This window comes from Mauremys mutica, chromosome 4, assembly GCF_020497125.1.
Source record: "Mauremys mutica isolate MM-2020 ecotype Southern chromosome 4, ASM2049712v1, whole genome shotgun sequence".
In the NCBI taxonomy this organism is placed as follows: Eukaryota; Metazoa; Chordata; order Testudines; family Geoemydidae; genus Mauremys; species Mauremys mutica.
Window position 1 is genome coordinate 69,555,522 of NC_059075.1, and position 1,153,433 is coordinate 70,708,954.

General features: G+C 43.5%; 7 protein-coding genes and 3 long non-coding RNA genes across 46 annotated transcripts in view; 3 read left to right on the forward strand and 7 right to left on the reverse strand.

Moving 5' to 3' along the window:
• LOC123370063 (galectin-related protein A-like) overlaps positions 1–882 on the forward strand; it is a 7,866-nt gene extending 6,984 nt beyond the window's left edge. The window contains 1 exon segment of the mRNA XM_045016277.1: positions 1–882. Within this exon segment, the coding sequence (XP_044872212.1) occupies positions 1–144 (144 nt within the window). The 3' untranslated portion in view covers positions 145–882.
• An 891-nt stretch (positions 883–1,773) lies between these two features.
• PLEK2 (pleckstrin 2) lies at positions 1,774–16,232 on the reverse strand. The gene is made up of 9 exons (XM_045015649.1): positions 16,080–16,232; positions 11,938–12,102; positions 10,531–10,712; positions 9,422–9,513; positions 8,865–9,052; positions 7,455–7,556; positions 6,078–6,161; positions 4,881–4,959; positions 1,774–3,249 (listed from the first exon to the last, which is right to left on the reverse strand). The coding sequence occupies exons 1-9, from the start codon at positions 16,125–16,127 to the stop codon at positions 3,122–3,124; spliced, it is 1,068 nt and encodes a 355-aa protein (XP_044871584.1). The 5' UTR covers positions 16,128–16,232; the 3' UTR covers positions 1,774–3,121.
• A 15,237-nt stretch (positions 16,233–31,469) lies between these two features.
• On the reverse strand, positions 31,470–49,169 carry EIF2S1 (eukaryotic translation initiation factor 2 subunit alpha). 5 transcript variants are annotated; one of them, XM_045012443.1, is made up of 8 exons: positions 49,019–49,169; positions 46,159–46,400; positions 43,959–44,038; positions 43,187–43,338; positions 39,102–39,208; positions 33,589–33,686; positions 32,552–32,695; positions 31,470–32,020 (listed from the first exon to the last, which is right to left on the reverse strand). In XM_045012443.1, the coding sequence occupies exons 2-8, from the start codon at positions 46,397–46,399 to the stop codon at positions 31,895–31,897; spliced, it is 948 nt and encodes a 315-aa protein (XP_044868378.1). In that variant the 5' UTR covers position 46,400; positions 49,019–49,169; the 3' UTR covers positions 31,470–31,894. The 5 variants fall into 5 exon arrangements, with proteins under 5 accessions (XP_044868378.1, XP_044868377.1, XP_044868380.1 ...); XM_045012442.1 differs by having other exon boundaries at positions 49,051–49,073; XM_045012445.1 differs by lacking the exon at positions 49,019–49,169 and adding an exon at positions 48,853–48,955.
• Positions 49,170–49,247: 78 nt separating this feature from the next.
• ATP6V1D (ATPase H+ transporting V1 subunit D) lies at positions 49,248–67,835 on the forward strand. The gene is made up of 9 exons (XM_045012446.1): positions 49,248–49,399; positions 56,417–56,534; positions 57,747–57,826; positions 59,095–59,162; positions 61,457–61,501; positions 61,991–62,094; positions 62,735–62,801; positions 65,985–66,063; positions 67,599–67,835. The coding sequence occupies exons 1-9, from the start codon at positions 49,359–49,361 to the stop codon at positions 67,738–67,740; spliced, it is 744 nt and encodes a 247-aa protein (XP_044868381.1). The 5' UTR covers positions 49,248–49,358; the 3' UTR covers positions 67,741–67,835.
• A 3,260-nt stretch (positions 67,836–71,095) lies between these two features.
• On the reverse strand, positions 71,096–204,058 carry PALS1 (protein associated with LIN7 1, MAGUK p55 family member). Its single transcript, XM_045012440.1, has 14 exons — positions 203,922–204,058; positions 139,107–139,631; positions 121,305–121,513; positions 111,802–111,879; positions 107,749–107,895; positions 106,778–106,939; positions 106,404–106,481; positions 101,051–101,234; positions 99,333–99,404; positions 95,036–95,107; positions 92,900–93,067; positions 90,889–91,091; positions 87,497–87,607; positions 71,096–72,123 (listed from the first exon to the last, which is right to left on the reverse strand). Exons 2-14 carry the CDS (start codon positions 139,471–139,473, stop codon positions 71,947–71,949), a joined length of 2,028 nt encoding a protein of 675 aa, XP_044868375.1. The 5' UTR covers positions 139,474–139,631; positions 203,922–204,058; the 3' UTR covers positions 71,096–71,946.
• A 14,309-nt stretch (positions 204,059–218,367) lies between these two features.
• FAM71D (family with sequence similarity 71 member D) lies at positions 218,368–246,340 on the reverse strand. 23 transcript variants are annotated; one of them, XM_045012267.1, is made up of 9 exons: positions 246,235–246,340; positions 244,772–244,939; positions 241,824–241,878; positions 241,298–241,424; positions 239,292–239,494; positions 232,202–232,472; positions 224,144–224,418; positions 221,883–221,929; positions 218,538–219,265 (listed from the first exon to the last, which is right to left on the reverse strand). In XM_045012267.1, exons 3-9 carry the CDS (start codon positions 241,835–241,837, stop codon positions 219,204–219,206), a joined length of 999 nt encoding a protein of 332 aa, XP_044868202.1. In that variant the 5' UTR covers positions 241,838–241,878; positions 244,772–244,939; positions 246,235–246,340; the 3' UTR covers positions 218,538–219,203. The 23 variants fall into 23 exon arrangements, with proteins under 23 accessions (XP_044868197.1, XP_044868196.1, XP_044868199.1 ...); XM_045012273.1 differs by having other exon boundaries at positions 218,539–219,265; positions 241,298–241,452; XM_045012278.1 differs by having other exon boundaries at positions 218,539–219,265; positions 241,298–241,452; positions 241,782–241,878.
• Positions 246,341–256,812: 10,472 nt separating this feature from the next.
• On the reverse strand, positions 256,813–859,172 carry GPHN (gephyrin). Of its 10 annotated transcripts, XM_045012250.1 has the most exons (25): positions 859,037–859,171; positions 668,732–668,810; positions 580,277–580,334; positions 530,396–530,488; positions 475,638–475,732; positions 463,277–463,343; positions 448,936–449,208; positions 447,445–447,552; positions 428,366–428,500; positions 399,296–399,352; positions 362,828–362,870; positions 356,885–357,022; positions 338,942–339,034; positions 328,599–328,654; positions 318,364–318,483; positions 306,158–306,216; positions 305,788–305,941; positions 303,195–303,316; positions 290,220–290,291; positions 275,051–275,138; positions 272,528–272,601; positions 270,963–271,027; positions 261,763–261,866; positions 259,390–259,486; positions 256,814–257,819 (listed from the first exon to the last, which is right to left on the reverse strand). In XM_045012250.1, exons 1-25 carry the CDS (start codon positions 859,098–859,100, stop codon positions 257,686–257,688), a joined length of 2,448 nt encoding a protein of 815 aa, XP_044868185.1. In that variant the 5' UTR covers positions 859,101–859,171; the 3' UTR covers positions 256,814–257,685. The 10 variants fall into 10 exon arrangements, with proteins under 10 accessions (XP_044868188.1, XP_044868185.1, XP_044868186.1 ...); XM_045012253.1 differs by lacking the exon at positions 447,445–447,552 and having other exon boundaries at positions 256,813–257,819; XM_045012251.1 differs by lacking the exon at positions 399,296–399,352.
• Positions 859,173–859,201: 29 nt separating this feature from the next.
• On the forward strand, positions 859,202–958,244 carry LOC123367921. Its single transcript, XR_006578646.1, has 3 exons — positions 859,202–859,309; positions 903,875–904,006; positions 957,968–958,244. It is a non-coding gene; the product is annotated as an uncharacterized LOC123367921 (long non-coding RNA).
• Positions 917,016–958,812, reverse strand: LOC123367922. The gene is made up of 3 exons (XR_006578647.1): positions 958,737–958,812; positions 921,113–921,160; positions 917,016–917,618 (listed from the first exon to the last, which is right to left on the reverse strand). It is a non-coding gene; the product is annotated as an uncharacterized LOC123367922 (long non-coding RNA).
• A 161,409-nt stretch (positions 958,813–1,120,221) lies between these two features.
• On the reverse strand, positions 1,120,222–1,131,550 carry LOC123367924. 2 transcript variants are annotated; one of them, XR_006578648.1, is made up of 3 exons: positions 1,131,461–1,131,550; positions 1,123,323–1,123,434; positions 1,120,222–1,120,575 (listed from the first exon to the last, which is right to left on the reverse strand). It is a non-coding gene; the product is annotated as an uncharacterized LOC123367924 (long non-coding RNA). The 2 variants fall into 2 exon arrangements; XR_006578649.1 differs by lacking the exon at positions 1,120,222–1,120,575 and adding an exon at positions 1,121,806–1,121,856.
• Between the last annotated feature and the right edge of the window lie 21,883 nt (positions 1,131,551–1,153,433).

Here is a 1,153,433-nt window from a genome sequence, read left to right on the forward strand (position 1 = left end):
ATGGAGCTCTTCTGTGAGCACCAGCAGATCCGTGTCCTGCTGGATGGACGGCAGCTCTGTTATTTCACTCACCGCGTTCAGCCCCTGCACTTGGTAACAGCTTTACAAATCTCAGGGGACATCAAGCTTACCAAGGTGGCTTGAAAAATGGACCCCACATCACCAATGAACTAAGACAAATGTACTTTCCCATGTACATAAAAGTGTTTTCTCTTTCCTTCTTGAGATTTTAAATGTGGACTTTGTTTGGGTTTGTTTGCTGACAAGTTTGAAATGTCTGCTTTTTCTCACAGAGCCTGAAGAGCTGCAATGACAGGGTTAATTCAAGCACATGAGGCTCTTTGCAAAGCCATTCTGTTGGGCCTTCCAGACGGCAAAGCCTGTGATTCACACAGTGTACAGCCTTCTCTATCCTCATTGGCTCTAAATTGTTCTGTCATGCCACCTGGAGGGACTCAGTCACCTGAGGATGGGTGGGGGTTATTACATCACATATCTAAAAGTAGAGAGTGGGATTTAGCATGTAGTGGAAGGCAATCTGTTAAATAGGCGAGGAAACCTGTGGTGTGCCCCAGCAAGGTCCATGTTAGAGGACGAGACACCCTATTACCCCAAGCTATGATCACAGTGGTCAGCAGTCCGCACAAGCACCTTGTGCCTCACACCGTGGAGCAGTGAATGGCCCACTAGCATTTCCTACTCTCTGTAGTGGGTAGAGCCCTCATGAACTGGGAGCTCTGTAGAGCTGCAGGTTTGGCTGTCTTGTCTTAACTGGCCCTGTGCAGCAACATCTGTACCTACATCTGCATCATTTGTTCCTATATCCAGCCAAATCTGCCCATTTACCGGTAAACCTCTTTATCTGCTTTACGAAATAAACATTTGAACCATCTTAATGTTGTGCTGATCATTTGCCTTGGTAGGTTTAGAAAAGCCTCCAAATATGTGCTTGTTATTATTATACATATATACACTATACTGTGTACTCGATGTTTTGCAAATAGTGAAAAAGAATACGTTCCTTTCCAATGAGTTTCAATCTACATGTCTCAGGCTTCCTTTTCCTGTGAAACTCTCCCTTAAAGACAATGGGCCAGCTTCTGATCTGAATTACCATGGTATGAATCTGGAGTAACTCCCCTAAAGCTAGTAGCCTGAAGACACAAGTAGCAGGGACAACTCAGCATATGACTGGTGATGATGATGCTGACAGTGCTCCCGCCTTGGGTCTTCTTCCTTGGCTCCTCTTCCCATTCCTTCCACACATCCTCATGCACATTACCAACCAAAGGCCTCTGCCTCTGCGGGCCTTTTTGTGTACTGCAGTCCCAAAATGTGCATCTATATAAAGTTCAGGTAATTAATGAATGGCTGTAATCGGCGCTGGTTCTAGGGCTGGGTGAGCAAGGCAATTGCCCTGGGCCCCAACTTCCAGGGAGTGCAAACTCCTGTGCGGCTTGGCTTCTGTTTGTTTTCTCCCCTCTCTCTCTGCTCCTGATTGGCCAGCTTTCCACACTCCCCACACACTTGGGCACATGGGGTGAGAGGTGGCAGGGGGGCACCAAAACCGTTTTTCTCCCAGCAAAGTGGCTAGGGCCACTAATGGTTGTAATAGAGGAAAAAGGGGAAATCCTCTCTGAAGAGAGGGGATTTTTTCAGTGTATAGCTTGGTGGATAGAAAACTTCAACTCAAGGAGGGATGGGCCTGTGGTTAAAGTACTGCAATGAGACTTAAGAGACATGGGCTCCATTTCTGGCTCTGCCATCAAACTTCCTGTGAGAGTTAGTGGAAGGCATGTACTACAGTATTTTCAAAGGGCTTCTTTTGGGCACTGCAGAAAAAAAGGCTGCTAGCTATGGGTGTTCAGAAAACAAGGAGAATTTTCTAAAATAATATGGACAGTCTATGTTCTTTGAAAATATGCTTTCAATATTAAGCATGCTCCTAAATCAGGGGTTCTCAGCACCTAGGTGATGGGGTGGTCCCAGTAGGGAAAATGAGGTGCTGGTATGCCCTGAGGGGGAAATGTTCAGAAGGGACAAAATGGCTGTTGGGCACTTGTCAATGGGACTTAAGAGCCTATTTTCTATTCATGCCTTTGAAAACCTCCCTGAAAGTCAACAAGCCAGCCTTCCTACTTTAAGTGAATCTTTCCATGTGAAGGGTTTTGTGAATTATGTTGGGGAAATTATTCCATAACAATGCTATTCTGGCACAGTGGGAGATGTTTGGGATTGTGGGTGAAATCTGGGTAAAATTTCTATTTGTTCTTTGGGTGAAGTACCATTATTTCCCCACCTCTCAGTCTGACCTCTGGAAAAGATCATGTGAAAAGGGTAAAGCTGTTTCAAGTACCCCATTACTAAATTTAATATGATTAAGGTTCAAGTTTACTAGAAAAGTGCAAAATTTATTGGTTTGAAGTAGATACAACAGTAACTAGGATTAAATGATTAGTTATCAGTCCTTTGGTGCAACTCAAACTGATCTCCAGATGGGTTCAGGGAGAAAAGCTCCTCCTTACCATGCATTGTTACACAGCTGCCCAGGTGGATTGTGGGGTTCTCTTCTTCTTCTTCTAATATTTACAGCATTGGTCACTGTCAGAGACAGGCCATGGGTATGATCAGGTCTGACAAATCCTATGTTCCTACAGCACCCTGAGTTTTTCCAGCACAGCAGGAGGCTGGATCCTGGAGTAGGTGGATGGACAGATCACTGGTTTGTTCCAGTGTGGTATTCCCCGAGGCAATCAGAGTGCAATTAAGTAAAAGATTCTGTGGTGTTATGTCAAGGGAGGTGGCCTCAGAAACCCGTGCTTGTGCTGGTTCTGGCCCAACCCACAGTCCTTGATTCAGTCAAGTGACTGCAGTAGACATGGGCTACTGGAATGTACGAGTCTCATAGTAAATGGGGACCAGTAAGGCTTTTCTGTTTTAGGGTGAAGCATGATATGGATCTGCCAGAGGTAGATTGGACACCTGGATAAAAAGATTTGATCTTCCATCTCATGATCAGCCATCCCAGAGTCAATACTCCCAGCAAAGACAGCAGCAAGCTTACTCATGAATATCAATTATTCACTTTGATCCCTATTTGGGTACAGAGTCCATATCTTGCTCATGTCAGCCGCTTGATGGCCTCAATCCACTGTGCTCGCTCTGCCTTGGAGCTGGCCTGGATGTAGTAATGAATGTCATTTTTAGTGATGATTTTGAAGAGGTTGCCCTGCACATTCCCCTTCACCCCTGCAGAGGAAGAGTGCAACAAGTTAGTGGTGCATGTAGAGAACTGGTTTGTGGCAGGTATATGTTTCATTGAGGGTGGAATTTGAGTTTAGCATAACTAAAGGTACTAGTAGATCTTACTGTGTGATTCTGGACAAGTCCTTTAATTCTTCTGTGCCTCAGTTTCTCTTGGGAATAATAATACAAATCTACCTCACAGGGGGTTTTGTGGAATAACCACGTAATGTTACACACTGTGAACACATAAAGCACTATCTAAAATAGTGAATATTATTGTTATTGGTGTTAGATACTATGGTGATGGGTTCCTTAGAAATCCCTACAATAAATTAGTTTTAATCTCCTATCTGCTCCTGCCCATCATCAAACTTCCTTTATATGGGGTTATATTTCCCATTCTCACTCTCACGGTTTTCTTTTAAAAGCGCTGTCTCACTGTGTCACTTATTATTAAGGCTGCATGTCTGTCACTGAGGTTGTGGAAGTCATGGATTCCGTGACTTCCAACAACCTCCGTGACTTCTGCAGGGTCCAGTATGGCTGATTCCAGGGCTGCCCAAGCAGCAGCTGGTGTGGCTGACCCCAGGGGGACCCCCACAGCAGCAGTTGGCCCAGGGGCCCCTCACAGCAGCAGCTGGCCCGGGGGGGACCCACCTAAGATTTTGTTAGGGGTATTTATAGAAAGGTCTTGGACAGGTCACGGGCCGTGAATTTTTGTTTATTGCCCATGACCTGTCCATGACTTTTACTAAAAATACCCATGACTAAAAGCAGCAAAGAGTTCTGTGGCACCTTATAGACTGACAGATGTATTGGAGCATGAGCTTTCGTGGGTGAATACCCACTTTGTTGGATGCATGGGACTAAATGACTAAAACTTAGTCTTACTTATTATTCAGTATGGGGAAAGAAGGGAGGGAAGCAACCTCTCAAGTGTCCCTCACCAGGAAGTGTCTCCCCATTTGAGACCCACATTTGCTGTCCCACACTAATCTTGTGCTCATTTGCTTTCATACTATAAATTATTTTGACAACAGGAACATTGAATCACAAAGCTGAGATTCCAGACAATGTTGTTTAAGCTAAACAAATTCACCCTTCAATTACAGCTTTTTCCACTGTTATCTTTAGTGTCCACTACATTTGGACCATTGCAGGTACAGAGGAAAAAGATGGTGCCAGTAGGGAGCATAGAAAAGAGGGGATGTGGGACAAGGGATGCCTCTGAATAAAGAGCTTAACCTTATCCCAGCAAAAAAGAATTGCCCTCTTTACTATTAACTCTCCGAAGTATCAGCCAATGCCCTATTCTCTTCCCATGATTCACGTGGAGACCTTACTGACAAGCCCAAGCAAAAAGCAAAAGGGGAAAGAGGCAACTCTTGGTGTATCCAAAAGTAGGTCTAAACAGTCCCCCTGACTCAGCTCAATGGTATTGGGACAAGTATGGTCATCTTCAATCCCCTACCACTTTTCCCATTTCCCACAGGAGGCTCAAGATTGATCTACCCACAGATTTGCACCACAGTAACAAAAGGCGTGAATTAAACTGATTCAATTATTTCAGTGCAAATTTGGGAGTAGACCAGTCCTCAGTTACCAAAGCAGGCAGCCTAAAGGTTCATGCTTACCAGTTGGGACTCCATTATCCTCCAGAGCTGAGACAAGGCAGCCACGGAGAGAAAACCCACCAACTGGTCTGTTTTCTTCCTGTAGTGAGAAGGTAAAATGAGGCCCAGTTGGAAGAGGTAAGAATTAGAACCCTTCCCTGAGACAGACATACTGTGGATAGCGGTGAAGACACAAGACCACACTGAACATTTCAGATCTAAAACAAGTGTGTCCATGTCTCGGGAAAGCCCTCCCAGCACATTGATTCAGTTGCATCATTTTCTTATCCAGAGCTGTTCTCCTTAATACAGTTGTGGGAGGTTAGTTATTTAAAGGGACAGAGCTAGGATAACAATCGTGTTTAAAACCTATTATCTGTTTTACCAACAACATCTGACAACTTTTAAAAATCCATTAAACTTTCCCCTGTTGATGCTATTTGTTCATTTTATACTCTTCACTCATCCAGGACAGTGAGAATTGATCAGTTTTGCTTCCAGGCTCTCTTGTGTTATCCCAGGACTGTGTGGTTTGGGTTTATAGCACTTTTGGGGAAGGCTTCAATCAAATAAAGTTCATTGTTTGGTGTCTTTAAATGTCACTAAAACATTTCTAGCCACATGTTATTTTGTATTGTACTGGGCTTCACTGCATTGTAACTCAGTGGTAGCATTGTTTATCCACATATATAAGCTCTGCTATTCATTATACACATTTAGAACTGAGTAGCAGAAATTCTCATTAGCACTCTGTGATCAGGCCCCACTCAAGGTTACAATAAGGAAGACAAGAGAGCGGAAAAATCACAGAGGTGATGCAGCCTCAGGATGGGAAAGAGTCAGTCCAGAAAGGACACAGCCAGGAGCAAGAAGAATCCCAGAAGAGATACAGCCCCAGAGAGGGGTGTATGAGAGAGAAATCCCTGAGGGAAGATGGCTCTGGGGACAGACAGAGGAATCCCAAAAGAGCTAAGGCATGAGGGAGAATGTGGGAGTGGAAAAAAAAATCACATAAGGGATGTGGCCCTGGGAAATCCACAAGAAGTCCCAAGGGGAATGAGTGGAGGAATTCAGGGGGCACATGGCCCTGGAGAGGAAGTGGAGAGGGCAGTCCTAGAGCCCAATTTCCTATGTGGTTGACTGTATTACTATTACAGGTTTGTAGGAGACATGTACATAGATCTGGTGTCTGAGGTCAGCAGCTCATTGCTCACTCACCTTTGTCGGGTCGTAGTAGTGCAGGAAAGCAGGGTCAGCCCTCAGAACAAAATGCCTCACCTTCCAGTTTTTCCTCTTGTGTCCCTGAGAAGTGAGAGAGATGAACAATTAACCCTCTCATTGTTAGTGTGGTTGCCCTGTATTGGAGGCACCTCCCCGTGTAACTATGACATTTCCCATGCAGAGCCTAAGCTTTGACTTTCATGTACAGTCAAAGACAATAGTGGTAACAGACCTAGGATAGAATTCTTCCCTGAAATCTTGCCTCTCTGCTGAACCACAATATGAACTTCCTTCCCCAGGGCAGTGCACGCTGCACACATCCATCTGTATTTAGCAATTTTACACCTATAGGGATATGCACAGATTTCTTTTTCTGTCAGGGTAGACACTACTACAGAATTATTTAAAAGGAAAAGAAGGGAAAAATCTAGGTGAAATGACTCGACTCCTGTCCCTTATCTTGGAGCCCTTAAAACAAATCTATTCACTCTGAGTGCTCTGAAAATTCATGGGATTCCAGGCCCTTTTGGATTGCTTCACCCTTGTTTTCACAGTGTCAGTAAAAACACTTCAACCCTGGAGAAAGGAAGGTGCATCTAGTACCCCATCACCCACACTGGCCAATGCTTCACATATAACTCCAGAAAGACATCTAACAGCAACATATGTAGTGGGATTCCCTTCACCCAACCCAATGGGTGATCAGTTTACGCTATCAAACCTGAGGATTAACAGTAAGCTTGTTCTAGCAAGTATCATAAACTATGTTTTACAAACTAAGGGCATAAGCCTGCAAACAGTTATTCATTCACACATAATTACTCATATTTGAAGTCAATGGGAGCAACTATATGGACATGAATAACTGCTTGCACGAGTAGATTCTACACATACATGAGTTAGCTGCATTTCAATGCTGGGTGAAGTATCTCAGTGAGGGGACACAGCATGACAAGTTAGGGTAGGTAATGAGAAAGAATAGTGCAGCCCCTTGAAAGTGAATGTAGTTACTCAGGATAGAATTTGGATTTTGGCCAGGACCCCTGTGCTCTTCTGGAAATTATTTTATAATCCTCAGTAACATCCCTCAGCAGTGAGTTCCACCGCTCACTTATTTATATCAACAAATAGACTCTCTTCTCATTTCCACCTTTGCTGTTCACTCTGCAGTATTGCTAACATGAAAGCTAATTCTGTTGGCCATATGATAGGTTAGGACAGGTAATGAGGAAGAATAGTGAAGCCCCTTGAAAGTGAATGTAATTATCCAGCTTGCTCTCGGCATTCAGCTTTACCCTCCATGCAGCCCAGAGAACAACTAGAGTCGGTTTTCTCAATTCTTAATGAGATGAGATGTTCAAGTGTCATATTTACCTGTTTTACTAAATATCCTTGTTTTACAATTGTTCCACTTAATTCAAGGATGTGGGGGTGCAGTTCTTCTCTGGAGCTGAGTTTCCTATTATAGCTTTCAGCCTGCAGATGGAAAAAAATAGTAACTGGAAAAGTTTTGGTTAATCTGATGAACACTAATTAAACAATATACAGAATAGCTTTGTACTGACCTCATAGTCTTCCACAGACCTATCATTAACACATTATTTTTTTCCCAAAGATATATATCCAATTCCATATGCCTATTGCACATCTCCTCAGTTGTAAGAGTACAATGGACAAATGAATAACCACAAAACAACACACACACACACTTACAATAGCCTTGATTTTTAGCAGAGCCTAAGCCTGGCCACCATTAATGCAAACAGAGTTAGCTCTAGGGACTACAGCTGTACCCAGATGCATAACTCTCCTATTTGTACGTGCCTCCATAACCAAAATTTAGCCATTTACCTCTGAGGGAAGAAAAAGCCTTATAAAGTATTAAAAAGCCCAAAGCTTCTCATTTTTAATTTGTCCTTCATATTTTTTTCACCTTTTATATATATTTTGCCATTTGGTACATGCAGTGTGTCCCCCTCACCCTCAGAACCTCTTTACCAGCTGTGGTGGGGTGACTGCCCCACCCCCTGAGAAAAGGGCTGGAACAGGCCTTTGAGGCTGCACAGACCGGCAGCCAATCAATGAAGGCATGTGGAGAGCCAATCAGGGGAAGGAAGAGGCAGCCAATCAGGGCTGGGCGAGGCCCTATATAAAGGCTGACTAGCATAGGAGAAGGGAGTCTCTCCCTCACTAGTGAAGGAGAAGGACTGGTTCCTGAGGTAAGGAGCTAGCACCTCAGACAGAGCAGTGCTAGGCTTGCTCAGGGGAACAGGAGAGTGCTCCAGCCCCATTTCCTGCCAGGCTGTGGACCCTGCCAAGGAGGTGCACAGGGCCAAAGGGGAAGTGGCCCAGGGAAGAAAGGTGGACAAGAGGGGAATGAAGGAGGGCAGAAAGAGGCTGCTTCTAGAGGATCCCTAGGTTGGGACCCAGAGTAGCGGGTGGGCCTGGGTCCCCCCCCTTATACTGCATCTGGCCACAGAGGACTGTGGCCAATACAGACTGCAACTTGCCCCTGAGCTAAGGGGCTAGACTTTGGGTTGTGACTGGCCACTGAGGCAGGTGCGAGTCTCAAAGACTGCTGTTAAACACCCACCCACCCCCGGAAGGGGGTGAGACTGGCGACTCCATGCACAGAGGGTGCTCCACGACTAGACAGAGCTAATTCCCGGAGCAACCAGCGGGAGTCGCCAGTGGTGGTGAGTCTTGACCCCATCAAACCAGCTAAAAGCAAATCTGAGTCAGGAGGGATGGGGAGATCCTACTGCTAGAAGCCACATTACTTACAAATGTGTACAGTGCTGTGGAGTCATCTAGGAACTGCTCAGCCAGATCACCATTGCGCATGGCTTCAGTGCTCCGGGCTCCAACAGGCTTGGTGAAGTTTTCTTCCATCAGCATGGAGGCCAATGTCATAGCTTCATATCGAGAGGCAACAAAATTACTGGAGATCAACCAGTCCACCAGTGCAGAACCTACAAAGAAAAAGGCACCTCTTAGACAGAGAGACACAACATGCTTGCTCATCACAGAGACACACAGACAGACCATCCCTGCCAGCTGGCCCATCCTGGCATTATCATAATGGCAAAGACATATCAATGTAAAGCATAGGCAGGATTCACCAAAGGCATTGGGTTCTACATTTGCTTCTTAGAGAGGGGGATAAATTTATAATTGAGGAACTTTTTGAGGCAGGGCATAGACGGGCCAGTACATTCTGTTTGCCATAATCTCTTCTTGTATCAAAAATAATCTGTTCTTGTACAAAAACTCCACAGTGGCTCTGTTTTCTCTGCAGCACAGTCAGGCATTGGGAGGCTGGTTGTCCAGAGCTTATGTACCTGTAAAGCTTTCTTTGTATGTGTTGCCTTGTTCCATGTTGGGGGTCAGTTTAATTCCATTACTGTTATCATGCATTTTGTCCACTATCTGGCTGTAAAAGAGCAAAAGAGAGCAGTGTTACATGGATGGACAGACAGACAAGCAGGGATTGTTATATGACCTAAAGCCACAACTGATCAAGGATAAGGAAATAAGCCCTGCCCCAAAGCAGGGCAACGGACTAGACACCTTCTGAAATTTCCTTCTAAACAGTGTGTAGGGGAAATGGACTAATCATCCCACCTGAAGTCCCATGATGCAGAGCAATAGACTAGATGTGTCATTGAATACCTTCTATTTCAAATTTCAGAGTAGCAGCCGTGTTAGTCTGTATCCGCAAAAAAAACAGGAGTACTTGTGGCACCTTAAAGACTAACAAATTTATTGTAGCATGAGCTTTCGTGAGCTAAAGCTCACTTCTTCGGATGCATAGGGAAATAGATTCAATTGGTGTAATGACCCAACCATTCCCAGTCTTTATTTAGACCACAGTTAATGGTATCAAAAAATGCAACAAAAAAACTTCAAAAACAGACTCCAGAGAGAGACTGCTGAACTTGAATTAATATGCAAACTAGATACCATTAACTGTGGTCTAAATAAAGACTGGGAATGGTTGGGTCATTACACCAATTGAATCTATTTCCCTATGTTAAGTTCTCCTCACACCTTCTATGGGCCATCTTAATTATCACTTCAAAAAGTTTTTTTTCCTCCTGCTAACGATAGCTCATCTCAATTGATTAGACTCTGCCTGTTGGTATGCATACTTCCACCTTTTCATGTTCTCTGTATGTATAAATATCTCCTGTCTGTGTGTTCCATTCTATGCATCCGAAGAAGTGAGCTTTAGCTCACGAAAGCTCATGCTACAATAAATTTGTTAGTCTTTAAGGTGCCACAAGTACTCCTGTTTTTTTTTCTATTTCAAAGAAGCAGCAAAGAATCCTGTGGCACCTTATAGACTAACAGACATTTTGCAGCATGAGCTTTCGTGGGTGAATACCCACTTCTTCGGATGCAATATTTCAAAGTATCCTAGGACTGGGTGGGAAATGTTTACACTTACTTGAGGCTGATGTTTGAGGGAAGTTTGAAGGAATTTTTCATTCTGTGAAGCTGCTGAACCTGCAGTGGGTGGCCAGCATGAATGGCTCCAGTAATGTCCAAAGCCCAAGAGTCCCGCTCTTCTCTGGAGCAAGATTCAAGGAAATATTCTGTGTTGGTTTTTGTCTTCAGCTTAATGACCAGCTATGGACAGAAAAGTACAAAAGCAATAAGAGCATTTATCTAACAAACACAGAATGTTCCCCTGATGCCCTGCCTCATGTAACAGAAGCCCCGTCAACCACTGCAGGGAATCCTGATCAGTTCATTGCTAGAAGGACGCTGGTCACAGCTCAAGTCTCGGGGTCAATTAACCCCAAGTAACAGCTGTATGCCCAGAGCCCAGTGTACTCAAGAAAGCGGATTGACCAGAGATTATCCGGATAACACAGGGATCTACAATTGGGAAATGGAGTTTTCACATCTACAGGGGAGTCGCATCTTACACGGGATTAGGTTCTGAAGTCGGTGCGTAAGGTGAAAATGGCGTATAGTCAAATGCTCATTGGGTGGAATGGTGGGCGGAATTGCCTGCACTATAGGTACAGTATTTAAATAGTTGTTTTTCTCTTTTTTTTGTTTTTGTTTTGCCGAGCGTGAATAGTTAAAATCGCATAAGTTAAATGCGCCTATGACACGACTCCACTGTACATTAATGGTTCAAATCTGCCCTATATTGGTAACAACTGAAAGGCATTGCTATACGCATTCTAACAACAGATTTACTGAAATACAGACTCAGCAATATATATTTACACGGATTTGTACCAGTCAGGGGAAGGTTGCATTGCTGCTGCTCACCTGTGGCTAGACACAGAGAGGACTTCATGGTCCAGAAACTTTCAACAGCAGCAAATTCTCATTAGAAAATAAAAGGAAGAGGCATACTGAGTTGGCTGCTAGCCCAGATGCACAGTTCAGGGAAGGCAAAGAATACAGTTATAGCATAGGTGCGTGCAACCATTGGAGAAGATGAGGGAAACATATTCCTTCCTCTTTCTCACCCTCCCCATTTACTATGCTGTTTATGAATTTCTCGGTGTGACTGCAAGGCTGATGCATTTTCATCCATAACCAACTCTCCCCTCCACAGACTTTTTTTGTATATGATTGCACCTCTGAGCTGGAGTGTTCAGAGAAAAACAACCAGAATGGAAATCTTCAGAGACAGGATAAGAAAATCCAGTAGTAACACCTTGACCTGGCCTTCTCTGCTGAAAGGCTGATCAGCATCAACTGGTCCCAGTTCTTGAGGCATGCAGGGGCAACAGAGCAAGAGATTGAGAAAGTCAAGGGAATGAAGGGGAGAAACCAGAGAATAAAAAAGTCGTTGCAAAGAAAAGAATGGTGATAATGTTTCAAGACGTACCGGTCTGTTCTCATACTCCAGGCATGGGCAAGTGATAGTGCAACCATCCAAAATGATCCTGCCCTTAGGAGAAGGCTCCTTCCTGCCTCCATCAAGTTTATAATACAACAGCTTGTCCTGCAGCAGAACAAACCATCTTGCTTTCCAGTTATGGACAATATGTCCCTATACCAAAAGAAATGTCCTTGGTTACTTTTAAAGACAAGTTTAGAGGAGTATTTCTCTTTCCACCTACCTTTCTTTTGCATAGAGACATGGTAACACTCTTATTATCCTTATATTAAGACATATTTTAGGAGTCTCATTGGAATGGTTATGTATATTGTGATAATACAACCAACAAATCTGGAGAGAGACTGCAATGGACTTCCTTGTGGACCATTACCCTGGAATTTTGATAAATGCCCAAAATTATTTAACCAAAGTCATTCTAAGGAGAGCTTGATGCATGCTGGGAACTTTGTTTTCTAAACTGACTCTTGATGATATCTTTTGAGAACGTTCAAGGTCATATTTCTTATGAGTTAGATTGTTTCAACTAAAAGACACGTCTGGAAAGGACTGCTAGTGGCAGCTGGGTAGTTTCCCATGGACTAAAAGTATAAATCCCAAAGTGATCTGAAATCAAGAGGGCATTTCCCCCACTTTTTGTCAGATTCATTGTTTGCCTTGTGTGCAGCTCTTTCTCCCACCAAGAAGAAAGCAACTTCAAATTTATCAATTTACCACCACCAGAAACTCACAAGTTGATCTTCAACATGGCAAGTTTCCTCTGTCAATATATCTCCTCTGTCTTTATAAAATCATTGAACAAAAGATGCAATTTTTGATCTTTCCCAAACATGGGCCTCATCTCTGATGGTGAGAATTTTTCTGGCAAAAGCTTGAAGCAGATGAGTGACTCAGAGGAATGACCAGTCTGCAACACTGGGAACAGGGAGCTGGGTTTTGGGCAGGATTTACTGTATTGTAACTCTGAGTTGGAGTCAATGGGAGTTTAGAGTGCTCAGCACCTCCAAGGATCCAGCCCGCTGGCAGCAGTAGCGTGGCTGCTTAATGAGCACATTTCAGTTTAATTCTCTCAGTTTTGCATGTTGGTAGGTTCCATGGTTCCAGGCAGCCTTGAAAACTCTTGACTGAACAGCTGGCTTTTTTCTTACATTCCCCTAATGCAAATTGGTGCTTAGTCATATCAGACCTGCTGCCCATCTCCTGTGACTAAACTGCTCACTATGCTGCCATTTCCTGTGTGTTCCTTTCATCCCAACCAAGTGAAGGCTGCTAAACTGCCAAATGCCTCTTGTGTTATAGTGCTGGGATACAAACAAAAGCCTCTGTGATTCAGGCGTGTGAATAATTGGAGCTCTAAGGCTGGTTTTAAAGAAGAGCTTGCCCAGGGAGTGGCACAGACACGCCTGGTCCTGTCTTGTGGTGGCAGTTCCAGCTTTATGGTGCAGTGGAGCTGACGTTACATATTTCACAGGAGATGAAGCTTTACAGTCTGTGAGTGAGGTACCAAGGTAGTGGAGGCTTCACCATGTTAAAAAAGGTGGGTAAGGCAGAGACTGGGGAACGTGCAAGGTCCAGTCTCTGCAGGAATCGTGGGTCATTACTGTGTTTGGGATTGGGAGGGAACATTAACGATTTCTATGAAAACTGGTGTAATGTGGTTCTCTCAAACCTAAGTCTGAAGACATCTTGCCCATGCTAAGCAAAAGTTAACTGGCCAGATCAGCCTGCTCTTCCTTCACTCCATTTTTTCTTTCCTTCTCTTTGTCTTTTTTCAGTGCCTGTGGATTCCCTCAGCTACTTTTCTTCCAGTTAACATTGTCTGTTTTAGCTGTTTTCTTCTTTCTCCTTTTAGTGAGTCAGTCTCTCTCCTTCATGTATTTTCCCCCGTCTCTGACATGGCCTTGTCTTGTGTTTATTCATAGTCCTTCACTCTGGGTTTCCTCTCTTCACCTTAATGAACCTCTACCTCTTTTTTTTTTCCCCACTCCATTTCTCTCACTCAGTCCCTCAATCTCTTTTCTCCCTTCCTTTCTCTCCTACTCTATACTCCTTACTCCTTTCCACCCGTTACCACCACCTCTCCAGCTGCTGCCCTTAGATCTTCCTGCCTGCCTCACTTCCACTGCTACAGTTGGACCAAGAGGTTCTCCACTCCCTCCCCTATGAAGACCAAAATCACTGCTGCGCCCATCCAGGCAGTGCTTAATTTGCAATGAAAGAGGTGCCAGGGCTCAAGTAATTTTTTTACATTCATAACTGATGCAGCAAGCCCAGAGATGCCAGGGCAATGAATGGCCAAGCCTAGACGTGTTGGGGCGCTGCCCTGGCAAGCCCCGGCACAAATTAAGCACTGCATCCAGGGCAGCCTCACAGTTGCTCTGTTGCATTTATGCCTCCTGGGTAGAGCTGAGCGAAAATTGGAATTTCCATTCAACAGAAAATTCTCCTATTTCAATGCTTTTGTCCCATATTGGACAAAAAGGTGAAATATCAAGTTTTTTTGCAGAATGAAAAGTTTGGGGGAAAAAAAGTGATTGGGAAACAAAACATTTCACTTCAGCCTTTTCAATCCAAACACAACTTTTCAACATTCCCAAAATCAAAGTGTTTCGCTTCAGTTTCTTGAACTGACCAGTTCAACTGTCAACTGTATTTCCCTATGATGGCACATTGACTCATGCGAGTTGTTCAGTTCACCTGATTACCACCACCCCCATTCTCCCCTCTGGGCAAGGCTCCCTGGCTGGACAAACCCTATCATGCACCAGTAGTCACGTCACTGCCATGAAACACCATACTGCTCAGAGGGAAGACTTCATTGCATGATGAGAGAGGTAGACTGGCCAGGGACCCCAGCTCATAGGAGAGAATGGGGGCCTGAACTACAGCTCCTATCAGGCAATGCACCATACTCAGGAAATTCATTTTTCTGTTGAAATGACTCAAAACAAAAGGTTTTGGGGCCACTTTACAATCCAAAATATTCCAGTTCAGGCCAAACCCACCTAAATTAAATATTTAATTTAAAAATTTCCAACAGAAACTGAGGGAAAAAAGCAGCAAAAGCTCTGCTCCTGGGTGTTCTCAGTGAGGAGCAGAGGTCATCTTCCCTGGCTGAGAATGGCTGTCAGACAGTGGGGAGCTCTTACTACCTGAACTGCCTTGGAAGCCCTGCTTGGGTCACACCCTTCACATTAGCACCAGTGATGCTGCTATATAGTGCACAGAAGCATTTCCCAAGGTGGCTTAAGCCTCACAAGCTCCTGATCGGCATTGCCCTTTCTGTGTTAAAATAAAGACAATTATTAACAATTAAGACAGACCCATAATAACAAGCTTCTGCTTCTGCTGACCAGAAATAAGTTCCCCTTTCCACTACTGGTGGTGATCCAGCCCTGCAAGGGGGTGGGAAGACCTGCAACACAGATCTTCTTTCAATTGCTGTCTCCGTGGTTTTAGCTGAAAGCCTCTTATGTGCAACTGTGAGAGTGTGTCCTGTTTCATAATGTGCCTGCATTCATGCTCATGTTCTGATCTTCTATAAAGCTGATACTTTCTCTTTCTTTCTTTCTTTCTTTCTTTCTTTCTGAATTCCCCTTGCACAGGCTGTGGAACGCAAAATGCCAACCTAGTTAGCCCCAGAGAGGCTCTAAGCCTCTTCCAAGAGCAGAGATTGAGAGCTTCACTCCTCACTCTAACCCCCACCTCCATCCCTTTGCTACCAGCAGGCTTCTGCTAGGTTCCTCTACCTGCAATTTGCTGAGGAATGTTCTGGTGAGTGTATAATGTTGTTTTTTTGATAACCAATGGCTCTTCCACCCACTTTGAAAACATCGGTGCAGGGAACCAGAACCAGGGAGGTTAGCTCTATAAATACATGCACCTTAGACAGAAGTTCTATGGTTGCACTTAAAATGCATCCACCAATTCGAAAGATTTTACACATTTGAGAGAAATTCTCTTTGAAGAAGAGCTTAACAGTAGAACCCATAACTACTTTCAAACACTTGCACTAGGCCTGGCTCAAGCAGACCCTCACTTCAGATGCAACAGTCAGTTATAAGAGTTAAGTCCGTCTAAATATATCCGTTTCAAAAGAAAGCCAATTCCTGTCTTGATTGAGCTCTTACCCTTTTAACGAGGAATCCCTCCTTCAATATTCCACTCACATCCTGCATCCTGGCTGCCAAGTAAAGAAGGTTGAGTGTGTGCTGCAAAGCGTATAAGCAGTTGCCAACTGTCCCTCTGCGCGAGGTTTTTAAAGAGGACTGATTTCTCCAGGACCTTCCTCCTCCTCTGTGACGTCTCTTTCCTGCCCTGACTTTCCCTTCCCTTATCCTGCTTGTGAGACAGTAGTTAAACATTGAGCTGGCACAGCACTTGCCCTCAGGGAAATGCAGAGCAGTGAAAGTTCAACAGGATTGCAGTGCTGATTCCATAGAACTCAGTATGGTAGAAAAACACCCATTGGGTGACTCAGGACAAGCAGCTGCAACATTATATGAATCAGGAAAGAGACAGGTATTCTGTAGGTGGAAAGTGGGGGAGGGAAGGAGTAGAAGCTCTATTATTCGGTCCATCAAGATTCCAGAGAGTTCAGTATGTGGTATGAAGTTTCTTCTCACAAATAGGTACAGGAATATGAGAGAGACAAGATGAGGGAGGTCATATCTTTTACTGGACTGACTTCAATAAAAGATATTACCTCAAGCACCTTGTCTCTCTCATATCCTGGGATCAACACTGCAAATAATTGTAGGGATACTGAATTGCTGGACACCTTAAAGGAAAAGATATTCTTGAGCATGAATTATTGTAAAGGTCTTGAAATAATTTATGTTGGGCTTTATAAGAGTTGTCGTATTTTAAACACAAAACCCATATTTTGGGCTTAGAGTGCCCTCTAAAGATGTGGGCCAAAATTATCCAAAGTGTCTGCCTAAAGTTAGGCTTTTAAATCTAATTTTAGGCAACTAAATTAATTACCTGATAGTTAGAAATGCTGTGAATGAGGCCCCCCCATCATCCCCTGCCCAAAAAGCATGACATCTACTGAAGCTTCAAGGTGCTCATCACTTCTGAAATTTAGGTCCTATATTTGGGTGCCTGAATATAGACATAGCCCTGGTCTGCACTGGGGGGAAGGGGGATCGATCTAAGTTACGCAACTTCAGCTATGTGAATAACATAGCTGAAGTCGACGTACTTAGATCGACTTACCGTGGTGTCTTCACCGCGGTGAGTCGACTGCTGCCACGGACTCTGCCTGCTCCTCTCGCAGTGCTGGAGTACAGGAGTCGACGGGAGAGCGCTCGGGGGTCGATTTATTGCATCTAGACTAACTTTCAACACTAATTTTAAAAAATCTTGGCCATGATACATCCACTTATTTAGGCTTTGATCAAACAAACCAATATCAGCTAACAGAATTTGAATCAGAGAGGACAGCTGTTTTTTTTAAGTATGATACTTTCCTATATAGAAAGACTTGCCTTTTTCTAGATCGCTGAGTCTGGTGTTTACATGTTGCTTGAAATTATTAGAACTGGGAGCACTGGCTGTTGGGAGTCTGAAAAGGACAGGAAACAGGAAGGAGGGGGGAGGAGTTGAGGAGGCAGAGTGAGAGTTATAGAGGGTGCAGCAGCAGCTTGGTAAAGAGGTTTCCACTTTAAAAATAAAGTCCTGTTGAAGTTTGTTAGTACCTTGCCTGGCTGATACAACACCGAGGAAATTAAAATCAGTCTTTGTACATTGACAATATAAAAAACAACAAAGGAGCAGCAATGCCTCTGCTTTCCTGCTGCTGTCCCAGACAACAATCCAAAGTGTGAGTCCCAAGCTGGGACATCTTAATCACTAACTGCTGTACATTTGTACAGATCAAACTGTCATGCTCACACACACACACTGAGGAAAAGGAACAAGCAAATAATTATTTTATCTTTACAACATTGTTTTATTCGATCTGGCAAGGAAGGTAAAGACACTTTAAAGGTATTTGAACCTGACAAAACAGCAGGAATTTTACAATCCTGCACTGACCACTGGGGAGAGTATATGGGAAATAATGGATTTTCTCCCTCCGCCCCCCAGTGTAATTTTTGTTATTCAAAGGTAGAAAAATCAGTTGCTATAAGTGTTCAAAATATATAGGCTGGGATTTTGAAAGAAGCCTAAAGGAAACTTATGTGGAAATTCAATGGAAGTTGGGCACCTAACTCCCTTGAACTCATCTGATTGTGAAGTTTGACTTTTGATCAAGAGATACCAAATGCAATAAATATTGGACTAACACATACATTTAAAAGTATGGAATGGGGAGAAAACTGATGGCTGCAATTGGAAAAACACCAAAGTAGATAATGAGGCAAGAGAGATGTGTTTTTAAGTTTCTAAATATCTTACACAATATAGTTGCAATCACCTTTATAAACTTCAAGATGGCATACAATTCCTTCCTAAGTTGGCCCACCAACATTAAGTTTTAGTGCAGAATTAACGTTTAAAGATAATTTATAAGCCACTCACAAAAGCTGGTTCATTAGGACACTGAATAAAGAAAAGCAGTGGGTGTAACTACACAGAATATGTGTTATCTCATTATTGTTAGTTAACATAAAGTCCAGACATGCACCCTTTAGATAAACAGCAGTTGGAGTCTAATATTCCACTGCAGGGCATTAAGGCTTGAGGCCAGAATTCCAGAATTTTTCAACTTGTTACTGCATGCAGCTCGCAAACTGGTGGGTAACAACTTCATGCTAGGGAAGACAGGTAGACGCCTGCATGGGTGTCTCTTACTCAGACAGTGATCTCAGAATTACTCAAGAACTGATAATTGTTGAGGCTCTAAACAGTGAGCTGGCTCCTTTCTCTTCTGCACACAGACCACCCATGCTTGTACCAAGGGGAGTGAACAGACACCTGTGGGCCACATTTTCTGTGAGAAAGTACCTGCAGTCCTGAAGAATTTTATTGTTAACAACTGCTGGTTGTGAACCAAAATCTTCCCATGGTGGACAACAGATGGCTGTCTATAATATTTCTCTCTGAAAGCTGATGAAATGTGTGAACTAGTTTATAAAATGTAATCAACAGAAAGCAGTCTCAGGGGTACACATACAATATGTACACAACATACTGTATTGAACAATCAGGACTAATAATAGACTGTCCACAAAGACTAGTCCACAGAATGAACTCAATACTAACATCAGTCAGGCAAAAGCATGAGATATGGGCCTTACGCCATAACCTGAAGGTCAACGGGGAGGGGGGTGTGAGTTCTGGAGCAGAGGGCCCTCCACTGGGAAGTTCTACCAGGAGTCTCAAACCATACAATTCTAGGGAGCACTAGCAAAAGCTATCAGATCTCCAAGTGTTACACCAAAGTCTGTCCTCCTTCTAGTGACCCTACCCCAGAAGGAAAATAACTCTGCAGAACATCTCATTTCTTTTGTGGGAACAAGATGATACTGAAATAGAGATGGAGAAAGAAGTTTTCCCCAAGTCCATTTGTAAAGAGCATTTTTAGTTTCCATAAGTCAGTATAGGGTTTTAATAACAGGACAGTGGTGCCTTACATTTTTATTACCAACTCTCACTCCAAAGGATCCCAAGGCACTATATACACTATGGGATTTACATAAAACATTACTGAAATGCAACTCTCTGAGATGAAAGGGGCATTGGAGGCTCCTCAGAGTAAGCAGTGGGTAGACATTACTCACCTTAACAAAATGGTAGGATACAGATATAGTAGGATTTTTGGCTGCTGCTGTAACCTGACCCAGAGAACATCTTTACATTTCACTTTAGCCCACTTGATTTCAGAAGTCACCAACAGCCACAGAGCACACACACTTCAGTGCACAAGTCAGGGGAAGAGCAAATTTTAGCCAAAGTCACCAAAGTCATCCTATCACTTCCAAAGAGGAACAAGGGATCTTTAGTGTCCACCAAGACCAGACGACATTTCCCCCTTTTTTAGGATTTGTCTAAAGCACCATTACTATAGTAACTGCATGATCTGTTTGCCTACCTCAGAAAGATGAATGGCTGAGTGCACATTGCCAGCATGCAAGCCTAGGATTTCTGGGAGCCTACGTATTTTAAAGCTTTGAAAACCAGGCCTTCACCCTCCACGGTAGTACACCATTATACATTTAGCTCTAACGCTAGTGGTTATGAGGTGACATACCTAAGATGGAACCTAACTACCAAAACCATCATTCAAAGGAATGTGATGAAAAATGTCTAGATAATAGGACAAAAGTTGGTAAAACCTAATCAACAGCAGCCATTTCAAAGCATTAAAAAAATTAAGTGCAGATGGATGGCTTAGTGCTTCTTAGGAACAGTATAGCTATCCAGATTCAGGGCTGGGTTTAGCATTCTATTATTGTGTAAAAATTTATGAGAAACAACACTTTCCTGTCACCTCAATGTGCAGCTTCTGCTCCAAAGTCTGTCTCTCTAGCCTTACTGCCATCCACAGTTCTTGTGTCTCAGTTACTCCACCGCAAATCAGGTAAGTTTGCAAATAAAAGATGTGCACATATGGTTTTAAACTTCCAGCCTTGCAGCGTCAGTTTGGGATCTGAAAGGCCGGATGGGCTCTTTCTAGTTTATGCACCACTAGTAATAGTTAGTGACCAGGTCAAATTTGGCCCTCAGTTATACCTACACTACCCATTGTCTCCAAATTATTGCCCAAGTGTAACTTGAAAGAGAATTTGGGCTGCAGTTAGAATTTAGTGAAACAATTCTGTTGCTAATGTACAGCAGGATTACTCCAGTTCACTGTTAGCTCTATAGGAATAGCTGTAGTAAAAACTTTAGCTATTGAAGTGAGCGGATGCTCTGAATACACACAGAACAGATCTGTTGAGTAAGAAGGTACCACTTCAACAAGGATCTCAATCAAGCCTTAATCAAGTTTACTGTCAGCCTGTGACGAAGTGGGGATTTCCCTTGTTATGTTGTATGAGAGTCTTACTGTTGAGCCTATGTGAGTTTTACTGTTTTGCACGAATACTGTGTGTGCCTCAGTTTCCCTGTGTGCTGCACCAATACCTCGGTGATGGGAATAGGGGTGTGCGACTTTGGCTGAGACCTCTGGGGGAGGTGAAGCTGCTCCAGCTGTCTGCACATATGCTATGACTGGTGCCCTTTGTAACCTGAGACCCAGGAGGGGGATGCAACCAACCAGGTGACTGCCCAGAAAGCAAGCCAAAGAGAAGGAGGAGCAGCAACGAGGGTGTCTGAAGTCAGGTTGCTGAAAGCTGGCAGTCTGTTTGGGGGGACTGGGAGAGGGGGAGTCCAGGGTGCCTGGCTCAGGACTCCCCAAGACGGACTTGGTTGAAAGTCACTGATTTCTGTGCCAACAAGTTTTGTTCTACACGTTGTTCCTGTTAGGGTGACCAGATCACCCAGGTCAAATATCGGGACGCGGGGCGGCGGGGCGGGGCGGGGGCAGAGGGGGAAAAATGGCGGCAGAGAAAAAAAAAAAATCCCCCACCCCCGATTCCTCCTCCCTCCGCAAGCGCTGGAGGGAGGCCCGGGAGACTCAGGGGAGCACGGGGCTGGGGTGAGTGTGAGTCCAGCCTGGCCCCGAGCAGGCAGGACTCAGGCGCGGTATCTGGAGGGAGAGTATGGGGTGGCCTGCGGGGCCAGGCAGCGGCTGTTCTCCCCACCTGGGCAGCAGGACTCGGGAGCAGCCGCTGCTGCAGCTCCCACTGCCGCGGGGGGAGGAAGCGGCCGCTGGCCAAGCTCGACAGCTGCGGCTCTGGCGCCCACGAACCCCCCAAGCCCGGGCCTGCTGCGGGGACCCAGCGCGCACGCTGCGCATACCCAGCCCCTGGCCACTCGCGTCTGGGCTGGCTGCCCAGCTGGTGCAATCCTGCGGGCGGCCTCGGAGTGGGGGCAGCAGGCCCCAGCCCCCCGCATCCCGCTCGGGTCCTGCAGGGGAACGAACGGGACTGGGCTGCCGATGCCTCCGCCACGGGATTGCACCAGCTGGGCAGCCAGCCCAGACGCGACTGGCCAGGGGCTGAGCGCAGTGTGCGCGCTGCCCCGCAGCAGGCCCGGGCTCGGGGGGTTCGGGCCCGGGCACCAAAGCCGCAGCCGCCGAGCGCCACGTGCTTGGCCACTTCCTCCCCCCGCAGCAGTGGGAGCTGCAGCAGCAGCTGCTCCCGAGTCCCCTGCCCAGGTGGGGAGAACAGCCGCCACCTAGCCCCATGGGCCGCCCCCCTACTCTCCCTCCAGGTACCGCGCCCGAGTCCTGCCTGCTCGGGGCCAGGCCAGACTCACACTCACCCCGGCCCCGCACTCCCCTGAGTCTCCTGGGCCTGGCATGCTTGGCAAGAGGCGGGGATTTGGGGAGGGAGACAATGGGGCAGTGAGGGGGCGGGGATGGGGGCGAGGATTTGGGGAAGGATCCAATGGGGGAAGGAGGGGGCGGAGTCGGGGCAGGGGAGGGCGCGAGCCCTTCGGGCTCCGGAGCCTTTGCTTGTTTGTCCAGTGTCCCGACCTAACATTTGTCGGGACGCGGGACAAACAAGCAAATATCGTGACAGTCCCGATAAAATCGGGACGTCTGGTCACCCTAGTTCCTGTTGACCAATAAACCTTCCATTTTACGCTGGCTGAGAGTCACATCTGACTGTGGAGTTGGGGTGCAGGGCCCTCTGGCTTCCCCAGGAGCCCCACCCAGGCAGACTCGCTGTGGGAAGCACACAGTGTGGAAGGGGATGCTGAATGCTCTGAGGTCAGACCCAGAAAGGTCGAAGCTGTGTAAGTGTCTTGCCCTGAAGCCAGTATGCTCAGAGAGAGGAGGCATGCTCCCCCAGAGTCCTGTGTGGCTTCATACGGAGTAGTCCCAGAGCATCACCCTGGTGACTCTGTGACAACTGGTGGCAGTGGGGGGATAAACTGCACCCGATGGACAGCGCATCCTGCAGTAAGTGACTGGGGAGCAGTAGAACGAAGGGGGATTAGTGAGAGACGGCTGGGCCGAAGGCTCTGAGCAGTGTGGTTCCAGGAGGTGGAGGAGCCTACGGCTCAATCCTGAGAGAGAGTGGACCCCGAGAAGGGCTGTCACACTGAAGGGATTTTTGATGCATGGCTAGAAAGGGTTGAACATCCTGCAAAATAATTAACCCACAGAAGACATGTGGGGAGATAATGTTTGTGGTTTTGTGTATTTACATATGTATGAGTAAGGTGGACAATGTAATCAACAAACCCTGTCTATGCTGTATTCTGATAATTCAGAGGGCAAAAGAACATCCTATCATGTAAATGAATTGTAAACACAGGATGTCTCAGTATTCATCTCTCTAGAAATGTACTGTGAATGGTGGAGGAACAAGAAAATGGCCTTAAGTTAATTCATCTAGCTAAGTACCGGTGATGGATCTCCTTCAAAGTCATCGTAATTACCTTCAGTTCCCTGAGGAATTCCAACTTGTTAAAAGACATGAAATTGTATGAAAGATTCTTGGGTTCTGATTCTGTCATTTCAGATCTGCTTAGGCTTCGTCAAGGGAGTCACAAAATATGAGTAGCAATTATGCTGGTATGCCCTGAATATGAGATTTGGACATTGGACTATATCCTGTGAACTATTTCTAAAAGAACTCTTTGCAATTACAAAACTCACCATCTCTGCTATGAATCTGCACCTCAATGGACTGAACTCATGTCTGTATGTATATTGATCTTTTAAATTTTAGTTTAGTTAATAAGAACTGGCTGTAGTGTGTATTTGGGTAAGATCTGAAACATTCATTAGCCTTTAAAGTAATGTGTCCGATCCTTTGGGATTGGTAGAAGCTTTTCTTTTATATGAAGAAATAAGATTTACAGAAATTTGCATCATATTTAAGGTCGGTATCTGGATGGTGGCCTGAGGCTGGATCACTTTAATGGAACTGTGTTGTTTGGACTTCTGAGTAACCAGTAAGGTAATAAAAAGCTGTTTTATGCTGGCTTGGTGAATCTAAGTATTGGAATATCCCCCAGCTTTTCGGGGTTTGGCTGCCCCATTCTTTGCAGTTCACCCTAATTGAATGACCAGAGCTGGCTTCCCATTAGGACCCTGGTCACAGTAGCGTAGTTGGCAGGATACACATTACCACAGGTTAATTGGGTTTTTGGATCAGAACCACATGCTTGTTGAAAAAATTAATTTTGATATTGGAGAGTTTAAGGATTAAAAATCAGCTACAATAGGTGTGCAACAATCATATGAAGAACTTGATAGAAAAAGCCTTGAAGATTTTTGCTTACAAAGATGGTTGTCTTTTAAGAAAAAAAACACAGATCAAGAACTGAAAAATCTGCTAATGGCAAATGATCAAGAAGCAGACCCAGTGAGAATGCTTGCAATAAGAAACAAACAACAACTTAAATTTGAATAGAAGCTTATGGATCTTCATTTACCAGAGAAGCAAAAGATAGCTGATATGGAAAAGGAGGCTAAAGAAAGGATTGATAAAATGGAAAAAGAGGCCCATTTAAGGCATATAGAATGGCTGGCTGCTAAGGAGAAGGCTCACCGGATGCAACAGGAATCTGCCAGACTTCAGCTCCAAGTGTTGGAAGAGCAGAAAAAGCTGCCACAACCTGGAAATCCATCCCCTCTGGACAACAAACATTGGGAAAGAATTTGCCCCGTTTACAAAGATACTGAGGACATAGAGGAATTTCTGTCTATTTTTGAACGTCTATGTGAAATTCACCATATCCCAGAGGATCAGCATATGCCTGTCCTGCTGATCAGATTGGGAAAGCCAGGGAAGTGTTCAATTAAAATAGATATGGATGAAGCTTTGACTTATGTAAAATATAAATATACTGTGTTAAAACTTTTTAAGGTTACCTCTGAAACGTACAGGTTGAAATTTAGAAATTTTAAAATGTCTAATGGTATTTCTTTTGTGGAATGTGCTCATAAACTGCTGGGTTTTGTCAGTAAGTGGATTACTGGTGAGAAAGCCTGGGGTAATTTTGAACAGTTAATGCAATTAATTACACTTGAACAAATGTTAAATTTGGTGCCAGATGAGGTCTGGGCTGCTATATGGGATGGAAAGCCCAATTGTGTTTTGCAGGCTGCTGAAATTGCACTGAAATTGTCATGAAAGAAGTAAGCTCCTGGGAAAGAATACTCACTATTCACCCCAGTTTAAAAGAAAGGAAGGGTCTAGGAGTAAACCTAAACCCAGTGTGGATAAAAAAGCTCATGGCAGCCCAGAGTTCAAAACCTCTTACCCTAAAGGGAGGCCAGTTACCTGTTACCAATGTGGAATGCCTGGGCACATAAAGCCAAATTGTCCAGAATTCCAAATTACTCCATGACCTGATATCCCTGTGAGTGCCAATGCCATAACTATGAGTGCAGATGCTAACCTTGTAAATGTTAACATTATCTCCCTAGCCCCAAAGGAGGATGTAGGGGAAGGACAAGGTCTTGTGAATTATGTCAGAACTGAGTCTTGGAGGGGTATGATGAATGTATTAGAAATGCAAAGGTGAATAGTGTGGATTGTTGTGTTTGGCATGACACAGCGTCAGACATTACTTTGGTTAAGAAGTGTTATGTCCAAGAGGAGGACGAATTGGCAGGCAAGAACATAACTGTTCTGGCTTTAGCCAGGTTTCCTGTAACTATTTCTTTAGCTAAGATCCACCTGGAGTGGGGGGATTTTAGTGGTCAACTGACAGTAGGCACTCGAGATAAACTTCCAGCAGATGTTCTTATAGGGAATGACATTATGAGTAAGTTTAATACGGTTAATGTCATAGCAAAGTCTCAAGGGAAGTATGGTGCTGATGCCTCTAGCTTGCCTGATGTCAGTGAAAAGAGCTGCGAAGGGGAGGAGATGGCCTCTAGCCCTTCAGCTATACAGTCTGACAGCCCCAGGCAGGAGGATCAGGTGAAAATATTCCTGATGTATCAGAGATGGTTCTGAATTTAAGTGAAACTCAGAAGGAATTTATTGCACCCCAACAGAGCGATGTTTCATTGGAACAGGCCAGGGTCAGTGCTTAGAGTAATGCCCCACCTGAGAAAGGAAGGGGTACAGTCTTGGTAAGTGATGGATTGTTGGCAAGGTTAGTGGAACATGATTACCAGTTACCAGTGTGGAGAATTGTGACAGTGAAGGAAATGTTCCTGTGTCTGTTAGGGGTAATGACTTGCTACCCCAGTCTCCAAGCAGTTGTCTGTGAATAGCTATGTGTGCTGAGACAAAGGAAAGGATATCCCAAGCTGTTTCTCCGTTAAAGGGGAATGTTTCTCCAGCTCTTTTCTGTTTGTAAAGCAAACAGAAAAAGCCTGTCAGCCTATGGTGGTTGAAAATTTATCATTTGACTCAGAGTTTATTATGGATACAACTAAAGCCCAGGAAGGAAGTTGTCTTAAATTTATGTCTGCTAGGAATGATAACATTGCAACTAGGTTGCATCCAGTTAATGTCATAAATAGCTCCTGGAGACCAAGCGATTCTAGTGCTTCTATTTTGCCTGTTGCTAGTGTGTTGCTGGGTAAAGATAAGACAACCTTGTCTGATCAGGGTGATATCATAGCCAGGGCACAAGAAAAGCATGAAGGTGATTTGACTATGTTACCCACTGACAGTGTGGAAACTTGTAATAAGGAAGAGAATACTTCTAAACTTGTGACTATGAAGTCTAGCAGTTTACCTGAAAGGGTTTTTTGTGAAAATCCTCCTAATGGGACAGAGGTGATTCTGGATTTAAGTGAAGCCCAGAAAGAGTCTGTTGTTGCTCAGGAAAATGTTCCTTTAGCGCAAGCCCTAGGGTAAGGGCAGAATTTCTGTGAAAAATGTGTTGTTGCTTAGAAAGATTCCTGAAGAGAAAAATCTTCAGGGTAATTTTTGCAAGCAGTTTGCTGCAACTGATGGGTGTGGACGTGATTTGACCGAATTAACTAAGAGTGAATCAATGTATAGAGAAAGCAACAGTTTGTTTGGGAGACTTGTTCCAGTTCCTAACTGCCAGAGTCTTTCTGAGGTGTATAGATCCACTGACTTTGCTTTAGAAAGACCCAGTGTGGATAGCTTTGAAAAGGTTTCAAATGAAATAAAAATTGTTGGGGAATTTAAACAGCCCTATAAGCTTAACCAGCTTGTTGGGGAGACAATGTTGTTGGAACATGAATGTCTCCACTTTGATTCTTTAAGTAAGCTGTCTGTGACTCAGGTACTGAGGAAAGATCGGGTTACTGGTTACAAGGATGCAGGGGGCTATACAAATCCCTGGTCCTACCTTTCAGCCTCAAGGAGGCGCCTGTCACCTGCCAGCGCCAGGGGAATCAGTTACTGAGGGGGATGGAGAATTTTACCCTAGCAGACATTGATGATATTTGTGTTGTTATCCAGACCTGGGAGGACCATGTATCCCAGGTAAAGAGGGGGCTGGGTTGCCTCCAGGATGCAGGACTGATGGTAAAAGCTGGCAAGTGCAAGGTGTGGATGGCAGAGGTGTTGTACCTGAGCCACAGGGTGGAGAGAGGTTGCCTAAAGCCAGAGCCGGCCAAGGTGGAGGAGATCAGAGACTGGCCTGCTCCCCAGGCTAAGAAACAGGCCCAGGCCTTTATTGGGATGGTTTGTGCCCCACTTTAGCTCTGTGTCAGCTCCCATCACTGAGCTGTGCAATAAGTGTAAGCCAGACAAGCTGGTCTGGACCGGGCATTGCCAGAGGACTCGCTGCACGCTGAAGAAAGATCTGGTCAAGGGCCTGGTGCTGGGAAACCCAGACTTCGACAAACCCTTTATGGTGTTCACTGATGTCTCACACACAGGGCTGGGCGTGATGCCAAAGCACACTAATGCAAAGGGGGAGAAACACCCCATCATACACCTGGTCAGGAAGCTATTGTCCCAGGAGCAGAGCTATGCAGCCATAGAGAAGGAATGCCTAGTCCTGGGATAAGCTCTTAAAAGGCTGCAGCCAGATCTATTTGGGTGCCACTTCATTGTATGCACTGACACTCGCCCTGCTGTGGCTGCGCCAGATTCAAGGGGCCAATGTCAAGCTCCTGAGGTGGACTTTGTGCCTCCAAAGTATGAGATGGAGGTGGTCTATGTTAAGGGGAATGCAAATGTTATAGCTGATGCTTTGTCCCGGAGAGGGGGGCCTGAACTTCCCCAGGCCACTGGCTAAAGTGACCCCACTCAGTTCGGTCTCACAGGGGGGAGAGATGCGACAAAGCAGGATTTTCCCTTGTTGTTGTATGAGAGTCTTACTGTTAAGCCTATGTGAGTTTTACTGTTTTGCATGAATACTGTGTGTGCCTCAGTTTCCCTGTGTGCTGCACCAATACCTCGGTGGTGGGAATAGGGGTGTGCGACTTTGGCCGAGACCTCTGGGGAAGGTGAAGCTGCTCCAGCTGCCTGCACGGTGTGGAAGGGGATGCTGAATGCTCTGAGGTCAGACCCAGGAAGGTCGAAGCTGTGCAAGCGTCTTGCCCTGAAGCCAGTATGCCCAGAGAGAGGACGCATGCTCCCTCAGAGTCCTGGCTGGCTTCAGATGGAGTAGTTCCAGAGCATCACTGCAGTGACCCTGTGACACAGCCATTGACATACTGAAAACCAGTGAAACCAAGCCCAGCAGTGTACTGCATGCTGCAAAAATCCTATACCATGAGGCACAACTAGCTGACAAACCTCTAAACATAATCAATAATACCTTGCTCTAGCTAGTGCCTTCACTACAAATGAAAAACATCAGGTGGGTTTTTCTTGTATTCAAAATTCTTAGCTATTCAAGCAACAACAGCAGATCCTTACTCCATCTGTCGGGGCTGTGTGCGGGGGTAAGTAGTTGAAATGCAATCATCTTAAGTTGCTCTGATATTGGCCTCATCAGCTCAGGAAGGTGCCAGTCACTGAATCTCAGCTATCTCTAAAGGAGAAGCAGATAATCTAAAGGAATTAGGTACATTAGTATGCTGAGCCTCTCTATTTAGAGAACGATCTGAAATTACTCAACATTTAGGTAGCTTTAGACTGGACTGTAAGAGATGGAAACAAAGCTTACATCATTAACCTATCTACCCAACCCTTCAAGCTAATACACATGGTAGCCCTTTAGCAGACAGAAATAGCTCTAACTCTTCCTTAAGTCTCATTTAAGCCAGAATTACTTTAGCCAGTTTGCTTGCTTTTGAGTGCCTCACTTTAGTATATTAATTTGGTTCATAGATCAGGACAGAAGGAAAATACTTTAAACAATACATGCAATTCTTTTGTCAGCATACAGATATATTCCAAGCCCAGAAAGTCAATTCACTACTTTTGGGTGTGGTTTTCTTTTAAACCACCCTCTGTGGGGCAGGCTTGGAATGGAGTTCTAATGACCTGATAAAGAGGGAATTTAGATTATCAGGGAGGAGCAGCCTGCTATACATACACAAGACTTCATGTCTTGACATGGCTATCACTAACTTTCTAGAAGACAACCCAAGTGACTTAAAAGTATCATGAAGAAGAAACTGCAAATTCACTTTGTTGTACATTTTAATGACGGCAAACACCCTTCTAACTTTTTTTTAATGAACAATTCCACAAAGCTTAATTGTTGGACTTTACTTTTTTTTTTTTTTAAATATCATCAGGGTTGTGTGTCCCAACTCCCCCTATTGGTACTCAAGTGTGGACTGCAATGTATCTTTTCACCATATGAATCCCTTCTGCGTTCCTTTTCCTCCCATGTTGCAATGGCACTTATTTGTATTTTGGATTGTCACAAGAAGAGGTGCAAAAATTGCTAAGACGAGTAGCAGTAGAAGCAGAGAAGCTAGGTCTAAAGATATGTCACCATTTTCTGTCTGTTGAAAAGGCAAAGATATTTCCCACCAAAATTTGAGGTGGCATTGGAGTGCATTGAAAACTTCAAATATCTGGTAGTACACCTCTACCTCGATATAACGCTGTCCTCGGAAGCCAAAAAAAATCTTACCGCGTTATATCGAACTTGCTTTGATCCGCCGGAGTGTGAAGCCCCGCCCCCTGGAGCACTGCTTTACCGCGTTATATCAGAAGTCATGTTATATCGGGTCATGTTATATCAGGATAGAGGTGTATGACTACCAGGGACACTAAACAACTTTTAGAGACCGGACATAGAACTGGACTTGCACTTGCTGTCTAGCAACACTCACCCGATATGGAGGAGCAAAGGTATTCATGAAGTTAAAATGAAACTGCTGCAGTCTCTTATCTTCAGCATCTTGCTCAATGCATGCAAGACATGGATGCTAAGAAATAAGGACATTAAGAGGTTTTCTGCCTTTAAACTGAAATGCTATAGGCAATTGCTCTCCATTAGCTATACCTCCCAAATGAGTAATGAGGAGATAATTTCCCAAATTAAATGCATAACTGGAGTGATACCAAATATAAAGAATCAGACAAAGAAAACTTCAGTTTGCAGGTCATGTGGGTTGGAGAGCATGTTTTGTAGGGATTGGTGCCAGGTGCAGGGCGGGGCCCCATGGCAAGTGTGGTTTGACGATGTGGCTTTCAGGACGGGATGCGGAATGGCACACTTCTCAAGGCCATGAGAAGACTGTGAACCATGCAGGAAGATTGCTGGCCAATTACTCCTGTGTATTGTATTTACTGTGGTCTATGGTGATTTACACTAAGAGAGAATGTTTGTATATAGTACCTATAGGGCCCAATCAAGGACCAGGGCCTCATTCTGCTACGTGCAGTACATGCATATAATGAGCCAGGACAGTCTGTTTTGAACAGCTTACAAGACCAAAAAAAAAAAAAATGGTGGATACAACAGACAATAGGTGCATAAGGTGTAATAGGTAGTGGTCACAGGACACCACCCACCTGCACATTGTTAAAGTGTTTTGTAGGTATCATGGCCAAGGTGGGTTCTATAGAGATTTAAGAGGAAGATAACATAGCAATCTTGCAGATTGCTGGTGAGGGAAATCTTGTTTCTCCATCATCCACCTCCAAGAATCTAAAATGGTCACTTTTAGTGTGCACCAGATTTGGGGCTCACATTTCAGTGATCACTGCAAAGTCCCTCTCAGCTCAAGATTTTTATGTAGCAGCGTCCACTCAGGGACAAACAACTAAATCTTAGTTTTAAAGTATGAGCAAAGGAAGATGCCAGCAGCTATGTGTTGTGTCATTCTAGTATGCACACCGCTAGGAGCAAAGTGCAACTATATATCTTTTCTTCATTAACTATATTTATTGAAACGGTAACAAGCTCTGTTCAAAGTTTCCGTTCTCTAAAACAACCTATACAGACAAAAGCAAAGGAAACATCATCCACTGAGTCACATTTGCATTTATAAAATGTATTAAGAAAAATATTTGGATTTCTTTTAAACCAAGGAGATTATACTTCATATATATAAACAAACTGCTTCCATTCCAAAAGAAAACTGAAGTCTCATTGCCCCCTTCAATGCCTCATTCATAATACTATAGAACATGTGACAAGAAAAAAGAAGTCAGAAGTTAAATATCCCAGAAATTTATTGAATATTTGCTTGAATACATTCTGTGTAGAAGTGTTAGGCTCACTTGGTTTTGGTGCTCCCAGGAAACCTCACTGACAAAGGTACTGACCTGAAACAGTTGCCAATCTGGAGTTGTTAGATATGAAAATGTTAAGCAAAGGTCTATGATCCCTCCCTGGCCCACTGGATTTGAGTCTACAGTGAAAGTAGGTACCTTCCTTTTGAAGAACTCAATTTGTGGAAGTTCTATACAAGAACAAATGATGTTTAAGAGACGGTTCCACATGTTGGTCTGTTTAAAACATTCAAATATTTTAAGAAGGTATCTGCTTTTGGAGTTTTTGATACTGGAAACTTTTAGTCCAGGGTGTTTGTGTCTAATTTATCATATATTCTCCTTAACTGGTACTCATCCCAGGAAATTTAGTCTTCAGCTTTAGCTTCCATTTCCTCAGCATCATCATCACCATCCACTTCAGCATTTTCCCTCTCCAGCCTTTCCAGTTGCCTTGCAAGCTCAGTCTCATCTGTGTCAGTAACCACCTTGGGCTGAAAGACAGGACACGCACATGCCATTAACATTTGGTTTTCTTTAACCTCTTATATTTTGTGCAAAATATCACAGATAGGAAAGAAAATAAACCAAATTATTCTGTTAATACTCATCTTAAAATGTATAGCAGGAGATCAAACTGATTCAAATTTACACTATGAAAAACAAAAATTACTACTACTCAATATGATTGTGACTTTTTATGGTTTCAATATTCCCTGCAGTATTGGAAACAAACACTTGCAAACCTGGTCTGACTGGAAATGCAAAAAAGTTAAACAAACCACTTCTACCTAGCATTTAAAAAGTTTCTAAAAATCTGAATTTTTATAAACAAAGTTTATCAAGTTTATTTTGGTAAATAAAGTTTGTTACTGAGAGTTTATGTTTAATCAGGAACAATATTTGTTCAATTCAAAGAAGGTACCACTTATTTTTTGGTAATGGTAGTTTTCCACTGAGATTTCTTCCTCTGCTCTAAAATAGTTAGGAAAAAAGGTGCATTTTAATACAGAAACAGTTCTCACCTCCATCTGCACATTGAAGACTCCTCTCTTCTCCTCAATCTTTTCTTTAATGACAGCCATGGCTTGGTTCAGAACAGAGAGGCCTTCAGTTCTCTCCAACGTTGTGGTGGTCATCACATAACGAGGAGGAGCTATCAGATTAATCTATAAAAATTGAAGAAAAAAAGGCAGATTCAATGATAAAGAAACAGACAACAAACTGAAGCGACCAATATTGCCCTTTTAAAAAAGGATTGACATATACCACAGTGCAAAGAACATGTATCTGTTGTTTCTCAAGTTGCATGAACCACTTATGATAAAACAACTAAGCTTTTGGTTTTAGAAGTATACAGGAGAATGTACAGCCCTGTCTACTTCTCTATATTCATCATTAGAATAGTAATTCTTATATAGTGCCTTCTATTAGGGAATTTGTCAAAGTGGGCAAATTTTAGAAATGGGCAAATGGAAGACCAGAGTGACAAAGTAGCACATCATATACTTTTTTCAAACAACTGATGTTTGAAATGCTGAGGTAATGACTACATACTTTTCTGAGTAGATTGGGTAGGTGGAGTTTACTTGCTCTGTTAAAAGAAATTCTAGCTGCTCCCAGAAGATAAAAGGTGATTCAGGGTCTTTGGAAAAGGATTAGCCATGAATGCACCCAGTATACTAAAACTTTTCGGGCAGAAGACTGTGTGTGATTGACTGGGTGCAGTGACCCTTTTGAAATTCAGCATGAGAACCCAAACCCTCTGGGGCTAAAAGTATCCCCTCATTTCCCAAGCTGGTCCTTGGAAATAAATACTGCAGGTATATATCCAGGAACAACAGGTGTTAAGAAACAGGGTTTTATCTAGAACATGGCCTGCCTTGGTTATCCCTGTCAGCTAATTAATAGAATGGACTCTGAGGTCCCTTCAGAGACAAAGGAATGACTTGTCCACATAGCTGGGAAGAGGGTGAGAAATGCACATGATAAATAGGCACCCTGATAAGACACTAAACTACTTCCTGGCATCAGTCACCTGACATAGGTCAGAGTCACTTACTTTAATTGGCATGTTCTCGGTGGAACAGTTCAAACCAGCTCTCAGAGCTTCTTTCACTGCATCAATACCCTCATAACCATAACAGGCAACTTCAATGTCTAAGACAAAGAAACAATTAATGCAAGGAATAATACAATATTACAAAATCCCCAATTATAGAACACTGTACAATTCTTTCAAGGAAAACTATTTTTTTAAAAATTAATCACTACTAGTCAGTTCTCAGGACAGCTTCAGTACCCTTTGAAAATGGGATGCCCAGGAATATTGCAGTTTCCCTATCTATAAAATGATGAAAATACTTACATAACTCATAAGAGTTCTTTGATGATTAACAGTCTTTATAGAGTGCTTTGAAATTGTAAGATACTGAATAATTAATAAAAGAATCTACCAAATTAAGTCAGTAACCATATAATTGCATTTCATAAAGTGGAAAGAGACTTAGATGCAACTTCAAAATATAAAAAAAGCGATAACAGAAGTCTGCAAAATGAAAGCACTGTCAAAAAAGTTCAAACTAAAGGAAATGTCACCTCAAAACCAAGAAATTCTGCCAACATTAATCTCTGAGGCCCCTCTCCAGCAGTACTGGGAGTTTTCATACTATCGTATTAGTTTACAGTAGAAATGATTACCATGTTGGTTTTTTTGTATTGTCTGTTTGAAGAGGACTCAGAACCATGAAGCTTGCATTTGCTAATTATTACCTGATTAGTCACCAGACAAAGGTTTTTGTATGTCTATATCCATATATAATTGCTGCACAAAGCAGTCATTTGTAGATTAGTCTCTGACCCAGGTGATTCACAATACCCCACCATTTTTAGTGGTTGCAATTAAATTTGGATAACAAAGTAAATATCTTAGTCAGCCTCAGACTAACCTCTAAAAGCCCACAGGAAAATTCCTTATTTCCTTACAAGACAAAGAGTTCAAATCCAACGTAAGACTGTCAAAATAACACAACAGGCTATCGAAACTAAATGAGGGAACATTCATTCCAAGTCATTTTATGAGACTCTAGTCAAAGAGCTTTTGTTCTGGTGATTTAATTCAGTATATAAACAGGATTTGGAAATCAAAATCTATGCAGCTATGTAAAATACTCATTTTAATTCATATGGTGCAATGAAGTAACAGCTTTAGGTATTAGCACAGTTTCACTCCCCCACACGTTGAGCCATCCCCTTCACCTCCCTAAACCCAGATATGGCTTATTCTCTCCACCTCAACCAAAACAATAAAAGCATAATGCCCCATAATGCTTTACTAGAGGCATTTTCTACCCCTTTGTGACAGCCTGCCATTTGTTTAGTTGGTAACTGTGCTTGTGGCGTGTTCAATTATATGGCTGAACAGCCAGATTAATGCTTTTAGCAAAGCACACTGGGCTCAATCATCCTGTCAGGGAAGACATAACAAGCAGCAATGAGCTTAACATGCAGTCAGAGAAACTAACATTTTGGGTAATAGGAGAAGCTGTCAAGGGAAGTTGTAAAATCATCATCACTAGACAGGTTCAAAGGTGTAATCCAGGGGTAGGGAACCTTTCAGAAGTGATGTGCCGAGTCTTCATTTCTTCTTCTTCTCCTTCTTCTTCTTATTCACTCCCTGTGGAGCATAAGGTGCCAACCACTCTCCTCCATTCATTTTGTTCTTGAGCGAGACAGCAGAGTTCATCCCACTTCATTCCCATACCTTTCATTTCCTCTTCAATGGTCCTTCGTCACGTCCCCAATGGTCTACCTCTCCTCCTTCTTCCTTGTGGTGTCCATCGTAGGGCAATACGAGGGTGTCTATCAGCATCCATTCTCAACACATGCCCCAGCCACCTCCATCTTCGTTGTTTGGCTTCATCCACTATATTGTTGATGCCCGTTAATCGGCTCACTTCAACACTGGTGATACGCTGCGGCCAATGTATGTTAAGAATTCGCCTATGACACCTTCCTTCAAAGCCCCGAAGCCGACTTTCTATCTTCTTGTTGGTCCTCCATGTTTCCGCCGCATAGAGCAACACAGAGCGGACGTTCGACCTATAGATCTCTACCTTGGTTTTCATTTGCAAGATGATTGACCTCCAAATATTCTGAAGTCTATAGAATGCATTTGCTGCAAGACCAATTCTGGTAGATATCTCCTTCTGAATATTGCCATCAGCCGATATGTAACTACCAAGATATTTGAAGTTGTTCACCTCCTCCAATTCTACGTCACATAACACTGCCTTCGTCGAGCTGGCTGTTTTTACTTCCATTATTTTGCTCTTACCGGCATGGATATTAAGTCCTACGCACCTTGCTACTCTACCTACTCTATCAGTCTTCTCTTGGAGGTCCGTCTGAGAGCTCGAAATCAGGGCGATATCATCCGCAAAGTCACAGTCTTCAATATGACCAGAGGGTCCCCATGCAATCCCTCTTGGCCTATCTTCAGTGGCTTTCCGCATCACCCAATCTATGACCACAAGAAATAGGATGGGCAAAATAACGCACCCTTGTCTAACTCCCGTTCTCACATGGAACCACTCGCTCTGCTGTCCTTCATGGCGAACACAACACTTATTGCCGGCATACATATCTTTGAAGATGTTAATCACTTTCGAAGGGAATCCATATATTTTTAAGATATTCCAGAGAGATGGATGGTGGACGCTATCAAATGCCTTCTCAAAGTCGAGGTAATTAATAAACAGTGGCGAGTTCCATTCAAGAGATTGTTCCATTATTGTACGTAGTACAAATATCTGATCAATGCATCCTCTCCCACTCCTAAATCCTGTTTGTTCTTCCCTCAGGATCTCTTCTACTGCTTGTCTTATTCTCTGTAACAGAACTCTGCAGAAAACCTTCCCGAGCACTGGTAGCAAGTTTATACCTCTCCAATTACCACACAAAGACAAATCACCCTTCTTTGGTAATTTCACGATGATACCTTTCTTCCATGCTTCAGGTACCTTCTCTTCTTCCCACACCTTGTTGAATAGCTCCTTTAGAATCCCGGCACTCGTATTCAGGTCGGCTTTTAGCATTTCTGCAGTTATTCTATCTTCACCTGGTGCCCTGTTTGCTTTTGTCTGTCTAATAGCCTCTTCTATCTCTCGCTCTATGATAGGCCCACATTCTACCTCTGTCTGAAAACTCTTTTCCTCTATTTCAACTACCTCTTCAGGATTTGATCTATTTAAAGTCTCTCTAAAATGCTCTGCCCATCGATTGATTTGTTCTTTCTCTTCTATCAATATTCTCCCATTCTTTTCTCTAACCGCTGTTGACCTATTGCTGAACACTCCTGTCAAAGTCCTCGTGATTCTATACACAGTTCTTGTGTCGCCCCGCGCGGCTGCTGACTGTGCCTCTCTTGACAGACTGGTAATATAATCCCTTTTGTCTTTTCGGGCACTTCTCTTCACAGCCTTGTTTTTCTCCCTATATTCTTTGTTCGCAGCTTTCTGTTGTTCATCCCTTCCAGTCAGCATGCGTAGTTTTGCTGTCTTCCTCTCCTCAATAAGTTTCCATGTGTGATCTGAAATCCATACTTTCCGCTCTCTTCTCTTGTAGCCAAGCACTGTCTTGCTGGTCTCTACATATGCCTTCTCAACATTGTCACAAAAAGTGTTTATATCACCAGTTCGCAAGTCATTTAGAAGTTGAAACTTTTTCGAGAGCTCCAATATGAACTGTGCCTTTACCAGCGGTTCTTCCAACTTCCTTGAGTCAAAAATTTGTTGCCCATAAACTTTCTTCGTCTTTCTCAGTTTTATCTGAAGCTTGCTCAATACAAGGTGATGGTCACCACATACATCTGCACTTCTTAATACTCTAGTATCCAGCAGTGACCCTCTCCACTTCCGATTGATTGCAATGTGATCAATTTGGTTCCTGGTTTTCCCATCCGGTGACATCCACGTCAGCTTGTGTATTGTCTTATGTTGGAAGATTGTTCCACCTATCACCAGTCCATTCTCAAGACATAAGTCTACAAATCGTTGACCGTTGTCATTTCTCTCTCCAACTCCTTCCCGCCCCATGCATGCTTCATACCCGGCATTGCTGGAACCGACTTTAGCATTGAAGTCGCCCATCAAAATCAGGATGTCGTGGCATGGGGTCTTAAGTATCTCTTCCTGAAGTCTGATATAGAACAAGTCTTTTTCCTCCTCCTCAGCTTGTTCAGTAGGTGCATAACATTGGATGATGGTAGTCTTCACATATCTGGAGAAGAATCTTGCTCTTATTATTCTGGAGGTAACAGGACTCCATCCTAACAAACTCTTTCTCGTCTCTTTGTCGACAATGATGCCCACCCCTTCATGGTGATGTCCATCTACGCCTCCTGAATAAAAAATTGTCTCAACAGAGTCCAGTATTAACATACCAGTGTCCGTCCACCTCATCTCACTGATCCCAAGAATGTTAATGCCATATTTTCTCATTTCCTTTGTTACTGATGCTGTTCTCCCTGTTTCATACATTGTTCGAACGTTCCATACCACTATCTTTATTTGGTTTTTGGGTTTGACCGGAGACTCCATTGAAACAGGGACTTCCTTTCGGCTTTGATCCCCGTTTGTCATATTTGGCATTACTGCCTTTTGAATCTCTGGCTGGCTACCCACAATTTTATGAATTTCTGAAGATTTGGTTGACGTTTCTGTAGCACTTGTTTTTTTTACGTGGTGGGTTGCCAGCCCAACGCACAACCCTCCTCCTTTCGCATCTTGGGCTTGGGACCAAGCAACGGCAGAGTCTTCATTTAGTCACTCTAATTTAAGGTTTCATGTGCCAGTAATACATTTTAATGTTTTTAGAAGGTCTCTTTCTCTAAGTCTATAATATATAACTAAACTATTGTTGTATGTAAAGTAAATAAGGCTTTTAAAATATTTAAGGAGCTTCATTTAAAATTAAATTAAAATGCAGAGCCCCCCGGACTGGTGGCCAGGACCCGGGCAGTGTGAGTGCCACTGAAAATCAGCTCGCGCGCTGACTTCGGCACCCGTGCCATAGGTTGCCTACCCCGGTGTAATCAATAACAGCTGATGAATATTTTAATCAGTCTTGTGCCAGTTCAAGGAGATGGACTGGATTACTTATCAAGAGCTGCTTTCAGAGAAGAGGATTCTGTAATTAGCAATACGAACAGTCAAATCTCAGAAAGAAGCCTATGGAATACTTAAGGGAGGAGAGCAATGTTTCTTAGATTGGACTAGTAGGTAATCCACTGTTAGTGTCATTTCAGCCTGCCTTAGCCACAGTCTCTCTCCTCCAAAAAATATACAAAAGTACTATGGGATTTAGAGGTAGGAGGACATGGACACTAATCTGAAAGGCATTTTATTCAAGGATAGCCAATTCTGAAACAGCAATTTCATTCAAATATTGTCACTATGAGGTAATTATTTTAATTGGGTTTATAATTTTACACTGTGCTTGGTTTCAGTGATTTCAGTGACTGTGTGTTGTGTATAGGGGCTCTGGTCTTCAACTTATTGTCCATTTAGGACTCACCAGCTCGGATTTTGACCGCCTGTGGTGTCAGACGTCTATTTATGTTGTCAATCAGCACACGTCTCTCATCTTCTGTCAAATCTAGTCCATCCAGAATTGCAGGGTCTCTGAGTCAAACAAAGCAATGTTAAACATATCAATGTTAGTGATCTATAAACTATACAAATGAGGACAGGACAAGACACAAGCAGCAATATTAACATGTAGTACTACTCCTATAGTGTTATGTGTAACGACAAAGTGATCTGCTGTGCAAAGAGAAAGGGGAAGCTTCATTAAGAAACCATTTAAACAATGGAGAGAAATAAAGGCATCCACTTAAATATACCTTTGCTGTGGAAATATTTCTTGATAAGGGAGGAACACAGTTGCCTCAGCCTTGCATTCAAGTTATGTGGAGGAAATAAAACTGCATGACAAACTCACTTTAATCAAAAGGGGGGAATAACTACTGTCTGGCATCAAATGTACATTATATTTGCAGTGAAAAATGCCCACACCTACTCAGTATGGCGCTTTGACTCCCTCTTGTGGTTGCTGCACCACACATGGCTAACAGACAAAGGTCTTTTTAGCTCAGGCAGTACAGTTGATGCTTTAAGATCCAGAGCTCCAGGGTACAATTGCTGCTTCTGACCTAGACAGGGGTGAGGAGTAACAAGTGGTAGCATTTCCCCTTAGAGCTGCTTTGCTTCCATTCAGCACACTGCTAAAATGCACAGCATAGCCCACTTAGATTGTAAGCTCCTTGGGGCAGGAAGAGTCTTTTTTTGTACAGCACCTAGCACAATGGGGGCCTGCTCCCTGACTAGGGCAATAATAAAAATACATAATCGTGTAACTAATAATAACTGATAAGCTCTTCACAGACAAGTTTTCCCCATTAGACCCCCCGATGTTATTTCACTGCTGCATAAGAGCAATCTCCTGAGCAAGTCATCCTCTATTGCCTAGGAAGCCAACATCCTAATAGCTCCCTTTGCAAGCCCTGATTAGTCACACCAAAAACGAATCATGGTTCTCTGAAATGCAACACGACCCCCACCTGTAACACCACTAGCTAGGACATATTAACGAGAATGCTTTGCACAACAGACTTAATTTTGAACATCTTATGATGCAATCTTTATTGATTTTACATGCAGAAATATAGCATAAGGGCATACATAATCAAACTATAACCAATAGATTTTATGTTATACTGTTTATATCCTGAAAAAGATGAATTTATATGGGGGAATATGGTGCCCTTGTTAAGTCTGAATATCCAGTCTCCTAACTTACAGCCTGATCCTGCACATACTTCAATTAAAACTTCCACAAAATCCAAAAGGCCCTTAATGAGCACACACTTGGGGGTAGATTTAAGTTATTTAGATACTTAAAGATACAGAAAGACACCTACTGGGATTTTCAAAAGCACGTAGGCACCAATCTGCATCTTTAGGTATCTAAATGGTATGCTATTATGTAAATGATATATTTGTTTTGAGGGTTAATTTGTCCTTGTACACACCAAGAAAGATATGATGCCACAGCCAATCACTTTTCAGTAATCAGAAGGGAAAAAATCAAATCGATTATATGTTCAGCCCTTGAAAATGTAAACCAAAATTTGAGTTTATACACGTGAACAGTGCAAAGATTAAGATTTAAGACTACAGTTGATGAGAATGCTTACTGCACCTAGTGCACATACCGATACCAATAACTGTTGTTCCTTCGTTTGCTTTCAGAGTAGTTTGTTTGGAATATATATTCAATTATGCATTTTGGTTGCATAGTTAAACTCTCAAAAAATCAGAAGGCGTCAACTTTGCCTGTAGAATCTTAACTCTGGCCTCTCCACATATGTATTAAGATAAATTACATGATTACATACTGACTTCTCAGATACAATTTTTTTCTTATAACCCTTTTAAAAGTTCTGGGGTGGGTTCCCCTAACCCTAATTCTGAAAATTAGATTTGAGCAATGAGTTTTCCAGGTTTAATCCTCAAAATAGCCCTAGTTATATAAAGGGCTCCAGGTCAATTCCGCAGTGTTTGTCTCTCAGTATGACAGTGAGCTTTGGGGTACCTTTTGGAGCAATGTGCCCTGATGGTCCATTAATCAGTGAGCTTCTCTTCATTAAACTAAAACTCTCTCTCCATGGGAGCCTTGTTAATCAACTGTATTGATTATTATATTGATTATTAAGTATTGTCAATTGATCTAAAAACACAATATACAGATACAATTTAAGGAGGATTAAAAACCAGTAATAAAAGCCCTGAATCTCCAGCTGGACATAAGAAAACACGCACAGATTGAAATAACCAGTCACTGACACCTAGAGGTGGACTAAAGTTACACTTCTCTAGATTTTGTATTTTAGAATGGGAAGAAAGAAGAGGGGGAAGTATTTTCTGATGAATCTAATTTTGGTTTGCCAATTGAGCCTTTTGTGAAGGCACTATTAAGAGGAACTGCATGTCTTAACAAATCAGTCTGTAAGTGAATGGCGTGCATCTCAGTACAAACTATTTCAACTGATGCACAGCTTCTGCTTCCAATCCCTTAGATCAGTGTTTCTCAACAACCAGCCCATGGACCAGTGCCATCCCAGAGATATCCCTGATACAGTTTAGGAAGGCAGCAAGCCAGTCCCTGGTATCAAAAAGGTCGAGAAATACTGCCTTAGAGGAATGACAATGCAACCTCATTGATACATTTGAAAAGATGGTCTAATCTAACAAACCTGTAGGATTACAGGTAAGCAACATCTACTTCAAACAGATCAACATCAATACACTTGTGTTTTTGTACTACAGGCATATACTTGGGAACACCTAATTTGGAGACAAGTGAAATGAGATCTAGTTGATGCACTAGGGAACAATCTGGCGTATGTAGTTTCTGAAAGTCATTAAAAAAAAAAAAAGATGACTTGCAACGACTATAGGGGCCCTACCAAATTGACATAGCATTTTGGTCAATTTCACAGTCACAGGATTTTAAAAATTGTAAATTCATTATTTCAGCTATTTAAATCTGAAATTTCACATTACTGTAATTGTAGGGGTCCTGACCCAAAAAGTAGTTGTGGGGTGAGGGGGAGGGGTGTCGCAAGGTTATTGTAGGGGGGGTTGCGGTACTGTTACCCTTATTTCTGCACTGCCGCTGGTGGCGGCTCTGTGTTCAGAGTGGAGCAGCTGAAGTGGCGGCTGCTGGCCGAAAGCCCACATCTGAAGGCAGAGCCACCACCACCAGCAGCGCTGAAGTAAGGATGGCGTGGTATGGTATTGCTACTCTTACTTCTCCGCTGCTGCCTGCAGAGCTGGGCGCCCGGCCAATAGCCGCCGCTCTCTGGCCACCCAGCTCTGAAGGCAGTGCAGAAGTAAGGGTAGCAATACTGTGGACTCTCCCCCTCCACCTCCCCAACTCCCTTTTGGGTCAGGACTCCCAATTTGAGAAACGCTGGTCTCCCTTGTGAAATCTGTATAGTATAGGATAAAAGCACACAAAAGACTGGATTTCACAGTCCGTGACGCGTTTTTCATGGCTGTGAATTTGGTAGGGCCCTAGCAATGACCACAAAAGAAAACAAGTTAATGAGGCGCTTGATTTAAGTGAGCTGGAAATTGACAAAGACAGAAAGGCTAAACCCTTTACTTTTTTTTTGGTGTGTGAAAAGTACTGAAAGGCTCCTTAATGATGCCATGTTTCCTCCAGACTGGCAGCACTTATAAACCCATTCTTCTGTGTTCAAACATCTTACTCCATACCAAGGACAATTACTTTCAAAAACAGGCCTGTGCAAAGTGACACGCTCGAGGGAGAATATGGCAGAATCCTTGGAATCTAGTTCACAGTGTTAAAGAGCTCCAATGAGAGCACTACATTGGTGCTGCCTGAAACAGTCGTTATCTAAAATAAGCAGGTGGCAGACAAAAATTGGGTATTGTGAGACTTATTTGACCAGTGTGAGAGAAATGCTGCCAGTTGTCCAATGGGCTAAGAGGAAAATTTTGATGGCTCTATTCCGAGAAACACTTGTCTGCAGCTATGGAACTAAAACAATAAGAGTAAAAAGGTGCCCTTACGAGACTGCATGCTTGAATGCATCATAAGCACCATATCCTGGTCTTTTGTACTTGTCATCAAATACCCAGGCAGTTCTCTGGAACAGACTCTCCAGCTGCTCATCCTTGGTGTATTCCAACACCTCAGCAACATGGCGAAGGATACTGTAAACCTAGGATAAACAAAAAAAAGAGGGAAGGGATGAAGGACCTCAGTGATGAATATTACTTAAATTGTACTCTCTTCGGCACAGGGATTATCCCCCTTATTATGCGTCTGTACAGCGCACAACAGAGCCTGCTCTTTGTTGGAGCCTCAAGGTGCTACTGTAATACAAATAGTAAGAGTAAAGAATGTTCAAATAAAAGACAGCAATTCTAAAGAGTTATAAATTGAAAGCTTTAGGGTGCTGACACCGTATGATTTTTCCCTACCCAGCACTGCATAGGGCAATTATATACTAAACCCTATGCAATTATTAAGTATCTTAAAGTGCTGTATCAACATTAACCTATACTGCACATGTGAGAGGGTGATATTATTTATACCCATTTGAGGAGTGTTATACTAAACAACATGAGTCAGTCAGTGACGGAGGTGAAAACAGAACCCAGGAGTCCCAGCTCCCAGTCTAAACCCCAGCCATGTATTTCAAAGTGTGTTAAAGGAACTAGAATGGCATTTCATTTTCACAACAGTTCAGCTCTCTGTGGTTTTCTTGGCATGGAGCTAGTTGGCAATGTACGTGGTTAGAAGGCAGCAAAGTAACGTAAAGCACAGACAACAACTTACAGTTTTTGATTTGGTGAATTTGTCTTCACATTTGATTGCCTCCTCTGGGGAAACTCTTCTTTTTGACAAGTCAATGTAACCTAACGGGGGGCAAAACATTTTGAAAGATTCAATTTCAGTGTAGTTCAGCGTACAGAGTACAAACACTTCACTTATGTTAGTGACAAATGCCAATCCTCACCACCACATCTGAAAGTTTTTACTATTTCAAGGAAAAAGCTAGCAATATATTTTGCTTTTGGATCAGGGCTTTCCCTTTGCCTTCTCTCCATGCCTTACACATCAGCCACTGAGATCAGTTACAAGCGAAGCAGAACTTTCAGAATAATTTAATCAGAGATGAACAACATCAAGAGTGAACCCGTTTTTGCATATTAAAATTTGTTCTTTGGATTGTAAATCAACTTAAAACAGCTACCTTTCATGTCACCAACATTCTTTAAATACTGCTTCCATTTAACAGCATTTGCCCCAAAATTTAGTACAAGTTTCTCCTTATGCTCTACTTCAGCGATTAACTAGCCACTACTCTTCCAAGAACTGTGCACATTCTTAGTGACAATGACGCTGGCACCCAGAAAAGTAAATTAAAAGGGATATTTTTGGTGGCATTTCACAAGAAACCATTTGAAGTTGGCATTCTTGGTAGTTTAGATGTGTAAGGCTCTACAGTATGATAGCCAAGATCTGGGCTCAATTTCTGTTGCAGTTCCTTGACCACATATATATAAGAAATGAGATCACAGCATGCTCAGATACTACAGGTAGGCATGTCTTTCGTTGCTTAATCCTGTCTGATTAAATAGCAGCACTGATGGGTTCCAAATGGCATACCAACTAGTCCATCTCAGGAATTCCTCTGAGGGTTCAATAACAGACACAGATAACCCCAAGAGAGTTTGTTAAAAGGAGGATGAAATCTGAAAAGTAAAAAGTATCCTTCAGTGCAGCGTCTCTCATCTGGAACAGACTTTCTGCATCTCTCCAACTCATTTCAAATCTCATCTGAAAATGTTTCCTCTCCCTTATTAACCCTCTCAATTTTTCTCTCTGCTCTTATCTGTGATTCAATTCTGATAAGTATTTTAGGAATACATTTTATATGAAAGACTATATCAGGGTGACCAAACTGTGGCTCATGAGCCACATGTGGCTCTTTTACAGTTAATGTGCAGCTTGTGAACCACCCCCCCACACCAGACTTGGGGGGTGGAGGGGAGAGAGAGAAGAGAACACAGGACCTCTGCTTTGCAGTGGGGTGGTGGGATAGGGGCTTCTGCCCAGTGGGGAAGAGGTGTCTTGGGGCTTCAGCCCACGGGGTATGACTGCCAGGGCTCGGGGCTTCAGGAGGAGTGGGGTTGAAGCCCCAAGCCCCAGCAGGTGTGCCCTGACTCTCCAACTTCTGAAGCTTGTTGTACATGGTTCAGAGTGTCAGTAAATCTGTCCACCATGGGACTATACAAATGAAAAAACTATATTTTCCTGTTTCTAAAAGAGGATGCTTGTGTTTCATTAACTACTTAGGTCAGAACACAGATGTCGCACTGTTATCTGAAAATATTCAGTGGATTGCTTGTATGCTGTATCCTATACCAAATGCATTAAAATAACTTTCAAGTTGTAATGCTAATTATTCAAAAATCAAGAAATACCAAAGCTAAGGTTGCCTATGTAACTTTACTGTGTGCACTATACGATGCAGTCCAATTACATGATCATATAATATTGTGTACACATTGCCTCTGACTTATTTAGTGCACAGGATGGACTGTGTGGTGTGAATGAGGAAATTGTTCATTATTTACGTTTATTCTCACTGCACCAGTAGTATCGATGGTCACAGTTTTCCTCACTCAGTATCAACAAGCAGAAGCACTATTGAGCTTTCAAAAGAAAATGCCATTTCACTATGGTTTGTTGACCAAGTATGAACTTTAGAAGTCTTAAGGCCTGATCCTGCAAATCTTCCTTGACAGGACTTCTCACTCCTATAAGCAGGCCCTCTGAAGCCAACAGGACTACTTGCCTGAGTAAGGATAACTCACAAGGACAGCAGCTTGCAGGATCAGGCCCTACTTTGTACCACTGTATATTTAAAAAAGCCAATTATAAACTCAGAGTAGCTAGGGTTCCAGGTTTAACGGCATTGTTTTTTACAATTACAATCTTACGTGTCATTCCACCTACTTTCCCAACATACCTTTCTCTTTGTCGACCCTTATGACCACAACACACTCATTCCTGCCTATGCGGATGAGTTTGTTTATGGAGCGGATACGTCTCCTGGATAGTTCACTAAGAAGAATCATGCCTTCAATGTTGTTGTATTCCAGTAGGCTGACATAAGCTCCCATTTCAGCAATGGATCGAACATTGACCATCACTACATCTTCCACCTCTGGAAATTTATGCTGGTAGAATCTACAGCTTAGTCCAGGCATGCTGTAATTTGAGTAAAAAGAAGCAGAGATTATTATTCATCTCACTGCACTGGCCACCACTAATCCACTATTGTGGCAAATATTGAGATTTCAACTTCTGGTGGAGGATGAAGAGAAATGTTTGCCTGTTTGTCCATAAATTCTGGCATGTAGAACTTATGCTTGAGTATTACTCATTAAGCCGTAAAAATTATTAATAATTTTAATATTAAACTACACCTCTACCTCGCTATAACGCTGTCCTTGGGAGCCAAAAAAATCTTATCGTGTTATAGGTGAAACCGTGTTACATTGAAAGTGCTTTGATCAACCGGAGTGTGCAGCCTCCCCCCCCACCCCCCCGGGCGCACTGCTTTACCGCGTTATATCCAAATTTGTGTTATATCGGGTGGCGTTATATCGAGGTACCGGTGTATATCAATCCATTTACCTATCTGCTCATCAATTGCCAGGAAATGTCCAACCAAAAGGGTTCTGGCTATTCAATTAAAAACTGATATCTATGTTAGGAGAATAATATGAAAAACAAAACCATTAAAAAACCGTTAAGGTTGTTCCAGGGTACAACCTGTCCAACCACCCAAAACCCTGAAAGTAAGGAAATACCATGTTGAAGAGAGAAATCTGCCCCGAGCTTGTCACTCAAGCATCACATTATGTATGAAACACCATGCCTCACCACAGATAGGGAACTTCAAAAGGATAGAGATACAAACTACTCTCCCTGCATTCACCTGATTCACAAAGTGACACAAAATCATAACTCAGATGTTAATAACACTAGCATATATGCAGGGAAAACATCTGCAGTCCAGCTTACTGGGCAACACATAAAATGGTGTAGGGAAAGTAGGAGGCTGGAATTAAGGTTTTGCATTACAAGTCAAGGAGGAGGATTCTGGACAATGTAGTGCATCTCTGTATCTCACAGGGGAACATCCCAGGCTCAGTACAGAGTCCTTAGAAAGACCCTCTAAAAACATCTCAAAAGTGGCACTTTTGGGGGGTCAGAGCACAAGGATCCAAAGGAGATGTCAATACAGAGGATCACACTAACTGGCCCAGATCTGATGAGGCCCTAGACCGGGGTCGGCAACCTTTCAGAAGTGATGTGCCGAGTCTTCATTTATTCACCCTAATTTAAGCTTTCGTATGCCAGTCATACATTTTAACGTTTTTAGAAAGTCTCTTTCTATAAGTCTTTAATATATAACTAAACTATTGTTGTATGTAAAGTAAATAAGGTTTTTAAAATGTTTAAGAAGCTTCATTTAAAATTAAATTAAAATGCAGAGCCCGCCCCCGGACCAGTGGCCAGAACCCAGGCAGTGTGAGTGCCACTGAAAATCAGCTCGTGTGCCGCCTTTGGCACGCGTGCCATAGGTTGCCTACCCCTGCCCTAGACAAAGAACAGCTGGCTCAAAGAAAGCCTAAGTAAGGAAAGGTGATGCTGATCAGAGAGGGAAATACCAAGAACCAGCTGGGACTCTTTCCTCTCCTTCCTTGAAGGCAACCATCACCAGCATGGAGCGAAGCACCAAGACCCCATTAGAATCCTCACTAAACCTAGATGATCAGATGGCATCACTGGAAAAGAAAATGCCTTCTACTACTTCTAGCTTGCTAGGAAACTTTGCTCCTTCTTCCTGTATGAAGATCCACAGGCTTGTCACCCCTAAACTAGATTACCATAACTCAGTGTCCGGGCCTGAGTATTGAATGCAGAGGCTTCAGACCATGCAGAATGCAGCAGGCCACGCCTCTGTGAGTACACCAGGCCTGTACTCGTATCCACTAGCTCTCACTCTGTTTCAGTTGCCAGTTCAAAGCTTTGGCCCTGATCTCGAAAGCTACCCAAGGGTCAGGGCCCAGCTAGATCAGTGACCATGGCTCCACTCAGGACCTCCCTTGAGGAAGGAGGAAACATGTAAAGGAACAAGCCAGCAGAGGGTCAGCGAGCAGGAATAGCCAGAGCCGGGAAAGGAAGGCGAAAGGCCTAACGCTGACGGGGCATCTTAACCTGGCGACACATTTACTCTAAAAATCTCTCTTGACCCACGAGTGACTCTGCGCAGGGACAACCCCACAGCAGCGCTGCAAAGACACCGACAGCCGGGGCTCCCGGGCCGCAGCCAGCCCCGACACCGGCCTCCCGAGGAGCCAGCGCCGCCCGCAGCGCTCGGGACAGAGGCCGGACGCGGGGGGGGGGGAGCTCCCGGTAGCCGCGTCCCCCGTCACTGCGCCCCGCCCTGCTCGCCTCGGACGACACAACGTCGCCCGCCAGCCCCGCGAGCTGGGGGCCCCGGCGATCGCGTTACCTGCTCGCGGTATCCGGGTTAGTGCCTCAGCGTGCGCCTAGCCTCCCCCTCACTGCGCAGCCGCGAACCCGCCCCTTCCCACCTCACACAGCGCGTGGGACCTGCGGCGCTCGCGCGAGATCTCACACGCCTCATCATAGAGTCTCCGCGGCTGCCGGGCGGAATAGAGGGACCCTGGAGGACCCATCATAGAGTGCGAAATCTCCGGGACGCACAGACCGGCTTAGGAACTTCCAAACCCGATGGAGGACGTGGGGGGGCGGTCTGAAAGGGACGCACGCGCGCAAGAACGCGCACAAACCATAGAGTGGAGGACCTCCCGGCGGTACAAACCGGCCTAGGAACAAGTCATGCATTTTCCTTTCTGTCACACGGTGGCGCTGCGGCGAGTGAAGGGCACGTGACTACCACTGCCCATTGTGCGTCCATCCGCGACATAGGGAGGCGACGGAGTCGGAAAGGGCCCAACCTCCGGGTCTTTGCGCCCGGCGTCGCTGCGCTGGGGTGGAGCCAGCTGCGGGAAGCGGAAGCGGAGTCCGCCCCGCCCCCCCCGTTGATTACCGGTCGTGGTGTCACACGTGACCCAGCCGGGTGGCAGCGCAGGCAGCAGCGGGTCGCGAGCGCCCTTCGCCGCGGTCAGGATGTCGGGCAAGGACCGGATCGAGATTTTCCCCTCGCGGATGTGAGTGACCTGCCCGGGCGGCGGCGGCAGCGGCTGCCGGGGCCTCTCCCTTGCCGGAGCCGGGCTCCTGCCCCGGGGGCTCTGGCGCGGCGTCCCGGGCAGAGGCGGCTCCGGGACTGGCGCAGTGACCGGGCAGCGGGCGGGCGGCGTCACGGTGGTAGCTCCGGGCCAGTCCGGGAGCAGCAGGGCCCCTGCTCGGAGCCGCGCCGCCGGGGAGCCCCGGGGAGCCCGCCCGTTTGCATCGCCCAGCGGCCCTGCCCGTCGCTGCTTTGCCGATGGGATTCCGGGGGGTGGGAGCCACGTCGGCTCGAGCGTGTCGCTGTTCCCGGCCCCCTGCCCCACCCGCCCGTCACGCTGCCCCGGGGAACGGCCCCGGCTCTGACACCAGGGTGGGGGATTCTGCGAAGGTTGGGTTTGCTGTCTGGGTGCAGGGGCTGCGAGGCGCTGTGGGTGACTCGCCCCAGCTTTGTCACTCCCAGGTTCCAAGGTCGGAAGGGACCGTTGTGATCATCTGGTCTGACCTTCTGTGTAAGCCTGGCCTAGGACTTTCCTGTGTCAATTCCTGTTTGAACTGGAGCTTGTCTTTTTAGAAAAACATCTAGTCTTGATTACATCTGACTTGGGTCGTACAGGGCAGCTGGAAGCTGGGGTCCCTGCATTTATTAGGAAAAGTGCACAGCAAGGAAGGGGTTTGTGACAACCACGACGACAGCTTGTAACATTTGACTTGGTTGGTGAGCCACTTACTCCATATTGAGTAAAACCTCAGCCTTGTTGAGGTATGTCTGAACAGCTGTAAGGGATTGATTTCCTGCAGAAATTGAAACTCATGATACCTGTGCTAAAGGTTTTGAACTGAGATCCTGGCTACTCTTTCATGTCAAATTCTGCTAATTTGTGCCAGAATCTCCAAGCATCTAACATGTTCTTGTAGTTCTCAGGCCAATACTGAAACCTCTCATCCTTAAGCATATCCGATGGAGAACCCTATACCATACAATAGCTTGCTGTCTGGACATCAGCAGTTGTATCAACACAAGTTTCCATTACATCTACTCCATCTTTTGTCAGTTCTGTCAGTAGCATTCCCTCCAAGTATCTTCAATGCATTTGCAATCTTTTTAATGAATCCATTCAACTGAGTATCACCGAGGAACTTACAAGCAAATGGGACTCTACAAATAGTCTCCTACGAAACTCCATCATTAAGGCCAAAATTGTAACTGGGTTCAAAAAGTGGTTAAGAGTGCAACCCAAATGCATTGGTTGTCCTTAAGCTTCTGGGTGCTAGAAGCTGAGACTGGACAACAGGATGTATCACTTGATAATTGCCCTGTTCTGTTCATTCTTTCTCAAGCATCTTGCACTAGCTGCTGTTAGCAGACAGGATACTGAGTTAGATGGCCATATTGGGTCAGAGCCCTAGTCCATTCTTATGATTTAAAAAATGGCCAGTGATGGAGAGTCTTTTACGTTCTCTTTATGGAAACTGTGTCAGGAGAGGAGCATATGGCCAGTGAAGATGTGACTGTAGTTCCCCATCTCTTACAGAGACAAGTGAATTATGACATTGCAAACTAACTTCCCTTTGTCTCCTTATAACCAGAGCTCCAAGTAGCTTGCTTTTTGTAGCGTTTTTATTGAGTGGTACAAATTCCACTGAATGCTACAAACATAAAGAAAGAGAATCCTCAGAACCAACAGTTTTCTGGCTGTAAAAAGCTTGGGTCACATTAAGATATCTTCCATTTTATTCCCTTTTTTTATGGCAATCCCTTTTAAAATTAAAGGAAAAAACAGTCCATCACATAATGTACTGGATTGCTCTAGAGTTGATCTCTGCAAACATTTTTCTGTTAAACACACAACAAAAAATACAGACCTCATAAACAGAGAGGTCACAGTTTAAGCTTCCTGATTTTGCCCGTGCTCTATTCGTATTTGTGGACTGAGCATGAAGTTGTGAAACTAGATCAATTCTTCCTAGAGAAACCATCTCAGGATTGAGACTAGTAATGAGGCAATCAAGGCATCTTAGAAATTCAGTGACCATACAACTGGAGATTGAGGCCAGGTCTATGCTAGGAATGCTTTGCCTGGCATAGGCAAAATAAGCTATTCTGGACAAAAGTGTAATTTTTCCAGGATAACTGTATTTACAGTAAGGACTCTTGCCAGCACAGCGATGTCTGTCACAAATCACAGCTTATCAGAGACTGTAGTGTAGAGCTGGCTTGAGCTTTTATACAAACAACTGCTAAAGAACCAGATGGGGGACAGTAGAAGAATGTATTGGTTTTGCTTTTACTTGAAAGAGGATAGCTTTATGTAAGTTGGAAAATGAGGCCTGTGTTGGGGGCAAACTCCATGCTTGGTGTTAAGCAAAGCCATGTATGAAGGCAGAACTTGACATTTACAGTCTTTGATACATAGCTGAGAATGGGGACATTCCCTGAAATGCGTTTTTCCTTTAATTTCAGATAGAAATTAACAATGTCCCAGATATTGTAACCACTGCAAGTGGGATATGTAGGGTTCACAGCTAATTATGTTGACAGAGGAAGTCAGCTAAATAGAGTATAATCCCTATTCTCTGTAATTTTCCAGGTGCTGACAGCAAATGATTTGTCATGTAGTCAGATGTCTTTGACAGAGCATGGCATATGGCCATCATTACAGCAGAACGCAAGACAATTGAAAGTTTGAGTTATGAAACTGCTGTCTTGTAATGTTTCTACTCAAAAACTGTTCAGATTTCCAGGGTAGGAGCAACCAAACTTGGCCATGAGCAGGAGAGGGTCATTCTTAGTCTTGTATAAAATTGTGCTGATGGAGCTTCTGTCAGCGTTAATACGTAGGTGGGTTCCAGGACATTATATTTCATCTTGATCTAAGTGGTCAGTTTGCAGTCTCTGCCTACGTCTCCTTGTTGAAGTTGAGAATAGCTATGTGTGGTATATGTGGCCCCGAGAGGTTCATTGTTTGTTTGTCTAGATATCTCCTTTTTCTATTGCTTGTCACTCCTGAAGCACAGATCACTAAACGTTCTGCAGATGTGGATGCAGGGACTCCCCAGGTTTACAATAGGTGTGTATCTCCAACATACTTCCAGAAGAATACGACCGATTCAGAACTAGGGATATTTTGATAAAAAAAATTCTTTTGAAGTTCCATTATGCAAAGTGAAACATCACTAATCCCCAGGGGCCAGAGAGCAGAACACAGGGTCTTTCCATATAGTATTCTGAGTACAAATTGCTCTGGGAAAGAAGGGTTAATGCTATGGGAAGGCATTTGGGAGTCTGGAGTTCTGGATTCTGTTCTTGACTCTGTGGCTGACTTGCATGAACTTAACTCCTCTGATTCAGTTTGCCCTTATGTAAAACGGGGATAACATTCATCTTCCTCACAGTAGAATTGTTTTTTAAAAAGCACTTCTGAGATCCTTGATCAAATTAGTGTGCAATATTAATGTACAAGAACTGAGGCATAACTGACTTTTTTTAAATTTTGAATAATAGCTGTTGTATTCCAGATCTTTTTAAAGGAGACATCTCTGATTAAGATAAAAAAATGCATCCTATATAGAAATATTATTATACTTAAACATAGCAGGGCTTGAATTCATAGCTTCATTCATTCAAGCTTCATTCATAGAAATGCAGAATCGTAGATGCTGGACACGAAGATAATCTATTAGGTTATCTGCCTTGTCTGGTTGCTGCTACTGCATTGTTCTCTTTACTTTGTTCACTAGTGCTCTTGTTCAGTTAAATTTTAAATGTCCCAAGTGATGGATCTTCCATGACCTTTTTTTGTAGGGAGCCTATTAGGTAGGTGAATTTTTTTTCACTGTTGTGAGCATTTTTGCAGTCTTTATAGTTGTCTAGAATAATATTTCATCCTGAGAATTATACCTTAGTTTGAGAGCGCGCGCTCGCTCTCTAAAAATGATGAGCGGTGACTTGACTGGGGTCTCAGCAGAGAAGTAAACTCAAAGCAACTTCTGTTAATAAATAAAGAGAAACCCTGCCTCTAATCTAGCTGTCTTTTCCTCAGTTGAACAGAATTTTTTACTCCATCTTGTTGTTAGTAAAGTTTCTTATTGGCATAAATCTTTTCTACATCAAAGATGCTTGGTGAAGTCTTTTGTTCTAGCTGTTCTGGCTTTTTCTTGATGGTAAACAGGACTGTGTTTAATGCAAACATGGAGTCTGTTAAATCTTGCTTGGACTAGAAAATGAGCCAGCCTTTGATAGTTAGACCTTGGAAAAAGCCAGTTGGTGCACGACTGTTAAATCTCTGAACCTGTGTGAAATTCCAGATATTCAGTTCTTTTAAAAAGCAGGCTTCATTTTTATTCCCTGAATTACAATCTACTGTGAACATTAAGAAGTTTCAGTGCAAGTTGGGTTCTTGTCTGTTTAGGAATTTATATGGCCCATGTTGCTGTGGTATCTCAGTGTCTCACAGACATAAATGAATTTATTGCCACAACGTGCCTGTGAGGTAGAGAAGTGTTATTTCTTACTTTATAGATGTGGAACTGATGTAAATGGAGATTAATAAGGCCATGTCTACACTACCACTGTCGTCGGCAAAACTTATGTCGCTCAGCGTTATGAAAAAAACACTCCCCTGAGCAACATAAGTTTGGCCAGCATAAGGGGTAGTGTGCACAGCGCTATGTTGGTGGGAGAACTTCTCACCAGCGTAGCTACTGCTGCTTGTTGTGGGTGGTTTAATTTTGTTGACGGGTGAGCTCTTTCCTGTTAGCATAGAGCAGCTACACAAGCGATCTTACAGCAGTGCTGCTGCTAGTGTAGACGTGGCCTAAGTGTTTTTCCAAGGTCACACAGGAAGTCTGTGGGCTTGCCTTCACTGCAAAGCTAACTCGAGTTAACTCAAGTGTGCGTGTTATGCACGCTCTCTCTGTACATAGGCTAGGCCAGAGGTTCACAAATTCTTTGGTGGCCTCAGAGTGCGGCCACCAACTCTTGCTGGTGGCTGCTCACACTTCCCCACCCCACCCTCCTAAAATACTTGATTAGTTTTAGGAAAAACAAATATGCACATATACAGGTCCAAATCATAATTTATTTATTGCTAGCTAGTAAGTCTGCTGTGAACAGTGATACTTGTAAGTTTGTTAATATCACTGTTCACAGCAGACTTACTAGTTAGCAATAAATAGATTACGAACATACAAGTATCACTTTTCACAGTAGACTTACTCAGCCCCAGCGAGCCTGGGGACAAATTAAGCCCTGGATGGGAGGTCGGGGTAGGCAGCAGGGGCCGGGGTGATGGAAACGGGGGGCAGAGGGAGACAGTGGGATGCCAGAGACCGAAGCCCTGTGGCTGGGGGATGGGGGCAGAGCCCGAAGCTGCATGGCCTGGGGCCTGCTGCCATGCAGCCAGAGCCTGCTGCCCTGCCACCCCAGGGCTGAAGACCAAAGCCTGAGCCCTCCCGCCCCTGGGAAGGTGGGGAGCGCACCATCTGCCGCCTCCTCCAGCGTTGTGCCCAACTGTCTACAGCAGGGGTCGGCAACCTTTCAGATGTGGTGTGCCAAGTCTTCATTTATTCACTCTGATTTCAGGTTTCGTGTGCCAGTAGTACATTTTAACATTTTTAGAAGGTCTCCTTCTATAAGTCTATAATATATAAACAAACTATTGTTGTATGTAATGTAAATAAGGTTATTCAAATATTTAAGATGCTTCATTTAAAATTAAATTAAAATGTAGAGCCCCCCAGACCGGTGGCCAGGACCCAGGCAGTGTGAGTGCCACTGAAAATAAGCTCGCGTGCCGCCTTCGGCACGTGTGCCATAGGTTGCCTGCTCCTGTCTACAGAGGTGGGGGGCAGGGCCCAACCCCTGCTTGCAGCCCCAGTAGCCAACATCAAGGCGGTGCATCCAGGAAAACAGGGAAGGGGAGGGGCTGCTACTCACCTCCCCCCCCCTCCCCAATCACTGCCCAAGAGGCTATGGCCACAAGAAAAGTCCCTGGTGTCTGCATTTGAGAAACGCTGGGCTATGCTATAGCCAAGTTAGCACAGCTTGTCAGCTGCTAACACAACCATTCTGAGTAGCTCAAGTGTTCCACGGTGTGGTCCCTCTTGCTTCAGTAAGGCTAACTCAAGAGGTGCTAACTCTGCAGTGAAGAGAGAGCTTATAGCAGCGATGGAAATGGAACCTGTGACCTAGGTTTCGGTTCTCAAGTCTTCCACAGGACTGAGTTAATTCTCAATCTGGACCTATCAGAGGTTAGTACTTGCAAATTAGGATCACTTTCACCTGTCTCCACTGACTTGGAAATCTCCTCCCATGTGATTTTCTGGACAGTGTTTGTTCTTTTCCAAAGGGGAGAGTGAGCTGCTGCTGAAAGTCTGGCTGCTGTTTCATCTTACCTGTTGCTGTGGGGTGCATGTGTGTTTTATAAAAATGTACTTGAGACACTTTAGAAAAGCCAATTCTCATTAGTTTGTCTATTGAAACCAAAGTCTCATGAAGAATTGGTTGTCTTTTTTTTATTTTTTTATGGTGTTTGGCATTTGAGAAGCGTGAGAAACCAGAATATTAGAAAGTAGAACATATGTCCTCAGGATGACAATGGGCTAGTTTTGGTTCCTATTGAATGGCTCTAGAGAAGTTGCATTCCAAAGAATTTTGCTTGCTTATTGTGTGGCTTTCTGTAATGGAATGGCTGAGCAATGATCTGAATAACAGTGCGCGTATGCAGCACTTGTCAGCCTATTGAGATCTTCAGCTTTACAAACACTAATTCTGTGACACCCACCCACCCCCATCTGTGAGACAGGCAAGTATAATTCCCATTTTTACAAATGGGGAAATGAACCACACCAAGTGGCTGCTTGTGGTCAAGGAGACCAAGAAGACTAACATGTCTTCAAATACTTCCTAATGTCTCCATCATTTTCCATGACCGAAATGATTTTACTTTCTCCTGATCCTTCTGAGTGACAGAAAAAAATCTTTTTTCCCTGCTTAATAGGGCTCAGACCATCATGAAGGCTCGTTTGAAAGGGGCCCAGACAGGTCGCAACCTCTTAAAGAAAAAATCTGATGCTCTGACTCTTCGATTCCGACAGATACTAAAGAAAATCATTGAGGTAGGTGAATTCAGTTTCTACCATGTCTGTCTTGCTCTGTTAGGAAACTATCTATGTTGTGTAAACCATGCATTTCCATAATGCTTCCATTGAGATCACTTTCACATCGGTTAGAATTTGGTGCAATTTTGCAGGTAGTCTGCAGTATGGTAAACAACACTGAATTGGTTTTAGTTTTTGTATCCGAAGAAGCTGCGCAAGGGGCCTAAGACTGTTTAGAAGTTTAAACCCCTCTTTCCAATCAGCCATAAACCTTGCTTCCTTCTGTACCCACGTAGCCGGTTGCCGTGCTTTCCTGAATTTTAGAAAATTGGCCAGTCCTGATGGTGTTAAGCATTACGAGACTGACTTTAACCTGCTTCCTTCACTCTGTCTGGCTTGGGGAGGATGCTGTGGACCATCAGGATCAGCTGCATGGTTAAACAAACTGCTAAGTAGGGACAGCAAGCTCTATCCAGCTTGATCTTATCCTTTTTCTGTAAAGGCACAGTGTTAATATGGGTTTATGTGCAATCTGCAGCAGTAGGAGCAAACCCAAGATTTAACCATGGTCAGGTGAAATGACAAACATAATCCATGTTCAGCATCTACTCTTATAACTGAACTGTTAACACTGCATTAGCTACAATTGTTGCTGACATCCAGGATTAGCAATGTTTCCATTTTACGGTCTAGATAAGGCCTCTGTATCAGGTTTTGTGCAGACTCAGTAAGGCAGGAGTGCACTGGCTTATACTCAAATTTTTGGCTTCAATAGTCTGTGTAACTGTCTGGGCTAGAAATGCTTAAGTCTTATCTGCACTGAGAAAACTTGGAAAAAACAGATTTCCCGGTAGTTCAGCTGAATCACTGTAAGAAGTTGTTGGAGCCCTCTTGTGCTGTGCCCATTTTTACTACCATTTTAAATCCTGGGATTCTCAGTTTACAATAATATGGTGGTCTTACAGGGGCATGCCATAAGCAGTCTTATATTGTGTATCCATCTTAAAGATAAAGTCACCTTTACATTTTAGTTTTTTGTGCTGCCTCCTTGGTGGGTGTGACCCACAGTTGGGGAAACTCCGGGACACAGGATTCTTCTTCATTTGTCTTTAACTAGATACAGCAAACAGCTGCCGACCAGTAGCATCCCACTCTGAGATGACTGCATTTCAGCTGTAGGCTGACTGATTTTTGCTAAGTTTTAAAATTGCATCTCTGTTCTCTTTATAGACTAAGATGTTAATGGGTGAGGTGATGAGAGAAGCTGCATTCTCACTTGCTGAGGCAAAATTTACGGCTGGAGACTTCAGGTGAGGACCACTGATTTGTACTGTACTGCTACATGAAGAATCCCCAACTTTCCTTTCCCAGGAAGAGAAGACAACCAGCAGGCGGTAGGCTCTACTTTTAGGAGAAGAGCGGAAGAAGGGAAAGTTCTGTAGTAGATGCTAGGAAAGGGAAAGGCAGCCTCATGATAAATTGGGTACCATCAATCAAGGGTGGGAGCATCAGGTGGGTAAAGGAGAGAAACAGTTTGACTTCCAAAGTGATGAATATTTCCTCATCACAAACGAGCACAGCAGCTGGTAGAAGCGGCTTTCAGCTAAGTGTAAGTGTACATGTAAATCCTCAGGTGAGCCAGTGGTTGCTTCTGCAACTTGGAATTTAAAGTGTAGGGAAAGTGTAACAGAAGGCAGGTCTAGTTTCTCTTTTGCTCTGTATTGCTGAGTTGTAGAGGCAGATTCTCCTTTTCCATGGTTTCATCACCTCTCAGTAACTCCCAGGGAGATCTACCATGCTGATGACATGAGTTCATATGCTGATGACTGTCTAGGGCAGTGGTCTCCAACCTTTTTACACCCAAAATCACTTTTTGAATTTAAGGGAAACCCAGGATCTACCCCACCCCACTCACTCCTCCCCCCTTCCTAACTGTCAGGGTGGTTAAGCACTGGAATAAATTGCCTAGAGAGATTGTGGTCTCCATCACTGGAGATTTTTAAGAGCAGGTTAGACAAACACCTGTCAGGAATGGTCTAGATAATACTTGTCCTGCCATGAGTGCAGGGGACTGGACTAGATATGACCTCAAAGTCCTGTCCAGTCCTATGATTCTATGCACAGTCACACAAAATCCAACTTAATGCTGGAACCTTGGCTCAGATTTCACATTTTTTGGGTTCTCATGTAAATTAGAGCCATAATATTACTAGAATATTTGTGTGGTTTTCTGCCAGATAAATAACTGTTTTCAGGAATTGATTTGAGGTTGGAAAGAGTCTTGATGGGCCAGGTGTGTAATGTGCACTCTAGATACTCAGCGTCTTTACATTTACAAACAGATGCAGTCTCCGCACTTAGTTTCATAGCTCTTTTGTGTTACCTTTTGATTTCTATGTAAAAGCTTGCTTCATTGAACTGCTAGTGTGGGTGAGCTAATCTTCAGAAAACTCATTGCCAGAACTGGAGACTTGTTCCATGAATCCTCGAAGCAGTTTGATTGCTGCTTAACCCTTGCACACAACAATGAATTCATGATTTGATTTTACCCAATTAAGGTGCATTTTCTTCTCTTCAGTACCACTGTGATCCAGAACGTGAACAAAGCTCAAGTCAAGATCAGAGCTAAGAAAGACAACGTAGCAGGTGACTATCTCCCCATCTTAGCAAAGTACAAGTATGTCACAGGCCCATTTATGTTTCCTGGAAAATACACTGATGGTTTGTAAACAGAATGTATATCTCCTCTTCTGCATTTCTCTTCTTCCCTCCTTTTATTACTAGGGACATTTGCATGTGAAAATAAGAACTTGGTGGACTACAAATTCATTTGGTCTCCGTAATTGTTACAGTAAGAGACTTTGCAGTCAGGGAAATAGGGAGGATGGCCTCGGATTAAGTCATTTAGTCCACTTTTGCAGGTGCCAGGTATAGTTTTCCACTGTAGCCTATTCTTCAGAACTTTGTCGAGTCCAGTTTTAATGTCTCAAGCAGCAGGGCTTCCACTGCTTTCCTCAGGCCAGCTGCACCATGTTCTAGTAGATATCTCCTGTGTGGAAGCTTTTTAGTATATGCAGCTCTAACTTTTGTTTGATTTCATCCCGTTATTCCTAGTTATACAACCTAGACCACATTGAACAGTTTCTTTCAAATACTTGTGCAAATATATTCCCCTCAGCCATCACTTAACCCAACTACACACATTATGTAGCATCTTTTGATGTTTCATCAGATCATTTTCTCAAACCACTTAATTTTTGCTCCTCTTCTCTAGGCTTCCTCTAACTTATGAAAATATTTTTAGTATCTCATCAGCTGTATGAAGGACTTATCACCAGTTTGTTTTGTAACATGCTTCTGTATACAACCCTTAAAATCTCATTGGCTGTTTTTGCTGCTGTATTCCATTATGGACAGAAGAATGGCCATGCTGGGTCAGACCTATGGTCCATGTAGCCCAATATCCCGTTTTCTGATGCCAGATGCTTTGGAGGGAATGAACAAAACAGGGCAATTTTGAGGATCTGGTCCCTGTTGTCCAATCCCAACTTCTGGCATTTGGAGATTGAGGGACACCGAGAAGATGGGATTGTGTTCCCAACTATTTTAGCCATTGGTGGACCTATTAGCTATCTTCCATGAACTTCTCTAATTCTTCTTTGAACCAGCTTATTATTTTTGGTCTTCACAGCATCTCATGGCAATGAGTTTCATGGGTTAACTGAGCACTGTGTGAGGAAATAAACCTGCTGCCTATTAATTTTGTTGGGGGACCCCTAGTTCTTGTGTTATATGAAGGAGTAAATAACACTTTCCTCTTCAAGAACTTGTATTTTATCCCTCTTAAATCTCTCTAAGCATCACTGCTTCCAGATGTCTCAGAATATCCTCAGTTATACTGTGTGAGCATGTTCACCACTTCACAATAACCAGCTGCACCCCAAATGCAGGATTTTCCCTTTAGAAAGGGAAGAAGGATCTATAAATCCAGTCCCTCACCTTGCCTAAATGAAGTGGGAGTACATAAACTGCTGTCTGGTCAACTTTTGACGATCAGACAATGCATAACTATTGGGGTGGGGTGTCTCTCTCTTCTGGACTCTAAAGATACATTGTTATGCCAGAAAATTCCATGCAAAGTGCCAACACAATACATTTACACTGAAAAATTGCCATCGGAGTCAGGAAACAAAGTTGAATGCTCAGTGCATACCTTAAAAAGTGGGTCACCATTTATCAACATAATAATCAAATAATATCAAACTGAATCTACATATCTGAATTTCTAATGCAACTTCGGGACTTCTTTTTAAAACGCCTTCTACAGCGATGTGCTATGGACACTGCTTATCATAATCTCACCATTTGTGTTCACCCATAGTTTCATTTGTACTTATCAGCTCTTTGGGACAGAAATCATTTTATATTTGTCTGGGGCCTAGCACCATGCGGTGTCTGGGGCCTCTGAAGGCTACTGTAAGACAAATAATAAATCCTACTACAAGTCCAAATTCTTAAATTTAAATGCTTGTCTTTAGAACGACTAGACTGATTTTCTTCAAACAGCTATATCCTGGGTCTCAATGAGATCTAAAAACAATACGCGTTTGCAATTTCTATTTTCAGTCATTTGAGTTACCTTTGTTCACAATTTCTGACTGGAAGATAAGAAAATCATGACTTTTCATATGCAAGTGTCTAAGCCAAGTTGGTTCAAACTTTTTTTTTTAAATTGTCTTCTAGCAGGGAGAGCTCCAGCTCTCAAAGAACTTAATGTTAGGAGCAATTATGGGAGAAGGAATAGACTAGAATTGAAGTTGAAATAACATTAGCTATAGCATGTCCTGCCTTTGTGTGTTTAAAACAAACAAAAAAAACCCCTGTAGTCTGAGAACCAAAGAAAACATTGTGATTTTTACACAATCTCTTGTCTTTAACAGGTGTAACCTTACCAGTGTTTGAGCATTACCAAGAAGGAGGGGACAGTAAGTACAAAATGAATGTTTTATGTCTTCAGGTGCTTGTGAAAAATACCTGGGTGTCCTGGAAACCCTTTATCAGTGAAACCCTGACAGCACAGGAACTGATAATTCAAGCTTTCTCCATGTTGCTCTGCCAACGCTGACCTGCAGGGGTTGCCTTCGGGGCCAGAGGGGAGTGTAGCTTTGGTCGTCACTAAATCTTTGGTCTGTATGCTGAAATTGCTAATAGGAGATTGCTCCTGATGCGCAGACACCTGTCTGCAAGCAACTAGGTGGGATTAGCAGACTTCATAGACCACTGCACAGCCATCCAACAGTAACGATGGTCAGTAACTACTAATGTTTTCTAGATTAGAACTGCTGACTGAGAGGTGAAGGATTCAGCATTCCATTAGCAGTCCCATAAGCATCCCTGTACTTGTAGTGCTCTGGCAATTTTGTTGAGGGGCTTCATTCTTGCTAATGCCACTGTTGTTTGATGGGTTATTTCAGGTTATGAGTTGACTGGTTTAGCTAGAGGTGGGGAGCAGCTGGCAAAACTGAAGAGGAACTATGCCAAAGCAGTGGAGCTGCTTGTAGAACTGGCCTCGCTCCAGGTAGGTGGGAGCAGAAGATGAGCTAAAGGGGTTCAATTGTTTAATGGACAGTCTTGGTGGCTAAGGATGATGTAACCCCTTGGTCTCTGAGCTGTGTGTGTGGAGACCAAAGGGCTGCAGGTTTCCCAGTATACTGCACTTCTTTTTCAGTCTGTCTTCTCTCATCGGGGTCTTGAGCTTTTCCTTTTTCTACCCTACCTCTCCCACACCTGCAGCTGTTCCTGGCAGGCACAGACACTGATTGCATGTTAATCTCTCCTGTGGATCCGCTTGGTCTTCTGCAGCCTCTCCTCCTGAAAATGTGTGAGAAAGAGACTGAATGGCTGCTTTAGCTACTCACAAGTATAGCTCTGCAGGCGCCTTTTTGTGGCCAGTTTTCTCACTGTTATTTTGAACTCTTAAGATGCCTGGCCAGTAAATGCCCCCCTTTGGGTTACTGACATGTGTAACACTAAGTTAGTTACAGCAAATATTTAGGCACAGCGTACAAACCTGATGTCCATGAGAATGTACCTGTTTGCACAAAGACAGGGCAGAAGTCAGCCTTTAAAGCAAGCATGCTTGACTCCCTGAAGCCATCTATGCTTGTTGGATGGTAAAAATACTGACTTTCATTTGGTTTTGTATTATTTAATCTCAGACTTCATTTGTTACGCTGGATGAAGCTATTAAGATAACGAACCGGCGTGTGAATGCTATTGAACATGGTGAGTGAGCTGAAGCCTTTCCTCTTTAAGACACTTAACTGATTTTGAGCCTCCTTAGGAGATGAAGAGCAGCGTAGAATCCTGGCAACTGTTGCTCTTTGTTGGTCTGCTTCGCTGTTATGGGGATTTCTGCCATGATCAAGAGTTGCTATAACAATATTACGTAGGTGGAGAATAAACCAGGAACTATACTGTAATAAAAATGCCAGTGTGGATCAGGCAGGTTGCAGGTCTTGCAAGGACTAGATGAGGGAGCTGTACTGTAATCCATAGAGCGTTTGCTGGTGCTCCGTGGATACTTGTCTAGCCCTGCAATGCCGACTCTCCCCCTTGTTTTCAGACATTACATTGAGATGTACAATTACCACCTTTGTCATTTTTCTATATAAGCGATGGCTTTTATTGTCATAGGGATGTTAAGAGATTTTGAATGGGGTGGGAATGGGAGGTGGTCAGTCATAGATCCTAGTAAGATCCCTTTCATGGCCCCCCACTGAGACTTCAGTGAGTGGAATCCAAGCGTCTGTGCTTTAGATCTCCTGGGGTGTGTTAAGCTTCTGGACCCTGAATGGATCCTGGAGTCCTTCTGTTTAGCATCCCCCTTCTGAGTGTTGGAACCCGCTGTCCAACTGTCTCGCCCTGCTGGGCACAGTGCTGACCCTTCAGACTCCCCAGTACTCAAACAGCCCTGTCTCCCAGAACTCCACCCAACAGGTGTGAAGCTTCTGGTTTTACAGTTTAACTCTCTCCAGGGTATACAGTAGTTGTGAAGCAGTCAACACTGTCTCACTTTGTTCAGTCTGTCAACTTCATGCTTTTTATATTTAATCATGTAGAGCACAGGACAGATCACACAAAACAATAAAACCTTAAACATAATGTTCTCACTAGCTCACCCTTCCTTGGGAGATCTGTGTTCTATCTGTCAGCAGGCAGAGTCTTTCACCCCCTTGCCTACCCTGCCCCTGCAGCCCCTCATGGTACTCTGGTGCCAAATGGCTCTTACACCTCCCCCCCACACACACTCACTCTCTCTCACCCATTCTCCTCTGTGATACCCTTCAGAGACTCCTGTTGGGATCACCTGTTTCCTTTGTTCTGCCTCTTGGTGATTATTCTATTACTGCCAACTGCTTTTCAAACAAGAAAGGTCCTTGCCTGGTCCTCAGCGTTGAGCTGCCGGGCTCTGCAGAGCTCAAGTAGTTGGTTTTTCATCAGCTGTTCAAAATTCATTTTCACCCGTCTCTCTTCACTATTCCTTTCCTGAAAAACCTGAGACTTTTCTCCCTGCTTTTCCCTTCTGCAGAACTTGCCTTCACTGTTGTGGCACTTACAGCAATTCACACTGTCACCAGATATGTCAGTCAGCACAATTGTCTCATCGACTTTTTTCCTCCCATTTCCAATTACTTTGTTACTATGTTCTGAGGAATTTTGAGAATTCCTTATGCAGGAAAGAGAAGACTCTGGAGTTACGATTGGGTTACAACTATCATTAAAGTAATTTTAATGACATGCTTTGTCTCAGCTTCCTTCTGGTAAATCTCTCAGATGTCCAGGGTAATGAGTGCTATAGAAAAGCTTAAGGCAGATTTTGCTTCTCCTAGGAAAGACATGGTTTTTAAACATAATTTCATATCCTCTGTGCCAGTGCATAACTCCTATCTCTCATTTGCCTTTGGTGTCATCCCTGGCTCTGAACTCTGTCCTTCCTGTTCCTGATGTTGGCAAATCTGTCTTGCCATTCTGCTGTGTTGCCTGTATACAACCCTGCTGCAGGTCCCTCTACTAAGCCAGCCAGTTTTAACCTCCTGCCACTTAAATGATTTCAAGGGCCTCCTCAAGACCCAGCTCTTCAGACTTTTTGCCTTTTCAGATACACAAAGAAGCATGACGTTGAACTCCATCCTCAACTCCTTTGCTGCACTGCTTACTTCAGGATTCAATTCTGTTCCCTTTGTTAAGTAATGCAGCTTTCCATGGACTTGCTCCGTCAAACTTAGAGATCATGTCTTTTCTTCCCCTCACTGCTCACTCATTTAGCAGTGGCCTCCTCCCTGGTCTTCCAAACAAGCTTGATGCTGTTTGAGAGACCCTTCTCCTTTGCAGATCCTATTGTTGGCAGTAGTCTTTCAGAATTGACTAGCTCTCGTGTCAAAGCTGTGCTGAAAATGTCATCTCTTGCTCTTGTCCTTATGACTGAATTTAATTTGCCATACCATGCTGCTGGACCACATACTGTCTGACATCCTTGTATCTGTTGGCATACAATTTGTATGAAAGATATTGCACAACACTTAAGATTCCTGGATGAAGGGTGCTATAAATTTATCATGCACAACTTAAACATGGCACTGCAAAGTTTAACTTCGCGCAGTGATGCTATGCAACCATTCAGGATAGGAAGTAGTGGGCAAAAAAGTCACATCTAACAAACTGCTGAAAGAACCTGTGGTAGAACATAATATGGCAGAAGAATGCAGTTTCTAAAATTGAAATTTGGCCAATACACTGGGGTTAAGACCTTCATTGTTATGGAAATGGCCTAGGACCTTGACCTCCAAGAGTTCAGGACATTAGTGGTCAAAGATCTTGTTACATCTTATCCAAGAGAGAACACCTATGGCAGCACAGTACTCCACTCTCAGGGTATTGGTTCCATACCTACAGAACTGGGATGGTCTTGCAGGCCTCCTGTGTGAGGGCTGTCCAGGCCTGGCCTTTTTCAGCCTTGTCTGAGGAGATCACAGTATAAAATTGTATGGATGTAGAAAGAAAGCAAATCATTGTCTCATTGTAGGACAAGGATGTGAAACTGTGGAATGAAAAGTTTAAGTTGGACATGGGGAGCGTCGGGGGGTGGGGGGGGGAGTTGTCCACAAAAAAATTGTTACCGATCTCACTACTTAGTTCTCCTCATTCAACCTCCATTGGAAGCCAGTGCAAGCTGGCTCCAATGAATTATTGGTGCAGGTTATGAAATGCTAAGCCCTGTTAAAGAAAAGCATGTTGTTTGGTTACTTGCTCTTAATGAAACACTGCAGTTCTTTCTGTCAAAATAAGGGAAGCATTTAAACTCTGACAAGCAGATCACTGGGCTGACTTTGAATGTATGTGCTCTCTCCTCACTGTACAGGCTGTGTTTGCATGATTAATATGTTAATGATTATTCGTATGTCTTAGTGATTATTCCCAGGATTGAGCGCACACTGTCCTACATCATCACGGAGCTGGATGAGAGAGAGCGAGAGGAGTTCTACAGGTAAGTGATGTGAATGGAGGAGGTTGTGCTGGCCCCCTCCCTTTCTTCTCACAAATGGACTCTTTTGAGACATAGAAATAGTGATGAGGTAGAGAAGGAGAACTGTGCAGTAGGCTAAACTATTGATGTTCTGCTTTTAGAAACTATCCAGTGCTGTCCAAGCACAGGTTCACAGCCACTTCCCTCCTAGATGGGAGTACCTCAGCCACTATGCTGTGTGGTCCTTGACACCTTGTGCAGAGGCCTTGGGAGGGAATGGTGGAGCACTGCAGTGCATGCTGAATGTCCTGCTTTAAGGACCTTTTTCTGTAGATCTAGTTCCCCTCTCCTCTCAGATGCCATGGGAATTTGTTGCTCTCTGCCACCCTAGCTTATGTGGTTGCTCCTGTGTATGCTGTTTGCAGAGCCTTGACAAGAGAACTGATGGAGCCACTAAAATCAAACCTTAAGCAAAATGGTGCTTTCTTTGCTTCCAGCTAACAGAAACAGAGCAGGTGCAGGTGTGATTCTTTCAAAAAGATAGTCTAGCGAAAACTTAAAAAAAACTTAATGTGGGAGGACATCAGTACCAGGTTAAAGGAGGCACAGCTAAACATGAACATCTTTCTGTCCTATGTGAAATTCAGCTTGAAGGAAGCTGGCTCGTCCATCTATTGTACTCATTTCTATTTACTTTTATTTTAGCATTAAGCTTTCTCAGATAACTTCTGAAAAGGCTCTCTACCTGTCTCATGCTTGCTCTTTCCTGATTTCTGTTCCTTTGCACCTTTATTCTTTCCTTGTGCTGACTCCTTCCCCCAGATCCTGCCTGTTCTCCCATGAATCCCAACTGGTGGCCTGGATAGAATTTCTCCAGTCACTGTGGGAGGGTTCAGAGGTTCTCCAGGCCACATCTCAATCAGTCCACTCTTTTGGTGGCAGAGGGATGGCACTCTTTGTGGGGTAATAAGACTCTTGTTAAGCTGAATCTATAATTGTGTGTGTAGTCCTGGGCTTTGTGCCATGGGAAGGAAATTATTGCCTGTTAGAGGCAGGTGATCTGGTGCCAAGAAGCTGAAGTTTGAGGAAAGGTTGAAAGAACCTGGTCTCTTTCTTGCTGGGGGAAAATGTGGGTTTTTTCTTTCTTTTTTTGGGGAAGAGGTTTTAAGGTTGTAATTGTAGCTTAAAAAACTGGAGGGTAGCTGAAGCCAGTTGCTCAGTTCAGATCTAAGGTTCAAGCTAAGAATAGGAAAGTAAGGAGTAAACTGCAAGCAGGTTCACTCCAGGGTAACATGCCTATAGAATACCAAGTGTATACAGGTCAGGTGTCTCTTTTGCTGGAGTAGGAATTGAGGTATCTTCAGACAAGAGAGATTTTTACAGGTCAGCATATTGGGGCCCAGAGAGCACTTTGCTGTACCTACATAACAGATGTATTACATCATCTGTCTTTCCCAGAGGACTGATGGAAAAGCCAAACTGTTGGAGCACATCTTAATTTCTTAGAGGCACCATCAATGCAGACATTAAATATCACCCCAATTCTCTCACTGCAGGTTAAAGAAGATCCAGGAGAAGAAAAAAATATTGAAAGAGAAGAATGAGACAGAGCGGGCCTTACGGAAAGCTGCTGGGGTGGAATATGAACCTGCCAATCTCCTAGCAGAAGAGAAGGATGAAGACCTTCTCTTTGAGTAGCTCCGTTGGAGGAGACGACCCAGATGGCAGTGTGTTAACTGATCGAATTGTGGACATGCTTTCTGGATACTTAGTGGCTCTTCATTTGGTGTATTAGCCTCATTGGTTGTGGTTTTTCCCAAGATGAGAACTCTGGGAGTTTTTTGGTGGGGTGTGGAAGCAGAAAAAGGAGACTAATAGGAGTCTGGTCTCTTTGGCAGTAGGAAGAACCTCTCCCTTACACCAATCTACCACCATCTGTTTGCTTTTTAATGGCTACTGAATCTGTACTGCTGTTGATTAAGGATGTATTTATAGCAATCATACCCCCTTTTCTCCCCTTCCTACCTTTAAAACAGTGGAAAACATTCCTTGTAAGGGAGGGAAAAAACCTATGTGCATGTTAACAGGTGCTGCTACAATTAACTTGCAAACTATTAATGATAGAAAAGCTGGATTTGTTCAGGCTAACCTTGTTGCAGAAATCCACACACTTGTTACCACTTGCCTGGAAGACATCTTCCATGTTGTGTAACTGAGAAAATGTCTGTGCTGTATGATAGTAAAATAATTTTAAATGTTACTGTCTAGTGTCCACTAAGGTTTTGCTAAGTAGGAGACAATGTTGCTACTTTCACAACCCTGGAAACTGTGGCATAGCTGGTTCAGGATTAAGGTACATTTGCTAGAAAGCAAGGGCAAAGCTTGCACTGTTACAGAACCTGAGGGGACCACTTCTCTCATGAGGTGATCATAAAGGGGGATAAGTACTGTGGATCACATTCTAGTGTAACCTTGACTGCAATGGCAAAGCCATTTTCTATAGGCCACTGAGCAGCTTTATATAGGATTCTAAAGTCCCTGTTGTGCTAAGTATAGGTAGACAAGGCAAAAACAAGCAATAGGTCATTCCTATTCTGCTGTTGAGGGGTCAAACAGCAGTACAATAGCAACATTATTTATGGTATTTCTTAAGTTTGGAATGCATGAGTTTGCAAGCTGAATGTAGGTGGGAGCAGGACTGTACTCAGTCTTCTCCAATGTGGTACTATATAGGATTACAGCTAGAGCTGTGGGGAGTTGGAACCTCAAGCCCAGGGGTGTGTGTGTTGCTGCTGGGCTTCAATTCCCACTCGACTATGAGCATAGCCCTAATTTGCAATCTTCACTATCAGCTACATGCATGCCCCTGAGCTGTGCCCACATAGTTAAGACACTTATGTTATTTATTTTGAGCTTAAGGGGCACTTAGTGCTTTTAAAACAAATTACTGAAGAATGGAACTCTTCAATTGAAATACTTAAGCACTTATGTTCACCAAGCCCAATGCAGCCTTTGCTTATACACTTGCTGAGCAATGGTAGAAAAGATTCAAGAGTAGCTGTCAGATAAAAATTGATTTATTTTGTCTAAATATTTTACATTTTTTACATAGTGTGCAGTTCATGAGGTCTCCAAATACAGAGTGCAGATACAGAAGTACAAGTTGGGGCTAACCACAGGTCACAGTAAAGTTCTTAATTGGCAAGTCCACATCTTACATTATACACCTATTCATAATGCTTGTCAATATTTGTGTTCTTTAATTCAGATAAAACAATTTTTTCAATAAATCTGGATTGGTAAAAATGAAGATACCTTCCCCTTTCAGCTGGCTATTAAACAAGTGAAAATGCCTGTGTTTTCTGCCAGTAATCAAGTCTGTTTTATACTTTTAGCCCTTGAGGGGACTGAAAGGACACTCTTCCTTCATGACAAAATGGTAGAAAATGCTTTCCTTCTTACTCCATGTTTAGGCAATTCAGGGTCAAACTCTAAAACTGGTGCTAGATACAGAGCACAGCTGGGTATCAGTCAGTTCAGTGAGCCTGGTCTGTTCCTCAGTGCTGCTCCAGCATGCCCACATAATTGGCTACAAATCTAACACTGACTCCTATGGTCTTGATCATTTCACTTCCATAAATGGATCTCTGTGAAATACCACAACACTCCCTGCATACTTCAAAAACAAAGGATACAGCTAAACATCTCACAACCTACTATAAACCTCCTGTATTCCAAAGCCTGTTCAAAGTCTTCTGAGGAAATTCAGGGGAAGGGTAGGACAGAAAAAGGGGGTGAGATTTACCAGTTCACAGCATTATTTAATAACACAATGTAACATTGATCATGTCAGAGTTCAGTAATATTGAGTGAAATGTTGATAATTCACCTGTGACATCTTTAAAGATGCCTCTCTAAAGATTGCACTTTAACAACTTTTCACTCTCTCAACTGACTAGATTACATCTCTTAGGTTGTTTAAAAAAAAAGCTAAACGTGGAAGGGCAGAATTGATAGATAATGGTGTAGCCCCCAAGTCTGGTGTGAGACAGCTACAAAACTCAAGAGTTAATGCACCTGCAATGTGAGGCAGGGAGCCACTACTTTAAATACTTGACTCAGAGCTAATTTAATAACATGCTACCTGTTGGCCCAAATATGATAGTTCATTTCAGTCTTCCAATACCTGCCTTGCTGGAGGTATGTTAGTGAATTATGAATTATGATTCTTCTGTCATAGCATGTTCACCAAGATATGTACTGTGGTTCTAAAACCCAACTGAACAGCATATAACTTCTCTCCATAGGCAACCAACTTGCTTGACAGAGATTGTACTATATTTCACCCTGCAATACAGGAATGTTAGTGTACTAAAAGTGACTTAAAACAACCGTTTATACTCATTCTCTATGTAGCCTAGAGATCTTCATTCAGCTATGGCCGCACAGAAGGCAAAAGAGTTTTGCCTGGATTTGTTCTTTGAAGAAAATATATACACAAAACAAGACTGAAAAACTAACTTCGTTCCTCACTGGTACATTGAATTCAGCTACACGTTGACATAACTCCAGTGTTTAACTGTAGGAACAAGGAAACACTGTGGCTAAACAAGAAGAGAATCAACATTCAAGACTGTTCATGCTTCCCCCAAAACAAATAAAAGCTAAAGGTAACATTATTTCATTTCAATACTTGGAATAGCCCTGCTGCAGATTTGACAGCTGCACAACTTTCACAGCTCAGGCTAGTCTATAGGGACATGCTGAACTTAGAACATGCTAGGATATAGACTTGGCAATACATGTGTTTCCATTTCTCAAGTTCTTTCGGTAAGGTTACTGGTTTACTTACAGTAGCTACATTCAGCAGTTTTAATTCTAGTTAGTTACCTGTAGGACCATTCGCCACAAGACATACCAGGGCCAAAAATAAAAAGACACTGCCCACTCAGTCAGTATCCTTTATGTTGTAAACATAACTGTTTACATTATCAGGAAGAATTTTTAAAAAATCTGCATGTTTTATAAGAATGTTTTTTTTTGGTTTTTTTTAAATAAAAATATAACCTCTGCCTTCTAAACATCTCTACAAATCTGTGGGGAGCAATGGCTCCCAAATCAACTGATAAGAACAACAAAATTCCATAAAAATATCACATCTAAAAGATCAGTACATATTCCTTTTTCATTGGACCTAAGGTTAATGTGCAGTCAAATCTGATTTACAAAGTCTGACTAAAAAGACACAAAGGGATGAAATATTTACATTATACACATTTTCCAAATTACAGTGCTCTCAGAAAGTGGAATGTAAATAATTAAAAAAATAAATTCAAGCCTAACCAGGCAGCTTCAGACCAAAGCGGCACCTTATTCTGTGTAAAAGGGGAGAATATCTCATAAACCTTAGTGTCTCATGTAGATTATTTCTCTGCCCAGTGTTTTTGTAAAAGGTATATTCACAAACTACTATCATGTCCCACAAGGTCATTAAGTTAACAGTGTTAAATAATATTAATATTTATAACTATATGACAACATGGACTATATATATACATTCTTTAAAAACTAAAGATTTTAAATGTAAGGTGATTGTAGATAGAAAAGATAAAGCAGCTGCTAGAAAGGCTAGTTAAATTGTTAAAAATTGTACTGGCTTGTTCAGAGCTTCCATTTCTAGTCCAAAGATGAGCAGAAAACCCAGACAATGTTTAATCAGTACATCATTCTGTTCATGAACTGCCTACTGGATTTTCTTCACTAATACACCAACTATCAAGGGGTGCACCCACGGAGGTCTAGAGCTCACACTGCCACCTACTATTTAAGTTGTATTGATTCATGTGCAATCTCCCTTTGACAGACTGCTGGATAGAAGTCTGCTTGTCCCTCAGAACTGTTTTTTCACCGTAACCAGGTGGATGGCACCCACTGCGGTTCCGTGTCAAGTTTGTTTATTAAACGAAGTAGCTCCTGATATGCCTTATCAAGATCAGAATTCACAATCGCTGTGTCAAAGTAGTGGCCATTGTTCTGTTCCATCTCTCTGGTCTTCTCTATGATATCTCTTAGTTCTTCTGGCTGTAATGAAAACATAGGAGGAATTAATTTATGTGGTATAATTATATGTACATACACACACTCCACCTGAATGTTCACTGTGAAAAAATAGTACAAAACTACTCATTAGGGGATTGTAAGGTCTTATACCCAATTTTCATGGCACAGGCAAGTCTGGCCTGGAAACTGCTACAGGGGGCTAAAAAAATGTAATTCCACACACAATGGTTAAAAATGTATGAAACTGTACTACTACTACAAATATTTTTAAAGCAGCCATGTATTTTAATAAGGGCAAGATACGAGACATTTCTGTGCATTTTAATAACTATCCAAAATTTGGTACTTTTGTTATGTGTGTTCTAAAAGACTTTAAAGTTTTTAGCAGTAGTTGGTCAGGAAATTCCACTGATCATGCCCAGTCTGATTGCATCACTAGATGATGATGCAGTATTGAGTGAAAAAATGTTTAAATACACAAAAAGAAAATGATTTATTGCAATTAACTGCCCAGCAAATAAATGCCCTTGAAGGAACCAAATAAGAGGAAAAAAAGAAAATGTTTCATATAAAATAAAGAGTAAGATTTTCAGAAGTGCCAAAGTGATGTATGAGCCAAATTCTCATTAATTTAAAAAAACAAAAAAACAAAACAAAAACCAAACCAGTGATGTGAAAGAGATAGTGTTGAGATACTTTAGATTAAAATTTAGATTACATTACAGAACTAGGAAGAGGAGGTTTTACTCACCCTGAGCAGTAACTGACATTCTTCGAGATGAGTGTCCCTGTGGGTGCTCCACTCCAGGTGTTGGTACATCCCTGCGCCTTCGCTCCGAGATTTTTGCAGTAGTACTCGTACTGACCACGCATGCGCAGAGCCTGTCTCCCCACTCTGAGTATACCGTAATAGTACGCATGCATGGCTGGTCTCCTCACTTCCTTCTCTACAACAGAGGCTACCCCAACTCTGAAGTAGAGGGGAGGAGGGTGGGTAGTGGAGCACCCACAGGGACACTCATCTTGAAGAATGTCAGTTACTGCACAGGGTGAGTAACCTCCTCTTCTTCTTCGAGAGATGTCCCTGTGGGTGGCTCCACTCCAGGTGACTTAAAAGCAGTGTATATCTCAAGGAGGTAGGGTAGCTACAGATCTAGTGGAATGAGTTCTGATGGAGGCTGGAGGTGTAACTTGTTTTATCTGATAGCACAGTTAGATGCAGTCAGAGATCCAGTTTGAAAGTCTCTGGGTAGAAATAGGTGTCCCTTTGGAATGCTCTGTAATGGAGACAAAAAGTCTAGAAAAGCTTCTAAGAGGCCCTGCGTACATCTAACGTATGCATTGTGGCTTCGAAAGAGTTTGCATGTGGTTTCAGAAAGAAGGTTGGTAGGTGTATTGGCTCATTAATGTGGAATGAACCTTTGGAAGAAATCTGGGGTGTAATCTAAGGGTAATCTTGTCTTTGAAAAATAGCGTATATGGTGGATCTGCCATAAGGGCTGCTATTTCTCCTGCCCTTCTGGTGGAGGTAATTGCCACTAAAAATGCTGTTTTCATAAAGAGGTGTAAAAGGGAACAGGTGGCTAGTGGCTCAAATGATTGTTGAGTTAGGCAGGATAATACTAAATGAAGGTCCCACAGAGGGGTAGGCGGTTTAATGTCTGGGTATAGGGCTTGGAGTCCCTTGAGGAAACGCTTGGTGATCAGATGAGAAAAGACAGAGGGTATTGTTGATTCTGTCATGAAAGGTTGTAATAACACCTAAGTGGACTCTGATGGAGCTGAAAGAAAGGCCAGATTGCTTAATGTCCAATAGGTAGTCAAGTATGAGCGGGAGGGGTATGGACGTGGGAGAAAGTTGTTTAGCTGAACACCATTGTGTGAATCGCTTCCACTTTCGGAGTTAAGTGGTGCGAGTAGATTGTGTTCTGCTGTGTAGGAGCACTCTTTGAACTTGGTCAGAGCAAGCTAGCTCATTTTGGGAGAACCATGTAGGTACCAGGCTTTGAGGTGAAGCATGGACAGATTGAGGTGAAGTAATCGGCCGTGTTGCTGTGATAAGAGGTTCGGAATGAGGGGCAACGAGATTGGTGGTCAGATTGACATTCTGGTGAGGAACGGAAACCATGGTTGTCTGGGCCATGACGGGGCAATAAAGATCACCATGGCACGATCTGTTCGTATCTTTGTGAGAACTCTGGAGAACCAGTATGGGGGGGGGAAAAGCGTAGAGTAAGTCCCATTGCCATGAGACCATAAATGCGTCTCCCAGGGAATGCTTGCCGAGTCTTGCTCTGGAGCAAAATTCGGGACATTTTGTGTTTTTCGCAGTTGCAAAAAGGTCTATGGTTGGGTGACCCCAAATGCAGAATGTGTTGCGGATGACTGACTCATTTATCTCCCATTCATGATCCCAGGGAAAGCGTCTGCTTAATTCGTCCGCTGTGGTAATCATAACTCCAGGAAGATAGGTGGCCGATATGCGGATGTTGTTTGCAAGGCACCAATTCCAGAGCTTCATAGCCTCTGTGCAGAGCGAGTGAGTGAGAGTGAGCTCCTCTCTGCCTGTTTACATAGAACATGCAGGCAATGTTGTCTTATTATGCGTACATGTTGATTCCTGATTAGTAGGAGGAAGTGATGGCAGGCATTGCGTATGGCTCCAAGTTCTAGGACATTTATGTGCAGGGAGGTTTTGGTGGAAGACCATAGCCCCTGGACTGTGTGGTGAGACATGTGGGCGCCCCACCCTGTGAGGGATGCATCGGTAGTCATTATCAGGGATGGAGTGTTCTGGAGAAAGGGGACTCCAGAGCAGAGGTTGGAGGGAACTGTCCACCATAGTACAGAGTCTTTGACTCGGAAGGGTATGGAGAGAGGCTTGTTTAGAGAGTGCACGTTTGATTTGTAAACCGTGGCCAACCAAGCTTGGAAGCACCTCATGTACAGGCATACGTTTTGGACCACGAAAGTGCACAAGGCCATGTTGCCTAGTAGTTGTAGGCAGTCTCGGGCAGTGACCTGGGACGGTTGTGAAGTTTTGTGGCCAGAAGTTTTGAATCGGTGTTGAATTGATCAGGTGGGAGAGATGGCAACCCTGTTCAGGAGTCAAGGTCCACTCCTATAAACTCCAGGTGCTGGGTAGGACGTAATGTGGATTTGTTTTTATTTGTAGGCCAAGAGATAGGAAACAATTGATGGTTGCGTGAATCGGAGAGCTTCGTCGAATGTCAAGGCTTTGAGGAGGCAATCGTCGAGGTAAGGAAATATTATGACCCCTTGTTTCCTGAGGTAGGCAGTGACTACGGCTAGGAGCTTGGAGAAAACCCAGGGGGCGGTGGAAAGTCCGAAGGGTAGAACCCTGTATTGAAAATGTGTCGAGTCGAGGGTAAAACGAAGGAAACGTCTGTGGGCCGGATGTATAGTGACATGAAAATAGGCATCCTGTAGGTCGAGAGCTGAAAACCAATCACCCTGCTCCAGCGCTGGGATTATGGTGGTGAAAGTAACCATCTTGAACTTTTGCTTTTTGATAAATTTGTTGAGCTGCTTGAGATCGAGGATCGGTTGCCATCCCCCAGTTTTCTTTTCTATTAATAATGTGAATAAAAACCCTTCCCTCTCTGTTGTTCGGGCACAAGTTCCACTACTCCCAACTGAAGGAGATGAGTTACTTCTTGGAAGAGTAGTGACTCGTGAGAGGGGTCCCTGAAGAGGGACGGGGAGGGTGGGTGGGAGGCAAGGAGAGGAAGGGAATAGAGTAGCCCATTGTGATGAGCTCTATAACCCACTTGTCGGTGGTAATGCTCTGCCATTGGTGGGAGAATGGCCGTAGGCGGTGTCCAAAAATAGGGACATAGGGTGTAAGCGCTGAAGTGGGAACGTTTTCTAGGTCCTCGACCAAAACTTCAAATCTGCTTATTAGTTGGAGGGGGTTGAGGCGTTACCGAAGAACTGAGATGGCGTTGCTGCTGTTGTTGCTCCTGTGATCTATGGAAGTGCTGTGTACATGCGGGGTAGTGTGGACGGTGTTAAGGTTGAAATCTATATTGTCACCTTCTGGTCATAGTGGTTTGGATTCCTAAGGACCTGAGGACTGCCCTTGAGTCCTTCATTGAATGAAGAACGTCATTCGTGGTAGAAGCAAAGAGTTTGTCACCGTCAAAGGGAAGATCTTCAATGGTACTCTGGACCTCTCGTGGAAAGGAAAAGGAGAGCCATGAACCTTGGTGCATGGACCACTGCTGTGGCGGTGGATCTTGCTGCAGTATTGGCTGCATTGAGGGCCGCTTGAAGAGCAGTATGTGATATGATTTGTCCCTCAGAGACTAAAGCAGTGAATTGTTGGCTTCTTTTAATCTGGAATGTCCTCAATAAAGTCCATGAATTTGTTATAGGTTTTGTGGTTATATTTTGCGAGAACTGCAGTGTAATTAGCAATACGAAACTGTAGCATTGAAGATGCATATACTTTATGTCCAAGGAGGTCCAAGCTTTGGATGGGGTGGAGTGGGAATACTGCTGTTTGGCCATGTCTACCACCAATGAGTTTGGCACTGGATGGGTAAAAAGGAATTCAGAGCCCTTAGAAGGGATGAAGTACTTGTGATCCGCTCGTTTACAGGTAGGTAGGTAGGTTTGTAGCGGGGGTCTGCCAGATGGCCTTGGCAGGTTCTAAAAGGGCTGCGTTGATTGTTAATACATCCCTAGAGGAAGAAGAGGGCTGTAGGATGTCCGTTAGCTCATGCTGTTCTGGGACCTCCGCCAAGTTAATTCTCAACTCACTAGCAACTCTTTTAAAGATGTCTTGAAATTGTGAGAAGTCATCCGAAGATGTTGTGGGAGGGGGAAGCAAAGCTTCTTCAGGTGGTACCTCCGGAGCAGGATGTGATTGATCCTGCAGTTGTGACACTGCTGCCTGGTGTCGTGTGTCAGTGGCAGGTACATCAGCTGGTGGTGCTAGGCAGGTGTTGCACCTGGCTGAGGTGGAGTAGCGAGTGTGTTCTCAAGCATACACTGCCCATGGGGCCCAATATTGCCACAGCAGTGGGAAGGGCATAGGTGGTGCCATCCAAGGGTTCACACACCATGGAGCAGGATCTTGAGAGTAGAATGAGGTAATTTTTCTGTGATCTTTGTTGACAGGGGTCTGAGGATGGGAATCTTGATAGGGTGAAAAATCCCCTTGTGGTCCAGCTTCCTCATCACTGGAGGAAGGCTGTGCAGACCCTGAGTCAGCCATTGGAGAGAAGTATGTATTCAGTAGGGGTGACTGCAGGGTAGGTGACACGAGGAGGACCCCTTGACTGAGTAAATTGCAGTGCTCAGGATTCTGTGTGAGGTGAAGGCTGTGCAGAGGAAGATAGTTCTTAGCGAGTCTGCTGAGCTCCGTCTCAGGCTGGGGATGGTAGAGAAGGAACTGAGGAGACCGGCCACACATGCGTACTATTAAGGTATACTCAGAGTGCGGGGGCAGGCTCTGTGCATGTGTGGCCAGTACGAGTACTGCTGCAAAAATCTCAGAGTGAAGGCGCAGGGACGCACCAACACCTGGAGTGGAGCACCCACAGGGACATCTCTCGAAGAAGAACCATGACTTTGAACATGCAACAACACATTACTACAAGAATTAAAACAGAGTTTAGAAAAACATTTAAAATATGCAAATATTTAAAAAACAAACAAAAAACCTACAGGAAAAAGGACAAGGGACAGAGGCCTCATGATAAGAGTTACCATAAAAAACACACAAGGATAATGAGGAAATGTTAAGAGCCACACAATGCAGAGTTGCTGAAACCAATTCACCATCTAGTAAATGTTGCAATAGAAACAGAAGAGGAGTTCCAGAGGAATGAGAGAGCAAGTGGCAGAAAAGCAGGAAAATTGCAGATGGGCTGGAAATGAATGTCCAGGTAAGAGAGGCAGAGGGAGAACTGGGAAGGAAGTTAGCAGTGGAATGGGATCATTTTACTTCAGGATTTTTATCAGTGTAAACAGATTACAGAAGCATGACAGATTTGTCAAAACTTCCTGTGCTTATTCCAGTGCAGCATTAACTAAGGCAAAAAATATTGTTTCCCTATGATACTTGAGATAAGAAGTAAGGCAAGGATTTTCAAAGGGGCCTAAAAGAGATTTTAGGATTAAACCTGATTTTTGTTAGGCTTTAATTAAAAAAACCCAAAGTATTTTTGAGGAAAGGCTAGAATAGAAGCTTCCACAAAAGAGAGGGTTACTCACCCTGTGCAATAATCGAGGTTCTTCAAAATATGACCCCCTATGGGTGCGCCATTGTAGGTGTGGCAGCACCCTGTGCACCTGGGATCAGAGATCATCATCAGCGCCCATCAGATTGCACATGCACACCTTCCATTTTGCGCCATGAGCGGGATGTATATATAGCGGTGTGGTCCGACTGCCCCCAGTTCCTTCTCTGCAGCAGAGCTAACGTTTCAGCTCTAATGCAGAGGGGAGGAGGGTGGATAGTGGAGTTCCCACAGGGACATATCTTGAAGAAGCTAAGTTACTGCATAGGGGGAGTAATCTGCTCTTCTTCCTCAATTGATGTGCTCCACTGTAGGTGACTAGAAAGCAGGGCCCCCTAATTAGAAGGCTGGGGCTTCGGAGTGGTATTTACTGCAGATGATAGGACACAATCTGCTGAGGCGTCCTGAGTAATGGTATAGGGACGGGCAAAAGTGTCTGCTGATGGCCATGTGGCCGCTTTGCAAATGTCAATAATTGGGACATTACTGAGGAAAACAACAGAGATGAAGAGTGAGCAGGTGGAATGTGCTCTAGTTCCAGGAGGAGGTTGTCAATTATGTAGTTGGGTAGGACTGATGTATACTCAGAGATCCATTTTGAAAGGCCTTCCTTAGAAATGGCTGCGCCTTTGGCCATTGAGAGGAATTAGCACGATGATTTTCAGAAGGGTTTAGTTCTGTCCAAGTAGAAAGCTAATGCTCGTCTGACATAGAGGGTATGCAATCCTGTTGGTTACTGTGAGGCTTTGGGAAGAAGCAAGGAAGGTGGATAGGATTGATTGAGATGGAAAGAGGATGGTACCTTGGGTAAAAATTTAGGATGTAGACAAAGAGTAACCTCGTCTTTGTGAAAAACTGTGTACAGGGAGTATGCCACAAGGGCTCCAATTTCACTGACCCATTGGGCAGAGGTGATTGTGACAAGAAATGCCTTTTTCATAGATAAATGAACCTAGGAACACATTGCTATTGGTTTGAATGGTGGTCTCGTAAGAGAGCACAGAACGAGGCAGGGGTTCCAAGCAGGGGTTGGATCCCATATGTGAGGGTAAATATTTTGGAAGCCCTTTAGGAAACATTTCATGAGTGGGTGAGTGAAGACAGAGTGGCCATATATGTGGCAGTGAAAGGTTGTGATAGCTGCCAAATTCACACAGATGGAGCTGGTGGATAATCCTGATCATTTTAGGTGTAAAATATAGTCCAGGATAAGTGGTAATGAGTATTCATTGCGTCGACCTACTGGGAGACACACCAGCATTAGAACCTAGTCCATTTATGGAGGTAAGTGTGTCTAGCTGTGTCATGTCTGTTGTTCGAGAGTACTTGTTTAACTGCTTCTGAACAGGTAATTTCTGAATCCTGGAACCATGGAGGAGCGATGCTTTGATGTGGAGCAGCTGTGGATTGGGACTGAAAATGTGATCCACACCCTGAGAAAGGAGTTGCAGAGTCAGGCAAAGAGAGATTGGAGGGCATACTTCCGTAAAGGAGGTAAGTATACCAGACTTGTCATGGCCATGTCAGAGCTATACGGATGACTCAGGACTGGTCCCTCTGTATCTTGTGGAGTACACAGAACAGAAGAGGAAAGGCATAGAGTAGCGGAGCATCCCATGTGAGGAGGAATGAGTCATCCAGGGATCTGTGTCCCAGTCCTGCTCGAGGAAAATTGAGGGCAACAGGTGTTTTTGCCACACTGGAAAATATCTATGGTGGGTGATTCCAAGCAGTTGAAGATGTGCTGAAGGGCTTGCATATCCAGTTCCCACTCATGATCGTGGGAGAATTGCCTGCTTAATGAGTCTGCAATGGTGTTCTGGTGTCCAGGGAAATATGCACCTGAGATAGTGATGCTGTGTTGGATACACCAATTCCAGAATTTCAGTGCCTCCAAGCATAAAAAGAGCGGGATCTCTCTTCGCCTTGCCTGTTTATGTACAACATGCAGGTGATATTGTCTGTCATGTCTCTGATGGCGCGATGTGCGATCAGTGGGAGAAAGGGTCGGTAGGTATTGCAGATTGCCCGTAGCTCCAGGAGGTTGATGTGCTGGGTGGATTCGGTGAAAGACCATCTGCCTTGGACTGCATGATTGTGAAGGTACGCTCCCCAACCAATCAAGGAGACATCGGTTGTTAGAATCATGGATGGTGCTGGCTACAGGAAAGGAATCCAGACAGACATTTTTGGGTTGAGTCTACCAGAGTAATGAGTCCTTGACTGTCATGGGCATGGAAAGGGGTTTGTGTGGACTGTCTGTGAGGGACATGACTGTACATAGCCATGCCTGAAGATATTGCATGTGTAAATGTGCATACTTCACCATGAAGGTGGCTGCCACCATGTGACCGAGCAGCTGGAGACATCTCCTGGCTGAGATCTGGGGGCAGGTTCTGACCTTGGATACAAGATTGACTATCACTGAGAATCTAAGCTGGGAGGAAGGCTCTGACTTGTATGGCATCCAGTTATGTCTCAATGAACTCTAGATGTTGCATGGATGTCAGTGTAGATTTCTGTAAGTTTATGCGAAGGCTGAGGCTCGAGAAAAGATCCATTATCATACAGATGGTGTGAAGGGCATTGGTTTCGGATGGGGCCTTGAGACTACAGTCCAAGTATGGAAAGATGATGCCCTCTTTTGTGTAGGGAGGCAGCAATTGCTGCAAGGACCTTGGAGAACACACAAGGAGCTGTCGACAGTGGAAAGGGCAGTACCTGGTCCCCATGATGAACCGGAGGAACCATCTATGGGCAGGGAGTATTGTGATATGAAAATATGCATCCTGGAGGTTGAGGGCCAAGAACCAGTCCCCCCTGTTCCAGTGCTGGTATGATGGTGGCGATGATAACCATCTGGAAGCGTTCCAGTTTGACGAACTTGTTTAGGTTTCAAAGATTCAGGCTCTATCTGCTGGATTGGATCAGAAAGTAATGAGTAAAAACCCTTTCCTATGTGCTGGAATGGAACCGGTTCTATGGCTCCTAGTCATTTATTTCTTCTTGTAGGATGGGTTTGTGAGAAGGGTCCCTGAAGAGAGATGGGGTGGGATAAATACAAACTGGATGGAGTATCCTTTCCAGATCTCTACGACTCACTGGTCCGAGGTAGTTAGCCTCTGTGATGGAAAAAACAGGGCTGAATTGGTCGCCAATCAGTGGGATGTTGAAGATGGCTGATGTGACAAACAGAGAAAGGCTTCTCAGTCAACTATGGCACTCTGTACCTTAAAGAAACCGCATGAAACCCCCATATTCACCACCGTCATATAATTATAATATGTTTTGTACAATGTATGCCTTGTGAGGTATCATTTTGAAAGTCTTGATCTGCTGAACATTAATATCCAATTGGATTGTATGTGCTATCATTGTATGTGAAGTTATGAAGTTCTGCTATGTGTGTGTTTCTGAAATATGTTGGGAGGTTGGGAACACCCACAACGAGCCTTTCAGGCACAACAATGGAGTAGCCAGACATGCTGATGGCCCATTAAAGATAATCCACTATCCCAGAAACTGTATACAAGGGAAACTTCTCAGAGAGCACGTAGGCAATGGAGAATACTTGACCAATGGGGATGGACCCCCTCCCCCCACCATGTCACAAGCAAAGATCTTTTCAGCAAGCTGGAAGAAACTATAAAGAGAGGAAGTGACACAGTGACTTGGCCTCACTCCCCGCACAACACCACCTGGAAACACAGCTGAAGGACAAAGAGTTCCAGCCCGTGTATTGAGGTTTTGTGACCTGTTTGTACCATCTATCAGAGTGAGATACTGCTTGATTCAAATCTTGTTTAGTTTATAGAACTCAGATTGCGAATTTACTTTTATTTCTTAGATAACCAACTTTGATCTCTACGCTTACTACTTATCACTAAAAATCTAGCTTTCTGTAGTTAATAAATCTGTTTTATATTTTACCTAAAACAGTGTATTTTGGTTGAAGTGCTTGGGAAATCTCAACTCAGTTTACAACAGCTAGTGTATGTCTTCTCCACTTAGAGGGAAGGTAGACTGGGTAATGAACTTACACTGGATAGGCTTCTGACCAGGGCAAGATGGTACAGTTCTGAGGTGCAATGCTGGGGGGAAACTGGCTGGAGCCTCTCTATTTTTGATTCATGAATGGCTGGGAGAAGCCTTCATGTAACTCAGTTGGTTGTGTCCCTGCCTGTGGATGTCTATGCACTACCTGCCAGAGGTTTGTAGCTTGCCAACTGCATCACAGAAGAGGGGCTCAGCGGTCCCACAGTTTAGGTTGCACTCTGGGGACCCCGCCACATCAACCACACTTCCAAAATAGCTGTTTGGGTGGAGGTGTGTGACAAATAGCTCTCTGTGGAGTTGTATGTCTGCATTTGGTAGGGGGCTTCTGTCAACGTCGTTGGGTATCATACTGTCGCTGGGGAGTGTATTACAGTGGTTGGGATCATGGAAGGAGTTGGTACTTTCTTGGGCGTCTCTTTGGTGCTGCAGTGTAAATGCCCAGAGAGTGGAGGGTTGCTCAAGAGTCCTTAAGCAAGTTAAGGGAATCATCCGTACTGCATGAATGGTTTGTGGCCCTCAAAAGGGTAGGCATTCAGTGGTGTTTTGTACCTCTTTAGGAAAGCCCGAGAGGAGCAACCATGACGTCCATCTCATTACAACGGCAGTTGCAATGGAGCAGGCAGTGGTAACCGCAGCGTCTAAAGAGGCTTGCAGAACTGTTTGGGCCAAAAGGTGTCCTTCAGCTATGAGTGCCTGGAGTTGTTCTTTATTGTCATCAGGAAGGTCTTGATAGAATTTCTGTATTTTAGAATAGTTGATGTAATTATACTTAGCCATGAGTGCCTCGTAATTGGATATACAGAATTGGAGAGCAGCAGATGAATAAGATTTATGATTGAACAAGTCCAATTGTTTCCAGTCTCTAGCATGGTGTGCTAGTCGAGATTGGTATTGGTGTCCTTTTTCTGGTGTAGGAACCAAGGATTTGGGGTGGGGTGAGTTGGTGGGATGGATGCTGGGGTCTGCCAGAGAACCTTGCCAGGATTGAGAAGGGCCTCATTTATAGGAAGGGCTATTTTGGAAGAGGATGTGTGCAGGATGTTGAGCAGCTTATATTGTTGATCCTTCACCTCCTCCAAAGGACTGGGGAAGGAGTCTGCAATCCTGAGAAATAGCTCCTGGAAATGTTTGAAGTTGTAAGCTGTGGTGGTGATTGGGGCACATGATAGCCTGATCGGGGAAGAAGTGGAGTGGTAGTGGAATTTTCTCCTCTTGTTCTTCCTCCTCATCTGCTGTAGGGAGAGGCTCAGTCTCTGGTGAATGAGAAACTGGTGGAGAAGCAAAGGTATAGGTCTCCAAGCTTTGCTCCATGAGAGGCTTCCCAAACTGGGCTTTTGTAAATGGCTCAGGGTCCTAGTTTGGCCAATGTGAAGAGAGTGGAACATGGGGCTGCATCCACGGTGTCTATACCAGAGTTCTGGTTCACGTGTGGACAGTGATTAGTGAGGATGTGTAGAGGAAGTTGTTTGCTCCTGTCTCGAGTAAGAAGGAGTGATGGAGCACTCCTCTTCTTCTTGGTTGTCACTGAGGAAGGAGGGTGCCAACCTCGAAGAGGAAAGGGAAGAACATTGTGAGTCTGGAGAAGAAGGTGGAAGTGGGGGGAAGGTCATGTTTGAGTAATGATGACTCAGGCATATGAGATACAAGTACATCTTTAGGGTATCTGAATTTTGGGGAGGAGGTAGGAGCATCATCGGTACTGGTGTATGAATTGATGCTGAGAAAGAGATGCATTCTCCTGAGCAGCCAGCAGGTGGAGCTGAAGAACTGCTCGGTACACAGGTTTGTAGGTCTGCCTGGTTAGGATCTTTAGACAGCTGTTTCATTCATGTACTCTGAAGGGCCCTGGAGCTATGTCCCCTGTCGGAGAACGTTGAGGTGTCTGACCTCGCAGGGGATGATTTTCTTTCTAGTAGGTAGTATCTCAGTGACTGATGAGGGATACCATTTCTTATTGTCAAAGTGGGAAAGAGATGACTCTCTCTTAGAGGGACGTGGGAGATGAGAATCAGCAGATGAACTTGCAGAGCAGGGAAAGCTGAACAGTGGGAGAGTCCAGGCCCAGGTCTGATTCTTGACAGAGTGCTTTCTCCATGAGGAGAAGTCATAACCAAATGTCCCAGTCTTTTCTGGTTCTGGCAGTCAAATTGTGGCAGTGGGAACACTTTTGTGGGATGCGTCCCTCTACCAGACAGTGAATGCACTGAGGGGGCTCTCTCTTATTGGGAAGGCAACCCAGCAAGACACTCACCTCTTGAACCCAGGAGATCTGGGCATAAGGGTGAGGGGAAAAAGCTTCCAGGTCAGGAAGCAGAGAAATGAAAACCTAAGCTATGAAGTAATGAGTAAGGTAAAGTGAAAACAATTTGGGGGGGGGGGGGTGGCAGGAGGAAGGGGATACAGAGGAAAGAAGAAGAAATTACTAAACTAAACTGAACCTAACAGGTAAGGCACTATATCTAAAGGGTCAAAAAGGAGAAGCAGGCTCTGCTCCGGATTCCATCTCAGGCCAAAGGCGGCAGTGAAGGAACTGGGGGGTGGTCAGATTGCACCACACTATATATACACGTCCCGCTCACAGCACAAGACGGGGAGGTGTGCATACGCAGTCCAACGGACACTTTTGATGAATATCTCCAATCCCAGGTGCAGGGGAAGCAGCTGCACCTACAGTGGAGCACTCAGATTCTTCAGTGGAGCACCTATAGGGACAATACTCGAAGAACTACTAAAATATTCCATCCTGTAACTCCAGTGGGAATAATCAAAGAAAACAGAGATGGTTTGCAAGAAAAAAATATTTTGCTTTATTTTTCCTATCACCAACAGCCAGAGTGGATAAAAATTGATGTTTAAAAATTTTTTTAATTTAAATTAGAAGTTTTTCTTTTTAAAAATAAACCTGTTTAAAATTAAATCTGAATTTAAAACTAAATATCATTCTTATAGCTCTTTCTGTAACCCGTTCCAAATTTTTAACATCCTTTGAGACATGGACACCAAGACCTGAACATAGAACTCCAATAATGGTCTCACAAATGCTGAAGAGATAATACCATCTCCCTATTCATATTTGATATTTTGCTACTTATGTATCCCACAGTCACGTACGCCCTCTTAGTTACAGCAAAGCACTGACAGCTCACTGTCAGCTGGTTATCGACCATGACCACCAAGTCCTTTTTAGTATCACTGCATTCCAAGATACAGTCTCCCACATTGTGCAACCTATGGCTTTATTTCTAGATGTGCAACCTTGCATTTGGATCATTAAAATACTTGTTCAAATGAGTCCACTTGTTAACTGAAATCCTGAATCCTATACCCTGAAAATGTACAGAAAATGGAGAGTCCAACCAGAAGACAAGCCATCTTGCATAACTATTTGAACTAGACATAGAATTCTTCCCACTCAAGTTCAAATATTTAACACAGATATAGTATCTGAAATCCCATACATACAGAATATTCTTAATTAAAATCAGTTTATTTTTATTTTTGTATACCCTTCATTACTATTAAAATTAACCAAAACAGATATTAACATGAATTAATGGAGCTTGGAGCTTTGGGTTTCTCCCATAATCTTAATTTTACTGAGCTTCCAAAACAATAAACTGCTAGTAAAACACTTAGTTTGCGCTCTAATTTTAATTCAGGAATGTCATGCAATCAGTGTGCCACACACTGATCCTTTCGTTCAGTGGCATGTGCTGGGTGTTTTCTATTGCAGCTCGGATTCTGAATTAATACATTAAGATACCTCTCAGTGACTGGTGTATTATTGTAGTAAAATTACTGAACAGTCTTTGCCTAAAGTATTTTTGTCTTAACGCAAACTACAAATGCTTTCAAACGTATTTATATTCTACAAAATAGCATCCAGTCTGCATATCTGTTCAGCAAACTACTTCTGCAGTTCAGATATGATTTGACATTTGGATATATGCGGCCGGGAGGTGGGGGGGGGGCACCCACCTTAGGAAGCTAAGATTAGGTTTGTAATAAAAAAGGATTTCAAACTCAAAACATCTAAGGCATTTTTAACCAATAGGATCGAGGCACACAAATTATGCAAGTTAATTGTACTTTAAGACTGGGCAAATTACTTCCAATGGCATGAGTCCACCGCTGTAGTGTTCAACTCCATGCCAGCTGCTCTTGGGAAATGTCTGACTCCAGTAATGTTTACTCATGACCCTGATCTACACTGACCAAAACACTGTCTTTAAAACTATATTAGATAACACAACTGCTCGAGGTTGTCTTCTAACACAAGCTGGTTTTCTAGGGAAGACAAACCCACAGAGAAAAGTGGCAGAAGAGCGAACAGTGGCATGAGAAAAGAAGGGTATAGAGGTGGTTAGAACTGAAGCAGGAATGTACACTTGTCCCATATGAGTCATTGTCATATTTTAAATCTTTTCTTGTTTTCCTTTGCACACTTTGCTAGTTTTTTATTCTTTAAATTTTAAGTATGAAAATAATAGTTGAAGCCCGCTTGCTGGCCCATTCAAGTATTTTTAACTGGTGGCTCACCATAGCTCTGGAGTTAAGCACTTCAAAGCTTGACCCTTGACTCTTTGGCATGCATGGAGTAAAAGCACTAAAGCAGCATCTGATCCCAAGTTAAAAAGCAGATCTTCAAGCCCAAAAGAATGTCAGTGTCAGTTGCTCAAAGCCACCAAGTGTTGCAGGCTGGATAGTATGCAGTAAATGAGACATGTAAATGAGATAGTATGCAGTAAAAAACCCACTAATTAATTTGTTTTTATTTAGATTTTTGTTTTTAAAGGAAAGTGACAGGAAAGAGAAATATACCATAGAACTACATGCTAGACCAGCACCAGATTGCTCTCTTCCCACATAATGCACCACTCAATGAGGCCTAAGTTCCTAAAGTTAAATATTTAGATTTAATTCTCTGGGCCTAACATTTTTCATATTACATATTTTAGATTGCATTAGTAATGCTTAATATTTTTTATGCCAAATTCTTTGGAGCTGTCTTTATCAATAGAGCTCCAGACTTGTAAACAAAGCCCACTTACTAAGAAATGTTAAATTACCTTTGGATTTTTACCCTCTTTGGCCAATAAAGCACGTAGCCGCTCTTGCGAAGGTGGTGCAATGAAGATAATATATGGTTTCAAGTCTGAATTGCGTAGGGTCTTCAATGACTGAAGAAGAAAATGTTCCATTTATTATTTCAATCTCATTAATATTTGTAAAGGAAAAGTATAGATGCACTGTTCACATAATGTTCTTAAATGTTAAGGTAACTCAGTATAAATTTAAAGAGTTTATTTAAAGTTGTGACATTCCTTAATAGCAGCATTATTGTCTGGCTATGTGGTATTGTTAATCACTAAACTCTGGTGCCATTCACCTTTTCCTATGCAATTGGTATTACAACTTTTTTTTTTCTTCCTTATGGAACCTCAACATTTACTCTTGCTCAAGAGTTCTCCACAGAAAAATAGGTCAACTGTTCACCAAACTTGACTTGGCAGAAACTAAATATATGAACTCAGACTAATTACACTTCTTTCAGTGTCCAAAGTACAAATAGCCTTAAACTACAGTTGCAATTTCTCCATATACAACTGAGAACCAGTATATAATGTGTCTTGTTACATACTGTCAAAAATTCCATACACAGCATTAACCTTAAAATTAGAAAAACAAACTAGTTATCCTCTCTCAGTACCAAGACACACCAAGTGCATTAGTGATGTGCTAAGCATCCATTTTGCAGTTTTGTGGTAAGATCACAGGATAGGGAGTCAGGAGAACTGGATTCTATTTCTGGCTCTTCAAAGGACTTCCTTCTTTGTGACCTTGGAGAAGTCATCACCTCTCTGTGACTCAGCTTCCTCATTTTCAAAATAAGATTACTTACCAGCCTCACAGAGTGTGTTAAGAAGTTTAATTAATTAATTTTTAATTATGTGTTTTGAGATTCTCTCATGGACCATCCTAGAGAAATATGGAATATTACACTACACAAATTGGAATGCACAGTCAGTGTAAATGTGACTTTTTAAACTTCTGAAATAGGGTTAAAGTTCTCCAAATGTATATATTTAAGAGCAAACAATGGAAATCACTTACGTAATTCCTTTGTAACTACACCAATGTGATTTCCCACTATTTGTATTTGATTATCTAATTGCTATTTTACACACGGGCTTAACAAATACAGGGCAATTATATGTGATACTGTAGCTGGCATAACTAGACTATAAAAATGCCCTGGGAAATCTTTTTGTTTTTACTAAAAGTTAAATTCTAATGTGCAGTTTTACCTGTTAAGTAAGTACGTGCTCTGGTTATTGTACATAGAGCTGACCAAAAATGGGATTTCTGATTTGCAGAAAGTTTTTCTTTTTCTAAATTTGGGTTTGTTCCAAATTGGAATGAATTCAAGTTGTTTCAAAAGTCTCTAATGAATTAGAAATCCCCAAAATATTTCATGAATCAGAAAGACTTGTGTTTTCTAAATGAAATCTGCTCCCCAGTACCCTGACAGTGGCTGAGTGAAACCAACAAGAATGTCAATTTCACTTAGCACCTGTTAGGGTAGTGGGGTCTGTGCTTCTGGGGCAGCCCTGCCATGTGGATCTCCCCACCCTGGGGAAGTCTGCATGGTGGAGCAGCCCCAGAGATGCACATCCTGGGAGCGCATCCCAGGTATTCCAGGTTCTGCAACAGGGAGCTTGGAAGGCCCGAGAGCCCCAGCATTAATAGGTGTTCTACGGTCTTCCAGTCTCCCTTCAGTAGAGCTGGGGGTCAAGCCCTGGTTAGAGCTGGAGCTCCTATGGGTTTCAGGCTCCCAGCTTCAAGGCAGTGAGCATGGAAGTTCTGGCATGTCTGCCTGCCCCAGAGCTATGGAACCTGCAAGACCAGGTCCTCAGGCTCGTGGCAGACCATAGGCTGGAGCTGTCCCAGAGTCACTGAACTTGTAATACACTGGCTCCCTAGCAGACCAGCAAGCTGGCAGGTTTCCCATGGCCCCATCAGAACCTTGCCTTTGATTCGCCAACAACTTACTTAACCTGAGAGGTTTTCACAAAATATTTTGGGTTTGACCAATTGGCATTTTACAATGGAACTATTTCATTGGAAAATTTCCAACCAGCTCTAATTTTACACCACCTTAAATATCCCTTGGTAGATTCTTGAAAAATAAATGTTATTTCTTAAAGTAGTTAATTACTAGACAAGTGAAGTAAGTACTTTGCTAATCATAACTCTTCGGCTATTGCAAGTTAATTTCCCCGCTGAACCAAACCAGCACAAAATATTCAGTCACATTACAGATCAATTATTCTACTCTATACATGTTCTTATACTGCACTCATCACCGTAGTGAGCACCTTCCCATGTTTGTCTCTCTGAAATAAATCCCACCAGCATATGAACTGCAGGAGTGAAAAAAATTCTGAATTTCAAAACCACTAGATTTTTGTTTTAAATAGTTTTTCTTTTAAAGTTATTGTCATTTAATTGGAGGAAACCCCAGCTCCTCTTTTCCAAGCATTTGATGAAAGTTTCCCCTCTAAACTGCATGCTGAGTTTCAACTTGAGCTGGAGTTTTACCATATGTTTCAAAATATGTTTAGAATGAAACAAGCTTGATCCCTCAAAGTACAAAACACCCTTCCTTCAACTTTCACTTAAGTCAAGGGTCTCAACTACACAGATTTATTCCACATGCAATTAAAGCACTAGCACTGGCCCATGTTTAGATGGTATGTTATTGAGCATTCATGCTGTCAATCCTATTTCACCTGCATTTATCCCCGGATCAACACACACATACAGTGAAGTGATGCAAACTCATTGCCCTCTGTGGTACAATGGCAGGAGGGCTCATAACATTTTACAGCCTTTGCTGTAATTTTACAAGATAGCAAAGGCTAAAAAGAGGTCATATCAGTAACTGGAGTAGTTTAAAAGTATTGCTGTATATTCCACCTGCTAGAGCTGTTCTTTCTGGGGACTGCATGAACACTCCCTTGCAAATCAGTGCCTTAGGTTGAAAAGAGAGGTACCGTCCCCAAACTACTCCACCATCTGCAAGATTTCAGAGTCCAGACAGTAAGAGAATTCCACAGCAGTGGGGGAAGGTGGGCATTATCAACACTAAAGTTTAAAGTACTTAGGGCTTCAGTTTCCAGAGCACTTTTCACAAGTACTATTTATCTACAGAACAGATATGGATCAGGCTGTAGATATACAAGCTTCCTATACCTTATCTGCCAGAATGCCTGAACAATATATAAAAGGGGCAGCCCTAGGGATTGAACAGGCTACATACAGACGGATTAGTAGGAAATGGATTGTGACCAGGTGTTCGTTTCACACAGGCCACCAGTGTGGTTTTACTAATACCAGATGTAGTTCCTTCATTAACATGTTCAGTTTTCATAACAACTGCTGCAATGAAATGTAATACCTGTGTATGGAGATTTAAAAGGCATATCTTGCCAGAGTTGATTACTTGCCGCACAGAGTCTATGCTGGTACCATACAGATTCTTCTCAAACTCGCCATGCTCAATAAATTTCCCTGCAGCTATGTCAGTCTCAAATGCCTGCCGTGAGATGAAATGGTAATCTCTGCCAGCTACTTCATTCTCTCGCCTACTCCGAGTGGTATCTGAAATTAACAACAGCCAAACTGACGTTGAGAAAAAATGGGTGTACTTCTCAAATTCCAAATGGTTCAGGAGTAACACATCTTTTCAGGCTATAGTACTGTGCAATATCCAATGAGACAAAAGGGCAGCTATTCTCTTTTCAAAAATAAATATCTTTAAACAAATTAGTCTGTCAATTGTATGATACTGATCTTGCATTTAGTGATTTTCACCCAGAATGATCTGGAAACTTTTTACCAACTAGAAAAGAAATCCCTTCACTATGCAGCCACTTTGGATGGAAAGCTCCAGCTGTTTAACAACACACAGCAACATAATTCAGGACATGTAGTGGAGAATATCGGATTGAATGGAAACTGCAGGGGGAATTTAGGAAAGCACAGTATAATCATCCCAAATTGGAATTTAGCCAGGACCCCCATGTTAAAATCACTTACTATTGTGAAGTGTTCCATGGGATTTTTGACTACTGTAAGTGTCCCAATTTTATGTCCTATCTGGGAGGGAAAAAAAAAAAAAAAAAGCACTTCCAGCAGCACCTACCACCATGCTGGGGCACCGTTCCAGTACTGACTTATCAAAGCCACTTTCTGCACACAAAGGTTATCTTTACTGATCCTGTAACTCAGAACTGATCTTACCCTGCTTAGCTTGCAATATTCATTAAGATCATAGCCTGAGGTGATCTGGTTGTAGGGTATATTTAGGCTGGTGGTTATACAGTCTGATGGAACACACCCCTGTAATCACACCCTACAAACTACTGTAATAATCTTTGTACAAGGTATGCCATGTAAGGTATCATTTTAAAACTCAATTTGCTGGTCAGTATTGTCCTGATAAAATATATGCGGCAACACTGTATGTGAAGCTTTAAGACTTTTCTATACAATGATATTAACGTATGTTCCAAATCACACAGCCCTGCCCAAGCAGAAGTTGGCAAGTTAGGTCTGTCCTAAATGAAGGAATGTGTGCTTGCCTTGATTTGCATTTAAGCAGTAAACAGAGTCATCAAGCAGGAAGGGAAAACAAAGGAAGTTCAAACAGGAAAGAAAAGAAAAAAACCCAGCAGGGAATATTCTTCCACACAGAGTCTGTGTCTCCTAGTTCTCAGCTGGAAATATGTTTCAAGAAGGGGACTGGAACTGAAAAGCAGGGTCAAACACCCCAAGGGACCTCTCTCCCCCCCTCCCTGCACATCTCTTTTTCTGCACCTGAGAAGACAAAAGGAAACAGCTGTTGGACTTTGGGGAGGGGCCCTGACCTGAAAACATGGTCAGTAATCTACTGGAGCATGTGGTGAGAAAGTTTGCTTTGCAACTAAGATAAGCATTTTCTCTTTATTTTTCTTGTAACCATTTCTAACTTATGTATTATTACTTATACTCACTTAAAAATCTCTTTTTATAGTTAGTAAACTTATTTTATCTAATACCCAGACACTTCAATTTAAATGCACTGTAACTATTTAAAAAAATGGCATATTATTTCCTTAAAGGAATAATGGACTTAATGTATTTGTACTGTCCAGGAGAAGGCTAGGCAGTACAGGACATACATTTCTGGAAGTGTGCTGGGGTCAGAATAACAGAGGCTGTTGAGAGCCAGGGTGTAACTGGAAGGCTGCAGTTCCACACTAACATTCAGGGTGTTGCTTGCATGCTAGAAGGCTGTTTGTGAGGGGCCCAGGTGGGAATTACTTCAGCAATGCATTGTAAGGCACCCAAGGTTGCAGGGCAGGGGTGACAGCCCCCCACTAGTCTGAATTGTATCCCATTGTGTCACATCCTCCCTTCAAACTTACGAGGAACTGCAGCTGCAAAGCGATCTACTTCATTATTCATTAGTCTCTGACGTAGTTCATTCTGGCCGCAGTTCTGTGGGCCAATCAGGACAATGGGCCTTTTTCTATTTGCTGGCTGGTGATACAGTGACATTTCCTCATAGGTTAAAATTTCTTCATTGTCATAATCTTCAGAGAAAACAAACAAACAAAACAAAACAAACCTCATGAAAAACATTATTTAAAACAAAGAGGACAACCAGATATAGACATGACTGATGTTATTACTACATGACAAAGTGGGTGAGATACTATCTTTTATTGAACCAACTCTCACATGCCTCTTCTTCAGGTGTGGAAAAGGTAACCAGAGTGTCAGAGCTAAATACAAGATGGGACAGATTGTTGAGCATAAGGGGTTAACACATTGCAGGAGATCACTTAAAATGAAACAAGAAACCCATGGATCATCACACTTACCTCAATTAACCATCCCAGATACAAGGAGGAATCTTATCTGAGTGCCTGGCTGTAGATACTACAGAATATGCTCAAGAGAACCTGCTTCAGTACAGGAAAACAAAACAAAAAACAAACAAAAACAAAGAACCCCACACACCTCTACTCCATATGGGGTATCAACTCATACCCCCAGCCTTTTTAAGCTCATCATCAGAAGCAAGCTTTCCACAAACCAGGATACACTAACTCAAAGCAGCACCAGACCCTGCCAGACCAACAGATGCAAAACCTGCGGACCTATTTCTATGGTTACGATGATTAATACCCCCCCACAACACACTCTTCAAGACCTATGGATCCTAATATGCCAATCACAACACGCAGTGTACCTCATCAGTGCATCAAATGCCCCAGCAACAACTATCTATCCTCTCAAATAAACCAGACAATCTCTATCCCTCTCAAATAAACTCTCATAGAAATATGATAAAAAGACAAACATACTGTGGTTGAAAACTTTTCACAAAGCAATCACTCCATCTCCGATCTCGCAGTCCTCATCCTCCCAAGAAAACCTATATAACCCCTTCAAAAGAGGAGGCTGGGAATTTGAATTCACAACTCTACTAGACACTAAAAATCATGAACTCAATGGAGACATTGTTTTTATGGCTCACTACAACAATTTTTAACCTAACTCTCATTTGTCCTATGACTGCAGAGATGTTAATTGCCTACTTCATTTTAAGTGGTCTCTGTGGCATTCAAAAGCTTCTTTTTTCCACCAACACAAGTTGGTTCAATGAAAGATACTACCACACCCATCTTGTCTCTCTCATATCCTGGTACCAACATGGGTATAACAACACTATTACTATATGGCAGTATTAAATTCAGTGTGAGCCTGACACACAATGTATGGAGCTTAGGGAAACCTATATCCCTTCCCTTCTCACTGTGCACCTCTCACTTGAGTCCCTCTGACAGGTGTATCAGCCTTGTGGCTGAGAACTGGAAATCTCATTGCCTCTGGTTATTTCTCCAGGATTGCGCTATTCAGCGATGAAATACATTCCTCTTCCTGTCAGAAGAAAGTGTGCTGCCAGGCCCTAATGACATGGGCTTAGGGAATAAATTTGCTGATGTGTATAAATTAGGTTTCTAATAAAGAAACAGTAATTCAGCGATTATTTCTTGGTATTTATATCTATAACCAAAATTAATTTTTTTTCAGACTTTGTCATACATCTAATTTGCATTTACCATGAATCCCAAAGGTACTTTTGTATATAGAACTCCACTGGAAGGAACTTTCTGGGGACACAGTTTCAGTCTCATATTGAATATGCATATAACATTCAATATGAAATAGCAGGGACAAGCTTTATGCAGTACATAAAAAAATGAGTTTGTCATTGTTGTAGCAAGGCAAAGAATGTTCAGGACATTTTAACTAGATACACCGCTACCTCAATATAACACTGTCCTCGGGAGCCAAAAAAATCTTACAGCGTTATAGGTGAAACCGTTATATCAAACTTGATTTGATCCGCCAGAGCGAGCTGCTCCACCCCTCCGGAGCACTGCTTTATCACTTTATATCCGAATTTGTGTTATATCGGGTGGCGTTATATCGGGGTAGAGGTGTAATTCTAAATCTGGCATACAGTTCACAGCAGGGTTATTACTACTTACCATCGTTTTTATTGGCATTGTACAAAACTTTTTTCCGTTTCTTTTTATTTTTCTTTGCACACCAGAGTTTTCCTGAAAGTCAAATTAAAAAATCACTAGAATCAGAAATGCACATAAAACCAAAGCTTCTTTTTCCTGACTGTGTACTTAAAGATGGTAGGCTACATTTTGTCTTTCTACATATTTTACCTGTATTTAAGTAAATTAAGAAATAGAAGTTTCTATAGAATACAGATATGTAGTATTTGATTCATATAACTCCTATAACACGATACCAAGAGCCTCCTGCATTGCTCAGACTCGTAACCTGAGATCATCTAACTCTTCTTGCTCTCTTACCTAATACATCCAGTACATCAAATACTCCCACCTTTTCTTCCACATTTCCAAGGGCCACCCTTTCTGTTAGGTCTTTACTGTTAAAAACTCTTGACCATACACTCTTATTTTGTGTCTTGACTATTATAAACTCTTACTCTCTGATTGCCTTAATATCCCTCATCTCCCTGCCAATTCATACAAGACAGTTGATAAGAACCTCCTCTTTGTTGCTTTGACCAGACTTTAGCCACCCTTGTCTAGTTAAGGTGGTCTCAGAGTGCACAGATCTTTAGAAGTTTTCTTCTAACCCACCTCTGTCATTATTGTAGCAACTGAGAGGTGGTGGATGAAATTCTTCTCAGACACAGTGAGAGGCTCATCTCTTGCAGCTCTCTTGAATTACTCCAATGAGATCTGCATGTGCTATGAGAACACCATTTGAGTATTAACAAGTTCCTACGCAAACTTCTTGCCTACATTTAGAATTTCAGAGAATTATCCCATCTGTGCTAGATCAACAGGTGGGAGAATTTCCTAAAATTCTGTATGTAGACAAGGCTCCAGAGTCCCTGTGACAATCAGAGTCCAGACACTCCAAGGAGAGAATGGAAGGTTTAAACCCCAACAATGAGCAGTTGAACCAACTGACTGCATACTGTATTATGGTACTGTAAAAGCATATCAAGTAAGGTCTTTTATGAAACCTTGTCATGTTCTGAACTTAATGGTCATTAGGACACATCTACAAACTGTGGTTATGAATCTATGTATTTATGTACATAGAAAAATGCATTCATGACCTGTACTACAACTTCAACTATACCCAAGACTGGCCTTAGGGAAAATGGCACCCTGGGCAAACTTGTATTTTGGTGCCCCACATCCATCATCCCTGGCTCCCACAGGCTCCCCACTTCCATCACCTCTGGCCCCCACTTCCTCCCCCAGTATTTAATTTGTATTGAAAGAGATGACTGAGTTCAGCCCTGGCCCAATTTAAGCAGTGGCAGGACAGCCTGATACCGGTGGGTGCTGGCTGGGCGCCCAGCTCTGATAGCAACGCCACCGTCAGCAGCAACGCAGAATTAAGGGTGGCATCTTGCAAGAGCCCATGGCCTTCGTGCAGCCCTCTGGCCACTCCTGGCTCACCTGGGCACCATTTCAGATTTTACAGGGTGGGAGGGAACTTTAACCGTGATTCCAGCGACTACTTAGGCATCTGAAAACTGTGTGTGTGTGTGTGTGTGTGTGTGTGTGTGTGTGTGTGTGTGTGTGTGTGTGTGTGTGTGTGTGTGTGGATAACTTAGGAGTTAGCTGACAGGAGCATCACATCTAACTGCTATATAAAGAAAGAAAAAATAATATAAACTCCAATTAAAGCCACATTTAAAGTTTATATGTAAAAGATCAGGAAATAATACAGCAAAATATTCCCACTCCCAAGCCATAAGGGATCAGTTCTGGAGCTTTCATACATATCAGAAACCCATGGTTGATACTTTGTACACTGTATCTAGTAAAGATAAATAAAAAAATAAAATCTGCTTACTTTCTCAAACGACACACATTGTGTTACTGCCATTATCTACTTTATTTTAGTCAACTGTTTTTCATTCCACTAAAAACATACATAATTTTAACATACATGATTAAGGTCCCCCCCACTCTTTTATTAAGAAAAGGAATTTGTTTTTCTAATGATTTTGGCATTTATGTTTACTGATCATAATATACGTGACTCACCAGCACATGACTCCATCATTGCTATTGTATCATAATTGGAACTGCATTTACTTTCATGCAAATTTTAAGTTATTTTACAGATGCAACTAAAAAATAAGCAACCTTCATCTGCCCAGTGTCTAAAGTTATGTTTAGCTTATGTTTTTTAAACTGGCACTACTATGGTTAGTACAAGCTACATTTACATTATGGAAGGATACTATTATTTGATTGTACCACTTTAAATAATGAATGACAAAGCACAATATGATAATAAAAGTAATAATAATTAATTACTCCAGCCAGGACAGGTTAGACATTTTAGAACTCATTACTCAAAGAACTGAATGTAAATATGAGAGAAATAAAATTATGAAATGCACACACCAGTCAAAAAACTGAAAGAATAGCACACTAATCCTTAACAACTTTGAAAGAATAAAATTAGAGAGACTGCGTGCATTGCAGGAAATACCAAGAAGTAATAATAATAATACAAACATGTATTGGGGAGTGTGTCAGAGAGAGAGAGAAAGAGAGAGAGACTGTGTGTGTGTGTGGAGGGGGGGGGGAGATGGGGGACCGTATGAGAGACAGCGTGCTGTCCCTTTAAGCAGAGCAGCACTCACCAGTCTGAAGGCTTGTTCAGACAGTAGCACTTCCAGCAGCGCCATCTCACTCCTGAGCCCTGTCTCCCTCCTCCTCCACTCTGTGGAGATGGGGTACACGGGCAAGGGTGGGGGGGGACACCCTGACATCAGCATTCCCCCTCTCCGCAGCAGACAGGAAAGCTCCCAGGAGCAGCTGGTCAGGGCTGACTCCAAGGTAGGGAGCAGGAGCAGCACGACAGCAGAGCAGTTGTGGGGGGATACCCCTGCTCATAATGGCATCGCAGGTTTTCACCGCATTGGCCTGCAGCTCAGCCTTTGACCAGGCACTCAGGGCAATTGCCCAGGGCAGTGTACTGAAGGAGGTGCCTTTGATACCTCCCACCTGACCTGACCTGCAGACCAAGAGCCACCTGGGTATACGGAGGCAGCCAGGCAGCGAGAGAGAGAGAGACATTGCTGGAGAGGGCAGCTCCAAGCTGCAGCTTGACTAGGCACTCAGTCAGGTAACTCCTCCAGTGAGCAGCAGAAGTGGGTGCCCAGGGCTCCCCACTCTCCCCAGACAGAGGGCTCCCTGTGTTAGAAGCCATGACGAGTGGGGCTGGGCTTGAAGAAGCTCCTGATCGGATCTCTGGGATGGGTGGCTGAGGTTGAGTGGAGGGGGAGGGGAAGGGATGGGATGTGTGTCCCAGAAGCTTGCCTCTGTGTCCCAGATTGGGGCTTGGAGCAGCCTTCCTGCTATCTAGGTTGTGGTGGGGGTGGGCCTGCTGTACTAACGTTCCTTAAGAGCCTGCCCCACTTGTGCAGAAAAGGGCTTGCGCTTTCCACCACCACTGCCAGCAGGAGCACACACTTAGCTCTGCACAGGTGAGCACCAGGCTAACCAGGGGTGCTGCATTACCTGTAAAGGGAGAAGCAATCCATAGGGTGGCCATGAACATTATTGGTTCATTCCCTAAGCTGTCCAAAAATGGGAAAAAATATATATTGGTGGTAGCTGACCCCAGATACCCAGAGGCAGTGGCCCTCTCTAATATAGAGGCAGAAACAGTGGCAACTGCACTCATCTTCACAGTTGTTAGAGTGGGTTTTTCCAAAAGAAATACTGCCAGTTCGTGGGTCAAATTTCACATCCCACATATTCTCTCAACTGTGCAAAAGGTGTGGGCTAAAACAATTAAAGTCTACCCCATATCACTCAGAAACAAATGGGTTGAAAGATTTAATGGGACACTCAAATTCATGCTAACAGTGTAGGTACATAGAAAGGCAAGGGACTGGGACATGCTATTGCATTACCTATTGTTTGCTTATAGAGAAGTACCTCAAGAATCAACAGGGTTTGCCCCTTCAATTTCTTATACAGAAGAAAGGTCAGAGGGCCCACTAGATTTGGTCTGATTTGTAGGAAGGGAACAATGACTCAGAAGGGCAACCTGTCACTGAACTGGTATCCAAGTTCAGTGCAAAGTTAAAATCCATTATGGAGCTGGTAGAGCATAACCTTGAAAGAAGCCACGCTGTACAAAAAAGCATGCATATGAAAAAGCATGTGAAAGGGCCTTTGATACCAAAATATTAGAGACACCACTTGAATTAACATTGGTACGATAGTTCAGAAATTTTCTTTAGAATATATATCCAACCTGATTTCTCTGGCTCCTTGTCTTCTTCTATGGTTTGCTTCATTGCTTCTCTTTGCTGTTGAAAGCTCTTTCCTTAATGTACAAAAAAGGTACATAAAAGCAGTTAGCATTGGGAAACAATGCCTATTTCCTTTTACAAGCGAGATGCCAGTTTTCTTTAACTAATTTCTCTGAATTACACAACTACATTATCATCATACCTCTCAATCTGCTAAGGCCCAAGTGATACACACAGCATGACAAAGATCCAAAATGAGGGACAATGTTATACATGAAACTTAAATTCTATGGAATTCATTCTTTTAGGGAAAATAACTTTCTATAATCTCAGTTTCATTACTACAGTTAATGTATATAATTTTAAACAATGAAAGTAAGGAGATGGTAAATTTGTGTGGAACATAGGTAACTGACTAAAGTGTAATCCTTCAAAATAAGGGATATTTGGACATGGACTGGATGATCCAATATGATTTTTCCATCTTTAATGTCTATGATTCTCAAAGAGCGGAATCCTTCCATTTAAGAAGTACCATGAAAACACTTATAAAAGGAGAAAGTTATTTAGAAAACTGTCATTCACTGTAGCACAGTGGTTCTCAAACTTTTGTACTGGTGACCCCTTTCACATAGTAAACCTCTGAGCGCGCCCCCCCATATAAATTAAAAACACTTTTTTATACATTTAACACGATCAGAAATGCTGGAGGCAAAGTGGTGCTTGGAGTGGAGGCTGACAGATCACGACACCCTAGATAATATCCTTACAACCCCCTGGGGGGTCCCAACCCCCAGTTTGAGAACCCGTGCTGTAGCGTTCCCAACATACACCTCTCAAGGAAGAGAAGTGTATCCTTAGTATCACTCTGAGCAATTCTGTTTTGAAGAGTGATTATAGAACAACTTCATTGTTTCTCAATGATTTTCATATTAAATATGCTCAGTTTGCAAGTAAAAAATGTGTTTTTTCCCCCAAATAAATTCCAGCCCTGCAAAATCAGCCTGGACTTAAAGAATCAAACTGGATTCCTTTTCATGTCATGCAAACATCACAAAGTAATGAAGTCACACTTGTGAAACACCTGTCTTCAAAATTATTTCTTGTTCACCATATTGCTGCCAATGGATTTGCATTGCACGGGTGTAACAGATAAGATCTTAATAAATAACACTCTTGCTGATGCTCCACAATGGAAGGTGAACACTGGTTCCAATGATTGACAAACCAATTAATCTGAAGCTCCCAGCAGTTTGAAAGAGGAATTTCTCTATCTACTTCTCTCTGTATTTACTGACCCTAAATTTGCTTTCTCAGAGGATGGCAGAGTAAACTGGGGTTAAAGTGCAAGTGTTGCTGCAGCAGAGAGCAGAGGAAATTTGAACTCAAAGGGAAAAAAGAAAAAACTGGTGGAATGATCAGGTCTAATCTGTGATTGGCAGACATACCAGTGGATGCCCATCTATGAGAAAATTAACACCAGCTTGCTAAGAAATAGGTAACTATTTTTGAACATGTAAATTAATTTCTGTATCACAAAACCATCATAATGGTTCTCTGCTCAAAAGAAGTTCAAGCAACAGATGGACATTTAACCAGCCAAACTTCAGGATATAAAAGTCTCTTTCAAGACTTTTCACCTGCTGTAGTGGCTTGTATTCCAAACAATGGCACCTCAAAACTTTTGCACATCTGTGTTTTTGGTTACATTGCACTGTACCTGGGACAAGGCCTGCCAAAGGCTGATTGTCTTCATCTCCATCTCGGTAGGCCTGCCACCAGTTTGGATCTTCTTGGCTGATCACATGGAGTATATCTCCCTTTTGAAAAGACAGACCTAACTCTCGGCAAGGTACGTAAGGATCATCAGAAGGATCATAGTCAAAATGTGCTTTCACGTGTATCTAGGAAACAAGAGATATAAAAATAAAAGGGAAAAATATTTAGTAATTCCAATGATTCATGTCTCCTAAAACATTCTCTCCCTTTGGCTATGAAACAAAAGCAAAATTGTGACAAGTTGCAATTTCAATATTTCAGTCAGTCTCCTGTATGCAGGTATGGACGGCCTTACTAATGTATCTATAATGATGGGGAAAATAAAACTATCAATTTGGGGGAAGTTTAGAAACTGAAGATGAAGGCATGAAAATTCTTTCATACAAATGACTATGCACCTAAAACACTGAGGTGAAATAGTTCAATCCAGTTAATCAAGTTAATGGAGACACACGTAGGGGTTTTGGTGGCACTTTTAAACGCAAATTCCTAGTTTTGCTACTTAATTTTGGCTAAAAGGGAAGACTACTTATCTGTAGTTCTGCTTCTCTGAAGACATCATTACACTGGACTCTGATTCTTGTGTTAGCACTTCTTATCACAAAGCCTATACAACTTCCTTAGCTCAGATTTTTTTCTCTGACCAGATAATGATTTAATTTCTTGAGATCCTGGAAGCGTCAGGGTCCTCCTGGCTTTTTTGCTTATCAGGAAGTACTTAGAATAAAATCCATTTCCTTTTTCACGATGTGGCACAAACTGATGACGGTCTTTGCCAGGAGGGATTGGATTTCCTGAAGCATTTTTCCTGATACTGAGAAGACAGAGATCATTCTTGGGCACTGACAACCTGGAAGTATTCTTGAAAGCCTGATTCAGTTGCTTCACCGAACTGAACTTGCACCACGTGTCCAAGGTGGCCAGAGACGACTAGGTGTAAAAAGCTTTTAAGTTTGCTCCTAGCGGGGATATCCTGGCAGGATACTGAAAGTAGCACATAGGGTACACATTCTGGAACCCTACAGCTTTTGCTGCTTGTAGGAACTGGGCTTAGAACCAGTCAACTTCTGCAGCTGATGAGGTGACCACCCTGGAGTTGGGATCCTTTGAAATCCGCTGTAGATGGCTTATAAAAAGAGAAACTTTTCATTTGCATCTTTTAAACGAGGGCCACGAGGGATACGACACAGGCCCAAGACACTAGTGTGCATGTTATTTTTCCCCTCTGTAAAGAGGCTTGCATCTGCTCCCCAAACAGGTTCTCTTTGGCATACAGCAGGTCCTTGAATTTCTTCTGCTGCAAACAGGGCCGGCTCCAGGGTTTTTGCCGCCTCAAGCGGCAAAAAAAAAAAGGCAAGATTGCGATCAGCGCCTCCTCCACCACACCACTTTCTTCTTCCGCGGCAATTCGGCAGCAGGTCCTTCCCTCTGAGAGGGACCGAGGGACCCGCCGCTGAATTGCTGCCAAAGAGCCCAATGTGCTGCCCCTTCCCCTTGGCCGCCCCAGGCACCTGCTTGCTGAGCTGGTGCCTGGAGCCGGCCCTAGCTGCAAATTAGATATCTGCAGCCAAGCTGAAGGAATCCACTCAGAGTAACAGCCTTTGCAGCCATACCCTACATTAAAGGATGCTCACACTTGACATAAGGCAAAGTCTACACCCTAATGGATAATTTCTCTGAGTTCCTGGCAATTCTCTTTGGAGGAAAATCAACCAGGGCAAAGGCCTTCTACAGCTGCCACTGGCCTCGCTGAGCCAGGTGCATCTGTCACATAAGGAATATGTGATAAGGTGAAGTAGGCTAAAGCACGGATGAGTAAAATCCAGGATACTCAAGGTGGCAGAGAACTGAAATTAAGTGTGCTGAAAAGGTGTGCCAAGAATAAATGTACCAAATCACTAACATTACAGCAACCGAACAAGGCCCTCTAAGCAGACAGCCCGAAGCACTGGAAAATGTACTGCAGCACAGAGCTAGGTGTCACAGAGCACAAAACCCAGGTGTCAGCCAAATTAATAAGGAATTTAGCTAACAAGTATAATAGATATGCCTGTTCTTATAATAGCCACACAAGACTAATCACAGTAGGGCATTTCTTCGTTAGGTGTGGTCAAGAAGGAACTGGCCTGGGCAGAGGTATATGTAGTCTGTCATGGGTAGTACTGCTATTCCTCTGCAGGACCAAAAATTACTGTGCTAAGGGAATTCTGTCAGCTTTCTGCTAAGGAGCACTAAACTTGTGAAAAGCCTAGATCCTGCCCACAGACAAGGCAAAACTCCCCACCAAGACAGTTGAAGGGAGTGGTACAAGAGGCACACATTTTTGCTTTCCCCACCATGCTGCATTCTATATAGGTAAACAGGGGTTCCAACTGCTACAGTATCTTTGGGAAGGAAGCACTCTATTCCCTTTGCCAAAAAGAGGTAATTCTGGAATACAATTTGAGAATCTGTAGCCAAATTAGTTCCTTAAACAGGAAAAAAGTCTTTTTAAAAAGTCTCTGAAGACAGGAAGGCCTGGAACCATGCACCCACTTCTGTGAAGGCAAAAATGAAACTAGTGGGCTCGTCAGAGGAGGGGCATAGTCACTGGCAGGAAGGCTGACTGGTCTGACTGTGTCTCCAAGCTGCAAACAGTATGAAAGTCCACTGTGATAGACTATGGACTTTAGTATGATGAAAATCATGCCTCTATCTAATTAATGAAGGGAGTTTACCAAGTAATATTAGTCAGTTATGTGGCAAAACAAAAAAAAATCTCACTTCACACTGCTGCTGCTGCTGCAGCCATCTTCCATTATATAACTGTTTTTCACTACATAAAAATTTAAATAGGAATTATAGTCACAGAATACATGCAGTAGTTCCATACATGGTGAAAAGGTTGGTGAGAAGAACTGAGAACACACACTCCTTTTACAGAACGTGGAAATACAGTCAATTGCCTATTTTTATGAAGGTAAAGAAAATCCTTAGAGGCAGTATTGTATGTGCAGTGGAACCTGCTTATAGTCAAATAATGTTTTTGGGGAAGAGATCACTTCATTAGTAGCAGAGTTTTATTACTGTCTGAATTACAGTTTTCAACACAACGATGGCTATATGTAAGAAACAAATTGACAGATTATAAATCATAAAGCCAGAAGGAACCACTGTGATCATCTAGTTTCCTGCATACCACAGGCCTTCTGTGAATTAATTCCTTTTTGAAAAACATCCAACTTGATTTAAAAATGGCCAGTGATGGAGAATCCACCACAATCCTTGGTAAATTGTTCCAATGGTTGATAAGTCTTAACTTTTTTTTTTAACCTTATTTCCAGTCTGAATTTGTCTAGCCTCATCTTCTAGCCGTTGTATCTTATTATACTTTTCTCTGCTAGATTGAACAGCCCATTATCAAATTTTTGTTCCCCCTGCTGGTACTTACAACATATGATTAAGTCACCCCTTAACCTTCTCTTTGTAAAGCTAAATAGATTGAGCTCACTGAGTCTCTCACTATCAGTTTATAGCACGTTTTCCAATCCTTTAGTAATTTTTGTGGCTCTTCTCTGAACCCTCTCCAGTTTATCGACATCCTTCTTAAATTGTGGACACAACAGTCCAGTAGTGGTCACATCGGTGCCAAATTTACAGATCACTGATCATTTATTTATGATTTCACAAGCTCTCTCCGATTTTATTTTTATTATTATTATTTTTTTTTAAGAAAACTTTTATTCTTTGTCATTTTTCTGGGTTTTTCTGCTCAACCCCCAGAAAGATGTTTTACTAATATTTTGGAAATTTAAACTGGATTAAAGAGATAATTATAGGTCTCAGGTTACCTTTACTGACCTTCAATGACAGCAAAAAATCTACAGGCACAAAGAGTAGTGAATGCAGTATTAACTATTCTGCTTGGTCAGCGTCAAATGACCAAAATTCCTTGCAACTAGATTTGTGTTTCATTATAAAAGTAGTACAACTCCATAGGAATGCATTAAAGATAACAGAGATTTCATTTTTACTGAATTATAGATGAGGTTTCATTGTAAGTGACACTTGCTTATCAGTCTCCCATCATGTCACTGCAATTTAAAGGTTTTGTTCATCTTTGAATAAATGCTGCATAACGCTTTACCTAAGCTGCTATAGTCCAAGTTAAAGATAACTCAAGACACCGTTAGCTAGAGACGGACATTTTAGAAAGATCTTCAATTTACTGCCTTTTTTTTTTTTCAGATAAGTTTTGCAAGTTAAGGCACAACCCACCACTTTTTAATTCCACCCCCTATCTGTAATGGACAAATGGATATTCTCAAAAGAAAAAAAAAAAAGATATGGAACGTCAGAAAATTTCAGAAGTACAAGCATCTCTAGATTTAGTATTTCTTACTTGTATATGTTTAGTGACTGACAGTAAGCAATGATATATAGGGTAGGTCAACATTTGCAGCAGCATGTAGAGTACAGACACTGGATGCCCAGCTAGCACAGGTATAAACAGCAGTGTAGATGGTGAGACACTGCTTAGGTAAGTAGAGTACAGACATGCCAGAACACTAACCTATATAGCCTACATAGCTCTCTACATACCCAAGCAGGGCCTCCCAGGTCTGCACTATTTTTAGCAGTGTAGGGTCCTGCTGCTTCCCTGTTGCAGTAAAAGATTCCAGCATCAGGGAGCTGCTGGAGCCTTCCCCTGCCTCAGTGAAAGACTCCCCCTGCCTCCTCCCACTAAAGTCTTTCATTGTGGTGTGTAGTTACATGTACTCTACATGTCACTGCAAGCATAGACAAGGCCATAAACTGAGCACAAATGATCACATTTTGGTGGAATTCCCAAGGCCTTTCCAGACTACTGTACCACTTTCAAGAGTCTGATTTGTCTTGCGTACCCCCAAGTTTCACCTCACTTAAAAACGACTTGCTTACAAACTCAGACACAAAAATACAAAAAAAGTGTCACAGCGCACCTATTTATTGAAAAATTACTTACTTTTTCATTTTGTCTGTATGAAATTTTAGTTTGTACTGACGTCGCTAGTGCTTTTTATGTAGCCTGTTATAGAACTAGGCAAATATCTAGATGAGTTGATGTACTCCCTGGAAGATCTCTGTGTACACGGACCCCTGCTTGAGAACCACTGCCCTAGGCAGTCACCTGTGATTATTTTCAGCAGTGTTACTCAAATCTTTGATGTCTAAATCAATTTCTTTTGTTTCATCCTGTAAAATGACCCACAACAGACCTTTGTAAGCACTAGGTGAAAAACAATAGTTGTAAGATTAACATAGATTTCACTTACAACTGTCTCTTTGGCAGGAGGTGGCTTGCTCTGTTGACTGGGTATCAGCACAAATGTCAGAGTGCCATGCATGTCAGCCTATAACAAAAAACAAGACTCCAGTAATCTACAGCATAAATACCTGACTGATTGTTTGAATTAGGGATTCCAATAAATAACATTTACTGTTTTCAAAGTGCAATACAAACACCAAGAAAATCCAGGCCCTATAAGCAAATGCATCATTATATCACTACGTGGGTTAAGATTTATAATGATTCCAATATACATGCATTCCTACAGAAAAGTCAAATAGTAGGATCCAACTTTTTTTTTTTTTTTTAAATAGGAGTGGCAACTTTAAGATTCCTGGGGGTGGGGGTGGGGGCACTTACCAGCAAGTCAAAAACTTCATTAACATCTTTTCCACGAATCTCAATGCCATTAATTTCCAGAACTTCATCCCCTTCATGTAATAACCCACTCTTCTCTGCAGCACCCCCTTTCACTATTCGACTAATGATGACAGAATCCATTTCATTGCGCACTGTAGCGCCCTATACAATTGCAAATAGATAATCTCAATTTAAAACAAATATGAAACTCATGGATATATACTGCATATATTTTAAACCAGTGGATAAAATTTCATATACTACAAATGAAAAACAAACTTAGATGAACACATCTAAAGCTTTGACTTAAAAATAGATTTTAAGTTCATAAAGCTGAAAGAGGAACTTCTAATCTGCTCAACAGTGATTAATTTTGAGTTGTACATTATGACAGAAATTTTTTAAATTACTTTTTTCCAATATGTTTATGTAGAACATGAAAAACAGAACAAGACAAAGGTAAAAAAATGCAGTTGTTGGAACAGCAAGGATTAAAAACTCAGTTTCAGCAAATACTAAGATACTGCCTTCTTTAGGAAGGCCTTCTTTCAATCCCATTGACTTTTCAACAGATATAGTACTGACTTTGCTCTAAATGGCAGCAATTTAGGTTTCCATATTAGAATAAATTAATATAGCCTCAGTATAAGAAATTTGCATCATCCATAAACATGTTATTTCATGAACCAAAATTACAATTAGCTCTCAAAGTTTAAACCACATATCCATGATAAAATTCCAAAACATTAATAATGACCTGCAAAAGGGGGAAAAAAAAGTTTTTCCCCCTACTTCATCTGTAAAGAGAACACACACCTCTCTCTCAATAAATTAAAAAAAAAATGGTTTGAACACTACTATTAGGACAACTTCCCCCACAAGGGAGTCTGGAAGAATAAAAGTAAATTGGACAGTTCTAGCCTCATTTTCTTCCAGAGCAAGGGATCTGCTGTCAAAGTAACAATACTTACCAATGGAATATCTCGAGCCTTCTCAATGCGAACTATTTTCACTGTCTCCCCTCCATACAGGCCAAAGTTCTCATAAACCTTTTCATTTGTCACTGGCTCTGGCTGCATTTCTTGCTCTGCAACCTTATCATGAGCTAATAAAAGTGCCTAGTGTTAAACAAAACAGACAATGCAGTTTAAGGAAATCATGCCTTTCATGCCAACATGAAGCACAACAGAAATTCACTAATTTATACTAAGTAGGATACCCATTGCAAGTTAGAAAATTGTGCAAATTATCTAGTAAACGAATTAAAAAATCCTAAAGATGATCTATCACAATAGCATGGTTAAGTTTTAATTATACTAATTCATAGTGAGATCCAGATATATTCCACAACTGCAGAATTCACCCTTGCCGCGAAAGTGTGCTTCAGAATCTTAGTTTTTAAAAAGCTAATATTCTAGCCCTTATGATTAAGAACATAAAAAGGGCCATACCGGGTCAGACCAATAGTCAATCTAGCCTAGTATCCTGTCTTTTGACAGTGGCCAATGCCAGGTACTTCAGAGGGAATGAACAGAGCAGTGATTCACCCCCTATTGACCATTCCCAGCTTCTGGAAAACAAGCTACGGACATTTCAGAGTATAGTTTTGCATCTCTGTCCATCCTGGCCAATAGCCATTGATGGATCTATCCTCCATAAACTCATCTAGCTCTTTTTTGAACCCTGTTACAATCTTGGCCTTCACAACACCTTTGGGCAAAGAGTTCCACAGGTTAACAGTGTGTTGTGTGAAGAAATACTTCCTTTTGTTTGTTTTAAACCTGCTGCCTATTAATTTTATTTGGTGACCCCTAGTTCTTGTGTTATGAGGAGTAAATAACACTTCCTTATTTACCTTCTTCACACCAGCCATGGTTTTATAGATCTCTATCATATCCCCCCTAGTCTCTTTTCCAAGCTGAAAAGTCCCAGTGTTATTAATCTCTCCTCATATGGAAGCTGTTCCATACCCCTAATAATTTTGGTTGCCCTTTTCTGAACCTTTTCCAATTCCAATATATCTTTTTTGAGATGGGGCGATCACATCTGCATACAGTGTTCAAGATGTGGGTGTACCATGGATTTATATAGAGGCAATGTGATATTTTCTGTCTTATTATCTATCCCTTTCTTAATAATTCCCAACACTATTAGCTTTTTTGACTGCAGCTGCACATTGAGTGGAAGTTTTCAGAGAACTATCAATGATGACTCCAAGATCTCTTTCTTGAGTGGTAACAGCTAATTTATATGTATAGTTGCGATTATGTTTTCCAACACGCATTACTTTGCATTTATCTACATTGAATTTCATCTGCCATTTTGTTGCCCAGTCACCAGTTTTGTGAGATGATTGCAATGATAACCTGGAAAACATGAAGTGAATATAAACTAATCTTGTGTTGTCCTCCTGAGTTTGCTGACATTCTGAATCAATGGCTCTGAGGGGTCTCAATACCCCATTTTACATCATATGTTAGCCCTGAAACCTAAAGATGACAACATTGTTAATCTGTAGTTTACTGAACATATGTTGATAACAAAATAAACTGATTTTGTCATTAGAACTAACGCAGGGGCTGCTGTACTGCTTGAATTCATTTTCATATATAATTAAATACAAACCTTCCAATTTTAATGTTTGAAGCAGTAACTGTATTTTGATTATTTCCATTAAAGCACTGCAAAAATTAGGGTTTCTGCCACAAAATTTAAGTGCAGCTTGTCAGGGTAAACTTGGCCTTGTTCAGAGTATACTATTAAATACATATATTTTTTTAAATGTAATGAAGTTTTAGTAACAAAGGACCTCACTGTAGCACTCTACTATTAAATCTCTGCCAAGAAGTGCAGTCAAAGCTGTTTTACTTAAGTTGCAAGCAATGCACATTAACCACATTCTTCTGTAACCGACAACTGTAAATTTCACTAGTTGTCAATTCTTGTTTGTACAATAGAGATATATGCTGGGATTTGTTCCTGTTGTTTCAGACTCCCCCACACTCCCAGCACACTTTTTTTTAGGGGGAGGAGGGAAGAGTTGGGAAGGAAAAGGAACCCTTTCCCAATAAGACCACTCTACTCCAGAGTCTCCAAGCTCCAGCAGTCAGCCCAAAGGAACAGCCAGAAGTGGCAGAGAATGATTACACTCAGCCAGGGCCCCCTATCCAGTTAATACTTCCACAGCACTTCAATGCCACCAATAGAAGCAAGCCCACCCCCCCTTTTTTTAAAATCCATCTGAACTCTGGACATTATTTTGCATTTGATGAATGGCTGTTTGCCCTTAATTTATCTTCGCTGCTTCCCATCATAGGTCCTCTGTTGCCAGTCTCACTCTCCCTCCACATAAGCCTTTGTATGCCATACTTTTTTCCCTTCCATTGTTTTTTTTGTGTAATTTTGGATAGTAAGCTGTATGGGGCAAAAGTCTGTCTTCCTGTGTGTTTATACGGTGCCTAGCACCATGGAGCCCCAATTCTGATTGAGTTTGGGCAACAATGCAGAGGAAAATAATACTGTATTATATACCCAGGCACTCAGTGCAGCTTCGCTCTTCCAATGGTTCTGTTTGAAGTCAATCTTCTGCTTTGTGCATAAACATTGAAGGTTGGCTTACAAGGTATGCAACTAAGTACACCTGAAGACTGGTGGGTGGCACTGAACCTCAAGTGTGCATTTAATTTTAAATAGTACCGTATTGTCCCGAGTATAGGCCGCACTTTTTCCCCCTAATTTAAGTCTTTAAACTAGGGGTGCGGCCTATAAGCGGGATCTTGGAAAAAAAAAAAAAAAAAACAATAAAAATACTTTAAATCCCAGCCGCGGCGGGGAATCAGAGCGCTCGGGGCTGCCCACCGCGGCGGGGAGCCCAGAGCGCTTTCAATCCCAGCCGCGGCCGGAAATCAGAGGGCTCCGGGCTGCCCGCCGCGGCGGGGAGCCCAGAGCCCTTTAAATCCCAGCCGCGGCCGGGACTCAGAGGGCTCTGGGCTGCCCGCCGCGGCGGGGAGCCCAGAGCCCTTTAAATCTCAGCCGCGGCGGGGAATCAGAGTCCCAGGTTTTCTGTGGCTCCACCCAAGTCACCTACATTCAGACCCATTCCAGGGTAGCAGAAACAAGTCCAAACAAAAGTCCAAATTAATAATTCTTCTGCCCTCTTGGGCTACCGTTCTCTTCTCTACTTAAAAATCCTGTCTCAGGGCTCCCTCCCACAGGAGCCTACATTACTCCCGCTGTGAATTTCCCTCTGTAGAAAAGTCCTGCCTTCCCCCAGTCTCTCCCTAGATCTTGCCCCCATTTTTTCCAGGGCCCACCACGGGTACCAATCCTGTTCCTCTGGCCTTCCTTAGTCTGCCTACCCCAGGCCTTTCCCAGGGAGGGAACTCCTTACCTCCTCTCTCATGGGTCTTCCCTCCACAACTGAGCTCCCTCAGTTAACTTATTAGGCCTTGCTCTGCCTCTTCTGGCCAGGAGGCAGTTAATTAATCAGCCACCCTACAGATGCAGAGCATGACTAACTGGAGTGTTTGTCCCTTATCTTGCAGGTGATGGGGATTAAGCCCCATCGCACCAATCTAATCCAGGTTTTTAAACTAGAATTTGAAAATATGAATTTTTTGGTGAGTTTGCACACAGCCTAAGATTTTAGTGAGAAAAATAGGCCTTTACAAATTGCATGTGTATATTTTCTTTAAGTTAAAAAAAGTTAAAAATTTAATTTTTTTAAAATAGCACCAAACTTTAAGGGTGCGGCTTATAATCAGGAGCGGCCTAAACTCGGAACAATACGGTAAATTTCATTAGTAGCAGGAAGTTAGAATTTTTTCCCCCATGAAACACATTAAGTTTTCATTTTTCAATCACATGGAGATTTTCCATATATACTAGGAACACTCAGTTTTTAGCCTTAAGAAACAAGTTTCAAACCAGTGTTTTTAAGGTGTTTGCAAGAAATAAAATACATAAAAACATTTTTAAAATCTACATGGTGTAGATTGCACAGTACCAGCTTTGTCTAATTTTACCTGAATGTGAGGGGCATTCAGCAAAGCACTAAGCTCCTGCCCATCTTTCTGGTGACTGGGTTTCAAAACACATTGTACCTAAAAGAGACCAAACAGTGAAAATCTGCTTTGCACAGTGGGCTAATTTAGCTCTGACTAAAGGTATCTTTAAGAAAGAAAACTAAACGTATCTAGCTATTTTACTGAGAGAAACAAAGCAAATCTGTATATTTGTTACTCTCCCTCAATATATTTATACAAAAAACTTAAGAAATAAGACATTTATGCAACGAGAATACATGAACTATTCTAATATGTCAAATCAGAACTGTGCCTCTCTATCTAGGCTGTTATCCAGTCACATTAGAGTGACATGAGCAGAGATTATTGATGGACTAGGTTACAATAGGGAATGAATAAAAGATTAAGATCTGTAAAAGGAGGGCAGTCATTAAAAAAAATGTACACATTCCCACAAAAGGTAGTCTATTTACCAAACAACAGCATACCATTACAGACATGTCTAAGGTGTCCATCTGGGTGACTCACGAGTTACAGAACATTCCAAATTATTAATGTATTAAACTGCTTAGACTTCTTTTCCTTAGGAGTGGAAAATGATCTTACTTTGTTCAAACTGCTGTTTCCACTGGCAGCAGAAAAACAATGATTCTGATGCAGGGTTTCAACAGACCAGGTCAAAACCTTCCCTCAGATCCTGATAGAGTCAGACTTCCTCATCTGGTTCTGAAAAATCCCTGTTGACAGGAAGGGCTGCCCTTTTCTTCTGCAACTCAAGATGTCAAAAAGCTTACGAGATTTACTTGGGAAAGCTGTCAAATATGTAAATCTCATGCCATCCTGACTACCAGGTCCTGATCTGCCATTGCTCAGACGGAAAGACAAAGCAGTAAGGATGCCCTTATCTGGTGAGGAGGCTGAAGGGGGTTCCATCCAGGGCCCTTATTCCTAGTCTCATGCTCTTCTGAGAACATAAAAATATATGGGTTCAGAAGCACAGGTGACATTGAAAAGTCAGGTGAAAGTGACTGGAATGTCATTGCAAGAGCCTTCCCCCTTTTAGGATCAAGAGATTGCTCTCTTCCAACTTTTGGGATATTCTTGCATCCTCCACTCTTGCTGATGATTTATCAAAAGGTGGTGGTAGAGGGTCTGATACCCAGAAGCGCTTAAGAAAAAGAGCAAAACAACTGAAGATCCCAGGAAGTTCTAGTGCAAGGTTTGATTATGAAGAGCACCTGCAGCAGTGCTAGGAGCTCCTCTCTCATATCTGGTCCCATGGTAAGGGCCACATGGCTATGCCCTTGGATCTTTGATCAGCCTCGCTGTTTAAAGTCTCCAAATAGTTAATCCTCCATGGTAGTGAGAGGCAGAGCTGAGCTAAGCAGGGATACTTGGTATAAGAAGTAATTTGTTAGGTGTACATGAGAGCCGCTAACAGAGTTACCTAATAGAGTTTCAGAGAGAGTTTAGACAGGGCATGAAAGAGGCTTTCCTTCCAGGTTCAGCTCTGTGTGATTTCAATATGGCCAGCAATGAAATAAACAGAATGTACAAACAGAATAAAGTACAGACCAATTATATATATATACACACACACACACACGGTACTTTGAAAGGGATAATTTCACAAAGCTGAAGAAAATTATGAGCCAAATCAGCTGGGAGGAAGAATTTAATCAGAAAAATGTGAATGATAATTTGGAATTGTTTATAAACACTTTCCTAGATCTTCAAAAAGCCACAAATCTACAAATCAAGGAAGAAAGCCATCTTGGTTAAAAAAACTGACCTGGTTTAGAGGGAAAGTGAAGGCAGCTATAAACTAACAATAAAATAATATATAACAAAAAGAAAAAAATTGATAGTAATTAATATAAATCAGAAGCCGGGAATTGTAAAAAAATTGGTAAGGGAAGCCAAGGGCCACAAGGAGAACTTTATGGTCATCAGGGTTAAGGACAATAAGGAGTTTTTTCAAGAATAATATGCTCAAAAAGAATCCTTACAATGGTATCGGTTCATTACTATATGGAAATGGTAGAATTGTAGAAATGTTCAATTAATATTTCTGTTCTGTATTTGAGGGGAAAAATAGATGTAGTCATAAGATATGACAACAGTTTCCATTCCGCTAGTATATCAGAAGAATATTGAACGGCATCTACTGAAGTTAGACATTTTAAAATTAGCAGGTCCAAATAATTTGCATCCAAGTTTTAAAAGAGCTGACTGAGGAGTTCGCTGAAAAGTGAATGTTGATTTACAGTGAGTCTTGGAACTCCGGAAGTTATTGTTTTGTCAATATTTAAAAAGGGTAAACAGGATGACCTGAGTAATTACATGCCCCTCAGTCATCATTTCAGGGGAAGGTAATATAGAGGCTGATATGGGACTCGAATAACAAAGAATTAAAGGAGTAGAATATAATTAATGTTAATCAACATAGATTTATGGAAAACAGATCCTGTCAAACTATATTGATGTCATTATTTGATGAGATTACAAGTTTGTTTGATAAAAAGTAGAGTGTTGATTGGAAATAAAGCATAATTTCTTTTTTAACTGTGAGGGTAATTAATCATTGGAATAATTTACCTATAATCATGATAGAGTCTCCATTACTGGCAATTTTTAAATCAAGATTGGATGTTTTTCTAAAATATATGCTCTAGGAATTATTTTCGGGAAGTTCTATGGCCTGTTATACAGAAGGTCAGACTAGAGGATCACAATGGTCCCTACTGACTTTGGAATCTATGAAGCTGACATCCCCACAGCAGAGCCAAAAATCCATTAGCACCAAAGCAGAAGCCTCTGGACAGAGATTCCCACAGCACCTAGCTGCCAAGGAGACACTGAGTCCAAAAGGAAGTAATCAGAGTTTGGTACTGAGAACACTGGTGAACCCTTAGAGCATCTCCACTGAGGTGTTTTGGGGAGATCAAGCAAGGGGATCTAACAAAGATCTCAAGAAGGATGGAAATGACACAGCTCAGAGCTGAATATGTTTTGGTTTTTTTTAATTCTTTGCAGAGTCCTGAGGTTTGAGGGAAGTCAGCTGCACCATGGCCTGGTGACATCCATCATTTGAGGTAATATAAGACTCCTTCCTGTCAGTGCCATATGATTTCTTAGAGTTGCCAGAAACCTGAAGAACTTCTGCCAGCTTTGTCTGAGGATCTTGAATTTTCAAGAGTCTGTTGCCATGAGGAAACCTCTTTACAGAATGTATTCTCCAGAAAGCAACCTCTCTCCATCTGTTTTGACTTGACAGATTTTTGCACCCAAACTTCACAGAACCAGTACTTGTTTGAGGTCCCCCCTTTTTCTTTGCCACAGGAGTCTCTGCCAATTCTGAAGTAATCTTTTCTGTGTATAGATTTATTCTCTATCTTATTTAGTGGTCTACTGTGAACACGTGGCAACAGTAACTTTTTACTGGCCTCTGTTGCAGTGGCTTAGTTTTGTAGTTAATAAATCCACACCATCTGTCACATTATTCTTCTACCCCATAAATGCTTTGCAAAAAGTCTGCCATATTAAAAAAAAATTCATTCTACCAAAAAGATTTAGTTCTGTTTATAAGGTATTAATTTGGAAATGTAAAACAATACCAAAACATCTAATTTTAGCTCAAACAGCTACAGCAGAGCCATGAATGTGCATGGCAAATTACACACCACAATTTGAGACTCAACATTTCAAATGCTGAAGAACAGTTTATAACTGACTGTGAAAACTGGTCTTGTGTGTGCTTTTATCCGATACTACACAAATTTTACGGGGGAGAGCAGCGTTTCTCAAATTGGGGGTCCTGACTCAAAAGAGAGTTACGGGGTGGGGGAGGGGGGCAGGAATGTCACAAGATTATATTAAGAGGTTGCAGTATTGCCACCCTTACTTCTGCTCTGCCTTCAGAGCTGGGCAGCCGCAGAGACGTGGCTCTTGGCTAGATGCCCAGCTCTGAAGGCAGCGCCCTGCCATCAGCAGTGCAGAAGTAAGAGTGGCAATACCATACCATGCCACCCTTACTTCTCCGCTGCTGCCTTCAGAGCTGGGTGGCCAGAGAGTGGTGGCTGCTGACCAAGGGCCCAGCTCTAAAGGCAGCAATGAACAAGTAAAGGTGGCAACAACATACCATGCCATCCTTACTTCTGCACTGCTGCTGGTGGCGGTTCTGCCTTCAGAGCTGGGCTCCTGGCCAGCAGCTGCCACTCTGCGGCCACCCAGCTCTGATGGCAGCACTGCCGCCAGCAGCAGCGCAAAAGGACAGCAGTACCACAACCTCACCTACAATAACCTTGTGATCCCCCCCCCCCGCCAACTCCTTTTTGGGTCAGGACCCCTACAATTACAACACTGTAAATTTCATGATTTCAGCTATTTAAATCTGAAATTTCACAATTTAAATCCTACAATTGTGAAATTGACCAAAATGAACTGTGAATTTGGTAGGGCCCTATTTATAACAGAACCAGCAACTCAGTTTTAATCTTAACTTCCATATTAATGTAATCTTATTTAAAATAGGATGTATGCATAAGTAAGGCTATGATTTAGTCACGGGTATTTTTAGTAAAAGTCATGGACAGGACAATGAACAAAAATTCACAGCACCACCATCACCAGGGGTCGCCCGGGAACCACTACTGGGGGGGGGGGGGCGCGGCAGTGGCAGTGGATACACCAGCCACCCTGGGACCACTGCTCAGATGGTCCTGGGCGCCAGCTGTCTGGGGCTGCCCCAGCAGCACCCAAATGTGGGTTTCCCTGGGGCCACCTTAGCAGGTGGTCCCAGAGCCAGATGCTTGGGCGGCCCTGGAGTCAGCCACACCTCGCCCCCGCAGAAGTCACAGAGGTAGCAGAAAGTCATGGAACTCATGACTTCTGCAAAACTCTATGACAAACAAGGAGCCCTATACATAAGTAGTAAGTGTTCAGTTAAGACCATTAAAAATATTGGTCTAATTTCATTGTTTACATATATTTGGTCTTGCAAAAAATTAAAACTTTTAAATTTTTGAAACATTTAGAATTCATCCCATATAAACAGGATCAAATTAAGTTTAATTAGTCCAGGTTTAGAGAGAGAGTTCTTCCTCATGTTCTTTTTTAGGTGCTCTTCTATGCCAAAAATTATGAACTGTATTGAATGTCGTATCAAACGCTGTTACAGCATCAACATTTAGACCATGTTCCCCTAATCCTGGCTCCCATTGTTATCAAGTTCAACTGATTTTAAAATCAATGTAATGACATTTGATTAACACTATTTTTATTCAAGAGTCAGAGTGCACCAAATTATTTTAGGGAGTTAATCTCCAGACAAATTCCTTAAGTCTGCATGCTTTACTCAGCCTTTTAATTAAAGTAAGGTGTCTAGAAAAACAGATAAATCATAAGTTTTTGCTGCCTGCTTATCAGAATTACATATGTGCTCCCACAAACACTCCAGTTGAACTGCTAAAACTAGCATAGTACAACTATGTAAAGAAATTCTAAAGATAAAGCCAATAATCCATTACAAATTTTGCAAATTTAAAATAAGAGTGAAGAAGCACTAAAAATTCTTACAGCAATTTTAGTTCACCCACATTGCCTATACTGTATGTTAAACTATACATTCAACTGCTTAAAGAGTAATCCAAAATATGTACAATGTGGCAGATAAAATAGGAGTGTCAGATCAATTTCTTGACCTTTTTTCTATTTCAAATTTGTGACTAACAATGAATTAATATACGTTTTGTTTTTTTACTTGTGTGTTTTCTTTAAAAAAAAAATGCACATTCACACACAGCTGCTACAATTCTAAGTTGTGCAGCCCGAACTCTATAAATTGCAACCTCCTTTTGTTAGACATACAAAAACCTAACCTCCGGAACAATGGAGTTGCACATTTATGTTCTTCTCCCACTCCAAAAAGAATCAGAACTGGCTCTGCCCAATTTTTTCTGGTCCTTAAAGGTTTCAAGTTGGACTTAAAACAGGGAAGGAGGGAAGTGGGAGAATGGCACTATGAAGGGTGAGCTTACACAAGTTTTCCTGCATTAAGAGGGCTCTGTGACTCTCCCATTAAGGATGTGGAAGAAGGTTTTGGCTTGCAAGACAGTAAAACAAGAGCTGGAAAGGAGGTTTTCTTCCCAGAAACTGCATTAGGGCTGAATAAAGAGCATCTCCAAACAGTTTGGATTCCTTGAAGGGAAGAACAGGAACCTCAATTTGAGGACAGGTTTCTTTCCTACGGACACATCCACAGGTCCTTGCATATCATCACAAATACTGGCTTCTATGTGGCTTCTTAGTTGGAATTGCAGACATATATGTCCTGCAATTAATATTTGGAAGAGGTCCCCAAAAATCAGGCACCTTCTCCACTTTCTTCTGAAAAATGGTTTTCCACTCATCTTCTAGCACTGTCTCCCACAGCTCATGAAGCTGAGGCCTATTTGGTGGCGCTTATGGATAAGGCACACTTAGCTTTCCCTCAACAAGCCAGGCTCTTACAGAGAAGGAGACAGGGGGTGCGGAGACACCTGGATGCCAAAGCTGTTTGTACCCAGTTTTCAAGCAGTGAAGATACGAACATTAGAGGATGGAGATCAAACCAGCATCCATGCTGTAAAGCTAAGTAAAAGGATGGGGAAGAGAAAGAAAATTACTAAGCAGCTCCTAAAAGACTAGCCATATCTTTATGGCTAAAATGGTTTAAAGTTTGTGTTCAAATTATTTGTGAACAAAAAATATGAATGTCCTATACTCTCAAAAAATGCAAGTAATTCACCTGTGGCCAAGAGCGAAAGATTCACACCCAAAAGTTGTAGTTAATTGGATCATAGGAAAAAACAAAAACAAAAAACAAACCTTATGAAAATCTGCATTTTTCCAGTCTGCTGGGTCTATCTGACCTTTAACAAATCCTGTTAGCAGGGGACTGAACTAGATGACCTTTCAAGGTCCCTTCCAGTCTTACAATTCTATATGATTTCTAAACCTAGAAAAAAAGTGTCAAAAATTAAACTAGACTGCTGTTCAAGTGCAGTTTGAGAGTTACTTTAAAAATCCCAAAGAAATATCAGGTGCTCACTTGTTCCTAAATGGTATGACTTGGTAAACATGGTGACTGGGGTACATGGCTCTCAAAATTTAAATAACTCTGTGATGGAGTTGGAAGTTTGTTGCAATCAATTGCAGTATTCATTTATTGGCTCAATATGCATTTTTCCAGTCTCTTGGTTCTGACCTTTAATAGATCCTGCTAGCAAAAATCCTTTCTTCTCAATGAGGCCCCTTAATGACAGCCAAAATTATTTCATTAATGCAAGGACTTCTAACAAATGAATGTAATATATTCTATTTTCTCCAAGCACAATAAATTCAGTCTTGCTTATTTTGTACAATATTTCTTTTGTCTACAGATAAATACTCTTTGCCCAGAACAGAAGGATTGCAGAATTGGCAGAGACCTGATCACAGGGACTATTTTGGGATACCTGGGGGGTGTACCAGGGGTGGGAAGGGATATGACCAGTAAAAGTTTTATGTCCTGAGTATTCCCTGGTCATTACAAAATCAGAAGGTGAAGGAGGGGAACAACCTGCTCTAACCAGTGCTGGGGGCTGACCTGGTCCCTGGCAGCCCCAGGATCTAAAGAAGCAGGGAACAAATATACATACCACCCCTTTTAAATTCATGTACTGGGCTTTTAGCATAAGAATAACTCAAAAGTAATTCACCTGTGGCCAAGAGCGAAAGATTCACACCCAAAAGTTGTAGTTAATTGGATCATAGGAAAAAACAAAAACAAAAAACAAACCTTATGAAAATCTGCATTTTTCCAGTCTGCTGGGTCTATCTGACCTTTAACAAATCCTGTTAGCAGGGGACTGAACTAGATGACCTTTCAAGGTCCCTTCCAGTCTTACAATTCTATATGATTTCTAAAACTAGAAAAAAAGTGTCAAAAATTAAACTAGACTGCTGTTCAAGTGCAGTTTGAGAGTTACTTTAAAAATCCCAAAGAAATATCAGGTGCTCACTTGTTCCTAAATGGTATGACTTGGTAAACATGGTGACTGGGGTACATGGCTCTCAAAATTTAAATAACTCTGTGATGGAGTTGGAAGTTTGTTGCAATCAATTGCAGTATTCATTTATTGGCTCAATATGCATTTTTCCAGTCTCTTGGTTCTGACCTTTAATAGATCCTGCTAGCAAAAATCCTTTCTTCTCAATGAGGCCCCTTAATGACAGCCAAAATTATTTCATTAATGCAAGGACTTCTAACAAATGAATGTAATATATTCTATTTTCTCCAAGCACAATAAATTCAGTCTTGCTTATTTTGTACAATATTTCTTTTGTCTACAGATAAATACTCTTTGCCCAGAACAGAAGGATTGCAGAATTGGCAGAGACCTGATCACAGGGACTATTTTGGGATACCTGGGGGGTGTACCAGGGGTGGGAAGGGATATGACCAGTAAAAGTTTTATGTCCTGAGTATTCCCTGGTCATTACAAAATCAGAAGGTGAAGGAGGGGAACAACCTGCTCTAACCAGTGCTGGGGGCTGACCTGGTCCCTGGCAGCCCCAGGATCTAAAGAAGCAGGGAACAAATATACATACCACCCCTTTTAAATTCATGTACTGGGCTTTTAGCATAAGAATAACTCAAAACTGTCCTACATTCTTAAACTAAATTAGGAGTCTAAGCAGCTTTCAACCAAGTTTTCAGGAAGCCTCTCTTTCTGACCATGCCTTGAAATGAAAGCTATTTGGTGACTGATAGCCATAGGAACTTTGCAACCCCATTTCTCCTGTGATACCTGGGATCTATTAGGATAAAATAATCATCTTGATTTTAAGTGACATTTTTAAATCAGTAGTTAAGGTAGGCATAGACAATATCACCAATCCAGATGACTAAGCAACACTTAACTACTGAGTTATATACACAACAGAATCTTTAGTCCCAAGATGCAAACACCTAAGGATTGGAACAGTTAAAGAACTTTAAATATAGTTAAGTTTACTTTCTTCAGGAATTTCATTTTCATCCACTTTCAGGGGTATCCTCAAAGTACTGTTCAAAACTCAGAAGAATGCCAAATCCACTGTAAGTGAACAATATCTACTGATATGACGCACTGTGAAAAATGTCCCCATTATTGCTGTAGCACCCTTCCTTTTATTGCACTTAAATGGTGTAATATTTTGCACTTAAGTACTGTTCTTTTTTTGCTGTTAAATTTCTTACTATGAAAAACTGAGCTATTATCTCAAAGTTTAAAGGTATTTCATTCCTGGATGTAATGCTTAATACTGGAAAAAATGGATGCAGTAATCAGTGACTATTCATATATTAAGATTCATTTTATTTCAACTTTGATTACTAATAACTCAGACAAGCTTGATATACACAGATAAAACTGAATATATTTCCAATGATACAAATTACAAGTTATAAAATATATCACGGAGATGTATACTATACATACCTCTTGTGCTAGCTCTTGCGCATTGGAGATAAGAGGATACGGAGGGCTGGCTTTGTTCATGTGCACTGTGACAGCATTGTGTATCTTAAATGCATTCTGAAAATCAGTATTTTGGACAAGTTGTAAAATGAGAGAGATATCCTCTTGGCTCTGGGGGTCTACCAAAGTGTGTTGGATATGTTTAAGAGAAGCTAACAGTTCTTCCACTTCTGGGCAGGGGGGGCAAAAAAAAGATGAGAAAATTAGGTTAAGCTTATTATTATGTTATGCACATTCTAAACTTCTAAGATTTGTACAAAAGACAGCAGTTCAACCTTGACTGAATGAGCAATGATGCATGCACAACTGTTCGTTATTTAGTCCACTAATAATAAACCTCACACTGAAGAGCAGATCATAACTAAAGAAAAAGGAAAAATCAATGTAATTAGGAGCAATAAAAAAGCCAATTAAAATCTTTGCAGATAAGTTCCAGATCACAGCAGCAATTCATTCCTCACATTCTTTAGCTTCTCCAAAATAACGGGTTGCTATAAAAGGGTGTGATAATCAAAACCCATTAATAACAGATTGTGAAAGATGGGAATATTTTACAATATGAAAAAGTTAGCAGCTTTGCGAAACTAATCTAGATGCTTTATTGAATATTCATAAATAGGGTTCTCTATTTCAAATACAATCTTCTTCACACATTCACAATATTTGCATTAAAAGCTTTATTTTTGTATTAGGTATATATGTGCCATTTCCTCTTTATAGAGTTTATTTCTGACAAGAAAGAGCTAAATTAAAAATTATATTGAGCAATTCTGAACGTAAAGGTTGGAGGGGCGGGGGGGAGAGAAGAGGAAAAAGCACAAAAAAAACCCTCTTACCATACCGAATTCTGTATGTTTTTAGTGTGTCAGAGTAGGAAAATTCAGACTACAAGTCACTTTACCTATTAGGTTTTGAATTCTATTTGGAACATACATTTTTAAAAGGGTTTAATAACTTTTAGTATTGCATTTTTATACTTTACTACATTTGCTTTTTGGGGAGAGTTTAAAAGGCCTTAGATTTCTTAGCAGAAAGTAGAATTTTAGGACTGTTGCAATAGTGTGATATTTCAATATACAGTATTTAAAACTAATCTTAATGTTTTCATTTTGAGTGACTATAAAAAGTTAATTAGCTGTGTTACAAACGAAAATGGAACCAATCCCGTAGAACAACTTTCTCTAGCAGGCAGTTGAGGACTGAAGTTGGAAGAAGGATAAATAAGAAGGTGACAATGCAGTATTCTATATTGAACACAGGTTAAACTAAGAGTAATCTGAATAGCATTTGAACCACATGAAGGCAGATTAAGACTATAAAAGCCTCTGTGGAAGACGCCTTCTCTCTTTTGAGATTGAGGATCAGGGAATTTCTGACTATTCCCCATTGGTCATCCCCTGCCTCATGCATTTCTTCATCCTCTGGGGTGTTCTAACTTTACAACTCTTGGTGCTCCTGATAAGTCTCTGAAGGGCAGATCCCAATCTGGTAAGTACGGTCTTGGGCATCAATGTGTGCATGCATATTTATATTTTTGCTCATAAGATGTGCCCATTGCTCAATCATCTTTCTAAAGTGGTAGTTTCTGCTCTCTCTAAAGGCTTTAAAAGCCCTTTTCATCATAAATTCTGATGAGGATTCTGGGTTGAAGTCCCTCTTGTAGGCTATAGAAAGCATCTGGCACTGTGTGCTGCTTAGAGTGTTTATCCATCACAGAACCAGAGAAAGATAAGATATTTCTGGGGTGGAAGGGGTGAGTTATTCTAGCATTAGAGGACGATAGAACAGGGAAATGCCTTGCATAAGGGTTGGAATTAAATTTGTCGCTTTTCTAATGCTCCTCTGAAGTCTTGTAGAGCTGCAGTGATTGTCTATTTTGTTTAGTCAGACCACTGAGGAAGGAGATGAGTGACACTGAGTATGGAGTGGAGGCAGTAGACCTGGATGAAGGTGTTTTGGGGGAGATGTAGGCAACTGTCCTCCATGTGAAACCGAGGCATGCTGTTGTACCTTTGGACCTTGAGGAACAGTGTCTAGGATTAGGCAAAGGCAGATCCCTGGAGGAAGGGGAACTTTTTTGCAAAGCACAGATCAAAGACTCTGATTGTAATGTCACCATTTTATCCTTTTTCATGACCCTAGTGTCCCCTTTACCATCAGGGAAATTGGGGAAGGGGCATGCTGCAGCAGCTGCACAGGAGTCCAGCACCAGCTGTCCAGTCTCATCCCCATGAGAGAGACCATGGAGTACAGGTGGGTTATAGTATTACTGGATATTTCATACACAAGGCCAAATGCATATTGGAATAAGGTATCCTAAGGTAATCAGTGTCTCAGCAGAAAACTATAGATGCAGCTATGTAAAAAACCATGCTCCTGATCCCCAGTCCCAGAGTGGTACCTAAAGTTTGTTCTTTACTTTTCCATCCAGATCAGCTGGCAAGAGTATTCACCAACAGAGCACTGTCAAATGGCAAACCTCTTGTAAAGTGAGGGATGTAGATCACCAAAATGGTGACTGGTTCTGAAGAACTAAAAAATTTGGACTCTCACAGAAAAGTGAAAAATTCAGGTGCTATAGCATGCAATTTTTTAGAAATATCTGTCCTATTAGCCTTGTTACATTCCTAATTATATTCAGCAATCTGACTTACATTCTGCCAGTGGGACACTAACCAGACAAATACACTAAATGTAACCTAAACACGGTATATCTTTCTCTTTCAAGTTTACTTTGTTCCATTACTCTCCATTCACTCTCCTTGTCTATTATGTACTTTTCCTCCCACTTCTATTTATTCTCTCTAAATGTTCCTTTTCTCTTTACAAACCCCAAAATTCTCCCTCTATACAGGCCACAGCTGTACCCACATCTGCCCACTTCCTGGCTACTTTTACATTCCCTCACCCACTCCAGAAACAGTTGACTGTTTCCATCTCCCCTTTTTCTTCCTACAAAGTCTTGCACCCCATGTGTCCATCACACTCTCCTCCTTCGGCAGTTATTTTGCACTGATCGTGCACATATGTTAAAGGCCAGAGTTCTATTCTATCTGTGAGACACACAAAAATAACATGGAACAGCAAGGAAATGGTGGGAAGAGACTTCATGGGCAGATAAAGGAGGAATGGGAGTGGAATTAGGTATTCCCACAGGGCAGGCACTTTTAAAAGATAGATGCCTATACATACCAAGTTACCCAATTAATAAGTATTTCAGTCATATACATAAAAATCTATAATGATCTTACTGGAAACTAGGATTCAGAAATATGAGTCTGGGAAAATATTAGATTAAGGGATACATCTGTGTACAGTATACCTAATAAGATCCAGTTCATTCCCCACTACTCGCCAATGAGAAATCAGTCTATTATATCCACTCCCACCTTTGAACATTTTTCAATTATAAATATTTTCCTTAAGACAAAAAAGTTACTACTACTTAAAGAAAGGTAAACCATCTCTACTCACAGAGAAAGTGAGGCTTCTTTTTGAAACTGCAGGTCCATTATATATCAAAGACTATTTCTCCACCCAAATACTCCTTGTTTTATTCCCCGTTTATGAGAAAAGTTGCAGCCTTTCCTGCTGGTTTAAGAAATGGCAGGGAAAATGTCTGAGCACTATGTAATGTGTGTATTAATCAAAAGCCTGGCAGGAGAAAAGAAATACGCAATTGCAGGGGAGGATTCCTGTTGCAGTTTGACATGTTAGCAGATTAGAAAAGGAGGGAAAGGAAATAATAGCTGTCATTTGTTATTTTAAATATAGGTTAAATACTGCATATACCTCAAAAATACAATATGGATAGGAGCCACGATATTAACTGAGACATGTATTTCTAATCTATGCAAATTGTTTATGTCAATAGATTAATTTATTTCATTTTTTTTGGGATCTCAAGTTCTCATTAATCCTCTGCAGTACCTAGACATCTGGGTTAAGAAACAGCTATGGTGCTTTCTAATCAGAATATGTTAAAATCCAAATATATTCTCTTGCTTAAATCTCTGAATGTCACCTGGTACTAAAAAGGCATTAGAGTATAAAACGAATTCTTTTCAACAATGAAAAATGAGGACTGTTTATATTTATTGGGCCAGCATTGCTATTTGTGCCCAGCACTTGTTCAGAGTTTCATTAGGGTTTTAAAAAAAGCCTATAAAATACTGATCCACTGTTCTTATAGATTTTTAGTCACTGAATAACAGTTTAATATTTTCTTGTATATTAACCCTGACTAAAATCAGTCATAATAATCATTTAAGGATTTTGGTAATACTTCTGTAAGAATTACATGACAGTGACCCACTCCTGGACAACAAGAGTTGAGTCAGGAAGAGGCCAAGCAGCTAATGTAGCATTTTTGGCAGATTACCAGACATGAAGTAATACTGTAGTTCAGTGTTTCTCAAACTGGGGTCCGCAGACCTTGATCAACTCCTTCCCCTCTCTCCAGTGCCTTCTGCATGCCGGGGAACAGCTGTTCAGCGGCATCGAGGCAGCGATGGGAGGGAGGGGGAAGAGTGGGGACAGGGTGCGCATGGGGGATGGAAGAGGCGGGGAAAAGGAGGGTCAGGGGTGGAGCGGCAGTAGGGACTTGGGGAGCCGCAAAAAAATTTAAATAAAGACGTGGGTCCTCAGGTTGCTAAAGTTTTAAAACTACAGCAGCAGTTCTCAAACATATCTAATTCTTTTTTGTTGCTGTTTTAAAATCATTGACTATGAACCTCATGGCAACTGAAGCTGTTTATTATTAAAATTAGCATGATGGCCTCTGAAAGGCAGGCATTCAGTATGTTTTCAACAAAAGAGCTGAACTGTTCATAATGGACTCCCACACTCCCCCATCATATCTGATTTTTTTTTTAAATGTATTCTTAAACTAGCTTTTTTTCCCACCCACTAAGCTTCAGAATGAGACAGTCTTATTTTGATGTTCAGCAAAAGTATCAGTTGTTAGATGAATCCAGAATGCGGGGGGGTGGGGGAGGAAAGACATGCATACAAGTTAACAAAGCCCTAAGAAAGGACAGTATAATTGTTGTAGAGCCCTTTTGTTGGTTACTTTCTTGTCTTTTCCATTATATTACAACTTGGAGATTCTAGCTGTATTAGTGGTTGAATATGATTCCTCATGGACTATTACAGAGTTGAAGGTTACACCATTTAAACAAACTCAGTTTTCCTTAGATTTGCAGTAGCACCTCAGATTTGACCTGTGAACTCAATGTCATCCTAAACTGGGTATTAATCATATAAAACTACTAACATGTTGTCATTCCTTAAAATCCGGCTGAAATAGTTGCTTATGCAACCTTGATTCAGCCCTTTTCTGTGTGTACATTCTGACAGTCTTTAATAATATGATCACACTTTTTTCCACAAGACTCCACCTCTTTCAGGTGCACAAGACTGTGCTCAATTAATGAGTAACTAATCAATACTTTGTTTTATCCTCTTCAATGTCTGGTCCGAGGCCTTATTTACTGAACACAATTCAAACCCTGCTTTTCTAGAGCACTTATCACTATGGTATCCTAGTGCTCTAGTGCAATATTTCTCAACCTTTTTGATACCAGGGACTGGCTTGCTGTCTTTGCTAGTCCATGGACTGGTCATTGAGAAACATTGCTCTAGTGGACGAGTGCTAGAATGAGACGAGACACACTTAACCAGAGGATTTCACAAACATTTGATGACACCAGAAGAATAGTGAGACTTAGGAAGCTTGGGTTCCATTCCAGTCACTAGAAGTAAGTGTGCTCTTGTGGGCACAAACTCTTCTGCCTGTTTCCTCCAACTCTGACCCCTCTCCCCCATTTCATCTAACTGGTCCCAGTCCTCTCTCTTTTCTGCCCCAGATCCTTGTCCCAGTCCTAATCGCCACTCCTCCGCAGGTTCATCATAGTCCCAGTACCCCTAGCCCAGCCAGTTTATTCCCCTTTCAGCCTAGCTGTCAAAGTCCAAATTCCCCTGGCTCACAGTCTCTTCCCCTCCATGTACCCAGTCCCCTCCCTCCCACTCCAACTTCTTGTGCCCCACTCTCCTTGCCCCCAAATTCCTCCTCCTTGAACCTGATTTGATCCCCCCCACCAACTGGTTCCCAGTTCCTCTACCCTCACTGGGCTCCTCATTAACAATCTGTCATTCACACGTTCCTGTCCCAGTCTCTTTGCCCACCGAATACCAATTCTATCCCAGCTCTTCATCTAATCTCAGTATGACCCTTCCCATTTCTCTCACCAGCTCCCAGCCTATTGCTCAATCTCTCCGAGCTTCCCCTTCCCCCCAAGCTCCCAGTCCCCTAGCCAAATGAGTTGCAGCCTGCCCTCAACCACGACCCAGCTCTCAATCTCCTTCCTAGCCAGTCCCAGTCTCTCCCTTGCAACTCAGTCACTGTATCTCTTCTTCCTCTCCCCTCCCCACCTGATTCCAGTTGCAGTCTACTTCTTTCCTTTCCTGCTGGTCCTGCTCTTGTCTGCTCTACATTCTAATTAGAGGTCTTCCTCCTCCTGTGCTAGCTTGGGGGAGAGGAAGAAGAGAAAGAGAAGGAATTCATTCAGAGCACAAGAGAGACAGGTTCTCTGCTCCCAGTTCCAATGCTTGGCCTCACTGAGGGCCGGATAAAGTCCTTCTGAGCCTCTACATCCCTGAGTTGGAACATGCTTAGCCACTCTTTAGGGATGGCATATGCAGAGTCTGGTCACACACAGGAACTGGGAGGGAATGGAACATGCAAAGCAATGATGGAATCAGAGATTTTAGCTGTTAAACTTGAGCAAGTCTCTACTGAGCATGCATGAATTGTGATTTTTCTTATAACAACCAAATTTGGGCAGATTTTCACAGGAACAGCAAAAAAAAACCCTGACAACAGCCACCCCGCCTGACAAATTTCAAATCCCTGCTCCAATGCAGAGAAATCTTCGAGGATTTCAAAGAAAAGGTTGCCAAATGTATTTTTAACATGGACAAAACCTATTTTTCCCCAGCTGTTCTCAGAAATGGCTGAAATTTAAAAATCTGCCTGACGCAGGCAGCCAACATGAAAAATTTCAGCCCAAATGGTTTAAGTTTTCCAAAGTTAGATGCAACAGAAAACAGGGTCTAAATACGGAGAGTGTCTAGCAACATTGATAATAGCCAGTACTTCCAGCCTTGCCTATAATAAATATTAATGGACTGCCCGCAGATCATGGAAGTGCCCAAACAAGTTTTGGTAGCTCATCTCTAAACTTTGTTGACTCTCAAAATTCTCAGTGGAATACTGTGTGGGATTGTCACTTTCCTAACAACTATAGGCCTCTTCCTATTATATGTGGTTATTGACTGGCAGATATTCAAATTTCCATTGTACTGCAATCAAGAAATGCTTCCAAATCCATAGCACATTACATAAGGGATACCTTCCAATGGATGTGCATTTCTGACAAAAACATCCAGATAGTTTAAAGCTAATCTCCCTTTCTCCAAGCAGAAACTGCAAATTGCTACACCAGACTAAAATCTATCAAGTGCACTACAATTAAATCCTGCCTGCATCTCAAAGAAATAGCAATTTATGCTCTTGATATCCAACTATTTACTGTACAGTGTCTCCCTACTCTGTGCTCTGGAAATTCTAATGTCAAAAAGGAGACCTCACTGAGAAACTAGAATGGATTCAAATGACAAAAAGCAAAAGAAGTGGGGAGGTTGTAGTAATTTAAAATGTAGTTTGCTTAAACTTACATAGCCCAATCTCAGTCTTACGTTAATTTGAAGATCCAAAAAAAGTACCTCCACATTGAGGACCCAACTCAGTTTTTTTTCCAAATCATATGGAGAAACTCCTATGTTCCCATGTGTGAAGATGAAAGATCGTCAAAACCTCTTAATCAGCTCACCATTTTGCCACCCACATCTACAATTCACAGCAGGAGTGTTGCAAATGGCACAACTAACAAAAGCTGAACTTAAATTTGAACCAATAGATAATAGAAGTGAAAATCTTATAAAATTTCATTCTGTGAAACAGACTTTTTATCTTGCTAGAAAGAGAAAACAAAGAAGTTACCTAGCAGTAGATATGATGCAGAATGAACAACTGATTTTCTGTCTCCTTACACTCTTCAATAGCAACCTCTACATCTAATTAAGAATAAATGTGCTCTGAAAGGAATCTCTTTACTAGAAGAATGATGGCTGCAATGCAGGGTTTGAAGATATGAATGAGTTAGGCTGGTATCCTATGGATCCCCCACTTTATAGTTATAAGAAATTATAAAATTGCCAGTGATGGACATACCCTGAATATCCAGCAAGACTACTTTGAGGACTTAGCCAGAGATTGATCCAGGTAGCACTTGATGTGCAACGTGGCAACATCCCTTTGGGCTTTGCCACAATGACGACCTGGGTTGGTGGGGAAATAGCTCAGTTGTAGATGTTCAGGATTATTTTCTTTTCTCTGCTCATAAATATGAGCAAAGAGGGAAAGAGTGGTACAAAGAAATGTAAGAGAATCTCTGAACCTGATTTAAAGGGACAAGAATCTATTATGATTAGGATGGTCCCAGAAGCGTTTTTTTCTTTAAACACAAGGTTAATCTTTACCTGAACTAGATTGCCACAGCAGCAAAGAGTCCTTTGATGAGCCGACGAAGTGGGTATTCACCCACGAAAGCTCATGCTCCAAAACGTCTGTTAGTCTATAAGGTGCCACAAGACTCTCTGCTGCTTTTACAGATCCAGACTAACACGGCTACTCCTCTGATACTAGATTGCCACAAACTCCTAATGACTCTTTCTGGCTTGGAAAACACATACAACTAATAGAAGTAGCGGACAAACCCTTTAATGCAAACAAAAACTTTCTGCCCAACAGAAGGAAGGCAGGAAATAGTTATATAAAAGTTTAACAGTTAAGTTCTGGAATGAAATTTATTTTTAGTTATCACTGGTTAACTATGTTTGCATTGTTCCAGTTTAAAAGCTAAAAACATATTTCAGCAATCTAAAAAAATTTTTTTCCCCCATCCACTAATTTAAAAAAACAACTTTCATTAGGAAGTTACACAGGCAAGAGCTAAAAAAATTACTTATGCAGAGCCTACAAAAGCTCAGCACATCAGCATTTGAACCAGAGGTATCTGGCTGCACATAAGTGACCACACGTCATGGGCTAGAAAGGGTTCAGTAAGAACGCAGGAAACTTGGGGGAGAGGGGTGGAGGAGAAGAGAGAAAAACAAACGGACACTAGTTTTTGCTAACCTGATTGGGAGACAGGGAGAGCGCCTCTAACCAAGATATGGTCACTTTAATCAAAGTCACCTTTTCAGGGGTGTACTGTTTTCTCTGAATACAATTAAGAGTTAAGGAGCTTCTGTGGTAAAGAATCAATTTGACTACTAATTTTCCATTGTCAATGGGCAAATACTACTTCCCTCTCCACATGCATCTTATTTTATGCTCACCATGGCTCTCCTTTTGAAAATGAAAGATTCTGAATAAAAGACGGTTACTCACCGTTGTAACTGTTGTTCTTCGAGATGTGTTGCTCCTATCCATTCCAGTTAGGTGTGCGCGCCGCGCGTGCACGGCTCTTCGGAAGATTTTTACCCTAGCAACACTCGGTGGGTCGGCTGAGCGCCCCCTGGAGTGGCGCCACTATGGCGCAGGATATATACCCCTGCCGACCCATCCGCCCCTCAGTTCCTTCTTGCCGGCTACTCCGACAGTGGGGAAGGAGGGCGGGTCTGGAATGGATAGGAGCAACACATCTCGAAGAACAACAGTTACAACAGTGAGTAACCGTCTTTTCTTCTTCGAGTGATTGCTCCTATGCTTTCCAGTTAGGTGATTCCCAAGCCTTACATAGGTGGTGGGGTCGGAGTTAGATGTTGCAGAATACAAAACTGCTGAGCCAAAGGCTGCATCATCTCTGGACTCTTGGGCCAATGAGGCAAAGGTGTGGACCGAGGGCCAGGTAGTTGCACTACACATCCCCTGAAAGGGTACGTGAGCCAGGAAGGCAGCAGAGAAGCCTGAGCCCTGGTGGAATGTGAAGTAAGGTGGCTCTATGGAACATGGGCCAAACCCCAGGAGGTGCGGATGCACGATGTCATTGAAGACGAAATCCTCTAGGAGGAGACAGGCATGCCCCTCGTCCGGCACGCCAGCACGACGAAGATTTGGGGGCGTTACGAAAGGGCTTTGCCCGCTCGATATAGATTGCGGATGCCCTACGGACGTCTAGGGAGGGCAATTGTTGCTCTCCTCGCTATAAGTGAGGCTTCAGAAAGAAGACCGGAAGGGAGATATCTTGGATGATATGAGAGGCTGACACCACCTTTAGGGAGGAAGGCCGGACGTGGTCACAACTGCCCTTGTCCTTGAGAGACACAGTATACCGTGGGTCCATCGTGAGCGCCTGAAGCTCGGAGACTCGTCTGGCCTATGGAAAGGCCACAAGGAAAAACTGTCTTCCAGGACAGGTATGTCAGCAAGTATGTCGTCAGTGGCTCGAATGGCAATCATAAAACTGGTTAGAACCAGGTCGAAGACCCAGGTTTTGGCGGAGGCCAACTGGGGGGGTATAACGCTCCAAGCCCTTGAGGAACCTAGAAACCACAAGGTGTAAGAATACGGAGCGGCCACTCTCCGCTGGGTGGAAGGGAGAGATGGCTGCCAAGAGTGCCCTTAATGAGGATTGCGCCAGGTGCTGCTGTTTGAGAGACCAGAGGTAGTCCAAGACGGACTGGATCGGGACCTTGGCAGGAGAAACATTGTGCGTTTCGCAGCAGCAGTAGAAACGCTTCCACTCTGCCAGATACGTTAACCGAGTGGAAGATTTCCTACCACCCAGGAGAATTCTGTAGAACCGAGGCAGAACAATGCAACTGGGATCGGTTTAGCCACGCAGCAGCTATGCTGTGACGTGCAGGGATTACAAGTCTGGGTGGTGAAGCTTGCTGCGATCCCGCGTTATGGGGTCTGGGCAAAGAGGCAGGGAAATAGGGTTGGCTACCGACAGGGGTAGCAACCTCGTGTACCCGTGCTGCCTGGGTTACGCTGGAGCGATCATGATCAGGTGCGCTCTGTCCCTGCGGAGTTTTGGCAGGACCTTGTGCACCAGCGGGAACGGTGGAAAGCGTACAGCCGATGGCTCATCCACGGCATCAGAAAACACCTCCAAGATCGAGCCCGGGGAGAGGCCTTGGAATGAAGAGAACTTTTCTCTCTTTTCGTTCTCGCGAGAGCGAAAAGGGCTATGCGGGGAAAGTCCCACTTCCGAAAAACGGAATGGAAATGCCCGGAGGAAACGACCACTTGTGAGATAGGAAGGAACTGCTGAGGCGATCCGCCAGCTGAAATGCCTGGTATACAAGGCAGACTGCTCTCAGCTTTCAGACATTGATGTGGAAGGCCAGCTCTTGAGCCGACCGAAGGCCGTGAGTGCGAAACTGACCCAGGTGAGCACCCAGCCGAGAGATGGGGTGTCTGTCATGAGGGACCCCAAGGAGTGAATGGAACAGTATCCCTGGATACACCAGGGAGGGCGCTGACTCCCGGTCGAGGGAGCCTAGGATGCTCAGGGGGAATGAGACGACCATGAGAATGCTATCTCTGCCCGGGTGGTACACCAAGGTGAGCCACGATTGAAGTGGACGGAAGCGAAGCCTGGCATGTTTGGAAACAACGTGCAGACAGCCATGTAACTCAGGAAACCTAGGCAAGTGCGAGCCAAAGTTGTTGGGAAGGTCCGTAGACCTTGTACAAATGTTACCATCGCCTGCAACCGAGGCGGAGGTAAGCAGGCTCTGGTGAGACTGGAGTCCAGGATGGCCCCAATGAATTCTATTCCCTGTGTGAGAATCAGAGTGGATTTTTCTATTGATCATCAGGCCTAGACACAGGAATAGGTCCGTGTCGATGCCCACATGACTGGTAACTTGGGCTCGGTGGTCCCTCTGGAAACGACGGTAGGCCCGAAACCGGGGGTACCTTCTCTGTGGAGGAGAAATGGCGACGAGAAAATACGCGCCCTTCATATCGAGGGCGGCATACCAGTCTCCGGGATCCAAGGATGGGATGACGGTCCCCATGGGTACCATGCGGAACTTATCTGCATCGTGAACTTGTTGAGTCCCGCAGATCTAGGATAGGTCTGAGACCTCCCTTCGCCTAGGGGATTAGGTTTCATCCTTAGGTGCCTCCTGTATAGCGCCGATGAAGAGGAGCGTCCGCACCTCTTACAAGAGGAATCACTCATGAGAGGAGTCCCTAAGAGGGACGAGGATGGGTAGGCTTTTGCCCCATTGGCGGTTAGACGGACCCTAATTTTGGCTCCTTTGGGGTCCTGATTGACGCCTACGACCGCGTAAGGGACGCCTGCTGGCAAAGTCCTGGCTTTGTCTAGGCGCAGGGTAAGAGCAGTCAGGCTGGGGACGGAAGGGTCGGCGCTGAAGCACCGGCGTGTGCATGCCGAGAGAGAGCGGAAAGTGACCCTGTTGCCCTTTAGGCTTTGCAGCCTAGGGCCAGTTTTTTCAGAGAACAGGCCTTTGCCATTGAAGGGCAAGTTCTGTATAGTGTGCAGCAGCTGCGAGGGAAGGCTTGATAACTGGAGCCATGAAAAGTGCCTCGTGGCAACACCCGAGGCCAGAGTCGTGGCAGCGGAGTCAGCTGCATCCAACGAGGCCTGGAGAGAAGCTCTCGCTAGCGACTTCCTTTGATCCAGGAGGGCATCGAACTCTTGACGGGAGTTCTGAAGAACCGACTCTGTAAATTTGCCCACCGCCACCCATAGTAGCGGCTAAGCAGGGCTTGCTAGTTTGCTACACAAAGTTGCAGGGCTCCCGCCGAGTACATCTTACGGCCCAGTAAGTCCCTTCGGCTAGCCTCCTTGGCTTTAGGGGCTGGTGCCTGCTGGCCATGGCGTTCCATCCCCTTGCGGGACTGGACGACAAGGGAGCGGGGGGGGGGGGGTAGATGTACCTATAGGTACTCGTACCCCCTGGATGATACCATGCACTTGCGTTTCGATCAGAGGAGGGCCCGAGCAGTATGTTCCTGCCCCCGCCTCATCTGGGGAGGAGGCAGAAGAAAGGCCAGGGACAAGCGGGTCCTGTGTGGGCTCGCGCTCCTGGACAACCTCCTGACCCTGTGGGATCTGGGAGCCCGGTGGCTGAACCGGGGCTTGCTCCGTACCGGTCGGAGAGGGACGGCTAATTGTCGCCTCTGGCACCCAGAGCTCCGCCGGAACGGAGCGAGATGGGATCACCGGTATGCCTCTGTCGTGGTAGTACGCCCAAGGTGACTAGAAGGACCACTGATAGGTCTCCTGGAAGACTGTGGAGGGCACATCGGAAAACAGAGTACTGCGCATATGAAGTGTCCGCACGTGGCAACACTGATGCGTGGCTGGATGGCCCTGAAGGAGCTGAAGAGCCTTTGGTAGAGTCTCCTTCTCTAACTGACGTCGCTCGACGCGGCCCCGGGGATTGGTACCGGGAGACATACCGGTACCGAGAATGGGACCTGCCACCGGATCTGTGCCGGGCGGGCGACCGAGAGCGCGAGGCTCGATGTTCAGGAACGGCTACGGGAGTCTCGGTGCCTGGGGCGGTGCCGGGAGCGGGATCGGTGCCAAGTGTACCGGGCCAGCGAACGGGACGCCGACCGGTGCCGCGAATACCAAAGGCACCGAAATAGAGAACGGTGCCGAGACTGCGAGTGGCGTCGGGACCTCGATCGGTGACGGGACCGAGAACGTCTGCGGGACCGCGATCGGGAACGGTGCCGCTCTGCGGTACCGACGCAGGGTGGCATGAGCAAGACAGGCTCGCCGATAGACAATATAACCCGCACCGGCGGTGTCAGGGGTTAAAGCAGCGCAGGCTCTGCCCTTGCCATCAACTCCCTCGCTGTGGAAATGTTTCCAGCGTGGAGGGAATAGTGAGCTCGACCACAGCTCGCACCGGGGAGCGTTCAGGTGCTGGACTCGACGGCTCTTGCGTGTCCGGAGTCTACGGTGCTAATACTGTCGGTGCCGCAGCAGGTACCGGTGCCGGGCAGTACAACGTAGTAGAGCACTCAGGCTGCGGAGCAGGCGGCTCGGACGCAGCTTAAAAGCAAGCTCGACCACGGTTCGTACCGGGGAGCTTTCCAGCACCGGACTCGACGGCTCTTGCCTGGCCGGAGTTAACGGTGTGGATACTGTCGGTGCCGCGGCAGACATCGGTGCCGGGCGATCCGACTGAGCATAGCGCTCGGCTGTGGAGCAGGCGGCTCAGACGCAGCGTCATAGCGAGCTCGACCACGGTCCGTACCGGGGAGCTTTCCAGCACCGGACTCGATGGCTCTTGCCTGGCCGGAGTTAATGGTGCGGATATTGTCGGTGCCGCGGCAGACATCGGTGCCGGGCGAACCGACTGAGCGTAGCGCTCGGCTGCGGAGCAGGCAGCTCGGACGCAGCGTCATAGCGAGCTCGACCACGGTCCGTACCGGGGAGCTTTCCAGCACCGGACTCGACAGCTCTTGCCTGGCCGGAGTTAATGGTGTGGATATTGTCGGTGCCGCGGCCGACATCGGTGCCGGGCGCTCCGACTGAGCATAGCGCTCGGCTGCGGAGCAGGCGGCTCGGACGCAGCAAGTATATCATGCCTCTTCATCCTCCAGGAGAGGGAACCATGCCGAGTGGACGTCGGAGCCAGCGAGGGCCAGTGCCGGGAGGCCTTGGCGGTACCGGCGATCCGGTGCCGAGGGAGCGCTCCTTGAAGACTAACCAGCGCTCGGCGCCGAGAGCAGAGGAGCAACAGCTGCCTCCCTCAGGAGCTGCTTGAGACGAAAGTCCCGCTCCCCTTTGTTCTCGGATTAAAGGCCTCACAAATGCGGCACTTATCTGCTAGTTGAGATTCCTCGAGGCACATAGGAGAGGATCTCTTGTCAGCATCGGCTTGTGGCCGGCCGAGCAGTGTAGAACCCTGTGGACCGGGCATCGGACCCGGCACCGGGTGAGGGGAAGGGGATAATCCCCGAACCCCTGAAAATAAATACTATACTACAAACAAATAAAGTTAACTACAACTATAAACATCTGAACTATATACTAAACGAGAGAAACTACGAGTAGTTAGGGAAGTGGAGGTCAGCTAAGCCGCGCTCCACTGTTCCAACGGCCGTCACGGGCGGGAAGAAGGAACTGAGGGGCGGATGGGTCGGCAGGGGTATATATCCTGCGCCATAGTGGTGCCACTCCAGGGGGCGCCCAGTCGACACACCGAGTGTTGCTAGGGTAAAAATCTTCCGAAGAGCCGTGCACGCGCGGCGCGCACACCTAACTGGAATGCATAGGAGCAATCACTCGAAGAAGAATCTGCAAGAAATTATTGATAACTCAAATAACTCAAAGTGAGCATTAGCTGCAAAGTTATATTAATTCAGCATACTATTTACATGTGATTTACTGTCCAGTTGTAACAGTGTGACTCTCAAGCTATAGGATTATGGTAGTCTGTATTCTTAATTTACAACAGGATTATGCTTGAAATGTTAAAATAAAATGATTTACTGTCATGAAATATGACCCTGCCTGCATTAATAATATACTTTGATGAGTCTAAAATGGGACTTGTGTGTTTGACTTCTAAGACTGTATGCTAGACTAACAAAAGGGGCTGAAGGAACCCCATATTCTCATATAATTTTCAACACCGTCACCCACAGCGGAGACAGTTCTAAATCCAGTGATTACTGAGTCTGAATGAATCCAACTGTCCAAACAATGGGACATCTATCAAAGATGTATTCTCCTGGATAGACACTGTAGGTGCCCTGGTTGACTGGGAAAAAACCTGTCTCAGGCACCAGGAGACACATTGGACCCTGAAAACAAATGCTACTGAGCAATACAGTATTTGGGCTCAGACACCTACATCAAAAGTGAGATCTTCCTTAAACACAGTGTGAGAGACAGAGGGGAACACAGAAAGAAAAAGGGAAGATCAAGAACAGCAGGGCATGCTGTTAGCTATGACTTCTTGGCCTTCAAGGAGAATGTGAGTTGGGTCACTTCTGTTACTGTAATTTAAGAGGGTAACAATTTTTCTTGTAATGAAGCATAACATCTGATAAAACTAAATATGCACATAAACTGTTTGTTGCTTTAAAACATTTGTTCTCTAATGCTTTGATCCAACTGCTAAATAAACTTTTAAGAAGGCTGTTGGGTCAATATCACTGGTCACAGATTCCTGATGAGAACAAACACAGAGCCTAAAACCCATTCAGGCTTGCAGGGAGACAAGCAATCATGGGGTAGTATACCTGGTTCCCAACAGAAGAGTGAATGGATCACAAGATTCCACTCTGAGAAAGAGGAGGAGACCCTGTAACTGGAACACTACCCAGACATTAAAAATTGGTTAGGAATGTGTATCTTATTAATGGTCATGAATGGATACTCCAGCAATCAATTGTTTACTACAACTCCATTAGGAGCTATAACTTAAATACAGTAACTCCTCACTTAAAGTCATCCCGGTTAACAATGTTTCATTGTTACGTTGCTGATTAATTAGGGAACATGCTCATTTAAAGTTAGGCAATGCTCCCTTCTAACGTTGTTTGGCAGCCGCCTGCTTTGTCCACTGCTTGCAGGAAAAGCAGCCCGTTGCAGCTAGCTGGTGGGGGCTTGGAACCAGGGTAGACCGGTAGCCTCCCTATCAGCTCCCCGCTCCCCCCAAGTTCCCTGTGCAGCAGCTGCCCAGCAGGCTATCAGTTGCTGGCAGTTCAGCTGTCCCTCCCCCCATTGCCATGTGCTGTCCTGCCCTCTGTCTTGGAGCTGCTCCCAGAGACTCCTGCTTGCGGGGGGGGGGGGGAAGAGGGGGGCTAATGTCAGAGTGTCCCTCTCCCCCCTGCTCCTGCACCCCACTTACCCCATCTTCCATAGAGCAGGGGGGACACATGACAGGGCTCAGGACAGAGGGAGCTTGCTGGCAGCAGCTGCGGTCACAGCAAGCTGATCTAATTAACAAGGTAGTGTACTTAAGAGTAGGTCAGTGTACTTAAAGGGGATATGTGCATTTCTCTCTCTCACACACAACGTGTGTCTCTGTCTGCGATGCTGTCTCCCCTCCCTCCATTCCTGCTGCCTTGTAGAGAGAGAGTTAACCCTTGAGGGCTCAGCCAATTGCTAGTTCATCATTTAACAGTAAGGGAAATATCCTACCCTCTGACTCCTCCACCTTGACCAAGCTTCACAATCATCATCACTATGTACCAGTATTAAATTGTTTGTTTAAAAAACTTATAGTCTGTCTGGTAAAATCAATTTTCCTGGAACCGAACCCTCTCATTTACATTAATTCTTATGGGGAAATTGGATTAGCTTAAAGTCGCATTTTTCAGGAACATAACTACAACATTAAGTGAGGAGTTACTGTATACATTTGAAGGTAGTCAGACATGGACAAACTCAAAATATTTTCCAGCAGATCCTAAATGATGAGGACAAAAAAAAGTAAAATTAAAATGTGTAATTTATACTACTGATCAAATTTCCATCACTAACAGAATTTTGTTGGATCTGTACTATCTTCAACTTGAACCGGAAAATGCAGGCTGGAATATAAGTGTTTCTTTCCACCAACAGAGGTGGAAAGTTGTGTCTCATCGCTTCAACTCTCTCATAAGCCTAACCAACTAATGTTTTCTGGCCTAAAACATTATTTGCATATAAACAAGTATTTTCCCTCAAGTTTGTGCTTTTCACCTACCTAGTATTTTTACAGCATAATGAGGACTCTCCAGAATGACTCCTTCTTCTGTGTCAAACATAGGATTATCTATTCCAGTTTTGGGAGGAATCTGCGCTAGTTTCTTAAGCCTCATTGAAGCAGTAAGGTCTAGTTCTTGTTTCTTTCCTTCTTCTTCTCGCCTGCGCCTCATGTCCTCCTGTTGCTGGCGAATCCGCTCAAGTTGAGCACTTCGTCGTACTGGCATCATCCTGGACCCCAAATCCCCAGGGCAATCAACAGCCATCTCTCTGTGCTTCTGAGGTTCCTCAGGAGATGCAAGCTCCACATTTTTTGTTTCACTGTCAGAATCTTCTGTAACATGTCCATTCATATGAGAAGTTGTCATGGTTATTTATAGTAATCTGTACCACTTCTCACATACAAATTCTGTTACAAGGCCAGTTTTCTTCATGCTCCCACTTAAAACCCATTATAATTTCAAAGGATATTGCATCAGAAGACCAAGGTTGAAGAAATAGCCAGCAAAGAAATCTAGTGAAAAAACTGAAAAAAAAAAATAATTGAGTTACTAAACAAGAAAAACAGTAAGAGTTTTATAACTTCCTGACCCTGACATTTTTCTCAATGGTTATATAGCACACTTTTCCCCAACTCAAGCATTATTCAATGTAGCAGCCACATAATTAACAGTTTAGTAGTCTTCACGCACCACTGTTTATAAAAATTAGAAGACTGTTCTGTTAAAAAATTAAAGTTCATAATATTTCCAGATAAAGTGGTAGAGATTTTGCACTTAATGTACAAGATTGCAAATTGGCAGTTTTGTGAAACTTGCCATTCACAGTTCTTACATTTTTCCTTTCATTCTGAAGGACTGCAAGACATTTCTCAAGCTATTCCACCAATCCTACAAATACTTACATATGAATGTGGTCACAGAGTTTAATGAGGCTATGCACATGTGTAAAGATATTCACATGTGTATGTGTTCCAGGGACTGGGGCGTTTCCATACAAGCATTACTTCATCTATCATTAAAGGCCAGGTAGAAGACAGCTGCTGTTTGAAAGGGAACAGCATAAACTACACAACAGTTTTGAACACACAGTAAAGGATACTGTATCCAGCTGAAATGGAAAGGGGAATTAAGTGGACAGAATGAAATTCACTAGGACTGGTGTTTGACCATTACTGATAACCCTGATTTCATGAAAAAAGTGTTCTGAGGGATGTAACCATCAGTTGTCAGGACCCATTTTCACACTTCATGTAAAATTTTATATCTATCCTATACAGGTTCTTATACCACACTTATCACTGTGACATCTGAATGCCTCCCAATAGTGTATTAAGTGATACTACTGACATCTACCACGTGCAGACTGTTCTCTCTCTCTCTCTCATAATTCCCTACAGGGAGAATTATCTGTTCAGTGTAGTGATTTGGTATGACTTTTGTTGTCTCTTACATTTCATTTTGTTTTTCCTTTGTTATGTCTATTGGAGATGGCAAGTCAAAGTGTGCATATTAGTTGGAACAAAAATGATTAGAGATGGGTGAATAAATGAATATTTTGGTTCTCTGGCAATTCTGGAAAAAGTTTCTGAACCAAAAGCAAAAATTTTTGGTGAATCAAAAAAAGTCAGAAATATTTGGGTCGGGTTGAAACAAAGTTTCATTTTGACCTAACTCAATTTTTCATTTTGAAAAGCAAAGGAGAACTAGATTCACAAAACAGCTGGAAGAGGAAAAAGGTGTGTAATGCTCTCCTTATAACTTTTAACTGGCTGGCTAGGGCACTCAGAGGGGATGTGGGAAACCCAGATTCAATTCCCCCTTCTGGCTGATGTGCAAAATGGATCTGAACTTGGGTCTCCCACATTGAAGGAGAGTGCCCTAGCTCCTGGGCTGCCATGGGATATTCTGTTATGGGGATTTCTCTATTTCGCCTGTTGAAGTCATTCCACTTTGTATAAATAAATAGTCATTAATGTAGAGTCTTGAATTTGGATCTCCATATATTTGTTGAGTGCCCTAACCACCAGGCTGCAGAGTCATTTTTACTCTTTCCTTGATCCAGTGATGAACAGTGAACTCACCAAAGATGTAGGAGACCCAAGATCAAAACCTGCTCCAATGATTACTTATTTATACAAAGAGTAATTGCTTCACCAGGCAAAATGGAGAAAACTCTATTACAGAATATCCCATCACAGCCCAGGAGACAGGGCACTCTCCTGCAATATGGGAGACCCACGCTCAAATTCCTTCTCCACGAAGAGGGGAATTGAATCTGGGTCTCCCACACTCCAGGTGAGTGCCCTAACCACAGGGCTAAAAGCTATAAGGAGGACACCTCTTCCAGCCATTTTGTGAATCTAGTCCTTCTTTGCTTTTGTTAAAATTCCTGAAATCTAAATGAAAAGTTTTGAGTTATGTCAAACTGAAATGTTTGGTTTAGACATTTCCAAAATATTTTGATATTTTTTTTGGTTTGGTTGAAACTATTTGGCCAACTTGACATAAATTTGCGAACAGTTTAAGGTTGACAAACTGCATTTTTCAGATACTTCTAGCTGTGATAGACCTGAGTTTTAAATATTAGTTTGTTCCACATTCCCAGACTGGTTCCCAAGAAAACTGTCTCCTGCGCAGACATGCTTTACCTCATGGTAGAAAGTTCCAATCCCTGAGGAATGGAGTTGTCAGCAATAGTCCTACTGCTGGAGCTTTAGGTCTTTTTTAAGACATCCTGGCCTAAACACCTAGAAGATAAAGACTGACAATTCGAATTTCATTGTGCTGCTGGATCAGTTATATGATTAATACATTACATCATATATATTGGTTGGTTGCAAAGTAAAATGATGTTGACTATGACTGGCTGAGTACTACTAATGAGAAGTGAGATGGAGACAATTCTTCCTCTGAAGCTCAGGCTACTTTCTCTGAAGTGCACAGAAGCAGTCGTCAATCTTCCATTTCCCCTCATTTACACTTTATGAGCAGTCACTATGGTGCAAGTCCTGGTTCTATTGAGCTCCACAGTCCAGCCTCTCTGTGATCTAACAGTGAAATAAAGTTCTAAAGGGGAACTTCCCAGGAAAGGTGGCTGAGGTAGGGGCAGCACACTGACAAATGGCTATGTGAAACAGGGAAAGCTGGGAGGTAATGACAACAGTAGGCATTCAGAGGTATAGCTTCCACAGTCTCTGTTGAAAACAGTGCATTGAACCACTCTCACCATTTCTTCTTTCCTCATGAGCACCTGGTCTCTTTTACATAGTCCCTCTCATTCTCCCCCGGGAATTTTATCTCCCCCCACCTCTAGGCTGGGGAGAGGAGGATGGAGCCCAAGGTTCTCTCCTCCAGCTGGTGTGGGCTCATCTGGATTCCTGAGAGGCTAATAGGGCTTTTCTTTCTGGAGCCCTAGGGAGAGGGACCTAGAGGGTCAGCTGGCTGTCATGCAACTTGACATGCAAAACTCTACAGTGCACTTCCTGCACATCTCCAACCAGCCCCAAGCTGGGAGGGAGAAGGAAAGACAGCAAAACCCCAAAAAGCTAGACACATACACTGAGGAGCCAGGCTGGAAGAGAAGCTATGTACATCCTGCTACTGCTCCTGTCATTTTACTGAAGCATCTTAAAAACTGAGCAGGCAGTTCAGCAGTAGTCCTATGTCAGTTCCAAGCCCAGGCCTGGTGCAACATTCCCTTTTGTACCATTTCTACATGTACAGAGAGTTGCAACTTTACCCTAATATATAACTGCTACACAAAATATCATGTGTTTAATGGCCAGTGTTTATCATAGGTGGAGCTACCACCACCACCTCAGGTTGCCCAATAACTTCCCATTATACAGCCCTGTTTTCAGTTGCTCATAATCTTTGCCAAACTATCTGGGCTTACTATCACTTGGACATAGGGTGACAAGACGTCCTGATTTTATTGGGACTGTCCCAATATTTACTTGTTTGTCCTGCGTCCTGACCGATGTTCGGTCGGGATGCCAACTGTCCCGATATTTTGCCCTCTGGCGCACAGGCAGAGAGGGCTGGCGCCCCCGCCCCGCCCCTCCCCCCATTGGATCCCTCCCCAAATCCCCGCCCTGGCCCCGCCTATTCCCCAAGCACGCCACATTCCTCCTCCTCACCCCTCCCTTCCAGGCTTGCACCAATCAGCTGGAGGGAGCGGGGAGAAGCAGGATGTGGCAGCCAGCTCAGGGGAGGTAGAGGCAGAGCAAAGGCGAGCTGGTGCGGTGCGGGGCATGGAGCTGCCGGTGGGTGCTCAGCCCCCAATTTTTCCTATGCTCCGGCAGCTCTTGGGTGTTTGTTTTTTTTGGTTGCTCCGCCGGCACCCTCCCCACCCCCGATATTTCATGTCTCTCATCAGGTCACCCTACTTGGGCATTCCCTGAAACTGCAGTTCCTGGTCACGGTGGTGCAGGGCCAGATGAAGCACCAAAATTGAAAACAATAGGACTGACTGTGCTCTCAATGACCTTCCCAACCCCGTGCTGGTGCCAAGGAAATATGGAAGAGGGAGCTGCCTGACAACTGCAGAGTGGTCAAGAGGGCTAAGTGGGAGGACATTGACTGAAACATGGAGGGAGGGTGAGTGAAACTAGTAATGGCTGGACAAGGAGACAGTTCCAGTCTTGCTCTCCCCACTTCCCAGTTTCCTTGCCCAACTAATTCTCAGTGTTCCATCCCAACCCCAACTTCTCCTCTCTCCTTTCCCAGTCTCCCTACCCTAGACATCTAGAATGTGTGGGGAGACTGGGATAAACATCCAGAGTGGGAGGGGAAAGGAGAGTGGGAAATAAGCTGGAGATGGGAGGGAACGCAGAGTGGCTGCGTAAAGAGACTGGTATGAGAAGCGGAGACTGGGACTGGCTAGGTGAGAATAGGAATGGAATGTGGAATCAGAAGAGTGAGGAAGAAACAGGACAGTTTAGAGGGGACAGCAGAAGGGAAGGATCAACCTGGGGGATAGGGGAGGTGGAGGGGGGAAGAGAAGAGGGCAGAAAAGCCTGTGCACACTAGAGAGCACTCCCCTACAAAGCCTGGAATGGAACTCAAGATTCTAGAGAGTCTCCCCCTCCTTCTGCAGTCAGGAAGTGAACGTAAAACCCACTTGCAAAACATGATTCCCCGCTATTTCGGGTCCACAGAAGATGACAACCTTCTACTGCTATCAGTAACTTCATTAGTTCAAGTGGCAGATACATGGAGTAGATCTAAAGGTTCAAACCCTGATGATGTTATGCAGGTGTCTCAATATTATTCTACATAGATGGAATTTCTGGTTTTCTAGTTTGCTTTTTTGAAGCCGAGAAAATTACACATAAAAATCTACATTACAAGAACACTGAGGTTGCAAAGTCAAGCACCCAAAAGTTAGGAAATGCCAGAATTAAGCATTCCTGTGCTATCTAGGCTTTAATTACTTGATCACAAAGCGTGAGCACATGGTTAGCAAATTAAGACAACCTTAATTCTGGCATTTCTTAACCTCTGAGTGCTTGACTTTGTAACCTCAGTGTCTATTAATGTAGTTTTTGTGTGTGGTTGAATTAAATGTCATATCAATAAGAGATTTACTTTTCTGAACATTTAGTTAGTTATTAGTAAACTTCTCAATCCAACTTGACAAATGGTATCTACTTCTGCTTATGTAATTTGCACACTAAAATTACTCTTGATAAATTCCTGCTGCTGAAACAATAAAAATACATTATATTCAACTTTTCATGTTTATGCCCAGTAAAATATGTCTTTTTTTTAAATAAAAAGAGGTCTGATGGAACAAAAGGAATTAATTTATGTGAGGAAAAATGACTGTCTCAGAACTCCATATTGCAGATAATGATAGCTATTTCTCAAGCCAATACACCACATTTATGAAGCACAATCAAATATCTGCATAAAACAATAACAAAGTTTGAGAAAAAGGTGGATATAACATGAGCTTACTCTGCGCACACTGAAGGTCTGAGGACATTGTGCCAGCACAATTCCCTGTCATTTGTGGCACTTTCTTAGATCAAGACCACAGCTCTACCTGAGCTTCCTTTTATTGATTTATGTGCATGTGGAAGCCAATGAATTCCACAAAATGTATGAGCAAAGGATACGATGGCACACTGGAGAAGTTTCCCTGTGTTTCCATCCACCCATCTAGAGAGAGGCAGAGCATCTGTGCAGTTAAAAGCAGAGACACCAATAACACTGCAACTCCAGAACGAGCCACGTTGCCAAAGAAGAGAACAACCACAACCACAGGGCTGAAAGTTTGTTGGACTGATAAGATTCAGAAGCCACAAATTGTCACCTTCAATTGAGGGCCACATTTACAGAAACCCATAAGGTGTAACTAGATTTTCCTGGGCCTGTTCCCTCAGCATAGTTTTAACAGGAGATGAACACCACAGTCCCATAGTTACCATTTTACCATTTGGGAAGCCTCTTGCAGATGTCCTGGTGAGCTCAACAAATTGCAATTCTTCAGCAATGAGAAAAGGCAGTCTAACCTATTTCTTACAACTGCCAACATCTGCTCTTCTGCATTCTGATTAAGTCAGGAAAAGTATTTTTTGAGTTCTGATCTTCCTAAAAGGACAACTTGATAAACAGCCACCCCAGTGAAGAACTCAAATTTCTCACTTTCTTTAAAGAATGTTTTAAGGAAATTTGCAGCAATTATACTTTATACAGATAAACATTAAAAATATATATTGAGTAAAACATTAAAAACTGTTTTATGAGTACAGTAGCTCCTCGCTTAATGTTATAGTTATGTTACTGAAAAATGCAACTTTAAGCAAAACCATGTTAAGCTAAACCAATTTCCTCATGTCTCTCTCCACACACACACACACACAAAGTTTTAAACAAACAATTTAACACTGTACACAGCAATGAGGATTGTGAAACTTGGTTGAGGTGGTCAATGGGATATTTCCCAGGGAATGCCTTACTGCTAATGATGAACTAGCACTCGGCTGAGCCCTTAAGGCTTAACACATTGTTAATGTAGCCTTACACTCTACAAGGAAGCACAAATGGAGGGAGGGGAGACAGCATGGCAGACAGAGAGCGAGACACACACACACCCTGGTTCCAACCCCCACCAGCTAAGCTCCAACAGGCTACTCTTTCTGCAAGAAGTAAACAAAGCAGGCGGCTGCCAAACAACCTTATAAGGGAGCGTAGTACAACTTTAAATGAACATGTTCTCTAATTGATCAGCAACGTAACAACGAAACAATGTTAACCGGGATGACTTTAAGTGAGATGTTACTGTAACTATTTCAGTATCTCCCTAACTGAACATTCAGTAACATTTTCCTGATACTTCCGTAGTAGAAGGCCCAGCTGCTAAGGCTACGTCTATACTACCCGCCCGGGTTGGCGGGTAGCGTTCGACTTCTTGGAGTTCGATATATCGCATCTCATCTAGACACGATATATCGAACTCCGAACGCGCTCCCGTCGACTCCGGAACTCCACCACCGCGAACGGCAGTGGCGGAGTCAACGGGGGAGCCGCGAACTTCGATCCCGCGGCGTCTGGATGGGTGAGTAGTTCGAACTAAGGTAGTTCGAGTTCAGCTACGCTATTCGCGTAGCTGAACTTGCGTACCTTAGTTCGAACCCCCCCACCCCCAGTGTAGACCAGGCCTAATAGAAAGTAGGACACTGGAAAAGTCAGAATACCTTTAAAAAAATTGAAAATAAATTCTATTTGCAGTTAAAAATCAATTTTTAAGAATTGATGGTAACTCTGAAAGTCCTTTATGGCCCACATATTCAAATAGTGGACTCCCTCGTCAAGTCCCATTCTATACCGGATTGTCAAGGTAGCAGCTTCTTATTTGAATTAATTGATTCAAATTTTGAATTCCTAAAGAATTAACAACGTATCATAGTTATAATATTAGTGATTCATTCTTTTCTGTCATTAAATGTAGTAATTAAAAACCATCTTTGATATCACACTGCAGTTTTCCTTCAACTTCTTTTATTGCTAGGCCAATGGGCCGGATACAACATTACTAACACATCTGAGGAGGGAAAAAACAGTAGAAAAGTGACATGGCAATGCCAATTAAGCCTTTCCCCCTTTTTTTTAAATTTAAAAAACCCTCTGGTTTAAACTAGTCAATGCCCTTTGTTCTTTTGTTAGTCTTTAAGGTGCCACAAGTACTCCTGTTCTTTTTGCGGATACAGACTAACACGGCTGCTACTCTGAAACCAGTTAAATATCAGTAATTGAATCTCAGAGGCTGGTTTTTTTTTAAATATAGTATGCGTTCAGACTAAAACCCCAGCTTGTGTTTTGTTTTTAAGGAATGTTATGAATTTGGAGGAGGCTACTGAAGTTCTAAATAATGCTGAAAACTAAATGTAAGTAGTACAATAATGGAGGAGTGGCAGTAACGCCTACACAAGTTTCTGCCAGCTTGCACTTCCAAATCTGAAGTGCTGCATTTCATTTTAATGAAAAGCAATGTACAAATACTCCTGGGGGGAAAAAATCATCTCTTTAGCTCTCCTGCCTAGCTTTCGCTGCCAGAGTAGTTACTAAAACCATTCAATTAGTAAACAGTTTTGGCACTTGAATAGCAATGAAGATTCATTTCCCTTAAATATCGGGCAACTCTCTTTCAATAAGTACTAGGGCTGTCGATTAACTGCAGTTAATGCAAAAAAATTAACTGTGATTAAAAAAAATTAATCGTGATTAATCGCACTGTTAAACAATAGAATACCAATGGAAATTTATTAAATGTTTTTGGATGTTTTCTTCTACATTTTCAAATATATTGACTTCTATTACAACACAGACGCCCAGCAGGAAAGCCTGGTCCACTTGGCCAGGTAAGTCAGTCTAGTTGAGGGCTTCCTACTCCCAGGAAGACCTGTTGGACTCCTTCCGAACAGGTCCATTCCTCTCAGTTCAGCCATACAGCATCCATGCTGAGAGGTGGAGGGATTCAAGGCTGGGGCGTAAGAGCTGACCGTGGTCCTGTGATGGCAGGTCCAGTCATTTGGGCAGGGGCCAGGGAGCTTCACGAGCGTGCTGAACCAATGCTGATGAGGCCACGCTGGGGCAATCATGACAACCTGCACCATGCCTCTCTTGATCTTTGCCAGGACCCTGCTGATAAGTGGAATCAGAGGGAATACATACATCAGGTTCCCTGACCATGTCATGAGGAAGGCGTCAGAGAGGGAGCCGTTGCTCAGACCTTGCTGAGAACAAAACCGGTGGCATTTCCTGTTCTGTCTGGTAGCAAACAGTTCCACTTGAGGAATTTCCCACGTTTGGAAGATCATGCAGGCTATCTCTGGATGGAGCGACCATTCGTTGCAAGAGAAGAAGTCCCTGCTAGGCTGGTCCGCAAACATTCTTGACGCTGGGATGGTGACAAGCTTCCAGGTGAATTTCGTGGCTGATGCAGAAGTCCTATAGATGGGAGTGCTCTTGACAGAGCTGACGAGCGCGCTTCCCCCTTGCCTGTTGATGTAGAATGTTGAGGCTGTATTGTCCGTCAGGACTCATACCACCTGGCCCAACAAGTGGGGCAGGAAGACGCCGCACACCAGTCAGGCTGCTTGGAGCTCTTTGATGTTTATGTGTAACTTTACCTCCTTCAGGGACCACATCCCCTGCGTCTGGAGGTCGCCAAGATGCGCACCCCAACTGAGACATCCGACACCAACTTGATGGAGTGAGGGGGGTGTTGTCAAACGGAACCCCCTCCAGGACTGTCCTGCGGTCGGTCCACCATCGCAGTGAGGTATGTATCGCCTGGGGAATGGTAACAATCTTTTCCAGGAGGTCTCAGGACTGGGAATAGATCACCCCCAGCCATTGTTGCAGGGGCCACATCTGGAGCTTGCTATAGCGGACCACGTAAGTGCACACTGCCATGTGACCAAGCAGGTGCAGACAGACCCTGGCTGTAGTCAGAGAGAATGCAGAGACTTCTGCAATGAGATTCGTCAATGTGTGGAACCTTTCCAATGGCAGGAACGCTCTGCTGCAGGTCGAGGACCGCGTCGATGAACTCTATCTTCTGTACTGGCACTAATGTCTACTTTTTGGCATTTACCAATAGGCCCAGAGAGTGGTACATGGCTTGAAAACTGTGACATCCCTTTGGACTTGAGACCTGGAGCTGCCCTTGACAAGCCAGTCATTGAGGTACAGGTAGATCTGGATACTCCGATGCCTGAGGTAAGCTGCTACCACCAACATGCACCTGGTAAACACTCTTGGTGCTGTCGCCAGGCTGAATGGGAGGACCACAAACTGGTAGTGGTGGGGCCCCACCGTAAACCCAGAAAAAGCATCTGTGTCCTTGAAAGATTGATATGTGGTAGTATGTGTTCTTCAAGTCGAGGGCGGCATACCAGTCTCCCAGATCCAGGGAAGGGATAATAGAAGCCAATGAAACCAGGCAGAACTTTAGCTTCTTTAGGTACTTGTTGAGGTCTTGCAGGTCCAGGATGGGCCTTTGGGATTAAAAAAAGAGATTGGAAGAGAACCCCTTGTTCCCGTATTCAAGAGGAACTTCTTCCACTGCAACCCCTTTGCCTACTGAGCAAGGAGACTCTTGTGAGACGGGTCCCTGAAGGAGGACAGGGAAGGCAGGTGGGAAGGAGGGGTATAAAAGAACTAGAGGATATAACCCTGCTCCACTGTGCTGAGGACCCATCAGTCTGAGGTTATAGCGGTCCAAGTAGGGATGAAAAGGGAAAGGCAGTCGGAGAACACTGGGACAGATGGATTTGGGGAATAGTCTGGTAGGCTGCCCTCAGGCACATCCTCAAAATGACCGTTTGGCCCCTTGCTTGGTAGGGGTCGAGCCTGACTAGGCAGAGGGTGAAGGCGGGTGGCTCGGATGGTGTTTGTAGCCTTTGGCTCATTTGTGGAGCTGGTCCTGCTGAGGCTTGAACCGCTTACACGCTGGGGCTGGGATGTAAAGACCCAGGGTTTTCAGGGTGGTGTGGGAGTCCTTGAGGCCATGCAATTTGCTGTCTGTTTGCTCTGCAAATAGGGCTCAGCCGTCGAAGGGCAAGTCCTGCATTGACTGCTGAGCCTCAGAGGACAACCCAGAGAGGAGTAGCCAGGAGGCTCGTCTGTTGGGGCCTGGATGGCCGCCTTGGCTGTGGTCATGTCCTCATCGAGGATCGCTCAGAACTCCTTCTTGGAAGCCTCAGGAAGCAACCCTTCGACCTTGGCCATAGCTTGCCACATATTAGTCATACTGGCCAAGGAGGGCTTGGTGGTTGGCCACTCTCAGCTGAAGGCTGGAAGACTAATAAATCTTACGTCCAAAAAGATCCAGCCTCCTCGAATCTTCATTTTTTGGGGTGGCCTGGGTTGTCCTCACCTCTCTTTGTGGTTAACCACCTCTACCACAAGGGAATTGAGGGCAAACGGTGAGTATAAGTACTCATGCCTCTAGGTTGGCACAAAGTACTTGTGTTCAGCCCTCTTAGAGATAGAGACCAGGGAAGAGGGGGGTCTGCTACAGGGCATTAGTGATTTTGGAAATGCCTTCATGAAGGGGTAGGGCTATTCTGGCAGGAGCCGAGGACGTCAAACAAAATCTGAGGGCTCTTCCAGTTCCTCTGCCTGAAGCCCCAGGTTGGAGGCAACCCTCTTCAAAAGTTCCTGGTGCGCTTTGGCATCATCCTGAGGAACTGGGTGAGGGGGCCCCGTGATAGCTTGGTCTGGCAGTGATGAGGACGATGCCAGTGCTGTGGCAACCTCCACTTCCGTTGGCAGAACAGCAGCTTGCTCCCCTGGGTCTTCCTGGACCTGTGGGGTCTTACCCACCAAAGCCACGAGCACCGGAGGGGGACGGGATACCAAAGCCGCTGGCCTCTCTGAGGCTCCCAACACCAACCGGGCTGCCTGGGGAGGTTAGGTGAACCCCCAAGGATTCCACGGGTACCATGACACCATCCACTGCACTTGGGGCCATGGGACAGGTTTCAGTGATGATGGTGTAGACAGCACTGCAGGTACCAGAGCTCGCCCAGCAGTCAGGGAACCTCGCTCCATGCCGGAGGTATAAATGGAGCGGTCAGTACTGGGTGACCAAGATCGGGCAGAGAGGTGGCTCTTGTCCAACCGATGCCAGTCACTGCATCCCAAAGCCAACCTGTCCGAGCGAGACAGGCGTCTTGGTCAGGATCTCAGGGACCGAAGGCATTCAGCAGATCTGCATCTGACACCTGGCGATCCACGACTCGCACTACTCAAACGGTACTGGGATGTTGAACGGGACCGGGAGTAAATATGGGCCAGTTGCCAGGAGGATCTTCCTGAATAAGGTGAACTACTACTTGGAGATGGGCGATGACAGTCTGTCGATCTGTGATCTCTGATCCTTGATCAGTCCTGGGCCTTTGGAGATGGTTGGGACCGGTCCGGGAGTTCTTGCCAGGTGGTGCAGGCCTCAGATGGTCTGCACCAATCTACCAGCAAGGTACGCCTCGAGTCCCTCGATCGATGGCCCCTGTGTGGAGACCGCAGAGGGCTCCGCTGAGCCTGCTTCTCTAATCCTGAGATGCGATGGCTTTAGGTGAGCAAGCGATGGCGGGACGTCCCTCTTGATGGGGAATGGTGCCTCTGCGGTGGGGACACACGCATAGGTCCCAATGTGGGTATTCCCCAAGACTGGGGTAATGCTGGAGCCAATGTGGGCAGCACCAGGAGCATCAGGATCTCCTGAGCTGCTTGTAGGGCTTCAAGCATCGATAGCACCAGAAACTGGCTTGGGCCTGCACCGCTATCCGGAGCTGCAGGCAAAGTATGGGATGGGCTGCACCACTCTACTTGAGCTGGAGCCAGACTTCCTGAAGGGGGTGTTGAGCTGCCCGACATAGGTCATAGCTTGCCCCCAGCCCTCTTCTTTCCCTTATGGGCGGTAGGAGTTCTTCCCTGCACAGTCTTTTTTGTCTTCTTGATCAGAGCTGTAGAGGAGGACCGGTGCCGGCTCGTGGATGGCACCGGCGGAGCACTGCGCAGAGGCTGTGGTGCTCGGTGAGGAGTTGGACCTCTGCCGGAGTGAACGTCAACTCCATTAGGAGCGCTTTCAGATGGATATCGCGTTCTTCTTCGTCCTAGGTTTAAAGGACTTGCATATATTGCACTTGTCACTTATGTGCCCTTCGCCTAAGCACCTTAGGCAGCTGGTATGTGGATCTCTGATGGGCATAGGCCATTTGCAGCAATCACTGGGTTTAAAGCCTGGGGACCGGGGTATGTCCCATCCCATGGCTGAGTCCCCTTTCAGATGAACAAAGAGTTTGTGAACTACTACTAAGGGTAACTAAAACTACCAACTATATAAAACTATATTACAGGTTTTCAACGTTTGCAAGAACAGAGAACAAAACAATGCTAGCTGAAGCAGCAAATATTCCAGCACTATCACTAGTGGCAAGAAGGAACTGAGGGAGGGGGGAGCCGGTGGCACCCCTTATACCGCGCCATGCAGGTGCCACTCAGAGGGCGCCAGAGCTGGTCCACTACAGATACTGCTGAGGGAAAAGCTTCCAGCACCGGTGCATGTGGCAAACACACACACCTAATATGGAATGGACACCCAACAAGCACTCGAAGAAGAATATCTGTTTCTGGAAGACTTGATTTATAAGGCTAAAGCCCCCAGGCAGTACAGTATTTGCTGTTGGTTTTGGGGGTCTCCCCTGCTGCCTCATTGATTACTTCCAGTTCCAACGTGTCCGGTTGACTGGTAAGTCCGTAACTCTGGTGTTCGTATCTTTGAGGTTCTACTGTACTAGACATTGCATCACGTTTTGGGATTGGGTTGATTGCATTGCAAGAAACAATCTCTGTGCAGCATGCTCTGTACATGCTCAACCTACTCTACCGCCTCATCTCTACATTCCTTACTTATCTTGTCCATAGTTATTTTATTCAAAGTAAATGGTTCCTTGGGTGTTCTACCTCTTATCTCAACTGGTGCAGACATTCTGTCTTTTTAGCCTACTGAGCTATTTACTTATCTTATTTAGCACAAACGCTTTTTTCAGCCTAATGATCTGTTTATCTCCCTAATTCTATCCTCCAAAAAACGAGGCCTCCCTCCATGCGTTAATTGCTCATGTCACTTCAGGCCTCAGCTACAACAAGGAATGGCAGCCCAGTCCCCCACTCGAGTACAAGTACAAGCACTTCCTGTTTCTCGTTGTGGAGAACAGGTCTATTTGTGAGACACCCCAATAATGAAATATGCAATGGAGTACAATGGGATCTATCACCCATTCATGATCCTGAGAGCATCTGCAGCAATGTTTCAGACACCCAGAAAGTAAGCTCCTGAGAGGCTGATCTAAGTTCCCTCTAAGCTGTACGGCTGTATGGCCGGGCCGCGCACTTCAGGTGTCCCTCTGCCCACTGCCATGCTGCTCCTGCCTTCTGCCTTGGAGCTGCTCCTGGGAGCCTCCTGCTTGCTATGCAGAGCAGGGAGGAAGGGGGGTGCTGATGTCAGGCTGTCCCCCCTCCCCCCACCCCTGTACTCCATCTCTGCAGAGTGAGGGGGACAGGACACAATAGGGCTCAGGAGTGGTATGGAGGGAGCTTGCTGGTGGCTGCTGCTGCGTCTGCTTTGAGTGCTGATAAACTTAAAATGGCAACATACAGCAGCAAATCATAGGGCTGAAAAGTAATAATAGTGCTCAAGATTTTAGTGAGGCTCCACCATTTGGAGTGATAGTGATCAGGGGACCCCTGAACAAAAATTTGAGAAATGAGAAATCTGCATCATCACCATTTTCAACATTACTTTGTGGTAGTAAAGTGGAGCAGTAGTAGAAAAAGGTGGTGACTCTACGGGTATCAGGTGAATGTCTGCCTAAAGGTCCTTGGTACCAAGGATGGATTATTACTGAACAAGGGGGAGTCAGGCATCTGGCAGCATGAGGTCTCGTAAAACCTGAACTCTTGCAGTACCAACATGGTGGTCAGTACCCAGGTAGCAGTGTGAGCAGAGGTGATTGTGGCAGAGGGAGTCTCTTTCCCCTGTAGGCTTATGTGCACTGAGGACTGTCCACTAGACTAGAGGATAGTCTAGCCTTCTCCTGTACTGAAATGGTAGGTATTGAGAGTCTGGCTGATTCTATCAGTACTGACTTAGAAGGGGCTGTCTTCTCCTTGTTGCCTTGAGGTTGCCTGACAGTACTGATGATCTTCTGGAGCTGGAACCCTTAGATTTGGGTATAGTGGTGCTTGGAGTACCTGAGGAACCTGCAGACTTGTGAGTACTGTGTCGAGAACCAGCGGGTGCTGAGGTAGTTGTCTCAATCAGTGACTGGGGTTTCTTTGAATTAGATATCTTAGCTGGGGAACCCAAAACTCTGTTTCCTAAATTCTTTCAGAGAATTCTTGAGTTTTCCTCTTAGGGTATGTCTACACTGGCAAGTTTCTGCCCAACAAGTTATACCACTTTTATTAAAGTGCTGGAATTAAACAGCTGTTGCATGTCCACACTGTGCTCCCTGGGACAGTGGAGCATATCCACAGTAGGAGCTCTTGCAACAGCAAAGAGAGAAGTGCACTGTGGTCAGGGTGAAAGTAACTTACAGGACTTACCAGTACTGCCGGAGTCCTGAGGGGGCATGGCCTCAACCGGAAGAGACGGGGCCTCTCATGATTTAAAGGCCCTGGGGCACCGGCTGTGGCTGGGAGCCCCAGGGCCTTTAAATCAACCTGGGGCTCACGGGCAAATTAAAGAGCCCAGGGCTCCGGACCCCTTGGAGCTCCGGGCCCCTTAAATCCCCACCGCAGCTCCAGCTGGGATATATGGGGGGGGAGGAGGGAGACAGTGTGTTTTGGGGGACAGAGTGTGTCAGCATGCTGTCTCATAAGTTCAGACAGCAGCAGGAAGCAACCAGTCCTGAGGCAGGGGGAGGGGGAACCCCGACATCAGCCCCTGCCCTCCGTCCCCAGCTCTCTGCACAGCGTGGTACACACACACACACACACACACACACACACACACACGTTCAACAGCATGAGCATTCCACAATTATGGTTTGCTTTGTGTCCCAGAGCAGATCAGCACAGCATGAAAGGGCCGGCAGTCAGAAACGGAGCATTGAAAAGGGAGGGGTGCATGCCTTCAGGGCAGCCATACGAGTTCAAAACAACAAGCAGAGCTGCCATTTGAGGGATTATGGGACACTTCTGGGGACCAATTGATTGCTTTCTGCGCTGTAACGTGTTTACACTGCCAATACAGCGCTGGATCCTCTGCGCTGTAAGGTTTATGACTCTCATTGAGGTGGTTTTTTTTGCAATGCTGCAACTGAGGAGTTTCTGTGCACAAAGTGACTTGGCAGAGTGTACACTTCGGGAGTTACACTACAGAAATCTGCTTTACTGCACAGAAACTTGTCAGTGTAGACAAGGCCTTAGAAACTCTAGGGGAATGTTGTGCTGAAGTGGCTGAGGCACTCGATTTGCTCGGTGACTGGTGTACAGGGAGGGTCCCCTGGCGTAGGACAGAGGCGAGACATCGGGAACGCTCCATCATCATGAGGTACAATTTAATCTTCAGTTTCTTTATGGCTTTCAATTTTAATGCCAGGCAAAATTATACTTTTGGGGAATGTCTGACTCCCCAAGGAGCGCCTGTCACTCACCAAGATAGCTTCCTAGCACAATAGGCAACATTGAAAGCTCAGACAGTCAGGCATACTCTCCAGCAATCTAAAGTTCCAAAAAAGACAGAAAAAGGACAACAGTACTTACACTACTATTATTACTCACTAATAGCACTACTATAACTAAGGTAAGTAAAACTACATTTGACGTAATCTCAATTCAGACACTGTTGAGGCTCTGTCTTGAATCAAGGAAGTTGAGAAGGAACTGAGAGCAGTTTGCCCATGCAGCTTTATATGGTGCAGAGCACAAGGCAGAGTACAGCATATGCACAGGCCGAATGGGCACTTCAACCTAAAATCTCCAGTCGACGATGCATACACACCTCAAGTGGAGCACCCATAGGAACATTACTTGAGCAAGAAGGATGCTTCTGCATGCTGTACATGCCAATATGGTCTCCTAGTATCAAAGGAACCTTAGTACTTAGGTCATCTGATACAGAGGTTTTGGTCATTACTATTCACTACTTTATAAAAATGGGACAAATGTGGATTCAAACAAGCACAACTACAAGCTATCCGGATGCAAAGGAAAGATAGGAACAATAGTAGAGGACCAATATGGCTCCATCAGGAGCTCCTTAATGACCTGAATATTAAAAAGAAATTAAAACAAAACCCTACAAAAAGTGGAAAAATGGACAAGTTACTAAGGAGGAGTACAAAAGAATAGCACAAGCATATAGGAACAAAATCAGAAAAGTTAAGGCACAAAATGAGTTACACATAGCAAGGGACATAAAAACCAAATACAAAGATTCTTTAAATACATTAGGAACAAGAGAAAGATGAAGGAAAGTGTAGGTCCTCTATTTAGCAGGGCTAACAACTGATGATGAAGACTGAGGTGTTTAATGTCTATTTTGCTTAAATCCTCACTAAAAGGGATAATGGTGACTAGATATTCACCAATTCATATTAATAAAGGGAGAACAAATTAAAGCTAAAGTAGGGGGAACAGGATAACGGCTATTTAGAAGACACAAATGTGTTCAGGTCAGCAGGGCCTGATGAACTTCCTCCTAGGGTACTTAAGGAACTAGCTGAAGTAATCTTAGAACCATTAGCAATTATCTTTCAGAATTCTTGGAAGATGAGTGAGATCCCAGAAGACTACAGAAGAGCAAACATAGTACCTATCTTTAAAAAGGAGAACAAAGAGGAACCAGGGAATTATAGACTCGTCAGCCTAACTTCAATACCTGAAAAGATATTGGAACAAATTCTTAAACAACCAATTTGTAAGCATCTGGAGGATATTAGGGTTATAAGGAATAACTAGTTTGGATGTGTCCAGAACAAATGATGCCAAAGCAACCTAATTTTTTTCTTTGCAGGGTGGATAAAAATCAATGATTTAAAAAAAAATTTAAAAAAATTGGATTTTTCTGATAAATTGCTTTTTGAGGAAAAATCTAAAGATAAAGATACATTATAGGTCAAAGATCTCATCATGGAACAGGGATTACAAATTCTGATTCTATAGTATGAGATAATATATTCATATAATGTTTAAGAAAAGTTTTGTAAATGAGTTCCAATAGTTAATGGATTAGTGACCCAATCTTATGGAGGTCCAGGGGCTTCTGTATAGATTATTTAGGTTAATCTTTCTATCTACCCAGTGGGACTCCGTGCTCAGTCTAGAAGATACCATCAGAGATGCTTAGTTTTGCAGTTCTCAAACTGTGGGTTTGTGTCTCCAGAGTTAACAGCAAAAATGCTTTTTAAATAAATAAATAATTATATAGAGGTGAGAAATAACAGACCTCAACTCTATTGTCCCTCTGCAAATTTGTGTACACAAAGTCAATCCCTTACCTCTCTCTAAAAGTGCAACATTTCAAAAAGTTCAATGAATAGAAGATTGTTGGGGCCAGAACAGATCTGGATAAGTGAAATTGTTTGAGCAGCATATTCCAGATGTCTTAGGGTCTTTCTGAGTGTAGCCTTCATTGATTTGAGATCTATCATACCATTCTCTCACTAGAAGGGAAAACCTATAATGGCAGCAGGCTGTAAAACAGACCCAGTTTGGGCATAAGAACCATTCAAGAAATATATGTTTGCTGATGATGTTTTAAAGAAAATTACACCAGTGAACTGGAAGTCACTTAAGCACTTGGATTCAGAGACTGCTGAAGTGATAATCTCACTTTTAACAACAGTAGCTTCTTCTGCTGGTGTAGAAAGAATATTTTCTTCCTTTGGACTAATTCATTCCAAATTGAGAAATCGTTGGGGACCTGAAAAAGCAGGAAAGCTTGTTTTTCCTTTTCCAGATTATGAACAAACAGGAAAATGAAGGTGAAGATGACTGAGTTAGCTGCACAAGCCAATATTTTAAATTTCTCATGTTGACCTGGCTGACACAGTCGATTTAATTTGTTTTTGTTTAATATTTCATTTATCTATTTTAGTTAAACAATTTAAAAAAACAAACCTGATTTTAAAAAATTTGAATGTTTAACTAAATTCAAAATTCATATGCTTGTTTTGTTAAAATATTATGTTGTTTGCTGTTGAATACATAACACTGTTTTAGTTAAATAAAATAATTTAATATGTGTGTCTGGTGATGTACTCCTCCTAATACAGCATGGCAAGAAAATCCTCCAAATATTAATGATTAACCTGTTGAACTGGACATAGTTCACCTCCGAATGACTTCAATTACCTTTGGTAAATGAAATAACCAATCATTTTCTGATATACCTGTAAAACGAATCTGAAAAGTTCTCAAAATAAGTCACTTAAAAATGTATAGGGTGTACCTTCTAAAAATGAAACCAACATCTATCTCTGAGTTGTGAAGAATATGTATTAGGGTTATAACAACCAACAAGAATTCATTTTTATGTAGAAATCCATGATTAAATCAAGTCTTCCTGACTAGTGATTTAAATCAAATCCACCCTGTTTCTTTGGCAGCCCTAGTGGATAGGGAGGAGGTTGCGGATGTGCTATAGCTTCATTTTAGTAAGGCTTTTTACACAGTCCCACATGACATTCTCTTAAGCAAACTAGAGAAAAACCAGTCTAAATGAAATAACTAAAAGGTGACTGCACAGCTGGTAGAAAGACTGTACTGAAAGAGCTATCAATGATCTGCTGTCAGGCTGGGAGAGCACATATAGCGGTGTCTCAGAAGGGTCAGCCCTGGGTCCAGAACTATTCATATGTTCATTAATGACCTGGCTAATGGAGTGAAGAGTATGCTTATAAAATGTACAGATGACACCTACAGCTGGATAGAATTAGAATTCAAAACAATCTTGATAAATGGGAGAATTGGACTGAATTCAACAAGATTAAATTCAATAAAGATAAATACAAACTACTTCATGCAGGAAGGAAAAAATCAAACGCACAATTACAAAATAGGGAATGCATACAAAATCATAGGGTCTTAAATTAGCTGTTACCACTCAATAAAAATCTTGGATTCACTGTGGATAGTTCTCTGAAAACATCCATTCAACGTACAGCTGCAATCAAAAAAGCTAACAGTGTTAAGAACCATTAGGAAAAAGATAGATAAGACAGAAAAATATCATAATGCCTCTGTATAAATCCATGGTGTGCCCACATCTTTAATATTGGGTACAGATCTGGTGGCCCCATCTCAAAGATATATTAGAATTGGAAAGATACAGAGAATGGCAACAATAATGTTTTGTGGTATGGAACAGTTTCTGTATGAGGAGATATTAAAAAGATGGACTTTTCAGCTTGGAAAAGAGACTAAGGGGGGATATGATAGAGGTCTATAAAATCAGGACTGGTGAGGAGAAAGTAAATAAGGAAGTGTTATTTACTCCGTCTCACAAAACAAGAACAAGGGGACACCCAATGAAATTAATAGGCAGTAGGTTTAAAAACAAACAAATATAGTGCCAATCTATAAAAAGGGAAATAAGGACAGCCCAGAGAATTACAGATCAGTCAGCTTAACTTCTGTACCCGGAGAGATAATGGAATAAATAATTAAGCAATTTGCAAACATCTTGAAGATAATAAGGTGATAAGTTAATTAAAGTTCATTAATGATCTGGATGATAGGATGGATTGCACCCTCAGCAAGTTCATGGAGGACACTAAGCTGGGGGGGGAGAGGTAGATATGCTGAAGGGATAGCGTCCAGAGTAACCTAAACAAATTGGAGGATTGGGCCAAAAGAAATCTGATGAGGTTCAACAAGGACAAGTGCAGAGTCCTGCACTTAGGACGGAAGAATCTCATGCAGTGCTACAGGCTAGGGACCGAATGGCTAAGCAGCAGTTCTGTAGAAAAGGACTTGGGGATCATAGTGGACGAGAAGCTGGATATGAGTCAACAGTGTGTCCTTGTTGCCAAGAAGGACAACGGCATATTGGGCTGCATTAGTAGGAGCACTGCCAGCAGATTGAGGGAAGTGATCATTCCCCTCTGGCACTGGTGAGGCCACATCTGGAGTATTGCGTCCAATTTTGGGCACCCCACTACAGAAAGGATGTGGAAAATTGAGTCCAGCAGAGGGCAACAAAAATGATTTGGGGGCAGGGGCACATGACTTACGAGGAGAGGCAGAGGGAACTGGGGTTATTTAGTCTGCAGAAAAGAAGAGTGTGTAGGGGAGAATTTGATAGCAACCTTCAACTACCTGAAGGGGGGTTCCAAAGAGGATGGAGCTAGGCTGTTCTCAGTTGTGGCAGATGACAGAACAAGGAGCAATGGTCTCAAGTTGCAGTGCAGGAGGTCTAGGTTGGATATTAGGAAAAACTATTTCACTAGGAGGGTGGTGAAGCACTGGAATGAGTTACGGAGGGAGGTGGTGGAATCTCCATCCTTAGAGGTTTTTAAGGCCTGGCTTGACAAAGCCCTGGCTGGGATGATTTAGTTCAGTTTAGTCCTGCTATGAGCAGGGGGTTAGACTAGATGACCTTCTGAGGTCTCTTCCAACTGTCAGCATGGATTTGTCAAGAACAAATCGTGTCAAACCAACCTGATAGCTTTCTTTGACAGGGTAACAAGCCTTGTGGATAGTGGGGAAGCGGTAGACATGGTATATCTTGACTTTAGTAAAGCTTTTGATACTGTCTCGCATGACCTTCTCATACACAAACTAGGGAAATGTAACCTAGATGGAGCTACTATAAGATGGGTGCATAACCAGTTGGACCATGGCTCAGATACAGTATGGCAGTCCCTATGTCTCTGTTACAGCTTTCAATACAAAAAACAGTCCTTTCAACCTACCCACTTTATATCCAAGTTAAAAAATCAAACTGAAAGCTGCCAACTTAAATTATCTTTGTATCAGTGATTTGTTTTAGAGCCCTGCAGCGGGACTGGGATTCTGCAGGTCCTACTGCCATAATAGCAGGAATGGGTAAAATGTACTTTGTTGCGGGCGGGATTGGGTGAGCAAAAAATAAAAACAGACTGCAGTAATTTGCAGGAAAACAAAATGCAAGTTTAGGAACATCTGCTGTTTAAGTTGACCTTATTATCCACTTACTTTAATCCTCTTTTTAAAAATTATTTCTATCAAAAACCTAGTTCTGTGAGCAGTTTTTCTATTAAATGTTTTTTAGAAAGCAAAATCTGATATAAATAACTTGAATGGTATCTTTAAAAGTTCTTAAAAATGGTGATTAAGAGGATTTAAGAAGGTTAAAAAAATTCCAGTTTTTATTAAACAACTTACTTTTTATCATTAAGAAAATCTGCACCTTTTAAGGCAAAATTATGGTGCAATTTAAACATTCTGTGTAATATACAAAAAAGTTTTTCATAAGCAGAATTTCACCAATGTAAAGCATTTTTTTTAAATAAAAGTTTTCAAACTTAAATTTAAGTGAGGGATAGAAAGATTTGATATCTATTATAACAAGAGTTAAAGTATTGTTTTTACATGGTTTAAGCAAGATTTGTTTATTCTTTTAATAGTAAAAATTGTGTCTGAATTCCATTTTTACATATAAACAGATTTTTTGTGTGTGCATGCTTTTTTTTTTTTTTTTTTTTTTTTTAAGTAACATGGGTGAATCTACATCCTGCAAATTCTGCAAGAAAGGCAAAGTTTTTGCGGGTGGGAGCGGAATAAAAATGCAAGAAACAATGCAGGAGGGGGTGGGAATGGGTATTGCGGGTTGAGACGAGACCAAAAAAAGTCTGGGACAGGGCTCTAATTTGTTCTTTGTAATTAGATGTGATTAGAATATCTTTAATATTGAACGGATTTTTTTTCTTGTAGACAAGGCCTAAGAGTCAAATGGATATTCACTACAAGACTATTTCGAATCAACTTAGTTCGAATTTGTGGATTCGACCTTATGAAGTCGAATTTGTGTATCCATACTAAATACACTAATTCGAATTTCTGAGTCCACATTCACGGGGCCAGCGTCGACTTTGGAAGCGGTGCACTGTGGGAAGCTATCCCACAGTTCCCGCAGTCCCCGCTGCCCATTGGAATGCTGGGTAGAGCCCCCAATGCCTGCTGGGGGGAGAAATGTGTCGAGGGTGGTTTTGGGTAAGTGTCGTCATTGAACCGTCAATCACAACCTCCCTCCCTCCCTCCTTGAAAGCGCCAGCGGGCAATCTGTTCGTGCACTTTTCTGGTCAGTGACAGCATGGACGCCACAGCACTGCAAGCATGGAGCCCGCTGTGATCATCGCTGTTTTCTCCTCCACGCACTTTATCGTCCACCTCTTTCACAGTCAGCTGATGAGAAATTGGGCTACTTTTCAATGGTGCTGCAAGCACTGGGGGACCATAGGGGACGTTTTGAAAACATCAACGTCGGGTGGCCGGACAAGGTTCATGATGCGTGTGTTTTCAGGAACTGTGGGCTGCTCAGACGCCTGCAGGAAGGTAGTTTCTTCCCGGACCACGAAATAACTGTTGTGGATGAGCAGATTCCTAAAGTCATCCTCGGGGACCCAGCCTGCCCGCTAATGCACTTGCTCATGAAGCCCTATACAGGCGCCTGGGACAGCGACAAGGAACTCTTCAAATACCAGCGAGCAGCGTGACCTGTGACTGTTCAGTTTCTTTACAGAGAAGCTGAACCTGCCCCTGTTTCTTTACCCACTGACTGTTGACTCTCCTCTTCGGTTACATACCCCGTTCACCCTGTTTCCCCCACTTCCAACACACGTGTAAACATGAAATACATGTCCCATTGTTACTGAAGAAAGGTTTCTTTATTCATGACTTTGCGTTAAAGGGTTGAAACTGGGAGGCAGACTGTGCTGGGTAGGGTGTGCGGTGATGTAAAGACCGCCTCTAAACTCAACAAATGACAGGCTCCTGCTCCTAGAGCGGTCCGCAGTGCCGGAATGCTTCTTTCAACGGAGCCTGCCATCCCTCTTTTTCGAATTCTGTGTGCGGGGGGATATGTGACCTTGTGGCGGAGGAGTACGGATACAGATTCCTTTGCTGCGTGACTCAGCGGTCCAGGACAAGGACCGCTGTATAAGATCTGTAACCGCCCTCCCCCGCTACAAAGTCACATCCCCCCCCGCCCACACAGAACCTGGAAACCACCTCCCATACCGACCATGGTGCCTACTGACTGCACTGTGTGTGTGACCCGCTGCTGATCCTGCCCCCGTGTCTGTACCCTGGGAAAGGTGACTGTCCTATGCAATTAACAACCCCCTTCCCCACGCCCCCCATTCAAACACAGTCTTCTTTGAAAAAACATGACGGAAACAGTAATTAACAGCAAAGTATTTTTATTACTTAAGTAGACACTTAGGGGATGGAACTGGGATTGGGACTTGTGTGAGTCCGGAAGGGAACGACTTCTGCAAATGTAGGGTATGAGAGCTTTTTGGTACTTGAGCACTCTGCTGGGGTGCAGTGACAGTTTACACGGCCTCTGGCACCCCTCCTTCTAGTTATTTTGGGTGAGGGGGGTATGGGACTTTGTGGCGGGGGAGGGCGGTTGCAGATACACTGCAGGGGTGCTCTGTTCTCCTGCGGTCCTGCAGAACATCCACAAGCCGCCTGAGCGTGTCCGTTTGCTCCCTCACTAGTGCAAACATTGTTTGAGTCGCCTGCTTGTCTTCCTCACGCCACCTCTCCTCCCGTTCGCTGTGTGAGCGCTGGTACAGAGAGACGGTCTCCCTCCACTGGCTCTGCTGGTCCGCCTCGGCTAGGTAGCAGCCCATACTTTCATCGAACATCTTGTCCCTTGTCTTTTTCTTTCTCCGCCTAATCTTTGCCAGCCTCTGCGAGGGGGATGCTGTGGCAGGTCTGGAGACAGTGGAAGCTGTGAGATGGGAAACAGGGAGTGAATTCCTTTCAAAGATACATTTTTGCGAACAATTAACTGAGTCTAGGCTGTCTCTGTGAATTCTGGGTTGAGACCCCTGTGCCTGCTGGGGCACGAATAATTTTCGCGGTGGATTCTGGGTAAATGTCGCCAGTCATTCCTTCCTCCGGGAAAGCAACGGCAGACAATCATTTCAAGCCCGTTTTCCCAGAATTGCCCTGGCATACGCCATAGCGTGGCAACCATGGACATTGTTTTGCCTTTTGTGTATGTCACCGTATGTGTACTAGATGCCGCTGACAGAGGCGGTCCAGCAGCGCTACACAGCAGCATGCTTTTGCTTTTGCATGACAGCAGAGATGGTTACCAGCCATATTGTACCATCTACCATACCATAAATTGGTAATAAGATGGGCATGGTTACCTGTCCTTTTGCACTGCACCATTTGGTGCTGTCATAAGTGCCCCTGGCCGAGCAGCCAGGGGCGCAAAAGCCAAAATTGGGAATGACTCCCTGAGTCAATCCCTCCTTTTTGGTATCTAAAAATAGAATCAGTCCTGCCTAGAATATGGGCAAGTGTACTAGAGAACAACTGTATCAGAGAACCAGAGAGCACAGCTGCTCTGTGTCAGATCCTGCATAGATTATGAGCTGTATGCTATTCACAGGGGGTGCTCCTGCAACAACCCCACCTGTTCATTCCATTCTTCCCCAGCCTTCCTGGGCTACCATAGCATTGTCCCCCAACCTGTGTGATGAAGTAATAAAGAATGCAGGAATAAGACACAGTGACTTGTTAGTGAGAAATGAGTGGAAGGCAGCCTCCAGTTGCTATGATAGTCCACATAGGACATTAAGGAGTGTGGAGGAGAGGAGCCCAGCATCCTGCTGCTAGTCCAGGGGCAATTGAATCTTTTCTTTACACATGAAGGGTGGGGGCTGATGAAGCTCAGCCCCCTGTTGCTATGATGACGATGGTTACCAGCCATATTGAACCATCTACCAGGAAAAATTAGGTTCACCTGACACTGGGGAACCTGACAGATAGTAGTCGGCATGGTTACCAGTCCTTTTGCACTGCCCCATGTGCCAATAGGCTGATGTTGAGGACGGATACCCATCTTTTTGTACCATCAGCCATCCATAGCGTGGGGGGAGCAAGGATGTTGGTGTTGAGTGCTGCACCATCGCGTCTATCTGCAGCATTCAGTAAAGATACGGTGACATGTAAAAGAGTCAAGAGAGGATTGTTTTCCCTTTCACTTCTGGGGGTGGGTGGGGGGGTGCGTAAATTGCCGAGCTATGCCCTGACCCACCGCGGACACTGTTTTTGTCCCTAGAAGCATTTGGAGCTCAGCCAAGAATGCAAATCATTTTCGGAGACAGCAGGAACTGTGGGATACCTTGCGTCCTCAGTCACCCCTCCCTCCATGAGCGTCCATTTGATTCTTTGGCTTTCCGTTACGCTCGTCTTGCAGCAGCGTGCTGAGTCTCTGCTATGCCATCTGTCCGGAGATTTTTTAAAAATACTTTGGACCAGGCGTAAGATTACAGTAATTCCCCTAATTAGATGCATGAGTCTCCTAGCGAGATCACCGTGAGGACGGGCACTGAAGGAGATAGAGAGCGCATGCTGCGTGAAATCTATCACGAACCACGGACCGATGCAGCCGTGGTCGGGGAGGCAATGCTCCCTGAATACCGCATGAAAGCCTCGCGCGGAAAAGGGTGCTATCACGGAGCACCCAATAAGGCAGCTCTCCCCAGGAACCTCCTGCTGATGCTTATCGATTAACGGAAGTAGAGCTTCGTGGAGATCTCCCAGGAGGATTTCTGATCTATCACCATATATAGAGAGACCTCCTTCTCACACACTTCAGATTCCTGTTATATTAAGAATAAAAGTTAACATGGTTAAAGCACTTACCGACTGCTCCTTCCCCTGATTCAGGATCCGGGTTCATGGCCGGGGAGGGTTGGCAGGGGATCTCCGTGACGGTGATGAATAGATCCTGGCTGTCGGGGAAACCAGCGTTGTAAGCGCTCTCGCCTGCCTCGTCCTCCACAAACACTTCCTCATCTTCCCCGTCCGTGAACATCGTCGAGGAACTGTCCGTCGACACTGTCCCATCATCAGAGTCCACGGTCACTGGTGGGGCAGTGGTGGCAGGCTCCGTAGCGTCCGTTTGCCGCTTTGATTTTTTGGTAGCCTTGTCTGGGGTCCTTGGTTTTCACGCGGCGATGCGTTGCATGACGGCTGTATCCTCTGTCTGGATCATGGCTTTGGAGACCTTCTCGTAGGTCTTTGCATTCCGTTTGTTGGAGCGCAGCTCCGAAAGCACAGACTCCTCGCCCCACACACCGATCAGATCCAAGAGTTCCCGGTCAGTCTAAGCCGGGTCCCTCTTTCTATTCAGAGATTACATGAACTCCTCTGCTGGAGAGCTCTGCATCGCTGCCGATGCTGCTGAGCTTGCCCCGATGTCCAACCAAGAAATGAGATTCTAACTGTCCAGAAAGGAAAAGGAATTCAAATTTTCCCGGGTCGTTTCCTGTGTGGCTGCTCAGAGCATCGAAGCTCGGACTGCTGTCCAGAGCGTCAACAGAGTGGTGCACTGTGGGATAGCTCCCGGAGCTACTAAGTTCGATTTGCATCCACACCTAGCCTAATTCGAGCTAGCCATGTCGAATTTAGCGTTACTCCACCTGTCGGGGTGGAGTACCAAATTCGAACTAAAGAGCCCTCTAGTTCGAATTAAATGGCTTCCTGGTGTGGACGGTTGAGCGGTTAGTTCGAATTAACGCTGCTAAATTCGAATTAAAGTCCTAGTGTAGACCAGGCCTTAGTACCAGTGCTCATTTTAAATCCTTTCAGGCATAGTAACTCAGTTTAAATGTGTAAATATCTCATGGAGCTTTTAGACATACCAAAAGGTTTTAACATTCTGCAGATCTTGCAAATTTTATGGAAAATGAATCTAATTTAAAACAAAGAAGGTTTAACTTGTAAGGAAAGGAAGAAAGGAATTATGAGTGGCGCTATTTTCCAAGAAGTGTCTGTATAAAGAGAAATCAAAGAATTGTAATAAACAGTGTAACAAATTTCACTAATCTCTATGCAAACTGGACATTTCAAATCTTTGCAACAACTATGGCTAGATTGGATATTAGCTCTGTGCAAAAACAGAGGCCATTGTGCAAGATTGGTACTCCCAGGATCACAGATCAGAATAAAATCCAGATTCCTCTGTAATGTTACAGTTTAGTAGAAATCACTAAACTCTCAGATTTAAGAATCATGAACTACTTTATGTAAACAAACCAAACAGAACTCCAAACGCTTATCTGGAGATTTAGTGATAGTAGCTAAAAAAATTGCAGGCAAAATGTTGTCAAGCCTTCACCAAAAAGACCCAAAGAGCTACAAAATTTACTTGTCTAGTGGAAAAAACTGTAACCAAGACGTTTAATATGGAAAGGATGGTCCCATTAAGACCTATCAAGTCCTATCAAGCAATGGCCAGGTCATTTGGATCAATATGCAGCAATTAGTGGTTGTGACTTGTCTCCATGGGCTGTCTCTGTAGTGAAGATGGACAGAGGACACCTTTTAGTTATAGGCTAAATTTGGCTCACGGACAACTTTTTGTGGATCCAGATCTATTTTATTGTAGATTTGGAAGCATAAGAAGTTGCCTTATGAAGCAGTTTAATTAAAAGTTAATTTTATTTTATCAAGTAATTTTCACTTTAATACCACACTATCCATCCATTTTGGTAATTAATGTAACTTAACAAGTTACCGTACTTTTTATTAAATTAATTTTTTTAATAGAGGGCATTGTCAAAGGCTGATCAAATGGCATGCCAGTTTTTTCTTAACCTTAGTTCCCCAACATGACAAAGACAATAGTTTGGCTAAGACATTTTCAGCGCCTTGAAGCAGTGATGGAAGATTTCTAATTACTATCAGCAATTGTAACAATAGGATCTCATTCCCAGTTATGTATTTGTCAAGTATCCAAAATTATGACACCAGAACAGATCAGACACATTCATCTACAACACTGGGATGTTATTTCCTCTTCTTGTTACTCCCTCTTAGAACTATCTTTGGACAAAAGCTGTAACTCCTCGTATCAGATTAGCATTCCATTTGCATTCCCTGGAGCTGGACTATCTGTTTCTATAGCAACAGCTTTGTCAGCTAGCATGAAATTCATGCAAAGAGTTGAGGAAAGAACTTGCATCATACAATCAGAAAGGTCTTCCCTCAGTTTGCACACTCAGCTGCCTCTCCTCTGGTTTTAGGCAATAGTGGTTAGTCTTCTAAATCTGTTACATAGAAAATTAGACCATTACTCAAATGCAGAGCCATAAAATTCCTTTCTGCTAACTATCAAGCTCAGCTGGCAGATGGCTAAAGCCTCCCAGTAAGCAGCAGTAATTATACCAATAAAACCTCTAAAGAGCAGTGCTTAAACTATCTGCTCTACTTATGTCAATCATTTGAGACCACTTAAAGTCTGAATGACTCAAGTGAGTTAAATCAGTTTAAGAGATATGTAAGATACACAACAGTAGATTCTTTTTAAGAATACACTTCCATTCCATTAAATTCAGCTATGAAACTAATGCTCCTTATTAGCATTTTTGAAAACCTTAAAAAAATAGTTTGTGGTTCCCCTCACAAAACAGACTACAATTACAGATCATTCACACAACAAGGTAAGACCACCACTAAGCTCTATATTCACTTTATATATAATCAGTCCTTACTATGATTTCTGTATAGGATGGGGTAAGCAATGGTATGCATTACACTAGGAAACTGAACCTTCTCTGACAACAATTGTCAGCAATGGGTCCCCTTGAACTGATGCGGAGGTTAGTTTAAATGGTAGAGCTAAGACAAGACTGCTGAAAAGGATTACAGGAAGCATGAGTCTTACACCTGGTCTACACTAGGGGGGGAGGGGGAGGTTGATATAAGATACACAACTGCAGCTATGAGAACAGCGTAGCTGAAGTCGACGTATCTTATTTCGACTTACCTCCCGTCCTCACGGCACGGGATCGACGGCCGCAGCTCTCCCATCGACTCCGTTTCCGCCTCTCGCCCTGGTGGTGTTCCGGAGTCGACGGGGAGCATGTTTGGGGATCGATTTATTGCGTTTAGACGAGATGTGATAAATCAATCCCCGATAGATCGATCGCTACCCACCGATCCAGCAGGTAGTGTGGACATACCCTTAGCAATAACTTTCTATTGAAGTGTTGAATAGTTTTGTTCCAGTAACAGTAGCAACTAAACTGTTTTCAAACCTGGTTCAGGGGAATAGCTGATCATGTCAGCAAAGAACAATCTTAATGTCCCAACTCCATCTCTAAATATTTTAAATATATCTTAAAATTCTTAGACAAGACAAAAATGGTGTAGGTGTGAGAAAGAGAATATCCTGACAACAGAATTTCAGTAGAGCTGCCTACCATTATAGCTTTAAAAGAAAACTTTTCAATTGCTCAAGTTGTTGACAATATTTTTGAAGTTTAGCTTTCAAAAAACTCACAATTTTGAGATTGAAAATAAAGACTAATGTCCATGTAATTAAGGCAAATTAGGAATTTAACATTGTAATGCCTTTTGACCTCTGCATTTTATCATCTTGTGCTTCCCCTAACAAAGCTCATCTCTAGCTTAACCCCTTTAGCGTGGCTTCCACACCTTACTAATCATAATGCAGCTAGTGCTCATGAGAACTAATCTCTGTATTAGTGAATAAACGGTGCAGCAGAGGGCAGTCTCCACAGTAATTAAAAGAAAGAGACTGAAAAGGACAAGTTAGAGATGGAGATGAACATGAAAGGCAAAGAAAAGTCTGTTCAGAGCAAAAAATTTTATATTAACTAAAAGGAGACCATACAAATGAACAATTATAAAGTTTATTAAGTGTCAGAAAACCCCCAGGTAGTTCATATATATTCACTTTGGACTGCTCTGCTAGCTTGCATCATGATAGAGTAACAGGATAAAAATGTGTGCACATACAACTACATGTCTAATTTCACCACTGAACTCTGCCATACCAGCCCTTTGCTCTACCATCAATATACTGTAGATTGCAGTGGAGAACAAGGACCATTCTAACAATCCAAAATTAAAAGAAAAATGCTCAATTTAATTTTCGGTTTCGTTCATTCTTATAGCATATATCCCAATTTGGAAAGCCTCAGAGCAGAAGGGCACTATATAAACAGTAAAGAAATTCTTAGAATTCCCACTGGATGTTAACAGACCTCAGAGGAAAACAAGAAGCTTGATAACAGTCAAGTTATTTTCTTATCACTTGTACACAGACAGTTAAGACTTCAAATTTCATTGACTGCAAAGTAAACATGTCTGTCCCAGTTTCAAGCTGTGGTGGCATTCTCTCAGAAAAATTAAAATTAAATACCGTTACTGTTCTGGTTATCTAAAGGCATTTCTCTGCATTCTGCTTGTCCTGTTTTGGACTGTTGTGACAAGGTCTTATTTTTATTCCCTTGTTTTTAATGTCTGACTCTCACTTGATCTTATGTAAAGTTTTGTCCTTTCATACAAACCATTTAAAATGTTGTCGGTACACCAATCAGAGATTGTGAGTTGGAACGAAGACTATGCACATTTATTACAAGTTCAATATGAATATTTAATCTAATTTGAAATCTAGAACTAATATAGAAGGGCACTAGTCTAGTCTGGACTAGTATCATTTACTGTTGAGTGCTGTGATACTGTGCACAAACAGGTTTTGTTCCTTCAAATCAGTAGATGAATCTGGTAAACCAGCTACATTTGGGCCATTTATTCATATCTACATCAAGTCTAGGGAATGTGCTTTGCTGAATGTGTGCGCATGGGCTTATTTTAAAATTTGTTATGGAAATCCATAGTTCTACAAGACAATGAGAACAGCATTTCCACTGAAAGCAATACAGTATATCCTGAATGATAAGTGGTTTGGTGTTTTGTTAAACATATGAATAGTCATTTGTCATGAATTTGATGCAATTTAAGTGTAATATTAGAGATTACCACTGCCATACAACACTCTTCTTCTCCTCATTCAATGCCTGTGTAAGGCTGACTAGAAGATTGAGGGAAGTCAAGGCACTGAAAACCTGTAAGTGGTGGTTGCTGTAATCTGGTGAGTCTGGCATCCATATCTTTAAGGGCAGCTTCAGGCATATAAATCCGATTTTCCTGCAGCTTTGCCTCCAAAGACCCTGATGTGTTTACTACTTCAAATCTGCAAGCCCATATGAGGAAGAGACAAAAAGAGCTAATATTGTATTTAACGGCTGCAAGTTTCGGCAGCCTTTAACAATAATCCTTGAAAGACATTTGACTCATAATGGTGATTTAAGTATATCATGAAACACTATCATGCCCTGATCAAACTGAAAATGCCCCTATCTTGGGATACATCTCCCAACTCAGTTTCTGCAATATGTTCTAAAGGTGTGACAGCCAAGTGATCCATTTTTTAATCCTTATCTTCAGTGCTCTGGCTAGCTAATAATTACACCTATCTCCATATAACTCAGTTTTCTTCAAATTGAATGAGCAAGGGTTTCAAGTTGCCACTGTCTTTTGGGACTTAAATAATAAAATTTGAAGATATCTTTCAGAATAGATTAAAACTCTTTAAAGCTATAATCAATCTTTGAAATCCAAAATAGAAAACTCAAGGTTGCATGATTTACCCCAGGGGGAATTCTGTGCCACTGTGTGCACTCAGAAAACACCCCCCTACCCCCGCTTTCTTTGCTTCTGTGCAGAAAGTGACAGGGAAGCAAAGGGAAGCCATGAGCTGGGGGTGGGGGGCGCAGACTGGAGATGCCCATGGGCAAAGTTGGGGGGGGCACTGACCTCCCAAACAGAGGCAAGGTGGGGGGCACACAGGGTCATGTGCCACTGCCGCCCCTCTTCCCCCCATATTTCTGCAAGCACAGAGCTGCTCAGATGAAGGAGGGTGCCACTTGGCTCTGCTGTTGCTGATTTTGCAACTGGACACCACCTCCTGCATCCTAGTGCTGGTTGTGCTCCCCTTCTATGTGCTGGAAGCCATCCTGTTTTCTGTATAACAGTGAGTGCCTGAGATGGGGCAGGGCATGGGGGGAGGAGGTGGGAGGAAGAGGCACTGGGGAAGGGAAGGGAGTAAGGGAATTGGGCAGGGGGGAGTGGGAGCCTGGCATGCAGCATCCCCTTGGCTGCAGCTGGGGCTCCCCTGTTAAGAAATCCCATTGGGTGCCCACCCCCAATAAGCCCCCCCTCTCCTGCACCTGGACCACCCCAATGAGCCCCCTGGCACCCAGAACCCCGAGACCCAGTGCATCCAGATCTCTCACTGAGCCATCTACACCCAGATTGCCCCACACAGAACCCTCTAACCCAGGGGTTGGCAACCTTTCAGCAGTGGTGTGCCGAGTCTTCATGTATACACTAATTTAAGGTTTTGCGTGCCAGTAATACATTTGAACGTTTTTTAGAAGGTCTTTCTATAAGTCTATAATATATAACCAAACTACTGTTATATGTAAAGTAAACAAGGTTTTCAAAATATTTCAGAAGCTTTATTTAAAAAATTAAATTAAAATGCAGATCTTATTAGTTTAGTGTGATCCTTGCCCTTGCTTTTCCTTGCTGTTTTCCAGTGTCTGGTGGCACCCATTTAGATACTTTAATCTGCACACAGGCTTCTGAGTTATAACTTGATAACCAGCTGGCAGGAGGTCAGCAGCTGGAACCCCAGATCGGCAGCTGAGGTGAGTGGAGCTGGCGACTGGTGGGGCTGAGCAGGGCCGGAAGCCTGGACCCTGTCTGGCAGGGGGCCTGCGCTGGAACTCCAACTGGAAGCAAGGTGAGTGGGGCTGCGGGGACCCCGGCTGGCAAGGGGCCAGCAGCCAGAACCCCAGAACAGTGGCAGGCTGACCACCACTGCTCTGGGGTTTCCACCACCGGCTCCTGCCAGCTGGGGTCTCAGCCCGCTGCCAGCATGGGGTTCCTTCCCCAGGCCAGCAGCGGGTGCTGAGTGGGACCCCAGCTGGCAAGGGGCCAGCAGGGGGAACCCCAGAGCAGCAGCGGGCTGAGCAGCTCAGCCCGCCGCCGCTCTGGGGTTTCCACCACCAGCTCCTTGCCAGCTGTGGTCTCAGCCCGCTGCCAGCCTGGGGTTCCTTCCCCCAGGCCAGCAGCTGGCACTGAGTGGGACCAGGCAGGACCCCGGCTGGTAAGGGGCCAGCAGCGGGAACCCCAGAGTGGCGGCGGGCTGAGCAGCTCAGCCTGCCCTATGTGCCATGAAAAATTGGCTCGCGTGCCACCTTTGGCATGCGTGCCGTAGATTGCCGACCCCTGCTCTAACCCCACTCCTGCATCCTCCCACACTAAGCCCCTCTACACTTTGATCCTGCTGGGTTAAGCCTTCCTGCCCAAACCTGGTGCTCCTGGCTCAGAGGGGCAGGCCTGGCCCTCGTGCTGTGTCAAAGCTGGGTGCAGTCACAACGCCGAGTCATTGTCCTGGGGAGAGCTCTGCAGGGTGATCTCCCACTTCCATGCAACCAGTGGCCTGTGCTCCCACTGCCATGCTACAGCCTCCACATTTATTGACAAATAAAATTTGAAGAATTTTAAAATATTATATGCAGAATTCTTATTTTTTGGCACAGAATTCCCTCAGGAGGAATGACTGGTATAGTACCCAAAATGTGAGTATCTTGTTTAAACATGGCTTTACATACTTTATACAGCCCATAGTCACTTCTGCACCATCTACATTCTGACCAGAATTTTATTTGAACTCTTTTGTTTTGATGTCCACAACTATTTTTTCCTGTAAAATAGCATCAATAGCTTCAAATTCCAAGTCTACTATGTCACAGATACAAGTTTTCCCTCCTGCACAAATCTGATGTAAACTGAGAGCTTGTCTACACTTACAGCACTGCACTGGTACAGCTGTGCCACTGTAGCGCTTAGTTCAGATGCTACCTACTGTGATGGGAGAGTTTCTTCCAACAGCATAGGTACAACCACCTCTCTGACACAATCTGGCCCTGAGAATTTGACCTTAAAAATTTGCTGCAAAACAGAAGTGGTGGAAAATAGGGTTGGCAAGTTCTTGGGAAAAACTAGTTTAGGACAGAGCATTGGTAAATACTGGATTAAACTGGGAAAAAAAATAATTGCATGAGTATCCAGCAAGTTCAGCAAGCATAGAACAAATCTTTACAAAACTTTGGATGCCTCCATTCAAAACTCAGGAATAGGCTTGGTTTATCCACTACATCAAAGATCGTCTTCTGCTACAAATTGCTGCATGGCCAATTGGACCTGGATTTGTAGTCTGCAATTCCACATGCTTCTGACTGCTTAATGTTCCAAGACAACAACTCAGGCATTACTGTCTTTCACATAATCAAATGTTTTCAACTTTTGTTCATATAATATTGAAAACTGAAATGTATCATGACATGTATAACTTTCTTGGAGAAAATATTGTATACAGACACTCTGATGTTCACTATTACAATTACATATATTGATATTACGCCCACAGCAGTTTTACTTTTTATTTGTACAATGCTAAAAAAAACCCAAAAAACCTACTGTCTTATGTAATCCCAATTTGAATATGTAACAAAAACTAAGTGTAATGTAGTGTACATTAATGAAGCAGTTGTTAAAATAAAAATCACCTTAAACTGGGACTAATTAGTTTTTCCTGGAATGGTTACAACAATGATGTTTTTAACTCATATAAACTACCTCTGGTAAATACCATGCCATCACTGATAGAAAAACAGCTTAATTAAAGCCATGCACAGATCCATCAAATGCAGGATTTAAAAAAAAAAAAGCAAACTATAGACCTTCAAGACAGACAGGGAGCAAACCAGGGATGTAACCTTAGCCCAAACTTCAACATTTACATCAATTACCTACCAATCCATATAGGAAAAATTGCCACACCCATACCTCCCCAAAAATGACTCAAATAATGTGTAATGTCTGCTGATTTAGTCATACTATCACCAAAGAAACATACACCTTCTAGAAACGTAACTCTCCCAATAACACAGAAGTGAAGTCTGGGGCCTAACAAACTAATTACACTGACAAGAATAAAACCCTGATAGAAATCTTACATATTCATGTCTGCAAACAAAATACCCCATGTGCAGAAGGAACTCCAGCAACAATGACTGTTGAGCAGAAGATCTGGGCTAATTCCCTTTGCTAATCAACATACATCCTCCAAAGCAGCAAATATTATTTCCACTGCAAAGCACTAGAGGATCAAAAACTGGAACCAAATGAGATCATCATCCACTTTTGTATCATTGCTCATCAGGCATAAATTTTTTTACCTCCAGTTCTGTGGAACACGCAACCCTGCTCAAAGCCAAAAAATGGTCAAGATACTAGACCCAGCACCAAAATCATCAATATAGAAGTCACTGGGAACAGCAAGTAAAAGAACAGCAATAAGCTAGACTGCTGCAGATCCTTGCACAGGACTCATTACCTCACTGCAATGAGATATGCAAATTAGGCAGACTCTCTCCAAATACAGAATCAGTGAACAGAAACGAGAAGTTGGGAGGCACAAAGCAGCAGTCTACACAAAGGCTATGTCTCTACTTACTCTGCTACAGTGGCAGTGCTGCACCTGCACTGCTGTAGACACTCCCTAGAGCAATGGGAAGGGTTCTCCCATCACTGTTGTTAATCTACCTCCGCAAGAAGCAGTAGCTAGAGCAGTGGTCACCAACCGGTCAATCACGGTTGACTGGTCGATCCTAGAGGATCTCCCAGTCGACCACGATCTCCGGTGGCACAGTGTGGCTGCCACTAAGGCAGGACTCCCTGCCTATCCCGTCCCCACGCTGCCCCCAGAAACAGCCAGTGCAGACCCAGGGCCGGGGGGCAGGGGTCTCCCTCTGTGTGCTGCTCCTGCCTGCAAGCACTGCCCGCGCAGCTCCCATTGGTCGGAAGAGCTGTGGGGGCAATGCTTGCAGAGAGGGACAGCACATGGGGCTGCAGGAGCACATTGGCCCTGTTCAGGAGCAGTGTGGGGCCAGGGTAGGCAGGGAGCCTGCCTTAGCCTCGCTGCACCCACCGCTGACTGGGAACCGCTGGAGGTATGTGCTGCCTGGCAGGAGGCCACACCCCAACCCCCATCTCTGAGCCCCCTCCCAGAGCCAGCACCCCATACCCTCTCCTGCATCCAGAAACCCCTCTGCACCTCAAGCTCCAGCCCAGAGCCAACCCCATTCCCAGAGTCAGCACCCTGTACCCCCTTTGGCACCCTGTACCCAACACTCTGCCCCAGCCCAGAACAGCCTCCTAGAGCTAGCACCCGATACTCCCTCCTACACCCCAACCACCTGCCCCAGCCCAGAGTCCCCTCCTGCACCCAAACTCCCTCTTAGAGCTTGCACCCCTCACCACCTCCTGCACCACAACCCCCTGCCCCAGGCTCAGAGTCCCCTCCCACAGTGCAAACCCGTTGGCCCCAGCCCACCCCCCCTCCTGAACCCCAGGCCCCTGCCCCAGCCTGGTGAAAGTGAGTGAGGGTGCGGGAGAGCGAGCGACGAAGAGGAAGAGGGATGGAATGAGTGGGATGGGGCTTTGGGGAAGGGGCGGGGAAGATCCTGGGTTGCCCTTAGAGTCAAAAAGTGATCTTGGGAGTAAAAAGGTTGGAGGCCACTGAGCTAGGGTGATGGAAAAATTCTTCTGTGGACCTAGCATTGGCTACATCGGGGGGTTAGGCTATCTTAACCATGTTGCTTGGGGCGTGTTTTTTTCCCCACAGCCCTGAGCAACGTAGCTGGGTTGACCTAACTTTTTAGTGTAGACCTGGCCAAGAGAGGACTCACTGATCAGCCAATATAACAGAGACACTTCCTACTCCAGTTTCCAAAAAAGGAGGAAGAGGAATATTTCTTCAAATTATCAGTAGCCACAGAAGACGACAGTGATAATAGAAAAATATGGTTTAACCAAGTTTTTTCCCCCTACACTTTAGCAAGGCTCTTATAGCTTATATACTAATTACATCTCAGTGATTTAAAGTTGAAAGTTTTAAATATTGCTTGATTTTTGTTATAAAAATTTAAGTCCTTATCTCTCAGATCCTATGATGGCTGGAGAACCAGTGAAATGATCACTATAAAGAGCAAAAGAGATTTTTAGCCAGACGGCTTAAAATTTAACAGTATTTAATTTCAATGAATAATTGAGAGAAAAGCAGCATGTGTTAATAACTCACCACCACCAAACCTTACATTAATGAATTAAAACTAATATACAATTTTTGGAACTCTTGACATGTTCCACAGAAAGATCAAAATATTCCCCAATATTTCTAAAAATAAAAAATAAAAAAAAATCTCTTTTCTAAGAATAAGTAATGGAAACCCAAAAGACATGCATGTGGGGATACTGAAACTCTGATCCTTGTCCTTTCTGCCTCATGTAAGAATAGTAGAGGTCTTATATGTTCCCCAACAGATTTTCAACATCTCTTTTTAAGAAGGAACTCCATTCACCCATCTGAAACAAGCAACAGTCCAACTGGCACTAAAGAAACTTTATTCCAGCAACTTTATAAGCCACAACATAGCTTCCAACTCTTTCCTCTCATCAAACTGATTGAAAACAACTAAAAAATAGTCTTCAATGCCACCTTTCTGGTGGATTCCTGAGAACACTGGTCACTCTGATAGATGACTTCTTTTTCATAGAAGAAAATGTCCATTCTTATCTGGCTGAACCCCATTGTTGCTCTTAATGCTGTTGGCCAAACTCTGTCCCCCACCTCCTGGAGGCTGCAGAGGTGAATGGAAATGCCTGCAAACAGTCAGATCTTTCTACCTAGACCAAACCTAAATGAGTTTATTAGAAGTAACTGCAACTATGGATTTTTAGCCTCTATTCTTGACTACTGCAATTGTCTATATCTAGGAATGAAACCACATATCCTGAGAAAGCTCCAGTTGGTTCAGAATGCAGCACTCCTCCTGCTCAGAAACACAGGTTACTCAAATACCCGCCTCTTTGGACTCACTCCCCAGTGAGCTCAGAGTCCAGTTTAAGGTTGTTGTCCCAATTGTCAAAGCCTTGTATGGTCCTAACCATCAGAGAGTCTCTTCACGATACCAGCTACCTACTTTCCACTACAACGTCAACCAATAGCAGGGAGACTTGTGACTGCAAGAGAAAGAATCAGGACTACAGAACTCATTGCCAGGGAAAATAAAAATGAATGACTAACCAACTCTCATCACTTTCTGTAAAAGTGCAAAACTCACTTCTTCAGTCAAGTTTTCTTCTCAGGGTACTCCTACTCTAACATATCTAATTAAAAAAACTCAACAAATTTGCCTTTTGCCAGAAAGGAAGGAAGAGATTGATAAAAAAAGGTACGAGGTACTCAGAAGCCAGTCCTCCTTCTTGAGAGAAAGCTGGTATCATTGATCAAATTCAATGAAGTTGGAATTGAAAGAATGGGAGATAACTATGGCTATGTCTACACAACAGCCAACGTCTGCATAACTTATGTCGCTCAGGGGTGTGAATAAACCACCCCTTTGAGTGACATAAGTTACAATGACATAAGTGCTCGTGTGCGCAGCTTCTGCCATTTGCAGAGGTGATTTTATTATGCCGACAGGAGAATTCTTTCCCGTCAGCATAGTGTGTCTTCACCAGACATGCTGCCGTCACCTAATTATACCACCGAGGCACAACTTGCCCCTCCAGTAAAGACTCAAACAAATCTGAACTGCTCTTTTTTTGTATTTTTCCATTACATATAATGAGATAGGGAAAAATTTCTCGAATTGGTGAATGTAGGATAAATTTGAATTTTAATCGCCCAGTGAAGTAAACAGGATAGATATTTATACCAAGCAGAGGTAATCATAACAACAATTCCAAAAACTGTTTTACTGAGCAACACTTCATACAAGACATATATATACACACACACGCTCGAACACTTCAAAAGAAATACCTAATGTAGGATAGATGTAAACAAGCTTATTTTCATTAAGCAAATGTTTAAATCTCAATGTTTCCTTAAACAGAACAGTTTATTTCTTTGTACAACTTCCACCAATACTTTAAACTCAATCTTACATATTTCAGAGTTGGGAAGGGGGAATTCCAAAAATAAACCTGTTGACAAACCTAAAACAATGTCACCATAAGGCAACACCCACTTGAGGTAGAAGTGCCTTCATTAATCATCTTTTTAGTTTCATGACGAAAGAATCGACATAGTACTGTAGAAGTATAAGCCTCATAAGAACACAATGATGCCATCCATTTGAAGATAAACAGCTATTAAATTAAAAAACCTTAGAGCCAGAATTCCTTCAATTAAACTAATCTAATAACATAAGCTGGGTATTTGGCAGTTGTATGTTGGGTTACTGAGTAATGCCTTCAGTAAATGGGACTTTAACAAGTTTAACGAGTTTTACTACATTAATCCTTTGAATGAAAAGGGCCAAAGAACTCTGGACACGTTTCCTTTAAAAAAAAAAAAAAGGAAATTTACTTGTGTCTACAGCTCTGGATAGATGTATTTTTACAGACCAAAGCCAAAAGAAAAAAAAAGGGGGGGGGGGATTATTTAGTTACCTTGTAATCCTGCTTCTTTGAAGGCATCATTTTACTGGATTCTCCCTTCCTGGGTCTCATACCTCCAGCATTAATCATGCAGACTCGTGTGCTTTGCACTAGAATTGAGGCCCAAGTGTGGAAATGTTATCACTGTTCAGTGTTGTCATTTTATATTAGTTGTCCTGCATCATGTTATGGATAGTACTCAAATATTTTATTAAACTGTAGCATGCTGCCCCTGGAAGTTTGATTAGAATATTTACATCCCATGAAGCTACTTCAATGAGTGAAAATTTGTAATATTAACAAAATATGCTGTGGGTCTACACGTTTGTCATCCCGGTAGATACTGCTGTGGACACAACAAAGGGTCCAAATATTGTCTAATAATTTTAATGAAAAGAAAGCCCCATGAGCTCCAACAGAACATGCAAATTGTTGCTGCAAGAGTACACTTAACAGTTTAACTTGTTGGTTTGGTTGTGATTTAAAGCACAGTTTATATTTAAGGTAGTGCTGAACTTTGTAACAAACCCTCCAATTTAAAGAATATTAGGCTTATATAAACAGAATTCTACTCAGGCAGATTTTAGGCCATGCTAACAGAGTTTACCCCTGCCCTGGCAGCCAATCCAGATCAAAGATTTTTCATACCCAGTCCCTTATGCAAGCAGGCAAAGTTTTCCCCAGTTGACAGAATCTAGAGCTGGGGGAGGGGAACACATTGGTTAACCTGCCACTGAAAGCCATAAAGGCTCAGCAGAGGGCAGAAAATGGGGACTGGGGACAACATTTGGGGAAAAGCCTGTCAGGACCTCTGGACTAAGCAGGTCCCTCCTTCCTGCAGGAAGCAGCCTTAAGCATGTGGAGAGAGGACACTTCAATATGCTCTACTTGAAGGCTGAGTTGGCTGACAAAATGTAAGACTGTGATGAGAAAACAGGTGTAGAGAAAGTACCAGGTGGCCACCTAGCAGAACATCAATAGTGATTTTATAAAGATACCTGCCGGGGATAAGTATTTGTTAAGGGCTCACCAGATGTCAAGGGAATGCCATCTAATTTCTATTTTGGCTTCAGGATCAGGGCAATAGTGGGGAAAGAACGGTTACTTTTTTCAGAATCACAGGGTTAGAAGGGACCATAAAGGTCATGTAGTCTAAACTCCCTGCCAAGATGCAGGACTTTTTGTTTCTAAACTATCCAAGACAGATGGCTATCCAGCCTCCTTTTGAAAGCCTCCTGTGAAGGAGCTTCCACAACCTCCCTAGGCAGTCTGTTCCACTGTCTTACTGTTCTTACAGTTAGGAAGTTTTTCCTGAGATTTAATCTAAATCTGCTATGCTGTAGTTTGAATCCATTACCTCTTGTCCTGCCCTCTGTGGCAAGAGAGAACAACTTTTCTCCAACTTTTTTATGGCAGCCTTTCAATTATTTGTCCCCCCCTTAAGCACCTCTTTTCTAAACTAAACATACCCATTCCTTCAGCTTTTGCTCATATAGCTTGCATTCCATCCCTGATCATTTTTGTTGCTCGCCCCTGGATCCTTTTCAGTTTCTCTACATCCTTTCTATACATTGATGACCAAAACTGGACATAGTACTCCAGCTGAGCCCTAACTAGCGCCGAGTAGAGCGGTACTATCACCTCCTTTGACCTGCATGTTATGCTTGTTAATGCAACCTAAAATTGCATTTGTTTTTTTTGCAACAGCATAAAACACTGCTGACTCATGTTGAGGTTGTGATCCACCACAACTCCCAGATCCTTCTCAGCCGTGCTGCTGCCAAGCCAGTTATCTCCGATTTGTATTTGTGCATTTGGTTTTTCTTCCCTAAGAGTAGCACCTTATATTTGTCTTTGCTGAATTTCACTTTGTTGTCTATAGCCCAGTTCTCCAATTTATCAAGATCCCTCTGAATTTTAGCTCTATCCTTCAAAGTGCTGGCAGGCCCCTCCCACAAGGTGTGTCTGATCTGCAAATTTGCTGAGTATGCTCTCTATTCCTACATCCAGGTCATTAAAGATGTTTAACACCTGATCAAGAACAGAGTCCTGTGGAACCTTGCTTGATGCCTCCCCTCCAGTCTGACATTTCATTAATAATTACTCTTTGTTTGTGGTTGTTTAACCAATTATGTATCCACTTAATCTTAGTTCTGTTGGGTCTGCATTTTTCCAGGTTACTCATCAAAATGTCATGTGGGACTGTGTCAAAGCCTTGCTGAAGTCCAGGTAGATTATGCCCACCATATTCCTCTTATCGACCAAACCAGTTACCCTGTCAAAGAAGGAAATCAAGCTGGCTTGGCATGGATTTGTTTTTGGTAAGCCCATGCTGGCTGCTAGTGATTACCCCTTCATGTTCCAGGTATTTGCAAATTGAATGCTTTATACATTGCTCTAGTAGTTTCCCAAGTATCGAAGTCAGGCTGACTGGTCTATAGTTTTCCCAGCTCCTTCCCCACCCCACTTTTAAAGACAGGCACTACGTTAGCCCTTCTCTAGTCTTCCAGTACCTCTCTGGTCATCTGTTAATTTCCAAATATTATTTCCAGTGGCTCTGAGATTTTTTCAGTTAATTCCTTCAGTAAACTCAGGTAAATAGCATCAGACCCCACTGTTTTGAATTCAAATTGGTCAGAAGATCTGACATTTTCTTTACTTATCCCAATCTGCATCCCTTCCCCTTTATTGTCTATAGTAACTTCACTAGTTGTCCCATCACATGTTATTTGAGAGAAGACTGAAGCAAAGCAGGCATTGATCAGTGGACCCACTGTCCTCGATCTTCCTTTTTGTGTGTGATATATTTGAAGAACCCCTTCTTGTTGTCTCTAATATTCCTTAGAGTAATAACTCATTCTTTGCCTTGACTTTCCTGATTTTGTCCCTACACGCTCACGCTATTCCCATGTATACATCCATCATCACATGCCCCTCCTTTCATTTCCTGTATGTATCCCTTTTGGTTTTTAGATAGCTAAAAAGCTCCTTATGCAGCCACACTGACCTCCTGTGGCTCTTCTCATCTTTCCTCTGCGATGGAATATCTTTATGTTGAGCCTCTAGTATTACATCTTTTAGAAAATGCCAGCCCCTTTCGACGCCTTTTCTTCCTAATTGGTCTTTCCATGGGACCTTGCCTACTATTTCTCTGAGTTAGTTGAAACCTTCCTTTCTGACGTCCAGTGTCCTTGTTTTAGTATTCTCATGTCTTCCTTTCCATAGGATCTTGACTTCTATCAGATTATGATCCCTGTCTCCCAAGTTCTGACCATCTTCATATCTGCCACTAATTCATCCCTGTTGGTCAAAACCAGATCCAAAATTGGTGACCCCATAGTTATTTCTTCAACTTTTTGAATCAGAAAGTTGTCCCCTAGACACGCTAAGAATTTACAGGACATATTATGTTTTACTCTAAGAGTTTTCCAAGGGATATCAGGGAAGCTAAAATCCCCAATAGTTCTAGCTCATGTGTGTTAGCTAATCTTGTTACCTGTTTGTAGAATGATTCATTCACCTCCTCGTCCTGATTTGGTGGTCTATAATAGACCCACACAATAACATCGCTACTGTTCCCTTTTTATCCTCACCCAGAGACTCTCAGTAGGTCTGTTGCTCACTTCCTCTTGGTCTGCAGAGAAAGTGTATATATCCTTGATGTACAGCGCAACACCTCCTCCCTTTTTCCCCATACCTTTTTTGGAACAAGCTATGTCCCTCAACATTGGTACTCCAATCATGGGAGTTGTCTCACCAACTTTCTGTAATGTCAATTAAGTCATAATTTTCTTCATATACCATGACTTCCAGTCCATCCTGCTTGTTCCCCAGACTCATCGCATTTGTGTACACGCATTGAAGATATTTTGCAGACTGCCCTGTTGCTTTTCTTCTTGCCTTTCTAATATAGGTGTGATTTCTAGTTCCTTCTCCAGAAATTAGCCTCTTCTCCTCATCTTCAAGCCTAGATGTGCATTGGCCAGATTTGTCTCACTATCCCCCCCATAGGACCTAGTTTAAAGCTCTCCTTATCAGGTTAGCTAGATGACGTCCAAAGATGCTCTTCCCAGTATTTGATAGATGGAGCCCATCCCAGCAAAGTAATCCTCTTTCCTGGAACATCAGTTTGTTGTCAAAGCCAAAGCCCTCTCGCTGACACCAGTGATAAAGCTGTGCGTGAGAGAAGCAGCTAGAAACATAGCAGCAGCAGGCAGAAAAGACAGCAGAAAGCCAAGGACAGCTAGAAAAAAAATCACTTATTAATATGACCCTGAGAAAAAGCTAAAAGGTTTTTGGGTAGAGTACTGGTTGGTTTAGAATGGGAGAAAAAAAAAAAACCCCAAAAGAAAAACCACATGCCTCTTGTTTGATTCCTACTATGTTGAAGAAAACAGGACTTTATGTACATTCTTTCTAAATAAATGGGACTGCATCAAAGAAACACCTGACTCCATTGTCAATTTCTCCTACTGGAAATGGAAACAATCTGCAAGCAGTGTTTCCTCTAATTTTTCCCACCCATGTGTGGAATGAATTTTGTTATGTGCACCAATATGGAGGTGATGTGTCACATATCACCTCCATATTGGTGCACATAACAAAACTCATGTGGCAGGGTGGGGCCAAGGGGTTTGGAGTGTGGGAGAGGGCTCAGGGCTGGGGTAGAGGGTTGGGATGCGGGGGTGGGGGCTCCAGCTGGGGTGCAGACTCTGGGGTAGGCCTGATGGGTTTGGGGTGCAGTGGGGCTCCCCAGGGTTACAGTGGGGAAGAGAGGACTCTCCCCTCAGCTCGCTCTCCCTGCGGCAGCACTTGGCCTGGGGGTGGGGGAGAGGCACCTGGTTCAGGGCTGGGCTGGGGCCAGGGTGCCGGTCCCCCGGCTGCGGCAGGTTCGGGGCACCTGTCCCCGGGCTGTGGCAGGTTTGGCTCTGGGCTGAGTCAGGGCCAGGGTGCCGCGGTAGGTCTGGGGCTTGGGGAGAGGCATCTCTCCTCACTACAGCCCTGAGCGCCTGTGAGGCCCTTAATAGGCAGCTGCATGGCTGTGCAGCTTAGAGCAGGGGTGGCTCTAGACATTTCGCCGCCCCAAGCAGGGCGGCACGCCGCGGGAGGCGCTCTGCTGGTCGCTGGTCCCGCGGCTTCGGTGGACCTCCCGCAGCTGTGCCTGCGGAGGGTGCGCTGGTCCCGCGCAGCCACCGAAGCCGCGCGGGACCAGCGGACCCTCCGCAGGCACAGCTGCAGGAGATCCGCCGAAGCCGCGGGACCAGCGGACCCTCCGCAGGCACGCCTGTGGGAGGTCCACCAGAGCCGCCTGACGCGCGACCGGCAGAGCGCCCCCCAAGCACGCGCTTGGTGTGCTGGGGTCTGGAGCCGCCCCTGGCTTAGAGGAAACTTAGCCCGCAAGACCTCATATACTGGCTAACCGCTCAAGTGAAAAACGGTAACTGTATTAAATGTGATTAATTGCATCAGTGATGGTGTAATCTATACAGAGAAGTATATTTATAAGTACCAGTTGCATGATAAAGTACAGTATAATAGTTCATTTGTGCAATATAATTCTATATTAGTACTGACAGTTTTCAACTATTAAAAGGTAGCATAGAACAACTTCTGCAAATTCTAACACAATCATTGTTATAAAAGCAGATGGACCTACACTTTTAACATAAATCAGACGACCTTGAGGCAAGCAGGCCCACTATTTTTGGAGCTACTTGTAGTGGTAAGCTTATTTGTCTTGCCTCCATGAAGATGGGTCAGGGAACAGTCATGTCATCTTGTTAACCAGATCGTCTCTGGATCTTGTTCCAGAATACCATCTGCTACTCAAAGACAAGCTGAAGCTCTTCTAATAAATACTAATTAGGAACAGGAACAAAATTTTAGAGACACTACCTTATTTTGTATTATGTAATAATTGAGAAAAGTCAATTCTGCTCTAATTTAAGAACATTTACTAGTCTCTAAAAAGTTTAACCATGCCTTTGTTAGCAGCTTACAAAACTCTAACCATAGAAAAGCAGACAGGACTCCCTAAAAATTTAAAACTATTGTAAATAGTTCATTTAAAAAAAAATAGCCACAAACTACACATGACCTAGGAGACAAAGCAGCAGTTTTCAATAAATATCAGACTTTTCTTGGTTCATGCGAGAATTCAGAGAAGAGTAAGGATTCCCAAGATCTTAATATTTCTAATACACAAAGATTTTGTGTCTTTTCAATTAGACTCTGAAAGGGAATTTCAGACTGAATCAGATATTTACCTAATGGGACAGTCTCTCCTTCTGGACTCAGACTATTTGGTCCTTTTCTTTTACCATCTCTAGAATCTTGGAGAGACCAGATAGGGAGCTGGCCAAGGTGGCACAAAATTTAGATGTTAGATAGGCATCTGCCCTTCTGAACCTGTTAATAGTCTGTCATAACAAGAGTCATACTGGGTCAAACCAATAGTCCATCTAGCCCAGTATTCTTTCTTCCAACAATGACCAGTGCCAGATACTTCATAGGGAATGAACAGAACAGGGCAATTATCAAGTGATCCATCCTATCATCCAATCCCAGTTTCTGGGAGTCAGAGGTTTAGGGAAACCCAGGGTAGGGGTTGCTAATAGCCATTGATGGACCTATCCTCCATGAAGCTAATTCCTTTTTTAAATCCAGTTATACTTATGGCCTTCACAACATCCGCTGGCAACGAGTTACACAGGTTAACTGTGCACTGTGTGAAGTATTTCTTTATGTTTCTTTTAAACCTGCTGCCTCCTAATTTCACTGGATGACCCTTGGTTCTTGTGCTAGGCAAAGGGGTAAATACATATTTACTTTCTCCACACCATTCATGATCCCCTCTTAGTCATCTCTTTTCTAATATGATCAGTCCCAGTTTTTTCAATTTCTCCTGACCTGGAAGCTGTTCCATACCCCAATCATTTATATTGCCCTTCCCTGTACTTTTCCCAATTCTAATATATCATTTTTGAGATGGGGCAACCAGAACTGCATTCAGCATTCAAAGTGTGTCTAGATCCATGAGATTGGGTGAAGAGGCTGGGCCCTAAGGAAAGATAAAAGTCCTTTGTGCACGGGTCTTCAATACAAAGAGCTGGCTGAGAATGAAATCTGAGCAGGACAGTGGCCTGTATTCCTAGGGATAAACAGACTCAGTTCAAGACCATTCTGGAGCAAGAGTGCATCTGCCCAAGGAGTGCAGGTCAGAAAGAAAGAGAAAGACTGGAAGCTGCAAATATTGAAAAGTGACTTGTTAATTGAGTTCCCTTATTTGGCTGACAGCCCCCACCAGAATCACAGTAGTAACCTGCTTCTCCAACTTCAGCTGAATCTCATCTATAGATGTGCTAGGGATGTGCATCTTGGGTCCCATTTACAAAAGATGAGGCTTGGGCTTTGCCTGGAAGACAAGAGCTGTGAAGTAAACTAGAATATTCTGCCTAAATGTAGGCGAAGAATAAAAGTCACTCTCTATAATTAGGTTAAAATGTAACAATTCATATGCTTTGTTGCCATTTGTTTGCGCTCATGCCCCCCGCCCCACAGCTGCTTGCCTCTACAAGTCTGGAATACATTTCAGTGGAGCTTCAGGAGTAATGTTAAGTCTGTGCACCTTTTTATACCAAAAAACAGAGTAATATGACCTACTACAATTAGGAATTTAGAGAGTGAATGGTTGGATCTTTCGTTGTGTAAAAAGGGGGCTCTAAGTCACCGTGTCACAGTTTCAGAGACAGATAAATCTGGGAAGGTTTAAAGAAGTGCTGTTTCAGTGCAAACAAATAAAGAGTAATACTAAAATATGCCATTGTATCAGTCAGTGACATTCGCCCCTGGAATACAGAATAAAATTCTGCTCATCCTATCTCAAGAGAGATATAAGGGATCAAGAGACTTACAACGAAAATCATTAGAGATATGGTAATATTCCCAAGTGAAGAGACTGGAAATATTGGGGCTGTTAATTTAAAAAGAGGAGACAAAGAAAAGGTTACATAAGTATATAAAACAACAAGGGGTACTGAGAAGTTAAATCAGGCAACTCCAAATACAAAAGCAAAGGACATGCAATTAAACTGAAAGGCAACAAAGCGCTTTGTATATTAGAGGCCAGTAGCTCAGAAGGATTCAAAAATACATATATAGATAATGGGTACAATCACATTTAATTTTAAAATAGGAATACACAGGGATATAAACCCTCATGCTTCAGGGGTAAGTTAATACCCAACTAAAGGGTTTAGGAAGAAAAATCCCCTAGAAAGAGATTATTCCATAATTCTTGCACTTTTCTCTGAAAGTTCTTATACTGACTAACTAATGTTAACCAAAACACTAAGGACACATCTTCACTAGCAACATTAAAGCTTTAATGTGGCTTGAGTAGTCATGGCAGAGCACTGGAGAGAGAGCTCTCCCAGTGCTATGAAAAAACCACCTCCATGAGGGGAATAGCTACAGTGCTGGGAGCACGGCTAAACTGAAACTTGCAGCGCTCAGGGGTGTGTTTTTTCACACCCCTGAGCGAGAAAGTGACAGCACTGTGAAGTGCCAGTGTAGACAAGCCCTAAAATAGATGGTCTGTTCAGGAGAGAAAACTACTTGCAATTTTACTTTTCTTAAAATATTTTGCAGGATTACTACTCCTGAGGTCTCATTTGCATATTATGATTCATGCAAACATTTGCACATTTAAACCTGTAGGATGACTTGAAGATTCTGTCCTACTAAGCGTACTCCAAACCTTAGTACCTAAGGACTCTTTCCCATGCCACCAACATTTGTCAGTTCCTTTTAAGAGCAGGCAAAAACACCACCACCAATATCCAAAAATATAAAAGGAAAAGAATTTATCCCTCTCCACTCCACCACTTTTTTTAAATACAAAAAGGAGCCATTCCTGAAAAGAAACAGACACCCTCAGGGAGTACCCAGATCATCATTTAAAGCCCAGATCTCTAAAGGGAGGTGGGTGAATGAGCAAGTTATCTTCAGAAAAGCAGAAATACAATGCAAGTAATTTTCTCTTTTCCAAAAATATCACTTATACTGGATTCTCACTCCTGGAGAATAACAGATGTCCCAAGGGAAAATACCAGCAACAGTTACTGAAATTTGGCATAAGATGAACTCAAACCAGCAAAGACCCGGGAAGAGTTTCTAGATTTGACCAACTGAAATGAGATATTGTGAATCCCCTCAACCCCTGCCCCCAAAACAAACAAACAAAATACTCCAGGATAGGGAAAGTTTTGGCCCTATGCCTCTGATGCAAACTCAAAACTGTAAGAACAAGACTGAAACATAGCCAGGAAACTAAATACAAGCAGTAGAGCTTAAAGAATATATTGGACATGGCCATGTGGTCAGTCAGTTTCTAGGTACAGTATATGTATGTAAACATGCATGGTGTGCCACTGCCATCCTGCAGTAGGATTGTCAAGTCTCCAGGATTGGCCTGGAGTCTCCTGGAATCGGCACTGATCTTCCGGTGACTACTGAAAGCAATCCAGGACATTTTAATAAGATATTTTAAGAAAATGACATTACGTCATGTTGGGGAGAAAAAAAAATCTCTCAGAATACCTTCAGTCAGAGTTGGTAAACCCTAACCTGCTGGCTGGCAGTACTGGCCACCTCCCCTGGCACCAAAAAAATCTTGACATGATCCTCTAACTTTTAGACTAGCCTAGCCAAAGTAGACAGAGCAGATATTAGAATTAGACTCCAAAAGTGAAGACATACAATCCAAGTGTGAGATAATTCCCAACCACTGAACGTTCAAAAAACAAAAAAAATTCCAGTTAGCTCATTTACTCATATATACCATGCATAGTTGCTGGAACTAGGGGTGCTGCTGCACCCCCCTAGCTTGAAGTGGTTGCCACTATATACATGGTTTACAGTTTGGTTCAATAGCTCTCAGCACCTCCACTATAAAAATTATTCTAGCATCCGATATCATGCTTATGGAGCTCTACCTCATCAAGAATTAATATGCCAGGAAAATGAACCTTGTGTTCTTGAGTTAATCCTGATCAACAATCCAAACTGAGGTCTTCATCTGACAGAAAATACCCTCATTGGCTATCTAGAGGAGATGAGACAAAACTTTCTTTACAAGGCCAGCATGGATTCGTTAAAATACCAGAACTTTTGTCCAAGTTCTGCCAGAAGAACATGCTACCAAAAGGGCTGGTAAGCTGGTATACTGGAGTGTCTACTGTGAATGAGGAAAGAATGTCTCACTAATCAGGTCAATACTCCCGGACAGAGAGATTACTTTTTAAAAGAAGCTTTCAGTCTGTGTGCTAAGCAAATATCTGGCAAGGAATTCGCAGATTCATAGGTTCCAAGGCCAAAAGAGGGCACTGTGATGATCTAGTCTGAACTCCTGTATAATACAGGCCATACAACTTTTCCAAAATAATTCTTAGCACATCTCTTTTAGAAAAAACATCCAATCTTGACCTAAAAACCTGTCAGTGATGTAGAATCCACCACAACTCTTGGTAAACTGTTCCAACCGTTAATTCCTCTGCTAAAAAATAAGCCTTATTTCCAGTTTGAATTTGTTTATTTTCAACTTCCAACCTTTGGATTGTGTTATACCATTCTCTGCTATATTGAAGAGCCCATTATTAAATATTTGTTCCTCATGGAGGTACTACAGTCTAGAATAGTTACCTCTTAACCTTCTCTTTGTTAATTTAAGTAGACTGAGCTCCTTGAGTCTAAGGCACATTTTTCTAATCCTTTAATATTTCTTGTGGCTCTTCTTTAAATCTTCTCCAATTTATCCACATTCCTCCTGAACTGTAGACACCAGAACAGGACACAGTATTCCAGCAGTAGTCACACCAGTACCCAACAGAAAGGTAAAATAACCTCTCTACTCCCCCTATTGTAGATTCCCCTGTTTATTCATCCCAGGATCATACCAGCTCTTCTGGCGACAGCATCACACTGGGAGCTCACACTCAGCTGGTTATCTGACATGACCCCTATATCATTTTCCTGCCTCCCAGGATGGGTGGGGCTGTAAGTGTGGCATATATTCTTTGTTTTTAGAGGTAAAGATTTACATTTAGCCATATCAAAATGAACACTGTTTGCTTATGCCAAGTTTACCAAGCAATCCAGATCATTGTGACAAATTCTCTTTATTATTTACCATTCCACCAATCTGTACGTGAGCTGCAAATTTTATTAATATGATTTTATGTTTTTTCCAGGTCATTAATAAAAATGTTAAGTAGCATAAGGCTACTGATCCCTGCAGAACCCCACTTGAAACATCCATTCAATGATTATTCCCCCTTACAATTACATTTTGAGCCACCTTTTAATCCAGGTAATTTGTGCATTTTAGTTTTATATCTTTCTAGGTTTGTTTTTTTTTAAATCAAGATGTCATATGGTACCAAATCAAATGCCTTCCAGAAATCTAAGTATATTACATCAAAACTATTACTTTTGTCAACTAAACTTTTAAGCTCATTTAAAAAAAAAAAAAGATACCAAGTTAGCTTGACAGGATCTATTTTCCCTAAACCCGCATTGATTGGCATTAGTGATATTACCCTCCTTTAATTCTGTGTTAAGTGAGTCCCATATCAGCCACTCTATTATCTTGTCTGGGATCTATACCAGACTGACAGGCATGTAATTACAAGTCCTTCTGAAGTTTTAACCCACTCTACAATTTTCTAGTTGACTGACCTTGCAAAGGCCTTACACTGAACTTGATGGCATTTTCTGGGTTAGTCTGTCTGTATATAATGTGATAATCGTTAAATGCCAGATCTGATTATTTTCAAAATTTCAGGAAATGTTCTAGACATCAATGGCAAAAACCCTATTGATTTTTGGGAAAAAATAAAAAAAAAATCGAAAGGGGAAAATAGGGGACACATGGAGCCCCTCCCACAGCTTTAAGCATCTCTGCAATTGTCTATAGATCAAACTGGTTGATGGCACCGATTAATGCCTTCCAGACTAATAATCAATACCTCTGCTCATTCTCCCAATAGAGTTTAACATGTTGACAACCTGAATGACTTATCTCCCAGACAAATAATGGGAGAAAAGGAGAATGATAGTGCATACAGAGCCTGCGGAGGGGCAGGGGGCAGGAATGGGTGAGCATGAAGAACCCCTGGTCAGAGGAGACTGGGGACAGAGACCCTGGCATTTGAGGGGAAAAGGGAATGGAGGGCATGGGGGTGCACATGAAGCCCCTGACATTTGGGGGAAAACAGGAGGCACACAGAACTCATGGCAGGAGGAGAACAGGGGAGTTGCAGGGCATCCCTGAAATAGATGAAGATGAAGAGTGGCACATAAGAATCTTGTGAGGTAGAATGGAGGAATACAGGGAGCCTCTAGTGTGTACAATGAGCTCAGCCTTCAGAAGCTATCAAGTGTGAGACCCCCTTTAATGCAACATTTATTTTAGAATGTTATAGCCTCAATAATATTTTCCAGGACTCTGTTCCTAAATTTGTATATAGAAGAGTTCTTACTCTTGAAGTGGCCACTGAAGTTGATTAAAGTGAAATTAGTTTTGTATTTTATTTTAAGACAAAAAGTCAGGAAATTCCAGATTGAAACCAATAGATCACTTGTAACAAACCTCTTGAGTTAGGGAGACAGTGTCAGCACTGGCTTTACATTACCATAAAATGACAAAACCTAGGAAAATATTTAAGGTACAGGCTGAAAATATAACTTATTCCAAGAGCATACCAAAATAATGTTTCAGCTGTTAAATATACACTCAGTCATGAAAAATATAGGAGTCTCCTAAACAAGAATTGCAACATTGTTCACATGCCAATTACTCTGAGCAATCAGCTGACAACCGAGGTCACTGAGTTTGATTGCCAAATATCAGTCAACTTCACATATGAGGCAAATCAAAGATTGTAAACCTAACTTTCAGCCTTGACATTTCTAAAGTTTAGCACCATTTCTTTCCATCTATACCTCACCAGCAAGTTGCAACGGGTTTTTTTTTTTTGTTTTTTTGGGGGGGGGTATGGGTGGGGGGGGAGATGGAGGCCTTCCTACTGTGTATGATCACTGCTTTTGACAGCTCCAGATTGAATTACTGCAAATGCATTCTACATGGGGTTACACCTGAAAACAATCTGGAAACTTAAGACAGATGCACCTCTTAAGGGCTGCTGCATTGTGCATTAAGTGGCAGCAAATGACAATCAGTGGGTATTTAATTTTCTGCACTGTTTGCTGTTTTCCAGAATGAATTTAAGGGGTTTGTTTTAAGCTATTAAGCTTTAAGGGTATGTCTTCACTGCAGAGATAGCCTGGGTATTGCCCTAGCCCTCTTCTATCTACACAGAAAAAACTCTAACTTGTGGGATTAAGGGTGCTTTAAACCAGAGCTAGCAGACATGGCGAAGGGCATGGGCTGGAGCTCAGATTTCAATAACAACTCACTTATTTTGCAGTGAGAATGCAGACTAATCAACCACAGGTGCAGTCTGCCCTCCTATCCTATCCCCAAATTTTTATCTGGGCTAAGTCCTCTTTTTCTACACTGTGCTTTAACTCTGTATTTGCCTGTTCCATGTCTGTTGCACTTCCACACCATTTGAACAGAGATGCCATCCAAGAAATCCTTCTCACATGCTGCTAGCTGGCCAGTAGCTGACACCAGCCTTATGGTAGAGCTGAGAAGTAATCATCAGAAAGACCCACAAGAGCACTTTCACAAAAGAACCCAAAAAAGGAGAACTAAGTTCTCCTGGAGTACACTGAATGAATTCATAGACAGATGCAGTTTAAAGCACCACTAAAAACTTTGGATATGCTGCCAGAAATCCATTCCAGCACATGTGCTAGTACAGCACCATTGTGGACACAGTCACATAGGTCTGGCAAGGGTAGGGTTCTGCAGTGGGAACACTCCATCCATTCTAAGGCTATGGCTACACTTGCAAATTTGCAGCGCTGCAGCATGGTGGGAAAACACACCCTCTCCAGCGCTGCAAATTGCGGCGCTGCAAAGCGCCAGTGTGGTCAAAGCCCCAGCGCTGTACGTTATTCCCCACAGGGAGGTGGAGTACGGACAGCGCTGGGAGAGCTCTCTCCCAGCGCTGGCGCTTTGACTACACTTAGTGCAGCGCTTTGAAGTGCAAGTGTAGCCATAGCCTAAGTTAAGTCAGGCTAACACTGCAGTGAAGACATACCCTAAGCCAGAGGTCCTCAAACTGTGGGGCACTCCCCCCTAAGGGGGCATGGAAGAACATCACTGGGGCACAGCAGGTGTCAGGGCAGCCCCCCAGGGGGGCAGGGAGGGAGCACCACCCAGTCTCTGGCTCCTGTCCCTATCCCCAGCCTCGGTGCAGCTCCACTCCCAGCCCGGTGCCAGCCCCTAGCCTCAGCGCTGTTCCTGGATAGGGCAGAGGCTGGAGATGAAGCTGGGAGCAGAGCCCAGCTGCGGCTCTATTCCAGCCCCACCCTAAGCTGAGGCCCCAGCCCCACCCCCAGCCTTGGCTCCTTTACCCATCCACATCCTGTTTCCCAGCTGCCCCCAGGTGTGGCTCCAAGGGGTGGAACACGACCCTCAGAACTTTGGACTGCTACCCTAAGGTTATGCCTACACTGCAGCTGGGAGAATGCTTCCCACTGCAGATAGACAGACACATGCTAGCTTTATCTGAGCTAGTGCATTAAGAACAGCAGAGTGACCACAGTGGTACAGGTAATTCCCCTCCTCCCTCCCCCATTGAGTAGGTGCTTAGGTGGCTAGCCACCATCCATACCACCACAGTCACATTACTATTTTTAGCATGCTAACTCAAGCGAGAGTGAGTGTGTTCCCATCCCACCTGCACTGGAAACCACACTCCCACCTGCAGCATAGCCATACCTTAAATGGCTTGGCACCTCCCTACTTGAGAAACTCTCTCCCCTTATGCTTGGTCCTTGGTCAGTCAATAGAGCAACCTGAACTTTTAAATTCCCCTTGTTTAAAAGACATGGGGCTATTGATAGAGCACTCTCTGTGATGGGCCCTGAAACTCCAGAACAAAAGCACTCTGATCCATAACAGTCAAGTTTTGTCATTCTTCAAAACACATTTATTTGCATAGGCTATGGTAGAGGGTATGGTTTGTTCAAATATGGGAAGTCAGATGTGTTTTGCTGATCATTTAATTTTTTTAAATTTCACAGGGCTGTCTGGTGTATTAGACACACACATACCTTTTTAAAAACAAACAACTTTTGTATACTAAAGTAAAATATAAAAATTGTGAAAAGACTAAGAAAAATCTTTGCTGGAAGTTGACAAAACTAGTATTGCTTATTAGAATGTAAAAGCTCCTTTTGAGTTTTCCCACCTACTCTATTAGGGTAAATATGTATTTTTGATTGTTTACAGGTTTACTTGGGATAAAATTTGAAAGAGTGGTGGTGGTGATGAATTGACTATGTCCAAGACCCATTTTCAAAAATAACTTATGCTGCCAAGTGTCTAAGGCATTTTTGAAAATAGGATTTGGTATAGGTACACTGCTAGTCACCCTAAGTTTTAGAAATAAACCAGGCCCTTGGCACTTTCTAAAATTTTACTCTTGATCTTTTTTGCTAGAACATTATTAATAGTAAAGTACATCTACTAGTTTTGAAGGTTAAAGTACAACAGACACGATGTGATAAATTATTATCTCATAATTGCCTTTTCATATACCCGTTCACTCACAGCATCCACTTTTGTTCTTGCTAAATTCTATAATCCACAAGTACCATAAACTGATTACAGGCTTCCCCCTCCCCTTCAGTTTAAACATATTACATGTTTCAGAACCAAAAGTCTACCACAATCCCACTTACTCAAGAAGTTTTAAAGTCACGAAATGGAATTTATGTGAAGTCAGTTAATGAGATTTTTGTAGATTACAACATTTCATTTTCTAAAAGTACACCTCTACCCCGATATAATGCTATCCTTGGGAGCCAAAAAAAAAATCTTACTGCGTTATAGGTGAAACCGCATTATATCGAACTTGCTTTGATCCGCCGGAGTGCACATCCCCACCCCCCCGGAGCGCTGCTTTACCGTGTTCTATCCGAATTCACGTTATATCGGGCTGCGTTATATCGGGGTAGAGGTGTATTGTCCCAGGTACATCAGTAGTTTCTGAAGTAGAACAAGTGTACTCTCCATGGACTGTAAAAACCAAGTCTAAAACTTGGAATGTGTCAAAAAGCATCCTACTTGGTGGGGGGTTACTTTTAGTAAATTGAAACCATAAATCTCTGAAGTATGTTCCCTGGTCAATAGCAGTGTAGACAGTTGAGTAATACTTCCATGGTTCAACATCATGGGGAACTGTCATTTCCCTTCAAGAATCCTTAAAGTCTTCTCTTTTTAGAGAGGCTTTCTAGCAGTCCCTGATCATTCCAGTAGCCCTTCTCCGCACCTGTTCCAGTTTGAATTATTCTTTCAGGAACACAGGTGAACAGAACTCTACCCAGAATATCAGATGAGTTTTTACATAAGAACATAAGAAAGGCCGTACCGGGTCAGACCAAAGGTCCATCTAGCCCAGTATCTGTCTACCGACAGTGGCCAATGCCAGGTGCCCCTGAGAGAGTGAACCTAACAGGCAATGATCAAGTGATCTCTCTCCTGCCGTCCATCTCCATCATCTGACAAACAGAGGCTAGGGACACCATTCTTACCCATCCTGGCTAATAGCCATTTATGGACTTAACCACCATGAATTTATCCAGTCCCCTTTTAAACACTATTATAGTCCTAGCCTTCACAACCTCCTCAGGTAAGGAGTTTACCAGTGCCTTGTACAACAGCATCAATACTTTCCTCTCACCTCTAGAAATACTTCCTAGAAGCAGATTTGTCTTTTTCATGGCTACACCATGCTGGTGGTTCATAACTGATCATGGGATGACTAATACACCCAGGTCTTCCTCCTCTTCCTGTTGTTTCCAACTGATGAACTCCCAGTTTATAGCAGAAACTCTTGTTATTAGTCCCTGAATGCATAACCTTGCACTGTGTATTATTAAAAGTCATCCCATTTCTATTACTCCAGCCTCAAGGTCATCCAATTCTTCCTGTAAAATATTTTGATCCTCCTCTGTATTGACAATGCCTCCCAACTTTAGGTCATCAGCAAATTTCATTGGCACACCTACTTTTTGTGCCAAGATCATTAATGAAAATATTAAAACCAGTTCCAAGACTGATCCTTGAAGAACTCCAATAATAACCTCTTTCTAGCCCAACAGTTCTCCTTTCAGCTCAACACACTGTTGTCTCCCCTGTTAGACAGTTCCTTACCCATCTTTCAATTCCTGTACTAATCATCCACTTCTCTAGTTTGACTAATAATTTCCCATGTGGTCCTGAGAGATTAGATCTAATGCATTGCCTTTGTCTTAAAAAAAATCAGTTATCTTATCAAAGATTGATATTTATTAGTCTGGCATGATCTACCTTTAATAAACCCACACTGCACTTTATTCATTTTGCATTTACTTCTCTGGCTTCAGTAATTCTTTCCTTCCAAATGTGTTATAAAGACTTCCATACTACTGAGGTCAGATCAGTGGGTCTGTAGTTGCCCAGATCACGTCCTACCTACCCTTTCTTAAATATAGGTACTATGTTTATTGTTCCCCAGCTATATGGTACCACACTTGCTCTGATAGCAAGGATTTTTAATAAATCTATCAGACTTGCAAGTTCATGTACTAGTTCAATCAGTATTCTGGATGGAGATTATCCAGTCCCTCAGACTTCAGTTCTTTAAATTTTGCTTCCACAATGGATGTGGTAATTACCATTTCTGTACACTCATTCCCATTACCCATCCTACCTTTGCCCCTGTGTTCCATTAGCATCCTTACTGAAAACCAAGGCAAAGAATTCATTTAGTTTTGGGGTCATACCTAGATTATCTTAAATCTCTACCCTGCCCTCTTTACAAGAAAAATAAGGATACTATGGTAAAAGCAACAAAAAGAGAGTCCTGTGACACCTTAAAGACTAACAGATGTATTGGAGCATAAGCTTTCGTGGGTGAACACCCACTTCGTAAGACGCAAGCTTATGCTCCAATACATCTGTTAGTCTTTAAGGTGACACAGGATACTTTGTTGCTTTTTACAGATCCAGACTAACACGGCTACCCCTCTGATACTTATTTTTCTTGTTCTCTTTATTTATAAGGTTTAAGTTAAGTTCTTGGTAAGCTCCGCTGCTGTGCAGCAGCCTATTTAGTGCCGCACAGATACTCAGAGAACCCACCTTGTGGGGACATACCGCGGCCAGTGGAGGGGTGCCCCACCCCCAGTCCCAACTCGGCTGCGGGAGGGGCGCCTATCCTGTGGCCCCAGCACTGGGGCTGCCGCAGCAGAGAGGCACCTCTCCCCACCAGCCCAAGTGCTGCTGTGGGGGGAGAGAGAACTGGGGGGAGTCCTCTCTCCCTGCTGTAGCCCCAGAGCACCCTCCTGCACCCCAAATCCCTCATCCCCGGCCCTACCCCGGAGCCTTCACCCTCTGCATCCCAACCCTCTGCCCCAGCCCTGAGCCCCTCATGCCCCAGCCCCACCCCAGAGCCTTCACCCCTAGCCAGAGACCCCACCCCAGAGCCCACACCCCAACCCTCTGTCCCAGCCCCTCATCCCTGACTTCACACCAGCTGGAGCCACCACCCCAGCACCCCAACGCTCTGCCCCCTCCCTCACTCTGAACCCCTTGGCTCCACCACATGAATTTTGTTGTGTGATACATCACCTCCATATTGGTGCACATTACAAAATTCATTCTGCACATGTGTGGTAAAAATAAGAGGGAACACTGGGCTTAAGAACCTTATGTTTTAAAATTTCCTTTGCAAGATCTAACAGTTTGACTTTTGACAATTCTCACTTTATGACCTCCAAGATGTAGCTTTCTCTACTGATCAATCCCTTCTTTCCATTCCTTGTATGCTCTCTGCTTATTCCCAATATCCTTTTTGAGGTGATTATTCATCTAATTTGATCTGGAGCCCTCTCCTACAATTCTCTCCCCCCCTCCCCCCGCTTAGGGTACAAATTCCAGATAGCTTTCGTAACTTGGATTTAAAGAAATTTCAAGCCTCCTCTGCATTTCCCTGAGCTCCACTGCAATCGACTTCATTACCTAGTTCCTTTAATTTTTCAAAGTCTACACTTCTGAAATTAAAAATCTCAGTTTATTGAAGTGTTTTGATTATTATTCCATTCAATTTAAACTGTATCAATTTATGATCGCTCAATCCAAGAGTATTATCTACAACTAGGTCTTCTATAACGTCTTCACTACTTACCAAAAGCAAGTCTAAAACAGCATCACTTCTTGGTGGCTCAGTGACTAATTGGTGAAGAAATCTATTGTTGTTACATCCAGGAATAACTCAGCCTTACAATTATCTGTAGAATTTATTCTCCAATTATATCTGGTAAATTAATGTCTTCCATAATGACTATTTTCAGTATTCTTTACCTTTCTAATAATATTAGAGATCTCTATCCATATCCAAAACCAAATCTGGAGGCCTATAGCAAACACTTAACACTGCCCAACAGAACCTCTTTTATAATTCTTACCCAAAGTGATTTTGGACGAGACTATTTTAGCCAATCACTTATTTCTTTACAGTTTACCACATTATTGATGTACAAATGTTACCCCACCATTTTTACCTTTATTTCTTTCTCTCCTGGAAAGCTCATACCCTTCAATATCTGTATTCCAGTCATCACTGCTATCCACCACGTTGCTGTTATCCTTATAATACCCAGTTTCACACCCCGCACCAGTAGTTCTAAAGTTGCTCACATTATAACTTTTAGCACTTTATCTGGCTCGTTCAATAGATTTCTTAACATTTTTAGATGTTTGCTTATCTATTCCCCCACAAAACACTATTAACTTTAGTTAAGGCTACTAGATTCTATATCCCACCACTGCAGTTTGTAAAAAACAAGGAAATAACCAGTGAAGTCATCAACAAGCCATCTTTGCTTTCCTTCCACCTTCCACAATCCTCCCTTTCCTGAAGATTTCAATTATTTCTACATGAAGATTATCAAATTTATAAGTCACTAGTATAGATCACTCATCCATATAATTTTTCCTGAACACTGCAGAAAGACATTTTACATCTAACATGCCTTACTTACACACACAGGCCAATATAAAACCACATATAGAACTACATATAATGAAATTTATGAAAGACAGGTGGTCCCTAAATCAATTAATCAACATAAGCATGGTCAGAGTCGTGGCTGAATGTTGGTTGGTGTATTTTCCTGTGCTCTCTTTCTAAGAATGTACTTTTAGTTACAGCTTAAAAGAAGTATTCCTAAGTGAAACATGAATGAAAAAATAAATAAATACTGAGTATAAATAAATAAGAACATTCAAAAGAGTATTGACTGAAGCCTCTTGTATTACGGATCATTTTTATATTCAATTTCCATTGCAGAATTACAGTCTCACCATTTCAAGAACAACCAAAACTGGACATTTTTAAAGACGCTTGTAATTTGTATTACAGTAAATGTACAGAGGAAGAGTTTAACATCAAGCTTCACTTCTTGTACTTCAGTGGAAATCAAACCTGAAGCTCCAGGTGACCATCTAATGGTTCCAAATAGGAAAGTTTGCATATTTAGAAGTTTAGTTGGTCTAGTTTGTAACGAGATGATAAGAAATTGTAACTGGAATTTTCTCTATTAGACTGCAAGCTATCCAAAGCAAGACTATTTTCCTGTGTGTGGATAACGCCCATCACTTTGCAGGTGCTGCCAGAACACAAATACAAGTCTTCTTTAGATAGACAACATGAAGATTAAAGAGCCTGATCCAAATCCTAATGCAGTTAATAGGGAGTTTTTCTACTGATTTCAACTGAAGTTGAATTGGCTCTAAGGAGTCAATACAGAGTTATTAATACCCACATATTGAATATATCACAATCTAGAAGAAAGGGATATTAAAAGGCACATATCACCATGGTATCTAAGCATACCTGCTAGAGAAGAAAGATCCTGAAGAAATTAATGGCAAAGAACATTAGAGATATATCTACGGACACCTTAACAGTCATTTGTATACTTGACAAATTTACAGTGATCAAAAACTATGTATACTAAAGAGTAGATTTTCAGAAAGAAAAACATTTCATATTTTGAGAATCACAGTAGTAATGTGAGCTGTAGCAGTGATGTCCATACAGGAATAAGCATGTCTATTGGTTAAAGAGGAGACTGGATATTAGGATTCTGTTTTTGTTTACAACTCTGCTTCAGAATTTAGGCCTGGTCTACACATAGAAGTCACGCCAACATAGCTACATCACACAACACAAAATAAAATTGATTTTATTGAACAAAACCCTAAATATTTTGAATACATAAATTTCTCTTATCAAAAGATGTTTCATGTTTACAGCTAAAATATTTTTTAAACAGTGGGATTAACTGTAGTTAATTAATTAAACTGATTATTTCAGGTAAGCCTGGGAAAAATTTTAAATATGCCTAAGTGAAAGTTACTAGAGCTTAAGTTCCTATTGCCTAAGTTTCTTGACAATTAGACAGTCTCCTAAGTTATTTTGGCTGAGCTACTGTGCCATATTTATGAAGCTTGAACTCAGAAGTTAAAATAAGGAGGAAAACATCTTTCTTTATACAGAAAAGCAGTCTTTAACTCAAAGTTTCTGATAAAGGCTCATTGATTTAACACATTTTTATTTAAATGTTTTAAGAGATAATAAATTTAGGCCTTTACATATTTTGCATTAAATTCAGATTTCATTTTAAAACAGATTTTAAAAAAGAAAAATTATAATTTAAATATCAAAAAATCCAAATTAAATTTAAAAATATTTTTTAAAACCATTGATATTTATCCACCTTGATTTCAGGTGCGCAGCATGATACACCTTAAAGAGGTCTGATTTTTAGGAAATGCGGCAGACCCACCCTCTGAAAAATCAGATCCCTATAAGGTGTCTGAAGTTGCGTACACTACAACTGAGGCACTGAAAAATTACTTGTCACTTTTGAAAACCTTGGTTGATATCACCAACGCAGGAGTAAACAAGATGTAACAGCATCATCACTGGAAATTCATCTATCAAATCCTAGAACGGTACATAAAATTAACTATGATGGATTGCAGTTATCACACCGAAAGCATTTTCATTTCTAAACGTAAAAAGACTGCCATGTCCAAGTCTCTATGTAATGGTTCTCAAGAAGCAGGCCAATAAGAATGGTGTTCCAGGAAGATATTATTTTACTCTATTGGAAAAAAAAATTCCAATTGGATCAGCTACCTGTGAGATACATCTGATCATCAGAGTTCAGGCCAAATTCACACCAAAGAAGCTACAATGTGTAACAAAGACCAAAAATTAGACTGACCTAGCCACATTGCTCAGCACTGAAAAATTTCAAGCCCTGTGAGATGTAGTAAGGTAGACCTAATCACCAGCGTAGACACTGGTAGGTCCACAGAAGAATTCTTCCATCAAGCTAGCTACAATCAACATGGTCAACAGTAGTAGAGCTGCAGCATCATAGCTGTGCCATTGTAGTATAGACATACCGTAATCAAGACCACTAACACCAGGCAGTTGCAATGCATTCATGAAGATCTTTGACTACAACTCAGACTCTTATCATTCCAGAAGTGCTTTCTTTACAAGGCTCTAAACAAAAGATTGCCTAGAACAAAGTTACATAACAAGGCAACAAACAGGGAAGCATGCTTTTATTTCAGAGTTCAAATTAAAAGATAAATGCACTCAAAACATGTTGGTTTTAACAGCAAGATCCTCAAGATTTTGATTAAATATCTTCCCTGGCCCTACAACAAACTCGATTTTTAAATTTACAATAAAAATATACTACATTTTTAAACTACAAATTATTTTATTTCTTGTGCATTTAGAAGAATTTAAGGGTTTTTCTATGCCTCTGCAACAACTTGAAACATTCATATAAACACGCACAAGACATTGTCAGTGGGACCTGGTTCAGCAATCAAAAATATATTTAGAGACAAACTGCTCATCACCTGGACAGTATTTTTAAACAGAACATTATAGAAGTCCCCCATTTCAAGGGCACCATTAGATATGAAATCCAACATTTGCTTCTATCACAGAATTCAAAACTACTTTAACTCACACTCTGAAACAGACATTTTAATGTCCCGTTTTAAAATTAAATTGGATTTTACAATTCCTCTCACATCCCTGTCATTTTTTGTTTTTATAACCAGACTCTCCTATTTTTTCTATTTTGTCTGAGTGAAAACCCACACAAACAGGGAAACTAACTAGACAAAAAATACAAAATACCCCAAATAAAACTGAATCGTGTCATCCCTCATGCCAATCTATTTCAGATACAGTAATTTTAGTATTTTTGTAAAAAAAAAAAAATCTGTATATCCAAGACAGTGAGGACACTTTGTAAGAGATTGTTTTGGGTCTGACCAATACCTGTTACCTATTGTGGAACGCTGAGTGTGTTGGTTTCCAAGCCACTTTAACTTAATCCTGCAAAGCCCCATAAATCACTACAGGGCAATCTCTTTACAGGAACATCATTTCCAAACACTGGCTTGCCAATAGATGGTTAAGAAGAGCAGGATTAAGTGCAGTCCATTATTAAAAATGTAAAAATGTAATTCAAAAAGTAAAAGACAACACTCAACAGGAGTCCTTATTAATACAACTTTAAGGCCCAAACTTGCAACATTCGCCCAAGCGAGTAAGCCCCGTGTAGGATCATGTGGGCAAAGCTACAGGATCGGGGATCCCTAGTTCGGACAGGAGGGGGACGGATACACAAACTGCAAGGCCGCCACCCCATAAACACACCCACACACTCCCGACAGCACGGACACGGGCGGGGAGCGGGTCCCTGCCAAAGTTCACGCGGAAGGGGGAGGTGGGAAAGCAAAGCCCGCACCGCGCCTGACTCCCTCCCTCCCCCGGGAAGCCAGAGGCGCAGCAGGAGCTGCGGTCAGAGCGCCCCAAGGAACTCGCCGCACCCCGCCCCGGCCTTCCTCACCCGGGGAGTCGATCACGGGGGCGGGGGGGCGGACTCACCTTCCTACTCCTGCCGCTGCTCCCACCGCTCCCTCCTCCTCGGCACTGACGCGCCCAGCAGCGCTAAGCCCCTCACGTACGGCCCGGAGACACCGGAGACAGCCCCGGGTCGCTCTCCCCACGGTGCTGCGCAGCCGCCACGGCCACAGACCAGGAGACAAACACCTCACACCGCCGCGCCCGCCCCGCCTCCCAACGGTGGCCCCGCCCCAACGGCCGCACGCACGCACGCGCTCCACCCACCTCCCACCGCCGCACGTCCTCATTGGCTGGAGGACGGTAGTTTGGGTGCGCGCGCCCCGCTCGCTGCCTGTGCCGCTGTGGGGGCGGGTTGCCCGCCGGCGGAGCGGCTGAGGGGCGCCTGGTCGCTGCGCGGGGGGAACGGGGGCGAAGTGGGGGCTGTGGCGCGTGAGTGGGGGATGATGAAGGGACACGGGGAATGAGGGGCTCCCTTGCTGTACCCCCGCCCACAGTTATGACCCCTCTGGACCGTCTCTTCCCTACCTTGCTCATCTCTCATGACCAGCCAAGGCTCCCACTCACCGGAACGGCAGCTCCCTCAAAACGCCCTTGTCTGGGCTAAGCGCCGCTCCCGCCCTGCTCTCGTAGCGTCTGAGCCCTTCTCTTCAACCACCTGCTTCTTCAGGCTGGACCGGCCGCCGGTTAGATCCTCCTCTGCGCTGCCCCTCACTCCCGTTGCATCTACCTCCCTTACGCCTCTGCTGCTCTCAGTCCTGCTCCTGCCTGTAGCCTGATCAGTGGAACTGGAGTCAGAGGGCCAGAGTAACCCCAAGCTAGTTTTCACAGCTGATTCTGAGAGGCTATTTTCGGGCTCAAAAACTCTTGTTAGCATTTCTGACACAGATGCGTACCCCATCATGGTTGTAAAACAGTCCAGCCCAAGCACTGACGGGACAAAAGATAAAAGCACTAATACCAGTTAGGAGAGACCTTTGGCAGCCAGAAGAATGGGGATACTACCAAGAGGAGATCAATCAGAGAAAGCAGGCATTAGCTTATAGGGCAGCCAAGGACCTACCAGCTTTGCAGATAGGCACTACTTTGAAGATCCAGTTATTAGACCCCAGAAGGAAGGGACTAACAGAGTTGTGAGGGATGCAGTGGCACCCAGGTAATACAACTCATTATGCAAGAAGGACAAGTGATTCATAAAAACAGGAGACACTTATGAGCCAGTAGACATAACACCCAGCTCATCACAGAACAGAAACAGAACCATCCAGAGGCCAACCTCAAAGGAAGGAAGAAGACTCCACTAAAAGATAGTTTGCTACAGTCAGTGATAAGTGACAGGGAGACAGAGATAGGTCACTCTTGGTATAGTCACCTGTTGAGAACAGATTATCTCAAAGACTGCATAACCAGTGAAGACAAGACTCCAACTTGGCTATGTGCAGCAATCTCTGGCTAAAAGGACACAGGGTGAGTGTCTAGGCATCAATTATTTGTTTTTAATGTTTATATTAAAATTGCAAAATAGGAAAGATGTATCATGATCAATGGAACTGGAGTCAGAGGGCCCATGTTCTCTGGAGAGACTGTTCTTTGTAGACACAGTACCAGGACCAGGTAGCAACTGAGCCACACAGACAAAGCAGTCCACAGGGTTAAATCCATATGTTCAGTTTAACATGCATTCAGCTTCACTCTTTGCTAATGAAACACTCCTCTTTTCTCCTCCACTAACTATTGGACAATTTCACTCCACTTTCAATGAAGGGATGAGTGTCTAAACAAGATTTGGGACTCCAGGGTCACATTATTTTATAGTCTTCATATTTTGAAGGGCAGGATAGTGATTAGGTAGGAGGTGGGGGAGTAGGGGGTGGCTAAGGACACAATGTCAGCAAGTGTTTCTTGGACCACCAAAAAGTCAGCAAACAGCTGCCTCTTTAAATCTTTTTCCATCTGCTTCAGGTTCACCAAATGCTTCATGTAGTTTGTCATATAAGTGTCCAGCCACTTTTTATCCTCTTGCCTAAACTTACCCTGTCTGCCCATATTTCCTTTGTATCTCTTTTTTTCTGAAACCTATATACTCCATTGCTCTTTCAAATTCAAACAGATCCTCTTTGTTTTTTCTTTTCTTGGCATGTAAATTGCCCAGCTAATCCTCCATTACTGTGGACCATACCAAGCTGTGTGCTTGCCTTTCCACAGAAGCATTAAAAAGCTCTAGTTTCTAGCCTTTTTACATTGAAAATGTTGTGTGCCTTTTAAGGCACCCCTCCCTTTTGTATTCCATTTTTTGTGCAGCCATGTGTTACAGCTGCATGCCAAACCAAGGATTTCCACTCTGATTAGTAAGGGGGGGGTCCATGTGTCAAATGAGCGAGATGGGAAAGACACTTGGGGAATAATGGGATCCAAATTCAGGCAGACAGCAGAACTATTATGCCTTCTGTAGAGGCATAAAAAGTAGGAGTGGCAGAGTCAGGGTGATCAGTTATAGCAGAATAGAAAGAGAGGTGGATACTTCTGCTGGCCTTGTGTGACCTAGATCCATGATTTTATGAGTACTAATGGAAGCGAGTGTAAGAATCCACAAATTACTTCCTCAAACCCTGATGCTTGCATGGAAGTGGCACAATGGCTAACTGGATGCTTTTAGCAATAAAATGCTGCTTACTGGATGCAAAAATTCCATCCTCCTTTGAGTTGTCCTCGTCCAGCTTGATCACCAGCTCTGTATCCAAGATTTACACAGAGAAGTCCTATGAGCCCACAAGCTCTCTGTTCAGGCTTCTGTGTGTGTAGTTCTCCTAGATGGCAGAGACCTTCCTCTCCTTCATAGGGAATCTTGGTGCCTGGGTTTGCTTGCTGTCCAAGAGCAGGTTCAACTGAGTGGAGGGACACTTCTTCAGTATCTGTACAACTTTTCATTGAGAAGACAAATGTAGATACCAGCCTTCAACTTTGTTTCTGTTTGTTGCTTTCTTATAATTATATCTGAGGGGTTTGATCCTCTGCCAGTATGAGTTGGCAGACCAGGTTAATGCCGAGATCTCTAAGGCTCCAGAATATCTGGTTGAAGACCTGTTTGTTTCTTTGGTAACCATCCATCTCCTTCTGGATCTCAGACTACTCTATAATGCTAAGAAAGCATTAATGTTGGCCTTTAGCCAGCTAGCAGCACATTCATAAGATGCTTGGCTGAGACATACTTTTTAGTTAAATTATCCAAAAGTTGAAAAAGTTTTATCAGTAGAAGGTGTCCCCTACATATATGTCTCACAACAGAGCACAGTGTTAGCAACATTATTTGTATAGGTAGGTGGGTCATAGGCAAGTCAGCCCCTAGATAGTGTAGTGCAAAAAGATGACCAGAGAGGCTACTTCTGCAATGAACAACTTGTGCAGGATATATCTAGGCAGCAGTGAGAAGACTATTTGCACTTACTGTATTAGCATGATAGGAAACTTGACCACACCGGCATTAAAATAACTGAGGCAGGAATGACTGGGACTCAGTTGTGCTTTAGTTCCCTCAAAAACAGTAGTCTGGAACATTTAACTCCATTAATAATTGATCAAAGTTCTTTTGTGTAAGAATTCAAGATGTATATCAGTCTATATAGGAAGAAAAAATGTTACCTTATCTATTGTAAACACGTCCATAGACATCCACGAGGCAGTGCAGCTACAATATTTGAATCAAGTGCTGCTTGTGGACACAGGACAGAGTTGCACCTGAAACAGGGTGGCTGGTGATGGCACTGCACCGCTGGAGTGTGTGCCAATGCAATTATACAAGTTTAATTAGCATTGGTATAATTCTGTTGTGTCAACAAGGCCCTTGGAATCTGTTGGAAAAGAATTGACTGCCTAACATGTCATAGACATATATTGTGATACATATATGATTTAGCATGATCCCATCAACTCCTGTTACGATATGTAGTCATAGGATATTTCCCTTCTGATCTATAAGGTACAAATACAAAGATGTAAAATCCTTCATTGTCTTACAAACACTATATTGTAGCTATTAGTTTTAAAATATCTTCCTATTTGAAATTAGAGAAATTAATCAAAGGTATATATTTTTTCTTCCTGGTACCACAATACATATTGTCTAGTGATTAGAATATATTCTCCATAATAAATTGTTAAACATTTCCAATTATATTTTCTTTTGTTCCCTTCAAACTGGTAAACATATTAACCCTCTTTGTAGCACTTTTTCAAGCCCTTATTTTGATTATTGCAGCCTTTTGTTGGCCTTGTTTACTGAAGCCTCAGACTGTGCAGGTCAATTCAAATTGCTACTGTTAAAATAATCTTCCCAGACTGTGGTTCTGACCAGATTACTCCCCTGTTTTGGGTCCCTTCATTGGCTTTCCCTTCTCCACATCAAATACAATCTTCTCATCCTTATGGTTGTGGCCCTAGCTGCTTTATTATTGTCACTTGTCACCTGTCCTTTCTCCAGAAATGTAGGCTATCTGACCCCTCTCTTGCCTCAGGTATTTATCTGCATATACTGTGGATGTAACCCGATTCCTCTTGGAGTCTGACCAGGGAATGTGCCCCCAGCCCCAGCTATTCTATTTGCATTTTGATTGACACCATGCCTTGCCAGTCTGAAGCCACCTGATGATGGCTGATCCAGCCCTTCTATATTCAAAGCCATAAATTTTTCCATAAGCAAAGAATATGAACTATAATCTGACAACACACCTACAACCAGCACCCAACCCTTCCAGGGTCTGTATAGAAATCCAAGCTGTATGTAGATCAAAAGCTTTTACACCAGGAACCTTAATTGTCATTTCACACCCTGGGAACATTTGTTGGAGTTTCATGACGTGGCTTAACTATGGTCTTAGCAGTCCCCATAGCTCTCCAGCCAATAAATGTCTCCCCATTAACCACCAATCTTCTGCTCCCACTGGCAATGTGATATATCTTTACCCAGGAGGGTGCAGCATGACATGTACACTATGGTATGGGCTGTGAATGGTACAGCATGAACATTATGTGCCATTGGCAAACTGCCAGTGTGACTCTCCCTCCTTACTGTTGAGTCACAGAGTTAACTTTATGAGTTTGGAGTGCAACTGGCCTTTCCAGCATTGCACTAGGACTCAGTGGGCATCAGGCAAAGTGACCCCACTGGCTACATATGGCTCACCTCTTCTCCCCCCTCATCCGAGGGCTCCTGAGGGCCATTTCCCAGCTATGGTTACATTTCTGGGCTTTTTTTCTAGGTCAGGGTGGCAGAGTTCGTAGGCTTGTTCTATCTCCATTAACTCATAGGCCTCTTTGACCATGGTAATTCTCAACCAGTTCCCAGGTTCCTTACATAACTCCTGAGTTGAAACCTCAGCATAGGCCATGACTTCTTTTTTTCTGAACTCCCTGAAATCTTCTCTTATACACTTCAGGGATTAGCTTAAATGTTTGTGTAAGTGGGAGAATAGGCTCGCTGTTGTGGAGCACTTTCCTGGTTTATACACTACCTTGGTGAAATGGGATAGCAAAATGATCTGCGTTCTTGCTCCCACTTCCTTTACCCATAGGCCTGCCTGACCTTGAGGGCTCCCCTTCCACTCTTCTGTGTGGCAGAGTCCTTGTTACCCCGACAAGGCTGGGTCCATTATTCCTGGGGGTCTCGACCCCCAATCTTGGGGTCACATAAGGCAACGGCTAGGGTGTCCCCCCTCAAGGGTGCTCTCTCCACAGTGGACGCTGCTCTGACCTACTGATCATTACATACAGTTCAGAGCAAATACAATTTATTAAACAGCAATCAATTTTTAAAAAAGAAGAAAAAAAAAAGAGAAAGGTTAAAGGAAAACATATAATCCTGCTCTGTGGCACGGTAACATCACAAACAGCCATCTCTGGAATGTAGGGGGAAGTTCACAGTCTGTTCCTCACATGTCCCAGGCCTCCTTCTCTCGGACACTTGCTCTGGTGGTGGCTACAAGTCTTCAGGCTCTAGGTGGCAGGATCCTTCGTACCAGTGTCAGCTCCCCTGTCGGGGTTACGATCCCACTCCAAGTGTAGCCTGCAAGTCCTCTTGGCTGGGGGTGTCTTCCTGCACTAGGCCTGCTGCCCAGGGTCCCCGCTCGCTCTCTCCAGCTGCTCACCACACCCAGCTCCATACTGCTCCAGCTCCACTCTGCCTCAGCATTGCTGCTCTGCCTACAGCCCCCTGGGCTGCTTTTACTGCCCCCTCTCTGGCTGTGGTTGCTGCAGTTCTCCTCCCAGTACAGGTCTACTCTCTGGGCTGCTTCTGTGGCTTTTGTTGCTGCAGCTCTGCTCCCAGCATGGATCTACTCCCCGGGCTGCTTCTCAGGTTCTCTCTGGCCAGCACAGCTCTGCTCCCCAGCTCAGCTCAGGCTCCTGCTCTCTCCTTAGCTTGGCCCCACTCTGTCTGACCCAGGCAATTCCAGCTGACACAGAGGATGGAACCCCCTGGCCTCCTGACTCCCTCATTAGCCTGCCCGCCCTGTCAATCAGGCTGACCTGGAACGTTGGCCTCTCCCCATTGCCCCGGGACTGTCAGTCTTAGGATCCTGATTTCCCATTGAACCTTCCCCTTTCTTTTGGTACTGCTGCTAGTCAACCAAAAAACCCCATTGAGTTTTAGTAAGGGGCCAACAGTCCCCTTAAATTTGCAACAAAATTTGTTTACAATCATCCTAATCTTTACAGTCTTCACTTTCCATAAGGGGAAAATGTCCAAGGCCTTTGTCCCAGACAGTAGTGGAGCCAGGTACCTTACCACATCCTCTCTTCCCACTTTATTAAAATCACATCCCATTTTAGAAGCATGTAGGAACACATCCATGTATCTCTACACCAGTGGTTCTCAACCAGGAGTCTGGGGCCGCAAGAAGGTTTCAGGGGGTCCGCCAAGCAAGTCCAGCATAAAACTCACTAGGGACTAGGGTAGAAAGCCAAAGCCCTGCTGTGCAGGACTGCAGCCCCGAACCCCAACACTTGTGGCTGAAGCTGAAGCCTGAGCAACTTAGCTTCGCAGTGCCCCCTGTGGTGTGGTGTGGTGCGGTGCCCTGGCTAACTGCCCTGCTTGCTATCCCTTAACGCCGGCACTGGCTTTTATATGGAGAAAAACAGTTGTGGCACAGGTGGCACAGCATATTGGGTGGGCCTCAGAAAGAAAAAGGTTGAGAACCCCTGGTCTACACCAACAACTGGGACAGGTAGCTGGGGACTAGCTCCACCTACCGGACTATGGTTCTGCTGGTGCAGTCTCTCCATCACGAGCTGATACTGATGCTCAGTGTCCCGTCCCCCCCATCTACCCCCTAGTGCTGCCACTGGTTTTCCTTCTCTTCTCTCTTGTACTAATAGTGCCTTTCCTGAGCTGCTCTCTGCTGGATTTCCAGATGCATTCTGCCCCTCTCCAGCTGCAGCTTCTCCTTCTCCAGCTGTTGAACTGTTCACCACTCCTGTTGCGTTAGTGTGCTTGGTCTGGACAGAACATAGTTACTGCCCCTGTCAGCCTCACCCCTCCAGGGCATTGGCTTCAAGAGTGTTGCTGAACCCTTTGCTAGCAGGCTGGAGGGTCTCTGTGAGCCTGAACCATCATTCCACTACTGGTCATTAGACTATAGTAAATTTACTAGCTATGATTTTGTTCTATACTGGGCTGAATCTGCCTTTCTCTGAATAGTTCACCCAGCTGATTTTTTCTTCAGCTGTTCATAATTAATTTTTCCCTGCTCTCTTTTCACTGTCCATTTCCCAAAAAGGCTATTGAGACTTTTTTTTTCTTTTTTGAGCATTTAAATGAGTGGATCCCAAGGAAATTCCATTAGTGCTCTGGGGAATATAGTTCACTGGTATACTGAAGAACACAGTACTGTCAATCAGGTAGATACCAATATTTATCTTTGATAAATACATTTGTATGGAAATCTGAAAGGAATCCTTTGGCTCCTAGTAAATTGCCAATATAGTCTTTAATGTCTCTTAATCCAATTGACCCTAATCTACACAAAAGGGAAACGGTGTCCACAAAACCCATTGCATGACAAGATAAATAATTTTCTGTGAAACTGCTGCCCTCTAGAGAGGGAATGAAAAATTACAGAATGATTAAATTTCAGAGTGGTAGCCGTGTTAGTCTGTATCAGCAAAAAGAATGCAGAGTACTTGTGGCACCTTAGAGACTAACAAATTTATTTGAGTATAAGCTTTCGTGGGCTAAAACCCACTTCATCAGATGCATGCAGTGGAAAATACAGTAGGAAGATATATATACACAGAGGACATGAAAAAATGGGTGTTGCCAGACTAACTATTACAAGAGCAATCAGTTAAGGTGGGCTATTATCAGCAGGAGAAAAAAAACTTTTGTAGTGATAATCAGGATAGCCATTTCCAACAGTTGACAAGAAGGTGTGAGTAACAGTAGGGGAAAAATTAGCATGGGGAAATAGGTTTTACTTTGTGTAATGACCCATCCACTCCCAGTCTTTATTCAAGCCTAATTTAATGGTGTCCAGTTTGCAAATTAATTCTAATTCTGCAGTTTCTTGTTGGACTCTGTTTTTTAATTTTTTTTGTTGGAGTATTGCGACTTTGAGGTCTGTAATCGAGTGACCAGGGAGGTTGAAGTGTTCTCCGACTGGTTTTTGAATGTTATAATTCTTGACTTCTGATTTGTGTCCATTTATTCTTTTGCATAGAGACTGTCCATCCAGTTTGGCCAATGTACATGGCAGAGGGGCATTGCTGGCACATGATGGCATTGGTAGATGTGAAGGTGAACGATCCTCTGATAGTGTGGCTGATGTGAGTAGGTCCTATGATGGTGTCCCCTTAATAGATATGGGGACAGAGTTGGCAACGGGCTTTGTTGCAAGGAGAGGTTCCTGGGTTATGGTCCACAGTAATGGAGGATTAGCGGTCAGTAGGTTTACAGTATAGGGTTGTGTTTATGTGACCATCACTTATTAGCACTGTAGTTTCCAGGAAGTGGATCTCTTGTGTGGACTGGTCCAGGGTGAGGTTGATGGTGGGATGAAAATTGTTGAAATCATGGTGGAATTCCTCAAGGGCTTCTTTTCCATGAGTCCAGATGATGAAGATGTCATCAGTGTAGCGCAAGTAGAGTAGGGGAGTTAGGGGACGAGAGCTAAGGAAGCATTGTTCTAAGTCAGTCATAAAAATGTTGGCATACTGTGGGGCCATGCGGGTACCCATAGCAGTTCCGCTGACTTGAAGGTATACATTGTCCCCAAATGTAAATAGTTGTGGGTGAGGACAAAGTCACAAAGTTCAGTCACCAGGTTTGCTGTGACATTATTGGGGATACTGTTCCGGACGACTTGTAGTCCATCACTGTGTGGAATGTTGGTGTAGAGGGCTTCTACATCCATAGTGGCCAGGATGGTGTTTCTGGAAGATCACCAATGGATTGTAGTTTCCTGAGGAAGTCAGTGGTGTCTCGAAGATAGCTAGGAGTGCTGGTAGCATAGGGCCTGAGGAGAGAGTCTACATCGCCAGACAATCCTGCTATCAGGGTGCCAATTCCTGAGATGATGGGGAGTCCAGGATTTCCAGGTTTATGGATCTTGGGTAGCATATAGAATACCCCTGGTCAGGATTCTAGGGGTGTGTCTGTGCAGATTTGTTCTTGTGCTTTTTCAGGGAGTTTCTTGAGCAGATGGTGTAGTTTCTTTTGGTAACCCTCAGTGGGATCAGAGGGTAAAGGTCTGTAGAATGTATGATTCCTTTAAAATGGTTATAGTGAAGGTTAATCCCAGGACACAGTTTCATCTGTAGAGGCCCTCATGATGGAGGAGAAACAGGACCCAAGTCTTCTAAACAGTACTATCCTCCTACATCTGTAGAGAGTGTAGCAGAATTGTCATTTTCTAGACTTGTGGAATTTGGGAATGGGCTCATGACACATGGCAGAATGGGTATACTGGGACACCCAGAATCACAGTGGAGGTGCTGGGAATGTCAGTATTGTTTGGTGTGAGATTAATTCCCATCTGTCGCCCCATTAGCCTCTTTACCTTTATCTCTAAACTCTTTATCTCTAAACTCACTGAATAATGCAATCTGCAACAGATGCACTTTCTCCTCCAACTTCATTTTTGATCCCTTCCAATCTGGCTTCAGCCCTCTCATCTGCTGACATTGCTTTCACTAAGGTTTCTAATTACTTCCTTCTCACCATATCACAAGGTCTCTATTCCACCTGCCCCCTCCTCAACCTTTCTGCTGTTTCTGACAATGTCCATCATCATCATCATCATCATTTCATTTTCACTGGGTTTTTGAGATTGTTCTCTCCTTGTCTTTCTTTTATCTCTGACCACTCAGTTAGCATCTTTGTAGGTAGGTCCTTCTCCCACTGTCCTTGGGGCTTCCCTGGGGCTCTGTTCTTGGCCCTTTGATATTGGCCATTTGCACCCCATCTTTGGGCAATCTCACCTAATTGTTATCTTAAACTAAGTATGAACAAAAGTGAACTTCTGATCTTCCATCTGACTTTTCTCTACATCCTCCCTTCTCTGTCACTGGTGACAACACCAGCATCATCCCCTTAACTCTCAGATTAAGAGCCTCAGCTATTTTTTTTACTCCTGCTTTTCCTTTGCCCCCCACATCTCAAAGCCATGTTCAAATTCTGTAATTTTTTTCTTACTCAACAACAAATGATAGGATTGGAGTATGGTTTGGAGATGCGTGGGGCAAAGGAGAGAAAGGAGTCCAAAATAATTCCTAAATTAAGGGGCATCTCTGTCTTCCCTTGTTCTCCTGGACCCAGCCACAGTTCTCAGAGGCACACTTTCTGGTTGCCCATACCAGGCCTGTAAACCAACACTGTCTTTGAACCACGCATGGTGAAAAGTTCTTCCCATTATCCTTGGATATGTTGTGCAGTGCACAGCACACCCCTCTAACATGAATGGCATTGGGCATACTGGCATCCTAAGAGGTTTGTGGCAGCATCCTCTTGCCTTCAGTTGGCCAAATGCACATACCACCACTGTTCTCCTTTTTTCAGGTGCTCTGAAATCAAGTTATGGCTTAATGAGACAGGGTCAGTGAGAATCAACTTAAGTCCCCTATAACAACAAGTGGGCACAAACACCCCTTTGATATCCATATTATTGGGAATGAATCCCTCGTCAAAATAAGTAAACACCAGATTTCTGGAGTACCCTGGCATTATGCACCCTGTTAGCACAGGCCACATTGATGTTTATGAACTTCCTGCAATGATCAGCCCAGGCTTGTATAATGAGCAACTAGCATTTTTCTGGTTGACATATTCATATGCATCTTGTAAGGAGCAAACAATGGGCACTTATTTGTTATCAATAGCCCCAGCACTGTTCAGGAACCCCTTTATCTAAAAAACAGCTACTATTTCAGGAACATTAGCAAATTTCAACACCCATGGGCAAACCACATCTATAATTGCCTCACAAATCCTTGTCACCACAGCACCAACAGCTGACTTGCTAACACCACACTGGCTAGAGTGTGAGCTCCTCAGGGCACCTATCCCTTCTTGAATGCCTGGAAAGGCCAAATGAACTAAAAAAATAAAGTCTCGTCTGCTCAGACTCCAGCTGGACTCATCCTCTTCTCCCTGGGGGCCTCTTTCTTCCTGCTCACTGAGCAGTTGCAGGAGATGCAGGTGTTATGTCCTAGGGGCAGCCGGTGTAGGAAGCAATCACTTGAGGCCAGAGAGCAGACAGCTAACCAAAACCTCCATTTTATTTACAGAAACAGAGAGCTCACTCAGCCGGTTGAAACCGGCTGAGCTATCCCTTAATAGTCTAACTCAGTTGCCATAGTATGTCCTAGGGGCAGCCGGTGTAGGAAGCAATCACTTGAGGCCAGAGAGCAGACAGCTAACCAAAACCTCCATTTTATTTACAGAAACAGAGAGCTCACTCAGCCGGTTGAAACCGGCTGAGCTATCCCTTAATAGTCTAACTCAGTTGCCATAGTAACAAAACCCATGACAACCAAATACACAACAGCAGGGCCTACCATGCCTTCTTTGCTGTCTTGCTTCTCTTTGCTTTAGCCAAGTCACGTGCCTCACTCTCCTTGAGCCAGGGTCCCTAGCCCTCCTTTTTCAGAGCTCAGGTCAGTCCAGTCTCTCCCATGAAATCAGGAGCTCCTAGTCTTCCTTCCCAGAGCTGGATTATAATGAAAACGACCCTTCTACTTACCTCAAGTCCAATCTTGCTCCCCATAGCTGCCTGCAGTTTCCTAATCTTCTGGCATTCCTAGAACTCTCAAGCCTCCTAATTGGAATATTAGCCTCCCATTGAAGCTTTTCCAGGCCCAGGGACTACTCCAGGTGCCTGTTCCATCTGTCTTTACCTCTCCAGGCCTAGCCTGAATTAATCACATGACTTCACTACCTCATTTATTATTACCCACTTGAGGAGGTGAGCTAATGTTGTCACAGATGGGCCTGTGGCTCCATTTCCACTTAAAGGGGCCAGCCAACTTGTCACAGGCCAGCAGCAGATGTTTCAGAGAAAGGTTCAAGCAATCCTATTACTGAAGAAAGAAGATTAAGGAATAGCCTGATCATAGGAAAAGTTTCTGCTTTAACCCCATCGATCAGAGCTGTAGTTGTGGTAGACCCCAAAGTGATGCTCCATCCAATGAGCACATCTTCAAGTACTACATGGAGCCCTTTAATCCATTTGTAAAGAAATAATGGTTTTACAACACTTAATGAGAATATAAATTTTTTTTAAGTTGAAAGTTGTTGCAATTAAACACTTGTCTGCAGAGTTGTGAATTGTGCTGATGCATGAGTACTAGGAAGTTATACTATCCAGTCTAATTTTACTTTCTAAGTTGAGTGAAATGCAATCATGAAGCAAAAGCAGTGCCAAAGGTATAAATTAAATTTGAGTTTAAAAATCTTCCAATTTTAAAGAACAGAGGTATTATTTTATGAGTTTTATGCTGACAACAGCCTATTCAGTGGTATAGCTTTCAGATGAGATTTAAAGAGATGGAGAATTGTTGAGATGGAGATATGCAAGAAGGCTGTTTCAAATGGCAGGTGCTGCAGTGAAGGCTCTTGAACCCAGTGAGATTGTAGGATGTGTGAGAGAGCTGGTGGCTGCTAGACAAGCATAGGAAGGAGGATGGGAAGTAGAGAATGAAGGACCATGAGGTAAGCTGGAGCAGGTCCATTGTGGGTTTTAAAACAGGGCAATATCCATTAGTTTCTCAAATGAGTGGAGATTGTAGCATGAACATTCACTCATATCTTGAAGTATAAGTCTGTTAGATAGCATATGCTTAGTGGTGCCTGGCCTGTTTATTACATTAATGGGACATATCCTGGTAACCATTAGGTGCTGTAAGAAATGGTGTTTGTGTTTCAGTCAATGGCACTCTTCTCCTTGAGTCAATATTGAATTAAAGCCCTGACCTAGAGAGAATGAGCACCGTGTTGCTGGAGGGATCCCTTCACTACTACAGCTCTCTGCCATCCTGCTAACAATGGAATATTGGTACTGTTATGAGCTGGATGAAAACTTGTTATAGGTTGGGTTAAAATCCCTTTGAGGTTGGTAGGTGTGAACTCACCCTTCAAATAACACAGCTGTAAACATAAGCCTTACCTAACACAAAAAGTGTGTGTGAGAGTGTCCTGGCGCTTTTGGTCTAAATAGTGTTTTGGGTAGGTGTATGTGTGTGTGAGAGAGAGAGAACACGCAGAAATTGAGGACACAGACAAGAACAGAGAGAGGCAAAGGAAAAAAAACAAGAAAGCCTAAGAGTAGCCACGGAGCACGGTATGACCCTGGAAAAAGCTAGAGAGAGCATTTTGGGTCTGTTGGCTAAAGACACTTGGGGTGTAATCCAAGAAACTGGTTCTTGATTCTTTCTGTGTTCAGAGACACAGGACTTTGTACATGCTTTGTAAATAAACAAAACGGAATAAAAGAAAATACCAGACTCCATCAATTTCTACTTCCAACTGGAACATCCTCAGGGCCCCAAAATCTGACTTAGCTACTCAGATCAAAAGGGACAACAGTACATAAAGCAGATGAGTTCTACCTCAACTTGTCTGATATGTTCAGTAGCACAGCAGGCATTTCCTGTGCAAAATCCAATAGGCAAGTAATGTTTCTACTGATTAAAGGAGTATTCTATATTCTGCCATCATTTGTCTCACGACAACTCTCTCTGAAAGTTGCTCTGACAAGAAGCACATTTCATCACATAAAAATGTGACATATATTTTGGCATAAGTATTTAAAATGGCCATTTCATATATCATGAGAAAAAATGGTCTCATATATCTCACTGGGAATCTAGAGCCCACCGTCAGGGACCAAAACTAATATCTCTTTGGTTGTTCATATTGGATTAGAAAAATAAAGAGATAGTCTTAGTGTTTCAACAATGTTTAATTTCATAATATTAAAAAGTAGGAGACAGTTTTGATGTTTCTAGGGTTTCTTTCCTGCTCCAGTTGTATCTCATCTTCAGACTGCTTTGCTTTGTTTTTTTCAATTCTTTCTTGTTGATAAGACCCTATGACTACTTGCAACAGATTACTCCGGATTTACAGCCACTCTTTTGATTTCCTGTAAAGAAACAGCATGAGCACGAGGAAAATAAAGCCAGGAAAGCAGGGAATCAAAAGAGAGAGAGAAAGAGAGAACACACATAAAGATACACACACACAATTCAAGGCTATGACATTTCTCTTTTCGTCACCACCTCTTAAGAGGTCACAGCACTAAGTTTACCAGAATCACTGCTTTGTGTTCCATAGTAGGGTGTCCCTACACCTATTACCCCTCACTTTCTCCCACAAGCCACTTCTCAGCTGTTAACTTCACACCAGAAGTAAGTGAGGTTCATTCTCCGTGGAACAGCTGAGAGATGTAAAAAGTCTGTGCATACCTGACACTAGTTGACACCACCTGCAGGGTGCTGTCACATTTTTCAGTTGTTAGGCAGGGTTTGAAGTTCATGTCTGTTCCTGCTAAAAACTGACCAATAATTGAGAAATGTGCACAATTTGCAGGCCACAGCTGGCTCAGGATGAGGAGACACTTCCTCTGCCTGAGAGTGGCCTTAGGAAGGAGAGATGGAAGAATCACAGAACAAATGAAATGAGAGCGGAGCAAGGAAGGAAGAAAAGAAGAAGGGAAAATGGCAGAGGGGGCAACACAGAGAAGGAAAAAAACATTTGGAGGAGGAAACATGAAGGGGAATTCAAAGAATATGGAAGGGAAGAGAAAATATGGAAGGATAAAAGACTTAGAGAGGGAAAGGGGAAAAGGAAATGTTAATTAGAGAGAAAGCTGAAAAACTGTAAATTACTGAGGAAAAGAAGCAATTAGATACAGGAGGAAAAACAATGATGTGAAAGAAGAGAAAGGGAAGAACCAGGGGAGATAAAGTCAGTCATTCTTTATAGTTTATAAAAAGTTTTTGCAAAAAACACTACACAAAATACATATAAATGATTGGTTTTATATATCAGGAAATGGAGACATGACTGTTGAGGAGAGATGCTCAGAAAATCTGGTAGTGAAGAGGCAGGTGGACCTGGGAACCCGTTGTTTCAAAATAAAATCTGCTTTGGTTTTTCATGGCTTTTTGCAACATTAATGCTTTTGTGTGTGCAACATTGATACTGTTTTTCTGAAGGCTTTAATGGGTGTGTGTGTGTGTGTGTGAGAGAGAGAGAGAGAGAGGCAAAGGTATTTTGGTTCTGGTGGCTTTGGTACATGTTTGTTAGGTATGGTTAAGGCTACGATTTTGTCCTGGAGGTCACGGAATCCGTGACTTCTGCCCTGGTGGCTGGGAGCTGCAGTGTCCCGCTGCCTCCAATAGCGGCAGGGAGCTGTGAGGTACCCCCGCTGCTTAAGGCAGTGGGCCCCCAAGCTGCCAGCTGCCATGGGCAGGGTGGGTACCCTGCAGCTCCTGGATGCTGCCGGGGACAGAGGGATCCCCGCAGCACCCCGCCAGCTGTGTTGGCAGGGAGGACCCCCGCAGTTACCCAGCAACTGCTGTGGGGCAGAGGGACCCTGGCAGCTCCCCATAGTCGCCAGGGGGCAGGGGGACCACCACAGCTCCCCGGCCACTGCCGCAGGGCAGGGGGACCCCACAGCTCCCCATCGCCATGGTGAGGCGGGGGAGCCCTGCAGCTCCCCACCGTGGTGGCGGCAGGGGGAACCTCACAGCTCCTCTCCACTGCAGGGGGCAGGTGGATCCCTGCAGCCCCCAGCCACCATGGGGGGCAGGGGGATTCCTGCAGCTCCCCTCTGCTGGGGAGGGAAGGGGGACCCTGGAGCTCTGAGGCTCCATGGGTTCAGCTGCCCAGTCCCTTCCCATTTTATCATGGATATTTTTAGTAAGTCAGAGACAGGTCATGGGCTTCCATGAATTTTTCTTTATTGCCCATGACCTGTACATGACAAAATCTTAGCCTTAGATATGGTATCTTATCAGAATATAGTTTACTGTAGACCCAGTATTCCAGGATTGAATTCTATTTGCTGCACAATTTATGTCAAAGTTAACATTTTCTGCACAATTTATGCGTGATTGTCCTCAAATCTTCTAAAATGTGGGGAATTGCACTGAAATTAAACAATTTCTAAGAAAGGGTAATCCCAGACCCCTTTTAATTTAATACTTTTCACATAAATGTTAATGCTGGAGAAATGTAAATATTCTATATGTATATATGGTGGAAGGATTGAGATAGTGTGCTGAATATGTGCTGTTTCACATCTGTCCATAGTCCTTGCCCCAAGTGGGCTTGAATGGCTATTATGAGAGATGGAGGAAAGAGAATCATAGATGAGACAGTCACAAAGATTCACATACTGTACATAACCTTACTGTACATGACTCTTAGCCAGCCAGATGAATGGACAGGAACTAACACATTAAGTGGGTGAAGGAAAAACAGATTTGTGCAGGCAGGCAATGTTTTGAGATTATTATAATTTTAAAACAATTAAATGTGGGTGCATAATAAAACACAATAGGATCCCGAGAGCCATCCATGCCAGGTGAGCCCTTGCAAGATCACCACACAGCACGTAGGAAAAGGAGTGGCCCATAACCAAAAATCCAGGTAGAAAGAGGTGGACGGAGTAACAGTATAAAATATTCAAAGAGTGACTTCCATTCATTCCAGTTTCTGTGGCTTGGCTGAAGGAGAAAGTTCATGGGGGAGGATCACAAAAACTCTGGTTCAAATCTCTGCTTTACTAGTACAGCTCTACCCCGATATAACGCAACCCGATATAAGAGGAATTCAGATATAACGTGGTAAAGCAGTGCTCCGGGGCTGCGCACTCTGGTGGATCAAAGCAAGTTCGATATAATGCGGTTTCACCTATAACACAGTACGATTTTTTGGCTCCACAGGACAGCGTTATATTGAGGTAGAGATGTATGCAGGATGCGCACACCGCAAATTCAGCCATGGGTTGGGGGAGTTCAAGAATGCATTAAATTTGCTCTTAGTGTCTTGCTACCATTTGGCAGGCAAAGACTGCACCACTTATCCACTAAAAATATAGGAGAAAATATTAACACAGGGAGTTTTACAGGAGTAAAGGCTATGAGACAGCTTATTGTCCAGGTGCCAGATTCTTCCAGAAGGAGGCATTGCTGGGAAGGATGTGGAAGTACAGGGTGTCAGGAAGTTCCCAGTGACTAGATACCCAACTTCACTCTGCACGAGACACTGTATGGCATGGTCTAAGCATCCTGACTATGGGGAACTCTTAGGTGCTCCAGTCCTAGCTTCTCCCAGCAGAAATCACCATAGGCCATGGTGTAGAAATCCTGGCTGTAGGGACTTCCCCACTACTCAAGGTTCAGCCTTTCTTGTGCACACTCATTGTAGGAAATAGTGTAGGAACACAGTTGGTGGGGATGGAGAGGGGAATAAATATTAAAACATTTAATTCATACCTGAAGCCTGCAAATTGTTTTCTGTTTTATACTCTGCTACATTTTCCCTGGAAACAGAAAGTTAAGATAAAATCTTGCTCAGTTCTGTCACAAATAGTCACAAGAGGATTACATAATATGTTCTGTTATTTTAAACTCTCTCTGCCAGCAATTGGAACGTGCCCTGCTAACTCTGTGTAACAGTGCTGCCCTTGAAATGTAGGTGTAATAGAATATACAGGAAATTTAGATGCTATGAACTGCACTTATGTAACATGCATCTGAACTATTTAATCCTGTTAATGTGTAGTTATGGCCTGAAAAGCAACTACATAAAAATCTCCTTCTCATTCCATATATAGGACCAGATTGTCCTTGGCCCTTGCATGGGTGCCTACGTGAATGTCACAGTAAGTTTTCACTTCTCTTCCACTTGCCTCCATGCATTCAGGAGTGCAAATAATCTGCTCCTTTCCTATATCCCCATGGGTGCAATAGCCCCAAAGAGGGTATGGAGGAGATGGGGCTCCTACACCACAGAGCTGGCCAAGCAGAGAGAGGAAGTGGGCTACACCTACCTAGGATGGTGCATCTTGTATGATTCCCTTGTGTACTGGGAAGGTACAATCCCTCATATTATTGACACCAGACCCTACAATGCCACATTTACAAAGCTACTTTTTTGCTTCTAATCACATGCTAAAGAATGAGTGGCTAAGCCCAATTGGCAGAAATGCCAGTGGGACCCTACCCCTGCCTCACTAATGAATATGTTACATAAATGTGCTAATGAGCTGCAAACCATTGTATATAAAATTAAAAACTATCCATTACAATAATATTATTAAAATATTTGATTATTAAAGTGTGCGTTTGTGTGTCTGAATTTAGTGTTAGTGAAAAGTGCCAGACTGACATCCTCAGAAACTGAAGTCTGTTCATCCACAGGTGCAGCATGAACAGTGGCAATGCAGTCTTCTCCCTCACTGCTGTGACATTTCATCTAATTCCTGACCTAGAGGGATCATCTCTTGGGGTAGGAGGGAAAGTTAATCTCCCTAACTTTATAAATCCTTGGTCTCTGCACTGAAACTACACTCTTGGGAGCTAATCATGGGGGTTGTTTTATGATCTGAACACCTCGCTTCTAGAAATTGGACAAAGACCCAACTCATTTCAGAGAACCAGACTAAATGTGAGGTTTGCAGCATGCTCATTTGAACATATACATTCAGATAGAGTGATGTGCACAAAGCCCTCCACTCCTGCCCCAGGTGATAGGTTTCTGAATGTTCTGAAGATATGGTGCATGCTCATGGCTTTCCATGTATAATTAGATAGTGCTTTATTCTCTAAAAATAGAGTCTGCTACAGCACCCAGATCTCCTCTATTCTTTATGTGCATTGTATCTGTGTTTGGATAATTGTATAGTTAATAATGGGGGGAAATTTCAAGGGCACGAATGTAATGTCAGTGGGAGCTGGGTAGCTAATTATCTGTGTGCCTTTGTAAACCTCTCCCAACACTTGTAACTGTCAACACTTAGGTAAAGATAAAGGTAATCAGATTTCACACTTCCGGATGTAAAGCCACCTGCAGGGTAAAGGCAGGGGATGGGAAGAGGATGGAATTTCCCCAATCAACTTCTTGCCATATGGCACAATTAGGTGCAGTATGGGTGCGTGGGGGGTTGTCTTGCCCTGAACCATAAGTCAGTGGGCACTGCTAGAGGCAGGAAATTAGTTAGATTAGTAGTCTGCTCCAGCACAGGAGAAGGCAGGATACTGAACTCCATAGGCCAGTATGTAGTTCAGGACACAAGATACTGGACCATCTGTATCCCTGGCTTGATCTAGTATGGCAAATAGTATGCTAAAAAATTTCAAACATGGGTCTCTAAAGTTAGGCACCTAAATCGAAGTGGCCTGATTTTCTGATATTCTGAGCATTTGCAGCTTTTTCTGCAGTCAGGGTAAGCAATGGGTGCTCAACATCTTTGACAATCAGGTCAGTTTCATTTAGGTCCTAATTATGGATTTATGGATGGGATTTCCAAAAGTGCCTGTATGACTGAGGAGCCCAAGTCTAGATGCTTTTGAAAATCCTTCTCTATATTCCTAAGCAGCTCAACCTAATACAGCAGCAGAAATATCACAGTAATTCTAAAGTGTTGCTGAAAGAATAACCTCCCTAATGACAGGAACATGCCACTTCTCATTCTCTAAAGTTCAGCTGTGGAGACCCTCTGTCTTAGCATCAATATATCCCCAGCCACACATACCTGGATTTCTTCCTCTCTGTGCTCTTGCTCTTCTTTACCTTCAAGTGATCTTTTCTTTGTTGTTTCTCTGACTGCACGCTGGGATCTCTTTTGGTCTCTTTTATTATGGAGCTGCGTGAGGCAACTGCCAGTCCTCTCTTGCTGCTGCCACACTCTTCAGTAGGACCCACTATGCCAGAGATGGTGACTCGCTTGGAGGATGCTCGCTTAGCAACTTCCTCCTTCTCTGATTCTGAGATATCAATAGAATTCAGAGTCTCTAGCTGGGTGTCTCTCTGTAGGGAATAAGGAAGACACCCAACAAATAAGACAATAGGAATGGGCACAAAGTAAAGGCTCAGGGTGGAGCTGATCAGCACCACTGGGCCTCTGAGTGGAGATCAGAAAATAATATTATATTTATCAACTCTTTAGTTATATTGAATTTAGTGTTGGTTATGAGTGTCAGACTGCCAGTCCCGAGAAATGGGACTACTTACCCATGAGACCAATACATCAGGGACCATGGCAGTGAAAGCTTCCCCACCCTGGCCATCAGGCACAGCCCCCAGCTCAAACCCCTCCAGTGCATCATCAGGGATCTACAACCCATCCTGGACAATGATCCCACACTTTCACAGGCCTTGGGTGGCAGGCCAGTCGTCGCCCACAGACAACCTGCCAACCTGAAGCAAATACTCACCAGCAACTACACACCACACCACAGAAACACTAACCCAGGAACCAATCCCTGTAACAAACCCTGTTGGCTACTCTGTCCCCATATCTACTCTAGCAACACCATCAGAGGACCCAACCACATGAGCCACACCATCAGGGGCTCATTCACCTACACATCTACTAATGTGATATATGCCATCATGTGCCAGCAATGCCCCTCTGCCATGTACATTGGCCAAACTGGACAGTTTCTACGTAAAAGAATAAATGACATAAATCGGACATCAGGAGTGATAACATACAAAAGCCAGTAGGAGAACACTTCAATCTCTCTGGATATTCTATAACAGATTTAAAAGTAGCCATACTTCAACAAAAGAAATTCAAAAACAGACTTCAAAGAGATACTGCAGAACTACAATTCGTTTGCAAATTTAACACCATTAAATTGGGCTTGAATAGGGACTGGGAGTGGCTGGCTCACTACAAAAGCAATTTTCCCTCTCTTGGTATTGACACTTCTTCATCAATTATTGGGAGTGGACCACATCCACCCTGATTGAATTGGCCCTGTCAACACTGGTTCTCCACTTGTAAGGTAACTCCCTTCAATTCATGTATCAGTATATTTATGCCTGCATCTGTAATTTTCACGCCATGCATCTGAAGAAGTGGGTTTTTTACCCACGAAAGCTTACGCCCAAATAAATCTGTTAGTCTTTAAGGTGCCACTGGAATCCTCATTGTTTTTGTGGATACAGACTAACACAGCTACCCCTCTGATACTTCCCCACCCTTTGCCACTGACTGTTGGCCAATGTGGCAGGCCTGGTCCAATACCCTGCCACTTGGTAGGGTCATACTCTGAAAAAGTTATTAAAATAGAAATAGATAAAGATAACTCATGTTGATAATTGCTTTTAGTTTCACCTGGAAGTTTCCTTTTCTTTGACTTGTCAGATTGGCATATCTACTGTTCAGCTGGTGAGTAAGTGCTCCTCAGTGCCATTTTCCCTCACCCGGACAAGTACCAGCAACCACCAGACTCATACGTCTCCAGCCCCTCTTAAATGCAACCAAGTGGTTCTACACTTGTGCATGAGGCTTGCTGGATTGCTGCGCCAGAGTCTGGACTATGGGGGTGTGAATTGTAGAAAGCACCAGTTGCTCTAACTCCCCTGTGTGGACCCTTCTGGTGTGCCCTAAATGTTCCTTAGTGCACATTAATGTAGTCCTGTTTGAAAGAGGACTGCATTAATGCACACTAGCAGAGTCTACATGGTGAATTAGAGCGCAGCACCCTGGAACACTGTATAAATCACACCCCCAAAGTGTGGACTGACTTTGGGGTGATGAAGACAAGCCTGAAGATTCATGGGATATCCACAGACCAGATCCAGCCCATGGGTCGTACATTTGACACTCCTGAAACCTCTTCTGGGCAAGAGTGAGGAGTTCATTCTTCATGGGATAATGGAAGTCAGTGCTGACCAAAATTAACCTTTGAGCACTGTTTAATGACCTACATTGCAAGTTTTTTTTCCCTTACTTCATCCCATCTATATCCAACAATCATTACCCTGGGTTTTCCTGTCTTTGCTCTGATCTGGGAGCAGATAGCAGGTATTTCTCTGATGGCTAAGGTTTAAGGGGTCTGGTTACTTCTCAACTGCAATTGCAAACTATCCCAATGCAAAGAAAGTATAGGAAGAATAGTAAGAGGCCAATATGGCTCCATCAGGAGCTCTTTAATGACCTAGAAATCCAAAAGGATTTCTATAAAAAGAGGGAACATGGACAAATTGCTAAGGACTACAAAAGAATAGCACAGGCATGTGTAGATACAATCAAAAAGCGTAAGACACTGTGATAATGTGTGTACCCCACATAGATCCTGAATGGGTTAATGTGGGCCTGAGAGGCCAGTTAAGTTATATGGCTGCACCTGGAGGGAGAGCCAAGCTTAATGGATCATGAAGCCCAGATGGGCAGCAGGAACAGGCTGGTTAGTATAAAGAGAGGAAGTTTGTAGCAAAAGGGGTCTGACTGGAGAAGCACTTCTAAAAGTAGAGATAAAACTATTAGAGCTAACTTTTTGGGCAAAGGTAAGAGGGAATCATGAAAATGGTAGTACATAACAGATTTATGGGGATTGCTGGGAGTTTAGTAGACAAAATGATATGGATTGCCACAGACTTCCTCATAATATCAGGGTCAAAATGGGTAAAGGAGATATGTAAAGAAGAGAAATTGAGAGAACAAAACATTTTTAGTCAGGGAAAATCAGCTTATAGCTGATCACTTACTCCTCCATATGTGGATTTGGAATTGTATGAAAAAAACAACAACAAATGAAGGACAAAAAACACACATTATGACCAATGACGTTTATGAATGAATGAATGAAAAATGGGGCCAGCTTTGCCAAGTCTATAGAGATAGATCTAAAGATGACAGCAAAGGTAGAGTAGGAACAGCCTTTTGTGCTCCTAGTATTAGAATCCAGAAACTAAAAAGGCTCTGGAATTTCTGATGGCTGAACTAGTGGGGATAATGTTGGCACTAACCTGGATAAGAGATTTCTGACCAGCTGAAGCTGTAATTGTATATGATTTCTTGTCAGACATAATGACAATCAGAACAGGGAATTTGGAAAGCAGAAATGACACAAGAAGTGAAATCAGCAAAGAATCCTGTGGCACCTTATAGACTAACAGACGTTTTGCAGCATGAGCTTTCGTGGGTGAATACCCACTTCTTCGGATGCAAGCAGTGGAAATTTCCAGGGGCAGGTGTATATGCATTTAGCCGTATGGAGTGGAAATCCATCAACCTCATGAAGAAACTTGCACAAATACAGACGAATATCATCTTCCTTTCCAAATGTAAACGGATGGACATCATACCTAATGGACTAAAGGTAAAAAATCCACTGCTATCTACATACTACACAGACCACAGTGAGAGATTATGCCGTACTCTATCTAAGAAACTGAGGAACCACCTGATCAGCATCCTATACAGCAAACAGGAAAACATCAAAAAAGAGCTCTCCAACCTAGAGACTCTCATCAATAACCAAACTTCCATACAAACGGACTTCACTAAAATAAGACAGGAGATCTACATTACTCACTTCACCTCTCTAAAAAGGAAAAAGGACTGTAAGCTGTCTAAACTCCTACCTGCCACATGGGGCCACAACCGTGATACCCCTAACCCACCCAGCAATATCGTCAATCTATCCAGCCACACACTCAGCCCAGAAGAACAGTCTGTCCTATCTCGGGGACTCTCTTTCTGCCCTGCCACCCCCACCAACATGATACAGTTCTGTGGCGATCTGGAAGCCTATTTTCGCCATCTCCGACTCAAAGAATACTTCCAGGACAACACTGAACAGCGCACTGATACACAGTTACCCTTCCACCAACAGCACAAGAAGAAGAACTCCACATGGACTCCTCCTGAGGGTCGAAATGACAGTCTGGACCTATACATTGAATGCTTCCGCCGACGTGCACAGGCAGAAATTGTGGAAAAACAACATCGCTTGCCTCACAACCTAAGTCGTGCAGAACGCAATGCCATCCACAGCCTCAGAAACCATCCTGACATTATAATCAAAGAGGCTGATAAAGGAGGTGCTGTTGTCATCATGAACAGGTCTGACTACCAAAAGGAGGCCGCCAGACAACTCTCCAATACCAAATTTTACAGGCTACTTCCCTCAGATCCCACTGAGGAATACACTAAGAAACTGCACCATCTACTCAGGACACTCCCTACACTAACACTGGAACAAATCAACATACCCTTAGAACCCCGACTAGGGTTATTCTATCTACTACCCAAGATCCACAAACCCGGAAATCCTGGACGCCCCATCATCTCTGGCATTGGAACTCTCACTGAAGGACTGTCTGGATATGTGGACTCTCTACTCAGACCCTATGTTACCAGCACTCCCAGCTATCTCCGTGACATCACTGATTTCCTGAGGAAACTACAATGCATTGGTGACCTTCCAGAAAACACCATCCTAGCCACCATGGATGTAGAGGCTCTCTACACAAACATCCCACACACTGATGGAATACAAGCTGTCAGGAACAGTATCCCTGATGATGCCACAGCACAACTGGTTGCTGAGCTCTGTGCCTTTATCCTCACACACAACTATTTCAAATTTAATGACAATATATATCTCCAGATCAGTGGCACCGCTATGGGCACCCGCATGGCCCCACAATATGCCAATATTTTTATGGCCTGGAACAACGCTTCCTCAGCTCCCGTCCACTCACGCCCCTTCTCTACCTACGCTACATTGATGACATCTTCATCATCTGGACCCATGGGAAGGAGACTCTGGAAAAATTCCACCATGATTTCAACAGCTTCCACCCCTCCATCAACCTCAGCCTGGACCTATCTACACGGGAGGTCCACTTCCTAGACACCACGGTGCAAATAAGTGGTGGTCACATTAACACCACCCTATACCGAAAACCTACCGACCGCTATGCCTACCTTCATGCCTCCAGCTTCCATCCCGGGCACACCACAAGATCCATTGTCTACAGCCAAGCACTGAGGTACAACCGTATCTGCTCTAACCCCGCAGACAGAGACCAACACCTAGAAAATCTCCACCAAGCATTCTCAAGACTACAGTACCCACACGAGGAAATAAGGAAACAGATCAACAGAGCCAGATGTGTACCCAGAAGCCTCCTACTGCAAGACAAACCCAAGAAAGAAACCAACAGGACTCCACTGGCCATCACATACAGTCCCCAGCTCAAACCCCTCCAGTGCATCATCAGGGATCTACAACCCATCCTGGACAATGATCCCACACTTTCACAGGCCTTGGGTGGCAGGCCAGTCCTCGCCCACAGATAACCTGCCAACCTGAAGCATATTCTCACCAGCAACTGCACACCGCACCATAGTAACTCTAGCTCAGGAACCAACCCATGCAACAAACCTCGATGCCAACTCTGCCCACATATCTACACCAGCAACACCATCACAGGACCTAACCAGATCAGCCACACCATCACCGGTTCCTTCACCTGCACGTCCACCAATGTAATATATGCCATCATATGCCAGCAATGCCCCTCTGCTATGTACATCGGCCAAACTGGACAGTCTCTAAGGAAAAGGATAAATGGACACAAATCGGACATTAGGAATGGCAATATACAAAAACCTGTAGGAGAACACTTCAACCTCCCTGGCCACACAATAGCAGATTTTAAGGTGGCCATCCTACAGCAAAAAAACTTTAGGACCAGACTTCAAAGAGAAACTGCTGAGCTCCAGTTCATCTGCAAATTTAACACCATCAGCTCAGGACTAAACAAAGACTGTGAATGGCTTGCCAATTACAGAACCAGTTTCTCCTCCCTTGGTTTTCACACCTCAGCTGCTGGAACAGGGCCTCATCCTCCCTGATTGATCTAACCTCGTTATCTCTAGCTTGCTTCTTGCTTGCTTATATATACACCTGCCCCTGGAAATTTCCACTGCTTGCATCCGAAGAAGTGGGTATTACCCACGAAAGCTCATGCTGCAAAACATCTGTTAGTCTATAAGGTGCCACAGGATTCTTTGCTGCTTCTACAGAACCAGACTAACACGGCTACCCCTCTGAAGAAGTGAAATAACATTCCTATCTATAGAAATAACTCAAATAGATATCTGTGTAACAGTAGCATGGATTCCAGTGCATATCGGAATACCTGGAAATTAGTTGGCTGACAAAGCAGCAAAACATACTCTAAAAAATGAGGAGGTGGATATTAAGATATTCTTAAGTACACAAGAGTTTAGAAGTGTGGTCACGAAGGAGCCTGAAAAGGAAGGGCAAGAACTATAGCCCAAAGAAACAAAAGGATGAAGTTCTATGATGTATGACCAAAAATCAGAGATAATACTACATTCCTTTGACATGACAGAAAAAGTGAAGTAGCCATTTTTAGAATGTTAGCAGGTCATTATGCCTTAAATGAAAAGTTAAACTTATTAAAAAGACATAAAGATGGGCTGTGTAATGTGTGCAGAACTAAAGAAACAGTTGATCATGTTCTAGGTCATTGCAGGCAATATTCTATGGAAAGAAAGTTTCTTTATGAAAAATTGAGTTGGCTTGGAATTAAAGATTTTTCCCTAAAGGGACTAGTGAGAATGTCAGGGAAATAGATTAGTGCAAAAAAAGCCTTACTGCATTTCCTTAAGGATACTAGACTGAGTGAAAGGAGAAAACCTGACCTCTGAGGAAAGGTTAAACAAACTGGGCATGTTTAGTCCTGAGAAAAGGAGACTAAGAGGGGAGACCTGATAGTCTTCAAATATGTTAAAAGCTATTATAAAGAGGACTGTGATAAATTTTTCTCCATATCCACTGAAGGTAGGATAAGAAGTAATGGGCTTAATCTGTAGCAAGGGAGATTTAGGTAGATATTAGGAAAACTTTCTAATTGTAGTTAAGCTTTGGCATAGTCTTCCAAGGGAGGTTGTGGAACAGGCTGGACAAAAGCCAGTCACTTGTATGCATGTGTCTCTCATCTTCTCATGGCCCTCCTTCTGCCAGGTTGAAGTAGGGGCTTGCATGGGTGGGGCAAAAAAGAGAGATGTGGAGGTGCCTATGCCGAAAGTCTCTGTTGCTTGCATGGAGCTTTGGGTAACACCTTTAAAAAGTCTGTTCAGGATCAGCAGCTATCCTGGTCTCCTTGCTAAGTGTGGACCAAGAGCAGTGTTTCCACCAATTTTGCTGATGAAAGCCCAGCGTATGAATATATTGTCTTCAGCTCCTCTACCAAGAGCCCTCCGTCCCTCCCACTCCTGCTCCCTCTCTGTCTCTCAGTTGTAGCAAGTGGAGACCTCTGACCTTTCTAGCTCTCCACTAATATATCAACCAAGAGCTGGAACACCCAGCCCCCTCCCAACATGTCAACTGTCTAATGCACCTCACCCATCAGTTACCACATGTCATGTGAAGAACTCAGCTATGTTATGCCTCTTCTGCTCTGCCCTTTGCCCCCACATCAGAGGAGAAATTCAGAAGGGAAGCACCACTAAAGGCCACAGCAACCCATTCCCCAAAATATCAGGAAAATGAAATCCAGGAGAATGGTGTCAGGTACCCCACTTCTTGACATCCAAATAACCAAGCAGGGCTGCACTACTGGGTGCCACCTGGCTGCCACCACCCTCAGATTCTGTAGGGAGCTTATGACAGGCCAGTTATTTTTATATAAGCTCCTTATAAACAGAATCGTAACTCCTTTGAATTCTTGTCTATTGCACAAGCTTTTACTTGTGCAATAATAAGGAATGGTGGAACAAGCATGTGAATTTTTTTACGAACCACTGCCAAAGACTCACGCTGTCTGACTGGTTCCTTGTGCCTTCCATTCTCTCAGCTTGCTGCCCATTAAAATTCTCATACACTACATTGACTTGTGTATTGTTGTACTGGTCTTGGGGAAGTTTCAAGAGAGAAATGAGCCGCAACCATTGACGGAAGAGGAGGCACTGCTTGCCTGGTGGGGCACAGAGCTCCAGGTAGAAGGAGCGGCCACTTGCCAGCTTCAGCTTGAGGCGACGCTTCTCAGCATTGTGAACGGTGATCTCCACAAACTTCAAGGGGAAGAACCTACAAGAAAACTCAGGTGTGAGACCAGCTAGAGGGTACGTCTACACTACAGGATTATTCCGATTTTATATAAACCGGTTTAGTAAAACAGAGTGTATAAAATCGAGTGCACGCGGCCACACTAAGCACATTAAATCGGTGGTGTGCGTCCACGGTCCGAGGCTAGCATCGATTTCTGGAGCGTTGCACTGTGGGTAGCTATTCCGTAGCTATCCCATAGTTCCCTCAGTCTCCCCCGCCCCTTGGAATTCTGGGTTGAGATCCCAGTGCCTGATGGGGCAAAAATCATTGTCGCGGGTGGTTCTGGGTAAATGTCGTCAGTCATTCCTTCCTCCAGGAAAGCAACGGCAGACAATCATTTCGCGCCCTTTTCCCTGGATTGCCCTGGCAGACGCCATATCATGGCAACCATGGAGCCTGTTTTGCCTCTTGTTACTGTCACCGTATGTGTACTAGATGCCACTGACAGAGGCGATTCAGCAGCGCTACATAGCAGCATTCATTTGCTTTTGCATGATAGCAGAGATGGTTATCAGCCGTTCTGTACCATCTACCATGCCATTGTAAATTGGCAATGAGATGACGGTTACCAGTCCTTTTGTGCTGTACCATCTGCTGCTGTCATAGGTGCCCCTGGCTGAGATCGGCCGGGGGCGCAAAAGACAAAAATGGGAATGACTCCCCAAGTCAATCCCTCCTTTATGGTATCTAAAAATAGAATCAGTCCTGCCTAGAATATGGGGCAAGTGTACTAGAGAACCAGTGTATCAGAGAACCAGAGAGCACAGCCACTCCGTGTCAGATCCCGCAGAAATGATGAGCTGTATGCCATTCACAGGGGGTGCCCCTGCAACAACCCCACCTGTTGATTCCCTCCTCCCCCAGCCTTCCTGGGCTACCGTTGCAGTGTCCCCCATTTGTGTGATGAAGTAATAAAGAATGCAGGAATAAGAAACAGTGACTTGTTAGTGAGATAAAATGAGGGGAAGGCAGCCTCCAGCTGCTATGATAGTCCAGAGAGGACATTAAGCAGTGTGGGGGAGAGGAGCCCAGCATCCCGCTGCTATGATAGTCCAGGCAGAACAGAATCTTTTCTTTACACATGAAAGGCAGGGGCTGATGGAGCTCAGTCCCCTGTTGCTATGATGAAGATGGTTACCAGTCGTACTGCACCATCTACCAGGAATGATCAGGAGCTTTTTACCCAGGCGCCCCCGGCTGACCTCACCGGAGGCCAGCCAGGAGCACTCACAGGCTGATGATGAGGACAGATACCAGTCCTTTTGCACTGCACCATCTGCCACAAGGCTGATGATGACGATGGATATCAGCCATATTGTACCATCAGCCACCAATGGGGGGGGGCGAGGATGCTGCCGTTGACTGCTGCAGCATCACGTCTATCAGCAGCATTCAGTAAACATAGGGTGACATTTAAAAGAGTCAAGAGAGGATTTTTTCCCCTTTTACTTCTGGGGGTGGGTGAGGGGGGGTAAATTGACGAGCTATGCCCTAAACCACCGCGGACAATGTGTTTGACACTACAGCCATTGGGAGCTCAGCCAAGAATGCAAATGCTTTTTGGAGACTGCAGGAACTGTGGGATAGCTTAAGTCCTCAGTCCCCCCTCCCTCCCTCCATGAGCGTCCATTTGATTCTTTGGCTTTCTGTTACGTTTGTCATGCAGCAGCGTGCTGAGTCCCTGCTGTGGCCTCTATCTGGAGATTTTTTTAAAATGCTTTGGAATTTCGTCTTCTGTAACGGAGCTCTGATAGAACAGATTTGCCTGCCCATACAGCGATCACATCCGTACGGTCAATGCTGGAGCTCTTTTTGGATTTGGATTTGGGACTGCATCGTCACCCGTGCTGACCGGAGTTCCACGCTGGGCAAACAGGAAATGATATTCAAAAGTTCGCGGGGCTTTTCCTGTCTATCTGGCCACTGCATCCGAGTTCTGATTGCTGTCCAGAGCGGTCAGTGGTGCACTGTGGGATACCGCCTGGAGGCCAATACCGTCGATTTGCGGCCACACTAACCCTAATCCGATATGGTAATACCGATATTAGCGCTACTCCTCTCGTTGGGGAGGAGTACAGAAACCGGTTTAAAGAGCCCTTTATATCGATATAAAGGGCCTCTCAGTGTGGATGGGTGTGGCGTTAAATCGGTTTAATGCTCCTAAAACCGGTTTAAACGCGTAGTGTAGACCAGGCCAGAGTCTCTGCTTACAGAAGGCACTATATCCAGTGCGTGATTCAGAAAATGGGCTGCAGGGGGAGTAGTCTGAAGGGAAATGCACGCAGACTCTTCTCAAAGAAGGCATTGTGTCTGTCTTCTCTGGGGCCACATCCCGACTGCAGGGGAGAAGTCTGTTGGGAACAGGGGTGAAAGTAACTTACAGGACTTATTGGTACTGCCGGAGTCCTGAGGGGGGCGTGGCCTCATCCAGAAGAGGCGTGGCCTCTCAAGATTTAAAGGCCCTGGGGAACCAGCTGTGGCTGGGAGATCCAGAGCCTTTAAATCAACCAGGGGCTCCCAGCTGCAGAGATGGCTGGGAGCCCCCCAGGGCTGAGGGGCAAATTAAAGAGCCCGGGGCTCTGGCCGCCAGGGGGAACCCTGAGCTTTGCGGGGCTGGGGCAGGGATTTAAAGGGCCCAGAGCTCCTGCCGCTGAAGGAAGCCCGGAGCCCTTTAAATCCTGGCCCCAGCCCAGCCGCCAGAGCCGTGGTCGGGATTCAAAGAGCTCTGGGCTGCCCGCAGCGGTGGGGAGCTTTGAGCCCTTTAAATCCCAGCCCAGCCCCGGCCCGGCCGCCGGAGCCGCGGCCAGGATTCAAAGGGCTCTGGGCTGCCTGCAGCCGCGGGGAGCTCTGAGCCCTTTAAATCCTGGCCCCAGCCCGGCCACCAGAGCCACGGCCGGGATTTAAAGGGCTCTGGGCTGCCCGCAGCCGCAGGCAGCCCAGAGCCCTTTCAGTCCCCGCCGTGGAAGTTGATGCGGTCCAGCACAGCATACTGGCTCTTGCCGGTTCGCCGTACCATACCATACCAGCTTACTTTCACCTCTGGTTGGGAATAGGGTGACCAGACAGCAAATGTGAAAAATCGGGACTGGGGGTGGGGGGTAATAGGAGCCTATATAAGAAAAAGACCCCAAAATCGGGACTGTCTCTAGAAAATCGGGACATCTGGTCACCCTAGTTGGGAAAAGCATGGTGAGTGTACCCGGAGACTCTCTTTTCAGAGGCCACTATGCCCTTTGTGGGAGAGGTGCTCTGCAATAGCTCACAGCACCTATGACATTAAAGCCTGATTTTTTAGAAAGGGCACAGTATATTGACTAGGACACTACAATTAACCCCTATTCTTTCTGAAAAGTGCCCTTAAGACTTTAATTTCCAGGTATGACAATTCCTATGTTCCTATGATCAATCAGTAGTCTGTGTATTCACTATTATATCCTATCTAATTACAGACCGGTAAGTCTAACGTCGGTACCGGGCAAATTAGTTGAAACAATAGTAAAGAATAAAATTGTCAGACACATAGAAAAACATAAACTCTTGAGCAATAGTCAACATGGTTTCTGTAAAGGGAAATCGTGTCTTACTAATCTATTAGAGTTCTTTGAAGGGGTCAACAAACATGTGGACAAGGGGGATCCGGTGGACATAGTGTACTTAGATTTCCAGAAAGCCTTTGACAAGGTCCCTCACCAAAGGCTCTTACGTAAATTAAGCTATCATGGGATAAAAGGGAAGGTCCTTTCATGGATTGAGAACTGGTTAAAGGACAGGGAACAAAGGGTAGGAATTAATGGTAAATTCTCAGAATGGAGAGGGGTAACTAGTGGTGTCCCCCAAGGGTCAGTCCTAGGACCAATCCTATTCAATTTATTCATAAATGATCTGGAGAAAGGGGTAAACAGTGAGGTGGCAAAGTTTGCAGATGATACTAAACTGCTCAAGATAGTTAAGACCAAAGCAGATTGTGAAGAACTTCAAAAAGATCTCACAAAACTAAGTGATTGGGCAACAAAATGGCAAATGAAATTTAATGTGGATAAATGTAAAGTAATGCACATTGGAAAAAATAACCCCAACTATACATACAACATGATGGGGGCTAATTTAGCTACAACGAGTCAGGAAAAAGATCTTGGCGTCATCGTGGATAGTTCTCTGAAGATGTCCACGCAGTGTGCAGAGGCGGTCAAAAAAGCAAACAGGATGTTAGGAATAATTAAAAAGGGGATAGAGAATAAGACTGAGAATATATTATTGCCCTTATATAAATCTATGGTACGCCCACATCTCGAATACTGTGTACAGATGTGGTCTCCTCACCTCAAAAAAGATATTCTAGCACTAGAAAAGGTTCAGAAAAGGGCAACTAAAATGATTAGGGGTTTAGAGAGGGTCCCATACGAGGAAAGATTAAAGAGGCTAGGACTCTTCAGCTTGGAAAAGAGAAGACTAAGGGGGGACATGATAGAGGTATATAAAATCATGAGTGATGTTGAGAAAGTGGATAAGGAAAAGTTATTTACTTATTCCCATAATACAAGAACTAGGGGTCACCAAATGAAATTAATAGGCAGCAGGTTTAAAACAAATAAAGGAAGTTCTTCTTCACGCAGCGCACAGTCAACTTGTGGAACTCCTTACCTGAGGAGGTTGTGAAGGCTAGGACTATAACAATGTTTAAAAGGGGACTGGATAAATTCATGGTGGCTAAGTCCATAAATGGCTATTAGCCAGGATGGGTAAGAATGGTGTCCCTAGCCTCTGTTTGTCAGAGGATTGAGATGGATGGCAGGAGAGAGATCACTTGATCATTGCCTGTTAGGTTCACTCCCTCTGGGGCACCTGGCATGGCCACTGTCGGTAGACAGATACTGGGCTAGATGGACCTTTGGTCTGACCCGGTACGGCCTTTCTTATGTTCTTATCCCATCCTTTATATATCCTAACATTTTGTTTGACTTCTTGATTGCTACTTCACATTGAACAGAGATTTTATTGTGCTGCTCACAATGATGTCCAGATCATTTTTCTAGGTGGTTAACAATTAATATATATTCTAGCAATTTGTGAGAGTAGTTCAAATTATTCCTTCCAACAATGAATTTCATCTGTCATCAGATTGCCCATGTAGCTCCTTCCATTAGGTTCCTCTGGAGTTTCTTACAGTCTTCTCTGGTTTTAACTAACCCAAATTATTTTGTGTCATCTGCAAATTTTGCCACTTTACTGTTCACTCTTTTACAGATAATCAATAAATATATTAAACAACACTAGTCCGCGTATGAAAACTTAGAGCACCCCAATATTAGCTTTTGGCGATATTGAAAATTCACTAATTTATTCCTACTTTGTTTTTTGCATTTCAGCCTGTTTCAAAAGCAAGATAATAATTCACCTCCTGCTCCATAACTATTTAGCTTCTTGTGAGAAAATTTGGTAGAGGCTTTTTAAATTCTATCAACCACTTTTCCTTTATCCACTATTTTTCTGACATGCTCAAAAATTTGAACAGTTTAGAGAAGCATGATCATGTGTTTAATAATTCTATTTTTCATTATTGTTTCAACCAGTTTTCCTAGTACTAAGTTACAGCATCCCTTAATTACCACCCATAGGGCCTTTATTGAACAAATAGCAACAACTTTTGTTACTCTCTGTCTTTTGGTATGGTTACTGATTTTAATGAGAGATTGTATATTTTATCAGCTCAACCACTTAATTCTTATAGATTCCGCAGTCAGAAACTACCATTGTGATCATCTAGTCTTACCTCCTATATAACACAGGCCATAGAACTTCTCAAAAATAATTCCTAGAGCATTTATTTTAGAAAAACATCCAGTCTTGATTTAAAAATTGCCAGTGATGGAGAATCCATATGACCCTTGGTAAATTGTTCCCATGGTAAAATACTACCACTGATAAAAATTTATGCCTTATTTCCAGTATCAATTTGTCTAGCTTCAGCTTCCAATCATTGGATTGTATTATACCTGTCTCTGCTTGATTGAAGAACCATTAAATATTTGTTCCCAATGTAGATACTTATAGATAGCAATCAAATCACCACTTAATCTTCTGTATATTAAGATAAATAGATTGAGCTCTGAGAGTCTTTCACTGTACGGCATGTTTTCTAATCCTTTAATCATTCTTGTGGCTCTTCTCTGAACCCTTTCCAATTTACCACAACTCTTGGATGTATTCCATCCATTCCTGGCGACCTGTTGCTCTTTATCATTTTGTCCCAACACCTCCTCTATTGACACTTCATTTTTATTACCTGAAAAAAGTATATTTTGAGTAGGTGTCTCCCCAGCATCCTTTACAGTAAAAACTCATGCAAACAACATTCCTTCTCTGATATGCCCTATTCCCCTTGATTGCTCCCAGCAAGTCCACCAATTTTCTTACAAGCTGTCCTGTTTTTAATATTATTTATTATTATTTGTATTCTGGCAGTATCTTGGAGCCTAGACATGGACCAGGAGGCCATTGTGTTAGGCACTGTACAACCACAGAGCAATCTCTGTATAAGACGAGAGACAATTTCTTTGATAAACTTACAGATTTACTTGTGTTTTTAATGCCTTTGGCTTGGAATGGCCACTGGAGATTGGCCAAAGGATGCATGTTTTAGCTAATGTTTCATCCAAAGGACAACATTACTAAATGGACACTAGTGGAGAGACACCTGGTTACAAACCTTTGTCCAAAATATGACCAAGACTTACAAAAAGCCTTTGTGGAAAGCATGCTCTGTGAACTGACCGTAACCCCTTCTTATTGTTAACTTACCTGCTGAGTACTAGCTGCTCCATGGAAGATGGCTGCTTTGAGGCCTTCCAGGGCTTTGACACAGCTTCCTGGGAAGATGTAGGCACTGTGTGTGCTAGCAGCATCACATTGGGCAGTGATAGGCTGGGGCTGGATGCACAGATACCTACAGTCACACAGTTGGGGCGGTTATGAACATAAATTGGTTCACCTCTCCTATTAACCTGCATACAAAAACAAAGTCATTACAGTATATCATGGAGCCATTACATTGATAATACATTACACAGACCTATTGTGGTACCACTTGCCTCGGACTCTCACAAGTCGGGTGATGAGAAGATAAGGGAACATAAAAGAATGAAAGGGGCATGTGTATGAAGAAAGGGAAAGGGAGGAGAAGGAAGTGAGTCAGAATGAAGGGGTTGGAAAGTGGCATAATCAGCTTGCTGGACATACATTCAGCTATTAGTTCTTATGTTGTGCCCATCATTGTGGTATCTGAGTGCCTAGTATCCTTGGGTGGCAAAGAGCCATCTCTGCATTACCACTTCTCATGGTCCATGGTGAAAGGGGCATGGCAAGGGTGCTGCAATGCTTTGTTGATCCATTATTATTATTAATAATAATTATTTATTTGTTGATTTGTATTACTGTAGCACCTAAGCGCTCCAGTCATGCACCGAGAGCTCAATGTTCTAGGTGCTGTACAAACAAAACAAAAAGACGGTCCCTGTCCCAGTGAATTACAATCTAAGTATAAAGACAAGAGATAACAAATAGAGACAGACGGACCGGCAGGGTAGTACAAGGAATATATGACACAATATTGGTCAGCATGATAGGCAATGGTTTCAGCATGTCAACAGCCTGACTGCTGTCAGTTTTTTTGTAGGCATTACAACAAAGGAGAGTTTGAAGGAGAGTTTTGATGGAGGATAATGAAGTAGGTTTTTCGATGTTTATGGGGAGCACCTTGCAAAGATGAGTGGGCAACATGGGAGAAAATACTAAGATGTTTGTTTGAAAATGTAACCAGAGGGTGATAGAGGCTGGTATCATAGGCTGATTGGGGGCAGAAGTCAACATCTTGATAGCAAGTAAGTGATGCAAGATAGGGTGGGGATAGATTGTGAAGACAAGCAGCTTATGTTTGATGTGGGAAAGGGAAGGAAGTGGAGGGATGTAAAGAGATGGGTGACTTGCTTAAAATGATGGGCTAGGAAAATGGTCTTTGCAACAGCATTCTGAATGAATATGAGCAGAGCACAACTGCATTTGTCGAGGCCAAAGAAAAGGTTGTTGCAGTTACTGAGATGCGGGATAATGAGAGCCTGGGTAGGAGTTTCAGCAGTGCTGATGGATAGGAAAGGGTGTATCTTAGGGGTCTTATGGAGAAAGAATTGGCAAGATTTAGACAGCCTGGATGCAAGGACCTAGAGAAAGAGGGCAGAGTCGAAGATGACACTCAGGTTATGGATCTGAGTGACAGGTAGGATGGTGGTGTTTGCCACAGTGATTGAGAAAGGAGGGAGTGGGGAAGGTTTTTGGTGGGGGAGATTAGGAGGTCTGTTTTTGCCATGTTGCTCTTGAGCTGACAGATATTTATGAGGAGATACAGGCCAAGATTTGCTAGAATGATCACTTAGGAGCTGTTGTAATTGGGTGCAACCTTAAGGCTGCTCTAAATTGCACAAGGGGTTGAATCAGCACCCAGTTATTCCCAGACAGAATAAGGGTGTGGAAGAGAGAAAAGGTCTCAAAAAGCCACCTTTGCTCTTCCCTCCAGATGAGCTGCGTGCAGCACTAGCATAGCTAGGTATCTGGCCCAGTGTATATGAGGGGAGAGTAGGATAAGTGTGTATGAGAAGGGGAATATACACATGTTGGTGTGAGACAGAGAATGAGAATAGTGGGAATGAACAAAGGAGTGGGCAGCAACCACACTGGGGGATAAAAATGGAAATTCTCTATGTAAGTAATGTCAAACCATCAGTGCCAAACAATTTCATTTAAATGATGTTTACCTGGACAAAGTTGCTCTCAAACATGGGAGCGGATGTGAAGGGGGCATATTCTCCTTTGCTAAGAACTCTCTGAAGATCTCCCATAATGGAGATCTGGCTTCTGGAGGCTGCACACACACTGAAGCTCCTAAAAGAGAAGTAGCTTCTAATGTTGTCTACACACAAAACAGGAAAAAATTAGTAAGTTAAGAGGGGTTGTTCCAGAAAAACACAAATAATCAACTGATGGGGAAATAGCAGAAGATAGAAAAGCCTGTGTCTGTTCAATTTCCTATCACAGGCTGCATCAGGTTATTCGAGAGCAAAAACCCACACAAATGTGCACATCCCTTCAAGGTATGACCTTCCAAAGGCACTCCAGAAGCTGGACAGGATTTGGCGATGGAGAGGGGATCAGCTTGGGGAGCTGATCAGACACAGAGGCAGGCATATAGGCAAGAAAAAAGGAACTATTTTTACAAAGTAACCTCTTGCCAAAGCCCACCCTTCAGTGCCTTTGTTGTTCCGTTTCTCTTACACGACCTACTCTGTTGTCTTCATGCTTTCCTCCTCTTCATCATCAAATCTCACATAGCATAATTCTATGAATAAATATAGATAGTTCATATATGAAACTTGCACAAATACAGTTGAAACACAAACTAGATCACGTGCTATGCCGTATTTCAGATTGTTCTCCTTGCTTATAATTAAGTGAAGAATCTTAATATAATGGTAGGATTGATCAAAATATTTTTTGCCATTGTTAGAGTGATGAGGATAATAACAACACTTTACCCTTTCATGTGAGCATACCAATGTATCTTGCAAATAATGGGTTAGATCATTGGGACTGCTCAGCACAGCTCAAGAGGGATGGGGGAAAGATGACTTGCACAATCTTAGTGCCCCCTGTTCATATTGCTCCCAGGTGCTGGTCTGGTCTTGAGATGCAATTTAGTACTGCTCTAAATTGAGTCAGTTGTCTAAAACTCAAAAGGGATATTCCAGCAGTCAGGAATCCTTGGGGCAAAGGAACACCCCAACCATGTCTAGTAACCTGTGGACATGCCTCCTGTGCTTGGAATGGGAAGAGGGTGTCCTCTACCAGCTGGCTAAACTGACTTTAAGGCACAAACAGAAGATGGAGCAACATAAAGTGGTCATGCTTCAGGAGAGGCTAATAATTAATTGAACTTCATAAACACAGCACCCCTCCCCCACCATCTTAGGTAGGTAAACATCATTATTCCCATTTATGCTTGTGAATACAGAAGTTACTTATCAGGGGATAAGTTAAATGACTTTTCCAAGGCCACATAAGTCAGTGGCAAGGCCATGAAGAGAATCAAGATGTCTTGTCTCTCCTTTTTTAAATACTGGGTACATTCCCTAAGTAGACTCCTACTTCTAGGAATTCATGCCTCGTTTTACTGAAACTAGTCCATTTCTTACATGGAGGAGTCTACCGAAGAAAGAACAAGATACAAATGCTCTAGCTTGTTCTGAAGAGCTCTCTAGAAGTCTGCTGCACTAGGAACCCATGACTGGCATATTCAAGTAGATTTTTGAATAGCAAGTTTCCCCTCTTGAATTTCCTTAAACAGTGGTGATATGTCAATGCCTACAGGTGAGGCAGCAAATCATGTCATAATAGGAAGACAGAGTCGGGCAGGGGCTGCTGGCATCATAATCCACTGGTATGGTCTGTTTGCTCTCAGAGGACACTGAGACCAATTAAATTGCTTGACTAAATCAGGGAAGCATGTGGGTGATATGAATTTACCCAGTCCAGACATGTTGCATGTATATAGGCTACTCTATATTAGGGATTTTTGCAGAAGCATAGCTCCCCCAGTGCAAACCCATAGTGATGAGCTGCACTAATATAAAATGGGGCTTGCACTGGTGAGACTGAGGTACGTCACACTGAGTGCAAACTCCATACTACACTGGTAAACTGCATTTGCACTGGGGGAACTAGACTGATGCAACACCCTGGGTATGAAGCCATTGATAGAACCGGTTGAAAATTTTTTGACAAAACTTGTCTGTCAAAAAATGTTGTTTTGTCAAAATCAAAACCTCTCACTGTCACCCAATTAATATTTCATTATTTATACAAAGTGGAATAGTTTCAATAGGAGACACTGAGAGAGACTGACTGTATAGCCCAGTGGCAAGGGCACCCACCTGGGCCATGGTCAGCCCCAGCGAGTGTCCTAACCCTCATGCTAATTGCTATTCTGGGGTCTCACTCTCTTTCTCTCTGTCTAGTTTTTTCACAAACAATTTTAAAAGGTCTAATTTTTGTTTAATTGCCGGGGGTGGGGGGGAACCAAAACTACATTTTGAAACCTCTAATTTTTTGCAAATCAGAATTGTTGTTTTCTAGCCTGACCTAGTCATCAGCCCTTAGGAAACTCTAACTAGTATGAACACAACAGTGCATTTCTTCAGCAACACAGGCTGCCATGAGCACATCAAACCTGTCTTTCACTCTCTACTCTGGCTCCCTATAAAATATTGAGTCAAATCAATTGAACTTGGCCAGTGAGGTACAAGTTTCAAAGGGACCATTATGGAAAACACTCTGCCAGCTCCCCACTTTCTCTTATGTGACCTCAGGTGCCACTGCACACACACAGACAGAGGGTCTGTCTGATAAGTAGGTCAGAACCAACACCTTACATTTTACCAGTAGCTAACAGCTAGCCGGTGGAGACCCAAAAGCACTGGTATCACGTGCACCAGAAATGCACCCAAACAAACAAGCTGCCAAATTCTGCACCAGCTTCAATTTGCTCTACTATAATTGAGTACCACTGTGCTTACCCCCTTGGCATGCACCAATTTTTCATCAGATGGCTATTAAGTGCTATATTCCCAGGGGGCTCCCACCAGCCCTTACCATGAAACTGCCTGCGCAAGGAGCTCATCCACAAACATGGAATGTACAGAAGAAGATAAGCGTGAACTTTTTCTTTCATGTGCCCATTTTGCCTAGGCTACCACCTTACTGGATTGCTGGCAGTTCAGAGTAATGTAACAGCAGCTCATATCACTAGGCTGCCAGTGGACAATCCAAATGGCTGTAACCGTGCAATAAGAAGTCGGTATTAAGAGAATAGCAATGATACCAATGTAGCATAGCTGTAAAGAGGGCCTTTCTGCACAGAGCAGAACTGATCCTCAGCTGATGTAAATCAGTGTTGTTCCACTGACTGAAAATTTGGCGTAATGCATTTCAGAGTAAGAGAAGGTTCCCAAATAGTAGGGGTCTTGCCAAGCTTTGATAGTCTACCACGATTTCAATCTCCACTTCAGCAGATGACATTCCTGTGTTCCTTCAGGGTGGTTATAGTCTGGGTCAGCAGTAAGTAGCTGCCAGTGTGGCAAAGATTTCAACTCCACTCCATCAGTGCCTCCTGAGTGGTGAGGTAATAATACCTCAGTAGAATGCTGGCGTCAACAAGGATGTGGGGACTTATTTACCATTTTTCTGGCATCCTCTTCTACCTTTCGGGCAGGACAAGTAGGAGTTTTGCACAGATTTCTCATGTCTCCCACAAGAGAAGTCAGAAATTTTCTTCTAAGGGAAACATCCAGGCCAAGAGGCCTGCTCCAAGGTAAATGTGGAGAAAAGTAGGAGACCCTGTAGCCCTAAGGAGAAGGAAACTGTTAAATGTATTTCTGAATGATCCATTATTTTCATAATCATCCTTCAAAAGACAGTACAAGTACACATTAATATTTGGAATTAAGTGATTTAAGATCATGGACATTTTCCTTTGCCCTCAAAAGTGATCCTTCCCGTTTAGCCCAGGCTATCAAAAGTTTTTGGGTTGTTTTAGCCACACAAGGTAGCTCTAAATCCATTTAAATTGGCAATTAAGATAGGTTTATGGCTGTTTTGGGTCATCAGAGTAACATGAAGCAACTAGAGCATACCAGTGAGTCTGGCTGTTTAATTCTATACATGAAGCAGGTATCTCCAATCTTTTAGAAAAATATTAGATTGAGATTTTTTAAAGGAGACTTAGTGATAGGCACTCTTATTGATTAACTCTTTTAGGCTCTTTAGAAAAATCCCAGCCTTGATAAATAATATTTTAAATAGTATTAACTCCTTAAGTAAAGGAGAAGTTTTGGTTTCAGGGGCAATTGACTACAGGTGGGCATGTCCGTTTTAAACACTATATTGTGTAATGCTGCTTAGTGCAGGCTACACACACAGTGCTTAAAACACTGGTAGATGATGATACCTTGTCTACACTACACTTTTGGTACCACCCGTAGAACCAGTGGTAGCAATGATGGGCAATTTTAGTGGTGTAAATTTAATGTAGATGAGGTCTTAGATGGGCCAGGATCAGTGTGAATGGACTTTAAAGCCTCCAATAGTACTCCAACTATCCAGAAGAATTGAAAGCCCATTCTGTTTTGTGATAGAAGCAGCAAAGAATCCTGTGGCACCTTATAGACTAACAGACGTTTCGCAGCATGAGCTTTCGTGGGTGAAGTACTTGCATCCGAAGAAGTGGGTATTCACCCACGAAAGCTCATGCTGCGAAACGTCTGTTAGTCTATAAGGTGCCACAGGATTCTTTGCTGCTTCTACAGAACCAGACTAACACGGCTACCCCTCTGTTTTGTGATAGTTATTTCATCTCCTTGTATTTATTAAAATTTGTAAAGCTGTGATATGCAGTTCACTTCACACCTTTATGAAGCATTACTCTCTCAACTCTGGAGCTAGATCAGATGTGCCAGTTTGGGTAGGGGGCTGTCTTTCAATCTCTCTTCAGGGACCAGCTCTGCTCCCATTTACACAGGTATAAATCCAAAGTAGTTTCATAGATTTCAATAGAATTACTACAGAAATACACAGGTGCTACTGAGAAGAGAATTTGGTCTTTAATATTTCTCACCCACCCTCTTAGAACAGCAACACCTACTTAGCCTTCTGCTATGGAGATCTGTGCTGTTGGAGTAAGTGCCCATGTGCCAAACCACTCAGTCTTCTTCAGCCTTTGCCTACCCCATCTCGACCCTGGTCCTCAGTATCTTTGGACTTCATCATAAAGACACCCTACTCCCACAGTTGCATTGTCATCCTTGTTGCTGTCAACATCCTCACTAAGGTGGCACACTTTATTTCCATTCACTCCCTCCCAACTGTCCAGGAAAACAGTCCACCTTTTTTTAGATCATATTTTTCAGCGCCATGAACTGCCAACAGGAGTAGTCTCAGATCAAGGTTTACAATTCACTTCCTGTTATTGCAAACTCTGCAAACTCTTAGAAATGAAATTTCTTACCTTCTCAGCCTATCACCCGCAGACCAACAGGTAGACAAAACAAGCGAACCAGGTCCTTGAGCAACTCCTCTATTGCTTTCTCAGTTATTGTCAAGGTGACTGGGTTGTCCTCCTGCCATATGCAGAGTTTGCATATAATAGCTCCACTCATGCATCCACCCAACATAGGTCTTTCTATGCAAACTACAGTTTCCACTATAAACTTAATTCAGCTGCACCTCCAGACTCCCAAGTCCCTTCTACAGCAGATCTAGTTGCCCACCTTCACTGGGTCCAACGAGAGCTTAACGAACACCTTGAAGTCATCAAGAAGATATATAAACACCATGCTGACCAAAAACGCCAAGCCACACTGGCCCTGTTTGTTGGAGATAAGGTCTGGTTGTCCTTCAAACAGGTAAAATCCACCTGTCCCTCAGCAAAATTGGATCATCAGTACCTAGGCCCATTTAAGATAGCAGAACCAGTTAACCCTGTAGCATTTAGGCTCCAGTTGCTAGATGGTCCTCCCAGTTTTCCATCTATCTCTTCCAAAATCCAACATGGAGAATCCCTTTCCTGTTCACTCCACTCCACTCCACCACTCCACTCCACCAACAGGAGTATGAGGTCCAGGAAATTCTAGAGTCCAAGTGGCAAACACTATTATCTGGTGGACTGTGTGCGCTATGGATCAGAAGCACAATCATTGGAGTTGGTAGAAAATGTTCATGCTCCACAACTCATACATGCGTTCCTTCAGAAATACCTCCTGAAGTTAGGTCCTCTGGCACCCTAGCAGACACCCTTGAAGGAGGGTTACTTTTAATGTCAGTACTCAACCATGGCCACCAGAAATTCTGCAGCTCTAGGTCTTAGGTTTTGAAATGGCTGAAATGGCTGGCAATTGGCATCTTTAACACCTTGAGTCTGGGCTGGCTCTCTGGGGTATAAAGGCACCTTCTGCCATACAACAGACCATCCTTCAAATGAAATCTTGAGTGGGGCAGAATGTTAGGAGCATCTAGAGTCTGATAGCTCTTAGTAGCTTGGAGGTCTTGGGGAAGCAGGGAACGGAAGAGGGGTATCAGATTACTGTTTGCTGTCCCTTGAAGAAAACTTGATGGGTGTATAATGGTACCAAAGGGAGCTATGTCTTACTCAGCATATTAATCCTTGCAGGACAGAGCATCTGCCTTCCCATTCTGTGATCCAGGGCAGTAGGTGTCAACAAAACTGAAATCTTGCAAAGAAAAATGACCAGCAGCTGTATCACTAGTTAAAGTTATGAGCAGTTCAAAGATATTCCAGATTTTTGTGGTCAGTAAGGATATGGACCAGGAACCAAGCTCCTTCTGGAAGGTGTCTCCATTCTTCAAAATCTGCCTTTATGGCAAGTAACTCTTTGCTCTAGATATCATAACTCTTCTGAGCAGGGGTTGGGGGCACAGGGATTGAATTAGTTATGTGAGCCAGTATGTTGTGTCAGATGGCTCAGATGGCAAAGTTCAAAGGATTTGCCTCAATGGCGAAGGGCTGGGCAGGATCCAAGTACACAAGAATGGGAGCTGAAGTAAAAGATCTTTTTAGCTGATCAAATGTGAAGTGTGCTTCTGGCAACCAGATGAAATGAACTCCCTTTCAAAGAAACACAGTTATTGAGGCAACTAGGTCAGAGAATCCTTTGATAAAATGCCTGTAGAAATTGGCAAACCAATGAAACTACTGAATGCCTCTTATGTCCTTCAGGGCATTCCATCCAGAGATGGCAAATATTTTCCATGGATCCATTGTTAGCCCTTTGGGGAAAATGGTATACCTGAGGAACTTGACTGTGTCTTTGTCAAACTCACATTTCTCCAGTTTGGAGTACAGATGGTTTTGGTGGAGTCTGTTAAGCATGTGGAGCACATGTTGATCATACAATGCCTGGTTTTCAGAAAAAGCAAGTATCAGAGGGGTAGCCGTGTTAGTCTGGTTCTGTAGAAGCAGCAAAGAATCCTGTGGCACCTTATAGACTAACAGACGTTTTGCAGCATGAGCTTTCGTGGGTGAATACCCACTTCTTCAGATGCAAGACTCTTGCATCTGAAGAAGTGGGTATTCACCCACGAAAGCTCATGCTGCAAAACGTCTGTTAGTCTATAAGGTGCCACAGGATTCTTTGCAGAAAAAGCAAGAATGTCATCCAAATAAATAACCACAAACTGGTCCGATATGTCCCCAAAAATATTATTGATGAAATTTTGAAACGTTGCCAGTGTGCTACACAACCCAAAAGGCATGACTAACTCTTCAAAATGTCCATATTGGGTGTGGAACAGTCTTCCATTCATCACCTTCTCTGATTCAGACCAGGTTGTAGGCCCCATGTAGGTCTGACTTAGTAAAAAATCTTGGCTGAGTAGAGCCTCCCAAAGTAGCAAGGGGTAGCCGTTTCAGACTGTCACCTTGTTCAGAGCTCGATAGTCAACACCAGGGTATAAGGAGCCATCCTTCTTTGCCACAAAGAAGATTGGAGCCCCCACTAGAGATATGTGTGTGGGGGCAAATTAACCCCCTTCTCTAAGGTGTCATGGAGGTACTCCCAGAGCATCTGGAGTTCGGATTCTAAGAGAGACTATATGTGGCCAACAGGAATCTTGGCTATTGGTTGCAGGTCAATTGGACAATCATAATTATGATGGGGTGGCAGAGCATCTGCCCTCTTTTTATCAAAAACATCGCAGTAATCCAGAATTTTCACTGGGATTCCTGAAGCTACCAAAGGAGTTGCAGGGATGGCGGCAGTCCCCTTCAGTGTACCTCCTTTGGTCTCTGAATTCTCAGGTAGCTGGCAAAGATTGCAGGGGGTTTCTGGTCCAGTACATGTGTTTGGGATGCAAAATTGATGGTGGAGTCTTGATGTCAAGTGTACTGTGCCTGGGCCTCAGTGGATGCACGGATTATGGGTGATGAGCCAAGGAATGCAGAAGATGATGGAGGAGTGAGGTGCGTGGATCAGACTGAACTGTAAAATATCCCAGTGACGCTGGAGCATTGTAACCATCAAGGGTGCTGTTTGATGAGTAACCAGGCCAGAGGAGAGAAGGGATCTGTCAATAGACTCCATCAAATTGGGGATGCTTTCCTGCTGAGCTGTAATGTTGTGAACCTGGGCAAAGTTTAAGTCCATGAAATTGTTGGAAGCCCCTGAGCCCGTGTGTGCCCTCAGCTTGAGCTCTGTTATGGTAGCATGTTGTAGCCAAAGGGGGAGTTGGAGGGTACTGGCATGGCATTCGTCCACAGTCAGGATGCTGGTAGACAAGGAACAATTCAAGGTCCTGGTGTGAGGGAGAGAACACAGGCTCAGCCCAGATCTCCCTTTATTGGAGCTGAGGCCTGGAGTCTTTCTGGTGAAAACACGGCTTGGTTCTCAGTGTGGCATCCGTGGCATAGCATCCAAATTCCCCACAATATAGTCATAAGCCCAAAGCATGATGCCAGTCCTTCTCTGTATCAGAGAGGCAAGGCCAGAACCAGCTGATCTGGCTGGGCCCTTGTGATGAGAACAGGAAGGAGAGCAATGCCTCGACTCTCTCTCCAGCCAGCGTTTGGTCAGGCGGTCATCAATACTAATACACAACTTGACCAATGCATCCAGGATGGGTGGCAGCTCCACCTGTGCCAGCTCATTCTTTATTTCCTTGCTTAGGGCACATTGGATATGGTAGCACTGTGTCACCTTGTTCCATTTAGTGTCTGCTGCCAGGTGCTGGGACTCTGCGGCAAACTCAGTGACTGATCTGTTTCCCTGTCGCAGCCTCTAAAGTGCATTCTTGGCAGATAGTGTGCAATTTGGATAATCAAACACAATTGCCATAGTTTGGATGAACTCTTCGAACTGCTTCAACAGAGGACTAAAAGTCTCCAGGAGGGGAGATGGCCAGGCCAAGGCATCCTTAGTTAGTAGTCTAGTAATAAGTCCTACTCAAGTCTGGTCAGTAGAGAATGACTGGGGCCAAAGCATGAACAGGACTCCGCAATGGTTCCTGAAACTGCAGACGTTGTTATGGTCCCCATCAAACTTATCTGATATTGGAATCCCTGGCTCCCTAGAAGCCAGGGCAGCAGCTATGGGCAGGACAGTTTGAGCATGTAGGGTTGCAGTTTGTACCTGCAAGGTAATAACCTGGGCCTATAAGGTCTGCAGAATTGCCACGATCTCTAGCAGAGACACAACTGCCTCTGCAGAATCCATCTGAAGGGCAGTCCAATCATTACCCGCACTCGTTCAATCTTTTGAGCTGCTCAAAGTATCAGTGATTGAGCTGTGAGTGGTCTGGCTTAGTGTCTGGAGCAAGAGTCTGGCCTATCAGGTAGAGCTGAATCCAGATGGGGCAGGTCCAGGAGTCAAGCCAAGAGTCGTAACCAGGAGTCAAAGATCAAAGCCTAAGATGAAGGAGTCATAGTCAGAAGGTGGAGATGAAGATCTGAGCCGGAAGTCAGAGATCAGGAAGGAGCTGGGAGCTGGAGTAGGAGCGGGACTAGAGACAGTGGAGGCAGAGACAGGACCAAGCACAGTTGCAGGAGACAATGTGAGAAGAGGGGCCTTTCGATGTGGGCAGGCCCACACCTGCCCATCCCCAGTGCTTCAATAAATGCAGGCTAGAATGTGTTGAATGGCCATTGGGCTGGTGCTGCTACTGAGTGTAAGTGTCAGCCTGGAGCCAATCAGGTGGCGAGGTTAATTGGATAGCTTCTTTCAGGGCCAGCTTTCATTGGATTGCCAGGAGACTGGCTCTGCTGCAGGCTGGCCCCAGACACCAAGTGCCTGAAGATATTCCAGGCAGCGCTGCAGCTCACAGAGCAGCATGGGGCGGCTGCTGTAACTTAGATAGGCACTTAGGGTTGGCAAAGATATGCTGGGGGACTCTCTAGCCTCTGGAACAGCCAAGGATCAGGAGGGAGCAAAGGTAACTTAAAGCTCCCTTAGCCCTCTCTCCCAGGGTCGAGAGTTCCCAGGGTTCATTCTTACGTTCTAAGGCATAGTATCTCAAAACACACCATCATATAAACCTTTCATTCTATGAACTTAAGAGGGAAGGAGAAACAACAAACCCCTCCCCTCTCCAAAAACTGTTTTCTTAAATGGTCTCATTAACTTCTTATATTCACAATGCACAAAAATCAGTCTCCCCAAGACAAACAAGCACAAAAAGAAATGCAAAAAAGCAGGGGGATGGGAAAAATGCTCTTTTACAGTCAGATGTGGGTTGAAGCTGGTATCTCCTTATTCTTGTCTCAGTCTCTGGTTCATCTGAGATCAGGCTGGAAGACTGATGTAAAGATGAGGCCTGGCTGTTTGACTAAGTTTCTTCCTCTTTCCTGTGGCCAAAAGCCAGCTGAGCCAGTGTCAGATGAGCAGGCTGATACTAATCCAGGACTGGCTAGGGTTAACATTCTTAAAACCCAAGAAACGGTTTTGACCTGATGTTCAATAAGCTTCATACCACTTAGATCTTATAATATAAATAAGGATAGGAAAGAAAAAAAAAGATATTGAAATGTCAATAAACCAAAGTTGGCAAAAATGCTACCTTCACTTCAGAATCCTTTAGTTTTTTATAACTGTATAGTCCTTGGAAAACTTCTCAGTCATTGAAAAATTCTGGAAAGAATTTCTATAATCAGTCTTTTAACCCAAATAATTGTAACCCAGAAATATATCAACAGTCCCATTCTCAAAAAAAAAAAAAGGCTTAAAACAAAAGTCCCAGTATGTATTAGGTTCCTCTTAGATTTAAGGTCTTTGGACTATGCACCACCTAACAAAAGTCATGCTGTTATAGAGTTTCTCTTGGAGATAGGTCATGTCAGTTGGCCTCATTGTCACATCAGGTTATGAGGATGGTTGGGCACAACAAGGCAGATTGGGAACGGCATTGTGTGTGTGAGATGTGGAAGACAGCATAGGAGAAGTGAACCAGTGACCAGTCTAGGTGGGCACTATTGGTGGAGTGGAGGAAACTGGGGTGAGGAAAGAAATTGAAATTGCTGGTGATGATTAGAGAGGGAAAATGTGGTTACTCAAAGTAGAATTTGGTCAGGACATGGGGGCTATGATCCCAGCTCATGATAAAGGACATGGAAATATTTAGTAATCATAAGTGTTGAGAACCTTGGTTTGAACCCCCACCTCCCCAAAACCAACCGACCCAAACCTACTATCTGCAGCAGCTTGGCATCATACTGGATTCAGTACTGACTCAGAGTGAAAAGCTTACCTACTCACCAAAATCTCATTGTTTTCTGGCAGAAATATTTGGTCCCATCTATCCTCCAGGCATCTCCTCCTTCCATCTCTGCCTTTGTTGTCTAATATCATGCATCCTAGCCTTCAATTAGACATAAAGTATAAAGTCCCCCTCTGGACTCTAACTCACCACTGAAATTCAGTCACTCCTTGGCAATCACTATGGAGGAAAAACTGACAGATTCTGGTCCTGGGCTGCATTGAAGCGAATATGAAAATAACAGAAAAGAAATATCCTGGAACGGAAAGTAAATGCAGTGATGTAACTGCTGGGATACTACAATTTTTAAAAGTTACTGTATGGCTAGTGAAAGAAGCTAAGCTGACATCTCTGATTTATCTGTGCAAGAACTACATCATAGACAGCAGCAGAACGAGCTTCTTCACACCACTGTGTGTAGTGGCTCCATCTCTCCCCATAAAAGAGTTAAGTCCTTGGCTTGTTTGCTCATCCTGTCAGTAACAGGGCTTTGGAGCTGTGCTCCGGCTCCGCTCCAGCTCCAGGCAAAAACCTGCAGCTCCACTGCTCCAGAGCTGCTCCGCGCTCCAGCTCCGGGCTCTGCTCCAAAGCCCTGGTCAGTAATGTAGTCAATTAAACTGGTGGTTTCTGTGTTGCTGATATCTGTCCTTTGGGAACTGAGAAGACCCTTCCTCCAATTCAGTTCATATAGCCCACCAAGGAGCCTTCAGCTGATAACTTTCAGTCACAAACACTTCAGGCCAGATTTGAACTAGTAACAGAAAGGTTAAAGATTAATTTTCCATTAACAGTCCTCCGAGTCATCCACTTCCCTAAAGGCAGCTGATCTCTTCCATGTAACATGAGGGTTAACATAGTTGAATATCACTCTACAGGATAGAATGAAGGTTGTAATTGTTGTACTTAAAATCTTACAGATTAGTAATGGAAAAGATCTATTAGGTCATCTTATCCTTCCACTTGTCCAATTCAGTGCAGCAAATTTCTATATGTGATATTACCCAGAGTCCCAGTAAAGGTTCTGGTATCAGGACGCTAGTAAGCACATAAGTCACTGTAGGATCCAACTGGATGAATAGGACTCAGAAAGACTCTTGCATAAGCTTCTACTGCCGAGCATCACCTTGTATACATTGCTGAAGAAATCTCCAAACTACAAGACAAGTGGGGAACCAGATCAAAAAAGAGAAACAGAAAAGCCAAAATACAAGCCCTACCTTCTGTCACTTTATATATTTTCTAGTATTACATTGAGTTATGATGAATGTTACCCTGTTGATAGTCCTGGGACTGAAATACTCTGATTATCCACTGGAGAGGTAAAATTAATGCAAATACTCCAAATTGGCCTACCACTTTCTCATTCCTGAGCCTGTATAACCACATAGTGTGAGAGGATTGAGACCCATCATTCCTTGACTTATTTTCTGAAGCTGCCAACAAGACTGTAAGTTATGATGTGAACATCTGTCCACTAGGAACTGTTCTGAGTTTATCAATCTATTTTACAAAGGCCAAGACACATTGTTCAGATAGTAATGCTGTTCAGTCACTATCAATCTAGGCTTGGTAGAAAGTGATTTAAAAGGCTCCGCAGCCCTTTACCAACTTTCTGAGCCACCTACACAACACACCCTGTTGTCCTGGATACTAAGCCACATGTGAGGGGATTCTCAGAAGCTTTGATGGAATAGGGTCTGGCCAAACATGAATAATGTGCCAAACCAGTTACTGTAGCTGCAACATGACTGTTCCCTGGCATTTTTACCTTTAAATATTTTAGTTATACACAATGATGGTTAACTGGTTGTTGAGATGAGTTGGCTTGTTCTACACTGACTGATACATACATTGCGTTAGTTAACATGCTTGTTCACAGCCATATTCAGCTAGAGTGAAATTTTGTAACATCGACCAGGCCTAAGATGGCTACTTGTAAATTTTCTGGAGTCTCGCTATCGTTCTCTGTAACAAAATGCTCCAACACTATGAACAACCTGCCATCAAATTGTTTTTAGTAATGTGGTTAATAAATCTTATTTTCTATGCTGCCTGATATTTGCCTTGTAACTGATATAATAATTATTTGTCTGCATCATATTTAAGAGTCTCCCCTTCCAGAGCATTTTGCAAAGGCTTGTTACTTTAGGTCTCTCTCACTAGGTATTTCTATGGTCCCCATCATTGCAGAACCAGTGTCTGAGCATCTCATAAATGTTAATGTATTTATCCTGGCACCATCCCTGTGAGGCAGATAAATATTATCTCCATTTACAGCGAGGGAACTGTGGCACAGAGCAATTAAGTGTGCCCAAAGTCACACAGTGGCAGAGTCTGTGGCAGTCAGGAACTGAAACCAGATCTCCTGAGTTCCCCTCCAGCACCTTAACTACAAAACTACTAGCCAGAATTGGTCTGACTTCATTAATGGAGCAGGCATGATAGCACCAACTCCACAGTGTAGGATCATTCTAAAGCAGTGGTTCCCAAATTTTAACAACCTGTGAACCCCTTTCACTAAAATGTTAAGTCTTGCAAACCCGCTCCTAAAAATTAATATTTCCAGGGATTTTCTCCTTTATCTGAGTATAAATTATAAAAGCAGTGATATTGGAAATATAAAATTTGTTTTTATGACATGCTTATTACACACAATTTATTATTATTTATCACTACAGTATTTTTATTATATTATGAAAATGGCAACACTCTTCCAAGATCTCACTTTCGTAGCTTGCATCACTTTGAATAAGCCTGTTATAAGACAAGGCTCCTATGTTTCATCAAGGAGTATCAGATGTGAAACAGCATGAAGGTATTTAAGAAGCCAACTCAAAGAGTTCCTCCTACACAAGGATTCAGGTCTTGAGCAGTCCAGGCTAGTGTGACCAGATAGAAAGTGTGAAAAATCGGGACGGGGGGGGTGGGGGGGTAATAGGCGCCTTTATAAGAAAAAGCCCAAATATGGGGACTGTCCCTATAAAATCGGGACATCTGGTCACCCTTGCCCAGGCAAACAACACACGTTACAACAAAGCTTAAACTTGTTCTTCATAATAATTTTAAAAACAATACTAGCTGCCTATTTAATTTTAAAAACAGCAAAAAAAAATCTACCTCCCTTTCCATTGCTTATAAGGAGTCTTGAAGTTTAAGTCTCCTCTGTGTGATAGATATGCTTAGCTCTTGGAAGTCCAGGGGCTCCGGGCCCCATGCTGCCTGGGGTCCCTAAGGACAGCTCTGTCTGCCATTAGGGAATTTTTTCCTGAGAACCCCATGTAACATTTCGCAAACCCCCAGGGGTTCATGAACCCCTGTTTGGGAACCACTGTTCTAAAGGGATGTAATTTATGGACTCTGTAGCTATACATGGAACCCCAGAGCACATAATTTGGGCAAGTTGTGAATTGACAAGGTATTAATCAAAGATTCATGAAGAGGAGAGAAAGGACCTATAGTACTAGGCCACCTCTAGTACATCTCAGGGGTTAGTGCAGAATTGTCATGCAATTCAACGAAAGCACAGCATATTCTTCAGTGCCTTTTCTAGTTTAGTTTTAAATAACCCAGTCATGGGTTCTTCCACCTCTTCAACTGGGAGACTATTCCACAGATCTTATATACCGCTACCTCGATATAACGCGACCCGATATAACACGAATTCGGATATAATGCGGTAAAGCAGTGCTCGGAGGGGTGGGGGGGCGGCCGTGCACTCCGGTGGATCAAAGCAAGTTCAATATAACACGGTTTCACCTATAACGCGGTAAGATTTTTTGGCTCCTGAGGACCGCATTATATTGGGCTAGAGGTTTACTTAGAACAGTCTACCATTTCAGTTTGGTCTAATTTCAGTTCACTCATTATAGACAATTCCTTTTATCCCAGCCATTCCCCACCAAAACTGAAAGAAACATTATTCCCTATTTTCAAACAACAAGGCTAAAACGGTGAAATTTTAAATAATGATCAAGGAATTTTTTTTATTCATTTAAGTTTCAATATCATTACAGAAAATGTTATGGTACAGAGTTGTTTAACATTATTTTTATTTCTTTGCTCATTTGATTTCCACATGAATGCTGGTAACATTAATATCTGTACAAGATCAGTCTTTGATTTTTTTTTTTTAGGTTTTAGTTCTGTACATCTTTAAATGTATTGGTTAAAAAGGCTGTCAGCACTTAAGGAAGCAATTTTTTTTGTTGTTCAAATAAAAGGTATCCAGTTACTGCCCAAGAGTACTGAGCCGGGTGGCTGCTGGGCCGAGAGATATCCCTGAACGCACAGCGAGGGGGGAAACCTCGGGGCTTGGTCGGGTTCCCAGTGCAGCCACTCTGCTTTTGGCACTGTGCACATCAACACGAGATACAAGATAAAGAACAAGCAGAAGCTCTCTGTGAAGCAGTTATGAAGCATACTAATAAGGGAAATCCAAGTGTTGTCTACGCTAGTATAAATAAGCAGACAGCCTTGTTTTAAGAGCATAAGTAGTTGTATCTTAAAGATGAGAAAAAACACAAGTTCTGCAGGCACCTACTGCTGTCTACTAAAAGCTACTGCTATCAGAACTAGCATTGAACACACAAAGCAATTGCAAGAAAGGAAAAAGTTGCTTTGATATAATCAGAATAAATTTCTTTGTTAAGATTTGTTTTTTTAAAGTTTTTTTTAAAAGGTATTTATTTAAATTCCATTTGAAATATAGTTCAAGATGTTGACTATACTGATCAACTTTTATCCAATTCAGAAAAACTAGCTGTGCCGTTGCATATTACAGGATACAGTCAATGATATGTGGACATGCATCAAAGCTTCACTCTTGCTGGTGACATCATAGCCTTCCAATGACCATGACATCCACCACCTCGCCCTTGTGAAGCTCCACATACTGCTCTGTCTTTGGAGGTAGCATCAACAGTCCATTGGCACTACGCATACTCATCAGACGACTGCTCATCTGATTTCCTAGAGCAGAGTGAGAGAAAGACTGCGGTTAACAGTACTACTACCACAATACATGAAGATGGAAAAAAGGGCTATTCTTAGGAGGAGAATCATGGAGCTAATTTAGTCATGGAGCATGGGGTCTGGATACTTAACGGACACATGGCAAATACCTACAGAGAACCCAGGAGAGAGAATTTGGCAGCCTACTTTTTCCAGGTTCTCCAAACTTCCATTCACTCACTTGTCCTCCTTGCTATTCGAGCTCCAACATTTCTTCCCCTTACTACCTCACCTTTCCATCAATGTTCTCAAATCTTCCTGTTTTCAGATTGCCTTCCCTCCAGTTTCCACTGACACCATAGTTATCTTACAATGTATAAGTGTGTCTAATCCATTTCGTACAATAACTAAAAACCTAGCACAATCTACATAATTCATCCACTCATAAGAACTCTGAACTCCCACTCCCATTTGACACCCTCAGACTTGCAATATGTTGTGAAAGTGAATAATTTCAGCTCTGCTGGACCAACTGTGAAGCGAAATACAGCGGCAAAAATCCCAACAGAGAATACCCTGCCTTTGGCTTCTTGGTGTTCAAACCTAGGGACTGACAGTGAGAGCATTCCAGTTGGTATCAACTGTCTGCCTGGAACATGAGAGAAGAGGTAGTGCATAAAATAACCAGGAACTAAACGATGTAAAGCTTTACAGATAAAAATCAGCATCTTGAATGGCTCAAGATGTAGAAGTGCCTGTTCAGACTTTGGAATCAAAGGTGTAGAGCTCCATGTGCGAAATCTACCTATGTAAGCAGTGAGACACAATCAGTACTAACAAGTCTCCAGGTAGTCTCCAAGGAAAGCTTTATGTAGGATGTATTGTTTTAAACCAATCTGAAGGTGACAAAAGCACAAGTAACTGCAGCATGATCTAAATCCATCTGAGAGAGAGGCAAGGTCAACCTACTAGCCACATGCTGATGGAAAAACTACTCAAGTACTGCTTCAACCTAGAAATCTAGGAGCAGCTGAGGATCGAACAGCACCCCAGATTGCAAATCCTGTGTAAAAAGTGGCCATATCCTCTTGATTGAGAGAATAGATACCACCCTCAGCTATCTCTACTGAATGTTTCTCCCATTCAGCTAGCAACATCTCTGTTTATTTGGCATTAAATTAAATCACCCAGCTCCCATCCATGCCCCAACTTGTATTTAGTAAATGTATGAGTGTGGAAGTGAGCATGTGAGGAAGTGCATGTCTATGAGAGAGCACAAACAAGTATGAGTGAATGTTTATGCAAAAGAACGTGTAAATAGGCAGGCTGTGTATATGCAAATGAATGTGTGTCAGGGAGCATGAAGGCAAGCAACTGTGTAAAAATTGGCGTAGGCTAGCAAGTCTGTGTTCTACAGCATCAGTGAACTTGCATGTAAGTATGTGCAGGTGTGTGTGTGTGCCTGTGTATGTTGGCAAATGTGCAGTTATAGGCATAAATGTGTAAATATGTGTATGTGTTTGATTGTTTGTATGGTGGATGTTTGGGAGCCTGTTTGTGGGTGTGTCAGTCTACGTAAGTGGCTAACCTGTACTCTGTGCCCAAGGCAGTGGTTCTTGGTGATGCCAAGTCAGTATGCACCGATGGTATTCTGGGCGAGGATCCAATTTTACATCACATGATAACTGCAGGAGAAGCAAAGAAAGAAAGAAGATACAGGCTTTCATTCACATGTCATTCAACAAGCTAGACTTTATTCTGCCTTAGTCATTGGCAACAGGATTGTCAGCTCAATTCTGACTGTAGAATATTTACTACTGGTGAAGGTTGGGTAAACTCACACTCACACAGCTAATACTTTTTATTCCAAGTACCTATCCACCTCTGGGATGGAACACAAAAGATTTTTTAACTGCAGAGCAGCATTATATAACTGTTTAGGACTAGGACTGTAGAGTAATTTATGCAATTGAAATTGTAGGGAGAATTAAGATTGGCAGGAAGTAATTATCTCAACCGGATAAACCCAAGAGATAATATTCCCTACTACTGTCAAAAATTCCATGGGCAAGTCAAGTGGTCAGGACCTCAGGCTTACATCTCATTCGAAAGATGGTGCTTCAAACAGTGCAGCTCCCACTAATGACACTCTGTGGTATTGGTTGGGTATTGACACAGAGGGAAGAGTGGCATCTAGTTAATCACCATCAGCACTTCCTACAGCCCAATCCTTGTGAGATCTGATAGGATCCCTGGACAGAGTGGCATGATTGGTTAAGAGGCAGAAAGAACAGAGCTTGCTGTTGAGATCGCAGGTAGTGTTTGCAGCACTGACTGTTTACAAGTCCATAGATTTTTTCTAAACTGAGCAAATTTGAAACAGACATCATTAAGAGGAGAGAAACATGGACACAACAGTGATTTTATAGACACTACCTCAAAACCTTCCTATTTTCATTCAACATTCTGATGTGAATAGAGAGGATTCTGATAGGTTAAGTAAGTTGGGCTGACTATATGTTTCCTGCATCTCTAGGTAATCCTTCTACACAAACTTAACAGCTGAGAAAAGCTTAACAGAAATCCCCTTTGCTTTCCCCCTTTTTCTTTTCATCATTTCAGTCCACGTGCTTGAACTCACCATATCCTGTGCCCTCCCATAGGCAGTTCTTCCTGCAATTGTCTGAGCTACTCTTTCAGGCACTGCCTTTCTTATGCTCTTATACTATGTCTCTGACCTTCCTAGATTCTCTGTGTACTCAAAATTCTGGTAAAAAAGTCCATCCTCACCCCACCTCACCACCATAGTTCTGGGCTTTGGACAGTCAGTTCTTTCAAATGTAACATCAATATGACTCAGCAGAACATTTCTTGATATCAATGACCTTTAAACATTTTAGTACATTATGTCAGCTGCAAGCTTATGGGTGTCAGCTTGGAATACCAGCTAGGATTGCTTTTCTTATCCTTCTTGGATTAGATATAAATGCAGTACTTTTCGACTTGCTTCAGTACTGCTTAGTGGACCATGTATATCTTCAGTGGTGCCCTATGCACAGCTGGTACATTCAATGAAATGGCAGCACTTCATAAAAACACTGCCATGTTCTACAATTACACAGCACCTACAGAAAATTCCAGCCTGGAAGAGTTTAGCCCCCTTCCAAATCCAGAAAATGACTGGAGGAATGAGCTAGAGGGAAAGCCAGCTGCTTATGAAATGCATAAGTGTTAAATGGCCTCCTTTGCTCAGTGAGTTGCAACCTGCACTGTCAGGAACATGCATGAATGAGACTGATATTACCCCATATTCAAAGTAAAGGGTCTGGGAAAAATGAAACAGAGATGCAGCAATGTGTAAATGAAAAACAGATCCATCTTGCAGTGAGTTCAGGAGCTAAAATGATCATTAAATTAAGCTAGGAATGATGTTAAATGAGCAAATTTGCAAGTATGTGGATGGGCTGGTTTGATAGGCCTAACAGGACTCTCTGGACTGTTATGCAGGAAACTGGGAATTGCTTGATTCCTTGATCCAGTCTCCTCTTTCCCTGGGCTGACAGTAGCTTGGAAGAAGCATGGTGGAAATTTTACACTCAGCCTTGGGGTTGGGGAGGAGACTGGAGAAAGGGCCTCCAATAGCAACCTCTAAGCCAACCCTAAACTATTCCTGTCCCTTCTCAGTGTAAGCACCCATTACATCTTTTCAAGCAATTGTCTTATGACCTTTAGTTTTTGTTTAATCAAATCCAATCTATATTTAGCTTTTTGCAATCTTTCCAAATCATTCTCCTTTAGTCATCTGATCTATTCTCTGCTGTGAATTCCCTTCAATTTATCATCATATCTCTAGTGCTGAGATATCCAAAGTTAGACAGAGTATGGGTGGTGGTGGCGGGGGCTGTCAGACAGCAGGATCTCAAATATATTTTTCAAATATCCTATATTTGAAAGTCCTTACCCTGGCTTTGATAATGGTGGGCCGAGGATCCAGGATGCCTTGCATTTTCCTCAATGCTGGGACAACAAAGAGATTGCAGGTGACAACAGCTGATACAGGATTTCCTAGAGAGCAAAACACAACAATAGTTCACATGTGAGTAATTCTGAGTTAAGATGTAAAATGATGAAAAATCTCACATTTCCATAGCAACTTTCATCCTAAAGGATTCCAAAGAGCTTTTCACACTATATACACAGGAAAAAACGTCACTTAAATCTGGAGTGGCATATGGCAGTTGTTAAGCAGTAAACAACTATACTACTCAGGAGTTTAGGACAAGAAGTGAAGCAGAATATTGTATTCAACTGAAATTGAAAGGGAAATTTAGGGCCACAGAAAGGACAGTTACCTGTTCTGTAACTGGCGTTCTTTGAGATGTGTTGCTCAGGTGTATTCCACAGTAAGTGTGTGTGCTCGCCATGTGCACTGGTGCCGGAAGTTTTTCCCTTAGTAGTACCCGTAGTGGGGGAGCACTGCTGCGACCCCTAGAGTGGCGCCTCTATATCACGCTATACAGGGAGCTGTACACTCCCCCCATTCTCAGTTCCTTCTTGCCAGACAACTCCAACAGAGGGGAAGGAGGGCGGGATGTGGAATACACCTGAGCAACACATCTCGAAGAACGCCAGTTACAGAACAGGTAACTGTCCTTTCTTCTTCAAGTGATTGCTCATGTGTATTCCACAGTAGGTGACTCCAAGCTATATCTGATGGAGGTGGGTAGGAGTTTAAGGGTTTCCGGGATGGAGTACCGCCCTACCAAACCCAGCATCATCTCGTGTTTGGGAGACAATCGCATAGTGCGATGAACAGGTGTGGACAGAGGACCACGTGGCAGCTCTACAAATGTCCTGAATAGGGATGTGAGCTACATAGGCGGCTGACGAGGCCTGAGCTCTCGTAGAATGTGCCTTCACAATAGGCGGCGGGGGAATGCCTGCCAGGTCGTAACACGTGCGTATGCACGAGGTGATCCAGCAGGAAATTCGCTGGGTAGAAACCGGTTGCCCCCTCATGTGTTCAGCCGATGCAACGAAAAGTTGCAGGGATTTCCGGAATGGCCTGGTTTGGTCTAGGTAAAAGGCCAGTGCCCTATGCACATCTAGCATGTGTAGGTGTTGTTCCTCATCAGAGGAATGGGGCTTGGGACAGAGTATCGGAAGGAAAATGTCCTGATCCATATGAAAAATCGAGACCACCTTCGCCAGAAAAGCAGGGTGTGGGCAAAGCTGGACCTTATCCCTGTGGAAGACCGTATATAGGGGTTCCGAGGTTAGGGCCCTAAGCTCCAAGACACGGCGGTCTGAGGTGATTGCCACCAGGAACGCTACCTTCCATGATAAGTGGGACCAGGAACACATGGCCAAGGGTTCAAAAGGGGGACCCATGAGGCGGGAGAGCACTAGGTTCAGGTCCCATAGCGGGACCGGGGGGCCTGGCGCAAGGGAATGCCCGATCCAGTCCTTTAAAAAACCGGGATGTCATGTGATGGGAAAATACCGAGTGACCATGCACTGGAGGGTGGAAAGCTGAAATGGCCGCTAAGTGTACCCTGACCGAGGTGGGAGCTAGCCCCTGGGTTCTAAGGGACAGGAGGTAATCGAGAATGAGTTGGAGCAATGCGGATGATGGGGAAGTAGCCCTTTCTCTCGCCCACCTAGAAAATCTAGACCATTTGGCCAGGTAGGTCCGTCGTGTGGACAGCTTTCTGCTTTCCAGAAGAACTTGCCTGACATCCTCCGAACACCTCCCTTCCTCCTCGTCTAACCATGGAGCAGCCACGTTGTCAGATGAAGCGCGGCCAGGTTGGGAGGGAGGAGGCATCCCCCCTCCTGGGAGAGGAGATCCGGCCAAAGCAGCAGCCGGCGCAGGGGGGCAGCTAGAAGCTGCAGAAGGGTTCCGTACCAATATTGCCGGGCCCAATCTGGGGCTATGAGGATAACCCTCGACTTGTCTGCCTTCACTTTCTGTAAGACCTTGCCTATCAGGGGAAATGGCAGAAAGGCATAGAACAGGTGGCCCGACCACTGAATCAGGAACGCATCCGAGATTGCCCTCCTGCCCAGGAGCAGAACTGCGGGCAGAGACGATTCTGGACGGTAGCAAAGAGATCTACCTGGGGAGCGCCGCAGTCTCGGAAGAGTTGCTGGGTGACCTCCCAGTGGAGTGACCACTCGTATTGGTGGGAGAAAACCCTGCTGAGGTGATCGGCTCGCGTACTGCGAGTGCCGGATAGGTGAAAAGCCCTCAGAGAGATATCGTGGGCTATGCAGAATTCCCATAGGTCCAGGGCTTCCTGGCACAAGGCCGAGGAGCGCGTGCCCCCTTGCCTGTTGATGTAATACATCACGGCCGTATTGTCCATGAGGACTCTGACCATCTTTCCCCGTAGGTGTGGGCTGAAAGCTATGCACACCAGGCGTACCGCCCTGAGTTCCCTGACGTTTATGTGCAGGGATAATTCTGAGGTCGACCATCTGCCCTGAGTTTGGAAGCTCCCTGTATGGGCTCCCCACCCCAGGTCTGAGGCATCCGACACCAGATCTAGTGAGGGAGGGGTCTCTTGGAAGGGAATCCTTTGTAACATGTTGCTCGGGAGGGACCACAATTGCAGGTCGGCCACTACGTTGGGAGGTAACGTGACCACCTTGTCCAGGTCGTCCCTGGCCTGGGAATGTTGGTAGGCCAGCCAGAGTTGGAGGGGCCTCATTCTGAGCCTGACATGTCGCACCACGGAGGTGCATGCTGCCATGTGGCCTAAGATTTGAAGGCACACCCTTGCCATCGTCACTGAAGCTATGAGACTTTTGAGTGTCTCGAACCTGTCCTGGGGGAGAGAGGTCGTGGCCACCACCGAGTCTAACAGCACCCCTATGAAGTGTATGTGCTGAACCGGCACTAACGTGGACTTGTCCTCTTTCATCACTAGGCCTAGACTCTCACAAGTGGCCAGCAGAAATTCCATCTGGGCCTGCACCTGGGACCGAGACTTGCCCTTGAGGAGCCAATCGTCCAGGTAAGGTAAAATTTGCAGCCCGTTCCTCCTGAGGTGGGCTGCCACTACCGTCATGCATTTGGTAAAAACCCTGGGGGCCGTGGAGAGGCCAAAGGGAAGGACCGTAAACTGGTAGTGGTCCTGTCCTACCCGGAAGCGGAGGAAGCGCCTGTGACCCTCGAAAATATGGATGCGGAAATACGCATCCTGGAGGTCCAGGGCTGCGAACCAATCCCCCGGGTCTAGGGATGGAATAATAGAGGCCAGGGAAACCATACGGAACTTGTAATGTACCATAAATTGGTTGAGGTTCCGCAGGTTGAGGATGGGCCTGAGCCCGCCCTTTGCCTTCGGAATCAGGAAATACCAGGAGTAAAATCCTCTTCCCTGGAATTCCCGAGGTACCTTCTCCACCGCACCCAGGGTGAGGAGGCGCGTCACCTCCTGGTCTAAAAGGAGGGCATGCACTGGGTCCCCGGGGACCTCCAGGGGTGGGGGATGATGGAGGGGAGGCAAAGCAAACTGCAACATGTAGCCCTTGGAAATGGTGCTGAGGACCCACTGGTCCGACGTTATACAGGACCATTGCACTCGGAAGGCAGATAAATGGTTGCAGAACACAAACTTTATTAACTGGGGGGCTTCTCTGGCAACAGGCCCAGTGGCCCCCCGCAAAGAGTCAAAAGCGCCTCTTCCCCTGCCTCTTGCCCTTTGAGGGGCCAGGTTGCCAGGCCGAGCGGGACTGGCGTTGGGACCTGCGTTTCTGCTCCCTCGGCCTCTTAGGTAGGGGCTCATATCTGCCTCCAGCTGGAGGGGCCAAGGTCTGTGGCCTGGGTTTGTCCTTTGCTGGCGGGACATATAGGCCCAGCGTTTGCAGAGTGGTGCAGGAGTCTTTCATCCCATGCAGACAGATATCTGTTTGATCTGCAAACAGGGCCTTCCCGTTGAAGAGCAGGTCCTGCATGAGGGACTGGGACTCCGCGGACAGCCCCGACAGTGAGAGCCATGACGCCCTGTTCATGGAAATGGCCAAGGTCATCAAACCGGCTGCTGTATCCGCTGTGTCCGAAGTCGCTTGAAGAGCCGCTTTCGCCGCCGCTCCTTCGTCAACCAAGGCTCTGAACTCCCTCTTGTCCCTTTCCTGGAGAAGAGGTTCAAACTTTGGCAGGGACCCCCATAAGTTAAAATCGTACCGGCTCAGTAGGGCTTGGTGATTTGCCACCCTGAGCTGGAAGCTCGCCGATGAATAAACCCTCCTGCCGAAGGTATCCAGTCTCCTGGCGTCTTTATCCTTAGGGGGTGGGCGTGGGTTGACCATGCCTCTCTCGGTGGTTTACAGACTCCACCACCAGAGAGTTGGGTGCCGGGTGAGAGTACAAGTATTCGTGCCCCTCTGCTGGCACAAAATACTTTCTCTCCGCCTTTTTAGAAATAGGTGTCAAGGAGGCCGGGGTTCGCCAAAGCGAAGTCGATATGTTGGGCCACCCCGTGGTGGAGAGGTAGGGCCATACGGCCCAGTGCCAAGGAGGACAACATGTTGAACAGGGTGTCCGACAGCTCCTCCATCTCCTCAACCTGAAGCTGGAGATTCAAGGCCACCCACTTAAGGAGCTCTTGGTGAGCCTTAAAATCTTCCTGTAGGGCGGGTGGTGGCGCCGCTATGGATTCCTCCGGTGCCGGAGAGGGGGCCGGTTCTGCCCCCAGGGCGTCATGCGGTACCAGTGGTTCAACCCCCAAGTCTGAGCCCAGGTGCGATGCCGTTGGTTTGGTACCGGTTGACTTTTCCCAGTGCCGGGGTGAGGATGTAGAGTGCACCTGTGATGCCCCGGTCACTGAACAGGGTCTCGCCGGTGCAGGTAATTGAGGCCACAGTGCCCACTGACACCACTGCCCTTGCCAAGGCACCCCTTGCCACTGACCCGCTTGGGGACTGAGCGGAGCTGCTTGATCGTGGGGGGTGGCGCGGCCTGGGGATGGGCGGCTGGGTGCCGAAGTCGCTGAGGAACGCCCGGTGCCGTACGAGTGTCAGGAGCATCCACGGCCATGTCAGCGCCGACCTCAAGATTTAGACCTTGACGACGAAGACATGTACCCGTCAGAGGTGCTGCTTCTAGATTCCCCCCGGCGACCATGGCTACGACGCCTGGGTGCCGATCACGGTCAAGGGGCGTTCCGAGCATGATGTCTGTCGGAGCGAACACTCGAATCTGAGCGTCGGTGCTGATGGTGTCGAGACCTGCTCCTATAACTTTGGTGGGAAGAGGAGCGTCAACACCTCTTGTCTCGGTACCTGCAACCTCTGTGGGTAGTGGAGGACCCTTGAGACTCCCTCTCAGGCGAATCGGCCAATGGAGTGGAAGTCTGGTATGGGCTCCGGGATGGGCCCCTCGGAACGGGTAGGTATCTTGTCCTCGGAGTGGGGGCTATGCCGGACTCGGGAGGGTTGATGAGCTCCCAGTGGTGGCTTCTCTCGGGATCAGGGGCCCGTCTCAGGCGGCGCACCTGGCACCAGAAGGGTGAGGATGTCATGTGCTGCATGTGCTGCCTCCAGCATCAACGGCATTCTCACCGCAGGAGAGGCATGTGTGGACAGGACCGGACTACTCCGCTCAGCATGAGTCGAAGGTCTGGTTCCTGAGGGGGATCGTGGGCTGCCCAACTCAGTCCGGCCTCACTCCTGTCCTTCTCTTGGCGCCACTGAGTCTTCCCTTGCTTCTTGGCGGGGGAGCGGTGCCGACTGGTGGATGGAGCCTTGCTCTGCACCGATGACGCAGTGCCCAGCGCTGAGTCAGGTCGGCATGCCGGTGCCAATGCCGACTCCATTAGCAGGGCCCGGAGTCGGATATCTCTTTCACGCTTCGTTTGAGGCTTGAACGATCTGCAGATTTTACAACGCTCACTTACATGAGTCTTGCCCAGACAGCGAAGGCACTGAGAGTGTGGGTCGCTCCTGGGCATAGAACTGCAACAGGGGTCGCATGACTTGAAGCCTGGAGCACGGGGCATGCCCCGAGCCAGGCAACTAACTAGAAAAGTAATCTACGAAGAAGAGTTGTACTACTAAGGCTAGAAGCGCTACAGCTGAGCTGGAGCACGAAGTTCCGACTACCTTCACTGGCGGCAAGAAGAAACTGAGGGTGGGGGGGGAGTGCGCAGCTCCCCTTATAGCGCGATATAGAGACACCACTCTAGGGGTCACAGCGGTGCTCCCTCACTACGGGTACTGCTAAGGGAAAAACTTCCAGCACCGGTGCACGTGGTGAACACGCACACCTACTGTGGAATACACCTGAGCAATCACTCAAAGAAGAATGTAATTTATCAGATTATAGTTTAGACTAGACATTAGAATAATACCTGTACTCTTGTAAAAAGTGTCATGGGATCTTTAATGACTGCACATGCTCAGATTCTTTAGGTATTCATTGGGAAGTTGGTTTTTGGCAGTATAATGCCCCCTAACATCATGCCAGCAAATTGTTTTAATACTAATTCAGAGGGACTAGCACCAGCTACTGAGATTTAGTATTGACAGAAAGAAGAGTGCCACCTACTTTTTACAAACCACACTTCTTGCCAACACCTGGGCTGTCCTTGGTGACAACTCTAATAATATACATTATACAATCAGGTAAATGCTCTTCTCATCTCTCTCCTGAAAACAATCAATACAGGAGAGAAAGAAACCCTAAGCACATATCTAAAAAAAAAATTACTATCTCATGAAGAAGTGCAGTTCTTTTGTGGTCACAAACGCATGCAAGGCAAACAGAGTAAAGCAAGTTCTTCCTAGCTTCAGAATATGCAGCTTCCTGTCCACACTGCTAATGCAACACTGAGGGTAGGTCTATACTACCGCTTAAGTCGATGTGGCTTACATCTCTCAGGGGTATGAAAAAGACACCCCACAGCCATGCAAGATATATTGACCTGAGCACTGTCCATACCGACACTATGTCAGCACATGCAGCTGCACTGATGTAGCACTTCTAGTGTATACCTGCCCTCATTCTGTGCATATTGGTTTTCAAAGAGATACAGTGAAGTGAGTCAATAATGCCCTCTTTTGAGTCACACAGCTTGAGTATGCAGTGTTGTTGTAGCTGTGTTGGTCCCAGGATATTTACTCCTGGAGGAATTCTGAGCCACTGCGCATGTGCAGAATTTATGTCCCCCACAGATTTCTTTGCTTCCCTGCAGAAAAATGACTTTCTGATGGGGAAGGAAAGGGAAGCCACAGGAGCGGTCATGTGACCCTCCCCAGCAGTGTGTTTTGGGCAGGGGCGGCTCTACCTTTTTGGCCGCCCCAAGCAGTCATGCGCGGGAGGCGCCCCGGAGCCGCGGGAGCAGCGGACCTCCCGCGGGCATGACCGCGGAGGGTCCGCTGGTCACGCGGCTCGGCTGGACTTCCCACAGCTGCGGACGGTTCGCAGGTCTGGCGGCTCCGCTTGAGCTGCCGCAGGCATGCCTGCGGGAGGTCCAGCCAAGCCGCGGGACGAGCGCCCCCTCCGCAGTCATGCCTGCAGCAGGTCCGGTCGTCCCGGGGCTCCGGTGGACCTCCCGCAGGCATGACTGCGGCAGGTCCGCCGGCCCAGCCTGCCACCCCCCACCGGGAAAGGGGCGCCCCACGCGCGTGCTTGCCGCGCTGGGGTCTGGAGCCGGCCCTGGTTTTGGGTGCCCACAGCAGCTGGCAGAGAGGTAAATCACTGTGAGGCAAGGGGTGGGACTGGGGAAGACACGGCTGGTGGCTCCTACTCTGGGCCAGGTTCAGCTGCCAGTCCCTGGACTGGGGAGGATGGGACTTCCTCTTCCCGTGCATGGCATCCAGGGCCATGTCAGACCCACACCCAGATTTCTCCCCTGGCTGTAGGAAGCTCTGCACACTCCTCCCCGCTCCCCGCTTCCTGCATCCATCACTCCTCAGCTGCAGGGGGAGGGATCCCTGTACAGGGAGTTGCTCCCCCATCCACCCAACCCCTGTGCATCCAGACCCTCTGATGAGCCCCACTCCCCCTGCACCTGGACCACCTCAACAAGCTATTTGCGCCTGAATCCCCACCCTACCGAGCCCCAACCAGCTATACCTGGATCCCCACCCCACTGAGCCCCACTCCCCCCCACACCCACACACCCCAGCCAAGTTCTATCCCCCAGACATAGACCCGCCCCCTCCCCCCGTTGAGCACCAACCACCTTCGCTTGGACCCCCTGCAGAATCTCATTACCGTTGCATGCAGAAACCCCCCCCAACAAGCACCTATGCATCCAGATCCCCCCCGCACCCAGATCCCCCACTGAGCCACCCGCTCCCAGACTGCCCCACACAGAACCTTCTCAACCCACATGTGGATCACGCACACTAAGCCTCTTCACACTTGGATCCTGCCTTTCTGAGCCTGTCCACCTGTACCTGGCACAGAGGGGCAGGGTCCTGGGGTGCTTCTGGGGCAGGCCCGGTCTTTGCGTTGTGTCAGGGTTGGGTGCGGCCTCACTGCTGAGTCTGTGTCTCGGGAGGGAGCTGCATAGTGATCTCTCACCTCTGTGCAGCCAGTGGCCTGTGCTCCCCAGTGCCATGCTGGAGCCTCCACATTTATTTGACAAATAACATTTGCAGTATTTTAAAGTATTGTGCATAGGATTTTTATTTTTCTGGTGCAGAATGCCCTCAGGAGTAAATATTAGAGAGACAAGGTGTGTCCAATAAAAGACATTACCTCATGCACCTTGTCACAGCTTGAGAATGACAAATAAGACTACAGTTCTGTGACATATTCTGGGACTGTCTAGTTTTTGTCTATATTAGTGGTACGTCAGATTCTGTGATTTAACTAACACAGATATTCCTGCAGAGAATATCCATTGGGAGGGTGGGGAAATAGGAGGAAAGGACAACTGCACTATATTCTTTAAAAAGACAAAGGAAGTCTCTGGACAGAACCACTGTAGGTCCTGTGCTCCATCACATGGTTAGACAGAGGTAAGAACTCTCTAGCATACCCTCAAATAAACCCTTTCCTGAATAAAAATTGGTGGGAAAATCTCAAGTGTTTTGTGCTTAGGAGAGCAAGTGCCAGGCCTCTGACCTTCATGAGGCATCCTGGTTTTATTTTATGGATCTCTGTACCTGTGGAGAGCAACAAAAATCATTACAAAAATATCTTACCTGGCAGTGCAAAGATTATTTTTCGTACACCATCAATATCCAAAGTTGCAAATGTTGTTGGCAGGCTAGGGGGAAAGAAAGTTGTTTAATAAATACACTGAACTCGTATCTAACGTGGCTGTGCTATTATAATGTACAGATTCCCATCCATTCCTTTCATGAAATTTTCCTTCTCTCCTTTATTGTCACTGCCTTTTTAACCCTTAGAGCACTGTGAGCATAATCATCCTCATTACATTGTGTTGAAGAATTTAAGCTGATTAAATTCATCTCCTTGTCCTCATCCCTCCCTCTATCCCAACAATCACCTTAACCTGCTCCTCAAATGCTGATCCTTCTTCCTAGTAACCAAATCTCCTCCCAGTTTCCTGTCCTCGTGCTAATATCCTTTCCTCCTAAATTGTTCTAGTATTATTAATACTTATTCATATTGTAGTAGCCCATATAATCCCAATAAAGGACTGATTACTCTTAACCATACAACTCCCACTGCCCACTCTGGATCTCTCTCTTCCTGCTGACTCTTGTCTCAATTCCTTGAGCCTCTGGGCAGCCACTCTCAAATGACCCAGCCTCTAGCGTACTAACTCAAACAATCTCTCTCCCATACTATTAAAACACAGAGTTTCCAGGTGTCATCCACCTGGGACCTGCTTAATGTTCCAAGGGTAAAGGACTTGCCAAATGCCTTCATTCTATTTAGAAAAAGTTCTGCTGCTACAACAGGTATTTTCTGTTTTTCATACCTGTTCTTTATTATTAAGAACTAGCCAACCAACCAACCAGCCCTGCACCAGCTTTAGCCACAATCAGAATTTAGAATCCTGAACAACCTAGTGTGTAAACAAACCACCCTCAATAGTTATTGAGACAAGGAGCTGAGAAAAGACTCCATAGTCTTGGATTTGGAGAAAAGAATTCTCTGCTCCCAGAAGACCCACATTTTTCAGTGTCTCCACAGAGCACAGTACTAGCACTACAGTGAAGTAGTGGTGAGGCAGAAGTAGTACATTCTGTGTGTTTATATATAAAACAAGCATATAAAACATCCTGCATCACTTCAGAATTCCTATATGCAACATTTAGATAACAAGGAGCATTACAACCTAGATCCTACTCCACCCTTCTCTTATTTAAAAGCTCCTTGTTGTACCAATATGGGTGATGTGAATTCTGAAGTGAAGTGAAATGCTTAATGAGCATATCAACAGCCAGAATGTCCGTCCATTTCCCAGCTGCTTCATAGCAAAGCTTGTGTCTGAGCTCTGGCAACATATTTAGGGCTCTGCACATTTTTGAATGTGTTGATTTTTTTCCTGTGAGTTCCAACACATAAATATCTGTTGCTGATCAGCAGTAAGCTTTCAATTCTGGTTAAATTCACTAGCAATGGTAAGGACTAATTTAGTTAGGGTTAATATTACTTCTTTCCCATATCCAACTATCCAATGGTTTATATTAGGTTTTAAAATAGCATCTCTACCAAAACAGAACAAAAACCACATGTAGCAGATTTGGCACAAGGTAAACTCAATCAGGGCCACAAAATGAAAAATATTTCTTACCCTGGTTTCATAAAAACTCTGCCAAAGTGAATCTGTGCATGAAGGTCAATGTCCAGCACCTGTTTAAGATAGTCCTGTTTACATTAAAAAAAGAAAAAAAAATTAAAGTAACATCAAAGTTTTTTACAGTGGTTTACAGCATCAAAGATGTTGTGTACATGGTGGCCCTGTTTAAAGTGTTATAAACTAGTAGGGAATTTCCAATACTAGAAAGGAGTAACTTGCAGAAAGATGAGTGAGGAAGAGGGAGCTATAACTCTTTTAGACTCTGAACATGCAGTTGACTCAGTGTGGATACAGGGATCCTTGCACAGTCAACTGCAGTACTGGCATCTTCAAAGTGTCCAAAGATATTCACTACAGGAAATTTTTAATGCCAGCTTGTGAAATCTGGTGCATACATTCCAAAGACAAAACATTTTTCTTTATAAGTCAGGGCCAAGACTCAAATCCAATAAAACGACTTTTCTTTCGAGACTGTAAATTAGCTACTAGTGGAATTCAGTGATCAGCCAGTACCTTTCAGAACTAGGATGCACCATAGACCTCAAAGTCTCTCAAGAGGTCACTGTAGTTCTTTGCAGTGTTATTGTAGCGACGTTGGTCCCAGGAGATCAGAGAGAAAAAGTGGGTGAGGTAGTATCTTCTATTGAACCAACTTCTGCTGGTGAGAGAGACAAGCTTTAAAGCTTAAAGCTTGTCTCTCTCACCAACAGAAGTTGGCCCAATAAAAGATATTACCTCACCCACCTTGTCACTATATTTTCTGTAATTTCTTGGGGACAGCATATAATTCACAGCTATAGGTTATTTAAAGTTTCTGTAAGAGGGAAATTAGTGAGCCTACGTTTTCTATGCATTGTTATAATATATAATATAATATAATATAATATAATTAATTAATAATTCAAGTTAAATTATTTTGGATCAACACAATCAATCCATTAGTTCAAGAAGTCCGGAATTCCTTATGCTGTCTCTCTCTTGATAATAGCTGTTCTCACAGATGTGTATCATAACTGAAAATAACAAGCCTGTATAAGTTTATTTCTACTCCATGCATCTTAAATTAGGTTATCACCTGCAAGAATTGTCAGTAAAGAGAGACTTTAGAAGCAATGAACCTGAGGTCCCTACACAGATTTCTGACTTTTTTTCTTAAATCTATTTTGTCCAAAGCTGTGACCCTTTTTCTGTCATGACACAAATTCTTGATTGTTGACTCCCTTAAGTCCTTGTCTTTAATTTGCCATATAAATTCTCCTTACGATGTCTTCAGATATTTAATGTACACTACCAAGAGTCCAATAGAAAAAGGATGGATGCGTCAAGGATCTGGTAATAAGATATGGAGCCTTTCAGCTTTAGGCTGCTGTCTCAAATTCAGTCTAGATGGAGAGTGACCAAAAATTATAGGCATCCAAAGGCTGTTCAGATGCCTTTGTGAAAAGAGGTGGTGGTCTCAATTCAGTTCCTAGTGGCCATGTGTCTGCATAACACCACTGTTCTAAAAATTCATGGATCAATCAACACTTTCCTTCTGATGACAGTTCCAGGGCCAGTGACTGTGGACTTTACAGAGCCTGAAAGTAATTTTTACTGGTCCAACAAAATGTTTCTAGTTCTCCCTTAATGCAAGATTCTAGACCTTTGAAGAGAGGACCTGCTCAGAAAACCGACTCTAAAAATGGAACCATTGAGCTTACTGTTTATCATCTCTCAGTGACTCCATATAAAATCTGCTCTGTTACACCTAGGTAAATGTTTATTTTAACTGCCATTCCTGCAAACACAACCTAGGATAAAAAAGTCATTTTGAGTTTTGTCCTTCTCATATGTCACCACAAGTTTTAAAGGTTCTGCAGGCCCATTTATGCCCTTTGTGACATCTGTCTTCACTGATTTTGCACAGGTACTACCAACTGCAATTTAGCAAACAATTCTGTTGATGATTCACAAGAAGGCAAATTATCCACCTCACTGTCTTTTCTGTGTGCTGTCTCTGCAGAGGTAAGAGGAATAAAACACAACAAAAACTATTTTAAGGTCAGCAGATATAGCTCTGATACACTCAGAGAACAAATCTTTCAGTAAGAAGGAACCAGTTTTACACATTCACTTGCAGAGTAGCTTGCACTGCTACTACTCACATTTTAGCTACTCTGTGGATAAAAAGAAGTCTTCAGTCTTCAGATGCTGTCAATCCAGCACCTTTCACAAACACTACATTTATATGATCACTCCTTAAATGAAAACTAGGTACAAGAAGATTTTGGAAAGGGCTGATTCCAACAACACTTAGAATCTTCCCAGCAATATCACACACCCACTATAGTATTGAAACAAAAGCATAAAAAAAGGACAGTATTAAAATTATTTTTTTAATTAATCCACCAGCGCTGGGTCCAGGGACTTGGAATGTTCTGGTAATAATCATGGATACATTAGGAGTTGCCATCAGGACCTCCTGACCTCATGCCTGGTATACTTATTGAAATGTAGTAACCATGCTTCAGCTTATACCTTTTCACCCATGGACACGCCTCCTGATGTGATGATAACATCCGCACGGCTGATACCCTCATTCAATGCATTCAGTAAATCATCTGGGCTGCAAGAAAATCAAAGCAAAGAGATTAATGGCCAGAGAAATATTTTTAGGTACTGCATAAAGTAAAACATAAATAGATCTTTGCACACACAAAATATGAGGTAATCATAGAATCGTAGGACTGAACGGGAGCTCAAATGGTCATTTAGCCCAGGGGTCTCAACCTTTCCAGACAACTGTACCCCTTTAAGGAGTCTGATTTGTCTTGCATACCACAAGTTTCACCTCACTTAAAAACTACTTGCTTACAAACTCAGACATAAAAATACAAAAGTGTCACAGCACACTATTACTGAAAAATTGCTTACTTTCTCATTTTGTCTGTATGAAATTTTAGTTTATACTGACTTTCCTACTGCTTTTTATGTAGCCTGTTGTAAAACTAGGCAAATATCTAGATGAGCTGATGTATTCCCTGGAAGACCTCTGCATACCCCCAAGGGGTACATGTACCCCTGGTTGAGAACCACTGATTTAGTCCCATCCCCTGCACTCATGGCAGGACTAAGTATTATCTAGACCATCTCTGACAGGTGTTTGTCTAACCTGCTCTTAAAAAATCTCCAGTGATGGAGATTCTACAATCTTCCTAGGCAATTTATTCCAGTGCTTAACCACCCTGATAGGAAGTTTTCCTAATGTGCAACCTAAATCGCCATTGCTGTAATTTAAGACCATTGCTGCTTGTCCTATCGTGAGGTTAAGGAGAACAATTTTTCTCCGGCCTTCTTATAACGACCTTTTATGTATTTGAAAACTATTATCATGCCCCTCTCAGTCTTCTCTTCTCCAGACTAAACAAACCCAATTTCCTCAATCTTCCCTCATAGATCATGTTTTCTAGACCTTTAATCATTCTTGTTGCTCTTCTCTGGACTTTCTACAATTTGTCCACATCTTTCCTGAAATGTGGCACTCAGAAGTGGACACAGTACTACAATTGAGGCCTAATCAGCGCAGAGTAGAGCAGAAGAATTACTTCTTGTGTCTTGCTTACAATATTTCTGCTAATACATCCCAAAATGATGTTTGCTTTTTTTTGCAGTAGTGTTACACCATTCTCTGTTTTCTTTCATACGACTGCACAGCCTTCTTAAGTAGATAAGCCAGGTTTACTCACAAGCAAGTGATCTAATCAAACACCATGGAATTTGATACGGTTCTAGCCAAGAGGTCTATGAGGATCATTGGTAGAGGTCTATAAATGTGCAGGACTAGAGCAATAGGGGGCACTACAGGTTAGGACTGAGGTGTACTGGCAGAACAGCAGAAGGGGATCTGGCACTGGAAAAGGAAAATGACCTTCAGGTTAGGATTTAGGTGCATTGGAACATTGTTTGTGGGAAGTTTGCATAGTGCATGACTACACTTTGCCAGGCTCTAGTCCGCGCTATTAGTCTCCCATTGTCATGAGCAATAAATCTATTCATAAAGATTAAAAAAGGTGAGAGTGATCCCTTTGCTTGGTCCTCAGCACATTGTCCTCAGCACATTTGGGAATCTTTCTTAAATAATACAATATAGTATAATTAATTTTTTCTACAACATTAGATATACAAAAGTAACACCATCTACTGTAGTGTACACCAGACAGAGAGTCCACAGACATCATTTATATAGCAGATATGCAGAGAGTGAGTGACCTGCCAGCACTTTTCCACAAACTTCCATAACTGGTGTGGCATAATGCAGGTGTTGTTCAGCGATGTTGTATTTTTTCTTTAGGAAAATGCAGTGAGAGTAGGGTTGGGTGGAAAATTATTTTCTTAACTTGCAAATATTTTAAAGATTTTGAAATGTTTCTCAAATTGAAGAGACAAAAAGTCAAAATCTAGAAAATATTCACGCATAAAAAATAACCCCCCCCAAAACAACAAAACTTTGGGTCAGTTGAAACACTTTGTTTTGATAATTTCAAAATGTTTCATTTTGATTTTGAATGTTTAAAAAACTTTTTTCAATCTAATTAGTCTAAGTTTCTAAATGAAAAGTCATTTTGAACCAAAAAAACCCAGATTTTGTCTGAAAATCTCAAAACTAAATGTTTTTCTGTCTAACTTAACTTGGTTTCATGAACAGTTTTTGATTTGTCGAAAAATTCCTGCCCAGCTCTAAGTAAGAACGTTTGCCCCCTTACTCACTGCACTCCTGCAGACAGATTCATGGAGTGGAACTAAGTGCTGGGGTGGAATGGGGTAGAAGAAGAATAACATGATACATGCTCATTTTCCAATGTGTCAGCTGGAAGGATAAAGGTCTGTAGCAGGGAGAGAGGGATTAGAATGTAAGGAAAGAGAAACCAGCTGTGACAAGAAAAAAAAACCACAAAAAGACAAAATCTCTTTCTTTTAGTTAAATAGCATCTGTGTGATTTAAGAAGTGGGAGTGGAGGATTTTGATCTCAGTATAAACCACTCTTACTATTTCAGTTTCATATGGTGGCCAAGATTTCAAAAAATAGGAGCCTAAAGTTTGTCTCCTAAATCCATATTTAAGTGCCTAAATAAGAGGCCTGAATTTCAAAAGTGATGAGCTTCCAGCAGCACTCACTGAGATTAATGGAAGTTGCTGAGTTGTCAGAACTTTTGAAAGTCAGATCACATATTTAAATACTTTAATATGGAACTGGGAGTCTAAATTAAGGTTCCTGTTTTTGAAAATCTTGGTCAGAATGTCTATACTGCTCTCTAGTGGATGTTGTGCTTTGTTTTGATTTATTAATTGAAATATTAATTATGAAATCACACCAAGATTATTTAGCCTGAGTTATTTGCAAACCAGCTAATGAAATTTGTCTATCACAGTTATGAAGCCTTTATTTGTGTAGAATCTAGGCTCTGAATTCAGAATTCCTATTAACATCAATTTTAGGCCATAACAGACCCTCTTCTTGCCATCTTTCTGAGTTAAACATCTGAATCTTTTTCCCCTTTCTTTGCCTCCACCCCCCATATATTATCATTGTAAGAAGACTTCTGCAAAAAAGGCAGGTTTTTAATTAAGCTTAAAAGTGGTCATCCCTGAGCTCATTCTGATTTCCTCTGATAATGTGTTCACATACGAAGATCTGCTAAAAATGCCCTAGACATTGATAAAACTGATAATAGAACAAGATCCCATCTGCAAATACTCATTTCCAGGAGGCTGTGAAGAATAGCGGGCCGTTATGGTGGAACTAAGGAATTGCCATACTTTATTATACACATGGTCCATCTAGGTTAGTATTCTGTCTCTAACAGTGACCACTACCAGAAGCTTCAGAGGAAAGTAACAAAACCTTGCAGTAGGCAGATGTGAGAAAATATGCCCCCACATTGCATCTCATTCTGATTTCTAATAGTCAGAGATTGTCTTAAGACGTGAAACATGAGATTTAATATCATCCTTTCCTGAATATTTATCATCATGAAGAGGATGTTACTTTCCTTGTACAGTAACTGGAGTTCTTTGACATGTTTTGTCCCTATGAGTGGTCCACTTCAAGATGTGCATGCATCCATGCACTCCTGATTGGAGATTTTGTCAGCACTGTCCATCAGTCTGTGCCTGAGCCCTACATAGCGTCGTGCCCTTGTAAGAGGATATATAGGGATAGGTGGACCTGCTGCTGCTTCAGTTCTTTTTCAACCATGATGTCCATAGAAAATGACTCAAAAGTAGAGGGGAAGGAAGGCAGGTAGTGGAGCATCTGTAGGATAAACATCTCAAAGAACTCCAGTTTCTGAACAAGTTAAGTAACCTCTTTTTCTTTGAGTTATTGTTCCTATCAGTGTGCCACATCAGGAGATTCCCAAGCAGTACCTCAGTTATGAAGAAGGATGTTGAAGAGACAGATTCAGTACAGACTGTAGAATAGCCTCACCAAAGGCCATATCAGCTCTAGAAGCATGCATGTTTGCATAGTGCTCGGAAAATGTGTGCACTGAAGACTAGGTGGTGGACTTTGAAAATGTCCAAGATGGATATGGTCTTCAATAAGGCCACAGAGGTAGACCGAGCCCTGGTGGAATAGGCAATCACCCTAAATGAAGGATGCGTATCTGAGGCGTTGTGACAGGTTAAGATGCATCTCGAAACCCATTTTCACAGTCTTAGGGTGGACACTGGGTGTCCTTTCACTCTTTCCATGATGGAAATAAAGAGTCTGGGAAAAGCCCTGAAAGGCGTAGTCCTATCAAGTAAAAGGCGAGAGCTCTTCTTACATCCAGTGTGTAGAGACTGGCTTCTCTCTTTAGTGCAGTGAGGTTTGGGTCAAAACACTGGTAGATCAATGTCCTAATTAATGTGAAATTATGATGAAACTTTTGGTAGAAAGCGAGTGTGGGGATGTAATGTCACCTTGTTGCAATAGAACACCCTGTATAGTGGGTCAACCAAAAGTATCCTACCCAACTCTTCTGGCCACGGTGATGGCTATGAGGATTTAAAAGAAAAATGAAAGAGAGAACAACTCCCCATAGGTTCAAATGGCAGTTTTCTCTTTGAGGTCACATTGTGGAGGAGGTTTTTTGATGGGAGGAAAAGGTTAAATAGACCCTTAATGAATCTCACAGTGGTTGTCTGAGCGAAGACTGAAAACCCCTTGATGGGGAGAGGTGAAAGGCTGTAGTGGCAGCCAGGTGAACCTTAACTGAGCTCAGAAATAAACCCATGGTTTTTAAATTTTGCAGGAAATCTAGAATGTGTGCGAGGAAAGACTTGAGAGAAGGTATGGATCATTGGGCATACCACACTTGAAAACACTTCCATTTCTGAAGGTAAGTTGTCCTTGTGGCTGGTTTTCTACTGTTCAGCAGAACTATTTGAACCTTTGCAGAGCAAGCCTGTTCTATGCTAGAGAGGCATCAGGGAGCCAGGCTTTGAGGTGCAATGATGGGAGTTTGGGGTGGGTCATGGTGCTTAACCCTTGAGTCAGAAGGTTCACTGTCAGAGGAAGACAAACAGGGAGCTTCAGGGATAGGTGAAGTAGATCTGGGAATCAAACAAATCTTGGCCATGATGGTGCTATAAGAATGCACATCAATCTTTCTTGTTTCAGTTTGTTCAGGAATTTGAGGAGCAGTGCATGGGGGATGTGGTAAGCATACAATGGGACACATAAGAAGGGCATCTCTGAGAAAGTTGCGACCATGTCGCCTCCTTGAGCAGAAGTGCCGGCACTTCACATTGAATGGTGTTACGAAGAGATGGAAATGGCTGTTCCAGCAGTCTGCTATGGCATTCTGTAGCCCTGGTAGATAAATCGCTGAGATTTCTATGCAGTAGGATATGCACCAATTCCATAATTTTATGGACTTTGCATATAAAGCCTGGGATCTTGCGCCTCCTTGTTATTTATAAAATACATTGCAGCCCTGGTTGTCTAGCACAGGGGTAGGCAACCTATGGCACACGTGCCGAAGGTGGCACGTGAGCTGATTTGCAGTGGCACTCACACTGCCTGGGTCCTGGCCACCGGTCCAGGGGGCTCTGCATTTTAATTTAATCAGGGAGGTGGTGGTGGTGATGATCTTTGTGGGAGAAGAACGTGCGAATGGAATTTCCACACAAACCTTCAGGGGATCCTTCCACTTGCTGAGGCAGTCAAGGAACCTCACAGGTACTGACACCTACTTGGACACGTTGTGCTTGTTGTGCATGTAGGCAGACCTGAGCTAGGTGTGGAGACATAAGAAGTGTAGTCTTGCCAGGGGTGATACAAACATACACGCTGCCATCTGGACCAGGCGTTGAAGACAAATAAGATAGAAGAGTAACAAGTTGGGTCAGCTAGTAAGCTGACACTGTGACTCTCCATCTCAAGACACAGGTGATGGAGAAGGAACTGGAGTGGTGGTGCAGGTCCGCCCCTCCCTGTATATCCTTGCATCAGAGTATGAGGGTGTGTTGGGCACAGGCTGGATCTGTGGACATGGCTGACAAAATCTCAGATCAGGCGTGCACAGGCGCATGCATATCCTGACACGGATCACCCATAGGGAAACTTGAAGAAAAATTACGAGTCTGGATATCCTTGAGATCCATATGAATATACAATCACGTTTGAATTTTGCTAAATTCTTATGGCAATGAGTTCCACAGTCTAGTTATGTGTTATTGAAAAAGTATTTCCTCTGATTAGTTGTGGATTTGCCACCTTTTAATTTCATTGAAAGTCTTCTTGCTCTTGTGGTACAAGACAGGGAGAATAGGTGTTCCTGGTCTACCTTCTCTCTACCATTCATTATATACTTTTAGCATGTCCCCTCTTATTTGTCTCCATGCTGGTGGGAATATTCTCTCTGGGAGACTGGATGGCTCCGATGGAGGGTAATAGGCTACAGTCTCTCATTTTTATTCAATTTAGGTTAGTAATAATCAAAAGTCACCAGTATCTGATGGCTAGTCCAGCCTATAGAAAATTAGCTAAATTAGTTTTGTGCCTCATGGATAGATAGCCACATCACAATACCCACTACATTAGGCACTAACTGGCCATCTTGCTGGTAGTCTCAGCAGACAGACCAAAGAAATCAGATGACAGGCTTCATAATTAGTGATTCACTAACTGTGTTTATGATCTATAGTATTTCTTAAACATGACATTTCTTTAATCTCAGTATTATTTTCCAGAGACTCACTGTAGTAGGAAGAACTTCTATGGTGCACAAAGCAAACCCATTGATTAAAATATTACATATTGTAATCCTGTTCTTCACCAGTCCAATTTATTCAATATGTACAACAATGGAACCAAAACACGACATAAATAGGCATAGAAAACCCTTCAACTTTATTTTGTCTGAAACTTGCTTCTCATCTCCACTAGAGGACTCTGATAAAGCCATTCACATATCTGCATTCTTTATGATATATACACTTTTACACATTCTGCTACACGTATTTCAAGCCTCTCTGTACTTTTCATGGGAAACAGTGTGGTGGTGGGAAAACATGTTGGTATAAAGACTCTCCATATTTGAGGAGTCTGATGTGATGCAACTAAAAGACAGATATTGAAAAATGAAAACAAACTCAATTACTAATTCTCTCTCTAATACACCAGCAATCTTTTTCTTACACACACATTGAAATTTTCATTTTTGAAATGTTGATCAGCTATCTGAGGATAATGACTAACATTAGTTCTGATGCTACTATGTGAATTGGGAGCATGGAGGGGTGAAGCTTCTTACTAATACAGACTGCACACAGCAGAGCAGAAGGAACCATACAGAACTTCCAAAATATTGAAGTTAGCTAATTTATAATCAGTTTACATCTACAGCATTTACATGTGAGTTCCTTTAACATAAAGTAGTGCCCCCACCCCGAAACACATATACGGTGTATTGAACAATCCTGAACCAATAGAAGATTGACTAATTTCTGTGATTGTGTGCTTGGCTCCTCTGCCACAATACTTCTTATTCAGTAGCTACTAACCATAAAGTAACTGCCAGTTTTTGGGTTGAACTTGGATATAGGGAGTTTGGAAACTCATCTCATGGACCAACCACTACCTTGATTCAATATGAGGGATACCTCCCCATCTGAATGAGCATCCTGTTCCAAGAGTCTGCCTTCAGAAACTACTCAAACCTGAATATTTCCAGAAGGTTTGCGAGAAAAAAGTTCCTCTGATAGACCATTCTCTATCAGTGGTGGTGGCAGCATCCTCCACCATCAATCAGGTGGCCCTCATTCACCCTCTCCCCAGGCTTTGGCCTTACAGGTCACCTTGGTTTATAAATAGCTTGCAACAAAGTGAAGCAGGAGGAAAGACAGTTAGAGTGCTGATGGTGCCATGTAGGCCATAGTAAATCGACTGTAACAAAGATTTTTTTAAAGGTGGCTGCATGGGTGGTGCATGAACCGCCCGTTGGGGGAGGCTGGCCCCTCCCCTTCTGCCCAAGGCCTTGCCCCTCCCCCACCCTTTCTGCCCCCTTTCCGCCACTGGAGCCCAAAGCACTCCCACCATGGCCACCGGCACCCCCATCCCAGCCCCAGGCCACCTGAGCAGCCCCAGCCCTAGAAAGCCAGGTGGCGCAAGCACCGGCCCCAGCTGCTCTGAGTCCTGGCAGCAGGCCAGCCTGCTCCAGCTGTAGCCTGGGCCACAGGGGAAGAGCAGGAACTGGGAGCAGGCAGGAGAGGGCCTGGGACAGAGCATGGGCAGGGACATGCCTGGCTGTTTGGGGAGGCTCAACCTCCCCTGGCCTGTGATATGCACCACCCAGGGGTGGCTGTGTGTGAGGCATGTGACTCCATGACAGCACCTGCAAAATATTGATTAGCAGGTTTGTTTTTACTACTGGGCAGCCTACACTTGGTGGTTAATTTAAGTTCCACTTGTGAAGAAATTTATTTTTAATTTGCATTTAAAATTGCTCAGATTCAAGCAAAACTGTCTCCCTCTGTGTGAAAGTGTGTGTTCTTGAGAAGACAAATGAAAAGGCTTCGCTGATGGGAGTTTTGGCCAGTGTCACCCTCTAGAGTCTAAGGTACTAGGATCACTTTATTCAACAACCTGTGCTTGAGACTCAGGTCTTTCCTGGTTTCTTGAGGCCAATGAGGAAGAACTGTTGATGGAAAATATCAGTGAATCCTTGAGGATGAGTTGAATGCCAGCTTCCCTTGAAAAAGCACACATGCAGTTGCTGTTCATAAAACAATCACTTGATTTTTGGTGATGTGGTCAATTATCACTCTGTGTCTAATCTTCCAATTTTGATTAAGATAACTCCCAATATCTAGTTGTCCCAGTTCTTCTTGACCCTTGTCTGCTTGGGTACAGACTGAGATACAGATACAGCATGGAGGCTGTGGGGGTTGCATTCTTGGATGAATCTCCTCCTAGCAACAGATAACTGTCATGTGTCCATGCTGATATTTTCAGATTTAACAGCTGCCTTCAGTACCACTGAGTATGACGTGGTGTCGACTCACCTGCAGACCCAAGTGAGAGTATGTGGAACTATTTTGGGTGGCTTTATTCTTATCTTTCTTCATTTCTCAAAGGCTGGTAGTGGACTGTTCCTCCTTCTGCTTGTAGATATTCTAAATTAGGGTTCTGCAGAATTTTATTTTGTCACCCCCTTTTGTTTAATGTGGCTATTTGGCTGTTGGAAGAGTTAATGAGAAGACATGGATTGCTGGGCCTTCTGTGTGCTGATGATACCCAGCTCTGAAAACCAGTCATATCAGACCCAACCAGAGAAGTGAATTGCCTTACCCAATGTCTGGCTGATAGAGGAATAGGAGAGGTCTACCTGGCTGAAACAAGGTCTGTGTAAGACTGGGTTGTTGTTGGTTGGCAGGTGGAGGTGATCAGAAGATATAGTAAGGCTAGTATCTGCCCCATAGTTTGAGGGTTCATGTCCTGTTTTTGTTGTTCATGTCCACGATCTAAGGATTGGGCTAGATTACCAGCTGCTACTAGGTGATCAGGTAGTAGCAACAGCAAAGACAGCTTTTTTTAATTTATATATGACCAGGATATTGTGAAGGTTTCTTTTTTATATCTATGTCTCTTCCTATCCTATAACATTGCAGCTGTGGTCAACAGAGGCTTGAGTTAGAACCCTCTTTTTATAAAAGAGAGAGAGTTTCTAGCAGGATATTCTCATCAGGGGCTCATAAATTTGGAACCCACCTCCATCCTCAGTCTAAAACAGCCCAAATCTATTCTCAAGGGAATGCTGCAAAGCCCATCTATTCTGACTGGCTTTTGGGAAGGAGTAAGGAATTGTAAGCATAGCAAGGTGTGTGGGTTAATAGCAATTTGGTATTTATTAGTTATTGTTGGAGGGAGTTGTAAAAAATGTGTAAATGCATATTTAGTTGTTGTCAAAGTCACTTAGAGCAATGGAATAGGAGCTCTTTTAGTTATTTTTATGTATAAATCAAAATAAATACATAAAGTAACAATGATAAAGGAAGATGAAAAATAACCCCCATTAACAGTTCAATTCACCACTCTTGTTCAGTTTTATGATGGCATGGCCTGGGCTACACTAGCGGGGCGGTTCGAACTAAGGTACTCAACTTCAGCTACGTGAATAGCGTAGCTGAAGTTGAAGTATCTTAGTTCAACTTACCTGGCCGTCCTCACGGTGGCAAGTCGACTGGCGCGGCTCCCCTGTCGACGCCGCTTACTCCTCCTGCTGAGGTGGAGTATGGGCGTCGATTAGCGGATCGATTTATCCCGTCCAGACGAGACGCGATAAATCGATACCTGATACATCGAACACTACCCGCTGATCCAGCGGGTAGTATAGACGTACCTATAGTGCCACTAATTTCAATGGACTTATGCCATTTTACAACTAGAATAATTCAGGGGTAAATTAAACTTCTCTAAAAATTTGAAAATTTTTCTGTAACATGAGTCATATAAAAAGTCCTTGACTGTTTGATTTGAGTAAGGGTTTTATTCCAATTCTTTTGGGATGACCTGCATAACTCACCCTTGGCTTCACCAACTGAGCAATATAGGTCATCCACAGCTCAGACCTTATAAAATCTTTATAATGACACCATTCCACGTTCCTTTTAGCTATGTTTGCAAAATACTTTACAATCCTTGAGGATGAAAAACACTACATAACATATTATATTAATTTATTATTATATTAATTTATTTATTATTATTATTATAAACTGAAGGAGTTTTCTGGCTGAGTTGTCATTATGAAGGCAAAGCTTTAACATTTGAATGGCATTTTAAAAAATATTTAAATCACAGCCAGACAACAGCTGTTAATTTTGTCTCTTGCTTCATCTGCTGTACAAATTATGAACAGCTTCATTCTGGATAGATGGGGAAAGAAAAAGTATTTGGAAAGTACTTGAATTCTAAAATAAAAAGCAAAATAACATTTGTAAGTGGACATATTAAGAACAGCATCAACATCATTCTTCAGGGCATAATACAGCCAATGAGAAGTGCAGGATAAAAACCCTGCTGACACCACTGCTTAATTGGGCAGGTACAGATTGGAGGTTTTAGACTTACTCTGAAAACACCAACTATTGGCCACTGCTGGATTTCCTGGATACTGGATTTAATGGACTAATGATCTGATCTGATCTGGCATGGCAAATCATTTCATGTTTGGCAGAAAATGCCATTCCTGGACATTTCCTTCACTGAGAAATTGACAGGTATTATGATATTATGGTGATAAGATATTATGGTGAAGAGGAGCAGATAAGTAGCTTACAACTAAAGGAGTTTTCCATGGAAAAGTCTCATCTCCAGGTAACAAAACTACTCACCTTCAGTTGGTGATCTGCACATTGAAGGTGATATTCTTGATTACATAACAGAAAAAAATTCAGCTTTACTGATACAAAAGGACAGTACATTGGTCATACTGATTCACAAATCATACTCTTTGTATTGCTCTTACTCTTATTGCAACTTACAACTTTGTATGTACTGGAGATAGAGCTGATGAGAGTATTTTCTCTGTAAGGAAAATATGAAATTTATGAAGCTGTGTATGTATCTAATTAAGCAGAGATACAAATTTCCCCTGGCTAATTAGAAATCCCCACTTTCAGCAGATTGCTTCTGCACTAAGAAGCAGGGATGTGCTTTGTGTACATATTTCGGAAACTGCAGACACTGTGCTTTGTTTAAAGAGTCAGTGTGCTGTTAAGTCTGTTTTAATATTCTCTGCTAACTGTGCCAATTTAACAAGCACATCACCAGTTTTGCTGTGCATTTTATTGCCCCTCCTCTTTCTCTTCTGTAGAGAGCATACATTCTGGTATGGAGATTGAGGATAGGCTTTGTGAATTGGCAGCAGCAACATGCAATACAAATCTAACAAGCTGATACATGACACTGCAGTAGAAGTGCAACTTGATTTAATCAAATTGGAAAAGGCTAGGAGGCATTTTTCCAGAAGGGGAATCCTTTCTACAGTCATGGAAATCTTCCAGCCCTCCAGGTCAGTCTGTAGAAAGCATATATCAACAGTTATGACTACTGAGCTGTCTTTAAGCTGACCCAGAAAAGTACAAAGGAACTCAATAGCTTGAACCAGCAGCCTGACTGGAAAGTGATGCAAACATCAGCAAAACGTACACCACACTTGCAAAAGGTTTTATTTTATCTTGATGAATAAAACTGCACCAAATAATCCTTCAATAAACAATTCAGTATCTAAAAGCACCACTTTAAAGTATCCCCACATTTATAGTACAATTTTATTTGACCTTCAGATAGAGACCAAAGTCGGCTAGATCGCTCATTTTTGCTGATCCTGTTGTTGATTTATGAGATTTTACTGTAACATTTTTTAAAGCAGGTAACCCCTTCTGTGACACAACCCATTATATCAGCAGTTTGAAACTCATGCAGTTAGATCATTCTGTTATGCTACTTAATCTGGAAAACAAGTAACAACACAGACAGCATGCCGCATCACCTATCATTCTGCAACAGGAGCAGTGGAGTTTGCAAAATTGAACTGGAGCATTTAGCAGGGATTTAATTATCAAGGTGCTGTCATTCTACAACTTCCAGAGCTTGTTACAGATTTCCTGGACCATCTCCACAGAATTCTCTTTTGCACTAGTCTCATTCACTCAAATGAAGCTCTCAGTATCTGTTGGTTATTTCCTATTCTTTTTGTTAACATGTTGGCAGATTACCATGCTGCTATATTGGTTGGATGACTAATGAAACCACTTATGACATTCTTACTCCTTTATGCATCAGCCATGGCTTTATACATCCATGTTTCAAACACTGAGGGGACTCTTTTGGAAAACCGTACCAGTAAAATTTGTACATTTACCACTTTTAATTTATTGTGATGGGTGCTTTACAAATTCATGAGAGAGAGAGAGACAGAAGGAGAATTGCATGCAAAATAGGTACTGTAGATGTATGCCTGTGTATACGAAGGCAGAATTGGGTCATCTTTCTTGGCCTCCAGCTACTGTACTTGAAAACAAGACAGTTACAGGTTGAAAAAATTAAATGTTTTTTTCATAAGATCATAGAAAGTAGAGCTGTAGGGCTGGGTACACCCTGCGGGCCGTGAGGAAGCTGGTTGCAGTGATGCTGGAGCTAGTTCTATATCAACTTCAGCATAGATCAGAGTAGCTGGAGGGCTATTCTAAACTTCACCAGCTGGCTATGAGCCCCAATTTGGGGATAGCCAGAGTGTAGTATACTCCAGCCACACCCCTTTTTCACCCCTCCTCACCTCCTGTACTGAGGATTGCAGATAGTGGTCTGACCAGAGAGGTCGGGTGTTTGTGGTATCTCCAAAGGCCCGTCCTAGGCTGCAGGTCAGGTCCAGTGTAAGAATCCAGAGACAGCCTGACATAATCTCATGGTTTCTTTGTGAACCAGGAGATTAAATACTAAATTATTCCTGGTCTTTGAACTGAAGCTGAGATCAGTGACCCTTGAGGATTCCAGCACAATACTTACCAGCAGGTCCCTTAGTTCTTTCAAAAAGTTAGCAGGGTTTTCACCTATGAGTCTCGAGACCATTAAGACTGTTAAATTCTTTTTTGTCCTTTTCCTCACACACAATATGGATGCACTCAAATGTTTTCATTTCTGAGGTGGAACATTTTCAGCTGTGGTTGGAAGGGAATGTTACTGATGATTGATACTACACGAAGTAATAACACCAAAGAGGTTGCTGGCACTAAGAAAGATGACAGTGCACAGGTGGGTCTAAGACTAGACATGGTGCCAAAGTTGATGTTCTTCCAGAGCCCTCATGCAAGATGGGATAGATGCCATACATTCAGAGATGGCTGCAAGACAAAAATGGGGCTGATAATTTAATCAGTGCCAAGTTCTTCAAAACAACAGACAACGGCACAGAAGCCTCCTCATAGTCTAATACAGCAACTGCCTGTTGGGCTCTATAGAACAGGATTGGCTGCTCCCTGGGACCCCTGACCCTTAAAGGGGAAGACCATGCTGCTACAGTTTTGAGATATGCACAACATAGTGAGAGATTCTGATAGGGTTGATCTGTTCAGGTAATTTTATGAGGAGAACACAGAGCTATGATAATCTTGCCTTAGCAGGTGCAGATACAAGATCAGTGGCTTGTTGAATTCATCCACATCATCTAAGGGCTAAGGATATTATTCTTGAGCCAATTATGGGTGCAGAGAAGATGTGTCTTTTCTGTGAGATTTTTCATATGTTGTGCAGATACCTTGTAATCAGAAGGAATGGCTACTGGCTAATTAATGGCCCAGCCCTGCAGCCTTTACTTATAAAAGTAGTCCCCTTAACTTTCATGAGGCTACTCACAATTAATGGTTTCAGGCCTGGAGTTTTAGTGCTTTTCATGAGTTTTCTAATTATTTCTGGTTTCTTGTCTCTTTAAGTAGAATTTAAAATTATGCTAAAGGTTCTCTTTTGTTAACAGAAGCTATGATAGGTTGCTTTTGCCATCTTTTATCACTGTCTACTGTAAACCCCGTATATGACAAGAGTATAATCATCATTCACCTTGCATTATTTCCTAATCCAGACTCCAAATAAGATCCAATATATGACAGTATATGTATTTCAGGGCAGAAACCACATTGGATAGTTCCATGGACTCCATGAGATCTAAAGTTGACCTACTGGAGTAATTATCAGCACGGGCATGATAATGAGTGGCATGATATGGATGTGATTATGACTAAAGAGTTGTAATAATGACTTCAGTGAAGTAGTACCCTTCTGGAATGCCTCCATACCACATCATTTATTCCTAACTTGCACTATCTTTAAAAGGTAGACTCCTGAAGGATAAAAGTTGTTTCCTGGTATGGGTGAATAATATCAGCATTCTCAGTACTAGCACAATGTGAAACAGTTGCAATACCATTAACTTTATCAAAGTCTTGGATGCCATAAACATTCAATTTGGTACTAGCAGTCCTCAGCACCACCGTGGCAGCAGTATCTAACTTCTTAACCAGCGAGGATAAAATGTTATTTAGTATAACAATAACTGGTATTTTCCATGCTCAAAGCTTTGCACAAATAGCCTCTAGTTTTCCCTGCCTGTGCTAGCATGCATGTGCCTGAACGTTTCAAGTGTTTTTAAAAATGGTGCTCACCAATCTGGTAGGCCTGTCTCCGCTGTGTTCTGGAAGCTCTGTGTCCCTTCTTCTTTAAAAGCATCTGGCTTCCTGAGGGTAAAGGAAGCAGAAGGGGAGTAAAGAGCCTGGGAAGAGGAGAGGCTCCTGGGGAGAAAAGAATGGTCTAGGCCCAGCCACATTCCACTGAGTGGCTCAGAATGTTCAAAGGGCAGCTCACATGGATGAAATGTGAAGAAGCCATGGAAGCATTTGAGGACTTTGAGCATGCCCATCTGCTAGCAACAGTGCTGCTGAGCATAATGAGCATGTTTTGTTTTCTTCCAGAGTCTAGGAAGAAACTTCTTCACTCTTGACTTCAAGAGAAATCAAAATGAAGGGTGCTAAGCACACAGATTTTTGTGAAGGACCTCAGAAAATGGACAATCTTTGGAGAAGGCCTTCAACTAAACAGTTAACTCTCACATGCCTAGTGGAGGCATACAAAGGTAAAGTAAGAGGAAGGGGAAAGCAAACTTTGGGTCAGACCTAAAGTTTTGTGGTTTGTGCACTGAATTGCCATGCAGGAAACCTAACTTGTTCCTCAGGAAATGGGTTCAAAGGCATGTAAATGTCATGTTCTTGATTGCAAGGAAGAAAGGTGCAGTATCCATCCTGCTTCTCTACCTTAGTGATTGATTACAGCACCACTTCATTCTCATAGGAGTCTGTCTGATCTCCTCTACTAAACTATCGGATACAACTGCTGTTATGAGGGAGAAGGACTAATAGAGACAAAAGTATCCAGAATGAAAGGTAGCTGGTTTTAGGACCCAATTTGAACCAGCTGATGTCTTACTTTAAATTGCTACCTTATGGAGATGGTGTTCCTATTACCATGTACCCTGGTCAAGTCAATTTGGCTGGGAGACCCTGTTTTCAGATGCTTGGGGCCCTTTGTGCTACAAATATAAAACAAACCAAAGTCCATTTTTCACTCTGTGGTATCAGATGACAGATGAGTATATTTCATTTCCCTCACAAAGAAGAGTACTTTTAATCTCTCTCTCTCTCCCCCTCTTCTTTAAGACAATTAACTTGATAATGAAATCTTTAAAATGCATCTTCTGGAATATTAAAATAAGATGTTTGAAACCAAAATGGACACAGCAACCATAAGAAATTGTTTTGCAACCCTTGAACAACAAGAAGTTTAATACTTTTCAGGGGCCAAGGGATGCTGCAGAAGAATATGGCAGATACAATCCATCTTCTCAAAGATTTTTTCAGGTATATTGATTTAATGATATGTAGCTTGTCCTCATTAGCCATTCCAGCAAAGATTTCTGTTATATGTGATCAGATACTTGCTAAACAATGTCAGCATGCATGAAAAAAATCCCGAAACTAAGCTATTCTGAAAAACTAGAAGTCTATAAATCTAGACTTCAGTTTCTCTTTGACGGGCTTCCTTGGACAGCCATCCTTGAAGAAGGCTTTAGTCTTAGTGTTTTATTTCTTATTCCACTGCTTTTGTCAGAGGGCAACCTGTACTTTCATTTCTAGATGTAGGCTCAATGCAGCTCAGGAGGTGTAATAAGCCACCTTCAAAGTTCCCACCTGATCCTGGTCACTGCTCCAGTCTCCAGCATAAAGGAGAGCAGCATCAAGAACCAAATTTATTTTTTTTCAGTGGGGTTGCTAAATTGTCTATAGAATATTCTGTTCACAGTGTTGTAGCTGTGTTGGTCCCAGAATATGCTGTAGCTGTCTTGGTCTCAAAGCAACCATTCTATACCTGATCTTTCAATACTTGTCCTTAAGGGAAACCTGCACAACCCCTCAAAAGGTGAACCTAGGAACTTAAATTCATAACTGTGCTAAACACAAAAAATCATGGACTTAACAGGGACACTGGTTTTATGGCTCATTACAATTTGAGAAACACAAAATTGGTTATAAGGGAATCCAAAGCATCTTTTCATAGGCCAAGAAGTTTTAAATTCATTTGAAACAGAGCATTTCAAAAGAACCAAAGTCTAATATCCAGTATTCTATCCTTCTAAATCATTGCCATATTATTCATCAATTGTTAACCCTCTCAGTGCTGATTTTCTTCTGAACCTGGTATACTACTATCTATTATCCATTAACATATGATTGAAATCAATGGAATGTTAGTACATATAGGTACTATATTCCATAATGCAGCAGAAGCATTCTGCCTGGTAGATACAGAAGCAGTAAAATGGTTAAGAAGTTATTTGCTGTTAAAATATCCTAAAGTGATAATTTTTAAAAAAGTAAACTTGCAACATTGCTTTAATATAATAACATTTTTCAACGAGAAGCAAAGGGCTTTGTGTTACTCTCCTCAAAAACAATTTAATACAATGACTGTAATTACGCTACACTATTTAAATAGGTCAAGATTAGAAAAGCTTGACAGAGGTGTTTGGAAACCGATATTTACAGTCTCAGGAAAAAGGAAAGAGAGCGAGAGAGAGGAAAAAAAGAGGAATTTTACTTTGCATTTAGCCTTGTCATCTTTCACCTCATAATCTAAATATGACTGCTTTTTTAATGCAATAGCTGACCCTTGCATAATAGCTACTAGAAGGAAAGAATGTTATTGATTCTCGGATCCTAGAATGAATTTGCAGGGCTGACAGTTAGAAAAACAGCTTTATATTGTAAACAGAACAAATCTGATCTGGAGTCACTGAGAGGGAAAAAACACTGAACCTCACCATACCATTTTGCAGTCACTTTTTGTTAAGAACAAGGCTGTGGGCAGGGAGGCTAGCCTAGTGGTTGGAGCAAAAGTCACCAAGCTTAGTGGTCAGCACCTGAATCAGGAGCCAAGTTATCAAGCCCAGGGAATGAGCTACAGCTGAGAGCCAGGAATCAGGAACCGAATGTCAGAAGCCAAATACCAAGTCCAGGGAGCAAGCCAGAGGCAAGAATCAGGAGTCAAAGGTCAGAGCCAGACTATCAGCCAGAGCAGGGACAGGAGTAGAGACTGGGAGCCAGGGGAGGAAACCAGGACTGTGAGCCAGGAACAAGGAGCATGGGACAGGAGCAAGGAAGGCACTGAGAGCAGGATCAGAAACACAGCTGCAGGCATGGAATACTGTTGAACAGCCAGAGACCCAGACCTGCTGCAGTATTTGAAAATGTGCCTGCTAGGGTCTTCCGCCAATCAGAAGTCCAGATTCATTAGCTGAATCAGCTAAGAGCAATGAGCTGGGTCTGGGTTCAGCTGTGGGTTCCTGACACTTTTCATGGGAGAACTTCACTTTCAGTTTTTTGAAGTTGTGAGACAGTATGTTCTGGAGTATAGGTGTGGAAGTCAAGAAGTCTTGAGTTCTAGTCATCAGACTGTCACTGACTTTGTTGAGTGAGGAAAAGAGGTAAAGTGGCTTGTTCAATGCAAAGTTCTACATCTGTGAAATAGTGATAATATTTAGCTATCTCACAGTCAATGTCAATGTCAATACAGGGCTTTGAAGATGTAAGAGCAATAGATAAATTAAGATATTATTATTTTATAGGGGAATTGTAACCATTGAAAATCAGAGATCTTGGATTTCTCCAGAACTCCCTGAAACATAAACTTTAAGTTATATGAGTGTTATTCTTTTCCTTTTATTTAGTAACTGCTGCAGAATCCTTTTTCCCTCCTGCCACTAGGAATTCATCTAATATGATTTTATTAGCTCAGAAGAAAGTAGAGAATGCACCACAGTCAGACAGGTCCTTAGATTACTTCTGCCAGACAGGGAGTGGGTGTTATTTTGTATTATGTTGTAATTTCACAATCTTGGACATGAGAAACACTACACTAAAACGGGAAAACCGTGTTATGCTAATTAATTAATTAGTTTTGTTTTTTTACTTGAACTATCAGTACCTGTTTTTAACATTTCAGTATAGGCTAATAGAGATTCTGGTAATTTCTCAGCAGGCTGCTTTTTCATATTTCTTCTCTACTTTTTGCCAGGTTTTTCAAATTAACCTTTTCTTCTCTACAAGAAGGAAAAGATAATCTCAAGTAATCTTTTCTACTTCAGATGGTTTTGCACCTTCATTCTTGTGAGAAAACCTTTTAACTGCCCCCTCAAATTCCTACTTATCTACTTTGTTCCATCTAATGGACACTATACATAAAATTTTCAAAAGTGCCTAAATGATTTAGGAGTTTGTCTCATTTTCAAAAGTGAAAGTCAATGGAACTTAGGCTTCTAAGTCCCTAAGTCACTTTTGAAAATGGGACTTAGGCTCCCAAGTAATTTGGTGGCTTATGAAAGTTTTACCCCATGCCTCAAAAGCAGATTGGAGTTGTGTTTTTTTTCCCACCATGGAGGTGTAATAGCTAAAATTGTAAAGATTCATGGTACCATCAAATATAGCAAGAGTGGTACCTTCCTCACTATTTACTTGCTGTTTGATGCTGTGCTGTGCTCTTCAGAAACAGTTTTCCGAAATGCTAATTCAGGGAGAAATTCATGCCTGTGTGAGGACCATCAAAATGACTGGTCCTCTTTATAGGTGAAAATTTCACCCTCAGTGTGTGCCACATTGGATAGTTTGTTACTTGCTATAGAAGATAACCTGTTGCACAGAAATCTCAGTTTTAGAAGCTCTTTTATTTCTGACCTTTAGATGTTACTCTGTGCTTTCAGGTTCAAGTACACACATTAAAACAAGATGGGTGGTCACATAAACAGAGAGGAAGGGATGACATCAGAGTGACATTTGCAATAAAGTTTGGTCTAATGATCATGAAAAAGTTGTGATATGTACAAAACATTTACGCTTGGAAAGGAAAATATTCTGGTTGACAGGGCTTAATAGAAGAGGGAGCCTCCATGTTTCATAGAATCATAAAATGTAGAGTTGGAAGGTACCTCAAAAGATCATCTAGTCCAGCCCCTTGCACTGAGACAGGACCAAGTATACCTCCTAGACCATCCCTTACAGGTGTTGATCTAACTTATTGTTAAAAACCTCCAATGACAGGGATTTCACAAACTCCCGTAGAAATCTATTCCAGCACTTAACTATTCTTATAGTTAAAAAGATTTTCCTAATATCCAATGTAAATCTCCCTTGCTGCAGATTAAAGTGATTATTTCTTGTCCTATCTTCAACGGACATGGAGAACAACTGATCACCATCCTCTTTGTAACAGCCTTGAACCCTCAACTTTTTTCAAATCATTACTGGGTTTGGGTATCCCTGGATGCTTTAACTTATGACTGAAATCTATAAAAACAATGTTGTTTGAGCAGATCTAGAAGTGAAGACAGTTCTGTAGAAACTAACAACTCAGCACTTGAATTCCTGCCTCTCCACTATGTCTAACAGATAGTAGTAGCCTTTGTTTAATCATACTCATAAATATCATACTATATGGAATACCTATTTAATTTTGTCTTATGTGGACATCAGACTAATATTTAGTGCAGACAAGATCCTACAGTTCTGCTGCCACATTCTGTATGTTTGCTTAACCCCAGGGTGATATATATTCCAGTGACAGGTGCCTTAAAATGTCACACACACCCCTGAATGATCTTCATGGTCTGTGAATTAAAATTTTGGTAATTACATGCATCAGACATAGCTACAAACATGGCAAACATAACATTCAGGTAGACTAAAATCCTGGTATGAGTCAGGCCTTGGTATTCCTTCTAAAACACAGAAGGAGCTTTTTCAAAGCTTTTCGTTCTGGGGATATCATTAAGTGATGCTGTCATAATAGCAACAATGATTTTTAAGATTTAGATGTCCCTTGGGAGCTTTATGTCAAACAATGTGTCATTATAGAACTATATCATCAGTGTGGAAATAATTACTTCTGACACAAAAAAACCCTATATGTTGATTCTTCACACAAAGTAAAAGAGAGGCTACCTGTGAATTTATGACTATTCTGATAAGAAATATGTGCAATATTTTTTAGCAATTCAACAAGGCGCATTTAATGTAAAGTTTATGAAGTATCTGATGAAATTCTGTAGCAATTCCCTCTCTATCCATTATGAACCTTCATGATTGCAGGATAAAATACAGATGAAAGCAATTAACATTACACAGCTGCTACAGTGTAAAATGATCAGGGGAAACAACAGTTAGGGGAAAGAACCCATAGAAGTGGCAAATTTACTCATGTAAACAGGAGGTAAACAAGAGAGGTAAACAACAGGAAAAGAAATTAAACTCACCAGGCACAGAGGCTAAGATTCAGAGGTCCATCAGTAAACTATTTTAAAGGGGCTCCCTCAGAAGAACTTCTAAAAATGGAGCGTGGTAATGTTAAAAAAACCCTTTGCCACACTGGCCTAATTTATTGCACATTTCCCCAGAGCTAAGCTGTACAACTTTTACAGAAAGTAAATACAAGGAAGGCCACGAACAAAACTTTTAAAAGTAGCAAACACACGCACAAATTCCATGATAAATAATTAATGGCGATCAGCTACTCAAAACAAAGATGCACATATTTTTAATAATAGTTTTCCACAGAATCAGATGACATTTTCATAGATTATGAGCAAATTAAATGCAACTACAAGCCTGTTTTGACCCTGTTCATGCAGAAGAAAATAGTCAAAAGTAGCATTTGTATATCACCTTCAGCATGAAGGTCACCCTTAGACTATATTAGCAAGAAGTGGATCTGGGAAACCAGAGGGCTGGAGATGTAGGAAACCAGGTCAAGAACAAAAGATAAAAGATTCTAGGCTTCTGGGCTTTGTTGCTGTGTGCTCTGTTTTTGGGCTTGTCTTGCAGGAGTTTCTTTTCATTTTGCCTCACCTCTTAGAATAACTTTTGAAATGTCTGCTCCTCAAACAATATGGTTTCATATACTGGGAGGGAGGCTTAGCTTTTAGCCTAGGTTCAGTCCCACTTCATTCTCAGGTTGGTTCTTCTTCTCTGGTATTCCAGACCTCCTGAACTTTCACTGCAGATAGACGTGTTTTGTGAATTGATATTTTGATTTTTTTGCATACCAAGTCTTATAAGTAGGCCAAGAGAATGGACACAAACAATGGAGAGAAGCTCAGAAATTGTTTTAATAACACTGAAATAAATAATGAAATAATGAAAATAAATAAAATGTAGGTATAGATTTGAAGTCAAAAGATAGAGTAAGTGGCAAAGTACTCAGTGTGGCTTTATGTCCAATTTTGAGTGGACCATTGAAAACTGCACAAGTGATAAAAATGATTTTAAAGTGCACCTAAGTGCACTTCAGTGACCGACCATCATGATATTCAAGCATCTCCTGATTCTTTCAAATATTTGACTGGAATGTGCATACATTCACCGTACAGTATTGGGCTATGGAGTAGCTGCCAACAGGAATATCCTTAACCTGGATGAGCTATTTTGTTAAATTAACACCTGTGAATGGTTCATAAAATTGAGATGAAAGAGAAAAATACTTACCTGAAAAACTGTTTCTCTGCAGATATCATTCCAAAAGGATTCTCACTCTTGATTTTTAGCTCCTTAGTATGAGGTTGGTAGAACTTCTACAGTCCTTAAAGAATTCTGATCTTGGAGAGCACCATTAAGTTACATTAGGATCTGTGCCCCCTACTGCATGTTACGTGCCAAACCCTGCAGTATATAAATGTTGTCCTCTAAACCTTCCAATCAGTTTGTTCAGTTGCATAGGAAGTGACACTCCCGGGATGATAAGGTAATTCAAAAATTATTCAAGTTAAAAAAGTATGCCCCAGAAAAAGAAAAAAAATAATAATTAGGTATAAGCAGGGAAATACTAAAATAATATAATTCCCAAAATGTGAAGGGAGAATTGTGTCACAATAATCTCTTCAAAGAAGCAGATGGAATTTCCTCTCTCTAAAGATATCTCCCAGGATTTATATAAACCCTAGGCTTTAGATATGAGGGAACCGAGGCTTTAACTATACCAACTAAACACATTAGAGGCGTATTTGCCTTGTCTACATTAGGCTTTTAACATGTGTTAGCTAACTCATCAAAATCCTGCTCTAAACAAGGCCTCTGAGACAGACAGTAGTCACAATCTTGCCTGGGACCAAATGTGTCTTGATGTGGCCTTCCGGGGTTAAGTCAAATCACGTCATTACAAAAGGAAACACACTCAAATACCCATGTAGACGCTGTCTTCTTGGTAACAGCACTGCACCATGAATTAGCATAAAATGTTAAAAAAACCCAATTGGGTGGTTTTCTAAAGTAAATTGTTTGACCCTAGAAGAACCCCAAGGACATTTTGACAAATATACAGAAAAAGCCTCCCCAAGCATGGGCATTTGGTGTGGAAATAATGTTATAAGGACGATCAGGGCCGGCGCTTCCATTAGGCGACACTAGGCAGTGAGTTGCCTTGGGCGCCAGGATTCGGGGGGCGGTATTTTGTGCGTTCCCACGGGGCACACGGGAGCTTCTGGTTCTGCTCCTGTTGCGCCGCCGAAGAAGGACCTTCTGCCGACATCCCGCGGAAAACAGCAGCAGGCAATTGAGCAGCTCAATGACTGCTGCTGTTGCCTGCGGCATTTCGGTGGAGGGTCCTTCTTCAGCGGCACGATGGGAGTGGAACCGGAAGCTCCCGCGCGCCCCATGAGGAGTGCACAAAATGCCGCCCCCCGAATTCTGCCTAGGGCGCCAGAAACTCTGGTGCCGCTCCTGAGGATGATAGGCTCACTTAAGTGGAATAACGTTATTTGATGAGGAATCTCAGCTGAGTCCACAGCACCAAATAATAAAGTTCAGTAGTCATTCTCTAGATCTGGAAGCTTAGTAATTCTTTAGGCTGTACTAACCGCGTCCAGGGCTGATCAGAGTGGAGAAAAGGGAGAACAACTGTACTGGGACCCTGCATTCAGGGGCCAACTCAAAATGTCTGTAAGTAGGTTGAAATGGGAGGAGGTGGGGATCCAGCAAACATGATGTACCGGGGCCCCAAATTTCTCTTGATGGGCTTGACTGTCTCCAGAAAAATGACTTTCCAAGTATCAAACTCAGTGGTTGAAACAGATGTTCATCAGCTTAGTCAGGATCATATTATTATCCCAAGACGCAAGGGGCTTTTTAATGGGGGGAGGTCAAATGTGTCAAGCCCCTCATGAACTTGGGAGTAAGGGGCTGCAGAGACACTTGTTTACCTTTGACTGAGAGGCCTAAAAAGCGGTGAGACATACTTGGATGGAGTTTACTTTGTTTTAAGCTAGGTTCTGACAAACAACTTTTGTGCTTGAAAAGTAAAGAGGTTCCCCAGGGCCAAATTATATCACATTGCAAATTTTCTTTTCTATTTGGAATTGTAAGTCCTTGCAAAAGGTTTCCATGATGGCAGGAGGACATGAATCACCTGCTTAGACACACTGTGTATACGAAGCTCTACCCTGTCAGGACAAGGGCTTCCTGATTGGGATCGAGTGAGGCGCAATGGTTTTGCATGATGACCTGAGGTCAGAATCTCAGTTTGATGGAATCCCCTTTAGCCAATGGCAAAAGATTTTAGAATCAGACCTGTTTGGGACAGTATGGGGCTAAAAGGAAAATTAAGCGTTTCTCTCTTCTTAGGTTTGCCAGAGCTGGTGCTGCCAGAGGGACTGATGGGCAGGAGCTTCATTATCAGAGGATGGAATCCACTGCTAATGCAGTTTCTTTTTGGTGCCATGATGAGAACACTGGCAGTTTCTTGTTCAAATGAGTGGCACCTCCAGTATCCCTAGATGGAGGAAGAGCTGATCTGGCACTCCCTGATCCAGAGACCGCTCAGGAGGCTCTGTTACAGACTAACTCAGCCTGTGTGTCATTTTCTCCCCTGTCAGGTATGGAATGTGTGATCCTTCTGGCTTGGTTATGTAAAGTATGGTGATGCGATTGTCCATTTGAACAAGTGCCACCTTCTGGAATATTAGGTTTGTGATCTACATGATTCCACTTATGTCCAAATAATTTATGTGCAGTTGTTTCTGTAGAGATCAGCTTCCCTGCTTGTAGAGTCCCTTTGTGTTAGCTCCCTATCTCAGGCTGGAAGCACTGATGGTCACTGTGATTTGAACAGGAGGGTTTTAGAAGCCCATTCCTGTTTGAAAAGTGCCCTGGACTTCCACCAGGCTAGACAGGTTCAAAGGAGATCCATTATCTGGATTTACCTGGATGCAATGTGAAAGTCTTTGTGAGGCGTGCTTCCACTGGGATCTCAAGATCCACTGTGGTTACTGCATATGGAGTTGTCCTATGAATACAGCTGTGTTTTCTAGAAACAACATTCATATAGTATGTTTCAAAATGTGACCTGCTGACTTATCCATATCCTTTCTGCCAGACTGGTGATATCCTGGATCCTGTGTTGGGACAGGGAGGTTTTGAGTTGAGTTGTTTCTAGCAGGGTTTCTAGGTACCCCAGTTGTCTGCTGGGGACAAGTTGGGGCTTTGGGTAGTTTATCGTGAACCCTACTAACTCCAAAGCAGTGGTGATAGCTATTAATCTTTTGATACACTAGAGAATGGTGTCCTTCATCAGCCAATCATCCAAGTTGGGGAACACATTAATTCCCATCCTGTGCGGTTAGGCCATGACAACTGCCAAAGACCAGCCCATACTGGTCTAAAAGGCAAACACATAAAATAGGTTATGCTGTTTCCTTCAAGAAATATGAGGTACTTCTGTTGCTTGGGAAATATTCCTGTGCGCAGGTCAAGGTCCTAAGTACGCTGCTGTTCATGCTCCCATAGAAGAGGCTTTGGGGCTCCCAGGGTGACCATTTCTCTTTGACTACATAGCGATTCAGTTCCTTGAAATTCTGGTTAAGCCAAAGTCCCCAGATTTGACTATCAAGAAGCACTTGGAATAAAACCCCTTATTCCTATCACCTCATGGTGCAAATCTGAAGGCTTTCTCTTTCAGGACAGATTGGATTTCCTGCATCATCTTTTCCTGATCTAAAGGAGCCCAAGAGCATTTTAAGATGGGGCTGCGGGTGGGAAAATCTGATCTTGTAGCCTCAAAGAACAATGCTCATGACCCATGTGTCAGAAGTGACCAGGGCCATCATGGGTAAAAGGCTCCAGGTCAACCTCTGACAAATAGGTCCTGGCAGACTACTGGTAACTGAAGGATTCTGGAGCATTTAGTTAACCTATAAAAACCCTTTGGGTTTTGATGCTTGCTGAAAGAGGCTGCTGAAGCCAAGTGTCCTGTGCAGGTGAAACTGAGCATCCTTGAAGCCATATGTTAATCTGAGACCTGGGTTTTAAAGTGGAGACTTTCCGTTTCCTCCCTTGAACAAGGGACTGAAAGGAGAAGACACGGGTCCAAGAGAACCCAATACAGCCATTGTTTCCTTTGTCTTCTGCAGTGAGGTTCCATTTGATCCCCAAAACAAATTCTCTCTAGTGTATTGTAGATCCTTGGGCTCTCTCTGAACCTTTCACTGGAATTCAGAGGTCTGCAGCGAAGCAAACTTGTGGGCATCCACCTCTAGGCAGTGGTCTCTGAAATCATGTCACTCACATCAAAAGTTGCCCAAGTTAAATCTACACCTTTCTGGATTAGATTACAGGAAGGATGAAGAGAACTGAACAGCGTAAAGGCTTTCTTTGATAGTTTCATCTGACTGTTGGCTATGAAGCCTTGGCAGTACATGATCTGAAGGGTTGTAACCATAGACTGGTAAACATTTATTCTGACTGAATCCAAAGGCACAGCATTGGATTCTGGGGCACAGTACTGTAATTCAACTAAAAATCATCCATCTTGGATTTATGTCAGAAAAACTAGGGAAAGGTAGTATCATCCCATGAAGAGTTACCTTCTTGGTGCTCCTCAATACAGAATATGTATTTGGCATCAGATGAATCCTCTCATGCATTTGATTTCAGACAGCTCTTTACTGAAATATCCAGATTCTCTAACACCCCCCTCCCACATACATATTCATATCCAGAGACCGGGCTGATGATTCCAGAGACTTAGTATATACTCAGCCGCCATGATCAGTCATGATCTTCTATGAGGCTGCCACAAAGTGCTGTGTACCAGCTGAGCATTCCTCTTGCCCTGTATCAGCAGGTGTAGGATCTCTTGGCACAGCTGGACCTTTTTTTGTACTGAGGCACAAGCTTGCATCCTGAGAATTGGTGCTCCTGACATGGAAGCTCTGGATTCACATTGACATATCTAGCACCTTTTGCACCAAAGGCTGCTAACATTTCTGCTAGAGCTCTCAAAAGCAGAACTCTCCTAGTTAGAACCAAGGAGAAATTATTATCAGATGAATAAAAGGACTTGCTCACAGAAGTGTAACAGCAGTCAAAACAGAGAGCTCACTGGAGGACAGCACTGAAAAACTTTCTGCATACTCGGATGCATTTCTGGAATTCTGTTTTAGCAGTACCCCACAGTCAAGAGTGAGGCCTTGTCCATAAGATAGTAATTCAAGAAGTCTGACAAAAAGTTAACCCTCTAAATTAATCTTAATATGGAAAATAAACTGTGTGACAGACACCTTCTTAAAGATCAGGAACTGGAATTTCTGTAGCATATATTCCCCAGATGCAGGTTCTTGCCTTATTAAATACAGTGTGCTTATATCCATGATAAGGCTGCATGAATAGATACCAAAACACTTCACCATTCAACTGCTGGTGGTGTTATCCTGTCCTAATTTATACTCAGCCCATACTGCAGGGAGTAGAGGCAATGCTAGAATTGTACAACAAGAGGAGGACTAAACAAGATAAACATCTCTCACTAAAAACATCCTTATCAGACTATTCCTCTTACTACTAAGATGGGGCTTGTTAAACTCTATACTGGGAAGAAAAATAAAAATACTCCTCCTCCAAAATGAGCACTCTCGCAATGCTGTGGCACTTGAAGTGAGCTGCATAGTGAGTGCAGCTTCTGCCATGTTTTCTTTCCCCACTGCTGCGTTAAACTGCACTACGTGAACATGAAGTGACAACAAATGGTAATCTTTATTAACACGTGGTACTTACTTATCTCCCACAATTCCCAAGTTGATTGTTGGGTAGCCGTGTTCTTGAATTGTAGCTAGGAGAGTTGAACGGTTACTGTCACGGATCTTTCCTGGTAAGAGGTCATCCTCAGGATTCAACAACTATAAAACAGAGCCACATTACCAGTCAGTCTCCTCAGAGTGTTATGTGCCTTTGCTCATGGGAAACTTCTTGCTTTTGAAGTAGGATATGGTTCCTGCTGACAGACACCTATGACAAGTCAGAGTGTGTCTGTAAATAGGTTCTGTGAATTCAGACTATGCAGGAATTTAAGCCAAAAAGACGTGGCTGAGACACTGGTAAAGCAAAATAATTAGTTTTTCTAGGATTCTCGCTCTTAAATTGTTTCAGTGCATCCATGTCTGCAAAACCTCTTTTCATGGGGTATCAGGCTTCCAACGCCACGCAGTAAAAATCAAATCACAAACTCTAAATTTGTAACTATTTCCAGGTTGATGGACAGATCTTGTTCTTATCTTACTAAAACTTTAAGGATCTATGTTGATGCTGCAGTGACCAAGAATAATAAAGTCTACTGTCTACTCACTTTGAAAGACACATTTTAAACGTGGAAACATACAGTAGCCTAACAGATGAAAACGTAAGCACAGCTTCAAATGCCAACCATGTAATTCACAACATAACATCTATTTTAGATGAATAAGTGTGTTATTTTTAAGGGGTAGAAAGCTGGCAATGATGATAATGATGATCTTCCATTTACATAGCATCTTTCATCTTGAAGGATGCCAAAGTATCTAACAAACATACAGACACGTTTTACACTAGGAATCCTTTCAGCCATGTCTGAAACACCTCGGCCTTTGGGATGGACCGTAGTGCTGATTAACAGCATGCAGCAATGCAGCTGTTGAGGACAGGAGGTGAAGGAGAATGCTATATCAATTGAAATTACAGTGAAGATGTTAGGTAGAAAGAATACAATAACTCAAGTTTGAACTTGGCTAGGTCACAACACTGTGACTAGCACCCCGTTCTTGTGAAAAGTTCCACAGGATGTTTAAAGAACACAAGCAGGCAGGATCTAGGTATAAAATGTTATATAAAAGATGCTCACAGGAAAGAGTCTCACTTACTAACTCATCACCACTACTCCTTGGGGCACCCTGGACTTTCTCTGGAGGTATCTACTGCCCAGCTTACTCCTGCCTATCTTAGGATATCTGTTAAGATTGCAGCCTAAGGTGGGTTGGCATTCTGCAGTCACAGAATAACTTTCACTGGGGTTGTGTAAGCATTAAGTATTTCAAGAGGATGCATCAACCAGAAATGGTTTGGACAAATGTGAACAGAGCTTTATTTTTATGGCTCTATTTTACATATCAAAGATTTAAAACTTAAACACATCAAAGGCTTTCAATAGGATGAGAATACAGCCAGGGGTTTATATTAGTGTTTAGACTTCAAAAGGTTTGCCTCAGAAGAGCACAGTCAAGATGTTAGGTCAAAATGCACGTTTGAGGTAACTGGATTTTTTAAATACAGCACAGTTGCTACAATAATAAAAGTGATCTTCTAATTGGTAAAGATGAGGACTTTTAATTCAATTAAAGGTATAAATTGTCCTTTATAGAGATTGGTCCAAATCCATCATCTTCCACACCAGGCTATTGCCCACAAGTACCTAAACCAGGTGTTTAAAAATTCCCCTGGTATTAGTATAAATCCTTTGAATGCAGTGTTGTTGTAGCCGTGTTGGTCCCAGGATATTAGAGAGCAAGATCATAGAATCATAGAATCTCAGGGTTGGAAGGGACCTCAGGAGGTCATCTAGTCCAACCCCCTGCTCAAAGCAGGACCAAACCCAACTAAATCATCCCAGCCAGGGCTTTGTCAAGCCTGACCTTAAAAACCTCTAAGGAAGGAGATTCCACTACCTCCCTAGGTAACCCATTCCAGTTCTTCACCACCCTACTAGTGAAAAAGTTTTTCCTAATATCCAGCCTAAACCTCCCCCTCTGCAACTTGATACCATTACTCCTTGTTCTGTCAAAGATGGGTGAGGTAATATCTTTTATTGGACCAACTAAGATACTACCTTACCCACCTTGTCTTTCATAAATCCTTTGACAATCATGTTTCTAATTTTGAAACTTTTGCAAAGAGTATTAGAAATAAGAGAACAATTACAGGCCAATGGGATGCTGTTTATATTTCTGTGAACATACTAGAAGAAATAACATCTAGTTTTACTGAGGATTTGGGTTTTATAGTGCATTTGAAGCCTCTGCAAACAAAACATGTGTAGGACTACAGTTATTGTATCATATGCTAAAAAATATATTCTGGCAGAGACCAGTCTCATGCACAGCTCCTTCCTACACTATATACCTGCTAAGAGTAGGCATCATCTCTTTTGGGACCTGTGTGTAGAGGGTTAGGGAGCTTTTATACATAAACATGTGAACTGCTTCTCTGATCCTTAGGTGCTCAGCACCACTAAAACAGGCCCAATTGGAATTAGGATGGGAATTACTATCCAAAATACTACTCCTGTGCCTGCAGAAGAAAGTAATTTTAAAAGTCTTGAGTTTAAAGATATTTTTCTTACCTCATTCCCTGTTGACATGACTGCAACGACTGGAAATTTGTTAACTTCTACTTCTGTTACCCCAACAGTTGCTAAGAGACCAATCTCCGATGGACCCATGTGAGTTCCCTTAGCCAGCACACATTCACCTCTTTTAATGTCGTGTCCTATAGGTCTGAAAACCATATCATAAAAAAAGAAAAGAAAAATAGAATATAATTTAAAATTACTCTCGTTACCTGGTCAAGATCCATGCGAGGAGTGTGCATCTGTGCCCTGGTCATAAATTCAAAATTTCAGTGCTATTGTAAAACAATGACTATAAAATGCACTATCCATTATATTCTCTAAAGAGATATTAGAGTATTTTAAAACTAGGTTATTTACAGACCTGATATCTTGGCCTGGTCGAGCCTGCACCAGAATTCGTACTTCTAGCTCTTCAGTGCCCTGTTTAAAAAAAAAAAAAAGGTCACACAATTCCAAATGTGTTAACCAAACAAAATTAATCAGCTTTTATTTCTCACCAGTCTTCACTGTTTCTTAATGGTTCACAAAATGGCCATGCCACAGTCTGATCTCTTCACAGCAGCGATTATTCTGTCCTATTATGGTTCAAGTATCCTCTTGGTTCTCTTGATCTGCTGATCATGAGTGCATTACAATGTGTGCTCTAATTTAAAGAGTTTAAAATAATAACTTTCCAGCTGAGCTCACTGGAAGGGACCTGCACTGAATACATAGTTTTGCCTTGCTTTTTTATGACTGCTATGTTTATGTCTCTTCCCCATACAATATCCTTGGATTGTGTGTTGATCTTTTTTACTACAGGGATTCTTTCCCCTTTTCAGAAGTAGCCTCTCCAGGGAGAAAATCAAGAAGCGTAGTAAAGCATATGGCACTACGCCAACAGATAGGCAATAAGGAAAAACTCACCCTAGCAACCACTCATGTGCCCAAATTTCCGTGGGATTATTTGGAATTTCTGTAGTGCAGGGACCTTTTCTCATCTTCAGAACATCAGAGAGCAGTTAATATGTCATGTTTATGTACTGCGAACAAGACAGTGGTAGGAAAGCCTGAGCTCTGATTTCTGATAGAACTTTTGTGTTCACACACTCAGGATTTCAATGCTCTGGTGATTTGCTCAATGCCAATAAATCCACTGAGGCAGTTTAATTTAAAGACTACAAGATACGTATAAATATTTAATTTTATAAACTTTGCAAGTGGGTGGATGATAGAAATGCTCAGCTGTGAGAAAGTGGTAGGTTGTCAGCAGCACTGAATTTGTACTGTGCTGAAAATGGAGAAGAATTTTATTTTTGTATTAGCACCTTTTGTACTTGAGGCATCCCAACGCCATGAGTTAGACGCTTGTTTTACAATGCAGGCAAACATAGCAAGCCGTTATGTGTTCAGAAATACCTACCTTGCCATGTGGAACATTAGAACCTGTTTTGTGGAGTAAGGCAATGTTGGACAGCCCACTGTGATTATCCTTTACTTTTCTAAAAAAAGTGCCAGAGAATCTGGCGTTTTCATCAGGACAGACATCAAAGAGAAGCAGAAAGGATTTTGGTTTAAATTAAACACACCTAAACACTGTTGCAGAGTTAGTGTCCCTGTGATGTCTTATACTCTCCCAGAATATGGAGATTGGCTAATTGTAAACCTCTGAAAACCAATAAATTAAGAGTTATGATAATGCAATCTTAATCTTCTGACAATGAATAATTACTTACCTCATAGTAACTGTGGTTCTTCAAGATGTGTTGACCACATGGATTGCACTTTTGGTGTGCATGTGCCCCATGTTTGTGAGATTGGGTTCTTTTGTCTAGCAGTGTTCACTGCGATCATGCTTGCATCCTGGGTGCCCTCAAGTTCCCCCCTAAACTGAAGGCATGAAGGGTGGAGTGAGCCACACTGTCTCTCCATTCTTTTGACAACATAGAATCCCATTTGGGCTAAGACTCCATAGTAGTTGGAAAAGATAACAGATCATGGAAATCCAGGTGGATAATTTATCTCGAAGAACCAGTGACTGTAAGATAAGTAGTCGCTCTTTCTTTGAGTGATTGTCCATAAATATTTCACTCCAGGTGACTTGCAAACAGAGACGCATAATCAGGACATGGGTGCTAAGAGTCTTAAACATTGATTGCAGGACACCTCTGCCAAAGTGGGAATCTGATCTTAAGGCCTCAAATAATGAATAATACGAGATGAAAGACTGATCCCATGTTGCTTCCTTGCAAATTTATGAAACTGCTATGGAGGAGCTGTTGAAGCTTCCTAGCCCTGATGGAGTGAGCTCTAACCTGCACGGGTGGATCACCTCTAGCTAACTCATAACGTGATCTAATATTATTAGATAGACATGTCAGCAGTCATTTTGTCTTTACTGAACACTGTTTACAGTGGATTAGCCACGAGAGCCTGAATCTCCCCTAACCTTAGAGCTGATGGTATAGCTACTACAAAGACCATTTTCATAGATAGATGGTATAGACAGAACATAAGAACATCAGAATGGCCATAATGGGTCAGACCAATGGTCCATCTAGCCCAGTATCCTGTCTTCCGACAGTGGCTGGTGCCAGATTCTTCAGAGGGTGTGAATAGAACAGGGCAATTTATCCATCCCCTGTTGTCCAGTCCCAGCTTCTAGCCATCAAAGGTTTAGGAACACCAGAGCATGGGGTTGCATCCCTGAGTATCTTGGCTAATAGCCATTGATGGACCTATCCTCCATGAATTTATCGAATTCTTTTTTGAATTCAGTTATACTTTTGGCCTTCACAACATCTCCCAGCAATGAAATCAACAGGTTTACTGTGTGTTCTGTGAAGTACTTATTTATGTTTGTTTTAAACATCCTGCCTATTAAATTTCATTGGGTGACCCCTGGTTCTTATGTTATGAGAAGGGGTAAATAACATTTCCTCCATACCATTCATGATTTTATAGACCTCTACCATATACCCCCTTAGTCGTCTCTTTTCCAAGCTGAACAGTCCCAGTCTTTTTAATCTTTCCTCATATGAAAGCTGTTCCATACCCCAATCATTTTTGTTGCCCTTCTCTGTACTTTTTCCTATTCTAATATATCTTTTTTGAGATGGGGAAACCAGAACTGCACACAGTATTCAAGGTGTGAGCACACCATGGATTTATATGATATTTACTGTGTTATTATCAATCCCTTTCCTAATGGTTCCTAACATTCTGTAGGCAAAGGAGGAGGAAACAGCACTCCTTTGCATACCTGGAAAGGGTCTTCCACCAATATAGCAATTAGAGGACTTCTTGGGGCGATCTGCATTCTCATGTCCACATGCTATTCTGCATGGAACATAGGTCAAGTCCGGCCTGCTGTATTACATAAGTGCATGAGGTCATATTACCCAGAAGGAGAGGTTACTCACCCTGTGCAGTAACTGTAGTTCTTCAAGATGTTGCCCCCATGGGTGCCCCCCTTCAGATGCCCACACACCCCATGTGCCTTTGATAAGAGATGTCAGTTAGCAGTCTCATTCGGGCCACGGATATGCTCTATTCCACCTCGTGTTCTACACCATGGCTCTATAGAGCTGCACAGGTGAACTTCCCTCAGTTTCTTCACTACCACAAAGCTCCACATCAGAGAACTCCGAAGTAGAGGGGAAGGAGGGAAGGTAATGAAGCACCCATAGGGGGACACATCTTGAAGAACTACAGTTACTGCACAGAGTCTGTAACCTCTCCTCCTTCTTTGAGAAGTGTCCCTATGGGTGCTCAATCTGGTTCAAGCAGAACCCTCTAAGTGGGGGGCACTTTGGAGTCAAGTCCAAGATCAAAGACAGCACAGCATCAGAAGCTGAGTCATGAATTATTGCATAATATTCAGAAAAGGTGTGTATGGAGGTCCAAGTTGTGGCTCTACACACCTCAGCAATGGGAATATTCATAAGAAAGGCTACTTAAGTAGCAAGAGAGTTGAATGGGTTAGTACTCCAGAAGGAGGCTGGAGATCATTAGATTGATAACAAAAAGTAATATAGCCAGATATCTATCTAGAGAGTCTTTGCTTTGAAACTGGAGATCTGTCCACAATAGACAAAGAATCAGGGAAATTTTCTAAATGACTTAGCCTTTTAGTTGGACAGGACTAATACACTTCTGACACTGAGTGTATGTGATACCACATCCTCCTTGTTCAGGTGTGGTTTAGGAAAGAACACTAGAAGATGAATAGACTGTTTAATGTGCAAGTTAGATGACACCTTCAGTAAAAATTTGGGATGTGGTCACGATGTGACCTTGTCCTTGAAGAATACTGTGAAGGGGGGATATGCCATCAGAGCCCCTAACTCTCCAACTCTTTGTGAAGAAGTAATGGGTACCAGGAAGGCCATTTTCCTAGATAAGTTGATAGGTTGCCACTGGATCAAAGGGAGGTCTCATAAAGCGTATAATCACCAAGTTAAGGTCCCAAACCTTGGCAGGATGTTTGGCTCGTGGAAAGAGATTCCCCAGCCCCTTGAGAAATCTCCCCATCATCAGATGTATGAACACTGAGGCCTGGTCTACACTAGGACTTTAATTCGAATTTAGCAGCGTTAATTCGAATTAACCGTGCACCCGTCCACACCAGGAAGCCATTTAGTTCGACCTAGAGGGCTCTTTAGTTCGAATTCGGTACTCCACCCCGACGAGGGGAGTAGCGCTAAATTCGACATGGCTATGTCAAATTAGGCTAGGTGTGGATGCAAATCGAACTTACTAGCTCCGGGAGCTATCCCACACTGCACCACTCTGTTGACGCTCTGGGCAGCAGTCCGAGCTCGGATGCTCTGACCAGCCACACAGGAAAAGTCCCGGGAAAATTTGAATTCCTTTTCCTATCTGGACAGTTAGAATCTCATTTCGTGGTTGGACATCGGGGCGAGCTCAGCAGTACCGGCAGCGATGCAGAGCTCTCCAGCAGAGGAGTTCATGTAATCTCTGAATAGAAAGAGGGACCCAGCATAGACTGACCGGGAACTCTTGGATCTGATCGGAGTGAGGGGCGAGGAGTCTCTGCTTTCGGAGCTGCGCTCCAAATAACGGAATGCAAAGACCTATGAGAAGGTCTCCAAAGCCATGAGAGACAGAGGATACAGCCGGGATGCAACGCAGTGCCGCGTGAAAATCAAGGACCCCAGACAAGGCTACCAAAAAAACAAAGCGGCAAACGGACGCTACGGAGCCTGCCACCACTGCCCCACCAGTGACCGTGGACTCTGATGATGGGACAGTGTCGACGGCCAGTTCCTCGGCGATGTTCGCGGACGGGGAAGATGAAGAAGAGTTTCTGGAGGACGAGGCAGGCGACAGCGCTTACAACGCTGGTTTCCCCGACAGCCAGGATCTCTTCATTACCGTCACGGAGATCCCCTACCAACCCTCCCCGGCCATTAACCCGGATCCTGAATCAGGGGAAGGAGCAGTCGGTAAGTGATTTAACCATGTAAACTTTTATTCTTAATATAACAGGAATCTGAAGTACGTGAAAAGGAGGTCTCTCTATATATGGGGATAGAACAGAAATCCTCCTGGGAGATCTCCACGAACCTCTCCTGGAGATAATCGAAAAGCCTCCGCAGGAGGTTCCTGGGGAGAGCTGCCTTATTGGGTGCTCCGTGGTAGCACACTTTTCCGCGCCAGGCTTTCATGAGGTACTCAGGGAGCATTGCCTCCCCGAGCACGGCTGCGTAGGGCCCTGGTTTGTGCTGGCTTTCACGCAGCATGCGCTCTCTATCTCCTTCAGTGACCGTCCTCAGGGTGATCTCGCTCGGAGACTCCTGCATGTAATTAGGGGAATTACTGTAATGTTACGCCTGGTCCAATGTATTTTTAAAAAATCTCCGGACAGACGGCATAGCAGAGACTCAGCACGCTGCTGCGTGACGAGCGTAACGGAAAGCCAAAGATTCAAATGGACGCTCATGGAGGGAGGGGGGACTGAGGACGCAAGGTATCCCACAGTTCCTGCTGTCTCCGAAAAGGATTTGCATTCTTGGCTGAGCTCCAAATGCTTCTAGGGTCAAAAACAGTGTCCGCGGTGGGTCAGGGCATAGCTCGGCAATTTACGCAGCCCCCCAACCACCCCCAGAAGTGAAAGGGAAAACAATCCTCTCTTGACTCTTTTACATGTCACCCTATCTTTACTGAATGCTGCAGATAGACGCGATGGTGCAGCACTCAACACCAACAGCCTTGCTCCCCCCACGCTACGGATGGCTGATGGTACAATACGACTGGTATCCGTCGTCGTCATCATCAGCCTATTGGCACATGGGGCAGTGCAAAAGGTCTGGTAACCATGCAGACTACCATCCGTTAGGTCGATCAAGGGCGCCTGGCCCTAATTTTTCCTGGTAGATGGTACAATATGGCTGATAACCATCGTCATCATCGCCACAGGGGGTTGAGCTTCATCAGCCACCAACCCTTCATGTGTAAAGAAAAGATTCAATTGCCCCTGGACTAGCAGCAGGATGCTGGGCTCCTCTCCTCCACACTCCTTAATGTCCTATCTGGACTATCATAGCAGCTGGAGGCTGCCTTCCACTCATTTCTCACTAACAAGTCACTGTGTCTTATTCCTGCATTCTTTATTACTTCATCACACAAGTGGGGGGACAATGCTATGGTAGCCCAGGAAGGCTGGGGAAGAATGGAATGAACAGGTGGGGTTGTTGCAGGAGCACCCCCTGTGAATAGCATACAGCTCATAATCTATGCAGGATCTGACACAGAGCAGCTGTGCTCTCTGGTTCTCTGATACAGTGGTTCTCTAGTACACTTGCCCATATTCTAGGCAGGACTGATTCTATTTTTAGATACCAAAAAGGAGGGATTGACTCAGGGAGTCATTCCCAATTTTGGCTTTTGCGCCCCTGGCTAAGAGCAGCCAGGGGCACTTATGACAGCAGCAAATGGTGCAGTGCAAAAGGACTGATAACCAAGCCCATCTTATTACCAATTTATGGTGTGGTAGATGGTACAATATGGCTGGTAACCATCTCTGCTGTCATGCAAAAGCAAAAGCATGCTGCTGTGTAGCGCTGCTGAACCGCCTCTGTCAGCGGCATCTAGTACACATACAGTGACAGGCACAAAAGGCAAAACAGGCTCCATGGTTTCCACACTGTGGCGTCTGCCAGGGCAATCCAGGGAAAACGGTCTTGAAATGATTGTCTGCTGTAGCTTTCCCGGAGGAAGGGATGACTGACGACATTTACCCAGAACCACCCGCGAAAATGGTTTTTGCCCCATCAGGCACTGGGATCTCAACCCAGAATTCACAGAGACAGATTAGACTGGGTTCATTCTTCGCAAAAATTTATCTTGGCAAGGAATTCACTCCCTTTTTCCCATCACACAGCTTGGACTGTCTCCAGACCCGCCACAGCATCCCCCTCACAGAGGCTGGCAAAGATTAGGCGGCGAAATAAAAAGACACGGGACGAGATGTTCGCTGAACTTATGGGGTGCTCCCGAGACGACGCGGACCAGCAGAGCCAGTGGAGGGAGACCCTCTCTCTGTACCAGCGCTCACTCAGCGAACGGGAGGAGAGGTGGCGTGAGGAAGACAAGCAGGCGACTCAAACGCTGCTTGGACTAATGAGAGAGCAAACGGACATGCTCCTGCGCCTTGTGCATGTTCTGCAGGACCTCCGGCAGGAGGACAGAGCCCCCCTGCAGTGTATCTGCAACCGCCCTCCCCCGCCACAAAGTCCCATACCCCCCTCACCCAAAATAACCAGAAGGAGGGGCGCCAGAGGCCGTGTAAACTGTCACTGCACCCCAGCAGAGTGCTCAAGTACCGAAAAGCTCTCATAGCCTAATTTTTGAGAAGTCCTTTCCTTCCCGCCTCACCCAAGCCCCCATCCCAGTTTCATCCCCTAACTGTCTAGTTGATAATAAAAAATACTTTTCTGTTAATTACTTTTTCCGTCATGTTCTTTTAGAGGAGACTGTGTTTGAAGGGGGGGAAGGGGGTTGGTAATTTGACAGGACAATCACCTTTACCAGGGTACAGACATGGGGGCAGGATCAGCAGCAGGTCACACACACACTGCAGTCAGTACGCACCCTGGTCGGTATGGGAGGTGGTTTGCAGGTTCTGTGTGGGTGGGGGGGTACGTGACTTTGTAGCGGGGGAGGGGGGTTACAGATCTCATGCAACGGTCCCTGTCCTGGACCACAGAGCCACGCAGCAGAGGAATCTGTATCCGTCCTCCCCCGCCAAAAGGCCACATAGCCCCCCCACACAGAGTCCCAAAAAGGAGGGATAGCAGGCTCCGTTGAAACATCCAGTCCGGCACTGCAGACCGCTCTGGGAGCAGGAGTCTGTCATTCCTCGAGTTTACAGGCGGTCTTTACATCACCGCACACCCTACCCAGCACAGTCCATGTCCCAGTTTCAACCCTGTAACGCAAAGTCATCAATAAAGAAACCTTTGTAAAGTTACAGTGGAACATGTATTTTATTTTTAAACGTGTGTTGGAAGTTGGGGAAGCGGGGTGGGCGGGGTATGTAACTGCAGATGCTAGTCAACAGTCACTTGGTAAAGAAACAGGGGCAGCTTCAGCTTCTCTGTAAAGAAACTGAACAGTCACAGGTCACGCTGCTCGCTGCTCGCTGGTACTTGAAGAGTTCCTTGTCGCTGTGAAAGGCGCCTGCACAGAGCTTCACGAGCCAGGGCATTAGCGGGTAGGCTGGGTCCCCGACGATCACTATAGGCATCTGCACATCCCCAAGACTTATTTTGTGGTCCGGGAAGAAACTACCTTCCTGCAGGCGTCTAAACAGACCAGAGTTCCTGAAAACACGCACGTCATGAACTTTGCCTGGCCACCTGACGTTGATGTTAGTAAAACGTCCCCCATGGTCCACCAGTGCTCGCAGCACCATTGAAAAGTAGCCCTATTTCTCAGCAGCTGACTGTGGAAGAGGTGGACGATAAGGTGCGAGGAGTTGACAACGGCCATAACTGCAGCGGGATCCGTGCTCAAAGTGCTGTGGCGCCCGCGCTGTCACTGAGCAGAAAAGTGCACGAACAGATTGCCCACAGGCGCTTTCAGGGAGGGAGGGAGGGAGGGCGTGATTGACGGTTCAATGATGACAGTTACCCAAAACCACCCTCGACACATGTTTCCCCCCAGCATGCATTGGGGGGGAAATCCCAGGATTCCAATGGGTAGCGGGGAGTGCGGGAACTGTGGGATAGCTTCCCACAGTGCACCGCTTCCAAAGTCGACACTGGCCCCGTTACTGTGGACTCACTCAGTCGAACTAGTGTATTTAGTGTGGATACACAACTTCGACTTCATAAGGTCGATTCCACAACTTCGAATTAAGTTGATTCGAAATAGTCTTGTAGTGTAGACGTACCCTGAGAAGCCCTCCACTGAGAAATGGAAGGCTGTAATGGCTGCCAAATGTATCCTAATGGAACTCAAAGACAAACCTGGCTTCTTCAGTTCTAGGATGTAATCTAGTATATCTGACAGCGAAGAGGATGCAGGAGAAAGGTTTCTTAGGTCAAACCAGTGACTGAATCTCATTCACTTTTGTAGCTATTACAGATAGACTGCTTCCTATTATGTAACAATACTCTTCTCACTTCCTCCCGCGAACCATTGATCAGCCATGCTCTGAGGTGAAGAATCTTGAGGTTGGGTGAAGAATTTTACTGGCATCCTGAGAGAGAAGATGAGGGATGGTCAGGAGGGTGATCAGTTGATAGGCAGCCAACTGGATGAGGTAAGAAAACCATGCCTGTCTTGGCCATGTTGGAACCTCCAGAAGAACTCTGGCTTTGTCTTTCCCTATCTTGATCAGCAGCTTGGATATTAGGAGTTGGAGGAAACACATACAAGAGACTCAATGTCTAATGAAGGAGAAAAGCATCTCCCAAGGAATGGTGACCCAGACCCCCTCTTGAGCAGAACTGGAAGCACGTCCGGTTTCTGATCATGGTGAACAGTTCTATCTGTGGGATGCCCCAACATTGAAATCGGTGGTGGGGCAGAAGGGAATCTATCTCCCACTTGTGATCCTGGAGAAGCGTCTGCTAAGGGTATCTGTGGTGATGTTTCAAACGCCCAGAAGGTAAGCTGCTGAGATGCTGATGTGATTTCATATGCACCAATTCCAGAGTCTCATTGCTTCAGTGCAGAGGGAGGGGTGATCTTGCTCCCCCTTGACAACTGATATAAACCATGCATGACTCTTTATCTGTCATGATCTTAACATATTTGCCCCGATCAACGGCATAAAATGGAGACAGGTATTCCTGACTGCCCTGAGTTCCACCAAGTTGACGTGTAGAGTGAGTTCGTAAGATAACCATCAGCTCTGAGAAGTGTGTGTTCAGATTTGCTCTTCCTACCCCAAGAAACAGTTACTCATCTTCTTGTAACTGTTGTTCTTCAAGATGTGTTGCTCATATCCATTCCAATTAGGTGTGTATGTGTCATGTGCACAGTTTGCTGGAACGTTTTTCCCCTAGCAGCATCCACTGGGTCAGCTCTGGAGCCCCCTAGAGTCGCACCTTCATGGTGCTGCATATAGGGCCCTGCCGACCCGCCACCTCTCCAGCTCCTTCTTGCTAAATACTCAAAAAGAGGGGAAGGTGGGTGGGTTTAGCATGGATATGAGCAACACATCTCGAAGAACAACAGTTACGAGAAGGTAAGTAACCGTTTCTTCTTCTTCTTCGAGTGCTTGCTCATATCGATTCCAATTAGGTGACTCCCAAGCCTTACCTAGGAGATGAGGTCGGAGTTCATAGAATCACTGACTGAAGCACAGTCCTGCCGAATACTGCATCGTCACTGGGGTAATGTGAACTGAAGGTGTGGATCGAAGACCACGTTGCCACTCTACATATCTCCTGGATCAGTATCTGGGGCAGGAAGGCTGCTGAGAATGCCTGAGCTCTGGTGGAGTGCGCAGTCAGAGTGGGGGCAGGGACCTTTGCCAGGTCGTAACAAGGCCAGATACAGGATGTGATCCATGATGATATCCTTTGTGTGGACACTGGGAGGCCTTTCATCCTGTCTGCTACCGCAACAGACGGCTGGTTCGACTTGCAGAACAGCTTAGTTCATTTAATATCAAATGACAGGTTTCAGAGTAGCAGCCGTGTTAGTCTGTATCCGCAAAAAAACCAGGAGTACTTGTGGCACCTTAAAGACTAACAAATTTATTTTATTTTAGCGAAAGCTCATGCTAAAATAAATTTGTTAGTCTTTAAGGTGCCACAAGTACTCCTGGTTTTTTTAATATCAAATGTTAGTGCACGCCGCGCATCCAGGGAGTGGCGCCTCTGCTTGCGGCTATTGGCATGAAGTTTCAGGAAAAAAGACCTTGTGAATCAGCAGTAATAGAAGGGAACATGTAGAAAAGACAGTCCTTCCATGGAAGCAGAAACATGTCTGCCAACAAACCTGGGCTGTGGTTCAGAAAGAGGCAGAATTGTAGGCATTTCCTGTTGGCCATTGTGGCGAACAGATCGATCTGGGGAACTCCCCACTGTTGGCAGCTATTGCTTATTACATCTGGGCAGATAGACCACTTGTGATTTTGAAAAGACCTGCTGAGATAGTCTGCTAATTTGTTCTGTGACCCCGGAAGATAGGATGCTTCCAAAAGTACGGAGTGTGCTATGCAGAAATCCCAGAGCTTGAGGGCTTCCTGGCACAGGGGAGAGGCACATGCTCCCCCCATCTGTTGATATAAAACATCACTGTTGTATTGTCTGTCAAGACCGATATGCACTTTCCCTCCAGGAGAGGCCGAAAGGTCTGACATGCCAGCTGGACTGCCCTGAGCTTCCTCACATTGATGTAAAGCATCAGTTCCTCTGGAAACCAGAGGCCATGAGTTCTGTATTCTCCAAGGTGCGCTCTCCACCCCATGGCTGAGGCGTCGGTGGTCAGACATAAGGAGGGACGGGGTTTGGAGAATGCAACCTCTGCACACACCAAGTGTGGGTCGAACCACCAGTAAAGAGTACAGAATCCTATCTCTTCTCTGAGGATGTGCAAACAAATGGGATATTTGGATCAGCATTATCTTCCTTGTGCTAAGAAGACTGAGGCAGGCCCTCAGTGCCAAACCTGTAATTACCTGCCGCTAACAGAAATTTATATCAATGCAATAGATGATTGAGGCTCCGAGTGGGCATGCAACTAATATAGAGTCTCAAGTTCTCAGTGCATAAAGAGTTTGCAGCATTTCAAAGCCCAAATCAAGATACTGGAAGAGACTAAATAAGCCTTCAACAGGAATGCATGGACTAGGATACTACGTGAAGCTGGAATATTGAGAGGTTTATGAGATTCCAGGAAGAAGAGTGAGGTATATCGTATTTGACTCCTTCTGAATTTGGTACTCTAATTTTAATAAATAGGGCAAAAAAAGAACGAATGGCATGGCCACTATGACACAATGTCCCCCTGGAGGCCACTGTATTGCAGAATGATTCTCTGAAATCCCTAGTGCCATGCTACTGCACACAGAACTACTAGCACAATGAGTTTTTAGTTCTGACTCACATCATCTGATTCCCTGATGAGTTCTGTGTCTTCTACTTGCACCACAGCATCAGCACCACAGGGGATTGGAGCTCCTGTTGTAACCCGCATTACCTGACCAGGCATCACAGTCTGAGTTGGCTGAAAAAAAACCACAACAAATGATGACAACTATTTTACTTTTAACAAGGGAATGGGAAAGCCTGAAAACATTTGAACATTGCAGAAATAGACTGGAGAGTAATAAATCCTTTTCATAGTGTGTCTTATTTTCTTCTTGATACATGTTAGTGGAGTTAATATGGGTAAACCCCATGGTAATTAAAGAATAACACAGGTTCAAATCTGACTCAGGTCACTAGTAATTGAAAGCCATTATTATCTGATGGCAGTATGAAATAAACTGGTAGTTATTTTTTGTGATGTGGACACCTATCTTCTGGGAAAATGACTGAAACTATCACAATGGGTAATAAATTGGCGCCCTTGCTGGTAAAGAAGCCAAAGAATGATTAGATCAGGAGAATTAACTCCCCTATTGTTGTGTATTTAGGTTTACAGCTCTCTGTGTCTCAAGTGATTTCTTCCTAAAACTGCTGCCCCCAAGGATACAACACCTATCGCACAAAGAGGTGGTCATTCTGAGTTGGGGATGAAGCACACAGGCAAAGAGCCACTGTGGTGGTATACGCTCTTCGGCTAGAGGACTGCGGTCTCCAGGGCTGCAGACTTTCACTAGCACTAAAATGCATTTTTGAAAATGAAAGAACTAACAAAACTGGTTAGGAAAAACTCTTCCTGAAAAAACATGTCCCAGTGCTTGACTTTTAAGCAGGTTTCTCCATTACTGTGAGGTGGATCAACTCCAAACATTGAGGTTTGCATGGGGCATCTACCCTCATGCGGATCTATTTGCTGAGGCCTAAAATTTATAATGGAGTTAGAAGTTGCTCTATAATAATCACACAAAACCATGGTACAAGAACAAAGTCCTAGCAGAAACAATCTAACTTCATAAGAAGCATGCATTATGTATTACAGAAAAAATAACCACTAGCAACATGAAAAAATAAATTATGTGAAACAAGTGGTTTTTTAAATTTATCACTAAGAAATTTTTTATAATATACATTTTCCAAAATCCATAGTAAAATCATCATTTGACCCTAATCATCTGAGAAAAGAATAAATAAAGAAAAAACCTCGCTAATAAAAATCAGCTGGAAGCTAATGGGGATGGATGTGCAAGTTTCCTTGTTTTGTGCAGAGCTCCTCATTTGCTCTGTCCATCCTTCTGCTGTAGTCTCATGTGGTGATATTCCTTAAAGTGCCAACATAAATTTAGAATATCAGTAAGACAAAAGTTGATGTACCTTGTTCATTGGGGCAGTACTGGGGGAGGAGATGAGATTGACCTGATTTATCAGGCAGCATCAAAGTGGTTAAAATATCTACCAAGATAAAATTGAGAGTTCAGGCTGCATTTAATTTTGCTTATTCTAAGGACAGAGGAGATCAAATGTTTTTCAACAGGGCATAAATAAAATGGTAATGAGAACTAAAAAAGGCACAATTATCATATACCATTTGGAATTCCACTAACCACAGAATCATAGAAATGTAGGGCTAAAGGGACCTTGAGTAGTCATTTAGTCCACTGATTCTCAGCCTTTTCCCATTTGCGGACCTCTACAAAATTTTGAATGAAGGTGTGAATCTCTTTGGGAAATCTTAGACCTAGTCTGCAGACCCCTATGGGTCCACGGACCACAGGTCGAAAACCACTGTTCTATGGTAATGACAACCTTTTCCTGCCCCTAGACAAAGTCTGCGGACCCCCAGGGTTGAGAACCACTGATCTAGTCCACCTCTCCCTGCGGAGACAGGATCAAATAAACCTAGACCATCCCTGACCCAAGGGGCAGAACTGGAGTCAGAAGCCAGTAATTGCAGCCAATGATCAAAGCAGGGCTGGGAAAGATTGGAGAAGAACTGGAACAGGGCAGGAGCAGACTGGAGCAGGACAGGAACAAGGCAGGAGCAAAGCTGGGAACGAGGCAGGCACAGGGAGCAATTGTAGCTGCTGGTGCCAGCACTGAGCAGCTAGTGACCTGCTGGTGAGCTTAAATGCAGACCTGTTGGCTCCTTTCAGCCACTCAGGTGGGCTGGCCAATCAGGCGAGTCTGCTGCAGCCACTGGGTTCATTAACCTGCCTAAAAGCTGAACTGGCTAGCTGAAGACTTAGCTGAGGGTACTCAACCCCTTGGTTCCTGACACTCTGTATTGAATTTCATTGTGCTAGTTTCAGACCAATTCTCCAATTTATCAAGGTCCTTTTGAATTCTAATCCTGTCTTCCAAAGTGCCTGAAATTCCTCCCAGTTTGTTAACATCTGCAAATTTTATAAGCATGCTCTCCACTACATTATCCAAATCATTAACAAAAATATAGAGTAGTACCAGACCCAGGACAGGCCCTTTCAGGACCCCACTAGATATACCCTTCCAGTTTGATAGTGAACCATTAATAACTACTCTTTGAGTTTGTGTTTTCAACCAATTGTGCATCCACTTTATAGTAATTTCATCTAGACCACATTCCTGAGGTCTAGATGATTATTATAGAGCAACTTTTTACTGTTGATGAGAATGACACAGCCCTACATGACAAAAGCCTGGCTAAAATCAAAATATATCAAGTCTGCAGCTTTCCCTTACCCAGTAGTCATCTGATTCAATCAGTATAGTAATCTTAAGGTTTTAAGTTATTCAAGATTTGAATCCAGAACATTGCTATGCATCTTACAAATTTAGCAAATTCACAGGTGGCTCAGATTAAGACATTTTGTGGGTTCTTCATAGAACTCTTCCATTTTAAGAGATCTTCAGGGAAATATACTGACCCAGGAACATAGGACTTGCCACATATGCTTTATTTGTCAGTAAATGTTATCTGAAAGTCTTTTAAAAATAGTCTTGCCTTCTCCATGCAGACAAATGGTCCATCTAATCTAGTAGCCCAGAAGTTCTCAAATTGTGGGCCATGGACCACCAGTGGTCTGCGAGCTCCATTCAGGTGGTCCGCGAATAGTTCCCTCTAAGGTGCGGACCTGGGTTGACGCACACGAGAGAAGGAAGGTCCACCCACCTAATTAGTGAAGCCACACAGGCGTGGCTCCACTAATTAGGTGCCTGGACTGTGGAGAAGACACACATGTAGGTGAGGTGGTGGCCTTGAGGGGAATAGGGGGTAGGTTGGAGGGAGGAAGTGGGGTGAGAAGAGGGGATGGGGGAATTTGGGACGTGCAGGGCTGTGGTGGCCAGAGAAAGAGGTGACTTTCCCCAGCTCCAGGGCTGTGGCTGCCGGGGAGAGACGGCTTCTTCCCAGCCTCAGCTCTGTGGCTGCTGTGGTGGGGGAGATAGTTCCCTCCTTTCCAGCCCCAGCTTGGGGGCTGCCACGGTGCGGGAGAGAGGGCACGTCCATCGCATTCGAAAGGTAAGAGTACTGATATTAAAATATGAGTTGTGTGCTTTTATTTGTAGAACAAAAAGTTAATTATTATTAAGGTTTTTTTAAATATATATAGCACTTTTATCCAAAGCGCTTTACAATAGTTAGCTAACGGTACAAATAACATTTGGAAAGATAATTAAGTGGTCTGCTGAGATCCTCAGCAATTTTCAAGTGGTCCGCAAAAAAAAAAAAGTTTGAGAACCACTGTAGTAGCCTATATCTGTTTTTCACCTGGAACAGATGCTTCAAAAGGCTAAACCATTATTTTATGCTTGGAATCATTACAGCCCTTATAACCTTTGTCCTAGCTATACTGTAAAAGTACATACTATTTTTGTTCACATAACTGTCTAATGGTGTTTTAAACTTACTAAGCTATTTGTCTCCTATAGCAGCAGGTTTCACAGGTTAATTGTATATTGCATAAAAAAGAATTTAAATTTCCTCCCAATTTAAACGTATTGCCTTTTGGCCTCATAAGGAACATGTGTATGAAAATGTCAGAATTCAATGATTAGGGTCAATTGTTGTAAAATGTGCTGCATTTTCAGCTTTTTGCCCAGTGAATTAGCATAATTACTCTTTTCTGATTTATAAACCTCCAATGATGTAAAGTATCCAAACACAACTGTGAATGTGATTGGGTGTTTTTTTACAGTAAGCACTGTTGCCTGTATATTTATTATCTTCCCTTTCTTTCCTTTTTAAAATTGAACATATTCATTTGTTTTTATGTATTTGTATTTGAGAGAGTGGTATTCTATTGTGTTTTATTACATTAGTTTGCCTTTATTCTTTTCTGCACCACCCCAAGTGCATGGGCACTGTAAAACAGAATGAATAAACCTATTGGTACTACACAACATATCATTATTTATTATTATATTTTTGTTGTAATGTTGTCTTCACCCTCAGGTAATAGCCCAGATTCTGCAATCATCAATATGAAATATATAACTAAGAAAATGGCAATTAAGATGAAAGACGCTGCTTCAATACAGTGAAGTTGTAAAATACGTAGTAATAATAATATTTGCACTTCTATAATGCCTTTCATTTTAGAACCTCAAAATGGTTTACAAACATCAAAATCCCATTTTACAGATGTAGAGAAACTAAGGTACATAGAAGCTGTGTCTTACCTATGTGAAAAAGTGATTCTGTGGCAGAGATGAAAACAAAACCCAGGAGTCTTGCCCGTGTGTTCCCTGCTCTTGCCATTAGAGAACATAGACCATTAATAATTATTCTAATTAAAATCCTCAGTTGTCTTAGACAATTACAGTAATCAGATCAAGCTAATGTTGAGCTTAGAATGTACCCCACTTTCATTGGGTCCTGGGGCATTCTTAAAGGCCTTTTAAAACATCATAAGGACCACACCCTTTATTCCCCCCCAACCAAACTTCCTACTGTGATAAATGTACTTCCACAGGGAAACAGATACAAATCCTTTCATAACTTAGCTGCTTTTCTCCTGAACCAAACAAAGGGAGTCACTACAGAATGATATGATGTACTTTTGCTCCTCACTCACACTAAATGTGCTGTTTCCTTAGCAGCCCTTTGTTTGTCCAGCAGCAGGCGATCTAACCAAGTTTTGAAAATGGACACACATTTCTGCTCCTGCCAGAACTAGGGTAGCTTGCACCACATGCTGTCTTTCAGAACTATCCGAGACTGTAGATGGTCACCAGTATGTTACAAGTGGACCCAATCACTGGATCCCACATGCTCCTAAGCCAGCAGGGTCTGGATAGAGCCAGGTCACTATTCCTAGCTTTGGGTCTCTAAGGCATATACCCAGGTGAAGACCTCATATCGGTCACCCTTCCTTAAGACATGAGATTCTGCAGCCCCACTGCCTTAGATTCCAAAACCAGTGCCTCAGCCCACCAGAGCCCCCAGTGGCTTATGCACCTTCCCTCAAAGTTCCACTTCACTGTGGATGCTCTGAGCTTCTTGATTAACCCATTCAGGAACAACATGGCAGGCAAACAAGGAACACAGGCTTAGTCAAGGAACTTCTTACCCACAGTCATTTTACCCTCAAGACATCACTAGAGAGTTACAAATCTTTGCAATATAACAAATGGTCCTGAAATGCTGTGTGTTATATGATTGAAATATGACTATATATATCAATAATTTTGCCACTATTGAGACAATTGCAATGAATCTTGTACAAAATATAGCATGTAATGTGTCAGTGGAAAAGTTATAATTTGCTAAATAAGATTATCCTGTTTAAATCCATGTATCATCACTGTATCTGAAGTTATGGATATTGACTACATACCTGTGTCTCAAATGTGTTTGTTCCTGGGGTAACACCCACAAGGTAGTTTACATCCAGTCTAGCCAGCACATTATGAATGGACTATCAAGTTTGATGGCCCATTAAGGACACTTCACTCTAACAATGGGTCATAGAAGAAACTCGTTCTGACCAGATAGATCTTCCCGTGGATGCCTCAGCACAGATATGAGCAATGGCTGGCTCTGTGAGTCATCAAAGCATGTAAGGACATGTGATTTGCTCATGTGACCTTGGACTCAGAGCAGTAACTTTCCACAAACTAGGCTGTGAGCTTTGTTTGGAACAGAAAATTTCCAGGCACATGGTAAGGAGTACAAAAGACCCCCGGGATGACTCAATTTTGCCTCCCCTGATTCTGTGGACCGTAGATTTACAACTAAAAGGAACATACTGAACTATGGAGCGAGGACCTTCCAATCTTTTGGAAGTTACCAAAGAGACTTTACAAGTCAGAAGTCTATAATATCTATATGCTATAAACCTGATATAAGGACATTACAATTATTGAAGGTATATGATCTATTAACCATTGTAACTCTCTTCTTTTTTTAATTAATAAACCTTTAGATTTTAGTTACTAAAGGATTGGCAGCAGTGTGATTATTGGGTAAGAGCTGAGTTATATATTGACCAGGCTAAATGGCGGGTCTCTTGAGATTAGAAGGATCCTATATGTATTGAATTTGCTTTCAGTAACCACTTTTCATTGAGTCCAGTGTCTGGGTGGTCAGAGAATGCATTTTTGACTTCTTTTTAACCAATGTGGGGAGACAGAAGTTTCCTTTTGTTACTGGCTTGGTATATCTAATGATAGAATAACGACCAATTTGGGGTGAGTCTGCTCTATTTCTCAGCAGTTTGTCCTGAATCTGGTGAATAGTCTCAGCTGGGCCCCACTGAGGCACAGTGACAGATGCACCCCCATTAGTCTGATTTCACTCCCAACCCTTATGTAAATCTGAGGCTTGGTCTACACTAGGAACTTGTCAGTATAACTATGTTGCTCAGGGGCCTCGAAAATCCATACCCCTGAGTGACGTAGTTATACTGACCTAATCCCCCGTGTAGACAGCACTATTTTGAAGGGAGGGCTTTGTCCATCGACATAGCTACTGCCTGTCAAGGAGGTGGAGTACCTACACCGATGGGAGAACCTCTCCTGTCAGGTAGGTAGTGTCTTTATTACAGCACTTGAGCTATAGTGCTTAGGTGTGGACAAGCCTTGAAGTCTGGTCAGCATTTTAGGCTAGGTATAGTGTTGTCATAAACAGATAGTTAAGGGTTAAGGTCTCTTTTCCCTGGAAAGGGTTAACATGTAGTACCTGGTGACCACCTGACCAGAGGACCAATCAGAGATAAGATTTTTTTAAATCTCTGTGGAGGGAAGCCTTTGTCTGGGTGAAAACTCTTTTGAATCTAAAAGAGGACAGTCATGTCTCCAAGTTCTCCTGGAGTAGTTTCTACTAATTAATAGTGAGTATTAATTAGAAAGGCGAATTAGTCTTATGATTTGATTTCTATATTTGCAATTGTGTGTTTGCTAAAGGAAATGCTTTATTCCTGTTTGCTGATATTGCTTTTACTGAGAAAAGGGGGAGAGGGGATTCTCTCCAGAGATTGATAAGGTTATACCCTATGAGTGTCCAGCTTGGGCTCATAGAGATTCTGTATTTTCTTTTTATTCTTTAATAAATTCTTTTCTATTAAGGACTTGTTGGTCTTTCCTTGGGTGGATTCTCAGGGAAAGGGGAGGGGGAGGTATCCCTCTGTAGTTGGATCCCGGTATCTCTCCTAGGAAAAGGGAGGGGGGAGGAAGCAGGGGGAATGGTTTGTTTCTCCTGGGTGTAAGAACTCCATGGATTTAGGGCTCTTGGAATCCCCTAGGATTTTGGGGAAGGACTGTGTCTCAATTCACATTTCCTAATTGAGGGTGGCAGCGAGAAGGAACCCCACCCTAAGGGTTAGGGTGGTGGCAGAATACATGCGGGTCCCCATCTTTGAACCCACAAGCTCAAAGTGGGGGTGAGATCCCATGACATGGTGGCAGCTTACTTGATCTAAACTAGGATTTTAGTTTAGAGGAAAACCAAGTCAGGTCCCCATCTTTGAACCCACAAGCTCAAAGTGGGGGTGAGACCTAGGACATGGTGGCAGAATTCATGCGGGTCCCCATCTTTGAACCCACAAGCTCAAAGTGGGGGTGAGATCCCATAGGACATGGTGGCATGCGGGTCCTCACCTTGAAACCCCCCAGTTTCAAGTGAGGGTAGACCCATGACAAGTGTCCTTCCTGCCTTCTCCTTCTTTCCAGCCAGGGGATGGCACCCCTCCTGAATACCATCTCTGACTCTATTTTGTCATGTCCCCAGGCTGGGAAATTCTAGCTCCCGGCCATGCGAGTCCCATATATAGAAAACCATTGTCGCCTGAGGTGAACCAGTCGTTCAGAGTCATACAAAGTTGCATTCCAAAATAAAACAATGTAAAACTTTAGAGCCTACAAGTCCAATCAATCCTACTTGTTCAGCCAATTGCTCAGACAAACAAGTTTGTTTACATTTGCAGGAGATAATGCTTCCTACTTCTTAATTACAATGTCACCTGAAAGTGAGAACAGGCATTCGCATGGCACTATTCTAGCTGGTGTTGCAAGGTATTTATGTGCCAGATGCGCTAAAGATTCATATGTCTGTTCATGCTTTGGCCACCATTCCAGAGGACATGTTTCCATGCTAATGATGCTCATTAAAAAAATGTGTTAATTAAATTAGTGACTGAACCACTTGGGGGCGAACTGTATGTCTCCTGTTCTGTTTTACCCACATTCTGCCATATATTTCATGTTATAGAAGTTTTGGATGATGACCCAGCACATGTTCATTTTAAGAACACTTTCATTGCAAATTTGACAAAATGCAAAGAAGATTCCAATGTGAAATTTCTAAAGATAGCTACAGCACGTGACCTATGATTTAAGTATCTGAAGTGCCTTCCAAAATCTGAGAGGGATGAGGTTTGGAGCATGCATTCAGAAGTCTTAAAAGAGCAACACTCTGATGTGGAAACTACAGAACCCAAGCTACCAAAAAAGAAAATCAGCCTTCTGCAGGTGGCATCTGACTCAGATGATGAAAATGAACATGTGTCGGTCCCACTGCTTTGGATCATTATCGAGCAGAACCTGTCATCAGCATGGATGCATGTCCTCTGGAATGGTGCTTGAAGCATTAAGGGACATATGAATCTTTAGCACATCTGGCATGTAAATCTCGTGCAACACCGGCTACCACAGTACCATCCAAATACCTGTTCTCACTTTCAGGTGACATTATAAACAAGACGCAGGCAACATTATCTCTGCTAATGTAAACAAACTTGTTTGTCTGAGCAATTGGCTGAACAACAAGTAGGACTGATTGGACTTGTAGGCTCTAAAGTTTTACATTGTTTTATTTTGGAATGCAGTTTTTTTGTACATAATTCTACATTTGTAAGTTCAACTTTCATGATAGATTGCACTACAGTACTTATATTAGGTGAACTGAAAAATATTCTCTCTTTTGTTTCTTAGAGTGCAAATATTTGTAATAAAAATAAATATAAAGTGAGCACTGTACACTTTGTATTCTGTGTTGTAATTGAAATCAATATATTTGAAAATGTAGAAAACATCCACAAATCTTTAAATAAATGGTATTCTGTTACTGTTTAACAGCACGATTAATCGTGATTACTTTTTTTAATCGCTTGACAGCCCTAGGAAAAAGTCATCTACTTCAGGGAGACTGAAGAAGGGAAAATCACTTACATGTAATTCTGCATATTTTAAGACTTCTTGGACAATTTTCATTTCTTGGTTTGCATGTTCATCATATCACTTGCACACACAAGTAACAGCAAAAATTCAATATGCAAGTGATTTGTGCATGTACAAACAGATGCTGGGTAGAGGTCCCTTTGAAAGTTTCTCAGTGACAAGTGGTTAGGATTTTGGTTTTCTATCTTTTCTGTAAAGTTACACCATCAACAACACAGCAACCCTGAACACCATCCTAAGGCACTGGATCATTGCTTATTCATACATGAGACCACCATCTACTGAATCACCAACACTACCACCTAAAGTATTCTGGGGTTTCCCTCTGAGTCTCTCATGCAAGTACTGACCTGATCTTACACTACTTAGCATTTGAGATCATGTCCCAAGTTGTATGGCTGCAGGCTAGACAGTGCACACAACTTTGTAATTATTTAGTGTCAACTTCAATAACAAATACAATCTTTGGGGCACTTTTGAGGATTCCAGAGCACAAATGCAAGGCACAAATTAAAAAAAAAAAGTCAGATCCTTAGTCCTACAAGAGAAGAAAAACAACTTAGCATAAAAAGAGAAAAAGAAGAGGAGAAAAGAAATTGCACTCACCTGCTCACCAGCTTGGGATTCCCCAATGATGAATCGATCCCCAGGGCCATCAGCAGCTGTAGGACAATACAGAAGAAAGAAGATGATAAAATGACTAAACCATTGCAAATGAGAAAATAAGAAATCAAGATTGGGAGAACCTTAGAATAATCCAAGATTTAGTTTAGACTTGCTTCTTTAGAACCTGTATGAGAGGATATGAATATTTTGCAAAACATTTTGGACTTTTAGGTTTAAGATGTATTTATTAATTTGCTAGTCACAGGTTATATAATAATATTTTCTACCACAAAATTGCTCAGATATACTTATTGTTCCTAGTTCTTGCAAGGGTATGCAGAAGTCTGGGAGAATGTAAAAGGAAACCATTGAATATTATCTTCATATCAAAGGTTTCCAATTGTACATAAGATTCTTAAGATAAGAGCCTCAACTTCATGAGGTAGAGGTAACAGCAATAGTTGATTATCCTCTCTGTGAAACTGCCACTAGACGGGAGGCCATGATATATATATATTTTGCCAGCATGTTACATAACTGTTTGGAAGACAACAGGAGAATTTTGGATATCAAGATTTCTGGGTTCCCTTCCTAGCTCTGGGAGGAATGTGATTTAATGATTAGTGCAGTGGTTACAGACAGTATAGACAAGCATGTACATCTGACGCATTCACTCTGAAAGACAGTGGGGCTAAGTAGATGTGACTCGCACATGCCACGTTAGAGACTTGGGTTCTGTTCCTAGCTGTCAGTGTCAGAGGTGATATTTGAACTCATCATTTCCTCACTCCCAGCCCAGTGCACCTTCATTTAGACAAAAGGAAATTTTGACGGGGGAGAGCAGGTGGGCAAAGGTTTATGAGTACTGCAGTTGGACCAGTCTTAAAATTAAGGAACACATTTTACTGTGTATGTTCAAATAGCAATTTCCCAGGGCTACTCATTTGTCCATATCTGGACAGATTTTCAAGGGGACAGCAAAGATACTTCTGCTAACAAATGCTGAGTTTCTGCTTTGGAGGCACTAGAAAGGTCCGAAGAAACAATTGAGAATAACTACCATATTTTCCCTGCTCTTATTCTCAGAAACTCTTAAACTGTTTTTGCTGAAACTGAATATATAATTCTGAGGCAGAGACCAAATACAGAAATTATTAATGTGAACAGCTGAAGTTTGAAGCAACTGAAATCGTGTAAAGTATTAAGTGTTAGGAGGTGTATAGGTGTCGCTATGTGTTCTGCCTGTAAGAACTGTATTTATGCTTTTATAGCACCTTTCATTTGAGGATCTCTAAGTGCTTAAGGAACGTTAATTAATTAAACCTCACAACAACCTTCTGAGGTAGGTGTTATCAGTATTACAGAAGAAGAATCTGAGGTACAGGAAGAGTAAGTGACTTGCTCAAGGTCTCATAGCTAGAGTCAGGAACAGAATCTGGGAGTACTGACACTTAGTTACCTGCTCTAACCATTTGACCATGCTACACCCCAAAGTGATTATATCTACAGGCAATGTCGTCCTAGAGGAAGAGTACAGGATTGGAAGTCAGGAGACTTGGAATCTAATCATCCACCCTCAACGCTAGCTTCTCACAGAATATCAAGTCATGTTCAAGTTGTCTTTCTCTTTATCTTCAAGGCACTCAGTACTTTGAGGCTTGGGCCCAACATAGCTAGAAGATTGCCTAAAGCGCTGATGTGATGACCAGGGCAATAACTCCACTCCTCAGGCACAATGAAGCTTTCTACCATAAAGGTAAAGTTCATCTGTGCAGGAGATAGAGTTTTCTTGGGGACCGGTCTGAGACTTGTGGAATGAACTCCCACAGGAACTACGAATCGTCACAAACCTTACCACCTTCTGCTTCAAGTGCCAGGGTATTTCTTTGACCTGCTGCAATGGGGCAGATAGGCCCCCCGCTCTCAGGGAGGGGGTAAATAAGAGCCTGTGGGCACAACTGGCCCAGCCCCACTACGCTTGCAGCAGTACTCGGCAATCAAGAAGGGTCCTAAAGGAAGAGGCTCAGCTTAGTTAGGGAACTGACCAGGGTCGCCCAGAGGATTCCGGGGGCCCGGGGTCTTCGGCGGCAGGGGGCCCTTCCGTTCCGGGACCCGCCGCCAAAGTGCCCCGAAGACCCGCGGCGGGAGCCCCCCTCCGCCGAATTACCGCCGAAGCGGGACCCGCCGCCGAAGCGCAGCCTGGTCTTCGGCGGTAATTCGGTGGCGGGGGGGGTCCCCGCCGCGGGCCTTCGGGGGACTTCGGCGGCGGGTCCCGGAACAGAAGGGGCCCCCCGCCGCCGAAGACCGGGCTGCGCTTCGGCGGCAGTGGCGGGTCCCGCTTCTCCCCCCCCCCGGCCCGGCCTCAGCCTCAGCCTCTTACCCGAGCGCGTCTCCGGCGGGGCCTGAGCTCCGTCCCGCTCAGAGCCGCGTGGAGAGGGGGCGGGGCTGTGAGCTCCACGCCGAGCGGAGGCAGCAGCCCCGCCCCCTCCCCACGCCGCTCTGAGTGGGGCGGGGCTCAGGCCCCGTTGGAGCTCCCAGCCCCGCCCCCTCACCACGCGGCTCGGATCAGGGCGGGGCTCAGGGGCTCGGCCGGAGACTCGGCGCTTGATTCGATGAGGCTCCAGGAGAGGGGCGGAGGCGGGAGCCTCCGCTCTTCTCTTGGGGGCCCCTGCGGAGCCCGGGGCCCGGGGCAAATTGCCCCCTTTGCCCTCCCCTCTGGGCGGCCCTGGAACTGACCAAGGAAAACAGAGAGCAGCGCTGTGGGTCTTCCTGGATGAGGAAGCCTTGTTCTAGCCAAGATCCTGAGACAGCTTGCTGCCTGGATGAGACTCCCAGTGGATGGGATCACCGGACCCACAAAGACTGATAAAAGAGACTGGCCACATGGAGACAAGCCTTGAGTAGAAGGGCAGGGTCTTGCCGACAAATCCTTGGATGACCTTGCTTTTGAGTTGTTTTCCTTTTATTCTGGACTCTAATGCCCTGGAAGGGGTGTGACTCAAGTGTGCCATGGCCAGTGGGCTAAGACACCAAGGCACTGGATCTATGAAGGGTGACACCCGACTGTCAGGGAACCACAGCTGATTGAGTTGTGCCTTGATGGGCCACAAAGGGGTGTCTTGTAGACAACCTGGTTGGCACCTGTCTTCTCTATTCAAAACAAAACAAAAAAACCTAGCCTAAACAGAAAACTTACCAAAACAAAACACTACGCTGCATGCAAAATTCTCCCCCTAGGGAGAGGATAAGAGAGAGAACAAACCACATGTGACAGATGTTAGTCATGTCACTCAATGCACTATTGGAAGGGGCTCCGAAACGATAGTGATGAGGGTAGCATAAGAACCTATCTAGACTAGACTAGAAATCCTGCTCCCACTGAAATCAGAATTTCATCATTTACATTAACTGGAACAAAATCTAGTCCCTGGGTTCTAATTTTAGCTCTGACAATAACTTAATTTCTGTTACTCTCAGAGACCTCATCTGAAAAATGGAAGTATTTACCATACCTATGTCCCCAAGGTGTTGTGATGTTTACTCAACTGTGGTCAGTGCCTTTCTCTCTCACACTGAATAATACCTTACTTCATAAGTAGCCTCACTGATTTCACTGAAAGTTCACATGGAGTAAAGTACTGCTCATCACAAGTAAGGGCCAAAGAATCAAGTCTTTTACAATGTCACCAACTCATGAGAGTCTATCACGAGTCTCACAATATTTAGTATTCTAGAATGAGGGGGGGGTTGATAGCAGCCTTCAACTACCTGAAGGGGGGTTCCATAGAGGATGGAGCTAGGCTATTCTCAGTGGTGGCAGATGACAGAACAAGAAGCAGTTGCAGTGGGGGCAGTCTCGGTTGGCTATTAGGAAACACTATTTCACTAGGAGGGTGGTGAAGTACTGGAATGGGTTACCTAGGGTGGTGGTGGAATCTCCATCCTTAGAGGTTTTTAAGGCCCAGCTTGACAAAGCATTGGCTGGGATGATTTAGTTGGTGTTGGTCCTGCTTTGAGCAGGGGATTGGACTAGATGACCTCCTGAGGTCTCTTCCAACCCTAATATTCTATGATTCTAAAACACTATTGGGTTAAGAAATGTGCTTTAACCCTTAAAACCTATTGGAATCAAGAGATTACATGTAAATGTGATCTCTCATTAAAGAAAAAAAGTAAGTTTCTAGCCTTTTTGATGTATAGAAAAGCTTGAAAATGTGAAATGAGTGCATCCTAAAGACTCAGAAATCAGGAGGCAAATAAAAATAATCTCAGATTTATAGTTTAAAAAAAATCTCATGATTTTTGAATATTTGAGGCTGGCAATCTTTTTGAGATCCTTAGATGGAAAATACTAAGTATTGTTATTATTTATTATTACTGTAAGTACCTATTGACCCCAATAAGGGGCGTTGGAAGTGCTTTCTGCCAAATCTACAGTCTGTTGCAGTGGTGAATTAATTTCATGAGTCTATCTGTATCTGCTCTTTCAGACAAACCTCTTGGGTCTGCATTACATAACAACACTGCCCAGTAAAATCTTCATTTAATTTTAAATGAGTTGTGTTGGCTATTTTCTTAGCTAAATAAAATCATATTAAAAATGTAATCTCAAAATCAAACCAGATTTTTTGTTAACTAACTCCTTTCCTTAGAAAGTGGTACTCAGCTGTTAAATAAATAGCTTTGCCTACCTCTCAGATCTCCTGTATACATATTATCTTGTTCTCCAGGAAAACAGGCAGTTTGTTTCCTAGTTGTTCATCTGCTGCTACTGCTCATTCCTTACCTAATATCCACAAGTGGTTGCTTTGGGACTGATTATGATATATCTAATGGAGGGTTATAACATAAGATGAGCTGAGGAAAAGATAACAGGAGCAGATGAACAACTAAGAAACAAAAATCTTATTTTCATGCCAATATTCCTAGCAGGGAAACATGACGTGGGGAAAGAAAGACAGACAATATATGATATAAGCAGATCTGTTTCTAAATAAAATACATTTCAGAGTTTTCCATGTGCCACCAATTACTATTCAGAAGTCACATAACGGATTAGCTCAAAAGTGCACCGGGGAGGACCGGATTTCCAATTGGGCACAGCAGGCATGTCTAGAGGCACTGGCACTCGTTGCCAAATATGTGATTTTCTAGCCCAATTGGGCTATTTTAGTTGGAAGTTGCCAGGGTTTTTTAGCCGCTGCGAGTTGCGGTATTTTGGGCTATTTTGCTGCCCTGCTGCTGCTGGCCACACTGCTCAGTTCTCGAGAGGGAGGGAGCCTCCTGATCAGTCCCGCTCCCTGCCGAGATGCCCCACACACCACTTGTCTCACATTGTGCCCCCTCCCCTTAGGTGACATTTGCAGCATGCACAGAATTCTTGTCCAAGGGAGGCAGAATTCTTTTCCCCCTGAAAGAAAATGTGCTGCAGTTCCACCTTTCGCCCACCAGAGGCCACTGTGGCACCAGAACAGCCTGAGCTGGCTGAGGCTAACTGGTCTGGTGGGTGGCGACAAACAGCTAGCAGGTGGGTGGTGTGTGCATTTTTTCCTCAAGTGAAAAGTCACAAAAGCCTTCTTCAAGCCAGGTTAGGAAACAGAGTGGGCCACACAGGGCTGCTGGGGGGCTCCAGGGCCACATGGGAATGCAGGAGGGGGGGAGGTCCAGGCAGGATCATATGGAGAGGTGTGAGGGGGGCTCCAGGCAGGGCCACACAGGGGGAAGGGGGGCGCTCGTAAGGTGTAAATCTGGCCCTGCACCAGGGTTTATTGATGAACTGAGAACCATGAGGTGCATTTCACTACTTTTCTGCCAATATGGTAGTAAATGATTTCAAGTTAGCATGAATCAAGATGTACTTCACTTCAAAAGTAGATTTAACTTTTATTCAAACTGAGTGAGTAGCCTTGGTTGATGTGAAACACACTCTGTGCTGCTGAAGTGCATTTCTTCATTATCTCAACAACACAGGGTTCATAGGCACATAGAGATTGCCACATTGAAACAGTAGTCTGGAAATCCATCTAGGACAAGCAGTCAATGCTAGATATTTCAGAAAAAATGCAAAGAAACCATAATGCATCAAATTCTGCAGTACTAGATACCATAAAAGGAAATTTCTACTGGACCCCAGTGGGTAGTTCACAGTCTAGAGCATAAAAATTTATAATCTTTGTAATTGTTCATGTTGTTATTTGTATAAATATCTAATCTTTATGAAAATCTTTGTGAGCTGTTTACTTCTGGAGTTTCCTGTGAAAGTGAGTTGCATAGTTTAATTAAACATTGGATTGAAAATATGTCCTTTTATCCATTTAAATCTGTTGCATTTCAAAATATTCCCAGTAGTGAAGACCAATCATCTAGTAAACCTTTGTTTCATTTCAATACCCCAAAAAGTCATCTGGAAACATCTAGATTCCCTTACCATTCTGAGACGAATTGCTTTCAGGAAGAATGGCTACTCTGCGGTTGGCTACATTTGTAATGGTTTATTGAGTTCACATTCTGAAACCAGTCTACAAATCTGCCGATGAAAGCCTATTGAATTTACTAATTTTTGAAGGAAAGATTAATTTCACTTTAAAAAAAACTCCAACCAAGTCCCTTAACCCTTGACTCCAAACTCTCAAATACCAAAGGGTGAAAATAACTCAGCAAAGTTGAGCCAAAACTTTCCCTACCTTTGTTCCTAAGAACAGTCACTGATGGCAAGTGGTCCTGGGGCTAAGATATTCAGCTCTGAACAGGTGTTCTCTTGTGTAACAGGGTATTATATAACTGTACATATTTCCTTAAACTTTCAATATTAGATTTTATTTTATTTTTTGGAAATAATTTTCATTTTCTGAAATAATTAAAAAAAAAGTTAAACTACAGCATAAGGAATGTGACAACCTTTTTCTCATATATAAGCCTATTTTTAAACAGTCTTACAATAGTGAGGACACATTAGTGAGGCCCATATTCAGTTTGATCAATGTGTACTGCACACTGAAACCAGATTTAACTTTTAAGGAGTGTCATCACTCCTTGTAAATGCTGTCCAGAATTGCAGCTCCCATGTTTTTGGACTGCAAGAGCAGCTACTGAATTGCTCTCCCTCTCTCTGGAAGAAACTTACTGGAAAGGGATCAGAGAGTAATGGAGAGTAGCAAGGGCCATGGTTCTGTTAACTAGCCACCTGTGCAGGAGGGAATTAGGTACCACGTTTAATGAACTAGTCTCTCTGCCCCATGTTACCAAAGACACTGTGCCTCCCTGAGGCAGAATGCCTATTGATCCCCCCGGATTGTGCAGTTTTCACCATAGCAACTACAGGACTATGCCTAAATGCCAAAATTTAACTCTTATCTGGGAACAAGAAAAAAATCCATGCATTACACCTCCATTTAAATAGCTGCTAATGCCTCATAGGAAACTCTGTCCTGCTCCTTTACCTTGAACTCTCGTCTCAGGGCTCAGATCTGCGAATCAACCTACCATTTTATCACCTCTGCAACAATGCCTTTAAATTTCACTGCCTGGAATCTACCTCTGCTGAAATCTTCATCCATTCCTTCATCTCCTCTTGCCTCCACTACTGCAACTCTCTTCACTATAGCCTCCTAAATTTCCAACTCTCCAGAGTTGAGCATGCACAGAATGCTATTGCCCACCTTCTTTCACATAGTGCAACCATATCACTCCCATTCTCAAATATCGCCATCTTTTTCTGAAATGGAATGTGAAAAAACATTTTACAAATATTAATACTGCTACTAATATCTGTATGGCTTTTGACCTGAACACTTGGCCAAAATTCTGGGTCTTGCAGGTTTGTATGTTAGGAGGAAAAACTGATGAAGGAGTCAGGTACTGTCTTGATGCAATCCTGTTTATTTACAAATAATGTACACAATAGTACTGTTTTCTTGGACAGAACAGGAATCAAGCAGCAGGAGATAGTTTTGTTCACAAATCAAAGGCTCTTTCCAGCCAGCACTCTATCGAAAAGCTCCTGCTTTTAATTTTTTTTCAGGGTCACACTACAAGTGTTTCTCTGGCTGCATCTGGGGCTTTCTCGCTGCCTTCTCTGTGTGCTTCTGTCCAGCGGGAGGAACATCCAGTGCTCTATATTAACTGCAAACTATTTCCCTGGGAATTGGCCTATTTTGTTATTGAAAAAAAGGGCTTGACTGTAAAATAGGCAATAGATGCATTTCATTATTACCTGCTTGGGAACCCAGTCATCCTGGTTATGGATCATGCCCCCTAAGATGGCTGAATGTGACAAAAGACCCCAAACTCTGATCGATGAGTTGATATCTGTCCCTTCAGCCATATGCCTCCAGGTTGAGCATGGAAGGGACAGCTGAATGCCAACTTCTTCTCTTGGGAAGGAATGTGGGAGGTGGATTTACATCCAGTCCCCCAGGATCTGGCTTGAGGGGGAGGGTGGGTGTTGGAGTATACTAACGCCGCACTAATCCAGCAAGGGCTAATGGGCTGCTGTGAGCCCACTCAACAAGGACTGTTGCTCAAGAATTGGACTTTTTAGCCACTTGCGATGCTGCAGCATGACACAATAATTGAACTGCTTTGGCGCTCACACCATTGCCTTTTGAGATAGATGGCTGCCATTCAATACATAAAGACGACTGTAATGTCTGGGACAGGCCTGTGGGGCCTAATAAGACTGTTCCATGGAACCCCTGCCCATGGGACATTTGGGGAACTGTCTCAGTCAATTCAGTGGATTTCTGCCCTTTACTGAAGTCTGCCCTATAGTTTGTCTTGGATCATAAAGAGCGCAGTCACAATGTTGGAAATTAGCCTCCTGAAAAGCATCAGCATTACCATACTTGTGCCCAGGCCTGCATGCAACTATGAAATCGTAGCTCTGTACCTGGGAACTGGCCCCTCAGGATTCCTGAATCTAAACAGCCATTGCAGGGATGCATGGTCTGTCCTGACCACAAATTTCCTCCCATATAAACAGTGGTGAAAATGTCCTATAGATTTTACCACTGCTAGGAGTTCCTTTAGGGTGGTGAAATAATTTCTTTCAGAGAACTTAGATATTTGTTGTAATACCCTCCAATATCAAAGGGGTTTTAAAACATGGGTAGGCTAAAACAAAAGCAGTCTCAAGAGCCTTTTTCAACTCCAAAAATGCTACATCACACTCTGCTGACCTGTGAAATAGTTTCTCTTTCTCACCAAACCTATACAATTGTTTTGCATATTGGCAAACTCACAAATAAACCTTCTGTAATAGGTGCAGAACCCTACAAAACTCTGGTCATCTCTGAATGTCTGGGAAGTTGGCCAGTTCTGCGTAGCCTCAGTTTTCTCTTTGTCAGTGGAAATTCCCACCTGACTGGGTGCTCAAGGTAAATTACCTCTTTTTGAAACAACTCAAATTTCTTTGGGTTCACTTTCAGATTGGCAGACTTAAGTTTATCACAGACCATTTGTAATAAATGTATCAGTTCCTGTTCAGATGTTTAGCATGCACCAAGATATCATTATCCCCATTTTACAGATGGGAAAACAGAGGCACAAAGGGGAAAACAGAGGCACAAAGGTGAAGTGACTTGCCCAAGGTCACTCAATAGGCCAATGGCACAACTAGATCTTCTAAGTCCCAGATCAGTGCTCTGTTCTCTAGGTTATACTGCCTAAGGAGTCTTTACAGGAAAGTTCCTAGGAAAACGTTCACTGTAATATAAAAAATATTTTAATTGCTACATCTAATTACTCTGAAGCGTGCATTCCCAGACACAATTTTGAAAATGATCAACTGTAATAATAAAAAATAATTAATAAACAAACAGTAAGATGGAATTGTAACAGTCTGATAAAATATTTGATGTATAGGAAACACTCATTAATAAAAATTCTAAAAAACAGGAAACTCTTTGAAATTCTCATGTCTGTCTCATACAAGAACTGCATTTCCTGGGTCTCATCTATATCATGAGGCCAGACTTCCTGCTGGAAGTGGTAGCAAAATGGCAACTTTCATTGAAAGGGCTACCAGACCCAAGAACAGTTATAGAGAGTAAAATATTGAAAGGTTTTACTAAACATGGCTCTGTAAATATGCATTTTCACTCCCCTTCTCCCTGTTCTCCTCATTTAAAGAATTAGATCTCATCACTGCAGTCTTCCTTTAAAGTGGCTGAATTTTACACAGCCATGATTTCAGTAATGATCTAGACATCTACAAATAAAATGTATAACAATAGTTATATGCAAGAAAGAAGTGCTTCTAACTGGAGCATGCAGGTGTACTAACAATCTGGGGTAATGCTGAGTTTTCAAAAGATGCACTGCATGCCTAGAGTTAAAGCATTTACCTCTGACAGCGTATCCATCTTTTACCGATGCTGGGAAGGGGGGTAGGTTGTCTTTTGCATAAACATCTTGAGCAAGAACTCGGCCCATTCCATCTAAAAGGGAAGAAAGAAAAAAAAAGACCATGTTCCATGTCAGTGAACATACTCAAAGGGAATAGAAGGTGACAGCAGTGTGCTCCCATGGATGAAATTCATGTGTATGTGACACATCTTGTAATCAGGTCTGTCAAGCTTTTGATTTCTCTCCAAACCAATAGGGAAATAAATGGAGAGATGCAGCCTGGAAGCAGAGATGAAAGATGTGGTTCAGTCAACCTGCATTTCTGGTTAGAACAAGGTTGTTGGCATTGGATTTGGATGTACAGTATCCAGAACCAGAGCAGTCAGCTGAGATACAGACTGTGGCCTGGTCTACACCACAAAGTTAGGTTGACATAAGCTGCCTTGCATCAACCTAGTTGTGCGTATGTCTACACTTAAATTTGTCTCCCGCTGATTTAAGTGCTCCATTACAGTGATGCAGTAACACCGACCTTCCCAAGTGGCAGTGAGACACATTGATGTACTGAGGTCAATGCAGCATGAATGTAGATACTATGTTACTTATGTCGACTCCAAGAGTCCTCCAGCCACTGCCCCACGATGCCCAACACTGACTGCTCTGCCCGGGGGTCATGGAGACCAGAAGGCCTCCTGCCCCTTTAAAGCCCCAAACATTTTTGAAATGCCTTTTGCTGATTGTCCAGCTTGGCGAGCATACCTATCTGCTCCTCCCATTGGCCCTGACTTCCCTTCATGGGATTCTGATGCAGTGTAATAATCATAAATGTAAAGAAAGCACCACAATATTGATAGGCACATTGATGATGTTATTCACAGATGTACAGCAAACACCACACAATTCCTAGCAGACCCCAAATCAGCAGGGCCAGGTACAGTGCAGTACACCACAATGCATTACTGTGGCTCACTGTTAAGGTGATCTTTCAAAGCCTCCCTGAGCCATATAGCTCTGGATTCAGATCTTCTAAGAGTCCTTGTGTCTGGCTGTTCAAACTCAGAAGACAGCTGTTCCACCTCTGCGGCAACTTTTCCCCCTTTGATTCACAGATATTTTGCAGGACTCAGCAGGCAGCTGTAACCACTGGGATATATTTTTCCACTGATATCCAGTTTTGTGAGTAAACAACACTAGGGTCCCTTCAATCTACCAAAAGTGAATTCAACTGTCATTCTGCACCTGCTGAGCCAGTAGCTGAATCTTTCCTTAGTGCTGTTGAGGTGGCTAGAGTACAGCTTCATGAGCCAGAGGAGCAAGGAGTAGCCTGGATCCCCCAGGATCACTACTGGCATTTCAACATTGCCAGTGATACTCTGCTGGTTGGGAAAGTCCCTGCCTGTAGCTTTCCGAACAGTCCTATGTTCTTAAAGATGTGAGCGTCATGCACCTTCCCTGACCAGTAAACAATGATGTCGATGAAGCATCTCTGGTGCGCCAATAGCGCTTGCATAACCATAGGAAATTAATTCTTTCTGTTGATGTACACTGTGGCCATGTGCCAGAATAAGGGCTGGTGTCATCTACCACTCCACTTCAGTTCAGGAACCTCATTGCTGCAAATCCAACCATTATGTCCTGCACATTGCTGAGAGTCACAGTCCTGCGTAGCAGGAGACAATTAATGGCTCTGCACACTTGCATAACAATGGCCCCAGCAGTGGATTTTCCAACTCCAAAAGCATTTCCGACTAGTAGCACTTTGGCATTGCAAGTTTCAATCAGTGCAACTGTTACTTGATTCTCCACTGTCATTGCAGCTCTCATTTTGGTGTTCCTGCACTGGCAGACTAGGGTAAGCTCAGGTCACAGATCTATGAATGTGGCTTTGGGCATCCAAAAGTTCTGTAACCACTGCTTGTCATCCCAAGCCTCCATTACGATGCAATCCCACCAGTCAGTGCTTGTTTCTTGAGCCCAGAAGTGGCACTCCACCATCTGCAGCAGCTCTGTGAACACCACCAACAAACTTTAATTGGTTCTTGCTATGTCCCACAGCAATCTGTCCTCAAAGAAATCATCATGTTCCTCCCAGTTTGATTCTTTGTATCCTGTACTTGAAATGTTTATCACACTAATGTAGAGCTGTGCAGGCTCCATGCTTCTGTCAGCGATGGCAGACAGTGAGGACGGCTGCTGAGGTTTGTGGGATTTTTTTTTAGAAGGTGTGAAAATTATGGGCTATAGATGACATTATGGGATGGAGACATTTGCATGCTGGGAATTCGACTCCTTGCTCCCAGTCACCCCAGCGTGGCTAATTTCTGTCCCACCATGCCTTGCCAGAACTTCCCAAAAGATAGCGCACTGGATGGTGGCAGGCTGCACACTGGGATACTTACCCTCGTGAGTATGCACAGTGCTGACACAAGGAGCCATGTATGCAGGTGCACAAGCGATACACTAACTGTGGCGGCTTTATGCCAGTATAATTTGCATCGACCAAAGTTAGACATGGCCTATGAAACTAAAACAAATGTTTGCATACATTGAGACGTCTTAAAGAAACACTATCTTTTTTGTATTTGTAAAGGAAAAAATCTTTAACCTTTTTTTTTTTAAATAGTATTTTTTAAAGAGAATTCTGCATTGGAGAAAGGTGCTGGATTGAGCCCTGAATACAAACATGATCCATTCCTGAACATATTTTTATGAATTGGTGTAAAAATCATGCTATAAAGTAGCTTTACGTCTAATAATATTTGTTTTATTAGAGGTAGATGGAATTGTTTTGCTCAGTAAGAAAATATGGTTGTTTGGATGTCCATATGCTATGATCATGGGCATTATAAGAAACTTTAGCTGGATGGAGAGACAGACAGATTTTTCAGGTACTCCTGAATTGCTAATTGAATTTTGTTACAAGGACACAGTTAAAATTGGTTAGGTGCCAGTCTTGCGTGTGTGTGTGTGAGACAGAGAACGTTGGTGTCAGAATTGTTTATGTAATCTTAGCTTGTGATTGGGGTTGTTTGCTGGCACATCTCTCAATTGCACTTCGCAACCATAACCAAACTATTGTTTTTGAATATATTAGGTGAAGTTACTGATATGTACTCTCAAATTTGGAAAATATATCTAAAGACAAAAATGACATTAAAACAGAGTGAAAAGAGTACGCATCAGTAATTTAGGAGTAGAAAATGATTACAGGAATGTTCTGATTATCCAAAAATCAAATATTAAAAACCCAGGAAATTCAGAATTAGGCTTACACTTAAAAGAAATCCAAAAACATTAAGATATGGAAATGCATAGTTAAGGCACCCAAAACAATCTTAACTCTGGCCCTAGTGAGACCATGGAATAATTGTACAGTGATGATTAATGCATTTTAGTGTTTGTGATTCCAGTTTAAACTAATTTTTAAAGATGAATTGGGGTTGTTTTCATATTTTTCCCTCCCCTTATTGGCAGTAGAGGTGATAGTATTGTTTCATTCTTTCTTTGTGATCTCCCATCTGTTGTATCCAGTCTTATACCTAGATTGTAAACTCTTCAGGGCAGGGAATACCTCTGCTCCAGTTAGCCATGTGAGGAGGGCAGAAGACCCTGCCACCTCCCTTGAGCAGGGAATCCTTTGAGGGAAGGTGGCCCAAAAGGAGGAAGGAGTGAGGAGGACCCAAGTGCTCTCCATTTGGTGCCTTGTAAACAAGGATATGGGGAACCACAGACACTGCCATACTTCATAGCAGCCAGGGGAACAGAATCCCCAGTTTCTACCATCTTAAATGGGGGGCCCCACAACCTGGGGGGGGGGCATTGCCATAATGTAGAGGAATGGGGCCAGTGTACAGGAAGTCCCCCATGTGGGATATGCTTAAGACCCTGAATATCCTTAATTCAGCCTGAAGTGTCCCCCAGCCTAAACTATTTAGCCCCCAACCCTGGCTCATGTTCTATGTCTGCTTTTGCAAAGGCAGCAGAGGAGAAAGAAGCTCCAGCTTCTGAAAAGCTTATTCTTCTGCTGCTGGAGGCAATGTGGACAATTGGGGAGGCTGCTTAGAGCTACTCCACAGTCAGGTTACTCTAAAAAAGAGTGGGAGAGGGAGAGACAGGAAGGAGGTTCAATGTATGTGAGCGTGGGGGAGAGTGCTGTGTATGGGGTGAGGAGTTACCAAGGGGGTTGGGGTTTGGGTGCCAGCAGTCTGAATTGGGGAGGGGAAGACTCATCTAAGGATGAAGGCTCTGTGTGTGTGTGTGTGCGCGTGTGTGTGTGTGAGTGTTAAATTGCAGAGGGTGCTGTCCTGTACATGAGTGGGAATCTTAGCACGTGTGTGATTTTGTTGGGAACAACCTTGGCAATGTGGGTAGTTGTAGATGTGGAAATTTAGTGGGGGGACCAAGTGAGAGCCTCAAACAAGACTGTGTGTATGTACGTGTATTTCTTTTTAAGGAAGACTGGAGTATGTGTGTGATTTGGGGTTAGGAGGAGAAAGAGAGAGAGAGAGACTGAGTGTGACATTTTTGAAAGGGAAATGGGAAAGTGCAGGTGAGTTTAGTTTTGCACAGCAGCAGGCCAAGCTTTTCAAACCTGTAAGTTAACTAAACCTTGATATGTGTGAATACTGGTGAACTGGACTTCAGTTAAATGGCGTTGTAATGTAAATTACAATTTATATATCCTGGAGCAAATATTTATGGTGCATTTTAGAACTTCTGCTTTTATAGTAGGAATTAGCATGTAAATGCTGACATATTCTTCACTATAGCAGCTAGAAAGGCACCTTTGATACCCATTAATAGTCTCCACATTGTCTTATGTGGAAGTAACTTCTTTTTATTAGAAAGCTTACTACAAAGCTTGAGTAATTGTAGTGAAGGGGAGAATACGACACACACAACATTTTTATTATAGCTGAGAAATCAGCTTTCAGAGAAATAGTGAATGCCCCCTCTCTTCATACAGGCACAAATCCAATGCAAAAGTAATGCTTCTAATTTTAGCAGGTAAGCTGTCTTCATTTTATTTCTTGTCTGCATGCAAAAATCACACCAATTAGAGAGAGATGGTGGACAGTATGTTCCTGGCATCCTGCCATGTGCTATTTGGGGTGAACAAATGGACAGCCAGCAGCTAGAAAGCATTTCATTAAGGAAAGAGAAAGAAATAGTAGTGTTTGGTAAAGCTTTGGGCATTTAATTCAAAAAAGTAAAGACACTCTCAAATATATTTTTTTACTCTCTTTTGTTTGCACTTTCATCTTGGAAGTCTAAAAATCTTTTTTGCCCTAGTGTTTATGACTAATTTTGATTTTTAAAAATAAAAGTTCTGAAATGTCTTCTGTGTCTTCAGACTCCTCTTCCTTGTGGTGATAGCTTTTTGGTGTTAACAGAAAAGGCCTGTAAATTTTGTTTCTTTGAAAATATCACTGTAATAGGAGTCTTAGTTTTGTGTCTTTGTGAAACTTGCACAGCTGTTAAGAATTTTGATGCCTCAGGGCAGTGGTAATGGGATAAAGTTGTGAGCCAGGCCCCCTAATGGATATCATGCACTACCCCATCCCATGTTATAAATGCTTTCCCTCCCCAACAGTTAAGTGTTTTTCTGCAGTTATGCAGAAGGCAAAGCTAAAATAAGCTAATTAGAATTATTAAAATATTAGAAAAGTATGCCCAAGTAATAAATAAATTAGGTGTAAACAGAGAAACACTAAAAGTATATAATTCCCAAACTGTGAAGGTAGGTGGGTTGGGTTAGTGAACATTGTATAGCAAGGATCGTCTTCAAAGAAGCAAAATTACAGTTAATATTCCCATCTCTAAGGAAACTATCTGTCAGGATTCCAACTCCTGTGGAATGAAAAGTTTGAGGGAAGTCACCAAAGAAAAAATAGTGAAAGCTGCAATGAGCAGCAACAGCATGGCCATTGCCAACAGTGGGCAGACCAAAATGGTCATGCTTGCAAAAGGAAGCAGAGATGTTGGGGGAAAAAAAATTTCACGCAAAAACAGGCCAACTTAAAATAAGGGACAATCTGAAATAAGACTTCATTGAGGTGGTAATGTTTGGCCTTCTTTACCTTGAAAACAACTTCTGGACAAAGGAGAGTCTGAAATGGATTTTCCAGTCAATAATGCTTAGTGTGGAGAGAAAAGGACCATGTCATTGTTTTATAGATGTCTGCTATGGGACATCTCTGGAATAAGCAGCAGAGATAGCTTTTCTTTCCACTGACTGAGCCTTAACGTGGCTTTCCAGCTTCTAGTCAGCCAGATTATCATAAAAAGAAATCCACTTGAATGTCCATTTAGACAATCCTCTTGGTAATAGCTCAGAGATCTAGTTTCAACAGAAACAAAGAGTTGGATGGATTTTCAAAGCATTTCAGTCTACTCCAAAGAGTAGTACCCCTAAGAACTTTTTGTGGAGAAGGGTCCACTGTGAGATGTGGACATGAGATGAAAGTTTATCTTATTTATATGGAACCATGATGTTGTGCTGGGGAGAAAATCTGGTTGAATCCACAGCACTGCGTTATTCTCATAAAGCTTGGTATAGGGTGGATCAGTCACTGTGGCCTGAAGCTCTCACATATTAAGTTGAAGTCATTGACAACAGGAAAATAAACCTCCATGTATGAAATTTCAGATCTCAGGAACTAAGTGGTTCAAAATGAGATTTTTTTCAGCTTTGTCAGAATGAAATCTATATCCCACACCACAGGGGGTATTTTAATATTGTTTTTTGAAGTCACTACATGGACCTAACCGACAAGGGACTGCATAGAGCAGGGGTAGCCAACCTGAACCTGAGAAGGAGCCAGAATTTACCAATGTACATTGCCAAAGAGCCACAGTAATACGTCAGCAGCCTCCCATCAACTCCCCCCTAACCCATCAGCAACCCTGCTGATCAGCACCTCCCACTCCCTCCCTGTACCTCCCGATCAGCTGTTTTGTGGCATGTAGGAGGCTCGGAGAGGGAAGGGGAGAAGTGAGGGCAAAGAAGGCTCAGGGGAGGGGGCAGGAAGGGGTGGAGTTGGGGCAGGGCCTGTGGCAGAGCCAGGGGTTGAGCAGCGAGCACCCCCCAGCACATTGGAAAGTTGGCGCCTGTAGCTCCAGACCCAGAATCGGTGCTTATACAAGGAGCCGAATATTAACTTCTGAAGAGCTGCATGTGACTCCAGAGCCACAGGTTGGCCACCCCTGGCATAGAGAGAGGTTCACCTTCACTTAGAATAGCTGAGAAATTTAGTCTTTATGTAAATTCAGGTGGTTGAAGAAAATAGTCAAGCAGTTTTGGAGTGGTTCAAGTGAAGGGGTCACTTTGGGCTTGACTGAACCAATCTGCAACCCTTTTCTATTTTAGGTCTGTCTGGGATTTCAAGATGAAAGAACACAAGACACCGGCTCAGATAGAAGTTACAGTGCTCCTTTATTGGATGGAGCAAATGGCCCTGGTTCTGAGGTTGAAGCCATATTCTCAACTTGGGTGGACTGGCTTTGCCCATCCACTACCGAGTTGTGAACCAAATCTATCTGGATCAGTTTGAGGATATTAGGATCATCAAACCTTTGTTTCTCCTTAGCATTGACAGGACCTTTGCTACCTGGCTTTCTGAAAACCTGATCTTATGTCCCCATTGAACACTGCTCAGGAACCATGTATCCAAGGTACCAGAGGCCATTGGGGTAAAAGGTTGCCAACTGGCCTCTGACACGAAGAACCATGCAAAATATTGGTAGCGGCAGGCTATCCTATATGCTAAGGATCTACATTCCCTCTAAGCTGCGCAGCCGTGCAGCAGGCTATCAAGGCGCCTCTCCCCTGACCCCAGCCCTGGAGCTGCTGCGGAGAGGCGCCTCTCCCCCAACCCTAGCCCCAGAGTTGCCACGGCTGGGGAGAGGTGCCTCTCCCCCCGTCCCCAGAGCTGCCCTGGTGGGCAGAGCCGCTCTCCCCCGTCCCCGGGCTGCTGCAGCAAGAGATGGCTGTGGGGAGTCTTCTTTCCCTGCTGTAGACCCAGGGTAACCTGTACCTCAAACCCCTCACCCCCAGCCCACCCCATAGCCCGCACCCCCCAGCTGGAGCCCTCACTCCTCCCCGTACCCTAACCCTGAGCCTCCTCCTGCACCCTGAACACCTCATCCACAGCGTCACCCCAGCGCCCGCACCCCCAGCACCCCAACCCTCTGTCCCAGCCCTCAGCCCCCTCCCACACTCCGAACCCGTTGGCCCCACCCCCGCCACACATCACCTCCATATTGGTGCCCATAACAAAATTAATTCCACATATGGATGTAAAAAATTAGAGGGAACCTTTGTTTTCTAGTTGCTGAAAGAGGGCTTAGGCTCATTTGGGTTTTGATGTTGAGGCCAAGTGACCTGTGCAGGAAGGTACTGAGTAATCTTGAAATCACTCATCAATCTGAAAGCCATCTTTTGACGTAGAGCTTTATCCTTCCCTCCCTCGAAGGAGAGGTCCACGGTGTGAGGTCTGAGAGAATGTAGCATGGACTTTTTTTCCCTTTCCTTTCTGTAAAAAGGCATTTACTTGCTCCCCAAACAAGCTCTCTCTACTGTAAAACAGATTCTTGATCTCTAGCTAGACCTCTTGGTTGCATTTGTATGCCTGCAACCAGGCTGACCTGTGGCAATGCAACCCTAAGGCAGCAGTCCTTGTCACTGTATCTGCACATCACCTGATGCTGCACTATGTCTACTCCATTGTGGATTATCTTTTTGAAGCTTTCTGCATTTTTCTTGGGGAAGAGAATTGACCAGATTGGAGGTTTTCTTCCAGTTCTTCCTGACATTTGGTCATGAAGACTCAGTAGTCCACAATGCAAAGGGCTGCAGCCATGGATTAATCCTAATGTGGCAGCTCAGGATTCTGGGAGACAGTACATGAGTATTGCCACATCATAGGGAAGCCAATGTTTTGGTTTCAAACTATCCTCATTTCAGCTTTTCAGGGCTTGCACTACACATGGCTGAGTCAGCTCAAGCAGGAACCACTCAGTAATACATCGCATGAACAGTTTTACTTCAGCTTCAACTCAGACATCATGATATTTCATAAATTCAGTTATAGATGTCCAGCAGCTTTCTAGGCCATGTTCTTTTTTTGGTCTCCATCTTGGATGAATGCCTCATAGCTGAAATCTGTGTACCATGATCATTACTGAGCAAAGGGAAACAATTTAGTGAAGAATAAAGTTAGGGTTGAAATGCTTGAAAAGATCAATTGGGGAACATGATGGAGAGATGTGTGGATTTCAAGCTGGTCTTCAGAATAAGGGCAAGAGCCTGACTGATGCCAAATGTCTGTATGTAGCAACACACTTAGCACTATTACTGTGTACACTGAGATATATTTAGGAATGCAAATCAATTAGATTTGTTTTCTCCTCTTTTGTTTTGATGTTTGTACAAGTGTATGCACTTTATTTATAAAATCAACAATAGTCCTTGAACTTTAAAAATTCCACTTGTCCTACAGGCTAGGTGAATTCCAAGAGCTCAGTAGTATTAAATTTAAAAAAAGACACTCCTTTTCTGTGGAACAGGTCAGAATTCAAAGCTTCAGGACTACAGTTGAACTCTCTTCCTGAGGAACAGGTATATCAGCCTAAATAAATGAAGACTTAAATATTAATTAATTTAAACAGAACGCATTCTTATGAATTCATCTAATTCTAGCAAATGTACAGGAAAATTATATGTATGTTTGATTGTGTAGTATTTTTATGGAAATCATTAATCACTTGTGACATAGAGGTCACACCAAAAGATCAAAGTCTACGATCTTATTGCATATCTTGGGGAAATAATATTGCCAGTGAGACTAACATCAACTCCCGCTCTGTATAGAAGAACTTCAGTACAATAGTGAGAATCCTCAAATGATGTACTGTATATGATAAGAAAATATTGATAAAGAAGCAACCAGATAAAGGAAATCAAGTACCAGTATTAACATTAATCCTAGGCAATGTATATCAAACGTGAAAACTGAAAGGTAATTAAAATCTTGAAAAGGCTTTACTCTAAAATGATTTGTTAGGTTCTTGCTAACATTTTCAAGCAGGCCACCATTATTCTATTATGCGATAAAGCATCCAGGGCCAGTTCTAGGGACAGCCAAGGAGGGCGGGCAGCTGTAGGTTTTGGGTTTTTTTGCTCCACTCTGATTGCCAGCTTTGCTAATTGGCTGGCCTTTTCCCCTTCTGCCTTAGTCAGCAAAATGGCTAGGGCTGCTCCTGAAAGTGGTCAGGTTGGTTACAAGGCAATAACTCAAAAGAGCTTATGGGTGCCAAAATGTGTTCCTGATTTGTTATAATGAATGTACATTCCCAAAGTACATGGAAGATAGCACACTTCCTATTCTACAGTACCCCAGTAAAGAAGTGGTGTGAGCAGCAGCTCCTTAACATACACCTGAGAAATACACTATTTACCAAGCTAGTCATTTTTGAACAGAAAAATCAGGAAGGTGAAGCAGAAAGGAGTGAGGCTGATGAGAGGACCTCAAACCACACTGCAGAGGCCTACAACCTTTGAGGAAAGGGTCTGGAGCCCTAATCTGCACTCAAAAACAGTTGAGGTATTCTCCAAGGTGTCAGTAGGAACTTGGGAGCCTGCAGTAGTGAAAAAGCAGCATGTCTGAAGTCTTTATGGTTAGAGAAAGATAGACAACTGAGTCCTGTTCAGTTCAAATATCAAATAGATGATAGGAATGAGAATTCATATGTGGGTATACAATCATGTAAACACGTGGAATAAGATCACTGATGTATAGATAAGTAAACAGGATAGAAAGTTTCCATCTAGTGAGAAAGTCCATGAAGAATTCCAACAGCAGTCACTATCTGGTAGGTGAATGTGCCAACAAAAAAGCAATGAATTCCAATACTTTACCAGGCTGGTACCTTTGAAGGAAAAAGGATAGTTTTGACACACAGCTGATCTACTTTATTGTAAGTAGACAACCATTATAATTAGGGCTGTTGATTAATCTCAGTTAACTTACGCGATTCACTAAAAATAATTAATTTTGATTAAAAAAATTAATCGCGACTTCAATCACAGTTTTAATTGCACTGTTAAACAATAGAATACCAGTTAACATTTATTAAATATTTTGGATATTTTCCTACATTTTCATATATATTGTATTCTGTGTTGTAATTGAAATCAAAGTGTTTTTTATTACAAATATTTGCACTGTAAAAATGATAAACAAAAGATATAGTATTTTTCAATTCACCTCAGACAAGTACTGTAGTGCAATCTCTTTCTTGTGAAAGTGCAACTTACAAATGTAGATTTTTTTTTTGTTACATAACTGCACTCAAAAACAAAACAACGTAAAACTTCAGAGCCTACAAGTCCACTCAGACCTACTTCTTGTTCAGCCAATCGCTAAGACAAGTTTGTTTACATTTGCATGAGATAATGCTGCCCTCTTCTTGTTTACAATGTCACCAGAAACTGCGAACAGGCTTTGTAGTGTTGTTAGTTAACTTAGGATTATGTTATTGTTGTTGTTGAAAAAAAGTAATAATAGCAATACCTTTCATGTTCATGCTAATCATGCATTGTCATTACATCCAATCAAAACACCTAAGGTTGAAACATCTGATGTAGAATCTGAAATCCACGAATTAATGCAAATAGAGATTTGAAAATATTTGTTGTACTAGAAGTACAAAAGGGGGGAGTGTGGAAGCAGGGAAAGAATTAATAAGGATTTGAAGGGGATTTTAATGCATGTCAGTCAGTTAGCAAGAGTTAGCCTAGCTGTAATCCTAATGATGTGAGACTTCTAGAAGCAAGAAAGAACTGTGTAAAAAGTTATTACGACCTTGCAAATATGCAGGCTGGCGTCTTTTAGGAGTGAGACAAATAAGATAGCAGAAAGGCTTATGTATAAACAAAATGTATTTGTTGCTTTTTACCGTCTGTATTATTGCTAGAAATTGTCTGTAACAAAGGTATAAAGGCTTGCTGTAATTGTTTACCAGTTGAGAGACCTGTCCAGGACTGGGGCGACCCTGTGTCCTATGGCACTCTCTCCCTCCATTGTAATTACTGGAGAAATAATAAAGTATTTGATTTTGCTGCACCCAAACATAAAGCGAGAACTGAGTTTTTCTCCGACAAGGCATTTGCATGGCACTTTTGTAGCCAGCATTGCAAAGTATTTACGTGCCAGATATGCTAAACCAGGGGTCGGCAATCTTTCAGAAGTGGTGTGCCGAGTCTTCATTTATTCACTCTGATTTAAGGTTTCATGTGCCAGTAATACATTTTAACATTTTTAGAAGGTCTCTTCCTGTAGGTCTATAATATATAACTAAGCTATTGTTGCACATAAAGTAAATAAGGTTTTAAAATGTTTAAGAAGCTTCATTTAAAATTAAATTAAAATGCAGAGCCCCCTGGACCAGTGGCCAGGACCTGGGCATTGTGAGTGCCACTGAAAATCAGCTCGCATGCCGCCTTCGGCACGTGTGCCATAGGTTGCCTACCCCTGTGCTAAACATTCATATGCCCCTTCATGCTTTGGCCACCATTCTATAAGACATGCTTCCATGCTGATGATGCTCGTTAATAATACACTAATTAAATTTGTAACTGAACTCTTTGGGGGAGAATTGTATGTCTCCTGCTCTGTTTTACCCGTATTCTGCCACAGGGCCGCCCAGAGGATTCAGGGGGCCTGGGGTCTTCGGCGGCAGGGGACTCCCGCTTCGGCGGTAATTCGGCGGTGGGGGGTCCTTCTGCTCTGGGACCCGCCGCCGAAGTGCCCCGAAGACCCGTGGTGGGGGCCCCCTGCCGCCGAATTACCACTGAAGACCCGGCACTTCGGTGACAGGTCCCACTTCGGCAGTACTTTGGCGGTGGGGGGGTGTCCTTCCGCCCTGGGGTGGAAGGACCCCCCGCCGCCGAAGACGCAGAGCAGAAGAAACTCTGGGGGCCTGGGCCCCGTGAGAGTTTTCCAGGGCCCCTGGAGCGAGTGAAGGACCCCGCTCCAGGGCCCCCGAAAAACTCTTGTGGGGGCCCCTGCAGGGCCCACGGCCTGGGGCAAATTGCCCCATTTGCCTCCCCCTCTGGGCGGCTCTGTTCTGCCATATATTTCATGTTATAGCAGTCTCGGATGATGACCCAGCACATGTTCATTTTAAGAACACTTTCACTGCAGATTTGACAAAATGCAAAGGAGGTATCAATGTGAGATTTCTAAAGATAGCTACAGCACTCGATCCAAGGTTTAAGAAGCTGAAGTGCCGTCCAAAATCTGAGAGGGATGAGGTGTGGAGCATGCTTTCAGAAGTCTTAAAAGAGCAACACTCCAATGCAGAAATTACAGAACCCGAACCACCAAAAAAGAAAATCAACTTTCTGCTGATGGCATCTGACTCAGATGATGATAATGAACATGCATCGGTCCGCACTGCTTTGGATTGTTATCAAGAAGAACCTGTCATCAGCATGGATGCCTGTTCCCTGAAATGGTGGTTGAAGCATGAAGGAACATATGAATCTTTAGCGCATCTGGCACGTAAATATCTTGCAATGCCAGCTACAACAGTTCCATGAGAATGCCTGTTCTCACTTTCAGGTGACATTGTAAATAAGAAGGAGGACTGAGTGGAGTTGCAGGCTCTAAAATTTTACATTGTTTTATTTTTGAATGCAGGCTTTTTTTAACATAATTCTACATTTGTAAGTTCAACTTTCATGATAAAGAGATTGCACTACAGTACGTGTATTAGGTGAATTGAAAAATACTATTTCTTTTGATTTTTTTTCAGTGCAAATACTTGTAATCAAAAGTAAATATAAAGTGAGCACTGTACACTCTGTATTCTGTTTTGTAACTGAAATCAATATATTTGAAAATGTAGAAAGCATCCAAAAATATTTGAATAAATCGTATTCTATTATTGTTTAACAGTGCAATTAATTGCGATTAATTTTTTTAATCGCTTGTCAGTCCTAATTATAATACCTTAAGAAAGGAGAGGATGTAGTTTCTTAAAACAAGACAGTTGTGATTACTGAAAAGTCTTTAGATTTATTCAGTTAATGCTCCAATGATATAAAACATGAATGATTTACTATCACATGAAAATGTGGGAAAGTTTATCTATGAATTATTATGAGCTATTACCTGTTTCAAAAGGCAGGTTGAGCAAAACATGATAATGAAATCTAGGTATTGCTATCTCAGAGTAGGCCAGGATGACACCTTGCAATACAAAGGTGTGCAACACCAAGAAATCAGCTATGCACAGTCAGACCTTAAGGATGAAAGGCTTCACTCATCTATGACTCCGTTCCTGATTTGTTTGGTGGACAAGAATACGTGACTATGTACTCACCCTGGCAGAAGCCTGGTGTCTTGGAATTTTGGTAACAATGAGAGGCTTTTAATGAATGCCATGTATTTGAGACCAAGTGAAGACCTGTGTTGATATAACTCAGTTTGAGACTGTTTTTCACTGATTAAGTCGCAGTTTTGTACAAACTACACCCTTCAATATGTGCTTACATTTCTTGGCTCAACACCTACAAGTCTCAGATGGAAATGTTTTCTGTGATCTCTCCATGAACAACATGCACTGGTTAATACTTCATTCAAACCTAACTTATTGGTTTGCTGCTATTGTGCTACAAGGGGTAGCTGTGTCCGGACCACATACTTGAAGCATCTCAATCCATTGAAGCTGTTTACTTTATATGAAGGATGACATCCCCCTAAGCCAGCATTTCTCAAACATTTTTAAGCTGCTTGGTCCTTCTAGAAAATAAAACCAGTCAAACTCTCCTTCATCCCCACTTTATTACCAGGGCAGCTTGGGGGAAACGTACACAGTCACTGTTCCAGGTCCCTGACTAGTCCTTTAAACCCTCAAAGTGAGCATGCCCCATATCCTGGGAACTGCTGCCCTAAGCTATGGAACATTGATTTGACCATGAAATACCAATAGGTAATCCATAGTTGACACTCCTGGGTTCAAATTCTTCCAGATACTGATAGCTTTATTTGGGTAAGTGCAATTGTTCCCATATGGGAACAAAACATTGACTCGACTTGCAACTGCTATTTGAGGTGGCATGTATCAAAGGGGAAATGACTGTCTAGGAAGGAGTGCTGCTGAAAGGGATCTGGGGGCATAATGGACCACAAGCTAAATATGAGTCAACCGTGTAAAGCTATTGCAAAAAAAGCAAACATCCTTCTTGGATGTATTAGTAGGAGTGTTGTACGCAAGACACGAGAAGTAATTCTTCCGTTCTACTCTGTGCTGATTAGGCCTCAACTGGAGTATTGTGTCCAGTTCTGGGCACCACATTTCAGGAAGAATGTGGACAAATTGGAGAGAGTCCAGAGAAGAGTGACGAAATGATGAAAGGTCTAGAAAACATGACCTATGAGGGAAGATTGAAAAGATTGGATTTGTTAGTCTGGAAAAGAGAAGACTGAGAGGGGACGTGATAACAGTTTTCAAGTATGTAAAAAGTTGTTATAAGGAGAAGGAAGAAAAATTGTTTTTCTTAATTTCTGAGGATAGGACAAGAAGCAATGGGCTTAAATTGCAGCAAGGGAGGTTTAGGTTGGATATTAGGAAAAACTTCCTATCAGGGTGGTTAAGCATTGCAATAAATTGCCTAGAAAGGTTGTGGAATCTCCATAATTGGAGATTTTTAAGAGAAGGTTAGACAAACACTTGTCAGGAATGGTCTAGATAATACTTAGTCCTGCCACAAGTGCAGGGGGCTGGACTTGATGACCTCTTCAGGTCCCTTCCAGTTCTATGATTCTATGAAAGCTACTTGTTTTTATGTAGGCAAGCATAGATAGCTTTGTTCCATGGATGACTGTGCGTGCACTAGACAAACAGGGTCTGAATCATGACTGCTGTTTTGAAGTGTCTGAGGATTGAGAGTCCTGCTTTATGAAGTGGTTCTAAACCAAGGAAACTTAGCAGCATTCAGTGTCTTGGCTACCAAACTTTAAGCAGCCAAACTTGATACTGTAGTCTACTGTTCAGCATATAACAGCTTGCTGTTTCCAAACACACGCACCGAAGAATGGTACTGGGCCAAAAGTACCTGTCTCACACAGAACAGTATAAACATTGTGAGCACAGAAATATTGCAGTATCAATTCCTGCAAACTGAACTTTGGGTCCTGTCGTGCAACTCTGCTCTGATGCCACTTACTTCAAGTTCCATTACCTTGATCTCTCTTCTGTCAAAGGACTGCTTTGTGCTGATGAACAGACTTGAGGTCTGAACCAATATGCTGAACCAGGTCTTCTGGCATTAAATCCTCTCTGTTAGACAAAGATGCAAGGCCACACTTTGGATACAGGGTCAAATAACTGCTTTGAGGCAGGTGCCTTCAAAAGGCTCGAGGCCAGCATATATGTTGGATTCTAAGGAGTCTGTCCTTCTGGTCGACTCTTGCTCCCATTACAGTCAATGAGAGTTTTAACATTTATTTTAGTGGTACAAGTTTGGTCCCTTAGAGGCTTCTGGATATAAGAGTTAGCTTAAGCTCCATGGCCTTGATATATCCTGTGTCAAAAGGCTGCTTTTGCCCTGACATGTGAATTTCCGGTATGAAGGACAGTTCTGAGTGGATATCCAATACCTTAATGTATTCCTAGGTTGAAGCCTCTCTATGCCCAGAAGAATCCCAGTGAATGAACACTCTGGCCAGCCAGTTTGGAGATACGAATTTAAGATAAAGGCCCAGTTGGCAAATGATCTGGTGTGTTTGTGTGGTTTCCCAACAACTGGGATCATCATGAGATTGCATGAAGTGGGAGTGGAGCAGCAGCCACGATGTGAAGGGAGACAGGAGCGCTAGAAGATAGGGGTCAAGTGTTAGGGACAGGGCAGGGCAGAGACCAGGGTGGAGTTGCTTGATTAAGAGAGGAGGAATAGAGTGCTGGAGTGGCCTCTGAGCCAAACAGGAGCTGCAGAGGTAGGCTGAGAGGAGGAGCTGGAGACATGGATGTAGAAAAGTGCAGATTAGAACAAATAATTGAAGTGACTGAACTTCTGCACCCCCTTGAGCTTTTAGATTGGAAAAGGTTTTATGAGTCCCACAAGGTGAGAGCACAGGCCAAAAGGATTCAACATAGAGAGGGTCCAGTTGCCCCCTGTTATATCCACCCCTGCTCCCTTAGACAACTGATATTTTTTAATTTTCCTGTTGCTCTTTCCAGAGTATACAGAAGATTTATTTTTTTACTTCATTGCAATTGTTCAGGTAAGACCCAGAAGCTGTAATCTATTCTCAGCATTTTTTTTATACTGTGTCTAGGACTATGTCACTTTTCACAAGTGCTAATTTCATTTTCAGAAAAATTTCTATGAGAAAAATATAAAGCCCTCAATTCAAGTAGGTAAAATGTGGACACCAGCTCTTATGAAGGGAACAGCATCAATTATGTTGAACACTCTTCAGTAGTTGAACCCATCTCTGTGAATTAAATGTTTAGGTCCCGACATCAATTCTAGTTCACACCTGCAACAGAAATTTTCCTATTATCCTTCGCTGATGGGGTATATTAGTCTTTTCTTTCATGGACAGAAACAGAATTGAATCATTTTAAACAGGTGTTCTGAAACTAGGACTCTTTGTTAGCAATGGATTCCAATCATAGGAAGATCATAGTTCCTTCAGGAAGAAGCACTGAGCCCAACGCACACCCTTCTGATTTGGTAAAGAGAGGCCTGCTCTTTGCACTTCCCTTTCTAAAACTAACTCCACTGGAGGAGGATAGAGTGTTGTCCCTGTCCCAAGCACCTCCCAACAATTACTAGAAGTCCCCATGTGCTTAAATTGATTAAAATAAAGGAAGTAATATTCCCTAGCCCTAATTTAAAAGAAAAAAGAGTCCAGCTAAATGTAAAGTACCTCGGTAATTGATGATTTCTGTTCCGAGCACTGGGGTCATCTCCAGAACTGTGATGAAGGCTTTGTCCATAGATGTCAATGGGAATGGAGACATGCGATGTCTTCTGGCCACCTTGGTAATGTCGACGGCACTGTGACCTGCAGAGAAGGAGAGCATCCAGTTTAGAAAATATTCCATGGCACTGCCTTGGAAGCCTGACGGGATGACTTACATATATTCAACAACTTTCACTCAGAAGAATAACATAGTGTTTTACAAACTACATAGAGGAATAGCTTCAAGTTCACAGCATTTATAGCTAAAAAGTGAAAGCTACTGTATCCATAAAGTCACAGAGTTAAGGCCAGAAGGGACCACCAGATCATCTAGTTGGACCTCCTGTATATCACAGCCACCAATACAATATCCAGTATCCAATATCCAGCTGTGGCCATCTCTAATGCCTCAGAAAAAGGAGACTAAAAAGCCTTCCAGAGTACACTAAGGGCCAAAAAAAATCCCCTCAGCTATCCAGCGGAAGCCTTGAAGCATAAGCAAGCATAAGCTCTGAAATTAATTGAAATTGCAGGGGAAATTTAGGGAAACAAAATATAATTTTCAAAACTGAAAATGATTACAGTGGTTAATATCCCTGCTCTTATGAAAAATGCTCTTGGAGATTTAATGATGACAAGGGAACAGTAAATCACTATTATATATCTTTCAAAAGATGGTGCTATATTTGACACCATGGATCATGATGTGAGGCTGATTCACCTATGGGAGCAAGCTAGGGGCAGTGGCAACCCCCTCAGATGGTTCTGTTTCTCCTGGAGAGACTGCCCCCGGAGTGTTGTGGTGAGTAACTGCTCTTCAGGAGTCAGGGCCCTCATCTGTGGAGGAGTTCTACATGTTTCTTTTCTTTCTTCCTCTCTCATTCAACATATATGTTAAAATCCTTGGAGAGATTGTCAAATGCCAACAATATGCAGATGGCACTGAAGTATAAATCTACTTGATCTCAAATCACACCTCTTTCCAAGCGATCCTAATGCTTAAATGAGATCAGTGGCTGAATGAGGAACAGCTGGCTAAATTAAATCCAGGGATGACACATGTGATGCTAATGGGTAGAGGGAGATACTCTGAAGCACCAGTCAAAACTGTTCCCTCATCCTCAAAAGAAGGTGTCTGTCCCACCATCATTAAAATGGTATGCAACCAAAAAGTCCCTTTGTAACTCTTCACTGTCTTCTTTGGACTTAACTATCCTAAGTAATTTTATATTGTCTGCAATCTTTTCTACCTCACTGTTTACTCCTTTTTTTCCAGATCATTTATGAATTTGTTGAACATCATTGGTCTCAGTACAGATCCTTGCAGGACCCGGCTATTCACCACCCTCCATTCTGAAAACTGAACATTTATTCATACCCTTTGTTTCCTGTCTTTTAACTAATTACTGATAGAGAGGATCTTCTCTCTTATTCCATGACAGCTTACTTTGCTTAAGAGCCTTTGGTGAGTGACCTTGTCTGAAAATCCAAGTACATTATATTCACTGGATCACCCTTGTCCACATGTTTTTTTGACAACCCCCCACCCAAGAATTGTAACAGGTTGGTGAGGCATGATTTCCCTTTACTAAAGCAGTGTTGGCTCTTTCCCCCAACAAATCGTGTTCATTTATGTTTCTGCTAAGTCCATTTTTCACTATAGGTTCAACCAAATTGCCTAGTACTGAAGTTAGGCTTATTGGCCTGTAATTGCCAGGATCACCTCTGCAGCCTTTTTAAAAAACTGGCGTTACATTAGCTATCCCCAAGTCATCTGGTATAGAGGATAATTTAAGTGATAGTTTACATACCAGAGTTAGGGCATGGCTACACTTGCAGATGTAGAGCGCTTTGAGTTAAACCAGCCTTCGTAGAGCACAGTAGGGAAAGTGCTGTAGTCTGTCCACACTGACAGCTGCCAGTGCACTGGCATGGCCATATTAGCAGCTCTTGCAACGGCCACAGAGAGCAGTGCATTGTGGTAGCTATCCCAGCATGCAAGTGGCTGCAATGTGCTTTTCAAATGGGGGGGTGGGGTGGGGTGGAGTGTGTCAGGGAGTGTGTTGTGTGTATGTGGGGGGAGAGAGAGTGGGTTTTTGGGGGGCTGAGAGCATGTCAGCATGCTGTCTTGTAAGTTCAGACAGCAGCAGACCTTCCCCCTTTCCCCTGCCGCCTCTCTCTCTCTCACACAGCATTCCACAGTAATGGTTGCTTTGTCTCGGAACAGATAAGCATGCTGGCTGTCAAACAGAGCTTTCAAAGGACATAACCAAAACAATGACAAGAATGGCCACTTAAGGGGATTATGGGACGTTTCCGGAGGCTGATCAGAGTGCAGTAATGCAACACCTCATTCAGATTGACACTGGGAGGCTCCAGCGGGGGTGCATCAAACATTATTCTATTCGCCGAGGTGGAGTACCAGGAGCGCTCTAGCCATGGAGTCAGAGCGCTCTATGTGCCTTGCCAATGTGGATGGGTAGTGAGCTAGTGCACCCGGAGCTCCTTTAATGCACTGTAACTCACAAGTGTAGCCAAGCACTTAGTAGTTCTGCAATTTCTTATTTGAGTTCCTTCAGAACTCTTGTGTGAAGACCATCTTGTTCTGGTGACTTACTACTGTTTAATGTATTGATTTGTTCAAAAACCTCCTATATCAACACCTCAGTCTGGGACAGTTCCTCAGATGTGTCACCTAAAAAGACTGGCTTGGGTGTGGGATTCTCCCTCACATCCTCTGCAGTGAATACTGATGCAAATAATTCATTTAGCTTCTCTGCAAGGGCCTTGTCTTCCTTGAGTGCTCCTTTACCACCTTGACCATCAGTGCCCCCACTGATTGTTTGTCAGGTTTCCCGCTTCAGATGTACTTAAAAAAATGTTGCTATTTTGTATATCTTTTGCTAGTTGCTCTTAAAATTCTTTTTTGGCCTGCTTAAATATATTATTATTCTTGACTTGCCAGAATTCATCTTCCTTTCTATTTTCCTCAGTAGGATTTGACTTCCAATTTTTAAAAGATGCCTTTTTGCCTCTAACCACCTCAGGCCCCCACAAGAGTTTTTTGGAGCCCCTGAAGCAGGGTCCTTCACTCGCTCCAAGGGCCCCGGAAAACTGTTGTGGGGCCCGGGCCCCCAGAGCTTCTTCCGCTCCGGGTCTTCGGCAGCAATTCGGCAGCAGGGGGTCCTTCCGCTCTGGGACCAGCCGCCGAAGTGCCCTGAAGACCCGCGGCGGGAGGTCCTTCCACCCCGGGACCCGCCGCCGAAGTGCCGGGTCTTCGGCGACAATTCGGCGGCGGGGGGGCCCCAAGCCCCCTGAATTCTCTAGGCGGCTCTGTTCTATAGCTCTATTAACTGCAGGGTTAACAGGAGTAAAACATTTTTCCTCATTGTGATGGGGCAGATAGATCCCACTGATAGGGTTAATGAGGACCCGTGGACTTAGTTAGCCCTGCCCCTCATTTCACCTAGAGCAATGTTAGGCATGGAAAGGGGAAGTTAAAAGGAGATCTACCCCATTTCAGCCCTGCCCAGTCTCCCGATGTGAGAGAAGCCTGTCTGCAGCTCAGAGACTGCTTGGAGGAGCTCCTGTTAGAAGGGATGAACAAACCCTGTGCAATTACAGGAACCATGGACTGTTTGAAGGCAAATCCTGAAAAGAAGGGTTCACCGAACCTTCATTGGATGACTGTATTTTGAGTTGTGATTTTCTGTTCCTTTTTTCTTTTAAACCATAAACTAAGGGTAAGATTGAAATGTGCCTCTAAAGAAGGATAACTACTTAACAGAGAGAGACAATACAAGCACACCATGTATTTGTTAGACATTCTAGTATACATGTTTTCAGGGTTTCTGAGGTCTTCTGTTTTATAAAAGTTATTGATAAATATTTTAGATACCACAATTTCACCTCCTAGACAGGGCCGCCCAGAGGATTCAGGGGGCCTGGGGTCTTCGGTGGCGGGGGGCCCCCGCTTTGGCGGTAATTCGGTGGCGGGGGGTCCTTCCGCTCCGGGACCCGCCGCCAAAATGCCCCGAAGACCCGCGGCGGGGGCGCCCCACCGCCGAATTACCGCCGAAGACCCGGCACTTCGGCGGTGGGTCCCGCTTTGGCAGTAATTTGGCGGCGTGGGGGGTCCTTCCACCCCAGGGCGGAAGGACACCTCCCCCGCTGCCGAAGACCCGGAGTGGAAGAAGTTCTGGGGGCCGGGGCCCTGCAAGAGTTTTCCGGGGCCGCCAGAGCAAGTGAAGAACCCCGCTCCAGGGCCCCCAAAAAACTCTCGTGGGGGCTCCTGCAGGGCCTGGGGCAAATTGCCCCACTTGCCCCACCCTCTGGGCAGCCCTGCTCCTAGAACCCCTGGAGTGCCACACTTAATGTATACTCGGTGTCCAATCTTTGAATGGCACCCACATAGCTGTGAGAATTCTCTGGAAATAAAGATATACATGATTTTGTGGAATTCAAACCATGTCAAACAGCTGTCAATTTGCTTTTTTTATGTCAAATATCCAAAACAATCTGTTAAAAATCTAGGGGGGAAATGTCTCTAAATTACAAATATTCTTTTTTTTTAAAGCAGAAGGAAATCCACCCATCTTGCAAATCTTTAAAATCACAGATGAAACAGCAGTCATTACTTTTGCAACCCTCCTCCCCAAAAGACACAAACCAAAACAAAAAATAACCTCTTCTGGATCTACAGCAGCCTTTCATAATGCTAAGGCATAAAAGAGGAAGGAAACATACAGAGCTATCATTCTTTTTCCCCTATTGCTTCTTAGCACTGATTTTTCTTTTTCTTTCAGATATGTCAGATATTTAAAAGCAGAAATCTTAAATTCCTGTTATGTTCATGGACAAGACCAACTTATAAAGATTTTGGTTTTTAATTCCCAGTTATGAAATAGTAGATTTCTTTTTTTACAAAATCTAGATGATAAATAAATAAATAAATAAATAAATAAATAAGCTTCAGCCCTCACAATCTTCCACGTGAGTATCGCAAAGTGCTTTTAAAGACTACCATTTATATCTCACAACATTCTACGTGATAAAATAATGCTGTACTCATTCCAGAAATGAATACTTTGAGGCACAGAAGTCAAGTGATTTGCCTAAGGCCACTCAGCTAATCAGATGGAGAGCTGGCAACAGAACTCAGGAGACCGAACTACCCGTCTTCTGTTTTGACCACTAAACCAACTTCCTATTTAGAGTGTAATACGTTTAAGGTAGGTTAAATGTTCGGGGCACATGAAGAGAGGTCTTTAACCTGGAAGGTTACAAACTGTAATTCTAGAAAGAGTTAATTTGTGTAAATCCTTTTTTTTTAATCTGACATCTAATTTTTTTTCCTCATCTACCTCAGCATTTCTTAAAACACTTCAAGCTCAAAAGTGAAAATCATGAATATTTACCTTCCCTTTATTTGTGTGTTGATTCTTTCCCCCTGTGAAATGTGTACCTGCACTATTAAATGCAGGTACATCGCCCACGATGTGGTGATCAACAGGTGGACTGGTGACTCCAAAGAAAGAGGATAAAAGCCCAGGCAGGAACTGCACTATGATGCGGTCTCTATCATTTATCACACTATACATAGCTTAGACTCTAATGTCATGAAGAGAAATATCACGTGGAAAAGAATTAAGACGAAAATACCTATTAACACAGACTCTAACTGCTATTTTAGAAAGGTGAAAGCTGCTAATGTTTTCTTTTTTTCTTCTTTTTGGATTGAATTTCATTGTCCTATTTCTTTTTCTATTCCTGCTGTAAAGTCATATGAACCCTCTCTCATTCTTCTCTTTCCACACCACCAAAATATTATTCTAACTTGCTCTCCCACTTCCTAACTAAAATGGGGGTCATGATTCAAAAGTACACCAGGGAGGCAGCAATACTTACTGGCTCTGAGGATGTTCTCCTTGCTACTGCACCTGGACTGGACCTGCAGAGAAAGCACAGACTCTATGGGCTACAGTAGATAACAGGCACAGCAAGATGTGGCGATTTAATGGGCAAGCTCCTGGGATCTAGAATCAGAGGCTCTACGTATATGACACCTTAACAGTTTTATATAGTGTATATATAGGATACATATATTCAAGCAGAAAGTTATTGGTTGACAGTCTGAATCTGATATAAGCAATTAAAAAAACACAAACAAGCCAGCCTAAAGGACAGATTTTTAGGTTAAGAAATGAATATACAGCTTTCAAAGATACATATTAAACTTTCAATTTTACAATAAATTCCAAGTTCATTGTATATAATAGTGACCGCAGTGATCCTGAACCTAAGTCCTTGTGTTTTATGTGCAGACCAGAATAATAATATGTCTGTATTAATATAATCTGTTTGAAGACTTGATTATTGCTGCTTTCAGTGCAGTCTCTGAGGTTTCTTAGAGAGAAATTCAAAATGCGAACAAGTTAGATTGTGAAAACATTTAGCAATTCTGCTTCACAGCTGCACAAACATCTTATGGCTGGAGACAGATGAATTTGTTCAGCTGCTTAAGTCTAGTTTAGAAAAGTACTATGCCTAATATGCTTTTTATAGTGTAGATCTATTTTGAAAAGTGATTATGTAAAAATAGCATCTTCTTACTCAATAGATCTACTCCTTGTGGGCCCGATTCCCACTGTGTTACTCCAGTTTTTGGTGTAATATTGAAGTAACCGTGCTGAATCATGTCTGAGTATTTAGAGTCATATCTGCTTGCTATGGAGACTAACAGAAGTTTTTGTTTTCAAATACTGTTAGCCCTGCAGAGCCAACACAATATAGGATATGTCTTCACTGCAGAGTTAATTCAAGTTATCTACACTCAAGTTAACTTTTTTCAGTCTTGCTTGAATCAGAGCAGTCATACCGCGAAATAACACTTGAGCTGCACAGAATAATTGGATTAGTAGTTGATGTGTTGTCATAATTCGAGCTGTGGCCTATACACCGAGGCCAGCCAGCTGTTAAAAGTTAAAAAGCACATCAACCTTTAGTTCAAGGTTTTTGTGTGTGGATGAGACTCAAGTTAGAGGCAACACTAATTAAAACTTGTTATAACTCAAATTAACTTTGAAGGGCAGATAAGCCCTATGAAAGTGTGAGACATGTGAGCTGGATTCTTTTCCTTCATGTGCTTCTTCAACAGAATTGTTCATTAAAACTTCAAATACAACACCAATGAATTACACCCGTGCAAACCTATTTACAGCAATAGGGTTGCACAGGTGTCATTGAGGGCATATTTTCCTTGTAAAACCTCTTTTAGTGTTGAAGAAGGAAGGGTAGGAAGGAAAGAGACCAGCTTACCTTTTGGATATGAGGTTGAGTTTGTGGGGGTGGGAGCTAGAAAAATATCTGCCTACAAACTGAGCACACACGATCTGGAAATTATTGATGAGTGATAAATGTGGAACCTCAAAGCGCCATTTTTCAGTCTCTTTTCAGACTTCTTCAGCCATCTTTTAAGTCTGAAACTAATCCTTCCTTGTTTTCTAAACCTCTTTCTTTCATTCCACAGCAGCTTGCCCCAAACGCATATTCACACAAGTTGGATACTACAGCGTAACACAGTCTACTCATTGTAATGAAAAAACGTATGACGGTAATGTTGCAACTTAGAGTGGGCTATGGTTGTCCTTCCCTGAAAAAATTGGTTATGTTTAAAAATTAAAACCACCCTCCTCCCCATCAAAAATACTACACAGGTAAACTTCAAAATGTCAGTGATGCCCTGATTTGGCCCAGAGTTGTTTTTCCATTTTTCAAGTACATGATAAAATAAAATCTCATTGGAAGAGGAAAATGTTTCTCTTTGAAGGGCAATTCTGGACCAAAAAGGAAGGTATAATGATATATGTGTGTGTGTGTGTGTGTGTGTGTGTGTGTGTGTGTGTGAGTGTGAGAGAGAGAGCGAGAGAGAGAGAGAGAGGGAGGGCTGGAGGAGTGAGTGGGTCACAGTTGGGGAAAACCCAAAATGTGTATGCAAAAGGAGAGATGGGCCTATCTGCATAGGATATTATTTAAAATTGAAGAGGCTCTGCTATTTCTCATTGAAAACCATATGGAAAGAGAGAACAAGGAATGGGCAAGTTGCAAAATAATCAAGACATTCAGCAAACTTTGGAATGAAACCTAGTGAAACAACAACACAGTCTTAAAGAAAAAAACAAACAAAAAAACCCACACAAACACTCAGAAACAATCTAATAAAACAAACTAAGTAAAAATATGATTCAAAGGACACAGATAAAAGCTACTAGGGAGAGGAAAAATGTTAGTGGACAAAGACAGTGCTAAAGAAGTAAAATAGAAGTCAAGAGAGAGTCTTCAACAAAGTGTGGGAACAGGATCCCAAACCCATAGCGCAAAGCAATGTTTGCGAATGGAAAGCTACTCCTTTGAGCAATAATAGTTACTCTCGAGTCATAGCCTCTATTCCTCCTGAGTTCATCTTTAAGCCCTTCCAATCTATAGTGGAGCTAGTATATGAACAAAAACAAGAAATTATAATGAACAGAGCAGCTGAGATTTGCCGACCTAATATAAAAAAATGTGCTGACAGAGTACCACTCTTACAACGTCCAGATGACAATGGCAACAAAAAACAGCTGGCTTCAAACATAGCTCTTGGAGGTATTTTTTTATTCTATGAGCACAGAGGACTTCAGATGACAAAGCTAAATTGTGCTTTGCAGTGTCTCATGGTGACCTAATGTTTATCACTCACCTGATTAGCAACATATGCACTGGGGGAAATAATTTGCTTTCCACAAATTTTAAGAGGAATCCATAATTGTGAAAAAACACTCAACTAGACTTGATCATTTCCCATCCTATGCTCTCAGCTGCAGAATACAAACCGTGCTTCAACACAGCTGAAGGATTAATCAATTAGCCAATACTCCCATTTACTGTATATTGCACATTCATAGCCTGTCTTATTTTTTTAACATTTTTCCATTAAAAATTATTTTAAATGTCAAAAAAAGTAGTTTTTTCTAGCCCAAACATTTAACCTACTTTAGAGCTTTGTGTAAATTGTCTTTTTCATATTTTATCATTTGTATATATTTTCTACCTGTGATATTTTTAAAATCTGTATGTACATCAGGGTTACATGATTTTTAAAATCATGTAACCCTGAAGTAAATATTCTGGTGTACCATCATACACCATATCATGACTTGCTGGGACAGATGGTTTTGGAACAACTGTAATTCTTCCCTCACTCACAGGCTGCTCCAGAGATGATAACCTGTGCCTGTCTCCCATATCACAGGAAGTCTTACTGTTTCTTCTGTCTACATTCCCCTAGCTGCCAATATATTTTGGCAGAGAAGCTCTGAATACATTGGGATCTCATCCAGTATCATTCCCCAGGGTGGCTCAGGAGGAAACAATCAGAAAGCAGAGCATCCACATTCCACTGCCCTGACCTTTACGTCCATAGGATTTTATTATATTTAAATTATAATTGTATTGCCTTGTAATGCAGAGTAAGCCTTGTTCACATGGGCATAAACACCAAACACTATGTGAAACAAAGCATTTTAAATTAAAATAAACAGAGGGAATGGTAAAAACAAGAAACCTGCTGACAATCTCTATCTATCAATCATGACTGGTCTGAGACATGAAATCACTTGTTGCAACAGATTGGATGTGTTTAAATCTACATGATATGTTTTGCAGCAAATCATAGCATCTATAAGGGTATCTTTACAAGTAAAATAGAAAATGACATGAAGAAAAGCTCATGCTACAAGTGAAGTAAAAGTAAAATAAATAAAAGAGGAAAGAGAAGCCTTTACTACATGACCACAATCTTTAGGAATGGTTAGAGAAATTACTTACCTTTTATACGTCATAACAAGATTTAGCACAGAGTATTAAGTCTGCTCTTCATTATGGGAGGTACAGTTAAAAGCCATAGGTTATAGTAAAATGAATTGCTACACAAACATGAAGAGTTTCCAGCCAAATATGAAAAGCTAAGTCTTATGGGGGAACATTTCAACTGAGGTTTAATGCAACATGAAGAACAATTTGTAAGAACATCAAAACACATGATTTTACCACCAGCAGTAGAAAGAACCCATTTCTCAAGAACACACAGGACCATAGGAGGCTAACCCATAATCTAGTTACAGGAAAGCATATTCCATTATTAAGACAGCATGCAAAATGTGGAACCACTAGCACAAACCCAACAGGGAAGGGAATGGGTTGGCCAAGCTGCAATGAAGGAAGCAGGACATGCGAAGCACAGCAGCAGTTATGAATTTGAGAACTGTCTTCATTTAACTGCCCTATAAATGTCAGACTCATTTAAGAAGTAAGGAAAAGACTATTTTCAGTGTGTTCTACAAGTCATGACTACAGGTTAGTGTGGAACTCTTATCACCTTTTCCTGAGACTTCAACGCCTGTGTAGAAACCAGCTGTACTCTGTGAAAGATTTGGTGCAGTATACTGTTGCTGCCTTTTCCCATCTGTTTCATGAAATAGGCAGAGTGGATAAATTGTATATAATCCACTTTTGGAATACAAAACCTCCAATACATTCAAAACACTTTTCAGTATAAGACTGTCAGCAGCACATGAGTGGCAAGAAGAACCTTAGCACCACTCAAGCTTTAGTACATACTACTGCTTGGCTGTTCAAATTCTGCTAACTTTCACATTTTTCTCCTCATACTTACCTACAGTTAGTAATTCCATGATCTCAGTTCCACAAAATTTACTGTGTGTGGATCTTTTGGATGATCCCTCCAATACTGAAGACCTGTCTACTTTCAATTGGTATTAAATATACCATTATTCTATTTTTAGAAGCAGAGGTATATTCTAGTGCCCCTTGGCAAAAAATTTCTCCTTGCCCCATGGTGAAATGTATACATATTTATAATTAAGTAACATAAAATCACAGCATTTTATAACAAATATCCCAACTCTATGTTATAACTTTGTAAACTGTAATGTTTTGGACTATTATTGTAGGATATTATGCATAAGGTCATGGAGCATAAAGTCAAATTAAATATATGGAGATATCCTATCTCATAGAACTAGAAGGGATCCTGAAAGGTTGTTGAGTCTAGCCCGCTGCCTTCACTAGCAGGACCAAGTACTGATTTTTGCCCCAGATCCCTAAGTGGCACCCTCAAGGATTGAGCTCACAACCCTCGGTTTAGCAAGCCAATGCTCAAACCACTGAGCTATCCCTTTCCCCCTCAGAGTAATGTACTAGGATTTGATGGTTTTAGAAAATATTGTTTTTTATTTTAAACCTATTCAAAGGAACCCCGAAAACTATAATTGTTTTGGTTGAATTAAAATAAAATATAAAATAATTTTGTCTAAATAGGTTATCCATACACATGGCAAATATATATATATATATATAAAATTGTAACATTTTGGTAACATGGTAACATCACATAATGTGGTCAAGAGATTCAAAAGCCTTGATATTCAGGAAAGCATCCCCATTTAGGAAAGTATTTAAGAATGTACTTAACTTTCTTCCTTAATTGGAGCCAAAGTCAGTACAAAACTAAAGAAAATTCTTTATCTATATAATGGAAATACATTTAAAAGAGACAAAAGAAAAGTGACTTCAAGGGAATATGGTTGGGGCAAATCTATTATTTTCTAACAAATCTTAAAAAGAGGAATATGCTCTTTTCCAAACACTATACATTTCTAATAATAGATTAATCAATAGCTCTAATTTTTAATTTTAGATTTATTATCCTCAAAGGAGATTTAAATGACAAAAAAGTTACAATCAGCTTAGTGTATCCCCAAATCAAAAAGATTTAAAAAAATAAATTCTTTAGGATTCCAAAGAGGAGAAATTATTTTAGGATATTATTTTAACATTAAATGCTAGATTGGATAGAGCAGACACTAAACAAAAGAGAGATACAAATCTTGATCATCTTTATAAACACATGATGACAGTTTTATCTGTTCTCATTTTATTCTCATCCACATAAACTTTATATGATGATAGATTTAATTTTGATCACTAACACTGGCCTGGTCTACACTGGGCTGGGGGTGGGGGACGGGATCGATCTAAGTTACACAACTTCAGCTATTCTGCCAATGTGTCTTGCTCCAGTGGAGTACTGGAGTCGACGGGAGAGCGCTCGGCGGTCGATTTATTGCGTCTTCACTAGACCCGATAAATCAACCCCCGCTTGATCAATCGCTCCGGAGGTAAGTGTAGACATGCCCATTGTCTTCCAACAACCTATAAACATAGAATTACATGGTCAGCTCTTGTTCCAACCAAACTAACCTTTAATTTGGAAGGGGGGGGGGAAATCATTCTCCAAACAGACTGGCAGACTGAATTGTTTCCTGTTACAAGATCCAGACAGAGCAGTCATTTAAAAAAAGATACTACTCATATTTTGAACATAACAACAAAGATTACATACTAAGGGGGCTATCTTTGCAAATAAAGCAGTTATGAGAGGTCATCTTATTAACAGTCTCTTAGTTGAAAAAGTGAGACTTCAAGATAGATTGCAACTGGTACATGAGATGCAAAACCAAAAATCATATAATTAAAAATAGTTCAAACAAAATCGTACAAAAATTCATCAACTTAAGTTGCAAGCTAAACACCTTGCTAAATGATAAAACAGAAAAAGCTCTTCAGATATACAAAATACTTATTCAGTGAAAAGAGGGACAAAAGAGAATAAAGGGGATAAACTGTTAGATAGAAAGCTAAAAGGAAAGCAAACTACCAATATAATCCTCCATGCACGATTAGGAATGAAGAGAGGCAAAAGAAATAGGAGATGTTTTTTCATATTAAAATATTTACAAAAGTTATTTTTGCATTAGAAAAATAAAAATTATGAGCTAGATTGTACCTTGAGGTAAAGTCCAGAGTATGAGACAGTGAACAGATGTGCTGCCCCAAGAGGCACGCTGGGAAGGCATAGTTCTCAGAGACACTTGTTAGGGATGGGTGAGGGAATACTGGTCAAGCAATATTTGTGCTTCCCCTGTATGTTCTGTGCTGTCAGTTACAAACTGTAAGATCCATATGGTTGCTTGGGGTTATTGGGAGGGGATTGGGCAGCCTTATTACTTCTTGTACTCCCATACAGCCACAAAGGATGACACATTTTAGTGCTAAGTAACATGAACCTCCTCATATTTCATTTAAACATAGCTCTGCTTGAATAATTCATCAGAGAGGAAAAAATGTAGTATTTATAAATGATATGAAAAAATGGTAAAGTCCTGGATTGAGATGGGTTACCAATAAAAATATTATAAATGTTTATAGGGAAATTGGTAGGTCCTCTTCCAGCTACAACAGCTGTTATTCCCAAACCTGGAAAGAACCTTCCATCATATAACCCAATTTCTTTATTGAACTGAGATGTAAGATTCTCACCAACATATTGGTGAACAGACTACATCACAGAGACAATATTAAGTTATCAGAGACCAAATAGGTTTTATAAACAATGCAGATAATCATATATGGGTACTAGGAACATTACTCTCACTAAGATAAAAAAAGAAGCCTCTACTACTCTTCTAGTTAACTGCTGAAAAGGCCTTTGATAGGGTTGAATGAAGTTACTTTTATAAAACTGAATGACTTGGGAATAAGTTCCCAGTTTAAGAAATGGATAATATAAACGGGAGCAGATCTAATACCTTTTCTTTCCAAAGAGACACAGGAAAAAGATGTACCATTGTTATTCACCATTAGCAATGGATCTATTTGCCTAATATATATGCAATAACACAAGGATAAAAGGTGTTGCTGAAGGAAAAGAGGAAGTTAATCACCTTGTGCAGTAATGATGATTCTTCAAGATGTGTGTCCCTGTGGGTGCTCCACTGTAGAGGTATCTGCATCCCTGCCCTGCTGATCGGAGAACTTTAGTAGCAGTGTCCATTCAGCCCATGCATTTGCTGCCCCGTCGTGCTCTGCCATGAGGCTAATCAGCGCTGCACGGTTGAATGCTCCTCAATTCCTTTTCTACCGCAGTCACTGGCAAGAACTCCGTGGTAGAGGGGAGGAGGGTGGGTCATGGAGCACCATAAAAACACACATCTCAAATAAGCATGGTTACTGCACAAGGTGAGTAACTTCCTCTTCTTCTTTTTTGAGTAGTGTCTCTATGGGTGCTTCACTGTAGATGACTCCCAAGCAGTACCCACCACTGAAGGCTGGGGCTTCAGAGTCGAGTCTGTTATGGATGATAGCCCCAGGGCAATGAATATGGTGTCTGAAGCAGAGTCCCCCAAGATGGCATAGTGCTTTGTAAAGGTATGTGCAGATGCCCAGGTAGCTGCTCTGCAGATTTCTGATATAAGGACACCCTTGGAGAAGGTGATGGATGAGGGGGCTGATCTTATACAGTGTGTGCGTATTGAAGATGGGGGTGTTACGGTGAAAATCTGGTAACAGAGTTTGATACAGTTTGAGACCCATTTGGAGAGTCTTTGAACAGAAATCGCTGTGCCTTTTGACCTATCAGCAATGAAGAGGAAGAGTCTTGTTCTGTCCAAATAGAAGGCCAAGGCTCTCCTCACATCGAGCATGTGGAGGATGGCTTTCCTATTATCCTGATGAAGTTTGGGATAAAAGGTTGGAAGGTGAATGAATTGGTTCATGTGAAATGCAGAAGTCACCCTGGGAGTGAACTTTGGATGCGGTCTAAGCATGACTTTGTCAGGGAAGAACACTGTGTGGCGGGGTGCGCCATCAGAGCCGCTATCTCTTCTATCCTTCTTGCCGAAGTGATGGTGATCAGGAATGCTGTCTTCACGGAGAGGTGAGTTAAAGGACAAGGGGCCATAGGTTCAAATGGCGGTCTGGTCAGTCCTTTTAGTACTAGGTTAAGATCCCACTGTTAGAGCCCTGTGCGGATACAAAATTTATATCCGCAGATGTGGATATCTGTAGAGTTGCATGGCTGTAGCGACAACGAGTGAGATCAGCAGGGCCATAGCCAGTGACCGGGCAAGACCCACAGTGGCAAAAAGCATCAGCATGTGGGGGCACCACTCGCAGGAACCAGCATCCAGCTGTCCGTTCCATGCAGCGATGTGCATCTCCTGTCCGGGAGAGTGCGAGCCGCTTGCACACACTAGTGCAGTGGTTCCAAAACTTTCAGCATCCCGGCCCCTTTTTAATTTTCAAGAAACCCTCACACCCCCCACCTCTCCTTTACCATCATCCAACACGCCCCCCCCGATCCTTGTCCCCTGACCGCCCCCTCCCGGAACCCCCTGCCCCTAACCACCCCCTCCCGGAACTCCACCTCCTATCCAACCCCCCCTGCTCCTTGTCCCCTGACCGCCCCCCCGGGACCCCACCCCCTAACCAACCCCTCTGGTCCCTGTCTCCTGACTGCCCCAACCCTTGGATCCACACCCCCACCCCCTGACAGGCCCCCCCAGGACTCCATGCCTATCTAACCCCCCCTGCTCCCTGACTGCCCCCCGGGACCTTCTTCCCCTTATCTACCCACCCCCCACTCCCTGCTCCCTTACCAGGCTGCAAAGCCTGAGGGGTGGGCGGGCACAAGCCGCACTACCTGTGTGGCGGCATAACTACGGGGGAGGAGGGACTGGAGGGGAGGGGCTGGGGGCTAGCCTTCATGGCCGGGAGCTGAAGGGCCGGGCAGCCTCACACCCCCCATGGAATTTCTTCACGCCCCACCAGAGGGGCGCACCCCCCAGTTTGGGAACGAATGGACTAGTGAGACCAGGGACAGCTATTTGTGAGCCTGATGCCTGCCCCAGTAGGCAGGGCTGTAAGTGGTACAGACATGCTGGAGGAACTGCCCGGGCTGCATGCTGGCTCCTGCAAGCAATGGCCCAACCTGCTGATGCTTTTGCCACTGCAGTTCCTGACCTGGTAGCTGCAAGCCCTGCTGATCTTGCTTGTTGTCACTAGAGCCCTGCAATTCCAACGATATCCACTTTATATCCATGGATATCCGCATCCGTGGATATACATTTTGCATCTGCGCAGGGCTCTACCCATTGTGGGGTAGGAAGTCTGGGTTGAGGAAAGAGGAAACCTATTCGTAGTTGGGTGGGAGAAAATTGAGTACCCTTCTACCTGCTGGCGGAAGGTTGCAATTGCTGCCAAGTGGACTTTTAGCAAGCTAATAGAGTGTCTCAATTTCTTGAGAGTGAACAGATAGTCTAGGATTACAGGTAGAGTGGCTTCATCCAGGGTGGTGCCTTTGGGCTGGCACCAGATCTGAAATCTAGTCCACTTTTGTAGGTAGGTACGACAGGCAGTCTGTAAACTGAACTGAACTGAATGCTTGGGCATCTCATGCACAGTCTGGCGTGAGCTATAACCTATGTGCCCATGGTCATATGCCCCAGACGCTGGAGGCAGTGTCTGGCTGAAAGTTGGGGGCTGGATTGCACTGGCTCTAGAAGCATGGAAAGGCTTAGGAATCTGGATGTGGGAGGAGCACCCTCGCCCAGATGGAGTTGAGGCTGGCTCTTATGAATTCTAACCTCTATACCAGCATTAATGTCAAATTTTTGTGCATTGATTTATAGGCCTAGACTCTGGAATAGATCCATTGTGGTATGGGTGATTTGTTGGGCTTCAATGAAGGAATGTGTCCCGAAGAGAGAATTGTCCAGCAAGGATAAATCATGATGCCCTGGGAGCGTAAGTGGGCTGCCACTACTGAGAGAACCTTGGAGAATATTCTGGGGGCCGATGAGAGGCCAAAAGAGAGTACTCTGTACTGGTAGTGGTCTTGGTCTAATGTAAACCTGAAGCATCATCTGTGACTCGGTATGATCGAGATGTGGAACTATGCAACTTGAAGGTCGAGGGCCGAGCACCAGTCTCCTTTTTACTAATGCTGGAATAACTGTTATGAACATGACCATCTTGAACTTCTGAATCTTGACAAATTTGTTGATCACTCTGAGGTCTAGTATGGGACTCCATCCTCCCTTTTTCTTTGGTATCAGGAAGAAGTAGAAGCCTTTGCCTTTTAGATGTGTGGGCACTGGCTCTATGACTCTTATGCGGTGGAAATGGTTTATCTCCTGTTGTAGCAGGCTCTCGTGAGAAGAGTCAACTGATTATTATAGTGTATTTGTTGTATGGTGTTCATTAGATAAACGGAGTCTAATATCTTCCCTTAATTGTCTCATACAGAAAGCTTGGGGTGGGGACTAGGGAGTTCTGCATCCTGTGTAACCAGTACACTATGATGCAGTCTTATTTTCACACTACCTCAGTCACTGGTAAGTTGACTGATGAATCACTTGGTTTAAGGACTGTCTTGTTTGTTGTCCTGTCTGACCACTATTAAGACATGTCCAAACACTTTGCCTGTTCTAATTCAATTGCTTTTTAACTTAGTGTCTGTCAGGAAGGCTGAAACTCCAATAGTGATGTAAATAAACTCTTATCTTCTGGCACAGAACGAATTGCTCTCTGACCTTAGCACACATTAACAGGACTAACATTTTTAATAGCGCTCCAGTCATCTTTCTTTCCTCGTCCCTTGTTTTTAAATGAGGCTTTCCGCTACTTTCACAGTTCTCTCCCTTGTCCACAGTAATAGTCAAATAAATTATAATACCACAACAACCCAATTCAGACAATATTGCTCGAAATGGAAACTATTTCCTCACCTGTTTTAAAGGGATGACAGTGAAGTATATTTTTAAAAGGGTTTATCAAATTTAATATAAATTCCCTACAAGAATATATATAAAAACATTATTAAGGTTGCAAAGTCAAGCACTCAAAAGTTAGGCAATACCAGAATTCAAGTTATCTGTGCAATCCTATTTTTTCCCATAATGAGTGTATGGATTATGATAAATAAATTACATGATAACATACATTTTTTTTCACAGGAGACCTGCCAGAGATGGATGATGATAAATGTGGGGCTGGCTGAAAAACAAGAATTCTGCTTTGTGAAAAATTCTGAGATTTGAGAATTTCATTTAATTTTGCATTGGGACAAAACTGAAACTTCCTGATTTTTTTTTTAAATTAAAAATGAGAGACACTTATCCCAGAATAGCCAATAGTTAGGCTACTCACCCGAGACAGCAGAGTTCAAGTCTCTACTCTGCCTTATTTAGAGCAGGGACTAGAACATGGGTCTCCCTCATCCAAGGCCTAACCACTGGCTATTCTGAGACAGACCAGTTTCTCTGTCTCTCATTTTGACCAGGAATCCCACTCTGGACTTTCCCAATGACATTTTCACAGAAACTGATACATTTCTGCAAAAAGTGTCAGGTTTGATGGATTGGCATTTTCTGACAAAAAGCCTTTGTCAAAAAATTCATAACCAGCTCCAGTTAATTTAATGAGGCAGTTGGTCAATATTTCTTTTTATCTCCACAGTTCAATGAGGGGGTCTCATGTTTTGCTTATCGTACACCATCCAAGCCCTGCTCTGAATACGGAATTATTTTATTCCATCATGGGTTTTTCCATTGCATTTAGTATTGAAGCACTAAATACCTTACAAATAGAAAGGCATTTATCTTAACACCATCCCTGCGAGGTAGGGAAGTACTTCCATTTTACAAAATGGGAAAGAAATGTATTTAAACCAAACTTTTCAAGAGTATCCATTAATTAACTTGAGACACCTAGGACTGGATTTATTTTAGAGGTATTGAGCACCCAGAGCTTCCCTTGACTTCAGTTGTTTTTGTGAATGCTCAGCTCATGAAAATCAACCACTATGTTTCTTAGGAAAGACACCCAGAAAATGTTGGTTTAAGTGACTTGCTTGGCATCATGTAGGAAATCTGTACCATAGCAGAGACAGGGATAGAACCCAGTACTCCTTGGAACCAATCCAGTGTCAAACTACAATATCATCTTCTCTCTTGCTGAAGCCCATTACTCATTTGAACCTTCTAACTTCTGCAATGAAGTCATCTGACAACAGCGTCATTCCCCATCCATTTTGCCAATTTTGCAATTTCAATCTAAGATTTTGCCCTGTAACAAATGAATAAAAATATAATTGCAGAAAAATCTGCTTTTTGTTTAGTTAACACTTATTTGTTGTCAATGTCTGAATAAACAGCTGACAGGGAAAGGGAGAGATCTCTTTATTCAAAAAACATTGTTCCGACCACTTCTGTTGGGGTCTGATAAAAGGCCTATAGGAGTCAATAGGAATCTATCTTTCCATTGACTTTAGAGGGTTTGAATCTGATCCTTCATGTCTGAGAAAGCTCACAACCTGCATCTTACATCTTAAACTAGTCCTCCAGTAAAATCAGCACAGACTAGATGTGACATTCCTGACACTTCTGAGGTAAGGGGGGGGAAAACTCTTTAAACCTGAACAACCAACCTTTCAGACCTTTATCTTTTAAGGAAACAAGAAAAGATGCACAACCCCTTTTTTTTTTTATTTTGCAGGTCACCTTTAAGGGCAAATTCCAGCTTCCCTTCTAAGCCTTCTTTTTACAATGCTTTCTCAAACAATTTTGGGGAGAAATTTTGTATGCTTGGTGACAGTCCAAATGGGATTTGTAGACCTTGAGGAAAACTAGTTGGACCATTTTTCAGTTATTTGAGAATGAAAAAACACACTTTTCCCCATATAGTCCAATCAGAAATTTTGAACTCAGATAACTTTAAAATAGTTGAAACTACAAGTCTTGAATTTATCTTGTTTTTGCACCTTTCCAAGAGACTTAAAAAACAGCAAAAGAGCTAACACACTGCTCTACTTATATGTTCTATTTGAAAATCATGGCTTCAGCTTCTGCATTATCACTGCATTGCACTTGTGAGGCATATATATGCCCATCATATTTTTTCCCAGGGGAATATTTCTACATAGACATTAATTACAACAGAATCTTAGCGATAGGAAATTTCCTACAACCTATGCATAAAACTCAGTTTCCAATCACTTATAACTTCACTATTTAAAAAAAAACAAAAAAACCCCTACTAGCCTGGAGATCAGTCTTTAGTGAGAACAGGACATAAAAAAAGTTTGTAAACATTCACCTGTTCTGATTCATAAGTCATAATAAATAAATAAATAAATAAGCACTAACAGATATTTGCAATGCGAAAAATCACATTTTTCAACCTTCTATAACTTAATGGATGAATGGATTTTGCTTAGACTTTCTCAACAATATTTTCATTTAGGCTGGGAGGTCTAAGTGTGGGAAATTTCAGGCTATAAAGAAAAACAACTGAGAAAGATACGAGTGAGTAAAAATAGGATATGAAAATCCCAACTTAATTTTAACTAGAGTGGTCATTACAATGATTGATATATGTAGTACTCTTAAGAGACAAGCACACAGTACATGTACACTGTTAAATATAAGGTGTGACAGCATCAGGCCAGATGGCTACAGGAGAGTGTTAGAAGGCAGATATATTAGTCCCAGACAGGGGCGGCTCTACAAATTTGGCCGCCCCAAGCAGTCATGCCCGGGAGGCGCCCCCGAGCCGCGGGAGCAGCGGACCTCCCGCGGGCATGACTGCAGAGGGTCCGCTGGTCGCGCGGCTCGGCTGGACCTCCCGCAGCTGTGGGCGGTTCGCTGGTCCGGCGGCTCCGGTTGAGCTGCCGCAGTCATGCCTGCGGGAGGTCCAGCCGAGCCGCGGGACCAGCGTCCCCTCCGCAGTCATGCCTGCGGCAGGTCCGCTGCTCCCGGGGCTCCGGTGGACCTCCCGCAGGCATGACTGCGGCAGGTCCGCCGGCCCAGCCTGCCGCCCCCCCGGGAAAGGGCCGCCCCGGGCGGGTGCTTGCCCCGCTGGGCTCTGGAGCCGGCCCTGGTCCCAGATTAAGTAGATCCCCTTTCCCTGGGTAAGGTAACAGGGGCAGTTCCAGAACAAGCAGGAACTTGCTGGAACCAACTAAGGCAGGCAGGCTAATTAGGGCACCTGGAGCCAATTAAGAAGAAACTCAATTAGGACAGGCTGGCTAATCAGGGCACCTGAGTTAAAAAGGACCTCACTTCAGTTTGTAGTGTGCATGTGAGGAGCTGGGAGCAAGAGGCACTAGGAGCTGAGAGTGAGAAGGCATATTGCTGGAGGACTGAGGAGTACAAGCATTATCAGACACCAAGAGAAAGGTCCTGTGGTGAGGATAAAGAAGGTGTTGGGAGGAGGCCGTGGGGAAGTAGCCCAGGGAGTTGTAGCTGTCGCCCAGCTGTACCAGGAGGCACTCTAGACAGCTGTGGTCCACATGGCCCTGGGCTGGAACCCGGAGCAGAGGGCAGGCCTGGGTTCCCCCAAACCTTCCAACTCCTGATCAGACACAGGAGAAATTGACCTGGACTGTGGCTTCTCCCAGAGGGGAAGGTCTCTGGGCTGTTTCCTGATCCACATGGTGAATCTCTGAGGCAAGCAAATCTGCCAAAAAGTGCAGGACCCACCAAGGTAGAGGAGGAACTTTATCACAAAGGATGAATAAAACTCCTTTCACAAGGAGTAAATAGATTAAACAGAGTAAAGTACATGAATCATCAAGAACTGTTGAGAAAATAAAAATACATTATGTGAATCTGCTTTGTGTCCAGTATAAAGTATAGTGAATTTTGCTTTATGAAGAGGCAATTATTCATGGAGAGTGCAACAATGGCCGTATTACCTTTGGGCGGGGGCGGAATGCTTAAAGTGAAATCAGGATCATCATGGCTGAATAGCTGGTTTATTTCAGAGAGTTTGTAACGGGTACAGGATGAACAGAGGCTGAAACGGAGCAAATGCTGCTCTAAGAACTATATTGTCAAGTGTAAGTTACAATAGCATTCTAAAAGTAATCATTAATAACAATTGCAGGTAACAGGATTTGCATTAGAAGTCTGCCAAAATGAAAGACCTATAGGCAATTTGCCAGGAACTGGAAGCCTGAAGGCTTTGCATAACATTGATCAGATTCCTCCATGACCATCTTGAATATGGCAGTGCAGCCTGCAAAAATCACAAGGCCCAGCATAGATTGCTACAACTTGAGCCAACAGGTGTTCAGACCTGTAGCTAAAGTTAAAGGTGATGGCAACCATAAACTGCACTGTAGAAATCATTGGGCTGACTGATGGACTACATTGAAAACAGAATATAGACTTGGCTGGGTTTCAGGCAACACTGATTCCTAGAATTGATTACAGAAAAAGAGATATAGAAGACAGGAGTTAACATGCTAGGATTAAGCATATTCCTTTTTTCTTTAAATGCATTTTTTCATTAAATCATAGATATGCAGACAGAGAGGCTTGGGGAAAAATCTTTTTTCCATGTTAGAAAAATTTTCTTTTTTAAATTGCAAAATAGGAAGTTAGTGTAAACACTGATAAGGACAGACTAACATTTGTATTCTAAATTACTGACATGGAAAAAGTTGTACAATATAGAAGCTGACAATATGATTTATTAGAAACAGTTTCTATCTGCTACAAACATGAATAAATTAGGTCACATTTGATATCATTTTAAATTGGATGATTGTGCCAAGAAATCTTACAGCAATACAATTAAAGTCGGTTTTAATTTGGTTTAATTATTTGTATTTCAGAGATGGAGCCAACTTCTCAAGGATGCTGCTCTTGAGGCTGACACAATTTGCAGTTTAATATTTCCTGGATTCATTTTGGTTTTGGTGTCTGGCACCCCACTTTTCCTCCTTCCTAATCCCCAGAACAGGTGTCCATTGTCTGGTGAAGACATCCACAGCTATAGGTACAGACACAGGTCACAGATCAAGCAACAACTGTATGAATGAAGTGCCAAGATCGTTATGATTTCCTTCTCCTCTCATTCTCAGGAGGAGTCCCTTTGCTTTGCAGGCTCTGAGAGTTAATGGCTAATTATTGCAGCTGCAAACCTAAATCTAACTAGTTAGATTACAGCTGCATTAACCACTGTTCCTGAACAACTGTGCAGAAGCTGGCACCATGATTTTCAAACAGAACATATAAGTAGAGCAGCCCAAACAAAATCACTGGTAACTGCTGTATGCTGGACAGTAGCAAGGTGCTCAATAAAGAGAAGTTAGTGGCTGGCTAGAATAGAAACCCAGGATACGTGCTTGACCAGGATTATTCTGCCCTGCATGGTGCAAGGTAGGGTAAAGCATAGGGAAATCCTATGAAAATATATAATTTAACTGGATGCAATTATGTGCAAAGGGAGAAACTATGAGACTAGTTGTGGAATCTCCATCATTAGAGATTTTTAAGAGCAGGTTAGACAAACACCTGTCAGGAATGGTCTAGATAATACTTAGTCCTGCCATTAGTGCAAGCGACTGAACTAGATGACCTCTCGAGGTCCCTTCCAGTCCTATGATTCTATGACTATGAAATGTGAAGCTAAATCACACCCGAGTCTAAACCATATCCACTGAATCAAAAGAAAAGACAAAAAGGTCATTTTAGATCTTCTAGTCCACCTCTCAGGCAAAGTCAGTGCAGTATTGTTCCCTATAGGGATTGCTAAGAGACACTAGTCTCAACCACAGTTAAGGATGAAATGTCTTCCTGCTCCAAGGAAGGAGAAAAGAGGGAGAAATGTACAGATGAACAATTTTAGTTTAATGATTTGAAAATAACAGAACTTGAGAGTGCCAAGTTGAGTACAGTGGAGAATTCTTCCTCAGTTAAATTATTTTTGATAATGTGGAATATCAATATTAGGTATTATGGTATGATACGATATGCTATATATTTGTCATTAATTTTTTATTGCTTTCTTATTGAATATTCTGAGTTTTTATTTCAGCTCTGTTTGATAAATACAGAGCTGGGACATTATGACAAAAATATAAGTATATTACTTTGAATAGATATGACTTCAACAAAAATCTAGATTATGAAGAGACTTCCTTTATAAACCCAGTTTTTACTATCTCCCTAAATCTAAAATTGATCCATATAAATTATCATAGACATTTTATGCCAGGATAGAATTTATTACTCAAGTCAGAGGCAAAATGAACAAGGCATTTGTAAGATGGGGTAATTGAAAAAAAATGGTGTTTTCATTTTTGGGAATTTTCCTAACTTTCTGGAGCATCCACCCAGGAAAAAGGTCTAGTCCAGAAAGATTTGTTTTAATTGGTTGTACCTGGCTAGTACTGCTTCCTTAAACAGAAGTCACAGTAGCTCTCTGAGCAGAGCAGCAGTAGGATTAGGCCCATATTTTCTTTCTGTCTTGAATGTGGGATATGCCAGTGGGTCGAATTAGGGCTTAAGCAGTGGGCACTCTGAAGGGACCATATGAAGCTGAAAAGAGATACTAGTACAAACATAAATGCAGGTGTTTTTTTAAATGAATTTTATGGTCCATACCAAATAGATTGCACAAAATCTTTAATGTCAGCAATAATACAATCATTTTCACTTTCAATTTAACATAGGAGAATTTAGATAAATATCCATGCATGAGATAAAGTCAATGCCCTATTTTTGCAATATAGCTAGTTCTTATATCAAGAAAGGCTCTCTATCTGGGTATGCTGAAGTGAATTCCACATGTAGGATTTTCCCTGAGACTATTGATCCTAACATGGAAGTGAAGGTGATAGTGTTAAGCGGTTCTGGTCACTGTTCTAGTCTGTACATTCTCTTGGGTAGTCTGACTGGATCCTAGGTGTGTCATAAACTTTTGCATTTTAGCACGCCATGAAGGGAAACACAAACTTGCCTACAGGGTTGCAACTTTGATTTACTTCGTCTCTTAAGCTTCCAAAATAAAACAGCAAAGAATCCTGTGGCACCTTATAGACTAACAGACGTTTTGGAGCATGAGCTTTCGTGGGTGAATACCCACTTCGTCGGATGCCGTATTCACCCACGAAAGCTCATGCTCCAAAATGTCTGTTAGTCTATATAAGGTGCCACAGGATTCTTTGCTGCTTTTACAGATCCAGACTAACATGGCTACCCCTCTGATACTCAAAATAAAACAGGTGATTTCAACAGCAAAATAAAACATGAACCAACGAAAGAAAAAAAAATCAAGGAAAATATAATGATAAAAATGTAAATCACTATAAAGGGAAACTGTCAAGTAGTTGAGACCCAAACTTGACCTACTGTTTGAAACTGAAAGAGAAATTCCGATGAATTCTAATTTTACTTAAAAATACTCTTATTCTATCAAAAGGTATTTAAAAAACAAAGCAACGAAACAAGAACAGCGAGCATTCACATAATTTCATGCATAACATGTAGTCTCCTTTTGAACTCACAACCCTCATTGCTGAGTCACAGGTGTGTAAAAACAGGTGTCATTCTTATTTGCCCTTTTACAAGTTGAAGATGTTGTCAAAGGACAAAATTAGCATGTAAATTACAATACAATGAGCTCAAAAACAAAGGGAAGAAAAGCCATATTCAGCCAAATGAAAGCAGCACTAGCTTGGAGAAAATAAATGTTATTTTCAAGCTTTGAAGAGCATTTTTACAAAGAGTAAGTATTCACCAGGGCACTCTGGGTGGGCAATGCTGATTTAATGTAACATGTCCAATGATGGATTAGTAGTTCTGTGATGGGGCTTAATCCCCATCACCTGTAAGGCAACAGAAGGAACCTGATTAGTTATGCTCTACGCCTGGGAGATTAACTAATTGCCTCTTGGCTAGAAGAGGTGGAGCTAGGCTGAACAAGAAGCTGAGGGAACTCAGATAAGGGGAGATCTAGAAGAGAGGAGCTAGGAGAAGTATTCTATCCCTTGGAAGGTCCTGGAGGCAGGTCTTCTGGTTTGGGACTGGCTCTGGCCAGGATGCAGCACTACAGAGTAGGCTTATCTCCTATGGGGGACCCTAAAGTGGAGATGAGCCCCAAGCTAGGATCTGTGAGGACTAAAGAATGAGGCAGGAGGCTGTGAAGGGTGGAAAGCCAGTTTAAGTGGTACTTAGATTCCCAGCAGGAAAATCCTGGGATGTCAGTATCCTGACAAGGGGAGTATTTTAGAGGCAAGGATGTGCATCTACAAGCTCTAGTCATGTTCACAGAATCATAGGGTTAGAAGGGACCACAAGGGTCATCTAATCTAATCCCTTGCCAAGATTCAGGATCATGGGTGGCATGTATAAGAGGTTTGGGGAGCCTAAGCATCCCCCAAAAAGGTTGGCCATGCAGGAGGGCAAATGCCATGGATGTGGCATCTGTCACCTCCATTTGGAGGTGTGCCAGCCTGCCGCTTTTAGAGTGCTGGAAGCCAAGCTTCCTAGAAGTGGGTGTGGGGCTACTGGTGCCTGAATTGTGACTATGTCTGTGTTCCACCCAAGGCCCCAACCCTGCTTGGCCTCTTTCCCCCCTTCCCCTCAAGGCCCTGCCCTCACTCTGCCTCTTCCCCCTAGAACCTCTTGCTGGCTGCTCACTCCTCTCCACCAAGGGGGAAGAAGCAGAGAGAAGTGAGCAGGAGGCTCGAGGGAGGGGGTGGAGTGGAGACAGGAAGAGGCAGAGTGGGAGTGAGACCTCAGGAGAAAGAGGCAGAATGCGAGGAGGGGCCATGATTCATGCACTAGTGGCCCCAGCACTTCTAGGGAGCTTCTGGTGCTTGTGTGTAAGCCTCTCCCAAACAGAAGACTCATGTGCTGCCTATGTGCAGGTTGTTAGACATTTAAGACACCCCAACTAAGCTCTGCTTGGGTGCAGCAGAGACGAGGAACCTCAAAGGAGTTTTTGTCTCACTGATCCTGGGCCGCTTAGCGCAGGCATATGATAGAGCTTCTGAAGAGCATTGGACTGGTGTATGGTCCCTCAATGCTCTTACAGCAACAGAGGATCAGGTGTAGCACTGTTCTGCCATGCCACTGAAGCATTCCTTCCCTCCCCCATTGCCAAACGGGGGGTGGGGGAGCAGTTGGCAAAGGAGGTGGCTACACTACCAGCTTTCTGCCAGAGAAGAGCTCATGTGGGCACAGGGAATCCTCCACTGGTTATAAAGACTGAAAAGTTAAAAGCAAATAAATGAATAAAGAAAAACCACTAAAACAAATTACTGCCCTTTTACATGTGACTAATTTTTTGTTTGCACTTTTCCTTTCATCACAGTCAAAGTAATTTCTGTTTGCTTAAGGATTTATTATGTGCCAATCACCATGACAAGTTGGCATGTTACATCATCTAAAAACAATGCATTAATCAAGACAGTCTGCAACAGAGTGCAAAAATTGCCATTCTTTGATAAAATCCCACCCAAGATGGAAACATATAATTTCCTCATTACACATGAAAGCAAAAGACCATACACATTTTACATTACAGACCCAGTGGAATACTGGGAATGAAGTCCTATTTTCTCATTAGATAGTTTGCTGGTCTTCAAAAAGAGCACTAAAAGCATATCTACGGTAACATGCAATTCAACCTTTAGATTTTATTTTTTGTAATAGCTATTAATTTAGTCTTTGCCTTTATATTTAAAAATATTTTCATGATTTCAAAAACTAATGATTTAATAGATCATACATTTCCTGACAACTAATAACTGGCTGAGGCCTCAACTCCTGCAGTCACCCATTAATTGCCCTAACAATTATCCATATACATTGCTTCTAATATCTGGCAGACACTCATTGAAAAGTTCTACATAATTATAATATCAAAAGGAACCACCACTGACATTAATTTGCCCCCTTGTTGGCAGTATCCCAGAGAGGGCAAGGACTAAATGAGCTATGATGATGAACTCACCCTTAATTTCTAGATATGGTTTCTTTAGGTCATACCGAAAGCATATTGACATGTAGGGACAAGATACAAGAAGCTTGCACTATATTGCTCATGCTGTATCTTCTGTTTATAAACAAAGGACATTAATGTCGTAGTAGTATCCAGGACTGTTAATCTGGCACCCTTCATTGGTGTTAAAAGTTCACTTGAAAGCCATTTTGCCCAGGAGAAACAGCAAATACCATCAAACATATTGCCCTAGGGGAATGTAGGGGTAATTTTTCACAGGGCAGAGGCCCAGCTTCCTTTTTTTGTGGGGACTACTGGACCCTGTAATCAGAGATGCAAGTACAATCACTTGTGCCCACAATTGAACAAAAGGTGAAGAATGTGAGTACAAATTTTGCAACCACAGATTGTGCCTGCAAAAACTGAGGTCACCCTTTTGATAATTTGCCCCATAGTTATATGAGCAGTTCCTTATTACCCTGTCAATCTTTTGTCTTCAGGCATTTCTCCTCTGGGAAGAGGATGTGCTCACTCCATTCAGAAGCAAATGTGCTAATTGTGTAGTCTCTACTGACATGCAGAGACTAGCACAATTACTTTATTAATGACAGAATCAATGCCCCTCTCCCACCATAAATTAAAAACATTTATGATAAAATGTGGGGTGCAAAGATCAAAAATATATCTCCTACTCTATAGATATTTCATTTGTCCACTCATAGAGCAAGATTAGCAGAGTCTGTTTACCATACAACTTCCCAAGTTTTCAGTCACAGGAACATGTTACTTTATGGCAGCAGAACACTGGTTCATCAATTTCAATATTCTGCTTTAGAAACAGGCCAATATTTGATACTTCAGAGGAAAGGGAAAAAAACATAATGTGCCTAGCCAGCTGTACAGTGCTACATTTGTAGGAGAAACATTTACTCCTACCCCAGCTTAGTTCTAAAAACATAAGATTCAATTATTCACAACTTGGCACATATAACTATAAATGTAATTAAGGGCTATAACTTTATCCAGCCCTTTTAAAAAGCCCCACACTGTATTTGACTGAATGACATTCTGACACAGGAATTCCATAGATTGATTGCATATTCTATGAAATAGTTCTTTTTCATTCTGCTAATCTTACTAACTCTTAATTCCATCAAATAGCCCCTTTGTTCTTGTTTTGTCAAATAAGGATAACCTATAGTATTTTACTATAAAGGGTAAGCAGACAACCAAATCTAATTAATCAGTTTCACAATCAATATATATTCCATAACTACCCTTGCTTGGGGAGAGGAAGAGCTATACATACCCTTACTGCAGATTTCCCATAACACAGATAATCTTGTCTCCCATCTATGGGACATATCTAACAATACAGAGAACACGTGAGAACAACAGTGCACACTTTAGTGCCTCCCTCTTTGCAACTAGTTTTTCATGCTCCACTGTTTTTGGAAACTGGAGGATGACATTATGATGAATATTTGATTGCTGCTACACTTTCAACAAACATATTGAAAGACTTCCTTCATTACTTTCAGCACACATAGTACATGCAGAAGCAAGAGCAAGAGCAAGAGAGAATGACAGTGATAGTAAAATGGCTGAGATAAAAAGAAAGATAAAATAATGGGGCCATTGAAAAACTAAGTGTTGTTTTATTAATTTAGCAGGCTTAGTTTTATACTTTGGGTACAGTATTTTTAAAGCACAAAACTAAAAGCCAAGTACTTTTAAATGTGTAAGTGCCGCCAATCTGGTCTAATTCTTGAAGGGAATAATTATTACTATTTTAAAAAATAAAATGTTGCTTGTTACATTTTGTAATGACTGTCTAATGAGTCAATGACAGGCACAGTTATAATGGATAACTGCTGAGTCAGCGCCATTGTTAGCTAATATATTTCCATCTTTCATACCTAACCAACAAAAAACCCTAGTTAACATTAATAAGAGTTAAAGGCATGAAGCTTGAGGATTTTCACCAATGGGGAAAAACTTTAACAGCAACAAATAAAACATACATTTACATAGTTTGTCATAATATAGTCTTAGAGCATTAAAACTCCACTTCTCCTAAAACAAGGAAATCTCTTTTTTTCAAGGAACTAGAGAACAGAAAAGTCCCACTAGCTAATGTGTATGTGTACTATCACCCTATAATGTCTAGAGACTAACAGACTCTAAAAACCTAGAAATGGCTAAGAGTAAATAGACATTCTGATGAACTGTTCTTTCCATCAGTATGCAACAAATTCTTAGGTTGGCCATGCTTATAGACACTCAGAGGCAAGTCACTGGTGAATAGTTTTTGGCACTGAGGAACTGTGTCACATGTTCAGTTTTCCACCTGTATCTGGCAGAAGCAGCTTGCTGAGCTGTCTTCACTTGGAAAAGGCCACAGACTGAGATTTGCAGGTGGTGTTCCTCACTTATCTTTTTTTCTCTCTCCCTCCCTCCTGCGAGACCCTTAACTGACACGTCAGAGGGCGAGTGGTAGGAATAGGCAAATGCAACTAGTCCTCTATATACCAGTGCCCGTCTTCTCCAGCTGTGAGGGATTGGCTCTCCCTGAACCACCAAGAGGGACAGACCTATCCTGGCCCCTCTTAGGAAGCAGTGTAGTGCATTTTAGGAGACAAAGGAACAAACACCTTCAAGGTGGTCTCTGGCAGAAAGGCGTTTTAGACAGCTCTTTGTATCTTCTACTGGGTGGAGAAACAAAGCCTAACCGTCTCAGTCTCCTGTATACAGGGAAAACTTAACATTCAGGACACCTGGCTGAGTCACAAGGTTGGTTTTTTTCAGCAGAGCGGGAACTGAACAATACTGTATTTCTGTGAGTCTCCTGGAGTGGCGGATTCTGTATATTGACTTATTTGTAACAGACCTCAACAAAAAGTTGGCTTCCCTCTGCTCCTGATATTTGGAGATAAGTATATGTATTTGAATTCAGCTGATCAGACCTTCAGACCTTTTCCTGTCTTAGCTTGGGTGGTCAAGAAAATCAAAGTAGATGGGGCATATTCCTAATGGCCTTGTATTGGCCTTGCAAGCCCTGCTTCTCCCATCTGTGGGAAAATCAGTTGTCCCTCCCTCTCAGTTATTTCTCATCGAAGATCTTCTAATGTATGTAAAATGCATTCTGTTGTCAAGACATGGACAAGATCAAACTGGTGGCCTGTAACCTGAAAGGCTGGACCATTGAGATTTGGGTTACTCTGATCAATTAGTAGGTATCTTGCTTCAGTCCACTAACAATGCCACTTCTGTCATATTTTAACGTTATAGTGTCCTTGATCATGAGCCCACCTTTAAGTTTACATTAGTATAAACTGATCTTTCTATTACATGGATTCAGTAAAGGATCCATGTGGCTAAGTTGGGAGTCATTGGGTATCCTCTGGGAGATAGTCTCATATCGCACCATGATATTTAATTAAAGCAATGGCAAATTTTCTTCTTCTAGTCAAAACACCTGTTTCCAGATATAAGCCGAATTTAGTAATGAGACAATTGATAGAACAAAAACTAGGCTACTACTTCATTGTTTTCCTGCTGAATAGAGAGTGACTTTACCTCTGCAAGAAGGAACAGTAAACTGAACGCCGTGGATATCAAGAAACCATTTGTCCAGTGTTTTCTTTGAGTGGACCTACAAACTACATTCTGATTTTACATCCACATAAGCTTCTCCTTAACTCAAATTATTATTCCTGTTCATTCTGCCCCAACCCTTCCCACCCTTAGGAAGTAAAGTGGCATTAGTTGGGTGTCTATTTGGCTATAAAATTTTATTTAACAAATCAGATTTTCATCACACAAGAGGAGGGATGGTTTGTCCAGAGGTTAGATTGTTAGCCTGGGACATGTGAGATGCAGGTTCATTTCCCTTACTGTGTTATCTTGGGAAAACCAGAGCTTCTCTGTGCCTTAGTTTTCCAGGAGTATAACAGTATTTCCTTAACCCCCAAGGGTATTGTGAGAATAAGTATATTAAAGGATGTGAGCATGAAGAGACTATAATAAAGAGGCCATAAAATACCTAATATAGAAAGCATGTGCTTGTAAGAACAAAGACCGTACTGGTGGATACAGGCAGCAATTCCTGAATCATATACATAGACTGGTAAATCACCTTCTTCTGCCTTAAGAGCATTCTATAAGATCATTTTCCACCTCATGAGCACAGAGTAACAGAACATCTTTTAAGAAGGTTGGTGCCATTTGTCTAAGATGATACCTTTGGGTTTTGCAGTTTTATATCCTCCCTTGATTTCTATGTTCTCTAATTTTCCCTCCCTTCCTCCCTCTTTTCTCTCTGTGTGTGTGTGTGTGTGTGTGTATTTCACAAGATTTTAAGTGTTGGGAGTTGTCTCCAGGTCTTGTGGCTCAGTCCCTGAGCATATATGAAGGGAAATTAGATGCCAATACTTCAGACCTGACAGCTACCATGGTGAGTGACTATTAACATGGTCAACCCAATAGTCCCTTCTAGACTGACAAATTACTGATTGCAAGAAAACTAGATTGTAAGCAGTTTGGGGCAAGGACTGTTATTTACCATACGTTTGTACAGTGCTTTGAGCCACAGTGTCCCAACCTGGTTGAGGCCTCTAGGTGCTAATGAAATAAAAATGGTCAAAACTAACTATTCTCGTTTAGTTCAAATGGTAGAGGGCTTTGTTTTTGGGGTTAAAGATCTCACTTTCTATGTATGGTTGAGCTGATAAACGTGATGTCAGTACATACTGAACCAGAGGATTCATTTATCAGTATATTATAGAGTCTGGTTTAATCCTAGGATGATGTCCCAGTGGTTTAAGCTAGTGACTAAGGCTTTTGTACTGTAATGAGCTTTATGTGGGCACAACGGTCCACTCATGTGGAGCTCACAGAACTACTGAGGCCTGTGCTTCTACTAATTATGGCTTTACAACATGAGATAGAGCGAATTCTCTTCTTAGGAATTCTCAAAGGCTCTTTGTAAAATATATAATGATGGCTGCTTTGGCTCTAGATTAACTCAATATGGTGTACAAGATCAAGTCTATCTCCCTGGTCTTCATTAACTTCCTTAATTTACTGTAAGAATTTTTCAGCTTCCCTTCCTTACACCTTACCTCTCTGCCACTCCAAAAAGAATGTGAAGTAAAAGGAGCAAATTTTATACCATCACTTTTCTGACTGTAACTTCAATTTAAAGTATTTTCCTTTTCAGGTTTTACTAAATTGATAGGATCCCTTTAACATATACAAGCTTTACCCTGAAGCAGATGTGAAAAGTAGTGAAAAATAAAGTGTGTTTTGGAGATAAGATGACCTCAGCCAGTCTTTGGGGAAATAAGCAGGGCCCTTTTAATGTAAAGATAAACATAAACGTTTTTTTTAAAATGCATTTCGTTAGAGGAACCCAACTCATGACTTTGCATTACTGGACATTTCTTGTTGAGGGAAACTTGCTTAACTGATAGAAAACAGAAGAATTAACTGTATAAGGAGCAAGGAAAGAAATATGTTTAATAAAACAGTCAGTGGTTGTGACACCTGCTTGTGAAAATCTCAGGAAAAGATAAAGACTGCAATATAGTGTAACTGTACATGTTAGCCTCCATTAGTAACAATGAACTTTAGAAATCCATAAAGTAATTCATATGTAAAGAGACAATTATTAATCAGAGTGCAACAGCCATTTCTGAATAGCCTTTCAATTACTCAAGTTTCAGCTATACTACTGAGCACAAGGTAAAATGGTTAGAAAGGCTGACAAAAGTGTCTTGCAGTCTGGGCATTTCTGTGTCCATCATGTGAACAGTCTCATTATAAATTAATGGGTAATTAAATAAGTTTTCTTTATATAAGCTTAGATCATATGTAAGTAATAGTTGCTTGGTTGGTCTTTACACCATGGTGGTCTCAGACTGACATGGTGATACTGAAACCATACTAGACATGGTTGCAGAGTGAGCATGCAGAATCTATCCCCAAAGTGTTTTCTCATTTGTGCACAGTACAAGGCAAAATAAAATAAAATAAAAAAATCCCTCAAACAAGGGTGATAGGTGAGCATGTTGACTGCGTGATAAAACGCGTGCAAAGTATACCTCAGAAACACTATAGGTGGATGAGCACGAAGGGAGCCGAGCCTGGTTGTGCAGCGGGGAAAAGAAAACATTGTTAAAAAGGAAATGGTGGCACAGTAAGGGTCTCAGAAGGTTTCTGTATACGCGGTTCCAGCACTGAGACATTAGAAGGGGGTTCATTTAGTTTCTGAGACCAGAGACTTCTGTGTAAGAATATCCCATAATTTAGTCATTTAAGGTAGAAGCTTCTTTAAAAATATTGTAAAATAATGGTTATAAACTAACAGTGAATTTGAAGTAAGGATTCAATCTTTTCTCCTCCAGAGAGGTGGTAATGTGATAAGAATACCCTCATTAGGATATTCTGAAATGAGGTTTTCCAAATATCTCTCATTTAATCCTATAGGTTTTATTCTAGCTCTGCAAAGCTCACAGTGTGGAACACATTAGAGACTCTCCTTTACTGTATAGCCTACTGATGTCATTTGGTTAGGTGCACAGTGCCATTTTTTGATACCATCCACTCCTCCAAAGAATGGGAGATCATTACCATTCGCAAAAGCTATGTCAGTAAAAATAAAATGCAGAAAGAGTCTCAGTTTATTCATAGGAAATGTGGTTTTCCTAGTAATTTGAATCTCAAACCCCCTTCCCAGATGGTAAATATTTCATTTTTCACATACAGCATAAGAATTCCAAGGGCTACATTCTGTTCTTCCTTACACACCACGTCTTTGGTCATCAGTTAATTTGAATTTCAAGAAGTGTTGCAATGTAGATTTCCCATCAAGTTATGCCAAGAACTGGATGTAAAGATCCAAAACAGTCAAATAAATTTAAAAAATCAAAGAAAGAAGAGAAGGTGGCTTCTACAAGTGAGTTAAAAATATCCTGTTTTGACTTTTATGAAAACCTAGATAAATGAGTGGCCTGATTTTCAGAAGAGCAGAGCATCCAAAAAGTCAATTGATTTCAATAGAATCAGTAAGTGTTTCGCACCTGTTAAAAATCAGACCAGACACATTAAAGATGAGAGCTTCTGTGTATGCTACTTGTTCTCATGGAGCACTTGCTGACTTAGGTAGCTTGATGGAGTGAACTGGGAATACAACTCCAATGTGTAAGTAACATGTTGGCTTTCTTCAATATTAGGCATGTAGATCTCATAATTCCATTTACTTTTTTCTTCATCAAAACTATAAAATTCCAGAAAAATCCCACCCTTCATGCTTAGCCATGTTCCCTTATGCCTTGATTACAGAATTCTACAGAGCTGCTCATGAATCACTAGAAATATTTAAAAATTCTGTCCAAACCAATTTTGCTAGCATTCTGCATATCATGTATTTCCCTTGCTCTTCCTACATTCTATTACTAAAGAAATCCATATGGTTAAGGAATATTTTAAGTGTGCATGTCTGCCTGACACTTATTACCTTCACCTGATGTAATAATTCTTTATGACAACATGGAGCAGCAGATTGTTTTGGAAAATGATTATGTCACAAAAAGAAAATAATGACTTCAGATGAATACAAACAGCAGAAGATGCACCCTGAAGATGCAAAACATTCTTTTTCCTACATCCTCTTTTTGCAAAATAATTAGTCAAGAAACAAGTAAAACAGGATACAAAGCAAGATTGTTTCTAAAAGGATTATTTTTCAAAGTTTTCCAAGAGAGGTTGAGTGTCTTTTCATTTAATTATAAAGCATGGTATTTGGTTATTCATACAGCTTTTGATGAGTCACAGTCAAGATTTCAATATATATTTTCCAGTCATAGTTTCCATATTTTGGTTTTGGAGGGTAGGGAGAAAGAAGATCCATTAGCTTCAGCTTAGTAAGTGATGATCCAGAGAACGCAGTATTAAAAAGTAACTTCATAGCAGCAGCTTTTCAAACATCAGAAATTAAATAAACAGGAATAGCAGAATGAGGGGTTTTCGAAGTTTACTCATCAGGGCTGGAAAAGATCTCCTGGATCATCTTATCTACTCTATTCCCCATACTACTGCAGGAGTTACAGTTGCATAGAGTCCAAGGCCAGGAGGGACCATTGTGATCATCTAGTCTGACTTCCTGTATAACACAGGCCATAGAAATTCCCCTCATCTCTATACTAAACCAGTGTGTGCTTTATTTAGTCTCTTCTTAAACATCTCTTGTGAGGTGGCCTCCCTTGTCAAATTATCCTATGGCTTAATTCGCCTCACTCAGATATTTTTTCATCAATATATAATTTAAATTTATGCCTTAGCTTCAGGCTCTTATTCCTCCTGATATTTAATCATATTAAAGCATTCCTTATTCTTGTGTTATAACTTTTAAAATATTTACAGGCAGCCAGTAATATTCCCTGTTCTAAAATGTATATGTTAACGTCCCTTAATCTCATTTTATGCACAATTTTTTCATCATTTTATTCAACCATGTTTAGATTTCCTTTAATTTACCTGTGTCATTTTCTTACAATGATGAGCTCTAAATTGTACATAGTGCTCCAAGTGTGGCCTTACTATGGCTTTATGGAAAAAAACTTATTATCTCCCTGCTCTCACATGATCCTCCATATACACATTCCAGTATAACTTCTGCTTTTTTTTTGGAACAGGATCACACTGTGAGCTCATGTGTAATTTGCTGCACACTGATAAAGTTCTGGATCCTTTCTGCATCACTGCTCTCTGACTAACGACATCCCATTTTGAACTTATGACTTGTACTAATATTTTCTTAGGGCATTACTCTGCATTATCTAAATGATATTTCAACCCATTTCTCCATTTTTCTTTAAACTCTCTTGATCATTCAGTAATTTCTCTCTAAAATCAATAGTGCTTTCAATCCCTTCCTAATTTGGTGTCATCTGTAAATTTGAATGATGGACCTTTATGCATCTCCGTCTGGTTAAAGGGAGGAACTCTCCTCATTTCACATGACACCAAACAGCCCCTGCACATTACTTGAGGTGAAGCTACCCAGGGTGTACTAAGAATTGAGCTTTGTTATATCACAGACACTCAAATAAGGGGCTAAATCTTCAGTTGCTGAAAACTGGCATAGTTTCAGACTTTAACTAAGCTGTGCCCACTTACAGCAGCTAAAGACATGACTCAATGGCTGCATTAGTAACTTGCCATGAGCCTGATGCATAATATACATATTGCATCTGCTCTAGTCTTTATTAATAAGACACAGACAAAAGGGACTGAATGACCCATAAGTATAATCCTTCATCATAATCAAAGGCGGCAGCTTACTCAGATCAAGATGAAACACTGCATGTTGGGACCCCAAGCCCTCATGGGCTACCATTCTATAGGAAAGATTTTGACAGCAGTCCAGGCTTCATTATAGAACATCCATGGGCGATATTTGGCCTCCATGATGCATTTGGGCAACTCCTACCTTGATCCAAAAAAAGGGAATCTTTGATATGAAATCCATGTTTGTCTAACCTGCACACAGAGGCTGATGGACACATTGTTTCAGGAAATTGTGTATGCAGAATTTCCATGTATTTTCAGATTCAGTATCTCCTTACAGAATTTAAATGTAATCAGTATTTTTCTGAGGAATTTAAACAAATTAAAATAAAATTCTAGCCTGTGTTACAAAGAAAACCTAAATACAAATTGATGCAGTGCTCTTTCTGAGTCTGCATGAATTGTCTGAGCCACCTCAGGCTATCAATTCTGAAAATTAATCATGAGCTTTAAAATAACACTGCTGTTAACTATTTCACTGTTGATCATTTGAGTAGCCAATGTGCTTTTATCCAGTGTAGCTGGATTCATCTGAAAGAACAAAAATAAGGCTGAAAATTTCAAAGTTGGAAATGACTAACTATTCTATGAAATATTTAATTTTATTTAAAGAGAAGAGAGAAGATCTAAAGGTAACTGGAATATCTCCAGATGAAGAGAAATGGGAGGATATCTGATTCATGATCTCAAGGGGGAAAAGAGAGATCTCAATTCAGGATAACTTTTTTTTTAAAAGAAAAGATATGACTGATTATATAAAATGTCATTTTTTAATTAAAACTAACCAATAAATATACAAATGTGTTTAATTTGCTAGTATTTGCATATATGTTTTGAGTTCATATGCTTTAAAAATATCTGGCAGATTTCCCAACAATTTCAGCAGAATCTGGAGGAAAAAATTCCACAGAATCTGGCAAAGTTTACTACAGATTTCCAGTGGATCTATCAATGTGAAAGACATGTATTTGAAAATCATTATTAATCAAAGGTTCCACCTTAATAGAGTACAGAACTGTGCAATAGCAAGGCCTCTTAGTGAGAAATTAATGCTAGCAGCTACTACCTATTCCGTCCCATACCAGTCAATACGTTTGCTCCATCATAGTCATGTGAGCAACTTTTATTTAAATCCCTTTCCAGAAACAGGGTGGAAAATATGAAAATTAATTTGAAAGAGCACTTATAAACTATTCCCTCACAATTTTCTTTTCAGGTGCACAGCATTTACTGAAGGTTTATGCCACTATATGGTCTAAGCACTGACACTGGTCTCTTCTCCCTCAGAAAGTTGCCTCATGCAAAGCATCCATTATTATGACACTCATCAGGATATATAATTAAGGTGGGGAAACTGGCTGCAGATTTTGCCTATTTAATATCTTTCTTGCCAATGATCTCAGTCATCAGAGGAAATTTAGGGGCATCTGTGGCATCTACAGTACATATCTGGGATCAGACTCTGTCCTACCTACTCATCTAAAATAATTGCCCTTCAAATGGTACAGGTCATGATGTGACAGGTAATATGGCATGGAAGAAGAGGGCAACTTAATATTAATCAGTCTCCCAATCTTGAGTTATCTACTCAATCAATTCTCGAGATATCTAAGGTTACTGCAGACACATATTTTCACTTTACACTTGTCCTTGTATGGCATTTTGTGGGCGGATGTATAGTCAAGTACAACTTTTGGTAGTATTCATTTTCAATATGCACTTTTTGCTAGCTATATGTTCACCCACTAATACTGTGGATTTGGGATTGAGAATCCTAAAATAAAAGAACCATCCTCTGCCCTGATAAGACCTAAGAAGTTCAATGTTTCACCAAATTAAAAAAAAATTTGCATGTGCACAATTAGACTGGCTGCTTAGAAATGTATGCCAGTGAAATGACATGAGATGCAAAGTGCTCATCAAACCGATTTTACAGAAAGCTGCTGCCAATCAGCAGCTCAATATCCTTGCATCTCACTTGCTCAGGGACTTGACAATGAGCAGGGATTATCTTTATGTCTGATATTTAGCTGAAAATTGAAATGTTCAGATATACCAAAAGTAATAGGTAAAATGATCAGTCTGAAGCTCTCTCTTCTCTTTCACAGCACCATATTGGATTTTGATAACTGTAAAGCCAGCTGCCTCAGTGTATGGGGGAGACAAACCAAGACAAGGATCTACATATGATGTTTTGCGAAGAAGACTCATGCAACTAGTCTTTTTGCATAAACAAAGATATAATTTGCTATGCCTATCATGCTCATGTTCTTTCCTTATTTTCATACAATATTGCATGGTGCAATTTGCCCTTCAAATTCTATCATAAAGTCAAGAGGCAGGTCTGAAAATGTCAAGGCGACTTCTCTTTTAGGAATGAGGTACTGTCTGTAATGCTCTACTGGATACTTTGTTGTAGATTTCGTATAGAGGTGTCATGAATTATATCCTGGACACTAATCCTTACTTCATATGATTTTTTGCATTCTAAATTAATTTTTTTTAATTAGAACACAAATATGATAAAAATCTCAGAAGGTGCTGAACGTTTGTTTATTAAAAGTATTCTACTAACTCAAAAGAAACTGTGAAATTTGATTAGCTGCGCATTCAGCATTAAAATTTCTATTTTTTTTCTTTAGATCAAATGAGGGCCCAAGAATCTCAAGGACAGAACTATATCTGAGCCAATGCATCTGGATTATCTTAAACCAGCCCATAGTTTTCAATTCAACTACAGCTTTTTTTAGATATATGGCTGCCCTTCAAATAGGGGATACTTACTGGATTTAATTTAACTATAATGTTCAGGAATGACCTACAAATACAAATTTGATTTTGGAAAGGGAGTTTTTGTAGTTGTTTAATCATTTGCTGCCATTAAAACCCACCAGAATATGGTCAAAATTAATTAAAAAGGCACTAGGGTTTTCTTTTAAACAAACCCAATAGATACGTTAGAATTCTCTCATACATTACAATGAAACCCCAGCTAGAAAAGAAAGAAACACATAGGGAGAAAGAGAGAGAAAGGAAAAAGATGGAGATGAGAGGACAAAACCAATCAGATTTGGTTACCAACCAGTGGAAATTTAAAAATAAATAAATCACCGAGTGAAATCGTACATTTACTCGGAGAGAGCATCCTTTGACATTGCCTTCTAGGTGATCTCTGAGCTCCTCCAGCTTTCGATGGAGCTACATGTAAACATCAGAAAATGAATTGAAAAAGCAACCTGTTCTCTTTTCACTTTTTTCTTTCTTTCTTTTTATCTTTTTAAAAAAAATAAGATCATAGCATAACACATTTCTCACTGTCTTTGGCAAAACATTACAAGATGTCAAAGTTCTTTGCACAACAGAAATATACATGCTCAGTAAACTCTGAAGTTGGAAACCAGCTATTTTTCTTGATTAACAATGCTCTTTTTTCAGTATGGGAAAGATAAATACAAGTACATGGACACATCATTCTGAAGATATTTGCTATCAGCAAGATTGTTTACATGTTTTATTTTTGGCAAGGTAGTCTGTTGAAAATTGTCTAATCACAGAAAACTTCTTTTTGGTGAATTTTCAAACTTGGGGATCTCAGGTACAGTGTCCAATTCTATATTTAAATGTTCATATTATACTCTCGTGCCTAAATTAGCATTTTAGGTAGCTAAGTTCCAATTTGAGCAGTCAGATATAGAACTGGGAACTGTAAATTAGGTGTTTACATTTGAAAATTGAGTCCCATGGTTTTTTTTAAATTGACATTTGAGCAACACTCATTTAAAAAAATTGAGTCCCAACCCTAAAAGGCTTTATTTTACTCAAATTATACATACATACATGTTACACCTAAGTATATGCATTAAGCATATACAGTTATAATGCAGGGTTCCACTCACAAGCAGAAATCAGAGGTAGTTATATACATATACAAGTCCCACAACACAGTAGAAACTGTGTTGCTCTCATTTTTTCCCTTCTGTGAATTCATACTGTGTTGCATTGTCTACAGCTGAAACAACAGTGCATCATTAATGTAGTGTTCCCTCACTTGCACTGTAACTGTAACTTCCTCCCAAAACTAAAGAAGGAACACTAAAACCTCACAAAAAGAACAAGTACTCCTGTTCTTTTTGCGGATACAGACTAACACGGCTGCTACTCTAAAACCTCACAGAGATTGACAATGAGGAATGCTACAGATGCCTCTAGGTATCACTGGCATTAACAAATAGAAACTGGTTTCTTTTTCTACACTGAAATCAATTTAAATTGTGTCATTACCAGAAACAGATGCATAATTAAACCTTTCCTTTCCCCTCTTTATGCTCAGTGAAATAACATTTTCACAATGAGCAGCTGTATAGCAGTGTTAGAGAACAGAGAGGATGGCTTGTCCTGGAATAAAGGCAACACGCAGACATAAAAATAAAATAAAAAGCAAAAACCAAAAAGGCCGGAGAGGCGAGTAGAGTGCAGAAGGAAAAAAAAATAGTGCTTCATAAAGTGCTGAAAAGAAAATAAAGTGAAAAAAGTGAAATATTAAAATGATTTAAAAAAAGGTATTGTTGGGGCTGAATCTTAACAGGGTAGCCTATATTATGTGCCTTCAGCATTTTGGTAAATTTGGATTATTTAGATATGTCTTTTAAATACAATAGCATTAGCAAGAATGTACAATAAAAGAAATTTTAATCTGACACATTGTATAAGAGTGGGCACTGATTTAGATGCTCTTTATATTTACAAAGAAGGCAGAGAAATGGCCTAATACTATTAGCTAAATGGTGGCTCCATTCGTATTAGGCACAGATGGATGGATCTCTCTCTCTCTCGCACACCTTTCTGATTTTCAAGCATATAAATACTAAATAAATTAATCAATTCTCATAACAATGATCTTTTCTGGAATTAATTTCAAACAGTGAGAACACTAAAAGAACAATTTAATTACTCTTTAAAGGGGGAAACTATACTCTGAAAATGAGTAAGTCTTTTTCATACATAAGAGGCACTCAACACGCACTGAATGACATCAATCAGAGAAGCCGTGTAATCATGACCCCAAATTATAGGCACCTTAAGGAGGCTATCATCTCCTAGTTGGGGGGGGGCATTCAAAGCTAACTACTTGGCAACTTGTCTTCAGCTGGTTCTTCTATGTGTAGCACAGAAACAAACAAAATGTGAACCCACAGTGATAAAAATACAGAAATAAAAACAATGGGATGGTGAGAAATGGAAAAGCCCCCTCCCTCCCTCCCCTCCCCTCCAAAAGGAAAAGTGAAGGCTATAGAAGAAAACTTGCAAAATAAATGTTAGAAACATATTTACTTTGAGGGATCCAACTCTACTAGCAACTCCTTTGCTTTCATCCGGCCGTCTAATTTGCTACAATGGGGGAAGATGGGTAAAAAGACAGAAGAATAAAGAAAACGTGAACTTAAAAAAATTTCCACACAATCAATTAGCAGTACATGCAAGACATTAATTTGACTCTCTGAGACATCTCTAGAGGACAAGAACACAGACTCTAGTTTCTGGAATAAGTGATGCTTTAACAAGTCATCTTAAACTTGTTTTTGTTGAGATTTTTTTTCTTTATATTACCAATTTTGCACCAAAATTTTGCATGCTGAATTCACTATCTTCTTCTTCTTCTTCTTCAAGGATAAATATCACTTTGTATTTTGTGATTGTCCGGATTTGGTTCATAGAGAAAGTAAGGTCCTAACACACTGATGGAAAAAAATCCTGTATATTTCACTCCAGTTAATGTTTTAACTTTGTGGTATAAACTGAAGTTAGAAGATGTCAACCATATGATCAGAAACACAGATGTGCTGTAAATGGAACTATCAATCCTGACAAGTATCATTGCTGATTCCTGACAGAATAAAATACAGCTGCCCATGACTCAGAAGTAGAGGTTTTAGCCGCTGCCATTAAGATTCCCAATTAAACAATTGTGCTGCCCAACCAGAAAATTTTAATGCCAGACCAACATTAGATTTACTGTAGTACATATATTTTAACTCCATTCCCAACACCTCCTCCTGCCTTGTTCTTTTCCCTTAATCATAGCAATCCTTTTCTAGATTATGTAGAGGATGGAAGAAACAAATCTGCTGCTTCAATCTTTCACATTGCTATTAATATGTAAACACAATTTTCAAATGCCAGATGAACTATGACCTGAAAAAATCCATTTACAGTAAAAGTTTCATCCAGAACTATTGAATCAACTAAAGAACTCTTTCTTTCTGAACTGAAATTAAAACTAAGCTAAATCATTTGAGGAGAGGTGAGAGGAAAGAGGAGAGAGAGTTGGATAGCACAGTGGGTACAGAGTTTTTCACCTCTTAGTGGCTGGTCTGAATCTAGCCTGGGTTGGCAGTTGTTGCCACTTGATGGCTGTTCCATGTAAAACAGATTGTTGTATCCACTACAAACTGGACTGAGACACATCACAAATGGCATTAGCTGGCATCCCTTTTAATAATCTCAGAAGAGAAGCCAAAGACTTAATAAGCCATGGAAACTCAATTCCCTGCTCTATGTTTGAGGTGATGTTTCCAGGTCAGGGCTCAGGCACAATGGCAGAAGTGCTGATGATGTGTGAACATGGGGGCTGGTCTACATTGAAAAGTTACACTGGCATAGCTACATCTCTTAGAGGTGTGAAAAATCCACACCCGAGAGATGTAGTTAATCTGACCTAACTCCGGTGTAGACAACACTAGGATGATGGAAGAATTCTTCTATTGACCTAGTCCCATTTCTCTGAATTTTGCCTTCAAGAAATCTGAACTCTGGAGCCTTGCAATTTCTAATTGAAAGGCACCTTCATAAACTGAATCAAGAATGTTCTTTGCTTCAGAAGGGCAAGGTCCATCAGCATAGACAACAAACAGATTACAAATAAATAAAAGAAAATCCTTTGGAATTTTAATATTCTTAAATTGCATTTTAAAATTTTTCATGAGATTGTTTTGGAATTCTTGCATCATTGTCCTCAAGGTTTCATCTGTAGCAACAACACACAATGTGGGAAAGTCAACATTTATTCTGTTAAATCAGTCTGAAAGATTTCAAGATTCTTCTGAAAGGCACACATTTTTTCAAACAAATTCCCTACACTGCTTGCACTGCCTTGGAGCTACATGTTGAGGGGATTCAAGTGACCAGTAATATCGCACAGAAAAGCTACCTGTGACATAGGGGGGACATCATGAATATTGTTGGTCTTGTGGTTTGAAAGAAATTCTATTATTTCTCTTTGAAGTGCACAAAACCTTTCTAACATACACACCCTAATTAACCAGTGAACATCATTGTGCTGCAACATGTCACTGTATTTGGCTGAAATGTCTTGAAAGAAAGCTTTAAAAAGACAATGTTGCAAGCTAGAAGTTGAGCGTATGTTGTTTATTAATCTCATCACAATACCCATTGATTTTTCCAAGTCCCCATACAATTTACCACACAGTGTCCTAGTGAATGATGCAGTGAAGTGTATTTAATGAAGGATGTAACACTGCAAACCGTGAAGCAATGCCCTTCTCTTTCCCTGTGATGGAGGGACTTCTGTCTGTAACAAGCAAGTTTACATTCTGCAGATTTAAACCATTTTTTTCAAAAAAAGCCTTTTGCCTTTGCAAAAACGATCACTCCAGTGGTGTAGGTTTCTAATAGTATTAAGCACAAAAATTCTTCCTTGAAAATTTCACCATTATAAAATCTAACAATCAGTGATACCTTGGCAGGGCCGGCTCCAGGTTTTCTGCAGCCCCAGGCGGGGGGGGGGGAAGCTGCGGCAGCGCGATTGTGCCGCTCCACTCTTCTGTGGCAATTCGGTGGCAGGTCCTTCGTTCTGAGAGGGAGTGAGGGACCCGCCGCTGAATTGCTGCTGAAGACCCGGATGTGCCACTCCAATAGCGACCGGAATGCCGCCCCTTGGTATTGGCCGCCCGAAGCACCTGCTTCTTTAGCTGGTGCCTGGAGCCGGCCCTGTACCTTGGCAATGTCACTTAAATCACTTGATTCATCCATTGCAAGAGACATTTGGCATTTTTAAGATTGGAAAGCAGTGCTGACAGACAATCCTCGTAAATTACCTCCAATTTTCGCACTGAATCAGACAGGGGAATTTGCTTTACACGGTTTACAATGTCATCTTTGTTTTTATCTCCAGAAAAAAACTCCTCCACCATATCCAATGTCCACTTCTTTAGAAGCTTGGCATCCAGGAAAGGCTTTTTCTTTTTAGTTAGTACCCACATTATCCGAAGAAAAGCAGCTGTTGCTTTTTCCTGTACAGTTGCTGATGTTGTGAGAATGACATTTGAAGTGTGATACGAAGACTTCAGATTTTCAATTTTGTCACATCTTGCAACACTGTCAAGAGGATAGGCTGTGTTGAAGTTACTGTGCTTTGATTCAAAGTGGCATCTCATGTTGATGACCTCACAGACAGATACAGTGGTTTGGCATATTAAACACAAAGATTTTGCATTTAAACAAGGTGGCATATTAAAAGTAAAATCCTCTGTCCAGCTTGGGTTAAAAGTTCAGTTTTTGCTGTTGACTTTGTGATATTTACTCCCACTCATATTCATTTTTTGCTCCATTTCCATCACTAATGAAAAAACAGGTGGTGTCCTAGCTCAATCATAGACGATGCTATTGCGAGAACTTAGACCCAGTAAGTTACTTACTAAGGAAGTAAAATGACTGAAGAAAAAAACTGCAAAGCCCTTTAAAATGGAAGGGGTTTAAAGTGAAATATATCCAGAAACTAAGGCCAGCCTCTAGGGGGGAGGCTGTCTGTGAAACGCTGGATCCCCCCTATAAAGGGTACACTGTAATAAGGCTATAGGTAGCTTGTATGAAAAAAGAGATTTTATCCAATATAGAAGTGTAAAGCCTGGGGTTGCCTCTATATGTTTCTTTTCTATGCAACTTGTATATGTTTGCTCTCCCTTACTATTTAATCTTTGAATCTGTGTTTTTCTATTAAATAAACCTTTTGTTTATTTTTACTCCAAGCAGGCCTCTGCCATGCTACTATATGGAGTGTGTGTGTCAAAGGCAGCTGATAACTAGTGGGGTGGTTTCACACTGTCAGGGCGATGAACCAAAGGGGAAAAGTCCAAGTGTCTGGTAGTTAAGATCTCAGGAAGTAGATTTAGGGAGACTTGGAACTGGAAGAACTGTTGGTATTACCCTGCAAGGAATGGGCTGGTGAAATCTAGAGTGAGACCTTGTGCTTGTGGGCAGGTTATTGATATCAGGGATCTGAACCAAAGATGTACAGCATTAAGTCATCACAAGGTTACAGGCAGGCAGTGACAGAATCCAGTGTATGATTTCCAAAATGTCACAGTAAGTTGATTTAGGTTGACCTAACTTTGTAATATAGACCAGTCCTGGTTTACTGTATGTCATACACTTACTTCTAAACATATGTCTGTGACTACAGCTCTCAGGTTTAAAGGGCTCAGACCTGTAACATGTGCACTGGGATATGCACATGCATCCCCAAACCAGTGCCCTGTTCCAAGGCCTCTTACAAAATACTGGCTAATTCACAAACAGTTCAGACATCCTGTTAGATACAGACAAAGTACCCAAAGAAAGCTCTTTGCAATAGTGAATGCATAAAGATTTTAGCCATTTTTTATGGCCAGTACAGGCAGTCTTAGAGAATAAGAGCATGGCAATCAAGAAGCAGGTGTATACTGCACATCAACGGAGCTGGTTTAGGGCACATGAGAGAAAGGTGATACTGTAATACTTGACTTCCACAGGCTTTGGATGAGCTGCTCAGAAAGTATTTGTCAAAGTTCCACAGTATAGGTACAGGACAAATCGAAACTGAGCTAAGGACTGAGCACTAATAATGGGTCAGAAACATGGAAGAAACTGTCAGGCTTTTGAACCTGGCAAGAAGTCATTTTAGTTAGCAGAGTGCCAGTTAATACATTCATCTTGGGGGATTCTGATTGCCAACATCTAGACAATATAAGGAAAATTATTCAAATAAGCTCTCATCTCCCGCATCCTTGCTTGACTGAGAAACAACAGCAAATACTGGTAGAGGAACTGAAATGCACAGACACTGAGAATATGGTTTGTACTCACAATTCTCTTTGAAAAACAATATCTCATACCGATAAGTACTTTTTTAGTATATTAGTATATTATCGCAAATCCATTCCTTTTTTAATTAAAAGCTAAACATATTTCATTAATTGCTATAACTTTTCCATTCATCCATAATAAAAGCAAACTTGTTCCTGAAAAAGCTTTTATTTATACAAGATATAGACCACATAAACACCCATTAGGTGGTGCTTCCTAAATAAATGGTAAGGGTTTTCAAGTAAAGGGGATTGAAAATTCCCATAACAAACATATACACATATACCCATGATAGTGTGGCCTGGCATAGAGGTTTTATTGTCATGAGTTTGGAATTGCTGTATTACAAGTGGTTTACAATTTACAAGTTTTGTAAATTAACCCAACTAAGTGCCAATAAAGCACTGTATCACATCATCATGTATTTTCTTCTTCATGCCATCTATGTTTTTAAACTGTTTTAGAGCTATTTTAAAAGTTGGTAATATTTTTCTTATCACTCTGCCTGTGGCCTCAGGCTTTACTAGTAAATGAGTCCAACACTATAATAGGTCTTCTTGGGGAAAAAAGGAATTACTAATAACTTCTAAAAACTTACCTAAAATAGACTCTTTAAAAATAAATAATCAGTATTTTAATTTTAAGGTGAGCTATTTTACAACCTACCAGGACTAGAAAAAATGCTATATTATTCCATTGGAAAGGGGGAGGCATGTGCATAAAAATCAAAACATTTCTTCATTTCATGATAGTCCATGAAATATGGGGCCTTAAACTTTTCATTGGTCCATATCTGAATATTTTTCATCATATACTCAAACCACTGTAAATTTTAGGGAAATGGAGTTGGAAAGACAAAAACTTTTGTAGTAAGATTTTTAATTTCTTAAAAGGGTGTCTATTTGAAGAAATTTTGAAAGAAAGAAGATGTTATGGTAGAGACGGATTAGTATACAGAGTGCAGTCAAAGCAATTAAAGGTACAAGATAATGCAATTTATCATGTGAATATTACCACCAGATAGATCCCCTGTTAATATGTAGAATGGAAAACAAAATATAAATATGTCCCTATAAATCATATTATGTAAACGCATTAGTAGTTTACACCTGTTGTGCACTAAACTGTTTTCTTACATATATCTATTGACTTCTCTAGATCAATCAAGCTTAACTATCACAGTCAAGTTCATCAAAGTGAAAAGCTCTAATTAGACCAGGGAAAAGTTAACTCACATGGCTGACAGCTTTCTACACCAATCCTTCATTTACATTTTCAAAGCCTGTTCCTCTGCTGCTGTTAGTAATATTTAGTTTGCTCATTTTAAAAAAATATTGTTTTCACTATTTAATAATTTTTGTAGGTGCTTCCTGAAAGTTTTGTTAATTCAAAACTGTCTTCATTTTAGAAGTTCAAAATTGGCAGTTACAGTATGTAGTCAAAAATGTTAAGAAATAAATGAGTTATAAAAGAATAAAAAAGTCACACACTATGTCACTGTTGCTAACAATTTAAGAGCCTGATTTTTTTTTGCACCAGCCTTAGTGGAAATGAAAATAAGACCCTCATTGTACATAGTGTAGTTAATCAGACCTATTTGTTTTATGCAGAAATCCGAAGAAGATATAAAAAATAAGTAGCAGAACTAGATGAGTATTTTTGAAAACATGATATGAAGCCTGATCAGAACAGAACAGAAGACTGAAATGAAATGAAACAGTCCCATTGACTTCAAGGAATATTGGAGTTGGCCCAAACTTTACTGTTTGAATTTTTGTTTACTGCCCATGACCTGTCCATGACTTTTACTAAAAATACCCATGACTAAAATGTAGTCTTAATTATAATTAAAGGAAATTGAGCATCCAAATCCCTTAAGTAGCTCTGAAAATCTCAGCCACAGAGTTTAGAGATTCTCTGAGTGACACACTGAATTTGGTTTCATCCATTATGTTGTTGATAGTAATAGTTACATTAACATAATGTAAAGCTCATGCTGCAAAACGTCTGTTAGTCTATAAGGTGCCACAGGATTCTTTGCTGCTTTTACAGATCCAGACTAACACGGCTACCCCTCTGATACTCTACATTAACATATTATACTGAAACCTCAGATCCCCGCTTCTTTGAAAATACGATTTGGTAATGAGACAGCAGTTTGGTGAGGATATTTGAGAAAGCTGGCAAGCCATAATATACCATTACCCGAGTCTTTCAACTTCAATGCATCCAATTTGTATGCAGTATATAAGATGCGGATGGACTCCTTTGATGAGACTATCAGTGGACTACATGAAGCAGATGATAAATTGAAACGAATAACATTACTGTAATTCATGCTACTCCCTACCATTTTACTCCATCTATAAATGCAATATCTGAATGGTGCAAATTCAAACTGAGTATACAAATGGCTGATAAATCTATTGACTTATATAAAATACATTAAGGGAATTAGCTAAGTCTTGTGATTTGGATAACTGAATCAGACATGATTTTAGATCAACTTGTGGAGAACCAAGCTCACAGAACAATACATGACAGAATTTTGTAAACAGAATGGTTTAACTCAAAAGAGCAGTTACAATGACATGATTGTATTAGTTAGCATGGGCGGATCTAGATTTATTTCCGTTGTGCCTGCAGAAATGAGCATTTACACAGTTGTCTCACCTTACAGCTAACAGTCATTTCAATCAAAAGATGATGCTTTAGCATAAGAACAAAATTAGAATTCTACCACTGCACATGACAATTGTACCTTTTATCATTGTAGACTATCTACACAGATACAAGATAAATGTGGAATGAGGAACATTAAATGTATGTCCTGTAAAAAAGTGGATGCTATGCTACAGTTTGCAGAAGGAAAGCAAATAATGAAAAAAATGGACAGAAATTCTAAATTAATGCAACATCAAGTAAAAAAGGGAGTCGGAGAGATAATAAGGCCAATTCATAGTCAGAGCAGTGTGTTTATTTTGTTAACTTGGAAGTAAGAAAGACTATCACTGTTAATGGACAAAGGAGGTTGTGGCTTCCTGACACATGGAGGCCTGACCCCAGTGGTAGTTACAGCAGCAAGGAATAATTTAACCTCCACCACAGGTATAAGGTCCATAGGATGAGATGCAGTGGAGTTCCACTCCAACATTCCCCCTCCTGCCTATTCCTTGCCTCTGGTGTCTCCCTGATGCAGAGATGCCACTGCCTGCTTTCTGCTATCGAAGTTTCTCTATGCAAATAGGATTCTCAACCAGACAACTTTGGATTTTTAAAGGCCATTTTACACAACTCAGTGAAATTGCCCTATAATGTGTAGAGCAGGGGTAGTCAACAGACAGACCATGACTCCAAATCTGGACTGCCAGACACTTCTGAACAAACCCCAAAATCTTTTTATTTATTTATCATAATTATTGCTGTTATTTTTTAAATTTTTTTCTCTGGAGTCTGGACCTTGACTGTACCTTGACCAAGAAATCTGGACCTTGACAAAAAATAATTGACTACCTCTACACATTATTCAAGGGTACAGTAAACCCTTTATTGCGTTGGAAAATAAGCTTTAATTCACACATACTCTGGTAGGCACATGGTATATAGTAAATTCCAGAAACCTGTTCAATAGATTTGTCCAGGAATATGATTCTTTATTCAAAGACCTCAGGGAAAATAAAAGATATTGTCATAAGATTACATAAGTGACAAAGTCACACCAGAACCCTAAAGACTGCAACATGTTCCAACAAGTAGATATCATAGTTAAAAGAATATTTCACAAACAAAATATAGTGAAAAATCTCAGACATAATTAAGGAAAGCTTTTCCCATAGAAAGTTCGTTCTAAATGAAAGAGGAAGCTATAAAGTGAAAAGGAAAAAAAAAGAAAAAAGAAAAATTATAAGAAAATAGTACAGAAGGAATGTAAATTTAAAAAAACTCAACCCAACATTGTCGTCTTGACAGCCACTAATGACTTGGATAAAAAAAGAGGAACTTACACCTTTGATTCTCCCCATCCTTAAAGATTTCTGTTTCTTAATGTTTAAAAATCTTGTGAAACATATTACTATTTATAATATATATTGCAATAGCACCTAGGAGCTTCTGTTAGGGATCGAAGCCCCATTGTGGCAGGCACTGTACGCATAACAAAAAGACAATCCATGCACCAAAGAGCTTAAAATCTCAAAAATCATCTATTCCTGCTGCTGTTCTTAAATACCTATTTCCCACATGAGTTTGCTAAGTAGAAATAAAAGGAGAAAAAATAATTAATTTTTCTGTCCTGCAAAGTTAATTCCTGTAGCCACATGAGCTTAATGTACTGCCATTCAAAACTCAGGTTTTGATAATATTTTTAATAAAAATTTTGGCTAACGATGTAAAAAAAATTATTTGTGAAAAACAAAAATAATTGAAAAAAAAATCAAGTTTTTCACAAAAATGTCATTAAAAAAGGCTATTAACCTACAAAAATTGAGCTGGGTTCTGGGAAACTCAGTTGCCCTTTATTAGAAAAGAAAGGGTACTAAATTTGGATCTCCCGGGTGGCACAATTTTTAATAGACTAAGAACTATTAGTGTCCCAATTAGTGCCTGAAATAGAGAAATTCTTGTCACAGAATATTCTAAACGGATCGGAAACAGATATATAAGCCTTTATTTTTTCTTCCAAACAAACAGACTTGTGTACTGTTGAAGTGCACCATTGAGTAAATGTGACTTATCTTATTCAAACCAGGGGTTTCAGAAACAACTAGTGTGAGGGGATAATCTTCATTTTTGATGTTTAAAAATTAAAATAAAATTACCGGTACATACATTTGGTTTAATACCACCTCACCCCAAACAACCAACACTATAACAAAATTAATTTCAGACAGTTAGGAGCACATTTTCAGGGTGTATACAAGGTGATTTAGCCATCTCATTTACATTAACATTAATGTACCGTATTGTTCCGAGTATAGGCCGCTCCTGATTATAAGCCGCACCCTTAAAGTTTGGTGCTATTTTAAAAAAAATAAATTTTTAACTTTTTTTAACTTAAAGAAAATATACACATTAGTAGAACAGTAAAACAGTATTTTATTTAATGAATAGGAAGACATGTACCAGTATTTTTAACACTTTTAACACTTTTGGTAGTCCTGCTTTTGACGGCATATGTTATATACTCAGAAATATTGAAAACTATTTTGTAGTTATACTGTAAATAAAGAAGGGAAAAGGAATGGAAAACAAGGAGACTGATGGGAACAGTTCTCACCCTCTCCCCTGCACAACAATCAACAACATTAGCAAATGTTCTTAGGGTTAGGAATCATGGCCCCCCCCACCGAACTCCTGCCCCATCCAACCCCCCGCGTTCCTTGACACCTCCCCCCACCCCAGGGACCCCTGCCTCATCCAACCACCCCTTCTCTCTGTCCCCTGACAGCCCCTGGAACCCTTGCCCCTGACTGCCTCCCACCGCCCCATCCATCCCCTGATCCTTTCTAACTGCCCCACCAGGACCTTTGCCCCTATTCAATCCCCCTGTTCCCTGCCCTCTGACCCCCCCAACTCCTATCCACCCCCCACCCCGAACTCCCCTGCGCTCTCTCCAACACCCCCTCCCTGCCCCCTTACTGCGCTGCCTGGATGTGGCTGGCGGCACTACAGTCCGGCCGCGGCTGGAGCCAGGAGCCCCGGGATGCTGGGCCGGGGCAGGAGTCACGCGGCCGGAGCCCGGAGCTGGAGGATGTGGCGGGAGCCGGACGGCCAGAGCCAGGTAGCTGGCCAGCCAGAGTAGGGCGGCCGGGAAGGGATGCGGGGCCAGGGCCGGGCGGCGGGGGACGCGGGGACGGGGACGGGCGATGCGGCGCCGGGCGGCGCCTGGTGGCGCCGGGTGGCGGGGGACGCGGCGCCGGGCGGCGGGGGACGCGCGGCCGGGGCCGGGCGACGCGAGGCCAGGCAGGGCCGGCCAGAGAATTCCGGGGGCCCGGGGTCTTCGGCGGGGGGGGGGGCCTTCCATTCTGGGACCTGCCGCCGAAGTGTCCCAAAGACCCGCCGCGGGGCGCCCCCGCCGCCGAATTACCGCCGAAGCGGGACCCGCCGCTGAAGTGCAGCCCGGTCTTCGGCGGTAATTCAGGGGCGAGAGGCCCCGCCGCGGGTCTTCGGGGCACTTCGGCGGCGGGTCCTGGAACGGAAGTGCCCCCCGCCGCCGAATTACGGCCGAAGACCGGGCTGTACTTCGGCAGCGGGTCCCGCTTGGGCAGTAACTCGTCAGTGGGGGGTCCTTCCGCCCTGGAGCGGAAGGACCCCCCCCCGCAGGCAAAGACCAGGAGCAGAAGAAGCTCCTGCGCCCGGCCCCGCAAGAGTTTTCCGGGCCCCCCGGAGTGATTGAAGGACACCGCTCCGGGGGCCCTGAAAAACTCTTGTGGGGGCCCCTGCTGGGCCTGGGGGCAAATTGCCCCCTTTGCCCCCCCCCCTCTGGGCGGCCCTGAGGCTGGGGCTGGCGGAGGCGGGTAGACGGGGCTGGAGCCGGGCGGCGGGGGAGGCGGGGACGCGGCCGGGGTGGAGCCGGGCGGCAGAGGAGGCGGGGACGTAGCCGGCGGAGGCAGGTACGCGGGCCTGGGGCCGGAGCCGGGCGGCGGGGACGTGGCCGGGGCTGGAGCCGGGCGGCGTGAGGCCAGGGCCGGCGGAGGCGGGTACACGGGGCCGGGGCCGGGCGGCGGGGACACAGCTGGGGCAGCCCAGAGCCCTCTGAGTCCCGGCCGCGGCTGGGATTTAAAGGGCTCTGGGCTCCCCGCCGTGGCGGGCAGCTCAGAGCCCTCTGATTCCCTGCCGCGGCTGGGATTTAAAGGGCTCTGGGCTCCCCACCGCGGCGGGCAGCCCAGAGCCCTCTGATTCCCGGCCGCGGCTGGGATTGAAAGTGCTCTGGCCTCCCCGCCGCGGCGGGCAGCCCAGAGCGCTCTGATTCCCGGCCGCGGCTGGGATTGAAAGCGCTCTGGCCTCCCCGCCGCGATGGGCAGCCCAGAGCGCTCTGATTCCCGGCTGCGGCTGGGATTGAAAGCGCTCTGGGCTCCCTGCCGTGGCGGGCAGCCCAGAGCGCTCTGATTCCCGGCCGCGGCTGGGATTTGAAGTATTTTTATTGGGTTTTTTTTCAAGTTCCTGATTATAGGCCGCACCCCTAATTTAAAGACTTAAATTAGGGGGGAAAAGTGCGGCCTATACTCGGGACAATACGGTAATATGCTAAATACATATTTATGGCCATATTTACCCTGTGTACCTGTGAATGAGATAATGCCCTCACGGTTATACATTTTTGGAATTACATCCATATTAATACATGGCTGACATAACAGCATCAGAGATATGTCATGGTTTGTTTGGTTTTGGTCAAGTTTGGAGGAACAAAATGTAGATGAACTCAAATAGCTATTTTCTTAGAAAATGTCTTCTAGGATCAGTCATATAAAACTGGTTAGACTGACAGCTGGTGTTCAGAACAGGTCAATTCTCTATAGTTCTAGCACACAACTACTGTGGGGACCAACTATGGGAGCAGTGTTTAACAGAAAGTGGCAACTCTTTAGATGCAGTCATATCACTTCACACAGATAATGTCAAACAGTGTCTGCTTGCCTGCAATACGAAAAGCTGGAGAAATGTTACCCACATGTTAAGTGGATGAAAAAGTGGTGAGTTTTTGTTACTGAAGTGGGGAAAAACCAGATGGGGACTAGAAGAGTGAGAAAATGTCTATGTGGGAACTATATTTAATTGAGTGGAGAACTTTATTCAGAAATCAAACGGTCATTTATAAGTAAAGCAGACTAGAGAACCTTAAACTGAGCATAAGCTTTCATGGGGTAAAACCCACTTCATCGGATGCATGCAATGGAAAATACAGTAGGAAGCTATATATACACAGAGAACATGAAAATGGGTGTTGCCATACTAACTATAAGGAGGGTAATCAATTAAGGTGAGCTATTATCAGGAGAAAAAAAACTTTTGTACTGATAATCAGGATGGCCCATTTCCAATAGTTGACAAGAAGGTGTGAGTAACAGTAGGGGAAAATTAGCATAGGGAAATAGTTTTTACTTTGTGTAATGACCCATCCATTCCCAGTCTTTATTCAAGCCTAATTTAATGGTGTCCAGTTTGCAAATTAATTCCAATTCTGCAGTTTCTCATTGGAGTCTGTTTTTGAAGTTTTTTTGTTGGAGTATTGAGACTTTGAGGTCTGTAATCGAGTGATCAGGGAGGCTGAAGTATTCTCCGACTGTTTTTTGAATGTTATAATTCTTGACCTCTGATTTGCGTCCATTTATTCTTTTATTCTCAATGCAAGACAGTTTTTGCCTTTTTTAAAATTAAAAGCTTTGTTACAATTACAGATAATTATTTTTGGCTCAGCATGTCTTGTCAGTAAAGCTGATTTTCTACATATCAAATTCCATTTGTAAAAATGGATTTCAGATTGGCAATTGGGTTTTTCAAAACACAATCTGTCTGTATGGTGAGCTTGAATCTCTGAGTATTCAATGACTGACTCCAGGAAGGATAGACGCTAGCTTGCAAAGTGCAGTAGGAAGGAAGTGGGGAACAGAGAAAATTGCATCTTTTTATTGTATCTCAGCACAGAGGAACCACACCAGTACAGGTACAGCACACACACACACACACACACACACACACACACAAAATTATATAATACAGCAGAACATTTGCTCTCCTCCCTTCTTACAACCAATAACTAATGGATAGAAATTTGATAGGAGAATGTAATTTCTCTTATAGCAAAAGAGAAAACATTCAGTGACACTGTAAATTCCTTCTCAAAACCTGTCAAGGGAGGAGCAGAATGGTATATCTCGAGATAAATCCTGAAAGCACTGGAAATATTTGGGTGATGCAGTCTTTCTTCTTTAGATGGGCAAAAAGATGTTATGGCTATGCCCTGGTTTAGATGAACCATGGAGTTGACCTTTAGCTGAAAAGTATGGTATGATTCTGAGCCCTAACTTACTGAAGTGGAGAGAGTTCTCAAGCTTGTCTGATTGACTTACGAAGAACAAAACTTTGATAGAAAGGAGTCAGACTGAAAATTTCCAAATTGATTTGAATGATAGTCTGTGAGGGTATTCAGCACTAGGTTGAAGTCTACAAGTCTTCCATTTCCCGTTATCAGGTTTCTCAGTTGCTCAATGACCATGAAGAAGCTAGAGCTGTCTAGATGTACACTGAGAGGTATAGGGTTTATATAAACTCTGAATCCTGCAACTGCCACTGTTTAAATATTCCAACAAATTATTCTAATAAGAACACATCCATTTCCAGGTTCAGCTTTTCTTTTAGTTAGTTCAGGATAGCCAGTGTGACTACCATGGATTTGATTGTTTCTGTTGTCACACTAGACTGAGAATGTTCTTTATATTTTCATATACATATTAAAGTAGACCAATTGTTTCACTCCAAAGGGTAGATTTCACCTTGTCTGAGAGGTACTTTTAATAGGCATGCCACAAGATTGAAGTAAGAAGGATCCTCATTCATGTGCGATTGGCTCTTGGATCATAAGCTAGTCCCATCTTGACAGACTGGCATTTGTAGCCAGGTTAACCATTGATAGGGTTCTGTGACATTCTTTCAATAGACTCTTGTTGCAGTGCATTCTGATCAGAAGCAAGCAGATAGCTGAAACAGTTTCTTGAAGTCCTTTCACTCTGATTTTCACTGCAGGAAAGAAAGCCCTGCAATGGCCTCAAGTGGAAGTAGACCCAGAAGACTACTTCTATACTTGCCACAGAGCCTAGAATTTGTACGTAATCCTACATCCAGACCAGTGATAAGTGAAGCAGTGCATGTGTTTGATATTGTTGCTTTTCCTCATCTGTCGTGCATCAGGTAGATGCTGTCTGCTACTTTATTGAATTGGTCTTCTACGTACATGAGCTTCTGCAGTGGAATCAATGACAAATTAGCCATATAACTCTAGGAATATGCCCACCTGGGAAAAGGCTTACTTTATCTGAATTTCAGTTTTGGCTCTCTCAAACAAAAATCTGCTGCTAGGACAGCCATCACTTTTGAGAATGTTCTGGGTGCTATATGCACACCAAATGAGATTGGTAGTATTGTTTCAGTATTGTGAATTAATGGATGTCAGAATTGGGATGTGTATCAATCAGTGAATACTCTCCCAAGTACACTGCCTGAATAATCAATTTCAACGGCTCCATCTTGAAAGCCACAACTGAATACAGAACTATTTTTGGAAGGCAGTGAAGCAGATGGTGTGTGTTCCCTATCCACTATGATCCTCTGGTAACTGGGATGATGGGTTATTTATAAGATGGTTGAGAGTATCCTGAACACCTTGATGCTTAAAGAGCTCCAGATTGAACTAAGATTCTGCTGTAGGGTTTGGAAAACAATTCTATCTAGAAAAGATGCTATGTAGTCCAGAACTCACAATTCAAGGTTATGTTGGCCTATGCAATTAAGAAGAAATGGAGGCATCCTCTTTTTATGTTTGTGAATAGATAAGCTGACCCTGTCATGCAGTGTGCCTATAGGTAGGTGCTCTGGTCTCTCAGGGTCTTTCTTATCAGACCTCCCTGGCTGAGACAATTTAGGATCTCTGAACTTGCCTCTAGGTGACTGGAATGAAGAATGCCTTCTACGTCGTCTATCCTGCATTAGTCCTGAATTCTATTTGCCTGCAAAGGACTTTGGCAATTTTTGAAATTCTTCTTCAAGAAAGAGTAAATCCTTAAAAGGGCATTGTTATTGAAGGACATGTCAATGTTACTTCAGTGACGTATGGTTAATATGGTATATTACAGGTTCAGTACCTTTGCAGCCGGACATCTCAAGAACATTGAGCCAAATTAATTCTCATTTACATCACTTAATATCACTTTGGCAGTATAAATACACCTTAAAATGGATGCAAACATAATTTACACCTGCTTTACAACTATTTCATATTGCTAGACCAGTGTACATGAGAACCAGGTTCATTTTGTAGAGATTGGAGGAGAAAATGAAGGCAACACTGGCTGAAGTCATGCAGTTTCCAAGCAGCAGGTGATGTGGAGGATTCTTGTATCACTGATGAGCCAAAACCACAGCCAAATGAACCACATGCCTGTACTGATGACTTAGATTAGATCAGCGTCAGGGTGGCTGCTGTTACATACCATGATTTATAGCTACTGAGGGCTAAGAACATGAAGCACATCAGGAAGGACAGGTCTCCTGTAGAGGGTACGTGGACTTATTATAATTCAGCAGGCAGAGGCAAAATTTTTTTTTTCTTTCTAGAAACCTGCATTCATGAATAAACAAAAATAATCCAGGAGGACCAAGGGAATAATATAATGATGCTCTGAGTTCTCCTTAGGAACTAAATATTTTGAGAGAGTGTGCAAGTTTACAAATGTCTTAATTTTACCATAGCATGATATTGATTTTTAATACTTTTTCATTCTTCCTTCTCTGACAACACCCAACTTCTCACATTCTTAGTGCCATTTTCTGAAAATGTCACCGGCATAAAATAAAATTGCAATGTTGGTACAAACTGATCACAATGTTCTAGTTAATTGTGAATACTGCCCACTAGGAACCATACTCAAGAAACAAAGACATCATTTAGCTGTTGCACTTTGGAAGTCTCTGCAAGGCTGGGCATCTTCCAAAGCACTCATCATTTCAGTTCATATTTCTTTGTGCTTTTACTTTACATTGCTCACTCTCTGCAGTCAGAAAACCCTTTGTTTTTTTACGTAGCCATCAAAGCGAGCATTGGCAGGAGAGATTGAGTTTTTATATGGGAAAATTATTCAACAGTAACTCTTTTTGATGTAGTCCTTGTAGTGGGGTGAGCACCCACTCCGGCCCTGGAGGGGTTGGAAAAGCCCTGCAGAGGGCTGGGGCTGGGCAAGGTAAAACCCTGGCTGATTGGGGGAAGTGGCTGCAGCTGGGGCCACACCCCAAACTGAGCAACAGGGCCTTATAAGAAGGCCAGGGACGCTAGAAGCAGCAGTCTCTCTCTGACTGGAGAGGGAGACAGGCCTGGCTGCTGGGGAACTCACCCAGGTGACTTAGAGTGAGGTAGGGCTGGGGAAAGGCCTTAGGAGCTGGGAAGCCCTAGGCCAGCAACTCCCTCAGGCTGCAGAGCCTAGTTCTAGGCCCACCTAGGTATTGGGCTTGCAGAGGGGCAGGCTGAGGGTGGGTAAACGCAGCCAGTCCAGACCCCTTTGCCTATGATGAGTGGCTGATACTGCAGTCTGCCCCAGTGAATGGGGGCTAGATGGAGACTGGGCAATAGCCAAAACTGAGGCGAAGTGGGGATAGTGGGTTGGGGGTTCCTCAGGGAGGGGAGACCCAGATTGGTGGGGTACTGCCAGGGGGCAGCTCCCCAGTTAAAGGGGCACCAGGGTACAGGGAGGGACACGAGGCCAGAGGACAGGTGAATCACCGGCCTGCAGAGGGCACTCTGGAGCTGGAATGAGCTAATTCCTGGAACAGACCAGCAGCAGGCGCTGCAGGAGTGAGTCCACGTGTCTACAGTCCTCTTCTCCCACCTACTACAGAGACATTACAGACATTACTACAGTCCTCTTCTCCCATCTACTACAGAGAGTGTTAATGGTTTAATCTACTAGAAAGCAAGGTGACAATACATTTGTGAAGAGGAGCCTATGACAAATAAAACTGTCAAAAATTAATTCTTAGTCATACTTCCCTTCTTCTCATAACCTATCTTGGACACAGTAGGATGGTCAGTGAATGTAATAAGAAATACCCAAGGAAGAAGGGATTATATTATTTTGCCATTTCAAGGAATTTAAGACCTAAGGAAGTATCCTAAGATGCAGTGAAATCCAGTTAGTATAGTAATGCCCTATAAACTTGTGAGGGGAAAAATAAGTTGCTGCCTTGCACACTTCAAATCTGAATGACTATGCTCTTACTGCCCAGAAAGTGGAGGCTCCTCTGGAGAAGTGGCATGAGTGACTAAGCTGCAACTGAAATAAATTCTCTGGCCCATATGGCCCATTGTGGCAGCTTTGCCTTTGTGAACACAACTGTGTGGCTGTCTCAAACTCTTGTGAAAGAGGTACATAAAATTTCAGAACACATGTAAACATCTAACATCCAACAAATGTTGGTTTTTGTCCTGGGAGAAAACCAAATTAAGACAATGGATGGAAAAAAAATGAGCTAACTGATACGAAATTCTGTATTTACCATTAGGATGAAATCCTGTTGGACGAGTTTGGGGGACAGGAAGCCCTGAGTGTCTGAGAGAGGGCCAGGACCAACCCCCAAGGGCAGCTCTATGTTTTTTGCTGCCCCAAGCACGGCAATCAGGCAGCCTTCAGCAGTGTTTCTATGGGAGGTCTGCCCCGGTCATGTGGATTCGGCAGTGATTCTGCGGGAGGTCCGCCGGTCCCTCACAGCAACCAGCAGGCCGCCCCCTGCGGCTTGCTGCCTCAGGCACGCGCTTGCTGCGCTGGTGCCTGGAGCCGCCCCTGCCAACCCCGAATTCCTGATGGAAGGGAAGGGGGTAAAAACAGGGAAACACCCAGGGGGCTGTGAATGGTGCAAGGACCTGTGCATTGCAGTGGAGCTGTAGGGCCATCCACCCCCCCACGCAATGTAATTTCAGGGGGGGAAAAAGGGAGATGAATGAACCCCACATGGCAAACTCTGGAACTGACCCAAAAGAGGGGAAAAGACTCCCACATAGAGCCCCCCCATTAAAGGAAGAAGAGAACACAGAGGGGCGACCCTGGCAGTTGGAGAAGGGGGGGAGGTGTGTGACAGGGTGATGGGCAAAGGGTTGCTGATTCAAACCTCTGTCATGCCAGCTCCAATTTAGGGGGATAGATCAGAGCTGGCTGGAGATAACCTGGCCCTAACTGGGGAGGCAGAGACAGCTGCCACCTAATTAGCCTGGGGCTGTATTAAAGCCTCAGGAGAAGAAAGCCGGGGAAGAGCAGAAAGAAAGGGAAAAGGCAGGGAGTGGAAGCAGGGAGGTAGCTCTTCCCTCTCTCCATCCTGCAGACGGTGAAGGGCCAACTGTATGTGGTGAAATGGTGGTGGGAACAAGCCTATGAATAACCTGCACCTGTGGTTACTAACCCCAGGGTCTCAGAGTGACTTTGTGGACATAGCAGAGACAGGAGCCAACGGGGGCGTACCGCACTCTGCTGCACATACATATCTGAAATTTTTTTTACACTGGAAATATGGTCTCTCTACCTTTATTCAGGGAATATAAACTTTAACTATCATTAAAAGTGATAAGTGATAAGGAAAATGAAGTTCTTATTAAGCCTACTAAGAACCAATAAGAAAGTTACAGAACCGTCTAGAAACCTTGAGAGGAAGAGGAATGGGTAGCCACCAGTAATGGGAGAGGATGATGTAGTCAGTTGGCAGAATCAATTGTCCTTAGATACTAAAGAGAGGGGAATGGGTGGAGCTGTGAACTGTGTAAAGTCTGGATTATGTGGAATCTAAAAACTTCTGTAAGATTAATAGGGCATGATAGTGGGGCTCCATCCAAACCTGGCTTCCTCATCTTATCTTTTAAAGTGGTGAATTCACTGGTTTGTTCTTTCTTGTTATACCCAGTAAAAGTGAAAGTCGCTGCTGACTACTCCAAACAGGAGTGAACATATTACCTAACATCAGCATACAAATATATCTGATTCAAGGTCCTAAAGATGAAGGACAGGATAAGCAACAAGAAAAGAAGGGAGTGAAGTAAAGAAAACAGATAATTTTTAAAAAAATAAAATGTAAAAATTGTCAAGAGAAAAGCAAGATAGCAAAAATGTGCTCATCTCAAAAAGTGCAGAAAACTGGTTTCTTTGGATTCTTAATGATTACACATACCATTGAATGAAACTTTGTTTATTGAAGTGCAAGAGCAAAAAAATTATGAATTTGATGATCCCATAAGTAAGATGATGTTGATATCATTGCTGTTTCTGGAATGTATTCATGATGATAATTTAAAACCCCTGTCCCTAGTCTTCTTGCAGCTCTTCAACATCTACTTTGTGACTCTGACACACAAAAATGGCAAAAAATGAAATACTGATTCTGTCATTAGAAAAAATGAAAGGGAAAGATTTGAACTTGAAAAGAAAAGTTGCGATTTTCTTTACTGGTAACAGCATAGAACTGTGTGCTCCAAAATTAGCATCTTAAGGACATAATTTAAGCATTTGCCCTGGATATGCTCTTTGAGATAGTAGATGGCAAATTAAAATCTGTGAGATGCTGCAGATGAAGAAAACGGAGGAAAAACTAAAGGAAAAAATGAACATTGACATTTAATTCAAGGTGATTGGTTAAACAAAAGAAATTACTCAATAAAGGCTACAAGCAGTCTCATAGGGGAAAATGCGTTCCTACTTAATGGTATTGCTTCTTTATATGAAAAGGATATTGCATCTAAATTGGCCAAAATGCCATCCAAAAATATAGAGATTATTATGATAAGGAGATTCTGTGATTTGCTCAGCCAGTGAAAGTGATATGGAAAATTTGAGAGAACTGCTTAGGTATTATCATCCTATACTTTTAAGATATGGATATTCAGAACACAATTTAAACCTCTTGAAGTAAGAAGTAATACTTAACACAGGCTTAAAGCACACTCTGAAAAAGTTCAAAAATTATTCTGCACCCTAATGAGGTTCCTGGTTGGCTGATTGAAAAAAGAGGATTGATACCTCAGTTTGCCAATGTTTTTTTGGTGAAACTCTTAGAAATGTTGTCTCCACATCTGCAACCAACTACCATAAATACGTTGACATTTGCACTGAGCCCAAAGAGGGCTTTGTTCAAAACACAGTTTGCATTTTACACAAGGGATTCTATAGAGATGCACCAAAACCTTATCAGAGCAACTAAAGGAGCTTTTTGGGGCCCTGACTGATTACAGGCTGATGACCCTACTCCTGCAGTCTCAGTGAAAATCCAGCTTCATAAACAACCAAGAACTAGATTAACACAGGGACAAAATTTAGGGATAATTTAGGGAAGCAATAGAACTTTTGATGACTGATTCTAAATACCAGAGGGGTAGCCGTGTTAGTCTGGTTCTGTAGAAGCAGCAAAGAATCCTGTGGCACCTTATAGACTAACAGACGTTTTGCAGCATGAGCTTTCGTGGGTGAATACCCACTTCTTCAGATGCAAGTGGTGGAAATTTCCTGGGGCAGGTATATATAAGCAAGCAAGAAGCAAGCTAGAGATAACGAGGTTAGATCAATCAGGGTGGATGAGGCCCTGTTCTAGCAGTTGAGGTGTGAAAACCAAGGGAGGAGAAACTGGTTCTGTAATTGGCAAGCCATTCACAGTCTTTGTTTAGTCCTGAACTGATGGTGTCAAATTTGCAGATGAACTGGAGCTCAGCAGTTTCTCTTTGAAGTCTGGTCCTAAAGTTTTTTTGCTGTAGGATGGCCACCTTAAGATCTGCTATTGTGTGGCCAGGGAGGTTGAAGTGTTCTCCTACAGGTTTTTGTATATTGCCATTCCTAATGTCTGATTTGTGTCCATTTATCCTTTTCCTTAGAGACTGTCCAGTTTGGCCGATGTACATAGCAGAGGGGCATTGCTGGCATATGATGGCATATATTACATTGGTGGAAGTGCAGGTGAATGAACCGGTGATGTTGTGGCTGATCTGGTTTGGTCCTGTGATGGTGTTGCTGGTGTAGATATGTGGGCAGAGTTGGCATCGAGGTTTGTTGCATGGATTAGTTCCTGAGCTAGAGTTACTATGGTGTGGTGTGCAGTTGCTGGTGAGAATATGCTTCAGGTTGGCAGGTTGTCTGTGGGCGAGAACTGGTCTGCCACCCAAGGCCTGTGAAAGTGTGGGATCATTGTCCAGGATGGGTTGTAGATCCCTGATGATGCGTTGTAGGGGTTTTAGCTGGGGACTGTATGTGATGGCCAGTGGAGTCCTGTGGTTTCTTTCTTGGGTTTGTCTTCCAGTAGGAGGCTTCTGGGTACACGTCTGGCTCTGTTGATCTGTTTCCTTATTTCCTCGTGTGGGTACTGTAGTCTTGAGAATGCTTGGTGGAGATTTTCTAGGTGTTGGTCTCTGTCTGCAGGGTTAGAGCAGATACGGTTGTACCTCAGTGCTTGGCTGTAGACAATGGATCTTGTGGTGTGTCCGGGATGGAAGCTGGAGGCATGAAGGTAGGCATAGCGGTCGGTAGGTTTTCGGTATAGGGAGGTGTTGATGTGACCATCACTTATTTGCACCGTGGTGTCTAGGAAGTGGACCTCCCATGTAGATTGGTCCAGGCTGAGGTTGATGGAGGGGTGGAAGCTGTTGAAATCGTGGTGGAATTTTTCCAGAGTCTCCTTCCCATGGGTCCAGATGATGAAGATGTCATCGATGTAGCGTAGGTAGAGAAGGGGCGTGAGTGGACGGGAGCTGAGGAAGCGTTGTTCCAGGTCGGCCATAAAAATATTGGCATATTGTGGGGCCATACGGGTGCCCATAGCGGTGCCACTGATCTGGAGATATATATTGTCAGCAAATTTGAAATAGTTGTGTGTGAGGATAAAGCCACAGAGCTCAGCAACCAGGTGTGCTGTGGCATCATCAGGGATACTGTTCCTGACAGCTTGTATTCCATCAGTATGTGGGATGTTTGTGTAGAGAGCCTCTACATCCATGGTGGCCAGGATGGTGTTTTCTGGAAGGTCACCAATGCATTGTAGTTTCCTCAGGAAATCAGTGGTCTCACGGAGATAGCTGGGAGTGCTGGTAGCATAGGGTCTGAGTAGAGAGTCTACATATCCAGACAGTCCTTCAGTGAGAGTTCCAATGCCCGAGATGATGGGGCGTCCAGGATTTCCGGGTTTGTGGATCTTGGGTAGTAGATAGAATAACCCTGGTCGGGGCTCTAAGGGTATGTTGATTAGTTCTGGTGTTAGTGTAGGGAGTGTCCTGAGTAGATGGTGCAGTTTCTTAGTGTATTCCTCAGTGGGATCTGAGGGAAGTAGCCTGTAAAATTTAGTATTGGAGAGTTGTCTGGCGGCCTCCTTTTGGTAGTCAGACCTGTTCATGATGACAACAGCACCTCCTTTATCAGCCTCTTTGATTATAATGTCAGGATGGTTTCTGAGGCTGTGGATGGCATTGCGTTCTGCACGACTTAGGTTGTGAGGCAAGCGATGTTGTTTTTCCACAATTTCTGCCTGTGCACGTCGGCGGAAGCATTCAATGTATAGGTCCAGACTGTCATTTCGACCCTCAGGAGGAGTCCATGTGGAGTTCTTCTTCTTGTGCTGTTGGTGGGAGGGTAACTGTGTATCCGTGCGCTGTTCAGTGTTGTCCTGAAAGAATTCTTTGAGTCGGAGACGGCGAAAGTAGGCTTCCAGATCACCGCAGAACTGTATCATATTGGTGGGGGTGGCAGGGCAGAAAGAGAGTCCCCGAGATAGGACAGACTGTTCTTCTGGGCTGAGTGTGTGGTTGGATAGATTGACGATATTGCTGGGTGGGTTAGGGGTACCACGGTTGTGGCCCCATGTGGCAGGTAGGAGTTTAGACAGCTTACAGTCCTTTTTCCTTTGTAGAGAGGTGAAGTGAGTAATGTAGATATCCTGTCGTATTTTAGTGAAGTCCGTTTGTATGGAAGTTTGGTTATTGATGAGAGTCTCCAGGTTGGAGAGCTCTTTTTTGATGTTTTCCTGTTTGCTGTATAGGATGCTGATCAGGTGGTTCCTCAGTTTCTTCGATAGAGTATGGCATAATCTCTCACTGTGGTCTGTGTAGTATGTAGATAGTAGTGGATTTTTTACCTTTAGTCCATTAGGTATGATGTCCATCCGTTTGCATTTGGAAAGGAGCTCTCTCCAGCAATATCGTCAATCTATCCAACCACACACTCAGCCCAGAAGAACAGTCTGTCCTATCTCGGGGACTCTCTTTCTGCCCTGCCACCCCCACCAATATGATACAGTTCTGCGGTGATCTGGAAGCCTACTTTCGCCGTCTCCGACTCAAAGAATTCTTTCAGGACAACACTGAACAGCGCACGGATACACAGTTACCCTCCCACCAACAGCACAAGAAGAAGAACTCCACATGGACTCCTCCTGAGGGTCGAAATGACAGTCTGGACCTATACATTGAATGCTTCCGCCGACGTGCACAGGCAGAAATTGTGGAAAAACAACATCGCTTGCCTCACAACCTAAGTCGTGCAGAACGCAATGCCATCCACAGCCTCAGAAACCATCCTGACATTATAATCAAAGAGGCTGATAAAGGAGGTGCTGTTGTCATCATGAACAGGTCTGACTACCAAAAGGAGGCCGCCAGACAACTCTCCAATACTAAATTTTACAGGCTACTTCCCTCAGATCCCACTGAGGAATACACTAAGAAACTGCACCATCTACTCAGGACACTCCCTACACTAACACCAGAACTAATCAACATACCCTTAGAGCCCCGACCAGGGTTATTCTATCTACTACCCAAGATCCACAAACCCGGAAATCCTGGACGCCCCATCATCTCGGGCATTGGAACTCTCACTGAAGGACTGTCTGGATATGTAGACTCTCTACTCAGACCCTATGCTACCAGCACTCCCAGCTATCTCCGTGAGACCACTGATTTCCTGAGGAAACTACAATGCATTGGTGACCTTCCAGAAAACACCATCCTGGCCACCATGGATGTAGAGGCTCTCTACACAAACATCCCACATACTGATGGAATACAAGCTGTCAGGAACAGTATCCCTGATGATGCCACAGCACACCTGGTTGCTGAGCTCTGTGGCTTTATCCTCACACACAACTATTTCAAATTTGCTGACAATATATATCTCCAGATCAGTGGCACCGCTATGGGCACCCGTATGGCCCCACAATATGCCAATATTTTTATGGCCGACCTGGAACAACGCTTCCTCAGCTCCCGTCCACTCACGCCCCTTCTCTACCTACGCTACATCGATGACATCTTCATCATCTGGACCCATGGGAAGGAGACTCTGGAAAAATTCCACCACGATTTCAACAGCTTCCACCCCTCCATCAACCTCAGCCTGGACCAATCTACATGGGAGGTCCACTTCCTAGACACCACGGTGCAAATAAGTGATGGTCACATCAACACCACCCTATACCAAAACCTACCGACCGCTATGCCTACCTTCATGCCTCCAGCTTCCATCCCGGACACACCACAAGATCCATTGTCTACAGCCAAGCACTGAGGTACAACCGTATCTGCTCTAACCCTGCAGACAGAGACCAACACCTAGAAAATCTCCACCAAGCATTCTCAAGACTACAGTACCCACACGAGGAAATAAGGAAACAGATCAACAGAGCCAGACGTGTACCCAGAAGCCTCCTACTGGAAGACAAACCCAAGAAAGAAACCAACAGGACTCCACTGGCCATCACATACAGTCCCCAGCTAAAACCCCTACAACGCATCATCAGGGATCTACAACCCATCCTGGACAATGATCCCACACTTTCACAGGCCTTGGGTGGCAGACCAGTTCTCGCCCACAGACAACCTGCCAACCTGAAGCATATTCTCACCAGCAACTGCACACCACACCATAGTAACTCTAGCTCAGGAACTAATCCATGCAACAAACCTCGATGCCAACTCTGCCCACATATCTACACCAGCAACACCATCACAGGACCAAACCAGATCAGCCACAACATCACCGGTTCATTCACCTGCACTTCCACCAATGTAATATATGCCATCATATGCCAGCAATGCCCCTCTGCTATGTACATCGGCCAAACTGGACAGTCTCTAAGGAAAAGGATAAATGGACACAAATCAGACATTAGGAATGGCAATATACAAAAACCTGTAGGAGAACACTTCAACCTCCCTGGCCACACAATAGCAGATCTTAAGGTGGCCATCCTACAGCAAAAAAACTTTAGGACCAGACTTCAAAGAGAAACTGCTGAGCTCCAGTTCATCTGCAAATTTGACACCATCAGTTCAGGACTAAACAAAGACTGTGAATGGCTTGCCAATTACAGAACCAGTTTCTCCTCCCTTGGTTTTCACACCTCAACTGCTAGAACAGGGCCTCATCCACCCTGATTGATCTAACCTCGTTATCTCTAGCTTGCTTCTTGCTTGCTTATATATACCTGCCCCAGGAAATTTCCACCACTTGCATCTGAAGAAGTGGGTATTCACCCACGAAAGCTCATGCTGCAAAATGTCTGTTAGTCTATAAGGTGCCACAGGATTCTTTGCTGATTCTAAATACATATGTGGAGCTCATTAGTCTATAGTTAGTGCTGTGTTAGTGGCAAAATTTCAGAAAATGTGGGAGAAACTGCAAAAACTGAGAAAATTAATTTTTAAAATATTTTGACTTTTAAAATGTCTGACCACATGCTATACATGCATATATAATATATACATTTTTTCAAAATAAGCTTATGAGAGGTTATAAACTTTTCCTTACCCACCTAACCAACCAAGACTATCAACAACCCTACCCCATAATCCTAACATACCTTTCATAACCCATCCCTTCTGAATCTGCATGTATATTAATCCAGCATAGTTGTTACTATAATTGCTGAAGCATGGTTCTTGACTGAGAGGGTCACATGATCTTTTGCTAAACGAGCAGAATCAGTTAAGAGTTACTGAGGTTGTGGTACATAGGACAAAAATACACTTTTAATGGATATAATAAGATAGACTGGAGTTTGTAGCTCATAAAGAAATCTTTTGTCCCATACCCTTGAGGAAATAGTTTTCTATGTTAATATGTTGATGGGAGTTGTGATTTATGTGTATAATTATGTGGATTGTGAGCTGCCTTCTGCTAAGGCTTCTCTATTTTACACTATAATCCCTGTATGTGTGTGTTTAAGATTCTCCATAATCTAACGTGAACTTCAAAAACAGGAATATGAAATTATACATATGTTAAACACTTGCAGATTAAAATAAACAGATTCTAACAAATCAATTGCATGTTACAGATTAGAATTTATAGTTAACCCCATTACCTGGGTGAGTCAAGAGCTCTGATATCAGCTCCAGCGAAATTTGCATGCATGTTGTATGATTAGAAATCCAGGTTCCAAAGGAAAAAATAATGAAAATTGTAGAGATACCAAGAAACATGAGTATTCCCTAAGGAACGGGCAAGAACCGTATACTCTATTATATTTGGTAGCTATCCGTTTCTTGAAAATTTAGCAGGATTTAAAAGATGACAAAACATTTATATGGATAACAAGAATAACCTTAATTTTTACGGTAATGAATAAAAAAAACCCAAGAGCTTTCTATGGGAAATAAAATATCAAGTTTTTAATCCAACCTCTAAATATTGGAGATTAAGAAAGTTTTCCGGTGTGCAAATTATTCCCAAACTGTCTATTGCTGGGTTTTCCTGAACCTTCCTCTGAAGCAGCTTGTACTGGCTACTGCTGGAAGTACAATACTGGAATAATTGGACAAGTGGTCTGATCTGGCACAGCAATTCTATCTAGAAGGTGCTCAGTGATTTAGCCTGTCTTGAAAATACAGTTGAGTTTCCGGTAAGAAATGACAATTAAACATGGGCTAAATTAAGTTTACAAAATGGTGGTCCTTGTATAGTGGGGACTTATTCCAACCAACTTCATATGGAAAAACCTCAATCTCACCATGTGCTTCGCGTTTCCCTCTAGCTTCCTTGTATAACCCCATATCTCATGAAGACTGTCCAATGGTGTGGATTCTGTTTCAGAGTTGGCACACTGTGCTCCTTCCCTTTGCCATATATTGCTTTAACTACTTCAATTTCATTGGGAGTCTCTCTATAGTATAATGAATATTGTTTAGGCCTTTTATTGGCCTCCTGTGCTTTTTTTGTGTGTGGCCACTCCTGCTTCAAAATCTTTTCAAAAGGCACAAACTGTGGGTATTGGGCCCACAGTTTTCCTCTCCTGGGTTGTGCATTCCTCCTCTGTCCTGGGTATTCCTATTTAATACCCTTCCAGGCTGTATTTTAATGAGACCATCCTGTAAGTGACAATTTATTTTGGAAAGCAAATGCAAGAAACAAAATCAAGCAAAGCTGAAGGTTTCACTGAATCTTGTTTTGAAAGCAATGAACTGCTTAGTGAAGTCCACCACATGCTTCCACCAAAATTCTATTATAGTCAAAGCGTGCAGTTCATAAAACTGTCAAAAATGTTAAACTGAGACAGCTCCATGGGTGGCTACAGGTTAATCTAAATTGCTGACAGAAAAGAAATGAGATAGCAAGAAAAATGTATAGTCAGACATCTGCAATCATTTTAGCAAGCAGAATAATCTCTAAGGATCATGATCAATTAGATGAGAAGGAATGCTGTTTGTCATTTGCTACAAGTCTTTTAACATGTTAGTATAACGTACATCAAAAAGAGAACTTTGTAATATGAACAACACTAGCTGAACACAAATGGAGAACTCTCCAGCAGAAAGTAATCATGATCATTACTGGTCTTGCAACTAGTTCATTTCCTTAGCTTCCAATTTACTGTCTTTAAGGTCTGATATAAAACACATATAAACGGAGTTCACCTGAATAAATTAAACCAGCATGGAATAATCTGCAAGAATTGAATAATAATCCCAAAAGGTTGGCATTAAAACTTTCTTTCTAGTCAATTTAGAGTTGTTTTCAAATATCAGGCAGCAAGTATCCAAGTTAAAGCAAAACAAGTTGGCTTCATCAGTATTATATTGAGGCAAAGAGCTGCCCCAGCCCAGGTTATAAATATGCACACATCCTTTTAGTGAAAGTACTCTATTAGTTTAATCCTGTTATTCAGTGGCAGAGTTATCTGCAGTATTCAGCGAACAGAGAATTTCAAAGGATTAACATTCTCATACTCATGATCAATATTGCAATAGATAACAGAAGACAAGTGCTTTCATATATGTAATATGCTTCACTATTGGCAAATAGGAGCTGCAGCAATGGTTCAATACAGGAGCCACAAAATTATACAAGACCTTTCGTAACCTATTGCTGGCCCCACACTGTAATTTGTGTAACAATACACATAGGAATGTACTACACTATTTTTCATTCATTTGTCATTTTCAACAGCATAATCTTGCATGCGATCCTACCTTCACCAGCGGAAGGGAACTATCAATCAGATTATACATCCGAACACTGGGAGATGGCAAGGCACTGCACTTACTTTTGGTGTTGGGCAGGATGCAGTGGAGAGACGAGAGGTGGCCTGGGCACGAGGAGATTCTGAAGGAGTAGTGCTGAGAGAGGCTGTGTCTCGTGGGAGCACCTGAACACCACGAGAAATGATGGAGTCTGGAATCTGAACAGGACAAGAGATGCAGTTAACAGTCCAAAATATATTGTACTTAAAAATTATTCAAAATCTTGCATCTGAATCCAAAACTACTTAAAATACCCCATGTCTCTCTGCTCAGCCTTCTTCAGAATTCTGTTCTGGTGGCAAGAATTGCACCTTTGTAGTTCCAAAACAATCTATCAGCAAATATAAGGTCAGACTCTAACCAGAGATGCTTGGACATACCACAATTTGTCTTGAAAAATTCAGGACTGCATTCTGATACACCACAATATAAACAAACAAACAATTCAATGGGGGAGGGGACTAAAAGGGTCAGGGGACTGGCAGCAAGACATGCAACTTTTTGCCTCTAGAACTAAGGTTCAAATCCAACACAAGCCAATAATGACCCAAAGATTACCACCACACAACGGTTCTTTCATGGCCTGTCTAAAGGAGTTAAGACTCCCAATCCAGTTCCTAGTGGACTGTTGTCCCAATCACAAAACCAGTACCACATGAAGCATTAATTGATCCTCCTATTGACAATCTAAGAACAGAGGTCAAGAACTGAATACATATTCCTTTTTATTTCATGTAGTGAAGTTATTGTTTCTTCTAAAAAAAAATTAAGTGAATTTGGTGTTGATGAAGGGTGCTGAGTTTATAGCTCTGGAACTTAAAGTATTATATTTATCCAGAGAGAAAACAGAGCAAGGGCAGCAGCACAACAAACTTTATCTTTACCAACCCATTGCTGTGCCTTGGTCTTTTGTTTTCCATATGTCATTTGTTTTCAAATACTCTGGCCTGCCATTTATGAACTGCAATTTAAGGGCCAGATCCTTAGCTGGTGTAAATCAGTGTAGCTCCTTTGAAAGAAATGGAACTATGATGATTTATACCAGTTTATGAGCAAACCTAACTATTTAATTACGCATGCTGGGTTATGAAAGTAAATCTAGCCTTTAGTTTTCTCTTTCTAGCTCTTTTGTTCAGTTTTCTATCCAATCCCAAGGACAAGTGGAAACACAGTGAATTTAAGAAACAGATTTTCTTGCTTCTAAAATAGTAAGTTTCAGAAAGCTTCTACCTTCCTATCACTGTAATACTTAGATCCAATCAACCAGAGATACAAAATTGTCTATTATAATTGGACTGCCTGTTCAAATTATTCATTCATTTTTTCATGTTTTTATAGTCTTGTAAGACATATAAAACATGACTTTTGAGTTCCAAAAGTCAGAGAAGTGAGTTCTAAGAGCTGTGAGGGCTGGTTCTACAATATATTCTGTAATATATTTTCCCTATACCGTATAATGTTTTCCCTACAGCCGTCTTCAAAGTCGCACTCCATTATTTTAATCTCCTCCTTTTTCTGAGACAACTTGGCTATTTGGCCAAATTGCCCTTATTTAGTGGTATTTACTCCCCAATCACAACCGACAGTATGGTGTAGAGTTGATCCTGGAACACCAGCAACAATACATTAGAGCTTTAGAATAATATTTTTTAAATTTCGCTCCTCAATGAGAGTTTCACAGTCTAATGGATCAATACAGTATCCTATTTTCAATTTCCAAAAGAATAATCATCAGTTTCCACTAGCCAGAGTACAAGACCTAAGACTAGCCAAAGGCCAACATGAAAGATGTTTCGGTGGTGGGCACAAGTGAGAACAAGGGGCAAAGCCTTGGTGAGAAGCCAGATCTCTACCTTCAGGTGCTGTGAAAGAGGTGGGCTTGTCAGGGTGCTGCAATCTGGATCCTATTCAGGCATCTTTTTAATGAGCTTCTGGCTACTAGGGGCTGCAGGGCAACCAATGAATACCCCCTTCACAAGAGTTTTTGACATAAAGGACATCTGAATTTGGAGGAGAAGTGGAAGCAGAGCAGAGAAAGAAGCAGGTAGACTGGGGACAAGAAGCGGCCTGGCCAGGGTATTCTTACTGTCCTGGTGACTTTGCATCTGAAATGGAATATAGGGGCCACTGAAATGGGGGTGCAATTTGAGTAGCCTTGATGCCTGTCCTAACCTGAACAATGGACTTTAATAGGAAAGGCATAAGCTGCCTCCTCTTAGTCCCTGTCCTGGTACATACCCCACAGCAGGAATGAATTTAGCCCTAGGTGTCTGATAACTATGAAGCTTCCCTTTCCACTCCCACCCTCCACTGCTGGAAAGTAGAACGATCTCTCTTTTCCTCACCGTGTTCTTGACAGTCTTCTTGACTATCACAATGGTAGGGAGTTCTTCATGAATGTGTTCCTCCTCTCCTTTCCTGCCTTCTGCAAAGGAATAGTTTTCTCCTACTCTGCCCTTCCACCAGCCACCTTGCGGTTGCAAGGATGAGTTGTTTATGGATATCTCCTCCTCTCCTAGTCTCCTGGATGTTAGGTATATGGGTTTGTATGTTTGAAGTGATGGCCCCCCAGCTGGCCAGGTTCCTTCTTCGTATCCTCTAATGATTAGCTTGAGTGCCTGTCTTTTCTGTTGCTCACAACTTTCCCAGTCAGCAGGGTGATATGGAGATAATTCTGGCCCGTTTCACTGCTAAACACAGGATTATGAATTGGTGACACTGACTGCAGCTGAGTTAATTTCATTCTGCTGGCATTTGTGAATGCTATGAGCAGCTAAAGATGCATTGGAACCCTCTGTCTACAGATTGAGAAAGATATTAATGCATCTGTTCACATTCAGAAGATTATTGTCACAGCCCATATGGCAAGATACCTAACTAAAATACCTAATAAAACAGATTCTCTGGAAATTAATGTCTGAGGACCCACTGGTTGGGGAAAGAAATAAATGAAGTAGTGGGTTTTTCAAACCCTGAGTTAGGATGAGGGCCAGTGGGCCCAGGAACTACCTTTCATTATCCTAAAAACCTTTTCTTAGACCTTCTTATGTCTATAACACATGCTTTTTGGAAATACATTTTATTCTTATTAAAAATCAGATTGTCATAAATGTGCAAATAGTATATACAGCAACCATATGGACATTAAGGTGATAAGTATCAGTCATCATGGATTTGTCAAAAACAAATCATGTCAAATCAACCTGATAGCTTTCTTTGACAGGGTAACAACCCTTTTGGATAGGAGGGAAGCGGTAGATGTGATAGATCTTGACTTTACTAAAAGCTTTTGATACTGTCTCGCATGACCTTCTCATAAACACACTAGGGAAATGCAATCTAGATGAAGCTACTATAAGGTGGGTGCAAAACTGGTTGGAAAACCGTTCCCAAAGAGTTATCAGTGGTTCACAAACATTCTGGAAGGGCATAACGAGTGGGGTCCCACAGGGATCAGTTCTGGGTCCAGTTCTGTTCAATATCTTCATCAATGATTTAGATAATGGCATAGAGTACACTTATAAAGTGTGCGGACGATACCAAGCTGGGAGGGGTTGCAAGTGCTTTGGAGAATAGGATCAAAATTCAAAATGATCTGGACAAACTGGAGATATGGTCGAAGTAAATAGGATGAAATTCAATAAGAACAAATACAAAGTACTCCACTTAGAAAGAAACAATCAGTTGCACACGTACAAAATGGGAAATGACTGCCTAGGAAAGAGAACTGCGGAAAGGGATCTGGGGGTCATAGTGGACCACAAGCTAAGCATGAATCAACAGTGTAACACTGTTGCAAAAAAAGTGAACATAATTCTGGGACGTATTAGCAGGAGTGTTATAAGCAAGACACGAGAAGTAATTCTTCCGCTCTACTCTGCGTTGATTAGGCCTCAAATGGAGTATTGTGTCCAGTTCTGGGTGCCACATTTCAGGAAAGATGTGGACAAATTGTAGAAAGCCCAGAAAAGAGCAAGAAAATGATTAAAGGTCTAGAAAACATGACCTATGATGGAAATTGAAAAAATCAGGTTTGTTTAGTTTAGAAAAGAGAAGACGAGAGGGAATGTGATAACCGTTTTCAAATACATAAAAGGTTGTTACAAGGAGGAGGGAGAAAAATTTTTCTTGTTAACCTCTGAGGATAGGACAAGAAGCAATCGGCTTAAATTGCAGCAAGGGAGGTTTAGGTTGGACATTAGGAATAACTTCCTGTCAAGGTGGTTAAACACTGGAATAAATTGCCTAGGGAGGTTATGGAATCTCCATCATTGGAGGTTTTTAAGAGCAGCTTAGACAAACACCTGTCAGGAATGGTCTACATAATACTTAGTCCTGCCATGAGTGCAGGGGACTGGACTAGATGACCTCTTGAGGTCTCTTCCAGTTCTATGATTCTATGATTATTGAACTGATGGCCCCAAAAGTTAGAGATACACCACCTCTCTGATAGTGATACAATCTTGATAAATCAGACACATGGGATCAAAAAGTAACCAATAATTTGTTGAGGCAATGTATTGACTACAGTGGGAACAAAACACTACACAGTGTAATTACATGGAAGAAGACTGAAATGCTAAGAAAAACATTCTTAGGGATGCTTCAGAGGAATGAAAATAAACAGTTTAATAAAAATGAATGGAAAACAAAAAAGTATTAAATTGATGACTTAGAATCAAATGAAATATTAACACAATCATGCAAACTTTATTCAAATGAATAATCCTTACTCACAAGTGTAGTTTACTAAAGTCACTCCCCATGAGGGCTTTCAGGGTCAGGCCCTAAAATTACAACTATCTTTTCTTTATAATCCCACTTGTGACCCTTCTATCACTAATTTTATCAAAACAAAATCTCTCCACCTGAAATTTCTGATGTGTGAACTCTTGCCAAAGGAGAATTTGGGGGAAAGTTTGAGATTAATTAAGAAACTCATTTGTGAAATATGAGAGTCTGAAAAATAAAGGTAATCCAATTTTACATGTGAAATATAATGGGAAGATGTAAAATAGCAGCTACTAAAGCTATACATTGTAAAAATCAGAAAGTCTGGATAACTTGCATCCAAGAGTTTTAAAAGAGTTGGCTTCAGAGCGCGCTGATTTTCAATAAGTCTTAGAACACTGGGGAAGTCCCAGAATACTGGAAAAAAGCTAATGTTGTGCCAATTTTAAAAAAGGGTAAATGGGATGACCCAGGTAGTTATAGTCCTGTCAGCCTGACATTGATCCCAGACAAGATAATGGAACAACTGGCACAGGATTTGATTAATAAAGAATTAAAGGAGAGTAACATAATTAATGCCAATCAACATGGGTTTATAGAAAACAGATCTTGTCAATCTAATGATATCTTGTTTTCCTGTGATTCCAGATTGGGCTGATATAGGTAGAAGTGTTGATGTAATATACTTGGACTTCTGAAAGACATTTGACTTGGTACCACATGACATTTTGATTAAAAAACTAGAAGGTATGGCTGTTGATTAATCGCAGTTAACTCACACAATTAACTCACAAAAATTAAATACGATTAAAATATTAATCGCGATTAATCACACTGTTAAGCAATAGAATACCAATTGAAATTTATGAAATATTTATGATTTTTTTCTACATTTAAAAATATATTAATTTATATTACAACACAGAATACAAAGTGTACAGTGCTCACTTTATATTATTTTTTATTACAAATATTTGCACTTTAAAAATGATAAATAAAATAAATAGTATTTTTCAATTCACCCCATACAAGTACTGTAGTTCAATCTCTTTATCATAAAAGTGTAACTTACAGATGTAGATTTTTGTTTGTTACATAACTGCACTCAAAAACAAAACAATGTAAAACTAGAGCTTACACGTCCATTCAGTCCTACTTCTTGTTCAGACAATTGCTAAGACAAACAAGTTTGTTTACATTTACAGGAGATACTGCTGACTGCTTCTTATTTACAATGTCACCTGAAAGTGAGAACAGGCGTTCACATGGCACTTTTGGAGCTGGCGTTGCAAGATATTTACGTGCCAGATATGCTAATCTACATAATTCTACATAAGTTCAACTTTCATTATAAAGAGATTGCACTACAGTACTTGTATTAGATGAATTAAAATATACTATTTCTTTTGTTTTTTAACAGTTAAATATTTGTAATAAAAATAAATATAAAGTGAGCATTGTACACTTTTGTATTCTGTGTTGTAACTGAAATCAATATATTTGAAAATGTAGAAAACATTCACAACTACCGTATTTAAATAAATGGTATTCTATTATTAACAATGTGATTAATTGTGCTTAATTTTTTTAATCATGATTAATTTTTTCAATCACTTGACAGCCCTAGTATAAATTGTTTGGTATTCATTTAAATATTGATATATAGGGTATAAGAGTGTGTTTTTAAAGGGTCTTTGTTTTAAATTCTCCAGAGAGGTGTGCAATTATTATTTAATATTATACTGAATATTGATTAAGTGGAATAATGGAATCCAAACAGGGTTGTGACAGTCTTATGAATATTCCCCTCTGGTTCAAAACTCAGTCTCAAAGAAACCTTAAGAGGGAAGGTTAGAGTCTGGGATGAGTCATGATAGGGACTGAAAGGCTGCCATAAGGACTTTAATATAAGGAGATAAGGACTTTCCCTCTCTGCATAAATCTTGTCAGTTTCTACAAAGAAAAAAAAATCAGACACAGAGCCCCCTCTTCTTTTTATATCCATCCCCCCATCACTCTTTCCTCCTTTGCCTCAGTCACAGACATTGGGGCTGCTTCCCAGGTTTTTTCTCTAACCCCTGCACCTGCTTCAGTGACTCCATCCCCTTCCATCTCTTGAGTTCCCTCACCCCACTCTGACTCCTACCTTTACCCTTCTCAACTTTTCATTCTCCTCAGGGTTCTTCCCCTTACAACATAAAACATACCTGGTCTCTTCCATCTTAAAAAAGTCCAGCCTTTACCCCCTATTTCCCATAAATTATTGTTTCATTCCCTTTCACCACTTAGTCTCTAAGCTACTAAGACAATACTCCTTGCATGCTTTTCTATTTCAACTGCCTACATTGGCTCTCCCTTTTCCATAGCACCAAACATGAACTTCTTGTCCTAACTTTTCTAACTCTTGATAATCTAGTTCTGTCTACTTGTTCAACTTTTTATCTTATCACAAGGTAAATTCACGTCTTTTCTCTGCCAGTGATATCAGCCATGATAGCCCATTTCTCTGAAAAGCACTTTCACGCTTTCTCCCATGCTGCCTCTCACAAGTGGGAAAAGCTCCCAGAAAAATCTGAAGAAACATCACCTTATCTTTCTTTATTCCATCCTTAAAACTCACCTGTTCCATGGTGCATACAGTAAACTGCAATCTGAAAATACTTAGAGAGGTGGCAAGTTGTGATTATTGACTTGATTAGTTAAGACTTGTGCACAGAGGAGCAGTGGCACGGGAGCCAGAAAACAGAGCTGAAAACAGAGTTTGATTGGAAGTTTAGGGGAGGGGCTATGCATTGGTCTGCTTTTGGTTTTTGCATTTGTAGGTTTTTTTTGTTTTTTTGACAGGCGCTTAGGAGGGAAGGCCATGACAGCTGCAGAAGTATAAATGGTAGGGTCCTGAAGAAGGGAAGAGACAATGAAGATGACTGGATGTGGCACCTGTGGGATGTACATTATTCTGGAGAGGGTACTGGAAGTGCCACTTGACAGATCTGATGGAAGAGAAGATTTGAGGTATGTAGATGCAGCTAGGAACTAGAACAGTGGTCCCCAACCTTTTCATCTGGCAGGTGCCAGACAAAGGACCGTGGCGGCGGTTGAGCATCCACCAAAATGCCGCCGAATTTCTGCGGCGTTCCAGCGGCGATGCCTCTCGATGACACCACTTGCCGCCAACAAGTGACATCATCGAGAGGTGTCGCCGCCGAAATGCTGCAGAAATTCGGTGGCATTTCGGCGGATGCTCCACCGCCGGCCAGGACGTGGGCGCATTTAGATGTCCCTGCGGGCGCTCGGGGACCCCTGAAATAGAGTTTCAAAGGGGAGTGGAGCAGATGATGGAGGGAAGGAGATAGAAGGCTAAAAGGAAAACTACACCACGTTGGGGAAGATGCTTAAAGAAATGATCTTCAGGTGATCTTCAGCGGGATTCTACCTGTCTGTAGAGGAGAGTGAATGTGAGATAAGATTATGATGATCAACAGATGGCTCAGGCTATGGTGTAAGTGAAGGCTTTGGGATGATCAACTGCTGGGAGGCATTCATGGACAGAGAACTGTTCTTTTGTGATGGACTCCACCTGAGTAGGGAGGGAAATAGACATCTGGGATGGGAGATGGCCCATCTGATTAAAAGAGCTTTAAACATGGAAGTTGGGGGAGATGGCTGGGAGATGCTCATGTAATCTTCCCACCTGATTCTAATACAGAGAAGGAGAAAAATCAAATAGGAGAGGATACAGTAATGGAGAAAGGAACAATAGAAGGTAGTAGAAAGGACAACATGAGGAAAGAAAGTGTGAGTACCACTTATAGTAACTGTCAGTTAGGCAATACTGGCAGTAAAATGTACCTGAAGTAAGGAATCTGGGCAAAGCCAAGCAGAAACAACTAAGATGTCTGTACACCAATGCAGGGAGCCTGAGTACCAAAATGGATGAACTAGAATTACTGGTGCAGGAAGTAAAACTAGGTATTGAAGGGATAATAGAAACATAGTGGAATAGTTGTCATGACAGGAATATAGATATTGAAGGATATGTGCTGTTCAAGAAAGACAGAAATAGAGGTAAAGGTGGTGGAGTAGCATTGTATATTAACGATGAGGTAGAGTATAAGGAAATTAGAAGTGATAGAACGGATAAAATAGAATCTTGGTCAACATCACATGGGGAAAGAAAGGTAACAGAGGCTGCACTGCGACACTGTGTGGGGGCTGCTACAGACTTCCAAGATTTGATTTGGATATGGATAGTGACATCTTTATTATTTTTAATGAAAAATATTGGAAATTTTGTGATTATGGGAGACTTTAATATGCCAGATATTGATTGGAGAACAAGTACTACTAATAATGGTAGGGCCCAGATATTTCTGGATGTGGTAGCTCATAAATTTCTTCACCAAATAGCCCTGAAATGAACAAGAGGTGATACCATTTTAGATTTAGTTTTGGTAAGTAGCAAGAACCTCATAGAAGAACTGGCCGTAGAGGACAATTTTGGTTTAAGTGATCATGAGTTAATTCAGTTTAAACTAAATGGAAAGATAAACAAAAATAGATCTGCAACTAGAGCCCTTGATTTCAAAAGGGAAAACTTAAAAAATATTAAAGGAATTAGTTAGAGAAGTGGACTAGAACTCAAGATCTGAATGTGAGGCCTTGTCTACACTACAAGACTATTTCGAATCTACTTAAGTCGAATTTGTGGATTCGACCTTATGAAGTCGAATTTGTGTATCCACAGTAAATACACTAATTCGAATTTCTGAGTCCACAGTAACGGGGCTGGCGTCGACTTTGGAAGCGGTGCACTGTGGGAAGCTATCCCACAGTTCCCGCAGTCCCTGCTGCCCATTGGAATGCTGGGTAGAGCTCCCAATGCCTCCTGGGGGAAAAATGTGTCGAGGGTGCTTTTGGGTAACTGTTGTCATTGAACCGTCAATCACGCCCTCCCTCCCTGAAAGCTCCGGCGGGAAATCTGTTCGCGCCCTTCTCTTGTCAGTTACAGCGCGTACGCCACAGCACTGCGAGCATGGAGCCCGCTGCGATCATCGCTGCACTTATGGCCGTTGTCAACTCCTCGCACCTTATCGTCCACCTCTTCCACAGTCAGCTGCTGAGAAATCGGGCGAGGAGGCTCCGGCAGCGCGGTGAGGACAGGAATTCACAGAGTGGCGCAGACCTCTCACAAAGCAGGGTACGCCGCGCAGTGGAGATCATGGTGGCAATGGGTCAAGTTCATGGTGTGGAACGGCGATTCTGGGCCCGGGAAACAAGCACGGACTGGTGGGACCGCATAGTGCTGCAGGTCTGGGATGAATCACAGTGGCTGCGGAACTTCAGGATGCGTAAGGGCACTTTCCTTGAACTCTGTGACTTGCTGTCCCCTGCCCTGAAGCGCCAGGACACCCGGATGCGAGCAGCCCTGAGTGTGCAGAAGCGAGTGGCCATAGCCCTCTGGAAACTTGCAACGCTAGACAGCTACCGGTCAGTAGCGAACCACTTTGGCGTGGGCAAATCTACCGTGGGGGTTGCTGTGATTGAAGTAGCCCACGCAATCGTTGAGCAACTTCTCTCAAAGGTAGTGACTCTCGGAAACGTCCAGGACATCATAGATGGCTTCGCCGCGATGGGATTCCCAAACTGCGGTGGGGCTATAGATGGAACTCACATCCCTATCCTGGCACCAGCCCACCAGGCCAGCGAGTACATTAACCGAAAGGGCTACTTTTCAATGGTGCTGCAAGCACTGGTAGACCATAGGGGACGTTTTACCAACATCTTCGTTGGGTGGGCGGGCAAGGTTCATGACGCGCGTGTGTTCAGGAACTCTGGTCTGTTTAAACGCCTCCAAGCAGGTACTTTCTTCCCGGACCACAAACTAACGGTTGGGGATGTGCAGATGCCTACAGTGATCCTCGGGGACCCAGCCTACCCGCTAATGCCCTGGCTCATGAAGCCCTATACAGGCGCCTTGGACAGAGAGAAGGAACTCTTCAACTACCGGCTGAGCAAGTGCAGAATGGTGGTGGAGTGTGCTTTCGGACGTCTCAAGGGGAGATGGCGGAGCTTACTGACTCGCTCGGACATCAGCAAAAAGAATATCCCCGTAGTTATTGCTGCTTGCTGTGTGCTACACAATCTCTGTGAGAGCAAGGGCGAGACCTTTTTGTCCGGATGGGAGGTTGAGGCAAATCGCCTGGCTGCAGTTTACGCTCAGCCAGACACCCGTGCCGAGAGAATATCCCAGCGGGAAGCGCTGTGTATCCGGGAGGCTTTGAAAGCAAGTTTCCTCGGAGAGCAGGGTAACCTATGACTCTCCACTTGCTTTCAAGAGAAACTGACCCTGGGCCTGTGTCTGTATGTGTCGATTTCGATCTGCGGTTACATACCCCGTTCTCAAAGTTTCCCCCACTTCCAAAGCACGTTTTAAAGCAAATTAATTGTTACACTCATTATTAATAAATCTTTGTTTTACTTTGCATTTCTGTTCAGGTGTTGAAACATGGACGCATACTGTGCTGGGCACGGTGTGCACTGATGTACAGACCGCTTGTTCCATAGAGGAATGACATCCTCCTGCTCCTACATAGGTCTCTGGGGTGGGGGACGGTTGCAAGTGGTTGTGCATAAAGGGGAGGGATTGCAGGAAGGGGTGGGTTTGCAGGAAGGGGCGAGTGGTGCCTTCTTTGGATAGGGGTTTGGATGACGGCATTGGGCTGCGGGTTTGGGCGTAGGAAGGGGTGAGGGGTGTGGGGGAAGGGTGAGTATCTGTCCGTGGATGAGGGCTCTTGTTGGGGCTCAGGGCAGCGGAGAGGCTCGTTGCTACGGTGGAAGTTCATGGTAAGGGCAGCGTGCCTTAACATTAAGGGGGTGGCAGGCGCTAGGACCCTGGACAAGCATACACATCACAGAATGACCCGGGGCAGCATACACCACACAGAGTGACCCTGGTGCCTACTGACTGCAGTGTGTGTGTGCCCTGCAGTTGATCATGGCCCCAAGTCTGTACCCTGGTAATGTAGGCTATACCGTGCAATTATAAATCCCCTCCCCCCCCATACACAAAAAAATCCTCTGACACGAAAGACGTGACCGAAACAGTGAATAACAGCAAACAGCTTTTAATAATCTAATACACAATGGGGGGATGAAACTTGGATTTGGGACTGGGTGAGCCTGTAAGGGAAGCACTTCTACAAATTTATAGCGTGAGAGGTGTGTGGTACATTAGCGCTATGCAGTGGTGCAGTGACAGTTCTCACGGCCCCTACCGCCCCTCCGTCTTGTACTTTTGGGTGGGGGGGGGCAGGACTTCTTGGCGGGGGAGGGCGGTTGCAGATACACTGCAGGGGGGCTCTGTCCTCCTGCCTGCGGTCCTGCAGAACATCAACAAGGCGTCAGAGCGTGTCCGTTTGCTCCCTCATTAGCCCAAGCAGCGTTTGAGTCGCCTGCTGGTCTTCCTGCCGCCACCTGTCCTCCCGTTCGATGTGTGTGCAATGCTGTTGACATAGGGTCTCCCTCCACTGTCTCTGCTCTGCCGCCTCGGCTCTGGAGCAGGCCATCAGTTCCGCGAACATCTCGTCCCTAGTCTTTTTCTTTCGCCGCCTAATCTGCGCCAGCCTCTGCGAGGGGGATGCCGGGGCAGTCCGGGAAAGAGCCGCAGCTGTGTGATGGGAAAAGTAACTGATTTCCTTGAACAGATACATGTTTGCGAACAGTGAACACAGTCTAGTCAGTTTCTCTGAACAAGACCATACAGGGCAACAAGTCTCACGAGATCTCAGGACAAGTTCGAGATTTCGGAATACACTCTCATTGGCTGCGGCATTGCACAGGAGAGCGGACAAGTGGGGAGAGACAGCTGAATCCGTCTAGCAGACAGTCCTGGTAAGCCTTACAGTACATTCTGCTTATCAGTTAATGGATAGCTGTGCCCTCCCGCTAAAGGCAATCTGGAAATCATATACTCTGACCCTTTTCCAGCCACTCCCGCCAGTGCACGGGAAAGATCAATGTATGCTTTTCCTATGTGGCCTACAACACGTGGCTGTTAAGCGAGGGTCATTGTTATGCAAAGTAAAAGTCAACCATTCACAACAGTAACAATACACTAATTGCCCTAATTAGATGCAGCATTTCATGAACGAGATCACCCTGATGCGGGTCCCTCGGAGTCACAAAGAGCGGATGCTAAGGGAAGCCCTGCAGAGACCAGGACCATATGCGGCCATGCTTGTGGAGGCGATGATTCCCATCTACATAAGGATGTCCTGGCGCGGAAGAGTGTGCTTCCACGGAGCACCCAACAAGGCACCTCTCCCCAGGAACCTCCTGCGGAGGCTTTTCGAGGACCTAAATGAGACCTTTCTTGAATTGTCCCTGGAGGATTATTGTTCAATCCCTATATGTGTGGACCTACTTTTCATATAGTTTTTCATTGAAAATTTTATATATAGTATTTCTATTTTTTTATACCTGTTTTATAAAAAATAAATGTTTACATGTTTATAGCACTTACCGCCTGATCCTTCCCCTGATTCTGAGTCCGGGTTAACGGCCGGGGAGGGTTGGTAGGGGATCTCTGTGAGGGTGATGAAGAGATCCTGGCTGTCGGGGAAAGCGGTATTGTAAGCGCTGTCGCCTGCGCCGTCCTCCACAGACCCTTCCTCATCTTCCCCATCGGCGAACATCGAGGAGGAACTGTCCAGGTTCACTATGCCATCCACTGAGTCCACGGTCACTGGTGGGGCAGTGGTGGCAGACCCACCTAGAATGGCATGCAGTGCCTCGTAGAAGCGGCATGTCTGGGGCAGGGCTCCGGAGTGTCCGTTTGCCGCTCTGACTTTTTGGTAGCCTTGTCTCAGGTCCTTGATTTTCACGCGGCACTGCATTGCATCCCGGCTGTATCCTTTCTCTATCATTGCTTTGGAGACCTTCTCGAAGGTCTTTGCATTCCCCTTGCTGGAGCGCAGCTCCGACAGCACAGACTCCTCGCCCCACACACCGATCAGATCCAGGACTTCCCGGTCTGTCCATGCTGGGGACCTCTTTCTATTCTTGGATTGGCCGGACTCCTCTGCTGGAGAGCTCTGCATCGTTGCAGGTGCTGCAGAGCTCGCCCCGATGTCCAGCCAGGACGTCAGGTTCAAAGTGCCCAGACAGGAAAATGAATTCAAATTTTCCCGGGTCATTTCCTGTGTGGCTGGTCAGAGAATCCAAGCTCCGACTGCTGTCCAGAGCGTCAACAGAGTGGTGCACTGTGGGATAGCTCCCGGAGCTACTAAGTTCGATTTGCATCCACACCTAGCCTAATTCGAGCTAGCCATGTCGAATTTAGCGTTACTCCACCTGTCGGGGTGGAGTACCGAATTCAAACTAAAGAGCCCTCTAGTTCGAATTAAATGGCTTCCTGGTGTGGACGGTTGAGCGGTTAGTTCGAATTAACGCTGCTAAATTCGAATTAAAGTCCTAGTGTAGACCAGGCCTGAAGGCGGCTTTGGAATTACTTTAAGTCAAAGTTGCAGAAGCTATCTCAAACCTGCATCCCAAACAATGGGGAAAAATTGTAGGAAAGGGTTGCAGGCCAAATTAGATGAACAAGCATCACAAAACAGGTTATTAAGAGAAAACAGAAAGCCTGCAAGGAATGGAAAAGGGATGGATCAGCAAGGAAAGCTACCTCTTGCAGGTCAGAAAGTGTAGAGAAAAAGTGAGAACTGCCAAAAGCCAAGCAGAGCTGGACCTTGCAGAGGAAAACCAACAGTAAATGTTTCTTTAGCCATATAAATAAAAAAAAAACAAAGAAAGAAGAAGTGGAACTGCTAAATACTAAGGATGGGGTGGAAATTAAAGATAATCTAGGAATGGCCCAACACATAAACAAATATTTTGCCTCACTTTTTCATAAGAGTAATGAGAAACTTGGGGGCTGTGGCAGGGTGGCTAATGGGAAAAGGGATATGGAAGTAGAAATTACCACATCTGAGGTGGAAGAGAAACTCAAAGAAGCTTAATGGGACCAAATTGGGGGGCTTGGATAACCTCCATCTAAGAATATTAAAAAACTTGGCACATGAAATTACAAACCAAATAGCAAGGATTTTTAATTAATCCATAAACTCAGAGGTCATACCCTATGATTGGAGAATTGCAAATATAGTACCTATATTTAAGAAAGGGAGGAAAAAGGGATCTGGGAAACAACAGGTCGGTTAGTTTGACCTTAATTGTCTGCAATGTCTTAGAACAAGTATTGAAAGAGAGAAAGTAGTTAAGGACATAGAGGTAAACAGTAATTTGGATAAAATACAAATGGTTTCATAAAAGGTAGACTGTGCCAGACCAACTTGATCTCTTTATTTGATAAGTGAGTTTCTAGACAAAAGGAATGCAGTAGATCTAATCAACTTGGATTTCAGTAAGGCATTTGAAACAATTCCACATCGGAAATTATTAAATTGGAAAAGATGGGGATTAATATGACACTTGAAAGGTGGCTCAGAACCCTGGTTAAAGGGGAGACTACAACGGGTCATACTGAAAGATGAACTGTCAGGCTGGAGGAAGGTTACTAGTGGAGTTCCTCAGGGACTGGGATTGGTCTTGGGACCATTCTTATTTAACATTTTCATTCATGACCTTGGCACAAAAAATGAGAGTATGCTAATGCAATTTGCAGATGACACAAAGTTGGGAGGTATTGCCAATACGGAAGAGGGCTGGAATATCATACAAGAAGATTTGGATGACCTGGAAAACTGGAATAATAAAAATGGGATGAAATTTAATAGTGCAAAGTCAGGGACTAAAAAGAAGAATTTTTGGTATAAGCTGGGGGCACATCAGTTGGAAGCAACAGAGGAGGAGAAAGACTTGGTTAATTGGTCAGTCACAGGATGACTATGAGCTGCAAACGTGATGCAGCCATGAAAAAGGCCTAATGTGATCCTATGATGCATCAGGCGACGTATTTCCAGTAGAGATAGGAAAGTGTTATTACCATTACTCGACTCACTACTGAGACCTCATTTGGAATACTGTGTGCAATTCTGGTCTCCCATGTTTAAAAAAGATGAATTTAAACTGGAACAGGCGCAGAAGAGGGATACTATGATTGCTCCCTAAATACATCAGAGGGAGAACACCAGGGAGGGAGAGCAGTTATTTAAGTTAACGGCCAATGTTGGCACAAGAACAAATGGATACAAACTGGCCATCAATAAATTTAGGCTTGAAATCAGATGAACCACCCGAGAAGTGAAGTTCTGGAACAGCCTTCTATGGGGAATAGTGAGGGCAAGAAACCTAACATGTTTCAAGACTGGGTTTGATAAATTTATGGCAGGGATGGTAAAATGAGATTGCTTACAATGGTACATGGCCCATCTGCAACAGCTGTTAGCAAATATCTCCAACAGCTGGAGATGGGATACTAGTTGGGGAAGGCTCTCAGTTACAACAGAGAATTATTTCATGAGTGGCTGGCTGGTAGGTCTTGCACACATGCTTAGGGTCTAACTGACCACCTATGTGGTGTCGGGAAGGAATTCTCCCCCAACTGAAATTGGCAGAGACCCTGGGAGGTTTTTGCTTTCCTCAGCAGTGTTGGGCATGGGTCACATGCTGGTTTGAGCTACAGTAAATGGTGGATTCTCTGTAACTTGAAGTCTTTAAATCAAGATTTGAAGATTTCAGTAATTCAGACAGAGGTTGTGGGTCTATTAGAGGAGGGGGTGGGTGAGGTTCAGTGGCTTGCAATGCGTAGGAGGTCAGCCTAGATGATCATGATGGTCCCGTCTGCCCTTAAAGTCTATGAATCTATGAGTCTACGTGCTATTATTTTTGTTACTCTGTCTCCTCCAACTTGATCCACATGTTTGTCTCATCTACCTGCTTTGCCTTGTTTTTAGAGTACAAACTCATTGCGGCTTATATGTTTGCACAGCACCTAGTACAATAGAATTCTGATCTGGTTGGTCTCTAGGCACTACTGCAACATAATGTTAAATAATATTAAATTATTAATTATTATTTACATGATATCCAAATAGTGCTAGATACTTTACAGATGTAGAATAAGGCTCCTGTCTTGAAAAACATAATTAACTGAAAACATTCCAACTAAATACAGCCAAAGGAGTAGGGGAAGGAAGCAAACAATTGACAAAGGGATACAGAGGGGAAGAAGGAATATATGGAGGGTCAGAAATTAAATACGTGAGTACAAAGATATGAGGCAGGCATAGAAAAAACACTTGGATAAGGGAATGTCTGTGGTGTAGAAAATGAAACAGCAGTGGTGTGGGTGAGTAGAAAATGAGATGCTGATCAGTGGGAAGGATTTTAAATGGTGGTGGGGGTTGGCAACAAGCTTATTGAAGAAGAAATGTTTTGAGGGAAGGGGAAGGGAAACAAATTCAACTGGAATGGTGGGCAGAGCAAAAATTAATTATGGAAGAGTAGAACAATTGAAATGAAGGGGCTGTGAACAGATTAACTGGGGAGTGGTTCTCCCCTTGGCCAGGGGAGAACTCCTACCCCTTTCCCTTATCCTCTCTCTCTCTCATTCCTTTCCTTTCCATCCATCCAGCTCACTATCCATCATTTTATTACGCACATTTATTCTGATTCTGAAGGACATCTAACACCACCTTTTCTGGAAGTGGTTTTATACCTATCTTCTTACAATTTCTCTTGTTAATTTTGAGATCAAAGAACCAAGTGATGACAAGAGAGGAAAAAAGGCAAAGGGGAAAGCTCCTTAGTCTCTTTCCTCCAAGAGGATCTGAAGAGAGATTGACAGTAGTAGCAAAGTGTTAGTCAAGTGTATAAACTGCTGATTGCAATTGTCATGATTGTCCAAAATGAATAAAAAGAGCAGAAGCATCTTGTAGACAGAAAAGACAAAAGGCATACACACTAAAAAAGTTCTTATAAACTAGCCAATTCGTATCCTGACCCACGAAGATCAAATTAAGGGGGGGGGATGACGATATCATCACGAGAGTTTAAAACAAGCTAGCCAAAAACCCTGGAACTAAGTTTAGATGACAAATTGTCAGTGTATTGCTGAGAGAGGTTGAATTCATTATTTTAATAATAATGAAGAGTGTACACTGGGGATGATAATGATATAGATGCTTATTACAGTAGCATCAAGCAGAGTGTCAGTACCCATACAAGTTCATATATTGGACATGGATTCATCATCTGTTGTGTTAACTCCAAAAGAGTCCTTTCTTAATTTTATAAATTACATTTTTTAACATATCATGTCATGTCTGAAATACAGACAAATTAGACTATTTGATTAATGGTTTGGCTTATCATTTGTCTGAGGAGACATCAAAAAGTGAAAAATTAAGTGCAACACTGTGTAGTCTCTGCCAACAAGACTAATGTTATGATGTCCAGAGAATTTTTACCGATAATAAATGAGAAAACAGCTTGCTGTTTGATCAGATCAGCTAGTCCAAGTCTCTCCAAACCAATTGTTTTTCTTTGGGCTCACTAATCTGTGGCTATGAAATATGATAAATTATATTTTTCTGATGCCATCTTAGCTCAATCTTTTACCTTGGAATCTAGTCTGAATTTTTTTTGGGTAAGAAAAACAGCAAATTGTATTGCCAGACTCTTAACTATGGCCTTCCGATCTAAACTGTCAGAGCAGCCGTCTATCCTAAATGTGGACTTGTCATGTCACATCCTTCCTCACTTTTGCCTGTTGTTCATTGAAATTCAGCAATAGCTATAGTAAAAGTCCTTTTTATCCTGCATCCTCAATTTTTGCCCCTACATTCTGGGAAATCCTGACTCTAAACACAAAATATTAGAATTTAGTAGAATCCATAAATGATTAAAGCATAAACAAGCAAAATATGAATGGCTAATACAAATGACACGCTAATTTAATACACTCACCAATGAAAAAAGTATTTAAAGAGGCAATGCAACTTGATGGGGAAAAAGCCACCAAGATTCCAAGACTCCAAAGCAATAATTTTAAGAGATAATTTTAATGAGGTTGGATAATTTATTAAATATATGAGATGATGAAACAGACATAGGTTTCATAGCAATGAACATCTTGGCATCCAAATGAGGATACTCATTGACACAACCCACAATATCTTAATCCTCAACTGAATATTTTGATATTTTGGCTATAGGCTAGATCTTATTAAACTCTGTGTCCTTGATAGAATAGGCTCAGTGGCTTTTCATATATTTAATTTTTTTTAAAAGAACCACTGTATGTCTGCTAGAATAAAACAAATAACATCTCCTCTTTACACGCTAGGAGAGGAGGCAGGCAGTATACTTGCAGATACTATTAATGCAAAAGCCTCTTGTAGGTGTGTCTTACCGGTTCTCCTGCACTGCCTGCTGCGTGATGGTAATAACAGATGAGACCCGGGATGGGCTGTTCACCTTTTGCCATGATAACAGCAGAACTGGTGTAGGATGGATGCTTCTAATGTACAATACATAACAGCTATGAATACAGTGACAGGAAAACATGAAACTATACAAGCAAAATGACTGAGAGGGAACAAGGGTGAATACAGGTGGGACACTGAAATGCCAAGTGCTTAGAAATTTATATGAGCACAATCAGTTTAGATCTCAGGTATTTTCTGCCCTTAAAAAATTGCACTAAATACTTAAGTCTTTGGCCATTTCAAAAGAACTATTTGACTTAATTAGACATTACATTTAAATTAATATTAACAAAAATTGCAACTTACAGTTGATAATTTACATCCCTTTTTGCTTTTAGTCCTGCAAACCTATATGTAATCAGGATTTTTTTATTTATGAGAAAATGATATTAGGTTGGAGGCATCATGGAAACATAATGGCTCAGTCCTGAACTTCATCTTTTGGGAGCAGGAATGCTGCTATTGTGTTTTAAATAAAAAGTGTTATACTGTCTTTTTGATTTACTTAAAATTAATTCCTTATCTGGATACACTTGTCAACAGCAACTGAAAAACAGCAGTTTAGTCAGTTGTAGGGTGGATGAACTTAAATAACCTTTCACAAGCATCTAGAAACACACAAACCTTAAATATGTATAAACTGAAGGCATGAAACAAAGGTAAAAGATACAGTGCTGCAACTAAAACAATACTATTGATTTGGAAAAACAAAATTATAGAGAAAATAGTATTTTAACCATTTTTGACATATTGAAATAATAAATTCTTCCAAGTACTATTTTAACAAATTATTGCAAGTCATTTTTCTTTTATACTCCAAAATTTCTAATCCTAGTCTTGGTAACATTTGCCTAATCAAACTGGCTAAAATAATGAAATTTAAATAGTAATGAGACCTATTTGTCGCAGCAGAATTCCACATCACTATGCCCCCATAACATGGATGTATATGGGGGGAATACCAGTAGCCTGGGTAGAATATTAGCTATTCTACAACCTTCTTGTCATATTTTTTTCCATTTTAGCTTCGGCAAAATCAATATTGTCCTTTTTAACAGAACTTTGTGATAGCAGGAAATGAAGTACCACCTACTGGAGGTAATACAGTCAGGCAGGGCAGGTGTTTTAAGTAAAAAAAAAATAACAATTCTAGGACTTCAGAAAATGGTATTGTAAAGTCCACAAAAGCATTAAGATAATAGCAGGGTATGTGTGGTACCTTACAAAGTTTGTGATAACTACCAAAACAGGGCTCGCATATTGTTGTGGAGCTGGATGGTACTGATTTTTAGGCTAAAATCCACCAGTTTGTAAAAACCAAAAAACAAACATGTTCCTAAAATGCAATTGGATGTTGGTGGAAAGTACCTGAGATAGAAACCTAAGTGCCCCTTATGCATATGGCTTAGACTCACCTTAGCTGCAATGGCTGCAGCAGTTATATGTGAAGAGGAACTGTCCTCTGTTGAGGCAACTCCACTATCCTTCTTCTCTTCCTCCTCTTCCTCGCACTGTACACCTTTGTCTTCTGTCTGTTTGTGTGGGCTGGTGGTTGGAGGAGGAGAAAGAGGAGGTGGCGGTGAAGGTAGGTCTTCAAGTTCGTCGTGTACCTCCTTTACTTTTACAATGGCATCCCGCAAAAGGTCAATGGCATGAGGTAGGGCTGGCAGTATAAACTGAAAACATTCCTATGTACAAGAAGAGAAATGACAATGAAGAGTTACCTACAGACGAAAATAGGGATTTGACTTCTCTTTCAGTAAGGAGTATCTGGGGTTTAGATTAGATTTTCCATCCGATCAAAAATTAACACCCAATTTCTGATGGGAGAAGAATCAAGTGAAAATCTAATAGATTAATCAAAGGTGAAGTGGGCGCTATATAGTATTATTTTTCATAGGATCATACACAAGAACACTTTGTTGTGCAACAGTTAAAACTGCTAAAATTAACCAACCAATATTACAAACATAAAAATCTAGGATATCAACAGTTCAGTCACTGTACACACCATCCAGTAACCAATCCACAACAGTTTATAGAATGAACAATCATTAGCCAAACCACAGAACACATATCACAAATATAATGTTTAAACAGAGATTAAAAACATAAACAATGTTTATTGTACCCCTATAGTGACTCTAGACTCAAACTGTCCCCATTTTGTTCCTTTCATACCTAGAGAAAGATTCTTCAAATCCTTATTCACACCATTAGGGGTTTCTATAATCATGCTTTCACATTACTTTTTATTCTTGGACTTTTCCTATGGGCTGGTAGAATGACAGACTATCATTAATGTCATCATATTTTTTTATAACTCAGGATAATTTTACAGTGACCATATAAAATCTTTCCTCTAAACCTCCCATTGTCCTATGTTTTTCTAAAAGATTGTAAGACGTTTCCATCCCATGATTGGAGAAATTGAAAAACTGCAGAGACCCTGTAACTGTACTCCTTGTACCTATAATACCAGTCATAAATGTGATGCATTGCAACAACACATATACAAACAATACCTATGTATTTAGGAATATTTTAATAAAATTAAAACTATCTAGTTGTCTCAGATCCACAGGACTGGTGCTTTGGCCCAAGCTTTGGAACAGTCTCGAGGAGGAACCCTTTCAGCGTTCCAGGCCCTCACTTGTCCTCCAGGCTCAGACACATGGCTTCACTGCCTCCTTAGACTGGACCTCCTGGGCTTCAGCACTCCTGCTTTACACCGTAAGCTCTGTTCAGCAAGTCCATCTGAGATAGACTCCTGGTACAGACTTGTACGCTCTTCGGGGATTAATGCACCTCAGCAAGCATTTGCAGTGACACTCAAAGTGTTTGTCAAAACAGTACAGTTTCTTAGTCAACTGGAACATAGCATAGTAAGTCTTTAGGTTAGCACAGAGAACTGAAGGTTAAAGCATAGACCATTCTGGTTAGCCCAGCAAAGCTGTATAGAACCCCATTATTCAAGCTGTGTGTGTGTCTGCGGCCTGGACTACACTAAGTTATGCAACTTCAGCTACATGAACAACGTAGTTGAAGTCGATGTACTTAGATCTACTTACCGTGCGGTAAGTCGATGGCTGACACTGTCCCATCGACTCTGTCTGTGCCTCTTGCCCTAGTGGACTACTGGAGTCGACAGGAGAATGCTTGGCTGTCAATTTATTGCGTCTAGACTAGACACGATAAATCGACCCTCACTGGATCGATCGCTGCCTGTTGATGTAGACGAGCCCTGAGGCTTGGTCTACACTACTTACTTACTTCAGTATAACTACATTGCTCAAGAGTGTGAAAAATTCACATTCCTGAGTGATGTAGTAATACTGACCTTAACTGCCCTTGTAGACAGTGCTATGTCAGCAGAAGAGCTTCTCCTGCTGACACAGCTACTGCCTCTCACGGTGGTGGAGTTATTAAGCTGATGGGAGAGCTCTCTCCTGTCAGCTTAGAGCATCTTCACCAGATGCACTACAGTGGCACAGCTGCACCAATGCAGCTGTGCTGATACAAATCTGTAGTATAGACCTGTCCTTGGTCTGAGCTCCTTGGTCAGACTCCACGTGAGAACCCTGACTCTTTCCAGCAGCTAACTCTTATTGCCTGCCTCACACCTCCTAGCCCTTTGTTTTCAAGCTGGGGAATGTTGCTCAACTTCCTTGCTGAGAAATGGGGAAATCTATATTCCTCTGGATCAATGGTTGCTAGGTGTCAGTGTTCTGATATTGTCTTCTCAAGTGTTCCATTGATATGGGGACTAAGGGCCAGACGGCTAGATGACATCCATACCCATGTCTCTTAGGCTCTGGCCTGGTCTACACTAGGACTTTAATTCGAATTTAGCAGCGTTAATTCGAACTAACCGCTCAACCGTCCACACCAGGAAGCCATTTAATTCGAACTAGAGGGCTCTTTAGTTCGAATTCGGTACTCCACCCCGACAGGTGGAGTAACGCTAAATTCGACATGGCTAGCTCAAATTAGGCTAGGTGTGGATGCAAATCGAACTTAGTAGCTCCGGGAGCTATCCCACAGTGCACCACTCTGTTGACGCTCTGGACAGCAGTCCGAGCTTCGATGCTCTGAGCAGCCACACAGGAAACGACCCGGGAAAATTTGAATTCCTTTTCCTTTCTGGACAGTTAGAATCTCATTTCGTGGTTGGACATCGGGGCGAGCTCAGCAGCACCGGCAGCGATGCAGAGCTCTCCAGCAGAGGAGTTCATGTAATCTCTGAATAGAAAGAGGGACCCGGCTTAGACTGACCGGGAACTCTTGGATCTGATCGGTGTGTGGGGCGAGGAGTCTGTGCTTTCGGAGCTGCGCTCCAACAAACGGAATGCAAAGACCTACGAGAAGGTCTCCAAAGCCATGATCCAGACAGAGGATACAGCCGTCATGCAACGCATCGCCGCGTGAAAACCAAGGACCCCAGACAAGGCTACCAAAAAATCAAAGCGGCAAACGGACGCTACGGAGCCTGCCACCACTGCCCCACCAGTGACCATGGACTCTGATGATGGGACAGTGTCGACGGACAGTTCCTCGACGATGTTCACGGACGGGGAAGATGAGGAAGTGTTTGTGGAGGACGAGGCAGGCGAGAGCGCTTACAACGCTGGTTTCCCCGACAGCCAGGATCTATTCATCACCGTCACGGAGATCCCCTACCAACCCTCCCCGGCCATGAACCCGGATCCTGAATCAGGGGAAGGAGCAGTCGGTAAGTGCTTTAACCATGTTAACTTTTATTCTTAATATAACAGGAATCTGAAGTGTGTGAGAAGGAGGTCTCTCTATATATGGTGATAGATCAGAAATCCTCCTGGGAGATCTCCACGAAGCTCTACTTCCGTTAATCGATAAGCATCAGCAGGAGGTTCCTGGGGAGAGCTGCCTTATTGGGTGCTCCGTGATAGCACCCTTTTCCGCGCGAGGCTTTCATGCGGTATTCAGGGAGCATTGCCTCCCCGACCACGGCTGCATCGGTCCGTGGTTCGTGATAGATTTCACGCAGCATGCGCTCTCTATCTCCTTCAGTGCACGTCCTCACGGTGATCTCGCTAGGAGACTCATGCATCTAATTAGGGGAATTACTGTAATCTTACGCCTGGTCCAAAGTATTTTTAAAAAATCTCCGGACAGACGGCATAGCAGAGACTCAGCACGCTGCTGCGAGACGAGCGTAACGGAAAGCCAAAGAATCAAATGGACGCTCATGGAGGGAGGGGTGACTGAGGACGCAAGGTATCCCACAGTTCCTGCTGTCTCCGAAAATGATTTGCATTCTTGGCTGAGCTCCAAATGCTTCTAGGGACAAAAACAGTGTCCGCGGTGGGTCAGGGCATAGCTCGGCAATTTATGCACCCCCCCACCCACCCCCAGAAGTGAAAGGGAAAACAATCCTCTCTTGACTCTTTTACATGTCACCGTATCTTTACTGAATGCTGCAGATAGACGCGATGGTGCAGCACTCAACACCAACATCCTTGCTCCCCCCACGCTATGGATGGCTGATGGTACAAAAAGATGGGTATCCGTCCTCAACATCAGCCTATTGGCACATGGGGCAGTGCAAAAGGACTGGTAACCATGCCGACTACTATCTGTCAGGTTCCCCAGTGTCAGGTGAACCTAATTTTTCCTGGTAGATGGTACAATATGGCTGGTAACCATCGTCATCATAGCAACAGGGGGCTGAGCTTCATCAGCCCCCACCCTTCATGTGTAAAGAAAAGATTCAATTGCCCCTGGAGTAGCAGCAGGATGCTGAGCTCCTCTCCTCCACACTCCTTAATGTCCTATGTGGACTATCATAGCAACTGGAGGCTGCCATCCACTCATTTCTCACTAACAAGTCACTGTGTCTTATTCCTGCATTCTTTATTACTTCATCACACAGGTTGGGGGACAATGCTATGGTAGCCCAGGAAGGCTGGGGAAGAATGGAATGAACAGGTGGGGTTGTTGCAGGAGCACCCCCTGTGAATAGCATACAGCTCATAATCTATGCAGGATCTGACACAGAGCAGCTGTGCTCTCTGGTTCTCTGATACAGTTGTTCTCTAGTACACTTGCCCATATTCTAGGCAGGACTGATTCTATTTTTAGATACCAAAAAGGAGGGATTGACTCAGGGAGTCATTCCCAATTTTGGCTTTTGCGCCCCTGGCTGCTCGGCCAGGGGCACTTATGACAGCACCAAATGGTGCAGTGCAAAAGGACAGGTAACCATGCCCATCTTATTACCATCTTATTACCAATTTATGGTATGGTAGATGGTACAATATGGCTGGTAACCATCTCTGCTGTCATGCAAAAGCAAAAGCATGCTGCTGTGTAGCGCTGCTGGACCGCCTCTGTCAGCGGCATCTAGTACACATACGGTGACATACACAAAAGGCAAAACAGTGTCCATGGTTGCCACGCTATGGCGTATGCCAGGGCAATTCTGGGAAAACGGGCTTGAAATGATTGTCTGCCGTTGCTTTCCCGGAGGAAGGAATGACTGGCGACATTTACCCAGAATCCACCGCGAAAATTATTCGTGCCCCAGCAGGCACAGGGGTCTCAACCCAGAATTCACAGAGACAGCCTAGACTCAGTTAATTGTTCGCAAAAATGTATCTTTGAAAGGAATTCACTCCCTGTTTCCCATCTCACAGCTTCCACTGTCTCCAGACCTGCCACAGCATCCCCCTCGCAGAGGCTGGCAAAGATTAGGCGGAGAAAGAAAAAGACAAGGGACAAGATGTTCGATGAAAGTATGGGCTGCTACCTAGCCGAGGCGGACCAGCAGAGCCAGTGGAGGGAGACCGTCTCTCTGTACCAGCGCTCACACAGCGAACGGGAGGAGAGGTGGCGTGAGGAAGACAAGCAGGCGACTCAAACAATGTTTGCACTAGTGAGGGAGCAAACGGACACGCTCAGGCGCCTTGTGGATGTTCTGCAGGACCGCAGGAGGACAGAGCCCCCCTGCAGTGTATCTGCAACCGCCCTCCCCCGCCACAAAGTCCCATACCCCCCTCACCCAAAATAACTAGAAGGAGGGGTGCCAGAGGCCGTGTAAACTGTCACTGCACCCCAGCAGAGTGCTCAAGTACCAAAAAGCTCTCATACCCTACATTTGCAGAAGTCGTTCCCTTCCGGACTCACACAAGTCCCAATCCCAGTTCCATCCCCTAAGTGTCTACTTAAGTAATAAAAATACTTTGCTGTTAATTACTGTTTCCGTCATGTTTTTTCAAAGAAGACTGTGTTTGAATGGGGGGCGTGGGGAAGGGGGTTGTTAATTGCATAGGACAGTCACCTTTCCCAGGGTACAGACACGGGGGCAGGATCAGCAGCGGGTCACACACACAGTGCAGTCAGTAGGCACCATGGTCGGTATGGGAGGTGGTTTCCAGGTTCTGTGTGGGCGGGGGGGGATGTGACTTTGTAGCGGGGGAGGGCGGTTACAGATCTTATACAGCGGTCCTTGTCCTGGACCGCTGAGTCACGCAGCAAAGGAATCTGTATCCGTACTCCTCCGCCACAAGGTCACATATCCCCCCGCACACAGAATTCGAAAAAGAGGGATGGCAGGCTCCGTTGAAAGAAGCATTCCGGCACTGCGGACCACTCTAGGAGCAGGAGCCTGTCATTCGTTGAGTTTAGAGGCGGTCTTTACATCACCGCACACCCTACCCAGCACAGTCTGCCTCCCAGTTTCAACCCTTTAACGCAAAGTCATGAATAAAGAAACCTTTCTTCAGTAACAATGGGACATGTATTTTATGTTTACACGTGTGTTGGAAGTGGGGGAAACAGGGTGAACGGGGTATGTAACCGAAGAGGAGAGTCAACAGTCAGTGGGTAAAGAAACAGGGGCAGGTTCAGCTTCTCTGTAAAGAAACTGAACAGTCACAGGTCACGCTGCTCGCTGGTATTTGAAGAGTTCCTTGTCGCTGTCCCAGGCGCCTGTATAGGGCTTCATGAGCAAGTGCATTAGCGGGCAGGCTGGGTCCCCGAGGATGACTTTAGGAATCTGCTCATCCACAACAGTTATTTCGTGGTCCGGGAAGAAACTACCTTCCTGCAGGCGTCTGAGCAGCCCACAGTTCCTGAAAACACACGCATCATGAACCTTGTCCGGCCACCCGACGTTGATGTTTTCAAAACGTCCCCTATGATCCCCCAGTTCTTGCAGCACCATTGAAAAGTAGCCCAATTTCTCATCAGCTGACTGTGAAAGAGGTGGACGATAAAGTGCGTGGAGGAGAAAACAGCGATGATCGCAGCAGGCTCCATGCTTGCAGTGCTGTGGCGTCCGCGCTGTCACTGACCAGAAAAGTGCACGAACAGATTGCCCGCTGGCGCTTTCAAGGAGGGAGGGAGGGAGGTTGTGATTGACGGTTCAATGACGACACTTACCCAAAACCACCCTCGACACATTTCTCCCCCCAGCAGGCATTGGGGGCTCTACCCAGCATTCCAATGGGCAGCGGGGACTGCGGGAACTGTGGGATAGCTTCCCACAGTGCACCGCTTCCAAAGTCGACGCTGGCCCCGTGAATGTGGACTCAGAAATTCGAATTAGTGTATTTAGTATGGATACACAAATTCGACTTCATAAGGTCGAATCCACAAATTCGAACTAAGTTGATTCGAAATAGTCTTGTAGTGTAGACAAGGCCTCTGTCTACACTACAAAATTAAATCAACTTAAGTTACATTGATGTACAGCCACTACAGTAATTAAACTGCTGCTACATGTCCACACTCCTTGTGGCGTTGGTGTGCATCCACAGTAGCAGCACTTGCATTGATGCAGAGAGCAATGCATCGTGGGTAGTTTCCCACTGTGCACCTTGCCACCATCTAGCACGGGGTGGTTTGTGAATGGTTTCCAATGCCTCATGGGTGCAAACGAGTTGCATACTCAGCACCCAACGTTCCAAGGTGATGAGGAACCACAAAGGGCTGAAGTAGGAGAGTCAGTCTGAAAACAAAAGGGGGCAAGATCCGGTATGGGAACTGATATAACACTCTTGGGTGCCCCTTCAAAAGTTCTGCTTGGGGCCTCCCAGGTATCTGTGTGGACCTAGTAGTGGGGATGATGAAGAAGATGGCGGCTGCCTGTGATTATAACTCCAGCTTTGTTTCTTAAACAGGTTTTGGCACAGTGGTGGAGCTGAGAAGTAGACCTGTTATTGAGGTCTGAAGTACTTCCTCAAAGGTACCGGGGCATAGAGGCCCAGGGACTTGAGAGTGGCCCTAGAATCCTTCAGGCCATGGAATTTTGTGTCCATCTGTTCTGAGAAGAGAGATGTTCCCTCAAATGGAAGGCTCTGAATGGACTGCTGAACCTCTGGTGGTAGGCCCGAAGATTGGAGCCAAGAGCACCTTCGCATAATTACTGCCAATGCCATGGTTCTAGCAGCTGTGTCAGCTGCATCCAGGGCAGACTGGAAGGAGGCCCTGGCTATAGTCTGTCCTACCTTCACCTGAGAGGAGAATTCCTTTCTGGACTTCTGAGAGCAGCGAGTCCTTGAATATAGACACAAGGTCTCAGATGTTATAGTCATACTGCTCATGCGAGGCCTTCTAGTTGGAGATGTGGAGCTGTAATCCACCAGTAGAATAAATTTTTCTGCCAAATAGGTCCAGCTTCTTTGAGTCCATCACCTTCGGGGTCACACCCTGCAGCCCTTGCCTGTCTCTTTTGTGTGTTGCTGCGACCACAAGGAACCCGGGAGGGCGATGGGAATAAAGGTATTCATACCCCTTGTTGAGGACAAAGTACTTTTTCTCTGTTCTTTTTGAAGTAGTGGGGGGCAAGGAGGACAGAATCTGCCATAGGGATCTAACTGGACCCATAATAGCCTGGTTGAGGGGTAGGGCCACCTTTGAGAGGGCTGCTCCGGCCAAGATGTCAATCAGGCTGTGAGAGGATTTTTTAAGCACCTCCACTTCCAGCTGTAGGTTAGACACCATCCTTTTCAGTAGCTCCTGGTGAGCTCCAAAGTCATCCTGAGGCGCCGAGCCACTCAACTCCAGCACAGCTTTGTCTAGGAAGGGGGAGGAAGCCTGAACCAGCAGGGGAGCTTCCTCCTTTTCTTCTGCCCCAACCATAACATGTAGCCCCAAATCCTGAGTATCAGTACCATGTTTGGTACTGGAGTCCGGGTTGGGTGCCAGACAGTGCAGTGGAGGGGCCCTTCTCTTGGACCCCACTGAGTATGAACAGCTGGAAGATGTCCCAGTACTGGGGGAAAACCCCATGGATTCCAAAAAGGCCATTGGACCTGCACAGGCCACTGCCCACTGGACCAAGCACTTGGAGGGGCACCTCCACCGGGATCCAACGGAACATAGGCCAGGTACTGGTATCGGCCCCTTGGCTGGGTGCATAGCTCCACCTCCAACTCTGATGACAAGTTGGCTTGCGGGGATCATGGGTGGAGGTACCCCTTGCTTCCACCGACCGATGCCGAGGGTCTGGGGAACGGTGCCAGAGCAGGGAAGCCTTTGCCGACATCAGCAGAGTCTGTTTCCTTCTGGTCAGTACCAGATGACCCCATGCTGGTTAGGAGCTTGGGGCACCATGCCCCCCTTCTGCTTGATATCCTCGCCAGTGCCGGATCTTGCTCCGCAGGGGTCAGCGGTACCAAGACTGCCATCAGGTTCCTGGCTGCAGCGAATGCCTCTGGGGCGGACAGCACCATGAAGCCGCTTGTGCTACGATATCCCCTCAGTGTCAAGTGGTTGGTCCTGCACCAGACTCAACAGCACCTGTGAGCATGGAAGAGTTGATGGTGCTGCTTGCAGGGTGGAGGTAGAGGAGTGGCCTTATGCAAGTCACACACCGCTGCACTCCCCGTGTTTGTCCTTTCTCAGATCTGGGGAACATCCTCTCTTGGACTGTAGCTTTTTGTGTTTCTTCCTCAACACTAATAAAGGGGAACAGTGCTGAGAGACGTACCGCCAGAGGAGCACTCCGCACTCATGGAGAGGTATTTGGTGCCAAGTCTGACTAGCTTGGCTCCAACGCCAGTGTGAGTGCGGCTTCCATCAGGATGGACCTTGGTCTAGCTTCCCTGTCCTTCTTCATACGAGGCTTGAACTGGCAGTAGACCTGGCAACGCTCTCGTACGTGAGCTTCCACCAGACACTTCAGACAGCTGGAATGTGGGTTGCTCACCGGCATTGGCTTGCCACAGGAGGTACAGGGTTTGAAGCAGCATATAGGGGAACCCGAGGCACACATGGGATTCATAAAAATATTACAGAAAATTCCCACTTTGTCACACTAGTACTTTGTGTAATTTGAAAAGAATGGGTGGGTGTGGGTATGTATTTGATTGGCAGTGTGATGGGGTGGCCACAGAGGAGAGCAGCCATGTGGCAGGATGGCCATAGGAGCAGGGTAGGGAGGGAAGAAGACAACACTGCATTTGTTATATTTGGTGCTCATTTTCCAAGTTTTCTTTGTAAACAGAAATGCAAAAGCAAATCTTTTTAAAATGAAATCTCCAAATCTGAAGCATCCATTCAACAACAAATAGTTGCCAGGAAAAATGATTATAATAAATATTGCCAGGAAATAAAAAATGATCACATTAACAAAATAAAAAGTAGCCTATCCTTTTAGATGATGCTAGACTCTACACATGAATCAATTTGCCAGAAAGATTAAAAAAGTCTCAAATGGTGCATTTGAATTACAATTCAAGCTAATTAACAGGTTTACTTCTAAATTCTTTGAAAATTAATTCTGTACTCAACGTAAATGCTTTAAGTTAGGTGAGAATACAGATACACTACATTAAACATATATACTAAAAATAATCTTTAAACTCTTGCTACTGTTTCTCCAAAAGTACTATTTTTTGAAAAACAGCCTTGGAAATACCAAAGCACACAACTCTCTTTATTTAAATACACTCTAAACCTCAAAAAGTGAAACAGGATATAAGTGGTGGACAAGGACAGGAAGTTGTAAGCTGACCAAAAATGAAAAGCAGTGAATCTTTGAGGAAGTACACAAAGAATTAACAACACATTAGAAAAGTAAACAGGCTGTTTTGGGGAAAACAAAGCAAGCAAACAACCAAACAAAACCCTGTTTGGTTTAAGTATTGACAAATAGGTTCCAAAAGAGAGTTCTAAATCCCACACTATTTGTAGTATTCAGAACTTTGACTGGCAAACATTAAAAACACTAGAGGGCAGAATCTCTGCTAGTGTAAATTGTCATAGGCCCAATGACATCAGTGGGCCTATGACAATTTACACCGAGTGTGTACCTCAGGGTGATCTGTCCTTCTGTAGCTGATACAATGGTTTAAGTTAAGAAATAAGCTGAAATTAGGTTTTGGGCCTAAGTTAGCCTAAGTGTAGAAGAGTATGGGAAATTGAATTTGCTAGTGTGAGACAGTTAAAGATAAGTTGGACACAGAATATAATAGGAAAGTAAGAGTTAGCAAGGACATGACCCAGGGTTATTTTGCTCATTACGTTTAAGCTATAACTAAGCAAGGCTTTAATGAGTTTTTTTGAGAATTGTGAATGTTTATTAAAATGCTATCTATACTGATAGTATGGGAAGGACTTTGGTGCAGATGTTAATTGAAATAATGTGTAATGTAAAGAGCCAATAAGAAGGTGGTCAAAGTACAATTATAGGAAAGATCAGTTTAATGTTAATTAATATTATAATAGCTTATAAAAGGAGTAGTTTTGCTAAATTGTCAGTGAGCTCCAATTAATATAAAAAAGTTACCATTAGGTTCTAAGATTATAAGTATTTGGTGTCAGTGGACTGATCATCCATCAATACAATATTTAATCTTTGGGCACAGGTGTAATTGTTGTACAGTGTAAGTAGCAATTGCATGACTGTTTGCTTAACTAATCATTTTTTTAATAGTTTGGTTGTATCATTCGAAGTGTCACTGCATGGTCCTCTACTAAATACATTTTCTGCAACCAGCCTAGTGGCTCGAACCTGAATACTAAGATGGATTTTATTGCATCCTTATCTTTAACAACTTAACGCTAACTGAGAACATTTCAACATAAAGGTTATAAAAGATTATATCTCTTTCTTTTGTTGAGGCCATATTAAATAAAGGAATGGGGCAGGCAAAAAGTAGGAGAAATCTCCCACAAATCTTAATTGTGAGGCACACTGTAAAAAAGTTTTCTGAACAGTACATCCCAGCACCACTTATATCTTTCCTTTTGCTCCCAGACCTTATACACCATCACTGCAGAGAAGAGTGCTCTCTAAAGCCAAGTGGAATATTCAGTGTGCCTACCATTACTTAGAGTGTTCACAACCACAGCACAGAAATACTGAGTAAAGTACAGCTTCTTGTGGGTACAAGCGTTTGTTTCTTCCCCCACTATATTGCTAAGGCAAACATACAGTTGCCAATTTTGGTTGGACATATTCCTGGGGGTTTCATCACATGACATAATCTTTTATTTCTGAAAACTCCTGAACAATCCTGGAGGTTTGGCAACCCTGGTACAATAGAGTTTACCAAACAAATTGCTCCTCTTAAAAGATGACTAGAGCCATTTTATTGCACTAACAGTTTAATCTCTTTTAAAAAATATCTTTTGAAATATGACACTTCTTTTCATTTATCTACTGAAAAGTAACAATCAGTATAGTCGGAAAAGTGAATATAAAATACCATGGGAGGTCTGCTATTTATTTTCTCTTCATGATTTATTCTCCTTCCATGATAAATATGCAGAGTTTAAAAGTAAAAAAATGATTCTGTCTAATTGTCAGGGATGTAAAATAAATAACAGGATCTAAAAATCCAGCTGGGTACTTTTTCTGTCTCATATCATTACCAGTAATAAAGATTCTGCATTTGGAATTTAGCTGCTCATTCTGTTGACAGTGAGACTTAAATTTACAGCTCTTTATATTGGTGTCCTGGTCAGAGCTAAGTACATTGTCAGTGCTTAAATAATTTATTAACTAAACCCAAGGTGAATTTATTAAAATAGACTCCAGGGTCCTCTCCTGTAGCTGTGCAACAGAGCTAAGAGGAATAAACACTTCCTTGCACAAGAAGTTGGCAGTTGTGAATCATAAAATATGAAGAAAACATATACAGAATAAGAATGAATGATTTTTACACATTTACTTTTTTGACCATGATGGCATTTTAACTTCTCCCGTTATTAGGGAAATTGCAGTCTTGCATGTTTTCCAGATCTGAATGTTAACAACCACACACCCTCTTTTTACCTTCCAGTGATATTTAGTAAGGTTATTTTAATGAAATTAAAAGGGAAGTAACAGTTCATAAGACAAAGTAAATCCTCATTTGATATCTCTGTAACAAACTCATTCAATTCGGTTCTTCAGGTTCCTACATCCCAGAAGTATATCCTCTCTATCATGGGTCTTAATAACCTTTGCTGAAATCTAAGAGATCTTGACTTCTTAAACTACATTAATTGAGGGGGGGGGACAGAAAGACAAAGAAAGGATATCAGGTTACAAAAACACTTCCTTTATGAAATTTCACTACATATTTTTTCCTTTATTTTTCAGTAGATCTCATACTTTATCACTTGTACATATTTCAGGTATTTGTTAAAATAACTATTTCTCAGTAAGTTGTACCCCCTTTTCATCATCCTTTGTCTATTTATTTGCCTATCTTTACATTGTGAGTAACTCAGGGCAGAGATCGTGCCTTCTTTTTGTTTGGATAACACCTAGTACATTGTGAGTCTACTGGAAATAGTAAATAAAAATGATCAAAAAAACAATGCCACTCTGTCTCCCCCACAGTTTAACACATGGGACATCAATCTCTAGAATCTAAAAAAGGGGCAATATAATATGTTGAAATAATGTTGTCTCTTTGGGATTACCATCTATAAATTGTCCAAACTTCTTAATATTCATTTTTTAATTTTGCTTAAACAATGGAGGGAAGGGATAGCTCAGTGGTTTGAGCATTGGCCTGCTAAACCCAGGGTTGTGAGTTCAATCCTTGAGGGGGCCACTTAGGGATCTACAGCAAAAATCAGTACTTGGTCCTGCTAGTAAAGCCAGGGGTCTGGACTCAATGACCCTTCAGGGTCCCTTCTAGTTCTGAGATAGGTATATCTCCATATATTTATTTCATAGTAAATGTGGGTTAAAATTCTTATTTTGATGTGAATCTTTCACAGCTGTGACAGAAACTCTAAAATATAACATAATTAGGGTAGTGTATTAGAATCAGGAAATGAAAACAACTTAAAATAGAAAACTGACCAGTTAGTTTCACTGTCCAAGCTGAGTGAAAGGCAAAAAGAAAACAAAGTGCATGAAGGGTGAAAAGTAACTTTGAGTTTTAAAATTCTTTCAGTTGTAATAACTCTGAAATTCAATAACGAAAGAAGAGATTGTTTGGAATATATTTATCTTCATAACAGTTTAAAAACTGTTGCCCTACATCTTTTTTTCCCCTTTCCTGACCAAAATTGGTAGTAAGAAAGAAATGAATTCCTCGTACACAAGACTGAGCTGGATCTCCTATTTCACCCTGAGAATCAGAATGTAGAGTCTTGTGGCTGCAGAGAGCAATGCGCTTGATCCTGTTTTTGGCTATATTAACACATATATACATGGATTTTTGTAAAATTGGTTGTACAGCTAATTTTCTGCCATGTCAAGCAATGTGAAGTCCTTCTTATAGGATGGCAGCAAGCTCTAAAGGTAGACTCAATATAAACACTTCTTACCTGTGACCCTTTCTTGCTGCCTGGCAGGTTAATTATGAGAGTTTTTCCTCTGATTCCACATACAGGTCTGAAAAGAAAGAGAAACAGGGTGAAATGTATGCAAGTGCCATCTTTCATGGGAAAACCCCATCGTGAAAGGGCAATTATAACTAGTCACCAGTGCCTGCCAGTTCAGTTTGCCTGCTCTCCAAATGCCTCATGGTCACATTCTAATCAAGGGTTGAATTAGGACAGGGGTTGAGATGTGCTCAGAAGAAACAGGACCAGAAGCAGCATCAGGTAAGGCAGACAATCAGATTTCCACATTTGATCAAGTGTAATATAAAGACATTGATTGGGCCAGAGCCCCATTTGGCATAAATCTGTTTAGTGCCATTAACTTCATTGTTTAGCTACATCAAATAAGGATCTGGCCTATTTGCTCAAATGCTTTGGTTTGTGTACAACTTGAGTAATGGTTCCGGAAAATTATTTTGACTAGGAGCTAAAAATAACAATAGGTCACTCCAAGTTCCATTTGTTCTATTTTATGTTTTTTAATTACAGTATAAGAAAAGAACAAAAGGAAATAATAATAATTCTCATATATAAAAATTTAATCAGGAGGACTGTTAGAACAGCACCCTGGATAGAATGGTATCATATTCATTTCAAACCTAAAGGGCAATTTTCAAATCTTATTCTCCCCATGAGTCTGCTTTGCACTCCCAAGAGGCATATTCAGCAGTGAAAAAGCCAAGATGAAGTGATGATTTGCAGCAGAGAATTTGAGATTAGAGCCTATCTCATCAGCACGGAAGATCAAAAATGAATAATACTACTATTGCTAAGCAGTTATGTAGATGACTTAACATTTTCAAAGAGCTTCACAACTTTAACCATTTATTCCTCTGGCACCCCAGATTACAGCTCCATTTTAAAGATGGGGGAAAAAGGAAAAGAGATAAGTGATTTGCAAAAAGACAAAGAAAAAGTTGGTTTCCAGACCTCGGAATCAGCCTGGATCAGGCTCTCAATCCTGTTCTCAGACAATGTCTCTACCGTACAATATAAAATATGGGATATATAATAAATATTACTTTTATATTTCAATACCACATTCGGTATGTCTACACTGCATTGTAATCCTGGGTCTGTGGGACCAGTGCTTGTGGACTTGGTGTTTCCAAGCTCATGCTTGAAAAAACCTGGGTTTATAGTTGCTGGACCTGGGTCTCACAACTGTGCTAATGCATCCATATTGCACTATGCAGACCTTCTGACTTGGATCTGTGGCTTGAGTTGTGTCCACACTGCAAAATGACAGGGCTCGGATGTGAGTCTCAGCAGTACTCAGGATCCAATCCCCAGGTGGGTCCTGGGACCAGGGTCCTGAGTGCTTGCTGACCCAAGCCAGACAGATTGTGTGTGGACAGTAGGGGGAGTTGGGCTAAAAACTGAGACTAAGCCTGGGTTTACAATGCAGTGTACACATACCTCTAGATGCCTGAAGTCAGGATTGAGGCCCTGTAGTGTATCTCTTTGCAGAAAGAGTAGGCAGAATACCTACCCCTAAGAAAACAAGTGATATATAAAGGGAAGAAGAGATGAATACATCAAAATATATATAGGTAATTATATACAATGTACAATTCCTTTTTAAAAACATATCCTGCATTATATCTATATCTATTCATTAGATATTCCTAACTGTCCCAAACCCTAACTATAATTTACAGGTGAACATATGTAGGCATTTATGTCAAAAGTGGGTTCTGAGAGGTATTTGAAAAAGGAGGGTAGTGGCCTTAAGGATCAGTTCAGGAAGGATGTTCCATGTGTAAGTGGTGTCATGGAAGAAAGTGATAAGGTGTTTTGGACAGTAGGTAAGTGGGTGGTCAACGATGACATTATTAGCAGAGCAAGGGAACTACTCACATGAGTTGTCACTCATGTTTGTACATATTTACAGGATCAGCCCCTAAATTCAAAATTTTACCCACAGGTATCTATGAGTGGAGACAGTGAATACATCATAGGATGGAGTCTGCCTTGACACTGAAAGTAAAGAAACATCGTGAGCCTTGCACAAATGATGCCCCAGATGTACATCTGTAGCCCAATACAAAGTCCATTAGCATCACCAGAGTGCACTACAACCTATGGGACCATGAAGCGTTATCAGGAGAGGTTTTTCCCCAGAACTCAGCTAAAGAACATTTAGTCAAAACCAAGAGAAGAGGGAGAAAAGTTGCAAGTCCTAGAAGGTACCTGCCCTTCACCAGGCAACCTCAACATAGTGCAAATCAGTCTACTAGCAATTTAGATGCAGTGATGTTATGTATTTGTGGCACAATTTGTCCTTATTTATGCATTAGAGAATCCCATCAGATACGAACAGATGCATATTTTCCTCATGACTTCATTTCAATATAATAAGGTGCCATGGGATATCCTGAGAGTCCTTTCCAACCTCAGTCACTGACTACAGCTGATACAGGTCTTCTTAACCACCACTGTGCTGTATTATATATTACATTTACAATCATTGCCAGCTTCCCCACTAGCTGCTGAGGAAGGGTACAGTAGCAGCAGCCAGTCCTGTTTACTTTTGTCTTCCTCTCCTCCCAGCACTTCCATCCTGTTTACTTATATAGTCCTAGCTGCTGGATATTTCTATCCAGCTAGCCTCTCAGCTGTATCTTCTCTCATTTAATTGGTTTTAGAGTAGCAGCCATGTTAGTCTGTATCCGCAAAAAGAACAGGAGTACTTGTGGCACCTTAGAGACTAACAAATTTATTTCAGCATAAGCTTTCGTGGGCCACAGCCCACTTCATCAGATGCATAGAATGGAACATATACTAAGAAGATATATATACATACAGAGAACATGAAAAAGTGGAAGTAGCAACCAACTGTAAGAGGATAATTAATTAAGATGAGCTATTGTCAGCAGGAGAAAAAAAAACACTTTTGCAGTGATAATCAAGATGGCCCATTTTAGACAGTTGACAAGAAGGTCTGAGGATACTTAACACGGTGAAATAGATTCAATATGTGTAATGACCTAGCCACTCCCAGTGAATTAATAATTTGCAAAGAATTTATACCACAAGTTTTATTTTTTCTATTTGTTAAATATTTGAGAAGAGATTGAAAACTTCTTGTAATTTTAGATTACATTGTTTACAAATAACATTTATTCTATGGCTTGATATGCAACATCTTAAATTTTCAGCTACACAGCCAGGTTGTGATTGGTTTCTCGCCAGAGCGTATAAATCTTGTTTCTCTTCTCCGACTGAAAGATTGAATTTTGGTATAAATGCTTTCAAAAAGTAAATCTAAGTGAGTACTCAAGCGTGTGAACCTAAAGTTCACTTCCTACAGACATTCATACTAGTAAAACTGTTTTGCAGGAAAGTCTGCAGAAAACAAAGACAAAAGGGGCATGAAAATAGCAAAAGCCAACTCATGTAAAAAAAGTAGGTGAATTGTATTGACTGCCTGATTGCAGCACTTACCGAGCTCTGAACATTGTTCATTAAAAATATTGGACATATGATGTTTGCTTTTTACAATTTAGTTGTCTAAAATGTTAGTGGTAGCTAAAGAGCAAAAGTGAAGCCACCGTGAAAACTGCACACTGTAAATGCACCAGGAGTCCGGTGGCACCTTAAAGACTAACAGATTTATTTGGGCATAAGCTTTCGTGACTAAAAAAACACTTCTTCAGATGCATATGAAGAAGTGTTTTTTAACCACGAAAGCTTATGCCCAAATAAATCTGTTAGTCTTTAAGGTGCTACTGGACTCCTTCTTGTTTTTGGGGATACAGACTAACACAGCTACGCCCGATACTATCTCCAAAATGGAAGCACATAGTCAACCAATATGTGAGTAATTTTAATTGTTCCTGTCATTAAGAATCACTGCTGTAGGCCTTGAGTCAGGACAGCCCTTACGTGTTGTTCTGAATAGGGATGTTTTCTTGAATCAGCGCCATAGGGAGGAGTTTGCCTGTTCTTCTTTTTAGTAAAACATTTAAAAAAAAAATACAGTTATTAGATGTTGCCATGGAGTCATAAGAGTACCTTCCAATTTTATATAGCAAACTGAACACGTTTTTAGTGAAAATCCTAGGGTGTGGTGGGAGAGAGCAAAAAACAAACACCTAGGTAAAAGCATCATTCTGGAAAAAATAAGGTGTCACAATTTTTTAGCAAATGAAAAGGTAAGCCACAGAAAATGAGGAGGAAGGGGAAAATATATTTCTTCGTGGGATGTTACTGAACATTTAGAGCCAAGGACCATAGCTGATTTATGAGGGAGGGAATTTCCCTGGCTTTCTTCCTACACAAATAATTCACTGTCTTAATGGCACTTCGAGGCTGCACTGCATTTTCTGACAGGGTTACAAATTTCCTAATGACAGGTGTCAAAATGTTCAGCATTAAAGGGCACAGTAGCTTTTCAGAGCCTCAGAATGAGCCTTTCATGTCATTGCTAACTTGACTCACAGAGAACACGAGTCTTGCTGTGCAGTTCAATTGTGTTTTATCTTATAGTCTCTGTACTGCCTCATGCATTAGCATATTTCAGGTGCAATATTGCTCAGTTTAGAAATCTCTTCCAAGGGAACTGAGTAACAGCTTAAGGTTACTAGATATCTTGCAAAGAATCAAGTGGCAATTTGTCCACTTGACAACGTGAATTGCATGTTTAACAAGAGATAACAATATTTCCTTCCTCATCCCTTTCCCCTTCCTAGTCTGTCACAGGAAATGGCATGGCATGAAAAATGAAGATTACATTGTGCATGTAAAATTACAACATTGTCAACTCTTGCATTTTTTCATGAATGATAGCATTTTGGGTGGAGGTGGAGCCAGTCTTACAATGAGTGAGAAAATATCCAGCCCTCCTTGAGCAGTGGTTCTCAACCTGCAGCCCAACAACCACACAGCTGCTGCCCATGTGATATCCTCAGGGCCATACAGGTAGTGTATATATGTATATGCCATATATGCAGCTCTCTATGTGTTATGTGAGCTGCATCCACATCATATATAGGATGCATGCCACAGCAGTAGATTTTAGAGGGCTTCCAAACAATAAGCCATACATCTCCACCTGGCAAGGCCTAGGTGGGATACAATGTATAACAAAACTCCACATCACGCAGACTAAAGCAGCAGGCAGCAAGAACTGCAGTGGCCTCTATTGGTGACAAATGGAACAGCAGCCCAAAGCTTACATTTTAGGTTGCCAAGTGTGGCTTCTAGCTGGTGAAGCCAGATCTGGACATCAATTCCAGGTCAGCCTGAAGTCCTGAGCTACCCATAACTTCCAGTGAGACTGTTGGTGTCCGTAGGCCTAAGTAAACCAAAGTTGTGAATTTGGGCCTGAGTGAACCAAAGTTCTTCCATGCTGTGAACTTTAACCAGCCTAAGATGCTAACAAACAGCAAGCAAAATGTGTAACTGTCAGCTGTCTTAGCTTGCAGCTGCAGGACAGTTTGAAACAGCAAAAAGCGGTGGGGAGGAGGAGGAGAAGGGGGAGGAAAATCTGCATGCATCTGTGCTGTGAAGGCCATAGATAATTATGCGAATGAGAACAGTTCTAACAAGCTACATTATAGTGTTAAGTGTAACAGTTGCAAGGGGGAGGGAGGAAAGGGGAAAAACAAGGGGGGTATAAATGCTGGGACCCCGCCTGCGCGCGGCTGTGCAGGATTTGAGAATGCTTTTTCTCCCTGGCACCTTTTTGAGCTCAAATAAACTTGGTTTGCTTCTCCACCCTGGTGTGTTAATTAGTGCGATGCACACCGGGCAACGAACCCCCAACTGTTGCTGTCCTCGGGCCCTCTGGGCTGGCAACAAGACCATGCAACGCAAATAAAAGTGCTCCAAAATTGTAGGACCACAAAAATACTGTGATAGTTGGCAACTCTAAAGCATACCAAATTTCTATGGATACTTGGTCGTTTTGGTGATAAATGAGTAATATCCCTCAATGAGGCACACTTGAAAGATATGCAGTGGGCTACAGGCTACCTTCAGCTGCATGAAGAGGATAGCAAATTGTTGCAAAAAAGGAGACACGCTGAGAAGGGGATGTCCAGATACTGGGACTAGAATCTAGTGGTGGAGCCGGGGTGGACGGGTGGGTGAGAAGAAACAGCAGTACCGAGGATTGATTGGAAGCTGTAGGGAAGGGAGAGACAAATCATATGAGAACCATGGAGGTCTGAGACTAGCTGGAGAAGGAGAATGGAACAAACAAATCAGGGTGGGGAGAATTGTGACTGCTTGGACAAGGAGACGGACTGGGATGAGAAGTCTGAGTGGAGACTGGAACTGTGTATGTACCTAGCCAATAATACTTGGTGATTACCTATACAAAATCGTAACCCAGATGTTGGGTACATCTTTTCCCCAACTAAATGAAGTTTTTAGTGTCCCTGTTTGGATGTTGATTTTATATGGCCCTGGTTTAGGGTGACCATACGTCCCGTTTTGGCCAGGAGAAGTCTCCTTTTTCAGCTTTGCCCCAGCCGTTCCTACTTTTTCACCAAAACTGGGCATTTGGCCCAGCTGCAAGGCAGAGTGGAGAGTGGCAGCTGCTGCTCAGGGGTCAGCTGAAGGCAGCACTGCCCACCAGCAGCACCGGATAAATTTGCTGCTCGTGGGCAGCATTGCCTTCAGAACTGACCCCCACATGTGGCCCAGAGCTCGGGCGCTCAGCACCATCCGTGAGTGGTGTGGGAGGGTTGTTCTGGTGAGCCTTGTGCACAGTGGAGGGGGAGGAGGGGAGGATGCATGATATCCATTGGAATGGTACGTGGTAAAACTGTGTCCCTACAAAGTGATCTGAATCTCAGAGGGTTGGGGGGAAGTGACTTAGAGGCAGGAGGGATGCCCCAGGAATTCCAATAAGGCACTGCAGGAATGGATACGGCACTGGGGCCCAAATATGCTGACTCCACTAAGTTCTCTCTCTTGACCTGGTTCTGTACCCATTTTCAGGGCAAGTTTGAGAGGATGTCCACAAAGATTCCCAGCCCAGAACAGCAGATGACATCAGTCTCAGTGGTTTTGTTGACAGTACCAGAGTTGATGGTACCAGGGAACTTCAATCCAGGGCTCAAGCTCTATCTTTGGTACCCAAGCAATTCTGAGAGGGCTCTGATAAGGGTTGACAATGGTCTGAGACCTTCTTGCTGGAAGAGGAGCTCTTTTTAGCTTTCGATGGCCAAGGTGGAGTTTTATCTGTATTGCTCTGCATCAACCTTCCAAGTTCAGAGGCAGGTCTCAAAGCACACTCTATAAGAAAATCCCACAGCCTCACCTCTCTAGATTGTTCAGTCCTATTTTTGAAGGATCTCACATCTGGCACTTTCTCTCTCCCAGACACTTTAAGAACTAGGAATGAGGGCTGCTAACAGGTGCTAACAGGCGTTGTTACTCTGAAGATGGAATAGTGCTTAAAACTGGGTGACTTCAGCATGTTGAAGCCCTGGTACCAAGCTACTGCTCAGAACAGAAACCAAGACAAATTTTAAGTAAATTATTCTAAATGGGACAACAATAGTACTAGCTAACTAACAATTATATACAACTAACTATACACAACTAGAAAAATACTTCTTGATAGAGGTAAAAACTCTGTGAGCAAGAGCACATGTGAGGCTCCAACTACCAGCCCTGGGTGTCGAGAAGAACTGAAAGTGACTCCCTCTTTATAACCTTGGCTGGGGGTGCAAGGAGGATCAGAGTGAATTCACTGCCCCAATGGGCATTACTGTGGCTTCAGTGCACAAAGTATGCATGCATTTAATGTGGAATAGACGTGTAATCACTCGAAGAAGAATGGGCTTTTGGTATAAAGGTGGAGGCTGAACTGACTTAGGGGCCCTCTGTTGATCCGCAGATTAACATAAGACTGTTACTAAAACGGAAAAACCCTGCTGCAAGAGTTGAAGGACTGGAGACATACCAGGGTCTCGATGTGGAAGATAGTGACACCTGGTAAGCCTAACATGTGTGCAGACTGTATATTGTTTTGCTGTATGTTTTCCCTGCAATGCTTTTGTAAATAAATGTATTGTGCTTTTGAAAGCTGGCTGGTCATCAGTAAAGACTGTCATAGACCCTTAAGACAGCAGAATGGGAGGTTCTGCTAAAACAGAATGGGATGAGCACAATGAATGGCAGGGGGACTGCAAGACTAAATCCTCGGCCTTGAGGAAGAGGGATGTGGGTTCTGACCCACAGAGAGGTGATGGCTGGGATGCCCTTGAGCAAATCACAGAGGGGACCAAGAGTGCAGTTAACCCTGGAACTGACAAGAGGCATCTCAAGTTGGGCACCCAGAATTAGTGTATACCTTTGAACTTCATTTCAATATGCCTCAGTTCCCCATCTGTAAAATGAGGATATTAATACCCCTTTATCTCACAAGTATTGTGAAAATAAATTCATTATTTGTGAAAAACTCAGATATAATAGCAATGACCACCCCTAAAAAGCCCATGAAGAAATTAATCATTTTGTATTCGGAGCAGGGTTTGAATAGTGTGCAGTACGGCCTGGGGCCATACACTGAATAAGGAAAAAACAAAAAAATAAATAGTTGTTCATTAGGTGATCATCCTTTATTGTGTGCACTGAATGAACCTGGGTCAGCTGGAAAAAATAGTATGTGATCATGTAATTAATGACTGTATCATCATAATGCATACACACAAGGGAGCCAAATTAAGGTTGCATGCACAACCTTAATTCTGGCATCTTCTAACTTCTGAGTGCTTGATTTTGCAACCTTTATATTCCTTTAATATCATTTTTTCTGTGTAGTAATATTAAAGGAAAACTGCAGATGAATTTTAGGGGGGAAACAGATTGAAAAACCTAATATGACTGCAGGTAATGCTATCTTAGTGTAAAACATTTTGATGAAAAAATTATTTTTGGATTTCAACATTCCCTACACAGTGCTGGAGAGCCAAACCCAATCATGCTAGTGGATGAGAATCAGAGTGTGAAAGTGACTAGACCCAAAGTGAAATTAAACAGTCTCTTTCACAGTCTAAGCTGAGTCAAAGAGAGAATACATTACACTGTAAAAACTAACCTTGATATTTGAAATTATCCATCTTAATAATCCCATGCATCATAAGTAACTCAAAGAAATATTTTTAAACAAAGAATATAATTCTTATATTGACAGTAGTCCAGGGGCTTGTAAAATTCAGTGCACAATTTCAAAGCTTCTCTGTATTAATGTGAACCACTGCATGCTTTTTAGATTCTGCCTTAGTTTATGTTCTTTCACTGAGCAAGATATTTTGTATGGAGAAGCTTTATAAATTATTCCTGATATGCATTCATATTACAGTTTTGCCAACCCCAAGACTTCAAAAATCCTCAGTCAGGCCCCAAAAAATCATGAGACTGACTTAAAAATAATTTTTTTTATTTGCCTTCTGGCTTTTGATCCTTTAGAGTACACATTGCCAAGCTTTCCTCTGCAACCAGGAAGTCTAGAAACTTTTATTTTTAAAAATGAAAGCTCAGATTCTGACATAATCATATGATTTCAGGAGGACGAGATTCCAGAAAACAACAAATATTGCAAGACTTGCAATAAAACTGCAAGAGCTGGCAACAATTTATTTAAATAGGCAATTAAACACACTGGGGGCAGGCCTGTAAATGAGAAGATACAGTGATAGACTAGCACACAAGAACAGCAAGTTACCCAATGGAGCTCCTGCTTGGCAATCTACTTCGTTCCTCATTTATAGATATGGAAAAAAAGACACAAAACTCTGCTGATCTTCTTTTCCATGAGACAACTATACCATAATAATCATATCTTACATTTATTTAGCATCGCAAAGGATCCCAAGTAGGAATCACTTTTTACATGGTACTTAAATGCAGCCAAGTCTAGGGTGGAATTCAGTAGCCAATTAACAGTACATGGAACCATTACACTACAGTTTATAAGGGAACATGAAAAATAATACCATAGCCAGTCGGAATGAGAGAGAATTATTTAGAATTGGCCAGAACATGATGTTAAACATTTGTTATTATACAAAACAGTGCCAAGCAATTCTTTATTCACAAAAATGGTGAGCATCTTTGTGCTTCCTAGCATAATGCTGGAGCATTTGTGCAGCACTAACGCATAAGAAAATGACCTACTGATTCACTAATACAATTTTCTGCAGCACCTGTGGTTTTCCTGAGACTTGATGGTGTACATGGCCTGGAGTTAATCTAGCTAAGAGAAACCATTTGCTGCCTCAAAGGGTTGGTGTGTCTTTTGGCAGACCTGGGGCATCAGTGCCTGTAACCAGTATCACCAACCAAGCCAAAGGTAAGTATTGTAGCATGTGAAAGTAGCATGTAAAAAGTGATTCCTACTTAGGATCCTTTGCAATGCTATCTAAATGTAAGGTATGATTATTATGGTGTAGTTGTAAAGAAGTGTACCAGCTGCATGGACATTCTATTAATGTTTTGGAAAAGGTCTAATTTCAAAGGCCTGTATAATAAAGCTCTGTTTCTCAAGATAATGTGAAAGACTTTAAGATCAATGTCCCAGCCAATTTCCTGCTTGTCTGCTAATTTCTGTATTTAGTGCTTGAATTGAGGGGGGGGGGGGGAAGGGGGAAGGAAGGGGTTGAGGGGGAATTGTCTGGAGCAAGAGAGAACTGGTATTCTCTTTGAAACAACCAAGTACAATAATTGTATTTGAGACACCTAGGGATGTGTTAGTACGGAAGGGGCATTCCACCCTTCTCCCCCACAACACTTGGGAATGGCTGAAGTTAAGGGACACTTTCTCCTCTTCCACTCCATGTACACAGGAGAAAGGACAGCATGATGCATTCTCTCTTATCAACATTAAACATTATATCCCTGCTTTTAGCCATGTTGTCCATGTGACTCACCAAAGCCTGACAAGCTGTGCAAAGTCAGCCCCACTGTAATCCCACCTTACTGGTCAGAGCTGACAACAAAGGAGCTAAATTATCCCCTTCCTCTGCTGAAATCCGTGTGTATCCAAAAAAAGAAAATTATTTCTCCCAACAATATACAATAGCAGATATAACAGATATGGAAATGAAAACACTGGGTGCAGTGGACAGAATCTAATTATGCTAATATCGTGTTGCCTTTTCGGATACCCACAATGGGACAAAGATTTAAATGGAAACTCTCAAATCACTTGAGCCCTCACAATTGCAAGCATCTGAGTAAGAATTATCCTCAGATTTTAAAATCACTTTATTATTCATGATTACAATACTTGTTTTATCCATCACTGTAATTGAGAATTAAATAAAATAAAAACCATTGCAGACATTGTTTCGGAGTTACCCTGACATATTTTTGCTTTGCTGTTTCAGAGACATATAAACAGCAATCACATGTTAACTAAGGCTTTGTCCACACCACACAGCTTTTAGCAACAAGGCTGTGCTGCTAAAAGCCGCGCAGTGTAGCTGCTGTTTGTCAGCAGGAGAAAGTTCTCCTGCAGACAAAAAACTTCCACGCCCTAAGAGTGGCACCAGCGCTTTTCGTCCGTAAAAGGTAAAACTTTTGTCGCTCAGGTGTGTGTGTGTTTTTTAAGACCCCTGAATGACAAAAGTTTTGCCAACGAAGTTACAGTGTAGACAAAGCCTAACAAAAACTTGTTGATTCTATTAAAGCTCTGCCATTATAGAAAAAGATCAGTCATGATACTGAGAACCTCAAGAGAATAAATGGTAAAACCTATGTTTCTTTTAGGGCACACATGCAAACATAGGATTGTGGGAGAAGTTGTTGTTTGAAGGAAAACACCAACAGGGAAAGAAAAATTATCAAGCATCAGATAGTAAATTACAAAATTTAACAGTTAAATGACTAAAAACTAAGCACATGTGACAGTGCCACTTTTAACTTTCTGTATTTTCATACAGATGTTCTTTGCTTATGCTGGAACATGCTGGATTGTCAAAATAATACTTTTAAATTTATTGTACTAAAGGAAGTGCTTTGGTGCTTTACAAGCTACATATACAGGAATTACTTCACTCATCCCTGAAATGCAATTGCACTGGGTTGGAATCAAGCAGCTATTTAACAATACAGTTTGGAACAGGATGTACAGGAGGATACATTAACCAGCAGAAACTACAGGGGGAATTTAAGGAGGCAGAATGCAACTACCAGACATGGAATTTGGCCACCTATCTGGGCTTGAGACCCCCTGTTCTTAAGATATGTGCCAAGCATCAGTTCTTTTCTGTGCAGTCATTCCACCACCTTGAATATTTCTAGGGAAATAGTTCACTTTGTATTTTGTTGGTAACATTCTTACCTAGAGAGCATGCCCAGAGGAGTAACATTAAGTGATCCCATCAGCATTGCCAGGGCCATCCCTGGGGCCTCTCGCTCTATTACTTCTTTAGTGGCCTGTAATCAAAGATTAAACAGCAGACTGAGTGAAAACAACGAAAAGAAATGAAAAGAAATGTGAAACTAACTAAAGTTTGTATAAGAACATTCCCCTTTTTTCTTAAATGTGATCAGCATGAAAGTTTCAGCTGTGAGTGTTACAAACTCAGAGCAGAGACAGTCAGCTTTCCTGAGGTCTTCCCCTCTTGCGATATAGAAGATGCCCATGACAAAGACTGGATTCTGAAATTCATCCCCTAAAGAATATTTTCTTGCTCGTGTAAAGAAAATAAACATAACATGGAAAATACAAAATCATTGTTAGATTCAGTGTAACAAATTATTGTGAGAATACTGAAAGCCTTGTGCTCTGGGATCTTCATGTTTGCAGGGCCTATTAAATCCCACTGCATGAATAATGACAACTTCCTCTATTAGGAATGAAATAGCATTTGGCAACTAAGCAAGAAGACTAGTTCTAAATGCCCCCTCATTATCATCATGTGAATTTTCCTGTTGGCTTTTTTCAGGGGAATAGGAGGGGGAAGTATAAAGCAATCTGAACAGGAGCAGGGAAAAGAACCTGCTAAATGAAGCCCATGTAGCAGACAAACAGGAAAAATAGTGAAAATGAAAATGATAATGGCCAGGGGATGGCAGAAAGCTGCAGCCTTCCCTATCAATTACATCAGCAAAGTGGTGGTTCCAAACGAGCCAGTGGCATTTGTTCAAAGGCAGCCCATATGTATTAGGCATCAGAGGATAGTGGTACAGTCACAAAATTTTCACAATGTTTTGCATGTAAGGAAATAGGTGAGAAATTATTTTTAAGGGATATGCATACTTTTCTGCTGCCACTTCATAATTCAGGATTTGTCATATAGGATTAGATTTATCTATTCTAGTCTCGAACATCTAGCACTGGCCAATACCTGATACTTCCAAAGAAGTTTCCTTTCTCTCATTCCTTATACGTGGGGGATAAAAACCTCCTGATCCTTGCAGAGACCCGTTTATGATCTGAATCATGTTACTGGATTACCCTTTTCTTACCATAAATAGTTATGAATGTTACTAACTCTCATAAAATGATCAAACCCATTTTTAAAAAATGCAACAAAACTTCTTTGTGCAGTGATCAGTAGAAGGGACAAGGAAGTAAGAAACTCCTTGTTAGGAAGGTCATTGTCAATATACTAAATATTCTTTGCATAAGACTTTGCATTTTGACACACTGAAAGAATTAAAATAAAAAATAATAGGTAAACGATTGCATGGAAAAGTAATATATTACAAATCAATTACATTTACCCAGCATGTTTCATTCAGAAGCGGCAGACCCCAAATTGCTTTGCAGGCTGTGGGGTAAAATCTCTCTTTAAGTCCCATAAGAGAACATGTTACAGGGCAAACCCTAAAAAAAAGAATATGCCTATTGCATATTGCTTACGCAACAGGCATTACCACTAGCAACATCTTCCAAAGGTAAATATAATGCCAACAGACATAACATATAACCACAAAGAAAAGACCCCAATCTCTCATCAAGATGCAAACTGGTATGTGCACTCAGTCCTGGAAACTAGAAGCTTAGGCTTATGCTAAACTAAAGAATTTGAATGCAATAATAGAAACAACATTTCCCTTCAATTCATGCATATAGTATACATTGTACAATATCTGCCATCTTCCCTTCAGAAACAGAAAAGGCATAAAAATGCAGCTTCATGTTTTCATTGCCGCAAAAAGGAAATGGGAAGACATGAGTTGGAAACAATAGAAACAAAGCTCAGATCTCTATGTTAAATAAGATGTTCTGCCAAAAAATATACCTGGTTTCAATCACTCACTGAAAATCTAAAAGATTTGGTGCGTTTTGGAAGAAATATACATTACAGTATTGGGACAAGTTACTTAAAGTGCACCTTACTAAGAATGAAGAAAGTAGGCCCTCTAATGAATTGTGTATATATGTGTATATAAAATCACATACACCTGTATATATTATACACATATATGCCTTTTACCTTCAAGTAATAGATATTTTCTAAGTTATTGAAAATTAGTTTTAAACATAATTTATATATTGAGATCCCTTTTCTTTGCCCTTGAGCACAGTGACACTTTGAAGATGTCATTAGTTAACATTTGAAAGAGGCTTCAAAGATAGTGCAAGATACAAAAGAACGCCACAAACAACGACCTTGTGGTCCAGGGAATCCTTCAGTGAATTCAAGCACATTCTTTAACTTCATAAGAAAAATTATCTTGACAAAAAGTTATTGCTAGCAGGCAGACTGATTATTAAATATGCATCGTCTACACAATGCTAAAATCTGAAAGGGCAACAAGCCCAGATAAACCATCTGACCTTTGTACAAGCCACTAAATATACTTCATTCTTAGTATGTATGCCTTCATCTATTATTACAGGCATACTTCTGCTAACAGGAGAACATTGCCTGTTCTCACAGCATAGCTAGATGGATTTAATGAAAATGGCTGCCGCTAACATTCCTCCCAGTGCCATCTGCTGTTTAAATCAGCCACCTGAGACTCCACTCTTGGGATGTCTTTAAATAAAACATAGATACAATATGTACAAATCAGTGAGCAAGAAGAATTGCAATCTTCCTGAAACTGAGACGCATGCAAGTTAAGTAGTTGTACATATGATTGAAATAACTGGGCCTGAGATAGTTTGCAGACCATTTTGTGTTCATCTGTAACACTCTCTTTGTTGTTATTTTCAACTAGTTATTTTATTAGAGAGCTTTTAGCCACCTTTCCTAATCCTTCCTCTGTGGACTGGGGCAGGAGGAGGAATGTCAATATAACATTTACATCTGTGTCCAGCTTAAGAGCTAACAGGCAGATATATTTACTCTCTTGCATACAAATCACTAACAAAATAAGGTGACTCAGCATCTTGATATTACACCAATACTCTGGGAGTTGCAGTGAGGCAGTAAAACTCTGTTTGATAAACTACTTTAGATAATTTCCTGAAAAGATCAGCAACCAAATATTAGGCCTAATGAAGCCCACCCCTTTATTTTACATCACAATTCATCATTTTCCTTCTTAACCTGACAGGATTGAAGGGCACTGGTTTTGGGACAATCTGCCAGAGGCAGAACATGAAGACATATTTACACTAGAAAAATTAGTATCTATAGTACAGCAACAGCCAGAAATAGTGCAGTGGCACTGGCACTAAGCCACTCATGTAGATGGACTTTAGGTGTTTTTACAACATCAGAATTGTCAACTATCATGGTTTTAGTGTGTGTCTTGCAATATTTACTTTTTGAAATTTTAGTATCACATTTTCTCATGACTGCAGGCATTAAATTTGTGAATTTTACTTCATTCAGAAGGCCAATGTCTCTCATTACTTTCATTGGGGCTGAACCTCAGTCAAGGCAGCTACCGTTTCCTTCGTTCTCTGTTCATGGAAGTGAATATGTTTGTTATGGTCACAGTTGGGCTTCTGCGGTTGTGGCAGTACCGGGGCACTCACCAGGAGGAAGACAGGGAGTATGAGGTGCTTACTGGAGGAGACAGGCATCATTCCAGCAGATCCGCTGATCCCCGCGTCTGACTGCGCATGTGGGCGCATAGCCTCCTCCATCAGATACTTGCAGAGGAGAAGTTCTCTAGCTTCTCAAGTCCAAGGTGGGAACCAGAGGCAGACGGAGCAGCGGGAGATGATGTGGGCTTTGCTGAGGCAGCAGAGACAATGTTGGTGCTCGTCACTCACAGAAAAGCTCACAACTTTTGAAGCCGGCTTGCTAGGGCATAATTCCCAGGAGCTTTGGTGGGGGAGGAACAAGTCCTAGAGGGGAGCCTAACTAAGAACGTAGCAAAGCCAACTATATACAACTAAAACACAAGTAAACTATATACAATAAGTAGGAATGGGCAAGAGTTCTCTTAGCAAGCTAAGAGCACCAAGGAACAGGGGTTCTGACTCTGGCCATGCAGCAGTAAGAGGGATCTAGAACAGCGTTGACCCACATAGCCTTGGACGCAACATGTGGACTATGCATGATGCATGTGTGGGTCAATGGACACTACTGCAAACAGTTCCAGCTCTGGTGCATGGCAACACATGTGAACCCATGACTGGAATACATATAGGGACCATACTCAAAGAAGAACTGAGAGGAGACAGTGGAATGTGGGCTGCAGGTAAGATTGCCACCTGTCTTGAATTTCACAGAACAGTTTCAAAATTGTAGTGACTGTCACACATCCCACAAGGCTGTTAATCAGGCATGTTAAAGTTCCAATTTTGAGTGACAGCAACCTCTCAAGATTTCAGACCCTGTTAGACCAGTATGGAGCTGGCAGAAGGCCTGGAATGATCTCAAATAAAGTAATACATAGGGTGGTAAACACTGAGTGAGAGAGGAGGTTTTGGGTGGCCTTACCTTCAGATAGTCTACCTGCAGTAGCTGCCACTGATTGAAAATGTGTCAGGAGTTGAGTTTGTTCATCCCCAACTCCCATGTAACAATAATGGTGGCAATTCCTTGGGGACACAGAGTGGCAGGATAGGGAGAACAGAATAAGGAATGCAGAATGGTGTAGGGACTTCATTCACAGAGCTATCAAGTTGAGGCCTTCAGTAGCATTACATCTATACTTCTATTTAAAGTATTGAAAATCACTGGCAAATACAAAATTTAGTCAATTTGCATAAAATGTTCATACAATAGGATCGTACGTCTGTGGGATAAGTAATGAGAAACACTGAGGTTGTTTTGCTTCTGAGATAAATTAATTATGCTGGATCTGCGTGTAAAGACCTGGCTCTGGGTTTGTTTTCATTAGTTAATTAACTGTAATTAGGAGAAGGAGCTAGACAGGTGTGTCGGATGTTAATTATCCCAACTAGTTACAGTTGTTTCTGTTACCTTAATTAACCAATTGATCATTACCTGATTGCTGATTGAAACTATGTATAAAAGCATGCTGGGATAGAATAAAGAGAGCTCTGCTTACAATCGCATTTTGGCTGTCAGACTCCGTTCCTGTTCTGTGGTCCAACAAATGGTGACCCCGATGTGATGATTGAAGAAAGTGTTGGTGGCCTGAGTTGATAAAAAGAAAAAGAGGGACGCGCCTGAAGTTTCAGCGTCGGGCGTCCAAGAGAGAGAGGGAGAGAGAGAGAGAAAAAAAAAAAAAAAAAAAAAAAAAGCCGCAGGACGTCCGAAAAAGAAAAGCGCCCCTGAGTGTCAAGCGGCGGCTGCAGGGCGTCCAAAGAAGAAGGACGCATCTGAACAGAATTGTACGGCTGGGAACCATAAAGCGTCCAAACGGAGAGAAGCACCTGAAGCCCAGTGCCGAGCGGTAAGCTGCAGGGCGTTTAAAAAAAAAAAAAAAAAAAAAAAAAAAAAAAAAAAAAAAAAAAAAAAAGGGGGCACACCTGAATCTAGAGGTGAGCACTAAAAATGGGAGCCGCTGCGTCTGCAGAGGAGAAAATGGTGCATGAAATTCTGACACGCATCACGGAGCGACGGGGAGAAAAGTTCCCCTCTGATGCATTATCCCGCTTACTACAGTGGGGACGTTCAAGGGGACTTTCTGTTTCACCCAATACCATATTTGATAAAACTGTGTGGGAGCGGATGGGCTGTGAACTTTGGAAATCAGTGGCTCAGGGTGACAAGGAAGCCTTCTCCCTGAGTCCAATATGGAAGAAGACAACAGAGATAGTGGAAGCCTTTGCAGCCGAGGCAGGAGTACAGGCGGCTCTCTCAGACCTTTGTCACCCAACGCCCGGAATACCCTCCGTTTTGCCGGTTGGAGCCAGGGATTTTTTTGGTGGTGAAGACACAGTAATACCCTTGGCTTCCGACCCCTTCCCTATGGACGATGTTGCCTCTGCTACGATGCCATTACCTTCCAACGTAGCTATTGGCCCTGATATAATTGATCCTGCTTCGGTCCCGCTACCGCCTGATACACCCGAGCCTATGGAGACAACTTTGCCATATGCACCCCTTTCAAAGCCGTGCCGTATCCACGGGACTTGGGGGTGTCATGAATGCGGGGAAGCAGAGGAGGCTCGGGTGAAACATATGCCATCACAGCCATGTTCTGATTTCACTCAGTTTACCCGGTCTGATGCTCTTTATGAGGAACTGCAGCGCCAGGGTCGACAACTGCAGGCCATTTTTAACAAATTGGATCAAAAACAAGGTTTTCCAGCTGGATCATCACGGTCAAGTCTTCACGAGTGTTTTCGTCCGACTTGCCCTTCTGCCCCACCTGACCCCGGGGACCCTCCGGACCCAGTACAGCGTTGGCATGGGGTCATAAAGGAAGCCATCCTTGAAGGACTGACACCTGAGGCCTTTCCAGTAATTACGCCAGACCCTCAACATCCTAATCACCGACAATGGGCCCCTTTGGATTGGAAATTGATCCGTGAGGCACAGAAATCAATTATGGCTTATGGACTAGATAATCTATATGTACAGTCTCTTATTGAACAGGTATTTACGGGCCAGGCGATGTGTCCATATGATGCAATTAAACTAGCTGATCTACTTCTTACACCCACGCAAAAACTGTTGTGGAAAGATGATTGGGCCAAGAGAATCGACTTGGCCCTTGTCCACAATCTGGATCTACCGGACGGTGATCCCCGGCACGTGGCCACTACTGAGATGCTTTTGGGAGCCGGTCGTTTTGCTGACCCACATCTGCAAGCCCGTCTGGACCCCCGAATACTGCAGCAATCACAGGAACTAGCTTTGGCTGCCTTTAAGGCGGTGCCCCAGATGGGGAAGCCGAACCCGCCCTACGCTAAAATTACTCAAGGCCTATCAGAACCATATTCCACCTTTTTGGATCGTCTCCGAGAAGCTATTGATAGATCCCCTAATCTGACGCCAGAAGCCAGGACTGCAGTTGGCCTTGATCTCGCCACCCAGAATGCGAATCCCACTTGCCGCCGTATCTTAGCTACTTTGCCCAAAACTGCGTCCCTAATGGAAATGATTGAAGCATGTAATAAGGCCACTATGTTTGAGGAGACGGATAAGGCAGCAATTCATGCTGAGGCACAGGCCTCTGCACTAGCCGTGACGTTACGACCTCTGCTCGGGCGACGATGGGGGGCTAAAAGATCGACCCGGCCGGCTGGCCCTTGTTTTAGTTGTGGAAAACCCGGGCACCTCTGGCGGGATTGCCCAATGCAAAATGGGCAGCGAACCTCTGATATGTCATCTAGAGCTGCAACAGGCGCTTGTACACGACGTAATAGGTTTGGGCAGCGAACCTTTGATATGTCTCCTAACTCTGCAACTGGTGCTTGTGCACGATGTAATAAGTTCGGACATCATGCCAATGATTGCTGGGCGCGTTACAAGAAAGATGGAACACCGCTGCCGGGAAACGGATCACGGAGCGCCCCTCGGAGGAGCGCGACGATACAAGTACCTCCACCTACCAACCCGGCTGCCTGGAACACCTCACCGGAGCAACCCGTGGCAGTGCCGGAGTGGACCTGGCCACAGCATCAGATGTAGTTCTAGAGACTGATAAAGTTCAAATTCTTCCTTCTAACACTGATGGCCCATTAGGATTTGGACTAAGTGCTCTTTTGATTGGCCGTTCGTCTACATCAAAACAGGGTATTTTTGTTTTACCTGGCCTTATTGACGCTGATTATACCGGGAACATTGGGATAATGGTACGTGCCCTCTGCCCCCCTGTAACTATAATTGCTGGTACGCGCATTGCTCAACTAATACCCTTCAAGGGATGTGTACCCCGATCGACCCCGATTGATCGTGGGTCCCGAGGATTTGGATCCACTAGCCCTCCCCAAATTGCTTTTGTTATGGACATTACTTCGCGCAAGCCCACCCGTACTGTTCGGCTTCAAGGGTCCGATGGGCGGCAGATTATTCATGACGCCTTGCTGGATACAGGGGCCGATGTGACTATAGTCCCCGCTCGGTTTTGGCCGGAATCTTGGCCCTTGCGGGATGCCGCCACACCGGTGACCGGCATTGGTGGGACTCAATTGACTCGCATTAGTGTAAATTTCATTACCATTTCTGATGTGGAAGATCCGGCCACAAGCGCAAAAGTTCGCCCCTATGTAATGCCGGCTCCGATATGGCTTTTAGGTCGGGACTGTTTAAGTCAGTGGGGCATTGTGTTGCAAAATTCACCTTTTGCTTAGCGGCCACTGAGGGGCGACCGATCCTACAACTGGAATGGACAACCACCACGCCGGTCTGGGTCGCTCAGTGGCCGCTGCCTAAAGATAAGCTCGCCCGGGTGCATGAACTTGTGCAGGAACAATTGGCTATGGGCCACCTTGAACCTTCTGTTAGCCCTTGGAATACCCCTATTTTTACCATTCCCAAAAAGTCTGGGCATTGGCGTTTGTTACAAGATCTACGCGCTGTCAATGCTGTTATGAAGGATATGGGTGCCCTCCAGCCTGGGCTGCCCACACCTACTATGCTTCCGCATGGATGGCCTCTGCTTGTTGTTGATTTAAAGGACTGCTTTTTTACCATTGCCTTGCATCCCGCGGACCGCGAGAAATTTGCCTTTTCTGTGCCTTCTATAAATAAGGCTGCACCTGCCCGGCGGTATCAATGGACTGTTCTACCACAAGGTATGAAAAATTCTCCTACCATTTGTCAATCTTATGTTGCTTGGGCTATAGCACCCCTGCGATTGGTGCACCCTGATTGGATTATTTATCATTATATGGATGATCTTTTGTTTACTGGCGCCCATTTTGCTGTGGATGTGGCGATTGCTGAAATTGACTCAGTTTTGCGAAAGGCTGGGCTGGTAATTGCTCCAGAAAAACTTCAGCGGCAAGCCCCATATCGGTATCTTGGTATGGAAATTACGGATTCAATTGTACGCCCGCAGAATTTGACCTTTCGGATGGATATTCATAATTTACATGACGTTCAGCGCTTGGTGGGCGATTTGCAGTGGGTTCGCGGTCTTTGTGGTATAACTAATGAGGATCTTGCACCCTTGGTTCAACTGCTTCAAGGTGGACGTGCTCCGGATGAACCTCGCTCTCTGCAGAATCAGCACCAGGTTGCCTTACGAAATATTGCAGATAAACTTGCAACACGTTATTCGGGGCGTATTTATCCGGACTTGCCCATTTTTTTGGCAATTTTTTCCAAAGATGCCTCTTTGGAAGCTTTACTTTTTCAATGGCATGAGGCCCTTTCCGATCCACTGGTGGGCATTGAATGGCTTTTTCCACCTTTGCACTATACCACAACTGTGACTACGCGGCTTGATGCAATTGCTCACCTCATTTCTATGGCCCGATGCCGTTTGCTGGCCATTGCAGGTATTGACCCTCATACCATTTATTTGCCCTTTGATGATGTTACTGTGACTCAGTTGCTTGCTACTCACCTTTCTTTTGTACTTGCCACCATGGATTACGCTGGTTACTTTAGTAGCCATTTTCCCTCACACCGAATTTTTGCTACCACGCTTCCTCTGGAAAAAGCCCTAATGTTGCGATCTAGTCCAGTTGCTGGTCTCACCGTTTTCACCGATGCCAGTGGCAGTGCCCAGCGTGCAGGACTTCTTTGGTTTATTGACGGCCATTGGCATCACGAGTTTGTTCTTGCTGAAGGCTCCCTGCAGGTTCTAGAGCTTCGTGCTATTGTTCGCACTTTTGAAAAATGGCCCGATACCCCTTTGAATATTGTCAGTGACTCTCTGTATGCTGTAGGTGTGCTTCAGCGTTTAGAACGCTCCCTGTTGGGCCGTGTTACGAATTCTGTTTTATGGACTGCTCTTCTTCAGTTATGGCATCTCTTAAATGCTCGACGGTGCCCTTATTTTGTTATGCATATTAGGAGCCACTCTGGATTACAAGATGGTCTTGCCGAGGGCAATGCGCTGATTGATCAGTTAGTTGGCGTTGCCCATGTTCCGAATTCATTTGCCCAGGCACGGATTTCCCATGAATTTTTTCATCAGTCTGCCCGTGCTTTAGCACGTCAGTTTGCGATTTCTATTACTGACGCTCGTGCTATCGTGGCCTCCTGCCCTGATTGTCAACAGCATGTATTGCCCCTTGTATCTGGTGTTAATCCCCGTGGCCTATTGTCACTTCAAGTTTGGCAGTCTGATGTTACCACGTTTGCTGAGTTCGGCACCTTGCGCAATATTCATGTTACCATTGATACCTTTTCTGGCTTTACTTGGGCGACAGCTATGGCCTCTACTAGCTCTCGTGATGTGATTAAGCATTGGCAAGCATGCTTTGCCGTGATGGGGGTTCCTGCCCTCATTAAGACTGATAATGGCGGGGGTTATGTTTCTCATCGCACTGCCCAGTTTCTTTCCCACTGGGGTGTGCAGCATTCTACGGGTGTACCTGGCAATTCTACTGGGCAAGCTATTATTGAGCGTGCTCACGCCTCTTTGAAGGCGCTCCTCTTAAGACAAAAAGGGGGGATTCGTAGTGAACGGGCAGACGCTTTGGACAAGACGCCTGCCGCTCGCTTACTGAAAGCTCTTTATGTACTCAACTGGTTACATGTTGGTAAAAACAACCAGGTGCCCCCTGCAATTAAACATATCAGCGGGATGACTGGGGAAGAGCAGGGTATGGCCCCCCGACCCTTGGTCAAGTGGTTTGACTATCAGCAGCAAATATGGAAAGGACCAGTTGACTTGCTAACATGGGGCAGGGGTTATGCGTGTGTTGCCACTGATACAGGTCCCAGGTGGATACCAGCGAAGTGGGTCCGGCCTTGGCTGCATCCTCCGGAGCGACGGCAGGCAGATGCGGAGGAGCCTCACGAGACGCGCTCAGACGTCGCGGAACCAGAGCCCCCGGAGGAGAGCTGTTTGTTAGCTTTGCCAGGACTTTTTCAGTCTGATCCTCCGTGAATCAGTTACTCGCTTGGAATGATTTGTGTCTGAAAGAAAATTTGTGTGGCTATATAGGTATTTAGTGTACCATGATGTTTTGTGTTCTCTGTTATGTTTTGTGTTGTCTGTTTTCTGGCCAGAATCGTTGTCGTGTTGTCATGTGATTTGATGTGTCTTTCTTAAAGACCCCCCACCCTCAGTGTCAGCTTGATCACCTGACAGCTGAGGGATACAATTCAAAAAAAAAAAAAAAAAAAAAAAAAAAAAAGAGGGGGGGGGGTTGTAGAATTTTTCTCATCTTCTGTTTATTGTGTCTTTGTTTTGTTCGTTTGATGTTTTTTGGAATTATGCCAAGGATTGTATGGTCATACAGGTTGATTTTATTAATCATTATTTTTTTTGTGTGTGATAGGTTATAGCGTTATGTTATTATGAGTTGGGAATGTTTCCTCTCTCTTTTTTCTTTTTGATTTTGAATAAAGGGGGGAGATGTGGGATAAGTAATGAGAAACACTGAGGTTGTTTTGCTTCTGAGATAAATTAATTATGCTGGATCTGCGTGTAAAGACCTGGCTCTGGGTTTGTTTTCATTAGTTAATTAACTGTAATTAGGAGAAGGAGCTAGACAGGTGTGTCGGATGTTAATTATCCCAACTAGTTACAGTTGTTTCTGTTACCTTAATTAACCAATTGATCATTACCTGATTGCTGATTGAAACTATGTATAAAAGCATGCTGGGATAGAATAAAGAGAGCTCTGCTTACAATCGCATTTTGGCTGTCAGACTCCGTTCCTGTTCTGTGGTCCAACATACGTCTTCCTAATTTCCCCCCCTAAAAGGTGGCAATGCTAGGTGCACAGGAGAAACAGAGGGAATGCAGGATGCAGGCAGGAGACAGAAAGGCCCAGGAAATGGGTTGTTTGCAGGCTAATATAGGGTTCATGGGAGACACTGAGGGGCACAAGAATGTGGAGTGCAGGGAGGTAAGCTTAGAGGTTTCAGTGGAATGTGGGGGCTGCAGACTAAGAGGGATCGGAATATGAGCAGGAGGGAGACTGAAGAGGTGCAGGGGAATGGAGAGTGGCAGAGGGGAAACATAAGGACTAAGATACTGTAAAGGGAAAAGGTTGGAATATGTGAATTAAGGGTTTGGTCTGGGAACAGGACACTATGAGGGAGCATGGAGGTGAAATGGGAGTGGGAAGGAGACTGGGTGGAATAGGGAGGGACATGAAGAAGGGAGAGAGACAGGATATTGATAGGAGAGGAGGGAATGGACATAGATAAAATGATAGCTTCTCCTAACCCAGGGACTAGGAGGGGTTAAGTGGAGGCCAGTAATGTTTATTTCAGAAAATGGGTTTTTTTATTTCAGTAATGGGTTCCCTAAAAGCAGGGGTGCCATTTAGGGAGGGGGGGCTCTAGACCCCCCCAGCCCAGCCCCAGGTTCATACAGGTCTACTCACCCTAGCCCCAGATGGAGCTTTTAACTGCAACATATCTTGAGCGTAATAAGTGATGAGTTTGGAAGCTGGGAGCAGCACAGCCTTTGGGGCAGGGAGTTTGTTTAGAAACAGAGTCAGGGTGATTAAGATAACAAAAGGCTTGTAATTAAAGTACATTAATGATCCTTAGATGATCCTGAAAGCACTGGCAGGCACTCCAGTTAAAAGATAGGAAACAAAGGGTAGGAATAAATGGTGAGAATGGAGAGAGGTAAATAGTGGTGTCCCCCAGGGGTCTGTATTGGGACCAGTGCTGTTCAACAAATGATCTGGAAAAAGGGATATGCAGTGAGGTGGTAAAATTTGCAGATGATACAAAACTACTCAAGACAGTTAAATCCAAAGCAGACTGCAAAGACTTACAAAGGAATCTCACAAAACTGGATGACTGGGCAACACAATGGCAGATGAAATTCAATGTTGATAAATGCAAAGTAATGCACATGGCAAAATCTAATCCCAACTACACATACAAAATGATGGGGTCCAAATTAGCCGAACCCATCAAGAAAGAGATCTTAGAGTCATTGTGGATAACATCTGCTCAATCAAAAAAGCTAACAGAATATTGGGAATCATTAGGAAAGGGATAGATAGATAATAAGACAGAAAATATCATATTGCTTCTATATAAATCAATGGTACGCCCACATATTGAACACTGCGTACAGATGTGGTTGCCCCATCTCAGAAAAGCTATATTGGATTTGGAAAAGGTAACGAGAAGGGCAACAGTTTTTCATGAACCCTAGTGATACCAACACTCTGATGGTGAAAAAGACCTATAGTCAGATGTACTCAAAAGTGGTGTCCTTTATAAACCAATTGTCCAACTGTCAAAACACTCTAAGCCTGCATAGGCAGGCCACAACTACTGGCAGGCATTTCATGAAAACATCAGGCACCAATATCAACCCAAAAGGCAAAACATGAAATCGATAGTGCTGTTTCTGTACAATAAATCTGAGATACTCCCCAAGCACCAGAAGTATTCCTATGTAAGCGTAGGCATCTTCAAAACCCAAAGGACAAAATCCAGTCACTTTCCCCTGAAGAGGCATGATGAATCCCAAAAAAGCCACTTTGAACTTTTTTTTTAACCAAATATTAATTCCAAAAGTGCTTGAGATCCCAGATAGGCCAGAGACTGCTAGATTATCAATAAGTATCTAGGATACTTTTTAATCCAATGACATTGAATGATGACCCTCTTTGCCAGGAGTGTCTGGATTTTCTGCAACATCTCTTTGTGATCAGAATGTGTCTGAAATCATTTTCAAGCCAGGAGTAGCAGAGAGGAGCAATTTGGAGGGGTTTCTGAAATGTTCAGTACTCTTTGCTACTATCCCAGTGTGATACAAGCAGTCTTGCATCTTAACATTTTCATCTGCATGAACTACAGTCACCTATGAAAGCCTTCAGCTGAAAGGTCTGGCTACATCACTTTTACTATTACTGAAAGAACCCTGTTCACTGTTATATCAAGATCAGAAATAGCTGGGTTTTCAGTTCCAGTGTAGTAAGGAAGAAGTTCATTCAGCAGCTTGATCTTAGGGAACTGGGACTTGGGGATCTAAATTTGAATGACCTAATACTTTTAGTGTGTTGGACTGACAGTTACCAATTAAAGTAGAACTAAGGGTATGGCTACACTTGAGATTTGCAGCGCTGGGAGTACAGCTGTGTAGGGAAAGCGCTGGTGTGTGGCCACACTCACAGCTACCAGCACTGCAGTGTGGCCACATTTGCAGCATTTGCAGCGCTGTATTGAGAGGTGCATTGTGGGCAGCTATCCCACAGAGCACCTCGTCCCATTTTGGCGCTGAGTATTGTGGGAAGGGGAAGGAAGGGTGCGGGTCATTCCGCTTCCTGTCCCAACGCCCCATGGTGCATCGATTCACATCCCAGCAGTCACAGTTTTCCTGTCCACGTTTCTTGCCATTGTGAGTGCAGCGCGATTTCTGTGTGAAATGGAGCCTGAGCTGCTGAGGACTTTGCTCATGAGTGTTGCCAGCACATCACATTTGGCAGTTGAGCTATTCCTTCAGCTCCAAAGTGACAGTGAGGAGTCCGACGATGATCTGGAGTCGCCTGACGCGTGTGACGTGAAATTGCTTGTGGCGGTAACGGAAATGCTCAGCACCGTGGAACGCCGCTTTTGGGCTCAGGAAACAAGCACTGAGTGGTGGGATCACATCGTCATGGAAGTCTGGGATGACGAGCAGTGGCTGCAGAACTTTTGCATGAGAAAAGCCACTTTCATGGGACTGTGTGCTGAGCTCGCCCCCACCCTGCTGCGCAAGGACACGAGATTGAGAGCTGCCCTGACGGTGGAGAAGCGGGTGGCTATTACAATCTGGAAGCTGACAACTCCAGACAGCTACCGATCGGTCGCGAACCAGTTTGGAGTGGAAAAGTCGACCGCTGGAATCGTTTTGATGCAAGTTTGCAGGGCCATTAATTGCATCCTGCTAAGGAGAACTGTGACTCTGGGGAACGTGCAGGACATTGTGGATGGGTTTGCAGAAATGGGTTTCCCTAACTGTGGAGGGGCGATAGATGGGGCGCATATTCCTATTCTGGCACCACCCCACCTAGCTTCCGAGTACATTAATCGGAAGGGGTATTTCTCTATGGTTCTCCAGGCGCTTGTGGATCACCGTGGGCGTTTCATTGACATTTACACAGGCTGGCCTGGAAAGGTGCATGATGCACGCATCTTTCGGAACAGTGGCCTGTTCAGGAAGCTGCAGGACGGGACATTTTTCCCAGACCGGAAGATCACAGTAGGGGACGTTGAAATGCCCATTGTGATCCTTGGGGACCCCGCTTACCCGTTAATGCCTTGGCTCATGAAACCCTATACAGGGAAGCTGGACAGGAGCAAGGACCATTTCAACTACAGGCTGAGCCGGTGCCGAATGACTGTGGAGTGTGCTTTCAGCCGTTTAAAAGGGCGCTGGCGAGCGCTTTATGGGAAGCTAGACTTGGGGGAAAGCAGCATCCCTGCGGTTATATCCGCGTGCTGTACCCTCCATAATATTTGTGAAGGGAAGGGTGAAACATACAGCCAGGCATGGACCAACGAGGTACAAGTCCTGGAGGCTGAATTTGCACAGCCAGAGAGCAGGGCTACTAGAGAGGCCCACCACAGGGCTACAAGGATTAGGGATGCCTTGAGGGAGGAATTTGAGGGTGAAAGCCAACAGTAATGGTTTTTGCCTTAAACAGGAGTGAAGTGCAGTGGTTACAGTGATTTTAAGTGCCTGTGTTTTCCTCGGGGTTTGTTATCTTTCACTTTATGCAATAATAAAAACTGTTTCATAAGCCAAGAAATCATTTATTTTAAAAAAAAATTAAGTAAAAGGGCAGGGGGGTTGGTTGTTGAACTGTACATTCATAGGTTTGCATATGTACTGCCAGGAGTGCTGTGCACTTCAGGATTATAATGTTGCATGGTGATGGGGGTTGAGTGCAGAGGGTAAGGGTCGTAGTTCTCTGGGCTGATAGGTGACCGTACAGGTGTCGGGGGCAGCTGGTGGTGGTGTAGGTAAGAACATGGATGCTGGGGAACGGGGTTTGGAGCTGACATTGGTGCACAAGGGCAAGAGGTTTGGGGGTGGGGAGGTTGGCACGGTAGTGCTCTGCCTGCATGGCTACCACTGACTGGATACAGTCCGTTTGGCACACCATGAGGCTTATCAGCTGCCTTGTGGTTTTCTTCAGCGACAACTCCTTTCTCCTGGTTTGTGTTTCCTTCCAGTGCTGAATTTTGTCTCTCCATTCCTGCGTAGTTTTACTGTCTCTGGCACACTGATTCATAACTGCCTTCACCAAATCTTCCTTGCTTTTTTTAGGTTTCCTTCTTAGGTTTTGTAGCTTTTTTTCAGTCTCTGATAAGGCCGGTCCATTTCTAGGACTAGTCAAGGACACTAAAAAATACAACAAATGATACATTTTAAGAGAGCCAGCATTGTGTATAATCACAGTGAGGTAGTTTCCAGTCTCACACTGTAGCATTCCTCACACATTCCAAACACAACTCAGAGAATTCACAGCCTCGCAGACATGGTGAGTAAGGGTAAATTAGTGTAGAAGTTCATAAATCCTGGAAGATATCTTCCTGCCGCGGGTTGCCTGGGAAGGGGGGCTGATTGGTTCAGGGCTGCACTGGTGTTTCTGTGCTTTGGGAAAAGCAGAAAGCTGCTGGTGGGACCTGCAATGAACACTGTCCCTCCATTTCCCACAGGAGTTAATCCTTGAAGATATCTCCCTGCTGCGGGTTACCTGGGAAGCAAGGGAGGGTCTTCTACAACAATGCGGATTCCACCCTGGCCCCTATGCAGCTTGCCTGTGTGCAGCAATGGTCCCCCCACCCCTCCTGGAACAGTGGCGCGGACGCATTAGCCTGACTGGGACAAAGACCACACTGGCTCTCCCTTTAAACTTGCTCAAGCGCATTGCCCATGCTCTTGCTGAAACTTTTGAAGAGATTACCGAGGCCGATTACCGCGACGTGATAGACCACATCAATGGGATATTCCACGTCTAGGCATGCATGCATGCAGCCATACCCCCCCCCTCCCAAAACATTTCCATTGCAATAAAAGCTGCTTACCTGGAACCTGCTCCTGTGATTCTTCTTCACCAAGTTCCAGGTGCTGCGACTGGCTAGCTTTCTCCTGGCTTGAGAAGAGCTCCTGACTGCATGCCTCCTGGGACTCCGGGGTGTCTCCCTCCACCCCAGTACCCTCACTGTCTGTTTCCATCCCCCACTCCACCTCTCTCTCCTCTCCCTGCTCTGAACTGTCCATCGTGGTCCTCGGATTTACAGTGGGGTCACTCCCATAAATCGCGTCCAGCTCCTTGTAAAAACGGCAGGTCGTGGGGGCAGCGCCGGAGCGGCGGTTTCCCTCGCGTGCTTGCAATAGGCACTCCACAGCTCCTTTACTTTAACCCTGCACTGCAGTGCGTCCTGGTCATGGCCCCTTTCAAGCATGGCCTTTGATACCTGGGCAAAGGTATCATAATTCTTACGGCTAGAGCGCAGCTGTGCCTGCACAGATTCCTCACCAAAAACACTGATGAGGTCCATCAGCTCGCCATTGCTCCATGCTGGGGCTCGTTTGGCACGTGGAGGCATGGTCACCTGGAAAGATTCACTGATTGCACTCCACACCTGGCTGAGCAAACAGGAAGGGGATTTTTAAAATTCCCGGGGCATTTAAAGGGCGGGTCACCTGAGGCCAGGGCAGTAGAGTCCGAGCTGATGAGCAGAGTGGCTGAACAGGCATTCTGGGATATATCCTTATACCCTGGAGGCCAATAACAGCGCTGGTGTGTGGCCACACTTTACGACCAGCGCTGCAGCACCAGCGCTGCAATCCTTATACCCCAAGCAGACCCAGGTGTACGGCCAGCGCTGCAGCCAGGGAGTTGCAGCGCTGGATGTGCCCTGCAGGTGTGGACAGTTACTAATTGCAGCGCTGGTACAAGGGGAGGTTGTACAAGGTAATGTGAAGAAGACAGGTTTGGGAAAATAATATCACATTTTAAAGAAATTCAGTTATATTTTAACCCAGTAATCATTCTCTCAGATTATTTAAATTTTCGTTAAAATCAGTAAATGGAAAAGCCAGCTAACAATGCTGTTCTTGCAAAACAGCCAAAACCACTCAAGCTAGCTAAAAACTCTCACCTCCACCTTGTAATCAATCAAATCAAATCAAATCAAATCAAATCAAATCAAAGGCTTTCCAACAGTGAAAAGATCTTTCCCCCCTTTATGCTGCTTCATATAGAACACTGTATTGCATCTCTATTATTCTTCCAATGTAGTGTATGTGTAAAAGTCAGTTATTGTGTGCCCTATAGGAACAGAGCAATAGAAGTTTGCAGATTATGCTGTCTGAAGCCAACAATTATCATCCACCTACAATCAGACCATGAAAGGAGATCTGTTCTTTTTTCTTCTTTCGCTTCTCCTCTTCTCTTTTATCTATGTTGTATGTCGTTTTGCTAGGGAAACTGACTTCATAAAACCTGCAGTTTTGTAAGTAAGCTGTGAACAATTTGGTTGTAACTACACTAACATTTTCATCATTTAAGAAAAGGATTATGAAACAAACTTGCTTTTTACCATTTGATATTCCGCACACTTAGGGCCTAAATTCACTTAGGCACACTTTAGTTGGCTAAATACTAGGGCTGTTAGTGATTAAAAAAATTAATTGCGATTAATCATGCTGTTAAACAATAATAGAATATGATTTAGTCAAATATTTTTGGGTGCTTTCTACATTTTCAAATATATTTGTTTCAATTACAACAGAATACAAAGTGTACAGTGCTCACTTTGTATTTATTTTTATTACAAATATGTGCACTGTAAAAAACAAAAGAAATAGTATATTTCAATTAATCTAATACAAGTACTGTAGTGCAATCTCTTTATAATGAAAGTTGAATTTACAAATGTAGAATTATGTACAAAAAATAACTGCATTCAAAAATAAAACAATGTAAAACTTTAGAATCTACAAGTCCACTCAGTTCTACTTCAGCCAATGGCTCAGACAAATAAGTTTGGTTACAATTTGCAGGAGATAATGCTCCCCACGTCTTGTTTACAATGTCACCTGAAAGGGAGAACAGGCATTTGCATGGCACTGTTGCAGCCAGCACTGTAAGATATTTATGTGCCAGATACACTAAATATTCATATGTCCCTTCATGCGTCAACCACCATTCCAGAAGATGTGTGTCCATGCTGATGACAGGTTCTGCTCAATAACAATCCAAAGCAGAGCAGACCGATGCATTTTCATTTTCATCATCTGAGTCAGATGCCACCAGCAGAAAGTTGATTTTCTTTTTTCGTGGTTCGGGTTCTGTAGTTTCCGCATCAGAGTGTTGTTCTTTTAAGACATCTGAAAGCATGCTCCACACGTCATCCATCTCAGATTTTGGAAGGCACTTCAGATTCTTAAACCTTGGGTTGAGCCCTTAGAAATCTCACATTGGTACTTTCTTTGCATTTTGTCAAATCTGCTGTGAAAGTGTTCTTAAAACGAACAACATGTGCTGGGTCATCATCAGAGACTGCTATAACATGAAACATATGGCAGAATGTGGGTAAAACAGAACAGAAGACATACAATTCTCCCCCAAGTTCAGTCACAAATTTTATTAATGCATTATTTTTTTAACAAGCATCACCAGCAGGGAAGCATGTCCTCTGGAATGGTGGCTGAAGCATGAAGGGGCATATGAATGTTTAGCATATCTGGCACGTAAATACCTTGCAACGCCAGCTTCAAAAGTGCCATGGGAACGCCTGCTCTCACTTTCAGGTGACACTGTAAATAAGAAGCAGTCAGCAGTATCTCCCGTAAATGTAAACAAACTTGTCTGTCTTAGCAATTGGCTGAACAAAAAGTAGGACGGAGTGGACTCGTAGGTGCTAAAGTTTTAAAATGTTTTGTTTTTGAGTGTAGTTATGTAAAAAAAAATCTACATTTGTAAGTTACACTTTCACAATAAAGAGATTGCACTACAGTACCTGTACGAGGTGAACTGAAAAATACTATTTATTTTGTTTATCATTTTTACAGTGCAAATATTTGTAATAAAAATAATATAAAGTGAGCACTATACACTTTGTATTCTGTGTTGTAATAAAAATCAATACATTTGAAAATGTAGAAAAACATCCAAAAATATTTAATACATTTCAATTGGTATTCTATTGTTTAACAGTGTGATTAAACATGGGATGCTTCGGGGAATGAAAATAAAGTTTAATAAAAATGAATCAAAAACAAAAAAGTAGTAAATTGATGACTCAGAATCAAATGAAATATTAACACACACAACCCAGTTTCCAAAACTTCAACATTTCTCAAATAGATATTTAAGAATTTTCAGTTGGAACCATTGCCAACATGCAAACATTCATCCCAGAAATTACAGCAGATTGCCAACCACCTGCTTCTCTGCTATATTACAAAGCATTTAATATTCTGCTGAATTTACTGACTCTAGTCTGTCAAAGTGGCAGGAAAAGGTGATAAGTCTGAGATTAGAAGGAAAAAATGTTAGTTTACAACAGCCATGGGGGAAAAAAAATCACATGGATTCTGTAATTTAGAGGGCAAAACAAGCTATTAGAAAGATCCCTCTGTTTCTCCTTATTAATTTAATGTCTTAGTATCTCTGTTAGATTTTAGTGGTGGCTTCTATTTCAGGAACCACTGAGAGATGAAAGCATTATATTGGTGAATAGCTTAACAAGTAGTTTTTAAAAGAAATTGTGTCACTAGGCATGGCTTTATATTTATTCAGCCGTACTGTACAGTAAAGAGCTCAGCCTGACTTTGGTGATGTGTCATCCTGATCCTTATAGAAATGCCTTTGTTCCTATTGACACTAAATAGTGCTATCTGTGCATTCTGCTTAAAGAAACAACTATTGCGAGCAAGCTCTAGTCTATATATACACACAAGGAAATTCACAGACTGGTAATTCAGTTCAGCACCAACACCATGTTCCCACTGTCACAAACCATGGCACATCTGAATGCAGTTGGGAATTTCCCATGTCCTTGACGCGTGCACACTGAAGAGCAGATTTCCATGGTTGTAGAGTGGTGTTCAGACCACATTAATATCAGGGGTCCGTATTGATCTTATCCATGTAGGGAACAAAAGTATCATAGCAGTGACCATTGTTTGATAAATTGGAATGTGGGAAAAAATGCACTAATATTCTTCTGCCTTCTCTTTCTCTTCCTGCATCCGTCACCCCCTGCTCACCTGACAAGCATCCCCATAATCCTCCTCACTCTGCCATATCTATTCATCACCTCATACACCCCTCCCTTAGGCCTCGTGCATCAGACCCAAAAGCAGGGAGCCAATCCAATGTCCTTCTTGTTTGTGAACTGAGAACTTTTGACATACAAGTACAATTCCCCTCACTTTGTCTACTCATTTCAATCAAATTACAACATGTAAATTAATTGGAGAAAAAATGCGATGACTTGTTGAGTTACCACTGGTGTCATAATGACAATACTTGAGAATGACTTGAGCTCTGACCCAGTTCTGACTATAATCATAACAGTTAGAAACAATTAATAACTTTTCTTAATTAACTTTAATTTCTCCAAATGTATCCTATTAATAAGTTTTCAATTAATATTAACTAAATGGAAAGTGTGAAGAATTTAGGGGGAATTAAAGGGAAGAAATAAGACTCAGAGCAACATTTTTTAAAGAGCCTGTTTTTAAAACTAATTATTCACTTGATAATCTTCAAAAAAAGAAAAACAATCTTTACTCAGATTAAGATCACATGCTATAAATTTGAAGAAGATACACTGTATTCTTTATACAAAAGAAGGAGGCTGAATACTTGTTTTATGGGACAATGTCAAAAGAAGTTTAACTATGGCTTTGGCTACACTTGCATTTCAAAGCGCTGCCGCGGCAGCGCTTTGAAGTGCTAAGTGTAGTCAAAGCGCCAGCGCTGGGAGAAAACTCTCCCAGCGCTGTCCGTACTCCACCTCCCTGTGGGGAATAACGGACAGCGCTGGGAGCGCGGCTCCCAGCGCTGGGGCTTTGACTACACTGGCGCTTTGTAGCGCCGCAATTTGCAGCGCTGCAGAGGGTGTGTTTTCACACCCTGCTGCAGCGCTGCAAATTTGTAAGTGTAGCCAAGCCCTATGACACTGTGACCAGAGTCTCTGATTCTCCTTGATAAGTTTTGGTTTAAATTCTTAGGTAGCCATGCTTGTGGATATTTGATTTGTATGCATTTCAAGGACTGAAGTCATGTCTGTTTCCTTTGTGTAATACAAGCATTACTGGAATAACTACAACCAGCTATCACAGTGATATTCACCTTATAAGTATTATGAATAATAAATATTAAAATGAATTTTAATACTCATAACATTTGTCTCATTACTCCCAGTAAATTTGTCAGATTGTAAAATGTATATAATGTGTACACAAATTGTACATAATTTGATTGTATCCCGCACTCCCATCCTTTGTCATATAAAATAATAAAATTGTAATTCTCTTCATCAGAAAAAAATCAAGCAAAACACTTAATAAATGCTTTTATCCACTTGAAGGGTTGAATAAAGTGCATGCAGGCATTAGGAAGATCTATACCGCTTGCCAGATGCACTACATTACAGATCTGTGGGAATGTAATATACAGCTTGATGATGATGTGCACTAAGCCAGTGTCAAGAGACTTGGTATTTGCACAGGGAGAGACGTTAAGAGGATTTGCTTATTACACAGTTAAAATAATGGTTGGAATCTAGCTACCACAGTTGGCTCAAACAAACAGATGAAATAAAAATATTATTTTCATAGTCATATTTTCCAACTCACAAATTGCTGTGCTTCCCACCTCAGCCCCATTTTATGGCAGACTGAATCAACAAGCCCCTAACTTTTAAAAAACTCATTCCACTTAAGGGAGAATGAAAGGATAAAGGCAGTGGTGCAAGTATAATATCGTACAAACTCATCTTCAAAATGTTATTTTATCTTTACTTTCTTACCCTCTCCATCCTTCCACAATAGCTTTATACTGATCACAATTTTACCCAAAATGTTTATTCATTTCAACTTTTGAAAGATTCTTTTCAGTCTTTCTTTTAACGTCTGAATTGTTAAAGAGCAAATATAATTCACTTCAGGGAAACTTCCCTACCATTTAGTAGAGGAGGTAGAGAAACTGGTAAAAATCATAGAGAGTCTCTGCTTCCAGGCATGTATCCTGCTTTCCCTTAAAGCATATTGTTAACTGTGATAAATACAGAGTGGGGAGGAGAAATAGGACAGTGCAGTTTACAGGATTCAAAATATTGAAGGATTTTTCTTTTTTTAGAGGAAGAACAGAACATAAGAATGGCTATACTGGGTTAGACCAAAGAACCATCTAGCCCAGTATCCTGTCTTTCAACAGTGGCCAATGCCAGATGCTTCAGAGGGAATGAACAGAACAGGTAATCAAGTGATCCATCCCGTTGCCCCTTCCCAGCTTCTGACAAATAGAGGCTAGGGACACCATCCCTGTCAATCCTGCCTAATAGCCATTGATGGACCTGTCCTCCATGAATTTATCTAGTTCATTTTTGAACCATGTTAATATAGTCTTGGCCTTCACAACATCCTCTGGCAAAGAGTTCCACAGGTTGACTGTGCATTGTATGAAGAAATACTTCATTTGTTTTAAACCTGCTGCCTATTAATTTCATTTGGTGACCCCTAGTTCTTGTGTTATGAGAAAGAGTAAATAACATTCCTTATTTACTTGTTCCACACCAGACATAATTTTATAGACCTCTATCATATCCCACCTTAGTTGTCTCTTTTCCAAGCTGAAAAGTCCCAGTGTTATTAATCTCTCCTCATATGGAAACTGTTCCATATCCATAATCATTTTTGTTGCCTTTTTCTGAACTTTTTCCCAATTCCAATATATATTTTTTGAGATGGGGTGACCAGATCTGCACACAGTATTCAAGATGTGGGCGTACCATGGATTTATATAGGGGCAACATGATATTTTCTGTCTTATTATCTATCCCTTTCTTAATGATTCCCAACATTTTGTTTGCTTTTTTCACTGCCGCTGCACATTGAATGGATGTTATCAGAGAACTATCAACAATGATTCCAAGATCTCTTTCTTGAGTGGTAACAGCTAATTTTGACTCCATCATTTTATATGTATAGTTGGGATTATGTTTTCCAATGTGCATTACTTTGCATTAACAACATTGAATTTCATCTGCCATTTTGCTGCCCAGTCACCCAGTTTTGTGAGATCCCCTTTGTAGCTCTTTGCAGTACAAAAAGCAACCAGAAGGCATGTAAATAATGGTGTGGAATAAGCATAGATCAGATTCTTGCAGGAGAGGAAAAGGAGAGAAAGGGAGAAGAGAGCAACTCAAGATTAACAGGTATTTATTTTTTCCTTTGCAGTGTTACAAAGAAATACAGTAAAATCAGAGATTGGAAATTAGATATATCAATACACTATTTTAGTGAAGTTGAATGAAAGTCCCAAATTGTTTCAAACATGTGCAATTTATAGTTTCAATTAGGATGAAACTTCTCTTACAGTGAAGTCATTTTCAGGGTGTGGGGATGAAAGTGAGGCTCTTGAATATATAATGTATATTTCACCTCTGTTAGTCCAACACAACAGCGAAAGACGTGTAGATCATGCTGTGAAACATCACTCATAATATCAATTTAACACCTAGTGAAGAGATGGTTCTCTCACCCAAGGTTTTCAGAGATAGTAACACTATTTAAATTAGGTGAAATAGTGGCTCCATTGAGGTTCATGGCAATATCCTGACTGACTTCAGTGGAGCCAGGATTTCATTCATTTTGTTTATTATTGGAGTTGTTAGATGATAACCACAGACTATCAGTTGATTGTTTCTTGTTTGTTTTTTCCCTTTGGAAATAATTGCAAGTTCAACAACTCCAAACAATTTGTTACTATCTCTGAAAATCTTGGGTAACAGAATATTCACTAGGTGTTAAATTGATGTTATAAGTGATATTTCACAGCATGATCTACACCATACTGACTTTCTTTCACTGTTGTGCAACAGAGGTGAAGTATACGGTAGACATTGAAGAGGCACTGACAAATTCGAGAATAGAGAACAGTAGAAGTCTTTTTAGGTGTTTTGTTTGTTTGTTTGTTTTTTAACCTTCTGTGTTGTTACTATTTCATGGAATCTTATGATAGGATTAAAGATGTAGGGGCTAAATAAAGTCCTTCTGAAATGTGTCATTCACAATTCTACAATGACTGTGACTGGTTTAATAATGAGTGGTAGCTCTGAAAAAATACACACCCTAATACGGGATGTTCCATCTTAATTTGGTGAGTTTATAATCTGTTCAGACTACATTTACGTATTAGAGATAAGTCTGGCTAGTTTGCTTCATTTTATACAAAATAAGTCCCATTCTTGGACTCCTGGATAATTACTAAAAGGGACCTCAGGTAGATAAAAAGTGGGGACCCTGAGCCACATATTCCAGCTACCTTAACAAGAAACAGGACTGTCATTTTTGCTCAGTAGTGGCCTTAATTCTCATGAAAGGAAAGGACCTTGTTTTTTTGGAGCTTCACCCCTACATCCACACAAACAACCCACCAGTCAAGAGCGCTATACCAAAATATCCTTTCACGGTGGACACAGAAAAAATTAAAAATCTTTCCCTGTAATTATTCCTCTCTGAAGATATCTTGCAGGATTCTTACTCCTGGGCATTAGCTCCTTAGTTTCAGTTATAAGTCCCTTAGTTCATAATGTTTTTCTAACTTTTAAGGGCAGCAGTAACATGGTAGATAGCAAGCTTGTTACCCTACCCCTACTGCCTGTTGTTTGCTAACCTCTGCCAAGTACAAATGTTGCCTATGAATGTTCCAGTCATTTCCTTCCATTACATTGGTAGGGAAGCTCCCTCAAAGAAAGGGGCATTCAAAATTTCAAGATGACCAACATAAGATGAAAAATATGGCTTGGGCGGTGGCACTCAAAACTCTGAGGGGATGTGGGCAGGTGAGTGAGTACTCTGCAAGATAGTATCTTCAGAGAAACAGAATCATGCTTAAGTAATTTTCTCTTCTCTAGAGATTCCACCTGTGTACGATTCTCACTCCTGGGGTCAAGAAGTATTTAATAATAATGGCTTTATAGTAATAATGGTAATAGACAACTTTGCCTCTCCCTGCAACCCCATAGTCACCACTCCTCAGCCAGATCCAAGGATCTGATCTGTTTGCTAAGAGATTAAAGAGCTTGTCCCCTTTATCTCTAAGAGGAGTTACAATGCCTTTTATATCCTGGGGCTTGTCTACACTACTACGTCGACTCCCAAATGTCGACAAAACAAAAATCGCCAAAGGGTGTTCACACTTGCTCCCTCTGTTGACAGATCATGTACATATTGGGGACACCATCATTAACAGGGTGAGCAATGCACTGTGGGTATGTATCCCACAGTGCAATGTTGTGGGAAGGAAGAGCTGATCGCTGCGCATCTTGGGATTCTCTCCCAGTTCTCCCACAGCCCCTCAGCTGCTGAGAGCAGCATCATGAGCAGCTCTATGAGCTCTCCATGCTGAGGAATGGCAAAGCAGCACAGCAGTCTGTCCCCCTTCCCCTGCAGCAGCAGTCTGCTTGCTGCTATGTTCCTAGTGCAGGGCAGAACAGGAGCATTCCAATGATTTGCTCTTTGTTTGTTCCCTGGAGCTTTGAAAGGGGAGGGGCATATGCCTGCAGGGCAGCAGAGATCAAAACACTGAGCACAGCAATCAGGGCAGGCATTGTGGGATACTGGTGGAAGCCAGTTCTGTCAACAAAACAATCAGCAGCTTCTACACTGGCTCTTTGTTGACAATAAAGGGAAGGGAAAAGACAAAAGTCTCTCGTAGGGGTAGAAGTTTTTTGTCGCCAAAACTGGGCGTTTTTCGCTACAAAAGTTCCATTGTAGTGTGTACACTCTTGCTCTTTTGTCTCCAAAAAACAGTTTTTTGGCAACAAAACTTGCCCCTGTAGAAAAGCCCCTCGTTGAAACTAAATTCAATCCACTTGTTATTGCACGTTTAGGCCAATGCAATTTTGAGCTGCAGACACAAGCTTAATTCTGGCATTTTAACTTTTGAGTGCTTGACTTTGCAACCTTAATGTTCTTTTAATTTTTTTATATAATACATATAAATACCATAAATATCATTAACATAGTTACAATAATGCAGTTTCCAAGTGTATAAGTAAGGCCTTGTGTGCTGTGAGGCAAGTTGGACCTAACTTCAGTAGTAAGGTTCCTGGATACTGGAGTGCTGTGGTGCAACAGACTGCAAACTGTACAGCAGCTGCATTTATATTTAAAAATGTTACCTTTTTAATTAATGAAATATCCCCCCATTTTCACTTTTCAGTATGATAATGATTTTTATTCTGAAGGAGCGTAACTACGTCATTGAAGCTGTCAGGAGAAACTGGTGCTTTTAACCCTTAAGGAGGAAGTACAGGATTGTGGGATAAGTGATAGTCCTTCTCTCCATATACCTTGGATGTAAACACTTCTGGAATATTGCATTAAATTTTGGGGATCTTATTAACAGAAAGCTATTGACAATCTGAGGGAATTTCAGAGAACAACTGCAATGATCAGGGGTCTGGAAGGATTAATTTATGACCAAAATTAAAAGAGCAAAATATGTATGTGTGTGGGGGGGGGGGGGGGGGGGAATGAGGGCGATACCTGCATTATTTTGTATGAATACTATATGTACCTTAGTTTACCAGCCTGATATTATTCAGTATGACCACACAGAGTTAAATCAAAGAAGGCAATAAGAGAAAACCAAGAAGGAAACAAAATAACAGAGATGTTATCTCTGAGGAAAATACCAAGGGGTCTACAGGGAACAATGGGGGAACTATTAATTGGAAAATGCCCACAAGCCTGGCTCCAGCCAGATTAACAGGTTTACTTTTCCCAGGCCAGAGCCAAAGATCACAAGGAAACTTAATTGTTAAAAACTCCTGCTTAGAGAGGGATGATGGGAGTGAGGCACTGCAGGAGAGACACTGACAGAGAGATAGAAAATATTGTGGGTTTTTTTTCGTCTTTCCCATAAGTTAGGGGTGTTTGGGCTGAGCAGAACTTATGAAAACTTGCGAGAAAAAGACTCAGGTGGATAGGCCTTTTGTTGTTTCAAACCTCTTCTCTGAGTGCTTTGTACCTTTGGGTGAATGAATAATACTTTATTTTGAAGAAGCTGTTTTGAGTCCCTCTATTCAGCTGCTGGTCACATGTTCCCACAGAAAAGGTCTTGGAGGTGCTAAATACATGGGCCTGTTGTTTTTTCATGGGTATTAAACAGAGGGCTGCAGCCCAGAGACTGAGACATATTAGATGATAGGACTATGTGGTTCCACCCAGAATGGCTAAAGGTAGCAAAACCTTTCATCAGAAGCGTGCACTTGAGAGGGACTGCAAAGGGGTCTGTAACTGTGAGAATTTGTCTAAGTAACCATTAAAGGAAAACATAACAATATTTACAGATATTTGAAGAGTATACAAAACAAGCATGGAGAGGATTAATTAAGGTGGCTATAAAGCACTATAACTAGCAGTAAAACAATTAAATTAAGCAAAAATTCAGGTAGAATATCAGATAAATCTTCCTGATCATGAATTCTATTAGGCTGTTTTCAGTCTTCCAAGAAAAATGGTAGAAGTCTCATCAAATTGAAAATGTAAAATTTTACTGGACAAAACAACTGAAAAATGTGCTGTAGGGAACAATCCTATATTGGCCACTGGAGGTTAAACTAAATGACTATTAGGTCTTCTTCATTTCTGACTTCTCTAAGTCTGTTGTTTTAATTACCTGAGGCATCTCACCTACCTGAAGCCTCAGGTTTTATTTCAGGGGAAGGGAATCAACTCAAGACTGTACTATGATTATACTTCTTTCACACTTACAAATGTGAAAAAAACTTCACTTACTGTTCTAGCTACACTCAAAGAAGAGACATCTTTTATGAAAGGGAGACTGAGAGTGTGTAAGGTTTTTGATTTTTTTAAATCCTAATGTACAGTATATATAATGGCTAAAAAGTAAAAGAAACAGTTGGTGATAAAATGTGATGCTGATCAGAAAAGTAGTCATGTAAATATGGCACCTTCTTACTCAACAGATCTACCCACTGTCTGTGTTAAGAGGTATTTGCTCATTTTTTTCAGACAAAAATAGATTTGTATTCCTTTTTGTCCCACAGAATCAACAGAGGTGACAGAGAGAACTAGAGTCTATTCCATCTGGTAGATCAGCAACAGAATTGTTAAATAAGTTCTGATTGGAAAAAAAATTTACTACTGGTGATAATGCACGAGTTATAGTTAACATTTTAGGTGGAGACCGAGGCACCAGCATTTAGAAAAAACATCTCTCAAATTTGATCTGGAAGCCATTGAGCCATGGAATTCTATAATGCAACTTTTACAGAGTCAGTTTGCAGAGTATACAGTGACTTCTCTTCAAAAAAGGAGAGATTCTAGTGAAGGGGTCGGCAACCTTTCAGAAGTGTTGTGTCAAGTCTTCATTTATTCACTCTAATTTAATTTATTCACTCTAATTTAAGGTTTCACGTGCCAGTAATACATTTTAACGTTTTTTAGAAGGGCTCTTTCTATAAGTCTATAATATATAACTATTGTTGTAAACTATTGTTGTATGTGTAGTAAATAAGGTTTTTAAAATGTTTAAGAAGCTTCATTTAAAATTAAATTAAAATGCAGAGCCCCCCGGACCAGTGGCCAGGACCCGGGCAGTGTGAGTGCCACTGAAAATCAGCTCACGTGCCACCTTTGGCACGCGTGCCAAAGGTTGCCTACCCCTGTTCTAGTGAGACTGAAAGCAGTGAATTTCCATGAAGGGGATCAGGATAGTGTTGTGCTTTCATTTCAGGTTCAAGAGGAAACATAAGTGACAAATAGTTACTTTATTTAGAGAGAAACAGGGTGCTGGTCTGCATTAGTTTGGAATCAGTTTTGCAGGAATGACAGTTAAAGAAGCCAGGTGTTCAGATATTACAATGATGAATGCAGTATAAATGCCTAGATACCTATGATTCCCTTAAAATAGACAAATCACGGGAGATTACAGGAAGTGAACAAAGCAACCAGAAAAGCAACAATGTAATTTAAAATTGTTGCTAGCTTTGGGAAAGATTGTGGAGTACTGCAAAGTAACAAGAGACCCCTTATTTAAAATTATGGAAGTAAGAGACAAACAGGAAAGCTATCAATCCAAAAAGTTTAAAATCTTTTACTGTACGGAAACTCTCTGAGGATGTGTAGTACGAAAACACATGGAAAAAACCTTGCTGGATGACTGATAGAAGTACTCAGGCATGCAAAGGACATTTCAGTGGATGATGTACATTAAATATTCAAAAATCATTTGACAAGATTCCATTTCAGAAATAAGTGGTGAAGGCAAAGAGTTCATTAATAGGAAATACAATAGGGAGAAAAGTTGACTGAGTTAGGAAACACAGAGGTGCCACACAGGGAAAGTTTACAAGTTTGAAAGACGGTGAGCTAAACATCTCAAAAATTAATTTTAAGACTCTTCTTGTTGCAAAGTGTACAGCTGCTCTAAAGAAGCTAACTCATATAGGGGTCACTTTATCAGAGGGGCAGAATGCCAAAGCGCAAAGATGATGATAGGACTCGATAAATAGGATTTCTGCTTTCGTGCTTTTCATTGCTTTTGGTATTTTTATTGGCTCTTTAATCAAATTATAACTCAACTGTAGATGTGAAAATGACTGGATAAATATCTCTCTGAAATGAACACAAAATCTTTTAAAATAAATTGGTTAGAATTTTTGTTAATTTGAACATCACACCTGCAAGACTGACTTGCCTTGATAGCTTGTTAAGAAGCTGCCTGGGGCAGTTTTGTCCTAGTTTTCTTGCTAATTAAAATTTTCAGTTGAAAAAACATATAAAGCTCATAAATAGCAAATTCTGTGGCCTCTCAGTGAGTTGCTTTGGTGGCATTCTATTGGTATTTGATTGATTTAGAAGTTAGAAAATCTGAATAACATTTGAGAGACAGCTGTTTTCGAAGGGGTAATGGAGAGCCACTAGTATGCTACGCTAGAAGGAAGATTTCTGGTTTATTGGGTAGGAAATGAGTTCTAGATGCATCCAACAGTCCCTCTACTTTGTTGGAGGAAACCGTCTCTCCACCATTCTAATGTTATGTCTCCTTTTGATACCCATTCCCAACACCAGGCTAGGAACCAGCAAAGGGAGAAATGTCAAACTGGGAGCTGAGACTGGGAGTTGGGGAAGAACTGGAATGAAAGCTGGCATTGAGATCAGACAGCCCTGTTACTAGAACCTCCAGCAATGCAAGGTTGATGGGGAGTGAGATGACATCAGCCTTCTACGATTGTGAGCTTGCAGAGTAAGTTTGGGTACTTGATAAAAGAGGTGGAAGGACTCTTGTGTTTGGAGAAGGGAGAGCAGGTGGAAGGACAGAGGGTAGAGGAGCAGCAAGATTATTGTGTGGGAGTGGAAGTAATAGTAATAGTAGTGGTCAGTTTCTCAGTGTAGAACAGTTTCTCAGTTTTCTAAGGGTCAAAGTGAAAACCAGAAAACTCACAGGGAAAGTCCTGGTTTGACATTATCCGAAATACTGTTTGTAATGTTGAGAACTATCCTACAAAAGGGAAGTGAATGTCTTGAAAAATCTGATATTATAAAAATTGTTTGCTTGATCTCATACTGTGCTGGGCTCTATCCCAGAGGACAGAGATTGTTGCCTTGAGGAATGTTATCCTCTTACTTTATAAAGCAATTGTTAGACCTTTTCTATAATAATTAGGCACTCTTCAAAATAGCACAAGTCAACACAGGTAACATCAAATCTGAAGAATCTAAGTTATTAGGAAAAGTTATGGGAGATCAGTTTGTTTTAATTGTAAGAAGGATGACTTTAATGTAACATAATTCTTTTCTATGAAATTATGACAGAGATGAAAGGAGTGCATAGAGACAGAATGTTCACTCTGGTACTGGGTTCAAAAAGCATGATCCAAAACCAAGAAAATCAGGAGTAACTGAATCCAGGAGAAGGAAGCAGGAAATCCTTATTTCTATTCTAGGCTCTGACAATGACTTGTCTCATTGAGCAAATCACACAGGATTAGATCCTGGTCTCTGCTCTATGCAAATAGGCCAAAAAGCTGCCATAAATGGGCAGCTGAAGATTCTCTCAGCATTGAGGATGTGTTAGGGGCACATCTGAGTGAGAGGGAATATGCTGCACTCTGACAATTTCCCACTGCTACAAAGGCATCTTTCAGCCAGTTGCACGCAGCATTGTTTAGAGCATCAACCTCAGAATCAGGGAGCTGTAAAAGAATCTTTTTTTAGCTTCTTTCCTCCATTGTAAATGGGGAATCATTGAGTGGGGGTCTTTCTAGTGGGGTCCCACATGGATCAGTTCTTGGGCTCCACACTATATAACATTTTTATGAATTACTTGGAAGAAAACTTAAAATCATCACAGATAAAATTTGCAGATGACACAAAAACTGGAGGAGTAGTAAATAATTAAGAGGACAGGTCATTGATACTAGGTGATCTAGATTTCTTGGTAAACTGGGTGCAAACAAACAATATGTGTTTTAATATGGCTAAATGTAAAAATGTAAATACATCTAGGAACAAAAAACATAGGCCATACTTACAGGATGGGGACCTCTATCCTGGGAAGCAGTGACTGAACATGAGCTCCCAATGTGACAGTGGCCAAAAGGGCTAATGCGATCCCTGGATAAACAGGGGACTCTTGAGCAGGAGCAGAGAAGTTTTTTACCTTTGTGTTTTGCATTAGTATGACTGCGTCTGGAATACTGTGTCCAGTTCTGGTGTCCATCATTCAAGAAGAATTTTGATAAACTGGAGAATGTTCAGAGATGAGCCATGAGACTGATTAAAGGATTAAAAAACATGCCTTATAGTGATGGACTCAAGGAGCTCAATCTATTTAGCTTAACAAAGAGAGGGCTTGGGGTGACTTGATTACAGGTTATAGGTACCTGCCTAGGGGACAGGCAGGTACCTTTGATAATGGGTTCTTCAATCTAGGTATGACACGATCCAATGGTTGGAAGCTGAACCTAAACAAATTCAGATAGGAAATTAGGTGTAAATATTTAATAGTGAGGGTAACTAACCATTGGAACAATTTACCAAGGGTCTTGGTGGATTCTCCATTATTGGCAATTTTAAAATCAAGATTGGATTTTTTTTCTAAAAGATATAGTGTAGAAATTATTGTGGGGAAGTTCTATGGTCTGTGTTTTGCAGGAAGTCAGACTAGATTATCACAATGGTTCCTATTACACTTGGAATCCATAAACTGTGCCAAGTGCCTACTGGGCACAGCTGAGCATTCAGCCCTTAATGTCTCTAAGCCTCAGCAATATGTGGCTAATAGTTAATTACCTACCTTACAGTGGTACTGCAAGAATTTCTGTAGATAATGTTAGTAAAGTGATTTTAGACTGAATAGCATTGTATAAATGCTATGTCCTGCAAACTGTAATATACCTACAGAATAAGTTCCCAGATGAGGAGATTGCAGCAAAGAGTTTAAATGAGATTACCGCACCTCTCAATCTTTTCTAGGAGGAGAAGGGATTGAGTAATCCTATGACAAAGCAGGATGAAGATAGAGAGGTCAATATTAAAGTGCTGGTATGTTGGGTTGAAGCAGGGCACACTGGAGCCAGAGCCCTTTCCTGTTCCTCACATTTCCTATGATTTTTTTTTCAAATTGTGCTTATTTGGAAGTGAAATCTAAGCAGGTAGGCAGGACAGCAGGAGAGAAATGCTAGGAAAATAAGCAAGTGGACAGCGCAGCAAAAGGACAATGTCAGTATATAATCAGACTCAAGGGTATAATGTAAGCTAGAAAGCAGGTGGAAAAGCAGAAGGGAAATGCCAGACACTCAGCAAGTCAATAAAGCAGTATCAATCAATCAGCAGATGCACAAAGCAGCAGGACAGCAATTGCAGGAAGTCAACAGCTGCACACAACGGAAGGAGGGCAATACCAGGCACTCAAGAAAGGAGGCAGGACAACAGGAAGTCAATACCCATGTGCAATCTGATGTAAAGAGCAAGAAAGCAATGCAAGACACTCAACAGATGGATAAGGCAAAAGATAGTCAATGTCAGGGAATCAGGTGGTCAAGAGGGCATAGCCATACACTCAAGCAAAAGGCCAGGACCTCAGGGAGCCAATGCTGAGCTGCCAGCAAGTAGACATAGCAGAAAGAGAGCAATGAATGCCAGGCAATCCCTAGGTGGACAGGGCTAGCAAGAGGGCAATGTCCATTAATAATCAAATACAACTGCCGGCATGGAGAAAATGGAAGCCTGATAATAGGTTGGCGCAGGATGACAATGCTTTTCAGATACTGGAGGATAGTGTGAGCAAAACACTCTCTAATAACACCATTAGATTAACATAGTAAACCATGAAAATCCAATAGAGAACAGTACATAAATGGAAATAGCAGATGAATCTGAGCCCTAGTGCCTGGGGAGGCCACAGGACTCTCCTATTAACAGAACTGTGCGAATCCACAAGGAAATCAAACAAATGGGAAAAATGAGCCTGAAAGCTGTTTCTGATGATTTAAAAAAACAAACAAACAAACAAACAAACAAAAAAACAGCAAAGAATTAGTTTGGAAATGATTGGCTGGAATTGAAGATGTTGCTTACCCCTCTCTGGAGCCCACAAAATGGGAATGTTGGGAATTTCTGCAGCAGAAAAACAGAAGAGAAAAGGGATTTCTGACTCCCTGTATGAGGAAAAGCAGGTCAATTTAGGGCTGGGTGAATTGTTTTGGGGAAAATAAGAACTGGTCTGAATCTCTGCCTCTCTCTGGAACCAAGCCTTTACTGAGGTCTGAGAAAGGTTTAAGAAGTCCACACCACTTTCATCTCATGATATCCCACCTCTACTTCCAAGAACCATACTTACCTCTAGGGCAGGCTGTGCAAGCGGAGATAGGAGACAGCATCAAGAGCTCACTCCTATATCCACTGGAAGACAGCTAGTGAGGACAGACACCAGCGCCCCAAGGCTGATGCAGGTCATTTTATGGGATACATTAAAGAGGTTCATTAACCCCAACTCACCTTTAGCAAAGGCTGGTATTTGAAGTTCTCCAGATAATCACTTCCCAGTATTTGTGGGAATGGCCCTTTTCTTCTCCAAAAGCAGTTGCTGTGTTTGGGGAGATTCAGCAACGCCTTCACTGTACCTTGATGCTGCTATTCTCTTGCAACTCATGGGCTCTCTGGGGCCTCCCTTATATTTACATCTCAAAGTATGTTTCAGATATCTCACCAGCTGTTTGGTTTCAAAAACACACTTTAAAATCTGAGACGTAAGTGCTAAGAAAGTCACAGAAACAACCAGAACCAGTGGAAATACAACTGCATCTTTTGATCTAGTTGGTGTTGTTGCTTGCCAGATTGGAGTGGGGATTTGACTGAGAATTATGAGGACCTGCCTGGGGAGGGATGAAGGGGACCACAAATGTCAACCTGAAGACTGATCTACACTTCAGCAGGACACCTACATCCCCTTAAGGGTGAGCAGGCAAGTTGGGGTGAGGGAGAGGCTTTACCTGACGGGACCTAGGAAAATTCTCACTATAGGCTTGAAGGTTCAAAGAAGTATCCAAACTTTCATATATTTATCCAAACCTCCAAAAAAGACAATTACCTTTTCCGTAACTGGTGTTCTTCGAGATGAGTTGCTCATGTTCATTCCACATTATGTGTGTTTGCTTGCCATATGCACTGGTGCCAGAAGTTTTCCCCCTCAGCATTATCTGTAATGGAGCTTCTCTGGCACTCTCTGGAGTGGCGCCCATATGGAGCGGTATAAGGGGCGCCGCTGGCTCCCCCCACCCTCAGTTCCTCCTTGCCAGAAACGCCAACAGTGGGGAAGGAGGGCGGGTCATGGAATGGACATGAGCAACACATTTTGAAGAACACCAGTTACGGAAAAGGTAACTGTCTTTCTTCTTTGAGTGCTTGCTTGTGTCCATTCCACATTAGGTGACTCCCAGCAGTTCCTGTGGAGGCAGGTAGGAGTTCATAGCTGGGCAGATTGTAATATAGTTCTGCCAAACCCAGTGTCATCTCTGGCCTGCTGAGTGATGGCATAATGAGACGTGAACGTGTGGACTAAGGACTACATCGCGGCTCTACAGATGTCCTGGATTGGGATGTGCGCCAGGAAGGCCGCCGAAGACACCTGCACTCTAGTCAAATGGGCTCTAACGAATGGGTTGTGGGACCTTTGCTAGCACGTAACAGGTCTTTATGCAAGAGGTGATCCAGCTGGAAATCCTTGCAAAGAAACTGGAAGGCCCTTCATCCTATCCACCATAGCGATGAAGAGCTGGGTCAATTTACGGAAAGGCTTGGTATGCTCCAAGTAAAAAGCCAAGGCCCTCTGGACGTCCAGCACATGCAGATGCCTCTCCTCGGCAGTCTTGTGCGGCTTGGGACAGAATACTGGCAGGAATATGTCCTGGCTCGTGTGGAAGGAAGACACCACCTTTGGCAGGAAGGCTGGGTGGGGCCACAGCTGGACCTTGTCCTTACAAAACACTGTGTAAGGTGGTTTCGAGGTCAAGGCCTTAATCTCTGAGACTTGTCTCATCGACATCACCACCACCAGGAAAGTGACCTTCCAGGACAAGTAGGAAAGGGAGCAGGAGCCCAGCGGCTAAAAAGGCAGGCCGGTGAGCCTTGAGAGGACCAGGTTAAGGTCCCACTATGAGACAGGGGCCCGTACCTGTGGGTAAAGCCTCTTGAGGACCCTCAGGAACCTGACAGTCATGTCATGAGAAAAGACCGTCTGACCTTGGATCGGCTGGTGGAACACGGAGATGGCCGCAAGGTGCACTCTGATGCAAGAATATGCCAGACCCTGGGTCCTGAGCTGCAGTAAGTAGTCCAGGATGGACTGCACTGAAGAACGCGAGGGAGAAATGCTGCGCTCTGACACCCAGTGGGAAAACCTTGTCCTCTTGGCCTGGTAAATTAGTCTCGTGGATGGCTTCCTACTTCCGAAGAGAACCTGCTGGACCTCCTCTGAGCAGGTATGCTCCTCCAGCTTCAACTACCGAGCATCCACACCAAGAGGTGTAGAGACTCGAGGCTGAGGTGTAGGAGCCAACCGCGATCCTGTGACAGCAGATCTGGATGGTAGAGAAGGGGCCAAGGAGGGGCCAACGCCATGTTCGTGAGCATGCCGAACCTGTGCTGATGAGGCCATGCAGGGGTAATCACGATAACCTGTGCCTTGTCCGTCTTGATCTTTACTAGGACCCAGCTGACCAGAGGGATCGTGTACATCAGACCCTTGGCCCATGACACGAGGAAGGCATTGGAGAGGGAGCCCTTGCTCAGGCCCTGCTGGGAGCAAAACTGATGGCACTTTGTTTCACCTGGTGGCAAATAGATCTACTTGGGGAGTTCCCCATCTCTGGAAGATTATGCAGGCCACTTCCGGGTGGAGCAACCATTCGTGGTGAGAGGAGAAGTTTCTGCTGAGGTGATCTGCTAGGGCATTCCTGATGCTGGGGAGGTGACCAGCTTTCAGATGCAGAAGTCCCAGAGACGAAGAGCCTCTTGGCAGAGAGCCAATGAGCGTGCTCCTCCTTGCCTGTTGATGTAGAACATCAAGGCCGTATTGTCCGTCAGGACTCTCACCACTTTGCTGTGGAGAAGAGGACACCAGAGGATGCCAGAGCCGCTCCCCTATGGATACTGCTGAGGGAAAAACTTCTGGCACCGGTGCATGTGGCGAGCACACACCCCTAATGTGGAATGGACATGAGCAAGCACTCAAAGAACGTATAAAATTCACCCTTCACTGGTTCCAGAGTCCCTACTTTGACAAGATCTGCGTTGTGCTCCAATTTTCTGGGTCATGTCAGAGGCAGTAAATTCAAAGGAATGGACAAAAAGCCTCTGAAAAGACCCCAACGGATGCCAGTCATTGGAATTCCATCCTCCTCCTTGAAGTGGTCTTTGTCACTCGGCATTATTTCTTCTATCCTTCCTTCTATTAGCCAAATTATCTTCTGCTCTCAATCTCCACCCCACTAATGGAACCAGAGTCCTCTCCTTCAACTTCAATCCAAATCACAGAATAAGCACTCTCCTTCTTTCTCAACCTCTGCTGGGATCAGGACTCTATTTCCAGCTATCAAAATTGCACTCACCTACACAGTTTCCAAACTCCTTCACAACGATGGAGTAAAGCTCTCTCCCTGGTTCCCAATGTCTGTCCTCCACATCCCACAGTCCTGTAGTCCAGGACGTCTCCAAGCCTCCTAACCTCCATTACCAGACCCTAAGCAGATTTGGTGCTTTCTTGAAGGCTCCTAACCTCAATTCTTGAAATATAATTGTTGCCTTTGCTTGACTTCCAGCTTGCATCCCATTCTCACTAACTGAATTAGGGTCTTTTCTCCTGACTGTCAGCTTTCATCTCCTTTTATTAAGTCAGCACTCTCTCCCTAGTGTCATGGCTTCCCTGGCTTTCTACTTTATAATATCTCTTCTGGCCAAGTATTATATCCATTGTTTTATCCTGGTCATTGTAAATTCCAGTTCAACTGCTTCTAATACAAAGCAAAGTATTTTTTTTAACATGTAGTCAGCCACCTTTGCATCAATTTTATACAGCAAGATTGAAAAATACCTACACCCCATTTTGGATAGGTAATATAATGCAATAAGGGGGCAATCTTTATCTCTTCCCCAAACTGCAGAGAAGTTCAGACACAGGAGAAAGATGCACTAGTTGTATTGTGTGGTGCTGAGCCAAGATTTGGGAAACTCAGAAAAGTCACAAAGCCAGCATCCACAGGGATTTGCTGTGCATCCTTGTGCAGCAGGGTTTGTGAACATGGTAAGACAGTGACAGGCTGTAGCAGATGGATCAGGGTCTAATGGCCATAGAAGTGGAATGTCTTTCTTATCCTCCCCAAAACAACTCCCCCATATCAAGCACTGTTACTTGGGTTTGGAAAAGTGTAGAGGAAAATTTAGCCCTAAGAAAGGAATCAAGAGTAACCAGTAATATGATATGATAAGTAAGTGGCAAAAACTAGTCAATTATAGTTTATTGTAAGCAATGGAACCAGTGGCCGTTAATATTGTACAGTAAAAAAAGATACTCAGACTAACTGCTGGTAGCTTCAGCAGCTCATGTGATATTATGAGGAGATGTGGCCAGAGTTAGTTGCATTGCATCACAAACACAATGGCTAGCATCTTTTCTTTAAGGGGGAGATTCTACATAAGACTTCAGTGGGAATGAGCTAGAACAAATGACTCTCAGGAAACAATGAATGAACTTTCATATATGAAGCAACTGAACAGGGTTAAACAATGAAATGTAAGAAATGGAAAGAGGTTTGAAATGTGGATAATATAATAATAAAAAGAGTAATTTAGGATTATATACATCATGCTTAGATAATCTTATTACTAAATATATGGGACAGAGTTAGGCTTTGATGGAAAAAGCCCGGAAGCTATCGGTCAGATCACAAGATGTAATAATGGGCACAAACGGTTTGAAGGTTTTATAAAATATTTATTTTCTTGCCCACTATCAACAAGAGTTTCACAATTTGAGAAGGAAAAAACAGTCCCTGTGAGCACAACCACAAGTGCCTAATTAGCAGGAAACATTTTAACACATGAATTATTTTAGTATAATATTTATAGGGATTAATAAAGGCAGGGCGATTAATGACCTACAACTGAGATGCTAATATTTCCTTGAACACAAATAGAAGCAAACTACTGTCTGTTCCCTGCCTAGTCCCTCTCTTCACTGTGGTGGGAAGAGAGTTCTGATGGGGCAAAGGGAAGGATTACATGAGCAAACAATAGTCTGATGCTGTAATTCTCCCCAAGGCTCAAAATAACAACAAAATACACAACCGAGGAGACATTTTGTAAAGGGTTTGGTTCAAAACGATTCACTTCTGTATTTTGTTTACCTTTCAAGTAAACTTTTGCCTCCTAGTCCTTATCTTTTTAATCTTCCCTCATATGGAAGTCTTCTATGTCTCTGCTCTTTTTTGCTTCTTTTCTCTAGACTGTTTCTATTTCTGTTGTATCCTTTTTGAGAAGGTGTGATGAGAACTGAACACAGTACAAGGGTGACATTTAATTACTTAGCAGGTTTTTTAGTATTATTCTCTATGTTTTTCTTAACACGATGTAATATCTTGTTCATATCTTTGGCCACTGCTGTGCAATGAGCAGATGTTTTGACTGAACTATCCACAATGATGTTAAGAACAAAGATCCAAAAGACCCGTTCAAGATGAAAAGTCCAGCAATATGGTCTTTGTGGTAAACATCTTGTTCTTCCCCTTCTCCATTTAACTGTAAGAATCCTATCAAAGAGCTTTTAAAGTCGATATATATAAAAATGAAATAGATGGATTACTTTGCATGTATTGTACTTGGTACTAAAATAAGAGAATAGTAAGTGAGGAGTAAATAGATTGTACTTGAATACACAGAGTAACAAATAATGTTATTCACAATCATAGAAACTAGAGAAGGAAAATTCTTGTCCATTCCCTTTGCCAGTACATATTGTTCCCTATAACATAGTTTTCAGCGCTTTCTCTAATCCAGTTGTAAAAGAGGAAAATAAAGAGGTTTCTAACATTTCCCATGGGAGACTATTCACAGACTAACAGAAAAGGTTTCCTGATACGCAGTCCACATTTTCTTTTAATTTCATCCATTATTGTTGACAATGTCCTAGCTAATGCCCTAGCGGGGGAGGGATAGCACAGTGGTTTGAGCATTGGCCTGCTAAACCCAGGGTTGTGAGCTCAATCCTTGAGGGGGCCATTTGGGGATTGGCCCTGCTTTGAGCAGGGGGTTGGACTAGATGATCTCTTGAGGTCCCTTCCAACCCTAATAATCTATGATTCTAATGACTATATATATCATGCTGAGGCTGCACAATCTACCAGGTATAGCATACTAGGTAAAATAGCTCCAGTGCTGTCCATTGTAGCTGGTATTGCTCTCTGAAGCACCAACATTCCAATATGAGGAATCACAACATTTTGTTATAAAAGAATAACAGAGAATAGAAAAAAAGGTCTCCTGGAGTTCCACCATCTGGATTAACAGGATCCAGGCTCCTAATGTCAACTCCTCTACATTCTAGTCCTTCCCTTTTTGATAAGTAAGGAGGAAGAAAATGTGAGGAATATTCCCAAAATGCCATCTCAGGAGTTCAATGCAGCTGGGCAGTATAGAAGCACTGGCTGCCGGCATCTGGCTGTGGAAGAAGGTGAGAAGTGCTCAGGAAACTTTGTTTTGGTTATTATTAGCAGTAAATATGCCCAATGGCCTGTGATGGGATGTTAGATGGGGTGGGATCTGAGTTACTACAGAGAATTCTTACCTGGGCGTCTGGTTGGTAAGTCTTGCCCACATGCTCAGGGTTTAGCTGATCGCCATATCTGGGGCTGGGAAGGAATTTTCCTCCAGGGCAGATTGGCAGAGGCCCTGGGGGGTTTTCACCTTCCTCTGCAGCTTGGGGAATGGGTCACTTGCTGGAGGAGTCTCTGCACCTTGAAGTCTTTAAACCAAATATTGAGGACTTCAATAGCTCAGACATAGGTTAGGGGTTATTACAGGAGTGGGTGGGTGAGATTCTGTCGCCTGTGTTGTGCAGGTCAGACTAGATGATCACGATGGTCCCTTAAAGTCTATGGCTCTATGAACATGAAAATTCACTGCTCCATTAGTGGTAGCAGTTACCAGAGCATACAGAGCATGGGCCTATTCCTTCTCGGCTGGATAGTAACAGTAGAGACAGTATGAAGAGCTGGAATCGGTGAGTCTGCATTCTGCTGCAGTATGTCTAGGGTGACCATATTTCCTTATGCTGAATATCGGACACCTGGTAAAATTACTTGTATTCAAGTGAATTCAACAGCAATCCATCAGAACTACGCAGTACAAATGTTCAAATTAACATCAAGTTTATTGAGCCCTTGTTAAAAAGAAATACTGCTTAGTTGGATTCTTTTTATTTACCTTCTTATCTTTAAGGTTTTAGGGTTCACACGAGGAGAAGTCACACACACGCACACTCCTGTACACCTCTCTCACACAGGGGGTGACCGACCAACCCAACCCTCCCTGCTGGGCGCTCTCTGCCCTCCATGCCTAGCTGGGCCCCTGGGATGGACCCACCTCTCCTGGTAGCTGGAACTGCATCTTCCTGAGGCAACACATGAGGTGGGGGCATACAGGGTCACATGTTCTTCCCAGATTCATGCCAGGATTCACCCCAGAATGTGGCCAGCGGCAGCCTTTCAGCACTGTGCAGGAGGGAAGGGACAGGAGCTGCTTCCACCCGCAGGGGAGGAGGATGGGGTGAAGGGATGACCTGGCCCATGTCTTTGCAGAGGTTCAGGCTGCTGCTGGCCACCGACATAAGCCAGCCACCTCTGTCCCCTGGCTACAGCACGGGTAGGAAAGGGTTAAGCCCTAAGAATGCATTGTGCACCAGGGCCCAGGGAACCTGATTGCAGGGCTTCAGCGTGGCTCAGCAGGGGAGGGTGCCTAGGGGACGGAGCAATCCCACGATTCCTGGGGGCAGGACCCAGGGCAGGGGGCCGGGTGAAAAAGGTGCTAAGCCCTTGCCTGGGGGGTTACTGTGGAGCCTGCAGGATTGGGGCATGAACAGGCTGGAAATCGCTTCCCCTCCACACCATTCCATAGCTTAGCTGAGGGGCAGAGAGGCTGCCCTGTGCCAGTGCTGTGTGGAGCTTTGGCACATTCAGGGGTTGGTGCCTCCTGGCCAGTGCCCCTTGGGCTTTCCTGGGGTGTCAGCCCAGCCAGAGGCAGTGGGGGAAGGAAGGAGCCTGACGGCCAGGCTGTTGATGAGCTGAGTGCACCGACCAGGGGCTGGTTCTCCGCACAGCGCTGAGAGTGGGGCACGCCCCACTGGGGGAGGGGGGAAATATGGAGGAACAGCGGTGCTAGAAGGGACAAAGCAGAGAGAGGACAGGGAGAGGGGGAGCATGTAAGAGGCTGATGGATGGGCAGCAGAGGCAAAACAACTGGCTGCTGCCTGGCGCCTGCCTGCACTTACCAACCACTGCAACTCTTAGCGCGCAGCCAGTGCCAGGCGGAAACGGGACCGGGGGGCAGGGCCCTGCTGGCCAAGAGCCGGCATGCAGCAGGGTCTGCACTGACAGACCAGCCGAGGGAGTGGTTGGCCCCACGTGCTGCATCTTTGCCCTGCCACCAGCCTTGCACACCCATCCCCATCGTTGGCCACTGGACCCCCCAACTCACCACTGGTGGGCAAGCAGCTGATGAGCTGGGATCCAGCCAGCAGCAGGACCCACCAGTACTGGGAGTGGGGGGAAAGACAGAAAAAATGGGACACGAGACAGCTGCAGGAGAGCTTAAATACGGGACTGTCCCTTTAAAAATGGGGCATCTGGTCACCTTGAGTATGTCCCTCTTCACATTTGATTGCAGCAAAAGAAAAAACTCCTGGCAGCAAGACCCTGTAGCCAAGCAGTTTGATTCAAACTCTCCTGCACAATAGAACATCCACTAGTTTTGATGTTCCAGAAGGCACTGCTGGGATTCAGAAGCACAGTGCACTCTTACGGCACAAATACGAGGATAGCCTCAGATAGCAAGTAAGTATGAATGGAGGCAAAACTTACCCAAAATGACTGCTTCCAGACAACAGTGGCCATTTTAGTTATTCTTTTATTCATGCATGTGAATACCTCAAAATAAACACTATAAATACCTCGGAATTTCAGGCTTTCAGTTAAGAAACAAATACAAGCAGAATAGCCCTGGTTCTCCATTGCACTGCATCTTGTGTAGTTGTTTACACCTGTGCTATGTGATTGCAAAGAGGGAGTGAGACACAACCAAATAAAATAGTAGCATTTTACACCGCTTTGCATTCCTGCAAGAGGCTGCACAAGGTGTAAAGCAGTGAAAAATCAAGCCCAATATTTTAATCTCCCTAATTCCAAAACAGCGTCACCACTTAAAGAATGTGGCTAAATCACCAGTGCTTTGCACTGCAAGAACACCTTGAGAACACCTGCAAGCTGGTTTCAACAAGCCCATTAAATCCTGGGTTTCAACAAACCCATTAAATCCTGTGCTAACCTACACATTTTATACGTGAACACTGCAAGATCCTATCCCTTTTTCTATAATGTGCAAGCTTTTATGCAGGGTTTTACTCCCACATCCTCCCCCCAAATCAATTATTTATATTCTAATCCCTAAACATTCAGAGTTATGTGGAGATTTTAGCCTGACAACTGACACTGACTTTTGCAGTACACAAAATTTGCAGTGTACATGTTGATTAGACTCCCATCCAGCACTGTGTTTTCCTGCAGACACACAATCTCTTTGTGCATAAACAAAGAAACTCACCTAGAGTCCCCCTTTTGTCTTTAATATTTCAGTAAAATGCAATCATTAACATAACTCTGAAGTGCACAGTGAACTGAGTTTTATGTTTTTCATTTATTCATGACATAGCTATGAACGTTATATAATGAAAGTATCAACATATATCCATATTGTGGCAGAGCTCTGACCTTGCCCCCTTGGGTCCTGCGCTTCTAGGCGGTTTATGCTAGCCTCAGAGGCTCACTGTGACCCTCCACGTAGCCCTTCTCTCTCTAGAGCCAGGGTTACAGTCTACTGAGCCCTTTTCATCATAGGCCAGCAAGGAGGTTGGGGGGGGACTCCCACAGTCTCTGTTGTCCCTGGGGGCTTATTTCAGAACAGTTTAGCTTCCTGTCCTGACAGGGGCCTGACTTCCCCTCCCAGAAGATGTTCCTGTAGTGGTGGGCTGGGGGGAACCCGGGTCTGCCCTCTACTCCAGATTCCGGCCCAGGGACCCTAATGGTAGCAGCTGTTGGCAGCCAACTTTTCAGTCCCAGAGTTGCTACATTTCCCTGGGCCACTTCCCCACAGCTCTCCTGCTTCTCCCTTCTTCACCCTTACCTTAGGGCGCCCTTACCGATGGTTTGAGGGTGTCTTCATTAACCAGCCCTTCAGCCGCACTTCCTCTCCCCTGGCTCCCTGGCTCTCCTCTCCCTGACTGGAGTGAGCCCTTTTTATAGTATCAGCGGGGCTTTAATTAGAGTCAGGTGTTCTCATTAGCCTGGAGCAGCCCCTGCTCTGGTCAGTCAGGGAACAGAAAACTGTTAATCCAGTGGCCAGTATATCTGCCTTCTGCTATTCTGCTGTACCCAACTGGCCTGGGTCTATCACAATATGTGCAAGTGTCCTTTTCCCATTGCATTGAAGGGTGTCATTTCCATTTTTAAGTAGTTGTTTTCTCCATATTCCTTGATTTTGCATAGTAGTTATAGTAATAGTCCCTCCATGCATTCATTTTTCCTCTCTCTGCAGAAATCACTTGAAGATGGGACTGGAGGAGTCAGATTACCTTGGAAGCTTGTGTATATACATTTCTGCCAAGTCCCATACATATTAATTGCTGGCATCTTATTATGCTAATAGTGCCTAATCTTTTTCCAGTCAACAGCATGGGAAACTTTTCTAAATACATTATTTTTCTGAGGTTTTAAACCTTTCATGCCAAAGATGTATTCAGAAATTCTGGAGATAGGAACTTTAAACACTATTCATGTTATAAAAAGAAAAAATATTCCTAAGGCCAGACTACTGGATGGTTCAAGAGCTTGGTAGTGGGCTGTATGGCTTTTCACTGCTAAATTGCTAGTTCAAATCCCAGGCAGATCCATAATGATTGAAAGATACTAGCACCTCCTGACTAGTTGATGAACTATTAGCAATAAGCTCAGTATTTATACACAAGAATCATATATGTATTTATTTCCATATAGAGAGACTTCAGAATTTTCAGCATTGCATTTTGGTACTAATAGTGATCACTACATTCTGTGGAGCAGCAGCAGAGACAGGAATGCTAGGGCAGCAGCGAGTGAGTGCCTTGGGGAGCATCTCATGGCAGTTGGGCACCATGGGCGGCGCCAGCCAGAGCAAGGCTCCTTCAGGAGAGAGGCAAGAGCGTGTCGGGGTAGTTTGGAGCTGTGCTGCCTGCCCTGCCTGGGGAACGCCAGCCATACAGAGGTAGCCCAGCTCGGCTCGGGGACCAGGGCAGGGAGGGCTGCAGAAAAGCAAGCCAGCGCCCTGGCTCCCACAGCATAGAGAGCCAGGGGGCCAAGTGGGCTGGGCAGTTCTCACCAGCTTCTGATCTGCTGGGTCCTGGCAGGAGGCGATGCTTTTCAAATTGTAGGGCGCACTCCCTTCTGGGTCACACCCCCGTTTGAAAAACTTGCTGCTAAATGGAAGGCAGAAATATGGGGAGGCACATGGACACTTGCTGAGAATCAAAAAGTTAAAATTTTATAACCATTAAAACACAAATTGTCAACATCACATGTGAAAATACTAATGCTTACATCAAACGCTAATAAGTTTTCAAGCAGCATTTTTCTTACTTTGCCTGTCTTTGGGGAATGGAATGTGACATGTGCATAATGTTTGAAAGGGGCCTCTTCCCAGAGAGCAAAAGTACAGAATGGGATCTGGCTCCAACACTAATTAAAATACAAGGGAAGGTTTTTTTGTTCTCATATGTAGTTTTTCAAAAAATTCCACGGCACATCTGTTCGAGCCTGATGGCACAACAGTGTGCCATGTTATACCAGTTGGGAAACTCTGAGTTAACACATTTTTCAAGAGACTATTCAAGGTGAAGTGGTCGATTCATACCCCTCCAGTCATAGGGAGGAAAGGAAGGGGGGGCTGGAAGCAGTTTGGTGGGTTTGTTAGTGAGTTACAGATTGTTGTTATACAGGGGCGGCTCCAGGCACCAGCGCTTCAAGCGCGTGCCTGGGGCGGCAAGCCACTGGGGGTGCTCTGCCGGTCACCGCTAGGGTGGCAGGCAGGGTGCCTTCGGCGGCTTGCCTGCGGAGGGTCCGCTGGTCCCGCGGCTTCGGCGGACCTCCCGCAGGCACGCCTGCGGAGGGTCCGCTGGTCCCGCGGCTTCAGCGGACCTCCCTCAGGCCTGTGGGAGGTCTGCTGAAGCCGCGGGACCAGCGGACCCTCCGCAGGCATGCCTGCGGGAGGTCCGCCGAAGCCGCGGGACCAGCGGACCCTTCGTGCTTGGGGTGGCAAAATGTCTAGAGCCGCCCCTGTTGTTATAGCGGGTTCTATATTTTAACACATTAACAACCTTGCCAGCTGCTTCCCCTCTTCCCTTCCCAGACCTGAAGAAGAGCTCTGTGTAAACCTGAAAGCTTGTCTTTCTCACGAACGGAAGTTGGTCCAATAAAAGATATTACCTCTCTCACCTTGTTTCTCTAATATCCTGGGACTGACATGGCTACAACAACACTGCATATATTAACCCATGATTGTCAATTAAGCCAACAACAGCAATAACACAGGTAGCAGGGGAACCATTCTTTTTCCTTTTGTGTAGAAATAAGTCAATTATAACCACATTACTCTTTCAGTATTAGCCTGGAAATGACCAATTATCTACTTATGGGATATGCAGAGTCTTCTTCCCACTTCCATTTTCTGGTGTTACCATGGAATAAAAATCTTATTCATAGAAGTCAAATTAAATCTATTACAGGCCAGAAAAATAGGATATCTCATGCTTTTATCTTTCAATGTACATGAAACATTCAAATCTTTGTAGTTTTTTTCTAATTTGAGCAGAGGATTGTGAATATCTTAAATACAATGGGAAGACAGAGGTGCGAATTATTAGCTTGCTTTTTAATGTACCAGGGAAAGCTGTGGTAAAGCAAACAAAACTATTTATCAAAGGGACAAAAATAAAATAAGCAACTGGACTGGTTGAGGATTCTAACCTAGGCAAAAAATGGTACTATAAATATTCAGAATCTGGTATTCTGTATCTTTCAACCTCCTCATATTAATAGGTTCACAGAACTGATTAAAGATTTGAAAGATATTTTCATCATCACATCCTGTGCAGATATTATCAGCTTTCTCACATATCCAAAGAGAAAAGGTTTGTGACCATGTCAACCTCTCATCCTCAAACAATTCCACTGGCTATCCAAAAGTCAGGATGCAGTTAAAAATTGCCCCTGTGGATTTACTGCAACTGACCTCATAGATTTTGATTAATAGATTCATATGAGTTTAAGACCAGAAAGGACCATTATATCATCTAGTCTGTCTTGTATGTCACAGGCCATTAAATTTCACCCAGTTATTTCTTCATTGATCCCAATTATTTCTGTTTGGTTAGAGCATATCTTCCTGAAAGGCATCCAGTCATGATATAAAGACACCAAGAGATGCAGACTCCACCAGTCCTGTTGGCAGTTTATTTTGGTGATTAATCACCTTCACTGTTAATTTGAATTTGTATGGCTTCACTTTTTAGCTACTGATTCTTGTTGTGTCGTTCTCCGCTAGATTAAAAAACACTTTAATACCCAGTAGTTTCTCTCTGTGGAGGTACTAATACACTATACCCAAGTTACTTCTCAATCTTCTTTTGGCTAAGTTAAACAGATTGAGCTTTTAAGTTTGACTTTACAAGTTATTTTCTCCAGCCTTGGAATCATTTTTGTGCCTCTCTTCTGCACCCTCTCCAAATTTTCAACATCCTTTTAAAAACATGGACACCACAACTCTACATGGTATTCAAGTATCTGTCTCATCAATGCTGTATACAGAGGTAAAATCACCTCAGTACTCTTACTTACTACACCCTTGTTTATTTGTCATATTCAGACTTGTCCATGTCTGGAAATCTGTAGAGAAGCTACTTGGAGTCATATGCACACCTTTCTATAGCATTACTCTCTCAATCTGGCCTCTCAGTCAGATATTCAGTTTGGGAGGGCAGTTTTACAATTGCTGTTTAACTGCAAGCTTTCAGCTTGCCTTCCCAGGGTTTTATTGCTTGCTAAATTCCCAGCAGCAAGAATACGTGAGCCCATCTTGAAGAAGAAAGGTTGTTTACCAATAACTGGAGTTCTTCAAGAGTATTGTCTCTGCATATTCATTTTCCCTCTTCCTCAGAGTCCTGCCACTCTCTGGTCAATGTCATTTCAATAAATGGAACTGAGGCAGAACCTCCCTCCCTAATCTCATATCCTGCTACAGCTGCTTTGGAGCTCATAGGTGTCCCCAGTGCAGTGTCTGCTGCTGCTCTGATGGCAGCAGGGCAAAGTTTTTTAGATGTTCAGTGATTCTGGCATGCTGCCAAAATTCTCCTGAGGAACATAAATAAGAGAAGGGAAATTGCGATTTTTAAGCTTTACAATTTAGCTAAATCTGACTGGAGTTTCACAGGACAAAGAAAAGGCACTTCTTTAGCCTGAGGAAATACCAAATAGCAAAGGTTTGCTGCAAAGAATGGAGCAAAAAGCATTGGCAAGAATTCTTTATCATGAAAAGTATTAAGTAACCTAAATATAGGAGTCACTATCAGTTCCCCATAAAAAAATCTTGCCTTACAATTTTTTAAAAAGAATTACAAAATTGGTGGACTAAAGGAACACAGTATACATATCATATTTGGATTTTTGATACAGTATATATAAAGTTTTTGATCAGTATCTCAAACTCCTAATTGAATTGAATTTAAAAAACCCAGAAAATTAGCTTGGATAAAAATCTATTCATAGTGATTGAAAACTGTCTCCCAGTACTGATAATTACTGATGGGCTATAACAGGGTACTGTACGCATTAGGATTAGTTTTTGTAACAGGATTGTCTGTGCCCTTTAAGGTAGTAATCATTTGCGGCAAAGTGACCATGTTTGCAGGCTTGGGCCCTTTAAGGGCAGGCATGAGGAGGGATGTACTTTGTTGGGGGATCTGGTTAACTGTTGCTCCCTAAGGGCCAAGTGACAGTCATGTGACCAGCTGTGATATATAAGGGTAGCCTGTGGATCAATCACAAGAGGGACATTCACAGAGAGTGGAATAGTTGGCTACAGCGAGTGAGAAATTTTGGAGAGAGGCAGGAAAATTTTGTCTTTTTTTTAAGGTATGCAGGAACATGTATATTTGCTATTTTAGGTGTATTTTGCAAGATAGTGTATGACAAAGAAGGTACATGGAGGTGGGGGGAGTACATAGAGTATATGTCTATACTAGCACTTTTAACCTTAAGTTATTTGATTGCCATAAGCAAAATACGTTTTTATATCGGAATGAACTATAATGATCTACAACAAATTATCACATTAATGTTTTAAAATAATTTCTAAAAAGTCTAAGGCAAAATATCATTAACTTTCTGTTAAGATTTTATCTGCATATCAATTAAATAAAAACATTATTATCTTGCAGTTCTAGAAAAAAAGGATTACAAGGCTGGAAATGTAAAACTGAGGTTCCACAAATAACCTTAACTCTCAACCATCCCCTAACACCAAGCCACCATAACGCCAAATAACAATTTCACACCACATTTCTAATATGCACCCAAACCCTAGTATCCCAGTGAACACAGTAAAGATATCAACAACCAGAGTTATATGATTATCTCAGCAATGCAATTCCTGGCTTTTGGCTCCAGTTCATATCCAGGCTGTAGATAAGAAACTACCACCCTCACCACCACCATTCAGGATCACCTACAAAGACAGACTGCTTCAAATTTAACCACCCAGTGGCAGTAAGAAACATCTAACCTCTGATCTCTCCATATGCAGTCCATAATTACTGTCTCATAGCCACTATTCCTTATAAGGCAATGAGCACAATCTTCATCCTTCAAAATATATATTGATTGGGTTACCTCTGATAATTGCAATGACCTGATGTGATTAAGATACTGCTCCAAAAAATATGTGGACCATAGGTGGGATACAATGTCACAGGAAAGGTTGTTTGTGAACCTTAATTATGAATTTCCTATGTCACAAACTTATATTTTTAATAACTCCAATATTCTAGTAAAATTATTTTAATTTAGTTGAGATTTATTTACAAAATTAAATACATCTTAACAACTGGTTTTTCTATTATGCATTTGCCTTCCAGTTATCTTCAAAGGAAAATAATTCATTCTGGGGCTAAGTACTCTTTTTTTAAACATGCTGATATCACTTAAATGCCAACAGACAGGGTTTTTTCCCTTCAACATTTGCTAAAAAGAACCCTTAGAAATGACAATATTATGGAGGTGATGGCAACAATTTCATAGTTAAGGCAGTTTCATTTTGCATTAGGGATTCAGCCTTTTTGTTATATATGAAAAATACAATGTATCCTTCCCAAATGTACAGCTCTTTCTCTTTGAGTATAGAATTTTCTGAGAATTTATAAGGAAATGTTAAATATCAGGGGGTAGCCATGTTAGTCTATATCCACAAAAACAAGGAGTCCGGTGGCACCTTAAAGACTAACAGATTTATTTGGGCATAAGCTTTCATGGGTAAAAAACCTCACTTCTTCAGATGCATGGAATAAATAAATGTTAGTTTGAGTTAAAATTAATTAAAAACTGGGCCCTTTGAGAAATGTAAGGCAGTCTTTTCTTTTTTCATAGACTCACGGAATCATAGGAAAGAAAGGGACCTCGAGAGGTCACCAAGTCCAGTTCCCTGCACTCATGGGCAGGACTAAGTATTATCTAGACCATCCCTGATAGAGGTATATCTAACCTGCTCTTAAAAATCTCCAGTGATGGAGATTCCACAACCCCTCCGTGGCAACTTATTCCAGTGCTTAACCATTCTGACATTAGTTAGTTTTTCCTAATGCCCAGCCTAAACTGCCCTTGCTGCAATTCAAGTCCATTGCTTCTTGTCCTATCCTCAGAGGTTAAGGAGAACAATTTTTCTCCTTCCTCCTTGTAACAACCTTTTATGTATTTGAATACTGTTATCATGCCCCCTCTCAATCTTCTTGTCTCCAGATTAAGCAACCCCAATTTTTTGATCTTCCCTCCTGGGTCATGTTTTCTAGACCTTTAAACATTTTTGTTGCTCTTCTCTGGACTTTCTTCAGTTTCTCTATATCTTTCCTGAAATGTTGCACCCAGAACTGGACACAATACTCAAGCTGAGGCCTAATCAGCATAGAGTACAGTAGAAGAATTACTTCTCGTGTCTTACTTACAACACTCCTGCTAATACATCCCAGAATGTTTGCTTTTATTTGCAACTGTCTTACCCTGTTGACTCATATTTACCTTGTGATCCATTATGACCCCCAGATACCCTTCTGCAGTACTCCTTCCTAGGCAGTCATTTCCCATTTTGTATGTGTATAACTGATTGTTCCTTCCTAAATGGAATACTTTTTATTTATCCTTATTGATTTTTTCCCAAATGATTTTTAATAACAATAATGCAGACACTTAAAACTTTGCATATAGTTATAATCAAATGAAATCTTGTGAATAAGTTATGTTAAAAGAAATTAAGTTGCAATCATTCTAAATTGTTAATGATTTTTGTATCTAGCTGTCATGATTACATAGAATCAGGGACAGTCAGTTCAACATCTCCGATAAAGGGCCATTGTGGTCTCAGCGTAACTCAATCAATCGTCATCGCCATTCTATAACTAATTTAAATGTAATAATTCTTTTGGTTTTAATGACTCTGTGGTATGAGGGAGACTGCACATTTGTGTGAAGAGTTTTCATTGGTAGATTACTTGGCACAACTGCCACTGCCCTTTGAGATTCCATAGCTCATTGTGGGCGACATTGCTTGAAAGGCTCCATGTGACTCTGCTGCCTCTACTCCACTGTGCACCAAGGCAGTATTGCCTAGGGAACTAGGCAGGAGCAGAGGTTAAGCCCTTAAAGTTCAGCAATATCAGAACCTGGGAATTGGGCTCTCCCCTGCCCATCTTTTCACAAAGAGTTATCTGTAATACAGTCCTCTAAACCGATAAGTCAATTGCAAAATGATGGCCAGATTCACCTATACATTTTGGCTACTTTGTGGTGCTCTGACAATGCAAAGCAGGTGTAATTGGCCAGCACTCTCTGGTTGCTTTGCAGTGCTCTCATGTCCCAGTGAATCTGCCTTAAAAGTTTTAAGAATATATTTAAGTTGATACTACATATCTGAATCATCAGAAATAGCACATAACATTTTCTTTGGGATTCTTGTTTAGTTTTCTGACATTTTTAATTACCTTTACCCCCCCCCAAAAAAAGGAAATTTCCAGACAAACAACTATGTTAAGATGGAGTTGAGGTTGAGAGTACTTAACATCTATTTCAGAGTAAAAAGCATTATGGAGATGTTATAATCAATCCAAAATCAAGTGTTACAAACCCAGGAAATTCAGAGTTAAATTAGCACTTAAAAGAAATCCAAACATGCTAAATTACAGAATTACATATTTAAGGCACTTAAGCAACCTTAACTCTGTTCTCTAGTGACACCGTGAAGGGAAAAAGTGCAACCTCTCTCCCCAGCCCCCAGCCGCCAGTGATTAAAAATATCAGGTTAATTTAACTCTAACACTAAAATACCTTAATCATAATCATATAGTTATTGCATGGTGTCACTAGAATGCAGAGTTAAAGGGGTTTTTTTGTTGCCTTTATTGTGACTTTCTTACCTTAACATATTTGGATGTCTTTTAAATGTAGCCTTAACTCTGAATTTCTTGGGTTTGTAATGCTTGATCTGGAGTCAATTACCACTTCTCTGTAATGTTTTTCCATTTAAATTACTGAACTATACTCTCAACCCTAACTCTATTTTAATCTCAATATCTGTCTGGGAATTATATTGTATGATTCAAAACACTGGAGTAGATTGTGGTTTTACCATAAGCCCCAAGCAAGAGCCAGTATGTAGTTGCGCTTTCCTGGGAGTAGAAGAGAAACCACATCGTGAATGTCATAGTATAGTTCCTGATTCCCCACTTGCTCCAGGAGAGAAGGAAACGGTGCCAGCTTTTTACCTGGTGCAGATTCCTTCCACCTCTCCCTTCTCAACACAGCGGAGCAGGCATAGTGTCAAAGTTCTGGCCAACAGTGTAGGAAGGGCAGTACCAGCCTTTCAGAGGCTTCTCTTCCCTCTATATCACACATATTGTGACCTGTAATGTGTGTATCCAATATTGGAGAATAAAAGGGATGTCTTATATCTCCTTTCTCCCTTTTACAGGCACCTAGTGCAGGTCACATTGTGCCCTTTATTAGCACTAGGGTAACTGTATAGTGGAATAATTAAATGTAGAGTTTAGGAATATTACTCCCGAATACTATAGTATTTTTTATTTTTGTATGAGGGATGGAACTCTATTCTGTACAATGACAAGTTTTAGTCAAAAAGCCTTTTTTTTGGTCCTCTGAAAACAGGGCTTCACAATGTAAGCTATGAGAGACATTCATCTGTACTTGTTCCCTATTGCTGCTACTGCTCCTTTGCTGGGTATCACCCAATCTGTCCAGAGATACTGCACAATCAGGTCAATGAAGGAAATTTCTAGAAGTCAGGAAGTTTATGTGCTAAAGGGCAGACTGTTGTGCATCCAGGATATCTCACCTCTGGAGTGACGTCTCGTGGTGCAAACCCTGTTCCTCCAGTTGTCAAAATCAAGTTAAGTTCCTTTTCATCACACCAGTCTATCAGTGTCTCCTGAAAGAGAATATCAGCACTGTCAGATTTGGCATATAATGTTAATACAGAAATCTGAAAAATGCCTAAGACTTAAAAATCTTCAAGTACTAATAATTAAACTCAGCTTCATATATTCAATGAAGAGAATTTTTAAGACGTTCGACATGACAATTTATACGGATACTTTTCTCTCTCTCTCTTTTTGAGTTTATGACCAATATATGACAGAGTAATTTGGGCACCAATACCAATGTGTTTTGTAAATGAAAATTGATATTGATTCTCAATGAAAATTGAGAATTCTTCCCCTGAGTCCCAAACAAAAATATTTTTTTAAAATTTTAACACTTTAATAACTTTTCATTACAATACTGAACTACACACACATATTTCAACATAGGTCTGAATACACACATAGACCTCAAAGGTATTTATAGGCTCTTAACGTCCATTGATTCAATAGAAGTTAGGAATCTAGATACCTTTGAGGATCTGGGCCTAAATTCCCCAGCATATATCAATATACTATTCCTTGCAGTGACTGTGGTTTCCATGCTCTAATTTCAACTGGAATGGCCTGATGATTATCAGAGCAACACTGCTGTAAGCTTCTCGGTGGAAAGATTCAAGAATACAAATTAAGTGAATGCTGTATGCCTAAAACAGCAGCAGAAAGGTGATCACTGCTTCTCACTCACCTTTTCTCTGCTCCCTACTACACATCAACACTTTCAAGGACCCTGTATGGTTCCAAGACTGGACTGAGAAAACTCATAGCTCCATGATGAAAATTCAATACTGACTTTTAGCACTGGATGAAAATTTCATTCAAATAAAACAGAATTTGTATTTTCTATCAAAACTGCATTTTAAACCAACACATGGACTGTACCACAAACTCAATATAGGCAGGAAATGGTTCAGGCATGACCATACTGATATCCTTCAAAACCTACAATAGGCACAGTAGGGAGCAAAATGAACCCTTTAACATGGTGTCTTCTTAGAACTAGGTATTACATGACATGTTTTCATGGGGTGTTCCCATCTAAACTGGTCTTTATAGGTTCATATTGTCCCTTTAATAAAACTTGTTAGTGTAGTTTTTTAAAGTGAATTTCTAGGCCAGCAGAGATGGTTTTATTTGTTAACAAATATTATTCAGATATTTCTTCTCAAATTAAGTTGGACTGGGGGGCCAGTACTTAGTAATAAATCCAGATGCTGCTACAGCAATCACACCAGACTTCTATGCAAGAAGTGGCAAAATATTCCCCCCCCCCAAATAACATTATGCATCTATTTATCCTCAGTATGTCTAATGTGCCCATCATCATAGTATCTAGAAACTATTCAGACTAGCATTTCATTTAGTCAGATATCCCTACCCTAGCAGTTGGACTTGATTCTTCAGAAAAAGGTGAATGCATTGTCATTTTTCTATAATGTTATATGGGGAAAGGAAGAACTATTTTTTGTGACTGCTGGCGACAGATAAGGTGATGACTTGAAACATGAGATTAGATGTGAATACTGTCTTGAGTCTGAAAAAGGCTAAAAGAGTATTGATGGTCATGAAACTAACCATAATGTTTTGAAAGAATGCCATCAATTTAGCTTAAGCCCCAGATATATGTTTAATATAACTTTTTTAATAAAGGATTTTACAAATCCTATGGTTATTTTTTCATGAAACTTCTTTTCCCCCAATTAAATGAAAATTGTTTCATTTGAACCTTTCCCTGTAATACTGGAAACCCAAATATAATATTACTATTAGAGCTGACTGGAAAAGTTCAGCAAAACATTTTCTCATCAAAATTTGCCTATTTGTCAAAATTGAAAAATTTTGCACAGATGTTTCGATTTCATCAGAGTTCCAGTAGAACCCAGGTAAGGGTCCAATGGAATCCCACCTACCTGGTTTTCTGCCAGATCGCCTGACCAGTTCCTCAGCAGCCATGCAGACTGCCTCAAAGTTGGTAACTCTACAGTTTCCAGGGTCTGAGGTAGCCTGCCATGTGGACTGCCTCTGATACCATTCCAAATCAGAAGGAAACCAAATTAAAAAAAGAATTAAATCCTCCACAAAATGGAATTACCTTTCTCTTCACAGCTCTAATTGTCATGGATTTGCCTGAAAATCAGAGAGTGAAAGTGAACAATCTAGTTTCAGACCTTCAAAGTGTTATTCCCCATGCATGATCCTTGCATTTGGCAGATCCGTCAAACCTGCCCTCATCTCAGGTAAAATAGAGACAGAGAGAGACTCTCTTACACAACACCCTTTGGCCTATAGGAAGATACATTAGACTGGCAGCCAGGAGACCATGGAATATGATCTAATCTCTTTGATTAAGTGCTGTTAATATTTCTGTGCAGCTCACAACCCTTATTACTGATCTAGGCCATGAGGCAGGCAACTATGATTTCTCCTGTTTTACAACCAAGGTAATTGGGAGATTGTACAAGGCTACTTCATCCCCATATTGAAAACTTCTTCCATTTTGGAGAATAAATGTGTCTGTTGGAATCCTTTTTGCTGTGAATGAGAATGTTTTTAACCCCTGAGGAACATATTCTTTCTGATGAAACCAGTCAGCTAGTGTTCATGCTGTGAGATGAAGATTGTATGTATCAGAATGCAGGACTTGGCCACAATTCTGATGTACCAGGTCTGGTTTTAGAGATAAGTGTATCAGAGATTGAATGGAGAGATTTCAGAGATATAGGTACCAAAATTGCCTTGGACAGGCTGGGGCTATCATGATCATTTTGTCAGATTCCTGCTTGAGCTTTCTGAGAATCTTGGGTATTAACGGAATCAGGGGATATGCATAACAGAAGGCCTAAGGACCATGCAATCAGGAATGCATTGAAAACAGATGGCTCTGACCCTTTCTGAAGCAGAAGCGAAGACACTTCTAGTTCTCTCTGTTAGCAAACAGGTCTATGGTCAGGAGACTCCACTTGAGGAATATAGTTTACAGAATCACTGTCATATATGGACCACTTGTGGTCATCTACAATTTCTCTGCCAAAGTGATCTACCAGTATGTTCTGTATTCCTGGTAGATGAACTTCCCTCAGTTGCCCTCATGGTGGATGCAGAAGTTCCAAAGTCATACAGCCTCTTGACATAGTGGAGTGGATTTTGCGCCATCCTGATTATTTATATAAGACACGATCATAGTGCTATTCATCATGACTTGTATAGTAAGACCCTTGATGGCTGGGAGGAAAACTGAGCATGTTTAATAAATGGCTTTTAAATCCAGGATCTTTATGTGAAGCTTTTCCTCTTGAGCAGTCCATAACCCCTGTATTTTCATTCAAATGGCATTCATCTCCAGTCTTAGATGGAAGTGTGTGTAGGAGAATGGAATCTACTGCAAACTTTTGTGGGGTCTAACCACCACTTTAACGATAAGATTAATGGTGGAATATGAACTAGCATTTCCAATTGATGTCTACTTGGCTGATATACAGCCTTCAACCACCCTTCCATGCAGCACATATGAGGTTTGGCATGCTGAGTCATGGAGGTGCACGATGCCATGTGGCCTAGCAGTCTGTGGCACACTCTAATTGATGTTCTGGAGTCTGGGGAGGGGTACATAGATCCAGAATGGCTTGAAATCTTTCTGAAGATAGATAAGACATCACTATCATGGAGTCCAGAATCGCTCCTATGAATTCTGTTTTTCATGTTGGAGCCATCTGCACTGTTGGTTAGACAGACTGATCTTTTTTTAAGCAGAAGTTTATAGTTATATGCAAATTATTTCCATATAAGAATATTAAATAATGTGCATAACACGTCACACATGGAGCAGCACATAACTGGGCAGTTACGAAATTTGATCTTCCAAACTGAGTGAAATGTCGTCCGTCTCTCCCCCTGCCCCCGAAAAAAAAAAGCCCCGAAAATCAATAGTGACAGCAGATTAAACCTTAAAATTCCTTAAATTTTAAAAATCTAAGATGTTCATCAGCAAAACAGATAGGAACAATTTGGTTTTTTAAAAATAGATGACATTTTGTCAGAGCTTCTTTATCACCTAGCAACAGCATTTGTCTCAATTACTTTCAATAGTATTAAGTCTCATATGATGACTCAACAGGACTTCAGTGGAGTAATATTTTTTTTGCAAAGTTTTGTATTGCACATTTTCAAAAAAAGTCTATCATGAGCAAAATCTGTCAGTGTCAGAATAGCAGGAAGAGGAGTTTATATTAGTTTTCTTAACACAGCATCTCCATTTCATCATCTTATTTAGACAAAGGAAAACCTGCCAACTACAATCAGCTTTATAGAATACATATTTAATGTGCTTCAGTTTTGCCATCATTCAGTGACACATTAGCTATGTCTATACTTGGAGCAGGGGATATGATTCTCAGTTTAAGTAAACATATGCTACCCCAATGACAGCAAGGGTGCTAAAAATAATAGTATACCCACGGCAGCATATACAGAGGTGAGCAGCAGCACTAGATAGCCACCCAAGTATGTACCCACAGGATCTAGGTAGGTTTGTAATCAAGGTGGCTAGCCCATACTACCATTCACCACTGCCCATTGATATAGTGATTACACTTCTATTTTTAGCCTGTTAGCTCAATGAGATCTAGTGTGTGTATCTCTATTCAAGCTGAGAATCACACCTCCAGTTCCAAAAGTAAGCGTAGCCACTGACCACATTTTAAGGCATTGCTAAAAAAGAAAATAATACATTTAATGTGACATCATACAATGTAGCCAAAGATAAATATTTTTTTTAAAAGCGGTTCTTTTTATAAACTAAACAGTAAGTAACTAGATATTATAGCTGTTCCATAAATATGCTGAGGTACAGTTATAATTCTTAACTACTGCCTACACTAAAGAAAAATCAGTTCCTTTATATCAGGCAGTAAACCAGAATTTCATTCTACTTTAGAAGCTTTAATTGGACCACATAGATCTTTAAAACCACAAGGAAATTTATCCTATGTTGACATTAAATGTATTTATTTTCTCATTTCCAAAATACTGAGAGAAATGATAACAGGTTGTAATTATGTGTTCATCCAAATTACAGTAAAAACACTTCATAGAATCATAGACTTTAAGGTCAGAAGGGACAATTATGATTGTATGGTCTGACCTCCCGCACAACGCATGCAACAGAATCTCACCCACCCACTCCTGTATCAAACCCCTAACATATGTCTGAGCTACTGAAGTCCTCAAATCGTGGTTTAAAGACTTCAAGGTGCAGAGAATCCTCCAGTAAGTGACCCGTGCCCCACGCTGCAGAGGAAGGCAAAACCCCCCCCAGGGCCTCTGCCAATCTGCTCTGGAGGAAAATTCCTTCCTGACCTCAGATATGGCGATCAGCTAAACTCTGAGCATGTGGGCAAGACTTGCCAGCCAGACACCCAGGTAAGAATTCTCTGTAGTAACTTAGATCCCACCCCATCTAACATCCCATCACAGGCTATTTGCATATTTACTGCTAATAGACAAAGATCAATTAATTGCCAAAATTAGGCTATCCCATCATGCCATCCGCTCCATAAACTTATCAAGATTAGTCTTGAAGCCAGATATGTCTTTTGCCCCCACTGCTGCCTTTGGAAGGCTGTTCCAGAACTTCACTCCTCTGAGGGTTAGAAACCTTTGTCTAATTTCAAGTCTAAACTTCCTGATGGCCAGTTTATATCCATTTGTTCTTGTGTCCACATTGGTACTGAGCTTAAATAATTTCTCTCTCTCTCTCCCTGATATTTATTCCTCTGATATATTTATAGAGAGCAATCATATCTCCCCAGTCTTCTTTTGGTTAGGCTAAACAAGCCAAGCTCTTTGAGTCTCCTTTCATAAGACAGGTTTTCCATTCCTCGGACCATCCTAGTAGCCCTTCTGCGTACCTGTTCCAGTTTAAATTCATCCTTCTTAAACATGGGAGACCAGAACTGCACACAGTATTCCAGATGAGGTCTCACCAGTGCCTTGTATAACGGTACTAACACCTCCTTATCTCTACTGGAAATACCTCACCTGATGCATCCCAAGACCACATTAGCTTTCTTCATGGCCATATCACATTGGCGGCTCAGTCATCCTATGATCAACCAATACTCCGAGGTTCTTCTCCTCCTCTGTTACTTCCAACTGATGCGTCCCCAACTTATAACAAAAATTCTTGTTATTAATCCCTAAATGCATGACCTTGCACTTTTCACTATTAAATTTTATCCTATTACTATTACTCCAGTTTACAAGGTCATCCTGGTCCTTCTCTGTATTGGCAATACCTCCCAGCTTTGTGTCATCCAAAAACTTTATTAGCACATTCTCACCTATTATCCTGGTATCTACACTACCCTTCCTCCTTATGTCCATTCTCCTACCCACGGCTGTATCCTTTCTTACTTCGTTTTCTTCCCTCTCAATGTTAAAATCCGGCGTGGAGATTACCTGGACATCTCCCAACCATCTCCTCCCAATTCCTAGTTTAAAGCTCTCTTAATCAGTTGTGCCAGCCTCCATCCTAAGAAGTCTATTCCCTCCCTACTCAGGTGAAGTCCATCCCGAGAGAGCAGTCCTCTGTCCATGAATGCCTCCCAGTGGCCATACATCCCAAAGCCCTCCTTATAGCACCACTGCCTGAGCCATCTGTTGATCGTCATAATCTTGTCACACCTTTGTTGCCCTTCTCTAGGAACTGTCAGAATCCCACTGAAGATCACCTGAGCCTCAATTTCCTTAAGCGTCTTTCCCAGCCTGGCATAGTCTCCCTTGATACACTCCAGTGAGTATCTAGCCATATCATTTGTTCCCACATGAAGGACAATCAGTGGATTTTTTCCTGCTCCCATTTGGATCCTCTTCAGCCTCAGGTCCACATCCCATATCTTCGCACCCAGCACATCCTTCTGTTTTCTGGATCAGCTCTGGTTACAGGTCTGTCTATTCTTCTCAGTAAGGAGTCCCCAATCATGTAGACCTGCCTTTTCATGGTGATGGTGCGATTCTCTGGTCTATCCCCTGTTCCCTCTGGCTGCAAGTCCTCTCGATTCCTATTCTCCCTTGCAATCCTCTGCAACCCATCCTGTAATCTCCTGGGGCTCATATTTCGTGTTATTATCTCCACTGACTCTTCCCCTCTTCCTTTAGGACTAGCTGCTCTTCTCTTCTTCCTTGCCCTCTCACCTTCAGCGACCACCTGCTGTGCCCCTTCTTCATTTTGCAACTCCGCAAACCTGTTCCTGAGCTCTATTTCTCCTTCACTAGCATGTCTTTTCCTCTGCCTGGTTCTCTTAGTCACATGCTTTCACTGTCCACTTTCCTCACCCAGCAGTCTCCCCTCATAGTTCTTTGGTTCTGCTTCCATCTGCAAGTCTGAGCTTTTCCCTTCAGACTCCTCATGTCTTTGCTCCATCATCTGCTCGAACCCCCTTCTAAACTCAACCAGAGTTTCCACCTGCATCTCCAATCCTCGGATCTTTTCTTCCATCAGCTCTATCAGGTGGCACTTCATCCAGATGAAACTCTTTTCAGGTACCCCCTCCAGGATCATGTACATGCCACAGCTTCCACATCCAGTCATCTTCATTGTGTCTTCCACTGCCACTGCTACCTCTATATCTGTCATAGGCTTCCCACCTAAATCCTGTAAATCTGAGAAACACAAACCAAACCACACCACCACCACCCACAGCAAAACAAACCCCCAACGAGCACCAAAACACTGCCAGAACACCACACACTCCTTTCACTAGCCTGTCTGTTCCTCTGCCTGCCTCTTAGGCCTGGTCTACACTACACGTTTAAACCGATTTTAGGAGCGTTAAACCGATTTAACGCCGCACCCGTCCACACTAAGAGGCCCTTTAAACTGATATAAAGGGCTCTTTAAACTGGTTTCTGTACTCCTCCCCAACGAGAGGAGTAGCGCTAATATCGGTATTACCATATCGGATTAGGGTTAGTGTGGCCGCAAATCGACAGTACTGGCCTCCGGGCGGTATCCCACAGTGCACCACTGTGACCGCTCTGGACAGCAATCTGAACTCGGATGCAGTGGCCAGGTAGACAGGAAAAGCCCCGCGAACTTTTGAATATCATTTCCTGTTTGCCCAGCGTGGAGCTCCGATCAGCACGGGTGGCGATGCAGTCCCAAATCCAAAAAGAGCTCCAGCATGGACCATATGGATGTGATCGCTGTATGGGCAGACAAATCTGTTCTATCAGAGCTCCGTTACAGAAGACAAAATTCCAAAGCATTTTAAAAAAATCTCCAGACAGAGGCCACAGCAGGGACTCAGCACACTGCTGCGTGACAAGCGTAACGGAAAGCCAAAGAATCAAATGGACGCTCATGGAGGGAGGGAGGGGGGACTGAGGACTCACGCTATCCCACAGTTCCTGCAGTCTCCGAAAAGCATTTGCATTCCTGGCTGAGCTCCCAATGCCTGTAGGGTCAAACACATTGTCCGTGGTGATTCAGGGCATAGCTCGTCAATTTACCCCCAACCCCCACCCCCAGAAGTAAAAGGGAAAAAAATCGTCTCTCGACTCTTTTAAATGTCACCCTATGTCTACTGAATGCTGCTGGTAGACGCGATGCTGCGGCAGTGAATTGTAGTATCCTCTTTCCCCCTCCCTGGTGGCAGATGGTGCAGTATGACTGATATCTGTCATCATCATCAGCCTTGTGGCAGATGGTGCAGTGCAGAAGGACTGGTATCCGTCCTCATCATCAGCCCATGAGTGCTACTACTTCCCAGTAGATGGTACAGAACGGCTGGTAACCATCTTCATCATAGCAACAGGGGGCTGAGCTCCATCAGCCCCCGCCTTTCATGTGTAAAGAAAAGATTCTGTTCTGCCTGGACTATCATAGCAGCGGGATGCTGGGCTCCTCTCCCCCACACTGCTTAATGTCCTGTCTGGACTATCATAGCAGCTGGAGGCTGCCTTCCCCTCATTTTATCTCACTAACAAGTCACTGTTTCTTATTCCTGCATTCTTTATTACTTCATCACACAAATGGGGGGACACTGCAACGGTAGCCCAGGAAGGCTGGGGGAGGAGGGAAGCAACAGGTGGGGTTGTTGCAGGGGCACCCCCTGTGAATGGCATGCAGCTCATCATTTCTGCGGGATCTGACACGGAGCAGCTGTGCTTTCTGGTTCTCTAATACACTGGTTCTCTAGTACACTTGCCCCATACTCTAGGCAGGACTGATTCTATTTTTAGATACCATAAAGGAGGGATTGACTCGGGGAGTCATTCCCATTTTTGTCTTTTGCGCCCCTGTCCGACCTCAGCCAGGGGCACCCATGATAGCAGCAGAGAGTACAGTACAGAAGGACTGGTAACCATCATCTCATTGTCAATTTACAATGGAAGCAGATGGTACAGAACGGCTGATAACCATCTCTGCTATCATGCAAAAGCAAATGAATGCTGCTGTGTAGCGCTGCTGAATCACCTCTGTCAGCGGCATCTAGTACACATATGGTGACAGTGACAAAAGGCAAAACAGGCTCCACGGTTGCCATGCTATGGCGTCTGCCAGGGCAATCCAGGGAAAAAGGGCGCGAAATGATTGTCTGCCGTTGCTTTCCCAGAGGAAGGAGTGACTGACGACATTTACCCAGAACCACCCGTGACAATGATTTTTGCTCCATCAGGCACTGGGATCTCAACCCAGAATTCCAAGGGGCGGGGGAGACTGCGGGAACTATGGGATAGCTACGGAATAGCTACCCACAGTGCAACGCTCCAGAAATCGATGCTAGCCTCGGACCGTGGATGCACACCACCGAATTAATGTGCTTAGTGTGGCCGCGTGCATTCGATTTTATACAATCTGTTTTACTAAACCGGTTTATGTAAAATCGGAATAATCCCGTTATGTAGACGTACCCTTAGTCTTCCCCTCAAACTCCCCTTGCAAACTCCCACTCAAACTCCCCTGTTTATAGCTCTGTTTGCTGGTTCTTGTGCCGCTGCAGCTGTCTTTATACACTCACAGAACACTAGGGTTTAGCCAGCTAACCCTGGAACACTGAGAACTGGAAATTCTCATCCAAGAAGCACTTTAACCCTTCCCCCCAAACTGTTGATTTTACTGGTACTACTTTTAATATCCCTCTGCCTGTAAACCTAGGCTCCTTTAGTACCAAGCCCACTCCTGAGACCTTAGAGAGGGAGAAAAACAAGAAATCAATTTTAGAAATCTCTAAAAATTATTCAGAATAGTATTTCCAATTTAAAATTATAGCCCCCCCCACCAAATAATATTTAAAGAAAAGTTGTAATCACTTGAAAACAAGATTCTCAATCTGCAGTGCAACTAAGGGCAGGAGAGACAAAGGGACTTCAGCCTCCTTTTTGCCTGCCCTGCATAGAATTGTACCTGCTGTGTTTTCACACTATAGTCCTTAAAATTTTTCTAGCATAGTTTTTGATTGAATATAGCAATCATTAAGGGTGAAATCCTGGCCCCATTGAAGTCAATGAGATTTCATCTTAAGAGAAAAACGAAACTCGACAATGTCATTTTTAGGTGGGTGATGTAATAACGCTTTTTAGTCACTTTTCAGAGTAATATCACATTAAATTGTAAATGATAAAATGATAAAATTATCTGCAAAAGTCACTGATGTCTGTAAGGGACAGGGGTCCTCTCAAGTTCCATCCACACCCCGCTTCCAGTCCTTATATTTTCTTTCTCTTTCCCACCCCCTACCCCAGTGGATGTCCAAGGGGGTTCTTGGAACAAACAAACAAAAGAGAAGTCCTCTCCCCTCTTTCTTCCCTTATGAAAGAGCAGAGTCCATAGGAAAATAAAGAGAGGTAAGGATAACCTGGATCTCAGGCAGTCTTCCTGGGTCAGCCCTTTGGGCTTAGTAAAATGGGGTCTACTTCCAGCCCCTCCTCATGGGGCATACTGCTCTGAGCTTGGGTTTTGCAGCTTCAGGAGAGGTGAGGTTTGCTGCTGTCTCTCTCTCAGTGAACTTGTCTCGGCTGTTTGAGGTGGAACAGTCCTCTTCCAGTTCACCGCCCCTTTCTGTGGCAGGTTTTCCCTTTAGGCTCCCATCCCCACTACCCCAGGCAAAACAAGCCTTGCGGGTGCACCGTGTTGGCGCTGAGCAAACATAAAGGAGCTCATTAGTGTCCTCTCCACCAGTGAGAGGGCATGCCTTAAACTGGACAGGCCATCCTGGGGTGGTTTGTCACCATTCCCAATCTCCTGTGAAAATAAATCAGTGTTAGCATGCTTCTTTTCTGCCCAGTGTAGTATTCTGAAACTGCATGGTTGTAGTGCAGGGTACCATCCCCTTATGCATGGCTTTGTGTCTTTCATGGTGTGAATCCAGCAGAGAGGAGTGTGATCTGTGACCAGGAAGAAGGGGCTACTCAACAGGTAATACCTAAGGGAATCCATAGCCTATTTAATTACTAATGCCTCCTTTTCAATAACTGAGTAAACCTTTTCTCTAGGAAAGAGCTTCCTACTCAGGTAGAGGAATGGGTGTTTTCTCCCAAAGTCTTGTGAGAGTACGGTGCCAAGTTGGATGTCCGAGGCATCTATCTGCAGTATGAACTCCTGAAAAAAATTAGGGCTGAGAAGCACCTGCACCCGGCATAGTCGTGTTTTCAGTTCATTAAAAGCATCTTCATTTTCTCATCCCACTAGATCTTCTTAGAGTTGTGACACGTTAGGGCATGTACCTTGTTGACCACTAGTTTCATCAGGCTGCCTCTTATGCGGTACCCCACGTAGGTTCCTTCACCTATGGCTAACTTACACTTTGCAGGGTTGGCTGTAAGTCCCACATCCTATAGGGCTTTCAATATTGCCTTTAAGTGCTGTAGGTAGTCTTCCCAGGGAGAATTATGGATGACAGTGTTGTCTATGTTGTCTGCAGTATATTCATGGTGGGGGCTGAGGATTCTATTCACAAGCTGTTGGAAAGTAATGGCAGCTCTGTGGAGGTCAAAAAGTATAGCCTTGAATAGGGGGCGTGCCCGAAAGGGGTGGAGAAAGCTGTTTTCTCTTGTAAAAAAGGGGATAAAAGGACCAGCAAATACTCTTTTGTTAAGGTTAGAGTGCTCAGGTGTTTTGCAGGTCCCAGTCACTCTAGTAACTCGTCTACCCCTGGCATTGGGTAGGCATAGAATTTGGAGATGGCATTAAGCTTTCTAAAGTTGATGCAGAACCAAACAGAATCATCTGGTTTGGGAACAAGAACTACGGGGCTTCTCCATTCTCTTCTGGATTCCAGAATTACCCCCATATCCAGCATTGACCACACTTCTCCTCAGGCTGTATTTCACATCCAACATGGCAATGGCCTAGTACTCTCCCTGACCAGCTGGCCCAGGGTGGTCTCCAGATCTTGTTGGATCAACTATGTTCTCTCTGAGTGGGTGGAGAATAACACTGCAAAGTCCTTGATCAATTGGAGTGGCTTCCTTTGTGCAGGGTAGAGCCCTCCCTGGCATACTATTGTTGGTTCTTGGCTGCTGGATACTTGGAGTCCTAAATCAGGTTCTGGCAGAGAGGCTATCATCAGGACCTCCTGCGTCTTCTAAGGCTTGAGAAGATTCATATAATAGATCTTGGTTTCTTTTCTCCTCCCTGGTAGTCCTATTTCATAGTCCACTGGCCCGATCTGCCTCACCACTTCAAACACATCCTGCCATCAGACTTGGCTGAGGGTAGTAGCAGCAGGCCACAGTCAACCAGGATGAAAGTCTGTAGTTGTGCCCCTCAATTATAATTTCTTTCCTGAGTGTGTTGAGCCATTCTCAAATTTTCTCTTTGTTTCTGAGTTGTTCCCTTAATTGCAAGATATACTGGGTCGTGCTTAAGAACCCTACATCTTGTTCCTCCCAACCTGCGCATAGCAAGTCCAACATTTCCCCTGGTTGATGACCACAAAGCAATTCTAACAGAGAGAACCCCATAGAGGCTTGCAGAACCTCCCTTATGGCAAACAGGAGAAGCCGGTCCAATTGTTTGGGGTTGTCACTGACAAAGCTTTTCAGCATTTTATTAAATTGCTCAGTCTGTGAGTAGTATGCCAAAGGTATCAGGGACACGGCCTTCAGAAGGGAGAACAGTTCACTCATCACCTTGGAGGTGAAGTTGGTCCCTTGATCTGCTAATATTTCACAGGGAAGTCCCACATATTAGAAGAGCTTCAAGAGTTCCGGAGCTATCACTGTAGCTTTCACTCAATGCAGAGGAACAGCCCCCAGGTACCTGGCTGCATAGTTAATGATCACTAATACATATTGATGCCATGAGGCAGTTTTTTCTAGGGGGTCTGACCATTTCTACACTGATTCTTTCAAAGGATGTCTTGATCAAGGGAAGAGAGACCAAGGGTGACTTAGAGGCTGCTTTGATGCTGGCTAGCTGACATTCTGGGCAGGAGGAATAGTATTCCCTTACCTCAGTATGCACACCTGGCCAACAGAACTGGCTAATACCCGAGACAATGTCTTCTCCCTTCCCAGGTGTCTAGCACATGGGATATGGTGTGCAAGTAGCAACTTCACCCTGTGGTTCCTGTGTAGCACCAGCAACTGGGCCCTCACCACCTCCATTTGTTGATCCTTTTCAATTCGATACAAGCGTTCCTTGAGCACAAAGTGTGGGTACTGCTCACCCTGCTGAAGCTCACTTTTTATAGTTGTTCATATACATGGCTCAGTATAGGGTTGTTCCTCTGTTCTTGCATGAAATTCCTGCTCTGTAGGATGGTTTCCAGGTCCCGACTAATTACCTCTTCTTTCCCCGAGGGTGTTGGCAGCTGAGTATCTGGTTGTAGCCTGGATCCTCACCTGCTATCCACGCTTATGCCCTAATGACTTGCCAGAAAAAGGGCCAGTCTTGGTCTATGATTATGGAGTAGGTCAATTTTCAGCTAAGGCTAGTGTTTGTTACCACTGCAGTATGGGCTCCCATTGTCAGTTGTAGTTGCTGGCTGGGATATGTTTTGACATCACCATGTATACACTGCAGGTGGATCATATGTTGGGGAGTCATGGTATCCCACTACAGAGGCCTGAACCACTGTCTGACCGCAACTGGAATCCAAGAGTCCTTCTCTTGGACCACCACCAGGACCATCAACTTAAGGGGAGTCTTTTTTCCATGCCAGGGTTTCTGCCATCCAGCCCTGGGCATATTTGCATTCCATAAGAGGACATTTCCTCTTTGTGTGTCCAGTCTGCCCACAGCATGTTAACGGGCTGACACTACCAGCATCTTTCCTAGGTGAGGATGGGCCCGATTATGGGATGGCAGCTGGATTCTGGTCTGTGAGTTCTGCTCCTGTTGTCTGAGGTGCCTGGCAGTCCCTCTGCACCAGACCACCTTGCCTTCCTGGAACTTCCCCGGTCCAACGGGTGGTCTGACCATCTGGAAGGACCCCTTCACAGCTAGGCCTCTCAGGGAGATTGTTGCTGATTCTGCCCCTAATGATCCTTTGGCTCCTACGAAGTCCTTCATTAGCTTTACCATTTCTGGTAACGTCCCTGGCCAATGTTATAGCACTCACTCCTTGGCTTTCATGAATAATATCTTTATGAACTGTTCTATCACAACGGCCTCAGCCACCTGGGCTCCTGATTGCGCCTCCAGATGGAGCCACTTCCAACACTGTTGTCTCAATCTTTGCACTACTATCCAGGGTCTTGCCCCCTGGGGGTAGCTCTCAGTTCTAAACCGTTGATGGAGGGTTTTCTTGGAAATATTCAAGTAATCCAAAATGTTGGACTTTACTTGTTTGTAGTCTTTTGTCCTCTCTAAGTCCAGCTATGATAGGGTCGCCTGGCCCAGACTTGTAAAGTATGGGGCCAGGATCAAAGCCCACTGTCCTGCGGGCCACTGGGCTGCTAGTGTCACCCTCTCAAATATAACTCAAATATAGGAAGGCTTCAGGGTCATCGTCCAGACCCATCTCAATTAGCTTTACTGATACTGGCAGAGAAATCCCCTTGGCAGACACATGACCTCCTGGGACTTCCAGGGGGCATAGGGCTGGTACTATCTGCTGCATCATCTCCTTTTGAAATGCCTGCCGCTGGTCTATCAGTTCCTTCAGCAACTGTTGTTGTGGTCTGAACTTGTTTCTGGGTAGTCCACTGCTGCAGCAATTTGCTATTGGAATTGCTGTTGCTGAGCAGCTTGCTGCTGCTGTACCTCTGCTAACCACTTATACCACTGCTCTGGTTCCAGCTTGCATGGAGCATCTGAACTGTATTCCCTCTAATGCTTTTTTTTTTAACCCCTTGTATCAGATGTAGTTATGTCTGCATTCTCCACCATTTGTGGGGGGCAGCATTCCCCTCTAGTCCCATCCACACCCTGCTTCAGGTCCTTATACTGTCTTTCTCCCCGTCCCACCCCCCAGGCAGATGCCCAAGGAGATTCTTGGACGAAACAAACAAAAGAAAAGTCCTCTCCCCCTTTTCTTCCCTTATGAGACAGCTGAGTCCGTAGGGAAATAGAGAGAAGTTAAGGGTGACCTGGATCTCAGGCAGTCTTCCTGGGTCAGCCCTTTGGTCTTAGTCTAAATGGGGTCTATCTCAAGCCCCTCCTCATGGGGTATACTGCTCTGAGGCAGAGGGCTTGGCTATACTTGCAAGTTAGACCTCATTAAAGCAGCCCCAGGCGCCCTAACTCCTGAAGTGTCCACAATGGCAAGGTACTTAGAGCAGCTGGACTCTGCAGCTGGAGCACTCCTGGTAATCCACCTCCACGAGAAGCATAAAAGGGTGTCTGCTGCTGTCTGAACTTACAAGCATCCATGCTGACATACTCTCTGCCCCCCAAAACACACTGTCTCTCCCCCCTACATACACACAACACACTCCCTGTCACACTCCACCCTCTTACCCCCCATTTGAAAAGCACGTTGCAGTCACTTGCACACTGGGATAGCTACCACAATGCACTGCTCTTTGTGGTGTTGCAAGAGCTGAAAATGTGGCCACGCCAGTGTGCTTGCAGCCGACAGTGTAAACACACGGCAGTGTTTTCCCTGCTGCGGTTTAACTCCCAGCGCTCTACATCTGCAAGTGTAGCCAAGCCCTTAGTGTTGCAGCTGCTGGAGCGGTGAGGCTTGTAGGCTCGCTGAGAGGGAGACAGCAACATCAGCTGAGCTGGAGCAGCCCTCTTCCTGTGGCAGGCATAGGTGCTGGAACTAGAGGTGCCGGGGGGGGAGGGGGAGGAGGGGAGGGTCAGGGTGCTGCCACACCTCCTGTCTTGAAGTGGTTTACAGTATATACAGGGTTTAAGTTTGGTTCAATGGCTCTCAGCACCCCCAGTATAAAAATTGTTCCAACACCCCTGGTGGCGGGTTTTCCCTTTTAAGCTCCGCTCCCTCCTGGTAGAATGAGCCTTGCACATGCGCCTCTTTGCTGTTCAACTGGCTCAGATGACCTTGTTAGTCTCTGTGAGGCCATGCCCCTTCACACAGTCTGATAACTTCTTGCCAGCAGGCACTTCTAGTATTTTGACATTTCATGACCAAAATGGATTTTCAAACTGCTCTAGAGTATATTCAGGGATCAATTTTGTAAAATCAGTAACTGGCTGAGTCTTGGTTACAACATATGTTAGCTATAAATAAGTCTCAAGTGAGTTCTTTTTTGGTATGTTTCACACACTTATCTAGCTTCTAGCTCGTCAATTTTAATAAATATTTTCCAGCATAATCAATACATTATGCAAATGTTCTGTTCTGAGCAGTGTTTCAGAGATCATTTCTTAAATGTTTCTTAAGACTGCCTTGATTTCTTTTACCTGGGATTCCTATGGAGCCTTTGTACCTATTTGGGAAGTAGTTTGCATCCCACAAGTAAATTAAGATATATGTATTGCTTTTATTCATCACAGTCCGAAGTTCATACCTCCTTTTTTCCACAGAAAGAGAGAATCTATGGATTAACATCTTACTGCCTTTTGAAGATTTCTGAAGAGGGCTAAGCATGGAGTATGACGGGATCCCTGGGGTTCAGCCTGGCACTGTGAGACCGCTGTGCCTCCTTAATTTTCGAGCCTGGGCTGTCTCTCACCATGCTTTGCTAGTGATAAGCAGCAAACCCCATGCACACGCTGTTATCACTCAGCACAACCGCATGTGGAGCCCCACATCCAGCTAGATTGCATTAATGCTTCCAGAGCCACTTATGAATCACGCAGAAAAAGCCACCAGCCAAATCTGCCCCGCTCCCAGCACTGTACCTCAGGAATATACCATCAAGATGAGAGGTGCAAATTTATTAATTGGTTCACCAATTCATCAATGGAAAGTGAATATACAGTAGCCTTTGCAAATCTGAGCAGATTTACCACAAGATTCAGGCAAACCCACTCGTAAAGATAAACAGTAAAAGAAGTTTATTGACTAAAAAGATAGATTTTAAGTGACAGGCAAAAAATCAGAGTTAGTTTCCAAAAGAAAAGAAAAAAGAAACATGCAGTCTAAACTCTCAATCCTATTAGACTGAGCAACATCTAGATTAAGCAGTTTTTCTCATGCCACTGGATATTACAGTCTTTAATATACAGGTTTGTCCCTTAAACCTTGGCCAGTCTCCTCTGTTGGAGTCTTCAGTCTTCTGAGTGTCTTTGTTGCTTGCAGCATAGGTGGGGGCAGGAGAAAGGTCAAGCATGAGCCTCCTGTGTTCTGTTTTATACCCTCAGTCCATGTGCTTGGAGAACACAAGTCCAGGCATGTCTGGGAGGGCATTGTTGAGTCCCCAGGCAAGGTTGAACAATTCCCCTGGTGTGTCCATATGCAGGTGAGTCATTGAATTGTATCTCCCTTGCTGGACAATGACTGTTGATGGCTGTTTGACACCCCGCCCGGGCGCTGGTTACTCTCCTTGCTGTTGTCTCTGGGGATTCTGTGGCCTGCGTTGTGCAGGAGGTCAGACTAGATGATCGTAATGGTCCCTTCTGACCTTAAAGTCTATGAGTCTATGAGCTAATATCCGGCTGATTCTCCAATGTACAGCATGTTTTAGTGACAACCATACAGCACAATCTCATAACTTCATATACACTAAAGATATACATATTTAGATAGAACAGTGACTTTCAGCTGATCATAAGCTTTTCCCTGATATCTCACATGGCATGCTTTATATGCAATATCACAATTATATATAGATGAAGAATGTGGGGGTTACAAGACGCTCCCCCAAGGTACAGTATGTCACAGGGAGGTTCAGTAGTTTTAGCACTATGCAGGTTAAAATGAACAGTAAGTTGTAGGTACATAGGTTTCAGCCAAAACAAGCATCTTCCCATTGTTGTTGCTGTGTTTGAATCAGAGAGTAAAGTTCAGCTGTGTGTCTGAAATTTCTGATGCTTCACAAGAATAGAAAGTTCCCTGCTCAAGCTTGAGTTAGTTTTAGAGATGTGAAACCATGGAAAGCCCTCTGGGCTAGGAAGTGCTCTTTCTTTCTCTCTGTCTTTAAGAGAAAAATACACACAGTAACCTTTAAAAGAATCCTAAACTATTTATATACCTTAAATAACACCAGTTTTAGAAGTGGTGAGGCCTCTTCTCTATATGTCATGCCATGCCATCTAATTTTCTATTATTACCTCTCATTTGTGTTCTGTTAGGTGAAGATGTTCACCTACGTAAGTATCTCTAAAACTGGTAACAAAAACTCCCTCACTAAATATATTACAATCTCATTATTTTTATATATATTTGCAAAATCATGCATTCATGTGGTTCAGAAGCAATACATCTGGGTAATAATTACAAATATCATCCTATAAGTTGTATAATGCCTTTCATCCCAAAGCACTTCATATATTATATAGTGTATATCAAGTATTACTTCACCCACTAGGGAAATGCAACATTTTGAGGTGGAAGAGATTCTTGTAGTTTTGCTGCCATTGGATGAAATCACAATGTTCAGTACAGACATTGAAAAAGTATACATTATTCCTATTGGGAAGGTGGTCTATTGACTGCATCTTTAAACTAGTAAGGATATAGATTAAACAATATTGAAAGGACCATGCAACAATCATGTAGAGAGGAATGGGAAGTGCTAATGTACCTTTGCTATCGCAAGTTAGTGTAAAGCTTTTTTTTTATTTAAATGCACCCGCCATTTCAATATTTAGAAGTATGTTACCTTTCAGATAAGATGCAAAACTGAGGTCCTGACCATCTATTGTCATTAACAATCCTATGGTACTTTTTGTAAGACTAAGGTATTAGCTCCAGTGTCCTACACAACTTCCAACTTGTTTTCTTTAAACATGGCCTCTCCCCCTGTACAGCTTCATCTGGAGTACAGTATTCTTAACTTCCTACCCTAAACTGTTGTGCAGTGTTGCTCTGCTTCCCTATGAAAGAGAGCTAAGATTTTAAAAACTGTCATCTTTTGTACCCTATTCAAAAGTGGTAAGTATCCAACTGCTCCCATTGACTTCAACTCTTATCCTTACTTGTTCAATACATAACCAACAGACCACCATCATGAACAGGAAGAAGCCAAAAGAAGTTTTTCTGATGGTGTATTGAACATTACAAATTATTCTAGTGGAATGGTACACAGGAAGTAAGGATAATTGCTTCTCTCACTGTAAAATGTTTGCGGAACACAGTGAAGCTGTTACAATATTTGATAGTCTAAAAATTCAAGGCAACCCAAAGTAGTTATGGACAAAGAGGTTAACAGCAGTAAAACAGAAAAAAAACAACCCTAGAAGTGTCAGTCTAAGGGCTGGTCTACACTAGGGGGGGGATCGATCTAAGATATGCAACTTAAGCTATGTGAATAGCGTAGCTGAAGTCGAAGTACCTTAGATCGAATTACCTACCGTCCTCACGGCGCGGGATCGACGTCCGCGGCTCCCCATGTCGACTCCGCTACCGCCGTTCGCGTTGGTGGAGTTCCGGAGTCGACAGGAGCGCGTTCGGGGATCGATATATCGCGTCTAGATGAGACGCGATATATCGATCCCTGAGAAATCGATTGCTACCCGCTGATATGGCTGGTAGTGAAGACGTACCCTAAGTGCAAATAGTGAAAGCTAACAAAGTTGAAGACATTTCATCTACCCTTATTATCAATGAAGCCAGAGTAGGCACCTGAGACTGAATGCAAAAGTTTCTGATGGAACAAACCTAAATATCCTTGTATATCCTGTATCAGAGGGGTAGCCATGTTAGTCTGGATCTGTAAAAGCAGCAAAGAGTCCTGTGGCACCTTACAGACTAACAGATGTATGTCATATGCATCCGACGAAGTGGGTATTCACTCACGAAAGCTCATGCTCCAGTACATCTGTTAGTCTATAAGGTGCCACTGGACTCTTTGCTGCCTGTATATTCTGTGAGTCAACTATTTAAAAAGTAAAACTCAGCCACCACTGCACCTCTATTGATCTCTGATGACTCACTGGCATTATCTCCTCATACATTTCTCCAAGGATTATTAAGCCAAATCATTTCTGAAGTCCTACTGGTAATTCAAAGGTACACATAAAAACATGGCCACAAGAAATCAAATAAGAAATCTAGGTTTTTTACAATTTTATCACCAAGATAGTTTGTCTCAGTATCCAAAAAATAAAAATAAAAAAATTGAATGCACAAATATCAGAATGCTGAAAATTAGGAGCATTGTATTCTAATCCAGTATTGTTGCTCCATGTGAAAGGAGGCTGTGATGGAGTATACAAACCCTGCACTGGAAAGCAAGGGATTAAGGAACAGCTCTAGGCCCAGGCAGCCCCATTCAGCCCCACCTGCAAAGCCTGCACAAGCTGGAGGCAGGGCTTTAAAAAGGGGAGCAGAGCAGTTCAAAGGCAGGTGGTAGAAGGGAGCTGATTGTTGCTCTGAGGGGAAAGTACTGCCTAGGAACTCACTGCCTGATGCCTGACACCACAAACCTGTGCAAACCCACAAAGAAGAGGTACATGACTGAGTGCGCATATCAGAGACTTGATTGGAGTGACTTACTCTGGGAAGCTAAAGGAGACTGTGGAAGGAAGTGACTGGAGAGGGGGAAAGGGGGACGCAGCGGCTTAGCACCGCAAGATGTCAAGTGTAACTGCCCACCATTGGGCCCTAGACCACAGCCTGCTGGAGATGGTGGTCCTGGGCTCTGCTACCTGCTCCAGAAGGATGTTATGATTGCAACAGCCTCCAGCTAGGGTGAGGGGCCAACTGGAAAAGACCTCGATTGTTCACGGGCTCAGTCGCCAAAAATCCCTGTGCTAAAGGGGAAAACTGGAAACCATTGGGGTGGAGGTGCTGAAGGACGAGACTGTGTTTCAACAGGAAGATGACCTGACAATCCCTGCCTGATATTGGGAAGAGAGGCTTCCCCTAACTGGATAATTCCATGCATACCAGGAATTACTTTTTCTGGCTCAAAGTTATTGCAGAAGTGCAAATATTTTGCCTTTGTCTGTACCACATTTCAACAAATGTCATCTAAGTTCTCCCAGGTGAGAGTACCTTGAATACCTGTGGTCTTCATGTCTGCAAATTACTCAATTTGATTACAGTCCAAGAGTAAATTATTGCCTTATTCCAAATAATGTGGGAAGACTGGTTACTTACCTTACAGCAGGGGTCTCAAACATGTGGTCCGCGAAGCCCTTCCCTGCCGCCCCTCAAGCTCCCTGTGCCCCCCCAGTTACTTCCTGTCACTGCCAAACTCCCCTCACCCCCGCCCCCTCCGAGTTATTTTCTGTGGACGCTAAGCTCCCCGCGCGCTGCTCCCCAATGTTTGGGGCCACGTCTCTCCCCCTGCCCCGCTTTCTGCCCCCACGCACCTCCCCCCAAGTGTCCCCCAGCCCCCATTTGCTGCCCCCTCACCGCTCCGGAGCTGCAGCTCACGCTGACTCAGCTCCCTCTGCTGACTTCCAGCATCACCTGCTGCCGCAGGGTCCTAGTGCCCCCTCCACTAGGGCCAGGGCAGGCTGCCCTTCCCCTGCCCTTCTGCCCTAGTCCTGAGCCTCGCCAATGACCCGAAGCCCTCATCCCCAGCCCCACAGCCCTCACCCTTGCACCTCCTCCTATCCCCAAACTCCATTCCAGAACCTGCACCCCTCACCCCCTCCTGCACCCCCACCCCCAGCCTGGAGCCTGCATCCAGCACCCAAACTCCATCCCAAAGCCTCCACCCCAGACCCCCTCCCCCACCCAAACTCTCTCCCAGAGCCTTAGGCAGGTGGGGGCGGAGTTTGGAGGGGGCAGGTTCTGAGCACCACCAAAATTCTACAAACCTGCCACCCCTGGAAGAGGCAGGACAGGGGTGGACTGGTGGTGCAGCCCAGTGCAGGGGGCTTTAACAGAAGTAAATATAACTAAGTACGTGTTTTGTCCTTTGAGTGAGGTGCATTACTGAGTGTATATCTTTTCTTAAAACTGCTTGGAAATGACTTAGTCGAAAAAAAGAACACTCATGGAAGAAAAGAGACAAAAGAGACAAAAGACAAATGGGAGAATTTATATTTCTTCACAGAGATGAAAGATAAAATTCAATGCCTTATTTGTCAGCAAATGATTGCTGTTCCCAAGGAGCATAACATGCGTCGGCACTACGACATGATGCACCATGAAAAATATGATGCATTCACCGGAAAAATCCGAGTGGAAAAAGTTCAGCAAATTAAAGTAGCATTTGCCAAGCAAAGAAATTTCTTTTAAGCCCTGTGTAGTAAAAGTCTACAAATGAAGGAAGTTATGGATGTAGTTGTTACGTGCACGAGGGCTGAATCACAGACAGTTCACTTCTTTTCTAGCAAGTATGGACAGTGAATATGGGGAACTTCTGTATCACACTCAAGTTAGATGGCTGAGTCGTGGAAATGGTTTGAAGTGTTTTTTTGCACTTAGAGAGGGGATTGATTCCTTCATGAAAATGAAAAACAAGGAGGTTCCACAGCTTGCTGATTCCACTTTTATCTGCAACCTTGCTTTTCTTACAGATGTAACTGATCACCTGAATGCACTGAACTTGAAACTTCAGGGTAGAAAACAGGTGATAACACAGATGTATGACAGTGCTAAGTCATTCAAAGTCAAGCTTACTTTGTGGGGGAAACAGCTGACTGCTGGCAATTTGGTCCATTTCTTGGTCTGAATTCCTCAGGAAAAGTTGAACGCAAATCCTTGAAAGAATATGCAGAGATCATTTCTAACTTACACAGTTTGATGTGCAGTTTAAAGATTTCAAGGCACTTGAACCACATTTTCAACTTTTTTCCACACCATTTGCTGTTGAAATTGACAATGTTGCAGAGGAAATACAGATGGAGTTAGTGGAGCTTCAGTGTGACACCATTTTGAAGCAGAAGTATACAGATGTTGGAATTCCAGAATTCTACAGGTTTCTTTCACAAGAAAGATTTCTCATGTTATTTCTCTGCTTCCGCAAGGATAATGGCAATGTTTGGAAGTACATATATATATGAAGTTTTTCTTTTCCAGGAAGATTAACAAATCTGTGTTAAGGTCAAGGCTCATTGATGAACATTTGAAAGCAACACTGAGATTGGTTTCGTCTCAGGATATCAAACCTAATAGTGATGCTCTGGTTGATGCAAAACACAGCCAGCTAAGTGGCCAAAATGAAATTACTGTCAAAATTAGCACTGACTTTTCACATTACAGTTAAAGAAGTTAATAACAAAGTTAATAAATTGACTTTTAATAGCATACTATATTTTAATACTATACTACATCACTCATCATTTTTTTTCTACCTACCACCGCCAAGCCGCCAAACAGCTGTTGGTGGCGCTTAGCACTTTCCAGGAGGAAGGGGGGAGGAATGGGGAGCCGCACGCTCAGAGGAGGAAGTGGAGAAGAGACGGGGCAGGGCCTCATGGAAGGGGTAGAGTGGGGGCAGTGCCGCGGGCAGCGAGGGGGTGTGTGTCAGTGATGTGGCCCTCGGGCCAATGCATTAGTCCTCATATGGCCCTCGTGGTCATTTGAGTTTGAGACCCCTGCCTTACAATAACAGCGCGTTTTTTAGGTATTTTGTCCATGTTGATCCCACTTATGGTGCACATGAGCCTCATGGGCCAGTTTTTCTTAGAGCAACACCTAAGTCTTGCATGTCCACATGCCCCCACACTCAAGGGCATAAAGGGCAGCGCAGCCCCAAGTGCCTCTCAATTGCCTCACTAATTCATAATCCCAGTAAAGATGGACTCTGAGGTATGGAATACGGGTTGTGAGAGTCTCAGAGAAAAACAATTCAAAGAATAGGAGTTAAGTAATCATTCTTTCTTCTTCAAGTCTTTATCTGTATAGATCCCATTTATGGTGACTAGCTAGTTCCCAGATTAATATGTGGAAAAACTGAGTGATCCTAGCTGCAGCTAGTTAAATAAGATGGCAGAACTGCTCTCCCAAATATGGCATCTGATGTAGTCACCAAATCCAGGCTGTAACGTTTGGTAAAGGTATGGTTTGGTTCAGATCCAAGTGACTGCCCTGCAGAGCTTTGGTATAAGCATTTTCTTAGGCAAGCAGAAGAGTTTCCTTTCGCTCTAGCTCGGTGGACCCTAATACCCGAGGGAAGGGGATATCTGTTTGTTGGTAACAGATTGTACTGCACTTAATGATCTACATGAATAATCTCTGGGAAGAGATGACCTGACCTCCCAGTCTTCAGCAATGCCACAAATAAACACAGTGATTTCCTAAATGATTTTTCCCTGACTAAATAATAAATAAGAGCTTTGGAAATATCTAAAATATGGAGCATAGTTTATTCTGGTTTTGACTGTGGTTTGGCGAAAAGAATGGGGAAGCTGATGGTTTCATTTAAGTGAAAATCAGATACCATCTAAGTGAGGGACTTAGAGTGGGGTCTCAGCACCACCTTATCCCTGCAGAAGAAAACATAGGGAGGATCTGTGATTAGTGCTGTAGTATGAAGAGAGGCTGAGACATAAGCCCTTGTATCAGAGGCCTGGTATGAGGCCTGAGGCCTGGGTTAAAGGCAGTAGTCAAAAAACTTTACTGATATAAAACAAAGATAAGCTGTAAGCAAAAGGCAAGCCCTGCTCACAGAATCTGACAAGAACAGGGCTATATTGCAAAACACACATTCCTAAGAGGTGCTAGACACAGAGCACTCATGCAAACACATTCCAGAAGGATGGTACCAGAACACCTTTATACCAACACATTCCCTAAAGGGAATAGGAACACGCTGACCCATCCTAAAGGTAAGGTCAGGATGACAGTGTAATGGATAAAGATATACAAGGTGATGGGTGGTAACCAGCTATATCAGAGGGTGTCAACTAACTATGTCAGAGGGGCAGTACATAACTTATTTGTATTAATGTATAAAATGGAGTCTCAGAGGGAGTGTCTTTGTCTAGCCTAGGGAGGAACGGAAAGTCCTGCTGTTCACTGAGCTGGTCCATTATTACAGGCATACACATATTGGTGGTCTGGTAGAGTCTGCGGGATGCTAGTACCGTGCTTCGTCAACAATAAACCTGGCCTGCTGCCTTCGTTCCTTGACAAATCTTGTGGTCATTGGGTGGTTTTCTTGAGGTCTGCTGTGCTGTCTGTCTGCGCAGAGATGGGGCAGCACACAGGAAAAATTCACACATGCAGCCAAACATCTAACCACAAGTGCTTGAATCTAGTTTATTCTCCTGGCTAAGGTGATAGCTATCAGCAAGGTGAGATGGTGAAGAGAGCACTTGGGTAAGGGTTCAAAGAGGAGTTCCATAAGGCTCATAGGAACTACACAAAAGTCTCAGGACAGCGACGCTCCTGAATGGGAGATAAGCATGAACCAGACTTTTTAGAAAAAATCCTTTGAAAGAACTGTTTGTTTGTATTTCTCTGGGAATCCCACAAGATTGTAACCTGGGTGCCCTTCTGATGGTGATATCTGTTGTTATGGAAGAGGGTGCTGTATCTGAAGTACCCAGGGCTGCTTGGAGTGAAGTCTTGGTTACTAGTTATCTCTCCAAGCGAGGCAAAGAATTGGCCCTGTTAGCCTGTCCAGGATGATCAGGTCTCCAGGATCATGGTTTAACAAAGTAAAGTGGACTCTGACTCTTAAAATTTCTTTGATATTTCCTTTTCCAAGGAAGAGGAACAATTTTATGCGTTGCCCTTAGAGGGGAGCTCAGTGCCTTGAGGTGGTGAAGGCAGTCCTGGGCTTTGGAACTAAACTCCTAGCCAGTGTTGAATTCTGTTTGGAGGATCAAGGATGGCTGAGTAAAGGGGTTGCAGACTCCTTTTCAGTACCAGTAACAGGAATCTTCAAGGCAAATTCCCAATTTACACGGGTGCTGAACGAGTGGGGTCTTTGAGAGGAGAGTTCTTTTCAGAGTTGAAAGAACTTTTTTCTGAATCTGATACACCCCACATAGATCACTCCAGCAGGCAGAACTTTAGTGAAGTAATAATGGAGCAGAAAGTTCTGGTGGAGAAGGGCTATCAGAGAGTACAATGGTCACACACAAGGCCCGAAGGGAATAAGATGGCTAAATACCTGAATAGAGAACCCTGCATAGTGGGGAGCCAGGGATTAAATATGCTGTTCCTGCTCCCTGGCTATGGAAGTCACAAAAGAAAAAAAATTGTGGGCTCCTGGGCTCCTTACTGGCCGTTGTCTCAAGTATCTTAGCTTTCCTTGGTTTTGGAGTGGTGTTTGGAATGGATGGGTGGGGACTCAAGTTGAGGAGTTTATAGGGTGATGGCATCTTCCAGCAAGAGCTGGAGCCATTAGCCCAGATGCCTTGGAGTCTTTTTTCTCTGAGCTGGGGGAAGGCTTCTTTTTGGTCTTCTGCTCTTTCCTGTAGCCTGCTGCTGGTGGAGTGGGGAGTAGTGATTGCCTGCCTTGGCACAGCATTATTGACTATGACCCCCTGCTAAGTCTGATAAGCAGAGGGCTATTCCCCACAGAACATACAAAGGTCCCAGTTCAAACATTCCAAGAGAAGAGGTGTACCTGTGGCAGAATTTTTGCCCCTATTTCTGCTTCTATGCCATAGAGTAGACACATGGCTGGGAGGGGAGATGCTCGGTCCCCTGATTAAAAAAATCACTGAGGAGGATAGGTAAAATTCTCCTATAGATCTTCCCTTGACTAAGATTCTGCACAGGATAGCCCCCAAAGCCACATTTAATGATTTCTTCTTCTTGCTGTTCTGAGCAGGACATCTGGTGGAGCTTGCCTGCCACTGCTTGAGGAAGAGTGAAAACCATCAGAGTCTTCAACTCTTCAATGAGTTGGCCACGCCCATCCTGCCCTGAGTGACAAGTCTGCTTCTGCTTATCAGCAAGCTGCAATGGGAGAAGACCCACTGCAGGATCTGCGGATTTTCCTTGTGCAGAAGAAAAATCTAGGCAGTGTGATGGTTTCTCGTGTAAAGTTGATTCTTGTCTGATGAAGTCTTTTTTTTTTCCCTTGGGAGAGTGACTAGCATGCCCATTGCCGTGTTCACCAACTTCAGATACGATGGATGAACTGAACAATTTAAGCCTATGCTTACAGAACCCCATCCTGAAGACCTGACAATTTTCTTCACTGGTCTTCAAGGTAAGAGAATACCTACTCCAGTCTAAAACCTATTTGTGCAATAAAGGAACTGTCCTTTGGTCCTGCTGAAAGAGACGGAGGTTCATCACACCATAAGTACATCTCATTGGACATTTCTAACTCATCTCTGCCCCATTCCCCAGGTTTCCAAATAAAATTAGTTCAGCCTATCTATTGTGTGTTTTTTGTTGCCAGAGACATATATGGCTCAAATTATATGCCATATCTCTGTTAACATAAACCTAACATTCTCTGTAAGCAGATGAGTAAGATTTATGGCTGAGAGACCCATTATGTTTATCTTTGTTTATGGTTGAAGTAGATTGGAGTCCTGATATTATCCTGTTGCTGCTGTCTCCATACATGTTGATATTTGTGGCAGGTGTCATGTTGCCTAGCTGTACCTTGACTGCCTTGCTCTAGAGAATGGACTGAACATCTAACTGAGCTAATTGCATTTGTTTCTAAGTTGCTGAACGGAATAGGTGAGGTACCCAAAGATAAATGCATGCATCTGTGGTCATAATTTTTCACTTCAGTGGCACTAGAGGACAAACACTAGGGGAAAACTTCAGAAGGCCACTTAAGCCAACTTCAGTGCTACCAGAGCAGGACCAAGGATCTTGCCCACATACTTAATAAAATGTAAAGTCCACTGTCTTCTATCCTATTCTATATAGTTCTTATACCATGCTCCTCATTGTGATATCTCATTTAGCTAGATCTCTGTGTTTCTACCGATCAATGCACCAGGGCAGTCAAAAGGCCTCCAACCACATGATTTGACTTATCTTTTTATATTTTCAGACTCTCCCTTACTTTTTTACTTTCTTTGGGAAGCTCAAACCAAATAGGGTTTTCTGTTTGCTTTCTATTGGAAGTATCATGTATTACCTACTTTGTTTTGGTTAGCTGACTCTATGGATGACTGGACAGTTATCATAAAAGATGATATCATAAAAGATTTTAAGCTGTGTAGTTGTGATGGGAAGGAATGTTAGTCAGGTTGTTCAACAATTTGGGCCTGATCCTCATTTACATACCCCATTCCTGCACTTGGGGTAGGAGGGTGCATGAGGGGGAAGTTAACTTTAAACCACCTTTACACTTCTTGTATACAGGTGTTTACTTGGTCCCCAGTGTAAGTTAGAGTAGATTCATGGTTTTATAAGGATATCTATCAATGAATCAATTTCAACTGTTAAAAATGAATAGCAATAGTGCTTAATTGCAAAGGTATCATCTTACATAGTATTTAAACAGGGATACGTTCAGCCCCTGAAATGGGGTCAAAGAGATGTTTAATGAGGTATAAACATTGGGGTGAAATTCTAAGCACCAGTCTATTACTAGGAAGCTGCCCCATACAAATTAACTGCTTGAATAATGTTATATATAGTCATATGTCATTTTAAGACTTTTCCTACTTTTTTCTTTCGAAGGCTTCTAATTAGAAAAACAAATGTAAACACATATATAATGAGAGCAAATCAAACAAACAGCATTGTAGTCTAGGAAATAATCTAGCATCTTACAAGTTACAAACTATCACAAAAATACAGTTTATTCAAACCATTTCTGATGAACAGATGACTCTGTTATAATCAGCAAAGAATCCTGTGGCACCTTATAGACTAACAGACGTTTTGCAGCATGAGCTTTCGTGGGTGAATACCCACTTCTTCGGATGCAAGTAGTGGAAATTTCCAGAGGCAGGTATATATATGCAAGCAAGAAGCAAGCTAGAGATAACGTTAGGTGCCACAGGATTCTTTGCTGCTTTTACAGATCCAGACTAACACGGCTACCCCTGTTATAATCAGAGAATGTTTCAGCTTATCTTCCTATAGTAAATGTTTTCTGCTTCTACGTGATTGTGAATTTAAATTTTCTTACATCAGTAGATAAGAAAGCAATCAATGTAAATCCAAAGCCCCAGTGCCAATCTCCCAATTATTGTACATTTCCTATGAGTGTATTTAAAACTTGCAGTAAAAAATATGAAAACACATTGCTGGAATTCAGCCAAACTCCTGAACATCTCTATCAAACTTCCAGAGTCTGAAGCTCCATTATTGGCAGAAGCTACACAATGAAGTAATATTTCACTGTTGTAATTTATAGTCAGAGCTTGTCTACCTGGCATGGCAAAGAGCTCTTACAGGGTGTGATTTATAGAGTGCGCTAACATGCTGCGCTGTAAGGGAACGTCTACACTACAATAAAAGACCCACAGCACAACCGTGGCTGGTCCAGGTCAGATGACTTGGGCTCATGGGGCTCAGGCTACAGGGCTAAAAATGGCAGTGTAGACATTTGGGCTTGGGCTGATGTCTGAGCTCTGAAACCCCACAACAGGGGGTGGGTCTCAGAGCCTTGTATCCAGCTTCAGCCTAAACATCTACATGCAATTTTTAGCCCACAGCCCGAGCCCCACTCGCCGGACCCAGGCTCTGACAGTTAGTGCTGTGTTTTTTTTATTGCAATATAGACATCCCTAACTGCCCATGTAGACCCTGCTGGTATGAACTAAAAGATACCTAGGTTGCTTATGTTAATCCAAATTAGGTGCCCTTTTGTTCGTTTCAGCAGGGAGCAGTTAAAGCATAGCACATTAGAGTGTGCCACAATACACACCCATCTAAAGCACTTTGCCAGCCATATAGACAAGCCCTCAGTGTGTGAAATGGAAATGCAAAATAAAAATAGAGAGGGAAAACTGGAAATGACCTCCAATCATAATTTTAAATCAGACAAAAGTTTCTAGGGATGGAATTGTCCATAAGCATTGCTCGCTTAGGGCTCAATGCTGTTAGGTGCCGATCATTTCTGACTCTGATTCAGTAAAGTGTGGAAGCCTGTGAGTAGTCTGAGGGCTTGGCTACACTGGAGAGTTGCAGCGCTGGTGGTGGCTTTACAGCGCTGCAACTCACTCACCGTCCACACTTGCAAGGCACATACAGCGCTGTATCTCCCTGGCTACAGCGCTGGCTGTACTCCACATCGGCCTGGGGAATAACGACTGCAGCGCTGGTGATGCAGCGCTGCTCCGCCAGTGTGGCCACCAAAAGCGCTGTTATTGGCCTCCAGAGGTATTTGGAGGTATCCCAGAATGCCTGTTCAGCCACTCTGCTCATCAGTTCGAACTCTACTGCCCTGCCCTCAGGTGACCCGCCCTTTAAATGCCCCGGGAATTTTAAAAATCCCCTTCCTGTTTGCTCAGCCAGGTGTGGAGTGCAATCAGTGAATCTTTCCAGGTGACCATGCCTCCACGCGCCAAACGAGCCCCAGCATGGAGCAATGGCGAGTTGCTGGACCTCATCAGTGTTTGGGGGGAGGAAGCTGTGCAGTCCCAGCTGTGCTCCAGCCGTAGGACTTACGATACCTTTGGCCAGGTATCAAAGGCCATGCTGGAAAGGGACCATGACCGGGACGCGCTGCAGTGCAGCGTTAAAGTGAAGGAGCTGCGGAGTGCCTATTGTAAAGCCCGTGAGAGAAACCGCCGCTCCGGCGCTGCCCCCACAACCTGCCATTTTTACAAAGAGCTGGACGCGATACTTGGGGGTGACCCCACCACCAATCCGAGGACCACGATGGACACTTCAGAGCGGGGGGGCAGGGGGAGGAGGAGGAAACCGAGAGTGAGGGTACTGGGTTGTGGGGAAGACACCCCGGAGTCCCTGGAGGCATGCAGCCAGGAGCTCTTTCAAGCCAGGAGGAAGGTAGCCAGTCGCAGCAGCCAGTACTTGGTGGAGGACAAACAGAGGAGCGGGTTCCCGGTAAGCGGCTTTTTATTTTCAGGATGGAAATTTTTCGGGAGAGGAGGGAGGGTTAGGGCTGCATGCATGCATGCCTAGTGGAATAGCGCATTGATGTGGTCTATCACGTCGTGGTAATCGGCCTCGGTAATCTCTTCAAAAGTTTCAGCCAGAGCATGGGCAATGCACTTGCGCAAGTTTATTGGGAGAGCCACCGTGGTCCTTGTCCTGGTCAGGCTAACACGTCCGCGCCACTGTGCCGCGAGGGGTGGGGAGACCATTGCTGCACACAGGCAAGCTGCATAGGGGCCAGGGCGGAATCTGCATTGCTGTAGAAGACCCTCCTGCTCTTCCCAGGTGACCCGCAGCAGCGAGATATCTTCCAGGATCAACTCCTGTGGAAAATGTTGGGAGAGTGTTCAGTGTAGGTGCCCCCTGCAGCTGTTTGCTTTTCCCAAATGCACAGAAACCCCAGTACAGCCCTGAAGCAATCAGTCCCCCTTCCCAGGTGACTGGCAGCAGCGAGATATCAGCCCTGAAGCAATCAGTCCCCCTTACTCACCATTTCGGGGCTCCTGTGGGTTCTGTGCGCTCTCTTTGGTATGGGAAAATTATGCTATTGTGAAGAATGTTACTCCTTCACTGTGTGGGAATAACTGTCTGAGATATAAACAATGCTGCCTCTGTTAAGTGTATTCTTTTTTGCCTTTCCACAAGCAACCTTGAATTCTCGGCTGCCCGTGTTATCAACAGCTCAAAGGCTCCAAAACCTCCGGAAGATGCCGCGAAAAAGCAAAGACGACCTGCTGCAAGCAGTTATGGATCACTCTGCCAGAGAGAATAAAAAAGTGCAGGACTGGAGGGAAAGGGAAAGCAGGATCTGCCGGAAAAACGCAGCAGCCAGGAAGAAAAGCACAAAGCAGCTGATAAGCATCCTGGCGCGCCAAGCAGACTCTATTGAGGCGCTCGTAGCCATGCAGGCAGAGCACTACCGCGCCGCCCCCCCCGTCCCAAAGCTCTTTCCCTTGTGCCCCAATGTTAGCTCAAAACCCCTTTCCCCAGCATACAGTTTCTTACCACCACCAGCTGCCTCCAACACCTGTACGTTCACCAACCAGCCCTGAGAACTACAACCCTTACCCTCTGCACTCATCCCCCATCACCATGCAGTATAGGCATCCTGAAGTGCAGCAGTCATTGCACAGTACTCCAGACAGGACATATTCAAACCTGTGACTGCACTGTTCCCCACCCCACCCCCCTGCCCTTTTAGGTTCCCAAAATGTTGGGTGTCTGTCAATAAAGTTATTTTCTTTTCAATAAATGAATTCTTGGCTTTGAAAACAGTCTTTATTATTGCAGAAAGTCAAAGATACCTTAGCCCAGGAATGAAACAGGCACTGCAAATCAGCTTAGGAAACACAGATTCCTACTAACATTGTAACCACTGCACTTCACTCCCATACAAGGCACCAAACATTACTGTTGGTTTTCAGCCTCAAATTCCTCCCTCAAGGCATCCCTAATCCTTGCAGCCCTGTGCTGGGCCTCTCTAGTAACCCTGCTCTCTGGCTGTGCAAATTCAGCCTCCAGGCGTTGAACCTCAGAGGTCCATGCCTGACTGAATCTTTCACCCTTCCCTTCACAAATATTATGGAGGGTACAGCACGCGGATATAACCGCGGGGATGCTGCTTTCCCCCAAGTCTAGCTTCCCATACAGAGATCGCCAGCGCCCCTTTAAACGGCCAAAAGCACACTCCACAGTCATTCGGCACCGTCTCAGCCTGTAGTTGAACTGGTCCTTGCTCCTGTCAAGCTTCCCTGTATACGGTTTCATGAGCCACGGCATTAACGGGTAAGTGGGGTCTCCAAGGATCACAATGGGCATTTCAACATCCCCTACTGTGATCTTCCGGTCTGGGAAAAAAGTCCCTGCCTGCAGCTTCCTGAACAGGCCAGTGTTCCGAAAGATGTGTGCGTCATGCACCTTTCCAGGCCAGCCTGTGTTAATGTCAATGAAATGCCCACAGTGATCCACAAGCGCCTGGAGAACCATAGAGAAATACCCCTTTCGATTAACGTACTCGGATGCTAGGTGGGGTGGTGCCAGAATAGGAATATGCATCCCATCTATCGCCCCTCCACAGTTAGGGAAACCCATTTCTGCAAAGCCATCCACAATGTCCTGCATGTTCCCCAGAGTCACGGTTCTTCTTAGCAGGATGCGATTAATGGCCCTGCAAACTTGCATCAACACGATTCCAACGGTCGACTTTCCCACTCCAAACTGGTTCCCGACCGATCGGTAGCTGTCTGGAGTTGCCAGCTTCCAGACTGCAATAGCCACCCGCTTATCCACCGTCAGGGCAGCTCTCAATCTCGTGTCCTTGCGCCACAGGGTGGGGGCGAGCTCAGCACACAGTCCCATGAAAGTGGCTTTTCTCATCCGAAAGTTCTGCAGCCACAGCTCGTCATCCCAGACTTCCATGATGATGTGATCCCACCACTCAGTGCTTGTTTCCCGAGCCCAAAAGCAGTGTTCCACGGTGCTGAGCATTTCCATGAATGCCAGAAGCAATTTAGTGTCATACGCGTCAGGCGACTCGCTATCATTGTCAGACTCCTCATCACTTTGTATCTTAAGGAATAGTCAACTGCCAAACGTGATGTGCTGGCGAGACTCGTCAGCATACTCCTCAGCAGTTCGGGCTCCAATTCCCACAGAAATCGCGCTGCACAGAAACCGTTGAGAGAGTCAAGATGGCGCCAAACGTGGACGGAAAAACAAGGATTGCTGGGATGTGAAGCGATGCATCACGGGGCGCTGGGACAGGAAGCAGAATGACCCGCACCCTCCACCGCCTTCCCACAACCCACGGCGTCAAAATGGGACGAGATGCTCTGTGGGATAGCTGCCCAGAATGCACCACTCCCAACAGCGCTGCAAATGCTGCAAATGTGGCCACACTGCAGCGCTGGTAGCTGTCAGTGTGGCCACACTCCAGCACTTTCCCTACACAGCTGTATGAAGACAGCTGTAACTCCCAGCGCTGCACACCTGCAAGTGTAGCCAAACCCTTAGGCCTGGTCTACACTGGGGGGGGGGGTCGATCTAAGGTACGCAACTTCAGCTACGTGAATAGCGTAGCTGAAGTGGAAGTACCTTAGCTCAAATTACATACCCGTCCTCACGGCACGGGATCAACGTCCGCGGCTCCCCTGTCGACTCCGCTACCGCCACTCGCTCTGGTGGAGTTCCGGAGTCGACGGGAGCGCGTTCGGGGTTTGATATATCGCGTCTAGATGAGACGCGATATATCGAACTCCGAGAAATCGATTGCTACCCGCCGATCCGGCGGGTAGTGAAGACATACCCTTAGAGTAAAGCAAGTGCTGGAGTACTTTGTTGCATCAAGGCCAGAGTAATCAGCATCTTACAGGATTGAGTTGAACCCTTAAATCAAAATTGGTTGAAGCTGCACAATCCTATTAGTCCACTGGGAGTGCATAAAATATTCACATAATACAGTATACACTGATTTGAATGGAGATTTATAGTGGCAAATTATTGTAGAAATGGCTGAACAGTGGGATATCATAAGTGTCCACTAGAGGTCACTTTTTCAACTCAATGGACAATAGATATAGTATTTTATAGGGAAAGCTGTAGCCTATATATGTTTTAATACTTTTTACACTTTATTTTGCCAATGCCGTGCACTTTTAATTACACTGAACTGACACCTTTCTGTTTTTTAAAATACAGGATCATGTGAACCTGTTGAACTAGTTGGACAATACTTTTTATTGCCTAAAACTTTATTAAATGCCCCACAACTTCAATAATGCAGAGTTAAGTAAAGTTGCCCAGTGATGCTTCATGGCATTCCAGAATGTGGAGAGTGGGTATAAACCCCTGAAGACCAGGAAATACAAAGTTAAGACACATGCTATCCCTAAAACAAACCTTAACTTTGTCCCCTGGAGCTGGCAATAGCCACTGATAGTGGGTCAGGGAGGAGGGCCAGAATAAGGATACTTGAAGATACTTGTGCCATTATTTGTGTTGTACCCCACAGATTTGAATCCAGCGTTTATCTACATGCACTCCAGCAGCCTTCACTGTGTTAGGTGTATCTGTATTGAATAGTGAAGGGATTAGTTGAAGCAGTTTGGAGAGCTATGATTGTGTATGACAAGAGTTGCATTTGTACTCCAAAGGCTAAAGTATGGATCATTTCGGCACTGAATTTTGTAAGTTGAGTCCACAGAGGTGTACAAGGGTGCCATGGGGACTGTCAGCAGTCTGGTGGGATATGTGATAGTGATCTCCAGGGCTTACTGAGGGGTTAGTGAAGGGAATGTTTCAGAAGGAATCCTTTGGCTAAGAGAGAAGGGGAGGTAACATTTAGCAAGTCTATCGTGGTTTGAGTGGAGGAGGATCAATGCTTGAGTGAAGGCAGCTCTTGTTTGCTACACCTGACGTAAACTTGAGTTTCACTGTAGCAAAAAGAATGTTAGACTTTGTCCTATAGTGTTCATATGTTCTGTTTCCAAAGTGTTTTATAGCATGTGTGAGGGTAGTGTGCTAATACTGGGGCACTGCTCAAAGATGGCAGACTTAAAGTACCTTGAGGGGGTAGCATATACTTTAACATTGATTTTTTGGCTTTCAGAGGTTTATGTTTGTATTACCTTAATTCTTGAGTGCCTTCGTTTTCAGTGGTTTAAGTTTAGCCACTCTTCATGTTCTGGAAGAGCACAAGCAACTACTGGGCAATCTTAACTCTGTGTTAAAGTTTTCGTATCAGAGGGGTAGCCGTGTCAGTCTGTATCCACACAAACAATGAGGACTCTGGTGGCACCTTAAAAACTAACAGATTTATTTGGGCATAAGCTTTCGTGGGTAAAAAAACCACTTCTTCAGATGCATGAAGTGAAAATTACAGATACAAGCATAAATATATTGGCACAAAAAGAGAAGGGAGTTACCGTACAAGTGGAGAATCAGTGATGACAAGGCCAATTCAGTTAGGGTGGATGTGGTCCACTCCCAATAATTGATGAGGAGGTGTATCAAGAGAGGGAAAAATGCTTTTGTAGTGAGCCAGCCACTCCCAGTCCCTATTCAAGCCCAAATTAATGGTGTTAAGTTTGCAAAAGCCAGTAGGAGAACACTTCAATCTCCCTGGACATTTGCAAACTTAACACCATTAATTTGGGCTTGAATAGGGACTGAGAGTGGCTGGTTCACTACACGAGCAATTTCCCCCCTCTCCTCTTGGGTGAATGCCATCTGGTCCTGGTGACTTATTACTGTTTAGTTTATCAATTTGTTCTAAAACCTCCTTTAACGACACCTCAATCTGGGGCAGTTCCTCAGATCTGTCACCTAAAAAGAATGGCTCAGGTTTGGGAATTTCCCTCACATCCTCAGCTGTGAAGACCGATGCTAGGAATTCATTTAGTTTCTCCGCAATGGCCTTATCGTCCTTGAGTGCTCCTTTAGCATCTCAATAGCCCAGTGGCCATACTGGTTGTTTAGCAGGCTTCCTGCTTCTGATGTACTTAAACATTTTTTTGCTATTACTCTATGAGTCTTTGGCTAACTGTTCTTCAAATTCTCTTTTGGCCTTCCTCTATGGACTCACTACCTTGCCCAAAATCTCTTTTATGCAGTTTTATTCCCAAACTTAAAACAACAAACAGTTTCTCCTTTCACCCATTGTATCTCAGGCTTTTACTGCCTCCACTCCCAGGTCTTTGGCAGTCCTGCCTCCCTCTGATTCACTCTGAGCCAGTTCCTTCTTGCAGCCTGTCCTCCCTCACTCAAACTCCATCTAATGCCTCAGGTCCAGCCCTGCCCCCTTACCTGGCCCAAGTGGGAGCACAGAGGAGCTGGTGCTACTTAAGTAACAGGGGCCAGACACCCTGTGACAGAATTGTAAATATATTATTGCTAAAACTGATTCTACAACACAGAACAGACCAGCAGCTTTGTAGACTTAGAATTTAAATAGTGCACTCCACGTGAATACTTTTTTCCACTTTTAAAATGAAAATACAAAACTTTATTTTTTGGCGGGGGGAGGGTTGAGTGGATATTTAAATATATATAATACATATAAGGGAAAAACCTAAGACCAGTAAACAGCCAATGAAACTAAAGCAATTTGAATTAATTAATCCATCACAAACTTCATTCCAGGAGATGAGAGAGTCCTATCTAATATCATCACTGTCTCTTCTTGTGGAACATGATTAAATGAAAATCTGCTAAAACTGATATTTTTTATTAATTTTTATTTATTCTTGAGAAGTTAAAGGATAATCCTGTTCTGCAGAAGGATTTTCTTATTTTTTTATTCTAAGTGCTGGACAAACAGGTAAATAATCTTGGCTGGTAGAAGAAATTGGGATTTGAGAGAAGCTAGCACGTTTTAAATAAAATATTATGTTTTTTTTTTAATCTACCTTGGAGAAAATTGCATAATACATACTGCTGCTGGCAAAGCAAAATTAACCGAACCATGTTTGATTGTATTACAATTGAAATCTGATAACTGACAGTCAACTAAAGTTATAAATGTGTTTCCAAACAGAACCATCCAAGCCTATTGAAGCTGATGATTTCAGGGAAGGACTCAGCACACATTCTCTCCCAGGAATACTAAAAGTACTTTTAGAAGGAGAATTTTCATGCTGTCATTCCATTACATACTGAATGAGGTAGGCCTTCATAAAATGATACATACAGGAACCCTGTGCTAAACAATAAGCTATTTCCTTAATAAGTCTGCTCCTTCCTATGGTCCCATATAGCATTAGCATGCAGCAAACTGAATTTGCACAACCTATTTAATGGATTGATAATCATGTGCACATTTCTACTGATATGGTGAGCAGATTTTACTCTTTTAACAGGCTTGTATATTATATATATAAAACATTACTCATACAGGTTTAATAGGTACTTGTCAGACATGTTTCACCTGAATATCTTTCCCAGACCTGAAGAAGAGCTCTGGGTAGCTCAAAAGCTTATCTCTTACACCAACAGAGGGTGGTCCAATCAAATATATTACCTCACCCACCTTGTCCTGGGACCAACACGCCTACAACAACACTGCAAACAATAAATCATCTATCACGTTCAGGTTCCTTCCTCTCCCAATACGGTAGGAAGCAGACATTAGAGATTTTGGTTATCTCTAGTTGAGGATGTTAACTGCCATAGCCTTGTGGTTCCTTCTCCTACAGAAGAAATTTGGAGTTTTATTGCTGTTGAACCTCAAAATTAACAGATTAGGTATGGTCTACCCTGAGATTTCAACAGCAAATCAAAAACCTCAACACACAGGCCCAACTTGCCTGACTTATTGACTGCTTATCTTGTGTGCTTAGACTTACAACTTTCCATTTACATTGTGAACATACAGGGATGACATTTTGTTCTCTGACCAAGAGAGCAGAAGGCTGGAATCCCACTGTTGTGTCAGTGACCTGGTTCTTTTCTGACCAATAATGTAGGCTGTGACTGCAGTATTATCAATCATCACCAACATATTCCTGTAGTGCATCGATGCAGTCAGCTCCCTGAGGGCCATACTAACGATTTATACTGTCTGCTTTCTAATTTGACCACCCCAGACTCCTGCCACGCGGCTGCCCTGGACCTTGTGGGGCCACCAGGCTTCCCAGGCCCCCCATACATACACACTCACAGAAGGAAGCACAAATATGCATGCAAGCCAGGAGTGGAACCAGCCTCATCCCGGTGGGGGGCTGAGGTGGGCCTTAGCCCCTTCCCCTGTGGTCCTGCCTCTGCTCCTCTTTTCCCCCCAAGGTCCAGCCCCCTGGCCCTGTCGGATGCTGGAAGCAGGGGCCAGGTAAGAGCTGCCCGGGCAGAGGACTGGGCTCCAGGGCCAGCAGAGCCTTCGGGGAGCAGTGACCACAGGAGTGGGGGCGGGGGGAGAGGCAGACAGGAGCCTGGGCTAGAGTGGGTCAGTCTGGGCCACTGTGGGGATCCCCAGACCTACCACCTGCACTGGGTGGCACGCCCCAGCAAGCAGGAACACAGAACAGGGGCTAGCACCCTTGCCCCCCTGCCTAGGCTTACTTCTCTGTTGCTGCTGGAGCTGGGCACCTGGCCAGCAGCTGCCACTCTTTCCATTCCACCTTCAGAGCTGGGTGGCTGGAGAGTGGCAGCTGCTATGGGGTGGCTACAGGGGGACCAAGGCAAATTTTGGGGTGGCTATAGCCCTCGCAACCCCCCACCCCCAACCCACCGAGTGCAACTGCAATGCAGACACACACAGTACATGGGAACTCAAATTATACACACATAGAGAGATGGGTATACAGCAGTGATTCTCAGACTTTTGTACTGGTGACCCCTTTCACATAGAAAGCCTCTGAGTGCGACCCCCTTTATAAATTAAAAACACCTTTTAATATATTTAACACCATTATAAATGCTGGAGGCAAAGCGGGGTTTGTGGTGGAGGCTGACAGTTCGTGACTCCCCATGCAATTACCTTGCGACCCCCTGAGGGGTCCCGACCCCCCCGTTTGAGAACCTCTGGTATACAGCATATAACATACACACTGTACACACACAAAGTATATGCACACACTAGATGGCCATTCATATACACCCCCACAAAAGAGGATATGCAGCATAAATGCACTGCAAACACTCGAGGTCAGGCACAAACTATAAGCACACATGGGTACACAGTAAGCACAAACTTCATACATACACACTTTGTGAATTCTTTTACACTTCTACCATATTAACACTTCTAGAAAAAGACGATTACTCACCGTTGTAACTGTTGTTCTTCGAGATGTGTTGCTCATATCCATTCCAGTTAGGTGTGCGCGCGCCGCGTGCACGCTCGTCGGAAGATTTTTACCCTAGCAACACTCGGTGGGTCGGCTGGGCGCCCCCTGGAGTGGCGCCGCTATAGCGCTAGATATATACTCCTGCCGACCCGTCCGCCCCTCAGTTCCTTCTTGCCGGCTACTCCGACAGTGGGGAAGGAGGGCGGGTCTGGAATGGATATGAGCAACACATCTCGAAGAACAACAGTTACAACGGTGAGTAACCGTCTTTTCTTCTTCGAGTGATTGCTCATATGCATTCCAGTTAGGTGATTCCCAAGCCTTACCTAGGCGGTGGGGTCGGAGTGAGACGTGGCAGAATGCAAGACTGCTGAGCCAAAGGCGGCATCGTCTCTGGATTGTTGCACCAATGCGTAGTGGGAAGCAAAGGTGTGAACGGAAGACCAGGTAGACGCTCGACAGATGTCCTGGATGGGGACATGGGCCAGGAAGGCGGCAGAAGAGGCGTGTGCTCTTGTAGAGTGAGCGGTGAGATGGCTAGCTGGAACCTGAGCAAGCTCATAGCATGTCCTGATACATGACGTCACCCAGGACGAAATTCGCTGAGAAGAGACTGGCTTGCCTTTCATGCGATCTGCTACCGCTACAAAGAGCTGGGGCGAACACCTGAAGGGTTTCGTTCGCTCTATATAGAAAGCGAGGGCCCTACGCACGTTGAGGCTATGAAGCTGTTGTTCCCGATGTGATGTGTGTGGCTTCGGGAAGAAAACTGGGAGGAAGATATCCTGGTTTACATGAAAGGCCGACACCACCTTAGGAAGGAAGGTGGGGTGTGGCCGAAGCTGCACTTTGTCCTTATGGAAGATGGTATACGGCGGGTCAGCCGTTAGGGCACGAAGCTCAGAGACTCGTCTTGCTGAAGTAATAGCGACGAGGAAGGCCGTTTTCCAGGACAAATAGAGAAGGGAACACGTGGCCAAGGGCTCAAAGGGGACTCCCATAAGCTTGGCTAAGACCAAGTTCAAATCCCAGGTAGGTGTTGGGCGCTGAACCTGTGGGTACAATCGTTCTAGCCCCTTGAGGAAGCGGGAAACCATCTGATTAGAGAAGATGGATCGTTCCCCTACGCTGGGCCTAAAGGTGGAAATGGCCGCTAGGTGCACCTTCAAGGAGGAGACCGCGAGGCCTTGCTCCTTGAGGGACCAGAGATAGTCCAAGATCTTGGGAATAGGCACCAGGAGAGGGTTCAGATCTTTCTGATCGCACCAGTGTGCGAAACGCTTCCACTTGGCAAGGTAAGTTGACCGAGTGGAGGGTTTCCTGCTTTCCAGCAGCACCTGCTGCACTGCAGCGGAACAGTCACGCTCCGCTCGGGTCAGCCACACAGGAGCCAAGCTGTAAGGTGGAGGGACTGCAGGTCCGGGTGGCGAAGCCTGCCGAAGTCCTGTGTTATGAGGTCCGGCCATAACGGGAGGGGAATGGGATCCTGCACTGAGAGGTCGAACAGCAGGGTGTACCAGTGCTGTCTCGGCCACGCCGGAGCAATGAGAATGAGGCGGGCCCTGTCCCTCCGGAGCTTGAGCAGCACCCGGTGTATGAGGGGGAACAGCGGGAAGGCATACAGCAGGTGATCCGTCCATGGCAGGAGAAACGCGTCCGATAGGGAGCCCTGGGAGCGTCCCTGGTAAGAGCAGAACCGGTGGCATTTCCTGTTCTCTCTGGAGGCAAATAGGTCTATTTGGGGAAAGCCCCACCTCTGGAAAACTGTGTGGATAACATCGAGATGAATCGACCACTCGTGGGAGAGGAATGACCTGCTGAGTAGACCTTGCGGCCTAAAAGGTCCATGCGCCGCGCCTCCTTGGACTTAGGCGCCAGCGCTTGTTGGCCATGGCATTCACGGTCGTTGACCGATTGGACCACCAATGAGCATGGAGCAGGGTGAGTGTAGAGGTACTCATAGCCCTTGGACGGGACCATGTACTTCCTTTCCACTCCCTGGGCGGTCGGAGGGATGGAAGCCGGCGACTGCCATATGATATCCGCAGTCCGCTGAATAGTGCGGATAAACGGCAGGGCTACCCGAAGAGGTGCATCCGCCGAGATTATATTCACGACTGGGTCGTCGTCTTCCGCCACCTCCTCAATCGGCAGGTTTATGTTCTGGGCCACCCGCCGCAACAAGTCCTGATGGGCCCGAAGGTCAATCGGAGGAGGGCCCGAGGCAGATGTCCCAGCCACTGCATCATCCGGGGAGGAAGAGGATGACAGGCCGGGGACCAAAGTGTCCTGCGGAGGCTCAGAGAGCTGCTGAGGAGCTTCATCAACAGGAGGAGGCTCACCATCCGCGGACGTCAGTAGCACCTCTTCCTCAGCAGTGGGAGGAAGTCTGCTGACCGTGACCTCAGGCGCTCGGTGGTCAGAGGGCCTGGAACGCTGAGTGGCAAAGGGGGCTCCTTGTGTCTCGTGGTATGCCCACGGAGTCCAGAAGGCCCATTGAGGAGGACCTTGGTCCTGACCTTGAGGCTCGGTGCGCTGGCCAGCTGCACTGTCGGCTTGGGAGGAGACGGATGGCTGTTTCGAAGGCCAAGGCGGTGCCGAGAGACTGTGCGACTGAGCCGCCGACACTGCCGTTCTGTCCCTGGATGGTGCCGGGAAGCGGTGCCGCTCTTCACAGTGCCGGGAGTAAGACCGGGACCATCTACCGTGCCAGTGCCGGGAAGTCGACCGGGATCTCGAGTCCCGACGGTGAGAGCGGCTGCTGGAGGAGCGGTACCGAGAGTGGTACCGAGAACCGGATCGGTGCCGATATCGCCTGTCCGGAGACCGGGACCGTCTCCGCGAGTACGACCGGTACCGCGAAGGAGAGCGGTACCGGGACTGCGAACGGTGTCGAGATCAGGAGCGGCGTGAACGGGAACGTCTCCGGGACCGAGACCTGGAGTAACGTCTGTCCTGTCGGCCAGGGGAAGGAGGCCTCATTATGAACATAAGAACATAAGAAAGGCCGTACCGGGTCAGACCAAAGGTCCATCTAGCCCAGTATCTGTCTACCGACAGTGGCCAATACCAGGTGCCCCTGAGGGAGTGAACCTAACAGGCAATGATCAAGTGATCTCTCTCCTGCCATCCATCTCCATCCTCTGACGAACAGAGGCTAGGGACACCATTCTTACCCATCCTGGCTAATAGCCATTTATGGACTTAGCCACCATGAATTTATCCAGTCCCCTTTTAAACATTGTTATAGTCCTAGCCTTCACAACCTCCTCAGGTAAGGAGTTCCACAAGTTGACTGTGCGCTGCGTGAAGAAGAACTTCCTTTTATTTGTTTTAAACCTGCTGCCTATTAATTTCATTTGGTGACCCCTAGTTCTTGTATTATGGGAATAAGTAAATAACTTTTCCTTATCCACTTTCTCAACATCACTCATGATTTTATATACCTCTATCATGTCCCCCCTTAGTCTCCTCTTTTCCAAACTGAAGAGTCCTAGCCTCTTTAATCTTTCCTCATATGGGACCCTCTCTAAACCCCTAATCATTTTAGTTGCTCTTTTCTGAACCTTTTCTAGTGCTAGAATATCTTTTTTGAGGTGAGGAGACCACATCTGTACACAGTATTCGAGATGTGGGCGTACCATGGATTTATATAAGGGCAATAATATATTCTCAGTCTTATTCTCTATCCCCTTTTTAATGATTCCTAACATCCTGTTTGCTTTTTTGACCGCCTCTGCACACTGCGTGGACATCTTCAGAGAACTATCCACGATAACTCCAAGATCTTTTTCCTGACTCGTTGTAGCTAAATTAGCCCCCATCATGTTGTATGTATAGTTGGGGTTATTTTTTCCAATGTGCATTACTTTACATTTATCCACATTAAATTTCATTTGCCATTTTGTTGCCCAATCACTTAGTTTTGTGAGATCTTTTTGAAGTTCTTCACAATCTGCTTTGGTCTTAACTATCTTGAGTAGTTTAGTGTCATCTGCAAACTTTGCCACCTCACTGTTTACCCCTTTCTCCAGATCATTTATGAATAAATTGAATAGGATTGGTCCTAGGACTGACCCTTGGGGAACACCACTAGTTACCCCTCTCCATTCTGAGAATTTACCATTAATTCCTACCCTTTGTTCCCTGTCCTTTAACCAGTTCTCAATCCATGAAAGGACCTTTCCTTTTATCCCATGACAGCTTAATTTACGTAAGAGCCTTTGGTGAGGGACCTTGTCAAAGGCTTTCTGGAAATCTAAGTACACTATGTCCACCGGATCCCCCTTGTCCACATGTTTGTTGACCCCTTCAAAGAACTCTAATAGATTAGTAAGACACGATTTCCCTTTACAGAAACCATGTTGACTATTGCTCAAGAGTTTATGTTTTTCTATGTGTCTGACAATTTTATTCTTTACTATTGTTTCAACTAATTTGCCCGGTACCGACGTTAGACTTACCGGTCTGTAATTGCCAGGATCACCCCTAGAGCCCTTTTTAAATATTGGCGTTACATTAGCTAACTTCCAGTCATTGGGTACCGAAGCCGATTTAAAGGACAGGTTACAAACCTTGGTTAATAGTTCCGCAACTTCACATTTGAGTTCTTTCAGAACTCTTGGGTGAATGCCATCTGGTCCCGGTGACTTGTTAATGTTGAGTTTATCAATTAATTCCAAAACCTCCTCTAGTGACACTTCAATCTGTGACAGTTCCTCAGATTTGTCACCTACAAAAGCCAGCTCAGGTCTGGGAATCTCCCTAACATCCTCAGCCGTGAAGACTGAAGCAAAGAATCCATTTAGTTTCTCCGCAATGACTTTATCATCTTTAAGCGCTCCTTTTGTATTTTCATCGTCAAGGGGCCCCATTGGTTGTTTAGCAGGCTTCCTGCTTCTGATGTACTTAAAAAACATTTTGTTATTACCTTTGGAGTTTATGGCTAGCCGTTCTTCAAACTCCTCTTTGGCTTTTCTTATTACACTCTTGCACTTAAGTTGGCAGTGTTTGTGCTCCTTTCTATTTGCCTCACTGGGATTTAATAACCCGCAGGCGGCGCCGGGGGTTGAGGTTGCGTTGGCTCCATCAACGCTATAAGCTCTCTCGCCGTCGAAAAAGTCTCAGGCGTCGACGGGAGAGCGAGCTCGACCGCGCTGTGCACCGGGGAGCAAGGTGGTACCGGACTCGATGGCCCTTGCGGTGCCAGAGTCAACGGTACAGCGCTAGGAAGTTGCGCTGTCGGTGCCGGAGGTGTAGGTGCCAGCGCCGGAGGTCAGGCGACAGGCCCAGGTGCAGAGACCTTCTTGGTCGAGGTCGGTGCCGCCTTGCGTTTTCCCAACGGAGAAAGGGAACGGTGCCGGGGAGCCGGTGCCGGCTGTTGTTTCCGCTGGACCTCGGTACCGGAACGAACTGGAACCGCAGGCGCACTCCGCACCGAAGCTGACTGTGGAGCGGCCGGTGCCGGCGCCGCTGGGCTAAGTGCCAACTCCATTAGGAGCTGCTTCAAGCGAAAGTCCCGCTCCTTTTTTGTCCTCAGCTTGAAAGACTTGCAAATGCGGCACTTATCTGGAAGGTGAGACTCCCCTAAGCACCGCAGGCAAGAATCGTGAGGGTCTCCAACCGGCATCGGCTTCTGGCAGGCCGAGCACGGCTTAAATCCTGGTGCCTTGGGCATGGGCCCGCACCGAGTTGGGGGAAAAAGAAGGGGCTAGCCCCCCAATTTCCCCGAGTAACTATATACTAAGTACAACTAAACTATTAACTAAATCTAGCTATACTAATCAAACTATATACAACAACTATGTAGAGAAAACAAGTGAGAAGCTAGGGCTGTGGAGGTCAGCAATGCCACACTCCACTGTTCCAATGACCGTCACGGGCGGTAAGAAGGAACTGAGGGGCGGACGAGTCGGCAGGGGTATATATCTAGCGCTATAGCGGCGCCACGCCAGGGGGCGCCCAGCCGACCCACCGAGTGTTGCTAGGGTAAAAATCTTCCGACGAACATGCACGCGGCGCGCACACACCTAACTGGAATGCATATGAGCAATCACTTGAAGAAGATCATATATTATTATTAATCTCATAAAGATACTTTTCAACCTTGAGGATAATCAAGGCTGAGATGGCTTCTCTTCCTCCATGAAGTCAGTGACATAGTGGAGGTCTCTGTTTACCATATCTGATATTCAAGTTATATTAATTCAAAAGTCAATAGGATGGTATTTTCCCCACAAACTACTTTGAGCTGTGTAAGAGGTCAACCTAACACTTATACTGGAAAACCTGGAGAAGCTTTCAAGCTTGAGGCACGCCTTCTGTAAGTTTTGTCCCCAATTTTCTTCTTCATTTTTCATAATTAGTATTGTTACTGAGAAAACCCGCTTCTTTTGCCCATCAGGGAGCAGGGATCACTCTATAAGGCTAGTAAAGGGCAATCTGATTATTGTTCAATTGCCCACCCTTCCCCCATCCCAGAACAGTCAATGGAAAACCATCAAAACACCTGCAAACAATCAAAACCACTTGGAGGTAAAAAAAAGGAACATTAGAGCAGACTAGGGATCACCCAATCTATGAATAAAGACAAAGGACTATTTCAGCATAACACAGAGCAGGGAGAGGCACTCTGGATCTGTTCACTGATAGACAGCCTATTGAGCAGGGGTGTTTTTTCATGAAAGATTGGACCCTGGTTTCTCTGAAGCCAGACAGCTCTGAACTTTGGGGGGGAAACTCCTTTATTATGTAGGAAAGGTAAATATTAATAAGCGTAGGCCCTAGTTCATGTCTTCTTATTTTGTTTTGTATTGTAACCACTTTTTTCCATCACCCTCTCTTGTTTCTAGTGGAATCGCTACTCTTTCTTAAATAAACCTTCTTTTGTTTCTTTACAATTGTTGCGTGTTATACAGGAGGAGTGATTTAAGGTAAATCTGGTAAAATGGGGTTACACTGCTTTTAGGATTTCTGTGAGTATTCAGTGTCAGGGGATGGAAATCACAGGGGACTGATTTGAGGGGACTTGGGGAGTGGGTCCACCTCTTGTTAACCTGCAAGGCAAAGAAGGGGCTGGCATAGCCCACAAGAGAGTGCTTAAGTGGCTGAAAAGCTGGTGGTTTTAGGGAGCCTACATCCAGTTACCTCAAGCAGGACTTTGTCACGCTGGAAGCAGGGATAGCAAGGGGTGTCACAGACCCAAGTACTCGGAGAACCATCACAACCCTTTATATGTTTAATCACTTCTGTTTTTCTGTTTATCCTCTCTTCTTTCTCCTGTTTTCTTCTCCCATTACCCTCTGTTCTCTGTCTCCTTTTATAGGAGGACTTCAGAGAGAATAAATTTCCTCTCTTTACTGCAAGAACACTCAAGCTATCAGTTTCAATGCTGATAGTGAACCGGTGAAAGAAAAGCGCTGATTTATGTACTCACTTCCACAGGCATCGGAGTGTGCTTACATTTGCAGCACTTCCATCACCGATGAGAGCAGTGCACTGAGGATAGCTATCCCACAGCGCAGCCCTCTCCGTTTTGACAATAGGTCTTGTGGGAAGGGGTGGGGGTGATCGTTTATTTTAATTATTTAATGGAAGTGGATGTCAAGATTAAAAATTAAAGCTTTATAGCCATTAAAACAGAAACTGTCAACATCGCATGTCAAAATATACAAAATAAATATCCTTAAATCAAACTCCAATAAGTTCTCAAGCTGCATTTTTCTCACCTTTCCAATCTGTAAATTTTGATTATCAATGGAAATATTTTTCTTTGGTTTGGGTGTGTACAGTGAAATCAATGCTTACCGAATTTACTGATAAAAATCTAATCCTTCCAAGGCTACATATTTCTAAAATGTTAAAAAAATTAGGCTAACATTTTCAAAGTCAGATGTCTAAAGTTAGGCTCCGGAATCTGTAAACATAAATGGCGTGAATTATATAGGTACTATTGCTAAGCATCAACACATCCTGCTAAAGTCAATGAGATCTGAAGGTGCTCAGCACCTTTCAAAACCAGATCAGTTCTATTAAGGCGCCTAAATATGGATTTCGGAACCTAAGGGTATGGCTACACTTACAAATCTGCAGCGCTGGTAGTTGCAGCGCTGGTCGTCCAACTGTGCAGGGCCAGCGCTGGTGTGTGGCCATACTCACAGCTACCAGTGCTGCAGTGTGGCCACATTTGCAGCATTTGCAGCGCTGTTGGGAGTGATGAATTATGGGCAGCTATCCCAGCATTCAAGTGACAGCAACGTGCTTTTCAAAAGAGGGGGATGTGGGGCAGTGTGACAGGGACCGGGGGGGAGAGAGAGAGTGGATTTTTGGAACCGACACTGTGCAAAATCAGAAAATTTTCCCACCCCCTTACTGTTAACTGCAAACAGCCTGCATCCAACATACTCCCTTTCCCCCCTCTGCCCCCTCCCCCCGTTTCTCTCAAGCAAAGCAAACACTCAACCCCTGTGAATGAGACAGGCAGGGGGTTATCTCATTTCATTGTTGACAGTAGTTACAGATTGATGACAGCAAACAGGAGCTGTGTTTGAAGCAGCTCCGGGTGCACGGAGCCCGGTGCACGGAGTTGACAACAAAACCCAACCCCTTATTCTTTAACTGCAAAAGCCTGCAGACCAGATAAGCAGCTGCCGGCTCGCTTTCTCGCTGCTGGTCAAGCAAAAAGCAAACACTCAACCCCTGTGAATCACGCAGGGAGGAGGATACAGATTGATCACAGCATAAGCAGCTCCGGTAGAGCAGCTCCGGTAGCAACGGGAGTTCACAACAAAACAAAGAGAGGCTGCATAACAAAACAAAGGGAGTAATTTAGTTAAAAGCATTCTGGGATACATCCTTATACCCTGGAGGCCAATAACAGCGCTGGTGTGTGGCCACACTTGATGACCAGCGCTGGATCACCAGCGCTGCAATCCTTATTCCCCATGCTGAGCCAGGTGTACGGCCAGCACTGCAGCCAGGGAGTTGCAGTGCTGGATGTGCCCTGCAGGTGTGGACACTTACTAATTGCAGCGCTGGAAAGCCTCCACCAGCGCTGCAACTTGCAAGTGTAGCCATACCCTAACTTTAGGCAGTCATGTTTTAAAATTCTGGCCACAAACTATAAAGCCTGATTAAAATTGTTGTACTATAAAATACCCCAATCAGTTTCAATAAAGGTATCAAGTCAGAAATTAGAAGGGAAAAACCTTATTGAGTCTTTTAGATTCTGTCAGGTTGATTAAAACTATGTTTTTGCCCTGTGGCGATATAGATAGATGAATATAGCAAATAGCAAATATAATCTGTCATGCTCAGTGACAAAAAAGGACTTTAAGATGTATAAAAAGGACAAAAATGCATTTTTATTTTCATGCTGTTTTTAATTTTAGAGACTGCTCCAAATGGCAGTCAGGTCATCTATTCAATATTTAAAATTATTTTTTACCATTTCCAGTATTTATCAGGTAGGGTATTAAGAGAAGGCCATACACACACTATGCATTCCAAAGCACAAAAGAAGAGAGGAGGGCTTTTTCATGTAACACCTTAGGAATTCTCCCCAGCAAAACACTTCCAGTGTTGAAAGACAATAGTAATACTGTACCTTGATTTCTTCAATTTCGTCTGGCACTATCTTGTATGCAGATATAGTCCCACCCAACCTGAAATTGGGAGAAGAAAATATTCTCATAACCAGTATCACAAAGCATGGAATGTTGTTCATGTTGTCACTGTTATTTCTTAGTATATTAGTTCTGAGTGTTAACTTGGTATTTGAGCAGTTCAGAAAATGTTTCTTTCATTAACCAAATAAAAATCTTTAAGTAGTTAAAATGAGCATCAGAAGTAAGGTGTGCTTGGCCAGCCTTAGAGGTAAGATTAGGTCAACCAAGCAGGAATTACCATCATTAGGGCTTTACTCTTTACTTCAACTGTCATTAATTACCGGATTCTACAATTTTTTTTAAATTATAAAAAATAAAATATAATATACCCTGGAGAGTTGGCAAACTAATTTCAAACCAGACCTAAAAACGGGGGTAACAAGCTAGTAGGGAGCGGCTGGGAGGAAGGACCTAGGAGATATCAACAGGAATATGCAGTTATTCAGCAAAGGGAAGTGCACAGCATGATGGAGCAGATTTTTTGGGGGGTAAAAATAGCTAAATAGAATGGACAAGTAGAAGATCTAAGGCTATGTTTTAGTCACAGATATTTTTAGCAAAAGTCATGGACAGGTCACGGGCAGTAAACAAAAATTCGCTGCCTGTGACCTGTCCATGACTTTTACTATATACCCCTGACTAAAACTTGGGGGGAGGGGAGACAGCTTGGGGGGGGGAGGGGATGCAGACCAGAGGGGGCTGCAGGTGCTTGGGGTGGGGTGCGCTGCAGGTGCTCAGGGTGGGGGATGCGCCACGGGTGCTCAGCGTGGGGAGGGCAGCCTGAGGGGCACCACGGGTTCTTGGGGAGTGGGAGGGGAGTTTGGCGGGGCTGGGACAGGTTCCCTACCTGGCTCCTGGGAAGCGGCAAACTCCAGCCGCAAGCTCTATGTGTTGCCTCTGCTCCGCCCCAAACCCCAGTTCTGCAGCTCCCATTTGCTGGGAACCACGGCCAATGGGAGCGGTAGGCGCAGTGTCTGTGGGTTGAGGCAGCACATGGAGCTAGGAGCTGAGGGAAGGGAGTTCCTGTCGTCCATCCAGGGAGCCCGCCACAGGTAAGCATTACCCCAATCCCCAGTCCTGAGCCTCCCCACACAGAAACTCCTGCTGCTGGGGGGGCTCGAGACTGCCCCAGCAGCAGCCAGTGTGACTGCTCAGACAGCCCCTGGGCCAGGCACACCGGCTGCTGCAGAAGTCACGGAAAGTCATGGAATCCATGACTTCCGTAACCTCCATGACAAACACAGAGCCTTATTAATTAGTAAGTTTCTTATAGGTATTGTGGAAGACATGGTTCTTCAGGAGGTATTGAAGAGCCTGATCCAAAGCCCTTTGAAGTTGGAAAGACAACCATTGACTTCAATGGACTTTGGCTGGTATCCCATATGAAGAGAGAGGGTAGCGGCTTTATGGACCAACTCAGGAAGGGCATTCCATATACAGGGACCAACATGGAAGAAAGTCTAGAGATAATTGTGGAAGAAAGAGACAAACAGAACAACTCATTCCTCATAGACCATCAAGAACTACTGGATAGTAAAGCCTACAGAAGGTAAAAACTTCTGGCTGCTATAACTCTGAGCTAGATTTGAAAAAGCAAACAAATATTGAACATGCCACAAAAAAAGCCCCTCAGCCATACACTCCTAAGGTAGCATTGTTTTATGATGGCACTTCCGTGTTGATGTACATTACCAAATATGTGAGGCGGCAGTAGAGATTCATTTTGCTCCACATACCTAGCATACAATTCGGCAGTAAAGGAGTTATAGCAATTCATTTAATTGCCATGGTCATGTAGTTATGTTTTTTTTAATAGTTCACATTTTTAAAAATCCTCCAAAGTTTGAAATCTCCACTTAGAAAATTGCAAATTAAATTTCATCTCCTTAATGATTCTGTGATTTCTTTTATAACTACTTATTTGGGAAGCTTTAATAGATCTACATGTAAATATTAAAAATGAAAAAATTAATAATTACAACACTGTACTTATCATTTTGTTTAGAGAAACATCATATAGTAATATAATCATAACATTTCTCTATTTAGCAGGGCCTTCCAATATTACAGAGTGACCCTCTTTACATCACCTGGGAATGTTGTTTTTGGTTATTTTATTAAACGGAATGAAACTATTGACTCTACTCATATTTCTCAAACCAGGGGTATCTATCAAATGTTAATATTCAAAAAAATTGTACAGGTCTGCTGTTTTTCAGGAGAAGATATTTTGAGTATTGAATAAATGGTAACCAAAGACCTGAGTATCTATTTGTCCTTTATTTTGCTGGGTACATAAATGTTGTGGCTTTTTTTTTTTTTTTTTTTTAAACAACATGTCCACTGCATATGCATACAATCTTTTTTTCACAACAATTTCTCCAATATTTATCCTCATTCAGTCTCTATTTTTTAACTAGACTGGTGTGAGGTACCACTGAAAAAATATCTTAAAGAAATTTTATTTTATTATACTACAAACTAAGGTTGATGGTCCTCATCTCCAGATCAAAGCCCATTTCTCTGGCATAATTTGCCTATCCAAATTCTTTCCCACCATATCATGCATTGCCATTTTTTTTAAAAAAAGAAAGTTGTCTGGAAAGATTGATATGTTGGTTTTAACTTTTGTGTTTCTTAATCAAAGCTTCTATTAAAAATATCATTCTGTATAAAAGATACTTTTTTAAAAAGTTGAGAAACATCATGCCTAAGTAGAAGGTACTGGTACAAGGGGAGAGCGAGCCAGTTATAGTTTTAGTTTCTAAATAAATTAGAAAAGTTTCTTTGGTAAACAGCTGGCCAACTGTATATAGTCTATGGCTTTCCCTACCCAAAGCCCCTCGAGTAGCCTTTGTAAAGGATGTGTATTTGAAGAATGTATACTGCAAGACCTTACTGTCATTTGCTGCTCCTGTTGAAGCAACGGGACTAAAACTCACAATAATAAGTACTGAGGCTGGTGGTATGCATTTGCAAGATTAGGTCTCTATTTTACAGGCACTGATATTCTCCCCCAAGGACATGCTACCCTGGTTCTGTTCATATCATGAAGCACCATCACTGATAATGACAGTACAGCTCTAAGAATATAATTAATTAATATTCCCCCTGCTGGCTCAGCTGTAGAACAGAACTAATTATTTTCTAGGTCCTACAGAAGTGAAACCCATTTAGAAAAAAATGTAATGACAAAGCAGTGGAGAATTATCAAATATTTATACAGTTAAATTCTCTCTCTCTTACTTGGCAGAGATGTTTTTTTCTTTCAGCTAGAAAGATACACATGCAGTTAAAATATAATGAAATAGAGCTTTAATTTATTATACATTTGCTTTTTTAATAAAAACATTTTTTTAAACCAAACAAGATTTGGCTTATGTGTTCTGGCTATACATCTCTCTACAAGCAGGTCACCTTTAAAAATGATTTGTTGCATGTGGAGTGAAACTGCTTTATGAAAAAGATGTAGGCTATGTCACGGTAGGAAAAATTATTCCTATAATTCACCACTGGTGCACGTTCACTGGTGGTAGCAAAAGTGGATACTGAGGCATAGACAGGATACAGGCATTTTCACCATCATGGTATTTAACTTATGAGCAGTTAGATGACATAGAGTATGTCTACACTGAAAAAAAAAATCGGCTTGCCGTAGGTTGCCGACCCCTGCTACAGCTAAACATTACCAATTCTGTCTGCAAAACATTTCTTAGATATGACCTTTCATAGAATCACAGAATATCAGGGTTGGAAAGGACCTCAGGAGGTCATCTAGTCCAACCTCCTGCTCAAAGCAGGACCAATTCCCAACAAAATCATCCTATCCTATCCATTCACACAGCTAAAACTCTATCACACCTTGAATACTGCAACAGCCTTCTCTCTGACTGTGCCAAATACAAACTTGCTCTGCTCTTTTCCATTCAGAATGCTGCTGCAAAGATCATTTTCCTGGTCAACCATAACCCCTTTATTTCAATCCCTCCACTGGGTCCCCTTTCTCTACTGCATCAAACATAAACTTCTTGTATTTACTTTCAAGACCTTTCATAGTCTGCCGCTTCTGGAGGTGACTCTCTCCAGGTTATCAGTAAGTCACATAGGGGGTGGGGAATAGTAGAGGGATTTACTCTTTTACTGTATTGTAATGTATCTGTTATATAAATAAAGAATGAATTTTGGTTTCCAGGACTGTCTACTTGGCATCTTTAACCAGTGTAAAATTAACATACACAGAAAATTAAAACGGTATCACTAGTTACTAGCCCTTTCTTGAGTGCACTTTCACATAGAGTATGAGTCACTACTGGGCAAAATGCAATACACAATTCTGTGGCCATAGTGACTTTGCAAGAAATGGGCAGAACCAATCATTAAAATTCTGTGCACTTCACACAAGAGTAGTAAAAACCTGCCTAGTCTGATCTGATAAGTGCTCCGAACAGGAAGGTAAAGCAGAACAGAAATTGTTCACTTTTATTGGTGTTAGTTTAGCTGTCTTACAAACCTCCCCCAAACAGACAGCCCCACCATGTGAGAATTGGGGGGAAAAAGGGGGCTACACAATGTCACACACATACAGACAGAGGATAATTAAAATGTCAAGAGGAGTGATAAGAAAACAGCATGTCTGAAGAACATGAAAAGCAAACCAAGACTGCAGGCCAGCCCAAGAATCTGTGCATCTGATGTGAACGAAATTGAAAGATATGATTTTAAGATTTCTCTGAAGTACTTTCAACTGTCACTGCCAGCACAACCTCTGTCTGGCAGTGTATTTATATTTTTTAAAACACTAATATTCTGAAAATAAGCCAAAACATGTCAGAATCTCTTTGTATACACCAAATTATTTTCTGTGTAGTTTGCAGGTTAGAATTGTGATGGGCTTTCCCTGTCATTATCACCCTTTTCAAATATCATTTAGAAATACATTTATTCTTCGATGAAATACATATACATTTTTAAACTTCTTAGGTGGCCTTGGACTGAGGCAGTGTTGTTTTGCTTTCATAATCTTAGCTGTGACCAAATATGTCCTTATATGCAGTTCTATGTTTAGGGAGTGTCATGAGAAGCTAAGCTATTGATTCATCTGTTAAACCTTAATAAATGAGTCATGCTCAATGCAATGTAGTGTTCTAAAAATAACTGCAGACAGCTTGGCTGCTGTCATTTGCAGAAGTTCTCAGATGCCACTTTAATTAACATTAATCTTTTCTCAGCAGATCATGCTGTCGAAATGATGCCAAGGCTTTCACTGCTATTAGAAAGCTACATGTCATCAGTGAAATTGTGCTTTCCTCTTTAAAAAAAACAAACAAAAATCCCTCTGCTCATGTTTTTCCAGACCTATTTTACAATTACATTCATGCTATTTACCAAAAGGGAACTCTCTCTTTTGATGTATTTATAAACGATTCAGACTATTAAAGACCTGAAATGTTATTGGAGAATGAATGTGTGATTGTAAGCAGATCAGAGGACTGGGAATCAGCATTCTTAGGCTTTATTTCCAACTCTAACACTGACTTGTGCAACCTGAGGCAAACTTCCTTAGCCAAATCTTCAAGTCTAGCTGAGCCACATACAATGCAGGACTTAAGGGGGTTAGGCAGCAAACGTACCCTAAAGAAAGGAAGCTGTGCTCTTCCCCAGTCCTGGGGGCAGAGATTAAAGCAGACTCAGCCTGATCTAATTTATGCAATCTTGTAAAGGCCCCCTAACCTTCCAGAAATTGTCATAGCATATTGTTTTGGCCATGCCACCTACACAACTGAATGTTGGAAGGTACAGAGCTCATATAGATGGCTATATGCCAAGCCAGAATTTCCCTATGCAAAGGAAATGCCCACCTGCCCTGGGAAGGCAGTTTTACATCCACTTTGAGTTGCAGGATGTATCAGATGCTAAGGATCTTCCCTAGCTTCACTCTAAGATGGCTATAATAATTAGGCATGTAACAACAATTTTTTTCTAAATTTGAGCCCTCAGGAACATTTGGGAATCTAAATTAGGTTAAGAAATTAAATGATTTGAAGTTCATGTTCTATCAGTTCCTGTCTGTTGCTGACAATAGCAGACAGAGTTATCTAGAAAATATGATTTTTTCCCTCATGAATTTTCATAGGAAAAATCATAATTCAAAAGTTTCCAGTTGGGAAAAATGGTTTTCCTTTGAAAACAAATGAAAATTAAGAAAGTGTGGAAAAACCTATATTTTCTCCCACCTTTCTACTTTTTTTCAATTTTTGATCATGGTAAAACAATAACAACGTGTGAAAATGGGTTTCCCCCTACTTTCTGACAGTTTTCCAACTGGAAAAAATGCCAATAATACTTTATGTTACTTTCACTCACTTAAAGAAAAGATTAAAAGTAAAAGATTCCCCACTTTTCTAAGGGAAAAAGAAAAAAAAAGTTAAAAAAGAAGAGGTGGGTATTTTCCCACAATTTTAAAATGGAATAGTTTAAAAGTACTGAAAAGTGATGTTTTCCCTCCCTTCAGAAGGGGAAAGGAGCGTTTGATATCCTGCTCTTACTTCCTCCCATAGGGAGAGATCATGGCGATACAATCAACTCCACTTAGTTCCTTCTAACCCTAGAAACCTGCCCATTATACATCTTTGATATCTTCTGCAGTGACGGTGGGAGGCTGATAATAAAATAATAATAATAATTGGAGATATACCTATCTCCTTGAACTGGAAGGGATCATGAAAGGTCATTGAGTCCAGCCCCCTGCCTTCACTAGCAGGACCAAGTACTGATTTTTGCCCCAGATCCCTAAGTGGCCCCCTCAAAGATTGAACTCACAACCTTGGGTTTAGCAGGCTAATGCTCAAACCACTGAGCTATCCCTCCCCATTCTCTACTTTGGGGTAAGAGACTGCTCCCTCCTTAATCCTGCGTCCTTGGTAAAGATGTCAAGGAGGCCATTGTTCTCCTCCTAATGCAAACAACAATGTATAGGGGGCAGGTCGCCTTTGCTGCCCTGCATTTGGCAGCACTAAGACTAGGAATAACTCTTTCCTGTCTTGCTGCAATGACCCTTTAAGCACATGGACCAGGGAGGACCCAAACTACACTAAGATAAAAGTCACTTTTACCTGGCTAAGGGAAACCTCACTTCTGTACAGGCCTGAGTGTGGTTTTCCTATGTATGGATGATACCAGAGCAGAGTTTTCCTTAAGAGAAGGTTACTCACCTTATGCAGTAACCGAGGTTCTTCGAGATGTGTCCCCGCCATGGGTGCTCCACTGTAGGTGCGGCAGCGCCTTTGTGTCTGGAGTCGGAGATCTTCAATAGCAGTGCCCATCGAACCGTACATGCACAGCTCCCCTCCTTCACGCTGTGCGCAGGATGTATAATATAGCGCTCTGTGGTCCAACTGCCCTCAGTTCCTTATCTACCAGAGCTTCATGTTACGCTCCGAAGCAGAGGGGAGGACGGCATGTAGTGGAGCACCCATGGGGACACACATCTCGAAGAACCTCAGTTACTGCACAAGGTGAGTAACCCTCTCCTTCTTTGAGTGGTGTCCCCATGGGCGCTCCACTGTAGGTGACTACAAACAGTGCCCCTCGCTGGAAGGTTGGAGTGTCAGAGCTGCTGGTATGACTGAGGATAGGACCTTACGTACAAGGACAGTGTCCATGGAGGAATCTTGCATGATGGCATAGTGTTGGGTGAATGTATCTGAGGACGCCCAGGTGGCAGCCTTGCATAGATCTATGATGGGAACATTACTGAAGAATGCAATGGAGGTGGAAAGAGCTTGTGTGACGTGTGACCTGATCGAGGTAGATGGTTGCTTACTGTGAAGTTCATAAGCTAGACACATGCACTGTGAGATACATTTAGAGAGGCATTGTTTCAATATAGCTGTACCCTTAGACCATTTGGCGGTGGATATAAAGAGACGCAGAGATTTTCCAAATGGCTTGGTTCTATCCCAGTAGAATGATAATGCACATCTCATGTCTAAGGTGTGGAGAGCCACTTAAAAATAATAATAATAATAGGAGATATATCTATCCCCTAGAACTGGAAGGGACCTTGAAAGGTCATTGAGTCCAGCCCCCTGCCTTCACTAGCAGGATTTTTGCCCCAGATTCCTAAGTGGCCCCCTCAAGGATTGAACTCACCACCCTGGGTTTAGCAGGCCAATGTTCAAACCACTGAGCTATCTATCCCTCCCCCCACTTCCTGTTGATTTTTGTGCAGTTTGGGAAAAAGGGAGGGGAGATGTATGGGTTGATTCAGATGGAAGAATGTTATAACTTTTGGCAGAAATTTAGACTGTGGACGAAGAGTTACTTTGTCTCTATAAAACACCATATATGGTGGGTATGCCATAAGGGCCGAGATTTCTCCCACACGTTGTGGGCTACAAGAAAGGCCATTTTCATTGCTAGATGTAGATGTGAACATGTTGCCATTGGTTTGAACAGAGGTCTAGTGAAAGGGAAGAGAACTAGGTTGGGGTTCCAGGGCGGGATAGGGACACATATGTGTGGGTATAGATTTTGAACACTCTTTAGAAATGCTTAACTAGAGGGTGTACGAAAACTGAGCATCCTTCCACAGAGTAGTGGAATGCAGTAATTGCAGCCAAGAGTACGCACAGAGAACTATTAGTTAATCCATTCTGTTTCAGCTGAAGGAGATAGTCCAGTATGAGAAACAATGGGGCATGAGCCGCGTCGACCTGCCTTGCAACTCACTAAAGGTGGAACCTGGTCCACTTATGTGCATAGGTTCACCTGGTAGTGTTGCGCCTGCTATTTGTTAGTATGTGTCTTACTGACTCTGAACAGGCTATTTCCGGACCCCAGAGCCATGAAGGAGACACACTTTTAGGTTGAGCAGTTGCAGATTGGGGTGGCAAATGTGCCCCATGTCTTGTGAGAAAACCAGAATGTTGGAGCAAGGTTGATAGGCCAACATAGTGTCATGTGAAGCAGGCAAGTGAATCAGATTTGTCGTGGCCATGCTGGGGCTATTAGTATAACCCGAGCATGGTCTTCCTGTATCTTGCATAAGACTCTGAACAGAAGGGGAAAAGGAGGGAAAGCGTAGAGAAGTGGTGCATTCCAGGTTATGAGAAATGCATCCCTAAGTGAGCCACGTCCCAGACCTGCTCAGGAGAAAAATTGAGGGCAACAGGTATTGCACTGAGTGGCAAAAAGGTCTATAGTAGGGTGATCCCATTGATGGAATACGAGTTGGAGCACTCTTGTATCTAGCTCCTATTCATGCTTGTGTGAAATAGTCCTGCTCAGGGTGTCCGCGGTAATGTTTGGGGAGATATGCAGCCAACATGGAGATTTTGTTGCGGATACACCAATTCCATAATTTGATTGCTTCTGAGCATAGGGAATGGTATCTCGCTCCTCCCTGCCTGTTGATGTAGTACATGCAAGCGAGACTGTCTGTCATGACTCAGAGTCTGATGTTTTAAGAGTGGTAAGAAATGACGGCTGGCATTTCAGATTGCCTTCTGTTCTAAGAGGTTGATGCGCAGGCTGTATTCGGTGGGTGTCCATCTGCCCTCTATGGTGTGTTTGCCGAAGTGTGCTCCCCAGCCAATGAGGGAGGTATCAGTGTTTAGCATCATGATACTTGAGGGCTGGAGAAAGGGGAGTCCGGCACAAACATTTTTGGGATGTGTCCATCACAGCAGAGAGTCCTTGACCTGACATAGCATGGACAGAAGTTTTAGTATGCTGTGTTTTGGGGGGAGGTATAAAGTATGAAGACAGCCCTGAAGACATCCCATATGGAGCCTTGCATGCTTGACAGCAAACATAGCTGCAGCCATATATCCCAGGAGGTGAAGATTTGGAGATATGCATGCTGAGATTTGGGGGCATATTTGAGCGCTAGGTATCAGTTCTGTTCTGGCTCTGACCCTGTGAGGTGGGATAAAAGCCCCTGCTTGTATGGCAACGAGTAGATCACCAATGCACTCTAGCTTCTGCACATGTCACTGTGGGTTTTTCAAGGTTGATGAGGAGACCTAATCTTGTGAAGAGAGTCATTGTTGTATGGACCGCTTAGGGCACTTCGGCCTCTGAAGGAGCTTTGACAAGGCAATCGTCTAGGTACAGAAAGATGGTGATGCCTTTTTTCCTTAAGAAGGACACGGCCATTCCGAATACCTTGGGAAAAACTCGCAGTGCTGTGGATAGTCCAAAGGGTAGCACCCGGTATTGATAATGGCCATTGCTGATGACAAATCGTAGGAAGCATCTCTGGGCGGGATGGATGGCGATGTGAAAATATGCATCCTGCAGATCGAGGGCTGAGAACCAATCCCCCTGTTCCAGTACTGGGATTATGGTGGAGAGAGTGACCATCTTGAATCGTTGCAGCTTGACAAACTTATTCAGATAGCAACGGTCCAGGATAGGATGCCAACCACCAGATTTCTTCTGAATAAGGAAGTAGTGGGAGTAGAAACAATGTCCCCTGTGTTGTAAGGGACAGGTTCTATGGCTCCCAGTTGAAGAAAATGTTTCACCTCCCCATCAAGGATGGAGATGTGAGAGTGGTCCCTGAAGAGGGAGGGGGGTGGTAGGGTGGCGTAGCTGGGAATGGGATAGAATATCCATGATGGACTATTTCCAGGACCCATCTGTCTGAAGTGATGAGCATCCATGATGGTAAAAATGGAGCTAGCAGGTTACCAAACTGTTGATGTTCTAGAGATGTTACAGATGGCAGGGATGGTAGGTTTGACTGGAGCTGATGAGAGGTTCTCGGGACCTTGACCACATCTTCAAAATTGTTGTTTAGCGGAAGATGTATGAGATGGTGCTCCTTGTGCGGATGGTTGTTTGCGCCTGGTGTGGAGTCTTTCGTGACAACGTTGGTTATCAAACAGTTGTTGTGGATAGTATGGTTGGGGTCGCAATTCCCATAATACAAGAACTAGGGGTCACCAAATGAAATTAATAGGCAGCAGGTTTAAAACAAATAAAAGGAAGTTCTTCTTCACGCAGCGCACAGTCAACTTGTGGAACTCCTTACCTGAGGAGGTTGTGAAGGCTAGGACTATAACAATGTTTAAAAGGGGACTGGATAAATTCATGGTGGCTAAGTCCATAAATGGCTATTAGCCAGGATGGGTAAGAATGGTGTCCCTAGCCTCTGTTCGTCAGAGGATGGAGATGGATGGCAGGAGAGAGATCACTTGATCATTGCCTGTTAGGTTCACTCCCTCAGGGGCACCTGGCATTGGCCACTGTCGGTAGACAGATACTGGGCTAGATGGACCTTTGGTCTGACCCGGTACGGCCTTTCTTATGTTCTTATGTTCTTAATTGTGGGGGAAGCTGGTATTTCCATGATTTCTGTTTTGGTTGTGGGATGTATATTCTGAGAAATCGTAAGGTGGCATGGGAGTCCTTTAAGTAATGTAAGGCATTGTCGGTACATTTGTAGAAGAGTTTTTGTCCCTCAAAAGGCACCTCCTTAGAGAATCCCGAAAGGTGTACTAGGATACACATCTCATTACTACTGAGGTAGCAATGGATCGAGCTGCCATGTCTGCTGAATCTAGGGAGGTCTGCAGAGCTGTATGGGTTATTAGGTGGCCTTCAGCTAACAGGGGAAGGAATTGCTCTTTTTTTTGCCTCTGGTAGGTCTCAAGAACTGATCAAAACCGGAGGAGCTTTGTTATAGTTCTACTTGGCCATGAGGGCCTCATAATTAGAAATTCAAAATTGGAGGGTAGTGGACAAATAAGATTTCCTGCCAAATAAATAAAACTGCTTAATTTTTTTTCACTCTGGCAGACAATCTGGCATCCAAAATACTGTATAAAATATAGCCATATGAAACACCATCTGAAAATAGTCATTCTAGGACAGGGGTCGGCAACCTGCGGCACGCATGCCAAAGGCAGCACACGAGCCGATTTTTACTAGCACGATACTGCCAGCTGGGGTCCCAGCAGCCAGCTTTGCTCAGCCCACTGCCGGCCTGGGTGAATGGAACCCCCAGCTGGCAGCAGGCAGAGCAGGGCCGGCGGCCAGGACCCCAGCTGGCAGGAGCTGACTGATCAGCCTACTGCCGGTCTGGGGTTCTGTCCGCCGGCCATGCTCAGCCCACTGACGGTCTGGAGTTTGGGCCGCTGGCTCCTTGCCAGCCAGATCTTGGCCGATAGCCCCACTCAGCCCACTGCCGGCCTGAGTGAATGGAATCCCCGGCCAACAGCAGCTGAGCGGGGCCGGCGTCCAGGACCCTGGCTGGCAGGAGCTGGCAGCCAGAACCCCAGACCGGCAGCGGGCTGAGCAGCTCAGCCCGTTGCCAGTCTGGGGTTCCGGCTGCTGGCCCCATGCCAGCCGGGGTCCCGGCCATCAGCCCCGCTCACCTCACTGCTTGTCTGGGGTTCCAGCCGCCCGGTCCCCTGCCAGCTGAGGTCCGGGCCTCCGGCCCTGCTCAGCTCTCCTGCCAGCCTGGGGTATCGGCAGACAGCCTAGGGCTCTGTTCCTGGCCTGGTCTCAGCGCTCTACAGTGCTTATCAAAAATTACTCTACAATTAGTTTAAAAACTTAAAAACTTTGTATATTACAGTAATCGTTAAAATGTATAATGTTAATAAATACGTAAGTTTGATTAAACAAAGTAGTTGTACTTATGTGCCTGTGCTTAATTTGTGTTTTTGATGATTTACCTTCTAACAAAATCTCACATGTCTCGCACCCCCAGAAAGGGCATTTTGCACCCCCAGGGGATGCGTGCACCTCAGGTTAAGAACCACTGCACTAAACTGATAAGATCTGCATTTTAATTTAATTTTAAGTGAAGCTTCTTAAACATTTTAAAAACCTTGTTTACATGCAACAATAGTTTAGTTATATAATATAGACATAGAGAGAGACCCTCTAAAACCGTTAAAATGTACTACTGGCACGTGAAACCTTAAATGAGTGAATAAATGAAGACTTGGCACACCATTTCTGAAAGGTTGCTGACCCCTGTTCTAGGATAAGAACACCATACATAAACTGCTCTTCAAATGTTTTCTTAGAAGGAAGATCAGTATTTCATGGTTTCTAGTGCCATGGTTCCAGTAGATTACAAAAAGAGAGGGTGGTACTGCATCTGAACTGGGCTGCAAGGATAGCTCTTTGCTCAGAGTTTCCAGTTTCTAAACAAAATATCATTTTAATCTGCTTTCAAATGCAGAAAGAATCTTAAAAATGTACTGCCATATAGAAGAAACAATTTGTGTGTTGGAAAACTACATGTTTACAGAAGCGAGTAAGGATTTTAGACTGTTCCATCTGATTGGTAATTTAACTATGGAAGTCATACATTAAATCAGACAGACAGAAATGTCACCTAGGTTTAAGGAAAAATGTGCTCAGTGACTTTGAAAGTTCCCACTAGGGCATCACATACTTGACTGGCCTGCTCATTAAACAACATGAGCAGGATTTTAAGCTTCATGAAAGAAAAAATATGCAGAACCAGACAAATCATCCTCATAAAAACAGCCATAAATTCACATGGTTTAGACAAAGAAGAAAAGCCTTTCAAAAGCCATTAGAGATTTAGGCCATGTCCACATAGGGATAAAAAACCCAAAGCTGGCCTGCGTCAGTTGATGCAGGCTCATGGGGCTCCAGCTCCAGGGCTGGAAAACTGCTGTGCAGACATTCAGGTTTGGGCTGGAGCCTGAGCTCTGGGATCCTGCAAGGGTGAAGGGTCCAGCAATTTTTAGCCCTGAAGCCTGTGCCCGTGAGCCCATGACAGCTGACCTAGGCCAGCCACAGTTGTGCTGTAGGGTTTTTAATCCCTGTGTAGATGTACCCTTAGTTTGTAGGCTGAAGACTCCAGAAAGCACAGTGGACTATTACAATAGGGGCGAAGGTAATACATTCTTCTTTCTTATTTTGCCTTACAGGAGGCACTTTTTCATTGGGTTGGGTATTTTTAAAGTAAGTACATTTCTATGAGGGGCACAGAGAATCTGCAGCAATACAGTCAGTACTGGATCATCATGGGGCAGTCACACATTGCCCTAGTGAAGGGAATTTGTTGGGTGTCTGACAGTAAAATGAAGAGTACTTGAGGCACACCTTAAAGACTAACAAATTTATTTGAGCATAAGCCCTGGCTACACTACTATTTTTAGTACGCTAGATCGAGGAAGAGGGTAAATTTTGTTCAAAGAAAGGTAAAAAAAAAAGGTGTGTGTGTGTGGTATACTGGAAGTATAGGCTTCTGAGATAAAAAGTCACAGGTACTGTTGGTGTTGGAGGACAATCTGGAATGAATCATAATATTTAGATGGAAAAGATGTAGTCTATTCCTCATTCATGCCAGGCAGGTTTGCGCCCAATAAATCTATCAATGCAACATAACATCAATGATAGTAAGATGACAGAACAAGATGACTAACTTAGGAGAGTGTGTGGAGGACATGTGCAAACAGTTTAGGGTCCAGATTTAAAATGAATAAGACACAGGGTTCATAAGCGGCAAAGAGTTCTGTGGCACCTTATAGACTAACAAAGGTATTGGAGCATGAGCTTTCGTGGGTGAATACCCACTTCATCGGACGCATGTCGTGGCACAACATGTCGGATGCATGTAGTGGCACTATATGCATCCAACAAAGTGCGTATTCACCCACGAAAGCTCATGCTCCAATACCTTTGTTAGTCTATAAGGTGCCACAGAACTCTTTGCCGCTTTTACAAATCCAGACTAACACGGCTACTCCTCTGATATAAGGTTCATAAGGTACTCTGTATCAGAAGCTGTTTAAGGGTATGTCTTCACTACCAATGTTAAAGCGCTGTCATGGCAGCGTTTTAACATGGCTATGTAGTCATGGCTCCAGCTCTCCCAGCACTGTAAAAAACCCACCCCCATGAGGGGAGTAGCTCCCAGCTCCCAGCACTGGTGCATTGCCACTTTACAGCGCTGAAACTTGCATCGCTTGGGGAGATGTTATTTCACACCCCTGAGTGAGAAAGTTTCAGTGTTGTAAAGTGGCAGTGTAGACAAGGCCTTAGGTAATTCCTCTTTAAAACACTTCCACACCTCAGTAATTACAAGAAGGATCTTGGACTCTCTTAAAGACTGGCAGCATAGCAATGATTTGGGGGATTTAACCCCTGGATGCTAATCCCAGCTCTGAGACTGACTTGCTGCGTGCTCTTGAGCAAGTTAGGTTCACGTCTGGTTGCCCTCTTTATTCTCTGCTCCCCATCTCCAGCCAAAAGTCAATCATCTGGAGTGTACTCACACACAATCCAAAACTATATGTGTACTTTACATGCAAAGTTAGTTTTCCTGCCTTGTCACTTCAACCATATAATCTCCTTTTTCTCTTTGCATCCTTCCACTGGTTCCCCCTTTCCCACTGCATCAAATAAAAACTACCTGCCTTCATTTTTAAGGTTCTTCATAGTCTATGTTCACCCTACCTATCGCTTCTTTGTACACAGTTGAAATGTTGACTCCCACCTCCATACTGCCAACAATGCTAGTCTTCATTATCTATCTGTAAATTTTCTAACCATCACACTTTCTCCCCTGCTTCTCTTCTGCACAGGAAGAGCTCCCCATAAAACTCTACAAAGCCACCACACTGTCCTCCTCCAAATTCTTCCTTAAAACACATTTCTGCCACAATGATCACCAAAAGCTTAACACCACAAAATTCTGAGAAACTCCATTAAATGAAGATTTGTTCAGTTTGTCTCACTCAGGTATTTAAAGGTGTAACTGTGACAGACTGACTACCTGAATAAATTTTACTGAATTAAGTTAAGCGTTAGTGAATTGAGTTTGTCCTTGATGGCCACTGTATTGAAAATGCAACTGTTTATGTGTTGTTGTAGGATCGTATGTGACTCTTTAAAGGACTTGACTAACTTAAAAGTCAAGAACTTCAAAAGACTTTTTGGGATAATGCATGTAAAGTGGATTTCCTAGGAAATACCTGGGGAGTGAGGGGAATGCAAATAACCCACTTCAAACCCACACTTTTGAAGTTAAGCCCTGGGGAAGAAAACCCATTGTCTATTAATTACCTCCTCCAGGAAGCTCCACATCAAAGACCCCTGAACTGTACAAAGGATGGATTAAACATGTTAGGAGTGTGCGTGTTCTGAGCTGAAGCTGGAATGAATTTGTGACTACATAGGAAACCCTGAAGATGGGGTGCTGAAGGACTGCTTTTGCAAGAGCCCATGTTAGGATTGGGGGGTTCTCTGATAAGCTTATTAGTATGTGTGTAGGTTCTTTTATTGTTTTTAATCTGTTTTCTCTATAGTGTTTTTTCCTTAAGAATAAAACAGGTTTGAATAAGAAGTTCTGTGCAGGTAACTTATAATTGTAGCAATGATACCTATTAGCCATCTCTAAGAAAAAGCAAGCAAGTGTGCTGAGGCAGACTGTCTCTGCTGGGAATAACACAGTGAAGGGAAGGAACTGTGCAGCCTGGGAATATCCTGGTCAGAAAGGAGTGAAATGTGGGTTTGCACTCAGGAAAGCCAATGAAAAGGGGAGCTAGAAGTTTGAGAGAGTATGTACCCTTGCTGGTCCACTAAGGGGAAGCACAGGTGCAGTTGCCCTGTACTGAGAGAGTATCTACTTCTCATTTATAAGTAATGTGGATTTTGTTTGAACAGTGTCAGAAAGAAAACAAGATCTCTTACTTGTAGTTATAAATCACACACCTTCCATATCAGCTACTTTCACATGTCAGTTAGTTAGTGGGAAAGAAGTGAAAATGAGACATTCAGAAATGAGAGGTAACCTAGGTGATCCTTCTCTAGCTCCATTTTATCTATGTTTTTTCTTTCTTTTAAATGGTTATTATCTGTATTATTTGCATTTTTAGAAAAGAACAATTACTCACCTTACAGTAATTATGGTTCTTGGAGATGTGTTCTCCACATGGATTCCACTCTTTGTGCGCATGTGCTCATGCACACCACACTGGGATTCTTTTTTGTTACCAATGTCTGTTGAGGCCACACCTGTGCTCTACATGCCCACATGCTCCCCCTTCCCAACACCCACTCCTGAGAGCATAAATGGCAGAGAAGGCCCAAATGTTCCTCAGTTCCTTCATCAGAATTTGAAAGCTGCACGACTCTAATAGCAGGGAAGAAGACACGATCCCAGGTTGTCCACTGTGCAACTGCATTCTCCAGTCAAGCTCTTAGTAAATCTTTAACTACATGTGACTTTAATTACATGTGTGTAATCCAAGTAAAAGCTATATAAATGTAATGTTTTGAGCTGTTTATGTTGGACAGAATATAGAAAAAACCTTATTTATTTTGTAAAAAACAAGCTGCAATATGTCAAGTTTAATTCTCACAAGTACAATGGTGTGTTTCACTGCAAAGTAACCTAGCAATGTATACACAGTCCGCCATTTACAACTGTAAAAAACGGTAAGCAGTATTTCAATCTGACGTGGATCAATTTATTTTTAGAAAAAAAGAAGGGCGCACTGGTGGAGAAGATAATGGAAGTCCTGGACCATCAACAGCTACACAAAATGAGCCAGTAAGAAAATATGACAGATACTTGAAGTTTAGATTCCCCTTTACCGGACTGGATGATTACCCGTTGCTTAAGTGTGTTATAATATAACTGTTATTTTATATTTTTATTTGCAATATTTTATTCTTTTCTAATTAGTAGAGTGTAGAGTTGGGTCTTTACTTACATAGCACAGAAATTCAGATTTTATATTTCATTAAAAAATGAAATCACAATATAGTGTTAAAAGTTGGACAACTGTTTTGTTTTAAAATCAATTAACAACAACACAATGGTTTTTCTTAACAATTTTGTTAACATTGTTGCTTATTGTTCAGTTTTGTACATTGTAGATTTATACAGTGTGTTTTCCCTGGTTGAACACCACATTTTGCTCTTAACGTTTTTTTAAAGTGTAGTTTTACTAAAACTGTTTTGTTTCAAAGCATTGAAGCATTTCTTTGAGCGCATATTGCTAGGGATTTCTATCATTATAATTGTTTACAATAAAATGAAAAGGAAACATACATTGTTTATTTACAGTATTATAGTTTATAGCTATGTAATCATTAAAATTAACACTTCTTGAAGAAAGTTATTAGTGGTTCGCACTGCCTATTGCAGCTGCAGAGGTGGACCTCAGGGAAAAAGTTTGGGAACCCCTGCTGTAAGGTATGTAACCGTTCTTTCTTGTTTGAGTGATTGTCTATATGGATTCCACTTTGGTGACTTATCAGCAGTTATCTGCATGGAGATTAGTAATAGGAATACAACTTAAAATAATGACTAGAAGACAGCCCTACTAAAATGGGCATCTGATCTGTCTCCCTTAGCTCATCCAGTTCAGCCCATATACGGTCTCTGAGGACTAGGAGCTCCTTGCATCGAATGCATACACATGCCATCTGCCCATAGGGCAGGTAATCATACATGATGCACTGGGTGCAACAAACTCCGTTGCTGGACTTCTGCCTGCATTATCTTATTACTCCTCAAGATTTTTCCTTTGTTGTTGTTTTGTTTTTATCAGGGGGTGTTTTTGGTTGTAAGTTTAAAGAAGTTTAAGGAATGTCAAGTGCATCTAGGCCCCTCTGCACAAAACTTCCTCGCAACCCCTCCCTGTTCACAATCTTGCAGCATTGCTCTGTCAAAGCCAGCATCGTCTCAAGCCTGCTGGGTAGTGTGATGAGAATGTGTGGACGGACGACCAGGTGGTAGCCCGACAGATTTCTTGGATCAGCACTGGCACCAAGAAGGCTGCCGATGACGCCTGCGCCCTAGTCAAATGAGCCGTCATGATCGCTGGCGGGGACACCTGTGCCAGCTCACAGCAGTAGCGGATGCAGGCCATGATCCAAGACGAGATTCTCTGGTCTGACACTGGGCAACCTTTCATCCTGTGAGTGACAACTGTGTTGACTTATAGAACAGCTTTGTTCTATCAATGTACAAGGCCAGTGCCCATCTGATGTCCAGGGTACGCAGCATGTGTTCCTCCTCCATCAAATGAGGCTTTGGACAAAGGATCGGTAACTAAATCTCTTGACTAGTCTGGAACTGGGAGATGACCTTGGGCAGAAAAGCCAGATGCGGACGCAGCTGGACCTTGTCCTTATAGAAGACCATATAGGGTGGCTCCGACGTGAGCGCCCTAATCTCAGACACCCTACGGGCCCAAGTTATAGTGACCAAGAAGGAAACCTTCCAGGAGAGAAGCAGGAGGGAGTAGGAAGCCAAGGGTTTGAAGGGGGGAAACACATGAGCCTCGAAAGCAGAACATTCAGGTCCCAAGGGGGACCAGGGCCCAGACATGCAGGTAAAGGCACTCCAGACCTTTCAGGAACCATGGCATCATGGGATGGATGAAGACCAACCAGCCTTGAAACGGAGGGTGGAATGCCAAAATGGCTGCCAGGTGTACCTTAATCGAAGATAGCAACAGTCCCTAGAGCGTAAGGTGCTGGAAATAGTCCAGGATGTCCTGCAGCAGTGCCTCTTCTGCACAAATGTGTCGGTCCGAGGCCTAACATATGAACCGCTTCCACTTTGCCACATATGTAGCTCTGGTGGATGGTTTTCTGCTGCCCAGCAGGACACCAGCAGAGCACTCCCGTTCATCCATACTTAGCCACACAGCAGCCAGGCTGTCAAGTACAGCAACGCCAGGTTCGGGTGCAGCAGGTTGCCATGGTTCTGAGACAGCAGATCCAGCCAAAGAGGTAGCTGCTGAAAGACTCAGCAGCAAGCAAAACCAGTGATGGTGAGGCCACACTGGGGTTATGAGGATAACAGATGCTCTGTCTTGCTTCACCTTCAGCAGTACTTTGAGGATCAACAGTATTGGTGGGAAGGCGTACACCATTGCTCCCGACCGCGGAATCAGGAAGGCATCTGACAGGGAGCCTTTGTCCCTGCCCTGTAGAGACAGAACATGTGGCACTTTCTGTTCTGCTTGGACATAAGCAGGTCCACCTGGGGAGTCCCCCACTTGCAGAATATTAGGGTGACCACCTCCGGATGAAGCGACCATTAGTGGCGAGACGAGAAGGTCCTGCTGAGGTGATCTACCAGGACGTTCCTGGTTCCAGGTAGGTGGGTGGCCACCAAACGAATGCCATGACACACACAAAAGTCCCAGAGACTGAGCGCCTCCCGAGAAAGGGCTGAAGACCTGGCGCCACCCTGCCTGTTGATGTAATACATTGCAGCTGTATTGCACCACCCTGCCCTTCAGGTGGGGCAAGAATTCCTGGCATGCCAGGCGAACTGCTCCGAGCTCCCTGATGTTGATATGAAGGGCCAGATCAGTGTGTAGCCAGTGGCCCTGGGTGTTGACCTCGACATATGGGCTCACCAGCCCAGGTCCAACATGTCTGAGACCAGGGTAAGAAACAGAGATGGCGTCCGTAAGGGAACCCCCTGCAGCACCGATTCGGGATCCAGCCACCAGTCCAAGGACAAGAGGATGTGGCTCGGCACCATGACCACTTGGTCCAGGGTGTGCCTGCTGGGGAAACAGACCGAGGCCAGCCACACCTGCAGAGGCCGTAGACAAAGTTGGGCATGGCTGACCACATATATGCACCAGCCATGTGGCCCATTAGTCGCAGGCATGTGCGGGCTGTGGCGAGTGGATGGCACTTTATGTGGGAGATCAAGTCCAATGTGGCCTGAAAGTGTGCTTCTGGAAGGAAGGCCCTGGCTCACGCTGAGTCGAGAACTGCTCTGATAAACTCTGTGTGTTGGACTGGTGTTAATGTGGACTTCTCTGTGTTTATTAACAGGCCCAGATCATTGCAGATGGACTGCACCAGATCAAGGCTTCATTGCACCTGCTCCAGAGACCTGCCCTTGATGAGCCAGTCGTCAAGATATGGGAAGATCTGGATCCCTTGACGTCTCAGGTAAGCCACTACCAGTGCCATACTTTTCGTGAACACCCGGGGGGCCGAGGACAGGCCAAAAGATAGCGCTGTGAACTGGAAGTGGCACCTGGACACTATGAAACGCAGGAAACAATTGTGGCCCGGGAATTTGGAGACATGAAGGTAAGCGTCCTTTAAGTCGAGAGTGGCATACCAGTCCCCTGGATCCAGGGAAGGAATGGTGGAGGCCAGGGAGACCATGCGGAACTTCAACTTCTGGAGAGACTTGTTGAGGCTATGCAGGTCTAGGATGCGTCTGAGGCCCCCTTTGGACTTCGAGATTAAGAAGTAACAGGAGTAGAATCCTCTTCCCTCCCTGTCCTGAGGAACCTCCTCCACAGCCCCAATCTCAGGAGCTTCTCAACCTCCTGAATGAGGAGCTGCTAGTGAGAAGGGTCCCTGAAGAGGGATGGGAAAATGGGGGGGGGGGGGTCAGGAAGGAAGGTCAGCCAAGAAGTGTAGGGTATAGCCCCAAGCTACTATGTCCAGGACCCAGCGGTCTGACATAACCCATGACCAGGCTGAGCAGTAGCCAGAGAGACAGTTGAGGAAAAGGCAGGTAGGATCTGGTCAATTGACTGGGGCATTGCTCTCAGGTGCATCCTCAAAACTATCGCTTCTGGCCTCCTGGGCTGGAGAGTAGGAGGAAGAAGGGCGATAATTACTAAAATTAGCGTCCCTTCTCCTTGTAGATCCCTGATGGGGTTGCCCGGTCTTGGAGACATTGGTGGCTGGGCTGCTTGCGGCATGTGCGTGCCCAACAAGCAAAGGGTAGCTCTAGCGTCCTTCAGTCCATGATGTCTGGTGTCTGATTGATCCAAGAACAGATCAACTCCATCAAAGGGGAGGTCCTGGATTGAGGCCTGCATCTTCTGGGAGAGGCCCGCCATTTGGAACCAGGAGCTGTGTCGCATGACCACCGCCAATGCAACCACCCTTGCTGCTGACTCTGCCACTTCCCATGCCATCCCCAGGGAACATCTGGCTGCTACAGTACCTCCTTCACCAGGGTGCCAAACTCTTAGGCCAAACCATGAGGAAGGGATTCCTGGAACTTTCTAAGACCATCCCAGAGATTAAAATTGTACCGTTCCAACAGGGCCTGGTGGTTTGCCACTGCAAATTGCAGACTGGCGGTTGAATAAATTTTTCTCCCAAATAAATCAAGTTTTTTGGCCTCTTTGTTCTTGGGAGTTGAGGAGGTGGGGACCTGCTTGTCTTTCTTGCTGGCTCCAGACACAACCAGTGAGCCTGGGGGCGGGGGGTATAAAAGTATTTGAAACCTCTGGCCAGCACAAAGTACTTTTTCTTGGCCTGTTTCGAGGTGGGAGGGATGGAGCACGGGGTCTGCCAGAAGGCCTTGGCTATTTTGAGGCCGATAGAACATTGAAGAGGGTGTACTCTGAAGAGGATGTCCTCCTGCTTTGCCATCTCCTGCACCTCGAGCCCAAAGTTCTCAGCCACACACCAGAGAAGGGTTTGATTTTCCCTAAAGTCATCTGGCAGGCTAGCTCTGGAAGGTCCTGCAACCATGTTGTCCAAGGATGACGAGGAAGAAGGAGGTTTAGGGGTGGGCACAGATTCCTCCGCCCCAACCTCAGAATGGGCTTCCAGTATCAGGCCCAGTGGGGCTGCTGACCAATGCTCCGCCACGGCCACCAAAGAGTGCTGCAAAGGAGGCATCGTCACAACCGGTATGCCCCACGTGCTCCAATAAGGCCACTGTGCTGGCTGCTGGCCACTGGCAGTGTTGCCATTGCAGTGCCGTAGATGAGGGAACAGGCTCTAGAGCCCGGTCATGCCAATGAGACCTTGGCAATGAGCTGGACTGGCCCTCCATACTGGAGGAACCACCTTCCAGTCACCAGGGAGAAGCTGTCAATGCCTGCATTTGCTTACTGCTCGTGGCTAATGGAGACAGTTGCCCAGGCGTAACTGACCAGTAACTGTACCATGGAGAGTGGTACCGGTGCCGGGGAGACAGGTGCCGGGAACGTTCCCACTGCTCCAATGATAGGGACCAACACCTAGAGGACGATTGGTGAGAGAGTGAGTGGCGCCAGGAATAACGTCAACTGCATGCCAGTGAGTAGCACTGAGGGGATATGGAAGTTTGCCTGGGCGACTGATGACGTGACTGGGACCTGCCCCAGGATCCCAACATGGTAGAGAAGATCGACGTCTTCTGTCCAGTGACCGGTGGTGTTCCTCTGTCCCCTGAGGAGTCTTAACGGTGGGTTTTCCCTTTTGGGGAGCCTTAGCTGGGTCCTGCAGCTCTGGGGTCGTCATCAGAGCAGGTGGAGACCTGTGGTCTCTCTGCGCTTGGGGAGCCTGGGATGGCTAAGGTGCAGGGAGGAGTGTGGGGCTCATACAGCTCCCAGGATTCGGTGCCGGGCCTTTAAGGGGGCTGGGAGTCCCAACCAGGGAAAAATGATCACATGGCTCTGGAGTAGCCTGGCGGCCAGGCCCAGGTCCCTTGGTAGAGAACCCCTGGGCCTTCTTGCTCAGTGCCAGGGAGCACTTTTTGGCCTTCTTCTTTGGCACTGGTGAAGGTGAACGGTGCCGGGAGGAGCCAGGTGTCGGCGGTGCGCTGTGCACAGAGGCCAAGTGCTTGGTGCGACCTGCCTCAACAGCTCAGAAGCTGGGTGGAGGGTGGACTCCATCAGGAGAGCCCTAAGGCAGATATCCCGCTCCTTTTGGGTACAGGGCTGAAAGTTTTTGCAGATCCGTCACTGCTCCTTAACATGTGACTCCCTTAAGCACTTACGGCAGCTGCTGTGGGGATCACTCTCAGGCATGGGCCTGCTGAAGTCTTACAACTACTTAAAACTTAGAACTATCAAACACAAACTATGTACAAAGGCCCCAAGGTATAACGTTCAGAATAGAGAAACCGTTAGCTCTTGCTAAGCTAGAAAGGCACTCCAACTGACCACCATAGGTGGTAAGAAGGAACTGAGAGGAGATAGGGCTGGTAGCGCCTGATATATTGTGGCATGAGCGTGGCATTCCAGAGAGCGCCACAGCCGGCTCTACTGGTACCACTAAGGCAAAAATCTCTGACACCTGCACACGTGGGTACACGCACACTTAGAATGGAATTGATATGAGCAAGTACTCAATGAAGAAGAGCAGTTCCAGTGGCAATTTTGGGCAGTAAGAAGGAACTGAAGGGGTTTGGGGTCAGCTAGGCCCTTTATATCGGTGACAACAATGTGAAGCAGCAGAAGGCACTCAAGTTTCCCTGATGGGTACCACTGAAGGAAAAATTTCTGGCAACTGTGTGCAGAGTGTGTGCACACCAAGAGTGGAATGCACATGTGCAATCATTCAAAGAATAATAATTAAATAGTCATTGGAGCAGGGGCTTGAACGTGGGCCTCCCACATGCTAGATGAGAGTCCTAACTGCCTGGCTATAGAGTCATTCTTACACTTTTCCCATACCCAATGACTATTCATTGTCATTCATAGTGGCAATTCATAATCAAATTTCTGCCAGAAAAAAATCTGTTTTTGGGTCAAATGCAACATGTTTTGTTTGACCCAAAATTGATTTTTTTTCAATTCACTTAAATTTTTCACAATTTTTGGATTCGGTTCGACCTGAACCCATTTTTTGTGCCGATTTTTTAGAACTGCCAGCAAACTGAAAAATCAGTTATTTACCCATCTCTACTACTGAAGTATTTACTTTGTATTGGGATTCCCCCTTCACTGAGCAGCTCTGCTCCTACCTGATCTATTTTTAAAGAAAGAACAAGAAATATAATGGGATGAAAAATCAATAATATGCAAGACACTCAAGCTACTGTTTAATTGAGATAATTGATAGCATTAATAATGATGAAGCATATGAAGTTCTATTAGCCTTCATTCATATCCCACACCACCAATTTAAGAGTCTTAATGCTATAAAAATATTTTAAAAGTATGACTGAAATAAGCCCATTATACAACTTTCCTTGTTTTTCAATGCTCATTTCTGAAATTAGAACAAATCGCCTTTAAGAAAGAGTAAAAAAATTCAAGTAGGGGTTTTGTTTACTTTTAAACATCTGAAGATTTTATCTGCCATTCTCATAATTATAAACTTTAAGTTTTTACTATTATTCACTAGATATGATTTTTGCAGCAAATACATTCTGAATGAACACCTGCTATAAGCTATAAAGATATTAAAGGTATGAGAAATTTCTGGATGGAACAGCTCCAGCTGGCATGTTTTATTAGTAACATTTGACATTTCAAAACCATATAAACTTTTCTATTTTATGCATATGTCCCATATGTTTACTATTTATATTTTCTAAACAAACCTCACACACACCATAATGGTGAGGGATTTAAGGCAGGAATATTAGTTCTTGAGACCTTTTCAATATTTTAAATATAAATCTCTGCAATGTTCAGTCTATTCAGGATGACATAATTTTAAGGAAGGGTGGATATGCCAGGCAGCAAAGAAGTTTACCAGAAACAATGCTTCTCGTATAGACTGTTGGTATAAATCCACACTTAAAATGAGAGAAATATAAAAACCAGTGACCATCAGGATTTTGCACATGCTGCTTCATACACTCAAACATTCAGTGCAAGGTTATCTTAGGATCCATGGTCCCAAGTACCCTCAGTTCCTTCCACATAATCAGAATCCATATAAATACATGGAAGAAGTAGGGCCAGAATGTGGGGGAGTGTGGATTTAGTCAAAGAACCACAGTTACGGATAAGTAAACATTCTTTTTCCTTCAAATACTGTCAGTATCCATCCCAACTCTTGGAAGATTCATTAGTTAAAATAAACCTCTAAAAAAGGTAAGTCTGAAGAAACCCTAGTTAAAGAAACCGGATTATCCTGAATAGACATCAGACCTAGCTACTAGGTCAAAAGAGTAATGGTTGTATGTAGGAACTAAGCTACACTGCAGCATTACACAGAAGACACACTGAAGGCTGCTTTAGATCTGGTGGAATGTGTGCTAAAATTTCAGGCACTGATTCACCTGCAAGGTCATACTTGGAATACAACCATTTGATTGGCTTAGCCAAACTATGAGCAGAGATTACATCCCTCCACTCCAAGACTTTTCTCCACATACCACAAAATATGTGCATTACATTAGATCTCGAAGGCCCCTAATCAGGATTGTTGGCTGTACACACAGGTAGACACAGTCCTTGCCCTGAACTATTTACAGTCTAAAGATAAAACGCAACAACAGAATGTAACAAGGGACAGGATGGGGGAGAAATGAAAAGTATATAGCTACAAGCCAAACATTCGGGATAAGATTCCACCAACTGAGGGGTGGGCACACAGGCAGACCCCCTATTACATGGGTTCATTAAGTCTGTTCCCATGTTGGACTCTCTGGCCGTCAAGCCCTTGCAGCCACGCATGAATGGTCCAAATGGTGAACAATTTCTATGGCCGACTGTTCGGCTAAGCGTGAAAGAAAGAAAGAAAGAAAGAAAGAAAGAAAGAAAGAAAGAAAGAAAGAAAGAAAGAAGCCTGTGGTAAAATGGAAAAGAGAGTGGGAGTCTGGGAATAGGGTGGACAGATTCAAGAAATTAGAGGGAAGAAACCATGGATGTGTATAGGGGGACAGTGATGAGGGAAAAGAAAGAGAAAGAGACAAAGAAAGAAAAGATAGCTAGTTTTTGAAAGGAGAGATTCAGGAAACCTTTATACCCCTTGATTTTCAGGCCACCAAGCCAATCCTGAGAAGTAATATAGAGGAGCTTTCAACTCCTTTGCCCATATTCCTTTTCCCCAAGCAACAACTCCTACACTTGGAGGGGACAGGATACGGTAGCAATGAGTTGTCACATGAGTTGTCACACTGGCACTTCACCATTTGGATATTTCCCCCTTGCCACAATATCCCCAAATGGTTATGTATGCTGGCTTTAACGCTGCTTTATGGCATTGGACCAAACTACAACATCCTTAATGTAGATGAGTATGTGGCCCACTGTCTCCCAATGACTAGATATCAAACTTGCTCAGTTTACAGTACAATAAAAATAGGTTTTTTTCAGTCAGACAGCTAATGTTAGGATCTGAAAGTTAAGTTTTATTCTTTTTGGCTCAATCACCACCTCCAGTAATAAAGATTGTACCTTTAATTACATCTTTGCAACTCTATTATTTCAAAATATATTCTCAGTGACACCTATATAACCTAGTTCCTTCAGTGATATTGCACAGGTATAACTGAGGACTTAAATTTTAGACGAGGTTTCACATTGGAACTTAGTTAATAAATTCTGTTGATGATGTATGAGCCAGGAAAGAATTCAGCTCACTCACAAAGACCGGCATTGGTTCTGCAAGACTACTCAGAATAACAGACAATGAAAACTTGGGGTTTTTTTTCCACAGGAGTAATAAAATATGACTATGATCACACAGGTAACAATTTTGTTTAGTGAGAGGGTGTCATCTTTACATAGTTACTTTTCTGAGCAGAAACACATTTTAAGGTATTTTTCTGCACGACCACTCAATGCAATTCAGATAAAGTGTCGACAACTGTAAGCTAATTTATATTACTTAAGGTTTGAATGTTAATGATGAACTTGAAGTCTAAGAATACACAGTGGAAGATTATGTGCCAATATACTTCCACAGGACAAAGTTATCTGGAGTACCGGGGTCCATGGACCCCAGTTTGAGAGATGCTGTCCTAAGTAACCTGCTTTGATCTGTTTGCTATCACTTAAAATTAGGGCTGTCAAGTGATTAAAAAAATTAATCGTGATTAATCACACTGTTCAACAACAGAATACCATTTATTCAAATATTTTTAGATGTTTCCTACATTTTCAAATATATTGATTTCAATTACAACACAGAATACAAAGTGTACAGTGCTCACTATTTTTTATTACAAATATTTGCACTCTAAAAAATAAAAATAGTATATTTCAATTTGCCTAATCCAAGTACTCCCGTAGTGCAATCTCTTTATGATGAAAGTTGAACTTACAAATGTAGAATTATGTACAAAAAATAACTGCATTCAAAAATAAAACAACGTAAAACTTTAGAACCTACAAGCCCACTCAGTCCTACTTCAGCCAATCGCTCAGACAAACAATTTGCAGGAGATAATGTTGCCCACGTCTTGTTTACAATGTCACCTGAAAGTGAGAACAGGCGTTCATCTGGCACTGTTGTAGCTGGCATTGCAAGATATTTACATGCCAGATATGCTAAAGATTCATATATCCCTTCATGTTTCAACCACCATTCCAGAATATATGCATCCATGCTGATGACGGGTTCTGCTCGATAATGATCCATAGCGGAGCGGACCGATGCATGTTCATTTTCATCATCTGAATCAGATGCAACCAGCAGAAAGGTTGATTTTCTTTTTTGGTGGTTTGGGTTCTGTAGTTTCCACATCGGAGTGTTGCTCTTTTAAGACATCTGAAAGCACTCTCCACACCTCCTCCCTCGCTAATTTTGGAAGGCACTTCAGATTCTTAAACCTTGGGTTGAGTGGTGTATCTATCCTTAGAAATCTCACATTGGTACCTTCTTTGCGTTTTGTCAAATCTGTAGTGAAAGTGTTCTTAAAATGAACAAGTGCTCGGTCATCATCCGAGACTGCTGTAACATGAAACATATGGCAAAAGACATACAATTCTTCCCCAAGGAGTTCAGTCACAAATTTATTAGCACATTATTTTTTTTTAACACGCATCATCAGCATGGAAGCATGTCCTCTGGAATGGTGGCTGAAGCATGAAGGTGCATATGAATGTTTAGCATATCTAGCACGTAAATACCTTGCGATGCCGGCTACAAAAGTGCCAGGCAAATGCTTATTTTCACTTTCAGGTGACACTGTAAATAAGAAGCAGTCAGCAGTATTTTCCACAAACGTAAACAAACTTGTTTGTCTTAGCACTTGGCTGAACAAGAAGTCGGACTGAGTGGACTTGTAGGTTCTAAAGTTTTACATTGTTTTGTTTTTCAGTACAGTTATGTAACAAAAAAATCTACATTTGTAAGTTATGCTTTCACAATAACAGTACTTGTATGTGGTGAATTGAAAAATACTATTTCTTCTATCATTTTTTACAGTGCAACTATTTGTAATAAAAATAATATAAAGTGAGCACTGTACACTTTGCATTCTGTGTTGTAATAGAAATCAATATATTTGAAAAATGCAGAAAAACATCCAAAATATTTAATATATTTCAATTGGTATTCTATTGTTTAACAGTGCAATTAACCACTGTTAATTTTTTTAATCGTAGGGGTTTTTTTTTAGTTAATTGCATGAGTTCACTGTGATTAATCAATAGCCCTACTTAAAATCTATCTATCAAGTGAACAAACTTGTGTGTGTCTTTGAGTGAAGTGTTTGGAAATCAGCTCTGGTAACAAAGGCTGTTGCATATCTTCCCCACATCGAGGGAGAAGTGGACTAATTTGAAGAGCTTGCACCGTGCAGACTCCTGTGTAGTACAAGACAGTATAATTTGGGGGTTATACTCCATTAGGCGTGCAAGGCTGGTGTTGGTGTCACTGGGCCTAAATAAACCAAAGTTGTGACTGAAGGCCTGAGTGAACCAAAGGTCTTCCATGCTGTGAACTTTAACCAGCCTATGATGCTAACAGACAGCAAGCAAAATGTGTAACTGTCAGCTGTCTCAGTTTGCAGCTGTAGGACAGTTTGAAACAGCAAAAAGCGGTGGGGAGGAGGGGGAGAGGGGCGAGGAAAATCTGCATGTGTCTGTGCTGTGAAGGCCATAGATAAATATGCAAATGGGAACTTTTCTAACACGCTGAAATGTAATGTTTAAAGTAACTGCTGTTGGGAAGGGAGGGGTGAGGGGGAAAACCAAACAAAAGGCTTACACAAACAAGGGGGGTATAAATGCTGGGACTCCGCCTGCACGCGGGTGTGCAGGATTTGAGAATGCTTTTTCTCCCTGGCACCGTATTTGGGCTCAAATAAACTTGGTTTGCTTCTCCACCCTGGTGTGTTAATTAGTGCGACGCACACCGGGCAACGAACACTGCTGTTGCTCCTCCTCGGGCCCTTTGAGCCGGCAACAGTTTTGGCGTCCCTGGGTGGGCTCGAGGCAAAATTGTGCCTTGCCCGGACTCCTCCAATGGCCGGTGGACGATGGTCACAGCCGACGCCCAGTGCGCACCGGTGCCTTTACCGGGGGCCTCGGCAGAGACGCGTCAGGCTGACCTTGGAAGACACAACGGTGCAACGCACTCAGATAGTGGAGAAGCAGCTGCGGGCGACGGTGAGGAACCGGTCCCGTGGATAAGGTAGGAACAGTCCAGTGGTGTGGACTTTTGCCCGAGGCTCGGGACGCCCAGCCGTTGTAATTCCCACTAGATGAGAGAGCGTCCTATAGTGGGACAAGGGCAAGCCCATGGTATGGGGCAAGGACAGGGTAAGGTTAGTAGGGCAAGGTGTACGCCCCTAGAATGCATTCTAGCAAATTGGAAGGTATTTGATTTGGATCCAATGGCTAAAAGTAAACTGAAAAGATTCTGTACAGTAGACTGGCCTCAGTATCAGTTAGAGGACCAGGAAAGGTGGCCACCAGAAGGATCACTTAATTACAACATGATCCTTCAATTACTTCTGTTTTGTCAGCGAATGGGTAGCTTCTGAAGCTGTTTGTATGGAGAGCGCTTGTAAAAATTGAACTTAATTGACTGTGCAGCAAGATAAGATGCATCGTGGTAATAGGAAATAATGGCCTTGGTGTGTGTGTGTGTGTGTGTGTGTGTATATACCAGTGTGAGTAATTGTTACCGGAAGACGCCCAGAGTACCCTGTGAAGCAAATGCTCATGATCAGGACTACTCTAACGCAAGCCCGGTAACTAGTGGATCTTTAGGAGATCCGACCCACGGTGGGCTGACTCGGCCTGGCATCGTCCGGCGAGGAAGCTACCTGGGTCTAGGAATGTGTGAACCCATCTTCCCTCCCCCCCATTCCTTTCCGTGTGGGCTACTGACAGTCTGATCATCTCACTGGATGCAATCAGAGTAAGCGGCGCAGTCTCCCAGAGACTAGCCGACACTCTTTGCTGAAGGGAGGTGTAGGAGAGTCATAGTCATCCTCGTTAGTCTCTCCTGTGTGAGTGTCCTGTAGGGAGAGATCCTTAGTTTATGAGCCGCTAGCGCGGACAGGGCACCCTCTCTGTGTGTGTAAGTGGAAAATGGGTAAGGGACAGTCTAAACATTCCACCTCACCCCCTAAGGGTACCCCAGCATATTACATGTACGTACATTATGGTCCTAAAACCTGCAGGTATTTAGAGAATTGGAATCTTCACACGCGTGAAAATCCATTTAAACAATGCAAGGTACCTTCAATCTAGATAAGATCATATATCTCAGGCCTGGTCTACACTAGGACTTTAAATCGAATTTAGCAGCGTTAATTCGAATTAACCGCTCAACCGTCCACACTAGGAAGCCGTTTAATTCGACCTAGAGGGCTCTTTAGTTCGAATTCGGTACTCCACCCCGACGAGGGGAGTAGCGCTAAATTCGACATGGCTATCTCGAATTAGGCTAGGTGTGGATGCAAATCGAACTTACTAGCTCTGGGAGCTATCCCACACTGCACCACTCTGTTGACGCTCTGGACAGCAGTCCGATCTTGGATGCTCTGACCAGCCACACAGGAAAAGTCCCGGGAAAATTTGAATTCCTTTTCCTGTCTGGACAGTTAGAATCTCATTTCGTGGTTGGACATCGGGGCGAGCCCAGCAGCACCGGCAGCGATGCAGAGCTCTCCAGCAGAGGAGTTCATGTAATCTCTGAATAGAAAGAGGGACCCAGCATAGACTGACCGGGAACTCTTGGATCTGATCGGTGTGTGGGGCGAGGAGTCTGTGCTTTCGGAGCTGCGCTCCAAAAAACGGAATGGAAAGACCTACGAGAAGGTCTCCAAAGCCATGAGAGACAGAGGATACAGCCGGGATGCAACGCAGCGCCGCGTGAAAATCAAGGACCTCAGACAAGGCTACCAAAAAATCAAACCGGCAAACGGACGCTACGGAGCCTGCCACCACTGCCCCACCAGCGACCATGGACTCTGACGATGGGACAGTGTCAACGGCCAGTTCCTCGGCGATGTTCGCGGACGGGGAAGATGAGGAAGGGTTTGTGGAGGACGAGGCAGGCGACAGCGCTTACAACGCTGGTTTCCCCGACAGCCAGGATCTCTTCATCACCGTCACGGAGATCCCCTACCAACCGTCCCCGGCCATTAACCCGGACCCTGAATCAGGGGAAGGAGCAGTCGGTAAGTGCTTTAACCATGTAAACTTTTATTCTTAATATAACAGGAATCTGAAGTATGTGAAAAGGAGGTCTCTCTATATATGGGGATAGAACAGAAATCCTCCTGGGAGATCTCCACGAAGCTCTCCTGGAGGTAATCGAAAAGCCTCCGCAGGAGGTTCCTGGGGAGAGCTGCCTTATTGGGTGCTCCGTGGCAGCACACTTTTCCGCGCCAGGCTTTCATGAGGTACTCAGGGAGCATTGCCTCCCCGAGCACGGCTGCATAGGGCCCTGGTTTGTGCTGGCTTTCACGCAGCATGCGCTCTCTATCTCCTTCAGTGACCGTCCTCAGGGTGATCTCGCTCGGAGACTCCTGCATCTAATTAGGGGAATTACTGTAATGTTACGCCTGGTCCAGAGTATTTTTCAAAAAACTCCGGACAGACGGCATAGCACAGACTCAGCACGCTGCTGCGTGACGAGCGTAACGGAAAGCCAAAGAATCAAATGGACGCTCATGGAGGGAGGGGGGACTGAGGACGCAAGGTATCCCACAGTTCCTGCTGTCTCCGAAAAGCATTTGCATTCTTGGCTGAGCTCCAAATGCTTCTAGGGTCAAACACAGTGTCCGCGGTGGGTCAGGGCATAGCTCGGCAATTTATGCACCCACCCCCACCCCCAGAAGTGAAAGGGAAAACAATCCTCTGTTGACTCTTTTACATGTCACCCTATCTTTACTGAATGCTGAAGATAGACGCGATGGTGCAGCACTCAACACCAACATCCTTGCTCCCCCCACGCTATGGATGGCTGATGGTACAATAAGACTGATATCCATCGTCATCATCAGCCTATTGGCACATGGGGCAGTGCAAAAGGACTGGTAACCATGCGTACTAGCATCTGTGAGGTCGATCAAGGGCGCCTGCCCTAATTTTTCCTGGTAGATGGTGCAGTATGGCTGGTAACCGTCCTCATCATAGCAACAGGGGGCTGAGCTTCATCAGCCCCCACCCTTCATGTGTAAAGAAAAGATTCAATTGCCCCTGGACTAGCAGCAGGATGCTGGGCTCCTCTCCTCCACACTCCTTAATGTCCTATCTGGACTATCATAGCAACTGGAGGCTGCCTTCCACTCATTTCTCACTAACAAGGCACTGTGTCTTATTCCTGCATTCTTTATTACTTCATCACACAAGTGGGGGGACAATGCTATGGTAGCCCAGGAAGGCTGGGGAAGAATGGAATGAACAGGTGGGGTTGTTGCAGGAGCACCCCCTGAAAATAGCATTCAGCTCATAATCTATTCAGGATCTGACACAGAGCAGCTGTGCTCTCTGGTTCTCTGATACAGTGTTTCTCTAGTACACTTGCCCATATTCTAGGCAGGACTGATTCTATTTTTACATACCAAAAAGGAGGGATTGACTCAGGGAGTCATTCCCAATTTTGGCTTTTGCGCCCCTGGCTAAGAGCAGCCAGGGGCACTTATGACAGCAGCAAATGGCGCAGTGCAAAAGGACTGGTAACCATGCCCATCTTATTACCAATTTATGGTATGGTAGATGGTACAGTATGGCTGGTAACCATCTCTGCTATCATGCAAAAGCAAAAGCATGCTGCTGTGTAGCACTGCTGGACCGCCTCTGTCAGCGGCATCTAGTACACATACAGTGACAGGCACAAAAGGCAAAATAGGCTCCATTGTTTCCACGCTGTGGCGTCTGCCAGGGCAATCCAGGGAAAACGGTCTTGAAATGATTGTCTGCTGTAGCTTTCCCGGAGGAAGGGATGACTGACGACATTTACCCAGAACCACCCGCGAAAATGGTTTTTGCCCCATCAGGCACTGGGATCTCAACCCAGAATTCACAGAGACAGACTACACTGTGTTCATTGTTCGCCAAAATTTATCTTTGCAAGGAATTCACTCCCTTTTTCCCATCACACAGCTTCGACTGTCTCCAGACCTGCCACAGCATCCCCCTCACAGAGGCTGGCAAAGATTAGGCGGCGAAAGAAAAAGACAGGGGACGAGATGTTCGCTGAAGTTAGGGGGTGCTCCCGAGACGAGGCGGACCAGCAGAGCCAGTGGAGGGAGACCCTCTCTCTGTACCACCGCTCACACAGCGAACGGGAGGAGAGGTGGCGTGAGGAAGACAAGCAGTCGACTCAAACGCTGCTTGGACTAATGAGGGAGCAAACGGACATGCTCCTGCGCCTTGTGCATGTTCTGCAGGACCTCAGGCAGGAGGACAGAGCCCCCCTGCAGTGTATCTGCAACCGCCCTCCCCCGCCACAAAGTCTCATACCCCCCTCACCCAAAATAACCAGAAGGAGGGGCGCCAGAGGCCGTGTAAACTGTCACTGCACCCCAGCAGAGTGCTCAAGTACCGAAAAGCTCTCATAGCCTAATTTTTGAGAAGTCCTTTCCTTCCCGCCTCACCCAAGCCCCCATCCCAGTTTCATCCCCTAACTGTCTAGTTGATAATAAAAAATACTTTTCTGTTAATTACTTTTTCCGTCATGTTCTTTTAGAGGAGACTGTGTTTGAAGGGGGGGAAGGGGGTTGGTAATTTGACAGGACAATCACCTTTACCAGGGTACAGACATGGGGGCAGGATCAGCAGCAGGTCACACAGACACTGCAGTCAGTACGCACCCTGGTCGGTATGGGAGGTGGTTTGCAGGTTCTGTGTGGGTGGGGGGGTACGTGACTTTGTAGCGGGGGAGGGGGGTTACAGATCTCATGCAACGGTCCCTGTCCTGGACCACAGAGCCACGCAGCAGAGGAATCGGTATCCGTCCTCCCCCGCCAAAAGGCCACATAGCCCACGCACACAGAGTCCCAAAAAGGAGGGATGGCAGGCTCCGTTGAAACATCCAGTCCGGCACTGCAGACCGCTCTGGGAGCAGGAGCCTGTCATTCCTCGAGTTTACAGGCGGTCTTTACATCACCGCACACCCTACCCAGCACAGTCCGTGTCCCAGTTTCAACCCTGTAACGCAAAGTCATCAATAAAGAAACCTTTGTAAAGTTACAGTGGAACATGTATTTTATTTTTATACGTGTGTTGGAAGTTGGGGAAGCGGGGTGGGCGGGGTATGTAACTGCAGATGCTAGTCAACAGTAACTTGGTAAAGAAACAGGGGCAGGTTCAGCTTCTCTGTAAAGAAACTGAACAGTCACAGGTCACGCTGCTCACTGCTCGCTGGTACTTGAAGAGTTCCTTGTCGCTGTGCAAGGCGCCTGCACAGAGCTTCACGAGCCAGGGCATTAGCGGGTAGGCTGGGTCCCCGACGATCACTATAGGCATCTGCACATCCCCAAGACTTATTTTGTGGTCCGGGAAGAAACTACCTTCCTGCAGGCGTCTAAATAGACCAGAGTTCCTGAAAACAAGCACGTCATGAACTTTGCCTGGCCACCCGACGTTGATGTTGGTAAAACGTCCCCCATGGTCCACCAGTGCTCGCAGCACCATTGAAAAGTAGCCCTATTTCTCAGCAGCTGACTGTGGAAGAGGTGGACGATAAGGTGCGAGGAGTTGACAACGGCCATAACTGCAGCGGGATACGTGCTCAAAGTGCTGTGGCGCCCGCGCTGTCACTGAGCAGAAAAGTGCACGAACAGATTGCCCGCAGGCGCTTTCAGGGAGGGAGGGAGGGAGGGAGGGCGTGATTGACGGTTCAATGATGACAGTTACCCAAAACCACCCTCGACACATTTTTTCCCCCAGCAGGCATTGGGGGCTCTACCCAGCATTCCAATGGGCAGCGGGGAGTGCGGGAACTGTGGGATAGCTTCCCACAGTGCACCGCTTCCAAAGTCGACGCTGGCCCCGTTACTGTGGACTCAGACAGTCGAATTACTGTATTTAGTGTGGATACACAAATTCGACTTCATAAGGTCGATTCCACAAATTCGAATTAAGTAGATTCGAAATAGTCTTGTAGTGTAGACGTACCCTCAGAGGAGCTTTTAATCACCAAAGAAAAGCCTCTGAAACAGTGTGAGCAATTTGTCTAGGAACGGGTTAATTTGAAATTCACCTTGTCCCAGAGATAAAGGGAAAGTTGCTTTGTGTTCAAGGTCAAGAACCAGCGCAGACTATGCTAAGTGCAAAGAAAAACTGTTTTCAGCCCCAGCTGGTTGTGGAAAAATAGAGACAGGCAAACCAAAGGCAGTACAAGTTACAGAATTGAAATTACATTTGCAAAGCTTAACTTTCCAGTGAGACATGTGTGAGTATTAAAGTGGCTTAAGGCTTGGGGCATTCATATTTTTCCTGAGTGAGGTGGGAGCATTCCCAACACTCTCCATTGTTGTTTTATTATTTTTAATGAAGCTTTAAAATTTGATTATATGATGTGTTTTCTCTATCCTCCCCCACCGTCCTGCAGTGTCAGTCTGATCACCTGACATGAGGGATAAATTGGTAACAGAAATTGTCACAGTTTGGTGAGCAATTAAGAATGGGGGAGCCCTGCAGAATTTACACCATCTATCTGTTTTACCCTTGTTATTTTATGTTTGCTTTGTTTGGTATTGTTGGTGTTATGTGATAAGAATTGCATGATTAAAGGTGAGCCCTAATAGAATAAGGAAACACTATCTGGTTTTGGTGCACTATCTGGTTCTGGTTCTGTTCTGTTTAACCGGTTACTGTTGTTTTTCTGCTCATTTGGGCGTTAGGTGTGTGGGCGGAACTGAACTTCTCGTTCGTAATTCCTCAGGGTGGAAGCCATGTGTGCGATGAAGCTCTGAGGTTGTATTGAGATCCTTCTGTCCCGCCCCCTGTAACGGACAATGTAATAGAAGTAGGAAAAATCTGGCTTAGACTGTAATTTTCTCTGCTCTCTGTGTAATTTTCTTTTCTGTTTAAGTGTCAGCAGACAAATGGGTGGGTCTCTGGGTAGACCCCCTAAAGGGGTTTGGATTATGTGTTAAGTAAATGGCCTTTACCCAATGGCCATGTATTTTTGCCCAGGTGGCAAGCCTCACAAGGGAGGACTCGGGTAGTCTTGTAAGTAAAAATGTTTTAGGGAAAAGACCAGAAGGGTGGGGGCTAGTTGAGAAGCCCACCCTCCTAGCTAAACTGGTAGTGGAACAAGTTGGTGTCCATGAAAGGGACGGTTCAGCGAGAAAAGCAGGATCGGGCCCAGGCGGGCAGGCAACAGACAGAGAGATTGGAGAACAGGTTGGAAACTTTTGAGGTGTAGTGGAAAGAAGTAGTAAGTGAGTATAAGCATGGGAATTTCAAATACTCAGAAGGATATTTGGAATGGTGATTTGAATCGGTAAGTGGCTCTTGGAAGGCAAGCAAGTGATTTAAGGGAAAAGCAAGTGATTTTTAAGGGAAGGTGAAGAGTTAACTCTGTAGTTGCTGAAGGGAACAGCAGTTGAACTTTGTAAAAATGCTAAAGAGAAAAGTTTTTGGTGTCTGAAATGTTTGTAAATAAATTCAGGCAAAGAAATTATTAGATTGCAATCATTTGGCTATGAACAATTTTGTTAAATTAGTTAAAGAATGTATACAGTGCTATGTGATGAAAATTGTATTAGGCTCTAAGGGCACCGTAAGTGGTGATGGTTTTTTTCAGTGTTTAAAAGCAAAAGTTAAAAGTAAAAAGCAAGCCAGAAAGCATCTGTGTTAATGCAAATTATCTAATTGATAAGGTAAAAGCCACTGAAACCTGGGCTGCCTATAAAACACATACAAGAAAATATGGGGTAATTCCCCTGTTTTGCCTAAAATCAACAAGAGTATTTGTATATTTTAAGTAATGATTGACTGCCCAGAAGGGGTAGACCTCTGTTTTTGTCTTTCAGATAATCAAAGAAAACTAATGCCAGCTGAACAGCATTCAACATACCCTGCATTTACTGACAGAGTAAAAATTATGTTTTGTGTTCTATGTTCTGTCTTGTGGTGTTTGTCTTGTGGCCAGAATTGATGTGTTTAATATTTTTATGGGATGGTCTGGTTTAAAATCAAGCGGCAGTGTTGGATTGAAATGCAGATACTTGTTTTGTTCCACTTAGAATACAAAGTGTTTGGATACATCAGAAAAATGTGATATACTAAAGTCTTATACATTTTCTTAAGTAAGAGAAAAAACTACATTGGCCAATACTTTTAATTAAAAATTGTTATTAAAATTTGCATACTAACAGTCTTTAAAAGCAAGGACATGAAAAGCTAACCCACTCCCCATATTGTACATGGGATCCTTCTGGCTACCTCAGACTTCTAGCCAAAGGGCTGGGGATTGTGGGAAACTATTGGACTAGAGGTTATATTAAGTGAACTTCTCAAAGTGGGTGTGCTTATCCTGGTTTGTTGTTCCAAAGTTCTGTAATAAGGTTATTTTAGTGAAAGGGTATATGTGGCATACATTGAATAATAAGACTAATGTACTGTATAACAGCAATGTTTATGTGTTCATGGTATGGAAGAAGGTGTATAAGTAAAGAGTAAAAGTTTCCTTTGTAGGTTAAAAAAAAAAAAGCCAAGAAGAGAAGAAAAAAAAGAATAGCTAACATGCTCAGTTTCGGGAGAAGGCGCTGGCCCCAGTCAAGGACACCACTCACAGCTAAGACTTGGCTGACTACCAAGGAAGGGGGGGGGGATGGTTGCTGCAGTTAAATGAGATTGGTGTGCACCGGGCAGCTCACCCTCCTCCTTGGGGACCTTTTGTAAATATTCAGATTGATTTTATTCAAATGTCTAAATGTTGTGGTTATGAATATGTATTAGTTTTAGTTGATGTATTTACCAATGGGGTTGAAGCTTTTTCCTGCAGGAAAGCAGATGCCAGGACTGTTGTGAAATTTTGCTTAAAGATTTTGTACCACGTTTTGGCATCCCTGTGAGTATCAACAGTGATCGTGGAACTGATTTTACTGGACAGATTGTAAAGGAGGTATGTGCAGCTTTGCAGATCCAACACAACCTTCACTGCCCTCACCCCCCATAGTCTGCTGGGACAGTGGAACGCCAGAACGGGATTTAAAAAAAAACAACTGGCCAAGATTTGTGCTGAGACAAACTTAAAGTGACCAGATGCCCTTCCTTTGGCACTGATGAGTATGAGAGCCATTCCCAATCGAAAGACTGGACTCAGCCCTCATGAAATTTTGACAGGATGCCCAATGCGACTACCAGCTGCACCCCCACTAATCCTAGCTCAGATGGACATTCATTTGATGGATAACATAATGCTTAAGTATTGTCAGGCACTAATGAAATGTGTTAAGTCTTTTTATACACAGGTGAAGGAAGCACTACCGAAGGATCCTGTGCAACCTTGCCACTCGTTGGAACCAGGAGACTGGGTCTACATAAAGATCCATCAACGGAAGACTGCCTTGGCTCCACGCTGGAAAGGCCCTTTTCAAGTCCTGCTGACTACCAACACCGCTGTGAAGTGCCAAAGACTGACTGCTTGGACCCAGGATTCTCACTGCAAAAAGACCCCTCCACATCAGAGAATTTTCCTACTGATAATTAGCCTATTATTTCTTCTAGTTCTACTGTGCTTCTGGACAGCAGGAAAAAAAAAAGGACAAGGTGACGTGCTTGTAACCTCTCCCTTGTCCACTGACAAATCTACTGTGCCTTTAAACTTTTCTAGAAAAAGCAAAACCATTACAGGGTGTCCTGGTAATCTCCCCTGTAGGATGCTGAACCACGACTGCTTCGGGAAAGAAGAAGAAACACTCACTCCACTGACATTGCCAAAGTCCAGGAATTCCTGACTAAAAGGACATTGAGAACTGACCCTGGTGAAGAAACAAAGAATTACACACTGGCAGAAAAAAAAATTTGTGGGAACCATGCTTGGGAATGTGGTATTGATTGGATTTTGGGGTTTATTCTACAGGCTGCGCCCTGTGTTTTGGATAAATTCTTCAGTATGTATTGCCCTCCCTAATTCGATTCTAAATGACATTGCCCTTATCAGGTTTTCAAATCACTTGTACATACCCAGATTGCTCACAAGGGGCTGCCATTAGATTAGCACAACAGAGGGCCTGGGTTATTTCCTCTGGAAAGAAAGAGAATTAACCAGATCCCTGTGGGTTAGGGGCCAATAGTACAGCAGCCATTTGGAATATTCTTAAAAGCCAAGAACATGATAAGAAATTGGGCCAACTAGAAAAGGCTACTAGCCTTATTTTTGAAGCTCAGCTATCTTAAGTACAGGCTGGAGTTGGCGAGTTACATGTCATTTCCACTTTATGACCCAGAAGTTACTAACAGAGATGGTATTGAATATCACTGAGGCTGGGAAGGCATTGCAGTGGGATCTAGTATGTTTAAAAATTCAGGATTTCCTGAATGACCAGCTGATGGCCATTCCGAGTGATCTTGAGCACCAGACTTGGCCCACTGCCCTTACGGCATCAGGAGTGCCATCTGATCTGTGGTCGTGGAGACATACTTGGACACTTTCTGGATGGAAGTGTGGACATTCACAGTGCTCCTTCCAAGCATATGGACCGGTTAGGGTGGGTGGGTGTGGGCTCCCACATACCGAATCCTGCTGGGTCCATGGGGAGGATGCATATGGGACTAAATTATTCACTGAGACATCTGGGAAATTAAACCACTTGGTATACCTACCTGATTTATAGTCAGTGCCCCAATCCCTTAGTTGTTAAATGAACATTCCACTCTTTTGTCCATGCATTCATTCCTGGGTTGGGGGTGACTAAGCTCAAAAGAGCAGTTGTAAATATTTCTGCAGAGCTTGCTTCATTGCTCTTTGTCTTTAAAGTTTGAGAAAACTCGCCAAAAGTTTGTTGAGTATTCTCAAAGGGGGGAATTGTTGGTGTCACTGGGCCTAAATAAACCAAAGTTGTGACTGAAGGCCTGAGTGAACCAAAGGTCTTCCATGCTGTGAACTTTAACCAGCCTAAGATGCTAACAGACAGCAAGCAAAATGTGTAACTGTCAGCTGTCTCAGTTTGCAGCTGTAGGACAGTTTGAAACAGCAAAAAGCGGCGGGGAGGAGGGGGAGAGGGGGGAGGAAAATCTGCATGTGTCTGTGCTGTGAAGGCCATAGATAAATATGCGAATGGGAACTTTTCTAACATGCTGAAATGTAATGTTTAAAGTAACTGCTGTTGGGAAGGGAGGGGTGAGGGGGAAAACCAAACAAAAGGCTTACACAAACAAGGGGGGTATAAATGCTGGGACCCCGCCTGCGCGCGGGTGTGCAGGATTTGAGAATGCTTTTTCTCCCTGGCACCTTTTTTGGGCTCAAATAAACTTGGTTTGCTTCTCCACCCTGGTGTGTTAATTAGTGCGACGCACACTGGGCAACGAACCCTGCTGTTGCTCCTCCTCGGGCCCTTTGAGCCGGCAACACTGGGGAGCTGGGAAATTGGCTGGTGCCTCTATTGTTGGTCCATGAGTGGCTTAGGTAAAGCACTCAGATGACTCAGTTGGGTGTATGGCGCCACCTGCTGTCATATTGGGTAATAACAGTCCCTGGATGGGCTGTCTGAGAGTCACCAGTAGAGCAGACAGATAGGCCAACCCTGAATTGTATAGCTTCCAGGCTTCACCCCAGGGATGACAACCCGTCACAGATTCTTCACTCAGAATGCCATGTCTTCAAGCCTCATACGTATTAACCTAGGTATTGTCAACTTGTGCACGCCAGCTGATCTTCATTATTGCAGTGTAACATGAAGAAAGGAGCAGTCTCTGATATTCACAACATCCATATCTCAATAAGTATTATACAGTAGGTTAAAATCAGCAACTTGAATGGCACACTGAAATGGAATGTAAGTTAGCACAGTTTAAGGAACCCTAATATGACTGACTCCCACCACGAAGCACCGATGAGTAAGGAGGTAGTTCCATCCCTCACTAGTTGAAGTTTTTGAGTATCTTTCAAGTTCTAAATAGAGCAGATTGCAATAATTCTGTCCAAAGGAGACAAAACAAGGACGACTATAGTGATACACAAGAGGAACACTCACAAAATCAATGCCAAGAAAAGATAAAAAAGCACTCTTGGCCACTGTCACTATGCAGTCAACCAGAAGACCCTCGGATTGTGAAAACTGTTTTTAAAAGTGGGCAAATCATGCTTCTAGTAGCTATGAAAATGACTTTGACCATTAATACTTTGCACTTCAAAACCACTTTTGCACTTCAAAACCAATCCTTAAAACCTTTTGGTTCAACACAAAAGAGAACTGGAACAAGTTCAAACCCTTTCCCAACCTCATTTGGGACTTCATCACAATTTTTTTTCCATTTGAAGAGAAAATAAACATGCAAATTATATATTGTGAATTATTGTACTTTTTGGCTATTATATAAACCTGAAAACTGTCATAATATATTAAACCTACTACTAAAAAAAATTGACCCAGACCATAATAAATCCTCTACCGAGGACCCAACCTTCATTAGGTATCCCAATATCTTTAGCAACCACCTCAAAGTACCTCCCAGGTTTTCAGTATAATTCTGTTCACCCTTTAATGACTAACCCTTGACTGGGGAACTGAATTTAGCTGGTCCCTTCAATTCTTAAAACTGATTTAACCGTGTTATAGTTTTATCTGTCCAGCCTCCCCATTTCCCAGAGATTAGTTAATCTAGTGGGTTGCTGCTCCCACTTAAATCAATGGCATTTGCCATTTATTTCAGTAGTAGAAGAACTGGGACCATAGTTAGTAACAACTGACTGCACAGTGAACACGAGTAAGGAGTCTGGTGGCACCTTAAAGACTAATGGAAGTGAAGAAGTGGCTTTTTACCAACAAAATCTTATACCCAAATAAATCTGTTAGTCTTTAAGGTGCCACCGGACTCCTTGTTGTTTTTGTGGATACAGACTAACACGGCTACCCTCTGATACTTGACACTATGCAAGTGAAAACAGTGTGCTAAGCCATTTAGGGATGGGGAAGAAAATACTCATTATTCATTACCCTTGCTGATTAAAAAGAATAATTTATGGATTATAGGTTTCTCAAGGGAGTTTACAGCTGCATAAGTGGGGATCCTTAGGACACGGCTGCAGGTGACTCACTTCGGGTAGCTGGAGACTCAATATCATTAACCATCAATTAGACTGCCTACTCCTATGGTAAAACCCAAAGGATGGAGTCTAGGGTGGGGAGTGAGAGGAGTTTTTCAAGCAAAAAGTAAATTTTATATGTTCTGACTTTATGAATTATTTTAGGTACAGTATCTTTGACTAGAGATTTTAATACAAATTACATTAATGACATCGAAACAGACAGTTGTATTTTAATCTAAGATATTTTATGCAGGCCATAAACAGTAATGTTATCACCTTGTAGCAGCAATCAAAGCCTGAGCTGCTGGTTCTCTAAGCCACTTCACCCTACCTGAAATGCTCACTGGTGCATAGTACTATCCTGGATAAATGTCAAGATATGTTTCATAGCTGTACTCTTTCCATACCTTAAGCTGCTAAGAGTGAATGTTTTGCCAAACACAGTATGGCTCTTCAAAGATGGCAAAAATGGTTATCAAGACAGATTTTTTTGGTCTGTGTAAACCAGAGGATGCAATTACAATACATCTTATCCAAAAAAATAAAAACAAACAAAATCCTCACACATTTGGATGTTATATTCCAGATGTTCTAGTCTTATGGATAGAATGCTCCCACCTCCCCTTTTTTGTCTTAATTAACAAAAATTATACAATTCTACGCATTCAGTGGAAAAAATATGCTCTCACAGTTTCTTTCATCTTTACAGAGCTGTCATTTATAATTTATTAAAAACAAATTCTAGCCAATTCAGAACTACTTGTGACAAATGAAAAGGTATGTGAATATCAGTGGCAAAAGCCTATAGTGTGTGTAAGATGCAGTGGTAGTTGGTATAGTTGCATATAGCATACCTGACATATGCCTTCCATGGTCTACTAAACTAAACCAAACCACATTTTTACTCTTGTTGACTGTAGAAAAGCCAATTCACACAGGGGGGAGTAAAACGGATTCTGTTTTGCCTCATCCATAAAAAATAATTGCCAGTTTAATTCTCATTGCAGAATCTATAGTACTGACTATGATGTCAGAGGCTGAAGGTGGACTTTCGTTGAATTTACAGTGGTGGCAGCTAGAGAATTTGTATTTTGATTTGTAAAATGGGCAAAAAGACTGTGTATGAGAATATAAGGATTAGGAAATTGAATGAGTCAGTCTCTCTCTCTCTCTCGAGTGTACAGTGACATGGAGTGTTTCCCATTCAGGCTGCCTGAATTTGTCCCAGTGGTGCCAGTGACTAAGGGTTTTTCTACATGAACAATTAGTTCACGACAAGCCAGAGTGTGAATCTACCCTGAGCTAGCCTGCCTGGACTAACTATCCCTGTGGACTCTGATGCTGTGCATTAACAGTTTGTTAATGTGTTTTGACCTAGTCCCGTTTCTTTTATTACTGGATTTGGTAAGATTCTCTGAGCTTCTGTAAATCACTGAACAGTTAAGTGTACTGTACTATAGAGTATTTTGTGAATTGAGTGGAAGATATTTGAGTCAGAACAGAATTAACAATGTATATATACAGTTATTGATTAAAGAGTTTTACATTTCAACAGTACAAAAACATGCTGCATGCCCCAGCAGTTAAAATTGAGCCATTGCAGATAGTAGGCTAAATTGTCTTCTGGCAGAACTTTCAGTGAAGCCAATGGAGTTTTGTCAGTTTGAGATCTCCTGTATTTGGAAATCCTATGGAGTTGGATTATTAAGCTAGATACAAATCTATTACCTTTACCCTTTAGCCCCTCTGCATTACTAAACACATTTTAATGGGGAAAACCTGAGAGAATGCTACAATGGACAGGACAAAGAACATATGCCATATAGTATTGGGCTCTAGAAGATCTCTTGGATACAAACTCCCTGCCTGTTCTGCACTTGGGCAAACCTCACCTACACACAGAGAATAATCCTCCTATCGCAGTTTCCCTTCCCCTTGACATCTATCCCGGGGTTTTACACAAGAGAGGGCAATTTGACTTATGGTTAATTATACTGATCCTTCAGCCACATCCCCAGCTGATTATCATCACAATCCTAGAAATCAGAAATGGAAAAGACCTTTCAAATAAAATCTACACCATTGTCTAGGGGCAGTGCAGAATTATTCCCTACAGTATATTTTAAGGTATTTTATTCAGCCTAAATGTCTGAGTTGTGGGGCTTCTGTCACGAATAATCCCACGGATTTTGATGGAATCTCATTAAGGAGTAGGTGTGACGTTATTGACATAAACTGTGACCATATAGATCATTGTTGCAACCAGGGTCCTATGGTTGCACCGGTTCTTGTACAGAGGAGGCCAAGTGGCGTGTCTATGGAAAGGTGGTTGTTTGCTGGTTGTGACTGTGCTGTCTCTGTGTGTGTATTATTTTTGTATTTGAAGTTGTGAATATTGACCATGTACTTGATTGATTCTAAATAGCCTCAGTGAAGCATTTGGTCAGCTTCTTGAGAAAGGACTATTCTCAGTAAGTGCCCAATCAAGAAACAATTAACTGACAATGGACTTTGGGAGATGCCCAAGCCACATCTGAGCTTTCCTGGCAATGTTCAAACTAACATGTAAACAATGGCATCGGCCTGCAAAAAGTTGAATCATTCATAGACTTGTGACTTGCCCAGGTGGCTACAGACTCCATCTTGTTGCTGTGATTTTGCACAGGAGAACAAAGGGGTTTCCACCCACAAGAGAAAGAATATAAAGGCCCTGGAAACCCCTCCATGTTGTCTTCAGCTAGCTCAAAAGATAGCCTCTCCAGCCCAAAGACATGCCTGAAAGAAACTGGAACAAAGGACAGTAACTACGGGAGTGTGAGTGATTGCTGGACCCAGACTAGGAAGGAGTCTAGTCTGTGAAAGAAGCTTATTGGAACATCTCTGAGGGTGAGATTTACCTGCATTTAGTTTCCTACTGTGTTAGGCTTAGACTTGTATGGTTTTGTTTTATTTTGCTTGGTAATTTACTTTGTTCTGTCTGTTATTACTTGGAACCACTTAACTCCTACTTTTTTATACTTAGTAAAATCACTTTTTGCTTATTAGTTAACCCAGAGCAAATAATTAATATCTGGGGGAGCAAACAGCTGTGCATATCTCTCTATCAGTGTTACAGAGGGTGAACAATGTATGAGTTTACCCTGTATAAGCTTTATACAGAGTGAAACATTTATTTGGGGTTTGGATCCCACTGGGTGTGTGGGTACTAGAGACACGAGCACTTCTTAAGCTGTTTTCAGTTAAATCTGCAGCTTGTGGGGGACATGGTTCAGGTCTGGGTCTGTGTTTGTAGCAGGCTAGCATGTCCGGCTCAACAAGACAGGGTACTGAAGTCCCAAGGAAAACGGGCTCAGAGGTAGTCTCAGCACATCAGGTGGCAGTCCCAAGGGGGTCTCTGTAAACCAACCCGTCACAGTAGGGAACTGATTTAAATGACACTGACTCTTGTTTTGACTTTCATCCTGATCATTCCAAAGTACTCAAACCTTGTTTACTGTGTCAGGCATCAAACTCCTACAGATTTTTGGGGAAAAAAACCCCCTAAATTTAAAAGAAAACTGTTCCAATGGGTATATATCATACTATAATACACCAGTTCATGCAGCTTTTAAGCTCCCTCTAGCAGATGGTTTCTAGGAAAACACCATCCCCAGAAGAGGTGAGCACTCTCTTCTTATGATTCAAGCTATATAATGCAAATATGGATGGGTAGACAGAAAAGTTCAGGATTCTTAACACAAATGATGTAAAGTACTATTGGTACTTCCAACTGGCATCTATAACACTCAGAGGTACTCATCTCAACAGATGGCTTGTTTAGCTGAACAGTTGTAGCTGTATACTTTAAACAGAATGCCTCTGCAACAGAAGGGCTTCTGTGATAACAGAGTAGTCTACTACAGCTATTTTGGTGGGTGGGAATGATTTGGTGCTTTTTATATGCAAAATTTAAGAAGTTCTGCCACTATTTCCAATTAGGCTCCCCATTCTTCTCCTGGCCCTTTCAGGCCCTGACCATTATGTCTCCCCGTCAGCCATTGTCCATCTCTCTATTAGCTTATCTACTGTGTCCCACACCACTTGCGTACTGGGGAAGCACTGAAGCAGCTAGCCATTATTATTTCTATTACAGTAGTGTAATATTATTTCTATTACAGCATAGTGCAGGACACTATATATACACATAAGAGACAATCCCTGTCCTAAAGAACTTACATTGTAAATACACAAAACAGATAAAGGGCAAGAAGGAAAATGGAGGCACAGAGAGGTGAAGTGTAGCCAACCTGACTGTCAGTAGTCAGGCCTGGTAGTTGAAACGAGTGTCCAGGAACAAGCCAAGGTTCAGCACCAGAGGGACAGAAACTAAATGCCAGAGCCAGAGAGCAAACCTGAGTCATAGACCAGAGGTAGGGTTGCCAGGTGCCCAGTTTTTGACTGGAACACCCCGGTTGAAAAGGGACCCTGGCACCGCTCACCAGACCATTAAAAGTCTGGTTGGCAGAGCTCCCAGAAGCGGTGATATGTCCCTCGGCTCCTAGGCGTAGGGGCAGCCGGGGGGCTACACGCCACGGCCACTGGGAGCTGCGGGGGTAGGGGAGAGCAAGCAACACAGGGAGGGGGGATGGAGTGAGCAGGGGTGGGGTACTCGGGCAGGGGCAGGGCAAGGGTGATCAGTTTTGTGTGATTTGAAAGTTGGCAACCCTAACCAGAGGCGGAGCTAAGGATCAGTAGTGGAGAGACAGAAGCCAAATGCCAGAGCATCAACCAGAGTCATAAGCCAGAGGTGGAGTCAGGGATTGAAGCCAGAGGGAAACAGGGGCTGGAGCAGAGTTAGAGCAGGGACTGGAAGGAGGCTGGAACAGAGCAGGAGCAGGGACTGGAAAAAGAGCAAGTCCAACTGTAGGCAAAGTACATATTAAGGCACCACTGATCTGCTGAGGGGGCCAGACTTATTAGCAGGGCTGCTAAACCAGCAGCCAATCATGGACTGTGACTACTCTGTCAGTTCCAAGGCAATGCAGCTGGGCTCATAAAGTTTCTTAGAAGCGAAGTTAGTCTGAGACCAGGCCAGAAGCTGGTCCTAGCTGGTCTGGCCCCTGACATGAACTGACTTGCCGAAGTTGTCAGAACAGGTCAGTGGCTAAGTCACCCTGTACTTTTAAGAAACAATCTGGTATCCTAGCTACTATCCTCTTTCAAAGTCTTCTCTCCAGTTCTGGCTGTCTTCTCTCTCATGCTAGCTTAGGATCAACTGGGGGAAACTGTGAGAACAAGAGACAAGCAGCCTGGCTGCATGAAATCTGGTCACATAGCAACCCTCAGGGACCAAGAGGAAGAACTGCAGGGTAACCACTGGTGTAGTTCAACAGACCTGCTGGATGTATGAGAATGCAAGAATGCATGAGAGAACTGAACAACCTCCATGATTTTATGAGGGACTTCCCATGCAACTAGCACTGAGCTCTGGCCCCATAGCAAGACTCATGAAGCCATTTCCTTAAAAACAATTTAAATACAATTTCAGTTTTTGCAACTCCAGTATTTGCACCGCAGGAATGCAAAAATAATAGGATAAACTATACAAATAGAGAGAGGAGGGAGGGAGGGGAGGAGTTCTGAAGTGCTAAGATTCATAAACAGTTTCACAAGTTTAAACGTTTTTTCTAAACAGAAATTTGTCTACACGGTGTTTGACAATTTGTAGGAAAATTTCAAGGTGACAATCAGAAGTACCTGAGATCTGAATTTTGGAAAATTAGTTGTTGTAATGGAAATATTGGCAGAATCTTAACTCTAGGAACACATCATTAAATAACTTCTAGATACCAACTCAACAGGGCAGTTGAATGACTGGATGACCATTCCCCACATGCAAGATCACTGGATATGATATTGCATACACAGGTGAGCAGCATAACTACATTAGACTGGGAGTTTGCACAGTCTAGCTACACTCACTTTGCATTTGTATTGTAATTGTCAAAATTCTTGGAGATTATAGTGATTGAAATTAGTGTTAAGATTCCTTATTTTATTTTGTTGTCTGTTGTAGTTTGTGCTATTTACAAAATAGGCAAATGAACGAAATATTCACCGTTTAAAGTCAGTCCCAGTCTGTTTTGCAATTGAACCCTCACAAAAGCATAACAATTTTTTTATATGCAAGTTAATGGTATTTTTAAACGAGGGGCTGGGAGAAAGCCAAAAGATACAGAAGAGCACAGGGATCAGACAGAGACATCCCATAGGGGAGGATTTATTATAGAGGATACTCTTTATCCTAGTAAAGAGGAGAGGATAAAAGTTGATAAAGCACAAGTAGAAACTGAAGAGAAACAGACAAACAGAAAAGAGTTCCATTCAATTACATCACATGAAGACAGTCAACTAAATATTGAAATTTTATGAGTACTTGTATACAAATGCTAGAAGTCTAAATACTAAGATGGGTGAACATGAGTGCCTGGTATTAAACAAGAATATTGATTGAATAGGCATCACAGAAACTTGGTAGAATGATGATATTCAATGGGACACTAACACTAGGGTATAAAATATACAGGAATGACAGAGTAGGTCATGCTGATCAGGGAGTAGCAACGCAATAAGATTTTTAATGAAACAAACTGTACCATAGAAATTCTATGGATAGAAATTCCATGCTTGAATAATAAGAGCATAACAGCAGGACTATATGAGCGACCCATCTGACCCAAATGGTAACAGTGACTGTGAACTGCATAGGAAGATTAGAGAGACTACAAAACCAGAAAACCAAATTATAATGGAGGATTTCAATTATCCTCACATTGACTGGGTATATGCCACCTCAGAGAAGGATGCAGAGATAAAATCTCTAGACACCATAAACGACTGCTTTTTGGAGCAGCTAGTCCTGGAACCCACAAGGGGAGAGACAATTCTTGATTTAGTCATAAGTGGAGCATAGAGGTGAATATAGCTGAACCACTCAGTAACAGCAACCATAATGTAATTAAATTTAACATCCTTGCAGGGAGGAAAATTCCAAAGAAAGCCACCGCAGTAGCATTTAACTTCAAAAAGGGGAACTACACAAAAAAGAGAAAGCTAGTTAAACGGAAATGAAAAGGAACAGTCACAAGAGTGAAATGTCTGCAAGCTGCATGGAAACTATTTAACACCACCGTAACAGAGACTCAAAGTAAATATACACCTCAAATTACAAAACAGAAAAAGAAAACAGTAAAAGGACCAAAAAAATGCCACAATGGCTAAACAGCAGAGTAAAAGAGGCAGTTAAAGGCCAAAAGGAATCCTTTAAAAACTGGAAGTCAAATCCTACTCAGGAAAATAGAAAAAAGCATAAATTCTGGCAAGTCAAATGCACAGCCAGTGATGGGACATTAGATGGGGAGGGCTCTTAATTACTACAGAGAATTCTTTCCTAGGTGTCTGGCTGGTGGGTCTTATCCACATGCACTGGGTCTAACTGATTGACATATTTGGGGTCAGGAAGGAATTTTTCCCTGGCTCAGATTGGCAGAGACCCTGAGGGTTTTTCACCTTCATCAGCAGAATGGGATACAGGTCACTTGCAAGTTTAAACTGGTGTAAAGGATGGATTCTCTGTAACTTGAAGTCTTTAAATCATGATTTGAGGACTTCAGTAACTGAACCAGAGGTTAGGGGTCTATTATTGGAGTGGGTGGATGAGGTTCTATGGCCTGCAATGTGCAGGAGGTCAGACTAGATGATCATGATGGTCCCTTCTGACCCTAAAGCTTATGAGTCTTAAAGTATAATTAGGCAAGCCAAAAAAGAATTTGAAAGGCAACTAGCAAAAGACCCAAACAGTAACAGCAATTTTTAAAAATACATCAAAAGCAGAAAGCTGCCAATCGATCAGTTGGGCCACTGGATGATCAAGGTGCTAAAGGAGCACTCAAGGAAGAAATGTCATTGCAAGAAGCTAAATGAATTCTTTGCATCAGTCTTCACTGAAGAGGATGTGAGGGAGATTCCCACACCTGAGCCATTCTTTTTAGTTGACAAATCTGAGGAACTGTCCCAGATTGAGATGTTAATAAAGAAGGTTTGGGAACAAATGGGTAAGTTAAACAGTAGTAATAAGCCACCAGGACCAGATGGTCTTCACCAATGTTCCTTCTAATTTTTTCCATCCATGTGCGGAACAAATTGTATGTGCACTGAGGTATGTGTGGATGTGCACCACCAGTAGAAACAAAAAACTCAGATCTAATATATATTTTTAAAAATTTACCACAGGGATAATTATTCCAGCCAGGACAGGTTAGGCATTTTAGAACTCACTACTGAAAGAATTAAATTTAAGTGTAAGAGAGAATTAAAAATTAAGAAATGCACAGACCAATCAAAAAACTAAAATCACACACTTTGAAAGAATAAAATTACAGAGAATATATGTTCACTGCAGGAAGTACCAAGAAGTAACAACAACAATAATACAAGTATGTGTTGGGAAGTGAGTGAGAAAGATTGTGTGTGTGTGTGTGTGTGTGTGTGTGTGTGTGTGTGTGTGTGTGTGTGTGTGTGTGTGAGAGAGAGAGAGAGAGAGAGAGAGACAGACACACACACACAAATAGTGTGTGTGCTGGCTGCTGGGGAAGTTTCTGACAGATGCGATGCACTGTCTCTATAAGGCACTCACTGAAAGCTCTCCTGCTCTGTCCTGAGCCCTTGTCTCCTCTCCCCCACTCTGCGGAGATGGGGTACATGGGCAGGGGGAGAGATAGAGAGAGAGATTGTGTGAATTGGCTGCTTGGGAAGTCCCAGAGACTGTGCACTGTCTCCCTCAAGCACTCACTCACTGGGAAGGGAAGGCTGGTTCAGACCTCAGAAGCTCTCTTCTGCTCCGAGTCCTGAGCCAGGCTGTCCCCTTTCCCCTGCTCTGTGGAGATGGGGTACAGGGGCAGGGGAAGGGGGACACGCAGACATCCGCCTCTCCCTCCTTCCTCCCGCTCTGCACAGCCAGCAGGAGGGTCTTGGGAGCGAGCTGCAGGAACAACATGGCTGCACAGTGGGTTGGGGTGAGGGGGACACCTGGCCACACACTGCCAGCTGTGCACGGCTCTGCTAATCAAGTGCATGGCACTTGAATCACTCCTGGGTGCCCGCCCCACCATGCGGCTTAGAGGGAACACAGGTCTTTACCCAAGAGTTATGAAGGAACTCAAATGTGAAACTGCAGAACTACTAACTGTGGTATGTAATGTACTGCTTAAATCAGCCTCTGTACCATATGACTGGAGGGTGGCTAATTTTATTACTATTTTTTAAAAAGGCTCCAGAGGCAATCCTGGCAATTACAGGCAAGTAAGTCTAATTTCAGTACCAGGCAAATTGGTTGAAACTATAGTAAAGAACAGAATTATCAGACACACAGATGAACACGATATGTTGGCGAAGAGACAATATGGCTTTTATAAAGGGAAATCACGATTCACCAATCTATTAGAATTCTCTGGGAGTATTAATAACAAGCATGTGGACAAGGGTGAACACATTTGTCTGGAGTGGTACAAACTAAAGAGGCGAGCAAGTCCTTCACAGCCTTCTTCCAGGAGGAATGGGCTCCCAAACCAGCAGATCATTTTTGCTTGCAAGAGTGATTGGACCACCCTGGTGGTATTTGGAAAGAAGTTTCTTGCCACAAAGGAGTCAAAGTGCAGAAAGGACTGATTCTGGTGCAGCTGAAAGTTTTATAAAGTCATAAAGTTTAAGGCCAGAAGGAACCACTAGATCATCTAGTTTGACCTCTTGTATATCACAGGCCACCAATACCACTGAACACTCCCACACTAAACCCAACAATGGAAAGGAGACTAAAGTAAATGAGACCCACAGAAGACTACACTATTATGTGCCACAGGAAGAGAATAGGTGGAACCCAAGGTGCACCAGTGCTCAAGTCCACTGAAATGGCACGGAAATGATTAAATGAGATATACCCAGATAATCTTGGTAAGTGACCTACACTTGAATGCTGCAGAGGAAAGTGAAAACCCCCCTAGGTTACTGGCAATCTGACCTGCAATTAAAGTGCCTGAAGATCACTCGAGAGTCTCTGGAAGAAGATTGGTTGGGTGTGCTCTTGTTAAGGTCTGAGGAATCTTTTAAAGCCTTCTTGAAAGGTGCTCTAAACAGCTTTACTCCACTGAAAGTTGCTCCTAAAAGGGGTGGCAGTGTCCAAGGCCCTACACCAGTTATTGCACTCGGCTAAGGTATTGCTGTGGAGGGATGTGGCAGAAAACTTTATATCATCACAAGTGGTGTCGTACAAGAAAGCTAATGCTAATATGATAGATTTTGGCTTCTTCTTCAAATCTCTGTCCAGAACCCTGCACAATGTCTTCAGTTTCTAGTGTAGCAATAAGCAAACAATAGACAGCAGCTCAAGCTGAGACATCAGAAGACATGGTTGCTTGTAAGGTGATAGAGGAAGATTTGAAGCCTCGTTTTAGAGAGCTCTCAATTTTCTGGTCCACAAATGTCTTGGGAGCTTGTCCCCAATAACTAAAAAAATATATAGTACTTGTATCAGTTAGGTTCAATTATGCAAAATCAAGAAATATACACAATGCAGAAAAAAATGATAGAGTCTAAGTAAAACCACAATTAGGGGAAATATGGTGAAGAGTGGGACATACAACACATCCTCCATTGCATGTGCAGGTCTGTAGGATACAGGAGCACTAACAATATCCAATGTAGTTTAACTACAAATAGGCTGCATGTCACATATTACTAATTCATTGATGTAAAAAACAAGTTATAACAGAAGGATAATTTACAGCTAGAGTGGGGAAAACATGCCAGTTCTTATGTACAGAAATAATAAGGGTATAATAAAAATATTTTTCATTTAAAAATTGGCTCAAAACTAAGATCAGAGCATTCTTATCCAGGACATCATCTAGTGCCTGAAGTCAACCTCATTTTGAAAAACTGGTTAAGGATAGAGTACAAAAAGGCACCAACTCCATGAAGAAGGAAGAGCCTAACTGATAATATGGCACAAGTTTCTCTTTTCTAAAGTTTTAGTTGACAACTTGAAACAATTCTGTTTTCCAATGTAATAAATGTAACCTGAGCTAAATGAACTCCAGGGCTGAAAGCGGATGTATTTATTAGTCTATGGCACAGTTATTTATAAGTTAACCGGAAGTATCCTGAAGTCATCACTACACTGAAATGTCTGCTTAAATATTTTAAACATAATTAACATATACATTACATATGTAAATATATAAATAGCAAATTCTGAGAGCAGCAGAACATCAGCTTTCAGAGATTTTTATTTCTGAAAACACTACCATACACATAGAAGTAAATAACCTAACATACAACATCCCTGTATTGAGACTGGCTGCGACCACACCAAGTAAATAGCATTAAGGTTAACTTGAACATGTTCCATGGAGAGTTTTAAGTTCTAACTTCCAATTTCAAACTAGAAAGGCAAAAAAAAAAAGTATTTAGAACTGTTTTTTTATTTACTGATCAAAACAACTTCTCATGAGGGCTGCGCATAACTGAAGTCTCTTATGTAATTCACCATTGGTACTCAGACTCATGCCACTGCAAATATTATCTGATTTAAAACTGCGATGGTTTTAATTAAATTTTAGATTTTATTAAATCCTAGATGTTTGCCTAAAATGACAGTTTATATTCTTTCTGGAAAAAAAACTAATATGATAACTAAGAGCAAGGAAACCAGAAGAAAAGATCTTGAATTGGTACCAGAGCTACATTGGTACCAGTATACATACTACTGTCAGTTGAATCTGAAGAGTCATATTCATATTTTTGCTTGTATTATGCCATTCTGGGCAGAATTGATTCGTATTTTAACCAAGTTTTTATTTTTTTGATAGCCCTTTAATAAATGTTATCATTTTATAAAAAGAAGGTTACTCACCTTGTGCAGTAAGTGAGGTTCTTTGGGATGGTTGTCCCTGTCGGTGCTCCACTTTAGGTGTCTTGGCGCCCTGTGCTTGTAATCAGAGATTTGTAGTAGCAGTGCCACAGTTGGTTGTGCATGCGCAACAGCCGTCTCCGCCACTCTGAGTGGCTACTTGGCATGAGCAGCCAACCGTTCCCCAGTTCCTTCCCTACCCCAGAGGATTGGCCTGAAACTCCGAAGTAGAGAAGAAAGGGGCGGGTCGTGGAGCACCACCAAGAACAACCATCTCGAAGAACCTGAGTTACTGCACAAGGTGAGTAATTCTTCTCCTTCTTCAAGGAGTATCCCTGTGGGTGCTCCACTTTAGGTGACTGTTGAGCAGTGCCCCTCAGTGGAGGGGAGGGTCTCTGAAGTTGATTTATTAACAGTTGATAACACCGTGAGTCCGAATTAGATAATGCTTTGGTGGAGAGTGTGTGAACTCGTGACGGAGCTAAAGGATTGCTGTTTTAGTAAAATAAATGGATTCAGCCAGATATCCATATGGATAGTCTCTATTTCGAGATTGTTTGACCCTTTGAACGTTCAGTTGTAGACACGGAGAGGTGAGATAATTTTCTGAATGTTTTTGTTCTTTCTAGATAGAAAGCTAGCGCTTTGTGGACGTCTAGCATGTGAAAGGCGGCCTCCCTTTTGTTGGCATCCAACTTCGGGAAAAATACAGGTAAGCAGATGGGTTGATTTAAATGAAATGGGGAGGCAATTTTAGGCAGGAACTTAGCATGTGGCCATAGGACCACTTTGTCCTTAAAGAATGTAGTATAAGGTGGGTATGCCATTAGGGCACCCACATCTTGCTGACGTGTTGGCAATGAGGAAGGCTGCCTTCACTGACAAGTGCAACAAGGAACAAGTTGTGAGGGGTTCAAACAGTTTGCCCATGAGACTGAGGCACAAGGCTGAGATCTCACATGGGGAGAGGGTCTCTTAGTGTGGGATAAGTGTTTTCTATGACTTTAAGGAAGTGTTTAGTCATGGGATGCATGAAGATAGTGACTCTGTCCACCTTGCCATGGAAGGAGGTTATGGCAGAGAGATGCCCTCTGAGTGAGATGGTGGATAGACCCAATTTTTTAATTGTTAATATGTAATCAAGGATTCTAGGTAATAGGGTTGACTGTGCAACAGTGAATGATAACGTGAAAATAAGCATCTTGAAGGTTGAGGGCTGAGAGCCAATTTCCTTTCTCTAATGCTGAAATTATTGTGGATACAGTCACCATCTTGAAACGTTGTGTTCTTACGAATTTGTTGAGCTTTCGTAAGTCCAGGATGGGTCTCCACCCGCCAGTCTTTTTCTGAGTAAGAAAGTAATGGGAGTAAAACCCTCTCCCCCTGTGTTGAGCTGGTATGGGTTCAACAGCACCTACTTGAACAAGATGGTTTACTTCCTGCTAACAGCTGCTCGTGAGAGGGGTCCCTGAAGAGGGATGGTGTAGGGGGGATATGGTAGGCAGAACAGAAATAAAGGGGATGGAGTAACCCTTCTGGATGGTTTTCAGCACCCATTTGTCTGTAGTGATGTTGTTCCAGACTGGGTAATATGGTGACAGGCGATCTCTGAATGGTCTGGAGACTGGTTCTAGTTCTGGAAGTAAGGAACTAGACCACACCTCCAAAATGATTGTCTGGAGGTGGATGGCTGAGACGTGGAAGATTGATCTTGGTTCTGCCGGCACCTCACCTGTCTCTGATTTCGTTGTTGGTCGTAATGTCTTTGGGCCTGGGAGTATGGGACAGCCCGGAATCTTTGGTTGTAAAATCTGCCTTGTTTCTTTTTGTTTGCAGGTACACAGATGCCCAGAGTTTTCAAGGTGGCCCGTGAGTCCTTTAAAGAGTGTAAGGACACATCGGTGCTTTCTGCAAACAATTTTTGGCCTTCAAAGGGCAGGTCCTCAACGGTGGCCTGAACCTCCCATTGGGAACCCTGAGAAGTGGAGCTCGGATGCCCAACACATGACTACAGATGTAGCGCTGTACTGTGCTGTCGTGTCTGCAGAGTTGAAGGAGGCCTGGAGGGCTCTCCTGGTGACGAGAGTCCCTTCAGAAATGTTTGCTTTGTACATTTCTCTTTTGTCATCTGGTAGATGTTCAATAAAGGTTGACATTTTAGAAAACAGGTTTTGTGTGTATTTGGCCAGCAGGGCCAAGTAGTTTGCGATGCAGAATTGTAGCGCAGCAAAAGAATAGGCTTTCCGCCCGAAAGGGTCCAGTCTTTTCCAGTCCTTATCATAGGGGGTGGTTTTGGGCTGATGTTTTTCCCCTTTGACTGACCACCTCTACTACAAGCAAATTTGGTGAGGGGTGGGTAAATAGAAACTCAGCCCCTTTAGCTGGCAAATAATACTTTTTGTCTGACCTCTTGCAAGAGGGAGGGGCTGTGGCAAGTGTCTGCCAGATTGTTTTCGCAGGGTCCATTATGGCAGCATTAATAAGCAGCACTATCTTTGCTGTTGGGAACGCCTGGAGTATGTCTGGTTTCAGAGTGGTAGCTGTGTTAGTCTGTATCAGCAAAAAGAACGAGGTGTACTTGTGGCACCTTAGAGACTAACAAATTTAATTGAGCATAAGCTTTCGTGGGCTAAAGCCCATAAATTTGTTAGTCTCTAAGGTGCCACAAATACTCCTTGTTCTTTTTGGAGTATGTCTGTGAGTTTATGTTGTGTCTCTGGTAGCACTGATAATGAAATATCCAGGGATTTGGCTACCCCCTTAAAGAGACTCTGAAAAGATTTAAAATCATCTCCCACCATGGGGTGCGGAGGCATTACTGTTTCTTCCAGAGACGAAGGCGAAATATGTATGGGCGGCAGTGTATCACCTTCAGGTGCATCCTCAGGCTCTTCAGCCTCTTCATCCTGTGCCTCAGAGGGTGCTGGGTCCGTTGGCGATGTTGAGTCTGCCAGCCTCGCACTTCCACATGTGGTTGGTGATGAGAGGGGAGGTGCTAAGCCACCAGGAGTAGTCATTCTGCTTGGTCCCAGTCTCGCTGGGGTACCATCAGTACTGAAGAGAGGAGTTCCTGGTGTCGAAGTAACTGTCAGATCCGCCTGTCTCATGAACTGGTGCGGCACCATGAAGATCAGTGCTGGGGACAGCAGCGTGCTCTGACTAGGAATCAGGGCCAGAGCTGTTGGTGCGATGACTTGCTCTGTTGTGCAGGTACTGCAGCTGGTGTCATTGCACTACTTGGTGCTGAGGTTTTCTTCGGCTCTGTCGGTGCCAAGCTGGGAGGTTTGGCTTTCAGGCGCATACCTCCATGACAGCTTGCTCACATCAGGTCCTGAGCTCCTTGGGGAAGTCTCGGTACCAGACGTTCTCAGTGCCTCGCGGTCTGACGCTCTCAGTGTCGTTTGTACGGGGGCAGATTTTTCACTCAGAGATCACTTTATTTTGGGCAAATCTTGTTGTGGGGAAAAGCGAGACCGCTTTTTAGTAGCCTTTATGGGAGCAGGTTCTTTAGCAGCCGTTTATGACGTAGAACCTGTCAGATGCTGGTGACCGTTGGCCAGGAGATATCCTGGACTCAGGGTCGGATGCTAGCCTGAGGAATTTCTCCATCATTAGGAGTTGCAGCTGAAGATCCCTGGCTATCCTTCTCCAAGCAGTTAATTTTTTGTAGTGTGGACACTTTTGAGCAATGTCTCTCACCGAGGCAGTGGACACACTGTGCATGGCCATCTGAGATGGGTATCAAAAGTCTGCAGGTCAGGCAGCATTTAAAGCCAGGAGACCTGGGCATGCCTGAGAGGATACTTGTTTTGGAGAATGAAACGGGATAAGCCCATTTATATTTCTCTCATCGTTTTTCAAGCCAGGGACCCGCCGGCATGGCAGGTGGAGGGAAAGGTAAAAATGAAGGAAAAGGGATTTTTTTGGGAGAAAAATTTAAGTAAATATAAAATATAGGGTCTATAAATAACAAAATGGATAGGCTATTGCTATCAGGAAAAACAGAAAATATTAAGCTATCTGAAGTTAGAGAGGCGCTACTGTCACTCCGACTCAAGACAAAGGCGGTAGAGAAGGAATTGGGGGATGGTTGGCTGCGCAGGCCAAGTAGCCACTTGGAGCAGTGCGAGACGGCCGTTGCGCATGCGCAGCCATCCAGGGCACTGCTACTAAAAATCTCTGATTAGAAGCGCAGGGTGCCAAGACATCTAAAGTGGACCAGCCACAGGGATACTCCTCGAAGAACTATTAAATTCAGTGCTTTAACTATTATCTCAAATTTTCTCTTTGAATAACGATTATCATTAAAAGCAGCAAAGAGTTCTGTGGCACCTTATAGACTTTCAGACGTATTGGAGCATGAGCTTTCGTGGGTGAATACACACTTTGTTGGATGCATGTAGTGGAAATATCCATTAAATATTCATTAAATATCCCATCAACAAAATGTCATCACACTTTCACATGATTACACTGCTTCAAGTAGAAAGTGAGGAAAGATCCATAGACTGGAAAATATAATTGTTAGCATCCTTAACTTCACTTGATTTCTTTGCTACATTATTTACTTCAGCCACTATATGTTAACATTTTCACAATTTGAACACCAACCCGTTGGGCATTGTGAAACCTCATGACTTCATTTTGGAGTTTTTCTACCATATTTTGCTTCTCCCTACAATTCTCAGTGGAAGGTAACATGTTGTCCACTCTCTGCTTCTGTTAAAAATACATTGAGTGAAATCTTGGACCCATTCAAGTCAGTGAGTTTTGCCAGGATTTTTTTCATTGATTGTTGCTAAGAAAGTGGGAGCAGCAGTGCACATATTTCTTTGATATATGGAAATTACAGCAAGACTATACATTAATATTAATTGCCTCTACTAAAGTACACTATTAAGAGCTTATAGCACTGTCAAATTCTGAGGTTCAATCCAGACAATGGGGGTTTTTCTCATAGCCTGCCCAGTCAGATTGGGTGACTTAAATGCTCTGCTGCTGTGGTTCACAGTGTGCACACCAACAGCTAGCAGACGAACAAGCACTGAGTGTCTCTGTGTTAAATAGCTCTGGTTCAGCAATTCTGATTCCAGCAATCTGCTTGCTAAATCTCAGCCACACTCTAGGATCCACCGGCTTTGGTTACACATGGCAAGATGACCCCAACACTCTCCAGTCCCAAATTTTCGCAAAATCATGTGTTCTGCAATATCCAATCCTTTCCTGGATCATTCAGAGGAATAATAAGGTTAGTTTTCTCCTCCAAAAAGACAAAAATGCACAGCTTATCACTTTAAATTATCAATTACTTCAATTCAAACAGAGCACTGGGTTGGGTTTAGATTAAAAGTAGAACAGGTTTATTAAGAAAAAAAGAGAGGATTTTTAGTGATACCAAGTAGAAGGAATAAAGTTTGAAAGAGTTGCAAACAAAAGTAAAAATACACTTTCTAATGCTAAGACTTTAACAAGCTATTGTCCAAATATTAGGTAATGTTCTTACCACACACTTCTTTGAGCAAGATGGCTGACCACCTCTCTAGTCAGGATCCTCTCCAAAGACGAAATGCTTTCTTTGCCTTCTTAGGTGACAAGATAACTTGGGGTTCTTTGCCCCTCTCTTTTATAGTCCACTGAACCTCTGAAATGGATTCTTCTGAAGGCTACCCCCCTCCTCCCCAAATAAAGTTTATTCAAGCTGGGAAGGAGCAGACATGGCATCTGGTTTCTTCCTCCACTGGTGTTTGCTAAAATGCAAAGTGATCTGTTCCTGCCTTCTCCAATGCAAATGAATGGGCCCTTGACATGTGAATACTAATCGATTCTGACACATGCTTGGCGGCAATGGCTTGTCCTTTGTCTGGGAGAAACCTGCTTATCCTCTCCCCAGACTTTTCCTTCATATTTGTATGGTCCCTTGGGCATTTATCATATACATATCATGCAAAAATATTATGTGTTATTTTGTTTTCCGGTTTTACATGACACATTTCGGATACAGTTTAGGACATTAATGAATTGGGGTACACTGAACCGGTCAGGCCAGCTGAAATGCACTACCAGATACCAGTTAGTCACTGGCCCTCTTGCACTTGGATGCTGTTAGTCACAAGCCCTACTACAAAATCAGATTAACAGAAACTATGATTATACTCTTATGTCTGCACACATGCATGTGTGGATTCAATTATTTATATCTAAGAAATGACTTTGCATAGACAATTTACTTAGAAATTAAGAGCAGACAAATGAAAAATAACTTGAGTTTAAGTAGGTCTTACAAATCCAGCCTTAAAATTCAAGGAAATCCATAACGCAATCTTCATGTGACAAATCACTGACAAACTTGTAGCAAAGTCATATGCAAACAAGCACCCTGGCAAGCCTCAGGAGTTGATGCAGACCTAAAATTAGCCCGCAACAACGTAACAGGTTTGGCAAAAGAATTCTAATTTGGTTCTCAATGGTCATCCCATCTACAACTAAGACAGACCAGGAAATCATTGCACCAGGAAATCATTTTAGGGTTCTCTATGCACCTAAGTAGAAAGGTAACTTGTTGATGTACAGCCAATAAGGCTGAGTGATTTTTAGAAGACTATTTCTTCCACCTTACCAAAAAACAACCTGTGCATATTTTAAATTATTAGCTTAAAGACATCAAGATGGAATGTTCTGCAAGTAACTTATATCTGCAGTATTTCATCTTCACTTATTCATCTTTCTGTTCTAAGGTGACTGCCATTAAAATATACAATAATTCACAAAAATACAACTATATTCAAGGTCACCAATTAGCCCTTGCTAAGGATCCAACTTTGCAAGATAAATAGCTTCCTTTTAGTAAGATGAATTGCTTTATTCATTTTATAACTGCAGTATGTCACTTAATATGAACTAAACCAAAAGAAATAAAAATCCACAAATGCAACTTAATGAGTCTAAGTAGGTTAAAAAGTCCTTCAAGAGCTTTGGTAGCACCTCTGCCCAAATGGAAATACTAGTCTTAAGCCTGGTCTACACTAGGCGTTTAAACCGGTTTTAGGAGCGTAAAACCGATTTAACGCCACACCCGTCCATACTGAGAGGCCCTTTATATCGATATAAAGGGCTCTTTAAACCGGTTTCTGTACTCCTCCCTAACGAGAGGAGTAGCGCTAGTATCGGTATTACCATATCGGATTAGGTTTAGTGTGGCCGCAAATCGACAGTATTGGCCTCCGGGCGGTATCCCACAGTGCACCACTGACCGCTCTGGACAGCAATCTGAACTCGGATGCAGTGGCCAGGTAGACAGGAAAAGCCCCGCGAACTTTTGAATATTTCTTGTTTGTCCAGCGTGGAGCTCCGATCAGCACGGGTGGCGATGCAGTCCGAAATCAAAATAAAAAAAGAGCTCCAGCATGGACCATGCGGATGTGATCGCAGTAAGGGCAGGCAAATCTGTTCTATCAGCGCTCCATTACAGAAGACGAAATTCAAAATCATTTAAAAAAAATCTCCAGACAGACGCCATAGCAGGGACTCAGCGCACTGCTGTGTGACAAGCGTAACGGAAAGCCAAAGAATCAAATGGACGCTCATGGACTGGAGGACTCAAGCTATCCCACAGTTCCTGCAGTATCCGAAAAGCATTTGCATTCTTGGCTGAGCTCCAAATGCTTCTAGGGTCAAAAACAGTGTCCGCGGTGGGTCAGGGCATAGCTCGGCAATTTACGCACCCCCCCCCCAGAAGTGAAAGGGAAAACAATCCTCTCTTGACTCTTTTACATGTCACCCTATCTTTACTGAATGCTGCAGATAGAAGCGATGCTGCAGCACTCAACACCAACATCCTTGCTCCCCCCCCCCCGCCATGGGTGGCTGATGGTGCAGTAAGACTGATACCCATCGTCATCATCAGCCTATTGGCACATGGGGCAGTGCAAAAGAACTGGTAACCATGCCGACTAGCATCCGTTAGGTCTATCAAGGGCGCCTGGCCCTAATTTTTCCTGGTAGATGGTGCAGTATGGCTGGTAACCGTCCTCATCATAGCAACAAGGGGCTGAGCTCCATCAGCCCCCATCCTTCATGTGTAAAGAAAAGATTCAATTGCCCCTGGACTAGCAGCGCGATGCTGGGCTCCTCTCCTCCACACTTCTTAATGTCCTGTCTGGACTATCATAGCAGCTGGAGGCTGCCTTCCACTCATTTCTCACTAACAAGTCACTGTGTCTTATTCCTGCATTCTTTATTACTTCATCACACAAGTGGGGGGACAATGCTACGGTAGCCCAGGAAGGCTGGGGGAAGAATGGAATCAACAGGTGGGGTTGTTGCAGGAGCACCCCCGTGAATAGCATACAGCTCATAATTTCTGCTGGATCTGACACAGAACAGCTGTGCTCTCTGGTTCTATGATACAGTGGTTCTCTAGTACACTTGCCCAAATTCTAGACAGGACTGATTCTATTTTTAGATACCAAAAAGGAGGGATTGACTCAGGGAGTCATTCCCAATTTTGGCTTTTGCGTTCCTGGCTAAGAGCAGCCAGGGGCACTTATGACAGCAACAGATGGTGCAGTGCAAAAGGACTGGTAACCATGATCATCTTTTTACCAATTTATGGATTGGTAGATGGTACAGTATGGCTGGTAACCATCTCTGCTGTCATGCAAAAGCAAAAGCATGCTGCTGTGTAGCGCTGCTGAATCGCCTCTGTCAGCGGCATCTAGTACACATACGGTGACAGTCACAAAAGGCAAAACAGGCTCCATGATTGCCATGCTATGGCATCTGCCAGGGCAATCCAGGGAAAAAAGCCGCGAAATGCTTGTCTGCCGTTGCTTTCCCAGAGGAAGGAGTGACTGACGACATTTACCCAGAACCACCCACGACAATGATTTTTGCCCCATCAGGCACTGGGATCTCAACACGGAAATTCTAAGGGGCGGGGGAGGCTGCGGGAACTATGGGATAGCTACGGAATAGCTACCCACAGTGCAACGCTCCAGAAGTCGATGCTAGCCTCGGACCGTGGATGCACACCACCGATTTAATGTGTTTAGTGTGGCCGCGCGCACTCGATTTTATACAATCTGTTTTACAAAACCGGTTTATGCAAATTCGGAATAGTCCCGTAGTGTAGACGTACCCTTAAAAACATGAGTTTTCCTTTCATTTACACACAAAGAAAGGATAACTGCTCTTTTTAAATGTGCATTTCTGTACATTCAAATGTTTGATTTTTTTAAAAGTATTACATTAACTCTGAATTTCCTGGGTTTCTAATGCTTGGGTTTTTTATTACAACATTCTTATAAGGAGTTTTACCATTATGACAATCATATATAATCCCCATCTTAATGAATTTTTGTGTGTGGAGATCTCCTTACTTTTTTTAAAGTTTGAAATATTTATAGGGAACAGAATACCTTACCCTAAGGTGCAGATTGCAGTGGGGCAAGGGAGCTTCATAACACACTACAAACTATGCAGAACCAGAGAGCAAGAAAGCACATGGAACTTAGGAGCCCCACATAATTATGGATCCATTGCCAGTTTCTGTAAGTCAGCTTTCTACTACTACCATTCCTAGTATCACGCTGTCTGGAGTGGTTCACAACTGTGAGTGCCTACCTCAGGACAGATTATCATAAAACAGGGCAGATAGCCCCAGCTTGTATTCTATCATTAGATTTCACCAAGCCAGTAACAAATTTGAACTCTTGGATCACTATACCAGTCTTATGATGGAGTCACAGACAGTCCCCTAACGGTCTCCAGCCTACTTTGTCACCCAGACAAATTGGACTTTGTGATAAAAGGTCACTTAAACCAAAAAATCACACCACATCAGGTTGCTCCCAGTTCCAAGAGACCAGCACTTGCCCCAGATCAACTGGTACTCTAGATCAGAGGTGGGCAAATTATGGCCCACGGGCACGTCCTGCCCAGCCCTTGAACTCTTGGCCGGGAGGCTAGCCCCTGGCCCCTCCCCTGCAGCCTCAGCTCTCCGTGCCGCCAGCACTCTGTGAGGTGGGACTGCGAGCTCCTGCTGGGCAGCACGGCTGCAAGAGCCGCCGGGTGTAGTGTATTAAATTGTTCCCCATAGGAATGTGCTATTTACAGAGCACCTAGACTGGCAGCCATACGTAAGTAGCACATTCCTATGGGGAGCAATTTAATATGCTATACCCAGGTAGGGAAGGCTGTGGCTCCCCAAACAGCCTGGCCCTGCCCCCTATCCACCCTCTCCCACTTCCCGCCCCCCTCAGAACCTCCGACCCATCCAACTCCCCCTGCTCCTTGTCCCCTTATTGCTCCCCCGGGACTCCACCCCCATCCAATCCCCCTGCTCCCTGTCCCGACAGGCCCCCTGGGACTCCCATGCCTACCCAACTGCCCCATTCCCTGTCCCCTGACTGCCCCCTGGGACCTCCTGCCCCTTATCCAACCCCCCCCCTCCCCTCACTTCCCACCCCCTTACCATGCTGCTCAGAGCACCAGGACTGGCAGCCGTAAGTAGTACACCGTAAGTAGCACATTCCTATGGGGAGCAATTTAATACACTACACCAGCCCTCCATACACTTTCGGAACCCCGATGTGGCCCTTAGGCCAAAAAGTTTGCTCACCCCTGCTCTAGATCTTAACATCAAAGACAACACTGGTAGCCAATTCTATAGTAAAGTAACTAAAGAATTATTAGCTAAGAAAAGGAAATTACAGTTGTTGAGAGGTTAAAGCAAGTAAAGCATATGCACTTGTGAGTCACAGTTTATAATTCCAAATGGTGGCAGTGATGTAATAAACAGCCAGCTTCCCAAAAGTCTTTTCAGAGTACACAGATTCTCTGTCGATTTCCGCTTTGCATCTGGTACACTTCCCTGTAACAGTCCATACAGTCCAGAGATCAAGGGTCTTTCCTTGAATCCATATTTATAACTTCTGACAGAAAACAAGCTGATAGTGTCTCTACCCAGATGGGCTTTTCCTTTGATGACAGTGAACGAGGAATGCACTTTGAATCTTTGACCTTCAGTCATCACACATAATGGTCACTTGCTTTGAAATTAGCACTATTCTGTTAAAATCCTTCATTAGCATTCCACAAGGCTTCTTTGATGGGTTATTTAGTAACATGGATATACACAATGTAAATGTTTGCTGTTGCATTGTAACAGGATTCAAATAAGTGAAAACAATGCAAGTAACATCCCGTTAGTTTTATGAAGTCTAAACACCAAATACATTCTTATACCTTTAACAATCACTTTGATCTAGGCTAATACACAAGTGAATTAGCCTGAATACACTCTAGCACAGGGGTTCTCAAACTGGGGGTCGGGACCCCTCAGGGAGTCATGAGGTTATTACACGGTGGGTCGCGAGCTGTCAGCCTCCACCCCAAACCCCACTTTTCCTCCAGCACTTATAATGGTATTAAATATATTAAAATGTGTTTTTAATTTATAAGGGGAGTCGCACTCAGAGGCTTGCTATGTGAAAGGGGTCACCAGTACAAAAGTTTGGCCTGGTCTGCCAGCATCACATCCTGCTTTGCATTTTTCTGAATTCTGCAAGACTTTCTGTAGACCTTATTCAGTTAACAGGAACAACAAACACAATGTACACTCTACTAAAGAAGTCTGTGTTAGGTTTTGCTGATGCACTACTGTTGCCTCTCACCAATTCAACTGTACACATAGTGGCACTTTGTAATGATGCTTACGGAAGTAATAAATTTAATGATTCACCATCTTTTTCTTTAGCCTCATTATTTTCCCTTTCCCCCAAGTAAATCAAAGTGGTTCTATTACTATGGGGTAAGATGCCACCACATGTATCACTGCGGTTTTCAGTGAGAGAGAGAGAGAGAGAGAGAGAAGATTCTGCAACATATCGCCCTGGATAGGAGAGATATGGAAAGATTTTACTGCAACCTGTCTTTCTTATAGGATGCTGAAGACTATACAATTACATGCTCTCTGCATGAAAGAGGCTGAAGACTCTACCACTGGAGAAATACAGTAGTATCTGTACATGGTTGCCTCTGAAGTGACTGACTAAGACAAGACTGCAGCTAAGAAGCAAATATGGGCTCAGCATTTCTAAAAATCAGAAACATCTTTAGGATGTCTTGAATTGAGGACCCAAAAACTGAAACACCCAAAATCATTGGGAGTTAGGCACTTAAACATATGGTATACAGTGACACTGAAAAGGACTTAAGAGTCATGGTAGACAATCAACTGATCATGAGCTCCCAGTGCAATGGTGTAGCTAAGAGGGTGAATGCAACCCTTGGATGAATAAGCAGGGAGATATCAGCAAGAAGTAGGGAGGTGGTATTCTATATTCAGCCAAGACTATTACTGAAGTATTGTGTCTAGTTGTGGTGCCCATTCTTCAAAAAGTATTATGAAAAATTGGAAAGGATTTTGCAAAGAGCTACAACAATAAACTGCGGTCTGGGAAACATGCCTTAAAATGAGAAAAAAAAGTTCAGTCTATGTAGTTTTAGTTTATCCAAGAGAAGGTTAATCTCTTTAATCTAGCAGAAAACACACAAGAACGATGGTTGGAAGCTGAAACTAGACAAATTCATACTAGAAATAAGATGCAATTTTTAAATAGTGATGGTAATTCACCATCTTTAAACTCTAAGGACATGAATAACTCAATCTTTAAGAAAACATTACTAAAAAAATTGAAATAAACTATGTCAACATTAAAAACACCTAAATCTAAAAGAACTAAGACCCTTTCCACTCAATCTATCCCTCAGAGAAAATGTAGATAAATATACAGGCCTTGCAATATGCTGTAACAGTCAAACGAGAACTCTGTCAGAACAAGTTAAGGAGGTAATAAGTTCCAAAGAAGAGGGTCCTCCACTGAGAATGTCATTTCTGAACACATCTAAGCTAGGGAGAACAGATGGTTCTGTGGTCAAGGCAGCAGAATGGGACACAAGAACTCCAAATCCAGCTCCGTGCTCTGTACAACACTTCCTGTATGAATTTGGGCAATTCACTTCACGTCTTTGTGCCTCAGCTTCTCATCAGTTATATGGGCATTAATGTTAGTGAGGTGCTCAGATACTATCATGATGGGGGAAATTTCTATATAAATACCGAGATAAATAGCAGGAGCGTGCCAGCTGTTATCAACAGATAGGTTAAAATGGGAGGAGAAAGGCAGATTCCGATATTTTCTGTAAATTACAGAGCTTTGCCTACTTTTGTTTAGAAGGACAGAAACAATGGGAATTGTATCACTTCCCTTGGGAAATTATTTTGCAGTCTAATAGAGCTTACCACTAGGGAAACATTTTCTTGATAATGAACTTCATTTTTCCATTTCTTAATGCAGGAAACCTAAATCTGTTTGCTTCCATGACCACAACTCAACCGAACAATATCAGAATTACAGAGCCAAGTTTTTAATTTTATTAAAGTGCTCATAAACCATTGATGCATAAGAGATACTCACTCCTGGCTTAGAAAGAGAGTCTGTCTCTGGAAAAATCACACAAATCAAATATATAGAAATACTGGCCCCAATGCACACTGTTCTCTAGCAAAGTCTGGCGGCTCATAGTGAAGGTGTCTTGATCCCACAAGTGAGAAATGGCAGATCCAACCCAAGGAATAATTATGACGACCCTATTAGCAGATTTAATCCCAGAAGAAGTGTCATACACTATGGCTTTGTGCCAGGTCCTGTTAAACAGTGGATCTCTGAGTAACCAGTCTCACATAAGTATATTCCTTGGAAGATATAGATGGAAATCTACTCTTTATCGTACCTACTTCTCTGCCCCTATTAGCATGGGATCCCTTCCAAAGGGTAAAAGACTCATCCAAAAAGGGTAGAATTGTAGGACAAAGCTCCCACCTTCTTATATTTTACTATCTTAATGCTCAAAGCATGTAATTTTGTTCTCTGGAATTAATTCTACTATGCAATGAAGCTATAAGTTCACAGCACAGAGAGTCATATTTCTTTTATTTATCTCATATAGTACTTATAATAAAAATATCTAATTCCAGTAGAGTGAACCATAATAAATTGAAAATGACTATGTCACACTTTTATAAAAGCTCATTCAACACAATGCATCCAATAAAAGCAAAAGAAAAATATTTTGGATAAAGTTTGAACACTATAAATCTTTACCCCAAATTCAACCAAAACTTGTGCAGGTTCACAAGATTTTGGGAGAGACAAAACTTCAAAACAACAAGAGTATTTCAGTAACATTCAGTGTGACTTAGATAATTTACTTTTAAAAGAGTTGTATTTGCTAATTATGGATGTAAATTACGGGGGGGGGTTAATACAATTTCATCTGTTGAATTGGGAACTGCAAGGACAATCGTAAATGGATTGACAATTTTTAAAATCTGCTTTCACTATAGTTAACTATGAGAGCCTTTCTATTCTCTGCTGAAATGGAGTTAACTTCCTATAAATGACACTGTTGAGTGTACACTTCTTACAGTAACAAGACTGTCACAGAGTGACTGGCTCTCTGAGATGGGCCCAATCCCTTATCTTGCCTCTTCAGATGGAGAAAATGAGCAAAGTCATATGACAGGTGGGTTATGTGGCTAAAGCAGGCCTTTGGGGGTAAGTATAAGACAGAAACCTGTGAAAAACCAAAAAGAGAAGAGACACACTGGTTAGGAAGCCCAGGGAGCTGGTGCTTGGTGGAGCCTCAAAGGAGCCCAGAAGGGGCTGAGAAGAGAAGAAGGACCTTCAGGAAGGAGAGACTGGGCCCAGCTTGAGACTAGGGCTGAAGAGCATTTGAAGTCTGAAATGGAAACAGACCCTCAAGAAGTAGGGGCTGATCCCCACCTGAGACTGGGGTGGAAGTTTCTTGTGTTTGTTTTGGATGCCCTGGAATTTGATGACATTTGCATTAATCATTTAGTTAGACAGCCAAGTCACTGCAAAAGTCCCTGCAGCATGTAAACCAGAGCTCCAACCTGAGTGAAAACTGAGGCATCAGCTAGCCTGAAGCCAGATCAGGTAGACAGTGCTGAAACAAGGAGACTAGAGTTCACTATTTTTCCTCTGCCTCCAGTAGTGAAATAACAGTATTCCTATAGCAAATGTGCTCAATAAGGTCACTATCTCTCTGTAAATACATCTCTACCCCGATATAACTGTCCTCGGGAGCCAAAAAATCTTACCGCGTTATAGCTGAAACCGCGTTATATAGAACTTGCTTTGATCCGCCAGAGTGCGCAGCCCTGCCCCAGCCCCCAAGAACACTGCTTTACCGTGTTATATCTGAATTTGTGTTATATCAGGTTGCATTATATCGGGGTAGAGATGTAGATACAAAGAAGTCCTGCACATGAAGTTCAGACTTATAAAGGCAAACACAATACTTGATATTTCAGCCTCTCGAAAGTCTAGTTTTTTCCTTGATGAAGGCTATAATTCACTTCTTAGATAGTTCATGACAAATCTTAGTGAAAATGATGGGATTCTTGAAAAACTTGAGAGGTAAAAGGGTTGAAGCAATTACAATTTATTTGGAAAGGCATCAGTAAAAATGAACTACAAAACAAACCTCATTTGCACTTTTGGTCCTTGCTTCAACTAAAGGTGATTCAAAGTAAAGTCAGACTGATATTGAAACTGAAAGCTAGGAACTGTTCGTGCCGGGGGAAAATATGAATTCTTCAAGAGTATTTTACTTGTGGAAATCCCTGACCCTTATTTCTCACTTTCCAGTGTTATATATACATATTTCAGTATGTACTTTTGTCTTTCTGGTTTATTTTTAACAGTTTCTTTAGTACAATGCATCATGTTATATAACACACACAAGGAGAGCACTCATGACATTTTTTAACAATTCAGGCTACAATATATTTGGAGACTAATCTCGGTTAATGCATGGAAGAAGGCCTCTGGTTCATACCTCCAAAACTAGAAATCAAGGGCTTATCTACACCTGGAAGCTTACCAGCAAAACCACAGCAGAATAATTATACCACTATAGCTATAACTCTCCAGCTGGATACTCTATTCTGGAATAAAAGTGATTCTATTCCAGTATAATTACTCCAATTTAGATGTAGTTAGGAAGATCTGGGTTCCATTCTTGACACTGCCATAGTCTTGCTCTGGTACTTCTGCAAGACATTTAATACCTCTCTATCTTAGACACTGTCTACACTTAAACTGCTAAAGTGGCACAGCTGTAACTGTGCTGCTGTACTGCTTCAGTGTAGAAGACATTCATTACAGCTGAAAGGTGGTAGCTAGGTCACCAAAGAACTCTTCTATCAACATGCACTGTCTACAATCTTGTCTAAACTACAGGTTACTTCAGTATAATTTATGTCGCTCAGGGTTGTGAATAATCCACACCCCTGAGCAATGTAAATTACACTGACCTAAAGCATGGTCTAGACAGTGCTATATCGGCGAGAGAGAGTCTCTCATCACCTCTTGCAGAGGCAGGAGTTATTAAGCCAATAAGACAGCTCTCGCTAAGAGCTCCTGTCAACTTAGAGCGTCTTCACCAGAAGTGCTTCAGGGCCACTGTAAGTGCTGTAGTGTAGATGTAGCCTATGTGGAAGGTTAAGTCAGTTTAACTATGTCTCTCAGAGATTTTTCACACCCCTGAGCAACAGAGCTGGATCAATTTAACTGTTTAGTGTAGACCTGGCCTTAGTGCCTTAATGTGTAAAATGCAGATAATAATAATAATGTTATACTGAAAAAGTGCTAATGGTCATAATCAGGGGGTCTTGGATCCAAAAACAATTACAGAGCTCATTAAGGCCAATAGTTGTGCTAAGCCCTCTTTCAGGATCAACAGAAAGAGTAATCAAGCCCCTTTATATAGTAGAAACAATTGCATACAAATAGGGGCTACGGCTCAAGAAACTAGGTTGCATGATCAGGGCAGAGCTAAACCAGATGAATTAACAATGTAGACTGTGTGTGTTGGAAGGATAGGCCAGCAGGGATTATGAGCACGACCCCGAAAGGAAGTGAAAATACAGAGCTTCTTGGGCACAGAGCTTGTGAGAGGGGTGCATTTGAGATCTCTGAGCAAGGAAATTGCTTGCTGTTTGTTTCTACTGTTTTCATGGAAACAGGATTTTGTGTAAATTTTTTGTGAATAAAAAGATTATACTAGGACTATATCTGACTCTTTTCTCATCCATAAGGAAACAACCCTTTACAAAACATAGCCCAAACAAAGCTTTAGCAAAGCTTTTGATACAGTCTCCCACAGTATTTTTGCCAGCAAGTTAAAGAAATATGGATTGGATGAATGGACTATAAGATGGATAGAAAGCTGGCTACATCATCAGGCTCAACAGGCTTGATGTCTAGTTGGCAGCTGGTATCATGTGGCGTGCCCCAGGGGTCAGTCCTGGGTCCAGTTTTGTTCAACATCTTCATTAATGATCTGGATGATGGGATGGATTGCACCCTCAGCAAGTTCTATTTCATTCTTACCCATAACAATTTTATATTCAACAATCACTTTGTTCAAACAATGGGAACAGTCATGGGTACTAGGGTAGTTCCCCAATATGCCAATCACTTCATGGGCCACCTTGAAGAATTTCTAGACAAATACATCATAAAATCAATGATATACCTGAGATACATCAATGATATTTTCATCCTCTGGACAGACGACTACAGCTACCTCATAGATTTTCACCACAACTTCAACAACCACCACCCATACATTAACTCACTCAGGAACACTCCCACACTAGCACCATCTTCCTGGACATCATGATCAGCTTCAACAATGGAACTCTATAGACAACTATATACAAGAAACCCTTGGATCACCACACCTATCTTCATAGATCCAGTAAACACCCCAAACACACCAAAAAATCTGTTTTCTACAGCCAGGCACTCAGATACCACAGAATATGTTCCACGCTCAAAACCGCCTTTACCAAACAAAGACACTCCACCAGAGAAGTAGATCGCATCATGGAATGGTCCACTGAAATACCTCTGGCTTCTATTCAGAAATAAACCCTCCTGCAACCACATACCCCTAGCTGATACCTACCACCCCACATGGGAACCCATACAGAGTATCACTGAAGAACTACAACCTATACTCAATGGGGACCCCATCTTGAAGGAAGTCTTTCCTGAACCCACTCTTCTGGCCTTCAAACAACCCCCCGAGCTCTCCAAGCTCATCATCTGAAGCAAGCTCCCCACAGACCAAGACACACCAGCTCTAAGGGGCACCAACCCTGCCAAAACCACAGATGCAAAATATGCAAACATATCTCCACAGCTACAATGATCAACACCCCCTATAATACATCTTTGAAGATCCATGGGTCCTACACATGCTTATCACATGTTATAAACCTCACTGAGTGCACTAAATGCTCCAATAACAACTATATGGGTGAAAAAGACGGTTACTCACCTGTAGTAACTGGTGTTCTTCGAGATGTGTTGCTCCAATCCATTCCAGTTAGGTGTGCGCGCCGCGCGTGCACGGCTTCTCCGGAACTTTTTTCCCTAGCAACTCCGGCGGGCCGGCTGGCGCCCCCTGGAGTGGCGCCGCTATGGCGCTAAATATATACCCCAGCCGGCCCGTCCGCTCCTCAGTTCCTTCTTGCCGGCTACTCCGACAGTGGGGAAGGAGGGCGGGTCTGGAATGGATTGGAGCAACACATCTCGAAGAACACCAGTTACTACAGGTGAGTAACCGTCTTTTCTTCTTCGAGTGATTGCTCCAATGCATTCCAGTTAGGTGATTCCCAAGCCTTACCTTAGGCGGTGGGGTCGGAGTGAGACGTGGCGGAGTGCAATACCGCAGAGCCGAAGGCTGCGTCGTCTCTAGACTGCTGTACCAACGCGTAATGGGAGGCGAAGGTGTGGACCGAAGACCAGGTAGCCGCTCTGCAGATGTCCTGGATGGGGACATGGCTCAGGAAGGCGGCGGACGATGCGTGCGCTCTCGTAGAATGAGCGGTGAGTCGGCATGGTGTCACGTGAGCCAGCTCATAGCATGACCTGATGCATTGAGTCACCCAGGAGGAAATGCGCTGGGTAGAGACCGGCTCGCCTTTCATGCGATCAGCGATTGCGATGAAGAGCTGGGTGGAACGCCGAAAGGACCTTGTCCGGTCGATGTAGAACGCCAGCGCCCGACGGACGTCGAGGGTGTGGAGCTGTTGCTCCCGGGGCGAAGCATGGGGCTTCGGGCAGAAGACCGGGAGAAAGATGTCCTGATTAAGGTGGAAGGCCGAGACCACCTTTGGTAGGAAGGCCGGGTGAGGACGAAGCTGCACCTTATCCGCGTGAAAGACGGTGTAGGGGGGGCCCACCGTCAACGCTCGGAGCTCCGAGACTCTCCGTGCCGATGTTATGGCAACCAGGAAGGCCGTCTTATAGGAGAGGTAGAGGAGAGAACACGTGGCCATAGGCTCGAATGGTGGACACATGAGTCTGGCCAGGACGAGGTTCAAGTCCCAGGTCGGTGCCGGGCGGCGCACTGGCGGGTATAAGCGGTCGAGGCCCTTCAGGAAGCGGGAGAACAACGGATCGGAAAAGATGGTTCGACCCTCCACCGACGAACGAAAGGCGGACACCGAGGCGAGGTGGACTCTCAAGGAGGAAACCGCCAGACCCTGCTCCTTGAGGTACCATAGGTAGTCTAGGATGGTAGTGACAGGTACCACGAAAGGGTTGAGCCCCTGCTGGTCACACCAGAGCGCGAACCTCTTCCATTTCGCCATGTAGGTGGTGCGGGTGGAAGGCTTTCTGCGCTCTAGCAGGACTTGCTGTACTGCCGCCGAACAGTGCCTCTCTGCGTCGGTCAACCACGCAGGTACCAAGCTGTAAGATGGAGGGACTGCAGGTTCGGATGGCGGAGTCTGCCGAAGTCCTGCGTGAGGAGGTCCGGCCACAATGGGAGGGCGATGGGCTTCCGAACGGAGAGCTCGAGCAGCAGGGTGTACCAATGTTGCCGCGGCCAGGCTGGAGCCACGAGTATCATGGTGGCTCGATCCCTCCGAAGCTTCTGGAGCACTCTGTGCACGAGTGGAAACGGAGGGAAGGCATAGAGGAGGTGAGTCTGCCACGGATAGAGGAAAGCGTCTGACAGGGAGCTCGGCGAGTGCCCACGGAACGAGCAGAACTGGAGACACTTCCTGTTCGCCCTGGAGACGAAGAGATCGACCTGGGGAAACCCCCACCTCTGGAAAATCGTGTATGCAACGTCGGGACGGAGGGACCACTCGTGGGAGAGAAACGACCTGCTGAGGCGGTCGGCCAGCGTGTTTTGCACTCCCGGAAGAAAGGACGCTTCCAGGTGAATGGAGTGGGCCACGCAGAAGTCCCACAGGAGGATCGCCTCCTTGCAGAGGGGGGACGAGCGGGCTCCGCCCTGCTTGTTCACGTAGAACATTGCCGCTGTGTTGTCCGTGAGCACTGTCACACAGCGGCCTTGCAGGTTGGTCCGAAAGGTGTGACATGCAAGGCGGATCGCTCGGAGCTCGCGGACATTGATGTGGAGAGCGAGCTCCTGGGGCGACCAGCGGCCTTGAGTGTGAAGGCCACCCAGGTGAGCCCCCCAACCGAGTGCCGAGGCGTCCGTGGTCAGTGTCGCGGACGGACGAGGCAGGTGGAACGGCACTCCGGCGCAGACGATCTCCGGGTCGAGCCACCAACGAAGGGACTCGAGGGTCGGTTTGGTGACCGTGACCACCATGTCGATGTGGTCGCGATGCGGGCGGTACACCGACGCCAGCCACGACTGGAACGGACGGAGGTGGAGCCGCGCGTATGCGGTGACATAAGTACACGATGCCATGTGACCCAGGAGGCGGAGGCACGACCGCACCGTCGTGGTCGGAAAGTTGACGAGCTCCCGGATAAGGGAGACCATTGTCAGGTGTCGAGACCGCGGCAGGCAGGCGCGGCCCGTAGAGGAGTCGAGAACCGCTCCAATGAACTCCACCCGCTGTGCCGGAAGCAAGGTAGACTTCTCGGCGTTGACAAGCAGCCCGAGGTGTTGAAAGAGGGACAGGATTTCCGCTACCTGGCGCTGCACCAGCCCTTGTGACTGCCCACGAATCAGCCAGTCGTCCAGATAGGGGTAGACATGCATCTGACGACGACGGAGGGCCGCCGCTACCACTGCCATGCACTTTGTAAATACCCGCGGTGCCGTGGCAAGTCCGAAAGGTAACACGGCGAACTGGTAGTGGTCGTTGTTGACGAGAAAGCGAAGGTAACGCCGGTGAGGGGGATAAATTGCGACATGGAAGTAAGCGTCCTTCATGTCGAGGGCGGCAAACCAGTCTCCCGGATCCAGAGAGGGAATGATGGTCCCCAGGGTGACCATGCGAAACTTGGGCTTGAGCAGGTATTTGTTCAGCTCTCGAAGGTCCAGGATAGGACGCAGCCCTCCTTTCGCCTTGGGGATGAGAAAATAACGGGAATAGAATCCCCTGCCCCGCCTGTCTGGAGGCACTGCCTCTATGGCACCCACGCTCAGTAGAGTCTGAACCTCTTGTAAGAGGACTTGCTCGTGAGAGGGGTCCCTGAAGAGGGACAGGGAGGGTGGGTGGGAAGGAGGGGGCGTAACAAATTGTAGACGGTATCCCGACTGGACTGTCTGAAGAACCCAGCTGTCCGATGTTATTCGGGACCACGCCGAACGAAAATAGGAGAGGCGGTTGGAGAACAAACGGGGGGGATCCGAGGGGGAGAGTGATGGGCCGTCCTCGGGCGTCCCATCAAAAGGCCTGCTTGGACCCCTGAGGGCCCTTGGAAGAGGCCTGGGACTGGTTCCGACGGTTACCCGAAGGCCGTCTGTGATTCTGGCCAGGACGTCTGGGCGTATACGGCCGATAACGCTGCTGCTGGAAGGACCGAGGGGGCTGCTGCCGGAAAGACCTGCGTTGTGGAGCCGGCGTGTGCATGCCAAGGGTTCGAATGGCAATACGCCCATCCTTTAAGGTCTGTATCCGCGAATCGGTCTGTTCGGAAAACAGCCCTTTCGTGTCGAACGGCAGGTCCTGCAGCGTGTACTGCACCTCCTGTGGTAATGTGGAGGATTGCAGCCATGAGATGCGCCGCATCGCCACCCCTGTTGCTATTGTCCGCGCTCCCGAGTCCGCCGCGTCGAGGGCAGCCGTAATGGACGAACGGGAGGACTTCTTCCCTTTCTCGAGCATTGCCGAGAACTCTTGGCGGGCAGTCGTCGGCAGGAGCTCGGTGAATTTTGCCAGGGATGCCATGATGTCAAACACATACCTGGCTAGAAGGACCATTTGGTTGGCTATTCGCATCTGCAGGCCGCCCGCGGAATAGACCTTACGGCCTAGCAGGTCCATCCTCCGAGCGTCCTTAGATTTGGGCGCCGGGGCCGGTTGGCCATTCCGTTCTCGGCCGTTCACAGACTGCACAACAAGCGAGTCCGGGGTTGGGTGCGAGTATAAGTACTCATAGCCCGTGGGGGGGGCTGAGTACTTCCGTTCTACCCCTCGAGCCGTGGGAGGGATGGACGCGGGCGTTTGCCAGAGCGTGGCAGCGTTCTTCTGTATAGTCTTAACAAAAGGTAACGCCACGCGCACAGGAGTGTCCGAGCCGACCACATTAGTAATGGGGTCCTCATCCTCTTGGACCTCTGCCACCGGGAGGCCCATGGACGTCGCGACCCGACGGAGTAACTCCTGGTGGGCCTTAAGGTCTATGGGGGGCGGGTCTTTGGCAGACGTCCCAGCCACCGCTTCGTCCGGGGACGATGACGAGGACATAGCCTGTCCGATAGTTTCCATGGGAGGGGCCGTTAGAGGCGCCTCGGCTGGGGCAGGCTGGACCGGGGACTGGCGGTCCTGCGGCCTCGAGGGCTCGCGGAGAGGTGACTCCGGGGGGCGACTGATCGTCGCTTCGGGAACTCTGCGCTCCGCGGCAACGTCTCTTGGGGGAAGCGGAATGACTTGCGCTTCATGGTGACCCCAGGGCACCCAGAAGCCCCACTGCTGAGCCCCTTGAGGGTGGTCGCGTGGGGTTGGTGGCAATGAGCCGGTGCCGTCCGCGCCAGAGGCGACAGATGCCGGGCGAGACGGCCAGGGCGGGGCGGAGCCCGAAATCGAGGCCCGTGGGATATCACCAGGCGGTATGGAGGCCCGATGTCCGTCCGTCCGGTACCGAGAGGGTGACCGCAACCATCGGTCCCCGCGGTGCCGGGAGCTCGACCGGTGCCGGGAGCTCGACCGGGAGCCGGACCTGCGGTGCCGGGAGCGACTGCGGGAGTTCCGGTGCCGGGAACGGTGCCGAGACGGGGACCTCCGGCGGTGTCGACGCGACGGCGATCGAGACCTGGACCGGTGCCGGGAGTGCGACCGGTACCGAGATGACGATCGGTACCGGGACTGCGACCGGCGGCGAGATGGCGATCGGTACCGCGACGGAGAGCGGTGCCGAGATCTTGAGCGGCTAGACGGTGACCGGCGTCGGTTCCTGGAGCCTGAGCGGGACCGAGAGCGTCGACCGTGCCGGCGGTCCGTGGATGGCGGTCGGACCATCATCGCCGGTTTTCCTGCCGACGGGACAGCCCGCACCGGCGGCGCCGGGGGCCGGAGGCTCGGTGCCTCTACGAGCTGTATCAGCTCACGCGCGGAGGAGTACGTCTCCGGCGTCGTCGGCAGCCTTGGCTCAACACCGGACGGTGCCGGGGAGCGTGGCGGTGCCGGACTCGACGGCTCTTGCAGAGTCAACGGCACGGTGTCTGCCCTGCGCACAGTCACCACTGTGGGCGCAGGCGGCACGAGCACTTTAGCTGAGTCTGCAGCGCGGGACTTAGCTACTGCTTTAGCGAGCTTGCGCTTTCTCGTCGGCGAAAGTGAGCGGTGCCGGGTCTTCGGCGCCGGAGGCGGAGCCTGCGGGGCCTCGGTACCGGAGCGGGCTGGTGCCGCTGGTGCGCTCTGCACCGAAGAGGTTCTCGGCGCCGGCGCCGCTGGTGCCGAAGGTTGGAGCGACGCCTCCATAAGGATCTGCTTAAGCCTGTAGTCCCGTTCTTTGCGTGTCCGCGGCTTAAAAGCAGAACAGATAACGCACTTGTCGGTGCGATGTCCTTCTCCGAGGCAACGGAGGCAAGCGTCGTGTGGATCGCCAATTGGCATCGGCCTTTGGCACACAGCGCAGGGCTTGAAGCCCGGTGCCCTGGGCATGAGCCCGCACCGGGAAGGGAAAAGGGGGGGAAATCCCCCTTAACCGTTTACTAAAACCTAGAACAACTACACTATAACAACTATAATAACTCTAATCACTAACTAAACAACTAACTATATATATACAAGATAGGAGAGCTAGGGCAGTGGAGGCCAACGAGCACTCCACAGTTCCGACCGGCCGTCACGGGCGGTAAGAAGGAACTGAGGAGCGGACGGGCCGGCTGGGGTATATATTTAGCGCCATAGCGGCACCACTCCAGGGGGCGCCAGCCGGCCCGCCGGAGTTGCTAGGGAAAAAAGTTCCGGAGAAGCCGTGCACGCGCGGCGCGCACACCTAACTGGAATGCATTGGAGCAATCACTCGAAGAAGAACCAGACAATCACTACACTCTCGAATGAACTCACACAGGAAAATGATGACAAAAACACTATCACCTGCAGCTGAACGCTTTTCACAAAGCACTATCTGAACTTTCAGTTCTCATGCTCAAAGGAAAACTGCACAGCTCTTTCAAAAGACGAGCATGGGAGCTTAAATTCAGAACTTTGTTAGACACTAAAAAGCATGGTCTTAATAAAGACACTGGATTTACAATTTATTACAACGATCTGTAACCCACTAGCCCCCCGTTTTAGTCCTATGACTGCAGGGGTGTTAGAATACATGCTCACTTCTTATGTTAAACTATCTGTTTGATCTTGTATTTAGTTGTGACACTCTAAGTACCTTTCTGAGACCTGAGGAAGAGCTGTGTGTGGCCGGAAAGCTTGTCTTTCTCATCAACAGAAGTTGGTCCAATAAAAGATATTACCTCACCCACCTTGTCTCTCTAAGATCCTGGTAATGACAAGGCTACAACTATACTGCATATTTAGATGTAGAAACAGTCCCATCAGAAAATTATTAATGTACAACAGAAATTCCCAAATTGTTGCCTGTGGACAGCAGGGCTGTTGGCTCTGCCCACTTAATTCAGCTCCAGCCAGGAGCTCTGTGGAAGGGAAGAGCTGTCACTATAAAAAGCTGCTGTTTGATAAAACAGATGGTAATTGGGCCAGAAGCTACAGAGTATGGAGCTGGGGACCAGACTGGGAGCGAAGAGTGTTGAGCTGGTCCAGGAGGCAACAGTGTAGTCCATGAAAAAGCAAGGAGTTAGGGGACAGAGTCAGAAGGCAGGAGTGGGAAGCTCAGAGAGAATATGAGCTGGGAGGACAGCAAGTGGGAGTAAAGAAGGAACAAATCATATAAGCGTAGGACTGGAAGGGACATCAATTGGTCATCTAATCCAGTCCCCTGCAATCAAGGTCTGATCCCATTCTAATACCTTGGAAGAATGGGATCAGGCAGGAGGCAATTCAGGAAAATTAAAGAGGACAACAAATCGGGGAAAGGGAATGGTTTAGGAATGTCCGAAATTAAACTGGTTGTGTACATGAATATGGGGTGAGGTGGAAACAGATTTTTTTTCTTTTTGTTTCGGCTCCTGCGCCCCCTGAAGTTGCGCACTCATGGTGCAGTATATAGGGGCCTGTTGGACCCCCCGCCCCTGAAGTTCCTTCTTGCCGGCAACTCCAACAGAGGGGTAGGTGGGCAGGTCTTGGAATGGACATGAGCAACACATCTCTAAGAACAACAGTTAGAGAAAAGTTAGTAACCGTTTTTTCTTCGAGTGTTTGCCCATGTCCATTTCATTATAGGTGACTCCCAAGCAGTTACTTTGGAGGAGGGCTTGGAGTTCATTTGCATGCTGACTGAAGCACCGCTCTGCCAAAGCCCGCATCATCTCTGGCTTGTTGAGTGATAGCATAGCATATCACAAACACGTGGCCCAACGACCATGTCGCTGCACTGCAGATGTCCTGTATCAGGACCTGTGCCACAAACGCAGCTGATGACACTTTTGCTCATGTAGAGTGTGCCATTAGTTTAGGAGCTTGAACTCCCACCAAGTCACAGCAAGTATGGATACATGTTGTGATCCGCCACAAGATTCTCTGTGTTGAGACTGGACTGCCTTTCATTCTGTCTGTGATGGCAACACAGAATTGTGTGGTCTTCCAAAAGGGCTTGGTCCTCTCTAAATAGAAAGTGAGCACTTGTGAGATGTCCAATGAGTGAAGCCTCTGTTTCTCCTTACTTGCATGGGGCTTTGGATAGAAGACTGGGAGGAATATGTCTTGATTACTATGGAATTGAGAGATCACCTTTGGCAATAAGGATGGGTGGGGTCGTAGCTGCACCTTTTCCTTGAAAAGGACTGTGTATGGTGGTCCACAGGTAAGTGCCTGAATCTCCGAGACACTCCTAGCTGAGGTGATAGCCACCAGGAATGCCACCTTCCATGACAGATAAAGTAAAAAGCAGGACATTAGTGGCTCGAACGAAGGTGTCATAGGTCTCACCCCCACTTGGATCTGTTGGGCTCCAATGTGGGGACCTGACTTGGTTTCCCTCTAAACTAAAATCCTAGTTTAGATCTAGTAAGCTGCCACCACTCAATCAGATATGTGGATTGAGACACAGTCCTTCCCCAAAATCCTAGGGGATCCCAAGAGCCCCAAATCCATGGAGTTCTTACACCCAGGAGAAATAAACCATTCCCCCTGCTTCCTCCCCCCTCCCTTTTCCTAGGAGAGATACCGGGATCTAACTACAGAGGGATACCTCCCCTTTCTCTTTCCCTGAGAATCCACCCAAGGAAAGACCAAACAAGTCCTTAACAGAAAAGAATTTATTAAGAATAAAAAGAAAGTAACTTGTCTCTGTAATCCAAGATAGAACAATACAGGGTCTAAATTTATCAATCTCTGGAGAGAATTCCCCCTCCCCCCTTTCTCAGTAAAAGCAATATCAGCAAACAGGAATAAAGAATTTCCTTTAGCAAACACACAATTGCAAATGTAGAAATCAACTCATAAGACTAATTTGCCTTTCTAATTAATACTCACTATTAAATAGTAGAAACTACTCCAGGAGAACTTGGAGACATGACTGGTCTCTTTTAGATCCAAAAAGAGCTCTCTGAGCAAAACAGGGAACAGACAAAGGCTTCCCTCCACAGAGATTTGAAAATAATCTGTTCCTTGATTGGTCCTCTGGTCAGATGTTTCTCAGGTTACTGAGCTTGTTAACCCTTTCCAGGGAAAAGAGACCTTAACCCTGATCTGTTTATTTATGACAGAAGGGCCTGTCAGTCTTACCAGTACTGGATTAAGATCCCAACGAGGCAGGGGTTGGCAAACTTGTGGGTACAGTCACTCCAGTCCTTTGAGGAACCACCCACAAATCTGGTTTGAGAATATTGACCGGCTGTTCACTCAGGGGTGAACCACAGAGATCGCTGCCAGATGGACTCTTATAGATGATATTGCTAACCCTCCATGTTTCAGATGGAGCAGGTAATCCAAGATAAGGGGCAGTGAGACCACACCGAGAGAGATCCCTTTTGAAGCAACCAGGTAGAGAATCTTTTCCATTTAACCAAGTAAATGGCTCTAGTCGACGGTTTTCTGCTCCCCAAGAGCATTTCCTGCTCTCATTCCGAACACAATCATTCCATCTGGTTCCACAACTGAGCTTCCACATTGGCAGGTGAAGGGATTCGAGGTTTGGACAGAGCAGGTGACCATGGTCTTGTGAGCTCAAGTCCAGGAGCAGTGGTAAGATGATAGGTCTGTCCACTGAGAGGTCCAGTAAGGCTGTGAACCAGGTGTAGCCAAGCCGGTGCTATGAAGATCAGCTGTGCTTGGTCCTCCTTGACTCTGAATAGGACCCTGTGAATCAGGGGAGTAGGAGGGAACATGTACAGAAGCCTTCCCAGCCAGGGGAGGAAAAAGGCACCCGTGAGAGAGCCTGGGTTGCGTCCCTGAAAAGAGAGGAACTGGGGGAATCTCCTGTTGAGTCTCATCACAAACAAATCCACCAGGGGAAACCCCCACTTCTGGAAAATCGTGTTTAAGATGTCTGAGTGAATGGACCACTTGTGATGGTTGGTAAAGGATCTGCTGAGATGGTCCGCCAACTCATTCTGCAATCCTGGCAGTTAGGCTGCTTCGAGGTGAACAGAATGGGTTATACAAAAATCCCACAAACTCAGAGCCTCCTGACATAGGGGAGAGGAGCAAGCTCTCCATTGTCTGTTTATGTTGTACATCGCTGTTGTGATATCCATGAACACTGATACCTGGTTTCCTGCCAAATGAGTTCTGAAAGCCAGGCAGGCCAGGCACACCTTAGCTCCCTCGCATTGATGTTACTGAGTTCCAATATGACCCAGGAAGCTCCTAATACGTTGAGAGCTGACGATATCTAGAAAACCAATTATTCTGTATCCATTTGGTGGCTGGTGGGCTCTCTACCCAAGCTTCCAGACTGGTATGATTGAACAGAAGAACTGGATTTTAAAACAATTCATCTTTGATTCTACAGAAATTGATTACACTCACCTGGAAAAGATTCCTTCTTACTATAGGTGAGTGATTTTTCAAGCCCTGCTGCTACATACAGAGGCTTTAACAGTTGCATCAGAATACTGTACACTAATTTCTGAGGAAGAAAATGTAATGCACATACTTAAATATCACTAAAATGTGCACCATTTCTAAAGATAGATAGATAGATATAATGGAACTTGTTTGCTCTAAACTCCGCTACAGAGCAAACTCCATTTACAGTTAAGTCCTTCAATATACAAAAGGCAATTGTGCTTGTAGTAAATCCCTCTTTCAAAGTTGCTCTATAAAATAAATGGCTTCACTGTCAGAGGACCCAAGGGCAATTCTGACCATTAAAAATTGTTAAACATTATGTGATAATAACTCAGAGTTAATTGAACAAAATAGGATATGCCATTATGTGGAGTTATTGCAAATTTTACACTGTTTGGGGGAAAATTATTAATCCTCTATTGCCTGGAATTTTTAAAAAATGCATTTCACCATAACAGTCTGCCTTAACACCAACAGATAAATGCAAGCTACCTATAGCTATGACTGCTTTCCATGTTTCTCCCCGCCCTCTTCTACATAGTTTGTGATCCAAGAGACCACAACATTGCTCAATCAAGCACACTAACTGGTAAATGCTACTGCAATCCCCAGAGTATTGAGGGATTTCAGCTCTACCAATAAGGTCGGGTAGTTTCAGTCACTATCAGCAAACTGACTTGGGGGCAAAGAATCAGGGAAATTAGAATAAAATTGACTCAGATTTATATTTAGATGCAAATGTGTTCTCTTTTGTTGTCTTTCATTCCCTAATTCCAACCAACCAAAATATATTTCAGTCAATCCCATGTAATCTGCACTAGCAGCAAGTGTATGAATTAAGCAAATTCCTCCCTTCAGAAACCTGTCTCCTCCCCCAAGCCCCATATGTAAAATTAGCAAAGAGTCCTGTGGCATCTTATAGACTAACAGACGTTTTGGAGCATGAGCTTTCGTGGGTGAATACCCACTTCGTCGGATGCATGTCATGCTCCAAAACGTCTGTTAGTCTATAAGATGCCACAGGACTCTTTGCTGCTTTTACAGATCCAGACTAACACGGCTACCCCTCTGATATGTAAAATTGTATGTCAAGGCTGGTTTCTGCTCAAGTCTTTGAACAAACATCTATAAACCTTAGTGTAAAACCTATCAGCCTTAGTCCAGTGAAAAAGAAATCTCAAAGATTAAAGTTTTGGCAGTAACTAAAAGAGGAACACATGATATGTACTTATCAAGTATTTTGTTTTAAATGGATATATTCCTAAACTGTAAGCCTTTTGGAATAGAAATGTGTCTGTACAGTGCCTAGTATGAGGGAGTCTCCTGATCCTGATGGGGCCTCAATAGCTGGATCAAAAACTTGCCAAAGAGTAAATGGGAACAGGGAGCCATCATGAAATGGGGTGTTTCCAGTGGAGGTTCTGCAGGTATCAGTACTAGGCCCAATGCTATTCAATATTTTTATCAATGATCTGGAAATAAATATAAAAGCACTGATGATAAAATTTGTGGCTGACAAAGATTTGGGGAATGATAAATAATGATAAGGACCGGACAATCAGATGAAGCGATCTGGATCACACATAAGCTGAACCCATTGAAACAAAATGTGTTTTAATACAGCCAAATACAATGTCATTCACCTAGAAACAATGAATGTATGAGGACTATATCCTGGAAAGCAGTGATTGAAAAGGATTTAAGGGTCAGAGTGGACAAGCAACTCAACATGAGCTACTAGAGCTGTGGAGAAAAGGGCTATCCCTTGAATATTTAACCTGAGTATTACTGAAGTGCTTTTACCACTATATATTCGGCACTGGGATAATAAATACTGCATACTGTTATAGGATGTACATTTTCTAAAGGATATTGAAAAATTGGAGAGGATACAGAAAAAAGCCTAAAAAATAATTAGAGGGCTGGAGAAAAGGCCTTGCAGTGAGAGACTTGAAGAGCTAGATATATTTAGCTTCTCAGAAAGAAGACTGAGGTGTTACTTGATTTAAGTGTATAAATACCTTCACAGGGAGAAAATACCAAGTACAAAAGGGCTCTTTAATCTAGTGAAGAAAAGTGTAACAAGCACCAAAGGATGGATGCTGAATCCAGACAAATTAAAATTAGAATTAAGGAAGAATTTTTTTTTTTTTTTTTTTTTTTTTTAACAGTGAGGGTGATTAACCACTCAAACAATATTACCAGAGAAGTGGTGTATTCTACAACTGTTGATGTCTTCAAATCAAGACTGGATGCCTTTCTAGAAGATATGCTCTAGTCAAACACAAGTCATTGGTCTCAATGAAGAGGTAAATGTGTGAAATTCTATGGCCTGTGTTATACAGGAGGTCAGATTAGTTGATCTAATGGTCCTTTCTGATTTCATTCTATCAAATGTTCCAGGACTAAATTAAACTTCCAGGTGGCCACCAGAATTGATACAAGAACAGATTTTTGCCACTATTTTGTTAAATCTGACAACATGAGGATGAGAAACTAAATTCTCTTTTCTGGAAGAAGCCCAGAGAGCTTAAAATTCAATCACTTGAGGCCTTAAGGACTGAGGCTCAGTCCTTCAAAGCAGCCATTGAGCAAAAGGTGAAGATAATCTTGACCAATACTGATTTTTCTCTGAGACTGTGTCATCCCAGGGTTTGAAAACATGACAGATGCAGTAGTAAGCCTTTGGATGGCGAATCTTGTAGAATCCTCTCTAGCTTGAAGGAGGTCATTCACCAACAGGTCAGGATAACTGAAGTCACAATGGTTCACCCGTTTCTGTCTGCCAATTGAAAGGTAGAAGCATGTCCTGGCTCCATGACAGATTACCAACCTATGCTGTTGCAGCAACTGGATTGCTCTCGGGGTGAGCCAAATAACTTTTTGTCTATATTAGAACATGATCAGAAGGTTTCCTAAATAGTGGAATACATTAATTCACTCCTTTCTCAGGCACACTTTTAGCACCACCAAAATTGTGACAGTTACTGTATTCGAAAAGGTGCTTCCCAAGTAATTGGTTGTACTCCCACTCTCTTTAGAAAACAGTCTCCAAGAATAGGATCCATGAGTAGGATCTCAGTCCTGTGGGGAAATGGCTCCATCTCACTACAACAGCTACAAAAAAACCCAAGAAGTAAAGTTCAGCTGAAAACGAGGCCTCTTGAAGTTGTCTCAAATTGGACACCCAAAACTGAGGCACCTAAAATCTCTAGTTATGTCTGAAAATTTAGCCTCCTGTTTCTAACCATTCAATAATTTCTCAGGCAATGAATGTATGCCTCCCCAATTCTTCTTTTTATTTTTCTGTGATATGAATGATCATACACTAAATATGTTATCAGCTAGTTCCCTCAGTTTGAAACTTCAGGACCTTGATGTCGCTTTTTCGCTCTAGCAATGTGACAAATTAATTGGCGTGCTTGCATCTATCATTAAAAATCTTCCATGTTTGAAATAAGGTTTCAAACATGGCCTCTTCTTTGCTGCTTCTCAACCAATATTGAAAACTTTTTACCTGTTTATGTTGATAGGGCCAATCATGGTCAATACCTATTATAAAAAGGAACAACCAACTCTGCTAGAAAGAGAGAGGACCACATTTTGTTACAACAGGTGATACACTTGGGCGTTTATCTATAGCAATGGAAAAAGCATTTTTAATATTACTTCAGGAGGAACCTGGGAAAAGCCATGTTTGACACAATATTAAACATGGCTTCACTTCCTAGTGACAGGGCTTGCAAGGGGGAAATATGATTTATAGAAACACAGACAGACAGTCCTATATTGGACTATGGCTGAATGGGAGGATGTGTGCATTGGTCTGGTCACTAAACAAGTAAGATTAGAAAGGATGACCACATATAATTTTGTGCTTCTTTGGCCTCTTGTCTTAGACTTTCACATTTTGTGTCTGTGTTATGGGATGAAGAAGGGACTGTAACTGACCTGTTCTCCTAGAATGAAGTGAAGTTGCAAAAAATTTGTTTGGCATAAATAAAAAGTACTGAAAGAAACAGGAGTTTTAAAAAAAATCAGCTGGAAGAAAATCAGATCAGATATAAAGAAAACAAAGACTTCCAAGGTAAAGAAAACTCTGAAGTAAATTCAAAATCAGGAGATTAAAATCTAGTTATATAATGTTTTGTGCCTATAAAAAATGAAGGAAGAGGACATGGGTACAATGTGTCTTCCTTTACAACAAGAACCCTGCTGCTGACAAAGTGTTCCATTTATTATCTGTGCTCCTTGGGAGTTAAATCAATGATGCCATTCTTTTTCCTCTGTCTCCTCAGAGAAAGACACAATGTCACATCTGTCTGTATTATAGACTCCGCACATGGTATACAGACTGCTACAAAAGCAAAGTGTGCTTCATCATATCTAAATCTGTCCTAATTACAATCACACACACAGGATATAATAACATAGCTTTTCTATGCTCAGCTGTAGCAGCCAGATACTCACAAAGATGGGTCTTGGACCAGATCTTTAAGGTTTATCCCACTGCGGTCTTCAGCAAGGTTCCTGAAGCAACTGTCACTCACTAAAAAAGAGAAACACAAGAAATGAAAATTTGAGAACAGTGTACAGTTTTTGTCAGGCAAATAATATTTGTTTGGCAGACTCTTTGGGTACGTCTACACTACAGGATTATTCCGAATTTACATAAACCGGTTTAGTAAAACAGATTGTATAAAATCGAGTGCACGCGGCCACACTAAGCACATTAAATCGGTGGTGTGCGTCCACAGTCCGAGGCTAGCATCGATTTCTGGAGCACTGCACTGTGGGTAGCTATTCCGTAGCTATCCCATAGTTCCCGCAGTCACCTCCACCCCTTGGAATTCTGGGTTGAGATCCCAGTGCCTGATGGGGCAAAAATCATTGTCGCGGGTGGTTCTGGGTAAATGTCGTCAGTCATTTCTTCCTCCGGGGAAGCAACAGCAGACAATCATTTCGCGCCCTTTTTGCCTGGATTGCCCTGGCAGACGCCATATCATGGCAACCATGGAGTCTGTTTTGCCTCTTATCACTGTCACCGTATGTGTACTAGATGCCGCTGACAGAGGCGATTCAGCAGCGCTACACAGCAGCATTCATTTGCTTTTGCATGATAGCAGAGATGGTTATCAGCCGTACTGTACCATCTACCATGCCATTGTAAATTGGCAATGAGATGACGGTTACCAGTCCTTTTGTGCTGCACCATCTGCTGCTGTCATAGGTGCCCCTGGCTGAGATCAGCCGGGGGCGCAAAAGACAAAAATGGGAATGACTCCCCGAATCAATCCCTCCTTTACAGTATCTAAAAATAGAATCAGTCCTGCCTAGAATATGGGGTACTAGAGAACCAGTGTATCAGAGAACCAGAGAGCACAACCGCTCCGTGTCAGATCCCACAGAAATGATGAGCTGTATGCCATTCACAGGGGGTGCCCCTGCAACAACCCCACCTGTTGATTCCCTCCTCCCCCAGCCTTCCTGGGCTACCATTGCAGTGTCCCCCCATTTGTGTGATGAAGTAATAAAGAATGCAGGAATAAGAAACAGTGACTTGTTAGTGAGATATGAGGGGAAGGCAGCCTCCAGCTGCTATGATAGTCCAGACAGGACATTAAGCAGTGTGGGGGAGAGGAGCCCAGCATCCCGCTGCTATGATAGTCCAGGCAGAACAGAATCTTTTCTTTACACATGAAGGGCGGGGGCTGATGGAGCTCAGCCCCCTGTTGCTATGATGAAGATGGTTACCAGTCGTACTGCACCATCTACCAGGAATGATCAGGAGTTTTTTACCCAGGCGCCCCCGGCCGACCTCACCGGAGGCCAGCCAGGAGCACTCACAGGCTGATGATGAGGACAGATACCAGTCCTTTTGCACTGCACCATCTGCCACAAGGCTGATGATGACGATGGATATCAGCCATATTGTACCATCAGCCACCCATGGGGGGGGGCGAGGATGCTGCCGTTGACTGCTGCAGCATCGCGTCTATCAGCAGCATTCAGTAAACATAGGGTGACATTTAAAAGAGTCAAGAGAGGATTTTTTCCCCTTTTACTTCTGGGGGCGGGTGAGGGGGGTAAATTGACGAGCTATGCCCTAAACCACCGCGGACAATGTGTTTGACACTACAGCCATTGGGAGCTCAGCCAAGAATGCAAATGCTTTTTGGAGACTGCAGGAACTGTGGGATAGCTTAAGTCCTCAGTCCCCCCTCCCTCCCTCCATGAGCGTCCATTTGATTCTTTGGCTTTCCGTTACGTTTGTCATGCAGCAGCGTGCTGAGTCCCTGCTGTGGCCTCTATCTGGAGATTTTTTTAAAATGCTTTGGAATTTCGTCTTCTGTAACAGAGCTCTGATAGAACAGATTTGCCTGCCCATACAGCGATCACATCCGTACGGTCAATGCTGGAGCTCTTTTTGGATTTGGATTTGGGACTGCATCGTCACCCGTGCTGATCGGAGTTCCACGCTGGGCAAACAGGAAATGATATTCAAAAGTTCGCGGGGCTTTTCCTGTCTACCTGGCCACTGCATCCGAGTTCTGATCTGATTGCTGTCCAGAGCGGTCAGTGGTGCACTGTGGGATACCGCCCGGAGGCCAATACCGTAGATTTGCGGCCACACTAACCCTAATCCGATATGGCAATACCGATATTATTAGCGCTACTCCTCTCGTTGGGGAGGAGTACAGAAACCGGTTTAAAGAGCCCTTCATAACGATATAAAGGGCCTCTTAGTGTGGACGGGTGTGGCGTTAAATCGGTTTAACACTCCTAAAACCGGTTTAAACGCGTAGTGTAGACCAGGCCTTTATTTAAAGGAAAGCGCAGAGCTCATCTATTAAATTACTTTTCAGTGAAGTTTCACCTAATTTAGATATGTTGACTAAAACACAAAAAGGTAAAAAAACTTGTCATGAGGTGGATCATTAAGTGCCTCAGCTAGGTCCCTCAATACTCCTAAATCCCTTGTTCTGACAAGCCAACCACATAATCTCATCAAAAGTGACATTGGAGGTGTTAATATACACAAATAGGACAAATTATAGTGCGCTTGTGTCAATCACACAATTCAATATGCTAAAGGGTTGGAAATATTGAGAATTGCTATATTTTAACATTTCATTTTAAGTTTTCACTAGTTTACAGTATAAAGTTTACTTGAATTGCAGTTAAACATACAATAATTTAGACAGTATAATTATTAATACAACTTATAAATGATAATAAAATTGTGTTTAAAACAGTTCCAGTAGAATAATCCACCTAGGAGATTTACCATAATAATTCAAGACACAACGAATTACATAGGAGATTAAGTTTAAAAGAACATTATTCATGTATTTTTGTTTTGTTTTCCGAAAAACATGTTTGTTGTTTGAGCCTGGAGCCCAAAAGCTACTGTTTGCATAATTCCCTCCTCACATACACACCCTCAGTACTTTTTGTAGCATTGTTATAGTGTAGTACTTTGCATTTGTACTTACTGAATTTCATCCCATGTATCTCAGACCATTTCTTCAATTTGATTATTTTGAATTCTAATCCTGTCCTCCAAAATGCTCCCAACTTGGTATCATCCACAAACTTTATAACTGTACTCTCTGTGCCATTATCTAAATCATTTATGACTACATTAAACAATACTGGACCTAGGACAGATCCCTGTGGGACCCCACTCAATATGCTCTTCCAGCAGTTGTGCACTCACCTTATAGTAACTTTGTCTAGGCTATATTTTCCTAGTTTGCTTATGAGGGGATCATGTGAGACAGCATCAAAAGCCTTACTAAAGTCAAGATATATCACATCTACTGCTTCCACCCCAAGTGTTGTTACCCTGTCAGAGAAGGATATTAAGTTGGTTTGACAGGAGTTGTTCTTGACAAATCTAAGGCATTACTTATTAACTTTTAGATGCTTACAAATTGATTATTTATTCATTATCTTTCTGGGTACCAAAGTTAAACTGACTGGTCTATAATTCCCTGGGTGAGCCTTATTCTCCTTTTTATAGATAGGTGGTATATTTGCCCTTTTCCAGTCCACCAGGATCTCTCCTGCCCTTTATGAGTTCTCAAAGACAATCACGAATGGTTCAGAGATCTCTTCAGTCAGTTTCTTAAGTATTCTAGGTTGTATTTCATCAGATGATACTTGGAATCATCTAACCTGTCTAAATAATTCTTAGCTAGTTCTTTCCCTATTTTAGCCTCAGATGCTACACCACTTACACCGATGTTCAGTATGTTAGTCATCCGTTCACTGCTAACCTTTTTGGTGAAAATTGAAACAAAAAGGCATTTAACCCTTAAGCCATTGTTGCATTTTCTGTTATTGTTTTTCCCTACTCATTGAATAATGGGCCTACTCGATCCTTGATCTTCCTCTTGCTTCTCATGTATTTGTAAAAAAAAAAAAAAAAAGTTTAACCCTTAATGCCCTAGCAAGTTTAATCTCATTTTGTGCCTTGGCCTTTTTAATTTTGTCCCTATAAACTTGGCTTTTGTTTTTTGTTTTTTTCTAATTCAAAACCAGTTTATTGTGCTAGAAATTATTAAGTGAAATTATATCCTCTGTGTTATGCAGGAGGTCAGACTAGATGATCATTACAGTCCTTTCTGGCCTGAAAAATCTATAACTATCATATTGGTCTCTTAGGGCTATTGGTAGCCGATGCAAGTTAGAGCAATCCTGAATGCAGACAGACAGCCTAAGATCCTTGTGTTTAGAGTCAAGTTCTCAGAGACTTTGAACAGGATATTTATGGAAATGCATTCCCCAGGAGAATATTTGCCATCTTGATTCAAAACAGGGCTTTGGAGCTGTGCTCCAGCTCCACAAAAACCTGCAGCTCCACTGCTCTGCGCTCCAGCTCTGGGCTCCGCTCCAAAGCCCTGATTCAAAATGTAATGTTTATTGAAAGATGCTGATTTTTGTTACAAATGCATGTAGAGTTTTAACTTAAGTGTTCTACAATGCATGTTTTATGGAGTATCACAGGATTATTAAGCTGCATCTCTCAAATCACTAATAGAGTAATTAGCTAGGCTTCTGATCTGAACACAGCATAAAAGAACACTTCCTTGTACATTTGGAGAAAGCAAAACAAAGATAAATAATTAAAATGTATTTGTGCCACTGAATATTGCACGCACATTAAATCAAAAGATGCTATAGAATATAAAAACAAAATAAATGCATAAAAATAAACATGCAAAAATGAAATACCTACATAAATATTGTGAGCATAGATTAAATTTGTTAATCTTGACTAGGAAGGAACTAAATAAAAACTTCACATTCATATACAGATTATCGGCCAAGGGTTTGTATGCTTACAAATCCTATCAAACGAAGCAATGAAACCTGCAAAGCAGAAACACCACCACACAACAAGGCACCTGGAGTATAAAGATAAATCTAGACTTTTTTCAATGAAAGAAGAATACAACTGACAGAAAACTCAAATGACAAACATAACATCGGTTCTGGAAAAGGCTCTGAAAGCATTTTTCTTAACAGTGCTTCGGACTGCAAAGAGTAAAAATCCCATACCATTGGAGAAGTACTGATTCTTCCAGCTGCTGTAGAAACATGCAAAGAGATAGTAAGTGAAGATGCAGCACAGAAACTTAAGGCCATACCACTTTATAACAATACAGTTTGTAGGAGAATTGAAGAGCTTTCAAATGATGTAAAATGCCAACTAACTGAAAGTCTACGTACATGTGAAGAGTTTGCAATTCAGCTTCATAAGACAACCGATGGTAATGCAGCATAATTATTAGTTTTTGTTTGTTAGGTTTGGCTGGGGGGGAATTTTAGATGATTTTCATTTTTGTCAGGAATTACCAGAACAGACAACAGGTCAGGAAATAGTCAAATTATCGGATATTTCATGAAAGCTGAATTGCTGAATTGGGAGAAGTGTGTTGCTGTTTGCATGGACGGTGATGCTGCTACAGCAGGCAATAAGAGTGGTGTTGTTACAAGAATATGAGCCATAAACCCACAGGTAATTGTAACACACTATATGTTGCATTGCCGGGCCCTTGCATCAAAGAAAATGGAACCCGAATTACAAGATGTGCTAAATGCTGCTGTGACAGTTGTGAATTTTGTAAAGCCCTGGCCTTTGAATTCATGCCTTTTTGCAAAGCTGTGTTTAGAAATGGGTGTAGGACATGACAAATTATTGTTTCATTCAGAAGTGTGTTGGCTATCTCACAGCAGAGTGTTGGAAAGAGTTTTTGAGCTTCACAAAGAGCCACTGGGTTTTCTTTCTGTGCACAATCCCAAGATCGCCACAAACTTTTCTGACCCGATATGGATCATGAAGCTGGCATACATCACAGACATTTTTAACTAGTTGAATGCACTAAACCTGTCCACACAAAGGGGGTGATACAACCATACTTGAGGTGAGTGACAAGACTGCAGCTTTGCAGAAAGAAATGGAGATTTGGAAAACTAGGCTGAGCAGTGGAATCTCAGAGATGTTTCCACTATTGACAGAATTTCTGGATACTAATAGCATCACAACTGACTGCATGAGAGACAGAATCATTGCTCAACTTTCAATAATATAAGCATGGAGGAATATAATTGAGTTCGGGATCCATTCTCAACTTTTGCTATGTCATCTTGCCATTGGAGTGGGAAAGCAGGACATGAGCTGCTCGAACTATCCTGTGACTGCACAGTGAAAATTAAGTTTCAGGAACAGACAACTTGACAGTTTTGGCCAACTGTTGCTGCAGAGTACCCAATTTTAGTTACAGAAGCAATGAAAGTGTCACTACCTTTCCCAATAACATACATACATACATACATATATATATATATATATATATGAAGCATCATTCTGTGCCATGACAGCTATGAAGACAAAGTTCAGGTCCCGACTGGAAATGGAGAATGATTTATGAGTTTACTTGTCAATCATCACACCAAGAATAGACAGACTGCAGTAAGACGTAGGCACACCCATCTTACTGATTATCTATAAGTACTCCTATACTCTTTTTCTTAAAGCATTACTAATAGAACATGTTTATATGAAGTAAACATATACTTTTGTCAATCAGTTTCTCAGTTGGGGGGTCCATGATTAACACTGCATTTGAAAAGGGTACGTCAACAAAAAAAGTATCAGAACTTCAGCCTTAGTATAAAGACTTTCCTTACAATAAACAGTATTTTATGATGATTAAATTTTTCTTATAAATTACTCCTTTTTTGTTTTGTTTTTTTAAATGTCAAGTACTTTAAATCATATTCTTTTTAGGAAATTCTATCTTAAGAAAATTTCTTGATCTTTTTTGATCTAGCTGTCTCCATGGTGTTCTTCTGTGAACGTTCCACAGCAGAATTTGATTTATTTCGCCTTTATATAGAATTTTCTCTTAGAATCATCATTTGTATTACACTATTGCCCAGAAGTCCCAATTCAGATTCAGGTCCCATTGTTCTGGGCACTATTCACATATACAGTAAGAGAGAGTCCCTGACCAAATAAGCTTACAGTCTAAAGTCCTGATCCAGTAAATGCTTGTGTACATGAGCAGCTCCTCTTTAAGATGCATCCTTTTGTAACAAGAAGTAACTGCTTTTGGAACCCAGATCTTAGGTGCTAAACAGAGATAGCAGTAGGTTTCTTTTCCAAATTACAAAATGCCTCTTCCAGAAAGGCTACTCTTCATCAGCAATAGCATTCCTTGTCTTATAGGTATGTCTTTACAAAAGAATAGCCTGGGACTGGATAGTACGGGCAGCTGAGGACTCCTTCACCAGCCTTACAGGATCAGTATATCCCATTATAGCAGCTTTAAATTAACTTTGCTGACACATTTGTGTGACCAGTGGATGCTAATCTGGCACCTGAAGGCTGCTTCTACATCAGATCAGCTAACTGCCCCACAGACAGTTTTGTCAGCCAGAGTTCATGCCCTGTCTATGTTCCCTTTCCTGTGGCATATACAGGAGTCATTATGCAAGCCTTATCCCATAGAGGACTGTCCCACATTCTTCACTGAATGTGGTCCATGGACATTAAAGTCAACAAAACCTGTTTTTAAAATTGCGCTGAACTACCTGTACAAGCAATCACAATGCATCTCTTTAGATCCATGGAGGTACATAAGAATTGCAATGCTAAGCATTGCGGTACCTAACTTTTAGGTGCCTAGAGAGAGTCACAGAAACAACACTGCAATTCACAAAGCCTAAGTTCGACACCGCAGCTCCCTAATACTATGAATGGGGAGAAGTAGGCACCTAAGAATGCTATCAAAAAAGCCACCCAGCTGGGTGCTGACTAAACTAGCCAACGGGAGACACTGGTCAGAGATGTTTTTGCTGGTCAGAGGGATGTGTGCCAAAACCTCTCTTGGCAACATGTGCATAAGTCCAGGCTGCAGGCGGGGCACGTAGCTTCCCTAGTGATCCATGAACCAGGGGAAGATAGGAGTTCAGCCACCTAAGTTGCAGATGGAGACCAAAACAAAACAGAAGGGGGATGCGCGCAGTGAAACAAAACCGGGGGGAAGGAGGAAGAGCAGCAGCTCCCTTATAACTTTTAGTCTAAAAGACAGGATACTCACCAATCCCACTTGAATCCCCAATTCAAGTTCCCCCTCATCCTGAGGGGGAGAAAAGATTTGAACAGGGGTCTGCTACCTCTCAGGTGCATACCCTAGCTACTGGGCTATGGGATATTCTGATATGGGGCTCCCTCAATTTCTCCTATTAAAGTTGTTCCACTTTAAACAACTGAATAATTAAATATTAATTGGGCCACAGAAAGTTAGAATGACTCAGAGTAATGGCTACGGCACTCACCTGAGAGATGCAATCCCTGGTTAAGATCCCTTCCCCCACTCAGGTGGAGGGATGACTTGAATCAGGGGTCTCCCACATCCTGGCTGAGTACCCTATTCATTAGGCTAAAGGTATTAAGGAAAGTCCTCCATCTCCCCGCCCTGCATATTACTTAGGTGATCAAATGCCTATCTTTCCCAGTTTGTGAATTGCTCTTGGGCTTTGGTGGGAGATAGATATCTCCAGATGCCTATCATGAGGCAGTAGTGCACATGCTCAGGCAGGAGATTGGCACCTCAGCACCTAGAGAGAAGCTGCAGTGCACATATCCATAGAGGAAAAAACCAACAACAAAAAACCACCCTTAGGCACTGAGTGAGTGCAAGTGCCTACCTGGTTAGGCCGTAGCTGAGTGGAGGTTTAGTGGATCATGGTGGTGCCTAAAAACAGAACGTAGGTGCTGAAGTACTTTTGTGGATCCCACCCTGACAGACTTAATCAGAGAAATGTAGGGCTGAAAGGGCTCAGAGAAATGTAGGGCTGAAAGGGCTCTTGAGAGGTCATCAAGTTCAGCCCTCTGCACTGCGGCAGGAACAAATACACCTGGACCATTCCTGACAGGTGTTTGTCCAGCTGCTCTTAAAAACCTGAAAAGAACTAATGTGCAAGATTGGCATGCAATTTTCAAATGTTCAGAATGGTTAAAGAAAACCAATTATTTTCAACCAAATGCTCTATTTATTTACTTTTGCTACAGGCCTGTCTAAAAAAAAAAAAAAAAGTTTGGCTCACATTTTTCAAATGGGAAAAAGCAATTTATTTTAATCTCACTCTACTAAAAATTGTTGTTTGAAAACGGAGTTAAAATGGAAACTTTTGCATCTTGAGGATACCAAACACCTGCCATAACAGAATTTGTCGCATCATCTCAAAATATATTAATTAAATAGGCACTGTCTGTAATATCTGATGGAAAACATTTCATAGCATACCGCAGCCAATTCAGAAAAACAGTTTAGTAACAGAAAGGTGTGATAGCTACAGTAATTAATCAGGCATTTTATAAAAGCTGTTTAGGTGTGCACATAGTCAATTATAGAAGACATAGTACTATCTTGGCTTCTTCCAAGGGTTTACATATTCTGACATGAAAGCTGTAGGAAACAGGACCAACTAAGATGTGTTTTCCTTAATTGGACCCATTAGGGAGAATTATCCCTTTGCTGACATAGATATTAGATCACATTTATATGACTCTATCCCTCTTTTTCCAACGTGGTTTGGGTAAAGATGAAATCTTTGTAATCAGTGATAAAAAAAGAAAATGATTACTTTGGATTTCAAACAATGTCTAAGCAATATGCATGCACAAACTCTTGGTGACAAGACAGAACTAAAAATGCATGAGATATTTTGCTTCTGCAACAAAAAGTTGCTTAAATATTTTTGTTAATAGAATTACAAATATTCACTATAGAAATTCTTGCTAAATTTACTTGCACTTCATATGCAGCAAAAACTCTGACAGGGAAAGTTTATGGCTCATTATATCAAAAACAGGCTCAAGCAACAAAGATAAATGTTCATAAATGTTAATGAATGTTTTAAACTGAAAAGAAAATGTTTAAAATTCAAATAATACAATACAGAGCTATTAAAAGGACAATATTGTGATATTAAGTAAAAAAATTATATTGTTTCTATTCAGATATTCACTTCATCTTGACTGTCAGAACATGTACAGCGAGCAGCAGTAATTCCAGGAAATTGAAAGCCTCTGGGGCAATGTTCTTGGTGCGTTCTCATTTGTCCATAGCTGGCAACAAGCCACTGGGCATAGTTTTCTTCCAGAATTAGCATTTTCAAGTCCATACTGATCTCAGAAGCACTGCTGGCCTTTGCCAAATTGAGCAGAAATTTAGTACTCATTTTTCATTTCATCTTTGAAAAGTTTGTCATGTGAGAAATTTAGAGCCTGAAGTCTGTGAAAGAAGGTGGAACAAAGACTAGCATAATCTCACATTGCTAGAATTTTGTGAATAACTAATCCATAGTGCAACCTCTAAAAAGATCAAGTATTAGCAATGCCTCATTTTCCTTAGGAATGTACTGCTTAATATATTTATAAAAGAAAAATACTCATTGTACTCCATAGAACCATAGTTTTACCATCAGAAAGCAACACTATGATCTTCTAGTCTGACTTCCTACAAAACAAAGAGCACAGAATTTCATCCAGTAATTTTTGTAATAGAGAGGAATTTTTCATCCCTACAATATAAATGAAAAATAAATCAACACAACTATTTTACCCAAATGGTTTGTGTTATGTAAATCTGATGGACCTACACAAAGTAAGGAAGAGAAATCACTGTTCTGCCTCTGTAAATTACCTGAGGACCAAATTAGCTCCCAGCAAGTGTGCAGGGAAGGATGAGGGGCACTCATCATTTAACACCAAGCCAATGACTTCCACTTGCTTAGTCTTGTTTATTTTCATTGATCATTCTGAAGACATGATACTGAGAAGAGTTTTGTTTTAATATTTTTTTAAATGAGCTCTGAGCTGAAAATAACATTCAGATTTTAAAACTTCATCCTCAGCAATGGAAATGTTGGTTCCCTTTTTTTAGATTAGTGCATTTGTCTTAAAAATATCCAAGCCCATTATATAGAAAGAAATATACTGTACTACCAATAATTCTATTGACAGTGAGCCTTACTCAAATCAAGAGCCACAACAAGAACTCAGATACTAAAATTTCTTTAAGAGCACAAATTGCACATAATTTTCTTCAATTAAAAATTGCCTCCTCCATAAATATTACTGGACATCACCTTTACTGGGAGAAGTGTGGAGTGAGTGGAGTTTGGGGGCTAATTAGTGAGGTTAGGAGTAATTTTGTAGCTTGTTTAGGAGGTCCAGTTTAAATTTACTGCCAATAAATACATTAACAGTTCATAGCAGAACATAACCCATCTCAAACCTAAGTTCAGCTGAATATTTATGGCCTGACTGTCAAAAGATCCTGAGTAACCTAATGCCACTGACTCAATGAGAACTGAAGCTGTTCAACATCTTTGAAAAATTAGTGTATTCCCTTCTGTATTTTTTCTTGGTAATGGAGGTGGAGCGAGTAGTAGATTATAGTTTATTTACAGAAGACTCAGCTACTTAAATGGAAATGTCAGATGTATAAGAAAAATTACTGAGATCCACATCTTCTACAAATGAACTTCCTGATTTAAGCTAATGTAACCACTTCAGAAGAGACATTTCTGAACAGCAGCAAGGTGATTGCAATTAACTCATCTCAAACACCAGCCTCTCCTCCTACACCCAGTGCAAGTGCTTCTGTGTTGCTACTGACATTTCAGTGTCAGATCAGGCTATGCATGCTACCATAATGAGAGTAGACAGTAATAACTGTGGCTCATCAAACCCACTGCCTTGTGGGTAGCCCGGGAGGATGTAAGGCTAAGGGAGCAACCCCTGACAGAAAAGCCCCCCTGTCTTGTGGATGAATTCGGGAGAATGTAAGGCTATGAGAGTAAACTCAGATAGAAAATCTGGAGTGGAGCCTCAAAGGCAGTTAGGTACTAAGATCTTAGTATCTTTCCGGCAACTCCTGCAGCAGATCAGGAACCAGATGTATTGGTTCTTCCTCTCTTCTGGATTTTACCAGTGACACCGAGAGGGGGGTCCTGATGCATGGGTAACTCAGGACCTCCATATCATCTGCCCAGGCTTGCACCCTGGAGAGGTACTCCAGCTTCACCTCAAGCGTCAACACGACACAGGAGGCAGCAGTCACCAGTTCTAAGTTCTTACTCAATTGGTGTAGAGTTGGGTGGCGCGGGCTGTCTCCGACAGTGGGATAGATCATCACATCTCATGGGACAACCACCGGCCACCATAAAACTGGGCAGCCCCCAGATAATAGGGTGTTGTCCCGCCACAGTCTGCCTGCTTCAATGGGTACTCGGAGCTTAGAGTTTTATAACTTGACAAGTGGACTGAAACCAACACATCAGGCAAATCAAGTAAAAGAAAGAAAACATCCTTAAAGACAGGGTTCTGGAATGTTCTCACTGTGACAACCGGATTATTAGAGGACCTTCAAGAAATCAACTATGTATGTAAAATGGCCATAATCAATAACAAGCTGAAATGACTCAATGAGGACATTGCATCCTTCCAAGAAACACAGCTAGCATCAAGTGGATTTCTCAGGGAAAAAGACTACACATTTTTTCTGGCAGGGAAAAAGCACTGAAGAAACATGAGAGCACGGAGTGAGATTTGCCATCAAGAACTCACTTATGGGGATGACTGAGGCACCTATAAATGGATCTGAGAGAATTTTGGCACTACACTTGTTCACATCTGATTGACCAAACAACCTTGTGAGTGTGTATGTCCCAAGACTCTCCTTGTCTTTTGACATCAAGGACCAGTTCTATGACCAGCTGAACACCACTATCAGCAGGATTCCAAAATACAAATATATTTTCCTGCATGGAGCAGGTCCTCAAGGAATCAATTCTGAAGCACTTAGAGGAGAGGAAAGTGATCAGGAACAGTCAGCATGGATTCACCAAGGGCAAGTCATACCTGACTAACCTAATTGCCTTCTATGAGGAGATAACTGGGTCTGTGGATGAGGGGAATGCAGTGGATGTGTTATTTCTTGACTTTAGCAAAGCTAATGATACAGTCTCCCACAGTATTCTTGCCAGCAAGTTAAAGAAGTATTGGCTGGATGAATGGACTATAAAGTGGATAGAAAGCCGGCTGGATGATCGGGCTCAACGGGTAGTGATCAATGGCTCCATGTCTAGTTGGCAGCCGGTTTGAAGCGGAGTGCCCCAAGGGTGGGTCCTGGGGCCAGTTTTGTTCAATATCTTTGTTAATGATCTGGAGGATGGCATGGACTGCACTCTCAGCAAGTTTGCAGATGACACTAAACTGGGAGGAGTAGTAGATACGCTGGAGGGTAGGTATAGGATACAGAAGGATCTAGAAAAATTAGAGGATTGGGCCAAAAGAAACCTGATGAGGTTCAACAAGAACAAGTGCAAAGTCCTGCACTTAGGACGGAAGAATTCCATGCACTGCTACCGACTAGGGACTGAATGGCTAAGCAGCAGTTCTTCAGAAAAGGACCTAGGGGTTACAGTGGACAAGAAGCTGGATATGAGTCGACACTGTGCCCTTGTTGCCAAGAAGGCTAACAGCATCTTGGGTTGTATAAGTAGGGGCATTGCCAGCAGATCGAGGGATGTGATCATTCCCCTTTATTCAGCATTGGTGAGGCCTCATCTGGAGTACTATGTCCAGTTTTGGGCCTCACACTACAAGAAGGATGTGGAAAAATTGGAAAGAGCCCAGTGGAGGGCAACAAAAATGATTAGGGGGCTGGAACACATGACTTATGAGGAGAGGCTGAGGGAACTGGGATTGTTTAGTTTGCAGAAGAGAAGAATGAGGGGGGGATTTGATAGCTGCTTTCAACTACCTGAAAGGGGGTTCCAAAGAGGATGGATCTAGACTGTTCTCAGTGGTACCAGATGACAGAACAAGGAGTAATGGTCTCAAGTTGCAGTGGGGGAGGTTTAGGGTTGGATATTAGGAAAAGCTTTTTCACTAGGAAGGTGGTAAAGCACTGGAATGGGTTACCTAAAGAGGTGGTGGAATCTCCTTCCTTAAGAGGTTTTTAAGGTCAGGCTTGACAAAGCCCTGGCTGGGATGACTTAGTTGGGAATTGGTCCTGCTTTGAGCAGGGGGTTGGACTAGATGACCTCCCGAGGTCCCTTCCAACCCTGATATTCTATGATTCTATGAGACATCAATGCAAGGGTGGGAGCTGATCATGAAGCATGGACCAACTGTCTTAGTCAACATGGAACTGGTAAGATGAACGGAAGCCATCAGAGACTGCTAGAACTTTGTTCATATTACAACCTCCCTGTAACAAACTCATTCTTCCAGACAAATCCACAACGCAAGGTGTCTTGGAAACATCCCAGATCTGGCCACTGACATCAACTGGATCTTATCAGCACAAGGCATCCCAACCTTAATACTGTCCTCATTACCTGCAGCTATCAAAGTGCAACATAGATCACTCTCTGGTATGCAGCAAGGTCAAACTTACAGCAAAGAAAATACAGCCAGTTTTCATATGCGTTGGTTTGTCAAATCTTTGGCATCTCCTGGAGGGACAGAGTCACCAACACTGAGGTGCTCAAATGGGCCAGCATACCCAGCATGCAAACACTCTTCAAACAGAGATGCCTTTGCCGGCTTTGGCATGTGTGCCAAATGAATGATGGGCACATCCCAAAGGACACATCCTCTATGGTGAATTGGCATCTGGAACAAGACCCAAGGGGAGCCCAAAATTGCATTTCCAGGATGAGTGCAAGTGAGACCTCAAAGAAATGGACATGGATGTGGACAACTGGGAAGATCACACTCAAGACCTCAGCCTTTGGAAACAAGAGCTTAACAAAAGGTCTCCAGAGTTACGAGAGGAAAAGGAGAACAGAGGAGAAAAGAGCTTGCAGAAGGCAGAGCCCAAAAGGTCAAAACATCACCTTTAAATGTAATAGATATGGCAGAGACTGTCTCTCTCGAATAGTCTCTTGAGCCATAGCCGCAGCTGCCATAAAATCAACTGAGTAAATTCTTTACCTCTCAGGGGTGCATACCCATGGTCTCTCGAGACTGAAGGATGCCTACTATTCTACTGACATGTCAATCAAAAGCATCACCATGCATACCTTCCACCAGTTATTTCCAACAAATAAAGTTAGCCCATAGGGCTAAACTATTCATGAATTTCATAGACTTTGGGTATGTCTACACTACAAAACAAAAAGCAAAAAAAAAAAAAACCAGACCCATAGCAGCACATCTCAACTGCTACAAGGCTAAAATTAGCAATGTAGATTATCCCAGGCAGGAATGTCTACATTGGTATTTTTAGCCCCATAACATGAAGCCTGTGAGCTTGAATTAGTTGACCTAGGCTCTGATACTCACTGCCATGAGCCAGGTTGGGATGGGATGATTATTTGAAGTTTCAAAAATGTTCCCAGGAGGGAAAAACATTTCCTACTCAGCTCTAATTTTCCAACTATGTGCAGCTTCGTTTAGGTCTCATTTGCTTCTACAAAATGAAAAGAAAACACCCAGGCAAAAAATACCACAGGTTTAGTGGGCCAGCAGCTCGGTGCTCTCAGACAACAACAATATGAAAATAAATAAATAAAAATCAAACATTGCTGACATTAAGTTACTTCCTCATTCAGCTGAGCCTATGTACCCTTAACTGAAAGGGTTACAAATCAAATGGGCAAGGTATTGCAACAGGTGAGACAGACATAGAAAGTCACAAAAGAGTTAGACGCAAATCTAAACAACTCTCTCACTTCACCAGAAAAAAACAAAAATAAGTATTGTAAGTCAACAGAAAAAGAAGCAGAGGTAAGATTAGAAGAGAGGGAGATGGAGGAAGAGCAGGTCTGAAGAAGAGTTCACACTTCCAAAGTGACTGAGGCACTTAAAGGGGAGAGGATTGACTGGGGCCTATACAGAAATCACCAATCACCTACCAAATCACGAATTATTTGCTTCCTTACTTCCTAGTAGGGGGAAGCACAGTGTCATCTCTCCAGAAAGTCTCTCTCTGACAGTACTTGAAAGTAGGGACATATATCAACAAGGCATTAAAAAAAAATCAAAACCAACAAGATGTGTCCATGGCAAACGAAGGAAATAAGAGATCTTATAATGTCACAACCTTCAACCTCTCTTCTCCCTAACCTTGCTTACTACCACTCATGGTGCTACGTCTAAACTTAAACTGTTAGTTCTTTGGGGCAAGGACCATTTTCTTTTGTATGTTTGTAAAGTACCATGCACTCTTGTGGCATTGTATAATAAAATATTCTCTTTTGGACTTTTCTGTTAATAGTTTAGGATCTCTGAAGAACGTATGTGACATCTGTATTCATTTTCCAATATCATGTATACCTCTGTTTATGTGATTGTTGTGTTTCAATATGATGGGGACACAGATGACGTGTCTGCAGGGTAGCAGAATGAAAACCAGTTCCCATAGGCAGGAATTCCAGGAATAAGTAGGGCCTACCTAAGCTTTGATGGAAACAAAGCTTAGGCTAAGACATGTGTTATGTCATATGGGCCTTTTATTGTTTTAATCTTTTTTTTCTGAATGCTATGTTCCTATGTTTAAATAAATACTTTGTTCTGAAGGGACTGCTTTGAGTCACTGCATTAACCTATTAGACATAGCTCCCAAAAGGAAGTCTCTTAAAGGTGCCAAACCCAATTGGACCCACTGAGGAAACACTGTTGGTAAAGAGAGATGCTGTAGTCTGTCAGTGCGATAATCACAAGATTCCAGTAGGGTTGCCAACTTTCTAATCGCACAAAACTGAACACCCTTGCCCCTGCCCCTTCTCCAAGGCCCTGCCCCCATTCACTCCATTTCCCCCCCCCCTCCTCGTTGCTTGCTCTCCCTCATCCTCACTCACTTGCTCATTTTTACTGGGCTGGGGAAGGGATATAGGAGGGGGTGAGGGTCCTGGCTAGGGGTGTGGGCTCTGGGATGGGGCAAGAAATGAGGGGTTCAGAGTGCGAGTGCGAGAGGGGGCTCGGGGCTGGGGCACAGGGTTGGGGGGGGGATATGGGCTCTGGGAGGGAGTTTGGGTACAGGAGGGGGCTCAGGGCTTCCAGACCCACCAACTGGAATTTTAATGGCCCGGTCAGCATTGCTGACCGGAGCCACCAGGATCCCTTTTGTTCCAATCAAAAATCGGACATCTGGCAACCCTATATTCCACCCTGAGAGGAGTGAAGGCCCAGGGCTTGTCACTGCTAAGGGTACATTTCAGAAAGTCTGAAGAGGTTTCAAAGGTGCAGATTACCCTGTATCTATGACAGTCTCATTCATAATTCTGCTTCTAGAGCTATAAGTTAGAGAAATAAATCTAAGGAACTACTCTGTACAAAATTATGGTTATCCATTATTACAGAGGAGCCCTCAGGTCACCATACAGATTTTTTACAAAACACTTACAATAAGAACAAAAATAACTTATGAAATAACTTTTATTGAAATTTAGATATCTTCTCCCTCAGTGTAACCTGAAAATGGGAAAAAACCCAACTGTTATCATGGGACAGATTCAAAACAGATAGCTGCCCAGTGGGAGACAACTTTTAGATGCAAAAGTCACAAAAAGTTCTGAATGTTCAGACAGTTTTATTTACCACACAATCCCCTAAATGCTGTTGAATATATTTAGAAAGACATAGTCTGCACATTCTGAAACTCTTAAAAAATACTCCCAGACTTCTTACATTCTAACATTAATTAAATGAGACATTTATCCTTTGTATTCACTGACCCCATAGATTACAACTGTTTCTAATGATGTATGTCAAACCTTACAATGTTTATGTGGCCCATGGCCACTGAACTTATTTGGTATTTCAAATCTCATATTCATTTAATGCATAACTCTCATTTGTGCTTCAATTCAACTGTACTATCCTCTTAATAGTGGTCAGGCTAGAGTTTGAAAGGATAATTCAAGGCTATGAAGAACATCCAAACCTTAAAGAGATTTAATAGTAATGATACTTATAATAGTTTTCATGCCACTGTAAATTCCAAGTGCTTTGAAGCTAATCATATTAAATCCTCTAAGAGATACAATCTTATTGGACTCTGTCAGTTTTTAAAAAAATTCAATATTCTTATTTCAACATGTATTTCCATTTAAAAGGTCTCCTATGCTACAGATACCTGGAGACCTAAAAGAGAAAGGCTGAGCATCACACAAGCATTCCCTGAGTTATCAATATAACAGACCAAAACATTTGTTTTTAAGTGAGCAATTAATAGCACACCAAGAAAACTGGTCATGGAGGAGATCTTATACGTTTATCCCCATTCTGCCTCACAACACACACCCAGGGCAAACATGAACTTATTACAACTTAAAGTCAGCGTGTGCTGTATTTCAATTGGTCTACCTACCCCCAGATCTCCGGAGTTCCAACTACACAATCTCTCTTTTCCCCTCCCTCCAAAAAAAATAATTGTGCATTTCATCTTTTTTTTGGATCTAAAGTAAACCATTCACTCTACTTTGTCTCTGTCTTCTCTTCCTGTGTAATGTAACTTGCTGGAGTATTTCCTTCAGACAGCATGAATAAAATTTGTTTGATTCAAACATAAGAACCAAATGTGTTGTGGATTTCAGCAAAAGAAACACTTTAATGAGAAAAAAGGTTGGGGAGCTGTTAATCAGAGGAGATGACAAGTAAGGCATGAATAGCTTGCAAATTTGAATGCTGAAATACCAAGTATTTCCGGGGGGGACGAGGAGGGGGACACAACACCAAGAAAACCAACACAGTACAATGACTCTTGCATTTTTACACTTGACAATAAAATGTTCTGGACAAGACAAAAGACCATCTCTTTCACATCTGTTTCAATGGATAGTGCAACAGCTATGGTGGCTCCAAGTATAGAATATTCTTAATGAGAGCTTAAGGGTTTCTATGGTTCAGTTGGGATAAACACCTAGGGTCAACTCCTGGCCTCATTGAATTTAAAAGCAAAACTACTGTTGACTATAATGGAGAAAGGATTTCGCCTCTAAACCTGACAAATTGGGATGAAAATCACACAAGAACAGTTTTCCATTCTTCCTACTTAACAGGCTGGAAGTTTTCTGAGAATAGCTTGAGGTAGTTTGCAACTTTCACGTTTGGGAAGATGCAGAAGAGCTGTGGAATTCAGAAATAAAAACAGATATAATAAAGTCGGCGGTTTTGTTGATTGGTAGTAGTTTTTAAGACTAGATCAAGTTTGGAATCCTTGCAGTGAGAGCTAAAATATAGCAAAAAAGCCAAGGTATATTTTCAGGTCCAGTACCCTGGACAATATCCCTTAAATCACCACCTTTTTTGTTTATTTATATGTAATAATTCTACCGTTAAACTGCACAGCTTTATGTCATGTTAATACTTAATTACTAACTACTGTTTTGTTAACTATTGAATATTGTTTTGTCAATTAAGAAAACAACAGCCCACTTTTAACCCCTCACTTTTCCCTCATAATTACCATTTGGTAGCTTGAAATAGATGCCTGTTTCCTTACTGAAATGCTTTTCCACCCTGATTTCCATGCACTCATTTTTTACAGAGCTCCTCCTGAGCACTGAGTAGCTGGCTTTAAAAAAAAAAAAAAAAAAAAGTGAAGTTACCCCACACCAAGCAAAATGGCACTCTGTAGCCAAGAAAGGGGAGAGACAGATCAAGTGTTGGCATTCAGACCTAAATTGTGTCTATGTTAAGAGTTAAAATTGTTAGACAAGAGATCATGTAAAACTGGCATATTCATGTGATCCTTGTGTCTCGAAGTCACAGCTACTGACTTCACTAATACAAATAAGTTTCTAATCCTATCAGCTTTGCAAGACAACGCAGGTGTGGAAGAATGTGCTAGAGTCTATTCTGCTCATTTATCATCAACAGAATTATCTGTTAAATTCAAATTGTAGGATCTTCATTACCGGAGATTATATAAGAAACAGAAAGAGCCTCTTAACTTGACCAATTGTGATGCAGACACCATTTTAGGGTATATAAATAAGAACCCACATCGTCATTTACAGAGTCAAGTTTCTGAGTATAATATTTTAGTTATTTCATTATGATGAGAAAGATATAAAAATATTAAAGACTAAAATATTAATCTTATATTTTTAGTTTTATTATCTAATTATACCATGAAAAACGAATATACATATATAGAAAATTATGCATATTGCAGTAAAAAAAAACTAAGTTATAAGAATGCTTAGGTTGCAAAGTGAAGCACTCAGCAGTTAGAAACTGCTAGAATTAAAGTTGCCCACCTGTTTACGCATTATTATGATAAGGTCTTTAATTACACAACAAGGTATTTTTTTTTTGCAAAGGACCCTTCTCTCATTCAGTGCTCAAGCAATAAGGCACATGGTTCAATATTTTTTATACTTCTCATTCAATGTATAGACCTATCCTTTATTTACTACACACCATTCACAGCCTGCTCTGAATACAAAATTATTCCTTTCCTCATAGTCTCTTCTATCACACTTATCACAGTGGTATATGAGTCTAACAAAAAAATAATCTTCAACATACCCCTGTGAAGTAGGGATGATTTTTCACAGCTGGAGAACTGAGGCACAAGGAGATTAAGGCTGAAATTTGCAAAATTCTTAATTTTTGATGCCTCAATGATCAGACATTCAATCTGAGACACACAGGGCCTGCTTCTTCTGAGTACTTAAAGGGGACACTCTACCTTGTCATAGAGACTTTACTCAACAGTAAGGATTGTGAATTAACAACGGTCAGGAGAAATAGTGAGTTCTGAATTCCTCATATCCTGATTCAAAGAAGAGGATCCATTTTGTCTATGTTCCATTTGGATGTCCTGTGTGTATAGCATACTGAAGTGAGGCAGTGCATGAACAGTGTGAGACATACTATACCTTGGAGGAGCGTCTTGTTTTTAAGGTCAGGCTTGACAAAGCCCTCGCTGGGATGATTTAGTTGGGAATTGGTCCTGCTTTGAGCAGGGGGTTAGACTAGATGACCTCTTGAAGTCCCTTCCAACCCTGATAGTCTATGATTCTATGATATTCCTCATCTGTATATAATTGTGATATTACATATAAAGCATGCCTTGTAAGGTATCAGGGGGAAGGTTATGATCTAATTAAAGTCATCTCGCTATCCATGTATGTATATCATTAATACATATGAAGTTACGAGAATTGTGTTGTATGGTTTTCACTAAAACATGCTGTAAGTTGGGGAATCAGCCAGATATTAGCTCCCTAAAGGCAACGGCAAGGAAAGTAACCAATGCCCGGACGCAGTATCAATCAACCCATCAACGCTCATTGTCCAGCAAGGGATCTACAATGCAATGACTCAACTGCACCAGGGGAATTGCTCAGCCTTGCCTGGAGACTCAGAAATGCCCTCCAGACATGCCCAGACTTGTGTTCCCCAAGCACATGGGACTGAGAGTATAAAACAGAATACCGGGCCCCCCTGCTTGGCCTTTTCCCCTTTCCCCACCTACACTCTGAAGACTCCAACTGAGGGGACTGGCCCAGGTTTCAAGGGTAAAATCTGCATACTATGTAATGCAATATCCAGTGGCATGAGAAAAAGTGCTTAATCTAGATGTTGTCCAGTCTAGTAGGATTGAGAGTTTAGACCGCGTGCTTATATTTTATTTTATTTTGGTAACTAACTCTGACCTTCTGCCTATCATTTAGTATCACTTAAAATCTATCTTTTGTAGTCAATAAATTTGTTATACAGCTAATCTTTACCAGTGAGTTTGCCTGAAGTGTTTGGTAATCTGCTCAAGTTACAAAGACTAGTGTATATCCACTTTGCATTGATGAAGCGGTGAACCAATTAATAAATCTGCACTGTCCATCTCGAGCAGTGCAAGACCATGTATTCCAGAGGTACAGTGCTGGGACGATTTGACTCTGGTGCCTTTCTGTGTGAGATTCATGAGTGGCTCTGGGAGCATTCATGCAATCTAGCTGGGTATTGGGTCTCCACATGCGGTTGTCCTGAGTGATAGCACCTGGACGGATTTGCTGCTGGTCACTAGCAAGGCATGGTGAGAGACCGCCCAGGCTGGAGAGAGTTAAGGGGGCACAGCGGTTCCACAGTCCCAGGCTACACCCTGGGGATCCCATCACATAGTGCAAACTGAATATTCAGTTTTGGCAGCTATTTTGGAACAAACTGTAGTAAGCAAAACATACAGAAAATTGTGAGTATCAATAGCTCATGAACCTGCCAAATCTGTCTGAATTTACAGAAATTTACGCAGCAAAAGGCTGCTCACAGATCCCAGGACTATCCCTCTGTAAACTTTGAATTCCTCCTTGTAGCGAGGCATAAGATGGGCTCTTCTGGTTTCTGCCCCTGCTTCCCTCGCAAATCAGTCAGGACACCTCAGGTTTATGCAAACACCAGTGCTCTTTATTACAGCTGTTTCCCACCCTACTATCTATGTACAGGTTTTTCACAGCCAAACTTTGCCAGCAGCAGACTAGAGGACTGGGATCCACCCACATTGTGCCTGGCCTTTCTCTTCTCCCCTCCTCCTCTGGCTTCCTTCCTCCCAGCCTTTATAGCCCCTGGCTGATTAGGCTGGCAGCTGTTTCTCACTGCCTGGCAGGCACAGGACTGTTCAACCAGCCCCAATCCATTCCCCTTGATTGGGGCTGGCATGACAGGGGTCTGATTAAGTCCTCCTTACTCAGCACCCTGTCACACTCCTGCAAAGAATGAAGTGCTAGAGTTGTGAAAAAAAAGTGTGAACAATGTTCACAATAGAATGTGCTAGGTAAACTAAATATGGGGGCTGCAGCTGCTTCCTCTATAATAGATAAGTTATATATGATGGTGTGGTATAGCACAAAGGCCATAAATAAATGACTTTGGTATGGCCATATTACTCACAAGTGGTAATGCCATGAGTGAATTATACAAGTTATCCTATCAAGTACAAATAAAACTTTTATACGACACCATACAGTCACAGTTCATGGCTAGCTGTATCTCTAGCCCCTCTCAGTCTCTCATTAACTGCAAGCCCCTTAGGTGACAGGCCTCTTGCCTTCACCTTCAGAGGGTGGAATCTTGTGATTCTCCCACTATCAGAACAGGATATTAGTCTACCACCTCCTGTATACAACTTGTGTTTGTTCAGCAGGCTCAACTAGATTCAGCTGCCCTTCAAGCCTTCCCTTTGGGAGCTGACAGCAGAGTGTACATAGTGACCCCAAAACAGCCTTTTCATACCAGAGTATAATTTAATCTGAGTAGAAAGAATGAAAACATAACAAGAAAAGATTTTTTTAGCACAAATACTATACATGCATAACTGTTTTACCCTAAAGTTTAAATAAGTTTAGCTTATCCAAACATGCCCCCACATTGGTTTGGGAGGACAGTCTGCTTCCCAGAGCATACTCAGTGAGAACCACTGCTACATTGTCTTTTATGTACTGACAAATGAGGGGATGAAGGGACATAAGAGGTGTCTGTTTGCCTACCTGTCTATCTGACAGTCAGCACATGGCTGAACTGACCCTTGGTAATCATATAGCAACCAACACAAAAATAATCAAACCAATATTTGAATACAGAGTATTCATAAAATAATACACATCCTTCACACATACTATTGTGTATTCTATATGTGCCACAAGTGACACAAAAACTATTTCAGAAGTGTTTGAGAGTTTTTAAAACATTTTGGAACTATTTTTCATGTACCTCTGCCTGTAAATCAGAACATTCAAGACAATGAGTCCAAATATCAAGGAGAGAAAAATGCGTAACTAATTAATGTCAGAAACATAAAAATAACCCAAATTTTTATTTTTTTATATACACACACACACACACACACACACACGTATCTATGTAAACTATGAAGTTTAAAAGCTTAGGATCTACCAAAACTAGAAGCGGCCAGGGATGGCGTCCCTCTGGCTGGCCGGCCCAATGCGGCCGACTGCCGGAGTTAACGGTTAAGGTCCGGTTAACTGTAACCCTAATGCTTACTGGTTAATCGGTTAACCTTTTACATCTCTAGAAGCGAGTGCTATATCCCATTGAAAAGCTTGGAAAAGACGGTTACTCACCTTTGTAACTGTTGTTCTTCGAGATGTGTTGCTCATATCCATTCCAATTAGGTGCGCGCGCGCCACATGCACATTCGTCGGAAGATTTTTACCCTAGCAACACTCGGTGGGTCGGCTGGGTCGCCCCCTGGAGTGGCGCCGCTATAGCGCCGAATATATACCCCTGCCGACCCAACGGCCCTTCAGTTCCTTCTTGCCGGCTACTCCGACAGAGGGGAAGGAGGGCGGGTTTGGAATGGGTATGAGCAACACATCTCGAAGAACAACAGTTACAAAGGTGAGTAGCCGTCTTTTCTTCTTCGAGTGCTTGCTCATATCGATTCCAATTAGGTGATTCCCAAGCCTTACCTAGACGGTGGGGTCGGAGTGAGATGTTGCAGAATGCAAAACTGCTGAGCCAAAGGCTGCATCATCTCTGGACTGTTGGACCAGTGCATAACGTGAGGCAAAGGTGTGGACCGAGGACCAGGTAGCTGCGCGACATATCTCCTGGATGGGTACATGAGCCAGGAAGGCAGCAGAAGAAGCCTGAGACCTGGTGGAATGTGCAGTGAGGTGGCTCGATGGAACATGGGCCAAGTCATAGCAGGTGCGGATGCACGACGTCACCCAAGATGAAATCCTCTGGGAGGAGACAGGTAGGCCCTTCATTAGGTCTGTCACAGCGATGAAGAGTTGGGGCGTTTTACGAAAGGGCTTTGTCCGCTCGATATAAAATGCGAGCGCCCTACGGACGTCTAGGGAGTGCAATTGTTGCTCCCTTCGCGATGAGTGTGGCTTCGGAAAGAAGACCGGAAGGAAAATATCCTGGTTGATATGAAAGGTCGACACCACCTTAGGGAGGAAGGCCAGATGTGGTCACAACTGCACCTTGTCCTTGTGAAACACAGTATACGGTGGGTCCACCGTGAGAGCCCGAAGCTCGGAGACTCACCTAGCCGATGTAATGGCTATGAGGAAAACTGTCTTCCAGGACAGGTATAGCAGCGAGCAGGTTGCCAGCGGCTCGAATGGGGCAGTCATAAGTCTGGTTAGAACCAGGTTGAGGTCCCAGGTTTGGGCGGGGCGGCGAACTTGGGGGTATAAGCGCTCCAACCCTTGAGGAACCTAGAAACCATAGGGTGCGAGAATACGGAGCGGCCACTCTCCCCTGGGTGGAAGGTAGAGATGGCTGCCAAGTGCACTCTCAATGATGACACCGCCAGGCCCTGCTGTTTGAGAGACCAGAGGTAGTCCAAGATGGAATGGATCGGGACCTCGGTGGGAGTAACATTGTGCGCTTCGCACCAGCAGGAGAAACGCTTCCACTTGGCCAGATATGTTAACCGAGTGGAAGGTTTCCTACTATCCAGGAGTACCTGTTGTACCGAGGCAGAGCAACGTAACTTGGATCGGTTTAGCCATGAAGCAGCCATGCTGTGAGGTGCAGGGATTGCAGGTCTGGTTGGTGAAGTCTGCCGTGATCCTGCATTATGAGGTCTGGGCGAAGAGGCAGAGGAATCAGGTTGGCTATCAACAGGTCTAGCAACATGGTGTACCAGTGCTGCCTGGCCCACGCTGGAGCGATCATGATCAGGTGCGTTCTGTCCCTGCGGAGTTTTAGCAGGACCCTGTGAACCAGCGGGAACGGTGGAAAAGCGTACAGCAGATGGCTCGTCCACGGCATCAGAAAAGCATCTGAGATCGAGCCCGGGGAGAGGCCTTGGAATGAGCAGAACGTCTGGCACTTCCTGTTCTCGCGAGAAGTGAAGAGGTCTGTAGAGGTCACCCCTACGGCGCCTCCTGCTGGGGACTCCGGGAATTAGCTCTGTTCCAGCGCTGGAGCGCCCTCTGCAGGCTGGTGATCCGCCTGTTCTCAGGCCCCCTGTGTCCCTCCCTGGACCCGGTGCCCTTTTATTGGGGGTCCTGCTCCCTGGCAGTAACCCCTTTCTCTCTGGGTTTCCCCTCCTTGGGGAACCCCCACCCTCTATCCCCACCTTGCCTCAGTATTGGCTACTGCCAGTCATTGTCTAGCCCCACACTCTGGGGAAGACTGCAGTATCAGCCTACTCATCACAGGCAAAGGGGTTTGGACCTGCTGCCTTGGCTTACCCCTGGGCTGCCCTCTGCAAACCCCAGTACCTGTTAGCCCTGTACTAGGCCGCAGCCTGGGGCTTTCCAGGCTGGAGCTCCCCAGCTCCTCAGCCTTTCCCCAGCCCTGCTTCACTCAGGTATCCTTGCCTCTAGCCCCTGCAGCCAGGCCCTTCTTCCTCTTCAGGCAGAGGAAGACTGTCTGAGCGTCTGGCTTCCCTGGCCTTTTATAGGGGCCAGCTGTCACTCAGTTTGGGGCGTGGCCTCACCTCCTTAATCAGCCCAGCAGCCCGCTCTCAAGCCCTGCCAGGCCACTTTTAAACCCCTCACAGCAGAAGCAGGGGAACCACCCTGCTACAAGGTCTATGCGGGGAAAACCCCACTTCCGGAAAACAGAATGGATAACGTCCGGACGAATCGACCACTCGTGAGACAGGAAGGATCTGCTGAGGCGATCCGCCAGAGTGTTCTGAACCCCTGGCAGAAAGGACGCTACCAGGTCTATCGAGTGGGCTATGCAGAAGTCCCAGAGCTGGATGGCTTCCTGACAAAGAGGGGAGGACCGTGCTCCTCCCTGCTTGTTTATGTAATACATGGCCGTTGTGTTGTCTGTGAACACTGAGACACAACGGCCTTGTAGGTGCTGCTGAAATGCCTGGCATGCAAGGCGGACTGCTCTCAGCTCTCGGACATTGATGTGCAAGGCCAGCTCTTGAGCTGACCAAAGGCCTTGAGTGCGAAGCTGACCAAGGTGAGCACCCCAGCCAAGAGATGAGGCATCCGTCATCAGCGACACCAACGGGTGAGGTGGATGGAATGGCATCCCTGCACACACCAGGGAGGGCATCAACCACCAGTCGAGGGAGCCTAGGATGCTCGGGGGGATTGTGACGATCACGTCTATGCTGTCTCTGCCCGGTTGGTATACCGAGGTGAGCCACGATTGGAGGGGACGGAGGCGTAGCCTGGCATGTTTGGTCATGAACGTGCAGGCAGCCATGTGACCCAGGAGACCGAGGCAAGTGCGAGCCGAAGTTGTTGGGAAGTTCCGTAGACCTTGTATAATTGTTACCATTGCCTGAAACCGAGGCTGAGGTAAGCAGGCTCTGGCGAGACTGGAGTCCAGGATGCCCCAATGCATTCTATTCTCTGTGTGGGAATCAGAGTGGATTTCTCTATATTGATCATCAGGCCTAGACACAGGAATAGGTCCTTGACGATGCCCACATGATGGGTGACTTGGGCCTCGGAGGTCCCTCGAATGAGCCAATCGTCTAGATACGGAAAAACGTGTATCCGATGGCGGCGAAGGGAGGCGGCGACTACAGACATGCACTTTGTGAGTACTCTTGGGGCTGTAGAGAGGCCAAACGGAAGGACCGTAAACTGGAAATGTTGACGGTTGGCCACAAACCGGAGGTACCTTCTGTGTGGAGGGTAAATGGCAACGTGAAAATACGCATCGTTCATATCGAGGGTGTCATACGACCGCCTCGGCTACGCCTTCTGCCAAAGTCCTCTCTTTGTCTAGGCGCAGGGTAAGGGCGGTGAGGTTGGGGACAGAAAGGCCTGCGCAGAGTTACCGGCGTGTGCATGCCGAGAGAGCGCATAATGACCCTGTTGTCCTTTAGGCTTTGTAGCCTAGAGTCAGTCTTTTCAGAAAACAGGCCTCTACCGTCAAAAGGCAAGTCCTGTATGGTATGCTGTAGCTCCGGTGGGAGGCCTGACACCTGAAGCCATGAAATGCGTCTCATGGCAACACCCGAGGCCAGAATCCTGGCTGCGGAGTCAGCTGCATCCAATGAGGCCTGGAGGGAAGTTCTCGCCACTTTCTTCCCCTCCTCCAAGAGGGCGGCAAACTCTTGACGGGAGTCTTGAGGGACTAACTCCATAAATTTACCCACTGCTGCCGAGGTGTTATAATTGTAGCGGCTAAGCAGGGCTTGTTGGTTTGCCACCCGGAGTTGTAGGGCCCCTGCCGAGTACACCTTACGGCCCAGTAGGTCCATACGCCCAGCCTCCTTCGATTTTGGAGCTGGCACTTGCTGGCCATGGCGTTCCCTCTCATTGACAGACTACGAGGGTGCAGGGAGGAGGATGCACATACAAGTACTCATACCCCTTAGAGGACACCATGTACTTGCGCTCAACTCCCCTGGCAGCGGGTGGGATAGAGGCTGGAGACTGCCAGATGGTATCAGCATTAGCCTGGATTGTCCAGTTAAACGGTAAAGCCACTCTTGTGGGTGCGTCAGCCGATAGGATATCTACTACCAGGTCCTCTATCTCCGGGACTTCCTCCACCTGGAGGTTCATATTGAGTGCCATCCGTCTCAGGAGGTCCTGATGGGCCCTCAGGTCGATTGGAGGAGGGCCCGAGGAAGATGTTCCTGCCGCCGCCTCATCTGGGGAGGAGGAAGAAGAAAGGCCGGGGACAAGCGGGTCCTTTGTGGGCTCTTGTTCCTGGACGATCTCCTGCTCCAGGTGGAGCTGGGAGTCTGGTGGCTGAATTGGAGCTTCCTCCGTACCGGTCGGAGGGGGACAGCTAACAGTAGCCTCTGGCACTCGGTGCTCTGATGAGACAGAGCGAGACGGAACTACCGGTACACCTTGGGCCTGGTGGTACGCCCAAGGTGTCCAGAATGACCACTGATGGGGGCCTTGGTCTTGGGCCTGGGTCTCCTGGAAGACTCTGGTGGGCACATCGGAATCACGGTCCTGAGCATAGGAACTGTCCGCATGAGACGACACCGATGTGTGTCGAGATGGCCATGGAGGGGCTGAAAAGCCCTGGGCAGAGTCTCCCTCTCTGACCAATCTCGCTCTACTCGGCACCGGGGATCGGTACCGGGAGCCATACCAGTACCGGGAACGAGATTGGGACCTGCGACTGGAACGGTGCCGGGAGGTCGACCGAGATCTCGAGGCTCAATGATGGGAGTGGCTGCGAGAGTCACGGTGCCTGGAGCTGGATCGGTGCCGAGAGTATGGGGCCGGCGAACGGGACACTGATCGGTGCCGCGAGTGCGACTGGTACCGAGAAGGAGAACAGTGCCGGGACTGCGAGCAGCGTCGGGACCGGGATCGGTGAGAGGACAGAGAACGTCTGCGGGACCGCGATCATGAACGGTGCCGCTCTGCGGTGCCGACAGAGGCTGGTCTGATCAAGGCAGGCTTGCCGATAGACTGTATGACCCGCACCGGCGGTGCCGGGGGTTGAGGCAGCGCAGACTCTGTCATTGCGATCAGCTCCCTTGCCGTGGAAAATGTCTCCAGCACGGAGGGAATAGTGAGCTCAACCACGGCTCTCGCCAGGGAGCTTTCAGGCACTGGATTCAACGGCCCTTGCGGGACCGGAATCGATGGTGCCGACGTTGTCGGTGCCGGGCGGTCTGACCTAGTCGAGTGCTCTGGCTGCGGTGCAGGTGTCACGGAAGCAGCCGGAGTCTTCTGTCTCTTCACCCTCGGGGAGAGGGAGCGGTGCCGAACAGACATTGGTGCCGGCGACGGTCGGTGCCGAGAGGCCTTAGTGGTACCGGTGCGATCCGGTGCCAAGGAAGCACTTCTGGTTGTAGACTGTCCAGCGCTCGGTGCCGAAGTTGGAGCGGTAAGAGCCGCCTCCATCAGGAGCTGCTTGAGTCCCGCTCCTTTTTTGTCCTCGGCTTAAAGGCCTTGCAAATACGGCACTTATCTGCGAGGTGAGATTCCCTGAGGCACTTAAGGCAGGAGTCGTGGGGATCTCCTGTTGGCATCGTCTTGTGACAGGCCGAGCACGGTTTGAAACCCGGTGAACCGGGCATGGGCCCCGGCACCGGGTGCGGGGAAGGGGATAATCCCCGAATCCCTCTTAACTATATACACTAACTATGTTAAGAACTAATAAAATTAACTACAACTATAGAAATTTGAACTATATACACAAGAATTAACGAGATAACTACGAGTAGCTAGGGAAGTGGAGATCAGCTAAGCCGCGCTCCACTGTTCCAACAACCGACATGGGCGGCAAGAAGGAACTGAAGGGCCGTTGGGTCGGCAGGGGTATTATCCGGCGCCATTGCAGTGCCACTCTAGGGGGCAACCCAGCCGACCCACCGAGTGTTGCTAGGGTAAAAATCTTCCGACGAACGTGCACGCGATGCGCGCGCGCGCACCTAATTGGAATTGATATGAGCAAGCACTCGAAGAAGAATCTCTGCTACTCAAGTTATAAACCTCCTTCTAATTCTTGTCACTAAAGGTTTCTGAGACATTAAATCTGTCACTAATCCAAGAGTGAATAGTGCCAATCCTAGGTCTTAGGTCGATGTAAATTATGGATGGGGAAAAAAGGAAACATTTCTCCATCAAACTATTTTTTTAAATAGTGTCTGTTTGAAGCTATTTCAGATTTGGAATATTAATAGTGGTCTTCCTGGAAATGCATTAGTGAACAGAGTGCAGGCTGAGTGTATTACACAGTCTACTACATGGTCCTGCTATTTTCACACTGATATCACTATCAGATGTGTGTATGTTATATACACATAGGTATATATACAAATATAACATACACATAATGTATGTCAAACATGCATACATTTATAATATTAACTGAAGTAATTTATTCAGCTAGTGATTTTTGTATTCTATTAAAACACCATCAGATATATTCTGAATTAATTCTGCTGCACCTTCCATTAATTATGCCCATTCTCCTTAAAGGGAGCCAGGCAGATAGGAGTTATAGAGTATACGAAGAGTGGAATATATTTCAGCTTGGAAAATATGACATTTGATATTTTAGGAATTATTCATCAAAAGATAGGTAGTGGTTTGTCATCAGTAGAAAATATGTACATTTTCCATTAAACATGTTTTTCATATTGTAGATAGAACAAAGCCCCAAAATAGCAATTAAGTTTAAATTGTATTAATTATAATTTAACCTTTATCTTACACAAACACAAAAGCATACTTTTTCTCTGAAATAAAAGATATTAACTTTTTTTTTTCAAAATTATAAAAAGGTTTCTGTTTCATACATGGCTTACGTATTAATGTGAAAACTTACTTCCACACAAGGAAAAAGTGAGGCCATTCAAGCTACATAGGATAATCAAACCTCAAATTACACTGCCCTGGAAAAGGAGGAAGCAGAAAATTCTATTATATTAATTCAATTGAATCTTCTTATAGATTTGCTAAAAATCTATCTTGCTTTTATGATTGCCAACTTTTCATCAACACCCAAATGCTGGGTTTTGCCTGCAGCCACACTAATAGGTGCTGTGATTTTTTTTAAGATAAGAGTGGCCATATTGAGTCAGACCAAAGGTCCATCTAGCTCAGTATCCTGTCTTCCGACAGTGACCAACGCTACGTGCCCCACAGGGAATGAATAGACTAGGTAATCATCAAGTGATCCATCCCCTGTCACCCATTCTCAGCTTCTGGCAAACAGAGGCTAGGGACACCATCCCTGCCCATCCAGGCTAACAGCCATTGATGGACCTATCCTCCATGAATTTATCTAATTCTTTTTTGAACCCTGTTATAGTTTTGGCCTTCACAACACCCTCTGGCATCCTTTTGTTTGTTTAAGACCTGCTGTCTATTAATTTAATTTGATGACCCCCTAATTCTTGTGTTCCGAGGAGTAATTTTTACTTATTTACTTTCTCCACATCTGTCATGATTTTATAGACCTTTATCATATTCCTCCTTAGTCATCTCTTTTCCAAGCTGAAAAATCCCAGTCTTATTAATCTCTCCTCATATGAAAGCTGTTCCATACCCCTAATCATTTTTGTTGCCCTTTTCTGAACCTTTTCCAATTCCAATATATCTTTTTTGAGATGAGGCAACAACATCTGAACACAGTATTCAAGATGTGGGCGTACCATAGATTTATATAGAGGCAATATGATATTTTCTGTCTTATTATCTGTCCCTTTCTTAATGGTTCCCAACACTGTTAGCTCTTTTGACTGCCGCTGCACATTGAGTGGATGTTTTCAGAGAACTATCCATAATGACTCCAAGATCTCCTTCTTGAGTGGAAATAGCTAATTTAGACCCCATAATTGTATATGTATAGTTGGGATTATGTTTTCTAATGTACACTACTTTGCATTTATCAACATTGAATTTCATCTGCCATTTTATTGCCTGAAAGCAGGGGTAGCAACCTATGGCATGCATGCCACAGGCAGTACGCGAGATGACTTTCAGTGGCACTCACACCACCTGAGTCCTGGCCACCGGTCCACGGGGCTCTGCATTTTAACTTAATTTTAAATGAAGTTTCTTAAACATTTTAAAAACCTTATTTACTTTACATACAACCATAGTTTAGTTATATATTATAGACTTATAGAAAGAGACCTTCTAAAAACATTAAAATGTATTACTTGCACGCGAAACCTTATATTAGAGTGAATAAATGAAGACTCGGCACACCATTTCTGAAAGGTTGCCGATCTGCCCTAAAGGATGTGAAATCAAAGAAAATATGGACTATGTTCACTAGATTTAAAAGTTGTCAGAGACTAGGATGTGGGCAGTCTGGCCTAATGACTAGAGCAGTAATTGATAACCAAGAATAGGAGCCAAGAGTAAGATCCAGAGGCCAGAAACCAGAGCAAGGATCAGAGCTCCAATCAGAGGTCAGCAATCAGAGCTGACTGTCAAAACCAGGTTACCTGGAGTGAGGCAAGGCTGGAGCATGGCTTGAAACTAGGCTGGAACATGAGCTATCACAACCATGGGCAATATTTCAAACAGCTGCTTCTGCTGGGTTTAAGAGATTAGCTGCTGACTCTTCTCACCAATCAGGCAGTGTAGCCACTTAAGCAGCCTACTAAAGGCCAACTACGCTCATCAGGTTGCCCAGAGACTGCCTCTGCTGCAGGCCCTGATAGCTGACAAAAGACTAAGACTAAGAGAGATTTGCTAGTTTTCTTTCTAAAACAATTGTTGCACTACAGAAGTGGTATGAGTCATATGACACATGGAAAAAGAATATTGAACGATATAATTACCTAACCAGAGTATAAGTGAATTTTTAAAAGAAATTGCTTAAAAAGAGGGGCATTCCAATTAATAGTTTGGCTAATACTCAAATACAGTCCTTGAAATAAATCAAACATAAAAACCCTCTGATAAGAGAAGGACTGAAAAAAACTTATTTACCACCACCACCATCTACTGGTACTGATGAAAGCAGAAGAAAAACTGAGAGCTGAAATCTGAGCACTCAGTTGGCCAGGGTCTAATAGAAAAGAGAATTGCCTTCTTCCAATAGCCTCTGAAACGGGGTATATAAACCTGATGTCACAGTGTGGTATCCCAAAGCTTTGCTGAACCCCTGTGGACAGCCTCTTCCGTTCCCCTCTGGACGAAGCAGAGTTAAGTGAATGCACAAAAAAGCTGCAGAATCCCGAAGTGCTACTAATGCTCATGCCAGTCATGTGAAAAGGACTCTTCTCTATTCCACGGTTAACAGGGCTGTGAAAAAGGAGTGAGATTTCATTTCAAAGTCTATTTCTCTTTCTGTTCTTTAAATATAAGTAACAAAAAGATATCTTGTTGAGTTCTACTCTTTTTAACAATGCTTCAAGTAAACATATTTTTTATTTTAACTAACTCATGCTATATATGCATACTCTCCTTTGTATGCTCAAGCAAATTGGCCTAAGAGAAATTTAAACAACAGCTTTAAGCAGTTGCTTTCGATCGTTTAAACTTGTCTCTTTCATACCACACTATTCAAATAGCAGGGACCACATACTTCAGAGTGCTTTTAAGACAAGTACATCTTTACTCCTTGGAAAGGTACTAGAAGTGCAATAAACATATTAAAAATACTAAAGAATTGATAACTATTATTATAATTAAATGTAAGGAGAAATTTTGTTAATTTCTATTGTTATATGGTGTAACTGCTGAGCCTTAGCCCTAGTCTATGACAACTGACAATTTGCGTATTCAGTTACATGCCTAGAACCTTTGTTGCATATACACTTGATTGAACTCCACCAGAGAGGTCCTTTGGGGCCATCTGCCTGTCCCAAGTCAGGGTAAAGGAGGAGGGTTGGGCGTGGGGCTAGCAACTCCATCCCGTAAAAAAATCAGCTTGCTACAGAAACGCCAACAATAGAGTTAACAGAGACTTTTAGCCTGGAAAAAGAAGGGTCTTCAACTCGAAGATGCATGACGCTGGGTGGTGAAAGCCGCGAGGAAGCCACTAAGCCGATCACCCTTCTTACAACCAGGAGGATTACCATCGGCACATGGAACGTGAGAACCATGTACGAGTCAGGAAAGACGGCGCAGGTTGCAGCAGAGATGAGGAGCAACAACCTGACCCTACTAGGCATTAGCGAGACAAGATGGATGCAAGCTGGACAGAGACGACTGTTGACAGGAGAGCTGTTGCTGTATTCAGGACATGAAGAGAGCGACGCACCCCACACACAGGGAGTAGGCTTCATGTTGTCCAAGCACGCACAGAGAGCACTGATTGGTTAGGAGGCACATGGTCCCAGGATCATCACAGCATCCTTCAGAACTAAAATGAAGAGGATTAAGATGAATGTTGTTCAGTGCTACGCTCCAACCAATGACAGTGAAGAGGAGGACAAAGACTACTTTTACAACAGACTCCAGAAAATATTAGAGACTCTCCCAGACAAAGACATTACCATCCTTATGGGAGACTTTAATGCCAAAATTGGACCTGATAACACAGGATACGAACAAGTCATGGGGACCCACGCTCTGGGAGAGATGAGTGAGAATGGAGAGAGATTTGTGGATCTGTGTGCACTTAACAACCTGGTCATAGGAGGCAGCATCTTTCCTCACAAGCGGATCCACAAGAGTACCTGGGTATCGCCAGCAGGCACGACAGAAAACCAGATCGACCATGTCTGCATTAGCAAGAAGTTCAGAAGATCCTTGCAGGACGTTAGAGTTAGAAGAGGAGCAGACGTGGCGTCCGACCATCACTTAGTGGTGGCCAGATTGAAGCTGAAGCTGAAGAAGAACTGGATAGACGCGTCAGACAGAAGAGCGAAGTACAACGTCAGCCTTCTGAAGGACCATAAGACCAAGGAAGATTTTGGATTGACGCTGAAGAATAAGTTTTCAGTACTACAGGATCGGTCTGAGGAAGAGGAAGACACTGTACTCAACAGATGGCAGAAAGTGAGAGAGTCACTTAGGTCAGCATGCCAGGAAGTGCTTGGAATTAAGAAACACCAGCAGAAAGAGTGGATCACAACAGAGACCTTGACTAAGATAGAAGACAGAAAGAAGAAGAAGGCAGCAGTCAACAACAGCAGGACTAGAGCAGCAAAGGGCAAAGCTCAAAAAGAGTATGCTGAAGCCCACAGAGCAGTGAAAAGGAATATTAGGAAGGATAAGAGAGATTATGTGGATGGACTGGCAGCAGAAGCAGAGCAGGCAGCATACAGCGGTAACATGAAACAGCTGTACGATACTACCAAGCGACTGTCTGGAAAGTTCAGCAAACCAGAACGTCCCGTTAAAGACAAGCAGGGAAAGTCTATAACAGGAATAGAACAACAGATGAACAGATGGGCAGAGCACTTTGAGGAACTCCTGAACAGACCAGCACCACCTAATCCACCAGACATCGACCCAGCCAACGAGGACCTCTCAATCAATTGCGATAAACCAACCAGAGACGAGATCAGAAAAGCCATCACCATGATGAAGAACAGGAAGGCGGCTGGACCTGACGATATTCCAGCAGAGGCCCTGAAAGCAGACCTGGATGCTTCAGTGGAAATGCTGTACCCCCTCTTTGAGAAGATATGGGAAGAAGAAGTGATTCCGGCTGACTGGAAAGAGGGATACCTCATCAAAATCCCCAAGAAAGGAGACCTCAGCAACTGTGCCAACTATAGAGGAATCACACTTCTGTCGGTGCCAGGGAAGGTCTTCAACCGAGTCCTCTTAGAGAGAATGAAGGATGCCGTCGATCCACAGCTACGAGATGAACAGGCAGGTTTCCGGCAGAACAGATCATGCACGGACCAGATAGCAACGCTCCGCATTATAGTCGAGCAGTCTATGGAGTGGAACTCCTCGTTGTACATCAACTTTGTTGATTATGAGAAAGCGTTCGATAGCGTGGATCGAGAGACCCTCTGGAAGCTCCTTCGGCACTATGGCATCCCAGCAAAGGTGGTCAACTTGATCAAGAACTCATACGATGGCATACACTGTAGAGTGATCCATGGAGGGCAGCTCACAAACAGCTTCCAGGTGCGAACCGGAGTCAGACAAGGTTGCTTGTTGTCACCACTTCTCTTTCTCCTAGTCATAGATTGGATTATGAAGACATCCACTTACGAGCGTAGGAATGGAATCCAGTGGACGTTGTGGACCCAGCTTGATGACCTGGACTTTGCCGACGACCTTGCACTCCTTTCGCACAGTAAACAGCAGATGCAAGAGAAGACCAACGTAGTGGCAGCCACGTCATCACAGGTTGGCCTCAACATCCACAAGGACAAGACCAAGATCCTTAGGATCAATTCCATCAGCAACGACCCAGTCACACTGAATGGACGCCCCCTGGAAGAAGTGCAGTCCTTCACCTACCTAGGTAGTATCATCGACCAACAGGGTGGTACAGATGCAGACATCAAAGTAAGGATTGGTAAGGCAAGAGCAGCCTTCTTACAGCTCAAGAACATCTGGAGCTCCAGAGAGCTGTCTTTGGCAATAAAGATTCGACTGTTCAACTCCAATGTGAAATCAGTCCTACTGTATGGAGCTGAAACCTGGAGGACAACCAAAACAACCACCAGGAAGATCCAGACCTTCATTAATAGCTGCCTCAGAAGGATTCTCCAGATCCGCTGGCCAGACACCATCAGTAACATCCACCTCTTGGAGAGGACCTGTCAACTCCCAGCAGAGGAAGAAATTAGAAGGAGAAGGTGGGGCTGGATAGGACATACACTACGCAAGCAGCCAACCAACATCACCAAACAGGCACTGCGGTGGAACCCCCAAGGCAAGCGGAAAAGAGGCCGTCCAAGAAATACCTGGCGACGCGACCTTCAGGCTGATAGCAAAAAAATGGGCTATACCTGGAACCAGCTAGAGCGAATGGCCCAGGATAGAAGACTCTGGAGATCTGTGGTTGGTGGCCCATACCCTGATTGGGGTGACGGGCATGAGTGAGTGAGTGAGTGACACTTGATTGATGAACAGTTCATTGCATACTCATGAGGTCCTAATCTTGTACCTTAACCATTAAATCATCCTTTCACAGACAGAGAACCATGAGCTTAATTTGCCTTTTACTTAACTATTATATCTAGGAATTTTGTTCTACAATTTGCAAGAGAATGCTACACTTTTCGGATGGTAACTTCCTAGCTTTACAAGACTGTCAGAGTGCTTGATACTCTCTCAATATCCCGCATGCTGACAAGTTACTTATGAATAATTAACAAAAAAACCCAACTCTTTGGTAAAGTAGTAACGAGATTTTTTTTCAGTGGGACTGTTTTTTTTTCAGTTTAACATACTGTTTCCTTATTTGGTTGTTGTTATTTTGTGAATTTAATTTAAATTGTGATTTAAGTACAATTATTAAATTTAGCAAGTCTAAAATTTAACTTATTTACTTTGTAACTTTGGAAGGAGGGTCCAGCACCCACCGCTGCTGGGGCTCCAGGGTTCCCCTCACCCCTGGTGTCTGAGAGTGAGGGTCTGAGCGCCAGAAGCAGCCTGGAGCTATGGGATCTGCCCATGGTGGCTGGGAGCTGCACAGACCTGCCTGCGTCCTGCAGCAGCAGCTTGGGGCTAACAGGGGGGCCCAGCACCCATGGTCACAGATTCTGTGACTTCCATGACTGCCGTGACAAAATGTTAGCCTTACCTATAACTAACATTAAGGATCTGGAAAGTTCATGAAAACTAGAAAATTCAAACATGAGTCTGAAACAACTTTTATTCTAGATGTTTAGGTACAGGAAAGTCCTCAGTGATATATCAGGTATAAATCTTATATGACACTACCATATTAAAAACAAACAAGCAGTACAAGTTTACATAAATATTATTCAGAGAAGACAACTTGACTCCTATTTCATCTTTTTACCCAGTAGTTGAATAGAATCAACTACAGTAGAACAGCTGTATTCTCTCAAACAATATTCATAAAATTCACATTCTCATTAATGTCCTTTGGCTCTGTTTGATGTTCTCTTGGATTACTTGCTATATTGGGATTTCACCCAAAGGGTAGTAAGACTCTCTTTTGTTTTTTGCCTATAAAGGCAAAGCCTCGCTGAAATGTCAGGACCAAAAGCAGTCAATGTATCATCCAGAGCATTAAGCTTCAAATTTAACCAATGAATTAATCTTGTGAAAGCAAGCATGCAATTTCCTATTCAGCTGTTAGAACATACCTTTTCTAAACCTTACAAGATCTGAACAAGGTATTTCTAGAATTTAATTTGAAATCCACCCCAACAAGTTACAAAGACGGACAACTGCTCTTACAGCTGTTCATTGTGGTAGGTGAAAGAGCTGCTTGCCAGATCTCTCGAAATTACATTCATTGTCAATTCAGAGGATTGGATTGAGAAATGGACAAAGTTTGCAAGAAAAAAAAATATAAATACAGTCTGAGTATGTAGAAAGAAGGAAGGGTTCTTTTGTAGACTGCTTATTTTCTCCTTATTACTTACTTCCTCCCTCTTTCAAAAGATACCATGTCACAGAAATCTTCTCATTTCGTTTGGCCAAGGACAGGACAAAACTTCCTTCAGAACTAGTCTACTGCTCAAAGGGTGGGTCAAAGTGACCTGCAGCACACCCGCAAAGACTGAATGCACAGCCTAATGAGTTTCTAAGACACAAACAACATTTTTCAACACAGGCTTTGATGTTTATCAAGTTTCCATTTAAAATTGATTTTCTTTTTATATAATCCCATAATGCAAGCTGGCAAAATAGATGTACGTGTTTCTTAAAATGTCATTGAAGTGACTCTTATAAGAAAATGGTAGTGCGTGCTCAACATCTCTGAAAGTCAAGCAACTTATTTAGGTGGCTTAATATGTCTTTTGGTCCTTAACTTTAGGCTCATAGGTTTGAAAATACTGGCCCTAATGCATACTGCCAAAGGTCAGTAGCCACAATATAATCCCACAGGCGCAAAAACAAACAAACTACAAAAGGAATGAATTGTTTGAAGCAATAGAGATTAAGAGCCCAGAAGAGAGTTCAAAAGTAACAAGTTTAATAAGAATTTAATTAAAATTGTATTAGTTCTTGATTTTCATAGAATTCCATAGAACTCTGCATAATATCCAGTGATAAATGCAATCAGTGAAGAACCCGTTTAAAGCATTACATCAGCTGAATGAATTCCCACTGTCTGATCATATACTGAGGGCAGAACACTCTGTCTGAAAGCGGTCTTTCCCAAATTATTAACAATTTACTGGATGTTACATAAGAGAAAAAGTTTTAATTTTCCCCATAACATCACTGCTGAAGTATTATATGTAAAAAGGTGGGCATTCAAGGGTGCATTTAAGAAACTTAAATATTGCACCTTGAAATTTACACTGAGGTAGCCTGCAGTTCTGGAAGTTTTCTGAAAGAATCAAACATGTTTCTTTAGTGAAAAAAAGGCAGGAGAGACTTACTTTCACAAACAAGATGACAACTGAAAACAGCAGAATTGATACAGATCTGCCTATCTTTCAGCATCTTGAATCAAGCATGTTGAGTTGCAGTTTTATAAAACGTGTATACTGCAAATCTGGTTTTTAGGCTAAGCAGCATGGGAGAAATTATAGTTATGCAGCATATGCAACAATGTAAGGAGTACAACAATTTACCCAAGTTCACTGCCTGAATGACTGACTATAAAGACTCCATCCTAAGGCTCGGGAACCTGAGAAAAGCACTGACCATTTTCAGTACAAGTTATAGCTCTCCTGGTGAAATAAAAAAAAATTATTGGGCTCCTCCAATACATTATGTTGAAGACCTAATTGCCTGACATTTTTTGGGCCCAAATACAGTCTTACCATGATTATTATACTTATTTATGGTGTGTATTAATATAGCCCCATTAACTTGAAGCCCTAGTCATGGACCAGGACCCCACTGTGCTAGAAGCTGCATGAACAAAAACAATTTGCAATCTAAGTATAAGGGTATGGCTACACTTACGGTTTGCAGCGCTGGTCATCCAGCTGTGCAGGGCCAGTGCTGGTGTGTGGCCACACTCACAGCTACCAGCGCTGGTGTGTGGCCACATTTGCAGCATTTGCAGCGCTGTTGGGAGTGATGCATTATGGGCAGCTAACCCAGCGTTCAAGTGGCCGCAACGTGCTTTTCAAAAGAGGGGGGTGGAGTGGGGTCTAGTGTGACAGGGAGCGGGGGGAGAGAGAGGGGGGATTTTTGGAGCCAACACTGTGTGTTTAGCTTCCTGCCTTGAAAAATCAGAACATGTTTCCGACCCCTTAGTCTTGACTCTTAATTGCAAACAGCCTGCAGCCAACACGACTCCCCGCTGTTTCATTCGCTCCCTGCCTGCCTCTCATTTGATTGTTTACAGTCAGGTACAGATGATCACAGCAAACAGGAACTCTGTTTGTTTTTTAGATAAGCAGCAGCGGCAACGGAGCTCGTTCATAACAAAACAAAGAAAGACTGCATAACAAAACAAAGAGAGTAATTTATAAAAGCATTCTGGGATACATCCTTATACCCTGGAGGCCAATCACAGCGCTGGTGTGTGGCCACACTTGATGACCAGCGCTGCAGAACCAGCGCTGGAATCCTTATTCCCCATGCTGAGTGAGGTGTACGGCCAGCGCTGCAGCCAGGGAGTTGCAGTGCTGGAAGTGCCCTGCAGGTGTGGCCACTTACTAATTGCAGCGCTGGTGGAGGCTTTCCAGCGCTGCAACTCGCCAGTGTAGCCATACCATTAGACAAGAGACAACACATAGATACAGACAGACAGACTGGGTAGTACAAGGAAACAATGAGATAATATTGGTCAGCATGACAGGTTGTGGTATCACCCAGCAGCCTAACCGTTGGCAAGTATTTCGTAAGCATCCTGGAAAAGGAGAGTTTTAAGGAGAGATTTGAAGGAGAATAATAAGATGTTTGTGAGGAGCTTCTCCCAAGCGTGAAGAGCAGCAGGAGAAAAAGCACAAAGGTGCTTGTTTGAAAAGTTAACAAGTATCATTAGCTGATCAGAGACATGTGTCAACAGCTTGGTAATGAACAAGATGATAGGTAGGGAGGGGACAGGATATGAAGGGCCTTGAAAATAAGACAAGCTTAACCAACAGGTATGTATACCTTCAAGCCAATTGTTTCACGTTTTCAGGCATTCCCTGTGTTTTGTTACCTCTTCTTTGGTGCAGAAAGGAACTAATGCTGTGGAACCCTCCTATGCTTCTTTTGAGTCCCGTTGCCTGATCAGTAGAAACCTATAGCTCTGAATCTGCTCTTTTCTAGCTCCTCTTCAAACAAGGTTTGAAGGGTAAAGCAGGTAGCCTAGAGGAGTTATCTGATACCTACTGCTTCACCCATATGGACTTCTTAGGTGAGTCCAATGAGGCAATGCAGTGGGACATCAATCTAAACACGACAAAAGTGGCACAAAAGATTAAATGAATTCAGATTACTCATCTGTAATTTATGTGAGCATTCACTCTAGAGTTCTTAGTCAGAACACCCGTTTATGCAAGTCTGAGATGGTACAAGGCCATTAAAGTCCTTAGAAGGAATCTTTGGGAAGAGGGGTTATGAAACTATTTTAAACACAGCCAAAGATTACTGCTACTAATCAGTCTGAAAAGTGACAGTCCACTGGCCTGAAAACTGAAGGAGACTGCCCTCTGAAGACCTATGCTCCTCAAGGAAATGGAAAGGGGAGCCAGATGTTCTTGATGGAGGTCATGATGCAAGATTACCCTAAATTGTTTCTGGCTCTTCTTCCCTTTCTTTTGAGAAGTTAATCTGCAGAAACTGGTATACAAATAGCCTTAAAAAGACAGCTGAGATTTTGATGAAAGACTTCAGTCCTTCCCTCTGTTGCACGTATGATGGCAGGTTTTTTGGACTTATCCCTTGCCTTAAGTATTTTTTTTTTGTCCAGGAGCTCTCCAAACACAGTTTGGGACATTACTTGTCTACACATTGGAACTTTGTTGGCAAAACTTTTGTCGTTCAGAGATGTTAAGAAAAACACACACACACACACACACACACCGAATGACAAAAGGTTTACTGACGAAAAGCACCAGTGTGAACAGTGCTTTGTTGGCAGGAGCACTCTCCTGCCAACAAAGCCGCTGCTGCTTGTGTGGGGTGGAAGTTTTTTTTGTTGGCAGGAGTATATTATGTCAACACTTTATTAACCAAACTACTGAAGCCACTTATTGTGAAAGCAGGCTTTTGAAGCAGAGCCTTTCCTTTCCCTCTGTTGAAAGAAAGGCCTGAAAGGATGAAAGATGAAACCCAGAAGAGCAAAATTAACAGGTCTATGTCCCCTTCTCACTTTGTATCTATTGGGTTTCTGGGAAATGGGGCGGGCAAAGCCCGCCCCATGCTAACGGATCCCCCCCCTGAGGATTCTACCTACTCCTCCAAAAATGCATCTCTCCTGTTAGGCAGCTCATTGAGCTTTTTCTGGCCCTCTTTTTGGAATCTGGATGTCTGAAGCCTAGAATATTTGTAGACATCCACCTCTGGCACAGCATCCCTCACCACAGTATCAACAACACCAAAGACACTTGAACCTGATAGCAGACCAGGCCAATGAACCTGTAGTCTGGCTTCCAAAACTTCATAAGCGCCCGTCATTTCTCTTGGGGAAGGGGACTGATCAAGGTTTCTCCCTCTTTTGCTTGAAAGCTTGTCTCTCTCACCAATAGTCCAATAAATCTTCACAGACCTTGTGTCTCTTTTGCCATAAAATCTGGTAATCCAGGATTTAACAGGTTTATGGCAATAAAACGGGTAAACTCTTTTTCCAAATGAATCCTATTGCCACAGCTCAGGATTCTAGGATACAGTACCATAGGCATGCCCAATCTTCCCTTTAGCCATTGCTAATTTCACCCTTACGCTCTCCTGATAAGGTGTAATGTCTTACAGGGAGATCCTTTGCTGACCAGTGAAGAAGGAACTGCTTGGAAAATTCAGAACACCGCATCTTTGGCAGCAGATTGCACATGATGACCAGCAGCATGTCTTGTATACATTCTACTATACCACTGTAACCCCTTAGGGGTTTAGAGAGCATGGCTCCTTTAAATCTTTTTCCTAGGGGGGAGGGGGAGAGTGAGAAAAAAGGAGGAAAACTCTAGGGAGCTCTCTGGAGCTGGGGGAGGGAGAGAGAGGGAGCAGCCCACAGGCCCTCAAAAAGGAAGAAGGAGAGAACCTGCCTGAGGCCTGGGAAGGTCAGGGCGGCCGATCGAGGACACCCCAAGACAGGAGCCAGGAGGAGCACTGTGCCAGGGAGGAATTGCCCAAGAAGGACAGGCTGGAGCTGGAACCAGTATCACGGCTGCCCAGAGCTGCACGGCTGTGAGTACTGGGGCTCTTGACTCTGCACTGGGAACAAGGAGGGAAGTTGCTAGGTAGTTAAGTGGGGAGGTGGTTGCTTTGTGTGGCATTGCAGAGAGAGGCAGAAGAGGGCACTGGATGGGTTTGTTGGGGGAAAGTTCACTGGCGCCGAAGACTACCAGGAACACCCAAGACTCACCACTGGACTGGAACTTTGCTCAGGACTCCTGAACTCTGTGTGCAGACACATTGTTCAATGTCTGCCCTGTCAGACTGTGCTACCACTGGGCCTGTGGGGCTTGTTTTGGAGGCACCCCTGTTTTACAGCTCCCCCTATACTTCCCCTTGTTGTTTTTCTCCTCTCATTCCTCTGTAAATAAATATCTCCCTTTGTTATAGCCATTGTACTTTTCCTGTGGGTATGTGTGTTCACTCTGGGGGGTTTGGAACAGGTGCCCCTGGGATGGAAGGGATTTCTCCTGCTGCATTCCTGCGCGCGCCTTTTCTTGGCCAGAGCTGCCTGCAGAGCAGACTCTATCTTGACCACGAGGGCGCTAAAGTTACACTTGGTGGCCCGTACGGGGAACTTTGCAGTACACACACACACACACACACCCCTACGTTGCGCATCCTGGGCTCGCCTTCACAGAGCAAAGAAACTCCTGAGTGACTTTCATCTCTGTTTAAAAATAAAAAAATGGAGATAGGATTGTTAGAAGACCTGTGCCGAAGGGCATGAATCCCAGTAACCAAAGCTGTGCTGGTGGTGGGGTTCCCAGAAGAGATGGAACCAAATGAAATTGAGGAGAGCCTAGATGCAGCTGAAATACTGGGGAGGGTAAAGGTCCACACCCGTATTTACAACCGCAAAGTGAAGGGCATGGTAGCATTATGTACTCACTACAAGGAAGCAGATCTTGATAAAGTGCCCAAAAAGGTGCAAGTAGAAGGTATCCCCTGGACAATTCTGGGGGCAGAGCAGTCCCCTCCTAATGTGCCTGTGTCACTTGAGGTGGATTCTTTAGCACAGAAATTGCAAGCTCTGATGGTGGATGAGAAGCGGACAAGAGAAAAATTAATTTTGGCATTAGGAGGGGCTCCAACACCTGCAGCACTCAGCCTGGTGGGATGGGCCAAAGAGCTGGGAAACGCTCTCAAAGGTGCATTGAAGCCAGTATATGACAGTGCTCCATACAAGTGGTTACGCTCTTTCTCGGGGGTGTCACCTGTACCCTCAGGGGAGGATGATTATGAGGCCTGGAGGGATTTTACGGTGCCACTTGTCCAAGAGTGGGAATGCTCTGATGCTGAGAAGCGGAAGCATGTGCTTGAGAGTCTGAGGGGACCTGCCATGCGACTTATCCGAGCCCTGAAAGACTCCCAACCAGCTGACACAGTGCAAGACTATTTAACCACTCTTGAGAGTGTCTACGGTGCTAATGATAGCAGTGAAGACCTGTATTATCGTTTCCGCCATACCTATCAAGAGCCCCACAAATGATTGTTGCATTTCATCAAGAGACTAGAGGATTTGCTACAGCAGGTAGTGTGGAAGGAGGGCATCCCCATCAAGCGCATTGATTCTGCTAGGTTGGACCAAATCCTTCGGGGCACTCGACAAGATGGGTTGATGTTGTGGCGACTGCAGCTGAGGGAGCGGGCCCAAAACCCACCCCCATTCCACAAGCTCATTCAAGAGATACGTGAAGAGGAGGAGCGATTGTTGCAAGTGGATGCAGTGATGCAGCCGAAGATGGCAGGGAGTCACACCACCACAGTGCTTGGAGAGATGGAAGACGCCCCGTCAGTGGCCGCAGCACTGAGAAGTGGCCATGATGAAGGCTCAGGGACATACTGTGCCATCCTCAAGAGGGGAGAGTAGCAGGAGGGGTGATAGCCGGCGAGAAGGTTTCTGTTATACCTGTGGAAGAGATGGTCACTATGCCTTGGACTGCCAAAACAAGACAGATCATGCAAGGGTATCTCAGAGATTGAAGCAAACCATTAGGAAGTTTCAGGGAAACACCAACAGGGCTTGGGAAAGGAGCAAGCCAAGATCCTTGAAATTCCAAGGCTCCCCAGAAAAAACCACAAACAGGGGTTACACCACCACTGCCACGAGTAAAAAAAAAAAAACCATAAAAGTGAGAGGAGTTCCATCAATTTCACTCTAAGAATCCAAGAACCAGAGTAAAAAAGCCTGCACAAATGGTATCTTTATAGAAATATTTTTGTTCATTTGTTCGATTTTGAAAATGCTATGGTATTTCATCCAGCATTGCTCTCAGACTTTGTGTAACCGTCCAGAGTGTTTTAAAATTCAATGACAAACTTAAAGCATGGACTGATTTGAAATGAAGGATGTGATCTACAGATAGCATGTTAATTTTTAATTACTTTTGTCAGGGGTCAATTTTCTTTTTCTAAGTTGCAATGGGATGATGTTATCTTTGTCTATATAGCAATACTGTGAAAAGGAAGAACAAGTTATCATTTAAGTATGCACATGCCTCAGATGTGCTGTAGGATCACAAGTCAAAACAAAGTCTGAATAGAAACAAATGCATTGCTAATATTATGACAAAGTAATGAATGGAGGGTTTTTTGTAGCAAACTGATATTGCATCCAAATCTCATCTCCAATAACTGGTTCCACAACTGCTTGAAAAAAATATACTCAAAAGAGTATGCATCAATAGTTTGCTGTCAAACTGAAGGACATATCTAGTGGGATCCTAATACTATTCATTATTTTGATTAATTACTTGGATAAGGGTGTGAAGAATATGCTTATAAAATTTGCAACTGATACCAAACTTGGTGAGGGTTCACTTTGTGTGACAGGATTAGAATTCAAAAGGACCTTACAGAATTGGCCTGAAATCAACATGATGAAATTCAGTACAAACAAGTGCAAAGTACAACAGTTAGGAACAAAAAATCAAATGCACTATTATAAAATGGGGAATAACTGGTTATGTTGTAGTACTGTAGAAAAGAATCTGGAGGAATACAGTCCATCACAAGCTGAATATGAATTAACAATGTGATGCAGTTGCGAAAAAGGCTGATGGCATTCTGGGGCACATTAACAGGTGTGCTATATGTAAGCCCCAGGAGCTAACTGTCTCACTCTACTCCGCGTTGGGTGAGGCCTCAGCTGGAATACTGTGTTCAGTTTTGGATGCCACGCTTTAAGAAAGAAGTGGAAAAAATGGAGAGAGTCCAGAGGAGAGCAACAAAAATGATAAAGGTTTAGATCTGACCTACGAAGACAGATTTTAAAAAAATTGGGCACGTTTAGTCTTGAGAAAAGAAGACTGAAGGTGAACCTGATAAGAGCCTTCAAGTATCTTAAGATCTGTTATAAAAAGGATGATGATAAGACAGTTACTCACCTTTGTAACTGTTGTTGTCGAGATGTGTTGCTCATATCCATTCCAATTAGGTGTGTGCGCGCCGCGTGCACGTTCATTGGAAGATTTTTACCCTAGCAACACTCGGTGGGTCGGCTGGGTCGCCCCCTGGAGTGGCGCCGCTATAGCGCCGAATATATACCCCTGCCGACCCAACGGCCCTTCAGTTCCTTCTTGCCGGCTACTCCGACAGAGGGGAAGGAGGGCGGGTTTGGAATGGATATGAGCAACACATCTCGAAGAACAACAGTTACAAAGGTGAGTAGCCGTCTTTTCTTCTTCGAGTGCTTGCTCATATCGATTCCAATTAGGTGATTCCCAAGCCTTACCTAGGCGGTGGGGTCGGAGTGAGATGTTGCAGAATGCAAAACTGCTGAGCCAAAGGCTGCATCATCTCTGGACTGTTGGACCAGTGCATAACGTGAGGCAAAGGTGTGGACCGAGGACCAGGTAGCTGCGCGACATATCTCCTGGATGGGTACATGAGCCAGGAAGGCAGCAGAAGAAGCCTGAGACCTGGTGGAATGTGCAGTGAAGTGGCTCGATGGAACATGGGCCAAGTCATAGCAGGTGCGGATGCACGACGTCACCCAAGATGAAATCCTCTGGGAGGAGACAGGTAGGCCCTTCATTCGGTCTGTCACAGCGATGAAGAGTTGGGGCGTTTTACGAAAGGGCTTTGTCCGCTCGATATAAAATGCGAGCGCCCTACGGACGTCTAGGGAGTGCAATTGTTGCTCCCTTCACGATGAGTGTGGCTTCGGAAAGAAGACCGGAAGGAAGATATCCTGGTTGATATGAAAGGCTGACACCACCTTAGGGAGGAAGGCCGGATGTGGTCGCAACTGTACCTTGTCCTTCTGAAACACTGTATATGGTGGGTCCACTGTGAGAGCCTGAAGCTCGGAGACTCGTCTGGCCGATGCAATGGCTACGAGGAAAACTGTCTTCCAGGACAGATATAGCAGCGAGCAAGTTGCCAGTGGCTCGAATGGGGCAGTCATAAGTCTGGTTAGAACCAGGTTGAGGTCCCAGGTTGGGGCGGGGCGGCGAACTTGGGGGTATAAACGCTCCAACCCTTGAGGAACCTAGAAACCATAGAGTGCAAGAATACGGAGTGGCCACTCTCCCCCGGGTGGAAGGTAGAGATGGCTGCCAAGTGCACTCTCAATGATGACACCGCCAGGCCCTGCTGTTTGAGAGACCAGAGGTAGTCCAAGATGGAATGGATCGGGACCTCGGTGGGAGTAACATTGTGCGCTTCGCACCAGCAGGAGAAACGCTTCCACTTGGCCAGATATGTTAACCGAGTGGAAGGTTTCCTACTATCCAGGAGTACCTGTTGTACCGAGGCAGAGCAACCTAACTCGGATCGGTTTAGCCATGAAGCAGCCATGCTGTGAGGTGCAGGGATTGCAGGTCTGGGTGGTGAAGTCTGCCGTGATCCTGCATTATGAGGTCTGGGCGAAGAGGCAGGGGAATCAGGTTGGCTATCGACAGGTCTAGCAACATGGTGTACCAGTGCTGGCTGGCCCACGCTGGAGCGATCATGATCAGGTGCGCTCTGTCCCTGCGGAGTTTTAGCAGGACCCTGTGAACCAGCGGGAACAGTGGAAAAGCGTACAGCAGATGGCTTGTCCATGGCATCAGAAAAGCGTCCGAGATCGAGCCCGGGGAGAGGCCTTGAAATGAGCAGAACGTCTGGCACTTCTTGTTCTCGCGAGAAGCGAAGAGGTCTATGTGGGGAAAGCCCCACTTCCGGAAAACAGAATGAATAACGTCCGGACGAATCGACCACTTGTGAGACAGGAAGGATCTGCTGAGGCGATCCGCCAGAGTGTTCCGAACCCCTGGCAGAAAGGACGCTACCAGGTCTATCGAGTGGGCTATGCAGAAGTCCCAGAGCTGGATGGCTTCCTGACAAAGAGGGGAGGACCGTGCTCCTCCCTGCTTGTTTATGTAATACATGGCCGTTGTGTTGTCTGTGAACACTGAGACACAACGGCCTTGTAGGTGTTGCTGAAACACCTGGCACGCAAGGCGGACTGCTCTCAGCTCTTGGACACTGATGTGCAAGGCCAGCTCTTGAGCTGACCAAAGGCCCTGAGTGCGAAACTGACCAAGGTGAGCACCCCAGCCGAGAGATGAGGCGTCCGTCATCAGGGACACCGAGGGGTGAGGTGGATGGAACGGCATCCCTGCACACACCAGGGAGGGCGTTGACCACCAGTCGAGGGAGCCTAGGATGCTCGGGGGAATCGTGACGACCATGTCTATGCTGTCTCTGCTCGGGTAGTACACCAAGGTAAGCCACGATTGGAGTGGATGGAGGCGAAGCCTGGCATGTTTGGTTACGATCGTGCAGGCAGCCATGTGACCCAGGACACCTAGGCAAGTGCAAGCCGAAGTTGTTGGGAAGTTCCGTAGACCTTGTATAATTGTTACCATCGCCTGAAACCGAGGCTGAGGTAAGCAGGCTCTGGCGAGATTGGAGTCCAGGATGCCACAATGAATTCTATTCTCTGTGTGGGAATCAGAGTGGATTTCTCTATATTGATCATCAGGCCTAGACGCAGGAATAGGTCCTTGAGGATGCCCACATGATGGGTAACTTGGGCCTCGGAGGTCCCTCGAGTGAGCCAATCATCTAGATACAGAAAAACGTGTATCCAACGGCGGCGGAGGGAGGCGGCGACTACAGCCATGCACTTTGTGAATACTCTTGGGGCTGTAGAGAGGCCAAACGGAAGGACCGTAAACTGGAAATGTTGATGGTTGGCCACAAACCAGAGGTACCTTCTGTGTGGAGGATAAATGTCGACGTGAAAATACACGTCCTTCATATCGAGGGCGGCATACCAGTCTCCAGGATCGGATAATGGTCCCCAGGGATACCATGCGGAACTTCAGCTTTATCATGAACTTGTTGAGTTCCCGCAGGTCTAGGATAGGTCTGAGACCTCCCTTCGCCTTGGGGATTAGGAAATAGCAGGAGTAGAACCCCTTGCCCCTTTCATCCTTTGGTACCTCCTCTATAGCTCCGATGGCGAGGAGCGTCCGCACCTCTTGCAAGAGGAATTGCTCGTGAGAGGGGTCCCTGAAGAGCGAGAAGGATGGAGGGTGGGAGGCGAAATGAACTGGAGGCGGTACCCAAGTTCCACCGTGCATAGGACCCAACGATCTGAGGTTAGATGGGACCACGCAGGGAGGAAAAAGGAGAGGCTGTTGTAAAAGGGAGGGAACGGATCCTGGGTAATAACTGGTACGCCGTCCTCGGGCGTGCCTTCAAAAGTTTGGCTTTCGCCCCGCTGGTGGTTTAGAGGGCCCCTGATTTTGGCCCCCTTGGGGCCCTGACTGACACCTACGACCGCATCGGCCACGCCTTCTGCCAAAGTCCTGTCTTTGTCTAGGCGGAGGGTAAGGGCGGTGAGGCTGGGAACGGAAAGGCCGGTGCTGAGTCACTGGCGTGTGCATGCCGAGAGAGCGCATAGTGACCCTGCTGTCCTTTAGGCTTTGCAGCATAGGGTCAGTTTTTTCAGAGAACAGACCTTTGCCATCGAAGGGCAAGTCCTGTATAGTATGCTGCAGCTCCGGGGGAAGGCCCGACACCTGGAGCCATGAAATGCGCCTCATGGCAACACCCGAGGCCAGAGTCCTGGCAGCGGAGTCAGCTGCATCCAACGAGACCTGGAGGGAAGTTCTTGCCAGTTTCTTCCCTTCTTCCAGGAGGGCAGCAAAATCTTGACGGGAGTCCTGAGGAACCAACTCCATAAATTTGCCCACCGCCGCCCAGGTGTTGTAATTGTAGCGGCTAAGCAGGGCTTGCTGGTTTGCTACGCGGAGTTGCAGGGCCCCTGCCGAGTACACCTTACGGCCCAGTAAGTCCATTCGCCTAGCCTCCTTTGATTTAGGGGCTGGTGCCTGCTGGCCATGGTGTTCCCTCTCATTGACGGACTGGACGACAAGGGAGCAAGGGGGAGGATATACATATAGGTACTTGTACCCCCTGGATGGTACTATGTACTTGCGTTCGACTCCCCTGGCCGCGGGTGGGATAGAGGCTGGAGACTGCCAGATGGTATCCGCATTGGCTTGGATCATCTGAATGAACGGTAGGGCCACTCTAGTGGGGGTGTCAGCCGACAGAATGTCTATGATCGGATCCTCTATCTCCGAGACTTCCTCCACTTGGAGGTTCATATTGAGTGCCATCCGTCTCAGGAGGTCCTGATGGGCCCTCAAGTCGATTGGAGGAGGGCCCGAGGAGGATGTTCCTGCCACCGCCTCATCTGGGGAGGAGGAAGAAGAAAGGCCGGGGACAAGTGGGTCATGCATGGGCTCGTGCTCCTGGACGACCTCGTGTTCCAGTGGGATCTGGGAGTCCGGTGGCTAAACCGGGGCTTCCTCCGTACCGGTCGGAGGGGGACGGCTAACTGTCGCCTCTGGCACCCGGTGCTCTGACGGAACAGAGCGAGATGGGATCACAGGTACGCCTTGGGCCTGGTGGTACGCCCAAGGTGTCCAGAATGACCACTGATGGGGGCCAGGGGCCTGGGCCTGGGGCTCCTGGAAGACTCTGGTGGGCACATCCGAATCACGGTCCTGCGCGTATGAACTGCCCGCGTGGGACGACACTGATGCATGTCTGGATGGCCATGGAGGAGCTGAAAAGCCCTGGGCAGAGTCTCCCTCTCTAGCTGACGTCGCTTGACGCGGCACCGGGGATTGGTACCGGGAGGCATACCGGTACTGGGAGCGAGATCAGGACCTGCGACCGGAGTGGTGCCGGGAGGTCGACCGAGATCTCGAGGCTCGACGTCGGGAGTGGCTATGAGAATCATGGTGTCTGGAGTGGTGCCGGGAGCTGGATCGGTGCTGAGTGTACCGGCCGGCGAACAGGACGCTGACCAGTGCTGCGAGTACGACCGGTACCGAAACGGAGAACGGTGCCGGGACTGCGAGCGGCGTCGGAACCTGGATCGGCGACGGGACCGAGAACGTCTGCGGGACCGTGATCGTGAACGGTGCCGCTCTGCGGTGCCGACGGAGGGTGGTCTGATCAAGGCAGGCTTGCCAATCGACTGTATAACCCGCACCGGCGGAGCCAGGGGTTGAGGCAGCACAGACTCCGTCATTGCAATCAACTCTCTCCCCGTGGAAAATGTCTCCGGCGTGGAGGGAATAGTGAGCTCAACCACGGCTCACACCGGGGAGCTTTCAGGCACCAGACTCGATGGCTCTTGCGTGGCTGGAATCGACGGTGCCGCTGTTGTCGGTGCCACGGCAGGTATCGGTGCCGGGCGGTCCGACTTAGTAGAGTGCTCGGGCTGCGGAGCAGGCGGCACGCACGCAGCAGGAGTCTTGTGCCTCTTCGCCCTTGGGGAGGAGGATCGGTGCTGAGCGGACGTCGGTGCCGAGCGGACGTCGGTGCCGGCGACGGCCGGTGCCGAGAGGCCTTGGCAGTACCGGCGCGATCCGGTGCCGAGGGAGCGCTTCTTGAAGACTGTCCAGCACTCGGTGCCAAGGGCGAAGGAGTAAGAGCTGCCTCCATCAGGAGCTGCTTGAGACAAAAGTCCCGCTCCTTTTTTGTTCTCGGCTTAAAGGCCTTACAAATGCGGCACTTATCTGTTAGGTGAGATTCCCTGAGGCACTTAAGACAGAAGTCATGGGGATCTCCTGTCGGCATTGGCTTGTGGCAGGCCGAGCACGGTTTGAAACCCGGTGAACCGGGCATAGGCCCCGGCACCGGGTGCGGGGAAGGGGATAATCCCCGAACCTCTCTGAACTATATACACTAACTATACTATAAACGAATAAAGTTAACTACTACTAAATCTACTACTACTACTACTAAATCTGAACTATATATACAAGAATTAACGAGAGAACTACGAGTAGCTAGGGAAGTGGAGGTCAGCTAAGCCGCGCTCCACTGTTCCAACGACCGACACGGGCGGTAAGAAGGAACTGAAGGGCCGTTGGGTCGGCAGGGGTATATATTCGGCACTATAGCGGCGCCACTCCAGGGGGCGACCCAGCCGACCCACCGAGTGTTGCTAGGCTAAAAATCTTCCAACTAACGTGCACACGGCGCACACACACCTAATTGGAATCGATATGAGCAAGCACTCGAAGAAGAACAATTGTTCTCCATGTCCACTGGTGGTAGGAAAAGTAGTAATCAGCTTAACCTGCAGCAAGGAAGATTTAGGTTGCATATTAAGAAAACCTTTCTAAGTAAGGATAGTTAAGCAATGGAACAGGTTAGTTACAAAGGGAGGTGGTGGAATCCTCATAATTGGTGGTTTCAAAGAACAGGTTAATCAACAATTTTATTTTAAATTTCTAATTCCTGTCCTTTCACTTTTTAATGCCCTTATAGACGATCCTTGTGATCGTTGATGGCTCTAGTCATGTATGAATAATGTTATCTAATTTGTTTTTATAACTAGTTTTTTTTTTATCTGAATGTTTCCAATTTGAGAAATTCAGATTATTTATTATTTGGCCCATAAAGGACTAACATGTAAATGATCTAATTCTGTTTTTTTAAAAACATTTTTATTATGATGAATCATACTGCCAGGTAATACATAATCAGACACAATGCTCAAATTCACACAGTATTCCAGCAAATTTCTACAAAAGCCATGCTAGTTTGTTGGCTTTAGAAAACAAACAAACACCCTTTTTTTCAAATCCAGGCTCTGTTTAAATCTTCTTAGTGCCAGTATCCAGAAAGAAGTAGCCAGGTCTGGCCTTTCCACGCCATCACATAACTAAAACTCTTATCCATGCCCTCATCATCTTAATAAACGGCATCTTACTACACTTACATCTATTCAAAACATTGGTGCAAAGAACACTTTCCTGGTTCTTCTCTGTTTCCCTCCACTGGCCACTCCTTCTCCACCACATCAAACTCAAATTACTTTTCTTCATTTTCAGTGCCCTTCACAACCTGCCATACTCTACCTATCATCTCTTAAATGCTGACTCCCATCTCAACTCTTCCAACACCACCACCTGTTTTTATCACTTATTTGTTACCTTCACTCTTCTTTCACATGATGCTCCTCATGCATGGGAAGAGCTTCCTATGAATATCCACAAAGCCACCTCACTTTCCTACGTCAAATCCCTCCTTAGCAGTAATGCCAACAAATATGCAACAGCTGGTGTGCTCTGACCACTGCTTGTAGTTTTTCGGTTTCACAGTCCCCCTAATGCTTAATAACCTGCGTTATAGCCACTATTCTTCCAGATCAAAGGATGGGAACTCTCTCAAAAGCTTAACACTGATGCTCCTTATATAAGCTACTGGTATCTGGACAATGTGCGACATTTTCTCTCTCATTTTGGGAGCTAAGTCACCATCTCATCATTCACTAAAGCTCTAAATGATGAGGCACTTGTCAAAAAGCCCAATAAAAAACCCAGGAGCAGGAATCTGATTAAAAAGCAGCCACAGATGTCAATAACAGACACCACAATTCCTGTGCTTCTTCAAAAAAAGAAAATCCTTTTCTCCTACATCCATCTAGTGGAATGAACTCTAAACAGAACTGAGCTGTTATTCTGAGCCTAGGCAGGAGTCTGTAATCCCTGGCATGTTTACACTGCAATAATGCTGCTTATGTTACATTAATGTTGCACAAATGATAGTTCCATTCATTTGAGGTGGACACCACCCACTCTGTTAATGGCCTGCTTTTCCCTCACTTAATCTGAGAAAGCTGCAGTGCATTAGAGAAAAGTAGTAGTAGGCTTCTATCATGTGTCACCAGATTTTTTTCCTAAAACTTCTGGGGAAACACAAATTGGAAATTAAACAGAAAATGTCCTAAAGTTTTCCTTGTGATTTTAAACACATAAAAAACAACTATTACAGCAAAGTTAAGACTGTAGGTGTGTATCAGTGATACCACACAGTAAAGAGATGCAAGGCAGGTCACACAGTACAGTGAATGGAGGGCAGGAGGAGGAGAGTAGTCTGTGTGGTGATCTTTCTTTACAGATGGGTGGGGAGGGTGCAGAAAGAGCTGGGTAATACATGGAGTTTTGACACCAGGAGACTACAGACTGGTACAGACTAACAGCAGATTACTTCCGCACTGGAGAAGGAGGGAAATGAGGGAGGGGAATGTGACTCAACATAATTCCCTCCCCAATGTGAACCTGGACTAGTACAGCTACATTCCAGCCGTTGTCTAGATTGTGAAATTACAATCTAGCCCTCAACAAAGAGATTATATTTTATCTGCCACTATTGTTCTTATAGAATGTTGCAAAGATAAGTACTCAAAAAGTCAAGACATTTCAAAGTTAAGGGGGCATGCACAACTTTTGTATTAACTGTTATCTACAATGGATCAATTTATCAACATATATGGGGCCAGAGAGACAGGAAGGCTTCAGAGTGAAAATTCCTTTGAAATTAAGAGAGGCAACTCAAACCTTTCTTTGCTGGAACAGTGCCAGCAGAGTAGCTCCACTGCTGAAAGCTTCAAATATTTATAAGGATTCCTTCCCCACTTTCAGTCCCCCCAAACACCTCCCTGCCACAGAGTCAAAATGTTTTACCTATGGACTGGGTCCAGCATTTGGGCCTTAAGCACTCCACACCTCTATTGCTCCAAGCAGATTCAAGAAGATTACAGTGGGTCAGGTCATATTTGGAAACTTATCTTCCAAAGTGCAAGAGCTAGAATATATTTTTTTCTCAAATGAAAGTTTATATTTTGCAGACGCTAATGGTGAAGCCAGCTACTTGCCTGGAAAAATTTCAACATGCCGTTGTGGAGTAATATTTTTCAACCCCTAATCTACTGCAAAATATTTGTAGCACTGTCTCAATTTTTATCGCAAATATGCATATTAATAGCCTTCAACTGTTAGTATCTATGATATGACTCTCTGTCATAACACATAGAAACATTCTTAAACAATTTGCATGCCAATAAATCATTAGTCTAATATTAGATGTGCATACATATGGAAGAGAAAATGGTATGGCAATATTGCTAAAAAAGGTACAGTAAGTTAAAATAATGTATCGAGTGTGTGTGTGTGTGTGTGTGGTGAGTGTGTGTGTGTGTGTAATCAGCACTTTCCTTGCTCAGCCATCCGATGTTCATTATGAAGGAGAGTTTTCACACTTAGGTTACTTGCTTCCTTTCCTTCCCCCTAGGACTGACAACTTTCTAACTGCACAAAATCGAACATCCTAGCCCCGCCCCTACCCTGAGGCCTCACCCGCTGCCGCGCTACTTACCCAAGGCCCCACCCTCCGCTCACTGCATTCTCCCTCCCTCAGTGGCTTGCTCTCCCCCACCCTCACTCACTTTCACTGGGCTGGGGCAGGAGGTTGGGGTACAGGAGGGGGTGAGGGCTCTGGCTGGGGATACAGGCTCTGGGGTGGGGCCAGGGACGAGGGGCATGGGATGCAGGAGGGGGCTCCAGAGTGGGGGGGTTCGGCCAAGGAATTCAGAATGCAGGAGGGGGCTGCGGGTTGAGGTGGGGTTTCAGGTGCAGGAAGGGGTACGGTGTCTGGGCTGGGGCCAGGAATGAGGGATTTGGGCTGCAGGAGGGGGGTCCAGGCTGGAGGGGTGGGGCTGAGGGATCTGGACTGCAGGAGGGTGCTGTGGGTTGAGGCAGGGGCAAGGGGTTGGAGTGCACGAGAGGATACAGGCTCTGGGCTGGGGATGCAGGAACTGGGGTGGGGAGGAGATGAGGGGTTTGGGGTACAGTAGGGGACTCGGTTGCAGGAGCTCAGGGCTGGGGCAGGGGGTTGGGGCTCGGGGGTCTGCCACGGGCTTTCCTCGGGCGGCTCCTGGTCAGCAGTGAAACGAGGCTAAGGCAGGCTCCCTGCCTGTCCTGGCTCTGTGCTGTGCCCCAGCAGTGGCCAGCAGGTCCGGCTCCTAGGCAGGAGGTCCAGGAGGCTCTGCACACTGCTCTCGCCCAAAGGCACTGCACCCCAAGCTCCCATTGGCTGTGGTTCAGACCAGTCGGAGTGCACAGCCAGTGCTCAGAGTGGGGGTAGCGCGTGGAGCCCCGTGACCCCCCAACTTAGGAGCCAGACCTGCTGGCCACTTACGGGGCGCAGCGCAGTGCCAGAACAGGTAAGGACTAGCCTGCCTTAGCCCTGCAGCACCACCGACCAGACTTTTAATGGCCCGGTCGACAGTGCTGGCTCCTGGCAACCCTACCTTCCCCCTCAAAACATCATAACAGGCTGACGTCTACACCAGCACTGACTTTACAAGATTTTTACAGTTCATGTGAAAGAAAGTTAAATTAACAATTCAGGACAAAAGCAAGTGGCAATTTTTGTACAATATTTTAAAAGCTGAAACAAAAAAAGCGGAAGTATAATAGCTGACCAATATATCTCCAGCTAGAAGAATCCTAGGCTTTTTCATTCACTTAAAAAAATACAGTATAAAAATGATACTAAAAGAATACTAAATTTACATGTATCAGAGGGATAGCCATGTTAGTCTGGATCTGTAAAAGCAGCAAAGAGTCCTGTGGCACCTTATAGACTAACAGACGTTTTGGAGCATGAGCTTTCGTGGATGAATACCCACTTCGTCGGATGCATGTAGTGGAAATTGCCAGGGGCAGGTATATATATGCAAGCAAGAAGCAGGCTAGAGATAACGAGGTTAGTTCAATCAGGGAGGATGAGGCCCTCTTCTAGCAGCTGAGGTGTGAAAACCAAGGGAGGAGAAACTGGTTTTGTAGTTGGCAAGCCATTCACAGTCTTTGTTTAATCCTGAGCTAATTGTGTCAAATTTGCAGATGAACTGAAGCTCAGCAGTTTCTCTTTGAAGTCTGGTCCTGAAGGTTTTTTTTGCTGCAGGATGGCCACCTTAAGATCTGCTATCGTGTGGCCAGGGAGGTTGAAATGTTCTCCTACAGGCTTTTGTATATTGCCATTCCTAATATCTGATTTGTGTCCATTTATCCTTTTCTGTAGAGACTGTCCAGTTTGGCCGATGTACATAGCAGAGGGGCATTGCTGGCATATAGAATCATAGAATCATAGAATCTCAGGGTTGGAAGGTACCTCAGGAGGTCATCTAGTCCAACCCCCTGCTCAATGCAGGACCAAACCCAACTAAATCATCCCAGCCAGGGCTTTGTCAAGCCTGACCTTAAAAACCTCTAAGGAAGAAGATTCCACTACCTCCCTAGGTAACCCATTCCAGTTCTTCACCACCCTACTAGTGAAAAAGTTTTTCCTAATGTCCAACCTAAACCTCCCCCTCTGCAACTTGAGACCATTACTCCTTGTTCTGTCATCTTCTACCACTGAGAACAGTCTAGATCCATTCTCTTTGGAACCCCCTTTCAGGTAGTTGAAAGCAGCTATCAAATCCCCCCTCATTCTTCTCTTCTGCAGGCTAAACAATCCCAGTTCCCTCAGCCTCTCCTCATAAGTCATGTGCTCCAGCCCCCTAATCATTTTTGTTGCCCTCCGCTGGACTCTCTCCAATTTATCCACATCCTTCTTGTAGTGTGGGGCCCAAAACTGGACACAGTACTCCAAATGAGGTCTCACCAGTGCTGAGTAGAGGGGAATGATCACATCCCTCGATCTGCTGGAAATGCCCCTACTTATACAACCCAAAATGCCATTAGCCTTCTTGGCAACAAGGGCACACTGTTGACTCATATTCAGCTTTTCGTCCACCGTAACCCCTAGGTCCTTTTCTGCAGAACTGCTGCCCAGCCATTCGGTCCCTAGTCTGTAACAGTGCATGGGATTCTTCCGTCCTAAGTGCAGGACTCTGCACTTGTCCTTGTTGAACCTCATCATATTTCTTTTGGCCCAATCCTCTAATTTGTCTAGGTCCCTCTGTATCCTATCCCTACCCTCCAGCGTATCAACCACTCCTCCCAGTTTAGTGTCATCTGCAAACTTGCTAAGGGTGCAGTCCACACCATCCTCCAGATCGTTAATGAAGATATTGAATAAAACCGGCCCCAGCACCGACCCTTGGGGCACTCCACTTGATACCTGCTGCCAACTAGACATGGAACCATTGATATAATGGTACATGAGTTTCTACCAGAGCACTGCAGAATCTAAGCACCCTAATTATGTCTTAATTATATTTTTAAAAACCTACATTAAAATAATTTTATTTAGATTGCAAAGTCAATCACTTGAAAATTAGGAAATGCCAAAATTTAGGTTGCCTGTGCAATATTAATTCCATCCCTTTGTGCATCTGCATTACAATACTAGCATTAATGTTCAATATACCTTTTTTCTACCAGACCCCTGCCTCATTCAGTGCATTAATTGGATGTTGCTCATTGAGTGTGTAGCAGTATTTATTTTATGCTCATTTAATGTGAAGCTCAAAGCTTAATTTACCAGCCCAATCATTCATTAAATACACAATTATTAATGTCCTCATGGGCTTTTCAAAGGCAGTCATCACTCTAGCATCTAACTGCTTCACAAACAGCAATGAATTTTCTTTTCCATGAAATAGGCAGGTATTACTATTCCCAATTTACTGATAGGAAACTGAGGTACAGGGAGAACAAGGCCTCAGATGTCAAAAGCATCCACTAATGTTGGATGCCTAATTTGAGACAACTAGGTTTTCAGAGTTGTGACACTTTGTACCTCAAAGCAGCATATGGAAACCCCCATATTCACCACTGTTATATAATTATATGTTTTGAACAAAGTATGAATTCTGAGGTATCATTGAACATTATCCTGTCAAATTGCATGTGCTATCGTTGTATGTGAGGTTATGAAGTATTGCTGTAAATATTACTGAAATATGTTGTGAGTTTGGGAACACCCACAACCAGCCTTTCAGGTACAACAACAGAGTAGTCAGACAGCGTTAATGGCTCATCAAACCCGATCAAGGAAAGAATCACTATCCTATAGACTATAGGCAATGGAGACTGCTTGACCAATGGGGACTGCCTGATGGCCATGTCACAGCAAAGATCTTTCCAGCAAGCCTGGCCTCTCTTCTCTCCTCTCTCCCCGCCCCCCAACTCAACACCTGAAGGAATGTCTGGAAGACAAAGACTTTGAACTCTATGCTTGCTACTTATAATCACTTAAAATCTATCTTTCTGTAGTTAATAAACCTGTTTTATATTTCATCTAAAACACTGTGTTTTGTTTGAAGTGCTCGGGAAATCTGCTCAGGTTGCAAAGGCTGGTACACGTCCACTTTCCCTTGAAGAAGTGGCAAACTGGATAATCAACTTACACTGGCCAGGCTTCTGAGCAGTGCAAGACAGTATAATTCTGGGGTGCAAGACTGGGGGAATTGGCTTGAGCCTCTCAATTGTTGGTTCATGAGTGGGTGGGACAGCATTCATGTAACTCAGCCGGATGTGTCCCTGCCTGTGGATGGACTACAGCATCACAGTGTGAGGGTCAGCCCAGGTTGGTGGGTTCAGGGGACTCAGTGGTTCCCACAGGTTGCACCCCGGGGACCCCTTCACAAGATTACTTAATATTTTATATCACTACATATTCAATCGTTGTGTGGTCAATGATGTAGCGAAAATAGGAGATTGAATCATTTGAACAGGCTCAGATCATCATATGTTGTCAACGTATAGTTTTGAGCACAGTGCCTACAAAGACCGTGTCAAGAGATGCCAGAAAACAAAGGGAAAACGGCACTTCAACAAAGAGGCATTTGTACAGGAAGTGAAATGAACCTCGCGTATAAAGTCAGCAAGGGCATCGATGAAGACTACGAGGAATTTATCTTGCAGATAATCTCAGGGGCTAAGAAGGCAAAGGCATAAAAAATGCTGGGACGCAGACAGAGGATCAGCGAGGAAATTGTGAATCTGATGGCAAGAAGGGCACACATGAAATTAGAAGGAAAAATGGGCAAAGAATATAGAACACTGTGCAAAGAAATTTACGTGAAGATCAAAGAAGACTACGAAGACTTCAGAAAGAAGAAATTCAGAGAGGTAGCTGAAAAGAATGAGAGTCTGAAAAAGGTAGAAAGAGATGTTAGGCTGAAACAGGTTACCCCAGCAGTGCTGAAAGATGATAATGGTGAAAGGACATCAGAAAGGAGAAAGATGTATGAAATATGTACAAAATTCTACAATAATCTGTACTCCTTGCATGTCAATATCCAGTGTACACCATCAAGGCAGCAGGCTACAGAAGAAGTTCCCAACGTTATGTGGGAAGAAATCGAATACACAGTTCGTAACATAAAGAGAAGGACAAGCCCAGGAGTGGAAGATATTTGGCCGGAATATCTCAAAGCAGGGGAAGATACTCTCTTCAAAGCGTTGGCGCAATGGTTCACCATCTACATCAATAGCAAGCACGTTCTAGATGCATGGAAAAAATCTAAAACAATACTATTGAAGAAAGGCAATCCAGAAGAATTGAGCAACTACCGTCCGATCAGACTCTTCTCACAAGTATATAAAGTCTTCACCCGCGTTATACTCAATTGGATTAAGAAGGATCTTGGAATGAACGAAAGCAGAGAACACACTGGTTTCTGCTCAGGGTATTCGACAATTGATCATCCACTCAGTTCAGCATCTCATTGAAAAATGCAAGGAATACAAAGCACCATTGTGTCTTGCATCTGTTGACTACAAAAAGTCATTTGACTTGGTGGAGATTAATGCTATACTCAATGCGATCAACAAAATCGGAATCAACCAAAAGTACGTTGACCTGCTGGAAGAAATTAACTGCAATTGTTTGACAGAGATAACATTATTCAATGTCCCATGCGTTATTATTATACATAGAGGAGTCAAACAAGGCGACACAATCTCACCAAAGCTGTCCATAGCAGTACTGGAGTTGCCGTTCAAGAAATGGAACTGGGAAGAAGGAATCAGAGTTGATGGAAAACAGTCCATCTGTCTTCGCTGATGACTGTGTAATATTTGCAAAGGACACAGCAGAACCGGAGAACAAATTGCAGCAACTGCAAACACTTTGCCATGATATCGGGTTGGAAGTGAACATGTCGAAGTGGATGTGGAATGAACATTGTGCAGCAGGAATCATCACTGTAAATGGAAAAGTAATCGAAGAGGTAGACAAATATATTTATGTGGGTCAGCAGCTGAACAGAGACAACTCCTTTGAAGGGGAATGCAGTAGGAAGGGAGAAAGGTGGGGTGGGCAAGTTTCAACAAAATAAAGACTTCTCTAACAGAGGATGAAGTGTCCATGAATAAAAGGAAAGAACTGTTTAACTCCACTGTTCTGCTAGCTATGATATACAGAGCAGAAAGCTGGTCCATGACGAAACCGGAGAAAGAAAAATTAGCTGTCACCCAAAGAGCAACGGAAAGGCGAATGTGTAAGATATCACTCCATTATCACATACCTAATGAGGAGATCAGAAGGCATACAGAGGTGATAGATGTAGTGCAGGCGATGTATGACAGAAAGCAGAGATGGACAGGTCGTGTAGTCCACAGGCAAGACAATAGGTGGACAACCCGCATCAGTGACTGGATCCCCAGAGACCACAAGTGACCACTGGGCAGACCGAAAATGTGCTGGACCGATTCTATGACCAAACTCTTTGCCCAGAAATGGAAATAATGTGATTGCAACAAAACGGAATGGTGTGGTGTTGACTTGCATTTGTGGAGGGATGGAAGAGGACAAGCTCAGACCAAGGTGATGTATTCAATGCCATGCTCTCACTGACTTCAGCTGCAGTTGTGAGTGATCTGCATTTTTCCAGATCAGGCCCCAAGGGTCTGAAGTGGGTGCTCAGAAAACAAGGAACATCATTGGTGATCCCTCAGAGTTTGAGGATGATTGTCTTCCATAAAATGATTGCTGGTGGACCCGCAGGTGCCTAATGAGACCAAGATCCACAGATCTTGTCACAGTTGGGGAAGATATTTCCTGGTGGAAAGGGTGTATCTGAATTGTTGAGTCAGGCTGCAACACATTCTTTTCTCCTTTCCCATTTCTCAGTTTCCTGTTGTCTTTGTTGGATCTTGAAATACTGGGATCCCTGCCACAAGGTGTTTTTCCATTTTGGTTGGTCAAGGGCCTGAAGAGGTTGGCTCCATCTCTGGAACTAAAGCAGGTTAGCCCTTGGGCCATGGGTCTGTAGAGGGCTTTGATGGCATTGAAGAATCTACATCTCGGGAATGTCAGCAAGTTGTTGGATCTCCTTTGCTTTGTTCTCCCACCACTTGTTCTTCATTTTGTGGGTTTTCCTTTAAACCTCAGCTTTGAGTTGATGGTGGATATATTGCTTCTGCTTGGAACTGATGTTATTTTGACAAGCACAGAAGGCTTTGCACTTACTGTCATTTGTATTAAAATTAAAAAGGAGTATGAGCTTGTCCTCTTTGGGGATGGTGGAGAGAACCTGGTCATAGTTGGTATAGCATCTTTGGTTTCATCATCAGTATAAAGGGTTGGAGTGTATGCACTAATGAGTGTTGCATGCTAGTTCTTGGCAAGTTTAAGATGGAGGTTCATGAGTCATTCATTGATGCTGCCAGGTAGTTCCAAGAGTTAGCTGACCATTTCACTTTTGATGGCGAAACCAATACCATGAATTTTCATTCATCATCTCCTAGTTCTTTCCAGAAAAAAGTGTAACCACCACCTTGTTCTTTGAGCTGTATCTCTCCTGCACATCAGGTCTCAGTGCAGCAATGTTAACATCATGTCTCCAGAGTTCTCTAGCTGTTCTTTGCCCTGGCAGGTTACTTTTCAGGTTGCCCATCATGAACGTTCCAGGTTCCAAATTTCATTGTTCAGTTTCGACTGCAGTAAGGTGATCCCTCTGGATGCAGTTATCCAGTTGGGGGGAGGTGAAGTAGACTATGTTTAGGGCACCTTTTCTAGCCCTCTCCCCATGTGGGTGAGCAGAGTGAGTCTTAAAATGGGCTGCTCAGTCACAGTTGCAGCTGCCGAGTTGCATGCCTGCCTCCATCCAAAACGATCACCTGACAGCCGCCGCCTGCAAGTTGGTCCATGACTAGAGGCTTCTGGTCATCTCTGTTCTGCTCCTGTCACCAAGTGTCAATCCGCACAGGACTTGGACAGCTATATGGAAGACGCCTATACATGATTTATTTTAACATGGAGGCACCATTACACACCAGTGTCCACAGAGTGCTTGACATAATGAGAATCATAATCCAACGTCAAGGAAACCAAGACAATTGGAGACCTTTATCCTGCTGCATCCTTCATTCGCCTTCACAGCCATTGAGAGAAATTGTCTCTTTGTCCACCTCCTCTTCTGTTGAAGACCTGAGGGGGGAAAATTGGATTTTTTGGTCTGGAACCTCACTTTGCCACCTTGGATGACCCTGCCAAGAGTGCGAGATTCCCAATGGCATCCTTTCTCTCCCCACCCCCACACACAAACAAGGAATTCACAGTGGACAGATGTGAAAAAATTTGGTTTAAGTCATGAGTTCTCAACCTTTTTCTCTGAGGCGCCCCTCAACATTCTATAAAAAGTCCAGGGCCTAGCGGGGGTGCCTCAGGGCAGGGGCCTTGGGCAGAGGTGTAGTTTGACTTCTATTTTGGGGGAGCAGGAGCCACCTCTGTATGGTGGGATCCAGAGAGGGAGTGCCACCTCCACCCCCTGACTCACCTCAGCAAGCCACCCAGCCTGTCTGGGGTGGGGGCAGGGCACCACCAAAAATTATAACTCAAAAGTGTGGGGCTTAGCTGAAAAGTTTGAAAACAGCTTAGGGTGCAGGGAGGGGATAGCTAGGGGCTATGTGCACACAGTGAAGTAGCTCAGGGTGCAGGGAGGGGAATAGCTGGGGCTGTGTGCTGACAGGGGTAGCTCAGGGTGCAGAGAGGAGGGCATTAGGGGCTGTGTGCTGGGAGGACTCCCCTGTGGTCCTTGTTCCCAGAGGGGTCTGCCAGCCATGGATCCAGGTCTCCCCACCCGGGCGGCTCTTACCAGCTGCCTTTGCAGGAGCAAAGGGGGCTGGGAGCTGAGGAGCAGCTTCAACCCATGGGGGGGTGGGGCAGGCGCCAGCAGGAGAGGGGGGAATGCTGAGGCTACCTGCTCCATGGCACCAGCCAGAGCAGCAGCTGCCCTGCACTCCCCAGTGTAACAGCAAAAACAGCAGCCAGCACATTTTCCCACCAATAGCAGTTACCTACTGAGCCTGCTCAGTTCAGGTGAGCATGCTCAGTACAACCTAGATAGGAAATTCTTCTGCCTGGGCGCTGTTTGTGCCACTACACCTCAGCCCCACACCTCCTAGCATTGGCAGGGATCGGGACTTCAGACGTGGGGCCCCACGCCCCCCTTGAAAGGGTTCGCAGACACCCAAGGAGCCACAGACCCCCAGTTGAGAACTGCTGATTTAAGTCATTTGTCCAGCATCACATAGAAAGTCTGCTGCGGGGATAGAATCAAATTCTCTAGGCTTGCACTCAACTTTCTTCACCATGAGCACACCCCTTCTTTTCCTACAGTTCCCTGCCTCATTCACTACATACATCATCTGTAACAAAGAATGATGCAGGGGTCTGGTGGAAAAAACAGTAAGTGATCATGTAATTAAAGACTATCATAGTGCATAGGCACACAGGAGTTGAACTAAGATTGCTTGGTCAACCTTAATTCCGGCATTTCCTAACTTTTAAATGTTTGATTTTGAATCTTCAATTTTCATTTGATATAGCTTTAAAAAAATAACTAGGAATTATATACAAAAAATTAACTGAAAGAGTAGAAATTCTATCACGTGGAACTATACTGACCCCCACATGGATCATAAGCAGAACTGGAACCTTTAGATTTATTGCACAGGCCTCCACCTCTCGAACTAGCAGAGTAACTGATAGTAATAATACTAGCCTGCAGGTTAGACACTAGGGGGGGATGAAACAGAGTGGGTTTGTCAGTGGGTTTCACAGATATTTCCTGACAGCAGAGGCACATTTGGACTCAGGGATCCTGAGTTCTAGCCCAGGTGGTGCCAGGGAGTGTTTTCTAGTGATTTGCAGGCCTTTCTGCTCCTGATCCCTTCAGTCCCTGTCCCCACTATTTCTATCCCCTCAGCTGTCCATCCTAGCCTATCCTATTCACCCTCTGTTTCTGACATTCCAACTTCTGGACTGTCCCATTCTCCACCTGCTCATGTACCTCCTCACCAGCTTGTCCCATTCTCCCTACACTCTAGCTCCAGTCAGTCCCATTCCCCCTTTTTATATTTCAGCCTGCTCATGCCTATTCTTGGTCCTGGCCCCTATGAATCTGAGTCTGGCTGCTTCCTCCTTTACCTCCAAGCCACCTGGGTGCCAACAGGGAGAGAAAAAAAGTCTCCCTGCTCTCAGTTATGGTGCTTGGTGCCACAAATGTCAATTACAGAGACAAGATGGATGAGGTAATAGCTTTTATTGGACCAACTTCTGTTGGTGAGAGAGACAAGCTTTTGAGCTTACACCCGTCTCTCTCAACAACAGATGTTTGTCCAATAAAAGATATCACCTCACCCACCTTGTCTCTCTAAGATCTTGGGACTGACACAGCTACAACAATGCTGCATATAAATGTAATTATCAGCAATGGCAGGAAAAATTCTGTTCGCCCTCTGGTTACTTGAATGTTTAATGAACTATGTGGGGGGGAGGGTAAAGCATGTTCAGTGTGGTTAGTACAGAGCTATGTGGAGGTGGAGCATACTCATAGGAGATGAAGTGTTGAGAATTTTTCTGCCAGCCTCTAACAATCCTCTATGGACCATGTGCAAATAATGATTTTCAGAGATTTAAAATCTGGCCAAATTTAGGTGAATTTTCACAAGGATAGCAAAAAGGCTGCTCTCTAACCTCATTTCTTTAGCTTCAAGTCCTTGCTTCAAAACATGTAGACATACTAGAACCTCTCAAAGAAACAGCTGTAAAACATTTTTATCATTGGTAAAATAACATTTTATCCTAATCTCATTCTCAGAAACGGATGAACCATTTTTGCTTAAACTTCCAAAATAAAAATTTAGCCTGAGACAGACAAATATTAAAAATTTCAGTCTGGAATGATTAAAGTTTGTAAAAATTATAGCAACTGACTGGAATGGAAAGGAAATCTAAAGTTAAAAAAATATTTCTATGCAGGTTGGACAAATGACCTATAAAGCAGTAAGGCACTATGGAAGTCACTGCCTCAAACTAAAAGGAAATTGTTTTCTCTATAACTTACAAATATTGTTCTACAAATGTTATCATACTTTTAAAGATATATTTTTATCCTGAATATTAACAGATTTAATTATCCCCTGATAAGGTATCTATTTTACCTGAGAGCGACTTTCAACCAATCACAGACTTCCAGAAACAATAACTGCAGCCATATTACATAAAAGAGAAAAAATGTACTCTGCTTTTACAGTGTCACTAGCTCCACAGTAACTATGAAATTGTTTTAATTTTACAAATTGCAGGACTCCTTCAGTGGTCTAGGAATGTTTAACAGTATATATTCTCACTTACTGTCACACTAATTTTTGCTTATTTTTCCCCCAGGATTTATGTTTCTAACAATGTGTCTAATGCTATGTCTTCACTGCCCTGTAGTTCACATTATGGGGTGTGAATAGTAATGTTCACCAAAGTGCTGCCTGTATGGACACTGTGGGCACAAAATAAAGATTCCTTGTTCACGTTAAATTTAGCCCTGTTTTAAGGGGACTACATTAATATGAGTTAGGAACCTTTTAGTTCGTGCTCTCAAGGGGGTGTTACAGCACAGTGTGCACACTGCTATTCATGCTCCTTTAGTCTCAACTGTGGGGCAGTGTAGACAAGCACTAAGAAGCCTAAAAAATAGGGCACGAGCTTTTAAGTACAGCACTAAACCTGTCCTGGACTCAGGCTTTTTTGATTCACAGAGTCATATGAATCAGCTCAGCAAACAGGCGGTCAGTTGGTTTGAATAATCTAGCAGAGTTAATCCATTTTTTTGGAAACCTGGCTACGAGAAACCTTGATCTTTTACCTCACTCCAATGTATTTATAGCGTACAGAGAAAATAAGAACAGGATCTGATGCAGTATTGCACATATAGGCAGTGCAGTGCAGATATATATTTGGGGCACAGCAAGAAAAGGTATTTGAAGTGCTCAGTAAGATTATGCTAAATAAAGACTTTTCAGGAAGAATTATTTTGACAGTATAACCTTTTCCTTTCTTCTCTATGAACACTTTAAAGTAAGTTTCTTAACAGCTTTACCATAAACTGATATTCCTCAATATTATTCCTACATTCCTCCTCAATAATGTAGCATTAAGGGAGAGATGCAAGAGAACTCATTATATCAGAGTTTGGGCCAGTTTCAAAGCTCTTCATACCAAAGATGGTATATGGTTAAAAAAGAATTTGCTGGGCTATAGTAAGTGTTCTCATAGATTGTAGAATAAATAAAAGTAAATCTCTTTCCTTTCTTAAACCATTTTCCAAACAAAGAAAACATATTAATCAAAACATTACTGTTCAACGGAGTATTATTCATATTCTACAATCTCAGAACAGACACCAATCTAGAGCTGATGGAATGAACGGTTTAGTGACAAAAATACCAAATCCCTTCAAAATTGACAAAAATAGAATCTACACTTACAAGACACAAACTACAAATAACTGGAATGTATTGTGACAAACTCCCTCCTCTGCCTCGGTGGGTCCTGTGCTTATTGGCGGATTTGCTCGCCTCAGAGATTCACGGCAGCCCTCAGTTTGGCCACTTTTGCTAGTGGTTCAAACCTGCCATTCACTCAGCTAACCTCATCTCTGGCCAGCATGGGGAAAAGGAAGGAGAACAATCCCCGCAGTTTCTGCTGATCCACCTAGTGGGTCGGGGGACAGGCCAGGGACCTTCCACTCTGGTGGGACCTACAGTCCCGGTCAACTCCTCTTATATCCAATGGGGTGAGGGGGAGGGGGGGAACCCGGACCCACCCTCTACTCCGGGTTCCAGCCCAGGGCACTGTGGATCACAGCTGTCTATAGCGTTTCTTGTAACAACTGTGTGACAGCTAAAACTCTCTGGGCTACTTCTCCATGGCCTCCTCCCAACACCTTCTTTATCCTCACCACAGGACCTTCCTCCTGATGCCAGACAGCATTTGTACTCCTCAGTCCTCCAGCAGCACACCCTCTCACTCTCAGCTCCTTGCGCACCCCTCACTGACTGAAGTGAAGTCCTTTTTAAACCAGTTGCCCTGATTAGCCTGCCTGTCTTAACTGATTCTAGCAGCTTCTTAATTGGCTCCAGGTGTCCTAATTAGCCTGCCTGCCTTAATCGGTTCCAGCAAGTTCCTGATTATTCTGCAACCGCCCCTGTTACCTTAGCCAGGGAAAAGGGACCTGCTTAATCTGAGGCTAATATATCTGCCTTCTATCACTCTCCTGTACTCATCTGGCCCGACCCTGTCACAGTATATACATTTTTCTTGCATTATCATTATTAATCATGAATATTTAAACACTTCTGTGTTAATTTGAGTAAGTCAAACTGGTGGCTAGGGCAGGCTAAGGGTTTCTGTTCAGCTGGCCTCTTTTCTTCCTCCCACTCACAACATGAATTGATATGAGAGTTGGGTGAGAAGATAGTGTTAAACCTACACCTCCCTGGGTCAGTTTTTATTTTCAGCTGTCAGTGCTGGACTGTGTTGCCTTTAAAGGGACACTGTCTACTTGAATGTCCTTTTTTTTTTTAAGTGTTAATTTTAGGTCTTCCTGACACTAACTTCTTCTGCCAGTATTTTTGGATTTACAAACATTTTCTATTTTGTTTTTAAATACTTTTTCCCCTTTCCTGTTCCTATCTAAAACAAACAAACACCCCCCCACCCCAAAAATCACCAGGGGGATGATTATTTACAAAATGCCATCAAATGGTCAAAGTAATCAAACTGACAAAGTTACATTTTGTTTGAGAGTGGGATGATTTAATTCAAAGCAATTTAAATTAAGGCATTTAATAATGATTTAAATCAGGAAGCAGGAAACCTTGATTTAAATAATTGATTTTAATCTTGTTCTGCATTTGTACTTTTTAGTTATTTTCCTGAAGAAAGGTTGACTCCCACTGATCAGTAACCATTAAAACATGTTGATTTTCAACAAAAATATAGCTTTCACACTAAATGTAGTGCTTCTTTTTGCTAATCAAATTGATGGACTACACACATACATTTAAACAATTATACACTTTAATTTACATTTTATTCGGATTCTTACTTTTTAGCTTTTTAATTATGTTTGAAAATGGTAAATGGTGAATGATGCCTTTTTTATTTTCACTAGTTGATTACTTTTTTAATTGTGATTTGTTTCATGGTCTAACTGGATGGAAATTTAAATTTAATAAAAAATGCACAAAAACAGCCTTTAATTTTTTTTTATTAAATAAAACTACCTTAAACATGTTTGATACACATAAACAAGTTTCCCAAAACAAGTTTTGTATGTAAAACTAACTGATTTATTAAACAAAGGAAATATTACATTTAGCAAAATGAACTGATCGCTTCTGGTCACCATGTCCTTCAAGATATGAGAAGTACTGGAACTCATCCTGTCACATCTAGTTCTTATTCATACATTGGAAGAGGAAAACAAGCCTTCTTACTTTTTCAACTCTCAGCTGGTTTCTTAACTTTGAACTGAACTAATCTCTCTGCACCTGATCTCAAAAGTTGATTTAGCTCTTCAACACACTGGTTTCAGGTGATTAGCCAGTGACCTTTCACTAGTTCAGCGGTTTGACTTTCTCCAAAATTTTAGCAGCAAATTGGTATTATTTAATACCTTTTATGTATTTAATTTAAACACATTTAATAGATTATAATAAATGTAGGCCTTAACACAGGTTATTATAATTTCAAATGTAATATTAAAAAGGTTTAATTTAAATAGAAACATATGATTTACATCCACCCTGTTCTGTTTTCTATAATATCTTCCAGTTACAGAACTCTTACATGTTTCTTGTAATAAACGTTGGGGGGGGGGGAGAGGGGGCGGAATTCTGATAGAAATGCGATTCTGAAATTCACTCTGTCGCTTTAATACTATAGATATCTCAAGGGATGTCAGCATGGCCAAACATTTTCAAAGCTGATCAAGTTTATCTCCACCTAATGGTGTTTGATTCCATCATGCTGTACTGTAACATCAATGTCAGGTAAGCATAATCATTTTATTTGGGATTAGAATTATTGGGACACAGTACTGTTTTATTTATTGAACATTTCAGATTTGTCATTGTTTATTATTTTGACTGTTTAACATCATTAATCATTTGTGGTACTGTAGGTGCCTCCCTCATTTTTTTTTCTTTACCATTTATGTTTTGTGAAGCTCTCACTTAAACACTACAAGTGGAGTATTTAAAGAGATTTAAGTGCTCCCTATAAAATAGTATAATTAATGTCAGAACCTCCCTAGGTGTGTGGTGCGATGTTTTATGGAGGAGGTATGATATAGGATTAATGGGTGATTAGATTAGATTAGATAAAATAAATAAATATGCCCACCAGGATTAACAGAAACAACACATTCCCCAGTAACTCTAGCAATCCCAGCAGTTAAAGGATAGGTTCTTGCACACCACTTGTAACACACGAGACCTGGGCCAAAAAAAAAAAAAAAATCCCAGCACCACTAGATCTTCTGAAGAATCTCACGATAAAATACGGGGCTCTGGAAGGTGCGGCCATTCAAAACTCAGCTAAAGAAATTAGTAATCAATTTATTTTATATGGAGTATCAAAGGCTTAAATGTTAATATAATGATTAGGATCACCTGGAGGTCACCATGGGTATATCTACACTGCAATGTAAGCTCAGGGTTAGTCGGACTTGAGTCAGCTGACCTGTTTAAGAAACCCCTGGGCTTAAACATCTATGTTGTATTTTTCGAACCTAGGGCTCAGGCATACACACTGCACAAACCTAAGTCAAAGTAACCATATCCCAGAGTCCCCATATCCCTTCCCCCCACCCTTCACCCCAATGTGGTCACTCTAGCCCTCTTCAAACAGGATTGCATTAACGTGAACTAGGAACATTTTTGTTCATGCTGGCAGAGTCTGAAATAGAGGAGTTACAGCGCACACTGCAGTTCACACCTCTGTAGTCTGGACTGCAGGGAAGTGTAGACATGCCCTACACAAAATACAGAGTATCCTCCCCAAACAGATGGCACTTTGGGCAGAGAATGGATTTTCTGAGAATTTACATGTGTTAATTAGCTTAAATTAAATTTAACTGAAAAATAGGTGCTTTAAAAAACTTAGTATCCATGTCTTTTTAATTTGTCCCAAATGACCTTAACAAAACAATACAAACTCTTCAAACTTTCCACGTAAAGTTAACTGAAATCTTACGCATAGACTATATTTCAAGAAATTAGGTTGCAATAAGCTACATTATATTTAATTGTTAGATTACATACACTACAGATAGAGTCAGGAAATTCTTTAAGAGGAGTCATTATGACATCAGAGTAATTAAACAAACCCTCTCTCCATGCTAATCTGCATGCAACAATACTATGGGTTGTAAAGAATCCATAGTATAAGGGAGATTGGACAAGTATCAAGAATTCACATAGACAGATTACTTAGTCAACTGTCAGTGCCCTTTAGATTCCATGGCTGCTTTCTATCTTGAATATCAGTGCTTGGAAGTCTCCAAATGACACTGGTACTTCAGCTCCACTGTGCACCAACATATTCCAGGAACATGGGAAGTTCTTAAAGCACAGAAATATTGAGATTCAGAGGACTGGGATCCCCACATCCACGTCACATAGGGTTGGTCTCACTAACACAACTCTCAGAGTAGCAGCCGTGTTAGTCTGTATCCACAAAAAGAACAGGAGTACTTGTGGCACCTTAGAGGCTAACAAATGTATTTGAGCATAAGCTTTTGTGGGCTACAGCCCACTTCATCGGATGCATGCAGTGGAAAATACAGTAGGAAGATTATATATATATATATATACACACACACACACAGAACATGAAACAATGGGTGTTACCATACACACTCTAATGAGAGTGATCAGTTAAGGTGAACTATTACCACTATTGTAGTGGTAATCAAAATGGTCCACTTGCAGCAATTGACAAGAAGGTGTGAGGTGTGGGGGAATAAACATGGGGAAATATTTTTACTTTGTGTAATGATCCATCCACTCCCAGTCTTTATTCAAGCCTAATTTAATGGCATCCATTTTGCAAATTAATTCCAATTCAGCAGTCTCTCGTTAGAGTCTGTTTTTGAAATTTTTTTGTTGCAATATTGAGACTTTTAGGTCTGTAATCGAGTGACCAGGGAGATTGAAGTGTTCTCCGACTGGTTTTTGAATGTTATAATTCTTAACGTCTGATTTGTGTCCATTTATTCTTTTATATAGAGACTGTCCGGTTTGGCCAATGTACATGGCAGAGGGACATTGCTGGCACATGATGGCATATATCACATTGCTAGATGTGCAGGTGAACGAGCCTCCGATAGTGTGGCTGATGTGATTAGGTCCTATGATGGTGCCGCCTGAATAGATATGTGGACAGAGTTGGCAACGGGCTTTGTTGCAAGGATAAGTTTCTGAGTTAGTGTTTTTGTTGTGTGGTGTGTGGTTGCTGGTGAGTATTTGCTTCAGGTTGGCGGGCTGTCTGTAAGCGAGGACTGGCCTGTCTCCCAAGATCTGTGAGAGTGATGGATCGTCCTTCAGGATAGGTTGTAGATCCTTGATGATGTGCTGGAGAGGTTTTAGTTGGGGGCTGAAGGTGACGGCTAGTGGCGTTCTGTTACTTTCTTTGTTGGGTCTGTCCTGTAGTAGGTGACTTCTGGGTACTCTTCTGGCTCTGTCAATCTGTTTCTTCATTTCAGCAGGTGGGTATTGTAGTTGTAAGAATGCTTGATAGAGATCTTGTAGGTGTCTGTCTCTGTCTGAGGGGTTGGAGCAAATGCGACTGTATCGTAGAGCTTGGCTGTAGACAATGGATCATGTGGTGTGGTCTGGATGAAAGCTGGAGGCATGTAGATAAAGTATAGTGGTCAGTAGGTTTCCAGTGTAGGGTGGTGTTTGTGTGACCATCGCTTATTAGCACTGTAGCGTCCAGGAAGTGGCTCTCTTGTGTGGACTGGTCCAGGCTGAGGTTGATGGTGGGATGAAAATCGTTGAAATCATGGTGGAATTCCTCAAGGGCTTCTTTTCCATGGGTCCAAATGATGAAGATGTCATCAATGTAATGCAAGTAGAGCAGAGGCGTTAAATCAATGGATCACAATAAGGGTCACATTTCCCCACTATACTTCAGCTGTACTGCATTGCGCTGGTCATGCAAAGCAACTGTAAACCCAGCTTAACTGGCCAATGTGCTCTGAGTGCTTTATGTTGCTCTGGCATGCCAATGAACTTGCCCTTAACATTTAAAATACATTTTTTAAAAAGCTGATACTGCACAATTTCAAATCATTTCAAATATCACATGATAGCCTTCTACTTGGGTTACTTATTTAGTGTTAGTATTTAAAGTTTAATTATTTTTAAAAAAACAACAAAAAGCGGCCACTTCCAAGACACAAAACTACATTAAAATGGCCTTAAGGTTGAGAGCACATATCAGTATCTTTAGAGTTAAATTTACACTTAAAAGAAATCCAAACATGTTATGGTATGGAAATGAACATTATAGTACCTAACAACCTTAACTCGGTCCTGCACTGATATCATCAGGGAAGAAATGTGAAAAAACCTTGAATACGTCTTTAAAAAGCAATTTAATCTAATCTAGAACCACAAACACTAAAATGCCTTAATTATATTTGTATTATTATTTTATATTATATTAATATTATTATTATCATATGCTGTCATTACAGGTCAGAAGCACAATGGAGGTCGACCAGAACTCAATGTGGTGATGCCTCAATGATATAGATAAAACAATGTGCAATATCTAACTTCTCTTGTTGTCCAGTTATATTTGGAGAAACCAGCAACCAAAGAAGGCAACCAAAGAAGGAATGAGCAGAGAAGACATGGAAAAGAAGAATCATTAGCCTACCAAAGCATCATGAGCTGGGTGGGCTGAAATATTTTTCTAGAGTTCCAATACCAGTTATAGTAACAACAAAACTGACATCCCAATGTTGAGGAACAGTGGAGGCTAACAGAGGGAGTTTGCCTGGGTTCTGTCCGAGAGGAGGTATGCTAAGTGCTGCATTGGGGGGCTGTGTTGGTCAGTATCTGAGTGTCTGTTGCAGGGACAGTTTGTCAGTTGACTGTGTGCTTGATTGTTTGAAAAGTGTGAATTGGGAGTGCTTTGTTCCAGGTGGGCCTTGAGTGGGCCTGACAGTTAAAAAAAGGCAGTCAGCAGCGAACCAGCTGAGCAGCGAACAACGGAGGCTAACAGAGAGAGTTTGCCTGGGAGTTCACTTAGGGAGAGCACCCTGAGGCTTTCATCTCGCAGGCTTCTCTGAGTAGTTACTGCAATAGCTGAGGAAGCTCTTAGAAGGAAGGAAATATGGATGGTGAGCATTCAGCTGTTGTTACCCGCACAGGATGTGCCATGTTTGTCTTTCTTCCACAGGACAGAAGCGACTTTGTCTGTACAAAGTGCAAGCTGGTCTCCATATTGGAAGAGAAGGTTCGAATTCTGGAGAAACAAGTATCAACCCTGCGTTGCATAAGAGAAAATGAAGATTTCCTGGACAGACATCAGGATATGCTTCTACGGGCACAACATTCTCAAGAATCAGAGCAGGCTGCGCAGCGGGGATAAAAGAAAATTTGGCAGCATGTAACCTCCAGAAGAAGAAAGAGGAGCGTCCATGTACCAGCAATGCAGATACAGGTGAGCAACCGTTTTCATGTTCTCTCCACAGGTACTAATGTGGAGAGTGGACTAGATGATACATCCAAGGGAAGGGAGCAGAAGGAGACTCCACCGTTTGGAAGGCATAAGATGCACTGTCCTAGGGTGGGGGTTCCACAACCACCGCTCCCAAGAGAAGGAGATGGGTGCTAGTGGCTGGGGACTCCCTCCTCAGGGGGACTGAGTCATCCATCTGCCGCCCCGACCGGGAAAACCGAGAGGTCTGCTGCTTGCCAGGAGCTAGGATTCATGATGTGATATAGAGACTGCTGAGACTCATCAAGCCCTCAGATCGCTACCCCTTCCTGCTTCTCCACATGGGCACCAATGATATTGCCAAGAATGACCTTGAGTGGATCACTGCAGATTATGAGGCTCTGGGAAGAAGGATAAAGGAGTTTGAGGCGCAAGTGGTATTCTCGTCCATCTTCCCTGTGGAAAGAAAAGGCCCGGGTAGAGACCGTCGAATCACGGAAGTCAATGAATGGTTACGTAGGTGATGTCAGAGAGAAGGCTTTGGATTCTTTGACCATGGGATGGTGTTCCAAGAAGGAGAAGTGCTAGGTAGAGACGGGCTCCACTTAACGAAGAGAGGGAAGAGCATCTTCGCAAGCAGGCTGGCTAACCTAGTGAGGAGGGCTTTAAACTAGGTTCACGGGGGGAAGGAGACCAAAGCTCTGAGGTAAGTGAGGAAATGGGATACCGGGAGGAAGCACGAGCAGGAGAGCGCAAGAGAGGAGGACTCCTGTCTCATACTGAGAAAGCGGGACGATCAGTGAGTTATCTTAAGTGCCTATACACAAATGCAAGAAGCCTGGGAAACAAGCAGGGAGAACTGGAAGTCCTGGCACAGTCAAGGAACTATGATGTTATTGGAATAACAGAGATTTGGTGGGATAACTCATATGACTGGAGAACTGTCATGGATGGATATAAACTGTTCAGGAAAGACAGGCAGGGCAGAAAAGGTGGGGGAGTTGCATTGTATGTAAGAGACCAGTATGACTGCTCAGAGCTCCAGTATGAAACTGCAGAAAAACCTGAGAGTCTCTGGATTAAGTTTAGAAGTATGAGCAACAAGGGTGATGTCGTGGTGGGAGTCTGCTATAGACCACCAGACCAGGGGGATGAGGTGGACGAGGCTTTCTTCCGGCAACTAACAGAAGTTACTAGATCACAGGCCCTGGTTCCCATGGGAGACTTCAATCACACTGATATCTGCTGGGAGAGCAATACAGCGGTGCACAGACAATCCAGGAAGTTTTTGGAAAGTGTAGGGGACAATTTCCTGGTGCAAGTGCTGGAGGAACCAACTAGGGGCAGATCTCTTCTTGACCTGCTGCTTACAAACCGGGAAGAATTAGTAGGGGAAGCAAAAGTGGATGGGAACCTGGGAGGCAGTGACCATGAGATGGTCGAGTTCAGGATCTTGACACAAGGAAGAAAGGAGAGCAGCAGAATATGGACCCTGGACTTCAGAAAAGCAGACTTTGACTCCCTCAGGGAACTGATGGGCGGGATCCCCTGGGAGAACAACATGAGGGAGAAAGGAGTCCAGGAGAGCTGGCTGTATTTTAAAGAATCCTTATTGAGGTTGCAGGAAAAAAACATCCCAATGTGTAGAAACAATAGTAAATATGGCAGGAGACCAGCTTGGCTTAACAGTGAAATCCTTGCTGATCTTAAATGCACAAAAGAAGCTTACAAGAAGTGGAAGATTGGACAAATGACCATGGAGGCATATAAAAATATTGCTCAGGCATGCAGGAGTGAAATCAGGAAGGCGAAATCACACTTGGAGTGCAGCTAGCAAGAGCTTGTTAAGAGTAACAAGAAGGGTTTCTTCACGTATGTTAGCAACAAGAAGAAAGTCAAGGAAAGTGTGGGCCCCTTACTGAATGAGGGAGGCAACCTAGTGACAGAGGATGTGGAAAAAGCTCATGTACTCAATGCTATTTTTTGCCTCTGTCTTCACAAACAAGGTCAGCTCCCAGACTGCTGCACTGGGCAGCACAGCCTGGGGAGGAGGAGACCAGCCCTCTGTGGAGAAAGAAGTGGTTTGGGAATATCTAGAAAAGTTGGATGAGCACAATTTCATGGGGCCGGATGCACTGCATCCAAGGGTGCTAAAGGAGTTGGCGGATGTGATTGCAGAGCCATTGGCCATTATCTTTGAAAATTCATGCCAATTCGGGGAGGTCCCGGATCACTAGAAAAAGGCTAATGTAGTGCCCATCTTTAAAAAAGGGAAGGAGGAGGATCTGGGGAACTACAGGCCAGTCACCCTCACCTCAGTGCCTGGAAAAATCATTGAGCAGGTCCTCAGGGAATCAATTCTGAAGCATTTAGAGGAGAGGAAAGTGATTAGGAACGGTCAGCATGGATTCACCAAGGGCAAGTCATGCCTGACTAACCTAATTGCCTTCTATGAGGAGATAACTGGGTCTGTGGATGAGGGGAATGCAGTGGATGTGTTATTCCTTGACTTTAGCAAAGCTTTTGATATGGTCTCCCACAGTATTCTTGCCAGCAAGTTAAAGAAGTATGGGCTGGATGAATGGACAATAAGGTGGACAGAAAGCTGACTAGATCGTCCAGCTCAACGGGTAGTGATCAATGGCTCCATGTCTAGTTGGCAAACAGTATCAAGCGGCATGACCCAAGGGTAGGTCCTGGGGCCGGTTTTGTTCAATATCTTCATTAATGATCTGGAGGATGGCGTGGACTGCACTCTCAGTAAGTTTGCAGATGACACTAAACTGGGAGGTGTGGTAGATACGCTGGAGGGTAGGGATAGAATACAGAGGGACCTAGACAAATTAGAGGATTGGGCCAAAAGAAACCTGATGATGTTCAACAAGGACAAGTGCAGAGTCCATGCACTGCTACAGACTAGGGACTGAATGCCTAGGCAGCAATTCTAAAGAACAGGACCTAGGGGTTACAGTGGACGAGAAGCTGGATATGAGTCAACAGTGTGCCCTTGTTGCCAAGAAGGCTAACGGCAGGCTGTATATGTAGGGGCATTGCCAGAAGATCAAGGGACATGATCATTCCCCTCTATTTGGCATTGATGAGGCCTCATCTGGAGTAGTGTGTCCAGTTTTGGGCCCCACACTACAAGAAGGATGTGGAAAAATTGGAAAGAGTCCAGCAGAGGGCAACAAAAATGATTAGGAGGCTGGAACACATGACTTATGAGGAGAGGCTGAGGGAACTGGGATTGTTTAGTCTGCAGAAGAGAAGAAAGGGGGGATTTGATAGCTGCTTTCAACTACCTGAAAGGGGGTTCCAAAGAGGATGGATCTAGACTGTTCTCAGTGGTACCTGATGTCAGAACAAGGAGTAATGGTCTCAAGTTGCAGTGGGGGAGGTTTAGGTTGGATATTAGGAAAAACTTTTTCACTAGGAGGGTGGTGAAGTACTGGAATGGGTTACCTAGGGAGGTGGTGGAATCTCCTTCCTTAAAGGTTTTTAAAGTCAGGCTTGACAAAGCCCTGGATGGGATGATTTACTTGGGGATTGGTCCTGCTTTGAGCAAGGGGTTAGACTAGATGACCTCCTGAAGTCCTTTCCAACCCTGATATTCTATGATTCTATGAACATTGTTGGTATTGCCTTTATTAAAGTGCAAGAAGGTGCTACAAGTACTCAAAAGGTCAAAATTCTTCAGGGCTGGAAGAAGAGGTCCAAGAATGAGAATCTTATGAAAGTATTTTTAAAGATGACAACCGTCCTGATAGTATTACTTGTTCCAAGACAATATGAGCTACTAATTCAAAGAAAAGTGCCTCCCAGCACCATGAAAGCCTATGACATCAGCCAAGCCTGTAGGAGCAACCAGAGACATCTAACAACTGTATGGTTCATCCAGACTGCTAATGGCAAATGTAATGTCTTTATCTATTGACTCACTCAGAATGAAAAGTACAAACACATTTAGTACACAAAATCTTTTTTATTCTCTTGAATAAAAGCAAAAAAAATTACTATGTTAAAGTATAGTTATTTTTAACCCTCACAACACTATTACTTTTGGAGGCATCTGGATGGTCCCAATTCCTCCCAGGAGTGGAAAGTGTCCACTTCCTAGGAGCAAGCCCCCAACCCCCATTTGAAATATGCATAAAAATGTAAAAGTAAAGTATTTTAAAAATTTCTATATATTTTAAAAGCAGCAAAGAGTCCTGTGGCACCGTATAGACTAACAGACGTATTGGAGCATGAGCTTTCGTGGGTGAATACCCACTTGGTCGGATGCATGATTACCCCTCTGATACTATTTATTTTAAGGTTCTAAATTATTTTAGTAGCCAGAAGCCTCCCAAAATTTAAGAGTGTAGCTCTGGAAAATTACTACACTTTAAAGTTAAATTTGTTCTTACCTGGTGTGATGCATGGCCAGAAAGGTTAAGCATCCTACAGGATAAATTATCCACATTCAACCTTTAGGGACATATTGGTAGATAATGTTTGTGTTTTTATGTGTTTACATATATATTGTTAAGAGGTTAACAATGTAATCAAACAGTTCCTGTCTATGTTGTATTCTGTTAATTGAGAGATCAAAAGGAGATCTTAACATTTAAATGAACTGTAAATATAGTGATATCACTGTATTGATCTCTCTGATATGTATAGCAAATTATCTGCGAATGGTGGAAAACAAGCAATTGCCTTATGTTAATCCGTGCAGTTAATTACTGGTGATGCTTAGGAATTGGGTCTACTTCAAAGTCTTCATGATTGCTTGTTGTTCACCTAAAGACTCCAACTGCCAGGAGAAGGCCTGGAACTGTATTAAAAACCCTTGGGTCCTGATCCTTTTTATCTCAGATCTGCTTGATGATTTACGCAAGGGAAGCCTAAGTTGTAAGACTGAGATCTTCAGTCCCATGTGGATCATCCTGGATATGAACATTGGACTGAATTTATGGACTAGTTCTAAGAACTCTTTGTAACTCCAAAGCTCACCATCTCTACTATGAAACTGATCTCAGAACTATACTCATGTCTGTAATGTATACTGATCTTTTAAACAATACTCTCTCTCTCTCTCTCTCTCTTCTTTTTTAATAAATTTTAGTTTAGTTAATAAGGATTGTCTATAAGTGTGTATTTGGGTAAGATCTGAACTATAAAATACATGGGAGGTGATGTGTCCGATCCTTTGGGATTGGTAGGACTTTCATATTTGACTTGGGTGTCTGGGTAGAAGCCCAAGGCTGGGTTGCTATAAGGCAGGGGTCCCCAACCTTTCCTGTGGGGCGGGCGCCAGACGACTAGCCACCGAGGACCATGGCCGCCGGAGAAGCAGCCACTGAAATGCCACCGTGAAGCTGCAACGTCAAGAGGCACTGCCGCCAAAATGCCGCTGTGAAGGAGCGTCATCAAGAGGCGTCGCCACCGAAATTCGGCAGGATTTCGGCGGTAGTGCTTCTTGACATTGCCACTTCTCGGCGGCATTTCAGCGGATGCTTGTCCGGCGGCCAGTAGGCGGGTGCACATGGATGGCCCAGCAGGCGCTATGGCACCCGCGGTCACTGCGTTGGGGACCCCTACTATAAGGGAACAATGTATTGGCTTCTGTGCAAACCAATAAGGTATTGTAGAAGCTGTTTTGTGCTGGCTTGGTAAATCTAAGTATTGGAATATCCACCAGCTTTGGGGATTGTTTGCCCCATTCTTTGCAGTTTTCCCTAACTGAGTAAGCTCAGTGTGGCTCCCTGGTCACACCTGGTCATTTCTTTTCTCTGAACAAAAAAGTCCACTATTCCAAGTTTGCAATTTAGGAAGCAGAACCAAACCACACCACACCGGGAATAAGACTTAGGCCTTAGGGATAGCTCAGTGGTTTGAGCCTTGGCCTGCTAAACCCAGGGTTGTGAGTTCAATTGTGGAGGGGGACACTTAGGGATCTGGGGCAAAATCAGTACTTGGTCCTGCTAGTGAAGGAAGGGGGCTCGACTCGATGACCTTTTGGGGTCCCTTCCAGCTCTCTGAGATAGATATATCTCCATATTTTATTTTATTTGCCTACACTACAAGGAAAATTCGATCTAAGCTATGCAATTTGAGTTACATGAATAGCGTAACTCAAAATGACGTAGCTTAGATCTACTTACTGCAGGGTCCACACTATGCAATGTCAACGGGAGACACTCTCCTGTCAACTCCCCCTACTCGTCTCGATCCAGTGGAGTACAGGAGTCGATGGGAGAGTGATCTGCGGCCAATTTAGCGGGTCTTCAGTAGACCCGCTAAATCAACCGCCAATGCATTGTTTACCTGCCACCCGTCGATCCCCCGGTAAGTATAGACAAGCCTTTAGATCCACACTTGTTGAAGAAGTTGCCTAATGAGATTTACTTCAGGGAATCAACATAAGCAGTCCCCAGACTTCCTGCCTGCTGCAATACATAAGGAAATCTTTTTAAAATATATCTTTAATTTTATAAATTTAAGCCTTTTTGTCCTGGGTGAAAAAGCTCTTTGGTTTTTAAGATCCTGTTCTTCTCACACTGTTCTGCTCAGCTTCTGCAGAAAATCCTTCTTTCAGAATTACAAAATGGCTGCGATTCTTACTCAGTCTCCAAACCACTTCCTTTCTCAATAAGATTCTAGTTCCTCTTTTCGCTCCCACTCATAATATAATATAAATCATATTATATAATTTATACCACTACTGAAATAACAAGTGTGTGTATGTTCTAAAATTCATATTTGTTCCAATAAAACATTTATACATGTCACTGTATATGCATAAAAAGGAATGAAATTCATATGATAAATTTATTCACTCATCTCTGACAATCTCATCAGCACCATGTCCACTAATCCATCTCCCTGAGACTATTTTCAATCCTCCAAACATTTGAGCCTCTACATATAGACTCCCTTTGGGGAACCCCTCACCCCCAAAAAGCAGATAGATAAATTTTTCTTTCTTCCCCATAACATTTCACTGGCCCAAGGTGAAGGATGGTCAATATTCAGTCTTGGTCCAGTGAAAAGATTTAATGTATGATATTTTGCAATCCATTATATCTAGAAATTGGCTGAATACTGCACCATTATGGGTTCTGCATATTTTTGACACATACACACACAAAGGTGCTTTTAGATAGCTTCAAATGCCACAAGAAAAAGATCAAACTCCAACACATAGAATCATAGAATCAAGGCTGATGGTGACTAAAATTGCCTCTTCTTCGCTGAGAAATGGGAAGGGACTCTGCTTTGTGACCTGTGAGAGGGTGGGCCCCAACAGGGCCAGTACAGGCATGGCAGCAGGTTGTATTGGTACTTGCCTGACCACATAGTGCCCACTCATTACTGTGCTGTTGCTTGCTGAATTCAACCAATTGCTGTTAACATTCCTACATCCCCTGTGACAAGCAAGATTCTCCTCACAATCTCTTTGCCTACTGAGGAGTTCCAAATGAATCAGCAGGACTAGTCCTGCCCCATGAGTTAGGAGCCATGAAGATACCCACATCAGTCAGTGGAGCTTTATTAAACAGGTTTGGTCATGCAGGTGTTCTGGTACACTACCCTCCAACTCAGGAGGTGCTGAGACATCCCTACACCTGGGATCTGAATGATGAAAGAAGGGCCAACTAGAAATGAGGGTTGGCACATCACCTGGAGGACAGAGTCAGAGAGATACTAAATGAATGAAGATCTAAACCAGAAATCCCTTATAGCAGTGCTTCTCAAAGTCTGGCCGCCGCTTGTTCAGGGAAAGCCCCTGGTGGTCCGGGCCGGTTTGTTTACCTGCCATATCCACAGGTTTGGCCGATCATGGCTCCCACTGGCTGCGGTTTGCCACTCCAGGCCAATGGAGGCTGCAGGAAGCAACATGGACCGAGGGATGTGCTGGTCGCCCTTCCCGCAGCCCCCACTGGCCTGGAGCCACGATCGGCCGAACCTGCGGACGCGGCAGGTAAACAAACCAGCTCAGACCGCCAGGGGCTTTCCCTGAACAAGCGGCGGACCGGCTTTGAGAAGCACTGCCTTACAGCATCCAGTGTGCTGTCAAGGGTACACCACACGGGGCATCACGGTGAGCAGCAGCAGCAATGATGGAAGCCCAAAGAACTTCATGCCCACTCCAGCTGGGCTAGCTGTGTTGTGCTTTAGGTAGCTTACCATGTGAGGAGGAAGGGTATGAGTAACCTCTGGATGCTGTTTAAAGCAACTGCTTGTTTGGCTCTGCTCCTGCCTGGCCTGAGGTGTCTTCAGGGATAGTTGGCTGGTGGAGCTTCAGAGGATGGGTCTAGATGCCCAAACAAAGAGAGCTCTATTCCCAAATTCCACAAGGGGGTGGGGTGGGGTGAGAAACAGGAGATACAGACCTTTCCTTTCTCCTTTCTCTTTGTTTGTCTGCTATGTTTGCACTTACAGGGGTGCTTCAAGGGAAATAGCTGCTGCAGTGTTCAGTGAAAGAAAACAAAAAATAGGATTCAAGAAATGCCCTCAGAGAAACCTGGCCACACAGCTCTAAAGAGACACAACTGATTGAATTAAATGTTCCTCACCACTCTTGTTTTCAATTTCTGTTCTGCAAAAGGGAGGTCTGGGGGAGAGAAAAAAAAAGAAAAAAAAGCTTGCCTCTAAGGAGGCAGAAGGAAAAAAAAAACAAAAAACTGCTGGGCTCTTTAGCAGGTAGATCTCTCCCATCCTACTCCATAGTGACTACCAGGTCTGGTTCTGGATAAAGACTCACTTTCAAAGACACATGGAACAGATGTTTCATAGACATTCCAGATTCCATACTGGAGGAATGGGAGTCACTGGAGCCCCCTCTATGCCGCCGCCACACAAGGGGAAGCTGCTAGGATTACTAACTCCCATGTCCTGGCTTCTGGGGGTGGCAGGAGAGAAGGGAGTCTATGGCCTTGGCTATACTTGCAAATTTGCAGCGCTGCAGCAGGGTGTGAAAACACACCCTCTCCAGTGCTGCAAATTGCGGCGCTGCAAAGTGCCAGTGTGGTCAAAGCCCCAGCGCTGGGAGCGCGGCTCCCAGCGCTGTACGTTATTCCCCACAGGGAGGTGGAGTACGGACAGCGCTGGGAGAGCTCTCTCCCAGCGCTGCCGCTTTGACTACACTTAGCGCTTCAAAGCACTGCCACAGCAGCGCTGCCGCGGCAGCGCTTTGAAGTGCAAGTGTAGCCAAAGCCTAAGACTTTGGTTGCCAGTACTTGAATTGTGGAGTAACTGAGGGTTGAGTCCTATTGCATAAAGGTGAACTGCAACCTGCAGGTGGCAAGCCTGATGACTCTCCTTCTCAGCACCTGAAAGCATAGGCAAATTGTCCAAGCAGTGGTGTAGCGCAAAACCAGACACAATTTCTTTGCCCCCTCCTCCTCACCTTGTTTTTTTTTTCCCCATTCATTTTTGGGTGAAGATGACCCGTGGGCTGATGTTTTGTTTTTTTAAAAACAACTAAGGCAAAGAAGCTGCTATTGCTATATAACATGGGCAGAGCTAGGCCAAAAGGCATCCAAATCATCAAGCCAGCAGCTGCATGCTACATACTAGGGTCCGAGAAAGAACCCAGACATTATAATTTAGTGTCTGTAGCTACATAATTAATACTTATCTATTTTCAGAATCTGAATATTTGTACAGCATTTTCAAGTTATAAAGCATGACCTAAATGTTAAGAATTATAACAATTCTAATTAAATGTAACTTATGTCTGAATTCTTTATCATTTGCACTTAATACAAATACATTACATGGAGGGGACAGCATAGTTCAGAACAACAAAGTAAAATAGCAGTTTTTCATTTTCAGACCATTCTCAGTGAAAAGTTAACAGTGAATTCATGTGACTTGCAAAGTCACCTCTATCTCCTGATCATAAATTCTATAGCCCAGCTCCTGCCCTACCTTTGGGGAGCTTTGAGCCAATCAATGAGTGCAATGCTGGTGAGGATTCTCTCACTATACATGGAGCTGCCATAATGGTTCCTACAGCACCATTACTCCCTCTGACCAGTACAGGAAGCTTGTCTGGAGAAGTAAAGAACAACAGTAAAGACTACTGGAGTAGTCAAGACATTATGCTGTCCCCAGATACTGGAACAGTCTCTCTGGTCTTGAGCATCTGGCATAAATTAGAGCAGCCTTAGGTTGCTCCAAGTTATATCTGAGTTTTGATGCGGTTTAGGTTCCTCATCCTATCCCAAACCTATACCAAGTACTGCTTGGCCATCACTCAGGGTCTGGCCCCATATCTTCAGTAGAAAGAGAGAGGGGAAGACTACCTGATAGTGTGATGTGGTTTAAAGGTTTTATCTGGAATTTAGGATTTCAACATTACTCCCAATACTGAAACCAAAAGTGAATAATTCATATAATTTCGAGTGCTAATGAAATTTTATGCCTAAGCACACCGTCATGCATTCTGTGCATGCCACACATATTACAGAGAAAGTATTTTAGGAATTTAAAGCTAATTGGGAACTATTTACAGCCTTCTACCTGTAAAGCTAAGTACCTTTCGCATCATGCTTCTAACTGTTCAGGGCTCATAAGGAGAGTAAAATTGCAGGTATTAAGTGTCAGGAACCCATAAAAATAACTTTTGTATAAATAAAAGCACCACAATACTAAGCTCTGTTATCCCAGGACTTTATGGAGCTAGTAACATGTCTTGTGATTCCCCACTTCCTCCCAGTGAAAAGTTATGAATCTCCCTTTTCCAATCATATAAAGCTTCTAGTTGAGAATTTCAAAGCAGCATAGGGGATGGTTGAACGGGAACATGGTAGGTGAGTTGCTCCGAAGTGCATAAGTTAATTTATCACATGACTTGCAATTTATCATTACTCTACAAATCAATCACTTGACTATCACCTCCAGATATGTGGGGTGTGTCTGTACATACAAGCGCTTATATTTTTGTACAAACATTTAAAAAATAAAGATACAATGAATGTCATATTAGATAGTCCAGGTAGTGGATCTGGCCCACATTCTGAGACAGGAGATGTGGTAGAAGGAGAAGAGTGCGTGGTTGGCACACAGCCAGCTTTGAGAGATAAGAAAATCATGTTTGTCTGGGCCATGTGGGGACTACCAAGAGGACTCTGGAGTTGTTGGTCCTGATCTTGTGTAGGACCCTGGATAGGAGAGGAGCAAGGGGAAAGGCATACAGTAGAGGTGCATCCCATTTGAGAAGGAAAGCATTGCCTAGAGATCCGGGTCCTGAACCCACTCTCAAGCTGAAGAGTGGGCACTTGGTATTTTCGGTTGTCGTCAAGAGGTCTATAGTTGGGAACCCCCAGTATCTGAATATGTTCTTAGTACTCTGTTGTTCATTTCCCACTTGTGGTCCTGGGAGAATTTTCTGCTCAGTGCATCTTTGGTGGTGTTTTGGCATCCTGGTAGGTTGGAGGCTGAGAAGTCTGTATTGTGGCTGAGGCATCAATTCCATAGTAGCATGGCTTCTATGCATAGGGAGTGTGACTGTGTCCCCTCCCTTGTCAGTTTATATATAAGACATACAAGCGACGTTGTCTGTCATAACTTTTATGGCCTTGTCCCTGATCATGGGAAGTGTGAGCATGCACTGCAGACTGAACACAGATCTAGCAGATTTATCTGTAGCTGTGATTCCAATGGGGACCAGTGGCCTTGAATCATGTGGTTGTGTAGGTTTTCTCTCCAACCTACCAGAGAGGCGTCCATTGTATCATTAATGGAAGGTTCTGTGTGAAAGGGACTCCCACACAAACATTGTTTGGTTGAGTGCACCAATGTAGAGAGTTCTTTAATTTGGTTGACATCGTAAGATGTTTACTTATGCTGTATCTGCATGGAATATATACTGTTCCAAGCCAGTCTTGCAGTCTGGCATATTTTACGACAAACATCGTTGCTGACATGGGACCTAACAGCTGGAGGCAGATCCTGGCCAATGTCTGGGGGCTGGCTTGCGTTGTGGTGATTAGATTGACTAGAGTGGTAAACCTGTGTTAGGGCAGTGAGGCTATAGCCTCCAGAGAGTCAAGGTGGGCCTTAATGAATTCCAGTCTCTGCACCAGTGTGACTGTTGATTTTTGTTCATTTATTTGAAGACCCAGATGTGTGAAGAGAGCTACTTTCTTTTGGGTAGCTTCTAGTATCTCTTCTCAAGTCGATGCTTTGAGTAAGCAATCGTCCAAATAGGGGAATATTACAACTCCTTGTCTGCGGAGATGGGTGACTACCACTGCAAGAACTTTAGAAAATACCTGTGGAGCAGTGGATAATCTGAAAGGAAGTACTTTGTACTGGAAATGATCTGAGAACAAACCTGAGAAACCTCCTGTGTAAGGAATGTATCGTTACCTGGAAAGATGTATCCTGGAGATTGAGGGCCGAGAACCAATCTCCTCTTTCTAGTGCAGAATTATCGTTGTTAGCATGAACATTGTCAATTGTTGGGTCTTCATGAACATGCTGAGTCTTCTTAAATCAAGAATGGGCCTTCATCCTCCAGTTTTCTTCCGGGTTTGAAAACTGTGGGAGTAGAAACCCTTCTCTGTGTTGTATTGGTACTGGTTCTATTGCGCCTAGGTGTTGGTTTACCTCCTGTAGCAGTAGGTGTTCTTGAGAAAGGTCCCTGAAGAGGGACGAGGAGGGAAGAGGGGAAGAAAGGGAAGTAATCTGGATGGAATAGCCAGTCTTAATGATCTCTAATGCCCATCTGTGTGACATGATAGTCTGCAAAGCTGGGTGGAATGGTGTCAGATGGTCTCCGAATAGATAGGTGACTGTGGATAGTTTCAGCACTTGAAAATGTGGGAGGTATCTCAGGCCCTTGACCAAACCCTCAAAATTGTTGTTTGGAGGAAGGTTGCTGGGATGTCACAGGCTGGGAAGGAAGTGGTTGCCGTTCTGCAGGACTCTGCTTCCACCTTTGACAGTCATATTGCCTCTGGGTTTATGTATAAGGCATAGATCTAGATTTTTGTGTCAAGTAATACTTCCCCTGTTTTTTCTTCTGCGTAGGTGTGTATATGCCCGGGAATATCTAAGATTCGCCCTGGAGTCCTTCAAGGTGTGAAGGGACTCATCTGTTTTATCTATGAACTGCTTGGGGCCTTCAAATGGAAGATCCTCCACAACTGATTACACCTCCTTGGGAAAACCGGAGAGATGGAGCCAGGAAACTCGTCACACCACTATAGCTGTAACGATGGAATGTGCCACCGTGTCAGCAGACTCCAGTGAAGCTTGTAATGCTGTGCAAGCTAGGAGCTGACCCTCCGATATAAAAGCGTTAGGCCTGGTCTACACTGGGGGGGGGGGGGGCGCACGGGATCGATCTAAGATACGCAACTTCAGCTACGAGAATAGCATAGCTGAAGTCGACGTATCTTAGATCGACTTACCTCCCGTCCTCCTGGAGCAGGAAGGGCGGCCAGCATATCCCTCGGCCCATGCTACTTCCCGCAGCCCCCATTGGCCTGGAGCGGCGAACCGCGGCCAGTGGGAGCCACGATCGGCCGAACCTGCAGCCATGGCAGGTAAAACAAACCGGCCTGGACTGCCAGGGGCTTTCCCTGAACAAGTGACAGCCCGACTTTGAGAAGCACTGCATTAGAGCCTTGTTTATTGGGAGGCTGTCCAGCAACTTACGTTGGGATTCTGCCACTTCTTCAAGGGAATCCACAATCTTCTTAAACAGTTCCAGGAACTGTTTAAAGTCATCCCCTGTGGTGGGGGCATGATAGCTTTGTCCAAGGATGAGGATGAAAAGTTGGCAGCTGATGCAACATCCTGATCTGAAGTCTCCTCTAATTCCTCTACCGGAGGTTCAGAGGGTCCGGGTACAGAGCGTGAAGGAGAATGTCTCGGCCTTACCCTGGGTGGAGTGGAGGCTTAGGATAGTGTTGGTGGTACGCTGCTCATGGGTCCCAGTAAGGCAATTTGGTGGAAAGACTTTAACTGATATATTAAAGAAGACAAGTCAAAAGAGAAATATCACGGAGTACCGCATATACTCGATCATAAGCCAGTTTGTTTATAAGCTGACCCCACAAAGATGGGTAAGTAAAAATGGAAAAATTTTATAACCTATTCATAAGCCGACCCTATAATTCAGGAGTCAGCAAACTTTGGTTCCCGGGCCTTCAAGATAAGCTGCTGGTGTGCCAAGATGGTTTGTTTACCTCGAGCGTCCGCAAGCACGGAGGTAAACCTAAGTAAATAAAGTGTCCTGGCATGCCAGCTGCTTACCCTGACGGGCCGGAAAAGCAACTGGTGGATAAAGTTTTTGGGAGGGAGAAGCTGGGAGTCGGGAGAGTAACCCCTGTGACCACGCCCCCCATGACCCCACCCTTAGCCCAGGACCCCCACACTCTCCCCATACCATCACTTCAGGACCCTCACACTCTCCCCATCCCATCCCTTCCCACCTTATCTGGGGAGAGCCAGAGGAGGATGTCTCTGACCTGGCTGGAGCTGCTCCGGCAGGCTGGGCAGCGCAGCCGCAGCCTGCTCCTGTGGGCCAGACCGGGTGGCACGGCAGCAGCATGTTCCAGCGCCCGGGTGGCGCAGCCACAGCCTGCTCTGGGGGGCAGGGCCGAGCAGCACGGCTGCAGCCTGCCAGCCCCGGAGCTGCAGCTGCTTCGGAGGCTGGAGGGAGAGCAGCGTGGCCAGAAGTGGAGAGACTCTGGCCCTGTCTCTTCCCTTCTGGCTGAGCTGCCTCTCCTTGCTCCCTCTTTTGTGGGGAGAGGCTGTGTCCCACCTCTCCCTCTCTATACCCGTTCATAAGCCGACCCCCTTCTCTGGTGCTTCCCTTTTTTACTAAAAAAATTCGGTTTATGAACGAATATATATGGTAATTTTGAGAACTGGTATACATGTAATCTAATGATATAATAAGCAGTTTGATTTTTAACAAAATCTCTTCAGATCTTTCCCTTACACTGAGATTTCTGTTGTGAGCAAAGCATTCTAATATGGGCACTACTGGTAGTGTGACAGTTTGTAGAAAATGGATGGGGCACAGATTACAGAAGTGTCCTCTCACTGAAACCTTCCCCTGGTCTTTCAGTCTCCAATGTCTATACCTCCACTTACTTGCTATAGAACATTCTGATCCTATAGTTTTTGCCGAGTCATTGCTACACTAAAAGATAAAATGGAAATCCAGATAAGTTCAGCTCCTCTCCATTAAATTCTAAGATAACTACAAGTTATTTATATATGTCCATTGATTTCTAGGTCACCATGTTAGTGCTCATTTTACATAGGTTAAATATGAAAATAATTAGCCACCAGGTTCACCAATACTTGGTGGTATGCTGAAATGGAATTCTCAGCTAGCAAGAGACCAGGAATGCTTTACAGTTTCTGAAGCATAATTCTACTTTGTTGCTTGCATTCTTATTGGTTGAAGGTATCTACCTTGCATAATCACTGTATATTTATTTCTGAATAACCACATATCATGGAAATCCCTGTATTCCACTTGGCTTATAATGGATGTCAGCCAACCAGAATCCAGGTATTTACATAATCGCTACAGCTATTTCACAATACTCAAACTGTGAATATGCAGCTCTCTGTTTAATCACTATACTTCTCTACTAAACATTTGGACAGCACATTAGGTTTGTCAGCCTGAAGCCAATATAGTGTGCTGGCTAACAGGTACTGGGTAAATGTTTCAAGCCTTGTTTATAGGTACCTTTGCCTGCTCTTGGGACGGGGGCAGCCTGGAGCCCCCAACCGGCCCCTTTGCTCCTCTCTGTGCCTTTGACACTACAAGCCTCTTCCCCAGCTCACCCTGCCTCGTGAGAGGGGCTGGGTCCCTGGGCAATGGCTCCCTCCCCGTTTTGATACACCTTGGTGCATTAAGGGAACTGCCCTGGGCTGGCAGGGCCATGCGTGCCACGTGCACAATGGGGTTTACACTTTTCTAGGGAGCCCGGCTCCTGCCAGGCCTCGCGGAGCACCGTTCCCACGCTGAGCCGTCCCCTCACTCCGACCGAAGGGCTGTTTGTATCCGCGTTTCTAACCACTGTGAGCCGGCCTTGCGCTGCCAGGCCTTTTTACACCTCGCAGTATTGGACTGTTCTAACCTTTTAATAAAACCTTTTGTAATGTGAAAAAAAAAAAACTTGATGGTGAAAATATCCTTTGCTAATGGACAGACCAGATCTTGGCTTCAATTTATTCAGCCAAGGATACAATTGTTACCTCAAAAGAGGAAGCAGCCTTAAAGTATTATCACAATACACCATAACTTCATCATTCCAATCCCCTCTCCATCAAGTATATAAATAAGAAAGGGGAAAGGAAAGTAACAGTAACAGGAAATGCATGCATGTGCTTCCTGCTGTTCTAAGAGGAGACGGGGCCAGAAGTACTGGTGAGTGCTTTGCACTGCCCATGCAACAGCTGAGAGGATATAATCTGTGTAAATATCATGGTCATTGAAAGGATATGAGATATTTGCACATACCAGCAGCTGACAGTCATCTGTGGTATGGAGCTTCCATCTTGTCAAAATTTGCATTCTACACCACATCAACGGTGGGTTGTGGGATTTTTTGCCTTCCTCTGACATTACCACCTTTGACTCAAGTGTGTCAAAGCTGAAGTATGTGGGTACAGGGCAGTTGCCAGAATTATTTGGCTATATCCCATTTAATAATTTCCCTGCCATTGCAGGCCTCAGGCATTGATGTACCTTGGTCCCTCCTATTCTCTGCATGTGGCACACAGATTCATAGATTCCAAGGCCAGAAGGGACCACTGTAATCATCTAGTCTGACCTTGTGTATAAGACAGGTCAAAGAACTTCCCCAAAATAATTCCTAGAGCATATCTTTTTGAAAAAAAATCCAATCCTGATTTATACATTGTCAGTCATGTAGAATCCACCACGATTCTCTGTAAATTGTTCCGATGCTTAATTGCTATCACCATTATGAATTTATACCTTATTTCCAGTTTGAATTTGTCTAGCTTCAATTTCCAGCCTCAAATTTTAGCTCAGCCATGTCATAACCCGATTCTTGTTTACCTGAAAGTGAGAACAGGCATTCACATGGCACTGCTGTAGCCGGCACTGAAAGATATTTACATGCCAGATGTGCTAAAGATTCATATGTCCCTTCATGCTTCAACCACTATTCCAGGGGACATGCATCCATGCTGATGACAAGTTCTCCTCGATAACAATCCAATGCAATGCGGACCAACGCATGTTCATTTTCATTATCTGAGGCAGATGCCACCAGCAGATTGTTGATTTTCTTTTTTGGTGGTTAGGGTTCTGCAGTTTCTGTTCTTGTAAGTGTTGCTTCTTTTAAGACTTCTGAAAGCATGATCTACAAATCATCCCTCTCAGATTTTGGAAGGCACTTCAGATTCTTAAACCTTGGGTCGAGTGCTGTAGCTATCTTTAGAAATCTCACATTGGTACCTTCTTTGCCTTTTGTCAAATCTGCAGTGAAAGCATTTTTAAAATGAACAACGTGCTGGGTCATCTTCCGAGACTGCTATAACATGAAATATATAGCAGAATGTGGGTAAAACAGAGCAGGGGACATACAATTATCCCCCAAGGAGTAAAGTCACAAATTTAATTAACGCATTATTTTTTTAATGAGCATCATCAGCATGTCCTCTGGAATGGTGGCCAAAGCATTAAAGGGCATATGAATATTTAGCATATCTGGCACATAAATACTTGCAATGCCAGCTAAAAAAATGCCATATGAATGCTTATTCTCACTTTCTGGTGACACTGTAAATAAGAAGAGGGCAGCATTATCTCCTGTAAATGTAAACAAACTTGTTTGTCTTACCGATTGGCTGAACAAGAAGTAGGACTGAGTGGCCTTGTAGTCTCTGAAGTTTTCCATTTTTTTTGTTTTTGAGTGCAGTTATGTAACAAAAAAAATCTGCATTTGTAAGTTGCATTTTCATGACAAAGATTGCACTATAGTACTTGTACAATACTTTCATGGTTCTCAATAAAGAGCCCTGCGGACCTGACACTCCCTCAGCTCCTTCTTGCCAGCTACTCTGACTGCAGGGTATGTGGGTGGGTATTGGAATGGACATAAGCAACACATCTCGAAGAACAACAATTACGAGAAGGTGAGTAACCATTTTTCTTCTTCAAGTGCTTGCTCATTTCAATTCCAATCAGGTGATTCCCAAGCCTAAATTCTGGAGGTGGGGTCAGAATTTAAATATCCACTAATTGAAGCACCACTCTACCAAAGATTGCACTATCTCTGGCCTGCTGGGTGATTGCATAATGCAATGTGAAAGTATGTATCAAGGACCACATCACCACTTTGCATATTTCCTGGGTTGGAACCAAAAAAGGAATGCTGCTGATGAAGCCTGCATCCTGGTGGAGTGCATGGTTAGCAGAGGGAGAAGCACGTCTGCCAAGGTGTAGCACTCTTGGACGCAGGATGTGAGTCATGACGAAATTCTTTGGGAGGAGACTGGAAGACTCTTCATCCTGTCTGCTACAGCAACAGACAGCTGGATGACTTCGGGAATGGTTTCGTTCAGTCGATGCAAAAGGCTAACACCCTATGAACATTCAATGAGTGAAGTCTCTGTTCCCTGCCGCTTGAGTGCAGCTTAGGATAGAAAACTGGGAGGAAGATGTCCTGGTTGATGTGAAACTGGGAGACAATCTTAGGGAGGAAAGCTGGATGTGGCCTGAGCTGAACCTTGTCCTTATATACCACAGTGTAAGGAGGCTCTGATGTTAAGGCCCTGAGCTCAGATACCCTTCTGGCTGAAGTTATTGCTACCAGAAACGCCACCTTGTATGAGAGATAGAGCAGGGAGCATGTCGTCAGTGGTTCGAAAGGTGGCCCTGTTAGCCTGGAAAGGACCAGGCTGAGGTCCCATGTCAGGATCGGCTGATGGACGTTCAGATATATCCTGTCAAGGCCTTTCAAGGAACAACTGGCATGAGGTTGGCAAAGACCAACCGGCCCCCTACACCTGGATGGACGGCTGAAATAGCAGCCAGATGAGCCTTTACTGATTACATGCACAGCCCCTACTGTTTGAGGTGGAGAACGTAATCCGATATGAGAGGTATGGATACGAGTGATGGCGACAGATGGTATAGCTCAGACCAGCTTAAAAATCTCTTCCACTTAGCCAGGTAGGTAGCCCTAGTGGAGGGCTTCCTACTGCCCAGGAGGACTTGTCTGACTAGGTCTGAACAAGCGAGCTCCATCAGGTTCAGCCATGGACCTTCCACGCCATGAGGTGCAGCAACTCGAGGTTTAGGTGCTGGAGGCGGCCATGATCCTGAGTTATCAAGTCTGGGAAGAGCAGCAAGGTGATTGGGGCTTCCATGGACATTTCCAGGAGAGGTGTGTACCAGTGCTGACGGGGCCAGGCTGAAGCTATCAGTATCACCGAGGCCTTGTCCCTCTGCACCTTGAGGAGCACCTTGTGAACAAGAGGAATGGGAGAAATGTGTAGAGGAGGTGACCCTCCCCGGGGATGAGGAATGCATCCGTGATGGAGCTCAGACTGTGATTCAGGAAGGAGCAAAACTGTTGGCACTTCCTGTTGCGTTGCGTGGCGAACAGGTCTATCTGGGGAAACCCCCACTGTTGGAATATGGGGACTGGAAACTTCTGCTCCTACTAGAGCAGATGACTCCACTTCCAACTCCGAAGACTCCATATAGGAGGACCACAGAGGAGCGGAGTTCATCAGTGCCGGAGATTGATGCCGTGGGCTAGGGGACCAGTGCAGCTCCACTGCAAGGGCGGCGGGTGCCGGGGGACGGTGCCTGGGGTGGTGAGCATGGTCCCATCATCACTAGCTTGCCCCTTGACTGCACTGAGGGTCGAACCGGCACCAGTGACTTCTCCCACCTCGGAAGGGAGGATGGCGCCGTGAGTGCCAGAAAGTCTGTTGCTGCCTCAAACACCTCCAGCATGGAGGGGAGCTGCAGCTCTCTACCGTGGTGGGTCGGTGAGCGGTGGCAGTCCGGACTTGACTGACCCCCCGTGAGGGCAGGAGTCAACGCGACCCTTGATAACTGGACTGAGGTGGCCTGACGGGGGTTTCCGTCCTTGGACTTGGTCCTTATACTTAGCTAGAGAACAACCCCTCTCTGGTCTCCTCTTTTTCTAGGGCACAGGGATTGAGACCGGTGTCTCACAGAGGTGTGTGCCGGGACTCTGTGGGCAGAGCCATGGCCATGCCTAGGGTTTCCGTATGAGTCCTTCCTTGGCGCCGGTGCATTGAGGAGGAGCTGCTTGAGGCTGGCTCCACCGAGCCAGGGTCCGATTGTGGATGGAGCGTGGCCTCCATCAGCAGGATATGAAGGCGCTGATCCCAGTCCTTTATGGTTCTGAGGCAGAACCCTCTACAAATTTTGCAGCGCTCTTTGAGATGACTCTCTCCCAGACACTTCAAATACGAAGTGTGGGTCGCTCTTGGGCACAGACTTGCCACATACTTCAGAAGCTCTCAATCCAGGGACCGAGGCATGCCCTTGTGCCGGGAGAGAATGGGGCGAGTGAGGACCCCCAACTGAAACCTGTAGACAACTAAATAACTAATACTAACTGCTAACTACTACATATAGAAACAGAAAAAAACCTCACTGCCAAAAGTGCAGACACTTGCCGAAGCAAGAGAATGAATGTTCCGGCTAACTGTCACTGGCGGTAAGGAGGAACTGTGGGAATGGCGGGTCGGCAGGGCTCTTTATTGAGTGCCATGAAGGCGTGACTGCAGGGGGCACCCAGGACAACCCAAACAATACTGCTAGGGGAAAAGTTTTCCTGCTATCATCCACGCAGCATGCGCATACCTGATTGGAATTGACATGAGCAAGCACTCAAAGGAGAATAGTATTTGTTTTGTTTATCATTTTTACAGTGCAAATATTTGTAATAAAAAATAATATACACTTTGATTTCAATTACAACACAGAATACAATATATATGAAAATGTAGAAAGCATGCAAAATATTTAATAAATTTCATTTGGTATTCTATTAACAGGGCGATTAAAACGGCGATTAATCATGATTAATTTTTTTTAATCGCGATTAATTTTTTGAGTTAATTGCTTGCATTAACTGCAATTGACAGCCCTACATCTATACCAATGCTAGGAATATGAGTAATTAGCAAAAGGAATGGAAATTTTTGTTGACTATATGAAATGAGATATAACTGGTATTACTGAAATCTGGTGGGATGCATCTCATGACTGGAATATTAAAATCACTGGTTACAACTTTTTAAGGAAGGATCAAGCAGGTAAAAAAGGCAGGGAGTGGCACTCTGCATTAGAGATGATAAATCAGAGCCACAGGCTCATGAAAGCATATGGATCAACATGATAACTAACAAAGCCCAAAATGGGATACTGGTGGGGGGCTTTTACAGACCACCAAATCAAGCTAGAGTTGCTCCTTAAACACACATCTGTAACATGTGGAATAAGGAATTGTGTTATCACAGGGAACTTCAACTGGAAGACATATACTAGAAGTCACACGCAACCAGCACTGTACAACCACATAACAAGAAAACAGTCCCTGGCCCCACCTCCCACAAACAACTTACAGTTAAGTATGACTGTGACTGCACTGAATGAAAATGCAGTGGGGAAAGGGCAAGCTTTCTATACAGTAAGTTGTCACAACTGAAGGCAGTTGAAAGCAGAAGCAGAGTAAAAATGGAGGGGCACTTCTTGCCCCTCTTTCCTGACCTCATGTTTTCTCTTCTGGATTCTTTTGGAAGCACCAATCCTTTAAGATAGTGGAGAACAAGGTGTCAGCTGCCTTTGCCCCAGCTGAGCCAGGAGAAGAACTGGAGAGATGAGAAAGACAGCTTGCAGAGGGAGAAGGAGCTAGCATCAAAAAAGCACATCCAGTTTTGATGCCACCTGGGCATCCACAGCACACACACTGATGGGCAGTCATATTTTTTTAAAAGTGTTCCTTAGAGTTTTTCTTTATGAGACAGAGAGACCTTCCTCAATGCTACCTAAATTCCCTGGATATGTCAGGTGATTAAAACTATACACAGTATTTCAATTGTAACCTTAATATCTTCTATTAAAGTATTATTTCTGTTGATCCTAATTTACCTCCTTATTTATACAACCTAGCACTCCACTCATTCTTTTCTGCAGTCATGCACTATGACCCTACCTGTTGCTGTGCAACCCACCATTCTGAAATAGGACATGCTTAAGCTAGGTGGGACTTTCCCCTAATAATCTGTCTTCATAGTTTGACAAAAACAAGTTTTAATTATGATTACTTATGCAAAACTGACACAGTCACAGAAAATCAAGTAGGATTCTCTTCAGCTTCATGAACTATCAAAAAATGGCCAGCTACGTTCCAATTCCTAAGTCTTTATTTTTGGTAGTGAAGTATGAAGCAGAAACGGGTTTATTTTTCAATGCAAGCTCACACTGCAGTTAGAAATATCTGTCTTTGATATGTAAGCAGAGCAAAATGGACGTGGAAGTCACTGCGGAGGAATCAATATTCAAAGCAGATGTTATTTTTATTGAGTCATGATTCTGACAGTTACCACATTGTAATATAGCAAAATACAACCCAAGTTCAACTATCTCTGTTCACTGTAAAATAATCCAAAGTCCATCAGTGCTGGTGGCAGTTTCTTAGTACACAGGGAATTTATGAAATTGTATGTCACTGTTACTAAAACATCCAAAATGTCACTAGTAATTGGTTTCCTACAAAAGCTTGTCTCAAAGTCAGAAGACGAGTGAAAGCAGTTCTTTCAGAAGGCTCTTTCTCACCTAAATTTCAGCTCCTCTAAGCAAAAAGAATTTTTACAAAAAAAATGAAGGGAATGGCCTAAAAGGGAGTTCAGGTGCAAATTCAACAAAAGTTTCCACTTGTATATGTCTTAAATGTTTTTTTAATTAGCTCACATTCTAGCCATTTTTAATGAACCTTTTATTATTTATCTATTGCTGGAGTTAATGCCATGCTGTCAGATGAAGAAGAACAACAACAAAAGGAAGGTGATGTCAAGGGCCACAGGTCTTGAACCCTGATCCAAAGGACTCTGGAGCCAGTATGTTGTAACCCACTCCTTGTTAACAAGTTGCCAGAATGTGAAGCTCAACTTTAACAGAGAACACCAGTCCTGCTTGATTGGTTCCTTGATTCTATTTTTTCCCTGCTTGTGGCTGCCTCCCCTGCACTACCTTCTCCGGCTGCCTGATCCTGACTTCCTGCTATACTGAACCTGATACCCAGTCTGCCCTCTGGCCTGCCTCCTAACTCCCAAGTCCTGCACCAACCACTAGGTCAGATCGCCCATGTCTCAGTCATGACAGGCACAAATTAATTAAATTGCAAAGAAACATTACATAAAACAAGGAGCTACCTTAGCAACTAATGACCTAAGTTCCCTCTAAGCTGCATGGCCACGCAGCAGCCTACCAAGGGCTCCACAGGTGCTCAGGGCTGCAGTGGGGAGAAGTGTATGAAGGCGCCTCTCTCGCGGCTGCCAGTCCAGGTGCTGTTGCAGTGAGAGAGGGCTGGGGGGAGTCCTCTCTCCCTGCTGTGGCCCCGGGGCAGTCTGCACCCCAAACCCCTCAGCCCTGGCCCCAGCCCAGAGCCCACACCCTCAGCGGGAGCCCTCACCCCCTTGCACCCCAACCCTTTGCCCCAGCCCTGAGCCACCTCCCACTCTTCAAACCCCTTGCCCCCCCCCCACCACACATCACCTCTATATTGGTGCACATAACAAAATTCATTCTGCATATGCATGGGGAAAATTTGAGGGAACATTTCACAACTGTCATAGCATATAAACAGTCATATATATTTTCTGTAAAAAAAAAGAAAAAAGAAAAAAAGAAATTTATTATGTGGATTCTGGTTAACTTTTGATTGTTTTGCCTCCATTAGGCTGTTTTATTGGAAAACTTGGAAGGAAAGCTGCTGTTATTCTAAGTGAATCCAAATAAGCCTGCAGAGGAATTTAAAGGAACTTTTAAATATTAGGCAGTGTCAAATACAAACTCCTCCACTAGTATTCTGACAGATGATTAAAATTGAGGAGGGAAATCTGTCTAATGAAGTCCAATTTGCAAAGAACTACTTCCCTTTATTCTTTCTTCTAATTTTCATACAGAATGATTATAGATAAATGCTTCAGTGTCCAATTACAGCATTTCATGTCTGATAAAAAGACTATCAAGAATGTTGTTTTAGTTATTTTCATAAACTTGAGAAGTTCAAAACAACGTATATCATATGTAAACACATACTATATTATTATACAGGCTGGTGCCAAAATAACTACTTACCTACTTCCAATTGTGTCCAGTTTGGGCACCGTACTTTCCAATTTGCTCACATCATTTCTAGACAGCCCAGGAGAGCTACAAAAATGATGAAAGGCTTAGAAAAGAGGAGGTTACTTACCCTGTAACTGGAGGTTCTTTGAGATGTGTGGTCCCTATCTGTATTACATTCAGGGTTATATGCATGCACCATGTGTCCGGAGCCAGAGATTTGAAAGTAATAGTGTCCGTTGGTCTGCACATGCATCCTTGCTCTGCCTCATGGTTTCGTCCAAGGCGATAAAAGGCAGGTGAGACTGACCATGGCCTCAGTTCCTTGCCACCGCAAACCAAAAAATCCACAGCACAGGAGGGACGGATTAGAATATAGATATGGACCACATATCTCAAAGAACTCCCAGTTACAGGTAAATAACCTCCTTCTCTTCTTCAAGTGCTGGTCTCCATTGTATTTCACTGAGGGTGCTTAACAAGCAGTACCTAAGTAGGAGGAGGGTGAGAGGAAGATGATGGAACTATGGAATGAAGAACAGCCACACTAAACAAGGCATCCATCGCAGAGTCTTGCACCAAGGAGTAATGGGAAGAGAAGGTATATACCAAACTCCACCTGACTACATATGTCCGTAAGTGGTACGTCGTGAAGCACAGCCTTGGTCAATGCTTGCACTCTTGTGGAGTGGGCTCATACACCAAGGGATGGAGATAACTGATAACATAGTGTAACGCACCCCGAAACCCACTTAGAAATCCTCTGAGTGGCGGTCGCTTGCCCTTTAACACTTTTCACTATAGCAATAAAAAGTCTCAGCGACTTCCTAAATGATCTCATCCTCGGCAAGTAAAAAGCCAGGGCCAAGCAGACGTCAAGGAGATGAAGGTGCCATTCTTTTGGAAATAAATCAGGTAAGTGTATGGATTGTTTGAGATGAAATCAGGATACAACCATTGGCAGAAACTTGGGGTGCAAGCACAGTGAAACTTCGTGTTTATGGAATGTAGTTAAGGGGCGGGGGGGCTGCCATCATGACCCTCAGTTCACTAACCCTTCTTGCAGAAGTAATAGCTATCAAGAAGGCGACCTTCATGCACAGGAGAGACAGGGAACAGGAGGCCAGAGGTTCAAAGGGCGATTTCATCAATGCCATGAGGCCAAGGTTGAGGTCCCCTTGGGGAGCGAAGGATTGAATGGGAGGGTAAGTCCACAGGAGACTTGCCCTTCCAAAACCTCGTAGTCAAGGGATGAGTAAAGAGGAGGAGAGGAGATAGTCCAAAAGAGGAGGGATGTCCATATCTTCAAGGGCAAGACCCCTCTGTTGGTCCCATATAAAAAAAATATATATATATAGTGAAACACTTCCAGTTGGCCCTATAGGACCACCTTGTGGTCTCTTTTCTGCTACTCGAGACAATGTCTTGTACTGCTCACGAACATTCCCACTCAAGCGAAGAAACACATCCAAAAAACAAACTAGAAGGTGACGAGTCTGTGGATTGGGATGCCGTATCCTTGCCACTGCGTTGCGTGAGGAGTTCCGAGAAAGCTGGCAGTGGAAGCACGGAACATGCTGACACACAGAGAAGAAGGGGAAACCAGAACTGGCAAGACCAGAATGGGGTGATCAGAATGACCGTTGCTCTCTCCCATCTGATCTTCGATAGGACACGCAGCAGGAGCAGTAGGAAGGAAAGCTGTAATTGATCTGGATTGACCAGTGGATGACTAGGGGTTCATGTTGAGAAAGGGCACCGAGCCTCCCCTCTCCCCAAAGCAGTACTGGATGCATTTGCTGTTGGCATCGGCTGTGAAGAGGTCCCTGACTGGAGTCCCCCAGTGGTCGAAAATGTTGGTGACCACAGTATCATGGAGATCTCATTCGTGGTCAGTCATGAATTTCCTGCTGAGAGAGTCTGAAATTACATTCTGAGGGCCGGGAAGGTATGCTGCCGACAACAGGATCTTGTGGGCAATGCACCAATCCCAAAGATGAACGGTCTCCGCACAAAGCGCAAGCGACCTCATGCACCCTTATTTGTTGATGTAGTAAACAGTGGTGAAATTATGAGACCATGTCAGGACTGAAGGGATGGGAAAAATGCATGACATGCTCTCTGCACCACCCAAAGTTCCAAGTTGTTGATGGGCATCCGGGATTCCCAACCGGTCCATGTGCTCGCCCATGTGAGTGCCCCATCCAACAAGCAACGTGTCTGTTATGCTCATTATGCTTGGGAAGGACAGAAGAAATGGCATCCCGGTGCAGACCTGACCTGGGTCCATCCACCACTGGAGGGAGGAGAGAACCTTATGGGGAACCGTCAAGTAGGAAGTCCATGGTGTGGCATGTAGAAGAATAGGTCCCCTGGCATCATAGCAGTGAAAGCAGAGATGAGCAAAGGCAGTAATGTAGGTGCAAGCCACCATGTGGCCAAGAAGAGAAAGACAAATCCTGGCCGGAACAGGAGGACTAGAAATCCCCTTGAAAATCAGCTCTTGTAAGGTCTGGAACCTGGTAGGTAGGTACATGCCAACATCATGTCAATGAAGGCCCCAATGAATTCTAGGGACTGTGTGAGAGTCAGAGTCAATTTTCAAAGTTTACACTGACTCCCAAGGAGGAGAGGAGTGTGAGCAGCATAAAGGTCGAGGCGTGAGTCTCCCCTTTTCCCGTGCTGCTAGCAGCCAATTGTCGAGATAAGGTAATACAAGGACCCCTTGGCACTGGAGGTGGGCCACCACTATCAAGAAAACTTTGGTGAAGACCCATGGAGCAGTGGTGAGTCCAAATGATAGAACACTATATTGGAAGTGATGAAGGGACACCATGAATCTCAGAAAATGTCTGTGGGTAGGATAGCTATCCATGTGGAAGTAAGCTTCTTACATTTTGAGAGCCGTAAACCACATGCCTCTTTCTAATGAAGGAATGATAGCTGCTAGGGTGACCATATGAAATTTTGGCTTGCGTATGAAGCAGCTGCGACAGCAGAGGTCTAAGATTGATCTCCACCCACCCTTCTTCTTGGGGACTAGGAAATGGGTGGAATAGAATCCTAAGCCTTGATAGGTTGTAGGAACAGATTCTATCATTCCCCTGTGCAGTAGGGAGTCTACTTCTAGGGAGAAGATACTGACATGAGAGTGGTCTCTGAGGCAGGGCCAGGGCAGAGAACATGGATGAGGTAACCTCATGAACTCAATCATATAGCCATGTCCAATGACATTCAGAACCCATTCCTCCATTGTTATCAAACTCCAAGCTGGTAAAAAGAGTGCTCGATGCCCCCAAAGATGTTGGGTGTACAGCATGATCCAAGATGGATGGCAGCTCTCTAGGTGCACTCAGAAATATCCCTTCTGCAAAGACTGATGCTGAAGGTTGTGACAATAAACCCAGAGGGCTGGCCTGTTACGTCTTCTGCCGTTTGCGAGGAGGATCATAGGACCGCTGATGGAAGAATTGGGGAACTCTAAAACATTGTGCCAGTAGTGAGCAGTAAAACTTGCGCTTGGGTGCTGGTGTGTAGATACCCAGTGACTGCAGAGTGGCTCTGGAGTCTTTGAGGGAGTGGAATGAATCGTCAGTTTCTAACTGAAGAGAAGACTCATTGAAAGGGACATTCTCTATGGTATTCTAGACTTCGCTTGGAAAACCTGACTGGATGGAGCCATAACTCCCTCCAAAAGATGATCCCCATAGCCATTGTGCATGAAGAAGTATGCCACCATCCACTGTGGCCTAAAGCGTTGTCCTCGCTACTAGTTTCACCTCCTGTAGGATAGCCTGGAAGCGGGCTTGATCCTGCTGGGGAAGTTTGTCTGCAAAGTTCACCAACTTGCCATAGGTAAAGAAGTTGTATTTAGCAAACAGAACCAAGTAATTGGTGATGCAAAATTGGAGGCTGGCAGAGAATACCTTGCAACCCACAAGAGTCAGTCACTTGTCCTCTTTGTCTGCCAGGGTGGAGCATGGGTGCTGTTGTTGGGCCCGCTCTGTTGCTGCCTGTATGACAAGAGAATTGGGTTGAGGAGAGTGAGAGAACAGAAACTCAGACCCCTTTGCAGGTACACTGTACCTCTTCTCCGTCACCTTGGGGGTGGGGTGTGCAAGAGGCTGGAGTGTGCCAGACAGTCCGGGCCGATTGAAGAATGGCATTGTTGATTGATAGAATAACTCTGGCCAGTACTGAGGCATGCAAGATGTCAAGCAACTGGTGCTGTCTGTCCTGGACTTCCCCCAGTGGAATGTGGCGGGCATCAGCCACCCTACATAACAGTCCCTGGACCTGATGGTAGTCATCCAGGGGCAAGGAGCGAGTCAAAGACACTGCAGCATCTGTAGACAGCAAAAGGGAACTACTCTGGTTACGGCAGTACCATCAGAGTCGGACTAAGCGGAGTATTCTCCAGCACTGGTTCAGAACACCTACTTGATGACGGCTGAAGAGTTGAGTCCAGGGGCTCCTCTTGAGAGGAGCCAAAAGGTTCTGAGGGCAGATACTGCGGCCACAACCCCCAGTACAGCCAACCAGGAAGATCCAGCGGTTGTTGTGGAAGGCCCTAATGTCATAGGTCTCACCCCCACTTAGAGCTGTTGGGTTCCAAAATGGGGACCTGCATGGACTCCTCTAAACTAAAATCCTAGTTTAGATCTGGTAAAAGCTGCCACCACCCAATAATGTACGTGTATTGGGACACAGTCCTTCCCCAAAATCCTTGGGGATCCCAAGAGCCCCAACTCCCTGGAGTTCTTACACCTAGGAGAAATAAACCATTCCCCCCTGCTTCCTCCCCCCTCCCTTTTCCTAGGAGAGATACCAGGATTCAACTACAGAGGGATGCCTTCCTCCTCCCTCCTCCCCTTTCCCTGAGAATTCACCCAAGGAAAGATCAACCAAGTCCTTAACAGAAAAGATTTATTAAAGAATAAAAATAAAGTAACTGTCTCTGTAATACCAAGATGGAACAATACACAGGGTCTAAACTTATCAATCTCTGGAGAGAATCCCCCCTCCTTTCTTTCTCAGTAAAAGCAATAACAGTACAGAAGTAAAGAAATTCTATAGCAAAACACAGAATTGCAAATACAGAAATAAAAGTATAAGAATACTAGTTCTTTGCTAATACTCACTAGCTTGAATAGAAGAATTTATTGCAGAAACCTGGGAGGACTTGATTAAGATGTCTGGACTCCCTTAACTCCCAAGAGAGACTCTTCAAAAAAAAAAAAAAAAGAAAAAGAAAAAAACTTCCCTCCACAGGGATTTGAAAATATCTTGTCCCTGATTGGTCCTCTGGTCAGGTGTTCACAGGTACTGCTTGTTAACCCTTTACAGGTAGAAAAAAAACCTTAACCCTTAACTAACTGTTTATGACAGAGCCAAAAGGTTCTGAGGGCAGATACTGCGGCCACAACCCCCAGTACAGCCAACCAGGAAGATCCAGTGGTTGCTGTGGAAGGCCCTAAGGAGTGGGGTACCAATGGCTCCATTGCTGGGGAAATGGAGGGTACCGCCATTGAGTTGGTGGAACCTTAGGGTAGTCATATCAGCAGTATGGAAGGGGCGAACTCTGCACTCCGAGTCCTCTGATGCCAAAAAATCAGTCTCCAGTTTGAATGGCGGTGCCATTGCAACTGGTAGAACCACGAGAGCCAGAGGGGAACAGGTGGGAACATGCCCTGAAAGAGGCAAGTCTAAGGTAGGAGAACGTACCCCCCCCAAGAGGCGACGGCACTTGATGACATGGAGACCTCACCTCCTCCAAGTCAAAGAGTTCATGAGGCTCAGGGGATGACTCAAGTCTCCCCTGTCAATAGTTCGTACTCCGCAGTTGGAACTGGAGCTAGAACGGAGGACTGCCTCAGAATCAAAGGTTCCCTTGACTTTGGTGGTGCTGACCTGGAAGGAGTACACGGCTCAGTGGATGGAATCAGTGGATCAGACAGTCTGTGCAATTTCTTATTGAGCTTGTAAGCCTTGGAATGCATTGCTTCTCTGTGGCTGGAACTATGGACGAAGCAGTATCTTTCTTGGGTCTGGAGGAAGACTTACTGCCATGCTTATGCGCATGCTTCCTTGCTTCATGACAAGACCCTGGCACAATATCCATAGCATTAGTACCAGAAGAACCGGACTGGAGCTCTGCAGTGGGAAGCATGTTCCTTGATTACTCAGGTCAACGTAAAGGGGAGGGTTCCCCAGCCTGTATATGACTGCGGCCTCCTGGCAACCTTCATGAGGTGCTTCTTGAGGCAGAGAGACCAGCCTTACTGGGTACGGCTTGGGAAGGAGCGGAAGATACTGCACCTGGATGCAATGTGGGCTTCCCCCAAGCAGTAAAGGCCATGTTGGTGCTCCATGCTAACCAAGAGCGAGCGAGGGCAGGAAGCGCAGATCTTGCTTCTTCGGCATAATCTAATATTCAGGTGTGGGTACTGGGGGCAGCAGGAGGGAAGTGAGAGATTGGCAAAATGGTATCCCAAAGTCCTTAAAATCCTAAAAGTGACTACTAACACTAAAACTACTACAAAAAATAACAAAAATACTATTTACAAGAATATAATACTCTTATTTCTTGTGTTTTAGAAAGTACACCACAAGAGATAAGGTAGATTCCCCCCAATCACAACAGCAGAGGCTCCGACTCACACCAGGTGAGAAGGAACTGAGGGTGCTGTTGGTTCACCCCACAATTTATCACTTTGGACAAAACCATGAGGTGGAGCAAGGGTGCAAAATCTCTGGCTCTGGTCACATGGCGCATGCGTATAACCCTCAGTGGAATACTATAGAGACCATCACTCAAAAAAGAACCTGACCTATGAGGAAAGGTTAAAACACTGGGCATTTTTAGTCTTGAGAAAAGACGACCGGGGGGGGACACCTGATAATCTTCAAATATATTAAGGTCTATTATAAAAAGAATGGAGAACAATTGATCACTGAACTGAACAAATGTCCACTGAAGGAAGGACAAGAAGTAAACAGACTTTATCTGCAGTAAGAGAGATTTAGATTAGATACTGGGAAAATATTTCTAACTATAAGGGAAGTAAAGTTATGGAACAGGCTTCCACGGGAGGTGGTAGAATCCTCATCATCGGAGGTTTTTACGAACAGACTGAGGGGGTGCTGTCAATTCTCTATCAAATTCATAGCAGAAAACAGTTAAAGAAAATCTGCAAGAATTTGCACTGTTACTTCTAGGTCACACTTAGAAGAGGAGAGAATGGTGTTCAGAGGCTCATTTTACATATTTTGGGATACAGCAAGGAGAGGTTATTGTTAAAATACAACTCATTCACCCAGAAAATGCTGCATATAAAATATAAAAGAGCTGCCCGATATGCTTGGATACTCAAAGCAGAGGTAGCAGTCTGCTATACACTAACATCCACTGAACATCCGTTCATGTTCCTGTTGTATGATTTCCAATAGTAGTTCCGTTAGCAAATTGGTCACATGCCTGGAACAGATGCAGGTTGTGAAGACTAATTTACTAGCTGTAATTAAGGCTTTGTCTATGTTAGTGACGCTGCAGCACCAAGCATTACAAACCTCCAGTTACATTACCCTTAGGATAAACAAACCCTTTTCTAGTCAATTTTGAATATTATGCTATAATAACCAATGTCTGTAGAGAATAGTAGCACACAAAAAAAGCCGATCAGAATAAAGCAGAATAGATTTAGCTGCCAAAAGTTACAGCATGCCCAAGACAGTATTAAGTTTTGAACACCTGTCTTAGGACTCTGGCATTAGGTGGGCAACTCAACCTCTACTCTCCCATACCAGAAAATGTCCCAACCCACCACTCACAGCTCCAGTGGACTTCACATCCAGGTAAGCGCCCCCCAGGTAAGCACCGCCCAAATCCTGCCTCACCCCATCCCATGCCCCAACCCTCTGCCCCCTCTCAAACTCAATCTTTGCTGCTGCTGGGTAGGGGAGGCACCGAGCCAGGTAGGGAGCCTGCTGGCCCCACCAATCACCCCCCCCAGCGTGGGTCCCAGTCCACGCACCACCACTTGTGCCTCCCCAGCACGAGCAGGGATCTCAGGCCAAGCACCGCCACCCGCCCCCATCCCCAAGCAGCCAGGCTACCCTCTCGCAGCGCTCCCAGGAAACACCTCCCCCGCCAAGTTTTATTCACTGGTATTTTTAGTAAAAGTCAGGTCACGGGCCTTGAATTTTTGTTTACTGCCCGTGACCTGGCCATGACATTTACTAAAAATACCTGCAACTAAAATGTAGCCTTAGTTATGAGCCTATCTGAATATCCTTCCTCTTTCCCTGATTCATCTCAAATACTATCATATAAGTTCAACTTCTGAGATTTCTGGGGACCACTGGGCTCAGACAAGAAGCTCTATCCTACATAGTAGAGAGTTGGGCAGGAGGACCCCAAGACTAACCAGACCCAAAAGCCACGGGCCCCATAGCCAGCAGCCTTGTCTCCCTGTCTCCATACTACCTATATTGTTACAAACAGTATGGCTACAAACCAATCAATTGTTGTAGCTCAGCATTAAACCCTTTCCAATTTACCATAATCTTTTTAAAGTATGTACACTTGAACTGAAATCAGTATTCCAGTTATAGTCTCATTAATACTCTATACAGTATAAAACTTCCCTACTTCTACTTGATATTCCCTTCCACATAGGATAGCATATGCTCTCTTAGCCACTGCATCACACTGCAAGCTCGTGTTCATCTCGTTATTCACCATGACCTTTAAGTAGTTTTCTGAGTCAATTTTCCAAAACGCAGTACTCCATCCTATGTTTTAGCTCCTAGATCTATGAACTTTCATTTTGCTGTATAAAAGTATGATGTTCAAGTGTTCCCAGCTTATTGTGCAATTCAGATCACTTTGTAGAATCAACCTTTCCTCATCTATCAATTTGTGTGTTGTCTGCAAACTTTACCAGGATTGATTTTAAGCTTCCTTCCAGATATTAATCAAGATATTGAATAGCACTGGGTTCAGAACAGTGTGTGTACCCCCCTAGAAATGCCTCTACTGGATACAAAAATATTTACTTTTTTAGTAAAAACATCTGGGGTGGCAACAAGTGTAAAGGGTGAGGAGATGTACTTGAAAAGTCACCATTTTTAGGCAACACAAAGAAACTCTCGTGGGATGATTTTATAGAAACGTGTAGGCCTCCTTCAGGTCAATTAGTGTTAGAAGATCTCCTTGAAATAAAAAGGCTAGTGTGGAATTGAGGGTTTCCATACCCAACTCTGGCTTTCAGAGGACTCTGTTCAGGATCTAGTTCATCTGTCTTCCTTTGACCACCTGGGAATCAAGGAAAAGATGGAGTATAAAACCCTATCTGTTGTGTGAAAGCTGTCTGAGGAAGGTATAACTGTTTTCATGGGCTTTCTGATTTCATTTTGTGTTTTTTATTGTTCAGGGGAAGAAGTAGTGAGGGTAAGATATTGTTTGAAGTTGGGAATGTTACACACCTGCATCTCAGAGCCAAGATTACACTTGAAACAATACTATCATGCAGCCTTGGCATCGTAGGCACAACACCCGTCTGTCCATCATGGTACAAATCAATTTTCTTGTAGTACTCGGTAATCTGCCTCCTAGGAGAAGCTCCATTTTGGACTAGTCTGACCTAGAATTATGTTGACTGCCAAGGTAAGGTCAAAATTCTCCCCAAACTGTCCTCTATTCCACCAGCCCCTAACAAGCGTTTTTGTCTCACTTATATGCCTTAGGAGAACAAGTAGAACAGTGTAGGCACTGCCTTATTATAAATCAAGTATTACATTCCCTTTTAGCTCCTGATAGTGGTCAAGGTTGTCTTCAATTTTTCCAAGGATTCTCCTATGACCTTACCCTTAGGATTCAGGCTCTTTCCTCCATGGCTGTTGATGGAGAAAAAGGCTGGAGTCGTTAAGTGGTAAACTATGGCATTCCAGAGAGGCTGCAAGAACCAACCTCTGGAATATATAACCACATATACTACATCCCATTTCCCAAGAACAGCATACAAGCAGTAGTTTCCCACAGCAATGAGACAAGCAAATTTTGACAACAGAAACTTGTTCCATGGCTGCTAAACACAAGTGCTAGGAATCCCCATCTCCCAAGTAGAGTAAGTCATGAATGTAGATCATAAGTTAGAGAGCTCCCAGTAAGAAGTGGAGTGGAGAGGGCATAGGATCAGGTGATAGAAAACTGCCACTCCCAGAATGAGAGAAATTGGTGCCTTATAATAGACGTCTCTTTCCTCAAAACTGATCCCTCACAAGCAACAAAGTGTGCAACCTTCTAGTCAGCTTAATCAGAAAAATGGTATTAAAAGACACTGTGTGAAATCCAGGCCCCATTCAAATCAATGGTAAAATTTCCATTGACTTGAATGGGGGACAGGATTTAACCCCATCTGCTGCTGCTGCAGTCAATAATAGACAGTCTTGGACCTGCTCTACAAAACTTTAAAGTACAGTATTAAAAATTTGTATTTATATGCATAAAGTATTCTCTCCTTTACAAATGTAAATTGCTACATAAACTATATATATGCTAAGCTGCTGGGATCCATCACTATAAGTGAATGGAACTGGAGATCAAAAGATGGAAAACAGAGGAAGGGAAGAAAAGAAAAAGTGTGGGAAAACCAGAGACATTTCCAATCCTCCCTGCTCTACAGTCTCATTTATTGAAATGGAAGTTTATGACAGGCTGCCAAATTTCAGATCTATACGCACCATCAGACTTTCCTCTTACAACATTCACAAAACCCTTGCTGGCGCACTCTAACACTTAATTGACCTTAGAATTACTTCTTTTTAAAAGTCTATCTTCTAGGCAGGGTATGGTGAAGGAAATAACAGTTCATAAAGTGTAGAAAAGCAATTTGACATATTTAGAAAAGATTTTCTACTATTTATAACAGACAGTTGAAAATGCTGCCTGATGTTTTCTGAAAATAATGCCAGTTTGTTTACAAGCAACTTAGAGGCAGGTGGTATTTTTACTGCTCAGAAAGTTAACAACTGTAGTTATTATTTATATTACATTAATATCAAGAGGCCCCATCAGGGTCTGGGCATGACTGTGTTAAAGTAAAAACACAAGGTAGATAAGGTCCCTGTCTTGATCTTGAAACCTAATTTTAAAAAGTATATAGTTCTGTCTCAAATAAATGTAAGGAAATTATACAAGTGGAAACAACACATTTTGTACAATTTATCAAACTACCATTCATCTTTTTTAAAAAACAGTGTTTGTTAGTTGAAGTTTAATAGTATGTCCTGTCAAGTTTGTTCAAGCCCCTTTAGAAATAGTTCATATGTTAAGAAAAGACCTTGCAAAATGACTAGACATTTACAAAGAATAGTTTTCCAAAAGTAAGGTGGTTCAAGAAGTTCAAATATAACAAAATCAAGGTGTGCACACTAGCATAAGAAAAAATTACATATTGCATGCATGCAGGTGGTCTTAGGTTGCCTTTAAATATCAGTTTCCTGGGTCAATTATGAAATACTTCAGCATAACACCAACCTGCCAGCAGAATACAGTGATTTGTAACCAACACCATTATTATCTGCAGTACAAAGCATATCATAAAACTTAGAAATCTGTGTTAAATGAGGTACATGCTTCCACAATTAGGATTCATTTGTGTTCTACAGTGGTTGTTAAATGGAAAAAAAGAAAATGTAGTGACAGCTTCAACTTTTATCTTTTTAAAAATATATGTCATTAAGATATCTAAAGAGCCACTTTGCAGATTTTTAAAAGGGCTGAGAGGGGTGCAACTCCAAGGAAATGAAATACTATTTATTTTAGAGAATATCCTTAAAGTGAAGATTTACTCTGAAAAATTACTGTAAAAATAGCACCTTCTCACTCAGCAAATCTGTGCAATGTGTATTCATGGACTATTTACCTTCATAACAAGGTATGGCATTTTCAAAGGAACCTAAGAAAGTTAGGAACCCAACTCTGAAATTCTTTGGGAGCTGGATTCCTAACTCCCTCAGGCTCCTTTGAAAGTCTTAGCCGAGAGTAATATTTTTCCACAGTCAGCCATGCAAAAATAAACAGAGTTTTAGGAGAGTGAATAGGATTCTTTTCCAGCATGTGCATCATCCTTAAAATTGTTAAATATGAACCAACTGCAGAGGCATCAGAGCAACCCCATTGTCTTCAAATGTTGCCCTACTGTTCAACCTCAAGTGTAATTAAGGGGAGAAGATGAAGATAGTTGTGTTATATAGATAAAACTGATGGCACCATTTGGCCTGAATCTTCATTACTGTTGAGGATGTGCAAGCTAGAAGGAACAAAGGTAGGTTTTCAGAATCCAGGCTGAGTTTGCAGGCTGGCAGTTAGAAGAAATATATTTTTTTTATCAATTGATTATATCAGATATTAAGTCATTGAGACACAAATGTAGAACTCTGATGCCATATTTACCAAGTCATTGTCAGAGCTAAAACTGATTTTAATACTATGCTCCCACCAAATACACTTCACTCAATTCTAGAAAGTAATGGAAGTCTTATAGCAGTTTGCCTTATTCCAAAAGTATAGCCAGACAAGGCTGAGGGCAGAGGGCAAGAAGAGAACATGAGCGTTTGTTACCTATAGAATCGCATATATTGTTGCTTCTGCAGGTCGACTTCACTGCAGATATTAAGGGCTACTTGCATCACTCCATAAGCTCCCTGTGCGCTACCTTCCCATCTGCCTTTATTCCAAGGACTGTACCCCATTCCTCAAACAAGGGGTTCTGTGTCCTGACAGTTTACAGTCAATTATTTATCAAACACCTTTAAACCAAAGCTATTCTTCTTTTAAACTGATTACTGTAGTACAAAGAACTTTAAATAATTTCATTAATTATACAGTAAAGCTAGACACTGTATGACAGATACCAACTACAATGCAAAAAATACTGATGCTATAGAGTTTTCGTTAACATCACAGGAACTCCAAATCACAAGGTCCAAAAATCTAGAAGTTCAGCAAAATGCCAGGTATGAATTCACATACCACTAGTTGTCCTCAGTGATTTGTTTCATAGAAATTAATCATTAGCATTTTTTCCCTTTCTAAACTTGTTAGAACATTTTAGCACCCAGTCATATACCACAATTCTAGCACAGAAGCAGTTGATTAAGCACTACACAATTAGAACAGCAACTTTCAAGACTACGCTGGAATATTTTTCTTAATAAACTGGAAATGCCTTGCACTAAAATGAAACAAATTATTTTTTCTAATAGAAAGAACTTCTTGAAGTATCTTATCACAACTAACAAACTCTGCTAATTTCATGCAGGGGAAAGTGGAACACAATTACATAGGTGTCATGGTCAGACTTTTCAAAACCAAAATTGATAGCTTGGACAGCTAACTTCTTCCTTTTTTGGCATGGGGGAGGGGAGTCTCCTGGTATGCATAGTATTTTCAAAATATAGTACACCCTCGCTATAACACTCTTCATTATTACGAACCTTTGGCTATAACAAACCCGGTCCCTGGGTCCCAACTACATGTACAGTACAGCCTGGAGCCCCGCCTGGGGCTGACAGACCCCAGGCAGCGGGGCTGGGACTTGGGGTGCAGGAAAAGGAGAGGGATGTGCAGCAGATGTTTGCGCCTCTCAGACAGCAAACTGAGATGCTGCACACTCTGGTAGACCTGCAGGTTTAACAATTCCATGCTCGCCTCCCTCTCCATCCCATAGAGAACTCAGTATCAGGACCTCCCTATACAGCCTCCCTCCCCAACATTCCACGTGGCATCAATACCCTTACCACTCCACCCAGTGGGACATTAAGAACAATCACAGCTTCATATACGCTTACCTGTGAAAGTTATGGTTGGTGTACATGTACCTGAAATGCCAAGTTCTCCCCCCCCCCTTCATAAATTCTGTTCCATTAATTTATGAAGTTTTAAATATTTTTTTTTAGTTGCCTGGTTCACGTTTCAGATTAAAATTCTATTTTTTGGAACAAAACTCATCTTTATTAGTTCACAGCATATGCTATCTGTTGCTGAGCAGGTCTGATGCTAACCAATTTCCTATTACTTCACTTTGTCACAGAATGGATAATATCATTCACAGACAATATTAATAGGTGCACTGACAATGTTGTATTTCTACCTACAGAGCAATCACTATGAGATTGATGCCAGGCTGCAAAAGAGCAAGGCCAGGAAGACCACACTGCAGCAACACACGCTACTCCAGCTCATTATTAAAATGGTCTTTCAAAGCCTCCCTGAGCCTTATAACTCCCCATTGAGCTCTTCCAATAGCCCCTGTATCTTGCAGTTCAAAATTCAGTAGACAGCCACTCTACCTCCATGCTGGCGGAAATTTTTCTCTCTTTGCTTCACAGATATTACGCAGGACACAGAAGGCAGATATATCACTGGGACATTTTTCTCACAGGGGGGCAATCTTGTAAGTGAACAATGCCAGCTTCATGAGCCATGGAAACAAGGGGTTGGCTGGATCTCCCAGGATCACTAATGGCACTTCAACATCCCAAATGGCAATCCACTAGTCTGAAAAGAAAGTCCATACTTGCAGCTTTCTGAACAGTCCCGTGTTCTTAATGATGTATGTGTCATTGACCTTCCCTGACCAGTCAACATTGATGTTGGTAAAGCACCCCAGGTGATCCACCAGTGCTTACAGTACCACAGAAAAGTAGACTTTTCTGTTAACGTACTCTGTGGCAAGGTGGTCTGGTGCTAAAATAGGATATGTGTGCCATTTATCATCCCACTGCAGTTTGGGAAGCCCACTGTTCCAAACCATTCACTGTGTCCTTTACATTGCCCAGAGTCATAGTCTTCTGTAGCAAGAGACAATTAATGCCATAGTTTTGTAATGCAGACATGGACTTGGAGGGAGAGTGGACAGACACTCTAGGCAAAGATGTGCAACTGATCAGTCACACAGTAATGGCTCCAAGTGCCATGCAGTGATTGTAATCACTATGAAAGGATTTGTTTGGGCAAGTCACTAGATCAAGCATATTATCAAGTATTTTTATGCTTTTTTGTACCCACATAACTGCCCCTACTCCCATGCTGAAAAGAGGATTGAGTAAAGAAAATAGGAAGTCAGTAGGAACCAGTTTGTTTAGATAGAATCTTTATTCCCTTGGGTAATTATCTTTTACCAGTGAATTGCAAATTAAATACAGGCATAAGGGCTGGAATGGTAAACATATAACCAGGGTAACTCCTCTTCCTGTCTTCTGTTCTCCCTATATTTGTTAAACAAACAACTGTCCGAAAAAATAAAATAACACCCCATCATATCATCAGTTCAAACCCAGAGATGTATGCTATGTCATATCAATATAAGAGCAAATAATGAAAAGATTAGCAATGATTTTACAGATGCTGTCTGCAGTGGTGTATATGCTCACATAATACTGTAAAAGAGCTGTGATTTGTATATTATAGATAGACTGGGGGAATAGAGGAACCACTTAAGAGACCCTAATATGTCCCAGTGAATTAGAAAGAGAAGTTACATTACTATATTGACACTGAGGAAGGATTCAGCCTCTTCTTCAGGAATATATAACTGGTGAAACACATGGACCCCTTCCTGTCTGAGAACTGCTACACCAACAGCATTTTATAAATATTTGCAGTGATTTTACAAAACTAATTGGGCAAGGACCTTTACTGGTAGTGTCGTGATCTGAAAAGAAAGCTTAGCAAGCACCTGTTTGACTGTCAAACTGGGATACGCAGATAAGTGGCCTAAAATCTACTGATGAATGGAGTTTGTTGTTTTGACAGCGACTAGTGTGGATTTTAAGGTCTCCATTTTGAATTCTGATTTTTTCATATACCTACTGAGGTACTTGAAGCAGAGAACTGCACTGCAGCCTTCTGAACTTTTTTTTTTTAAACTCAATACAATATGAAGTAAAGGGCTTGTTCTGTAGAAGAGGGACAAGTTCTGTTGCTCCCACTTGTAAATCTAGGACAGCTGTCTGCATGTCTTGATTGTTCTTACTTAGGGAGAAGGCCTTACACCATGTGATTTTTCATTTTTGGTAGGATAAGGGCCAATATTTGCAATACTGTCCACCTATGACAACACTGCTTGTGAAAGCAAATGGAGCATTTAGGGTGACAGATAGCTCATATTTGTTGGTTTGTTTATTCTTGTTGGCCTAATGCTCCCCAGTAGTTTTCATGACCAACAGAGGGGGCTAAGATATCTCTATATCATGTTCTGGTCTTTTTGGTTAAAGTATTTTACTATTTGATCCTCTAACTCTGAAGGACCTGTATAATGAGGAAGTCACTCTTTCTAACTAGGAGAGATTTTTATATGAAACAACTAGCCCTTGACCATCAGGAAAACAAGCACATTTATCTTTGTTTAATGATACAAGGATAAATTTTGATTGGTGCCTGCTAAAATACCTTCTGGCCCTATAAAACAGAGACCTGGGGTGGGGTGGGAGGGAATAGAAAGAAAAATGATGGGCCAAGAAGCCTCTTACTTCCGGCCAATTCTTCCATTTCTGGACCGCTATCCCTCTTATCACTCCATAGCCATCTGCTGGGGGCAGGAGATGGTAGCAAGACATGTAAGCCTGCAACAGAGCTGGGAGCAATAACCTGGATTTGAGGGCATAGTGACCCACAGCGACAGCAGGAAATGACAACCTGATATTTTCTCACAGTCTTTTAGGTGAGGCAGGAAAATATCTATCCTATTATTACACTCCCAGGGTGCTTGAGGAAGAATAATTAGCTATAATTTGTCTAGGAAATCTGCAGGAATCATAATAGTTTCCAATACTCAATACACTCTCTATTCTCTATATCATGTTCTGGTCTTTTTGGTTAAAGTATTTTACTATTTGATTCTCTAACTCTGATTTGGAGTGCTGGCTTTACTATTCTAACAGGGAAGAATTCACGGAGGGCGGGAGGGAGAAGAATATGTACACCCATAAGAATCAGCACATGTCCATGGCCTGGGTTTTTGTGTTTTGTTGGGGTTGTTTTGCATTGATTTTCCATGCTGCATTCCAGGAAGGTGAACAGGTGACCCAAGCACTGAAGATTACCTGCCCTGCTGCACTCTGCAGATTCACGCAGATTCAGAAAAACAGATTTCACTTTATGCCTCTTTAGAGAGACTCCTAGAGGAATTCCCTTAATCAGAGTCTTCTGAAGATGAAGGGAATAAGGGGGTTCTTTTTCTTCCCTCAGTATTTTTGTTCAGGCAACTAGATAGCTCTGAACATCTGTGGAACCTCTTCTTATGCCTCCCTGGATCTTCCTCTTCCTCCCCAGAAAGAAAGACAGAAATTTTAGACTAAATTATCTTGGGAGGGGGAAACCTTATGGTTACTCTTCTGGGAAGCTATTTTGCCCTAAGAGTAGGTTCAGGCTGGAGATTTGTACTGGACTGGATTCAGGAGGGGACTTCCCAGTATCCCACTTTTTGTTCAAGGGAGATTCATGGACGTGGCCTGGAAATAGGCTGACCCAACGCTTGGGATGCCATGCTCCAAGCCAGGAAGTTCAAAGGGGTTTCTTAGACCACCTGCTGTCCTGGAAGACAGAGTGTGACAGGCTGACATTGGTGCCAGAGAGTAGCCCTGAGCCACTGAAAGACTGAGAATGGGGGAGGCATGCTAAGGAATGGAGGGTCCCTTACCAGGTTCTCCCTGCTCTGTCTACTGTGGATCCCTGTCAGTGACATCACTGAATACATCTCTACTGCACGATGGAAGGCTGTTATAGCTTCTAGGTGGACTCCGAGATCTTAGGGACAGTTCCAATCTTTTTAGGGCCAGAGTATAAACTAAGATGTGTGGAAGCGTCACAGATGACAGGGAGATCTGTTGGGAAGTATACCAAATTCGAAACCTGGACAATTTTTGCAGGTAAGTACATCATGTTGAGGACTTTCTACTGTGTAACAATACCCTCTCACATGTCCTTTAAACAGGCGCTTTATAGGTGTTTGAACTAAGAAGGAGCTATGACTTGAGGCAGAGAACCCCCAAGTTGGCATTTAGGGTATCTTGAGTATTAGGAAATAATGAGCGTAGAACCCTTTGCCTTGTAAATACTGAGTTACTGGTTCTATAGTTCCTAATTGGAGGAGACGATCTACTTCTTTTAGTAAACTCTCATGAGAATTGTCCCTGAAGAGGGACAAGGAAGGGTGTTGTGGAGGGGGGTAGGGAGGTAAAATGGACAGAGCACTCATTAACAATCTCTAGGTCCCATCAGTCCAATGTTATGTATTCCCAGGTGCTGCGGAACACTGCGAACTGATGGCCAAATGGGTAGGTAGTGGTGCTCGATTGTAGCAGTTGAGGGGAATGGTCTATCGGCACCTCAACCAACACGTGAAAACTGGTGCTTGGACATGGATGGCTATGATGAGGAAGATTGCGGACTAGATGGTTTATGCCTCAAAAATTTAGATCTCTTCCTCTGTGGCTCACAGTAGCGTTGAGCTGGGTATTGGGCGGTGCGTGGCTTATGCTGTGGCTGCGAACTAAATTTTCTCTTCTGTCCTGGCGTGTAGATGCCCAGCAAATGGAGAGTGGTCTGAGAATCCTTCAGGGTGTGAAGAGAGACATTGGTCTTTTCTGCAAAGAGCTTAGTACCCTCAAAGGGAAGATCTTCAATGGTTGACTGTACCACCTTCTGAAAACCTGACAGATGGAGCTAAGATGCATGTCACATCACCACCACCGTGGAGATGGACCAGGCCGCAATGTCAGCTGCACCGAGGGCAGATTGTAGCATTGTCTTTGCTACTAACTGTCTCTCCTGAATGATGGCCTTAAATTGGTCATGATATGACTGGAGAAGCTGTTCAATAAAATCATTCAGCTTTGAATAATTTACATAGTCATATTTCGCTGTGCGGGCTTGGCAGTTGTCAATTTTGAAACTGAAGCATGGCTGAAAAGTACACTTTCCTCTCAAAAAGATCCAAACGCTTCCAGTCCATCATAGAGAGTGGACCTCATCTGATGTTGATGGCTGCAGGAATTAATGGCATCCATCTCGAGGGAGTTGGTTGGAGGATGGAAGAAGAGGGATTCAGTCTCCCTTGCTGGGACATATATTTTGTCTGTCCACTTGCAAGTAGGGGTCTGCCAGATGGCTCTTGCCAGGTCTACAATGGGCCTCATTTTTTAGGAAGAGGATGAGTGGAATATGTCAAGGAGACAATAGTGAGTGTCTTTGACTTCTTGTAGCAGTACTTGGAGAGCATCTGCCACTCTCTTTGCTAGGTCCTGGAAGAGGCGAAAGTCACCTGCCAGAGATGTCAGGGAAGGCATAACAGCCTCATCGGGGGGAAGAAGGAGGAAATGGTCCTTGGGGTCACTTCTTCCTCAACACCACCCTCCTGTTCCTCCACAATTTATTCAGGATGTTCTGAAGCCCGGGACACTGTGGCCAAAGGGGTGTGTTTCAAGGGCTCTTGAGTGGGGCCAGAGGCTCAAGAGGCATGATAGTGAAATATAGAGCATGCCAGAGAACGTTTATGGCTACCTCTTGGCTCATTGTGGGGACATCTCGCTGTCTTTTTTGATGATTTGTGAGACAGGTCAGCGACTTGTTTCTTCAATTCACAGCCTTCAGATGTTGAAGATTGTGGGGAAGACTCACATATACCAGGTGACTTGTGGTGCAAGTCTGGAGCGGGTCGTAAAACCGCCTCCATGAAGATAATCTTCTGCCTGAGCTCTCTATCCTTATGAGACATGGGCCTGAGTTGCAGCCAAAGACCACACTTTTGTTGAACATGGCCTTCCCGAGGCAGCAAATGCACTGTAAGTGCTTGTCTGCAACAGGGACTGCCTATTTGCAAGAGAGGCACTATTTGAAGTCCGGTGTGCCAGGCATACTCCATTGGGGAAAAGGTCCCCAACAAGCAAATAAGCAGGAAAAGAAACTAAAGGGTATTTTTATTATTTATTTTTAAGGGGAAAAATAAGAAGAAAAATACCCTACAATTAGGACTACAACAAATACTCCTGGGGGAATTCTGCACAACTGCGCATGTGCAGAATTTATGCCCCCTGCAGATTTCACTGCTTCCCAGCAAAAAAATGACTTTCTGACAGGGAAGCAAAGGGAAGCCACAAGAGCAGTCATATGACTCTCCCCAGCAGTATGTTTTGGGTGCCCAGGGCGGCCGTCAGAGAGGTAAATCACTGTGGGGCAGAGGGAGGTACTTGGGGAAGACTCGGCAGCTTCTACACTGTGCCAGGGTCAGCTGCTAGTCCCAGCTGGGCTGGGGAGGATGGGACTTCCTTTTCCTCTGCATGGCATCCAGGGCTGGGTGAAACCCTCCCCCAAATTTCTCCCCAGCTGCAGGAATCTCTGCAAACTCCTGCCCCCCACACTTCCTGCACTCATTGCTCCTCAGTTTCAGGGGGAGAGATTACTGTACAGGAAGCTTGGAAGGTGGTCCAAGTGCCGAACCCCCGTGCACTTGGACCACCTCATACCCAGACCCTCCCACCGAGCATCACCCCCGCACCCAGACCCCCCCCATGAGCCCCATTCCCCCTGAACCTGGACCATCCCGTTGAGCCACCCACCCACCCACAGATCCCGACCCCACTGAGCCCCAACCTGCTGCACCTGGATCCCCACTCCACTGAGGCCCACTCTCCCAGCATCTAAACCCCACCACTGAGCCCTCCACATCCAGATCCCCACACTGAGCCCCAACCACCTCCACCGGGACCCCCTTGCAGAGTCCCATTACCGCTGCACACAGAAGCCCCCAACAATCCCCTGTGCATCCAGATCCCCCATTAAGCCACCCACACCCAGATTGCCCCACACAGAACCCTCTTAACCCACACCTGTATCCCCCCACACTAAGCCCCTCCTGCCTTGCTGAGCCTGCCTTCCCACCCACACCTGCTGCACCTACCATGGAGGGGCAGGGCCCTGGGGTGTTTCTGGGGCAGGCCCAATCCTTGCTCCACAGTTGGTTGCAGCCTCACTGCTGAGTCCGTGTCCAGGGGGAAAATGCAGAGTGATCCCTCTTTCTGCAGCTAGTGGCCTGTGCTCCCCAATGCCATGCTGGAGCCTCCATATTTATTTGGCAAATAATGTTTGCAAAATTTTGCAATATTGTGCACAGAAATTTTATTTTTTTGGTGCAGAATACTCTCAGGAGTAAGCAAAGAACTAAGTGGTTAACTGAATTCAAATTGAAGTAATGATCCTAACAGACTGTGAACAGCTCCATCTCTACCCAGGGGCAGTTGAGAAGGAAATGAGCGGGGTTAGTCAGTGCGCACTGACTAACCTCGTGGTATAGCACAAGGAGAGACAGAGCATGCTGCCCTCACCCCAAGAGCCACTCCACAGCTCCCACTGGTCAGGAACAGTGGCCAGTGGGAGCTGTGGGTGTGGCACCTGGGGACAGGGCAGTGCGCAGAGCCGCACCTCTGCGTAGGAGCTGGAAGAGGGACATGCTGCTTCTTCCGGGAGCTGCTTGAGGTAAGCACCACTCGGAGCCTGCACCCCAACCCCCTCCCATGCCCCAACCCCCTGCCCCAGCCCTGATCCCCCTCCTGCCCACCGAACCCCTCAGTCCCACCCAGGAGCATCCTCCTACACCCTAAGCTCCTCATCCCCAGCTCCACCCCAGAGTCTGCACCCCAGCCGGAGCCCTCACACACCCACGCACTCCAGCCCCCTACCGCAGCCCCCTCTCGCACTCCGAAACCCTCAGCCCCAGCCCAGAACCCCCCTCCTGCACCCCAAATCCCTTATCCCCAACCCCACCCCGGAGCCCTCACCACCGCCCCCTCACCCCAACCCCCTGCCCCAGCCCAGAGCCCCCTCCCACACCCTGAACCCCTCATTTTTGGCCCCACCCTGGAACCCACACCCCCAGCCCAGGGCCGGTACCCTCTCCCACACCCCAACCCCCTGCCTCAGCCCGGAGCCTCCTCCCATACTCCGGAGCCCCCTCCTGCATTTCAAACTGTTCATCCCTGGCCCCAGCCCAGAGCCCACACCCCCATCCGGAGCCCTCCCCCCTCCCCTCAACTCCCTAAACCAGCATGGTGAAAATGAGCAAGTGAGGTAGGGTGGGGAGAGCAAGCAACAGAGGGAGGGGTGATAGAGTGAACGGGGTTGGGAGTGGGGCCAGGATGGGGCCTTGGAGGAGAGGCAGGACAAGGATGTTCAGTTTTTTGCGACCAGGGACTGCTAACAGGGAGTTTCGCAAGGGAGTTCTCCAGGTGAAGGAGGAGCAAATACAGCATCTGTGGGGTAAGTGACTGTCTGTAGTGTGTGTTTGTTTGTGTTTGGGGGTTACTTGCTGTGTGCCGAGCTTGTGTTTGTCAGTCTGTGTGTTTGTTTGCAGGACCATGTGCTGTGGCTAGCAGTTGGAGGCTGTGAGCTTCAAAGGAAGGTTTGAAAACTAGAAGCCTCTGGTAATTGGCTGAGCCTTAATCAGTGGGCGGGGCATTCACATGGGCCAGGGCTTTATAAAGCCGCGCACAAGCAACCAGGGAGCTTTGCGACCAGGGGCTGCTAACAGGGAGTTTCACAAGGGAGTTTGGAAAGGGAGTGGGAAGGGAGCGGAGGTCCCTTGTCGGTTCTATCCATGCCCCTTTAGTCCCCTTAAAACCTATAAACTAAACTCCATTCAAAACTTCTTCCTTTAAACATCCCTTTCATTAACTAGGAGGCAATGCAGGCAGAAGCCCAGCAGCAGAGTGGGGGCTATCCAGTTTATTGCACTGAGTGTAGCATGTATGATTACCTGCCCTGTGGGCGGGTGGCGTATATGTGCAGTCGGCGCAAGAAGCTCCTGGCCCTCAGAGACCACGTACGGACTTTGGAGGCCAGGGTGGCGGAACTGGAGGAACTAAGAGAGGCAGAGGGGTATGTTGATGAGGCTTTCCGGGACACTGTAGAATTGTCCCACCTCCAGTCAGACAGCCCCTGCGCTGTTGAGGAGGATGAAAGGTCCAGGGAAGCAGAGCAGTCAATGGGAGCAGAGGGAAACCTTCCCATAGTTGGGAGCCTCCTTCCAGATGGTGCTGGGGTTGCCTCTCGCACTGAGGTTACCTCTCTGGGGAAGGGAACTCCAGTTGCTAGCAAAAGGCAGGTGTTAGTAATGGGAGATTCGATCATTAGAAACGTAGATAGCTGGGTTTGTGATGACCGGGAGAACCGTATGGTGACTTGCCTGCCCGGTGCAAAGGTTGTGGATCTCTCGAGGCATCTAGACAGACTTATGTGTAGTGCTGGGGAGGAGCCAGTGGTTGTGGTACATGTAGGTACCAGTGACATAGGGAAGGGTAGGAGAGATGTCCTGGAAGCCAAATTTAGGCTGCTAGGGAAGAGACTGAAATCCAGGACCTCTATGGTGGCATTCTCAGAAATGCTCCCAGTTCCACGCGCAGGGCCAGATAGGCAGGCAGAGCTTCAGAGTCTCAATGTGTGGATGAGACGATGGTGTAGAGAGGAGGGGTTTACGTTCATTAGGAACTGGGGAAACTTTTGGGATGGGGGGAGCCTATACAGGAGAGATGGGCTCCACCTAAACCGAAGTGGAACCAGACTGCTGGCACTAAACATTAAAAAGGTTGTAGAGCAGTTTTTAAACTAGGAGATGGGGGAAAAGCCGACTGCTGCAGATGAGCATGTGGATCGGACACAGACTTCTCTTAGGGGAGAGTCTAATGATAGAGACTCTCCAGGTTATAGTCAGGAGCAGAGGATGGAAGAGGATAATGTAAGGGCCAGATCAAATGATAAACAGTCACATAAAAAAGAATCTGACACATCAGAAACGGGCAGACAAATAAACAGGGACAAGTTTTTAAAGTGCTTGTACACAAATGCCAGAAGTCTAAATAATAAGATGGGTGAACTAGAGTGCCTTGTGATAAAGGAGGATATTGATATAATAGGCATCACAGAAACCTGGTGGACTGAGAGCAATCAATAGGACACAATCATTCCGGGGTACAAAATATATTGGAAGGACAGAACAGGTCATGTGGGGGGGAGGGGGGGAGTGGCACTATATGTGAAAGAAAATGTAGATTCAAATGAAGTAAAAATCTTAAGCGAATCCACATGTTCCATAGAATCTCTATGGATAGAAATTTCATGCTCTAATAAAAATATAACATTAGGGATCTATTATCGACCACCTGACCAGGACAGTAATAGTGATGATGAAATGCTAAGGGAAATTAGAGAGGCTATCAAAATTAAGAACCCAATAATAGTGGGGGATTTCGATTATCCCCATATTGACTGGGAACATTTCACTTCAGGACGAAATGCAAAGATAAAATTTCTCAATACTTTAAATGACTGCTTCATGGAGCAGCTGGTACGGGAACCCACAAGGGGAGAGGCAACTCTAGATTTAATCCTGAGTGCAGCGCAGGAGCTGGTCCAAGAGGTAACTATAGCAGGACCGCTTGGAAATAGTGACCATAATACAATAGCATTCAACATCCCTGTGGTGGGAAGAACATCTCAACAACCCAATACTGTGGCATTTAATTTCAAAAGAGGGAACTATGTAAAAATGAGGGGGTTAGTTAAACAGAAGTTAAAAGGTACAGTGACTAAAGTGAAATCCCTGCAAGCTACATGGGCGCTTTTTAAAGACACCATAAAAGAGGCCCAACTTCAATGTATACCCCAAATTAAGAAACACAGTAAAAGAACTAAAAAAGAGCCACCGTGGCTTAACAACCATGTAAAAGAAGCAGTGAGAGATAAAAAGACTTCCTTTAAAAAGTGGAAGTCAAATCCTAGTGAGGCAAATAAAAAGGAGCATAAACACTGCCAAATTAAGTGCAAGAGTATAATAAGAAAAGCCAAAGAGGAGTTTGAAGAACAGCTAGCCAAAAACTCCAAAAGTAATAACAAAATGTTTTTTAAGTACATCAGAAGCAGGAAGCCTGCTAAACAACCAGTGGGGCCCCTGGATGATCGAGATACAAAAAGGAGCGCTTAAAGATGATAGTCATTGCAAAGAAACTAAATGGATTCTTTGCTTCAGTCTTCACGGCTGAGGATGTTAGGGAGATTCCCAAACCTGAGCTGGCTTTTGTAGGTGACAAATCTGAGGAACTGTCACAGATTAAAGTGTCACTAGAGGAGGTTTTGGAATTAATTGATAAACTCAACATTAACAAGTCACCGGGACCAGATGGCATTCACCCAAGAGTTCTGAAAGAACTCAAATGTGAAGTTGCGGACCTATTAACTAAGGTTTGTAACCTGTCCTTTAAATCAGCTTAGGTACCCAATGACTGGAAGTTAGCTAATGTAACGCCAATATTTAAAAAGGGCTCTAGAGGTGATCCCGGCAATTACAGACCGGTAAGTCTAACGTTGGTACCAGGCAAATTAGTCGAAACAATAATTAAGAATAAAATTGTCAGACACATAGAAAAACAAACTGTTGAGCAACAGTCAACATGGTTTCTGTAAAGGGAAATCGTGTCTTACTAATCTATTAGAGTTCTTTGAAGGGGTCAACAAACATGTGGACAAGGGGGATCCAGTGGAGATAGTATACTTAGATTTCCAGAAAGCCTTTGACAAGGTGCCTCACCAAAGGCTGTTATGTAAATTAAGCTGTCATGGGATAAAATGGAAGGTCCTTTCATGGATTGAGAACTGGTTAAAAGATAGGGAACAAAGAGTAGGAATTAATGGTAAATTCTCAGAATGGAGAGGAGTAACTAGTGGTGTTCCCCAAGGGTCAGTCCCAGGACCAATCCTATTCAATTTATTCATAAATGATCTGGAGAAAGGGGTAAAAAGTGAGGTGGCAAAGTTTGCAGATGATGATAAACTGCTCAAGCAGCCAAGAGTCTTGTGGCATCTTATAGACTAACAGACGTTTTGGAGCATGAGCTTTCGTGGGTGAATGCATCCGACGAAGTGGGTATTCACCCACGAAAGCTCATGCTCCAAAACATCTGTTAGTCTATAAGGTGCCACAAGACTGCTGCTTTTACAGATCCAGACTAACACGGCTACCCCTCTGATACTAAACTGCTCAAGACAGTTAAGACCAAAGCAGACTGTGAAGAACTTCAAAAAAACTCACAAAACTAAGTGATTGGGCAACAAAATGGCAAATGAAATTTAATGTGGATAAATGTAAAGTAATGCACATTAGAAAAAATAACCCCAACTATACATACAATATGATGGGGGCTAATTTAGCTACAACGAGTCAGGAAAAACATCTTGGAGTCATTGTGGACAGTTCTCTGAAGATGTCCACGCAGTGTGCAGAGGCGGTCAAAAAAGCAAACAGGATGTTAGGAATCATTAAAAAGGGGATAGAGAAGAAGACTGAGAATATATTATTGCCCTTATATAAATCCATGGTACGCCCACATCTCGAATACTGTGTACAGATGTGGTCTCCTCACCTCAAAAAAGATATACTGGCACTAGAAAAGGTTCAGAAAAGGGCAACTAAAATGATTGGGGTTTGGAGAGGGTCCCATATGAGGAAAGATTAAAGAGGCTAGGACTCTTCAGCTTGGAAAAGAGGAGACTAAGGGGGGATATGATAGAGGTATATAAAATCATGAGTGGTGTGGAGAAAGTGGATAAGGAAAAGTTATTTATTTATTCCCATAATACAAGAACTAGAGGTCATCAAATGAAATTAATAGGCAGCAGGTTTAAAACAAATAAAAGGAAGTTCTTCTTCACGCAGCGCACAGTCAACTTGTGGAACTCCTTACCTGAGGAGGTTGTGAAGGCTAGGACTATAACAGCGTTTAAAAGAGAACTGGATAAATTCATGGTGGTTAAGTCCATAAATGGCTATTAGCCAGGATGGGTAAGGAATGGTGTCTCTAGCCTCTGTTTGTCAGAGGATGGAGATGGATGGCAGGAGAGTGATCACTTGATCATTGCCTGTTAGGTTCACTCCCTCTGGGGCACCTGGCATTGGCCACTGCCAGAAGACAAGATACTGGGCTAGATGGACCTTTTGTCTGACCCGGTATGGCCGTTCTTATGTTTTGTGGGAGTAGGAAGTTGGCAACCCTAGTCTCAAATGTGTTTGTTACTGGGGTAACACCCACAAGATAGTTTACATCCAGTCTAGCAAGCCATTGTGCATGGATTAACCAAGCTTCATGGCCTATTAAAGACACTTAGCTCTCACAATGGGTTATAGAAGAAACTCATTCCATGCAGATATCAATTCCTGCTGACACCTCAGCCTCCAAGCAGCCAATGATGCCTCTGAGGCATCAAGCCTTGTAAGGACATGTGATATGTTCATGTGACCGTGGACTCCATCTTCTGCCATTAACTTTCCACAAACTGGGCTGTACACTTTGTACGAAACATAAAATTTCCAGGCACATGGCAAAGGATATAAAAGACCCCTGGAATGACTACATTTTGCCTCTTTCCTGCCCTGATTTTTTGGACTGTGGATTTACAAACTAAAAGGAATATATTGAACTATGGACTGAGGATCTTCCAGTGTTTTGGAAGTTACCACAGAGACTTTACAACTCAGCAGTCTATAACATCACTGCTATAAACCTGATATAAAGACACTGCAATTATTGTAAGTAAATGATCTATTAACCACTTTAATTCCCTTCTTTTCTTTTATTAATAAAACTTTAGATTTTAGTTACTAAAGGATTGGCAGCAGCATGATTATTGGGTAAGATAAAAGTTATATATTGACCTGGCTAAGTGGCTGGTCTCTTGGAATTAGAAGGACCCTATATTTGATTAAATTGGTTTTCAATAATCACTTATCATAAAGTATAGTGTCTGCCTGATAAGATAAGAGCTAGAATGCCTAAGGAGACTGGTTAATAAGAAGTAAAAAATGCAATGTGGTGAGAGAGTTTATTTTGGTACTGGCTTGGTATAACCTAATGATGGAATAACCACCAGTTTGGAGTGAGTCTGCTCTATTTCTCAGCAGTTTTCCCCAATTCTGGTATTCTCAGCTGTGGTTCACTGAGGCATGGTGACACCTTCATGGAGAGAAAAGACCAGGTACTAAAGAAGAATCTAGAGAAAAGTATAATAAGAACCAATCACTGGAACATGAAGCCAGACAAATTCAAATTGGAAATAAGACACACTTAACAGTGACAGTAATTAACCATTTGAACTACCACAGGAAGTGATGGATTCTCCATAACTTGATGTCTTCAAATGAAGACTGGATGACTTTCTGGAGTCATGCATAGTCCTTTATTGCACCCAATAACTAATAGTGTAAAATGTAATGGCCTGTGATGTACAAAAAGCCAGACTAGATAATCTAATGGTGCCTCCTGGTATTAATTAAAGTCTGTGACTGGACACTGCTTTTCAAGGTATTTCTACAGCTCAACACCGGGGGCACCATATCCCACAAGAGGGAATGAACAGAAACCCTTGAAGTGGCATCTCAACCACTTGAACATCCACAAGAGGAGTTTTGAACAAATTATTTAACTACAGGATTAGGGACAAACTATGAAAACAATTATGGGAAAAAAATAGGTGATATCACTGCCAAAGTAGTAAAGATAGAAGTAAAGAGAATATACTGAAACCTACTTCCATTGCCTAAGTTAAACTACAAACAGATAGCTCTGACACTGTTTAAATTTTGAAGAAATTTCATGAAACACCACAGGAGTTTATTTTAGGATAAGGTTAAATTGCAGGCACTGAAGAAACAGATTAAACAAAATTATTCTCTCTTTACTTGCAGAAGAGGTTACTGCTATCAAAAACTTCTTTAATACTTCAATAAACTCTAGTTACAGGTGCACAGCCAGTGACATCCACCAGTTCTGTGGACTGACTTTCTTTAAGACTTTGACTGCAAACATGTACTGCTTCAATATTATTTTTTATGGAATCTAAACTATTTGACAGTTGAGAAATGAACAGGTAGTTTAAAAACAGGGAAAAATGTTTTCCAATCTATTAATAAAAGCTAGGTGTGACAGGGTAAGATCTACCAGTTACAAAATCTTGAAGGATATGGTGATCAGAAACAATCAGTTCAAAATACTTTTTGGTTAATAAATCAGTCAATTTTAAATAAAACTATTTTGATAAGAAAAAAGTAACTTTATGTACCCAATTAATTTAAGCTTGTTTTATTTAACTAATAAAACTATTGTAAAATGGTGTGTTTTTAATTCAATTCCAATTTCCATCTCAATGCAGCCTGACTCAAATCACGAGTAAAAAATTATTTTGTCATTCTCTATTTTCTAACATAATAAAAATGAACAATCTGAATAAATGTTAAGATAATTATTTAAATAAGAGTACAGATGTAGTGTATCCTCCTGGCTAGCAAAAAGTACAATCAAATTATACCAAACAATGAGAATCAGCCTTTTTGGGGGAAACTAACTAAAAAGTACAAATGCAAAACAATATTAAAATCAATTTAAATATAGGCTCTCTCTTTGCTGATATAAGTCAAGACTAAAATAAGTGATTTACGTCACTCTGATTTAAATCAATCTACATCCTGCCCCTCCCTCCCCCCCCCCCCCACACCGGTCCAGGGATAAGACAGGCACTATTTCATGTCCCTTTAGGACTAGGAAAAGGTGTTATTCACAACTGGAGAGACTTTTAGCTTTCCAATTACACAAAGCCCTTATTTATATGTCATAGTATATCCTGAGTCAGCAAACCTTAAAGGTGACATTACTACGTATGAAAAAACTATTTTAGGTAGATTTTAGGTTTCTAAATATTTTTCCTCTCTCTCACAGGTTGGTACAGCTGGACTCTGATTCTCATGAGTGGCAAATGCAGTCATTCCAAAGTCATCATAGTAAAATATTTAAATACGCATTCATCTCCTGACTCACATTAAACAGGGTATATGTGTATGTATAAGAGTTCTAAATCTGCAGCAAAAGAATGTGAAGACCTAAGGATTCCCTCTCCGCACATTTTCTAAAAGTGCAAAATGAGTCAGTTTATCTGTGGTATATTCACACAAAAAAATCTTGCTAACCCACCCCAAAAGTCTTAGGCTGGCACTGCCCTTAGTAGTGTGATAGTGATGGACAGGAATCACTTACCTTTTGTGGGGGGTTCTGAGAGTTGGGTGGATAGGGTGACCATATTTCACAAAGTGAAAATGAAACGCCATGCAGGGCTGACCCGAGACCCTCCTCCCACGCCTCCACATAGGGTGGCCTGAGCCACCTGGCATCGCCACTTGTGCCCCAAAATGTTCCTCCATGCCCCCTAGGGTGCACCACCCATCTTCTGCCAAACAAGTGGGGATGTCTGGGACAGGGCTTAAAAAGGGGACCGTCCTGGCCAAAACAGGATGAATGGTCACCCTATGGGTGCAAGATGAGGGGTATAAAATTTAGTGACCTGCACAAAAATGCTACTGCTTTTAATACATTTAGCCATCTCTGAGGCTTGTCTTCTATCATTTTTTTTTTACTGCAGTAGTGCAGAGGCACAGCAGTATACAGCAGCCCCAGCGCTAAAACACTGTATGAAAATGTAACAATAAGGTCTTTACCACAAAGAATTTACAATCTAAGGGCTTGTCTACACTGGCAATTTACAGCGCTGCAACTTTCTCGCTCGGGGGTGTGAAAAAACACCCCCCCCCAAGCACAGCAAGTTTCAGCACTGTACAGTGCCAGTGTAGACAGTGCACCAGCACTGAGAGCTACACCCTTTGTGGAGGTGGTATTTTTAGAGCCTTCGGAGAGCTCTCTCCCAGCACTCTGCTGCGACCACACAAGCTACGTTAAAGTGCTGCCGCAGCAGCGCTTTAACATTGCCAGTGTAGACTAGCCCTCAATGAGTACATAACTGTCACTAGACTTTCGTACTTTGAGTTGATTGCCAATTAACTTGAGGTATTTAACACAGGCTACCTTCCCTGTTAGTTCCATGCTACAAATGTTTGTTCTTTAGGGATCAGCCTAAGTACAAAAGTGTAGGTGTAGACATACCCTCTGAGACTCGGACTGAGGTGATCACCATTCCAGTAGGCTGCTCCAGTGGGTATGCCCAGCATTGCTGAAGCCACATGGCTGCTCAAAAGGCAGCTCCTGTCTTCTGTCATCCACCAACAACATAGTCCCCACAACCCATCACTAGTGTTCCAACAATGCAGGAGGAAAGAGGAAAGGTGGCTGGGCCAAGTTGCTGCTGATGTACTGAGTGAGTGGGGAATTCTGTCACTGCTGTAACCTGCTTCTCTGTAGGCCACTAGCTAAATGTCCACTCTAGTGTTTGAAAAACTGATTCTAGGAGACAGACTATATAGCCCAGTTTTGCTCTGCTAACACCCAGAGGGGATTTTTCTTGCCTCCCAAAACCACCACCCCTCCATGTACACCAAGCAAAGGATGATCTATTCCAAGAAAAAATAGAAAAGAAACAGGCACTGGAGTTATTCACATGGAAGGTGGATTCAAAATCATAGGCTTGGGAAGCATTGACACTTCTAACAGTAAATCATGAGTTTCATGATACTTAAGTCTTTTTCCTTCAGGAGTCATTTGTTTACATAAGAATCTCAGTTCTCATTTTAAAAAAAAGTTTCTAGCCCTCATGGTTGTGGAGAAAAGTTTGAAAATGTGACCCCTGTGGTCCATAATATCCATTTCCATAGAAGCTTGGTAAAACTCTGAAAGTTGGACTAATTTCATAGCATGTCCATAAACCTCACAGCACATTTTGAGTACTGTATAAACAACAGGAAAAACATATGGAAAGATGACCAAATTTAAAAGATTTTTTTCTGAACCTATCATTTTATTTTCTTTGAGCTCTTCTATGCCTGTCAGACATCTGGGACCTCCCAAAGTAATGCAGTGCAGTAAGCAGTAACTTCTACCCCTCAGCTGCCTGCAACATCCTTTTACCAATGCCCAAACATTGAACTGTTCTGTTTTAAAATTAAAATGGTAGAGAATATTTAAACCAAGGTGGCTACCTTGCACATCTCCAGCAGCAATTCAGAAAAACTCTCAAGCCCACGTAACAGCTAGCATTTCAGCATAGTGGGCTTTGGAAGTATCTTAAAAAACTTCTTTGCTACACTAAAGCAAACGTACCTAACTACCTGGTTAGATTGATTTAACTTACAGCAATTTAAAATCACACTGTACATTTGCATGCAGGATTTAAATCACTGATTTTAATCTTATTTTGCATTAGTACTTTTTAGTTATTTTCCTAAAGAAAGGTTGATAACCATTAAAACATGTTGATTTGCAACTACACAGTACAACCTCAGAGTTACGAGCACCTTGGGAATGGAGGTTTTTTGTAATTCTAAAATGTTTGTAACTGAACAAAATGTTATGGTTGTTCTTTCAAAAGTTTACAACTGAACATTGACTTAATACAGCTTTGAAACTTCACTATACAGAAAAAAAATACTGCATTTAACCATCTTAATGTACATGAAACATGCACAGAAACAGTTGGGTTTGTTTTTTTTTAAAAGATTTGACAAGGTAAGAGACTTTCCCCTTTTTTTTAAGTAGTTTATGTTCAACACAGTACTGTACTCTATCTGCTTTCTTTTTTTCTTTCTCGTCTCTTCTGCTGCCTGATTGCATAATTCCGCTTCCAGTTCATAACTCAGTTCATAACTGTGGTGTTCGTAACTCTGTGATTCTACTGTATACAGGCTTTATGCTAACTTGGTGCTTCTTTTTGCTAACCAGGAGGATACACTATATCTATACACATTTATTTAAGCAATATATAGCTTAAATATTAAAAATCTGAATAAATGTAAGTTATCTTGTTTATTATGTTAGAAAATGGTAAATGATGCATTTCTCATTTAATAGATGCTAAAAAATTTTAAACTTGTGATTTGTCAAACTCTACTTTGATTAAAATTAAAATTCAGTTAAAATGCAAGAAATTAAATTTTTTTTAGTGAAATACTACTTTAAATGTGCTGAATACATAAAAACTACTTGCTCAAAACATGTTTTGTATTTAAAATTAATTGATTTATTAAAAAAAAAAGTATCTGTAGTTAGTGAACTGAACTGACTTTCTGGTTATGTGTTATTCAAGGGTTTTAGAACTAGTAGATTTCATCTTGCCAAACCTAGCAGTCAGTCATCAATCAGAAAAGAAAAACAAGCATTTCATGCTTTTTCAACTCCCAATTAGTTTCTTAACTTTGAATGAACTAGTCACTGAATTAAACTAAAATGAAGAAAACGTTCTCTATGAACCTGTAGAAAAGGCCATTACATTCAATCAAAATCTGGTTTAGCACTCCAACAAACTCTGGTTTCAGGTGCTTAGCCAGTGACTTACACCAGTTTAGTAGTTTAACTTTCTTTAAAACTTGGCAACTGATTAATAATATTTTTTAAATTAAATGAGTTTAATAGATTAAAGGTGAATTTATCAGCAAATTTACCTCAAAGTGCTAACAGTAATTCCCATGTTCATGCAATTTTGAAGGTATTTCAGCTATGGTGGAAAACATCTGCAACACCAGTAACAAAATGCTGTCCTGATCCTTGTATCTGGGGTGGATATGGACAGCTTGTAGGAGTACATCATGTAATTACCTTTCCCAAAGACCTTTCTTTTAGTGACTTTCCTTTTTCAATTATTATGCCTTAAGCCTGAAGTAAATCAGATCTTCGTGACAATTGGGCCCTGTAGTGAGTCGGTGTGGCTCCGCTCCTGCCCAGCAGAGGGAGCACCCTTACAGACACCTAAGTGGGCGGAGCCACCGCCGCCTGTTCCCGCCCCCCAGAAGTCAAGGGGCAGGACAGGAAGTAGAAAAGCGGACCGCCAGAGCTCAGTGAGGCCCCAGCCACCGTCGGGAGCAGACCTGCCAGAGAGGGCTCGGGACTGGGAAGCCGCTGGGCCCGGGGCAGTTGCCCTGACTGGCAGGAGCTTCCCTGCGCCCGCTACTGGGAGGAGCCGCCGGAACTTCCCTGCGCCCACTACTGTGTATTGTTGCTCAGCCCCTGCACCAGAGGGCCTGAGCTCCCTAAACTGTGTATTGCTGCTCAGCCCCTGCACCAGAGGGCCTGAGCTCCCTAAACTGTGTATTGCTGCTCAGCCCCTGCACCAGAGGGCCTGAGCTCCCTAAACTGTGTATTGCTGCTCAGCCCCTGCACCAGAGGGCCTGGGCTTCCCTGAAATTGTATTGTTGCTCAGCCCCTGCACCAGAGGGCCTGAGCTTCCTGAACTGCGTATTACTGCTCAGCCCCTGCACCAGAGGGCCTGGGCTCGCTAAATTGTATTGTTGCTCACCCCCTGCACCAGAAGGCCTGAGCTTCTCTGAGCACCGTGACTCTGTGTTTGGTGCCCCGCCCGGACCTAGGGCTGGGCCCCTTTAATCGGTACGGTTGCGCAGCCCTGAGATAGAGGGCCTGCGCCTTGTGATTTTGTGTTTGTCGCCCAGGCATGCCGAGGACCGGCTCGGAGCAGACGACGCGTAGTGAGTTGGTGTGGCTCCCCTCCGCCCTCAGGAGGATTGAGCCCCGGCACACACGTTTACAGGCCCTGTGTCAATAAATCACCTGTTATTAGATGAACTGGATACTCTACTATTCTAAAGAACTGCATTATAAAGTTCAAGTATCAGAAGGGTAGCCGTGTTAGTCTGGATCTGTAAAAGCAGCAAAGAATCCTGTGGCACCTTATAGACTAACAGACGTTTTGGAGCATGAGCTTTCGTGGGTGAATACCCACTTCGTCGGATGCATTCGACGAAGTGGGTATTCACCCACGAAAGCTCATGCTCCAAAACATCTGTTAGTCTATAAGGTGCCACAGGATTCTTTGCTATTATAAAGATCTGCTCTACATGCTGCCATTTGTAACAATCAGATCTACACTTAATGGCATTTGTACCATTTAAAAGAATAAAACTATATAAAGCTTTTACTTATCAAAAAGTTCACATTTCATGGCAGAAAAAATATTAAAGACTTCTTGAAAGAAATAAGTCTGTTACATGGAACAAAACTATATTATAAGTATGATCAATACCATTGTCTCAAAGAGAGATCGTGAAATGGTATTGTTTTCCTTCTCTCTCTCGGACACTTTATCTCTCAATGTACAGATTAGAGAACGTCACAGAAAAATTAATTCTATTTTTGAACTCCAGAGACTGTTGGTTTCTTTGTATATTTTCCTTGCTACATTCCAGTACTTTTTGTTCAAAAGATTAATTATAAGAAAGTGTTTGTCATTTCTGAAAATAAATTCCGAGTGGGAATACTTGCCATCATGATGCTGTAACTCACCAGAAAGGTGTGAAATAGCACTGTTTTATTCTAATAGCACCCACTAGCCTAGATATTGTCAAGTATATGTCAGCATCTCTGTGAAATACTCTTCGTAATTTCAGAGCTATCTTACTCTTAGCTACAAAATTCCACTCAGGTTTCTGATTTAGTTCGTAGGGTCTCCGTTTGGAAATAATTTTCTTAAATAGCAATAGTTGGTGGTTTGTTTGTTTTTTTTTTATAAAAGTATCAAAATACTTATCACCTACATAGCACCTTTCAATTTTAAATCTTCTATAGAAGTCTCACTGCCAAGATTAAGATACAAACAAAGTTCCATGCAAAATTCAAGTGGAACTACTTATAAAGACATAACCAACAATTCACCATATAAATATGAGGGTGAGGGAAAAGAATAAACTACAAGAGGGAAGTGAAAGTGGCTTTTTACCTGTTTTTGTTTGTTTGTATCATTACAAGAAGGCTTTAAAGATTGTTGTGTTTTTGTTTGTTTAGTTAGGGGTGAGGGGCAGGATTTTATCCAGATTAGAAATTCAGGTTCTACCTAGCCTGTTTTTCCTGGAAAACAAAATTTATTAAATCTGAGATAATCATGCAAGTGAAACCTGATTAAATGAAATGGAGATTTTTTTTTTCAAATTTTGAAATATGCTGTTTGTTTGAAGTGTTAAAAATTGAAAGAAAGTCTGTCTTTGTTAAATTATCAGCAACTCCACCCTTTCAAGTATGCACTGATAAATCCACAGTCATCCAAACATTTCTAAAGAGTTAAAATATTGAAGAAGTTTAAAAACCCACAAAATCCCATCATTAGGCCTTTCAAACACATTATAAAGTAGTACAAAAGTGTAAGTTCTTTGGAGCAAAGACCATCTTTTTGCTCTGTTTGTACAATGGAGTTCTGGTCTATGTCTGGGCACTCTAAGTGCTACAGTACTAAGGGAGAGAGACAGACAGACAGAAATCCATTTTTCCTCTTTTAATAGGAATAGAAGTTATGCACTACAGTTCTGTAACAGCACTTGAGGAGGCTCACACAATTTCCTTGTCAGAGTCAGCCTTCTGGCCCCATGAGGAATTATATCAGTTTTCATTTTAAAAAACAGTTTCAAGTCCTCTCCTTCTGAATATAATCTTAGAACTGTAAACCAGTATAAACTGATTCCTTAAGATTGAAATAAAGCAAGAGGCTGAACAGACGTAAAGACTCCTTGCCTCTCCTAAAGGGCTTCTAACGGTAGAGAACAACAGACACACAGATGGGGTAGGCTATTTATACCTTTGTTTCAGGAGCAGAATAGTTCAAGAGACTTTGTGCACTCCCACAACCACTCAATGTTTCTAAATAGTTCCAGACTTGTGTAGCTAGACATACAACTCAAAGCTGGATTCTGTGGAGTCAATGTCAAAACAGATAACAGAAACAAGATTTGCCTTAAAAAAATTTTAAAAAAAGATAATTGCTTCTACTGTTATGTTTAATGAACAAATCATAACATTCCAAAACAAATACTTCCAAAACTGATGAAACAATTTTTTTCTTACTATAGAGTTCTCGTCTCATAACATGAAGTCCACTACTCTGGAATACTCTGATGGCATTCAGAATGCTATGAATATACAGAGGCAACTCACTAGTGAAGAATTTTGGTACCATCTAACTCTCTGGAAAGGATCCAAGCACGGGGAAGCCAAAACAAATATGTCCCCTTTAAAAAGGTCTCAGAGACAGAGCAGTTTAACTAAATTCATAAGTCCCTCAGGACCCTGGTTCAGAGCTCCCAAATTTAGCAAATGAAGTCTCTGGGCTAGTCCCCTAGAGTCTGAAAGACTGACCACAACCCATAGCAGCCTGCATGGCTTATAGTCTCCTCTCTCTTTCTCAGCTTCCTCTTTCTATTTAAATAACCCAGCCCAAAGCAAGGACAAAGGGATCCTTCACTATGCCCAGGCTTGCTTCGGCTGTAAGCTACAGATGATTCCTTAAAGCAGGGGTTGGCAACCTTTCAGAAGTGGTGTGCCAAGTCTTCATCTATTCACTCTAACTTAAGGTTTCGCGTGCCAGTAATACATTTTAACCTTTTTGTTCCAACAGTTGCATAACCTTTTGGAGATCCAAAAAAAAAAAATCCACACTACTCCTTATCACCACCAATCAAATGGGTTCGTCAGGTGATTCAACTGCACGTTTGTTAATATGTCTTCTCTGATCAGACAATCAAAGTAAGTGGGACAAAGTTATCCCCCTGCATTATGATGGCATACCGGAGCAGTGTCCAGTCTTCTATGGGATATATGCCCAATAATACAGTGTTATTTGGGCAGAACTGCCTACCTGTTAAGCTTATATCTGGGATAGATATATAAGAAAAGTTCAGTAATCTATCCGAGTATGGCACATAGGTAGCAAGGTAACTGAGTACCATGAGACAGACTGTTAAGAGGCATCAGGCTAGAGCCACATGCAAAAGGAAGGAATACTATGACCTCAGGGTCGTCAGGACATGTACAAGCCAGAAAAGCTGGTGTGGGTACAGGACCAGACTAGAAGAAACAGGCAATGTAAAAAATTTACACAAAATATTTAATGGTCCCTATATAGTCCTCGGAAACTGTCCAGAGTGGTGTATGAGTTGTAAGTTGAGCCAAGTGGACAATCTTCTGTGGTACACTACAACTGGCTGAAGGCTTATGTGAATTCACAATTCAGGGACAATGATCCTACACTGGAGCCCTGGGTGGTACCACCCAACCTCAGCCAACATATTCTCGGGGATCCCGTATTACATCCTCCTGCAATTCTAATACGCAACCCGCACGGAATGTTCCTGGGTCAGAAAGCTTAGCTTGGGTACCCTGGCATGATGAAGATGGTAATGGTAAGGGCAAGGAAATGCTCAATGTGGTGGCAAAGCAAGCTATGGCAGAGGAGCATTCCTGAAATTCACCTCTGCCACCTTTGGTTCCAGTCTCAGAACCCCAGGGCAGATCACAGTGCATGCACAGACAGGCCAGGTGACTTAAGGACTATCTGAAGTAACTACAATAGGATGTGGGGATGCAACCTCAGAGAGAGGATAATATAATAAGCCAGCAGATGGCACCTAAGTCCTGGATCAAGCAATCAAGTCCTGGAGGATCAACTGCCTAGAGGGGCAAAAAGGAGGAGGATTCCATGACAGTTGGGAGGACCTAAAGGGTAGGTGCCATCTTGGCCGCAGTAGTGTGTATATGGGACCTCTGTGAAACAAAAAGCTGAATGCAAGTGTGCATGAGCCCAGAGGATGAACTTGTGATGGACACTGCTAGACAGACTTGTGAGCATTTTGGATTTAGACTCACCTGTGTCCCAAAGGAAGATAAAGGCAGAGGAGCAGAGAAGCAACATAACCAACAAGGCTAGAGATCCAGACTGAGCAGCCACCAGAGGAGCAGCTCACCAGGCTAGTGCATCTCAGTTTTATGTGCTGGTGCGATTAAAGGCCTCAGGTGGGGACTAAAGATTTTGTTCACCTCCAGAGGTGGTGGAAGGGACTGTGCTATTGTTCTTTTCTCAAGACTAAATATGCCCAGTTTTTTTAAATCTGTCCTTATAGATCAGGTTTTCTAAACCTCTGTTTGTTGTTGCTTTCCTCGGGATTCTCTCCAATTTACCCACATCTTTCCTAAAGTGTGGCACCCAGAATTGGACAGTGTACTCCAGCTGAAGCCTCACGAGTGCCAAGTAGAGTGGAAAAATTACCTCCCATGTTTTAAATATGATATTCCCGTTAATACACTCCAGAATGATATTAGACTTTTAGTGGACATTTAATCTGAGATCCACTAAAACTCCCAAATCCTTTTCATCAGTACTATTGCTTAGCTAGTTATTCTCCATTTTATATTTATGCATTTGGTATCTAAGTATTGTACTTTGCAGTTGTCTCTACTGAATTTCATATTGTTGATTTCAGACCAATTCTCCAATTTATCAATGTCCTTCTGAATTCTAATCCTGTTCTCCAAAGTGCCTGCAACCCTGCCCAACTTGGTGTCATCCACAAACTGTATAAGCCTACTCTCCACTCCATTATATGAATCATTAATGAAAATGTTGAGTAGTACAAAACCAAGGACAGACCCCATGTGGGACTCCACTTTGACAGCAAATCACTGGTAACTAATATTTTATCATGATCTTTCAACCAGTTATACACCCATCTCATAGCAATTTCATCTAGACCCCATTTCCCTAGTTTGCTTTTAAGAATGTCATGGAGGACTATGTATTAAGCCTCACTTACGTCAAGCTATATCATGTGTACTGCTTACCCTCATCCACTAGGCCAGTTACCCTGGAAATTGGATTGGTTTAGTGTGATTTATCAAAAGCTATTGAACAAGTTACTTTAAACTGTGCATTGGTCCATTAATTGTGTTTGCAATACCATGAGAAAAACCAAAATTCAATTTCCAGTCCCAGACTCCTACTTCCTGAGGCCAGAAATGCTGTAGATAGTATAATTAGCTCCCCTAATGGTAAGGAACAGAGAAGGAGGAAATATACCTCTACCCCGATATAATGCTGTCCTCTGGAGCCAAAAAAAATCTTACCGCATTATAGGTGAAACCGCATTCTATCGAACTTGTTTTGATCCGCTGGAGAGCGGAGCCCCCTCCCGGAGCACTGCTTTACCACATTATATCCGAATTCGTGTTATATCGGGTCGCATTATATTGGGTTAGAGGTGTACCTTACATTACTCAATGACACTTATCGCTGACTACAGAGAGAAAAGTACCCCAAAATGTCAAGAAGTTGTGGGCCTAATCTTAGAAGGCATTAAAATCATCATGAGGAGGAAGACATAGAATACATATTTGAGCAGACACTGGATTCTTTGAAGAAGAAAGAAGGGTTGGATCACATGAGCATTGAAGGAAATAAGGCATATATGTTTAACCGTGAGAGGAATTAACCAGTGGAACAACTTACTAAGGGTTGTGGTGGATTCTCCATCATTGACAATTTCTAAATCAAGATTAGATATTTGTCTAAATATCCTCTAGGAATTATTTGGGGAAAGTTCTATAGTCTGTGCTATACAAGAGGTCAGACTAGATTATCACAATGGTCACTTCTGGCCTTGGACTCTATCAATCTTAGAAACTATGAAAAGGGTAAGGGCCAAGATCTGAGGACTGATTTGAAGATGACAAAACATGACTGCTTGTGTCCTGAATTCCCAGAGATAACAAGAAATCCTGTTACAGATCCAGGACCAAATGTGTGGTGATACTGACCACAAAATCTAATTAGTCATCCCTCCCTTCTCCAAAAAGCCCATAAGCACCATATACAAATACTTATACAAATCTCTGACCTTTTAACCCACTGCATAATTAATTCCATGTGCCTGTGAAGATTCTCAGCACCCAGAGCCAATAAGCACAAATCTAAGATTTTCTACTTTATTCCCCTACATTAGGATCAGGGAAGTGTACTTTTTTTAGACCTGAACAGCCTGATTTCCTTCAGTGCCAATGGGCGTACCAAATAAGGTCTGCGTCAGGATGATTACTGTCAGCCTACTATTTTTACTAGAAGCAAGTGCTTGGGTTGAGTGAATGTGATAGATGAATAAATGTCAGGGAGAACAACAGCCCTTGCTCAGGAAGGAGAGACATGGATGTGTTGATCATGATAAGTCCTTTTTATTCATAATAGCTTTTTGATACCAGAGCACTTTTTAAAAATGTAAATATTAACTCTGTTAAAGATAGAACTGTACAATCCAAAGCACAATGTTACATGTTTGTGATACATAGGAACTAAGTACAGACAATACTGTTTTTGTCACCAGAGTATTTCTTTGAATTAGCTCACATGAATAGGCTGATGAATGGGCATAAACTGTTCTGCAATAAACTATAAAACTTTACCTACAACTAATACAGAATCAGCAATAGAGAAAACTAATAAAAAATGCTAAACAATCCAATAGTATGAGAATCTGCTGTGACGATACTATATAAACAATTCATAAAAGCACTATGTTGTAATTCAGTTAAGGATGGACTACGCATGACATACAAAATTGAAATCAATAAAATGAAAACTTAATACAACCAACAATAATTCACTCTACTCTCCCCCTCCCACAACATCCAATTTTACCAGCACAACCACTACAGACACCAGAAAAAATACCAGAGCCTTAACTCTGTACCAGTGTGTATGCCAAGATTCCAACATACCCTTCCACAAATTCAACCATCCCCACCACTACAGACAGACTTCTTCCCATCCTCTCCAAATCCCTTTTGCAGTTATGTGAAACTGTGTGCACTAAGGCCTAAGAGGGTGCACAAGGAACAGGAAAAGTTACTGTGTTAAAAAGAGTCTGTTCCTCATGAAACTGTTCAGCAGCTCAAGAGCTCCACTCCAAAATTGGCTGAACAGCAAAATCTTACATTTTCTAAGAAAAACGGGGGCTGGGGGTGGTTATGATTTAAAAAAGGCTTAAAAACAAAATAATTTTGCAGTAACAATTAGATTTTTCTGCAGTTTCTGGTTCTGATAATATTGGACTAAAAATTTAGCTTGTTTTTCATTTTGGTAGTGTTTTGGGCTTCATAGTCAGATATTGTCTTTCTATTTGATTGTCATTTGTTAGGGACCATCACAGGAACTAGTTAGCCTGTGTGCCTGTGTCCATTTTTTGACCATGTCCCTAGAGTAGCAAAACCCATTTTCCATATACTGTGTTAGCCCTCAGTTTCAAACACTGGGAACATTACTGAGGACATATAACAAAAAACCATGTTCTATGCCTCTTCTAAATGATTCAGAAAGATTTCTGAACACAGCACAGAACATAAGTAGCTTACAAATCATATTCTCCAATGTTTAGGTAACGTGCATAAGGATTTAGTTATGGTGACTAATACTAATAAACCAAAAATTACCACACTAAACAACAAACTCCCACTATGTGGAAAGTATTATAGTTTGTAAGTTTTTAAGATGCTGGAAATCCCAAAAAATCATGAGTCTCACAATATGAACTTTTTTTAAAGGACAGTTTTTCCATTGATTAGCACTAGTTAAAATTCCTTGAAAATCCTCAGAAAATTCAAGTTTTACTTAGAGATTGTGTGGAAAATTTCAGACAGTTTCACTGTGCTGTTCATACAAAACAAAGTGATTGAACTCCTGTCTTAACTATTTTTGCATTTAACTATTCTGAAACTACCACCCTCTCATAAGAGGAGAACCAACACCTTCTTAAACTAGGGCTTGTCTATAAACAGACTTTGTGCACAGCAAGCCAAGGTTGAACTTTGCAACCACCAGCTCACCGTGCACCGGCCAGCCACACGGACTCTACTACCTCACACCAAGTACACGATACAGAACTTTTAGTACACAGCAGCAGGGTCCACACAACCAGAAGTGTGTGGCAAGCCAGTATGGTGCAAATTCACACCCACACATCATCCTTGCTATGCGGCAAGAAGGAGGTGACGTCAGTGCCTTAGAAACTGCAGAGGCACGCGGCACCAAGTCTACATTTGTTGCTGCCAGTGCCATGGTGGAATGGGCAGTCTTTTCTGCCCGCTTAGAGTCTGTGGCTTTAACAGTACCGAGTACCGGAAGTCCCTTCCGACTTGTAGGTTCTTTGCTGCAGTGCCCAAGTCGGGGAACACTGCCTCTTAGACATGGACTTGGTAAGAGAGGTAGTAGCTCTCCTCTTTCCACATCCTTTAGGAGACAGGTCCTTCCCATGCAGGGCTGAGAAAGAGGGAGCTCTGTCAGAAGCTGTATTCAGCAGTCAGCCACCAGGAGAAGCTTGTAGCCCTGGGTCCAAGGCTGGACAGAGGGACTTCTCCATAAACTTTAATTTAAGGTCCCTTGCCTTTCTTATGCAAGCCTTGAGGCTGTAGAAATGGGTGTACTTTTGGGGTACATGTTTCCCTGAGGCACCGGACACATTGAGAGTGTCCATCCGAAAGTGGAATTGCCTCGCAGCAGGAGAGGCAACATTTAAAGCCTGGAGATCCTGGCATTTTGAAGAAAATATGCCAAGTAGGATGAAATAATAAAAGGTTTGGTTTTGTTTTTTAAATGGGGAAGAAAAACAGAGAAAGGGTTTTATTAATATAACCTATTATAGACTAATACTACTCTAGCTGTTATGTACTGCTAACATTAAGGTCTGAGGTAAATCAAGTGGGGCACAACCAGAGTGCCAACTTAGACCAACAGCTGTTGAGAAGGAACTGAGGGGAGGGGGAATGGCCGCATAGCGCTAATTAATCACCACTGCAGGCATGAGACGGGGAGAGCACATGTGCAGCCTAGCGAGGTACCACTGTCAGAATTCTCCAAATAGCGGCACAGGTGCACACAATCACCGAAAGTGGAGCACCCATGGACTCCACGCAAAGAAGGAAATAAACTTCCACTTACTTCAACTAGTACAGCATAAGTTTCAGAAACCTTGATGTGACATACCAGGATACAATCCAGACTAATAAGTAGCTGTGTCCCTCTGGCCCTGTAACCGGAGTACCCTTTACAATGCCTTGCTGCTGTATTCTCCAACCTGGACTGCTCACAAACAGCCTCCAGCATGCAAGTCATTCCCAGCTATGTTTGGGCATGTGCTGCAGCCAGCCAGCCACACCTTGGCTCTTACCAGCCTTAAAAATTACCAAAGGGTGACCTCAACACACTCCAAGTCCCAGATTTTCCCTCAGAAACATATGTCCTGTACTGCCCAGCCCTCTCCTGGACAGTACAAATATACGGAATCTGTTATTCCTTTAAAGGGAAATGCACACAACTTGTTACCCAAAATGGAGTTACCCAGACACTTCAGCTTGAACACACTGGATTAGATAAAACAATAAAACAAGTTTATTAACTTTAAAGAGGTAGATTTTAAGTAAGTACGAGAAACGAGACATAAAAGTCAGAATTGGTTACAAGAAAAATAAAGATAACATGTTTACTAATGCCTAACAAACTATAGCAGATTCAAGCAAAGTTTCTCACCACATGCTTTCAGCAGTCTTACTGATCAAACTTTTTAGGTCAGGACACCTCTCTCAGAGTCCAACAGCTGCTTTCTTTGTCTCTTCAGGTGCAGTGAATGCAATGGGTGGGAGGAGGGTCCTTTTGGGTGTTTGTCCCTCCTTTTTAAAGTTTCAGTCCCCCTCTTGAGAAATATTTCCAGCTGAGACCCAGGAGACAAAAAGTCCACGAGGAAGGATATTCTGTTAGTTTTTATTTTGAACTTCCTTTGTTTTTCATTTCTGCTTGATGACTCTGTTTATTGCTTAAATGCAAATTAAGGTAAGCACACATTCCTTCTTTTGCTTAGGACAAACCTGACTTCTGCCTGGGCAGGGCTGTGAGGTATGAAACATGCGTAAACATCATCATACAGGGGAATCTTAAAACTTCACATACAATGTTGCCCCACATTTTACCAGGATAATACTAACCAGCAAAGTATGAGTTTCAAATTATACCTTACAAGGCATGCTTTGGACAAAGATTATTACAATAGTGTGTAGGGTGTGAATACAGACATGTATTACATCACACTTGGCGTCAATTAAATTTTGATAGCAAATGTAGCAAAAGTAGCATAAGAGCCAGATGGATAATTTAATGAGTTACCTCATCAAAACATCTCTACTAATATGTAGTTTAAAGCAGTACAAATTAAAGACAACTGTTAATTCTCACTTTTTAGCCTATGATTCTATATCTTTTTAGAACTTGCTTATCAAGAACTGGTTGACTACAAGAGGAATTTATATATTTTGATTTGTAGGAAGTGATGCAATTTCATACTGCAGCAATGCTGAAGTAATTCTTCCCTTTTATTTAAAATCCCCTATTGTTTCATTTTTGTCCTGGAAAGTTTGAGAGTTCATCTTACCTTACATTATTGGATGTATTATCAATACTCTATATCTGTATTTAACCTGATATTAAGAAAATAGTTACACACAACTCCCTGCAGCAATGTGAAAAAGAGTGTCCAACTGTGTATTTCTATCTATTTTAGCAAAAGATTGTAAAATGTTTCACTGTATAATCAAAATGGTGATATAAATATGAAATGAGTACAATATCTTTTATTCAGATTAGTTTACTCCAAATAAAAAAGACCCTTAAAATGTAGATGCTTTGATGTTAGCATCTCAGATTTCCTTTCACAGTCCCAGGGACAGTGTCACAATTTTTCCTTCTTTGAGCAGACAATTCTGAAGGCCCTGCTTCACAGCTGACAACCTTCTAGTCAAGGACTCCTGCTGTTCCTTTAGTGTAAATGTAACAAGGTGAAACCCACCTCTTGCGAGAGCCTCCCCTCCATAGTCAGGTGTGTATGAGGTCTTTAAAAGAGTCCCAGGCCTGGTACTGGGCTGTACCCCCAGGGCTTCCTCCCTGGAGGCAATGATTTTGCCCTCTTGCTCTGTTCTGGCCCCAGTTCAGAGCAAGAGGGCAAAATCAGCTGGGCCTCTTAACAGTTCAGTTCCCCTTCCAGGGGTTTATCACTGTCCGATTGTAGGCCTATGGAGGGGACCTGGGCCCGCCCACTACTCCAGGTCCCAGTGCAGGGACCTTAAGAATAGCAGCCACGTGCCACCATGCTCCTTTAATAAAACTGCCTTCAGTTACCTGGGCGACTTCCCCATGGACCCAACGTTCACTGATGCTTCACCCTTAGCTCAGGGCTCTTCTGTGTTCAGGCCCAGAAGCTGGGCCGGCTCCAGAGCCCAGCGGGGCAAGCACCGGCCTGGGGCGGCCCTTTCCCGGGGGGGGGCGGCAGGCTGGGCCGGCGGACCTGCCGCAGTCATGCCTGCGGGAGGTCCACCGGAGCCCCGGGAGCAGCAGACCTGCCGCAGGCATGACTGCGGAGGGGACGCTCGGCCGGCGGCTCCAGTGGACCTCCCGCAGGCATGACTGCGGACGGTTCGCTGGTCCCGCGGCTCGGCTGGACCTCCCGCAGGCATGCCTGCGGCAGCTCAACCGGAGCCGCCGGACCAGCGAACCGCCCGCAGCTGCGGGAGGTCCAGCCGAGCCGCGCGACCAGCGGACCCTCCGCAGTCATGCCCACGGGAGGTCCGCTGCTCCCGCGGCTCGGGGGCGCCTCCCAGGCATGACTGCTTGGGGCGGCCAAATTTGTAGAGCTGCCCCTGCCCAGAAGCCAGCCGGGAGCTTTTACTCGCTCCCCTGGTACCTGCTAGCACTGAGCTGTCCGTGGTGCTGCAGTCCCCTTTAGCCAACCAGGAGGACCTGCTGTACTCCTCTGGCTCTAGCAAGGACCTGCCTGTCTCTAGCTCTGCAGCTCCTTTTATTTTGGCTCTCTCTGGCCCTGACAGGCTGCTCTCTGCAGCTTCTCTAGGTCACTCAGAGTACTTAGCTCCACTGCTCCTCTCCTGGGACAGGTGTGGCAGGACCCAAGGGCTTCAGCAGGGAGCCCCTGGTTCTAGTCCACTCCATCACAGTAATACTTTAATTCATTTAGCTTTTTTTGGCCCCTTGTGATGTTGTATAATTGAATAGGACCAATTGTATCATTGTAGCTACCACTGTTATACAATTGCAACAAATCTTGTACAAAGTATATCATGTAAGGTATCAATGGAAAAGTTATGATTTTCTAAGTATGATTATCCTGTTTATATGCATATATCATCTTTGTATCTGAAGTTATAAATCTTGGCTATATACTGGTATCTTACATGTGTTATATTCCTTGGTAATACCACCAGATGGAATGTGCATTAAGGCCAGACAGCTATGTACTGATGGCTCATCAAGGACACAGCATTCACAGTGGGCCATAGAAGAAACTCATTCTGCCCAGATAACTCTTCCTGTGGACGCCTTAGCAAATATGGACAATGGCTGCCCCTGTGAGTCAAAGCATGTATGGACACAGGATATACTCATGTGACCCTGGACTCCATCATGGGCCAGTAACTTTCCACAAACTAAGGCTGACACAGAGGGCACCTATTTTAATTTTCTTTCCCCACCTCTGTCCTGCCCAGTGAACACCCCTCTCCCACTCAAAACCCCATTTGCCTGCTCAAAATGACAGCCAGCAGCATGGTACAGCTCCAACTGCAGCTCCAACCTCAGCCCCACCTCCTCTCCCGCAGCATAGTGAAACAATGAAAACATTCAGTTGTGCAAAATTTACTCGGACAGTGGTCACAAGAAAAAAGCTTTGGTTGGTATTCTCAGTTTATGTGAGGTAGACATGGGCACTGAATGCCATTAAGGTAATAAGACTACAGCTCCCTACAGGCTTCCATAAAAAAAAGACTGTTTGAAACCTTAACTGCTCCCAATCAGCGCAAAACCAAATCTGTTTTTCTCTACACTTTCAGAATGTCAACAGCTAACCCGGGGGGGGGAGGGGGAGGAGTGAGACAGAAATCAGAATAAGATGTTTTCGGAAACCACACCAAAGACTCAAAAAACCTCACCAAAAATCAACAGATGGCTAGAGGTTGTTTTTGAAGTCAGAGAAGGAAAAAGACAGGCAGATATCCAGAGAGAGCACTGAAGTGGCCAGAGACAGTCATGGCCAAAGACATTGTAGAGAAATGCAACGACATGAAAAGGCAGCTACTGAATGCAATACAGAAGCAGATGCTCTTCTGGAGTGCCTGTTGCAAGCTGGCCTACCAACTATCCTGTCCTCTTAAATGGGACCCAACCATATTCTGCAATAGCAGATGCCCCCCAAATGTACCCCACAACTGTGCTCCAACTGGCCCCAACTGGCCTCCTTGGCCCCAACTCAGGGCAGCAAGAACAACCACACCTGAAAACCTAACTCTTTTGAGCTATCAAAAGCCCCTGGTAACTCTGAGCCATGACACAACACCAGAAGGCAGAAAAAGAAATGCAGAGACAAGACACATACTTGCCTGTAAATTGGAGCTTCCTCCCCCACTATTGTGTGCTGTCATCCACTGCACTGTTTTACTTTACACCTGTGTTTCATTATTGTTTTAATCAAAGATTTATTTCTGGTTGATTTATTTTAAATTTTTTTAAAAGACAAAATCCATTAGAAATACATTCATAAAGAATCTGTAATGCATGACGTGACAGGTTCGCCTCGGAGTACCACCTGGAACTGGGGTACCACTGAGCCCCCCGACCCACCAGCCTGGGCTCCCTATACACTGTACTGCTGTGACCAGCCTGCCAAACCCTCTCCCAGACTCCAGCGCACACATACAGGTAGGGACACACCCAGCTGCAGTTACATATACACAGCCCTTGCATAGGAAGACACAGCTAAGGCACCTCCCAGTTCCTAAGGCACACCTCCACCCCTGGACTATAAACCCAAAATTATACCATCTTGCACTGCACCGTGATCTGTAATGCGTAAGCTCATGAAATTCGCCCCCCTCCCTCAATGTAGAGAGGAAATGTACAATAGCTTTTTGCCCCAAGTTATGACTCTCACACACTGGTTTGTGATAAAGCAAAAACAAAATTTAGTAACTACAAAAGATAGATTTTAAGTGATTATAAGGGACAGAAAATGGATCAAAGCAGATTATCTAGCAAACAAACAAAACACACAAACTAAGCTTAATATACTAAAGAGATTGCATATGAGTAGCAAATTCTCACCCTAAATGATGATTTGAGCAGGCTGCAAAAATTCTTAAGGGGCAAGCTGCACTTACAGCTTAAAAACCCCAGGTGTTCCTTTCACAAGCTAAAAATCCTTTCAGCCTGGGCCCAGCACGTCTCCCCAGTTCAGTCCTTGTTCCTCAGGAGTCTTCTTTGGGAGGAGAGTCAGAAGAATCTTGATGATATCATTCCCTTGCCTTAAATAGCTTTTGCATATGGCGGGAACCCTTTGTCTCCAAGCTTCGTTTCCATGCCAGTCAATGAAAAAACAATGGTATTCCAAGATGGAGTCCAGTACCAGGTGACTTGGTCGCCGGCTCCTGTAGGGTCCTAGAAGCCAGGTGTCAGAGGCTGTTTACAGCTTCCTCAGGAAGGCTCCCTGGTGGGAGATTATTTTCTTCTAAAACCTATTGTTTTCTCCTAATGACCTTGTAATTTGAATGGGCCCTTCCCAGCCAACGATCTAGACTGATAGTCTTTTGCCTAATGGGCGTTCCCCAGCTGTAAACACATTTATGATACAGATACATAGTCAATATTCCTAACTTCGGATACAAAAATGATATATGCATACAAATAGGATGATCATTTCAGTAAATCATAACCTTTCCAATGATATCTCACATAACTTGCATGAAATACATTATGGTTATGTCATATCATAATATTACTGTGAAAAATATGGGTTGCAGTGTCACACATGGTACACACAAAAACCATGAATTTTCATAAAGCAGATTTCTATGAAGAAAAAAAAATACACACACACACAGACAAAATAAGGACTCCCATCCCATAACATGCCACTTTTACAGTCCACAAAAAAAACCTGCAGTGTTCACAGTCTGTCTCCCTCCCCTGCATTTTCATGCCCCAGAGTCAAAATGAGGACAGTTAGGCACCCCTGACGGTACTGCCCTAGTCATTTATAATTTCTAGTGGATGCCCTGCTGGCTTCTCAAATGGCTGGGCAAATCTCAACACCACACCCTCCAACCCATGATTAAAGCTTTGTTCCTTACTCTCACAAATATTGTGGAAAATATAACAATCAGCTATCATTAGTACAAAGGGTCAATGTTGGGATATTGTTAGCCCTTTCCAGAGGGTCTGGCTGGAGAGTCTTGCCCGCATGCTCGGGGTTCAGCTGATCGCCATATTTGGGGTCGGGAAGGAATTTTCCTCCAGGGTAGATTGGCAGTGGCCCTGGAGGTTTTTCGCCTTCCTCCGAAGCATGGGGCAGGGGTCGCTTGCTGGTGGATTATCTGCTACTTGAAGTCTTTAAATCATGATTTGGAGCATTCAACAGTAGAGTCAAGGGAGAGAATTAGTTCAGGAGTGGGTGGATCGGCTTATGTGGCCTGCATCTTGCAGGAGGTCAGACTAGATGATCATAATGGTCCCTTCTGATCTTGAATTCTATGATCCTATCTTAGGCAATTATTTTTCTGTGGCTTCCAACCTAGCTCATAAAACACCAACTTCCTTTAAGATGTCCAAAGGCACATTCCACTGTCATTTTGCAACTATTGATGCAACAGTTAAACAATTCCTTCTTTTTATTCAAGTGGCCTATGAATAACTTCATTAGCCAAGGAAGCAGAAGATAAGCCAGGTCTCCCAGGATAACTGGACTATTGCCATAACATTAATGACCATAGTGATCCTGAGGGCAAAGTCTCCTTTATTCATTAAGGTTAACCAAGCTGAGTTCCAAAAGATCCTAGTATTGTAGGCCTTTCAAGACCACTCTGTATTTATGTTTGTGAAATCTGCTACAGCAGTCTGCCACACCTTGGAGAACCATGGAGAAATACATTTCTGTTTACAAATTCCAAGCCTGGTGCAGGGAGCACACCATAGGCACATAGGTTCCATTAACTGCCCCCATACAGTTTTGGAATCCTGCATGTGCAAAGTAATCAATAACCTACCTCCAGAGCATTACCAAGCTTTATAAACCATTGTATCAGTACCTTCCGCATGTCATCACACATCTCCATGACAATGGCATCAACAATCAATTTCCCTTTGCCAAACTGGTTGGCTATGGATTTGTAACATTAAGGAGTGGACAGATTCCAGATGACAATGGTGACTGGCTTCTCAACAGCTACAGGACACCACATGTTAGTATGCTGCCACTGCACCTCTGGGGCTAGTTCAGAACCAATTTCAAAAAAGGTTGCCTTCACCATCCTGAAACTCTGTTGCCTCTGCTGTCTGCTGAACAGTCCTTTCCCCCCCAATCAGCACTGGTTTCCTAAGCCCCAAAATGACACTGCACTGTATAAAGATGCTCCACGAACAACTCGTTTAGGGGAGCAGTTGCTTGATGTTGCCCTCCTCTTCCTTGTCCTCCCACCTCTGCTGCTGCTGCAGGAGCAGGAGCCACTACTGCAACCATGTCATTTGCTACAGAGTGAAGTCCAAAACCAAAGCCACCTGGCTCAGAGAGCTCAAATGAAATGCAAACGGCCTCTGCATATTCATGGTTGCCAACAGAGTGGTGCACAGAATTGTTGGATCCATGCTGGTCAACAACAGTTCAAAAATAGCACTAGCCTGCCAAGATAGAGAGGATCCATGGGGCAGAGGGAGTGGAATCATGGGATTTTTTGAGTTTGACCCCAAATTCCAAAATTAAGATGGTTTTTGCCTGGCTTCTACTATGCATCCCACAATATGCAGCTCAACAGCAAAGCAAAGGACCATGGGATACCCTCCCACAATGCAATTTGCTTAGAGTGCACCAAGCCCCCGCCATCTGTACTCAATCATGAGAACTGAAAGAGGGCACAGCCGTCCTGTGTGCAGCTTGCACATTGTGCACCAACTAGTACATATCAACTCAGTGCAGACTAAACCCTCTGTATAGACAGAGTCTATATCTAGCAAACTCACTTATATTATCACCTCAAAAAAACAAAACTAACAGGTTTTCATTCCAAGCTAGAAAGTAGTTTTATCTGTTGTTACAAATCAGATAGTTGGGCTTTCTGTACCCATACATTCTATTTCATTTGAGTAATTCTATGTATTTTATTCTAACGTAAAGATCAGAAGTTATTAACTAAATCTTTAGATGTAATTTAACTCAGCGAATGTATGGAACACTGCCACCAAACATGAGAACTATAAGTTTTTGAAAAGTTGTTGCATTTTGGAAATAATAATCTTCTAATAGTGTGAACTGCATTATACAGAGAAGGAAGGAAATATTGTAAGATATAAACACCCAACCTGGATGCAGTTTTAGGACATTAAAAGGAATTGAGTAAAGAATTCTTGATTAATAATATGGGTTAACAAAGAAAACAGTCTTGAAATGGATAAAATCTAAAATCATCTGGAAATAAAGAAAAAAAATCATAGAAGATTTTAGATATACTGACACTATATAATGGACATCAACAGAAGCAGAACAAAAACCTGAGGATCAGAAATCTGAGAGCCAATATCCAATAGAAACAAGGGTAAGTCCCCGCTCCAGCCTCTCTCCCAAAAAGGCTATAAAAGCTGAGGTGTCAAGAAAGAGCCTCAAGGGATGCTGAATCCACCAAGAGCAACAAAATCTATGCCAAATTTAACACTACACTGAGAGCAGCCTCATCCCTTATCCACTGATTGCCAAGAACCAGAAAAAGTTGTGAGATTTCATTTAAAAGATTGGCTCTCTTTTTGTTTTATTTATTATCTCAAAGTTACCTTGCTGGATCTTCACTCCTTCCAGCAAGATCCTAAGGATCTGAATGTTGGGTTTTACTAAGGCTTTGTCTACACTACAAACCTTACAGAGGCACAACTGTACCACTGCAGCTGCGCCGCTGTAAGGTCTCCCCTGTAGTCGCTCTCTGCCAGCAGGAGAGAGCTCTCCCACCGGCATAATTAAATCACCCCTAACGAGCAGCAGTCTCATGCCAACATAGCGCTGTCCACACTGGCGTTATTGTAACTAAAACTTTTTTCGGTTGGGTTTTTTTTTTACACCCCTGACCAACGAAAGTTTTACTGACAAAAGTACTAGTGCACCCAAAGCCTAAGTAATTTAATATACAAGTTTATTCTTTATAAATCCAAGCAAGGTGGCTTAAGAAAAATCCTAAAAATATATGTTAGAGGATAGCTGCCCCTCCAAAGAAGTGAGGGGTTCTGCCTACCTGACAGGCTCCACGAGAGGGGGGGGGGGGAATGAGGCAACTCAGGTTCACCTAGGACTAATTACCTCATAGAGTAACTGGGAGGCAGTAAATTAGGCAGGGAAACACACAGACATGATCTCCCTGGGAAGGGTGCAGGAGTGTTGGTTAGAGAACAGAGGTTCCTGAGAAGAGGAACAGTTTTCAGAACAAAGAAAGAGAAAGTTTCCAAGGGGAGGTCTTCTCAGGAGGAACCTGATGAAGGGAGTTCACCAGGGAAGAAAACCAAGGAAAATGCTCCTAGGTGGGAGGGGCACTGAAAGGGAAGAGATAAGACTGCCAAGTCTCAGTGGAACCTAGCCCCCCATGGAAGGACTTCATCTGGTAGCAGCAGATGCCCCAGATCAGAGGAATTATATGCTGTTCCAAGGAAGGGCTGTTGTGGTTTGACTGCTGTGAGCATCTTAACACAGGAGGAGACCCTTCCTCAACTGATAAGAGACCCTGGCTCCAGAAGAGAATTCTGGGTCAGGAGGGCCTTTCTAGTAAGGGATCTAGGCATAAGTGGAGTTGATGAAGTACGGTTAACTCAACCCCCTCCCACTCCAGATAGAGACGGTCGGGTGGACACCTATTGTATGATATTCCACATCAGAACATTAGAATAGCCATACTGGGTCAGACCAATGGTCCATCTAGCCTAATATCCTGTCTTCTAACAGTGGCCAATGTCAGGTACTTCAGAAGGAATAAACAGAACAGGCAACCATCGAATGATCCATCCCCTGTCATCCACTCCCAGCTTCTGGCAATCAGAGGCTAGAGACACCTAGAGCATGAGGTTGCATCCCTGACCATTTGGCTAATACCCATTGATACTCCTATCTTCCATGAACTTATCTAATTCTTTGTTGAACCCTGTTATAGTTTTGGCCTTCACAACATCTCCCGGTTGACTGTGCATTGTGTGAAGAAGTACTTCCTTTTGTTTGTTTTAAACCTGCTGCCTATTAATTTAATTGGATTTAACCTTTGGGTTAAATAAACAAGACTTCTGAAGAGCTACTGTTCAATATACATCAGCCTCACCGGGCATACTGAAAAGTTCACTAGGGAAAACTGAGGCACAGATGTAATGGCCACTAAAGAGCATTCCTTACAGCAAGTTCTTTTGCTATTATAAAAATTGTGCTTTCAAAACAAAGTAATAGAAAATCTCAGGAACAACATTTATATAATATGGTCAGTCAAAATGTAACCTTTTCTCCTTTGAGAATTTATTTTGGTGTGTGTTCAGAGTATTTAAAATACTATAGAAATTTAGTAACTCGTTTTATAAAATTTTATAAGAAATTAGCGGCGATTAATTTTCCTGTGTAAGTGCTTAGCCTCAACGCTAGTCTATGTAGAATACCTGAAAGATGGTATGTTGTGAACTTATATGCCTAGAATATCTTGTGCATCCAGACTTGATTTATAGATCTTTTCCAACTGTTGAATACATATAAAATTGCCTGTGGTGAATGCATAAAAACAGCCATTAAGAATAATTAAATGTCCGCATGCAAGAGTGCTGTCCAAAGAAAAAATTACTCAGTGTAAAGAACCCAGTATTAAAATTAGTAAACTAATTCTCCATAAACTCAAACCAAAACAAAGTTATAATACTGCCAGACAATATTGGATATTAGTATTCATCAAACTTGTTAAATCGTGTTTGTGAAATTTGAGCTAATCTAACAGGCACCATGGCAAATAAATAAATTTGAACCCCATTCATGCTTACACTATGGAAGAAAGGTAAAACGTCCTATTTTCTGACACTACCTACTATTTTGGTAAAGTAAAGCACACTGGCATTGGTATACAGTATCTGTTACAAAGAGCGGAGACTTTCTCCATCATGAATCTGTACAATTGGTTAGCATATATCCAGAGAATACACCAATTTTTTTTCCATTTTATAGCATAAAATCTATATAACTACATGCTCTTTCTAAATTTAATTTATAATTGGCAGCATGACTTACAGTTCTATAGTTTTAATCATAATCAAACTGCTTATTATAGGTTTTAATATTTCTAGAGAGTTATCGATTAGCATTACAGTAAAATTCCTGGCTACAGTCTGGTCCTGCTTTGCCAAGCAGTCTAACATTCACAAAGTAATGTTACAGAAAATAAGTGAGACAGCAGACTGAGTTCCCTACATACCACTTGTTTCAGATAACTTTTAGAAATTTTCTATGATACATTAGCAACTCAAAAAAAATGTGCTTTGAAATTGTAAATGATCGATTGCTTTTATTAATGGCTAGCAGAAGCCAGTCTCCCAATGTTTATTAATATTATTTCATTCTAATTGAACATTTATTAAGGGGAATTAGTATTGAAACAGCCAAATCAAGTTTTAGGTTATAAATATTCCATGTCTATGTACTCCCAAGCACAGATAGGATTCAAAATGTTTTGTTTTCTGAGTTGGGGGCAGGGGCAGGACATGTACACGTGTTTCTTTCAGTTATTTGAATTTATAGCCAAAAAATAAAAATCCTCACTTTAAATTTGCTTCTTAGTGACACCCACTATATCCTCCATCTCTCATCATGTTTTCTCTAGTCCACTGTTTGTCTCCTCACCTACATACATTTTGCACATTTTCTTTGCTGTCCCACAATCCTACTTGACCTCGCCCCACCCACAGCCATTAGAATGGGTTTTCTGACAATGAAAGGAAGAATGCTGTCTCTCTTAAGGCACTCAATTAGCACTCCAGAAATCTCACTGCTGTTCCCAGCTGCGCCACATACTTCCTGTATGAAATCTCTGTTTTTCAGTTCCCCATCTGTAAGCAATGACTCTCCTTCTTCACAGGGGTGTCCTGACATGCCTTAAAGACAGGGACAAATAGCTTGAATTTGATACAGTGGAAAACAAGAAGACAATAGATGCAGAGCTATGTAAAATCCTCATCACCCAGCTCCTCTAGCGAAAATAACTCCAAATAACCTCTTGTATACAATTTTGAACTCACTCTATCTCAAGTATTCTGTACTCTTTGCACTCAAATATTTTCATGAAGATAGAATATTTGAAAGGTTAAAACAACTAGAAGAACCATTAGGCTTAGGGCTGATTGGAAAAAAAATATCAAATAAATTTATGAGTTTTCACAGAAAATATTCCAATTTTTCGACTACCAGTTCTTATTACGTTATCCTTTAAATTACCTAAAAAGTTTAAAAGGATGCAATAAGAACATCAAGGTTATGCCTCTTACAAAACAAGAAGAAAGGTATATAGGCCTAATGTTCAGAAGTGACCAGAGACTTTGTATGGCTCAATTTCTGGGTACCCAACTTGAGATGCCTTACAAGGTGCTAAATTTTTAGAGAGTGGGTATACTTTTTGAACATTTAGTCCTTTTTAAAGTTATCTCACAATGGGCACCAAAAAAGGTGAGCGACCCAAAATCTCTCATCGCTATTAAAAATCTAGGTAATAAAACAGTCTGTACACCTAAAGAAAAAAGGTGGAGTTAGTGGTGACTGGGGCGGGGGGGGGTAATTAGTGACTGGAATCAACTGTCATTGGATGACTAAAAGAAGGGAGTAGATGGACTTGTGAACTCTTAGTGGGCTTGGTTTGCTCAAATCCAGCAGATGCTCTAGCTAAAGGAGGCTACTTCATCTTATCTTTGTCTTCACAATGTTAAATTCCATTAGTTAGTAAATGTCTATGATCAATATTACAAACAGGCAACTGGTGTTTGAGTATCAAGCATCAGTATTAATGTATCTGACTCAACATGATAAAGCTTAAGGAAGTGGAAGGAGCAAGCGATTTAAATAATAAAAATGGATAATTCTTCTAAAGAAGTAAACAGCAAGAAAAATTAAAGTAGCAAGACTGAATAGGTTACTATTCATCTCCAGAAATGCAGAAAGTCAGTTTCTTCAGTCTTTAAAAACAAATATACCATTAAATTAAACTTTACTGATGTAGAAAAATCAGGACATTGAAGAGTTTGATAATTCTGCTGATCCTGCGAGAGACATTTTTGATATTGTGTTGATTATTTAAGTCGCTGTTCCATGCTTTCCAGCAGCTCCTTCACCATCAGATTCATTCAGGAAAATTCTCTATTTTTGACTCCCAAAAAATGGCAGAGATCAATTGGTGATTATACCATTAAGAAAAAGTGAAAGGCAAAGACTTGAACTTGATAAGACAGTTATAACCTTCTTTTATGCCAACATCTCCTTCAAACATTTCTTTCAATTTCTCATTTTGTTATACATTAAAGCACTTCTCTCTGGATATACTCCTCCAGACAGTAGGTAGCTTGTAAGTCCACTAGTAGATGCTGCAAAATGAACAAAAGGACAAACTGAAGAAATATTTAGAAGAATCAAAACTGACAATATGTTCAAAACACAATAATGCTTTAAAGCAGCCATACAGGGAAAAATATATTCCTTTTTAATGCTATTGGGTCTATGCCTGAAAAGAAAAAAGTCACAGACTATTCTATCCAAGTTGATGATGATGCCATTCAAGAATGCAGAGAAAAATATGACAAGGAGGTCTTGTCATTGGCACAGACAAGAAAAACAAGAACACTTCAAAGCAACCATGGAAGTTTAAAAGTTCCATAACCACTATCAGCCTCAAAGTTAGTTGACTGAAAAAAGGATTGATGCCCTAATTTCCTAATGATATGCAGTAGGAACTCTGAAAGAAAATTTCATACCTATTTGCATCCAGTATTGTTGTAATTTGCACTGAGCACCACAACTCGATCAAAACACAGCATGCATTTCACACAAGGGACTCTACAGAAAGGCACAAAAAAGTTAGAAAAGCAAATGAAGATTTGTAGGTCCTGTCAGATTACAGGCTCATGACACTCATGTCATAGTTTCAATGGACATTTGGCTTGAGCTAATTAAAAAAGAACTGAAATTGCACAATGAAAAGAAATTGAGAAGGTATGGAACCTTTCCAATACTTAACCAACATGGGTGAGCCTGAATGCAAAGATGTTAAATTGAGCCTAAAACAGGAAAGAGACTGTGTGTGGCTAATGAAACATAATCCTGAAATTTGTTTATTCTTTTCTATTATTTAGAATGGGAGAACCAGATTTCTATCCCCAAACTTACAATTGCGAACTTTCCCTCAGGTCAGCGTGTAAAATTATGGAAGTAAAATGCATGGAAGAGAAAATAATTTAACTCAGAATTTTGCCAGTTTTTATGACGCCCATAACTCTCTCTCTGCCAGTTCAAAAATCTGTCAATTATTTGTTTTTAACTGCATTCATATTAGTTTGATCAAAAAGCAAGATACTGAAAAAAATAGGTTGGTAAAAGTATATTGGTAGCTAAAGATAGATAAGAGTGGTAGATCTAACTAATTAGTAGACTGATGCATTCAATTATGGATTTTTTATTTACTTAAGAATTGCAAGCTTTTCATTTTTGACAGTAGCTCTGCCTTTTTATGTTTTGGGAATAAATATACTTACAAAGCAAAGTATACAGTACACATTTTATGGTTCACTTTGTAAAACTTTTGAGTATTTTCCAGGTTTTTTCCCCTGGAGATGAGGGTTTTCAAGTGTGGAGAAAAAAATATTAGCCACACTAAATAATGTGATCTAAAGGCACAAAATAAGTAGCTATTTTACTCCCTTAAGCTAGAGATTGTTAGAAGCTCCACTTAGTGGGACTCCAACCACACAATCTGCCAATGTAGATTTGGGGGAGTTAAAAACAAGAGCCACACATGCTTGATCCCAATGCTTCTTTTTTAAAATCTGATATGCAGAATTCAATGTAGTACTCCAAAAGAGGTCTAATTAATCTGCAGCAAAATCGACTAGTTAGCTTAATTTTACTAGGAGTTCTTCTGTTAAAACAACTCAATATAGCATTTGACTATTTGAGATAGTGTTGCATTACTGATTCACGCAACTTATCCATTATAATAAAGTCCATTTTTGTACTTGTAACAAACATTCTTATCTAACCCAGTGTTGCTTCAATTTTCATATTCTACAGACCACTTTTCAAGAAATCCTCTATGAATTCACCTCTCCTTCCAACACACGCTTGGCCCTCAAAAAGTTTAATTTTGTAGACCACCAATGGACACAGATCAGTTTGAGATATACAGAAGCTAGCCAATATTCCTCTAGTCTGTATTGTACTTTTGATTATTCCTTCTCTAAAAGAATTATTTACTCACTGAAGTTTTAGTAAATTATTTTGGTTTCAGCCCAGTATTCTCAGTTCATAAATGCTGACCTGAATTTTAAATAAAATTGTTCAAGAATGTGATTTCTTCCAGGTTTATATCATACTAAAATTTCATTTGCAATTTCACATAATCTCCCCTACTCCCTCCTGCAAGTCATTCACTAATAGTGAAACTCATCAATAATCTTTAAGTAACGTTGGATCCAGAATAGACCCTACATGACTCACTCAACATAAAACCTTTATTAATCACTTTGTGTCAGACTTTTGAGGCCAACTGTATAAACAGTTTTAGCTAATCCCCATTACTTGTTTCCCCATGAAAGTGTTGTGCAGAACCATATCAGTGAACTTACTAAAAATCAAGATATACCAAGACTACTGCATTTCCTTTATCAACCAAGCTTGTTATCCTAACCAAAGAAAAAAATTAAGTTTGGCATGAAGAACTCAAAAATGTCAGTTTGACATTCTTTGTTTTTGATAAATCCATGTTGTCTATTATTTAGTACCTTATTTTCTTCTACATGCTTACAGTTACTGAAAAAGTCAGCAGTCAGTTTTTTCCAGCATTTTACCACGCACTGAAGATAAAAAAAAATATTGGCCCTTAGGAAGTCCTTTTTTAATTCTCTACCTAATTATATGTGATGTGTATTCTTGACCAGTATTCTGGATTCTCACTTGTCCTCCAACAGTTATCAAAAATAAATAGTTAATGGTTCTGATCAGGCAGCATGGTCAGGTGGACTGAGCAGAACTGGAATTCAGGCACTGCTACTTTTACTTAAGGCAGATGACAATTTTTGCACACCTAAGAGTAGGTCTACATTTCAAGCAGAGAGGGTGATTCTCAGCTTCAGAAGATACACTCGCATTAGCTTTCACAGAGCTAGTGAGCTAAAAGTAGAACATGGCTCAGTTCATCTGAGACACAAGCGGTGTACTCAGGGCAACTAGCCCTTCCATTGTTCACGCTACCATGGCTACAGTCTATTTTTAGTGCAACAGTTAGCACCAGTATGTCTCCTGGACCTGAGATCCACACTCCAAGTTTGAAGAGTAGACATACCCTTAATTTCACCATCTGCAAAATATTTACCGCAGAGAGTTGTCAGGATCAGTGTTCATAAAGCATTTGGAAGATGAAAAGCTCAATATATTAAATATTAAGGAGAGATGACTATGACTAGTTGCTTTTACTACATTCAGTTTACTTCAACCTTTCTTTCACCTGTTCCTTCCTCACTTTGTCTTTTTGGTTACTTACTGCATCACATTAACTATCCTGCTACTAGACTTCCTAGTGAAGGCTGTGTAAACACTAAGCATACCAACCTCCTTTTCATTTTCAGAAAATCTGTACTTTTCAATATCATACTCTTGCTTCATTTTTATAAATGTGTGTCCCTTTATATTCTTTGTTAAAACTACTTTATGCTACATCTTTGCACTTACATAGCATTACTATAAGCCTAGACTCTCCTGTAATTTCTCCATTTCATTTTCTCTGATTCCCTTTTTATTTATCTTAAAAAGTCCCTGTGCAATCACACTAACCTTTTACATTTCCTATTTTTCATTTGCATGTGACTATTACGTGCATCAAAATTCCAAATATCCCGAACTGTATGTTCTCCTTACTTTTGCTTCATGCTGGGCCTTTGGAATTAAGATTCCATCTTCACTACACCTTTATCATTAATTTTAAACCAGGTCATGACCTGGTTACCTCCATACACTATTTGTGTCCACACACAAGATGGTTAATACACACCGGGCATTAACAGAAGGATGGAAAATGACAGTGCCAATGAAGGCTCCCTGTATCAGGCCTCTGCTTGCCCGAACCGCTTCCATGTTTAGACTTTAATTAACCCCACAGGCCAGATGGAAAGAATGGAATGTGTGGCAACTAGTTATCAGTGCAACACTGATACCAGGAGGCAATTATAAAGCCTGCTTGCACCTGGCTGAAGGGAGTGAAACAAACTAACCGGTCGGGAAAAAGTTACTAATGAGCTAAAGTGGTTTTTGCCAAGTATGATTTAACCTGCGTAATGTAATTGTTACTTTATAATGTGCTTGCTATATGGGAACTAGAAGGGAGGGAAGAAGAGGGGGGGAAGGGTGGGCTGGGCAGTGAGGGTAATAGAGATGCTTAGCTGAAATCATGTATAAAGAGAAAGAGCTGCTTGTATGAAGTGTGCTTGATTTGAGACGTGTGTGTCTCCGAGCATCCTGCTGCTTTGAGATCTCAAATAAACCTTTGTTTGCTTCTCCACCTTGGTGTGTCTATTAGAGCGAGGCACACCGGGCAACGAACCACTGTTGCTGTCGCCTCAGGCCTTTGTGCCGGCAACAGTTTTGGCGTCCCTGGGTGGGCTCGAGGCTAAAATCTAGCCTTGCCCGGACCCCTCCTGGAGGTCGACGGATTGCGGCAACGACCGACGCCCAGCGCGCACCGGTGACTTCATCGGGGGCCTCGGCGGAGACGTAGTGTGGTCGACCCCGGAGGGCACTACGGTGCAACGCGCTCAGATAGTGGAGAAGCAGCTGCGGGCGACGGTGGGGAACCGGTCTCGTGGATAAGGTAGGAACAGTCCAGTGGTGTGGACTTTTGCCTGAGGCTGGGGACGCCCAGCCGTTGTAATTCCCACTAGGCGAGAGAGCGTCCTATAGTGGGTCAAGGGCAAGCCTGTGGTATGGGGCAGGAACAGATTACAGGCAGGGTACAGTGTACACCCTTAGAATGCATTCTGATGAATTGGAAAGTGTTTGGAAAAGATCCATTGACTAAAAGTAAACTGAAAAGATTCTGTACAGTTGACTGGCCTCAATATCAGCTAGAGGGCCAGGAGAGGTGGCCACCGGAGGGATCACTTAATTACAACACGATCCTTCAATTAGCTTTGTTTTGTCAGCGAATGAATAAGTGGAATGAACATATGTATGCACAGTTGTTTATGTTGTTAAGAGATAGGTCAGATCTGTTGCAAGAGTGTAATTTGACTCCGACAGGCTCGGTAGTCACTGCTGTTAGTTCCCCGAACCCTCCCCTGGTTGTAATGGCAGAGTCGGTGTCCCCTTCGGCTCCTACACCCCCACCATATAAAGAACAGGTACCCCGTGCTCCGGGGATTGCCCCCTCGGTGGGTGTCTATCCATTGATCACTGAGACCGCGGTATCCAGCCCAACGACGGAAACGCGCGCAGCCACTACTATACAAGTTTACACCCATGTGCCTTCCAACCCAGTGGACCTGGCAGCCTTTAAGGCACAGGCAGGGGAATTCTCCACGAACCCCAGCAAGTTCATTTCGGTTTTTGAGGGATGTTTTGCCAGCCATAAGCCTGACTGGAACGACTGTAATGTCCTAATGAGAACCCTATTGTCTGAGGTGGAGCGAGCTCAGGTTTTGTCTAAGGCCAGGGAGGAGGCGCAGCAAAGACAGGATGCGAATCCAGCTGCCCCTGGTCCCGAGGTAGCAGTCCCCCGGACTGATCCCAGTTGGAATCCTAACAACCGCACTCACCTCACCCTCCTCAACTCCTACAAGGAGCTGCTCTTGCTCGGACTCCGATGCTCAGCTGTTCGCCATAACAATTGGGCCAAACCTTATGAGCTCATACAGGAGCCTAAGGAAAGTCCGGTCGCTTTTCTGCAGCGCATCCGGGATACCATTCGGCAAAATACTAACGCAGATCCTGATAATGCAGCAACTGAGGCGATTATAAAAGGTATCTTTACCAGCCGTGCTGCCCCTGACATTAAAAAGAAATTGCAGAAAAAGGAGGATTTAATGAGCATGTCTGTGGCACAGATTTTGGAAACTGCAAACAAGGTTTACAGCCTCAGGGAGGGAGAAAAGGAAAAGAGGCAGGTGAAAATGATGGTTGCAGCAGTTCAGGCTGGTGACAAGAGAAAGTTTCAGGAAGGAGGTGGAAGGGGCCGGGGAATGAGAGCCCGTGGACGTGGGCGCCCTGGCTCACAGGAAAGGCGTTTGAGATGCAATCAGTGTGCCATATGCCGGAAGGAGGGACACTGGAAAAATGAATGCCCCGAGAGGGAAGATACCCCTATGATGGCAGCAGAGAATCGAGACTAGGGGTATCAGGGGAGACGGACTATCCTGCCCCCGGAACCCCGAGTAAAAATGCGGGTGGGAAATTCAGAAATAGACTTTTTAGTAGACTCTGGAGCAGCTTGAACTGCCATAAATCAACCCCTCCAGCTGCCCGTGGCAGATTTCCTCACTGTGGTCGGCGCTACAGGAACAGGAATCAAGTGTCCAGTGTATGCCCCAGCAGAATGTGCTTTGGGAGACAGAACTCTCTCCCACAAGCTGGTTTACCTCCCCGACTGCCCAACGCCTCTACTGGGACGGGATCTGCTTTGTCGCTTAGGTGCCACCCTGCATTTCACCCAAGATGAAATCACTCTCACCCTGCCCCCAGAGAATGCCTGGATAATGACTCTTGCAGTTGAGCCCTCAGCCATGCAAGCCCCAGAGTGGAGCCAGTGGGAGGACCAGGTTTTTCTCTAGTATGGGCATCGGGGGTCCCAGGAAAGGCAGCACATCACTCCCCCATTAAGGTTCAGCTCCTGCCAGGAAAAGGTCCGGTGCGAATCAAACAGTATCCGATCAAGAGGGAAGCCAGAGAAGGGCTGCAGGAAACTATAAATCAGTTTCTGAAGTACGGGGTACTGCAAGAATGCCAGTCAGCTTGGAACACCCCGATCCTGCCTGTTCGAAAGCCCAATGGTACCTATCGGCTGGTCCAGGACCTAAGGGCAGTTAATGAGCGGGTTAAGACTCTGCACCCCCTTGTTCCAAACCCGTATACACTGTTGGCATCTATAGGGGGACAGTACACCCACTTTTCGGTCCTAGACCTGAAAGATGCTTTCTTCACAATTCCGGTCGACACACAATCCCAGGAGATTTTCTCCTTCGAGTGGGAAGACGAGAAAAGGGTTAAGAAACAGCTTTGCTGGACTGTTTTAGCTCAGGGGTTTAAAAACTCCCCCACCCTTTTCGGCCAGGCTCTGGCCAAAGACCTGGAGGAGTGGAATACTCCGGACGGGATCCTCCTCCTGCAGTATGTTGACGACATGTTAACTGCGGCTGTGGGATTAACCCCTTGCCTCCAAGCTACTGTGAGCCTCCTGAACTTTGTTGGGCTCCGGGGATACCGGGTAGTTCGGAGCAAGGCTCAGATTGCCCTCTCAGAAGTACAGTACTTAGGATTTCACATAAGACAGGGGGAAAGACAGCTCTCAAATGAGAGGAAGGAAGCAATCTGTCAAATTCCTGTCCCAAGCAATCGTAAACGGCTCAGGGCTTTTCTGGGCATGGCAGGCTTTTGCAGAATATGGATCCCAGAGTTCGGACTGTGGGCTAAGCCCTTGTATGAATGTGTTAAGGGAATGGATCACGACCCCTTTCACTGGTCCTCAGAAGCCGACAAGGCATTTAAAGTGTTAAAGAGAAAGCTAATGGAAGCCCCTGCACTGGGTTTACCAGATCTCTCTAAGCCGTTCCAACTGTATGTACATGAGAGAAAAGGGGTAGCCCTGGGAATGCTTACTCAGCTGTTAGGTGCTTGGAAACGTCCTGTAGCCTACTTTTCCAAACAACTGGATCAAGTTGCCAAGGGGTGGCCAGCATGCTTGCGAGCGGTCGCAGCAACTGCCCTGGTGCTTGGTGAAGCGGAGAAACTGACTTTGGGGGGAACTGTGCAGGTGTATACCCCTCATATGGTTCAAGCCCTGCTGGACACTAAGGGTGGTCTCTGGCTCACCCAGGCTCGGGTAGCTCGGTACCAGGCTAAACTGCTAGAAAATCCTGAGGTTACCCTGCAGACCTGCCCCTCTCTTAACCCAGCCACTATGTTGCCAGAAACAGAGGAGCAGGAACACGACTGTTTAGAAATCATAGATGCCCAGTACTCCAGCCGTTCGGACTTAAAAGATCAGCCACTCCCCAATGCAGACTATGAGTGGTACACTGACGGCAGCAGCCTTGTTACAGACGGGCAAAGGAGGGCGGGCTATGCTGTTGTAACTCTCCACGAAACTGTGGAAGTGGAGGGTTTGCCTACTGGAACATCAGCCCAGCTGGCTGAATTGGTAGCTTTAACCCGTGGACTCGAACTGTCAAAAGGAAAAAGAGTTAACATTTTTACTGATTCCAGATATGCCTTTGGAGTGCTACATGCTCATGCAGGTCTCTGGAAGGAAAGAGGAATGCTTACAGCTCAGGGGTCGACGGTCAAGCATGGGACCCAGATTCTCCGGCTTCTGGAAGCAGTACAGCTCCCCTCAGAGGTAGCAGTGATGCACTGCAAAGCCCATCAAAGAGAAGACCAGGACGTAGCCAAGGGCAACGCCAGGGCCGACAGGGAAGCCAAGCGAGCTGCCACCCTGGAACCATTGGAAGCTGAGGAGGCCCATGTGCATGCCCTCATCCCATCAGTGGGTGAGCTCCCAGCCCCTCAGTACTCTCGTGAAGAAAGGAATCTGGCCGATTCACTTGGGCTCCAGGAAAAGGAGGGATGGCTCCACTCCACAGAAGGAAAAATCCTCCTACCTAAAAGCCTGATATGGCCAGTACTACAGAAACTACATCAGACCACTCACGCTGGAAGGGAGGCTCTCACCCAGCTTATGAATAAATATTTTCTAACCTCTGGGTTGAGACCCCTGGCATCCCAGGTACAGGCTGAGTGTTTAGTCTGTCAAAAGAACAACCCTCGACCAGGAGTGTCAGTGCCGCCAGCCACTCTGGAACCTACCCCAGAGCCAGGATTGGTGTGGCAAGTAGACTTCACTGAGTTCCCCCGAACCCAAGGGTTCAGATACCTCCTCGTCATGGTGGATCGATTCAGCGGATGGCCTGAAGCCTTCCCATGCGGTAACAACACTGCCAGAACGGTAGCTCTCAAGTTTGTCAAGGAAATTATTCCTCGCTTTGGACTCCCCCAGTGGATGGAATCTGACAACGGAACACACTTCACATCGCAAGTCATTCAGGGGATTTCGGATGTTCTACAGATCACCTGGAAGCTCCACACTCCATGGCGACCACAGGCCAGTGGAGTAGTGGAACATACTAATCAGACACTCAAGCGGCATCTCTCAAAGGTCTGCCAAGAGGCTTCTCTTCGGTGGCCTGATGCCTTACCCCTTGTCTTGCTCCGAGTTCGTGCTCTCCCAAAGGGCAGGTTAGGGCTTAGTCCCTTCGAGATTATGTTCGAGAGGGCATGGCCTATGAATGGTACACCGGTTCTGTTAGGGGAGTGGGAGGTAGGCTGCGGTTTCTTATCTCAGTACATGTGCTCTCTGTCTGCTGTTCTTTGTTCTCTCCACAGGTATACCAAAGATTTGCAGCCTCTCCCGCTGGATGCCCCTGTCCACTCCCTGCAGCCTGGTGACTCCGTTCTCGTTCGTACCTGGAAGGACAAGCCTCTCCAAGAGAAGTGGAAGGGACCTCACACCGTCCTGCTGATCACCCACACAGCAGCAAAGGTCAAGGGATACAAGAACTGGATCCACTACTCCCGTCTGAAAGCAGTGCCAGCTCCTGAACGGTGGACCGTCCAACCTGCGGAGAAGACTGCCAACGACGATCTGGGACTTAAACTGTTATTCAGGCGACAGTAAGGCCTGCTGGGAATGCCCTGTGGCCCCTTTGGACAGTTACAGCGCACTCCCCGTGAACACTCTGAGCGTTGGCTGTGTTTATTTTCACAGGGCCAGCCTAGCCTGTGGGCCTGGTCCCTTTTGTTTTTAATCTGCTTGTTATTAGTAGTAGTAATTTTCTGGGTATTTGGGGAATTGTAATTGTTAGGCCTTAGGATCACTTGCTCAGTATGGATCCAGGCCTAGGGTTTGCCACAGCGTTACTCTTTGCTATGGGAACACTCCTCTCGTTAACTCCCGTTTCTCCCCAGGCACATGCGGGATGGAGGGGAATCCCTAACAAATTAGAGTCAAATACGTATGAGAACCTGAAGATTTGCTTTGCCCAAGAGTTTAATCTCTCTAACTGCTGGATATGCTCCCAAATCCCGCACCACGCAGCTGGGTTGCCCTGGAGGGTGGTTCCCCAAAATTGGTCAGACCTCTGTTGGGGATGGTTCAGTAGGGGAAAGAACATCTCGGGTACCCTCTTGTCACAAAACTGTACTATTGAATCCCAGTATGCATTGAGGGATGACCCCTGGGAACCGCAGGCCAACTCGACACATATTCCTACCCCTATTAGGCTGCGGTCAGTGGACCCCGGGTTATTGTGCTATCGACAGTTCCAGTCCGACAATCACACTTGGTCCGCTGGAAATAGCACCTGTCAGTATTATTTCTCCCCTGACGATAATGATTCTCTCCCGGTCTATGTTAATGGCAAATCCAACTCCATCGCCCGGTTTGGAACTCTCAGTGGTGCCAAAGCAAGACAATGGAGAAGTGGGAATAATGGGTTGGTAGGAAATGGCCACTCCTTTTACGTTTGTGGTACCTCTGCCTATAAGTGGCTCCCGAATCGGTGGTATGGAAGCTGTTATGTAGGATATCTTGCCCCTCCCCTTCGAGTGCTCCCTAAGCTGCCCCCTGGTCGCCCCAGGCAGCGTAGGTCCTTGTATGCCACCCCAGAGCCCATTAAGGAGGGAGACAGACTTGGCATGATCCTCCTCCCATCTTATGGGGTGGGACGGCTGTCTCAAATTTACCGTAAGCTCTCTACGTTTCTCACCAAGTTTGCCAATGAGACCCTGGCCATAGAGAAAAGCCTTAACTCCGAGCTTTATCAGCTCCGGCTGCTGGCCCTGCAAAACAGACAGGCCCTAGATTATGTTTTGGCTTCTCAGGGTGGGGTATGTGCCCTTATTGGAAATGAATGTTGTACTTATGTCCCAGAAAACTCACAGGACATTAACAAACACATCCTGTCAGCCGAACAGGCCTTCGAGCAGTGGAAGGCCCAGGAAAGGGAACCCACAATTTTTGATTCCCTTTGGAGTTGGTTGCCCAACCTAGGAGGACTGGGAAGTGGCCTTGTGCGTCTCCTCCTCACAGGTGTGGTACTGTGCCTGGTCACCCTCCTCCTGCTTGCTTGTTTTAAACTGCTCCTCCGTAAACTTTGTACCCCCTGTGCTCCGAAGATCCCTATGTACCCCCTCAGTGACAGCCCCAGCTCCATAGAACTCAATTACGTTTTGTCCACAGTATATGAGAACACTCAGCCAAAGGTTTGTTGAGTATTCTCAAAGGAGGGAATTGTTGGTGACACCGGGCATTAACAGAAGGATGGAAAACGACAGTGCCAATGAAGGCTCCCTGTATCAGGCCTCTGCTTGCCCGAACTGCTTCCATGTTTAGACTTTAATTAACCCCACAGGCCAGATGGAAAGAATGGAATGTGTGGCAACTAGTTATCAGTGCAACACTGATACCAGGAGGCAATTATAAAGCCTGCTTGCACCTGGCTGAAGGGAGTGAAACAAACTAACCGGTCGGGAAAAAGTTACTAACGAGCTAAAGTGGTTTTTGCCATGTATGATTTAACCTGCGTAATGTAATTGTTACTTTATAATGTGCTTGCTATATGGGAACTAGAAGGGAGGGAAGAAGAGGGGGGGGAAGGGGGAGCTGGGCAGTGGGGGTAATAGAGATGCTTAGCTGACATCATGTATAAAGAGAAAGAGCTGCTTGTATGAAGTGTGCTTGATTTGAGACGTGTGTGTCTCCGAGCATCCTGCTGCTTTGAGATCTCAAATAAACCTTTGTTTGCTTCTCCACTTTGGTGTGTCTATTGGAGCGAGGCACACCGGGCAACGAACCACTGTTGCTGTCGCCTCAGGCCTTTGTGCCGGCAACACCTCCATACACTATTTGTGTCCACACACAAGATGGTTAATACATAATTAGAAACCATGGAAGCCAACTGTGTACCACATTTGTCTGCAGGCTATGATGGCACACAGTTGTCTTCTGGTAAATGCATCTAACATTTTGTTTGGAAGACAGGACCCTCTAACTGTACCAGTGTAACCAAGCTGCCAATGATCCTTACCCCTATCTTTTATCCCCCCTCTTTTTTTTGCAGGCCACCTCAAGCATACCAGTGTTCTATTTACCTGATTAGGGGAAGCCTGTGGCTGGGTGTGCCATCCACATCTATCTCAAAGGTATAACCCTAGAATGTATCCAGAGAGAGATCAGGACTCTGCTCAGTATCAACAGTGAGGAAAGTATTCAGGCCAAAAGGATTTTGCAAAAAGAAAAATTAAAAATTGGGATAAAAAGTCCAAACAATTTGCTAACATGATGCTAACTATGACTTTCTGGTCAGTGCATACAAGGACAAATCAAGTTCAATATAGCACATCAGCTAGCATTTGCTAGAAGACAACTGTACGCCAGCCTAGCTTCCAAAAGGTTACTCATTCTCTTCTATGCAGAACAAAAACTCATAGTCTGCATCATCCTACCTAATTTGATTGATGAAACCTAATTAACAATTCCCAATGTAAACAAGGCCACAGAGTGTGTGACTGGCATGTGGTCTGTGGAAAGAGTGAAAACAAGGGAGACCAGAGCTGGTAGTGTTAAGTAACAGAACAGGGAAGAGCACTTCTTTCCCAGTATCCCTTAAAAACAACAACGGAAGCAGTTTTTGTGATAGCATACGTTTCCTGACATCATCTTCAGTCCATCCCACTACCCGCTATTAGCCACATTTGCAGAGACACATAATCCCAAAAGTGGTGAAACAGGTTTACTGACCTTGATGTTCAAAGTACACCTCTACCCCGATATAAGGCAGCCCGATATAACACGAATTTGGATATAACACGGTAAAGCAGTGCTCCGGGGGGAGAGGGGAAGAGGGGGAGGCTGCGCACTCCGGCGGATCAAAGCAAGTTCAATATAACGTGGTTTCATCTATAACACGGTAAGATTTTTTGGCTCCCAAGGACAGCGTTATATCGAGGCAGAGGTGTATAAGTTCCTAGGCCAAATTTCCCATCCCTAACAAATGTGCATTTTGGTTTGCACCATAAACCTTTCTTAAGGCAGAAGCAGTTGCCATTTTGAGCAACGCTGACAATATACCCTGAAGCAAACCTATTTAGTTCCCAGAGTGGCACCTGAACACTGAAGGTTTCTAAAATTCTAAAAACAACAGAAACAATAAAGCAAATCACTGGACTAGAGCAGATGTCACCACTATAAGCAATTAGTACTGCATATCTCTGTTCTTTATCATGGTTCAATTTAGCTGAAGTGAGAGAGATTGTCTTAACTATGTTATTCTATTTAAATTGACAAACATTTAATTGTGGTATACAAATCTACAAGACCCATTCATGCATTCTCCACAAATGCTAGATCCAGTACTCACTTCTCCCCATTCCAAGACAGTTTACCTAGCCAGACCAAGTATTTTTATCTCAGTTTTTAGCATACATTTAAAAATTTCTATAGTATATCATGCAGCTTTTCCAGCTGCTTACGCCTAGATAAGATCCTGGATTCTTGGCTCTATGCTGGGCACAAACGTCTGGAAGAGACTATATGCTGACCTAGCTATTATGTATGTGAATCAGAATATTATACATGTGATAACACAAAAATGTATCTTGAATTACCCAGAAAATTTCTTTTCTTCTAGCAGTAAAGTCTGTAGATACTTTACAGTGGATTTCCCCTTCTTACAATTCACTGAAAGCAGAGCCCTAACTTGTCAATCACAGCAGGCTGGGAATGGCCACATCCTAGGGTACCCAGCCAGTTTGAGATTCTTCTAGAGTTGCTACATAGAGTTCAATTCTGCTAAAACTCCACTAACAGGTAATTAACATAGCAAAAATAATCACAGAAGAAATGTACTGTAATTTTATATCTGCTTCAAGCATCAGCAGAGTATAGAAAGAAACTGCACTTAAGAGGGAGAAGAAAAAAAGCAACAAAGGCACAACCGATCCCTCTAAACTGCAAACTTGCATCATATGGGATGGATCTGCGAACTGTTCCACGAGAAGGAAGGAAGTTTTCAGGTAGGTTAAGATATATTATCCTATTCCGTGCAAGGAAATTCTACAGAACCATTAGAATGGGATTTCGAATAAAAGTGTATAGCCGGAGAGGGAACCAAAAGTGCATTAAACAACTATATACAATCTGAGCTTTATTTACATGGCTAACAAGTGACCAAAGTATGCAGAAACGGTCAAATGCAATGTCAGCTGAGGCTAAAAAATCTAACCTATAGCAGTTAATGTGTGTGGATGGACAACCAGGCAGCCACCTTACATATCTTTCAGCACAGGATGCTTCTGAGCAAGTAAGCACAAATGTTTGAGGGGGGGGGGGGAAGGCAGGCTTCTGGTCTTATACATCTCAGCAATACACCATTTTACACCTTTAGAAATGAAAGCCTTAAAAGCTTTTTCCCCCCCTTAACTCTTTGATGGGTTGTACAGAATGATCAGGGCCAAAAACTTTCTGAAGGGGTTAGTGCATGTGATACTGGTTTTTAACATTCTCCTGATGTTCAAGGGGTACCATAGTTTCCCAAGGAATGTTTCAAATGAGAGCACAAAGGTGGAAAGATAGTTTCCTGTGACCTGACTGAACTTACTTTATGTATGAAGGCCACATTAATTCTCAGCACAAACTTTATTTTTATGAAAGGTACAGTACTGCAGTTTTACTGATAATGCCCCAAGCTCTAAAACCTTTCTATGATGGAGAGTTCCAACTTCACACTGGCCCAGAAGGGGTTAGTGGGAGCCTGGGGCCTTAATCAGCCTGCAGTAGGTGTCAAGTCTGGAAGGAGGAGTTAAAAGGACTGAACTGGGCACAGTTGGGGGCTGCTCAGGAGGGAGAGCATTGCTGGCTCTTTCTCAGTGAAAGATGCCTTTCTGGAGTCCAGAAGCTGAGCTGGAAGAAGTAAGGTCTCTCTTCAACAGGGAGCCCAAGGTAGTTGTGAAGGAAAGCAACGGGAAACAAGTAGGCTCTGGAATCTCTATGCTGGTGGAGGGGCCTGCAGGGAATAGGAAGACTCCAACAAAGTTAGGGACTGCCCTGCTAGGAGAGTAGAGAAAACTCTCCAGCAGCAGAACTAGCTGGATGGCAGAAAGTGCTAGAAAGCTCTGCATCAAGCCTGTGGAAGAAGTTTAGAGGGAAGAGTCAATATACTGTGAGCCTGCTATGACAAAAAGGCTCAAGAGAGTGCAAGGTAGGACGTGATCCAAGGAAGTGGCAAGGGGTCTGTGTCAACAGGCCTTGACCGCTTAATAAAGGGTCCTTGGACCAGAATCCAGTGGAGAGGGAGGGTCTGGGTTCCCCTACTGGCCCACTGAAAAAAGTGGAGTGGAACCCCCCTGGCAAGGCATAAACACCGAGTCCAGAGTTGGACAGAAGGCCCAATATGAGGGAGATGGACTGTTATTTGTTGGAATATTGATTTACCTCAGAAGGTGCAGGACTACATGTGACCTGGCCCACCAGGAGAGGCTGTCAGCAGGTGGTGCTAAAGGAGAAAAGCCTGCTATGCAATACTGTGCCACCAGGGGCACACTGGTCAGTTAGATACATGCTTACACCTTCCTAGCTGGATGACTCATAGAATGTAGGTCTGGAAGGGACCATCTAGTCCATCCCCGCACATTGAGCCAAGATTAAATATATCTAGACTAGGGCTGTCAATTAATCGCAGTTAACTCACACGATTACCTCAAAAAATTTAATCACGATTAATTGCACTTATAACTATAGAATACCAATTGAAATGTATTAAATATTTTGGATGTTTTTCTATGATTTCAATATTGATTTCAATTACAACAATATAAAGTGCACAGTGCTCACTTTATATTATTTTTGGTTACAAATATATGCAATGCAAAACTGATAAACAAAAGAAATAGTATTTTTCAATTCACCTCATAAAGTTACTGAAGTGCAATCTCTTTATCGTGAAAGTGTAACTTATAAATGTAGATTTTTTTTATAGTTACATAACTGCACTCAAAACCAAAACAGTGTAAAACTTTAGCGCCTGCAAGTCTGCTCAGTCCTACTTCTTATTCTGCCAATCGCTAAGACAAACAAGTTTGTTTACACTGACAGGACATACTGCTGACTGCTTCTTATTTACAATGTCACCTGAAAGTGGGAACAGGCACTTCTGTAGCCAGCGTTGCATGGTATTTACATGCCAGATATGTTAAACATTCATATGCCCCTTCATGCTTCGGCCACTATTCCAAAGGATGATGCTTGTTAAAAAAATGTGTCAATTAAATTTGTGACTGTACTCCTTGGGGGGAGAACTGTATGTTTCCTGCTCTGTTTTACCCACATTCTGCATATATTTCATGTTATAGCAGTCTCTGATGATGACCCAGCATATGTTCATTTTAAGAACACTTTCACAGCAGATTTGACAAAATGCAAAGAATGTACCAATGTGAGATTTCTAAAAATAGCTACAGCACTCGACCCAAGGTTTAAGAATCTGAAGTGGATATAGACAGATATATGGATCTGATTTTGATCCTGAGCAGAAATACATATTTGACCATGCCCTTGTTGCACACCTTCTCCACCTCCTCCAATGTTTCCTTTTTTGGGTGAAATCATCCAGCAGAATACCTAGTCCCTTGACTAGCTTCTTAAGAATAGTTTCAAAATACTCCTCCTTGCGACACTTATTTTGGGGCTCATCTTTCTCTGAAACAGATTTTGAAAAACCCTAACTGTTTCTTAGACTCTTTTTGTCCCTTTTGGGATTCTTATGCGACTTGCAATCAAGGGAATCAGAGATGGAGGAAAGAAAGGAAAATGAGACATGCCTACACTGCTTGCTCCTGGCTTTTCTGGAGACTAGTTTTAGGAACACCCTTGGTAGAAGAAGGGATCTCTCCCACACACACCACCATTTCCTCCTCTTATTAGATGTGGATGCAGATGAAACATTTTTATTTCCTGAAATCTTTTATTTTTATTTCCTGAAAGTGGGAAGGAATGGACAATATGGGCCTTTTGGTCTGTTAGCAACTGCCTGGCTTTGGGGGGCTGGGCTGGCTCTCAGTTCTCACAGTAGAAATCCTGTGGAAGAAGAGAATATTAAGTAGTATAGGTAGAAAGGGACTTGTTTTCCACAGCCTCAGCTACAGCCATTTATCCAGATGATTTGATGCCCTTTCAAGAGGCTATGCAGGGAGGCTTCTTACACCCTTGCGGTTCTTGTCCTTGTGCCTTGCCTCAATCCACTCCTGTGCAGCCTAGCTGAGGAGCCACCTGTTCCACCTGGCCTCTGCCCACACCCCAACTTGTTCCTGTGTCATTCTGGGGACCCTCCTGGGTCAGTTCTGCAGCAGGAGATAAAATGTGATCCTCAAAGGTGCACAGCTGTTTATCCATACACTCCCCTAAGGTGTGCAGCACTGCAAGTAGAGCCTTCCTCCTATCTCCTACTGTACCAGAATTAAGCTGATCCAGTTCTAGTTGGACACCACTGCTCCTATAAGCCACAGAAGCAGCACTATTTCTAAGAAACATCAGTCACACAGCTGTGAGCCTCTGCTGCCACATGGGCACAATATGGGAAGAATGCAGGGAGGGATAGTAAAGGTCACTTCCCCATCCTTCTACCAACAAAGTATCATGCCGGTGATACACCAACCCAAAAGACTTCTGGGCACAGTCAAATTAACCACAATGACTTTACTGCTATTGCTGACAAATGGGAAAGCCCTGTAAGGACAATGTCACAATCCGATACATAGTTATGGCTCTGTATGGCCAATTGTCGGTCCACGGCCATCTTGTCCTGTTAAAAGGACAAGGCAGCCTCCATCTTGGACCAGGTTCTTGTTGTATAGGAGAGGGCAGAGACTCAATCCTGCCCAGCAACACTAGCTGTGTATGCTCTCCTGTGTTTTTGGTTTTTTTCCTCTCTCCTGCTGGGCCATCTAAAGGTCAGGCTAGTTCTGTGTGTGAAGGCCTGATTCTGCCCAGCAACCTGGTTTTTTTGGGTCGGTCGTCTGGAGGTCAGGTTAATTCTGCCCAGCGACTCACTTCCCGCTCTTTTTGGACCCAGTCATCTAAGGGTCAAGCTTGTTTACTTGTCAACTCCAGTGTGCCGTGTGCAAATCCTGCCGACGTGGGGTGGCAACAGCTCGAAGCCTGAAGGGAGGAGGGACCAGGGAGCCAATCAGATGCTGACACGAGGGAGTGAGACCTTTCTATAAAACTAGGTTTCCCCCCAAAATTTGTGTGGAGTATCCGCGTGTTAGCTGAAGGACCTGATCACCCTTTCGGCCAGGGTCTCCTCCCGGTAAAGTGCACTCGTGTCATATCGTTTGGATTCATTGTCGTTTGGACCCGATCCCTGTCAGCTCGTCATGCTTCTGGTGTCTGTTCTGCTGGTCAGCTGCGCCTGGAGTGCGGTATTTGCTTTTTAATATCTGACAGTTAGCTTATCTAGCCTCTTATTTTTTCCCCTCCCTAACTTGGTACCAAATATCTACTCAGGATATCAGGATTGTATTAATGAGCTCAGAATTACACAATTGCTTAGCTAGTTTGTATAATTGTTCTGTTTGTTATTGAATTGTTAATTGCAAACTGTTTTATGTGTTTGAATCACTGCTCTGTCTTTGTCCAGAGTGAATGAATCTGGGAGCTGTCTCCACCTGGAGATTAGCTGACCAAGGGGTTCCTGTCCCCGCGGTCTGTGTGAGTGGAATCTGCCCAGCTGCAGCCGCACCACACTCTGGGTTACCCTTAGTGTGAAAGCAAGGGTGGCTGAGGCAGTGGCCCGTGGGTCTCTTTTCTGTGTTGCACCGGGCACCGCCCTGACGAACCCGATTCCCATCTTGTGTGATTGGTGTGTCTGCCTATTTGGTGTGGTGTGGTGAGCAGTATAAAGTGTATTATTACTGTGTTTTGGGGTGTGTTTGTACTTTTGATACCATCCCAGCCAAAGTTGCCTGCTCCCCGAGCCCAAGTTGTAATTATCCCCCAAATAAACGCAGCCACTTGGCTTTTCACTGTTATTCTGGTCCTGCCTGTTTTTCCTCACTCAATACCAAGCTTTAACGAACCGCAATCTATTTCGGACAGACAAGAAAGTAGTCATACTGTAATTCTACTTGCTTAAATAAACTAGCTGCCTATTGGTCAATAAAATAGCCCTGAAGTTACCATTTTGGAGGTAACTTTTTAAATGTTTCTAACTTAAATTAGTATGTTTGCATGACATGACCCTGATACTAGCAAATTACTTAGAGGTACAAGCAAGTTAGTCATGCAAGTGTTTTTCCATCCTCCCATTTCATAAAACTACTTTTTAAAATATGGCAATTTAAGAACATAAGAATGGCCATAGTGGGTCAGACCAAAGGTCCATCCAGCTCAGTATCCTGTCTACCGACAGTGACCAAGGTGTCCCAGAGGGAGGGAACCTAACCGATAATGATCAAGTAATCTCTCTCCTGCCATCCATCTCCACCTTCTGACAAACAGAGGCTAGGGCAGGGGTCTGCAACCCGTGGCTCCGGAGCCGCATGCGGCTCTTCAGCCTCCTTGTTGTGGCTCCCTTCGGCCTTGACAAAAGAAAAAAAAAAGAAAAAAAAAGAATAACGGTTATTTATTAATTTTTATTTATATATTATTTTATTTTTGTTTATTTTGTTGCACAGTTATCTTGGAGTTCGAGGTGATACTTTAACATCGAATTTTTAAAAAGTTTTTATAATTTGCCAATTAAAATATGCGTCACATCCACATCTATAGCCCTCGCCTTTACCTGCAGGTGGCTTCTTGAGTGTGCGACCCCTGCGGTAAGCTAACCATGAATACATCCCAAAAAAGAAAAATCTCAGAAGAAAATAGAGAGTTTAATTCTGCATGGACAGATTCCTTTGCCTTCACTGCCAACGACGCTGGCTTACCTGTGTGCTTGATATGTGGCGAGAAATTACCAAACAACAAAAAATGTAACGTTGAAAGACATTTTCAAAACAAGCACTCAGCATTTTCTGAAAAGTACCCAACTGAAGATGGGCGAAAGAGAGCGATTTCGGAACTACTACGGAAAGTTGAGCAGAGCAAACATACTTTCAAGAAGTGGATCAACTCTCCAAACTCAACTACAGCTGCTAGTTTCGTGGCAGCTCATGAGATCGTAAGGAGGGGGAAAGCCATTCACAGACAGAGAATACATGAAAGAATCATTCATAAAAATATCAGAGCATCTATTCTCCGAATTCAAAAACAAACAGGAAATTATTCAGAAAATTAAAGAAATGCCTCTCTCTGCAAAGACCGTCAAGGACAGGACCATTAAAATGGCAACAAACATCACCAGTAAGCAAATTGATGACATCAATTCAGCTCAAGCATATTCAATTGCCTGTGATGAGTCAAGTGATGTAAACGATATTGAGCAGACAGCACTGTTATGCAGATATGTGAACTATGATGGGCCGCAGGAAGAACTGATTAAACTCATACCGCTAAAGGGCCAAACGCAGGGACAGGACATTTGTGAGGCTGTTTTGAGTTGTCTAAAAGCCAAAGGAATAAACACCACTCACCTGGTGTCAGTGTCTACTGATGGTGCACCCAGTATGAGAGGAGCACAGAAGGGCTTTGTGAATTTACTTCAAAAGTCACTGGATCGAGAGCTGATGACATTTCACTGCATCTTGCACCAAGAAGCACTGTGCGCTCAAACATTCCCCCCTGAATGTGTGGAAGTGATGAACCTCGTTATTAAGATAGTGAACAAAATAATTGCAAACGGGTTAAACCACCGACAGTTTTGTTCATGGTTAGATGAAGTCGAGAGCGCATATTTGGATCTCCTGCTGCACAACAGAGTTCGGTGGCTGTCAAGGGGAGACATGCTGAAACGCTTCGCTGCTTGTCTGGAACATATGAAAACCTTCTTGGAAAGCAAAGGCCTCAGCTATCCCGAAGTGGGAGACCTCGATTGGCTGGAAAAGTTTTATTTCATGGTGGATATGACAAGTCACTTAAACACGCTGAATAAAAATCTCCAGGGAAAGGGAAGCACGGCCCTGCAGTTGCTGGAGGATGTTCTAACGTTTGAGCGCAAGATGACAGTGTTTGCCAGAGATGTACAGAGAGGTATGCTCTCTCACTTCCCCTCCCTGAGAGAGTTCAAAGAAGAGAACAATCACATAAATTGTGATTATTTACACCGTGCAATTATGGCAATGCAAGCTGCATTTGGAGAAAGATTCAGCGAGTTCAGAAAGGAAAAAAACACTCTGTCCTTCCCTGTCACACCGCTGGACATCGACCCATCCCTGCTGAACATATCCGCATTCACAGGGATAAGTCAGCCTGATCTTGAAATTGAACTGGCCGACATAGCGGATAAAGACTTATGGGTGTCCAAGTTCAAAAGCCTGACAGCGGATCTCGAAGAAGTCGCCCGTCAGAAGGCCACTCTCGCTAAAAGCACAAATGGAATGATATTGAATACCTCCCCAAACCCGACAAACTCGTTTTTGAAACATGGAGTGCCATTCCCGACACGTATATGAACATGAAAAAGTATGCATTTGGAGTCCTGTCCATCTTTGGCTCAACATACTTATGCGAGCAAGTTTTCTCGAGCATGAAATTCATGAAGTCCAAATATCGCTCCCGCCTCACAAATGAGAGCCTACAGTCCTGTGTGAAGATCAAAGTCACATCTTACAGCCCCGACATAGGGAAGATCAGCATCGAGCTTCAGAAACAGAAGTCACATTAAACAGGTGAGAACACTAGCATTTAATAGGCTATTATTATTCAGAAAAAAACATTTATTTCAGACCCGGAGCTGATGTAGTTTTTTATTGTATGTTCAGGTGCTTCGGTTGATTGCTGGCCGAGAAAGAAACCTGAAGAGGATGAGAGCACACTGAAATGGACTTGTCAAAAAACGTTCCTAATTTTATGTTTACTTTTTTAAAACTGCTAAGCTGCAACTATATGTTTTTTTATATTAAAGTGGGCTACGTTTTATTTTAATTTTACACAAATACGGGAAGGACTCAAAAAGGCCTGCATAGTTCAGTGTTTAATTTATTTCAAAGTAGGCCTACATATGCACACTGCACTTCTGTTTGTTGTATTCTGTTGTTGTAACAGGTAAAATTAAAAAAAGATTAAAACTTTTAAAACTTTATAAGCAGTGTTATGTTTTGCGGCTCCAGACTATTTTTCTTTAGTGGAAGAGGGGGCAAAATGGCTCTTTTGATAGTAAAGGTTGCCGACCCCTGGGCTAGGGACACCATTCCGTACCCATCCTGGCTAATAGCCATTAATGGACTTAACCTCCATGAATTTATCTAGTCCTCTTTTAAACCCTGTTATAGTCCTAGCCTTCACAACCTCCTCAGGCAAGGAGTTCCACAGGTTGACTGTGTGCTGTATGAAGCTATTTGTTTTAAACCTGCTGCCCATTAATTTCATTTGGTGTCCCCTAGTTCTTATATTATGGGAATAAGTAAATAACTTTTCCTTATTCACTTTCCCCACACCACGCATGATTTTATATACCTCTATCATATCCCCCCTTAGTCTCCTCTTTTCCAAGATGAAAAGTCCTAACCTCTTTAATCTCTCCTCATATGGGACCCGTTCCAACCCCCTAATCATTTTAGTTGCCCTTCTCTGAACCTTTTCTAATGCCAGTATATCTTTTTTGAGATGAGGAGACCACATCTGTATTCAAGATGTGGGCGTACCATGGATTTATATAAGGACAATAAGATATTCTGTCTTATTCTCTATCACTTTTTGAATGATTCCTAACATCCTGTTTGCTTTTTTGACTGCTGCTGCACACTGTATGGACGTCTTCAGAGAACTATCCACGATGACTCCAAGATCTCCTTCCTGATTAGCTGTAGCTAAATTAGCCCCCATCATACTGTATGTATAGTTGGGGTTATTTTTTTCCCAATGTGTATTACTTTACATTTATCCACATTAAATTTCATTTGCCATTTTGTTGCCCAATCACTTAGTTTTGTGAGATCTTTTTGAAGTTCTTCACAGTCTGCTTTGGTCTTAACTATCTAGAGCAGTTTAGTATCATCTGCAAACTTTGCCACCTCACTGTTTACCCCTTTCTCCAGCTCACTTATGAATAAGTTGAATAGGATTGGTCCGAGGACTGACCCTTAGGGAACACCACTAGTTACCCCTCTCCATTCTGAAAATTTACCATTTATTCCTACCTTTTGTTCCCTGACTTTTAACCAGTTCTCAATCCATGAAAGGATCTTCCCTCTTGGAAATGACAACATAATTTACATAAGAGCCTTTCATGAGGGATCTTGTCAAAAGCTTTCTGGAAATCTAAATATACTATCTCCACTGGATCCCCCTTGTCCACGTTTGTTGACCCCTTCAGAGAACGCTAATAGATTAATAAGACATGATTTCCCTTTACAGAAACCATCTTGATTTTTGCCCAACAATTTATGTTCTTCTATGTGTCTGACAATTTTATTCTTTACTGATGTTTGACCTAATTTGCCCCGTACTGACGTCAGACTTACCGGTCTGTAATTTCCGGGATCGCATCTAGAGCCCTTTTTAAATATTGGCGTTACATTAGCTATCTTCCAGTCACTGGGTACAGAGGCCAATTTAAAGGACAGGTTACAAACCATAGTTAATGGTTCCGCAATTTCACATTTGAGTTCTTTCAGAACTCTTGGATGAATGCCATCTGGTCCTGGTGACTTGTTACTGTTAAGTTTATCAATTAATTCCAAAACGTCCTCTAGTGATACTTCAATCTGTGACAATTCCTCAGATTTGTCATCTACAAAGGACGGTTTGGGAATCTCCCTAACATCCTCAGCCGTGAAGACTGAAGCAAAGAATTAATTTAGTTTCTCCGCAATGACTTTATCGTCTTTAAGTGCTCCTTTTGTATCTCAATCATCCAGGGGCCCCACTGGTTGTTTAGCAGGCTTCCTGCTTCTGATGTACTTAAAAAACATTTTGATATTACCTTTTGAGTTTTTGGCTAGCTGTTCTTCAAAACTCCTTTTTGGCTTTTCTTATTACATTTTTACACTTAATTTGGCAGTGTTTATGCTCCTTTCTATTTACCTTACTAGGATTTGACTTCCACTTTATAAAAGATGCCTTTTTATCTCTCACTGCTTCTTTTACATGGTTGTTAAGCCAGGGCGGCTCTTTTTTAGTTCTTTTACTGTGTTTTTTAATTTAAAATGCTGTTTAATATACATGCATACTTTTTCCTCAATCAGTACAAGCGCAGAAAGTACATTATATTGTCTGTATTGCATAGTATACACTGAAACAGTAATCTTTAATCAGTGGACCAACAGTTTTAACTATTAAAACACAGACCACAACTGAATCACCCTGAAGTAGAACCATAAGGTACTATTTCCCTTGCCTTTTGTCATCAGCTACATTTGTACACGTGTTTAATTTAGTCACATTCTAGTCTCGTCAAAATAAGATCACAAATAAAATTTTAAAAATCTGTATTTCCAAGTAATGTATAGTTTTCAAAATTCTAAAAAAATACAACCATCATTTAACAAAATATTAGAATATTAAAATCATGCAGTTAAGTACCTAAAAGTCAAGGAAATGCCGAAGTTAAGGTTTCATGTGCCTCCTTGCCACTGCCCTCTTCTGCATAATCACGATACACTCTAAAAAAAGTCTAAACAATCACATTCTATTTCTGAAATATACAATTTTTCTTCAACCTAAGATACATATACAGCATGCTGTAGTAGTGTACTACATGTTTGCTAAATACTTCAATGTCATTTGTATATGAAATATATTTACACATTTCGTAGAACACCAGAGAGCAACACTGAAGTTTGCTGGCATACATAGGCCACTTACATTTGCAGCTACCCCTGGACTGCAACTACAAATGTCTTGCTGCTGCTCTCTGAAAATAAATTTTATAGTATGTAACTAAGCCTATGTCTACGCTATGCTACAGTGCAGATTATGAGTGTGTGAACTGCAGAGTGCACCGAAGTATTGCACTATAACTAGCCCATGTGGATGTTGCTGGCATGAACCTAATGTGAACTAGATACCTTTAATGTAGTCCTCTTTCAAACAGGATTACGTTAACATGAATTAGGTATCTTTTAGTTCATGCCAGCTATGTCCACACGGGGCAGATAGAGTACAACACTTTGGTGCACTCTGCAATTAACACCCCTGTAGTCCACACTATAGTGCAGTGCCGACAAGACCTATGAGTTACCAATGAAGTCCATGGAAGTTTTTCCCTTTATCCCAATAGCAGTAGGAACAGGCCCTAAAACACATACCTTTAAGAGAAGAGAACTTTAGTCTAAGTCAATCATAATAAACCATTACGACAATAAAATATTTTTTCACTCTTACTTTACTTGGAGTTTTCAGTGATTAATCATGAAACCTAAGACTCCATGTATGGGAGGGGCAGAGTGAGAGGAGTTACGTGAAAGTATTTCACTACTTGAGTAGATACCGGATATGTCTACACTACCCGCCGGATCGGCAGATTGTGGTCTATCTATCAGGGATCAATGTATCATGTCTCATCTAGACGCGATACATCAATCCCCGAACGCGCTCCCCATCGATTCCGGAACTCCATCACGACAAGAGGTGGAAGCAGAGTCAATGGAGGAGCAGCGGCCGTCGATCCTGCACCGCGAGGACGCAAAGTAAGTCAATCTAAGTCGATCTAAGATACGTCAACTTCAGCTACGCTATTCAAGTAGCTGAAGTTGCGTATCTTAGATCAATCCCCATTCCCCAGTGTAGACCAGGCCATCATGGCATCACTTAAACCCACATTCTTCACAAGTTCCATAGAAGGGAGCACTTCTTTTGCAAACCTTTGAAGATGTTCAGTTTTTATCTTGCAAAATGCATAGTGAAGAAGGCAAGGCCTATGGGCTTTTGTTAACTTTCTCACTTCACAACTGAACTTAGCAGTACATTCCATGAATTTAGCAAGACCCCTCTGCAAAAATGAAGAAGGGCCTAAACCCTACTCTTTTAGCGGAAAAGATGGATACAAAGAGCATTCGTTTAAAGATCTGTAAGTCCATGGAAATCTAGACAATTAGTTCAGGGGAGAACAAAGAGCTTTCAAGACTAATCTGAGGCCCTGGGAGGAGCCACTGACTTGAATCTAGGTTTCAGATAAGTGGCAGCTCAAATGCATCTTTTTTATAACAAGAGGGACCATAATGAAAAGCCACCAATTTTACCTTTGACAGTAACTAAGGCTGCAACTTGAAACTGAAGAGAAGACTGGAGAGACAAACTAGAGTCCAGGCGTGCTCTTTTTGTCAGAAATATTTCTAAGAGAAAAATCAATGTGAAAAAAGTTTACCATACCATACCATAAGCTGCTGAAATGAAGGTGAACCTGTCTTTGAGAGAAAAGGGTATAATTAAGGACTCAATGGGTTAGTCAGAGCAATAACTGTTTCTCAATCTTCAGGTTTCTAGGGATAGTATTCCAGAGTGGTAATGAGGATTTGGCCACTATAGTAAAAAAGATGGGGGCAGAGCAGCTGAATCTTTAGCTCCAAAACCAGTAGCATGAGATTTATGTCTGAAACAGCTGCAAAATTTGGAGATGTTCTGGTTGGCACAGGTATTAGACAACTCCAGTGTCTGTGTTACCCATTTGTTGCACAGAGGTTGAAATGCAGCTTGATTTAAATAGCACTTAGCACTTACTTCAGTGAAGCTGACTCTTGCTCAGGTACTCTGCTTGAAGGCTAAGGGTTCCTGCACCAAGTGAAGAGATGGAATTTTGCTCATTGACTAAGGATTCCTACTTCAAAGTAACAGCCCCAGCCATGGTACCACTTTTTGTTAGGTCACAGGATATGACTGCCATTGCCAAATACAATGCAGAATGGGCTAATACTGATTAGAGACTTCAGAACATGAACACATTCTCTCTAGGCACTGTGTGTATTGTTTTCTTTCCTTTTTCAATCAAGATTCTTGCATTCAAAAATTTTCCTAGGATTGATGCCCAGAATGACATTCTGGCATCATTGGTAACTGATCTACTACTTATATCAGGCATGAAGATCAGGAAGATGAAGGTGAAAACTTTGGTCTATGCTGATCTTTTGAGGGGGGTGCGGAAAGGAGCACATTTTCAAATAAGTAGTTCTATTAAAAATACATAAATGCAATCTTTGCCTAAAATTGATCAATTTCACTCCATCTCTCCTACATATTATTTTTATTTTTCCAAGGGAAGCCACCTGGCACGCTGAATGTTAGTGAAGCCAAAGCTCAAGATCAACAGAACTATACTAGCCCATTCTCCCTGAAAAGGATTCTCCTGCTTGGACAAAGTTAGAATCATTCCAGAACACTGGAAAAGGGCAAATATAGTGCCCATCTATAAAAAGGGAAATATGGACAACCCAGGAAATTACAGACCAGTCAGCTTAACTTCTGTATCCAGAAAGATAATGGAGCAAATAATTAAGAAATCAATTTGCAAACACCTAGAAGATAATAAGGTGATAAATAACAGTCAGCATGGATTTCTAAGTACAAATTGTGTCAAACCAACCTGATAGCTTTCTTTGACAGGGTAACAAGCCTTGTGGATAGGGGGGAAGCGCTAGGTGTGGTATATCTTGACTTTAGTAAGGCTTTTGATACTGTCTCGCATGACCTTCTCATAAACAAACAAAGGAAATACAACCTAGATGGAGTTACTTTAAGGTAGGTGCATAACTGTTTGGAAAATCGTTCCCAGAGAGTAGTTATCAGTGGTTCAGTCATGCTGGAAGGGCATAACAAGTGGGGTCCCACAGAGATCAATTCTGGGTCCAGTTCTGTTCAATATCTTCATCAATTATTTAGATAATGGCATATAGAGTATACTTATACAGTTTGCAGACGATACCAAGCTGGGAGGGGTTGCAAGTGCTTTGCAAGATAGGATTAAAATTCAAAATGATCTGGACGAACTGGAGAAATGGTCTGAAGTAAATAGGATGAAATTCAATCACGACAAATGCAAAGTACTCCATTTAGGAAGGAACAATCAGTTGCACACATACAAAATGGGAAATGACTGCCTAGGAAGGAGTACTGCGGAAAGGGATCTGGGGGTCATATGAGTCAACAGTGTAACACTGTTGCAAAAAAAGCAAACGTCATTCTGGGATGTATTAGCAAGAGTATTGTAAGCAGACACGAGAAGTAATTCTTCCGCTCTACTCCACACTGATTAGGCTTCTGAAGTATTGTGTTCTGTTCTGGGCCTCACATTTCAGGAAAGATGTGGACAAATTGGAGAAAATCCAGAGAAGAGCAACAAAAATTATTAAAGATCTAGAAAACATGAGCTATGCGGGAAGATTGAAAAGTCTGGAGAAGAGAAGACTGAGAGGGGACATGATAACAGTTTTCAAGTACATAAAAGGTTGTTACAAGGAGGATGGAGAAAAATTATTGTTCTTAACCTCTGAGGATAGGACAAGAAGCAGTGGGTTTAAATTGCAGCAAGGACAGTTTAGGTTGGACATTAGGAAAAACTTCCTGTCAGAGTTGTTAAGGACTGGAATAAATTGCCTAGGGAGGTTCTGAAATCTCCATCATCAGGGATTTTTAAGAGCAGGTTGGACAAACACCTGTCAGGGATGGTCTAGACAATACTTAGTCCTGCCTTGAGTACAGGGGACTGGACTAGATGACTTCTCGAGGTCCTTCCAGTTCTGTCTCTATGATTCTATGAGGACCTTTTAATTGCTGTATTATCCCCATGAGAACACAGCAAATATAAAGACTTATTGTTCAATGTGTACCATAAATACATAGACATAAATACATAGATGAAGTAGGAACCTGAAATTTTGAAATTAATCTGAGATCACTTTCTTTAACTTCAACACTGTATTAACAGTAGCACACTATTTGATATTTTCAAAGTTTCATACTTTTACACTGAGAAACATCTTGGAATGCATACTATACAAAAACTTGAAAGCAATTATCTAGCCATTAGCTAATGAGGTTTCCTATCCATATAGGAAATACTGCCCTAGTTTATTAGTTCTGTATTTTATCAATAGTGTTTAGACTTGTCCATATTTCTGTGAGTAGGGTCAAGGCTGTAGCTTTTTGAATAAAAACATAGCAATAAATGTGAATGAAAATATGAAAGTCAGCTTTCGAATATTGTACAATGCACAGTACACTTCTACATTTCAAAGAGACTCTTCCTGGATTTTGAGACAGTGGCTTCTGTATACACCCACTTCTTAGTGACCCCAGCTAACAAAATGTTTGACAACTCTGGTATATGCTGCACTAACTGCAATAAATAAAACTAAGATATCAAGACATCATTTTCTGTATATTTTTTAATGTCAATGTGAAATATGCTTTCACATATACAGACAGTAGAATCTTTTTACATTATAAATTTCTGTTGTAATAAATTGTTGCAGTACTCAAACTAAGAACAGAGAGGTGAAAAGTAACATTTATTTTTAAATAGCAAACTGTTAAAAGTAGCAATACACACTCTTGAAGATATACAAACCATGATCACTTTCAGAAGTTATTCTAAAAGCCTATTTGAACATAACCGATTCACGTTACAAGGCAGAAAATATTCACTTGAGATTAATAATCTATTATTGAACAACCATCGGTATCTACAATAAGCAAAACAGGTAGCACACATGTAAAATACATCTATTAGTAACTACTACATAAAAATCAATCACTGAAATAGATGTAACCTTTTTTCCTGACAAATCAATAAAGACCAGTTACTTTTTACAGTACGTTTAAATTCTATTTGATTACCATTTTAAAGGAACAATAATGATTTATTCTTTATGCAATATAGCATTTCTGAATGTACAGTTCAAAGTGTGGCAGGAATATAAGTCTATATGCCTGTGCTGATAAGACATACACATATGTACTTTTACTACTTCAGTGATAATGAAACAAATATATAGATATATAATCTTAATTAGAAAGCTAAAAAGCCCAAGCTTAATTAATTATCTGATTTCTAATTCCTGAATGAATTTGAAAGACTAAGCTAGAAAAATAGTGCTTATGTTTAACGCTTCTCTTCCTACTCTTATTATTTCAGAAATTAGCCAACATACAATTATTAGTTCATTTTTATGAGAAATTTCAATAGACTGCATACCATATTTGCTGAATTCACAGCTGGAGAGAAGATAACAAAAACATCCAGAGGACAAAAACCCTCATAGTGCAAATATTAGCTTTCAATGGATAAACAGAAACACCACAGAGAAGAGAATGAAGCTCAGCCAATGATATTATTTTCAAATAATATATCTGTATAAATTCTGACTGTAAGTCTGTAAAAAGTCCACTGGCTAAACTACAAAGGACTATTAAAAATTATTAAGTACAGAAACCATCTCATCACTGGAAAGAACACTTTAGTGCAACCTTAAATATTTTAATTCAAAATCATGAATTTAAGGAACAAAGACAGGTGTGTTTGCTTTGTAAAGACAGGCCTTGTACTCTTCTCAATGGATCCACAATTTATGGTAACAAGGCTACAAGAATCTAATAATCAGACAGGAATTATAATCACAGATATGTAACAGAGAACAGATCTTAGTGATATCAGATGGTTATTTCAAGCCACTGAAACAATTGTAAGCCATAAGTGATGCAACAATCTCTTAAACATTGCATTTCTTTAAAATTTACAAGAACTAAAAACTTTTAAACTTTTAGTTCCTAAAAGAAATATGCCAGCTACCAGAAATCTCCAATCAACATGGAGAAAAATCCAAGTACAAAACATGCAATTAATATTCTGTAATTGCCATACTTCTCCCCCCATACTTTAAGTTTTATAAAATTAAATTGTGTTTGTGACCTAGGGTACATAAACTCCTGCAATTTGACTTTCACACTTTGTCAAACCACTTATGCCATTATGAATGATCTGATTGTTAAATTTTAAAACCAACACTACAGATTTACTTTTCTATTACTATTAGTGTGGCATTTTCTAGAGGTTTATATTCTGTCACAATAATCTTGCAGTAAGGCTTGAAATTCCTGTCTCTGTTCTAACCCTTTCATTCTATTGGTGGGTACTTCTGGTGAAAAAGTCAGTGGGCTGGCAATTTCAGCACCAGGAGGAAAGAACAGCGCACCATCAGACTCGAGGGTTTCCCTCTACATGTCACATTCAGTCTCGCTTCCCTACCCAAGGGAGCTTCCAGTAGGACATTCATAGGCAGAACACACGCTCATCCAATATCTGGGACCGACAAGAACACAGACAAATACAATCCATTTTTAAAAAGAGATGAGGTAGGGTTGTTCTTATTTAACATCACCAAGCTCAATAAATAACTCTAATTAGCGCTCCCCCTTCTGCTAATTTATCCCTTTCCATCCTGAACACCTATGGACTCGTCAATGTGGTCATAAAATGGTTTTTCATTAACATCTATCCCTTCTCGAACTCCTGCTAAAAGCTTTCTGAACTGGACGTGAAATAAATGTCTCAAGTATCTTTGCACCACAAATCCAGATTTATTCTCCGTAAAGAGGCATACCCCATGTATGCTTTAGGCGTGTGTCACCCTCTCAGGAGCCTGAATCTCCACACTACATCAGAACAACCATACAACCTCAAAAGGCGAATAAACCCCGAAGCTGCAACACATACTATGGATCTAGAAGTCATTCTTTACAGCAATAGCATGTCATGTGCCATGAGTTTACTAAAGGATGATCCGTGCGCTATAGCAGTGGCACCGTACATGCCCACACACAGGCGCGCTCCCCCTTCCTGGAAGTAAAGGACACAGGAGGGAAGGGAGAGAGTCACTGCAAAGGTGCCTCCTGTGCCGTGCGTGCCACGCTCAGAGGCATTTCCCCGGGGGCGTTAGCTTAGCTGAGCTCATCTCCCACCCGGGTGAGACCTGCAGGTCCGCCTCCCCTGAGCTCGGCTTGGCCGAAGAGACACTTAGCCCAGGCACCGCTGCACCTGCAGCAATCCCGGGGCCCTGCCATCTCCGGCTCTTCCCCCCTCCCCCACCCCACGGCTCAGGTTATTTACGGGCCAGTTCCCAGCGCAGCGCGGAGCAGCCCGCCCGCATGCGGCAGCGGCGCCCAAACCAGTCCCCCGGTCTCACGCGCACGGCGGCGGCAGCCGGGGCCGCCCTTCTGGCCGGAGCCCCCAAGCCCAGGCCTGGGCCCAGAAACACTGGCGAGCGGCTGTGGCGCCCCGCGCGGCGGCGCAGTCACGGGAGGCGGCAGCCGTTGGGACGCCCCGCGGGGCGGCCTAACAGCGAGCGCCGACCCTCTGCCGGCTCTTTCCCCCACACACACCGGGCCCGGCCGCAGCCCGTTACCTGTGAGGACCCCGACGCGGATTTGATGGTCGTGGTTGGTTAAAATCATTCCCTCCGACGCCATGTTTCCCAGCGCAGCCACCGCACTGACAGGGAGGCGAGAGGGGGGAGGGGGACAGGGAGCACGAGAGCGGCGCGAGCGCGAGGAGGGGGGGGAAGGGAAGGAGCGCGAGGCAGAGCCCGCGCGGGGGAGGGGCGGAGCGCGCCTGAGGAGACGGGAGCCAGCGTGAAAAGGAGGAGCGAAGCTAGCGTGAGGCGGAGCCAACGTAAAGAGTAAGCGCGAGGGGGGGGCGGTAAAGGGGGTGAGCCGAGAAGCGGGGCTCGGAGTAAACGCGGGCGAAGGAGCTCGAGACAAGCAAACCGCGGTGCCGGACACAAGCAGCATTAATCTGCCGCCGAGGCTTAGATTGGCAGTGAGGTGTTGTCAGCGGGCTGGCTTGACTCGGCGCTGCCCAGGCAGAGACCGATTTCATGAGTGTGCCCGCTCACTCAGGGCAGCCAGAAAGCGCCGCTGTTTACATGTTTTGCAGAGTATCGGTGTATATTGGCTGACCTGTGCAAATAATACACTCAAGCACTCGCCTGTATTGTACTCACCGGCGTTCCGCCACATACACTTGCGCTTCAGCTGCACATGCAATGCTAACCATCGTGCACCACGCTCACCGGCATGCCACTGCCACACACAAGCTGCACCGGTCTGTACTGCCGTCACCTGCATTGCACCCATACAAATTCAGTTTAGGTTAATTCACTGAGATTTTATTTGCATGCCAACCGATACTGGTTTTTCCAAACGGTAAAAAAAGAGAGTCTCCCATGTCTGTTTACTTCCTTTGACCTAGCTGCATCTACACCAAGGGCTAGATCAAACTAACTCCAGCACATGGCTTTAAATTTTTTACAGCCCTGAGCAATGTAGCTAGGTTGATCTAAATCAGGGGTTGGCAACCTTTCAGAAGTGATGTGCCAAGTCGTCATTTATTCACTCTAATTTAAGGTTTTGCGTGCCAGTAATACATTTTAACATTTTTAGAAGGTCTCTTTCTATAAGTCTATAATATATAACTAAACTATTGTTGTATGTAGAGTAAGTAAGGTTTTTAAAATGTTTAAGAAGCTTCATTTAAAATTAAATTAAAATGCAGAGCCCCCCCGGACCGGTGGCCAGGACCTGGGCAGTGTGAGTGCCACTGGAAATCAGCTCACGTGCCGTCTTTGGCACCCGTGCCATAGGTTGCCTACCCCTGATCTAAATTTTAAATGTAGACCAGGCCTTGGAAAGCAATACCACACCATCCAGGGCTGACAAAAATGAGGCACAGCTATGTATGATCCACAGCCAAAATTGTCTCACTGTTTCCCCTAGCATACACACACATCAGCACAACATTAACTTTATAAATAAAACTAAACTTTATTTTTATAAAATTCAGTCTAATTACATAAGGAAAGACACTAACATCCATATGCAGCTGAAATGTGGCACACCATATACTTTGACTAGTGACTTGACTAGAAAGCCAAATCCTCTAGCTCTTTATCCAGATTCTTATTTCATCTAAGTGTGAATGCTGAGAGATCACCAGTTTCAGTTCCATGGCCTTAAGAAGGTCAAGCTACAATCATATAAATTAATAATGATCTAAAATTAATATGGGCATAACTATCCTTATGCCTGTGTTAAAGCTCTGAATCTATCCAGGGTTTCCAGAAGCTTGACCCCCACAGACTGAGCTGTGTACTCATGCAGTTAATAAAATGTTTTACCTACCTTCCTGACAAACCTGAATCCAGAGTGTACATTAAGTCTTTCTGTTTTGTTACTGCCAATTCTTTTTCTATATGTAAGCCAGTTTTATGTGAACATTTCCCAGAATGCTGGGCTGCCATTTTCTCATGCTGCCTCCTCCGCCTCTTCTGCTTCCGATGCCACTCCAGAAGGAGAGATGTTAGCTCAGTCAGGAAATGCACGGTAATAAAAAGGAAGGAAAAGGGAAACCCCTTACATGCAAATGCCTCTCGGAATGCAATGCATTCATAAGGTGGGATCCCACTAACCTCTGCTACCTGGCAGGTAACCTAGGCCCCTTCCTTAGGGAAATTCTTGTTGTCTCCTTTTGTATGAATATTCTGTCCATTAATCTTGAAACACTACATCTGCTCCATGTCAACTGAAGGTACTCTCTTGAAGTGGAAGAACCCAAAAGGTATTGAGAAGACTGATTTTTCTTGTGACACAGGCGACAAGGGAACCTGCCAGGACCCTTTTGTAAGATCTAAAGTACTGATATATACTTGAAAGATCCTAAATGTTCCCGTATCTTATCCCCTGGAACTGGGTACATGTCAAGCTGTATATGTAACACTGACAGACCCTGGTCTCTGGCAGGCAGGATCAAACCTGGGATCTCTAAAACTAAATGCATGAGCTGAAAGCCATGTGGCTGTTAGCTAAAGGTTGTAGCAGACTCAATCTTGCTTTAAGTCAGTGGTTCTCAAACTTTTGTACTGGTGACCCCTTTCACATAGCAAGTCTCTGAGTGCAACCCCCCCTTATCTAACACCATTATAAATGCTGGAAGCAAAGAGGGGTTGGGGTGGAGGCTGAAAGTTCACAACCCCCCATGTAATAACCTCGCGACCCCCTCAGGGGTCCCAACCTTCAGTTTCAGAACCCCTGCTCTAAGTGGTCTTGGTGCCACTAGATGAGACAGAGCACCACACCCAGGAGATGTGTGGATTATACATAGACTTCTAAAAAGTTAGTTCAATGTGCTTCTGTGAGATTGCATTATCAGGCTTTTGGATGGAACAGGTAATTATCAAGTGATCCATCCTGTCGACCATTCCCAGCTTCTGGCAACAGAGGCTAGGAACACTTCAGAGCATGGTTTTGCATCCCTTCCCATCCTGGCTAATAGCCATTGATGGACCTATCCTCCCTGAAATTATCTAGTTCTTTTTTTAACTCTGTTATAGTCTTGGCCTTCACAACATCCCCTGGCAATGAGTTTCACAGTTAGACTGTGTGTTGTGTGAAGACATACTTCCTTTTGTTTGTTTTAAACCTGCTGTCTATTAATTTAATTTAGTGACCCCTTGTTCTTGTGTTATGTGAAGGAGTCAATAACACTTCCGTATTTACTTTTTCCACACCAGTCATGATTTTATAGACCTCTATCATATCCCTGCCTTAGTTGTCTCTTTTCTAAGCTGAAAAGTCTGTCTTCTTAATCTCTCCCCCTATAGAAGCTGTTCCATAATCCTAATATTTTTTGTTGCCTTTTCTGTACCTTTTCCAATTCCAATATATCTTTTTTGAGATGGGGTGACCAGATCTGCACGCAGTATTAAATCTATGGTACACCCACAGCTTGATATAGAAGCAGTATGATATTTTCTGTCTTATCGATCCCTTTCTTAATGATTGTTAGCTTTTTTGACTGTCGCTGCACGTTGAGTAGATATTTTCAGAGAACTATTCACAATAACTCCAAGATCTCTTTCTTGAGGTAACAGCTAATTTAAACCCCATCATTTTATATGCATAGTTGGGATTATGTTTTCCAATGTGCATTGCTTTGCATTTATCAACATGGAATTTCATCTGCCACTTTGTTGCCCAGTCACCCAGTTTTTTGAGATCCCTTTGTATCTATTCATAGACTGCTTTGGCTGCAGTCCTCTGAACATAAGCATTTATCATCTGTTTAGCAATTTGAAAGTGAAATACTGGCTCCACAGAAGTCAATAGCAAAATTCCCATTGATTTCAATGAGGTAGAATTTAACCTTGAGTGTATAAAGACTATGAGTCCAAAACTATGCATTACCTTAATGACTGTAGTATAGTTGGCTGCAGTGGAGTGTGAGGATCAGTAATTTGGCCATTTCCATTACAGTGTTTTCCCCTTCCTACCAAAATCACTTCCAGTTTTGCCTGGATTCAGTTTTAGCCAACCGTTTATCCTTATGCTGATTTCATGCAGGCACAGAGACATCTGAACGATAGCATGGATTGCACTTTTGAGATTAAAGCTGGGTGTCAGAAACCCATTGTGGCTCATTAACTTAATAGTTTTTGCGTGGAGAGGGGATAGGATGGAATTTTTAAAGATTTCCTGCAGGAAGGTTTTCAAGGAAGGATCACTGTTGTCCATCATAATTTTCAAGGATCTGCCAAAGAAGACAGAGCAAAGCAAGTTTAGTGTTATACCACCCACTTCTACTAGATCTTATATCCATGATCTTCCTATCATTGAACTAGGGATTGTCAGCATTCTAGGCAAATGCAGGCATGCAATACCTTCCTCCTTGATGGTAAATACTTAATTACTAAGGGAAACTCATCAGGCATGCTAGTGAAACAGAGACCCAAGAGTGCCAATGCCATAATTGTACACCTTCTGAGAACAAGAATGACAGGAATATATATTTTTTGTAGATAGAAATAGTGTACAATGTAACAGCTTCTTCAGGAAGTGAATTTTTTATTATTATTCTTTATCTAATACAGCATATGTCATGGTGCTTCTTTTTATTTGGTGCCAGTTTCATTACTACACCAATGCACAACCATATCATCATATATATAGATCAGTGAAGAAACATAAGGTATACTTCTGAGTTTTTGTCTGTAATTTAAAGAGAAAAAAAGAAATTTTAAAGAAGATTGAAAGCAAAAGGAAGCCTCTGGTTTTAAACCTGATAATAACCACATTTAGCAATTCCTCAAGTACTTTTTAGTCAATAAGGGTGGCACTTTTTTCTTTCTTGATCTATATAACATGTCAGTTTATAATAGTGCATGATCCATCTGATTGCGTCTTAAAGCTCACCCGAGTCACAGTTCAGCCAGAACTGGAACAAAGAACCCAGTGTGCTCCACATCTGATCTCTATGGGTATGTCTACATTGCAATGTAAGCCCAGGGTTCAAACTCAGATTCAAGCCTAACTCTGTGCTTACTCAGGGTACCAGTATCCATCTGGGGGTGGAGGGTCTGAGCCTGAATCAAGCCAGGATCCAGGTTTCAAGCTCTGTTCTTTTGCAGTATGGCACAGTCCCACTGAACTCATCCTTTAGAAGTCCACCAGAAGTATCCCACAATCCCATGGCCTGACTTTCTTTGTCCTCTGGACAGCCAGGTTACTCCTGGGGGAATTCTGTGCTAAAAAAATTAAAAGTTCTGCAACAAAAACATATTCTGTGCACAATATTTTAAAATTCTGCAAAATTCTGCATATTTTATTTGTCAAAACAACAATATAATCACACCAGTTTCAATTATTTTTGATAATTTATTTTAAAATATCTGTCAGCAAGTCTCTTCTGTAACAATACAGACAACAAAAAGATTCAGGAAATGTTTTTTGACAGATTCCTTACTAGGCATATTAATACAAAACACTGAGTAATAATTAATTTAAACTACAATACAGAACCGTATTTCCCACATGCCTCAGAAGCAGTACAAAGGCGTGGGGGAGTCAGGGGTAACAGAGGAGCTAAGGAGAGGAAAGTAAATTGCTGGGAAGGAGCCTTTGTGTGAACTTGGAGGGTTGTTGGGTATGGGTGGGAAAAATATGGAACAGTTTGGTTTTTTTGGGGGGTGGGCAGGGAGGAATTGTTAGGGAGCTTCCCCCATGCAGATCCTGGCTGACCCCTCACCTCTCCCATTCAGTCAGGCACATATGTCCCTGCACCCCTCCCTCTGTGGCTCTGTACCACCTCCCCCATTCCCATGTGTCTCTATGCCCTCACCCAGCCACTCCCCTGTCCCTATGTGTCCCTGTACCCCCTACCCCTGTCCCCATGTGGCCCTGCACCTCCCTCCACCCTGTGGTTCTGTGCCTTCACTCCCATTCAGCCCCTGCCCCAGACTGTCCTCCCCCACTATTACTTATGAGCCCCTCTCTGACAAACACCCACCCCCAGCATCCCATGCTGTCTGTCTCCCCATAGCCTCTGTCTCCTGATCTCCTCTTCCCTCACTTGTGGGGAGTTGCTGCTGTTTTGCACCACAACACCCTCTGGTGGACAAAAGCAGAACTGCAGCAACATTTTGGCAGAAGTTTTTTTCCATGCCTATATATATATATGGCTCATTAATTATGCACACACACAGTAGTGCAGAATTCCCCCAGGAGTAAATTTGGTGCACAGGCAAGTTTTCCCACACTGCACCATAAACAAATGGCTAGAGCAGCCACATTTAAGGAGGGCGCCAGGAAGTCTAGGACTAGTCTAGGTGTTTGGACTCAATCCTGTATAATGCGATTTAGACACTGGAGCCCCACATTGGGAACCAGGGTTCAATAATTCCTAACATGGGTTACAAATGACTGTAGACACTCAAGATGTAGGTTACCAAACCCATAGTCTGCTAACTCAAGTTCTCCTAAACCTGGGATTACATTGCAGTGTAGGTATACTTTGCAAGATTGTAAAAAAAGAAATTCCATAGCATCTGGATGGTTATTTTTCCTAATTTATGAAAGATCTCAAAAGAGTTATACAAACATTAATTAATTAATCCTCACACATTGCTGTGTGGTATGCATACCTAGTGAAAAATGGGGTAAATTATGCAGATTTTTCCTTATTTGTAATTGAAGTTTTGAAATGTTCAGATTCACCAACCAACTCTAGTGAAAGGTAAGCATTATTACTCCCATTTTACAGATGAGGAAACTGAGGCACAGAGGAATCAAGTGACTGTGCAAGGTCATAGAATGAGGATATGTCAGAACTGAGTATACACCATCAAAATCTTGATTGTTAAAGCCCTGTTCTCACCATACACTGTTACAAGGAGAAAGAAAGGTCTGTAGGATCAGAACTTCAACTGGGGGAAAAAATGTGATGAGCCCCACAAAGCCATAGTATGCTCATTCTTCCTCCTACCGCTCCATAAACAAGAAAAAAAAGTTTCAACATATTCCAGCTATTTCTAAATACAGTTTTTAACCTATTTTCTCCTAATCAGTAGCAGTGAAAAATGGTGGTATGTCATAACCGCTTGTTTTCCCCATCAATTTAAGCATAGTATAGTACTGCATAGAGTACCAAAACTATCTTCAAGAGCTTCTACACTTTTGTGTGTGATTTAATTTTCCAGATATTGTAGTCTTTCTTCTGCAGCCACATTCCTTTTCAGTTTTATTATGAACAAGGTTATTTGATTCACCATTTTAAACTCTCAAGTGCTGGTTTTCAGCTTTAGCTTCTAATATTAGCAGTCTATTTTCTATATATTTGTCAGCATATCTGTCATGCATTTAATTTTCTTTTATAAGGTATTACGCACAATGTCACTTTTCTCCATTAAGACTTCAAATATCACTTGTATTATTGGGGTGTCTCCAAATTTTCTTTCTTCTAGTGATGCTGGAAGACCCATGTTCCCACATGGCTGAAGAAAAGTTTGTTTTCTTTATTTTTTCTGTATTTTTAGGCATTTTGCCAGCATTTCAACTCACTGTCAGCAGAGTTAATAGCACACACGTAGGTACTGATTTTGAAAATGAAAGAGAATTTGTAACACTTCCAGAATGGAACTTGGCGGAGCTGTCACCAGTCTGTACAGGATCTGGCTCTATCCACCTCATACAGTATTTCTGACAGTTGTACAATTTTGAAACTGTTTCTGTAAATTGGCAGATTGTCCTATTCTGCATTGGGATGCTCTTGCCCAAATCAGTTCTCCTTTATAAGTGTGAGGAGTTACCTTTAAATCACAGTGAGCTTTCTGTGTCTCTCCCCAGCTCACTCTAAATGAGTCTTTACAGCCTTAGATCTTACATATCCCAACACCTGATATACACTGATAAAATGTTATACAGTGGAAGGAGAACTGTATAGTCTAGTAAATTTACTTCATTACCAAAAATGTTTGTACGGTGCCTAGTACAATGTGTTCACGACGGGGGCTCCTAGGCAGTATGATGATACAAATAATAAATATAACACAATATGGAAAAGTATAAACCCCAAAGAAGCTTGCACACTGCTTTGGTACGCCAACTTGACAAAAGGTCAATGCTAGTTCCAGTCTTCTTGATCAGACCTCATAACATTAGACAGACTATCTAACAGTGTTCTAGTAAACTGTTCAACTAGTCCCTCTGACCATTAGGTGGTTTGGGATCATCCATGTTTTGTTCACTTGCAACAGGCCACAGAACTCTGAAGCATGAAGTTCTCCATCCTGGCCCATAGAACTGGGTTAATGCTTTAGCTATGAGATTCTTTCCCCAAGTTTCTCATAACAGAGCATTTGCAACATCAGGGGCACTAATGCAAGGACAATGGACAGTCCCTTGCCCTCCTTGTCTGCTGGAGTGGAGTGCGGGTGTTGCTGCTGTGCCCATCCCATCACTGCCTGAATGATGAGGGAACTAGGTGGGGGGTGAGAGAAGAGAAACTCAGCCCCCTTCAGAGGCACATAATACCTCTTCTCTGCCCCCTTGGGGGTGGGTGTGCAGGTAGCTGGTGTGTGCTGTACTGTCCATGCTGGTTAAAGAATAGCATTGTTGATCGGTAGAGCCACTCTGGCTGGTACCGAGGCATGCAAGATGGGAGCCAGAACAGAGGTCTGCCTCTGAACTGAAGGTTACCTTGACTTTGGTGGTGCCGACCTGGAAGGAGTTCACAGCTCAGTGGACAAAACTGAAGGATCTGCTGGTCTGTGTGGCTTCCTTATTGTGCTTGTGAGCCTTGGAATGTATCATTTCTTCATGGCTGGAACTGGTGGACGGAGCAGTATCCTTCTAGAGTTTGGAAGAAGGGTCTGGAGGAAGACTTACTGCCATCTTTATGGATATGCTTTCTTGCCTCACGATAAGGCCCTGGCACAGGATCCATAGCACTGGTACCAGCAGAACTGAACTGATGCTCCAGAGTAGGAGGCATGCTCCTTGATTTTGTTGTGTGTGTGTGTGGGGTGTGTGTGTGTGTGTGTTTTCTCTCTCCAGGATCCAACTGCAGCCCATGGCGACCTCCATGAGATTCATCTTGAGGAGGACAGCCCGGCTTCCCTCAAGCAGTAAAGGCGGTACTGGGGCTCACCGCTGATCGAGAATGAGGTTTTCTTCCCCATTTGCTTTCAGGTTATTTACTCACAGTATTCATTTGTTTGCTTTGCCAGGTCTCCACTCTCTGCAGTTGTTCATTGGTTTTAGTAACAATCTTTCAGTTTTTGATTCTCTTTCCTCTTCTTACAGTGTAGCATCTGCTTAGCACTTTTTTTTAAAATAAAAATAAATTTAAACCAAAATCCTGATCTTACATTGAAGAGGAAGGTTTCTGAGAATTTGGCTGCAGAACTTTAGTGTCCGCATATTTCAGTCACTATTAATTATTCAGGTGCAGGTCTGATGCAATCTGCACACTCAAGAATGCCCATATGATGCACGGGGGGCCCTTAGAATACCTGCTAAAAGAGAAGAAGAGAGTAGATTAAAAGGTGGGGAAATCAACCAATGCATCAGCATGTCTCTGCATCATTGAAGCACCAGGCATGGGAGCAAAACAGGCTAAAAATCCCCATGGTTCTTTCCCACTAGACAGACATCCAAAAAGAAAAAGGCTTTCAGACAATTATTTTCTTACACTCTGACGGGGTGAAATTCAGCCCTGTGCAGCCAGCCAGGACAAGGTCTGTGCATTCACTGGCCAGGTGCTGGGAGACTTCGGTGGCACAGTTTTCCTCCTGGATTGGAACAGCCAGCTGGAATCCTGTGAGGTACAGAGCAGAGAGAGGTTACGGCCTCAACGTTCACCTCAGAGGCTGAGCTTCTACAGACTTTTGGGATGTTCCCATCTGAGGAGGAGGATTTTGGCCAGCCCCAGCTCAGAGCTTTCAGTCACTTCAACCAGTGATTCTCTGGCACAGTTGATCTAAAGCAGCTGAACTTTTCAGGCCTTGCCCCCATCTCCGACCCCCCCTCCCACCTCGCATTGCCCTCTAACAGCCCTCTCCCTTCTCTCGATCCCTGCCAAGCCCAAATACAGAGCCTAGCCCACGATTCTCCTCTCTTAGACCCTCTCCTCACACGACCCTCCCCTACCTTTGAGAGGCTGATCCCTGTGCCCTTTACCCAGCTCCTGGAGAAATCATGGCTCCTCAGGACTACTGGGTAGTGGGTGGTTCCAACCTCTGTGTGGGCTGCGTGGTTTTCCGTCTAAGCATCACTGAGAGCCAGCACGTCTCGATTTCACAGGATGAGTGAAGTCTAGGAAGCGCTGCACTTCTTGAGGACTTCCAACTTCGCCCCATTTATGAATGGCTTCCACCTTATTTGCATCAATGGTAACATCTTCTGGGGAGAGGATGTACCCCCAAAACTCTGTGGAGAGTTGGCTGGAGGTTCCGCTTTTCCAATTCTGTGTTGAGACCATGCTGCCGAAACCTCTCCAGGTTCGGATGTGCTGCGTGTGCTGCTCTGGGTTCTCCAAAAAGAGACGTATTTCACCCGAATAGATGACACTGTCCCCAAATACATCACTGATGAAGTGTTTCAAGGTCAGGGGACCCTTAGTTAGCTCAACTAGCATATCAGACCGTTAAAATGTGCATCGTCTGTTTTGAAATCTGTCTTCAATTTGTCTCTTGCCCAAATGAGGGTTATATTGGAAATCCTTGCAGATGAAGTTTGATGAAACCCTTTGCAGATTTTCTGTGAGCCAACAATTGTGGGGTTCGCAGCAGAGGGTAATGGTTTCAAATGATCACTTTGTTCAGGAGCTGATTGTCTAAAGAGAGGCGTAGCAGAGTCCCAAATTTCTTCTTCCCCAAGAGGGCCTGCTCTTAGGACCGGTTTTCATGACTGTACGCAGGGAGATCCACTAATTCTGGTCCCAACAATGCATAAATACAGGGAAAAGCAGCTTTCAACCAAGGTGGTAGGTCAATAGGGCAGTCATAGTCCTGGTCCAGAGGTAACGAGTCCACATTTCTTTCGAAGGTATCCATGTAATCTTGGTATTTATCAGGAACGCCACCATCAATCAAACCCTAACCCCTCCCCTTGACCCTCCCAAGCCCTACCCGTTGACCCCTTAGTCTCTCCCACCTGTCACCGGAAGTCCCGCCCCATGGGGGGGTTTAACTCCGGGGTCAAGGTGGCCACATGACTGGAAGCAAGGTGTGTCATGTGACCCCTCTAAGAACTCCTCCCACCACTCTCTACCAATCAGGATGGGTTTCATCCCAGAAGGACCACCCTGAGAGGAGATTTGACCAGTCAGGGTGAGTTCTGAGGTGGGGTGACCCATCCAGAGGTGGGTCGTGTGACCCCTCTAAGAACTCCTCCGACCGCCATCTACCAATTAGGATGGGTTTGACCCAATAGGACTGCCCTAAGAGGAGATTTTGACCAATCAGGGAGAATTCCGGGCAGGGTGAGCCGTCCGGAAGTGGGCCGTATGACCCCACTAAGAACTCCTCCCAAGGCCCTCTGCCAATCAGAGTGCAGCACCATTACCCCTTAAGTCCCAGCGCCGGACAGATGAGGCCATCTCTTACCAAGGACACATGGTTTAGAAATCGTGGGAAGGCTGCTGAGAGGAAACCTGGACTCCTTCACCATCCCCGTGAGAACTTCAGACTGTCTTCATCCCAAGGGTCTTTGACTATCCGCGGAGAAAGCGCTATATCAGCGACAGTGCCGAGGAGGAGGAGGGAGTGACCGAGGGGAGCCCTTTGGCCCAGCCATTGATGGATAAACCGGAACCAGAACCCCAAACCCAGCTGCTTGTGAGACATCCCAATGAGCATGGTGACCTCTCTTTGTCCACCCACTTAGAGGTGGAATGCGATTGAGGCTGGGGGGAGTCACCGGTGGACAAGGTGAATGGTAAAGACATCACACAGGTAAATGAATGATTAAGAAGCAATCACTTCTTAACGGGTAAGGAACCAGGAGTTGTGTAAATCTAAAAACAAACACTGTGGCGCTTACACTGTTTCTGTTCTGAAAATCTCTCAACAGCTCGACAATGCCTTTCTAGACGGCCTGGAAGCCCTGGACAGCATTGCATCAAGCAGGGAAGATGAACTGGGCCCACCTCGGTTTTGCTCAATGCCGATACAAATTGTTGAAGAGGACTCTGAGGATGATGGCCATGAGGGGTTTCGGAGGAGGCTTGGCATAGAACTAACTGAGCCAGTGCCATGTCGTGAGCGTAAAAAAGTCACGCAGACTATTGTATGCGTTGCTGTTTATGCTGCCCTTAAGCACTGCCTGAGGGAAAAGCTTTGTGAAGATTGCGAGGGCCGTGTCATAGATGCGCCAGGCCAACAGCCCCACGACTGAGTGTCTTGGACTTCAGTGGATATAAACCACAAGCTCTGGGGCCTATGTGCTGAGCTGGGTTTGGAAAGCTGATTAAACACCGTGATTGCCAGAGGTTCTGCTGTGCAAAGTCTGTGCCTAAGCCAAGAACATTTAGTGCAAGGGGGGACCTTGTTCAATGCTGTGCAGTTGAGTGGAGCCCCTGACTGTGTTTTAAAGAAAATAACCTGCTTACAGCTGGAGTGGAAAAATTGGAGGCACCTTCTGGTTCATTTTCTTTAAAACACAGTCAGGGTCTCCACTCACTCACTTGCACAGCATTTCTCCAGTTATGGCAATCATGTGAACAAGGACCCACAAATTGTGGGGTTTTTGCTATAAAACCTGTTGAAAAATCTCTATTCAGGGGTAAGCCAGTTCGCTGGTCCCTGCCCCCGGCATGCTCGTAATAAAGGGGCCTCGTGTGATTCTGATCCAAACACAACGCGGGGTCATTTATCCACGACACGGCATGATATTGGCCATCTAGTCTGCACAAAAAGTTACAGATTCCTGCTTAAGGAAAAGACTATTTGTAAGGAATCTAAAAGGATTCAGCTAGAGAATGGTGAGGGGACAAACACGCAATAGAAAACTTGGTAGCTGTAAATTTTAAAACAAACCCTATTGAAAAGGGCTTTGTGACTATCTGTGTTTCTGTTCAAAGGCCTTTGGCCTTTAAATAAGCTAAAAGTGTTAATGAAGCATCTTGGCTTGGTTTCAAGGAGCTGTATGTCTTTTAAATAAAAAATCAATTGTTTGTGAGAAGCTAGCGCTTGTGGGTTTTGAGTGTAAAAGTGACCCATTTACAGCAAAAAGCTGAAATGTATGTTGTGGGTGGGGGGAAAATCCTAAGAAATGTGCTTACAGTAAAACAAGCAGGCTGTTCAGACCTGTGTTTGAGTACAATACAGTTGACTTATCCTGTTGAACTGAGTGGGTTTACCGCCCCCCCCCGAATAGCCAGGGTGACTGCAAGTACTTATCCTTGTTGCCATAGGGTTAAATTTGATGGGGGTGGGTGGGGGGTGGATGGTGAGTTCTGATTAATATGAAATGAAATAAAACCTCAGGAATTCGCAGATGCTATTGGACAGTTTCAATATAACTGCTGGAGTTGGCAGAACTCAATTAGACAGTTTCAATATGACCCCAGGAGTTGGTGGAACACTATTGGACAGATTAAATATGGCCCTGGAGTTGGTCGAATGCTCTGGGTCATTCTTTCTAGAAAACACCCCCACCCCAAACTTTAAGCATGAAAGAAACGTGTTTAAAAAAAAAACCCAAGCCCCAAGACATTCATTGATATCTGCAAAGGGCCCCCTGCTTGGAAATGGGGACTGTTCAATACTCTAAGAAGGCCCCACAGAAACATTTATTTTAACTTACAGAAAAAAGGAAAAAAGAAAAAAAAAGCCCTGTTGTGCAGACAGCTTGGTTCCCCCACCCCAGATCACCACAGGGGGTGCTGCGGGAGGGGTGCCTAAAGTCCTTAAGGATCTATTAGTTCAGAGCCGTGGGGATTAAATTAACCTGCTAGCTACTATGCTGAAGTCTGTTTGAACAATGGGCTAAGATGGTATAAAAACCTCAGGTCTGTTGGAGACTGTCCTTTTCAACAGAAACTTTCTTGGAAGGCTGCTGGATGGCAGACAGAGGTAGGGCTGGCTGGCTTCAACTCTGAAACTTGCGTTGTTAAAAGTCTCAAAGCAGATTCCTGGCTCTTTGGCGATTCTGGAGGAGGTGTCCTTGTAGCGCGGACTAAGCGTTGTCAGAAAAGTTGCCCATGCCTATGGGGGGTGGGGGGAACCATTTTACAAAACTGAACTTTACCATCTTTCTCACCCACATCTATGTATTCACTTCAAATACAAAACCTCACAGAACAACCCAACCAATAAGCAAAATATATTTACTGGGCTTCTTCCATCCATCAGTCACTGATGCTGGTGAATTTTCCCTTTCAGCTGTCTCGTTCCCTTTTCTTCTGAGTTTGTTTTCCCTCTGCTCTAAGGATCTCTCATGTTTTCACCGTACTGTGGAGCAAACAGCATTATTATAAAACACATGAAACCGTCTTGTAAACTTAAAAACTAAATATTCATTAGGATGTTTTTCTGTTTAAAAAGTCACAGCTTTAAAACAAATCATCCAGTTCAGGCTGTACGAGAAACACCGGTTTTGAGTTTATTTCTACCACTTAAAACATAAACCAAAAAACAACAAACAAACAAACAACAATAAAAACCTCAAAAACATTTTTTTAAAATACATCTCATTTTGCAGAATAAAAACCAAACTGCTTTTAAAATCCATTTTAAACCACATTTTGCACAGGAAAAAACCCTGTTGGTTTGAAACAAACCAAGTACTTTTAAAACCCTACACCTATGCCTTGCCCAGACCCCTCTCACACACAAATTAGCAGCTTTAGAAACACACTAAACCAAGTTTGCCTCCATATACTTTTCAATAACCCCCACCCCCCCATGCATTTAAAAGTCAGTTGCAAAAAAGTTCCCTTTCACTAAGGGATCAAGTGTTGCAGGCACATGCTTGTCCCGTTCCCCCCATGTGTGTTTGGGCCTTCAGGTTAAAGAACAAGCAAAAATGTTAGTTACTATTACCACCAAATCCCTATACAAACTGTGCAATACTTAAAGATTTTTAAAACAGTATTAAGCACAACTATAGTTAAAATGGTTTTTACCTTGGCCTGGTGGTGAACTGCAGCTTAACGTTCTGGGTCTATGCTAAGCAGATCACGCTGCAATGAAGATAGGCACCATGATTTTCCTAAGACAGCTGGCACAGACACCTGTACCCCTACTGTCCCCCCGAGCCCAGCTGCAGCCTTCCAAGCCCAGACACTCGCACTACTCCCTTTCCAAAGCCCAGGGATCCAGAGGGAGAAACAACCCGATGCTGGGCCCTGTGCTTGTATGGCGTTTCCTGCATGTCACCTCCTCCTTTCAGAGTGTGCCGGGAATCCTTCATCTCCATCTCTCTATCCTGGCAGCATCTTCTATGGGCAAGCTGGGAGCTGGGCTCTTCTGGGTCCAGCGGCCCCTAGCGGCAGCCAGCAGCTCTGCATTACCAAATCTGGGGGAGGTGAAGGAAATTCTGCACAGAATATTAATGCGACGTGAATTGCGCATTGTGCAATGGTGCAGAATTCCCCCAGGAATAATGGGGAGAAGAAGTGAGAACAAATAATCATGTCACTTAATACACAGCAGGAAGATGCTCAGATATTATGGTGATGTAAGTCTATATAGAATAGAATCAGAAATTGGAGTTTTATTTTGGACCTTCTCCACCCAAATGTGGAAGATCCATTATCCCTGTGCAAGAAAACAGGAATAGAAATAGTGGGCATGAGTAAAAATCTCTTCTCGCACCCCCACTCCCAACAGAACAATATATCTGAGGGCAGTTATTCTGTACCCAAAATGGCTGTCTGCAACATGAGTCTTAGTTACTTAATTGTGCGATTCTGTCATCAAGAGATCTGAAAACTCCAGGGAATCTGTATTGGCTTTATAAACTAGCAATAAACACTTCGACTTAAAAATCCATCCTTTTACTAATGTAAACCCTTTGAAGCCTTTCGGTAAATGCCAGCTTTTATCAGCGGGTAGGGTTATATTTGAACCAAGCTGAGATAAATAAGGGAGTAAACCACTTTATTTTCCTGAGATAGAAACATTTTCTTTTTAATGTAACCCTATTTTATCTTATTTGACTAACCAATAAAGTGAAATGTAGCTAGCAGGACGGAAAGCTAAAATAATAGGAAGCAAACAGTGCAGAAATTATTCATGATGGACAAGATTCTGAGACAGTCTCTCTTGTTGGGAAGTAACTTAATCCTCAGATTGCACCATTCATATACATCGATGAGTCATGGAGCAGCATTAGAGCTGGTTAGAAATTTTAAATTATAATTAATTTAATTTTAATAATTAAATTTTAATTTTGTGGGAAACATCATGGAGGTTCCCCCCCAGGAACATCACAGTTTTCAGAAAAACAAAACAACAGCATCTCTCCTCTCTACGTAAATATTTTGGGTTTGGAAAAAATGTTATTAAAATCTGTAGGGTTTTAGTTCCAAATTTCACCACACACTGAAAATGTCCCGCCCAAATATTTGGGGTTTGGTTTCCTTTGTTTTCCCCATGAAACATCAGAGGAAGTTGGACTCGACCTGGGTAGCAATATACCACATTCTGGTCCTAAACAAAGAAGGGGCTACATAGATGACAAACAGTTTTACCAGTGTTACACAAGAGTTAGGAAACAGCAAAGTTAAACATACAGGTGAAATCTTAACTCTTTCCCCTTCTGCATATGCATTATTAGAGTTCAGGTAGTTTGAAGTCAATTGAAGTTTTGCCACTTGTCTTTAATAAGATCAGGATTTAGTGCAAAATATAGACATATATGCAACTGAGATGAAAATTATCAATATATTTCTAACCAGTAAAGCAGAACTAAATGACAAACTAACTTTTCTGCAACACTGAAAAAAATTTCCATGTGGCTCAAAGTGCAATGTATGTACTGGATAGCATGGAGGTAGTGCCACAGATAAGGCTGAGTTTGCTTCCACTTAAGCAGAGATTCACTGTGGTGTGCTGAGGTCACTGCCTTTCATGCTGACCATATTAACTCCTTGTTTCCTTGTACTCCCCTATTAATCTGTCTGTGTCCAGTTGTTGACTCTGGAGATATTTAAGCCACGTCCTCCTCGTATTTACAGCACTACACCCTAACTAAAGAATGAATTTTCTGAGAATTTGCTAGTGAATCTGTTAATTAATTTCTGAGTTAAAATTAATTTTAAAAATATGTCCTTTAAAAATTTAACAGTGTCAAACCATTTATTTCTCCCTAAATAACCCAACCCAGGTCCTCCCTATCTCAATGGAAATGACCAAAGAACTAAGTCTTGGGTGGATCTGGGGCAGTGGGTAGTTTTTTTAAAGAACTTTTTAGGTCTTTTTCCCTGCTATTTTACTGAACTGAAAATGTCCCCTTCAGAGCAAGATGTATTAACAAAACACTATTGATAGTGTCATAGTCTTTGAAACAATTCACATAGTAATTTATTTCTAAATCACTGTACCTGCAAGCTTGTTTTCGTTAGTACTCTGTCTAAAGGGTCACCACTTTTCCCAAGGGCAGGACATGGAGCCTCAGTTGCTCTGGGACTGGGTGGTGGAGCTCCAGCACCCCCTGTGCCCCCTTGTGAGCTCCTATAGCAACTCCACCTTAGTTCAGACTCCGTGGAGATTTTACCTTCCTACGGAGTGATGCAACCCAGGAATTGTTTACAGTGACCCGGGCCAGCCTTTTCAAAGTGAGGTAGCATTTCATAGGCACCTGGAGTATTGCATGAGCAAGTCCTGAGGCTAGCAGAGGAAAACCAAGCTTAAGCGAAAGTCCAAGTGTAAAAATAGAATCAGGCAGGCCATAAAAGCATTTGAAGAGCAATTAGCAAAAAAGACACAAACAGAAAGTTGTTTTTAAGTACCTCAGCAGCAGGAAGCCTGTTAAACAACCAGTGGGGCCACTGGACAATTGAGGTGCTAAAGGAGCACTCAAGGAAGATAAGGCCATTGGGAAGAATCTCAATGGATTTTTTTGCATCAATCTTTACTGCAGGACCAGATGTTATTCAAGAACGAGTTCTGAAGGAACTCAAATATGAAATTTGCGCAACTACTAACTGTGGTATGTAACCTATCATCGAAATGAGCCTCTGTATCAGATGACTGCAGGAAAATTAATATAACCCTGATTTCAAAAAACGACATAGAGATGATCCTGGCAATTACAACAGTAAGCTTAATTTCATTACCAGGCAAATTGGTTGAAACTATAGTAAAGAACAGAATTATCAGATACACAGATGACCATGATTTGTTAGGGAAGAGTCAACATGGTTTTTGAACGGGCAATAATGCCTCATCAGTCTATTAGGATTCTTGGAGGGGGTCAACAAACATGTAGGCTAGGGTGATCCAATGGATATAGTGTACCCGGACTTTCTGAAAACCTTTGACCAAGCCCATCACCTAAGGCTCTTAAGCGAATTAAGCAGTCATGGGGTAAGAGAGAAGGTTCTGTCATGGAGCACTAACTGGTTAAAAGACAGGAAACAAAGGGTAGGAATAAATGGTCAGCTTTCACAATGGAAAGAGGTAAACAACGGGGTTCCATAAAGAACTGCATTAAACTATTCATAAACTATCTGGGAAAAGGGGTAAACAGTGAGGGTTCAAAGCTTGCGGATGATACAAAACTACTCAAGATAGTTAAGTCCAAACCTGACTGCAAAGAGTTACAGAGGGATCTCACGAAACTGGGCGATCAGCCAAGGGAATGACAGATGAAATTCAGTGTTGATAATGCAAAGTAACGCACATTAGAAAACATAATCCTAACTATACATACAAAATGATGGATCTAAATTAGCTGTTACCACTCAAGAAAGATCTTGGGAGTCATTGTGGATGGTTCTCTGAAAACTATGTGAAGTGGTGGTTCAAAAAGCTAACTTCATGTTAGGAACCATTAGGGAAGGGATAAATAATAAGAAAGAAAATATCATATTGCCTATATATAAATATATTGTATCCTCAGTCCCTGAATACTTTGTGCAGTTCTGGTTGCCCTATCTAAAAAAAAAAAAAAGATAGATTAGAATTGAAAAAGTCCAGAGAAGAGAAATAAAAATGTCCAGAGTTCAAGTTTTATTTTTTGTTGACAAAAAGCTGAAATTTTCTGCTAAAACGGTTGATGCATAAGAATTTATGTGTATGTGTGTAAAAAGTCCATAGGCAAGGGGCACATTTTCCGAAAGTTTTAATGGTGAATTGTTCTTCTTCAAAGAATTGCAACCTTTCAAAATGGCCACCAGCTCTCATCATTGTTGACAGGAATGAGGCTAAAGCTGCCTTTAAGCAAAGAGGTCCTCTTTCAATAGGAACACCACCATCTGCCATTATTTCCAAAGCAGTAAAGTCAAGCTGCCCTCACAGAAGCTGGTGGTCCATGTCAGCCCAGAGAGCCATCCTTGAGAATAGAAGACACAAGCTGTTTTGAAAGAGGGCAGTTCCTCTTGGTATCTTCTGAACTGAGTGTGGCTTTAGGTTAAAAATCCATCTTTTCCTTATAATGTTTTGTGCGCACGTGAGAGCTGATTTTCACTCTGACTGGAACAAGGGGGCTCTCAAGTAGCTAGATATCTGGCTTCCTTTAATTGCAAACACAAAAACCGCAGAGACAAACAGGGAGGACGAGTTTTTAACTATTTGGACCATTGCATCTCTCATATTCCACTTTTGCAGGCTAAGCTGCTGCGAGAACACTCTGAGCACTGATCCCGTGGCTGGGCCGGCCCACAACATTTTGGCACCTGAGGCAGGGAGCTCAAATGACACCCCATACCCCCTCGCTCGGGCCAAAACTTTGAAAGGTCTCAATTCTGCCTTCTTCCTGTTCTACTCCTCTCATGGTACTGCTCTGCTACCTCCCCCAATAAAGGAGAAACTAATAACTTAAAATGCCTTGTTCCAAAATTTTAAGTAACACAACTTTCAAATGCCTGAACAGCAAACGTAACTTTTCTTGTCTGCATGGTAAACACTGGCATTTTTATCTGTTTGAATAATCAAAGTGGTGTTTTCCGTGCCTTCTTGGTTGCAAAGATTTGAACTGCTTCTGCTTCCTGCATGTCCACCATCTGGGCCAGCTCACGCTCTATTGAGATGGATGCAAGGCTGACCTGTGTCATTGTGGAGTGTAGACGTGTTTTTATTAACTTCAGCTTGGAGAAGCTGTGTTCTCCAGTGGCAACTGTTACAGGAAGTGATAGAAGTATGTGCAGAGCAACAAAAGCATTTGGAAAGAGGCTGGTCATCTTATTTGTGCACATATATTCCAGAACAGCCTTTGGAGTAGATCCCGCTGAAATGTAACTTGAAAGGGCTTTCAGTTTGGGGTCTCTTATGGGATTATCCCCTGCCTCGTAATCAAAATGTCTTCTTCTTCGGTGACTCTTGTATTCTTGAATGGGTGGGAAAATAGCTTCAGTGTGAAGTTCCTCTGCCAACTTCTGTGCACTCTTCAGAATGGTTTGAAATCCCTCATCTGACCGGTCAGACTGTAGGTCTGACTTTGCTTTGTCCAGTTGTTCCATTGCGCCAGATATATCAAGGTCAACACCTTGGAGTCTCTTGCTTACAACATTTATTTCAAACAGTATGTCATGCCACAACACTAAGCCACACAGAAATTTGAAGTTATGTATGTTTCTGGTGATTCCATTTCCCTCTGCTACTGTTCTCCCAAGAACAGTTCCTGTCATAGCATTATCCTCCATAATGACAACTATGGCATCAAACTCAGCCATCAGCCCCACAATTTTAAGGAAGTTTCCATTGTTTGGCATATGTAGCTGATCTGAAGTGCCACACAGTGCTGGGTTTTGGGTAGCAGCATTCTCACAATGGCAATGAGCCTTTTCAGAACATTTTGCCAGTAAAGAGACTGATGCAATCTTCTCTTGATGCTGATCATCTATGGTGGACTTTACCCTTAGGCTCATCTCAAGCTCTTTCCGCCTATGAGATGCTCTCTGGTGATTTGCTGCCTTCTCATGGCATGCCACATTTCTAGCCAGATTTTTCCAGTCCTTTGTTCCTGTAGAACGCAATGTGGCTGGAACGTTAGACTGGAGGAGTTTGCAACAAAAACAGTATGCAGTATTCTGGGTTTTTGAGTACCTAAGCCATGACCTCTCCACTTTGTCACCATTGGGGATTTCACACCAGGAATGTGTTGGATGGAAGCTTCTATTTTCATTGTTTTTGGGGAACATGAAGTTTTTCACTTGCTGTGGCCCATGCAGTACAAGGAAGTCCCTCAGGCTACTGCTCAGGTGGGTCCACAGTCCTGGATCATCTAGACTTAAGGAACTAAACTCATCAGCAGCTGTTTCTTGTGCCTCCACCACACTCTTCTCTGATCTACACTTTTCTTCAGGCATGTGCATGGTTTACATCCATTTGGGATGGAGATATGGATGCTGCAGTAGCTGCCAGGTCGCCTGCACTCTGACTAACTGGAAGATCAGGCGTCTCTTCACCACTCACATCCTCATTGGGGATGGAAGGCTCACCGTGAACATTTGTGTCTCTGTATCTCAGGAGAGCTCCTTCCTGCTTAGACAGAAAAGCTTCTTTTGATTGCTTTCTTTTTCTGAATGCTGCCCCAGAGGGGCGTTTTCTTCTTTCACTCATGACTGCTGTTCTGTGCCAGCTAGGGTGGCTCTCAACACTCAGTTGAAGGGGACAAAGAAGCAGGCTGGTAGCAGGGCCTGAGTGAGGGAAGATATCAGCCTCTTAAGGGCCTAACCGGCTCCTACTACTTCAGGAAATAGGAAGCTCCCTGAGAAGCTGGTGTTAATCAGTCCAGGCTCCTGGGGGTGCTCAAGAGGTACATAAGAGGCTCCTCCTCCTATCTCTCCCTGAAGCTCCTGTTGCTTTCTGTTATTCCCTCTCACCTTTTCTCCTGCCTGCCTGTTATGTCTCTTGGGCCCCCTTCCTCCAGCACAGCACTCCACCATCTCTGTGCATCTCGAGCAGCGAGAAAACATATGCACCAGCACCAGACAATTTTTCTACACTCTGGATCCTAGTGGCGCCCGCCCACAGTCTGGCACCTGTGGCAGCCGCCTCAGTTCGCCTCATGGTAAGGCCAGCCCTGTCCTATGGGGAAGGAGAACCTAGCTCCCACTGAGGTCAGCCAGGGAGGCTGGATGTGCACATTGCAGGAAATAGACGGTCAGGGCAGCATAATCCACTGAAAAAACCGCGTCTTGCTAATTGCAAATCAGGCTCTCCCAGTGTGGCTCTTCGTCCTGCCTCTGTTGGCTGGAGCATGAGCAGAGCTTTATGAGACAGCTGCTGTGGCTGTGGCCAGCCAATGAAGCGAGTTTCCCATCGTCTCTCTTCTGGCTGTGGATGTTCGACTGCAGCAGCCCTGCAAAGGCACCGGCCTCGCTCTCTAATGTCCATTCTCCCCTTGCTTGCATGGCACTTCATGGACCATGGAGTAGCCTCATGAAAACATCCCAGTTGTGGACACAGGCACCAGCACCAATTCCACAAGCTAAAGTCCCCTTTGCAATCCAGGGAACCAGCCTGGGTTGTCTGGAGCGCAGGGTGTGGCCCACGGTGACTGCAGACACTGCCCCTGCTGCACAGCAACTCCTGGGACCCTCTAGCCCATCAGCACTCGGCTCTCCCGCATTCTGCTGAGCGGCTGAGATCTGGGGGAACAGAAACCCTTTGTTAGAGATGGAAAATCTCCTCCCAGGAACACTCTGTCAATGGCTGCCAGACGCTGTCCCTGTGAAACCCCCAATGTGCAGCCCCTCGGATTCCCACAGGGGAGATCTCAGCTCATTCACTTGTCACCCGTGGCCGCAGTCTCTGACAGGGGGAATGTAGAGGAGGTTTTTGCAAATGGTCCCTTCTACAGGGCACAGAATGGGAGGAGGTTTGGCCTTGTGATGTGAGGCCTGGGTCTGAGAATCAGGGATCCTAGGATCTGGGGCTCTGGAATGAGGTGTGGTCTAGTGAGTGGAGCTGGATTTGTTGACAGTGAGTGAGAGGGGCTTGTGCTGAAGGACCCTGGGTCAATCCCCACCAATTCCTGTGATGTCTACATGTGGCCACGATTTTACTTACCTCTCAATGTAGGTTATTTAGCCCATTCCTGGACACATGTGTTACATCTGCTGCTGGCCATCCCTGAGATGGAGGTCCTTCATCCACACAAGGACATGGCACATCAAGGTCAATCCAGCAGCTCTCATCTGGTCTTCACCTCCACAATGGACGGTGAGCCCTAGCCTGACCAGAGAAAGACAGGGTGGTGTTCTTCAGGGGAATCTGCTGGTGCTCCTGTATTCCCTGCTCCACCTCACACCTCGACATGCTAAGGGTTTTCCAAAGATACCACTAATCTCAGATAAACAAAGCATCTGAGATGAGGTCAGTGTGGGTGGATTTACTGAGCAGACTGGTTCTAACGGAAGAACAGATTTCTCCCCTGCTCTGGGGAGATTCCCATAGGAAAAGTCTCTGATGGTGGGGGTAGGGGCAATGCAAACCCTCAGCCCCTTGAATGGCAGGAAATCAGGACTCGGGGAGTTAAGGGGTGTCTCTGTCCTGCGGAAGGGAGCAGACCTGGAGAGCAGAAAGAGCACTAGTGGCATACTAGGAAAGCCAGTGACTTCTACCTGTGAAGGTGGCTGAAGCTTCTGGCAGACATTAGAGTTCCGGATCCTTACATCTCCTTTGGGGATCTTTTTCCTAGGAATAAAATAAGGACACCACACGGAGAATGACATTTGAATCCCAGGGAAAAGGGATGATCTCAGCCAGGCTACGTACCAGGAACCCAATTTTTGTCCCAAGATGACTCCTCCCCCAACACCAAGCTAGGCAAGGATTAAAGAACTGTGGTCACAATCAGCGGTAAACCACTGCATCCATGGGGTTTGTCAGGCTTTCTAGGTAAAAATTAGTCATCTCATCTTGCTCCTCATTTTATTTCTTCCTACCATCTCGTCTGTTCCTTTCCCACACTCCCTAGCACATATTTTCCTCCAACCAGGTCCTTCTTTTTTCTTCTCCCCTTCACACTTCTCTCCCATTTGAATTTCCTCATAGTAACTGGCAGTTGCAGTCATGCTGGTGTTTGGTAGCTCTGGTCTTGCTGTTGGCTCTGGTCTTCAAGTGTGGCTACTCTCTCTTTTTCTCTCTGTTCCTTTAATAACAATCACTTAGTGGAGGTAATTAGCCTGGCTCCTCCTCCTCATTTCCAGTTGCTTTTACAGGCATCCAGGCTTGTCTTTTCAAAGAAGTGCCTGGACACCTGGAGTGCCTGGAAGCAACTGGAAATGAGCAGATGCTATCACTCTGTGACCCATCATATCTCTGCTGAGCATTAGTAATTTATACATGGGCTATAATAATTTGCAAGCCACAGTTTTATGTTAGGTATAGGGTCACTTCACCCACCACTGAAATTCAACTACTTTTGGGGTGGCACAGGACAGCCAATATAAAGGAAAGAGAAGTGAAGGGAAACTAAAAACTACTTTAATTTATCCAACTGAAACTGCACAGCGAATTTTGATGGGTAGAATTTTTCCTCTGAGATGGCAAGTAAATTCTTTATCTCCTGAGTCACCTGAAAATTGCACATTTTCATATGTGATGATTATCATGATTTCTTTTAATCACTTGAACAACCATTTAGGGGGGGAAAAAAAGATTAGCCCTTTGCATAATTAACTAAGAACATCAACACCATCCATGATTAGTTTAAAAATCCCTCTGATTAGCAGCAGATTCCACAGCACAGAACTGGACCCTTAATAACTTGCACTTTGAGAGCATTATACTTAGTTTAGATATTAATCTGTTTGTGGCATTTTTTGTCAAAGCAGGAAAGGGCAGTGTTGTTTTTAATTAGGGCTGTTGATTAATCAGTTAACTCATGCAATTAACTCAAAACTTAATCTCAATTAAAAAAATTAATCATGCTTAATTGCAGTTTTAATTGCACAGTTAAACAATAGAATACCGATTGAAATTTATTAAATATTTTGGATGTTTTTCTACATTTTCAAATACATTAATTTCAGTTACAACAGAATACAAATTCTACAGTGCTTACTTTATATTATTTTATTAGAAATATTTGCACTGTAAAATGATAAAAGAAATTGTATTTTTCAGTTCACCTCATGCAAGTACTGTAGTGCAATCTTTTTATCACAGAAGTGCAACTTACAAATGTAGATTTTTTTTGGTTACATAACTGCACTCAAAAACAAAACAATGTAAAACTTTGGAAACAAGTCCACTCAGTCCTACTTCTTGTTCAGCCAATTGCTAAGACAAACAAGTTTACATTTACATTTACAGGAGATAATGCTGCCCACTTATTTACAATGTCACCTGAAAGTGAGAATAGGCGTTTGCATGGCACTTTTGTAGCTGGCATTGCAAGGTATTTACATGCCAGGTATGCTAAACATTTGTATGCCCCTTCATGCTTTGGCCACCATTCCAGAGGACTCGCTTCCATGCTGCTGATATTCATTAAAAAAAGATGTATTAATTAAATTTGTGACTGAACTCCTTGGGGGAGAATTGTACATCTCCTGCTCTATTTTACCCGCATTCTGACATATATTTCATGTTATAGCAGTCTCGGATGATGACCCAGCACATTGTTCATTTTAAGAGCACTTTCTCTGCAGATTTGGCAAAAGACAAAGAAGGTACCAATGTAAGATTTCTAAAGATAGCTATAGCACTCGACCCAGGGTTTAAGAATATGAAGTGCCTTCCAAAATCTGAGAGGGATAAGGTGTGGAGCATGCTTTCAGAAGTCTTAAAAGAGCAGCACTCAGATGCGGAAACTACAGAACCTGAACCACCAAAAAAGAAAAGCAACTTTCTGCTGGTGGCATCTGACTCAGATGATGAAAATGAACATGCATCAGTCCACACTGCTTTGGATTGTTATGGAGCAGAATCCGTCATCAGCATGGATACACATCCTCTAGAATAGTGGTTAAAGCATGTAGGGACATATGAATCTTTAATGCATCTGGCACTTAAATATTTCGTGATGCTGGCTACAACAGTTGCATGCAAATGCCTGTTCTCACTTTCAGGTGACAAGAAGCAGGCAGCATTATCTCCTGCAAATGTAAACAAACTTTGTTTGTCTAAGGCCTGGTCTACACTTGGGGGGAGGAAATCGATCTAAGTTTCACAACTTCAGCTACGTGAATAACGTAGCTGAAGTAGACATACTTGGATCTACTTACCGCGGTGTCTTCACTGTGATAAGTCGACAGCTAATGCTCCCCCTTCGACTCTGTCTGTGCCTCTCACTCCGGTGGAGTACTGGAGTTGGCAGGAGAGCACTCAGCGGTTGATTTATCGCGTCTAGACTAGATGTGATAATCGACCCCTGCTGGATCAATCGCTGCCCATTGCTCCAGTGGGTAATGTAGACAAGCCCTAAGTGATTGGCTGAACAAGAAGTAGGACTGAGTAGGCTTGTAGGCTCTAAAGTTTACATTGTTTTATCTTTGAATGCAGGTTTTTTGGTACATAATTCTACATTTGTAAGTTCAACTTTCATGATAAAGAGATTGCACTACAGTACTTGTATTAGGTGAATTGAAAAAAATTTTTTTACTGTGCAAATATTTTTAATAGAAAATAATCAAGTGTGTACTGTACACTTTGTATTCTATTGTAATTGAAATCAATATATTTGAAAAATGGAGAAAGCATCCAAAATATTTAAATAAATGATATTTTATTATTTAACAGTGTAAATAATTTTTTTAAATCGCTTGACAGCCCTATTTTTAATTAAAACAGCTAAAGCCAAATTGTGACCTGGGCAGCACAGGTCTGGAAAGCCAAGATGTTGCCCACCATTTCCTCTGCTAATGGACCCCTGGCTAGCTAGAGCAGGAGTCCACAGAGACAACTGGGAAGATGTGCTGCTTTCTTTTAGCAGTATCAGAGTGCCACCTGCAGAGGGGCTAGACATATCCGTACAATCTACAGACTATGACGTACAATACAGCTTTGATTTGTAGAGCGTGACTTGCTGTGTCCTATAGGAATCTCAGTCTTCCTGTACAAATTACCACTTCCACATGCTCAAAGCTTAAGCAACTGTCTTCCTGACCATCTGGAATCACCTTTTTCACCTTGCACGTTCTAATCTTGTAGTGGTGCAATTGTAGCTAATAGGTCAGAAGTAACCATGGAAATATCGCTCCATGAACTGGATAACAGTTGGTGTCCTGAGAAGGACACGGCTTGAATGAGTTTTCTCCTCTCAGATAAAAACAGTCACCCAGACACCCTTATCACTATAATCTATCTAGGCTTTAATATCACATGAATCACCACAGAATGCATGCTTTACAGAGTAGAAAAATAAGACTGAATGACATACTCTTGATATGGGGGCTCAGCAGCCTGAGTAGTCAGGTGAACTTATCTTCTGAGAGATGTAAACATAAAAATTTACCTTGTGAAACTAAAGAGGAGACCTGTGGCATTGGGTCTGACACACTTTTAAGGGAACAAATCAATAGGGCGCTTTAAGTTTAAAGACAAACTTTATCAAATCACAGCAATAGTGTCAGAGGGCAAAGTGGTGTTTAATGTTCATCAGGTGTGCCTTACCTGGTTCATCCAATGACTTGGTGGCAGGTGAGTGAGCTCATTTCCACCTGATAAGGTAGTCATCTCCCTGACACAATCAGGGCAGTAATACTGCTAGGCATGTGGGCAGCCTTTGCACCCATCAGTGTGAACACTCTGCCCTCCACCACCCATCCAACCCACTCATTACCCAGCATGTTTAGGGGATCTGCCTTATCCCTTTCTGGAAATGCCATTTGTTCCTCTGGTGTCTTTTTTCAAATTTTGGCCATAGAGCATAAAAGGTATAAGAAAATGATTATCCTCAATTTCCAGATGTCAACAGGAATTGTAGGTAGTCATTATCTTTCACAATTTGGCCCATCGTTTATCCATTTGTAAAGCTTCTCAGACAAAACTAGTTTGACAGTAAAACACATTTGATTTTGTCATCAGAATCCACTGAGATAGAGACATTTGATAAAGCATTAGAAAGTTTCTTTGTGTATCAATATTGTTTGTAAACAAGTGTGCAGTTCATTATAATTGACAGGAGGAGATTGACACAAACTTAGATCCTCTGTCCTGATGGAGAAGTACTACTTGCTTGTGAGAATAAGAGTTTAAGGACAGAAAGAACCACCAGATCACCTTGTCTGACTTTTTGTGTATCAGAGGCCACCGAAAGCACAGAGCACCTGGACACTAAATCCAATAACCAACATTACACTGAAGTACTACAGCCCACAGGAGACTACATTATTATGTGCCACACATAGAGAATAGGAGGGATGGAAGTGCACCCATGCCTCAGGGCCCTGTAGTGGCAGGGAAATGATTAAATGAGATATACCCAGGTAATCCTGGCAAGTGATCTGCACCCACATGCTACACAGGAAAGTAAAACCCACTCCTAGGTCTCTACCAGGAAACTGCTTCCTGACCCCACATATGGAGATCAGACCCTTAGCATGTGAGTAAGAATCGGCCAGCTAAGCAGATGAGAGAGAGAGAGAGAGAGAGAGAGAGAGAGAATGTTCAGTTGCTACCATAGAGCACTGGCCCACCCCATCCACTGTCCCATCTCCACCTGTGGCCATCTCTGAAGCTTCAGAGGAAAGAGACAAAACAAAACAAAACACCCAGAATATGATGGAGGGGAAATCCCTTCCTGACCCATGAAAGTAACCAGCTGAAGCCCTGAAGCATGAACTTTAGGAACATAAAACACAAGCCAGAAGGGATCTCCAGGGCTGCCAAGCCCGCCTCTCCTCCATTGGAAGCAACCTCATCAAACAATCCCACTCAAATTTGTCCATCTCTCTCTTAAAATTAATTAAGTTGTTTCCCCTCACAGTTCTATTGGGAGGCTGTTCCAGAACCCATTTCCTCTGATGGTTAGAAACCTTCTAATTTCCATCTTAAATTTGTTCATGACCAGTTTATAACCATTTGCTCTTGTGCCAATATTGTTCTTTAGCTTAAATAGCTCTTCCCCCCGCGATGTTCAACCCCCCTTACCCCTGCCCATGTATTTAATTGCAGACAAATCTTAGCCCTGCATTGTTTACCTGCTGAGTCAACAGGGTTGTCTCCAACTCCTTATTTATAAACTTTCCCCCACTGAGCTCTGATTGATTCAGCTCTCAGATGATGAATGTGCAGAACCCACTAGGCTGTTTTGCCCTTAATTAGAACCCTGTGCTTAGCTTCAGTGAGAGCTACTGGGCATATATCCAGTAACTTACCACCCCCACCCCTTTTAGATTTCTGTGGGCCTTTCTAAGTAGGTGCCCTCTGCATATGTGATGAGACACACAGGATTCAAGAAAGAAATCCATGTCTTCCCCACTGCTTCTCTCCCACAGAACTAACATAAGTAACAGTCCCTGCCCCGAGGAAACTGCTTGTTAGGATTTGTCAGTGCTTAGATAATAATGACAGACAACAGCAGGGTTAGACAATGGAAATGATAATCATATGCTGTAGTTAATTATGCATGTTTCATGGTTGCTATCCCAACTTCTTTTCCATACTTTGGATCCTCTTTTCCTTCCTCAGCATTGTATTCATTAATCAAAAAAATGCCTTTCAAAATCTCAGATTTTCCCCAACTCTTGCTTTGATTCTTTTTAGTTTCCTTGCTATCAGTTTCCAGGTTACCTTCGAAAGAGTGCTCTATATTCATTAATTGTGGATGCACTATAAATAGTTCCTTCTTATTCAAGTTCTCTGTATGTCAAGTAAAGTTACAAATTCCAACTTTGCTGATACAAATAATTTTTCTTGTTAGCTCTGCAGAGCCAATATAGTTACAGTGTTTCAGGTGTCCTGCACTGGACAACAAGGACTCCAATGGCTCTTTTATTAAGAGAACTCTATTTACAAAGATGCTGCAACTGCAGCTAGCATTCAAGTCATGTGCACACAGATAGACTTCCTGACACCTCCTCCAAACTATTCCCTTTTGCAACCTGTGTTCCTCCCTCTAAGTTCCATGCATGTTGCTAAAGCTTTCTTTTTAACAGTGTCTGTTGTTGTCTCTTTTGTGAAAGTGTTTGCTGGCTTGTAATGGCTGGAGGTTACTGGTACGCAGCTCACCCGAGGGACATGGCATTTACCACTGGCCCATTACAGCCTGTTAGGCCTCATAGTGTTTCAATTGAATGCTAGTCTTTGAATCAGTCTCCCATTTAATGTTTGTGTTTTCACTGGTGAGGTAGGACTGGCTTCCACCTGTTGCTGCTTTCTGTCTGTTGGGTGATATCCTGTTCACCCTCTGTATTGCTTATACACTTGTTTCTTACAGATCTTCTATGTGAAGCCATCTAATAACTGAGGCTCTTCCTAAGCTTTCCTGGTCTTGGCTTTGGTCCTGTCTATCCATGTGTGCTGGTTCTCAGTTGCATCTCCACTGCTGTCCTGAGTCTGTAATTATCTCACATGACCTGTGTTCCACTGCAGCTTGGAATGTTGCCTTATGCCATTGTTTTGTTTACCTATTTGTGAGTTGAACCCAGACCTGGTCATCCATGAGCAGTGATCTTAGATCAGGGGTTCTCAAACTTGTGGTTGAGATCCCTCAGGGGGTCGCGGGGTTATTACATGGGGGGTGACGAGCTGTCAGCCTCCACCCCAAAACCAGCTTTAACACCATAATAAATACTGGAGGCAAATATATAAAAAGGTGTTTTTAATTTACAATGGGGTCACACTCAGAGGCTTGCTATATGAAAGAGGTCACCAGTATAAAAGTTTGAGAACCACTGCCTTAGATTCTTGGTTCTATTGTGGTAGTGAGCTGCCTAGCTTGGTGTTCTCTTAATTGCTTCTGTGTCCAGTCCACTGTTCCTCTGCTGGGCAGTAGCAGACTGCCCCTCATGGGAAGTAGTCTTAATTCGCTGGCTGATCAGTCTCTGTGCTGGGTTTCTACCTCATCCCTGGGATGGCGTATTGCTATGGTCCAACATTGCCAGTAGTGATTGCTTCCTGTCTGTTTTGTTGTTGCCATCAGTCTCTTGGCTGTCTTAACTGCTGACTCTGCCTTCCTATTGCTTTGTGGGTACCTATGGGAAGATGTCTTGTGCTCATTTGGAACTGAATCATTTGAATTGTGCTGTGCTGTAGTCAATTGTCTGAGCATAGCATTTCAGGTATACCATACCTTGCAAAATGCACCTTCAATTCCCTGAACATAGATTTTGCTTACCTCACACAGTTCCATTTACCCGCTCACAGTTGGGCATTCATGCTTGGCTGTTTCTTGATTTCAGCTTTTAAGTCTACTGGAATTATTGCTTGGTCCCCTTTAAACAAAATCCCATCTTGCACACACAGCTCATCCCTCAGCTGGCAGTAGGGTATAACCTCATGTGGCACTTGCTCCTGGCAGTTTGGCCAACCCTGGAGTAAGAATAATTTTACTGCTTGTAACACTCCATCCTATTCAGTGCTTTGTTGGATTGCCTGGAGTCTCCTATCAGAGATATGAAGGCATTGTAACATGCTGATAGACTATCTTCTGTTCCTCAGGAAGGTATGGCTTGCCAAGCGTATGCCATCAATAGTGACTTTCTTGGGCAGTACCTTATCCTCATATCATTGTGCTGGAGTCTCAGTAACGTTGTAGTCACATGTGTGCATTCAGCAGTGTCTTCTTCATGCTGCTCTCTAGTAGCTTGTGATCGGACTGCAAGTCCACCTTGTGGCCAATGGTTAATAGATGGAATCGTTCATTCCAAAGAACACAGCCAGGAGCTCCTTTTATCTGAGCATGTCCCATCTCTCTTCTGTCAGGGCTCTACTAGCAAGTTCTATGGACTGTTGGTCATAGGCCTCCTTCTAAAACCTCATGCTGTAGCCCTAGCTGCTCCACAGGGTTGTTATACTTTAGGATTGGTGATATCCATGCGTGTGCAAGGTTTTTCAACTGCCTGTTCTTGGGTCTCTGACTGCTTCCATGCTGCATTATTCAGAATCTTCTGACAGGCATGCATAGAATCTGGAAAGATAGTTGGCCATCTCCATAAATCTCTGGACTCCCTTCACATCCTTTGGTCTAGGCATTTCCTTAATGGCTCTCAGTTTCCTAGGGTCTGGCTAGAGTGCCTCAGAAGTCAGATGTCCAGCATAGGGGACCACAGTTCTCAGCTTCACTTTGTTTGTATTCAGCCTAATAGTCCACTCCCAGCAACCAGGAGCTGTTGTTGCTTGATATCATGGTTCTGTATCACTTCTTCCTTATCCTCTCTTCCTACAATAGGAATGTCATCAGTCTCAGTCTTGTTGTCCTGGAGTCCCCTTAGTCCCTCTGGGGTCTGGGTGATGCATTTTGGTAATCTCATGTGCTGCACATGGGAGTCTATTTTTAACTTAACTTGCCTTCTGGATGTCAATCTCTTTGAAATACCGTATTGTCCGAGTATAGGCCGCACTTTTTCCCCCTAATTTAAGTCTTTAAATTAGGGGTGCGGCCTATAATCAGGAACTTGAAAAAAAAACCAATAAAAATACTTCAAATCCCAGCCGCGGCCGGGAATCAGAGCGCTCTGGGCTGCCCGCCACGGCAGGGAGCCCAGAGCGCTTTCAATCCCAGCCGCAGCCGGGAATCGGAGCGCTCTGGGCTGCCCGCCACGGCGGGGAGGCCAGAGCGCTTTCAATCCCAGCCGCGGCCGGGAATCAGAGCGCTCTGGGCTGCCCGCCACGGCGGGGAGGCCAGAGCGCTTTCAATCCCAGCCGCGGCCGGGAATCAGAGCGCTCTGGGCTGCCCGCCGTGGCGGGGAGGCCAGAGCCCTTTAAATCCCAGCCGCGGCAGGGAATCAGAAGGCTCTGAGCTGCCCGCCACGGCGGGGAGCCCAGAGCCCTTTAAATCCCAGCCGCGGCCGGGACTCAGAGGGCTCTGGGCTGCCCCAGCTGTGTCCCCGCCTCCCCCGCTGCCCGGCCCCGGCCCCGCGTACCTGCCTCCACCGGCCCTGGCCTCACGCCGCCCGGCTCCAGCCCCGGCCACGTCCCCGCCGCCCGGCTCCGGCCCCAGGCACGCGTACCTGCCTCCGCCGGCTACGTCCCCGCCTCCTCTGCCGCCCGGCTCCACCCCGGCCGCGTCCCCGCCTCCCCCGCCGCCCGGCTCCAGCCCCGTCTACCCGCCTCCGCCAGCCCCAGCCTCAGGGCCGCCCAGAGGGGGGGGGCAAAGGGAGCAATTTGCCCCCAGGCCCAGCAGGGGCCCCCACGAGAGTTTTTCAGGGCCCCCGGAGCGGTGTCCTTCACTCGCTCCGGGGGGCCCGGAAAACTCTTGCGGGGCCGGGCGCAGGAGCTTCTTCTGCTCCTGGTCTTCGCCTGCGGGGGGGGGTCCTTCCGCTCCAGGGCGGAAGGACCCTCCACTGACGAGTTACTGCCCAAGCGGGACCCGCTGCCGAAGTACAGCCCGGTCTTCGGCGGTAATTCGGCGGCGGGGGGCACTTCCGTTCCAGGACCCGCCGCCGAAGTGCCCCGAAGACCCGCGGCGGGGCCTCTCGCCGCTAAATTACCGCCGAAGACTGGGCTGCACTTCAGCGGCGGGTCCCGCTTCGGCGGTAATTCGGCGGCGGGGGCGCCCCGCGGCGGGTCTTCGGGACACTTCGGCGGCAGGTCCCAGAATGGAAGGCCCCCCCCCCCCCGCCGAAGACCCCGGGCCCCCGGAATTCTCTGGCCGGCCCTGCCTGGCCTCGCGTCGCCCGGCGCCGGCGCCGGCCGCGCGTCCCCCGCCGCCCGGCCCCGGCCCCGCATCCCTTCCCGGCCGCCCTACTCTGGCTGGCCAGCTACCTGGCTTTGGCCGTCCGGCTCCCGCCACATCCTCCAGCTCCGGGCTCCGGCCGCGTGACTCCTGCCCCGGCCCAGCATCCCGGGGCTCCTGGCTCCAGCCGCGGCCGGACTGTAGTGCCGCCAGCCACATCCAGGCAGCGCAGTAAGGGGGCAGGGAGGGGGTGTTGGAGAGAGGGCAGGGGAGTTTGGGGTGGGGGGTGGATAGGAGTTGGGGGGGGTCAGAGGGCAGGGAACAGGGGGATTGAATAGGGGCAAAGGTCCTGGTGGGGCAGTTAGAAAGGATCAGGGGATGGATGGGGCGGTGGGAGGCAGTCAGGGGCAAGGGTTCCAGGGGCTGTCAGGAGACAGAGAGAAGGGGTGGTTGGATGAGGCAGGGGTCCCTGGGGTGGGGGGAGGTGTCAAGGAACGCGGGGGGTTGGATGGGGCAGGAGTTCGGGGGGGGGGGAGGGCATGAACCCTAACCCTAAGAACATTTGCTAATGTTGTTGATTGTTGTGCAGGGGAGAGGGTGAGAACTGTTCCCATCAGTCTCCTTGTTGTCCATTCCTTTTCCCTTCTTTATTTACAGTATAACTACAAAATAGTTTTCAATATTTCTGAGTATATAACATATGCCGTCAAAAGCAGGACTACCAAAAGTGTTAAAAATACTGGTACATGTCTTCCTATTCATTAAATAAAATACTGTTTTACTGTTCTACTAATGTGTATATTTTCTTTAAGTTAAAAAAAGTTAAAAATTTATTTTTTTTTAAATAGCACCAAACTTTAAGGGTGCAGCTTATAATCAGGAGCGGCCTATACTCGGAACAATACGGTATATCCTTTCATTGTTAGATTGCTGGACAGAGCCAATGGTGACTATTCACCTTCCTCTTTCATGCAGAAGATGTTCTGGTCATGTACGACAACCAAATCCATGGCTTGCACTGCCCTCTTGACCAGCAATGGGTGGTACTCCAGTATGTCAACTACTAGGAACTCCAAGTGACAACATCTCATTTCATGGGTTTCTTATTGACAGCCTGCATTTGCCCACTGGCCTCAGAATGGATCTATTGTACATCACCAGCACTTGGTCACATTTATCCAGTCCAATATTGTTGCTTATCAGTGTTGCTGGGATTACCATGCAGCTGGCTCCACAGTCCAATTGGAATAGAATTAGTCAATGATCTAATAGCATAGTTGCAAATATGGCAGTTGAAAGGCTGGCAGCTTTCATATGCAGTGTGTGTACATTGAAGGTGTCTGAATCTGCTAAAAATAACACTGCAGATATGCTTCTTTTCATTAAAAGTCTCTATATGTCCTCCAAACACTGCATGCACAGCTGCACTTTTTCTTCCTAGGGTAGTTGCAGGATTGGGACATAAAGTGGTTCTGTTTCCTATGCTCCTTGCACCAGTGCTTATAGGCTGGACATTTTTCTTTCTGCCTTTTGTGTTGCTTTCCAAGGTACATACTCTGGACAATGATGTCTGCATTCTCAGTCCATCTGTCTCCATCCTGTTTCCTGGATTCCTTTCACTTGAGGCTGTAACTGATATTGTTTTGATCCTTTGCCTGAAGAAGTCAGCTGTCCTTGCTATTTGGAGGCATTTCTCTAGGGTTAGATCTGTTTGTCAACAATCTCTCCCATAAGCTGGAATCATGTTTCCACCAACAATTAATTAGGGAATTTTTAATCTCTCAAAAGTTAGATGTGGATGTCAGAGTTCTCATTTCTGTAATGTAAGAATCTATTCCCTCTTCTACTTCTTGGTTTCAGGTAAATAAACTGTCTCATTCTGTCTTGAAGTCGCAACACTTGAACACTTATCAGCTGTTCCAGTATTTCAGGCATTATCAGGCAACAGTGCTTCTCTGACTTCTCATCCTTTCGCCTCAGATAGTAAAAAAACATTGCCTTCATTGTCTCATCTTTATCCCTTGATCAGCCCTGTATACAGACTCAGTTCTTCCTTCCATGCTTGTGCAAGGCTTTGTCTGGAAGTCTAGAATTCCTGATTACCACAGTCTCTCCATGCTGCCTGCTTTGCTCTGTTTCTAGGCGCTGCTTTGTTTGCCTGTTAATCACACCCTCTTCCTTGTTGTGGGTCTCACTAGGTTGTCTGCTGCCACTATGTTTCATGTGCTGTGTGCTGGATAATAATATGAGAGGACTCCATGCCTATAGAATTAAACACACTTTTTATTAAGAGAATTATTTACACAGATACTGCCACGGGAGCTAGCATTCAAGCCATATGCACACAGACTGACTTCTAGGTGCCTTCCAAACACTTTCTTCTCCTACAGCCTGTGCTCCTCTCTCCAAGTTCCATGAGGTTGCTCCAAGAGAATGAGTAGGGCTCTATTCTGCTTTGTGTGCAATTGAGAGCAGAATTTAGCCCTTCATCTAAATTCTGAATACAGAATATTTGAGACTGATCACCCAATTCTCACTCATGTTACACTGACAAATCATAAAGAATCTATTGTCATAAATTAGACTACTTATGTAAGTAAGGGCTGCAGGATCAGGTTCTTTATTGTTGGTGATATAAAAGTCAGAAAGGACATAGCTAGAGTCTCGAGTGCCAGGTAGAATTTGTGCAATGGGCAATTAAAAAAAATAATCTTTTGACATGTAAACTGTCATTTTGAACTGGAATCTGTGAAAGAATAAAAATGGGCCCCACTGTGACATTTTTACAAAAAGTTATTTTTCTGATTTCTGCACGTTAAGCTTTCATTTCCATTCTACGCAACTGTCCTGCTTTGGATTTGGCAGTTCCCCAGAAGCCTGAGTCTTGGGATTAGCAACAAGGGCCCATAAAAACATGATACTTTGGACACTCAGAATAGCTAATGTCTTTGATTGAAATGAGTTTCACATTGATCTTTAAACTCCTGCACTTCTAAATCACACACATACACACAGACACCAGGATTCTCCATGGCCTTGTATGGTTATTTACATCTGTGCAATGTGCATGTGAATGCTGCTATTCAGATTTGCTAGCACTTTACACAAACAAGGTCAAGGCAGTGGAGAATCAGGCATACAGAATTGTAAGTTTATGATTATAGAGCTTAGGGGAGGCCAGGTAGTTGGTGGACTTTTACTTTTAGAAATGTGATTGCAAAACCTAAACTTTTATTACAAGGTCAGGATTGTGGTGCAGGACTATAATAAAAAGAGATGCTGCAAGACAAAGGAGATTTAGATGCAGAGGCATAGCTCTGTGGGAGTCCAAGTCAGGGTACTGCAAGTCAGGGCTGAGATACATTGGCAAGACTGAGTGGAAGTCCAGGACTGTAAAGAGTAGGCGTACCACAGATAAGGATGGAAGAGCATGGGCACTGAGGTATGGAATGATGAAAATTAGAATAGCAAGGGGGGAGGGTGCACCTGAGGACAGAAGTGCTTTGTCAGAGCAGTACAAGAAGTAGTACTGGAATACCTGGGTTGCTGGTACTGGAACAACCGGACTGAGGTGCTTTCAGAGCCTAGGATTGGCATATTGGGGGTTGCTTCAAGTTCTGAGTGAGACCCATTGGTAAAGCCATGTAGAAAGCCCAAAAGTGAAAAATCATGGATGCAACAGGCTAGACCCAGATTTTCAAACTTAGGCTCTTAAAACCATATTTAGACACCTACTAAGAGGTGGCCTGATTTTCAAAATTGTTAAACAGTTGCAGCTCCCATTGAGTTGAATGGGAACGGGAGTTGCTCAGAACTTCTGCAAATCAGTCCCTTTCCATTTAGTTGCCAAAAATGGATTTAGAAAACCTGACTTTAGGTACCTAGGTCTGAAGATTTTAGCTGAAGGCCCTAGGTAGAACTTCATGAGGGGCCCTAAATTAGAACATCTATAGGTCAGAATGTAGTTCTATTGATAAAGCTTACACAGTTCCTTTCTGTACTATATCTGCCTTATCTCAGTATTGGCTTTCATCAACAGTAAAATCAGCCGTAACATTTTATTTTTAAAACAAAATAAGCCACTTGTTAAGTTAAATCTATTTTAAAATATGCCCTCCTTTAACAATAAAAAAACTGGCAAGATATTTTGGCAGATTTTTTACACTAACCATATCTAATTTGATAATATGCAGGGCTCCTTTTTGACTTGCTTGCAAAAAAGGACATATGCAAGAGATTTTTTGTTGTGGTGTTTTTTGAGCAAAAAATTCACAATTATCATTAATCCTGAATTCCTAATTCCCCCCTCCCTTTTTTAAAGAAAGCAATAAATAGATCTCAACAGATGGGCAGGCACTCTAGTCAAAAGCATTCCTAAGGCTGTTACTGCTTGTAAAGTTTGTTATAGAAATCCACGGGAAGTAAAATACTTACAGATAAGAAGTACCCTACATACCCCACAGAAATTCATATATAACACTTTACTTGTATTATATTAATGGGATTTATTTATAATATATTATCAGAATTAAACAATATTGAAATGTTTTTGAATTAAAGTAAAATAAAGCACCCTACTAACACTGGTTGTCAGAGGTGGCATGTGTGTGTGTCTCCGATCTGTGTGCTGTCCCAGCTCTGCACAGGTAGCTGGTTCAGCAAACCTTGATAGAATTGCCCAGAAAGACCACAGACTTGTTTCAGTGCCAAAGGTGCTTGACTTATTGCCGACAAAGCATAGTACTAGCACAGCTGTGAATGCCAATTCAGAACAAATTGCTTAAAGCAGGGCAGTTGCAGCCCAAGGCTGGAGTTCCTTTATTATTAGGGCAAACCAAACCAGCCAGAGACGACTTGGGTTTTACCCCACTGGCTAACCACAAGTCACACAAGCAAGTCCCTTAGACACTCCAGTTTCCCAGTATCACCACCAGTGCCACTCGTTATGGGGACAAATGGTTATGAAAACCAATACCCCAGTAAAAGAAAAAAGGTTCTCTAGATCCCAAAGGACCAAGCCCCAGACCCAGGTCAATATACAAATCAGATCTTACCCACAAATCACGCTGTTGCCAATCCTTTAGAATCTAAAATCTAAAAGGTTTCTTCATAAAAGGAAAAAAAGATATAAATGAGAGCTCGACTTGGTTAAATGGAATCAATTACATACAGTAATGGCAAAGTTCTTGATTCAGGCTCGTAGCCATGATGGAATAAGCTGCAGGTTCAAATCAAGTCTCTGGAATACATCCGCAGCTGGGATGGGTCATTCAGTTCTTTGTTTAAAGCTTCAGTGTAGCAAAGTCCCCCTAGAGGTATGAAGCAGGATTGAAGACAAGATAGAGGTGAGGCAGCTGCCTTTTATAGTCTCTTCCAGGTGTAACAACACCTCTTTGTTCTTACTGTGGAAAATTACAGCAAAATGGAGTTTGGAATCACCTGGGCAAGTCACATGTCCATGCATGACTCAGTTCTCTACAGGTGGCAGCTCACATGCTATCTTGCACGTTCCCAGGAAGACTTCTTATGTGTATTGGAGTCTTCCAAGATCCATTGTCAGTTAAGTGTTTCTTGATTGGCACATAATTTGCACATTCCTTTCTTAAGAAGCTGACCAAATGCTTTATTAAAGCTATTTCAGAATCAAAAACACATGGATATACAAGTACATAGCCAATATTCATAACTTTAACTACAAAAATGATACACACAGACAGATAGTATAATCATACCCAGAAAAACATAACCTTCCCATAGACACTTCACACGACAACCCATGTACAATATTTGCTGCAAATATAACAGTGGTTGCAACAGTGATCTATACGTTACAGATTATGTCAATAACATCACAGCAAGGTATCCCAACATTTATAGACTGAGAAACAAACAACTTACACACCTCATGACATTTGTTACCTCCTCTTATACCTTTCCCCTGATATTACAGACAAAAATATTCATCGTATCTTGTGCTAGGTTGGGATGTACTTGTATTAGCCTGCTGGAATGTGTTTACATATTCAGTGTATTTTAGCAATGCTAGAGGTACCTATGCCAAATTCATGTACCAGACATTGAACTTATAGGCATTTGCTTTAATGCATGGCCTGACTTTGGTTCACAGTCTCTGGTTCAGGCCTCAGACCTTGCACCAGGCCTAATGATCTAGGCTCTCTCTACTACAGTTTGATGCTCAATTTTATTGTGTACTCTAAATATTACAATATTATTCCAAAAGCAGTTTTACATAACCAAACATTTTGATTAGTTATAAAGCTTGACATTGGCTTCCATTTCCATCACTCTATTTTAGCTTGACCTCATACATTAAAGGAAGGAGGGTGATCAATATTTCAATGGTAGCAAGCATGTGTTATCACCCAGAATATGCCAGGAACTGTCCAAACACAGCAGAAGACATCCCCTGCCCTGAAGAACATACAATCTAAGCTGGTCAAACATTTTATGTCAGTACTGTCCCAGTGTGAAGGGTAACATTTGTTTAGGTGAATACTGTCACAGTGCAGTGGTAGGGATGGTATTCAATTAATTAAATGAGGCTGGGGTGCAGTACTGTGCTGATTTTTAGATTAACTGATATTTCAGTTCAAAACAATTGCAGAAGTGAGATGCTAATATTTGTGGTTAAGGATCCCATGATGTTTTCTAGAAGAAAAAGGTTGTTATCCCTTGTATTCTAGCTAGTTTCAAGGTTGTATAATCAGAAGATAAAAATGAACTAACTATTCCTAATAGGTAATGGCTTCAATACATTCCTTCCCTTTTTCTGTTCACAAAATGTCCAGAATAATTCTCATTTTGATATGAAATTTGTGAATTTCTTTGGAAAAATGTTTTCACTATATGTAGCTCATCAACAGTTTGTTGTGAATATTCATTATTCATATTTTTAAATTTATTCTGTGTTAATTACATAAGCGGTAAATTTTCTGTATCATGACTGGGTGACTTACGTAACTAACCAACACACTGCAAGTTTCAAATATTACATGTGAATATACAATTTCAAATATATTTGGTGACCATTTAAGTTTTCATATTTAAACTCACTTTTTGCAAGTATCAGTAAAGCTTGACTGTTTTTGACTTTGAATTAATATCAGTGGAAAATTTTTCCACTGCTCACTCAGCTCTAGTAATTACATTCTGCTGACCTAGATTCTCCCTGCAGTTTCAGTTGAATACAATATTCTTCACTTCATTTTCTAAACTGTTTTGTAGTGTTGTTGTGAGCTGTGAAACAGCTGTCACAATCCACCCCAGAGATGGCTACATTTCAGTAGCGGGTGAAGTGATTGTACAGCTTATAAATCAATCACTTTGGGACCTTTGATGAAAGGTGCTGCTGAAATGTAAGATTTTCATATTCTTTTTAATGCTAAACAAAAGTCAATCACTATTAAGCCCAAACTGTCAACATTCAGGGTTTAAAGTTAGGCATCTATGTTTATAGTCATGTACCAAAACATAGTGATTTGATTCTTCAAAAATACAGAGACTCTGCTAACTCCCATTGAAGTTAGTGAAATTTCAGCACATTTTAAAATCAGGCCACTTATTTAGGTGCCTAAATATGTATTCAGATTCCTAACTTTAGGCACCCATTTGGCAATTTGGCCCTGGCTTCTCGGTGCCCAAGTTTTTTTTTTTTTTTAAATCTGTAAAGTCTGCATCATCTTCCTTATGGGATTTTGTGAGGTTTAATAGTGGTTTATAAGGTCCTCAGATACTCAGATGAAAGGCATTTACAAAGGCAATATAGTTTAGCATGATTTCTGTAAACACTGATATGTATGACTTTGAGCAGACATATTAGTCCAGAAAAGCAGACTTTGACTCCCACAGGGAACTGATGGGCAGGATCCCCTGGGAGAATGACATGAGGGGCAAAGGAGTCCAGGAGAGCTGGCTGTATTTTAAAGAATCCTTATTGAGGTTGCAGGAACAAACCATCCCGATGTATAGAAAGAATAGTAAATATGGCAGGCGACTAGCTTGGCTTAACAGTGAAATCCTTGCTGATCTTAAATGCACAAAAGAAGCTTACAAGAAGTGGAAGACTGGACAAATGACCAGGGAGGAGTATAAAAATATTGCTCAGGCATGCAGGAGTGAAATCAGGAAGGCGAAATCACACTTGGAGTTGCAGCTAGCAAGAGATTGTTAAGAGTAACAAGAAGGGTTTCTTCAGGTATGTTAGCAACAAGAAGAAAGTCAAGGAAAGTGTGGGCCCCTTAGTGAGGGAGGCAACCTAGTGACAGAGGATGTGGAAAAAGCTCATGTACTCAATGCTATTTTTTGCCTCTGTCTTCACAAACAAGGTCAGCTCCCAGACTGCTGCACTGGGCAGCACAGCCTGGGGAGGAGGAGACCAGCCCTCTGTGGAGAAAGAAGTGGTTTGGGAATATCTAGAAAAGTTGGATGAGCACAAATCCATGGGGCTGGATGCGCTGCATCCGAGGGTGCTAAAGGAGTTGGCGGATGTGACTGCGGAGCCATTGTCCATTATCTTTGAAAACTCATGGTGATCAGGGGAGGTCCCGGATGACTGGAAAAAGGCTAATGTAGTGCCCATCTTTAAAAAAGGGAAGGAGGAGGATCTGGGGAACTACAGTCCAGTCACCCTCACCTCAGTGCCTGGAAAAAATAATGGAGCAGTCCTCAGGGAATCAATTCTGAAGCACTTAGAGGAGAGGAAAGTGATCAGGAACAGTCAGCATGGATTCACCAAGGGCAAGTCATGCCTGACTAACCTAATTGCCTTCTATGAGGAGATAACTGCGTCTGTGGATGAGGGGAATGCAGTGGATGTGTTATTCCTTGACTTTAGCAAAGCTTTTGATATGGTCTCCCATAGCATTCTTGCTGGCAAGTTAAAGAAGTATGGGCTGGATGAATAGACCATAAGGTGGATAGAAAGCTGGCTAGTTCGTTGGGCTCAATGGGTAGTGATCAATGGCTCCATGTCTAGTTGGCAGCCGGTTTCAAGCGGAGTGCCCCAAGGGTCAGTCCTGGGGCCGGTTTTGTTCAATATCTTCATTAATGATCTGGAGGATGGTGTGGACTGCACTCTGAGCAAGTTTGCGGATGACACTAAACTGGGAGGAGTGGTAGATACACTGGAGGGTAGGGATAGGATACAGAGGGACCTAGACAAATTAGAGGATTGGGCCAAAAGAAACCTGATGAGGTTCAACAAGTGCAGAGTCCTGCACTTAGGACGGAAGAATCCCATGCACTGCTACCGACTAGGGACCGAATGCCTAGGCAGCAGTTCTGCAGAAAAGGACCTAGGGGTTACAGTGGACAAGAAGCTGGATATGAGTCGACACTGCCCTTGTTGCCAAGAAGGCTAATGGCATTTTGGGCTGTATATGTAGGGGCATTGCCAGCAGATCAAGGGATATGATCATTCCCCTGTATTTGACATTGGTGAGGCCTCATCTGGAGTACTGTGTCCAGTTTTGGGCCCCACATTACAAGAAGGATGTGGAAAAATTGGAAAGAGTCCAGCAGAGGGCAACAAAAATGATTAGGGGGCTGGAACACATGACTTATGAGGAGAGGCTGAGGGAACTGGGATTGTTTAGTCTGCAGAAGAGAAGAATGAGGGGGGATTTGATAGCTGCTTTCAACTACCTGAAAGGAGGTTCCAAAGAGGATGGATCTAGACTGTTCTCAGTGGTACCTGATGTCAGAACAAGGAGTAATGGTCTCAAGTTGCAGTGGGGGAGGTTTAGGTTGGATATTAGGAAAAACTTTCACTAGAAGGGTGGTGAAGCACTGGAATGGGTTACCTAGGGAGGTGGTGGAATCTCCTTCTTCAGAAGTTTTTAAGGTCAGGCTTGATGAAGCCCTGGCTGGGATGATTTAGTTGGGAATTGGGTCCTGCTTTGAGCTGGGGGTTGGACTAGATGACCTCCTGAGGTCCCTTTCAACCCTGATATTCTATGATTAATTACTTTGAAATAGTTTTCCACAATGAGCTGTTTTAAAAAGCCTTAGTGACCTAGCTGGATTCCTGGAAAGATAGATAGCATGTGGTAACAGGGAATTCCTAGGAGTATAGGGAGGAAAGGCAGGATGAGCGGTAGGTAGCAAGAGGTCAGGGATGTTCTCCATCACAGCAGTGGTGGGACAAGATAGGACTCTAGTGATGAACCATCCTGCATCCCAACTACCTGAAACCTTCACTGATCTCTGATTTAACATGTTTTCCTGCAACTAGGAAACCCAAGTCTTTGGGCAAGGTGTGCTTGATGCATGTCTCCTGCAAGTGGAGAGGGAACCAATATAAGCCAAAGTCGGTAGTACAAGACAAGTGAGCAGCAATGGGTGGATAGTCAGAGAAAGGAAGAAATTCATGGGGGGAAAAAAAAAGAAAAGAAAAAAAGTCTGGGTTGTCATATTTTAAAGGGAGGAATGCTGTGAAAGTACTAGGGAAGCGGATGGTAGTCTGGAACATTGTTTTGAGGGGAGAAGATGACTTCTGGAATTAAGGGAAAGCCTGAAGTACCCTAGTGGGGAGAGAAAGGGCTAAGGAACTATAATTAAATAATATCTGGATTTATTGATTACCTTATTTGAAATGTTGTCAGTAAAAACACTGGAGTGTATATTGCCAGCATCACTTTTGAGACTAGAGAGTAAATGTTTTGCATCCCTGATCAAGTTCTCTTCTTCATCTGCCATCTCTATTTTATGTATTTACTGCCTCTTCTTGTTTTGGAAGGTTATAGAATTTTGATGAAATATCCCTTTATGAATCAATCTGCATCTCACATCTACTGGAGAACAGGATATTTGACCAAACTTTTTTCTACATGAATGTGTGATTTCACCCCTTTGAGTTGGCTTAGTATTTATTTTTTTAACTTCAGCAGTGATTTCTCTCTCCTAATTCATTCTGCCTACACAGTAGGTATACATACTCCTCTTGGCCTCGATTGCCAGCAATTTGCTGATGACACCCAGCTGTATACTTCTTTTTCCAGAGACACAACCAACATCAGCAGGATGCCACAATGCCTGCAGGAGGTCAACACCAGGATGAAAGCCCTCTGGCTCAAACACAACTTACACAAGACAGAAAAGATCCTAATCATTAACCTCACCTCACCTCAAAGGTACTTATCTCCCATTTGTCAAAATGATGCAAAGGTGAGGAGGGGTCCTGTTCAACTTGGACCTTTGCAATTATCCTGTGAGACCAGGTAGCATGAGTTTATGAATTATGTCTTCTTCCCCCTTCAAGTTGCTCCAGAAAACTTCTCCCCCAAGTAAAGATCTGCCCATGGTGATCCAGAGTCTGATTACCTCCAGGCCGTATTACAAAACCCTCCTCTTTGACAACTTTTTCCCCAACACAGCTATATTTAATGGTGGAGAGGTGGAAAAAAACAAACAACCTCCTTGCTTGTTCATACATGTATATCCTAAGCACCACCTGTTCTGCCAGGGCAGAGGGCATAGCAGAAGATTCTCAAAATCTACCATAGACCTTATCAGAGTAACCTTATCTGGGAAATGCTTAGATACTACAGTGATGGACTTCTATAGCTTTCAGACGATGGCTCCCTACCTAATTTGCCTATGTAACTATTATGTTAGTACCAAAAGAACTCTTCTGCCTGCTTATTGGAAGGGCATCCATAATCCTTTAAGAGAAGCTATTCAAGGGGCTAGTTTTTACTTCGTAGCAAATGCATAATTATTTTGCAGAGTTCCTTACAGGTGAAGTTTAAGCATTGAGGTTCTCAACCTGTATCCTTTTATGATTCTAGTTTTCCATTCACAACTCCTCCTCACATGTTGTCCAGAATCCGCTGGTCTAGGTCTCAATGCTCTTTGTAAGATCCACATGGAAATTGGTGTAAAGGTTTATGAGGAACTCCTGACATCTAAGGCCTGGTCTACACTAGGACTTTAAATCGAATTTAGCAGCGTTAATTCAAATTAACCGCTCAACCGTCCACACTAGGAAGCCGTTTAATTCGACCTAGAGGGCTCTTTAGTTCGAATTCGGTACTCCACCCCGACGAGGGGAGTAGCGCTAAATTCGACATGGCTATCTCGAATTAGGCTAGGTGTGGATGCAAATCGAACTTACTAGCTCCGGGAGCTATTCCACACTGCACCACTCTGTTGACGCTCTGGACAGCAGTCCGATCTTGGATGCTCTGACCAGCCACACAGGAAAAGTCCCGGGAAAATTTGAATTCCTTTTCCTGTCTAGACAGTTAGAATCTCATTTCGTGGTTGGACATTGGGGCGAGCTCAGCAGCACCGGCAGTGATGCAGGGCTCTCCAGCAGAGGAGTTCATGTAATCTCTGAATAGAAAGAGGGACCCAGCATAGACTGACCGGGAACTCTTGGATCTGATCGGTGTGTGGGGCGAGGAGTCTGTGCTTTCGGAGCTGCGCTCCAAAAAACGGAATGGAAAGACCTACGAGAAGGTCTCCAAAGCCATGAGAGACAGAGGATACAGCCGGGATGCAACGCAGCGCCGCGTGAAAATCAAGGACCTCAGACAAGGCTACCAAAAAATCAAACCGGCAAACGGACACTACGGAGCCTGCCACCACTGCCCCACCAGCGACCATGGACTCTGACGATGGGACAGTGTCAACGGCCAGTTCCTCGGCGATGTTCGCGGACGGGGAAGATGAGGAAGGGTTTGTGGAGGACGAGGCAGGCGACAGCGCTTACAACGCTGGTTTCCCCGACAGCCAGGATCTCTTCATCACCGTCACGGAGATCCCCTACCATTAACCCGGACCCTGAATCAGGGGAAGGAGCAGTCGGTAAGTGCTTTAACCATGTAAACTTTTATTCTTAATATAACAGGAATCTGAAGTATGTGAAAAGGAGGTCTCTCTATATATGGGGATAGAACAGAAATCCTCCTGGGAGATCTCCACGAAGCTCTCCTGGAGGTAATCAAAAAGCCTCCGCAGGAGGTTCCTGGGGAGAGCTGCCTTATTGGGTGCTCCGTGGCAGCACACTTTTCCGCGCCAGGCTTTCATGAGGTACTCAGGGAGCATTGCCTCCCTGAGCACGGCTGCATAGGGCCCTGGTTTGTGCTGGCTTTCACGCAGCATGCGCTCTCTATCTCCTTCAGTGACCGTCCTCAGGGTGATCTCGCTCGGAGACTCCTGCATCTAATTAGGGGAATTACTGTAATGTTACGCCTGGTCCAGAGTATTTTTCAAAAAACTCTGGACAGACGGCATAGCACAGACTCAGCACGCTGCTGCGTGACGAGCGTAACGGAAAGCCAAAGAATCAAATGGACACCCATGGAGGGAGGGGGGACTGAGGACGCAAGGTATCCCACAGTTCCTGCTGTCTCCGAAAAGCATTTGCATTCTTGGCTGAGCTCCAAATGCTTCTAGGGTCAAACACAGTGTCCGCGGTGGGTCAGGGCATAGCTCGGCAATTTACGCAGAAGTGAAAGGGAAAACAATCCTCTGTTGACTCTTTTACACGTCACCCTATCTTTACTGAATGCTGAAGATAGACGCGATGGTGCAGCACTCAACACCAACATCCTTGCTCCCCCCACGCTATGGATGGCTGATGGTACAGTAAGACTGATATCCATCGTCATCATCAGCCTATTGGCACATGGGGCAGTGCAAAAGGACTGGTAACCATGCGTACTAGCATCTGTGAGGTCAATCAAGGGCGCCTGGCCCTAATTTTTCCTGGTAGATGGTGCAGTATGGCTGGTAACCGTCCTCATCATAGCAACAGGGGGCTGAGCTTCATCAGCCCCCACCCTTCATGTGTAAAGAAAAGATTCAATTGCCCCTGGACTAGCAGCAGGATGCTGGGTTCCTCTCCTCCACACTCCTTAATGTCCTATCTGGACTATCATAGCAACTGGAGGCTGCCTTCCACTCATTTCTCACTAACAAGGCACTGTGTCTTATTCCTGCATTGTTTATTACTTCATCACACAAGTGGGGGGACAATGGTATGGTAGCCCAGGAAGGCTGGGGAAGAATGGAATGAACAGGTGGGGTTGTTGCAGGAGCACCCCCTGTGAATAGCATTCAGCTCATAATCTATTCAGGATCTGACACAGAGCAGCTGTGCTCTCTGGTTCTCTGATACAGTGTTTCTCTAGTACACTTGCCCATATTCTAGGCAGGACTGATTCTATTTTTACATACCAAAAAGGAGGGATTGACTCAGGGAGTCATTCCCAATTTTGGCTTTTGCGCCCCTGGCTGCTCGGCCAGGGGCACTTATGACAGCAGCAAATGGCGCAGTGCAAAAGGACTGGTAACTATGCCCATCTTATTACCAATTTATGGTATGGTAGATGGTACAGTATGGCTGGTAACCATCTCTGCTATCATGCAAAAGCAAAAGCATGCTGCTGTGTAGCGCTGCTGGACCGCCTCTGTCAGCGGCATCTAGTACACATACGGTGACAGGCACAAAAGGCAAAATAGGCTCCATGGTTTCCACGCTGTGGCGTCTGCCAGGGCGATCCAGGGAAAACGGTCTTGAAATGATTGTCTGCTGTAGCTTTCCCGGAGGAAGGGATGACTGACGACATTTACCCAGAACCACCCGCGAAAATGGTTTTTGCCCCATCAGGCACTGGGATCTCAACCCAGAATTCACAGAGACAGACTACACTGTGTTCATTGTTCGCCAAAATTTATCTTTGCAAGGAATTCACTCCCTTTTTCCCCATCACACAGCTTCGACTGTCTCCAGACCTGCCACAGCATCCCCCTCACAGAGGCTGGCAAAGATTAGGCGGCGAAAGAAAAAAAGACAGGGGACGAGATGTTTGCTGAAGTTAGGGGATGCTCCCGAGACGAGGCGGACCAGCAGAGCCAGTGGAGGGAGACCCTCTCTCTGTACCACCGCTCACACAGCGAACGGGAGGAGAGGTGGCGTGAGGAAGACAAGCAGTCGACTCAAACGCTGCTTGGACTAATGAGGGAGCAAACGGACATGCTCCTGCGCCTTGTGCATGTTCTGCAGGACCTCAGGCAGGAGGACAGAGCCCCCCTGCAGTGTATCTGCAACTGCCCTCCCCCGCCACAAAGTCCCATACCCCCCTCACCCAAAATAACCAGAAGGAGGGGCGCCAGAGGCCGTGTAAACTGTCACTGCACCCCAGCAGAGTGCTCAAGTACCGAAAAGCTCTCATAGCCTAATTTTTGAGAAGTCCTTTCCTTCCCGCCTCACCCAAGCCTCCATCCCAGTTTCATCCCCTAACTGTCTAGTTGATAATAAAAAATACTTTTCTGTTAATTACTTTTTCCGTCATGTTCTTTTAGAGGAGACTGTGTTTGAAGGGGAGGAAGGGGGTTGGTAATTTGACAGGACAATCACCTTTACCAGGGTACAGACATGGGGGCAGGATCAGCAGCAGGTCACACACACACTGCAGTCAGTACGCACCCTGGTCGGTATGGGAGGTGGTTTGCAGGTTCTGTGTGGGTGGGGGGGTACGTGACTTTGTAGCGGGGGCGGGGGGTTACAGATCTCATGCAACAGTCCCTGTCCTGGACCACAGAGCCACGCAGCAGAGGAATCTGTATCCGTCCTCCCCCGCCAAAAGGCCACATAGCCCACGCACACAGAGTCCCAAAAAGGAGGGATGGCAGGCTCCGTTGAAACATCCAGTCCGGCACTGCAGACCGCACTGGGAGCAGGAGCCTGTCATTCCTCGAGTTTACAGGCGGTCTTTACATCACCGCACACCCTACCCAGCACAGTCCGTGTCCCAGTTTCAACCCTGTAACGCAAAGTCATCAATAAAGAAACCTTTGTAAAGTTACAGTGGAACATGTATTTTATTTTTATACGTGTGTTGGAAGTTGGGGAAGCGGGGTGGGCGGGGTATGTAACTGCAGATGCTAGTCAACAGTAACTTGGTAAAGAAACAGGGGCAGGTTCAGCTTCTCTGTAAAGAAACTGAACAGTCACAGGTCACGCTGCTCACTGCTACTTGAAGAGTTCCTTGTCGCTGTGCAAGGCGCCTGCACAGAGCTTCACAAGCCAGGGCATTAGCGGGTAGGCTGGGTCCCTGACGATCACTATAGGCATCTGAACATCCCCAAGACTTATTTTGTGGTCCGGGAAGAAACTACCTTCCTGCAGGCGTCTAAATAGACCAGAGTTCCTGAAAACAAGCACGTCATGAACTTTGCCTGGCCACCCGACGTTGATGTTGGCAGGGGCGGCTCTACGTTTTTGGCTGCCCCAAGCAGTCATGCGCGGGAGGCGCCCCGGAGCCGCGGGAGCAGCGGACCTCCCGCGGGCATGACTGCGGAGGGTCCGCTGGTCGCGCGGCTCGGCTGGACCTCCCGCAGCTGCGGGCGGTTTGCTGGTCCGGCGGCTCTGGTTGAGCTGCCGCAGGCATGCCTGCGGGAGGTCCAGCCGAGCCGCGGGACGAGCGCCCCCTCCGCAGTCATGCCTGCGGCAGGTCCGGTCCTCCCGGGGCTCCGGTGGACCTCCCGCAGGCATGACTGCGGCAGGTCCGCCGGCCCAGCCTGCCGCCCCCCCCCGGCGGCAGGGAACGCCCCCTACATTTTGCCGCCCTAGGCACCAGCTTGTTTTGCTGGTGCCTAGAGCCGCCCCTGGATGTTGGTAAAACGTCCCCCATGGTCCACCAGTGCTCCCAGCACCATTGAAAAGTAGCCCTATTTCTCAGCAGCTGACTGTGGAAGAGGTGGACGATAAGGTGCGAGGAGTTGACAACGGCCATAACTGCAGCGGGATCCATGCTCAAAGTGCTGTGGTGCCCGCGCTGTCACTGAGCAGAAAAGTGCACGAACAGATTGCCCACAGGCGCTTTCAGGGAGGGAGGGCGTGATTGACGGTTCAATGATGACAGTTACCCAAAACCACCCTCGACACATTTTTTCCCCCAGCAGGCATTGGGGGCTCTACCCAGCATTCCAATGGGCAGCGGGGAGTGCGGGAACTGTGGGATAGCTTCCCACAGTGCACCGCTTCCAAAGTCGACGCTGGCCCCGTTACTGTGGACTCAGACAGTCGAATTAGTGTATTTAGTGTGGATACACAAATTCGACTTCATAAGGTCGATTCCACAAATTCGAATTAAGTAGATTCGAAATAGTCTTGTAGTGTAGACGTACCCTAAGAGACTAATAAATCTGAGGATATCACCTTAGTTGCTAGTGTGCAGTGCATCTATGTCTCAGATAGATACTCATGTTGTATGAATCAATTTTCATGATTGGAATGCCCGAGACTTACTGAGTGTGGAGATTAGGTCAATTCTTAGTCCTGAAGTTGGTGATTCCTAACATGACCAAGAGGATAGAGGTTGCACCGTGGACACTGGAACCATATTTGACTTGTGCGTTAATATCTGAAGGGATCTTTATCTTAGTTTTTCACCATACTTTTCCCCAGAGATTTCAGTCTATGGGCATAACTTGGGTGTATTGCATGGTTTTATGTTGGGACTGTAATTATTTTTATTTCTTACCCTCTAGTTTCAGTAGAAATTCATCCAAATACTCGTCATTGCTTGCTGATAGAGACTGATTCAAACTGGAGATTCTGTTTCTCACCTGGCTGAATCTGTTTCCTGTTATGTACCAACTGTAAACTCTTCTTAGATCATGACACCTTGTAGACCAAGGGTGAACTGATAAACAGTCCAACAACAAAGGTTTGGATCTACAAAACATTTCCATGATCTGAACAGGATCTGTACTGTGTCTAACATTTGGAATGTGTTTGAGCCAGACCTCAAGCAACAAATGACACATGCTCACCCACAATTTGATCATTGGAAAGCTTTTTATAATATCAAGCCTGAAAGCCAGAATATCATTCAACTAAGTATATAGAATGATAGAAATTAGCAATGGTAAAGTCTTATTTAGTCATTAGTGAAAGGCCAGGTCTTGTATTCTGTACACAGCACTTTCTTGGCTCTGATATTAACTTCCTCTGTTAACTTCCCTGCCTTCATTCCCTCCTGTGAATAAAAATAGTTCCCTACCTCACAGCTTTTAGTATTAGGGCTTGTCTATACTAGACTTAAAATGCGACAACGGTGCTTCAGTGTAGACACTACCTATGTTGATGGGAGGGATTCTTCTGTTGGCATAGGTAATCCACTTCCCCGAGAGGCAGTGGCTAGGGCTTAGTGCTGTCTACACAGGGACTTTGGTTGCCTTAATTACGCTGCTCAGAGGTGTGGATTTTTCACATCCCTGACTGACCTAGCTAAACCAACCTGATTTTCCAGTGTAGACCAGGCCTAAGTGTTTGTAGAACACCATGAAAATGAGAAGCATGATACAGTCCACCTCTTTTAGGAGGCAGATATAGGATTGTTCGCTCCAGCATATTCTCCACTGCTTTCTCAAATCCAGTTTTGAATGTCTCTGTTATGAAGCCTTCATCACTTTCTTTGAGAAACTATTCCAAAACCTAGTAGTTTTCTCCATTTGAAAGGGTTTTCTGATACTCAAACTAAATTTTCCTTTTCTTAATTTCATTCTATTATTCCTGTGCAAATCTGCCTCCCTCCTGCCCTTTGAAAACTGAAGGCCCGGAATGAGGGCTCAAGGAGTTTCCTGCTTCATTTTGTCCTGAGGCAATCCCATCCTGATGCCTGACTTCACAGGGCAAATTGGCTCTGTGGAATTTGAGAGCAACCCTCTGATTTCTCAAGAGGCTGGAGAAAAGATTCTAGACTTTTCCATCTGTCTTTGTTTAGGAAATAAATTGAGGTCTAAATGAGAGAGGTTGCAGCTGATTAGCACGTATCTTGTTAGCAATTAGGAGACCTGGACGAATAATTGATTTTTAGGTTTGCTGGCCAAACAAAAAAACCTGTACAAAATATTTGGTTTGGTTCCAAAAATCTTTGGGTTTTATCAGCAAATTGGGAAAGTCCATTTTGCACCAGTGTAAGTTTTGTCTTTATCTGTCCCAGTTAGAACCTTTAGCCAAGGGGTTAGGGCGCTTGCCTGAGATGTAGGAGACCTAGATTTGGAGCAGGGATTCAAACCCAGATATCCCATATCCCTGGACTGATAGCTGAACAGAGTTTGCTGACCTGAAACTATTGGGTGAGCTGAAACTTCATTTTTTGGCGAATAAGCTATTCATCTGAAAATTTCATCCAGCTCTAGTAGTTACCATTGTGGGAACGGATAGATGACACATGGTGCACGGGGACATAAGCTGCTCAACAATTAAATGTACAAAAGACAACATGTAAAATGTAAGATGACGTTTCCTTATTTATGTTTAACCTCTTGACTCCACTGTTCATTTTTCTCAATCTAGTCCCTGGCAGGGCAGATGTAGCATTTTTTGAAATAGTTTATCTTACAAATATTCAATCAATAAAAAACTAAGTTAGGAAAAGTCAGTGGGGCAAGCCAAGAAACAATACAAATTGTGGCCATTAACAAAACGAAACGAAAAAAAAAGGAAGTAACCATGGAGATAACGTGATGTGGGCCACTCACCTCTGTTTGGACTGTAACGGCATGCACTCACCACCGCGGCGCCTCCTGCTTGTCAGTCTGGGAATTAGCTCTTTCCAGCCTCGGTGCACCTGCTGGTTGGTTTCTATTCCTTGGTTACTGGCCCTGTTGTCTCCACCACCTCTGGCCCTGTGTCCCTCCCAGACCCCAGTGCCCCTTACCTTGGGGTGCTACCCCGCAGCAATGCCCCCACACTCAGGGTCTCCCCTCCCAGGGGAACCCCTTTCCCCTATGCCTACCTTGCCTCAGTGGCTACTGCCAGTCATCATCTAGCCCCCTTTCTCCGGTGCAAACTGCAGTCTGTAATGGCCACTCATCATTGGCCAGGGGGTTGGACCTGCTGCCTTTCCCTGCAGCCCTAGTACCTCCTTCAGCCTTCCTGCCAGGCCTCAGCCTGGGAGGTAGCCAGGCCTGAGCTCCCCCACTCAGCCTGCCCCTTCCCCAGCACTGCTCTGTCTAAGGTACCCTGTCTTTCCCAGGCAGCTAGGTACTTCTCACTCCAGGGATGGAGTGAGACTCTTGGCTCCTGACTCACAGCCCTCTGTGGCCAGCTACTCAGCCAGCCTCCCTCAGCTGCTCTCACTCCTTTTAGCCCAGGAGTGGGGTAACTTCCCTGCTACATGCAGGGCCGGCTCCAGGCACCAGCTTATCAAGCAGGTGCTTGGGGCGGCCACTCCAGAGAGGGGCGGCAGGTCCAAGTATTTGGCGGCGGGTCCCTCACTCCTGGTTGGAGTGAAGGACTTCCCGCTGAATTGCCGCAGATCGCAGCTCTTTTTTTTTTTTTTGGCACGCGCGCTGCTTGGGGCAGCAAACCCCCTGGAGCCGGCCCTGGCTACATGTACCTTGTATCACTTTCTTCCCCTCTCCTTTCTTCTGTCTTTGTTTTTATAGTGTCAGCTCATCAGGGCAGGGACTATGTTCTCTTTTCTTCTTTGGAAACTGCTGTAATAAACAACATCAACACTGTACAAAGTGTAAAATTAAGACCATCTTTGCCCCAAAGGTCCTACAGCTTAAATTCCTGTCATTTTTACTGAGATACAGAAACATTGTTTCACAGAGTTTTAATGATTATTTTTTAAAAAGTGACCACCTGTATAGTTATTGACGCTTGGCATCATCTGTGCAGTTCCCATTGGAGTTCATGGGAATTGTGCCTATTCATCAAGGGGTAGAACAGACTTCAAGCTACTGGCAATGAAACAAACAAAAAGAGTTCCTTTCAGGTTGTTAACTTTACAGATTGCATCCATTCATTCGTTACATCTTAATTATTGCCCCTGGGCCTGTAGCAGCACATGTCCAGCAAAGGGCAAAGAGACCCTCATTTCACCCTATGGAAGCGCTGCACGTTGTACACTGCTCAATGGAAGGGAAAGCAGAGACTATTTATAGGTGTGGCCTAGGGCACACACAGAGGCTGCACGCAAGCACAGTGATGCTAATCAGAAGCCAAATAAAGCTGCTGTCTGAGTGAATCAGTTGGTGAGTCAGCAAAGCATCTGCAGAAGCAGCAGCAGACACAGCTGTTGCTAGGATACAATGGTTGCAATACAGAAATATAGCCCACTTTGCTTTCTCCTAATTGATAAATTTTTGTTGCATTTTTATCAGGTCTAAAAAAAGTGAAGAAATTATATATTTAAATTGCTTAAGTGAATTTATATTCTACCAGGTGGGAAATCTTCGAGGACTTAAAAAAAATCCTTATAAAAATATTATAGCACAACTAGTGCCTGAGCAGTTACTGTGATTTTTTTTAAAAATAAAGGAAGATGAGAGATCAACACAATTTATTCAGAATTTGAGCTTAATAATGGAGACATTTGAACAAGCTCAAGATTTTATAATGTCAGAGGGACTAGATCTTTTAAACTAGTGACAACAAGGTGTGGGAAAAATTAAAAGCTGGGAGGGAGGGATTGGGAGTGTATGTAACATTCAAAAACCAGTAGGAGAGCATTTCAGTCTCCCTGAACACTCAATAACAGACTTAAAAGTGGCAATTCTTTAACAAAAAACCTTCAAAAACAGACTTCAACAAGAAACTGAAGAACTGGAATTAATTTGCAAACTGGACACCATCAAATTAGGCCTGAATAAAGACTGGGTGTTGATGGGTCTCTACAAAAAGTAAATTTCCCTCTGCGTCTGACGAAGTGGGTATTCACCCACGAAAGCTTATGCTCCAATACTTCTGTTAGTCTATAAGGTGCCACAGAACTCTGTGTTGCTTTTTACAGATCCAGACTAACATGGCTATCCCTCTGCTGATACTCACACCTTCTTGTCAACTGTTGGAAAAGGGTGACGTCCACCTTGATTGCATTGGCTTCATTAGCACTAGAAAAATAGTCAGCTGTTGAGAATAGGCCGCTATCACCTTAATTGAATTGGCCTTGTTAGCACTGACCCCCCACTTGGTAAGGCAATTCCTATCTTTTCATCTATATATTGCTTACTGTATTTTTCCCTCCATGCATTTGATGAAGTGGGTTTTAGCCCACGAAAGCTTATGCCCAAATCTCTAAGGGGTGTGGAAAATCCACCCTGCTGAGTGACAGTTATACCAATCTAACTCCGGTGGAGACAGTGCTATGTCAACAGGAGGGCTTCTCTCATTTACGTAGCTACTGACTCTGGGGGTGGTGGAGTACCTTCACTGACAGGAGAGTTTTGTAGGTAGCATCTTCACTAAGCTTTACAATGGCACAGCTGCACCTGTGCTGCTGCAGCACTATAAATGTAGACAAGCCCTTATATATGGAGGGCAGAGAGAACAATATTCTAGTGGAGTGTGATGAGGTATACATGTTCCCTTGCTGGATGAACCGTGAAGGAATTAAACACCGTCACAGGGCTAAGAAAAGCCTAGCCCTTAGGTACTGCTGGAGTTGCTAGACCTGAAGAAAGCAGCTCATAGCTGTGGCCTACTGGGAGGCTGTCACACTACAACGATAGTAAAATAAATGTGGATCAGACTCAAATACAGGGAAGAAAGGTAGGACAGAAAGTAGTCCTGAGTCCCTTATAAATATATTAAAAAAGGATTAAGATCCTAGAAAAAGTATATTTTAAGTTAATGTTCCAGTAACAGCAGCCACATGAAAAATCGCCAAAACATCTATTTTTAAGGGCAAGAAGGCATCTAACTAAAAAACATTAGCTGAGATCTAAGCAGTACTGCATTCTAATCTGAGCAGAGTTTCTAAACTAGACTGTACTTCTTATCTGAACCTAGCTTCTACACTGGAAGTGTACCCTAACTAGTGTAAATTGTCATACAACCATTGAAGTTAACGAATCTATGACAGTTTCCCCCAGCTGAGGATCTGTCCAGAGCTTTATAGTTCCTTGGTTTCAACACTTTGGGTACGTCCACACTACCCACCAGATCGGCGGGTAGCGATCTATCGGGGATTGATTTATCGCATCTAGATGAGATGCGATAAATCGATTCCTGAATGCGCTCCCATCGACTCCGGAACTCCACCAGGGCGAGAGGCGGAAGTGGAGTCGACGGGGGAGCCGTGGCTGTTGATACCGCGCCGTGAGGACGGGAGGCAAGTCGAAATAGAATACATCGACTTCAGCTACGCTATTCCTGTAGCTGAAGTTGCGTATCTTACATCAACACTTCCCCCCCCAGTGTAGACCATGCCTTACTGTTTTAGCCAATCAGTTTCTCACTCCCAAAGCAACTAATACTCATCAGTTTTCTTCTCTTCAAAGAGTAACTGTTGTGATGCCTTATGTACAAACACACACCACATAATGCTGTACAAAGATACAAATAGCAGAATGTATAAGCCCCACTTCCCCACCATGACCCTAAATGAAGTCCAATACTCAGTCTGTGTTTTTTCCCAGCTCTAGAGAAAGCTCCACCAAAAATATTGCTTCAAGGTAAAAATGCCTAGGCCTCTACGCTCTAAAATCAGGGTAATTAGAAGAATGAAAGTAGAGGACAACTCTGCAGTGTGTACTCTGAAGCTGCATTCTCCTTCCCTAGCTCTTCCTTACAACTTTAAATATAACTCAGTATAAATAATACACTGTTGAATGAACCCTTTCACAGATACTTTTTGGGTTTTTGCTCTCTGGGGGATTGAACTGTTACAGCTGCTGAGAGAGAGAGAACTAATAAGTGTGCCTCCAAAGGAGGGAAACTATAAAAAGAAATGGAGTCCTTCCCTGTACGTACATGTGTAGTCTCTCTCCTGAGTTGTGGCTTAAGTCTCCTACCTTTTTTCTCCCTGGTGCTTGCTATTATCAATATCTGGAGTAGCTTTTCCTCTCTCCTCACATGGGTCAGGTATTGAGCGGGTAGGTTTTGGCCTCCAATCAAAGTGACTCCTCACTATCTCTTGAGAAAAATCCATAAGACTTCTACCTGGCAAGAAATGTAATACCCAATACACAGGGGACAATAAAGTAAATAAAATAAAGTTCAGCAAAGGAATGGCACACCAAATATAATGACATAACAAAATGGGTGACTTTACTGGGAACAGGAAAACAAGATCTGGATAAGAAAAGGGTTAAGGCTAACTAACAAGTAATAAACATTAATAAATAATCCAGATACCCACCTGCTAACACTCTCAAACTCCTGCTCCCTCCATTGCACATTCCCAAAGCAGATGGCTCAGCCAAAGTGGCATGTCCTGAGATGGAGCATTGCAATGCTGTGGGATTAGCTACCTTAAACAAAAATATCACCATACTTCTTCACTTTTGGATGAGACAGAGCCCTCTTCTGACTGCAAGCAGGTTTGCTCGTTCTTCTGGTCTAGAATGCTGGTGGGGTCTTGGCTGGCACTCAGTAGCCTGTGTCGAGTTGAATCTCTCGCTGTCTGGATGCTGGTCGCTGCAGTAGTGGGTGCCCAGATCCATGAAGCTAGAGTCTCAGACCAGTGCAAGAACTCCCTGAACTGTACTCTTTTGCCCGGCTTCCAAACTCAAAGTGAAACTATACTAAATTATCTGGGTATGAATCAGACTCTCTCTTGGCTGTGGCCATTCAGCCCTGCCTTGTCCATGTTCCAGTGAACTGCTCATCCAGATCAGCCTGTTGACCTCAGCAAGGGTTTCTGATTTCTCTGCCTCCACCTCTGACTCCAAGCAGGCTGCGAAATGGGGTCAGAGGGCGGTGGCAGCCATCTTAGCTGTGGTCCTTTTGGCACGGCCTCCTAGAGCCTCAGTCTGGAGCTGGAGCCTGGAAAACTGCAAGTGGGGGTTACATATGTAATCCTGGGCCCCCAGGAAGAGGGAGAAATGCTCCCTTATCTGTCTGGTCCTAGAGGCTCTTGAAATCAGAAAATAAGAAAAAATTGAAGAATTAACTACCTTGTTTATACAAGCTGACTATCCTGTTCCCAGAAATTCAAAGCATGGTAAGAACTGTCTGCTTTTGTTTGAGCTTTTGACTGCAAGAAGCTGCCCTGTATGTTTGTGTTCCCATTTGGTCTAGGTTGACAAAAGCCACCCTATGTTTTGTTTTGCTTTTCCTGTGGGATGTGGCTGCAGGAAGCTGCTACTGAGGTTTGCTGAAAAATTATGTTATGTGGAAATATTTGAACGTTAATGTTTGTCCATTGGGAAGCTCCCAAGCCCCCCCCATCAAGCTGCACCTGGGCCTAGAGTAAACAACTGCATTTACAGAAAACTGCAGAAATTCTGGTTAAATGAAGAAGTGGTGAGTGGTCACAAAATTGGAAACACTTCAGCCTACAGAAGTTGTGAATTGTATTTGAAAATAATGTTTTAAAGTTTCTGTTTTAAACTTTGAGCCTATGGCATAGTGTTGCATTTGCAGAAAAGATTGACTTGGAGTCAGAAAGCCTGCCTGAGAAGAAAAAGAAAGTGATTCCTGCTTGAAATAGACTTGCTTTCTCAGTACTACACCCAAAACATGGAAAGAACTCTTTTCCCTTGGGAAGCTCCAACCACTGGAAGTAAATGTGTGACTTACATCATCAACAGAAACTGTTGAGTAATCTAGGAGTTGGTGGACAAGAGGCAGACGGCTAAAGCATTTGAACACCTTGAATCAGGTAGCATTGTGCTCCTGTCAATTCCGCTACCTAGCTTTAGTGTCAGGTACAGAACTATGGCTGCTATTTAAACAAAATGCTTAATGTTGTGAAGTTCTCCTGACTCTTGAATTTGTAAAATGGATGATGCTTTAATTTGGATAGGAACCCAATGAGTTTTAGACAAATTCTGCGGACAGCAAGAGAGATGCTTACTGCTCAACTTAAAAAAAATGTTAAATTAATATAACAGAATCTGTATACAGTGGATGTAAGTTGAATAAAGAAGTCTTATTTGCCAATTTATATAAAATTACATACACAAAAACCATGTTAACAGAACATTATTATGCTTGAAAAGTTGAGCACTTAAAAATTAGGAGATACCAGAAATAAGATTGCCCAGGGAATGTTATTTTGACTCTTTTGTATATATGCATTAAGATGGTCTTTAATTATATGATATCACACTACTTTCTCAATAGGACTCCTAAATCTAAAAACTGAGCAGTTCTTTAATAGTTTAAAGTAAAAATCAGACAGCAATCTGCAAATAAATTCAACAGTATTTCATTGCAGGAATAACATGAACAACTATGTACTAGAAGTTAGTGGCCATCATGCTGCTGCTTACATTACTGCTCAGATAATGAAGAATGGTTTCAAAGAAAGAATTATTTCAAATTGTAATAACCTAATCCTCAAGATTTCACAGAAGCATTTTTTACATTTATTTAAGGAAAAGAAATTCACTACCAACCACAATCCCTCAGTTTTTCCACATGCTCTTCTGTAATTTCTGCTTGGTTCTACTTTGGATAGTCTGCTACTTGTTAGGTATGTGTCAGAACTTTATATATTAGCTCCCTTGGCTTCTAGAAAACGGTGTGTTCCAGCAGTCTGAGCACAGGTGTGGGAGCCACAAATTCTTGTGTTCTAATTCTGTTACTGACTCACTGTGTGATCTTGGGTTGGGAGGATGAGTCCACGTTAAAAAAACCTTGCAAGGCTCTCAATGATGGAAGGCTTTAGAAAAAGGCATAAAACTATTCTCATAAATGAAGATCTCATTTATTCACTAGTTTACTAGACATTCTCCCCCATGGATATTAATCCTAACTGGTCACCTTCATTTTGGCATCAATGTTAGAGATACAAACATTTTTTACAATTTGCCAGACTCCAACCTGCTGGAGTTTGGAGATCCAGTAGTGAGTCACCTACTCCTCCTCCAGTCCTGCTTTCAGAGGGAAGAAGGGCAAAGATGTGTCTCATTCTTTCATCCCATTGTTATGGGGGAGCTATGAATTTTAAATCTAAATGCGGAACGGCATTTGCAATGCTTATGTTTTAAGATCAACCTTACAAATATCTGAGAACCTGTGTGCATTCTATACACTGCTAAACTCCTGAAAAAATTCTGCTGCCAAAATAACAGCTGATGGAATAAGAGTTTCAACTTCTTACAACTATTTAACTGTATGCTTAGGAGTGACTCATTAAACAGCAAGCAGCCATGAAGGGGTATGTCAAGGATTAAAGGAGTCTTATGTTGAGACATGCTTTGCTTGTTATCGTCCAATTGACAGTTCTCTCCCAGCTTGGTAGGAAGTCAGTGACAACTCAGCAATAGCCACAGCAATTTAAACAGGTGATTGTTAGAAGTAGGGCCTGATTTGAAAACAAAACTCTGCTCTAGTAGTGATTGTAATCTGTGAACCCTTTCACAGGCTGCAGAATATTATCCAAATGAATACTATATATTAATATATACAAATTAAGATAGTTCTAACCATATATGTATGGTTTTTTACAGATATAGATACAAATGAAAAAAAGAGAGGTTGCTGCTATTGGCTGCCACAGAGCTCAGTGCAGGCAGCTGGACTCCCAATGAAGTTCCTAAGATCTTCAGAAATTCCCCGTGTACCCCAAGCTTAGTGTGCCTTCAGAGCATCTAATACAAGCAGATCCTGCAGCAATCCTGGATCCTTAGCTCCCACCTGGCTTCCCCAAAACATATGATATGACCCACTATATCCCAAGCTTTGGTGTCTTTCCATATTGTTATGCTGGAGGGTGCTGGTGGCTGCCAGCAATCACGTCTTTGTTTTATGGGCAATCACAGACCTTGCTGAAGCTGGTGGGTGTACTAGCCACCTTTCATCCAGGCTAAATGAGGGATCAATTAAATTCCCCTTTGTTTAGCTGAAACAATACAAGCTACCACCCAAGGCACAGACCAGCATGGGAAGGCCTAAATAAAAACCAAGGGGTTTCCTTGGAGACTGATAGCAAACATAGGGCCAGGCCATTGACTAGTGGAGCTTTGTGCATCTGACAGAGGCAGATAGAAAGCCAGAAGAAAGCAATAGAAGCTGGTAGGGTGGCCATAGGAGAAAGCCAAGAGAGCAAGCGTCTTTAGGGCAGAGTACTAAGTGGAAGACTGGCTTGGATTTTTGAACAAGGAGACTGCCTCCTATTGTTAGTTCCTATTGTGTTCAAGGAAACAGAACTTTGTGTACAGTCTTTGTAAATAAACAGGCCTGCACCCAAGAAATACCTGACTATCATAAATTTCTCCTCCTAATGGAAACAACCTAACAAGGTCTCAAACACTGGCTAACTGCTCGGGCCAAAGGGCAACAATACTTTGATTCCTGTAGTTCAGGTAGACATACTTACATGTTATTTAAAGTCCACAGGAGCTGTTGTGGAACCCAGGCTCCAGATCTTAAAAAAAAATAAAAATGCTAGAATGCACTCCCAGGACTTGCTGTAAGTGATAGTTAATAATAATAATAATAATAAAAAAGAGATAGTCAAAGTGCTGGAAAGGTGTTCTGGAGCAGTCCAGCACCACTTGACCCCTGTGTGCAACTTAACGAGAGTCCACATTAAGCTTAGTATCTCTAATGACTTGCTAAACCCACAGCAGGTTATGTGGACTGTAGATCAGAGAGGCACAGCTGGGAGGAGAAGCAGAAATCAAGGTATGGAACCTGACATAGTAGAGAAGGCTGGAGCATACTAGGGATTTGAGAAGCTAGGAACCATGCAGTACTCCTAAGCCCCCATAAATTCCCTGCTTCTTCACACCTTGTGCCCTGTACAGATCGTTGCTCCCAGTGCTGTGGGGAACTTAGGAGCCCCACAAAATATCCTGCTTCCTGGGCTCCCAATTAATTTAATAAACATTTAAATGAAACAAACAAAAGTATGGCTAATCTGGAGTTCAGGCTGAAAATGTTTATCAATTACTTAAGAGTAAAGCCTTGCTAGACTTACAATTTAATAAATATAACAAAACCCAAAGCATTAGAAATCCAAGAAAGTTGAGTTAAGATTAAATTTAAACTAACCCTAAATACTCTATAGTTATGAAAATGCATGGTTAAGACAGGGAAGCACCCTTAACTCTGCCTCCATAGTGTCAATCTGAAAGGAGTGAAAAATAGAACCCTGTCTCACTGGTTGTGTCTAGTGCTCAAAACATGGTAAATAGTAGGACTATGGGTACCAGAGCCACTCCACATCTCTTTCTCTGTTTCTAATTTTCCCTAACCTCCCCATTCAGTTAACCAGACTTTCAAAGCAAAAGCCTGGGTCACTGTGCTAGATGCCACTGGGCTGGGGGAGTTTAGGGGAACTAGTATCCCCAATCCCAGACTCCTGCAACACTCAACCTTCCTCTTTCAATAATTTCCAGAGCCCTCCATGTTATTTTCCACACACTGTAAAACACACCGTTAGAGCCTTAGATTACTTTTATTTTAGTTTAAAGAATAAAAGCAAAGACCAAATGTCTCCCGCAAGAAAGAATTTTTACAGTGGGAACATTAGGGTAAACAAAGTATTTAGATGGGAAACTTCCAAGGAAGCCCAAAGGTCCTACTGGAAATAGTTTTAGTTGCTCAATAGAGGTCACTCATCCCTTTGAGTCAGGACAGAACTAATGTCCCAACCTGAGTCTACAGAGCAATGTACTGCTCAATGTGAGAGCCTGTACATCTTTTAGATGAGATGTAAAACTGATCCTGATTGCATGTGATCATTAAAGAGTCTCACTTTTTTTGTAATAGGGTGTTAGTTCTGCTATCCTTGCCAAACTCGGATGTGGATACTTACATTTTGTCTCTCTAGATTCCCCAGTATTGTTCACCATTTGCCGTAAACTATTATGCACTGTTAAACCACTACCACCATCCATCTGAGCGCTAGTTGCACTTCAGTGATGGTCATCATTTCTAATTGGCACTGTCACTGGGGCAAGTGTGCCCCATTCACTTTTGGAGTGGGCTAAGGGTTGTTATAGCAACATGGCTAAGTGTGCCCAATCACCTTTAGTCTCGAGATAGTGTGGCCAAGGGGCCAAAATCAAGATGGCTGCCCTCTCCCTCAGTGCTGTGTGGTGTAGTGGCCAGTCGGGGAAGTGGGCTGTCACCTAGGTGTAGGTTGTGGCCAGGGTAGGGGGATCTGGATCCTCCTTATTCCACCAGGTCTCAGCCCAGGGCCCTGGCAGTGGCAATTGTGCTTGTTACTGAGTCAGCAGTGATCTGACCAAAACATGCTAATGCCACCTGGCACAATGGCTAGTCCCCTGGATTACTTCCTACTGTGTACCCAGTGCAGTGGTCCAGGCATCTCTGGGCAATTTTGGCCTGTGCAGTTTCCAGCAGTTCCAACCTTCCTTGGGTGACTGCAGATGCTTGGATGTCTGCCTGGGTCCTGGCACCTCTGGTTTCCACAGTTTGGAGCTTAAGCAGTTCTTGGGCAGGAGCCTGCAACATGCATCCTCCCTCCTTGGTAGTCAGCGCCAACTGAGCTGAGCTGCTCACTTTTATACCTGGTTTCCAGCTGGAGCATGCCCAGCAGAGCCAAGGCGGCGTGGCCTCCTTGGCCCATAGGGTGGAGTTAACCCCAGCAAGATGAGTGAGGGGCAAGCATTGTCTGCTCGCAGCATTTCCAGTAGGAGTTGAGCACACAGAATGACTGCAGGATCAGGATATATACAATGTACAGGCCTAATTCTTTAGAAACATCCTCCATTATTCTGAGTGCAATCTCAAACTACCTGTCTGCACCTGGAAATCAAGTAAGTAGGCATCTAACTGGGTTCAGTGGCAAGCACAAATAATTGTACCCTCAGGCTCGTGCCCACATTTCATTGTTGGAGCAAAATTGGGTCTGCAGTATTTGAGGCCCAGGTAAAAGATAAAACACTGTTTGTAAAGCACTTGGGCATCCTTTAGGATGAAGACACAAAAACACCACTGTCAGGGCTGTCCTTACCCATATGCAACGTATGCAGCTGCGTAGGGCACCAGGAAGTTTGGGGCACCAAATTTCCTGGTGCCCTGCACAGCTGTGTGCTGCTCCAGCCCCTACCCTCCCTCTTCCCCAGGGCTCCAGCCCCACCTCTTCCCACCCCTACTCCGCCCTGACTCCACCCCTTCCCCAAAGCCCCCACCCTGCTCCGCCCCCACCCCTTTCTGCCCCCGAGGACTGCAGCAGGGCTGGGCCTGCACTCACCAACGGTGGGAAGTGCAGCGACCCGTCCCCAGCTGCGCCCCCAGTGAGTGCTGGGGGTGGTGGTTCCGCCCTGCCTCCCAAGCCAGCCCAGCCCTACTGCGGGGCCTGGGGCCAGCCTCTCCTCCCCGCAGAAGCCTTGCCCCACCCCAGTGGCGGGGCTGCATAGGGATCCAGAATAGCTAGAGATGGCTCTGACCGCTGTGCTTATTTCACATCACTTAAGAGCTTTACCTGCCTCATTCCTATTAAAATCAGCAGAACACGTTTGAGATTTGCTGTAACTCCAGTTTTACTCAGAGAATTCAAAGCTACAGTGGCTAATGACTATCTCAAAAATATAAAGCTGGAAATTATATTTTAACACCAATTTCTTATCCTGTTTGTTTTCAAATCCTACTCACCGACAAAGTCTGCCAGTCACAAATTGCTGTTATTTATAAAATTAGACTACTTTAAAATAAGAGGCAAAACACAGTTACAGAATAACACAAATTTGGGAGTGATATTGCTTTGTAGTCTTGGCATCAGTTCATTTAAAGGAAAATCTTTTTCCATCCATCTTAAATATTTCATTTCCTCGGATGCGAGAATGCTTTTGCACTGTGTACACAATGGAGAGAGAAACCTGCCAAAATCATTATAAAAGGAGACAAAATGACCAGAAACTGAACTCTGAGACAGAAATAAATCTGTTAGATGCCAAAGATAAGTCAGTATCTAGGGAGAGTCACCAGTTAATTTGTCTAGATTCCTTTTATTTTACAGGACAGGAAAGGATAAAATTGAAGAATGTAGATTGAATGAAAATAATTCTGTCTCTACAAAGGCAATGTGACTTATCTCCATACCTTTCACTCCACTCACAAAATACATATATAGTGGGGTCATGCCTGAAACTCTCAAACCCTGGGATTTGACTTCATTATTTTTAATTCCAGTAACAAAGCCCTAGAATAGCTCTGACAAACAAATCTTCCTGAGTGGGGTAGTCCCAGGACTTCTCCTGTCAGGATTTCCTTTTCTTCCTTTAGTTATTTTGTTTCAGAAATGCCGAGCCTTTTATATTCCAGAGTTGTAGCTAATGAGACCCACCTGGTCTGGTGGCCTGTATGAGTCAACAGAATAGGTTTGTACTTTGTCCTAGAGTCCTAAAGCCTGACACCTTGTTTCAGGGCTCCATTTATGCATAAAACATACTGTCCAGCCTTAAGTGTCCACCATCCTCTTTCTCCTCTGTTTCTATCACCTTTTCCTCTCTGTTGCATGTGCCTTATGTACCCATCCAGCCCCATATCACTCCTTGAGTCCTCACAAGATCACAACTCCCTTTGGCTCCAGTCTTGGGCCAGTGTGACCCATCTGATTGTACAGTAATCAATAGTGATCACATCTGGTCCCACGCATCCTCAATGTGTATCCTCATTCACAGGGTGGACCCATACACTCTTATATCAGGCCTACATGCCCCCATGAAACGCACCCTATATGCCACATCCAATTCTTCTCCTTCCCCCATCCTGAATTAATTCCTACTTTATTCATTATCTGATGTATTCTTTATAAAAATACAAGTTTGGCATATAGGCACCTGAGCATTTATAAGGTCAGTATTGAATGCGACTGCAGGATGTTCCCATGCTGTGAAGCAATCACATCTCTCATTGTATAGTAGAAACAAATGTGTTTCTGGATCAGATTTATAAAACATGTACTTTGGGCTAGTTTGATCTTGTTTTGTAATACTAGAATTATGCTAGCAGGAAGTGCATAAACTATCGAGAGGCAATTGTTATCTAGGGTGAATGGTAGTGCTGATCACACAGACTATGCCATACTGTCCAGGAATATGTATTTTCAGACTGATTTTACAAAGTGCTAAGTCGTCTGGCCCTAATCCAGTAAAGTCTCTGCGTAATGCCCTTACCTTCAAGGGAATGATTCTGAAAAGGATCTGGGGTTATAGTGGATCACAAATTGAATACAAGTCAACAATGTGATGCAGTTGCCAAGACGACTAATATTATGGGGTATATGTGTAACCCTTCTGCCGGGCCGAAACGATAGCAGCAAGGGCCGGGTTCAATACACAGGGGTCCTTTCCCCACAACATAATGCAAAACCAGCTCAAGCCCCCACCCAGTGACCTGGGAAAATCTTACACTCACCCCGGGCGCCTCGAAGAGGCAATACTTCCCCTCTCGCAAGCACAGAGTCTTGGTATAGCAGAAAAGGTTTAATTACATGACAAGCAACAAGCATTAAACTGGGAAAATACCTCAGCTAGAGTTCATAGGTCAAACCGTGAGCAAAGACCCACTCCAGCAAATTGGGCCATGTCCTTCTCTCGGGGCCCTTGAGTCCAGCAACCCCCAAATCACCCACAGTCCCAAAAGTCCCACAATCCAAAAGTCTCTGTCCCAGGTCAGTGCAGCCCCAGAGCTCAAGAGTCTCTCTGCAGAGGTCCCCCTCCCCAGCCTGGGTAGAAAAGGGCACCTTACGTGGTTTCGGGGCCAACTGCCCTGCCTCTTCGTGGGGTTCTGCTTCCACTAGCCATCCCCCGCAAACAGCTCAGCTCCGCTTGCTCTGTGGGCTGCTCCGCTCTGCCAGCTGCTCTGGTCCACCAGCTGTCCTGTGAGCCACTCCAGCCATCCTCACGAGCTGCTTGGCTCCACTCACCCAGTGGCTGCACAAACTGCTCCACTCTGCTCTGCCAGCTGCTTTGCTCCACAGTATGGCTTCAGGCTCCCCCACTCATTAGCACAGTGCTCTCAGCTCAGCAAGTCCAGCTCTTCAGTGATTTCAGCTCTTAGTGATTCCAGCTCTTAGTAGGGGAGCCCCAGTACCAGTGAATTCAGCTCAGTAACCTGCATTTAGATTCTTAAGGGAATCAAAAATTAACTCTGACATTCCACAGTGGAGAGAGGCACAGGTGGAACTGGTGCTTCTGGCTCACACAAGAAGCCTGCACCACCAAGTACAGATCTCTGTCCCCAGCCTCTCTTTTCAATGGGTTTTGGAACCCATGTGCCCCATCTAGCAAGCGCTATCCAGCTGACAATGAAACCCCCCCATCACAAGACAATTTTGTAGTTCCCCATTTACCCAATCAGGGTGACAACATTTCATTCCTCCTGCCCCAATAACAACGAAATTGAGGCTCCCACAGCTGTGAAAATAACCATCCCATGCTGCTTTGCGGTATGCTAAGTGGGGTGGGAGTGCCCATGCAAATAACCGAAATACCCATGCAACACTTTCCGCACTCCCCATAATTTACCACCAGATGTCAGGGTGGGGCTCATCCTGACGCTGCTTACATCTGTAAGACATGGGAGGTAATTTTTCTGCTTCGTTAGGTATTGGTGAGGCCTCAGCTGGAGTCCTGTGTCCAATTGTGAGTGCCACAATTTAAGAAAGATGTGGACAAATTGGAGGGGATCCACAGGAAAGCAACAAAAATGCATGAGGAAATGTTAAAAAAAAAAAAAAGGGGGAGCATGTTTAGTCTTGAGAAAGAAGGCTAAGGAGGGACCCACTAGCAGTCTTCACTTTTGCTAAGGGCTGTTATAAAGAGAATTGTGATAGATTATTCTTCATGTCCATTTAAAGTAGGATAAGAAGTAATCAGTTTAAGCAAGGGAGATTTAGGTTAGCTATTAGGAAAACTAACTACAAGGGTAGTTAAGGTATGAAATAGGCTTTCAAGGGAAGTTGTGGAATCCCCATCACTGGAGGTTTAAGTACAGTTTGGACAAACACCTGTCAAGGATAGTCTAGGTTTACTCGGTCCTGTCTCATTGCAGGGGGCTGGACTATATGACCTCTCCCTTCCAGCCTTCCATGTCTATGATTCTAGTGAAATTGCCATATATTGTGCCAAATTCATTCCTGATGGTATTCCATTGACTTCAGTGGAGTTACACCATGAATAAATTTGTCCTATTGGGTCTATATGTGGATGGGACATTTGCAAATGCCATTACAGACTTGGACACGTTGTGATTTCTGATGCATAAGTTACAGATGCGTTTCCTGCTTTTAACAAGCTCAGCAATAAAGCATGAAAATGACATTAAGATGAGGCCCTGCAGATGGCAGCAGTACTTTAAATTTCAGCAGTGCAACACAGGACTGATTCTGGATCAGTTAATACACATAGTAAAAATACTACGGATTACCAAAGACTTTTAAAGTGGCGTGTTTTTAGCTAGAAATCTAACCAGATAACCAGTCAGATCCACACTTTGTTACTGAGCCTTTTCCAATTTAGAGTTAAGAGAAAAGTTTCAGTATTTTGTTTAAGTCTAAATGCTTCCTAAACATCTTACCATGTAGCAGGACAGTTGTTCTGAACCTTGTGGAATCCCACCCAGTTCCTTGAGTATCCTACTCCCTCCTGCTCTGTTTCTAATACCAGAAGTGCTATTTTTTCAAAACACTGCTCACTCTTCATGTCTAAAACAGGGATTGGGTTTGTGGCAGTATGATACAGCAGCACTTCTACAATAGCCAAGTCAGCTGCTGCAAAATTTAAATGGTCCTTTAAAAAAAGTTTCTAGTCCTTTTTGGTAGCTTAGATCTCATTCTGAATAAGGCTTAGTGTAGAGCTGACTCTGGTTCTTAGGGTCATTCTCTCCATCTACAAATGCCTCCTCTGCCTGAGTGGACCAGAAAAGGCTCTAAATGACACATACCTATAAAGGCACGTCTTGTTACTATTATCCAGTCTGCAGCAGACACAGAGGGGAGCAAGCCTTCACAGCACCAGGTGACTCCTGAAGGAATTGGTCCTAATTCTGTGCACCTTAGATTTTGCTAAATTTAACAAAAAGAACAGGAGTACTTGTGGCACCTTAAAGACTAAAATTTATTTTAGCATGAGCTTTCGTGAGGTGCAGCTCACTTCTTCGGATGCATAGAATGGAACACACAGACAGGGGATATTTATACATACAGAGAACATGAAAAGGTGGAAGTATGCATACCAACAGGCAGAGTCTAATCAATTGAGATGAGCTATCGTCAGCAGGAGGAAAAAAAACTTTTTGAAGTGATAATTAAGATGGCCCATAGAAGGTGTGAGGAGAACTTAACATAGGGAAATAGATTCAATTGGTGTAATGACCCAACCATTCCCAGTCTTAATTTAACAATTATCTTATTGGCAGTGCAGAACTGCTTACCACACCTGCTGCCAGCTCTGTTGCTCTGCTATGGTCTGCCTTGCCTACCATGCCTCATACCTCCTGCTTGGCCTCATGACTTTCCCTGCTTTCCCCTCTTAAACTCCCAGGAATCCCACTTCTTCCTGTTATCCAGTATATTACCTTTATCTCTCTAACATCCCTACTTTGTCCAGCCCCGAGCAAATACATAACCCACATCTGTAATGTATAGATGCATGTGTACCAAAAGAAAAATTAATCAGAACCATCGTGACTCAAGAAAACCTACCCAATAAAGCCTCCATTTCTACTGTGGTAGCTCAGATGCACTTCAAACAGGGATTAGGACCCCATATGCCAGGAACTGTATCTCTTGTCTGGCCTTCCTCTCCCCACTTAAAGAGCTGCTGTCTTGACTAGTACTGTTATGTAGATGAATATATTATAGTGGCACAGCTGTGCCCCTGAAGTTAAAGGTACATCATGCCTTCTGTTTAATGGTCTACCTTTATAAAAAAAAACAAAAAACAAACAAGTTTTCAAAGAAATTTAACTACATATATTGGTGTGCCTCAGGACAGTGCAGCATAGGGTTTGTGGAAGTAGAGAAAGAACTGACAGGGATTTGAAGGGGATTTCAATGCATGACAGTCTCTGTTAGAGTCAGGCTAACTGTAACCCTAATAACGAGAGATTTGTAGAAGCGAGGATTGTGTGAGGCGAGTGGGAAAGAACTGTGTGAGAAGTTGTTGCGACCTTGTGTAGATAAATATGGAATGTAGACTAGAGTCTAAATAAGTGAGGAAAATAAGATATCAAGATGACCTATGAATAAACAAAATGCAGCTGTTGCTTATTATTGCATGTAACAAAAACGTATAAATGCTTGCTGTAATTGTTTACCTGTAGCGAGACCTACCTTGGGGAGGGGGGACACGACGGATGACCCTGTGTCTTAGTGCACTCTCTCCCTCTATGCAATTGCTTGAGAATAAAGTATCTGACTTCTGCACCCAACCAGAGAGTGAGAACTATATTTTTCTCCGACAGGTTATTGACCCAAATGTAGGGTAATTTGAACTTGAGGTTGAGGAGACATTAGATTGGAAAAAATGGCCAATTTTTCAAAAAAAATGGCTATTTTTTTTTGACACAGAGCTAGAGATGAAATTATTGATGCAGTGCGGGTCACAATGGTCTCAATCTGTTAAGTTTTACCCAAGATAGTGCATGACACCTACTAAATCCAAAACTGAGAATGCTATTTAAGCACCTTTTGCCAGTGATAAAATTCACTCAAATAAAAACACTCACTCACATTCCAGTTTAGTTTGAATATTGGATTCTTTGTGTTCCATGTCCTGTCCTATACTATTAGGAAACATTACTGTGCATTTTTTAAAGAATTCTATATTTCATTGGTAGGGGAAATTATTCCCACACTCATGTAGCTTGTAAAGCATTTTGGGATCTGTTAGAAAGATAGGATATAATACAAACCTTAGATAAGCAGCTGCTTAACTGATTACCTGTTCTTAGGGTTCCTTTATTTTCTATTGTTTAATTAACGAAAAAGGATCAGAGAGTTGAAATGAGTTTTATAGAGTTTACTAAAAATATCCTTAACAATAGGAACACATAGTACCAGATATAAGGCAGCAAAATATGTTATTGGATTATGATTTGGCTACATAAATAAAAAAAAAAAAATTTGTCGATATAACCAATCAGGTCCGCAGAATCAAATCACACAACCACAATAGGAAGTAATACTTACACTCTATTGTTTAAAGAAGGTGACTTTGTTTACATTTTGGACTAAAAGTCTCTCAGACTAGGGCCTCACTTGCGCCAACTGGTTATCAACTGCAGCATTGCTAACACCACACAGGAAATACAATCCAAAGCTAGATCACAAGACAGTTTGGTCAATTACTTACATGCCAGTTTACCAAGGTCTTCTTTCCAATGGATCTACAGTAGTCAATCCCCTTTACTTATTTCCCAAGGAATATTAGCTCCAGGATCTGACTGACACTCCTAACTATCTAACTTGAATGCCTACGCTACGTTTATGACAGACTGAGTGCAAAAACCTTGCACGCTTAGTCTCACTTTGTCTATGTACATCTTGAACTTGAAAGGCGGGGTGAAAATTATTAACTATGATAGACACATACATGTAGTATCCTTAATCCTAGTTAACAAGAGCAGCTTGTTCAGTTTAAAGCTACTTTACAGCAATCTTGATTGGAATTGGTTAACAAAAAAAAAAAAAGACAAACTGTGACAATCTTTAAAGTACTTACTCAGACATGTACATTTCCTTGCTAATTAGGTAACTAGTTTCAGGAAGTGGTCAATTGATTGATTTCGGTAGTTACCCAAGAGAAAGTCTGTGTTACTTATTACCAGATCTTTGCTCAGCTTTCAGCTCCCACAGCAGGAGTCAACACTGCAAACACATTAGTGGAAAATAGAAAGACAGTTAAAAGTTGCCTATCTAAATTAGGTACTTGATGTCACCAGGAGGGTTCCAAGGTGGCCAGCCCCGGACTTCAGTTTTCTCCCTTTCAAGTGTCTTTGGCTATCAGGAAGCAATGTGCTGAAGCATACAGCCTAGTTTATCCTGTTTCTGCCAGGTGATCCAACTTGGTTCATTTTCTTGGAGGTGCTGGTGTGGGCTAATCAGATGGTGACTCATTCTTCTGATGATTCAAAATGTCCAACCAAAATGAGAGTTGTTCTCTCTCACCATCCAATTGGGGAATGAAACATCAGCTTTTGTGTTCTTGCCACTGAGACTGGAATTTACCAGTCTTTGTGCAACACATCTTGTTACACCAGCTTGTGTAAGACTAGTTAGGCCATAACTGTTGGTGTAACCATCTTGGTACACATCTTGAACACCAGCTGGTTTGCTCCAGTCATCAGCTTATCTCTGCAAATCACTTTCCATGGGCCTCTTTATGGTGCTAGCTGCTGAAATGTCCAGTTTAAAGTTCATATAATTTATACAGTCTCTCCAGATTCTTTGATGCTCTTTAAACTTGTTTTAAACAGTCCATTATACAATGCAAAGTCATTTCAAGAATTATTGTTCTCCAGCAGTACAGCCATTATAAATCTTCTATTTCTGTTCCCCTTGTTTTAACAAACAGTGGTGGGACCTTGGTATGTATGGCTGAGCTGAGTCTGCACATTATTAACCAATCACATTTCTAATTTTGCCACTCTGTGGTCAGGTGTCCTTATAAACATATTTAGGTTCAGTTCCTTTTATTTATTGCCTCTTTCAGCACAGGTGTATTTCACTAACTAGATTGCATAAACATACTTAATTGAAAACATTAACCTTTTTCACTTTATCTCAAACCAAAAGAAATCAATGTGAATGCAATCTTTCTTTTCAAACAGGATTACCATAAGGTAAATCCTGTCATTAAAGTTTGCAATGTCTTGTCCAAAGCTGTATAACTTATAGTTGATTTTCCTTTTATACACATTTTAATAATTAGATTCCATCAAGATCCCTATTTTAGTGCTGTATGTGGCAGCTCATATATCATCAATATTTGTTATTAATTTAATATTCTTTTAAATTCATTTACTTATTCATAGACAGGGAATTCTCTTTAGCTGCCCAAGCAGTATGCTCTTGCAAAAGGCTGCAGCAACTCTGCATTTCTTCAGACTGTTGAACAAAGCTAGCTATTAGACTTTGGGTTTTTAATCTCTCAGCCCTCTCTTCTTTCTAAAAGGCATTTATGCCTGGGCAAGTCTTAAATATTAACAACTCGTAATTGTGGGGTTTTAGTTACTGTAGATCCTTCAGGTTATAGGTGCTATGTAAATGTAAATTATTACTTATTTTACTATTTAATCTACTGTGAATTGGTGCTGGAAAGCAGAGGAGTGGCAGTTATGCCTCAACACAATATAAAATTTGCCATAAATGGAAACACCACTTACTGAACACTCCATTCTCTCCCAGTGGAAAACCCAGGATGGCAGCTTTTATTTTCATAACAAACTGAAGAGAATGTTCTGACTGACAGACTCGTTACACCCTGATGGCTAAGTAACCAAGGAGAAGTAATGTGAGAAGCAAGTCTGCTGAAAATAACTCCAGCCATCATCACTGAACCGTATGGATTTGTTCCCGCTATAGAGGTCTATTCCCCCTTCAGCAACTCCACCTTTCCTCACATCCCACCGTGGTGGAAGTCAGCCTGAGCTCTCTCGTGCACTCCTGGGATGTTTTTATGTGTGTTTTGTTTCATGTTTTCCCCTCCACCAGATGGGTAAATGAGGGAGAGAGAAGGCAGGAGGAAAGGGGTGGGAGCTAGAAAACAGGACCAAAACAGCCTCCAGCTCTGGGACTGAGCTGCATTTTAACTGGGATAGTAATAAGGAAAAATCAGAAATCAGGATCCTGGAATGCTTGAGTTCTAGGATTCAAAGAATATGAAAACTGTTTATAGTGTGTGTGTGTGTGTGTGTGTGTGTGTGTGTGTGTGTGTGTGTGTGTGTGTGTGTGTGTGTGTGTGTGTGTGTGTGTGTGTGTGTGTGTGTGAGAGAGAGAGAGAGAGAGAGAGATCCTGACCTTGGAAAATTAAAATCCCTTGATTTTAAGCTTTTTTAAAGTTCTAAAGTGTTTGCTTTATATAATTTCAAAGGAAATCCACAATATCCTGGGTTCATCCACTGTCCTTTTGAAACTATGCACAGGGTTAGCCTTTGCTAACTGTTCTCCACTCAAAATTCACTACTGTGGCATTCCAGGGATCCCCATGGAATCAGGTAAATTACAGATGAAAAGATGCTACAATAGGTCACATGTAGTCCATTCTCAACCCTCCTGGAGACAGTGCAAGATAGTTCCCTCCAGTGATCCCTGCCCCCCGTGCTTTATCCAGGCCAATTGATGGGGGTCTCAGCTGCTTCCTTTATATGAAATTGGAGATGTCAGGATGAGTAACTGATATGCTTGGAAGTGAAGGAAGTTGTTTTATCAGGTATATTTGGTCAAAGTTTCATGCTGATTAGGAACCATAGGTCTTGCTAGCTCTATTGGAAGGGGGAGGAGGTGAAGGGCTCTCTTTTAGCCAGTCATTAACTGCTTGTAAAATCTGCAAAAGACACCTACTAGCTGAGATGAGAGCACAGCACCTACTAGCTCATCCAGAAAAGGGACTTCTTGGATTACCTAATGGAGCTGCTGCTTAAGGAACCCATCAGGCTCTGGGTTTGATTCTTGGCTTGAGTAACACGCAGGATGCACAGAGTGAGTGAGTCCAGGCACTGAATGGGGGCTCCTGTAGGGAGAATGTTACAAGATGTGTATTATCATCCAGTGTGTGGAGCCACCAGTGGGCATTACAGATTACACCGTTTATTTCGGTTCCATATTCAAAATTGTTGTTTGAAAAGATCTGCTGAAATATGTTGCCAGAAGTGTTGTGTGGACTTTTGTATATTTAAAATCACAGAATCGCACTCCCACCTAGTAAAAACTGATCAGCTTTTGGGCTTGAAGATTCAGTAAAGGTGAAGAGAGGTTGAACTTGCTGTATGAGAGCTTGAGTGGGAGTTGGGGCAGTGATGGTGGGAAATGGGAAAATGGCTGCTAACAACTTTCCAGACTGCTCTCTCCCCGCTCCCATCCCACCCTGAATGCAAGGGAGATCTGACCGCTAGTTGTTTTATTTCAAAATAGGCAGACTACAAAGCTACAACTGAGCTGAAATAGAAATATCCTAAAGTATGGAGAGCTTCCTTACATTCAGTAGTGGTTAACAGACTGCTGCCAGTATCTCTCACTACCTGAGGCAGAAAAAACACAGGATGTTACAAGGACCCATGAAGAACTGGAGAAACTTCAGCTGTCCACACTTTACCAAACTTTGCAAACTCAGTGCTAGTAATCAGTGGGAGTTTGAGTAGCTACCCTCATCACTATAACACAATCTGACAAATACCGAGCCAGCAGTCAAAATAGCAAAAATATTTAAAAGGTATGAACAATAGTAAAGATCTCTAAAAAGCAATAGTTGACTGGCAGAATTGCCCACCACATGGAACCATCAGCAGCTCTGTACAACAGCTATTGTCCAGGAAAACCTGACCATTGCTCCAAACAGCCAGTAAACTACATCTGAAATAATAAACCACAATTCAATATCATTGCAAAACCAGAGTATATTGTGATCAAGGAACCAAAGAACTGCCAGAGTGGAAAACCTGGTCAGAGAAAGGATAAAGGCATTTCCAACTGAAGGAGACGGAAAGCAGAGAAAGGGAACCTGCTTGGATCAGGGAGCTCCATATTAATTCATGCACTGTGGAGGCGGATAGACAGAGGTTCCTAAGGTAACAGACAATTCCTGAGATGTATCAAAGAAACAGGCCACAGCAGGGCCGGCTCCAGGCACCAGCCCAGCAAGCAGGTGCTTGGGGTGGCCAATGGAGAGGGGCAGCACGTCCGGCTTTTTGGTGGCAATTCGGCAGCGGCTCCCTCACTCCCTCTCTGAGTGGAGGACCAGCCGCCAAATTGCCGCTGAAGATTGAAGCAGCGGCGGTAGAGCTGCAGATCACGATCATGGCTTTTTTTTTTGGACTGCTTGGGGCGGCAAAAACCCTGGAGCTCCCACTGTATCTTCTCCTAATCCTGAGCCAATGGAAAAACAGGCAAGTGGGCTGAACAAAGATGCAACATCTGAAGACACACATGCACCGCAAGGTGGTTTGATGAGTAAGAGTGATTAAAACACCAACAAGATTTGAGACAAACTGTTCAATAGCTTACCCAGTCATATCTAAATGTGGGCCATCATCTGTTGGCATTCATGGTATTTTTGAAAAGTAGCCTTTAGCTCAGGGCCCTTTGTGGCTACTATCTGTTGAGATCAGGGAATATATAGGCAGGACAAGGAGCATGGTTTACCTGCTTACATGTCATTTTCAAAATCCCTAATAGGGCACTCAGATACCAAAATAGGGGTTGCTCTTCTAGGTAACTAGCTCAGCAGGCACATGTTAACACACTTATTTCACACACACTAATTTTGTTGAGTGTGTGCATTTGGGGGAGGAGAGTGGCATTAACTTTGTTTAAAATGTGTTTGTGTATTGAAGTTTGATTTTAATTGGCTGGGAAACTGTATGTGAAGTCAATTTTCATTTTGTGAGGTGGCCTATGTCAGTAAGAGTGGGAATCCCTGGCCTAAATTGCCTTGAGGGTGTGTCACAAACAGAGACAGAGACTTGGAAAACTAGAGCCTGTCTAGAATGCTGCAGGATCTGTAAATATAAAAAAGGCAATGGTGGGTCTGAATAGCAGTTCTGCAGGGCCATGTGACTTCTCTCTAAGTGCAGAATGTTACCAACTATACATTTTACCAACTGGTTAGAAGGAGAGAAGCCCAAGCCACACTGCTGGAATCGGAACCTGATCAGCATTTGAATTTTTTCAAAGTTTGAGGTGTTGAGTCCAGGGTTTTGGTCTGGTTCACTACTGAGATGGAAGCACCTGTAAAGTCTGGATTCAAACTCCCTCAAGGTTTGTGGGTGCTCAGATTTGGAGGTTTGGTTCAGGGCCAATCTGTATGTAGAAGCGAATACCTACGACTTGTGAGCCAGCAAGATTTGTCCAAACCACATAGCTGAACTGCTTCCTTATTGCCATTATGGCAGTTTGCATCCTCTACATTCCACCCCTCCTGGGCCTTCACAGGGTATCTTAAATATCAACTAGAAAAAGCAACACACACATTATGCTGTCCTCTCTGGAGGAAAATATGGGGAGGGCAGGTAGAATAAAGTGAAGAGATTGGAAAATAATTTCTGCTCAGTCATTCATTTTATTTAAATTAACTCAAAGAAAACACACTCAGGATATCAAAGTGACAGCTAATACCAAGTTAGCCTGAAAATTATTTAAGAGAAGTCTGGTGGGAGGAAAAAGGTTTCCAATACCTGGAAAGCCAAATCTGATACAGAAATATTTGAAGATGAAAAAAAACTGAAGAACCTAGGCCTGATTGCCCACTGTCACTGCCTTATACCTTGTCTACCATTTATGCTAGTGCAACGAGGGCATAAAATGTTAACAAATCAGAATAGTTTGTTAGACCCGCAAGGGAGGTCTCCCTATGGGATGGGGAGCAAGCGGATACCGGACACAGTGCTGGTATATAATAGTTTAAACGCTCTTTATTGATTACAAAACAAACCTTACTCACTCCACATTCACACCCCAAACATACTATACCAGAGTCAGAATGGTCCTGATGGCCAGTCGAGATTTCTTCCATTGCGATAAGATCATAAGTTGCGGGGAGCTGGCGAAAACCACATCTATAGCCACATTTGACTCTGGATCAATAAATGACTCTGACTTGCAGAAATCATAGGCAACCATTTATAGTTCATTCTGTCACATCATTGGTTCTTTGCCTTTGTTTACTAGGCCTTCTACCCACACAATTCCGAAGACACAATCCTGGGCGTGCCATTTCCTCCAATTCTTATACAATTTTATATCAGTCCAGCTGGTGTTATTTCCTTGTCTGATGATTCTGTATTTTTCTCGGAACACAAGATTATTTTTGCACAAATAGTTCTAATAGTCCTTGACACTAAGTTCTTGCTTCAGTTGCTAACTTGCAATGCACACATTCATGTCAAGCATGCATCATTCATACCAGGCCTCAATGACCATAACATATTACATGGATGTATGAATCATTATATATCTTCCAACAAGTTGCGTTTCCAACTTCACACTCAGTTTGTACAGGTTATAGTGACTACAAGGTGCAATGCAGCAAAGAATCTTTTTATGCAAAACTGTACAATGGCTATTAATTACAGAAATCCTTATATATCGGACCAGAGTGTTGCTGATCCCTGCATGTATGCACAAGAGGGGATTTGGGGGAGGGTGGGGGGCAGCAATAGGGAAAAAGGAGACATCTCCTTGTGGACCTTCACAGCCATCAGCCAAAATACCAGTCTTCTGACTCCCGAAGTACAACCGCCTCTGGATGCGCTAGACTTCACACACAGCAGAGCCATGGGCTGTCCCCAAGCTGCCTCTCTTCGCCACCAGTCAGCCAAAAAAAACCAGTGCAGTGGGGAGCAGGCAGCTGTAACTTCCAGAATTTGACAACTTCACTTTTCAACCTTAATATTTCTTTAGTTGCTTTTTTTGTGTTGAATTATAATAGAGCCGCCATGAAGTCTCAGTGACACAATCTCAGAGTTGTATATAAAGCTCCTTTCGCACAGAACAAACTGGAGAATTTGTCTCTGTCAGCTTTATGAAAGCACTGACACTCTGACTTTATGCCAGGAAATGCTGGCATTTTGTCACCTCTATGAAATGAGTTAGTCCCTCCAATGTTTGATAGCCATTCAGTTAATTAAAACGTTATGTTGCATAATGATAGACACTACAGCGAATCCTTGGACAAAGATGCATCCTTTCTCTGATGACATTTTATTCTCACTGACATGTTCATAGAAAAATCCAGAGAACAGCTAATTACACGTCTCAGCGCTCTCATGCTCTCATTTTCAGGGATATAGCCTCCTTAGTTGAACAGGACTTTGGAATAATCATAAGAACCAGGCCCATGAAGAATTCCAGGTTTACAGTATATCCAGTGCAGGCCTAAACAAGACACTGAGTTATATAGTTAGTTTATGGAGATCCCCTGTAAAACTGCATTTGTAAAGAACTAGCAGTTTTATCTTATGTTTGAGTCTTAGGCCTGGTCTACACTGGGGGGGGGGTCGAACTAAGGTACGCAAGTTCAGCTGAACTCGAACTACCTTAGTTCGAACTACTCACCCGTCCAGACGCCGCGGGATCGAAGTCCGCGGCTCCCCCATCGACTCCGCCACCGCCGTTCGCGGTGGTGGAGTTCCGGAGTCGACGGGAGCGCGTTCAGAGTTCGATATATCGCGTCTAGATGAGATGCGATATATCGAACTCCGAGAAGTCGAACGCTACCCGCCGACCCGGGCGGGTAGTATAGACATAGCCTAAGTATTTAATTTGAGCAGAAGGTGTGATATGCCCCTCAATTCCTTATTCACAAACAGGCAGCACAGGGTTGCTTTGTGTAGTGAGGGTAGAATTTTTTTGCCCTGCCAGGTTTGCTTTTGCTTGTTTATGTCCCATTAGAAACCATTTAGCTGCAAAGCTCTCTCTCCATTTCTATTACTTCAGGCTCAGTTATGCTCAGTGAAATAGAAATTGTGCCTAACTAAAATATGAAAGCAAGTCACCTCAGGCACAATGCAAATTTAAGCTCAATGAATTCATTGTATGAGAAACCAGTTAGCCCTGAAAAGGTGGTTAATCAATGTGCTTTCGCCTCTCTCACTTGGCACTTTGCATCAAACAAACAAAAGCCACAACCCCAACCCGAGGTTTGAAAGCAGAATCTAGGGGCTTTTCTATACTTACAGTGCTGCAGTGAAGACACTACTACCTATGCTTACTGGAGAGCTTCTCCCATTGGTGCAGGCACTCCATCTCCCAGAGAGGTGGTAGCACTGTTGATGGGAGAAGCCCTTCCATCAACATAGTGCTGTCTACACCGGGGGTTAGGTTGGTATAACTCAGAGATGGGCAAACTATGGCCTGCAGGCCACATCCAGCCCATGGGACCATCCTGCCTGGCCCCTGAGCTCTTGCCTGGGGAAGCTAGCCCCCGGCCCCTCCCCTGCTGTCCCCCCTCCCCCACAGCCTCACTTGTCTGTGCCATCAGTGCTCTGGCCTGCCACTCCTGCCGGGATCAGTGGGCAGCGTGGCTGGATGTGGCGAGGCTGCCAGGTTCTGCTGCTCTGAGCAGCATGGTAAGAGGGTGGGGGTTGGATAAGGGGCAGGGAGTCTCCGGGGGCAGTCAGGGGACAGGGAGTGGTTGGATGGGATGAAGGTTCGGGGGGGGGCAGTCAGGGGACAAGAAGCAGGGGGGTTGGATGAATCAGGGTTTCTGAGGGGGGCAGTCAGGGGGCAGGAAGTGGGAGGGGGCAGATAGGGGGCAGGGGCCAGGCTGTTTGGGGAGGCACAGCCTTCCCTACCCAGCCCTCCATACAGTTTCACAACCCTCATGTGGCCCTTGGGCCACGAAGTTTGCCCAGCACTGGTATAACTGCACGATTCAGGGGTGTAGATTTTCCACACTCCTGAGTGACATAGTTAGACCAGCATGACTCGGTAGTGCAGACTAAGCCTAGGTCTAAGGCAAGTTACTGCTCCCCACAAGCGGCATTTATTTCACAGGGTGGTTACAGAATGCCCTCTGGTGGCACAAAAGAGCCCTAAAGCCTGTATCACTATGATCTAAGCAGTGAGTTAATGACTTGCTTGCTAGAAACTAGGGAGGCCCCTATCATTGCCCAGAACTGTGCCTAGTTATAAACACTCTGGTTCTCCAGAAATTATTATAAATGTGATGTTGTGCTCTATATGATTTTATGAAAATATGCTAATGAGTGTGAATATAATGTAACTAGAATATGCTTCATGCAGAAGGTCTCTTGTAAGGTATCATTACAAAGCTTATAATCTACTGAGTATGGTCATCCTGTTTGTATAATATATCATTCTTGTATCTGAAACTAGAAATATGAAATATAACTCTGAGGTCCTATTGTAATTATGCAAAGTGTGGGCCATTAATGGTAGTTTAGAATCTTGATGGCTCCCATCAACTAGGACAATTGACATAGATGGCTCTGTTTACCTGCAAAGCCTTCCTGTGAGTCAGGCTGGGAAGAATGAAGGCTTGGGGTCGCACAGAACATGTGACCATGTCACCTGGCATTGGAATCCATCTTTAACTTGATGCTTTTCCATTTAGAAGGAGGGGTGGAGACCCAGAAACACAAAAGATTCCTGCCTGGTGCCAAACCTATATAAGGGAGTGGAACAGAACAAAGGAGGCTGCAGTCATGAGAAATCCCCTAGCTACCACCTGAGGTGGAACGAGGACTGTACCGGGGAAAGGATTGGGCCCAAAATAGACCAGAGTCTAGTCTGTGAAAGAAGCTTATTGGAACATCTCTGAGTGTGAGATTTACCTGCATTTAGTTTCCTGTTGTATTAGGCTTAGACTTGTGTGTTTGTTTTATTTTGCTTGGTAATTTACTTTGTTCTGTCTGTTATTAACTGAAAGCACTTAAATCCTACTTTTTATATTTAATAAAATCACTTTTTGCTCATTAATTGACCCAGAGCAAGTAATTAGTTCCTGGGGGAGCAAACAGCTGTGCATATATGTTATATCCTTGGGGCAGCCGGTGTAGGAAGCAATCACTTGAGGCCAGAGAGCAGGCAGCTAACCAAAACCTCCATTTTATTTACATATATACAGAGAGCACCTCAGCCGGTTGAAACCGGTTGAGCTAGCCCATAATAATCTAACTCAGTTGCCATAGCAACAAAACCATGACAACCAAATACACAACATATTCCTCCCCCCCTAATAAGAACATCCCCTAAATAAAACACACACGAGACTAGAGAAGGAGGGTAGACTGCCTCCATTCCCGGCTAAACCCTGGGGATTATTTTGCCCCATAACCGTGGGTTCGCCCTAGCTAACGGTACAGCCGATGAGTAGGCCTTCTGTCTCTAGGTGGAGTACGGCGAACTACTGGTGTTATTGCACACGAAAGCACTAGGGGATCAGGTTCCGCAGCACGAACAGGTGAGGAGGTGGTATCAGCTCGTGCTGGGCAAAGGGGTATCTCAGCGCCGGCAGTAATGGAGGAGAAACAGTCAGAAACAGGTGACTCGTGATTCGATCCCTCACCAGAAGAGGTGAAGTCAGACCCCTCAACTGCAGATGGGTCCCCTGAGGACTGGCATGACCTGGCAACAGCTGATCTACATGTCGCCGCCAGGTAAGATTCCCTGCAGTCCGGACTGTGTAGGAAACAGGTCCTGTTTGAGTGATGACTGTGGCCGGGAACCCATTTAGCTCTGGAAGTATAATTCCGAGCCAAAACTGGCTGTCCCGGGCTAAAGGTTCGGTCTTTTGCTCTGGGTGCCCGTCTGATGACTTGATATTGCTGCTGATGTTGCACAATTTGTCGGGGTTCAGAAGGTTTCAGCAGATCAAAGCAAGTGCGCAGCTGTCGTCCCATCATTAGAAAGGCCGGAGATGCGTGGGTCGTAGCATGAGGTGTGTTTTTCTGTAGGAAAGTAAAAAAGGTATCCAGACGCTTTTGAATGGAGTGTTGTCCCCTTGCTGATTTCAAAGCGTTTTTCATTGTCTGCACAAATCTTTCAGCTAATCCGTTGGTGGACGGATGATATGGTGCTGACGTGATGTGGTGTATCCCATTTGCTTTCATAAAATTTTGAAACTCCTGAGAAACGAACTGCGGTCCGTTGTCCGCTCACAAGTTGTTCTGGCAGACCAAAACGACTAAAGAGTCCTCGTAGTTTTTGGATAGTACTCTCTGCAGAAGTGGACTGCATTATAGAGACTTCTGGCCATTTAGAATGGGCATCTATTGCCACCAAGAACATGCTTCCTTCAAGGGGGCCAGCAAAGTCAACGTGAATACGTTGCCACGGGTTTTCAGGCCAGTCCCATGGGTGTAGGGGTGCCCACTGGGGTGCATTCCTCACACCCTGACATGACATACAAGCTTTTGCCTTCTCTTCAATAGCGCTGTCCAGTCCAGGCCACCAAAAATAGCTTCGTGCAATTTCCTTCATGCGCACTATTCGAATGTAGCTGTTCTAACATCTGTGATCTCAGTGGTGGTGGAATAATGACACGTCTCCCCCACAACAAACAACCAGATTGGACCGATAACTCCGTCTGCTTGGACATGTAGGGAACAAGGTCGGATGAGACCGGAGAGGTTTGTCGAGATGTTCCATGCATCACCAGGTCCATAACGTGGGACAATACTGGGTCAACGCGAGTTGCCTTCTTTATCTGAGTAGCAGTGATGGGTGTATTCTCTACCTGTTCAAAGTAGAAGATTTCCTTGTGGGCACTATCTTGGTGTTTGACCGGCAAAGGCAACCTTGAGAGGCCATCTGCATTGCCGTGTAGAGTGGATTTCCGATATTTGATTTCATATGTGTGTGCTGAAAGTAACAATGCCCAACGTTGCATACGACTAGCAGCTAATGGGGAATGCCTGTGTAAGGTCCAAAAATTGATGTCAGAGGTCGATGGTCTGTAAGAAGAGTAAATTTTCGCCCAAACAGGTACTGATGAAACTTCCGAATTCCAAAAACAATTCCTAATGCCTCACGTTCGATTTTGGGCGTAGTTAGTTTCTGCTTTGCTTAGAGTGCAGTGAAGCAAAAGCAATAGGTCTCTCTTCTCCTGAAGGCATAATATGTGACACGACTGCTCCCACTCCATAAGGGGAGGCATCGCAGGCCAATTGCAGTGGTAAGGATGGATCAAAGTGCGTTAGAACTTCAGAATTTAGCAATGCATCCTTAGCTTTGTTAAACGCAACACATCACAGGCTTCAGTCACTTCCAGGCCTTGTTCTGCCCACGGAGCTCATGAAGTGGTTTTAGCAGTGTGGCTAACTGTGAGATGAACTTTCCATAATAGTTCAGGAGTCCTAGAAACGAGCGCAGCTGGCTTACATTTCGAGGTGGGGGAGCCTCCACACTAGCTTTAAACTTTTGCAGGGGCCTTATGAAGACCTGCAGAATCAATGATATGTCCCAAATATTCAACAGAGGGCTTGAAGAATTCACACTTGTCTTTGCGAACTCGTAGGCCATACTCTTCCAGTCTTTGTAGGGTAGCCTCTAAATTCTTTAAGTGATCCTCTTCATTTCTTTCCAGTGACCAGGATATCATCCAGATAGCACTGAACTCCTGACAAGCCACACAAGATCTGGTCCATAGCCTCTGGAACAGGGCGGGAGCAGATGTTATTCCGAAGGGTAGACGACAGTATCGATAAAAGCCCCTTATGAGTCACAATAGTCTAACAGCTCTTGGGACTTTTCATCGACGTGCATCTGTAAATATGCTTGACTCAGATCAATCTTACTGAACTTTTGTCCCCCAGCCATGCCTGCGAAGAGGTCATTGATGCGGGGAAGCGGGTATTGCTCTGCACACAACACTGGGTTGACAGTGACTTTAAAATCACCGCAAATCCGGAGAGAGCCATCTTTCTTCACGATTGGAACGATAGGAGTGGCCCATGAGCTATGGGTAAATCTGTATTAGGACTCCATTGGTGACCAGGCGCTCCAGGTCTGCTTCAACTTTTGGCCTGATGGCATATGGCACAGTTCGGGCTTTCAGATATTTTGTGGACTGCCAGGTTTAATGTTCAATGTCACAGTGATTCCCTTCATACTTCCCAAATCATCTCCAAAAACAGCAGTATGTTTCCTTAGTATAGGGGTTAGACTGGTTTCTTCTTTAGTCATCCGGTGCACTTCTGCCCAGTTCAGCTGAATCTTCCCAAGCCAAGACCTACCCATTAAGGCTGGGTAGTTACCTCTCACCACAAACAGTGGCAATTTAGCCACCTGTCCATTGAGCTCCACCTTAACATCAATAGTGCCCACAGCATAGGCACAGCTTCTCCCGTATACGTTCTTCAGAACAGTTTTTGTTGCCTTAAGCGGAAGATGCTGTAGCTTTTTCTTTATACACAGTCTCGGAGATCAGTGAGACGGCTGCACCGGTGTCCAGTTCCATGCGTATACGTTTGCCATCCAATAACGGGGTTACCCAGTATTCATGTGAGCCCATTGCCAAAGACAAAACATGCAGTGGCACTTCCTCTTGCGATGAGGTGTCACCTTGATCATCCTGGGTCTGCTCTAGGGTATGCAGGGTTCCTCTTTTTGTCGGCCAGACCACAGGCCTCTTTTTCTTTTGTTTACAGGCACACTCAATGTGTCCCTTTTTGCCACAGTGTCGACACACCAGGTCCTTACACCAGCATTCTGATGCATGGTGACCCGGCTTAACCACAGCGGTAACATTCTTGACTCTGCACAGTTTTGTGGGTCGGTTCTTGTGACACTTTTTGCACCCTAGGGGGTGCACCGATGTATTGTGCCTCCCTTGTAGCCAGTTCCATGGAGACAGCAATATCAACAGCCTTCTGTAAGGTAAGCTGAGCCTCTGTCAGTAGGCGCTTCCGTATAGCTTCACTGTACAGGCCACACACTAACCTGTCACGCAGGGCATCATGTAACATTTCTTTAATTCACAGTGTTCTGCTAGCTTTTTTAAAATGGCTACAAATTGTACAACTGTTTCATCTTCCTTTTGGTCTCTTTTGTGGAACCTATATCTTTCAGCTCAATTACCAGTGGTTTTGGGGAGAAATGAGACCCCAGGATTTCCACAATGTCACTGTAAGATTTAGTCTCAGGCTTAACAGGGTGTAGTAAGCTGCGTAGCAGAGAGTAGGTTTTAGGCCCCTACAACAGTTAAGAATATTGGCACCTTCTTTGCTTCTGTAATGTCATTTGCAATACCAAAAAGCTCAAAACGCTCAGTATACACATGCCACTGCTCTGTATTCTCATCAAAAGGCTCCAGGGGCCTGGTCAGAGTAGCCATGATTTTTAGTTTCACTTTCACAGTCAGTGCAACAAGCAGCTTTTTTGTTTGTTTGTTCTTTACCTTAACTTCTACTTCCTTCTGTTACTGGAGCAGCACCGGAATCCCATCCTCGTCGCCAGTGTTATATCCTTGGGGCAGCCGGTGTAGGAAGCAATCACTTGAGGCCAGAGAGCAGGCAGCTAACCAAAACCTCCATTTTATTTACATATATACAGAGAGCACCTCAGCCGGTTGAAACCGGTTGAGCTAGCCCATAATAATCTAACTCAGTTGCCATAGCAACAAAACCATGACAACCAAATACACAACAATATATCTCTATCAGTGTTATTGAGAGCGAACAATTTATGAGTTTACCTTGTATAAGTTTTATACAGAGTAAACCGAATTTATTTGGGTTTGGGTCCCATTGGGAACTGGGTATCTGGGTGCTAGAGACAGGAGCACTTTTTAAGCCATTTTCAGTTAAGTTTGCAGGTTTTGGGGGACGTGGTTCAGACCTAGGTCTACGTCTGCAGCAGGCTAGTGTGTCTGGGTCAACAAGGCAGGGTACTGAAGTCCCAAGCTGCCAGGGAAAACAGGTTCAGAGGTAATCTCAGCACATCAGGTGGTAGTGCCAAGATGGTCTCTGTGTGTTTTGTGTGTGTGTGTATATATATATATATATATATATATATATATACACACACACACACACACACACACACACACACACACACATGGCACACACACAGTGTGTGTGCCTGTATAAATGTGTGTGTGTGTATGTGTATGTGTGTTATACTGTAATAATTATTCTGGAATAGCTATTTTGGTAAATTTCATGGGACTTAAACTCAGGTCTGGAAGGCTAGAGGTCATGTGGTACTTCCATGCTGCCACCAGGCAGCCATGGCAGAGCCATGGTCAACACCATACATCCTGGGAGACCAGTCACTGCAGGAAGTGCTGCCCGCAGTAGAGATGAATGGCAGCCCCCCCTGTAACCTCTGACTGGCACAGGCCTACTATGCAAGCCTGGAGAGAGCATCAGGTAGTTGTCTGTGCAACAAGGCAGATCACTAACCTGCTGCTGAAACCGACCCTGCCTTGTTTCTGTTCCCTTGTCTCACTCATGGTTCCTACTCCCTTAGCTGGCTCCCCAGGCTGGCTATTGACTTCATCTTGACTCTTGGCTCTGGTTCCTGGCTATTGACTCTGGTTTGACTCCTGGCTATCATCTCTGGCTTGATCCCCTCTGACCTAACAGTCTACAGCTCTAGCCACTGGTCCTGCCTGCCCAAGCCCCAGTCACTGAAACAGTGGAGTGCTGGCTATGGAATTCAGTGGTGAATTCTACAGCCACATCAACATTTCTGTAGAAGATTCAAGTAAATTCAAAAACAGAAGTTTATAATTAAATATGAAAATGAACAACCCAGTGTAATATTACTTGTTATTTATTTTAATATTAAATGTGATACAAAGCTTAACTGATTGTTTCTTATTTTTGCTTTACCTCCAGTGTACTGTAAAATTTTGTATCAGCAACTGCTTTGCTAGAAACTCTAGCAGTTGAGCAGGGGGAATTTGGGGCTTTTTGGCATCCAGGAACAGGCAAAAGGTGGCTTGGGGTTTAGATAGCCAGGAAGCTGTTCAGGCTTTTGGCACTTGGGAGAAATCAGAGAATTTCAACCCCACCCTCCCTGGTCTCCAAAACATCACCTGCCCTATGGGGTTGAATGTCTCATGGCAGAAGACGAAGGTCCAGAACCTCGGAGCTGTGGTGTAGGTGTGGTCGAGTACTGTGGAGAGTGCTGACAAGTTCATCTACCTAGGTTGCAAGTAGAGTTCAAACAGTCCCAACAAACTGGACATTCAATAAATAGGTCTCATTATCTCCTGCATTAAGTTCATGTTTTGCTTATGGATGCAAAAAAGTGTCTTTGCACTGATACAAAGTTCAGGATCTATCAAACCTATGTACTGCCTGTATTGCTATATGAGTCAGAAACCTGGACCCTCCTATAGGCAGACTTGGAGCAGCTAGAGACATTCCATATGTGCTGTCAGCACCAAATCCTGAGCATAAAGTGATTTGACTTTGAGTGAAATGTCAGAGTCTCATGAAGATCTAGCCTTCCTTCAGTTGCTCATTATATTTGAAAGAGGAGTTGTGTGCTCTTTGGCCATGTTACCAGGCTGGACAAAAATTCAGAGCACAGTGTGCTCTGAAACTCTCCAAAGATGGACAAAAGGGTGCATGCCCTGACCCTATCTGGTGCTGCTTATGGGCTGCTCCAGAGATTTGTGAATTTGCAGGATTGAGCCAGATCTGGGAACCTCATTACACAATGCCTGGTGCGATGCCATCAACTGTGGTAATTCTGGCTGGTACAATGCACCTTAGTAACTATTCATATTTGAGGAGGAATGGGGTGTATTTCTTATTACTTACCCTGAAACTGAGAAGGACTGAAGTGATTCCAAATTTTTGTGAGTGCCTGAGTTCTTAATTCCCACTCCAGCAATCTTTGACAACATTCAGTTACTCCCTCCCACCTCCCAATATCTTCCACTGCATGCAACAGCAATAAACACATTCACGACATTATTTTGCTTTGATTATCAATGAAATAGTTAACAAAATTATCAGGATTAAGAGAGCTCTGTGTAGCTCGAAAGCTTGTCACTCTCACCAACAGAAGTTTGTCCAATAAAAGAAATTACCCCACCCACCTTGTCTTTCTAATATCTTGGGACCCACATGGCTACAACAACCCTGCCTACAGTATTAGGTTTGACAGTTAACTCTCCTATTGAGATTGACTGGAAACAGTTCATGCCTCTTACAGCTGTTGTTTCAGGCTGCCTAAAGAGTGGAAAAACCAACAATGTATTGGTTTACTTTCAGCTCACATTAGGAAGCAAACTGTTTTTAAACCAAATCAATATTAGCCACTCTATACCAATTTAAGAGAGCTCACGCAAGGGGGATTGCACCGAACCAACTAAATCAATTCAGAAAGTAATGTAGTTACTCACAGAAATTGCACTGGATTTACAATGGGCCTAATTAGATGTGAGGCAAAAAACGGGGAGAGGGTAACTGAAGAAAAAAAGGACTGAGGAAACATCCATGTGATTCTGCCATCAGTCAGCAAGTGCTGGCCCAGAGTAAGAGGTGACTTGATCATGGCGTACAAGCACCTCATGGGGAGAAGATTTCTGATGATAGAGGGCTCCTCACTCTAGCAGGCAGAGGTCCAATGGCTAGAAGCTGAAGCTAGACACATTCAGACTAGAAATAAGGTTTTAGCAGTGAAGGTAAAAAACATTAGAACAATTTATCTAGGCATGTGATGGATTCTCCATTGCTTGAAATCTTTAAACCAAGACTGGATGTATTTTTAAAAGATGCTCTAGCTCAATTAGAATGTATGGGTTTGATGCAGGAACCACTTGGTGAAATTCAACGGCAAGTTATCCAGGAAGTCTGACTACATTATCATGGTCCCTCTGAAAACAAATCAGATTTGCTGTATCATTGTAAGGGTATTATGATCTCAAAACCTGTATTTAAATTCATTTTGCTTAAAAACAGTCATACTGGGTCAGAACAATGACCTATCTAGCCCAGTATCCAGTCATCTGACATTGGCCCATGCCAGATGCTTCTTAGGGAATGAACAGAACAAGTCATTTTCAGTGATCTATCCCCCATTGTCCAGTGCCAGCCTCTGGCAGTCAGAGATTTAGGGTCTCCCCAAGCATGGGGTTGCATCCCTGACCATCTTGGCTAATAGTCATTGATGGACTGATCTATCCATTAATTTATCTAAATTATTTTTGTACCCAGTTATATTTTTGGCCTGTACAATATCCCATGGCAGTGAGTTTTATAGGTTGACTGACTGTTGTGTGAAGCAGTACTTCCTTTTGCTTTAAACCTGCTGCTTATTAATTTCATTGGGTGACCCTTAGTCCTGTGTTATGTGAAGGGGTTAATAATACTTCCTTGTTCTCTTTCTCCATAGAATTCATTATTTTATAGACCTCTATCATATCTCCACTTTTCCATCTCTTTTTTAAGATGACCAGTGCTAGTTTTTTAGTCTCTCCTCATATGAAAGCTGGTCCATATCATACCATAATCCTCTTTGTACCTTTTCTAATTTTATTAATCTTTTTTTGCAATGGGGCGATCAGAACTGCATGTAGTATTCAAGGTGTGGGCATACCATGGATTTATATAGTGGCATTATATTTTCTATTTTATTATATATTCCTTTCGTAATGGTTCCTAACATTGTTCGCTTTTTTGACTGCTACCGCACACTGGGCAGATGTTTTCAGAGAACTATCCACAATGGCTCCAAGATATATCTTTCCTGAGTGGTTACTATTAATTTAGATCCCCATTATTTTCTATGTGCATTACTTTGTACTTAACACTGAATTTCATCTGCCATTTTGTTGCCCAGTCATCTAGTTTAGTGAGATCTCTTTGTAACTCTTCACATTCACCTTAGAACTTAACTATCTTGAGTAGCTTTGTAGTCTTCACATTCCCCCCCCCCTCACTCTTCACCCACTTTTCCAGATCATGTATTAATATGTCAAACAACACTGGTCCCAGCACACATCCTTGGTGAACCCTGCTATTTACTTCTCTCCATTGTGAAAATGGACCAATTAGTCCTACCCTTTATTTCCTATCTTTTAAACAGTTAATGATTCATTAAAGGACCTTCCCTATTATCCCATGACTGCTTACTTTGCTTAAGAGCCTTTGGAGAGGGCCCTTGTCAAAGGTTTTCTGAAAGTTCAAGTATGCTATATCCACTGGATCACCCTTGTCCCCATGCTTGTTGACTCCCTCAAAGAACTGTAGCAGATTGGTGAGGCATGATTTCCCTTTACACAAGCTATGTTGACTCTTCATCAAGATATCATGTTCCTCTGTGTGCCTGATCATTCTGATATTTACTATAGTTTCAACCAAATTGCCTGGGACTGAAATTAGGCTTACTGGCTCGTAATTGCCAGGATTGCCTCTGGAGTCTATTTAAATAAATAAATAAATCAATCAATCAGCATTACATTAGCTACCGTCCAGTCATCTAGTACAGATAATGATTTAAGTGATAAGTTACATACTGCAGTTTCATATTTGAGTTACTTCAGAACTCTTGGGTGAAGACCATCTGGTCCTGTGACTTATTATTGTTTATCAATTTGTTTAAAAAACCTCCCCAATTGACACCTCAATCTGGGACAGTTCCTCAAAATTTGTCACCTAAAAAGAATGGCTTGGGTATGGGGAATCTCCCCCACATCCTCTGCAGTGAAGAGTAATGGAAAGAATTCATTTAGCTTTTCTGCAACACCCTTGTCTCCCTCAAGAGCTCCTTTGGTCCCAGTGACTGTTTGGCAGGCATCCTGCATCTGATGGACTTAATTTTTTTGCTGTTAAATTTTGAAAAGCAACTAGCTAAAGATACACATTTTTGACCTGCCTCATTATACTTTTACACTTAACTTACCAGAATTTATGTTCCTTTTTATTTTCCTTACTAGGATTTGACTTCCAATTTTTAAAGGATGCCTTTTTGCCTCTATCAGTCTCTTTTACTCTGCTATTTAGCCATGGTGGCACAGTTGTCAGGGAGCTGCTTATTTCAGTTATGTTTTATATACACCATGTGCTCAAGTCAAGACTATAAACCATGGTTTTCACTCTAAAATTATTTGTTCTGAGTAAAATGTAGCCTCGTTCTTTCAGTTGTGTAGGAGGTTCATGCCTTTAGTTCTATAATAAGCTCTGTGTTTTATTACAGCAGAGTGAGAGAGACTCCTGGAAATCAACTTGTGTAGAGCTCTCAAAACAAAATATTGAGACTAAATTTTTGATGAGGTAACAGGGAAACAAATATTTAAATCATAACTAGGTATGATGATCCTAATAAGATAATGAGAAACTATATTAACAAACAAAGAAAACAGAACAAAGATGTTGAAATGAAGTCTATTAGTAAATGGCAAACCTCTGAGTTATATGCTATACTGCAACCAGTGCTCCAAAAATGAACACAATTTGAAACTACAGTACTAATTTTTTTTTATGACTATGCTTCACTGGAAAACCTCAGAAAAGACCCAGAAACTTAGATTTGAGTATTCCATCCAACACAAACCTGGATGCCTTCTTCCATGATACTACCCATCCACTGTTAGAAAAACAAAATATCTGCCACATCACTGGAGGAACAGAATCTAAAACTTTAGCAAAGATCAAAAGCATAAATTGTAATGAATTGACTAGAGATAAAGAAGTTGTCCCACAAAAGTCACATAAACAGACACTCTGGCCTTCCGCTAACTGCATACAGTACCTAAAGGGGACTGAGTGGCCCAAGAGATCAGCAATAGAATACTGGATGTTTTTATCTCTAGGATATAGATTTCAACCCATTTCAGCTCAGTAGTATTACGTATAAATAAAAGATGATGGCCCTATGGCCTGCCTGAGGTATCTACAATGGACAACACTCAGATATCCACCCCAAACACATCGCTAAACTCATCCATTTCATCCTCACCCATAACAATTTTACTTTCAACAAACACTTTGTTAAAACCTTGGGAACAGCCTGGGTACTAAGATGGCTCCCCAACATGCCAACCTCTGCATAGGCCACCCTGAGGAAGATTTTCTGGACAAATGCACCACAAACCAAGGATGTACCTGAGATACATAGATATTTTCACCCTCTGGTCAGATGACCTGAACTCCTGCATCGATTTCCACCACAACTTCAACCACTACCACCCATCTAGCCAACTCTCTAGAACACTCCTGCACTAGCATCAGCTTTCTGGACACCACAATCAGCTTCAACAACTATATACAAGAAACCTGTGGAGGTAAATGTGATGATCCATGGATCTAGTAAACACCCCAAACACACCAAGATATTTTATCTATAGCCAGACCTGTAGATACCACAGAATATGCTCCAAGGAGAAAGCCCGGGATACATATCTTAACACAATCAAAACCACTCTCACCAAGCATGGACACTCCAGAGAAGTCGATCGCATCATGGAACAGGCCATTCAAATAACCTGAGAGAGTCTGCTTCACTACAGGGGGAAGAAAACCCTCTGACTGCACACCTTTAGTTGTCATCTACCACCCCAGAGTGGAACCCTTAGGGGATATCATTAAACTGTTACAACTCATAATCAATGGTGACCACATCATGAAAAATCATTCCTCAACCCCCTCTTCTGGCCTTCAAACAATCCCGCAACTTCTTTGTTCTTGTTGATTTTGGTTTTGATGTACATGCTTCTAGGTTACAGCCAGGCACAGGAAACACTATATTCTGTCAGAAAAGCTCTTCTCTTGACTTCCATTCCACTCCTGAGAAATGTGAAGTTTGGAGAAGCATCTGGACTGCTAGATGTTTATATTTGATCAGACACCACAAGCCTTTTAACATTCATCCATCTCTAACATGCACATATGCAGGTGCAAGTACAGCATCCAATAGGTGACTCTCCACATTAAATTTTTGACCATTGGTTTGGAGACAGACTTAAAGTGTTCCCAGTGTACACATAACCTATCAGTATATAAATACCAGTATACTATACCAGCAAAGCACTTCTAATGTGGATGCAGCTTATGCCAGCAAAGCTGCACTTTGTACCAGTGTAGTAAAAATACCCCTCACAAGCAAAAGAAGTTATGCCAGTAAGTGTAGTTTTGCCAGTATAATTGCATTCTCCCCCTAGAAACTTCTACCAGCACTGCCATGTCAGTCAGGGATCAGTCTTCTTTACACCGCTGACCATTATAGCTATGCCAGCAAGAGTCTGTAGTGTAAACATAGATAAAACTATGTCCTGTTTTATCTGCTCAATCTTTCCTTGGATGGTGAGTAGTTTAGTAGAGTAGGTAAAGGTGTGATTTTGCCAATATGAACTGCAGCTATAGTAAGGATACGTGTCAGTCAAAGATTATACCTTAATACACCCCTGCCTGTCACAGTGGTGCTGGCAAAAGTTTATAGTATAGACCTGGCCATTGTTTCACTTAATGAAGCTTTTTAATAAACTAAAATTGGGTTGTACTAGAATATCAAATCACAGATTCAGTCACTTTTCTTACCAAGGTTTTACACACGCCATAGTCATTTCAATGGAATTTGGATTGGAGTTAGTGGAAGCCTCCTTCCCCCCACCCCGGTAACTTTAAAAAACAAACAACTTTGTACATCCCTTTAAAATTGCTTGCAGGCTTGATACACTTAGTTTCCTGTTTATACAAGAGCTTGAATCTGTCAGAAGAGGACTTAATGGTTCAAATTTGCAATGCTTAAAACCAGTAAAGGCCAGTCTCCCTTGTGACTGCATTAATCCTTTTTGAAAACTTGACCTGAAATCTCACATATCCCACTGTTTCTTCAATGGCATTTGCAGCATCTGTTGCCAAAACTATCCATACTCACTGTTGTGGAATGTGTAGTAGATGGTTGAAAATGACAGCCCCAGAGGTAGCTGCACTTCTCTGGCACCGTATAGCATGTGTTGTAGTATGTCGAGTAATTTGGAAATTTGAGAGGAAAAGTGATATATAAATAGCAAATACTTTAATCCAGGCCTGATAAAAATATGCAGCATCTGAAAATAGTATATAAATAACTGATCAATATTTAGCTTGTCTTGCTTTGTTAGTGACCAATTATTTTTTTACTAGCTACTTCAGGTGTTTTCAAATGTCACAGATTTGGAGAAAAGTGTAAAGATTCTTCATTATGTTATGTTCACTTTATACTTCTCTATTGGCATAAATGTAGTACAAAGCCAGCAGATGTGGTTATCAGGGATTCCCTAGGTTGCATACATCTGGAGTAATGGTTCTACCATAATGCTTTGCATCCCATTGTACAGAGGGTTCATGGAGGTGTGACTGGGAATGAAACTGGAGCACTGCTGTGTTCCAATTATTCTCTTCCGCTTGGGGCCACAGGTAGGCCAGTGTAAGTTACATGTAAGGATGCTCTGATTTATATGGGGCTGGGCCAAGAATATCAGATGCACAAAGGCACCATTGGTGACTTTAAGGCACCATTGCTGCTACCCTTTTGTTTCTGTGCTGCGCATGGTTTGGCTGGAGCAGAATCAGAGCCAAGAACTCTCCTCTTGCTGCACTATATCAAAATCTCTATACTGAATAAGTTTCATCCCTCACTGTCACTGCTCAAAGATCTCAGATACTCAATGGAGAAGAGAATTCTTAGCCAGGAGGCAAGAAGGATCCAAAAGATTCTTAGTAATGAGAAATATTTCCCTTCTTGTAGGATATTTTCCTTACAATCTTCTACATGACCAATGGTTATGTATAAGGGTGAGTGGCAGACTGGAGGCAACAGGTAGCATTAGACCTGGGCAAGGGGGTTTCAGTGAAAGCTGAGAGTCTGGCGGCAAAGGTGGCTGTTGCTGGCAGGGAGCTAACAGTAGCAGCATCAGGATACAGGCAAAGGATGAAACAGGAGGTGACTGCACACGTGAATGACAGAAGGACAGCATAGACTGCTGGTGAGGTTGTTTTTACATTAGCATGCCCAGATAACTTGCACCCAGGAGTTGGCCGAGGAACTCTCCAGTCCATTTGTTAACCTTGAATAAATATTGGAAAATTGGGGATGTTCCTGAGGGTTTGAAGAAAGCCCAATATCATGTCAATATTTAAAAGGCGCAAATGGATGATCTAGGTAATTATAGGACAGTTAGCCTAAAGCTGATTCAGGGAAAGATAATACAATAGTTGATACAAGACTATCAATAAAGGATGCAAATATAATTAATGTCAACATAGTTTTATAGGAAACAGGTCTTCTTAAATGAACTTTATTTCATTCTTTGAGATCACAAGCTGGTTAATAAAGATAACTATGTTGATATGGAACAGCCTACCGAGGGAAACAGTGGGGGCGAAGGACCTCTCTGGCTTTAAGATTAAGCTTGATAAGTTTATGGAGGGAATGGTTTGATAGGATAACGTGATTTAGTCAATAGGTCAATAACGTGCAACCACTGGTAATTAGTACCGAGGGTCAATGTTGGGATATTCAAAGTCTTTTTCCTGAGTGTCTGGCTGGAGAGTCTTGCCCACATGCTCGGGGTTCAGCTGATCGCCATATTTGGGGTCGGGAAGGAATTTTCCTCCAGGGTAGATTGGCAGTGGCCCTGGAGGTTTTTCGCCTTCCTCCACAGCATGGGGCAGGGGTCGCTTGCTGGAGGATTATCTGCTACTTGAAGTCTTTAAATCAGGATTTGGGGACTTCAACAGCTGAGACAAGGGAGAGAATTATTTCAGGAGTGGGTGGGTCAGCTTTTGTGGCCTGCATCTTGTGGGAGGTCAGACTAGATGATCATAATGGTCCCTTCTGATCTTAAGTTCTATGATTCTATGATATACTTAGGACCTGATTCTCATTTACACCAAGGCCCTGTTTACATAGCCAGAGTGGTGTAATAGGGCCTTGGTGTAAATGAAAATCAGGCCTTTAGCCTCTGTGAGGCTTTTGACTTAGTACCTCCTGATATTATGATTAAAAAATTAGCAATATAAACAAACGCCAATACAGCACATATTAAACAAGTGAAAAACTGGATAACTGATAGATCTTAGAAGGTAATTATTCCTGAGGAAGCATCAGCTAGTGGGTCCACTCAATATTTTTAGCAGTGATCTGGAAGAAAATATAAAATCATTGCTGATAAGTTTTTAAATGACACATATGTGGTGTGGTGAATATTGACAAGAACAGGACACTGACAGAAAATGATCTGGATTGCTTGGTAAGCTGGATGTAAATGCAAGTAGAAACAGACTATATCTCATATTCATGAGATGCTACTAGCTGATCACAAAGCTATTGGCTAGTCTATGGTGGGTGTCAATTTCTCCTGTAGAAGCTGTTCCACTTTGAATAAGTAATTAAAATAGTCAGTGGAGCAGGGACTAGAACCCCAGTCTGTGAGCAGGTTGTGCTAACCACTAGGCTACAGAGTCATTTTCACTTCCTCTCTGACCCAGTGACTAACTATCTGCTACACAGTAGAACAGCTTCAACAGGAGAGACTGAGGCAGGCCTCACCCTAGAATAGCCACTAGCCCAGCAGTTAGGGTACTTACCTGGGTTCCAGTCCCTGTTCCAATGACTATTTAATTATTTATACAGAGAGATTGAGAAAGACCTAGACCAGAATACCCTGTAGCCTGGTGGTCAGGACACTTACCTAGGAGAAGAGAGGTGGGTTCACATCTCTACTCCAGAGCAGGGACTCAAATAAGGGTTGAACACCTCCCAGGTGAGAGTCTAACCATGGAATAAAGATTATAAAGGGCTCCTCCTCCATTTTTATGAACCTAGCCCTTCATTTCTTTTGCTTTTATTAAAAATACACTAAACACATACTTTCACCCACATGGGTGTTTTTAAAAACTATTATATTTTTTGGAACTGCCAGTGAATTGAAAAATCAGTTATTTGAAAAGCTCCACTCATGGATCATGGTAGATAACAAATGAACATGAAGTCCCAGTGCAATGCTGTGGCTAAAAGGGTTGACACAGGCTTTGCACATATAAACAGGGGAATATCAAACAGGAGCAGGAAAGTGATTATTTACCTCTGTATATGGCTTTTGGTGAGTTCTCTTCTGGAATACTGTGTGCAGTTTTGGTGTCAATTTTAAAAGAATGTTTTTTAAAAAGGGCAGGGAATTCAGAGAAGAGCAGCAAGAATGATTTAAAGTCTGGAAAATATGCCTTAGAGAGAGAGCGACTTAAAGGAGATCATTTGTTAGCTTGCTGAAGAAAGGCTAAGAGACAACTTAATGTCTATGTACCTTACACAGGAAGAATATATCTGACACACTGGGTCTATGTAATCCAGCAGACAAAGCCATAATAAGACCCAGTCTGGGGAGTTGAAACTAGAAAAGTTCAAACGAGAAATAAGGTGTAAATTTTTAACTGAGTGTATTTAATCACTGGAATAGCTTACTAAGGATTCTCTATCACTTGGAGTCTTTAAATCAAGATTGGACATCTTTCTAAAAGATCAGTCTATAGTTCATGGTTTTGAAATGTATGTTTTTATAACTTGTACCAATATAACCATCTTCTGAATAAACTATATATGCAGAATAATTAATCCACTCTCTGAAACTGTCTCCTCCAGCATTTTCCTTGTAAGAAAAGAGGTGACCAAATTGCAAGAGACTCCAGAACAAAGCCCATTGGACTAAGTATTATTGAAACTCCCAGGAGAGAATGACAAGTTTGACAAACTGCAGTGTCCTCGAAGAAGCAAGAAATGCCTTATGTTGCCGAGTCATTGACTATTTCAGGTATTGATTGCCAGAAAGTGAATTGGCTTTTGACAGCTTCCCTTCATCTGAACATATGATGGCCTAGATTTTACAGAAGCACAGATTGCTTTCTAATTGACCATTGAGAATGCTAGCCCAGATATCTGAAATGCCTCTCTGTATCAGCAATAAAAGAATTGTCCAGAATTGTATTTTCTTGGCTCTATCTTGGAAGTGAGTTATATATAGTTTGGCAAAGCTCTGTACTTGTCTCTGTTGGTCCCATGTTTCCTGGCAGATTTTGCTAGCTTCAGAGGCTCACTGTGACCCTCCACATAGCCCTTCTTTCTCTAGAGGCAAGGGTCACAGCCTACTGAGCCATTTTCATCATAAGCCAGCAAGGGAGATGAGGAGAAGCTAACCTCCCTTGCACAGTCTCTGTTGTCTCCCAGTCTCAATGATTAATCAAGGAGAAGGGAAAGGGCGGAGCCTGGACCCACCCTCTACTCCAGGCTCTAGCCCAGGGACCCTAATAGTATCAGCTATAGTAACTAACTTTTTAGAAACAGGATGCATACAATTCCCTGGGCCACTTCCCCACAGCAGTTCCCACTCCCTCAAGATCCACTTCACCCTTACCTCAGGGCCTCTTTCCTTGTGCCTGATATGGTTTATACTCCTCAGTCTCTCCAACAGCTTCCTTCTACAGCTCCTGACACACCCACCCACCTGATTAACTGGGAGGCTTTTAACTAGTTTCAGCCAGCCCCTGATTAGCTTCAGGTGTCCCAATCAACCTAGCTGTCCTCCCTGCCTTCTGGAAAGATCTTAATTGGCCCCAGGTGTCTTAATTGACCTGGAGCAGCTACTATTTGCTTATCCTGGTCACAGGGATTTGTTTAGCCTGTGGCTAATATATCTGTCTCCAATTACTTTACGATAGCCATCTGCCCTTGCCCCATCACAATAAGTGACTGTAGCAAGGCAGTCTGGCTTCCCGCCACCCCCGAGGAGGACAAGCCACTCTGGACACCAAAGTGAGCAAAGCTAGCAAACCCTGTGCCTGCCCCTCAGAGGTCAAGGCTCAGGACAGGAAGTATAAAAGCCCAGAGCTCACTTGAAGCTCAGCCAACAGAGAGACCAGATGCCTGTGGTGTAGTGCCCAGTGGGAGAGACCATGGTGATTGGCGGCCAAACCAAGGACTGGCCAGACCAGACTAGACCAGGCAATGCCTGATGCTAGCTCTAGCCCAGAGATGCTACCAAGCCTACTGCTTGCCCATTACCCTGAGGAACTGCCAAGCCTACTGTTTGCCAGTTACCCTGAGGAGCTGCCAAACCAACTGCTCGCTAGCTACCCTGAGGAGCCCATGGTGTGTGATCCTGTGGAGGATGCCATCTGGACCCAGGTACCTCTAGAGGGGGAGGTAGGAAGTAGCCTGGGGGCAGCTGACCTGAGTCTGGCTGCAACACTGCCAGAGCCAATGTCAGTGTGTTGCAGTCAGGATCCCCACTGACACAGCAGTGGGATTTCTGCTACTGCTAGGGCCCCGGGCTGGGATGCAGTGGAGTGGGTGGGCCTGCGTCCCCCTGCCACCCACCTCATGGGTGGCAGTCTCCCCCTTCTCCCTGGCTGCTCAGAGCCAGGAGCCTGGGGATTTGCTGTTGAACCTGTTTGCTCAGCCCCTACCTGAGGGCCTGAGTGCCTGACTGTTGCCCCATTCTGACCCAGGGCCTGGGCCTGCTCATATTGAACTGTTTGCTCAGCCCCTGCCTGTGGGCCAGAGCTTCTGACTGTTTACCGCACAGCCAAGCTAATTCCCTGACACACCTGACCCAAGTAGTGAGGTGGTCTGGTTCCCTGCCGCCCTGGAGGGGGAGAAGCCCTGACCAAACCTCCCTACAGTGACAGAACCTTGAAATAGCAATTTCTCAGATTTAGAAGCCAACAGAGCATTGGTGGCAAATTTTGTTCCTACTAAATCACCCACATTATAAAGACAGAGTTGCACAAAAAATGAGCAGCAGTTATTAAATGTTTATATTGCAGTTGCACAAATAAGCCTCAGTTAAGATCAGAACCACATTACATTAGGTTCTCTACAAACACATAGTAAATCCTTGTCCAGGAAAGTTTATAATCTAAGCTCTGGGTGTCAAATTCTTGGCCCATGGGCTCGATCTTGCACACTTGATATATTTGTCACTGACATGACATTCAGAACTAAACTTTCATTGAAAGATGGTGGGGGGGGGGAAGGGGGGAAGCTAAATTTTTCATCCTCATCATTGAAAGGACAACCTTTTAAATGTTAATTAAGTGTAAATTGATGCGGTGTTGTCTTTCTGAATCTGCAGTCTACTTGAAATGATGACTGAGAGCTGTGAATCCCTTCAGTCCCCTATTTATATAATTGGAATGTTAATGCTAAAGCCTAGTAATAACACATTAACATTACATAAAAAACAAATAAGACCCCACTTATGTTAAAAGAACATTACAGTTAGAAAGTGAAGTACTCAAAAGTTAAGAAATTGAGAATTAAGGTCCCCTTTCTGTGTATGCATTATAGATTCATAGACTTTAGGACTGGAAGGGACCTCGAGAGGTCATCGAGTCCAGTCCCCTGCCCTCATGGCAGGACCAAATATTGTCTAGACCATCCCGGATAGACATTTATCTAACCTACTCTTAAATATCTCCAGAGATGGAGATTCTACAACCTTTCTAGGCAAGTTATTCCAGTGTTTAACCACCCTGACAGTTAGGAACTTTTTCCTAACGTCCAACCTAAAACTCTCTTGCTGCAGTTTAAGCCCATTGCTTCTTGTTCTATCATTAGAGGCTAAGGTGAACAAGTTTTCTCCCTCCTCCTGATGACAGCCTTTTAGATACCTGAAAACTGCTATCATGTCCCCTCTCAGTCTTCTCTTTTCCAAACTAAACAAACCCAATTCTTTCAGCCTTCCTTCGTAGGTCATGTTCTCAAGACCTTAATCATTCTTGTTGCTCTTCTCTGGACCCTCTCCAATTTCTCCACATCTTTCTTGAAATGCGATGCCCAGAACTGGACACAATACTCCAGTTGAGGCCTAACCAGCGCAGAGTAGAGCGGAAGAATGACTTCTCGTGTCTTGCTCACAATATACCTGTTAATGCATCCCAGAATCACGTTTGCTTTTTTTGCAACAGCATCACACTGACTCATATTTAGCTTGTGGTCCACTATAACCCCTAGATCCCTTTCTGCCGTACTCCTTCCTAGACAGTCTCTTCCCATTCTGTATGTGTGAAACTGATTGTTCCTTCCTAAGTGGAGCACTTTGCATTTGTCTTTATTAAACTTCATCCGGTTTACCTCAGACCATTTCTCCAATTTGTCCAGATCATTTTGAATTATGACCCTGTCCTCCAAAGCAGTTGCAATCCCTCCCAGTTTGGTATCATCTGCAAACTTAATAAGCGTACTTTCTATGCCAACATCTAAGTCGTTGATGAAGATATTGAACAGAGCCGGTCCCAAAACAGACCCCTGCGGAACCCCACTTGTTATACCTTTCCAGCAGGATTGGGAACCATTAACAACTACTCTCTGAGTACGGTTATCCAGCCAGTTATGCACCTTATAGTAGCCCCATCTAAATTGTATTTGCCTAGTTTATCAATAAGAATATCATGCGAGACCGTATCAAATGCCTTACTAAAGTCTAGGTATACCACATCCACTGCTTCTCCCTTATCCACAAGACTCGTTATCCTATCAAAGAAAGCTATCAGATTGGTTTGACACGATTTGTTCTTTACAAATTTGTTCTTTATGATATAGTGATTAATTACATGACCACATTTTTTTCCCACTGCCTCATTCAGGCACAGGATAGATGGGAAGAAAATGAAGAAAGAAAAGGGGATGAGGTGGGATAACAGGAAGCAGAAGGGAGTGAAACAGAAATATTGTTGGTCCTAAAGGGAAGCTAATTTTCCCACTGAGTGATGTTGTTTGAGAATAAGGGCATGTCTATACTAGAGAGCTTACAGCAGCATAGCTGTATTGATGTAGCTTCACCGCTATAAGATCGCTCGTGTAGCCACTCTATGCTGACGGGAGAGAGCTCTCCTGTCGACATAATTAAACCACCCCCAAGAAGCAGCGGTAGCTATGTTGGTGTGAGAGCATCTCCCACCCACGTAGCGCTGCCCACACTGGTGCTTCTGTTGCAGTCACTTATGTTGCTGGGATGTGTTTTTTTTTTTTTTCACACCCCGAGCGACATAAGTTATACTGACAAAAGTGCTAGTGTAGATATAGACTTAGAGCACTGATTAAAATAAGTATCTAAAAGTTTAGCTTCCATGTGAAGACCCAGATTCACTCCTGAACTCTACAGATATGCTGTGGATTCAGGGCCTTAAATTTATGCCACATCCAACAGACCATAATTAAAAATGGAATTTGACATATCTGGTGTAAGGGCTAGACTGTGCTCTAAGGCACTGCCCTGAGTAAAGGGCATTGCATCAGTGCCAATAGGAATGGGAAGCACAATTCACTACCTGCTTCCCTCTTTTTAGTGATTTGCTACCGCAAAATGCAATGCCCTGGCCAAGATCACAAAAAACAATCATTGCCCACTGGATCAGATTCCTACGCTGAGAAATTCAAGACAGCCTTACGAAGGGCCAACAAACTAAGTGCCTCTGACCAGCTTCAGCAACCAAATCTTGGAGCTGTTAAGGTCCATTCCCATCTATTAAGGAGGCAGAAGAGAATCCCTGGATCAGCATGATTTACATGCTAAAGTGAGACTACAGACAGGCTCACTGGCTGCCCTGATTTTGCTTATGCACAGAGGATCACACAGTGCCCTTAATTTGCATTCATGTCTCCTACTGATATCAGCAACAGCAGTGATCATTTTATTTATAAAGCACTAAAACACCTCCTCTCCACCACTGTGCAAGGGCACTGCACACCATCATAAAAACAAAACAACAATTAATACCTAGCTGCTCTTCTATAATGCTTTTCATCCACAGATCTCAAACTACTTTTAAAAAAGGTCGGTATCATCCAAATGAAACCAAACAAGGTACAAAATAATGGGGAAAATGAAATAAATAGGGGGTAAGAGGGGATAAAATAAAATTTCTGGAAAAAGAAATCCTAGAGTTGTTGTTAGTGGAGAGAGGTGGACATAGATGGATGTCAGCAAGGAGTGAGTCATACCTTGGGGCCACCACAGCAAACGCTCAATCACCTGTCTCAGCATGAAAAATATCCCTCCTTTTCCCCTTCCTAAAGAAAGAAAGAAAGAAAATTGCAGGTGTGGGGGATGTTTTACATTTGCCAAATGGATTTGAGACCTCAGCATGTCTACTGTACTCCATTGTTATGGCCTCTGGCAATCTAAAAATGTGTACAATAGTTTGGGGAAAATATCAGTATTGCATCCTTGCTAATATTGCTCTAATGCCCTTATATAATTCATCTGCAAGCTCTTCTGACTCTGATAGAATGAAAGGGCTTTGCAATTTCCCCTCTTTGATTTAATTAAATACTAATTTTTAAGATGAGAATTTTACACTCTGAACACTCTGCTCTATTTTCACTTTATTTATTCCACTGATACTTCTCTCTCCCCTGCTCCCCCTTACTTATTCCTTTTCCATAATCTCACCTAAATGGAATGCAAACCCAATAATATTCACCCTGATGTTCATCTTTAATTTCTATCCTTTGTTTGTTTTTAGGCTGGGTATTCGATAATTCAATCCCTACCCACAAAAAGATGCCATTTAATTAACAGGGATGGAGATAAAATTCCAGCTGTGACAGAAGATTACCATAGAGCAGAGTAGTATTGGCCAGAGTAGTATTGGCCAGACATTACCACCACTGCTAGGTGGGGTGGTCTACAAATAATGAAATGCCCATTATGGCCATATCGATAACAATATCACTTCCTACAATGAGGAAGGTGGCACTTAATTTTAAGATTTAAATATTTTGTTTTATAAACAGGTTTAAGATTGGTCTTTAGCTGACTGATTGTCATGTTTTTGAAAAGTAAGCTCCCTGAGTACAAACATGCTCCCCTCACTTCAAGCAAAATAAACAGTCTAATAAGTTATTGGTTTTCATAAATACCAAATACACAAGTATATAATATATAAACTAAATAAATGTGATTCTAATATAGTTGCAACACCAACAGACCCTGGTTGTCAGCGGGCAGGATTGAATCGGACCTCTAGAGCTAAATGCATGAACCTCTACTGTATGAGCTAAGAGCCACATGGCTCTTAGCTAAGGCTGTAGCAGACTCATTAATTTCTAAATGGTCTTGGTACCACTAGAGGGGACAGAACACCACACCCAGGAGGTGTGTGTGGGTTACACAGGTGTGCAAGATAAGTAGACTGCTTAAGCAATATCATCCTTAATGGCTAGTAATAAAGATGCAGTTACCAGGTTCTATACTATGCTATGATTTTTGCATCTATTTTCTCATATGCATAATTAAGTGTGCCTCATCTAATGTAAAATCTAATGCTTTTTTTAAATGAACAAAATTGTCTCGATCCTGAATATATATTAATTGCTTGCAAGTCAACTCTTGGACATTTTCAGCATTAGAAAACAATTCCTAATTGTGAGGATTCTTGAAGATTACTCAAGGAAACTGTACAAGCCCAATTTCTTGAATAGTTTAAAATTGGATCAGACAAGACACTAAACTATCATAGGGAACAACCCTGGGTTGGTTGGGTGGAGGGATTAGCTGTTACCCAAAATATCTTTGCCATCTCTAACTTTTGTGAGCCATCATTTGGATTGTCTGAAATGCCTAAATGCTGAGCAGGGGGAGAAGGGGAACACTTTACTTCAGAATGTGTTTTAAAGACTAAATAATGGAAAGCCCTCAGAGGGGAAGATTATGTCTGTTAGTGATATAGAAAGTGTTTTAATTCCACAGACACAGAATTCTGAGATCTTACTGCTCTGTTTATCCTTGTATCCTTCGTTATGTTCTAGTGCCACAGGTCCTGTTCACACTGCTCAGAGGATTCCCTGTTCTATAGAAATACATGCACTGACTAGATCATGCAGGCTAATGTCAGGCAAATGATTTATTAGCTAAGACAGGAGTTTAAATTATAAAACAACCAAACATGACAAGCTATTAGGAAATTATTCTTCCCAAACTGAACACATGACAAACAAAATCAGTCTTGTGTGTGTTTTTTGTCTGTTCTCTTATTATATCCCAGACTGAGTATTATTAAACTGGGCAGATATCCTCAGAAAGCCCACCTACAGTTTAAGCAAACTCTGGCCTTGCCAGGAGGAGTCTCATATGGTGAAGCTTGATGCCTTCTTTAAGAGGTTAAAGTCTGCCATCTAGTGACCACCATCTGCATCTTAATTATACTTAGGGTTATCTCTGTTTTTAGTTTTATTTTATTTAAGTTTTCCTGGGAATTTATCAGTATTTATTACCACAACAAAAACAGGTGAAAATCAGTGCAAAAACTATTAATTTTTCTGGATAAATATTGGGGGGAGGGGGGAGGAAATATTCACTAGATTAATGCTTTGAATTCCCTTCATCAATGTGGTTTGCTGCAGAACTAAAACAGAACTCAAAACACAATGCCATCTCTGAGTTTAAGAAAACAATACATCTCTAATCCCCAAATAAAACTTTTCATTTGAATAAACAGTTTACTGCTGTAGACTTAGAAATATTAGCCTATAAATATTTACATTTAATAATTGGGACACACCATTTGCAGTGCATACACTCAACTCCATCCTTTTCTCCTGTTTTTTTTTAAACTTTCGAATACTTCCTTGCATTCTGAAATGTATTCTGATACAGATTTTTGTTTTCTTCCCATTTTAATGTGTCAAATTTTTAACTATTACCTGCTAACAGCCTGAAATCTGTACGTGCTAGGCGTGAGATTAATCAGTACATTCAGACATGCACACACTTCAGAGCTTGAGTACGTGCCTGTTTGTTTAATGTGTGTATCTTCGACTAATACATAGCCTTACTTCAACAGGCAGCTTTGCATATACACACAGACTAATGTATTCTTGTAATACATAAATCTCACATAACGGATTGTGCTTTCCTAATAAAATAAGTTTATTTTTTATATATTTACATGATCTAAAAGTAGGATGAAAATAAAAAAACCCTGAATAATAGTTTTTGTAAATCCCAGGAATTTTTCAGTAAAACTTGGTTTAAACTGAAAATAAAGGGTCTTAATAATACTGAAGCAGAGACCGTCTTTTACGGTTACCATAGAAGACTTGAGATCTGCCAGGATTTGACATAGAATCTTCTTAAGGAAAGGGTTATATATTGTTATGTGATGGTTCCTTCATATAGCCTTAGGTGAATAAATGATCTGTTTCTGATTAGTTTCAAATTTGAAAATCTAGGGGAAAAGAGATACAACTACAGCAAACCCAACTGTTTCATCCAGGGCTGAGCTGTGCTTTGAAACAAAACCTCTGGCAGCCATTTATCTTCAAGGCAAACTGATGTTGCTAGTGCCTTTGAGAATATATTATTGTAATGCTGCTATTCTCAAAGCTCTGTCAGTATTTCCCATTGTGTGTGGCCCCAGGCTGAGTCCACCCTAAACATTTGCAAACATGGTGGCTGAGAGGCTTTGCTCAGCCTCTGAGCACAATTGGATTTAACAGAATATGCAAGGCAGCACCACTGGGGGAAATCAGACATTTGGCGGACACTTCCGATCAATTGTAGAAAACTATTCTGTAGCTACTCAGATTGTAATGTGTCTAGTTTTGTTTGAGAAAATTAGAAAACTTGCAGCAACTGGAGTAGGTGGTGGTGGTGTTCTGCTTCAAATGGCTAGTCATAGTGGGTAAGTACAAGTGATAGGAAAAGTTGAAAAAGATGTAAAAAAAGCAAAAAGATAAAGCAAACAAATAAGGTTTAATGAAACCAACACTGTTATTGCAGAATCAACAGCATTTATCAAAGAGAACATAGTATCTGGTGGGTTTATTGGGGGCTTTTTGTTAGGCCTTGCATCTTAAAGACATGTATTTTGTCTTCCTGCCAAAATCAATCGCAGCAAAGCATAGTAGTAGTGATGCCCTCTCTTAAAGCTGAACAGCATGGGTAAAAAAATCTGTCGAGAGCAAGGAGAATGGACCAGACAGACACATTCTGCATGTTTGCCTGCTGAAGCTGAAAAAACCCCCAAAATAAGTGTGCAGCATATTTATAACATTTCTGGACAAAACTAGTTAATTTCATTGTGACTCTAGTCTATGACTATTCACAAGTTAGCATTTTAAAAATGTAATTCTAGAGAGATGAATTTTGGTTAACCTTTTCTATTCTATTATTTTTATTGTATTTTATTTTGGCAGTTGCTTCTGCATTTCCTGTATTTGGAAAGGTTGGGAGTACCAAAATACCAGCAAGGTGTGGGCAGCTGCTCTCATGGTCCTTCCAGTTAGTCTGGAAGCAGAAAATACTAGAGATCTCATTCATTTGACCAATGCAACACTGTTCCCTACAGAACATTCTCCAGTGCTGTGTCTAGTTCACTTTTCAATGTCTTGTATGACGGCGTTTCCAACACTTCCCTTGACAATCCAGTAATTTCACTGTCAGGAAATTTTTTCCTCACTTGTAACCAAAATTTTCTCTCTTAATATCATACCATCCCCTTACAAAATCCTTTCTCCTTCTCGGTGTCAAATATTAGTCAAATACTTGGAAAAGGAGAGGGGGCAGAAAAAATGTGGAGATGGAAAGAAGAGGAAATTAAGAGAGAAATAGTTAATATGTCCATTTAGGCTAGTTTAGGTGGAACTAATGGGGATGGAAAGGTAGGAAAAATTAAAAAAAAAAAGTACAAGAGGAACATAAGGTGGAGAAAGGGGAGCAATCTTTGGGTTAATTTTAAACTAGTTTCAGATGAAATCTCGAAGTATTAATTTTTTTTAAACTGTATTAAAAGCAGAACATGTGATGCAGGAGGTGGGGGAGATGGCAGCTTCATGTTAAGCAGCACCGTTCTTGCTCCCAGTGAGTATTTTACACAATAAAAGTTGGCCCACTTTTCTTTGTAAGCAACAAGACTTTCACTTGAACCTCTTTTCCCCCTGCTTATGTTTTTCCTCACAAAGATTTTATCTGTGACTGTTTGTGTCTGTTGTACCAGGCTGACACGAAAAATGTCTCCACCTGGCTGCTCCACATAAGGGCAGGAATTTAAAAAAAAAAAAAAGTTTTCCCCACTTCCTAGAAGCTGCCTAGGGGATGAATATAGGAAACGGACAGAACTTGAAACATATGAAAGGATCTGTTGGACAATGTCGCAAATCCATAGGCTGCAGCCATCATGATTGCCAGTGAAGATAGGGCTGTAGGACCTTCATCCCCCAAATGTAGGTCTGTGCTATTTTTGCTCAAAGAGAATCTTCCTCCAATGTGAGTAGTAGCAGGGCCTGTACCTTCTGGGGACTGCAGTTACAACAGGGCAACATACACTTATGGCCAGACTGTGAGATTTAGCCACTGTCTCCCACAGGAAATGGTATGGAGTCACACCTCATCAGGTGGAACTCAGGAGGTAACATCCTTCCCTGTAGGTAGGAGATGCACAAAAGCAGCACTATCCCTTTGAATGGTGCAGCCTCTTCATTCTCATGGCTTAACCAGCTCTGTAAGTGGGTGGAGAACCCAGCCATCCCTCTTCTGGAGCAGTTTGTACTTCTGGGGCTGTGAGGGGGAGCAGCTGCACAGGCTCCTTCCATTCACCCCACATTCTGGCCCTGGCCATTGTATGAGTGTAATCTAGTCCTTAGCTAACAGAGCGTCCACAGACTCAGATAACCACCCAGCCTAAACAAAACATATGCCTGAGTTAAATGAGAAAAGGTGTATGGAAAATAATCTGTATGGAAAATTTCTTTCCCTCTCACTCTTCTTCCATCGAAGGTTGACTGAGGCCTAGGCTCCTCTTTTTGCTAGGTAAAAACATCAGTGAGGCTAATGACATCAAAGAATCTGTCCTGTCTTTTGCATCTCACACAATCACATGGAGGGACCACACTCGCACAGCTGGATCCCAAATAACTGTATTTACTAACTACACACACAGGCAGGGACAACCTGTGTAAATACACTTGCTCTGACTGGTTTCTGGCAGCTTCTAAAACACAGAACATAGTGAGCATGAGCAGAAGTCTCTCGAATTATTTAAAGAGGATACTATTTCATTCTTATATGCAACAGACACACTAAAAGAAAAACAAGATTTGCTTTTTTGGAGAAGTTCCTGTGCTCAGAATCTAAACATGTAACAATATGATGCGGGGGAGGGAATAAAGTTGGGGGAATTCAGAGGAGAGATTCTGCCTGTATTGCACACTGGATGGTGAGACTGGTGGAACAGTGAGTGATTCAGCACCTTTGGAAGAGATCCTGCTACTTTCCTTCCATTTTTAGAAACAAGTTATTAATAAATTTAGTTCTGATATCCAGCATTTCATTCATCAATCCCAAAGTGCTTTGCAAAGAAGAGTATCATGTCATCTCCATTTTACAGATTGGGGAAACGGAGGCAGGAAAGGTGATACCCCAGGTTTACACAATAGATCTTTCTAGCTAGATATTACACGTGGGAGGGCTTCAAATACTGTGCTGATGGGAGCCAAACAATAGCAGTGGGATTTCTTCCTTCCCTGCCAGAAGGCCTGTTCCCCTCACTTTTTTTTTAAATCTTTAGAGGGCACCTAACATTAAATTTGGTCATTACAAAAGCATGGGTCAGGGTAAGACTTCAGATTTTTAGGTCAATGCCTTTTGACTGTACTTGACTGCCTTCAGTAGAGCCCTTAAGCTAAAATTTGCAGCCAAAATAGATGTCTATGGACCTCCTGTCACTAATTTAGATTAAGAAATGGAAACTGTTGAGGCTATTTAGCTCTCAGGCCAAAAAAATGGATGCATGTAGCCTCAAGGGTTTATCTGTTGTGCTTATGAAATATGCCATTCTGCAGTACAAAATGGAATGTATTTATGTAGTACTGTAAATGTACATGGCATGGTACAGTAAATACACTGTACAAAATAGATTCTTCTCAAAATATATTACAGCACAGTATATCTAACTTCTAACTCCAGCTATTTCAAGTTCAGCAGAGCCCAGCCTTCGTATAGCATATCACTGGTTTAACTAATTTGCAACAACTGACCCAGCGCCACTAACTTGATAATCCCTGCATGCAGGTTACGCAGCTGGGGTCTTGCATGTATTAAGGGAGGATAGGTGAGAGGAGGATTTTTTTTTCCTTCCGGTCTCTAGATGGGAAGGCTGAAGTATGTGTTGTTGCATGACCATTGGAGAGAGGCCTGGGTTATGAGGGTCCTATATTTCAGTTTAAACCATCTCAATTTAATGAAATAGGACAACTTTCTTGTGGGAGCTTGGGTGCAGGATTCATCATGCTGTTCATTTAATTATTTCAATTCCCCATTTTGTTAGCTACATTTATTTTGGCAAGTGAAACAAATCTCAGGATTATGGGGCCCCCACTGAGAAAAATAGCCTGGCTCCAACCCCTCCTCCCATTCAAATCAGGGGACTTACCTAGAAGGACATTACAGATTGTCTTAACTGTTGTGGTGACATACAAGGAGAGAGGGGATGAAGTGGAGGCAGATTTTCAGTTGGTGTAGCTCATTTGAAGTCAATGGAGCTATTCTAACTTCATGCCATCTGAGAATCTGTGTCCTGCAGTCTCTATCCTCACCAGGACCCAAATCATAAGGCTTTACAGAAGGAAAAAACAATAAGGAACCACATCTAAGGATTTGTGGGGTTAACATGAGAAGATCTTTTTCTCTTGGCTTTTCAGTTTCTGGATGGTGGAAATACTAGCAGAAGTAACTCCTGTTACTTTAGCCCCATCAATGGTTCCCTAGAGACAGATAATAAAAATACATAAATATAAATGTCAAGGTATTTGGAGTTTAGTTTAATTTACCTAAATGCTGAGATTTAGAATTTATTCAGATGCCTGTGGACCTTAAATGTGTTACTGCAGGACATACCATAGGCCCCAATTCTATATTAGCTCCTTTAGGCATGAACAGTATGTCTTCATAAATCTTTTCTAGCCTCTTTAATCTCTGTGAATCCAAACCAGGTCCCACAGGGTGGTGGAGCACTGCTCTAGTTTTACCAGAGAGTGGACAGATTTGAATGAGATTCCTGGGCTTTCCTGCCACCAATCCTTTCAGAAGAGTATCGTTCTGTACTTAAATACTAATACTTTCCTGGGTAATGAGACACCACATGGGAGCCTCCAGGTGACAGCCAGTAGAAACCCTCCCATCTTTGTTAAAAAACAACCTATCTTTATCCTCACTTGCCCCCTGGAAGGAAGGGTAAGGCAAAAGAATTGCATTACTCTTTAATATACTCTCTCTGTAGCTACAGTGTCGCTTTAGATCTCTTTTCATTGAACATCCCTAAGAAGTTTTAGATTAAAGTGTTCCAAGCAAGCATTTTATTTCACTATAACGAGGTAGTTCAAGTATATTAATTTGCTATCCACCGGGCTCTTCAAAGAGCTCAGCATGGCGGTTAAGTACAGAAGACATACCTCAAGCTGCTATATAATTAACTCAGAAATTATAAAGGCAAATGCATGATTGCTCTTTTTATTAACACATTAAAAAGGAGATGTGTAATTGGCATTTTAACAAGTTGGCAGAAGCAAATTAGATATTAGCATGATTATGAAATGACAATTACTGTTGGCAATTAATTGGCGTCACCTTTCTGAAGGCCCATTCACTGGACTTTTGAGAGCCTTATATCAATGGCAATGTAATTAGTTTTTAAATGTTTGGAAATGGAAGTTATTCATAAAACACTGTACAGTACCTCTTTATCTTCTGAACAATGCACTTGGGTGTTTTTATTAAGTAACAATTAATAGCCTACATTGCTACCGCACCTTTCATCCTAAAAGATCCCAAAGAGCTTCCTTCACAAACACTAGAATATACAGGGATTGCTGCACCCGCCACTGAAATGCAACCACATCTAGGATAAAATGGGACAGCTGTTTAAGAGTGCACCACTACAGAACAGTTTAGGGCAGGAACTGAAGAACAATTTAAACAGAAATTGGGGGAGAGGGGAAGAAGAGGAAGATCTTTAGGTTAGCTGAAGGCAGTTACTGCAATAGGAATTTTGGCCAAGACACTGAAGGTGACATGCCTACTTTTGTCATCTTTAATTACCAGAGATAACCAGGAGCTCAGTTTTACATGAAATTTAATAGACTTCCAGCACCAAGTGCATCCTAATACTACACTGGGGCATTAGTTCAGTGACAAAAATATCACTTCTTGAAGCACTCTTGTTCTTGGGGCTACAAGTACTGGCCAGTATAGACCCATGGGTCCAAAACTTTTTACCAAGACAACCCACCAACTGCACTGTGTCATTTTTTTGTGACCTCCTATTAGGTATGTGCACCCTCCACCCTGGCACCACAACCCTCATCCTGGCCCAGTGCAGAGGGGAGGCCTCAGGGGTGGCAGGCTGCAGAGAGAGACCTGCCCCACATTCACCTTGCGGCAGTGAGTCCTGTCCTGCAATGCTGGGCCCAGCAAAGTGTTCTGGCAGTTGCAACCTGGCATTTGGGAATCACAGCACTACTCAAGTTAGACCCGACCACCCCTCCATCAAGACAGAGGTGCGGCTGGGCCAAACCAGAATGGTGCTGTGACCCAGTGCTCCAGGTTGCACTGACTGGATTGGGGAGCCAAACTCATCCCAGGAGGACAGAAACTGCTGCTCTGGGGTGAATTAGAGATGGGCTTGCTCTGCAACTCTTTTCCCACCTCTCCACTCCCAGGGTCTCCTTCCCACCACAGGCCAGGAAAAATGTATGTTTGATTAGGACATTGTGACTCATCAAAAGCCTTTCTGCAAGGTGGTTCAGGACCCACCATTTGAGAAACACTGGTCTAGACCATGCTTAGCTGGTGAGCGTAGCAACCTGCATGGATCTTGGAGTCCTCATGTTGTTACCTAGTATGTGGTAGATGAAAAGGTGATATTGGATATAATCACAGCCCAAGCTACTAGCCAGATTGGGATGCTGGGCAGCAGGGTATTTGCATGATGGGCTGATCTCTAAAATGGCCTGAGAGTCTCATGTAATCACTTATTTCCAGGAGCTGGAGCTCTGAGTCACACACCATCTATCTCAAGGTTCATGATAAAGTCATGAGAGTTGGTAATACTGAGAACAAGTGTCCATGAAGGGACAGGTGTGTGTAAATGTGTACAGAGTGAGTGGAGATGATTGGACAAAAAGGAGGAGAGGCTTAAAAATGTACATTGGAACAAAACAAAAATTTGGGAAATCAATGGGAGTCAGGTGCCTCTGTATCTTTGAGGATCTGGGCCACGCATTTTGAACATTAATCCTACCAGTAGACCCTCCCTAAACCAGTGTTTAATAAAGGTTTGAGTCTCTGTGAATCTTATGACACTCTAAATAGGACAATCTGATGATATTGCCTGGGCTGGCTGTGGCCATCAGTCCAGCTCTGCAAGGTGGCATGTTTACAGAAAGTTGGTTAGCGTAGACCCTAGTAATAGAAGTCTTTCATGAAGCATAATTGTAAACTTCTCTACTCTGTGCTGCAGAAGTATTTCTTTGGGCTTTTACTTTTCTTCTTTCCTCCATAGAACTAGACAGACCTTCACTCAATAGTATTAGCCATGGAGGGATAACTTGGCACACTCCAAGGAGCTCACTTATATTCTCACTGCAACAAAAAGATATGGGGGTCAACCTCGGCAACCCCCAGCACCTCAGGCCGTAGGGTGGGGGAGAACAGGGTCGCCACTCTGGCCGAGCGAACCGAGAGGTGGCTAAAGTAGACCCTGTCCCCCCACTCCAGCCGCCAGCTAGCTTCAGCGGCCGGATCCGTATGGGTCTCCTGCAGGAAAACCACAGAGTACCTCCCATCCTGAAGGAAGGAGAGCACCTGGCTCCTGCAGAGACCCATCCTACAGCCCCGAGTGTTTAAAGTGGCAAAGATGATCGGCGCCATGAGGAGGGCTGGGGGGGATCCTCGCTGGCAGACACGCCCACGGCCTCCGTCGGGCCGCGCAGCAATCCGTGACCAAACCCATAGGTGAGTAGAGAGTCACGGAAAAAGCAGACCCGCTGGTAGGCCGCGGCGGCCTGCTTCCCAGTCCCCTTACCCTCCCCCATGAGGGCCTTTGCGGCCCGGAGGATCAGATGGAAATCCCCCCACCGCTGGAGCGCAAGTTGGACTTTGTTACGGGAGCCACGGACATCCTCAAGGAACTCCCGCAGCTCCTCCCTCAGCACATGGGGGGGCGGGGTAACGGATCGATGACCGTCCCCCAGCGGGGCCCCCGTCACAGCCCTGTGGCCCACCGAGGCGGGCAGGCAGGGGGCAGACCCTCGACGTGGCATCCGATGGGCCGATGCCACGCGGCCCGCCCCGCTCCCCAGTTCAACAGGGGGCGGCGGAAGGAGAACAGCAGCCCCTGATGGGTCAGGGAGGGGAAAAACAACTAAGGCCGCGCCCTGGGGAGTATCCCCAGGGGCGGCAATGGCATCACGGGAGGTGGAGGGGACAAGGGTGGGGCCAGGGATCGGTTGGCCCACACCCAAGAGGGACACCCCCTGGGAATCGGGTCCGGGTAGCGGGGCACCGGCCGTCACCTCAATGGGCTCGGCGACCGTCAGTAAGGTGCCATCTGCAGACGGGCTGATGGAAGACCCCAGGGGACCCTCAGAGGCAGGAGCAGAAGCAGCAGTCAGGGGAAGGGAACCCAGGGACAGGGGGACCGAGGTGAGGTCACTCAGATCGAGGCCCGCTAGCAAAGGGTCGCCCTCCCCCTGCGTAACCGGGGTCAGACCCAGGGCCTCGATCTCCTCGTAGATGGAGGGGAGATCACCGTCCGCCACCCCGGGGCCCTCCCTGCCAACACCCGAAGCGATGCCCACCTCAGCGCTCGCGGGGGCTTCGGATGGCAAGGGGGGCTCCCTCGGGGGCTCCCTCGGGAAGGGCCCCCAGAGGAGGGGCAGCGTCACCGTCCAGTGCTGCCACGTCGTCCCCAGCCGGCACCACAAAACGGGCATCGTCAGGGGGCAAGGCGGAAGGCTCGTCATCAGAGACCCCCTTCCTGCTCTTCCGGGGGGCCTCCGAATCCGAAAGATGTAATGGGACCGGAGCCTTCCGCTTGCCCCGCTTCCCCTGCACTAAGGACCAGCCCTCCATGGCATCATCCGGGGGCTGGCTAACAGGGGTCAGGTCTGGGGGCAAGGACAGCGGCTTAGGGACTCGGGGAGGCAACGGAGGGGCAACAGGAACGAGGGAGGAGTCTCCCTGGGGCGGGCCCTCTCCCATGCCCGGCATTATCTCTGCCGCACCCTCCTCCACAGCGGTGGACTGAGAAGGAGGAGGGGCAGCTTCAGGTGCTGGGCAGCTAGGGGCACCGGCGGTGACGGGGCCGGCGCCATACCGGGGCTCGGGGGTCCCGGACGCTCCTCCGTGCCGGGCCAAGGGGCAGTCCCTCCGGACGTGCCCCATCGCCCGGCAGAGGTAGCACCGGGCCTCCCCCGTTGAATAATGCACCCGGTAGCGGGCTCCCTGGTAGGGGACCACAAAGGACCCCTCGAGCGCCTCTCCGTCACGTGCCGCCGGCGGCAGTTGAAGCTGCACCTGCCGGCGGAACGAGAGGACGTGACGGAGGGCGGGGTCCTTGCAGCCCAACGGGAGAGGGCTGATGACAGAAATAGGGCGCCCCAGGGCAGAAAGGGCGGGCAACAGGGCGGCATTGGGCAGGAAGGGAGGGACGGATGTCAGGACCAAGCGGACCCCCAGGTCTTCCAAGGGCTCCAGGGGCACAAACACGCCCCCCACTGCCAGACCCGTCTCCACCGCTTCCTGGGCGGCGGCCTCCGACGCCAGGAAGAAGACCACCTTCCCGTACATTTTGGAGGCCGCCACAATGGCCGTGGGCCCCACTACCCTCGCCAACGCCCTCACATAGGTTTCGACGTGGGGCGAGGCGGGCACCAGGAGGCAACGGACGCCGTGCTTCCTGGTCAAGGTGGGAAAGGGGCCCCGGCCGCTAGAGATGGTAGTGGAAGCGGCAGGCGGAGGAGTAGCGGCAGGCGGGGGGGCCGCCGCCACCTGGGCATAAGCCCTGGGGGCCGGGGGAGGGACACCTGCGGAGCTGGTAGAGGGAACAGCGGGGAGGGATGCTGCGGCCGGTAGCGGGACCACGGCAGCGGGGGTAGTCCCCGCCATGGAGGGCCTGGTCTTTATAGCTGGGCCCTTACCCTTCTTCCCACCCCGACCTTTCCGACCGGCTGGGGGGGCTCCCTCCGAATCGGAAGGGGCGAAGGACGTGGCAGCAGCGGACGTCTCCCCGATACTCGCCGTTGCCGGTGCCCCAGCGGGGGCAGTGGCAGGTAAACCGGCAGCGGCGGTCGAGGTAGAGGCTTGGGGATCGGACACGGGGGTTTCGGGAGGAGGGGCGGTGGGAGCATCGCGAGGGGTCTCCCCCGCCGCGTCCCCCGCCATAACGAGAGCGGGAAGGGGGACAAACAGCGAGGGGAGGGGAGGGAAAGGAGGCGACCACCCCTCCCCGCTAGGCTGCAGGCAGGGGAGGAGGGTGCCAGAAAGGGAAGGCTAAAGGGGCGTGGGGAGCAAGCAAGGACCCAGGGGCGGGAGGGTGGCAGGCCACCGACCCAGAGGGGAATTCTGGCTCCTCTAGTTGCACTAGGGGATCAGGAGGGCTAACAGCATAGGGGGGGTGCAGTGAACAAGGGCAAACTCAAAAGGGGGAAGGGCACAAGCGCATGGGAGGGGGCATGGGCGCACGAGGGGAGGGGCCAATCAGGGCTGGGGGATCACGTGGGGGGGGAAAGTTGAGCTAGGAGCGGGGCAGAGGGACCATGGGGCTAGCTGCAGGGCTGGGGCAGGACAATCAGGGCCACAGAGGGAAATGGGTGGGGCAGACAAATGTGGCAAAGGAGAGGGGGCCAGGCCAAGGGGGTGGGGGTGGGGGGTGCGCCCACGGGCACTTGTGCAAAAAGTCAATGCAGCTGGCTGCTGCTGCAGGCCCAAATGGTGGAGGTGGGCGTGGCAAGCCAGGTGAGCAGCTCAGTCCCAGAGGCAGGAGAATGAGGCAGATGGAAAAACACCAGCGGGGGTGGTGGAGGGGGCAACGACGGTGGTGGGGGCGAAGGGGGACACAGATGGACCGGGGGCAGGCTCCACGCCACACCCCCAGTGTCCCAACAGACACAGTCCAAGCCCCCACCACAAGAGCACAGTCCGAAAAATACTCAGTCCTTAGGTGCCCCCTCCACAGTGGCCTTCAGAGTCTCTACGAGGTCCTCCAGCAGCAGCAGGCAGCACTCTCCTTCTCCTCGGGGCTCCAGCAGCTCCCCAGCAGCTAACACAGCAGCTCCAGGTGGTGGTCTGGTGGCCAGGCAGGAGGGACCCCGCTCAGAAGATGGTGGTGGTGGCTTCCTCAGCAACAAGGCCTGGAGCTGGGGTCCCTCACTCCCCTCCTCCGGGGAGCGGGCCAGCAGCCCCCCCCCCCAAAGGGGCTGTAGGTGGAGAAACAGCAGCAACTGAGGTGGTGGGGGGGAAATCTACTAGCCAGCCAGCAAGCAGACAGCAGAGAAAGGGGGTGGGTGGTGGTGTCTAGCCCAGCCAGGGGAGCAGCCGAAGCAGGAACAGCAGCAGCAGCGAGGGCCCAGCAGGAACAGCAACAGCAGCAGCAGCCCTCTCCCTCCTAGCCTCTACAGCAGAGGAGTTGAAGGAAAATCTTCTGGCCACTGGAGACAGAGGTTTCTGTTCCCTGAGTGACCAGAGCAGGGGCTGCACTAGAGTAATCAGGAACCTGCTGGAACCAATTAAGGCAGACAGGCTGATTAGATCACCTGCAGCCAATCAAGGCAGATTAATCAGGGCACCTGGGTTTAAAAAGGAGCTCACTCTAGCTAGGTGAGGAGGAGTCAGAGGAGAGGTAGTGTGTGTGAGGAGCTGGGAAGCAAGAGGTACAAGGAGCTGAGAGGGTGTGGGTGTGCTGCTGGAGGACTAAGGAGTACAAGTGTTATCAGACACCAGGAGGAAGGTCCTGTGGTGAGGATAAAGAAGGTGTTTGGAGGAGGCCATGGGGAAGTAGCCCAGGGAGTTGTAGCTGTCATGCAGCTGTTACAAGAAGCACTATAGACAGCTGCAATCCACAGGGTCCTGGGCTGGAACCCGGAGTACAGGGTGGGCCTGGGTTCCCCCCAAACCTCCCAACTCCTGATCAGACACAGGAGAAGTTGACCCAGACTGTGGGGAAGATCACTGAGGTGAGCAAATCTGCCAAATAAGCGCAGGACCCACCAAGGTAGAGGAGGAACTTTGTCACAATACCTATAAACCACATTTCACTCATCTCATGTGGGTTAATAATCCAAACACACACTCCTCTGCTTTTCCTGGCCATATATTGAGATTCTCTCCCTACTCCTCCATAAATATCCCACAAACCACAATATCCAGATATGCACTTTCACTTTCAGTTGGACAGCCCAATTGCTCATTCACTCTCCAAAGTATAGGAGTACTTGTGGCACCTTAAAGACTAACAAATTTATTTTAGCATGAGCTTTCGTGAGCTAAAGCTCACTTCTTCGGATGCATAGAATGGAACACACAGACAGGAGATATTTATACATACAGAGAACATGAAAAGGTGGAAGTATGCAAAAGAATAAATGGACACAAATCTGACATCAGGAATCATAACATTCAAAAACCAGTGGGAGAACACTTCAACCTCTCTAACCACTCAGTGACAGACTTGAAGGTGGCAATTTTGCAACAAAAAAACTTCAAAAACAGACTCCAAAGAGAAACTGCTGAACTTGAATTAATATGCAAACTAGATACTATTAACTGTGGTCTAAACAAAGACTGGGAATGGTTGGGTCATTACACCAATTGAATCTATTTCCCTATGTTAAGTTCTCCTCACACCTTCTATGGGCCATCTTAATTATCACTTCAAAAAGTTTTTTTTCCTCCTGCTAACGATAGCTCATCTCAATTGATTAGACTCTGCCTGTTGGTATGCATACTTCCACCTTTTCATGTTCTCTGTATGTATAAATATCTCCTGTCTGTGTGTTCCATTCTATGCATCTGAAGAAGTGAGCTTTAGCTCACGAAAGCTCATGCTAAAATAAATTTGTTAGTCTTTAAGGTGCCACAAGTACTCCTGTTTTTTTTTGCGGATACAGACTAACACGGCTGCTACTCTGAAACATCTCCAAAGTATGTTGTAGTTCCTGACTCTCCAGAATGTCTCTGATACAAGCTCCTGACTCTTTGTGACACCTTCCCAGGCAGTTCTCTGTGTTGATAAAAATCACAGACCCCAGCATGATTCTGATTTTCCATGCTCTGGAGGTTCTTTTGTCAGGAGAGCCTCCCTTTGCGTTGTAACACATTAACTATTGAATACCCAAGGCTGGGCAGAAGGCTGTTATAAACCCACAACTTGATCAAAACAGGCAAATATTAAGGTTCAACTTTTCACCCTGCATTTAGTTGGATAAAGAATTGGACTGCTATATGGACCAGTTTTGACTCAGACTGGTTAAGCCCATTGCCAAATATGGCTCCAAAATTTTTCCTATCAGCCCTGGGAGCTTTTCTGTAGAGAAATTCCAACCAACACATCCCAGTAAAATACCATTTGTGATTAAGCTGGGTTCTACAGGTCTAGGATATTCTAAAGGTGACATGCAGAGGTGGTTGTTGCAAGTCTCCAGAACACATTGCTGAAATCTTTTGGGCTGAGTTTTCGAATGGGGACTAGCAGATAATTGGAATGGATTGCTTGGAAAAGCAGATGGAAGTAAAGATAGCCAGTATACTGGAGGTTGGATTTGGGCTTTTAGTTAGGGAGATAAGCTCTAGAAAAGGAGTGGAAAACTCTGGGAATACATAAATTCCGCAAGGTGATTTTTCACCTCAGAAAAGAATTGTAAGAAAGGTCTGTATGTCGGGTATAATTATCATTTTAAATTCTTATTTTATGTGGCCAAAACCATCTTAGGCACTTCACAAAACAAATGAAGATATGATTCTTCTGTGAGGAGCAGGTTGCACACCTTTGTAAATATGGAAGCCGTGTGGGAGGTTTATTCATAATAACTTGGTATTAGGCTAAAATTTCCATCTATGATTAATTGGACATTGGTATTTGTTTCCTGTACATATTTCAATTCTTTTGAAATGTTCAGTAGTGTGTGTAAATAAATTAATCTTTTTTGCTTTGAAATCCAGTTAGAATGTTATATATTGTGAAAGGATACCAAAGAGGATAAATAGCGTAAAAAAAGTCTGCTCTCAAAACATGCTTTTTGTTAAAACAATAGGGTGGAACTCAGATTCCTGTTCTCTGAAAAGCCATGAACACACTGTATGGGGGCAGTGGTAATACAAGAATTTGAAAAAGAAACCCTCTTGATTATTGAAGGATTCAGCAGTTGTGGAGACATCTGTATTAGCTAAAGCCAGCAGGGCACTTCATTCCCTCAATATGCCATCGCTGCCTCTTAGAGCTGTACAGACAAGCTGATGCACACCCATAGCAAACTGAAATGCAGTACTGTGGGAGAACGTACTTATCTATGATGATACTTACTGATCTCCTTCTGGCAATAGACAAAAATCAAGTGTTCATGCTGATTTTATTAGTTCTTTCAGCAACCTTTGATACCATTGTCCACAAAGTGCAGATTGATAAGATGTGGACACTGGCAGGGATAGACAGTTATGCTTGACTGGCTCCCTTCTCTTACCTCTGAGAGTTCCCAGCAGATTATACTGGGGAACTGTTCGTCTACTCTGAGCTCTTGCATGTGCAATTCTGTTACCCGCACCTTCCCCACTCTGTTTGGCTGTTAAAGGACAGTTTGAGATTCTTTGGGCTATGACTTCAGCAATAGAGCTGGTCAGAACTTCATTTCCAGTTTGTGGGACTTTCACATTTTGAAAGTTGGTTTAATTTTGATTTGGAACAAATCTAAATTTTTCAGAATTTCCCCACAAACTAGAAATTAAAAATAAATTGTTTAGGAAACAGACACAGCGTTCCTGAAGTGAATGTGTTTCACCACTGCTATTAAGTGATGGGCAATGACAGAGACAAAAATAATGTAAATACCAGTGAGCTGCCCAGGCTTCCACAGACTTCAGGTTTTACCAACCATGTGAACTAAACCCAAGGCTGTTGATCCCAGGGCTTCCAGACTCCTAGACCAGCTGCCTGGGCTGCCAGACTCTATGGTCAGGTGGCACCTAAGCTTCTGGTTCTGAGGCAGGAAACCTGGAATCTCTAGGGACTCTGGACTTGGGGCAGTTTGCACAATGGAATTCAAGTAACAGACCTCAGAAGCCCAGAGTCCCCAGCCTCAAGGCAGCCACATGGTGGGGCTCTCCCAGAGCTGTGGACCCTGGGGTCCCTGGGTCATTTCACATAGCAGATCTGCTCTGAAATCGCACACTCTAGATGCTTAGGTTCCCCAGAAGCCTGCCAAGCCAGATGGCAGGAATCTGCCTGTGGTTCATCGGAAGTTCATTGAACTTGACATTTTTCTTCCCTCCCCAAAAAGTTGGGTTTCATGAATTTTCTGACAAAACAAGGTTTTATCAGAAAATTCCTACCCAACTTTAGTCATTGGTCTTATGACCTTGCTCAGCTGTATACTACTATTCCACTGGACCCATTTGATTTAGTAATTTGGCTCTCACTGCCTACCAGAGATGTGGGACTTCATGAGAGCTACTTGACTGAATCTCAGTCCAGGTCAGTTACAAGCAGGGCTAGTGGGTTGGCAAAGAAAACAAGCTGAGGAAATGGCAGAATTAGTTTTGTCCCCTGCTGCTAATTTTGCCCTCCTTTTGCTGTCAAGTTTCATAATCTAGGGACACTATTGGATCATTCTGAAGACACCACTGAAAAAGAATGTTTCTTTTCATCTGCACCTGGGTAGAAGTTTCTTACTATTTGTAGCAAGACCCACAGCTTTTATCACTTCCAAACTGAACTGCTATAATAATGTCTACATGCTCCTAGAGCACAGTGGACTTCTCTCTTCTTACTCAGCAAAAACTTCCCAAAGGAAGCATATTATGGCTGTGTTCCAGAATTTGCACGGGCTTCCTACTATCCCTTGATAAATGACTCAACTTTTCTCTTAACTGCTTGAATAATTGTGAACCTCCTGCCAACTGTGCCCTAACCAGAGTCCCTTCCTGCTCCCAATCCTCCTAGTTACCTCTACGAGCACCACAGATCCTTCCAGTTACCTAATGTTCTCTGCAACATATCCTCTGATCCTCCAACCTGTATTTTCTCCCTGGTGTGCCATTCCAAGTAGTTACCTAATATCCCATTAAAACCTTGTCAAACTATTGCCAACCAAGCAGCTGCCAAAACCACCTCCTACCCTGGCTCTCTCCCTCAGCTGCTGAACTTCATTACCTACCCTTGACAAAATACTCTTGCTCAGTGGTTCCTAAACTTTATTATTTTACGTACTGCTTTCTTAAAAAAACCTGATGTCTGAAGTACCACATGTAAACATCTCCTTTTTGTATGCATTTTAGACCTTAGGTTTAACTTCAGTATTTCTGTACTCTGAGGCATTTATTTTACTAAAGAATCCTAAAATGTTTGATTCTTATACCATTTGTAAACATCTCAGGTTATTATATTGTGTTTTTTGATTCTTTTGATTTAAAGTAGCCATTATTATTAGTCTTGTGTTACTCAGATTACAAGAAAAAGTTATAAATGACATCTTGATATATTTTTGTATGCTACTGAACTATATCAATGGCCTAGCTTGCTAGTTTGTCAAATTTAAATTAAAGTTCTTGCTAATTCTTATCTGGTTTATTATTGAAAATGAGCTAAGGTCACTTAACTTACCATTTAACAAAATTTAAATTGAAAAAAATTGATACATTTTGATTAGCTTTTGAAGAAAAACTAAATGTGTGCCAGTAGTGAGGAGGATGTGCTTCCTTCAGAGAACAGTTACTTTACGACAAGTGAGATATTGGTGAGCTTCAGTCAAATGTCTGGTTCAATACTGAGATTCATCCTATACTTGTTTTTAATGCTGATCAGAGAAAAAGCAAAAATAAAACCAAAAAACTAGTCTTCTCATCAACCAAAAGTGGCAGAGCTGCACATTGTTGAATTTGAGCTCAAGTCCACCATCACATGACAAGCCAATTAGCTTCTCTGCAAAGTGAAAGGAAAAGCTATCTGGCAAAGTATATTCTATTGAAAATGGGTCCCTGATCAGCTCTGTTTTTAACACCGTCAGGAAAATATTTTTTAAGCTTGGTGACCAAAGTCAGGCAGTGTTCTTTTTATGTCAACAATGAGGTCAGGATGAATTTTCAATGGGAAATTTTTCAAAGGTTGGGAGTGATTTGCAATTTCCCTTCTCTTTGTTGTGCTATAAACTGCAATTTCTTTATCATTGCCCTTGTTTCATCATGTAAGAAGGGCATAGTTTTTAGTCCCTGTAAACTGGCAGTTCACTGAGGCGCAAAAACCAAGTCTGCTAAATAGGCTATTCTTGACAGCCATAACTCATCCACAAAAAATCAATCAATACACACATTCAAAAATAAAATCACTAAGGAAAACTTGTACCTCAGAATGGAGTTCAAAGAGACTAGTCAAAATCTTCCATGCAACAGCCATCTCACTTCTGTATGGAGAAGCTTTTGATGATCATTGCCTATTTCATTGCACAAAACTGAAAACAAAAATGTTCAATGCCTGTGCTTTAGTACAGCTGACCATCTTCACAGTAGGATATAAAACTACATTCAGATTGACAGCCATTCTTTGGTAACTAGTGCCTCTCAATGAATCCTGCAGTAAGTAAAGTTAGTATTAGGTGCCACCATTTTAATTTTTTCCAAAACACTGCAAATTTCCCAGTCATTGCTTGTGCACTGTCAAAGTGCACACTGATGTGGTTATGCCACTCCACACCATTTGCTGTGATACTCATTTAATCTGCTAAAAATTTCTTCTGCCATTGTATATCTTGATAGACCTTCACAAAACAAGAGCTCTTCTTTAACTGTCATTTCTGATTCAAACCTTATATACATAAAGAAGCTGGAGAAAAATTTGTAATATCAATACTTTAGTCTATGCATTGAACTTATTCTGTTTTACACATTTTTATGAGCTTTTCCTTTACTTGAGACACCAGGTCTTGAATTCTTCTTGATACACTGTTAGTTTCAGAACCACTTGATGTTGTTTCTTTAATTATCTCTAAGAATCAATGACAGTGTCTCTTTGCCACAAGTAACACAAAAGTTTCACCAATTGTATCGGGGTTTCCAATTTGAGCAATCCTCAAGCTTATGTGGTGTGATGTTTCTAACGCCTTCACATTAGTGCCAGTGAGACGTGTTGTTGTTTTTTGGATGTCTTGCTGTACATTTATCTTCCTCCTTAAAAAAAAGTTTGTCTATGTAAAAGGCTGTGCATTGTATTAAGGTGATGTGGGAGTAGTGAAGGCTTTACTGAATGATGGTCCATAGAAAATAGAGCACTGAAGCGCTGGTCACGGTCATCACTCAAAGTAAATCCAAATGATAAGTAGCTGGGATCATACCATCGAACAATCTTACACTTATTACTTGGAACAACAATACCTAAAATCTGTTTTGTTTTTTTTTCCCCACTAGGTCTTGATTTACACTCCTGCCTATATCCTCAAGAGGCCCTGGTTGAGTTTTTGTGGGCTTTTTGAAGCTACTGCTAGTTAGCCACTTATCTGTAGCTGAACATCACAATTATATTTACAAATCCAAACAACTTCCACAATTGAGTGAAAACTGAAACAAGTGATACCAAAGCACTCAGATGAGTGGGTCAAAGGGGGAGGATTTCTGAGTACACACAAACTCATTGAGCCAAGGCCTAAGTCATGTCCCCGGAACATGCCTGCCTGGCTAAAGGTGGCCTGACTGGAGGAGATCTGTATAGGGGAAGTTAGAAGAGAAGGAAGGTTGACTGGGGGAGTACGGTTGGGAAGGTAAAAGGACATGGGTCTAGAGGATAGGGGTTCTGGCTAGAATGCCAGCATGCTCTGTGGCATGTATACCAACTGGCAGAGGGCTTTACCTGGGGATCAGGCAGCTTCAGCTACAGGAGGCCTCTTGCTCCTCAGCAGCTCCAGCCCCCTCCTAAGCAAGGGCCCTGGATGCTTTTAAATGCTGGGGAAACTGCACCGGGGATCCTTCCCCACTTCTAGGAAGAGGTTCTGATTGCAGCCAGTCATTGTTCTGCTGCTGTAGGGCCAGGTGGTTCTCCTTAGTCCTGTAACCAGGCTTTTATCCTCTGGATCCAACTGACCACCCCACCCACCAACTTCCCTTCAGAGAAAGGAATGTATTCCCCAGGTGACCCCTGCCTCCCAACCCTGCAGGGACCAGGCTGTAGCCTCTGTGGGGTAGGGAGAGCAAGGGGTGCTCCTGCTCTGCAGCAACTTCCTTGGATGAGGGGAGGGACTTTGATCTTGGGGTTCCCTGGGGCTGCAGATTTTTCAGGCACTCTGAAGCAACCCTGTATGCATGTATCTTTTTTTGAATGAGAAGTGCTCTGGTGCAGCGATATGGAGCTTTGTGATTCCTTCAGTGTTCAAGCTGTGCAGCTTGGGCCAGGCTGTAGGCTAGGCCTAGCATAGAGCCAGCTAGCTGTGCACCAGCTGAGAGTACAGTGCCCATCTACATAGCCACAGTGCATGACATACCACTAAATAAAACTACTATGCCACCAAGACTGAGTGTTATTCATCATTATAGCTGACAGTGGCCAGAAAAGTGCATTTTGGTTCTTGTACATTTTCTGGTGCACTACTGTGCACATACCTGTTCATTTGAAACTGAATTTTTTTTGGCATATCACTTCCAACAAGCTCATATGCCACCACTGGCACATGTACAATTTGGAAACCCTTGCTCTAGCTGCAACAGCCACCTACAACCATACTGACTAAGAATCTGCTACACCAATGAGCTGTTTAATGCTTCTATCTAGCTCTGACTAAAGCAAAGCAAAAAAGCTTGAAGAAACTGTCTCTTCTCGTTATATTTCTAGTATGTCCTACTTCTGGGTTTTTTCCTATTGAAGCCCAGACAAAAATAGTGTTCAACAAAAGTTGAGATGAAAAGCTTCCGTATTGCACATAACAATTGGTGACAGCCAGGATGTAACATGCTCTCAGCGTTTAAAGTATTTGCACTACAGTTAATTACTTACTGTGCTATTCACTTTGCATGAAACTCTTGTCTCAGTAATTGGACACATCACTGGGTGAGTTGAAGTTGTAATTTGCTGCTGCTGACTATATTTGCTATGTGTAGTCTGTTAGACTCAGTCTATGACTCATTGGGATCCAGATTGGTTTCTTCTATTCAGAAAATGTCCTCTGCCTTTGTCCCTTCTCAGCATGGATGTTTCTGATTTTGCACCCTGTATTTTTAGTTTGAACACTTTGCTCTTACTCTGCAGCTTCATTACCTCTTTAAATGACTATAGGCAGGGTTCAGAGAGATTTTGATGGTTTAACAATTTTGGGGTCTAGCCTGCTGTTGATGATGGGTGTGTAACTCATGTTACTGTTAATAATGAAAGTGAGCTTACATTTCTATAGCACCTTTCATCTTGAAGGATCCCAGAGCTCCTTAGGAATTATGGACCAGATCTTCAGCTGGGGCAGACCAGCATTGATCTGTTGAATTCAACGGAGCTACACCAACTTACAGCAGAAGAGGCCCTAGCCCTATATGATGTAGACAGGAATAATTTCACGTACCATTATAATACAACCACCCTGGAGCAAAATGCAGAAGCTGTTTGACAGCACATAGCAACATAACATAACATATCAATTTAGGACAGACAGTGCAGAGGAAGCCCATATGTAATTAAGGGGAAATTAGAGATGCATGATGATTGTTTGGCCCATAAGAAATGAGGTGATGGTCTCAGTCAGAGGAATTTTGGGAGAAGGCAGTGTAGGGGAAAGGTGCATAGCTGCAGCTCATGCTTGACCTGCTCTGTGATTAGATAGAGAACTTCATTCTTCAGGGCTGACCAGCTGGCACACTTGATGAGCAGTAAAGTTTCTTCAGAAATAAAAAAGCTGTCTAGTTCTGTTTTATTCTTCCTGGAATAATCAGGTGGTGCCATATTTTGGGGCATGTTGGATTTAATCCATAACATGTTATCTTTAAGAAGTCCTTCGTGGATGGCAGGCTAGTACAGTAGGTTTTTTTTCTGGGTCAAGAAATAAAATTTGAATAGTTTTAAAAAAAAAAGAGAGAGAGAGAGAGAGTGTACTGCAGCAGAAATATAATCAGGCTTCCAGCCAAATGGCTTAGTAGACTTGAAATGCTTATACCACATATGCATAATTATTCCTCAACTCCTGTTAACAGTAAATGGAACAGTTGCTACTGATCATTTTTTGTTTGCAAGAGATTTGCAGTGAGTATTTGTACTCTAGAAAAGGCAAACAGCTGAAAGGGCTTTTGGGGTTTCAGGATCCTTTTGCCATTCTAGGTATAGACAGATAGTCTGTAACTCCTTCAAGAGAGCCATCTTCTGGACCCTTGTCCCCTGATTTTGCAAAATCAGCCTGATTTTGGATTGAGTGATGCTTCCACCTGGAGGGTAGTTCCCTACCTAGACACTTGTTAAGCAGGGACTGCCCACTGTGCCAGGCTAGAAACAGAAAACATCTAAATATTAAGGTCTACCAATGCCCCTTCCCCTTAGAAGCTTAGCATGTGTGATAAAACCACCTAATCTTATCAGATAATCTCTGGTAAAAACTCCAGAGGAAGAAGAAAACACTCAGAGTCCTTGCCAGTATAATCTGAAAGATGAAGTGCTTCTTGCCCCCATATCTGCTAATCAGTTTAGCGTAGCGATTCTGAATAACAATCACTATAATTAAAGCACCAAATCCAATTTATACCACAGATACACAGACTGGTTTTATTATAGAAGCCAAACTCTCCCCCCCCCTTTTTTTTTTGGTAAAAATTAAACTAGTGTCCTAAGATGAAAGTGATTAAGGAACACAGTTGGTGTTCAGCCTTGCATGGGTGAGCAAGAGCATAAGGAACCTTCCCAATAAGCCCTGACTTGCAGTCCTTATACTCTCCTGAGTGCAAGGACTGCTGAAAACCTATCTTCCATGCCCCTCCTCTTCTAGCCAACACTTCCAGTTTGGGGGACTTCACTGGCAGAGGGTAGGTCCTCTCTTCCCCGAATCCCCACACGACTGAGGGTTTCAGGGTGCCTTGTGTTGCTGCAATGCCTTATGAGCAGACTTCTTGCCACCACAAATTGTGGGCTGATCATTGACATAATCCAAAATCAAATCTAGTCAAAAAATTTCTTTCATGTCATTCTCCCACTAATCTTCTTCACTTGTCCCAGGTACCTCAAGTATGGTTTATTACTTAGAGAGCACAAACTGGAAGAAAAATTTCATTGGTTCTGAGTCTGCAATTCTGAGCAGTGTTCTAAGCTACTTTTGATATCAACATCTGATGCTTCTCCCTCAAAGAATACTGCCAAGTTTGTGTAGGGTATAAATGCCAAAGAGAGGAATTGCTGAGTTGTCTCAAAGGAGAGCTGCAAAGACAGGGGCGGCTCCAGGCCCCAGCATGCCTAGCGCGTGCTTGGGGTGGCAAGCCGCGGGGGGCGCTCTGCCAGCGCCGCGAGGGTGGCAGGCAGGCTGCCTTCGGCGGCTTGCCTGAGGAGGGTCCGCTGGACCCGTGGCTTCAGCGGACCCTCTGCAGGCAAGCCACCGAAGGCAGCCTACCTGCCGTGCTTTGGGCAGCAAAATGCCTAGAGCCGCCTCTGTGCAAAGAGCAGAGAAAAGAAAGTGATCAAATGAAAACTGAGGAATTTTATCCTGATATTCAACCTAACAATGAGGTCTGCTAGCCTATGGAATAACCCTTGAGAGAGGACTTGTGGAAGGCCCTTCACTTGGGTCATTTAAAATTGCACTGCATAAAATAAATGCTGCACTCAAGCCTTCACTGGGCTTTAGTGCAGTGAAATGACTGATTCCATAGATATTTTCCACCATTAACATCTACAGACAAGGCTTGGAAACAGCCATTGTGCACATGTATGTCAGAATGGCACTTCTCTAAACAGCAGTGTTTTGCACCACTCCTTTTTTTCTGCTCCTTGTCACACAACTGACCAATCAGCCACTGGTGTATTCAGAAGTGCAGCTTCCTGAGACTGGTATAAGAGCCCAAGCTTTGGCAGCTGCTTCCCTACCAGCTGGCAGCAGAGGAAACACACCCAGAGAAGGAGTTGCAACCACAGGAGAGCTGCTGTAGGTGCCATTCCCTGCCAGCAGCTTCTGAGTACCTGGGAATAGCAGCAGCTGCCCAAGAAGGGTAGTCCACCCTATTGCATGACTCCAGACCCCAACAAGGTATGCTAGCGTGCCTCAGTGACAGCCTAGTAAGAGACCCCAAGATCCCACTACAAGGCCCCTGATCCTAGTGCATACCACTGCATGGAATCCCAGAGAGGGATATGAAGCCCAGTGAGTAACCCTAGTACACTGTCACTGGTATCTATGAGTTCTGACGTTCCTTTTCTATTTTGTCTAGATGCTGTGCCCACAATAGTATCTGCCCACTGCTATAGTATCTTGAGCATGCTGGTGGTGAGTGGGCAGAACACGATCACCTATTTTTTTCCTTAATTTAGTCTCTGTTGACATGGTGACTATCTCAATATAGTTAGTTGGACTGAAAGTACTCCAGCAAAGAGGATGAGAAATAGCTATCCCAGAGACATTGGAAATTAGTTTCCTACAATAAAGAAAGCAGAACACAAAATGCTTTGGCTAGACCAGTGAGAAAGCACACATCCTTAGAAGCTTTAACTTTAGGGCCACACACTGGGTTGCTTCCATAAGAGGAGTATATTGCACTGTGGTGGGGCAACTGCCCCACCCCCATGGGAGAGGGAGGCTAGAGTAGGCCAGAGAGGCTATGCAGGCCGACAGCCAATCAGGGAAGGGCTTACTGAGAGCCAATCAGGGCCAAGATTAGAGCCAGCCAATGAGGGCTAGGCTAGGCCCTTTATAAAGGCTGCCTAAGCACACAGCAGGCAGTCTGTCCCAGGCCTTTGATAGGGGAAGGTCTGTTTCCAGAGCTGGGAGACTAGCATCTGGGATTGTGCAGTGCTGGGCAGGCCTGGGGGAGCAGAAGGTAACTCCAGCCCGGTGTCTGCCAGGCTGCAGGCCCCAAGTGGAAGGGCCTAGCTGGTGCAAGGGGCCAAAGGGGAAGTGGCCCAGGAATGTGGACAGCCGGAGAGAGAGAAGGATGGATGCCACTAGAGGGTCCCTGGGTTGGGATCCAGAGTGGTGGGCAGGCCTGGGTCCCCCCCTTGCCTTATACCCGGCTGATGGGAGTGGCTGTCTAGGGCTGCACCAATCCCCTGCCAAGAGGGGTGTGACTTTGGGGGTGCAGTTGCCCACATTGGCTGGGGTGCAGAGAGACAGCTGATTGACACACATCTCCCTGCCCCCTCCCCCAAAGGGGGCAAGGATGGACTAAGGGTTACTGCTGGAGGGCAGTGGCTTGAAGAGGATGCTGCAAGTTTGGAGCAACGTGAGTTCACACACCAACTGAGGGTGAGACAATGGACTGGACCCCACCAGGAGGGGGTGCTCCACCGCACTGAGCTAATTTCTGGAGTCACCAGCGGGACGTGCTGTGGTGGTGAGTCCCAACCCTGTCACATGCACACACCAGGGGCTCCCCATATTCCCCTCACAAGCTTCCTATGTGGCACCTTCCCTTCCCCTCTATTTCAGTATTCCCTGAAACTTCCCCCACTGTCTCCATTGAGTGGATCGGGGCTTAAGTTTTGCTGCTTTCAGCATATTGTGTTCTGGGATAAGTGAAGGAGTCTTTTTTTATTTAAATGCATATTTTAAGAGATTATCCAGGATGCCCACAGGTAGGAGAAGAACTCATTTTAGTAGCAGTATAAATCTAAAGTATGAGGTTGGAGACAGTGAAAACTTGTACAGCGTCAGCTGCTGTTGTCACTTGGCAAGTCTACAGCAGTGGTGTTAAATGCCTGTGCTGTGGGCTAGATCTACCATGCCTGATCAAGACTTCCTTTCAGTAGGATTTAGCCTACATTGTTGTAAAGAGAACCTTCCCAACGTGAATGGAGTGAATTAATGGCTGTGATGTTGCACTCCATATGATTTATGAAAATATGCTTATGAATGTGAATATGATGTAACTGGAATATGCTTTATGGAAAAGGTCTCTTGTAAGGTATCATTACAAAGCTTATCTAATGAGTGTATTCATCCTACTTGTATGCATGTATCATTCTTGTATCTGAAGCTAGAAATATGAAGTATTACTCTGAGGTCCTATTGTAATTATGCAAAGTGCAGGCCCTTAATGGTGGTTTAGAATCTTGATGGCTCCCATTGACTAGGACAATTGGTTGTGGATGGTCAATTTACCTGTAAGCCTTCCTGTGTACATGTGGGCCAGCCTGTGGGTAACACAAAAATGAGGTCTTACAGTGACAGGTGACCATGTCACCTGATAATGAAATCCATCTTAAATCTGGTACTTCTCCATTTAGAAGGAGGGGGTGGGGACCCAGAGCAACAAGAGTCCTGCCTTGTGCCAAAGCTATAAAAGGAGGTGGAGCAGAACAAAAGGGGCTGCCGGTCATGAGAGAGCCCCTGTTTTCCACCTAAGATGTCTGCTAGAACTAACAAGGACTGTACTAGGGGAAAAGATTGGGCCCAGACTAGGAAGGAGTCAAGTCTGTGAAAGAAGTTTATTGGACCATCTCTGAGGGTGAGATTACCTATAATCTGTTTCTTAATTTATTAGGCTTAGACTTGCGTGTTTCTTGCTTTATTTTGCTCTGTTTGGGATTACTTTGAACTACTTAAATCCTACCTTTTAGACTTAATAAAATCACTTGTTTGTTAATAAATCCAGTGTAAGTGGTTACTACTTGGGGGAGCAAACAGATATGCACAGCTATCCGTGTTAGAGAGGGCAGACAATTGATGAGTTTACCCTGTATAAGCTTTATACAGAGTAAAATGGATTTATTTGGGGGTTTGGATCCCATTGGGAACTAGGTGTCTGGGTGCTGGAGTCAGGTAACCTGCAGAGCTGTCTTCATTTAAAGCCTGCAGTTTTGGGTGCATGGCCCAGACCCTGGGTCTGTCTTGTTGAGCCAGACACACTAGTCTACTGCAAGGCAGGGTTCTGGAAGTCCCAGGCTGGCAGGGAAGATGGGCTCAGAGGTAACTTGAGCACATCAAGTGACAGTCCCAAGGGGATCTCTCTGGCCAAACCCATCACAGTGGCATCTGTCACAAGCAGCCTGAAACAGCAGCTCAGGACTGCTAAACTTCCCTTCCTCTCCATTTCTTTCTTTGTGGTATCATCACTACTTGTGACACTTTACATTTAAACATTAACAATCTAGTTGCCAGAAACTTTAGGAGATGGAGGAGGGAACTGGGATTTGCTGCCAGGAGGGAAATGCAGAGGGAAGAGTAGAAGAGGTAGTGAGACAGGGACTAGAGAGGGGAAACAAAATAAACCAAAGAAAGGAGAATGGGGAAAGAGGAAAAACAAAGGGGAGAAGTAGAGAGAGGTCATAAAGGGGAGCACATTCTGAGTGCAAGAACTAAACGTGTAGTTTCATATTTTTTTTAGTTGCTACATACAAGGCATTCATTCTTAGAATTATTTAAACCTCCCATTAACATCAGTAGGAGACTTGCTGTGGACTCAAGGTAGTCTGTAGTCCTAAATTTTATATCACAGCCCATAGAATATAAGTATATGAAACTTGGCCTTATCAACTCAATGACTTGAATTCTGGCATCTGCTTTGGCTGAAGAGTTTGTCTCCTGTTGCTTTCCAAGCAGCTCCCACTGAAAATATTAAAGGACTTGGGCATTTCACTTGAACTGGGAGTCTTTAATTATAGTGAGGAATGAAACTACAACATGGCTAACTAGAAGGTCAAGAAGTGCCCTGTAGAAACATGGCCTATGTGACTGTTATACTCAGAGTTAAGCACCCTGGATGCCAGAACAGATATCTTGTCAGTGCCCACAGTCAGGCATTAAGTATTGTTTTCCTGATTACAATCCACGCTAGAGTCTTTCTCCACTACAGCATCTTAGTGCAAAGCTGTAAATTAAAATGGGAGGGAAAGGGAGAAATTGGCTGAGTTCAAATCTTCTGTAAACAAGACCTGGTGAGATCATTTTGACATTCAAAAGATTAACATTTTCAGTTTGTGTAGTGATGTGTCACACTGGTATCATGCAAGTATCCCATCATCTCAAGCAGAGACTCAGGCTCTTCCCCATGTACAGCTTGGGGCCCTTGTCTCCTGAGACTAGATAAGAGAAGAAAGCCAGTTGCTGGTAAGTTTATGGTCAATAACATAATCCTAGCATTCTCCAGGCCAATGCATCCGTACTTCAGAATGAAGGGAGAACCAGCCAAATCCTCTGCATGGCTGAGGATTACTGAAAACTGGCTCCACTGATGTACTGAAGGCAGAAACTGCAATGCACAACTGCTTGAAAGTAATTGGACATTTCTAAAAATGTTTGATCATGTCCCTGAAGGTGATACCCATAGCTGTATTGGAAGTGGAAGAAATTCATGAAAACATGAGACTGGTGCTTAGGGGACTTCTATAGATAAGCTTTTTTGGGGGCAGGGGAGGCAGTCTCATTTATAGGGCTTCTCTGCCACAGACTGACTTGTTGGATCTCACAAAGCATGCAGCTGGGTAGGGCCTGGTCAGTGCTTGGTTGGGAATCTCCAAGGAAATTCAATTGTCCTGCAAAACGTGGTGCTGGGGAGTCAGAGGGACCTCTTTACTGCAGCTTCAGCCAGGATTTACAGGACCTAGAGAATAAATAGAAGCAGGGCCCCTGTGACTTCAAATTTGCATGTGCTGCTTTGCACTGTAATTATTCATGAGCTAAATTAACAAAACAGCATTCAGACACCTAACTACCTGTAATTCATTGTGGGTGCAAAACTGAAGGTCTTGTTAAGATTCTGGCCTTATGTATCTAGCCTTCCTTAGTGTGAGGGAGAATCACTAGGAGGCATTAAAAGTGAACAGTAAGAAAATTAAAATAGGGAATCCCGTAAGACTTCTCTCCACCTAAATTCCTATCCAGAGCAGGAACGTAAAGGGAAAGTCTGCCAACCAAGTATTTCCAGGAGTGGAGTAAACTGATCAAAATGCTAACTCCCTTGATGTGGGTCTCAAGCCTTGCAGACTACAAGCCACAGAAGGATGGACAGACGGAATAATGCTTATTCTGAATGCTTCACTGGTCTGATGCCTTCAGCTAAACCCCCAGGAAGTCAGAAACCCCTCTGCCATAAGACAGTGCCATAATAATTCAACTTAAATGACTTACCACCCTAAAAAAGGGAACTGCAGAACACAGGAGCTTTGGAAAATGCACTTCCCTGTTACAGTTTGACTTCATTCTGTTAACAGTAAATGCGGTGTACAACTACAAGTGCAGGCTTAGCCTATGTAACAGGATGCCTGACTGAAGCATACCATGCTAGTACAGGAATAGGAAAGCCAGAGGGTGAAATAGAACGATTTTTATTTTACTGAGTGTAGTGGTCTGGAAAATCAACATAATTAGTTTTCTTTAGGAAGCCTAGTAATTTGGGGTCACCTTGATAGGACAACGTTTGTGTTGTGTTTTTTTGTTTTTTTTTTCCTTGATAGGAGTTTTAGGCACAACTAGAGATTCTAAGAATAGAAGAGACAAAGAAGAAAACATATGGAAGCTGCAGAATGTACATTTATTTTGGAGAGGGTACCTGAAAGGTGCATTGTTGTCACCTGATCAATCTCTTCCATAAGGAGATTGCAGGTTTGGAGATGCAGCTAGAAACTATGGTTGGATTTAGAAAAAAATGGGATTTGAGCAGATAGAGGGAAGGAGAGTGAAGGCTGAAGGAAAATATCAAGACATGCAGATGCATGCTGGGCAAGAGTACTGTGAGGGTAGACTTCTGGATGAAGAAAGGGGCCCGTAGAACCATGTGACTACAAGAACAGGGTGGTGGTGGGGGGGAAACTTGCTAGCAAAGGAGAAATAAGAGCTGAGGAACAGGTTTGCTGGGGAAAATGAAGGTGAGAGGCAGGCAGTAAGGAGATGATGGAGATAGCTGGAGTTCAGAGCCTTAGGAGGATAGAAGGTGACTAACAGGACATTGCAAGTGACAACAGAAAAGACAACTTACAGCTAGAAAATGAAGGGGGAAGGCCGGAGAATCATACCAACACCAGGAAGAGGTGGTCTATGTGAGTGGGGACACTTAAGAAGAAAAGCACAGAGACCTGTCACCAGAGTTGATTTGGAAAATAGAAAGGTATGTTGTCTGCTGGGAGCTAAGATATGGACTGGACCAGAGGCTGAAGAGGATCCTAATGGGAGCAAGAAAGAATCCATTGATTAAGAGATGGAAGCTCAGGTGATCTTCAGTGGGATTCTACTTGTCCCTAGAGAAGGACTGCAAAGGCAAAACAAGATGGCTCAGGCAATGGGTGTAAAGGAGAGCTTTGGGATGTTTGACCACTGGGAGGCATTCACAGATGGACTGTTCTCATGGGATGGAGGTTGGTACAACAGATTAAAACAGCTTTAAACTAGGAATTCAGGGGAGATGGGTGGGAGAGTCTCATGTAGTCTCCATGCCTGGTTCTAATATTGAGCAGGATCAAACAAAACACACACCCCAAGTAAAAAAGATATAGTCCTACAGGCCTGTTAGTTTGACCTCAATTGTATACAAGATTTTACAACAAATTTTGAGACGAGTAATTAAAAACCAAAATAAACAGTAATCAGGATAAAATGTACCATGGTTTTACTAAAGATAGCTCTAAGACTTCATTGATTTTTCTAGACAAGGAAAATGCAGTAGATCTTGTCTACCTGGATTTCAATAAAACATTGCTCCAGTTCCCCCAATATGATCCATGGGCCACTGAGCATTGGATTAATAATGAGGTGCAATTTAGAACAGCCTCTGTGCACTGAAGCATAGAATGGACCCCTGGAAACAAGCCTTTTCTCCATGGTAGTTCAGTGTAGTCCCTTTTACAGATGGCTAATTGTGCAAAATAGTTTTCAACAGAGAAGAGCCAATAGCTGATGAGTCATTCTGTGATTGAGATACCTACCTACTTCATGTACCTTCTCCTGGAAGCTTGGTTTCAGTGGTCTCTGCCAGGCCAGAAGGAAGACAGACTGGAAAATGACAACTCTAATCCTTGTGCATACATACACACTAGCTTGCAGATTTCCTTTAACAGGAAGAATTGCTCCCCATGAAATTGGAGGAATAAGGCTTGTTGTCATGCCAGCACAGCATCATAGTGCTATAACTGCTTCCTGGTGTTCCTCCATTCCAGGAGAACGGGTCAATTTTTTCTGATTTGAAGGTTCTTAAAGAGCTGAGGCAACATGAGATCACAGTGGTGCTACTGATGAAAAGCTGAAGTACACAGCCCTACTGGATCCACCATCTGTGCTTCCACAACTCAGTTTTCCGTGTTTCCCCTCAGACTCTTTCCATGCCCCCACATCTTCTCTACCATCACTTTGTGACCTCTGCCACCATGTTTCATGTATTTCCCTCACCCACCCAAATGCTCTCTGTGCATCTGCCTGGAGCACCCTGTACCACCAACCCTCTCCATGTCTATTGCACTTGCCCTGGCCCCTGCATTCCTGGCATCCACAGCACAGTCACACTTCTATTTTCAACTCCATGGTTCATATTTTGCTGAGTTCAGAAGTACAAAGTACAGTCAGGGATGGATTAATAAAGAACTGTTGCTAGAATTTTTGACAACCCTGCATAAGAAATAAACGACAGTCTGGCTGAACACCAGCATGAGTACCTCTGAACTTGCATTCCTTACGCCAGAATATCACAACTCAAGGTCTCATGATGAGAAATACAAGTAGTATAGGGCTCTTGGTTCCATTTCTCCTGACATACAAATCACTTTTCTGCTGCTTCTTAAGTCAGTAAGTGGTGACCTTTTCCTGTCTTTGTTCCCATCTACATACCAGAAGAACTGCTAGTTTGATTCCTGCTTCAGAGTTTTACTGTAGGCCTTCCCCAAGGAGAATTTCAAGCAGTGTACAAGGGTGCAGCAAGCAACTGTACCAAACCATCTATGTGGATACACACCAGGCTAGGATTCTACCATGATGTAACCTGTTTACAAATTTTCTTAAATTCTGTAATATAGATGCCCCCCTTCTTTTTATGGGCCTGTCTCTTGTCTACCTTGCTTATTTGTGTCTCCAGGTCTCCTGCCCCATCTTCTTTCCTTCCATCTGTCAGTTTTTCTCTCTTTATCTGCTGCATTCTGTTTCTATCTTGTCTTTTAGGGCTCATCTACACATGGAGTTATTCCACAACATGTATTGTGCTTTAAAATTCACGTCATCTCAATCCGAACCATCTATAAGTGCAGACAAGTCTGTTTCTCCCTAAAGACATTACAGAGCACAATGACTTACATGACTTGAAACAGCTTCATACAAGCATTCTCTCTCTCTGTGCTGTGAAAGGCAATGAGATGGATTGGTTTTGGTTGAAACATTTCCCCCACCCTCTTCTTGCTCCATCATTGAAAGCAGGACATAACCCACTACACATTTTTCAAAGGAGAAGCAGACAGCTTCATCTGTGCACCAGTAATTGTTTTCTTTTGTTCACCATCAAAGTGAGGCCAAGGAAAATGCAGGGTGCTGCAGGCAGTGGTGTGATGCAACAGAGCACTCTCTCCTCACGGCTTGCCTACAGGGAAGTTGGTCCTCAGCAAGCTACAGCGTGCTAGCTACTCTGCAACGACACTGTACATGATTAAACTCAAGTGCACAAAGTCACTCTTAGCACACAGTAAGTGTCCCCATAGAAGAGTCAATGCAGAATAGCTAGCACACTGTGGCTTGCTGAACTCATCTGTGATCCCTCAATTTGAAGATGATCTCTACCACAGACTTACATTGGGTCCCAAGATGACTCAGGAGTCTGATCCTGGAACCACAGATCCACCCACTGCCTGCTGGCAGAAAGTTCTTTTTCTTTCCTTCCTTCTCCCTCTTTTCAGCTTTAAGGGCTTCCTTTGGGAAACTGTTCCCATGCATTTTCATGGACCATGATCTATGGAAGGACACAAAGATCCAGGCCTATAAGACAATTGTTGTTCTCACATGCCTTAATGGATGTAAAACCTAGGTGACCTATGGACAGCACCTGAAGAGTCTGGAGAGGCACCACCAATGATGCTTCTGAAAGATCCTTTGCTTCAAGTGGGAAGATCAATGCTCTAATGCAAGCATCCTCATTGAAGCCAGTATTACCAGCATTGCTGAACTCTAACTTCCTTGTGTACAAAAGCAGGGCTTTGGAGCAGAGCCCAGAGCTGGAGCCCGGAGCAGCTGTGGAGCTGCAGGTTTTTGCCTCCAGGGGCGGCTCTAGGTATTTTGCTGCCCCAAGCACGGCAGGCAGGGTGCCTTCGGCGACTTGCCTGCGGGAGGTCCCCGGTCCTGCGGATTCGGCGACTTGCCTGCGGGAGGTCCCCGGTCCTGCGGATTCGGCGACTTGCCTGCAGGAGGTCCCCGGTCCTGCGGATTCGGCGACTTGCCTGCAGGAGGTCCCCGGTCCTGCGGATTCGGCGACTTGCCTGCAGGAAGTCCCCGGTCCTGCGGATTCGGCGGCTTGCCTGCGGGAGGTCCGCCAAAGCTGCGGGACCAGCAGACCCTCTGCAGGCATGCTGCCGAAGGCAACCTGCCTGCCGCCCTCGCGGCGACTGGCAGAGTGCCCCCCGTGGCTTGCTGCCCCAAACACGTGCTTGGCGTGCTGGTGCTTGGAGCTGCCCCTGTTTGCCTGGAGCTGGAGTACAACTCCAAAGCCCTGTACACAAGCCTGGTCACTCCTTGCCATGAGTGATCCTATGGCAGGGGTGGGCAAACTCTTTTTGGCCTGAGGGCCACATATGAGTGGGGAAATTGTATGTAGGGCTGGGGCAGTGGGTTGGAGTGTGGGAGGGGGTCCAGTGTACAGGAAGGGACTCAGGGCAAGAGGTTGTAGGGCAGGGGGTTAGGGTGCAGGATGGGTTTGGGGTGCAGGCTCTGGTCTGGCACCACTTACCTTGAGTGGCTCTGGAGTGGCATTGGTGTGCAGTGGGGCTAAGGCAGGTTCACTGCCTGCCCTGGCCCTGCGCTGCTCCCAGAAGCGTCCAGCATGTCTGGCAGTGGCTCCTGGGGGTGGGATGGGGCAGGCGGCTGTGGGATTAGAATGTGAGATACTGAGTTGATTATGCTGGGAGTTGTGTGTGAAGGACTGGCCTTGGGCTTGTTCTCATTGGCCAGCTAATTGTAAATAGGATACAGGTGTGTAGGATAATTACCCTATGGGTTACAGCTGCAGCTGTGTTGATTTGATTAATCAATTAGCCACCATCTTGTATATAAGAGCCTGCTGGCGTGGAATAAAGAGTTCTCTCTGCTTGTGACCACACTTGACTGTTAGACTTTGTTCCTGCTCCTGTGATGCAACAAATGGTGACCCCGATGTGATGCAACAATTGGCGGAGAAGCTGCGGGCTATAGTATCGGTTGCCTGAAAAGAAAGTAAGAAAGAAAAAAAAAAAAAAAAAAAAAAAAAAGGGGGGGGGAGACGCACCTGGGTCTCAGTGACAAGCGGCAGGGAGGCGCAGGACGCCCGAAAAGGGAGGCGCAGGACGCCCGAAAAGGGAGGCGCAGGACGCCCAAAAAGAGGGGCGCATTTGAGCACAGTGATAAGCGGCTGGGAGCCGCAGGACGCCCGAAAAGGGAGGTGCAGGACGCCCGAAAAGGGAGGCGCAGGACGCCCAAAAAGAGGGGCGCATTTGAGCACAGTGATAAGCGGCTGGGAGGCGCAGGACGCCCGAAAAGGGAGGCGCAGGACGCCCGAAAAGGGAGGCGCAGGACGCCCGAAAAGAGGGGCGCATTTGAGCACAGTGCTAAGCGGCTGGGAGGCGCAGGATGCCCGAAAAGGGAGGCATACCCGAACCTAGAGGTGAGCAGCTATATGGGAACCATTGTGTCAGCGGAGCAGGAGACTGTCAAGATGGCGAGCGTGCTGTCCAGGCGCCTGGGGAAATGCTCCCTGTTGGGCGCCCGCGTTTTCTACGCCCAGCTCCTTGGCAGACAGGATGCTGGGGACAGCCCGGATCCCCGTGTTGCAGGTAGAGCTCAGCAGAGTGTTTTTCCACCTGGCCTTGTATGAGGGTGGTCGGTGCAGGGAGCAGGGAGAGGAGAATAGCACGATGTCCAGCTTCCCAGACCTGAACCGCTCACAGCTCCATCCAGGACAGAGAGTTTGCATCGCCTATGGCAGGCGGGAGTGCGCTGGCTTGATAGAGCAGCACAATCAGCTGAACGATGAGGTGCAAGTGTTGTTCCTGGAGCAGGGAGTGCACACCTGCTGGGAGCTTTATTATGTACATTTGACTTGTTTCCTCTGCACTAATGTCTCGCTTGTGCTGATTGTGTGACACAGAGAATGTGAGACTGGTTGAGATGCAAAGATCGCTGTGGAACCAGAGCCCCCGGAGGAGAACTATTTGCTAGCTCTGTCAGGACTTTTCTTGTTTGAAATGATTTTTGCTGTGCCTGAAAGAGATTTTGTGTTGGCTGTATAGCATTTAGTGTACCATGCAATTATTATTTAGAGTAAAAAAAAAAAAAAAAAAAATTGTTGTGTTTTGTGTTGTCTGTCTTCTGGCCAGAATTGTTGTTGTGTTATGTGGTTTGATGTGTTTTCTTTAGAATCCCCCCACCCTCAGTGTCAGTTTGATCACCTGACACTTGAGGGATATTTTGGTAATTTAATAGAGAGGGGGGAATCCTGCAGAATTTACATCATTTGTTTGTTGTGTTCTGTTTTTGTTTGTTTGGTGTTTCTACTTTTGCTAATATGAAAATTAAATCCTTTTTTCATGTTAAGGATTTAAGAAAGGTTTTGGAAGTTGTGTCTTCTGTGATAAATGTTATAATTTGTAGCTAATTAATCTGTGATATGTTAAGGATTGCATGGTCATAGGTTGGTTTTATAAAGTTTTAATTTTGGTTTGTGATAGATTATAGTGTTATGTTGTCATGAGTTGGAAATGTTTTGCTAACACCTTTATTCTTCTCTTTTCTTTTTTCCTTTTTCCTTTCCCTCTTCTTTATTTTGAATAGAGGGGGGAGATGTGGGATTAGAATGTGAGATACTGAGTTGATTATGCTGGGAGTTGTGTGTGAAGGACTGGCCTTGGGCTTGTTCTCATTGGCCAGCTAATTGTAAATAGGATACAGGTGTGTAGGATAATTACCCTATGGGTTACAGCTGCAGCTGTGTTGATTTGATTAATCAATTAGCCACCATCTTGTATATAAGAGCCTGCTGGCGTGGAATAAAGAGCTCTCTTTGCTTGTGACCACACTTGACTGTTAGACTTTGTTCCTGCTCCTGTGATGCAACAGGCGGCTCTGCCGCACGCTGCTCTCGCTTGCAGGTACCACCCCTGAAGTGCCCATTGGCCACAGTTCCTCATTCCAAGCCAATGGGAGCTCTGGGGGCTGGTGCCTGCCGGCAAGGGCAGCACACTGAACCCTCTGCGCCACCCCCCGGGGCCTGCAGGGACATGGTGCCAGCTGCTTCTGAGAGTGGCGTGGGAGCCTGCCTTAGCCTCGCTGCACCACGGGGCTGGCAATCCCGCAGGCTGGATCGAAAGCCATGATGGACCGGATCTGGCCCGTGGGCTGTAGTTTGCCCTCCCCTGTCCTATGGGCATTTCTGCAAGATACAGTGTGATTGTGGAGGGGCACTCCACCTCTAACTCCCTCCCATCACAGCTAGCTCACTTAGGGTGTCCAGTGCACATGCTGTCAGGGCTTTGGAGCTGTGCTCCTGCTCTGCTCCAGGCAAAACCCTGCAGCTCCACTGCTCTGGAGCTGCTCCGTGCTCCAGATCCAGGCTCTGCTCCAAAGTCCTGCATGCTGCTGAGTTCACTCCTCAGACACAGATCTAAAAAATCCTCCTGGGTCGAGTCCAGTCCCTCGCTATTGCAGGCAACCCTATCAGACAATCCTGTTCATAAATGTATCGAGTTCTATTTTACCATTACATATGTCCTGCTGTATCCTAATGTGAACAGAAACACCTGATCCCAAATGGGGGCAAAAGGTCAAAGTTAATGGGGGAGCCATTCCAGGGCTGGAGGGACACAGGCATGGCCTGCACTCTAAGCAAACCCCATTTGGTGAAGCCACATCAGATGTTGGCAGATGTGAGTAAAAACCCAGATCCCTGTAAAACCAAGAAGGGTATGAGGATGCTGGTGGTGGAAGTGTTAGTGTCTGATATTTTATTGAGAAGTGATGTAACAAGGTTGAGCCAGAACTCTGTTCTGCTACCTAAACAAGCTAAGGGGAGGACAGACATAAGAGGCTCTGGTCTGTGGCAAAAATAAATGAAGTAGCTGGGAAAAGGGAGGGGGCTCTTCTCACCCCTGACCATGACAAGACAAAGCACAGGACACCTTCCAGGTGTGACGGAGAATATAACTGGATCTGACTTGGGAGGAATTCTGCCTAATTCCCCTCAGGGTGTTTGAATCAAAACTGTCTCAAGTGCAAACCCACAGAGGCCAGATTCAGTATAGAGAGGCAAGCCCCCAGCCTGTCCTTACCATGGAGTGGACCACTGCTGTGGACCCTGACTCCCAACCAATCAGGTGGTAGGTTAGAGAGAGGAAACAGTCCTGGGGGGGGGGGAAAAGAATGAAGGATTGTCCTTTGAAGAGGGAAGTGGTTCCTCCCATACAGCTTAGCCCAGGGGTGGGGACAGACACAGAGAAGGCACCAGAGGTGGGATGGGGTACCCGAATCCCTTCCCCACTTAACAGTGGGTAACTGGAGTCCAAGAATTATTGCTTGGCTCAGACCAGCTTTTGCAAGGGGCCAGGCCTGATGACCCAAACTATTCAATAAGGTGCTGATGACACCACCCCCCTGGCACACAGCCATGTGACCAGCACATTAAGAAATAAGGGATCACTACCCTTCTCACTCCCTAGAAGTGAAATGGGAAAAGGGGGTAAGTTCAGGTCCCACAAGGTCTGGGTTAATGGAGGCATACAAAGCTTCCCAGGTACAACTGTGAGCATACCCATCCTGGTTGATCTAAAGTGGGGAGATGGCAGATTTGGAGCTGCTCAGTGATAATTTGTGAATACGGTATTTTGGCCTGGGTATTTGTATTTTCTGTGTGACTGTTATACTTGTAACTCAGTCTGGAAAAAAGACAGGCAGGAAGAAAAGGAATGGCTCAAGATTGACGAGGGGTGGCTAACGCTTACAATGCCAGAACAATTAGCTTGGATGATTTCAGCTCTGTCTTGAGCCAACCTGCAAAGTGGTTTGGACCAGGAAGGGTCAAAACCTAGGAACAAGAGCAGAGTTTAAAAGGGGGACACATTCTCAAGGCAGTAGTTTGGGGAAACCTTAGATTTATGGAGAAGCTAGGGCTGCCTAGCTCACCAGAAGACGGTAGGGCTTCATGTATGTTTACATTACCTAAAGATTTAAAATCCTTTCCCTCTAAAAGCTTTGTTCCTATGCTAAAAATAAAAAACAATAAGAAGGCTCTCCAGTCACTCTACCTCTGATCATAAACTCCCAAAGGGAAGAACAGCAGGTGTCCAAACTCTGTTGGACCTGCAAGGTAGAAGTGGTTGATACACAGGCGCTGTAGCCCGGGTCCTGCTCTAGGAGTGAGGGAATTGCAGAATTCCACTCTAGGCTAGGTAAATGCATGAGGCTTGGCATCTGAGGGGTTCTACTGAGGACAACCAGAAAGGGGGTAGAGGTGCAAGTAGCCCTGTAATGAGGACACTTCATCTTGCCAAGGTGCCTTCTGACTCAGAGGTACATATATGGTTGAAGCTGATTAGTCACTTTGAAGTGGACTTGGGGCAGACAAGATTACAGTCTTTGCTAGTGGCAATATATTTATAGACTGTGGGCCTGATTTTTCTGAGGTCTTGCACCTTCTGTCATTTATACCAATGCAAAGTGGGCGTAGAACTATCAAATCAGAATGGAGAATCTGACTTTCCATCTTCAACCCACACAGTGAGTTTTACTGTTTTAATAGGGACAGGAACCCTTACTCCCCATCCTTTCAAACAATGACTTCTTACACATTTGCACTGACCTTCTCTCAGATGGATCCTGGCATTCTATCAATTTTAATTCCTCATGATCTTCCTGTAACTTTCTGATACTGCCAACTGTAGGATTTTTCTGCTGCAATGCTTGAAGCATATCACGGCCTTTCAGACATAGCTCTCTGCTGCTTTTTTACTCCTAGCTGTCTCAACAGTGTCAGGTTGTCACCATGAATAAGGGCTTTTGTAACACCTCACTGAGGAGGTGGTTTCTGCCTTTTTAAGTTTCAGTTTTAAAAAAGTTTTTTTTACAGGAGGTTAAATCGGGTAACAACTTCAATAGGAAAACAATTTAACAAATGGTTACACAACTGTTTTTTCCAGCGTGCTTGCAAGATGTCAGCTGGCTCCATACTGGTCTTTTAATTGATCTCCGTACATATAGCCACCCCCAGACCAACTGGAAAAGATACTACACTTTGCATATGATTTGGTTCTATGACTCTTTGCCTTCAAATAAAGCCATTAGAATTACAGAGGCACCAGAGTTCCTTTCTGTGCACTAAACTGAAGCAGTTGCATCATTCCTGTTTACTTGTGATGAATATTTTGAGACTGTATGTGAGATTCTCTTTGTTACACCCTAACTCTTCTAATCTCCCTTTACCAGATGAATGACAACTCCATTACCTCTCCCAACTTTAGGCCAGCTGGATACTGGCTCTCCAATTAGAGACACTTCTCAAGGGCAGGTCTTCCTTTTAGTCTTACCTCAGTTTATATAACATGGGCCTGGATCTAATTCATGGCTCTTCTGATCTTCAATTCTCTTGTCAAACTAGTTACACAACAGATCCTCATCCAGCACAGGCACTGAGAAGAGGTGGCTTGTGACCTTGCTATTCAGGGGCTTCCAGAAGCCACCCTCACAGCCTTCCAGATTGCTTTATTTTGCACTTTTATTGCAATGACTTCCATGGATCTTTGCAGCAGCACAGAAATCAGGTGCCACAAGTACTCCTGTTCTTTTTACTGATAGAGAGAAATACACAGCTGTTTGCTCCCCCAAGTATTAATCATTTACTCTGGGTTCAATAATAAACAAAAGTGATTTTATTAAGAATAAAAAGTAGAATTTAAGTGGTTCCAAGTAATAATGGAGAGAACAAAGTAAGTCACCAAGTGAAATAAAGCAAAAACATGCAAGTCTAAGCCTAATACAGTAGGCAACTGAATACAGGTAAATCTCACCCTCAGAGATGTTCCAATAAGCTTCTTTCACAGACTAGACTCTTTTTTAGTCTGGGCCCAATCCTTTCCCCTGGTACAGTCCTTGTTTCAGCTCAGGTGGTAATTCAGGGATTTCTCATAACTGGCAGCCCCCTTTGTTCTTTTCCACTCCCTTTGATAGCTTTGGCACAAGGAGGGACTCCTTTGTCTCTCTCTGGGTTCCCACCCTTCCTTCTAAATGGAAAAGCACCAGGTTTAAGATGGATTCCAGTTCAGGTGACATGATCACATGTCACTGTAAGACCTCCTTCCTAGCCTAGTAGCTGGAAGACCCCTACATAGGAAGGCTTGCATGTAAACAAACCCATTCACAGTTCATTGATTCTGAAGCACCCTTAATGGCGTCCACTTAATATGTTTACATTAGTAATATAAGTTTATATCTTATTCTCTTAACTCCAGACATAGAAATAATACATGCAAACAAATAGGATGAACACACTCAATAAATAAGTTTGTAATGATACCTTACAAGAGACCTTTTGCATAGAGCATATTCCAGTGACATTATATTTATACTCATAAACATATTTCCATAAACATGTGCAATGTCACATATACCAAGAGGAAAATAAAGATGAAACTGTCCAAAGCATTGGTGTAGATTGTGTTCTCCTGCACACAACCTGATTTAAGATTGTACTGTATTGGCTCTTTCCTGTACTTGGAGAGAACCTTTCTTTTCAAAGAGCATACAGAGCATTTTGTTTTAACATACAAGAAAAATCAAGCTTTCTGAGAAGCATCATTGGGCAGAAAAATAGAAATTCAATATCAATTGAAGTTTGCTTGCACAAATCCTAGAGATTCCTCCTCTATATTTTATTTTAATTACAAAATTTGTTTCCAGGCAAGATAGAAAGCCCATTCATTTCTATCTTTACTGGTGTGTAAAAATTGCTGTAGTACCTCATATTGCCAAATAAATTTACTGTTGAAATTGGAAGGTAACTGGTACTTCAGGCAGATCGTAAATCTATGCTGGCAACAGTGTATATCACACCGTACATTAATTGCAAAAATTAGTTAATTCAGGATGAATATTATATTCCTTAAATCCTGGCATAAATCTCTCCAAATCTTGCATGCATTACTGCCAACCGTTAAAAGATATCTATCAGCCGTGTTGACTCTGTGTTCCTGATTTAGATGCTCATCATTCCAGAGCCTCCAGTAAAATGGATATGTATTGCCTATTAAACCTGCCAAAAGACACTCTAAATGGCAGCTTTCAATAATATTGGGGTAATCTGTTGCTTTTATTTACTGATCCTCTTCTTAGGGTCATAAATCCTCAATTACATGGTTTTGCTTACTTCATTATCTATGTGAATGAAAACTAAGGAGGCTATCTACTGGTGATATTCTATCTAGGTACTTATAGTTCATTCATCGTGGTGGTTCCTGTTAGGGCAGTGAAATTCAAAACTTTAAAAAAATAGAGAACATCTGCCATCTCAGGGAGTGAGGGATGCTCTTTGAAGCTGCTATCAGATTCCCCGGTGGACTGGCCCTATCAGATTGTATAATAGATACTGCCAACTTTTTGCACTGCAAGCGCCTATGCTTGTAACACACTTCATGTTAAGACACACATTCTTGCAGGATGCACAGGTATCCCCAGTGCTAATGCAATTTCAATTTGGGGCTGAGGGGCCAGTGAGATTGCTGTTGAGGTGGTGATGTATAAGCCAATACATGGTGTTTTGCAGGGATTTGTGCTCCAGGAGGCTAATATGTCAGAGCTGCATTTAAGCAGTTGTTGATGTCATGGTGGTGGGCTGTTGATGTATGTTTCTCTTTGATATTGTTGTGCTTTAACAAGTTTGTTTCTCTTTAACGTGGAAGAAGTGAGAAGAGGAAATATTTTCGTGGTTAAAGTTGTGGGTTTATTGCTTTTGATACTGAATTTTGTCACATTGAAGAGGGAGTGCATACCTGGAGGAAAAGTAATTGTGTACTTTACACATCAAAACCAGTTTATATTATAACAGGGGAGTTTTGCAAGGGAGTTCTCCAAGTGAAGGAGTAGCGACTCTATGACCCTTGGGGTGAGTTTGTGGTCTTTGGTGTGTGTTTGTGGTGTGCTTGCTGCTTGACTGAAGTATTTAGTGTGGTCTCTTTGGGGGAAGGATGGGTGCTGAGTTTAGCAGCCTGTTGGGTAAGGCTCAGAGCTTCTTAACAAGGCTTTGACAAGGCTCTTTAACACCCATTAACCCTTAACTTGGGGGTGGGGCTACTCTGGGAGCACAGGAGTTTAAAAAGCCAGCTCCTAAGGGTATGGCTACACTGACGAGTTGCAGCGCTGGTAGTTTGCAGCGCTGGTTGTCCAGCTGTGCAGGGCCAGCGCTGCAGTGTGGCCACATTTGCAGAATTTGCAGCGCTGTACCGAGAGGTGCATTGTGGGCAGCTATCCCACAGAGCACCTCGTCCTGTTTTGGCGCCGTTTTGCCGCTGAGTATTGTGGGAAGGGGAAGGAAGTGTGTGGGTCATTCCGCTTCCTGTTCCAACGCCCCGTGGTGCATCGCTTCATTTCCCAGCAGTACAGTTTCCCCGTCTACGTTTCTAGCCATTGTGAGTGCAGCACGCTTTCTGTGTGAAATGGAGCCTGAGCTGCTGAGGACTTTGCTGATGACTGTTGCCAGCACATCACGTTTGGCAGTTGAGCTATTCCTTCAGCTCCAAAGTGACAGTGAGGAGTCCGATGATCTGGATTTGCCTAATGCGGGTGACATGAAATTGCTTGTGGCGGTAACGGAAATGCTCAGCACCGTGGAACGCCGCTCTTGGGCTCGTGAAACAAGCAGTGAGTGGTGGGATCACATTGTCATGGAAGTCTGGGATGACGAGCAGTGGCTGCAGAACTTTCGTATGAGAAGTCACTTTCATGGGACTGTGTGCTGAGCTCGCCCCCACCCTGCGGCGCAAGGACACGAGATTGAGAGCTGCCCTGACGGTGGAGAAGCGTGTGGCTATTGCAATCTGGAAGCTGGCAACTCCAGACAGCTACCGATCGGTTGGGAACCAGTTTGGAGTGGGAAAGTCGACCGTGGGAATCGTTCTGATGCAAGTTTGCAGGGCCATTAATCGCATCCTGCTAAGGAGAACCGTGGCTGTGGGGAACATGCAGGACATTGTGGATGGCTTCGCAGAAATGGGTTTCCCTAACTGTAGGAGGGGCAATAGATGGGACACATATTCCTATTCTGGCACCACCCCACCTAGCCTACGAGTACATTAATTGCAAGGGGTATTTCTCTATGGTTCTCCAGGCGCTTGTGGATCACCATGGGCGTTTCATTGACATTTACACAGGCTGGCCTGGAAAAGTGCATGATGCACGCATCTTTCGGAACAGTGGCCTGTTCAGGAAGATGCAGGAAGGGACATTTTTCCCAGACCGAAAGATCACAGTAGGGGACGTTGAAATGCCCATTGTGATCCTTTGGGACCCCGCTTACCCATTAATGCCTTGGCCCATGAAACCCTATACAGGGAAGCTGGACAGGAGCCAGGACCGTGTCAACTACAGGCTGAGCCGGTGCCGAATGACTGTGGAGTGTGCTTTCGGCCGTTTAAAGGGGCGCTGGCGGGCGCTTTATGGGAAGCTAGACTTGGGGGGAAAGCAGCATCCCTGCGGTTATATCCGCGTGCTGTACCCTCCATAATATTTGTGAAGGGAAGGGTGAAACATTCAGCCAGGCATGGACCAACAAGGTGCAAGTCCTGGAGGCTGAATTTGCACAGCCAGACAGCAGGGCTACTAGAGACGCCCACCACAGGGCAACAAGGATTAGGGATGCCTTGAGGGAGGAATTTGAGGCTGAAAGCCAACAGTAATGTTTTTTGCCTTGACCAGGAGTGACGTGCACTGGTTACAGTGCTTTTAAGTGCCTGTGTTTTCCTTGGGGTTTGTTATCTTTCACTTTATGCAATAATAAAAAAAAATCATTTATTTAAAAAAAAACAAACGGGCAGGGGGGTTGGTTGTTGAACTGTACATTCATAGTTTTGCATATGTACTGCCAGGAGTGCTGTTGTGCACCTCAGGATTGTACTGTTGCATGGTGATGGGGGTTGAGTGCAGAGGGTAAGGGTCGTAGTTCTCTGGGCTCATAGGTGACCGTACAGGTGTCGGGGGCAGCTGGTGATGGTGTAGGTAAGAACCTGGATGCTGGGGAACGGGACTTGGAGCTGACATTGGTGCATAGGGGAAAGAGGTTTGGGAGGGTGGGGGTTTGGCACAGTAGTGCTCTGCCTGCATTGCTACCAGTGACTGCATACAGTCTTTTTGGCGCGCCATGAGGTTTATAAGCTGCCTCGTGGTTTTCTTCAGCGTCAACGCCTTTCTCCTGCTTTCTGTTTCCTTCCAGTGCTGCATCTTTTCTCTCCATTCCTGCGCAGTTTTATTCTCTTTTGCACACTGGTTCATAACTGCCTTAACCAAATCTTCTTTGCTTTTGTTAGGCTTCCTTCTCAGGTTCTGAAGCTTTCTTTCAGTCACTGATAACACCGGACCAGGACTAGTCAAGGACACTGTAAAAAATCAGCAAATGATACATTTTAATAGAGCCTGCATTGTGTATAATCTGAAGTTAGTTTCAAGTCTCACACTGTAGCATTCCTCAGACATTTCAAACAGAGCTAGAGAATTCACAGCCTCCCAGAAATAAGTTAGGGTACAGTGCCTGTTTTGGGGCTTTGTTAAAGGCAGGCAGCAAGCAGCACTTGGGGAAAGCAGCACTGAAACACTCCCTCCATTTCCCACAGGAGTTAATACTTGAAGATATCTCCCTGCTGCGGGTTACCAAAGAAGCAAGGGAGGGTCTCCTACAACAATGCGGATTCCGCCCTGGCCCCTATGCAGCTTGCCTGTGTTCAGCCATGGTTCCCCCACCCCTCCTGGAACAGTGGCGCGGACGCGTTAGCCTGACTGGGACAGGGACCACACTGGCTCTCCCTTTAAACTTGGTCACGCGAATTGCCTATGCTCTTGCAGAAACTTTTGAAGAGATTACAGAGGCAGATTACCACAACGTGATAGACCACATCAATGGGATATTCCATGTCTAGGCATGCAGCCATACCACCCCCCCTCCTCTCCCAAAACCTTTGCATTGCAATAAAAGCTGCTTACCTGGGACCTGCTCCTGTGATTCTTCTGCACCAAGCCCCAGGGGCTGCAACTGGCTAGCTTCCTCCTGGCTTGAGAAGAGCTCCTGACTGCATGCCTCCTGGGACTCTGGGGTGTCTTCCCCCACCACAGTAGCCTCACTGTCTCCCTCCTCCTCCCCCTCCCCCTCCTCTACCGGCTCTGAACTGTCCATTGTGGTCCTTGGATTTACAGAGGGGTCACCCCCATAAATCGCATCCAGCTCCTTGTAAAACGGGCAGGTCGTGGGGGCAGCGCTGGATCTACGGTTCCCCTCATGTGCTTTGCAATAGGCACTCCGCAGCTCCTTTACTTTAACCCTGCACTGCACCACGTCACGCTCATGGCCCCTTTCCAGCATGGCTCTTGATACCTGGGCAAAGGTATCATAATTCTTACGGCTAGAGCGCAGCTGTGCCTGCACAGATTCCTCCCCCCAAACACTGATGAGGTCCATCAGCTCGCCATTGCTCCATGCTGGGGCTCGTTTGCCACGTGGAGGCATGGTCACCTGTAAAGATTCACTGATTGCACTCCACACCGGGGTGAGCAAACAGGAAGGGGATTTTTAAAATTCCCGGGGCATTTAAAGGGCGGGTCACCTGAGGCCAGGGCAGTAGAGTCTGACCTGATGAGCAGAGTGGCTGAACAGGCATTCTGGGATACATCCTTATACCCTGGAGGCCAATCACAGCACTGGTGTGTGGCCACACTTGATGACCAGCGCTGCAGAACCAGTGCTGGAATCCTTATTCTCCATGCCAAGTGAGGTGTACGGCCTGCGCTGCAGCCAGGGAGTTGCAGCGCTGGAAGTGCCCTGCAGGTGTGGCCACTTACTAATTGCAGTGCTGGTGGAGGCTTTCCAGCGCTGCAAATCGCCAGTGTAGCCATACCCTAAGTGACCATTGGAATTGGCAAACAGGAGCAGCTAATGGGAGTTTTGCAAGGGAGTCTTTAGAGAGGGAATAGAAGAGCTACCTGATTAACATTTCTAAACTTAAGGCAGTAAACACCCTGTCCCCCAATTAAACAAAACAGAAAAACAAAACACAACAATAAAAAAGATGCAGGGTTTTAAAGAGAATGCAGGCAGAAGTCCAGCAACAGAGTGGGAGCTATCCAGGTTATTGCACTGAATGCAGAATGTATGATTACCTACCTTATGGGCAGGTGGCATGTGCATTTATGGCCCTCAGAGACCGACTACGTGCTCCTGGAGACCAGAGTAGCTGAACTGGAGAAGCTAAGGGAGACAGAGGTACATAGATGAGATTTTGCAGGACACAGTGTAATTGAAAAACATAGTAAGAAGACCAAAAGATTGCCACTGTGGCTAAACTACTAAGTAAAATGGGAGTTAGATGCAAAAAGGCATCCTTTAATAATTGGAAGTTTAAATCCTACTGTGGAAAATAGAAAGGAGCATAAGCTCTGGCAAGTCAAATGTAAAAGAATAGTTAGGCAGGCCAAAAAAAGAATTTGAAGAACAATTGGCTAAAGACTCAAACTAATAGCAATTTTTGTAAAGTACATCAGAAGCAGGAAGCCTGCTAAACTGGATGATTGAGGTGCTAAAAGAGCACTCAAGGAAGATAAGGCCATTGAGGAAAAAGTAAATAAATCCTTTGCATCAGTCTTCACTGCAGAGAATGTGAGGGGGATTCCCACATCTGAGTCATTCTTTTTAGGTGACAGATCTGAGGAATTTACTGTCTCAGATTGAGGTGTCATTAGAGGAGGTTTTGGAACAAATTGAAAAATTAAACAAGTCACCAGGACCAGATGGTATTCACCCAAGAGATCTGAAGGAACTCAAATGCGAAATTGCAGAATTACTAACTGTGGTATGTAACTTATCACTTAAATCAACTTCTGTACCAGATAATTGGAGGATAGTTAATGTGATGCCAATTTTTACAAAAGGCTCCAGAGGCCATCCTTGTAATCACAGGTGGGTAAGCCTCATTTCAGCACCAGGCAATCTAGTTGAAACTAGAATAAAGAATAGAATTATCAGACACATAGAGGAGCACAGTTTGTTGGAGAAGAGTGAACATGGCTTTTGTAATGGGAAATCATGTCTCACCAATCTATGAGAATTCTTTGAGAGGGTCGATGAACATGTGAGCAAGGGTGATCCACTGGATTAACTTTACTTGGACTTTCAGAAAGCCTTTGACAAGGTCCCTCACAAAAGGCTCATAAGCAAAGTAAGTAGTCATGGGTTAAGAGGGAAGGTCCTCTCATGGATGAGTAACTGGTTAAAAGACAGGAAACAAAGGATAGGAATAAATGGTCTGTTTTCAGAATGGAGAGAGGTAAATAGTGGTGTCCCGCCAGGGGTCTGTACTGGGACCAATGCTGTTCAACATATTAATAAATGATCTGGAAAAAGGGGTAAACGTTGAGGTGGCAAAATTTGCCAATGATACAAAATTATTCAAGATAGATAAATCCAAAGCAGACTGCTAAGAGTTCCAAAGGGATGTCACAGAACTGTGCGACTGGGCAACAAAATGGCAGATGAAATTCAATGTTGATAAAGGCAAAGTAATACACATTGGAAAACATAATCCTAACTATACATACAAAATGATCCCTACACCTGCAAGTGGATTGGTGTTCTTGAGGAAACTGAGAGCTCGATGGGGTTTAATTAAATACATCATTGTGAGCTCAAAGGGGAGGGAGCAGGAGCTGTAATTTTGCTTAGCAACAACTGGTGTTGGAACACTCTGTGGAGTGCAGAAAGGAGACTGGACAGGCCAACATGGCAGTGAGTAGTGCATTGTGAAATAGCAGTGAGAAGAATATTAGCACCATTTGTGCCAGCATGCCGTTAGTCTCCATACACACTGGCACCAAAACAGTTGAGGCTCACTCTATATTACACCCTGAAAAATAATAAGACTGAAGAGATTTTTGTGCCGTTCAGGTGTCTTTTACAACAGTGCTAGAGGGAGCAAATGTTGTTTAACATCATAAATTTTATCAGAGATTAAGATTCTTAATCATAGAAGTTAGAGACTGGAAAGACCTTTTAGGTCACAAATCCAGTCCATCCATCCAGGGACTAGCGAATGATTGTTTGCTACAGTATTTGGCTACACTTGCAAATTTGCAGCGCTGCAGCAGGGTGTGAAAACACACCCTCTCCAGCGCTGCAAATTGCGGCGCTGCAAAGCGCCAGTGTGGCCAAAGTCCCAGCGCTGTACGTTATTCCCCACAGGGAGGTGGAGTACGGACAGCGCTGGGGGAGCTCTCTCCCAGCGCTGGCGCTTTGACTACACTTAGTGCTTCAAAGCGCTGCCGCGGCAGCGCTTTGAAGTGCAAATGTAGCCAAAGCCTATGATTTCTAGTGCTATGGCTGGTTCAGTTTTTAATGGTCCCTGTGACCCAGTCTTAGTTTCATCATTTGAAATGGTTTGCTGATAAGCAACCTAAACTTCATCCCCTTAATTCCAGTTCTACCCCTCTGGAATGCCCTAATGTTCAATTTCCTGAAATTTGGCAGATGTTCTTCCAGTTCCTCATTCCTGAAACCTGTTCAGACAGTGCAGATAACATGTACACACCCAGCATGAAGTAACAGTCTCTGTGCTCCTGTAGACAGACCCTGTTCACACATGACCATTCCTCAACTGCCCTGAGGAGTCTACAACAGACCTGTGTGAAATTGGATTGGTACATGCCTCTGTCTCTCTACTCTCAGATCTGTCTTGTTGTGTGGACTGTGGCTCAGTGGAGTGAGAGGAATGCCCTTGTGTCTGGCGTTCTACAACACAGAGTTTTCCTGTGGCTCAGATTAAGCCAGTGAGCAAACATGTACTTCAGGGTAAACAGCATCTCAGCAAAGATATGTCAGGTTTTTCTCTTTCATTTGCAGAAACCAGAATGAAGTGATAGATTAGCTAGACATTCAAAATGCACTGAATTTCTCAGCAACCTGAAACAGCAGGGTGAGGCAGAAGGAAGAGAGGAGTCAGTCAGGTAGGTCCATCATGTGTCTCCATTAGGACTGTCACGTTAATTTTAAACATACACCCCCTCAATAATGTAATAATGAATCAATAGTATCGTACACTTCACTAGTGCTTTTCATCTCTAAAGGTCTCATAACACCCTTTACATTCAGGAACCACTTTACCAAATGCTGGAATACAATCTTTTCTGGAGGGGAAAACAGCTTATGGCAAGTGGGAAGTGCTGTATCTAACTGAAACTGCAAGGGATATTTAGTACTTATAAACAACCCTACAATAACAAATGTGCATTTGTATGAAGGAGAAAAATAGTAGAAAAATACATTTTACTTTCAAGAAACTATTATCAACAGTGAGGGAATTATGCTTAGACAGATGTTAAGATTCTGCCGAGAGAGGCCTTTTCCAGAAGAACATTCCAGAGGAATTTTGCTTGGGTTTTGGTAGATCCGGGGTTATTTCCAACCACTTGTAACTATCAAGACTGGGAGAGTCTGGCTGATCTGGACAAGGGGAGCAAACAGTGAGGGATAAAAATTTACAGAGAATACAAAATTATTCAAGATAGATAGTTAAGTCCAAAGCTGACTGTGGAGAGTTACAAAGGGATCTCACTAAACTGGGTGACAAAATGACAGATGAAATTCAATGCTGAGACGTGTGAAATGATGCACATTAGAAAACAATCCCAATTATACACACAAAATGATGGGGTCCAAGTTAGTTACCACTCAGGAAAGAGATCTTGGAGTCATTGTGGATAGTTCTCTGAAAACATCTGCTCAATGAGCAGTGGCAGTCAAAAAAGCTAACAATGTTAGGACTCGATGCATCTGAAGAAGTGGGTTTTTACCCACTAAACCTTATGCCCAAATAAATTTTAGTCTTTAAGGTGCAACCATTGTTTTTGTGGATACAGACTAACACGGCTACCCCTCTGATACTCACCTCCCTATTGTTGACTGTTCACGCAGGCCATAAATGGGCAGATGGGTGGAGGTAAGGCTGGGTTTGAAAAGAACTGGCTTGGGGCCTAAAGTGCCTTGTTTTGGGGGATGTAGCAGCACCAATGCTTTTCAGTGGACTGAAGACATGAGGCTTTCTGCTTCACCCCAACCTTGTCTAAAAAGCACATGTGTGCACACACCCATTTTTCCTAGTTAGCAACTTGCATAGACAATGTTTTACACTGTTATGATCTGGGTGAAACCTTGTTATGGATTGAGTTAAAATACCATTGAGATGGACAGGCATGAACTCACCCTTCAATTAGCATAACTGTAAGCATAACCCCCCACCTAAGACAAAAGGTGTGTGTGAACCTGCCCAGGAGCTTTTGCTGAGTATTGTGTTGAGTAGAGGTGTGTGTGTATAGGAAGAGAGATCTCATGGAAATTGAGGTCAGACAAGAACAGAAGAGACGGAGTGAGAGAGACTGCCTGGAGGAACAGCTAAAAGCATGTGACTGACTCTGGAAGAAACCTAGGAGAGGTGTTTTTTGGTCAGACGTGCAGGGTGAGAGGAGTGCTCTTGCTGCTGTGAGCAAAAGGAGCTGTTTTCTGCTATTTGATTCCTTCTGTGTTTAGAGACACAAGATTGTACGTTCTTTGTAAATAAACAAAACTGCATCAAAGAAATACTTGACTACCACCAATTTCTACTTCCAGCTGGAAGACCCACGGGACTTCAAATGTTGAGAAGCTGTGTGGGTTGAAAAGTGATAACACTTTTATACACGTGTGATCTGGTCACAATCCGCTCTGGGCTCCTCCAGTAAGAGCCACTTGTAGAAGCTGAGCTCTTTAAAGAAGTGATTTTTAGTTACTATTCAAATATTTTGCATTGGAGTTCTTTAAATCAACAAGTTATTTAATTTCAATAATTGTAGCAAGGGGGCATGGTCTTCCTCCTTGATGGGGAGAGAACTGCAACCGCTCCCTGGTGGGCAGAGCTGGGACACCCACGATCGCCCTGCCGGAAGCAGCAGGGCGGGACAAGAATCGGAAATATAAAAGACAGGCACTCCAGATCAGTTGGAGGAGAGCTGCCGGAGGATCAGGATGTCTTCCCGCCCCAGCTACTGGAGCTTGGACCCGACAGAGGCCACTACTGCCCCAGAGACCTGGAGGGATTGCTGGCACTGCCAGGCACTGGGGACACCGAGGCGCTATTGGGGTTGTCACTAGCTGTTTACCCCAGTGAGATGATTGACAACCCTGGAACCCAGGTACTCCTTGAATGGGAGTGCAGAAAGGAGCCCAGGGAAGCTGAATAGGGTTCGGCTGCATTACTGACTGCAAGCGTGTTGCAGCTGGATTCCCTACTGACCTGGTGGCGGCCCATTCTGCCACTGTTAGGGGCTCGTATGCAGTGGAGTCAGACGGGCCTGCATCCCCATACCCCCTGCCCAGGGCTGCCCAGCGGATTCTGGGGGCCTGGGGTCTTTGGCGGTGGGGGGCCCCCGCTTCGGCGGTAATTCGATGGGGGGGTCCTTCTGCTCCGGGACCCGCTGCCAAAGTACCCTGAAGACCCGTGGCGGGACCCCCTGCTGCCGAATTATCGCCGAAGCAGGACCCACCGCCAAAGTGCAGCCGGGTCTTCGGGGCACTTCGGCAGCAGGTCCCGGAATGGAAGGACCCCTCACCACCAAATTACCGCAGAAGACCTGTCTGTACTTTGGCAGTGGGTCCCGCTTCAGCGGCGGGGGGCCCCCGCCGTGGGTCTTCAGGGTCTCTGGCGAAGACCGGGAGCAGAAGCTCCAGGGGCCCGGGCTCCGCGACCGAAGGACCCCGCTCCAGGGGCCCTGAAAAACTCTCGTGGGGGCCCCTGCGGGGCCTGGGGCAAATTGCTCCACTTGCCCCCCACTCTGGGCGGCCCTGCCCCTGCCACCCTAACCCTGGGGTGGAAGCCTCCCCAAATTTAGGCCAAGAGACCTGCATTGGTCTGTCATCCACCTGAGCTAGGACGCCAGATGGTTTTGCTGTCTGCCCTTCCAGAGAGCCGATCCCCTAGACTGCTGTGTTGTTTGGCCTGACTGCAGGTCAGAGCCATTAACTGTTTGCTGACCTGCCTTGATTGAGGGCTGTGGCTCATAGATTCAATTGCTGCCTGGTCTGGACTGCAGGCTTGGGCCTACTAACTGCTGGTCGCTCCAGAAGCATTGTAGTGAGGGGGCGTGGTCTCCCTCACTGACAGACAGGGAGAGAGCTGTAGCCACCTTACAATTATGAACATTTTATATACAAGAAAACTTTGTTAAAGTCTTAACAGCCCCACTTCTTCTGAAGCCCCAAAACCTTCAGGAAAACCTCATTAGATATTCTGATATCTCTATGGTAAAATACAGAGGGGGGAAAAAAACAAACCTTTTCATACCTCCTTCCCCCATTATAAAGAAGCACAGAAACTGCACCGGACACTTTTAAATTCATTTGCAGATTACTTTTAAACTGTCTTAATATTCATATAAAAACAGCTGCAGTATTCTGAGAACCAGTTCAATTGTTCTTTGTGTGATACATGAACTCAAGGAACAAGGTAAGATAATACGTTATGACTACTGATCCTGGCATTGGGTGGCTTATTAATTAAAGCGGCCACAAAAACTCAACCTTGAAAAGACCCAGTGACAGTCTGTCAGTGAATGGAGCTACACAAATAACAGCATGACAACTGGCATTGTGTTGCAGTACTGACATCAGTGTCTCACAATCAAAGCTCAATCTACTAACATTGTTCACCATATCACAAAGAAAACACTGCCACGAAATGTCAGGCTCTTCCTCTGCAGATCCATTTGACCACCTCCTTATTTCCCCTTCTGCTCCATACCTTCTTGGTTTTCTGGTGGGATGAAGGTGGATCCTGGTAGCCTATAGCACGTGCTCATTGTGACCCATGCTACCTCCCATGGCGAGCATTCCCGTGATCACCACTCCACTGAAACCATGCAGATCATTTAGAGCTCCACACAGATGGCTAGAATCCAGTTGAGCTGCATTTGGCTGTAGAACTACAAGCTGAGTTATCGCTGAAGTAAGGTGTTATTAAGGGCATTGATGGCTAAGGGTGATTAATGGTTGGGGTTTTGTAATGGCCTGGGGTTCCTCTTCCAAGCTTGGTTTCAGTTAATTGGAAGCCTCTAATGGTGCTCTCTTACTCATTCCCAAGGCCTAACCTTTGTCTAGTATGTGGTCTTTATCACTGTGTCTTGGTTATTCATAGCCAGATTATATTCAGATTAAATATACAGTACAGATTAAAAACACACACACACAGTCCTTCACTACCATTCTTTGAATGGCTTTTGGGTACTTTATAAGTGAACCATCAAGGGAATCATTTAGCCAGTATTTATTTAGTTGTCTCTCCTATTTCTTCTCTCTGGTCTTTGTGGAGATGGATTTAGCCCCTTTAGATGCTAGAAAAACCCTATAAAATATTGCTTTGATTCCCATTGTACTGGCTGTGAAGCACTGTGTTATGTAGTGCAAAGGGTTCTGGGGCATGTCTGAAGAGGACTGAGTCTGAGGTGTTAAACAACCTCTTTCCCAATGTGATTATATTTATCTGAGGTTTTTCAATCTCAGTTAGAAATGGCAAGGATCTATTAGATCACTGAGCCCAACCCTTGAAAGTGCAATAGTTGAATCAACAGAGGACCTAACAGATATTAATCTGGTGCTACAGGTGGATTTAGCCAAAAAGCTGAGAAAAAACCATTACTGGCATAGCAGAAAGGAGTCATTCTTGAATGTTGTTTTCTTATAGCTGTGAAGTTTTATTAATATGCAGCCCTATGAATATACTATAGAATCGCAGGCACTAGAGTAGGAAGAGATTACAGGATTGATTCTGACTATATATCATCCTTTGCATTGTCTAGGCACGTGGATTATTTAAATCTGGAAATCACTTCTCTTGAGGGCTATTTCAGTCAAAAGCTTTCACAGTCAAGATGCTTTTTCTCAATATTCAATCTCAAATTTTCTTTGTTTTAGAATAGAGGGTTTTGAATACATTTTAATCTGGAGAAAAACAATTAGAGTCTAATTACGTGATTCCACATCATTTGCTAATTGAACTAACCTTTTGAAGAAACCTTTAAAAATTTATTATTTCTGTATTTTTACTTGTGCTAAAACAATTAAGTACTTAGCAATAAATTGCAGGAGAGACATAAGTTTATCACATTTCCCCTCTTAACATGTACACCGTAGTCATTCATGTGCTCCAAATCATGTTAACCTTGCCAAATTCCTTTTGCAGTACAAAGAATGCATTCAGATGAAATGGCTTAATTAGTCAAAGTATTCAAGGTAAAGCCATTACAAAAGAGCTAACTGCTCTGTGGGTGAGGGGGATGAAAGCTGTTATCCTGACTGCTGGGATTCAGCTTATTTTTCTTTTGTCTCTGCTGCCATATCACACTACACACAGCTGCTGAAGTTCCATTTGAGTCAATGTTGAGATGAATAGAATTGCATTTTTTCGCGTTTGGCACACACAATGTCATTAGGACAGTTACCTCACATAGCTGTGTGTAGGAGACCCCAAAATGGTTGGAGTTCCAGCTAAGAATCTGGGGTGACTGGCCTTAACGTGCAAAATGTTTCTAATCTGAACAGGCAAAATCCCCCTCCCTTGGGGTTTTATCACAAAGCTGGAATGTGGGTCAGGTCCACAGAACTGGGATAGGTGAAACCTGGGATAGGTAAAATACTAGTGTGGTGTTTCATGCTTATGCTCCTGACATGGTGACATATGGGCTGTCCTGTGGTGATAACTTGAGCAGAGGAGAATCAAGATGTCTGCCTTCTTATTGCAGCCATGATAAGGCACAGTCCAGGTTCCTTCTTCCTGTTTAACAGGAAATCTCCTTTCACAATCTTTAACTTCCTCTGCAAACATATACTTCAATTCGGGGTGCAGTTCTTACTCTGCTACACACCTCTGAGAGAATGAACATCTGACAGGAGTTTTTGTGAAGGGGGGAAAAGTTGTACACTGAATCTTGGGCCCTAGTGTTGGGGGAGACAAGAGATGTCCCAATGAATGAAGTCATTGGGGGCTCAGGTTTCAGAGTAGCAGCCGTGTTAGTCTGTATCTGCAAAAAGAACAGGAGTACTTGTGGCACCTTAAAGACTAACAAATTTATTTTAGCATGAGCTTTCGTGAGCTGCAGCTCACTTCTATGCATCCGAAGAAGTGAGCTGCAGCTCACGAAAGCTCATGCTAAAATAAATTTGTTAGTCTTTAAGGTGCCACAAGTACTCCTGTTCTTTTTATTGGGGACTCAGGTTTCCTTGATCTGTTCATTTAGTTTTGCCAGTGTTTGTGAACCTTCTGAGCAAATCTGGGCTGAGTCTTTTGTGAGCCTTGGATAAGTTGTAGTTTAGGATAGGACCCACATGAACAAAAACTAATAACTTAGAATGAAACTTAACACACGAAGTGCAACACCCATCCTGCCCATTCCCAGAAGAAAATGTTTTCCAGGAATCCCTGTGACCAAAAATTATGGCTTTATTAATCATTTGGCAAATGCCACTATTCCTGGATAAAGCATTCTTTCTGAGGGTCCCCAACTCTGGAATTCTCCCCCTTCCCGCATCCTTACTCTGAAATAAATTTCTAGGACATATTGCAAAAGCATCAATTTGACAGGCTTCTGAAGAGTGCTGAGGGTGTGGGGCTTTGGGTTATTAGAATGGGGGAGTGTTTGGCTGCTGCATTTGCTGGCAGAATATTGATTTTTATGTTTCACTACAGGGCGATCTCTGTGGGGATATGATTTTAATTGCTGCCAGCTAGTCTAGAACTCTATATAGGTATTTTATTTTATATTAAATCTAAATGAATGCATAACAAATATTCCTCAGCAAAGACCAGTGTTTCAGGGGGCACATGTGCACACACATACAGGTCTGATTTACATCAAACAGGAGACAATACTGATCAGATTTAAATTTCAATAGAGGAGCAGGTATAATTTCTATCCAGTTAAAGGCAGTGGTGACACAGAGGACTAGTGTGACGTTTTGTACCTCGGGAGAAAACCAACACTTCCATGTTCATTCTTATAATATGATTGTGTGGTATCTAATGCAAAGTTGGTCATGTCGGGTGTCTTCGGAAGGCTCATAATGCACTGACCATTGTTGTTATGGTAATTGTTGTTATAGTAATATTATAGGTTGTAATTTCATGTACATAGTTATGAGGCTGAAAATATGTCCTTACCAGGGCATGTATGGGACAAGCCCAGCCCAGCCTCACAGGAACAAAGGACACTGGCCTAGGCAACAACAACAGGATTTGTTGGACTCTCGAGTGAGTCACCCCCCTTCCTTTGGTCAGTTTGGGACTGCAATGAGGTAATGCTCACCTGAGTCTGAAGGGCGGGGCAAAACCAAGAGGGAAGAAAAGACATGATAAAAGGGAGAGATGTTTGCCATGCTCTTCCTCTCTCTCCCACTTCCATCTACAGACATCACCACCAAGTGACTGAAGCGCTGATCAAAGGGGAGAGCCTGGCTGAAGGGCAACCAGCCAGCCTGTGGTGAGAAGCATCTAAGTTTGTAAGGGCATTGAAAGTATTAAGATCAGCTTAGAATGCATTTTGATTTTATTTCATTTGAACAAACCTGACTTATGCTTTGACTTATAATCACTTAAAATCTATCTTTGTAGTTAATAAAGTTGTCTGCTTATTCTACCTGAAGCAGTGTGTTTGGTTTAAAGCATGTCAGAGACTCCCCTTGGGATAACAAGCCTGGTACATATCAATTTCTTTGTTAAATTGATGAACTCATATAAGCTTGCAGTGTCCAGCGGGCATAACTGGACACTGCAAGACGGAGGTTCCTAGGGTTGTCTCCGGGACTGGAGATATTGGCTGGTGTCATTTGGTTGCACAATCCAAGGAGCAGCTTACATGCCAGAGGCTGTGTGTCAACAGCCCAGGAGATATATGGGGGGGGGGTTCTCACAGCAGTTAAGGATTGGAGTGACCTAGCAGATCACTGGTCCGGATAACACCAGAGGAACGTCACAACTAGGTCTGATTCCATCCATATCAGGTTATATTTAACATCTACCTCGACATTCTGATAGATTCTTATGAGCAGGGGGGTAAATGGTGCTGCAAGAATATTTAAATGAAAGAGCCTGAAGCCCAGCCATAGAACAGTTCATCTTAGAAAAGAGATGACTAAGATGGGATATGATATATGTCTATTAAATCACAAATAGTGTGGCGAAAGCAAATAAGGAAGTGTTATTTACCCCTTCACATAACACAAGAATTTCACTCAATAAAATTAATAGGCAGCAAGTTTACAAACAACCAAACAGAAGTACTTCTTCACAGAACGTACAGTCAACCTGTGGAAATTGTTGCCAGAGGATGTTCAGGCTAAAAGTATAACTTAGTTCAAAAAAGAATGGGATAAGTTTCTGGAGGATGGGTCCATCAATCGCTATTAGCCAAGATGGTCAGGGATGCAACCTCATGCTCTGGGTGTCTCTAGACTGTGATTGCCAGAAGCTGGGAGTGGATAATAGGGGATGGATCACTCTGTGATTGCCTGTTTTGTTCATTCCCTCTGAAGCACCTGGCATTGGCCACTGTCAGAAGACAGAATACTGGACTAGATGGACCAGAATGGCGGTTCTTATCTCCAGACACCTATCTCCTGCTTAAGCCTCAGAACAAGTCATGAACCAGCAGAAGGCAGACATTCTGCCCCCTAAGTTGCATGCAAGGCCTGATCCAGTAAGCATGCTCAGAAGCTGCCTACTGGTTTGGAGTCCATTCTAAATCTGGCCAGTGGGGCTGGGGCCTATCTTATAATTTTTAACCCAATTGATAGAGCACTCAACTGTAATGTGGGAGACCCAGGTTCAGAAGGGAGAGAGGATTTGATACCTCTGAGTGTCCTAACCACTGGGCTATTCTGATGTGGGCCTTCCTTAATCTCTCCTGTTGAAGCTGCCCCAACTGAGGACCATAGCCAGCTAGCAGGGTTACCAATTTTGGTTGGATGTATTCCTGGAGATTTCATCACATAACATAATCTTTAATTAAAGACTAATCTTTAATTCCTGGAGACTCCAGGCCAATCCTGGAGCGTTGGTAACCCTACCAGCTGGCACAAATTAAAGTGCACCCCAAGCAGACTATACACCTAAAAGAACATCTCATGCCCACAACACTACCCAATAAGTCATGCTAAAGAATAGCACTAGGCCTATATGAAGAAAAGTGGCATGTCTACCTGAAAAAGCAGAGAAGAGTCCTGTGGCACCTTATAGACTAACAGACATATTGGAGTATGAGCTTCCTGGGTGAATACCCACTTCGTCGGATGCATCTGACGAAGTGGGTATTCACCCACAAAAGCTCATGCTCCCATACGTCTGTTAGTCTATAAGGTGCCACAGGACTCTTTTCTGCTTTTACAGATCCAGACTAACACGGCTACCCCTCTGATACATGTCTGACTATTTTTCTAGATTAATAGAAATACTTATTAAACCCATGAGTCATCAGGTCACAGAAAAGTTGAAGACAACTTTGCTTGTTTTGGAAGAAATAGACACTGTCAACAAGCTGCAGTTTGCCACCCACAAATACTGAAATTTTGCAATACAATATGAGTCCAAACATCTTACTTCCAGCGCCCAGCACACATGAGAGAATGAAATGAGCATTACAGATGGCCCAGAGAATTTTACAACAAATAGCTTCCATATTTGCTCTGGTGAGCTATAGGGCAACCCCTACATTAGTCACCAAAGAAACCCTATCTCAGCTATGTATAGGTCCACTCATTAGAAGAACAGGTAGCATGGCGAGCATTCCCGTGATTGCCACTCCACTAAAACCAAGCAGTGCATTTAGAGCTCCACACAGATTAGATGAACACAGTTAAGCCCTGGAACAGGTGACCTATGGAGGAGATAGAATCCCTGTCCCAGGAGGTTTTTAAGAACAGGTTAGACAAACATCTGTTGGGGATGACCTAGCCATACTTAATCCTGCTTCAGCACAGGGGGGATGGACTAGATGACCTCTTGAGGTCCTCTCTTGCCCTTCATTTCTATGACTCTGTGATTTTCTTTATTAGAATAAAGTCCCCTGTTCAGTATTAGAAGAAAGTGGCTCTTTCTTGACTCTTTACTATCATCACAATTGAGAACAGAGGCCAGAAGTGACAAGAACGGGAGACTAAGACGTCACAAACTGCAGACCCCTTCTCCGCTCCTCAGTCACACATGGAAGGAGAAATGGATAGAGAGAACTTATGGAGAAGAAAGAGGAGTAGGAAAACGAAGTCTCAGGAGACAGTGAGAGATAATGGACACCTGGGAGGTATATGTTGGCAGATCAAAGTTTGATATCATGAAACTAGGGTTGGATCAAAGCATGAAAACCAGGGAGGGTTTGAACCTTGAAATGATAGAAGCTGGGGGAGGAGAGGAGATGAGAGTTCCTTCTCACTACCAACATGATTCTCCTTAGATTTGTAGTTGCTATTAATAGAAGTGGGAACCAAACCAAATTACTTGCCCTGTCTTCTCTGACATGTAATATACTGAGTAGTTTATATGTATGATCACTGCTTTCTATTTGGACCAAATGTCTCATACCTGCTCAACCCATTTTAATTGTCTCTCCTCAGTGGCTGAAGCTCACAGAGGCTATAAACCCCAAATAATACTGACAGATAATGCAGATTTTCCTTTGTTTCTCTGTCTATCTTAGACCTCTGGCACCTTGGTATCTAAGGCAATGATCACAATTATGTGAAAAAATATCAAGAATATAAAAAGATGTGTTCCTCTCACTGCTGCCCCTTTAGCTCAGTGCATAGTATACTGTAGTTTTGGAACAGGAGGTTCTGGCTTCTCTTCCTTGTACCATATATATGCATCGGAGATCTGTTTTTATACACCCACATGCCCCTTCACATGCCAATAGAAAATTTTCCATGGAACACAGACAAAGGAAAGCTTTTTTAGTTAGCAGTGTGACAGCTAACTGGAGGAAACCCTGTTGGTTTGTGTCCTTCTGACAGAAAAAACAATGTCCTAACATATCTCTCTGATGCTTCATTTATAGCTGAAAATTTTGTCTTTCTTCTAAACTCCTCCCCCAAAAACATTTATTATTGTTTGAAAGTGTTTATCTATTTATTTGAATTTTAGGTTTTACAGCATTTGACATTTCATCGGCATCTTTGTCACCCATTATTGTTTTTTCCCTAACAGTTTTATTCTTTTAAAACAATTTCGTTGGTACTTTCCTTGATCTTCAGGGGGTATCTCCTTTGATCAAGGATCTTTCTCAGAGCAACCATTAGATTTTTTGACAGGATCCATGCATATCTTTTAATTTACCAGCCAAGTAATGAGCTATCCTTCTTAATTATTTTTTAAAAAAAGCAAACCCGAAGGGGGAAAAAATCCCTGAGCATTTTGGTTAAAATTGCTGCAGGATAAATTGGAAAACAAAATCTCTGTTGATGGTTGGGCAAAACTTATTAATCATAACTGCGGCAGTCTACAGATCTCTAATACAAATATTTGCACTTCTGTCACAGCAGCTTGTCTGATCTATGCCAAAAGCTGACAGATTTTAAAGACAATCACATTAAGTATTAATCAAGCTTGAAAGATGCAGCTGAGTAACAGCATACTAAAGAGACACCCGTCTCCAAAGACAACTTCACACTCCAAATTCTGAGACTCCTGTCATCCAGAATCAATGCTTAAAATCTGTCTCAATCCCGCACTGCTTCTAGAATCTTTTTTTCCTTTTCTTTCTGATTTATCCTCCCAAAGCTTTAGCAATCCTATGCTTTGTGACATGATTAATTCCTCAGAGCGTGACTTCTGTTTCAGGGGTTCCACTTAGTTTACGCTGTCACTGTGTCCCTTAAATTAACTGGAAGTGTTCTATTGAAACATCTCTCTGCCCCTGCCTATATCATTGACCTAATTTCCTCCTATACACCCTTCTCACACCTCCATTCCCCCAGCCCCTTGAGCCTATGTATCTTTTCTTCTTATTGCTCTCTTGGTGTATTTCTGACTCGCAGTTTCACGTTTTTCTTCTGAGCATCTCTTATGCTAGGAACAGCCTTCTATAACCTGTATACCAGCACCAATGCTCTTCTCTTTCAAATCCCTCCTTAAAACTCCTTTTATGAAGCCTTCCTAAATTGAGCTCCTCATCAATGATGTCTCTGAACTAATTACCACCCAAACTGTTGTCTTGGTTTTATTGTCAAAGTAAGACTGAACCTTCTTAGGGAAGGATCCTATGTCTTCTTTGGGCCTGGCTTTGCCACTCTTACTCTCAGTGAGTAGTATCTTACTTTTCAAGTAGTCCATTGATTTCAATGAGACTAAATGAGAAATTAAGTACTAAACATGAATAAGGGTGGCAGAATCTGGCCTATTTGTTTTAATAAGGTTACAACTATAGTAAGGAGTGTGTGAGCCTTTTTTTGTTTAAGTATCCTACATTGTTATGGCATAAATTAAATGATTAAAAAAACAGTTAACAGACCATTCTTGACAGGACTACAGATTATAAGAGAAAGTGTCCAGGGGTGTGGAATCGCAGCAGCTGGGAAGGAAAAGAGACAGTGACTATGTAAAGTCTAAAACAATCTTAAGAACAGCACACTAGACTTTGAGGGCCAAAGGAAAAAAAGGGGCACCACAGCGGTGCACAAAGTATATACACAACTGTGTAAACAGGTTCATACTTTTACAAAATGGATAACTGTGCACATGCAGGTATTTGTATGCTAGCCCCTATCTGCACACTAGTACAAACTATTTTGCTATGCAATTACCTGATTGTGTGCACATGTGCATATCTCACAGGCAAAACTTTGGTAGCTACTATTCTTGAGATGGAGCAGTAGTGACATCTAGATTAGGACTGCCTAACATTACCCAGTCTAACACCCTGCTTTCAATTGCATTTAACTACGAAAGCTGAAACTTTCTGTTTAGTGTTTGCATCAGGTTGATTTTCTTTAAAGTTTAAGAAGAGAATATTGGAACTGCTTTCAGTGAGATGGTTGGAGAAAAACAGGTACTTTTGACAACAGTAAATATTTTTCTGGATTTGGAACAACTTGAATGTCTGAGTGGCTTGGAGCAAGAACTTGAAATGTAGTTGGAGTCAGTTGTGGGGCCAGAAAAATGTGTATCAGTTTAGTTGGGGGGCCAGAAAAGTACCTCTTGCTATATCTGTGAAAATCTGTCTAGAATGGGTCAAATTATAATCCTCTGAAATTGTGCCTATGCACGGTTGACTGGAGGGGCTTGAGTTTGTTTTGCATTGCACATATTTCCAATCCCTCTACATCATTTTAAGGCCAGGCAGAATTAAGCCTATGGATAGCTTAAAATTAAACTCCTGCTGCTACTTTCCCCCATCAATATAATCTTTGGTTTATGGGACAGTGCACTATGTGCTAGGAACCAGGAGACCATGAGCTGTAGTCTTAACCCTCTACTGACTGACATAATAATTCTATGTTCATCACAGTCCTTGCTATGCAGAAAGATCTACCACTCTATTCTAAAAAGGGGACAAGTATCAGCCTATCTCCTCATTTTACAAGAGTGACAGAGAGATTGCACAAAGTTACTTCTGTCAGAGCTGGGAAACCCACTCTCTATTATGGAAGATCCAAACCACTTTCTCTTAGTGCCTTTCAGAAAGAATTGGTCAAACTATCTGCTTTGCTGAACTGTCAGTCCATAAGGTAGGGCTACTGCTGCATTTGTAACCAACTATTTCACTATTCCTTTCTAGTGGCTGGTCCATAGAGGAGGACAACCTACTACTGCTGCCTGCTGATGGAGTTACTCCTTTAGCTCAAATGGTGGAGGTTTCTTGAACTGGACACCTTTTGAAAGTTCTCCCAAAATTACGAGGCAAGAAAGGCGTTTTTTGGTTTTAATAAGAGTCTATTCTCCTGTCTAGTAGCAACTAATTTGCTAAATTAGAAATATCTCCTTACTATTTAAAAAGTCTGCAAAAATGATTTAGTATTTGCTTTTTTCTCTAGCATTCATCATCAAACCAGAGTTGTGAATTATTAATAGGTCTGGTATTAGCTGTTGATCTAATGGAAAGATCTGCTTGTAGTTCACATAAAATAGCTTCAAAATGACTGACTGTATCCAAATCACTGGAAGTCAAAAGGTGATTCCTTAAAAAATGAATGTGAGATGTTTCTAGTTGCTAGGATAATCAATGGGATACAGTAATACCAGGGTACAAAATATATCGGAAGGACAGAACAGGTCATGCTGGTGGGGGAATGGCATTATATGTGAAAGAAAGCGTAGAATCAAATGAAGTAAAAATCGTAAATGAATCAAACTGTACCATAGAATCTCCATGGATAGAAATTCCATGCTCTAATAATAAGAATATAGCAGCAGGGATATATTACCGACCACCTGACCAGGATGGTTATAGTGACTGAGAAATGCTCAGGGAGATTAGAGAGCTATTAAAATAAAAAAACTCAATAATAATAATAATGATGGGGGATTTCAATTATCCCCATATTGACACCTTAAATGACTGCTTCTTGGAGCAACTGGTTCTGGAACCCACCAGAGGAGAGGCAATTCTTGATTTAGTCCTAAGTGGAGCACAGGATCTGGTCCAAGAGGTGAATATAGCTGGACCGCTTGGTACTAGTGACCATAATATAATTAAATTTAATATCCCTGTGATAGGAAAAACACCACAGCGGCCCAACATTGTAGCATTTAATTTTAGAAAGGGGAACTACACAAAAATGAGGAAGTTAGTTAAACAGAAATTAAAGGTTACAGTGCCAAAAGTGAAATTTCTGCCAGCTGTGTGGAAACTTTTTAAAGACACCATAATAGAGGCTCAACTTAAATGTATACCTCAAATTAAAAAACACAGTAAGAGAACCAAAAAAGAACCACCGTGGCTAAACAACAAAGTAAAAGATGCCTTTTTGCTTCTCACTGCTTCCTTTAAAAAGCGGAAGTTAAATCCCAGTGAGGAAAATTGAAAAGAACATAAACACTGGCAAATAAAGTGTAAAATACAATTAGGAGGGCCAAAAAAGAATTTGAGGAACAGTTAGCCAAAAAGTAATAGCAATTTTTTTAAGTACATCAGAAGCAGGAAGTCTGCTAAACAACCAGTGGGGCCACTAGATTGAGGTGCTAAAGGAGCACTCAAGGACTATAAGGCCATTGCGGAGAAACTAAATGAATTATTTGCATCGGTCTTCACGGCTGAGGATGTGAGGGAGATTCCCAAACCCGAGCCATTCTTTTTAGGTCACAGATCTGAGGAACTGTCCCAGATTGAGGTATCATTAGAGGAGGTTTTCGAACAAATTGATAAATTAAACAGCAATAAGTCACCAGGACCAGATGGTATTCGCCCAAGAGTTCTGAAGGATTGCAGAACTACTAACTATGGTCTGTAACCTATCATTTAAATCAGATTCTGTACCAGATGACTGGAGGATAGCTAATGTGATGCCAATTTTTAAAAAGGGCTCCAGAGATGATCCCGGCAATTACAGGCCTGTAAGCCTGACTTCAGTACCAGCTATTGCAGGTCTCTGGGCAGCAATCCCATTGCAGAAAGCATTTTCAGAAGGTTAGTAACAAGTTAATTTTTTTAGTCATATCTTTCTGCTCTGAATTATATACATCTTTAGTAATCTAATCAACTAGCCAAGAATTAGCCAGCAAGGATAAAAATGAAGACAATGACTTAGTTTCAGGTTCAGCCCTTTCAAACACTGTTGCACAAACTCCCCCATGCGAACCTTTGCAGCTGAGAGCAGTAACAGACCCATATCCTCTGTGCACTGGACACACACAGGGGTCATGTAACACGCACTGAACAGGGGGTTATACATTAGATCTCCAGACTCTGTACTCGCAGCCCTTAATGCTTTGGGAGGACTCACCGAAATAAACATTGCTACTTGGAAATGTTGAAGTTACATTTGAAGGCAAATAAAACGTTATTTTATGCACATTATAAATTGTTTATGAACGCTTGTTCATAGCAAGCTTTGACTGAGCTCAGCTATCACTGTCTGGATGGCAGTGGCATTGGAGTGAGACTTTGTGAGGAAAGGGAAACTTGAAACTATCACCAACTATCAGGTGGTCACCTTCCTCCTCCTCATCTGCTTCATGGAGAAGAGTCCCTGCTAGAGCCTAGCAGGATGAGGGAGGATGTGGAAAAGGAAGCGTTGGTGGATTTGGGGCCTGAAATGTCTGATAACTGAGAAGCACCAACAAACCAATCATGCGAGAGACCTGTAGCCCAGTTTCTGGCTCCTGATGAAGACTATGCCTCTTACTTGTACACAGTCCCTGTATTCATGAGATTTTCAGATGCCAGAAGTCTGGCTAAGACTAAACTTAAGCTTTTTGTGGTTTTCCCATATATTGGATCCAGGCCAGCATGTCAAGGAGAATCTTGGGAAACCTTGGTAGAGCCTCCAGATTTAAAATATATAAAAAATTGTGGTGAGGAAATGGTACTAATGATCATGTTAAGTTGAAGGTAAATGCCCAGAATGATCCAACTTCCCACTTGGATACAATGAACTGCAACTGGAAGTGAATTGTCTCAAAGACCAAAACTTTGTTTTTTAATACCAGATAAACTCATGGTAAATGCGTTACTTATCTTACAGCTGCAATAGGTGCAGCAGTTGGGGCAATAAATATTAGTTTTATTTGCTGGATGTCAAACATGGAAAAAAGTTCATATGCAGCACCCTTCACCCCACTTTCTCCCCCTTACAAACAGACCAACCCAGAAACCCTCACCACTCTTGATCACCAGCCATTAATAACATCAGAATGGCACCCTCTCTGTTCAATATTCCTCATTAAAATCCATGGTTGGTAGAGCAGCTGTTCACAAATCACAAAATCCAGCACACAGAAATGAAGTGTAAAGAGTATTGATGGCAAATATACACAGTTTGTTAATGACATAATGGGACAATGTGGCACTCTTCCCCCCGCCTATAGAGAGCCGTGCGCTTTTGTTGCACATATGTTCCTTCTCAGAATATCGTTTGACAGTTTTTAGAATCCTTTTTGGCTGGCCCTCTTTGGGGGGTTTCTGAAGCAAGATGCACTTACCTCCTCTGATTAATTGTGCATTGCTCTGATAAATATATAATTTCACACTTGGACTAAGTCTTATTTCTCCACAGAACAGATGCAGTGAAGTTCAAGCTTCTCCACTGTAACTTGCCTATCTGTTTCAGCCCTGACATGGAGGAATTCTAGTCTATGTAGAAGCAGCAAAGAATCCTGTGGCACCTTATAGACTAACAGACGTTTTGCAGCATGAGCTTTCGTGGGTGAATACCCACTTCTTCGGATGCAAGCAGTGGAAATTTCAGAGGCAGGTGTGTATATATAAGCAAGCAAGAAGCAAGCTAGAGATAACGAGGTTAGATCAATCAGGGAGGATGAGGCCCTGTTCCAGCAGCTGAGGTGTGAAAACCAAGGGAGGAGAAACTGGTTCTGTAATTGGCAAGCCATTCACAGTCTTTGTTTAGTCCTGAGCTGATGGTGTTAAATTTGCAGATGAACTGGAGCTCAGCAGTTTCTCTTTGAAGTCTGGTCCTAAAGTTTTTTTGCTGTAGGATGGCCACTTTAAAATCTGCTATTGTGTGGCCAGGGAGGTTGAAGTGTTCTCCTACAGGTTTTTGTATATTGCCATTCCTAATGTCTGATTTGTGTCCATTTATCCTTTTCCTTAGAGACTGTCCAGTTTGGCCAATGTACATAGCAGAGGGGCATTGCTGGCATATGATGGCATACATTACATTGGTGGGCGTGCAGGTGAATGAACCGGTGATGGTGTGGCTGATCTGGTTAGGTCCTGTGATGGTGTTGCTGGTGTAGATATGTGGGCAGAGTTGGCATCGAGGTTTGTTGCATGGGTTGGTACCTGAGCTAGAGTTACTATGGTGCGGTGTGCAGTTGCTGGTGAGAATATGCTTCAGGTTGGCAGGTTGTCTGTGGGCGAGGACTGGCCTGCCACCCAAGGCCTGTGAAAGTGTGGGATCATTGTCCAGGATGGGTTGTAGATCCCTGATGATGCGTTGGAGGGGTTTGAGCTGGGGACTGTATGTGATGGCCAGTGGAGTCCTGTTGGTTTCTTTCTTGGGTTTGTCTTGCAGTAGGAGGCTTCTGGGTACACATCTGGCTCTGTTGATCTGTTTCCTTATTTCCTCGTGTGGGTACTGTAGTCTTGAGAATGCTTGGTGGAGATTTTCTAGGTGTTGGTCTCTGTCTGCGGGGTTAGAGCAGATACGGTTGTACCTCAGTGCTTGGCTGTAGACAATGGATCTTGTGGTGTGCCCGGGATGGAAGCTGGAGGCATGAAGGTAGGCATAGCAGTCGGTAGGTTTTTGGTATAGGGTGGTGTTAATGTGACCACCACTTATTTGCACCGTGGTGTCTAGGAAGTGGACCTGCCGTGTAGATAGGTCCAGGCTGAGGTTGATGGAGGGGTGGAAGCTGTTGAAATCATGGTGGAATTTTTCCAGAGTCTCCTTCCCATGGGTCCAGATGATGAAGATGTCATCAATGTAGCGTAGGTAGAGAAGGGCCGTGAGTGGACGGGAGCTGAGGAAGCGTTGTTCCAGGTCGGCCATAAAAATATTGGCATATTGTGGGGCCATGCGGGTGCCCATAGCGGTGCCACTGATCTGGAGATATATATTGTCATTAAATTTGAAATAGTTGTGTGTGAGGATAAAGGCACAGAGCTCAGCAACCAGTTGTGCTGTGGCATCATCAGGGATACTGTTCCTGACAGCTTGTATTCCATTAGTGTGTGGGATGTTTGTGTAGAGAGCCTCTACATCCATGGTGGCTAGGATGGTGTTTTCAGGAAGGTCACCAATGCATTGTAGTTTCCTCAGGAAATCAGTGGTGTCACGGAGATAGCTGGGAGTGCTGGTAACATAGGGTCTGAGTAGAGAGTCCACATATCCAGACAGTCCTTCAGTGAGAGTTCCAATGCCAGAGATGATGGGGCGTCCAGGATTTCCGGGTTTGTGGATCTTGGGTAGTAGATAGAATAACCCTGGTCGGGGTTCTAAGGGTATGTTGATTTGTTCCGGTGTTAGTGTAGGGAGTGTCCTGAGTAGATGGTGCAGTTTCTTAGTGTATTCCTCAGTGGGATCTGAGGGAAGTAGCCTGTAAAATTTGGTATTGGAGAGTTGTCTGGCGGCCTCCTTTTGGTAGTCAGACCTGTTCATGATGACAACAGCACCTCCTTTATCAGCCTCTTTGATTATAATGTCAGGATGGTTTCTGAGGCTGTGGATGGCATTGCGTTCTGCACGACTTAGGTTGTGAGGCAAGCGATGTTGTTTTTCCACAATTTCTGCCCGTGCACGTCGGCGGAAGCAATCAATGTATAGGTCCAGACTGTCATTTCGACCCTCAGGAGGAGTCCATGTGGAGTTCTTCTTCTTGTGCTGTTGGTGGGAGGGTAACTGTGTATCAGTGCGCTGTTCAGTGTTGTCCTGGAAGTATTCTTTGAGTCGGAGATGGTGAAAGTAGGCTTCCAGATCGCCGCAGAACTGTATCATGTTGGTGGGGGTGGCAGGGCAGAAAGAGAGTCCCCGAGATAGGACAGACTGTTCTTCTGGGCTGAGTTTGTGGCTGGATAGATTGACGATATTGCTGGGTGGGTTAGGGGTATCATGGTTGTGGCCCCATGTGGCAGGTAGGAGTTTAGACAGCTTACAGTCCTTTTTCCTTTTTAGAGAGGTGAAGTGAGTAATGTAGATCTCCTGTCTTATTTTAGTTAAGTCCGTTTGTATGGAAGTTTGTTATTGATGAGAGTCTCTAGGTTGGAGAGCTCTTTTTTGATGTTTTCCTGTTTGCTGTATAGGATGCTGATCAGGTGGTTCCTCAGTTTCTTAGATAGAGTACGGCATAATCTCTCACTGTGGTCTGTGTAGTATGTCGATAGCAGTGGATTTTTTACCTTTAGTCCATTAGGTATGATGTCCATCCATCTGGATCAACAGAGCCAGATGTGTACCCAGAAGCCTCCTACTGCAAGACAAACCCAAGAAAGAAACCAACAGGACTCCACTGGCCATCACATACAGTCCCCAGCTCAAACCCCTCCAACGCATCATCAGGGATCTACAACCCATCCTGGACAATGATCCCACACTTTCACAGGCCTTGGGTGGCAGGCCAGTCCTCGCCCACAGACAACCTGCCAACCTGAAGCATATTCTCACCAGCAACTGCACACCGCACCATAGTAACTCTAGCTCAGGTACCAACCCATGCAACAAACCTCGATGCCAACTCTGCCCACATATCTACACCAGCAACACCATCACAGGACCTAACCAGATCAGCCACATCATCACCGGTTCATTCACCTGCATGCCCACCAATGTAATATATGCCATCATATGCCAGCAATGCCCCTCTGCTATGTACATCGGCCAAACTGGACAGTCTCTAAGGAAAAGGATAAATGGACACAAATCAGACATTAGGAATGGCAATATACAAAAACCTGTAGGAGAACACTTCAACCTCCCTGGCCACACAATAGCAGATTTTAAATGGCCATCCTACAGCAAAAAAACTTTAGGACCAAACTTCAAAGAGAAACTGCTGAGCTCCAGTTCATCTGCAAATTTAACATCATCAGCTCAGGACTAAACAAAGACTGTGAATGGCTTGCCAATTACAGAACCAGTTTCTCCTCCCTTGGTTTTCACACCTCAGCTGCTGGAACAGGGCCTCATCTTCCCTGATTGATCTAACCTCGTTATCTCTAGCTTGCTTCTTGCTTGCTTATATATACACACCTGCCCCTGAAATTTCCACTGCTTGCATCCGAAGAAGTGGGTATTCACCCACGAAAGCTCATGCTGCAAAACGTCTGTTAGTCTATAAGGTGCCACAGGATTCTTTGCTGCTTCTACAGAACCAGACTAACACGGCTACCCCTCTGAGTAGTCTATGTAGGTTCTTATCACTTCCAGTAGTGCATTAATATCTGCAAATTTGTTCTCTCATCCTCTCCCCAGGAGGAGAACTCTGTTCAGTAGAGTGGTTTTGTTTTGGATTTTTTTATAGTATAAATTATATAGATACATTGCTATGTGTTCATGTTAGAGAAGGCAGGTCAAAGAAATGCACCTTGAGCTTAGAGCAGAAAGTAGTGAGGCTTGTGATGATTCTTTATTCCTGGTGCTGATCATTGCGGTCTTGGACCAGCCCCGAGAAAGCGCTGCACAGAACGGCTTTATCCTTATTGTAATGAGTGCCTTTGCGCCAGAGGAGTAGAGTTGTTGACCAGAGTTTCTTCTCCGAGTTTTAGTCTGAGTGTTGCTCATCATTTGCCAGGATGGGACAGAGTCTCCTAGCCAATCAGAAATAGTAGAAAGCATTACTCACGAATGTTGCTAATGAGAGCTTAGTGTTGGTTTCTATGGCTCCAGTCCTCTTAGCCTCTGTGGCCTCTCTGCTAGACTGATAACAGTACTTCCAAATATATATGAATTACACCACTGTCTTTCAAGATGGACAGTTGCCAATGCCAAAGATGTTCAGTTTCTGTGTGTCATGCTGCAGCATCGTAAGTAACTAAAAAGTTCAATTCCTGAGGGACAGTCCTTGCCACAGATAGTGCAGGCATAGGCACAGGAACAGAGGATGAAACAAGTGCACTAGTAGTACTTGAGGCCTGTAGCACTTTCCTCTTTGCTCTCTTTGCTTTCCTGTCTCTCCACCACCTCTCTTCAGCCAATCTGACTGCCTAGTGCAGCACAGCCCTCCAGTGTATCCTATTGCTAGTTGCATCTTCCCAGCTTGTGGTGCAATATTGAAAGTTTAAGTTCCTCTTGCAAGCAATCTTGAACCTGAGCATTGTTCGGCCCAAAGGTTTTGGTGCACTCACAAGTTGTCCATACAGGAGATCCTTTTAGGAATGCATTCATCGTTCAGCCGGTAAAGATGACCAGGCCATTGGAGATATCTGTGCTTGAGGATAGTGCTTAGACTTGGTAATTTTGCTTTCTCGAGTACTTTGGTGTCAAGAACTTTGGTTTCCCACTTGAAGTTTAGAAAGTGGTGAAGACAGCAGGTATGGAAGATGTTTAACATTTCTCGTGCCTGCTATAGGCATCCAGGTCTCACCATCATGCAGCAGCATGCTCAGAATGCACATCTTGTGAACCTGTAGCTTGGCGTTCATTGTTTGTTATACCACACACATTTGGTCAGGTGGCAGAATGTGGCAGCTGCTTTTCTGATGTGAGAATTAAGCTTTTTATCTAGACATAAATTATGCGATACAGTTGATACACCAGTGAGGTACTAGCTATTAAAACTTCTGATGCAGTCAAGCACAGCTTGTATCATAATCATTGTCTTCTTTAGGGGCTGTTTAGTCCAAATTAATCACAAACTAGCACAAAGCTATTGCAAAGTTGCTGAAGTTCCTCTTCACTATGTTCAATGAGCACTGTGTCACTGACAAAAATAAGTCCTCCTCTCAGCAGGTATATTTGACTTTGCTTTTTGTTCTCAGGTGTGCAATGTTGAAGACTTGTCTATCTGATCTTGTGTGGCAAAGAACATCTTCAGAGCTAGATGAGAAAGCAGTCGATACAAGGCTATACTAAAGAGTGTTGGTGCCAAAACACATCCCTGTTTGACACCACTCTGGATTTCAAAGCTGTCAGTGATCACCAACATGCTGGATTGTAGCCTTCATGTCATCATGGAAGAATCGAATCAGATTGAGGAGGATGGGGGTGTGTGTACAATCAATTCTCTCTAGCAATTGGAAAAGGCCCTTTATGCTGACCAAGTCTAAAACCTTTTTAAGATCTATGAAGGCAATGTAGAGAGATTTTTCTTGTTCTTTAAAATTTTTGTGCAGTTGCCTTAGTGTGAAGACCATATTGATAATTGATCTGCCATTACAGAAACTGCACTGACTCTCTCCATATACATGGTCTGCAAGAACTTGAAATCTTTTGAGAATGAGCCATGCAAATGCCTTGCCAGCAATATCAAGGACAGAAATTCCTCTGTAGTTGTTGCAACCACTGCAGTCCCCTTTGTTTTGTTTTCTATGATGTGGCATTTTTCATGTCTTTGGGTACCCTCCAGCTGGTGAGGGAGACATTGTGCAGATGTCTAAGCATAACCTGCCCTTGTTTCAGTACGTCATCTGGAATTCCATTTTTTCCTGTAGCCTTTGCTGGTGCTAGGGAAGGTGCTTGCCTTTTCAAGCTCATTTACAATTGATTCTATATCAAACTCTTCAATAATCTGGAGCTTGAGGGTCACATTTAACACTGTTTTCTGAAAATCTGGTTTCACATGAATAGAGCTTCTTATAGCTCCGTGTTGCATCTGTTTGTTGCTGTCACTAATGATGTCTCCATTAAGAGACTTGAGTGAAGCAACCTTGTTGGCTGCAGGACATTTGGCTCTCTTGATTCCATCATATATACTTCCTAGATCTCCATTCTCAAAGGACATTCATATCTCCTAACACAGATCAAGCCAATGTGATTGAGCACATTGCCTTGCTGTTTGTTGCAATAGACACTTGGCTTGACCAATCTGAGGTGAAAGCTCATGACTCAGGAGAGGGGTTCATGTTGTAGTGGAGACAGGCTATGTGTTTTGCTTCATTAACTGGAAGCAATTTTTCAGAATATGCTGCAAGCCAGTCTTTATCTTGTTCAGTCTTTTTACCAAATGCTAAGGTTGCAGATATATGGATATTTATTCTGTGTGTGTTCCTTGCTGCATCAGCATTCAGGGAAGGTGCAATCGATGACACAGATTCCCTGAGATTTGTAATAAATTGGAGACCCTTTCCTTGGCCTTTTGTGTTGTTGATGTTAATGTGTGGGCAATAGCTTTGTTTGGCACCATGGAATTTCCATAGTGAGAGCCTTATTTTGAATCATACAACCACATGGTCTGGGTCACAGTCTGCACTGTGAAAACTGTGAGTATGGGGAACATCCTGTAGGGTTTTTTTTTTTGTGGATGACAATTAAATAAACACTATATATTATAGTTCACTAGATTGAACCACCAATTCATTCCTATAGGCAACTGAACAGCTATCAAATGGTAATGCCTTTTGGTCACGTCTAACCTGGTACAATTTAGAACTGGTACCTAGGAATGATAATGATGGGCTGCATGTCTTACTCTTCTGAAGCACCTATTCCACATCTGAGTAAAGCCTCCACATCCATGCACTCTGGTGGCATGTCTCCCTGTAATTTCATAAAATAAGGGGTAAACTGTGCCATGTAGAGACAGCTTTGAATAGAAAGTGTGTGAAACAACAGCTGAGGATCTTAGGGATAGATTGTGCCTCAGGGAGGAGTGCACAGGCTCATGCTGGTAGTAAGCCCAATGGGGCAGAGACTGTTTCTTACTGTGTGTTTAAACAGAGCCTAGCACGATGGGCCCTAATTTTGGTTGGGGCTTCTTGCTGCAAATTGTACTAAAAAGAGATAAATAATGATAATAGTATCCTACTCTGCCAGCCGTTCCATTGATTTAAAATGGACTAAAGGTGGAATGAAGTACTATTTAGTGTGTGGGTGGTAAATCCAGGTTCTAAGGGCCAGATCTTCAAAAGGTATTTAGGAGCCTAATTCTCATTGATTTCAGTGGGAATTAAGTTCCTAAATACCTTTGAGGATCTGGGCTTTTGAGGATCAATGGGAGTTAAGCTTCTATGAGGATCTGGGCCTAAGCAGCTTGATATAGTTGCTTTATTAATAAACTTTGAGTCTAGTTTTGGTGGGTGCGGGGCAAGTACACATTGAATGTTGAGACTAATAGTGAATATTAAACAGCTACATCCTGCACTGAGCACCACTCATCTTTTGCACTAAATGAGGCAAGGGTCTGTGACTAGTCAGTCTGCCCCACAACTTGCCATGGCTCTTTAAGAGTTGAAAGGTCTGCTATAGACACAAGGACCTGGGAAATATTAGGTGAGAGGGAGTGGTCCCAAGAGTAAGTAGGATTAGGAAGGAAAGCCTGGTACTGTTTTTTTAAGGGCCCAAGGCCAGGAGCCTTGCACAGGGTGGGGCCAAGGCTCCCCTCTCTCGCAATCAATTGGAGATCAGCTGGGAGAAGGGGACCAGTACAAATGCTGCCTCCCTCCTCCTAGCAGGGCAGATGCATGCAGACAATGAAGGGAGTAAGCAGGCTTCTGCAGGGCCCCGAGTTAACAGGGAACGGATATCAACAGGAAAAGGCTGCCAAACCCTCTGATCTTGAGGACTAGTCATGGCAAGCTCAGGGAGACAAATTGCAGCTCAGCTCCAGCTAGGGGCTCCAACCTTAAGCTGAAGACAGACTGAGGAGTAAACAATAATTGCTTGAATTACCCAGCTCCAGAAGGAGGACTGGGGCTCGTGCCATAAGTTTACAGAGACTGAGAAGGTAACCCTGAGGAGACTGGAACAGAGCTTAGAGGGAAGGCTTCAGAGGAACCTTAGAAACCAGAAGCACATTTTGTTTATTTGGGACTTTTGTTATAGACCCTTTTGTAAGAGGTTTTGTAATAAACAAGCCCCACGGATGGTATTAAGTCAAATGTTGAGAGTGCTTCAAATAGAGTTATTGGCTTCCTGAGAAGGAGGACCCAAGGCAGGAAATATGTCTAGTGCCTACTAACTTATCAAGGGGTGCTACAGGCCAGGTATGTCCTATCACAGGGTCCTGTGGAGAAAATGGTATGGGGAGAATAAGCTTTGGCATGATGTCTTCAAACTGAAAAGCATAGCTCAGTTAATAACATTCAGGACCCACTAGTCTCGCCATGCCTGTAAAAATTGGACCAAATAGTCTCCAGAAAGAGGGATAAGAATAGAGGAAGAACTTAGGACAGGCTGTAGGCCCTATACCAAAACTCAGTAGACCAAAAGCAATCTGAGAAGAATGCCAGGTGGCTGAATTTTTTTTCCCTAGTGCTGAGAAACTTGTTTGGTTTGAAAATACATTGAAGCAGCATAGGGTGGAAATATTGGTCTTTTTTTATAATGGATAGAGGATTTGTAACAGGGTGGCTTGCCCTTGAGCTGGAGAGCCTGAGGCCAAGCCAACCCTGATTACACAGTGACCACCACCTCAGGGAATTGTGCAATTTCCTAGAAAAAGTAGAAAGTGGCTGCAGTAAGGGGGAAGCTCAGGCGGCAGTAGTGAGGCTGCAGATAGTGAGGGATCATAGAATCATAGGACTGACAGGGACCTTGAGAGGTCATCTAGTCCAGTTCCCTGCACTCATGGCAGGACTATATTATCTTGACCATTCCTGACAGGTGTTTGTCTAATTTGCTCTTAAAAATCTCCAATGATGGAGATTCCACAACCTCCCTAGGCAATTTATGCTCTTGCAAGCAAGACCTGATACGTGGGTGTAGCGAGGGGGCGTGGCCTCCCTCCCTGACAGATGGGGAGAGAGCTGTGACCACACCCTGGTAGGCAGATCCAGGACACCCAGAACCACTCTGCTGGAAGCAGAGGGGCGGGACAGGAACCGGAAATATAAAATGCAGGCCCTCCAGCTCAGCTGGAGAAAAGACATCCAGAGAAGCAGGATATCTTCTCCCCCTCCCCCACCCGCTGCTGGAGCTCAGACCCAATGGAGGCCACTACAGCGCCAGAGACCCAGAGGGACTGCTGGAGCTGGCAGGCACCAGGGACACCAAGGAGCTGTTGGGGCTGCCACTAGCCATTTACCCTAGCAAGACAAACTACAACCCCAGAACACCCCCTGAATGGGAGTGTAGGAAGGAGCCCAGGGAAGCTGAATACGGTTTGGCTGTGTTACTGACTACAAACTGGTCAGCATGTTGCAGCCGTATTCCCCACTGACCCAGTGGAAGACCACTCTGACATTGTTAGGGTTCTGGGCTGGAACGCGGTGGAGTCGAGTGGGTCTTCATCCCCCTACCTCCTGCCACCCCACCCTTAGGCCAAGAGGCCTGCATTGGTCTGTCGCCTACCTGAGCTGGAAAGCCAGATGATTTTACTGTCTGCTTCATCAGAGAGCTGATCCCCCTAGACTGCTGTGTTGCTCTGCCTGACTGCAGGCCAGAGCCGTTAACTATTTGCTGCCCTGCCCTGGCTGAGAGTCGGGACTCACTGACCCGATTGCTGCCCGGCCTGGACTGCAGGCTGGGGCCTACTAACTGTCGGCTAATTTCCCCCTGAACTGAGTTGCTCCAGAAGCATTGTAGTGAGGGGGTGTGGTCTACCTCCCTGATGGACAGGGAGAGAGCCGCAACTGCGTAACAGGGAAGAATTGCTCCAGCTGGGAGTGGCGTACTAAGGCAGGAAGGACTCTTACGAGATCAAGGGATTTTAGACTGTACACAGCAGAAGGCTGGAAGGGAGACTTTTGTGTTTAGTTTTGAACTCAATGGCTGTTGTGACTGGATTGGAAAAATCTTCTGACGAGCTTATTTGGGGATCCAAGAAGGGAAACAGAAGTGAAGGGCTGTGAGCAGGGCTGCTCTGAGGCCACCAGGAAGTGCCATGGGGCAGCCACTTGGCTACAGGACTTCTTCTCATGCTCACACTGACCAGCCCCAGAGAGGAGTTAATCTAGTAACTTTTGTGGATTCATAGATGCTGAGGCCAATAGGGACCATCTCCTCTGGGGTATGCTCCAACCATAACTGGATTTAGTCCAGAGACTAGGAATAATATGTTGTAACCCATGGTACTTACATGGCTAGGACCAAAGAAGAATATGCTTTTCAAACTGATCCAGTCACTTTGGCACCATATCAGCATGAGAAGATGGAAAAAAGCCTTTCCTGAACAGAACCCTTGGATGCTGCTATGATTGGAGTGAGACGTTCCTTCCACAGCTATCTGGGAAAGGAAGTCTAATTTTCTGTCCAGTGAGGAAACTGTAACAGGATGCTTCCACCACTGAGCAGTCTCAAGAAATCCCTCATTAACCAGAAAGGTTACCTTCTCTCTTTCCTTTAGTTCCAGTATGTCAAACAACTTGCGTAACTGGGACTGGACAAAAGCTAAGGGAATTTGAACACAGATGCCATTCTGTCTGCCATGTCCTTAAAGGCCCTGATGTCACCAGGAGAAAAGGAAGCCAGGAGGGAGTAGTCAGTATAGGAGGATGCTGAAAAATGGACTCCACCTTCTACTCTTGTCTCAGTCCCTCAACTTCCATGGATGTGACAATGATTCTGCTGGTCTAGGAGAATGAAACCTGGATCTTAAAACAACCGGGTGCTCAGTAGGTTCTTAACTCAGTAGGTTCTTCCCTGATAGAACCTAACTGGAGAGACTGATGAGTGCAGGCCCATAGACCACATTTCACAGGAGAGCTCTAAGGCCTTAAATTCCCGAGGCCTGTTATATTGGGAAGGGTTTAAGCTTGTGGCTTTTTTTCATGACAGGCCTTTGCAGAGAGAGAGCCAAATCTCTTAAACCTTGACTTCCTTTCCCCATATGCTATAGCAATGGCAACATAATAGTGTGACTTTAAAGATGACTAAATAATGAGACAAAAATTCTAACTGAGGGCCCAAACCTGACCCCTTTACTTATATTAAGCAATACCATACTCTGAACAGCTCCATTGAAATGAATGGGACTACTTTTGCAGTAGAGTACAGCTCATTAGAAGGGTGACAGAATTAGGCTCTAAGCAAACAAAACATACAAAAAACTAATCACATTTTTAAAAACATGAACTAGTATTGAACTCCATTCTCAACACTAAAGATGGTTGGACTTTGAATCTGCTAGGTTAGCAGAAAGAGAGGAACTGAAGGATGGTTTGGAAGTATGAGCTTTTATTGCATTGGTTCTAAAATGCCAAATCCAAGAGATGTGTGTGTATTCCTTAGCTGTTGAATGCTCCAAGAGGTTCAGTGGTCACATAGTAAGGTACATATCTCCTATGGGGAAGAGGGAGGGGGAGGGAGCTCTGCAAAGGTATTTTCATAAAGAAGAAATACTACTTATTGCATTTCATCTTTATTTAATCATTTCTACTGTTTGTTGGTTTGTTTGTTCTCTCATGGATTGGTAACTGGTTAAGATAGGAAACAAAGGGTAGGAATAAATGGTCAGTTTTCAGAATGGAGAGAGGTAAATGTGGTGTCCCCCAGGTATCTGTACTGGGCCTACTCCTAATTAACATATTCATAAACGATCTAGAAAAAGGGGTAAACAGTGAGGTGGCAAAATTTGCAGCTGATATAAAACTACTCAAGATAGTTAAGTCCCAGGCAGACTGTGAAGAGCTACAAAAGGATCTCACAAAACTGGGTGACTGGGCAACAAAATGGCAGATGAAATTTAATGTTGATAAATGCAAAGTAATGCACATTGGAAAACATAATCCTAACTATACATATACAATGATGGGGTCTAAATTAGCTGTTACCACTCGAGAGAGATCTTGGAGTCATTGTGGATAGTTCTCTGAAATCATCCACTCAATGTACAGCGGCAGTCAAGAAAGCGAGCGGAATGTTGGGAATCATCCAGAAAGGGATAGATAATAAGACAGAAAATATCATATTGCCTCTATTTAAATCCATGGTACGCCCACACCTTGAATACTGCATGCAGATGTGGTTGCCCCATCTCAAAAAAGATATATTGGAATTGGAAAAGGTTCAGAAAAGGGCAACAAAAACGATTAGGGGTATAGAATGGCTTCTGCATAAGGAAAGATTAATAAGACTGGAACTTTTCAGCTTGGAAAAGAGGTGACTAAAGGGGGATACGATAGAGGTCTATAAAATCATGAGTGGTGTAGAGAAAGTAAATAAGGAAGTGTTATTTACTCTGTCTCATAATACAAGAACAAGGGGCCACCAAATGAAATTAATAGGCAGGAGGTTTAAAACAAACACAAGAATGTATTTTTTCACGCAACACACTGTCAACCTCTGGAACTCCTTGCCAGAGGGTGTTGTGAAGGCCAGTACTATAACGGGGTTCAAAAGGGAGCTAGATAGATTATTGGAAGATAGGTCCATCAATGGCTATTAGCCAGGATGGGCAGGAATGGTGGCCCTAGCCTCTGTTTGCCAGAAGCTGGGATTGGGTGACAGGGCATGGATTACTTGATGATAACGTGTCTGTTCATTCCCTTTGAGGCACCTGCCATTGGCCACTGTCAGAGGACAGGATACTGGGCTTGATGGACCTTTGGTCTGACCCAGTATGGCTGCTCTATGTTCTCTTGATAATCTGTATTTGGCATCTCCTCTATTAAATGACCAGACCTTAGAATATCATGCTTAATTAATACATACTTTGGTATTACAGTCACTTGACACTAGCATAATGTGTTTTTCTCTTCTCCTTCCCTCCATTAAGCAAAATTTACACTTAATGCTCTTCCAATTAGGCAGTGCCATTTACTGTCATTAGGCTAAATTGGTTCCATGGGAGACATCCCAATAAAGTGACTAGCCCAGTTTGGTGGCATAGACTGTACAATGAAGGGAATGCACACTTCCATTCAACAGCTTCCTCTCATCTGAATTACTGTCCAGTACTTGGTGTGCACTGGTTCATGACTTCCAGCAGTATTTATATTAAACCGTTCCTTTCATTAGAAAAATCGTAACAATTACTTCTTACATTAAAAAAGTATACACAAGGGGGGGCTCTTACACCTGTATCCAAGATTTCTAAGGTCTTCTTTCCTCAGCAAGTCTATTATTATGATTACACAAATGTGCAACAGATGTTAACTCTCCAGCTCTGATTAGAGTAAACCCCTTAAAATGCAGCCTTGCTTCAAAGACTCCCTATAGTTTTAAATGGTGTGTTCCTGAACCAATCACTTTGCTTTCCTGAATATTATCAGGAAAAAAATTATTTATTCAGAACCCACAAAAATAACCATGGCAGCAGAAATCTACCCAAAACAAAGTGGTACAAGAGAAAGATAAGAAAAAACCCCAGGCAACTAGAAGAGAACACACACGCACACACACAAAAGGCAAAGCAGTATCATGGGGGTGAATAGGATACTGGACTGAAAGTTGGGAGATTTGGGCTCTGTTCCCTCATCTGCCATTTAGTCACAGTGTGATCTTGTGGGATTCCCTTCACCTCTCTCTGCTTCAGTTTCCCTGTCTGTAAAATGGAGATAATGAGACTCACTTTCCCTTGTAAAGTGCTTTGAGATCTGGTGAAAGTGCTTTATAAGAGCCACGTATTATTATAATGGCAATAAACATGTCAACTGCACTGTAATACAGCACAAACACAAAGGAAATAAATACCAGACCAATGCAGGCAAAGTAGTAGAGGCCAACAAATACCTAAATACATAACATTCTAACTCAAAACAGCTTAAAAAAAAACAAAAAATCCAGACTTGTTTCTGTTCCAAGGATCACCCTAGGCCAGGGGTGGGCAAACCTTTTGGCCCGAGGGCCACAGCTGGATGGGGAAATTGTATGCAGGGCCATGAATGTAGGGCTGGGGCAGGGGATTGGGGTGTGGGAGGAAGTGCGGGGTGTGGAAAGGGGTGCGATGTGCAGGAAGGGGCTCAGGGCAGGGGGTTGGAGTGCAGAAGGGCTGCAGAATGCAGGAGGGGAATCAGGGCAGAGGATTTGGGTACAGGGTGCAGGAAGGGTGTGGCAGGGGCTCAGGGCAGGGGGTTGGGGTGTAGGAGAGGTATGGCGGGTGCTCAGGGTAGGGGGTTGGGGTGTAGGGTGCAGGAGGGCTTTGGGGTGCAGGCTCCAGCCTGGCGCCCCTTACCTGGAGCAGGTCCTGGGCAGCGGCACCCAGCAGGGCTAAGACGGGCTCACTGCCTGCCTTGGCCCTATGCTGTGCCGCTCCTGGAAATGGCTGGCACCACATCCCTGCGGCCCCTGGGGGTGGGGGAGCAGAGGGCTCCGCAGGCTGCCCTCATCTGTGGGTACCTCCCCTGAAGCTCCCATTGGCCACGGTTCCCCGTTCCCAGCCAATGGGAGCTGCGGGGGGTGGTGCCTGGAGGTGAGGGCAGCGCATGGAGCCCTCTGCCCCCCATTTCTGCAGGGGCCTCAGGGATGTGGTGCTGGCCGCTTCCTGCAGCGGTGCGGGGCCCGTGGCATCACTGGGGTGGCAATCCCGCAGGCCAGATCCAAAGCCCTGATGGGCTGGATCCAGCCCGCGGGCCATAGTTTGCCCATCCCTGCCCTAGGCTATAGCTCCCATAGCTCTGCTTCTCCACATGAGGCAGTCATCTTGCGTCCTTACTTGGTCCCATAGGAGGGCAAAGGAACAGTATAGAGACTTCCCCAGCAGACTGTGTAAGGGTCTTCCAAGGAAAATAGTGGAAACCCCATTGCAGGAGGCATTTAAAACAAGACTAAGCAAAGCACTGGCAGAAGACTGTTGGGAAGAATCTTGCACTGACCCCTGAGAGGAAGATGAGAAAGGGTGGCCAAATGACTAAGATTTTTTCCCTTCTGTAATTTCTATAAGTAACAATAATGATAAACCTGACTTTCCTGTTGTCACATCTGAGATACCACATGTCACTCATAAGTACAATTTGAAAGAGCAATGAAGCTTACTGAACAGTCCCTTCAGGTCAATGTTTACCTCTCAGGCCTTAACAGTCTCATCAATAGCAATGGGTATTTTCTTATTATCCTCAGCTTATTCATTAATAAAGTAAGATATAAAGAAGTTAAATGACTTGTCCGAGGTCATACAGTGAGTTGGTGGCACAGACAAGAATAGAAGCCAGAAATCTTATTGTGCATCCCCCCTGCTACAAATCACTAGACTATACATGCACATATATAAAGATTTTTTTCTAAAAATATACAAAATTAAGGAAAACATGCACAAGGCATATTTCTTTGTGGGATTATGTTGATTATCTGTTTGAGTATTTTGTAATGGAGAAGTGTTGCTTAATATAATAGGTTGTAAAACTAAAGAAATCCCCTGAAGAGTGTGCTATTTCTGGATAAATCCAGATTGACTAGAGTTTAGGAAATGATAATTATATACCCTTTCAGACATTGCTGTAAATCCTCACTTTGTTAACAAGTGAGCAATTACAATATCACAGTGAAATTCTATGGAAGCAACATATACAGTGGATGTTAGTTGAAGAGTGTGGCTAATGAATACCACATTGGCTCCACACAAAGAACACAGCACTGATGATTTGGAGGTTTGGTTCAGATAAGCACCCAAAACTTTAGGTCCTTATCCAGAGCTAGCAGAAGTCTGTATTCTTGATATTGGCAGATGGAAGTTAAAGGGAATAGTTCAAATTAAAAAAAAAGGGAGTGAGAGAGAGACTGATCTTAAAATTAGAAATGAATCTGAATTAAGGACTACATTTTGTCCCCATTTATGCCTAAGCAACTAAGTTAAAATTAAGACAACTAGGAGCAAAATTAGTCCCCAAATATTCTTTGGAGATTTTTTTAATTGAACTCTGTTTTCATTATTTTTTGCAGCTGCACTTCCAGGTTCAAGCTAGAACTTGAGGTGGAATTGCTGAAATACTGCAAGAACAATTGTTCTTGCATAAGACACTCTGATCTCATGTATTTTTCCAACTTAGGCTCTAGAGAGTCAGGAGGTTAGCCTGGGGAAAAAAGCTTGAATAAGTATCCAAACTTTGACATACTTTTCCAAACCAAACATTATGGGGTTCAGCAATCACTGGAAATCCAGCCAGAAATCTCCTATGAAAAGGGTGTCTTTCAAGAATTTCATTAATCTCTAGTTCTTCTATGTGAAGAACTTCTGGACTTCAGTATGACTACCTGTGGTGGTATAAGGTACTATTTATTCAGTATAAGAAGAGACTCCAGTCTAGCCCTCTAGCTGGCCAGAAGTACTGTCAGCTGAGTTGTTCTTTTTGATCTTTTTACCTCTTGTGCCAACTGAAAACAGAATATGAAAGGAAGCAAAAGTTTTTGTTGAAAATATCACTGACTTTTTATGAACTTCAAAATGAGTTCAGCATTTTAATTCAAGTTTTGAGCAAATATTTGGAAGAACTGTTCTTAGCTAAATTAGTTTACCCAGCTCTAGTTTTAATAATCAATCTTAATAATTCTCAGGATTCCTAGTGTAGTAATATTTTGCATGTCTATAGCACCTTTAATTCAAGGATCTGATAGTTCTTTAAAATGTTAATTAATCTTCACAACTCTCCTGTGAGTTACTGTTTGTTTATGCATGTTCATGAATCAGGTTTTAAGGTTACCGTTAAACCAATTTATGAAACTTTAGCTTGTGGTTTCCTCAGTTTTTAATGTTTGGAGCTTTTTAAATTGTGTGTGTCATGATTATTCTTTATTTTTGAATTGCACTTAACCTCAGCTAAAGTCAAAGTGGTTTAGTTTGGGGGGGGAGGGAGGGCGGGCATAGAGAGAATTTCCAACGTTTTAAAAAAAGGAAACATAGGGAATTGTTAAACGTTTAGCCAGGCTGTGCAATGAAAGAGAGAATAAGTGTGTGTGTGTGTGTATGTGTAAGTAAAAAACAAACAAACAAAACCCAACCCTCTGTAGGGTAGGAGAATGGGCAGGTCTGTTTTAGCAAGGGATCTCCTGTCCTTGCCCATCCCATTCAGTCCCCTCTTACACACTGCCACACAACAAACTACAAAGGTCCTGAATTCTACATAGCATGGTGCCTGGTGGGCACACCCTACAATCCTTCCCCACATTTGTCTCTGCTTGGGCAGTGGAATTACACAGACCAGGGTTTCCCTTAATGCCTGATCCTAGCCTATTGAAGTTAGTGGTAGATTTGCAATGGATTTAGTTAGGAACAGGATTGGATCTAGAGTTTTTTTTCCCAAGGGTTGGGGTGCACAGAGTTGTGCTACTGCACTCCTGTGTGCAGGAGAAGAGATATAGTAAACACTGTGCAGTTTGACTTTCCAAAATTTAATTCTGAACATTATTACTGTTAGAGAGAGAAGATGGGTGAGGTAATATTGTTTACTGGACCAACTTCTGTTGGTGAGAGAGCAAGAGAGCCTTTTGAGCAATAAAGAGCTCTTCTTCAGGTCTGGGAAAGGTACTAAGGCCTGGTCTATGCTACAGAGTTAGGTCCATGTAAAGCAGCTTATGTTGACCTAACTATGTAAGCATCTACACTATAACATTTCTTCCACCAATTTAACTCACCCACTAAGATGACCTAATAACTCAAACACATACAGGTAGTCACAGTACTTGTTAGGAAGGCTGAGGTTCTGGCCTGGAGCTACTCCTGTCTGGCTAGCCACCCATGGTTCCACTTCCGGGGGTTTCCTCCCATCCTTGGGTCCTGGGTCTGGGTCACTTAGGGTTTGGTTGTTTGTTGGAGGCTCGCTTGCTGACAACAATGAGGGGAAGCTAATGCTCCTTTGTTGCCAGGGGATACATGGGTCATGCTGCACCAACCAAGGAATGCCAAGAATGATCACATCAAAGCATATTGTTTATCGGTGCTCTTCTGTGATAGCCTCTAAGGGCACAGTCTCTTGAGTAACCAGTCCTGACGATAGGGGCGACCCATCAATCGTCTTCACCAGGTCTGGTGTAGGTTTTGGCTGAAGAGGAATCTGGAGGGTTTTGTCTGCCTCAACATCTGTAAAGTTGGCAGGAGACTCAGAGTCTATTACTAGTTATGGTTGTGAGGGTGGGGTGGGTGGATCTGCTGTGCCTGCCCCAATACCTGCAACAGCAACTGGAAATGCAGGGAGACATCCTGGGTCCCAGGTCAGGATCTTCTTGAGGCCAGAGGGTGGTTCTGAAGCATGCAGCTCTAGTTGTGCACAGGCTGAACCCCTTACTGGGCCTGGACTGGTCTGTTTTCTGAGTTCTTCTGAGCTGGGCAGGAGGCAAGGACATGACCCCCATAGTAAAAACAGAGGTTCAGCTGTTGTTGACACTCTATCTCCTCCATTGGCCCTGGTTGATCTGCATGGGTTCAGGACTTACTTCTACAGGCTGTGGTGCAGAGGTCATGCTACCTCTCCTTTTCCTCCTTCTGCTCATAGAGCCAAGAGTAGATGCACGGGGTGAGGTCAACAAAGTCATCTATGCAGGTGTGGTTTTCAGCATGGAATAGCTCATCTTTTACCTCATCATTGAGTCCCCACTGGAACTGGTGAAGTTGGGCTGACTCATTCCATTCAGCATCAGCCACAAGCCATCAGAAATGGGCAGCACAGGGGGTGTCTGGCCCTTGTTCCAGTGAAGGTTCTGGAGAGCAGCTTCTGCAGAGTGGACATGATGTGGGCCGTCAAAGATGGTTGTGAAGGCTAGCAGGAAGGCATCCCAGTTGGAAAGCACTGGGCTGCTTTGCTCCAACAGTGGGGAGGCCCAATTGAGTGCTTCACTAGAGAGTAGGCTGACTACTAGCCCCACCTTAGTTTGGTCTGTGTGGTATGCTTGGGGGCAGAGCAGCCTGTATTGGTTCAGGAAACTCTGGAATTTCTGACAATCTGTGTTGAACCATTCGGACAGTGGAACTATGGCACTGTGGGGGCTGGTTCAGGTGATGCGTGGTCTGTTCAGGCACATAGTGCCACTGCTTCTTCCTAGCAGTGAGCTGTGCCACCTGAAATATGACTGGGTTAGTTGCTCATGCAGGGTCTGTGCTTTGAGTGCACACTGCATAGCATGGGCGTGTAGTGCAAGGTTCTCTGCCTGTACGCAGCTGACTTGGTCCTGCAGGTCCCGGGCCCTAGAGAAGCCACTAGCTGGAGGGCATGGTGTCTCTCCCCTTCCATCACTGGTGGAGAGGTTGGATGGATTGAGGGGGGCTGGTGCAAAGGTGGTCTGAGGAAACTGTCATGATGAGGGCTGTCAGAACTTGTGGTCAAATCCAAGTTGGGTACTGGGAGGTCAGAGTCCAAGACAGGCCAGAGGGCAGACTGAGAGTCAGGTATCAAGCAGGCAGGCAGGGTCAGGTTACCAGGAGTCTGAGACTGGCTAGAGGGAAAATCAAGAATCAGGTGTCAGGAGGCAGGCAGGGGCAGGTTGCCAGGAGACTGGGGTCAGACACCAGATAACAGTCAGCAGTTGAAGAGCAAAATCAAGGACAAGTTAGGGTCAGAAGCGAGAGTCTAAGGTCTATTACAAGCAGGGGCGGCTCTAGGAATTTGGCCGCCCCAAGCACGCTGGTCCCGCGGCTCCGGGGGACCTCTTGCAGACGTGCCTGCGGAGGGTCCGCTGGTCCCGCGGCTCCGGTGGAGCATCCGCAGGCATGCCTGCGGGAGGTCCACCGGAGCCGCGGGACCAGCGGACCCGCCGCAGTCATGTCTGCGGGAGGTCCACCAGAGCCGCGGGACCAGCGGACCTCCTGCAAGCATGACTGCGGAAGGTCCGCCGGAGCCACCTGCTGCCCTCCCGGCAAAATGCCTCCCCAAGCGCGCGCTTGGCGCGCCGGGGTCTGGAGCCGGCCCTGATTACAAGCAGGGTGTGGACCAGAGACCAGCAGGCAGTCTATGTTGTTACTCAACTCCTTATCATGACTTCCTGGTTTAAGTATTAGTACCGACCAATCAATGGGCTGTGCGGGGTTGCCATTTAGGTCCTACTGGGCGGTACTTCCTGCCAAGCCTAGCCTCCTCGGGGAGCTTAATTTAGCTTCTGGTTGTGATATGGTGGCATCAGCAGGCTTGAACCCCTGTGGTCCTAGGTTCTAGCTCTGTAGGTTCTTACAGTGCATGTCCAAGTCTTTTCAGGATTGGGGCCCAGAAAATATTTATCAGCTGTCAATGAATAATCCATTATTTCACCATCTCTGTCATAAACTGAAGCAGATATTAATAATAATAATATGTAGCTCTTATATAGTGCTTGTCATCCATAGAGGTCAAAGAACTTTAGAAAAGAGGTCAGTATTTTTATCCCCATTATAGAAATGGGGAAATTGAAGCACAGAGAGGCGAAGAGGCTTGTCCAAACACAAGTAATTTTTTGTCAGATTATTGTATTAAAAAAAGTGGGAAGCCTTAGATTTAAGTTAAAAATCAACCAGCGAGTCAACTCTCAAAATTCAGTTATTTCTTAGTTTGAGAGATTAAGAGAAATCGGTAATTAAAAATATATCTAACTCCTGAATTAAATTATATACATACTTTTTAAATTAAAAAAAATTGTTTACCTATGAATAAGTGCTGCAAATTTGGGGAGGATATGGCCTGCTATGTTGTAAAAATAAATGTAATCCTTGCTTTAAATGACAATCGGAACACAATTATAACTATGAAGCTACCACAATGCCTTCTTGAGCGTGATAATACTACCATAACTCACTGGGTTGTGATGATTAGTTAGTTGGTGCCCTCACCACCAGGGAATTGGGATGGAGGGGTGTAGCTCTCTGTCTCCTGTTAGCTTTTCCACTGAATATTTAACTACTTTACACACTGGAAAAGGGGCTTGACCCCAATTCTTCCATAGTTTAGGTGAGTCCTCTAACAATCAGTCAGTCAATCACTCTAGCTCATCTAATAAATATTTAATTAATTACACACAGTGGAACAGCTCCAACAGGAGAGACTGAGAGAGACCCAGCCTACAATAGTCAACCTCTTAGTGATGCAGCAGTGGCCATCAGTCTTGTGAAGAACATCAATTTTTTTTTTGCTTTAATCCTGCAGAAAAAGTAAAAGAGAATTCTATAAAGATTCTTGAGGATAGTGAATGGATTATGCAAAGGGTTTATATTCTCCCCAGACACCTGCACATCCAGTGTTTCTGCATACAACCCACAACCTTTTTTAAAAGGGTTTGTATAGCTTCCAAAATTGGAGCAAAATCCAGATCTAGTAGGTACTTAGATACCAGGATGACGACCACCATTTAGATGACAGATAATATTTTGCTCTCCCTACATCCTGAAATTCCAGGTTTAGGAGAGTAGATGTTTGACTGGAGATGAACCTTTAGGATACGGGAGAATTTTGCTCTACATCTTGCTTATTCAGTTCTCACTCTTCTCCTTTACATTCAAATTCATTCCTACAAACAGTGAAATGGAATCACTGCCAAAATGCTACAGCTTTTTGAGTGAAAAATGCAGGGAGGCAACACAATTAAAATACGCACTTCATGGGAATCTTAAGCAGATTCAAATATGCTCCTTAATACAAACATTTCAGAGGAAAAGCAGGTCACTTGAGCCTTTCAACATCAGTAAAATGAGATTAAACAGTATCATTGATTTTTCCTATACTTTATGCAGAGGGAAGATGAAATAGATGTGTGAATAGAGTATATTATGTATGTGTATATTAAATATGTATATTCAGTTTAAATTATTTCTATCATGACCTAGATGTAAAAGACTTTTCTCACTTGTCAACAAGATGCAGGGTCTCTTTCTCTTCTGCTGCTTGCTTACCCAGATTTCTCGGAAAACAGCATGAGGGTAGCGAACGCTCTACTCACTGTGCTTAAATGCAATGAGGATAAGATCCTTTTAGGGAATTGGTGTGTGTATTTTCAGTGCACCAGGAAAAGAGAGGGAAAAAATAAAAGTTACAAATATTCCAAGTATCCCACTGTCCTTATTGTCCTCAATAATCATGGAACAGCTGGAGAACTATCCCATTAAAAGCCAGAGGAGGAGAATTTCCTGATCCAGCATGGGGCATAAATGCACTTTCCCTGCCTGGCTGCCTGATTGTAGCAACCTCCTCATGTTAAACAGAAGGAGCTCTTGCTGGGGAGCTCGGATTGAAGAAAAAAGCCCCGCAAAACTCCTTCTCAAGCTGCACAGAGAAGAGAAAAAAAATCTCTGCAGAGCCATGGGATGGCAATTAAACTGTGGGAGGACAATTACTTGGCAAATGCTTTTTGTATAGCAAACACAGGACATGTCACAGTCTGTGTTATACTGCCTGTCCTCCCTCACCTACTGCTCAAGGATACCTGTCAGCGTATTGGAGAAACAATGAACGCATGATTTGTACAGTTAATGAGACTTTCTGGACCTTCTCATTATAGTCGATAGTGTTAGCATAATGTTCAGGCTTTTTTGGTATTGTGTCAGTGGGAAGTTCTTGGAACCATAAAGCATCATCAACATTTCTCAAGAGATGCCATAACAAATGGCCAATCAAAGAATTATCTGACCTTAGGGAAGTTTTTTCCAAACCCCTGATGATCAGGTGGCAACTTATGTCTTGAACCATGGGATTTTATATCCCTTCTACTTTTTTATCCTGTCTGCTGTGATTTGGAATCACATCTGATGCTCTGTGCCTGGCAATTGCATGCACTCTCCATCCACACCCAAATGTATCTGGTGAAAGCGATGCCCCATGGCTCTCAAACATGCTAAGTGCTATATGTCTGGCAGAGGTCCCCCCCTGTGCCTCTAAATAGGCTAGGTGATATGTGCTTTGCTGTCATGGGTCTCCATTCCCAAAATAAGTTGAATGGTGTGTAACTGGTAGATAAGAATGTACTGAGCTTCCCAGTGTGCAGGGTGTTCTGTGATTGGCAGCTGTCCTTTCAATAACCTTGAATGTAGTAAACAGTGCATGCCAGGTGGACATGCTCCCACCAGGCCCCTGCACAGACTGGATGCTGTGTCTGCCTCCAGCTTCCCAGAGGCTAGGTGCTGGGTATCCAGAGGACAGATCTGGGAATTTGCTGGGTGCCAGGAAGAGATTCACCCTCATTCCCCAAATCTGCTGGGTGCTCTGTTCAGTGAAAATGAACAGTCTAGATCCATGAGTCCAGATGATTATCCCCTCCTTGCCCTGGACACAGAGGAGGCTGTGTATTTGCTCTATTTTATCCGAGTGGTGCAGCTGGAGTTACAGTAGCTGGAGATCTGCCCCCAAGTCTTTTAAGTGTCAGCAGAAAAGTGTGAACTTTGGTCCAGCATCAAAAGGATTAACTACAGCAGCTTATCCCAAAGACAAATAGCCAATACAGAGAGCATTAATTTGTGCATTTCCTAGCAAAATTAGGAAATTGCATCGATGCAGTATTGGCTGCAAAAGCTGCCTCTCGGTATTTTTGCTCCTTTAAATTAGGGGCAGAATAAAATTCCCAGAAAATACGGTGATCTTGCCCACTAGGGCTTAAAAATGAAGCGGAAGTAGTGGTGAGTAACCTCCATGGGTGCTTTGTTCCCTCAATAATTAATCTTGGCACTCCATCCCAATGGTGATGCATAGAAAGGCAGCACTTGGAATCCATTAGTAAGCTTCTACTATGTTTACAAAAATGTGGCAGAATCAGTTCCTTTCCCTCTGTGAAGTCATTCAGTGCAACTCAATTTTTCATTTAAATTAAACAATTTTAATTAAACTGAACATATATGCTGTGTAAAATGAAACGGGATGATTCCCAGATATACTACACAGATATCTTTTATTGCTGAGCAAAAAAAAGTGTAATATCACAAGTGTGTATCACAGCTGTTGCCCTGTAAACTTATTCCAGAGAAAACGTGGATTAGCCACAACTTTCACTAGCCCTTGCCTGGCCAGGGGCAGAAGTGAAAGTGGGCCAAGATTGGCTGGTACAGCGTACCGGTAAGAAGTGGCCACCAGTACGGGCCCATACACAGCTGACATTAAAGCGCTGCTCCTTTTGTCCCGCCATCGGTGGCCCTCCTTCCAGGGCTGCTGAGAAGGGGAGCAAAAGGGGCAGCTGCCCTGGGGTCCGGTGATTTAAAAGATTACAGGGCTCCCAGCTGCTACTGTGGCAGCGGCCGGAGCCCCGAGCCCTTTAAATAGCTGCCAGAGCCCCGGGCGGCGCAGGCCAGGCAGTGCTGAAGGGCTGGCTGGGTGACGCAGCCCCCTGCCCACCCCTTCTGCCCGAGGCCCTGCCTATTCTGGGGGCCTGGAGCCGGGCCCCTGTACTGGTAAGACTTTTAAGTTACTTTCACCCCTGGCCAGAGTTCACAAGAACCATTCACTTTTATTAGTCCTCACCAGTCTCCAATTCTGTTCAGTCCTTGATCTCTCTTAGTGCCAATTGTAGTGGCATATTACACCTCTACCCTGATATAACGCTGTCCTCGGGAGCCAAAAAATCTTACTGTGTTATAGGTGAAACTGCGTTACATTGAACTTGCTTTGATCCGTCAGAGTGCGCAGCCCCCCCCCTCCCCGGAGCACTGCTTTACCACGTTATATCCGAATTCGTGTTATATCAGGTCGCGTTTTATTGGGGTAGAGGTGTATTATGATATGGACACAAAGAATGGGGCTAAGATGACAAACTTACTTTACAACATGGCTATTCAGTGCCCTATGTAATAACTCTTACACTGCTGACATGGACTAGATTCAAACTAATGACCTAGCAATGACTTTTATAATGTTGATACTCAGCTATGCATATCTTTTGACACCTTTCATGATTTCTAGCTGTCCAGTCTCTCTCTTGTTGTTTTGTTTCAGTCTCTTTCAGCTATATGTCTCAAAGACAAAAGTGCTTCTCCTCAGCAAGAGGAGTACCCACCAGTACCACTCCGTCACATCTATTTCTCTTTTTGACCCAGATTTCCTGTTTGGCTGCCACTGTTTCTAATTTAGGTGTCAATCTAAATACTCTGCTTATCCTCCCACAGCTCCTGAATCCCTTACTCCAACTGCATAACAATATTTGTGTATACTACTGCCTAGATTTCACCTCTGCTGAAATCCTTCTCCAAGCCTCCATCTTGTCTTCTATGTTGTATCCCCCTTCTCAATGGCTTTCCTCACTTCCAACTCTTCTGACTCTGGGAGGTACATAATTTTGCTGCTGGCCTTTTTATAGATAACAAAAGGCACTACCCCTGCCCCAGACAATTCTAGTAGCTCCCCATTTATTTTAGTTCAAAACAGGCACCTGTGTTTTATAACCCTTCATGAACTTGCTTCAGATGATTTCACTCCCTCCTTTCATCCAGTGCTTGCATCCTCTCTGACCCTTCATATAATATAATTTTTCCACTCTTGGTTCTCCCTTGCAGTGTCTGCCATTTGTTACACCCTTCCTGTCTCTCTCTGCCTCATTGACTCGCTATCTCATTTTAAATCTCATCTCAGAACAAAGCCTTTCTCTCTTTCCTATGCCTCTTAATTTCTCTCTCCCATTGTTAATGAGCCTTTTGACTGAATATTTTAACTTATTCAGCAGTGTCTTTAAACCACTGATTTCTATAATTTAAACTCTAGACACAGTACTTTCTTGTATATTTTTTAATTGTTAGGCATTTTGCAATAAAGATTTATAAAATACTTTTTTAGACCTTGTCTACACTTGTGGCAGTGTTCAGGGCACGTATAGCCACATGCCACAGTGAAAACCAGGCTGCATCCACGCTCAATGTGGTGTACAGCTACACGAGACAGCGAAAGGCCCTGGCAAGGAGAAGGCAACAGGGAAAGGTTCTGGCAGCAGGGAGGCAGAGGGACATTACACTGCTAAAACTAGCAGTGTAGCTATGGGAGGCATTGCTTGGACATGTAGAGAGTTGTGTAGGACACATCTTCTACTATATGCTAGGGTTCAGGCATGTAGGGCACTCTAATCTACTCTAGTCACGTAAGCCATTCCTCACTATGTATGCTGCTATTTATACCCGTGCTAGTTCGTGCGGGGTCTGTACTCTACATGCCATCCCAAGTATAGACCTATCCTTATATAGGGCTGTATTGTAGTGTATTATTGTTTTGTAAACTTCTTTATCCTATTCCCAATTCCCAGAATCATCCATTCTGTCTTCCTCTTATGTTTGATTTGGCATAGTATAATGAATCACCAAGGAGTTCTTATATGTATTTATTTAGAAGTTAGGTTGATAAAGCTAATAGTGTTGATGTAATATTCTTACATTTCTGGAAGGCATTTGACTTGGTACTGCATGGCATTTTGACTAAAAAAATCTAGAAAGATATAAAATTAATATGGCACACATTAAATGGATTAAAAATGGCTAACTGATAAATCTCAAAATGTAATTAATTGTAAATGGGGAATCATCGAACAGGTGTGTTTCTAGTGGGGTCCCACAAGGATCAGTTCTTGGCCTTACGATATTTAAAACTTTTATTAATGATCTGAAAGAAAACATAAAATCTGAATAATCACTGATAAAGTTTGCAGACAACTCAAAAATCAAGGGAGTGCTAAATAAGGAAGAGGACATGTCACTGGTACAGAGCAATCGGAATTTCACGTAGGAGTAGAAAGGTCATTTTCTACTGGAAATAACCGTTGCTGGAACACTGTGTCCAGTTCTGGTGTCCACAATTCAAGAAGGATGTTGATAAATTGAAGAAAGTTCAGAGAAGAGCCACAAGAATGATTAAAGGATTAGAAAACATGTCTCACAGTGATTGATTGAGCTCATAAAGTCTATTTAACTTAACAAAATTAAGGTTAAGGGGTGACTTGATTACAGTCTATAAAGTACCTGCCTGGGGAACAAACATTTAATAATGGGCTCTTCAACCTTGTAGAGAAATGAATAACACAATCCAATGGCTGGAAGTTAAAGCTAAACAAATTCAGACTGGAAATAAGGCATACATTTTTAACACTGAGAGTAATTAACCATTGGAACAACTTACCAGGGGTCATGTTGGATTTTCCATCACTGACCCTTTTAAAATCAAGATTGGGTGTCTTTTTAAAAGATATGCTCTAGGTCCAGGAATTATTTTGGGAAGTTCTATGACCTTGTTATACAAGAAGTCAGACTAGATGATCACAGTCGTCCCTTCTGGCCTTGAAATCTACGAATCTATCATAAAATTAGGACACTCTCTTTAAATAGACAGCTCCCTCCTGAATAATTTCTTGTAGAAGAAAATTCAATATTTTCAATATTCTGACTGCCCATTTGCACAAATGCTAAAGGTGTCAAACAAAGAGCCAAACAGAGCAGAACCACTACAATGACTCATCTTTTTTAACCTCTCAAGGAAACCCCTTGCCTCTTTGCTAACAGTATAGACACTCCATATTGGGTCTAGTTTATTTGAATTCTGGTGAGGGAAACTACAGACTCCAAGTAATTAGTGAATACTCAACCTTTCTGCACCCATCTCTAGCTCTTCCTCCTTCTCACCCCCCTCACTTGAGGTACTAATATCCTCTCTAAAAGGATAAAAACAAATCAGCTTCTCATCTATTTGCTCAACCATCAAACTCATGTGACCTGAGGCAGTAGCTGAATCCAGCCCTCCAGAAACAAGAGGTCCGATAAAAAAAATTTGCTCTGCCATTCAGCCCCTCCACCCATTTACCTAATTTCCACAGGTACCTCACCCTTCTGAAATGGTTTTATCTGCTGGTAACTGAGCTTGTCATTGCTGACTCAGTGAAGTGAGGCCCTGGCCTACACTAAGCTTGATGGCATTTCTCGGCCTGTCTGTGTGTATGTAGCATGATAACTTTTCAACACCAGATCTGATCAATTCCAAAATTTCAGGAAATGCTCAAGGCATCAATGGGCAGAATACTATTAATTAGGGTGAAGATCTGGAAAGGGGGAACAGGAAACACAGGGACCCTTTTGCAGCTGGTTAGCAGAGCCTGCAGCTTTAACCATCTCTCCAGTTATCTATAGGTCAAAAAAACTGGTTGAAGACAGCCATTAACACCTGCAGCATAATAACCTCCCCCGTCTCAGCCCAGTCTTTTGTCCCAATTGAGTTTAAAATGTTGACACCTTGAATGACTTCTCTCCAAGGCTATTTCTACACTAGGAGTGCTTTACTGAGGGCTAGTCTACACTGGCAATGCTAAAGTGCTGCCGCAGCAGTGCTTTAACGTGGCTTGTGTAGTCACAGCAGAGCGCTGGGAGAAAAATCTCCCAGTGGTCTAAAAAACCACCTCCACGAGAGGTGTAGCTCCCAGCACTTGTGCACTGTTTACGCTGGCGCTTTACAGCGCTGAAACTAGCTGCCCTTAGTGGGGTGTTTTTTCACACCCCTGAGTGAGAATGTTGCAGCGCCATAAATTGCCAGCATAGACAAGCCTTTATGTAGGAATACAAGTATACTCTACCAGCAAAGTACTCCCAGTATGGACGCAAAGCTGTACCACGACCCCACAAGTGAAACAGGCTATACTTATAAAAGCAGCCCAGTTTTGCCAATATAGTTGTATTTATACTATAGACTTCTGCTGGCATTTCTATGTTAGTCTGGGATCACACCTCTCATTCACATAGCTATGCTAGCAGAAGTCTGCAGAGCAGAGACACACCCAAACAAAAAGAAAACAAATATTTTAACAAATTATACAAGCTAAACTATTATACATGTTCCTGAAATAGACAGGGAAGGGGAGTGGGGTTGGCACATGGAGTTTGTGGGTGAATGGAGGACTGCTAGGAGTCCATGGTGTTTGCAATGAGTTTGGCCTACAAAAGCAATTAAAGCGTGTGGCCCTGTAGTTGTGTTTTCATTTAAAAAACACTGTTCCATCTGTAACCCAGATCTTTACATGATCTGACAACAAGACAGACCATTAAACACACATTCTCCATGCTCAGGGAGGTTAGTCTTCCAGTTAATGGAAAAACAATTAAATCAATTTGTCATAGAATCAGAAAAACGGCACTTCACCCATTGGTGTAAACCAGGGGTAGACAACCTATGGCGCACGTGCCAAAGGTGGCATGCGAGCTGATTTTCAGTGGCACTCACACTGCCCGGGTCCTGGCCTCCATTCCAGGGGGCTCTGCATTTTAATTTAAAGGAAGCTTCCTAAACATTTTAAAAACCTTATTTATTTTACATACAACAATAGTTTAGTTATATATTATAGACTTATAGAAAGAGACCTTCTGAAAACATTAAAATGTATTACTGGCACGCAAAACCTTAAATTAGAGTGAATAAATGAAGACTTGGCACATCACTTCTGAAAGGTTGCTGACCTCTGGTGTAAACTCTCAGTATCCGGACAATGCAAAGGGAAGAGAATGGAAGACCAATAACGTAGTAGAACAATCATTATTACAAGTATTTACAGTCAGGAGATCTGAGTTCTAGACATGGGTCTGTCACTGACCTGTTGTGTGACTGGGCAGATCACTTCATTTCTCTGCGCCCCGCTCTTTCCATGCTTTCTCTGTGTTTTCTGTTTAAACTGTAAGGTCTTCCAGGCATAGACAGCCTCTAACTGTTTGTACAGCACCTTGCACAATGAAGCTTCAGTCTCATTTGAGAACCTCTAAACAGAAAAACAAAATAAATTACAGTGACATGGCAACCCAATGTGTCAGGGAGGTGGGGTGGTGAATGAGTTTCATTTATAGTAGTGGGGAGGCATTAAATGCTCTTGAAAACTGTGAAGGACATTACAAAACATAACAAGAGATACACTGGAAGGATTCCTGGAATTTCCAGTTCTTGAATCCCAAGGTAAAGGAAAGATATTTAGGGGGGAGAAATTCCTAAAATAAGGACTGAGAATTAAGTCAATAGCCTGTCATTTCAACTCTCATTAACTCTGGAGTAATTCCATAAGGTTTTTTTTTCTTCATTCTAATGTCTCCAGATAGCAGGAGTAAAATCCTGTACATTTTTCATATTACCTCTTTAGATAAATGCACATTAGCTCTCTGCCTATTTAACTTTAATACTTGAAAACTGTGAGGAAGAAAATTACAACTCAGAGAGCTTGGGAAAAAAACTACTTGATGAGCTAGTGCTCAGTCTCTTCCCGCCCTTCCATGCCCTTTTTCTCTCTGCGTCTCCTCATCTTTCCTCTTTCTTTTTACCGTCCTTATGATGGTTCATCAAATGCCAATCAGGATAGAGGTATGGGGAGAATGGATGCCTTGTGCCATTAGTATATTGCTAAGACTCACCATGAATTACTGAACAGTGGCTGTAAGCTAATTATCTCCAATGGAAGAAGAAACAATATGCATGGCTCAGAAGCACCACCCTGGGTCCAAAATTAACCAATATTACTCTGTATTTTTATAAGTAAAGCATCTGTGATATTTTTATCTTTATCTTTAGCATACAATGTTCTAACAAAAGAAAAAAGGCCAGATTATATCTATGAACAGGAATTGGCATAATGGATCACACCAGTGAGTCATCTGTCTGGTATTCTGTCATGGATAGTGGCCAGTACCAGATGCTTCAGAAGATGATGTAAGAAATCCAAAAGTGGACATTTATGGAATAACCTGCCCACATGGAAAGTTTCTTCCTAACTCTCATCAGTTAGTGATTGACTTGTCCCTGATGCATTAAAGTTTATAAATCACCTAAACATTTTTCTTATTATGTATGTTTCGATATTTTCCATGTAAATGTAATGCCCTTTTTTGCATCCTACTAAGAGGTTGGCCTCAATAATTTCTTGTGGGAATGAGTTCCACCGTTTAATCATACATTGTGTAAAAAAAAATGCTTTTGTTACCTTTCAGTTTCATTGATTGAACTCTTGGTCTCATATTCTGAGAGAGATTATTGGTAGTCCATCACTGACAATAATGACGATATTGTCACAGGTCTCATCTTTGGCTACACATATCACTCTGAAGTCCGAACCCTAATGCACAGAGTCAGCTGCACTGAGGGCATGGGAAGTCTGTATCTATGATGTTTGATGATACAACTTTATGGCATCTTTTACGTGCAGCCTGGAGATCAGGGCCGGCTCTACCTTTTTTGCCTCCCCAAGCGGCGAAGCAAATTAAAAAAAAAACAACAGCTGCAGCAGTGCCGCCGAAGAAGAAAAAAAGAAAAAGCTGCTGCTGAAGAAGAAAAAAAATTGGAGTGCCGCCCCAAGAACGGATGGAGTGCCGCCCCTTCAGATTTGCCACCCAAGGCACCTGCTTCCTTAGCTGGTGCCTAGAGCTGGCCCGGCTGGAGATGATTTTGTCGATCCTGCTCAAACTTGATTTTGTCAGAGACCATTAGTGAGTCCTATTCTGAGCCATTTTCTTGAGTTCTTTGATATTGATGCCAGCACACTGGAGACTGCTCTTCAGATTATCTCTGAAGCACTTATATGGACGACCCTTCTTTCTTTTGCCCTGTCTCAGCTCCCCATACAAGGTCTGTTTTGGGAGATGGTGGTCTTCCATTCTGGGGACATGTCCGGTCCACCTAAGTTGTGCTCTCAATAGCATTTCCTCAATGCTGGTTATGTTTTCTCTTTCAAGGACCTTAATATTGGTCTCTGTCCTGCCAGTGAATGCTCATTATTGAGCGGAGGGAGCACATGTGAAATTGCTCAAGCTGTTTAATGTGACATCTAGAAAGAGTCCACATCTCAGATCCATTCAGGAGAGATGTTAGAACCACTGCACTGTAGATCTTCAACTTGGTGGAGACACGAATATTGTGTTGGTTAAGGACTTTTGTTCGGAGTTGGCCAAGGGCCTGGCTCGCTTTACTAATTCTGGAGGAAATTTCCTTATCAAGGAAACCGTCACTTAAGATGCTGCTGCCCAAATTCTTGAACTGATCCACATTTTTCAGCTATGAGAGAGATTAAGAAAAATGTTATTCTATTAATTTTGATGGAAAAAATGGGCCCCGAGAATCAAAGATGTTACTATGACCCTGTTACTGCACAACATTAACAGTTTTAAACAAGGTTCGGGTGTTTGCATACAGAGACCTTGGCCTGCTTAGTACCATGGCAAACACACCCAAACCATTTTAACACCCCAGCTATTTAAACTTTGATTAAAGATACAGAAAAGAAATAAAATCAGCTAAAGCATTTGAAATATAAAGTAGTAAGGCGTTCAGTTTAATAATATTCCTTAGTCTCTTTCCTTTAACTGTAGAGTTTTTAGAAGGAAAAAAACCACCTGTCTCACAGTCTCTTAGACAGACAAGATGGGTGAGGTAATATCTTTTATTGGACCAACTTCTGTTGGTGAAAGAGACAAGCTTTCAAGCTACATACAGTTCCTCTTCAGCTCTGTGTAGCTCAAAAGCTTGTCTCTTTCACCAACTGAAGTTGGTCCAGTAAAAGATATTTACTCATCGACTTTATCTCTTTATCTCCTAGGACCAACATGACTACAACAACAGTCAGGTAGATGGTATTAAATATGGCAATAACTATCCTTTTTTGGGAAAAGAAAATGTTAGTTGAGATGATCTGGAGCTGTCGTGTTAAAGTTCAATCCTGTTGTCTAGAAGGCAAAACAAGCTAAATGCACGCAAGGGGAGAGAAAAGAACAGCAAAGAAAGAAGACGCAACTTTTATTTGTGGTATTAACACTCACTTGCAACCTTACTGCTGGCACAGGCATAGCATAAGGTCTTACCAGCCACTCTGAGACTGGGCAAACTTGTACTAGTTTTGGGCTGTTCAGGGTATTGCTTTTAGCTGGCTCACTGGTCAAAGGCTTGCAGCAGTACTGCAAAACATGCAGTCTTGGCCAGCTAAGCCAGACCTTTATTAAACAGAAGGCATAAAGAGAGAGATAGGAAAAAGGAGAAATAAGGTCAGGAAAGTAAAAGGACACATGAAAGAAGAGGTGACAACATGAACCAAAGTACCACATCCCAGGTGGTATTCAGGAGTTAGCCAGAACTGCTGGAGGTGGTGATGTCATCTGGGTCCCTCTCTCTGGCCCAGTCTGGTCAAGACATTCCTCAGGATCAGGATGTCAAAGACCCAGTGGTGTCCTGGTGAATCCCAGAGTCCCAGGAAATGGTGGGGGTGGCAGCCACAATGGTGAAGCTCACTCCTTCCAGTGCGTCTATCTCACAGCCAGTCAGCAGCTGTCTCCCTGACCCCCACTTTTTTTAAAGACTCCAGAAGGAAGTGATAGATGGAATATTATTTTGTTCACCAATTAGGGATAATTTTTGACACACCAGTATTGGTCCTTTGGAATCAAGAAGCGGAATCCTGTTGAATCCTCAGACCTGCACTTTCACCTATAAACCATTCTTTTCTCCCCTCTCTAATATAAAATAATGTTACTGAAGTGTTTTGGATCATTACTGTAGTATCCCTTTTTTAAAAAGAGGTTGGAAGTTAATTTTCATTTTAATTAAAATAGATAAAAAGGTTTTACTCCAGGCCAAACAGCCAGTCCTGTTGAGCAGCTAGTCTGGAAACAATTTCCCTGCACTTAAGCAATGCTTAGGTCTCCTCTGTTCAATCATAGGATCCAGAGATGAGGGGAAAATATGAAATTACATAACCATCTAATGCAAGATTGTTCATTCATGTATTTAGAAGTGCTTTGTCCAGTCTAGTTTTAAATTTGTGCAGTGATGGGACTTCCCTAGGGAGATTCTTCCATAGCCTAATTAATCTAATTTTTTTTAAAATCCCTGCTATTCAACCTAAATTTTTCCTTTCTTATTTTCATCCCATTGCTTATAGTTGTACCTTATTATACAAAATATTTTTTCCTTCATTGTTCCTATTTGCATAGCCCCCAGTTGTCACACTGAGGTTATTAATAGCGTTGGATGAACTGAATCAATGAAATAATGGTCTATACAGTCAAGATAAATCCAAACCAGTTTTAAGGGTCACAGAAAAGTTTGATCAACTTCCATTTTTATAATAACCCCAAGCCTTTTGCCTCTCAGTTCCTGTCTGTAATTCAGTGCAGTTTGGTTATGACTAGCAGTTGTTTCTACCCAAATCATGTCTTGGATTGGCCCTTGTGAGACTGGGTGGTGGGAAGGCAGGACAGCAGAAAATGACAGCAGAGAAATCTAATGTACACGGGGTGTTCAAACATCTTCAGTTTTGCCTGAAATTGGTTTTCCTTCACAAAGCTTAACAGTTCTTTTGCAGGAACCCTGCCCCCAACTTCCTTTTCCGTCAGAATAAAAGGGCTGTGTGAGCTCCCCTTCCACTTAACACTTTTTGCAAAGGCACTTCAGGTTTGGTCATCAGGGACATGTGAGCAACACTCAGCACTCTTGCTCCTTTCCTCACCCTATGAAATAAAGAATATAAAGTAACATTGAAAGAACAGAAAATATCTCTAAGCTCTCAAAAAAAGCCCGGAACACATTATATCCAAAAACGGAGAATTTCTCAAAATCACCTTTGTTCTTTTCATTGACAAGAATATGGAAAAACCATCCTGATGCCAGTGACATGCATGACACAAAATAGTCTTATTTCTGGAGACTGCAATTTGTGACTTGTTGAAACAAAATGACAACAACAGCACTCTGTGAGGATGGGGTGAAGACAGGCAAATGGGTTTGTGAGGGGCTGCAGGAGAAAAACTGATGGCTTTAAACTGTCCCACCCACAACGTGCCAGTCTACAGCATGTAACCCTTTCCACCACTTAATTTTCTAGTGCAAAAGCTAAACTTGGAGCTCTTCAACATTCCACATTTAAAAACTGCTGAGCGCACCCATATTCTGCACCAAGGGCTAGATGCGCAAAAGGACATAGGTGCCTAACTGCCACTTTCTGTACCTAAATCCCAGAATCAGGCCCCAGTGAGATTTGCAAAACTCTTGCTCAGCTGCCCCTGAACTCTGTAAGTGACTAAAATTGCTCAGTGGCTAAATTTTTGCAGTAGAAATTCTCTGGGTGCTTATGTTTCTGACTCTGGGCATGCACACTGCAGCCCACACCAGGTATCTGGGCACCTAAGCCCCAGCGCAATGCACAAACTGAGAGGAGATAGGCGTTTCTCCATCTAACTTGCTGTGGGGCCCAATCCAGTAATCATGCTCAGACCTCACCTGCTGGATTGGGCCTCTATAGACAAGCTTATGTGTTGCTGAGTGTCACCACACATAGATTTCTTTGTAAATGTATCCCCAATAGTCTACTCACACCCTAGTTAGCTCTCTGTCTGAATGGTCAGTGATTGAATGGATCTTATGGACTGAACTGCTCTGATTCCCAAAAATGATTCAGCCAGGCCTGGTTTGAGGGGATGACACTATTGTGCCTTTCCATGGGTTTTGCCAGTCTATTTGGCTAGACAGTAACTCCTCGCTTAACGTTGTAGTTATGTTCCTGAAAATGTGACTTTAAGCGAAACGATGTTAAGCGAATCCAATTTTCCCATAAGAATTAATGTAAATGGGGGCAGAGGTTAGGTTCCAGGGAAATTTTTTTCACCAGACAAAAGACACACACAGACACACAGTATAAATTTTAAACAAACAATTGAATACTGTACACAGCAATGATGATTGTGAAGATTGGTTGAGGTGGTGAAGTCAGAGGGTGGAAGAGGCAGGGGCGGCTCCAGGCCCCAGCACGCTAAGCGCGTGCTTGGGGCAGCATGCCACGGGGGGCACTCTGCCGGTCGCCGGGAGGGCGGCAGGCAGGCCGCCTTCGGCGGCGTGCCTGCGGAGGGTCCGCTGGTCCCGCGGCTTCGGCGGCGTCGCGGGACCAGCGGACCCTTCACAGTCACGCCTGCGTGAGGTCCACCGGAGCCACGGGACCGGCGACCGGCAGAGCGTCCCCCGCAGCATGCCGCCGTGCTTGGGGCGGCGAAATGTCTAGAGTCGCCCCTGGGAAGAGGGTGGGATATTTCCCAGGGAATGCCTTACTGCTAAATCTAGCACTCCGCTGATCCCTCAAGGATTAGCACATTGTTGTTAATGTAGCCTCACACTCTACAAGGCAGCACAAATGGAGGGAGGGGAGACAGCATGGCAGACAGAGACAGAAAGACACACCTTGTGTTTGAGAGAGAGAGATGTGCATTGCCCCTATAAGTATACTGACCCCACTCTAAGTACACTGCCTTTTTAAGTAGATCAGCAAGTTGAGACAGCAGCTACTGCCCGCAAGCTCCCTCTGTCCTGAGCCCTGTTGTGCCCCCCCCGCTCTGTGGGGATGGGGTACGCGGGGGGGGCAGGAGCAGGGGGGGTGGGGAACACCCTGACATTGGTCCCCCTCACCCCCTCCATCCCCCCGCACAGCAAGCGGGAGGCTCCGGGGAGCAGCTCCAAGGCAGAGGGCAGGAGCAGTACATGACAGTGAGGGGAGGGACAGCTGAACTGACAGCAATTGATAGCCTGCTGGGTGGCTGCTGCACAGGGAACTTAGGGGAGTTGGGAGCTGATAGGGGGGCTGCTGGTCCACCCTGGTTCCAAGCCCCCACCAGCTAGCTGCAACGGGCTGCTCTTCCTGCAAGCAGTGGACAAAGCAGGCAGCTGCCAAACAACGTTATAAGGGAGCATTGCACAACTTTAAACGAGCATGTTCTCTAATTGATCAGCAACATAACAACAAAACAACATTAACCAGGATGACTTTAAGTGAGGAGTTACTGTATCTGCAGCACAGAGTCTTAGAGCCTGGGTCAGTTGACTTGGGCTTGAAATGTGGGGCTAAAAATAGCAGTGTAGATGTTCCCACCCAAGCTGGAGCCTGGGCTCTGAAACCCATCAAGGGGGAAGGATCTTGGAGCCTGGACCCCAGCGTGAGTGGGAATGTCCACACTGCTATTTTTAGCCTCACAAGCCCAAGTCAGTTGGCCTGGGATCTGAGACTTGGTGCCATAGATTTTTCTTGGCACCTGTCAGTAGCATTCAATTGACTAAACTAAATTACTAGCACCAGAGTAAATTATGTTTCCATGTTCTTCCTAATACAGTGGCATTGCGGAAGAGCTGTTGCTCTAGCATTATGTCTGAGTGGGCTGAAAGAAGGAAGCACCAGAAGTGCCATGAGAGATGCAGCTTTCATGACACTTCCAGACACATTTTGCAAACTCGGGTGGTTCTGAGAGTATGAGTTAACTCCCATGTCAGCTGGAACCTGCCAGTTCCCAGGTCTTGCTGTTATTGAGCTTGTGCTGGAGGTCTGTTCTGCTCAGTGCTATACTGCAACTGGTATTGATGCTGTGCTAAGGGGCCCTAGTGGGTCAGAGAACTTTTGCTGAATGCTTTACTACCTTGCCAATAAATCTAGCAACAATTCAGCTTTTCACATATATACATCTCTTAGCCTCATCTCTGTCCCATCGGGATAGATTACCCCTCGGATCCATCATTCAGACACAGAATCACAGCTGCATACATCACCTGGGAAAATTGGATCAAGCTGGAATCAAATTCATTGCACACATTAAGGAGAGTTTTCACCTGATAAAATACATAACACATCAAAGTTGATATAACATTCATGGAGACAAACACTCCAGCCTATCCATTTACTAAATGGAATAAATCAGCAGAGGGAAGAGAGAACCAAACAGGCACTTGCAGTATGTTTAATGGAACCAAAGTGCTCTAAATGTTAGGCCTCTGACAGAGAGAAGAATGCCACCACTCCTCCTGACTGCTAGTGCAAGAGGTATGGACAGGTTTTCCCCTCTGCCTTGGTGATCCCTGGCTGCTAGAACAGCCTATTGTGCCAGCTGTCAGTGGCCCAAATTAGAGAGGTCTTAAGCCTGCTCTAACCACTGGTAGCAGAAGGGCAGAACAGCCCCAGAAGGAGATTCTTTATTCTTCTCCAGGACCAGTGTTTCTTGTATGGAACAAACTACTATCTTTCTGTCTCCTTGAAGCAGGATAAGGAGATAAGGACATATGACCCTGTACTATGTTTCCACTTCTGCAACTGACATGATTCCACTCTTGTTTTGTAACTCTCACCTGAACTACATCTGTTAACATTCCAGTTTTCACCGATTGCCCATGTCCACTGACTTTAAATGAGTTTGACACTTGATCACATTGCTTCCCCAAACAATTGATTTATTCATTTAAATCACTTCCCCTACTGAGTATTAGATTACTTTGTCACTTTTGACTGACACCTGGTCCAAATGCCTAATTTACTAAATACCTATTCTCCTTTAAATGCTTTAGATATTTGATGGTGTTTCACTTTGCCTAGTTGATTGAACTTTTGGATTATCCTGAACCATTTTATCTGTCTATCCACTCCTTTTACCCCAGCACACCACTCACCGAAATCCTAGCCACCAGTTCTAGTCTTTCCTCCACATAACTGTCAAATATGGCTTACATTTACTCCTCTGCCCACCTCTTTGAATGATCATCTCCTCTCCCCTTTTCCATCCATTCCCCCCTCCTCCACATCCCCTTTCCTCTTACCCTCCTCACATCAGCTGTTCCCATCCCCTGTTTGAGGGCCTGACCCTGTGAGTTGCTGAGCCTCCCCAACTCCTACTTTAATGAGCCTTGAGCACCTGGCAGGATCAGTTCCTGGTGCGGGGACTGTCTCTTAGTTCATATTTGAAAAGCTCCCAGCTCAATGGGGACCTGATCTTGATTGGAGCCTCTAGCAGCTATTGTAGCACAAATAGTAATTAAGTCACTTTCGTACTCCCTCTCTTCAACTGAGCTGAACACTCCTTGGCTGTGGCTGAGGAACCGAGCCTGTAACTCTATGCCCAGAATTGCTACAATGCACTTTAGGGGATGTAATTACAACTGGTAGAATTATTGGATGCAAATAAATTATCCGAAATCACTCCTTTTCTATTTGCGAACTGTTCACTAAAAGATCCTGATTTCCACAAAAGTGTTTGTTTTCAAGTATTCATCACATAATTTATGCAAACAAATTTCTGTTTCTGGAGTATCCTCAAACTGCTCACTTCAACGAATCATGGTGTACAACTGGGCACTTAAATCACATGGTATTCTATCTGCTCCCTCATTACAGGACTGAAACTTTATAAACAGGGAAAAAATTATAATGAATGACAAGTATCTAATAATGAATGCTCTTGTTTGTGCATGAATAATTCCCCTTCAATTTCTCAAACAGGCATTCCCCAAATAGTCATACAAATAAAAACCATTTGCAAGAATGTTTGTGACTAGCAAATAAAAAGGGTACTGTTGAAAGCTGTGCTGACCCCTTACAGGCAGCCCAAGTTCAGCACATTTTTGTTTCCAGCTCTAGCTCACAATAGAAAGATTCTGGAGAGTGTAGTCCAGAAGAAGTCTAGGAGCTGGAGCCTGGGTCAGCAAGGAATGCTGGGAAGTTTGACAGGGTAAAACAAACAGCTTTCCCTTCTAACAAAGAGACATGAAGGGAATAGTAAAAGCTTCTGGGTTTCTCCAGGCAAAGGGACTGGGAGGAGATTATATTGAAAGATTCCTGGGAGGAGGCCCAGAAGAAGGCTATAGAAGGCCCTTGGAGATGGTACATTTCATTTGATCAAGACTTTGGGACCCCTGGATCAAGAGTGGTAAACCCTGCATCAAAGGATAAAGGGGCTTGGACCTTTATTAAGCTATCTGTTCTGTAGGACTCTTATTTGCCTCAGAGAGGTTTATAGACTGGCACATCCTCTAGAAAGATCTGCATTTTGGACTTGACATTTAAATGTTTGGTTTTCCTTGGGATTATTATTTGGAAGGGGAGGATTTTGAAGAATTTGCTGGAGGGCTAAACTTCCTTAGCATACCAACAGGGGAGGGAAATTGAGGCAGCAGTCACCCCTGATGATGGAGAGGTGAGATGCTAACATAGGCATGGACATGGACAAAGCACCCAGTCAGAGTCTAGCGATGTGTTCTGAATGGGGAGAGGAGGATGAAGAAAGATTCCTTCCTGTTTGATGGCACAGTGAGTTCACAAGCCCAAGAATCAGACTGCTCTGAAAAGTTTGTGATTTGATTCCTGGGAATCATTCCATATATTACATGGGTCTGCAGAATTGTGTGCAGGAAAAAGAGATAGTAAAGAAAGTAAGGAGGAACTAAATACTGCCCTTCTACTGTCCCTGTAAGGTCAACATAAATGGATGTCACATAGCTTGGATGATTACCCATCCTGGGGAGCCATTATAGGCAGCAGCCTGGTTTAGTCTTTCAGCTGAGACACTACTTCTCAGAATGGGAAAATGAGGGATTATTTAGGTGAAAAGATTATGGCTGTAAATGCATTATGAAACCTAAGAGTGGTAGGAAAGAGACTAGAGCTAGAGAGAGGGAACTGAATAGATTAAAAGAACAGGTAAAATATAATAAAATAATCCTTACCTGTGTTATTAAAAGCATATTAAACTATTTAAACTGAATGCATCTTAAAATATAATTTACTCTTTCATTCAGCTTGGATAGTTTAACTTTCTGTTTTTCAAGCAATAGAACAAGGTTCCTGTATTTCACTTTACAGAACAGGGCAGCATATAAATATTTTCTTAAACTGCTTCCATTTAAACTTCCTAAATTTTTAAAAAATATTTCCTTTAACACATTTAAAACATATTTTCTGATCAGACATAAAATCTGTGCATCAATTAAACCGAGTGTCCCTTTAAACAAAAGCCTCTGCGGATAAATTGTGAGTGTATTGGAGGGCAGGAATTTGCATATGTCACTGGCACTGAAGATGGAAATGAGATGATGATTCTCTTCCTCCTCCTTGTGTGTTTGCTCCTTTTTCTGACTAGCTCATTAAGCGACTTTACAGAGGGGATTTTTAAAAATTATTTCTGCAAGATATAAAATATAAGTACTAGTCTTAATGTACACCATAAGATTAAATCAATTATTTTTCAGGGCTAGCAGTGATAAAAGAAGAAAGCTGAGTTGAAATTGAAGAGAGAAAAGTCATGTCTAATCTCACACCAGGCAAAGACATTTTGTTCCCAAGCCTTCTCTCCTATATATAGGAACGGTACTTACTGAAGCCAAAGGGAGTCACATCTGAATGTTTGAGGGCAAGACCAAGCTCCTTAGGAATCAAAAGTGCTAGAGACAGGGAGGGATGGAAACATTAGACTTGCTCTCAGTTGTAATAATGTATAATAGTCCCATACATTTCATTTGTGTCATAGAAGAGAATGTCCCTCACTGGCTTGTAAAGGACACTCCATGGGGTCCAGGATGGGGCCATGGAGGTAGCTAATCCCATCCCATCTAGGGACTGGATGTCTGTCACCTTATGAGTCTTTTTCTTGACATTATTGTTCCTGGTTTTTGGTGATCTTTCTTCTAGGTTTGACTAATTGTCCATCTTTATTTTGGTTTGCTGATTCAATGTCTGTGTCCTCATAGGAGTCTGGATTGCCTTTTATTAGGTTTAATTTTTTGAGGGTCCTAATCCCCTCTCTTTTTTACTCTGATATCATAGGTTTGTCCCTGGTGGGTAAAGAGCAGCTTAAAGGGGAAACTCCATTTGTATCTTATATTAGCTTCCTTTAATGCTGGGGTGACATCAGATAGCTCCCCCACCCTTTTTTTAAGAGTGGTGGCCCTGGATCCTGGAAGATCAGTATCCCCCAGCATTAATTTAGAGAACTCCCTGGCTTATCTTAAAATTTGCTCTTTTTGCACAAAATAATGAAGTCGCAAAATCATGTCTATTAGAATTTAAGGGGAAAGCATACAGGGCTTTGTGAGCTCGGTCTATCTCAATCTCATGGTCTTCTTAGCACTAAGAAGGTATATAGAGCCTGCTTTAGAAATTGCACCTGATGTCCTTTTTCCACTCCTTCACGGAGACCCCTGAGCCATAGGTTATTTCTCCTTTCACGATTCTTCATGTTTTCCACTTTCTTTCCTTATTCTAGGATTTGGATTCTATTCTGCAACTTAGCCTCTGTCTCCACTCTCTCCCCCATGCCTGTTTCCAGACCAGTCACTCTCACCCCTATTTCGCTGACATCAGCCTTAATTTCATCCAATTTGGAATCTAGGGAGAACTTTTGGGATGTAAACTTGTAAATTAGCTGATCAAAATCTTCTTTAGTGACAGGGATCCCTGTTTCCTGCTCCATTCCTCCCCTGAAGGGCCTGAGCACGTCTGCCACCTTCTTGGATTTTTCAAGTTCAGCCTGTTCTAAAATCTCACTGCCTTGTGAGTTCCTTTTCTGCAAATAATTCTTCAGATTCATCTCTATGGAAAAGATAGAGTATATGGAGTACTTATCTAAGAAGTAGGAGAGGCTTTTTTGGGAACTCACAGAGGGCTGGGGTGCAGCAATGTCCATGGATTGTGTCATGTTCAATACACAGCTAAAGGATCAAACAGCTATTCAGCTCTGGTGCTATCACTTCTCCCTGCAACACCTACCTTTTAGGTGTCCAGCTGCCTAGTGGAATTCACAACCCCAAGTTTGATGCCCAAGCTCCATATACAACGTATTGGGAGACTTAGATGCCTAATAAAGTTACTGACAGAGCCAGCACACTGAGCAGGTTGATTCCTAACCTCGCTGGTAGGAAATGCTGAGAAGGAGCTCCCTCAAAGGGACTTAGGCATTTAACTCTGGGCTGGAGGAAGGCACCTTTCTCCACTTGGATTCACAACTGTGAGTCTTCTTGAGTTAGGCACCTAATCCAGGTCAGCCCTTTCAGAAGAGGAGGTTGTGCTGCTGCTGTTGTGTACCCAATAGTCCAGTAGTTAGTACAGTCACCCAGGCTATGGAAAGCCCAGGTTCAAATCTTCACTCTTCCTCATTCAGAGCAGGGAATTGAACCCAGGTCTCCACATCCTCAGGGAGGGCCCTAACCCCCCCGAGCTACAGAGTCATTCTCTCCCAATGAATATTTAATTATTTCTTACGAAGTGCAACAGCTTTAACACGAGAAGGACCCACCCAAGACTACCCAATATCCTGGCTGTAGCATTCCCCTGGGTGATAGGAGGCTGGGTTCAAGTTGCTGATCCAAATCATGCCAAGGAGTATCCACAGATGGCCACTAGAGCACCCAAGAGCCTCAAGTGTTTATGGATACTTGCCTATGCCCACATGCACATAAGCTTGTTCACCTACACCTGTGTGCCCACAAATGCTAATCCAATTCCATCCAACATGGAGCAGCAGTGATATTCATACCTAATTTATTCCATCTAGTAGGGATGGTGAGTTGGACTGCAGAGGGTATAAAGTGTATTCCTTGTCCTGTGTAACATTTATTGGACATCAGTGGTGCAGACTTATGAAAAATATCACCTTAGCCTTGGAAATGGTTTGTGGAGGGCAATGCAACTGACTCCACAGCAGAATGCGATTCTGTGAGCTATGAAGAATCTTTATAGCCCAGAAAGAAGACAACAAAGAGGCAATTTCATTGAAGTATGTAGACTTAATGGCATCTCTATTGTCAGCTTGAGTTATTAGGGCTATTCCGGCCCTGACGGCAGTACAGGAGTTAGTAGGCGAGCAGGGGGATAGGAATGTAAAATGAATTAAAAAACAAGGTCTGGGGAGCCTATCCATCACAGAGTGACAGACATGTATGGAAATGCCACTCTGGCACGTGAACATTTGCCAGAGTCCTGAAAAAAAAACATAATTAGACAATTAAGAGCAAGAGCAAAATGGCATTTTGGAAATGGGAGAATAGGAGTAATATTTCTCCCAAAGACGGCTGCCTGTTTGGCAGCCTTAGATTAAATACTGCTACTGTGCATGTTGGGATTCCTGGAGAAAAGACTGGTATGTTACTCAAGTGCTCTTGGATAAGTCATCTGTAAGTCTGAGTACATGATCTGCAGATCCCTTGGGACTTATGAAGCTAAGTATTTCCATCTCCTTCCTACAGATGAGGGAACAGAGGCAGAGAATGGTGACATGACTTGTCCATGATCCCATAGTAAGTCAGTGGTAGCACTGGGAATAGAAGTCAAGAGCTAGAACTAACAAACCTCTGCTATAACCACTAGATAATGCTTCCATTTACAAATTAGAAATTATGACATTAAGTGCTGGAATGGAGGAATTAAAGAAGAGTCTTCTAGCATTTACTGTTCATTTGACATCTTTAAAGCTGCCAGGAAGGAGGAAAAAATGATGATGGTGATTTACATACAGCAGCATTATCAGGAAACACGTGGGAATTTTTACTTGCATAGAGCTGGGAAGGACTTCTGCCCCATTTCACATTGATAGGGATGTTGCAAGATTTTTTTCCTTCCTCTGGAGAACTGACCAGGAATGAATTAATAAAATCAATTGGTCCTATCTTACATGTTCTATTTCTTGCAATGGCTGATGGCAGGGACAATAATAGTATTGGAAATTGGTCCTTCCTGTCATCCACTATATTTCTGGGATTAGATGCTATCTAGGTGATTGAATGGGGGCAACAATATGTTAAAAGTAAAAACATAAAGGACTCATCTGAAGACTCAAAGTCAGATTGCATACAGTGCTCCCTGAAACATCTTTCTGCTTTTGCCATGGAAGTGCAGGCTGTTGGACACTTCACCAATATACTATAGGAATTAAGTTTTAAACAAAACATCCATGCCCAAAATGTTTAGAATAAATAGATTTCACCTGATCCCCAGTATAAATATTTTGACAATAAAAGTTAATGTTTAGGGAGAGGTGGATCAGATAAGCATAAATCACAATGGTCCCCTAACGTTCTTACAAACTGTTTGTACTTTCCTTATATAATCCATGGTATCATAGTCACCATCGAATTGATTTATAGCTGGGTAATCAATCTGTCCTCAGTCATTACCATGCATAAACAATATGCTGAGAAACATTAATTACATGGATACAGAAATTCTATAAAAATGTTCCAAGCAATTTGATTTTACCTCAGAAAGCCTGGGAACTGGCTTCTTAATTTAGGGCAGGTTCCAGACCTATGGACAGGCCACTAAGACTACTCTCAGGAAAGAAGACATTCTATCATCTTAAATCTTAAACAAGACAAAACCCTTCTCTGATGTCACAAGAAACGTCAAGAAGAAGGAAATCTCCAACAAGGGTGTCCTGGAGGTTTTAGATAAAGTGCTATAATGAGCAGAAAATGCCAGATTGGTGAAAGCAATTAGAGACCAGACCATTGCATTCAAGTTAGTTTGAATGTGATTCAAAGTAACATTTATTAAAGTTGGTGAGCTTTGACAGCCAGGGCCTATATGTTTTATGTGAAGTGTAGGGAGTGTGGGCAGGAAAAATCACTGGAATCTTTTTTTTAAATGTCAGTCTGTAAGACACTTCTGTGGCATCTGTTCTTGCCTTAAATCAAGTTCTGGCAAAGCCATGGCTAGAGTGGACATGATTGGGAAGAGGTACCACAGTAAAATTATTGTAAAAGATCTCTGCTGTAATGCCTACCTCTGCTGTCATTTTATAGGAGCTGCTGCTGCTGAATAAACACTTGCACTTCTGAGAACCAAAAGGGAAAAAACAAATTTAAAATAATCAAAGGGCAGCTCTTATGGATACTGTATACTCATAGGAATCTACTGGGTCATCCATTAGAGTCATAGTTTTTCTGTGAACTCTCTCCAAATTGGTAGGTATCTTTCTTGTAATTTGGTGCTCAAAACTGAATGTAGTTTTACAGGGATGGACTATTATCTCCTGGCTCGATGACCTTATGCCTATATGTATGTATAGCCCAGAATTGCCTTAGCCTGTTTTGCAGGTTACAAACCATTTGGACATTTTTTTTGAAAATGATAAAAGTTTTGAGTTCTAAGAAAGGGTTCACATCAGTTCTTATTTTCTCCAAATTAATTTCCCCCATTCTCTGCAATATACTAATCAATTTCATCTAAAGTTCTGGGGGAGGCTTACTGATATATACTACATTTGTAACCATGGAACAACTTGAGGGTTCTCTCAGGGGTGTACACAGTGCCCACTCAGAACTTCACAATTAACTCTGATCCCCTAACTCTAAAATAACAGATTCCCAACATTTAAATTAAATAAGAGCCCTATTATTCCATTATTTACCTTAACTATCTATTAATAATACACCCAGGTATAAGGTTTATATCAAACAGTTTGAGTTCTGATTTTATCCAGTAGAGGGCAATAGTACATATACACTAGCCACTTTGAAGGGAGAGGTGAAGGAATTCTGCAAACTACTAACAATAGAATTAATGTCTAGAACTGACTGAAACTGTTACACTTCTTTTTCTTTTTTTTTTAAATGCCTTTGCAACTCAAACAAATTTTCAGTTAGGTAAAAATAACAACAAAAAGAAAACTATTCATTTTTTGTAAAAGCAGCAAAGAGTCCTGTGGCACCTTATAGACTAACAGACGTATTGGAGCATGAGCTTTCATGGGTGAAGTGGGTATTCACCCACGAAAGCTCATGCTCCAATACGTCTGTTAGTCTATACGGTGCCATAGGTCTCTTTGCTGCTTTTACAGATCCAGACTAACCCCTCTGATACTATTCATTTTTTTGGTTCAGTTTTCAGTAAAAAAAAATTGGTTGTGGGTTTTCCAAAATCATTTTTGGTACAATTTTGTACTTAAAAATTGGGATCTTCATAATTTTTTTCACAGGGAATTTTTAAAAAATAACTGGCATTTTTTTCAACAGCTCTAATAGTTTCTCAGATTATGCTGCTTGACACAAAAGGAAACATTGGCCTAATTTGTCAAAAGTGAATAGTGATGTTGGTGCCTAATCTTTTGGGTGCTCAGCTTTGAATACCTTAGAGGGGGGCATCTTTCACAAAGTGCTCTGCACTGACTCTCTATAAATCAGATCCCCATACTATATTAATTTGGGCACTCAAAAACAGAGGCTCCCTAATCGCCAGTCATTTTTAAGCATTTGGTCATTAAATATTGAAGGAAAAAGTTAATGCCCTTTCACTCAAGTATATGAAAATCTTCTTTAGTGTTTATAATGCTAGCTGATAGCTGGCACATAGAATATGCCTCTCAGGTGCCAAACAACAAGTTTAGAGAAAGCAAACACCTTTTGGTAGGTATGGTATATTGTACACCTGTGGGTTTTGGGGTAAGGAAAAACTTGTATAAGAGATTTACTGCCAAGAATCACTTTATTTTTAATGTCCAAAAAGAGACACACAACTTCCTCCTAAGGATTTTGGGCATTTCATGTACTTAGTAATATAATTATGAATACTATGAGAGGGCATTCCTAGCAGTGGGGGAAGGGGGTATACTGTGATAAGGTGCTTGGAGGTGCCAGGAAGCCTAGCTGTTAGCATACCTGATTTCCAGCCCTTTGCTTCACTGGCAGAGGTACCTAGTTCTTGACCTTAGGCCAGGAACCTTTTGGCCTGCAGTTGCATCGGGACCTCAGCCCTCAAGGGACGTGGCAGGGGGACACAGGCCCTCCCTCTCCACCAGGTCCTACTCTCAGCCCAGGGCCCTGTGTGAAGCAAAGCCATCAGGGTCCTCCCAGCAGAGAGTCTAAGTCCATTGCTCTGGTCTACTTCCTGCCTATGTCCCTTCAGGTTGGGGCATGGCACCGAAAGTCCAAGCAGTTGGCAGTGTCTCACCTGGAGTTGCGCCCTCTTGTGCATCTTTTGCAGCATCCTGCCAATGCCTCAGGTGGGCAGGGGTGGATGTCAGGTTGGAGGGGCCTAGTCTCACAATGTTCTTATAGTCAAATAGTAAAGTTCACTCACTGCTGGGTACTCCCCAGTCTCCTCAGCAGTGTCTCTCTGTCAGGGAAACCACACTTGTCCCCCCATGGCTGTCCCAGCTGTCAGGCTTTTGGAGACGCTCCCTCTCCCCCCACACACATAGAGAGACGCAGCTGCCTCTTCACCAGTCAGCCTTGCGCTGAGCCAGATTCTCTCCTTTTCTTCTCCCTCCAGGTCTGGCATTGGCAGCACGTATAGTGGGGCAGGTCTAGCTGGGCCCATACATTCTCTTTAACTCCTCTCCTGCTGGTGTGAGGTTTCTCTGCTCTCGCTCTCTCTCTCTCTCACACACACATACCGGTATTATAGATCATCAGGATTAAAGGAGTCATTAATGTGTAAAAAGTTCAACAGGATGGACAATGTCCTAAAGCAGGTCAAGTCCAAAATCTGTTGTTGATGGTGACAAAGCTGTTAGTAGCAACAGCAGTCATGGAAATGACAGAAATAATGTCTGAGGTAATGATTGTTATGCTGGTGATTTTGATTATAGATTATGGTGATGCTATTTGCAGGAGTGAAATGGAGTCTGATGGTGGGAGGTTTCTGTGGAAGTGATAAGAGTTATGATAGTAGGGAAGGTGGATGTATCATCAGTGATGGTTTTGAATGCAGTGGATGTTGGTTGTGGTGGCAATGGTGATTATGATGGATTCCAATAATGGATCTGGTTACTGAGATTGTGACTGATTTGGGTGATTATGGCATAAATGCTGTGGCTGGTGGTATTGATGGTGGCCATGGCAGTGATGGTGATCAGGATGCTGGTTGTGGTACTGATGGTTGCTTTGGCACTAACTGTGCTTAGGACAGTGCAGACTGTGATGTGAGGGCTACTGCTTCTTTTTCTTTCTTTCATTTTTTTTTGCCGCACTCTCCTCCACCTGCCCCCTAATGTCACTGGAGGAGGTTCTCTTTACTTTTCTCATTAATCACCTCTGATGTGCACTTGGCTTCTTATCTGAGAGAACGGATTTCTTAGGGGACGTGCTGACTCCTGCCTGCAGTAGATTTCAAAGCATATTCACCAAATATCTCTTAGACAAGAGGGAAATTTGACAGCCTAAAACTATAACCATTTTTCTTTGCCACTTGAAGCCTTTAATCTTTACAATGGGGAAAATGTTTAAAACATTTTAATGATCAATGTGATCCTCCTTTTATCAGCTTCTCATCCCCATTCTGAACTTATACTACAGAGAGATTCCACTAAAACAAACCAGACTCTTCCCACATAGTATTATTTTTCCTTTAAGGATATTAGTTTAAAAAGATGATTCACCTTATTTGACTAATGCAAAATATCTCATTGCCTTCCTGTGTGTACTAGAATACCAAAATAACTAGCACCAGAAAACCATTACAACTGTGCTGGGTACCCACTTACAAAATGGGTGTGCCTCAACCTTTCTTATTACAAGGGTTAGTTTTGGCTGCGTATATGGGACCAAATCAGATTAAGAAAAAATCAAAACTTGATCTCAAAACTAAATGACCAATCTGAATTTTAAATATATCAATGGAATTTTATTCTACCAACATGTTTAACATTTAGATAAGTTTGTGTAATTTTTTAAAAGAAAACCAGTACAACAACAATTATAACAGGGTTAGGTTTCCACAGCGTTTTGTAAGGGAGATCTTTGAGGAACCCACAAGCCCTGTAGAAACTAATACAATGCTGCAAGCTCTAGCAGTATTTGTCTTAAAGCTTTCATTAAAAAAAAAGTTTTGGGTTCTCAATGTTGTGGAGAAAAGCTTAGCAATGTGTATCCTAAAGGCACCAAAAAAAAAAAAGTAAATAAATCCAATTTTTAAAATTTATTTTAAGTCTCATGATTTTAAAGCAAACCTCATGATTTTTGGGGCCTGATTCATGATGCTTCCTGCAGTGGGGACATTTTGGTGTTTCTGAAATGAAATATGCTCCCTGGGTTCTTAGACTGTTGGCAGCCTCTGCTGCACAGTAGTTGATGGGCTGCCAGGGAGCTGGGAACCTGGAACCTGTCCACATGTGTTGCCAAGGAGCCAGGGAGTCTAGGTGCCTGGGGAGACAGGCAGGAAATGAGGCAGTTTCTGATGGAAGTTTTGTATCGACATCCCGACAGAACATACTGATTTAAATGAATCAGCATGTTCCAACAGAAAAATATTTTTGGAAAATTTCTGATCACCTCTAGTTCCGATCACTTGTGGTCATTAGCAATCCAGTGGTCATTCCTGTGAAAGCTGGTATGTCTGTCCTGGTCTCCCGACTGAATTCCAACATTCAGCCTCTGCTAAATCTCCCTGCTGACAGTACTTCCCATAAATCCCATAAATTCCCAGCGTCTTATTCTTTCTCAGGTTACATTCTCTGTCCTTTATTGTACTGGCTGTAGCCTGCATACAGGAGATGGGAGGATGCAGTCCAAGAAATGTGTTAACACCTAGAAGTAGTTTTGATTGATTTATCCTTCTCGTTGCACTTTTATACAAGATGAGTCCCAAGACAGGTTGTTAATTGGTTTGCCCTTCACTTTGGGATAGCTGGATAAATGATGTTATATAAATGTCAGTCATTCAATATTTATCAAATAGTGATGCAATGAATTTTAGGATCAAACAAATCCTGACTCTGATTGTATGAAAAACCTGTTCTCATTTTAAAATTGAAGTCAGTCTGATTTCTTCCCTTCATCAATCTTACATCAAAAACTGGTTTGTTGTTAGATGGCCAAATTATGAATCTCAGAGGCAGTGGGGTCAGGGAGGAACTACAGCAACTGAGTAATGTAGCAGGTGGCTTTATGTCCATGTAACTTACTGGTCAGTGTGTTAAATGTCCCGCTCTGTGCCTGATCCACAGAGCATGCGAATCTGTTACAGCCCCAGATACAGAGTCTGGCTCTTTGAATCAAGCTATAAAGATTTATGCTTACAGCTCTGGATGTCTCCAATACAGTGTTGGCCACACCTGCCTAAGGGATAGGGTGCTTGTACTCTTACTGTAGTCACTTATAATCAAGTAAGGGAAAATGCTACCAAATCACAAAGTTCTCACCCCTACTCTACATTCTCTTTGCACTGGTGTAACTGGCTACATAAGGTGCAAGGCAGTGAAAAATCAGGCCCAGTGCTGCCAGGGGCACTGAGAGGAACATTTGCCACAGCAGCGCTTTCTACATGTAAAAAGCGTGTAACAAATATTCCCTTGCACTGACCTCCTAGTATGAACTGGTCTGCAGGTGGATGGGACTGTGACCACACCTTCAGCTGCAACATATCTGCTCGTTTTGGGCTATGCAGTATCTCCAGTAGTTGTAATGGATCACAGCTCAGTTCTTCAGTGGAACTATATCAAATTACACCAGCTGAGGATCTTGCCCATAGTGTTATCGGGTATATTACAGCTGCCTCCTGTCTTAAAGTGCTGATGGGAAGGGACTCCCCATTCTTTCTCACCTCCCATTGCACAGCCATTGATTGGCTGCAGTCATTTAGAGTCCTAGGTATTCCAGAAAGCTGCATACAGTAGAAGTTCCATTTTATTACCATCTTTGTCCAATGCACAATTATTGATCTTCCCTTCTGGGCAAGGTAATTCCTGGTGCCTTCATTTAAAGTTGCAGAATTACAGGAAATAGATACATTCCCTACTCTGCAGTAATGGCAGGATAATTTGTCAATTAAGAGAGATCAGTTCTAGAATGCCTTTTATATCTGAGTTATTTCTGAAGTCTTTTAATTAGATCCAAGCCCCTCCATATATCTTCTGAGGCAAAGAATATTAACCTGACTATGTCTGTATGTAAGGTTTAGATGAAATACAAATTGTACCAGAGTTTAGGCACTGGGAAATTCTGATTTTCGTGGCCAACATGTGTATCTCTGTGTTATTTTGGTTAAGCTAGTATTTGAAAGTGAATTAGGTGCTGGACTGCCAGCCCTGGATACTACAGCCCTCTCTTTACTTGTTAAACAGGCACAGAATGAATTCACAGCCTGACAGTCTGTGCCCCTTGCCAATATCCCTCACACCTGACCTGGAAGGACCACATCTGGGAGAGGTAAGGGGAAGGAGGAAGTTCATGTTCTATGTTCATTCAGGCCTTAGCTTCTATGCTGAATGATATATTACATTGGCCGTCTTAACAAAAGCCTCTCTAATAGACCTGGCCAAAGAATGGGAATTTTTGCAGGAACACTTTGCATTCAAAATTTTCCCATTAAGAACATTTCAAATGGGGATTGTTCCTCAAATATTTGAAAAAATAAAGTGTAGAAAATCTTATTTTCTAACTGTTTCCAAATGGAAAATTTCAAAGTGTAACTTTCTCTCACTCTTCAAGTGAAAAGTAACATTTTAATGTTTTTTTTAACTTTCTCCTCACTTCTCGAGGGGTGATTTTTTTTAATGTGAGCATTTACCCAAAATTGTAAAACAAACTATGTTGAGAATATTGGAAAAAAAATATTTTTTCCCCCAAAATTTTCATTTTGAATTTGTCTTTAAAATAAAAGTAAAAAAATGATTTTTTTCATAGAAAGTTTAATTTTCTATGAAACCCCATTTTTTACGTAAAAATTGTCAATATTTTGACCAGCTTTATCCTACAACAATAAAGCCAATCACAATAAAGACCATTTAAAGCAGTTCTTGTGGATAATGAAGGACTGGAAGATAGGCGATTTGGGTTCTCTTTTTAGCTGCCATGTATCTCTTTTGTCAAGAGTGGGCAAGTCACTTCTCTTCTGCTTCAGTTTCCTCATCTCTAAAATAGGGTTGATCATATTTGCCTACTTCTAAGGTGTGGTGAGAGGCTTAATTAATGCTTCTGCCTCTATTTAGGCTGTTGTACCATACCCATCAACATGGTATCTGAATGTCTTTAAAATCCTAAAATGTAAGTTGTTATTATTATGGAAAATAACATGTAGCAGGATTTTAAAAGGAGGCCTTAGGAGTGAGCAATAGGCAAGATGAATGTATCACAGTGGGTTAATTTCTATATATATGCCCAGTAAAAAATGAATTATTTCCTTCTACTGCCACGATCCTGCCATTGGGCACATGATATTGCAATATAATCTGGATATTATTAGAACATTGGGAATGCACTAGGATTTACAAGGAATTTTGTAAGACTAATTTGGATAAGATGCCCTTGATCCTTCTGGTTATTGATCTACTGGAGATAAGAAAGAGTCAGGACTGCTACGTTCTATTTCCTGCTCTCAGCTGACTTACTATACAGCCTTGGTCAAGTTATTCAACTCTCCCTTTACCTATCTGTTTAATGTACATAATAATTACCTACTTTTTATTTGAGTGACTGGGATTATGATACTTGCAGTAATTAATCTTTGTAGACCACTTTGAGATTATTGATGAAATGTAGTACAGAAGAACTGTATTAACAATTCTACAATCACTTCTCCACAGAAAGAACTCTTAAAATCTAATCTGTTGATTCAGTGGCTTGGTACTCTGTTTCAGCATTGGCTTCCAGTTTTACTCCTGGCGGAATTCTGCACCACTTCACAATGCAGAATTTGTGCAGAATTAATGTTCTGTACAGAATTTTTCCCCACAGAATTGAATTTTTCCCCACAGAATTGGTGCTACAGAGCTGCTGGCTACCACTGGGGCCACTGGACCCAGCAGAGCCTAGCTCACCAGCTCACAAATACAGGACACTTGTGAGTGGGGGGAGAAGAGGAGTGGGAGCTGGAGCATTCTGGGCAGCTGTGGTTCCCAGCATGTTCTGAAGGAAGGAGGTGGCATGCAGGAAATGGTACAAATCTGGGACCCAGCATCAAGCTGTTTCTGTCTCTGGATCCCTGGGCTCTGAGGAGGGTGGGGGTAGGGGGTGCAGGCGCCTGGGCTGGGGGGTTGCCCCATGGCTAGGCACTGTGGGAAGGGGGTGCAGGTGTCTTGGCTTGGGGGGAGCACCCCATGGCTGGGTTCTGGTGTGCGTGTGTCTGAGACTGAAGGGGAAGAGTTTTCCTCCAAGATGTGTCCATCTAGCATGTGTGACACCCAGACTGAGGTGCTCAGCAAAAGCATAACAGAGAAACAGGAACTGGCTTGTTGTAGGGGTTTCCTTAACTCTCTACTTCTGGGGGAATCTTTTTCCTTGTCTTTATTGTTACAGACATACTTGCTGACAACAATTTTTAAATAAATTACCAAAATAATTGAAACTGGTGTGATTATATTGTGTTATTTTGACAAATAAAAATGCTGAATTTTAAAATATTGTGTGTAGAATTTTTAATTTTTTAGTGCAGAATTCCTCCAGGAGTACAGTTTGGAAACTTAGAATCTGATTCTCTTGTCAGAGTGATGTAACACCATTGACTTCATTGGAGTTCCACTGATGTAAATCTGAGTAAGTAAAAGGCAAATAAGGGCCATAGTCTTGTCAACTCATACTAGGATATCAGGGGGGATTACTGCATTTTTGCAGGCTACTGTTCTAACATATGGGGCCTTAATATATTTAACTTTAAAATCAATATTTTATACAACTCTCTAAACCCCATCCTTTTCCCTTCTCTGTGCACCAAGCCCTCTTTGTTTGTGCATTACTTCCTTTTTTGTGTGTGGTTTTTTCCCTCCCCCTGTAGCCTGAGCATTTTCTCACCCTTTGCTTGAAGCACTGCTTCTGGGTCACCCTGTGGCCTTTCCCAACCAAGGATTTGTGAAGCCACCATGCATTCTGGGAAGATGGTCATGTCACAAATGAAATTCTTATGAGGTTATGTAAGGTAGTGTGTAAAAACTGGGGCAGGAATGTCTATGCTTTGCACCACGACTGATATGAGAGGAAAGGAAGCTTTGCCTGTAAAAATGCAATTACACAATACCTCGGCAGAATTGAAGAGATGCTGCTAGGGAGAAACTTGTTTGTCTGGGAATGGAAGGTGCTAAAATCTGAGGGCTTTGTTTGCTTTCTCCTGAATGACTGACTGACCTCCTAAATCCCCAGTGCTTCCCTTCAATCTCTTCAACCTCCCAACTCAATCTCCTCAATCTGTCCCTGAAAATAAAAACGTGGATATTGTTGATGATTCTTTATTTTCTCAGAACTTTCTGCATGTATCAGGTCCTCTCAATTGTGAGTTCATAGTCTATTAAAATGTGGGACTCCGTGCTTCTGACGGCTGGAGGTGGGTGGTTTTTCCTCTCTTTCTGTCCTTTACCCAAAGGAACATCTCTCCTCAGAAGGGAGCATTTTCTTTCTTGGGAAGTAGGGTTCCCTTCCCCCACATCTTCCAGCTCCCACACTGCTGGACCTAGTTGAGACCTATTCTAATTTGGTCAGGACTACCACCCACTCTCCTTATTTTGGAGATTTTCAGAAAGTGGTACCTGTTTTATTGCCTAGTTACATCTACATTGATCAAGCATAATGCTCCCTTTTTATTGCTCCTCTACAAAACCTCACACCCTCTCTTCTTGTCGCAAGGTCCCATAACATGAAGGAAGGAGTTTGGTTCTGTATGCAGATAGGAGAAAATAACTCCATGCAAACTAATCCAGCTCTGATTTTATTCATATTAGTATATACTGCCCAACATGTCAAGCGGCTAAAGCAGGATATAGGTGGAGATGGGCCAAGCTGGAGCAGTTCTGTGTGTCAAGTCATAACACTTGGTTTGGGGCAAACCACCCTTCAGCAGGGCTAGCTCAGTGGTTTGAGCACTGGCCTACTAAACCCAGGGTTGTGAGTTCAGTCCTTGAGGGGGCTATTTAGGAATCTGGGGCAAAAATCAGTACTGGGTCCTGCTAGTGAAGGCAGGGGGCTGGACTCAATGACCTTTCAAGGTCCGTTCCAGGAGATAGGTATATCTCCTATTATTATTGGGCAGCGGCTCTTGGGGGTCAAAATGGACAAGTCTTGTGAAACCTGGAACTGTGGGGAGGTATGTTACTATGCAACTGTGTTCCCAGGACATTGCCCCAAATGTCTTTCTTTACTGTACTATACAACATTCATACATTGTATTCATCATGCTTTCTTAACACTCACTGCTTGTAAAGTGGTAGGTAAATTTTTTAAGTTGTCTTTGTGGATGATAGAACTAGCCACATTTGAGACCTCCATCTTGAACCTGGTCCTGCCAGGTGACTCATCTTCTAGGGTTACACCATAATACTAGTATAAGTCAAAAGCTTTGTCTCTAGAATGTGGCTGTTGTTCCCCCTTCACCTACATATCAGCACCTTGTTTTTCATGTTTTATTAAGCATTGTACAGTTTTGACTATGTGGTGATACTCTGTTTTACTCATAACTGTATTTGTCATTAAGGCAGCACACTGAGCTGCCCTTCTGTGGAGTAGGGAAGTGAGATGGAACAGCTTAGAAATACTAAATAAACTTGGTTAACTTACAGTTAAGGTTGCTTTTAAAAATACAAAACAAGACATTCCCGTACTATTGAAGAGCTGCTCTAAGATGCCCTCTATGTGCTGGCTGATAATAGCCATGTAAGGGTTGCTGTGATGCCACAAAATAGCTCAAGTGCAGTACATAGTATCCACACCTCCTTCCTCCCCAAAAAGGCACCCTTCTAAGGGGGGCAGAAAAGGGGGCTGATGCAGAGATGTTCTAACAACTCTATGCTGGCTGGAGAACAACTCCCTTTACATCACCAGAGAAGTGTAAAAGAGCCACATCATGAGGCAGAATCTGGGTAATTGTGTTTTGATGTCTGCTAGTGATAATTTTATTGCATTACTTCTTAATACTATGCAGGAAATATTTATTGGACTATACTACTCAGAATCCTTAGCAGGAAACTGAGTGTGTGTTTGCAAAGTGACAATCATAATGGATTGTTAGTAGAAAACCTCTTAATGTAGCTGTCTCTCTCTATCATAAATCCCACATATATACAAAATTTTGCAGATTATGCCTGTTACACACTACAGTTCCGTTTTGGGTATTAGCCCAAATACCGTGGTACAACCTGGCTCAGCCACAAGAGTACTACAGATTGAGTGCTACACATTGCAACTTCAGAAAGATTTAGATATGGCAACTAAAAACTGTTTGGGTTGGGAGGTGGTGACAACTGAACCCAGAAATTCTAGGTGTAAGAAAGCCCCTTAAGAGTACATTCTCTGTGTGATCTTAAGGAATTGGACAACACAATGTCCAGTAATGACAATTGCAGCCAGACTGCTAAAGCTTCATATCAAGTTTTGAAAATGTTTCCCTGGGAGATTACGTGTAAGATCAGATTGTGCTTAGCTTAATTCTTTCAGCTCTGATGGCTGAAGTGCTCAGGGTAAAGGCAGAGAGAAAGAGGATTGATTCCAGCTGTGACCAGAAGCCCAGGAGAGCCAGCTGAGGTCACTCAATTAGGGTGAACTGCAAAGAATGGGGCAGGCAATCCCCAAAGCTGGTGGATATTCCAATACTTAAATTTACCAAGGCAGCACAAAAAAGCTTCTGTTATACCTCACTGGTTACTCAGAAGTCAACAACACAGTTCCCTTAAAGTAATCCAGCCTCAGGCCTCCACCTAGACACCCAAGTCAAAATGACGAGGATTACTGAAAAATCTTAATCATCATATTAAAAAAGGTCTACCAATCCCAAAGGACTTTGGGATTCATTCATTAATCCCAGGTTGATGAATATTCCAGACCTTTCCCAAATACACACTTACAGCCAATTCTTATTAACTAAACTAAAATTTATTAAAAAAAGAAGAGAGAGTGTATAGGTTAAAAGGTCAGTATACATACAGACATTAGTACAATCTTGAGCTTCAGATTCATAGCAGAGATGGTAAGCTTTGTAGTTGCAAAGAGTTCTTTTAGAATTTAGTCCATAGGTTATAGTTCATTGTCCAATATCATATTCAGGGTGTTCCATTTTAGGACTGGGATCTCAATCTTGTGACTCAAACTTCCCCTGATGACGCGTAAGCAGATCTGAGATAAAAAAGGATTGGGACCCAAGGGTCTTTTATACAGTTTTCTAGCATCCACTTGACCATACAGTCCTGGGTAAACAATAGGCTTTTGATGTAACCTTCTGTTTCCTAAACCTCACCGGTAATCAACTACATGGATTAACATAAGATAATGTATCCATTAAACAGTTTATCACAGACTTTAAAGAGACATATAGACAATGACATTATTGCACTCAAGATTAATCTTAATGTTAATATTCCCTTTTGATCTCTGAATCCATAGCTATAGTGACAGACAGGAACTGTCTGTTTACATGGCTCGCAGGTATGTCTACACTACAAGAGTAGTTCGATTCAACTTAAGTCGAATTTGTGGAATCGACCTTACGAAGTCGAATTTGTGTGTCCACACTAAGGACACTAATTCGACTTTGTGAGTCCACACTAACGGGGCAAGCGTCGACTTTGGAAGCGGTGCACTGTGGGCAGCTATCCCGCAGTCCCCGCTGCCCATTGGAATGCTGGGTAGAGCCCCCAATGCCTGCTGGGGGAAAAAATATGTTGAGGGTGGTTTTGGGTAACTGTCATCATTGAACCGTCACTCCCGCCCTCCCTCCCTGAAAGCGCCGGCGGGCAATCTGTTCGCGCACTTTTCTGGTCAGTGACAGGGCGGACGCCACAGCACTGCGAGCATGGAGCCCGCTGCAGTTATGGCCGTTGTCAGCTCCTCGCTCCTTATCGTCCACCTCTTCCACAGTCAGCTGCTGAGAAATCAGGCTACTTTTCAATGGTGCTGCAAGCACTGGTGGACCATAGGGGACGTTTTACCAACATCAACGTCGGGTGGCCGGGCAAGGTTCATGACGCGCGTGTTTTCAGGAACTCTGGTCTGTTTAGACGCCTGCAGGAAGGTAGTTTCTTCCTGGACCACAAAATAACTGTTGGGGATGTGCAGATGCCTATAGTGATCCTCGGGGACCCAGCCTACCCGCTAATGCCCTGGCTCATGAAGCCCTATACAGGCGCCTTGGACACTGACAAGGAACTCTTCAACTACCGGCTGAGCAAGTGCAGAATGGTGGTGGAGTGTGCTTTCGGACGTCTCAAGGGGAGATGGCGAAGCTTACTGACTGGCTCGGATGTCAGCGAAACCAATATCCCCATTGTTATTGCAGCTTGCTGTGTGCTCCACAATCTCTGTGAGAGCAAGGGGGAGACCTTTATGGCGGGATGGGAGGTTGAGGCAAATCGCCTGGCTGCTGATTACGCTCAGCCTGACACCCGTGTGATTAGAAGAGCCCCGCGGGAAGCGCTGTGCATCCGGGAGGCTTTGAAACCTAGGTTCCTCAGCGAGCAGCGTGACCTGTGACTGTTCAGTTTCTTTACAGAGAAGCTGAACCTGCCCCTATTTCTTTACCCAGTTACTGTTGACTATCCTCTGCAGTTACATATCCCGTTCACCCCGTTTCCCCCACTTCCAACACACGTGTAAAAATAAAATACATGTTCCATTGTTACTTAACAAAGGTTTCTTTATTAATGACTTTGCGTTAAAGGGTTGAAACTGGGATGCAGACTGTGCTGGGTAAGGTGTGCGGTGATGTAAAGACCGCCTCTAAACTCGAGGAATGACAGGCTCCTGCTCCTAGAGCGGTCCGCAGTGCCGGACTGGTTGTTTCAACGGAGCCTGCCATCCCTCCTTTTTGGGACTCTGTGTGCGGGGGCTATGTGACCTTGTGGCGGAGGAGGACGGATACAGATTCCTCTGCTGCGTGGCTCTGTGGTCCAGGACAAGGACTGCTGCATAAGATCTGTAACCGCCCTCCCCCGCTACAAAGTCACGTACCCCCACACCCACACAGAACCTGGAAACCACCTCCCATACCGACCAGGGTGCCTACTGACTGCACTGTGTGTGTGACCTGCTGCTGATCCTGCCCCCGTGTCTACCCTGGTAAAGGTTACTGTCCTATCCAATTACCAACCCCCTTCCCCACCCCTCCCTTCAAACACAGTCTTCTGTAAAAAAACATGAGGGAAACAGTAATTAACAGCAAAGTATTTTTAATAATTAACTAGACAGTTAGGGGATGAAACTGGGATTGGGGCTTGGGTGAGTCAGCAAGGGAAGGACTTCTCAAAATTTAGGGTATGAGAGCTTTTGGGTACTTGAGCACTCTGCTGGGGTGCAGTGACAGTTTTCACGGCCCCTGGCGCCCTTCCTTCTGGTTATTTTGGGTGAGGGGGGTATGGGACTTTGTGGCGGGGGAGGGCGGTTGCAGATACACTGCAGGGGGCTCTGTCCTCCTGCCTGCGGTCCTGCAGAACATCTACAAGGCGCCGGAGTGTGTCCGTTTGCTCCCTCATTAGTCCAAGCAGCGTTTGAGTCGACTGCTTGTCTTCCTCACGCCACCTCTCCTCCTGTTCCCTGTGTGAGCGCTGGTACAGAGAGAGGGTCTCCCTCCACTGGCTCTGCTGGTCCGCCTCGGCTCGGGAGCAGCCCATAAGTTCAGCGAACATCTCGTCCCGTGTCTTTTTCTTTCGCCGCCTAATCTTTGCCAGCCTCTGTGAGGGGGATGCTGTGGCAGGTCTGGAGATAGTTGAAGCTGTGTGATGGGGAAAAAGGGAGTGAATTCCTTGCAAAGATACATTTCTGCGAACAATGAACACAGTCTAGTCTGTCTCTGTGAACAAGACCATGCACAGAACCTGTCTCGTGCGCACTCCTGCTGCAGGCAATCCGGAAAGCATAAACTCTGCCCCTGTTCCACTCCATCGCAGTCTCCCCCGACCCTTGGAATTCTGGGTTGAGATCCCAGTGCCCGATGGGTCAAAAATCATTGTCGCGGGTGGTTCTGGGTAAATGTCGTCAGTCATTCCTTCCTCCGGGAAAGCAACGGCAGACAATCATTTCGAGCCTGTTTTCCCTGGATTACCCTGGCAGACACCATAGCGTGGCAACCATGGAGCCTGTTTTGCCTTTTGTCACTGTCACTGTATGTGTACTAGATGCCGCGGACAGAGGCGATTCAGCAGTGCTACACAGCAGCATTCCTTTGCTTTTGCATGACAACAGAGATGGTTATCCGCCATATTGTACCATCTACCATGCCATTGTAAATTGGCAATGTGATGACAGTTACCAGTCCTACTGCACTGTACCTTCTGCTGCTGTCATAGGTGCCCCTGGCCGAGATCAGCCGGGGGCGCAAAAGACAAAACTGGGAATGACTCCCTGAGTCAATCCCTCCTATATGGTATCTAAAAATAGAATTAGTCCTGCCTAGAATATGGGGCAAGTGTACTAGGGTTGCAGTGTATCAGAGAACCAGAGAGCACAGCCGCTCCATGTCAGATCATGCAGGAATGATGAGCCGCATGCCATTCACCGGGGGTGCCCCTGCAACAACCCCACCTGTTGCTTCCCTCCTCCCCCAGCCTTCCTGGGCTACCGTTGTAGTGTCCCCCCATTTGTATGCTGAAGTAATAAGGAATGCAGGAATAAGAAACAGTGACTTGTTAGTGAAATGAAATGAGGGGAAGGCAGCCTCCAGCTGCTATGATAGTCCAGACAGGACATTAAGCAGTGTGGGGGAGAGGAGACCAGCATCCTGCTGCTATGATAGTCCAGGCAGTACAGAATCTTTTCTTTACACATGAAGGGCGGGGGCTGATGGAGCTCAGCCCCCTGTTGCTATGATGAAGACGGTTAGCAGGCCGTCTACTTATGGGCTGATGACGAGGACGGATAGCAGTCCTACTGCACTACACCATCTGCCACAAGGCTGATGATGAGGACGGATACCAGTCATATTGTACCGTCAGCCACCCATGAGGCGGTGGGGGGAGGATGCTACAGTACAGTGCCGCAGCATCGCGTCTACCAGCAGCATTCAGTACACATAGGGTGAAATTTAAAAGAGTCAAGAGACGATTTTTTTTCCTTTTCCTTCTGGGGGTGGGGGGTGGGGAGTACATTGACAAGCTATGCCCTGAACCACCGCGGACAATGTGTTTGACCGTACAGGTATTGGGAGCTCAGCCAAGAATGCAAATGCTTTTCGGAGACTGCAGGAACTGTGGGATAGCTTGCGTCCTCAGTCCCCCCTCCCTCCCTCCATGAGCGTCCATTTGATTCTTTGGCTTTCCATTACGCTTGTCACGCAGCAGCGTGCTGAGTCTGCTACGCTGTCTGTCTGGAGATTTTTTAAAAATACTTTGGACCAGGCGTAACATTACAGTAATTCTCCTAATTAGATGCAGGAGTCGCCGAGCGAGATCACCCTGAGGAGGGTCACTGAAGGAGATAGAGAGTGCATGCTGCGTGAAAGCCAGCACAAAGCAGGGCCCTATGCTGCCATGCTCGTGGAGGCAATGCTCCCAGAATACCTCATGAAAGCCTGGCGCGGAAAAGTGTGCTACCACGGAACACCCAATAAGGCAGCTCTCCCCAGGAACCTCCTGCGGAGGCTTTTCGATTACCTCCAGGAAAGCTTCGTGGAGATCTCCCAGGAGGATTTCTGTTCTATCCCCATATATATAGACCTCCTTTTCACATAGTTCAGATTCCTGTTACATTAATAATAAAAGTTTACATGTTTAAAGCACTTACCGACTGATCCTTCCCCTGATTCAGGGTCCGGGGTAACTGCTGGGGAGGGTTGGTAGGGGATCTCCGTGAGGGTGATGAAGAGATCCTGGCTGTCGGGGAAACCAGCATTGTAAGCGCTGTCGCCTGCCTCGTCCTCCACAAACCCTTCCTCATCTTCCCCGTCCGCGAACATCGCCGAGGAACTGGCTGCCGACACTATCCCATCGTCGGAGTCCACGGTCACTGGTGGGGCAGTTGTGGCAGACCCACCGAGAATGGCATGCAGTGCCTCGTAGAAGCGGCATGTCTGGGGCTGGGCTCTGGAGCGTCCGTTTGCCGCTTTGGTCTTCTGGTAGCCTTGTCTCAGGTCCTTGATTTTCATGCGGCACTGCGTTGCATCCCGGCTGTATCCTCTGTCTCTCATGGCTTTGGAGACCTTCTCGTAGGTCTTTGCATTCCGTTTTTTGGAGCGCAGCTCCGAAAGCACAGACTCCTCGCCCCACACACCAATCAGATCCAAGACTTCCCGGTCAGTCCATGCTGGGGCCCTCTTTCTATTCAGAGATTGCATGGACTCCTCTGCTGGAAAGCTGAGCTCGCCCCGATGTCCAACCAGGAAATGAGATTCAAACTGGCCAGACAGGAAAAGGAATTCAAATTTTCCCGGGGCTTTTCCTGTGTGGCTGGTCAGAACATCCAAGCTCGGACTGCTGTCCAGAGCGTCAACAGAGTGGTGCACTGTGGGATAGCTCCCGGAGCTACTAAGGTCGATTTCCGTCCACACCTAGTCTAATTCGACATAGCCATGTCGAATTTGGCGCTACTCCCCTCGTCGGGGAGGAGTACAGAATTCGAACTAAAGAGCCCTCTAGGTCGAACTAATTAGCTTCCTGGTGTGGACGGGTGCACGGTTAAGTCGAATTAACACTGCTAAATTCGACATAAACTCCTAGTGTAGACCAGGCCTAAGATGCACACAATTAGTATCACCTCTAATTCTCTAACAATACAGGTTTGCACTTCAAAGTTCTAGCCTATTTACCACAGAATGGCCCTAATTACCAATCACATATTTTCCTAACATGACTTTAAAGGTTGGCTTTGGGTTAGTTAGACTGCAAGCTGTTTAACCTTTTCTGGCCATGTGTCACACCAAATAAGTGGAAAGATGAGTTACAGGAGGAGAGGTTAAGAATGTTAACCTATTTGTGTTGGAAAGTCAGGTAATGAAGGGGGATTCTAACTGAAATATACAGAATCTTAAATGGTATAGATAATGTCAGTGCAAGATGCTTTATTGAAAATAGCATAAGATGATTAGTGCCCAAGGCAAAGAGGGAGTAAAGACAAGGCTAATGAAGAAGGAAGTGAAAGAAGACACTTTTCTATGTATAATAAACATTAGCAAAGGGCCTTTCTGGAGGATGTTAAAGAGATAAAGATGTTGTGGCCGTTCAAGAAGAAATGACATATTATCCTAGGAAAGAGTCTTCAGGAAAAAGGATGTACTCAGAATGGCTTTGGTGACACTCAGTATCTGCAAGATGCAGGGCATGTCTACACTTACCTCTGGAGCGATCGATCCAGCGGGGGTCGATTTATCGTGTCTAGTGAAGATGCGATAAATTGGCCACCGAGTGCTCTCTCGTTGACTCCTGTACTCCACCAGAGCGAGAAGCGTAGGCAGAGTCAGCAGTCAACCCACCGCAGCAAGTAGATCTAAGTACATTGACTTCAACTATGTTATTCACGTAGCCGAAGTTGCGTAACACAGATTGATTTCCCCCCTATTGTAGGCCAGGCCGCAGAGTCCTAAAGAGCATCTGCTATGATTTGGCTTTATAAGGAATTTGAGTGTACAGCAGGAGAGCTCAAAGGACATCCTAAAATGCAACTATCCTCTCTCTGGGGATTTAGCATGCAGGCTATTTCTGATTAAGTTGTAAAAAGGCCAATTTTTATTTGCTTTTGGACTTATTTCTGCAAGCTGAGTGGGGTCACCACTAGTTAGTACGTTTTGTTTCTTTGGAGTCAGAGAGAATGAAAGGTGCTGCAAAAACTATTTTTAAAAAAAAAATTCTATTTCTCTCCCTTGTAATATTATCCCATCTCTTCCTCAGTATGTCCTCCTATCACTTTCCTCTCCTCTTACACATCTATGTCTCTCCTCCATTCCCTCACACCCTCCCACTTCTGTTTCTCTCTTCCCCCACTATCTCCCCCTCTACCATTCCTTCCTCAATCTCTTTGTTCCCCAGCCTCTTTTTCCTTCTCTTCCAGCTCTCCTGTTTTTCATTCTCTCTCAATAGCCTCTGGCTCTCTCATCACTTTCTTTCTATAGATCTTTCTCCTCAGCTTTTTTTACTAGATGTAGACACCCACATTTGATTTCTTTAAAACACTGTCTGGCTTAAGCTTGCCTCTTCTCCTATTGCTGCATGAGGTGGAAAAAAAGCTCCTCAATGTGGCTCTTCAGCTGGCCTACCACCATCATAACATGTGTTTTGCACTAAGATATGGAGTCTCACAGTGCCATCATCCTCTGAAAAGAGACTGTGTAGAAATGACACCTTCTGATTCAGCAAATCTTCTTCCATTGTATCTCACTTGTTGATTTTAGTGATAGAATGAATTTCCTACATTTACATGTTAGCCTTTCAGAGCTAACAAAACAGACAGTGAGATAGATTTTATTTCTTCTTGTGTAGCATCAACAGAATTGTTTACTAAGTCTTAGCTACAGGGATTATCAGGTACATCTGTGCAAAAACACTGAAGGCAGTCAGAATACACACATTACTGAGGGCATAATTTGACCTATAGAATGTTTATTACCAGGGTGATGCAAGAGAAGGAAATAACTTGTCTTAATGAGATTTAAATTGCATGGAAGCTGGTTAGGGAAAAAAATCTTTCTAGCTGTAAATTGAGTACATCTGATCTGGTGCTAATGGGTACAGGAGTTTCTGGAGGCTAACCGTTCACTCATGGGCTAACTCACATGGAGCATGAACAGAAAAGTCCTCTCCCATTAAGGTATAATGCAAAAGGCAAACTTGGGAAAAGCTGAAAGGCCAATGAGGGACGTGAGCTGGGGTTGTAGAGGACACAGCCACTCTGAGCTAGCTGCATTACTGCTGTGATGTAACTGCACAAATGCTATCATGCCATAATTGGCTCAATTAAAGAAATATATCTATAAAGTATGAAGCTTTCTTCATTTCTGTGGTATAAGAATAAATACATAAAATATGTTTGGGGCAAATATTACCCCCAGTTACAACTGTGAAACCTATATGACAATCATTCTTTAGAAATGTCCAGTATAAACAAATATTCACTGTGATGGAGGTAGCATGGATTACACACACACACACACACACACAGTGATAAGGGACCACTCAAACCATAAAAAACCTCTTCCTTGCTGCCACAAGTCCTCGCTCCTCTCTCCAGAGCTCTGAAACTTCATAGGCTACATATAGTGCCAAATGTGTGACTCAGCACTATCTCTGCATTTTGCATCTGGTGCCTGCCCTTCACTTATGTTTGACTGGGTTAAGTCTTCTCCGATTCTGTAGGTTCAATCAAGACTTTGCTTGGGGCAGATCTTTGTCAGCTGAAAGCCTTTGGTTGTCAGACTGCTTCCCAAAGAGGATCTGCTGGAGTCTCTTGTTGGTAGATTTTAGGGCATATTGCAAGTTGCATTAACGGCAGAGGTACATTTTTTATCATGTTTAGGCTCTTCCTTTGCTTTTATATCCACTGCCCTTTGTTCTTCTCATTGCTTTGTGGGTGGGGTTTACCAGACAGCAAATGATGTCCTGGTGCAAAATATCTTTCTTTGTACCATGTGGCTGGCTCTTTAAATTTTTAATGTCATGTTTTTAGTTTAGATTGTATGGCACTTAGATGACTTTATAAATGGAATAAATGAATAAATAATCAAGAGAAATTTCATATGGGCAGAAACATTGATGGAGGGTGTTGGGAGGAATATTGACTTTCTGGGGTTATGCCTAAGACCCTTAGTTCCTTCCAGACAATTATAAACCTCCAGGGTGTGCCCTGCATGTTAACAGTTATAGGAAAAACAGAATGCATTTGCTATGCTCTAAAAACACCACTCCAAAATAGTCTGGTGCTGTCAACAGATGCTAGCTGTAATTATGGAGGGGAGCAGAACTCTAAGAAAAGTCACCCCTCTGGGTAGTGTAGAATAAAAAATATTGTGACAAAGTTCTATCCTTGACTCTGTGGGTCCTGCATTTCCTGGCAGATTTCACTAGCCTCAGAGGCTCACTGTGACCCTCCATGTAGCCCTTCTCTCTCTAGAGGCAAGAGTCATAGCTTACTGAGCCATTTTCATCATAAGCCAACAACAGAGGTGAGAAGAAGCTATCTTCCCCCACACAGTCTCTATTGTCTCCCAGTCTCAGTGATTAATCAGAGAGGGGAGGGGGGACCCCAGGCCTATCCTCTACTCCAGGCTTCAGCCCAGGGACCCTAAAATTAGGAGCTATGGTAGCTGACTTTTTGGAAATAGGACCTGTACAATTCCCTGGGCCACTTCCCTACAGCAACCCCAACTCAAGATCTCCTTCACCATTACTTCAGGGCCTCCTTCCTTACACCTGGTATGGATTCCTACTGCTTCATTCCTCCAGCAACACAGCTCACTCCTGGCACCCACCCCTCACTGACTAACTGGGAGGCTTTTAACTAGTTCCAGCCAGCCCTTGATTGGCTTCAGATGTCCCAATCAATCTAGCTGTCTCCACTGCCTTCTAGAAGGATCTTAATTGGCCCCAGGTGCAGGGCCGGGGCAAGGATGTTTTGCGCCCTAGGCGAAACTTCCACCTTGCGCCCTCCCCACTGTGCCCGTGACCCCGCCCTGAGGCGCCCCCCCCGTGGCAGCTCCCAACCTCCCACCCTCCACCCTGAGGCACCGACCCGCACCCCAGCTCACCCCTGCTCTGCCTCCTCCCCGAGCACGCTGTCGCTGCTTCACTTCTCCCGCCTCCCAAGCTTGCGGCGCCTAAGCTGATTGGCGCTGCAAGCCTGGGAGGCGGGAGAAGTGAAGTGGCAACAGCGTGCTCGGGGAGGAGGTGGGGCAGGGGTGAGCTGGGGCGGGGAGTTCCCCTGCGTGCCGCCCCTATTTACTTGCTGCAGGCGGCCATCCCCGCGCTCCCCTGCCCCAGCTCCCTCTGCCTAAATGCCGGTGGCAACCAGGATGGCCGAAGGTCCGGCCGCCGTGGTCGCTGCTGAAGAACATGGCGCCTCCCAAATCCTAGCGCCCTAGGTGACTGCCTAGGTCACCTAAATGGTTGCACCGGCCCTGCCCAGGTGTCTTGATTAACCTGGAACAACTGCCATTTGGTTACCATGGTACCAGGGATTTGTTTAGCCTGGGGCTAACATACCTGTTCCTCACTACTTTACTGTAGCCATCTGGCCTTGCCCCATCACAATCATACACTCAGAAGCACTAAACTATAACTCTTGGTAGCTTATTCTCAGAGATGACCAGCTGCAGTACTTTAAACAGTTATACAGACAAATCACTCTATGTATTATTCAATTTACAGAACAAACTTATTGTAACATACATGGGGTAAGTATCTGGCTCAGTATTTGCATGGAGAAAAACAGCAAATCATTACAGGCACTAATGCAGACTGCACAGAATTTTACAGTGGCTGTGATGTGGGTGCAATACCGGCTCAGGAGAGGTATCTTGCTTCTGTAGATTTATTCAACATTAACCTATTTCACACACAATACTTTTCCATTTGTGCAACTCTCCAAATTCTCCAACCAGCAGTGATAGGACCACCAGTTTGCATAGGTGCTGGAACTAGGGGTGCAATCCCCCCTAACTTGAAGTGGTTTCCATTATATACAGGGTTTACAGTTTGGTTCAGTGACTCTCAGCACCCGCACTTACAAGTTGTTCCAGCACCCCTGCCAGTTTGGGGACTATAGTACCCGTGTAAGCTGTTGCTGCAGATGTAAGGGAGTGAACCAAGAAGAAGGAAAGTGTGGATGCAAGGCCCAAAAATCTGTTTTCTCTCATTACCCAAAGGAGCTTCTGTCTCCACTGGTGCATTTATGATGTAAAAGTTATTGGAGAATAAAGATGGTATAATTTAGTTATGCTAGCACTGTTGTGACACATGCAACCAAGAATGAAGCCCCTAATAATCATAGACTCATACATTTTAAAGTCAGAAGAGACCATCATGATAATCTAATCTGACCTCCTGCATATTGCAGGCCACAGAACCTTGATTACCCACTCCTGTAATAGACCCATGACCTCAGGCTGAGTTAATAAAGTCCTCAAATCATGATTTAAAATGTCAAGTTACAGAGAATCTACCATTTACATTAGATTAAACCTGCAAGTGACCTGTGCACTATGCTGCTCTCTTGATTAGGAGCTCAGCCTAATGTGCCCACAACCACCAGGGTCAGCTGACTTGGGAGCGTTGCTGGCCTCAGTCCCCCATGTGCTCACTTCCATTAATGACTATCACGGATCCACAGAATTGGTGCTATGGTCCCAACTTTGGAATGATCTCCAGGAGGAATGGTGCTCACTCTTCCTCCAGGTTAAGTCATGCAGCTTCACCGCCTCCTTAGACTGGACCTCTGGGCCTGCAGCGCTCCTGCTTCACACCGTGAGCACCATTCAGTGAGTCCACCTGAGAGACCCCAATGCAGATTTGTACACTCTTCAGGCATTAATGCACCTCTCCAAGTATTGGCAGTGACACTCACATGACATTGCCAGACAGTAGGGTTTATTAGTCAACTGGAACACAACACAGGGAGTCCTTAGGGTAACATAAAGAAATGAAGATTAAAGCATAATCCATTCTGGTTAGCCCAGAGCCCAGTCAAGCTGTAGTGAACCCCTTGGTTTAAGCTCTGTCTGTCTCCTTCTGACCTCCTTGGTAAACTCCAGATGAGAGCTCCAGCTCCTTCCAGCCACCCACTCTTATCCCCCACTCATACCCCTTCAGTCCTTTGATCTCTTGCTGGGATATTGTTGTTCAGTTTCCCTACAGAGAGGCAGGGAAGTCCATATCTCTCTGGGTTTTTGGTTGCTAGGTGCCAATGTCCTGGTGATTGGATTCACCATTGCCTTCTCAGATGCTCCATTGATATGGAGGCTAAGGCCCAGACAGTTAGGCAACACCCACACAGATGTCTTTGTCTGCCTTGAGAGCAAACAGTCCCTGTCCACTCACTGGGTAACAATGCAGCACATAGGGGAAACTGAGGCATAAAGAGAACTCATAAAATATTACAAAATATTCCCACTTTGTCACCATGACAAGCTCTCATGGCAGCACACGCTGCTCCTTTAAGAATAGTAATTATATGTGTGGAAGTGCATGTTGTCCTCAGGGCCCCCTAAGTCATTTTATTCTCCTCTCAGCCGATATCACTTCTCCCACTCCAACAATCTCTCTCTATTGTGATGGCAGAATCTTGCACTAATTGTGGGAGGGTTACCTGGGATTGCATATTATTTGTATTACAGTAAGCATCTTCCATCTCTGTGCTGAGTCCTGAAGTTCCTCAGCACACTTGAGGTCAGAGCTGGCTTCAGGGGTTTTGCTGCCCCAAGCAGCCAAAAAAAAAAAAAAAAGCCGCAATCGCGATCTGCAGCAATGCAGCGGGAGGTCCTTCGCTCCAAGCGGGAATGAGGGACCCTCCGCCGAATTGCCGCCGAATACCTGAACATGCCGCCCTACTTCGGAGTGGCCGCCCCAAGCACCTGCTTGATAAGCTGGTGCTTGGAGCCGGCCCTGCTTGAGGTAAAAGTCTAGGGCTTAGTGGACATATTTATTCAACAAACAATAGGAATGTTAAAAAGTATAATCCCCAATTTATCACAGTGGGACTATCAATAATTCAATCTTTCTATTTTATTTCATGTTTTATTCTGCTGTTCATAAGCCACAGAAGGAGTGACCATAGACCCCCCAAAAGGGCCAAAACAAGGGAAATCTGCAAAGAAATTAGGTGACTTGTCACACACTCATCAAGGAGAGGAAAGGGGCTTGGGCACATGACCTTCTCTCTGAATGTTTGTCATTTTTAACACATTGGACCTAATTCTTATCTCAGTTACACCAGGGTAAATATGAAGATTCCAACCTCTGCCTTTTTCTTCCCAGCTTCTCTCTATATCAACACGTTCCTATCTCTCATTTACATGGATTCATCTACACCCTGCTCTCATCTCTATGGGCCACTGTGTGCTTGGCCCTGCATGGGTGTGCAAGGTCGTGAAAGCACAAGGAGCTTCATTTCAGTGTGCAAGCGCCAGTCAGAATTGCAGTCCCTGTAATTTGCTAGCAAACTGTTCTGTACAAGTCACCCCAGAGAGGGTAGGGGGATGAGGAGAATGCAGGACAGTGTTCTCTAGTTGTTGATGGCCAGTCATGATGGGGGATTGCATATTATATTCAACTACCATAAATTTCAATGGGCAGAGTGTCCTTTCATTCTAGGAAGCTCTAGGAGACATTATGTCTTCCTGAAGTACAATGGACCGGATTCCTTTGTGCCCTATAAACCTTTGCACCAGCTAGACAGCCACAAAGAGGCAGATGTAAGGCCCACAGCTGTAAAACTGTCAAACTCTGCCAACTCATGAATAGAGGAGGTACATGCCACCCCCACCATCTCTCCTTGTGCTGGGGAGTGTGTGTGGGGTGGGGGCTTCACACTGCTTCCAATGTGGGCATGTGGCTTAACAGCACAGTCTGCTTCCATATAGATTAGCCTTCCCCAGTACATATTCACTCCTTCTCATCCCTTCAGTTTGTATTCACAGTCATCTTGCTCTCTTATTTACATTACCCACATTTCTCTCTCTCTTTCCCAATATCAAAGCTCTATTCATCATCACCGACTCATACTCTCATATGTGATGTGGAAAGTCTGAGCCCTCATTCCACAGTATGAGGAGCTGTCTGCCTGCACAACACAATAAAGTATTTAAGAGCCGTTACTCTCCCTGAACTTCCTTACTTCTCACTAATTAATGGACATGCAAATGAATGAGTAAATTACAAGCAAGAGAGATTTTGTTCTGAGTCTATGCTTTAAAACTGTCCCAACGGCAATAAAATCAAAAGGGAATAGCAGAGCACATGCATCCCAAAAGCAACTCAGAGGTGTGCAGTGCAAGTGGTGATAAGAGAAACAGGAAAAGCTGCTGTCTTCAGCCATATCATTGTCAGATGTAAAATAAAAATGATACCATTGGCCCTGGGAAATTTTCACTGTGTGAGCCAATTTTGAACAATTTGTTTTAAGGGAACCTTCCACTTCTGCATATAATGTCTACTGAACAGAAGTAGCATAAATCTCTCTGCCTAGTACTTTAGCAAACACAGTGTCATATCTCATGGCTATTGGGATTGGTATAAGGGACAGCAAGCAAGTGAATGAGATCATGGTTGGATTAACATATAAGTGCTACAGGTTTAGGGCTCCTGTTCCTGAAATCATGGGATTACATCACAATCTCAATTTACTTTCTTTACATTAAAGTTTCTAATCCTCATAGTTATGAGGAGAGGGAAAAAGCCTTGAAAATGTGACCCAAGTTGTACCTGAGCCTGCAGACAGCCTGAAATAACAGCTCTGAGAGATGTGAACTGACTCAGACACTTCAGTATGGTGTTAACTCCAACACCCACTGCACTGGAGGGCCCTGCCATCACCACTGCATCAGGGGACTCTGGGTGGCAGCAGGAGAAGAATGCAGCAGGGCTTGCCGCACTGCCCAAGCAAATGCACCTTGATGGTTGAATAAGTAATGAGAAGCCCCCTTCCTGCCACTCCTGCTTCCCCTGGGGACTGAATGGATCACTGCTGTTATCTCTGCTGCACCCAAGGGGAACAGGATCCCTTATGCCATTCTGGAGAGGGAAAGAATGGGGTCCCTTGCCTCTCTGTGAATGGAGGGGGCTTCCTGCTATGACTTCTCCATATTGGGGCAGGGCCATGGCATGCAGGTGGATCCACAGTATGTATCATATTGTGCCTGGAGCCACACATTGCCATAATCCAGCCCTGGAAGTGAGCGGTATCCAGTGTGAAGGTGTACCATCATTTTTTTAGTGGCCATCAGAGAATTATCTTTCACCCCTTTTCACTATGACACAGCTTAGTCATCCTTTGGACTGCAGTTCCACATTGTGCCAACATCTTCACTGACTTGCCCATGATAACATACAAGACCATTTTTTCTGAAAGGTTACAACTAATTCCCATGCCATGTAACTTTTCTAGTCTCAGAGTGCCTTCACTCTCCTTCTAAAAATTGCTCTTGTGACCTTGTAAAACTCCCTCCATTTCTACCCACGTGGTTTGTTTAATTGATGTTGGGAACGGGATTAATTCTGCAATGGAGGCCCCTCAGGGAAAGGGTAGGTTAGCTTTGTCCACCTTGAACTGAGTCAGATAAAATGAGATCTTTACCTGCTACTAAGAGATGACTGAGTGCACCTTTCTGAGGCAGTTTCACCTGCATGCCGTCAGATGTCACCAAACTTCACTGGTGTTTCTACATGGACAGGGTAATAGTCTCAGCTTGCAGATTAGCCAGAGAAAAGGCAATTTTGAGAATCCAAAAAAGACATGAGGAGATGAAAGGAGAGAAACAGCAGGATTAGGATCACAAATTAAATGGTCAAAGCCAGATGCAGAAGATTATCCCAAAAGCTTCATTAGAGGATTTACAAGCCAGAGCAAGCCTGCAATGGAAAAAATAGACCAAGCAGAAGCAGCTAATAGCAAGGCAACTATTAAAAAACAGACAAAGTGAAGTGTCTCAGATGAGTAGTAAACCATAAAATCAATTTACATGTGTGTACACACAGACACACACACAAAATTTCACTGGGGTGGGGGATGACTGGGTAGTTCAGGGGTTATGGAGAAGGCTACAAAACCTTTCAAATGTAGGTATCTGCTGTGAGTCTAGCTCAGGCCTGGACATGGAAATTCTGAAATACAATGAGAAAGGCTGTTCTTGTTTTCCTAGCCCAGCAGGAAATACTGGGATGTTGTTAGCTTTCTAGCCAAACTTTATAGTCAAGCAATCTATATGAGGGTTCATCAAGCAGCCAGACTTTCAGATGCTTATGCAGTCTCCAAACCTTTTGAGATTTGCTTATCACCAGACAAAGTTCTCTCTCTGTCACCCAAACTGGGGATGGGTCACCATTTTTGTAGGTTCAACAAAAAGTTAGATGGTTGTAATTCTCACTAATTAATTTAAGTTTCTTCTTGTGGGAAATTCATAGGTCTCGCCCAGCCTCCACTCGATTGTTTCCCCCCTTTCCAGTTCAGTTCTAGGTTTGTCTATTCACCCAGCCCTACAAAGGCTGCTCTTCCTCATTCCAGCTCTTATGAATTCTGAGACTGCCATCTAGAATCATAGAATCATAGACTTTAAGGTCAGACGGGACCATTATGATCATCTAGTCTGACCTCCTGCACAATGCAGGCCACAGAATCTCACCCACCCACTCCTGTATCAAACCTGTGTCTGAGCCATTGAAGTCCTCAAATTATGGTTTAAAGCAGGTGTAGGCAACCAAAGGCGGCACGCAAGCTGATTTTCAGTGGCACTCACAATGCCCCGGTCCTGGCCACTAGTCCGGGGGGCTTTGCATTTTAATTTAATTTTAAATGAAGCTTCTTAAACATTTTAAAAACCTTATTTACTTTACGTACAACAATAGTTTAGTTATATAATATACACTTATAGAGAGAGACCTTCTAAAAATGTTAAAATGTGTTACTGGCATGCAAAACCTTAAATTAGAGTGAATAAATGAAGACTCGGCACGTCACTTCTGAAAGGTTGCCAACCCCTGGTTTAAAGACTTCAAGGTGCAGAGAACCTTCCAGCAAGTGACCCATGCCCCACGCTGCAGAGGAAGGTGAAAACCCCCCAGGGCTTCTGCCAATCTGCCCTGGAGGAAAATTCCTTCCCAACCCCAAATATGGTGATCAGCTGAACCTTGAGCATGTGGGCAAGACTCACCAGCCAGAATTCTCTGTAGTAACTCAAATCCCACCCAATCTAACATCCCATCACAAGCCATTGGGCATATTTACTGCTAGTAGTCAAAGACGAATTAATTGCCAAAATTAGGCTATCCCATTATACCATCCCTCCATAAACTTATCAAGCTTAGTCTTGAAGCCAGATATGTCTTTTGCCCCCACTACTCCCCTTGGAAGGCTGTTCCAGAACTTCACTCCTCTGATGGTTAGAAACCTTCGTCTAATTTCAAGTCTAAACTTCCTGATAGCCAGTTTATATCAGTTTATATCTAGCCCTACTACCTGGCCCTCTGTCTTTATCCGGCTCCCAAGCTGTTTCTTCTAGCCTGCTGCTCACATCCAATAGACCTCTATCTCTCTAGCTGCATGTAAAATAAATAAAATCCCTTTTAACTCAGAAGCCCTGGGAAGAGCTGAGCACAATGTACAAGAGTTTGTGTGACAACTTTGCTTTGGTTCCATAGGATTTGCTTACCTTGAGCTTCACCTTGAGTTTAGGATTGAGATGAACACAAGGAGTGAAATCTTGGCCCCTGTGAGCTGATAGAATCATAGAATCATAGCGTATTAGGGTTGGAAGAGACCTCAGGAGGTCATATAGTCCAACCCCGTGCTCAAAGTGAAGACAGGATTTCACCCAGGTACTCAAAGGAAACCTTATCCAAAACTGCTAGGCTTTTTTTTGGTTTCACATTGAAACCAATAGAATTTACTAGATGCCTGATGGCTTCCATCCAAATACATAAGTTAGGTTAGGGGTGCTTTTAACAGCCCGAGTTTTGTGCAAAATTTAGACCCAGTTTGCTAAAAGATTTGTAATCATTTCAGCACACCAAGGCTGAGTTTTGGGATTCTAACATATTCCATTGCATTATAAAAGCCTTTCAGAGGTCTAGCTAACCAGTCAGATTAAACCAGAAAATAAAACCACTCCCCTAAAACATACTGGACCTGGGCTCAATATTCCAATAGCCTCCTCTCTTAAGCATGTGTGGAAGATGTGTTACTAACATCAAGTAGGTGGAGAGGACATACAGCGGGAGAGGAAATTATCCAACGAGAAAGATTGGTTCACATGATCTCCGATCACTCCAGGTAACTTTCATCTTAAAACCACATTAGAACTGAGACTATAGACTGTCAGATGCCTTGAGATAATTTGAAAAGTAGTAAGGTAGCCAGAGAGATTTCTAATGAAGTTTACCCCACCACCAACTTCCTCCACTCAACTGACACGTTACTCACTTCCTCATGACCCTTCCCGACCGCATTTTACTGGATTTTTGATCAGACCTCAACAAAAAGACACTTTTTCATCATCTGTTTAAAAAAAAACCCCACAAAACAAAACACAGTTGTTCCTTAATTAACTGAAAGGCAAGCCTTCAAATATAGACTCATTCAGCCTGCAGTGAAGAGTCTTTCTGATTCTGATTTGCCTGGAAAGGATTTTGTGTGTGTGTGTGTGTGTGTGTGTGTGTGTGTGTGTGTGTGTGTGTGTGTGTGTGTGTGTAATCTCTGGAATATGAGGGGGATGGATCTGCAAAACACAGAGGGTCAAACCTTGTTCTTGGTTCAGTCTGCTTTGTGCTGCTCCAGTGGTGCAAAGCAGAGACTTAAAGAGCTGGCTAAATAGCTGGCTAAGGATTTCTCATTCAAACCAGTGGGACTGGCCATATGCCAATCTCTCTCCCACAGCCTTGCTGAAGGAGTTGTGGTTTATACAGTCATAAATAGTTTTAAAGGCCAGAAGGGACTATTATTATCGTGTAGTTTGACCTCCTTCAGAACACAGGCCATAGAATTTTATCCTACATTAAGCCCAATAACTTCTGGTTGAGCTAGTTAATATATTTTAAAAAGACATCTAATCTCAATTAAAGATTTCAGGTGACTGAGAATAAACTACAACTGTAGGTAAATTGTTGCAATGGTTAATTACTCTGACTGTTAAAAAAATTGCACATTATGTCCAGCCTGAATTTGTCTAGCTTCAATTTCCAGTCATTGGATCTTAGTGGTAATGATTCTCTATAATCAGTAATATTCTCCTCAACTGATACCTACTGATGGTGACCAAGTAACCTTCTCTTTGTTAAATTAAATAGATTGATCTCCCTAAGTTTCTCACCATCGGCCTGTTTTCAGACCTCTAATCATTCTTGTGGTGGGGAAGAACTGTAGCCAGAGTGCTGCTGTGCTCCAGTGATCCATAGAACTGCCCTTGGCAGAGGGCTTTTCTAAAGTATGCTGCCTGGCTGTGGCCCCAAAGAGGCCATTTTGGCTGTGGAGAATAGCCAGAGATAAGTAATGTGCTAATATCTCAACATGCCCTATATGCCAGGGAGATCATGTACAGTTGAATGAGATGGCTCTGCACCAGTTAGGGACTTTTACTGTCTGGGGGAGTCCCAAGAGGGGAGGTCTGGTGTCTCTCCAGACTCCTTGTGCCATTAGATCAGTACAAAAGGGTTGCATTATAGGACAGAATTTGGTCCTCCGTATTTACAGATTTTACCACATTAAAATTCAAAAGGTAAACACGGGGGCAGCCCTAGACTAGTTGCCAGCAGCTGGCACCCTAGGTGAACCATGCAATCGGTGCCCCCACCCCCAAGCCCCAAGGGCAGATCTAGGCTGAGGTTTTTGGTAAACTGGGAAACATTTTGCCCCTTTTTTTCCTTTTAATTTTTTTTTAAACAGAGACTTAATTATTCAGTTTGTCCATCCGTCCATCTGTCCAACCAATGTTTCTGAGATCAGATAACATAGAGACACGAAATTTTCAGAACAGATTCGTACATGACGGCTAGATGATATTTCAGTCCTATTTAAAAAATGCATTAAAATGTTAATTATAATTTTTATTATTACAAATCCAAAATCATACATTATGCTATCCTGCTTTAACTGCTATTACCACCACATCCAATATAGAAAGAAATAAGAAAACTCTTCAATGAACTTTAACCTGTATTTACAAAACACTCTGAATAAAAAACACTCTGTGCTCTTAAAACATGACTTTTCTTGCTTGAAGTTTTGAAAATTCAGTCACTACTTCTTTTAGATCCAGTTTTCCAGCTATTTCATGCTCTATTGACATTTTGGCAAGTCCAACAAGTCTCTCTTGCACCATTGTTGAATGCAGATATGTTTTTATCAATTTTAACTTTGAGAAGCTACGTTCCTCACTAGCTACAGAAACTGGCGAAGTTAAAAGAATGCGTAGAGCTATAAAAATGTTTGGAAAACTACCTGTGAGTTTATTTTCACCATCTAACTTCAGTACTTCTTCGGGAATAGAATGTTTCTTAAGTCGTCTTGAAAAAGCCTGAACCTCACTACACAAATTTGTAGCATCAATGTCTTTTGAATTTTCATGAGTCAACGCCAACTCCAGTTTTATACAAAATTCTCTTATCTGTTTTGTTGTTTTCTTTTGCAAGCTGTGGATATCGTATAGAAAGCCAAATACTGACTATAGCTGCTGCATCTGTTGAAATCTTTCGTCAACCGAGTGAATAACAGTATCAAGGACTGCGAAGTAGAAATTCACTTGTAACCTTTGTTTTGAGTTCTGAATGGGTGTGTCTCGTCCTTCATACAAACGCTGCTGTTTCTTTTGCCGAATGCGAACTAGGTCTGGTTCAAATTCTGTCAGAAAGTCTATTTCTTCAGCAAGCTCGAGAGAATCTACCAGTGTTCTTTCGAACCCTTCATCACTTCGGAATTCCTCCAGAATAATTTTAGTTTGCTGCAGTTTTTGAATAGCAGAATGTATGTTCAAGTTCTTTTCCTGAAGCTGCTTACTAGTGAGGTTAATCTCAAAAAGGATATTATACCACAAAATGAGTGAAGTCACAAATTTGAACTTGGAAAGGCCATTTGCAAGAGCTTCTGCATCTGAATGTGCCTTATTGCCAGATGATCCAGTAAAGGTAGTATCATCAGAAATTTCAATTAGGACATCATAAATGTTTCCAAGTTCATAGTGAAGAGGCTTCAAAGCATCAATGCAACTCTCCCATATTGTTTGACTAAGTAGTTTCACAGTTAGAGAATTCACATGGCAAGTCAGAATCTCCCAATGGCATGTTGAGCCTGAGAAAAACATATAAACACATTGCACCAGGTCAAAGAAACTGCTTGCTTCCAAACAGCATCTAGCAGCTGTCGTCAGATGCTCCTGGTGTGGTGCTCTGTTCTAGTCAATGTTGACATCAATCAGCTGCATGCTTGTGTTCCCTCTGTGTGCTGCCCCAGCTTTGTACAGGTAGCTGACCCAGCAGACCCCAAGAGAACCCCCAATGACCACAGACTCTAGTAAGGTACGAAGGAACCCGGGCCAGGTTTATTGTCAAAGAGAAACACAGTCTCCAGCTTTCCCTGGCATAGAAGTCCAAGGTGCTGCTAAGGTGCTGCTAGCTAGTACTTATGTGCTTCCTGACAATGGACCAGCTTAGTCAGTGGTGGGACTTTCCACTGCCCCTTAGGCCAGACAAAGACATCCATTCAGGGGTGCATTCTTATACAGAGGTACAAACAAGTTACACATCACTCCTGACATATTGAGGTGCAACCCCTCTACGTAGCAAGGTACAACCCCTCTATGTAGTAAGGTGCCGCCTCTCACCTTGTACATGTTGGTTCAAACAAAACAACTCTATCCATCCTATTACCCTTTTGGCCCTGTCATTGGGATGGGTCAGCTTGTTCCTTGTTATCTGTGTGGAGTGTACAAGTATGCGAATGTTCTGATATCTGGTGTCCAGTACCTTTTAGGTATGTCTCTTTTTGCAGCATCAGCCCTTTCCTTGCCAGCTTCTGTGAGCAGGGCCTGCTTCTGACTCACAGCTTAACTTTGCTTTATGTTAGCAAAGTCTTGACCATTACTTTAGTTCAGGCCTTAGGCCTCATACTGGGCCTCAGATAAGGGTTTATGTTTCAGGGCCTCATCTTACTACAGCAGCATCACTGACAACGAAATTCAGAGAATGCACACTGCAAGGAACGAAAAAGTCCCTAGGATTGATTTCCATTATTCTCCTTTGCACACCATTGTCTTTACCCTTCATATTACTCCCATTATCATAGCCTTGGCCACATAAATTTTCAACAGATAATGACATTGTTTCAAGCTCTTGTAGAATAGTTTCAGTCATAAATGCTCCGGTCATCTCCTTCAGTGGTACAAAACCCAAAAAATGTTCCTTTATGAGCACTTCAACATTATCTTCATCTGCAGACTTTTCCATATCCACAAAACAAATGATCATCGTAATTTGTTCAACGTGACTCACATCTGGTGTACAGTCCAGTATTATTGAAAAGTATTTTGCAGAATGGGCAACTTCTACAATTTTCTTTTTAATGGCATTTACTAGGATTTGAATCAGTTCATTTTGCTTATTTTTTCCTAAGTAATGAACCTATGTTTCATGATCAGTTATTTTACGTAGATGCTCCTTCATGACTGGATCAAACAAAGCTAGGTATTCAACAAATTTTAAAAAGTTTCCATTATCTGGAGTGTATAATTTTTCATTTCTACCGCAGCTGCAGAATGCTAAATGTTGGCCACCGAGAACTCTCACTATAGCAGTCAGATGCTCTAACATTTGTTGCCAATATTATTCTTTTTCCTTGATCACATGTAAATTTTCTTCATCGATAGTTTTTTCTTTTTTCAAGTAATTCAAGTTCTTTCCAATTTTGAAAACATTCCAAATGTTCTGTACTTCTTTCATGTGAAGAGAGAATTGAAGATACGTTTTTCCAGTCCTTTGAATCATTTTCAGTAAGTGACGTATCAATTGCTTGATTTCTAAACAACTTGCAGCAAAAGCAAAACACAGAGTCCTTCGACACCGAATATTGTAACCAGTTTTGATGAATTTCTTCCCTATTAATGAGTTTCCTCTTGTAATGCTGAGCTGAGAATTTTATTTTATTTCCATCCATAGGGAAGGGAAATTCATGAACCTTTTTTGGGTCCATGTTCCATGAGAATTTGCCACACACTGTCATCACATCTGGGACATGAAGCTGGGTCCGTATACTGTAACTTGTTTGTAACATCCTCATCCTTTCTTCCTTCTACTTCATTTACTTCAATTTCTGCATGTGTCTTTGAAGGTGAATAAATTTTCTCCACTTCCATATCAGCCTGATGCTGTGAGCTGCCTTCATCTAGAAGTAAGTTTCCATCATCATGAGTTTCCAAACTGCTTTTTTGTGGATGTGAGCTACCCTCATATCGAAGTAATATACCTTCATCTTGATTTTCCAAACTGCTTCTATGCGAATGTGAGCTAAGCTCCTCACAAAGTAAAATTCCTTATTCTGGATTCTGTGAACTGCTTCCATCTTTATTTGGATTAAAGAGAAGATATTTCAGGAAGGATCCCTGCCGTTTTGCTTGGTCCTTTTCCTTCTCAGCCTTTCATTTAGGATAGACAGCTCCTGAAGCTTTTCTTTTTCCTCTTTCTGCCATGGAGCATTTCAATATTGTTATGTACTGTGCTCCCGACTGCAAGCATTATAGCGTTAAGGATGGCTGACACACCCACAACCATATGGTTGGTGATTTAAACCACATTGCAGCCATCCCAACATGTCTTTTCACTGCTTAAAGGTTCAATGATTAGTAACATACACTCACTTACATATTAAAACAGTTAGTTACAGTGTTTACACGGGAAAAATGACCTTTTTTGACATTGTAACCCGACACCGGTTGTCTGGAAAGTAATCCCTTTCCTCAGGGTTACCCGCTTGGAGTGTGACGTCATCGCTTTCATAGTCTATTAAGCGTTAACACTGTTACTTTTCTTTTATGGACCTTATTTATTACATATGAACCAGTTATAACAAAGAAAAGTTCATAATTATACAGCCTGAAAATAATGCTATGGTTTAATAACGCTTAAAGATACTTACATTTTGGATTTATATTGCTGAAAGATGTTATTCTTTATTCTTTGGCACCAAGAAAAACAATTTTCCACAGTATTCGCTTGATTCTTAACCATCTACCTGCAATGTGTGTTAAAATGACCGTTTGACATGTATCAACTCGTGATATCTCTGCTCTACATGAATTTCCAGCTATGCGACCTTGATGTATATTTGAGTTAGGTGTCACTAGCATTGCAGCTCTTGCCACTAGCGGATGTGTTTCATTGTGGCTGAGTTATTGCTTATCAAAAGTGCGGAATGGGTCATCTTGACCCTACATCACAAATTGAAAAAGAAATTGCTAAAATATTATTTATTTTTGCAGTAAATAAAAGATTTGACATCTTAATAAATTCTCAGAAATGTAGAGAAATGAATTATAATTCATATTCCCTCCATACATGCACAGGAATTGAAATAATGACATCTTCATTATTTTATTTGTATTTTTTCCATCTTTTTCATTTTTTTCTTTTTTTTTTTAAATTTGATTTTTTTCCTTGAATTTGGTGCCCCATTTAACTTGGCACCCTATGCGACTGCCTAGTTCACCTATATGAATGGGCCGCCCCTGAGTAAACAAAAGAAAATTACAGAAAAAAACCAGATGGTTATTAGACAGAATAGCAAGAATGTAATGTATTTACCTACAATGTTCAGTGTTTATTAAAAAAACAAATACATTCAACAAATATAACCCATAAAATGCAAGTATTATACTAAAGTGTCAATTTTACTCAATCCTAGTCTAGGAAGATTTTTTTTATCTTAACATAAAAGTCTATAATATAGATCCTTTCAGGTCAATCGATTTTATTCCAAGTCGGTGTCACTGGCAGTTGTATTGTAGTTTTAAGAATGCTTGATAGAGATCTTGTAGATGTTTATCTCTGTCTAAGGGATTGGCGCAAATACGGTTGTATCTTAGAGCTTGGCTCCTGATGATGATAGCTCATCTCAATTGATTAGACTCTTCCTGTTGGTATGCATACTTCCACCTTTTCATGTTCTCTGTATGTATAAATATCTCCTGTCTGTGTGTTCCATTCTATGCATCCGAAGAAGTGAGCTGTAGCTCACGAAAGCTCATGCTGAAATAAATTTGTTAGTCTCTAAGGTGCCACAAGTACTCCTGTTCTTTTTGCTCATCAAATATGTTCATAATGGCTTCTGGGAAGAGCCTGACCCTCTGGACAGCCTGTGCCTGTTAGAATAAGAAATATCCTCCCTTCATTTGTTTGCTTATAGATTCTGTAAGGAGGTCAGGGAAAGACAGTTATTAAGGGCTAATAGGACTAATTGACATCAATAATGTTATGCCTGTGTAGGGTGGCTGGTGTAGGCTAGGAGAAATTACTATAAAGTAGATGTGTAATGGTTGAAAGACCATATTTAAAGAGCAGTTTATTAATGATTTGCTGTCAAACTGGCAGGACATATATAGTGGGGTCCCATATGGTTCAGTCCTGGGAACAGTAGTAGTCAATATTTTCTTTAATGACTTAGATAGCAGAGCAGAGAGTATACTTAAATAATTTGCAGATGACACCAAGTTGACATGGGTTGCAAGCACTTTGAAGAACACAATTAAAATTCAAAATAATCTTAACAAATTGGAGAATTGGTCTGAAATCAACAAGATGAAATTCAGTAAAGAAAAGTGCAAAGTACTGCATTTAGGAAGGAAAAAACAGATGCACCAATACAAAATGGGGAATAGCTGGTGAGGCAATAGTACTGTAGAAAAGGAACTGGGGGTTATAGTGGATCACAAATTGAATATGAGCTAACAATGTGATCCAGTTGCTAAAAAGACTGATATTCTGAGGTGTGTTAACAGGAATATTGTCTGTAAAACTTGGGAGGTATACTCCTGGTGGAATTCTGCACCAAAAAAATAAAAATTCTTCAACAAAAAATTCTGCACACAATATTTTAAAATTCTGCAAAATTTTGCATATTTTATTTGTCAAAATAACACAATATAATCACACCAGTTTCAATTATTTTGGGTCATTTATTTCAAAAGAAATGTCAGCAAGTATCTCTGTAACAATACAGACAACAAAAAAAGATTCAGGAAATGTTTGACAAATAGATTCTTTACTAGGCATATTAATACAGAACTCTGAGTTATAATTCATTTAAACTACAATACAGAACCATATTTCCCGCACTCATCAGAAGCAGAGCAAAGGCTTGGGGAAGTCAGGGGAAATGGAGGAGCTGAGGGAGAGGAAAGTAAATTGCTGGGAAGGAGCCTGGTGTGAACTTGGAGGGTTGTTGGGTATGGGTGGGAAAAGTATGGATCAGGGTTTTTTGGGAGGAGGGGGGAGGCGGGGAGGGATTGTTAGGAAGCTTTCCCCATGCAGACTCTGGCTGACCCCTAGCCTCTCCCAATTAGTCAGGAACATTTGCCCCTGTCCCCATGTGTCTCTGTGCCCTCACCCAGCCACTCCCCTGTCCCTATGTAGCTCTGTACCCCCCCCATCCCCATGTGTCTCTGCACCTCCCTCCCCCCTGTGACCCTGCGCCTCTACTCCCATTCAGCCCCTGCTCCAGTCTGTCCTTCCCCACTAGCCCTTATGACCCCCCCAGCTCCCCACGCTGTCTGTCTCCCCATAGCCCCTGTCTCCTGACCTGGCCTGAGAGTCACTGTAAAGAAGGCAGCTCTCTCTCTTCCTTCCCTGGTGGGAGCTGCAGCTTTGTTCTATTGCCACAGCACCCTCTGGTGGGCAAAAGGCATAACCACAGCAACATTTTAGCAGAAGCTTTTTTCTGCGCAAAAAATTAGAAATCTGCAGGGCTCATTAATTATGCACATGCGCAGTAGCGCAGAATTCCCTCAGGAGTAGAGGTAACTGTCCTGCTCTACATGGCACAGGTGAGGCTTCAGCAGGGGCATTAAGTCCAGTTTTGTCCACCACACTTTAGGAAAGATGTGGATAAATTAGAGAGAGTCCAGAAGAGAGCTACAAAAATGATAAAAGATTCAGAGAACCTGACCTCTGAGGAAGGTTAAAAGAACTGGGCATGTTTGGTCCTGAGAAAAGGAAACTAAGGGGCCGTGGACCAGATAATATTTTTCAAATATGTTAAGGGCTGTTATAGAGAGGACAGTGATTGATTGTTCTCCATATCCACTGAAGGTAGGACAAGCAGTAATCGGACTTAATCTGAAGCAAGGAAGATTTAGGTTAGACGTTAGGTAAACTTTTAACTATAAGGGTAGTTAAACTCTGGAATAGGCTTCTAAGAGAGGTTTGGAGAATCCCTCTGACTGGAGAGATTTTTTTACAAAACAGGTCAGACAAACACCTGCCAGGGATGGTCTAGGTAAACTTGGTCTTGCCTCAGTGCAGGGGGCTGGATTTGCTGACCTCCCATTGTCCCTTCCAGCCCTACATTTCTATCATTCTGTGTACTGCAGTGTGCAGCACCTTCTGTTGCCACTCAAGGACACCAAGTGAAGGGGGCTGGTCCAGTCCTTGAAGGTGCAGGGTATCCGAGTACTTGTGTGTGTGTGTGGGGGGGGGTGGCTTCTGGCCCTGGAGCACAGACTGTTAGTAGCAGAGCAAGGAGGCACAGAGCAAGGAACACAGAATCCAAGTGTAGCATGGTGTGATGGGGTGCTGAAGCCCCTAACTGATATGAAAACCCCCCCAAACCTCCTCGGATGCCCTGGACTTACCCCATGCGCTATGCCATGTAATTCTGTTTTTCCTCTCCCATGCTTTCCTACATGTGTTTGATTTTTTTTAAAGCTTCATTTGAGAGCACCGTGTCTGGGAGCTATGATTTGAACAATGAAAGAGTGAGTGGTGGCTTAATTTGTATCGCTGGTTTAGTATGGAGACCACAAAATGCTTTCAAAATCTCAATTGAGTGGTCCCTCCCTTAACCACATCCCAGAACTGCCCTCCTAGACTATTTACCTCATTGGAGTGCTCAGGAGACTAAACACTTGTGTTGAAAGCCCAAGTGGCCAACCATATTCTGAAGCAAGATATATGGTACAATATCGACTTGTACTTGCACAGACTTTTGAAAATTCCAGCATAAATCACTGTTAAGTTATTGCTTTTCTTTCTCTGAGCATCAGATGGTATCAGGCCACTAAAGTATTCAAATTTTTAGAGCAATGTTTCTGCTTTGGATGTGCTTCCTTCTATTTTAATCTGCAGGTTGGCTACAGATTCCTGCTTAAGCTATGCTCAATTAGTATCAGTTGTTGCACATTGAATGCAATAAGTTTCAATGTCTCAGCTTTCTGAACAACCACTCACTTAAGAATGAATCTGTATCCCTACGTACCTGACAGGGAGATTTGGTATCATATGGCAAGGGCTATGGTATGTAAGTGACCAACAATTAGGAAGAAAACACTTTCATTGGTATAGTATACGCCCAATTATCTGAATAGCATGGGGGGACATGGATTTTATTTGGGCAATTGGGAGTTCTGATAATCAGGAGGGCAGGAGCCTTTCAGCAGCGGGGTGGCCTTTCCTGAAGCTGGGGGCTCATCCTCCTTGCACTCTGGGTTTGGGCTTCTGCTCTACCCTGCTCACTCACTCCCATGACAGCAGGGCTGCAGAAGGCTCCCTGCATTGCCACAGGGCTGGTGACACCCGATCCGTGCAGGTGCAAGGGTCAGGGAGAGCAGAGACCCAAAGCCAGGACTCTGCTTTGCCCCCCCTCCGAATGGCAGCCTTCCCTGCACCTTGCACCTCTGCTGTCATGGCCCCGCTCTCTTGCTCCCATGACAGTGGGGCTGCAGATGCTCCCTGCACTGCCGCAGGAGCCATTCAACAGCAGGGTGCCCTTCCCCATGGCCGGGGGCTCACCCTCCTTCTTGCAGTCCTGGCCCGAGGGTCTCTGCTCTATTATCCGAACTTCCCCGCTATCCAAACCTATTTGTTGTCCCCCCAGCAGGAGATAATGTGTATTATAGGGTTTTGGATAAATGGGAGTATACCATACTCTATGGCAGTGGTTCACAAACAGGGGCCACTGCTTGTGTAGGGAAAGCCCCTGGCAGGCTGAGCCAGTTTGTTTACCTGCTGGGTTCGCAGGTTCAGCCGATCGCAGCTCCCACTGGCTGCAGTTCACCGCTCCAGGCCAATGGGGGCTGCAGGAAGCGGCGCGGGACAAGGGATTTGCTGGCCACAGCTTCCCACAGGCCCCATTGGTCTGGAGCAGCAAACTGCGGCCAGTGGGGGCCGCGATTGGCCGAACCTGCAGACCCAGCAGGTAAACAAACCAGCCTGATCCACCAGGGACTTTCCCTACACAAGCAGCGGCCTCAGTTTGAGAACCACTGCTCTATGGGCACTAAGTCTATATTACACGCTAAAAGGAATCCTAAGGATGTAACAAGTGGGACAGTAAGGTAACACTATAGTACAATGAGGGTTCTGGTCCATGAGCAGGGCTCTTAGGCATTACAGTAATACAAATAATAATGGCCCAGTTAATACAGCTGAACTAATGAATCAGATTATCATCCTCATTTATGTTTGCTTTTTAATCTGAGAGATGTGGGTTGAGATTTTCCATTTTTAAAAAACTCTCTTTAGCAGAGAATGATTTTGCAACTTTAAGTGATTGAAGCAATTATTTAATAACTGAGGAACTTTCTAGTATGAATACTTATAAATGAAAAGACAGCAATGCTACACAGAATTTTAAGCAACAAACAGTATGGCCTTCAAGTTCTTTCTCTGAGGACTTGCTGGTGATAAACTGCATGTGTTAGGAAAACATCTAGGCAGGCTTTCACTCTGCCTGTGGCTTACTTCAGCTGAGCTGCCAGCCAAAGGCTTACTACAGGCATAGCAAAAGCCTGCCTAGATACTTTTATAATGCATTCAGTAAGTAATTTTGAGGACTTAGAAACATAACTGTCTATAGTGAAACTGTCATTGGCTGCTCAGCAGCAAGCCATAGCCACAAGGCTGTATATTTATATATGTATGCATATACATCTGCAGTTGTTTTTCATATAACTAATTTATATTCATTGTCTTCAAAAATCCTTTCAGATACAAACAAGGTATGTAAAGCACGCCCAGGAAACACTGATTGCACAACACTCATCATAGTCAGGGCCGGCGTGCTCTGGTGGACCTCCGCAGGCACGTCTGCAGGAGGTCCACCGGAGCTGCGGGACCGGCGACCGCCAGAGTGCCCCCCGCGGCGTGCCACCCTGCTTGGGGCGCCGCAATTCCTAGAGCCGCCCCTGATCATAGTTAATGTGGAACTTGTTATTCAGATACAGGCAAACCCGCAGTTAAGTTGTTACACATATGTTTTCATTAGTACAAATACACTTTTCTGGTTAGCTTACAATCAGCAGATCATCACCTGGATAATACACATATATAAACGTCTTTGATAAGTATCAAGTTAAAATTTGCATTAGATGTGAATTCTTCAGCTCTGTTTGAGTCCTCAGGCTCTTTTAACAGTTTGTGTCTGGCTGATATCTCAAGAAATAATTAGAATCTTCAGGTCAGGATACTATGATAACTTTAGTCTTTTGTAGTAATGCAAGTGGTCTCCTCCTTCATGAAATGAAAGAAAGCGAGAGTTATAGACTGTACTTTTTTTCCAACAGGATTGATCTTGTGGCTGAAAGGGACTTTGGGCCCAGGCCGGAGGGTCCTAATCCTTCAGGGAGGCAGGTAGAGCAACTCTCAGCATTGGCTACTGCAACTCTTGAGGGAACTGAGTTGACCTGATGGCCAATAGGGACTTTGGGCCCAGGGCTGGAGGATCCTAATCCTCTGTAGGAAGCATTAAATTTGTGGGAAAGGGTTCTGGCTACCTCCCCATCTTGTGGGGGAATGGGTTGACCAGGTAGCCAAAAGGGACTTTGGGCCCAGGGCCAGAGGGCCCTTATCAATGCTGGCCAACCTTGTTTGCTCTTCAGTCATTTGATCTGCCCAACCCAGATATTGGTTATCTGGGTGCCAGGGAATGTGAGGCTGTAAAAGAGCATGCCTGCCCTGTAGCATCCCCTGCTGGCCAAATATGGCTCTGCAGCACCATTCCTCAATTTCCCTTCTTTCAGGGCCCCTTAAGAACTCCTGGTGCTCTACTATATTAAGCCCAAATAAATCTGAACTAAAATTTCCCTGACCTGTGGTCTCTCCCCTGGGGTTCAGGAGGATGCCCAGCCCTCCTTCCTTGGGCCTGTGTTTTTGGACTTTGAGCAGCTGGTCTATCAATTTTCCCATCCACTTTCTTCAAGAACCCTTTCAGCAGCAATCTCTGTCATTCTTTCCCAGAGCTGCGAGAGGTCCACAGATTATAAAAGTCCTCCCCCATTCTGAAGGAAGAGACAAAATATATACTGCCTTCTTCCCAGACCTTGTCCCAATTGGCTGCCCTGCCTACTCTATAAGGCTTCTGGTCCCAGGTCCTTAAAGAAACTGTATCCTGGGTTTTCCCCAAGCCTTAATTGTTCCCCTGGGACCATCTTCCTCTCTGCCAGCCCCTAGCTCTGCCTTCTCTAGATCTTCATCCACTCGAAAAATCTCAAGACTTAAAGGGACACACCACAGAACAGGTGTTGACTGTCCTCTAGTGATTACTACTGTTGACGGGACAGGCACCAGAGCCAGCTCCAGGCACCAACATTCCAAGCAGGTGCTTGGGGTGGTAATCTGCAAGGGGCGGCCGTCCACATGTTTTTGCCCCCAAGCAGCATGCTGAATTGCTGCCGCGGATGGCGGGGGCAGTCCGTGTGCCGTTAGGGCGGCAGGCGCATTTCCGTGGTGGCGGCAATTCAGCGGCAGCTTCTATGTTCAGCTGTCCGCAGCAGCGCAGCTTCTGTCTTCTGGCTGAAGACAGAAACTGCCGTCAAATTGCCTGACAGGCACCCTGTTACAAAGGCATTTTTCTGTAAGATGTATTCGTTGTTGTGCAGTGTGTTTGACATAATTGGCAATTTTCTAGTTTTTTAATGGTTAGTGTTTGCTTTACCTCAGCAACCTATTCTGTTGCACAACCTAGGGGGAGATTTTGCAAAGAGACAAATGCAAATCAACAGGACTTGGGCATCTAACTGCCACTGAAAATTTTCCCCATCGTGAATTTGTATTGGATATTATTAAATAGTTATATATAGAATGGCCCATTTTAAGTAAAATTGGATGCACAAACCTTTGATTACACTGTTGTGTTTTTAGTTTCAAGAACGGCCTTTTTATGGCCTACTTATATTCTTGGGAGCTAATGTTTCCCAGTGTTACAAAAAGGATGCCACTTCTGAGAAACATGATGAACTTCTGTGTCACTGGGAGCCAAAAGAAAACAGTGAAGGGACAGAAAACCTTGTACCACTGTACTGATTTTGAAATGCTGTGGAGCCCTCTGTATGATGCTGAACTTAATATAGCAATTCAAGTTGAAGCTAAATGCTGCTCAGCTTTCCAAGATTCTGTCAGTCTTTGAATTCTCATTCTCAGATCTCTAAGCTCCCACTTTCCCAAGTGAGTGTGCTAATCAAAATTGAGAGCATTTTTGGTGTTCCCCTGTGCAGCCTTCCAGAAGGATCTGAACAGTGGTGAGCTGGAGCTGGTTCGCACCTGTTCTCAAGAACCGGTTTTTAAATTTAGAAGCCAGTGTAGAACCAGTTGTTAAAAGGGCCGGCGGGTGGGCAAACTCCAGTCCACGGGCCACATCCGGCCCACAGGACCATCCTGTCCAGCCCGCCTGAGCTCCCCTGGCCCCTCCCCTGCTTCCCCTTCCCCCGTCACAGAGCCTCAGCATGCTGAGCAGCCGGCGCCAGCGCTCTGGCCAGCTCTGCAGCTTCTGCTGCTTTGAGCGGCATGGTAAGGGGGTGGGGCTGCAAGCTCCAGTGGGCCGCGGGGCATCCATACACGGTGCCCTGAGCAGCATGGTAAGGGGGCTGGGCCGAGGCTGGGAGGAGGGGTTGGATAAGGGGCAGGGAGCGGTTGGAGGGGGAGGAGGTTCTGGGGGGGCGGTCAGGGGAAGGGGAACGGAGTGGTTGGGTAGGTGTGGGAGTTCTGGGGGTCTGTCGGGGTGGTGGTGGATGGGGTCAGGGCAGTCAGGGGACAGGGAGCAGGGCGAGTTAGGTAGGGGGTGGGTCCTGGGGGTCAGTTAGGGTGGAGGGTCTTGGGAGGGGGTGGTCAGGGGACAAGGAGTGGGGTGGGTTGATGGGGGACAAGGAGAGGGGGGGTTGATGGGTTGTGGGTTCTGAGGGGGGCAGTCGGAGGCAGGACGTGGGCTGGGGTCAGATGGGTGGGTGGTGGTGGGGAGACAGGCATGTTGGGCTTGTATTCACCGTGTGGTTCCCTACTGGATCTTCGGCGGCACTTCGGCAGCGGGTCCTTCACTCGCTCTGGATGTTAGCTGTGGCTCTTCAAGACTGCCATATCCTTCAGTATTCAGGATGCCTACAACCACACATGACAGATACTAGTCATGTTACTTAATGCACTTCGGAAACGTGCTCAGACACTCTGATAAAGAGGGCTGTATAAGACCTTTGAACAGAATAGAATAGAATCGAATCGAATCAAAGCCTTCTTGACCTTTTGCCTCCTCCTCATGTCTCATTCTCAATCAGTACATTCCCCAGGCAGCCTGAACCTCTTGGGCTTATATGGAACCAGGGCTCCAAGTTAAAGCTTCCTTCTTGAGTGGCCCTCAATGCTGCAGGGAGGGACCTTATGCATTTTGCTGCACATGCAGAGATTAATCAAGCCCAGGATATGAAGATCAAGTTGAAATTTCAAGAGATTTGAGGGTGGCATAATACTGTAGATCTGTGCAAGTTGTATTTTGGCCAGGAAACCAGTCCCAAAAAATGTTGTGGGATAATTAAGAATTTTGCATCTCATCTAAAAAATCACATCTCCGGTGTTACAGCACCCTAGTACTTTATTGGTGCACTGATTCAGTCCTGACTCAGAGGAAGGAATATCATCTACTATACCACCGACATGATATCTGCTGCTCTGCTAGATTGAAACTATATCACAAGAGATAAATGATGGGAGTTGCTTCTCTCAAGTAATTAAAAAAACAAATTGGACAAAGAATAGGAATATATTTCGTAAGAAACAATCCTGCATAGGTTTTCCCCCAAAGGGTGAACTAGATGACCCATATGTATTTTTAATCTCTAATTTCTATATTCTTTCATACAAATAATGTTAATAGCTGTACGTTGGGAGTACGGACCATTGTTGCAGGTGGGAGTCTTAGAGACTGAGAGGGCAGATGGAGGACTGGTAGGGAGAAGGTGGCAAAATGGGTGCAGGATTATGAGGCTAGAGAGAGGACTGATCCCCAAAAGAATCTTACTGCTCTGCAAAATAAAATGTTGGAGAAGCATAATTCAAAGGGACCAAATCTTTAAGTGGACAGCAGTACCTACTACAGTAGAACCTCAGAGTTATGAACACCTCGGGAATGGAGGTTATGTATAACTCTGAAATGTTCATAACTCTGAACAAAACGTTATACTTGTTCTTTAAAAAATTTATAACTGAACATTGACTTAATATAACTTTGAAACTTTACTATGCAGAAGAAAAACACTTCTAACCATCTTAATTTAAATGAAATAAGGACAGAAAAAGTTACCTTACCTTGTCCAATCTTTTTTTAAAACTTTCTATTTATTTTTTAGTAGTTAACATTTAACACAGTATTGCACCGTATTTGCACTTTTTTGGGGTCTCTGCTGCAGCCTGATTTCGTATTTCTGGTTGCAAATGAGGTTTGTGCTTGACTAGTCAGTTCGTAATTCTGGTGTTTGTAACTCTGAGGTTCTACTAATAGTATTCCAAAGCTTAAATGCACTCATTGTGTAATGAGTTGTCTGGCGGGCAAGGCACCTGTAGTGGAGAGACTGTGGTGCATTTTCTTTGGAATCAGCTATGCCTTGTGCAACAGATGCAGTCGTTATTTTATTAACCATGAAATATGGGCATCATTTTAACACAATTTTCCTTACTCTCTGCCTCTGGGGAAACTACAGCCCAGTATCAAACAAGTTGTCTTCTAATGTGTACCATTCTCATTGTTAATGTTTCCACTGTTTAATTTGAAAACTTTCTAAAGAAAACTTTGGAGGAGAGGCACACGTTGTACCCAAGTGAAAGCTCTACTTTCCTCTCACTTTCCTCATGCCCTTCCTTTCATCTTTCCTCTCTCTTTCTCTCATATGTTTAACATTATTTGTCTAAATCTATTGGACCAAATTCCCATCCTGGTTTCACATAGTGCAACTCCACTGAGTAAATGAAGTTGCTCCTGATTTATCAATGTGAGAACAGAATCTGGCCCCATGTCATTAAAGCAACCAGAGTCTTCATGATGCGTTTCTATGGTTCCAGAGACAGCATCTCATGAAGAAAATGAAAATATTGATAAGCGATTAATAGCTAATTCAGACAAATATGAATAACCCAAATAACAAACAAGCCAGTAGAAAAATAAATTTACAAGATCTGTGGGGACAAATTACTTCTCAATATCTTTCAGGAGTGCTGAGAGCATTAGACCTACTTTTAGTAAGATTTACTAGATGAAGATGAAGTATAGATGAAGTTTCCATTAGAACTTCTATTTAGCCTCTTATATAATATTTACTTTTTTGTATGCAATTATGATTATGTTGTTCATTGACATGCAAGGCATGGAATTTTCAATTGTTTCCAATATCTAATTTTAATTTAAAAAATTGAACGTTTTCAATCTGCTGGTGATAAAATAATGTTTTCAGTGTAAATTGAATTGTTGGTCTTTTAGCATGGAATCAGAGACAGACGAGAGCCAGAAAAAGCTTCCCAAATTTTTGGGTGTTTATCCAAATTAAAACAGTGCAACTTTTGTGGCTCCACCTATCACTAATTATTAAAGGCCAGCTTTCTTTGGAAAAGAGATTCATAGGGATTCTGTACTGCTCAGGAGATTGATAGAATATGGAGCCTTTCATGCTTAAGTCACTGGTTCAGATTTAGCTCCAGTTGGTAGTGATCAGAAATCATTTCCCTCTGGTTTTCTGGCCCATTTAAAATGATGGGGGCTGGATCAAAACTGTGGTCCATCTAGTCCAACAGTGGCTAACAGTGGCCATCACCAAATGATTCAGAGGAAGGAGACAGTTCCCAATGAACAGGTGTCTATATCACAAAAGCCACTACCATAATTGACACTTTGTGGCATCTTTACCCCATTGGCTCTCAGGATTATAGATTGAATGGACCTGATTTTCAAAAAGTGTAAGAAAATGATTGAAGGATTCCCTAAAGCAGGAGTGGGCAAACATTTTGGACCGAGGGCCACATCTGGGTGGGGAAATTGTATGCAGGGCCAGGGCAGGGGGTTGGGATGTGGGAGGGAGTGTGGGATGTGGGACGGGGTGCAGCATGCAGGAAGGGGCTCAGGGCAAGGGATTGGGGCAGAGGAGGGGTGCAGGGTGTATGAGGGGGCTCAAGGAAGGGGATTGGAGTGCAAGAGGGGGCTCAGGGCAGGGCTGCAGGAGGGGTGCAGACTGTGGGAGGGGCTCAGGGCAGGGGTTGGGGTGCATTGGAGTTGGGGTGCTGCAGGGAGCTCAGGGCAGGGAGTTGGGGTGCAGGAGGGGTGCGGAGTGTATGAGGGGGCTCAGAGCAGGGGGTTGGGGTGTGAGGTACAGGCAGGGGGCTTAGGGCAGGGAGTTGTGGGGAGGGGTGAAGGAGGGGTTCGGATTCCAACCCGGTGCTGCTTACGTAAAGTGGCTCCGGGGTGGCAGCAGCGTGCACCAGGCCAGGGCAGGCTCCCTGCATGCCTGCCCTGTCCCTGGCCCACGTCGCTCCAGGAAGCGCTGTGGCCCCTGGGGGAGAGGGGGGCCGAGGGCGCCGCGTGTGCTGCCCTTGCCGTGCCTCCAGGTATCTCCCCCAAAGCTCCCATTGGCCACGGTTCCCCGGTCTCTGTCAATGGGAGCTGCGGGGGGCGGTGCCTGGAGGCAAGGGCAATGCATGGAGCCCTCTGCCCCCCTACCTGGGGGCCACAGGGACATGGTTCCGGCTGCTTCTGAGAGTGGTGCAGGGCCCACAGCACCACGGGGGCAATCCTGTGGGCTGGATCCAAAGCCCTGAGGGGCTGGATCTGGCCCGCGGGCTGTAGTTTGCCCACCCCTGCCCTAAAGGGTATCCACATCCATAAGGCATCCATCTACATCCACCATACACAGTATAAAAAGGAAACAATTATCAGCTGCATGTTTACATTTTGGACAGTTTTTCATTCCTACAGTTGACACTCATGAAAAACCTCACTGGTTGTCTTCAGCAATTCTGCTGTATTATTCAACCATTTCTTTCCCATCAGGAAAAAAAATCAGTTATTCCTCTAAATCCCATGAGCAATTCAGCCCCATATAACCAATTCAGTCTTCATCCTTATCAAATCAATTTAGACACCCATCATAAAATCAATTCAACACTGCCAATATCAGCCTCCCAGTTTTCAGATTAATTCAACCCTTCCATCATCACTGAATGAAGAGCTAGAGAGAATGAGGGAAGGAATAGAACAAGAAGGAGTGGGGCTGGGAGTGGGAGAGATCACCGTTGTCAGTTTTAACTTTGAACTCTGGCAGTAATTTATTACACACATACAAAAGGGGCAGAAGGAACATTGGTCTCGCACAACCACACATGTCATTGGAACAAGTGTTCCTGTGTATGGTGGTAGGGAGGCTCCTGACACAACCCCTCCCATGCTAGCAGAGAACTAGGTCTCACTGCTACAACCACATAGTGGTTCTGCTGAGGTCATGTCAGCCTCCCCCCTTGTCCCACCAACACACACACCAAGCCCTCTGATGGGGGAAGATACAAGGGGAAATCTAGGTGTGGGGGAGGGAGAGAGGGAGGGAGGGAGGGAAAGGCGATGATGATCGTGAAGACATTAGGGAAGCAGGCTTGCCATGCATTCTGGTGAAGGTGACACAGAGGGAATAAGCCTCCTGACGATACCCAGTCACACTGAATGATCCTCGCCTCAAGAAGATGTCAGATACTGGAAGCCAAAGACTCCTATTGTGCGGGAGGAGGGAGGTTGTATATCACAGTTCGGGTGAGAACTTCCACAAGTTTGCATAAGTATCCATGTGTTAGGATTCTTCTCCAGACTACAAACCCTGGGGGAAGGGGGTTCCTTTCACTGGTTTTATATGTAATTTTGCATTGTTTTTGATGTTTTGTCACAACAAGTAATCACTGTGCAGTGAATGTAGGGTTCAGTGGGTGTGGTCTGGCAGGAGAAAGATCTTTGATGATAGCCTGAAAGCTGAATTGGTTTTTAGGCCTTGATAAATAAGATATGAATACAAGAATAACCTAAAATTCAACAGAATGTGCACACAGGCCTCCAGCAGTTCAGGGCTTAGCAGCCCCAGTACCTCACTCTTACTTCTGGAATTATCCCTGAGGGAAATATCCACTAGCACTGTCACAGTGATGCAGACAGATGCAAAGACAAACTTTTCACTTACCCAAAGAATCAGTGCAGAGCCTTTCCCCTTATATTCTTTCCAGGCAAGTACAAAAAGTATATAGTAGGTCCCCTATTTCTGATTTCTTTTAAAGGTGACTGAAATCCAGGAGAAAATGTCATCATGTACTGTATGCACAAATGTGTCAGAGCAGTCATTGTTACAAATGTAACAATATGGAACAAATATGAGTTTAGGAACCATCTGAGCTGCAATTTTCTCACTTCCAATAATAGGCAAATGTCAATTTCAATTGAAGTGGAAAAACAAACTTATAGACACTGTCTTTTCTAATGGAGCAATTTCACAGGTAATACATTCTGATAATCATTTTAAGATTTGAACATCTTTGTCCTCTAACTTCCTTCTTCCCTGGCTCCCTGTTCCTACAGCCTCCCTGCAAAAAATCCTGCCAAGTGCCTTGTGAAGACTCTGCTGATCAGTGGACTGCTGTGCTGCTAGGTGATGGCTTCCCATGCCAATCTTATATAGGAGCAGTCGTGTCAGATCAGGCCATTGTTTCATCTTACCTGATTTCTTGGCTTTAGCAATGGCAAGCCCCACCCACAATTAATGACTCAGCCCTAGTAATTAACCAAACTGGAATTTTCCCAGAATACTAAAGTTAATATTCATCTGGCAGAAAGTGCCATGAGCCAATCGGATCAGTTGGACCTACTGTTCTGTGCTAAGCTCCGTCCCCACTGGTAGAGGGGTTGGGTCTGGGAGGGCCAATGCCTGAGGTGCCAGTTCTGGTTCTTGGGGGTACAGTGCTATCAACAAACTCTCCAGGGCTTTAGGAAGTTCATGTGATAGATCTGCGTCTCTTTCCATCTCCGCAGCTGCTGGATTTTGTAATTCATGGGTCATAGAATATCAGGTTTGGAAGAGACCTCAGGAGGTCATCTAGTCCAACCCCCTGCTCAAAGCAGGACCAATCCCCAACTCAATCATCCCCGCCAGGGCTTTGTCAAGCCAGGCCATAAAAACCTCTAAGGATGGAGATTCCATCACCTCCCTAGGTAACCCATTCCAGTGCTTCACCACCCTCCTAGTGAAATAGTATTTCCTAATATCCACCCTAGACCTCCCCCACTGCAACTTGAGAGGATTGCTTCTTGTTCTGTCATCTGCCACCACTGAGAACAGCCTAGCTCCATCCTCTTTGGAACCCCCCCCCCATTCAGGCATTTGAAGGCTGCTATCAAATCCCCCCTCATACGTCTCTTCTGCAGACTAAACCCCAGTTCTCTCATCCTCTCCTTGTAAGTCATTCATTTGCTTCAGTATGTTGAGATCTGTATTTTTTCACCTCTCTCAAAACCCATAATCTCTTAAATTTACCCTTTGGACCTGTCTCTCTCTTTAATAATTCCAGTATGAACTCCACTAGTGACATGGGCTGTCAGCTTAGCTCTCATTCTGGCCTGTTGAACAAACAACACTATCTAGTTCATTCCACAGTGTGAAGATTCTGTAAGCACAGAGACAAGAAAATATTAGGCAAGAACGTATTTGCCCAATTCATGTGGAATTCACACAATATAGAGACAAATGGCAAATACTGATGGCAAATAAGGGTAATGCCTAAGTTCCTTTTAATGTCTAAGTTCCTTGAATATACATGAGCCACAGCTTCTCCCATACCAAGATCTTTAAAAGATATTTAATAGAATTGACTAGCAATATCTAATTTTGTGGGTCTGAAAAAAACAAACTGGTTCTAGGCTATGCTCATCTGTTTTTATTGTTTAAAAACACTTCCTTTTTCACTGTGTACTTCACCTCTCTTTAATGATCTCCTATCTCACTCACTTATATGATACAGGAATCTCCAGGTCCATAAACTGTTAGTACAGGCTCTTGGATAACCTAGAAATAGCCATGAGTAAATGCTGCACAAATAAGATATTCAGCACTTTAAATTTAGCCTCTGCAGATCCTATGAATGAGATGAGAGCTTCATCTGCTGAATAGTGATGCGAGGGGTAAGGTGGGATTGTTGGTCTAGGCAAAATGGAATATCTTACCATTCCAAATTGGATAGGACACTTCTCAGTTTCCCTCTCTGCTCTTGATCCCTTTGTTAGCCCTGACCAGCGGGGCCTCTCCAGGGAAACCCTTTCTCCCCCTGAGGTTCTCTCATTTTGCCACAAGAGACAGATGCCCCACCATAGCTGTGGCTGCCAGAGGTTACCACTCTTGTTCCTTTTCCTGCCACTTCCTTTCTCTCCCAGCTCGGTTTCTTACTGCTGGGAAGAGGCAGTCATTCATCTCTTTTTGCTATTCTGAATAGTGAAGATGTCTCTGTGTCTGTTACATTTTCCACTTACAGTAATGGCTGGAATAAATCCAGCACTTCATCCTATTGTAAATTATTTCACTGAAAAATATATTCCCTTGTGTTCTATTCAGGAAAGAGCCACTTTTAGCATTAGAATGACACAGCCAGTAGAGTTTCAATGCACTACTAGAGGGAGCAGTTACACTAACTTATAGAACGTTGCTTTAAAAGAAACAAATGTGACAACTAATTATTTTTAACCATTCTGTCAGGTGGCTAATGGCTTCAAAAAGGCCCAGGTTCACTATATCTATAGTGCCTCTTGACAAATAACAAAACCAGCTTAAGCCCCCACTCAGAAACCTGGGGAAACTAAATGGTCCCCCTGCCCTCCCTTCCCCTGGGTGCCATTAGGTGGCAGAACTGCCCCCAATCACAAAGCATTATGAGACACAGTACAAACAAGAAAAGGGAACACAGAGATAAACCTGGAAAAGCACAGCACAAAATATGTATGCAAATAAAGAGTAAAATACCTCCCTTCCAATTACTTTGGCAGTAGTCATTCTAAGTCCCTTCCCAGCCACTGTGGAGAATGTCCCACATTTTATAGTCCCGCGACTGCTCCCATCCACCAAACCCCACTCACAGTTTGGATCAGCAAGTAGCAGTTACCCAAGGGTCTTGCTGTGGATCTATCTCCAGTGCCAAAGGAGGGAGTTACACGTCTTGTCCCACCTGGGGGAGAGAGATATGTTTCTTTACATCCTGAACCATGAGGATTGATAGCCCTTGAAATTTATCCACTTTATTTTAAGTGAGGATGATATTCTTATTATTCTCATAAAATTTAGTCATTTTTGAGTCCCATGAAGTTCTTTCTTCAATAATTCATGGCAGTGAGTTCCATATGTTGTTTATGTGTGTTATGAACAAGTATTCTCATGTAGCGTTTTCTAACAGAATCATTTGCATTGCTTCCAGTAGGGGGTCTAAAGAGGGAATAAAGAAGCTGATGCAGGGGTCTGTTGGGAAGACCTCGTTGCAAGTAGCTAAGCAACTCCATTTCAATAATTGACCAGAGAGTGAATGTCAGAAAGGTTTTTGACGTCCTGAACCCATACTAGACAACTACACCTACAGGTTGAGATCTGCTGAAGCTTAGTACAAGAGAAAATATCATGCAGTAGGTTGCTCTGCCCTCAGGCGAGGTTGGCTTGGCTACTGCTCTCTTACACAGGATTAATAGAATAAATACAACTTTAAGGACCAGGAAGCCCAGGGCTGGCCAACCCTGTTTAATCAGCCCTACCCTGCCACAGTTGTGCTGGATGTAGGACTTAAAAAGAGAGAGAGCCCAGCAGTTTGGTGCTGTGTGTGGAGGCAAGCAGTTAGCGAGCTGAGCCACAGGCATGGAGCAACTCCTGTGGAAGGCCCCTGAAATGCAGTCTTGGAGCCAGTGTTGCATAAGGAACCAAGAGCTGAAGAGCAGCCCAAGAGGGATGAGAGGCTCAAGTTTGGAGCGGGGCAGAAGATGCTTCAGTAGTGTTTGATTGTGTTGTAGTTTTGAGCTCTACTGAGGGACCCAGAGAGAAGCCATATGACCTGCTGCTTTGGAAAGAAGAATGTGACTTTTATTAATTTCTAAGGCCTTTTCTGCTAGCCCAGGATGGAACTGGGCAAAGGGACTTTGAAGAGGCCAGCTGGGGACCTGACCAGTTACAGCTGGACTTGGATATCTTGAAAGGGGATTGAACTTTTAAGTGACTTGGCTGGAGGACTAGGCCACAGAAGACTCAGCCGGAGGTGATCAACAGGAGAAGGCAACCATAGGAGAGACCAAGCAATCCCACATTCAGCCACAAGGAGGCGCCAGCTGCTGAGAGGCCTCTGTGTTCATGAGGATCACTCTGGGGTGGGATCCTATAACAGGGCCATATATATATATACTCTGTGTACCTTCACAAAAGTCCTATACAAAAGGTAAAGGAACGAATTAGAATAATTTCTTGCATTCAGAGGGTACTTTACATCATGGCCAGCCCTACCCAGGTGCACCAGGGAGAGAAAGAGAGGGAAAAGCCTTCCCATTGGAACCCTGCACAAGAGCAAGGCCCAGAGCTAGTGTCTAGAATGGTGGTAACTTCCTGAAAGTCAGAGTGTTGGGGAAGAGTTGGAGGCATGGCCCCACTACTTTTCCATTTTATCCAGGGGAGCTGGACTCCCACATTATGATACAGTTTTCCATATATGATCACTGTGATGTTGCACTCTATATGATTTTATGAAAGTATGCTAATGAGTCTGAGTATAATGTAACTAAAATATGCTTCATGCAAAAGGTCTCTTGTAAGATATTGTTACAAAGCTTGTAATCTACTGAGTGTGGTCATCCTATTTGTATAAATGTATCACTCTTGTATCTGAAACTAGAAATATGAAATATAATGCTGAGGGCCTATTGTAATTATGCAAAGTGTGCGCCATTAATGGTGGTTTGGAATCTTGATGGCTCCTTTTAACCAGAACAACTGACTATAGATGGCTCTGTTTTACTTGTAAATCTACCTGTATATGTGTGTGCCGGCAAGTGGTAATGAAGTCTTACAGTGACATGTGATCATGTCACCTGCACTGGAATCCATCTTTAACCTGGTGCTTTTCCATTGAAAAGGAGGGGTGGGAACCCAGACAGAGACACAGGATTCCCGCCTTATGCAAAAGATATATAAGTGGGTGGAACAGAACAAAGGGGGCAGCCATCATGAGAAATCCCCTACCTACCACCTGAGCTGGAACAAGAGCTGTACCAGGGGAAAGGATTGTGCCCAGACTAGGAAGGCATCCAGTCTGTGAAAGAGACTTATTGAAACATCTCTGACTTGCATCCGAAGAAGTGGGTATTCACCCACGAAAGCTCATGCTGCAAAACGTCTGTTAGTCTATAAGGTGCCACAGGATTCTTTGCTGCTTCTACAGAACCAGACTAACACGGCTACCCCTCTGATCTCTGAGGGTGAGATTTTATCTGTATTCAATTTTAATACTGCATTAGGCTTAGATTTGCGTGTTTTATTTTATTTTACTTGGTAATTCACTTTGTTCTGTCTGTTACTACTTGGAACCACTTAAATCCTACTTTCTGTATTTAATAAAATCACCTTTTTACTTATTTATTAACCCAGAGTATGTATTAATACCGGAGGAGAGGGGGCAAACAGCTGTGCATATCTCTCTATCAGTGTTATAGAGGGCGAACAATTTATGAGTTTACCCTGTATAAGCTTTATACAGGGTAAAACAGATTTATTTGGGGTTTGGACCTGATTGGGAGTTGGGCATCTGAGTGTTAAAGACAGGAACACTTCTGCTAGCTGCTTTTAGTTAAGTCTGCAGCTTTGGGGCACATGGTTCAGACCCTGGGTCAGTGTTGGAGCAGATTGATGTGTCTGGCTCAACAAGACAGGGTGCTGGAGTCCCAAGCTGGCAGGGAAAGTAGGGGCAGAGATAGTCTTGGCACATCAGTTGGCAGTTCCCAAGGGGGTTTCTGTGATCCAACCTGCCACAATCACATACTAATTTTTCCCCACAGGAAGCCTCTCTTATACAGTACACAGGTTTGATGGGGGGACAGTGAATGAAGCAGCTGTTTTAATATTTATTTTTATCCTCACTGTTCCATTCTGTGAATGGACCTCTGTTTTCATACGCTACATACCATCTGTTCCCTGAGGGACTAAACCTGCAGCCCTTACTCTCCTGTGGAGTCTCCCTGAAGTCAGTGGGACTATTCACATGAGTAAGAGCTGCAGGATCTTCACTTATCCCATAACACATCAGATCTTACTCTTCTAGAAAGGATACATTGGTAGGAGAGGAGGCAGGGTGGCCCCCAAGGTAAAAAATTTCAAGTAGGGCATTTAGATAGAACGTTTTTGATTGTGAAGATGGGGAGGGGGAGATGATGGGCTGGACTGTAGGAATCCTGCATGACTCCACACAAATGTTCTGTTCATTTACCAAGTCATTAAACTGGAGCTGATTTTATTATCATAATTTCTTCTGCTGGCATGGGAGAAAGTTTTATGGCCATCAATAAAGCCTTGTCTCTACTTAGAATCCAGTTTGATTTTTATAATAGCATCTTCTGCTAAGATTTATGTTCTTGTTTTGCTTAATATTCACATTTTAATGTAGTCATAAAAACAAGTTAGATTTGCTTATTTCAGGGAATCTTATTCGTTAATTATTGGACACCAAATGGCAAACCATTTTATTTGGCTTCTATTATATGACTATAATTATTTATTTTCTTGGCTCACTTCACAATGGGGAGAACAAACATAACCCAAAATGCTGTGGAAATCATTGAACAACAAAGGGACCTCCCTTGCATTGTCTGGAAGATATATGTATATATATTTTAGTGATTGGTGGGGAAAATTCTTTTGGATAAAATAAGGACACTCCCTCAAATCCAAGCATGAAATGAACCCTGAAGCCCTGGATCTCTTTTTACAGTTAACTTTTGTCATTATGTTCTCTTGTTGTTTGCCACTGTTCTGCATTTCTTGTTCCATTTGGAACTAGAATCATGAATGACAAATAATGGGTGATAAGATGTTTTTATGACATTACCAACCCAAAGAGTGGTAGTAAATACTGCGACTCTCTATGGAGACAGCTTGATTATCTGAGTTTCCTTCCAGACCCACTTTGAAGAGCCTAAATGTTTGAAAAGTTGTAGTAAAATTATAACAAACTCTTGGATGACACCAAAGCTCTAAACCTAATATTTTTGCAGTATGAAACTTCTTCCGTGGTCTCAGTGGGTCCTGCTTCAAAGCAGGTGACAGTATTAGTAAATATTCCAGTGAGTGACTTCCTGACAATTACCTCTTCTGGCTGCTGGAAAGAAATCTTTGACTTGTAGTTTAAACAAAGATGGATATAAAACAATCCTTAATCCTTTCTTCTCTCCCTTCAGCATTGAGTCATTCTCAGAAAAGAGCCTTTTCATATTATACAAGAACACTGGGCCCTCAGTATTCTCCTGCCTCAGGCTGCCTCATCCATTCATAGAACATTAGGGCGGAGCTATAATTTTGTGGGGCTGGGGAAATGCAAGTGTTTGTGTAATGCCCTTACATAGTCTAGAAAGGAGATTAAAGAGGTGAGGCCTGAACACCAGATTGGTAGGGAAAAGATAGGGTGAGGGTATTATAACAAATAAATGGTGGCTAGAAAGACTAGCTGGAGATAAAGGTGCAGAAAAAAATCTTTTCTCCAGTGGCAGAAACTGCATTGTGGATAGATGGGAGCTGTCACATCTTCCCTCCCCGCACTACACCCCAGGATTCAAAGACCCCTTTTGTGAAAGTGTATTCTGAACATAGTTCAGTAGTGAAACAGGTATAACTATTTCTGCAAGGCATTAATTTTTTCCACTTTTCATGTACATTCCCCTGTCTACAAGCTCTAGGAAAGTGCACTGTGGTATTCGTCTGGGGACAGATAGGCTTGTGGATAAATCAAGGCCTGGGAGCCAGTAGATCTGGGTTAGTTTGTCTCAGTTACCTTTCTTATGTGATCATGAGCAAGTAATTTAACCTCCCTATGCATCAGCTTTCCCATTTTTAAACTGAGGATAATAATAATGCCGTCCCACCTGTTATGGAGGTGGTGAGAATTACTTCAGTAATGTTTCCAAAGTGCTTTGAGGTCCTTGAATGGAAGGCTCCTTTAAAATGTAAGTGCAAGGTCTTATTTCCTGACAATCTCACACATAGGAATTGCCACAGTAGCACAGACCAATGGCCTATTTAATCTGTTCTCATATCTCTGACAGTGGCCAATGTCAAATGCTTCAGAGGAAGAAATTGCATAATGCACCTAACTGAAATAATATCCCATGAGAGAAATGACTTTTGGACCCTGGCTTGCAATCAGCAAATGCCTCGATGAATGAGGATTGACAGCTCTTAGTTTTTTATAAATAGCACAACACCACACAGACTCTCTCCTCCCCACTATGTGGATTTATTGCAGTTCTCTCTCACTCCTTTTCCAGAGAAAATATACTGCTCACATCTTACACTCACCTCAAGGTCTTCAGAAAAAACTGAAGGATGTAGGAGAAGGAAATGTCAGGGCATGAAATATCAGTCCATGAAACACACAGTCCAGGCTGCGGCTTTTCAATATTTGTTAAAATGGAATCAAACTGTTGCTGAATGTTTTCCTAAAGTCTTCCCCATAGCAGTGATATGACCAGCAGTATCTCACACATGTCATTGAACCTGTTCTAATGAGAGAGGAAGTGCTGACCAAAACATGGAGGCTACTATGATAGGTGTACCTACCCCACACTGGGCCAACACGGCCTGGCCATGCCCCCTGACCTCTGCTGTGCATGCTCCAGGTGGAAGGGACAGATAAAAGGAAGCAGCCCAGCTCAGTTTGAGCTGGCTGAGGAAGAGGAAGGACATGTGCGGCAGGCTCCTACAGAGACACCTGCAACTCCCCAAGAGGTGGGAAGCCTGGAACAAGACTGAGGACAATCAGGCAATTTGGAGACTGACTGGGACACTGAGATGCTGCCAGTTGAGGAGGTGCCTGAGATGAGCCTTGTGGTAGGAAGTGACCCGGGAATGTAATAAAAGCTGATGCTTAAACCCTTAACTGGGAATTTCCGGGCCAAAAAATGTAGATTTGGTTTGACCGAAACAATTAGTTAGTTCAGGTTGATTTTGGCTAATTGTTTTGGTTGGAGAGAAAAAAAATTTGAAAATGTCAAAACAGTTTCTTTCAGCATTTCTGAAACAAAATCTTTTGACTTTTTTGTTTTGGAATTTCCCTCAATTGTATTTATATTTTAAAAAAATGTTTAAAATCTTTAATCAAAGTTTAATTTTGGATCAACATCAATGTTTTGGTCGACATGAAACAACACTTTGACATTTCAGTTCACCAAAATTTTTGAAATGTTTCTGGCTGACCCAAACCAAAAGTAATTTGTTTCCATTTTTTGGACCTGCACACAAACTGAATATTGAGTTATTTTGACATCTCTAGTGGAAGGTGGTATACTAGTAATCCCTGAAGTCAGTAGATGATGATTTCTGACATGTGCCTAGGGGAGGTGCCTTTGGAATTTTGTACTGGAGCCAGGAAACAAAAGTTCTATTTTATGATACCATTCCTTCATGTTAGGCATTTCTTACATGGTGTTGGAGGTAAACCAAATCTTTCACAAAAATGGAACAAGAGGTGCATCCTAAATCCCTTCAATTTTAAAATGAAGCCATGCAAAGAACTGGAAGAGGGAGTTACAAAAATTCCTAATATTCCTGGAGGCAGGTGGTAGAGAAGCTGGAGAGAGTGAAATCCACCACACTGGTATATGTGACAGGCCCAGAGTGACTGCAGATCTACAATATGTTCCAGTGGGAGCATGACAGGTATTGTAAACTACCAGACAAAAGGCAAAATTTTCAAAAGTGCCCAAGTCCATTTTTCAAACATGACTTGGGACTCTAACTTTCACTGATTTCCACCCCCATGAGACATGGGCTTCCAAACGTCAAGTCACATTTGAAAAACAGGACTTAGGCTCCTAAATCACTTAGGCACTTTTGAAAGCTTTACCTAAAGTTATTTTAAAAATTCAAGAATACTGTGATGCACACAAGAATGCCACTTGGAAACAGCACATTTTCTTTACAGGAAATCAGCTGCCAGGTGAGATTATTGACCCCTCATTTTACATATCTAGGACTTAGCTTTATTACATGTGAATTTGAACAGTTAACAGATGGAGTAATTAGAGACAATTATTTGCAGTGTAACTGATAATTAGGTCAAAGAAGATTATTGCTAGAGAAGACCTTGACATTGCAAAGGACAGTGAATATTTGCAAGGATACTGAAAACTGTTATCCAGATGAAAGCACTAACAAGCAGGGGGAAGACCTGCCATGTACATCACATCTAAACTGCATACCTAGGCATAATGGGCTTGATGCAAAGCCCACTGAGGTCAGTGGGAGTTTTTCTGTTGATGTCTGTAGGCTCTGATCAGGGCCAAAGACAGACTACAATAGGAAACAAATGACACAAACCAGACTTATTTGCAGTAAATATGTAAGCACATTGTGCATATGCAACATAATGCAGAGGTGTCCAGCACAAGTGGTCTCTCACTTTCAATAAAACAACTATTTTAAGAGCTTTTTCAGCATAAATTGCAAAGAAATACAAATGCAAAAATGCATTCAGGAACATACAGCTGCAGGTCAAATGCTCTGCTGATGATAATACAGAAATGGGTTTGTCACAGGCACAGGCTAGCTGCATCTTTGACTCCTTTTTTGGTCTCTTAGACCCCTCCCTGCCCCCAGGGGAAATATAAAAGCTACATTTATTGATTTGTATATTTGTTTTGTGCTTTGAAGTTTGCTCTCTGAAGTGCTGCATGGAAGCAATACAGCCGGCAACATTTGCCACGCTTGTATTATTTGGGTCAAACCATAACTCCTGAAACATACCCAAAACTGCATACCCACAGACGGATTATATTTTTAAATTTAGACTCCCCTGAGCTTTCTCTAGTCACTCAGACCCTGGCCCAGCCATAGACCACAGGTTATCCATCCAAATCTATCATGTCCGAAATGATGAATACCTAGATCAGCACAGTGTGTTCTGGCACTGCGGTAAGGAATTAATTCAGAGAGAGGGTGCTGCTTGTTTTGTCACTTTCTGTAGCATCCTCAGCTTTTCTCCAAGAACTGACCCCTGCCTGATCTTATTCAGCTTGTGGTATGATCTAGCCACGCTTACACCCCAAGGCTGCTTGACTGCAGACATAAATGTCCGACCTGAATCTTTTTGCTCTTATAGTGAACAATGTTCCTATTACCATTTAAATTTAACAAGAGTGGTTCACTGCTTCTTGGGTTCATCATCACTGCCTGAAAACTTAACACTATCTCAGCCAAGGAATATTTTATTCATTGTACTGACCCAAATTTCTTTTTGCTACAAAATGGTTATTTAAATATTCCAAGAGTAAGTGCTTTCAAGAATCAAACCTTGACAATGCATCAATTGTGACAATATCAGGAAAATGACCAAATCTATGCAGGGGTTTTAAACTTTTTTTTAAAGACACTTAAATGTACTGATAGGAAATCATTGTCCTGAGCATATAGCTTTCTAGTATCTCTTTCCCTGGCAAGATTCCATTGGTTTCTTCTTAAGAAAAGAAAAATAATTCTCTCCAGCACTAAAAAGGATCAATTCCAGCAAAGAATGACACTTTGACAAGGAGAAATAAGATGAGTTAGGAATCAGGAATGTGATACTGGCTCAAAATCCTTACTTGAACAATCATTAAGTGAAATAAATATCTCAGCCCCTTCAGAGTGGGGAGTCTTTTCATTAGTATGAAGAGTGTGAGTGTGAGAGAGAGTTTGCTATTGAAATATGCAGTTAACAATTATAATTTTTTTAAGTTTTGGTTTAGCAGGGCTGTTTGCTTTATCTTTATTTCTAATGTATTGTTTACAGTTCCTCAAACTGAAGTCATGTTACTTTATTCTGTTAAATACAAAAAAGAACCTACATTGATACAGTATTAATTTTGCACAGTGAAAAGGCCCCCCTCCTCCAGACACACAGGGAAATACAAAAACTAAGGTTTCAACAGCAACATTAATGTAGCCACATTTCTACTCCTCAATATTTTATTGCAGGGGTGGACAAACCATGGCTTGTGAGCCACATGTGGCTCTTTTACAGTTAAAGTGTGGCTCATGGAGCTCCCTAGGCCCCCCCCACATTCTCCACTTACCAGACTGGGGGTGCGGGGAGAGCTTGGGACCTCTGCCTTGCAGCCGAGTGATGGGGTAGGGGCTTCTGCCCAGCAGGGAGGGAGGTCTCGGGTCTTCAGCACCACAGGACACACCTGTTGGGGCTTGAGGTTTCAGCTGGAGCAGGGCTGAAGCCCCAAGCCCCAGCAGGTGAGCCCCAACTCTCAAACTTCTGAAGACTGTTGTATGTGGCTTGGAGTGTCAGTAAGTTTTGCCACCCTTGTTTTATTGTATACATGTTATGGCATGAATCATATATTAACTAGGGCTGAGTAGAAAAAGTCCATTGCAAGAACTTAAACTCTTATAATGTTTGTGGAATGTCCTTGAATAAACTGAGTTACCTGCACTTTTTCAGCAATATTTTTTTTATTATTATTCACGATCAGTTTGCCATGACTATTCAAAATTTGAGCAGCATTATCTAGTTGTGATTGGTCACATATATCCCATGGTATTTGTTATGCTAGAAGGTCTTAATGACTGCTATCAAGAAGGTCTTTGAGCTATAATCTTGTCTACATTACAGAATTTTGTCAATACAAGTTACTCCGATAATCAAACATCAGTATAATTACATCGCTTCTGCATGTTCACACAATGCAGGGCCGGCTCCATGCACCAGTGGGGCAAGCGCGTGCCTGGTGGGGGCACATGCTAAGGGGCGGCATTCTGTCCATTCTTGGGGCGGCAGAGTCCGGGCAGCTTTTTCTTTTTTTTTTTTTTTGCGCTTCGGCAGTTCGGGTGGTGGCAGTCCGAGTGTTTTTTGTTTTTTTTTGCTTGTGGGGGGCAAAAATGGTAGAGCTGGCCCTGACACAATGCTCCTTCTCTTGGCAGAATGCATCTACAGTTGATGCTAGAGCATCAACTGTGAGAGCAGTGTACTGTGGGTAGCTATCCCACTGTGATACTCGCCACCTTCTGCAGCTAGGAGTTGTAGGAAGGTGGAGTGGATCACAGTGCATCATGGGTGTGGGTTCAACATTCCATGATGCAGTTCTTTCCGTCCTAGCATTCCATGGGCTTGCAGCTGCCTTTTGTGGCATTTTCAATGACTCCTATTTACTGTGTGCCCACCATATCTGTCTGAAAGGATGGATCCCGCATTGCTCTCTACTGTTATGTTCACAGGTATGAGCACATTGTGGATGATCATGCAAGTATATCATGAGTTCCGAATCCAAACAGGAATCCAAGGTGCCTGACCTGCTGTGTGCCATGGAAAGAAACAACACCAGATTACTTTTGGTATTTATGGAGCAGCTGAACACAGTGGACTGTCACTTTTGGCTACGGGAAACAAGCACTGAGTGGTGGGATCACATCCTTATGCAGGTCTGGGATGATGAGCAGTGGCTGCAGAACTTTTGGATGTGGAAAGCCACCTTCTAGGAACTGTGTGTGGAGCTTGCCTCAGCACTGCAGAGCAAAGACACCAAAATGAGAGCTGCCCTCTCGGTGAAAAAGTGCGTGGCAATTGCTGTGTGGAAGCTGGCAAATCTGGACTGCTACTGCTGAGTTGTGAATCAGTTTTGAGTCAGGAAGTCAACTAATGGAGCTGCATGAATGCAAGTGTGCAGGGTCATAAATCGCATCCTGCTATAAAGGACTGTGATTCTTGGCAATGTGCATGAAATAGTGGATGGTTTTGCAGAAATGGGATTCCCTAACTGCATCGGGGCGATAGATGGCATGCATATTCCAATTTTGGTCCTGGATCATCTTGTGACGGAGTACATCAATAGAAAGGGGTAATTCTCTATGGTATTGCAGGCGCTTATGGATCACCATGAGCATTTCACTGACGTCAATGCAGGGTGGTCCAGGAAGGTGCATGACACATGCATCTTCAGGAACACTGGCCTGTACCGAAAACTCCAAGCAGGGACTTTCTTTCCAGACCAGAAGATTCCAGTAGGGGATGTTGAAATGCCCATAGTGATCCTGGGAGACCCAGTTCCCTTGCTTATGAAGCCTTACACAGGAAACCTGGACAACAGCAAGGAGTGCTTCAACAGTCAGCCGAGCAGGTGCATAGTGACCATAGATGTGCCTTTGACAGATTAAAAGCACACTAGTGCTGCCTTTATGGCAGGTTACAACTAAATGAGGAAAATATTCCCATGTCATAGCAGCCTGCTGCAAGCTGCATAATATTTGTGAGGCTAAGAGTGAGACGTTTCCCCTGGGGTGGAGTGTGAAGGTGGATCACCTGGCTGCTGAATTTGAGCAGCCAGATACCATGGCTATTGGAGGGGCACAATGCGGAGGGAAGGGGGGCTATTCGAACCAGGGAGGGTTTGAGGCAACATTTTGATAATGAGCACTAGTAATGTGTCTTTCTATATTGCACTTTGCCATGCTTTGTTAACTTGCCGCCTTGCGTGAAAATTGTGATGATTCCTGACTGGGATTTGTAGTCAGCAAATGATGAAATTGCCCCTATGTACTACTACCAGCAGCAACCACCACGTGTAGGAGACAAATAAAGATTACTTATCTTCATTAAATATCAGTTGAATACCAATGCAGTACAGATGGCAGTTCCTGCTCTTTACTGTGCTCTCTCTTGTCTCAGTATCAGCTTGATTTCTCATCTCCTGGCTGGCATGGGTATTTTGATGTTGGGCCCTCGGGAAATAAGATGTTAGCAACACATCAGTAGGAGCCCCTCTGGGCGCCCTACTGCCATCTGGGACTTTAAAACAGCCCTCTCTGTCTCATCCACCACTTCCTCAGAAATAAGGGACTCAACTGCAACACTCATCTATTTCATAAAACTGGAACTGTCACATGCACCCTGAAATGAGCCCTTCTCTCCATGTCATAGTTCACTGAGATCATTTGCATCAGCATCTGACAGGATGACTTGCACTACATCCTCTGGGTTCAAAAGGTAGCCCCTGCAGTCACAGCAGACAAGACGGATTGATATTTCTCTTATGCAGCTTGCTGTATTTGAACTAGCAGAAATATCAGGTTGTGAAGGTGATGCTATCCTGATGATGATGTTAGAAGTGGTCCCTTGTATCTGCCTAGAGTCTAAAGGTGTTGGAAGACAAATTCCCTCCATCCTCTACTGCTTTGACTATTTTTCTTCATTGTGTGCTGATGACTAATACAGGAAGTTAGCATATCTTATATGGGAAGCTATTTAACACAGCACACGGACAGAATCTGGCCACAGAGGCAATTAAACAAGCCAGGCAATGATCTGACTGCACTGTTTGCAGATAAGACTCGGCCCACACACGCAGTAAATGTAACGAGAAAATTAAATTTAAACCTTGCACCTAGCCAATAAGTCATACAATAGCCTGCCTTTTATTGTGGAAGCATGGGTAGTAATTCCATAGCTGAGGTTGCATTGATTTCTACTTAAACAGGATTTCAGTCTCTCTATTTCATACTTTAATTATTGAATTTAGTCTCCAAATTTGTCACAAGTCACCAGTGGACAACTGAATTTTCTGCATAAAAACTTGCTGTGTTGCTAGCAAAAGCATTTTAAAATCTCTTACTTAAATTTACGCCAGAGTGTCTCACCTATTGTTGCTCCTCTGTGACCTCTATAATGTGTTTTTTGGGGGAAATCTCAAATTGACATTTGGCCCACTTGTTTCTTTTGTATTCAGATTTATGTTCTTATATTCCAAGGAAAGCCAACGGAAACATCAAGTACAGAACTACGCCTTCTCTCTTTCAATCCACAGTGAAGACTCCATGGACTTTTAGTCATTGACTCACCACTACATGCACTTAGTTTACCTCGCATTAGTGTGCTGTGAGCAAGTTAAGGAAGCAGCAGAGATGTTGCAGTTGATGTTGTGATGTAACATACTGTCAAAATGAGCAGCTTTCTCCCAGGGGCGGCTCTAGGTATTTTGCCGCCCCAAGCATGGGAGGCAGGCTGCCTTAGGCGGCTTGACTGCAGGAGGTCCCCGGTCCCGCAGATTCGGCGGCACGCCTGCGGGAGGTCCGCCGAAGCCGCGGGACCAGCGGACCCTCCGCAGACATGCCGCCAAAGGCAACCTGCCTGCCGCCATCATGGCGACCAGCAGAGTGCCCCCCGCGGCTTGCTGCCCCAGGCACGCGCTTGGCGTGTTGGTGCCTGGAGCCGCCCCTGCTTTCTCCACAGGATAGGAAAATATGTCCTCAGTCAAATGCCATTTACTTTACTTAATGAGGTCACCATGGGTAGAAATGCATACAGACACCTTCCTTGTTCCCAAACAGGATGTGTTCAGCGGTTTTAGCAGCACACCAAGAGCTGGGAGAGATTTATTCATGAGGCTAGATTAAAAGAATTAAATGGGTATAGCATAGCTGCAAGCCAATGAAGTGGGGGGAGGGGCAGGGAGGCATGAAATCTGCCTACAAATATCAAAAGTGTGATATTAAGGAGATGAAGGGTGTTATTTGGGAATGCTCTGGGGGAAATAGCTGTAAATATTAGGAATGAAACTGAGAAAGGGGAAGTTACAGCTGGAAAGTAAGAATTATTTGCCTAACATAAAGATAAATTACACTATAGTAACCTCCTAAGGGAAGTAGCAGAAGCCCCTTTGCTAGAGTTTCACATTCAGGCTTAGGTAAGGCACTGGGGCGTGTTCTATAGGGAACAATGCTTCACTGATCAGTTGAATGGGCAGAAGGAACTAATATTAATACAATTAGAGTTTGAGGTGGCGTAACCCATGTGCCTAACAGGGAGATATCTCTTTAAAAGACCCATTGGGGGGAAGGTAGAAGTGAGTTGTCTGGGTCATTGTTGCTAGGCAGATTTAGCACTCCACACCCAGCTTCTGGAATTGGGTGTGGTAGTTTTGGGTATGATCTAACAGGTTCCCTATTTTCTCTAATTGCCTCCCATGAGGGCAATCAGTCAGGACAGCTGCTTTATGAAGGGCTATCTGCCTTGTGTGAGTTGGAAGAAGCTGAGCTCTGGAGCAGAAAGTTTTTCCTAACTCTGAAGCATTTTGCATCAGATTGGTGATATTGTTAACCTTCTACAAGGGAAGCTTGAGCAATGTTAATTATAGCAAGGGGAAACTGGGAGGTGGAAAATAATTTATTCTATTTTAATTGTATGCTTTGAATGTTTTAGTTAAATGGTCTCAACTAGTATGATTCACCAACTTTTCTTTAAATGTAGTAATTTGTTATTCTCAATTTTGTATTTTCTTGTGAGTGTGGTTTTTTTAAAATCTATACACCTAACTCAGTGATTGGTTAATCAGATGGGTGATTGGCTAACAGTGATTTCAGCGGAGGAAGAGTCTGCATGGATTCCAACACGCAAATGGAGGGAAGATGTTTTAGACTCAGCAAACCCTATAGATTTGGTGATCAAAGATTCTAACTGAGACTTAGGTGAACTCAACCTAAGCTTTTGGGAACTCTCAGTATCTTCTCACTGTGTTTCTGTGAGGACTGAACTGTTCAAATTTTAATTTTTCTTTATATTTGTGAAGATAATATCTGTGGATTATAAAATAACCATGTTCTGCTGTAAAAAAAATAGATTATTTGTTCCTTTATTGTAAGATTTTTATAAAGTTATTTTAATTAAATTCATTCTTTAGTTCCTTTTGGGACTTGAATGTGGGGAGGTATTTTTAGGCACTGGAGAAAGGCAATGAAGTAAACTCCATCCCACCCAAAGGTTACACTGGGATGAGGTTAGCAAGTGAGACTAGGGAAACACTGAGGCCAAGGCAAGGCAGTTGTATTTGAAGGGATTACAGACCATTATTGGTGCCAAAACTTGAACACTCTTGCTGATATTCTACAGAACTAGAGAAACTGGAATCTTCTAAAGCTTTGGAATCTTTACTCCTTTCTTGGCAGCCTTTTCTAAGTTTACTGTGAATGATTTAAAAAAAATTGATCCTAGTCTCTGAGCAGCATTAGACTGTGAACCTTCACACCACCTGAGGATCAGGCCCACTACCTCTCAGCAGTCTGACACAGGCCTCATGACCTACAGTACTTCTCTCCCAGAGAATGAGAGGTATCTCCTTCACCATTCATTCAACTCACCAGAGGAGTCTGATATTTTGTTTCTGCTCTCAGCAAGAGTCCCCTGCCTGGGGGAGGGATAGCTCAGTGGTTTGAGTATTGCCTTGCTAAAGCCAGGGTTCTGAGTTCAATCCTTAAGGGGGCCACCTAGGGTTCTGGGGCAAAATCAGTACATGGTCCTGCTAGTGAAGACAGGGGGCTGGACTTGATGACCTTTCTAGGTTCCTTCCAGCTCCATGAGATATATATATCTCCATATATAGAATAGGGGAAAGGCCAAAAAATTCAGTCTGAACAATTAAAAATTGTTACTGAAGGCTCCAGTATGTGATGAACGCTGTGCTATGTGTGGCCCATCTTCACAGGTACTCTGTCAGTGTGGTAGATTTAAATAAAGGGAGAATTGATGCTCCTCATTTAAGAAAATGGGAACAAGACTATCCATGCCCCTTTAAGGGCTCAGTTGCAGCTCTGTCATGAGCCTAGATTAAAGGACTGCAAGTTGGCATAAACATCTGTTTTCCCTTGCCTCTGGGTACGTCTACACTTACCTGCCGGTTCGACGCGGAGAGTTTGACTTTTTGGAGTTCGAACTATCGCGTCTGATCTAGACGCAATAGTTTGAACTCCGGAAGCGCCGCGGTCGACTCCGGTACTCCACCTCGGCAGAAGGAGTTGGCGGAGTCGATGGGGGAGCCACGGAGTTCGACCCCGCCGCGTCTGGACGGGTGAGTTGTTCGAATTAGGGTACTTCGAATTCAGCTACGCTATTCACGTAGCTGAATTTGCGTACCCTAATTCGAACCCCCTTCTTAGTGTAGACCAGGCCTTTGTCTCTAAACTTCTCCTTCCCTCTATTATTTATCTACCTTTGTTAACCCTAAAGGCATTTGGGGATATGCAGTTTGCATTAGATAGAACATTAAGAGTTGATTGGATTATTTTTACTATCTCTCGCCTTTTTTTTCCTTTTGATTTTTCCAGGCAGAAATTACCTGTATGGTTTCATAAGGTGACTTTTAGCCTAAACTATGTTTACTTGGTTTAGTTTTACAGCTCTGAAAAACAAGAGGTTTTTAATGGCTAGGCTGACCACATCTTAATTATTGCAATCCAAGTGCCACCCCGAGTCCTACAAAAAGTGGAAACTTGGTCAAATTACAAAGGAGGAATGTAAATGAATAACACAAGTATGTAGGAACAGAATTAGATAGGCCAAAACACAAAATGAGATTAAACTAGCTACAGGCATAAAGGGTAACAAGAAAACATTCTACAAATACATTAGAAGCAAGAGGAAGACCAAGGACATGGGAGGCCTGTTACTCAATGGGGGAGGATAACAGAAAATGTACTAAATGCAGAAATACTAAATGACTTTTTTGTTTGTTTTCACCAAAAAGGTTAGTAATGATTGGATGTCTAACATAGTGATTGCCAGTGAAAATGAGGTAGGAACAGAGGCTAAAATAGGGAAAGAACAAGTTAGAGGTTTTCAAGTCACCAAGACCTCATGAAATACATCCTAGAATACTCAAGGAACTCACTGAGGAGATATCGGAGCCATTCATAATTATCTTCAAAAAGTCATGGAGACGGGAGAGATTCCAGAGGATTAGAAAAAGGCAAATATAGTACCAATCTATAAAAAGGGGAATAAGAACAACCCCAGGAATTACAGACAAGTCATCTTAACTTCAGTACCTAGAAAGATAATGGAGCAAATAATTAAGCAATCAATTTACAAACATCTAGAAAATAATAAGGTGATAAGTAATAGCATGGATTTGTCAAGAACAAATTATGTCAAACCAACCTAATAGCTTTCTTTGACAGGGTAACAAGCCTTGTGGATAGGGGAAGACAGCAGTAGATACGGTATATATTGACTTCTGATATTGTCTTGCAAGGAGGAGGGAGAGATATTGTTCTCATTAACTTCTGAGGATAGGACAAGAAGCAGTGGATTTAAATTGCAGCAAGGGCAGTTCAGGTTGGACACTGGGAAAAAATTCCTAACTGTCAGGGTGTTTAAGCACTGGAATAAATTGCCTAGGGTGGTTGTGGAATCTCTGTCATTGGAGATTTTTAAGAGCAGGTTAGACAAACACCTGTCAGGGATGATCTAGATAATACTAGTCCTGCCAAGAGCACAGGGGACCGGACTAGATGACCTCTTGAGGTCCTTTCCAGTCCTACAATTCTATGATTCTATAACCAGGTCCTGGGCTAATTAAATGCCCCCTTTTCACTTGTCTTGTTTATCTTCAATAAATCTGGTTAACAGTGGCACCTAGTCTTAAGTAGATGTATGGGGAGGGGAGTATATTAATAAAAATATAATTAATCAATACCCATGTAATATGTTTTCTCCCCATGTGTTTGGGCACAAACAATGGCAACTTATTTCATACCTACTGTAATTCAGAATCAGTTCCTTGCTACACAGTGTCCATAGCTCTGTGTTTAAATATTCCTTAAGGAGCTAGAGCTGAAAGATTGTGCCCATATTACAAAATGGATACAAAATTAAATTACTCAATCTCGTTGGCTTTGGGGATAATTGTTTTTGGTTTATTTTAAACAGCAATCCACTCCTCCTAGTAAAACATCACATATAACTAAAATGTTGATCCTTTTACGAATGTTGTCAACAACACAGCTGAATAAGCAAACAGAGTCTGGATCCAAATTTACCACCTTATGCCTGGGGGAAGAGGGTAGGATAACAATGGTCAAGTATACAGATACCAAGAATAATAGAATTTATTTATGAGAATCCAAAGGGGGTATAACTGGAAATAATGACCAAAATCAGCAACAGAAAATTGAAGGTAGATATCTGGTTCTGTATTCAATCAGCTGCCACTGGGGGTGGGGGAACCACTCACACTTTGGATCCTTTTATTAAAGGGTTAGATAGTTTCAGTTTTCACTGCCACCAAATTGACCCTTAATTTAATTGTGTTAAATACATCAGGGTTAAATATAGCCCCCTTGGAATTTCTCTTTGAATAATGAATAGTGTTTTGTTGAAGGAAGTCATTTTAGATGCTATCCTTTCCTTTATTATGTCTGTATAGTTGTCTGAACTAAAGCAATCTCCACAAGGTAAAGGAAAATAGATAAAGTGTATTTACAGAGTTTAACACTATTACTGGACTACAGTGCCTACAAGGACAAAACATAGAAACTCGCAACTTGAAACTGGTTGGGAAAATACAGGCCTGGAAGGGACCTTGAGAAGTCATTTAGTCTAGCTCCCCCTGTGCTGAGGCAGGACCAAGTAAACCTAAAAAATCCCGAACAGGCATTTGTCCAACCAGTTCTTAAAAATCTCCAACGATGGAGATTCCACAACTTCCCTTAGAAGCCTATTCCAGAGCTTAACTATTCTTATAGTTAGAAAGTTTTTCCTAATATCTAACCTAAATTTCTCTTGCTGCAGATTAAGCCCATTACTTCTTGTCCTACCTTCACTGGACATGAAGAGTAATTGATCACAGTCCTCTTTCTAACAGCCCTTATCAGATTCCCCCCTCAGTCTTCTTTTCTCTAGACTAAATATGCCCATTTAAAAAAACTTTCCCTCATAGGTCAGGTATAGCCATAGCAACATAAAACAATAATACATCTATGAAAAGACCCAACACATGCTAATATCAAAATAAACTTACATGTAGCTAGAAGTCTTAGCTATTTTCTTAGGGCTAGACTCTAATGACCTTACTCACACTTATTAATATCTTACTTGGTGAGTAGTCCCATTGATTTAGGTGGGATAATTTGAGGAGCAAAGTGACCCTTGACAGGAGTAAGGGTGGCAGATGTGGCCCTCTTTTTAAGATCCTTGGGTTATTTTACTCTCAGTTCTTGGACTAGAAACCTAAAGATGATGGGCCAGATCCTCAGCAGGTGTAAATCAGTATAGCTGTGATTTCAATGTACACCTCCTGAGGATCTGGGGTGCACTACCTGTCAGCAATCCAACACAGGCCTCTGGCCTACCTTTCATCCTCTGAGAGGGACAACTGAGCTGTACTTGAGGTCAAGTACTGTACCCAGTTAGCCATTTATTCCACTCACCTGAGGAGTCAGAGTGTATTGGAAACTCCTTTATTGGTCTTTATTTTTATATCTAAACTAAGTATTTTCCCAAGCATTTCACAGCAATGTGCCTTTAGACAGGTTTCAGAGCTGGGAGAAACAGCTATTTTCCAAATGACTAGCTGTTCACAGTTAAGCTTATAGTATTTTTAAAACCACTCAGACACATTAATATACCTCAAACCATAATATCACATGGATGGCACAATTTAAATCACAACATCATTAAGAAACAGAATTAATGTATGAATGATAGTCTCCTGCCACCATTAGGGGTTCCTTAAATCAGTTGAAGGGAATTTGGTAGGTTTGAGGATGAAGTATTAGAAGTTCCTGAAATGAGCTGGGAGATGATAGCTCTGGGTTGCAGAGATGTGCAAGGTGCCAAATGTGAGTGGGCAAGTTATTGGGGTACACAGTCCCATTCCCAATCACTCAAAATACTGCCCCAAAACTTTTAGGGACTAATTCTGCCCTGCTTTGTATCTTGGGCAGTCAGTTACACTTGAGCAAAATTGGTGTAAATGCAATTGTCCTGATTTGGTAATCTTTTATACTTTCTTTGCATTCATTTTGCAAAGGAGTAAATGACTCTACAAGGTACAAGGCAGTGAGGAATAAAGCCCAGGGAATGTCTGCTTAAAAGTATAGGAATCCTTGATCTATATAAGGACATAGATCATTGAAAATTTTGATCATATAGCACCAAAAAACCCTCAAATTGAACAGTAGGTAGGTAGGATTAGGGGATTTCCAAGGCTATGGAATGCAGTCTTGATATTTTGTCAGGTGTGTGACAAAGAGGCAGATTAGCAAACTGGGAAAAGAGAGGCAAATTAAAGACATGGGCATTTCAGCATCTCCTTTGCCGTCTAAGATGTTTCCTTAATTATTTATGACTTGAAAGGTTAACATGCTTAATGGTTTTGTGGTTAGTGAATAAAGAAGCTTATGTTATAATCCTTCACTGGGAGGTTAGCATTGTCTGATAAACTGTAACAATCACAAATTCAGACTTTAGTCTAAGAAAAAAACTCTGCTGTGTGAATGCCATGGTAACATGACTGTCTCCAAGATCAAAATGTTTAGAAACATGCATGGGAGAGGTTGGCATTTAAATGTATTGGGGAAAATGTGTTGTTTCGGTTTTGGGGTTTTTTTGGCGCAGTGGGAGCTCCTCTGGGAGCACAAAGCATTTTAAAAAGGAGTCTGCTACTTGATCCCACTACTTCTGCATGCCCAGGGGATGGGATGGGCAAAGGGCCAGGTCTGGTTTGGGTTGAGAACTCTTGTGGGATTTTCAGACGCATGCACTGGTCCCAACATGCACAATAAGGTACCTCTGAAACAATTGTGCCGCAGCCCTGACTAACTCAGTATGTACAAACAGCCACTCTCTGTCCCTTTCCCAAGCCACTCCTACAACCAGACAGACAAGACACAGGGATAACAAACTTAAAACTTGGGGGCGGGGATAAAGGGGGAAGTTGGAAACTTTCCCACAGAGGTTTGTCTGCAAAACAAATACTTACAAAATTACTTAGTGGACAAACTGAAAGACACAAGCACACATACATGCATGTGCAGGAGCCCCTCAGAAAGACACTAACTTCAGCCTGGGGAGAAATGGTTGGGTGTGGCCCTCTGGAGGAGCCTCTCTAGATGAAACAGGAAAGATAGAAAGGGCCACCAGTGAAATGACAAAGTGTTGTCCCCTCTTCCTTGTTCCCCTCTCAGTCATCCCCAAGGAAGGACACTATCTTCCCTGAAATCCTCAACAAATCATTATCATCCTTTTCCCCCTAATCCCAGCAAGGATTAATTTGTTCCTCCACATCCCAAGGATTATTAATAGTGCTCCTGGAAACATGTAGGAACATGATAGGAAGAAGTGTATGGGGACCTATGGGTAGCGTTACCACCTGGCTGGTATTTATACTAGATATCTATACTGCAAAGGCTCTGTGCATTATGCAATGGACCAAGAAAGCGCTCCGGGGCAGTGATGAATGGGCTTTGTTTCAAGATAGATGTGCTAGATATCTAAAGACAATGTAGAGATTGTATGATGTGGAGTCTGGGGAGTAGCAAGAGGACTAGCATTAGGAAAGGTGATGCTATATGGATTGCCAGGATGATAGAGCAAATCCTGCAGCCATGGTACACTCTCATTTGCAATAGCTGTCCATGTGCTCCTACAAGTTGCCCATAGATCTGCATCTTGGAGGGCTGAGTTAAGGTTATTTAGGTGTTTTAGCAAAAACATTTCCTGCTGGCAAAACTCTCTCTAAAATGGCTGAATCATTTTGTTCAAGCATATTTTAAAAATATCAACTGTAGGAAGAGATGAAGCATGGAAAATGTCAGCCCAAACAGTTACAACTTGCCAAAGTTATATGCAACTGAAAATAGGGAGTTATAATAGACAATGTTAGGCATCCTCAATTATAGGCAGCACTACTGCTCTCCCTATAACAAGAACATATAAAAAATGCATATAAGCAAAATTGGGGACGGCTCTGTGACAGGGTTGTACCAAACCCGCACTGGGCCAACAGGGCCTGATCCATCACTGTGGGCCCAGGAGACCACACCCCTCATCCCTGCAGTGCATGCTCTAGG

Excerpts from the sequence above, each read along its gene's own strand:
- ATP6V1D (XM_045012446.1), top strand. The coding sequence starts at position 49,359 with ATGTCGGGCAAGGACCGGATCGAGATTTTCCCCTCGCGGAT. Across the intron at positions 56,535-57,746 it reads TACTAAAGAAAATCATTGAG|ACTAAGATGTTAATGGGTGA; the intron begins GTAGGTGAATTC and ends TTCTCTTTATAG. Across the intron at positions 59,163-61,456 it reads TAAGAAAGACAACGTAGCAG|GTGTAACCTTACCAGTGTTT; the intron begins GTGACTATCTCC and ends TGTCTTTAACAG.
- EIF2S1 (XM_045012442.1), bottom strand. The coding sequence starts at position 49,073 with ATGCATGACTTGTTCCTAGGCCG. Across the intron at positions 33,687-39,101 it reads GGCGGTCAAAATCCGAGCTG|ACATTGAAGTTGCCTGTTAT; the intron begins GTGAGTCCTAAA and ends TCTTTGTCTTAG. Across the intron at positions 32,696-33,588 it reads CCGAGAACATGCCAATTAAA|ATTAATCTGATAGCTCCTCC; the intron begins GTAAGTGACTCT and ends CAATTTTTATAG.
- PALS1 (XM_045012440.1), bottom strand. The coding sequence starts at position 139,473 with ATGACAACTTCTCATATGAATGGACATGTTACAGAAGATTCTGACAGT. Across the intron at positions 95,108-99,332 it reads CAAGGAGCCAGAGAAATCAG|GAAAACTCTGGTGTGCAAAG; the intron begins GTTGGATATATA and ends TTTGACTTTCAG. Across the intron at positions 72,124-87,496 it reads AAGAGGGTAAAAATCCAAAG|CCAGAAGAACTAAGAGATAT; the intron begins GTAATTTAACAT and ends TTTTCATTACAG.
- PLEK2 (XM_045015649.1), bottom strand. The coding sequence starts at position 16,127 with ATGCAGGATGTGAGTGGAATATTGAAGGAGGGATTCCTCGTTAAAAGG. Across the intron at positions 6,162-7,454 it reads AAGGATATTTAGTAAAACAG|GGACACAAGAGGAAAAACTG; the intron begins GTAAATATGACA and ends CTCACTTCTCAG. Across the intron at positions 3,250-4,880 it reads GGATAATGGAGTCCCAACTG|GGGTGAAGGGGAATGTGCAG; the intron begins GTAAGCATGAAC and ends CTTCCTCTGCAG.
- FAM71D (XM_045012261.1), bottom strand. The coding sequence starts at position 244,266 with ATGAAAGAAAAAGTTCACGCTTATCTTCTTCTGTACATTCCATGTTTG. Across the intron at positions 241,879-244,187 it reads CTTGCGCAGGCAGTTTCATG|AATTATGCTATGTGAGATTT; the intron begins GTAAGGGCTGGT and ends ATTTATTCATAG. Across the intron at positions 219,266-221,882 it reads AAACAATTTGCAGGCTTCAG|TAATTTACAGTTTTTCAGCT; the intron begins GTATGAATTAAA and ends TCTTTTCCTCAG.
- GPHN (XM_045012250.1), bottom strand. The coding sequence starts at position 859,100 with ATGGCGTCGGAGGGAATGATTTTAACCAACCACGACCATCAAATCCGC. Across the intron at positions 580,335-668,731 it reads CTGGTCCAAGACCCATCTTT|GTTGGGTGGGACTATATCTG; the intron begins GTGAGTATCTGG and ends TCCCAATTTCAG. Across the intron at positions 305,942-306,157 it reads CGACCAGGCCAAGATATCAG|ACCTATAGGACACGACATTA; the intron begins GTCTGTAAATAA and ends TATGGTTTTCAG.